Raw genomic sequence first — 1,085,991 nt, 5'->3', positions numbered from 1 at the left:
TAAACAATACGTTACTAAATAACCAAGAGATCACTGAAGAAATCAAAGAGGAAATAAAAAAATACCTAGAGACAAATGACAATGAAAACACGACGACCCAAAACCTATGGGATGCAGCAAAAGCGGTTCTAAGAGGGAAGTTTATATCAATACAAGCCTACCTAAAGAAACAAGAAAAATCTCAAGTAAACAATCTAACCTTACACCTAAAGAAACTAGAGAAAGAAGAACAAACAAAACCCAAAGTTAGCAGAAGGAAAGAAATCATAAAGACCAGAGCAGAAATAAATGAAATAGAAACAAAGAAAACAATAGCAAAGATCAATAAAACTAAAAGTTGGTTCTTTGAGAAGATAAACAAAATTGATAAGCCATTAGCCAGACTCATCAAGAAAAAGAGGGAGAGGACTCAAATCAATAAAATCAGAAATGAAAAAGGAGAAGTTACAACAGACACCGCAGAAATACAAAGCATCCTAAGAGACTACTACAAGCAACTTTATGCCAATAAAATGGACAACCTGGAAGAAATGGACAAATTCTTAGAAAGGTATAACCTTCCAAGACTGAATCAGGAAGAAACAGAAAATATGAACAGACCAATCACAAGTAATGAAATTGAAACTGTGATTAAAAATCTTCCAACAAACAAAAGTCCAGGACCAGATGGCTTCACAGGTGAATTCTATCAAACATTTAGAGAAGAGCTAACACCCATCCTTCTCAAACTCTTCCAAAAAATTGCAGAGGAAGGAACACTCCCAAACTCATTCTATGAGGCCACCATCACCCTGATACCAAAACCAGACAAAGACACTACAAAAAAAGAAAATTACAGACCAATATCACTGATGAATATAGATGCAAAAATCCTCAACAAAATACTAGCAAACAGAATCCAACAACACATTAAAAGGATCATACACCACAATCAAGTGGGATTTATCCCAGGGATGCAAGGATTCTTCAATATACGCAAATCAATCAATGTGATACACCATATTAACAAATTGAAGAATAAAAATCATATGATCATCTCAATAGATGCAGAAAAAGCTTTTGACAAAATTCAACACCCATTTCTGATAAAAACTCTCCAGAAAGTGGGCATAGAGGGAACCTACCTCAACATAATAAAGGCCATATATGACAAACCCACAGCAAACATCATTCTCAATGGTGAAAAACTGAAAGCATTTCCTCTAAGATCAGGAACGAGACAAGGATGTCCACTCTCACCACTATTATTCAACATAGTTCTGGAAGTCCTAGCCACGGCAATCAGAGAAGAAAAAGAAATAAAAGGAATACAAGTTGGAAAAGAGGAAGTAAAACTGTCACTGTTTGCGGATGACATGATACTATACATAGAGAATCCTAAAAACTGCCACCAGAAAACTGCTAGAGCTAATTAATGAATATGGTAAAGTTGCAGGATACAGAATTAATGCACAGAAATCTCTTGCATTCCTATACACTAATGATGAAAAATCTGAAAGAGAAATTATGGAAACACTCCCATTTACCATTGCAACAAAAAGAATAAAATACCTAGGAATAAACCTACCTAGGGAGACAAAAGACCTGTATGCAGAAAACTATAAGACACTGATGAAACAAATTAAAGATGATACCAACAGATGGAGAGATATACCATGTTCTTGGATTGGAAGAATCAATATTGTGAAAATGAGTATACTACCCAAAGCAATCTACAGATTCAATGCAATCCCTATCAAATTACCAATGGCATTTTTTACGGAGCTAGAACAAATCATCTTAAAATTTGTATGGAGACACAAAAGACCCCGAATAGCCAAAGCAGTCTTGAGGCAAAAAAATGGAGCTGGAGGAATCAGACTCCCTGACTTCAGACTATACTACAAAGCTACAGTAATCAAGACAATATGGTACTGGCACAAAAACAGAAACATAGATCAATGGAACAAGATAGAAAGCCCAGAGATTAACCCATGCACCTATGGTCAACTAATCTATGACAAAGGAGGCAAAGATATACAATGGAGAAAAGACAGTCTCTTCAATAAGTGGTGCTGGGAAAACTGGACAGCTACATGTAAAAGAATGAAATTAGAATACTCCCTAACACCATACACAAAAATAAACTCAAAATGGATTAGAGACCTAAATATAAGACTGGACACTATAAAACTCTTAGAGGAAAACATAGGAAGAACACTCTTTGACATAAATCACAGCAAGATCTTTTTTGATCCACCTCCTAGAGTAATGGAAATAAAAACAAAAATAAACAAGTGGGACCTAATGAAACTTCAAAGCTTTTGCATAGCAAAGGAAACCATAAACAAGATGAAAAGACAACCCTCAGAATGGGAGAAAATATTTGCAAATGAATCAACGGACAAAGGATTAATCTCCAAAATATATAAACAGCTCATTCAGCTCAATATCAAAGAAACAAACACCTCAATCCAAAAATGGGCAGAAGACCTAAATAGACATTTCTCCAAAGAAGACATACAGATGGCCACGAAGCACATGAAAAGATGCTCAACATCACTAATTATTAGAGAAATGCAAATCAAAACTACAATGAGGTATCACCTCACTCCTGTTAGAATGGGCATCATCAGAAAATCTACAAACAACAAATGCTGGAGAGGGTGTGGAGAAAAGGGAAACCTCTTGCACTGTTGGTGGGAATGTAAATTGATACAGCCACTATGGAGAACAATATGGAGGTTCCTTAAAAAACTAAAAATAGAATTACCATATGACCCAGCAATCCCACTACTGGGCATATACCCAGAGAAAACCGTAATTCAAAAAGACACATGCACCCGAATGTTCATTGCAGCACTATTTACAATAGCCAGGTCATGGAAGCAACCTAAATGCCCATCAACAGACGAATGGATAAAGAAGGTGTGGTACATATATACAATGGAATATTACTCAGCCATAAAAAGGAATGAAATTGAGTCATTTGTTGAGACGTGGATGGATCTAGAGACTGTCATACAGAGTGAAGTAAGTCAGAAAGAGAAAAACAAATATCGTATATTAATGCATGTATGCGGAACCTAGAAAAATGGTACAGATGAGCCAGTTTGCAGGGCAGAAGTTGAGACACAGATGTAGAGAATGGACATATGGACACCAAGGGGGGAAAAGTGCGGTGAGGTGGGGATGGTGGTGTGCTGAATTGGGCGATTGGGATTGACATGTATACACTGATGTGTATAAAACTGATGCCTAATAAGAACCTGCAGTATAAAAAAACAAACAAAACAACTAATACTAAACTTTCATTGGGTTATTTGTATGGAAATATGTTAATATAAATGTTTCAGACATTACATGAAATTTCTAAAAATCTTATATTTGTATTTGTATGGAAATATGTATGGAAATATGTTAATATAAATGTTTCAGAAAAAAAAAAAAAAAACCTACAATGAGATATCATCTCACACCAGTCAGAATGGCCATCATCAAAAAATCTACAAACAATAAATGCTGGAGAGGGTGTGGAGAAAAGGGAACCCTCTTGCACTGTTGGCGGGAATGTAAATTGATACAGCCACTATGGAGAACAGTATGGAGGTTCCTTAAAAAACTAAAAATAGAACTACCATATGACCCAGCAATCCCACTACTGGGCATATACCCTGAGAAAACCATAATTCAAAAAGAGTCATGTACCACAGTGTTCGTTGCAGCTCTATTTACAATAGCCAGACATGGAAGCAACCTAAATATCCACTGACAGATGAATGGATAAAGAAGATGTGGCACATATATACAATGGAATATTACTCAGCCATAAAAAGAAACAAAATTGAGTTATTTGTAGTGAGGTGGATGGACCTAGAGTCTGTCATACAGAGTGAAGTAAGTCAGAAAGAGAAAAACAAATACCATATGCTAACGCACATATATGGAATCTTTAAAAAAAAATGGAACTGATGAACCTAGTGGCAGGGCAGGAATAAAGACGCAGACATAGAGAATGGACTTGAGGACACGGTGGAGGGGGGAGGGGGAAGCTGTGGCGAAGTGAGAATAGCATCAACATATGTATACTACCGAATGTAAAATAGTTAGCTAGTGGGAAGCAGCAGCATAGCACAGGGAGATCACCTCGGTGCTTTGCAATGACCTAGAGAGGTGGGATAGGGAGGGTGGGAGGGAGGCTCAAGAGGAAGGGGATATGGAGATATATGTATGCATATGACTGGTTCACTTTGTTGTACAACAGAAACTAACGCAGTATTGTGAAGCAATTATACTCCAATAAAGATCTATTAAAAATAATAATAATAAAGTCCTTCTTATGATAACATAAAAGGCACATTATTGGTTTTTTATTTAATTAATAAATAAATACATTTACAAATCACAAAAACCAAAGCTCTTGGGGGTCTTCAAAATTTTAAGAATGTAAATGTATCCTGAAACCAAAAGTAGTTTGAGATATGTTCTCCTAAAATACAAATATACACGAAAATGATTCACATCAAATTCAGGAAAATGGTTCCTTTGAGAAAGGAATTGGAATGGTGCTTTAGTGGTATTTATAACATTTTAAATTTTTTTTGAGAGAGAAGTGACACAATAAGGTAACAAAATAATATAATTTAATTTTTGTAGAGAGTACATATGCATCTAAAATTATTCCCCATATTGTAGTGTATGTTTGAAATTATTCCTAATTAATTTTTAAAATTTTTAAATGATCTGAAAGTATGATTTACCATTGGGTTTGATCAAAATGTGGGAAACACATGTATTTTCTCTCTAAACACATAGAAGATCTGGATGATATATTTTTAATTTAAAAATAGTCTTTTGAAAGACTAGAAGGAAAAATGACCAGATACCAGAGGTGGAAAGCGAACCCTCAGCAGTAAGGAGTTGAACTGGTGGCCTCTGGGACTACTGAGAAGCCTAGGGGTTTGGGATTTTACCTCCCATCAAGCCAGGAGTTGAAGTCAGAGGACTCATCTCGTGGGATGTAGAACTGGACTTCCTGTGCATGAAAAATAAGAGCTGAATGGAACCTGGGAAGTTTCCACCCTCTGACCCAAAGTCATAGCTGGAAGTGAACCCCCTGCCCTCAAACCTTTCATATTTCACATCTCCTTATCCCTATGTGCCATGACTTAGGAAAAATCATCAGGCTGACCTTTTACCTCACTTCAGATGTTAGATCTGAACATTCTGCTACTTGGAACATTTATTCAATTTTTTTATTTTAACAATTACATTTTTCATTTGCAAGAACTCCAACTGGATCTTTTGCACAACTGTCCTTGTTTCATGGATTGCTACCCTGCGATATTTCTCTGAAGATACTCTTATAATTATCTGGAGGTCTTGTTCTTGCTCAGTTTGGTCTATTTCCTTGGGTATAAGTTCTTCCTTTTGTTTAGTTCTCTATTCATCATCACACTTTCATGATTTTATGTTTTTGAAATAGCTGGTGATTCCTGATGTATGCACTTCTGTTTGTAGCTGAGGTTCCCTATTTAACTATCTTTTGTCTCTGTGTATCACTGGCTTGGGTGAAGTTAAAATGGAGGCCTGCATTCTGCACTGTTTTTGGTAAGAGTTGGGTCTAAATAAGAATTTTTACCAGGATAAGGGACTGCAGCAGCTGGTTCCTCTGAGTATGAGTGTTCCTTGTTTTCCCCAGATTTCACTAGCAACTCAGGGCACGTCTCTGTCTCCAACCTGACCTTCCATACTTTGTCCCTCTCACCTGCAGGCAAATAACCCCCTCACTGCTACCTGACCCAAAGGAGTTACACTATTGCTGCTCCCACTGCAGAACCACAGTCACCCTGTCCGGCAGTCCTGGGTCCCTTCTTGCTCTAGAGTCCATCACTTCTGGGTGCAAGACACACCTCATATTGCACCCACCAGGTACAGTAGTATCCTGTAAACACAGGGAGGTGAGAAAGCATAGAGAGGCAAACCAAACCAAGGGACAGAAGCCAAGGAGGAGATATCCCCTGAGCTGGGTCTGGAAGGACAGGAAAAAGGAGTTATGTTGATAAAAAAAGAAAGTAAGAAGGAAAACTGAGGCAAAGAGAATGGTATGAATAAAAGCACAGGAACTTTAAACAGCACGGTATATGCAAAGAGTTTTAGGCAGTTTGAAATAATTAGAGTGGTGGGCGATGATGCCATCAAGGCAATGTCACAGGTTGCGTTCTCCAGAAGCAGCTGCTGAGATGGAGTTTGGAGTGTAAGGTGTTTATTAGGGATAGACACAAGTGAAGGAACACGCCTTCCCAGCTCTGGCAGGAAAGGGTAGGAGCTGCCCACAATGATCTCCTTCCCCATTCAGGACTCTACCCCATACTCCAGCTCTCTAGCCCATAGGAAAGACATCGCTCCCCCCGCTCCAGCCGTTTTCTACCGAGGGAGGCACTGATGAGCCCCCCAACTCCGCCCCAGTTCCAGCTGACTCCCGAAGCTCGTCCAGCCCTGTGTGCCGCGGGTCTAAGGCAAACAGCACCAAAGAGGGATAAAATCCATCCGAAGTGCATTGGCTCCGCCAAGGAAGCCCGGCTAAAGTGCTAAGGAGAACCTCGGCCACGCCAAAGCCAAAGCGACAGGCGCGGGGCAGCAGCCAATGGGAAGTCTTGGGTGGGGGGGGGCCTCCTGTTTGACCAACGGGAGGCCCTGGTTGATTGATCCCTGTAAATCCGGACCTCTCGGTCTGTCCTTCACCCCTTTCAAGACCCCACGAGGGGGCTCCGAGCTGACCCCGAGGAGGGCACTGTCGTCTCGGCAGCGCTGCAGAGACCTCCACCCAAGACGGCTCCCCCTCCCCGGGCCTTTCCCGTCTTGCCCGTGAGCCCTCTCACCTCGTAGGCCTCTCGGTTCTAATATCTTGGGGTGAGGTGAGAGCAGGCCCGGGGAGGGTGGTTACCGCTGAGGAGCTGCAGTCGCGATCAAGATGATAGAGGTACTGCCAACAACTGACTCTCAGAAACTGCTACACCAGCTGAATGCCCTGTTGGAACAGGAGTTGAGATGTCAGCCAAAGGTCTGCGGCTTGAGACTAACTGGATCTGCACAAGGTAATGGCCTTAGAATGACTGCAAGACTGAGGGACTTTGAAGTAAAAGATCTCCTTCGTCTAACTCAGTTCTTTGGCTTTGACACGGACACATTTTCTCTAGCTGTGAATTTACTGGACAGATTCCTGTCTAAAATGAAGGTACAGCCCAAGCACCTTGGGTGTGTTGGACTGAGCTGCTTCTATTTGGCTGTAAAATCAATAGAAGAGGAAAGGAATGTCCCATTGGCAACTGACTTGATCCGAATAAGCCAGTGTAGGTTCAAGGTTTCAGACTTGATGAGAATGGAAAAGATTGTGTTGGAGAAGGTGTGTTGGAAAGTCAAAGCTACTACTGCCTTTCAGTTTCTACAACTCTATTATTCACTCCTTCAAGAGAACTTGCCATATGAAAGGAGGAATAGCCTTAATTTTGAAAGACTAGAAGCTCAACTTAAGGCATGCTACTGCAGGATCATATTTTCTAAAGCAAAGCCATCTGTGTTGGCATTGTCTATCATTGCCTTGGAGATCCAGGCACAGAAGTGTGTAGAGTTAACAGAAGGAGTAGAATGTCTTCAGAAACATTCCAAGATCAATGGCAGAGATTTGACTTTCTGGCAAGAACTCGTATCCAAGTGTTTAACTGAATATTCATCAAACAAGTGTTCCAAACCAAATGTTCAGAAGTTGAAATGGATTGTTTCTGGGCGAACTGCATGGCAACTGAAGCATAGTTACTACAGAATAACCCACCTTCCAACAATTCCTGAAATGGTCCCTTAATTGGATTCTTACAGCAACAAAAAACTCTCCTGAAGCCTTTCTCCACAATCCTGAGCTGTGGATTCCATAATGTTATAACGGATTTAAGCTGTGAAGCCTCAAAACATCACAAGTAGATTAACATTGGTGTTCTCAGATTTGGGAACACTGCCTAATTAACATTACCCTATAGTGGAATTACTCACATTTGAATTCACCTGTGAAGCATACAAATCAAAGCTAACAGCATAAATGTAAAATGCTAATGTCAAGCCTGGGAAGGTAAACTGTGAATCTTCATTTCTAACATTGATCCAACTTTCTGTATTGGGTCAATATATTGTATTTAGGTGGTGTTAAAAATGGTAACCTACTTAATTTAAATTTAAACTTTAAATTTAAATATGAGGTTTACATCAAAACCACCACTTCACAAATGCACTTTTAAGGCATGATAGGGTCAGTATTCTAGGCAGTGAAAATGGTTTCTTGGCACCCATAATGCAAGTAATATATAATCCAGAGATGTGGACTTTATTGCTACATGGGAATCACATTTAAATTTGAGGGCATTTTATATAAAGCAAAACTACAGACCTATCAATTTCAGCATACTGAGTTATCTTTAATATTTTTCTAGAAAACAGGTGATGTTTATATCCATGATTTAAAAAGTTTTATACAAAATTTACTGCCTCAGTCTAGTCCCATCAAGAAAATTAGAAAATTAGTTTTTATTGTAGTAGTAACTCAAAACAAATTAACATCACTCTGAAAAATTTCTGATTTAACACTCCAGAAGTTTTTACTAAGCACTGTTTTTATGAAACTGTCATTGCTTCTAATTTAGAATTTTGCTTAAAAGGGAGAGAATATACTTTCATTAATTGCCCCTACTGTGCCAAAAGAAAGTATTAAGAAAGGTAAGTAGGCATCTTCATAATTATAAGGTTGCTGAGGTAGTGTTCAGGATTTCAGTGAACCTAAGGAGATCTGTGTTTAAGTGTTATAAACAGTTAGTGGAATGTGTAGCCTGAATCCATCCAGGATGGCTGTTCCCAAATTTGACATCATGTTATGGGGAGATACGCATTGGAAAATAAACCAAAGAACCACAGTGTATCTTATACTTTTGTAACATGTTTTATGGATAACTTTCCAGTTTTCCCAAAAGACTGATAAACTTCAATATTTTTAATACATCAGTGTTAATTTTGAGTTGGCAGAGGTAACCTACCCAACTACCATTATGTTTTGGTACTAAGGGATATCTTTCAATAAAGTTACTGAAATGCAAAAAAAAAAAAAAAGACCCCACGAAGGGCTGACCAAAGACGCACACCCCTCCTGGGCCGACAGCCAATGAGGAGACCGGAAAGGCGGGACTCCTGCAGAACTAGCTAATGAAAAGCTCGGAGGAGCGCTCTAATTATCCTTCCCCAAACGCCGCGGAGCGACGCCCGCTGGTTCCGCTGGTTCCGCTGGTTGCGCGCGCCATCCAGTGGCGGTCCGGCAGAGATCTCAGCGTCATTATTAGAAACTTAAAATCTGCTTCCAACCTTCGTAGTGTTCCCCAAGCTCAGAAGAAAGGATGTCCCTGCTGACCCTCCCGGTCCACTGGGGAGCAAATAGTCCCGGACCCTCTTATCCTTCCTTAAAACTAAGTAATTCTTTTCCACGAGCACCAGGCGCCCGCTCCCACTGCCCGGGCTCTCTCCTTTGTGAAGGCGTTTGATACAAAGTTTCTAAATAAAATACGAGCAGATTAAGTCCAGGATTACATTTTTTTAAACAATGCACAACGACAACAGTCAGATCGTTAAACGAACAAAGGCACTGATAAATTTAACATCGGTTACTGAGTTTAAAAACAAAAAAATTCTCAGTAAACTAGGGATTCAAAGAAACCTTAATTTAATAAAGACTCGGAAGACCACAATGAATCTCAAACTGTGTGATACACCAGAAGAATTCCTGTTAAAGTCGAGACGGATATTAATACCCCTACTCTCATCAATTTCATTTAAAGTTTTGGAGAGCCTGACCGAGCTATAAGACTTTAGAGGGGGCAGGGCAGTTAACTGGAAAGAAAAAAGTAAGAAAGAAACTATCAGTATGTCAGGTAAAATGATTTATACCTGAAAAATCCACTAAAAACTAAAGAATTCAGCAAGGTATTTGGAAGAAAGATATATTTGTGTGCAGAATGTGTTATGTATGGGTATACAGAAAGAAAGAGGGAAAGAAATAAAAGGAAAGAAGGCTATGGCTTTCCTATATTCTAGCGTCAAAGACTTAAAAGATGTTGTGGAGGAAAAGAAGATCCCATTCACCAGAAAAGGGAAGGCAAAATTTTTGTTATATGGAGATAAATGTATACTTGGAAACATAAAGAGAGTCAATTGAAACTATTAGTAACAATAAGAGGATAGTGAAGGGGACTTCCCTGCTGGCGCAGTGGCTAAGACTCTGTGATCCCAATGCAGGGGATACAGGTTCGATCCCTAGTCGGGGAAATAAGTTCCCACGTGCCACATGGTGCAGCCAAAAAAAAAAAAAAAGAAATTTCACATCAATTGTACATGAAGATCATAAACTCTTCAAGAAAAGAAATATAATCAACTGTATTGATTGATTCAAGAATCAGAATGGTTATTCTGATAGCTAAAAGACAGTGGAGTAATGCCTTCAAATTTCTGTGGAAATAAATATTTACAATCCAGAATTTCCAGCCAAAATGGTAATCTAGTGTACAGGCAGAATGGAGACATTTTCAGATATGAAAGGACTCAAAAAGGTTGTCTCCATTCTTTCTTAAGAAGCTCCTGGGGGTACCAGCCCCAGCAAAATCAAGGGTTAAATCAAGAACAAGGAGTTCATGGGATCCAGAAAAGCACAGGTTTAACCCAGGAGAGCAGCAAAACAGAAATCCCAGTATAATGGTTGTACAGGTAAACCTAGAAAGCAACCAGGACAAACTGGAGCAAAAAGACAAAGCTTTTTGCCAGGAAAAAAGTAAACTCAATAGGACTTCAAGAAAGAAATGAGACTGTATATGAGAAAGTAGATAAGTTACAACTGAGGTAACTGTTCTCTCTGGGGAAAAACATAAAGCTGTATAAGAAAGAAAACGAAATTATACTTTACAGTGAGCAAAATTTATATCATTATAATGACTAGTACACCTTGATTGCTCACATAACTGAAAATACTGCTGTATTTGGGGGAGATGAAAGAGGGAAGGAGGGTTAAGAGAACTAATTCCATCTGTCCTTAGAGAAAGACACTGAATATACTAAAATTGATCAATAAATATCAATATAAGCATATCATCAAACAATATGGCAGGAACAACCAGGGGGGTTAAATGCTTAAGGAGTTAAAAGTGGTTGCCGGGACTTCCCTGGTGGCACAGTGGTTAAGAATCCGCCTGCCGGGGCTTCCCTGGTGGCGCAGTGGTTGAGAATCTGCCTGCCAATGCAGGGGACACGGGTTCAAGCCCTGGTCTGGGAAGATCCCACATGCCGCGGAGCAACTGGGCCCGTGAGCCACAGCTACTGAGCCTGCGCGTCTGGAGCCTGTGCTCCGCAACAAGAGAGGCCGCGATAGTGAGAGGCCCACGCACCGCGATGAAGAGTGGCCCACGCTCGCCGCAACTAGAGAAAGCCCTCGCACGGAAACGAAGACCCAACACAGCCAAAAATAAACAAATAAATAAAACATGGGGGATGAAAATGCATTTGCAGTAGATTAATGCTGAACAAGTAACACTTTCAACCATATTTAAAAAAAAAAAAAAAAGAATCCGCCTGCCAATGCAGGGGACACGGGTTCGATCCCTGGTCGGGGAAGATACCACATGCCGCGGAGCAACTAAGCCTGTGCACCACAACTACTGGGCCTGCGAGCCACAACTATTGAAGCCCACGCGCCTAGAGCCCGTGCTCCACAAGAGAAGCCACCGCAATGAGAAGCTCACGCACCGCAACAAAGAGTAGCCCCTGCTCACTGCAACTAGAGAAAGCCTGCACGCAGCAACGAAGACCCAACGCAGCCAAAAATAAAATTAATTAATTTTTAAAAAAACGATAGTGAGGCAGAAAAAATGGCGAAACCCTGGTTCCCTGATGGCATCACTGAGCCCCTAAACTGCCTACCTTCAGACTTCATATTTGTTAAAAGATAATTTTCAAAGTAAGGTAAAATCATGGCTCTCATATATTATAAAAATGAACTTGTGTTAAAGATTTTAACACTGCCAAGGTGTTACAGTCCAAAGAACAGATACATATTTAGATGAGGAATATTGAAATGTACAAACAAACTGGTTTTTCCATTGAGGGGGACAGTAGAGGAGAGTTGTCCCTCTACTGGGCATAATTCATTTGTATGTCTATAGACTAGAATTATTTTGTTTTGCTATCAGTTATCTAAAACTTACAAAGTTGTAAAATAAATCCGATAGAATCAGAATCAGATAACCCATTGTGTTCTAGACAATGCAGTTTTCCACGGATGCCCTAATTTTTCCCTGCATGTCGCATGTAACAAATATTCTCCCATCTTTTCAAGCCATTGTTAGTTGGCTTTTTATTTCCTGTAGCTGAATATATTCCTAGCTGATAGAACTGATAAATTTGACTAAACTTAAAAAATTTTAACTTCGCACAGCATAAAAGGAGCCAAAAAGATGAGAACAAACTGAAGCAACACTGCCAACATTAGCCAAAGGACTAATTTCCTTAATATTAAAAAATCAAACCAGTATGAAAAAGACCAACAACCCAAGAGAAAATGACAAAGGGCATTAACAATTCACAGAAAAAGAAATGCAAATATCTTTTAAACATAGGGAAGATGCTCAATGACAGTCATGAGTTTTGAAAAATGTAAATTAAAACTATAATGTAATATTATAGTTCACGTATCAGAAAGGCAAAAGTATAAAAGTTTATTGATAGTGAGGGAAATAAGGTAGTTTCATACGTTCTTGTAGAGTGGTAAATTAATGTAGGCTGTGTGAAGGGCAGCTTGGCAGAACCGATCAAAATGCAAAATGCACATTCCCCTTGTCACAATAATACTTCAGGCATTTATTCTGTAGATATACTTGCCTGGAAACACAAAGACTTATGTAGAAGAATAGTCTTTGTAGCACTGCTTGCAGTTGCAAAAGACTGGTTAAATAATCACTCAAACATACATAAAATGGAATACTATGCAACCATTTAAATAATGGGGTAGAGTAGTATTATTAGAAGTCAGTGGGAGGGTTCCCCTTTCTCCACATTCCTGCCAACACTTGTAATCTTTTGCTTTATGGTAAGAGCCATCCTAACAGATATGAGGTGCTAGGTCACTGTGGTTTTGATTTGCATTTCCCTGATGATTAGTCATGTTGAGCACTTTTTCTTGTACCTATTGGCCATTTGTAACTATTCATCTGAGAAATGTTTATTCAGGTCCCTTTGCCCATTCTGTAATTGGGCTATTTGGTTTTTTGCTACTAAGTTGTATAAATTCCTTATACATTTTGGACATGACATCATATCAGGTATGTGGCTTACAAAATCCATTTGATAGCTTCCCTGTTTGCTGCGTTGATTGTTTCCTTTGCTGTGCAGCTTTTTAGTTTGATGTAATCCCACTTGTTTGCTTCTGTTGCCTATGCTTTTACTGTCATACCCAAAATAATTGTTGCCTTTTCCCTGTGTTTTCTTAGATTAGTTTTTAAGGTTTCAGGTGTTACATTTAAGTCTAATCAATTTTGAGTTGATTTTTTATGTGGTGTGAAATAAGGGTCCAATTTTATCCACAGTTGTTGGGAATATAAACTGATACAGCCATTATGGAAAACGGTATGAAGTTTCCTTAAAAATTAAAAATAGAACTGCTATATGATCCAGCAATCTCATTTCTGGGTATATCACCAGAGGAACTGAAATCGGAATATTGAAGAGATATCTGCGCTCCCATGTTTACTACAGCATTATTCACAATAACCAAGATATGGAAACAACTTAAATGTCCATCAACAGATGAATGGATAAAGAGAATGTGGTATATATATAATGCAATATTATTAAGGCTTTTGAAAAAAGAAGGAAATCCTGTCATTTGCAACAACATGGATGAACCTGGAAGACATTACACTAACGGAAATAAGCCAGACGCAGAAAAACAAATACTGCATGATCTCACTTGTACGTGGAGTCTAAAATAGTCAAATTCATGTGAAAGAATGAAATTAAAACATTTCCTCACAACTAATACAAAAATAAACTCAAAATGGATTAAAGACATAAATGTAAGACCGGAAACCATAAAACTCCTAGAAGAAAACATAGGCAGAACACTCTTTGACATAAATCATAGCAATATTTTTTTTTGGATCTGTCTCCTAAGGCAAAGGAAACAAAAGCAAAAATAAACAAATAGGACCTAATTAAACTTAAAAGCTTTTGCACAGCAAAGGAAACCAATGACAAAATGAAAAGACAACCTACTGAATGGGAGAAAATATTTGCAAATCATATGACTGATAAGAGGTTAATATCCAAAATATATACACAGTTCATACAACTCAATATAAAAAAAAAACCCATTTAAAAAATGGGCAGAAGACCTGAATAGACATTTTTCCAAAGAAGATGGCCAACAGGCACATGAAAAGATGCTCAACATCACTAATTATCAGAGAAATGCAAATAAAAACCACAATGAGATATCACCTCACACCTCTCAGAATGGCTATCATCAAAAAGATTACAAATAACAAATGCTGGTGAGGATGTAGAGAAAAGCAAACCCTAGTACACTGTTGGTCGGAATGTAAATTGGTGCAGCCATTATGGAAAAGACTATGGAGTTTCCCTGAAAAACTAAAAATAGAACTAACATATGATCCAACAATTCCATGCCTGGATGTATATCCAAGAAAACAAAAACACTAATTCAAAAAGATACATGTACCCCAATGTTCATAGCAGCATTATGTACAATAGCCAAGATATGGAAGCAACTTAAGTGTTTATCAACAGATCAATAGATAAAGAAGATGTGAGATATATATATATATATTCACATATATACAATGGAATATTACTCAGCCATAAAAAAGAATGAAATTTTGTCATTTGCAACAACATAGATAGACCTGCAAAGTATTACACTTAGTGGAATAAGTCAAAGAAAGACAAATACTGTATGTTTTCACTTATATGTAGAATCTAAAAAAAATAAAACAAGTGAATGAATGAAACAAAAAGAAGCAGACTCACAGATATAGAGAACAAACTAGTAGTTACCAGCGGGGAGAGGGAAGGGGTAGGGGATTAAATGGTGTAAACTACTATGTATAAAATAAATAAGCTACAAGGATATATTGCACAGCACAGGGAATATAGCCAATATTTTATAATAACTTTATATGGAGTATAATCTACAAAAATATCGAATCACTATGTTGTATACCTGAAAATAATAAAATATTGTAAATCAACTATACTTCAATAAAATAAAATATTCAAACTCACAGAAGCAGAGATATAATGGTGGTTGCCAGATGGTAGGGAGAGGGTTAGTGAATGAGGTGATAATTTGTCAAATGGTACGAAGCTTGAATAACTTCTGGAGATCTAAGGTACAGTATAGTAATATAGTTAACAGTGCTGTACTGTGTATTTGAAATTTGCTAAGAGTGGATCTTAAGTATTCTCACCAAGAAGAAGAAGGAGAGAAAGAAGAAGGAAGCGAAGGAGGAGGTGGTGGAAGAGCAGGAGGAGAAGGAGGAAGAGGAGGGAGCGGAGGAGGAAATGGTAACTACGTGGGGTCACAAAAATGTTAATTAGCTTGATTGTGGTGATCATTTCACAACATACAAATATATTAAAACATTGAGTTGTATACCTTAAATATATACTACAATTTTTATTTGTCAATTATACCTTAATAAAGCTGTTTTTTAAAGTCAGTAGGAAAAAGGTCAGTAAGAACATGTACAGTATCAATATTTCTCCAGCATCATTATTAATTTTTCCACATTCATTAAATGGCCAGGTATTTTTAGGTTATCAGCGTGTCCCAGGTTTCCATACACTCATTTATCTTTAATAAACAGGGTTCTGTAGTAGACACCTGCTGGGAACCTGCCCAGGTCCCAACGACCCTTTAACTGCTCTTTGTGGTGGCCACATGCCCCAATCCCCTGGCTTTAGTTGATTGGACTAGGAGGTTATCACCTGACTTTCTTGGGCCAATCAGATTCTCCCTCATGGGACTCTGAATAGAACTAAATATTGGCCCTGGACTGACTCTTAAATGAGAGTGATGTGGGCTTGTGTGCTATGGAAAAGTTTTTAGCAGAGAAAATAAGAAACCTGTTCTATCCGTCTGGGTCCAATCAGGAGAGAGAAACCACATAGTAGCCTGAATAAGGAAAGTTTAACAAAAAGAATTACTAACTATAACAGGGGGTTGGAGAAATGAGGGACTGACTGCTGGGAAGTGAAGAGAACGCTAAAGAATACAGGAATAGCAGAAATAAGGAGCAGCCACAACCCCTGGGGCTGAGATCTAGTGCCTGAGGAAGGGGCTCCCCCTAGGCCTGAGACCCAGAGCCTGCTGGCCGTGGGTCACTCGATGGAAAAAGAAAAGGAGTCACCATGGTCCCACACCAGCAGAACTTGCTGGAAACCCACCCTCTGTTCTCAGGGAAGTGTTTCACTGGAGGCACACGGCTATAAACCACCTGGCACTGGGGGAGGCAGGAAGGGGGGAGATGGAGGAGGCCACCGAGGGGACCTAACCACTGGCAGACCCAAGAGCTGGACCCAGGAAATCTGAGGCTCCTCACCCTCCGCTCCAGCTGCCTTCCCTGCTAGAAGCTGCCTCAGGTACACGGCCTTGAGATAGTAATGTGTAGCTGAGAGGTCTGGCTGTACATGACTGAACCGAGTTAAGACCTCTGTATACACTTTTAAGGTTCCGCCAGGCAGGTGCAGAGATCTACTTCTCTCGCGGCCACCCAAGATAAACCTCGGGAGTAAGTTCCCTTGCTTATTAAACCTGCACCTACCAATCTGGAGTGGTCTGCCTCTTTCTTCGGTCTCTCCTTGCCCTCCACGTAGAGGGTGCCAGTTTCAGACTTCACGGCAAACTCCGAAGGGGACGAACCAGCAGGTGCAAGAAGAGGTTGTCGCTGGGAGAAGCCACCGGCCACTGGGTGCTGCTGGCCGCTGCGCACCGCAGGCCCCGGGCACTGGAGAAGCTGTGCGCGCTGCAAGCGTCCAGTGCCGGGAAAACTACGACGTCGCCCAGGTTGGTGAGGCAGGCCAGGCAGGTCTCGGCGTAGTCGTCGCAGGCCACACTGGCAAACGTGGCCAGGGCCACCTTGCGCACGCGGCAGCCCTCGTGGGCCGTCAGCTTGAACTTGGTCTTGGCGCTCATCTTGGGCGGCGTGAACACCTTGAACTGCTCCTCGGACGCGACGAGCACAGCCGGACCGCCCTGCGTGTTGGGCGCCTGCGCCAGGTCCTGCGGGAGCCGACGCATGCGCCTACGCTCCAAGGGTCTGTCAAGTGAGGCTTGAGAGCTTGCGAAGCGCACGCAGAAGAACCAGAAAGGCAGCCCTCCAGGAAGAGAAATGCTCGATGGACAGCCCAGCACCTAGAAATAAACACAGCGCACTATGAGGAGAAATGCCAGGTGGCCGGCACTCCCCTTGAAAGAGAGAGAGGGAGAGAGCTTCCTGAGGAGATTATGCAGGACGCCCACGCCTTCTTGGCCTACACAGTGACAGAGCTCTATGAGGAGAAATGCCGAAGGGTTGACCCTCTTTTTTATTTTTATTTTTAATTTTTATTGGCGTATTGTTGCTTTACAGAGCACAATGAGGAGAAATGACAAACGCCAGCCTTCTATTTCAGAAAGAGAAACGGCGCTCTGCGAGGTGATATGCCTGAGTGTCGGCCCTCCTTTTAAGACAGAGGCAGCGCTCTATGAAGAGAAATGCTGGACGGCCGGCTCCCTCTTTCAGACAGAGAGAAAACCCCCTATGAGGAGAAATGCTGGGGGGCCAGCAGGCACTCTTTTCCAGAGAGACAGCTGGCTAGGAGGAGAAATGGCGAAGCGCTGGTCTCCTCCTCCAACACAGAGGCAGTGTCCTATGCAAAGAAATCGCGGGAAGTCGACCCTCCTCTTTTAACAGAGAGACAGAGCTCTGTGAGGAGATAGCCTGAGTGGTGACAACTCCGCCTCCGACAGAGAGACAGCACTGGAGGGAAAGCAATGCAAGCTATGTGGGCTCCACCTCAGACAAAAAAAAGAGCGCGCTGGAAAAAGAATGGCGCGGACTCTGACCTCATTTCAGTCAGACACAGCGCCCTGTGAGGAGAAATTCAGGGTGAGCAGTTCACCTTTCCTGACAGAGAAGGAGCTCTGAGATGAGAAGTGCCTGAGAGCGGGGTCGCCGACTCAGGCAGCAGCAACACACTCTGAGGAGAAATGCCCGAAGCCTGGCGCTCGGCTCATGCAGAGAAAGAGAGCTCTCTGAGGAGAAAAACAGGCAACTCTGACCTACCATTCAGTCCGAGACGGTCTCTAGGAGGTGAAGTGCTGGAGAGCCAGGCTGCTTCTTCACACAAACACAGCACACTGGGAGGCGAAATTCCTGACGGCCATCTGCCTTTTTCAGACAGAGAGACAGAGCTCTGTGACAAAAAGTACCCGATGGCCGGTTCTCCACCTCAGAAAGAGAGACCACACTCTGAGGAGAAATGCCAGATCGCCAACGCTCCGCCTCAGAAAGGAGCCACCTCTTTACGAGGAGAAATCCCAAATGGCCGGCCATCTTCTTCAGACAGAAGACAGAGCTGTGTGAAGAAAAGACACATGTCCAGCTCTCTTGTTCAGACGGGGAGACAGCTCTCTCTGAGGTGAAATGCCAGAGGCGGAGTCCTCCTCTTTCCACAGGTAGCGCTAACACGACGGAAGTGCTTCGTGCTCAGTGTGCTTTACAAACAGAAAGACGGCCCTCCGTGAGGACATGCCAGCACCCAGCCCTCCACCTCATACAGAGACACAGAGCTCTCTGAGGAGAAGGGCAGGTGGCTCGGAGCTGCCATCCTGTCAGAGACAGCTCTCCAGAAGGTGAACTGCTGGCAGATCCAGGCTTCTTCAGACAGACACAGGCCTCTGTGAGGTGAAATTCAGGATGACCAGCTCACTTTTTCCGAGAGAGAAGCAGAGCTCTGTGAGGAGAATGCCCGATAGGCAGTTCTTCTCCTCAGAGAGACCACACACTCTGAGTAGAATCTCCAGATTGCTCGCACTCTACCTCAGAAAGTGAGACAGCTCTTTATGAGGAGAAATCCTGAATGGCTGGCCTTCTTTAGACAGAAAGAAAATACTCTGAGGAGAAAAGAGATATCCAGTTCTCTTATTCAGACATGAAGACAGCTCTCTGTATGGTGAAGGGCCGAAGACTCAAAACTCTTCCTTGAAAAACAGACGCTGCTGACAGAGGAGAAATGCTAGATGGTTGGTTTGCTTTAGCAAACAAAAAGACAGCCCTTCATGAGAAGAAATGCTCAGTGGCCAGACTTCCAGCTCACCCAGAGACACAGAGCTCTCCGAGGAGAAAGGCCGGAGGTTCAGAACTACCATTCAGTCAGACACAGCTCTCTAGAAGGTGAAGTGCTAGAGAGACGACAGACTTCTTCAGACAGAAACAGCGTTCTCTGAGGCAAAATTCGGGATGACGGCCAGCTCAGTGTTTGTGACAGAGAGACAGAGCTCTGTGAGGAGAAGCGCCCGATGGCCGGTTCTCCACCTCAGACAGAGAGACCACACTCTGAGGAAAATCACCAGATTGCCAGCGCTCTACCTCAGACAGGGAGACAGCTCTTTATGAGGAGAAATCGCAAATGGCCTGGAGCCACCGCGTATGCCTGTGCTCCAAGGGTTTTCCACGCGAGGCTTAAGAGCTTGCCATGCCTGCACAGGAGTACCAGAAACACAGCTCCTTTCTTTTTGCAATGTCTCTCTTGCACCCTCCACTGACAAAGCTTAACATCGTGCCAGCTGGCAAAGGAAACATTTCAAGGACCCCAATCATTTTAAGGTCTAGGCAGTGAAGGGAAAATGGTGCTGAGACCAGCTTAGCTAGTCTTCAGAGAGAGAATAAAGCTAAACAAAAAGCCATCACATATTCATAAGGAAGAGACCGACAACCCAATAGAAAGAAAAATAACGGAGAAGCACAGAGAAATGCAGAAAGGAGAGGTGAGAGGCATAAGGTCTGATGGCCTTTGCTGTCCTTCTGGTGGCCCAGCTACATCCCTGTTTTTTGAATCTAGGAGACATCACATGTCTATTTTTTTCTCATTTTTTAAATGAAGTATAGTTGATTTACAATATTGTATTAGTTTCAGGCATACAGCAAATTGATGCAGTTTTTTTTTTCAGATTATTTTCTGTTATAGATTATTACAAGATATTGAATATAGTTCCCTGTGCTATACAGTAAATTCTGTTGCTTATCTATTTTTTGTATAGACCCCGTCTCTTTTTAATAAATGCCTCCTTTTTTGTCAGCTTAAACTAGTTTGAACTGGCTTCACGCTCCGCAAAGTCGTCCTAGTCAACATGGGCTAGCATTAATTAGTCACTGAATTAAAATCTTAGATAATAATTTTATCATTGCTGAATCCTTGTAATAGATTCCAGTTCTTAGTATCTGCTGGAAATTTATCCTTTCTAGTTTTTGGAAACTCTCTTCCTTAGTAGAAAATTCTAGTGAATTCCCTAGCCGTCCAGTGGTTATGACTTGGTGCTGTCATTGCCATGGGCCTGGATTAGATCCCTGGTCGGGGAACTAAGATCCCACAAGCCACACGGTGCAGCCAAAAAAAAGAAAATTCTATAATTAAACAAGTTAAAATCCTTTTCCGTTACATTCACTATTATACTAAGTGGCATAGCTGGATTTCATCTGGGCTTTGTTGTCTATTTTCCCTGGATTTTTCCTCAGATTCCTTATTAGTGATAAGTTCTTGTAAAACCTACCAACTGATATTTTAGAGCAAGGCTATGAAGACTTCGCTGTTACTCTTATATTTTTTAAAACTGTTAATATAATGTCTTATAGGTGATTCGTAAAATTCATCCGATCTAATAATTCAAGCACGTTTTCTAGTCTTTCTCATAAAGTGTCTGCATTTTTCTGTAACACAGTCTCACTTATGTCTGTCTAATCATTCATTCGTATGTCTTCGTGTGGAGCCATTTATGTGGCAACTTGTTTCTGCTCTTTCTTTTATACGGGCTGTTTCGTGTTATTATTCCCCTTGATGGAGTCCATTCATCAACCACATCCTTTTGTTTACCTACTGGAGTTACTAGATTACTTTGCCTCTAACATCCTTAGTGACCGGGAACATGTCACCCAGGGGTGCTGTCTTCAGCCCTTTCCAGCAGCTGTTTTTCTTCCTAGATTGCCAGTGGGTTTCTGAAGTCTCACATCACATCTCTCATCTGATAATGTGTTTCGGATTGGAGAAAGAGGCTCTAGCTGTATTTTAATTTTTAGTTCTTAGGATCTGATTTTTTTTTTTTTTTTCTTTTCACCAAATTCCTTCTCTCTGCTTCATGCGTGACCTCATCTTTTCTCCCAGTGTGTCTTATTACAAGATGCCCTGGTCATTCATGCAGCCATAATGCATTTTAATCTTAAGCTATTCCTTACAAGTTTCATGTTTTATTTATCTTTCTCTATTCTGTTCTCTCTAGTGATTCCCTTTCATTTTCCTGTAAGAGCTTGTGTCTTGCTGGGACAGACATTTCTCCCACATTTGTGATAATGATAATGACAGTCCCCTTAGGTGGGGGACTGGCATCTCTCAAACCCCTCACACCTTCACTGTTCCCTATCCCTTTCTCACTGGGCCTGAGACTATTGTAATAGGAGAGGGACATATATAGAGACTACAAACTGGATCAGTGGTTCCCAAAGTGAAAGACTGCATCAGAATTCTTCATGTGCTCATTAAAAATGCAGATTCCTGGGACCCACCCAGCCCAATCGAATTCTAACCTCTGGAATGGTGCCTGAAATGTGCATTTTAACAATCCCTCCAGATGATTTTTATGCACCCTAAAGCAAAAATGCTTAAGAAGCCATCCCCAGATGAGAGCAATTTTCTGTTCTGAGAGTAGAGGGAGCTGGTCTGAAGTGGGGATGACCTTCTACAAGGTTTCTCCACACCCTGATACTCCCAACAGGTATTATCTCTGCCTGAAGAAATGGAGACTGGGGGTACCCTGTGGAGGATCACTGCCCTTAGGTGTCATAACTACGTCTCAGAGTTTCTCTCTGGAACTTCACTCTGGTTCCCATAAACAGCGTCTGCCATGGCAGCACAGGGGTACCATTAAATGTTTGAGGGCAGATGTTGGAATCAGCCATAGCAGTGACCCACCAAGTCCGCACTGCAAATTCAGAGAATCATTGGGTCGCTGGAGCCAGCCATGGAGAGCCCCTCCAGGCTTGCAGAGAGGTACCATTTCATTAGAACCAGCAATAAAACTTACACCCTACTTCATTCCCCAGGCGATATAAGGGGTGGGGGGGGGGGACTTGCTCCATGAAAGAAGGAGAGCATTTGGCTTGTCCCTCTCTATTCCTACAAGACTGAGTGTCCTACAAACGTATCCTCCAATGAGGCAAAGTATGGTGATTGTCTTAACATTGCCAAGACCGCCTGTCACTGCTAGGGTCTGGAGAAAGGAGAAGGTAAATGCTAAATGAAGAGAAAGAGTGCTAGGTTATGGCACAGAGCAGCAGACATTGGTACCTGCGTGGGTGGTGAGGATAAGGGACCATCCTGAGAGATGAGTGAACACCAAGAAGGTAGCAGAGCTTGAAATTCTTACACCATTAAGCAAAGGCTGCAGGTAGATTTCTCTCATCATGGGGACTTTATGACAAAACAGCAGCATTTGAATGCCTGCCAAGCACAAGGAACCAACGGAGGATTTATATCAGACAGAGAGGCAGAGAGAACCAAGAGAAAGGAGCTATAACCACCCCCTGTGCTAAGGTGGCCCTATCCACAAATAAGGGGAAATTGTAACCAACCATAACTGGGGCGAGTTTATATGGCAACCACAAGAATGTGCCTCTCCAGTCTCCAGCTGCAGGGGGCATCACTGACCAACGGTCCCAGCTGCTGCATTCTGAGAGAGCCATCTCTGTATTCCATGGTTGGCACCAAAGCCAGACTTCCCACAGGCTTGCTCCCACCCAATGCCTGGGCGTGGCAGGGATAGTGATTTTAGACTCATTCTTGTGATACGCAGGACTCCTCTGGGGAGTGACTTTAGCTAGGGGACTCCGCAATCATCTTGCTTAGAATTTTCTTAGAAATGAACTGACATCAAAAGATGCCTCCACCCCACCTTGCTTCCTCCCATCTCTCCTTCACTCGGGGTCAGACCTGTATCGCAGTCTGACAGCTCTTCAGCTTTCTTCAGCTCCCTCCCCATTTTTTTCCACAGGCCTTTTGCCTAATAAATGTCTTATTCCTGTCTTCTGCCTCCCTCTTCCCCCATCCAACACTGGTGTGGACGTGTAGACGAGAAAGAGGGGCTGGGGAGCAGTTAGCTACCTGTCAAAGAAAAATTGCCCCAGAGTTCAAAAGGCAAGGAAGACTTTATTTGAGGTTACTGTGATAGAGGAGAGAGATTGAACTCAACTCCAAATACAACAGGGACAAATGGGGATTTCTAGCCCATGGCAGGGTGAGGAATTGGATGGAAAATTATTAACAGGAACTTGGTTAGCTAGCAAGGGTGAGGGAAGAGCAACTTGACTGGATATCGAGGATGAAGACTGAGGCGGGTGGGTGGTCAGAGTGGGGAGGATTCTTGATAAACACATCTACAGGCCAGATGCAGCCCGTGGGAATATGGATTCAACCTCTGGTGACCTGAAAGGCGATGCTCAGGACTGGGATCCCAAGCAAAGAAGTCTGAACTCTGATGGACACAAAATATCGTATTTATTGTCAATTTCTGCAAAGACACATTTAAGCAACAAAATATACATTTGTCAACCTTTTAGAATTTGTTTTATACATTAACAAATACAATGTGCTACCATAGCAATAAATTAAATGTACACTATTTACATTACATACGCAGTCGGGGGTCTATGAATCACCTCCTCTCGAAGAGGAAAGACAGAAAAGTCATCATCACACGGATCATCATTTCCAAGCTACGCTTTGCAGGTTCTAGCACACAGAGGAATCTCTTCACACTTAAACAGCAGCACTGCCCAGGCTGGAGTGTGGAAAGGCAATGCCCAGGACAGGGGAGAGCTGGCACACATGCTAAGGAGTGGGAAGGGGGGATTGACACTTCCAAGCAGAAATGTCACAAAATCAGAAACGACGGCATTTAAATTCCAGTCTTCCAGCCAAACACCCTCCCCCTGGGGCTGATAAGGCACAGGACAGTGCCCCTGCCCCCAGGAGTCTCTCACCAGGCAGGGCTCTTCTGTCCTTGGCCTTAGTGGGGGTTTTCTCCCAAAGCTGAAAGGAGGGAGCTGTGGGATGGCAGTGGGTAAGGAACTGGTGGTAAAACAGCCATCAGAGGCTAGCAAAATGTCCCAGCCGGGCCCCCAGGCTGCAGGGACAGCCCTGGCAAACTGCTGACTCACCCTGCCTCTGAGAGAGGGGTACCTGGTGTCTGGGGGAGGACCTGTGGGGTCCCTGCCGGCCACGGGTAGCCATAAGATCTACTTGAACCCTGATCATTCCCCCGCAACAGACCTGTCTCTGTTGACTCAGAATTGAATGAAGGTAGTGTATGAGTTGGCACCTTCAACAGTTAGGGTAGGAACATGAAACCGGCTCTCGTCCCTTGAGCCTAGGTTTTTATTGACCACCTTTGTTTAAGCATCAGGGAGAGTCAAAGAGTTTTCTTTTACCACTTTTCTCCTTAACTTAAAAAGGGGAAAGCGAGGTTTGGTTAACTGCATCTCTCCCCTGGTCTCCACCCCCATTACAGACAAGGGTTGAAGAACTGATGTCACCGAGGAACAGTCCCTGGGAATCTCTTTCCCTCTTTGTTTTCTTTGCCGAAGCCGCAGCCAAAACCTCACGGCTCTCACTAAAAAATCCCAGGGAACATCCCTCCTGATGAAAAGAACAGAGACTGAGGCCCACCAGCACCCTTGGCTGCTGACACCTCCCAGCCAGTGCCGAGGCACCCGCTCACCGGCTTCTCCAAATGCAGTAAATGCAGTCACTTGTTCCACCAACCCCATAGGTGGTGCCAAAGAAAGGGCCCTGGTTGTGGGTTCTCATCCCAGCTTTGTCACCAGCTGGCTATGTGACCTCAAGCAAGTTGTTTTCCCTTCACTGGAGCTGAAGTTTCTCATCTGGAAGGTGACACGGTCGGATTAGATGCTAAGAAGGGGCCCGGAAGGCTTGGACATGGAGATGAAGCTGACAAGGCTGAACCACAGAATATTTTTCCCAGAACACCATTTCCGTTCGTTAGCACAGACAGAAACTCTAGCTGAGACCTTCTCTCTCTAGCTCTTTCTGCATCTGTTTTTAAGCATCAACTCAGCAGAGGCATATGGATGCCCGACAGAGCCTGAGAAGTATAGTTTCTTCCGTGAGTCAGGCAGGTCCCAGAGCCGGAGATACGTCCAGGAAACACTTCTCCTATGGGACACCTCAAATACCAGCAAGAGCACCATCAGGATGAGTCTAGTCACAAGGTCTGATGAGGCCTGAGCAACCTTTGAGCCCCAAGACTGGATGGGGCAATAAAAGGAAAGACATTTTGGAGCAAAGCAGATGCAAGAGGGGGGTGGAAAAGCAGCCTCCAGGAACCCAAGCTGCCTGTCCCATGGTCCAGAGGGGCAAAGGGAGACTGTCCTGTCCTTGTTCTCCCCTTCCCCCTCAGCCCTGGGACTTCACGGGGGCTGGTCTGGAAGCCAGAATGACCAGAATGAACTTTCTAGATGTGGTGAGGCAGGACCCAGAGGGAGGGACATTTCAGATCCTGCCCAGAGCATCCCCATTAGCAAACAGAGGGTAGAGGCCACTTCTCAGGTCTGTTTCTTAGGGGGCCCACCTACGCCTCTCAGTTTCTCTGGACACACCCAGCCATCCTGGCCACCGGCTCAGAGGCAGGGGGCAAAGCCCTCCCAGGAGGTGGGGCCTGCAGGGAGAGCAGCCAGAGCAGTGGGGGAAGGTGGCTATAAGGTTCTCAAGTAGGACAGAATGGAGACAACCTAAAAACCCCAGAGGACCCCCAGACCACGACAAACACAGCACAGCTCAACCACCAGGCAGCTGTAAATACCAGCTACCCAGAGAAGCGAGCCAGAACCTGGAACAGTTTTTAAAGAAATACAGTTTGACCTTTCAAGTTCCTTCAGAAACCCAGCCAACAGAACGCTGCCAGAATCCGCAGGCCTAGCAGTGGGTGCCGCTACAGGGATTTTTAATAAAAGCTAAACAGACATTTGTTGACCTTCTAACTAGAATAAATCTTACCGGACTAGTACTTCAAGTAAACACATTTCTAGCATGAGGGAAGAGGTCCACCCAGCCTGTAAATAGGATCCCACAAAGTCCATGTGAGTTGGGGATGAAGGATCAAGGTTTTGCTCTAAAAGCAAAAGCAACAGGGAAATTGTCACATCAGTCAAAAACAAGTGTAACATTTATATGTCTTGCCTTGGGAATAGGCCCAGATCCCAATGCAAATAAAGCATTTGGTTGGAAATCCTTGTCCTCTGCTCAATAAAGCAGGTGCCCAGCCTGTGTCACCCTGGCAGCCCTGAGTCACTAAGGCCCCATGCACACTTGGAGCTGTAGCACCTCAAGGGTCTGCTCTTCAGACTCTGTTTAACTTGGAGGATACCTCGCCTTAAACCCCACCATAGCCAGTCAGCAGAAATGACCTGCCGCACTGCAGACTCAGATGGGTGAGAAGGGAGGAGGGGCCGCTTCTCAGAGAGCGAGCTGGCTCAGCCCAGCAAAGGTCTCTCTGGCTGAGGGTGCAGGTGACAGGCAGTGTCTGAACTGCACCCAGCTGGGACCCAGGTTGCAGGAATCCCACCGATGTGACAAATGCCTACAGGCTTCTTGTGGCTGCAGAGGGGAAGAGGAGGACTTAGGGGTAGTGTGGTGGAGGGATCAAGCCCTGCTAGGACCAAAGGGCTTGGTAGCCAGAAAGAGCCCCCCAGAGCCCTGGGCCCCCGCAGAGGCCAGGCACATAAACTGCAGAAGGACACCACCCCTTCCCACACCTAAGATCTACACCCACACATGGCCCAACCAACCTGACCAGTTGTCCCTCACATTTCAGATCCTGCCCAGAGCACCCCCATTAGCAAACAGAGGGTAGAGGCCACTTCTCAGGTCTGTTTCTTAGGGGGCCCACCTACCCCTCTCTCGGGCTCCCGCCTAAGTGGGTGGGCTGAAGTAACTCTCTACGCCTCCCACGAACCTCCACCACCAGCAGAGACCTGGATCCCGGCGTAGCCCTGGGCCCTGAGGTTTTCCTTGGCCAAGTGCCCGGGACTTGCTGCTGGTTCTCCCTGAATGCCTTCCCGCTCCCGTTGCCCACCCCTTCAAGGGAAAAGCGTCTGCTCAGAGGGGAGAGACTGATGGCTTCTCCCACTGCCACCACATCAGGAGCCTGTGGGAAATGAGGACGTCCAGGAAGAACCCGGCGCCCGCTCCCGCACACCCCCAGCTGGGTCTCAGCTTCAACCGGCCTCGTGGCTCAAGATACACAGGCAGCAGGGACAGAGGCAACCTGGGCCTGATGTCAGCAGATGGATAAGAAACTCCCAGCACAGAAGCAAATAGAAGTTTGGGATCTCCAGACATGTGGGAGCGGCAGAACCGACTTCTATCAGGACACCTTCGAGGATGGCTACAAATCTGGGTTCCTGGAAAAATGGTCCCTCCACCACCACTAAATGCATTTGCTGTGGCTACAGCCTCCTTCCTGCCGTGTCCAGGACACGGCGCTGCCCCTGCCTGGGTGCAGCATCCTGCTGTCAGTCTCTGCTGCCCACCTCACCACTCTCTCTACTTCTCTGGACTCTGACCGGTACCCAGATCCCCCCTTGCCCAACTCGCTCCCCTGCAGACAGAACAAGATGACAAAAGACCCAGACACACATCACATCAGGCGGTCAGGAGCAGGGGGAGCCTGGAGGAATGAGGCCTTGTCCAGAGAGGGGGAGGTGCTGGCAGGGATGGGCAAGGCTGTGGCCAGGTCAGGACACTGGGACAGACAGCTGGTCTGGTGGGCAGGTGACCAGTGGAGAAGCAGGCCTGTGACGGTCAGAGTAGTGGACGGCACCCCCAAACTGCTGGAATAGGAGCCTTCTCCAAGACAGAATCGGGCTTCCCTGGAAGAAACAAGGAGAAGGGAGATGATGACCAAATAGTAGGTAAAGGAAGAGAAGGAGACATATGTGCCCATGGCTACACATGCTTAGGACGAGAGGCTGCCAAATACAAGGGTGCAGACTTTCTACAGCCCGAGAAGTTGGGCATAAACATTACTTTGGTGAACCGGACATCTGAAGTACATGATGGGAGTTGGAGTGAGTGTCAACATTCCCATTTACATAGATCAGGGTTACATAACGTGGGCTCAGCTGTGCCCCTCCCCTTGGTTCCAAATGTGACTCACACCCCTGGGAGCCCCATGGCAGGGAGAGGGCTGGGAAGTCAGAAAGGTCTCTAGTAACTGCCCTAGCAGGAGGCCAGGCCTTGGTGGTGGAGTGCTGGACCCATGCCCTGCTCTGCTGTAAACCTCATGCACCCCTGGCTGGGGGCTGGGAGCAGGGTCCTCCCTGGGCTCATCTCGAACAATGTTTAGGGGACCAGAGCATCTCTGGACGCACAAGGAGGACACATCTCAGCCCAGAGCCCTGGCCAAAGACACAAGGAGGGAAAGGCTGCCGAAACAGGGAGGCAAGGGGGCCAAGTGAGGAAGGAGGGCTCTGGGCTACTGCCCTCTGCCTGCTGCAACAAGCTCCTGTGGGGAAGGGAGACCCACTCAGCGAGTCTGGCCCAATCCTATCAGGCAAACCTTCCCATCGGCACCCGAGACCATCTGCCCTCTTCCCCATCTAGAGCTGGGCCCCATCACAGAGGCTCCAGGGAAGAGGTGACTAGCCCACCCGCTGGTCAGGATCTCTCTGGCCATTCTCACGTTATCAGGCCACAAGTGCCCCAATCTTAGTAACACACCCTCCCTTGTGGCCACAGCAGGACTAACACCTGACCCACCTTTGACAAGCGAAGGACTCCTCTTTCACATTAGTGACCCTGTTTCAAGAAAAATCCATATGAGAGTTTTAAATAACTAGACAACATAATCCCCACCAACTACAGCTTCTGTATATTCAGTGCTCAGCTCTCTGGAGAGCCCGGGAAGGGACATGAGACCCCAGGAGCAACAGTTCCCAACTGGAACCTGCCCGTGTCCAAGGGTGTGGCTCTAACACAGGAAGCGTGGCCACGGTGGCTGGCGAGCCCCAGGCTGATGCCTGCACCGTGTGGGAAACCAACGGCACCCCCAGATCTGACCAGGGCTTCTCCCCCCCTCCCCCCATGTGAGGTGTGAGGCGCCCTCTTCCTCCACCCCCAGGAAGGATGGCCGAGGCTGGAGCGTGGGAGGTGGGAGGTTCCCCCAACTACCCTCACACCCCTAGATCCTCACCGCACTGGAGCTGGCATGGCTGAGCTTATCAAAGCGGAATTTCAGGTTTGACCTCGGGGAGTTTCTGCTTTTGACGTCTAGGAAAAAGAAGGAAGCCCTTGAGAGGAGGTGGGGCTGCAGAGGTCACTGGGGCTCCAGGGTGGGGGCTGGATACGGAGGCCAGGAGAAGGGGGGCCTCCTCTCCACTAGGCACTTTAGCTGACCTGCACCGATTCACGAGAGCCAACTCTCAAATTTTCAGAAATGTTGTGAGCTGGTTGTTACACATAGTTATTTTTTTTTAATTATATAAGCTTACAATTAAACAAATTATATACCCCAAAGGTAATAAATACTCAGAAGTTATCATTTCCTAGTTATTTCACTACATTTTACTATTATTTATTCTCCTAAGATTATTTATGTCTATTATGTCTGTCCGGTAGTTCTTCCCAACTCCATGTCACAATGGGCGCTTGAGGTCAGCCAGGAGTATTCACACCAGAGAAATCAGCAAACTATAAATCAGAGCTTGAATAATTGTTTTCTTGTCTAGACTTAAGAAACTCATGGAGAAAACGTTAATAATATAGATTAGACTTGAAAATGTGTTTGTCTATAGCCATTACATTGTGAATGGCACAAAAAACTGAGAAAATACTCTTCCAGTATTTGAAAACTATTATCTGATTCAGCAAAGAAGTTGCTCACATCACTGAAAAAATAATATCAATCATCATTCATGTCGGAACTATACTTGTCCGTCATTTGGAACCTTACGGTGTCTACGGATACAAAGGTTGGGCAAATATCAGTAAAGGTGCTTTGTGAGAATCAGTTGGCTCTGTCGATTTATAGTAAAGAATATTGTATATTTCGTCCCAGCTTACCCTTCCCCCTCCCTGTGTCCTCAAGTCCATTCTCTACGTCTGCGTCATTATTCCTGTCCTGCCCCTAGGTTCTTCATAACCATTTTTTTTTTTTTTAGATTCCATATATACATGTTAGCATACGGTATTTGTTTTTCTCTTTCTGACTTACTTCACTCTGTATGACGGACTCTAGGTCCATCCACCTCACTACAAATAACTCAATTTTGTTTCTTTTTATGGCTGAGTAATATTCCATTGTATATATGTGCCACATCTTCTTTATCCATTCACCTGTCAATGGACATTTGTTATAAAGCAGAAACTAACACACCATTGTAAAGCAATTATATTCCAATAAAGATGTTAAAAAAAAAGAATATTGTATATTTTATCATTATTTATAAATTGTGCTTCAGATCCTTTATATCAGTAAAATTTACAGTAAACACATCACATGTGTGCGTGCGTGCGTGTGTGTGTGTGTGTGTGTGTGTGTATGTGTATGGTGGGAGAGCCAGTTGTCAAACATTTTTACCAGCACACCACTGGCTGGGGGGGCCACTTGGCTTTCTGATTTTCCTCTGGCTGAGAGAATCTACAGCTCAGTACACTCTACCTGGAGGCTGCTGACTTAGTCTTGATGCTTCATATTCAAGGGTTCCACTCAGCACTATGATCACCTCTCGGTGTGACCCACCAGCCCCCCTCAGGGCCCCAGGGAGCCCAGGTGTGAAATGACCAACGACCAGGGCATCGGAGATTATGGAGGATCAGATGTCAGGTCCTCCCAGCCATCTCCCTCTGCTCGGCCCTGTCTCTCCCCCTAAAACAGGTTTCCAGATCTCCGCAAACCCACCGTGGTCCTGCGGGTACAAAGCATAACTCCTATGGGGCTGTGGGTAAGAGGCAGCTCCTCAGGGTTAAATACTCCATGGGCAGTGGGGTCGCAATAAGCACTGGACAGGTGTTACAGACCCGTTGTAGGTCCCCTTCTGCCCTGGGTGATCTTCAGCAAGTCATACTCTAAACCTCCTTTTACTTGAAACCTTATTTATTTTGATATTTATTTAATACCAAGTCAGATCCAGTCTTGATTATAGATTCATTCATTCCTTCAGTATTTAATTAAGCCTTGTTAAAAAAAAAACAACCAGGGAATTTGTATTACTACCCCACTTTACAGATGAGGAAACTGAGGTTCAGAGAGGTGGGGCTGCCAATGGTGCACCAGGATTAGAACCCAGCTTCACAGCTGCCCAGGCATGGCGGGGGGTGGGGGGTTGCCACACTACACAAGCGATTGTTTGCTTGTGAACCAGGCCTTCCCCTTATCCCCAACATCACATGTCGCCTTTTGCCAACATTCCTTCACCATGAGAACCCCAGAAGCACTGTGGCTTAAACCACCCTGTGGGCCCACTGGCCCTGTGTTTCTATCATTTCGATTAGAGCTCCTCAACCTCAGCCTGACATTTTGGGCCAGGTAATCCTTTGTCGTGGGGACTGCCCTGTACACTGTAGGATGCTTAGCAGTATCCCTGACCTCTGCCCACTAGATGCCAGCAGCACCCTCCCGTCCCACAGTCATGCAAATCAAAAATCCTCCAGACACTGCCAAACGTGCCCCAGTTGAGAACCACTGATTACACTACTGTTTTATTCTCCTTGTTTAACAAATACTTAGGTTAACAGTTCTAAGTCTCTTATAAGTCTCTCTTTTGCTCTTCACACAACCAACCATACGAGGTAGAAACTAGTCCCCTCTCTCCACTTTTCACTTGGGGAAACTGAGGCACAGAAAGACTCAGTAACCTGCCCATTGGCACATCACTAGTAAGTGGAAGATCCAGGATTTGGACCCAGGCTCCAGAGTCCTGCCCCACACTATGCTGCCCTCCTCGAGGGCAGGACCAAGGCTCTGATTTACAGGCACCCCCAACACCCAGTGGTGCCTACAGCACATGTCTGCTTGGACGCCCCTCGGGCTCCAACCCCTCGCCCTCTCCCCAGAGCTGGCTCCTCCTTCTCTGCCCGACTGCAGGGATCACAGAACCCTGAAAGGCCTGGACTCCTTGCCTTCCTTGAGCCCCCACTAGTGAGCCTGTACATCCCTTGAATCCGCATCCTTCTCCCACTGCCCCAGATAGCCCCCCAGATCCATGGCCCTGTCACCCCTCACCAGCCACTGTGACCCCTCACTGCTCTCCCTCCCTGTGCCCACTCCCCACCAATCCTTTCTGTTCAGCCAGCTGCAGCCGCCAAAACGGTCTCTCTCCTTTGGATGGCGCTTCTATACTTAAAGGACCTTCAAAGACTGAAGGCCCTCCAACAGCTTCCACTGCTGGCAGGATAATGCAAAATCCTCACCAGGGTCCCCGTGGCAGCCCCAACCTGTTGTCCTAACCACTGTCTCCTCTCTCACGTGTCCCCTTCGTGCACTCCAGCCGCACTGAACCACGTGCGGGTCCGGAACACAGTCTCTGGATTCCCCCCAGGCCTTTCTAGTGCTGTTCTGTCCACCTGCAACACTCCTCCCACCCCTTATCTCCATATTATCAGGATGGTCGCTGGGACAGAGGGGCCCTGGGTCGGTGGTGGGGTGAGGCGAGAGGTCAGGGAAAGAGCCTCAGCTTTCCAATCACACAAGCCCAGCTCCCCTGGCAAATCACTGAACTCTCTGAGCCTCAGTTTCCCCCCGAGTGAGGAGGGGATGAGAACACAGGCCTCTGAAGGGTGATGAACCGATGCGGTGAGCTGGCAGCGCCGGAGGCCCTAATACTTTGGGGCTGAAATAGAAACGGGCCAGTTCCGCGTGCCTGGGGCACGTGCCCCACCAACAACGGTCAGGCCACAGCCCCGCCTCCGCTGGCCACACGGTACACACCGCCCACGAGATGCCACTGACCTGTCGGACTCCGGCTCATGATGATGGGGGCGGCGGCTGCCGCCAGGCTGGGGCTCTCGCTGCTTGGGGACGGGCTGTAGACAAACACCTCCTGCTTGAAGGGAGAGGTTGTGGACGGCTGGCTGCTCTGGGGAGAGAGGCTGGGCGAGTGACGCAGCTCCACCCCCGCAGCCTGAGACAGGCAGCCGTCCGCTCCCCCCGGTCCCACCCCGGGCAGCCACTGCCTCTCACTCCCCACTTGGACCTGCTCTTTCCTTCTGCTGCCTTCACCCCTGATTCCAACCTCTCCCCCCACCCCCCAGGAGGTAGCCCTGACCCAGCCCCACAGAGAGGGCTGAGCCTTCCCCCCTCCAGCTGGAAACCCCACGGCAGGGGCACCGTTCGGTCTGGCCTCTGACCCCTGCTGCTGCTCGTCTGTCACTCTGAGGGAGGACCCTGCGCCCCTCCACTGAACCACTGCTCCCAGAGGGTGGCGATGGCCGACTGGGCCCTCTCCTGTTTCCACGCGTCTCCTTTTGCCTGCAGAGCCTGCACGGGGCTCTGCCCACAGTACCTATGTTGATGCACAGAGCGGTGTCTGGCTGGGCCCAGGGTGCCCCCCCTGCTCCCCAGGGTTGGACGGGGCCACACCTACCCCACTGTCACACTCCTCCATGACCTCGCCCTCCCCTGCCGTGCTGCTGAAGCTGCTTGTGCTGGAGGAGGAGCGGGAGATGTTGGCTCGGCCATTCTCCTTCAACTTTATGAAGGGCCTGCGGGGAACAGGAAGGCAGGCCCTGGTCACACACCGAGACCCCCGCCACGGCCCTCCCGGGACTGAGGACGAGGCAGGCCCAGCAGGCCTGAGCTCGCCCACCAGCAGCCCCCCGCGTGCACCTGCCGGTGGACTTTTGTGTTCTGGAGGGTTCCCAAGGCAAGAGACGCCGACTCTCAGCTTGCCTGGAGCAAAGCACATATTCCCGGGCCCCAGGTGGCTAAAGCCAGCCCCCCCAACGACCACCACTCTCTTACTTCTCCTTGCTGGGGCAGATTTCCGGAGAGCTGGGATTGGATGAGGTCTCGGACTTTATCTCCTGAGAAGAGTGTCCGCCCTCTGGGGTCTTCGGGTTGCTGGATGCACTGTCGCTGAAGAAGTGAGGATGAAGAGGAGTGAGGCCGTGGGCCCAGGTCCCAACCCACCACCAGCACTCAGCACCATGGGGACCTGTGGGGCATAGTGCCCCTGCCAGAGCACGGCCACCGGACCTCCATTCCCACCCGAGCCCCCCTCAGACACTGCAACAGACAACAGAATTCTCTGCTCCATCAGGGGCTACTCCAGGCTCCTGGGTGAGAGTCAAGACCTATCAAGCAAGAGTCCTGGCTTGATGTCCGTGAGCCCAAGTCCACCCCCCACCCAAGCTGGCCATCCCACCCAGCAGAGCTCCAGGTCAAGGGCAGGCCACAGAGGGAATGGAAGGGGTCTGGGACATCCACCCAACAGGGAAAAAACCCAGTACACATGGGTTCCTCAGGGTGCTGGCCGGGCCACCCGCTGCTTAACTCCAGGGGACACACTTCACACAGACTGTAAAATGAACGTTCTGGATCCGGGTGATGAGGTGGCCCTTGTGCTGGGACGTGGGCCACTCCCGGCCCGGGGCTCCAGGGCTTCCTCCTCCTCTAGTTTACCAAAGACCATGCACAGACACCCACTGTTTAGCCGGTGCCCGCTGCTGGGGACATGATGGGCCTGTCCTCAATGCACTTCTATTTTTATAACAGCTTTACTGAGATATAATCCACATACAATTTACCCATTTAAAGTGTGCAATTCAATGGTTTTTAGTATATCCACAGAGTCGTACAACCATCACCATGATCTAATTTTAGAACATTTTAGTCCCCCCTAAAAGAAACTCTGGACCCACTCACAATCACTGCCCATTCTCCCCTCCCCCTGGCCCCTGGCAACCACTTGTCTACTTTCTGTCTCGATGGATTTTCCTATTTGGGACATTCCATATAAACGGAATCATACAATATGGTGTGGTCTTTTTGTGACTGACTTCTTTCACTTAGCATAGTGTTTTCGAGGTTCATCTGTGTTGTAGCAGGTATCAGTACTTCACTCCTTTTTGTTGCAAAATAATATTCCGTTCTATGGATATACCACATTTTATTTACCCATTCAATGAGTGACGAACATTTGGACTGTTTCCACTTTCGGCTATTATGAATAATGCTGCTATGAACATCTGTGTGCTAGTTTTTATGTAGACACGTGTATTCTTTCTCTTGGGTACATACTTAGGAGTGGAATTGCTGGGACATTTTGTAACTCTCTGTTTAACCCTCTGGTGAACTGCCAGACTGTTTTCCCAAGCAGTTGCACCATTTTACATTCCCACCAGCTATGCACAAGGGTTCCTAATCCTCCACATCCTTCCCAGCATGTGTTATTATTTATCTTTTTGTTTTATAGACATCCCAGAGGCGAGAGGTGCCTCAATGCACTTTTAATGAGGTCGCTAATGACCTCCTAATTGTCAACCCGAGCAGGGGTTTGGGTCATTGAGCTGGACTTCTCTGCGTACCTGACACAGCTGCCCCTCCCTCCTGGAATGCCTCCTCTCCTGGCCTCTAAGATCCACTCCCTCACCCCTACACCTCCAGGCTCTCTCCTCTCTCATTTTCTTCCCAGTCTTCTTCACCAGCTCTTCTCTCTCCACTTGCCCTTAAACGCAGGTCTTCCCCAGGCATTCTACACACCCCCCTGTGTGGTCGTATTCCTTGGTCCCTCTTTAAACACCACCTCCACCCCCAGGGACTCCCATCGCTTCTTCTCCAGTCAAGGCCTCTCTCCTAAGCTCAAGACCTGCAGTTCTGACCACCCCCAATTCTGCCCTTCTCTCCTGGGGGGCCCACAAGGACTCACTCACATGTACAGGTTCCAAACAGAGCTTTTCATCCCCCTCCATAAACCTGGCCCTGGTCCTGCACACCCAAGCTCAGGGGATGGTGCCATCCAGGGCTGAAGACAGACAACTTGGAGGCCTGGACATCGGCCTAAAAGCCTCCCTTTCCCTCACAAGACTGTAAGCTTCTGGAAGGCAGGTTTGCATCTTCTGTAGCTCTGTCAGAGCACTGAGCCCAGCACACGGCAGGCACTCAGCGATGCTGCTTGCCGAATTAAATGACAAGAGGGCTCAGTGATTAAAGGATCAGAAAGACCATTAGCAGGAACTGGTTAAGTATGATGCAGTACGAGAGTTGCTTTAAAAAAGAGAGAGAGAGAGAACATTCTAGAAGCCCAGAGGAAAGTTTGATGAACTCCGCCTGGTAGAATCAGGGAAGGTTTCCATAAGAGCGGACATTTGAGTAAGCACTGAAAAAGGAGGCAAAGAAAAAAAAGAATCCAAGCAATGTTTCTAGTTTGGGTCAAAAGGCAACAAGGACAACTTTGGAAAGTCCTGTGCAGAGACCAGGCAAATCTGCCTCGGTGGATAAGGATCTGAGTGGGTGACGGGGGTGTGCAGGTCCCTGGAGGGACCAGGGTCAAAAGGAAGCCATCTCCTGAACCTATGCAAAGCCCTCCCCAAGGATGGGTTGCATCCATCTGACGGCTCTTGCATCCATCTGACGGCTGCAGCAGTGGTGAGAGCTGACAAACCCCACAAGGGACAGTTACCATCGTGTCCGGCTGTCCCCTTGGCCTTCAGAGCCCGTGTGCAGACGGGGGAAGAGCCCCGACCTCCGCTTGATGGGGCTCCGTGACTGGTTCTTCGCTGTTGCCACTGCCACCGGAGGCTGCCAATGAAACCGCCAGAATGAGTGCTGACCACACCCCCAAACCCAGCTCTCCTTCCTCTTAGCCCCCTTTCTGGCCTACAATAGGTCCTGCAATCCCCAGCTGGTCTGGAGGAGATCCCAGAAAACAGCAAGCCAGCCAGGAAGGTTGGGATCTAGTAATGGGATCTGGGACCCTAAGATTCAAGCCACCTGCAGCATGTTTTCCTGTGTTCTTAAGCCAAACCTCGTGGCCCCAGGTAACAATCTACCAAAGACCAGAATTCTTGGAGGAACACGGGGTCAGGGCCACCCTAAGGAGAGCCCTGCATATTTATAAGGACAGGATGACTCGGGGTCACAGACTGAGAACCACAAAGCTGAGAGCCTGGGGAGAGGCCTGGTCCAGCCTCACGCTTTACCAGTGAAAAAGCTGAGGAGCCGAGGGGTGAGGAGACTCGGCCAAGGTCGTAATAGCAAATCAGCAGCAGACGAGCACAAGAGCCCATGGCTCCTGACTCTCCATCAGCTGCTCACAAAGAAATGGGTCCAAGCTGGTGTCACAGTAATAAGACAGATTGGGAGCAGCAGATTCAGGTCCACACGCAGCCCCGGGCAAAGGGAGCCCCCCAAGAACATGGCCCTGCTTCGGCCACACACAGGGGGACCACGGAGAGGTGCGAGACTGAGGAGGGGGAGACAAGAGCCTACAGCCAATCTCTAGAGCCCACCAGGCTTCTAACCCAGGCCCCAACTTCTGCCATCCACATGCTGTGCAACCTTGGGTAAGTGACAAAACTCTCTGGGCCTCAGTCTCTTCATCCACAGAATGAAGATAACTGCTCTGCCCTTCTCACTTCACAGACGTTCTGGGAGGAACAAGGTAATAGCTATGAACATATTTGGTAAGTTAAATGAATTATGCAAGACCATTTAAAATACTAATCATTGGTATCATGGTGGATGTGTTCCACTATGAAAAGAAAAAAAAGAGGGGAGAGGAAAGGAAGAGAAGAGAAAAAAAAAAAAAAGAAGAAAGGGGAAGAAAAGACTAGTCTATACAAATCCAAAGTCCCTTTGCTTTTTCAAAGGACTGACTGGTTCCTTCCCTGGCCAGCCCCTGGTGTGAGCAGACCACACTCAAACCCACAGACCTGCCAGGCTTTCCTTGGGAACCGTCTACACAATGACTAAGAGCTTCGACTTTGGATCAGGGAGACCTGCATTCAAATCCCAGCTCTTCAGCTTACCTGGGTGGCCTGTAGCAAGTTACTTAAAACCTCTGGGCCTCCTTTTCCTCAAGGAGGAATGGAGAACCAACACATCAATACCTACCCCAGACAGCTGTCACAGGATCGGATGAGATAATGTCTGTGAACGACTTAACTCAGTGCCTGGTGCACAGCAAGTGGACGGCAGTTACTGTTACCATTAATAATAACAAAGCAAGGACACTCTTCTCACAGTCACGGGTTCCAAGCTCCCAAGCAAAGAAACTCGCTTCAGGCCCATTTTGCAGGGTCGGCCTTCAGGAGGAGGCCCAGTTGTCGAGGAAACTCAGAGAACAGGACAACGGGAGGGCCTCTAGGCCGGGCCAGCCCCAGGCGCTACCCGGGATGGAGGCTCCATTTCGGAGGGCAGGGCCTGGGCTCAGCCCCAGAACAGCCTCCGTTTCCCTCTGTCGTCACTGGTCTCATCACCTGGCCCAAGCCTCCCCCGCTGAGGCCTGGGGGACCCTCCCCAGGACCCACGTGCTGCCCCAGGGCCTGCGGCTCTCACCGAGAAGGTAGTCTTGGTGGCCTCCGTGCTGTTATGGGAGATGCCCCCGCTGAGGCTGCCGGAGATGCCCCCGCCGTGCTGCTTCTTCTGGCTGCTCACCATGGTCTCCATGGAGTGGCTGCGCACACGGATGGCCCTCTGTGGGGAGAGCAGGGGACGGGGGCCTAAGCGTTGGAGTCTGGTCCCTCTAGCTGACCCTGTCCCACCTGACAGGGTCTGCAGACACAGCCTTCAGCCTGTGCACACATATTCACACACACACACACTCTCTCTCTCTCTCTCTCTCTCTGTGGCCCACACTACAGTCACTACAGTTTGCAGAGAATTTTCACACATTCCATCCTATGCTCTGGGCACGGGTGGCTCTTTGCAGGCAGAGGCGAGGGGGGACACCGGCCAGGGGGAGTCTGAGGGGTCAGTGCCCCAGCTCCCAGAAAGGTGGACAAAGGCTGTTATCCTCATCTTACAGGTGAGGAAAGTGAGGTTTGGACAGCTCACTAAACCCAGGTGACCCTGGTCTAGTTACCACCTCTCCAAGCTACAGCTTCCTCATCTAAAACGGGAATGATGTGCTCCATGCAGGATCCCCCAATTTGACTCTTTTTTTGCAGCAAGCTAAGTGTGCTTCTGTGTTTAAACACTGGATATCCCTTCTGCCGTCATGCCGAAGTGCACTTTGTGCAATGTGGAATACGTTCGCCTTGCTGAACCACAAGGAGCTCTTACTATTCTGTGCATCAAGCCTTCCCTCACACTTGCAGAGGCTTAAGAGGTTGTGAAGACAAGCCTGCGACCTGGCACAGCTGCTAGTGGAGGAGATGCACACTCAGGCCGGGCAGAGGCGTGGGGTCTCTGGGAGCACAGAACTGCTCAGGCCCACTTAGGGCCACCGAAGAGCAAAGGGTACGTGGGCAAACAGTGAAGTGTCCAGGAGGGGACAACCAGGACGGTCAGGGGCTTGTCACAGAGCATGCAAGGATGAGAAGAGCTAAAATCAAGATTGCTGAGCCAGCAGCAGGGAGGGACCTGCAGGCCTACGTTGGTCTGGAACTGGACTCAAGGGCAGTGGCAGTTCTCAGATCGACCCAAGGGAGGATTTCCTGACAAGGGGAGTCCCACAGGATCCTACCTAGCATGTGGATGACGCTCCGTGGTTCTGGAGGCCTTCAAAGATGACCTGAGAGTCTAGGTAGGGAAGTTTCTCTCTAGTAACCCGCAAACCCTCCCACCACTTCCCTTTAATCACTCATTCAGTCACTCAATAATACGGCCAGGTGGCAATGCAGCTTAGCAGTCACAAGCATGGAGTGCCAGGGTCCAACTGCCAGAATTTATATCTGGGGTCTCTGTTCCATCACCCATTAGCTGGTGCCCCTGGTAGGTTCCTCATCTTTTCTGAGACATGCTTGTGAAATGGGATGGAGGAAATCTACACTGTGGGGCTGTGGTGAGCTTCCATATAGAGCTCTTAGCAGAGGGCCCGGCACATCGTAAGTACCCCATAAATGTGGCTATTCTTATTGTTAATCATAAGCATTTGTTGCGTGCCTCTCGTGTGCCCGGCACTGTGCCAGGAACTGGGAGAATAACGGGAAGGGAGTCAAAGAAGTGGAAGACACAGCCCCAACCTCCAAGGAACATACAAGTCATCTGGGGGAACAAGACACGTTCCTGCAAGTAGGGCAATGCTAAAGACCCAGGGCCCGCGGGTGCGCCCTCTGCATTCATTAGTCATCCAAGGCCCCAGGGCCTCAGGTCCATGTGCAAAGACACACGGATGAGGATATCGCTAGTTGCTCACATACAGCTGCCATCCCCCTCCCCCCACATCCCTTGCTGGCAGAGCCACTGTTGATCCAATGTCCCCCTCTTCCTCCATGAGACAAAGGAGTACATCATGATCCATCTAAGGTAGTCACATCACCCATGCCCTTGCCAGGGGAACATGAAGGGACATCTGCTGGGGGCTTTGTGGAAAGGTTTCCTCAATGTTCCCAAAAGAGATGTGACATGTCTGCTCCTGAAACCATAGCAGCCACCTTGGGGCTGTGAGGGGTCAAGCCTGAGAGGTAAAGCTGACGAGCAGGGGATGGCAGAGGGGAAAGGGGAAGGAGCCTGGGTGACCGTGAGCCACCTTGGGCCCTGCTTTAAGGGAACTAATGGATTTTCCTTATTGTGTGAGCCAGCAGAACCTCAGCTCCAGAAAACTGACGCAGAAGGACGCTGCTCTCATCCTCACTGGGTTCATTCCCGCACTCGCACACACGTGTCAGCTTACCCGCTCCACGTGCCAACCTCCAGATGGTCTTGTGTGGAAGAACTAACCTCCTTCCCTCCCTTGAAGTATCGAGAGAAGAGCTTGGTCTATGGCAAGGTGGCCCCAAGAAATTAGCACGAATGTTGTTCCCAAACCAAATAGCAGATACCCCTGGGGTCTCTCCCCAAGGTCAGGAATTCTCTAAGCTCTGACCCAGCCAAGGACCACAACCCGCCTGCCTTTCTGTCCTGACGAGGGAAGCTGATTCAGAAACGAGGACCGTTTGCAAATAAGCATGGAGCCTACCAGCCTTGTATTCCTGATGATGTCACCTAGGCTCTCCCGTCTGAGCCAAAGACACCCCTTAAGGGACCTCATCTCTCTCCCTCTCTCTCCCTTTCTAGACCACAGAACAGAGTCACCTAGCAACAGTTTCCTGCAACATGGTTAAAACAGCCAGCACATTCTATTCATTTCATCCCGCAAAGATCATTAAGTCACGAACCCTTTGGAGAACTGAGGGCAGGAGAGGTGGAGTACCACTCTGAGGGGTCCCTGGATAAACATCAAGTTTCCTTAAATGAGTCAAGTGCTCCATAAATCTCAGCATCATTTCATTCCATTGGTGCCCTCATGTGCCGCCACCACTACAGTCATCAACAATGACATGTCAATTAATCATTTACATTCTAATCTGTTCCTCGATGTCTCTTTCCAGAGAAGATTTGACATGGGTCATAAGCCCTGTGTGATGGTATCTGGTCTACTGAGCTCCACATACATGATCTTATTGAATCCTGCCACTCTGAGATGCAGAGAGGATGGCACTGATAGAAAAGGTCCCGGTACTTCCCTGGTGGCGCAGTGGTTAAGAATCCGCCTGCCAGTACCGGGGACATGGGTTCGAGCCCTGGTCTGGGAAGATCCCACATGCCACGGAGCAACTAAGCCCGTGTGCCACAACTACTGAGCCTGTGCTCTAGGGCCCACAAGGCACAACTACTGAGCCCACGTGCCTCAATTACTGAAGCCTATGTGCCTAGAACCCTGCTCCTCAACAAGAGAAGCCACTGCAATGAGAAGCCCGCACACCGCAACAAAGAGTAGCCCCCGCTCGCCGCAACTAGAGAAAGCCCGTGCACAGCAACGAAGACCCAATGCAGCCAAATATAAATAAATAAAATAAAAGGTCCCTAAAGGTGAAAGATTACCCAGGTCACACCTCAGGTAAGAGATGGAGCCAGGACCCAAATCAGAACCTGGGCCCCAGATAGAAGGGTCCCAGGATCCCCAAAAGTGGTTCATATTGAACATATGATTCAACTGGTTGACGGACTAAGGGTGATGAGAAACCAGGGAGCTTCAGCACCTCTCCCCCCAGACATCTCCAACAGTCTGGGAAGAATCTTCTTGAGTGCCCTTGGTGCTGCTGTCTGAGTCAACAAGGTAAGCTGGAGGAGGTGATGGGCTGATGTGGAATTCCAGGGAGGTGCAGGGCGGCCATCTGCTGCTCAAAGCAAACAGGAAGGGGTCTGAATGCTGGTTCTTCCCAGCACAGTATGCGAACCTCTTGGAGACAGTCCCCTTGTCTGTAAACACGAGGATGACATAAAACAGGGTGTGTCCACATGACCGGACACCTGGTGTGTTACCTGCTTGCTCGGGGTCAGCCCTCCTCCCCCACCCTTAGGGACCGAAGGAGAGAGAGACTATGGCTACCTCAAAACCCTAAAATAATGCTTGATTTGGACAAAATCACCCAGTGACAAGTATTCCACGTTTCAATGTGATATAGAGCGGGAAGTACTAGCCTTTTCAAGCTGGGCAGAAGATCAGGTAAAGGGTGAAGACAAGAATGGAGGGCAGGGAAGAGGGAGGCAGGAGGGAAAGGGCACGTGAAGCCTTTGCAGGGGCATCAGCTCTGCAGGGACCATCTGGACCCGCTCCCACTCAGCGCCTGTACATCCAGGCCATGGTGCACCACTCCTCTGCTTGCATCTTCCCAGGGGCAGGCTGCTCACTGCTTTCAAGGCTGCCTGTTCCAGCAGCGGACAGCCTGACCTCTGGAAAGGTCTTCCGTGCGCTGACCTGAAGTCTTACCATTTCTGGCCCCTGGAGTCTTAGACTTGTCTATTCCACATTTCACACAGCTGTCCCTACCTGTCCTCACAGTCTGCTCTCCTCCCAGCCAATCACCATCCCCAGTCACCAGGGTTTCCCTGCCCTCAGCTCACCTCCCGGCTTACCTTCGAAAGAGTTCTCCTTGGGGGGAGTCAAAAAAGAGAGAGGGAGTCACTTTCTCGGTACCTGCTATGTCACTTCATTTCAACCAGGGGGGATGAGCACCAGTTGGTATCATCGAGGGAGTACGTCTCCTCTGGGTCAACCACAAACCTCGCTTGCTTACATGGGTTTCGTGTGTGTTTCAATGTAACAAACTCAGTGCACAGGGATGAGCACGGAAGGGGACATGCCTATCGGTACCAGGCAAGCAACCGAGGCAGGGGCCCTTGGAGAGAAAGATGCTAATTGCTGTCTTGCTGAGATGGCTCCTAATCAGGAAGTCCTAGGTCCAGAACAGGGTCTTCTGTCCCTCTAGCAGCCCAACGGGAGAAGGAACTATCCCTCTGCATCTCCACCCCGAAAGACCAGAGCTCCAATCCATGAGCTACAGGGCTGCCCCGCCTGCAGGTACCTCTGCAGGGACTTCTGCAGCCTGGTGCTCCTTTCCTGCCACTAGGGGTCAGATCAGACCAGTGCATCAACTATCACAGTCCCTCGGACGCTGGGAGAAAGTCACCTGACAACTCCCTGTTTGCTGTGGTCCCAGTTCCAATGACACTGGGTGACCTTCCCCTCCCTGGTCCTCCATCCCCTTTCTGCATGATGAGGTCGGCAGAGGACAGGGCCAGCTCAGTGTTTCTTAAAACATGGCTCACATTTGTTTTAGGTACAAAGCATGTGGATACATCAAGTAGCATCACTCATTTCATTATGGACCAATAAAAACACCATGAACAGCTGGCAGTGCCTGAGAATGACATTTGAGAACAACTGTCTAGAGATCAGTATTTTTCAAAGGTGAGTAATGTACACTCCTTTATAAAGAAAACACTTCTTGCAAGACTCCAAAAATATGTCCACGGACCTCCAACAGCAGTGGTCCCATGGGCTGCATTTGCAATAAACCTACTTATTCCATAGAAATGTCTCTTAATTGTGAGTTTAATGGCAAATATATATTTAATCTAAATATATATTTAGATTATCATCTAAAGTAAAAATGCTAAATTTTAAAGTGTTCGTAGAACTAGCAGATTCCTGAGAATATCTCCAAGCACCTCAGTTTGAGAAGCAGGTGTAGATGTCCATAAACCAATGGTTCTGTTTCTCATGAGAGAAAAGCTTAAATTAGAGCCAGTGGGACTGAAGTAAGATGTGAAGAGCTAATCTAAGTAGTGTGAGGTGCCAGGCAGCACAGCCCAGGGCAGTGATGGGTCTGCTCCTTGGGACAGAGACAGAGGGTCACTGCCCTGGATAGTGGGGGAAGAACAGCCACAGAGGCAAGGGCAGAGATGGCTGAGATCACTTTTAGTCCTAGGAATTCTTGGTTATGTTTCCCTGAACCTGTGAGATGAAAATTTGACAGGAACGAGATGAAACGTGCAACTTTTCTTCCTGGAGTCATTTCATGCACCATTCCTACAAGAGGGATCCCATGGAGGTCTGGGTGAGGAACTCCAAGGGAATGCCAATGATTCTGACACACAGCACCATCCTAGGGGCCCATGAAGAAATACCAGAACTAGAGACAGTTTCCTGAGCTGGGTCAGACCACAGGCCTGGCCACAGGCAAGACCCAAACATCAGAATCCCTCAAGCCACTGGGCTCCATGCTGCTAAGCCTGGCCTGCCCCCAGCTTGGGAGACGTGAGGGCAATGACGGAAGCGACAGGGCAAAAGAGTAAACCCAGCAGGATTTGCAAAAAAGCTGATCATAACCGGCAGAGCTCTGAAGGCTTACTCTGTGTGACTGACCATGACCGTGACTGCGTGACTGTGACCATCCCCTCCCTCGCCCCGCAGTGCTACCTCGGAGATAAGCCGGGAAGCAGAATGCAGAAGCGGGTCTATCTTCAGCCTACAGATGGAAGGATTTAGGGCGGAAAAGATGAGTTCCCTGGATTATAGGATCAAAGACAAGCGATGATAAAGTCTTGAAGTATCTCTATTGGAAAGCCCTTTAAGTCAGACCCTGTGGAGTCAAGGACAGATCAACTGCTTCTCCTGCTGGAGGGAAGGGCCTGGACAAATGGCCCTTAGACTCACAACCTGTCTGTAGCTGCTGGGCCATTTTATCCACTGTCCACAGCCTATAAGCTTTTCCAGGTTATAAAAATATTTGAAATCTGAAAAAAATAATTATTAACTCCCAAATACAGAAAGAAACCTGCAAAACTGAAAGCAATTTGCTTCATTACATGTCTGCAAAATATAACATGAGGTCAGCTAGTCAACTGTAGCTCAAGTCTTACATCAATTACATTGACTGTGGGATGCGGGAACAGTTTGATACACTTGCTATGATGGGGGGCAGAGCCTACAAGGTTTTCCTAATGACCAGGTGTCACGTTCACCCCTCTCTCGGCTGGGCTAGCCAACCTGGCTCCCTCTCTCCTCCCCTTTCATCTCGTCTCTTATCCCTCATCCCCCTTTCTTCTTGATTTCCCAATTTCTATTTCATCCTGGCTGCCACTGTCCATCACAACGGAAACAGATGCCCCAGGAATCTCCCACCAGCCTAGGCGAGCAGCTCAGCCCCTACCCCCACCCCCATGAGGAATCTCAGCAGCTGGCCCCAACTAGGCCATCAGAGCCCTGCCCTGCTCTCTGTGGTCCAGCCTGGCAGCGAGGGACGGACCCCAGGCTTGCCCGGGCTGGGCTAGCATGGGTGGAATCTTAATGGAGTCGGGAACCAGGAGGCAGTGTCATGTAGCTGTTAAGAACACAGGCTTTGGAATCTGGCAAACCCAGATTCAACTCCCATGTCTGCTGGGTGACTTGGGACAAATTGCTTCGTCTCTTTGAGTCTTAGTTTCCTCACATGTAAAATCACACCCATCATTATTAAAATTGGGTACGAATTATCATACCAAAATTATTATGCCCATAATAATAGCCTTCCTCACAGGGCACAGAGGGCAGTCATGAGGCTTTCGATGGAATAATGTATGTTAAGCTTTCACTTTCCATGAAAACAGTAATAACAGCTAACACTTCTACTGAGCATTTCTTGTATTCCAGGCCACATGTACTTTTCCAGGCATTATTTCAAGGAGTCTTCCCACTGATTCCATGACAGAGGTCCTATTGATCACCCCTGTGCTGTTGATAAGAAATCTGTCGCTCAATTGACATATATACACTACCAAATGTAAAATGGATGGCTAGCGGGAAACTGCTGCATAGCACAGGGAGATCAGCTGGATGTTTTATGACAGCCTAGAGGGGTGGGATAGGGAAGGTGGGAGGGAGGCTCAAGAGGGAGGGAATATGGGGATATATGCATACATAGAGCTGATTCACTTTGTTGTACAGCAGAAACTAACACAAAATTGTAAAGCAATTATACTCCAATAAAGATGTAAAAGAAAAGAAAAGAAATCTGTCGCTCAGAGACTTTAAAGACCATGTCCAGGATCGCACAGAGCTGGGATTCTAATATAGGCAGGTCTAACCCTCACCCCACACATACCGCCACCAAAATGGTAGCTTTACAAATCATTCTGCAATGGGCAATCCAGCAGAACACTGACCTAAAAACCAGAAAATCTGGGTTTGAAACAAGGTTCTACCTCTCCTGTAGGTGTAATGTTTTGAGCAGCCCTTCAGCCTCTCTCAGCCTATCCCCTTGTGTGTGAGTGAAAAATAACAAGACCCAAGTTCTGCCAACTGCACAGGATTACAGCCAGCCTCAAATCGGATGCTGGATGTAAGTGCTGGGTGGACCAACATGCACTTGGCAAGCATGTGATGATGAACCTTTTTTACCCCATGCCAGCTAAGTGTCTGTCCAAGCTCTACTTGAATACTTCCAGGGACAGAAAGCTCACTACTTATTTTAGTAGCTCACTCTGGCTAGAAAGCTCTTCCCTTTGCAAAGTCCCCGAGGACTTGCCTGTAACTCCATCCCACCAGCCCTGGCCAGGTCCTCCATTGCCCTGGCAACTGGGAATGATCCTTGCAGTCTCCCACACTGGCTGCTGAAGATTCCTAAGGCTTGTTTCCTTGTTCCTGCCATCCTGCCCTGGGCTCCCCTACCACAGAAAGGGGCAGATGAAAGCAGGAATGTTCTTGGTTTGCACGGGCTCCTCTCCTGCTACTAACTCTTCCCCTGTTCCTTCTTACCAGACTCCAGGAGTCTGATGAGGAGATGATCCAGATCAAAGAAAGGATGTGGAAGATGCCAGAGACACTGTCATCTGCTCTGACCACTCACACTTCCTGAGACCCCTGCCCTCTGCAAACATCTGTGATGCCCCTGCTGGTCCTGCCACCTCTGGCTGGCACTTGGGCTCTGGTCTCAGGGTCACGTGGCCTTTGCCCTGCTGTCGTCCCTTGTTTGCCCAACCCCCCGCCTCCCTGCCCTAGCAATCCCCAGCCGCTCTTGTGCCCGTACCTTAAAAGACTCCAGGAATCCCCCATGGCCCCCATTCTCAAACTTGTCCTCTTCTGGGCCCAGTCCCAGCATGGCCTGAGTGTGGGCGTGGAGTTCATCATGAAGGTTGTCCAGGAGGGCGGCCCTCGTCCGGTCCTGGAAGGGAAGAGGGTGGGGGCTGTGAAGCTGGCACTGACGGCAGAGCTGTGCCCCCTCCCTGGGGGGGCTCCCGACACCTGGCCCAAGGGCTGCTCTTCTGGCCAACTGCATCCCAGCAATGGTATGGACCGATATCCAGGCTGAGATCCACACTCACAAATGCTGCAGCTAACACTACAGCTCCGGGCCAGGCCCTCTGCACTCTTCCCTCTGCTTCTTCTCCCTGGGCCATCCTGCCCTCCTATGGCTCTGCCTTGATGCCTCCTAGCCCAGATCTCTGCCCCAGGTGCCGCCTCCACGTACCCAACTGCCCGCAGCTCTTCTCCATCCAGATGTGCGTCCAGGGCCATGTATACAGCCTCCAGGGGGCGCCATTCACATAGACCAGGACCAGCCCTTTCCACAACCCAGCCTTTGCCAGCACCTCCAACCAGCAGGTCCAAACAGAACTCATCTCCAGTGGTCCCCATGTCAGCAAAGAGCCCAAGACAAAGGCCCAAGAGCCACCCCACCAATCCCACTTAACCCTACCCTTATATACTGGCGTCCATCAGGTCTTCCTGATTCTGACCATTTCCTGTGCCTGGTGTAAGCACACTGTCACTGTCTCTTTTGGACTCCCGTAATAGCTTCTAACTGGTCACGCTTCCTGCCCTCCTCGCCTTCAATCTATCCTCTCTCCCACCTCCTCCTGCACTTTATTAGGGACTCATCACCTCTAGTTCTAGTTGATCTGACCCAACTAGCATCCCTAGGTGGGCCTCCCACCATTCCAGGCCCCACATGAATCCTCCTTAGGCCACATCCAACCCTCTGCAGTGCCCTCACAAAGTCATGCTCTGAATCTGCCCGGCCTTTGCTCATGCTGTTTCTCATGCCTGGAATAACCCTCCCCACTCTTTCCTCCTGGCAAAAGGTTCATCAGATATCCAGACTCAGCAGCTCAAGAGCCACCTCTTCCAAGAAGCCTTCCCTGAACACACCCTCCATTCCCCATCAGCAGAAGCAGCCTCTGTGCTGGTCTCCATCACAGTCCAGCGCACTGCATCATACCTGTCTCCCATCAGCCTATGAGCTCTATAAGGGCAGAAACTGTGCCTCACGTATCCCAGTATCCCAGGGAACAGAACAGAGCCTAGCACACAGTAGATACTCAATAAATGATTGGTGAATGGTTGACTAGACCTAAAGTTTGGATGGAGTTCCCGCAAGAAGAAAGAGCTCCATATCAACACAAGGCTGAAGGCTTAGGGGGGCAAAGATGGTGCTTCCCCACCTTAAACAGCCCCCAAGAATAGACCCCCAGGAAAGGCTGTCCAGGAGGGCAGGAGGAAGATCAGAAACCGCGCTCTCACCTCCAGCTTTGCAAACTTGTCTGACTTGCAGCAAGCATTCTCTGCATTGGTGAGCTTGGTGAGGAGAAACTCCCTGAACTCCGGGCCCTGGAACAGACAAGACACCCCACCCTTAGCTGTTGCCCAAAGGGCTTGAGCCACAGGAAGAGGTAGGCAGAACAGGGGGTCTGGGGAGAGCCCCTGAAAGGTCCCTTGCCGACATTTCATCAGTTGTAGCCCAGCCTAAGCCCACCTGCTAAGACGCTAACATGGAAACCAGCTTCCCTGGTGCTGGGAAAACCAACCCTCCACACCCACAGTGGCATTTCCATGACTGGGAGCCATCTGTGCCCAAGGCTCCTGGGACTGAAGCATGGCATAAAAACCCTTCTTTTAGCAGAAAGACAACGCCAGTATCAAACACCCTGACAAAAGGCCCTGTGCTGGGCCAGGCTGGCAGCACAAGGAGAGGTGGGGAGAGACCCCAAGTGAGGAGATTCCCCAACCCTGCTGAAGGTTCTCCTAAGGCTCTAGCCCAATTCAGCCCCCCTGCAACCACTGGCACTCAGGCGTGGAAACCTGGAGTCTCGGACATGAGAGGAGCAGAAAGGAGAATTTCTTACCTTCTGGAAAACAGGGGGGCTGGGCAGAGGTGGGCCGAAGGCAGGCACGTCTTCCCGTGCGGTGACTGCGACCTGAAACACAGAGGCTCGGTGTGGGCCAGGAGGGAGGAGACCCAAGCTGAGGATGACGAGAGTTCCGAGCCCTGGTCCTAGGGGACTTACTCCCCTTCTCCTTCCTCCCCTTCCCAGAATACAAATAAAGAACCATCATTAGCACAGCCGAGTCACTGTTCCTAGAAGTGGGGCTGGACCGCGTGGAGCCATCCCCATACCCTCATCTGCATTCCTGGAGGCCGGAAGCAAGTTTGGCAAGACGACTGGACAGGGCTGAGGAGCAGCCTGGAACCCTAATTCTAATGTAGTACAAGAGCCCAGGAGATGCTATCTCATTACCTCATTCGACCGGATGCTAATCCTACAGAGAAGGCATCGGCAGAATTATTAGCCCTGGATTCCTGATGAGGAAACAGATGCCCAGAGCCGCGGAGCCTCAAAGGCACACAGGAGATCAGCCCCAGAGATGAACAGAGAATCCAGAGCGCCCCGACCCTGCTCTGGGGTTCTTTCCGACAACACTGACTCCCAAACCCGGACAGACGTCAGAATCACTTCAAGTGTTTAAAAATAAATACCGATTGCATGGGCTCCACCCCAAACCTACTGAATCAGCAGCTTTGGGGTGGAGCCAGGAATCTGCAACTATGAAACGCACCGGAGAGCTTCTGTGTGGTCAATGGACTGGTGTTTGGGAGCCCTGGTCTCAGACACAAAGGGTCGGTCAGGCCGGGCAAGGCTGGAACTAACAGAGCACCAGGGCCCAGCCTGGGAATTGGGGGTGGAAGGACACCAAGGCGCTCTGTGTGAGGGTCTCCCAGGCTCAGGACAGGCCCCACACCTCCCTCTTCCCTCTCTGCACGGAGGTGCCCTGGTTTCACCTGTTCTCAGCCCACGAGGCTGCAGGCCTCTCTGGAGACTCTGCCCTCTCCCTTCCCCGGCGGCTGCGGACGCGAGCCCAGCCCTGGCATGCCGCCAGCCTCCCCAGCCTGTGAAGTAGGGCAGATGCAGAGTCTGCCAGACCGGGTGAGCAGGCAGCTCGGAGCCAGGCCAAGGAAAGGCCCTGCCAGGGTCTGCAGGGGAAGGGAGCGGGAGAGGGCTGGTCAATATGACTCTCTCCCCAAGTGCAAGACTGTCCTCATGGCCCACACGGCAGTGCCCAGAGTCAGGAAATGGTATGTGCTTGGCTGACGTGATTTCTGGCTGGTTCCAGCTGCTAAACAGTTCCCCCTCCACCACCCACCGTGCACCCGTGGCACAAGTCAAGAATTCCACCCAAGGAGCCAAAACTGGGGGAGAGGGAGGGGGAAGGCCACTGACAGGCTGCTGGCGAGGATGAGGCCAGAGGCCAGGCCCAGCTCTCCCCTCTTCCCACCCCGATGCCCCCTCCTTCTCAGGCTTGCATTGGAGTAGTCTGTGCTGACTGGGTAAGTAGCTGCAGATAAGCTCTTAAATCCAACCGAGTCTCCCAACCAGACGCGCCCACGAGCCCACTGCAGCAGCCGGGCCAGACGGGCAGGAGACAGGATCCTTCCTCTGATGGCTATTCTCTATCCCCACGTGCTCCCTCTCCTGATCCCTTTCCAGCGAAACACCTGGGCCTTTGTTGTTCCCTCCTCTTGGGGACGGTTGGGTTGCCGAGCTGAAAGCAGAAGCTGCTTGAACACAACCTCACCTTCCTGTTTTCTAAATCCAGCCAAGGCCTCCCAGCAGGGGTGGGGGCAGGGCTTAGAAAGAGAGAGGCAGCAGGTGACTCTGGGGAAGAGACTCTTCAAGAACTGGAAAGCGGAAGGAGACAGGGGTGTGTAAGTAATAAGAATACACCAGGGAGGCGGGGAGCCTCTGAGGGCTCCAGACTTCATAAGATCCCCGCGTCTGTCCAAGCATGGCCTGGAAGCCTTAGAGAACCACAAGGTTGCTCAAGCAGCAGACCAGTAGTGAGGGAAAGAGGGCACACGGACAGGAAACCGCCTCCGGGGTCTGCTTCGCGTAACATTCCCGACACCTTTGCAGAACTTGAGGAGTCGGGGTAGGATGAGCTCAGACAGGGTGAGGAGAGAGTCCTAGCGATGGCTCAGCTGTAATTTCCTTCCAAGCTAGCAGGATGGGGATGAAATTCACATCTGAAACATAATTCGATGCGATGTTTCATGCACACCGCAGATCGTGGGGACAAGTTCCCACCTGCTCTGACAGCTCTGTGATGAAGACCACAGTCAGACCTGGACAGGACCCTGGCTCCACTGTTTCTGGGCTCTGTGGCCTCGGGCCTTAAGAAACTTAAGCTCTCAGCCTCAATTTGCTCCCCTGTAAACAGGGCCAATGGAGGCCTGCCTGGCCAGAGGCTTGGGAGAATTCAAGAAGACTGCTCTTAAGGGCCTAGCACAGTGTCCAACGCAGATCAAATAAGAGGTAACCACTGTCACTCAATGTTTTTTTTAATTTTCCCTGCTGACCTGCACCTAATAAAGTACACCTGAAATATTAGAGTTCTCCCAAACCACTTTCTAATCCACACACGCACACCCCTCTTTCTCAACTCCCCCTCCTTCCCCTCCTAAGCACGTCAGAACTGGAAAGAGCTCAGAGATTGCCTACTCCAACTTCCTCATTTCACACAGAAGGCAACAGAAGCCCAGAGAGGGAAGGAACTGGCCCAAGGTCACACAGCAGTCAGAGGCAGGGCCAGGACCAGAACCCCAGATTCCGGAGCCTCTCAGTCTGGGACACTTTCCTGCACATTCCCACCCCTGTCCTTCACCCCCTTCCTCTTCTTCCCTGTTGTTTGTCCTCCCCAGTGGGGGCCCCCTGGGGCACTGCCCAGGCCCCAAGGAAATCTCACCCTCCTTTGCCATAGCCCCTAAGCCCGCAGGGGTCAGCTAAGGTCCCGTGTCACCTGGACCCCCCTGAGGGATCTAACCATGTCCTCCTCAGCCTGCCCATCACCGGGGTGCTGCTGGGGCCGTGGATGGACAGAGCTTTGGGGAGCACCTTGAAGGGCTGATCTCCCTCCCTGCCCTCTGCCCCCCGACCCAGCCCCACTCACAGGTCTTGCCCTCCAGCTTCGATGTTTGCCTGGCAGGCAGAGCCCACATCACAGGGACAGCCCCGCTCTCCTGGGGAGAGCTGGGGAGACTTGGTAAAGACTTCTGGCATCAACGCTGGAGGTGGGGTGGTGCTTTCTTGGGTCTCTGATTTTTCTCTTTCGTATTTTCCTACTCTACAAAAGCTCTTGGAAAGTGGAGAGGCAGTTAGTTGAACTCCATTTCCTATCAGGAACTAAAAGCAAATACTAGACGTCCACGAGAGGCCTCATTCTGCCAGCAGAGGCCCAGCAGATGAGCCACACGGACATACATGACTGCGTGGCGGGCCTTGGGAGCCCTCCCATCACACAGCTTTACTCTGAGGATCCGTCTCTGCCACCACTGGCTGTTCAAAGAACCAGGTGGCTGTCTGAGTGACCCAGTGGCTGAACTGCACTCACAGCCCCTTCTGTCCCTTCCCTAAAGCTGGTTCTTTATGTCACTTCCAAGTGCCCACACAGTAGGCACTGAATGAGGACACTTGCTTCCACCAACAAATTAATCAACCAGTTGTTTGAAATGAATGTCCCCGTTGGTGAAAGCCTTGAAGGAAAACACCCAAACCATGGCTTCTCCAACTTTTCAGCTAAAACTGCTCAGTGACAGAGGAGGATGAACGTGGGCATATAAAGGAATCAGCTGTCCTCAACAAGAGAGAGTGGGGTTTTTTTTGTTTGTTTTGGAAGCCTCCTATTTGGCTTTAAAGCTGATGTGAATTTTGTACTTCATACACCTGGGTGTGTGCTGCTATAACAATTATACAACATCATTTTTCTTTCCCAAAATATTCAAGCAAAATTGATATTCTGTAAAGATGGCTATGAAGTGGTATGGCCTCATGAACCCCAGGGACCAGCACTGGCCTAAGTTATTATATAGGAAACATTTCAGGCCTATGGTTTCCTCTTCCAGGCTCCTTTTCCCTCTCCTTTACAAGAGTGGTTCCTAACACTGTGGGTAACAGGGAGTTCTCTGAGAATTTGAGCTATGGCTTCTCTCCCCAGAAAACACAAAGAAGCATGGGAACTCCACATTTTGCACTTATCTACAAGGAATACATAACAAAAACTATCTAACATCCACTTTAAAAACCCTGCCTCGGTCTATCTCCCTTGGGTCCCATGCCCCCCCAACACCACTGTGATACAGAGAAACTGTTACCCAAGAGGCTGGAATTGTTCCTCATGGGGAAGCAAAGGAGAGGGTTGGCGACACAGACATCAGGAGGGGACAGGATAAGGGCAGCTGAGGCTCATCTACATCCGTGAAGATTCTGAGCCAATGTGAAAGCCCACTAATGGGTCAGGAGGTTTAGACCCAGATGCTCACAACCCCACCTCCCTGGGAGTCTTCAAATTAAGATCATTTGCCCAGAATGGCTAAACCAGAGGGGCCCACCCAGTGGCCAGGGTCTACCCTGCTCTCCACCCTTCTCACCATGAACATCTCTCCCTTTCCTTTCTTCCCTTTGTTTGTTACCGCCTTCTTCCTCTCCCCTTTCCTGACAGTCCTCTCCACTTTCTCTTTTCTGCTCTCCTCTGGCTCTGCCTCGCTCTAGCAAATGGCATTACCAGATTCCACATAGGGACATGGGGTGCTTCTCAACCCTTGAGTTAGAGGCTGTGAACCTGAAGGCAGCAAGATGGATGAGGTGACCTCAGAAGGTGCTCTCCAAGAATCTGGCTCGCAAACCCCAGAAACCCGAGAACTCGTGGGACATCTATCACATTTTGGAGGATGGTCTGAGGAGCCACTGAGCCCTGGTGTTGCTCGATATCGCTGATTCCATGAAGTGTGGTGAGGTGCCTGGGCCCAGCACCTCCTCCGACGGGACTTTCTCCCTACCTTGTAGGATGGGGTCTCCGTGCCCGGGTTCTCAGCCTGCACGACAATGTAGGCATGTAAGAAGTTGGAGGCAATCATATCTGGGACAAACGGTGTGTTTTCTTCTTGGAAGATGATGGCCACAATGTCATTCCCAATGTGTCTCTTTCTCTGGAGCTAATCAAAAAGTGTTCCATTGTTATAAGCCAGTTAGGAACATCCTGAAAACAGAATAGGTCTATATAGGAAATTCCTCATTATTCTATCATTATACATAAACCCCGGAACGCTGAGACCTCTCTCTCCAAGGAGCTTTTTCTTTCAATCTCTAGAAGCCACTAAAAAGGAAAAAAATGAGGAAAATGCCTACGTTGTCAGGAAGAGGCTGGCAAGCTTCTTACTGAGCTCTACAGCACGTAGACGTAGCCCTGACTCAGGACTCGCGGAGACTAGTTAAAAAGTGAGGCCGGGTTTTGCCCTGGGAGAGCTTGTAATTGATCTGGGAGAGACACAAACACAGGTGGAGCCACCTGAGAACACTAACAAAGCCACCAGCCAGCAAATGCTAAATCAGCCGCTACCCACAAAGTGCCTGACACTATGGGGGCAGAGAAGAGGGCAAAATCAGAGGCCTGGTAGCAATCTGAGAGGGCTTCCTGGAAGAGGAGATTGGGAGAGAAGGGAGCACTTGATGGAAATGTGGATGAGCAGGAAGGAGGGGGCAGATCATCCTACACCAGAAGGGAGAAGAACCATGCTCAGAGAAATAGGGGCAACCTGGCTTGGTGGAGGTCATGGGAGAGAGAGAAATACAACCCTGATTCAGCATCCCAAGCTCTGCCAGGTGCTGTCACAGGTGATCTCAATCCCCAAGCACCTACTGTGTGCCAGGAACCATACTGGGCTGTTGCCACGCAAGATTTCAAATGTTAAGGCCCTCTTGTATACCAAATCCAGGCTAGGTGCTTACCTACACTTTGTTCCTTTATTAAACACCTACTGCACGCAAGCTCTGTTTCCCACTGAGTTTCTCACTTACTGAGCACCTGCTGTATACTAAGCCCTGTGCTGGGCACTTTTACAAATTGTCTCACTTAGGGCACACACATCATCCCATTTCTTAGGAAGAGAAATTAACATGTATTCAGTCCTTGCTGAGAGCCAAGCTCTGTGCACATCCCACTTAACAGGTGACACTGAGAACAAGCCAGGCAGAGAACAGCCCTCAGTCTTAGGCTGGGGCAGTGGGTGAGGGAGGCTGTGAGGGAACAGAGCTGAAGGTAAAACACTGAGAGAAAACCTACTTTGGGTACAAAAGGAATCCTACTCCTATTTGTTTCTGGAACATTCAGTAGTTATTTTAGAGCCAAACTGCAGTCTCCTTTGCCAATTTCCTTTTTTCCTAAGAAGCCAGGCACTATGTTTACAATATTACATCTGTGCTCCCTCCTGGGTTCCCTGCTCAGAAACAAATGGGTCCGAGTTTGGTGAAAAGCCTAGCTTCCTTCCTTATCTTCCTGGAGACTGAAATGGTACAAAGAGTGGGACGGGGCAAATGGGACCACAGCCAGGGACCAGCTGCTGGTTTCAGGGCTCAATGAGAAAAAAAAGCCAGGTCCTCCCCGGGGACATGCAGCTGTCAGGAGCAGCAAATGAGAGGGAAAGGAGGAATACACTGGAAGCAGAGGTCTCATCCAGGGTTCTCCAGTCAAGGAAAAGGCTGGATTCCTGCCCACAGCAGGTGTCCTAAGAGGTAAGGCTGTATGACTAGACAAGCTGGAGAGGGGTGCGGGGGTGTCACATGCAATAACCAGCTTGACGTCTCTGGGCCAGGAAGAGTGGCCTGGACAGAACAGTCATGAGGTAGGAAGCCTGTCACAAGCCAGGCATCGTACTGAGCCCCACAGTCAGAACCTTACGTGATCCCCACCACAGCCCTCTAATGTACGTGGTGTTATCCCCATTTTACAGATGAGGCAAATGAGGACACAAGATTACCAGCTTGCCCAGAGTCACATACCCCTCAGTGGCAGAGCTGGCTTCAAGCCGCCACCTGCAGACCCCATCATGTACTCTTTATCACCAGCCTACACGATCAGGGCACCTGGGCTTTGCTCACAGCTCTGCCCCTGATCACCTGGGAAACAGTCTTTTAACCACTGTTTCCCCATCAGTCACAGTGGGATAACCAGCAGCCCTGTCCCGCCTCCCCCACAGGCTGCTGACCTGCGGCCTTGGTGGAATAACACAGTAGTTCAGGTTTTGATAAGAGGAACAAAGTTGAACAGACGGGCTTCTTGATTATGAAAATGGGGAAGGCGGCCTCGGTTCTCCAGGGAGACCAGACCAGACGCAGGCTTTCACCTCACACGCCCCAGGCTCCCGAAGCCATCCTGAACCCGGTTACCTGCTGGGTGTCTCCCTCGGTAAACGGCAGCTTTGTGGAGACGTGAAACATGATCTCCCTGTCCCGGAATATCGTGTACACTGATTCCACCCCCGTCTGTCCATGGGTCACATCCAGGCCTCCTCGGAAACTGTCAGGGAAACGGGAAAGTGCCAGGGGAAGAGGGAGAAAGAGAGAGAAGGGAAGTGGGCAACTTGGTACAACCTTCCCTAAGGACATGGGGGCAGGAGAATGAGAGGATGTGGAAGAGTTGAGGGCAGAGAGACTGTGATGCTGGGAAAGCAGATAAGGCTCATCTTCTAAGCAGATGAGCCCTGGCTTCTAACCGTAAATTACTATTTAAAAGACAAAGGCAGAACCTCCATTCCAAGCCTTGGCTGTGTCCCCTCCACACCATGGGAAGAGAGGTCATCCGTCCATCCACAACCCCAGACAAATGCCGTCCCAGCTGCTAGTGCCCCCAAGGCTGGGCATAAGCCTTTGCTCTCTGCAAGGCTGTGTCCAGGTCCTCAGCCCAGAGCCAGGGCAGCCGTCCATCCTATTGGATGGTGCTGAGCCCCACAGGAGTATCCGGAGTCAGCGAGAAGAGGGGACAGATGCTTGACTTCTACCCAGCCAGCCCCAGATATGGAGACCCCACCACAGCAGCACCCAGCTGGGAGGTATCCAGGGAGGTCCCTTCTCTGGCTACCTCCTTGCAGGCAGGAAAAAAAAAATACTAAGGAACTGGGTGGGCTTCTCAGAGCTGCCCCTTCTTCCTTTATAGAAACATGGCTGCTAGCCGTGGCTCATCTTCTTCAGCAAGGAGAGTGGGATACATGTTCCTTTAAGAAAATGAAGTAAAACAGATCCTGAACATCAGGTCCCCCCAACCCCAAGCACTGTAATACAAGCCAGAAATGTGCTCAGCCCCACATGGCGGAAAACACATGTGGCCAGGAGTTAGGTGCATTCAGGTTCTAGACCAGCTTCTGCCACTAAGTCAGCACATGACCTTGGGCATATTACTTAATCTCTCCAGGCCTCAGTTTCCTTTCTCTTGAAAATAAAGGGATAGGATTACATGACCTCTGGGGTCCTTCCTGGTTTTAATATACTTCATTTCATCAGTTGCAAGATGGAACATTTTTTCCCATTTTAACCTCTCTGAAATCAGGATATATCTTATAAGGATGGCATCTCAGAGCCAATGGAAGGTGGTATAATAAGAACAATAACAATGACGACCAGTGCTTACTCTGTCTGCGTGGCACTGGCCTAAGTGCTCCACGTGCATTATCTATTTCAATTCTCCAGCAAGCTTCTGGGGTCAGTACTACCTTTATCTCCCTTTTTACAGACAAGGAAACTGAGGCTTGCAGAGGTTAAGTCACTTGTTCAAAGTCATAGAGCTAAGTAGTGGCAGAGATGGGATTTTGACCCATGTGTGACTGGCTCCAGACAGCAGTGATGACCTTGAAGGGGGAGGAAGAGGAGAAAAGAAAAAGGAGAAGGAAGAGGAGGAGAGAAGGGAGCAGAGGAAATAAGTGATAATCAAGCACCTACTCCATGCCAGACACAGAGCTAGTGCGTTCACACGTTAGGACATCCTGTTAATGCGGCTGCTGAGGTGGGAAATTCTGAGGGCTCAGCCGTGTGCCAGCCACAAAGCAGAGAACAGGCTGGCCAGGTCCGAAGGCCTTCCCCAAGTGTTGCCTTTGTCAAGGAACATCAAAGGCCAGAGCTTTCCAAGAAATAGCCCCAATATTCTTTCTGTCCGCTTAGAGAGCCATACACCATTGCATAGATTCCTGCCAGAGGGATTACGGTATTTGCACCAACTCTTAATTAACCATTCTTTTTGTGTCTTATCTAAAATGGGTCATTTCCCCCAAAACTACATAGGGTCCTCTTTCCGGAATGCCTAGCAGGTGAGTGACCTGCTCACCTGGAAGGGAAGGTGGATTCATTTTACTCTCAGTCTGAGCCAACTGTAATTAGGAAGGCAAATCTCAGGTGGAACGATTTCATCGTGCATCCTAAGGGCAAAAGTCAATGCCTTTCAGACCATCTGTCATTCAGGATTATCCCCTGTACCAGCGATTCCTTCGAGATGCAATCAATGAATGTTGATCATTTGCTGAAAAGTGATCCCATGTTCCTTGTGCGTGTTGTTAACTCTCACATGCCACCCCCTGAAACTCCGCAGTCAGCCCTCACCCTTCCTCTAGGGCCTCATCAATAGGGGCAGAGCCATCACTTGGCTAAAACCCACCCTTTGAAGTCCTGCAGCGTGATGGTGTCTCCCAGCAGATCTAAGAACTCCTTGAAAGCTGGGCTCTCCTCACTGTTCCCAAACAGCTCTTCCTCCAGGGTCTGAAAGAGAAACAGGATCAGGAACAGGAGTTCAGAAAAATAAGCCTTCTCGTTGCTGCCAAGAGAAGGAATGTGATTGTCCAGATACCTGGTCCCTTTCTTCCTTTCCCCATCCCCCTCATTTGCCATCCAGTGGCTCTGTCATCCACGGGAGGAAGGACTAATAGAGGCTCACTCAACAGAGCTGGATTTTGGGGGCTGGTTAAGGAGGACTTTCTATTTGAACAAGAGCTGCTGCTCAGTTTAAAAACAAAAACAAAAGGCAAAGCTGAAGCAAAGAATTCTTAGACTTGATACCGAAAACCAATCCAAAAATGAAAAATTAATAGTTGGACTTCTGACTTTAAAGGACTAGTATCTAAAATACATAAAGAACTCTGAAAACGCAACAGTAATCAAAACCACAATGAGGGACTTCCCTGGCAATCCAGTGGTTAGGACTCCACGCTTCCAATGCAGGGGACACGGGTTTGATCCCTGGTTGGGGAACTAAGATACCGTGTGCCACGAGGTGCAGCCAAAAACAAACAAACAGACAAAAAAAAACACACACAATGAGATACCACTCACACCATAATCAAAAAGAAAGACAATAAGACGTGTCAGTGAGGATGTGGAAAAATCAAAACCCACGTACGTTGCTGGTGGGAATGTAAAATGGTGCCATCTCTTTGGAAAATAACCTGGCAGTTCTTCAAAAAACTAAGCATAGAGTTACCATATGATCCAGCAATTCCACTCCTAAGAATATACTCAAGAGAAATGAAAACAAAAGTCCATACAAAAAAACTTGTACACGAATATTAGTAACAGCATTATTCATAAGAGCCCCAAAGTAGAAACAATCAAAATGTCTATTAACTAACAAATGGATAAACAAAATGTGATATATCCATACAATGGAATATAATTCATCCATAAAAAAGAATAAAGTTCTGATTCATTGCACAACATGAATGAACATTGAAAACATTATGCTAAGTAAAAGAACTAGACATTGAAGGCCACATAATATGATTCCATTTATATGAAATGTCCAGAACAGGCAAATCCATAGAGACAGAAATAGATTTGTGGCTGACAGGAGTTACAGAGTATGAGGATGATGGGAGTGACTGCTCATGGGAATGGAGTTTCTTTTAGGGGTGGTGAAAATTTTCTGAAGTTAGTGGTGATAGTTGCACAACTCTGTGAACATACTACAAACCACTAAATTGTACACTTTATTGAGATATAAATCACATGCAATTGTGAATTGTATGGTAGGTCAGTTATACCTCAATAAAGCTGTTATTTAAAAATTTTAAATTCAACAGTAAAAAAAAATCCAATTAGAAAATGGTCAAAAGACATGAACAGTCATTTCACTCAAGAGGATATACAAATGGCAAATAGGATGTTCAATTAGAAAAGATGTTCAATGTCATTAGCTGTTAGAGAAATGCAAATTAAAACCATGAGATCTCATTACACATCTATCAGAATAGCTAAAATGAAAAATAGTAACCACACCAAATGGTGGCAAGGATGTAGAGAAAATGGATCACTCACACATTGCTGGTAGGAATGTAAAATGGAACAACCACGCTAGAAAACAGCTTGGCAGTTTCTTACAAAACTAAACATATAATCACCATACAACCAGGCAATGGTACTCCTAAATATTTATCCCAGAGAAATGAAAACTTCTGCTCACATAAAAAACCTGTATATAAATGTTCACAGTGGCTTTATTCATAACAGCCCCAAACTGGAGACAATCCAGATGTCTATCCCTCAATAGGTGAATGGTTACACAGACTGTGGTACATCTAGATATACCATGGAACACTACTCAGCAATGAAAAGGAACGAACCATTGATACACTCAGAAACTTGGATGAATCTCACTGAGTGGAGAAAAGCCAATCCCCAAAGGTTATATATTGTATGATTCCTTTTATACAACATTTTTGAAATGACAAAGTTCTAGAAATTGGAGAACAGATCAGCGGTTGCCAGGGGTTAGGGACTGGAGCCGGGGAAGGGAGTGTGGAGGCAGGAGGGAGGTTAGCATGGTTATAAAAGCATGAGCCACACCAGGATCCTAGTGTTGGTGGAACTCTTCTGTATCTTGACTGTGGAACCTACATGTGTGATAAAATTATATACGATGACTAACAAATGGATAAACAAAATGTGATATATCCATACAATGGAATATAATTCACAGACACGCCACAAATGAGTATGTGTAAAATTGGGGAAATCTGAATAAGATCTGTGGATTTTATCACCATCAGTATCCCAACTGTGATACTGTGTTATCATTTTATAAGACATTACCTTTGGGGGAAACTGCATAAAGGGTACACAAGATCTCTCTGTATTATTTCTTATTAATACAACAGCATGTAAATTTACAAATATCAAAAAATTAAAAGTTTCACCATTTTTTTAAAAATAGAAAGCAAAGCTGAAAACAGTAGCAAGCTCTGCAATCGTGACAGGCTTAAAACACTGAGTGGCCCTGCCTGATCAAAAGGTTCTGCCCACAGTGGCAGGCTCTGCAAACAGCTGAAGGCTCTGCAAACACCCATAGATGGCAATGAACAGCTGAAGATGACACAAAGACACTCCAGTCTGTGCAATCCCTTTAAGGAGGAAGCCTCCAACAGGTGATTCTTTAACATCTCCTTAATGCCTGCTTTATAAGAAAAAAGAACCGACCTCAGGTTCTAAGCCTTCAATAAGAAACAGAATCTAGCTAGATTTCAATAACTTTATCTTGTTTTTTTACAGTATTTCTTTTTAGAATTACCTTCATTTCATGCAAGTGATACTAATTTCCCAGTAAGAGTAGTGATATAAAATATCCTTTAAAAATTGAATTTAAGGTGAAAGAAAACTTTAAAGAAAAGTAAGTAGTTAGTGGTATAGGTGCAATAAAAAAATGTAAGGGTAGAATGACACGATCTTGGATGTGGTTTGTGAACGTCTAAAATTTGGAAAACACTGCTTTCTAGCAGGGGTCAGCAAACTATGGCCTGGGGGCCAAGTTGGGCCCACTGCTTATTTTTATAAATAAAGTTTTATTGGAACGTGGCCAGGCCAATTCATTTAGTATTGTCTATGGCTGCTTTTGAACTTCAAAGGCAGGGTTGAATAGTTGCAACACAAACAGTATGGCCCGTGAAGTCTAAAATATTTACTATCTGGCCCTTTACAGAAAAGGTTTCCCGATGCCTGATCTGTCACATGCCACGAAGGCATCCCAACTCTAGTCCAGCATGCTGTATGCCCCAGGTCATGAAGCTAGGGTTTGGCAGAATAGTTGCTTCCAAGCAACACACATCTTCTCCTGAGAAAACAATCCAGCTTATGCTCTGGGGTGTGCACCTCTCTCTAGGATTTACACCCAGCCTGGTATTACTGTCTTTATTTTTATACTGGCCTTGAACTTGACCATGGACTCAGGAGAGATGTTCTTAGTCATTACTGTATCCTCCACAGGCTTAGCAAAGTGTCTGACAAACAGAGAGTTAGATGGGGCTTATTTATATCCTAAGACCAGCATAGGGCTTTCATGCAACAAATGTTCATATTAATCCCCCCAATGTAGGTTTGCAAAACAACAATCCAAATATTTTAAGAAAAGACTTTTATCTGCCTGGGCGACCCCACCTTGCCTCAGCGGTGTCAGGTACATAAACAACATACAGACTCCTTCAGCCTCCTTCTCAGAGGTGGATGGTTAATGTTCAGTAATTATAACTCTGCTGGAATATTGGACTGTAATCACCTTATGAGATCTGCTTTGGTAAATTTCACAAGCAAAGAGCTTTAATTAGTGGGACTGTATTATCAGAGCTGTACAAAATAAAAATGCAGTATGTGAAAATAATTATAGTGCCTACTTGAATAATTCCCTTAAATTATAAGATTTATCTGTGTTGGTCTTTCAGCTCCACAAGCCTTCATTAATTAGAGTGTTTTTAAGCCAACACATGCCTCTTGTGGTCTAATATCTTCAGACAAGGTAGTCAGCTATCATCCAGTTGAGAAAGACACTGTCACGCAAAAAAGATGACACAGATAATATTGAAAGATATTATCAACCTACCACTCACAGGGTCAAAACTTTTATTCATTCATTCATTCATTCACATAACAAAAAATTGAGTGTATTTATATAAACACCCCATGCTAGGCTCTTGGATGATACAAAGATGAAATAGGTGTGGAACCTTCTTCCATACAACCCAGATGAGGAAATACTGGTGTGTTCAGCAGACCACTTCTCAGGATGCTAATAAAAGTTCATGGTAGGAGGATAGGAAGTTTGTGGTCAAATACGTATGGGAAACACAGTTCAACAAAGTTATAAAGAGTTCTCTACTCTGGGGGTTCTTAGAACCTTTAAAGTTGTTCCCACACAACTGACCACACCCACCCCCCTGGAACTCATCTGTTCACAGAGTACCTCACTGGACTAGTGTCTCACGGAACGCACTTTGAGAAACACCATTCTGGTCAACTGACGCCAAAGCAGCACGTAAGCGCTACAAGAGATAGAGGAGGACAAGCGCTGTGTACCGGTAACATTTTTAACAACCTGCTCTCCAAAGACAAGAAACAGAAGCCCTGGTGTTTGCCCATTTCCATGGTGTGAATACTTCCATCGTGGCTGATTTCAAGCTACCAGCGTGACATCAGTGAACACAGAGCTGGGCAGAGAGCATACAGCTGATGCCAGGACACTACTCAAGTCTGGGGAGCAAAAGCTAATTCCCAGCCAGGAGAGTGGTGGGCAAGGAGAAAGCAGCCTGTGCTCATCCATTCCCTCCACCCCATCTGACTTTTCTTGTGACGAACAGCTCGTTGTTAAATATAAGCGGAGGGAGCCAGGAAGGATTAGAATTCACTGCGTGAAAAGCTACATTACCATTTAAGGGATCTGCAGGCCTTTTTGAGAGCAGCAGCCCACCTTGAAGATTCTACCACCTGCAGTCTAATTCATATATGAAATGTGGTCACTGTGTTCAGAGTATTTAAGAACCTAATGCAGGGCTCCTGTGCTTGGGGGATGGGAAAACAAAAGTCCCCAGGGAGAACCCACAGGATCTAGTGACCGGTATGGATTCGTGATGCTTACCTGCCTGGCTTTTTGATAAATGACCCCAAATTTGAATGTGTTGTTGACGTCATGCTCATCGTAGGACACGATCATTTGGGAGGCCTGGAAAATGTGGGAAGAAGAAATCAGATTATTAACTTGGACGCAAAATGAGGAGGCAAGCGGAAGGGGAAGCACCCATTTTGCTGGAGAACATGCCCCCCTGATATGAAACATCCACACATGGAGGAAGAGAAAGGGTGAAGTCCAAAGTACACGGTCAACATGCAACTCCAAAGGTCTCAGCTGTTCCCAGCCCCTGGACTTCCCCCAGTGGTGACCAAACCTCTGGATCACCCATTCCATTTCCCTCCAGATATGCCAGTCAAGGCCTGGACACACAGGCAGTCCAGCAGGACACGGGCAACAAGATCAGAGTTGGACCAGCTTGTTAGGAAAGACAAGACTTGGGGACTATTGGGATGGTCTCTGCAATAAAAAGGAGGGATTCGACCACACGTTTTGCTACAGGAAGAACAAACCAGGCATGACTTGTTGGCCAGAGTATGTGGCCCATGTCAGGTTGTCACCCCCAACATATCTCTGTGTGGCTCTCAGCTGCCTAAGGAAATGGACACTTCTCAACTCCCCCTGGAAGAACAGCGCTGCCCGACACCAAAGGGCGCCCCCCACTCCCGCCTGGGATGAGTCAAAGGCTTGGAGCAGTTGCCCTGCCCGGGAAGAGGCATCCGGTCATGGACACCTTCCAAGGAACATTCTAAACTCTGTGAATTGTAAAAACACACACACATCTCAGCCAGATTAACATCCCAGCCGGACGAAGCAGTCCTTCCAATCTAGAAAACATGAAAATACAGCTGCTCTCCCATTATTACCAGAGCCGGAGGCTTTCCAAGCTATAGAGAAAACTATGCAAAAATGAGAGTCATCGGGTTCTCTCAGTGGCTGTGATTTGACAACAAAAATTGCCAAACTTGTAGTTAAGTTAGGGCTTTATGATGGGGTTCTGATGTTGGGTTAAACCTCACTAATTCAGCTTTAATGATAAAGGGGAGGGCAGTCTGAATGATAGAAAATATTCCATGGAGCACAGCATCTTACTGGGAAGCGCCTACAGATGCTCGGGGGGTTAAAAGAGGTGTCTGAGAGGAGGGCTCTGGCACATCCTCTGTGCAGGAGAGGACCCTGCCATCAGCTCAGCCCCCGCACGGGGACGACTAGTGTGTCAAGCCCAATTGTGAAGATATGAGGCTTCATCCCAGGGGGTTCTGCGTATCCCAGCCGGGACAGGACCCCTCTTCCCTCATCAAACGTCTCACCTCCTGGCTCCTGGCTGTCAGAACTGGGACTCGGAATGGACCGAATCAGCGCCAGCCCGCCCCAGCGAGCCCCAGCCCGCCCCAGCGAGCCCCAGCCCGCCCCAGCGAGCCCCAGCCGGCCCACGGTGGATGTCCGGAAGCACTGCCCTGCTTCCACGGCCTCTCCCCAGGCCCTGCGGGCTCGCAAAGCAGCAGCCAGTGCCCTGGGTCTCTTCCTATGGCCTATTTAAAGCAATTCACTGTCCGTGGGTGATTAAGTCCTCTCACAGCATAATTGCTCTTGAGCGGGCTTGGGAGTTTGTTTCGTTATTATCGCTCCTCTCCCCACCCACACCCCGACATTAGAACTGGGGTCAAGATCAGGCCAAGCCTAAGGAAACTGTTAACAGAGAACCAGCCAAGTTTATTAACTAGGGGCCGGCCGAGGCTTGTAAGGCCTCAGACCTGTAGTAACGTTGGCAACAGGGAGCCGAGGTCTGGCCTTTTCTTTCTTAGTGGGGTTCTGCCTTCTGCCCCCCTCGCCCCCTTCCTGATGGCTGACCAGGTCTGCAGCAGCCCCCCCAGCTAGAGGTAGAATCCCCAGCTCAGCACTGGCCTCAGGCAGGTACGACCAGACTGAGAAGCTGCAACATTGCTACCTGTCTGCCACCTCCACACAGCTGGGGACCAACTCTAGCGGGCTGGGGACCCAGGCATGGCTGAGGACAGGTTTCCAGCAGATCAGTTTGGGAAGGGGTGGGCAGGGAGAGGGGGGGACATGGAGGTTTATCACGGAGACCCCGCGAAACCCCCCAAGATGCAGATAACTTCCCACAGAGCCACAGGCGTGCAAATCCGTGCCAAATGGCAGAGCCCTGAGCAAGGGGAGGGGGGGAGGGTCCTCACCTTGGGGTACAGGACAGGGTTGAATTTCAGCCCCACTGCGTCGTCACAGAAAGCCTAAGCAGGGAGAGAGAAACACACACCTCAGGGGCCACGTCCATGGAGGGCACCTGCGCTCCTCTGACCACAAAGAAAAAGAGCATGAGGCCAAGACCTGCGGGGGTCAGGGGGCCTGGGGTCAGATCAACAAGCCCGGTCATCCCTCAACCCAACTGTCCTCTGCTGTGAAGTCTCCCCAGCTGCCCCCTCCCCTCCCTCCTCCTCTATTCTCCAGCCCTGTCTCTCCATTTCTCTTGTCTCCTGAACTAGCTGTGAACTTGGGGGCAGAGACCACGGATTATCCTGTTCCCTGATCAGCCTCAGCAGCGAGGATGAGATGGGCAAGGTGTAGAGGAAAGGGGGGCAACCGCCAACCGCTCCCCCCAACTGCATCCATGCAGTCAAGGGCCCAAGAGGACAATGGCCTTCCCCTCCCCAAGGGCAGAGCCCACCCAGGAAGAGCCTCCGCCCCCACCCCAGAGGCCAGACCTGGCCTACAAGAGGAAGCCACCTCCTCTCAGTGTCAGCTTTTACCTTTGCAATCTGAGGGACGCTGGGCAACTTGCTCAGTCCGGCCAAGGGGATCCGCTCATGTACTGTCTTCACTTTGGACCTGCACACGTGAATGAGGATGAGAAAGGGGTGTCCACAGAAATGGAGTCAATGAGGAAGGTGGCTGAGGTCACGCCAGGCCACAAGGCAGGTACCTGCTTCATGTCACCCTGGGTCAGACCTGCCTCATTCCGCCCAACCCTGGCATTGGATACTGCACTCAAATTGGAAAATGGAATCCTACTTAGGGACCCCATGGGAAATGGATACTCAAAGAACCTGCCTGGTACAGCTGACTGCAACTGAAATACGGGAAATGTAAATAGCTACCTTCAAGTTCCACATTACTTTTTTGTTTCTTTGTGGGTTTTTTGTGTTCTCCAGAAGAACTGGGCAGAGCTTCTGGACATATTTGGGTCTGACATGCAATTAAACCTTTATGAAAAGGAAAACTAATATTTGAAAATCTGGATTTACGTAAAATATAAATGGGATGAAAGTTGCTTTATAAAGGGATTCACCATAAGGCTAAATTTAGCCTGTTCCCCTGATCCATTCAGCACATTTTGAAAGTGTTGAATTCTACCGAATGCTTTTCTGCATCTGCTGAGATAATCATATGGTTTTTAATCTGTTAACCTGGTGGATTACATTTCTGTTGAGCTATATTTTCAATCCACGGGTAAAACTCCTCTTGCTTATGATGTATTATTTTTTTCATATCCTGCTGAATTTATTGATATTTTATTTAGAGTTTCATATCTATGTTCAATAGCAACACTGGCCTATTTTATTTTCTTGTACTTCCCTTGTCAGGTTTTGATATCAAGGTGTTACTCCAGCCTCGTAAAATGGCTGGTGAGCATCTCATCCTTTGAAATAGTTTGTATACCATAGGAATTTTCTGTCCCTTAAAGGTTTGCTAAAATTTGTGTGAGATTTCACAGACAAATCTCTGGGCCTGCTGTTCTTCTTTGGGAGGATACCTGTGGCTATCAATTCAGTTCTTTTTGTTTTTTTTTGGCTGCTTTGGGTCTTCGTTGCTGCGCAGTCTTTCTCTAGCTGTGGCGAGCAGGGGGCGGGGGGGCACCCTTTGTTGCAGTGCACGGGCTTCTCATTGCGGTGGCTTCACTTGTTGCAGAGCACAGGCTCTAGGTGCGTGGGCTCAGTAGTTGTGGCGCACGGGCTTAGTTGCTCCGCGGCATGTGGGATCTTCCTGGACCAGGGCTCGAACCCGTGTGCCCTGCATTGGCAGGTGGATTCTTAACCATTGCACCACCAGGGAAGTGCCCCAATTCAGTTCTTTAATGGTGAATGTTTAGGTTTTCTACTCCTTATTGAGTCACTTCTGGTAATTTGTTTTTTTTCTATAAAATTATCCATCAAATGCATTGATATAAAATTGTTTTTGGTATTCTCTTAAGACTTCATTTCTATTTGTAGTCCTGTCCCTTCCTTCATTGTGGAAATAGTATCTGTTTGCATCTTTTCTCTGTTTTCCTTAGTCAGCCCCTGCTGGGGGTTTAGTTTATTAATCTTTTCAAAGAGATAGCTTTTGGTTTTGTCTATTATCTCTATTCTTTTTTTATTTTTGCTTTCTACTTCACTAGCTTATTCTTGCCTTTTTTATTTCTTTCCTTCTATTTTCTTTGGGTTTTGTTTTTCTACTATTCTTTTTCTAACATCCTGACCTGCATGCTTACACATTGAATCTTTCTTCTTTTTTACAAATGCATTTAAAACTATACATCTCTCCCTAAGTACCACTTTAACTGCATCCCACACATTGGTAGGTAGTATTTTCATTGTCACTTAGTTCTAAATATTTTGTCAGTTTTTTGCGATTTCCCCTTCAGCACCTGAGTTATTTTAAAGGGTTTTCTTTATTTTTTTAACTTTCCAAATATATGAGTTTTATCTTTCAGTATTTTCATTGTTGATTTCTAGTTTAATTTTTGCATATTCAGGAAACATACCCTACATGATATTAATTATTTGAAATTTGCTGACTTGATACATGGACTTTTTTTTCATGTTCCATCTGAGCTTGAAAAAGAATGTATTTTTTTCTCTTCTGTTGAGTTCAAGAATGTATGTTACAAGATCAAATTTGTTAACTGTGTTGTTCAAATCTTCTATAGCCTCACAATTTTTTGTCTACTTGGTCCATTGGCATCTGAGAGATGTTACTGAAATCTCCCACTATGAGGATTTGTCTGCTTCTTACATTCCTACCAGTTTTTGCCTTTTTAAATTCAAGACTATGTTACTAAATACAAGTTCATGACTGTTAGATCTTCCAGGTGGACTGTTCTTTTGATCATCATGTAGGCTGAGGCCTCTGAGGGGTCCAGTAAAGGGCATCCTTCTCTGCCCAAGTTATGAACAAATACAGAAAAAAAGAAATTAAAAGTAATTCGGGAATTAAAATAACTCCTTTGGCACTGATAAAGGTGAAGAGGAAGCACATGAGCTTACTGTGAAGGTGCAGTGGGTCTTCTGACCACACCCCAGAGTTACCCACACCCACAGGCAGTGCTGGGCAGGGGCAAGCCTCCTCCCGTGGGGTCTGCTCAGGTGGGACTTACAGTACAGAGAGCAGGGGGAATGCCCTGAGGGCAGCCAAGAGGGAAAGGGAAAAGAACACAGCTGTACACATCAAGTTCTTACTCCCAAATTTAGCCTTGTATCAAGAGGGTGAAGAGAGCCAGGGGTGCCACACAGAGCAAGAAAATCAGGAGTAGGGAAGGATTCCCAAGTTACAAAGGAGTGTTCCTTTTATCCCTACTAATACTTTTTCCCTAAAACTCTATTTTGTCTGATATTACTATTGCTCACCAGCCTTCTTGGTTAGTATTTCTCCAGCATATCTTTTTTTATTTCTTTATTTTAAATCTTTCCATGTCGTTTTTCTGTAGACATGTCTCTTATTAAGTAGAGTATAGCTGCATTTTTAGTCCAATCTGATAGCCTGATATTTTCATAGGCTAATTTATACTTGTGATTGCTAATGTATTTAGAATTATTTTTTATCATTTTGTGTTTTTAATAACCCTGTGTTTTCTTTCCTTTTTCTCCTTTCCTGACTTCAGTATGATAAAGATTTTTTAATTCTCTTTATATCCCTCTGCTAGTTTAGAGCTATATATTGTATTCCTGTAACTTCCAATACACATATTTATATTTTTCCAACAAACTCTAAACACTTGCTATCTCTCTCCTGAGGAAGGAGGGGACACAATAGCTACTGAACTCTTCCCTCCCACTGTCCTTCCTACATTTGTTTATAAATTTAGTTCAAGAATCCTTTTTTTAAAAAAAAAATACTTCCTTTTTCCAGTCAGTAATTAAACTTATAAACATAGTTTACCTATTTCCTCTCACTTTTTAGTTGCATCTTTCCTTTTGGTTTCTCTTTTCTTCTAGCTGAAGTACATCCTTTAGTAATTCTTTCAGGGAGAGTCTGTAAGTGATATATTCCCTTCATTTTTTTTAAATGTCTGAAACAGCTGTCTACCACCACTTTAAAGATATTGTCCCACTGTCCCATGGCTGATAAGAAGTCTGCTCTCAGCCTAGCTGTCATTCACAAATAATCTGTCTTTATCCTTAAGTATCTTTAATATTTCCTATTTATCTTTGAAATTCTAAGGAAATCTGTTCCTTACAAGTTTCAAATAACTACCTGCAAACCATCTAGATATAGAAACTTTTTTTTTTTTTTAGATCTAGAAACTTTTGGAGAGATCATTCTTTGAGAACTTTTTCAATTTATTCCATTATTATTACTGAGCCGGTCAGGTTTTTCACCTCATGTTAAATTTAGTAATGTATACTTTCCCAGAAAGGCATCTGCTTCAAATAAAATTTTCAATATAATAGCATTGGTTGAACATAATGTCTATTAACATCTATTGTTAAATTGTTTGATCTTCTTTACGTCTGTGGTTATATGCCTTCTTAATGCCTAATTTTGTGTATTTTTATTTTCTCTTTTTATCTGTATTTGACTAGCTGAATAGTTACCTATTTTGTTGTTATTTTGTTCCCTCAACAGAAGTTTATCTTTTTCTAGGCTATAAATAAATCTGTAGTTTAGATTTACTTATCAAATCTCATGAGGTTTTTTTATTTCTAATTTATTTGTTTCAGCTTTAATCTTTGTTAACTCCTTCCTCTTACTTTAAGTAATAATATTGATAATAATAGCAGCTACCATTCTTGAGTAGCTACAATGTATCAGGTTCTGACACATAATATGCATTCAGTAATTTTAAGGTGGATACTACCATCACCATTTCACAGGTAAACAAACTGAGGCACAGAGAGGTTACTAACAACAACTTACAAATATGATTCTTTCTTTTTGAATAAGGAACTTTTTAAGGCAATTAATTTTCTTCTAAGTATAGCTTTGGACACAACCCATAAGCTTTTAGATGTAATATTTTAAATGTCATTATTTTATAAATATTCTATAACTTCAGCTTTGATTTCCTCTTTGGCCCAACAGCTATTTAGGAAAGTGTTGAGATAGCCTACTTCTAAGTGGTTAAGTGAGTTTTTTAAACATTACTGTTATTAATTTGTAGTTTTACTGTCAAATTGTAAGCAAATATATCCAGCAAGGTGTCTGATTTTTTTTTTTTTAATTTTATTTATTTATTTATTTATGGCTGTGTTAGGTCTTCGTTTCTGTGCGAGGGCTTTCTCTAGTTGCGGCAAGTGGGGACCACTCTTCATCGCGGTGCGCGGGCCTCTCACTATCGCGGCCTCTCTGGTTGCGGAGCACAGGCTCCAGATGCGCAGGCTCAGTAATTGTGGCTCACGGGCCTAGTTGCTCCGCGGCATGTGGGATCTTCCCAGACCAGGGCTCGAACCCGTGTCCCCCGCATTGGCAGGCAGATTCTCAACCACTGCGGCACCAGGGAAGCCCAAAGTGTCTGATTTTTAAAATTTATTTAGATTTACTCTGTGGCTCAAAACTCTGGTTCCTAAATCTACTGCTATCAAGAATGATCTGTAAGATTTTTAAAAATAGAAATTTGGGCTAACAATTCTTTTTTTAAAAATAGGAGCAAAGCTTATGAACAGACAGTTCACAGAAAATAAATACATGTGATCCTTAAATACATGAAGACATGCCCAAGATAATTCAATAAAATTATTATGAATTTAAACTATACTAAAATACCATTTTCAACTATCAGATTGGCAAAAATCCAAGTTCAAATTTATACAGCTCCTACTGAAGGCAATTTGGCAAATCTATTAAAATACATGTGCATTTATGTTTTGATCCAGCTATTTTACTTCTGAGAAATTATTTTAGTCCATACAAATTAACATTTGTACAAGGTTATTCATTGCAGCATTATTTGTGATACTGAAAGACTGACAATGGCCATTAATAGGGGATCTATTAAATAAATTATTTCACATTCAGGTAATAGAATACTATGCAGCAGTGAAAGGAATTAAGAAACTCTTTATGTACTAATATGGAAAGAACTCTAGATATATTGTTAAGAGATGCAAGTTACAGAACACTAGGTTCTACAGAATGCTAGGGAAATGAGGAAATGGGAAGATATATAGTTATTCATGTCTTTATATATCTTACATATTTATATTCAAATATATATGTATGTATGTTATATATGTATATATATAACATATATATGTGTATATATGTTACACATATATGTTATATATAATTGTTATATATGTATAACAATTTGTTATTTTTTTAAATGGTTGGAGCCTAGAAGTCTAGGTTTTGTTTTAAAGCCCTATCTACCTTATGATCAATTTGTGTAAATATTCCATAGACACTTGAAAAGAAGCAGAAATCTCCATGAGAGGACCAAAGTTTGATAGCCAAGTATAGGTAAAGATACATATAAAGATACATATATACAATTGACATAAATAATATTAATGAGATTATCCATACCCTCTCATTCCCTACCCTAGTCGATGTCAAGTGGTAAGAAGTATGTTAAAATCTACCGCTACAATTGTATTCTGCCAATTTCTCCATATTTTAATCACTATATATATATGTGTATATATATATATATATATACACATATATTATGTTAAAATATATACTATTAACAACAAAAAGGTTCATAAGATATCTTCGCTGTGGATTTTATCTTTCACAAATAGACAACAGCCCTCTTTGTCACACTGATTGTTTTGCCTTTAATTCTGTTTTTCCATATTAATATTGCCCACTCTGCTTTCTTTTCAGATTTGATTGTTATAACTTTTTCTCAACACTTTTCTTTTTAAATATACAGTTACTTTCTTTAATAAAATTAATTTATTGATTTTTTTTGCCCTTTGGAGAGATGACCCAAACTGAGAATCTTTTCTGTGTAATAGTGGAATTTAACTAATTTATATTTATTATACATCATCTATGTACTCAGACTTATTTCCATTATCATATTTATTTATTTATGATTCCTCTATTTTCTCTCTTTTTCTATATGGGTATGTTTTCTTTGTCATCCTTTCTTATTTGAAATGTTTTCATTCTACCAGTGATTTTATATCCATGGAATATTAAATTTTCATCAGAATATGTCCAGCTATTAGTTTCCTTTCATTGATTTTGTCTGACATTTGGTGAGTCATTTTGATCTGCAGATTTAAATTTTCAATCAGCTTAAGAACATCCATTATCCACATGTTTAACTCCTATTCACTATCCTCCACATTCATTATAATTTTGCTTATCATTTTACAGTTGTTGTGTTTACCTTTGAATTATGTGAGAGCTTCTTAAGCTTATTCTCAATATTACTAACTGGGTTTTCCACAAAGTAGATTCTGCTCTCTACTGTTTGTAATATCATTTAGAATTCTACTTGGCCATTTTTAGTTTTTTTATATTATTTCCTTAATTTAACCAGCACCTTCTTCATATCATTCTATTGCCTTATTTAATCTTTTGTCTTTAAAACAGTTTATTTTTTTCTAGAAGTCTGCTGAAAACACAAAGTTAATAGATATCTAAATTTTACTTGGCTTTCTATGACAAATTCTTTTCAAAGCTTGGTTATTCCCCTACCTTCTAAATGCTAGGTTATACTTTTTTAGATGCAGAATCTTTTCTTTCACCAAACTATGAGGGGTTTTTTTTCCCCTCTCCTTCTTTTTATATCCAAACTTGAAAAAGGAGACATCTACTCAGTCTTGTTATTTATCTCCAAACTGTGAGTAGATTCTCCTTGGCAACTCTCATGGCACACACAGATGCTGTTAGAATACTCTCCTCAGATTTTAGGCTAGAGAGCTGGTTGTTATAAGACATCAATTAAATAATCCAGAAGCCTACAGGGAATGAGGAAGAAGCTGGGACAGGAGTCACTGCCAGCAGAGGAATTTCATCTCTGCATAATTTCTTCTTTGTGCCTGGTAAAGTTACTAGGCTGTGGGACCAATTTTTTTATGTCTGGTTTTCAATTTGGCCATTACTCTGGGTACACGATGTGATTATCCAACTTCCTAGCTGGTGAATGGCTTCTCTCTGCCACCCCACTCGCTGGATTTCTGTTTGGGAGAGCCACATTTGAGCTTGGGCTCCCCAGGGCACTGATTTCAAATGCTACTGACCCCAAACAACAAAAGTGGTTCCATGTAGAAAGACCCCTGACTGTTCCAGGGCTCACCCTTACTTCTAAACAGCACAGAATTGTCCCCAAATCTCCAATTTCATATATTCCCACACTACATTGCTTTCTAAGGAAGAAGCAATGGGGTTCAACTCTCAATATCACCTACATTACAGTCCTAACTACCCCACAGATTACAAACAAACAAAACAAAATCATCAAAGTATGCTGTGTGCTGGGCATCTTTCTCTCATTTTTAGTCCAGGTGCAGCATTTCAGATAGGCTATATACCAGAAAAAGAGGGTTAGATCTTTGTGTTCAATTATCTTCTTACTCAGAAATTCTACCCAACCTGGGTCTGATTTTTATTAAGAAAGGAAGTAATTTTCTTTACAGAGGTTCACCTAGCTCAAAATCCTATTAGGAGATGCGGATCCAGGTATTACTCCCTCAGAAAATTGGCTCTAGCGATTTAATGGACTCTTCTCTTCCTTGCCTTGCAAACATCATTTCTAGCCAGGTGAACCTCAGCAAAGAAAACTGCTTCCTTTCTTAATAAACACCTGGTCTCCCTGCCTGGCAACTCAGACATAGCCCCAAGATTCCAGCCAGGTCCGTTTCCCCAGCACACCCAGAGCAGACTGGTCAGACTGGTATTTCTGGGTCCTGGCCACTAGAGGCGTGGCCTCTAACAGTGCAGAAGCCCCACCTGAGAATGATCCGAAGGTACTCAATACCATCCGCCTCCTCACACTTGATGGACAGGAGCAAGTTCCCCAAACTGCTGCCGGTACAGTAGAAGTTTAAATGATCCTAGAGATGGAAATCAGGTGTTAGCGGGGAGGAGGGGACCCTCCAGACAGGTTCCCCCCCAAATCACCTCCTTCACCAGGAGTCAGAAGCCCCATAGCAATGCGGAAGAGAAGGGTGCTACTGCTGTGGCTGCTATTGGTGATGATGGGGGGAGGGTGGAGGAGGGGAAGAAGGAGAAGGGTCACAGTAAGAGGCCCAACTGAGTCCCAGGATGTGCCAGGCACTGGGCCGAGGGCCTAATCGCCCTCATCTCCTTTAATCCTGACTACAACTTTATGCAGGAGAAAACATCACCTCCATTTCACAGATGGGTAAACCAAGTTCAGAGTTGTTAACTGTCCAGGGTCGCACAACTAATAGTGAAAGATCCAGGGTTCAGACCCACACCTGTCTTGACCAAAGCCCAAGTTCTTCACCACAAGATATCGCGTCCACTTCCTTGCTTCCAGGGGCAACGCTTGCCAATTCAGAATATTTGTGGGAATAAAGCTAGGAGGACCACTGGCACCTCCACCCAAGGGGAGCCAGGAGGTCCTCTGGACAGTGGGTCTCTTCCTGGCCCAGGGAGCCCATACCAGACAGGCCATATCAGGATGCGACCCTCGAATCTGCACTTTAACACCTTCCCCAGGGGGTTCTGATGCAGCTCCTAAGACTGCAAAGCTGCCTTAGGCCAGAGATTTCCGGAATCTGCCTTCAGGACTTCCAGAACCTGGCAAGTCTAATGGGCAGAATATATTTAAAGAAATGTAACTTTGTCACTTTTAAGCCATCAGAGGCTCACAGCACATCATCCAGTACAAGTACTCAGGGGGACCCGCATGAATGAGGACACGAGAGACTTGTACCATTTTGACAGAAACAGACTTCCAAGGTGTGAGAATATATTTGTTCCTTCCACCCTCCTTCACCCCCAAACACTACCCATTCCATCACCTCCTAAAATATTTGTTGGGGGTGATCCCCACCCAGACTCATCACACCAAGAGCCTTCCTAACTTCTGCACACCCTCCGTCCGCCCTACCCCTGCCCAGGAGCAGAGTCGGTCAGACCTCTCCAACGAGGACACAGGCAGGCAGCAAGGACGGGGCGGGCGACTTCGAAGAGGAGAGACAGAGATAAAGGGGCAACTGGAGAGGAATGCTGGGTCCCTGGGGCCCTCCCCCTCCAGCAGCTATTTTTGCCCCCGGGCCCCCTGGGCCTCACCTTCCCCAGGAAGTGCCTGCGGTAGGCCCTGGCTTCACCCTTGCACTCGAGCTTGTAGCCAAACGTGCTGGGGCTGAGGTTGTCCTCTTCCTCCTCCTCACAGATGCTGCTGCCCAGGGAGGTCGGCGTGCTCACGTTCTCAGGGTCCTCGATCCAATAGCCCCCAAACTGGGGCAGGACGATCAGCGGGTACGGGCCTCCCTTCTCCACCACCTAGGGGCACAGGGAGGGTCTTCCACTGCAGCCTGCCCTGGGTCTGCAGGAGGTGGGGAGAGGTGCCAGTCGGGGTGCCCTCCAACCTCTGAACTGCTCCAAGGAGGGGATCCCGTCTTTGAGGCCAAAAGCAGCAACATGAACCCCTCCCCTAAGCCCTACAACATCTCCAGCTCCACCAACCCTGTAGTATCAGAGGTGCAAAGCTTGGATGGGTACCCCCAATTTAAACATGGAAAAGCTGAGGTCACAAAGGGAAAGATGGCAAGAGGCCTCAAGCCCTCAAGTCCCAGGGCCAGGGTTCTCTCCCACGTGGGGTGGGGCAGGGACCATCAACATCATCATCACCATCAGCTACCCCGGCCCCCCCACAAAGACAGGACCCAGAGCTGCAGTGCGGCCAGGGGGGCTCCTACCTCGTCGATGCTGGGGTACGGAATGTAGTCGTCCTGCAAGACAAACCAGACAATGTCACCATTAGTCCCGGCAATGCCCAGAAAGTCTGATCACTGTTTCCATTCCCCTCTCCACTCCTTACTCCAGATGGGGTAAGGAGTAGGCTAGGGGGCCTGGCAGGCTGCACCAGGGCTTTGGGAGCATCAGTGGGAAGAACACCGGACAGAACAGCCTAGAGGCAGCTCTGGGATCTGGCTTGAGTTCTTCCCCAAACTGACAGAACCTGAGTGCAAACCCTGCCAGCTGAAGATGCAGTACGCAGAGCGCTGAGTCCCACACTCCTGTGACCCAGCTTCTCACCCTAGGATGCTGTAACAGGAAGAGGACCTCTGGTCCCACCTAGCCCCCTCCAGGAAAGGGGGTTAACCTCTAAGTGATAAGCTGCATGCCTGGGCCTTGGCAATGGAAGCTGAAGCTGAGAGGTGATGCCTCTGGAGCCTGGAGCATAGAGCCTGACACCCCTACGTGCTGCATGCGGTCCGTTTGCAGGAGCAGGTGCAGAAAGGCCAAGCTGAGCCACAAGCCTTGTCTCACCAAGTCCTCCACCCCAGACCACCCTGAAGCTGCCCCAAAGGCATCAAGCCAGGGCCCCCCTTGCTGCCCACTGTGCACCGGTCAACACAGTGTGGCCACTTAAGTGGCTCTTGGTGAAAATAAGAGTTCGTGTAAGACAATTACTGAGCCTGCGCGTCTGGAGCCTGTGCTCCGCAACAAGAGAGGCCGCGATAGTGAGAGGCCCGCGCACCGCGATGAAGAGTGGCCCCCTCTTGCCACAACTAGAGAAAGCCCTCGCACAGAAACGAAGACCCAACACAGCCATTAATAAATAAATAAAGCACACCTAGTATAGTGTAATTAAAAAAAAAAATTGATAAAAAAAAAAAAAAAAAAAGAGTTAGTGTAAGATAGCAGACCCCAGCATGCCAGCTCTGTCCCCTGCCTGTCACCCGCCCAGCCCACCTTGTTCTTCTGGGGTCCCGGCTTCTGCTCTTCAAGCTTGATCCCCTGCAGAAACAAGGAAAAGAGGATCCATGGAAAAGCAAAGGTCACAGAAGACAGGCCAAACAGAGGAGTCTATCAGGAGCAGCTGCCTTAGCTGGGGGTTAGTAACAATAGCAGCAACAGCTGGAATGTGCTGGGCCCTTACACACTCAGGCCTCACAGCAGCCTCAGGCAAGGCAGCAGCATAGTGGGTTAAGAGCGTGGGCTCAAGCCAGATGACCAGGATTCAAATCCCAACACTGTCCCTTATGACCTGATGACCTTGGGCAAGTCACAAAACCTCTCTGTAGCTCGGTGTTCCCATCTGTAAAATGGGAACGAAAACATCACCTACTCTTGTGGTGAAGATTAAATGTTGAGAGTGTGTTAAGCCCTTGGAAGAGTGATCACTATATAGTAAAACTACGGGTAGGCAGCATTTTTGTCTTGGGGCTTAAATATCTCCACCAGGCTCTCTCAAAGCCAGTAGGTGAGGGGTGAGGATGGGAACCTGCATCTTCGGGTGTCATCGATGCCCACATGTTGGACCTCATGCCACACCAGCTCCACCCCTCCCTGGTGGGAAGGTCCACGGGTGACAGGAAGGCCACCCGGTCCTCACTCTGCCGCTGTCTTACTATCCATGACCCTTGACAAAGTTGAGCCTCTTGCAGCCTCCATGGCTTCATCTGCAAAATGAAGATTCTAACACCCACCCTCCCGCCTCATAGATGTATGTGTCACCGCAAGGGACAGGCACCATGACTGGGCCTGGATTAAAGGGGATCATCTGCAGGTATCTGGAAAGTGCTCTTCCGGGGAGCAGGGCTTGGTCCTACAGTCACATTCTGAATTAACTAGGTTTTGAGGGAGGGGGGCACATGGTGTTCCAAAGATTGTTTGAATAAATCCAACGATGGTGTGAGACGCTGGGACACACTGGGACACACTAGGAGAAACAGGTCCCCTCTAGAGAGAACAGTGTCCAGAAGCAGCCACTGCCTGATCATAATAATACACCTCAGGATCTTGGTCTTCCATGACGCTCCCTCTGTTGTCTCCTTTGAAGCCCTCAGCACCTACTTACCAACGAGGACACTGAGGCCCAGGGAGTAGGTTGCTGGCCTAACGTCACACAGCTTGTGAGTGACAGCACCTGGATTTGAAGCTGGGCTGTGTGTCTACAAGTGCACGGTCCTATCCCACAGCTCTCAGAGCACAAGACTCCTGCTCACTGGGTGGACTTAGACTTGGGCTTCTCCAGACTTGGCTGGGCTGAGTCACCTGCGGTGTTGTTTAAGAGGGCGTGGGAGGGCGTGGGAGGGCCCCCTCCCGCTGGACAGGTGCTCCTTCCCACACACAGGCATAAAAAACCACCTGAGCGGCCAGCAGACCCTGCCCAGGAAGGCAAACTGGGCGGATGGGGACGGGGGTGATGTCAGGAGTTTGTTTTGTTTGTCCTGCACTAGTCATCCCTGCCTGGGAACAGCCCCTGGGCAGGACAGCAAACCTCCTCCCGTGCCTTCCCCCACGACAGAGCCACCGCGCAGCACTGGGCCGTCTCTGTGTGTCATCCTTTGCAACAGGTATTATGATTATGCCCCCCTCCCCCAGCCCCAGCCGTGAAGACACTGAGGCTCAGAGAGGTAGAGTGACTTGACCAAGGATACTCAGCTAGAACTGGAACCTAGGACCAAAGGGATCCAAAGCTTGTGCACTCAGCCCCTGTTGCTTCACAGGGATTGTGCCCTTCTTCAAACGCCTAGACTCTCGGTCTGGGAGGTCAGGAGTCCTGGATCTTAGTTTCAGCTCTTCACAACTCTCAGAGTGCCCTGGATGCTCCACTGCTCTGAGGCTCAGACTTCACGCCCGCAGCACGAGAGAGGCCGCCCACACTCAAGCACAGACTCCAGCCACACTTCATAGAAGCCGCTCCCCATGTGAGTTTCATTCAGGCAGAGGAGTTGGAAACTGTGGGCTCTTGGAGGCTGGGACCCAGTGGGCACGTGGTAGAGGTCCAAGCACTGGGGAGTCCGGTTTCAGCCACCAGCAGTCTCAACTGAGATGAAACTGACCAACCGCCCAAGGGTGTCAGCCGCCTGCCGTGGAGACACACAGGAAGCAACCAGACCCCTGGGACTTCCCTGGTGGTCCAGTGGTTAAGACTCCACGTTTTCACTGCAGAGGGTGTGGGTTCAATCCCTGGTCGGGGAACTAAGATCCCACAAGCTGCATAGGGCGGCAAAAAAAAAAAAAAAGATCCCTGTCCTTGCCAGGCTCCCAATCTAGTTGAGAGGACAACCCAGCAGCCTCGAAACACAAGGACGATGAGGCCGGTTAAGTGGGGCTGGATTCTGTGATCAGAGAAGCCCTTTGTTGGGGAGGCCGGGGGCCCCGGCTAGCGGGGAGGGGTGAGTGGATCGTGGGAGCAAGCAGAGAGAAGGCAGGGTGAGCCGCAAACTCCCCGCCAGCTTGCCAGAGTGCGGGGATTCCATGGCTCGAGGTGAAGATCCCAGCTTTACTGAGCACCTATTACACACTGCCTCCCATCACTCACTGTCAAGGCCGGTGCCCTCCCTGTTTCCGCAACTTGACTGTACGTTCCCTAAACGCACATAAATCAGTTTGTAGTCCACACACTGCTGGGCACAGAGCAGGATTTTAATAACTTGCTCGTGATAATGACACAACCACTAAAAAATAGTTTTCCCTCAAACAGTCCCTCCCCCTCCTCCCTTAGGGAGACCTGGCTTTCCCATGAGGACCACGCTTGCTGGTAGCAGCTGCCTTCTCAGCATCTCCACCTGCATCTCAGGCCCGTTGTGGGCACGCTCTCTGCCTCTCCTCCTAGAGCTTCCATCACTACCGGATCCTCCTTCCTGGAGCCTGGAGCATCTACTTAGGGTAAAGAGCACCGTAATACAGTGGCTAAGCCTTGAAGCTACTTACTAGCCCTGAGCCCTTAAGTGTTTTATTTAATATCTCTGTGCCTCAGTTTTCTCACCTGTGAAATGGGGATAATAATAATATGCCTACTTCCTGTGGGCCTTGTCAGGAAGACATGAGATAATGCCTGTCAATCTCTGAACCCAGAGAAGTGCTTGAAATACGTGGGCTATTATCAGCATCTTCTTCCCACCTACACTTATTAAGCCTTCTGGACCTCCCCCCATATTCCCTAGGGCAGTGGTTCTCATCTGTGAGCCCTGACCCCTTGGTGAGGGGTGACTATAAAGGACCCCCAAATCCACACTGAACACTGATTTTTGTGCAGTGCCTACAAAGTATTTACATATTTCTCATTTCATCCCAACAACCATGTAAGTGGGTATTTTACATGTAAGCAGGCATTCTTATTTATAGAAGCTGTGATATTGTGATTTATAATAAGAAATATATATTTGGTCTTCATGCAATTTGAGGCACAGAGCTCCTAAAACCCTTGGAATTTCCCAGGTGATAAGAGCAATGGGAGCATCTTTTGTTATAGCATTTGGACTTTTGTCCTTGATTCCTGAAACAACTCCAGAGCCATAAAGGTGAAAGGAGTGTCTTGTTATAAGTTTATGTTAATGAGGTAACTTTTGGGAAGCCCCTAAGGATGGAGACTTGTTGCCAGGGGAACCAACCCCGATTAGAGGGTTGGAACTTTCAGCCCCACCCCCAACCTCCAGAGAGGGGAGACGGGCTGGAGATTCAATCAATCGCCAATAGCCAATGATTTAATCAATCATGCCCATGTAAAGAAGCCTCCACAAAAACCCAAAAGGACAGGGTTTTGGGAACCTCCTGGTTGGTGAACACATGCTATGCCCAAAGAAGGCATAGAAGCTTGCACCCCTTCCCACATACCTTGCCCTAGGCCATTCTTCCATCTGGCTGTTCCTGAGTTACAGCTTTATATAATAAACTGATCATCTAGTAGTAAACTGTTTTCCTGAGTTCTGTGAGCCACTCTAGCAAATTAATCGAACCCGAGGAGGCGGTCGTGGGAACCTCTGATTTATAGCCAGTGAGTCAGAAGCACAGGTGCCAACCTGGACCTGGGATTGGTGTCGAAGTCAGGGGAGGAGGGTGGTCCTGTGAGACTGAGCCCTTCACCTGTGGGATCTGACCCTATCTCCAGGTAGACAGTCTCAGAATTGAGTGAAACTGTAGGGCACCCAGCTGGTTTCGCAGAACTGTTTAGTGTGGGAAAACTGCCACACGTCTGGTGTCAGAGTGAGGTGAGAACGGTGCTGTGAGTAGACAGAAAACAGGAGCGAGAAGCTTAGAAAAGGGAAGGAACTAGTGCTAGCGAGTATTAGATGCAGGATTTGAACTCAGGTCTGTCTCCCACTCCGCTGCTCTGCCTCGCAGACGTGAGATGAGTCCCCTAAGAAGGGGCTTTCCTTCCAACCCATTCCACGAACAACCGACCCTCTCAAACCCTCCCCACATCCGTCTGCCCTGCTGGCAGGTTCTGTCTGTCTTCTCTCCATCCTTCAGGCGGGAGCCGTCCCAGAATCCTCTGTGCCGTTCGACATGGAAATGGCCTCAGGTGGTCCAGGCCATCAGGACTGTGAGTTCTCTCTTCTCCGCCCTCCCTCCAAGCACCCGAGTTTTGCCTGTGGGTTCTGCTGGTGTCGTGTCCGCTGAGGTCACTGCAGCATCCCCACCCGGTGCTTGGCTCCCCGACAACGAGGATGCTCACCTGCATTTTCTCCAGCATCTCAAAGAACTCCGCTGACTGAAAGAGACAAAGAGGGCGGGGAGAGAAAGACGGGGCGTCAGCCAGGAGGTCTGCTGAGACAGCCTCTCCGTTGACTGTCTGGAAGCTCGACCCAGGGCTTCCCCAGGGACAAAATTCATTTGGATCAAGAGAGAAGATAATCTGATCTTGCCTTTGCAGGGCTGGAGGGCCAGAATACCCCATACAACAAGAGAGGGAAAAAAGCATGCCCGGGCTGGCAAATGGCCCTGGGGAGAACAGTTACTCAGTCTCTGTCAAGAGGGAGGGGCCCCTGGGAAAAGCCAAGGTCTCCAAAACGCCTGTCGGCCCTGGGATTCAGCCTCCAGCAGGATTCGTGTTTGGGATGTTTTCAACCCAACAGTGAGGCCAAGATGTCCCACACAAGTAGTTTTCCAACTTTTGTGGCAACACACAGTTCTGCTGTCTTCTCACAGAAGTCTCACTTAGAACTCCAACATACAAAACCAGTAAAAGCACAGCTGCTCTGGCCAAGGCAGAGCCCCTGATGTGCCACCTCTGCCCGTCCCTGTCCCCTGTCCCCAAGGCACCTTTTGGGACCCAAGAACTGGTGAGCAAAACCTAAAAACCATTGAACTGCAGCCTCCAGTGGCCTGGATGGGTTATTTTTAAAATCATAAACTACATAAGTCCAAACTTTTAACCTACTTTGGTGCCACCCTTGTAAACTCCAGGTAAGACCAAAAGGAGAAAAAATGGAATGGAAGGGTGAGGGACTGAAAGCTCTACCCTAACAAACACATGCAGAGGTTGCCCCAGAAGTGTCCCCACTTCTCGTTCTGTGAAAACAGCTACACTTTTTTGTCATAAGATCACTGCCCACATCGGGGCACTGGCAAGCCAGGAGTTAATGAGCGCCCAGAAGAGACAGTCCCCAGATGAATAGGAAACAAAAGAAAGCAGTGAAAAGGAAGCATGTCCTTGTCACTTCTTCATGCAGAGGCAGGGCATCCACCCTGCTTTCCTCTGCAGGCACCAATGGGCCAAAACTGCCTGCAGCCCCGTCACCCTCAGCATTCCCAGAAGAGAATCACCATGGAAAGGACCCTTGTGGAGTCACCTGCAGAGACCTGGCCCTGCTGCAGACTCCAGGTGACCTCTCCCAGGCTAAAGGTGGCCCATCAGAGGCAAAGAGTCTCTGACCCCCCAGCAGTTCAGGTGCCAGGGTCTGGAAACCCCACTTGTGAATGTACAGGGTTGAGGACAAGCTTGGGTCACCCACATCAAGCACGCTTGACCAGAAGCAGCCATCAAACACCCAGCTCTCAAACCTATCCTTCCCACTTGTTCTGTGTATTCTTACCAACTCCAATCTCCAGGATACCAAGAATAATAGACATGAAGAACTTATTCAGATCAGTAAGGCTAGAAAGATGAGCAAAAAGAGGACAAGGAGGTAGAAACAATCAACATTTTAAATACACAGACCTCTGACCCAACAATTCCTCTTCGAAGAATGTGTACTATAAACACACTTACACATGAACACAAAGATAGATACAATATAATGGCCATTGCAGCATTTTTTGTAACAGCAAAAAATGGAAACAACTTAAATGTAGGAAATTGGTTAGAATAAGCTACATAGAATAAAATACAAATACTATGAAAAACTGTGTGCCAATAACTGAGATGAAATGGACAATTCCTAGCAATACACAAACTACCAAAACTGACTTGGGAAGAAACAGAAAATCTAAAAAGACCTATATTAAATAAAGAGATTGAATTAGTAATCAAAAAACCACCCACAAAGAGAAGCCCAGGTCCAGATGGCTTCAGTTGTGAATTCTACCCCTTAAAGAAGAAGTAATACTAATTCCTCACAAACTCTTCCAAAGATAGAAGAGGGAACGCTTCTCAACTTATCCCATAAGGCTAGTACTACACTGACACCAAAATTAACATCACAAGAAAACTACAGACCAATATAGCTTATGAAAATAGATGCAAAAATTCTCAACAAAATTCTAGCAAACTGAATCCAGCAACATAAAAAGAACTACCATTTGACCCAGCAATTCCACTCCTAGGTATATACCCCCAAGAGAAGTGAAAACATTTATTAAAAACATATGTCTCAAAAACTTGTATGCTCATGTTCACAACAGCAATATTCATAATACCCAAAAAGCGGAAACAACCCAAAAGTCCATCAACTTTTGAATGAACAAATTGTAGCATATCCATTCAATGGAATAGTATTCAGCCAGTAACAAAAAAAAAGAATGAAGTACTGGCTCATGCTACAACATGGATAAACGTTGAAAACATTATGCTAAGTAAAAGAAGCCAGACACAAAAAGCCACATGATTCCATTAATATAAAATATCCAGAATAGGCAAATCTATAGAGACAAAAAGTAGATTTGTGGTTGCTTAGGGCTGAGGGAAATGGGGGATTTGGAAGGTGATAACTAAGGGATATATGGTTTCTTTCTGAGCTGATGAAAATGTTCTAAAATTGACTGTGGGTAATGGTTACACAATTCTGTAAATATACTAAAAACCATTAAGCTGTATATTTTAAATGGGTGGCTTTATGGTACTGAATTATATCTCAATAAAGCTGTTCAAAAAAAAAAAAACTACTCAGTTATTCAAAAAGAAAGCAGTAGATCTATATTGCTTATATAAGATGCTCACCAAGATATATTAAGGGGGGGGTGCAAATCAGAACATCACATAGAATACGATCCCCTTTTAATAAAAACAAAACCTAAAATGACCTATATGTATGTATATAAATGCATAGAGAATAATACAGAAGAATATACCTCACACTATCAAAAAGTGATTCTATCAAGAAGGTGGAGAGTAGTGAAGGGGGTTTTGCTTTATACACAGCCTGCTTCACAAGCAGATAGACCTACATCACTGGCATAATTCAATTTCAAAGAAATAAGTTTTGGAAAGGAAAACAGAAAAATGTGCAAAGGACAGGAACAAACAATTTGCTAAAGGAGAAATATAAAATGACCAATAAACAAATGGAACATGCCCAACCTCCCAAGTTATGAAAGAAATTAATATAATAGTAAGATAACATCCTTCACCTATCAGATTGGCCAAAATTAAAAAGAAAATCCAGTGTTGGCAAGGACTGTAGTAAGTGTACGCCTGGTACTTTCTGAAGGGCAATTTGGTACTATGTGTCCAAACCCTGAAAAATGTTCATGTATTTTGGCCCATAAACCCACTTAAAGGAATTTACCCGAAAGCAATATTTGGGCAACTACACAAAGATATGTATACAAGGATATTTGTCGAAACACTGTTTATGGGTAAAAAAAGTGGAAAGAGCCGAAGTACCCATTAATGAGGGAAAGAATAAATCATACAAGGAAGTATGCCCGTACAATAAAATACTCTAAGAGGAGATTTGTATTGATTATGCTACTAGGAAGATTCACGTTGTACTGCTAAGTGAGAAAAGTAGGGTTTAGAACAATGTGACCCCTTTTTTTCTCAACATATATGTCTTCATGTTAAATACACACATCACCCCTCCAGAGAAAAATATCTTGAAGGATATATGCCAAAATGAGTTATAAGCTAAGGATATTTTTTTTCCTTTTTGCTTTTCAGTATTTTTTAAATTATCTATAACAATTATAAATTATTTTTGCAATTAATCAACTATAAAGACTTCAACACATAAGCAGAGGCTCTGGCATGCCTTTCTTTGCTTCTCCCAACTCCTGCTACATGCCCTTCCTGTACCCTCATAAGACGCTGTGCCCAAGGACACAAGTTATACAGCCTTTTGTGCCCACAGAAAGCCCCTGAATTCAGGCCAATTCATTTCCAGGTCTAACCATGGCCCTGTGTGTTATAGACTAAGAGTCACCCCTATATCCAGCTTACCCCCTGGGATCCATATAAACTGGCAACCAAAAATACCTTAGGTGTGTTCCTACACAATGCCCTTGTGTTGGTTAATCAATTAACCCCAAATGATTAAGCGCTGGCAAGGCATGGACTGGTCACTGGAAGTACTAGGCAAGGGCTCCATTTCTAGGGTACTTGACCTTAATTATGAGACAAAGTTACACAGGGTTATGTTACAGATGACCAGTGGTTCAGAGGAGGCATGAAGCACTTCTTGCTGGGAGGTAAGGATATTAGTTCTGTACTGCTGTAGAACAAATTACCCCAAAACTTGGTGACTCACAACAATGTCCATGGGTCAGGAATTCAAAAGTGGCTTCATTGGTCAGTTCTGGCTCAGGATTTCTCAGGCGGTTGCATTCACGATGTCAGCAGAGGCTGCATCACCTGAAGGCTTGATTGGGATTGGAGGATCTGCTTCCAAGATGGCGCACTCACAAAGCTGTCAGCAGGAGGGCCCAGTTGCCCATCCCACGGACCTCTCCATCGGTTGCTTGAGTATCCTCAAAAAGTGGCGGCTGACTCCCCCGGAGCAAGTGATCCAAGAGAGAAAGCATGAAGGAAGCTATACTACCTTTACACCATCCTTTCCCTTCTATCCTATTCTTTAGAAGCTAGTGTCCACGACCAGCCCTCACTCAAGGGGAGGGGAATTAGGTTCTGAAGGAGAAAAGTATCAAAGAACTTGTGGACATATTTTAAAACTACCACATCAAGGAAGTCTTCTTGTAAGAGGCTGGATTCCAACCAGACCTTAAAGGATAAACAGAAATCACTTGATAGAGAGGGTGGAGAGGGCATTACTGGCAGTGGTAACTGTGAGGGCAAAGGTGGAGAAGCATGGTGTGTACTCAGTGAATGGTGAGTGGATGAACCTGGCTGCCTGAGGCCTCTGGGTCAACATCCTGAAGTTCAGACTGGAAAGGAGGGCTGGGGTTTAGGCCTGAGCGATTCCGAACGCCAAGAATTCAGGCTTAATCTGGAAGGCGCTGGAGAGCTACTGAGGTTTGGGTACAGTAGAAAGATAAAGTCGTCCACAGTATCTGTGGGAGATTGGTTCCAGGACCCCTGTAAATACCAAAATCCGAGGATGCTCAAGTCCCTTATTTAAAATGGCATAGCACAGCTGCCCCCTTTATCCGCAGGTTCCACCAACTGGGGATCAAAATCGAAATCTTTAGTTGACTCTGTGGATGCAGAACCCGTGGATAAAGAAGGCCAACTCAACAGGAGGGAGTAGAATCCAGTAGTCAAAGCCAGGTATGGGAAGTGACCGACCTGCTACTGGCCGGCTGTGTGGCACAAGGCACGTGATTCAATCTCTCTTACTTCCCTCACCTGAAAGCAGGATCAGCCCCTGCCTTTCAGGGCTCATGGGAGGATGAAGTAAGAATGTAGACAAGAAGTGCCAGGGCCTGGTCCACGGCCAGCCCTCAGTAAACAGCAACTACTATAAGGAACTATTAGAAAGTTCGCTCTGGAAACAAGCTTGGTCCAGTTGGGAGATGGTCTAGTACCTTCAGGATAGTTAGCTTTTCCTGATTTAGCTTTTCTTGACTTCATTGGTCTTCCCAGAGGCAGCGTGTTTAGATTACTGTTAAAAATGGGTCTATTTCCCGAATGAAGATGCTCCATGGCCTCAGGGCTGGCACAGGTGGTGAGATGAAAGGGCTGTGATTCAGCCTCAGCCCTGAGTAACACATGGATGGACAATTGCTGCGTGGACAGCGTCCAGGAGCAGAAATCAGCCAGCGGCAACTTGGCCCCAGCTGGCCCAGCCCCACTTCAGGGTGACTTGTTGAACTTTCCAATGGGACAGTTCCAACTTTGGCAAAGAGCAAGTCTCCTTTTCCACCCAGAAGCAGGGTGACTCAGGCCAGCCTGGAACGGCAGCTCCGGCCACTCAGTCCCACCCTCGTCCACACCCCCTGAGGTTGCTTCACGCGGCCAAGGGCGCACAGCAGGCACTCAATAAACACTCACTGACTCACTGGCATCGTCCCACAGGCCCTTTAGGACAGAATGCCTAAAGCATTCTTCGGAAGGGGATCCCCCTCCATTGGGAAGTCAGGCGCTGGATTTTCACAGAGAAATGTAATTCGGCCTTCTCATCAATAGCAGCGGCCCAGCTGTCTAATTTATTATTAGCAACAGCCATCAACACCCAAATCAGAGCAGCGGCCAGCATTTCCCCTTGGGCTCTGCTTTAACAGCCAGTCAAGTAGGATGTGAAATAATCACCGAGAGCCAGCACCCAGCCAAGGAAACCACAGGCTGGGCCCCAAGGTTCGGTCCGGGTTCAAGCCGTGTCCTCCCACTTCTCAGTATAGAAACCGACCAGTCTTCCTTCAGAAGGACAAAATGAGTCCTTGCGGGGAGAAGGCCAGAGGGGGTCCGACGTAGCAGGAACAGAAGCGAACAGGAACTGCAAGGCCAGCCTTGAGGAATCTGCCCGATGCCCCTACTTGTTCACTCTGGTGCCAGCCCCCTGCCCAGGTGGTGAAGAAGTAGAAGCAATGGAAGGAATACAGCGTGTGTGAGTATAGGAGGGCCACCACCCCATCTCAGCACCCTGTGCCCTTCCCTCGGGCAGGAGCAGCCTGGCCTGCCTCTCTCTGGTCCACAGCAGCTCTACACGTGGACGTGACCTTTCCTGGCAGATGGGCGGCCACCTGTTCTCTCCTTCTTGCTGCATCGCAGCAAGGGCCCCCACCAGCACACTCCCCTCTCCCTCCTCCTCTTCGTCCTTTCTGACCCTAGTTGGAGAAGTAGCACCCACTGCCATCCATCTGCTGCCCACCAGATCCCTGCTGGGGGTCCTGCCCTAGCTCTGGGCTCCTCTGCTCCCCTCCTGCAGGCAGGCTGTATTTGTTGTGTGAGCAGTCTTCCTACACCCCTGCCCAGAAGGTACCACACGCCCACTGCTCACACAGAGGACGAGGCCGTCTGAGCGTCTGCACCTTGGAACAAGGCTCAAAATGGCACCGACTCACAGGGCTGTGGTGGGATAACGTGAGCCAGTCTGCAGAGCCGGACACAGCACCCAACGCAGAACTCGCTCCGTGCACAGCAGCAATTGTCTCCTTATCCCACCTCAAACCAGGACATGCACGAGGAGGCAAAGGCATGTCAACAGCAACCAGAAACGGTAAAACAAGACAAGGATGGAGGACAAGGTGTCTTCCACCCCACACAGTCCCAGGATAATGGGATGGAGATGTGGGCTGGGTGGTGCTGAGGAGAGGAAGAAAACGGGTCTGAGCAGGTTTTCTCATTACACAGAGAAGGAAGACACCACAAAAGAAAAGGATTTCTGGAGAGTTTTGTAGATATTTTTGGAAAGCTGGGGGAGTTGGGAACCCAGAGCACACACCCCATCAGGAGCCAGACCGGATGTGTCCCAAGGCCGCCCAAGCACAGCACATGCTGCGCTGCCCTGGCTCTGCTGCTGGCTCAGAGGCCCCCATCCAGAGGACATCAGGATGAGGGCCAGCTGGCCGCCACTCTGGTTGCTGGAACCTGCAGAAGAAGGCAAAGGGTGGTTCACTAGACTAGAAGGTCCTTGAGGGTAGGGCTCTGATTATTTTGTTCACTGCTATATCCCTGAACTTACAGCTGCCTGGCACAGAGTAGATGCTCCAGAAACATTTCCTGAATGAATGAGAATGAAGTGGGCAGGGGAGACTGACTCCTAGGCCTGTGGGTGGCCGGGGCTATCTCCTCAGGATGGCTACAGTCAGGGCAGGACAGGCCAATGCACGTGCTAGTAAGGGCTGTCTCTTCCCACAGACTGCACCCCTCACCCTGGACAGCCAACAGGTGTCCCCAGTAAGTTGCATCCAGGTCCTATTCCAACCAAGCCTCCTTCCCCCCTCTCCCGTGTGCAACCTTCATGCTTCTCTTTCCCTTCTTTGGTCTCCCTTCATACCAGCTCACACTGAACATAGCTCCTCAGCTGCTTGAGTCCTGCAGAGGCACAGCTTCAACTATGTCAACTTGGGCCAGGAGCCTACAAGGCTCTCTATTACCTATGGCAATGGTGATACAACGGAATCACCAGGAGAGCTTGTTAAAACACAGGTTTCTGGCCCCACCCCTAGGGAATCTGCATTTCTAACACATTCCCAGGTGATACTGATACTCCTGATCCAGGGACTACACTGTGAGAACCACTGACCTATGGAATTATAATGTTTAATGCAGGGGGTGTGTGAAAGGGACCAACCTGGCTAGAGCAGAGATTGGGCGGGGAGGAAGGGTGGGAGGAAGGCTGGTTTTTATAGGACATCTTAAAAATTAGGCAGATTTATATTTAAATCTGTAAGAGAGGATTTGAAAATGCAAATGACTACAAGTACCAGGCAAGTAACATAAAAGAATGAAGATATAATAAGAGATTGAATCGGTAATCCAAAACCTCCCAGCAAAGAAAAGTCCAGGATCAGATGGCTTCATGGTAAATTTCACCAAACATTTAAAGAAGAATTAGCACAAAGCCTACATAAACTCTTCCAAAAAACTGAAGAGGAAGGAACACTTCTTAATTCATTCTATGAGGCCAGCATTACCAAAACCATACTAAGAAACTACAAGGAAACAAAACTACAGACCAATATGCTTGATGGATACAGATGTAAAAATTCTCAACAAAATACTAGTAAACCAAATCCAACAGCACATTACACACTGTGACCAGGTGGGATTTATCCCAGGAATGCAAGCTTGATTCAACATAAGGACATCAATCAATGTAATATATCACATTCGTAGAATGAAGGGAAAAACCACATAATCATCTCAATTGATGCAGAAAGAGCACTTGACAAAATCTAATACCCTTTCTTGATAAAAACACCCGGAACACTAGGAATAGAAAGGAACTTCCTCAACATGATAAAGGGCTTTTTTTTTTTAATCCACAGCTAACATCATGCTCAGTGATACTGAAAGCTTTTGCCCTAAGACCAGGAACAAAACAAGGATGCCCGCTTTCACCACTACTATTCAGTGTACTAAAAGTTCTAGCCAGAGCAATTAGAGAAAGAAATGAAAGGCATCCATACTGAAAAGGAAAAATAAAACTATCTCTATTTGCAGATGACATAATCCAATATAGAAAACCCGAAGAATCCACAAAAACACTACTAGAGCTAATAAAGGAAGTCAGCAAAATTGCAGAGTACAAGATCAACACACAGAAGTCATTTGTATTTCTATACACCAGCAATGAACAATCTGAAAATAAAATTAAGAAAACAATTCCATTTGCAAGAGCATCAAAAAGAATAAAATACCTAGAACAATTTAAACAAGGAGGTAAAAGATTCATACGCTGAAAACTAAAAAACATTGATGAAAGAAATTAAAGAAGACTTAAATAAATGGTATGACATTCCTTGTTCATGGGTTGGAAGACTCAATACTGCTAAGATGGCAGTAATCACCCAAAGTGATCTACAGATTCAATCCAATCCCTATCAAAATCCCAGCTGGATTTCTTTGCAGAAATTGAAAAGCTGATCCTAAAATTGATGTGGGAACTCAAGGAACTCAGAAAGCCAAAACATTCTTGAAAAAGAACTCACAATTCCCAATTTTAAAACTTACTACAAAGCTACAGTGATCAAAACAGTGTGGTACTAGCATAAGGATAGACATATAGACCAATGGAATAGAATTTAGAGTCCGGAGATAAATCCATGCATTTATGGCCAACTGACTTTTGACAAGGGGGTCAAGACTAATCGATGGGGAAAGAACAGTCTTTTCAACAAATGGTGCTAGAAAACTGGATACCCACATGCAAAAGAAATGAAGTTGGACACCTATACCTCAAACCATATACAAAAATACAAAAAGCAACAACCTAAACCTAAGAGCTAAAACTGTAAAACTCTTAGAAGAAAACATAAGTTAAATCTTCATGATCTTAGATTTGGTAATGGATTCTTAAATATGACACCAATAAGAAAGGAAACATAAATAACTGAACTTCATCAACATTTAAAACTTTTGTGCTTTAATGGACACTATCAAGAAAGTAAAAAGACAACCAACATAATGGGAGAAAATATTTGTAAATCATATATCTGATAAGCACCTAGCATCCAGAACTCTTACAACTTAACAAAAAGACAAACAACCCAATTTAAAAATGGGCAAAGAACTTGAATAGACCTTTCTCCAAAGAGGATATACAAATTGACAATAGGCACATGAAAAAAATGCTCCACGTCATTAGTCATGGGGAAATGCAAATCAAAACCACAATGAGATACCACTTTCATACCCACTAGGATGGCTATAATCAAAAAATAGAAAATAACAGGTGTTAGCAAGCATGTGGAAAAATTGGAACCCTCATACATTGCTGGTGGGAATGTAAAATGGTTCAGCTGCTGTGGAAAACAATTTGGCGGTTCCTCAATAAGTTAAACATAGAGCTGCCATATGACCCAGCGATTCCATTCCTAGGTAGATACCCAAAGAACTGAAAACAGGTACCCAAACAAATACTTGCACAAGAATGTTCTTCACTTGTACACTAAAGAGCCGCACTATTCACACTTGCCAAAAGGTGGAAACAACCCAAATGTCCATCAATTGTTGGATGTATAAACAAACTGTGGTGTATCCATACAACGGAATATCATTCAGACATAAAAAGGAATGAAGTGCTAATAAATGTTTCAATGTGAATGAACCTCAAAAACATCCCATGTGAAAGATGCCAGAGACAAAAGGTCACATACTGTATGATTCCATTTCTGTAAAATATCTGGAATAGGTAAATCAATCCATAGAGACAGAAAGCAGATGAGTGGTTGCCAGGGGCTGGAGCTGGGGGAGAATGGAGAGCAACAGCTTAATGGGATTTTATTTGGAGGTGATGGAAATAGTTTAAAACTAGATAGAGGTGATGGTTGCAAAACATTGTGAATGTACTAAATGCCACTGAATTATTCACTTTATTTTATTTTATTTTTTTGATGTGGACCATTTTTAAAGTCTTTATTGAATTTGTTACACTATTGCTTCTGTTTTATGTTTTGGGTTTTTTGGCCCCGAAGCACGTGGGAACTTAGCTCCCCGACCAGGGATCGAACCTGAACCCCCTGCAGTGGAAGGCGAAGTCTCAACCACTGGACCGCCAGGGAAGTCCCGAATTATTCACTTTAAATGATTAATTTTACATTGTGAAAACTTCCCCTCAACAACAACAACAAGAGTTGGGGGACTGAAACAACGGTAAAATGAAGAGTACATGCTCCTTCCAAAAGAGGCAACTGCTGCTCATCTCTGCCAGGCTGCAAGAGGAAATGCAAGCTCAATGTTACCAGAGTTTTCAACTTTTCAGGATAAGCCAGAAATCCAAATTTGTATGTAAACTCTCCCAACTTTTATGCATTGGTAACCAATTAAAAGTTTTCAAAATCTCTATGTGGACCAAACAAAATTCATCTATGAGCCAAGTCAGTCCACAAGACACAACTTCCAAGCTCTGCTCTGTACAACAGGGAGCCATTGAATGTTCCTGAGCTGGAAAATGAGACGATGTAAGGAAAGTGTAGGGAGCTCCAAGGTATCCTCTTTTGGGCACACGTGACATGCCAGGCACCGGGGCACTGAATCAGTGCCACCCCATTAGTACAAATGCCACCCCATTAGTCCCAGGGAGGGAGGGTTAGAGGGGTGGAAGGGGTTGAGTGATTAAGCAACTTGCCCAAAGTGAACACACTTAGTAAAGGCAGAAGCCAGATTCAGGTCCAGATCTATCTGGGTTTGCCAACTCCACATCTCACATGCGTGTCTGACAGACATCTCAGACTTAACTAGGCCCAATAGAACACTCCTTAACTCTTTTTTTTTATCATTAATTCTTTCCCTCAAAAACTTTCCTCCACCTTAGCCAGTCTCCCCATCATCCACCCATCCTGACGCTCAGGAGAAAACCCCCAGGGTCATCACTGATTTCTTCCTCCTCATTCCCCACACCCAACAGACCTGCAAGTCCACTGTCAGAACATATCCCAAGTCTGAGCACGTCTCAGCAGCTCCCCCACCTCCATCACCTCTCACTGCCCCTCATCAGGACCATGTAGCAGCCTCCACACCGATGCCTCCCTAATCAGCCCCCCGGACAACAGCCACATGGTCTTTCTGAAAGATAAATCAGATGACATCTGTCTCCAGCTTAAAACCCTCCAATGCACCACTCCATATCCTGCCAAGGTCCAGGGGTGTCAGGCCATTTCCGTTTGTAACAGTGTCACCAGGCTCACAGCCTGCCCCCCATTCCGGAGCCAGTGGTGGCACAGCCTGAGATTGGGGGACTCCTTGGTCCAACCCCCTAACAGGTGTCCTATCACCCCCCACACTCATACCTGAACTGTCACAGCCCAGGAAGGGAAAGAAAGGAAAGAACACAGCCCACCCCCGCCTGCAGCAGGTAGGTCGTGAAGGAGAAGAGGCCAGCAGTTCTAACCTGGCCGAGTCAGCCTGGGCCCCCATGTGCACAGGGGCCTGGCACAGCTGAAACAGGGGGGCCCACAGAGCCTCCAGGGACAATCTGACTTAGCAGGAAAGGACCTTAACTCCCAGGCCAGCAGGAGCGTCACACACACCGCTCCCAAGGGTCACACTAACAGCACAGCTCGGAGGCTCTGTGACAGGACAGAGTCCCCTGCCGGGGCCATCCCAGGCACACAGCACCAAGGGGAGAGGGCTGGACCCACAGGGCTGGCCCGCCGGCTCCGAGTGCCTGGAGCCAGGCGGAAGCCCAGCGACAGAGTCCCTCCCTCTCCCACCCTGGCACCCCACCTGGCACAGCCTGCAGTTGGCTGAGGGTCCCCTCAGGCCCTCTCCCAGCATCAGGAAGCCTTGACAGAGGAGCACAGAGGTGAGCTCTGGCCGGTCTCATGCCAGGACCGCCACCTCAGATCTCCATGCCAGGGAGGAAAGGCTCTGGTCCCCGATTCTGTCCCACGCCCTCCCATGTCCCCTCCACACACACAATCCCCTCTGTCCCTAATCTCTGTTCCTCCTTCCCCTGAGTGACAGGTGGCTTCCATTCCCCACGACAGGCCAGCAGGCAGCAGGGGCCCCCTGCCAGGTGACAGCAGGAGGGCTTCTGGCTCCTCCCTGACCCAGCCACTCCGGGCAGCCGCTGTGGACAGGCACTGCCCCGTAGCCCGGGTGCACTCACCAAAAAGTTCTTTAAGAAATCCGTCATCTTCCACTAGTGGCTTCCCCGGCGAGTCAGGGGGCCCTGACCGTCCGTCTGAGCAGCACTGTAGCTGTGGCTGCCACCACCCCAGCTGCTGCTTCTGCTGCTGCTGACGTTGAACAACTTCCTTAAGATTAAACAAGGAACTGCAGGATTTGGGTGTCCGCCCGGAGCTATTATTCCACACTGACTAGACCTGACCTTTGACCCCTCCTTCGCCAGTGTTGTTTTTCTGGGGAACCCAGGGCTGGTGGAGCCACCACACATCATACGTAGTAAGGGCAAGGGGTCCATCCCAGGGGAGAGGCACCACGCCAGCAGGTTGTAAGGGGAGACCCATTTAGGGGTGTGGGAAGCATTCCTGTCCTTCCATCCTTACCTTTTTTTTTTTTTTTTTTTTGGTCCCACCATGCGCCATGTGGGATCTTACTTCCCTGACCAGGGATCGAACCCATGCCCCTTGCAGTGGAAGCACGGAGTCTTAACCACTGGACCACCAGGGAAGTCCCTCCATTCTTATCTCGAGTGAGTTCTCAATGCTGCTGGCCTGTGATGCGTGACGAGAGGAAAGACTGGGGCACAGGATGCTGTGGGACTCAAGGCAGGCCCCACTGTCTTGGGACCTCAATTTTCCATCTGCGAATTGAGAAGCTCTATGTGTAAGGAGAATAAAAACGAAGTAGAAAAAAGAAAGCAGGTGCCTGCACCTTTAAAGGCATTCACATGGCCCTCACAGAACCCAAAACTTCCTACTCAGAGGTTTGAAGAAACAGCTAAAAGAGTAAGACATGGTTCCTTTGCAGGTGGGGCTTGTAGGAGGGGGCAGAGGCAAGGTGAACTGCCTTTCTTTCACAAAACAGCTTGGGTTTTGTTTTTTAATCACTGCATGTATTACTTTGGTTTAAAAAAAATTTTAATGTGCCTTAAAAAAGAGAGCGATCCTCATGTCCTGTGGCTATCCCACAAGGAAAATTAAAAATAAATAAAGCAAATGGCTTGGGAAAACTCATACTGCATCTACGGCCCAGGGCCCAGAGCACCGAGTGATGTGCTATTAACAAGAGTGAGAAACCAGGCCCCAGGGCTCAGCCCAGGGCTCACCTGGGTCTTGGAGTCTCTTCCGACACTAATAAACACATCACATTTAATATCCATCCACAACCCTCGGTCCCTTTCCAGCTTTGGGAGAAAAGCAATGTCCCAGCTCAAAAGGAAAGGAATGAATTTTTAAATCCCTCAAAAAAAGGCAGCATGGTGTGGAAGAAATAGCTCTGGACTTAGTGTTCAGCAGACAAGGTTTTAACCCACAGCTCTGCACATTACAAGCTGTGCAAGGCTGGTTACTCAGCCTCTGAGCCTTAGTTTCCACGTCTGTAAAATGGAAAAATCTGACCCACTCTGCACAGTGGCTGTAGGATAAGGTATGGTGTATATAATATGTCCAGGGAGGGTGGGGCACAAATACCCTCAGTAAAGGGCAACTATGATGATCTTCACTCCTTCATCCCAGTGCAGGCTCCGTGCTCACTCTTCATGCCCCGGCCCCCAAGACAGTGTGAAAATTACCCCACCACCTGCTCAGCCAAACCCAGGAAGCCGATCTTGTCTCTGCTTTCCCTCCTCCAGCCCAGCCTGCTGCCAGACACACAGCCCACCCCCTCTGTCCAGCCCAGCCCCATCCTGAGCTTGTTTGAGCCCCAGAAACCACAATAGCATCCGTGGGAGATCAGAGAGGCCAGGAAATATCCCCAGGGACTGGGGGAGGGCACAGCTCAATCGAGGTCAAAGAAGGTCTTGGCATGAGTCCATCCCTGGGGGCATCAAGTGACAATGAAGGTCAGGGAAGGGGGGAAGGGGACAGGGTTCTAGGATGTGAACTGGGCCATCTCACACATTTGGAGGAGTCACGTGCTAGATAGAGGAAACCCTGGCTACAGAGAAGGCCGGCAATGTCCCTTCCAGCTCTTACAATTCTGATATAAAAGGTCATGTTAGGAGAAGGGATGTGATCAAGCTCACCAGCCTCCCTGCCCCAAAAGGGGTCCCACTGGGCTGTCCCTAACAAGCCCTTCTCTCCTTCCCCGGGAGAAAGGAACCCTGGATAAGGCTCCTGCAGCCTCAGCATCCTCCCTGCTCCCTCCCACACCTGCTTCTGGCTCATGTGCATTCCTGCTCTGGGCCAATGAGTCAATACCAGGGCCCCACCCCCACCCCCTGCAGCCAAGCTCTCCGGGACATGCCACATCCAGAACACTTCTGCAAGGCCCTTGGCCACAGCACACCAGGGCCCAGGAAGCCTTGTGGTCCAAGCCCCTGCCTCTGCAAGGAACACATCCAGAGGCGGCGAGGAAGAAGAGAGTTAGGCAACTAATATACTGATTCCCTCTGGGCCAGGCACTGGCTCGGGGCTGGGGACCCTGGGAAGATCAGCCTCAGTCTCTCTCCTCCTACCTACTCCCCTTTACTTGGTTGACTCCTACTTGTCCTTTAGGTCTTAGCTTGGAGGTCACCTCCTCCAGGAAGCCTTCCTGGTATCCACCCCTCCCCCAGGTAGTACTCCCATAGTATCCTGCATATACCCTATCGAGTCACTTATCTCTCTGCATTATAATTTCTCATTTAATTGTCTGTTTCCCCCACTTCATCTGTTAACCTCAGCACCTGGCACGTAGGTGTTCAATAAATACCTGCTGAATGAAGGACCGAATAAAGGAACTGACTTCCATCTAAAGACTAAGACAATCACAGAAGTAAATAATTAGAAACCAATAAAATAGGAACAGTAATGGGGATGAGCCAACGCCTGTATGGACTCAAACAGGAGTGGACAATGGTTGTGCTGCAAAGGAGGGACTTTCCAAAAGAGGCTACTCCCCCTATTTTGCAGATAAGGCCATGGAGGTACAAGAAAATCAAGTCCTGCATCTCAGGACACACAGTGGTAGAGCAGGAGTCAATATCCAGGCCCAGGATTCATTCCCACTACCTCCCACTTGACCCTTATGATAATCCAGGTGGGGAGGAGGTGAGAAATGAAGCTCAGAGATGGCAATTGACCTGCTTCGGGTCACACAGCCTGTTAGTAGCAGAGCCAAGTGTTCTAGGTGAAAGAGGGGATGCGGTGGAGAAAATGGCAAGGAAGAGGGGGGACAGGGAGGGAGAGAAGGTAAGTGTGTTTGTGCTAAACTCAGGGGGCAGGAAGGAGACTCCAGGCGAGGAGGCCCACAGCCCTTGGCAGGGTCATGAGCAGCGGTGGTAGCATGACCCCACACTGGTGGCCTCTCCAGGGTGGGCGAGCAGTAGGGGAGTGCACACGCCAGGAAAGTGAGCCTGAGGACAGGCAAACACAGAAGAAGGAACGAGCGCCAGAGAGACCAACAGCCGCTCTGGTGGGGCAAAAGTGCCCACTGACCAGTGGGAGACGGGAAGGAGAGATTAAGGTCTGAACACATTTCCCCTCTGTCACCAAATTAGCCTCCAAGCCTCTGAATGAGACCTCTCTTCCTTCAACACCAGAAAACCCACTGTTAAGAATGCCCAACAGTAATTTGATTATAAAATACCCTGCCTGCAGCAAGGCCACTGGGATCAGCAGGGTTTCCTTCCCTGCCTGTTAATTTTTCACCAGCAGCTGTGGTCCGGTAAAAAGAGCACCGGACTGGGAATCAGACAGACCAGCATCCAAATCCCAGCCCAGCCTCTGGCCAGCTGTGACCTCGGGCCCCATTCTCGTCATTTGTAAAGTTGGAATAATGACCCCCACTTTTCTGTTGACAATGAAGTGAGATGACAAATGTGAATGCACCTAACACAGGGACAACAATTGATCAACAAATGTCGGCTGGCTCTAAATCTGTTGGATTTATGGGATTAATTTTGTGACGGGAGCAGCTGACATTTACTGAACTCTCACTATGGGTGCCAGGCCCTTGACAAAGTACTTTACATGCATCCTCTTATGTAATCCCCATGAGCACCCACGAGGCAGTCACTATTACCATCCCCACTCTCAGGCGTGAAAACTGAGGCTGAGAGTTAAATAACTAGTCAATAGGTGGCATCAGCGACGCAAACACAGACAGCCTGCAGCATCCAAGCTTTGAACCACCACACTAACAGGGCTTGGATATGTTGTTCAGAGCAGCTGATTGGTCCACATGAAGCAGGATGCTCAAATCCCACCCATCCTCCCTCAAGTCTTTCTGAAACCCCTCAGTCAGAATTCCCAGAGCACTTGACTCGATTTGGGTATCATATTTTGATTGGGGTTTTTTGTTTGTTTGGTTTTTTCAGCCGTGCCACACGTTTTACAGGATCTTAGTTCCCCAACCAGGGATTGAACCCGGGCCCACAGCAATGGAAGCGCCAAGTCCTAACCACTGGACTGCCAGGGAATTCTCCTTATATTCTGTTTTATCTGAATGGCTACTAGGACTGTCTGATCTTTCCCCTTAACTGAAAACTCCTGGCAGGCAGAAGCCATGTCTGCACACCCCAGAGTTGTACACATGCCACATTTCATCAAATTTTGAATGACACCCATCATAAGATACATATTATTTTATGTACCACTAACAAAGCAAAAACACCACCAATTACAAACTATGGCACTATTGGTAGTGAAATGCAGCCTGATTTCAGAGATGTTAAATGAGACAGGGGGGAAAAGTATGTCTTCACAACGATGAAATACAGTAGTAGATACTCAGTAATTATTTGTACTCAGTAATTATTTCTCAGGGTAGGAGAAAGAATGCTAACTTGAAATCACGAGCCTCAAGTTTGTGTCTTACCAGCTGGTTAAGGGGAGAGGGCTGCATTTCTCTAAGACTCAATTTTCTCATCTCTACAGTGGGCAAAATAGTTCTTCTCTTCCACTGTGGCTGTGAGAACCAGGAGAGTTCAAGAAAGTGCTTTATAAGCTGCACCAACTACTGTACCAACCTACAGCGTAAACAGCATGAAGAGGAGACGATGGGCACCCTCAGCGGTTAGGAGCGACACCAGCAGACCCTGTGTGTGTTTGCAAGAGGCTCTGTGAGCGTGTGGCCGCCTTGGAGCAATCCAGCCCTGTCTTCTAGGAAATAACTGGCATTGCTGCTTCCAAGTTGTCCCTACCTTGGCACTACTAGGTCCCAGCCCAGCACTGGTTCGGGAATCACGGTGTGCACACCATGGAGGCTCTCCAAGCCAGGCTTGGGGGTGCCAGTTGGCAGAGCTTCTGCTTCTGATCTAGTCTGTGGCCTGAAACTTCCAGTCTTCCAACAAAGTCGGGCTCGGCTTCAGGTCTGAGCCTCACCGTGGGGGGACTGGAAAAATAGCCTATAAACCTCATCAGATGATTTGAAATAAACCTTGCTGGGTCTGCAACAGGGTGAACTGAAGGGTTAGGGACCCTGGGGGCGGCAACAGCCTCAACAAAGGCTTGGAGGCAGAAAAGTGAGGAGGGGGTGAGTCTGGCTTTGGTCTCACCAGTGGCCACACCCGTGGCCCAGGCAAGAGGCCCAGGTCCCCCCGCTTGCGTCTGTCCAGAGGCATAGGAAATAAAGCAACACTGAGGCTGAGAAGGTAGGACCAAAGGGCAGTGTTGGCCTCCCAGAAAAATCTCTGCTTCACTCCCTGCCCCCTTGTCCCTGAAATGCAATGGCTGGTGCTCCACAGCTGTGTCTCTCCTAACTGGCACGGGTGGGTGGGTGTCTGGCTGAGTGTCAGAGGCACGGCTCCCTCCCTCCATCACACCTTGGTGGTCCTTGTTCCCCAGGCAAGGTTCCTGCATAGCCAGCGTCCTTCCGACTTATCCTCGCACATTACTACACTTCCTTCCCCTCTCCCCCTGCCTTCCCCTCCCAATTCTGCCCACTTTCCTGCTGGCTCTTTGAGGGTAGAAACTGCAGTCATGCTACCAGCGCGCCCGGACTCTGGGTTTGCAGCAAGGGCAGCAGAAGCCCAGCCACCACCTCTCCACCTCTCCCTCCACAAAACAAGTTTTAAGAACCAAAGAATATGAATATGTGTGTATATGTGTGTGTGTGTGTGTGTATATCTGAATTACTTTGCTGTACACGTGAAACTAACACAATATTGTAAATCAACTATACTTCAATGAAAAAAATAAAATAACCAAGCACTAAGGACCCTGGGACCGATTAGCCTCCTCCCCTAATCCTGGCCCTGACGTGTGCCTGGGAGAGAAAAGAAGCTGCAGAAGCTCCTGGGTTTGCCATTCACAGAGAACCCATCACAGAATGAATGGGGAACCTGGGGCCCCCCAGCAGACCCTGCTCCTCTTCCTTGATCCCAGAAGCTGCCCAAGCGCTCCCCCTCCAGGTGCCCCCACCCATAGGAGTGTCCCTGCCCTCCTGGAAGAGTCTAGTGTCATCTCAGGGACCCGTGAACATACCCGGATACCGCTGGGGGTGTCCTCATGCTGCCAGTCACGTGGCTGTGATCGGGGCTCAGCTGACTCATCTCCAAAACAAACATGCATCCTATTCTCACTGCCCAGCTCACCCTTAGGGCAGTTTGGGCAAGACTGAGTGAGTGCAAGGACGCAACCTCACACATTTCTAAAGTAGAAGGTGCCACATACCAAGACATATACCATATACCAACATACCTTCTCCACAGGCCTCTACCATCTCTGTGCCTCAGTTTCCACACTCATTACGGAGTATGCAAGGTAGCCGCCCTCCCTTCCCCTACATCAGGGCTGAGCTGTCACCCCAGAGAGACCACTAGGTGCCCTATCACCAGCAGCAAGCTGTTTGCTGCTCCCAACACCCTCCTGCCTACGAAATGTCCCAAATGCACCACTTCTATTAAAAGATGAAGAAAAACAAAGCTCCCCGCCCCCCATGCTCGCATCAGCACTGTTAGTAAGTGGCAAAAACAAGGTTTAGAGATTATCTGAGTCAGAATTTCAATTATCTGTGCTCGTCTCCACCCAGGACAATAGGTTACTGGGATTTCGCTGGGGCCAGTCCCTTGCCTAGCACATAGCCGATTCTCATCAGATGTACCAGGCTGAGAAGTGAATAAATCAATACATGCTTTGTGCTCAGCTGAGCAAAGGGCAGTATCAGAAAAGAAGTCATGGGAAACTGGCAACTTTGGGGGCTCACGCTCCCGGATGTGCCTGGCAGATGCCATCCGAGGCATCCCACCTCAGCCCTGGGCAGCCCCTAAAGGACCCCAACGTGCCCCTCCCCAGATGGCAGGAGATGGCAGGAGGAAGGCTGCAGGGGGGTTCACTTCAGACTAACCTGCAGGAAGGGGATGTTTGCAAATTGCACGTTCTTTTCCTTCCCCATCTTCTAGTTAATGATCACCTAAATAAATGCTTCGGTCCCAAGTGATTCTTACAGTCGTCCCCGAGCTCCAACAGCCTAATTATACATACACAGCGCGGGGGACGCTGAACAGCTCTCTTCCCCATAAACCATATGTCAACTAACACGACTGCCCTGCCCTGCCCCCTTTCGCCAGCTGGGGCTAATGAACGGGGTGCTGGGGCAAACGCAGGCCCTCACAAGGTCTGGGGTAGGGCCGTTGGGCTGCCCGTCCCAGGCCGAGCTATCCTGGCTGGGGAAGCATTCGGGGGCGACCACACTCCCACCAACGTAGAGTCCCACAGCGCCCACCTCCGAACAGTCCCCCCAAGGGCACGATGGTACAACAAAGAGCTACCCAGACATTCACATTCACCCCACGTAAACACTCACGCAAACACACACACCTAGCCCTCGGGAGGCTTATGAGCCACCAAGGCAAGGACCGTTAACCAGCTGCACACGCCCTCCTGCTATAAACAGTTACCATCTCTTGCTGTTTGCAATCTGCCTGCCCAGTGGTCCCCTCCTCAAAAGCAGACAGACAACAAAGGAGGCATGCAGAGGGAAGGAGGCACGAAGTTAGAGACCTCAGCCTGCTTCTCACAATCCGTCCCTTTTCCACCAAAAGAGATCCGTGTGTCCAGTAGACTTTTTTTTTTAATTTATTTATTTTATTTATTTAGTTTTGGCTGCATTGGGTCGTCGTTGCTGCGCGCGGGCTTTCTCTAGTTGCGGCAGGCGTGGGCTACTCTTTGTTGCAATGCGCGGGCTTCTCATCGCGGTGGCTTCTCTTGTTGCGGAGCACGGGCTCTAGGCATGCGGGCTTCAGTAGTTGCGGCACGCGGGCTCAGTAGTTGTGGCTCATGGGCTTAGCTGCTCCGCGGCATGTGGGATCTTCCCGGAGCAGGGCTAGAACCCATGTTCCCTGCATTGGCAGGTGGATTATTAACCACTGCGCCACCAGGGAAGTCCCCAGTAGACGTTTTGGAAGTGGTGCTGGTGCCTGGCTCAGAGAGCTCGTGTCACCTTTCAGACCTTCCCTGAAGCTGTAGGCTGGGCAGGACTGAAACAGCAGAGGAGCCTGTGAGGCTGGGAACACGGGATACATTCTGACCCAGGCCTGGTCTCCCCTAAGGAGATCTCCAGGGACACCCAAGTGGGGAGGATGGAAGTGGGCACAGTGGTGGGGCCCCAGCTCCTGGCAGCCTGACCCCCTGGGTCTGCCCAGATGGCTTAGCAGGCAGCTGGTGGGCTTGTCACTGCTCCCCAGTTCCCCCCAGCCTACCGTCTGGTGTTGATGGTATAAGCCACAAGGGGGCCAGGTGAGCCATATGGAAGTTCCAGACCCACAGGTGGAGATCCAGGTAGCTCCCTGCTATGTGGATGGATGCGACCAAGACAGATGATTGCAAAGCAGATCTATCTCAAGAGACCTCTGGCCCCTTCCAGTCCCAGACACACTTCCAGGCTCCTTTCAGCTCCCCAAAAGGCAGGTGGCATGCTCTGGTCCCAAGACACAGCCCCGTTTACACTGAATTGGGAGTTCCTTTGGCCACATGGCTATGCAGAGGGAAGGGTGAGTTGGAGCCCAGGGAGTGACCAGTCTGAAAGGGCCACCAGGAGGTGAAATCATGACCCTGCTCTCCCAGGCCTAAAGGATAAGCCATGCAGAAGGAAGGTGCATTCGTGATTTTGGCTGAACCTACACGGCTCAGGCTGGGCACTCACCCTCATGACCATCCCCTCCTAGAACCACCAAGCAGTCTGGATCTGTTCTGCCCAAGGAAACTGTGTGCCGAGTCGTGAAGGAAGCCTGGTGCCTTCGAGGAGCAGGGTGGTCATGGGGTCCTAGCTACCAGGAGGGTAGCCTGACTGTACACATGGGAGACCCCACCTCCAGCTGGAGCAGACAGAGTCACGGTCATCCTACGCTTGGCCACTCTGGTCAGCTGTGGAATTCTGCACACCTTAAGCAACAGAGTCTTCCTGCCTCCATCAGTCGATAAATCTGGCCCCGCAGCTCCCCTGAAATTGGTCTTGTCAAGGTCACCAGTGACCTCCATGTTGCCAAATCCCAGAACTTCTCCCCTCATCCTCATCCCTCAGCACCACTTCCTCCTCCCTGCAGCGTTCTGGGGTTTCCTTCAGCTCTCCTCGCAGGCTCCTCCTCCTCTGTAGAGACCCTCAAGGCTCAACCTGGGACCTTCCCTCATCTCTGTCTCTGCTGCCTTCCCAGGGTACCCATCCATTCCCCTGAATTTAATTCCATCTCCATGCTGCTTCCCCTACATGAATATCTCCAACCTTGACCTCTCCTTGAACATTCAAATTAGCATCTCCAAATGCATACTTGATTTCTACACTTTGCTGTCTCATGGGGATCTCAAACTTGGCATGTCCAAAATAGAGTCCCTGATCTTCCATCCTGAACCTGTCTCTCCGCAGGCTCCTCCTCAGAAAAATGGGACCAAAACCCACCCATTGCTCAAGTCTCATCTAGGATGATGCGACATCTAGATTCCTCCCTTTCCCTCGCCTCCCAGGTCCAATCCACCACACCTCCTGTCGTCTCGACTTCCTCACCATAACCTTAATCCACCCATTTCTCTCCATCTCCACTGCCAACACCCTCCCGGGTTCAAGCCCCCTTCGCTTTTTGCCCGGACTAGAGCCATAGCCTCCCATCTGCTCTCCCTCCTTCCACTTCTGCTGATCTACAGCCCATTCTCCACGTGGCAGCCAGAGATGAATCACATCACTCTGCTGATCAGGACCCACAGGCCTGGATGCTTTGCCTCTCGGCAACCTCTCCCCTCGCTCACCCTACTCCAGCTGCACAGGCCTCCTTTCTGTTCTTCCAAAGCGCAGACACACAAATAGCAAGGACCTACTACTGTACAGCACGGGGAGCTATATTCAGTATCTTGTAATAACCTATAATGGAAAAGAATCTGAAAAAGAACATATCTAGGACTTCCCTGGTGGCGCAATGGTTAAGAATCCGCCTGCCAATGTAGGGGACACGGGTTCGAGCCCTGGTCCGGGAAGATCCTACGTGCCGCGGAGCAACTAAGCCCGTGTGCCACAACTACTGAGCCTGCACTCTAGAGCCCGCGAGCCACAATTACAGAGCCTGCGTGCCACAACCACTGAAGCCCGCGCGCCTAGAGCCCGTGCTCCACAACAAGAGAAGCCACCGCAATGAGAAGCCCAGGCGCCGCAAGGAAGAGCAGCCCCTGCTCGCCACAACTAGAGAAAGGCCGCGAGCAGCATCGAAGACCCAACGCAGCCAAAAATAAAATTAAAAAAATAAAAAGAATATATACATATATATATATATATATATATATATATATATATATATACACACACACATACATATATACATACAGGGTTGGCCAAAAAGCTCGTTCGGGTTTTTCTGTAACATCTTATGGAAAATCCCGAACGAACTTTTTGGCCAATCCCATATTTATGTATAACTGAATCACTGTGCTGTACACCTGAAACTAACACTGTAAATCAACTCTACTTCAATAAAAAGAAGAAAAGGAGAAAAAAAAGGAACAGACTCTTCCCTGCCTCGGTGCCTTTGCACTTGTTATATCTGGCACCCAGACACCCTCCCAGCTCTTCACACGGCCATTCCTTCTCATCTTTCAGGGCTCAGCTAAAATGTTACCTCAAGGCCTTCCTTGAGCCCCCAGGCAAAGCCATTTCTCCCTCCCACAGACACAATAGTCTCGAATAGCACCCTCGAAATGATGCCCCGCCCCAAACACCATGTTTGTGTCTCTCTTCGGGGCACTGATCAGAAGCTGCTGTTGTCTGATGACTTTCTTACCTACCGTCCGTCTCTCTCACTGGACAGTAAGCTCCGTGTCCACAGGAATCGTGTCTGCCGGCTTCCCTGCTGTGTCCCCAGGCCCTAAAGCAGTCCTTAATCCATGGCAGGTGACCAATAAATACTAGCCAAGTAAATGAAGGGATTTCACTGGCACTTCCACGTGTAAGGTGTTCTTGTGCAGGAGACCAACCAATACAAACTCCTGCTGGAGGAGCTCAGGGAAGGCTTCATGGGGGAGGTGGCATCCAAGCTGCACCTTTGAGTGAGGAGATTTAGAAAGAAGGAGGGAGGCTGCGGGGTGGGGGGTGAGGAAGAAGCCCAAGCAACGGAAGAGGAGCAAGCACGAAGCACATGCCAGGAAAATAATCAGCCTCACTGGCTGTAGACCACCCACTGCTGTCAAATGATCCCTGCCAGGAATGACCTTACTAGGACACCACCCCAGAGTCTCCGCAGTCAAGTGCCGGGAGATGCCCCAAGCAGCCATTTGTGCACCTCCAGCTAAGAGGATGCTGACCTACTTTCCCACCCCACACAGAGGGAGTGAGTCTGCCCACCTCCCCCATATCCCACAGCTGCTGGGACCCCTGCTCCTCCTCAGGAGAGAAGGGAGCCACCTGGGAACAAGCCATGTGATGCTTGGCACTCTGCAAGTTGTCTTTGGGCCTCAACCAGCATAATGACTTTCCTTTTAGCAGGACCAAGGCTTGCCTGCGAAGTGCCTTTGTGGGAATTAGAACAGGGCACCCCTCTGGGTGAACCGGTTGGAAAAAGGCATCCTTCCCTCTCGTCAGACAGCCCCTCACAAGATACCCAGTTGGCCAGCAGATTGCCGAATTCAGCCCCCACTCATCCCTGATGCTGGGTGCCCCGTGTGGTCCATGCCTTCCATGGGGGCCTGGCCCACCATAGCGATCTCTTTGCAGTCCAAGGCAGAATCTGGACCAGCCGCCCCCAGATCCCCGTGCCCTCAACGCTCCATCCCAGCGGAGGAGTCCAGGCTACGCCAGGGTCTCCCAGGAGTCTTGCCCAGGTGACCAGGGTGACAGTCGTCATGGGACTGAAGCTGTAACTCGCCCACCCCTGCCCGTCCCTCACAACAGCTGATGGCCGATTCCCAGAAGAGACCATCTGGGTCTTGGTGATGCCTCACCCCCAACACACACACACACTCATGCAGCAAGGAGAATTAGAGATTATCGGTGAGCTGTAAGGCCCTGCTCGGGTGTTTACCCTCCCAGGGATATTAAATTTTAAACGTGTGTGCCTGTTTACTCTCCCTGCCAGAGCCTGGCTGGCTACCCCGTAGCCAGGCAACACTATCTGACCTGGGGGACCAGGAGGGGGACTTTCCACGCCAGGCAGGTCACCTGGGGAGGGTTATCTAAGCACAGCTAGTCTCAGCACAATGAAGTGCCTCTCTCCCCTCCCACTCCTTCCCACCCTCAGCCCCCAGGTGACCTCACACCCACAACACACGGTCCACTCTAACAGCAAGAAGCAGAGGGTGGTCCTGCAACCGAAGTGGTGACACTTTAGAATGGGATCTGTTAGAAGCAGATCACTGGGATTTGGTGTCATTATCAACCTGGTGGCCAGCTTTGCTGTTTCCCTGCCGGCCAAACTGAGAGCCAGCAGGCTGAACTTGCAGGAAGAAAAATTCAGGTTAGATGGGAGGAAGATGAACACGTGTGATTGGAGACAGGCCATGGCACCTCCTTTCAAGGGAAGACTGGACAACGCCAAATCAGGGCTGGAAGCTCACGTGTGTCATTTTTTTCCTCCATGAGGGGTTATCTTTCCACCTGGATGGGAGATCGGCAAGTTGCTGACTGAAGGTAACAAAATCAAGGTCACATCTCAGCTCTAGATTGACGATGTGAGCACTGTGTGACCTTCTTTTCTCCATGGAAAAGCTTAGGGACATGTGACATGCCTACCCTTCAAACCCCATGGTCAGGGGAGGACATTTGAAATCATATAATCAGTCATGGGCTCACAAAGCAATGAAATCAGGCAAGCAAAGTATCAGTCATAGAATCATAGAATACCACAGATGGAAGACCTACTGTGTGCTGGGCCTCTAGGGTTTCCACTAGGGGTAAAAAAATCTCCCCCATTTTACAGATAAGGAACCCAGGTCTAAAAAGACCCAGCCTCTCCTACTGAACCATGAAGGTGGCCTGAGCTAGTCATAGCTGAATAACACCCAGCTACAAAAGATGCTCTTGTCCTTAATCCTCAGAACCTGTGAATATGTGAGGTTAATGGTGACAGAGGGAATTAAGGGTGCTGATCAGCTGGCCCTGAGGTGAGAGGAGGACCCTGGATTATCCAAGTAGGCCCAATATAAACAAGAGTCCTTATAATAGAAGGAGGCAGAAGAGAGAGAATGAGAGAGATGGCAGTGTGGGAAGGACCTGGCCCAATCAATGTTGCTGCCTTTGAAGATGGTGGAATGGGGCTGGGAGCCAAGGAATGCAGGTGGCCTTCTAGAAGCTGGAAAAGGCAATGAATAAATTCTCTCCTAGAGCCTCCAGAAGGAATGCGGTCCCATGGACACCTCGATTTTAGCCCAATGAGACCCATCTCAGACTTCTGACCTCCAGAACTCTAAGATGATAAATCTGTGTTGTCTTAAGCTACTACGTTTGTCATCATCTGTTTCAGCAGCCATAAGACACTAATACAGACCTCTCGACAGATATAAGTCCCATATAACCATGGGCAGGAAGGAACTCTGACACTCTAGCACCACGCCCCTGCTCTGCAAAACTGAAATGTTCTGTGACACATATTCACAGTCTGGGATGAACGTTATTTTGATATTTTGATAACTGCCTTGAAGCTCTTTGCTGATCTTCAGGAAACCAGGTGTGGACTCCTGACCTTCACTGGGCCTGGGACCCATAAGCAAGGAGAAAGGCTGCCCAAGAGATGGCAGAGGACCATGCCATGCCAGCAGGACTTGGGACCCTGCCTGTCCATGACAACTCAGGCTGGACCGATGACCTGGGAGGCCTGGGTTTCAAGGTTCCCACCTCCGCTGCCAGCACTAACCTCAGGCACCCCCAGGCTCTGGATCCGTGGCTCAGCTTTGCCCTCGGGGTGACAAGGCCCATCCCTGACACTTACTGAATCCTCCCAGGCTTTGAAGACCCACCTTCCTGCTCTTCAGATCTCACCATGGTTCCTGACCTGCTTTCTCCTTCACTATTCTAATGTCTGAGGGACCCACTCTCCCCCCACCCCAGACCCCAGGACACATCCCCTCATGGGGAAGTGACAGAGAGAGGATCGTCCAAAGATTTTCTGCTTTTCTGAGCATACCCAGGCCACCCTTGCTTCCACACCCAAGCAGGGACCACCAGACCACTCAGTGGAGGTCATGTCCCATCTTGGGTCAGTCTCGGAGATGGTTTCTGAGGCTTTGCCTCCTCCTAGCCATCATACCCTCAAAGGGTAGGCATCACATCTTCCCAGTTCAACAAAGGGCCATCAAGCATGAGGAGACGGAGCTACACAAGGCATAGCTCCTGTCTCCTACATCCCACAGCCTGGCTCTCCCGACCACGGAATAACCACCCCAAAGGGACCCTCAAATGCTGTCCTGAAACCCAACTGGACATCCACAAGGCAGTGATGCTGGGAGCCATCGGGGGTCCAGTGGATTTTCAGAATCATCATCTCTGGGGCGAGATGCAATGCTGGTCTCCTCTGAGCCCAGGCCACCCACCAGGGTGAGCCCCTGGGAAGGGAAAACTCTAGAAACAGTAGTAGAGCATCTGGAAAAGGTCCTAAACCTGGATACCTTTAGGCACAGGGAGGATATAAGGCAAAATAGTTGGAGAGAGCACATCCCTCCCAATAGTACGGAAATCAATTTTTTAATACCATGTTGGTCAAACAAAGCATATCTGAGGGCAAACTGGGCTCAGGCCTACCAGCTCGTGATCCTCAAAGAAGCAAACCCAGCCCATCCACCTCACCTCCTTCATCCCCTTCCTGCCTTTTCCCACATGCTTTCCCTCCTTCCCTCTCCTCTCCCCTCCCCTCCCCCCTCCTATTTCCCCTCTCCCCAGTCCCTCCTCTTTTCCCCTTCCACAGCAGATGATGCCACCGGGCCACCCACCCCTCACTCCTGGCTTCCCATTTAGAGCCAACCAGCCATCATATTAACATCTGACATTTCAGAAGCTTCTCGGTCCTGCTGCCAAATCAAATCAGCTCAGCCGTCTCATTTGCTAGCAAACCCAATTCACTCCCGCAACAGGTTCTGCTTCATTTCCACGTGGACCTGGGCTGGAGCTCTTGAAAGGCTTCCTCCACCTCTCCACATACCTGGAGATGCAGACCCTGGCAGCCCAGGCTGCTGGTAAGGGTATGGCAGTTCCCCTCAAAAGGAGTGAGCCACGCCGTGCACAGACTGCACTACCGCTCCTCCAAAATCACCTGGTCCTCATATCCCAAAGAAGGGAGCCAAACACTATGTATAAAGTGGAAATAATTTATTTAAAAAATATTAATGTCACCACCCTCAAAGATTTGTTTGGGGACTTCCCTGGTGGCACAGTGGTTGAGAATCTGCCTGCCAATGCCGGGGACACAGGTTCAAGCCCTGGTCCGGGAAGATCCCACATGGCCGTGGAGCAACTAAGCCCATGCACCACCACTACTGAGCCTGCACTCTAGAGCCTGCGAGCCACAACTACTGAGCCTGCATTCCACAACTACTGAGGCCCACGCACCTAGAGCCCGTGCTCCGCAACAAGAGAAGCCAGAACAATGAGAAGCCCGCACACCACAACGAAGAGTAGCCCCCGCTCAACGCAACTAGAGAAAGCCCGTACGCAGCAACGAAGACCCAACGCAGCCAAAAAAGAAAACCAAAAATTTGTCTGTATTTTTTTAATAAAATAATTTAATAGAACAATTTACCTCATCTTTAGAGGACTCTTACAGGGGTTACTATCTCTTCTGGAGCAGAAACATTTATCTAAACTTCAGTGACTCCTTCTGAGCCACCTGGTTTTCTCTTCACTGGTTAAATGCAAATAAAATCGAATTTAACTCTTTTTTATTACAAATGAGCACAAACGGTGCAATCCCATTTATTTATTTATTTGTTTGTTTATTTATTTATTTATTCATTTATGCAATTTCTTTTTTTTTTAACATCTTTATTGGAGTATAATTGCTTTACAATGGTGTGTTAGTTTCTGCTTTATAACAAAGTGAATCAGCTATATATATACATATATCACCATATCTCTTCCCTCTTGCATCTCTCTCCCTCCCACCCTCCCTATCCCACCCCTCTAGGTGGTCACAAAGCACCAAACTGATTTCCCTGTGCTATGCGGCTGCTTCCCACTAGCTATCGATTTTACATTTGGTAGTATATGTAAGTCCATGCCACTCTCTCACTTTGAGAGGGTGTGGAGAAATGGGAACCCTCTTGTACGGTTGGTGGGAATGTAAATTGATACAGACACTATGGAGAACAGTATGGAGGTTCCTTAAAAAACTAAAAATAGAACTACCATATGACCCAGCAATCCCACTACTGGGCATATACCCTGAGAAAACCATAATTCAAAAAGAGTCATGTACTACAATGTTCATTGCAGCTCTATTTACAACAGCCAGGACATGGAAGCAACCTAAGTGTCCATTGACAGATGAATGGATAAAGAAGATGTGGTACATATATACAATGGAATATTACTCAGCCATAAAAAGAAATGAAATTGAGTTATTTGTAGTGAGGTGGATGGACCTAGAGTCTGTCATACAGAGTGAAGTAAGTCAGATCCCATTTATTTATGCCTCTGTCTGTGTGCATGATGCCGAGATGTCTGGAGGTTTAGCAAATGGTAATGATGAATATGGCTGGATGGTGGGATTATTACTAGAGTTTTGTTTTGGATTTTTTTACTTTATACTTTAAAATTGCTTACATTTTTTTATAAGAAGCATGTATCACTTTATTTAAAAATAAATAGGGTGTAGGGTGAGGGATTGCTGTTCACTTGCAAAAAAAAATCTTATAAAAATTCTCCAAGATGGGACTTCCCTGGTGGCGCAGTGGTTAAGAATCCACCTGCCAATGCAGGGGACACGGGTTCGAGCCCTGGTCCGGGAAGATCCCACATGCCCCGGAGCAACTAAGGCCATGCGCCACAACTACTGAGCCTGTGCTCTAGAGCCCGCGAGCCACAACTACTGAGCCCGCGTGCCACAACTACTGAAGCCCGCATGCCTAGAGCCCGTGCTCCGCAACAAGAGAAGCCACCGCGATGAGAAGCCCGCGTACTGCAACGAAGAGTAGCCCCCGCTCGCCACAACTAGAGAAGGCCCGCGTGCAGCAATGAAGACCCAACACAGCCATAAATAAATAAATAAATAAATTTATTTTAAAAAAAAAATTCTCCAAGAAAATACTGGGCTTTTTTAGTTCAATGCCACATTCTCAAGGCTGGATCAATCGATGAGAATTCATAAATCACCTATTATGAGTATGTATTAAGCACCGACCACTAAGTGTTTATGAAGCACCTGCTCTGGGCCCTTTATGTACCAGGCCCTGTGACAACAAGGATAGGAGAACATGTCCTGCCCCCTTGGGCCATGGAGCTGGCGCTGCATTGGGCCAGTTCCTCCCAGTCCTGCTCCAGCAACGCCCTGCCCCATCACACACATACACACACCTGCAGTCACACCTGAATGACCTCCAACTACAAGAGTAAGCAGGTGCTGGTATAGCTTCTGGGCCTCACCAGGCTCCCATCGGGGGCTCCTGAAAGAGGGCCGCTCACACCCTATAGTGGGTTAAACGGTGCCCCCCAAAAAAGATATGTCCACCCAAGAATCTGTGAATGTGACCTGATTTGGAAAAACGGTCTTTGCAGGTATAATTAAGCATCTTGAGATGAGAGCCAGGTGGATCCAGGTGGGCCCTAAATCCTTATAAGAGACCCACAGACCCAGGGAGAAGAGAAGGCCATGTGAAGACGGAGGCAGAGAGTGGAATCATGCAGGCCCAAACCAAAGGAATGCCTATAGCCACCTACACACCTACAGGAAGAAGCAAGCAAGGATCTGCCTCCTCTAGTGCCTTTGGAGGGAGCTCAGCCCTGCCGACACCTTGATTTCAGACTTCTAGCCTCCAGAGCTGTGAGAGAATAAATTTCTGTTGTCTTAAGCCATGAAGTTTGTGGTAATTTGTTACAGTGGCCCCAGGAAATGAATACACACCCTAAGGCCTGAAACTCCATCTCCACACTCATCCAAGAACAGGGAATCTACTAGGGGTCCAGGGGAAAAAAGCCAACAGGAGGGGGACACACAGGAGGTACCTACGGGACTCATATTGCGGGGGTGACTCCCTCCAGGAACAAACACAAAACCCACTGTCCGCTGTCCCACAAAGCACCAGACACACTGGGCTTGAGTGTCAGGTCAATGACATGACCCCCAGGCACGCATGGGGTGGGGATGCGAGGCGGGGCATGGAATCTGGCAGGACCCCACTCCTGAGCCGGTCTCAGTGCAGAAGTGTCTATGGCAGCCAGAAGAGGAGTGGGATAATCAACGAAACCACCCCACAAGCATTTAGCTCACTGCCCACGATAAAAACCACGAGTATCCATCACATACCAATATAACACCTGTGTGGTGTTACATTGGTATGAAGCCCTTGCCCACCCGCTTCCTCCTGTAATCCTCACAGCAACCCTACGGGGTGGGCTTAGTCCCACAGATGAAGGAACTGAGGTTCCTAGGATATGACCGAACTGCACAATGTCACACAGTTGTTACTAAGGCCCAGGGCCAGGCCCGGGCTCTGTATGCCAGACCCAGGATGGTCCATCAAGGAAGGCAGGACCTAAAACAAGCAGGGATGTTGTAAACTAGAGGCTAAGTTATGGGGTAGGACAGCTGCCAGGCCTTCAAAGGCAGGTGGCATGACTAGGGCTACAGCAGCATTCGAAGCATCCCCAAGGAGACGCCCTGAATGCCAAGTGCTCTATCAGGGCACAAGGTTAGTATCTGTCTAGAAATATAGCCTCGTTTCAATACTAGCCGCAGGCAAAAGGAATTAGGAAGGAACCTTCTGATGGGGACAAACAGATTATAAAATGCATTCCAAGGCCAACCCCGGGACTCTCCATGGCCTTGAATTATCCAGATCTCCACTCAGTCCAATCCTAAAATCCTTCATGAGGACACTGGCCTTACAGGTTCTCCCTATCACCGTGGGGACCACCTGGTCTGTGAACACTGATTAGCTCAGGGCAGCCTGACTTCAAGTGATGGGAACATGATCCAGAGGGATGCTTCCTTCCTAAAGACCCCTCCCCTAGGTCCATCTGAGTTTGTTGGGCAGGATCTTTGGTTTTGGCCTTTTTCCAATACCCTTACTGTCATCCATACTTATCAGGCAGGGTTTTGGGTCTGATACATAGGGCTCAGGTGGGGCCAGTCACACAAAATGCAATTTCAATTTTTGTTCATTGGTTATGGAGAGGCACCTCAGTCCTGGGTACCAGGCAGGGCATCAGGGAGTCCTGAGGAGGAACTATACTAGCAATAGAAAAATCAGTGTACTTCCTTCCAGACTTCCCCTCCGAGCACTGCTGTTCTCTGGAGGAATAATAAGTACTAACATTTCTGCAGCACACACCACGTGCCTCTAAGTGATAAATGTACATCATCTCAATTAATCCCCATAACAACCACACGTGGCAGGTACTCTCATATCCCTACTCTACAGATGAGGACATTGAGGCCCAGAGACGGTACACAGCTAGGAAGTGGCAAAGCCTTACACCAGGCAAGCTGGCTCCAGAAACTGTGTTCTTAACTGCTACTCCATATGTGTCACCTTTTTGAGAAAGAGCCTCAAAGGGATCTGGGTCCAGGTCAAAGGAACTGGATTAACCTCCATGATGGAGGAGACCATGTGGCCTGTCAGAAGGAAAGGGAGATGGGCTGGAGAATCAAAGGAGAGAGGTAGGGTTCCCAGAGAGACCATTCTGGAAGCCCAGCTGGCCCGCTCGCCTGAAACAAAGGAGAGGAGGAATAAGGCCCTAGTGAACTGGATGCCTAAGCCAAAGCCTGAGGTTTGGGCTCCGTTCGCAATTTCTAGGAGGCAGGGCGCCCCCCGGGGCCTCCAGTTCAGAAGGCTCCACGGGAACAGGCAAAGGACTCTCATGTGCTGGTGGCTCCCAGTTCCCTAGAGAGAAGCCCTCTGTATGTTTCTCAAGGGCAAGAACTACATCATCATCATCGTCATCATCATCACCATCAACACCACCATCATCATCATCACCATCACCATCACCATCATCACCATCATTATTATCATCATTACTATCACAACCACTTACTGAGTCCCCACTATGTGTTAAGCACTCCACTAGCTGCGTCATGGTTTACCTCATTACTCCTCACACCCGCTCCTCCAGGTGGCCATTGTCCTCATTCTACAGGGGAAGAAACCGGAGGTCAGGGAGATTAAGTAACATGCTCCCATGACTCACGGAAAGCAGTCTGGAGTGTGGTTAAGACAGCACAGGCTTCCGAGCCACACAGACAGACCCGAGTCCAAATCCTGGCCCTGCCCTCACCAGCTGTGGGACATCGAGCAAACAACTTAACCTCTTCCGCCAAGTTCAATCAGAGATGCCAGAAGCAATTCATCTCAAGTGTCAGCTCCAAATGACTGGTGGTAGCTACCTGCAGGGCTTTGTTGGAGAGGATTCTGAATCCACATCTAAACTCATGGGCAAGGGTGCCATGATCATGACTAACATCTGCCATAGGGGCAGAAGCCTGGTGGGATGGCACAAGTGTCACACATTTGCCAGCCCTGATCTAGAGAAACATCACGGCTTACAGAGACAACCATACACATGCATGGGTGCGTGTATATAGCCAGCAGATTTTTGACTAAGGTACCAAAGCAACCCTAAGTCTTTTCAATGACTGGATATCCATATGGGAATAAATGGACCTAGACACCGGTACCATCAGGCCACTCAAGATGGCTATTCTCTTGCTCACTATACATCCCCCTGCTCAACCAGTCCCTGCCTCACCTACACCCTACTCACCTGACAGACTTTCCCTCTTAGTCATAGAGCCTAATCAGTACATGCCTACATACTTGCCCCCCCCCGACGCAGCTAGTTCTATTCTTTAGATCAGAACACCTCCACCATGATAGCGTATCAAAGGGGCGGTGAAGGACATGCTCCTCTGCTGGTTTCCCTGGTAACCAATGAGCCAACCTGATGTCAAGTCAATTCCCCCTACAACGGGTATCCTCCCACTCCCCTCCAGTAGTGAAGACTGCTGCCTTGTCCTGCCCTGGTCTGCCTCACACAGTGGGGTGTCATTCCAGGACCTTGCTTCAGACATGTAAGATCCCCTGTCCATTAAACCATCGATGGCTCTGTCACTGACTCTGGGCTCTTTCTTCTGTCTCGAGGCTGGGCGAGTATAAGGCTTGCTGCCCAACAATGCCTATATCATGCCATACAATTAAATTAAATTGAGATGGATCTTAGATCTATAGCTCAAACTAGACAACTTCTAGAAGAAAACATGGAAGAAAATCTTTGTGATATGGAATAAGCAAAGAAAGCTACAGACACAAAATGAAAAAAAATCCATAAATTGGACATCATCAAAATTAAAACTTCTGTTCATCAAAGACACTGTTAAGACAAGGAATGAGCTTGTATCTAGAATATGTAAAGAATGCCTACAGGAAGACAAACAACCCAATTTTAAAGGGGGAGGAGGGGCAAAGGAACTGTAAGAATGGTCCACAAGCATATGAGAAAGTGTTCAACGTCATTAGTCATCAGACAAATGCAAATTAAAGCCACAATGAAATATCCCTCCTTACACACCCACTCAAGCGGCTAAAATTAAATAGACTGACAATGGCAAATGTTGACAAGGATGTGAAGCAGTTAGAGCTCTCATAACACTGCTGGTAGAGACATAAAATGGTACAACCACCTGGCTAAAAGTTTGGCGGTTTCATATAAAGTTAAACATTCACCTCCCCTTTGACCCAGCCATTTCCCTCTAGGTATTTACCTAAGAGAAATGAAAACACATGTCCAAAACAAAACAAAACTTATACCAGAATATTCAGAGCATTTGGTTATTCATTATAGCTCAAAACTGGAAACAACCCAAATGTCGCTCAACAGGAAAATAAACAAACTGTGCTGTATTCATACAGTGGGGATAAAAAGGAACAAACTACCGATAACACTCTACATCATGGGTGAATCTCACAGATATTATGCTGAGCTGGACACAAACAAGTACAGACTATGTGATTCCTTTTATTTTTTTTTTTTAATCTAGTTCCCTGACCAGGGATCGAACTCGGGCCTCCCTCACTGGAAGCAGAGTCTTAACCACTGGACCACCAGGGAAGTCCTCAGGACTCCTTTTAAATTCAGTTCTAGAACAGGCAAAACTAATTTACAGTGGAAATAAAAAATCAGAATACTGGTTGCTTCCTGAGGGGCGGGGGTTGGGATTGACTAGGAAGGGACATAGTGGAACATTCTGGGGGAAGAGAAAGGTCTTCTATCTGAATCAGAGTATGGGTCCCATGGGTGTATCCACTAATAAAAGTACAAAGTTAAGATTTATGCATTTCAATGTATGTAAATTTTTAAAATTCCGGTTACACCTAAAGTAATTTGCAAGAAGTGTAGGCTCATTGGCCTTAAAACAATGAACAAAATCAGGTACAATATACACATGTGCACACATGAGGGGTGGGTTCATGCAGGTGGTGCACACACAGACATCTCCCGGCTCTCTAAGCCTCCAAGGTGCCCCCCAACAGATGCAGAACCAGGTTAAGCCCCCCTCGCATCTGCGCTGCCCTTGGGCTCCCCTGTCCACTGGCCTGTATGAAATCAGAGGCCTCCTGGGAAGTGGTTCCTGAGGAGACAGCATCTGGACCAGCGACATAAATAGGGTCTGTGTGGGGACCAGAGACAGCTCTCCTAGGAGGGCCAACAAGAAAGCCAGCTGAACCTCCTGCAGCGGTGGTCATGGGCCGCAACAAATGCTTGTCCCAACTGTCACGCCCCCCACTGCAGAGCTTTCTTGAAGAGGGGAAACCAAACCCCCTTGCTGGTGTCCTTGAGCCCTTCTTGCCTCCGCCCAAGAGGGGTCCCAACATCCTTCCCACAGACGCCTCCTCACCTCGTTCATACAAACTTGGTAGATGTGACAGGGGCTGACACCCCCTGACTCAACCCTGACAGAGGTGGGTGGGTGGTCTCTTCTCTCAGTAAGAACAGAAGACAGGGCAGGAACCAGAGGCAAAGTAAGAGATGGCATCGGGCCTGGGGCAGTGCTACAAGCTGGAAAGGAAACCCCAGCGCCTCCCCACCCAGGACAGAAAGTGGCTGGTGGGCAGTTAGGGAGCCTGGGAGGGCAGGAGGCAGAGACCCAGCACAGCTCTGCCCACAGGGAATGAAGGGAGTGCAGAGGAGGCACCTCTGACCTCCACTTTCTTCCCCAACATGTGGGGACTTTGCACCTGCCTGACCCATCACTGAGGGTTTCGAGGGCATCGGTGAGTGATGGAGAGCAAAGTACCAGGGGGGCAAAGCAGGCGTGAGACTTTCTGCTCCCCCCACAGCGGGCACCCCAGGCCTCCTTGTTCTCTTCGGGAAAGGAGAAGGTCTGGGGTGGAGGAGGCTGCCCTCAGACTGGCACAAAGAGGGATGGAGAAGGCTGAGAAAGGGTCACCTCCCAGCTGATCGGGCCAGCCCAGGCCTGCTGGGGCTCCAGAGACGAGTGTGACAATTCAGATCAAGGACACGCCAAGTCCCAGCATCACCACCTTCGACAGAACGCCCCGTGCACTTACTGTGAGCTGGAAAAGGATCAGGAGGGTCAATCCCAACCCCTTCAAGCCCAAAAGGCTGTTGTATGGTCGGTCCCAGGGGGTCACTCAACCCCCGTGCTTGCCATTAGGGTCCCTTCCAACTCCCCCACCCACCTCCCCATGAAGCCATCCTCACTCCCCTCCCCCCCACTGAGAAGCCACATGACACACTGCAACTTGTCACATGCTCAGCCATATGGTTTCTTCTGCTCGGTTAAGGCCCCCCGAAGACAGCCGGTTCTTTGAGGGACGAGGACGGCGGCCTTAGTTTGACCACACGGGGCCTAGTGCAATGCTGGGCACACACCCGCTCTCCTTGGTGCCTGGTGATCCATTTGGGCATGAAAACCAGATCATAAAAGATGTGGGCTTGGAAACAATCCACAGCATTCCCAGGGAGACAGCCCCAAGCCCCTCTCCCAGCCCACCCTGAGCCATCCACAGTTTGAATTCCGGCTGGGAACTGGGCTCTCGTTCTGCCCATCTGCTCAGCATCTCTTTGGTGGCTTTTTCTCAGTTTCATATTAGCGAGAAAAAAAAAAATTCCCTTGAAAACCACAAACACAACGAGGTGGAGAAGGGGGCGTAAAGGACCAGTTGCAGCAGGCAGGCCAGTGGGGGGCAGGGGCCTGGGGAGGGAGGGGCGCTTCTCGGGCTGGAGGCCAGCTTCTGCTCCAGCAGTCCCTTCCCAATGGGGGAAGCAACTAGAGGAGGTTGTCCCTGGTGTGTGGGGTGGGATGAGAGCATCTTATCAAAAATGGTTTGGGTCTTAGAACTGAACTTACTCTATGACTACAGGAGGAACACAGCTATCTTCAATGGGACCTTGGCCAAGTCATTCCCCACCTCCTGGCCTCCAGCTTCCCTAAAAAGGAAATGGATCACCCATCCCTGACATTTTGTGACTCCCAAGCTAACCAATACCAAAGGGGTTTCACTGCCACCCCTAACCCAAGCCTACACTGCCAAGGGAACCAAATGAGACCCTCCTCCACTGCCCAGATGCTGGGAGGGGTGGGGGGCTGATGGAACTCCAGGGCCAGTGACCCTGGAGAGATTCCAGCCTCCACCCTCAGTGTCTCAGACCTCGACGTGCAGTAATAACCTGGGGAAGTTGGGAGGTATCAGCAAAGCAGAGGCCTAATCCCACCCTGGAGAGGACATCGCAGGCGGGAGCCCAGACCTACACAGGTGACTCCACAGGTGAAACTGATAGGGAAGGAGGGGGCTTCAGTCCACATCTTGAAGAACACATGTATTCAGGCTTTTCTTTTTTTTTTTTTTTTGGCCGCACCGTGCAGCATGAGAACTTCCCCGACCAGGGATCGAACCCGTGGCCCCTGCAGTGGAAGCGCGGAGATTAACCACTGGACGACCAGGGAAGTCCCTGTATTCTGGCTTAATTTAGAAAAATATTACCTGGAGAAAGAGGGTCTGCTGGGATAGGAGATTCAGACAAAACCAGAGGAGTGGAAGGGAAGTGCCTGCTCCTCCAACCTGGATTCCAGAATACTTAACACACCATAAACATCTACCAGAACCAGGAACCCACAGAACAGGACGCAGTCGCTGCCCTGAACTCGATGCAGGGACGCGCTGGGCTAACAACATGACTTGGTAAATGCAGTCCCGACACGGCTGCTCCCGCCGTGCTGAGCAGGCTGGGGAGACATAAATGAGCGTCGTAGTTGTAAGTAGCCACCGGGACACTGACCCCAGAGGCCACCGTGAGCTCCACATGGTACCTGGCCTCGCCACCGTAGTTGACACACCTGCCCATCTCTCTCACCCTGTCCCCAGCCTCGTCCACACCAGCCTTTCCCTGGGGAGGCCACCCCAGGAATCTCCCATCTTCTCACTCCATCCTCTCCCTGGAGAGTTCACCAACCCACCCACCCCTCCACCCCCAGCTTCAATTCCCATCTCTGCAAAAATGGCTCCAGATTTTTATCTCCAGTCACACCCTTCTTCTGAGCCTGGCCCCCAATGACACCCCCATCGGTGTCTCAAGCATGTCCAAGTCAGCACTTAGAACTTAAATCCTCATCCTCCCTCCTGGGTCACCCCCTCTCAGAGAATGGCTGTATCGTTTATCCGGCTGATCCAAACCTGGGACCATTCTTGCTTCCTACCTCTCCCCAAATCCTCATATCTCACCAATCCACCTCCTGGGAGATCTCTGAGATCTGATCACTTCCAGGTGGTCACAGGCCCCTCAGAGTCAGTCCTCTCCCACTGGACTCCTGCAGTGGCCTCCCAACTCACCCCACTTCCACTCCGTTCCATCCCACACATCCTCCACACGAGCCGGGGTTACTTTGCAAAAGTCCTGTCACCTTACTCTTCTGACTAAAATCTTCAATGACTTCAATGCCCCTAGTTAGGATAAAGCCCAAAATCTTGAGCAAAACTTCCAAGGGTCTGCCCCTTTGTCCCTAACTGTGAGTGCTCTAGCCATTCTTGTTCCTTGAGAATAACCTTCTCTCCTGCCTCAGGGAGGACGGAGCCTACAGTAGTGCTTCTGGAGCTGTAATGTGCATGTGAATCACTAGGGAATGTTGGTAAAATGCAGGTCCTGATTCAGTGGTCTGCAGTGAGGCCTGAGAGACTGCATTTCTAAGGAGTTCCCAAATGAGGCAGGTGCAGCTGTTCTCTTGGCCTCACTCTGAGTGACAAGCATCTAGAACACTTTCCTCCACCTTGACTGCACTTCTGCTTCACTAAGTCCTACTCCACTCTCAGGGTTCACTTCCTCAAAGTCCTCCCTGACCCTCTCCAAGACTCGATTAGATCTCCCCTCCACAGACCTTATATTGTCCTAGCTATGCTGTGCTTCTCCTTTGGAACATTCATCACACGTAACTGTCCATCCCTCATTCCTGAAATTATTTTTTCAACTTTTGTCTCCGTAGCTGGATGACAAACTCCAAGAGAACAGGGATCATACTGCCTTGTTGCTACTAGGTCCCCAGTGCTCAGCACTAGACCTGGCACATGGTCAGCACGTGTAGTAGAAAGCTGTTGGTCTTGCCTGCCCTGCATCTGTTTCCTCTTCCTCTCATTGTAGCACCTTCCATTTTCCTTTAAACCGCCACCCCTCCCCCATTATCCGTTCTTACAGTTTAGACCAGGGATCCCCAACCCCCGGGCCGTGGACCGGTACCAGTCCGCGGCCTGTTCAGAATCGGGCCGCACAACAGGAGGTGAGTGGTGGGCAAAGCTTCATCTGTATTTACAGCTGCTTTCCATCGCTCGCATTACCACCTGAGCTCCACCTCCTGTCAGCATTATGGTGAGTTGTATAATTATTTCATTATATATTACAATGTAATAATAATAGAAATAAAGTGCACAATAAATGAAATGCGCTTGAATCATCCCGAAACCATTCCACCCCCCCACCCACTGCCGGTCTGTGGAAAAATGGGTCTTCTACAAAACCGGTCCCTGGTGCCAAAAAAGTTGGGGACAACTGGTTTAGACGGTGGGCAAGAGACCCAGGTCTGGCCAATCAGAGCCTTCCATCTCTGAGACAGACATGTGACCTAAGCCCAGCCAATGAGTTTCCTCCCTGGGACTTTTGTTAGAACTACTGGGGAAAAAATGATACTCTTCTTTCCACTGGAGTTACTTAGCAAGTAGGAGCTACTGTCACCATCTGCCACCACAGAGCCAGAGCTTGACAGAGGATGAAACACAGAAGAGAAATGGTAAGAGACGGATTTCGAGGATGCAGCCGTGCCTGGAATCTATACTTGCCATTATGAAGGCAATAAATTTTCTTTTATGCTTAAGCCAAAGCGAGTTATGTTTCTGTCACTTGCCACCAAGAGTCTTGACTAACACAACATTTAAATAAATATTGGGTGTTGGGTAAATTAAATGAGCACATAAGTAAAGCCTGCCAAGAGAACTCAGTGACTCCTCCTAGGAGACTTTCAGAATTCCTCCCTGCAAACTCCCGCCATCCATGAGCAAAGAGACAAACATCCCACACCCAACTCTGCAGACCAAGGGACTAAAACTCAGAATGGCGATATGTGTCAGTAATTCCCTGTGCAAACAAGCCACCCCAGCACCTGGCTCGGATGCCAGCACTGTGACTAGGCTGATGAAGGTGGTCTGGCGTTCAATGCCCCTGGGTACCCCACCAGGAGGAGAGCAGAGCTGTCTCCTAGGTCAGCCCTGCACCCTACCCACTCCTGCATTCCTAATTCAACCAGGACAGGCTCTGACTGCCATTCTGTGATATTCTCCCGCAGTTCTGTGTGTGATGGGCATTCAATGTGGGATGATAATGGGAAGATGGCTTTTATCTACCTCCTTTGAGGGTATCACTTTGCAACAGATTAGGTCAGGGAAGAGGGGGTACAACAGGGACTCCCAGGAAAGAGATACCTAATTATTTCCCTGTGAGTCACCTTGTAGCAGAACCCCAGGACAGAGATGGGGGCTGGCCTAGATGTCCCCTCAGATGACTCAGGTGACGTCTTCAGAGCTAGTCCTCACCTGGCAAAGTGAGGGAAGGAGGGAGGTGCATTGCTGCTTAGGCAGGAATACTGGCTGAACCAAAGTCCTCCCTGAGGGCCAGCTCAGGCCCATGTGGCCACCCTGCCAGGAAGACTGAACAGTAAAGGGGAAGAGCTCGGTGTAGAGAGGATGCAGCCCCCTCAGGGTCCTGGGATGTAGTCTCCCAGGAAAGAGATTTGTGAATGAAGTGCTAATAGGAAAAGAATTACTGGCTCCCAGAACCTCCAAGGCAACTCTCCCACAGAGATTAGGGTGACAGGGCCAGCCCAGGAGGCCAGTCAGAGGCAGGTAGAGCAGCACACAAGTGCCATTCAAGTCCCAGGAGGGTCCCAGCCCCAGGCAGTCCTTCTGGGCAGTAGCCCCGTAAGGCTCCCAGCTGCATTCTGAGTGTCTCCACTTACTCCCGCCTGGGCCCCTTGTGCCGGAACCTACAGCTCCACAAGGCCTCTCGCTAATCACCAAGCATCCCGCCCACCCCATTCAGCCCCAGTCTATTTCCTCACTGCCCCTTGACACCCCTGAATCTCACAATCACACTTTCCTCCTACATTGGTAATCTCAAGTGGACGCTGCCTTCAGAGGTGTGGAGACACTCCAAGGCCCCCATGGGGACAGAAGCAGCCGCGCCAGGGGCCAAAGCAACAGCACTTTCGTCGCCCACTTCCCCTCCCCACTTACCAGCCGGAAGCCTCTTACCTTCATGGTGGGAGGCGCAGTGAGAGGAGGGGACAGCGGCCGGTCTGGGAGGGTCACATCCGAGCTGTTGGCCAGCTCCTGCTTCCTGTTAGGCCACAGAACACAGAAGAGGTGAGTGGGGGCCTGTCTGCCCCTCCCCTCTCTCCTCTAACAGCAGCTGGGCTGAAGGACACAGTCTAACACATGCAGAAAATAGAGCCGGTGCATTTCTTTGCCAGGATGTGCTAAAATCTTAGGCAGGGCTTCTCCCAGTGCGGTTCCTGCACCACAGCACCAGCATCACCCAGAAACCTGTTAGAAATGCACATCCTCAGGTGCACACCAGACTCCCGGGTGATGGGGCCCAGGAATCTGTGTTTTCACAGTCTCTCCAGGTGATTGTAATGCTGAGGTCTGAGAACCACAGGTCTAAAGAGATCCAGGACTGGGAAGGAAAAGAAGGGGAGAGGGGTAAACGTTTTCAATTCATCCTCCCTGGGGGGGCCCCTTTGTCCCTAAACACACACACACACACACACACACACACACACACACACACACACACACACACACGTCCTGGTCAGACTTTGGGAAGACAGGGCTGCCTACTGTGTATACTGCAGGTAAAACTTATTTTAGTCCATGTGGGCTAGGACCGTGGAGAGGCAGCTAAACAGAGTTGTGTCACCATGACAACACAATTGCGACAAGTCCGCTGCTCTCACACACTCCCCACTTTCCATCTGGCCCTTGCTGGTGACCAGGGAGTGCTGGTTTACAGTCCAATCAGTAGGGAGAATGCGTGCCACGAAAAAGCCTTCAGAGCAATGGTTACGCACAGGGCCAGCTGGGCAGAACCTGGGGGAGTCTCCGGACGAGGGACTCTGGTGTCCAGGACATGCCCTGGCTATATCTTGGGACAGGAGGGAGAGGCAAGGATAACAGAATTAAGAGCCTAAGAAGACCAGGCTGAGCCACAAAGCCCCCAATTTTGCAACTGTTTGCTTCTCCAGAGCCCCACCCTGAAGCAGCCAAGAGTCAGACCCCAACCTGGTCCCACTTAAATGACCAAAGGACCCCCACTGCCACCTGGAGAGAATGCTTCTGTACTTTGTTCCAGCCCATGTCCTGCCAGTGAGGGTGACAGCTCCAACCCCAAGCCCCCTTCATGAGAGAAGCCATGTTCCCTACAGACCCCCGCCCTCCCTCTTTCCAGAGGAAACCCTGGCCCTGGGGCTCAGACACCACCCCAGCCTGGCTCCCGTCAGCCCAGGCAGGCCCAGCTACCCTGGCACAGCCCCTGCCTGTCCCTGTCACCTGTCCTCCAGGAAGCCAGGTAAGGAGGCTGTGTGAACATCTGGCTTGGTGGAGGACCCATGTGACCCCATTAACCTCAACCCTGCCAATCCCCCTTTCTGCACCTCCATCTGCCTTCCTCCTCCTTTATTCCTGGACCTTGGACTCACTCCGATGACTGGAGAGTGGGGTCCCCTCCCTCCTGATCCAGTCTGTAACTAACACAAGAACCAAAGAGCCAAGACTCAACACTCAAGACATGCGCGCACACACGGTCACACACAAAGGAACGGACGCAGCTCCTTCTACTTCTCAGTCAGGGCCACCAGCCTCCCCTTGCATTTATGGCCTTGGATGTTACCACTGTGGGTAATGTCTGGCTGCTCTGGCCCTCGCCTGCCTGTGGATCCCACAGAGCTGGGTGGGAAACGAGCTTGCTTCCGCTAGCCACTCCTCCCTTTCCAAGCAGGCACTGCTCCTCCTCAATGGGCCTGCAGCCCGAGACTCATGATGACAGAAAAGGAACGGAGGAAAGATGCTCAGGGAAGGGAAGCATTACCCTCAGGTCCCCTGAGGTGAGGACGGACAGGGCAGTTCCTCGGTGGGTCTGGGAGCCTGGAAGGGAAAACCATGCAGGGAAGGGAGGGGAGGCAAGCCCCCACCCAGCATCTACAGGACTGTGTGGGGTTAGCTGAGGACCTCTGGCTTACTCCCCTGGAGATGGCTTGTGAGCAAACTTGACCAGTAGCCACCCTGGCTCTCTGGGAACACAAACCCTAGAGGAGGGCAATGCCAGCAGGTTTTTCATATCAGTGGTCGGGGGACCCTCATATACATAGTCACACTGGCCGGTTCTCTCCATAAGGTGGAAGATGTCCACGCCCGCAGGACCAGAGCAGCTGAGATTATTATCAAGGTCCCCGAGTCCCAGGCAAAGGGCCCTCGTACCCAGCCCTTCGTGGACTAAGCCTCTCTCCCCTGAGCCAGTCTGTTCTCTCTGGACCAGTCTCCAGGAAGCGGTGAGGACTATCACGTGGGAGCACAGGGCATCTGCCAGAATGATTTCCCAAATGATGCTTGGAGCCTGGAAGGTGCTGGAGCAGGAAGGAGCACCAGTGGCTCTCGGCCTCCTGCTAGCTCCAGGGCCCTGTCCAAGACTCCAGAGGGGACACCAGGCTGGGCAGAAGGCATGACCACTGCCCTCAAAAAGATCGGAACCCAGAGCACACGCACACCGATGGCCGCAAATTAGAAACTACCCTGCCTTGGTACCTAGATGGCTTGGAATGGCTTTACGGGAGGGAATGGGCCACACGGCACTAAACCCTACTCTCGACTTCAGCCCTCCCTCCTAGGAGCCAAAGGTACTTATTTAAGAGCTGACTGCCTGTTATGGATTGAATCATGAACTGCCTTAAAGATATTTCGAAGTCTTTTTTTTTTTTTGGCCGCGCTGTGCGGCATTTGGAATCTTAGCTCCCTGACCGGGGATCGAACTCGCGCCCCCTGCGTTGGAAGCACAGTCTTAACAACTGGACCGCCAGGGAAGTCCCAAGATATTTTGAAGTCTTCACCTACCTGTGAATGTGACCTCGTTTGGAAATAGGGTCTTTGTAGATGTACTCAAGTTAAGATATGGTCATTAAGGTGACCCCTTAATTCAATATGACTAGTGTCCTTATAAGAGGAGAAGGTGGCCACCTGAAGACACAGACACACAGGGAGAATGCCATGTGACAACAGGGGCAGAGGTTGGAATGATGCACCTGGAGCACCAAGGAAGGCCAAGGATTGCAGGCCACCATCAGAAGCTACAAGAGGCAAGGAAGATTCTTCCCTGGAGCCTTAAAGAGGAGCATGGCCATATTGACACCTTGATTTTGGACTTCTCACCTCCAGAACTGAGACAATAAATGTCTGTTGTTTTAAGCTGCCTGGTGTGTAGTACTTGGTTAGAGCAGCCCTAGGAAACAAATACACTGCCCAAGTCCCATGTTCTAGCCTTGGCTTTGTAATTGGAAGACCAAAACCCAAAAGGATGAAATCCCTGCTTCAGCCTCACCACCCCTGCTATGGTCAGCTGGGCTCCACCTCGCCCTGCCCCAGACCTCACAACCAATGGCATTTGCGTGTGAGCCACCCTCCCAAGGACAGCCCGGCCGGGCCTAGCCACCAGCTGGTGCTAAGATAAGACAGAGTAAGAACATGGTACTCAATGCAGTTCCAGCCCTTTCTCAGCCAAACACATCACACATACTGAGTGGTGAAAGTGACATGATTATCTCAAGAGATAACCTTGAATCTGCTCTAATTTATTATAAGCAAAAGGTAAATTATTAGCAGAAATGGTATCCTCCCTCTTATTTGTAATGACTTTCCTGTAACCCACAGTGATCTTGACACGGGTCATGGCACTAAGGGTGAAAACTGCTTCTCGAGCCAAGCCAGCTCACAGGCAGCTCTAAGGCCTCAGGGTCCCAGGCCTACCCAGGAACCCACAAGAAGAAGGGCTGGTGATAGAGGCAGAGGAGGGAAGCAGGGAGATTACACACTCAGCTATAAGAGAAGGGTGGTAAGAGCAGGTGTGAATGAGCAGGTCAGAAGAGCCTCCCGCCGCTGGGGTCCTGGAGGCGCAGCCCACTCAGCACCCCTCTGCCCCAGAGCTGCCTGGCGCTGAGGTTCTCTACTCTGCGATTCTCTCCCCAGCTGGGAGAGCTCAGGGAGGCCGGGAGAGGTCGTATCTGGCTTTAGCCAAATGTAAATCTCAGGAGGAAATGATCAAAGAGGCGGGAGAGGAAGCTGAGAAAGCAGGCGGATGATTCACCCAGATGGGGCTGTTCACAGGGAACTGGGCAGACCTCCAGGCAAAGACCCCACTTACAGCACCCAGGCCTCCAGGGTCCTCGCCTCCAGCCTCCAGTGTCTCTGCCCCAGACCATGTGAAGTCATTGCAGCTATCATCTCTCCCACATTTCTATGAAAAGGACCTACATTAAGAATCAAGAGATTCCTGGGTTCATGTTTGTCTCTACTTGCTACCCCACTGTGTGACCTTGGTTAAGTTACCTCACCTCTCTGTGTCCCAGTTCCTTCCTCTGCAAAGATGGGGGTGATAATGTTCTGAGGAATTAAACATAATGGCTGTGAAATAATATATAAAGTCCTATACAAATGTAGACCATTATTATTATAACTCATAAAATGGTGATCAGGTTTCCAAGTGGAAAGAGAGAAGCAAGGGTCCAGGGCTGTTTATGTGTCTTTGAAAACATTTCTGGCATCTCAAATAAGCACCAGTTCTAGCCCCGGGGATCTACCGTCAGGATCGTAACTATCGGTTAATAATCAACAACAGGAAAAATCCCCTGTAACAGCAGATGGCTCTGGGGCCAGGTTTAAGCCCTCTCTCTGGTACAGAGTTTCTCCCAAACCTACACACTCCCCTTGTCTGCATCTCCCACTACACCAGCTCCCCAGCCACCCTATGTTCGGCCCTGCTTTCTCTTGCTTTCCAAGTAGCCAAGCTAGAGAAATGCAAACAGCTGGCTGCTATGAAGAGCTTCCCAGGAAAACCAAACCAAAAGGAACGAGACACATTATCACAATAGCCAATAGGTGTAAATAACCCAAGCATCCATCAACCGATGGATGGATAATCAAAACACGGTTCCTCCACACAATGGAATATTATTCAGCCATAAAAAGGAATGAAGTACTGATACATGCTACAACATGGATGAACCTCAAAAACATGCTAAATGACAAAAGCCAGAAACAAAAGGCCACCTATTACATGATTCCATTTATACGAAATGTCCAGAATAGGTAAATCCAGAGACAGAAAGCAGATGAGTGGTTGCCAGGGGGCAGGGGCAGAAGGAGAAGGGGTAGGGAGGGTCTGCTCATGGGTACGGGGTTTCTTTTGGAGGTGATAAAAATGTTCTGGAACTATGCAGTGGTGATGGCACAGCTCTGTGAACATACTAAGAACCACTGAATTGTACACTTTAAAAGGGTGAATTTCATGGTATGTAAATAATACCTCAATTTTTTAGAAAGAAATAAGGATGAAGGGGCTGAATGGGCTCCATTTCTGTCATTCCTGCTGCTTAATTTTCTTCTCTGGCTGCCTTTTGGTGGCCCCAGGGCCCCGGGCTGTGTGCAGGGTCTTGCATTCTGGAGATGCTGAAGATGCTGAGTACGGTTTCCTGACTAATCCCACCTGTTGAAAGCAGTGCCTTTCTTCCCCACCCCCAGCGTTCTTAAGTACTTGCAGCATAGTACTTAAGAACTTAGGAGAGGGTTTTGGGGTTCCAACTTTTCACATTTCCAAACCCTGCATAACCAACTAGACCATAAACGATAGGAAATAAAACAAAATGAAATTAAAAAGCTTCCAGAGAAATCATCATAAGAAGGAGATACAATGGGAAGAAAAGGGAATTAGAAGCCAGGACTGGTGCCCACCAGCTCTAGCCGTGACAAGCTGGACCCTCAGAGTCTTATTATCTCTGCTTTCCCCTCTGCAGAATGGGCAGGCTAACCCCCAACTCCTGCTCCCTGCACTGGACTCGGAAAATTGCGCTCAACTCCTCACTATGACTAGAGTCTTAGACAGTTTTCGTGGTGGCAGAGAATTGTGTGGTCATTGGGCAAGCCGGGCCAGGGGGAGGGACGGGGAGGGACGAGCAGGGACCGGGCTGGGTATGGGCTTGGGATCCCTGCCCAGAGGAATCCACCTTGCTGTCTACAGAGACCCAAGGCCAGGGGCACAATCACGTAGCCCTCATTCCAGCAGCCAGCAGTGCTGGGGCATCCCTGTGGTTGGAAACATGTCCGAGAAGTTCTGTCCATCATGGCAGGACAGCCTGGTAGATGCTGGAGTAGAGGGCCAGGCTCCAGCCTCGAGGGAGGCGGGCAGGCAGTGTGTACAGTGGATCAAAAGCCCTGGCGTTCTGGTCCAACACACCTGGATTTGAATTCCAGTGCCACCCCTGATTAGCTGTGTGACCGTGACCAAGTTATTTCACCTCTCCCCACCTCAGCTTCCTCATCTGTAAAATGGTATAATACTACTCACCTCCTTGGGTGGTCTAAATAAGGCCTATAAAGCACTTAGCACAGTGCCTGGTCCACAGCAAAAACATAATACCTGGCCACCATTGTCATTGCCAAGGCTGCCGTCAGATAAGCTGGAGGGAATGGGCATGGTGGCGGGGACACGAAGGCAGAAAGCCAATCAGAGAGCAGAGAGGAGGCAGGGACGGCTTCAAATCCGAGGGAACCTGGATGCCCACATACTTCAGACAGGAGAGTCCAGCCACTGTGGGTGGGCCGCCAGGCCCTGGCTTTGTGCACATGGCTTGATCCCAAGCCCCAAGGGCCCAGACATGGAGGTGAAGACATTACTGTCCACACTCTGCTGGGGCCAGTGTAGAAGGGGAGAAGGATGCCAGCCCAGCAGAACGGGCGGGGTAACGGAGGGAGGGAAGGGGACACGGGATTCAGGAATGAGAGGCTCCAACACGTGGAGGGATTGAGTCCCGATCCCCCCCTGGAGAGCCCCTTGGGAAGGAGCAGGTGTTGTTCACCTGTCCGCACCTGGCAGGGCTGGCTCTGGTGACACATCCCATTCCCATGCACACTCTAAGAGGATCCAGGAGACTCAGAGCACAACTCTGGACCCTCGAGGATGCAAAACTCCCCAGGGAATGCAACCCCAATCCCACCCCACCATGCCCACCCAATCCCAGGGTTCACAGACGCAGAGACCAGCAGAGCCGGGAGAAACCAACAGAAGCCACCCGCCAGCCTGATCATGGTGACGAGGGCACTGAGGCCCGAAGAGGCAGAGGGAGATGCCCAAACCCCGCAGCGAGCCTCTCTCTTCTTCTCCTGAGAAGAGCTGCGGCTCCCCCGTCACCTCAGCATGAACGTGGGAGGTGAGCAGGTCACGACATCTCAGGAAGAACCTGAGGAAGCACGGCTGGTTTACGGACAGACGTTTATAAAGCATGAGTGCCGGGGCCCTGTGTGAGGGGAGAGGTGGGGCAGGGGCCCCGGGGATCTACGGGTCTACGGCTGCGCAGGTGTGCCCGGTGTGACTCAGCCGCAGGCCAGCACGTGGGACCAAGGGGAGGCCGGGGCGATGCTCCGAGCCTGCAGCTGCAAAGAACATGCTGGCGTCTCTCTGGGTGTGTAGGGGGAGGAGGGCACTGCCCTTCCCTGGCGGACCCTGAATCCCTAAACTGGGCCAGGGGTAGGAGAAAGGGCAGGTTTCAGGAGGAGCAGCACACGACAGGGCAAACCAGCCATGAGAACCAGCTGTGGCCCCCGGCTGGGGGGGACACAGCCTCCCTCCCGGCATTCCAGCTCAGAGGTGATGGACCAACCCGTCCACAGGGCAAACCTCCACACTCCCGGGAAAATGCACCTTTACTGAACACATAAGCTTTAGAACTGACTCAGGCCGTAGGGTTCACACATGAGGAAGCGGAGACTCAGAGGGGTTCCATGTGGGCCTGAGGGTCACAGAGCCAGACAACTGGAGAGTCGGGCCTCAACCCCAAGATCTCCGACTCCAATTCCTTCCAGTCACAATGAGAAAGCCAGCTCTGCCGGGCCCAAGTGCCACGGCAGCATCTGAAAGGAGAACACTGGCCAGCAGCTTCCACGTCCTTTGGGCTTGAGCTCTTGGGGACCAAGGATGGGCTATGTGTTTTAGCGTGGGCGGTGACATCAGGATTATTTACACGCCTCTGAGAAGACAATCCAGGAGGGAGAAGTGAAAATGCAAAAGCCATCCTGGAGGCACAGCGCACCCACGTGAAAGACCCATCTGCCAAATGTGCACTGTGGGTTATAGGTTAAAACAGATACAGAATAAAGAGGGGGCCAGGTCTCCTTGGGAGATCAGCTAAGGTTACCGAGGAAGTGACAGCTGAGCCAGACCTGGAGGGAAAGGCCAGCATCTGTCTGGGAGAGAAAGAGGAAGGGGAAAGGCGCTCAACAGAGGCACAGAGGAGCGAAAGCAAGGAGCACTATGGGGCCGCAGAGGAACACATGCCCGGCACTTAACAGGCCCTCAAAAAGGAAAAGTGAAAACTAGCAAGCAGGCCTCCGGGCTTCTCATGTACTAGGTACTGTTGGAAGTGACCCACATATCCTATCTCGTCTCATACTCACAACAACCCTTTGCAGCAAATATCATTAACCCCACTTCACAGATGGGGAAACTGAGACTCAGAGAGGTTAAGTTATTCGCCCAAGTTCCCACAGCAGGAAAGTAGCAGAGCAAAGCTTGGACCCACGCAGTCTGGCTCCGCAGTCCACGATGTTAACCACGGCGCCACCCTGCCTGCCGGGAAGAGCGAGAGCCCGCTCAGGAAAAGCATCCACGTCGCACTTTCCCAGAGTGGGGGGCACGCTTCCCTGCGGGCCCCTGAGGTGATCTGGGGTGCTCTTTATTGCAGTAATCGCTTATTGATCTTCTACTTGTGGCAGGCCACCCTGATCTTGCCTTTATGCTAGTGACATAATGTCGCCTTCTAAAATGAGTTCATTCAAGTTTTTAAAACTGAGCCAGTTAAAGAAAACTATTAAGTAACAGATACAGGTGTCACACAGACATGACAGAAGCACGGAAGGTGGTTTGGGAAACAGGCACTGAGCAAGCTGAACTCTGTCTCATGGGCAAAGGGGAGCGTGGACGTGGAAGGCAGGTGGCTGACCTTCAGGGTTTTGCTGGAGGGCCCAGGCAGCAGAGCGGAGGACGCAGTGACTGGAAGGGGAGGGGTGGAGGGAGGAACAGCGTGGGAGGGGCTCCATTCTGCTTATGGTCACGAAAATGAAACGAAAGGGTCCAATCCATCAGGCATTTCATAGCCAAAATTAAGGGCACTTGGTGACTAAGAGAAAAGGAGGAAGAGACAGCCAAAAACGTGAAAGGACTTGGGTTTCAGAAAACTGAGTGATGCTTCAACCATGACACAGACAGAGGAGGAGAACTGGGCTTGCAGAGGCAGATGATAAAGCGTTCATTCTGGATGTGCTGCAGCTCAGGAACCCCTGGGATCCCCAGGTGGGATCAGAAAAGAACTGCGGCCTAAACAGAGACACAGGTGTAAGGAAAACAGAGACAGGAGCTGAGGCCATGAGAGGAAAGGAGGCCCCCAGGGAGAACAGGTAGGGCTGAAAAAGCAAAAAGGAACAGAAGCCTTCAGCAGGGCAGATAAGAAGAGGTGAGAGGGAGGACCATGCCCGGATGGAGTTTGGAAGCCAAGCGAAGAGCAAGTGCCAAGGAAGCGATGGTGGGCAAGTCACCCCATTGTCCAAGAGGCTCCATGTCCATAGCACTGAGGAAATGACCTCCCTGTCGGTCATCCAGCCCCTAACGTACTGCATCCCTTGAAAACTGCTGAGCGAGCAGCTTCCCTCACGTGGTCAGCGGTTCTGCTTAGCATCGCCTGGCCTCAGTTGAGGGAGCTACATCATGGTCAGAGCAAAGGCAGCCAGCTCACAAGGTCACAGCCCCAGACAGCTTCAGGATCAAAAGCACAAAGCCACGGAGTCACAAAGGCACAGAATATCAGCATTTTCCCAACCTGTGCGGATTTCCTGACCTGGATAGCAAGTATATGGGTGCTCATTTCGCGCATCAGTTTGGACATAGGACGTGTATCACAATAAAAAATAATTGTTAAGCAGTTCTCTCTCACTTCCTTTAGGAGAGATGACTATAAATATGGATATGGATATAGAGATAGAGATAGATGTACTCTTAAGCCTGCTGAGACTTTATGATGAACCTATCAGACTGATCCCATGCATTTATTTTGCTTCTTCTGAAGCCCCTTAAAAAGGTGTGAAACGACACAAGCAGATGCAATGGAAGAAGAAAATCCAGCCTAGAAGAGGTTACAAGTGCCTGGAAGAAGGATGGGGGATGGATGACCTGGGGGAGTGTTTGATACTTGAGACACTAAGTCTTTGGACCCCATCCCCCAACCTTTCACTTCCTCACCAACCACATGACCTCATCAACCGCCACCACCACGAGAAACTGAACCATTCCTAAGAAAAGACAACGTCTAGGTTCCTCCAATGAAAAGGGCAGCTTACTACCCAATCATCACCTTGCATGGAAACCGCCAGGTGCACGCCAGCCCAAGCACACAGGGCTCCCAACCCACTTCCAGTACCTCACTCTTAAGGACCGAGGGACAGCTAAGGGTGGCCAGACATTTGAGGAAAGCCTCCAACATAAGCAAGAGACATCAAAATAAACAAGAGGAACCTGAAAGAAACAGACACTGCAAGGAACCAATGGAAAATTCAAAATATACTATAAAGTAATACAGCCTCAGATATAAGACAAGATTTTACATGCACAACACAAGGAGAGAACACTGTAAAAATGGAATGATCAGGAATGAAAGAGATCTCAGAAAAGAGAAATATGATTGGAATGCTAAGTTGAGGAAGTCTCCCAAAAAGTAGGACAAAAAGATAAAAAGATGGAAAATGAAAGAGAAAAGGTAAAAACATCAGAGGATCCAATATCTGACCAATAGTTTCCAGAAAGAGGTAATAGAGAAGAGAGAGGGGAGTTGTGGTAGCTAGTCTCCAAAGGTGGCCTCCCAGTGAGTATATCTCTTGGTATTGATGCACTTGTACCGCCCCCGCTGCTGCCTTGAATCTGGGCTGGCCCTGTGACTCAGTTTTGACTGACAGAATGGGAAAGAAATAATAGTACTTAACTTCCAAGGCTGAGTCATAGGAACCCTTGAAGGTTCCACCTCGATCTCTAGGAACATTTACTCTAGGGAAAGCAAGCCAGCATGTAAGAAGTCTGACTATCCTGAGATTGCCGTGCTATGGCTAACACGTGGAGAGGTTGCATGGAGAGACACCCAGCCAGCTCTCAGATGTCCCAGACATCTCAGTCCACACAAGTGAAGAAACCATCTTGGACATTTCACCCCCAGCAGATGCGAAGAACCGAGGAACCAAGCCAGAACCAAGGCCCCAGACATATGGCCCCAGCTGAGCATCCCAACCATCTCCAGCCATCTGAGCCACCCAAGATGAGGTCTCAAACATAGTGGAGCAGAGATAAGCCATCCATCACCAATGTGCACTACCTAAAATCCTAACACACAGAGTTTGAGCATAATAAAATGGTTGTTGTTTCACCTTAACAGGAGAAATTTATCAGAGAATCAGTACAAGAACACTTCCCAGAACTGAAGGAAGGACCTGAGTCTCTGGGTCCACTGAGCACCCAGCACAGTAAATGACAAAGGATCCACCCCAAACATTGTCAGGGCATTTCAGAATGCCTAGGTAAATGAAAAATCATCAACAATTCCAGAAAGGAAATATAAAAACACACCATATACAAAGGAATGTAAATCAGCATATCATCAGACTTTTCAACAGCAATTATAGAATCTAGTATAAACAATGATATAATACCTTCAAAACTCTGAAGGAAAATTATTTTCAACCTAACATTTTATACCCAGGCAAACTATCAAGCAACTGTGAGAGTAGAACAAAGATATTCTGAAATATGCAAAAGCCCAAAAAATTTACCACCTTGCACCCTTTCTTGGAAGGCTACTGTTAAAAAGCAGCAATCAATCCAGCAGAAGATAGAAAGCTCTGGAAGTGAGGTCTCCTGTTAGAAAGAGAAGAACTGACAGGATATGCAGTGGGCATAAGCTTTGGGGTGGGGGAAGAAAAGTTATTAAAGGAATTATGGTAGAATAAATTAAAATAGTAAAAGAAAAATAAAGATAGGTATATAGAAAACTGCACTAATGGGGGAAACATGAGTTGCTCATTAACTCTCGGAAAAATAAAAGGTTATACAAGAAGGGAAACACAATTATAGCACCCTCTTTGGCTCAACAATAAATAATATTTACACACTTATAATAAGTAAACATGGACTACTGAATTGAACAAAACAAAACAAAAAAATGGTGCTAGTGGAAGGATACACTGCGCATTAAGTGGCACCAGGTCTTGGCTGAATTCCTGGTAAAACCTGGGAAGGAAGGAGCAACCCCCCGATCCCACCTCCAGAGTGCCCAACACAGGGGTGTTTTAAACCATCCATGCTAAGAAACCACCCAACAGTCTGTTGGCATTAGGAGTCACCCTATCACAGAGCAAACCAGCCTCCCAGCTAAGCGATCACTCCAAGACTCTGCCTCTTAATTCTTAACTCTTCCGAATAAGTTATTACTTGGTGATATACCAGATTAACGATTTTCATCATTGGTTCAAACTAAATGATAGTCTCAGTGGGGAGCGATCATAGCAGTTCAGGGTAAGTATGTCTGATCTTTTCAATTAATAATGTCATTCCCTATCTGAAAATATCACTCATTAGAAAGACAAATGCTTGGAGCTGTTTTCCAGGACCGAGACAGGGCACATGGCCCACCCTCATTCTTGCACCACTGGGAGATGAATGTCCAAGGCAAGGGGGATCCCCCTGGGGCCAAGAAATCAACCATAGCTGACTCAGCCCGCAGGAGCGAGGGCTACAATCTCATCTTACCAACAACATGCTCTGACCCAGCCTATGGAACCCAAGCAGATGAACCAAACCCAGCAATATCAAACCTCTTTTCTCCTCCCAGCACTGGCCTCTCTCTAGTGGACACTAGGAAAGGAAGGATAATTGTGAAAGCCTCCAGGAGCATCCTGGAATCTGGGTGTGATCCTTGCAGTATTCTATGACTGGAAGGTTCAGAAGAAGGGCTTGGCAGCCTGGAGCACCCCTGGATAACCAAGAGCCCCAAGTGATGAGCAGAAACCTACTTCCCAGGCCAGGCCCACCTCCTGAATCAGTGAGAACAGAAGCCACCTCTGTCTGGCCCCTTCACAGGTCTCTAACATGTACCCTGCCCACTGGCCCATTCCCAGCATAGCAGCTGGCACTGAATGAACTCAAGAGTTCAGAATAAGAAAATGAGAAACTCATAGACCTTCAGACCTAGAGGGCTAAGTTAGAGCAGCATGGGGCAGGAGGCTGCTATCTCCACTACAATCTGGTCTATTCACTGTTTGTGGCTTCAACTGACCTCAGTGCCCTGCTCAGGAGTCTGAGACACAGTTAACCCATTCCCCACCAGTTTGATCTGTTACTAAGCTCGTGTCATTCCCTGGTAACTGATTCTGCTTCCGAGCTTGGATTACTCCTCTGGACATGGATAGCGGACATACAAGAAGCATCCTTCATCATCATCGTCATCCTCATCATACCAGCTAAGATGTATTTAGTACTATGTGAAGCTCTTTCCATGCATTATTTCATTTCATCTTTTCAACAACCCTATGGGGTAGATACAGAATTATTCTGTCATTTTACAGATGAAGAAACTGAGACTCAGAGAGGTTAAGTGACTTGTGGAAGGTCCAACAGCAAGTAAGTAACAAAGCTGGGATTCTAAGGGGCCCTGGAGGGCAAGTTCTAGATGGCTCCCCTCTGTTACACTCCTGCTTCGGTGGCCTCAGCATCAATCCTGGTACTCAGCTCTGCAGCCCTGCAGCCCTGGCCTCTGAGAGCTGGCAGCTAGGGCACTGGGATCATTCATTAAACATTCTGCTGGGAAAAGAGTAGTTCAAGAGCCTTGAAGTTCCCTCCTACAACAACCTGGGGTCCAAAAGCAACGCTGCTGGGAAAGGGGCCTGGGATGAGTATTTTTTTAAGAGAAAGTTACTTTTCATTTGCTAAATGCCTAAAAAATATCCCTTTAAATACAAAGAATCTATTCTGGATTGTTTCAAAGGACACCACGAGTGAGAGACTACCATTCTAATTCTGATTTTCACATTTTATCCTAAATATTAATAGAAACTCATTGGGAACAAATTCAGAGGATCCAGAGGCATCTCATGAAGTGGACTGGGGGCAGGGAGGGGCCCTGCCACATCTGCTTTCTGCTCTTCTGATGCAACCCATCAAACCAGAGCAGGCGAAGCCCCAGGGAGCAGACCCAGCACCTGCCACAGGGAATCAGGGCTGAGAAAAGGCTGCTGTTTCAGCCTTCCTGCTGAATCATTTCCAGCTGCCCTGGTCACTTAAGTGACAAGATGATACATCAACATCAATAATGCTGGAAGGGTCTGCCCATGGACATGGCCTTATTCTCCCCAGGAGGCATGAAGTCAGCCTCGACAGGCAGCTGGGGCCACTGAGAAGTAAGGGTGCCTGCCCAGGACCTCTGCTGTCCTTTCCCAGATCTCCCTGTCCCAAGGAGTAGACCAAAGAGAGACAGGAAGAGGCCACTCCTAGGCCAGCCAGAAAATCATCTGATAAATAGGCACTGCTGGAACTTAGTGTGTGTGATGGGATGGGAGGAGCAAGTAAGGGGAGAGGACACAGCTCTTTCTGCTAGAGGAGCCGGGCACAGCTTCAAGACTCAGTGGGGCGGGACTTCCCTGGTGGTGCAGTGGTTAAGAATCTGCCTGCCAATGCAGGGGACATGGGTTCGAGCCCTGGTTCGGGAAGATCCCACCTGCTGAGGAGCAACTAAGCCCACGAGCCACAACTACTGAGCCCGCGCGCCTGAAGCCCATGCTCGGCAGCAGGAGAAGCCACCGCGGTGAGAAGCCCGCGCACCGCAATGAAGAGTAGCCTGCTTGCTGCAACTAGAGAAAGCCCGCGCACAGCAACGAGGACCCAACGCAGCCAAAAATAAATTAAAAAAAGAAAAGACTCAGTGGGGCACCAGGGCCCTTTGCTGGCCTCCAACCTGCCCCCCACGCATCACCCGACTCCTCTGGGCACTCGGTAACTATCTGTTGAATGAATTGAAGAGCTTGAGGGCTATGATGGGTCACCACCCCATGAGGAAGCATGATGAGAACTCGCCAGGCAGATCCTCTAAGAAATGAATCTACTCACAGACTAGGCCGTAAGTGATCTGAGGACGGGAACTGTCTTGGCCACCTACGTAGACAACACAGGGCCCAGGGCAGCACTGCAGACCCTCAAAACTGTCTGTTAACACTAAGACCTTACATTCATATAACAATTTGCACTGACGACGTTTATCATCACCTTCTCTGCCAAGCACGGTTTGGTGAAGATCATCAGGACAAGGCGTGATGTTTTCGTCTTATATATAGATGAGTCAGCTGAGGCCTGGAGAAGGCGGGATGATTTCCTAAAGAACTCACAGCGAGTTAGTGGAGAGACTAGAACTCAAACTCAAGAATGACTCAATGTCTGTGGGCTGAGCTCTCCTGTTTATGTGTGGAGTGAATGAGCGAAGGAAAGAATGAAGGAAAGGGAAGCTGCGTCCCCTCTGATCTCTCCCACCTCTGCCTTTCCTCAGCAAAGCACGGAAACCACTACACCTGGTTTTCCCTGCTCAGTCAGGGTCCCGCCAGGTAAGGATGGTCCTCATTCACAGTGCAAACTCCAGGCAGGCTTCTAAGAACCACACCCTGAGCTCCTTACAGCTACCACTCACCCTCCGCGCCTCCAACAGTGCTGAACGATGAATTCCTGTCTGGCCGAGCAAAGGGCTTGGCCGTGTCCTGGTTGAGGCAGCACGTGTGCTGTCCGCTTAGGTCAGGAACGCAAGCCATCAGGTGGAGGTGGCCCCCGGCAAATCATCCCTGTAGCCCCAGCTCTCCCTTGGGAGAGGACAGCAGGCAGAGGCCAAGTCTGACAAGGAGCCCAGGGTCCACACAGACCAGGGGTGACTGCGGTAGCCCGTCCTAGCTTTGCTATTGCTCAAAAGGCTGGCTGACGACTCCCAGTCCCCTGCCTGTCCTTTCTGGGTCCCTCTCCAGATCAGAAGGTGAGCACGGCGCAGAGTGAAAGGGCCATCCACCCGCCTATCTGGGTCAGAGCCTCTGAGGCCTGGCTGACGAGGCCCCAGGCCACATGGCAGGGCCCTGGGATTCTCCGCCAATCGCCCCAGGCACAGAGCTGACTAACGCCCAAAGCGCAAAAGCCAACTCCCAAGGGAGGCGGCAGCTTTATCCTGCTCTGAGCTGCAGATGGAATAGGTAAATGAGTTTGTTGTTTTTTTTAATGTGCTTGTTTTACAAATTTACAGAACAGGGATTGGGGGTGGGGGCAAGGGGACAGGGCAGAGAATGAAAAAAGAGGAAGAAAAGAAAGGGTGGAGAGAGGGGGAAGAAAGAAAATGGAAGCTTTTAGAAGCTTCTAGGTGGAAGACACTTCCCTCCCCGTAACGGCCAAAATCCATCAGTTAAAAGGCCACAGAGCTGAAGAAGCCCCAGCAGGCGGGGGAGGCACCCAGAGCTGAGGCTTGTGGCGGGAACATCAGTGGAACCACACAAAGGGCTGGGCCAGGTCTTTCTGGGAAGAAGTGGCAAGAATGGAGGAAACCTTGAGGAGCGGCAGCGGTTGCCCTAACATCCCAGTGACCTGCGGAAAGGAAGTGCTTTCCGCCCAAGCCGGGGGAGCTCAGAATAGGCTTCACTGCCCTCAGAGCTGCCAGTTCAGCCCTTGACAGCTCCCATCAGGTCAGACCCTCACCAAAAGGCCATTCTCCCCAGCTCCCCAGCTCCACCTGCCGGACTATGAACTCCGAAAGGGCAGTGATCAGGCCTGCCCCATCCCTGCTGGATCCTCAGCCCCTACCCAGGCTCAAGGACTGATATGTAATGGGGGACATGGATGGACAGACAGACACAATTATGCTGCCCCCAGGGAGCTTACAGTCAGCTCAGAAGGGAAAAGTGAATGGACAAGAGACCAGCTTGAATGCACGGGCGCCAACAGGGGTGGGATTCAAAGCAAGAGAGATCATGGGGACTGATTTGACTGGGGGTTCAAGCCGAGGGGAGGGACCAAGGAGGAAGCAGGGCCCCTTCGATGTGAGAAGTGCTTGGAGGTGGGGCTAAGCCAAGTGCATGCAGAGGGCAGGCAGGGAGGAAGTGGGCAAAGCCAGTGCCCATCCTGACTTCGCCACACCCTCTGGAGATAATTATAATTTTGCTGAGCACCGGCCAGCGCCAGCCTCTGGGTTCCACGTGCTAGACACACCATCTCGCTGACCCTCACAACCACCACTGTTACTACCCCAATCATACAGATGAGAAAACCAAAGTCCAAAGAGGTGGAGTGCCTTGCCCAAGGTTACCCAGCTACCAAAGGGTGAAGTGGGAGCTGCGCCCAGGTTTGCCTGAGTCCGCAATGGGGCTCCAGGCAGCAGGGACACCCAAATGCTCCAGGACAGGCCCCCTGGGACAGCAGCACCAAAACTGGAGAATGTCCCGCTTCCTCGAGAACCAGAGTTGTCTGGCTTCCCTCCTGTGCCCTCAGGCTGGCCGCCTCCTTCAAGGAAAAGGCTCCTGCCGTTTTCTTTGTGGGGCTGTTGAACCAGCGAGGTCAGGGTGGCACTGAATGAGCCCAGTGAAGAAAACACCTGTCCCACGCCCAGTGTCTGGTCAGGTGTCTTAACCAAGGCCCTTCCCTTGGCAATGGATCTCCCAGGGAGGGAGAGGTCTCCCCGTAGCCCTGCGCCCCCCCTCAGCGCACCCTCTCCCCACTCAGCCTCACCCACGCCGGGGCTGCCTTTGCCGTCCCTGTGATGACCCCCTTTTCTGCCTCCAGCTCGGGCCTCTCCTCTGAGAGTCAGATCCCACTGCCAGCTGGACATCTCCTCTGGGATCTCACAGCACCTCAAACTCAACGTGTCCAAAAGTGACCTCAACACTTCCCCTAACCTATTCCTCCTGCTGGGTTCTGTCTCCCAATCAAAGGCCCCGAGCACTCCTGACTCCTCCTCCTGCCTTATGCCTGACAGCCAACCCCAAGGTGAATCCATGGACCTGCAGCAGGGGCATCACCTGGAAACTCATTGAAAATGCAGGTTCTCGGGCCCACCCCAGACCCACCAATGGGAAGCTGCATTTCTTTTTTTTTTTTTTTTTTTATGGAAAGGCATTTAATTTTAAATATAGCAGTGTGTACATGTCAATCCCAAACTCCCAGTCTATCCCTTCTCCCCACCCTTCCCCCCATCCCCGGCAACCACAAGTTCATTCTCTAAGTCTGTGAGTCCGTTTCTGTTTTGTAAATAAGTTCATTTGTATCATTTTTTTTTTTAGATTCCACACACAAGCCACATCATAGGAGATTTGTCTTTCTCCGTCTGACTTACTACACTTAGTATGATAATCTCCAGGTCCATCCATGTTGCTGCAAATGGCATTATTTCATTCTTTTTAATGGCTGAGTAATATTCCATTGTGTATATGTATCACATCTTCTTTATCCAGTCATCTGTCGATGGACATTTAGGTTGCTTCCATGTCTTGGCTATTGTAAACAGTGCCGCAATGAACACTGGGGTGCCTGTATCCTTTCAAACCATGTTTTTCTCCTGATATATGCCCAGGAGTGGGATTGCTGGATCATATGGCAGAGGAAGCTGCATTTCAACAAGAGGCCCAGGTGACTTGTGTGCACATTAAAGTCTAGGAAGCGCAGCTCTAAGGATCAACAATCCTTTCATTCTGCCTCCTCCAATTCTCTCAAGTCCATCCACATCCTTCCATCCCCCTCCACCATCACCTTCAAGCCACTGACATCTTCCTAACCAATCTCCGTAGCCCCACTCTTGCCCCACTCTGATACCTTCTCCCCCAGGAGACAGAGTGACCCTTTGAAATGTAAATCTGATCAAAGGAGTCCCCTACATAAGGCCTTGAAATAGCATCCAGTTCCCCTCATTATGAAGACCGAAGGTCATGCATCCATTCACTGCATTTTTATTGAGTATCTTCTATGTGCCAGGCACTGTTCTAGGCATTGGAAAGAGAACAGTGAACAAAATAGATGAAAAACCCTGCCCTCGTGGAGCTTATATTCTAGTGGAGAAAAAGAGATAATAAAAACCGAATGATGTAAAAGCTTTAAATATGAGGTTTATCAAGTGGTGACAGATGCTACAAAGAAAAATAAAGCAGGAAAACGTTTGCAAATTTGAATAGGGTCATCAAGAGAAGACTTCAATGAGAAGCTGTCATTTGAGGGAAGACATGAAGGAAGTGAGGGAGCATTCCATGAGAATATCTGGGGGAAAAGCATTCCAGGCAGAAGGAACAGCAAGTGCATAGGCCCTGAGGTAGGAGCATAGCTTAGTGGGTCAAGGAATAGCAAGGAGGCTGGTGTGGCTGATGCAGAGTGAGCAATGAGAAAAGAATAGGAGCCGAGGGGAGAGAAACCACAGGGGGCAGATCATGTAAGGCCTGTGGCATGGTAAGAACTTTGGCTTTTACTGCAGAGAAATGGGAAGCCATGGGAGGGAGGGTTGTAAGCAGAACAGAGATGTGATCTGACTTACGGATTCAGGGGATCATTCTGGCTGCAGTGTTGAGCACAGACTGTAAGAGGGCAACGACTGAGAGCAGAGAGGCCAGTTAAAACGTTACCTCAATAACCCAGGTGAGAGCTGATGATGGATTGGACTAGATTGACTGTTATGGGGGTGGTGGGAAGTGGTCCAACTCTGGGTGGGGAATGAAGGCAGAGCCAACAGGATTTGCTGATGGATTGGATGGGGGCGGAGGGTGGGATAAGGACAATGTAGAGAAATGAAGGATGGGTCCAAGGAATTTGGCCTAAGTAACTGAGACAGGGAAGGCTACAGGAGGGGTGAGTTTGGGGGAGGGGGGAGAGACAGAGACCAGGGATTCCACTTTGGACGTGTTCAGTTTGGAATGTCTTTCAGACATCCAAGTGGAGATCACTGAGGGATCAGCCCAGGCACATGTCCACGTAGGAGAAGGAGGGTGAGACTGAGATAGACTGGCCAGGAGATGGAGGGAAAGCAGGAGGGTGTTTTCATGAGCAAAACGAAGAAAGCATTTTAAGAAGGAGGGAGTATTAAGCAGTGTCAAATGACTAAGGTGAGAGCCCAAAGGTAACCACTGGATTTGGCAACCAGAGCAGCCACAGTGGTGGGGAGCAGAGCCCGGGGCAGTAGCTGGAGGTGGACGTGCGATTGGGGTGGGGGGGGCGGGGCGGGGTTACACGATTTCTTGGTTGATTGACGGGCTGTCTCATTTTCTCCAGATTCAAACCTTAGGCTTGGTTCAAGCTCTGTCAGTCTTGGGTCTGATTCTCAGCTCTCCTCTCTCCTTTCTCCTAGCCCACCTCTGCTACCTTCAACTCATCCATCTGGGGCCACAGGTGAGGACAAGGTAAAAGTTTAACTCTGCCCAGGAAATGAAAAGACCTCATTTTCCCCAGTTGGGAACTATAAATTTTTCTGAAATTCCAACCATTCCTCCCTTTGAGTCTTGATTGTTTTTAGTCTTCAAGAGTCTCCATTAAAATGCAAATGTCCCAGCTAGCCAGAAGGAGGGAGCCAACTCAGGCAGCCCTTACAATCTTCATCTTTCTGGACAGCTAACCCACAGGGAGGCCTATGATTCCCCAGCTAAATCCTTCACCTCTCATCCAATTCTCAGGATACAGTCTTTTATTATCCACCCTTTATAAATGACTAAACTAATTCTCCAAAAAATTAAGTAATTTATCTATCCAATCATAAAACTAGGAAGTAGCAAAGTCAGGATTTGAACCCAGGCAATCTGACCCCAGGACCCTCATACCATGTTTTTTCGGTTTCTTCCACTTTTTTTTTTTTTTTGGTCTGTTGACTTTTTTTCACTTTTTTTAGTTGTGATAAAACATACAGGGCTTCCCTGGTGGCGCAGTGGTTGAGAATCTGCCTGCCAATGCAGGGGACACCGGTTCGAGACCTGGTCTGGGAAGATCCCACATGCCGCGGAGCAACTAGGCCCGTGAGCCACAACTACTGAGCCTGTGCGTCTGGAACCTGTGCTCCGCAACAAGAGAGGCCGCGACAGTGAGAGGCCCGCGCATCACGATGAAGAGTGGCCCCCACTTGCCGCAACTAGAGAAAGCCCTCGCACAGAAACGAAGACCCAACACAGCCAAAAATAAATAATAAATAAATAAATAAATTAAAAAAAACATACATAACATAAAATTTACCATACTGACCATTTTAAAGTATACAACTCAGTAGCTTTAGGTATATTCACAATGTTGTCCAACCATGACCACCAGGAAGGTTTTAGTTACAGAACTTTTTCATCACCCCCAAAGGAAACTGGCCTGTTGATTTTTGAATGAGTGATACATTCGTGTAGTCCAAAAGCCAACAATTATTAGAAGGTGTACAGTGAAAGGCCTCGTCTTATCCCTGTTCCAGTCTGTCCAGTTCCCACCTGGCCCATGAAATGGTTTTTACACATCCTTCTGCAGCATCTTTATGCAAATATAAACCAATACAAAGATGGAGTCCTATATTCCCCTTTTTTTTACACAAAAGTTAATATATTATACATTCCACTCTGCACCTTGCTTTCTTTACTCAAAATATCTTGGAAGAACTTTCTGTCGCTACATAGAAAGCTTCACCATTCTTTTTTAAGTAATATAGTAGCCCATGGCATGAATTTGAAATAATTTAGGTAACCAGTTCTCTACTGATAGGCATGTGGTTGTTTCCAACGTTTTGCTATTTCAAATAACATTGTGGTGAATTGACCTGGTACTACACCATTCCACAAGTATGGAAATATACATGCTGGATAAATCCCCAAAAGTGGTTCCCTGGGTCAAAGGGGATATGCATGCATAATGATGACAACTGTTGCCAAACTGTGCTGCTTATAGGATGGTACCCATTGATCTCCCATTAAACTGGTACAAGAAAGAGGGACGGGGACTTCCCTGGTAGCGCAGTAGTTAAGAATCTGCCTGCCAATGCAGGGGACACGGGTTGGATCCCTGGTCTGGGAAGATCCCACATGCCGCGGAGCAACTGAGCCTGTGCTCTAGAGCCCGCGCACCACAACTACTGAAGCCCGCGTGCCTAGAGCCCGTGCTCCGCAGCAAGAGAAGCCACCACAATGAGAAGCCCGCGCACTGCAATGAAGAGTAGCCCCCACTCGCTGCAACTAGAGAAAGCCCACGAGCAGCAACAAAGACCCAACGCAGCCAAAAAGAAAAAAAAAAAGAGGGCCAGGACTTCCCTGGCAGTCCAGTGGTTAAGACTCTGCCCTTCCACTGCAGGGAACGCAGGTTCGATCGCTGCTCGGGGAACTAAGATCTCACATGCCAGGCGGCATGGCCCCCAAAAAAAAGAAAGAAAAGAAAGAGGGCCCACACGCTCACCCCACACACTGTGCTAGCCCTTGTGTCTGGAACCAATGCCAAAGCAGCTTTTGTCTATCGTTTTACCTGCCCAACTCACTCTTACCCTTCCTCTAGTACTAAAACTCCCCACCCCTACTTCAGGGATCTGATCCTCTCCCAGCGAAAAGAATTCTTGTAGGCACAATATCCACAATGGCCACAGGAATGATCCCCGGACTCAGGGGGGGCCATAATCATTCCCCACCCTCACCCTCATACAGGGACTGATGCAGAGATGGGCACATAATCCAAGCCAATCAGAACTCCTCCTTGGGATCTGTCTAACTGGAATTGGTGGAAAGGAGCTATTTTTCCCTCTCTGGAGGAAAAGGGATTAAAATGTAAAGCCACAGTGGTCTGCAACTGTGGTTTCAATATCATGGGGAGAGATGGCCCAAGAGAATGAAGCCAACACAGAGACACAGACACAAGAGACAGAGAGGAAGAGAGATTGTTCATGGTCCTGGATCCAGCTGTTCCTGAGGCCGTTTCTGCAAATAGGTTATGCCGGCCAATTAAATCCTCTGATCTTGTTTGGCTATTCAACCTGGGCTTCTGTCACTTGCCCTCAAGAGTCCTGACTAATACACTGTGTATAAAGTATAATCCCAATTGTGTTAAAATAGAGAGAAACAGATGTAGATGCAGATGTAAATATACTGTGTGGGAGGGTATGTGTTTGGATAGGAAAAAAGACCAAAGAAAATATATTAAATGTTAATAGTGGTTATCTCTGCAATTCCCCCATCTGGGATTGCAGATGAGTTTTATTTTAGTCTTTGTACTTTTCTGTGTTTTCCAATTTTTCTGCAAGGAGCATGGATTTTAAAAATATAATAAACGTTTCTTTAAAAAATCAGATCAGCAAGAAGCAGCCCAGAGAGCACTCATAGAAGGTTCTGAGCACGTGCCATGGTCAGGAACAGCAGAGATGTCTGCTCTGCATGGCCCGCGCCCCCTGGGGTGGCTGCTGCCCATCTCAGGCCACTGTGTGTGCACAAACCCCAGCCCTCCATTGTGTGGCCGTGGGCTCTGGTCTGTGGCCCAAGGTCAGCACAGAGCCAAGGCTCCTTTCTTCATACTCAGCTCATGCTGAGCTCCACCCCCGCATAGTCCCCACCCACCCCTGGTCCCCTCAGCCTCCAAGGAGAGCCCCATAACGCACTGGCAAATGCCCATCCCTGAGCTGTTGACTTCAGGAAAAGAAAACACGGACTACAAGGAGAGCTCACATGAGGTGGCCCGGTCCCTCCGGCGTCTGGTCCCTGGGCTGACCTTCCCCAGCACCACAAGACAATCAGTGGGGAGTGAGGCTTGGGCAGGACAGTGGCCTTGTTCTGACCTCCAACTTTAGAACATGGACTGTTAGGGAAGGAAGGGCTGTCCCTTCCCTGGAGTCCCCCAGGCACTCTGGCTCCACACGCATCTCAGTTTTCACAGAAATGGGACTAGAGACACCTCCACCTGCCTACCCCATCTCCACCCAGGGAAACACTCTCTTTTATCTGCGTTACATTTTAGGGTCCTGAATAAGATTTTTTTTCTTTCACCACTGTAGCCATTTCTCAGTGTGTAATTCAGTACCGTGCAGCCATCACCACTATCCGTTTCCAGAACTTTTTCCAGAACCCTTAACAGAAGCTCTGTATCCATCAAGCAATAACTCTCCCCACCCCACTCCCCAACCCCTGGTAACCTCTATTCTACTTTCTGTCTCTATGAATTCACCTATTCCAAGTACCTCATGTAAGTGGAATCATACAATCTCTGTCCTTTTGTGTCTGGCTTAGTTAACTTAGCATAATGTGTTCAAGGTTCATCCATGTCGTATCAGAATTCCGTCCCATTTTATAGGTGAATAATATTCCATTGTATGGATATACCACATTTTGTTTATATATTCATCAGCAGAAGGACACTTAGGTTGCTTCCACTTTTGGCTACTGTGACTAACGCTGCTATAAACATGGGTGTGCCAATATCTGTTTGAGTCCCTGCTTTCAATTCTTTGGGGCATATACCTAGGAATGGAATTGCCGAATAAGATTTTTGTTTACACAAATAATTCCATTAAAGAACAAGTGACAATCATTCATTAGTTCTAGTCCCATTTCACAGATAGGGAAACTGAGGGTTACAGTTTGAACACCCTATGCATCAAGGATCACATATGGTGTTGCTTGCCTGGGTTTTTCCGTGAGGCTTCTGGCTGCCCCTCTGCCCTCCTGCAGTTACATCCTTGTTACCTAGGAGTCCCTACGTCTCATACACCTGAGACCTCTGCTGGGTCTGGGCCTCCAACAGGGGGATGGATCACTCTTAGCCGGGGCCTTGTGACCAAGAGCACCTATTGGCTACATGGCTGGAGGGAGTTGTAATCTGTATGCAAGGAATCCAGACTTTCTGGGTTGAGAAGCAACTGGGCTCCACTGAACATCAGCAAAAGAGGACTCAAAGCATGATCCAACCCCAGAGCTGAGGGCCAACCCTGAGGGAGGCCTGGCTGTCCTCTGGGACAAGGTCTAGCACAGTCACATGTCTGACTGCCTCAAAGTTCAGGATGGACTCAGGGAAAAGGTGGCCCAGGGAGCATGTTTACTAAGGCTGCATCCAATATGCTGTATCAGGGAAGAAGAGTGAACACCTCACCCGCAGAGGTGGAAGGAGGCATCAAGAGAGTACCAACAGCTGCAGCCTCCAGCGAAGACTGAACCAAGACCACCACCAGCTAAAACACCAGGGCCAGGAGAGTGGACAGCTGTTGGTTTTTTCCTGCCCTGCTTCCATCCCCTCATCTTCTGATAGCAACACACCAAATTTCCTTAGGTGACCCACCCCTCCTATTGTCTCAGTCCAAGCGATTCCATCTCTGGAACCAAGAGTGAGCACAAGACCCAGACCTGGCTAATCAGTGTATCCTATCCCTCTGGCCAAAGTCAGGGGTGGGCGCACTACCCACTGTATCCAGTAGGTCATCCTTGGGACTCCGGCTGAAATTATTGGGAAGTAGGTTCGCTCTTCCTACTGGTGTTGCTAAACTGGGAGAATGTAAGCTTGAAGCAGCCATCACCCAACTTTGTGGATAACCTGAGGATGAAGCCAACTCAAAGAAAAACATAGCCTAGAGACAGAGAAAGAAAACTGGTGCCCAAGGACACCACTGGAGCCATGGATCCAGCCATTCCTGAATCTGTGCTCCCTTGAACTTTCCAGTTGACCTAAACCAAAACATTTCTTTTTTTCCTTTAGGTTAACTGGAATGGGGGTCTGTCACTTGAAACCAAAAGATCCCTGACTCATTCAGCTCAATTGTCCAGCAAAAGAGTCATTTTGGAGGTAACACCCACCCCTCCTCCAACACAAAGACCCTCTAGCCCCAAACCCCTGACTCAATAGATTGCAATAAAACAAATATTACAGAACTCTATTTCAACCGTAACGCTGATTCTGCTTTTCTATGCTAACTGGGGTACCAAACTGCCACGTGGGTTTGGGGGAGGCCCAGAGCATAGAAGCCTCCCAATGCCTAACCTGCGCTTCTCTCCCCAACACTCAGCACCAACCACAAAAGGGACTCAGGTGACCCTGACAGCCTCATTTCCCACTATTCCCCAACATGAAATCCACGCCACAGTCCAACTGGGTTCTGAGCATGTCCCCTGCTCATCCCACCTCCATTCCTTTGCTTATATATCCTATTTAACTAGAATGTACTTCCCCACTTCACCACTCCCTTCAGAAATCTTGTCCAGGCTCCATGGCCCACCTCAAACACCACCAACTCCATGAAGCCTTCCTCGGGTGGCCTCCAGGGCACCAGGCACCTCTTCTCCAGCACCCACCATCTCCGGTCTTGGGTTCACACTACATGTCTGGTCTCTCCTTTGGGAACACAGACTGCTTGAGGCAGGAAATGTGTCTCATTCTCCTCCTGGACCCTGTCGTCCAGGGCCTGGTACATATCCGGTGCACCACGTATAGTGATGGACGTGAACTGAAACAGCACGAATGAATGTCTGGAACCCAACTCATTTAGAAGCAGGACTGCCACCTGCATTTGCATTTACGGAGAAGAAAGAGAAGGCAATGTTGCAGAGGGGGTGGCAGCACCTTCCAGAAGCGGGGAGAGGTCAGAGGACCTGAGACGCGGAAGCCAGGTGGCCTTGTTCCCATCATTTGCACTACAGCCTGTGTCCTGCTCCGTGCGGCTGTGCCCCTGGGGGACCTTCTTGGCTATCAGTAACCGGTCTTTGTTGAGGTCACACTCAAAAGCCCTTTCTGGCACATTTGCAGATAGAGTTTTCAGACAGCCTGTTTCAGTTACCTCTTGATTTACATACTGTTTCTGCCTTTGCATCTCAGATTAAATATCTTATTAAAATAAATGTTCTATTAAAATACAGATGGCACGGGTAACCCGGGCTCCAACCCAGACCTTCCTGTTCTCATAAAGGAGCAGGAATTTCTGTTCTAATTAGTGAGGAGAGCAGCCAAGAGACCTTTCAGCGTATCTGAAGCCTGACAGGACAGACCCCTCCCCCAACTAAGGCTCCACAGTCCCCCAAGCGCACCCCACCCCCCGGCTAAGGCCTGGTGTTCAAAAGAAGCCCAGCTGCCCGAGAGACCTATCCAGTCCCTTCCTTACAAAATAACAAGGTGCTAAAGTGTCATAGTTCAATATCACCTGAAGCCTTTTCATATACCTGGTGAGATGCATTACAGTCCACTTCATAGAAGGTGAAAGTCAAGGGCAAAGAGGTCAAGTAACTTGGCCAGGGTCACCATGTAATAGGGATAGGAGAAAAGCCTAGAATTTGGCAGTAAACAGACTTGGGTTTGAATCACATCTCTGCTATACAAGCTGAGTGACACTGAACATGCCACCCCTTTTGTTTTTTGGTTTTTATGGTTTTCATTTATTTATTTATTTATATTTGGTTGCACGAGGTCTTAGTTGCGGCAAGTGGGCTCCTCAGTTGCAGCTCACGGGCTCCTTGGTTGCAGCTCGAGGGCTCCTTAGTTGCAGCACTCAGGCTCCTTAGTTGTGGAATGAGAACTCTTAGTTGCAGCATGCATGTGGGATCTAGCTCCCTGACCAGGGATCGAACCCCAGCCCCCTGCATTGGGAGCACGGAGTCTTAACCACTGCGCCACCAGGGAAGTCCCCTGCCACCCCTTTTGAACATCAGTTTTCTCCTCCATGAGAAATGGAGATGACAATGATCAGTCGTGCAGAGAAAGAAATTAGTGAGGTTTAAGTGCCAGCCCAGTGCCATGCCCAGAGTGGAGCTGAATATTAGTTCCCTTCCCTGTCCCTTCTCTTGGGATTCCTGAGTTTTTGTTCTGTAAAGCCCAGCCTCGCATAATTTCTGTTATTTTATTTGTGGGTAATTAGGGAGGGCAAGGGAGGAGGAACATCTACAGGCAAATTAACAGTGGCTATTCTGCAGCCCAGCTCCTGCACGGCACCCAGCCAGGCTGCCAGGACCCCTCATTTCCAATCACAGTGGACCTGCCCCAAACCAAGGAGACCCAAAGGGCATGCAGGGCTGAGACCCAACCCCCAGCCTCCACGTTCAGTTAATTACACATAGAGCTCCCCAACTCTGAGCCTCTTGCTTCCCACACTGTACATCCAATCCCTCAGGGCTGGGGTAGGTGACACAGGTGCAGCCAGGTATGGGTGCTGGGGTGAGCAGGAGGGCACCAGCCCTGTATGGAGCCGGCAGCTGGCACTGTAGGTGCCATGAGGAAGGCGGGCCCAGCCAATGTTGCCATGGCTTCTGATTTCTCAAGAGAAGATGGAAATACACATTTGTAACATGGAACCTTCCAATTTAAAAATATCAGCTTAAAAAAAAAAAAAATCAGCTTAAAAGTAGAAAACATATGTGGGTCTAACAAGCCCCCCTGAGAACGGGCAGGGCTTTGTGCTGTTCCCTGCGGCCTCCCCAGCGCCTGCAACAGTGTCTGGTACACAGTGGAGGCTTCATGAGGATCTGAAGAGTGTGCAGGGGCCAGTTTCCCACCTCTGCCTCAGATTACAAACTCCCAGGTGCCAGCAGTTCTGCTGTCCCCACTCTCTGCAGACAGAACACTGTGGTATTGTAGCACATGACAGTGAAAAATGAGGGGGGCCCCGCCTCCACCCTTACAAGGGTCTGTCCTCTAAACCCGGTGAGAGCTGCGCCTTGCTCGGGGGCTGTTACGAGTTGTTCTAGCCCCGAGAGTAAGCACTTAATGACAACAGGTATCAGCACAGCGCCCTGATTCTACCACACACATTCAGTGTGGTTGGTAAAGATCTTAATAGTAAAGAAACAGAAGAGTGGGGAGGAGGAGAAGGACAGGGGAGGGGATGGCTCTAACCAACAGCCGGTTCCCTCCTGCCTTTGGAGAAGTGGCCCCGCAGGGTCAGCCCACCCCCGAAGGGCTCCGGGAAGGACTTGGCCAGAGCTCCAGCCTTCATGAAACAGTGTTCATAACTGATAAGCTTAAAAGCAAGTGACAATTTTTCAACCCAGCCTTGCTCCAAGGGCAGCAAATAAACATAGCATCGGCTCCAGGCCCCCACTGAGCACGTCTGGAAGGAGAAGGGAAGGTGAAACCAGGCTCCCTCACCCCTAGAAACCAGTGTGGAGTCTGACCCCATCCACCACGGTTGAACTGGGACTCCCCACTCAGAAATACCACCTCGTGACATGAGTTCCCTTTATCACAGGTGTCAAGGCTACCCCAGGTACCACCCAGATGCGAGGCACTGAGCCTGACTCCACAGTAATTATAACTGGACTGTGGAGAGGCCTGAGGGAGCCTGCTGGGGTTCTGGAAAGTGCTACATCTGATCCGGGTGGTGTCTACACAGGCGGATACATATGTGGCAATTCGTTGAGCTGTACCTTTAAGGCTTGTGCACTTACTATGTGGATGTTACCCTTCATGACATTCATAATAACAGCAACAGCATGGAGGAAGCACTTCTCAGAAGCCAGGCACTGCATAAGTGCTTATCCTGGGTTCCAGATAATGTAAGAGTTAAGAGCACAGTCTCTGGACCTCAATAGAACCGAGTTAAAATCCCTGCTCCTAACCGGGCCCGTGAGCCACAACTACTGAGCCTGCGCGTCTGGAGCCTGTGCTCCGCAACAAGAGAGGCCGCGATAGTGAGAGGCCCGCGGACCGCGGTGAAGAGTGGCCCCCGCTTGCCGCAACTAGAGAAAGCCCTCATACAGAAACAAAGACCCAACACAGCCAAAAATAAATAAATTAATTAAAAAAAAAAATCCCTGCTCCTCCACCTCTGATTCTGCCCCCAGCAGGCTTCTCGACCTCTGAGCCTCTGTCCCTCACCTGGAAAACAAAGATAACAACTGGTAGAATTAAGATAGATGTGCACGTGAGCCCTTAGCCCAGAGCCTCAAAAACAGTAAGCCTCAAAAGGTGTTGGCTAGGGCTTCTCTGGTGGCACAGTGGTTAAGAATCCGCCTGCCAATTCACGGGACACGGGTTCGAGCCCTGGTCCGGGAAGATCCCACATGCCACGGAGCAACTAAGCCCGTGCGCCACAACTACTGAGCCTGCGCTCTAGAGCCCATGAGCCACAACTACTGAGCCCACGTGCCACAACTACTGAAGCCCACACGCCTAGAGCCCGTGCTCCTCAACAAGAGAAGCCAGCCCAATGAGTACCCCACGCACCACAGCAAACAGTAGCCCCTGCTCACTGCAACTAGAGAAAGCCCGCGCACAGCAACGAAGACGCTATGCAATCAAAAATAAATAAATAAAATAGATACAACATTAAAGGAATAAAAAAAAAAAAGGTGTTGGCTAGGACTTCCCTGGTGGCGCAGTGGCTGGAACTCTGCACTCCCAACGCAGGGGGCCGTTGTTCAGATCCTTGGTCGGGGAACTAGATCCCACGTGTATGCTGCAACTAAGAGTTCGCATGCCACAGCTAAGGAGCCTGCAAGCCGCAACTAAGGAGCCCACCTGCCGCAACAAAGGAGCCCAAGTGCTGCAACTAAGGAGCCCGTCTGCTGCAACTAAGACCCGGTGCAACCTAATTAATTAATTAATTAATTAAAAAAAAAAAAAAAGGTGTTGACTTGTTACAATCATTCAGTCCTCAACAACCCGGGACTTTGGTGCTGTAGGGTCCATTGTAACATATGAGAAAAGTGTCCCCTTCCTGCCAACAGCGCTCCCTAAACCGCAGGCATTTCCTCACCATCTTCCCAATTTTCCCCAAATCCATGTACCACCTATTACTTTTCTTAACACTTTTCTTTAAATGACTCGCCATTTTTTACTTAAACAAATTTACTTTTAAAAACTGTTATGTAACTGTCATACATGGAAAAACAACGTCACTTGACAGAATTCATTTTTTTTAAATAGCTGTTAAAATAAAAAGCACTTGTCCACCTGAAATCATCTTGCCTACCTCCTTTACTTTTTGTGCATCTGGGAGGCAAATAAACTCCGTTTGTTGAGCAGATGGGGGGGTAGGGGCGGGAGGCGGGTCTCATCTGCTTAAAATGACTGAGAAACTTCCTGCGCCCTTCAGCAGCCCCCGTTTGCACAGAAGTGATTTTCGTTGGTTTAACCGAGCAGGCCTGGCAAGCCCTCTATTTGGCAACATCCTGGTAACCAGCCATCTGTGCACCACGCAGGCTCCCAAGAGATAAAGCTGCATTTAGAAAAAAAATGTATATTTGCTAATGGCGACTGTTCGCTAATTCAGACGCCCACTGGCCCCTCTTGGGCATAAATGAAGGGAGCCTGCCTCTACCTATCAGACAGCAGCCCCAGGACCCCAAATCTAGGAACCCAGAGTCAGGACAGTCCTGGCGCCCAGACCCAGCTTCAGGGTGGGCTGGACTCAGCCTGGACCCTCACATCTATGGGTCCCCAAACCACGCAGAGGCAGGAAGGAGTTAGAGGACTAACAATGGAAATACACATGTGCAAGCAATCAGGTTCATTTCTCTCCAAAATCTCTTCCGGAAGGGAAGGAAAGAGAGGAAAGGGGGAAAATTTCAGACAAGAAAAGGGGCATCTTGAAACCTGTGTCAGAGGGCACTGCAGTATTAAGAGGACCTCGAGGTAAGAAGCAGTGGGCACATTTCACCGGGAGAGTCAGTGAGTTCATTCATTCATTCATTCATTCATTCAGCAAATATTTACTGAGCGCTCCTAATGTAGGCAATGATGTGAAAAAGGCAAAGTCCCTGCTCTCAGACAGCTCACCTTCTAGGGGAGGGAATGGCCAATAAATTATTTATTACCTACGGTAGATGATATCAGTGAATGATAAGTGCCATGGAGGAAATAAGTCAGAGTAAAGTAAAAACGGCTGGAGTGAGTTGTTTAGGTTGGATGGTCAGAGAAGTCCTTTTGGAGGAGATGACATTTGAGTTGAGAGCCCGATGATGAGGAAGCACAGTCAATAAAGTCACTGTAAAGAGCATGTACAAAGGGCCTGGGGTAGAAGCAAGCTTGGCATGTTCTAGAAACAGAGAGAAGGCCTTTGCAGCAGAAGTACAGTGATCACAGTGAGTGAGGGGGGACGTGTTAAGAGACAGGTTCACAGAACCAGGCAGGGGAAGTAGACCCAGCTTCAGAGTTTAGATTTAACTTAAAGTGTCTTGGAGGGACTTCCCTGGTGGCCCAGTGGTTAAGACTCCATGCTTCCAACGCAGAGGGCGCGATTCAATCCCTGGTCAGGGAACAAAGATCCCACATGCCATGCGGCCAAAAAAAATAAAATAAAGCCATTAAAAAAAAAAAACTTTAAAAAAAATTTAAAGTAAAGGGTAATGGAGGGCTTCCCTGGTGGCGCAGTGGTTAAGAATCCACCTGCCAAGGCAGGGAACACGGGTTCGAGCCCTGGTCTGGGAAGATCCCACATGCTACGGAGCAACTAAGCCCGTGCGCCACAACTACTGAGCCTGCACTCTACAGCCCGCGAGCCACAACTACTGAGCCCATGTGCCACAACTACTGAAGCCCGCATGCCTAGAGCCCGTGCTCCTCAACAAGAGAAGCCACTTCAATGAGAAGCCCACGCACCGCAACAAAGAGTAGCTCCCGCTCACCGCAACTAGAGAAAGCCCGTGTGCAGCAACGAAGACCCAACACAGCCAAAAATAAATAAATTTAATAAATTTTAAAAAAATAATCAGGGTCTTTTCTAAAAAAAAAAAAACAAAAAAAAAGTGTAATGGAAAGCCTACGGAGTAGACAGACTTAATTTTATTTGAACTTTTAAAACTCCGCTGTGGCCGCCATCAGGAGAATGGGTAAGGGGGACGAGAAGCGAGGAGACCAAATAGGAGATTAAAATAATGGCTCAAAAGGAATCTAATAAACTCATTTATGCCTCAAATTCTGTTCCTTAACTCCTCAGACTCGCAGTGAAGTTAGAAATGGGAAGCTGGTTAAAGGGAGACGTTTGTTCTTTAAAGCAACGACAGCCAACCGGGTCAAACATGAGACAAGAGAGGGCGAGGACCAGGCCCTTCCACAGAGGGCAGGACCCAGCCACCTCCTAAGAAGAGAACAAGCAGCCATCTGTTCTGGGGCCTGGGAGCAGACTAGCTCCTGCCTTGTGCCCCTTCCAGCCCTGGGACTCTGGGACTCCAAGGCCAGGACTCCTGGACACTCCTGAGGCTCGGACACCCTCATCCAGGCAGCTTGCAGGGCTGTCACCGGCTCTCCCATGTGAGAACCCAAGTATCATTCATGACACCAGCCTTCAAACCCTAAGGACAAAGCAATCGATGGCTGCTAACATCACAAAAGCAGACAACTGGACAACCTCCACTGGCATGGTCTTCCCAAAAAAAAAAAAAAAATCAAACCCAAATCTGATGGAGCTTCTAGAACTAAATACCAACTTACAGTTACATAGGGGACAGCAGAACATGTTAAATGACACTCAGAGACTCCATCCACAAAATCCTGACTCTGGGGAACTCCCCAAGACAACACGGTTTCTTCAATAAAGAAATCGTAAGGGGGAAAAAAGAGTTGGAGGAGAAAACTTATAATGAGACATATCACCAATCACACTGGATTTTGTGAATCCTAACCCAAAAAAACTTTTGAAAAACTTTTAGGAGGCAATTAGGGAAATCTGAACACCAACTGAATGTGATATTAAGAAATTATTGTTAACTAAGGGGGTCTGATAATTGCTAGTTTCTTAGAAGAATTCTTATCTTTAAGATACATGAAATATTTAAGAATGAAACGATATAATATCTGGGATTTCTTCAAAATAATCTTGTGGGGGAGTGGATTGGTAAATAAATGAAACAAGATTGGCCATGAGTTGATAAGGGTTGAAACTGGGTATTATATTACACTATTCTCTCCACTTTGCAGCACACTTGAGAATTTCCACAATAAAGGTTTTTTTTTAAGCTAGGGATAAACTTTTTCTAATACCGTACACAGGAATAACCCACTAGACATCCTACCGACAATGGAGAGACCAGGTTCATTAGATTCACTGTTCCGCCTCCCCACAGCCTGCCATTCGTGATTTGCTGAATGATGAGTGAATTTATATTTTCCTCCTCATAAATCCCATGGTGAGAGTTGTCCCAAAATAACTACCCCCTGTAAAATGTGGATTTCTCTTTCATTTATGCTAATTGACCTCTCTCCAGTTCAGAATGTCATACCCGCAGCCACACGGACTTTACCCACACATTTCAGAAGGTACAAAATTTGACTGTGTTCCTCTACCTCAGTCCTTCCAGCTAAAGATCCCCGTTTCCCCCTCAGAGGGCACCACTCCCCTCACCATCTACTTCTATTATTATTGAAGGGGTGCTCTGGATTTACCCTGCTCTGCCACATCTATATGCTCTGAAAATCAGAGCGATTTTCTTTTAAACATTTATTTATTTATTTATTTTTGGCTGCGTTGGGTCTTCGTTGCGGTGCGCGGGCGTCTCATTGCTGTGGCTTCTCTTGTTGCGGAGCACGGGCTCTAGGCACACAGGCTTCAGGAGTTGTGGCACACGGGCTCAGTAGTTGTGGCTTGTGGGCTCTAGAGCGCAGGCTCAGCAGTTGTGGCACACGGGCTTAGTTGCTCTGTGGCATGTGGGTTCTTCCCAGACCAGGGCTCAAACCGTGTCCCCTGCATTGGCAGGAGGATTCTTAACCACTGCACCACCAGGGAAGCCCCCAGAGTGCTTTAAAGGAGCTCTCCATTACAGGGCTTTCCAAACTTCCATCTCCAAGCAAGTCTTCATTCAGGTGCCTCCTTGGAACCATGCTCAAATTCAGTCCCCTCTCAAACACAACATTGTTTCTGTAGGATCGCTGGTGATGGAATCCCTGGAAGATGGTGGGAAAGAAGCAGAACCTCCAGGTTGTCCCACAACTCCCAGAGAGCCGTCAGGTCAAGGCTGATGAGCCCTACCCACATTTCTCCAGCTCCAACTGAGGCTGGAGCTTTGGGTACAGTTCTCAGGACCTACCAAGAGTGCCTGGGAGTCTCTTGCTTCTGAGCCCCTACGGGTTACTTGTGTCGTTACCATTCTCCCTGGCACACCTACCTGCCCCCCATATACACTATCTCCAAGTGGCCTGCGGAGGACAGGAAGGTGACAAGGACCACTGGGCCATTACTGCAAGACACACAGTACTTAACATCCCTTATGGCCAACAGCCACAAGCGTTATCTGCACAAGCCTGTCAGTAGAGGTACTGGGAAGATCGATGGGTGAATCAAGCCTTCTGGGAAGGATAAGGAGGGGACCTGAATCTGACCTGACCCTGTGATGAGAGGGGGAAGGAAGGAGGAACTCGGCAAATTTAACACTCATCATGGAGTTTAGGAAGTGCTTAAGAGAGGTTGGCAGCTGCAGCCTGCTCCAGGCCCCCCCATGGCCGGTGCCTGCAGAGCAAGGGTCAATCATGTACACGGCACTGATTTCAGACGCTTAAAGACAAAGGAACTCCAGAAAACAAACAGCAAGGGAAGCAAAGGTCATTTAGCACAAACATGAAAGCAAGCCCTCTCTCTCCTTGGTAGGTTAAATCCATGGCCAAAGCCATCAGGATGGCAGGAGCAACAGAAGACTAGGACAAAGGCAGAGGTTAGGAGGGTCACCACTGTATGCCTGCATTGCAGGGAAGAGCACAGTGCATCCAGGAGGAAAGACAAGTACCCTGAGCCTGGGACATCCTCACCCCGGCCAATCCCTTCCTGTCCCCTGTCCACGTCCTTCCCTGTCGCCTCACTGCAGCCCCCCACCCCAAGACCATCTCTGCCCAGGTCCACACCTGCCTGGCTGCCTCCTCGGCCCATGCCTGGGACATGGGCCCAGAGAGAGGAGAATGGGAGCAGTTCCAATCAAACCTCTCCATCCCCATGCAGCACTTCCTACCTTTCAGATGCACGTTTACCCACGTTATCGCCCTTGAGCCTTGCACGCCCTTTGTGTGGATGCAGGAACTGAGGCTCAAAGAGATGAAATCTATCACATCACAGTCAACGGAGGAGCCAGGACTAGAGCTTCTAGCCCTCTGTGCAGGGCTTTTGCCGTGCTCCCACATTCTACACTCAGAGACAGATGTGTTCCGATGCATCTGCCTTTCTATGGAGCACGTCTCCCTTCTCATCCCTCAAAACAGGTCCAGGTTGTCTCAGCACAGCCATCCCATATCCTTCTGACTTCAGAGGGTTGGATTGTTTACCCCCACTGTACAGATAAAATGCCAAAGGGCACGGAATAGATGAGAATCAAAGTCTACGGGAGAATGGGGCCCAGACATGGAGCCCTGAGCTCCGGAGTCCTGCTGGCAGCTTCTTCTGCTAGACAAGTGTTCCCTGGGCATCAGTCATTCCTAGATCACCTGCAGAATTTCTGCCATATTCTATACCATTTGTACTATTACTACTGTTTCTACTAAATAGGCTCATTCTTGTGACTTGATACATCTAATTTAAAGGGATGCTTTATATCACCACTGCAAGAGGGAAAATTAGTATCACTGGCCAAAACCAGGAGAGAATCCTAAAAATAAATAGTACAAAAACAACCTAAGTTATAGGCAGGCACTGTTCCCCAATTTAAAGGCCCTGAGCCAGAGGTCTGCTCTCTTTGTTATGAAAGGGAGATTAGCAAGTGTTAAAAAGGTGTTAAAGCCAGACTAGCACCGATCTAAAACTTTCCCCTTGAAGAAATTACAGGGATTAGCAGAGAACTGAAAAGGGAAGAACTTTCTCACTAGGTGACTCAATGTTATTTCATGCTTAACCACCTTCAGTTACTTCACTGAAGACTCATCCTGCGCTGTGGGAAACATCAAATTAGACTACGTTATAGGAAGGGGAACAGGAGGGATGAGAGACAACCACACCATAAGCGGCAACCCATGCCAGCTTCTCCAAGTGCCCCAGTTAGTTCATTGCCCGTCACCTCCCACAGGCACACACAGCTTCTGGGCAAGCCCAGGGGCCACCAGTCACCACCCAGGCATCTATGGCTCCACTGCCCTTGTCTTAGCCCTTGTCCAATGCAGAACGCAGCACTAACTCCGAACTCCTCTGGAAATTAGGATGCCGCAGGGCCACCAGCAGTTACCCCAAATCCCCACAGCATCTCTGTGGACAGTCAACTCTAATGACCCCCGGTTGCTGGGAAGCTTGGGGCTCATATACCCTAGCAGAGGAGGGAGGCTATGCCAGCCTGTGCGGGCAGCTCCCTGGGGTCTCGTGGACATCACGTCTGCAGCTGGGGGCTGCAGCCCCGGAAACAACCCCAAAAACTCCTTTGTCCATCCCAAACCCCACATCTCTCACCCCATAGGTCCTCCAGCCTATCTCTGAAACCGCCTGAGAGAACGATTTTCAACACCCAGGATTAAACAATTAAGAGAGTAAACCCAAGAAAGGTGAAGAGTCAAAGACAGAAAAACCCAAAGACAGAGGGACACGGAGGCAGGGGTGGATGTGGCAAGCAACCTCCAAACTTGCTCCTCGCCTGCCGGCACCTTGCGCAAAGCTAGCAGATCCCGACCTGGCCGGCACCTCGCGGGCTCAGCCAAGTTGCAGAGAAGCAAATGGCATCCCCAGCGTACTGGGCCATTCGGGCCTGAGCCAGGGACGGTCGCCCGGGTCGGATCAATGCTACTCGCGCTGCAGGCTTTGGGAAGGGCGCCGCGATAGGCAAATTCGGGGAGTGGAAGTGAAGGACTTGGTGACCCTCTGTTGGGGATGAAGTCCGAAGGGTTCTCCCAGCCGCCCTCCGACCCAGCCAGTGCCCTGCCCGGGCTTTCCCATAACAGCCAGTGTCGGGGGCTAAGCTTCGAACTCGCTCCCCAGACAGCGCCCGGAGTAGAGGCTTTTCCCCATCCAGCTCGGAGCCAAACGCCCTCTTGGAAAAGTCCACCCCAAAGAAAACGGGAATTTAGCCCGAAAGCAGCGGGAAGGGGGAGGTGGCGCTGCCAGGCTTTACCTTTTCTCTTTACTCTGTTTTCGGGATTTGTGCAGGAGTCCGATGAGCACCACGGCGGCGCGGATCCCCGCCTTTCGGCAATGCATCCTCCCCGCCGGCTGGGACATGGCGAGGCCGCCGGCGGTGCCCGGCCGCGCCCTCGCCCGCCCGCCGCGCGCCCCCGCAAGCCCCGCTCCGCGCGCTCCGCGCCGCCCGCTCCCGGCCCCTGCGCCCGCGCCCGGGTCCCCGGCTGCTCGCCTCGCATGGGCCCCGCCCCGCCTAGGTGCGCCCTGGGGGTCAGGTGACTGGGTGCTCACTTCCCGGCGACCTTCAGTGTCTCCTCGGGGCCCGCCAGGCGGCCGGTGCCCGCTCCCCCAGCGCGGGCATTTCCAAGGTTCGCTAGGGGCGCGGCCCGGACGGGCGGCTCCGGGGCTCTGGCTTCGACGCGCCGCCCGCGCCCCGGACCCCGCCCCGGACCCGCCTCTCGGGCCCCGGCCCGGGGCGCCCCGGCTGCGGGCGGTTCAAGCGGCCCGGCCGCCCCCGGAGGAAGGCGGCCGGCTCGCGCTCAGCGCTCCCGGGGCTCGGCGCCCGCGTTCGCCCTCCGCCCCGCGCCCCGGCTCCTTCCCGTCCCGCCGGGCGGCCAGGCCCCAGGGCTCCCTCGCCTCTCCTCGGCCCCCTCCTCAGCGCTCCGTGTCCCCCGCCCCTGCTGGCCGGGCCCCGGGCTCCCTCCCCAGGCAAAGGCGGCTGACGCGCTTTCCCAGCCCGGCCCGCCGAGATACTTCTCCGATGCTGTCACTGTCTTTAAAACAGAGGGAGAAAAAACATGCACCGAGAGGAAACGCGCGTCCTCAGTCCAAGCGAAACTGCCTTCGCGCGCGGGCACCGCCGCGGGCCTCCTCCGCCCGCGGCCAGGCTGCCGGGCGGTTAGAAGGGCATCCCGTGCCCAGCGCGCGGCGCCCGCCCTCCCGGGCCAGGGATCCCTGGCGTTTTGACTCGGCCATATGCTACCTCTCACCTTTCCCCAAATCCGGGAAAGGACTGTCATGCGGGGGTAGAGGGATCTACTACAGAGTCCGCATCGATGTGGGCTGGGGTCAGTGCCCCCGGTTAACATTTGTTTTCCCGGCCCTGGGAGTTTGACAAAACATAGGGTCAATGATAGATTTCCTGGCTGCTACACCTGCACCTCGCGTCCCAGGTTGCCAGGGAGACGCAGGTGGAGGGAGGGGGACCCTACTCCACGGCAGCCGGGGCCCCAGCGCGGGCCGCCTCACACACCCAAACGTGCATTCTTCCCCTCCTCCTGCACACCGCGTGCACGCTTCTTCTTCACTTCAGAAGCCAGGCGGTGGGGAAAGGGCCCTGGCCCGGTCTCTACTACGGGCGTGGGGCGCTCCTAAGCCCCACTCAGTCACTTCCATTTGCTGCCAGGAAGCCTAGCACCCTCTCACCACCCTCACCTCCCCCCACCCCCTGCTTAACTACTGGCTTTGCTTCTCCTTCCATCCCCCTAGGGAAGGGAATGGGCAGAGGACTGGAGGGAATTAAAACAAGCCAATTAGTCCATCTTTGGAAACAGCCCTGTTGGGGCCAAAGAGGTCCCTGAGGCAATTTGCCTTGTTTTTTATACAGTCTGCAGTTCAAGCAAGCAGAGAAAATCCAGACAGGGAAGGGGACCTTGCTAGAGAGGGGACGGGGGCTGCGAATGAATTCAAGGGCCTGAGGCCTCAACCCCACCTCTCCAGTGGGCACAGCTTCTTGCTGGCATTGGAACTGGGGGGAGGGTAGGGAGCGCCGGAGTGGTGCCAAAATGTGCCTGGTTTATTTATGAAGTATCCATTAGCAATGGCCTCAGCCCCCCCTGAGCCTGCCTGGGTGGTGGGAGATCACAGATATAGCCATGGACATCTATCTATAGCCAGAGAGGAGTGTCCCAGGCCCCACCCCTGGGATTGCAGCTACCCTGGCTTCAAGGACTACACCAGTAAGTGACCTGAGAATCAGTCTGGAAGAAGAATGGGGAAATGAGTATGTCCTCAGTGGGTAAGAGGGCAGCGTTGCAGCACATACAGCCCAGGGCTCCTCCAGCCTTTGCCATACACAGAACCTCTCCATGGCCAGGAGTGTGCTGGAGGCACTGGCTGTAGGTCTAGGCCAGCATGGGGTGTTTATCCACACACAGGTAGAGTACACCTCGGTGCAAGACCTGACTCCCTTCCAGGTGGGTGAATGTGGATGGCTCCCACCTATGCCCCACTTCCAGGTAGGTATTTTAGGTCAAGTGTATCAGTGAGAAACAGGGCATTGGGATGAAAGTGAAAAATCTTTCCACCAAGCAGGTGACTTTATTCATTGTGGTTCTGGGCTTCCAGGCCCTCTCAACTCATCTACAACCACAATGTTTCCAGCCCCAATGTGGCTGAAAATATAAGGTTGTCCCCCGAAGACCGTAACCTGATCTGATTCCTAGCGCCCTAAGAGGCAGAAGTTTCCTGGGGGTGGGAGAGCCATTCCTTCTGCCCACAACCCACACAGGAAACACCAAAGCATAAGGAAACCCATCAATGGCAGAGAATGTAATGGCCATCTGCTAGATTTGGCCATTCCACCAACATTTATGAAACAATTAGGATGCATCCAGCTTTGTGCAAGAAACTAGGGTAAGAGAAATGTAAGACCATCCTTGCTCAAAATAAGCAGGGCTAACACACATGAAACCACAAAACCATCCCATTCGTGGCTTATCCAGTTTATCCAATGTGACCCAGCCACTGTTCCCCCAAGTTAGGCCATTCACATACCACCTTCACAACGTCTTAATACCATACTACTCAGTTATTTACTTATTAACTTTGCTTTAATTAAATCCACTCACTTAACTAATTTTAAAAGAAAACATTATTACCACCCTAAAATCTATTATTGCTTGTCATTCATCCCATGAAAACATACACAAACTTAGTAAATTCTAGCTCAATTCTGTTGCCTGGTGAAGGCTCGGCACCTGAAGCACCTTCGTTAAAAGAGAAAAATAGACAAGCATTAGTTTTTAGCTACACACTTGCACCAAATGAAGACAATGTCCTTGAAAAAATCACAAAATTTGAAAGAGAACCAAAAGGGAACGATTTTTCAGATAAGTGACCCAAAGGTCTTCTAGGGCCACATCCATGGGGCACTTTGGGGTGGACGGAGAAGACTGGACACTTCCAGACCACAGGGAGTGAGGTCAGTGAGGACCACAGTGGTCAGAGAAGGGGTCTTCTCCCGGATCCCAGGCCACTGAGCAGCAGTTTATCCTCAGCGGTGTCCCAGCTCACAGGACCTCTGTTCCAGCCCTCCCCCCTTCCCAGCCCACAGTCCCTGAGAACAAAGTGCCAGGCAGCTGCCAGCCTGGGTCTCTGTCCCAATCCGGGGAAACCCAAAGGCTGAGGGGGCCTGGGTGGGAGCTGGGTGGGGAAGGGGACAGGGCAGTTAATCATGAACAGAGGGCAGACAGCTGCACAGCCCATTCCTAAGGGGCCAGTGGGGTGAAGCAGACAGACACGCATGCTTGGTCCTGAAGAAAAGGGCTTTCTGTGCCTGGGAAGCCGCTCCAGGAGACACATCCGCGTGAAAGCAGGAATCAGTCCCGCTGCCAGCGCCCAGGTCTGAGAGAGAGGCCAAAGCAAGCGCTCCTTCCCACCCCCCCACCCCACCTCCACTACCGGTGCCTCCACTGCTCCCCAAAAGGATTTCAACCCTCCTTGGCTAGGATCACGGGGAGATGTGAGGCAACAGGGACTGTGGAGCTACGGGGTAGGGCCTTTTACGAAAACCAGCTATTTTCAGATATCTTGCTTCTCCCCTTCTACAGGGGACAGTGTGCCCAGCCATCCCGTGGATCACACAACCTTTGGAGAAATTCAAGAGTTATACAACTTTAGACCTGCTCAGGACAGGCCAGCATCCCCACTCTCTTATGCCTTTGGGGGTACACACCAGCTCCAGCTCCGAGAGAAATCACTCAGAAGCCCCCTCATGTCTCTCTGCAGAGCACTCACACCTGTGCTTGCAAGGAGCCAGACTGACATTCATTCTTGGCAGGTACGTCAGCACCCCCTGCTGGACCATGTTACAGTTGCGTCTCTGGGATACCACCATATGAGGAAAAGGAGAAAGAGGAAGGGGGAGAGGGAAAGGGGAGGGAAGGGAAAGATTGGGAAGGTCATTTGAAGTGGGGAAGCAGTTTCTATTTTGAAAAGAGAGAGAGAGACGCAGGAGGGATCTTTGCCACACGTTGACTCTCCTCCCAGCTCCTAACCTCCCCTCTCAGAGCCCATGACCAGCCCCCAAAGGGGTCCCTCCCACCACAACAGGCTCCTTTGGGGATAGCAACAGGCCATGCCCAGGCTGGGCATGGAAGCCAAGCTTGGGAACCACAGCTCAGCCTACTTCCCCGGAGCCACACATGTCACACTGAACAGAGGATCTGCCGAGAAACTGGCTCAGATTTTGGAAAGGGATCTCGGTGACTTGTGTGGCATTTCCGAGCTCCAGGGAGAGGAAACCATGCCTGAGGAAACCCACAGATCCCACTCAGTGGCAGGCATCCAGCCTTTGGGCTGCACATCATTTAGTACCCAGAGCCTGCAATGCATGATGATAATCAGAACTTCGCTGATTTCCTGTTCAGGAATTACAAAAAAGGGGGTAGGAGGAAGAAGAAAGGAGTTCTTCACCTATTTCTTGAGTTACTGAAGGTATTTAAAATATTTCTTTTTGGTTTATTTATGGAATTTTGAATCCATGAATCTAAACGGCATGGCTATAATTTTTCCCACAGTAGAAACATTCAAAAGGATTCTTCCATGTGTGAAATTTCTGATGAGCAGGAAGCAGATTTTGCATGGAGGCTGCCAGGGGTCACTCCAGAGAATCAGGAGCAGATGGGGCCAAGGGTGGGTGGCCTGCAGCACAGTCATCTCATGCTCAGGGTCCCCAGTCGTTCCCCACCTCACTGATTAGCTGCTGCTACCAGTGGAGCCACTTCCAACTCTAGGCTTTCTGGGGCTGAGTGGAAAAGTGGGGAGGAAAGCTGTCTTTCCATAATATTAGCAACATTGCTTAGCAACATCTTTCAAAGCAAGAACCAGCAGACTCTCCAAAAATCTATTCTGTTTGGCTCTACAAAGAACAGAGTGGTTTCTTATATGTGCATTATTTATATACTAGTCTATATACCCAGTAACACCTTCTGTGCTGGCTTCCTCAGGAGAGGACGTATTACAGCTAAGTGAGATTTCCAGACAACAGAGTTCTGAGTAGCAAAACTTTTCTTTGTTTGCTTGCTTGCTTTTATTGTTATGACCCTGGCTAGAAATTTCTCTAAAATGGCTTACAGATTTTTTGTCCACTTCAAATATAGGTTTAATGGAAACTTTTCTTGGTGACTCAGAGCCATTATTATCAATACCACCTACTGTACTTAAGCTAAAACTCAGTTATGAACAACAGGTCACTGAGGTGAGGACCCATGTGTCTCTATACTTAATGACCTCGATCAGCTGTGATGCGAAGACACTACAGCGAGGGAACAAAAACTTAAAGACCCCGCAGTCAGACGAACTTGGGCTAGAATCCTATCCTCAGCTTTTACTATCTGTGTGGCCGTGGGCTAGAAATTTCATCTCCCTGAGCCCTGGTTTGGTCATCTGTAAAATGGGCATAACAACAGTGCCATCCTCCTAGGGTTCTTGCAAGGCTTCAATGAGCATGCATGGTCCACACAAAGACTTGATGAAAATGGTCGTAGTAGCTTTATTCAAAATAGACGGTCCATCAGCAAACCGTGGTCTATCCACACCATGGAAGACCACTCAGCAATAAAAAGGAACAAAACACTGACACATGCAACAACATGGCTGAATTTCAAAAGCATTATGGAGTGAAAAAAAGCCAGATACAAAAATTACTTACTGTATGATTCCATTTATACAACATTCTAAAACAGACAATCTAAGGTACAAAAAATTAGAACGGTGGTTGCCTCTGGGGGTGGGGGATTTTCTGGAGAGATGGAAATGTTCTCTATTAGGACAGGATGGTGGGATCCACTTGTCCAAACTGTATAATTAAGATTTGTGCATTTCAACATATGTAAATTTCCCCTCAAAAAACTAAAATTAATAATAATAGAAGGAGGATGTGGAGTGGGTAGAGGTATAGATGAAATAAGAATGGCAGAATGTTGATAATTAGTGGGGGGTGTTCATTATACTATTCCATTTACTTTGTATATGCTTGATATTTTCCACAATATAAAATAAAAAGGAAATTTCCTGGTGGTCCAGTGGTTAGGACTTGGCGCTTTCACTGCCATGGGCCACGGGTTTGATCCCTGGTTGGGGAACTAAGATCCCACAAGCTGCACAGAGTGACCAAAAAAAGTAAAAAGAAAATGTTCATAGTGGGGGGAAGAAAGGTTAATAGTGTTTATCTATGGAATTATGATGATTTTTATTGTTGTCTTTGTGCTTTTCTTCTATCTGTAAATTTATAAGGACTACATGTTAGTTTTGTAAATAAGTAAAAAGATGGATGTTATCATTCATTAAAGGAGAATGCATGCAAAAACACCTCGCAGGTACTCTTTAAGTGGCCTTTCTCACTGCGCTGTTTTAAGTCCTTGCTCACAGTGACTGCTCCCTGGGAAACCAAATACAGGTGTACCTGGGAGATATCGCAGGTTCGGTTCCAGACCACCGCAATAAACCAAATATCACAAGAAAGCGATTCACATGAATTTTTTGGTTTTCCAGTGCATATATAAGTTATGTTTACACTATACTGTAGTCTCCTAAGTGTGCAATAGCATAATGTCTAAAAAAACAATGCACATACTTTAATTTAAAAACATTTTATTGCTAAAAAATGCTAGCCATCGTCCGATAACACACGGTTGCCACAAACTTTCAATTTGTAAAAAAAAAAAAAACCAACACGCAATATCTGAGAAACGCAAGAAAGCAAAGTGCAGTAAAATGAGGTATGCCTGTAACTGAGCTTGACAACAATTAGGCCAAGCATCCTGGGTACCAGCAAGCAGGCGAGTGTTTACTTGCACAGACACACAGACCTTACACGTCCTGAAGAGAGTATGATCAGGCCGCCCAAGATGGCTGTTCTCTTGCTCTCTGTACATCCCCTGCTCGACCAGCCCCTGCTTCTTCTACTCCCTACTCATATGACTGACCTTCCTAATCAGTAAATGCCTACAGACTTCCCCTTGGCCCCAGCTACTGATTGTACAATAACTTATCAAAGGGGGTGATGGGCATGCTTCTCTGCTCGTTTCCTTGGTAACTGATGAGCCAACCTGACATCAATTCCCCCTATAACTGGTAACCTCCCTCTCCCCTCCAGTAGTGAAGACTGCTGCCTTGTCCTGCCCTCGTCTGCCTCACACAGTGGGGTGTCACTCCAGGACCTTGCTTCAGACATGTAAGATCCCCTGTCCATTAAACCATCGATGTCTCTCTCGCTGACTCCAGGCTCTTTCTTCCGTCTCAAGGCTGGGCAAGTACACGGCTTGCAGGCCTGCGGCGTGCAGCCCAACTGTGTGTGTGTGTGTGTGTGTGTGTGTGTGTGTGTGTGTGTGTGTGTGTGTGTGTGTGTACCAAGCAGAACATGAAGATCACATTGTGTGGATTGTGTACACTGCAGATCACTCACAAGTCTAGGCAACCAGAAAATTCATAGGTTGTGGCCCTGTTGACCTGATTCCTAATAAACCCTAATTTTTTTTCCTGTTGTCTGAACTAATCTCCTGCTTCTATGGGTCCCGGAAGAACTCTGGGTCGGATACTCCTTTCTAGAGGGAAATTGTCCCTATAGGCGGCCATAATCAAACGCTTTCTTACCTAACCCAAACTAGAGTTTGCTTCACAACGGACTCTGGAATCTAACTCATTGATGTGTTCATTGCTCTTTCCCATGATGACTTTAAGTCCTATTAGCCTTAAAGACAAACACAAAGTTTATCTTCCTTGTAGACACAGATTCCCTGAGCTTCGCCCAGCCAGGAGCCAAGCTTTGAGCCTCCCAGTGAGCAGCTATGAGTCTGCAATTTGCAAGCTTTTCGCCAGGACTGCTTTCTGGGGCCTTTCTGCCCTTTCCACCAGGAAAAGTTCTTCCAGCTGTCTAGCCTGCATCACTCTTGTTGTAATCTAAGTTCTTCTGGTGAATAATTCCCTCCATCGTTGGGAAAACCCCATTTAGTTCCCACTATCTTACCCCTCCTCCAAGTCCCAAAGCAGCTTCAGAAACTCCACCAGCTGTTTCCCTTTCTCCCCAAGGCTCCAAACTCTTTGCTTCCATCCATTTTCTCCCCTGCCCAGCCCCCCTCACTCATAGTCATGAGGCTGCATGTGTCACAGCTAATAACTAAAGGACCAAAGTTTCCCAATTACTTCCTTCTTCTTAATGCATTAGAGCAGTTTCAAGGTTACGGGGAGCTGGGCTCAGCAGCCAGCTGTGTGTGAACACCATCCATCAAACCTGTCATGCAGAGGACACGTAAGAAGATGCTGTCAGACCGTCTCCAGGCAAGGCCAGCAGTGACCTTTGTGAGGGTCCCTTCTTGGAGAACCTGGAGCAGAAACAGTCTCAACCCATCCAGCCCTCGAGGCCGTGGGATGTGTGGGAATTAGTGTAGGAGGGGCAACTGGCAGTGTAATCCCCGACAATCCAATGGGGAAATTAATCTTGCCAGTTGCTGACCTGTCCAAATGTACCCTCCCCAGAGAGGCCTTCCTTGACTACTCACCTAGAGTACATCCCTTAGTTATTCTGCATCTAGCCCCTGGTTTGTTTCCTTTGTGGCAATTATTCTAGCTTAGGGAGGGGATGGGGGGGGCGGGGCGGGCGGTACTGATTTGTCTGTTTGCTGGTTTTTTGGGTCTGTTTGCCCCAGCGGACTGTAAACCCCATGAGCGCAGACACAGTACATATCGTAGAGGTCACCGTCACCTCCTCCCTCTTCACCCCGTGCCCAGAATGGCACCTGATGCACTCTAACCCTCAATAAATATTGTTGGAAGTGAGGAAGGAGAGGAGGAGGAGGAGAGAAACGAAGTGAGGGAGGGAATTCCCACTAGGAGGACCATGTGTCCTGGAATTGAACTGGATTGCCTGGACGGGAGGGCAGAACATCGCTGTTCCAGGGATGGAGACCCACCCTCCACCCTCTCACCGGTGCAAAAACTCAGATAGGGTGGCTAAAAGGATGCCTGCATTGAAAGCCCCACTCCAGGCTGGCACAGCCTCGAGAGTCTGGCAAGGAGAAACCTCAGATCAGTGGGTCCAACTCCAAGGTCTGTTTCAGGACACCCGAAAGTCCCCCTGACTGTCAGACAACCCTACGGAGGAGGGTACTAGTCTCCTTCTCATGTTTATAGATGAGGGGAGGGACCTCTCTAGGGCCAACCCTGGACAAGCTTGGTCTAACTCTGGGGCCCACACTTGGGTGACAGGTAGGGGTTTGGCCACTCACCCTTGGGTATGAAACAAATTACATTCCTTTATTTTTCTAAAAATACCTTTTAAAAAGTCTTCTGGACTTCCCTGGTGGCACAGTGGTTAAGAATCCACCTACCAATGCAGGGGGCACGGGTTCGAGCCCTGGTCCGGGAAGATCCCACATGCCGCGGAACAACTAAGCCCGTGCACCATAACTACTGAGCCTGCACTCTAGGGCCCACGAGCCACAATTACTGAGCCCACGAGCCATAACTACTGAAGCCCATGTGCCACAACTACTGAGCCTGCGCTTTAGAGCCTGCGAGCCACTACTACTGAGCCCACACGCCGCAACTACTGAAGCCCCCGCGCCTAGAGCTGGTGCTCTGCAACAAGAGAAGCCACCACAATGAGAAGCCCACGCACCGCAACGAAGAGTAGCCCCCGCTCACCGCAACTAGAGAAAGCCCGCAAGCAGCAACGAAGACGCAACACAGCCATAAATAAATAAATAAATAAATAAATAAATAAGTCTTCTAGGGTTGGCAGGAAATGCAGTATTTTTGGAGCCCTCTCCTCTGGCCCATTTACTTCCACCATCTTCCCTTCCTCATCAAAGAATGACCAAAGGGCTCAGATGGTCCCCTGGGGGGACAGTGCTGTGCCCCATTCTATGGTCACCTATGGAGGAATCACCCCACCCATCCCGAGGGTCCATGGCCCTGTGTAGGTCACCATCCCAAGTATCCAAGGAGCAGCTCCGAGGGCAGGCCCTGCTCACCCTGAAGCAGGAGAATCACCTCGGAGGGGAATAAACACCACCCCCCTGATGCAGCATTTCACAGCTACAGCACATTCACATCTTTTATTCCATTGGATACTCACAACTCTGTAAAGAAGGAATATTAATATCATCCCCATTTGCTAGATGAGTAAACTGAGACCCAGAGAGGTTAACTCTTCTGTCCAGGATCACACAGCTCCTAAGAAGCAGAGCTGGGACCCAGACACAGGTCTCCATAGTTCCTGACTCCCACAGAATTCATAATGAAGAGGATAGAGATCCCAAGGGATTAGGAGACGACACAACCAATCAGAGGCTCACCATGCCTGTCACCAGACAAACTGGAGTTGGCTTTTCCACCTGCCTAGCACTCAGGCCCCTTCTTCTGGTCGACAGGCCTTGATTTTCCCTTGGGGAATACCCTGACACCACTGTTGGTTTTTGTGGTTCAGATGGGACTGTCCCTTTCTCAACCTATCCACCCTGAGCTGTAGGGTGGGTACATGGTCCAGGCCTGGCCAATCCATGTATTCTATTCATCAGGCCACAATGACTGCTTCAGGGATGGGCATATAAACCTAGTAGGTCCAAACAAGTGAAGACCTGAATTTTTGCTGGCACCACAAATGTCTTATGTTTAAACTGTCTTATGAGAGGAGAATTGCCTGTGAGTGAAGTGAATGTAGAGCAAAGCAGAGCCAAGAGATAGGGACAAACAGACTGATGATATATTTTGACCCACCTGGATCCAGCCATTCCTGAAGTCAGTTCTCAGATCTGTTTTTCCTTTTGGTGTCTTTTTTTTTTCCCCTTGAACTAGTTTGAGTTAGATTTCTGTCACTAGTAAATTAGTTAAAATGGGCATGTAAAATAATAGCTTTAGACAAGTAAGAAAAGCACATCACTCCTTTACCCGAGGGGAGCATCCCTCAAAATGGTCCATAGGAAAGTCTTTCCAGGAGGAGCCCCTAGGAACACCAAACAGACCTGGAGGCACCAACCCGGCCCATGAGTGACAGGCTTAGGGACAATCCTCTTGACCCTACTCACGGGGAAGGCAGAACGGCCTAAATCCAACCCTGAAGATAAAACAGGAATTTCTCCCTTCCTCCTCACTGTCAGCATGTGGGTCACTCATTTTATCTTTCTTCAGTAAAATCAAGGCCTATTCAAGGAAAACACTGAAAAAAAGGAACATTTGGACAATTCTAAAAATGTGGGACATTCTACAAAAACAACTTTGCCAGGTCTGCTGTTCCACATTTAAAGAAACTAAAGAGATGTGATAACCAAGTACAAAGAGTGACCATTAATAATAAGCCAATAACATAATCTAATATACAATCCACATTTAAATTTGGGAAATACTATATTTGGAAATGGACTGTATATTAAATTACATGGTTAAATTAATATTCACTTTCTTACATGTGATCATAGTATTGTGGTTATATCAGAAAATGATACTGTTTGGGGGAGACACCTGCTGAAATATTTGCGTATGAAGTATCTTGATGTCTGCCACTTATTTTCTCTACTTTACTCTCATTATACAGAGAAAATGAGAACAACTGTGCAAATGTTAATAAGTGGTGAATCTGGGTGAATACAGCTGCTCATTGCATTATCCTTCTCATTTTTGCATAGGTTGATAATTTTCAAAACAAAAAGTTGAAAAGAAACTACATCACCCTTGCCGACACGTGCCCTCAAATCTGCACACATATGTGCACGCCTGCAGGGAGCATGCATGTACACACGTACATGCATTCTGTGACCCAACAGATGGGTGTGCAAAGAGCACTGGGCCTGAGTCAGCAGAACCAGCCTCTGGAGCAGATCTGTCCTCTCGGTATCCATACATCCTTTTATCCTAGTCTATTTTCTCAGCTGTAAAATGAGGGCTGAAAATGCTATATACACCCATGAGACGCAGTATGAGCATTTAGGTGGATGGAGTAGTACTTCAATGGGTTAAGAATTGAAGCCAGAGGCCTAGATGAGATGGTCTTTTCTATCTAAAGGTTCCTTTCTAAGGAAGTGGGTGTAGGTGACAGAAACTGTCTCCAAGGTCACCCCCTTCCCACCCAATTGCCCAGTTCTAGGCCTCTCAAGGAACCTTAGAATTTGAACTTGGGTTTGAGATCAACAGGCAATATCCAGGACCAGCCTAATGAGAACTGGCCTCTCGGTTCAATCAGTAAAGGAAATGCATTTGGGCTCCAAGCTGTGCCCAAGGGACCCTCAGGGCAGAAGTGCCTTAACAAGTGTGAACCAATGAAAAGCCAAGGCCAACCCCTCTGAACTTGGCTGGGGAAGTCAGTGCATTCAGTCTCACAGACAAATCGATGGCCACCCCTCCGGTTAATAAAGCTCTCTGGGTTCCTGGGCTTCTGAAAAAGGAGAGGTTGAGGATACTCAGCAAAAAACCATCCTGCAAAGATCCCAGGCAGGTGCAGGAACTTCAGAGGGCAACAATCCACTGACTTAGGGAGGACGGTGTCGGAAGGAGCAGAGGGTGTGGCAGGCAACACACAGCTGAAGAAACTCAGGGGTGAGCAACCGGAAAAATGCAGCCACAACAAAGAGCGCGCTTCACCCAACAGGCTGGCAAAATGCACACGCCTGCTAGCGGTGGGCGTAGAAACCAGAGGGCAATTTTGCAGTATTACTAAGATAAAAAGTCACCCACCCTATCACCCAGCAATGCCACCTCTAAGATTTACTCAGATCTAGAGGAACACTCGCATGTGTGTAGAGAGATGAGTCTGAGGCTGTTCACTGCGGCACTTTGGGAGAACAGTCAAAAATACCAGAAGCAACCATTTAGAGTGAAGACTGCTAAGCAGATGTGATATATTCATAAGCTAGATACTGTACATTGTTTAGAAGGAATGAACTAAACCTATATGTACGGACATTGACAGTTACTTAAGATACACGTAAAAATATTTTTTAATGTTTAGAAAAATATGTACCAAACTCTGAACAGTGGCTACTCTGGGGAGAAGAAGCGACTGGCATTGTGGCCACAGGAGACCGTTTCATTTTTTTTGTAACATATGTATTTTTTTATTGAAGTATAGTTAATTTACAATGCTGTGTTCGTTTCAAGTGTACAGCAAGGTGATTCAGTTATACATATATATATATTCTTTTTCAGATTCTTTTCCATTATAGGTTATTATAAGATAGTGGACTTCCCTGGTGGCACAGTGGTTAAGAATCTGCCTGCCAATGCAGGGGACACAGGTTCAATCCCTGGTCTGGGAAGATCCCACATGCCGCGGAGCAACTAAGCCCGTGCGCCACAACTACTGAGCCTGTGCTCTAGAGCCCGAGAGCCACAACTACTGAAGCCGCGCGCCTATAGCCCGTGCTCCACAACGAGAAGCCACCGCAAGGAGAAGCCCGCGCACCGCAACAAAGAGTAGCCCCCACTTGCCACAACTAGAGAAAGCCCACGCGCAGCAACGAAGACCCAATGAAGCCAAAAATAAATAAATAAAACAAATCTATTTTTAAAAAAAAGATAGTGAGTATAGTTCCCTGTGCTATACAGTAGGACCTTCTTATCTACCTATTTTATATATAGCAGTGTGTATATGTTAATCCCAAACTCCTAGTTTATCTCTCCCCCCCACCTGGAGACTGTATTTTTAATGTTCTGATTTTTTTTAAAAGAAAATGTATTCTTATATTACTTGTGTCATGTAGAATTAAATTTCTTAAAAGAATCATCAATTTTTAAAAGTAAATCCACACAGTGAAATGATACACAGTTATAAGAAAAAGGGGGAGGAGGAAGAGGCTTTCAATGGACGGCTATAGAAAGATTTGCAAGATATATTCTCCAGTGAGAAAAAAGTAAGATGTAACACCATGCTGCGTAGGATATTACTTCTTATGTAAGAAATGGAAATAAGAAGAATAAATGTTCGTATTATATAGGAATACAGAAGCACTGGAAATACCTGATAAGAGGATTTAAGAAGGAGGTGACCAGGTGGATTGCAGTAAGAGCAAGTCTTCTCACCATATATATTTTTTAATCGCTTTGGTTTCTGAACCAAATATGTATTTGGGTGTAAATACATCTACTATTCAAAATAAATTACAGGGCTTCCCTGGTGGCGCAGTGGCTGAGAATCTGCCTGCCAATGCAGGGGACACGGGTTCGAGCCCTGGTCTGGGAGATCCCACATGCCGCGGAGCAACTGGGCCCGTGAGCCACAACTACTGAGCCTGCGCGTCTGGAGCCTGTGCTCCGCAACAAGAGAAGCAGCGATGGTGAGAGGCCTGCGCACCGCGATGAAGAGTGGCCCCCGCTCGCCGCAACTAGAGAAAGCCCTCGCACAGAAACAAGGACCCAACACAGCCAAAAATAAATAAATAAATAATTTTTTTAAAAAAAATAAATAAATTATAAATAAATAGACCAGTCAGGATAACCACAATACATTAGATCGCATCATGGAGACAATCAGCAATAGTCATAAAAACAGAAGTCCAGACCCCTGGGGTCGGTTATTCCATTCTCGGGAATATATCCTAAGGAAATAAATCCTGCACATGCAGAAACTACATGCACCAAGATGGTTGTTCCAGCGGTGTTTCTGATAGCGGAGAATTGGAAGAGACCTAAATGCCCACTAGTGGGGGATCAGCTTATTATTCATGCTCTGGCGACAAGGCCACTGGACAGTCCAGGGCTCGCTCCCTAGGGATGCTCCTCCACACCAGCCTCCACACACACACGGGCCAAACATGGGTGTCAGCACAACGACAATTTAGTGCAGGTGAATGGAATAACTGTCAGCACAGGTGAAACCCGCCAGCACTCAGGGTTTCCAGCCTGAGCCTCACACTCCGTGTGCCTCAGCAGAACCACTGGTCATCATGACAGCTGAAGATTCCTTGGCTCCACCCTCTGAATTCCAGTTCAGTGGGTCTGGGGTAAAGCCCAAAATCTGAATTTTATCAAGTACCCCAGGTGGTTCACTTTGAAAACTACTGTCCTCTGTGTCAGTGCAAACTTGTAAATACTTTCTGTGTTAGAGAGGGAAGATTAATCACAGGAGCTTTCTGGCTCACTTGTCTCATGTTTTCTTTAACAGTGGGTTATGTTATCCTCCCAGTAAAGACACTGACATGCATGGATATCCACAGGCACGGACAATGATTTTTATATGTAAGTACAAGCATGGGAGAGTGAGTTCTGCTGGAAGCAAATGTCTCAGTCTTAACTGGGGGGTAGACCAGGAAGCTCTTTATATTATACTAATAATATGTTACCATTCCATTGCTGGTATTATATTAGCATCAATTAATTAATAATATATTGTAAGTAAAAATGCAGTCTTAATTATTAATAAAAAAGATGTAGGGACTTCCCTGGTGGCACAGTGGTTAAGAATCCGCCTGCCAATGCAGGGGACACGGGTTCAAGCCCTGGTCCGGGAAGATCCCACATGCCGTGGAGCAACTAAGCCCATGCGCCACAACTACTGAGCCTACACTCTGGAGCCCGCGAGCCACAACTACTGAGCCCGCGTGCCACAACTACTGAAGCCCGCACGCCTAGAGCCCACGCTCCGCAACAAGAGAAGCCACTGCGATGAGAAGCCCACACACTGCAACGAAGAGTAGCTCCCGCTCCCCACAACTAGAGAAGCCTGCGCGCAGCAACGAAGACCCAACGCAGCCAAAAATAAATAAATTTATTTTTTGAAAAAAAGATGAAGTTATGAGAGCAAGCAATTTCATTGCATTTACCATGTCTGCAGTGGGAAGCACTTTACACATGCTGACTCAATCCTCACGACAATCTACATGGGTGTTACTATTGCTCCCATTTTACAGATGAAGCGGACAAGGGACAGAAAGGTTAGGCATTTGGCTGGGGGTCCCATGGTAAGGGGCAGAGCTGGACTTTCCACCCAGCAGGAAGCTTTAGAACACTAAGCTCTTAACCACTGTGCTCACCCAACAGCCTTAACCCTGATAATGACAGCCAGGAGGTCAACTCCAGGCTGCGGCCAGTTCAGTCTCCACTGAGAAATAATTCAGAAAGCACGTCCTAACGCGGGTAAGGGAGACGCTTTATCTTTGCCAACTAAAATGACCCATTATAACAGTCCCTGAAGGTGACGGCTCTTCTGCTGTCTGATGCCATCTGCTTTGCTATCCAGATCTCTGGTCTCAGCTCAAGCCCTGGTTCCCACTGTCAGGGATGATATGAGGCCCGGGCTGCTTGCTGGAGGTGCCAGAGGTAAGACAGGCCTGGCACTGGAAGGCAGGCCCGAGGGGTCCTGGAGTGAGGAGTCCTAGAAACATTCTCTTCTGATGAAGGTCACTGCCTGAGCCCTGGCCTTCCCTGGAGAACTGAAGCCTCAGGAAGGAGAGGCAGGCACAGAGATTAGGAACAGTCTATTCCCAACTCTAACTCACAAGCCCTCCATCAGAGCTACCATCAGGAAAGTAATTAATCTTTGAGATAGGAACCAGCTGCACCAGGGAGCAATGGGAGAGGGAAAGAGCAGAGACTGGGAGAGCAAGACAGAGAAGCAGAGAGGGAAATGAGGCAGATACCCAGAAGCCAGAGGAGAGATGAGCAAAGGAACACTGAAAACGATACAGCTGAGGGAGCAGAACAGTCAGGAAATTATCACCTGGTCTGCTGGCCCTGGCCAGGGCATCCACATGTGCCCACCTCAATCTCCCCAGAGGGCAGGGGTACACATTCCAAGTTACAAACCTCAAGTCAAAGCACCTGCTCGCAAAAAAAAAAAAAAAAAAAAAAAAGCACCTGCTCGCCCACCTGCCCGACTGGCCACACCCAAGAGCTGGCAGTCCTGGGCTGACAGCGCCACCTGCTGGTGCTGGGGAGAACTGTCTATGTTCCCATCTTTCCCACCCCCTGGGGATGCAAACTTCCCATCCCCTCTCCTGCCCCTCTTGCTTCCTCATTTCACACCTCCCAAGCCTGGTCCCGCCTCAAGGCCTCTTTATGTGCTCTTCCCACCACTTGGAATGCTCTTCCCCCAAATATCTTCATGACTGGCTCTTTCTCTTTCTTCAGGTCTCCGCTCAAACGTCACTTCTATGGAGAGGCTGCTCCTGACCACCCACCTCAAGGAGCCCCTGTGCCCCTCCCCCATCACCTCACTATTTTGTTTCCTTCACAAGCGTGTCTGGGCATTATCTGAGACCACCTGAATTCTTTATTCTGTTCCTGTCTGCCTCCCCCATTAGAAAGTACCATGAGGCCCCACCAGGTCTGAATGGTCCACTTTTGTATGACTTGCACTCAGAACTGGCCCTGGCAATGAGCATTGTTGTTTGAACCACTCCATAGTCATTCAGCTGAGCTCTCCTGAGCACAAAGACCCAACTTCAAACTCCACAGGGATGACCCTCAAGCTCCTCAAACTCACCCTGTTCAAGGCCAAAGTCATTATCTTCCCCTGCAAACGGGGCTTCTCTCCTGCGCTCCCAGCTCCGTGCCCGCAAGTAACAACTTTGCAAATCCTCTGGGCGTGAAACCCCGGTTTCTAGGGGGCTCCTCCTCTCACTCTCCTCACGTGGATCAGACACCTCATCTGGAGATTCCACCTTCACTCGGCCCTGGCCGGGCCGCCCCCCGCTGTGGAGGGACCCCCCCCCCGCTCCACCCCACCCTCCCTCCCCAGCCCAGTCCCCACCTCCCAGTTCCTCAAGAGTGACAGTTTCCTCACCTCCTTAATCCATCCCCAGGACTCCCAAAGATGCCTTCCCCAACCACCAAGGAGATAGACGGCTCCCCACCCCAGTCTTCAGGGCACCTGCCACCTCCTCAGTACCACACTTGAGACCCTCCCTGAGCACACCCTCCACTTGCCTCAGTACCTGACTCACTGTTACACAAACAGCTTCATACACTCCCCCACCCAATGCCTTTGCTCTCACCATTTTCTCAGTCTGGAATGCCCCCTGCAACCCTCCCCTCCTAGAAGGTTCCTGTTCAAACTTCAAATGCCACCTCCTTCAAGAAGCCTTCCCTGTTTCCACCAGGAAATATTCACTGTTCCTCCCATGTCTCTACCGGCAATGCCTTGCACTTTGTGGTTGGCTCTTAAATGTCTGTCTCCTCCATAGATTGTGAGCTCTTGGGGTGCAGGGGCCAGGCCCTGAATCACCTAACCACTCTCAGTGTCTTCAGTACTGGCAGTAATCGTGAGCACTAAGGACTATCCTAAGTGCCTTTCATGTGTTGGCTTATTTAATCCTCAAGCATCCCTCTGAGGAAGGAACTCTCATCATCCACTTTCCAGATGGGGACATGGAAGCTCAGAGAGGTTCGAGGTTTGTCCAATGTAACCCCGTTACTGGGTGGCAGAGCCAGGATCCCCAGCACCTAAAACAGCACCTGACACAAGGTAGGTGCCCAGTGAATATTCATTAGAGAAACGAATGCGGGCTTCCCTGGTGGCGCAGTGGTTAAGAATCCTCCTGCCAATGCAGGTGACACGGGTTCGAGCCCTGGTCCGGGAAGATCCCACATGCCGCAGAGCAGCTAAGCCCGTGCGCCACAACTACTGAGCCTGCGCTCTAGAGCCCGTGAGCCACAACTACTGAAGCCCGCGTGCCTAGAGCCCGTGCTCCGCAACAAGAGACGCCACCACAATGAGAAGCCTGTGCACCGCAATGACGAGTAGCCCCCGCTCACCGCAACTAGAGAAAGCCCGCATGCAGCAACGAAGACCCAATGCAGCCAAAAATGAATAATAAAAACAAAATAAATAAATTTATAAAAAATAGAAAACGAATGCCTTCATTTCTCCTGCAGTGGACCTCAGCGTTGTTCACAGCTCAAAGGCATGAACGTCCTGTGTTCTTGCTTTCTCTGTTCCAAGTCTGACCGAGTTATACTAGCAAAGTTTCTCCTCCTCTTTTCCTCTCTCTCCTCCCATCCACACTGTGAGCCAAAAATGACCCAGCCGTGACAGGTAGAGAAACACAAGTGATAAGCCTATATTTAAAAACAGGAGGAGAAGGGGAGCATGATAAGTTTTTAGCTAAAACTGGATACTGTTTATCCTGTAAAAATTCCAGATGTTCCTTTCAGAATAGCCACAGGCATCTCGACCTACCGCCCCTTCCTCTTCTCTAACCACGCCTCCTAACTTCTGCTCAGGCAACAGAATTTTCGGCCAATACACCATTTCCTATTCAATTTCGTTGTTTCCCCACACTGTTTAATTAGTAAATGCTCTATGTTGTTTTGCACTCTTTCCAGCTGCCTTATTTAGTACACAGCCATTCAGGGAAATGGCTGCCTCCTCTGGCCTTGGCTCAGTCGGCGTGTGGGCCAAGAGCTCCTGGAGGCGAGCAGGAAGCGTGCAGCTCGTTAGAAAGCTGAAGTTGCCCACATCATTCTGGATGCTCAGGGCCCCTCCACGGCAGACACAATCGTACCTGCTCCACACTTGCCGTTGACTAAGAGTGGACTGTGAGATAAGACAAGATACAGGCTCTGTGCTCCCAATGCAGGGGGCCCGGGTTCCATCCCTGGTCAGGGAGCTAGATCCCGCATGCATGCCACAAGTAAGAAGTCCACCTGCTGCAACTGAAAAATCCTGTGCACTGCAACGAAGACCTGGTGCAGCCAAAATAAATTTTTTTCAAAAAATGGATAACCGGGCTTCCCTGGTGGTGCAGTGGTTAAGAATCCGCCTGCCAAGGCAGGGGACATGGGTTCGAGCCCTGGTCCAGGCAAATCCCACATGCTGCAGAGCACCTAAGCCCGTGCGCCATAACTACTGAGCCTGCGCTCTAGAGCCCCCGAGCCACAACCACCGCGCCCTCGTGCCACAACTACTAGAGCCCGCGAGCCACAACTACTGAAGCCTGCGTGCCACAACTACTAGAGCCTGCGAGCCACAACTACTGAAGCCCGTGCGCCTAGAACCCGTGCTCTGCAACAAGAGAAGCCACCGCAATGAGAAGCCCACGCACCGCAACAAAGAGTAGCCCCCGGGGCTTCCCTGGTGGCGCAGTGGTTGAGAATCTGCCTGCCAATGCAGGGGACACGGGTTCGAGCCCTGGTCTGGGAAGATCCCACATGCTGCCGAGCAACTAGGCCCGTGAGCCACAACTACTGAGCCTGCGCGTCTGGAGCCTGTGCTCCGCAACGAGAGAGGCCACGATAGTGAGAGGCCCGCGCACCGCGATGAAGAGTGGCCCCCGCTTGCCGCAACTAGAGAAAGCCCGTGCACAGAAACGAAGACCCAACATAGCAATCAATCAATCAATCAATCAATCAATTAAAAAAAAAAAAAAGAGTAGCCCCCGCTTGCCGCAACTACAGAAAGCCTGAACGCAGCAACGGAGACCCAACGCAGCCAAAAATAAAAATTAAATAAAATAAATTTATTTTTTAAAAAATGGATAACCAACAAAGACCTACTGTATAGCACAGGAAACTCTGCTCAATATTCTGTAACAACTGAATTGGGAAAAGAATTTGAAAAAGAATAGACACATGTATATGTATAACTGAATCACTTTGTTGTACCCTGAAACTAACACAACATTGTTAATCAACTATACTCCAATATAAAATAAAAAGTTAAAAAAAAAAAAAAGATAGAGGCAGAAATGGTTTTTTAACGGACTTAGAATCCTAACAGTCTTCCTGTCTCAGACACTTACAAGGTCCTGAACCCACGCCATTTGGGCGACAGGCGTGCCGACGCTGCTGGGGCTCCCCTGATACAGCCTGGGTCCCATTCACCGCGAGGACCTTAGGCCCCCGCGTGGGACACCACACCACGTAAAACATAGCTGTCTTGAGTGTCTTCTGTAACACAGCCCTCCCAGACCCACACGACCAAAAACTAACATGGTCCCAAGGGAAAGAGGGAGTGGCTCCAGCTTCCTGGCTGATAGGGATTCCACAGCTGCACCTGGAGGTCCTGGATTCAAGCGTAAACAGAGAAAGTGTCAGAGGTCATCCCCATCCTCCATCCCCATAAGACCAGAATACTTCGGACCCAGGCACAATCACCCCTGTTCACAGCATTTGACACTTCACCAGGAGACCTTCCACACACCATGCCTCGCACCCCTGGGAAGCAGCAGCCGTCACTCCCGTTCTACCCCCTCCATTACTCCATGTGCCCCTCGAGTCTCGGTGGGACCAACGGCGTCGATGTGTGTCTGTGCGAGTGTAGAGCACAGTTCTACCCTTCCACGCCTGAATGTGTCTCGAGCGTGATCACTGGGTCTGCCTTTGGGCCTGTGCTCAGAATTAAGTACGATCAAGAGAAGAGAATGACAGAGCCTTCTGAGTCAGATAACCCTGGCTGGAACCCGCTGCGTCTCGTACCAGCTATGTGACCCAGCAGGTCACTTAACCATCCTGAGCGGCTTGTGAGATCTTAGTTCCCCGACCAGGGAGTGAACCCAGGCCACGGCAGTGAAAGCGCTGAGTCCTAACCACTGGACCGCCAGGGAGTTCCTGGTTTCTTCCATTTTAAAATGGGAAGAACAGCAAGAGCCACTTCACAGGACAGTGGTGAGGGTGGAATGAGGTAACAAAGCTGGTGCTGGTTTTGTTGCTGTTATAACATAAGGTGGCATCGACCAAGCTCGTGCCTTTTAGGGGTTGTGTTTCTCAGAGTGTAGCCCTGAACGACGTGTGTGTGTGTGTGTGTGTGTGTGTGTGTGTGTGTGTGTGTGTGTGTGTATGTGTGTGTGTGTGGCTGGCGGGGGGGGGCTGGAGTGTCTGAATGAGAATGCAGAAGCCAGGACCCACGACTTAATACACTTGAACTGGGTATGGACCAGTTCTGTTCTCAGGCCCAGGGAGGCAAGAGCTGGGTGTGAGCTCCCAGCTTCCAAAGATCAAATTTGTGGCTGCCTCCTTGGCGCCACCTAGTGGCTCCGGATTTATGCAGCGCAGATATCTTCTGGCCTGGAGATCTGGGAATTTCTCTCAACATCAGCATTTGACCTGTCACAGACTGGGTAGAATCTCTGGGCTTGTCTGGAGATCTCCAGGGGAGTCTGTCCAGCGCTGTCCGACAGAACTTTCTGTAATTATGGAGATGTTCTGTATCTGTGCTGTCCAATACAGGAGGCACCAGTCACAGGTGACTATTGAGCACTGGAAATGTGGCTAGTGTGACTGGGGAACTGAATTTTTAATTGTACTTCATTTTAAGTAATTTAAATTTAAATTGCCACACGTGACCGTATTGGACAGCACTGGTCTGGAGCACTGTTTGAGACCTGGAATCTAGCTATGCCTCGGGGCAGATAGACTGACTCCCTGGTTCTTCCAGTTACAAAAAACAAGACACCCCTTTTTCAGGTAGGCTGGTGAGACCTGGGTTCTGGCCAATTCCACCGAGAGTCCTGACCAATCAGATGATGAACAACTGACCCAAATGGGTCCTCTTCTAGGGCCTATGAATACAAAACACGTTCAGGGAAGGCAGGAGGAAGGCATGGACGCCTATTACTGAAAGACAAGAGGGCCCACGCCCCTGGAGCTGCTAGTGGGTACAAGGCAGGGCTCCACGCTTCCAGAATGCTGCACACCCCAATCCTGGAAAAGCTGGGACCCCACATGACTGGAGAGCTACCCAGGGCCTTTCTGTGTCTTTATACTGCAGACACAAGCATGGGTTTGGAGACAGATAAATCTGGTTCAGTTCCCAGATTGCCAGTTGTGTGACCTGAAGCAAGTGACAACCTCTTTGAGGCTAATTTTCCTAATCTGTGCAATAGGAATCAGGGCACATATCTTACAGGGATTGGGTGAGGGTTAAGATAATGCATATAAGAGTATTTCACACAGTACAGATGCACAGAACAAGCACTCAGTGTTTGCTAAAATAATTATTAGTCCTACACAGCTTTACATCCAACCATCATTACCTAAGTTTTTGCAGCCGGAAAAAAAAAACCCAAACTGATTAATAGAACAATTATCTGGATTGCCACACCAGGGCATAGTCCTTGGCTCCCGCATTTCTCCCCAACCCAAGTCCGGCCAGTCTCCACATTTTGCAGATTCTACCGTGGAGCATCTTGTTTTCACATCACACCTGAAGCCACCTTCATCCCTCTCTTGAGCGGTTACTGGTCCACGTCCATCTGCTTCCAGTGGGGTCCCATTGGCTCTACCTTAGCAGCCACAGTGACCCTCCAGACCTCTACTCAGAACCTCCAACTATCTATCTCCCCATAAACTGAACACACACTCTGAAGTCTGACCTTCAGGGCCCAGCAGCACAACCAGGCCCTCACCTCTTGGACCTGAATCCTCATTATTCTGAGACCCCAGCCACACCGACTCCCTGAGCAAACTTGCTCTTTTTCACCTCTGGGCCGTACAAGATTCAAGAGACAGGTCAATGGAATAAAACAGAAGCCCAAAAAGGTATCTTTGGATATGCAAGAATTTAGTGGTGCAAGTGGAAAACTAAAGTCTAGTGCTGGAACAACTGACTGATTATTTGGAAAAAATGAAAGTGTAAGTTTATCTCTCATCTTACCCCAAACTAAATTTCAAATGGATTAAAAAGTTAAATGTAAAAAGGAAATAAAACTATTGTTTTAAAAAAAAGAACATACAGGCAACCACAAACTTTCTGAATGGAGAATGACTTTTCTAAGCATAAAAGTAAAAAAGGAAGTCACAAATAAAAAGACTGACAGATTTTGCTATCTTAAAATTGAAAACTTTTGCACCAAAAAACAACAGAGTCAAATTTATGGGCAAAGGGTAAACTGAGAAAAATTATTTGTAAATAAAAATATGAATGACAACGAGTTAACAGCTTTAATTAAAAGAGAGAAATCAACAAGAAGAATATGAATATACCAATAGAAAAATAGGCAAGAGTCATTAAGAAATATTTTCTTAAATAAATTAAAAAATAAATGTGTGAAAACATTTAACCTTTATTGGTAGCCAAAGGAAATCATCAAAGATACACACAAAGATTTATATTCAAGGACGTTTTTGCAGCATTAAAAACTAATAGTTAAAAATTAATAACAGGGGGAAGGGTAAGCTGGGACAAAGTGAGAGAGTGGCATGGACATATATACACTACCAAATGTAAAATAGATAGCTAGTGGGAAGAAGCCGCATAGCACAGGGAGATCAGCTCGGTGCTTTGTGACCACCTAGAGGGGCGGGATAGGGAGGGTGGGAGGGAGACGCAAGAGGGAAGAGATATGGGGATATATGTATATGTATAGCTGATTCACTTTGTTATAAAGCAGAAACTAACACACCATTGTAAAGCAATTACACTCCAATGAAGATGTTAAAAAAATAATAATAATAACAGGGACTTCCCTGGCGGTCCAGTGGTTAAGACTCGGCGTCACTGCCGTGGGCCTGGGTTCAATCTCTGGTTGGGGAACTAAGATCGCAAGCCACACGGTGCGGCCAAAAAAAAATTTCTTTTTAGTGTTTTTTTTGAAAAATTAAAAACAACATTAACATCTAAAAATAAGGGACTTCCCTGGTGGTGCAGTGGTTAAGAATCCGCCTGCCAATGCAGGGGACACAGGTTCAGTCCCTGGTCTGGGAAGATCCCACATGCCACAGAGCAACTAAGCCCATGTGCCACAACTACTGAGCCTGCGCTCTAGAGCCCGAGAGCCACAACTACTGAGCCCGGGTGCCACAACTACTGAAGCCTGCGTGCCTAGAGCCCGTGCTTCTCAACAAGAGAAGCCACTGCAATGAGAAGCCCGTGCATCACAACAAAGAGTAGCCCCGGCTAACTGCAGCTAGAGAGAGCCCGCGTGCAGCAATGAAGACCCAAAGCAGCCAAAAATAAATAAATAAATTTAAAAATAAAAATAAAAGTGATTAAATTAACTATGGAAAATCATAATGATAGCATGGTATGCAATATTTTTAATTATGTTTTTAAAGACTATTTAATGGTGTTGAAAATGTCATTATATAGTAAGTTTTAAAAGGAAGCTAAAAGCACAAAAAGACTAAAGAAACACATCAAAGTGAAAACATTTTAGGTGGTGGGTAATGGCTTTTTATTTTTTCATCTCAATATTTGTATGTATTTTCTAAATCTACAGTGAGCCCTTACTTATTTTTATCATCAGGAAAAATGCTAGTTTTAAAAGGGAAAAAAAAAAAAGACTGTACCGATATGGGAAAATGTTTGTGCTACAACAAAGAAAAAAAGGACAGAAGCATATCCATACAGGTCTGTGGAGAGAGACTCAAAGAGGTCATGAAAGTTTTCATTCACTTATTCAGAGTTAATTAATTAATGTTTGTATAATAAATAATAAAATAAAATGTGCTGTGGTCCATCACATCAATGTAAAAATTAAATATCAGTGAGGACGTGGGGAAGAGGACTCTAGGAGAACTCTCACACATCCCTAGTAGGAGTGTCAATGGTAAAACCTCTCTTGAGGACAATCTGGCTGCATCCGGTAGAGCTGCAACCCCCCAGCCCCACCCCGCCACGTCCCTCTGCAGGTGACCTCTCACACAAATGCAGAGAGGGCCAGGTGAGGGGACAGGGCTGCAGCATTGTGTGCAACATCAGAAAATGGAAACAACGTTAAGTTTCCATCAGTAGGAGATACCACGGGGGAAACAAAAAATGTGATATGTTTGTGCGAAAAGAAAAACAAAAAATACTACGTGGCAATTAAAAAGGAGGAGCTACACCTATCTCTGATACCATGGATGGATTCCAAAATCCATGTGGAGTGGCACAAATGCAGAACTATAATGGTAACAACTAACACATCTAGTGTACTCTACGTGCCCACCCTGTTCTAAGCACTTGACATATGTAAATTTGCACAATCCCCAAAATAACCCTACAAGAAGGTTTTAGGTTCTACCCTTATTCCCATTTACAGATGAACAAACTGAGGCACAGAGAAGTTAAGTAACCTGCTTGAGGTCTCACAGCTCTTAAGTGGCAGAGCCAAGACCTGAACCCCGGCAGGCTGATGGCAGAACACCACCATGACGTATAAATTCAAAAGGACATCATGCAGGTGAATTTTTAATACACACAAAAAAACTATATTGTGTTTCTAGATACCTATCTTATGAATGTGCAAGTATTAAAAATGTGGACTGAGAAAAGCACAGCAAATTGCTGACAGATCTCACCTCTACTGATGGAAGAGGCAATGTAACAGGGCCAAGAAGGAGTGATTCCAGGAACTTAACTTTATGATGTTTTACTTCTTTTCTTAAAAAAACAAAGCTCGGGCTTCCCTGGTGGCGCAGTGGTTGAGAGCCTGCCTGCTAATGCAGGGGACACGGGTTCGAGCCCTGGTCTGGGAAGATCCCACATGCCGCGGAGTGGCTGGGTCCGTGAGCCACAATTACTGAGCCTGCGCGTCTGGAGCCTGTGCTCCGCAACGAGAGGCCGCGATAGTGAGAGGCCCGCGCACCGCGATGAAGAGTGGCCCCCGCTTGTCACAACTAGAGAAAGCCCTCGCACAGAAACGAAGACCCAACACAGCCATAAATAAATAAATAAATTTAAAAAAAAAAAAAAAAAAAAAAGCTCAAAAAGTTAAATATAGAATTACCACATGATCCAGCAATTCAGCTTCTGGGTATAACCCAAAAGAACTGAAGGCAGGGACTGAGATATTTGTACACCCACGTTCATAGCTGCATTATTCACAACAGCCAAAAGGTGGAAGCAACCCAAGCGTCTATTGATTGACGAGCAGATGAACAAAATGCAGCATTTACATACAATAAAATAATACACAACCTTAAAAAGGAAGGAAATTCTGACACATGCTACACCATGAATAAGCCTTGAGTACATTATGCTAAGAAAAATAAGTCAGTCACAAAAGGGCAAATACTGCATGATTTCACTTATATAAGGTCCCTGGGGTAGTCAAATTCATAGACAGAAAGCAGAATGGTGGGTGCCAGGGGCTGGCGGGAGGCAGGGAATGGAGAGTTAGTGTTTAATGGGTACAGAGTTTCAATTTGAGATCATGAAGAAGTTCTAGAAATGGATAGTGGTGATAGTTGGGCAACATTACAAATGTACTTACTGCCACTGTATATATTTCACCACAATTTTTTTTTTAAAAGATTTGATGAAAATGCAACAAAATGTTAACAACTGTCAATTCTGGGTCATGAGTCCTCAGCGGTTTGCCATGTCGTTGTTCTAAAAAACTAACAAAACAGGAGGCTCGGTGTGGTCGAGGACGTGGAGACCAGGCCCACAGCCTCGCAGCTGGCTCAGGCCTCTTCCATCTCTTCCCTGGTCCTCCTATTTTTACTGCATTGTGGTTGCTATGGAAACAAGGGGCACCTTGAGCTCCCAGAGCTCAGCCCAGGTGCTGCTAACTCCAGGAATAATGTCAGAGTGCGAATGAAATAAAAAGCCCGATCATCTGGGCCTCGTGTACACATACCTCTGCCCGCCTGATATATTTATCAAGGGACCATGTGTTCACGCGTGAGCCTGCAGTGACTGCCACCTGCATGCGTCTGTCCTCAGCAGCAGGCTTGGGTCTGGGTGCACATCGCTCCGGTTTACCCATGGGGGTGTGCTTGCATGCATGTGGGCATGTCACATGGTTACGTGTATCTACCCAGCCCAGGACTATTACTACCAATACCAGAAATATTACAGCAGGGGACTATTATTACCAGGCACTAACAATGTAGCAGGCACTGTGCTCCATGCTTCACCTGGATTATCTCCTTTAAACCTCACAACAACAGTACCTACATATAGGTACTATTATTATCCCCAGATCAAGAAATCAAGGCACAGAGAGGTTATGTAACTTGCCCAAGATCTCCCAGAGCACATGAACCTAACCACTGAATCTGTACTGTGGGGAAAAGAGATCTTTAAATGTCATTAGTTCCCAAACAGCTGCAAACCCTGCTGCAGCAGAAGCACCACCTCTGGCCCTGATAACACACAGGTTTCCTGGGCCCCACCCAGGCCTCAGGAAGCAGAGTCCCCAGGGTGGGTCTGCACCCCAGCCAGGGTGGATAACTAGTGGTCCCCTGGGTTCAGCTGACTGATAGGGTTGTTTAAGGCATGGCAGGGTGGGGTCAGGGGCTGTTCCTCGGCCCAGAAATGGTCCTGGGAAAGTCTGTGATTCAATGCTCCTCAATTCCAGATGGCATCAGCTGGTGGCAAGGCAACCAAGAAAGAGGTAATAGCTGCTGTCACACACACACACACACCCACCCCAGGGCAGGGCTCCAAAATTCAGTTATGTGGCTTTGTGGCCTGCCGGGCACGGATTTCCGCTCACTCCACCCTCTCAGAATGAGCTGGGCCGTGGGTGGAGAATGACAATGCGGTAACCTGCCCGTTCACAGCTCAGCCCGAGGCAGGGAGGGGTCAGCCGCCTCACCTGGACAGCCAACAGTGACGGAGCCCAGGCTGGGCACCCCAGAGGCTCCCACAGCCTCAGCCCTCAAGGCGAGAGGGACACAGACAGAAACCACTGGACCAGCACAGGGCAGGAGGAGCTAAATGTGGAACCCCTGAGGTTCCAGCTGCTCCAGGAGCACAAGGAACAGAGTGCTTTGTCCTCAAAGGGAAGGAGGTGTTCACGGAGGAAGCAGCATCTAAGCTGGTCCTGGAAGGACAGGTGGGATGAAGCTGACGGGAGAGGAGGAAGTAAAGGCATTTCATGCCGGGCATTTCTGCATAAGCAGACGTCCAGGCCGAAAAGTGCCAGGAAACAGCAAATCACATCACCCGGCTGGAGCTAAAGGTCAAGAGCAGACACAGTTGTAAGGGGGTCGGGGGGAACAACTAGATATGTACTGGGGCACAGAGAGGTTAAATAACTTGCCCAAGGTCACCCAGCTGGTAGAATCAGGATTTAAACATAAGCTGCCTGACTCCAAAGCCCATGAATTAACCACTAAGATGGGGCTCACCAGCTGGTAGCCTTTTCTTCTGCACATGCTTTAGAATGCTGTAGAGGTGGACCTGTTTGGACTGGGAGCAATGTTTCTCAGTGGGTTGGGGGAGCTCTTACACCCCTGCCCTGGAGACTCAGCAATGCCTGGAGACGTTTTTGATTGTCACTACTAGGGGGTAGGTTGCTGGCACCTCATGAGCAGAGGTTAGAGATGCTGCTGAACACCCTACAGTGTACAGGAGAGTCCCCACAACAAAGAATTCTCCAGCCCCAACTGTCAACAGAAACCCTGGGCTAGAGAGACTCACCCACCTACAGCCCATTTTAACATCCAGCCCCACCTGAGCCATTGACATTCATCACACTCGTTTATCCCTTGGGACAGGGGTTCCCAAATTTTGCTGCACGTTGGAATCACCCGGGAATCTTTTTAAAGTGCTGATGCTGGGTCCCACCCTAGATACTCTGATTTCCAAGCCTGGAATTGGGTGCGACCTGGGCATGAGAACTTTTTTAAGCCTCCCAGGTGATACCAAAGTGCAGAAAAGCTTGAGAACCAGTGCTTTGGTTGAGGGCACAGAGGATCCAACTATCTTCTGTGGACCATGGACAGTTAGTTTTTCTAATGCCAGAAAGAGAAGTCATTGGGGAGTAAACACAAATAAAGACTGCCCAGGGGGACTTCCCTGGTGGTCCAATGGTTAAGACTCCGTGCTCCCAATGCAAGGGGCCTGGGTTCGATCCCTGGTCAGGGAACTATGATCCCATATACCACGCCCCGCAACTACTGAGCCCACGCGTTCTAGAGCCCACGCGCTGCAACTAGAGAAAGCCACGCGACACAACTAGAGAAGCCCGCGTGCCACAACAAAGACCCAGCTCAACCAAAATAAAATTAATTAGTTAATTCAAAAAAAAAAAAAAAAAAGAAGACTGCCCAGTCCCCACCCAGGGTCCCGGGGACAAGCCCATGCAGAATCAGGACTAACAAGGTCTACCATGGGTGCCGTGGATACGGGCCTCCTTGGAGCAGTTAGAGACGGCTGTGGGGATGATGAATTAGAGTTGGCGGAGGCCCGAGGAGGAGGTTGATTAGAGAGCCTTTGTCACCATCTGGGCAGGAGATAATGGGCCTGAACTGGGAGGAGGGCAGGAGAGGACCAATCCCCGTGACTCAGAGGCCTCACAACCCAGTGACAGAGAAAGAACTGGATTAGGAAGAAAGAAAAGATTAATTGAGAGTGAGTCCAGTCTCGAGCCAGAGCAGGAAATGACCAGTCAGTGGCTGAAGGCAGTGGTGAGAGCACCAGGGAAGGGGTGACTTGGGGAGAAGGGACCAGGGAGTAGGCCACAGGGAGATAGGAACTAAGACCTGCAGGGCTGACACACCTGGAGCAGAAGTGGCGCACAGGTGGGGTGAATCTGGCCTGCAGGATGGGTGACATACGGCTTTGTTGTTTTTTTTTTAATTCTTGAGCTAGTTGTCAAGATGTTGCCCAAAACTCCAGATTTCCAGCTTCTCCTGTAACGTGGAAGATCTGGGGAGACAGGTGGCATTCCTGCAGAGCACAGATGTGTGCTTGCCGGTGCCCCCAGGCCCCCCCTGGCAGTTGTACTAGGCCCTGCCAGATCCCTGCAGGCATCAGGTCTGTCTTCAGAAAGAAGAGACCAGGTCCTAAATCAGAAAGTGGTGAAGACGGAGGAGCTGACAGGAAAGCAGGAAAGGGGCCAGGCACCACGCAGAGGCCGACAGCCGACCTCCGGTGTCCTGGTCCTGCACCCACTGCCTTCGAGCTGGGCCGTCTTAAGTTAGGAACATCCCCACTTGGGGTCTCAGTGTACTGATCTGTAAACAAGGAGGCTGAAGCCCTTGATCTCTCGTCGTCCATCCTCATGTCCATCAGGCTCCTGCAGGCTGCCCAGGGCCAATCCCCTTGGCCAGGTTTTGAAATGAAGCCTAGAAAACCTGAACACTTCCAACAAAGATTAGGCCAGGCAGTGAGAAATCCCAAACAGAGCCAAGGAGGCCAGGGATGACCCGCCAGGGGCACAGAAGACTCAAGGAACAGGAGCCATCTTCCAAATTCTGAGGGGCTCTCAGGAGAAAGCAGGATTATTAGCCTTGTTTAGGGGTGGGAGATGAGCGACCAAGTGGTAGCAGTTACAGAAATTCCAGACGAAAATAATGGTCAGCTTTGAACAATCAGAGCTGTATTGCAATATAATAGGCATCCTTACACGATAATGAGCTCCTCGTCACTGGAGGTAACCAAGCTCAGGCTGGGTGACTAGTTTTAGGGGCACAAGGGATTCACATAGTGGCTAATTTGACCTTTTTATTTCAAGCCCTAAGATTCAAGGATTCCAGAGATCTGGGGATCTCTCCTGAAGGCTCCCCTCTCCCTTTTCCAGCACTCCCAAGGAAAGGTGCTGGGGATTAGGCTCTAGACTCTTCCAGAGAGGGAAGGCCGAGATGGTCTGGAAAAAGCATAGAACGTCTACTTCCTTGCTCCCCTTGCCCTTCACCAGGACCACAGCCCCCAGCAACCCCTGCCACACAGCCCCCATCCCAGCACAGCCTCACCCAGCACCCCCTCAGAGGCAGGGGGAGCAGCTAGCTCCTGAGCGGGGCTCCCAGCACAAGCCAGAGGGGCCATCTACATCCCCTCCTGACACCCCCATCCCCACTCCCTGCTCCCAGCCCCAGAGGAACCAGCAGGAGGACGGCGATAGAAGCAAGCACTCCCCCAACTCCAGACACGTCGGAGTGTTTCCTGGGCACCTGTCCATCAGGAGCCTCTCCAAGAGGATGCAGGGGTCCGGACACACCCAAAGGGCCCACAGTGTGTGGACAGAAAGCACAAGGGATGCACAGCGTGGGGAGTCAAAGCCTCTCGCCAAAGCCCAGTGGGAGCAATTCTCCCCTAGCCCTGGCGAAATCCAGCTCCCGGTGAGCCAGGCAGAGCCCTCTGGCCTCCTCCCCACGGGACCCTGAGCCTTCCCATCCAGGACAGGCCAGCAGGCCTCTGAAGAAGCTCAAGGGCATGGCCAGAGCCCTGAGCGTCCACAAGGACTTTCAGGGAGCTGGAGTGAGGGGGCCCCCCAGGGTAGTTGGACCTGGGCTGGCAGGCCACAGGCTGCCCCATATGCATTCTGATCCCCCGCATCCCTGCCCTTGTCCCCATTAGCCCTGTCCCACGGGATCAACAAGCACCATTCAGCTCACCAGCCACAAGGAAAAACCCCCACGGGGCCCCAGGAATAAGCAGAGCCCCTCCTGCCCACCATCCCGCACCCATCTCAGAAGAGCCCCAGTGCCCAGTACCTACTGGCCAGAGCTGCCAGCCGGCTCCCTGCTGCCCATCATCAGATACCCACCAGACCTGGTCAAGACCCAGGGAGCGGCTTGTCCATCAAGAAATCAGAACAGGGACTCACCAGGGCTTCCTGGGCATGGTGGGGACCAGCCAGGATGAGGGCCAGGAGCACACAAATCCCTGGGGTTTGCAGACCTTGCTGCCTGGCAAATGGCACCTTTAGGTGCTTCCCCCAGTGCCTGGCAATGAAATCAGGCCACAGCCCAAACGCCGGCTAAGCACCCGCCTGCCTTGCTTCTCCCCGTAGCCACTCACGCCCCACGACTCCAGATCCCAAAACAGGCATGTTCGTGGTTACCATAGGAACTCGCTAAAGCCAAAAAAGGCACCACACAGTCACCCACATGGGCCCTCAAAGCTCATGTCCACCTGCACGGGCAAGCTTGCACACACGCCGACACACACCTACACGCGCCAGCACTGTTCTCAGGCTCAGGGATCATCCTAAAGAATCAACGAACCAGGGTTGATACTTTAGACGGAAACAGGGAGGTTCCCCTCGGCCCCACCTGGAACGTGTCTGGAAGTGGGTTCCCTGCACGTCCCGTGTGGCCAGCTGTCGGTTACAAGAGCAGTGGCACCAGCTAGGGCTCACCTGGTGCTCACCTGCCAAGGCACACCTGGAGCTGGGGAGGAGGGGGGTTGCAGAGCCCGGGACCACCACCAGCTCTGCCTGCAAGGCCAGGGAGAGGGCACTGCCCAGCCTGCTTCCCCGGCGGCCAACCACCTCCTTCACCCCTCAGGATGCTGCTTCTCTCCTCTGTACCCTTCTATGGGAGGGTGGGGGTTAGGTATAAAGGTCAGGACCTAAGCCAGCCACTTGGGAGGGGAGAGGGGAAAGGAGGAGCAGAGACTGTATATTCAGAGCCTTACTCTCTCCCTTTACCCCAAGCTGCCCAAACTCCCCGTCTCCGTACACGGGACCAACATCCGCTCAAAGGCTCACCCAGAACCTTGAGTCTTCACCCGGACCCTTCCCCTTGCTCCCACCTCCTACATCCAAACCAGCTCCAGGCTGGGGAGTCCACCTCCTCAAGAGCTCTCCAGTCTGTCCACTCTCCCCAACCCCACTGGCCCTGCTCTGGCCTCCAGCCTCTCCAGTGAGTCAGCAGATGGCAGCCAGCGGGGCGTTCAGACTCAAATCTGGCCACGTTACTCCCCTGCTTTAAAGCCTTTCCATGGCTCCCGGCCACACAGAGGGGCAAGCCCAGCCCTCCACACAGCCCTCCCACACTCCTGGACGTGGCCCAGCCTGACCCGGCAGTCGCACCCAGTGATCTGTCTGGTGTCATAACCACACCCAGGTCCCTCCCAGCCCACGCCATTCACACCCCACTGCCTACGTGCTGTTGCTGCTGCCCTGGGTGCCTCTCTCCTCTCCGGGCTGGCCTCACTCACCTTTGGAGATGGCTGAGGCATCACCAAGTCTCCAGGAAGCCCGCCTCCATCCTCTCTGAGGACATCTCTGCTAGCACTTGTCACATTCCATTGCAACTGTCTGTCTGTCTGTCTCCCTATGGGACTATAAGCTTTCATGAGCAGAGACTGTGTCTTTTTTTTTTTTTTCTTTGTTGCCACGCACGGGCTCTCTAGTTGCAGTGAGCGGGGGCTACTCTTCATTGCGGTGCGCGGGCTTCTCGTTGCGGTGGCTTCTCTTGCTGCGGAGCACAGGCTCTAGGCACGTGGGCTTCAGTAGTTGTGGCACGTGGGCTTTAGAGCACAGGCTTCAGTAGTTGTGGCGCACGGGCTTAGTTGCTCCGCAGCATGTTGGATCTTCCCAGACCAGGGATTGAACCCGTGTCCCCTGCCTTGGCAGGCGGATTCTTAACCACTGCACCACCAGGGAAGTCCCGAGACTGTGTCTTTTTCATCTTTGCTTCCCCACCAGCCCCAGCGCCTAGCACTGGGCTTCGAATGCAGGTGCCCAATAAATGTGAGCTTAACTGATTCAGCCTTCTAACCCCACAAAACATCAAGTTCCCCCTGCCTTTGGCAACCCCAGCAAACTCAGCAGACACCCTAGATATGTAGGAGATGAGATGACTCAGATGGGGCAGGCTCAGAAGGTTCTAAAGCATCTTTGTGCCTCAAGGAGTCTCGTAATCCACAGTAAACAAAGACCTAGTGGTCAAAGATGGGAGAAGTGAATTGGTGATCGTGACCCTCAACCGATGCATGAAAAAAAGCCATTATAGGGACTTCCCTGGTGGTCCAGTGGTTAAGACTCTGTGCTTCCAATGCCGGGGTTGTGGGTTCGATCCCTGGTCTAAGATCCGACGTGCTGCAATGCAGCCAAAAAAAAAGGCCATTACATCGGAATCAAGGGGTGGACTGTGGAGGGATGGGCTTTCTGGTAGGGCTGGAAAGCTGAGGCAGAGACTTGATGCACAGCTGCCTGGGCCCTGACTCTGCTCTCCCCGCACCCCCGAGAATGTAGCCTTGTTAACAACACCAAGAGAACCTGGAGAGGCAGATGTCCGTACAGGGAATCGCCCAGATTTTGTACGTAATCCTCATAGGATGGGGACTGAAGCCCTGAGTTTAAAAGGTCTGTGACATAGCAAGAAATTGAGCTTTCTAGATGTGGCAAGCCCCCAGCCTGCATGGACAACGGCTCCAGCAGCTGCCATCAGGGACCCCAGGGCCCAAGGGAAGTTACGCTGAGACACAGCGTCTGCTGCTGCTCTACGTGCTCACCTCCCTTCTAAGATTTTAAATCTTAGCTGGTGAAATCTGAAACCTAGAGTACAGATGGCTGCGTGGTGTCTTCTGACCAAACCACAGGACAGCTGAAATGCTGCCCCAGCCAGGCTGCTGGGAAGACAGCTCCTCCAGGCCCTCTCCCTCCTTCTCCTGAGGAAGAAATAAGACGGCACAGTGACCTCTGGGCCCTCTTACGCGCTTTCTCTCTATTTAGAGATGCCCACTTCTAGTGACCAAGAGCAAGGACCATCAATTAAAAAGTTGGATTCTTTCCCCTGCGCGGCAGTGGGTTCTAACTTCCCGGTCATCAAGAATGTGCATGATGCCCTCCCCCAGCAGGAGAGACAGGCTGCACTGAATCATCTCCACGCTCACGCGGTCCCACGATGGCCACTGCCTGTGTAACACAGTCATCTCAGACGGCTGGAGCACGGCTTACCAGCCCATGCAGCAGACACACACACACACACACACACACACACACACACACACACACACACACACACATCTTTTTCTTTAGCAAAGAAGCAGGAGTCTCTGAGAGGGAGGGCAAGGGGCAGCAAAAAAAAAGAGTGGAGAAAAGTATCAGAGGCTCCCAGTTCAGGTCATCCCCTCTGGATGCTGCTTCAAGGACCTCCACGAGCAAACACATGGCCCTGCCAACCTAGGCTCCCCCTGTGGGAATCCAGTCAGACTATGGTTCAACCACTGCAACACAGACCGTATCCCAAGCTGGCCTGGGAGCAGGCTGGCGAAGGGGCGTTTCCCCACCTGCTGTCCCTGCCTCTTTCTCTCCAGCGCCCCATCTCATGTGATGGGCTAACCAAGATGACCCATAATTAATTCATCCAGCAAATGTAGACTGAGAACCTGCTATATGCCAAGCATGGTGTAAGGCTCTGGGGAGCCAGAGATGAAGTATGCAGAACCTCTGCTCTCAAAGACACTCATTCATTCGTGCATGCATTTGCTTAGTCAACAGCGAGCACCTACCATCATCAAGGTCCTGAGAGAAATGCAAAAGGACAAAAGGCAGGAAAGTGAACTCCCAGAAAGCCAAAGCTAGAAGAGAGCAGACTGGGCACCAGTCCAACCCTCCCACTTTACAGATGGGAAAACTGAGGCTTGGAGAGGTTAACAATTTGTTAGTCTTCGCCTCCCAATTTTTTCTCCTGTATGTGCTGCCACCACCCCCCTATCCAGTGTTGTTGTGTGGCTCCAGGCCCCCAGCACCCCTTGCCTCTGAGGGTCTTCATCATTCAGGTACCCCAGACCACTCTCAACCTGGGCCTCCAGCAGGGGGCTGGGCCCTCCCATCCACAGTGTTGTGGAGGCAGGGGTGCATTCTGCGGCCAAAGCACCAGACTATCTAAATCGGGAAAAGAGTGGAAAAGTAGGGCGGAGAGAGGTGCTGAGAACTATTTAGCTCCAGCCTGGACTGAACCAGCCATGAAGTACAGACCTGGATTCAAATCCCAGCTACATGACCTACTCCCTGATGACCTTGACCAAGTTTCCTAACCTCCCAAGCCTCCCTTTCTCTTCTGTAAAATGCAGACAGTAGTGGTAGCTGCTTCCCGAGATGGTTGTGAAACCTCAGGGAAACTGTGTGATGAAAAGTGAGCACATAGTAAGTGCTCAATAATGGTGGTGCCAGAACCCCCATCTTCGGAGCTGCATAGCTCAGGGACACTTCCAGGAGTTGTATGGCTGACTCTCTTCGTGTCAAGGACACCAGGTCCCTGGGAAAGGAGCTGAGGCAATCGGGAGCATGGGCTGCAGTCCAGGGGTATCTGGTGCTCAGTGGAGAAGCCAATGGGCTGCATTAGTACAGAAAGATGTCTCACCCAGCAGAGGCCGAAGGAAGGCAGCATCTGGGTACCTGGAAGAGCCCTAGCACATGCAGTTGGCTGCCTAAGGACCTGTCAGTAAGCAGAGCCATATCCTGGGCACCCAGGCAGAATTTCTTCTTAGGTATTAGTGGGGAGGAGAATGAGGGAGCAGCTACTGATCTTCCTTTTAGTCCTAAGAGTCATGGGGGTGACGGGATAAAACCTCCTATGGTATCTGCCCAGCCCACAACTCATCCTTCTTCTCTGAGAACTAACCCCTCCCACAGAGAGAGGTGGCTGCAGCAGACATATTTTATCCATAAACCCCATCTCTCCAGCTAAACTGATTGGACCATGCTGGGCCAATCAGATTCCCTCTTTTATTTTTTTACAGTTTTATTGAGATGTAGTTTATTTACTATAGAATTCACAAGTTCTAGGTCTATAATTCAATGGTTTTCAGTATATTCACAAGGTTGTACAACCATTACTATGAACTAGTCCCAGAACATTTTCATCACCCCAAAAAGAAGACTGTATCTTTGCATTTGGATTATTTCCATTTGGGGCTATTATTAATAATGTTGCTCTGAACATTCACGTACAAGTTTCTCTATGGACATATGTTTTCATTGTTCTTGGATGTATACTTAAGAATGGAATTGCTGGGGCTTCCCTGGTGGTGCAGTGGTTGAGAATCTGCCTGCCAATGCAGGGGACACAGGTTCGAGCCCTGGTCTGGGAAGATCCCACATGCCACAGAGCAACTAGGCCCGTGAGCCACAACTACTGAGCCTGCGCGTCTGGAGCCTGTGCTCCGCAATAAGGCCGCGATAGTGAGAGGCCCGCGCACCGTGATGAAGAGTGGCCCCCGCTTGCCGCAACTAGAAAAAGCCCTCGCACAGAAACGAAGACCCAACACAGCCATAAATAAATAAATAATAAAATTTTTTAAAAAAAAGAATGGAATTGCTGGTCATACGGTAACTCTATGTTTAATCTTTTGAGAAACTGCCAAATTGTTTTCCAAAGCAGCTGCACCCTTTTACATTCCCACCAGCAGCGTGTAAGGCTTCCAATTTCTCTACATCCTCACCTACACTTGTTATTATCTGTCTTTTTGATTATAGTCATTCTAGTGGGTGTGAAGTAGTATCTCACTGTGGCTTTGATGTGCATTTCCCTGATGACTAATGACGTTGAACATCTTTTCATGTGCTCATTGGCCATTTATATAACTTCTTCGGAAAAATGGTTATTCAGAGTCTTTGCCCATTTTTAAATTCTTTTTGTCTTTGTATTATTGAGTTGTTAGAGTTCTTTATATATTTTAGATATGAGTTCCTTATCAGATATGTGATTTGAAAATATTTTCTCCCATTCTGTGCATTGTCTTTTTACTTTCCTAATGGTGTCCTTTGTAACACAAAAGTTTTTAATTTTGAAGGAGTTCAATTAATCAATTTGTTGTTCTTGTTGTTTGTGCTTTTGGTGTCATACCTAAGAAACCACTGCCTTATCCAAGGCCACAAAGATTTTCATCTATGTTTTCTTCTAAGAGTTTGATAGTTTGGGCTCTTACATTTAGGTCTTTGATCCATTTTGAGTTAATTTTTGTATACGGTGTGAGGCAGGGATTCAATTTCATCCTTTGCATGTGGATATCAGTTGTCCCAGAAGCATTTGTTGAAAGACTATTTTTCTCCATTGAATTGTCATGACATATTGTACTTGCTGAAAATCAATTGACCACAAATGTGAGGGTTTACTTCTGGACTCTGAATTCTATTCCATTGATCTGTATGTCTATCTCTATGCCATTACCAAACTCTCTTGATTACTGTCACTTGGTAGTAAATTTGAACTCACGAAGTACAGTCCTCCAACTTTGTTCTTCTTTTTCAAGATTATCCTTGAATTTCCATATGAATTTTAGGATCAGTTTATCAATTTTCGCAAGGAAGGCAGCTGGGATTTTGATGGGGATGCATTTCCAGTTCCTGTTTAACGCTCCCTGAGCTCTAGCTCCACCTCCTCCCCTTGGGTTCCCTGAGGCACCTGGGATTTTTTTCCATAAACTCCATCTTCTGCTTAACCAGATTACACTGGGTTTTTGTTTCTTGAAATCAAAAGAATCTTAACCAAGTACAAGTAGGAACACAGTCCTACACACTGTCCCAAACAACCCTCTCAACACCACCTCCCCAAGGCCTAAGACCTCAGACTGTCCCCCACGTACCCAGAGAGGCCACTGGGGTCCCAGTCTCAACACTGGCCCATGCCCCCAGCCCTTCACTCCACCTTGTAACTAGTTCCTTTGCAGGTTACATGTATCATCTTTACTAGTTAAAACAAACAGGCCCTCAATAAATGCTTGTGAAATTGAACTAGATGTCCCAAGATGTTACCAAAAAAACCCACTCCGGCCACTCTACACCCCTTAGTAACTCAGCTTCCTACCTAGCATCTCATGCAATACGCAGATAGGAAGCTCTAGGAAGGCCAGACATCGCTGTGCCCACTGGACAAAGGATACGGAAACTGAAGTCCAGAGAAGTTAACTGTCTTGCCCAAGAGTGACTTGCCCTAAATGCTGGACTGCCCTGATGCACACCCCACGCCAATCAGCAGAGGCACAGACAGGCCCATTGTCCTGCCCCATCTTGAAGAGCTACTTTAGAAGCTACCTCCTCCTGGCAGTCTTCCAAGATTGCTCCCACTACATCCCTGGCAACAACTCTACAGAGAGACTGAAAACTCTCAGAGGGCAGGGACAGTTTTCCATCCATCCCTGCCCTGCTAACTGCCCACCCTCACCCTTCTGAGCAAAACAAACCTGAGTGGGAAGCTTCCTTGTTTTGACCCCCCTTAGATGCCAACTCACAAGATTGGCTGTGCTCTGCCCAGGGAAGTGTACCCAGGGGATGCACAGTCAGTGCTGGCAACTAAATGGCATGGCATGGCATGGCATGGGGGAGTTACAAGCAGGAGGGGCTGCCTGAAAAGGAGGACACTTAGTAGAGGAATTTTTCATGCTTGAGCCAATTCACATGTGGCAGGATAATATTTTGAGCTAGTGACCAATGCTGTTTTTCCCTCCTAAAATTTCCCTCCTTTTTAAGTCACTTAATTGGAGAAGGTGGTTGGTCAGTACTCATTGCCCAAGGGAGGGATGCAGTTGGGAACCGACTTTTGTTAAGTCTCAAGGGAGAAAGAGGATCCAGATGCAGACAAAATGGTTTGGCCAGAAACACAGAGGGAAAAGAACGAAGGTGATGAGACAGGGGCAGTCAGAGGTTCTAGGACAAAGGGGTGTCTGCTCAGGGCTCCCCAGACAGACCAGCAGACACGTGGTAAACCGAGGCAGACAATCAATCCCCAGACCCTGAATCTGGTGCTGGAATTCTCAGAGAGCCTCAGGGCCAGGCTGATCAGGATGACAGACGTCTGGTAATAGATGACTCGATGACCAACCGACCACCCACAAACACACACACACTGGGGTGTTTTGCCAGGTCCTAGAACTGTGTGGCACAATTTTCCAGGTAGGTGGGAATGTCAGAAAGACAGCCTGGGACTTCCCTGGCGGTCCAGTGCTTAAGACTCCACACTTCCATTGCAGGGGGGCACGGGTTCGATCCCTGGTCAGGGAAGTCTGTATGCTGTGCAGTGCGGCAAAAAAAAAAAAAATAGCCTCTTGGGACTGGGGCTATAAAAATTATATATAAAAATAAAATGATTATAAGTGATGGAAAATTAAAATATAAAAATTAAAGTGATGGAAAATACAATTATCTTTCTTACACCCTTGAGTTGTGGCCTGAAAGTTTCACTGCCGTACACACTTCCACCACACTGGTCCCCCTGCTTGCTTTCCAGCATCTGCCTTTTCCCGGATACTTCAGGAATCAAGAGCTCAGTCCAGCCTCCTCCAAGTCCACAAGCCCCTGGACTGAGACGGAGAATCTGACAAATGCAACAGTCCCGCTCACGTTTTCCACAACCAGGAGGGAAATGAGGGCCCCAGAAGAGCTCTATCTGCCGTTACCTCTGACCTTTACGTAACAGGAAGTGGCTACTTACTTGACCTTCAGGCTCGCCAGCATGGTCTTGTCGATCCTGCCGAGAGAAAAGCAAGGGCTTCCGTCAGTGCCAGGGCTGAAGGCTCCCACCTAGCACCTGCAGGGGACAGGTCCCGGGGCCAGCCCAGACCACCAGCCCTGCAGGGTCCTGGACAATGTTGCTTCAGGAGGAAGGAAGTCCTCCTCCAGCCCAGAAAGGGAGGACTTGGGAGCTCTGGGAGGGCTGGAGCCACTCATAACCCAGTGAGATGGGTCCTGTTATTCTCCTTATTTTAGAGATGAGGAAACAGGCTCGGGAGGATACAATCACTGGCCCAGTCTGGATCCCAGTATCTGACTCCAGACCCAGGGATCTAAAGCACTTTGTATGCCATCTCTCCTTTCATTACCCAAGCTCCACAAGAGGACTCTGCAACCCAGCCTCATGGGTCACAGCGGCTGGACAATCAATGCATGGGTATTGCCTGGGATTCTGCTTTAGAAAGACGCCACAACCTCCAGCACCAGGGACCCTCCTGCTCTGGGAGCTGCCAGTTCCTCTAAGAAGGCATAAGCCACTCCTGAGACAGAACCTGACAGCAGGTGCCAGGGTGCACAGGAGGTGGGATCTGTCGGGCACAGGAGCTCAGAGCCCGGAAGATCACGTTTGCGGCAGACTGTCCTGGCAGCCAGCAACTCTACCCCAGCCTGCGCCCACCCTTGCTGGAAGACAAGGCAGGGCTGCTAGGCTTCTATTTTTACCCTCTGCATATGTCAGCCCTTATGGCTGGTAAAAGAGGCCCCTTCCTCTCTCCAGAGACAGAAAGGTAGGCGAGATTCCCACTCTCTGTCTCCTCTTGCTTAGGGGGTCACAAATACCAGGGTCACATCACCATCAGTGTCACCACTGCGCCATGTCATCATTGCCATTAATGCCACCAAAATCACCACCACCTCCAGGAGGCTTGAAACCCTGGAAAGTTCTTATAGCCACCTCTGTCCAGCGGCTCAGCTCTGCCACAAGCTCCCCATACACGCGACTACTGGGGCCCCAGGGAGGAGGGGAGCCGTGTCAGGGGCCACACGGTGAGGACGCAGAGCTGCCTCAGCAATCACGAGACAGCACCAAGCCCCTGAGCTGGGGGGTGGGATCCTTCCACCCTGAGTAAACTCCCAGCACCTTCTGATCCCAACAGCAAAATAAGCCACACCCGAGGCTCCTGGCCCAGGTCCCTCCTCCCAGCTTCTTCCCCACGGGCCCCCTGGGCCCCTTCCTTGGTGCTTCCACGAGGCCCCCAGGGGTCTCATTGGGTTCCTAACCCCCTCTGGTATGGAGACCCTCCTCCTCTCCCATTCAACTCACTGAAAGGGAGTAAGGTGGACCCAGGAGCAGATCCCTGCACTCTGCTCTAACATCCGTCACCCAGAGCAACCCAACTGGAAGCCCTATCCATAAGCCCTTACATTTTATATTTTCCCTAGGAATCTTTTTAAATTCTTACAACATCCCTTCGTTGTGGGTAAGGCAGAAATTCCCCATTTACACATGGAGAAACTGAGACCTGGAGAGAGGAAGTGTCCCATCTGGGTTCCTCAAAGAGCAGAAGAGTAGCAGCACCTTCCTTAACCCAGGGTTCCCAGCATGCCCTCTCACCCCACCACCCGCCACCAGCCACCCACCAACTCTCTGGGTCACACTCTGGGCCACAGCAGCCCCGGTCCCGGGACCCACATCCACACCTACTCAGTCAACCGGGCTCCCACGGGGGTGTGGCCTCGGAGGGCAGGGTCTATGGCTTGGCAGGGCTGAGATGGGGAGATAGGGCAGCGCTGTGACACTGAGCTTTTCCCTTTCAGGAAACCAAGGTCCCCAGGTTCTTCCAGGTGCCATCTCTCTCCTCTCTCCCCTGCCCCATCCCATTCACTCTCATCACCTTGTCCACCAATGCTAGTGGACAACCACCCTGGCATCCAACGGAGCTCCGAAAATACCACCCCCAAGATTCTTTTCACTGTCTGGAGTGGACCAGGGCTCCAGGAATCTGTAATTTAGCCCTCAAACAACTGCAATATCCCTTCCCTGCTGAAAGCCATCCCCGTATGATAGCCACCCTAACCCTCCAGCCCCACCAGGAAGCTCTGCCATCCCATGTCTTGCAGCCCCTGTGCTCCCTCCCACTCTCCTTCACCTCTTATGCCCCCCACTACTGGCCACCCAGCTTCCACACCAGGACAGCCCTGGCCACCCTCCCCACCTCAGCAGTGGGAACCTCTTCTTTGACAATGCTCCAAGCCTAGAAGCTGAAAGGAAACTGATAATGAAAACCACTAGACCCCGTTCCCCAGCTGAGGAGAAGCTGCCGGCAGCTGGTAACCAGAGACAAGTCTTTGACCTCAGTTTCCCCACTTTATGGCCCCATAGGGAGGAAAGAGCCTCTCCTTTGTCCCAGACAGAAACTTAGCAGCAAAAGGTGGCCCAGAGGGTCAGGCAAGACGCTGGGGCACAGCCCCAGCTGCCCAGACTGGCTGTAGGGGGAGGGCAGGGAGGGGCCCCTGGCGACAGGCCTGCCCCCTCCTCTCACTGCTCACCCCTGCAGAGAGGAGACAGCCCAAAGGCCGAGCAGGCCACACACTCTCCCGGCCACGAAGTCACAGAGATGACCCAGACAGGAGCATAACACACATGCACAGACAAGAGCACACACAGGTCCATAAGCTCCGAGGCGCAGACCGGCATCCGCTCAGAAGCACAGAGTGCACACGTGGTCACGCGCCAGCACACCCACCCAGCCAGGCACACACCTCACACCCGGCCGCACAGACGTGCACACCTAAACACACAGTCCCAGATACACACGTGTTCACAGTCATCACAGATGCACATACACATATATGGAAACACATGACACAGAGGCCCACGTTCACCCGTCAGAGTCACACTCACACTGGCTCCAGCTCCGACCTCTGAATTCCCTAGAAGATTGTACCCAAGGGACAGTGAGGAAAAGCCTGGTGCTCCCCCCACAGGATCGTCCATCTCCATCCCGCCAAGCATCTGAAAGTACCCCCCCACTGCCCCCTACAGACCAGGTCTCAGCCACAGGCTCAACCGGGCTTCACGGCCAGATTCGCTCCCACCCCTTCACCCGCCCTCCCATCTGTTACCCACCATCCGAAGCCCCCAAAGGAGACGCTGCGCTTCCTGCCAAACATGGTCGTGACGGAGGGGCCCCTGGTCCAGCGATGCCCCCGGGGCTGTTGGCAAGACTGCTGCGGCCTTGGAGCAGCGGGGTCGACAGCCACCGGCAAAGGGCGGGGCGCCCGGCGTGGCACCTCCCCCAACGCCTGCCCCCCAGCCCGGCTTCCTGTGGGTGAGGCCGCGGGGTGGGAGGGGTGTCCTGCCCCCCAGGATGCACCAAGACAGGCAGGGGAGGTCGCAGAGGGCAGCTTCCCCACGCCCGGAGGAACCCGCAGCTCCGGAAGGGGCTCGGCCGGCAGATTGCACCACAGCCCGGGTTGGCAGCTCTGCCGCACACAGCCCAGGCTGCCCGGAACCCAAGGAGGCCCGAGGATTCCCATGATTGTGCCTGGGAGGGGGAGAGAGACCTGGCTGGAAGGCGTAGGGAGCCGGGCCGACGCGGGCCCACACCGACTCCCTGGGGCTGCCAGAGGCGGGACCTTGGCCTTTCTGCCTCCACCGTACCAGATAAACCTGCCCCACACGTGCACGCATGTGGACACAAGTATACGTGCACCCACGTGGGCCCAGGGGCACACACACGTGCACACATATACGCACAGGACCCACGGGTACACCTAGGCGCACGCGTGCTCACATACATCAGCAGACGCCGGCACACACGTGCACGCAGGTACTGCATGCTCACATGCAGGTGCGTGCATGTGACGTTTACAAAGACACCCACACATCCACTCATACACATACAACTCCCCATACAAACACACGCTCACACATACATCATACACGTGCACACACCTAGGCGCACGCTCAGATCGCACACACGCCTACAAGGCGCCCTCACGTACACAGGCACAGGCACAGGCACAGATCTGTACTGCTCAGATGCCCTTGAGCGTCTAGACAGAGGTCAGCAGTGCCGAGCTCCTGCCGGCAGTGGCAGAGGTGGCAGGTGGCACCGATGTGCACGTCTTTGCCTTTCTCACTGGAACCACAAGTCCTAATCTCTGTCTGCACCAGTGCTGACCGTGCCTGGTACACGGTAGGTGCTCACTAATGAGAGCCCCGTAGAAGAGTGCAGCACATACATACAGCAGCCTAGGGTAGAGGGTCACAGGCGGGGTGCCAGGTCCCCGCCCCTACCAAGCAGTGGAGAAGCTTCCACCATTGGCCTTTCCCACTGGCCCACCTTCCCCGGAGCTGGGAGTCAGGTCCGCACTGTGGTGCCAGAGGGCCACCCCCAGGTTGTGGACAAAGGGCACAGGCATTTTTATTTTCTTGACTCCTCCGCTGCAGGGGACACAAGGGGCCTCAGGCCCTATGGGGGCAGCACAGGGTCCTGACCGAGTTCAGGGCTACGGGTGGCAAGTGTGGGGTCCTGTGCTCCAGGGCAGTTGGCTGCTCAGCAGGGGCCTGGTGGTCCTTGGTTCAGGTTGCACCCTCCACCCTCACCTTCATCAGAAAAGGAAGGATCAAGTGGTTCACTCCCTAGGGTTGCATAGACCACCGGCTTCCCACTGGACGTCCACTCCACCCAGATCTGTCACCCCTACTGCACCCACCCCACACTCAGGAGATGCTCAGCAGGTACCATGGACACCCTGGGTCCTGCCTGTCCTGCATCCTTTTGGCCTCCCTCTGAGCAAGACAGCTCTGTGCTCCATATCTGCCCCCAGGCGGGACACCTGGCCAGGCCTGGCCAACCAGGGCTTCACCCTCCTGGCTGCAGTGACTGGTTTGGGAGTGGGCAGGAGACCTAATCGGACCCAACAGGACTCACTCCCTCAATGCTTCCCCCCTCTCCTCCCCAGGGTTGCTGAACCACAGGATGGAGCACCAGGGTAAGCCAGAAACGGCTCACAGCCTCAGCCCAGGCGTCATATGGGTTACTAATAACTAATAACCCACATTCCTTTTGCAAAGTACTTACTTTTTTTATCAATTAGAGGGAGTTCCTAGTGAGCCCATCATTGGAGCACATCATCTGACACGCTTCCATGTGGGAGAGAGAGGAGGGGCTGCAGTCACAGCAAGCTTGGGCACTTCCGGCCTTCCGTCTTATCTATTCTTATCTGTACACACATGTGATCATGTGTGCTTGCTGTCCACCAACATATTCTAGGGGAAGACACAGCTGAGAGATGCTCTGATTCTGGCCCTCCTAGTCTGCCAAGACACCCAGATAAAACCCAGGTAGGAGGCCACCTGGGCCAAATGTTCGCAGACCCAGAGGGGACACAGGCCCAAGCCCAAGCATCTGAAGGTCAGAAGGGCAGCCCAAGGACCAGGTAGGGAGGAGCATTTCAAGACCAGGCTGGATTCTCCCACCTTGCACGGCAGCCACAAAAGACACGGGGTCATGGGATTCAGACACCTGACCAAGGAGCGGCAATGGCCTGGCTGCATCAGCAGGAAGGGCACAGGACTCACAGCCTGGACTTGAAGTTGAGAGTCCAGAAGGGCCGGTGCCCTCTTCGCCCCCCAGAGTAAGGGCCCAGAGAAAGAGAAGGGAAGTTCCCAGATAGCTTTCAATTTTACCGCATAAGCTCGGGAGGGAGGTGAGAGCCATTCTAGAGCCTCATCCACTCTCCTCTCCTCAGTGCTCAGGCTTCCGAGCTTTGGAGCTGTGTGACCTCCAGCAACTTACCTAACCTCTCTAGGCCTCAGTTTCCTCCTCCATAATAGGGGGTGGCTGCCACCAACCTCACAAGACTATAAATGAACGTAAACACAGCACAGGGCTCCCATACCATTACCGGAGCTGTTATATGTACTATCTATTATGATTCCACCCCTTCCCTCGGTCCTACGCAGCTTCCAGCTGCCCCTGCTCTGACCCCTCTGTTCTTCTTCTGGGTGGAGGTGGGCAGCGAGGAGTCCATGGCTCTCTGGGAAGGACTGCAAGTCAAGAGAAAAGAGAAGCACGCTGTGTGCCAGGCCCAGCCCTCCTGCCCCACCAAGCACAGCCCAGCTTCCTCCCAAACCTCAGCTGACTCAGCATGTGGGCAGTCAGGGTGGAGATAAGGACAAGCTATGGGGACAGGGGGGCCAGGGGCAGCGCTGTGACTGTGAGTTGACCATGGGTCAGCACTGACCTTTCAATCTCACAACCACCTCTGAGATAGCACCACTTTATCCCCATTTTACAGACGGTGACACTGAGGCACAGAGAGGTTAAGGAACCTGTGTGATGGTGGCAGAGCCAGGTCTGATTCCAGAGCCCAAGTTCTCAGCCACTGTTCTGCACAATGATCTGCATCATCAGATCAAACCTGCCCCACTGACTCTGGAACCTACAGCAATGCCCAGTTCACGCAACGCCCATTTTACAGATGGGGAAACGAAGGCCCTGAAAGCAAAGCTCAGCTCAACAGCCAGGAAAGAACAACAATGAAGCAGGAAAGAGCACATGCCTGAGTCCTTCTCACCTGAGGTTGCTCCTTGCCCTTCCACAGAGGAAGGGCCCACTTTGGGTCATCAAGTCACAAGGCCCTGGCTTCCCCGGTGGAGGCCTGTGGGTATTTCTGGTCCAGCTGAGGGAGCAAGTACCAACCAGAGCCCCAACCCCAGGACAGAGCTCCAGGGAACCCACCCAGTTCTCTGGATTTTAGAGAAACGTGGGGCGGAGAAAGCTGGCTGGGATCAGAGGAGGAGAGGCAGCCCAGGCCCCTGCCAGGAGCCCCTCCATCATATCTGCAGTCCCTTGAGGGCAGGAGGGAAGGGAGAGACAGTGTGGTTTCCTCCACTTCAGCAGCTCTGTCCTCGCAGCCACCAGCAGGAGGTAAAAGATGAAACAAGCTCCTTTCCCAGGCGTGGGGATGAGGCAGTTACAGGAAGCTGAGGAAACAGATGTCCCGAGAGAAGCAGGCACTAGATCATTCAGCCTGGATCCTCCCCCACTCCAGACAACATAAGCTGGCATCAGTACCGACCCCGTAAGGCTCAGCTCTCCTCCTATCTCGACCACTGAATCACCTTGAGCAGGTCACGTGCTCTTTGGAGGCTTCAGTTGACCTTGCCTCAAAGGGGAGGCTAGATTAGCCTCTGCTTCCTTGATAAACCAGGTGAGGACAAAGCACAGTGGCAGAGAAGGACACTCTGATCTCCAGGAAGACAGGGTGCCATGGTATTCAGAGCCAGCAGACCCACACTGGTTGGGAATCTACACCTTGGGATGGAGATAAAATGACATCTCACATCTGCATTGTGATTTACAGTGCCCTGATCACTTCCCCCCTCACGCTGTCTCAAGGGCTAGACTGAATTTCCCATTGCACAAGTTCTGAAAAGCAAGATGATGACCAAAAAAATTACAAGAGAAGCGCTTGTGAAAACTCGGTTCCAAGAGCAGGACCCCAACATATGACAGTTGTGTGATTTATTCTGATTTGTTCGGTAACGCTGTCTACCAAGAGAACTCCCAGCAACACGTGGTTGTGAACTAAAGAAGCTGCAACATGTACCATTATTTTAAATTATTTTTAAATAATAATAAAGTATTTTTACCCATCAGATAAGTTAAAAAAAAAAACCTTGATAATGGTGTGAGGATGTAAGGAAACAGGCACCCCACCATTAGTGTGTAGATATTTGGCAAGATCTATTAAAATATTAAGTGCACATACTGTTTGTGCCAACACTTCTGTTTTTAGAGATTTATCCGGGGAATTCCCTGGCGGTCCAGTGGTTAGGACTCTGCACTTTCACTACCAAGGGCCCGGGTTCAATCCCTGTTTGGGGAACTAAGGTCCCACAATTTTCGTGGCACGGCCAAAAAAAAAAAGAAGAAGAAAAAGAGATTTATCCTACTGGTAAACTCATACAAGCTGACAAGATCTATGCACACAGATGTTAACTATATCATTGTTTATAATAGCAAATACAATTAGTAACATAAATAACCATCATTTCACGATATTGTGGAACAAGCATACAATGGAATACTGTGCAGCCATTGAAAAGAAGGAGGTAGGATTTATATGTGTTACTACATAAAGATACCCTAAAAACTAAAAAAACAACAAACAGGGGTTTCCCTGGTGGCGCAGTGGTTGAGAATCCGCCTGCCAATGCAGGGGACACGGGTTCAATCCCTGGTCCAGGAAGATCCCACATGCCGCGGAGCAACTAAGCCCATGCGCCACAACTACTGAGCCTGTGCTCTAGAGCCCGTCAGCCACAATTACTGAGCCCGCGTGCCACAACTACTGAAGCCCACGCACCTAGAGCCCGTGCTCGGCAACAAAAGAAGCCACCGCAATGGGAAGCCCACGCACTGCAACGAAGAGTAGCGCCCGCTCGCTGCAACTAGAGAAAGCCCGCGTGCAGCAACGAAGACCCAACACAGCCAAAAAAAAAGAAATAAAATAAATTTATTTTAAAAATTAAAAATTAAAAAATTAAAAAACAAAAAGACACAGAACAGGGACTTCCCTGGTGGTCCAGTGGTTAAGAATCCACCTTCCAATGCAGGGGACTTGGGTTCGATCCCACATGCCACGGGGCAACTAAGCCCGCACGCTGCAACTACTGAGCCCGAGCACCTCACCTAGAGAGCCCACATGCTGCAACTCAGACCCGACGCATCCAAAAATAAATAAATAAATAAAATTAAAAAAAAAAAAAAAGACAGAACAGCTCATATAATAGGATCCCATTAGTTTAAATAAATACATAAATTCTTAGATATGCCTAGACAATTTCTGGAAGGAAACATAAGCAATGGTCCAAGACTGGTTACCTCTGAAGAATGGGACTGGAACTGGAAAAGTGGGGGGAAGAACCTTTTCACTTTATGTCCTCCTGTGCTGCTTGATTTTTTTTTTTTTTACCAAGAACATGTTATAATTTAAAGAAAAAGTGTTAAACAGATGGTTTGCTAAGAAGAAGAAAGAAGATGAAGACGAAGAGGAGGAGGGGTGGGGTGGAAGCTACAGAAGCTCATTTCTTTAAAACCTTCTTAAACTATTTAGAGCTCAGACTGACTGTTGACCCCGGTCCTGAGGTCACCTCTTCTACCCTGAAGGCAAGTCTGTCTTGCCCCAGAGAGGTAGAACCCAGGTCTCTCTCTCTCTCAGTATCTGACTCCAGATGGTTCTTCCATCCACTCTGGTTGTTTTGTTTGTTTGTTTTGTTTTGTTTTTTGGCTGCGCCACTCGTCTTGTGGGATCTTAGTTCCCTGACTAGGGATTGAACCCGGGCCCTCGGCATTGAGAGCACAGAGTCCTAACTGCTGGACCACCAGAGAATTCCCCATCCACTCTGCTTTTAAGCATAGTTTGTCTTTCAACCTTAAGTAAGAAAACCCCAAGGAGACCAATATACCACTTTGCTGGGGGAAATTTGACAGTTCACGTCGGAATCCTTACCTTCATGCCAAGAAGCTTCTAGAGTGCAGATCATGGCCAGTTTGGGGACCTGGGTGTTGGTTTTACATGGGTATGTCAAGCCTGTGGAAATCCATCAACCTACACACTTACAACCTGTGCACTTCTCTGTATGTATATTATGCTTCAATAGGAAGTTTTTTATAAATATGCATACATTTTGACCTAGAAATCCCAAGGGGAAAAAATCAGAGCTGTGTGCCAGGTTGTACTTTTGAGGGTCTCCAGCTCATTGTTGTCATAACTATGAAATGCTGGGAACAATCTAAATTTCCAACAGTAGGAGTAGGTTAGAGAAAGACAACATCTCTCAACAATACAGTTCATCTCAGCCAACCAACCACAGATAGAAAATATTCGGGAAAAAAATTTCCATAAAATTCCAAAAGCAAAACTGGAATTTGCCATGCTGGCAACTATTTACATAGCATTTACATTGTATTAGGTATTATAAGTAATCTATACATGATTTAAAGTATATGGGAGACCTAACTGACCATCAACATATGAATGGATAAAGATGATGTGGTATATGTATACAATCGAATACCACTCAGCCATAAAAAACAATGAAATTTTGCCATTTGCAACAACTTGGTGGACCTGGAAGGTATTACACTTAGTGAAACAAGTCAGACAGAGAAAGACTGTTATCATTTATATTTCAAATCTAAAAATAAAACAAAAGAATGAACATAACAAAACAGAAACAGACTCACAGATATAGAGAAGAAACCAGTGGATACCAGTGGGGAGAGGGAAGGTGGTGGGGGACAAGATAGGGGTAGGGAATTAAGAGGTACAAACTATATTTTCTAATAAATTTAAATGGAGTATAATCTTAAATTATTTTTAAATTTAAAAAATAAAGTATAAGGGAGAATGGCATAGGTTATATGCAAATTCTCCACACCATTTTATATAAGGGACTTGAGCATCACAGGATTTTGGTATACTGGGGGGGAGCGGGGTGGGGGGGCAGTCCCAGAAGCAATCTCCCAAGGATACTGAGGGACGACTGCATATGTGATGCCAGGGCAAACCAGGTACAGTAAGTCTCTGAATAGAATGCAACAGGCTAACTAATATGCTCAGGACTATATTGTTCAGGAGGTGAGATTAAAGATCATGACTTGTTCTTCTTTGTGCTTTCCTGAACTTTCTAAGTTTTCTGAAATAAGCAGGTTTTGCTTTTATAATTAGAAAAACACAATAAATGCTATTTAAAATAACAACAAATAAAAGGAAGTAAAAGGAGGCAAGAAAGGGGACGGGCCCAGTGTTATAAAATAGTGGTTCTCACATGCTCCAGGTGTGAGAACCACCTGGGGCTTGAATAGCATGGGTTCAAACCCCAGCCCTGCTGCTTGCAAGCAGTGTGAACTTGGGCAAGTTCCTCAACCTCTCTGTGCCTCAGACCAGACTCCTCATCTATTAAATGAGGATACTAATGGTACCTACCTCATAGGGCTGTTGGGAGGGGTATATGAGTTAATACGTGTTAAGCCTTCAGAGCGGTGTCTGGCACGGATCTGTAGACCTGTTAGCCAGTGCAATGGCTAAAATTCGGATACCATCGTTCTAGGGTAGGGTCATGGAATCTGCATCTTTAACAAACTCCCCAGATGATTCTAATCCAGTGAGAAACACTGGAATGAAATCCACTAGGATACTCCCATTATCTTTGGGGGCCCTGGAGTTATCTGTAGGAAAGCTTCGGAACTAGGAGTTGTCTAAAGGAGATCACAAAGCCAGCTCTTCGCTCTCCCCCATTCAGCTGTGTCACTCCCCACCCTCCCCTACTACTGCAGAGCCTCACCTGGATACTTCCCTCTCCAGATGGGAGAGAAGGTAGGTGTCGGCGCCCTCTACAGGCAAGTCTGGGTAGTGCAAGGAGGAAAAGAGGGCATCTTCTTGCTTATATTTCTAGGATGGCAGCCATACTGCCCCCTGGCAAAAGCGATTGAGGGATGGAGGAATTCTCTGTATGGCAAGAGATAAGCAACAACCACCTGGTGTCAGAGCACATGGGTTCCAGCCCTGATTCTGACGTTAAATGTGGCTGTGGGGAAATCGCTTAAACTCCCTCCGCCTCACTTTGTTCATCTATAAAGAATAACTGGGCTTCCCTGGTGGCGCAGTGGTTGAGAATCTGCCTGCTAATGGAGGGGACGCGGATTCGAGCCCTGGTCTGGGAAGATCCCACACGCCGCAGAGCAGCTGGGCCCGTGAGCCACAATTACTGAGCCTGTGCGTCTGGAGCCTGTGCTCCGCAACAAGAGAGGCCGCGATAGTGAGAGGCCCGCGCACCGCGATGAATGAGTGGCCCCCGCTTGCCACAACTAGAGAAAGCCCTCGCACAGAAACGAAGACCCAACTCAGCCATAAATAAATAAAATAAATAAATAAATAAAAATTTTTAAAAAAAAGAATAACTGCCAACATTTCTTGAGTATTTCCCATGAACCAGTTACGCCATGATTTTATTTCATTTAATCCTTACCATAACCATGTCCTCCATCCTGGTGAGGAAATGGAGCCTCAGAAAGGTTAAGAGATGTGCCCAAGGTCACAGGGCTGGCAGGTGGCAGCAGCAGAATTCAAACCCAGAGCCTCTGCTTTTAACAATTCTGCCATTTCTATAGAGAATGAGGGCAGTGCTAGATGTGAGATACAGCCAGGCTGGGCTCCAGCAAACCCCTAGATTTTCCCTGGCTCCCTGCCAATGCCCAGCTGAGGAGTACCCCAACCTGGGCCCGGACAAGGAAACCCTGAGATTCCTCCCCGGGCCTGGCAAGCCAGGCTGGGGAGTCATTCTTCTGGCAGATGAACAGTGACTCAGATGGAGGCAGGCAGGGGGAACAGAGAAAAGGAGGGAGCTACACACAAAAAAAGGCCTGCACCTCAAACACAGCATGTTCATTTACCCTGACTTCCCTGGATAAAGATGGAGGTCCTCGTGGGATCTGTGCCTCCAGACCCAGAGGAATCCTGCTGGAGCCCCAGCTTTGTGGCATCTCCACCAACCCTGTCCCTTGCCCCTTTGAAGGGAGCAGGGCTGACTTAGAATCACATAATAAAAGGAGACAGAAAAGGCCTTTTCCACTCAGGGTCCCCTCTTCTTTCCCCATCACCGGCCCCACCCTCAGAAGGACTCTGCACAGGTAGGTGCCTCCTGTATTACATGAGAGTTGGGGGTGGAACTGGGGCTGGAACCTGCAGCTCGGTGAAAACCTGGACCAATGCCTTACCTGAGGCCAAGGGGATCTGTGGGTAGAAGTGTAGTCACCGCTAAATAACCCAGTGAGTACGAAATAACCCAATACATGCTGATGGTGTTCCCACTTTACAGATGGAGAAATTGGGGCACAGAGAGACTAAGTAATTTGCTCAAGGTCACACTCCGAACAAGTGGCTGTGGCAGACTGTATTTTCCAAAGATGGCCCCACCATCCCATAATATATCCCCATTCCACATGCTCTTCTTACCCTGTGACATTAACACCCTTCCATTAAGCAGTGGGGTATACGTTCCCCTCTCTTGGATCCTGGTGGATCTGTGACTCTGGCAGAAGTGAAGCTGCATCATTTGCAAGGCCAGGTAAGAAAAGGTGAAATAGCTTCTGTCTGGCTCTTTCTTGCCCCTAATCCAGCCAGCACACTGTGAGGAAGCCCAAACTAGCACACAGAGGGGGCACACAGAGAGGCCTGTGTGGCGAGGAACTAAGACCTCATGCCAACAGCCAGCACCAAATGCCAGACATGTGAGCAGCTGAGCCTTCAGACAATCCCAGTCCCTGGACTTTGAGCCACCCCAGAAGACAATGGCAGAGCAGATACAAGTATCCCCACAAGCCCTGCCCAAATGGCAGATTCCTGAGCAAAATAAACATCACTGTTGTTTCAGGCCATAAGCTTCTGGACGGTTTATTATGCAGCATCAGATAAGCAGAACAGTGAACCAAGCGAGCTGGCTCCAGAGCTGTGTTCCTGGCCACCCTGCAGTGGTCCCTGCTGTGAGAGACAATGTAGAGAAGGGCTACAGAGCTTAGGTCTGGAGTCAGACATACCTTCATGTATTCAATCATTCATCCACTCATCAAATGTTTATCACATCCCTACTTTGTTCCAGGCTCTCTGCTAGTGCTGAGGGTATTTCAGTGAACAAGACAGACAAATCCCTGGGGGGGGACTAAGGGTGGGGAGGTGGAGGACAAGAGAGGGATAACTTTACAACAGGTATTTACAATAGGGTGATGTGATCCAAAGAGGAGTTGGGGGGTGGGTGGGGAGCTCTGTTTAGAGGGGATGATCTGAGTCGGCCTCTCTGAAGGAGAGACTGTAAGGATGAGATGGATGCAGCTTTGTGAAGAGTGGAGGGCACAGCAACAAGTGTCAAGAATAGACCCAGCTTCAGGTCCTGGCTCCACTACTTACTAGCTGTGTGACCTTGTGGAAGTGACCCAGCCTCTCTGAGCCTCCACTTCCTCATAAGATGGGGATGCTTTCAGAAGCCACCTCATTGGATTGTTCTGAGGAGCCAATGAGCTAATACATGTATCTTGTGAGTTCAGGGCCTGGCACAGGAAGAGATCCGTAAATTTAAATGATTATGCTGAGGCCAAGGCTGCCAGTGGGATGCCTGGAGCCTCAGAGACCATTCTGCTCCCCATCAGAAACTGCCAGGCATGGCTACGAGGGAAGAGAATATGGACAGTGGAGGTGGGGGAGCCTTCCCACTGCTGCACTGGTGCCCAAGCCCCTGAGGATGGGTGAAGTGGAGGGGGGCGCACACACCTCCCTGAAGATGCTGACACATAGCCTGCCACCCGCTGCAGCCGTCCTGACTCATCTCCTCCACCCAGGGCTCACCCACCCATCACCCTCAGCTCAGAGCTTGAAGGATGGGGCTGGAGATGGGACTGGTTGTCTCTCCCCAGGCCCCACCTGAACAGCAGTGGGCACCCACACAGCCAGTGGGGGAGAAGCAATTTCCTCAAGGCAGAGGGAGGGACAGGGACAGGAATCCCGGAAAGAGGGCAGAGCTGGGCAGGGCAGAAGACTCAGGGGCCTCAGGGGGCCAGGAAATCCTTCTGGGTAAAGTATCACCAGCCATCAGACCTGCACACCCTCAAGGACCCTGGAGAGCGCCGGGTCGTGGCCAACTCACATACCCAGAGAAAAGAAAACAAATAAGCCGGGGCACAGCACAATGCACACAGAGACATGCTCAGAGGCCCACAGGTAACCACACAGAGATGTGCAGACACAGTGATCCAGCAACACGCCCTCCAGGGACCCGCGTGTACAGATGCGCACGCACGCACAGGTGTACCTCACTGTGCCTGACTGCCTGTCTCTCCCCTCCAGCTCTTGCTCACTACCAGTCATCTCATTGGCAGGGTCCCCCAGGTGCCCATACCTGATGCCATCTGCTGACCCAGACTTGGTAGGGCCCAGCTAGCGCACCCAGCATGACCCGGGAAGGAGGCTGACAGCCCTGGATCTGGACTAGGGGAGGGGGTGGAACACCAGCCAGCCCGGAGAGCAGGAGCAAGTTCAGAACCCAAACCAGGTCTCAGGCCAGCCTCCCCAGAGCACTGTCCTTGCCTTGGTGTCCCACCTGCCTTGGGAGCCCCAGTGGCCACTTTGCATCTTGAGAAGATAGACTGGAATCTCTTTCTAACTTATCTATAAGGCCTAAAGCGTGGTGGCAAACAGAGTAAAAAAAACAAACAATAACAACAACAAAAAGAAAGTGTAGCATGGCAGACTGAGATCAGACATGATCCAGAACTTCTCACTAGAAAAGCACCAAGGCATTGAAAAAGGTGTGGGCAAGAAGAGAGTGTCATCTGGCTCTTTAAAAGGGGAGGAGGGACTTCCCTCGTGGTCCAGTGGTTAGGGCTCTGCGCTTCCACTGCAGGGGGCACGGGTTCAATCCCTGGTCAGGGAACTAAGATCCTGCATGTCGCAGCGCGGCCAAATAAAATAAAATAAAATAAAAAAATAAAAAGGGAGGAGACGGATAAGCTGGCATTACTGATTCTTTTTTTTACTAAACTTATTAAAAACAAAAGGAGTCCCAAATTACAGAGGTCAGAGGAGTCTTTAAATGACTGTAAATGAAGACAGTAGCTGTTGCAACCGCCCAGCCTAGGCTAGGTGTGACCTTGCCTGAAGGCAGAAGGATGGACACCATGACCTTTGTATTGCCAGCCTGAGCTGCTCCTGCATAAGCAAGAGGAAGCTGGACACCTTCCCCACTGTACGACCTCCCCCTGGGGAGGGCCACGTTGCCCAGAGATGGGAGAGGATAGGAAGACAAGGGTCACCGTGGTACCATGGCAACGGGTCTTGGCAGAGGTACATCCTCGCCTTCTCCAATCACCGCTCACAACGGGACCCAAGTGTTTGCTGACAGCACCTCACCTGCCAACGTGGGTGGTGGCCCAGGAGGAGCAGGTAGATGCACTGGAAAAAGGAAAAGGAGGGAGCTTATAGGTGCTGTACCCTGAAATAGGATACCTGCCCCGGCTTATGCCCTAGGGCCTCCCCAACTAATCCTCAACCAGTGCCGTCCCTTCCCTCACACCACCTCATCGCTCTCCCACCGGCCCAGCCTGTCCCTGCCACTCCAGACACCCCCCCAATCCTCAGCCACCCCACAGCTCACCACTCCAGACACCCCCCAATCCTCGACTCACCCCACAACCCTGGTTCTGCCACCAGTCTGGGCCACTCTCTGCCAACCCGCTCTCCCCTCCCTTCCTGTTCACTTTCTCTCACCCTCCCCCACCCCGTGCCCTGTCCTCCCCACTGACTGTGGCCCAGACCAGTGCCCACGACCATCTGCCAGCTCCAAACGCCAGCATCTGCCCTCTCGCCACCCGTCCTTCAAACACCTGCTTCTGAGCTGCCTGTTCCCCTCGCCCCTCTGCCCACCCTCCAGGCTCCTGTGTCCTCCAGGGGACAGAGCCCAGGGAAAGGCACATATGAGCAGCTGGCATTGTTGTCTCCAATCCACAGAATGCAAAGCAGAGCCATTCAGGGGTTCTGGGAGACTGGGCCACAGCTCCAGGAGGAAATGACCAGGTCAGGTGTCTGGCCCCTGAGCCCAAGAGTCTCTGACTAGGAGGGGGGTCTTTAGAGGTCACCTAATCCAGCCCCCTCCTCCACTTAAGTGAATGAATATCTGGGCCACCCAGAAGGTGCTGTCTTCCCAAATATACAGAAATATTCCATTCACAGAGCTCTCGCTATGGACCCATCACCATGTTCCAAAACTTAGTAGTATTTTATTGAATACCCGTAACCCCCAGATAAGGAAACTGAGGCTCAGAGAAGATAGGAAATTTGCCCAAGGTCATGCAGTGTCGGACACCTCAGGGTGGACTTCAGACCCTCTCGATCCCACTTCTTACTCCAGCGACTTCTGCAACGACCGGTTCCCTGCAGGCTTTGAGAGCACACATGGCAATGCTTCTTCGAGGACCCAGCAGGACCATCTTTGAAGCCGCAGTGCGGGATGCCCACACGAACCCACTGGGGCCTCACACGTGCAGCCTGGAAGCACGTGGGAGTTAATGTCCACGGACGGAACAGAGCTGATGGATGCACACGTCCCTGTTTCTCTCCCCAGCAGGGCAGTTCTGAAACGCATCCCGTAAGGCTTCTCAGGAGACCTCCCAGGACAGAGCGGTAGTAAGATAAAAAGAATGCATCCTCGGGTTCTGCTTTGGGGGAACACAGGTGGAAACACAGAGAGTGGTGGAGCTGGGATGCAACCCAGGTCTGCTCTGCTGCTGCCACCACCATCCATGCTGGGGTCCCCTTCCCTCGAGGTTCAAGTCATTCTGAACCACAGTGGCTCAGCCACACTTGATCCAGACAGGATCATGGTCGGCGTGGGGACGGGATGGCTGCAGCAGCAGGGTCATCTTCTCTGGAACTGAGGCCACCTCCCGACAAATCGCCTAACAGCCTGGGCTGAGCGGGATTCCCAGCTAGCCGTGCCCTGGCCCTACTCAACTTTAGCATCTGCCTCTGCCCAGAAATTTGGTGACTCTTAAGTCCCCCATCCCATCCAATCCTTCCCACACCCTGTCCCCTCCCCAGTCCTCAACATCTTAGATAGGAGGGGGAACCTGAGGTAGTTTCTGGAAGCCTGAGCAGCCAGATCTAGCAGATACCCACCCTGCCCCACACTCAGAAAATCCAACACACTCGCTTGGAGGTGAGGGCAGAGCTTCCCCCAACTCCTGCCCAGGTCTCAAAGATGTGCTGGGACTTTCCAGGGGGAAAACACTGCTGGGGACCTCACATGCCCTGAGTCACTCCCAGCCTCCCAGCCCCAGGCAGCTGTGATCTCTCTGTTTACTCCTCACTCTGCAGCGGGAAGAACGGGGCGGGGCGGTGCCTTCTCCCCTCTCCATGGGAAACTGAGGCGCCTGGGGCTTAAGGGACAGCCCCAGGGTCACAAAGCATGAAAAGAACCAGAGGGACCTGGCGCCCAGCCCAGGACAACCCTATTATTCCCTATGGAGGCTGCTCTGATGGGGGGCCACTCAGCAGAGGCAGATCCCCGCATTCAGAGCCCAAACCCCACTTGCATATAAATGCCCTTTGGTTTGTTAAGAAAGGTGTAGAGGAGCTATAGAAAACAGATGAGGAGAAAGAAGGATGTCCTCCTCAACCAGCTCCCAGGTCAGGACACCCAGCGTGCCCTGGACCCCCACCCAAGGCAGGCACCCCAAGCTCATCCACCCAGGGCCTCCAGAAATGAGCATCCGGCTGATGATCCTGGCCCGGCCCCAAAGGTCCACAAAGACCTCTCAGACAGCACTCCACCATCCTAGCTCCCCTCCCTGCAACAGGCACAGGTTGGAGCGGGCATGGGGTGGGGTATATGTCCTTTCGGAAAAAAACAAACCAACCCAGCCTAGTTACAGGGTCCTCCTGTGGGTCCTGGTTTTTTCCTTTCACCACCACCTGTAAACACCCCACCTCTGAGCTCCACCTCGGTCAGCTTCTCCACCTCGGTCAGCTACACACTCCATACAGGATGTGTGTGCGCCATGACCCACCCGTAGGGATGTCTGAGGACAGTCACCCCGCCTCCCAAACAACCCACTACGCTGAACTGCTCCGTGGAATCGCAGCGCAGGGCTCACACGCGTCCACACGAGCTGATTTCTCTTTGCAAACACCTGCATTTGCACTCACAACATACACCCCAATTCCACCCTGGGTTCAGACCCACCCAGGACTCGCGTCCTGATCCCTGCTGACTACGGGATTACCACCCAGCCCCGAATCCGCTGACCTTCTGTGAAGCCGGCGCCCGGGGCTCACTTCTCGACGTGGACGGAATGGCAACAGTCTGTCGCGGCGGCTCTCTCGGCCCGTGTGCCCGCGGCGGCGGCGTCCCCCTTCTCCATCCGGCGGCGAGCCCCCTCCTCCTCGGCGACGGGCTGCCCTGGCCGCCCGCCCCGCCGCGCGCACCGTCACCGCGGCGCGCACGCGCGCACCCCGGCCGCGGCTCGCCGGGCACAAAGCGGCTTCCCCTGCCCGCCGCCGTCGCCGCCACGCGCACACCTGGCAGTCGCGCCCCAGCCGCCGGAGCCGCGCTCGCCGCGGGAAAGCCCGCGCCTGGCCGAGGCGGGGCCCTCCTGCCGCCCTCCGCGACGCCGCCGCCTGGGTCCGCGCCCCGGTTCCGGCAGTGCCCACCCGACTCACCCCGCGCCGCAGCCGCGTAGCTGCCGGAAAGTGGGGGGGAGACAGAGGGGCGGGCACGAGCGGCAGGAGAGGGCGCGGGGGCGGAGGCGGGGCCGGTACGGCGAGTGCGGGGTGCGGCGCCCGCGGGATGCTCCCGTCGCCGCCGCCAGGGGACTGCCCGAGGCGGCTCCTCGGGAACAAAGGAGCGGGGAGGGGCAGGCGTGCCCAAGGGACCCAGGGGAGCGGAGGAGGGGACAGCCCACCGGCCCACAGAAGTTCCTGGACGATGGGGCCCGGGCCGGTGGGGAACGGAGGTGAGGAAAGATCTGCGGGTTCCTGGTGGATTGAGGAAGACACCGCGGTTCTCGCCAGCTCTGCGTGCGGTGGGGCTGGAGAGGGGGTTCAGTGCTATCTGGACTTGGAAGTGGGAGGTTTCAGGGACTGCCAGAGTCCTTGAAACTCCCCCCCCACCCCCGCAACGCCTTCGACCTGGCAGCCGGGAGCTTTCATTCATTCGCTGCACAGCCATCCTCCCAGCTTTGGCCAAACCAAGGGTGCTCCTGAACTTGAAGGGGTTGAAGGCAGGAAGGGTGCCCTAGGGAGCCTTTGAGACGCTTGAGTCTTCCTCCCTAACCTCCACGGAGGGCGGCCTCTGAATATGGCTTGCACATCTCAGTGATGGGAAGCCCACTCCCTCAGGGGGCAGCCCACGCTGTACTCGGGCAGTTCTACATGTTAAAAAGCCCTTCATTTAACTGCACGGAAATCTGCATCCTTTCCATCTGCTGGCCATGGCCTCACTCTGCTCTGGCCACAACAGCTTCCTGCTTCTGGAACATAGGTAGGGCCTTGTAACTGCTGTTTCACTTCCCATCTCCTGTGCCCCTCCCCAGCCTTTATTCAACACCCCTCACCAGCAGCTTCTCCATATGTCTGCCCCCTGAGTCCTTCAGGACTCAGCTCAAACGTCACCTTCTCAGAGAGGCCATCCACCTCTTCCAAACTCCCCACACACCCACTGGTCACTCTTTATCTGATGCTCTGTTTCAGTTTGTTCGGCACTCTGATCATCTCAAGATATTCTCTTGTCTATGCGTCTATAGTCTGTCTCTCCCACTAGAATGTGCGTCCCATGGAGGCAGGACCCTTGTCTTCCTTAAGACAAGGCATCATAACCCCAGGGCCTGACCTGGAGCAGAGTGGAAAGCAAAAAGGAAGGTGGGTGGCCAACCCACCCTCTGAGTCCCTTCAGCAGCCTAGCCCATCACCCCAAAATGTAACCTGCTCAGCCATTCAAGGGTAACATCGGCATGGTATTAGCAGAAGAATGTGCTCAATCTCCGTCCACAAGATAAATGAGGAAATGATAGAGCATTCCTCTTAGTCTGAGACAAAATAGCAGGACTTTCCTCCTCAGCTCTGGACTCTGCCCTGAGCTCTTGCAGCCCCAAGACACGAGCATTTTCTTAAAACATGGGGCCATACCCAAGCTTCCAGTCAACTGGAACCTCTCAGACAGCTGATCCCCTCAGCCTGCTGCCCAGGTGCAGACAAGATTGGAGGCCAAAATAGACTTCTCCTTTATTTCTGTTAAACTGTACCTTCTAGACTTGGACCTGGACTCCAAGCCTCCAGGGCACTTCGGGTCCAACTGTGCCATCTTGTCCGTTGGGATGGTGCCCAGGCTCCTGCCATCGGCAATGTCACCGGCATGCTGTCCACATCCTCCCTCACCAAGTCCCTCATGAACACACTGAGCAGACTCAGCAAGGGCAGCCCACTCATCAGCCTCCCTAGCTGTGCCCTCCCCCAGCCCACATTCCTCTGTGTCACCTGCAGGCTTTGATGGGAAGAAAAGAACAATTTCTTGCTGAAACTCAGAACCACTGTCTCCTGCTTTACCACCCCCAACCTACCTTCTAGTCTAGAAAACTAATCAGAAAAGCAAATAAGCTTCCCCCAGCAGGATGGGTTCCCAGGGAATTCACTCACTGCTGCTGGTCCTCCATCTCTTTCTTTTCTAAGTGCCCCGAAACCATCTCTTTAATAACAGACTCTGAAACCTGACCAGGAATGATGCTAAGCTCACTAATTTATGGTTCGTGGACTTATTTCCTCTCTGCAATGATAAAAATTACCTTCACCATCTCCCACTTTGGGGCACATGCCTCATTCTCTGAGAGGCAGTGCGCATAGTGGTTGCAAGCACTGCCACTTACCCTGCGCCTCAGCTTTGTCATCTGATAAATGGGGAGTACAGTACCTAGACCATAGCATTGTTATGAAGATTAAATCAATTTATGCCTGCAAAGCACTTACAACATGACGCATAATAAACACACAGAAGTTAGTACAACTTTTGTGATATAAGAATAATAGTTAATTTTTTGAGTGCTGAGTCACGGAGCTATGGCAGCTTCCTCTTCAAGTCTCCTGGGCGGTAGCCTTCCCAGGTATGAAAGCTGAAGTTATTTTGAATGACTGCATCCTTCCTATCTTATAATTGCTTCCCTCTGTCATGGACTCAACTGGGCTCCTGTGACTCTGAAGAGCATTCTTGTTTTTTGGCTCAAAAAAGGTTAGCCTCAAGCCACCTGCGTGGGCAGGAGGTCCACCCTCCTCTTCTTCCCTGGCTGTTATCTTGGGCGGGTATAGCTAGCTGGCCCACATCAGTCTTGGAGCTAGCTTCCCTTCCAGCCTTCCTACCGGTGAGCCTGCATTATGTTCATTTGTCCTTCACCTGGTGCCTGATTAATGAGCTCCTTCTCTGGGCTAGGACCTCGGGATACAGAAGAGGGCAAGAGGGAAAAGGCCCTGCCCTCATGGACCTCACATTCCAGGGGAGCCACAGGCAATGAACAAATAGGCAAATAAGATAATGTCAGGTAGTGGAGAGCTTTGACGAAAGGAAAGGAGGTGAGGAAGAAGCTGCTTTACGTCCGATGGTGCTTGGCTCACAATAGGGCTTTGCACGTTGCCTGAAACCAATTCCGACCATGTGCCCTTCATGTCTGTGCTTCACCAGCATGTTCCCAGGACAGCCTCCTTCTCTGTCCCTGCAAGCATTCACAACTGTACATTCAGGATCACATTGCCACACCCTTCCTGATACTCTTGCCTCAAGCTCTAGCGCCTTTTCGGTCTTTTCTCTGCATGATTTGAAATCTGCCCCCTAGAGTTTAGGGCATTTGTCTGACCTCCCATCTCCTGAATATCAAGAGTTCCCAGGTGGCCTGAGTCACCTTTCCCAGGGTTCCTGTCACATCACATCATCATCCAATTAATTCTTCCTCTTTGGGGAGAACTGGATCCAGAATACCTATCCCCCTCACTGCTTCCTGTACCTTCTGAAATCGTCACTGAGACAAGAGAGAGCACATGCACTGCTCTTAGCTAAACACGACTCCTGGCAGATGTCTGGGTAGGTGAAGTCTCTCATCATCTCTGAACCTTATTCCTGGGGCCGGTTTGGGGAGATGCGGTAAGAGCATTGTCCCTGTTCTCTTGCTGGCCAGCACATGGTGTACCCCCAAATGACATCACTTCCATTCTTCTTTTCCACCCCGGGGAGGAAAGACCTGTTCTTTCTTGGCTTCAAGGGGCCTGCTAATTTAGAAGCTGGTGCAAAGAAGTTTTGATGGGGAAAGTGGGAAGAAAGGTCCTGGGTCAGGTCTAGCAGAAGCCTTGGGAAGGGGTGTGGCAGCAGCAGGGCTCCCAGGGACATCTCCATCGAGATTGCCAACACGGCTCATGTCTGTCCACAGTGTGGAGGAAGAGTGGGCGGGAAGGAGCCTGGGAGCAGGAAGCTGGGTGCCCCTCACCTGGACTCAGGATCCCAGCTGGGTTCTCTGGCATGGCGGAGGAGAGCGACAAGAAAGGAAGGGCTGGCTCTACCCAGGTCAAAGCAGGGACCGCCCAGCAAATATGCCAGCCGCTGTCCCTCTTAAAGAGGAACCAGCGGGACTTCCCTAGCAGTCCAGTGGTTAAGACTCTGCGCTTCCACTGCAGGGGGCACAGGTCCTATCCCTGGTCCAGCAACTAAGATTCCCACATGCCGTGCGGTGCGGCCAAAAATATAAAATAAGAGGAACCAGCTGATGATCTCCAGGCATCATTTCACTTGAGATTCATGATCTTCCTGATAGAAGGCAGGGAAAATATGATCATACCCACTTTACGGAGGAGAAAGCAAAGGCAATGACTTGCCTCAAATCACTCAGCGCATTCTAGGCTGGACAAGCACCCCGGCTGACAGACTCTTTCAAGCACCCCGACTGACAGACTCTTTCAAAGACCCTGAAGGCCTCTCTGCCACTGAGGTCCGTGGTTCCCCACTGGGAGTTTATGGACCAGTGTGGGGCTGGCCGCATAATAAGTACCAACTGGAGGGGCCTGGAGGAAGGATGAGAGTAAGGGCAGTGGGTCCCCTTACCTGGAGGGAGACTCAAGGTCAGCACGGCTGAGGATGCGATGCTGCTGGGGGCTGTAGAGCCATTGGAAGGCTGTCAGTGTCCTCTCCTCAATTCGGAACCGCCCTTCCTGCACATACCTGCAGGCAAGACAGGAGAGAGTGAGGAGGTGGGCAGGCAGGGCTCTGCAGGGATCCTTTGGGAGTTGGCCCTACTTGCTAGAAAATGATAGATGAGAGGTACCTGTCCCCAAATATACCCCCTGCTCGTCTGCCAGAAAGCCCTGTTTCCAAAGAGCCGCAGTTAAAATTCCCTGAAGAAGAGGCAGCTACAGGGAGCAGGTTTCAACTCAATAGATGGAAAAACTTTTTACAAGTTAGTTGTCTGGGACTTCCCTGGTGGCACAGTGGTTAAGAATCTGCCTGCCAAGCCAGGAGACACAGGTTCGATCCCTGATCCAGGAAGATCCCACATGCCAGGGAGCAACTAAGCCCGTGCGCCACAACTACTGAAGCCCATGCGCCTAGAGTCCGTGCTCCGCAACAAGAGAAGCCACCGCGATTAGAAGCCCGCACACCGCAACAAAGAGTAGCCCCCGCTCGCCGCAACTAGAGAAAGCCCACGCACAGCAATGAAGACCCAATGCAGCCAAAAATAAATAAACAAAATAAATAAATTTATTTTTAAAAAGTTAGTTGTCTCAAGTTGAAAGGAGTCACTTGGAAGGAGTGAGATCCCTGTCACCAGAGGTATGTAAGCAGATGCTGGGCAGGGGATTCAAGCATCAGACAAGGGTCCATTCTCCAAGCCCTTTATAAGACTGAGACATTGGATTTCTTGAGTTCACAGCAGGAGAAAGTCTGCTCTGGAGTGGGGGTCATGAGTCAGATGTCAGGATTAGATCTTCCAGAACCTCAAGGGTCACTCACAGGGTCCCAGCCACCCTCTGGATCGACAATCAGCCCAGAGCAAGGATCGGGGAAGCTGGACTGGGCAAGGTGAACACGAAAGGATCTCACCCACCCTGGCCACCCATTCCTGGTAGAATCATAAATCTGTCCATTAATTCAGTATTTATTGAGTGCCCATGACAATGAGCAAAAGATACATAATCCCTGCCATCCTGGAGTTTACAGTTTTGTGGGGAGAGAAGCCATCAAATAATCATGTGAACAATATATCATTTTAAACAGGCCCTCTCATACATTGCCAGTGGGATTGTCAATTGGTATAAGCCCTATGATGGATAGCCTGACAACATCTGTCTAAATTATACATGTAATTCCTCTGTGATCCAGCGATCCCCCTTCAGAGAATTTACCTACAGATTCTAGCATGTTGGACAAGGTAATCCGTGGCACTGTTTATAATGACAAAAGACAGGGAATGGCCCAAGCACCCATCAGCAGGGGGTTGGTTAAATAAATTACGGTGCATCCATACAGTAAAACAGTGTGCAGACATAAAAAGTGTTTTAGGGACTTCCCTGGTGGCGCAGTGGTTAAGAATCCGCCTGCCAATGCAGGGGACAAGGGTTCGAGCCCTGGTCTGGGAAGATCCCACATGCCGGGGAGCAACTAAGCCCGTGCGCCACAACTACTGAGCCTGTGTGCCACTACTACTGAAGCCTGGACACCTAGAGCCCATGCTCCGCAACAAGAGAAGCCACCGCAATGAGAAGCCCGCGCACTGCAATGAAGAGTAGCCCCCGCTTGCTCCAACTGGAGAAAACCCGCGCGCAGCAACGAAGACCCAACGCAACCAAAAATAAATAAATTAAATAAAATAAATTTATGTAAAAAAACAAAAAAACAATGTATCCTGGAGATCTTTGCATGATAGCACACAGAGAATGCCTTCAATTAAAACACTTTTTAAAAAAAAATTTATTTAGTTATTTTTATTTTTGGCTGCATTGGGTCTTCGTTGCTGCGCACGGGCTTTCTCCTGTTGCAGCAAGCGGGGGCTACTCTTCATTGCGGTGCGCGGGCTTCTCATTGCGGTGGCTTCTCTTGTTGCAGAGCATGGGCTCTAGGCACGCGGGCTTCAGTAGTTGTGGCACGCGAGCTCAGTAGTTGTGGCTCACGGCTCTAGAGCGCAGGCTCAGTAGTTGTGGCGCACGGGCTTAGTTGCTCCCCGGCATGTGGGATCTTCCCAGACCAGGGCTCGAACCCATGTCCCCTGCATTGGCAGGCGGATTCTTAACCACTGTGCTACCAGGGAAGCCCCAGGATATGTTGTTAAGAGAATAAAAATCAAGTGCAGAAAGGGCAGTATGTGTACTTTATGTTTAAAAAGGGGGAAAGAATAAAGTAGGAATTCCTATTTGCTTATCTTCATATGTAGAAATTCTGGAGACACAGAAGCTAATAAAAGTAGCTACCTGGGTGGGAGTAAGGGAGAGCTGGGGGAATGGCGGGGATAGGGGAGTGACTTTAACAGTGTGTCTTTTTATACAGGAGAGGTATTACCTATTATTCCAAATGTTTAATTGTGTGTGTGTGTGTCCCTGTGTATGAAATTACAAACTGCATAAAGTGCTATGAAAAGAAAAAATTGTTCAGGTGCTCTGATATTGCCCGATGGGGCACAGGCTATTTGCTGGGGGAGGAGATTTCCCAGAATGCACGTTGCTGGAGGGCAGAGGGCTTTCATTGCTCCTGTGGTCTCCCAAACCAAAGCATCTGGTCCCCGCCTGTCTCCCTTCACTCTCTTCGATATGATCTGATGGGCATTTCAGTAAGATCATCCTGGTGGAAAAGAGCAAGGTAGCCAGGTTAGATGTTCTTGCAGGGGTCCAAGTGGGACAGTGCTGGTTTGTACAGGGGATAGTGCTGGAGATGGAGAGAAATGGGAGGACTCAAGTGAGCAAAGGAGGTAATGTCCACTGGTCCGGGGGATGGGTTGGACATGGGTGAAGGGGAGACAGGCAACAAAGTTGTTCCTGAGTTCCTGGTTTGTGCGGGCATCTGGCTGCAGTGCCATTCAAGCTGGACAAGGACAAGTTTGGGAGGGAAGATCATGACTTTATGACTTCAGTTTGGGACATGACCTTCCTCCATGACCTGCTTCCTGCCCCAAGATGACTCCTGTCCTATAAAACCTCGCTCAAAACTTGTCTCCTCCAGGAAGCCTGCCCTGATTAATCCCATCCTATTCTGATGATGAGTTTCTGTGCCTTTCCCCATCCTTGGGCTCCTCAATATACGCTCCCCCTCCTTGCCATAGCCACCCCTCCTATCCCCGACTCCCATCTCCCCAAGGCAGGTGGAGGGGACTGTCCTCCACTCTTTGCAGGCACCCTGACCTGGATTCTACTTCCCAGCTTCAGGTGAGTGATTTTTCCACTGTGAGTCCCTGAATCCTCATCTGTAAAATGGGAGTACTAATAACACCCACTCTGAAGGGTTGTTAAGATGATTAAATGAGATAATGCCAGGGAAGCTTCTGTCACGTGGTCATCATTATCTCCTTTCCTCCCCACCATCCTCATCAGTCCTCACCAGTCACTGGCTTTACCTGCTTCACCAACGACAGACAAACCCACTCCCTGCACTCTCTCCTCCAAGCTTCATATCAAACCCCTCAGAACCGGTGGAACCCATTTTAGAGATGAGGAAGAAGAGGTTCAGGGGACGGAAGTGAACTTGTCCAAGGTCACACACGCAGGAAGCAACAGAGGCAGGCCTTCTTTGCACCCTCAGCCCCTGGCATCCAGTCCCCTCCGTGCACACACACATCCTTTCCTCCTCCATACCAGCCCTCACTTCCCAACACAGATCTTGTCAGCTCCTCCCCGGCCCAAAAAGGTTCGTGGTTTCCCACCACGTATCAACCGTCCTCCAAACGGCTCACCTGAGAGGTCTAATTCTTCCCCACTTTGCTCCCCGCCAGCCTTTCCCACCGTTACATGCCTCCCCCCACCCCCACCCACATTCACGCATACAGACCCCTGCATTCCCCATCTGTTTGTCCTTCTCCAAAGATGCCCTGCCTTTTCTTACCTCGGAGGCTTTGTTCAGGCTGTGCTCAGATCTCAGCCGCCCTCCCTCCATCTGCATCTTGCCCTACCCCACCCCAACTGCTCAAACCACACTGCCTCTAAAAATCTGTCCCCACGCCCCCGGCCAGCATCCAAAGTTGCTCCAAGGTTCCAGGGATGCTTTGCTTATCCTTGATCACAACGTCGCTCTCTGCCCGCGTGAGTTATTTATGTGCCTGTCTGTCTCCCTGCTAGAGTGCTAAGACTGTGTCTGATCATCTCTGAAATCCCTGCCCACCCTCACCCAGCACCCTGTTCGACTGAGCCAGTTTCCATAAAAATCACAACAGCCACAGTGATCAACTCACTACGTTCTTGGGCAGTTTCTTCCACAGAATGCTCTGACACAGATGATCTCCATTAATGAATCCAATTTGTTAACTTAGTGAGTGTATTTGCTGCACTGCACTTCATTAAATATAGGAAAAACAGAACACCATCCATCCCCAAATATCTTCCCTATTAATCTGTTTTGTACCTGAAATTCTATTGAACAGTACACAGAAGGAGATTAAATACTGCAAAGGGCCAACCTTGTAAAGCACGAGCAGCCATTAAAACTTTAGCAAGGGGCTTCCCTGGTGGCACAGTGGTTAAGAATCCTCCTGGCAATGCAGGGGACACGGGCTCGATCCCTGGTCCGGGAAGATCCCACATGCCGCGGAGCAACTAAGCCCGTGCACCACAACTGCTGAGCCTGTGCTCTAGAGCCCGTGAGCCACAACTACTGAAGCCCTTGTGACTAGAGCCCGTGCTCTGCAACAGGAGAAGCCACCGCAATGAGAAGTCCACGCACCACAACGAAGAGTAGCCCCCACTCGCCGCAACTAGAGAAAGCCCGCACACAGCAACGAAGACCCAATGCAGCCAAAATTTTTAAAAATTAAAAAAAAAACTTTAGCAAGAACCAGCTTCTCAGATTATCCCTGGAAAAGTAGGCATCAAGACCTGGGCATAGTCCAGGACATTTTGAAAGGAATGAGAAGGGGTGGTGGGGTAGAAGCTGCTCATAGTAAGAGTCCCCCAGTTATGGAGGTGGGCGACACCTCCAGAAGGATGCAACCCATCACCAAAAGAGAGAAGGGTCAGGCACTTTACAGGTTACACTTATTTTGGGGGAAGGTCAGGCAGGCATTGAAACCTGAACCTTGAAAACATTCTGCTAAGTGAAAGAAGCCAGTCACAAAGGACCACATACTGTAGGATTCCATTTATATGAAATGATGTCCAGAATAGACAAAACCATAGAGAGAGAAAGGAGACTAGCGGTTGCTTAAGGCTGGGGGAGCGTGGGGTGGGAGGAAATGGAGGAGAGGGACTGCTGAAGGTTATGGGATTTCTTTGGGGGATGATGAAAATGTTCTAAAATTGATTATGGTGATAGTTGCACAACCCTGTGAATATATTCTCACTGAATTTTACACTTTGGGTAAGTTGTGTGGCACATGATTTCCAATAAAGCTGTTGTTAAAATAAACAAATATCTAATAGTGCATACTGATATAAATACATGATTGAATAAATAAATGGGGAGGAAAGAGACAAATCTCGGGTGCAGAAGAATTCCAAACAATATATATAAACACTCTGCCCTCAAAGAGGTGAACCATAACTCCACTCTACTTAGACATGGGCTTCACAGAGTAACTTCCTTCCAAAGAGTATACACTATAGAAAGGGGAAGGGGAGCAACTTTACAGTGGAGAAGACTGACAAATACTACCTCAGCCAGGTGATCAAAGTCAACATCAACATTGATAAGCTATGTTGATAGTATGTATCCTTGATATGATGCATGAAAATGGCACTCTATCCTCGTGGTCTTTTTCCCCCAAAACTCATAACCCCAATCTAATAATGAGAAAAACATCAGACAAATCCCCATTGAGGCACATTCTACAAAATATGACCAGTACTCCTTAAAACTTTCAAAGTCATCAAAAACAAGGAAAGTCCAGGAAACTGTCACAGCCAAGAAGAGGAATTACGTTAATTACTAAATGCAATGTGGTATCTGGATGGGACCCTATAACAGAAAAAGGACATAAGAAATCTAAATAACTTATGGAACTTGGTCAAAATAATATATCAACATTGGTTCATTATTGTAACAAATGTACCATACTAATGTAAGAAGCTAATAATATGGGAAACTGGGTGTCAGGTATACGGGAACTCTTTGTACTATCTTCTCAATTTTTCTGTAAATCTAAAACTGTTCTAGGGACTTCCCTGGCAGTCCAGTGGTTAAGACTTCGCCTTCCAATGCAGGGGGTGCGGGTTCGATCCCTGGTCAGGGAGCTAAGGTCCCATATGCCTCATGGCCAAAAACCAAAACATAAAAAAAAAAAAAAAAAACCAGAAGCAACACTGTAACAAATTCAATAAAGACTTTTAAAATGGTCCACATAAAAAAAAATCTTAAAAAAAATAAAACGGTTCTAAAATATAAAATTTACTAAGAAATAAAAGACATCTCCATGATAAAGAGTTTTTGCAGATTAATATGAAAAAATATATATATATAATGAGCAAATCAACAGGGAAAACAGGACAAAGGAAGCAAATCAGGAGTTTACAAAAAGAGAAACACAAATGACCAATAAACATAAAAAAATCAACTTATATAAGAAATAAAAATTAAAACAACAATGAGAGACCATTTTTCACCAGTGACATGGGCCAAGATTTAAAAGTTTGTTAATTGTCAGTGTGAGCAAAATTGTGGCAACTTACACATCACTGGAGATAATATAAAATAGTACAATTTCTTTGGTGATCAAGTTGGCAGTATCTTTCACAATGTGCATGTGCTTTCACTCTGCAATTTCACTTTGGGGAATATATCCAACCATTATCTTTGCACATGTTTGCATGGGTATAAGTTCACTGCAGTGATGTTTATAATATAAAAATATTCCCTGAAAGGTCATCAGTAGAGGCTAGACAAAGAAATTATGGTTCAACTTAGAATGGAATACTTTACAGTCAGTAAAAAGAATGTTGCCAGAGCACTTTGCAATGTTTTTCAAGTACTCACACAGCCTTAGCCTCTAGCCTCTGTCAGTTCCTTCTCCCAGATCTGAAGCCCCACCATCAGAAACTGGGCAACAGGCCCTCAGAAATAATCAGAAGCTAAAAAGTCATACATGTCTAATAACTTGAGCTAAAGAACCCAACCAAATTCTAATTTAGTTTTTGGTACTTTATGGAGAGTTTGGAGGAGAAGCCTCCAAAGCAAGAGCTGCTCTAAAAGAGTAAGTAGACATCAGACATATTTGTTGCCCAATGAGTATTCACCACCCTCTCTCCCACTCAAAATTTGGTTGTTTGGGTGGAGCTAACCCCAGCCCCCAGTTCCCAGGATGAGCGCATGACCCAGCCTGGCCAATATGAGCAGTCCATCTCCCTTGCCATGGTGATTGGCTGAAGGATGGCCATGTGACCCAAAACAGGCCAATGGGATGACATTCTGAAACTTCTACTAGAACCGCTGAGAAAGGGAAGCTGTCTTTCCAGGAGGGTTAGTCATCTGGAGGGTTGCCCGCAGCTCCTGAGAGCCACCGCACTTCCAAAGGGAATAAAAAGGGAACAGAGGAAAGAGAAAGGACAGAGAGAGTAGGGCATTATTTGGTGACATTATTTGAGCACTTGAATCCAGTTTTACCTGAAACATGGAGAGTTCTTGGTGTTTTCAGTTACATAAACCAGTAAATTCCCTTTTTCTCTTAAGCCAATTTGAATTGAGAAAACTGACTCAATCTGAAATCCTGGAAGCAGGGGCCAAGGCTGATCATGTTGGGAGTGTGCCATGGAGTTCAGAAGGTGTCTTGCCTTCAAGAGTGCTCCCTGCCAGGGCTTCCTTGGCGGCGCAGTGGTTAAGAATCTGCCTGCCAATGCAGGGGACACGGGTTTGAACCCTGGTCTGGGAAGATCCCACATGCCACAGAGCAACTAAGCCTGTGCGCCACAACTACTGAGCCTGCGTGCCACGACTACTGAAGCCCGCTCGCCTAGAACCCGTGCTCCAGAACAAGAGAAGCCACTGCAATGAGAAGCCTGCGCACCACAAGGAAAAGTAGCCCCTGCCCACCGCAATTAAAGAAGGCCTACACGCAGCAACGGAGGACCCAATGCAGCCAAAAATAAATAAATAAATAAATTTATTTTAAAAAAATAAAAGAGTGCTCCCTGCCAGGCTGTCTGATCACTCAAGTCACATCTTCAGGACCTTCTCAGAGCAATGGGCTTTTTTACCCAGGAGTGAAAGGTGACCTAAAACCTATATTAGGGTTCTAGCGACTTCCCTGGTGGTCTAATGGGTAAGACTCCGCACTCCCAATGCAGGGGGGCCAGGTTCGATCCCTGGTCAGGAAACTAGATCCTGCATGCATGCCACAGCTAAGAAGTCCACCTGCCATGACTAAAAAAAAAAAGATCCCACATGCCATGAAGATCCCGCGTGCCGCAACTAAGACCCGGTGCAGCCAAAGTAAATAAATAAAATAAATAATAAAAAACAAATAAAATTTTTTTTAAAAACCTAATTAGGGTACTAATAATGATTTATGCTTCATCAGGTTCAGCCCAAGATCCAACCCAGATAGGCATCAGGGCAGAGAGAGTCAGAGCAGGAATCCAAGCTCTGCCCCTTTAAAACTCTTCCTGTTTCCTCCTCCATGAAATGAGGGAAGGAATCAAACTGCACAAAGTGATCTGGGAAGTTCCGGGGTCCTAGGGTGGTGCCTCCTTTCCAGGGAGAGGGCACTAAGTAACTGCCCACTCCCCACCAGATCTTCAAACAGATTAACTCTACTTTTATCTGATTTATGTACTGAGGTTTCATCTGAAGAGTAGCTCCACTGCTAAATAATAATTTTGATTATTTGGACTTTGATTCCTGGAACCCTTGAAAGGTGGGATGGGCTAAGCAGGCTGACCCATTGACCCCTCTCCTGCTCTGACATGTTGAGATTTTTTTGACAATGTGAACTTGAATGGGCAGCCAGGCCCTGTGTTCAGGAAATACGAAGCAAAACAGAGGAGGAGTTAAGCCCCTGGGGAAGCCCTGAGCTCAAACCCTGACTCTGTCACTTGCTTGCTGGGTGACATTGATTAACCACTTTCCTTCTTGAGCCTCAGTTTCCTCATCTGAAAGAGGGGGGTGCTAATGCCTTCCCCTGAGTATCACTGTGAAGAGTAACTGAATCAATGCCTGATTATGGTAGAGCCAGTAGGAAGTGCTTCTGGAAGCCAGGTTGCTATTATTAAAGATATTATTGTTGTTCTTTGTATTCAGGCTACAGAACGTACCTGGTGAGAAGTGTTCCGGAATGCTACTTCAAAGATGCTCCTGGCCCTGGTTTGGGTGGGATGATTTGCGATGGGGAGGGGTCCCAGCCAGACATTCTTGGAGTCCTTCCAGGGCAGGAGTGGGCTGCGCAGGCTGTCCTGCATTCTAAGTTCCGCCAAGCAGAGGTCAGGCCCCTGGTTGAAACGGCCCTGAACATTTGGACAACGGGGACATGGGCCCAACCCAGCCCTGAACATTCGGACAACGGGGACATGCGTCCAACCCCTTTGCGATGCGTCTGAAACCCTCTTGGCCTGCAGTCTCGAGACCTGACACCAGCAGGCTCTGATTTCCCAGCCTGGGCAGGACTCGGTGAGGGTAGAGGCAACCACCCACCTACACGGGGACCTCTTCCCTCCCTTCCTAGGCCCCCCTTCTCAAACACCCTATCCCCCAAGTGCCCACAACCACCGGTCCGCGTGTAGGTGAACTGAAGCACCTCCTTGAACAGGAGAGATGAGAATTGTAGGTCGTGCCCTCTCGGGCGGGGCCCAGTCCGTGGCCCGACCCCGAGCAGCAGAAGGAATGAGGGTAGGAGGGGGAGCCCCACTGCACAAAGAGAGCTAAGGCGCGGGGAGGAAAGTGAGGAAACCCCGCAACGCGTCTGTAAGGAGGACCGGGGTCCCTCCAAAGCCTGACGTCAGGAACACGGTCCAGGGTCCCGGCGACGCTCGCTCTGGAGAACCGCAAAGACCGAGCTCGGAGACGCCGGATGGGGATGACCAGGTAGCGCAGTGCCTCTCGTTAAACCCGGCCCCGCTGCCTCCGCTCGAGAAGAAACTTCGGGCCAGCGCCCCCGCTTCTTCCCGCGCCCGGCCCAGCCTCAGCACGCGGGGCGCGCGGGTTCGCGCCCGCACCAGGCCCCGCGCCCCCCGGTGCTCACTCACCAGCGCACCAGCTGCCAGCGCTTCTCCCCCGGCGCCCGGCGACCCGCCATGCCTCCCGGCCGGCGCCAACTCCCTCTCCGTCGCGGGCCGCACGGTGGAGGCGGCTCCGGCTGCCGCAGGCCAGTGCCGAGGGCGCGCTCCGCGGCGCGGGTCCGGCGGGCGGGGCGGACGCGAGGCGACTCGGCCGGAGCCCAGGCGGTGCGGCCGGCAGCGCGCATCCCCCACCCCCAGGGCGGCCGCCGGCCCCGCCCCTGGAGCCGGCCGGGGCTGGGTCACCGCGCTCCTTGCCGCGGCGGCGAGACCGCAGGCTGTCCGCGTCGCTGCCTTCACCCACGCCCCGCCTGCCCAGCGGCGCAGCAGAGCGGGCTTTCTGTGGAGCACGGGGCGAGGAGTCAGGTTCTCCAAATCCGACTGTGACGGAAACCTGACTTGCTGAGTGACTCGAGAGGATTCACTTAATTCCGCTGTGCCTTACTTCCTTATGACACCTGTTCCATCTACCCAGACAGTTATGCATAAAAATAATTAAACTACTATAAATGCTTTACAGATGTGTCTTACAGATTATTGATCTATTTTCAGGTAACAGTAATTAAAACAGTATGGCTTTGGTCCAGCACGCTGCCTGACCCCAGGATCAGCTCCACTCAGGCCTTCAAACTACTTTCACCCCAGAACGTTAGTGTGAGTTGAGCAGAGACCAACATGGCCCACAGCGTCCTGGGAGCCTGGTTTGAAGGAGCTGAGTTTTAGAAATGTTTATAAACACAGAGATTGTCTGTACATTGAACAGTGCAATTCACCTGCCTCTCATATCAGGACAATACACATGCTTTGCAGGAGGGAAACTTCTGCAGAGAGGAGAAAATCTGGCTCCCGGTGTAGAGCCCCTGGGAGCTTATCTTCCCCTTAGGGATGGTGGACCCATGCTCAGGAGCACTGGAAACGTTTCCAGCGGAGTCCAAATGCTACTGACATGTGTCGCTATATCCACAGGCACCTTCCCCAGGGTGCAACAAAAATCAAGATTACATAAATCCTGAGAATCCTCATCTGAGCTTTCCACTAGGTCTCAGCTAAAGAACTGACAGGAAGCAACAGGGAATGAAGAACTTAACCAGTACAGAGGCATCATGTAAAAGAAAACAGAGAAAGAGATACAGACAAGATAGGTTGGCAGCTCGCCTTTGACCTTTAAATATAGTGTCTAGCATGAGGCTAGCAATTGCCTCTGAGTATCCTTTCTTTAAGCTTCCCCAACATAATTAACAAGGAAACCAAGGAAACAGAAGGTCTGAAAACATCCCCACATGTGTGTATGTGTAATATATGTATTTCAAATTAGTGATGGATATGGTGATGCGACAATTAGCCACTTACAGGGGGGAAAAAAAAAGCAAGGCCTCTATTTCACATCACAAGATATATTTCAGATGAACTATAAATGTAAGTGTATAAATATATGTATAAAGGAGTAAAAAAAATACATAGGTAAGTATTGTGATTATTAAAATGGGGATGGATTGTTTTAAGCTTGGCATCAATGGCAGAAGCCATACAGGGAGAGATTAATGGATTTGACTAAAATAGAAATATTTAAACTTAGCACATCACAAAAGCACAATAAGCAAAATTAAAAGGCAAATGTCAAACTGGTTTAAAAAACATATGCCTGTATTTGAACATCCATATCCATAGCAGTGGTATTCACAATAGCAAAGGAGTAGAAGCAACCCAAGTATCCATGGAGGGATTAATGGATAAGCAAAAGGTGGTCTACACGTTGATGGAATATCATTCAGCCTTAAAAAGGAAGGAAATTCTGACACGTGCTACAGCATGGATGAACCTTGAAGATATTATGCTACGTGAAATAAGCAAGTCACAAAAGAACAATACTGTATGATTTCACTTATATGAGGTTCCTAGAGTAGTTCTATTTATAGAGACAGAAAGTAGAATCATGGTTGCCAAGGTTCTGCGGGTGGGGAGGGAAGAGTAGGCAGTTACTGTTTAATGGACACAGCATTTCAGCTTTGCAAGATGAAAAGAATTCTAGAAATGGATAGTGGTGATGGCTGCACAACAATGTGAATGTATTTAATGCCATTAACTTGTACACTTAAAAATAGTTACAATAGCAAATTCTATGTTATGCACATTTTACTACAATAAAAAATTTAAATGTTGAAAGTTTTTAGTATAAAGAAATAAGAAATGATAAGTGCTCCAATAGAGAAATGGGCAAAGAACGTGAACAAACAATTCACAGAAGAAATGTAAATAGATAATAGAACACTTTTTAAAAATATATTTGTTTTGGGCTGTGTTGGGTCTTTGTTGCTGCACGCGGGCTTTCTCTACTTGCGGTGAGCGGGGGCTACTCTTCATTGCGGTGCGTGGGCTTCTCATGCCGTGGCTTCTCTTGTTGCCAAGAGATATTTGTAGAAAAATCTGGAAGAACTATAGGAACATATGTAAAAAGTGATTTATCTCTGGGTAGGTGAAGTTATAGTGATTTTTATTTTATAGTTTCTCTTATCCATATATTCTAATTTTTCTAAATAAACATTATGTGCAATAAGAAAAAAGACAATAAAAGTCACTTTTCAAATGATTAAGCTACCAAGATATTCACCACATGGCTGTTTTTAACATTAAAAAATAGAAACAGTCTAATTATCAAACTATGAAAATGGATAGAGTACATTGTAGTTTATCAATACAGTGCAACAACACTCTGCAGCAGGAGAAAAATGTTCATGCTATATTGCTAAGCCAAAAAGCAGACTACAAAATAAGATGTTTAAATTATACATAATTAAGATTTTATATAATAAAATTTTTTAATGCCGAATGTTAGGATTTGTTATGACCGGAAGGTATAAGTGGGCAATTTTGTTTTTATATCTTTACTTATCAAAAATTCCTAAGCTTTCTACAATGAATAATGTGGGAAAAAAAATTTAATTTTGATACATAGGCATCGATTAGTGAATGAAAACATTTAATGATTTTTACGAGATTTCCAACATACAAGTGGAAAAAAAAAAACACAAAACAGAACAGGGTGTGGTGCTATATGATGTCAGTACCTTAAAAATGAAAAAAAAAAGTGTGTGTGTGTACGTATACACAGAATTTGTTAATGGTGGAAAAATTGGGGCAGAGAAGTTGAAGTCGGAGGATGAGGAAGTTTTTACTTTTACAAGTATAAGCATGTCTTTGTTTTTTTAGGTATTTTTAAGAATTGTCTGCGTAGTCTGTATATAATTCTGTACTATCTCGGTGGTGAGATTACAAGCTCTTTATCTTCTTTAAAAATGTTTTAAATTATTCAAAAATGATAATGTATTTCAAACAAATAAAAGACAACAGCCAGCCACAAATAGCCAATTATCTTCAAGAGGCTGCAAGCACTGTGAAGACTCCACAGAAACATGGGGGAAAAAAGTTGTGATATAATATGGGTAAAAAAATCAGATATGCCAGGGAGTTCCCTGGTAGCCCAGTGGTTAGGACTCTGGGCTTTCACTGCTGTGGCCTGGGTTCAATCCCTGGTCAGAGAACTGAGATCCCACAAATTGCACGGCATGGCCAAAAAAAAAAAAAAGCAGATAGGCCATGAAGATGACTATGTAAATCATCATTCATACGAACAAACTAGAAGATAATACACAAAAATAATACTAGTTGCACTAGGGCAGTAGGATTACAGGTGGATTTTTGTTACTGCGTTTCCCAACCTTTCTGAAGTATAATTCTAATGCTTCTGTAATAAAACACAACATTTAAAAGAATTGGCTAAAGGAGGTGGTACGTTTAAGGCAAAATTACGTGTGGCAAAGCTAATACAAAGTTAGGGAAAAATTAAGGGAAAAAATGGCCACAGTTACACCAGATCATGAAAGAATTGGGGAGCTAGCTGCCCAAGATCATGGAAAGTGGTCTGAAATGGAAGAACTTCAGGCACAGGCAGTGGAACCCCGCAGGATCCCTTCAATGAAGTCTGTCGGGTGAGCATCTGAGCTCTCTGCCCTAGAAGAAGGAGGATGTGGGCAGGGCTGAGGCAGAGGGAATGTGTCTGAGGCTGAATTGTGGCCTAGTACACACACACACACACACACACACACACACACACACACACAGCTCATTCCTGTTGCCATGCTAGTGGTTGAGGAATGATCTCAAACTCCAAAAGTCAGAGCTGAGATTTTAGGGACCGTTTTATCCAAATCAGCCATTTCACCCCTGAGCAGAGTGCAGCCTTGTCCTAGTTTGATCTTTCATTCTTAAGGTAAGCTGACTAAAAGGCTTATCCACAGTAACTTCTGGTTGGGTCTCCAGTCCCAGAGCTCCCAATCCCTCTAGCCACAGCATCCCAAGGGACCCAGATTGGGTGGTCTTTTGGGGTCAGGATAGATGGCCAGAGTCTTTGAAGAAAAGAGGGTATCCCTGTAACACTGTCACCTGCCCCCCTGTTTAGAGCATCTTGGCGTCCACCATTGCTGGAGCACTCAGTGGGCAGCAGCCTGGCAGAGAACAGCAAATGGGGCCCAAGTTGAGGAAGGTTGTGCCAGATATCTCCTTCCTCCAGAACCTTTCCACACCTTTCTCTACTCTGCTTGTGTCCCAGGAAGTCAACCTATGCAAGCAGTGTCAATGGACTCCCTTAACTTCTGGCTTCTGATTGGGACTGGCTGGAGGAGGCGCCAGCAGGAGATGGGGAGGCAAAAGGAGAGTGAGGTTGGGATATTTATTCCTCAGTTCCCTCCCAGGTCCCTGTGGGTCAGATGCTTCATTTTAAGGAAAGCCACAGCTCCTGCCAAGTAGCCCTCTCCCCATACCCATCCTCTCTGAACTCTCATAACTGCCTTCTCTTGTCCCTCCAGGCCTAGGGATGGTAACATCTCTGCCTATCCTTTGTTCTTAAACTCTGCCCCACAACCTTGTAGACAGTCCCTTAACTCTCTTCAAATGATTCATTTTAAATGTTCCCTGCCAGGACACCGACCAATGCAGAGCTGTTATCACTGTGGGTACCTTCTGCCACCACCAGAGTCACCTCCTCTCTGAGGGGCCTGATGAAGCCCACCTCTGGCTTTTTTTTTTTTTAAGCCCACTAATTTTATTTAATTAATTAATTTATTTATTTGGTTGCGCCGGTCTTAGTTGCAGCACGCGGGCTCCTTAGTTGTGGCATGCAAACTCTTAGTTGCGGCATGCATGTGGGATCTAGTTCCCTGACCAGGGATCGAACCCCGGCCCGCTGCATTGGGAGCAGAGAGTCTTTACCACTGCGCCACTAGGGAAGTCCCCCACCCCTGGCCTTGATTGGGCTGGAGTTTGAATCCTGGCTCTGCTGCTTACAAGCTGGGTGGTATCAAACTTAACCTCTCTTGAGCCTCATTTTCTCCACCTACAAATGGGAATAAACCTTTCCAGTAGGATTTCTCTGAAGTTTCAATGAGATTATGTGGGTAAAGTGCTCAGCTCAAAATAATGTTACTTTTGAGGCCTGATGTACACTTTTTATACAATTTAGTTTTCTTTGACTTGGTTACAAGTTTAATTTTGAAAATAGAAATATGATTTTTTTTAAGTATTTAGTAGATGGCTTGGCATATAGAACATGCTTAATAAGTGTTATTATCAACATCATCATCCACAATATCATAATCTCCATGTCATAATATGTCTCTGGGTCTCCCCATAATGTCAGGTATAGGACCATGCAGTCAGCTTTGCTCAATATTACTGTACTCTGTGTGTTGACTGATTGTTAACCTCCTCCAAGGAAGCACCTCAAAGTCTCCTTGCCCAAAAGCTTAAGCCCTAGCTCTGCTGGTTCATCATTTTCAGTTATTCCTTGGATGCTTTTGTGCACATCTTTTGTTGTCTCACATGTGGATTTTTTCCTGCAGGTGTCCCACGGACAGCCCTAGAGGCCCAGCTGGGAGCTTGGCCCAGTGCAGGACTCTGTCAGAAGCACTTCTTGTGGCAAGGCTGGAGCCCCCCATGACCAGGCAGGGCCACCGATCAGACAGGCATCTGGAGCTGTTTGCTTCAGCTGGTGAAAAGCCAGAGTCCCAGGATCCATCTTTTTTTTTTTTTTTTTGGCTGTGTTGGGTCTTAGTTGCGGCATACGGGATTTTTCATTGTGGTGCGTGGGCTCAGTAGTTGTGGTGCGCAGGCTTAGTTGCCCCACGACATGTGGGGTCTTAGGTCCCCGAACAGGGATCGAACCCGCATCCCCTGCACTGGAAGGCGGATTCTTTTTTTTTTTTTTTTTTTTTGGCTGTATTGGGTCTTCGTTGTTGCTGTGCGCGGGCTTTCTCTAGTTGTGGCGACCGGGGGCTACTCTTCGTTGTGGTGTGCGGGCTTCTCATTGTGGTGGCTTCTCTTGTTGTGGAGCACGGGCTCTAGGCATGCGGGCTTCGGTAGTTGTGGCACACAGGCTTAGTAGCTGTGGCTTGCGGGCTCTAGAGCGCAGGCTCAGTAGTTGTGGCGCACAGGCTTAGTTGCTCCGCAGCATGTGGGATCTTCCCGGACCGGGGCTTGAACCCGTGTTCCCTGCATTGGCAGGCGGATTCTTAACCACTGTGCCACCAGGGAAGTCCCTCCAGGATCCATCTTGATACTGATCAAGGAGAAAAACACTTGGGTCCTGGTTATAACAATTCCATCTGCATGCACTTTACAAAACCCTTTCACTCTCACCTCATGACAACCCCACAATGATCCTGTTGGCAGAGTAGATGTTGCTTTCCCTTTTTTACTATTTTAAGGAGGAACTGGAGCTCAGAGAGGTTAAGGCTTCCCCAGAATTACCTAACTAGTAAGTAATAGAGCTCAGACCAGAGACCAGGTTTTCAGGTCCTTCATACCACATGTCTTCTGGGGATACAAAACATACCTTTCATCCTTCTTACCAATATCTCATGAAATTGAGGGGTTGGTTCACCAGAACTGGTAAATCAATGGTTTATCAGACCCATAGCCCTGCTGGAGACACACACACAATACATGGCCCAGGAATGCTGCCCAGGAGGGACGGCAAGGGACGAAGCAGCAGCACTGGGCTGGCCTTTCTGCTCCTCTCCCAGGGGTTTCCTCAGGGGAGATGGAGTGAAGAGGAGCTACCTTCAGCACAGCTAGAAGCTAGAGTTACCACAGGGCGGGATTTGAGATGCCTTTAAACCCCACTGCCTGTCAAGCCAACTAAGAGAGTAATTTCAATTTTTTGAGAATCTGCCAAGAGCAGCTAAAGCTTTTATCCATTGACGCTCAAGTCCAGTTAAGGTTTGAAAGTTGACTAGGAAGGACAAGGGAGCAAAGGGATCCATAGAGAAAAGGCAGGATGACCTTTGATGAGTCGTTGGAACCTTCCCCAAGGCCCTCATGCAAAGGTCTCCCAGTTCTGGAGACAAAGGTAGAAGATTTCTCTGGATATTTGGCCTAGGAGGGTAGGGAAGGAAGTATTCGGCTGGCAACAGAGTGGGAAAAGCCAGACCAGCTCTTTAGTCTGAAGTCCCTCAGCCCCTTCCTCCAGTCCCTGAAGGCAGGGATGGAAATGACTCACCCAGAGGGAACTCTGAACCAGCTGCCACTCACTCAGTGCCACCTGGTCCCTTGCCATCATCAGCAAGAATGCCTACTGAGCACTCAGCACTGTTGTATGTACTTTACATGTATTATTTCACTTAAACCTCACAACAACCCAAAGACCTTATGAGCCGTGTAGACCATCATTACCCCATTTTACAGATGAGGAGACTGGGGTCCGAGAAGGAGGAAGGTATTGGTAGACCCAGAATTAGAAGCCAAGCAGTCCGGTCCAGAAGCCTCCCCTGTACAGTGAAAACGGATCAACCCCAATGTTCTGGACTTTAGTTAGGGTTTTAAAAGGATCTTCTCTTGGCTTTTGGGCCCCTCAAATAGAGGGAAAGGGGATGTCTTATTAACTGCCGCCCAGAGAGGTGATGTGACTCACCCAAGGTCACACAGCTAGTGACAGATCTGAGGCACAGGGTAGATTTTCTGACCCCTGGGCAGCTCACCCCCCCCAACCCCAACCCTTCCCTGGGCCAGTGGGGGGCACTGTCTCTGGTTTCTACGCCAGGGGGTGGGCAGAGGGGAGGAGCGGATCGCGGCCTGCGGGCCTGGGCGCTGTCCGCGGTGCTGATACGCCCGCCGCGCCCTTGCTCTGCAAGTGGCCGGCGGCTTCCCCGGGTTTCCCTTCCAGTTTCCAGGCAAAGCCGGCTCCGCGAGTTCGGCAGCCCGCCGGGGTCCTTAGGCCTGGCTCCCGGGGCTCCCGGGACTCCCGGGATTCCCCCTCCCCCGACCGCGCTCAGCCAGCCTCCCCTCCCCCCGCCCCGCCCACGGCCCCTCCTCGCCAGTCCCAGGTCCCTCCCCTCCCCCCTTATCTCTCCCGCCCCCCCCTTCCCCCCTACTGCTCGTTCGCCAGTTCCGGTCACGTTGCTGGGTGTTTACGCCTGGAGCCCGCCCCGGACCCCCCTCGGCGCCCGGGAGCTCCCCGGAGCCCCGGCCCGACCGCCCCGCAGCCTCGCAGTAGCTGATGGCGCCACAGCCCGGGCGGGCGCTGCGGAACCCCGGGCGCAGCTAGCACGGGGAAGAACAGCGCCTCCCCCCCACGCAGCCCGGCCCGGACTCAGGGCTCCGCTGGCCCGTCGCTCCCTCAGGTCCCGAAGGTGAGGAGGCCGGTGGGCGTGGGGGTGGGCGCCCGGGTGGCCCCGAGTGGGGAACCGCACGACCCGGGCTCCAGCTCCCCCGGGAGGGCTGGCGCGGGGCTGCGCACCGCAGCGCGGGAGACGGACAGGACCCGCGGGCTGCTGGCAGAAGTTGTCCTCCGCCGCCCAGACTCGGGCCCTTCCTGGCCCTGGCGAAGAGTCCAGAGCGGCCCGAGGTCGAGCCACCGCCACCTCCTGCCATCTCCCACCACGCGTATCTTTCCTTCTGCCTGCCTTCCCCTGTCCTCCCTAGGTACCTCTCTTCGCCGTCCTCCTTCGTCTCCACATCCCCCCCTGCCTTCTCTGGGAGTCATATTCGAGGCATAATCAGGGCAGAACATTAAGACTGAAGGGGGCGGGGGCTCCAGTTTCCCCATACATCCCACTCCCCGTGTCCCTGGATCTTCAGCTCCACTGAGGTCGGGGGTCCTGGGGTCTTCAGTAGAGAGGGGAGCCATAGCCTAGAGGTATTGGGGGATGAGGGGCCCCAGAGTGGAGAAGACCACAAGACCACCAGAGAACTGTGGCTCCACAACTGGCCAAGTGACCCCACCTGGCAGAAAGTCCCAGACATTTGTCAAGGACTGACTTTTTGTTCCCAACGCAAGTCCCCAGGAGAGCCAAGGACTTGGGGAGGTTGGAGGGGGGGAGTAATTATTTTTTAATACGTGCACTGACTTGGCCTGGTGAGGCCCTGCCCTCAGGAAGCTTATGGTTTAGAGCCAGGTTTGCACACGCACACACGGGGGGCGTGCACACACACACAGCATAATATGATACAAGGCAGAATGCCTGGGGAACACAAAGGCAGGAGAGAGTCTTCCCAGCATGGTGGGCCAGGGAAGGCTTCATGGGAAAGGTAGCATCTGAGCAGGGCCTTGAAGGATGGGTCAGGTTTCAGGAGGCAGAGATAGGGTGGGGGATAGTGAGGGGATGTCCACGGCTAGCAGCAAGTGGTAGAATCTGAAAGAGGAGTTCAGACTGCAAATGTGCACTGTGTTTAGATTGTGAAGGGCCTTGAATGCCACGGTGAGCACCCAGTGGAGAGATCCTAGTTGCCAGGCACTGTAGTTGTATATGTTGGGCAAACTACTTAACCTCTCTGAGCCTCTGCTTCTTCATCTATGGAGTGGATATACTAATCGGACCTTCAATGCAGGGTTGTTGTAAAGATAAATGAGTTAGGAAGTTCCCTGGTGGTTCAGTGGTTAGGACTGGGTGCCGTCACTGCAGAGGGCCCGGATTCAATCCCTGGTCAGGGAATTAAGATCCCGCAAACCGCGCAGCCAAAAAAAATAATAATAAGTAAATAAATAAATGAGTTAATATACATAAAATGCTAAGAGCAGTGCCAGCCATTTATTGTTATTTTATAGGTATTATTACCTGTGCACTGATGTTTTTCTTTCTTTGTTTTTTTTTAACTTGGCTGCACAGCTTTCAGGATCTCAGTTCCCCGACCAGGGATCGAACCTGGGCCCCCTGCAGTGCAAGTGCAGAGTGCTAACCACTGGACTGCCAGGGAATTCCGCTGATGATTATTATAAATATTATTACCTGTGCATCCATGTCTGAGAAAGACTTCTTGAGTTCCTGCTCTCCCTCCTACCCCAGGCCTCAGAGTCAGGTAGTGAAGAGGAATAATGACTAAAAAAAGTAAAGAATATATTAATTCATTTATTTATCCATTTATTTCCAAGTCTGTCTTATCTAATATACCTGCCCTGGCTATAAGAATGATAAACATAAGTTTAACTTTCTCCTTGAAACAAGAATTCATACTTAAAGAATTTTAACAAAATGTGGGTATTTGAGTGTTCAGAACAGCGCAAGGATATTTGTTGACTCAATAAATATTTTCAATCCCAAAGAGAAAAGAAACACCAAGAATGAAATTGAAACTGGGACAAGAGAAGCAGTCAGGGGCTGCGGGGTGGCAGACAGTGCAAACTCCATGTAAGCAGACAGCAAGAGGCTTCAGTGGTGCTTCATCTCCCAGCCACGGTGTCTGCCTGAGGGAGAGATGGGGGCAGCGGAGACCAAGAGACATTGAGCAGACTAAGGAAGGGAGGATGGTTAGCCACTCAAGGAAAATTTGGACGACATAAGTGGTTTTCAAACTTTTGGTTAGTCGAAGCCCTTTCTCCAATGAATTTGTATGCACAAGCCCACCATATAAAAGAGGAATAAACACAGCAAAGCTTTCAGTCCTGTCTTTTGCCCTCAAACCTTTTGGCCACATCTGAGACCCCTTTGCAGAACTCTGGAACTCTATGGAGCAAAGTTTGAAAAACACTGATTGCGATGATTCTGAGGGCCCCTCTGAGCCCTGAGTACTATGATTCTGTACTTTCTGTGGTTCTTTCAACCCAAGGAGCTCTAAGAACTGGAGAGGAGAGAGAACTACAGTTTCCTCCTTGCCCGGTCTGTGGTAGATAGATAGCTGGGGAAGGAAGTGGGTACCCATAAGCTCCAGAGACAAGCAGGAGGTGAGGTCATTTTCAGAGATCAGGAGCCCAGGCCTTAGAAAGTCAGAATTGTACCAGGGTCACAGAGTTCCTGGGCCTGACACTTTGTCAGTGGTTGGGGACCTGAGCACAGAAGGTTTCTCCCACCAGCTTCCCCAACAGGGGAAAATATTTATAACTTTCAAACAGATGAGAGGCATATCAGAAGTACTTGGAATTAACTCTATAAATTGTGAAGCCTGTGTTACAGGTCCTTTTTTATTCTTAATGACACTTTTTTTAAATGAACTTTTTTTTATCAAACTAGAAAATTCAAAGAGAGAACTAGGAGCACAGGAGAAGGTGGGCAGCATAAACAATGCAGGCCCTGAAGTTGTCGGGACAGTGGACAGAGGTGAGGGACCCTTCTCACCAAGCACTGTAATCTGTGAGTTTGGGCATCTCGGGCTGGGTGTGGGCAGAAGATGGCACTGATAGCTCTAACCCTTCATCTGCTGCCACTGGCCTGGACCAAGTCCTCAGGCAGGAGCATTTTCTGAAGTCTGGAGCTTCCAGCACTGCATTTCTATGCAAAAACCTGACATTTTCCTGGCTCAGGCCTTCTGAAGTGCCTATGATTCCCCAGCTACACAGAGAGATCTGTGTTGTCCCTGGTTCCCCCTTCCCCACTCCATTCCCCGCCCTCCCCCAAACAAACTAAACAATACCGTCTAAGAAAGAATATTTGCCAAGATCGTTTGTGACCCAAATTTCTGCCCTGAGAAGAACAGCCTGCCTAGTTGGGAGCAAATACTCAAGTCCTTCTGGGAAGGCACAGAAACAGCTGGTTGGTTCAGCCTCTAACTGTGGCCAGGGTCCAGTCTCCAGGGCTGTGTGGAAAGGGCTTTTACTCTTCAGAAACATTTGCTTTTCAGCAGCTAGGAACAGACATTTTCTCTCTTCATCCTAAGCATAGGCCCACACGCCTTCATCCCTCAGGTGCACGCACAGCAGACACATAGACACAAGAGAAGCAAGAACCCTCCCGCAAAACACATACACACATGCACATATACATGCACTCCTTGAGGCATGCACACAGGCTCAAGTATATGCACAGGTGCAGAGGCACGCACATCCCAACATAGATATACAAGAGCACAGACATAGCTCACCTGTTTCTCCCGAGTTATGCACCAGTATACTGACTGCCTGCTTGAAATCTATTTCTCCTTGTTTGAGGTCTCCTGAGCATGTCAAATCTAACATGTCTCGGGCTGGGACTTAACTTCTCTGTAAGTCTGCTTCTCCATCAGTCTGCCCCAGCTTGACAGATTCACTCACTCAGGCATTCTACACATATTTACTGAGTAGCTCCTATTTGCCAGATTCTATGCTAGGTACTAGGGAACAGGAGGAAACACAAGAGTCCTTCACCTTGAGTTGCCAACAATCTGGCAGGGGAAACAGATAAGCAAAAATGTAATATATTCTTGTGGTGATAAGTTCATGGGGAAAAAAACAATGTAGATTAAGAGAATGGAGAGTGACAGAGTGTTCCATTTTTTGGTATCTTGTTTGTTTGTTTGTTTTGGCCGTGCCATGCGGCTTGAGGGATCGTAGTTCCCCCATCAGGGAACAAACCTGGGCCCCTAGCAGTAGAAGCACAATGTCCTAACCACTGGACTGCCAAGGAATTCCCAAGAGTTCTATTTTAAATCAGGCAATCAGAGAAGGGCCCTGGGTCAGAGTCCTGAATGCAGGGAGGGAATGGACCCTGAGGGTATCCTGAAGAAGGACATTCCTGGCAGAGGGAAAGTCCCTGAGGCTACAGTATGCTTGGCAAGTTGAATAAAAAGCAATGAGGGGGCTTCCCTGGTGGCGCACTGGTTAAGAATCTGCCTGCCAATGCAGGGGACATGGGTTTGATCCCTGGTCCGGGAAGATCCCACATGCCGCGGAGCAACTAAGCCCGTGTGCCACAACTACTGCTTGCCGCAACTAGAGAAAGCCCACAAGCAGCAACAAAGACCCAACACAGCCAAACATAAATTTAAGAAAAAAGAAAGGAATCAAAGATGACTTCTAAGTTTTTGGCCTGAGCAACCAAGTGCCCTGTATCAAGATACCGAACACTGGGCCAGAGCAGGCTTGTAGGAGGGATCATAAGAGTTCAGTATTGAACCTTGTAAGTTTGAGGGACCTATTAGACATCCAAGTGGAGGTATTAGGAGACTTAGTTTAGGAGTCAGCATATAAATAGCATTTACAGCCATTGGATTGGATGAGATCATGGAAGGAGTGATTATAGAAGAGATTCAATGTGAAAGAAGTCCAGCATGAAAGATGAAGAAACGGGGAAAGATCCAGCAAAAGTGCCTTCATACTTGAGTTTCCCAAACAGGAAAACTGGGAGATATCCTGGACATCCCCTTCCCCATCATCATGATCTAATCCAACCCATCCCCTCATCCTGCCAATTCTACCCCCAAAATACACCTGGAACTTGTCTCCAACTCCGCCTCCATCATCCGGTCCAGGCCTTTGTCATCTCTCACCTTGATAACTGCTACATTTTCCCAGCTGACCTCCCCACATCCACTCTGCCCCCTCTAATCTGCCCTCCCCACAACAGCCAGTGATCTTTTAAAAATGCAAATCCTATCACATCCATCTCCTGCTTAAAATCCTTTAATAACTTCCCAATTCATTTAGCTTTAGTCCAAAATTCTTAACACAGCTTTAAGTCCCTGTGTGATCTTTCACTTGCTAACCTCACTTCCTGCAACTCTCCGCTAATATCTTATACTTCAACTTCACCAGCAGTGGCAATGTCTCCGTTCCTCAAAAAGACCACATAAAGCACTTAGCACAAAGCCTGGCACATAGTAGGCACTCAGTAAATGTAAGCTATCATTATTCTACCTCTGGGCCTTCACAGATGCTGTTCCCTGTGTGGAATACTCTTCCCTTTAGTCTTCTGACTAACTCCTATCCCTCCTTCAAGTCTGTATTAATTTTCTATTGCTGCATAAATTTATTATCTCACAGTTTCCAAGGATCAGAAGTCTGGCACCTTTTACTTGGGTCCTCCACTCAGGGTCTCCTAAGGCTGAAATCAAGGTAGGGCTGCATCCTCCTCTGAAGGCTCAACTAGGGAAAGATCCGTTTCCAAGACACCTTAGGTTGTTGGCAGTATATACTTCCTTGCAGCTGTAGGACTGGAGTCCCCATTTTCTGGCTAGCTGTCAATCAGGGACCATTCTCAGCTACTAGAGGCCTCGCTCAGGTTCTTGCCTATGGCTTCCTGCACAGGCTGTCTCACAGCATGGCAGTTTACCCCTTCCAGGCCAGAAGCCAAATTTCTCTCAGGCTTCAGATCTCTTCCTATAGCAAGGGCCCTTTGAACCTGGCCCACCCAGAATAATCTCCCTTTTTTTTTAACTCAAAGTCAACTGATTGGAGACCTTAATTACATCTATAAAATCCTTCACCTTTGTCATATAACCTAATCAGGAGTGAAATCTATCATATTGTGCATATATCAGGGGCTGGGAATCTTGGGGACCACCTTGGAATTCTGCCTGCCACAAGGTCTCAGCCTAAAATCATTTCTTTTTTTTTTTTTTTTTTTAATATTTATTTGGTTGCACCAGGTCTTCATTGCAGCACGTGGGCTCCTTAGTTGCGGCTCATGGGCTCCTTATTTGCGGCACACGGGCTCCTTAGCTGTGGCATGTGAACTCTTAGTTGTGGCATGAATGTGGGATCTAGTTCCCTAACCAGGGATCGAACCCAGGCCCCCTGCATTGGGAGCGCGGATTCTTATCCACTGCACCACCAGGGAAGTCCCTCAGCCTAAAATCATTTCCACAAAGATACCTTCCCTGACCCCAAATCTAAATTAGGTCCCACTTTATATTCTTTCAACGTTACCCTGTAGGTTTCTTTCACAGCACTTATAGATTGTAACTGTAAACTTATTTGTATTATTTGTTTGTTTGATGTACCTGTTTATTTGTTTGATTCTCTTCTCTTGGCCCTGTGAGCTCCATGAGAGCAGAAAGCAGGAATACTGTTTTGTTCATCGCTATGTCCCTGTACCCAGCACAGTGGTTGGTAATAGTAGATCATTAAATGAATGAATGATGAACAAATGAGCAAATCAGGGCAGGGATTAACCTAGTCACACATTAAACAGGGAGGAGAAGGGATGCGGCGTTGATCGAGCCAGGTTCTGTGCTAAATGCTCTACAATTTCTAATTTCATTTAACCCTCACAACTATCCTAGGACTGTTACTATTAGTAGCCTCATTTTACAGAGAGGGGAAGCAAGGTTCAGAGAGGTTAACTTTCTTGCCCAAAGTCACACGGCAGGGAACCGAAAAACCTAGGATTCAAACCCAGGACTGTTTTCAGTGTAAATACTGGGAAACTTCTTTGGATTCAAAAGACTTGGTTGGAGAATTGGATCTGCTGCCACTTACTGACCATGTGAACTGGCACGAGTCACTTCAGCTCTGAGTCTGTTTCTTTGTTTGTGAAATGGAGGTGGTGATACCTACTGAAGAGTGGTTGGCAGAAGTAAGATAATGTGCATGAAGTTCCCTAAACATAGCAGATGGTCAGTAAATGTAACCAGTGATTCCCACAGGCCAAAGGGCCACCCCCTGCTGAAGTGAAAGCCCATTTGGTTGGATTAGGGAGGCCATGCAGGTACAAGGGAAGGGGGGCCCCAAGAGAGGAACCTATGAATGTGAGGTTCTCAGGTGCACCTGCTGGATGTGACCCTACAAATGAAAATCTTGCTTTGCAGAGGCTTACCAGAAAGCCTGTTTCAAGGGGACCATTGCTGAACAGAACAATCCATCAACTGGTTTTCCTCTCCTCTGGCCAGGGAATTCCTAGGGCAGGTGGAGGAAGGGCCGTCACAAGCTTTGGGAGTCCCTGGCAGAGAGGGCATGAGCTCTGAGTCCTAGACTCCAGAGGTCTCGGCTTCCGCTGCCCTCTGCCACCTGTTTTTGCCCCCTGCCTATGCTTTTCCAAGATGCTGATCATCACAGAAGAGACTCACTGGGAAAGGGGCAGTGTCAGAAGAGAGAGCGCTGAAAAGCCAGGCCATCATTAGGATTCAGGGATGCAAGACTCCCTCTCCCATCACAGTGTCATAAGCTTCTACCGTGGATCTACTGCTTAGGTCTCCATATGACCCTCCCCTATTCCTCTTGGAAAAAGGGACTCCACCACCTGCCTTCAGCCCACAGGATCAGTATTAATAAAACATTCATCAGATCTTCCTCTTCTGTGACATGGAAGAGCCCAGAGCCCTGGGCTGAGGTTAAGTCAGAGAAATGGAATTGAATTGGCGGAGGGTTGTGATCTAACCATCACACTGCCCTGCCAATTGATGGTCACCCTTGAGCTGGGATGCTTGAGGGATGGCAGAGCTGGAGAGGCTTCAGCATTCATCCTCTCCACAATTCCCTAATTTTACCCAGGAGAAAACCGAGAGCCTAGAGAGGGAGAGGGCTTGCCCAAAGTCACACAGCTTGTGAAGAAGCAGACTAGAACCCAAATGTCTGTCTCTCTTTACTGACTTTGCTGCCCCATTTGTTTTCCTCTCTGAGATATAGAAGAGGCTAAAGTTACATGGGGGCAAGGGAGTAAAGCCATTTCCCTCTGAGCCTCTGGTTCTTCATCTGTTAAATGGGAATAATTATACTTCCTGCCAAACACTGCTTGTTTATGAAGCTTCAGTGAGTAAATACAGGGGAAATGACTTCAGTGGCAGAATCACCTCCCTGGTACAACAGGACCCCAGACTGAAGGAGACCATTGAAAGGACCTGAAGGTTGGCAGGGTGGATGGGCCCAGAAGATGTGGGTTCACCTTGTCATCCTCCCCAGGTGGGGCCCAGGCCTGGGTTGCCATGGATACCGTGTCCCTGGAGCATCAGATCCAGAGCGTGCAACGCCACATCAGCTTCCTGAAAAAAGAACAGATGGCCCTGCTGCGAGACCTGCACCTGGAAATCCTGAGGCTGCAGAAACGCTGCTCAGGTGAGGCCTGGAGGGATGGCGGGGGGCGACTGTCATCATCATAAGCACTGTCCCTGATGGAGTGTCCACCAAGAGCCTCTCTTAACAATCCTGCCAGGCAGGTGTTCGATCACCCCTTTTTCTTGGTGAGGAAACTGAGTCTTAGGGAAGTGAGATACAAAATGTTCATCAAGCACCTCCCAGCCCTAAGAAGCCCTCAGTCTAGTTGGTGAGACACACACACACCAACAGGTAATCTAAAGATACACAAAAAATGAAGAGGGCTGACAAGAGCTCATGGGCAGGATCATGTCCAGCTTGAGGCGTGGGTGATGGAGGAGGAGACCAGGCATCCCACGCTCCCCAGAGGAGGGAGCACTTCCTCTCCCTGAGAGCTGAGTTAGATTTAGACATGCTGAGATATTACGGGGCAACGAGGGTGGAGAAAGCTTTCCAAATGAAAGGAACAGCATGGCAACATGCAGAAGGTAGGAAACCAGAAGCTCATGAAAAGCTCTATTTGACTGGATAATGCTGTGCTTAAAGCTGCTGGGAAATACGGTTGCAGCCAGATCATGGAAGACTTTGACCAATATCAGGACAGCTAAGAAGTCCTTCTGGGTAGTAGGGAGCCACTGCAGATTTTTGAGCAGCATCATGCTACATTAAGAAACTCAGGGCTTCCCTGGTGGCGCCGTGGTTGAGAATCTGCCTGCCAATGCAGGGGACACGGGTTCGAGCCCTGGTCTGGGAAGACCCCACATGCCGCGGAGCAACTAGGCCCGTGAGCCACAATTACTGAGCCTGCGCGTCTGGAGCCTGTGCTCCGCAACAAGAGAGGCGGCGATAGTGAAAGGCCCGTGCACCGCGATGAGGAGTGGTCCCCGCTCGCCGCAGCTGGAGAAAGCCCTCGCACAGAAACGAAGACCCAACACAGCCATAAAAATAAATAAATTAATTAATTAATTAATTAAAAAAAAAAAAAAAAAAGAAACTCAATCTGGGGGACTTCCCTGGTGGCACAGTGGTTAAAAATCCACCTGCCAATGCAGGGGACACGGATTCGAGCCCTGGTCCGGGAAGACCCCACATGTCGCGGAGCAACTAAGCCCATGCGCCACAACTACTGAGCCTGTGTTCTAGGGCCCGCGAGCCACAACTACTGAAGCCCGCGCACCTAGAGCCCGTGCTCTGCAACAAGAGAAGCCACCGCCATGAGAAGCCCGTGCACCGCAACTAGAGAAAGCCTGCACACAGCAATGAGGACCCAGTGCAGCCATAAATAAGTACATACATTTTTTTAAAAAAAGAGATTAGGGGCTTCCCTGGTGGCGCAGTGGTTAAGAATCTGCCTGCCAATGCAGGGGACACGGGTTCGAGCCCTGGTCTGGGAAGATCCCACATGCCATGGAGCAACTAGGCCCGTGAGCCACAATTTACTGAGCCTGCACGTCTGGAGCCTGTGCTCCGCAACGGGAGAGGCCACGACAGTGAGAGGCCCGCGCACCGCAATGAAGAGTGGCCCCCGCTCGCCGCAACTGGAGAAAGCCCTCGCACAGAAACGAAGACCCAACACAGCCAAAAAATAAAATAATTAATTAATTAAAAAAAAAAAAGAGATTAAAGAGGGACCCAGAGGGTGGGAAAAGGATAAGAGTTGGGAGGGGCTGGTGTAGGAACCAGGAGGGCAGGGCTTTGGGAAGAACCTGCCGTGACAACTCAAAATGAAGGGGCTTGAGAGGTGGGTAAATGTGCTGTGGTTGCGGAGGTAGCTTGGATTATAACAAGAGCCGACTCGGCCCGAGATTGAGCCCTTTATTTCTTTTGTCATTTAATCTTATCAACAGCCCCTTGTGAGGTGGGTGCAACTTCGTTCCCATTTCATAGATGGGGAGACTGAGGCTCAGAGAGGTGCTGTCACTGGCCTGAGGTCACACAGTGTGTCTGACCTCACAGCGCACTCATCTAAACCATGGGGACCCTGGCTGGAAGATGGGCAGGGAGAATTGATGGATGGGGGAGTGGAGCCCATCTGGGGTTCTGTCCCCCCACCCCCTACTCTAGTGGTTAAGGGCTAAGGAGAAACAAGCCCACAGGCAGTTAGTGACAGAGCCAGAGTCCCTTGGGCTACATCCCCAAACCTAGTCCTGGGCCCCTTTGGTTACATCACAGGGCCTTGGAGGAGGGGCCAAGTTGGCCCCAGGAAGCCCTGGCGGGGTGGAGGCATCAGAGTTCTCCCAGGGACCCCAGGGAGGAGGTTCAGCCTCCGGTCACAGCAAAAGGCCCAGGCACTCCAGGCTGTCTGTCTCCTGGCAACTGTTGGCCTCCCCAGAGAAGGCACCTCCAGAAAAGCCTCTAGTCCCTAGAAGAGCCTGGTGAGGGCAGCAAGGAGGGGCAGACAGAGGGCCCACCGGGTGAGTCTCTCTCTGTTGGTGCGGCTGGGCAGTGGACCCAGAGATCTGCTACCTTCCCCCACCCCCACGTTCACACCGTCTCCCTTTGGGCACCAGGCTGCATCCCTGCAGGTACACCCAGGTGCTCCTGAGGAGGTGCCCTCCATCATAGGCAGCTGCGCCTCCTGGGCTCCCTCCTGCCCCCTTCCCAGCCCTTAAGCCCTGATGGAGTCGGTGGGGAGTGGGGAGTGGGCTGGAAAAATGATCAAACCCAGCTGGCTGAGGGATGGGGCATTCTGGGATCTAAGGGTTGGGGACTGGGAAGACAGGCAGGCAGGCAGAGGAGGAAACTGCTCCTGCACCAGTGCCCTTGGTGGGCCCCTTGGTTGCCCCGCCCCACCCGCTCAGCGCCAAGCCGAGCGCCGTGCAGGCTTTGCTCCACCAGGTGGCGCTGTCCTCCTTGAAGCTCTCCCCGCCCTGCGGAAAGTGGCGGAACCAGAGCTGAGAACCGGCAGGGCTGATGTTCAGAAAAGAGCACAGGCACAGCAGTACTGGCTGTGACAACAGTGAAACGCACGTGTCCTATTGGTAAATAGCCACCGCCCTGAATCCCCCTTTAGTGTCCCCAAGCAGCCCAGGACACTCCAGCTTTCCCAGACCCACCAACTAAACAGTAAAGAGAATGTGCCCTGGGCAGCAGGGGTCCTCCAGGCTGGCTCTGATTGGTTGGCATGTTAAATATTTGTACATCACCTCTGGGAAGGGGCAAATACTCCCCCCCACAGCCCCAAAAGCAAGTCTCATTCCCACGATGGTTGAACTAACCGCCAAATCCAGGCCACAAAGCTTACACTGGAAAGATCTCTGGGCCTAGAATCAGCTAGATCGGGCTCAGGCTATGCCTCTGACACCTCTCTTTCATCTCTTTCCCTCTCTGGGCTGCAGTAAAATAAGTATGGAGGGGGGGTAGTTTAGATGGTTTCTGAGAATATTTATTGACACTTTTACTGGGCTGTGATTCCTGATCTCACACACATACTCTTTCTCTCTATCTCTAACATACACACGACTGCCTTTTCTTATCTCTGCCCCCAGAACTGACCCATGACCTGGAAATGAAAGAGGCCCAATCTCACCAGCAAGGTAAGAGGACAAGTGGTCACCTTTCCCCCACCACTTAGGACCCAAGCCTTCTCTGCCCCTGATCCAGACTTGGGGACAGCCACTCCTCAGCTTATTGAGTGAGTGCAGGACGTCAGCCTCATTTGCCCACTCAGCTTGGTGACCTTGTGCAATGAACAACCTGCACCACCATACATAGTGCCCTGTATCCCTGTCTCTGTCCAAAGTGGGAAAATGAAAGCAGGAAGGAGATGGTGTCCAGGAAGTCCACATGGCTGATTTCATTCCTTTGTGACCCACCTCCCTAATCCTTCTCATCCTTGTACAAGTGATTCTCACAGTCCGTGTCCACACCCTCCAAGATGCTGAGTGTCAAGATTCAACACGATGGCAATATGGGGTCTTTGACTTCAAGGAACATAGTCTAGAGGAGGAGAAAAGAGACACATGCACGTTAGCAAATTCTTCATTTTACAAAAGTATGACTTCTTGCCGTTGTAGAAATTCCACTAAAGTATTTATAGATTATTACTTCACCCATAAAATGGGGAGTGGTGTGGGGAGATGGTGTTCAATGAGTATAGAGTTTCAGTTTTGCAAGATGAAAAAATTCTAGAGATCTGTTGCACAACGATGGGGGTATATTAACACTACTGTACACTTAAAAAATGGTTAAGATGGCAAAATTCGTTCCTTGTTTTTTTGCCACAATTAATTTTTTTAAATGGGAGGGGTTGCATTGTTGAGATCTTAATCTCCAGATTATATGATCTCTGAGAACTAGGACTGGGTGTTACCCATTGTCTCTCAGTGCAAGCACATTACCTGACATGGAGAGGGACTCGGTAAATGCTTGATTTAAAATGAATCACAAAAGTAGTATTTCTTGGCCAGGAGGGTTTTAAGAATGGGCTCCCTGCCATGTTGATGTGCTGCTTATAGATCAACAGCTACAGGACCAAGAGTTAGGCACGGGGAAGGCTGGAAGTTTAAGGTTAAGGTAAAATGCTAGGAGCCCTACAAACTGCTTTGCATATCATGCATAAACATCTGAACACTTATGGCCCTGAACTAATTCTGCCAACTGCTTTAAGTGGCAGTCATGGGTGGCCTCTTTGTGCCTACATGCTTGGAGGAAGGGGGCACGTATCCCAGACACCAGGCAAGAACAGTTCTGTGACAATAGTAGCTTTTACTCCACCTACTGTCCTTCCTCTGAAAGGGCTTTTGGGGTCATCTGGACTCAAGGCACTGCCCCAGTGTCCTGGTTTTTATTTTCTCTCTCAGTGGGCTTGAGAGCTCTCTTTCCTTGTCCTCCTTTTATATGAAAATCACTTGGTGGTTTTCATATCCCCTCCAGAGTCACCTTTTACCTACCCTTTGTCACCATTCTCACTCACATGTGCCAGTCCTGGGATACAGACCCTGCTGAAATGGAGTTTATGATCCAGGAGGTAGGGGTCCTCAACCCTGGGGGTACATCAGAATCACCAGGGAAGATTCAAGAAGTACCCTTTCCCAGTACTTGATACTTTGATAGGGCCCAGGAAACTATTTTTTAAAGCTCTCTGGATGGGTCCAGTGTACATCCAGGTTTGAAACCCAATGCAGTGGGCAAAGGCAAACAATAAACAAGTTAAAAAAAAAAACCCACAAAATGTAATAAATGCTCTTTATGAAGGAAACAAGCTTCGCGGCACACTGACTCCCCTTTTCTGCTCACACTCCCAGTTCTTTCAGTCCCTTGTTCTTGTATGTCTCTCCTGCTACGGGGCTTTTGCACAAGTCCTACCCTCTGTCCGAAGCACCCTTCTCTCCCCTGTTCACTACTTAATTCCTATTCACCTGTCAGATCCTAGCCCAAGTTGCTCTTCGGCTGAGAAGCCTTCCCTGATTAGGTCACAGTCTCCTGTTACAGTCGTGGTATTGGCACGTGTCACAGATGCAACCTCACATTCTTTTGTGGTTATGTACCATACCTCTCCCACTATGCTTGCTGTGAGCTTCGTGAGGAATGTTTTACTATCCACCATACCCACAATGCCACAATACAAGGCACAGAGTCAGGGCTCAACAAACAGTCATGGAGTGAATAAATGGTCAGGGAAGGGTATGCACTTAAACTTAAGGGTCGCACTGAAGAATCAGAGTGGCCAAGCAGAAGGCAAGATAGGTGCAAGGGCCCCGAGGAGGAAAAAGGCAGGCCAGCGTCGCAGGCGCGTGGGCAGTGAGGGCGAGCGCCGCAGGACGTGCAGTCGTGGGGGGGGCGGCGGTGCCGGGCTTCGCTCCGAGGATCGGTGAGCTGTGCAGGTCCAGCCAGGCGGGGACCCTCACTCTCCCCTCCCTCTCCCCTGCCCAGAGTTGGCGTCCCGGGAGCTGGAGAGCAAGTGCCGCGAGCTGGAGTCACAGCTGGCGGCGCGGGCGGCGGCCAACGCGGAGCTGCGGCGGGAGGTGGCGCAGCGCGAGGCGCTGGTGTCGGCGCTGCGCTGCAGCCTGCGCGCCGAGGAGCGCCGCTTCCTGGAGGAGCTGCGTCGCCGCAGCCACCGAGCCACCGTGCTGGGCACTGAGCTGCAGAAGCACACCGAGGCGGCCGCCTACCTCTCCTGCCAGCTGCACGCGGCGCGCCAGAAACTGCAGACTCCGCGCCCGGGCCCCGGCGCCGCCGCTGCCGCCGCCGAGCCCCGGATCCGCCGGCGCGCACAGCGGGCCCGCCGCCCGCCCGCAGCCGAGGCCGCCGCCAAGGGCCCCGGCCGGGACTGGGCCGCCTGGGAGCGCTCGGCAGGCGCCCCGGACGACGCCGATGCCATGCCAGACCCCGCGCTCTTCCTCTACGCCCGGAGGCCCCTGCGGCCCTGTGGCCGCAGCCCGCGCCAGCCGCCTCCCCAGGAGCCCCCTGACCAAGCCGCCCCGCCGGCCGCGCACAGCCCGCCCAGTGCGCCGGCGGACCCGGAGTAAGCGCGGGGCCGGCTGGGCGGGGCGGGGCGGGGCGGGGAGCGGGGGAAGGCGGGCCCGGGGCCCGACTAGGGACGCTGCTCGGGCCGCGCGGGCGGGTCCCAGGGGCTATGGCAGCCGGTCCCTCGCCCAGGGAGCGGGCGGAGGCGGCCCCTGCTCCCCTGCCCCTCCCTGCCGCCCCCGCCTTTTGTATTGCCCTACAACGCCGAAGCTTTGAGCTCTCCCCTCCCGCCGGGGACCTCCTCCGCGGCGCCCAGCGAATGCATCCTTTTTCTAGAAGACTCACAGTACCGATCTTTATCTGGTCCCCACCCTGCCACTGGGAGGGGAAGGGGCGGGTGCCACGCCCTGCCCCGGGAAAGCTGACAATCATTTGGCGGGAGGGGGAAGCCTGGGCGGCCTACGGAAAGGAACCAGAGTGGCCCTTAGCATCCTTAGGCCTTCCAGCTCCCCGCTGCGGCCTCCTCCAGCCCCCCACGGCTGCCCTTCCCGCCGAGCCTTCCTCCAAGGGGAGGTTCGGGCAGGGGTCTGGAGGCTGGACCTTTACCTTGGAAGCCGCTTCTCCTACCCCCTACCCTGCTGATAGGTCCTTACAGGTGAGCACGGAACACTTTAGAAGTCGCCTCCTCCAGAGCCTCTGGTGGGGAAAGTGTGGACTTATTGAAGTTTGAACTTCTGGAAATTAGTACCCATAGACCCTTAGAGAAGATTACAGAATGGGTTTGGTGGCAGATCCTGGTCTAGAGCTGTCTCCAGCTCAGTTCTTCCCCAGGATGCCGACCTAGGTATTTAGACTCTGGGGACACGCCAGAGTCGGGCTGCCCCATCAGGCTTATGGAAGGGTTAGAAAGTGCTTTCAGGAGGTAGCTGGGAACCTGAAGGCTGCCCTGGGAGTTTTCCTAGTCCTGTTTATTGGTGCTAATTTTGCCCAGCTTCCTAATTAGCTGGCTGCACCCAGAGGCAGGAAGAAGGGCCCGGCTTCTTGGAAGTGGCAGTTGTTGATGGAGGTTTGGGTTTGCTGGGGGTAGGGGTGGGAGGGAATGGACAGGTTAGGCCCCAGCCTGGCCCTCTCCAGGAATGCCCCCAATCCTATCAGACCTGACAGTGGTGGGGTGCTCAGTGCTCTCTCTCTAGGTTGGGGAGTGGCAAAAGGAAAGAATACTGCCCACCTCCTAACGCATTTCTCCCCATCTCCCCGTCGCGACCAAAGGCAGGAAGTGAAGCTCCAGTCCAGTTCATTGCCCCCACGCAGTCCGGCCTAGAAAGAAAGACAAATCCCTAGAACCCTGTCCTCTCATGCCATCCCTCCTCTGTTGGTCCCGCATCAAGTCCTAAGTGCCTGTGAGGTCTTCCAGGGGCTGCCAAGGGAGGACATGGGGCAGGGAGAGTCCTTTATCTCACTCACAAGCACCCCATCCTGGCATGTCCTGACCCTGGCTGGGGCTGAGCCTTCTGTTTGTCACCCAGGGGTCTGGGGGGTCTCTAGGGTGATGAACCCTTTTTCTGTCATGGCCCCATGAAGAAGAGGGGGAAAAGACCCCATTTATACCCTCTTTTACTGTATATGTTAGAGGGAGCAGGACACCAGTGAGCTCACAAACATGCAGCCCCCTCCCAGCTCAGGACTGCTGAGACCACTGAGCAATAACCAGGCCTGGTCTAGGTGTCCGCCACTGGGACACCCTTGGAACGGACAGTGCTGTCCAGTCTAATGGGCCACAGTAGTGGCCTAGGGTCCTTGCTCTGCCTGCTCCCACCTCTCCCCTCCCCAGTCTCTGTGGTTGTGCCTCTACCCTCTGTCTCCCCTCAAGTGTGGGTGACTCACCGTACCCCTCGACCCGTTGCCTTCCCTTTCAGAACAGCTCTGAGTGAGGAGGCCTCTCTCTGCTCTTGGCTGCTCTCATGTGACGGGGCCCAGAGGATCCTGGGCAGCAGGGAAAGGGGGTCTTTCTGGAGGCACCCTCATCTTCCACAATCAAACTTTTGGGGTGAACTGGGTGACTTTGTTACATCAATTCTTCTACAGAGATGGTGAAGTACTTTATCCACCCACCCACCCACTAAAAGCCATAGCTACGCCCACCTGGCCTCCCCCAGCTCTATAGCAATAGCCCTCTTCCTCCTTCCCTCCTGTGTACCCAAGCTGTCTGGCTGGGGGCCCCAAAACACCCCTACCCCACGGATCCTCCCGTGGCCTGCCTGCCTCTCCCCAAGTGACCCCATCAGCACCTCCCACCTCCTGTCGCTCTTCCAGCAATCAGAGGTAATGACACTTAATTGTGAGGTACTTGGAGATACCCCAGATGAAGGTCCAGCGTGCTGGGGCGGCTGACTCGCTGACTCCCAGCTGAGGTGTCGGGGTGCCTGGGAAAGGAAATAAGGCAAGCACCCCTCCCACCTCCACTCAGCAAGCTGGGGCAGGGGCCAAGGCAAATACAGGGTTCCAATTTTAACAGAAATTACCCTTCCCTCTCCCTCTCCTGGAAATAATGGACAGAGGCTTCCTTCCTCTCTCCTGCACCTGGGTTTGGAACAGAACCCTCAGGGCAGCAGAATAAGACTGGGAGTCAGTGGCCTGCCCTTGGCCTCAGTGGTCAGAAACTCCTCAGCCTTGCCCTCAGCTTCTGGCCCTCCCCTTCTCCTAGCCTGGGGGACCCGCCCTGCCAAAGGAAAGACCCCCTCCCTCGAGCCCCGAAAAAATTTGGGTGGCTAGAAGGGAAGGGATTGTTTCCTTCCCTCCCCTGCCCTCACCTCTCCCTTCTTCTCTGCCGCATGAGTCCCCACTGCAGGAGGAAGGTGTTGACATGGACACTCAGGGGCCCTAGCTGGAGCCAGGAGCTGCAGGGGGGGACCCCTCCCCAGGGGGGGACCCCTCCCCGTTCCGGAAGCCAGTCAGGGACCCGTGGGCAATACAGCATGAGGCTGTGTACCCCTGCCCCCCAATATCCCACCCACAGTAGGCTGCAGTTTGGGGGACCAGGCGAGGGCTGAAATGGCGTAGCCCTTCCCCAAACAAGCAGCAGAATAGAGGTCTCCCTGATGGAGAGGAAGGAGGCCGAGAGGGTGTAGAGCAGCATCTCCTCACCACGGAGAGCCAGGGATCTCTCAGCACCCTCTCGCTGAGGTGCCAGCCTTGAGTGGGGGACGTGCGAGGCTGCAGAACCACCTGGCAGGAGCCCCATGGGCACGGCAGGGGGATCCTGCTCCAAGTTCTCTGTTGGCTGCGCTTTTTAATCCAATGCTTTTCAGAGTGTATTCACTCACCCACAGAAATAGAACCCTGTGCTTTAGGGGTGACTGTCATATGCCTTATTCTTAATAAAATATCTGAAAAACACACAAGTCAGACTTTTTTCCTGTGGGCACTCTGCGCCCCCATCCCCTCAGCCCACCACGGGTCTGTGGAAAGGACGTGGAGGAGATAGAGAATGGTTTGGGACTTAGCCAGTGGGTTGGGTGAGACTGGGAGCTGAGACTCTGAAGTCCCCTCAGTAGATATTCCTCACATAAAGCATAAGGCGTTCATCTGAGACGTCTGTCCTGCTGCTCAGGTGAGCCCTGTCCCTCTCTCCATGCCACCCCAACCCAAATGAACAAACAAAACCTTAGATTAGAGGCTCCTGGCTAGGGTTGGCAGGGATAGATTGGAAGGGTTCCGTGCCTGGAATTGCCCATTGTTCTGGCCTAGAAGGAATCCTGGGGTTCTGGACGTCTTTGGCTATGCCAGTTCTTCTTCCCTGACAACCATCTCCATCCGATCCAGCTGCAAGAAGCCCAGCATCCCAGAGAGGAGCCCTAATCTTATCCTCCACTAACGAGGGCTGTCCAAGGACTGCGGTTTGGGAGCTCAGCACACTCAGCACCTTCAGGCCTGTACGTTTTCACTGTAGGTCTGTGTTGTGGGTGACTCTAGGAGAAAAAGCAGCAGCTCTGCATTCTAAGGATGCAGCGGACATATTGGTTTTGCCTGCAACCTTTCTTCTGATAACAGTACCTATTACTTCCTTTCAGGCAACAGCCTTCCCCCAGCTTAGTCAATGTGTTGCAGGGGTCTGACCCCACCGATGTGATCCAGGTAAGGTAGGTCACACTGATTGGGCTGGAGATGGGCATGCAACTCTAAGCCAATAAGAGTCCATCTCAGAACTTTTACTGTAACCATTCATTTAACACACCAAGTTAGGTGCTAGGGATACAGCAGGGAACCAAACAGGACTACTGAAGGACAAATTCTTGGGTGGCTAAAATGGCAGAATATCAGCCTGGAAATCTGGTAGGCCATTTGCCATCACCAGGGATGGGGCTACCTGATTAGGAAGCTCCACAAAAGAAGTAAAACCAAGAGAGATGGAGGCAATTCCTTTTTTTTTTTTTTTCCTGTCATGAGTGTTTCTTTCTTTTTTTTAATTTTTGTGAAATATAGTTGATTTGCAATGTTGTGTTAATTTCTGCTGTACAGCAAAGTGATTGAGTTATACATATATATTCTCTTTCATATTCTTTTCCATTATGGTTTATCATAGGATATTGAATATAGTTCCCTGTGCTGTAGGACATTGTTGTTTGATAATTCCTGATCATTAAGCTGCCTGGATCCTGCTATGCCTGCAGCCCATATACCCGTGCCTTTTTCAGTTATATAGACCAGTAAGCAGACCCCCCGCCACTTTTGTATTTAAATGATCAGCATTAATTTGTGGGGGTTTTCTGCTTTTTATTTTAACCTAAATTTAGACTTAGAGAAAAGTTGCAATAATGATACAGAGTTCCTGTATGTCTCTCACCCAGCTTCTCCTATTGTTAACATCTTATTTTATCATAGTACAATTATCCAAACCAAGAAATTAACATTGGTACATGGCTATTAACTAAACCACAGACTTTATTTGAATTTCACCAGGTTTTCCCCTAGGGTCCTTTTTCTGTTCCAGGAACCTATTGCATTTAGTTATTTTTTCCTTAGTCTCCTCCAATCTGTGACACACTTTTAAAAGCCATTTTGAGTTGGGTTTTAGTGCCTTGCTAACCCCATGAGGCCTGATGATGTCAAAGAGCAAATAATCAATGGGGGAGAAACAAGTGGACCCCAACTAATAAAGTACATTGAATAAAATATTTGCTGAACTCTAAGGAGGGAGTGACTGCTTCCAGCTGCCAGGACTCAGAAACAGTTTAACAGACACAATGGTATCTGAGCTTGATTTCATAGACCTTGATTTCATGCCTCTTTTCCCATGATGCTTCTCCCACAGAAGTTGGCATTGAGAAAAGGGAAACGACTTGCTCAAGGTCACATGGTGAAGGAGTCAGGGATGGAGATAGATGATGTCACATACAGTCATGCACAGGGGACTGGTTCCAGGACACTCCCCCCAAACTCCCTCCCCCTCCCCCCTCCTCCACAGAAACCAAATCTGAGGCTGCTCAAGACCCTGATACAAAATGGGAATTCCCTGGCCGTCCAGTGGTTAGGACACTGCGCTTCCACTGCCAGGGGCCCAGACTTGATCCCTGGTTGGGAAACTAATCCCTCAAGCCATGTGGTGAGGCCTTAAAAAAAAAAAAAAAAAGGCATAGTATTTGCATACATCCTCCCTTATTCTGTATTTATTTATTTATTTTTTGACCATGCTGCTCTGCTTGTGGGATCTTAGTTCCCTGACCAGGGATCCAACCCAGGCCCCTGGCAGTGAGAGCGTAGAGTCCTAACCGTTGGACTGCCAGGAATACCCAATTCTCCCTTATACTTAATTTTTTTTTTTTTGACATTTTGGTATATATATATTTTTTTCTTTCTTTCTTTTTTATTATTTATTTATTTGGCTGCACCGGGTCTTAGTTGCGGCATGCATGTGGTATCTAGTTCCCTGACCAGGGATGGAACCCAGGCCCCCTGCATTGGGAGCGTGGAGTCTTAACCACTGTGCCACCAGGGAAGTCCCCTCCCTTATACTTTAAATCATCTCTAGATTACTAATAATTCCTAGTACAATGTGAATGCTATGTAAATAGTCGTAAATACTGTGTGAATTGTAAATACAATGTAAATGCTATGTAAGTAGTTGCCGGTGCAGCAAATTCAAGTTTTGCTTTCTGGAGCTTTCTGGAATTTTTTTTTTTAACATTCTTGGGAGTTCCCTGGGTCTAGTGGTTAGTGTTCAGCGCTTTCACAGCTGTGGCCCAAGTTCAATCCCTGGTCGGGGAATTCCCACAAGCCCCATGGTGCCGCCAAAAAAAATTTTTTTTTTAATTTATTTTTTTTGATCCGCGGTTGGTTGAACCATTCATGCGGATGCAGAACCCACAGATATGGAGGGCCAACATGCATATTGATTCCTATCCAGTGTGCCCAGGTGGAGGACACAGGGCAGCCCTGGCTGCCCCATCTTAGTTCCTCGCTCCAGCCTCCGGGGATCAGGTTTGAGCCCAGGGTGAACTAAGACCAGACCTCCCAGGAAGTACGGCCCAGGCCTCCCTCTGCTTGTCCCCGGCCTTTTATCTCCCCAGGTAGCTGAGGAAGGGAAGGCCCAGCCCTGAATAAACATCTACCCAGGACTCTGGGGTTCCATTTCAAGTAGAGAAAAAGGAGAGAAGAAGAGGAAGGGGGAGAGGGATTGGCCTTAGGGTCCTCCCAGAGACCCCTGGGGGTTCTAGGCTGAGCCCAGCCCAGAGTCACAGTACAGAGCAGAGGTGTGCAATGTCACCGCCAGCTAACTGAGAGATCATTTTTTTCAATCCTTTCATTTTATAGATCAGGAGACTGAGGCCCAGGGAGTCTTGCTAACTGTCGCCCCTCCTGGCAGTTCTGCCCACACAGGTTTGGGTTGAGGGAGGTGGAGCACTTCCTCTCTCATGGGTTCCTAGCGTCAGGCCATCAGGGTAGGGGACGCCTTCCTGCAATTCGGGGGGGTTTGGGTTCCAGCTCACCTCTCCAACCCCTTGGGAGCTCTGAAAATGAGGGGGGGAAATAGGAATGCCCAGCTGAATGGGTGCATCCATCATAACAATAATTAGGGAGATGGGAGGCTTTAAGCAGACTAATTATGTAGGTTAGGTCTCAGCCTCGGTAAACCTGCCTTTGTATTTACTTAGCATCTTTACCCAGAGGCCATAAAGATGGGGAGTACCACCCAGGCAGGCAGCCCTGAGGATGGGGACTGTGTAACAGGAGCCTGCTGAGGAAATGGGAAGAGGATCCACAGAAGCCATGTTGCAGGTTCGAAGGCTGCTGGGACTGCTTAGTCACTAGGCCCCTGGACAGACTGGTCATTAGCGCCCTTACTTATCAGTAGACACTCACAGACCTTGATCATAACCTCTCCAGGGCTCAGCCTGGTGGGTCTCAGCCAGGCATCATGGAAATACACTACATAAAAGGAATATTTGCAGAGAAAGCCCAGATATTATAAATATCTGGTGAAACCCTGTGGAGGCCTCTAAAGGACTGCTTGGCTCTGCCTATACGCGGGACCTCCATTCAACCAACCACTGTGCATTAAGCACCTACTATGCATCAGGCTCTGGGGAGATGCTGGGGATACCCAGATAAATAAGGTATGGTCATTGCGTTCAAGAAGTCCCCTGGTCTAGCAGCTGGACTCCTCACCTGAGAACCAGACATCCTAGTTTGGCCACGACAGTGTTGGTTTATGCCTGTTGTCCCAATGTCATTATTAATAGTGTCCACTTTCACTCCCAAAGTGTCCTGGTTTGCATGATAACATCACATGGTCACCTTAACCATAGCACAATGTATAGGCAATGGTGGAAATAGTTGGGGAAAGTGATGGGAGTAGTTGTTGTTAAGACTATGGTGAAAAGACATTGGTGGAAGCAGCTTGAAAGTAAGAAATAGTCTGCTTAATATATGATTGGACCACCAGACGATAGAGAAAGTGGTCAGAGGATGATGCTTTTTGTGTGTATCTGTTTCCCTATCCCCAAGCTTGCTGCTCACAGTGTTAAAACAGAGCTATGCTTTTGGTTATGAGCAGTGTTACCAACATGGAGGGGGCTTCCAACTTCAGCTACACTGGACTAGGTACAATTCTCCAAATTCCTTGAGTTTCATTTGGGAGATTGATTAAAAGAATTATGGTACATCTACACACTGGGATATTATACAGCCATAAAATGGAATGAGAAAGCTCTTTGTGTACTGATATCTCCAGAATATAGTAAGTAAAAAAATCAGGGTAAAGAATAGCAGGTACAGTATGTTACCATTTGTGTAACTAAAGGGAAATATACACACACACACACACATACACACTCTTATATGCAAAGAGTATCTCTAGAAGAATATTAAAGAACTGGTAATCCTGGTGGTCTGGGAAGGAAAACCAGATGGCTGGGGGCAGGTGAGAGATTTCACTATATACCCTTTTATGCTTTTTGAAATTTGAACCATGTGAATGTATTCAAAGTTCTAAATAAAATTAAAAGGTCTTAAAAAAAATAAATGAGTGAATAAATTCCCAGGGTCCCTCTTTCTGTCTTCCCATATGATTCCTTTGTCTTGCTCATTAAAATCCTTCTTATCCTTCAAAGCTTCAAAGCAGTGTCTTCCCAGAAGCCCTTCCTGACTGCCTCCCCTGCACACTCAGAACAGCCTTCTTTAAAGGCTTTTATTCTGCAGCCTTAGACATGAGATTGCTGTGTGCATCTCTCTTCACCCACCAGATTGAAACTTCTCCTGGCAGGGACTGGGTCTGGTTCATCTCTGATCTTCCTGCAGTACTGAGCTCCTGCAAGCTTTGCTTGAAAGACAGAGTGAAGTATTTTACACTATCTAAAGTGCTTTGATGACCACTATCTCCTCCCAACAGTTAGGTAAGAGGCCAGACAGATGGATGTTTTTATTTGACAGAGGAAGCTCCTGAGATTCAGAGGCGTGATAGTCAAGTGACTTGCTCAAGGTTACGAGAAGAGACAAGGTAGAGGTTGCAGGATGCAGATTTCCAATCCAACTCCGTGTTAGGTTCATGTACCACCTGACTGCCCACCTTCCATGTGGTGGGCTGTAGTCAGGTCTTGTTTTTATTTCCAGCCTTCTTGTGCAATAGTCCAAACTCATCTCCCCCTGGTCTAGCTCAGTCCCCTTATCCTCCACACAGCAACCAAAGCATTTCTCACCTCCCTTCCTCCTGCTTAAATGCTTAAAGCCTTTCACTGGCTCCCCTTCCCATCACCGGTATTCCAGGACAAAGTCCATTTTCCTCTGCAATTTTTATGAGGCACTAGGCCCACCCCAGCCAACCTCTGCAGCTTCAGCTTCCCAATTTCTATTAGTTCCTGGAATATGCCTTAAGTGCTTCCCAATGGCTTCCTGGGCCTGTGCAAGGAAGACTGTCTCACCCTCTCGGCTTGGAGAACTTCAGCTCACTGGCAAGACCTGGTAAAATGTCAGCTGGGCAGCATTCTCTGACTTCACTTCTCAGTCCCCACCAGGCCCCAAACATCTGAAAACATGAACTACTGTAAAGTGTCCAGGCTGTGGATTTAGCCTGGTCTAGCTAAAGTCTTGCTCTCTGTGTGACCTTGATCTTAGCTTCCTCCACTCAAAAATGGGGATAATGTGCCAGCGCGGATGTGAGGACTCATCTGGTGGCGGGTGTCGAGGCCGCTGGCAGAGGGGAGCCCGTTGTGGCTCAGGACAAAGTTTGGTGGGCCCATCTCTGGCACTTCATCCCTATTAGCCACCCGCCACCCCTGCCTCTTATGACCATGCCCTAGGCTACCCTCCACCCCCTCCTCAAGAAGCCAGACGCACCCCCGCTCCACCATTTCGGGGACGGCAAACTCGGTGAGCAGGGCGCTGAGGGTCATATTAACACCGCAGATTAGACACCGTGTGGTCGTTTGGCAGGTCTGCAATAGGAAGCCATTGGGGGAGGGGACTGTAAGCAACAGTACTCCAGACGAGTCTCCACCCAAGGTCAAGGTGCCCGCCCGACGGGCAGCGAACCGCAAGGACTTCTCTCCGTAGCCCCGCCCCTCGAGGGGGCCCGAAGCCTTTCTCTCGCCAGAGCCAGGGTACGTTCCCTTTAAGGCGTTCGAGAAAGTCACCGCGTTGGTACACAGCGAACGAGGCGTGGCGTATTTTGTCCCTCGCGGGCCTTCGTGGGCCGGGCCGGGCGCGAGGGCGGGGCAAGGGAGCGGCGGTGGGGTCAAAGGCCATAGCGCGCACCACGTGGGCCGGTGACTCCGTCCTTCTCGCAGCTGCAGAGGCGCGCAGGGCACTTGGGTTAGTGGCGCGGCGGGCGGCGCGGACAGCCAAGGCGGACGCCCGCTCCCGCCGCCATGGTCATCAAAACGGACGAGTTGCCGGCGGCCGCCCCGGCGGACAGCGCCCGGGAGCCCAGCTCGCAGGCCGGTGGCAAGGGGCGGCCGGGCGCGGCGGGTGAGCGGGGCCGGGGTCAGGGGGCAGCAGGGCGGGAGGCTGAATCGGGCCGAGTGGGCGCGGGGGTTCGGGGTTGCGCGGGGACCGCCGCCTTCCCTCCGCGCCTAGCTGGGTTGCATCTCGCCGAGCCCTCCACCGGGTGCCCCCGCCCTGAAGGTCACCTTCACTGTCGCCCCCGCCTGCGGCCCGGGCTTCACACGTGGGGTCCCGGGGCGGGCAGCGGTGGCTAACACACGCGTGCCAGATCGCGGGGAGACGTGCACGCGCATGCAGTTTCGGGGTGTGCCGGCTCAGCAGACGGACGGACGCGGCGGCCCCACCCCCTACGCCCCCGGGCATGGGGAACTCTCCGGACTGGGGTCACTTGACACTTGTTCCGTCAAGCACCCCCTTCGCGTCAGAATCCCAAGCATTCCCTGTGCATAGGGCTGCAGCCTTGCGAGTTAGACTCAGCTTGGGACTTCTCAGGCTTGGTCTGTGGGAAGAGCGCAAGTTGGGGTATGTGTTTCGTGAGGGGGTTTCTGTGGTTCGTTCCCAGAGGCAAGACTTTAACCCCAGGTCTGCAGGGTCTGATCTCCGTCCTGTTAGATGTCGGCCTGGCTGGCAGACCTGGGGGTCTGCCTGTGTATGGGGGCAAAGCCAAACTCCTTGGCAGGAGGTGGTGTTTGTGCCAGAACTTGATCATTAACCCGCCTTATTGCGAAAAGTGGGTCAGCCCAGAGTTGCTGTTTTTAAGGCAAAGGTCATCAGCATGGAGTCAAGCTCCCAGCTCTCCCCCGTGGGGCTGTGTGGCATTGGCTTTGGGAGTGGCTGCAGTTTTTCTCAGGTGGGGCCTACCTCTCCCCTGGGCCTCCTCTGTTTGCTCCGTTCCTTCCATCGCATCTTTGACTACAGCCTTGAGGTTGGAAGCCCCTTCCCAGCCCTTGGGTTGTCATCTCCAAATCTTTCTCAGAGCCCCAGGGCTGGGCTGTGTCCCTCTCTGCCCTGGGTGACAGTGGGAGTGCAGAACTACCCATGCCTCCCACTCCCCGTAACTCTCCTCAAAAGGGACTTGTCATCTTCATCTCCCTTCCCAGCTTGGGTGAGTCAGGACGGGAACAGGGTTAGGTGGGCTCTCTGACCCTGTAACTGATCACAGCCAGGTTAGCTGATGGTGGGGGATAGGTACTGTGGCAGCTTTGCTGATTGCCTAGAGAAGGCCAAGGTTTGGGCAGAATGACAAATGCTGATGACTCCAACCTGCCAGGCTTCACCCTGATGAGGCTCTGAATCAGTGGAGCAGGCTAGATAAGAGGAGGCTGATTTCCCCTTCAGCAAAGAGACCTGAAGAGATGAAGCGACTTGCCCAAGGTCACACAGCAATTCAGCATTTGGATTTCCAGCTCACAGCCAGATTGCCAAGGCTGCCCTGGCCTGTCCCGCAGGAAGCTGGGAGAGGCGTGTTGGCTGGGATCATATGCTGAGAACGTAGGGACTGAGGAGAGGGGAGAGTGTTGGAGAATTTCTCTGAGAGGGTCTCTGGGGCAACCTGGGTCAGGGGAGGGTACAGCTGTTCATTTGGGGGAACCTGGAAGCATACTAGCAGGTGGAACGTTGGCTCCCTAAGCCTCTGGGAAGCTTGTATAGAGCTAGGACTTGAATTATAGCCAGTCTGAATCTATTCAAAGGAGGAGGCCTTAATGGAGACCCCCAACAGGCCCTCACCCAGGCTTCTGACCTCAGAACCCAGCTCTGGAAGAGTCTCTAGTCCCCTTGAGGAGGTGATCAAGGCCTTTTGTGGGGGGACCAAGGGTCAGTTGCCTTGTAGGGAATAAAGCTACTTTTAGCGGTTAAGAGAACAGCAGGTTTTTCAAGTTCACGGTGGTGTGTCGAGTTCTTTCTGCCTAGGGGAGGGCTCCTTGGAGTTGAGGCCCAGAGCGGAGGGGAAGGGGGCTGGCAGACAGGAGAGGAGCTTGGGGGCTTAGGGGAGCTCCTGGACAGGACCCTAGAGCTCTTCTTTTGGGTAGGTCTGAGCAGAGCAGCTCCGGGAACACTGGACTCTACCCAGACCCTGCAGACCTGCTTCTGGCCTGGGTGGAGATGGGAAGGAGGCCGACAGATGCCTACCTCCTTGGGATCTTCCTTAGGCTGCCTGTCCCCACCCCTTTCCCTTGAAGCCCCAGATTCCTGGGATAGGGTGATATGCCTTCTGAGGCCTAACTTGCTGCAGGAGACTCACCCTGCCGAGGTTTTGGCTAGGGCGGGGCCTGGCCCTGGCACAGTCTACTGAGTGAGGCCATGCCAGGCTGGGAAACGCACACAGGGGCCACCTGGGATGGCTTACGTTTCTTTTCTAACTCCTTTCAGCTGCCCATTGGGTCCGCGTTCTCCCAGGCCAGGCCAGGGCTGTGCTTTATCTCTTCATTCTGGTCTGGCCAGTGAAGACTTGGGGGCGGGAGGTGTATGCCTGCTGTTTGGGCAACCCCTTCCCATTCTGCAGAGGATCACCTTTCTCCTTCCCTAAAGCCCAGATCCTCAGGGGTGCCCCCTGGGGTAAGGAAGCGGGGGTGTAGAGGAAGGGGGTACTGTTTACCTGGTGGGCGCTGCAGCCTGGGGGCTGGCGCTCAGGCCTGGGCTTGGGTGTCTGACAAACCTGGTTTTTTTCTTGACCTGGCTTGGCTGCCTGTTGCCTCTGCGAGCTTGGGCAGCTTGGTTACTAAGCTTCTGGAGCCTCAGTTTCCTCAAGTGAGATGGGCCGGTCGAGCTGATGGAGGGACCTGCTACGGGCTGGGCCTAAAGTGAACTTGGGCTCTGTGGTGACCAGGGTGGAGGTGGTTGTAGCAGCTACGCAGGGGTCACTGCCAGGCTGCTCTGCCCCCACCCCCACCCCCACCGCTTCTCCACAGGGCTGGGGTGTGTCTGGGGAGGGCGGCGGAAGAAGAGGGGCTCTGCCGGGGCCTGGCCCTTTGTGCCATCCGCTGAGTGTGCGCAAGCCAGAACCCTTGGTGGAGGGTGCGGGGAGCCGAGGGCCTGCTGGGTGCCAGCCCTTCAGGGCTGCCCGGAAGGGACTAGATGGGCGGGGAGGGGGCCTGAAGGGAGCCTGGCTACCCGCCCCCACCCTGGTTAGTATGGATGCCGGAGCAGTCCCGCCTGGGCCCTGGCAACAAGTCAGAGGCCCCGGGAAGGCGCCTTGGCAAGGCTGGGCATGTTCCTTGTCCACAGCCGCTCGGCCTTTGGTCTCTTGCTGCCAGCTCTGTTTTCCCCAGGGGAGAGACTTGGTTTTCTCCTGGCAGCGCAGGGGCTGCTAGGGAGGGAAGTCGGAGCCTGCCAGCTTCTTGGTGGAGCTGGAGGCCTGGGGCACGGGTGCAGTTGTCCTCTGGGCGTCTGGGGTTAGGGTTCCCACCAGAGCTAGTGACTCTCAGGAAGGGGAGAACTGCCAGGTCACCTGCAGGGGGCAGCACGAGCCAGAGGCCCCAGCCAGCCACTTGCCGCAGGAGGTGGGCAGGGTGCCCAGTGCAACCGGTGGACAGGGGGGCGGCCACCTCATGGCCTGGGCCCGAGTCTGTGCCAACTGTTGCCGGCAGCCGGCTGAAGCGGTCCTGCCCACCCCCACTGGGGTTGAGGCCAAGGAGAGGACCCCCTTGCTGGGCTCTACCCCTGCCAGCCAGTCCCCAGGACCCTCGATCCTGAGGGGCCCAGGTACCCCAGACGCTGGGTTCTCCTGCCCCGCTGACTGCTTCACCAGCAGTGACCCCCTTTTGGGGGGATACAGGGGGGTGGGCCTGAGCACTGATGGCAGCTCCACCTGGGGTCCTGGAGCCACCAGGGCCTCCTGGCCCACGGCCGTCCTTCTGGCCGACCTTGAGCAGGATGCGAGGCAGGGGGAGTGTGCCCTTCCCAGGGCCGCCCCAGCAGGCCTGGCCCCACTGAAACCCGAAGCCAGCCGCATCTCCAGCCCTGGGCCGGCCAGCTGCATGGCGGCAAGGGTCGAGGCAGAGGCCGGAAGGAGGCACACAGGCAGTGCCGGGCCTGAGCTGGAGAGCTGGCTGCCTCGCTGCCATGGAGGTCCTGTGACTCCAGGACGCGGGAGAGGGCAGCCGCCGAGCACACCAGGTGGGCTGTGGGGACAGGGAGCCAAGTGGCTGGCCTCTGGCGGGGAGGTCACTGGGCCTTGATCCCGCTGTAGGGAGACCTTCAGGGTGCTTGGCAGGAAAGAGGAGGGGCAGGGCGGGCTGTCCTCAGGAGAGTGGAGGCCCCTGGGAACCAGCCACATTCCTTTGAAATCTGATAGGAGATTGGGTGCCCCCTGGGGCGGGAACCTGGAGCAGAGGTGCCTTCTGGGCAGGCTCCCTGAGCCAGGGACGGGGAGTGGGAGCTGTGGCCACCCTTGCCCTCCTCTCTGTCCTCCTGGCCCAGACTCAGGGAGCACAGGCCACCTGTCTGGGTCCAGGTCTCTGGTTTCCCACTTTTGGGGTCTCAGAGACCTCAAAGCTGCTGTTCTGTATTGGGCAGGGGCCCCCTCATCCTGAGGGCTGGTCAGCCCGCAGAGCCTTTCTCAAGGCCTCGGCTGGGGGAGGGCCGCCTCATAGCTGTCATCCCTCTTGCTGCATTTTGAAAACTGACCAACCACCACCCTTCTCCCGCCCTGCTGTCCCTCCTGTCCCTGCTGTCCCTCCTGTCCCTGTCTGCTGTGTTGCAGAGTCAGCCAGCTTCTCGCTTTGGGGCCGGCTGCTCAGTTTCCAGGGGCTTGGGGTCGCCCCGCCTAGGGCTGTGGGCTCACTTGAAGGAGAGGTCCTCGTGCGTCCTTGCGGTTGTTGGGAGTTTACCTTCAGGTTTGGAGCAGTGTGCTGGGGACGGGGGTGGTGACAGTTACTGAAGGCCCGCCGTGGGCCAGGACTGAGGGCAGCGCAGCCATATGGTAGGGGGGCGCTCCAGGGTGGAATCCAGGGTCAGCTCTTGACTCTTGACCTTGGGCAAGGCACTGAACTTCTGGGCCTCAGACGTCCTTATTTGGGGGAAGGAGGTGGGGACTGTATCTGAGCTCCTGGCGGTTCTGTTTATCACTAAGTTGAGGGGACGCGGGAAGAGGGAGTGGCTTCTCTCCACGTCCCGTTCCCGGTCCCCCCCGTGTGCCCTTACGTGTCAGGCTTATCTGGACTTCTATACATTTCCCGAGGCCCCTGCTCCATGTTTCTAGTAGGTCTGGGTAGAGCCCACACGGCTCTGGGGAGGTGCACCCCATCCCCACTCCTCAAGCTGGGTAGGGAAGAGGAGGTGGAGTCTAGAGGGGTTGGGGTCCAGAGCAGAGCTGGGTGAGCTGACCTGTCTGGAGCTCCCAGATAAGCAAGGAGCCATTCTGGCTGCCAGGCAGACCCTGGGCCGGAGGGCCCCGTGGGCCAGCTGGGCTCCAGGCGGGCCTGTGTTGTGCTGGAGGGTTTCTGCGAGGACACCCTCTTCTCCCCCACCGGGGGCAGGGCGGGAAGGGCTCTCCTCTGTTTCCCTTAGTGCCTGGGGAGAAATGGAAGGTTTTGTCACCTGCTCCTTCTCCCCACAACATGTGAGTCGGTTGCTGGTCACAAGTGCGGGGCTTTTACAGTAATTAATTCAGTGCCTTTCTGTTGAGTGCGGGCAAGACAGGAGGAGGAAGATAGAGCTACTGGTGTGAACAGCCCCCTGAGTGCAGCACGACACTGCTGCCAGGGGTCATTGGTCAGGCTTCAGAGAAGACAGTTTATTTCACCTAGGCCTTGACGGATGAGTAGGAGTCTGCCCGATGGAATGGTATATGGGGGGCAGCATAAACAAAAGCACAGGTAGGAGGGAAAGTGTGTGGCTTGTTCTCAGGCTTCTGAGTAGTTTGGTGTAGCTGCGCCTCGATGGGGAGAACTGGCAGGAGCTGAGATGGACTTTCGGCCTAAGATGTTCGGTTCCTGTGAGCAGTAGAACAGTGGAGAGTACTAGAAGGTTCTAAGGGGTACCTTTTTGGTTTTTTTTTTTTTTGGAAGAGGAAAAAGGGCTATATTTATTTGATTCTATGGATTTTCACTTATTCCTATTAACCATTAATTATGCAGATTTACCATTAATTGAAACATTTTATCTTTTTTACTATGGTCACCTTTAATAACAACTTAAAAAGCACTTTATTTAAAAAAGGAGTTATCTATATTTACCAGAATTTCATTTGTAGAAGCATAAGTGTTGTCTTTGGATCACATTTAGCTACTCAGCTAAGGATATGGTCACACCATGAAAATGAAAATTACTTGTAGACTTTGGATATAAAACGTGAACAGTTCACAAAAGTTGATAAAAGAATTTGCTCCCTACAGCTTCAATGCCCTAGTTTTCTCAAAAAGCTCCTGATACATTTTTTTCTAAATCATACCCTAAAATAAACACTAGTTTAACAATTGTGTCATACAATAATACAAGCTTATTGTAAACACCTGGAAAGTACAGACTTTATAAGGAAAGGATTATATCACTCTTAATCCTGTTATTTAAGGAAAGCCACTGAATTCTGAGTCTTTTAGTCTTTCTACTGGAATAGATATAAATGTACATATACACACATAATTAGGACTGTAGTGCATGTTCTAATTTTTTTTTAATTGAAGTACAGTTGATTTACAGTGTTATGTTAATTTCAGGTGTACAGCAAGTGGTATTCTTGAAATAGGGGAAATGGCCTGCAGCAGTCCTGTGACCAGTTTGGAGATTAGGTTGGGTGACTAGATAGGGACGGGGGGGGGGGGGGGGGGGGGCGGGCATTCGAAGAGCAGGGGCTGGTTTGTGAAGGAAGATAAATTCCATGCTGACAAGATGAGTCTGGTGAGGCCTAAGGGATGGCCACATGTTGAAAAACTGGAGCGAGGCCTGGATTGGTCACGTGAGCTGGGAGACGGGAGGGCATTTGCAGTCACGGGCAAGGGTGAGATGGGAATGAGGAGAGGCTGGGGCCCAGGACACCCACAGCTGGACTGCCAGGAGAAGGTCAAGCTGGAGAGGGAAGAATAAGAGCATTAGTGTCCATCAGGGAAGAGGAGGAAGTGAGCGGTGGCGGGAAGGGGAGCCAAGCAGCTAGTTGCGTAAGGCCAGAGCAGACCCTCAGGTTTGGCCCTTAGGGTGGCATTGGTGACTCTGGGGAGAGTGGTCTGGGCGGCCTATTCACACGGCTGCCAAACTGGGGGCCTGAGGAGCAGATAGGAAGCGAGGGCCCGGGGTGTGGAGGCGAGCGAGCAGGCAGTAGCCTGCAGGTGTGCCCTGGGGTGCGGTGGGACTGGAGTCTGGTGCAGGGCCGAGTCTTGGGAGGACAGGCAGATGCCATTCTGTAGGGCTGTGTCCACCCTGGTGGGTGAGGCAGACCTCACCAGCGAGGCCCATCTGACTCAGCTCCTTTCTTGTCCCCCGCAGAGCTGCCATCAGTCATGCTGTTGAATGGGGACTGCCCGGAGAGCCTGAAAAAGGAAGAGGGGGCTGCCGAACCGCCCCGAGAAAATGGGCTGGATGAGGCTGAGCCGGGGGAGGAGACCACTGGACAGGAAGTCATTGTCATTCAGGACACGGGCTTTTCTGTGAAGATCCTGGCTCCTGGGATCGAGCCCTTCTCCCTCCAGGTGAGACGATAGAGGGGTACTGGGGGCCAGGGCCTGAGCCTGTTGGGGAGGATGAGGATGCAAAGCCAAGCTTTGCCTTTGCCCGGTCTGGCCCCATGTTGAGGCAGGAAACCGAGGGTCCTGTGCCTTCCAAGGTCACTCAGCTAACGTGGTGGACATGGGAGTCCAGGTTCAGGCCGTTGCCTCATTGCAAGGGGACAGATCCCAGCTGGGACTGCCAGCCCTGTTTGGGGATCGGTATGGTAGTGGCTGGGTAGTGTTGGGTTCCCAGGGCTCCCCACCCTTAGGTAGGTCAATTCTCTGGCTGGAGTTTTACCATCTGTCTGAGAGGAGAGTGGTAGTGGGTGGTCTTCAAGAGCAGAGCCAACCCAGAGGTCTTGTAAAGTGTTACTCACTGGGGAACCAGGTGAGGCCTTCTTGTGTCTTCTGGAGCCGCAGGCTTCAGCCCCAGAGCACACCTTCCTGAAGGGGGAAGCCATTTGCCCTGGGGACCTTGGCACTGGGCAAGGGAGGAGGCAAGATTGCTATTTTCTTTTCCTTGTTTTTACACCTCCTGCTGCTCTACTCAGGGCCTGCTCTTGGTCTGCAGGAATAGTTTAAGCCTGCGTGTAACAGGGCAAGGCTCTGTCCTGCACATGTGCATATACCCTGCACACACACACACACACACACACACACACACACGTGCAAGTGGGCATGGTATGTATGGGCAGGGCCTGGAATTTAAAATAAAAGCCAAAAAGGGGGAAACAGTATTTGGAGCATTGACTTTAGGGACCCAGGTACTTTGGGCTGGGGAAGCTGTATGTTTTCACCAGGTTGGTCGGGGCCTTCTCCCTGGCAGGTGTCCCCCCAGGAGATGGTACAGGAGATCCACCAGGTGCTCATGGACCGTGAAGACACATGTCACCGCACCTGCTTCTCACTGCACCTGGACGGCAACATGCTGGACCACTTCTCAGAGCTGCGCAGTGTGGAGGGGCTGCAGGAGGGCTCGGTGCTACGCGTGGTGGAAGGTTTGTCCGGAAGTTGTGCGGCTCGCCAAGGGGGGGCATGAGGAGGCGGGGCCAGGCGGCACTCACCCCCACCCCTCCCCTCCCTCTGGTATCTGGGTATCACTGTGTCACAGATGAGTGTGGGGAGGCTCAGGGCGGTATTGAACTTGTGGAGGCAGGAGAAGACAGGACAGGAGCACAGGTCTGCTTCTCAGGCCATCACAAGCACACCCTCCAACTTCATGGGTTGAATATCAGAGTCGTGATTTTAAAAAAAAACAAACAGTACCAGGCAGGTGCTTGAAATCAGCCCGTTCAAATTTTATAGAGATAAAAGTTCAGTCTCTTAAGGAAACTAAGGTTTCACGGCTCTTGAGCAGGGAAGTCAGGCCCAGTGTGGAGCAGTCAGCTGGTATGGTGAGTCTGGTTTGTTTGCAAAAAAAAAAAAAAAATAAAACATCCCGTGAACTTAGGTTACCTGGGGAAAGGTGGCACCGCGGTTCTAGGTATGTCAGCCAAGGAGCAAATGTGGGAAAAATGTAACCCAGCTGTGCCCAGACTTACCTAATGACGAAACCTCTGTCCTTCCCCAGAAGAGCCCTCATTGAAATTTCATGAAACATGAGTTGGGGAGCAGTGTTGCAGTTTGAGGTCCTGTAAGTCCTCAGGCCACCGCCGGCCAGGGCTGCCCTGGGAGAACTGGACTGAGCCCATGGGGACCTAGCAGCTGTGCCGGGCTGCCCACCCGAGACACTCGTGGGCAGAGAGCAGGGGGCTTCTGTGTGCACTTCCAGAGGCATTTCTTGTGCCCTTTCGCATAAGGTTCGTTGCAAACAAGGATCCCTGCCCACCAGCAGGCAGGTGTATGTGTTGAAAGCAGAATTCCAGCTTATGTGTTCATAAGGGAATTTGTAAGTGAAAGCCTAAAATTGAAAATCAAGACCACCCCTGGTAGTGCCATGGCCAACTTTTCTCTGCTGGGTGGGTTGTTGCCCTGGTAACGCCCTGCCCATCCCCCTCCCGACAGAGCCATACACGGTGCGAGAGGCCCGCATCCACGTGCGCCACGTTCGAGACCTGCTCAAGAGCCTGGACCCATCCGATGCCTTCAACGGGGTTGACTGCAACTCCTTGTCCTTCCTGAGTGTCTTTACTGATGGCGACCTGGGAGGTGCGGGAGGCATTGGGGCTGACGGTTGGGCAGAGGGGCCGGGAGCAAGTTGGCCAGGGGCTGGTGAAGGGGCCAAGGGCCCGGCCTTCCACCTGGAGGGAAGCGGGGCTGGAGGCACCCAGACCAGGGCCACTTGAGCTGGGGAGGGAGTTGGCCCCTGGGTGGTCCTGGGCTGACCACCAGCCTCGGGTCCCTCAGACAGCGGGAAGCGGAAGAAGGGCTTGGAGATGGACCCCATCGACTGTACACCGCCTGAGTACATCCTTCCAGGGAGCCGGGAGCGGCCATTGTGTCCTCTGCAGCCCCAGAACCGTGATTGGAAGGTGGGAGCAGGTCTCTTTTGGGGCAGGGGATCGCCACACCAGGAAGCCTGGCCCACTCAAGCTTGGCCATTCCTGCAGCCCCTGCAGTGCCTGAAAGTGCTCACCATGAGTGGCTGGAACCCCCCCCCTGGGAATCGCAAGATGCACGGGGACCTCATGTACCTGTTTGTGATCACAGCCGAGGACCGACAAGTCAGCATCACGGCATCCACTCGGGGATTTTACCTGAACCAGTAAGTCCCTGTGCGAGCCCGTTCGGAGTCCATGGGCAGCCGCTTGGGTCGCCCTGCACAGTGACCACCCTCTCCCTGCAGGTCCACAGCGTACCACTTCAACCCCAAGCCTGCCAGCCCCCGCTTCCTCAGCCATTCCCTGGTGGAGCTGCTCAACCAGATCAGCCCAACCTTCAAAAAAAACTTTGCCGCCCTGCAGAAGAAAAGGTAGCACCTGGGCCCATCTGTCCCTCATCTCACGTCCCACGGGGTGGGTGAACCATACAGCCTGAACTCTAGCACTTCTGCCCTAAGCTGTGCCCCCAGCACCCCAGAGTTTCCTTCTAGGCAGCAGTCAGCCTAGCAGCTCTAGGACAGGCGGCCGTTTGCTTCCGTCGGACTCTCCAGGGACAGAGCCTTGGTGGGGAGATGGCAGAGCCAGTGGGACCTTGGAGAAGGGGCCCAGGGCAGGGCTCTGGGCTCAGCGGGCTGCCCCATCTCCCCTCTGCCCGCCACAGGGTCCAGCGCCACCCGTTCGAGAGGATCGCCACCCCATTCCAGGTGTACAGCTGGACAGCGCCCCAGGCGGAGCACGCCATGGACTGCGTGCGCGCGGAGGACGCCTACACCTCCCGGCTGGGCTACGAGGAGCATATTCCAGGACAGGTGCCTGCAGCCTGGCAGCCCACCCTGGGCTCTCCCCTCCCTTCCCCTGGTGGGCGCCAGGCCGGGTTCTGGGTGCTTGGGGGGCTGTCTGCGGGGAGGCAGGGGACGGGACTGCCCCGAGCAGGTGCTGGGGGCTCAGGTTGAGCTGGTGTCTCCCTCCCTGTCCTGCTGTAGACCCGGGACTGGAATGAGGAGCTGCAGACAACGCGGGAGCTGCCTCGGAAGAACCTGCCTGAGCGGCTGCTGCGAGAAAGAGCCATATTCAAGGTGCCCGTAGCCCCGCAGGCCTGACCAGTGGCCGCAGGCCCGCCTGCCACCTACCTGCTCGTTTTCTGTGAACAAGAGGGAAGCCGGGGTGGGCCTTCAGGGACCTTCCAGGGTGTCCTGCCAGCCTTCCGCCTCCTGGTAGACGACCCCAACTCCTTCTTCCGGCCTCTCTGAGATTTAGCGTCTGTGGGCCGGAACCGGTGGGGACACGCCTCCAGAACGGGCTGAGTGGCAAGGTCCATGACAGCTTCCCTCCCAGCACACCCACGTGGAGCCCTCAGCTGGACACACGTGCCCTACTGTGATATCCTTAGTGTTTTTCCTGAGACAGATGAGGAAAAAGCAGTGCTTTTTTTTTTTTTTAATACTATACTGCCCTCTAATTTTTTTTTTTTAATAGCTACTTTATTTATTTATTTATTTATTTAGCTGTGTTGGGTCTTCGTTTCGTGCGAGGGCTTTCTCTAGTTGCGGCAAGCGGGGGCCACTCTTCATCGCGGTGCGCGGGCCTCTCACTATCGCGGCCCCTCCCGTTGCGGGACACAGGCTTCAGACGCGCAGGCTCAGCAGTTGTGGCTCACGGGCCCAGTTGCTCCGCGGCATGTGGGATCTTCCCAGACCAGGGCTCGAACCCGTGTCCCCTGCATTAGCAGGCAGATTCTCAACCGCTACGCCACCAGGGAAGCCCAAAAGCAGTGCTTTTGAAAGAAGTTTATTTGAAATCTCCCATAATCTTACTAGAGATGATAATGGTAAAAATAAGATTTAAAGTCCAGGGTGCTCACTTTGCCAGGGGCTGTGCCAGGTGCTGTGTAGGCATTACCTCCTGTAATCTTCCAGACACCTTGTAAAGGCCGATACTTTTATGTCACAGTTTTATAGATGAGAAAACAGGTCTGAGAGGTGATCCAGCCAAAATCACCTGGCACGTATTTGGTGATTCCCAGACCCACCCCAATCCTCACTCTCCCTTTTAATCACTAAGCTCTGCTCTCTCTCGCAGTATAAGTGTTACATTTTTTCAAAACTGGGGTTTCTTTTTTTTTAAAATAAATTTATTAATTTTATTTTATTTATTTTATTTGTGGCTGCGTTGGGTCTTCGTTGCTGTGCACGGGCTTTTCTCTGGTTGTGGTGAGCGGGGGCTACTCTTCGTTGCGGTGCACAGGCTTCTCATTGCGGTGGCTTCTCTTGTTGCAGAGCATGGGCTCTAGACACGTGGGCTTCAGTAGTTGTGGCGCACGGGCTCAGTAGTTGTGGCTCGCAGGCTCTAGAGTGCAGGCTCAGTAGTTGTGGCTCGCAGGCTTAGTTGCTCCGCAGCATGTGGGATCTTCCCAGACCAGGGCTCGAACCCGTGTCCCCTGCATTGGCAGACAAATTCTTAACCACTGCGCCACCAGGGAAGCCCAAAACTGGGGTTTCTTGCCCTTTTCCAAATGTGAGGAAACTTTGTCCTGCTTACCTCCACCAGCCCTGGGCGAGCTTGGCCAGGCGGGATGAACCCCGCGGCTCTCTCACCCTCCAACCTCGGGCCCCCAGGTACACAGCGACTTCACGGCGGCAGCCACGCGGGGCGCCATGGCAGTCATCGATGGCAACGTGATGGCCATCAACCCCAGCGAGGATACCAAGATGCAGATGTTCATCTGGAACAACATCTTCTTCAGCTTGGGCTTTGATGTCCGCGACCACTACAAGGACTTCGGTGGGGACGTGGCAGCCTACGTGGCGCCCACCAACGACCTGAACGGCGTGCGCACATACAATGCTGTGGATGTGGAGGGGCTGTACACGCTGGGCACGGTGGTGGTGGATTACCGCGGCTACCGTGTCACGGCCCAGTCCATCATCCCCGGCATCCTGGAGCGGGACCAGGAGCAGAGTGTCGTCTACGGCTCCATTGACTTTGGCAAGACGGTGGTGTCGCACCCACGTTACCTGGAGCTGCTGGAACGCACGAGCCGGCCCCTCAAGATCCTGAGGCACCGGGTGCTCAACGACCGGGATGAAGAGGTGGAGCTCTGCTCCTCCGTGGAGTGCAAGGGCATCATCGGCAACGACGGTCGCCACTACATCCTTGACCTGCTGCGCACCTTCCCCCCCGACCTCAACTTCCTGCCTGTGCCTGGCGAGGTGCTGCCCGAGGAGTGCACCCGCGCCGGTTTCCCCCGCGCCCACCGCCACAAGCTCTGCTGCCTGCGCCAGGAGCTGGTGGACGCCTTCGTGGAGCACAGGTGGGGAGCCAGGGCAAGCGCCTGCATCCTCCGGTGGGTGGTCCTGGGGCCTGATCCTTGATGGGGGAGGCTTTGGAAAGTGAAGAGGAGCTAGCTCTGGCCCTGGTCATCCCAGCCCCATCCCCAGCGCCACCCACTGTGGCGTCATGCTCCCCAACACGGACATCCAAGAGCTTTATGTGGATCAGAAACTAGCAAGTGGCTAGACCAGTGGCTTTCAACTGACTGAAGCGGGGCTGTTCCCTCAAGGAGCACATGGAAATCTGCTTGGGTGTTTTTTTTGTTTGTTTGTTTTTAAATTTTATTTATTTATTTATTTTTGACCGTGTTGGGTCTTCGTTTCTGTGCGAGGGCTTTCTCTAGTTGCGGCAAGCGTGGGCCACTCTTCATCGCGGTGCGCGGGCCTCTCACTGTCGTGGGCTCTCTTGTTGCGGAGCACAGGCTCCAGACGTGCAGGCTCAGTACTTGTGGCTCACGGGCCTAGTTGCTCCGCGGCATGTGGGATCTTCCCAGACCGGGGCTCGAACCCGTGTCCCCTGCATTAGCAGGCAGATTCTCAACCACTGCACGTGAAGCCCTGCTTGGGTGTTTTTGAACCTCCCAGTGCCAGGGCCCTGGAGGAGGGGCGGGGTTGGGGTCCCTGCTGCTGGCGTTTTGTGCTTAGGGGTCAGCCTGTCAAATGCCCCAGAATAATCTCCCTGTCAGAATGCCAGGGGTATTCCTGGCGCTCTCGAGAGCCCTGGCCTGCGTGTGAGCCCCCCCACACCAGCTGTCCTCTTCCTGTCTGGGAAGATCCCCATTTTTGCTGTGACCTGCTGCCGCCACCTGGTAGTATTGCTGGGCTGGCACACGCACACGTGTGTGGACGCTTGCACACTGGATGGGATGTGTCCCCAGGCCGGCAGGGTGGCCAGCCCCAACATCCATCAACCCCAGCAGGGCAGGAGCTGGGGCCTGGCTCAGGTCCCCCGAAGCCAGCAGGAAGCTACCAGAGCAGTCACGCTTCTACATACCCCTCCTCCATTCCCTGCTCTGCCCCATCCTCTGTGCTCTAGGTACCTCCTCTTCATGAAGTTGGCAGCCCTACAGCTGATGCAGCAGAAGGCCAGCAAGATGGAGATCCCCCCGTCACTGGAAAACGGCGACCCCCCATCCTCGGAGTCCAAGCCTAAAGACCCTCCAGCACCCGAGGTGGGAAGCGAGGAGGAGGGCAGCAGTGCTAGTGGCCTGGCCAAGGTGAAGGAGCTGGCAGAGACCATCGCCTCGGACGACGGGACAGGTGGGGCTGCCGTGGCTGCCAGGGGAGCCCAGGCCAGGGGAGGCTCGGCTGCTGCCCCACCGGAGCGGGAGTGGGGCTACCTCCTGATGGGCCGTGTCTCCACAGCAGACCCTCGCAGCCGGGAGGTGATCCGCAACGCATGCAAGGCTGTGGGCTCCATCAGCAGCACGGCCTTCGACGTCCGCTTCAACCCCGACATCTTCTCGCCAGGTGAATGGTCCTCTAGGGCCCCAGTGCTGGTGGGCCTGCTCGCCCACCGGAGGGCTGCCGTCTGTCTGGCCACCCGCCTCTCTTCTGCCTGGCTCACGCCTCTGCCCTCCCTCCCCCAGGGGTTCGCTTCCCGGAGTCTTGCCAGGAGGAAGTTCGGAACCAGAAGCAGCTGCTAAAAGATGCCGCTGCCTTCCTGCTCTCCTGCCAGATCCCCGGCTTGGTGAGGGCAGGGGTGGGACGAGGGGCTGCCCAGAGGGTGCTGTTACAGGCCCTGGGGCCTCATCCATCTCCGACTCTGGAAGCTTGTGGAACCTTTGCGGGAGTGACTTAGGCCTGCTGACCTGCAAGGCAGGCAGGGTGGAGTTCTCCTCCCCAGAATGGGGCCGCTGACACACAGGGGCCAAGGGAGGCATCAGGTTCTGCTCTGCGTGCCCTCCCTTGTAGGCTGGCAGCTGGGGTCTGGTCCTCTGAGCCCCCGTGTGATGGGATGGCTGATAGAGGGGCTGGGGGCATCTTCACCCCCACAAGCTTTGTACATAGGCCCTGTGTATGTACATGGTGCTTGCTTCCCACTAAGGGAACCCTGAGCTTAGGTGCCGTGCTGTCCCCCGATCTTTTTTTTTATTTTTTTTAACATCTTTATTGGCGTATAATTGCTTTACAATGGTGTGTTAGTTTTTGCTTTATAACAAAGTGAGTCAGCTATATGTATACATATATCCCCATATCTCCTCCCTCCCACCCTCCCTATCCCACCCCTCTAGGTGGTCACAAAGCCCTGAGCTGATCTCCCTGTGCTATGTGGCTGCTTCCCACTAGCTATGTATTTTATATTTGGTAGTGTATATATGTCCACGCCACTCTCTCACTTCGTCCCAGCTTACCCTTCCCCCTCCCCGTGTCCTCAAGGCCATTCTCTACATCTGCGTCTTTATTCCTGTCCTGCCCCTAGGTTCTTCAGAACCTTTTTTTTTTTTTTTAAGATTCCATATATATGTGTTAGCATACGGTATTTGTTTTTCTCTTTCTGACTTACTTCACTCTGTGTGACAGACTCTAGGTCCATTCACCTCACTACAAATAACTCAATTTTGTTTCTTTTTATGGCTGAGTAATATTCCATTGTATATATGTGCCACATCTTCTTTATCCATTCATCGGTCGATGGACACTTAGGTTGCTTCCATGTCCTGGCAATTGTAAATAGAGCTGCAGTGAACATTGTGGTACATGACTTTTTTTGAATTATGCTTTTCTCAGGGTATATGCCCAGTGGTGGGATTGCTGTGTCCCCCGATCTTTGAGCTGAGCCTGCCGTGCTGGCTGCCCCAGGCCCCTGCGAGGTGCAGCACAGCTGCAGGGTGAAGCTGTGGCCCTGCTTCTTCCTCTGCAGTCACAGGAGAGCCTGTGCGGCTCCCATATCCCTGCTTCCCTGCCGTGTGGGCCCAGCAGTCACAGGGGTGATGGTGGCCTGTGCAGAAGGCTGGGGACAAGATCTCACATCCTTGCTGCTGCTTTGTCTCCTTCCCTCTTCCCGATTGGGAGCTGGGGTCTCAGTCCCCTCCTTCCCTCAGGGCCTCAGGATAGCGTGAGCTCCCTTAGGAAGACCCAGGGCGGGAGGAGGCAGAGGCCCTGGGCTTCGGGGGCCTGACCTGCTGCAGCCCACAGGTGAAGGACTTCGCAGACCATGCGGTGCTGCCCATGGACGGGGCCACGCTGGCCGAGGTGATGCGTCAGCGCGGCATCAACATGCGCTACCTGGGCAAGGTGCTGGACCTGGTACTCCGGAGCCCGGCCCGGGACCAGCTGGACCACATCTACGTGAGTGGTGCCCAGGGTGGCTGTGAGATGGCGGGGCTGGGATGGAGGCCTGGGGCCTGACCGAGACTCCCCTCTCTGCACCCTTGCAGAAGATCGGCATCGGAGAGCTCATCACCCGCTCTGCCAAGCACATCTTCAAGACGTACTTACAGGTACTGCACTCCCTCCCCGGCCCGGGTCATGGGCATGTCGGGGGAGCCCGGGTGGTGACACTGGTCCAACCTCCCTTGCAGGGGGTCGAGCTCTCGGGGCTCTCGGCTGCCATCAGCCACTTCCTGAACTGCTTCCTGAGCTCCTACCCCAACCCCGTGGCCCACCTGCCCGCCGACGAGCTCGTCTCCAAGAAGAGGAACAGGAGGAGGAGAAACCGGCCGCCAGGGGCAGCGGATAACACAGCCTGGGCTGTCATGACCCCCCAGGAGCTTTGGAAGAACATCTGCCAGGAGGCCAAGAACTACTTTGACTTCAGCCTCGAGTGGTACGTGAGCAGGTGCAGGGGCGCTGGGCTCCCGGGCAGTGTCCAGGTCCTCCGTGGTCGCTGGCAGTGGAACGGGGAGGGGAAAGCAGGGAGCTGTGGAGGACCGCTTGCTTGGGGAAGTGGGGAGGGGAGCTGGGAGGGGGCTCGGGTGGAGAGGCAGCTGTGGAGAAGGGGGCAGAGGGGTGCTGGGCTGCCTGGGCCCACCCGCCGCTCCTCCCCAGTGAGACCGTGGACCAGGCCGTGGAGACCTACGGGCTGCAGAAGATCACGCTGCTGCGGGAGATCTCCCTGAAAACCGGAATTCAGGTGGGCCGGCTCAGAGCGTCCTGCAGGGCTCCCGGGGCCACGGGGGGAACTGGGTGGGGCGGTGCCGGCCGTTTGAGCCTGGGCTGAGGCCGCCTGTGGGTGTTGGGCTGGGTCCCCAGATCCTGCTGAAGGAGTACAGCTTCGACAGCCGCCACAAGCCCGCGTTCACGGAGGAGGACGTGCTCAACATCTTCCCCGTGGTCAAACACGTCAACCCGAAGGCTTCAGACGCCTTTCACTTCTTCCAGAGCGGGCAGGCCAAAGTACAGCAGGGTGCGTGCCAGATGCAGCCGTGGGGGGTGGGGCCCCCACTTCCCCCCGGCCGGCTCTGACCTTCCGCCCTCGGGGTGCCCTGCAGGCTTCCTGAAGGAGGGCTGCGAGCTCATCAACGAGGCCCTGAACCTGTTTAACAACGTGTACGGAGCCATGCACGTGGAGATCTGCGCCTGCCTGCGCCTCCTCGCCCGCCTCCACTACATCATGGGCGACTACGCCGAGGTAGGCCACACGCACCCTCTGGGCCTTCAGCAGGGGCCCGGGGCCTCGTCTGGCACCATGGGGGCGGAGGGGGGAATGGGGGAACTGGGGCTGCGTTCTCACCACTGCGGCAGTAGGAAGCAGGAGTCCAGGCAGGTGGGACTGGAGCCCCTGTCGCCCCAGGGGCCCGGGATGCTGCTTACCTCCGGGCCCCCCCAGGAGGAGCAGGTGGAGACCCAGGGAGGTGCTTGTTCTGCCTGTACGGCTGCCCGCCTCCCCTGCCCCCCCAGCTCCCCCACTTAAGAGCTGTATCCTGGGGAGAGCTGCCGTGCCCGTGGACAAAGTGAGAGTGATGGCAGGGCCTCCCTTCACAGGGATGAGGGAAGGGTTAATTCTGACTCAGTACCTAGAGCCCTGTAAGCACCAGGGAAGCTGCTTGGGGTCTGTGCCGTTGCCTGTACCATCCTGGGGCCTCGTGGCATTCACCTGCCTTGTTGGCCCCGGGGCTTGAGAGGCTGTTTCCTAGGGCAGGTGCACTGTAGGTGCCCCACTCCCCACTCCAGCCATAGGACTTTTGTTTTCTTTCGCCTGTGTCTGCCTTTTCTTATTACGAATACTTTATTTTTAGCACAATTTTAGATTTGTATGCATGTGTTGGCATAGATTAAGACAAGTGTTTTAAAATGTGAAGCAGCCTCAGAGCGGGGTGTCGACTTCCATGGTCACAGCAGCTGGATTTTGACCACTCTTCCGCTGCCTTTGTGCAAAGTAAAAATAGAAATTGCAGCCAGAGGTGAAGAGGCCGAGCTGCTGTGGAGGCTTGAGGGCCAGGCAGACTGGGTGTGGGGTGGTACCACCTGGGGGTGACAGCCCCCCACCTCCCTAGGCCCTCAGCAACCAACAGAAGGCTGTGCTGATGAGCGAGCGCGTGATGGGCATCGAGCACCCCAACACCATCCAGGAATATGTGAGTAGCCACCGGGGGCACGGCCTGCAAGGTGGGTGGGACCCCTGGCCGCCCCGGCCTGACGCCGCTGCCCCCGCAGATGCACCTGGCCCTGTACTGCTTCGCCAGCAGCCAGCTGTCCACGGCCCTGAGCCTGCTGTACCGCGCCCGCTACCTCACACTGCTCGTGTTCGGGGAGGACCACCCTGAGATGGCCCTGCTGGACGTGAGTACTGGGGAGGGGCAGCGGGACTAGCCTCGAGCCCAGGGGAGCGGGAGCTGACCGGGGCCCTCCCGACTGCCCCCAGAACAACATCGGGCTGGTGCTGCACGGAGTGATGGAGTGTGACCTATCGCTGCGCTTCCTGGAGAATGCGCTGGCCGTCAGCACCAAGTACCACGGGCCCAAGTCCCTCAAGGTGGCCCTCAGGTGAGGCTGTGCTGGGTTAGGGGACAGGGAGGCCCCGGGCCACAGGGTCCCGGGAAGTGCTTGCATTGAGGGCGGGCACGGGATCCAGCACTCTGTCCTCCATCTGACTCCTGAGGAAATGTCTCTCAACTTGCATCTCTTCTCTGAGTTCTGGACTTGCCTTCCCCCTTGGAAAGTTCCCAGAGTGGGTTCTGGGATAGCCTGCACACCGCCCTTCCGTCCCCACCGGCCCATTCACGTCCCTCCCTCGCCTCCCCCTGCGCCGTGCCTCCCTGCAGCCACCACCTGGTCGCCCGGGTCTATGAGAGCAAAGCCGAGTTCAGGTCAGCCCTGCAGCACGAGAAAGAAGGCTACACCATCTACAAGACGCAGGTGGGCCACAGCGGGGCGGGGAGGGGCGAGGAGGGGCGGAAGGGGCGGGGCTGCGGGCAGCCCTGGTATTTTCCCGCCCCCTGCGGCGGGGCGGGGAGGGGCGGAAGGGGCGGGGCTGTGGGCAGCCCTGATATTTTCCCGCCCCCTGCGGCGGGGCGGGGAGGGGCGGAAGGGGCGGGGCTGTGGGCAGCCCTGATATTTTCCCGCCCCCTGCGGCTGGGCGGGGAGGGGCGGAAGGGGCGGGGCTGTGGGCAGCCCTGATATTTTCCCGCCCCCTGCGGCTGGGCGGGGAGGGGCGGGGAGGGGCGGAAGGGGCGGGGCTGCGGGCAGCCCTGATATTTTCCCGCCCCCTGCAGCTGGGCGAGGACCACGAGAAGACCAAGGAGAGCTCCGAGTACCTCAAGTGCCTGACCCAGCAGGCCGTGGCCCTGCAGCGCACTATGAACGAGATCTACCGCAACGGCTCCAGCGCCAACATCCCGCCCCTCAAGGTGGGTCCCCGAGCGGGGCTGGGTGGGCCGCTCCCCGGCCTCCCGGCGCCCAGTCAGTGGCTCAGCCTCCCTGCCCCTCAGTTCACAGCCCCCAGCATGGCCAGCGTCTTGGAACAGCTGAACGTCATCAACGGCATCCTCTTCATTCCTCTCAGGTGAGGCGCCCCACCCCCGCTTGGAAGTGGGCCTTTATTTTTCTTTTTGGTTTTTTAAATATATGATACATTGACATGGCTCAAAATTGAAAAGTATAGTCAGTGGCAAGGAGTTCCTTGTGAATCCTTCCAGAAATACTCTGCATAATTGGGCAAACACAGATTTGTAACCTTTTGTCCCTTTTTTCCCCAAGGCGCAAAATTGTAGCGAGCCATGCACATAGGTATTTTTTTCCTGCACTTAATCTGTCTTGGCGATCGTTTTGTGTCAGTATGTAAAGAGCAGCGTTGTTCTTTCTCTGGACTCCTGTCAGTGTAGGGATGTGCCTTAGAGCCGGGCCCTGAGGGTCCCTGTGCGGCTCTTACAAACAGTGCTGTCTTCGAAAGCCCCTCGCGCCGTCTCCCTCCCACCTGTGTGGGGCATGGGTTTGGTCAGCACAGTGTTACGACATTTACAGCGTATCTGCTCTGTGTTGCACCTACACCTATTTTTTTGGGTGTAATCAGCTATAGGAGCGGCCGGGGTGCAGTGGGTTTGAACTGGGCGTGAAGACTGCTGGGAGCCAGGCCTTAACTGGAGGCTGTCAAGTGTGTGCAGTTCTTACTTTTTCAGCGCTCGGGGGCCTTTCTGTTTGCGGGAGGGAAGCACTTGTTCCACACGTGTGTCTCACTGCAGAGAGCACAGAGCCTGATCTTGCTCTAAGTTTAAGCAGAGCCAGTGAGGTGACGGAGGGCCCAGGCCCACTCTGATACCCGCCCTTCGCCCCGTCCTTCTACTCAGCCAAAAAGACTTGGAGAATCTGAAAGCCGAGGTGGCGCGGCGGCACCAGCTCCAGGAGGCCAGCGGGAACAGGGATAAGGCAGAGGAGCCCATGGCTACTGAGCCAGAACCAGCAGGGGCCTCAGAGGATGCGGCCTCCCAGCCCGCAGCTGCCAAGGACCCTCCCTCCCTGAGCTTGCAGGGGTAGGAAGGGAGACACAGACGGACAGTCAGCCAGCTGCCCCGTTACCCAGCGATCCAGACTCCAGGAGAAGGGGGCGTGCCCTGCACATCAGGAGAGGCAGCAAGTCCCTCTTCCTCCACGCTTCCAACCCCACCCCGCCCCCAGCATCCTCCTGGGACCGTGGCCTGCCCTGCCTGACCCTCTGAAAGATGTTCTTGCACTGGTTCAAAGAGTATACGACTCAGAGGCCTAATCGAAGACACGTGAATGGAGCGCGTGGGCATCAGTTCCCAGCTGGCGGACAGGTGCCCCCTCAGGCCCCCCATCCTCAAGCAGGTGTGCGCGAGTGTGTCTGTGCCTGCGAGTGTCCTGATCCGCCCTTCCTGACTTGTACATAGCCCCGAGCCGGTTCTGGGTGGGTGGGTGACGTGCAGGTGAGATTTCTCAGGTCATTTGTATGTTTGACATTATGGCTGCTGCTTTTGCTGCCACTACCCCCGGGCCCGACCTGGCTGAAAGTCCAGGTTTGAAGCCGAAAAGGGGAGCTTTCCTGTGTCCTGGGATGGGGAGCCAGAGCCCTGTGGCAGGGCTGGACGGTTGGGGAGCACTTTATGGCGGGATGAGGGCCGCAGCAGCTTTACTAACCACGGGTGGGCCGGGCCTGGCCCGGCTGTGCTCGGGGTGGGGAAAGGGTTGGGCAGCGGTGGCTCCCCAGACACCCCTGTGCCCAGCCCCGGCTTGTCGGCCCTTGGGCCCCAGCAGGAGGTGCTGCCTTCCCACTCCCTGCACCCCAGCTGGGGTTAACCTTGGGGTATAGTCTGAATGTATCCTTCTCCCCGTTGAACAACCTCAGCTGCCTAACGCACAGTGGGGTGGGGGGGGCTGGGGGACCTGGACTGAATCATGGATCCCGGGGGAGACGTCACAGATACAGGAGTGACTGTCCCTTGTTTGTGGAGCTTAGCTCCCTACCTGGTCCTAGGACACACAGGCACCTACAGAGAGGAGCTCTGGGAGTGGAAGGGAGGGGGCTGCAGAAGGTGGTGGGCCCACAGGCCCGGCTGCCCAGGCCGCTTCTCTGGGCCTGCTGTCAGAGCCCTGGCAGGTGGGCAGAGACGGCCACCCTTGCGAGCTGGCGGGAGTGGTCCTGCTGCTGGGGCCTCCGCCTGCTGGCTCTGCGGGGCGCCGCTGCCGGGTATGGTCTGTCCCAACACCTGGTTTCAAAGGGAGTGGGTGTGAGCTAGCAAGCGAGGCATCCCCACAGCTGATCAAGAACTTTTTCTTGTTTTTAAACCATCAGTCTTCATTTCACATTGGAATAAAGTGAGTTTTTGAAACCTGCTGTCCCAGCCTCTCCTGTGTGTTCTGTACCAGTCTTGTTTGGTTGTGAGAGCTGTTGCCAGAAGTGGTACTACTAAAAGAGTTTAAAGCACATGGATGTGTAAAATTAGGTCACACTCAAAGTTATCCTTATAATGTCATTTAAGTGGGAGGAAAGGGGGTAGAGCCGCAGGCACCCACCTAGGGTTTACCAGTCTGCCCGTCAGTAGACCCATGGAAGTGGCATATAGATGAACGTCACCTGTTGTTGGCCACAGAGGAAAAGGCTGAGAATTGCTCCTATACAGGGCCCTGTGGTTCCGGCTGGGGTGAGGGGTGCTGCAAGGTGAGGGCCCAGGCCTGGGCGTGCTGGCCCTGGTAGGCTGTTGAAGACCTAACTGGGCATCCGCCCTTGTCCCTTTGCTTGTCAGGAGGACTGGGCGGTGCCCCCCAGAAAACTAGGAGTGCTAGAGTGGAGGGTGTCTAAAGTTTGCCATCCTAGGTGGGCCCTCATGGAGATCTAACCAACGGGGGGAAGTGGAGCCCACCTAGGTGGGCTTGAGGGGCCAGGCCTGTGAGATGGGAGGGTTGTGGGCAGGAGGCCTGTCTCAAGAAAAGTGTCTACAGCAGGCGGGCCCTCAGCCTCATTCGTACTTAAATGCCTCTTTGAATACTTGGAGAGTCCTTTGTGTCTGACATTGTGGAAAAAAAAAAAATTCCAACCTTGATGTCTGTTAGTTTTCTTGAGCCAACTGAAAAAAAGATGTCCCTGACATCATCGAGGTTTTCTTCTAAGTGATGCCCAAGGATGCTCCCTCCCACCCCGCTTTACAGTCTCCTGGTTGTGTTCTGAACGTGCATGCCTTCCTAGAGCATTTATCCTGTGAACGCCAGTCACGTGTTTCTCAGCACTTCTAGAATTGTGGGCATGATCTTGTAAAGCTGAGAAGGAATCAAGTGTAATTACCATTGTACCTACTAGTCACCTGAGAGGCCCAGTTTTCATGGTTGATCCCTTAAGCGTATTGGCGCTGTCAGGTGCCTTTTGACAACCGAAATGACGAGGGACTGTTGTTTTATAAAGGACACAGAGGTGTGAAATCCACCGTTTCTCCTCTTCTCTTAGTTGACAGATTGCAAATTTTTGAAAAGGGTGAACAGTGGTATCCAGGAAGGGTTAGTGTGAGAACTGGCATGCAGGTCATGGGGCAGCTGCGTGAGATGGAATTCAGGTCTAACTTGTGTGAGCCTCTTTGTGTCCCCCACTCTGGTCTTTCACTTTCTGCTCTACTTTTCTTTCCTGTTTGCATTTCTCTTAACATGCATATTACTTTTACAACTTAAAAAATATTTTAAAAAACTGTTACTACTTTTAAGTTGTATCATCTGTCTCCACTCGCTCCTGCCCTCCAAACTGTCATTGTTTTTTTGTTTTTTATTTTAATTGAAGTATAGTTGATTTACAATGTTGTGTTTCTGGTGTACAGCAAAGTGATTCAGTTGTACCTTATCTATACCTATGTATGTGTATGTATGTATTCTTTTCCATTATGGTTCAGTACAGGATATTGAATATAGTTCCCTGTGCTACACAGTAGGACCTTGTTGTTTATCTATTTTATATATAGTAGTTTGTATCTGCTAATCCCGAACTCCTAATTTATCCCTGCCCCACCCCCTTCCCCTTTGGTAACCATAAGTTTGTTTTCTATGTCTGTGAGTCTGTTTCTGTTTGGTAAATAAATTCATTTCTGTCATATTTTACATTCCACATATAAGCAGTATCATATGGTATTTGTCTTTGACTTCACTTAGCATGGTAATCTCTAGGTCCATCTGTGTTACTGCAAATGGCATTATTTCATTGTTTTTATGGCTGAGTAGTATTCCATTTTATATATGTACCACATCTTTATCCATTCATCTCTTGATGGACATTTAGATTGCTTCCATGTCTTGGCTACTGTATTGTGCTGCTGTGAACAGTGGGCTGTGCATGTGCCTTTCTGGATTAGAGTTTTCTCCGGATATATGCCCGGGAGTGGGATTGCTGGATCACTATTTTTAGTTTTTTAAGGAACCTCCATACTGTTTTCCATAGTGGCTGTATCAATTTACATTCCCACCAACAGTGTAGGAGGGTTCTCTTTTCTCCACACCCTCTCCAGCATTTATTATTTGTAGTCTTTTTAATGATGGCCATTCTGACCGGTGTGAGGTGATACTGCATTGTAGTTTTGATTCGCATTTCTCTAATAATTAGCAATGTTGAGCATCTTTTCATGTGCCTATTGGCCATCTGCATGTGAAGAAATGTCTATTTAGGTCTTCTGCCCATTCTTTGATTGGGTTGTTTTTTTTTTGTAATTGAGTTGAATGAGCTGTTTGTATATTTTGGAAATTAAGCCCTTGTCGGTGGCATCATTTGCATTGTTAAATATGAATATTGAGAGAACTGTTAGACTTAGTTGAGGAATTCCTACATATCCTAAAGGTGAGAATAAGGTATCCTGATGTGGCCCGAGTATTTCCTCCCCCTGACTCCCAGTATCTACATTAGCAATCAAACAAGGCATGCATGATCAGGACACCTTACAGAGGACAGGAGGGCCTCCTCAAATGGAAAGAAATAGCCCCATTAAACAGGGAAATCCACTGATTAAAAAAAAGAACTCAGACACTGAGATGCAAGCCATTCAGGACACAGTTGCCCTGAGGATAGTCATTTCATATAGAATGAGTGAGGAGCCTTCCTATGTTGCAAGTGCGGGCAACGTTAATTCTTATCCATTCCCAGCCTCTACCCCATTTCTCATGGTCACCCCACAGTGGAGTTGGCAGTGTGGTGACAGAGAGGGGCTTGGGGATGGGATGAGGGTGTTTCCTGTATGACCAAAAGTAGGTTAAAAGATTGTTTCAGAGATGTCAGAAGGCCCTCATTATACTTAAATAGCTAATTAGAGGCTTAATACAGGCAGAACCAGATAAGGGAAAGAGCTAGTGCATTTGGGTTCAAGTCCCAGCTCACTCTTTAATTAGCTTAATTAATACCCTTGGCTATGACCTCACCTTAAGTGAACCTGTTTTCTTGTCTGTAAAAATGTGCTAATATCCGTCAGCAGGGGATGTATGTGAGGAAGACGGTATGTTGAGAATAAGGGTGTTGGCCTGACAGGCATTCAAATGTTGGGTATTTTCCTTCCTTTAGTCCCTGCACCAGCCACTTTTATTTAAGAGGGCTGGTGACCAAGTGGGAACGATGATAAAATGGTGTTTCGTGAAAGTGATGGTTGTTATTTATTATTTATTCTTGTTCAGAAGCAAACAGTGATCTCAAAACACTCCTAGGAGAGTGTTTGCATGATGTGTCTAAACAATTGCAGGAAAATGAAATCTTTTTTTAAATGCAGGTATGGCAAAGTGCTGAATTTATTCACTTATAACATTCACTTTTAGTTGTTTGTGTTTCTGATATGGGGGAAAAAAATGCATTGTTTCGGTTCAGCCTTTTCATTTACTGGATTTATGTATAAAAGATCTTGGAAAGGCAGTTACTTTGGTGTAAGAGAAAGATCCTTGCCCTTCTTCCCTGGATGTAACTATCCTGTATGTTTACATAAGAAATAATAAACTAGAGATGTGAGTGGAAGAAAAATATTCACAAAGGAACAAACTCCATGTATCAAACTGTCGGCGAAAGAGAGAGGTTTGAGTTCAAACCCCAGCTGGAGGGCCCAGGGACCAGTGACTTGTCTACATTTTTTTCTTCAATGAAGTTAGTTCATTTAGATCAGTGGTTCTCAAACTTGAGCCTGAATCAGAATCATCTGGTTTGTTAAAATGGATTTGCTGGGTCCCACCCTGTGACAGATACAGTAGGTCTGAGCTAGAGCCCAAGGACTTGCATTTCTAGTGAGCTCCCAGGTGATGCCGATGCTGGCACGGGGAGCACACCGAGAATCACTTTCCTAGAGGGTTCTGGTACGTCAGCAGTGGAGAATCGTCAGTCTACAGGCAAGACAAGTTCCACCAAAGACTAACAGGGACAGAGCTGCCTCACCCTGGATGCGGCGCCATTTCTCCAAGTCTTCCATGTCCCAGTCCTTGTCCTACACCAGGGACAGATGCAACCATGAGTCTTAGAAGGAAGCTTGATGTGTGCGACAAACCAACAGGTTTTGAACAGCTAAGTGCACTTCCGGATAGTGATACTAAAGCTGGAACTCCACCCTTAGGGAAAGTGGTCAGGCTCATCATCTGGATCTCAGCCTAGGAGAAAAGAGGAGCCCTGCAAAGAAATGGAAAAGCTGCAAAACGCAGGAAACTGTAACTTCAAGCAAATTACTTTGGTGCTCTTGGCCCAGCTTCCCATTTGGAGAGGGGGGTGGGTAGAGGAGCTACCTTCTGCATGGCAGGATGACAGTTGGGCTGTTAAGAAAAGAGCCACCACATCATGCAACTTGTCCTTTGCGGGAGACCTCACGGGTGCCCTAAAAACACTTAACGCATGCTAGCTGGGCAGTAGTCCAGGGATGAAAGGCAGGACGTGGCCGACATATGTAAAGCACATAGAAAGCCGTGGGGCTTCTGGGAAAAGGGTGAAGATTCTTGGTACATTTCAGCCAAAATTTAAAACAGTATTAATAATCTCCAAGAATCCAAGACCACTGGGCAGAATTAAAAGGCTCATTCATTAACAGAACAAAGGCAGTAGGGTCACTTCTCCCCGGGGCCCTGAGGCTGTACCAGGTCCTTCCTGGCCTCAGCTCTAGTCACTGTCAGAAAGGGCTGCTGGAGGGCAGGGTGGAGCCTTGGAAAACAGTCCGGAGCTGCCTGACCCAGTGGGCTGTGCAAGCCCCTCAGGCAAGAACCCCTGCAGCTGTGCTCCTAGTTCCCTCCTGCAAACTGGGTGAAGGAAGCAAGACAGCAAAGGCAGTGCTGGCACTGCCCTGAAGGCAGGCCTTCCATCCAGGCCCTGCTAGCAACTTGCATCTTATTCTCCATATGTCTGGTGCTGAACACAACCTTGTGTCCTATTAGGCCTCGATTTAAAAGGTTTTAAATCTGTGCACAAAAAGACTAAAAAAAAAAAAAAAAACACATCTAGTTTTATAGGCATTTAATAGTTTACCAATTGGTACAATAAGATTTTTTTAATATGCAGAAAACATGAATAAATCTTGTTTTACACAGTCTGAGAGCAACAAATCTTACTGTAAAACACAAGAGCAATATTATATACATTCCTTTACTGATTTTTTAAAATTGTGTCAATATCTTCAGTTAACTCTTACAATCTGGGGAACTGTTTTCTCCAATCACCACCTCTGTAACTGTTCGTTCGTATGAAATCAACGTTCGCCTTCATGTCAGTGTCAGGATCAACTTCTAACTCGAAGATTGTTTTGTTTCTACCATCTTCAGAGTGAGCTTTAGGGATGCTTGAAGGATAGGCAGGACAAGGAAGCAGCCACTTACATGATATAGTGGAAAGATAAAAAGGCCAGTTCGGTCCAGTCGTGACTTGTAAATCCAGCTTGCCCTCCCCCTACCCCACTGAAAAAAAACAAAACCTCTTTCACCGATTTCGTACATGTTGCTTCTCTACCAGGAGATTCTTCTTTGCATCATCTAGATTAGTTAACACATTGGACTTATATACAGCTGGACAGAGAGGAACCATTTTAAGTGCCTTTTCCTTCAACAATTTTATCTTCAGTTGCTTAAGGATTATCAAGCCACCACTGTCAACAAAACAAAATATCCTTTACTTCTAAATAGTTTTTCTTTAAATAAATTAAAAAAAAAACTATTTAATGAGTGATATTATCTGGAAGTTCACATAGAAACAGAAAGAGGCAAACAGGAGAGCAGGGCACTGACAGTAAGGAGACTGGGCTTGGTGATCTAGAGCCAAAGCTTCCGAAGGCTACAGCGAGCGCCCACAGCCCTGACGACGTGCTACCACTAGTGAGTTTTAGAGCAGTGCTCTGGGCACACCATTGGTCACACCACAATGGACAAAACAGGACAGTCTCAGTCTCCTAAAGTGCAAGAGGCCATGTCAAAAAGCAACTATTCTCCAAGCCATGTCTAAACCAGTTTCCGTGGCTTGCACTTTCAAGAGTGCAGCTAGGACTTCTTGGGCACGTTATATTAGGGTGGCACTGGAATGTCTGTTTTCACACACACAAAAGGTCAATCATCATCTGAGGATGCAATTCTACCAGCTTTTTATTTCTTAAATAAGTGGCCAATTTGATTGAGACAGTGACAAAGCAGCAGTGAACCTCTAAACCAATCAATAAATTCCTCTACTTACAATCCAAACCAGTAACCTCATCATTGTACTTATCCCAGGCAAGGCACAGGGTTAGACAGCAGACAGAGAAAACGCAGGAAACAGGAAGAAAGGGCATCAACAGGGCAGTGTCAAACAACAGTGCAGGAAACCTCTGCAAATCTGCTTCCGGATTGTGGATGGATCACTCTCCCCACCCCCTTCATTATTCAAACAGGGCTCGTTACACTTGGATCCAGTTGAGGACCATCCCTGAGATTCAACGTTCGCTGCTTCATAAATGGAGGATGTCTGGTAACTCAGCTAAGCAGCAGGCTGTGGCAATCTCCCAATAAGGATGACTTTGTTTACAGAGTGATAGTTTCTCCTTGTTTGTCAGTGGAAGTCACTGCAGGCTGCAGGGAAAACCCAGCGACAGCGGCTTTGTTTCCTCCTAAATCGGTACCATTTTTTTTTCCTTTATTGTTCGTATCTAGGAGTGATTTCTAGATGTTGTGGCTTACCCTTAAACAATTCGTGTTGCTACATGCTAAAAATGAATTAAAATACAAGACATTTATACATGTACAAACAAATGTTAAAGATGCACCATTTCTATGTATTTATATTTCTTAAAATAGGACAGGAAATAGCAGCAAACAAGAACAAAGATATCTTCCATAGCTTCTGTAGAAAAATCCAGTCCGAACAGCTAAGGGGAAACAAAAAAAGACTTCTCCATGTGAGCAGGGTTGTGAGGCAATATTGTCCTGAAAGTTATTCTACTGTATTTAAGAAATTAGCTTAAGTTGTAATTTTTGTCCTCAAAAATAGCCATTAGTTTTCAAAACACTTTTCCTTCCAGAGACATCTCTCAGGAATTATTAAAAACAAACAAGCAAACAAACAAAAAGACAAAAGCTAGACATAAAGCTGCTTCTAGGAAATATACGGCCTATTCTCTGTGTGTGTATCTACAGGACATTAACTCTAACCCTTTGTCTTTTTCAGGAACCAAATTTCCACTTAATACTAAAAGGGATATATTTTTTTTAAAATCACATATTACACAAATGAATAGATGCAATCCAGGATAAATTCGTTAAATTATCTTTGTTATTTCATTGTTCTGTTAACTTTTCAAATGACCTTCTTTAAAAAAATGTTGGTTAGCTAAGCAATGGGATTATTTATTAATAATCTGCAATGGAATATTGTTTCCAAAGTCATAGATAAAAATTTTCTTAAACCTACTTGTGGTAACTTTGGATCACAATATACAATGTATCAGGGATGTGTAAAATGCTCAACAGCCAAACTGGGGGTGGAGGTGGCAGATAACGGAAGTGATTTTCCTTTAGCTGGGAAAAATTCCCACAGAGTCAGACCTGGTTTTCAGAAGCGTTAGGATCAAAAAGGATTTGTTCTAAAGCATGGTATTCCACAGCAAGATTTATTCTATTTATATGTTTTAGCACTTCTTCAAAAACCCAGGACCCAAGGACATGGAGGTTGTATGTGTGTGATATACATACATATATAGACTTATCCACTTACAGATAGGCCCATATACTCATAAACATTTATACATAAACAAAAGGTGAAAACACAGTACATTTTTATGCACGCTCCATTAAACCCTGTCTTTTTATAAACTTGTAAGTTAAACACAGTTCAAATCGATATCAGATTCATGTTGAAAAACAAACTGCTGTTATTTCTCCCACTCCCTTAAAATGGGCAAACATAACCTCTTCAATATTTCTTTGTCATTATGTTATGCACATTGCACATCCCTAAAAAACATCAAAAACAAATAAGTGATTTGTACCATGACACACTCAATGGGAAGATTAAACTCTACTTGGAAGTCACATCACTATACAGTCTAACAGTATGGAGAATACAACTAGAAGTGTGTCTAGTGTGGAAAATAGAAGCTTAGAGTATTACAGTGTTTTTTAAACCTGTTTACAAAGCATTAAGACCCAAATGAAATAAATGATTTGTTATTAGCTGCTGAGATTTTTCTTATTTCAGATTTACAGTCATTTTCTTACATAAATATACCACTAGCCTTTGCTTGATAGGCTGCCAAAACAAATGTATCCTACTGATTTGGCAAATGTGTCATGACAAAAATTCCAATGTGTAATCCCCATTAATTACATAGATGGTTCAGAAGATTCTGAATTGTAGCCTTATTATCTAACATCCTTAAAGAAGATTTATTAAGCACACTTAAGTGATGTTACATAGATACACATTTCAGAAAAAGCCCTAATAACCACCACTTTCCCCCAAATGAGGCCATCAAGTCAGGCACCAACAGACAGCAGAAAGAAAAACAGGAATTAATAATCCAACATAAAATGACACTGTCAACTATTCAGTTTAGTGCCCTAGTTCAATTTATTCAACTTCTGCCTTCTTAGGCCTGGTGTGACCAATGCCAGCCCAGGTTTTTAAACCCTATGGTACTTCTAGACAACGTATGTAAATTTACAGTATACAATTTGGATTCACCATGCATGAATACTTTGTGTGTAACATTTAATAAGCTCAATCTACATCCAGAATAATTTACATGAAAGGACAATATTTATTTAAACAGAGCTCAATGGGGTAACCATGGTATCATCAGAGTGCATCCAGAGGAAACAAGGGAGGAGGGGCCAAATGAAACTCAATCAACGGCACTCCCACACCTTTACTGTTTGATCTACACTGCCAGTAACCACATATGGTGCCGTCTTATGGAAATCTGAAAGAAAAAGAGAAGGCTTATTTTAAAATCAGACTGAGCCAGATACAATTTTTAATAAGCCATAAAATAAGCACATCTAAGTGCCAGGAATACCCATTCTTTTTCTCTATACAGCCACACATCTACCCCTAGCAGGTATATCAAACTTATCAACTAGGTAAGGGAAGCTGAGACTTAATGATTAAATCCTATACTACTAACAAACACCCTAAAAAAAATACTTCCCCCACTATCCTCATCCCAACTGAGGCTGAATAAACACTGAATTCTAACAACAAGGACAGCCTCAATGTATCCATTTATTGAACACTTACTATGTTCTAGGCTTAGTACTAATGCTTTATATTCACATTTGATCCTCGTAATGACCCTGTAAGGTTAAGCATTAGCCCTATTCTACTGAGGCTTTACCTTCATTATTAGATCCATCATACCCTAGTGTATTATATTTTACTTTATTCACTATCTTAAATTCTAGATTCAGGTCCAGATGATACTGAGGATGTTTATTAAGTGTAAATACAGTTCCCTGAGTTTACAATAGTATATATCTGCCAGAGTAAAAAGGTTGAGTAAGATTTCCTTTGAGAAACTTACAAACTAGCAGGGAAGAAAAATTACCCATCATAGTGCTCAGTAAGCATCCTCTTCATAATTCTAGTTTCCAAACCAATGCTGTGCAATGGAGAAAATAATTTTTTTTTTATTATAAGGCTGATGATGGAAAGAGAGAGTTAAGGAAAGGAGAATTTAAAACAAATGGCAGGAATCCATAAAGTTTTTAACCTGTCTTCTCTATTCTGCCCTGAAAGCACATGTTCATTTCTTACCTGGAAACATCCACATGGTTTCATAAAACTGTTAGGTCTGGCACCCCAAAACCTAACTGCTCAGAAACCTCGTAACTTGTACATACCCAAGGAGGTAACAAAGTGTTCATGCGCATTGAGGGTCTTCATGCATCGCTTGTTCTTGTAATCCCACACACGCAGGGTCTTGTCATCAGCGCAACTCAAGATAAACTTCCCCCCAGAATGGAACAGAACTCCACGTACCCAGTTATCATGACCCACCTTAAAAACAAAAAGGTATTTGACTTATTTAAATACGTAGTGTATTAATGTTAAATTTCTTCAGTGTGATAATTTTATTATGGTTATACAGAATACCCCTTGTTTTTAGGAGATACATGTTAAAATATTTGGGGTCAAGTGTCATGATGTCTACAAGTAACTTTCAAACTGTTCAGCAAAATCTACATATACACACATAGAGAATAGAAAATGTTGACAACTGGCGACTCTAGGTGAAGGATATATAGGTATTTACTGCATATCTTTATTCATCCATTCATCTATCTATATCCCCTGTCCAGCAGTTTCATTTCTTGCAATCTATCCTAAGAAATAATTAAGAATGTGTCTAGATGACTTGGTTAACAAGACGTTCAGCAAAGCACTGTATGTAATAAGTGTATCTAATGACATGAGCAAGTGCCACATACCTTCTAAACTAAAAGTCTGCTGCAAAGCAGTACGTACGGTATACCATTTTTACATAGAAAACCCCCCACCATGTTCCTCTACATAGAAATTGAAGAAAAAGGTTTAGAACTGCACAGTCCAACAGGATAGCCATTAGTCATGTGTGGCTATTTAAATATAAACTAAAATTAAATACAATCAACAATTCAGTTCTTCAGTCTCACTAGCCACACTTCAAGAGCTCAACAGCTGCCCGTGGCTAGTCGCTACCATGCTGGATAGTACAGACACAGAATATCATCACAGAAAGCTCTACTGGAGAGCTCTAGTCTACAAAAATACACTTGGTAGGTATTATTAGGTATGGTAAAGTGATCTGAGGGTGATTTTTATTTTCTTCTTTTAACTTTTCTGTTTATTTCTCAAATTTTCTAAAATGTAAATAGCTATATTGCTTTTGTAAAAGAACCTCCCTCCCAAAGAGCTAAAAAAGAAAAAGAAAAGAGACAACCAAGGTGACATATCTTTTGCCTTGGTTTACTTTTTTGCCTTTGCCCTTACTTAAAAAAAAAATACTTTGTTATCTGTAAAAGCCACCAATCACTAGAGTTGTAGAAGCTTCAACAAAAATCAAATCACATTTCTTGTGGCCACACCAAAACAAAGCAGAAAAAAGAATCCTCCTTCAGTTGAAAAACAGGAGCCAGAAACCTCCAGGGAAATTAATGGTGACCTGTGTTGTTACAGAAGAGAGCACGTGCTTTCTGATTTTTAAATGTAGATCATGTTTTCTAACAGCAACATAGTATACCTGAACTCAGCTCAGAATACTAAGAGGAGAGTTTAATTTTCTAATCAATTCTTGATGATACTTCCATATGTGTCTATCATATGCTACAGAGAGACAATCACTTCAAGGTATGATTAGCACTTAAAGAATCTCTAAACCAACATGGATACCAAATTAGAAAAACTGCTACTGGATTAATGTCCACAGATCCCCTACTATCATTTATATATCCTCATATAAAATCTAGATGAAATAGGCTCCTAAATGAAATAAGCATTTCCAAGTCATAAAGATAACACCATTAATTTCAGAATGATAAAATAAACCAAATGAACTCCAACATGCAAATATATAGGTAATAATTAAAAGGATTCATATTAAAATTAAATATAATGAAATCGAAAAGCAAACAGCTTCAAAAAAATGAATGAGTCTGTAATATTACTGTTTCCCCTCCGCAGGAGATGTCATATAATTTTTAGAGGTACAGTGGCTAGACTCTCCCTCCTAGCACTGACTGGCTTTGCAGACCCTTTGTATAACATAATATTCTACAGGAATGACCTCCATATCACTGCAACCATGGACTTAACAACAACAAAAAGTCTATTTATAAAGAAGTTATTTTAAAACCTCAAATAATTCAGATTATTTAATAAGATATCACAAGGCATCTGACCCAAAAAGATATGCACACGGTAAAAATGCGAAAGCAGCAGTAAGATTATGCAAACTTACAAGGGTCATAAGGCACATGCCAGTACTGACGTCCCACATCTTGATAGTCTTGTCTCTGGATCCAGACAGTAAGAATGGTCCAGGCTTGCCACTTTTTTTAGTCTATAGAAAACATATAAAAATTAAGTTTCCCAGGCAAGAAGTTAGGTAAGGACTTTAAATGAAAACTACCTAGCAATGATCTATATTTCTAATTTTGTAAAAACGCACTTTCTGACAAATAAAAATTGTATCTATTCAAGGTATACAACTTCATGTTCTGAGACGTGTATACACTGAAGAATGGTTACTACAATCAAGCTAATTAACGTAACCATCACCTCACATAACTACGTTTTTGTGTGTGTGATGAGAACACTGAAGGTCTACCCTCTTAGCAAATTCCAAGTATACAATACGGTACTGTTAACTATAGTCACCATGCTGTACATCAGATATCCAGGACTTATTCATCTTGTTTTTCTCTACTGAAATACAGAAGTCTTTTGACATACCTAGGTTACACAGGAAGGACCTAGATAATATAAAAATAGAAAATTTCCACTTAGATTAAGATTCAGTTTCTACAACACCAATGGATGGTAAATTTACTGCTCAAGACTTCTGTAATCACGAAAAATTTAAAAACTATTTAATTTATCCTTTATATAAAGTCCAGCCACAATGAATTTGACATATGGTAGATAACCACCACCAGGTGGCAGTAAAAAAAAAAAAATCTGAAAATGCCATCAACCAGCCAACTAGAAAGAGATTACAGTAGAAGCTTCATTTTGAAAAATAACTGGGGGCTGAGGGGATGGGGAATCCTTCATTTATTAAAATGTAATTTTAAAAAACCCACGATAGGAATGTCTCTATAAAAAAGAAATGTGGTCAATTTTGGCTCATACAACTTATTCACAGAATTAATTATTCTGTAATTTTAAGGTATTACAAAGAATGAAATCATGAAGAGCACAAATTAAGAATCATAAAAAAATAATAAAACTCCAGATTCAGCTAGTGTTTCTAATGATCAAGAGTATCAGAGGCCTCCATATGAAATATTCTTCATTTAAAACAAATATTTAAATGCTGAACTGCATTTCACCATAAATTTATACATAAAATAATTATGTTCATTAAGGAACACTATTCTTCTAAAAGATAACTTTAACCTCTCCCATAAGTTTTATTTTTTGCACTGGTATACTCTTATAACAATGACATTTCTGACTAATTTAAATGACCACTTTTACTCTTCAGGAGAACCCCTATCCCAGCACACATCAAGGGTCAGCTGACAGCAACAGTAACCACTGGTTAAAAAATATAAACACATCTATCTGCAAGTTGGAAGAGTAAAGAGTTTCAAGATTCAGAATTCTGGGATGTAGATTTTTAAATGCATTAATGGCATGAAATAGAGAATCAGGAAGGTTATTTAAAGTTCTGAGATAATAGCAACAAAATCATGAAATAACATATAAATCATATAGTACCTCAGATCCTGTTGCTTCAGAGATGCAAGAATAGGAGCTTTCTGGAGCCCAGGAAATGCATTCTACCACATGCTCATGTTCTCGAAGCTCAGCCTTGCATTCCTTTGTTGCTACGACCCACACGCGCACAGTCTGGTCGTTGGAACAGCTGGCTATCAGAGTGCCATCTTGATTTGGCCGCACCATACGTACCCATTCTCTGTGTCCTGTGAATGTCTTCACACAGTAGCTATCAAAATAAGTAATAGTTTGCATCATGAATGGCAATCATTGGGACCCTTCCCAGAAGCAATACAAAACTAGCTATGCACTGGAATGAAGAGAATGACATCATATGCAAGTCAACAGAATACACGTACATTCCTGGTTAATAAAAGATGGGGACAGGCTGGAAAGTCAAACATCAGTTAAAATAAGCTGATGGAAGTATCATATCATTAAGGAGCTAACCAAATCAAAATCCACAAGGTAAAAAATAGAGAGAAATAAAATCTTTTAACTAAGCACACACAGTAAACCTAACAAAAATATTTCTAGCCATGTTGGGGAAAAGGCATGCTCTTACTAATCTGGACAAAACCAGTAGGTTAAGGTTTTATTATAACAATCATGTAATTCTAAGCACAACCAAATTAAGCCTAATAGGGGCATACCTGCACAAATGTTATTTACATTTTAATTCAACCCACAGTGAGATAACCTAAAAGAAGACCACAGAGAAAATAAGCCATTACACAGAAAATGGCTCTCAAGGATATAGTTTCTTTCATAATTTCTGTTCCTTTGGGTAGACATTTAGAGATTGAAACTTAAGTTTTAAAATATAACTGTCATGGTGATCATTCTGGGTTACAGCCAAATTTACTGGAACAATCAGAACATAATTTTGGGTTTTTTGTTGAATATTAGCTCTTTAAGCTGACGCCTTTTCAACTAAATCTACTTACCCAGTTTGCACTTCCCACATTTTTATAGTTTTATCCCTTGAGGCGGATACTATATGATCTCCATTGGGCATGATGGCTACTGAAGAAACATTGTGGTCATGGCCTAAAACACAAAACACAGTAACATATTAAGTGATATATCATCAAGAGCAATTAAACCTCAGTTCACCATGAGATTTCATCATGGGATTTCAAATATCACAGCAACTTTAAATACAATGGAGTTTTATATAAATTTGATAAGAAACCTGGATTTACACAAAAAAGTTAAGGGATTAATAATAAAATAATCCACAATGAAACAAGCAGCCAGCTCAATTTATAATTACATTTCAATATGTACAACTGTTTTAAAATCACAGGGAATCAGTACCATCAGCATTTGAATATATTAATACACTGAATGTTTATGAACACTAAAAAAACACAAAATTTTCCATGGTTGTTATTCTAAGATATAAGATAGAAATAAGATTTACAGAGATGAACAGAATGGATAAGAAAAATGGGGATTTGGTTCCATATTTAAAATAGTTGTTAAAAATGATCTTTTTGTTGTTGATATTCGTAGGGGTAAAAAAAATAAAATGCATTATTCACAATGCTAGTTAGCTATCCTTTGCAAAAAAAGCCTCAGAGAATCCTCGTAAGTATCACATTATTTTAAGGAACATATAATGGTTGGAAAGAACTCTTTAAGTTAGAGCAATAAGATACAGGCTACTTAAAGAAACAAATACAGATTTTACAAAAGGATTCAATAGAACTCCCTTAATCGGTAAGCTTCCCTAATGCACTTAATTTTGGGGAGTGGGGCGGGGGAGCATACCATTCAAATTACACCATCTGTGTAGTCACACAGCTTACTCAAGTGCTAACATCACTGGATAATCATTTAAAAAATTTTTTTATTAACATAGTATGTGCTCCTTATATAAAACCCAAACATTCATATTTCATCATGTTTAAAAAAACAACAAAAATCCTTATTTAGTGAGCACCTCCTATGTACCAGGTACTAAACCAGATGATTTGAGTATACAATCTCATTTTATCCTCACAACAACCCTATGACTTCAATTCTTAATTCAATACTTAAGTATTATTCATCTTATAGATTAGAGCTTAAAATTTCCTAATGCCGTTAAGTAAACAAGTAGGAATCGGAACCCAGATATCTGATTCCAAAGCCCATGCTCTTTGCATAAAGCCAGACTGCTTCAGAAAACAGTCTCCATGACAAGGCCTGGGAAAACAACTTAACAATGAGACTATAGGATATGTGGAATATTAAAAAGTAAGCAAAGGAATATGGGTTCCAGCTTTTACTACATCTACTCTCTCTGACTTCAGTTTCCCAACTGCAAAAAATGAGAAACAACAAGAAAACAACCCCAATAAATTCATTTTCTCTTCTTCTCAAGAACAGATAGATGCCCTAGCAGTTTTTCTCATTCAAAAATATTTGTGAAAACAAATATTTTATAACCACTAAGAGATACTTAAAACCTCATAACAGAAAACAACTCTCAATTACCATGATTATCCATGGACTATCTACATCATATGCTCCTCCACTATAGACAATAAGAATTGAATGTAGGGACCCAGTTGATTGCATGACTGATTTGACCAATAACAGAGTGATGTGAGTAACAACAACAACAAAAAAGAACACAGTCTGTTCCAGAACCATTAAGATTTCTGTGTTTGACTACTGTTAAACTGTAAAATTAAAACCTAGTAAACAGGGCTTCTCAGGTGGCGCAGTGGTTGAGAGTCTGCCTGCCAATGCAGGGGGCATGGGTTCGAGCCCTGGTCTGGGAGGATCCCACATGCCACGGAGCAACTAGGCCCGTGAGCCACAATTACTGAGCCTGTGCGTCTGGAGCCTGCACTCTGCAACAAGAGAGGCCGCGATAGTGAGAGGCCCACGCATCGCGATGAAGAGCGGCCCCCACTTGCCGCAACTAGAGAAAGCCCTGGCACAGAAACGAAGACCCAACACAGCCATAAATAAATAAATAAATTAAAAAAAAAAAAAAAGCTACACAGATACTTGTGTGTCTGTGATGTTGCTTTAAAAAAAAAAAACAAAAAAAAAAACCTAGTAAAGAGTAAAAAAAAAAAAAAGAATTGAATGTAGGAAACTTGCACACTGTTAGAAAACATTATCCTTCTCTCTGGAATACCATGTTAGAAACCAATATCAAAATGCTATCCTCTACCCCTTACCATGCATGGTTCTGATGCATTCGAAGCCCTGAAAATCCCATAGTTTAATGGTCATATCCGCAGAACATGAAGCCAGAAGCTTGCCACTATGGTCGAATGAAATATCCTGTACAGAGTCTGTATGCCCCTTAAGAGTTCGTTCAAAATCTCCAGTCTCATAATCCCACACCTGTCAAGTGAACAGAAAATTGGTTAGCATCACACCACTCCTTTCTCAGTTCACATCTGCACTCGGCAGGCCAGTCTGGCACTATATTGACTAACTGAACAAGTAACAAAGGGTAACTCTCTTAGAAACAGCACACCTTCAAGTATAAATTGGACTTTTCTCTATAGAGAAAATCGATTATTAAATAGACCTCTAAAACCACATTTACTAAGCATCTTACCATATATCTAACCATGCTAGTGATTAGGTATATAATGCTACAGGACAGAGTCCCATCCCAGTCTGACAGCAGGCAACAGACATGTTAAAAAGTAAATATAAGTACCGAAAAAAAAACAAAAAAGGGTTTCAGAGGCCTATGACATGAATTTATATGTAGACTATTAGGGGAATGATAAAGGAGTATTCAATTCTACTAGACAAGCAAAGCTCAGACATCTAAGAGGCCAAGGAAAGACTACACAAGATGTAACTATCCTTAAATAGCAGATTTACAGAAGCATATGTCATTATGATATAAAAACACTGAGCCACAGTCACATTCTTAAAGATAATTTTTCTAAAAAAATAAAATAATAAGCTATCAAGAATAATTACTATTAGAAACAGATCTCAAGAACATACTAAACTTCTATCCTGGTGGCCAAATACTAGTCTGAAGTTAAGTCTTTAACCAACACTAATTACATGCTCTAAAATCAAGTGACTGATTTCATTCTTTCCATAGTAAGTTCAAATGTATCTGTGGTAGGGTGTATTTCAACCAATTTAGAGAAACTTAGAACATGTATTTTGAAAATATGGAAACAATCTAAACATCCAATATTAGGGAAATGGCTACACAGATATAAAATTTGCTACTGTAAGGAATTTATGGCATGTATACAATACGTTATATAAAAAAAAAAATTACACACGATTACAACTACGTTAAAAAATGCACATAAGAAAAATAAACTATCCTCTAAAAACATTTCTTTTACAGTAAACTTACGTAGCAGCTTCCCAAAATAAACATATTAAAATGTTACCATCTAAATGTTCAAGTATTTCTACATGGAAGTGATTACTGTATGTTTAGTTTTGTTCATATTTTGTTAGATGTATCTTAAAGTATTCTGGAGTTTTTTGATGCTACTGTGGCATTTTTAAATTTTGATTTTCAATTATTCTAGTTTATAGAAATACAATTACTTTTTATATATTGACCTTGTATCCTGTCATTCTGTTACACTGTCATAATTCCAGCAGGTTTTTGTAGATTCTTTGGGATTTTCTATATAGAAGATCATGTTGTCTGCAAATAAAGGCAAGTTCCATTCTTTCCTTTCCAATCTATATGCCTTTTTTTTTTTAATTTATTTTATTTATTTATTTATTTATTGGCTGTGCTGGGTCTTCGTTTCTGTGCGAGGGCTTTCTCTAGTTGCGGCGAGCGGGGGCCACTCTTCATCGCGGTGCACGGGCCTCTCACTGTCGCGGCATCTCTTGTTGCGGAGCACAGGCTCCAGATGCGCAGGCTCAGTAGTTGTGGCTCACGGGCCTAGTAGCTCCGCGGCATGTGGGATCCTCCCAGACCAGGGCTCGAACCCGTGTCCCCTGCATTGGCAGGCACACTCCCAACCACTGCGCCACCAGGGAAGCCCTATATGCCTTTTATTTCTTCTTCTTTACTGCACTGGCTAGGCACTCTAATACAAAGGTGAATTTAAGTGGTTGAGACTGGTCATCCTGGCCCTGATTCCTGAACTCAGGGGGGAAGCACTGCTTTCCACCATTAAGTATTATGTCCACTCTAGGTTTTCCAGATACCTTTACCTTTTATCAGGCTGAGGAAGCTCCCTTCCCAGCTTGTTGAGAGTTTTTATCATGAATGGATGTTGGAATTTTGTCAAATGCTTTTCCTGAACCTATTATGTTTTTTTTGTTGATATGGTATATCACACTGATTGATTTTCAAATGTGGAACCAATCTTGCATTCTGGAATAAACCCTATTTGCTTATGACATATTAACTGTCCTTTCATGAACTGCTGGATTCAATTTGCTTATAATTTGTTAAGGATTTTGCATTTATGTTCATAAATGGTATTATATCGGTCTATAGTTTTCTTTTTTTTGTAGTATCTTTACTCATTTTGATATCTAGTTGTTTCATTTCAACACCAAGAGTTCAGATGAATACTTTACATACTGAAAATAAATAAGGTGTGACCTTGAAGTTCACTTCCATTTAAGTTAATTTTCTTTCCATGCATTCATTAAAGAACACTGAAGCATTTTCCTCTAAAATAAATATACCCAGAATGTGAACTGTGTCTCTTCATAAATGGTAAGCAAACAGAGCATTTTAGTGTTTATAAATGTCAGGAATTAATGAGAATTTTTTCTTTACTTGATATTTACCTTTTGTATGATTATAAAATAAATGCTCATGATAAAAAATATAATGTACTGATATAAAGGCAATAAAAAATATCCATTATCCTAGCAATGGCATGGTTTTTCCATTTTTTCTATGCTCCTTTTAAAAAAGTATGGTGACCGTGTATACTTCATTATCCTGTTTTCCCTTTGCATCTTATCATAAGGATTTCTCCATGCCATTAAAAACTTATTAGCAAACATTCTTTTAAAAGTAATTCCTAATATTTTCTAAACAAAAGGAAAAACTTTTTCATTATTATAGAAAACATTATAGTGAAAACCTTTGAATAGTGAAAAATATCTGTCCTCATTCTGCAACAGTTAGGTCAGACAGTGATGGTGAAAAAGAATTTTGAGTCAGAAAGTGTAAGCTTTTTAGCCCTTCATATATTCTGCTAAATTGTTCTCCGATAAGACTGTATCAAATGTAATGAGAATGCTTGCTTCATCAAATTCTTATCACCTCTGGGAATTCTCATTTAAAAAGGAAAATATCTTGGCAGATTTGATATATATTTTAACCTGCATTTCTTCTTCTATTAGTAGTGAGGCCAAAGCTCTACTGTCGTTGGTTAGCCACTTTTTCTTCCTCTGAATTGTCTGTTCTCGTCCTGTAGTCCATTCTTCTGTTGAGATGTTACTGTTTTCCACATTTGTTTGAACTCTATATATTAAAGTTGGCAATCCTTAATCTGCTTTATTAGTTGAATGTATTTTTCAGTTTTGTTTGCTGTTCATTTTTCTTAACATTTAAGAACTAATTCTAAATGACAACCAGAAATAATGTTTCAAAAATTTCAATGACGCAATTAAAAAGTCATGAGCTATTCCAAATATCCATCCTCTATCATTTTTCTTAAATTACTGTAGTTCAAATGTTAATAATGTAAATGAATGACTCTAAAAGGAAGGTGTTATATTTACTAGATGCACAAGAGAAATTATATAATAAAATTTTAATTTTGTTATAACATTATCTACAGTTTATTGGGGACTTACCATCTATCCACCAAACACTGTACTGTTATATACATTATGTATACATTACTTCATTTTAAGCAAAAGAATCTTATAGATATTTTTAATCCCCCTTCCAACAAATGAGAAATTTGAGCCTTAAACATATCAAGCACTTTGCCCAAGATAGTCACAGAATTACAGAAGATTCTGTCTCTGTGTGCTCCTTTGAGTTTTTTGGAAGGTAGTTCTGTCACAATCATCATTTAGGAATCCCCTAGCTTTACCATAATTGAAGAATGAAAACCACTGGTAGAAACAGGTTTCTTTTCATTCCACAAAATACCCAACGAAATGAGAAAGACTTATGTATAAAAATGAATAGAACAGTATTACTCAAGATAGTAGATGACTGGAAATAAAAATCCAATGGAAGATTTGTTAATGGTGTTGAGACACTGCTGACAGTGAGTACTCCTTCAGTATTTTAAGCAGTTTCCATGTATTATTTAATCCTCCCCAAAGTCCTGTGACACAGGTACTAATTATCTTCATTTTACAGATGAGAAAAGAGAAGCACAAAAAGTTAATTTGCTCATATCACATAAATCATTAAGTGGGGGGGTCAGGACTTGAACCCAGAGCTTGTGCTCTTGACCATTAACTACTCTATAAAGTCTCCACATATAAGTAAAAAGATCAGTTTAAAATCATTAAAAACGATGATTCATTAGAAACAAAGAAAAGTATTTCTAAAATAAGTTTAATCAAAGAAGGAAGCAAAACTAAATACAAATGCTTTTCGTATGTGTGCACATTAAAGACTAAACAGAAGGGAGAACTTTTACTAGTTGTTGACACATGTGGTATGGTTATAGATAAAACTTTTAAAACTTCCATTTGTAATATTTTAAAGTTGAACCAATAGCTAATTTTAAGATGGCATATTAGCAGTTTTATTTACGCTTTTAGACCACTGCTGCAAAATCAATAGTTAAGACTGAGTTTTCCATCTATTTGATAAGTCTATCTTTACCCCCATGCTTCATGACAGCAGTGCAGTTTTCAGTAGACAAGACCATCATGAAATTAATAAACTAAATACATGTCTACATAATTTGAAAGACAGTAATATATTAGTGGCAATTAGTGGCAATTAGATTAGGCAATCATCTCAGCCTACAGAAATATGTAATGCAAATAGAATTTAAGACTCTCTTCCAATTACTTTGCAGCCCGACCCATGGATCACCAGCCCACAGGATGAAAGTAAGCCACTGATTTAGAAATTAAAGAAACCACAGAAGGAAAACATACAATCATGTTTAAAGAACAGGTTAAGTATATACATTTAAGTCATGCCTGCGTTTTATGCTGACTGCTGCTATGTGATAAATACAATCTTAGCAATCTACTCACATTTTCTTATTTATACCTCTACAAATGAAACTTAAAATCTAGAACTTAATCTGAAATAAGCTTTAGATAGAGAAACCTACTTAAATTTTTAAAACTACATTTTACTTATCTTTCTGTACGTGGTTTATACAACTATCACTGTATTGTGTCTGAATCAAAGGAAATTATAAAAACAACTTCTTTCCTGATTAAAAAATATTAAAATGTATATGCTTATCATGAAAATTTTTAAAAATGAGAGAAATACATAACTTCTAAAATGGAAAGCTGCTACATTTCCACACCCCTAGAGAGAATTACTGTTTAGTTTGGAATCAAAACCATCAAGGAGAGTGCAATTTAAATAAATCCTCTATTGAATTTTTTTGTGGAATATATTCACCCCCAGAATTACTAGTTTTGTAATCCTGTATTTTCATCTATCACCTCTGCTAATAAGTAAGGCACATACTTATACTTTAATTCTTCAAGAACAAAAGTTATTCGAGCACTGGGTGACCTATATTTGTCCAATGTTACATTAGTGACACCCAATTTTCTCAAATTCATCAGTGAACTTACTTGGCAGCTTGTCTCTCAGGAGCTACAGTGAAATTTTATTCGGTCTTTTAAGGTTTAGAATCAATCACACAGTTTCAAAGAGGCCCTCCTGTTACTCTGCGTAGTTCCTCATTTCAAGATCTTTTCATTTCTTTCACTCAATTAACATTAAAGTTGCTTCTAACAAGTACCCTATTGTATGTCTTTCAATTTTGAAAACACTACCTTAATTGTAGCATCCTCTGAAGCAGAGACCATAACACTGAACACAGGATGGAAAATGACTCGAGTGACTGGACTCCTATGACCACTCAATGCATATTTTTCTGGTGGACGGGGAATCCATTCTTTTGGGTCTCTTTTTTGACCAAGAGGTCCACCCGACGTAAACTCTTCTTTTGCTTCATTTAGCTTTGATTCTAATTCCATAACCTTAAGAAGGAACACATAGTTATGTACACATAGATTCTGATAAAAATTGTATATTTTTAAAAACCTGCCTTTATTTTGCATCCATATATGCAGAATAAAATTTCAGTAATTTACAAAGCATTTGTCAGATTTAATTGAAAATGATCTACATTAAATATATCACTAAAATCTTAGTGTGACAAAACTAAAAACTGAGAAAAATTCAATACAATTGTGTCTTAACTCCTTAACTCAAAGAAAAATTTGGAAGGTGCCAGGATACAAATGAGAGGAAGAGTAGGGAACCTATCTTGATCCTTTCTAATTCTGCCACTCTTAGTAAATTCTTTCCAAACCATAGTTTACATTGTACATGCTAATCAGAATATTCATATTAAAAGCTAACATTACTGAGCATCTATGTGCTAGGCACTTTTCTAAGGGCTTTTTATGGATTAACTCATGTTATAACAATATTATTTATTCTAATTTTGCCTACTAAAAGTATAAATTTTAGGACCAGAATATTACCTATTGCCTTCACTTTACAGATAAAAATAAAAGGTCAGAGATGAAAATGACTTGTCTAAGAGCACACTTTAGTGCTCTTTCCCCAGCATCATATTGGCTCCATGTGTTCTTCCCATCTAAGTGCATAAATGGGTTCTTCAGTACCAATTCCTTGAAGTCAGGGTTGTGTTAGATTCAACTCAGCCAGTAGCCCTGGTTGCATAAATTACCATTTACCAGCAATGATCTGTATAGGTCATAATGCATAGAAATAATAATGCATAGAAATGTATTTTTATTTGCCTTTTCAAGGTTAAATATAATTATTAATTAATGTAAAAGAATAATTTATGTTATGTTGATATTTTCAGTTTATATAATACTTTGAATACAACTTAAAAGAAAAAAAGACTTAGTTACCTTTTTTTGTAATCTAATAACAGATGTCCATTTTTTTTCCAAAAGACCAGCATATTTCTTATCTAATTCTTCATTCTAGAGAAAAAAAAAATGAGAACATTAAAAAAAAAAAAAAAAGGCAAAAATACAATAGTTCAAGCCATACAAACCATTCAATCTCTAGGCCCAAATGTTACGAAAAATATCCTGATTATATAAATAAATAAATAAAAACATCTGATTATACCAAAAAGGGGGGGGGAGGGGGAATACTAGGTTTAGTGCCAAGTAAACCACAATAACAAATGATAAGATTTGTGAATAACTGAGGTGACTGTTAACTACTGATACCTAAGTAAAATCCACTCATATATACTATGAATAACTGTAAAAAGTCAAACATACCATATCTAATTCAGCTTCCTTTTTAAAAACTGAATATGCTTCTTCATAGCCATTTGAACGAAGATAATCTGCTATAGCTCGATTTCTGAAAAAAAAAAAACAAATTCAAATGACTCCTAATAAACTCTCATTTCTATTTTGAAGAAAGAATATTTTATTTAAAATCTCATAAATCTTAAGACACTCTTTTAAAAGTATTACCTTCCAAATCATACAAGTATTTCACAAGAAAAGGAACCCCTCCCCAAAAGCCTCTAAAACAGTTAACCCTGTCATAGTACATCCTTAAGATTATAACACTGTTCTTGAGCTTTTAGTTATGTTTCTAACGTGTTGCTTGCCTCACAAGCTGTAAGATCAAGATGTGGCTTATATAATTAGTTATCACTTTGTGACAGTAATGAAATTTAGTTTTGTAGGGAGAATTGTTCTGATAAAATTACAATTAGTAAGTATTTTAGTATTAGAGACAACTTTATAAATTTATTTATTTTTGGCTGCATTGGGTCTTCGTTGTTGCGCACGGGCTTTTCTCTAGTTGCGGCGAGTGGGAGCCACTCTTGGCTGTGGTGCACAGGCTTCTCATTGCAGTGGCTTCTCGTTGCAGAGCACGGGCTCTAGGCGCACAGGCTTCCGTAGCTGTGGCACATGGGCTCAGTAGTTGTGGCTCGTGGGCTCTAGAGCACAGGCTCAGTAGCTGTGGCACATGGGCTCAGTTGCTCCACGGCATGTGGGATCTTCCCGGACCAGGGCCCGAACCCATGTCTCCTGCACTGGCAGGCGGATTCCCAATCACTGTGCCACCAGGGAAGTCCCTAGAGACAACTTTAAACCATGAGAGTGGGTGAAAAAAAGGCATAAGCTACAAGCTTAGTATATTATCATAGAATGAGAAATTAATTTAGAATTAGAAAGAACTCAAAGGTTAGAGAAGCTGAATTAGCAAATGAATTTCATGCTCTCCTTATATTCTTTGAAGGCAAAAATCAGCTACCTGTCTCCTAAGGCAACCTATTCCAATGTCTCTCAATTTTTTTGAGCCTAAGTCCCACTGTGATAGAAATAGTTGTTTCCTTGGTATTGCCTTTAAAACATTTCAAATTAATTTAAATAATTTAAAAGTTTATACATACACAAGGCTAAACAAACTTTAAATATATAAGTACACAATAAAGTGTGGTTTCCACCACTGACCCGCAATATTCCATCCCAGAGGCAACCACTTTACCAGTGTTTTGTGTATTCTTTCAGTGATAATCTACCTATAACTAAATATCCTTGCATGGTCTTCTAGAGATAATTAATACGTGTTTTTAAAACAAACTGCAGTACACTACAGATAATGTCTTACACACAATGTCACATAAACTCATTTAATTTCAGCAATCATTCTTTATCAGATGTAAATCTGCCTCTTTAAAAAAAAAATTGTATTCCATTACAGAGATACATATGCTTTTACTACTACAAACAATGCTGCTAGGACTATCCTTGTATAAATGTCAATGCTACTGCCCACCTAATGCTTTAGGAAATAAAACACTCTAAGCAGTACTGTAGAATTGGTGGGACTAAGTTTTAATTCAATGGCATGTTAAAAACAAAAAATGGAGAAAGATAATATGGAATTCGAGCAAACACTTCATGTTCCAGGTAATTATTAGCTTACCAAAGATTAAAGTACAATAACTAGGGACTTCCCTAGTGGCGCAGTGGTTAACAATCCGCCTGCCAATGCAGGGGAGACGGGTTCAAGCACTGGTCCAGGAAGATCCCACATGCCGCGGAGCAACTAAGCCTGTGTGCCACAACTACTGAGCCTGCGCTCTAGAGCCCGCGTGCTACTACAGAGGCCGCGTGCCACAACTACTGAAGCCCGTGTGCCTAGAGCCCATGCTCCGCAACAAGAGAAGCCACTGCAATGAGAAGCCGGCGCACTGCAACAAAGAGTAGTCCCCGCTCACCGCAACTAGAGAAAGCCCGCGCACAGCAACAAAGACCCAATGGAGCCAAAACCAAATAAATAAATAGATAAATAAATTTATTTTTTAAAAAAAGTACAATAACTAGTGGAGGGGCCTAATCCCCCAAGTGATGGTATTTGGAAGTGGGGCCTATGTGAGGAGGTCACAAATGGGGTTAATGTCCTTATGGAGAGAATAGGAACCAGGAAGTGAGCCCTCACCAGACACCGAATCTGCCAGTTCCTTGGTCTTGGACTTCCTAGCCTCTAAACTGTGAGAAATAAATCTTTGTTGTTTATAAGCCACCCAGTTTATGATATTTTGTTAGAGCAGTCTAAGAAGAGACTAAGACAAAAAAAAAAAAATACATTTTTTAGGACATTTTGATAGCTGTTGTCAAACTGCTCCCCAGAGTTGTAACCAGTTTATACTCCTACCAGCAGTTGCGAATGTCATCCCTTTACCACCTTTACTTTTCAGACATTTGGGTTAGCATTTACTGACTTAAAACAAACAGTTGATGCCCTTTGATTCTGCTTATATAGCTTTTATGAAAGTGTAGATGTTAAATTTTTAAGATTCTGCAAGATTTCCAAATTCTATGTAGCCTAACCCAACATCTATATTTTTAAAAAGATGCTGTGTGGTAAAAGCAATTAGAAAGATATAGGTAATTCCAAATGTGCATAAAACAGGACCTCAAAAGAGTTGTATGTTACATTTATACTTTTTATAAAATGTTAAATCTAATTTAAAAAACAATATTCACTGGCTCTTTTGATCCTAAAACCATCCTGTAGAAAAGTTTATTACCCCTATACTATAAAACTGACAGACTGATTTATCCAAGGTCACAAAACTAAGATGAAATGAAATAATTTAGGATAATAATTCCAATCAACATTCATTAGGTAGGTGGGGAAGAAACTGGCTAAGTAGGTGGAATGCAAAACCTTCTTCCTTTAACTAGAGTTGTTCCATTTTCATATACTTCCATATATTGTATTTCTTCATAAGTGTTTTAAAAGTGGATCTATACTGCAATTAAAAAAGCCTGACACTCAAAATTTTTTTATTGAAGTAGAGCTGGTTTACAATGCTGTGCCAATCTCTGCCGTACAGCAAAGTGACTCAGTTATACACATATACACATATATATATACATTCTTTTCTTAAATATTCTTTTCCATTATAGTTTATCCCAGGAGATTGGATATAGTTCCCTGTGCTATATAGTAGAACCTTGTTGTTTATCCTTTCTATTTTTAAAAAATTTCTTTCTTTCTTTATTTTCTGGCTGTGTTGGGTTTTCGTTGCTGCAGTGAGTGGGGGCTACTCTTCGTTGTGGTGCAAGGGCTTCTCACTGCGGTGGCTTCTCTTGTTGCGGAGCATGGGCTCTAGGCATGCGGGCTTCAGTAGTTGTGGCACACAGGCTCAGTAGTTGTGGCTCACAGGCTCTAGAGCGCAGGCTTAGTAGCTGTGGCGCACGGGCTTAGTTGCTCCGCAGCATGTGGGATCTTCCCAGACCAGGGCTCGAACCCATGTCCCCTGCACTGGCAGACAGATTCTTAACCACTGAGCCACCAGGGAAGTCCTGTTTATCCGTTCTAAACATAATAGTTTGCATCTACCAACCCCAGACTCCCAATCCATCCCTCTCCCTCCCCACCGTGGCAACTACAAGCTTCATCTCTATGTCTGTGAGTCTGTTTCTGTTTTGTAGATAGGTTCATTTGTGCCATATTTTAGATTCCACATGTAAGTGATATCATATGGTATTTGTATTTCTCTTTCTGACTTATTTCACTTAGTTTGATAATCTCTAGTTGCATCCATGTTGCTGCAAATGGCATTATTTCGTTCTTTTTTACTGATGAGTAGTATTCCACTGTATATATGTACATCTTCTTTATCCATTCATCTGTTGATGGATATTTAGGTTGTTTCCATGTTTTGGCTTTTGTGAATAGTGCTGCTATGAACATAGGGGTGCATGTATCTTTTTGAATTATAGTTTTGTCCAGGTATATGCCCAAGAGTAGGATTGCTGGATCATATGGTAATTCTATTTTTAGTTTTTTAAGGAACCTCCCTACTGTTTTCCATAGTGGCTGCACCATCTTACATTCCCACCAACAGTGTAGGAAGGTCCCCTTTTCGCCACACCCTCTCCAGCATTTGTTATTTGCAGAGCTTTTTTTTTTTAGAAATTCACGTTCTTTTATTTATTTATTTATAGCTGTGTTGAGTCTTCGTTTCTGTGCGAGGGCTTTCTCTAGTTGCGGCAAGTGGGGACCACTCTTCATCGCGGTGCGCGGGCCTCTCACCATCGCGGCCTCTCTTGTTGCGGAGCACAGGCTCCAGACGCGCAGGCTCAGTAATTGTGGCTCACGGGCCCAGTTGCTCCGTGGCATGTGGGATCTTCCTAGACCAGGGCTGGAACCCGTGTCCCCTGCATTGGCAGGCAGATTCTCAACCGCTGCGCCACCAGGGAAGCCCTGCAGAGCTTTTAATGATGGGCATTCTGACCAGCCTACACACAAATTCTTGAAACCAAGAATGACTCATACTTTTAACCACTGAGCTTTTGTTTTGGTAACTGACTAGATCTGGGAGATGGGAGAAAATAGTTGATTTACAAGTTTCTGGTAGATGGTAATAACATGTACTTGGACAGGAAACAGGAGAAGAGGAGGAAGGAAAAAAGGGGGGGGGCAAGAATATAATCAGTTCAGTTTTAAACCTTTTGACTTGAAGTAGCTATAAAATATTTAAGTAAAGATATATGATATAGGAGGTAACTGAATATACAGGTCAGAAGCTTTAAAGATCGATCTGACGTAAGGAAAGGATTTAGGAAAATTAGTAAACAGGAAGTAGTGATTCAAACCATGTAAGTGGTGAAAGACACTTTGGATGAAGGTATATAATGGGAAGAAAAAAGGAGACTAGAAAGTAAATGATGGAACCTTGACAGATACCAATAATTAAGAAGCCATTAGGGAGTGAAGAAGCCTAGTATGAGAATTAAGAGATGCCAGCAAGCCAATGGAGAAGGGAGTTTCAAAGAAATGGAAATGGCTAACAATGACAAAGATCTGAGAGAGGTCAAGTAAAGTCTAAAAAGTGTCCAAACAATCTGGCTACCAAGAGGTCCCTGCTGACTTTAGCAAGTGCAGTTCCAGAACTTAAAAGTAGCCTCAGTATTCCACTCCACAGTAAGGCTTCAAACAAGCACTGTAAAATACTGGAGTTGGGGAGGAGCAGTGAGATTCGAGAGTATCAGGGATACATTCTCTTTCTATCTAATGAAGGTTAAATGTTAACAGTATTACTTGTTAAGAGTTTAGAAAAAGAGCTATTACATAGCATTAAAATATCATAATACTGACCTACCAAAGAGCAAGGGATATATACAAAAATATGGCAAATAAATTAAAACTGAAGTTTAAGCGAGTATGATACCATTAGGGGTAGTACAACATACTGATGATGTACAAAGTCTACAACCCAGTCCCAGAATAGTCTAGTCAATTTTATTTCCGCATCAAATACAATTTAGTCAGACCTCTTAGTCACACTTCTAACCACAATGTCAGGTGAGTGGTGTTCACAGAGTCAGAAAACTTAAGTCAGGTTCCCACGGCCAGATAACTTTGGCACTACTGCCCCTGTTACCTCATCACTCAATATCTAAGCTAACTATCTGATCCAGAGAATGTGGAACCTCTAACTCAGGCAAGGTGTACCACCATCACTTAAAGTAAGAATAAATAAGACTGAAGAATCTCTTGGTTCTAACAGCCTAAAAGGTGCTTCTAGAGTTTGCTACTAATTTCAATTGTTGACCTAGAGTTGATTTTCATCAGTTTTATTAGGATGGAAGATTTATCCCCCTGGAAACAAGTGGACATCAAAGCACAAGTTTATAATAATCTCTCAAAGAAACTTCATACACATGAGTTAAATAAATCTACTAAGCCTTAGGAGATGAAGAAAAACAACTATCACTAGAATCAAAGAAAAATTCATGCAGAAGTGCAACAGGTCATTCTGAGTAGAACCAAAACCAGTAACCCCATGCAGAATCAGAGAAAATGGTTAAAATCAAAAGAACGAACTGAGATGAAGGACTTTTATGTATGAACAAACAGAATTGGTTAGACAGAGTTTAGGCTTACATATGGATTAGTACCACATTGGACATATTCTACTGCTGTCCTCTGAAACGATTACAATAACAAATGAGATTTTGTTTTTCTAAACTATTTCAAGTTTATTAAAATGCAAGGATTATATTCTAAGCATTTTAGCTGACTTCTTACACTCTCTTCATTGTTCTTATATCCCTAGGATAATTTTTGTAGCTGTGGTATCAGTCATAACATAATATGACTACTACCATAGTAGTACATACAACATAACACTACCAATCCATACACACCCTCACACTCTTATAAAGGGAGATAAGAGTTTCAAAAGTTTTTCTAAATGCTATGAACTGCTAGTTAAACAAAAACAACTCTAAAAAGATTGGATAGCACCAACAATAAAAGCAGAATACTTCAGGGTCCCCTGCATCTCTTACGAATATAAATTGAAGCAGAGGGAATTACAGAGCATGCGTTACAGGAGACTGAGATGGAAGCTGTTTTTCACAGGTAAAGAAACTGAGGCTCACACAGCTTAACTGATTTTTTTGGCTAATAAATGGTGAAGCTGAGAATCAAAAATTCAGCCTTTTGAAACCAAAATGACAATAACAGTATTTCTTCAAATTGTGTACTCTAGCATTCTAAGGTTGAATAAAAATGTTCTAGGAATTCTATAAATAGTTAAATTTTATTGTTTATATGAGGAGAAACAAGGTTAAGTCAGTAGCTGACAAACAGATGTTTTCTTACCAGGCCCATCAGAAAAGATACACTGATCTCACATATTCAAGAATGAGGAAAGCAATGGAGTTAATGTGCACTGTTCTGAAAGTCTACAGTGGCCCAATGACTGTGGGATGTCTGCAGGGTTAGGAGGGCACACCACTAAGATAATGAGAAGACCCAGCAGGATCAAGCATACAAGTTCACACCCCCAGAGGTACATCATCATCATCAGCCCTGTTCCAGAAGACAACCGTCACAACACCCCAGGCTATGCCATTTTAGACAAACACCAAGATGAACTACATAGTCCTGGGGAAGATGTGAATAAAGTTCATTTCAAGTGCAGAGACACTACTGCAGGTCATTCCATAAGCTGCTGCCATAGGACATTAACCAAGTCTTAGACAGGTAGGTAACATGACTTCTTAAATATGCTACAGCCACCCACTGAATCTCTGGGGAAAGGGGAGCACTGATATGATGAGTTCCTGGCCATAGGTCTTACACCTCTCCAACCTTATGGGCCCTGACAAAGGGTTACAATGATCATCCTTCATCATCACACTTGATACTTACTCCAAAAGGGTAGTCCAGGATTCAACTACTACCAGTCTTGGGACAAGTATAAGCACAGCAAGAGGTTAAAATGAGACCTTATTCTGGCAGTGATGAAGTAAAGGAAAATAAAATTTGGGTGAGCCAGGGTGAGTGGACCTTTATCTTCATCATTAAGCAAAAGAATATGCGCCTGGTATACTAGCCTGTCAGTTACCATTTCTCTTCAGCAGGGATCTGGGTCTGAGGTAACAGCCACCCCTCACTCTCCATACCACAGCAGCAATAAAATGGTATATAAGTATACCATGTTGAATTTCTTTTAAAAAGGCAAAACCAAAAACATGAACACACAAAAAAGCATTATTACTTTTCATTCTCATATTTAGACGAAATTTTTTGAGTAATGGAACGACAAAGCAGAAGGCACCACTGAACAGTTCAGTTTTGATCCTCCCCCTTGTTTATGCCTTCTTCTTTACTCTTTTAATCTGTTAAGAAAAGTAACCTTACAATAACGTAAATGAAGGTGTGATTATGACATCACTTCACACTAACTGGGCCAGCCTCCCAATTATGTTGTTTCAAATTAGTGATACACATGTGTATTACTGACTGACATTAAAAAGAAGTTGCGGGCTTCCCTGGTGGCGCAGTGGTTGAGAATCCGCCTACCCATGCAGGGGACACAGGTTCGATCCCTGGTCCAGGAAGATCCCACATGCCGCGAAGCAACTAAGCCCGTGCGCCACAACTACTGAGCCTGTGCTCTAGAGCCCGTGAGCCACAACTACTGAGCCCACGTGCTGCAACTACTGAAGCCTGCGTGCCTAGAGCCCACGCTCCGCAACAAGAGAAGCCACCGCAATGAGAAGCCCCCGCTCGCCGCAACTAGAGAAAGCCCACGCGCAGCAACGAACACCCAACACAGCCAAAAATAAATAAAATAAATAAATTTATTTAAAAAAAAAAAAAAAGAAGAAGTTGCATGGCCTAGTATAAGAGGTCAGCAACGTCTCCACGGGGGGGATATTTTGCCTCAGTTCGATATAACTCGCAACTTTAAAAACATTTTCTGCCTTTTCCTCTAACTTTAAAGTCTATAGTAATTGTAGATATTTATTTTATTTAACTGTGAGATCCATTTAGATCCATTCCTGTAAAAAATTATTTTGCATACTTAAGAAACCCGTATGGAAAAGTCGGGCTGTATGATAAGAATAGCCAATATAACTGTCATGTGTTGAAAAGTTTGAAACGTTTACATTTTTAAATGTAAAGCAAAATTTCACTATAAAACAAGGGAGGAAAGAAAAAAAGGGAATGCGGGAAGAGATAAGTGTCTGTTATATTCCCAGCTTCATACTAGGCAATATAAAAGAGGATTAGGTTGTGGTTCCTTGCCTTCCAGGGACTTATAAATCTATTGGAGGAGCAAAACCAAAGTTACCAAAGGGTGTGAAAACTAATTCAAAAAAGAGACAAATGAGACTGAATAGAAGAATCTTTTTGTAAAGGCAAGATATGAGTTGGGCCTTAAAGGAAAAAGAAACAGTAAGCATTATAGGCAGGGGACTGAGGAGGAGAAAGGGAATGAGAATGGTACATGATGAAGATCTCAATGTATATCTGACCAAATTCTTCAACATTCTTTTTTTTTTTTTTTTAATTTTTATTTATTTTTTTATATTTCTGGCTGTGTTGAGTCTTCGTTTCTGTGCGAGGGCTTTCTCTAGTTGGGGCGAGTGGGGGCCACTCTTCATCGCGGTGCGCGGGCCTCTCACTATTGTGGCCTCTCTTGTTCCGGAGCACAGGCTCCAGATGCGCAGGCTCAGTAATTGTGGCTCACGGGCCTAGTTGCTCCGCGGCATGTGGGATCTTCCCAGACCAGGGCTTGAACCCGTGTCTCCTGCACTGGCAGGCAGATTCTCAACCACTGTGCCACCAGGGAAGCCCCTTCAACATTCTTGATTTTAAAACAGTCCTTAAAAATGGAAAGGTCTTCATTAACATTAAAAAAGATCTCTTATTCTTTCGACAAAATTCAACACCCATTTATGTTAAAAACCCTCCAGAAAGTAGGCATAGAGAGAACTTACCTCAACATAATAAAGGCCATATATGACAAACCCACAGCCAACATCGTTCTCAATGGTGAAAAACTGAAACCATTTCCACTAAGATCAGGAACAAGACAAGGTTGCCCACTCTTACCACTATTACTCAACATAGTTTTGCAAGTTTTAGCCACAGCAATTAGAGAAGAAAAAGGAATAAAAGGAATCCAAATCAGAAAAGAAGAAGTAAAGCTGTCACTGTTTACAGATGACTTGATACTATACACAGAGAATCCTAAAGATGCTACCAGAAAACTAGTAGAGCTAATCAATGAATTTGGTAAAGTAGCAGGATACAAAATTAATGCACTGAAATCTCTTGCATTCCTATACACTAAAGATGAAAAATCTGAAAGAGAAATTAAGGAAACGCTCCCATTTACCACTGCAACAAAAAGAATAAAATACCTAGGAATAAACCTACCTAAGGAGACAAAAGACCTGTATGCAGAAAACTGTAAGACACTGATGAAACAAATTAAAGATGATACAAACAGATGGAGAGATATACCATGTTCTTAGATTGGAAGAATCAACATTGTAAAAGTGACTATACTACCCAAAGCAATCTACAGATTCAATGCAATCCCTATCAAACTACCAATGGCATTTTTCACAGAACTAGAACAAAAAATTTCACAATTTGTATGAAAACACAAAAGACCCCGAATAGCCAAAGCAATCTTGAGAAAGAAAAACGGAGCTGGAGGAATCAGGCTCCCGGACTTCAGACACTACTACAAAGCTACAGTAATCAAAACAGTATGGTACTGGCACAAAAACGGAAATATAGATCAATGGAACAGGATAGAAAGCCCAGAGATAAACCCATGCACATATGGTCACCTTTTCTTTGATAAAGGAAGCAAGAATATATAATGGAGAAAATACAGCCTCTTCTACAAATGGTGCTGGGAAAACTGGACAGCTACATGTGAAAAAATGAAATTAGAACACTGCCTAACACCATACACAAAAATAAACTCAAAATGGATTAAATCACAGCAAGATTCTTTTTGACCCAGCTCCTAGAGAAACAGAAATAAGAACACAAATAAACAAATGGGACCTAATGAAACTTAAAAGCTTTTGCACAGCAAAGGAAACCATAAACAAGACCAAAAGACAACCATCAGAATGGGAGAAAATATTTGCAAGTGAAGCAACTGACAAAGGATTAATCTCCAAGATTTACAAGCAGCTCATGCAGCTCAATAACAAAAAAACGAACAACCCAATCCAAAAATGGGCAGAAGACCTAAACAGACATTTCTCCAAAGAAGATATACAGATTGCCAACAGACACATGAAAGAATGCTCAACATCATTAATCATTAGAGAAATGCAAATCAAAACTACAATGAGATATCATCTCACACCGGTCAGAATGGCCATCATCAAAAAATCTAGAAACAGTAAATGCTGGAGAGGGTGTGGAGGAAAGGGAACCCTCTTGCACTGTTGGTGGGAATGTAAATTGATACAGCCACTATGGAGAACAGTATGGAGGTTCCTTAAAAAACTACAAATAGAACTACCATACAACCCAGCAATCCCACTACTGGGCATATACCCTGAGAAAACCATAGTTCAAAAAGAGTCATGTACCAAAATGTTCATTGCAGCTCTATTTACAATAGCCAGGACATGGAAGCAACCTAAGTGTCCATCATCAGATGAATGGATAAAGAAGATGTGGCACATATATACAATGGAATATTACTCAGCCATAAAAAGAAATGAAATGGAGGTATTTGTAATGAGGTGGATGGAGTTCGAGTCTGTCATACAGAGTGAAGTAAGTCAGAAAGAGAAAAACAAATACAGTATGCTAACACATATATATGGAATCTAAGGAAAAATAAAAAAAGGCCATGAAGAACCTAGTGGCAAGACAGGAATAAAGACACAGACCTACTAGAGAATGGACTTCAGGATATGGGGAGGGGGAGGGGTGAGATATGACAGGGTGAGAGAGTGTCATGGACATATATACACTACCAAATGTAAAATAGATAGCTGGTGGGAAGCAGCCGCATAGCACAGGGAGATCAGCTCGGTGCTTTGTGACCACCTAGAGGGGTGAGATGGGGAGGGTGAGAGGGAGGGAGACGCAAGAGGGAAGAGATATGGGAACATATGTATATGTATAACTGATTCACTTTGTTATAAAGCAGAAACTAACACACCATTGTAAAGCAATTATACTTCAATAAAGATGTTTAAAAAAAAAATGGATTAAAGACCTCAACGTAAGGCCAGACACTATAAAACTCTTAGAGGAAAACATAGGCAGAACACTCTACGACGTAAATCACAGCAAGATCCTTTTTGACCCACCTCTTAGAGAAATGGAAATAAAAATAAAAATAAACAAATGGGACCTAATGAAACTTAAAAGCTTTTGCACAGCAAAGGAAACCATAAACAAGATGAAAAGACAACGCTCAGAATGGGAGAAAATATTTGCAAATGAAGCAACTGACAAAGGATTAATTTATCTCCAAAATTTACAAGCAGCTCATGCAGCTCCATATCAAAAAAAACAAACAACCCAATCCAAAAATGGGCAGAAGACCTAAACAGACATTTCTCCAAAGAAGATATACAGACTGCCAACAAACACATGAAAGAATGCTCAACATCACTAATCGTTAGAGAAATGCAAATCAAAACTACAAAAACCTCACACCAGTCAGAATGGCCATCATGAAAAAATCTACAAACAATAAATGCTGGAGAGGGTGTGGAGAAAAGGGAACCCTCTTGCACTGTTGGTGGGAATGTAAATTGATACAGCCACTATGGAGAACAGTATGGAGGTTCCTTAAAAAACTAAAAATAGAAGTACCATATGACCCAGCAGTCCCACTACTGGGCATATACCCTGAGAAAACCATAATTCAAAAAGAGTCATGTACCACAATGTTCATTGCAGCTCTATTTACAATAGCCAGGACATGGAAGCAACCTAAGCAACCATCGACAGATGAATGGATAAAGAAGATGTGGCACATATATACAATGGAATATTACTCAGCCATAAAAAGAAACAAAATTGAGTTATTTGTAGTGAGGTGGATGGACCTAGAGTTTGTCATACAGAGTGAAGTAAGTCAGAAAGAGAAAAACAAGTACCGTATGCTAACACATATATATGGAATCTAAAAAAAAAAAAAGGTTATGAAGAACCTAGGGGCAGGACAGGAATAAAGACGCAGATGTAGAGAATGGACTTGAGGACATAGGGAGGGGGAAGGGTAAGCTGGGATGAAGTGAGAGAGTGGCATGGACTTGTATATACTACCAAATGTAAAATAGCTAGCTACTGGGAAGTAGCTGCATAGCACAGGGAGATCAGCTCGGTGCTTTGTGACCACCTAGAGGGGTGGGATAGGGAGGGTGGGAGGGAGGGAGACGCAAGAGGGAGGAGTTATGGGGATATATGTATATGCATAGCTGATTCACTTTGTTATAAAGCAGAAACTAACACACCATTGTAAAGCAACTATACTCCAATAAAGATGTTAAAAAAAAAAAAAAAAGCTCAAACTCAAAAAAAAAAAAAAAAGACATCTCTTATTAATATTTTAGGGATTTCCCTGGTGGTCAAGCAGTTAAGACTCTACGCTCCCAATGCAGGGGGCCCGGGTTTGATCCCTGGTCAGGGAACTAGATCCCGCTCGCCTGCCGCAACTAAGAGTCCACATGCCTCAACTAAAGACCTGGCCCAGCCAAATAAATAAATATTTTAAAAAATATATTTTAAAAAGAAACCCCTCAAACCTTCAACCAACAAATGTTATAGTTAATGATAAAGCACTAGAAATATTTGCATTAAAGTTGAGAAGAAAAGAATGCCTATAATCACTTTTACTTAAAATTGCTCAAAAGTGGTCTATCTAAATAATAGATATAAATATTGGAAATGAGATTAAGATATGAGAGAAATGGCTGAAAGACAGGACAGAAACAGATTATGAAGGACATGCAAGGCAAGAAAAGGCAGTTTAACTTAAGTGATATTTTTAAGACTTACTTATCAGAAGCATATAGGAAGATTAGATGGGATACCAACTAAATAAAGGAAGAGCATCATAAGTAAGCCAAGCCCTAAAGCATAAAAGTAAAAAGTAAAGATCCCTTAAAATCAAGTCATAGTCACAAACAAGCATCCTCAGAATTACCTGGCTAAATACAAGTTCCATTTGCTGACGGAGCATAATTTTAATTCTGCACTGAAGAGCAAGATAGTCAATGATCTACAATACAGCTAATAATGGATTTATATTTTTAGAACTGGTATGGGTCAAGTGGTTGTCATTCCAGTGCTGCCTGATGAATCATTCACTTGTCCCTGGTCTCCTTTTCGCACGCTCAAATACCTAATTGCATCCCACCTTTCAGTTGACTTTCAACCTCACATAGACAATAGGAGCCACTCAGCATATAACTTTCTCAACTTCCTTAATAGTATTTGTGGCACTGCCTTCCTCTCTTTTACGGTATGACTTCTCTTCTAATACGATCCTCTAGAATACAATAAAAAATTTCAGAGAAATGAAATGTCTTATGACACAATAAAAGCTTTGTATGAGTTCTACAGAAAAATCAACAGTTTTGACATTGATGACCACATCTTTATTATCTTTAGAGATGCCTACATTTCACTCTTCTCTACAAATGTCTAAATACAGTTTTTGAAACATTCAGCAATTTTATAATTTTGGTTTAATTTCACAAATGAAGTATGTGTTTTTGTTTACTAGGTTATTATTTTGACAAGTCTAACATTAACAACAGGAGAAAATACCAGTACTCCATTATAGTAAGTCATTACTTGTTATCTGGAATGATCAGAATATGATGCATTCTACTGAATGAAATATTTCAATTAAAAACTTTCAAAGAATAAAAAGATTAAATATAACACAAACTGAGGATACTTTAATCTTCCTTTGAAGACTCAGAAGGCCTCATACTCTTTCACCCCAAGGAAATATGGTTACAGGTTTCATTATTATCAACCTTTTAAAGTTTAAAAAGCAGCAAAATCTCAAAACATAAGCCAGATGAGAGCAATATATTAAGAAGCTTATGTTTAAATATATACTTATTTTTATAGTCAAAGAAAATACATAGCTTTTTAAAATAAAAATTTGAACCTGAGAGGATATGAATTAGTTACAGTCTCATTTCAGTCCCAGCACCCAATTCATGTATTTTACTTTTGTTGCCCAGTATTAAGAAGATTCTCATTCACAGGGGTAGTAGTGTACTCCCATGTACAATTTTAAGTGTATAGGGAAGTACAGATCTTTACTTTTTTTTAAAGGCCAGGACAGAACCACTCTTTAATAGATACTAAATATATACAATGTTCAAATGTATGCAGAAGAGAAACTTGAACACCTCAACTAATTGAAGAGGTTAGTTTTTTAAAGCAAAACACAGCTTAAAAATATATTATAGTAACAAAAAGACATGAAGGAACCTTAAATGCACATTGCTAAGTGAAAGAAGTCATTCTGAAAAGCCTCATACCACATGATTTCAACTTTTGGAAATAGCAAAACTACAGAGAGAGTAAAAAGATCAGTGGTTGCCAGGGGTTTTGGAGAGAGGAAGGAGGGATGATGGACAAATAGGCAAGCACAGGGGATTTTTAGGGCAGTGAAGCTGTCTACAGGTAACGCAGGATTTAAGAGAAGGGTAAAGAGAATTAGCTTTACGTGAGCCAGCCAGAATTAGCTAACAGAGACAAACAATAAATTATCCAAAAAAGCCTTGAGATCACTTGAGGAAGATTAGCTCACCTGGGAAGGACGTGGAAAGCTGAGGTAAAATGCCCCAAGGGCAAAGGACTGTACTAATATGGTAGAAAGGTGTACTAAAACAGCACACTCAATTTCAAGCTATGCCAGCTTTGTCTCACTTTTTCCCATGAACAGAACTGCCCTCAAAAATGCCACAAAGGACCCGTGCAAACTTTTTTAAGAGGAGAAGAGGAAAAGTAGCAAAGCAAGTAAAAGAGAGAGAAAAGCATGCTTTAGAGGAAGAATAACCCCTGGAAGCAGGAGAAAATTATAGATGAACACTCTATACCTTCAAAAAAAATCTAAGGTAACATAAAACTAAAAATAAATCAAAACAAAAGGAATCCAAAAAGACATAATACGATATAACCAAATACTGATATAATAAGAGCAAATGTTCTTAAAGAATATCCAAAACCTACCTTGGGTGAACATGAAGATAAGTAAACAAATACTACGGATCCCTAGGCAGAAAAGCAAGGAGAAACAGGCTGACCTAAAGCTTCTCCATTGCAACCTATAATGCCAGAGAATATTAATTATCTATAGTTTCTTTGTTTAAAAGAAAATCCATTAAATTTTTATTTTATTTACACAAAAAATAAATATTTGCCTTCTAAAATACTGAAACAATACTATCAGAAATCTTCGTTCTACCTTTATCCAATTTCATTCGTCTCTTCAGAGGTAACCACTGTTAACAATTTAGTGTATATCCTTTCAGGCCTTTATCTGTGCATCTACACAGATATAGGCACAAAAGAAATGCATAATTGTGTGTGTGGGTGTTTAACAGAAACGTATCATACCATCTTATTTGACAACCAGATTATTTGACTGAACAATAGATTTTACACCTCTTTACGTGTAGATACACATAAATATACCACATTTTTAAGCTGATATACAGTATCCCATAGAATGGATGTACCATATTTAACATACCCCTAATGATAGACCGTTCTGGGTTGTTACCAGTTTCTTACCAATGAAAACAATGCAATAAACATACATAGTTTTACATAGCTATCCATACAGAAATATTTGCATATGTGCTAAAAAGAGCTCTTTATAAAGAAAACTGTTAGATCAAAGAACATATTTTAAAAGATACTGTCAAACTGACCTTTAAAGAAATTATAACAATGTATACATCCATCCGGTACCTGAGAGAACCCATTTCCCTACACCCTTGCTAGCCAAGGTTATCATCATTTTCATTTTGGACAATTGTTTAAAGAACAAACTGTATCTTGTTTTGTTTACGGATGTTAAATACTATGTCACGTGTTTACTGGCCAATTTTAAAATTTGTTTTGTTTGTGAATGGCCTTAGTAATATTTTTTCTTTTTTCTACTGGTTGTTTGTGATAATTTTTTATCAATTTTTAGGACTTCTTTATATACTCTAGATGCCATTCCGTTGTTATATGTGTTGCAAATATTTTCCACAGCAGGTCGCTTGTGTTTTAATTTTGTTTTAGGTCTTTCTTCTTACAAAAATTTTATAATTCGATATAGTCAGATTTACCACTTCTTTTGTTTTCCACATTTGGTATCTTTAGGAAGTCTTTTCCTACCAAAAGGCTGTATTTTCTTCTACCATTTCTATACCATAATTATTTATTTATTTATTTATGGCTGCGTTGGGTCTTCATTGCTGCGCGCAGACTTTCTCTAGTTGGGGCAAGCTGGGACTACTCTTTGTTGCAGTGCACGCACTTCTCATTGCGGTGGCTTCTCTTGTTGTGGAGCACGGGCTCTAGGAGCGCGGGCTTCAGTTGTTGTGGCACGCAGGCTCAGTAGTTGTGGCTCGCAGGCTCTAGAGTGCAGGCTTAGTAGTTGTGGCACATGGCCTTAGTTGCTCCGTGGCACGTGGGATCTTCCCAGACCAGGGTTTGAACCCGTGTCCCCTGTATTGGCAGGCGGATTCTCAACCACTGTGCCACCAGGCAAGTCCTCTACACTGTAATTTTTATGTGTTTAACAAATTTGGGCTTTTACTTCATCTGAACTCAAGTTTATCTTAACAATGTGCTGTACTAATACTATTTGCTGAACAGTACATCTTTTCTCTATTGATGTGAAAAGCCAGTTTTACCATACGCTGAATTTCTATGGATAAATGGGCCTGTCTCTGAACTTCATCTGTACCCTTAACCTATTTGCCTAGTCCACAAATATTTTACTTACTACCTTTGTAGTAATGTTTGGATATCTGGTACAATTAGTTCTTTCTCATTAATCCTTCATAGTTTTTTCATAACCATTTTTCTCTTCCAGATGACTTTTCAAATCAAGCTGGTCAAATTCATGAAAACTTCTGTTTGGATTTTGATTGGGATTCTATTTAATTTTATTAATAATATGAAAGTTCTGACACCTTCCCATTATTCACATTTTTCACTAGAAACAAGGCAAAGTAATCTTTTCTACTATATTACCTGATAACAAAAACAATTTATTTTTGAATGCCATCTTGTTTATGGCCACCATACTAAACCCAATCACTCTATAGTTGATTCTGTTGGATTTCCTACGTAGACGCTATCACCTACAAATATATTTGGTCTCTTCCTTTCCTACAGTTTTATCTAATTCTTTTTGTTGTCTCACTGCATTGGCTAGAATCTCAAATATGTTTAAATGGTAGCAGGAACATAGGAATTCTGAACTTCTTCTAGACTTTAATGGAAATGCACTTGATATTTCTAATGTTTGCTGTAAATTTCTGGCAATGAGCCTTAATCAAGTTAAGAAAATATCCTATTCCTTATTTTCTCAGAACTTCTAACAATCAGGATTGAGTATTAAAAACACTATTTCTGGGGCTTCCCTGGTGGCGCAGTGGTTGAGAATCTGCCTGCCAATGCAGGGCACACGGGTTCGAGCCCTGGTCTGGGAAGATCCCACATGCCGCGGAGCAACTAGGCCTGTGAGCCACAATTACTGAGCCTGCGCGTCTGGAGCCTGTGCTCCGCAACAAGAGAGGCCGCAATAAAGAAAGGCCCGCGCACCGCGATGAAGAGTGGCCCCCACTTGCCGCAACTGGGGAAAGCCCTCGCACAGAAACGAAGACCCAACACAGCCATAAATAAATAAATAAATAAATAAAAATTGTATAACTTTAAAAAAAAAAAAAAAACACTATTTCTGTATTTCCTGGATTGATCACGTTTTTCTCTCCTATTTATTAATATAGTAATTACACTAACAGGTTTCTAAATATTGAAAAACCTTTGCATTCCTGGGATAAATCATACTTGGCCATGACTAACTTTTCTCATATGCTACTGGATTCAGTTGTTATATTATTTAATATCTTTATATCTGAGTTCACGTAAAAAATTAGTGTATAATATTTGTTGTTATTTTCCTTTTGCCTAGTGTCACTATCAGGGTTATTCTACCCTTGTAAAATGAGCTCCTAAGTTTTCCACCTTTTTCTATGTTCTGGAAGAGACAACATAATCTGGGAAGTTACTGGTCCTTAAAGACTTGACAGAAAGTCTAGGCTTGAAAATCGTCCGGACTTGAAATCTGTAACTATTTTTACCATTTCCTCTACAGTCAATTATCTATTCAAGTTTTCTACCTCTTCCTGAACAGATTTTATCATATATATTTTCCTAGAAAATCACTTGGGTCATTTAGATTTTCAAATCTAATAGGATAGAACATTCTCATAATTTTGAAAATCACCTGAGTTCATTTTATGCTGCCTTTTTCATTACTATATTGTTCATCTGTGTCTTTTTTCTTTCAGTTTTGTCTATTTTAAAAAAAATCTTTTCATATTTACATACTCTGTAACATCCTTTTTTTAGACTTTATTTTTTAGAACAGTTTTAGATTTACAGAAACAAATTGAGTAGGTAGTGCAGCATTCCCATATTCTCCCAGCCCCACTGCAATTTCCCCTACTATCTATTTTTTTATTAATTAATTTAATTAATTTTTGGCTGTGTTGGGTCTTTGTTGCTGCGCACAGGCATTCTTTAGTTGTGGTGAGTGGGGGCTACTCTTCGTTGCGGCGCGCGGGCTTCTCATTGCAGTGGCTTCTCTTGTTGCGGAGCACGGGCTCTAGGCATGTGGGCTTCAGTAGTTGTGGCTCCCAGGCTCTAGAGTGCAGGCTCAGTAGTTGTGGCACACGGGCTTAGTTGCTCTGCGGCATGTGGGATCTTCCCAGACCACGGCTCGAACCCGTGTCCCCTGCACTGGCAGGTGGATTCTTAACCACTGTGCCACCAGGGAAGCCCCAGTTTTGTCTATTTTTAAAGCTAGTTTTTAATTTTACCAATCAAGTTACCAAGTTATATTTTCTATTTCATTAATATCTGGTTTTATTATTCCTTCCCTCTGCTTCCTTTAAGCTTATTTTCCTTTTTTCTTGAATTGAATGTTCATTCCTCATCTTTGTTTTTTTTTCTTAAAAGAGTAAAGACCATCTAATTTTCTGTATGCTATGTGGGCTATATCCCAGAGGTGAGTACCCTCACTATTACTGATTTCTTCACTTCCTAAGTTTTATTTTGCTCTCTTTATTCCACAGTTATTTAGAAGTATATTTTTAAATGTTCACATGAATAGATTTCTCTTTTCTCTCCTTTTGCTATTAATTTGTATTTTTATTGCATTATGGTCAGCAAATGAGGCCTACGTGATTTCTGCTTTTTTGGAATTTGAGATTTTCTTTGCAGTCTAATGCATGGCCATTTTTTCCCTTAATATTTATAACTCTGATTGGGAAAAATAAGAATACAAGAATGGTCCAAACTCATCAAATTGTACACATTAAATATGTACAGTTATTTGTATATCAACTATACTTCATTACAGCTGTTAAAAAATACAAGAATGGGAAAGTTGTGGCACAAAGGAACTAGGGGTGAACATCAAATCAAACAGTACAAATATTATCAACCAGGACAACATAAAAGTAACAGACTTCCTTCATCTTTCATGGGGGGAAATCAATGTGTAAAATTTGATTAAAAAAAAATAGAGATATGAGTTTATTTTGCTATAAGTAGCTATTAGATGAACTAACAACAGATAGTACCATTTCCAAACTCAAAGGGTGACAAAAAATATTAAAAACAGGTTGTAAAGTATAATTCTATCTTATAAATCTTAAGGAAAAAAAGATGTTCATGTAATTTTTGTAAAAACATGAAAATATGTGAAAAAATTATAATATACAGAGGTGACGGTGGTCACTTCTGGAAAGTGGGACTGAGAAACTAGGGGGCTATGTTTACTTTTGACATATATTAATTTTGGTAATGGAATTTTGTTTAATGAATAGTGAACTTAAAGTCAGAAAACTGCCTCTATTAGTGTCATAAAATTGGATAATTTTAATTTCTCCCATCCTCGATTTATCTATAAAATAAAGATGTTTGTCATATCCAGAAAAATGTTTTCATGTTATTATTCATGTTTATATGCCCTAGAGTAGTAAGAACCCAGAAGGCAGGCAATACACATTTGCTGAGCTGAATCACAAATTACCTGTTTCAAGTTTGTTAAAATTAATTTCATTTCTTTTCCAAAAATACCTCAAAGAATTTTATAGCCTAACTGCTATCCAACCTTCAGAAATGCTAAAATGTTACAAAGGCTAACAGAGGTGCCAAAAAATATCTTACTTGTAAGAGGTACATAAACATTTGTTTCTTGCTATCATAGTAAATATATGTTCACATCATTTTCAAAAACAGGAGAAAAAGCAAATCCCTTCATTTTATCTCCTTACTAAAAATTGGAGGACACTAAATCTACTTCCCAAATTTACATTTAGATCTGTAAGACAATTTTTTTTTGCTTGATGAGCACATTTAAGTCAATTCTTATCTCAAATTCTATAAAAACTTGGCCACCTGAAATTAGGTTCTCCCCTTCTCAACTGAGTTTTAGCCATATTAAAAGCTCTATTCTTGGGCCTTCCCTGGTGGCTCAGTGGTTAAGAATTCACCTGCCAATGCAGGGGACATGGGTTCGAGCCCTGGTCCGGGAAGATCCCACATGCCGCGGAGCAACTAAGCCCGTGCGCCACAACTACTGAGCCTGCGCTCTAGAGCCCACGAGCCACAACTACGGAAGCCCGTGTGCCTACCACGACAAGAGAAGCCACCACAATGAGAAGCCCGCACACTGCAACAAAGAGTAGCCCCCGCTCACGGCAACTAGAGAAAGCCCGCATACAGAAACGAAGACCCAACACAGCCAAAAATAAACAAATTTATACACACACACACACACACACACACACACACACACACACACACATACATATATATAAAAGCTCTATTCTTGGCCATAATGTTTAAATATTCATCCTGATTATGAGGGTAATAAGCATGACTTGCAGTCAGCTCACACAAGGTATCTAGAAGAAAAGGATCTGAAGTGACTTAGAAACAAGAATGATTTAAAAACCAGACATGCCTTCAATAATATAAAAGTACATTTGCAGGCTTATAAAAGTACATTTGCAGGCTTCCCTGGTGGCGCAGTGGTTAAGAATCCGCCTGCCAACGCAGGGGACACGGGTCCAAGCCCTGGTCTAGGAAGATCTCACATGCTGCGGAGCAACTAAGCCCGTGCGCCACAACTACTGAGCCTGTGCTCTAGAGCCCGCGAGCCACAACTACTAAAGCCCGCATGCCACAACTACTAAGCCTGCGCACCTAGAGCCCGTGCTCTACAACAAGAGAGGCCATCGCAATAAGTCCGTGTACCGCAACGAAGAGTAGCCCCGGCTCGCCGCAACTAGAGAAGATGGGAAGGGGATGTGATGCAAAACACAGAAACTGAAACACTAGAACACATGAACCCATCTGTATTTCAAATGAATGATATAAGTACATGAAGAGTGAGAGAAAAAACAGAACAAAACAAATCCACATAACTTACACAGTATTTGATTATATACTCTCAGTCTTGGGCAGGATGGATGGGGGGAGAACTGCATACAAACTCTGGACCCTTTCCAGGAGATTTGTTTTTTGTAGTGGTATGAGCGTAATAATTCTAAAACTATTTTGGAAGTATGAAAGCCCTCCTAGAGGACAGTGGCAACATCTGGAGATATTTTTGGTTGTGGCACCTAGTGGGTAGAAGCTAGGGATGTTGCTAAACAACCAAGAGTGTACAGGATAGCCCCCACAGCAAAGAATTATTCGGCGCAAAACGTCAACTGTGCAAAGACTGAGAAACCTTAGTACACATGTGAGCTAGGGGGTCTGTATATGTGTTAATACATACATGTATATCCTAGTTCTGTCTACTTAAAGGGCCCAGAAGCAAAGACATCCCAGTAGTAATGAGTACACTTAGTGCCCATATCTTGGTCTCAAATACCATTCCCCACTAAGAGGAACCAGGGCTTTCTAGAGCAACGGCTGACTCTAAGGTTAAGGCAAGATAGGTAAACAATAAGCTTGGAATATCCTGTTATCGTAGAAAGTAAGGAGGTGCTCACAAAAAATGACAGGGGCATAGATAAGAGTCAACTGAAGAGGCTCCTATGGGACAATCTGGGACAATTCAAGCACCAAAACAGTACAATAGTAATGAATGATAACCGAAAATATAAGAACCCATGAGTTAATACCAATAATGAAAAGACAAGTATATAAAAAGGAGAAGGAGGCCCACTGATTACAGTAAAAAGCTGAGTGCTAATAAATACAAAATGAGTAGTGGGGTTAGAAAATCATCACTTTTCCACCACTGTAGTATAGAATCATTCAAGCAAAAATCATCAATGGATGTTAAATCTAGGGGAGAAATTATTGACAGGAAAAAAAAAGCTTGCATGATCTTAAAGTATCTCCCCACCTATCTGCTGAAAAGGAAATAACAGAAACTATATAGTGGAGACATCAGACATTTAGACTGAGCAATCAAAATTAACATCATCATTGAGGGACAAATGGACATTGTGTCCCTAGATATGATATCCTGAAAAGAATACAAAATTATTTATGTAGTATTCTGTCCAAGAATGCATAAACTGGATCTAGTCATGTGGAAACAGACAAACATAAAATGAGAAACACTCTATTAAAAAAAAAAAAAAAAGACTCACAAATAACAAACACTGGCAAGAAAAGGGAACCCTCATACACTGTTGGCGGGAATGTAAATTGGTGCAGCCACTGTGGAAAAAGGTATGGAGGTTTCTCAAAAAACTAAAAATAGAGCTACCTTATGACCCAGCAATTCTACTCCTGTGTACATATCGAAAGAAACAAAAACACTAATTTGAAAAGATACATGCACCCCAATGTTCATAGCAGCGTTACTTACAATTGCCAAAGTATGGAAGCAACCTAAGTGTCCGCCAACAGATGAATGGGTAAACAAGATGTGACATACATACAATGGAATACTACTCAGCCAATAAAAAGAAAGAAAATCTTGCCATTTGCAGCAACATGGATGGACTTGGAGGACATTATGCTAAGTGACCTAAGTCAGATAGAGAAAGACAAATACTGTATGATATCACTGATACGTGGAATCTAAAAAAAATACAACAAACTAGTGGATAAAACAAAAAAGAAGCAGACTCACAGATATAGAGAACAAGCCAGTGGTTAGTTGCCAGTGGTTAGTTACCAGTGGGGTGACGGAAGTGGGGAAGGGGCAACATAGGGGTAGGGAGGAAAAAAGGGTTACTATGGGATTATATGAAATCATGTGTGAAGCTTCTGAAAATTGTAAAGCACTACAGAATTTAAAGAATCTTTCATTCAATAAAAAAAATTTTTTTAAAGATGATTCAAAAATATTAATGTCGGGCTTCCCTGGTGGCACAGTGGTTGAGAATCTGCCTGCTAATGCAGGGGACACGGGTTCGAGCCCTGGTCTGGGAAGATCCCACATGCCGCAGAGCAACTGGGCCCGTGAGCCACAACTACTGAGCCTGCGCATCTGGAGCCTGTGCTCCGCAACAAGAGAGGCCACGATAGTGAGAGGCCCGCGCACTGTGATGAAGAGTGGCCCCCGCTTGCCGCAACTAGAGAAAGCCCTCACACAGAAACGAAGACCCAACACAGCCAAAAATAAATAAATTAATTAATTAGTTAAAATCCAAGAGCGGCATTGGCTTAGTGGAGAAAGCCAGGATTTGAACAGTCACGAAATAGAGATCGTTAGTTGGGACGTTAGTGACCCCTGTGATGCTGTAGCAAAATATTAAAAAAAAAAAAAAAAAAAAAAATTAATGTCATAAAAGACAAAGAAATGTTGAGGAAATGTTCCAGGTTAAATGAGACTAAAGTGACATGACAACTAAATATACCTAAACCTAGACTGGATGGTGTACCAGAGAGGGGAAAAAAATGCTATAAAGGACATTATTGGCCCAATTAACAAAACTGATGTAGATTAAATAAAAAGTATTGTGACAATGTAAAATTTTACTGAAATTGCTAACTGTACTGTGGTTTTATAAAAGAATATAGTTATTCTTAGGAACCGCACAATGAAGTACCTGGGGGAAAGGTCGTTCATGCATGCAACTTACTCTCAAATGGTTTTAAAAAAATACTATGAAGTAAGTCAGAAAGAGAAAAACAAATATCGTATATTAACTCATATATGTGGAAGCTAGAAAAATGGTACAGATGAACTTATATCCAGGGAAGGAATAGAGACGCAGACGCAGAGAACGGACATGTGGACACGGGTGAGGGGAAGGGGAGGGTGGGACGAACTGGGAGATTAGGATTGACATATATACACTACCATGTATAAAATAGATAGCTAGCAGGAACCTGCTGTATATAGCACAGGGAGCTCAGCTCGGTGCTCTGTGATGACCTAGATGGGTGGAATGGGCAGGGGGTGGGAGGGAGGTCCAAGAGGGAGGGGATATAGGTATACATATAGCTTATTCACGTCATTGTACAGCAGAAACTAACACAACATTTTAAAGCAATTATACTCCAATTAAAAAAAAAATACTGTACACACACAGCTAGACTGCAAATGATAGAGCAAATGGTAAAAAACAATAGGTGAATTTGGATAAAATGTATGAGTATTCTTTGTACTAATCTTACAACTTCTCTATAAATTTGAAATTATTTCCAAATGAAGTTTTTTAAGACCCACAGAAAAATCTTTTAAATACCTAGAACATGAAGTTAAATGTTCCCCCTATATTCCTCACCTACAAAAACAGAATGCTATAAAATATGGGATCCTATAAGATACTGTAAAATAGCAGTAGTCAAATCATTTCATGCTTCTTTCATTAATGCACTTGCATTAACTATACTAGCCACCTCATAAAGTTCAAATACAATAGCCATTGGATGATAAAAGATAAAAAACACAGTAAGACAGGGCTTCCCTGGTGGCGCAATGTTTGAGAATTTGCCTGCCAATGCAGGGGACGTGGGTTCGAGCCCTGGTCTGGGAAGATCCCACATGCCGCGGAGCAACTGGGCCCGTGAGCCACAACTACTGAGCCTGCGCATCTGGAGCCTGTGGTCCGCAACAAGAGAGGCCACGACAGTGAGAGGCCCGCGCACCACAATGAAGAGTGGCCCCTGCTCACCGCAACTAGAGAAAGCCCTCGCACAGAAACGAAGACCCAACACAGCTAAAAATAAATAAATAAATTTATATTAAAAAAAAACCACACAGTAAGACAAAAAGGAAAGGCATTAGCAGTAAAAACAACAAAAAAGCTTTCACTTTTCTAATACATGGATTCCAGACAAAAAAATTTTGAAGAGCTTTGAAGCACCTACCTTCCTATTGAACATGAGTTAAGACAAGCTTAGGATAGAACTTATCCCAACTAACTTACTTGTTTGCTCTGCTTTAAACATACACACGTTTATGTCAAACGGGTAAATAATACTATGTCAAAATAAGATCCAGTTTTAAAATCAGACCCAAGAGCCCAAACCAATATTTGAACTCTCATAACAATCGTTTTAATTTAGCATATGTCTCCCAAAGCTGTATTTTAATTTACTACTTTGTGCTTTATGAGAGGATTTTTTAAAAATCACAAAACAGAGAAACTTACAGTTCATCTCGTTGTCTCTGGGACAGCACCATTTTGGCTGTAATGTCAAGCTTATTTGATATAGTGGTATGTCCCTCCTTTGGGAAATCAAAAAACTTTGCAATCCCTGGATTTATAATTAAATATGCCACTAAGTGGCTTCCACGCAGGGGAAAATGATTCTTCCACAAGTGAATCCAACGAGTAACCAGGAGATAGTCAACAAGTAAGGTTCATTCCACCTAAGAAGAAAAAGAGAAAGATTATTTCTTTCACTTAGAATTTAAATTATTTCTAAATTATTATTTGCAGTATACACTTTCAAAGGTGAGGTTTACTATGATAGTAATATGAATATCAGATGATGTTTTGTAACCTACTGTGAAAATCAATGCTAAAATAGTCATTTTACATATTTTAAATTATCTTTAATAGATTACTGAGCCAAAAGAACACTATTTTAAAATTTACCCAATCACAACCATGTCACCTGCTAGATATATTGATATCAATTTTATTAAATTTTGAATATTAACATACAACTTCTAGAGAAGACAATAATTTTCCCTTAATGATAAGAAAACAAATTTTCTAATTTACAAAAAGAAGCATTACCTGAAAAAAGTAACAAAGATAAGTACTTCAGAAACTGTCCACAAGCCAAAGGTTCCAACCATAACTGAAGTAACCTTCAAGATTGAATATTAGTTACTAGTGATCTTAGAATAGCTGATATTACTTATAATGTAAACAAGCCGTTTAGCAATCTCATGCCCTCTTAACCAATGCATTTAATCAAGAAATAATTTAGGGACTTCCCTAGCGGCACAGTGGTTAAGAATCCGCCTGCCGATGCAGGGGACATGGGTTCGAGACCTGGTCTGGAAAGATCCCACATGCCGCAGAGCAACTAAGCCCGTGTGCCACAACTACTGAGCCTGCGCTCTAGAGCCTGGGAGCCACAACTACTGAGCCCGCGTGCCCAGAGCCCATGCTCCACAACGAGAAGCCACTGCAATGAGAAGCGTGCGCACCGCAACAAAGAGTAGCCCCCGCTCGCTGCAATTAGAGAAAGCCCGCGTGCAGCAACGAAGACCCGACGCAGCCAAAAATAAATTTTTTTTAAAAAAGAGGTAATTTAGCATTGTTTCAATTTATTTTGTGTGCTTAAGAAGTATGTGTTTTAAAAAAAATTAAAAACTGAATGAAGTACATACGTCTTTGTGCTCACACAGTAATCCAATTCTGTAACCCCATTACCTAATATTTCAGAGCCCTTTCTTTATACTTGCAACACTATAAAGCCAATTTCTATACAGTATCTAAAAAGTACTGTGATCAGCTCAATGCGAGTAAATGTAGGTAAAAGAAAAATCAAGAATTGTTTCTTAAAGAATTATTCTTCAGGGACTTCCCTGGTGGTCCAGTGGTTAAGACTCTGAGCTCCCAATGCAGGGGGCCCGGGTTCGATCCCTTGTTGGGGAACTAGATCCCACATGCCGCAGCGAAGATCCCACGTGCTGCAACTAAGACCGAGCACAGCCAAATAAATATTTTTTTAAAAAAATTATTCTTCAAATCTCCTGTATAAACTTACAAAAGTTTAATATTAGTATGTCTTATCACACTGTATAAAAATAGCTAGATAGAACGTCCACTGTAATTAGGAAATACAGTTGACCCTTGAACAACACGGGTTTGAACTGCATGAGTCCACTTATAAGTGGATTTTTTTCAATAAATATGTACTATGGGACTACACAATCCGAAACTGTGGATATGAAGAGTCATCCAACTGTAAAATTATACGCAGATTTTTGACTGTGTGGAGGAGGTTTGACGCTCCTAGCCCCACACTGTTCAAGGGTAAACTATATATCTGAGTAAGTCTTACTTAAAATGCAGACTACTGGTACCTACAAAATTCAATTGGAAGGGACATTTCAAAGAAATAGGAAATCATCTTCCAAATGAAATTAACGTCTAATGAAGGGCATGTAAAACCACCTACTAAGAGACACATCACGGACAGAGGAAACAAAGACTATTTCTTTCTGTTTTAAATACATCACATCTTGGACTTCCCTGGCAGCCCATGGTTAAGACTTTGCCTTCCAATGCAGGGGGTGCGGGTTCGATCCCTGGTCAGGGAGCTAAGATTCCACCTGCCTCGCAGCCAAAAAACCAAAATTTAAAAAACAGAAGCCATCAAAACAAATTCAATAAAGACTTAAAAAAAAAACCTTTAAAAAAAATAAATATATGATATCTTTTTAAAAATTGAAATACATTTGACATATAACATTGTGTAAATTTAAGGTATATGTTAATTTGATACATTTATATATTACAATATTATCATTGCCTTTGTAGTGTTAATTAGTACCTCTATCATATTACATAATTTTTTAAAAAGTGGCTGGAATAATTAAGTTCTAGTCTTTTGTTGAGCAAGTTTGATGATTATAATACATTACTGTTGTCTACACTCACTATAATGTGCCTTAGATTTCTAGGACTTCTTTACTACTCATTGCAAGTTTGTACCTTTTTTTCAATTTTAATTTTTTATTGCGGTAACACTGGTTTATAACATTATTTTAGTTTCATGTATACAGCATTGTATTTCTACTTCTATGTACCCCACAGCGTGCTTACCACCAAAAGTTTAGGTTCCATCTGTCACCATACAGTTGATTCCCTTTACCCACCCCTTCCCCTCTGGTAACCACTACGCTGTCAAAGACCATTACCATTTCTTGAGTACCCTTTTCATGCCATGCCAGGCACTATTCCAGGCACTGGGGATAGAGAGTGGTGAATAAGCCAGTCAAGGAGGAAAAATGAGAGAGCAGACCCTGCTTTTAAATAGGAGCCCTGAGTCAAAAAGTGAGTACTCATATGTTCCCAATGGCAGCTGCTGATTTCAATGGAGATCCTTCTCCACTGAGCAATACTAGTAAATATAATCAGGGATTTATTTTATAATCTTGAATGATTCTTCTGACCTGTAGCCCAGTTACCTCAAAATAATAGCTGAAAGCCACCACTACCACTATGTCTAAATCCAGAGAAATATGACTAATGTCAGTAATAAATAGTGGATTGAGAACCAAGCACAATGGACAACTCAGAAAACCAACCATCTTTGGTATTTAACCTCTCTTAATTATTTAAGCCTCACTTTTCTAAATCTCACTAGTCATGCCAAGCCAAACTATCTTGGAACTCATACACTCTAACGAAGGTTACAGTAGGGTAAGGATTATCTGATGTTGGTAACTATGTGAACTGTCTACAGATTTCCATTATCTGGGACAATGGTAATCCACTGACAGAGAATTAATCATATAAATCAGAGTAAAAAAGAAACATAGCAAAAATTCCTGTTTTAATCAGGAAAAAACTCTACTGTATTAGGTACATTACAGGGTCCAATTTAATTATGGAGAGACTGCCTCTAGACAAAAAAGCAAATTAATGTACAAGAATTACAATAGTACTGGAATACTAGCATGATCTAATAACGATAAAACCAAGGCATGCATAAATCACTGAATGTATAATAGTGTACTGCACAAATTTATTCATTCAACAAACATACACAAAACAGTTACTATGAGCCAGGCATCAGGTTTAATGAGGGAAAAGAAAAGAATTGGTCTTTACACTGAAGAAGTTATAGTCTACTGGAAGAGTCAGCCAAGAAACAGGCAATTAAAACTGCGCAAAAAGTGTGACAAGTACTTCCACATAGCGGGTGATGATTCAAGATAAAGGTGAAGGGGACCTCCCTGGTGGCACAGTGGTTGAGGGTCCGCCTGCCAATGCAGGGGACACAGGTTCGAGCCCTGGCCCGGGAAGATCCCACATGCCGCAGAGCAACTAAGCCCGTGCGCTACAACTACTGAGCCTGCGCTCTAGAGCCCGTGAGCCACAGCTACTGAGCCCGCGAGCCACAGCTACTGAGCCCGCGTGCTACAACTATTGAAGCCCGCACGCCTAGAGCCTGCGCTCCTCAACAAGAGAAGCTACCGCAACGAGAAGCCCATGCACCACAATGAAAAGTAGCCCCCGCTCGCAGCAGCTACAGAAAGCCTGCGCACAGCAACGAAGACCCAACACAGACTAAATAAATGAATGAATGAATGAATGAATAAATAAATTTTTAAAAAGATAAAGCTGAACAGGTAAGCACAGGCTAGGTCACAAAACAAGCTCTGGTCTTTACAATTTATCCTAGGGACAATGGTAAACCATTAGATAAGTTTTTTAGAAAAATCACTCTCATTTTTATACTGAAGAATGGACCATAAGGACGGGAAAGGAAGAAACCAGATAGAAGGTTTGCAGTAATGAAGGTGATAGATGATGGAGATCTACACTAGAATAGCAGCAGTAAATAAAGAGAACTAGACAGGTGAGAGTAAAAGGTCAGTCAAGGAGTCAACTCAAAAAACTTCTAGATTAGAAATAAGTTGAACTAAGTAGAACTATGTGTGAGGGGATGAAGAAGTAAGTGTGACTCATTCCATCTTTAGATACACTGAATCCAAGGTGCCTGTGAGATTTCTAGTCAGAAGCTGTACAACCAAGTCAGTTCTGAAAAGAAACAACCTATGGGGGGAAAAAAAAAGGTCTGGTACTTACCAGCTAAGAGATGGTATAACTGAAGCCATGACAAAGGATGAGATGACCTATGGAGAATGTGTAGAGTACGATGAGCAGAAGCCCTAGGCTAGAGCCAGGCAGAGCAACACCAACACTTAAGAGTCTACAACAGAGGCTGAGAGGAAGCAATTAAAGAGGTAACAGTAAAAAGAAGAGAGAATAAGTCACAAGTCAAGGAAGTATTTCAAGGAGAGGCAACCAACAATATCCAAAGTTACCCAACTGTCAAGTAAGATAAGGTCTGAAATGGGTCTGTTCCATTCAGTATAGAGCTCCCACTGATAACCTTGATGAGAATGGTTTCAATAAAATGGTAAGGGCATGGTTCAACACCGCAAACCCCACATCCAAATGGGCTGATGAGTGCAAGAAGATGGTACCATGAATAAAAAATCTTAGAAACAGATGGAAATGTTAAAAAGCAGTTTTTCTGGGTTGTTGTTTTTCTCAACCAAGCGAGATGCTTAAATGCTAATGGTGGAGGAAAAAAAGACTCAAGAGAAATAAAGGAATGAATAATTTTAATATGACCATTTTCACCCCCTAATTAACCAAAGGCAAACAATGAAACAACCAGACATGATGTATCCCCTGACAGAATAACAACACGCCACCTATAAAGTATTCTTGCCACAAAATCAAATCTGAATCTGTTCAAGTCTCTGGCTCCAACTATCAATTTGCAAGAAGTACAGAGGGCAGAAGAATATGTTAAAGACACCATGGGGATATAACCAGCAAGATCCAGATTGTGAAAAGCCCTATAAAATAAATGACCCAGTTTCTTCAAATAAATTCCAAGGAAATTAAAAAAAGAGTTGGAAAGGGAAACCTATAGATTAAAAGAGATAAGTGATATAACCATTGGACTTCACTGACCTTACTTAGATCTGAATTTTTAGAAAGTGTAAAATAAATAATTTTTGTAAAACAAACCAATTAACAAACATTTGGGGAAATGTGAACATTGACTGGATGTCTGATGATATTAAAGAATAACTGAGTTTTTCAAGGGATAATGGTATTGTGATTATTTTTTAAAGTCGTTTAGAAATATACAATGAAAATTTTATCAGTGGAATAACATGTCTGGGATTTGCTTCAAAAAAATTTGGAAGTGTGGATGGAGGGACATATTTGAAACAATATTAGCTTTGAGTTGATAACTGTTGAAGATGGATAATGGGTACATGAATGGTTATTATTCTCCACTTTTGTTTATGAGTCTGATGTTTTCCATAATAAAAAGTCTTTTTTAAAAATCAGAATAGGGAAATACTCAATGGAAGGAGGAGGAAGAAAAAGGAATGAGAGATCCAGATATAAAGATGGCTTACCTCTTCTACTGTATTAGAAAGGAGAAAAAGATGCAAAAATTTTTATATTCCGGGAAAACAGGAAGTAAGGTCATTTGCTGGCTGGGGGAGAAAGGAAGAAGGCAATAAGAGGCTTGAAATAGCTGCTATGAAGAATGAGGGCAAAGAAACACAACAGGAAGTACAGGAAGGACATTTTTAAGATCGGAGACCATGAATTTTTGCTGGTGCCAATCTACAAAGATGTGATTTTTCTGTAGCAAGTATGTACAGTCGTCTGGCTACAGAAACAGAAAAGTCATACATTTAGAGATCTAGGATTGGGTTGAGGGTTTACAGGATATGTGAGATGAATGCATAATGAAGGGAGTTGAAACAATGGATCAAAGAGCCTAAACTATGTTGTGCAGAAAGTGATAACAGGAAAGGCAAATAAAGAGTAGAGGGATTAAGAAAGCAGAGGTCTCTATCTCCTGGGAGAAGAACACTTGAAAGGTTGTAGTAAGAGAGTGGGATGATTAAAACGTCTCAATTTGCTAATTATAATTAATATGTTATTATTTACTACTATAGGTTAATAATGTTTTTATTACAACTAGCTAAGTATTGATGACAAATGGTAGAGAGAGACAATAGGTATGAAGAGCCCTAAATGCAGATTAAGAAAGAAGACGTGGGTTCCAGCCAGTCATCAACTCTATAAATCTGAGTAATTCATCTAACTTTTCTGGAAAGAAGATAATATCTAAGGTTCCTTTTAACTCAGATTATTTTATCCTCTATTAATTTCCCAGCTTTAAACTTTCTTGCCTTTATTTAACATACACATTGGTTACCAGAAAGCCCAAGTATCATACTTAAGAATTTAATATAGACAATGTACAGTATTTCTCAGATTTACCTTTCCAGTTACCTTTTAGCTTAATATTTTAACATATAATTGCAAAATATCCCATAACAACAAAAATAAATGGTTCTCCAATGGAGCAAAAGACAGAGTTTAGAGTACTTTGCAATGAACAATCTATATTTATAACCAACAGCACAAATAAACCAGGCAGTATTTTCATACCACCTAGTGGAGGAGTTCTAAATCTTTTTGGGGGTCACTGGACTCCTTTGAGAATGTGATGAAAGCCAAGACCTCTTCCCTCAAAAAAGGACATATGAAGATAAACAAAATGTTACATACATGCATTTTAAGGGGGTTCACAAATCCTTCCAAAGTCAACATAATGAATGAAAAGACTTATCATTTTTGAAATGTATTTTGGCAGTACTTCAATAATCCCCTCTAAGCTACTTGTATATATCACAAACATATTTCAAAGAAGAGTTTGGTTTGTTCATTCGCATGTCAATATCCAGACGTTCTTAAGAGATCAGATCTGTGTTGCCTGAGCACTAGAAACAGAGGCTTCTTCAGTATGCTTTCTGGAATGCAGAATTCTTAAGTATTCTGTATTCTAATACTATATCCACTTTTCTGCTACACCAATGCAGCTCTCCTAGACAACAATGTTTATGACTTGGATAAGTACCTCACCACAGAAAGAGAAAGGAGAAAAGTAAAAAAGAAAAGAGAAGTAAGAGAATATTAAAAAATAATCTTACAAATCAGGATGGTGAGTGAATTATTAAAGTTCCTCTCATTTTGTTTCAATATGTTAAAAACACTGGCTAAGGTTTCACACTTAGCCAAGTTTGCAAGTTCTTTTATCTACCATGGACTTCCCAAGGACACCAAGGCTCACTGCTAACGGATTCACACTTGAGACAGACATTTCAACAACAATAATACCATCCTATAATCTCTGAGCAAACGATTTGAAATTTTTCTCCTGCCAACTTCTTTTGTATTAGGCTGTGTATCAATAGTTAGTTACATTAAAAATTACCTGGAAAACTACAATAGAAAGTGGTAACACACTGAAAGAGACTACATGGACAGGACAGAGCTACAAGATCTGCAGAAGTCTAGTTTTACCAAGGTGGGAAATAAAGTCCACCACACAGCTCTCAATTTCACCCCATTGCAATGAGAGCTTTTAGTCCGAAAGTTGGGACTTAAAGCTTCAAGGCTAATGGGAATTTTCTGCTCAAACAACATTGTTTTAAATGCTAAAGCCTTCAATATTAAAATATTGATTGGTAAGGTCTTACCCAGGGATTTTCCAGTTGAATATTAAAAAAAAAGAAAATCACAATACTTAGACCATTCTTAAAATGGGACAATCAGCCTCATGTAAAATTGATGTAAATCAAAAGAATACCCTAGAATTTGAGGCATTGTGATGTAAGGCTTCAAATTTTGAGATCAGTTTCCAGCTTCAAGGAAACTAAAGCAGAAGGTTGTTACATTTTTTTATGAAAGGCTTTTAGTAGAGTTTTTTACAGTTTTATTTTAGCAGACTTTTATTTCTATGCAATGCAGAATTCTTCTCCAGAATTCTTCTGTATTCTTTTCTCTCTTCCTGGTACACAGTATTACATACAGTTTTGAAGTAATGATGCTTACACAGCAGCATTTTGGGGGAATGTTACATTGATCTCAAATTATAAACACTACAAAATGTCAAAATTATGAGGACTGACACAACTTTGCCTTAAAGAGTACTAGACTGGAACTTGTCATATTATGTTTAAGGAAGACTTAGGGTATTTACTGATGTTTATGATTTTAATATTTCTGAAGGCCATTACAGTGACTTGGATATGTGCTGAAAGCCAAACTTTTAAATTTTTTGGCTTTTTAAACAAAGAACTTTTTTTTTTTTTTTTTGGCTTTGTTGGGTCTTCGTTGCTGCGTGAGGGCTTTCTTTACTTGCGGCGAGCGGGGGTTACTCTTCGTTGTGGTGTGCGGGCTTCTCATTGCAGTGGCTTCTCTTGTTGTGGAGCATAGGCTCTAGGCGCACAGGCTTCAGCAGTTGTGGCATATGGGCTCAGCAGTTGTGGCTTGCGGGGTTAGTTGCTCCGCGGCATGTGGGATCTTCCCGGACCAGGGGTCAAACCTGTGTCCCCTACATTGGCAGGCGGATTCTTAACCATTGCACCACCAGGGAAGTCCAAACGAAGAACTATTTTAAATAAATCCTATTTCAACACACACACACACAGACACACAACACTGTAAAATATTATTTCACTAATAATCTACACTGTTCTTTGCTAACCAGGAGTTTATGAAATAGGGGAAAACAATACAGAAAATAAAGGATGTGTCTGAGGGAAAACATAAACAGCCAATTATATGGTAACGGTAGAGGTGTACTGACATAAAAAATGGAAACTGTCAGATTTACTTATTATTAGATGTACATTAAGTGATTACCAATGGTTCCTGCTCTCATGAAACTGTCACTCAACAATGCCTTATTTAAAGAGGATCAGCATGGCTTCCCTTGTGGTGCAGTGGTTAAGAATCTGCCTGCCAATGCAGGGGACACAGGTTCGAACCCTGGTCCAGAAAGATCTCACATGCAGTGGAGCAGCTAAGCCCATGTGCCACTAATGAAGCCCGCACATCTAGAGCCCATGCTCTGCAACAAGAAAAGCCACCGCAATGAGAAGCCCGCGCACCGCAACCAAGAGCAGCCCCCGCTCGCTGCAACTAGAGAAAGCCCTTGCGCAGCAACGAAGATTCAACGCAGCCGTAAATAAATAAATGAATGAATGAATGAATGAATGATGACAGCTAAGAGAGAAAGAGGTATATTTTTTAAAAAATAAAATAAAGAGGGTCAGCAAATTATCTACCTTCCTTGAATAGCACATATTATATTATAGCTCATAACCCTAATCCAAATAATATATTCCAGATACAGCAATGAGGCAAGGCAGGAGAATTATTGAGTACCTTTTCATACTAGTTTTCTAGAGTTAAATAGAATCTCCTGTTTCTTCATAAACTGTGCACTTCATGAGAAATGAAAACTGAAGCAGTCATCTCCCCAAACACGGTCCTGGCCCCTGGATGAGAAATGTTTTTTCACTTGTGCTGTCTTCTCTTCCTCTCACCATCCCCAAATTGTCTGCACCATCCAAATCATTCTGATTTCCGTACAACTAACCCAACAGAACATACACATACATGTTTTGATTTGCACAGTCCTCACTGTACGGACTCATCCATGTAAATAGTGGTGGGTATTTTGGCTGTGCCAGCAAATTCTTCATCACTTCATCAGATGATGCTCCTTATCATGGCATCAGACATGAGGTTACAGGTTTCTCTAAGTTCTCAATATTTGACTTTGACTATTACTCTAGGTAAAAACAATGTTTAAAAGTACATCATTAGTGCCACACTGCAATGCATTCAAATAATGAAAAAAAAAAAAAGGTACACTTACCTATGACATCAATGCATTGCATATTCTGAAAAATACCCCAAATTTAAATTTTTAAAGTTACAGTTTAATTCTGTAAGATTACATCAGACAACAAAGTATCCCCGAGAGTAACTTCATTTCCTTAAATCAATTTTTGTCATTTCCTCACTCTCGCACCTATAGAGATAAGCTTCTAGAGTTCTCAAATTGTTTTCTAATAAAAAATAAGATGGCAAAAGTAACTAAAACATTAATTGTCCTTGCAGTATCTTGTGGTCTGTGTGAACAATTAATATGAAGAAGTTAGATTTCCCCCATCCTCACAATTTGAAAATGTTAGATCACTGAAAGTTTTTAATCAAATACCTAGGGGTTTTTTTTGTTTGTTTTTTATTTATTTATTTGGCCACACTGGGTCTTAGTTGCAGCATGCGGGATCTAGTTTGCTGACCAGGGATCGAACCCAGGCCACCTGCACTGGGAGCACGGAGTCTTAACCATTGGACCACCAGGGAAGTCCCTCAAATACCTAGGCTTTAATGTCTACTTGTTCTTATTCTCCTTCAGCTTGGAGGTCCATGATTCACTAGGACCTGCTATTGGCAGGCAGTAACAAAAACTAAAGCAAAAAAACACCAGGTTGGTTCATAATTGAGGGACAGACTAAGCTCAGGCATAGTTCACTTTTTGAAAAAGTAAAATTCTTCCAACAGCTGCACCATTTCCTTACCTTCCTATTAGTTACAACTGACTACCATATCTCATTTTCCAAGATTTAAGTCACTCATCCAAAATACTTTGCATTTTTCAATTAGCCTTGGACCAATGATTAAGATATCACCTTTTCTACTGAGAATTACTCCTACCAATCTCAAGTCTAGTAACTCTCTTTTTTTTTTTAATTAATTAATTTATTTATTTATTTTTGGCTGTGCTGGGTCTTCGTTTCTGTGCGAGGGCTTTCTCCAGTTGCGGCGAGCGGGGGCCACTCTTCATCGCGGTGCGCGGGCCTCTCACTATCGCGGCCTCTCCCGTTGCGGAGCACAGGCTCCAGACGCGCAGGCTCAGTAGTTGTGGCTCACGGGCCTAGTTGCTCTGCGGCATGTGGGATCTTCCCAGACCAGGGCTCGAACCCGTGTCCCCTGCATTGGCAGGCAGATTCTCAACCACTGCGCCACCAGGGAAGCCCCCAAGTCTAGTAACTCTTAATATTAAAGGCAAGTGTTGCAAATAGATGCTCTACAGCTTTAGATTATAAATCTGAAGAAAGGAGATAAAGTATTTTTAAGATGAGATTAACATTTCCATCAGCAGACTCTGAGTAAAGCAGATGACCCTCCATAATGTGGGTGGGCCTCATCCAATCTGTTGAAGGCCTTAAGAGAAAGACTTACACATCCCCCGAGATGCCTTTGGACGTGGAGCTGCAACATCAACTCTTCCCTGGCTCACCAGCCAGCCGGCCTACCCTGCAAATTTTGGACTTACCAACCTTCACAACCACATGAGCCAATTTCTTAAAATCTCTCCCTCCCCTTTCTCTCCCTCTCCCTGCGATTGACTGTGGTCACTTTTTCCTTTTAAATTTATACACAAATCCTACTGGTTCTGTTTTGCTGGAGAACCCTAATAATACGCCTCCAAACCCTCAGTTCTGTTATAATAATATAGCAGCCTTTATTATAGCCTTAGCCTATCACTAAACTCTATTGGAATGAATACTCTTCACCCCTCATACTGCTTAAATCCTACTCCCTGGATACTCTCCAGGTAAATCAATGCCTTCAAGGGTTATCAAATGTAAAATACTGAGTCCCACTTAAAACTGACAAGAGAGATGTCCCGAACAAAGGGCTACTACTGAGGTACAAAACAGATAACTGAGAACTCTCCCATCCTCTGTTTCTTCATCACTCTCTCCACTAAGTTTTTTTTTTTTTTTTTTTTAATTTTATTTATTTATTTTTATTTATGGCTGTGTTGGGTCTTCGTTTCTGTGCCAGGGCTTTCTCCAGCTGTGGCAAGCAGGGGCCACTCTTCATCGCGATGCGCGGGCCTCTCACTATCGCGGCCTCTCTCGTTGCGGAGCACAGGCTCCAGACGCGCAGGCTCAGTAATTGTGGCTCACGGGCCCAGTTGCTCCGCGGCATGTGGGATCTTCCCAGACCAGGGCTCGAACCCGTGTCCCCCGCATTGGCAGGCAGATTCTCAACCACTGCGCCACCAGGGAAGCCCTCCACTAAGTTTTTGATATTCACTGCCATTGCAACTTACAAGCACCATCTCATTACTGTTGACCTTTCAGCTCTTCTCTTTCCTCTCCTTGTTTCTTTTTTCTTGGCTGGTCTACCTCATCATTCTTGGCTTTCCCTTTATGGACATTAATCAGGATGCCTCCTCATTCTCACAGCACACCCGTCAAACTCATGCTAGATATAATCTTCACTCCAGCAGTGTTCACCTGTTGATGGGTGCTCAAAGATCGCTTTTTTTTTTCTTATTTATTTTTTGGCTGCATTGGGTCTTCGTTGCTGCATGTGGGCTTTCTCTAGTTGCGGCAAGCGGGGGCTACTCTTCATTGTGGTGCGTGGGCTTCTCATTGAGGTGGCTTCTCCTGTTGCGGAGCACGGGCTCCAGGCACACAGGCTTCAGTAGTTGTGGCTCGCGGGCTCTAGAGCACAGGCTCAGTAGCTGTGGCGCACAGACTCAGCTGCTCCATGGCATGTGGGATCCACCTGGACCAGGGATCGAACCCGTGTCCCTCTGCACTGGCAAGTGGACTCTCAACCACTGCACCACCAGGGAAGTCCCAAAGATCGTTTCTCTGTTGATTAAAATCCCTCTCTTCTTTGACTTAAGGCATGAAGCCATTTGGAACACCTGATGGTTCCTAAGAAATGGAATTCTGACTGACCTGCTTAGATTTTATTGTATATCGCTTTCTAGTGCTTTTTATCTCAAATCAGTTTTCTGTGTGATGCAACTGTGTATGCCTATAAACAGTGAAACAGAATGTGAAAAAAGACAAACATTTGTTGTTTTAGTATGCTTTTAGAGGTTGCAGGTCACTTTTTTCTTTTAAATTCACTCTGGTGTCAAAATACACTTAAATGAAAACAAGAGGAAAAGATCTACTATTTAAACAGTTGTTTTACAGACATATAACCTGATAGAACCACTGACAAAACAAAATGATTCTGGAATGTAAACTATTCCTCCTCAAAATATTGAGTCTCATATAAATTGTGTTCTACCTCATTAAATCCATTATTTCCAGATTCACTGGGATTCTATGATGCCAAATAAATATCTCATAAAAATAAAGAATACTAAATTATACTACTTGCTCTCTAATGTGAATTCCAACTTGTATTCTACTATTCTACTGAGTGACATCAAAAGAGAAAATGAATTTACCAACCTGATGCTGATGACCTCTGTGAGTATACATAAATTTAAGCAATGATTCTTTAGGTTGAAAAACACCTCTGGGATACAAAACAATAAATGCCACATATGTATTTTTTTCAAATAGGATTTACTAAAATAGTTGAAGGAAATAACTATGGATTTTAACCAGGAGTGTATGTTAGAACCCCCTGAGAAACATCCTGAAAATAATCATGGCTAGACCTTATCCTCAGAGATTCTGAGAAGCCATCTAAATTTTAAAATCTTCTCCAGATGATTTTGATGCACACCCTCAGCAGAGAACCATATACTCAACATTACAGACTACAGCCAGTCCTAAAGGGCCAAAAGCAAAATTATAAAGAAGGGGAAATCAAGAAATCAGTGTCAGAACTCATCTGTGTTCCAAGGGCAAAAATCAAATCAGGAGGCCAAGGTACTCAGATTTCAATGGTAACTGCAACAACTGTCACCCAAATTCAAAGAAATATTTACAAAGCCCTTCAGATATATCTGGAGGAGAAATTTTATATTAACAGGAAAAAGAGGTCAATACAACACTTTGAAATAACTAAGCATTTTTCATTTTAGTTAAGCTGTTATTAAAGATTTTTTAAAAATTCTTCAAGAAAATACTGCTGGCTTGTTCATTATACAACTCTGTGTAGTCCTCATATTCCTGGTATGTTCTAATAAAGACACATTCTTTTGTAACTATATTATTTTGTCATATTTTGTCTGGATTCTATCTCCTTTCCTTTGTATCTAGACCAGGGGTCAGCAAACTTTCTATAAAGGGCCAGATAGTAAATATTTTAAGTTTTGCAGACCTTATGGTTTCTGTAGCAAGAAATTAACAACAATAAATAATGTATGTGGAATATGTGGGTCTCTGTTTCAATAAAACTTCATGGACAATGAAATTTCAATTTCATGTAACTTTTAAATAAATTATTATCGATTTATAAAATTAAAATTTGAAATTATTTTAGAAATTGTATAAAAATTTTTACAGAATATTATTTTGCTTCTTTCCAACCACTAAAAACTGTAAAAATCATTCTTAGCACAAAGGCGCAGTGGTTAAGAATCCACTTGCCAATGCAGGGGACGCGGGTTCAAGCCCTGCCTGGTCCGGGAAGATCCCACATACCGCAGAGCAACTAAGCCCGTGTGCCACAACTACTGAGCCTGTGCTCTAGAGCCCACATGCTACTACTGAGGCCGCATGCCACAACTACTGAAGCCCGTGTGCCTAGAGCCCATGCTCCGCAACAAGAGAAGCCACTGCAATGAGAAGCCCGCGCACCGCAACAAAGAGTAGCTCCCGCTTGCCACAACTAGAGAAAGCCCACGCGCAGAAACGAAGACCCAATGCAGCCAAAAATAAATAAATAAATAGATGTAATCTCTCATCATTAAAAAAAAAAAGTAGGAGGCAGGATTTGGCTTGCCAGCCATAGTACAGCAAGCCCCCTTATCTAGACAAATGAAGTTATCTGATACAGGCTTTTTTTAATAACAGTAATATCTCTTTCATAGGGTTGTCAGGCAGATTAAATGAGTTGATACATTTAGAACAGTGCCTGGTACACAGTAAGTGCTGTATGATTTTACACACACACACACACACACACACACCCCCACACACACACAAAGGAGATACAGAAAGACACTAAGATAAATATTTCCATATCTTCTCTATTTTGTTTAATATACCTCCATTTGTTAGCCTATCACACTGAAATGTTTTGCCTAAAATCTGATTGTTATAAAAAAGAAAAATCAGGGGACTTCCCTGGTGGTCCAGTGGTTAAGAATCCACCTTCCAATGAAGGGGACCAATCCCTGGTCAGGAAACTAAGATCCCATGTGCCACGGGGCAACTAAGCCCGTGCGCCGCAACTACTGAGCCCGTGTGCCTCAACTAGAGAGCCTGCGCACCACAACTAGACAGAAGCCTGCGTGCCACAACGAAGATCCTGTGTGCCACAACTAAGACCAAAAAATATGCAGCCAAAAAATAAAGAAATAAAATAAACATTTTTTAAAATAATAAAATTTTAAAATTAAAAAAGAAAAATCATCGTTGAGGTAGAAAACGCATCCAATGATGTTTCATCAGCTTTTTCTAGAAACTAATTTGCTAGTTCTCTTTCTCAAAAATCCAAAGTAAATACATCCACCTGCAATTTATCCAGAGCAGTAGTCTCCTATATCTGAATCTCAGGCAAAAAAAAAACCCTTACCTACCTACTGAAGTAAACATTTACAAAGATCTATACTAAGACCTCAAAGGAGGACACAGGGATCCTAATTTTCAGTACACTAACGCAACTGCAGTTAGGAAGGACTTTGTCTATAAATGCATCATTACATTATAACCAAGACACGGCTTACAAATTCAGGTTTAGAGTACTTTTTCCTTTAGTTAAGTAGTCAACTTAATTAACCAAGGAAAGTCAGCGACTCTCACCCTGGCTTAACCCAGCCTAATACTAAAGTGTGAGTCAAAGAATGTAAGGAAAAGCTATGTGCTATGTAGAACTCAGGTGAGGCCATTTATCTCCAGAAAGGGATAATGAGGCAGCATTCCACATACCCAAGTCTTCATTATGGAAATATTTTATTTTGGGTGCATGCCTCTCACCCATATGTTTTGCAATTTTCCATTTCCCTTCAAGATTCAGCCTGGAGGGGACTTCCCTGGTGGTCCAGTGCATGAGACTCCACGCTCCCAATGCAGGGGGCCCGGGTTCAATCGCTGGTAGGGGAACTAGATCCCACATACCGCAACTAAGAAATCCACATGCCTCAACTAAGGCCCGGTGCAGCCAAAATAAATAAATAAATACTTTAAAAAAGATTCAGCCTGAAGGCAGCGCATCACCACCTCTGTGAAGCCCTCCTTGGCTAGCCTACTCCCTACTCTTCTTTAATCTCACTGTGTCATGTACATATAATCCTAATAGCTACCATTTACTGAATGACTTTATATGCTAGGCTCTTTTCCTGCAATGTTTAATTCTTACAACACCCAGCAAAAAAACTAATATACTTACTTAACAGTTGAGGAAACAAGTTCACTAAGGTTAGAGCATGTATTCAAGGTCAAACAGCTAAACAAGTGGCAGGGTCAGGATGCAAACCCGATTTGTCTCTGACTTCCACACCAATGGTTTCAAACAGTAGGAATGAGGACAGAGAGGAGGCCAAATAGGCAGGATTCTGTTTTTTATCTGTTTATATATTGGGTTTCTGCATAAAAGCTCTTTGGAAAAGTTTCCACTGTTAAAATAAATTTGAAAAATCACTGATTCTACCCTGTGCTGCCTCCCACAATCTTTGTAACTATATACATGCTGTCTCTAGTACCAGACTGATCTCCTTGGGGCAAACACTGAACTGAATTTCTTTGCCTCTCTAGTGTCGGGTACAGTATCTAGCACCCAACAGATGTTTGTATGGAGTCAAGCTATGAAAGCAAAACTTTCCAAATCAAGTAACTATATCTCCATGGTTACAAGCAATTATAAAATAACTACACAGCAATTTATAGTTACTAAAATTCTTTCATATATTATCTTTTAAAAAAGAGAAACCAAATGAGCTTTAAAAAATGTTTTCCAAAAATGGCACATTTATTCAATATTCAAAGCTTTATTTTAATAAAATATCAATTATCTAACAACTGTCAAACAGTATTGGCAAAAGACATTAAGCATGTTTCATTTTCTTGTTTTAACTGCCATACTGAAATACTATTAGGGTTAAACCATATAAAATTGCCAATAATGGCAATTACACAGGTTCAACCTAATGCTTATCAATGGTGTTTAAACACCATTAGCAAGCTCTCAGCAGCTAGCAAAAATAGAACTTGAGGGATTTATTTACATAGTTTTTTTTTTATTAGCACCTTTAATTATTATTTATTTATTTATTTGGCTGTGCTGGGTCTTCGTTTCTGTGCGAGGGCTTCCTCTAGCTGCGGCGAGTGGGGGCCACTCTTCATCGTGGTGTGCGGGCCTCTCACTGTCACGGCCTCTCTTGTTGCGGAGCACAGGCTCTAGACGCGCAGGCTTAGTAGTTGTGGCTCACGGGCCTAGTTGCTCCGCGGCATGTGGGATCTTCCCAGACCAGGGCTCGAACCCGTGTCCCCTGCATTAGCAGGCAGATTCTCAACCACTGCGCCACCAGGGAAGCCCTATTTACATAGTTTTGACAAAAAAATTAAGCAGAGTAACTCGCTCCTCTGTGATTTTATAGTTCTTTGTACATACATATATTTAACACTTCTCAGGGCACACAGTAATTATCTTCCTTGATGTCTCCTCAACAATACTCCTCCAAAGCTGCAACCTTGACATATTCCTCATTATATCTCTACCAAATACCATGGTAATTAACACACAGTAGGTAAGTAGTGTTTCTAAATGTCTGCTACAGGAATCACAGTAAAACTGAGATAAAGATTTACTATGTTCTCAGAACTAAAGATGCACGATATTCTCAGCTTTCTTTTTTAAAATTCCCAAAAATCAAATTCTGAAATATGGGCAATAAAATACATTCAAAGTCCAGCTGCTTGGAGCTGGTTTCGATGTAATTTTTTTCTTTTAAAAGATTTAACACTAATTAATGTATGTCGGAGAAAGTATACCAATTTAAAAATCCTGTAGAAAACTCAACTGACTGTCTCAAACTTAATACTAAAACTTTAAAACTTAAAGACCTTTTAACCTTCTACCATGCATATTACTCTTTTGGTTTTTGCTTACAAAGGCTACATTTTCAAGTGACAATTAGACAAACATAGCTACAACCTGTATATCTTTTTTTTTAAATCAAAACTAAGTCACACACACACAAATCCACTGCCTTAAAAATCAGAGGAAAAAAGCTTACTAATACTCCTAAGCATACAAACAATAACAGAAAAATACTGTTCTGTGTACCTTTTTTTTTTTTAAGTACAAGTTATGGTGAATATTAATGCAGATAGTCCAAAGGAATTATGACAATGCAGAAATCACTGCAATTCTTAAGCAAGGGAGCAATGTTCTAAAATTGATGTTTCGTGGTGATTTTTTTGGAGATGTATAGGCGATATTAGAGCAAGGGAAGGCTACAATTAGAAGATAAAAGAGGCCTGGACTAGGATGGAAGCAGTGAGAATGATTTGGGAAAAAAAGAGCTTTAGAGTCAAACGGCAATTATGCAAGAGTGCAATTTTTTTTTGACCTGGTCTACTACTTGCTCTTGGTCTTAAAGATGGCGTTCTCAAGGATATGACCTTGGTCCTAATGGTGGATCCCCTGTTTACAACCAAAGACACTGCCCAGGTGTTGTGACAATCCAACTGGAAAACTTCCACTGTCTCTCAAATGAACTGATTCCTAGTTTACTACTATCCACACCAATGCTTGCCTCCACTGAAACAAATAATGAGAAATAACTACATTCTCAGTGTCAGTTATTCAATTTATTTACTGAGGATCTACCAAGTGCCAAGTATTCAAATCAAACAACACATATCTGTGTCCCATGTAACTTAAGTGTCTCATCTATGGATGACTACACGTGACTTAAAAGCACTGTTGAGAGACAGTCCCTGTCCATAAGAAACTTACAATATAGTTGAAGATGTTGAGCTATATATACATACCCTTTAATTCATTCATTGACTATTCTGCTAGGCTCTGTGATATGAGGTTTTACTATAAATAAAGGTGAATAAAATGCAATCCACCCCCCTAAGAGAATGTACAATCTAGTTAGAGTAAAATGGGAGAGTGGAGAAAGGAAAGGAGGTGATAAAGTATATAACATGAGCCCAGGACTGACTGAGTCAGCTTTATAAACTGAAAGGCTAAAGATGGAAATGACTGGCAGTTTTTTGAGGCAGGTTTTAGAGAAAGGGAAAATAATATGTTGACTATAACATGAATACAAAATAGCCAAATGCAAAATTATTTTAAGCAGCTGAAAAATACAGTATTGCTAAAAAGTTGAGGCTACATATGGCAAACTGAGAAATACAAAGGGCAGTCATCAGTAAGAAAACAGAGTGGTTTAAACACTGAATTCAAGAGATTCAGTAGTGAAGGTAACAACATAAAAAACTGAGTTCCAGTAGGGTTGAACAAAAAAATCTTACTTGGGGAATCGAGCACATGTAAAGAGAGAAGGGGCCGAGCCACATATTAATATGTTTCTTGAGGGAAGAGACCATATCTGTTATAAACATAAATAAAAACAATACCTCCTTACATTTAATCTATGCTGAAAACCACCAGGAGTCCATTTTCACAGGAATGGTCTGCTGAAGCAATTAATTTCCAGCAGCATAAAACAGAGTTGTGTACTGACCCCCTTTTTCTTTAAATCTATTTCTTAATGACTTTACCAGTTTTGTATACTCTGGAAGAATACTACTTTGTCCACCTTCAAACAAGACAGGAATGTAGCAGATTCTAAGAAGAATCTTAACCTACAAGCACTCCCACAAGTTTTATTTGGGTAAAACTAAGTTTTCACAAAAATATTTAAATCCTACGTATGAATGGTCTGTGTTTGATATATGGAACACCTGCACTTTAGGTACTTGTCAAGGAGCTTATTCTTAATAAATATCAACAACTGGATTGAGGGAAACTATATCCACTGGTCAGACACCAAAGGACAATCTACCCACTCATTCAGACTGACTCTCATGTGATGTGGTTGGTCTTCCCATATTGAGTGCTGTTAAGTACTAGACATCCATCTACCTTAGAGATGTTGATGAGGGAAATGATAATTACATAATCCTCTTTATGAGGACCCCTATGAGAAATTATAGTCTGATAGTATCAAGTTAGTTACCTTTCTGAACTGTTTATTTTTATCTTAAGGACTTTATGAAAAATGCCACCTCATAGAAAAGCTCAGAGTCAAATTTGTGCTCTCTGCCTGCAACAAGACCATTGTGATAGACCTTTTTGGCCTAGATTCTCATTCCTTTTTATCCTTACCCTTTGTTTTCATTTCTTCTTTCTTTTTGTTTTTAATTTGTGGTATTTTCTAGTTCATACATCTTTATAAATTGCCTTAAATAGGTTACAAATCAAATACTTAGAGAGACTAGGCAGGTTAAAGTGTGAATCAGCTAGAAATAAGGCAACAGTGGTAGAACTGGGTTTTTAAAGTAAGTCGAATTAAAAACAAAAACACTGAGCAGACAAAACACATTTTTGATCCAAATCTTCGACCGTCCATTTGTAGCCTCTGAATAAGGTACTTAATAAATACAGTGCTGAAAGGTAGGATGGTTGAGAAGATTAAACCAGTTTCAACCCCTCTGCTTAAAATCTTTCTGGAACAAGGGTGTATATAACAGCTAAAAGAACAGGTAAATATCTTGCATTCACACAAAACTTCACGATTTACAAACCATCTTCATATCCTTTTGATTTTCAACTTCACTATGTGGCAGCCCTCACAGCTATGTGCACAAAATGCAGAGATCACAAACTCAAAACAATGCAGGTAATATAAACCAGTGAAGCAGGCAAGGCTGTGATCTTTCCATACAAGACTCATTTTGTTTGCATATTAATCATATTACAATATTCTTCACTTCCAGAGAAATATGCTGTTCTACTTTTCTTGAATATTGCAGTTGTCTAGCTACACTTTCCCATTTTTTATAAAAACATCAATAGAAAAGTATTTCTTCACTATAAACAACAGTGCAAGGGCAATAATAAACAGTAACAGGAAGTGGTAGGAACTTGTTTTCCTGGAGAGCTTATGCCCATCTAAAGGAGGGCAGCTGTGGGACTTCCCTGGTGGAGCCGTAGTTAAGACTCCACACTCCCAATGCAGGTGTGGCCCAGGTTCGATCCCTGGTCAGGGAACTAGATGCCACATGCATGCCGCAACTGAGTGTTCACATGCCACAACTAAGGAGCCCTCCTGCTGCAACTAAGACCCAGCACAACCAAATAAATAAATAAATAATTTTTTTTAAATAAATTAAAAAAATCAAGGAGGGCAGCTGTGACTCAGCTTAGGCCAACTGTTGCCATGGGAAAATGTGGGCCCCACTGTTGCCAAAGCTTCTAATTTTTCAGGATAATCCAAAAATAGAGACTTTACACAAAATACCTAACTCTAAAATATTGACTCAAAAAAATTTTAACGATACAAGGCCAAGCATTTACACTTAGTTTGTCCTACAGGCCGCCAGTGTGCAACTCCTGGCTCAATACTGAATTGAACACAGGTTTTTGAACAGTTGAACAGACTGAGGAAAGTGGAAGAAAATTTAGGAATTTATGGTCTAAAATCAATGTCAACAATATTATTCATTCTATTTATTCAATTCAAAGCATAAAAATTACTAAAGAACAAATATTTAATTAATCTTAAGATAAACTCTGCAATGAAAAAACAAATTTTATCATCTTATCTGCAGATACCTTTCCCATGTTCACTGCAGCACTGTCTGTAATAGTGAAAATTTGAAAACAATCTAAAGGCCTATTTCTGTACTGTAGGTATAAAGAAACTATAGTATGATCATATATAAGAAATTCTTTAACATAATAAACTAGATCTACATATACCAATACATCTAGAAAACATTTTTTAGGTGAAAAAAACAAGTTGTAGAATAGTATACAGTATAACATTCATGTAAACTCTAAGCATTATTGTACATTGTTTATGGATACATATATGTATAGTAAAAGTATAAAAACAGAACAAAAGAATATATACAAACTTTATGAGAACTTTACCACTGGGAACAGGGAGGGAGGGGAGTAGGATTAGAAAGAGGATATCAACTCTAACTGTAATGCCATATTTCTTTAAAAAACAAACAAACAAAAACCCCACAAAAACTCTAAAGCAAATATGATAAAATGTTAACATCTGTTAATTCAGGTAGTAGTTATGTGGATATTTTGTTATATTACTGCAGGTACTTCTCCTGCATGGTTGACATGTTCCATAACAAAAATAAACAAACTATAAATATGTAAAATAAAATTTAGAAGAAAAAACAAAAAGTACTTTCCTATGTATAGGTCCCATGATAGGCCCTCTTAAAACAAGCTGAATATGTAAATGATATGAAAGCAATGAAGTAATAAATCCTACACTTTTGAGGTCCTACTGTGTAGAATTTTGGAGTCAAATAGTGGAAGTTCAAATATCAACTTGGCCACCTACAAACTGACCTTGGGCAAATCTTCAAATTTCCTAAGCCTGTTTGCCCACATATAACTGGAGCTAACATCACCACCTACTCAAACAACTGTGGTGAAGCTTAGATAATCAGTGTTAAGGGCTTGTCTACCATTTTACTTCCCTCAATAGAGTTCTAGAATAGTGAAGATGTACAAAGAGAATAACTTCACTTTGAAGATGATACGGCACAGTACCTTTCGCACTTCTACATACATTATCAATGTAAAAGAGACACTGCTGGGGGCTTCCCTGGTGGCGCAGTGGTTGCAAATCTGCCTGCCAATGCAGGGGTAAACGGGTTCGAGCCCTGGTCTGGGAAGATCCCACATGCCACGGAGCAACTGGGCCCGTGAGCCACAACTACTGAGCCTGCGCGTCTGGAGCCTGTGCTCCGCAACGGGAGAGGCCGCGATAGTGAGAGGCCCGCGCACCGCGATGAAGAGTGGCCCCCGCTTGCCGCAACTAGAGAAAGCCCTCGCACAGAAACGAAGACCCAACACAGCCAAAAATAAATAAATAAATTAATTAATTAAAAAAAGAGACACTGCTTTCCTAGTGTCCAAGGACAGAGAACAAATCAGTTTTGCCATCACAAGAAGGCAGAAGGTAAAGGCAGACTGCCCTATTACTATTACATCAATTTGTTTTAATCATCTTAACATCACCATAATAACCACCACCATTTACTGAGTACTATGTGCAAGGTACTGTTCTAGGCTCTTTAAATACATTAACTCACTTGACATATCAGATAAAGTTTTATATAAGCTATAACAAGAGACAAAAATAGTAGATACCTTAAGATTATGAATTCAAAGAAAATTTCTTTCAGTTAGAAAAAAAAAATTAGGGAAGGCTGCCTGGAAAAGGAGAACCTGGTATGCAGATGTGAAGGATATATAGGTCAGAAGATACACAGAGAAAAAGAGATGGGAGGGAGTGGTAAAGAGTGAAAATGCCACAAGGAACAGAAAGTATCTTCATAAGGTTGAATCACCGGATACATGGCAGGCAAGAAGATAAAGAATAAGCAAGTGAGCTAGGACACCAAAGAAAAGACCTTGAGTGTCCATTTAGGATTAAACAAACATCTATTAAATACCATGTTTCTAGTAAGGTACCCTTTGCATTTATTCATATACAAAGCTGACTAAATATAGTAAAAACCTGGCAATGGGTTTTTGGCAAGAAAGTGACTTGAGAACCGTTGTTCAGGAAAATTAATCTGGCACTTTACATAATATCCCACATAATTCCTCCTCTTATTCTCTACTATGGATGGCTAATGACACCCAGTTTCTCAATTCCACCCAGACACCCAAGCCACAAATCTGAGATGTCTTCTAATACTTCCCTCTCCTCATCACACACTACTCATTCACAATTCTACCTCCTAAACCTTTCTCCAATCAACAACCTTCATTGTCACTGTCTTATTTCAAGCACTTATCATTCTTTCCTGAAAAAGCCTCCTAAGTGACCTTCAAACTCCAATCTGTATTCCTCACTGCCACCTACATAAACTACCTAAATACACATCTGATCATAATGCTCACCTTTGCTTAAAATTGTGTCTTCCAAATTGCCTATAAACCACACAGAATTTGTAAATTCTATCAATCTGGCTCATGTGTACCTTTCCAGCCTCATATTCACATGTACCCTACAATGCCCTCTGCAAACTACTGTCCAGCATACACATAATAGTTTTTCATGCTTTTGTATCTGTATATGTTGCTCTTCCCTCTACCTCAAACGACCTTCTCCCATGTCCACTCCAATTATTCATTCAAGATTCAGTTTAAATATCATCCCGCTCAACTGTCTTCAGTGGGGAGATTTGATGAGCCCTGCAATAGCGTAATTGACAGATATCATACACTATGTACACCACTACAACCCAGGACTCAGATTTAAAATACTATATAAGGACACTGAATTTCCTATCCATTTAATTATTTCATTAAGAATCTAGAGAAAACTCAAATTCAAGAAAGTTCTAATTTCAACCAAGTTTTCCCCTTTTTATAAAACTGAATGGCAAGAAAAAATATTCTTAAAATTTGACAAATCTAGATTTGGGGAGTTAAGATTTATCAAAGGAATGAACAGGTGATGAATATTCTGCCTATCAAAGTTATTTATCATCTATGAATAAACAATGAAAAAATTAGATATAAGAGAATTAACAAATTTTAACCTCTTTAATGATTCAGCAGTCACTTCAAATTTTTACAGCATTACTATGGTGCTATACTTTTATAATCACAAATCTTAATATAAAGTTATAATATAAAAACAACATAAAAAATCAATATTTAAGCTTTCTAGCTCTTTGGACGTGGGCTAAATGAGAGTTTTCCACGTTAACAGTGGATCTTTAAAGAGAAATTTCTCTCCACCTACTGAGAAAAACAGCAAAGGCCTATACATTTAGAGAAATTAAAAACTATCTCAGGCCATTAGTTCTCATTTTTATGGAAGCAACATAATATACACCAAAGCCTCACATATAACTAGCATAGAGGACATCTAAGATCCAAAGTACTTTAAATGAATACTGCTTTAAAAATTTTAGAAATAATATCTTATGTTGGAATCAACCTTGACTCTTTTCTTTCTTCTTCTATATTCAATCAATTACCTGGATCTGCCAAGTTTACTGCCTCAATATTTGTTGAATTATTCTCTGTATACCCTTAACAGTACTACCACAGTTCACACCATCGTCTGTCACCTGGACTGGACCAATTTCAACAGGTCTTCTTAAACCTAGTCTTGGCCTATTAACATCTATCTTCTACTCAGCCCCAGAATTATCTATTTAAAATACAATCCGACCATATCTCTTCCTTATTTAAAAACAACCCTTCATTGGCTCCCTATTTTTTATTTAACAAATATTTAAATAGCACTTACTATATGCTAGTCACTGCTTTAAATGTTTTAGAAGTGTTCATTTACTCCTCACAACTACCTATGAGAATTTAAATAACGAGCTTTTATATTGTGTGTGTGTGTGCGTGTAATGTAACACAGCTATGTAAGCAACAGAGTTGAACACAGGCATCTGGGCTCCACAATTGGGGCCCTTATTCACTGCACTATGCTGCCTCCCTATTTCCTGAAGTCCACATGCTTTAACACAGTTTATAAGGTCTTTGATTAGGATCTGGTCCCTTGCCACATTTCAAATCTTATTTCTAACCAAGCCCCACTTTGCTCAAACTCCAGTTAACACTGAGCACCTTGTAATGCATGCCTTCCCTCTCCTCATTTTGTGATCTTTATGATTTTACTACTGCTGTCCCCTGTCTGGAGTACTTTCTAGCACCTCAGCACAGTTCTTATAACAGAATGCACTGAACACACTCTGATGAAAGAATGAATTTTTAATGTGTCATAAGAAATAATAAACAAAAATGTTCTACTATTAATTATACTGGTAGACATATAAAACATGAAAACACCAAATATCTTAGAACTCAAGTCTCCAATACACCTAACGGTTATCCTGTTAAAACACACACAAACAACAACCAAAAAAACTTCCCCCAACCTTGGTTCTCCTCAACTCTTTCTTGCTCCTTCCGAACACCCATATCTGCTCAACAGCCCAAAACAAAAAACACCTCAATTCTTCACCTTCCTCATTCCTTGTTTCTCTTACTTCCCATATCAAACTGGTTATTAATTTATACATACTCAATCCCTTTCGAATCCATTCAACCTGCACTGCCTCTTAAATAGTCTCCACAGGTCTATCTACCTCCATCCACTCCACAGCTGCATCTTCCACAATGCTGACAGTTGCCTTTTTAAAAAGGAAATCTAATGATGTTACTTATCATAACTTAAAATCATCCTCTGGCACCTCAAGGGTAAAAACTGGTTTCAGTAAGCTTCTCAACTAGGAAGCTTACTGACAATACAGATATCCCTGGTGCCCCCCACCATGGAATTTTTATTGCTTTTTATTGCATGAGTCTAAGATGGAGTCTGCAAACGAAGATGGTCCATGTGCCAACCCACTTTACAGGCCAGATCAGGGTAATGTTCTCACTCCTCTGTACTCACCAATCACTCCAGCCATACTGAACTACAGCTACATGTAACTTCCCTCACTAACCAAGGTGTACTTATGAGACTAGGTACAAATTACTCCCCAAACAACATGACGAGATTTCTTCAAAAATGTTTAACCAACATCTTTGTGAAGACCTCCTTGAAAACTTTGGGCCCTCAGGACTTCCCTGGTGGTCCAATGGGTAAGACTCCTCACTCCCAATGCAGAGGGCCGGGGCTCGATCCCTGGTTGGGGAACTAGATCTCGCACGCATGCCGCAACTAAGAAGTCCGCACAACGCAATTAAAGATCCTGCGTGCTGCAACTAAGACCTGGTGCAACCAAAATAAGTAAATAAATATTTTAAAAAAAGAGAAAACTTTGGGCCCTCATCTCACCAAGTACATATTTTGATTATAGCACTATTATGCTACCTTTGCATGTTCATAAATTTTAAGATCTTTGAGGTCAAGGGCTGACAATCACGTTTGTATCCCCAGTGCTTAGAATATAATATATCTAAATAAATGTTTGCTGGACAGAAAAATTGATGAAAATTTAAAAGAGAAACAAAAATATGTAATGGTACTGAATAAGTTTTTTTAAAAGTAGAAGCCCAATGATATTTTCTGTACAAGTGATACAATGTAAGGGCAAGATATAAAAACAACTGAAAGAACTGTAATAACTGCAATTCTCAAGAATAACCTTGCACTCAAGTTATAAATTCTCCTTAGTGTAAAATAAATATCTTTCAGGACACAGATCTACCAGTTCTGTTTTTAAAATAAGAGTCCAATCGGTCAAAAATACTTTCTTTTCTGCTGCAGTATTTACAAGCTTTTTGAGGGAAAGGGAAGAACAAGGAGGATTCAAATACTAGCACAGCACCAATGAATAAGATACCCTATTTGCTTTGCTTCTCAGATTACAGCAGTCTCCCTCCAAACAAGCCCCCAAATGTGGAGCTCTTCTCTAAAATCCCAACACTGAACTTTACTCTCAGAGTAATTTCTAGACGGATATATAATTCACTTAAACATAGCTCCTTCAAAGGCTTTCTCGGATCTTTATTCTCCAAACCACTGTTAAAATATTTTATTTTTTTAAAAAGCTAGAAAAAATTGGGGGTTATTTAAATTAATAATATTTAAAATTCTAAACAAAATTTTCCTGATAGTTAAAATAAAGATGTAAATTGTTTTAATAAATAGGGAAGAAGAGGTGAATCCACCTTACAGAAGAATTCCAAATAACATATGTAAACAGACACTCCCCCACACACACCCCCACCGCCGACATGGAACTGGAGTCACTTCCAAAGGATAAAGTAAGAGAATGGAAAAATAATAACTTTATGAGAAAACTGGCAAACACTACGTTAACCAAGTGATGAAATATCATGTAGCCTCTGACATGATGTGATGAGAAGTGCACTTCACCTCTGTGGTATTTTTTCCAAAAACCCATAACCCATCTAATCATGAAAAAACACCAGACAAACCCAGTGTGGAGGACATTTTACAGAATACCTGACCAGGACTCCTCAAGACTGTAAAAGTCATGAAAAACAAGGAAAGACTGAGAAACTATCACAGACCAGAGGAGAGTGAGGTAAAAGACAACCAAATGTTACGTGGTACCCTGGATTAAATCTGAACAGAAAGAGGCCATTAATGGAAAAACAGTGAAATCCAAATAAAGTCTGGAGTTTAGCTAATAGTAAATACCAAGATTCACAAACGTAGCACAGAAACGTAAGATGTTAACAATGGAGGAAATTGGGTGCAGGGTATACACAAGAACTCTCTGCACTATCTTTACAACTTGACTACAAATCTAAAATTTTTCCAAAATAAAAAGGTTTTTTTAGAAAGAAAAACAGGAAAAACGTGGGATTATTTAAATTAATATTTAAAAGTACAAAGTTTTGTTAAAATAAAGATATAAATGTACTTTGCAGTTTAAATAACATGCTTATGAGCAATATAATTTTATATTAAAAAAAAGGAATTAGTCCATTTGGCATTGATTTACATAGCACTTCTTGCCTACTAAGAAACTCTGAAGCCATCTCTGGTTTCAGATACACATAATGGATAAAGGGGAAAGAATCCCTAATACTAATTCTTAAGAAATACATTTAAAACTATAAGAGCTATATTAATGTATTAATAACTGCTTATTTATGATTAAATTGTATGTTCTCTTCCTTAAAAAAAGTCTCTAACAATAAAAAAATATCTACTGAAGGGTTTACAGGCCTTTTATCCAATAATAGCAACCGCCCTATGAGTTACATACTGTCAACGTTATCCATATATAGATTAGGAAACTGAGGCTTATTGCTCAAGGCTCATAGTTGATAAATTGTGGAGTTAGGATTAGAATCTAAAATATTCATTTTTGGTTTTAGTCAACAGCTTTATTTAATTTTCTCTGATAATGCTAAATGTATAGCTTTTTCCCACCCTTAAAAAATAAGTTAACCAAAAAAAAAAAATTATAATAATAATCAATACAATTGACTCTTTTTTTTTTTTTTTTAGGCCACATCACGTGGCTTGTTGGATCTTAGTTCCACGACCAGGGATCGAACCCAGGTCCTCGGTAGTGAAAGCACAGAGTCCTAACCACTGGACCGCCAAGGAATTCCCAATACAATTGACTCTTTTATCTTCACTTTCCCTTCTTCTGCAGTCAGCATATTTTTGATAAAATAAAAACAACTATGGAAGGGAAGATGAAAATATAAAATATATGCCTTATGCATACAAAATACTAAAATCATAACACATATCCTTTTATCTTGCCGCAGATTAAAAGTGAATTAATCCACAACATGCAAATCCTTAATAACATAAGCTTTCAATTAAATTCCTTAAAAATTTCCCAGATTCTTAATTTCACTGTTATCAAAAGACAGTCTCTCAGAAAATTTCTTAACAGCCTCAGTTAACTGTCAGTAATTCTTGTCAGCACATAAGCGCTCAAGGACCAGCTAATCAAAATGCAAAGAATAGAAACGCAAATGAAATTTATCCAGTTGGGTTAATTCATTTCTTATAGGTGAGAGTTTTGTGGCCCTGAAACAACTATGTCGTAAGTATGACCCTGTTCCTGGGACAACATAAAATCTCTGTAAAGGAAGTATGAACACTTTTCCCTCCTTCACCTTAATTCCAGAGAGATCACTGGAAGTTAGCCACTATAAAGAACTATAGGATATCTCATTTCCTTTCACATAACCCCATATTCAATCAAATGCAAAAAGTATTTATTTACTTATTAATACCACTTGTATGTATTTAAAAGATTTAATATTGATTTACTGATATTATTACTACTACTTGTATGTATGCAGCAAGTATTTATTTACTTATTAATATTACTATAAAGCAGTATTAGGCATTTTCTGGGAGTCCCTATTCAAATGCCTTATGCAAGCAAAATAGTTACAATACAAGACCATGTTAATAAATACCAATTTAAATGATGCAGGCAATAAATGCCACCAGTTTTCACCATTTTAGAAAAGAAATTAACATAAAAATAGTTATGAAAAGAGTCCATTTTGTCAAAAGAAAAAGGAATGTTTGTTTGATCATGCAAGGCAATACCCAAGTGATTCACTGACTACAATATTTACCTCATTCTAGCTACTAACCCAACATGTGACCTTGGGAAAAGAAATTCTCTGAATTTTAGTTCTCTCATCCATAAAAAATACTATTCTATCTCAAAAAGTAGCTGACAGAACAAATGAAATGCCATGTTCAATATATTTACAAAGTTCTAGGAAAATGTTTACAACAATGTTAGATGACAACTTTAGAGGATACTTTTCCAGAAGTATCCTTGACAAATCCACAAATCAATCCTAACTAGGTAAGTTTCAACTAAAAGCCACCAACTTTTAAAGAGAAAACAATAAATCAAAATAATAAGCCCTTATGATACCTGCATCCAATGACTATAAAGCATTTCACCAATATCAATTAAAATTCGTAACTGCCGTGGCAAGGTTAAAAATTATACACACAGCAGAAGTTAAACTAAGGTTCCACTTAAATGACCAGCCAACATGCCATATCAACCAGCAACAAAGCTAAAACAAGTCAAAAAGCCTTCACTGCAGTTACCTGTTAGGCTTATGTAATATGGCATCTTCATGAAATACAGATTTCTCAAAACATGTGGCCTTCAGCAACTAAGATTCACTCTACAGCTAAGCATCTTCAGGAGAATAGGTTTGCTTTTTCTTTTCAGAAGTCCCTATATCAGCAGTTTTTTTGTTTGTTTTTGTTCAGTTTTATTTTAAATAGAGCAACTTTTAAAGTAAAAAAAAGTTGTATAGTAAAAGTGGCAAAGAATTCCCACTTTAACTATTTCTCTCTCTCTAAAGTGCATAAAAACAGATTACCCATCATAATGAAATATTTTCACAACAGAAACTTACAACCAAGTAAAAAAATCTCTTTTAGGACCACAGCGGACATGACAGGCGTGGTTTAAAACCAACTGAGCCTCAAGTCCCTTTGGCAAAAGAGTGCATGACTCACTGCTTTAGAACTCAATGGGAAGAATTGGAAAATTCACTCTGAATGCCGGAAGATTTTGCTTTGGATTTGTTTTTTAAGGTATCTCCATCCTAATGCTGACAACTGCCACAGTTTCTATGGCTTACCTATTGAGATTAAGATGACAAATTCTGAATAATATGAACCACAGGTAAACAAAAAGTAAGGTACTATTTTTTCTTGGACACTGAAAATATGAGGCATAAGGTAAAGTCATATATACAGTATTATTTATTGCATAAGAGGGAGCAACATTTACACTGAAAAAATATAGACAATGAAACACGGATATTCTAGCTGGAAAACCAAAAATTATCAGATACTGATTTTTCCCTTCCAGAAACATCTCTAAATCTTTTATATACCAGAGTAATTGTATCTGGAAAAAAAGATACCAAGTAAGTCTACTAAAAAATTAATCCATCCCAATCTCATTAGAAGTTTTATAGGTATAGAATTATGAAGAATTTTAAAAACTGCTCTCCAAATTAAGCAAAAGATTCTGCCACATGTACCAGAAACACACATAGATACACATTTAGAAGTAAAAGCTCTCTTACTTAAGTCAAATTATTTTAAACTCCTAATCAACTAATAATCTACTGAAAAATCTCAGCTCTTAGTATGCTTTTATAGCTACAAATACTAGGGGTGGGGATATGTTAGACACATAACACAGTGAATTATCATAATAACCTCATTCCTCACCACATGAACCCTTCTACTTTCTAATCACATTAAAAATAACAAAAATGTAAAAATATATCATACACTGACAAAGTCATAAGGCCCATCAAAATCACATTTACAACATGAATTTGACATTCTTCTGAGAACATCTATTCACATGAATGCTTGATACAAGACATTAAAATGACTTACCCTCTCTTACAGTAGTACCTTACTGAAAGGTCTCTTCCAAAGGACAACACAAGAGAAAGGGTCATATAAAGAGCATTTAACACAAATTATCTTATCCTTTCTTACTCACTTTGATGTTCATTATTTAAAAATCACAGATTTATTGTTTTAATGCAAACTAAAGTTAAAGAAAACATCTGCAATGTTCTCATTAGATTTTTGCAATATTCCTACTACTATTTTTTGCCAAATATTTCTGGCATTCGTTAATCTACACTTACTTAACTAAAACAATAAAAAACATTAAGAAGTGTGTATATATATGTGTGTGTGTATGTATATGTACAGATACATAGAGACAATAAGTATTCGCTTTCGAGCAGGGACATTGCTTTTTACCCCAATCATTCAATACCCACCTTGCAAAAAAGGTGGAAACTAAAAACACGAGATTTTAAGATTTACTACAGAGAAACGCCTTTGTTGTAGTACCAATTAGCATCAAATAACCTTACAAAACATAAGCAAGAGAAAAATGCTATGAAAGGGCAATCTAGCATTTCACAGCTTCTGCTCTCTTACTCCACCCAGTCTCCTCGGCTCAATGGCTGTTCACAGCAACCACAAATATTAGCCCATTTTTAAAAAAGGTGTGGGAGAGGCACCGAAATTGGGCTAACTCCATCAAAATCAAGATATACAGAAATATTTTGTGAAAAATTAAGTTCCATTCTGGTTTATAAAAATAACAGCTTTGTTTCATTTAGGAGACCCTCCCCTTGTGAACAATCCAAACAATGATCATTTATAATAGAACATGAAAGAATAAATCACCCTAAACACAGATTACTCTTCTGTTTTAATAAAAACTGCAATTTGCAACTGCCAATTATTTTGCAAAACTGTGTCCTGAAAGATACCCATGAGAGATTAAAAGCTAGCTAATGCCTTAGACCCAAATCATAATTTTTTAAGTAACAGCTTTTAATATATTCAACACTATATCACTACCGACATACCCAACCGGGAAATCTTCCCTATTAAAAGACTGGACCCTGCAGCAATCAAGCTCTGCTGCAGCAAAAACGAAAAAAAAATTTTTTTCAAGCAAATACTACTGTAGCAAAAGGGCAGGGATGACATTACTGGTATGAAAGGCCCAAGCACTGTCTCCTCCACCCTAGCCTCAAAATGAAATTCACACAAAACGATCCCACCTCGCAACAAAAACAGAATTACCAAAAATGGCACACATTTTTTGTTTAGCCTTTAAAACGTTATCAATCTCAAGGATTGTGTGTTAAAGTAAAGGTCGGAATATCAGTAATATCTTTATTCTCTCCCGACTGCCTCTTAAGTAAAGGGGGGGGGGGGGACCTTGGCATGACATCGCCCATTGAGAACGAAACCACAAATCTGGTTCTTCGCTTCCAAAGCACAATTTCTTAACCAAAGGATTGATATAAATTGGACCCAAACCCCAGCCCCAAAAGAAAATCTCCTGCCCTGCTCCCAAGGAGTTTCTTGCTAAGTCACCGAAGAAAAGCAGAATCACAAATAAAGCCAAGGCACCTTTCTGTCTTATCTCAGATATTGAAAACCTCCTCCTCCTCTCCACTCTTCTGTCTAGAGAGGTAGAGTTAAATTTGCCCACCACCTCAAAGGCATTTTCTCACCTGGGAGGCTACGGAAGGCACTGCGTTTCCTAAATGAGTGGGGAGATTAGATTAGAAGGAGAATGGCTGAGGGCCTCGAAGCTCAGTGCTGTAACGTCAAAAGGCAACTCCCGTTGAAGGAGCCGGTGGCAGAAAAGAAAATCCTGCCTGATTTGGTGGGTGGGTGCTGCGGATGGTTCGGTGGGTCGGGCCGCTCCTCCTCAGTGGGTGCAGAGGCTGGACCACTGCACAGGGGGACCAGGGAAGGGCTGGACCATCGTTCTCAGGTCAACCCCATCCTAAGGACAGGTGGGGGACGGAACGCCTGAAGGCCTGTGGGTGCCGAGGCGGCTTGGGGCTGAGCCCGGTCCCTGAGCGCCAGCCGCGGGTGGGGTGGGGACTGCGGAGCTCGCCTTCCGCGGCGGGGGAGAGGAGGGCCGAACCCTTTCCCCAAGATCAGAGAGAGACCTGCTCTCCACGCCCTTCCTACCCAAGAATACTTTTCTTGCTAAGTCACCAAGGGAGGAGGGCGATCCCTTCCCGGGGAGGGCCGCGGGTGGAGCCGCGGCGGCCCTGGCACCCCCCGAACCCGAGCCAGGGAGGAGGGTAGCGAGGGCAGCGCCCTCCCCGGCCTGTCCCCCCTCCTCCCGTGTCTCTCACTCAACGGCCGTCGCGGCCGCCATTTTGAGAGCGAGAAGAGAAGAAGAAGGAGGAGGCGGCGGCAGGGGGAGGGGAGTATGGGAGGGAGGGGACCGGCGCAGCCACATCGTCAGGCCGCCGGGCCCGGCCCGCAGCCGCCGGAGCGCGGTGGAGAAGACAGAGGGGAGGGCGCAGACCCTTGCCGCCTTACCGGAGCGCTGCACCGCCGCCTCCGCAGGGCCTCTTCCGTCCTTCACTCCCATCCACCGGCGGGGGAGGGGGAGAGGGAGAGGGAAGGGAGGAAGGAGGGAGGGAGGGAAGGAGGGAGGGGGAGGATGGCGCGCTGGGCCCTGTCCCGGGGAGGGGGAGGGGAGGGGAGCGGGCGGGCTCCTCAGCCGTTCCGGGGCTCGAGCCCAAGCCTGGCGCTCGCGGTTTCTCTCGCTCGCGCCCGAGCGTTCCCCTCTTTCTCCTTCTCGCTCCCTGGACCCCGGAGTCGCTGCTTGTTCGCTCGCTCACTCGCTATCTCGGCCGCCGGACTCCGCCGCCGCCCCGCCGCTCCAGCTCCGTCTGTCACAGGAGCTGCCCCAACGCCCTGACGTCACCGCGCCGCCGCCGCCGCCGCCGCCCCACACCCGCGGGGAAGAGGGAGGGGAGGGGAGGGGAGGGGAGGGGAGGGGAGGGGGCCCGGAGCGGAGGAGGGGCTGCGGCGCATGCGCCGGCCTGGGCCGGGCCCTGAGCCGCGCTGCCTTCCGCTTAGGCGGCGGGTTGCTGGTGCGGCTGGGCGGTACCGAGGGATAGGCGGACGAGTTTGCGCGCGAGGCGCTTCTTCTCGCCCTCCGCACGCCTCTGTAACCTGGAAAAAGGCTCTCGGCTCCCTTTTCCTAGACCCTCGTCTGACTGCTGCGGCCCCTCACGAACTCCGGCTCTCTTCACGTCCCCGCCCTGCTCTTGGCCACGAACGGCGCTCTCCCCTCTTCCCCCGGCCAACAGAAGAGACCAGCTGGCCCCGGTGGATTCCGTGCCCCGATAGGCTTCAGAAAGCGGAGCCCGGGCCAGGATGTCGCCCCTTCTACCTCCGGCCTTTGGGTTTATTTCCCAGGGGCCGGGGGCGGGGGGGAGGAGAGGGGAGTAGGTTGGGTTGGCTTGGGGAGAAGAGCTGTTGAGGTTGAAAGGCTGATGGAATGCCTAATTATCTTCATTTTTATTATAGATTTCTAATTGGGAGGATTCGCTTTTAGATGTGATTCAGCTATTCTTTTCCTTAGTCACACACACACACGCACGCACACACACATCTGCGACTATGGAAGTCTCGAAACTGATGCCCAAAGAAAGACCTGGAACTTTATCCGTACAAGGCTTGAGCGCGCGCGCGCGCGTGTGTGTGTTTGCTAATTTATGGGTTGAAATACTGAGGACAGGTCTTGGGGATTTGTAGTCAATGTTTTGCACACAGACATTTGATTTAAAAGCGGCCAGATTTGAGGTTCTGAATTATCCAATGTGGAATATCCTTTTAGTAAGAGTTGTTTAGTATGATTATCTCATCACTAATTTGTATTGTCCAAGGAAACTCTTTTCCTAAAACATAGGTTTAGGCTTGTGTTTATTGATTTTATTGCTTTCCTTTATGTAGGCAAATACACTGCCTTTGAGAAGCAGCTGTGTTAATGAGAGAACTTGGGTATGTATAAGTGTGACCTTGAGTAAATTACTCTCTCTGGCCCCGGTTTCTCTATAAAATAGCCCTAATTAGTAACTAACTTGTAAGGCTTTTGTGAGAATTAGGAGATGCTGCATGTGTACAGTATATGGTAATTCATGGTTACCATATACTGGTAACTCATGTAGCAATTACTGTTACTTGATACAAAAACAAGTTTCCTTTTATCAAGAAAGATTGTAAGTCTCTAACCCTGCAGGTGTTCAAGAAGAATATGAGTGAATTGTCTGGAGGGTTTGGGTTCTCTCCTTTATGAAGGCAGGGAAGGAAATCAGAAGGTCTCTGGAATGTTTTTTCCAGGTTTACAGTTCTGGGATTCTCTAGCTGGGTAAGGACAGCAAGAGAGGCACAGAAGTTTGGTCTGTGCCACGTCCATAACAGTCAATAAACATGAAATAAATTAACATCCCCTGTTCTAAGAGTTGGTTCCTTTTTACCTTTTAAAATATTTATTATTGCCTGACATCACACTATTAAGATTTAATCAGCTGAGTATATCAGTTCTTATTTCTTAAATCAATGTTCTAAAAGCCAACAAAATTGCCCAGAAATCAGAATCACATTGATAAACACTGATTTAATACAAACAGCACTAACCCCCCTAAACCTTGAGCTCATAGACTCAGGTATTCAGAATACTTTAAAATATGTATTAGGTAATTATGAATTAAACTGAGATCAGGTTTTATTTCTATAGCAATCCTTCAAAAAACAACAGACTCCCTTGGGAGGAATGCATAAAAGCTTTCTCCCTGGATTATAATTTTTCTGAAAAGAAATAAAACTGTGTTGTGTGCTTAACTTGATATGGCGCGATGTGTTCTGGTTCTGTGCACTTTCTTTTCAATTGCTAAAATGATAGATCCATCTTAATAAACACTTTTTAGTCTATTGAGAATGAAGAATTAGGACATCTATGCTATTAATCATAATTCATAAGGACTTATACAGAACCTACTATATCCATCCAGGAAACATTTAATAATGAATATTTTGGGTGATGTTTCTTGAAAAAAAGTAAGTATAAACATCGATTTTACTTAACACAATCTAACAATCTCCCCATTCAATTGACTTGCAAATCTTTATTTTTCCAGCAGACATTTTCAAAATGGAAACATTTGTTTCAGTTGCTGCAGTAAAATTAGTGTTAGTTTAAACAATTCTGCAAATCAGCTGACTGGAAGAAACACTCTAAAAATATTGCTACTGGGGAGAGGACAAAATATCTTCTAAAAGTAGCTCCAGAGCAAAAATCTGTTAACAATGAGCAAAAATGTTAACACATTATTTTGAGAATGAAACTGTCCTCTGTTTATAGGTAAACATACATCTTTGTATGTGTGTACCTGATAGAAAGCAATTAGCAAATGGTGAGAAGGTAGCTTTCAGGCATACAAGTTATGTGTATCGATGTCCCATTTGAAAGAAAACCATGAACCGACTGGCAAGACTCACTCTAGGAGATTTTGGCTAAATAATTTGTGTACCTGCATTTCCCCAAAGCATGGACATGTCAGTGAGGGCAAGTCCAACTAAACCAGTCATTCTTCATCTCAGCATCATGACACCCTCATGTGTCATGAACATTGTGAGGCCATAGAAACAAATTACAGACTATTAAAGGAGGTGAAACTCACAGCCTGGACATAGAAGAAATATTTAGAAGCAGCACCTTGTAATCTGAAACCTTTAAAAAAAATACATATATACATACATATATATATATTATATACACACACACACATAGAAAATAATTTTTAAAGTGCTAACATAAAGAAACAATACAAAAGGATGTATCAGATTCATTCTAGATGTCACCACAGTAGACCAGGCAAAGGGTAAAACAAGCTTTCTTCCCCTTTATGCCTGTTTGTACGCCCAGTAAAGTAAAAGATTAATTCTCACCTAGAGGACTCAAAGCTTTATGAAGGAGGTGATTTAAAGCAGACTTTTAAAAATGGCTAGTTTTCATTCATTCAACAAATATTTTAATTGAGTATCTTCTATGTACCAGACCCTGTGCTGATTGCTCAGTATACACAATGAATAAAACAAACAGAATCCCTGAGCTCATAGAGTTTATATTCTGGTGAAAGACAGAAAAAAGGTGACAAAGCTATGAAGGCAATAAACGGTTTTGAGATGGAGAAAAATAGGAAGGACCACATGAGTGAGTGCGGTAAGAGAAGACATTTCTGAGGAATGAGTGACATTTAAGCTGAGACTTGAGTAGCCAAGAGATTCTAGATTAAGGAACAAGTGCAAAGACCCTGAGGCAGGAAAATGATTGCTGTGTCCCAGGAAATTAAAGAAAGTCCAGGCAGGTGTAATGAAATGATGGTGAGGAAGGAGGCCTCTTGACTGCACTGGTCCAGGGGACGCCCTTCACATTTTATTCCCTGAATAGCCCAGAGAAGAAAGCAGGCGAGAAGATCAGAGAGACAGGTAGGAATCAGATAGTACAGGACCTTGAGACCATAGTAGGGAGTTTGGATTTCATTTTAGTAGCTGTGGATAAAGGTAAGGACCAAAAAAAGAGCACATTTTGACTATGTCTTTTGATCTTAAGGACTTTAAACAGATAATTATGCTATTATCTTACCTTTTTAATGTGTAAAATTTCAAATATGTAAAAGACAGAGTGATATAATGAACGCTTATATGCCCATCACCAGGTTTGACAATTATAAACTTATGGCTAATCTTGTTTCGTTTATATTCTCACTCATTTCCCCCTTCGTATTTTGAAGCACGTTCTAAATATCACACTATTTCATTCATTTACAGTTTAGTATGTATCTCTAAAAGAAAAAAAAGCCTTTTCTAAAAAACATAATCACAATACCATTACTACACCTAAAAGAATAACAATAATTCCTTAGGATATTTTGACCCTGCCCTTTGATTTTTGCCTCACCAAAGACATGGAGTGATCAGAAGTTCTGGAGAAATTGGATAAGCAATGCAGTTAAGCAATCTTGGACAATAGAACTATCCTGGGTTATTTGAGATCTCCCCACCATTTTCTCATGAATAAGTTTAAAAATTAATATAAACAATTGGTTTTTTATCCAATTAAAATGAACACTACTGGTAGAAATGATTTGCATAGCATATAAGCAACAATGGCTAAAACTGCACACAGTGAAATTTGACAGAGGAAAATTGCATGTGGTGAAAATCATGGCCATGAAAGGGTTCTCACAGCAATAGAAAAAATAAAAGAGAGACTGAAAGAAAAACTCTGATAAGTAAATCAAACTTCCTTTGTAAAATTATTAGAGGAAAGAACGTTTCCCCAGTGAAAATGATTTCATTAAAATACAAATGAAAATAGAAAAATTGGAAGTGGTTTTACTCTGCAAAATAGAGAATTGATCAAATAATTTGACTAGAGTCTGTTCTAATAAACACATTTGCTCTAAAAATTCACTGAAGTTGGTATAATTATGATTAAAACACTAGGATTCACAAATGCTGAGGTAACATCCTTATACATATATCAATATATATATATTTTTAAATTTTGTGGTGGCCAAATTTTAAAAAGTTAAAAAAGATGAAATTAATTTCTATCTTTTCTTTGTACTCTTTGAAATCCAGTGTGTATTTTACACTTACAGCGTATCTCAATCCACACTAACCTTATTTCTAGTAGCCCATGTGGCTAGTGGCTATCCAACTGATCAGTACAGGTCTGGAAGAAAGGTGATCCAAGTGGAAAGAGTGGTTTAAGCAAAGGCATAACATTGTAAGTGTGGAAGGCAAGTTCTGGAAACAAGAAGTGATTCCAGGGTAGATGAAAAGGAGTGTATATGTATGTGAGAGAGGGATGTGGGGAGAGTGAAGGGTTGGAGAGGGAAGAAGGGAGAAATGTATGGGGTCTAAGACTGGAAAGATAATCTGGACTGGAAGGTTTTGAGTATCTTGATCACTAGTCAGTCCTGTTTGCTAAAGGGTTGCTTATACTTGTCTTTGTGCAAGACCATACACCAGTAACCTTCATCTTCAAAGAGAACTTTTCTGACTCTCTTCAATAGTGTCCTCTTTCCCCCTCCCAGTTGCTGTTTCTACTGTCCCTTCTTCCCCTATTGACTGTTCAGAGAAAGGAAGGACTGAATTCCAGGTCCCCAAATGATGGTCCAGAAAAAACCACTAATGCTAGGTTACATCAAGACATAACCTAAATCATGGCTTTTGTACTTTCTTTTTTTCCAAAGCCTTTTTTTTTTAGACAATATACTGTACAGAATGCCCATATGCATATAAACAAACAAACACAGAACTTCCCAGTTTGAAATAGGAGTTTTGGGGCACAAACTGACACCCCCTCTGCCATACTATACCAGCATCTCACTGTGCATCTTTGACAGCATTCAGAACTCACAACAGATTCATTTCTTCATTTTAAAAAAATTTAGTACACTAACTCTTTTCTTCCTTAAAGGTGAATAGATTATGGCTGCATATCTAAAATTTTCTATTTCTTCCTGGACTACAGTGCACAGTACTTAGATAAACAAAATTATATTCTTTTCCCTACAATCACTTTTGATACATGTATATATAAAAGTATGTAAAATTTTGTTCCAAACTTCTTCCTTATAAAATTGGGGTTCGTTTTAAACACTTATGCATCTTCTAGGACTGCAAACAGTTTAGTGGGAGCACTCTGACAGGTGAGATAGGAAATTAATATAGGACAGAAGGCCCGTTTGGCCCACAAACTACCACCTGCTTATTTTAGAGAATGCCTTTTCCGTCTCACTAGATATATGTTTATTTCCTTATTTCATTTATTTATGACTCATGCCATAGCAAAAATTTTGGAAAATTCAGAAACCATGAAAAGAAAATGAAAAGTCTCAAGTAATCCCATAATTCAGATATAACCACAGTGAAAAAAATCACATGTACCTTTCATTTTTTTTGCAGATATTAAGTCAATATTTTTCACAAAATCAGGATCTTAGCTTAAGTGAAGTTTTGAATCTTAATAGTTTTTAGTTGAAGGTTAAAAATCAACAATTTCCCATGTCATTAAGTAGTCTTCAGAAACACAATTTTTAATGGTTGCTAAATAGCCTATTGTTTTAGTGTTTCTCCCAAGGCCACACTCGGCATTTTGGATGGAACAATCCTTTTTTTTTAAATTTTTATTAAACTTTTTATCTTGAGATAACTGTTGATTGACATATAGTTGTAAGAAATAATAGAGAGATCCATTACACCATTACCCCCTACCCCAGTGGTAACATCTTGCAAAACTATAGTACAATATCACAGCTAGGATATTGACATTGATACATTTCCATCAATGGGAGGATCCTCCACGTTGCTCTTTTTTAGCCACAGCTACTTCCCTTAACTGTCAATTTAAGAGTGTTATATAAATGGAATCAAGTAGTATATAATCCAATCCTTTAGCGATTGGGGTTTTTTCTCACTTAGAATAATTCTCTGGAGATTGATCTAAATTGTTGTATGTATTCAATAATTCATTCCTTTTTATTTCTGAGTACTACTCCATGGTATGGAGGTAACATAGTTGAACTATTCACCTGTTAAAGGGCATCTGGTTGTTTCCAGTTTGGTGTGATTACTAATTAAGCTGCTATGAACATTTGTGTCGATGTATTCCTGTGAACATGTTTTCATTTCTCTTAATTTTCATTGTTTTCATTTTGCTGGGATAACTGCCCAGGAGTGCAATTGCTGTATCACATGGTAGTTGCATGCTTAGTTTCATAAAAAAATGCCAGACTGTTTTCCAGAGTGGCTCTACTATTTTATATTCCTACTAGCAATGTATGAGCAATCCATTTTTCCAAATCCTTGCCAGCATTTGGTGTTGTCACTAGTTTTTATTTTAGCCATTTTTATAAGTTTTTGTGATATCTCATTGTGGTTATAATTTGCAATTACCTAATGGGTAATGATGTTGAACATCTTTTCATGTGCTTATTTGCCATCTGTATATCCTTTTTAGTAAAATTGTTCTTTGTGTCTTTTGCCTACTTTCTAATTGGTTTGTTTGTTTTTTATTGTTGAGTGTTAAGATTTCTTCCTATATTCTAGATACTAGTCCTTTGTTGGACATGTGGTTTGCAAATATTTTCTCACAGTCCATAGCTTATATTTTCATGCTCTTAACAGGATCTTTCACAGAAAAAAAAGTTTTTAATTCTGATGAAGTTCAATTTATCAATGTTCCCTTTTATAAACTGAGCATTTGGTGTCAAATCCAAGACCTCTGCTTACCCCTAGATCTCAAAGATTTTCCCATGGTTTTTTCTTTTCTGAAATTACTAGTTTTACATTTAAATCTGCGATCCATTTCAAGTTAATTTTTGTGTGAGACTTAGGTTGAGAATCTTTTTTTTTTTTTTTTTGACTATGGATGTCCAATTTCTCCAGTACCATTTATTGAAAAGGCTATCTTTCCTCCACTGAATTGTTTTTCACACCTTTCTCAGTAACCAGTTGGGCATATTTGTGTGAGTCTCTTTCTGGGTTCTTTATTCTATCCCACTGACCTATGTGTCTATCTCTTCACCAATCCACCAACAGTATACAGTCTTGATTACTGCAGTTATATGATAAAACATAGCATTGAGAAGAGTTATTCCTCCTACTTGATTCTACTTTTTCAAGATTGTTTTAGCTCTTCTAGTTCCTCTGCCTTTCCATATAACTTGTGGAAAAATCTTGTGTATACCTACACAAAAACTTGATGGAATTTAATAGTATCAATAGTTGCATCAAGCCTGTATATCAGTTGAAGAGAACAGACATCTTTACTACATTGAATCTTCCAAATAATGAATACCATATGTCTCTCCTCTTTAGGTCTTTCTTCCATCAACAGTTTGTAGTTTTCAGTACATAAGTTCTGTACACATTTTGTTAGATTTACATCTAAGTATTTCATGTTTTTTGAGTGATTATACATGCACTGTACTTTTTATTTTGGTTACCACATGTTCATTGTTAGTATATGGAAATAGAATTGATTTTTGTATGTCTATCATTTATCCTGAAATTTTGCTAAAGTCACTGATCAGTTCCAGGAGGTTTTCTTTAGAGAATCCTTGGTATTTTCTGTGCAATCATGTCATCTGAAATCAGGACATTTTTATTTCTTCATTTACAATCTATGTGCCTTTTATTTCTTTTTCTTGCCTGTTGCCCTTCCAACCCTATGTTGAATAAGAGTGATAAGAGCAGACATTCTTAATTTGTTCCCAGTATTTGGAGGAAAGCATTCAGACTTGCTTGCTTGCTTGCTTGCTTGCTTTCTGTCTGTCTTGGCTGCACCATGTGGCTTGCAGGATCTTAGTTCCCTGACCAGAGATTGAACCTGGGACCTGGCAGTGAAAGCACTGTATCCTAACCATGGACCGCCAGGCAATTCCCCATTTAGACTTTCAATGTTAGCTGTAGAGTTTTCACAGATACTTTTTCAGGTTGAAGAAGTTCTCCTCTATTTCTATTTTTGTGAGTTTTTATCATGACAGAGTATAGTATTTCTTCATTGATTTTCTGTAGCAATTGTTATGATCATGTGATTTTTCTTCTTTAACCTGTTAATATGGTAAATTACATTGATTGATTTTCACATATTGAATCAGCCTTGCATGCCTGGAATAAATTCCACTGGGTCATGATGTATAATTATTTTTATATATTGCTGAATTCTATTTGCTAATATTTTGTTAAGGACTTTTGTGTATGTATTCATGAGGGATATTGGTCTACAGTTTTCTTTTTTATACTGTCTTTTCTGGTTTTGGTATCAGGATAATACTAGCTTCATAAAATTAATTGGGAAGTGTTTTCTCCTCTTGTATTTGCTGGAAGAGATTATCTAGAATTGGTGTTAATTTTTCTTTAAATGTTTGATTTCCATCTGGGCCTGGAAATATTTTTTTGGAAGTTTTTAAATTATAAAAAAGAGAGAAGACACAGTTTACCAATATTAGGAATGAAAAGGGGGATATAACTACAGACAATGCAGACATTAAAAAGATAATAAAGGAGCATTATGAAATATACTATGCACATAAATTCGACAGCTTATAGATGAAATGAACCCGTTCCTCAAAAACCACAAACTACTCCAGTTCACCCAATATGAAATAATTCTAATAGCCCTATAACTATTAAGGATATTGAGTTCAAATTTTAAAACACCCAATCCAAAACAGTCTTTGATCTATTTTGAGTTGATTTTTGTATATGGTGTAAAGTAAGGGTCCAACTTAATTCTTTTGCAGGTGGATATCCGTTTTTCCCAGCACCATTTGTTGAAGACTGTCCTTTCCCCATTGAATGATCTTGGCACCCACAAAGAAAATCAGTTAACCATGTATGCAAGGGTTTATTTCTGGACTCTTTCTTCTATTCCACTGGTCTATATGTCTGTCCTTATACTAGTGCCACAGAGTTTTGATTACAGTGGCTTTGTACTAAGTGATGAAATTAGGAAGAGCAAGTCCTCCAACTTTGTTCTTTTTTGGCTACTTGGGTTTCTTTAAGATTCCACATGAATTTTACGGTAGGTTTTTCTATATCTGCAGAAAATGCCATTGAAATTTTGATAAGGATTGTATTGAATCTATAGATTACTTTGGGTAATATTGTCATCTTAACAATGTTAAATCTTCCAATCCATGAATATGGGATGTCTCTCCATTTACTTAGGTCTTGTTTAATTTCTTTCAGCAATGTTTTGTAATTTTCCTTATAATCTTTCATCACCTTGGTTAAATTTATTCCTAAGTAGTTTATTCTTTTTGATGCTATTGTAAATGGAATTGTTTTCTTAATTTCCTTTTCTGATTATTAACTTTTAGTGTATAGAATGCAACTGATTTTAATGCACTGATTTTTTCTTCTGCCACTTTGCTGAGCTTATTAGCTCTAACAGGTTTGCATGTGTGTGTGTGTGTGTGTGTGTGTGTGCGTGCACGTGCGTGCGTGTATAATCTTTAGAGTTTTCTACATTTAAGACCATATCATCTGCAAATAGAGATATTTTTACTTCTTCCTGTCCAATTTCAATGCTTTCTATATCTTTTTCTTATCTAATTGTTCTGGCTAAGACTTCGGGTCCTAAGTTGAAATAGAAGTAGTGAAAGCAGGAATCCTTGTCATTTTCCTTATCTTAAGGGAAAAGCTTTTAGTCTTTCACCACTATGAGTATGAGTATGATGTCAGTATGAGTATGATGTCAGCTGTGGGTTTTGCATTTATGGTCATTACCATGTTGAGGAAGTTTCTTTTCATTCATAATTTGTTGAGTGTTTTCTCATGAAAGGATATTGAATTTTGTCAAGTGCTTTTTTCTGCAACAATTGAGGTGATCAGGTAGTTTTTTTTTTCCCTTCATTTAAAAAAATTGGTGTATTACATTAACTGATTTTTATATGTTGAACCATCCTTGCCTTCCAGGAATAAATCTCAGCTGGTTATGGTGTATAATCTTTTAAATATGCTGCTGAATTTTATTTGCTAGTATCTTATCAAGGATTTTTACATCAATATTCGTAAGAGATATTAGTAGTTTTATATCTATTGTAATGTCTTTGGCTTTGTTATCAGAGTAATGCTGACTACATACAATGAGTTTGGAAGTGTTTCTTATGTTTGTTCACAATGTTCAGGCTTTCCAGTTGTACTTAGAAAGAACAACAGGGAAAAGTACACCTACTCCATTTTTCCAGAAATGAAAGTTAGGACAATCCTTTTTTATGAAGGATGTGTCATGTCCCTGGTCCCTGGGCACTAATGCCCAGTACTCCTCAGTCATTGTAGCCCAAGATGCTCTGATTGGAATTACAATTATTCTTTTATTGTGCATTAAGGTTATTTCTAATATTTCATTAAAATATAGAATATGATGAAAATTCTTGAACATAAATCTTTGCTGCATTGAACTAGTTATTTCCTTAAGACAGGAAATATCTTATTCTAATCCAAAGATTAGGATTACTAGGCCAAAAAGTGCATACTTTTTTTAAGACTCTTAACGCACATGTAAAGTTACTTTTTAGAAAGGCAGTGCCAGTGGCTTCACTCCCCCTTAAAACACTGAGCATTATCAATTTTTTCAAAAAAAAGATTCTCTTTCATTCATTACAGAATAATCAGGAAACAAACATGTAAACAAATAAACAAAAAGACAAGGAACATGAAAATAAATCCTCTCACACAGGGACAACCTCTTTTTCTGTCTTGGTATCTATCTTTCCATAAACATTTTTGTTTGCTTGTTTTTATTTTTATTTTTGGCTGCGTTGGGTCTTTGTTGCTGCGCCCGGGGCTTTCTCTAGTTGCGGCGAGCGGGGGCTACTCTTCGTTGCGGTGCATGGGCTTCTCATTGCGGTGGCTTCTCTTGTTGCAGAGCACAGGCTCTAGGTGCGCGGGCTTCAGTAGCTGCAACACGTGGGCTCAGGAGTTGTGGCGCACGGGCTTAGTTGCTCTGTGGCATGTGGGATCTTCCTGGACCAGGGATCGTACCCGTGACCCCTGCATTGGCAGGCATATTCTTAACCACTGCGCCGCCCATGAGCTTTTCATTGTAGTTATATAGTTACATTTGCATATGTATTTTATTTTTAAAAAATTTAATCATACCACATATGCTGTTTTGTAGCCTGCTTTTTCAGTTCAGCAATATATCATAACTATCTTTCTATGTCAATAGACAAATTTCTACAACATATATATATATTTTTTGGCTGTGCCGCATAGCTTGTGGGATCTCAATTCCAGGACCAGGGATTGAACCTGGGCCACGGCAGTAAAAGCCCAGAATCCTAACCACTAGGCTACCAGGAAACTCCCAACATTATCTTTTTAAAACAAACATTACTATCTTATAGTCCCTGTGAATCAGGAGTTTGAAAGCAGGTTGACGGGGCAGTTCTGGCTTGGGGTCTCTCAAAAGGCTGCAATCAAAATGTCAGCTGGGGCCATACAACACCATTTCAAATAACTGTTGTACTAGTACTCTTCTGGTTGCAAGGGACAAATACAAATTGAAATAACTAAGGCAAAAAGAGGAGTGTATTGGCTCACATAACCAACTATAGAAAAGGTAGGAATGAAGGACTAGAACAATAGATGTGAGTTTTTCCAGAATTCACTCTTCAGCCTCTTGTCAGTGCGTCCTTCTGTGTGTCCAATCCATTCTCTCAGATTGGCTTCTTCAAAACATTTGGAGAAATGGCAACCCATAGTGCCTATGCTCACACCCATTGCAAACGTTCCGCTACATGACTGTACTTTTTTTTTTAATTTATTTATTTTATTTTTGGCTGCGTAGGGTCTTTGTTACTACACGCAGGCTTTCTCTAGTCGCAGCGAGCTGGGGCTACTCTTCGTTGTGGTGCGTGGGCTTCTCATTGCAGTGGCTTCTCTTGTTGCGGAGCATGGACTCTAGGCGCGCAGGCTTCAGTAGTTGTGGCTCGCGGGCTCTTGAGTGCAGGCTCAGTAGTGGCACACGGGCTTAGTTGCTCCGCGGCATGTGGGATCTTCCCGGACCAGGGCTCGAACCTGTGTCCCCTGAATTGGCAGGCAGATTCTTAACCACTGCGCCACCAGGGAAGCCCATGATTGTACTTTAATACATGGATATCCAGTAATATATTAAGAACTTCTACAAACCAACAATAAAGAGACAACCCAACTCATACATTTTTATACTTGAAAAAATTTAAACATAGCACAGGAATGATTGATTCCTTGAAAGTTAGAAAGAATTTTTTCATGAAACTATCTGTGCATAGCACTTTTTTGAGTAGTTCTTTGACAAGGACCTCAATTTCTCCTGTGATCATTGGTGTTTTAGGTTTTTTTGATTTTGTTTTGTTTTTTGGCTGTGCTGCACGGCTTGTGGGATCTTAGTTCCCTGACCAGGGATTGAACCTGTGCCCTTGGCAATGAAAGCATGGAGTCCTAACCACTGGACCATCAGGGAACTCCCACTATTTTAGGTTTTCATCTTTTCCTAGAGTCTTTTTTTCTTTTGGTAAATAATACTTTTCTCTCTTCATCAGATTTTCAAAATTTTGACATAGAATTATATAGAGTAGACTCATATTTAAAATAAATCTTAGGGGCTTCCCTGGTGGCACAGTGGTTGGGAATCTGCCTGCCAATGCGGGGGACACGGGTTCGAGCCCTGGTCCAGAAGGATGCCACATGCCGCGGAACAACTGGGCCCGTGTGCCACAGCTGCTGAGCCTGCGCTCTAGAGCCTGTGAGCCACAGCTACCAAGCCCGTGTGCTGCAGCTACTGAAGCCCGTGCGCCTAGAGTCCATGCTCCGCAGCAAGAGAAGCCACCGCAATGAGAAGCTGGTGCACCGCAACTAAGGGTGGCCCCCGCTCGCCGCAACTAGAGAAAGCCCACGCACAGCAACAAAAACCCAACACAGCCAAAAATAAAATAAATAAATTTGAAAATAATAAAATAAATCTTAGCTGGGATTTTGATTGGGATTTCATCAAATGTATACCTAAAATTTGGAAGAATTGATATCTTAATTTTAGCCTTCCAATCTATTAAAAATGGTACATATCTCTATACATATTTGTATCTTCTTTAACTTCTCTCAGTAGTTTTCAGTTAGAAGAAATTACATATCTTTCATTAGATTTCGTCCTCCATATGGTGTTTTTGATGCTGTTATAAAGGCTGTTTTTGTTTTGCAATTGCTTAATGTGAGTATACAGAAATAGAATTGATTTGTGTATATTGACCTTGTATTTTATGATCTGCATTTATTAGTTCATTCATTTAGCTAATTCATTTATTAGCTCTAATAGGGCTTTTTTGGGTAGATTCCATAGTGTTTTCTACATGCACAATCATGTCATCTGCAAATAATAACAGTTTTACTTTTTCTGTCTAATCATTATGCCTTGTTTCCACTATTAGGAGAAAATAGTTCACCATTAAGTACAATGTCAGCTGAAGTTTGTTTTAGATTTATTTATTTATTTATTTATTTATTTTTGGATGCGTTGGGTCTTCATTGCTGCACGCGGGCTTTCTCTAGTTGCGGCGAGCGGGGGCTACTCTTCATTGTGGTGCGTGGGCTTCTCATTGAGGTGGCATCTCTGTTGCAGAGCACAGGCTTCTAGGTGCACAGGCTTCAGTCGTTGTGGCTCGCGGGCTCTAGAGCACAGGCTCAGTAGTTGTGGCGCACGGGCTTAGTTGCTTCGCGGCATGTGAGATCTTCACGGACCAGGGCTCGAACCCGTGTCCCCTGCATTGGCAGGCGGATTCTTAACCACTGTGCCACCAGGGAAGTCCCGGCAGGCGGATTCTTAACCACTGTGGCACCAGGGAAGTCCCAACTGAGGATTGTTTTAGATGCTCTGTAGCAGATTGAAAAAGTTCCCTTCCATTTCTGATTTGCTGAGGTTTTTCAAAATTATAAATATATAGTTTCAAATTTTGTCAATGTTTTTTTTTTTATCTATTGAGATGATCATATTTTCTCCTTTATTTTGCTAATGAGGTGAATTACATTGATTACTTTTTTAAATGTTAAACCAGTGTTGCATTCCTAGTATGAACTCCACTTGGTACTCTAAATATTTCGTTTTGTTTGAACTTTTTACCATGTGCATATATATTTATTAAAAATTAATCACTTAAAAAATTTTAATGTATACAACTGTAAATGAGCAGGGCTAGCTCTGGGCATATACCCTAAGGAAAAACAGGACAAATGCACAAGTATGTGTCTAGTCAAGGATGTTCATTGTTGCTTTTTTTTTTAATACTATCAAAAAAAATTATAAACAACCCAAATAGCCACCATTAAGGAAGTGGTAAATAGATTAATTTATACTCAGGCAATGGTGTAGTAGTCGGCCATTAAAACTCATAACTTATGTCCATATATGAGCATAGAAATATGATTAAGATAGCTTACCAATTTAAAAAGAAGGTAACAAACCATATGTGTAGAGTGACCCCAGTGTTTAAACACATACACACACACACCAAGAAAGAGATCTAGAAGACCGAGGTAGATAAATAGAAATATTGACATGGAGAAATCTACAAGGCATATAATTAAGTGAAAAAAAAAGTCAAAAAAAAAAAAATCAAGTTGCAGGACAGTACATATAGTATAATCCCATTTATGGCAAAACAAAAACAAAAAAATATATTGTATATAAATATACAGTTTTGTGTGTCAAGGTTCTTTGCTGGCAAGCAACACAAACTGATTGGCTAATTTAAGAAAACAACAGGAAGAGTTTATTGAATAATTAGGGATCCCCCAGAGATTTAAGGAAAATGTGAAGAATCAGGTCTCAGGAAAAACAGAAACAGCCCTAGAGAGCCGGCAAGAAGCAAACCTGTGGTAGGCCCCTCATGTTACCACTCTTAGAATGAACACACTCATATAATGTTTTCGTTTTCCAAACCAATATTCAAATTACAGGGAAAGAGAGTTTTTTTGTTTTGTTTTGTTTTGTTTTAACTTTTTTTGGGGGGGGGTTTATTTTTATTTATGGCTGTGTTGGGTCTTCGTTTCTGTGCGAGGGCTTTCTCTAGTTGCGGCAAGTGGGGGCCACTCTTCATCGCGGTGCGCGGGCCTCTCACTGTCGCGGCCTCTCTTGCTGGGGAGCACAGGCTCCAGACGCGCAGGCTCAGTAATTGTGGCTCACGGGCCTAGTTGCTCCGCGGCATGTGGGATCTTCCCAGACCAGGGCTCGAACCCGTGTCCCCTGCATTGGCAGGCAGATTCTCAACCACTGCGCCACCAGGAAAGCCCCAGGAAAGAGAGTTTTGATCGGCCTAGCTTGGGGTCATGCACATGCCCACCCTTTGGCTGACAAGCCAAGAGACTATATCTAATATGGATGGTAAAATTCGAGCGCTATTTGTACAGGCAAAAATGAGATGATCTCTTTGGTATACAAATACACACTTTTCTCTGGGGAGTGCATAGTCTTTCACATAAAATATGATGAAATGGCACCCCCTGGATTTGTGCGATTCAGCTGCTGTGGAAAGCAGATTTACAATACTTACTTTTGAGTTTCTATGTTATCTGAATTTTGTTACAAGGAGAATGTATTCTTGTGCTCTCTGTGCTGACTGGGGCCAGAGCTGCCTGTGGCTCCAGTCCATGACAAATGCCAACATTAGATAATGAGCCTCACACAGGAAAAATGGCAGAGCCAAGAAATAAAGAGAAGAAAGAACCTGATGGACTCTACACCCTGGGTCCAGTCATGCTTGAGGGCACTTCCATCCCTTCCCTTTTTAAGATTTAGAAGTGTGAGCCACTAAATCCTCCCCACCCCATTTTTTCTTAAATTAGTTTGAATTTGACTTGCAATTGAAAGAATTCCAAGTGGGAGTAAGGAAAGATATCAATGATATTTGTATAACCACAGTAGCAAATAAGCTTGTCAAAAATAACATTAAAAAAAAAAACAGGCCAATACCATATAGTTAAAAATTGTAAATATACAGTGAAAAGTTACCCTATGAAATGGGAGAAAATATCTACAAATCATATATTTGATAAGGGGTTGACATCCAAAATATGTAAAGAACTCCTACAACTCAGCAATACAAAATCAGATAACTTGATTTAAAAATGGACAAAGGACTTGCATAGACATTCTCCAAAGATGATATACAAATGGCCAAGAAGCATAAGAAAAAATGGGCAACATCACTAATCATCAGAGAAATGCAAAGCAAAACCACAATGAGATACCATCTCACACCTATTAGAATGGCTGCTATCAAAAACAAAAAAATAGGAAATAATAAGTGTTGTCAAGGCTGTGGAAAATTGGAACCTGGAAATTGTGCACTGTTGCTGGGATTGTATGATGCTATGGTACTATATATTGTATGGTACAATATATTGTATGGTACTATAGAAAACAGTATAGTGGTTCCTCAAAAAATTAAAAATAGAAGTTCCATATGATCCAGAAATCCCACTTCTGGGTATCCGAAAAAATTGAAAACAGGGTCTCGAAGAGATATTTGCACACCCATGTTCACAGCAGCACTATTCACAATAGCCAAGAGGTGGAAGCAACCAAGATGTCCATGGCAGGATGAATGAATAAAGAATATGTGATATATACATACAATGATGTATTATTCAGGCTTAATAAAGGAAGGAAATACTGTCACATGCTACAATATGGATGAAGCATGAGGACATTGCGCTAAGTGAAATAAGCCAATCACAAGAACACAAATACCATCAAACATCCTAAAACAGTGAAATTCATAAAAACAAAGTAGAATGGTGGTTACCAGGGTCTAGGGGGAAGGAGAAAAGGAGAATAGTACCTTAATGGGTATATAGAGTTTAAGTTTTGCAAAATAAAAAAGTTTTGAAGGTCTGTTTCACAACAATGTGAATATACTTAACACTTTTGAACTATGTACTTAAAAATGGTTAACATGGAAATTTTGTTATTTGTTTTTTACCACAATAAAAACATTAGCATATCAAATCTAGAAAGCTCATTAAGATAATAACACTGTAACCAAGAATGACTTGTTATAGGGATGTTAGACTTGACATTTGAAAATGTATTAATATAATTCATCACACTAATTGAACTAAAACGAAAAACTATATGATCAACCCAATGGGTGCTTTTAATAAAATTCAACAAACACAATAAATATATCCAATTGAATAAGTGTCAGAAAACAACAGCCAATATTAATTGAAAAATATTAAAGAAATTACTATTAAAGTAAGGAACAAGACAAGGATGTCATTTGTTACTACTTTAGTTACAATTGTTCTTAAAATTCTAAGCTAATGCAGGGACTTCCCTGGCGGCCCAGTGGTTAAGACTCTGTATTTCCACTGCAGGGGGCATGGGTTCGATCCCTGGTCGGGGAACTAAGATGCCATATGCCACGGAGCGCAGCCAAAAAATAAATAAATAAAAATTAAAGTTCCAAAATAAATAAATAAATAAAAATATAAAAAATAAGCTAATTTGATAAGATGAGAAAAGACGTACACAAACAGAGAAAGAGGAGACAAATTAATTTCCCCCTTCTTTAGAAGAACAAATGTTCATTAAAATATTTAAACAACATGTAAGGTAAAAAAGTAAACATTACTCATTATTCTGTCAATTCTGTTATTTAGAGGTAATCACCTTCAATATACCCTTTTCTATGTATATTTCTGAGGTATATACTTGGATTTTGAAAAATAAAATAGGGATCATGATCTATTAATACCTTAGGACTTCCCTGGTGGCGCAGTGGTTAAGAATCCGCCTGCCAATGCAGGGAACACGGGTTCGAGCCCTGGTCTGGGAAGATCCCACATGCCACGGAGCAACTAAGCCCGTGCACCACAACTACTGAGCCTGTGCTCCAGAGCCCGCGAGCCACAACTACCGAGCCCGTGTGCCACAGCTACTGAAGCCCGCGCGCCTAGAGTCTGTGCTCTGCAACAAGAGTAGCCACCGCAGTGAGGAGCCGGTGCACCGCAACGAAGAGTAGCCCCCCCCACCCCCCTCCCACCCCCGCTCATGGCAACTAGAGAAAGCCCGCGTGCAGCAACAAAGACCCAACGCAGCCAAAAAATAAATAAATAAATTTATTTTTAAAATAATAATAATAATATATTAATACCTTGCTAAATATTTTTTAAACATAACAAAATAGCATGGACTGATTTCCAGGTTGGTACTAGAGATTTACCTTATTCTCTTTAATGGCTTCACAGTATTCCATAGCATAAATGTACTATAATTTATTTAACCATACCCTACTGATGAACTGTAAGTTGTTTGAAAATTTTTTGCGATTAAAAAAATGCTTTGATGAATAGCTGTATGCATATATCTTTGTTCACTTGTGCAGGATAGTCTTTTAGAATTGAAATTGCTAGGTCAAAGGATACACAATTTAAAAATTTTCACAGAAACTCTCAAATTATCCTTCAAAAATACTAAACAAGTTACGGGCAGAGCGTTTGAGAACATCCACTTATCCATATTTCCACCAACAATGAAATATTATAATTCTTGCCACTTTGCCCATCTGGTAAATGAAATCCCCCCTAAAGTCATTATTTGTAGATTATATGGTCATTTTCCTGGAAAAACCAAGAAAATAAACTAAATAAAGTTTAGACTAGAGAGCCGGGTATGTGTGAAGGAAAGCACTTCATACCTAGAGGAAGTATGAATTGTACTCTGGATGGCAATTTCTCAGCATGAGTAAAAAATATTAAAAATATGCATCTCTTCTGATCCAGTAATCAAAATCCAGTATTTTTTTCCCTAGGGAAATAAGGAAATGTGCAAAGACTTAGCTACAATAATTTTTATTGACGCATGGTTTATAGCTATGAAAAACTGAAAACAACCTAAATGTCCAACAAAGAGACAAGTTAAATAAATGATGATTTGTTCATACAGTCACACATGACACACCCATTAGAAGTGATATTGTAGATTAAAATATGTTGACAAATTAATATTTTCATGTTATAGTGCTCAATGAAAAACATCACAAAACAACACGTACAATACGATGCCAATAAACATGTATATATATAGTACTGTATTATCTATCAAATTAATTTTGGTCAAATGTAATCTGCTCTAAAGGTAAATTCGTTTTGAAGCCCAGGCCAAAACACCAGTCCAAATGTAAGCTGAGCTTCCTGACATCCCAGTTAAGGTACCAGGAGTGGATGTAAATATAAAACTCAGAGATAATCCTGACATAAAAAGAAATGTCTGTTCTGGGACCTGAAAATGAGGCCTCTTAATGAAATTAACAGCTGTTTGAATGACCTCTCTCTGTCTGTTTACAAAGAACACAACGTCTGCCAGCGTATAGGATTGTTCTAAGTACCCCTGGGGACCCCACATTGCGCCTGTCATTTAGAAGCTTACCCAGTGGTTGGAAGAATCCAAACAAGATGCTTTCAGCTCAACATTGCAATGGCCCCAGCAAAAAGGAAGGCCACTGTTTGCTCTGTGACAATTCCCTGTTTTCCCAAACCATGAATCAGCCCCATTGTCCCACCCGCCTCTGTGCATCATTCATTCTGTTCATCACAGCTAATGGCAAAAGCAGGAACACGGCAAAGAAACCCAGACTCTGGGCAAAGAGGAGAACACGAGACCCCAGTATTTAATTCTCTTTGTAAAGAGAGAGTCAGGATTTCACCCTGCTTCAGAGAAATAGCTGGAAATGTGTCAAAAGTCTAATTTCACGGAGAGTATCTAATTTACAAAATAATACTTGGCAGTTGACCAGCATTTTTCATTCAAAGGTGGAGGTGTTTCCAAATGTGAATGTATAAAGGTGTTCTGGGCATCACACCACATCAGACATTTCCTTTCTTCCTCCACTGGCTTCCCTTCTACCCCAGTTTCTCTCCTCACCCCTCCTCCCTGTTCTGTCCCAGTTGGAAACAAATGATAGTTTAAGCTGGGTAATACTCTCTCTTGTTCTCATTGTACAAGCTGATGTTCACTCAGCTGGCCTAACCCTTTCATGCAATTTATTTTATAAAGAATAAAAGGGGAGAAACTTTTGTCTCCCGGTTATAGCACCCATTGCCCAAAAAGTCAGCTCTCTTTTTAAATTACCATAAGCCAGTTCAAGACCATGTCTTTCTACTCCATGATAACTCAATTTACCTCCATTGTATTAGTTAGGACTCTTTGGTTGTAAGTAACAGAAACCCTTTTGAGCTAGCTTAAGGAAAAAAAAAAAGGGGAGGGGACAATTTTTAAAGGATAGAGAGGTGCTTTCATAGCACCAAAGGACAGGTAGGCAGAGAGGCCACTGAAAGGGTCTGGAACCAGGAACAGTTAAACAATCTTGAGCCCCTACCTTTCCCTCCCTGATTTATTCATTTTCTCTCTGCATATCTGCTTTTCTTTCTCCTCTGATCCATTTGACATGCAGAATGTAGCTGCTGTATAACCCCCAGTTCACATGTTAAAATTCCAGCCAACTGCAGAATGATTGTCTGTTTCAGTCCAATCCTGAATTCCCCAAAGAAAAAATCTAATCATCAACAAGGGTGGCTTGTCCCCCTCTGGCACAAACAGCCAGGGCCAAGGAGGCAGAGTTAAGTGGTAGCAAAACGGTTCCTAAGGGCCCACTCCAATGATGTGATATGTGGGTGTGCTTCCCAGGGAAAAGGGGGTGGCTAGTGGGCTGAAGAAATGACTGAAAACCTATGCCAAATCAGTTTATTGCTTTGATACTGAATTATTTATTAACAGATTTTTTTTTTCTTGTTGAAGCTCAGGAATATCCTTCTAAAAATATTTCTAATTACATTTTTTTAAAATAAATTTATTTATTTATTCATTTATTTAATTTTTGGCTGCATTGGGTCTTCGCTGCTGCACGCGGGCTTTCTCTAGTTGCAGTGAGCGGGGGCTACTCTTTGTTGCGGGGCGCAGGCTTCTCATTGCAGTGGCTTCTCCTGTTGCAGAGCACAGACTCTAGGCGCGCGGGCTTCAGTAGCTGTGGCACACGGGCTTCAGTAGTTGTGGCTCGCGGGCTCTAGAGTGCAGGCTCAGTAGTTGTGGCGCACGGGCTTAGTTGCTCCGCGGCACGTGGGATCTTCCCGAACCAGGGCTCGAACCCATGTCCCCTGCATTGGCAGGCGGATTCTTAACCACTGCGCCACCAGGGAAGCCCATCTAATTACATTTTTATACAATGAAGTTTTCATGACCATGGCCAGTTCACATAGCAGGGTTGAGACACATGACAACTTCTCATGGGTAGTGCAAATGGCAGTCCTCCTGGATCCCAGTTGCACCAAATCTCTTAGCTTTTCCAGTTTTCAAAGACCAGTAAGCTCCAAATTAAGTAGTGAGTACTGACTTTTGCTTCCAGTGCTCCTGAGGACTGGGCAGATTTATGGGAATAACTTGGATCTTGGAAAAGGCAGCTCAGTGTTTACTGATGAAGGTCGATAATGTATTGAAAATACCACCGAAAGCTTTGTCATCTTGGCCGAATGCTTAGCTTCTCTGGGTCTCTTCTTCTGTAAAATAGGAGTAATAATATTTTTATTCCTACCTCTCAGGGTCGATTGTGGGTCAGAGAGAGTATATAATCAAAAGTACTTTGTGGGGACTTCCCTGGTGGTGCAGTGGTTAAGACCCAATGCAGCCATAAATAAACAATAAATTAATTAAAAAAAGAAAAAAACACTATAATGAGATACCACACCACATACCTACCAGAATAGCTAAAATAAAAATACATTGACAGGATGGGACAGGGAGGGTGGGAGGGAGATGCAAGAGGGAGGGGATATGGGGATACATGTATACATATAGCTGATTCAATTTGTTATACAGCAGAAATTAACACAACATTGTAAAGCAATTATACTCCAATAAAGATGTTAAAAAAAATAAAAATAAAAATACATTGACAATACCAAATGTTATAGAGTACACAGAACAACTTGAACTCTCATGCATGCTGGTGGAAATGCAAAAATGGTATAGCTTCTTTGAAAAACAGATAAACAATTTAAAGTAGTTAAACATACATTTACCGTTTAACCCAGAAACTGCACTCCTAGGTATTTACCCAGAGAAATAAAAACACAGGTCTGGGGCTTCCCTGGTGGCGCAGTGGTTGAGAATCTGCCTGCTAATGCAAGGTACACGGGTTCGAGCCCTGGTCTGGGAAGATCCCACGTGCCGCGGAGCAACTAGGCCCGTGAGCCACAACTACTGAGCCTGCGCGTCTGGAGCCTGTGCTCCGCAACAAGAGAGGCCGCGATAGTGAGAGGCCCGCGCACCACGATGAAGAGTGGCCCCCGCTTGCCGCAACCAGAGAAAGCCCTCGTACAGAAACGAAGACCCAACACAGCCAAAAATAAATATTAAAAAAAAAATACAGGGCTTCCCTGGTGGCGCAGTGGTTGAGAATCTGCCTGCCAATGCAGGGGACACGGGTTCGAGCCCTGGTCTGGGAAGATACCACATGCCGCGGAGCAACTAGGCCCGTGAGCCACAACTACTGAGCCTGCGCGTCTGGAGCCTGTGCTCCGCCACAAGAGAGGCCGCGATAGTGAGAGGCCCGCACACCACGATGAAGAGTGGCCCCCACTTGCCGCAACCAGAGAAAGCCCTCGTACAGAAACGAAGACTCAACACAGCCATAAATAAATAAATAAATAAATAAACCCAAAGTTTCAACAACAACAAAAAAAAGGTGATACTTGTCCTGGGGTCAGAAACTAAAGAAGAAAAAAAAACAAAAAAACAAAAAAAAACCCACCACAGCTCTGCACAAAGACGTGTATGCAAATGCCTACAGCAGCATTATTCATAAATGCCAAAAACTGAAAACAAACCAAGTGGTCATCAACTGTGAATGGATACAAATACATGTGGTATAGCCAATCAATGGAATACTATTCAGCAACAAAAAGGAGCAAATTCTTGATACACTGTCATGGATGTATGAATTTTGAATAAATTGTGCTGACTGAAAGAAACCAGGCTCCAATGATTCCATTTGTATGACATTATGGAAAAGACAAAACTATAAGGACAGAAATTGGATCATCAGTTGCCATGGGCTAGGGGTAAGGGTTTGGGATAGACTGCAAAGGAGCACAAGGGGACTTTTGGGGTCATGGTACTGCTCTATCTTGATTGTGGTGATAGTTATATGACTACATGTGTTGGAGAAAGCTCATAGAACTGTACACCTAAAAAGGGAAGTTTACTGTATGTAAATTATTCCTTAATAAACCTGACTTTAAAAAAAAGAACAGTTTGTCAGTTCCTCAAAATGTAGAATTAGCATATGATCCAGCAATTTCACCCCTAAGTATATACCGAAAAGAAATGAAAGTAGGGACTAAAACAAACATAGCAGCATGATTCACAGTAGCTAAAAAGTGGAAACAGCCCAAATGTCCATCAAGAGATGAACAGATAAACAAAATGTGGTATATACAAACAATGGAAATTGTTTGTATTATAAGGGAAAAACCATTCAAAAAGAATGACATTCTTATCCATGCTACAACATGGATGAACCTTGAAAACATTATGCTAAGTGAAAAAAGCCACATACCAAAGGACAAATATTGTATGATTCCACTTATATGAGGTACCTAGAATAGGCAAATCCATAGAGACAGAAAGTAGAATAATGGTCACCAGGGGCCAACGGAGAAAGGAATGGGGAATTACTATTTACTGGGTACAGAGTTTCTCTTTGGAATGATAAAAATGTTCTGGAAATGGAAAGTGGTTGATGATTGCACAATATTGTACTTAATGCCATTTAAAATTATACACCTAAAAATGCTTTAAATGGTAAATTTTATGTTATGTATATTTTACCACAATTTTTTAAAAAGAACACAGGCGGACATGGGTTTGAATCCTGACTCTGCTGTGTACTAGCTGTGTCCCGTTGGGTAAGTTACCCAGACCCTCCTGGATATGATACAGTGGCCAGGTTGTGTTGCAGTTAAAACCAAACCAAACCCTGAAATCTTGGTACCACAACAAACAAGATTTATTTCTCATTTATAGGGTATACCTGACATGCAATGTGGGTCAGTGGGGGAAGTGGGGAACTCTGCTCCAAAAGACAATCAAAGTACCCGGTTGATGCTGGCTCCACCACCCCATCTGGACACTGTCCTTCTGGGCATCATGCAGGGGGAGAGTAGAGCTGGAGAGTCATGCACAGGCTTTATTCTGCCTGCATATCCGGCCCCACCCAACTGAAAGGGGCTGGGAAATGTGGGGAGCAGGTGGAATGTTGGGGGAGGAACACTGTCTCTGCCATACTTCTCCATGATTCAATTTCTTCATCTATAAAACAAGCATAGGAATTTTTTAGTATCAGGTTGTTGTGTGGATAAAATGGTATGATGTAAGTAAAGCACTTAGTACACATAGTGAATGCTCAATAAAGTGTTATGTTTCCAAAAATTAAAAATAGAACTACCATATGATCCAGCAATCCCATTTCTGGGTATACATCCAAAGGAAATGAAAACAAGTTATTGAAGAGACATCTGCACTCCCATGTTTTTTGCTGCATTATTCACAGTAACCAAGATAAGGAAATGACCTAAGTTTCCATCAAGAGATGGATGGATAAAGAAGATGTGATACATATATGTGTGTATATATATATATATATGTTGTGTGTGTGCATATATATATATATATAGATATATATATATAAAACAGAATAATATGCAGTCATGAGAAGAAAGGAATTCCTGCTATTTGTGAACAAGGATGGACCTTGAGAACATTATGCTAAGTGAGATAAGTCAGACAGTGAAAGGCAAATACTGTGTAATATCCCTTATATGTGGAATCTTAAAAAAACAAAAACAAACTTGAAAAAACAGAGACTGGAATGATAGTTACCAAAGGCTGGGAGGTGGCGGAATGGGAGAGATGTTGTTTAAAGGTACATAACTGTAATTAGTACATAAATAAGTCCTGGAGAACTAATACACAGTATAGGGACTATAGACAACAAAACTGTACTGTAAACTTAAACTTGCTGAGAGACTAGATCTTAATTGTTCCCGTCACTAGAAGAAATGATAATTATGTGATGCAATAGAGTTGTTAGCTAACAATGGCAATTGTATTGCAATACAAATGTGTGAAATCAATATGTTGTACACCTTAAACTTACACAATATTATATGTTGATTATATCTTCACTTCTTAAAGAAACTGTTACAGTCCATCCATGATTTTATCCTGAGAATCAAAGCAAGATGTGGAATTACTGGATCTGTTTTTTAAGGTGTCTGATATTGGACTCCACATCTATGAAAGCAACCATTTTGTCTCTGTCTCAGCGGTGTTGTGTTCTAGTCAGAGGTCCTCTGGTTGTAAGAAAAAGAAACAGCTCAGGGTTGTGAGTTCCCTGGCAGTCCAGTGGTTAGGATTCCATGCTCTCACTGCCAAGGGCCTGGGTTCGATCCCTGGTCAGGGAACTAGGATCCCACAAGCCACGCAGAGCAGCCAAAAAACAAACAAACAAACAAAACCTCACACTGAAATAGCTCAAGGTAAATGAAAGTTTAGTGTAAAGATAGCTTGGAGAAAAGCAAAAATGAGCCAGCAGTCTCAAAGAAGGGCAGGAGCCAGTCATTTTGGGACCAGTGATCCTCTCAATCCCTCCGTGATGGTTTATCTGCTGCTATAGGGACATCTGCTCAGCCTTCTTCTAGCTCCCTCAGAACTGTCTTCCCCTGATCTTATTTCTTCCCAACTCTGGCTCACACGTGCCTGCAAACATGCTGCACCATCCTTGATTACACATGGTGCTTCCATCTCATTGGCTACCTTTGATGAACAACTTCCCTCTGTGTTATTTCCCAAGAGAGAACTATGTTAGGTCAAGCTCATCTTTTCTAATTTGGCCACATAAACCACAAATAGCTCACCTGTTGGTGGATTGGCTCCCTTCAGATAAGGTGTTTGTTCCTTGACCAATCAGCTTCAGTCCTTCACATTTCTTGATTAGTAGAAGTGAATAGTATCATAGAAATCTATCACACTAATTTGATATATGAAAAAATGATTCCACTTTAATTTGCATTTTTTATTAGAAAGATTGAACATTTCCCCCTCTATTTAGGTATTTGTAATCTCTTTTTGCTTGTTTAATTTTAATGTTCTTAGTGTATTTTTCTATTGCTGTTCCCATCTTTCCCTTGTTGATTAGTAAGACAATTAACCATTTGTCTACTGTACATATTGCAAATATTTCCCCCAGTTTGCCATTTGTGTTCTAACTCTGTGGTGGGATTTGGCATAAAGAAGTTTTTGTTGTTTTTTTGGTAGTCAGAATTGTTATCTTTCCCTTCATGTTTTCCACCCTTAGGGTAATATTTAGAAAGCCCTTCTGCTCCCCAAATTTATAATAATTCTCATTTATTTTCTTCCTGGAATGTTTATGGTCTCATTTTGTACATTACTTTGCATGTGGTATAGGGTAGAAATAATAATAGCTAACATTTACAAAGCACGTTTTGTGTGATAGGCACCACGTTTTTATTTTTCAACACCCATTATCTCTTTTAATCCTCATCATCACATGAGGTTGTCACTTTTATTACCCCATTTTTAAATATGGGAGAAATGAGGCTTAAGGAGGTTAAGCATCTTGCCTGCAATTACACAGCTAATCAGTGGCAAAACTGGCATTCAAACCCTGTATATCTACTTAATTATTGCTGTGCATATTTTCTCATTTCCTCCAAAAATCATTAGTCATTTGTTGTAAAATCCAGCATTTCCCTCACTGATTGAAATGCCACTCTAAGCATCTAGTAGGTTTTGCTAAGTTCTTCGGTCTATTTCTGCCCTTTCTTTTCTGTTCTATTGATTCTTCTGTCTATTCCTGTGCCAGTAACATACTGTTCTAGTGACTGCTGCATTATTTATACATTCTATTATCTGGTAGGCCAAGTCATCCCTAGATGTTCTTCTTTTTCAGAGTTTTCTTAACTTTTCTTCATTATTTCTCCTTCCAGAAAAACTTGAGAATTATGTTGCAAAATCCTCAAGACTTTCCACTGAGACTTTGGCTGAAAATGTTGGGGGCTGGGGATGCCTTGCAGCTGAGTTGAGGTCATCAGCTTCCTCAGTTCAGAGAGAACATGGTTCTGTAAGCACGGCCCTTCGCTTATGTTAACCCCTCCCTTATCCTTGGTACACAGTCTCCATCCCCTTCCACAGAAACACCCACCTTTACGTGTTTGAAATGTGCCCTTGGATATGTACGTATTCTTATAAAGCACATACCGCTGCTCTGTGCATGTGTCTTAAATTTACATAATTGTATTGGTCTAAGGATCTTTTTTGGTTTCCTTTGTTTCTGTACTCAACACATGCTGCTGCATGTACATCTAGCTCATAGATCCTCCTACTGAAGAACCTTACACGGGATGCACCCAAATATTCCACGAGTGATGGCACCACGGATGTTCCCAACTCATTTTCACAACAGAGGTGCAGTGAACATCCTTGTACATGTTTCTTTATGGACCTGAAAACTCTCTGGAGTACGTACCCCAGGTTGGGATTGCTGGCTGTTGAGTCTTTGCATCCTTGATGTCCCCAATTCTGTCAGATTTCTTTCCAGAACATCTGTACCAGTTTGCACTCCCAGAATGACAAAAGGATTTTCATTTCTCTGATTCTCCTAATCACCTGAGATTTTCTAACTCTCATTTTGTCCCTCTGTAGATACCAAATGATATCTCCTTGTTTTAATTTGCATTTCATTGATACCAGTGAGTTTGAACATCTCTTCTTACGCTTGTGAGTCATCTGCATTTCCACTTCTGTGAATTACCTATTGACAGCATTTGCCCATTTTTCTAGTTCACTTCCTTCTTTTTTTTTTCCCTGTGGTTTTTCATCTTTCACGTATAGGTATTTAATTCCCCTGGAGTGCAGATTAGTGTAGGTGATAGGAATCATACTTTATTTTTCTCCAAATAGTGAGACAGTTTCCCTGACATCATCTATGGAATAATTCGTCCTTTCCATATTGACTTGTGGTGTCATTTTCACCTTATATCAAATTCCCATAGGTGTGTGGGTCTGTTTCTGAGCTCTATTCTGTTCCTCTGGTTCATGTACCTATTCCCACAGCATCACCATTCTGGTTTTATGCCTATGGCTTTATATTATAGCGTAAAATCTGATTGAGCTAGTCCCCTCTGTTGCTCTGTTTCCAAAATAAATTTAGTTATTCTAAAAAGAGTAAGTTTGTGCAGTTTCTCAAAAAATCCTGATGGCATTTTGGCTGGAATTGCATTTAATTTATGGATAGATTTTAGGGAGAATTGACTTTTTAAAGTAATATAAGTGCATAAATTTTAAAATAAAATAAAACTATAAGGTTTATAATAAGGTTCAACAATCCCTTGCTCTATCCTTCTCTGACCTCAAGCCCCACTCCCCACAAGCCACCACTTGCACCCTCTTAGCTCTTTCTTCTGGATATTGAGATATTTACTCTGTCATTTTAAAATGTTCCTATTTTATATATTATCTACTGACTTTTTACCATAGAAATAGGATTTTGCTCTATTTTACACCAGATGTAGACACATAAACACATCCTTCCTCATCCTCCCAATATAGTTTTACAATTTAAAAAAATTGATACTCAAGTCCTTAACTTGTTATAACCGTGTAACATCGTTTACAGCTGAGTCATATAGTAATATGCTATGTTTAAATATCTTTTCTTTAACAACAACTTTCTGTTTTCCCTGACATTAAAATGACCTTGCTTTGTTCTGCTGGTTGGTTTTCTACGTACCTATCACATGCTCAAAGTCTGCAGCAGCTCTAAAACTGCTCTGAGAGCAGTTTAGAGAGAGTCTAAAACTGCTCTCAGCACAGTCAAACACAGCTGTCTTGGTGATATTGCCTCTGAAGCTTTCCATCCTCCTGCTCCAAAATATATTAGTGACTCCTAGCATCCACTGAAAAACTGGACTTCCTTACATGTACATCCTTGGTCTCTACTTTATGTTGGAGCCCCTGTTACATGGACCCATGGTATCCTCATTGTGGTGGAGATCATCCTCCTGGAGCTTCCTGAGAAATTTACTTGCATGGGAGATACATTTTTGGAGACCACGCATGTTCAAATATGTATTTATTAACCTTCACATTTGAATTATGGTTTGACTAGACTTTTAGGTTAGAAATCAACTTTTCCTCAGAATTTTGAAGACATTTCTCCATTGTCTTCTAGCTGCCAATATTTATTATGATATATTCAGTATCATTCTGATTCCTGACACTTTGTGTGAGACCTGTTTTATTTCTCTTAACAGTTCCATTGTCTCCAGTGCTCTGAAATTTCATGAAGATTGGCTTGGGTGTGGGTCTTTCCTCAATAATCATGCTGGGTAATTGGTCAGTCCTTTCCATTTGAAAACTCATCCTTTAATTCTGGGAAATTAGCTTGAGCTTTAATATTTCCTCCCAATTAGTTTTCTCTGTTCTCTTACTTCCTGAAACTCCTATTATTTAGTTGTTGGACTCTCTAAACAAGTAATCTTGTCTCTCTCCTCTCCACTCTCCCCACCCTCTCTCTCCATTTTAGATTTCTTTAGCCTTACCTTCCAATGTATTTTGTTTACATATTTTTGCTTTAAAGAAAAACTTTTAAAGAAAAACTTCTTATTTGCTGAAGCCCATGCACCTAGAGCCCGTGCTCCACAACCAGAGAAGCCACCGCAATGAGAAGCCTGCGCACCGCAACGAAGAGTAGCCCCCGCTCACGGCAACCAGAGAAAAGCCCGCGTGCAGCAACGAAGACCCAACACAGCCAAAAAATAATAAATAAGTAAATAAAAAAATAAAATAAATTAAAAAAAAATCATCCTGTTCTTATTTCATAAATGTGATGTCTCTCCAAGCACTCTGGGAATATTAATCATAGTTGGGCTTTTTGTAAAGTATCTTCTCTGCATTGTCTCTGTTTCACCTGAGCTCCATCAAATGTCTGATCCTTATCTATCCATTTATTTCTAAGAGTGAGGCTGACAAAAGGTCATTAGAAACTCTGTAAGGAAACAGACTCACAGACATAGAGAACAAACTTGTGGTTGCCAAGGGGGTGGGTGGGGAGGGATGGATTGGGAGTTTGGGATTAGCAGATACCAAGTATTACATATAGAATGGATAAACAACAAGGTCCTCCTGTATAGCACAGGGAACTATATTCAATATCCTGTGATAAACCATAATGGAAAAGAATATGAAAAAGAATATATGTATGTATAACTGAGTCACTTTGCTGTACAGCAGAGATTAACACAACATTGTAAATCAACTATACTTCAACAACAACAACAAAAAAAGAATTTCACTCCTCTTAAGGGCTAATTAATATTCCATTGGATGTAAGCACCACATTTTGTTTATCCAGTCATCTGTTTATTATTATTGAGTCTTTTAAAAAAATATATTTATTTATTGGCTGCACCATGAGGCATGTGGGATCTTAGTTCCCCAACCAGGGATCAAATCTGTGCCCCTGCATTGGGAGCGCAGAGTCTTAACCACTGGACCACCAGAGAAGTCCTTATTATTGAGTTTCGTATGTTGATCTTCTATCTGGCCTTATTGCTAAATTCTGTTTATCTCTAAGAACTTGATTCTGTTGGGTTTATATATAGATGATTATACCATCTATAAATAATAATAATTTTGTCTCTTCCGTTGTGTATTAGTTTCCTATTGCTGCTATACAAATTACTACAAATTTCGTGGCTTGAAGCAACCAAATTTATTGTCTTATTACAAAGCTACACATTTTCCTCTAATTATTCATTTAACTCTGTTCTCTATATATGGATATATAAATTCTCTATTGTTGATTTAAAAGATACATCTATTTTTATTCTCCTTTGGGTTATCCCTAAATAGCTCAGTGCTAATAAATGTTTAACAACTGGTTCTCTGAGGAGAAAAAAAGGCCCTTATTTGTAGTTTTTTACAATTTCCATGGTGTAAATACTTCCATCACGGCCAATTCGAAGCTTTCAACATGACATCACTGGACATGGAGTAGGGAAGAGAGGGGCAACAGCACACCATTATATAATATTTTTACCATGCATATAAAATAGATGTAGGGACTTCCCTGGTGGCGCAGTGGTTAAGAATCCGCCTGCCAGTGCAGGGGACACGGGTTCAAGCCCTGGGCCAGGAAGATCCCACATGCCGCGGAGCAGCTAAGCCCTTGCACCACAACTGCTGAGCCTGCGCTCTAGAGCCCGCGAGCCACAACTACTGAGCCCACATGCCACAACTACTGAAGCCCGCGTGCCTAGAGCCCGTGCTCCGCAACAAGAGAAGCCACCGCAATGAGAAGACCATGCACCGCAACAAAGAGTAGCCCGTGCTCTCCGCAACTAGAGAAAGCCCTCACGTGGCAACGAAGACCCAACACAGCCCCAAAAATAAATAAATAAATAAATTTTAAAAAATAGATAAATAAAATAAAATAAAATAGATGTAAATAACCTCACAAACATAGATAATAGTAAAATGAGTTTTAGTAGTTTTTACTTTTTTTAAAATATAATAAGTATATATAAATTAATTGTTAATGATGTCATAATTTAACAACTGGCTCACTGAAAATATAACCATCAGCTCTCACAAGCTGCGTGAGCCAGTTCCAGCACACCACTGTCCCTAAATTAGTAAAATCCAAGCTTATATTTACTTTCTCTAACAAATTTTTGACAGTTTTATTGAGGTATAATTGACATATGATAAGATGCACATATTTAAAGTATAAAAATTTATAAGCTTTGACATATGTATATATCTGTGAAAACATTACTATCATCAAACCTAAGTTTTAAGTCACCTTACTTCCCATGTATCTCAAAGCTGCTAGAGGTATTTTGCTGTTGTTGCTGGAATGCTTCATCCAGGGATGTTTTCACGGGGACTCTATGTGATGAACATTCTGATGCTTGGTCCTTCTGCTGACCTTGCTTGGAGTCATTCATCTATTTGTAGTCATCTGGGGTCTTAACTGGGACTGAATGGTCTAAGATGGCCTCACTCACATGTCTAGCAGTTGGCCAGTGGGACATAGGCAGGCTGCTGGCTGGGCATCTTCAGTTCTCCTACATATGGCCTCTCCATTGAGACAGCTCAGGCTTGTTCACATCTTGGCCTCAGGGTTACAGCCACAGCCAAAAGGGGGTAAGCCCTTTTGCACAAGCACTTTGCAGGTTTCTGCTTACATCGTATTTTCTAATGTCTCATTGACCAAGCCCAGATTCAAGGAGTGAAGGAATACTTCCCATTCCTTGATGGGAGGTACAAAGTCACTTTGCAAAGGGACTTGCATATAAGGATGGGAAAAATTATTGCAGCCATCTTTGTAAACAAATGACCACTCCTACCATCTATTCAATATATTTTCATTTAGTAAATATTATGCGCCATATGCTAGGACCTATGTATAAAAAGAAAACAGGAATATTTTCTGTCCTCAAGAAGATGTGATTTAGTGAAGAACACAGACAAACCAGCATCATAATCCAGTGTAACTGGATTCACAACAAAGTTTAGAGGATACCATGCAAGTAGGTGGGAGGCCACATGATTCACCCTGGGTGGAAGGCATAGGAAGGCTGCCTGGAGAAAGTGACTGTTGAGGAGAGTCTGGAGACCCTGTCTACTTTGCCTTCTCAGTGAGTAGAGAGGGAGGGGATGGAACAGGGGAAATGAAGTTAAAGAACTAGCAGCTTTACGCTATAGCACAAGGAACTATATTCAATATCCTGGGATAAACCATAATGGAAAAGAATATAAAAAAGAATGTATGTATGTGTATAACTGAGTCACTTTGCTGTACAGCAGAAATTAAGACAACATTGTAAATCAACTATACTTCAATAAAAAATAAATTAAAAACAGAACTAGCAGCTTCAGTCAGCCTTCAACCTTCAATCATCCTACTTTTGCACATAAGTATGAAATCATGAGATGAAGACGTAAGCCTGAAGTCAAGCAGAACCAAACAAGTACACCGAGACCATTTTTTCCTGGAGCACCCCAGTCTCTCAAAGTTTCATCAGATTACATTCTCCATAAAAGATCCTTTGTCAAGGTGACTTTCCTAGACCGCATTGTAGGCAGAGTGGCCGCTGCTTATAGCTTTGGGTCTGGCGACAGTCTTTGCCACTCATTCTCAGCGATGCCACCTGTCACAAGTTTCTGGAAGAAGGCACCATCAGGGACTTCCCTGGTGGTCTAGTGGTAAAGAATCTGCCTTCCAATGCAGGGGACTTGGGTTTGATCCCTGGTTGGGGAACTAAGATCCCACATGCCTCGGAGCAACTAAGCCTGCATGCCACAACTAGAGAGAAGCCCCTGAGCTGCAACAAAGTCCCGACGCAGCCAAAAAGAAACAAATAATAATAAAGAAAATAAATAAATTTTTTTAAAAAAGGCACCATCAGCAACACAGCCAAGATGCCCTAAAGCACAACAGAAGAATGAGACTGAAAATGTAACAGTGGTACAAAGTACACGGCTGGTGCTCAATAAATGATTGTACAATTTAAAAAAAATGTTCAGAGGAGGAATATATACCTAATAGTTATCTGTGTTTACCTCTGGTCTAGTCACTGGAATTTAGGCGGAACAGGAAATTTCATGATTTCCTATATTTGCTTCTATATTTGAATATTTTACAATCAGCAGAGAGTACTGCTAGTACTCTAAGTTTAAAAAAAAATTTTTTTTTGGGCCGCACCTCGCAGCTTGAGGGGTCTTAGTTCCCCAGCCAGGGATCAAACCTGGGCCCCTGGCAGTGGAAGCGCAGAGTCCTAACCACTGGATCGCCAGGGAATTCCCATCTAATTTTAAAAACTTTGAAAAAAGCCAAAGGTCTGAAACATTTCCAACTGATACTACTATTAATACCAATAGTAATGCTTTAAATGAATCATTGGTATGTGCTAATCATTTTACAAGTATTAAACATATAAATAACTCTGTGAATTAGGTACAATCATTCTTCTTGTTTTATGGATTAGGAAACAGAGACTCATAATTTCCCCAAGATGACATACCTAAGAAGTATCAGAGAAGAGTCTGACTCTGGGCCATTTGGCTTGAGAGTCTATTCATAAGTACTGTGCTATACCAAAATACCAGTATCAGCAGGGAAAGGGACAAACATTCCTGGAAATTGGAGAGTAAGGCCCAAAGCAGCAAGTATGATTTCTTCAAAGCTTCCCATTTTACCCTTAAACTTCATCATAAGTTACTTTCTGTCTCATAATACATGAAATTTATTTAAAAATAAAAGCATACAGGGACTTCCCTGGTGGTCCAGTGGGTGAGACTCCACGCTCCCAATGCAGGGGGCCAGGGTTCGATCCCTGGTTGGGGAACTAGATCTCGCATGCATGCTGCAACTATGAGCCCGCATGCCACAACTAAAGATCCCCGTGTGCTGCAACGAAATCCCATGTGCCGCAACTAAGACCCGGCGGAGCCAAAATAAATAAATAAATAATAAAAGCATACAAATTATTTCCCATCAAGTCAAGTAGATGCTCCAAGCAGATGCCCCTTGTCTGTCTTGGGGCCTCATGTGTCCTGGACACTCTACTGTGTACATTGAGAGAACTGTTTGCCCCAGGTTGATAAACATAGACAAAATCGGTTCTCTGCATCTCTGGCACTCTCTGGTAGATCAATGAGAGCAGAATGTTTTCCTAAAATCCTGGAAGTGATCAAATATCAGTTAACTCTGGACTCTACCCAGTTCAGGGCATAAACTCTTCCTCGTAAGTAAAGACACACCAGATGACCTGTCTGGTGACAGCTGACAGATTGGCAAACCTGCTGGCCTAGGTGTGAGATTCCTCAGGTTGGCCCCAGCTGTCTCAGACTTGGTCAACCCCTCCTTACAGACCACAGCCCACTTTCTAGGAATTCACCCGCAATGACTGCTGCAATGATGCAGTGCAATCCAACACTCGGTTGTTAAATGATTAATAAACGCAAAAGTTCATCCTCAAAAAAAAAGGAATTATATAGTGGTAATGGTTGCACAACTTTGTGAATATAATTAAAGCTACTGAATTGCATACCTAAAAATAGTTAAAATGGCAAATTTTATGCTATATATTTTCCCACAACAATAAAATAGTAAAACAAAACAAAATAAAACAAAAAACCCTAAACTTATCCACAAGTAAACAATATTCGGTTCCGGCCTCAAGGATATTCTGGGTTTGAGGGGATGGTAACTATGTTCCAAGTGGATGGAACTACCAGCCATGGGGAGAGCAAATCTAATCCGATAACCTCTCACTGAAACCCCTTCAATGGCTCCTTATTACTCTTGGGATAAAGATCAAAAGCCTTAACAGGCTTATGGGGCACTATGGTGGTCATCTGTCTGACCTCATTTTGTGCCACTTCCCTCCTTGCTTTTTCTGTCCCAGCCACCCTGACCTTCCTTCTCTTCTTTTCAACATACCAAGTTCCTTTCCACTTTAGGGCCTTTGCATGGGATTTTCCCTTTGCTTGAAAATCTTTTCCATCCCACTCTATTCTTGGCTAACTCAATCCAAGCACCTCATCCTCAAGGAAGCCCCCCAGTATGGGTCAGATTCCATGTTATATATGTTTACAGAAATACATATCTTCCTGTTATAGCTGCAGATCACAGGAAAGCTCCAAATAACAGTGACTTAAACAAAATCAAAGCTCATTTCTCTCTTGTGTTCTTAAGTCCTGGGTCCATGGTGCCAGGGACACAGGTTTATCTTATTGTTCCACTTTCATTCTCAAAGTTACCTCATGGTCCAAAAGAGCAGCTGGAGCTCCAGCCATCTTGTCCACATTCCCTCAAGAGGAAAGAAGAAAGAGGGGGAACAGGCAATTCTCCTCCCTTTAAAGACATTTCCTGGAAGTTGTGCATACCACTTCTGCTTACATCCCATTGGGCAGAATTTAGCCACATGACCACTTCTAGTAGCAAGAATGGTAAATATAATGTTTATTCTAGGTAAGCATATATTCACTTGGAAGTGGAGGATTCTGTTACTCATAAAGGAGGAGAGAATGGGCATTGAGGGACCACTAGACTCTGCCACAACAGCACTTATCTTATTTTGTAACCATACATTCACTTATTTACTTATAATAAATTTATTTATAAATAAGGTGATTATTTAACTGAAGTCTTTCTCCTTCACTAGATTATAAACTCCATGACAGCTGGGCCTTGTCTGCTCTTGTTTATCATTGTATTCTCTGTGCCTAGCATGGTGCTTGGTGCACAGCAGGCATTCCATAAATATTTGTAAACCAAATGTGGAAAAGAGGCTGTCTTAGCTTGGGCTGCTATAACAAAATACCATAGACTGGGTGGCTTATAAACAACAGAAATTTATTTCTCACAGTTCTGGAGGCTGAGAAATCCAAGATCAAGTCACCAGCAATCCAGTGTCTGGTGAGAATATGCTTCCTGGTTCAGAGATAGCCATCTTCTCACTTTAACCACATGGTGAGGTATCTCTCTGGAGTCTATTCTTATCAGGGCACTAGTTTCATTCATGAGGGCTCCACCCTCATGACCCAGTCACCTCCCAAAGGCCCAAAGATCCCACCTCCTAATACCATCACATTGGGGGTTAGGATTCAACATATGAATTTGGGGTGGGGGGATACCATCCTTAAGTCCATAGCAGAGGCCCTGGTGCCATTTGGGTGGGCCTAAAAGCTATAAAATTTCCTGGCAAGAGTAAATAAAAATAGATAACATTTATTGAGTACCTACTATATTCTGGACATTGTCACCTAATCCTCAGAACTGCCCTAGAAGGGAGGTTTCAGTGTTATTCCATTGGTTTGGAGGAAGAAGCTGTGATTTAGAAAGGCTGATGTTTTGCTCAAGGTCACATGGCTGGGAAGAATCAGGGTGAGGACTTGAACCAGGCTCTGGCTCTGATGTCAGTGCCATTAACCATCCCTCAAGTCTGTTTCAGGACGAGGCTGCAAGGTGGTAAACCCCGTCTCCCTTAGTCCTGCCTACCAGTCACAGGCTAGCTCAGTATCTCCCAGTGCAGCCTTGGCATCTCCGGCCAGCTCAGCCTAATTCAACACATAGTCGTCATTATAACTAAACCACTGCCATATGGAGAAAGACTAGGAGACAAGAGGGGAAAAAGTCAGTGCTCACACCCATTAGAATGGCTATTAGTTAAAAAAAAAAAAAAAAAAAAGAGAAAAATAAGAAATAACATGCATTGGATGGGTGTGGAGAAATTGGGACTCTTTTGTTATTGCTGGTAGGAATGGAAAATGATGTACCTGCTATGGAAAATGGTGTGGCAATTCCTCAAAAAATTAAACATAGAATTACCACATCATCTAGCAATTCCATTTCTGGTGTATACTCAAAAAAAGTGAAAGTGGAACTGGAACAGATATTTGCACGTCAATGTTCATAGCAGCACTATTCACAGTAGCTAAAAGGTGGAAGCAACCCAAGGGTCTGTTGACAGATGAATGGATAAACTGAACGTGGTATACATGTACAATGGAATATCATTCAGTATTAAAAAGGAAGGAAATTCTGCAATATGCTACAACATGGATGAACATTGAGGACATTATGCTAAATGAAAGAAGCCAGTCACAAAAAGACAAATATTATATGAGTCCACTTATATGAGGTTCCTAGAATAGTCAAATTCATAGAGACAGAAAGTAGAATGATGGTTACCAGAGAATGGGAGTTAGTGTTTAATGGACACAGAACTTCAGTTGGGGAAGATGAAGAAGTTCTGGATATAGATGGTGTGATAGTTGCACAACACTATCAATGTACTTAATGTCATTGAACTGCACACTTAAAATGGTTAAAATGGTAAACTTTATGTTATGTATATTTTAACACACACACACAAAATCAGTGTTTCCCAGTAGAACTCCTGGGCTGGGCTTCTAGAGGGAAGAAAGTGGAGAAGCAGAAGGGGAGCTTTGCCCAAGCACCTGGTCCTGTCTTCCTTAGGTGGTCTGCTTCCAGTGGGGGTGGGGCAGGGGGCGGGGGAGAAGGGCTGGATGGATGTTGTTAATTTGTCCTGGTCCCTGGGTTCTTTAGCAGAAAGCCCAGCGAACACTAAGTCCTATCTGTCTACCTGAAGCTCTCCCACCTCCAGCTGCAGCTCGCTCACCACTGGGCCCCAGTGGGACGTGCAGGGTCAAAGTAATTAATTGACAGAACCACACCCTGGGCTCTTTCCCTCCTCTACTCTCCTGGCACTGTCCTCTGGCCTTAGGGTTCCTCCCGAGAGTGACTGTCTTGCTGCTGTGTCAGCCTCAGCCATTTGATTTTTTTGTGGAAAAGGCCTTTGCCATGTGGCTGTCAGAGCCACAGGGATGTGCGGGGGAGTCCTTTCCCACCCTCTTAGTCATTCAGCCTGCGTGGGTGAGATGTCCCATCTTGGTCACTGTGCCCAACAAAAATGTGACCCAACCAGGATGAGAGGAGGAAGCAGGGATCCGCTTGACATCACTGGGAGGAGAGAGAGCCAAGGCAGTGCCACACCTGTTTTCCGATCATTGAAGGGAATTTTTTTTTAATTCCATTACAATTTTTATCTTTGAGGGACTTCCCTGGTAGTCCAGTGGTTAAGACTCCATGCTTCCACTGCAGAGGGTGCAGGTTTGATCCCTGGTTGGGGAAACTAAGATCCCATATGCCGCAGGGCGTGGCCAAAAAATAATTTAAAAAAGAATTTTAAAAATAAAATAAAATAACATTTTTATCTTTGATAAAATAAATACAGAGCTAAAAAGCTAAAAAGTCAAATAAAAGAAAAAGGCCTAAAGGTAAAACAGCAGCCCTCTGCTCCTACACTCCCACCCCAAGTCTAGCTCCTCAGATTCAACCACTTTTAACTCATTTTTAGCTGTTTCTTCTAGTATTTACCCCCATATATCTAATAACAAGCCTATACTGGTGTTTCTTGAAATTTCATTTGCAGGTATGACCCACGGGCTTCCTGTTATGGACTTGGAGGATTTAACTTTTACTTCTTCTCTTCCTCTCCCTTCTCAACGTCTTTTTAACCCAATTTTGGTTAAAGCCATACCTCATGTCTTGATTATTAAATTCCACTCCCCTCTCCCCACCCCTCCCCCACATCTTGCAGCCTCTCCCCCACCAGGACTGGTGGCTCTCTGGGCCTCTGTGAGGCTCCCTTCCTGAGGCTTTCCTTTGCTGACCACCTGGGAATTCCAAAGAGAACTGTTTTATAACTATTTTTAAATTATTTCAAAAGGCCTACTTGTTTGTTGTAGAAACTTTCTACAGGCACAAGAAAGAAAATATAGATAATATATTCTTCTACCTAAACATAACCATTAACATTTTGGTGTATGTCTTTATAATCTTTTTTATATTTATCAGTATACATCAAAGAGGGGAAAATGCTGTCTAGAAAATAAAACCCACGGCTGTTGCATTTCTACCCCTGGGAGAGTAGCATGATTCCTATCTGAGCAGTAATTCTTCCACGGAGGAAAATAGCTCGTTGGACCCCATGAATCTACGAATATAAAAAATGCCACCTTGGGACTTCCCTGGTGGTCCAGTGGCTAAGGGTCTGTGCTCCCAGTGCAGGGGGCCCGGGTTTGACCCCTGGTCAGGGAACTAGATCCCACATGCCGCAACTAAGATCCCACACACTGCAACTAAGACCCGGCGCAGCCAAATAGATAAATATTTTTTTTAAAGTGCCACCTCCCCCAGCCTCACCAGAGCATGGTTAAAAAAAGGAAGGGGACAAAATCTTTTTAAAAAAACAAAGAGGCCACTCTCCCCTTCTGAGATGGCCCACACTCTGTCTGTGGGGTGTGTTCCTCTCTAAATAAATCCACTTCTTACCTATCACTTTGTCTCTCACTGAATTCTTTCTGTGATGAGACATCACGAACTTGAGCTTCATTAAGTCCTGAAACCACATACTGAAACCCCCACCAGGTGGGAGAAGTTAACTGTGTGCTGCCGCAAGCACGTCGTAGACCACGGACTGGTTGGAACCAGAAGGTTGATGATGCTGATTCCTACTTACCTCACCACCAACCAATCAGAAGAAGGTCCATGAGCTGATCACGCCCTCCTCTTTGAACCATTACTATAAAACTCCTCACTATCCCCTCCAGGTCGGAACACTCAGCTTTGAGAGCATTAGCCCTCTGTGGCCCCCTTTGCTTGGCAAAGCAATAAAACTATTTTTTTCAACTTCACCCAAAAAAAAAAAAGAAAAAAAAAAACAAAGAGAATGAATTGGGAGATTGGGATTGACATATATACACTACTATGTATAAAATAGATAACTAATGAGAACCTACTGTATAGCCCAGGGAACCCTATTCAACGATTTGTGATGATCTAAATGGGAAGGAAATCTAAAAGAGTGTATATATGTATATGTATAACTGATGCACTTTGCTGTACAACAGAAACTAACACAACGTTGTAAATCAACTATACTCCAATAAAAGTTAATTGAGGGCTTCCCTGGTGGCACAGTGGTTGAGAATCTGCCTGCCAATGCAGGGGACACGGGTTTGAGTCCTGGTCTGGGAAGATCCCACATGCCGCGGAGCAACTAGGCCCGTGAGCCACAACTACTGAGTCTGTTTGTCTGGAGCTTGTGCTCCGCAACAAGAGAGGCCGCGACAGCGAGAGGCCTGCGCACTGCGATGAAGAGTGGCCCCCGCTCGCTGCAACTAGAGAAAGCCCACGCACAGAAACGAAGACCCAACACAGCCAAAAATAAATAAATAAATAAAAATTTTTTTAAAAAAGTATTATTTAAAAAAAAAAAAAGTTAATTGAAAAAAAAGCGAGAGCAATAAAATGCTCTGCCAGGAGGAAATGGTAGGAATTAAGACACTGAAAAATTAAATTGAAAAAATTAAGGTACTGAAAAAACTGACAGCTTGAGAGAGGAAAAGAGTTTAGAGTCACATTGTCCAATACAGTAGGCACCAGTCACACAAGGTTATTTAAATTTAATAAAATTAAAAATTCAGTTCCTCAGTTGCACCGGCCGCATTTCAGGTATTCAACAGACACGTGGCTAGTGGCTACCACATTGGACAGCACAGAGTAGAACATTTCCATCATTGCAGAAAACTATTGGGGGGACTTCCCTGGTGGCACAGTAGTTAAGAATCTGCCTGCCAATGCAGGGGACACAGGTTAAGTCCCTGGTCTGGGAAGATCCCACATGTCACAGAGCAACTAGGCCCATGTGCCACAACTACTGAGCCTGCGCTCTAGAGCCCCCGAGCCGCAACTACTGAGTCTGCGTGCTACAACTACTAGAGCCCCTGCTCCTCAACAAGAGAAGCCACTGCAATGAGAAGCCCGTGCACCACAACGAAGAGTAGCCCCCGCTTACTGCAACTAGAGAAAGCCCGCACGCAGCAACGAAGACCCAGCGCAGCTATAAATAAATAAATAAATAAATAAATAAATAAATAAATAAATAAATTCATTAAAAAAAAAAAAAAGAGCCCTCATCCTTCCCTCCATCTCTTAAAAAAAAAAAAAAAAAAAAAGAAGAAAGAAAACTCTGTTGGATTGCCCTGGTCTCTAACAAAGGTCAAAAACTTGCAATGCATGGGCCAAATTTAGTTCATAGCAGTAAAGCATGATAGTTAAGAAGGCAGTCTCTAGAGTCAGATGCCTGAGTTCAAATCCTGCTCTGCAATTTATTATCCATATGACTTCGGACTACTTAATCTCTGTGCCTCAGTTTACTCATCTGTAAAGTGGAGATAATAGTAACTACCTAATAGGTTGTTATAAAGACCAAATACTTAATATCTATAATGTGCTTAGGAAAGTACCTGACATATAGTACGTACTTAATAAATACTTTGATTTGCCTGTTAGTTACTAACAAATGAAGTTGAGGATTTCTAAGTAAAAATCTAGGTTTCTGGGATTTTTTTTTTTTTCTTTTCTTTTGTAATGCCTAGTAACCCTGGCTGGAATTCTTGCAATGCTGCAATTGGCTGGAATGGAGTAGCAGTTGCCCAGTTAAGGTGGAGCACAAATCTCCAGGTGCCCACGTGTTCTTTTGGGGCATATTTTACATCAGCTGCACTCAGAGCAGGCATTTTCCTCTCAATTTGCACAAAGAGACGGGGTAGGCTAGTGGGCCGCCCTGGGGGAGGTAGCAAACACATGGGCATCAAGAAATGTCTTTAGGAGGGAGAATGCAAGTGGTTATCTGGGACACTGATATGTCATGTTCAATTTGGAGCTATAGCCCAGACTGTAGAGTGTGGTGATTCTGAGCCTCACATCTTTAGTAAAATCTGCTGCACACAGAGTTTGAGGTTAACGGTGCAGTATTTTTTGAGAAATGAAGGAATAAGGTGGTCCAGCAAGGAACAAAAATAGTGGTGAAAACAGAGTGAAGACAGAAATTTTTTTACGTGTCCAGAGGACTGATGAGTCCCTTGAAAAATCTTAGGAGCTTTTTTTGAGGGTGGTCACCAGAGAATGTGGAATAGAGGCTAGAGTCATTCTATTTGAATAATCAGGAAAGCATGACTCTCTAAGGCTGGAAATAGTGGCAATCTCTTGAGGCAGACTTTTGGGTTATAGACTCATGCACATTAAGGAAGGAGAGCAGAAAATGAGACTACAGTATTGGCAACTTTGTAATTTCCTTTTATCTCAGTGTATCCTGAACCATGTCATTATTCTTTTACCTCAGCAATTCTCAAGGAGGGGAGAGGTCATATCAGAATCAAACCATACAAAAAAAAAAAAGAATCAAACCATACAGGTGCTTCTTCAAGCCACACAGGTGTATCAGTCAGGGATTGGGTGAGGAAACACAACCACTTCCAGTGTTTAGATCAGAATGGATTCAGTACAAATATTAGTGAGTGATAACCAAATCCCTGGGTGGGTGGGAGGAGCAGGCTCAAGGGGGGCCATTCCCTCTGTCACCCTTAAGAAGGTTGAGTTCTAGGACATACTTGTCTTGCTACAATCCAGGTAGCAAGGGACCAGAAAGCTGGGACCACAGGGCTGCTGCCACCACACTAACCTGGACACCGGAATGTGGAATTCTGCCATTGTTGCCTCTACAATTTCCTCTCAACATCCTTGAGCCTGGGGACTGGATGTTGGCATCTCATGGCTTTGTTTGCCAGAAGCAAACAGCCCAAAGCAACAAGAATATGGCATGATCTCCACCTCACTTCCACTTTTCAAATCTCGTAGAAATGCCTCTAAGTGGCAGGACCTAATTTGTACCCAGAATCCTAGCTGCGTGCAATCTGGGAAGTAAGTGTAGCTCTATTTTCTCAGTGTCTGTAGCAGAGGAAGGACCACTGGTGTAAATGCTGCAGGCCCATCAACCACATCCAGCATAGAGATTCCAGTATGTCACCTCAAGAAATCATCGTCTCTGTTATGGGCAGAGTTATTTTTGCCCTCCCTGGGGTCCACGTCCCATTCTAATAATAGTCCTTCAGATTTCCTTGGGAGAATCACCTCTCCCACTTGCAACCCCTGTGGTTGGGTGAGGCTGATCCCAGACCCCAATCCCAGGAGAGGTACATGTACTAGCCCTGGGCAACTAGTGTACTCCATTTCCTGCTCTTGTTCAGCGTGTAATCCCTCAGAGAATATTTGAAGGGATGTGATATCATATCCCTGGAGACATCAGAAAGAGAAAGGACAGTCATTTATGTTGGACTGTTGAGACATTTACCAGCCTAGAAGCTGGGAGCAGAGTACTGACTCATTGTCTCTTTCTGCTGTACGATTTGGCAATTGTCTGGCCTGGGTGATACAGATGAGCAAATCCTTCACAGACATCTTTCAGTTTCAAACTATCTACAAAGAAAACAATCCTGATTTCAAATATTCTGCCCTTTAATTAAATGAAGCATTAGATTACAACCTCAATAATATTTGAAAAATGTTGCCCCCGTAACACCTTCAGACTCAGCCTAATTTTCCCCCCAACACACACACACACACACACACACACACACACACACACACACACACACACACACACTTATTCTAGCTCTACCTCTCACTTTCTCTTACTTCATTCTTCCTAGGTTGGGATCTGCATTCCTCAGCACCAACATCCACACAAGCTGGGTCACTTATCTTTCCAGGAATTAAACACAAGGACACAAAACTAAAAGGAGGAAGGAGAGGCAGAGAAGAGTGATCTGTTTAAGAAGTTCCTGGTCACTATATGTACCTGGAGACACAAACCTGCTTTCCATGGGGTCCAGTCCTGTTTGGCTGAGGGCCTGGGCAGTCTGTAGTGGAAACAGCTGTGAATGACACCAGAGGTCTGGCTCCAAACCTGCACAGACAAGGGACCCTGGGTAATCTCTGTGGGTCTCTGTTTCTCACTTATAAAATGAATAGGTTGGACTCATTTATTTTCTCGTTTTGATGGTTTACAGTCACATATTGAGTCAGCGTTTGATTTGAGGGTAAGATCACACAAGGCATGACAGTCTGCTTTAGAAATACCCCATTTGTAAAGAAGACAAACAGTATTATAGAAAAGCAAGAGCTCTGAGTTAGGAGTCAGGAAACCTGGGCTGCATCATAAACTGAGTATCACTGGGCAAGTCGCCGGGCTCCTCTGTGCTATAAAGGGAGAGGCTTGGAGCAGGTGGTATCTAATGGCCTTTATAGCTCTGAGGTTCTATATGAGCCCACGATTGAAAAGTCATCAAGAAGGTATCAGCTTTAATGTTTCACTGAGAAGTAAATCAGAAGGGAAAGTGAATGCCCTCAGCTGGGGTAAGAGGTTTGATGGCCTCCTGCGTACATGGGAGGCTTCCCTGCTGTTTGTCCCTGCCTCACTCCCAATGTCCAGATTTAAGGGCGGATCTGGCACATCTGAGTCGCGAAGCCAGCTAAATGAGCAGGACCTTGAGTTCTGCTGAGTCCTCCCATGGCTAGAGTCCAAGGGTTGAAGACCAGACTTTCTCAACCACTTATCAGGGCCCATTAGTGGCCCAGCCCAAGTGGCTACTTGGCAGTGAACTTTGGTTGATCTATTAAGTGCCCCAGAAGTGCCACTTTGGCTGGCACCTGCCAGGCCCCACACCACAGGGGACTTGTGACCTCCAAGTCTGGCTGCAGTGAAGGTCAGTAAAGGGCAACCATCCTTGGAGATTTTCCAGGCTGAGCCACTTCAGGGAGGTATCACAGGGGCAAGGACCACTTCTGAAAAGAACATGGAGTAAGGAAGCCTGGTGGGAACAGAACAGGGGCCTGGGGGAGGAAGCAGAGGCTACAAGGGATGGGGAACAAGGGTGGGGAATTCTGGATTTAACGCCAGAGGAAGAGCAGGGCTTGGGCTAAGTGAAATGAAAAGACATATGAAGTCCCAGAAATCGATTCCAGTGCAGGTAGATCTTTATGTGAATAACAGATTAAAATGTGTAAAATAGCATTCCAAGTAGCCTAATTACATACGCTACCTTTCACTGTTTGTTTCCCCTGATTTTAAAAGTAATGTAATTTAAGGTAAAAAATACAGAAAAGAGTAACCAAGAAAAGAAAATAATCTCACCACCTAGTGATAACCACTATTAATATGTTGGTGTGTTTCCTTCTGGTCTTTTATGTGTATGTACACAATATAAATTTTAAAGGGATGATACTATATAAGATTTTTTCTAATCTGCTTTTTTCACCGGGTACCATATCATGAATATTTTTTTCTTCTCAGTCAATACTGATTCTTGCCATCATTTTTAATGACTGCATGACGTTTGATCATACAGATGTACTATTTTTTATTTAACAATCCTTTATCATTAGATATTTAAATCATGTCTATTTTTAACTATTATACACATACTTCTTTGAATCTCCTGGCACATACATCCTTGCATATCTGTCCAATTATTTCCTTAAGGTAAATTCCCAAAAGTGGAGGTGCTAGGTCAAAGTGTGATATACATATTGACATGTTGACATATTTCTTTACCACCAGTGTCCGATGCTTGACCAACTTTTTTTGGGAGGGCCAGGATTTATTTATTTATTTGGCTGCACGAGCCGCTGTGGCACTCGGAATCTTTGTTGCCTTGTGCGGGATCTTTAATTGCGGCACGCAGGCTCTTTTAGTTGTGGCATGTGGGCTCTTTTAGTTGCGGCATGTGGGATCTAGTTCCCTGACCAGGGATCGAACCTGGGCCCCCTGCTTTGGGAGCACGGAGTCTTAACCACTGGACCACCAGGGAAGTCCCCATGCTTGATCACCTTTGAGTTAACAGCTTTGCACTTTTTGTATTAAGACCATGAATTCTTTAACATCAGAATTACACAAGTTTTATCCTTTGACCCCGTAATTTCACTTCTGAGAAAATGCTTAAAGAAAATATCTAAATCACATACACATAAACTACTTATGTAGATAGATTGATTCATAGGTGAATGACAGATTGTGGGAAGCAGGGGCTGTCTGAATAAAGTAGTTGTTTTGGGCAATCATTATTGTCCCTGTGGACTGGAAAGGGCAACCTTAAGTGTGTCAAAGCCTTCTCCCCACCTTTGCTCACTGAGGGAGGAGGGGCAGGCAATTACTCCTAGTTCCTTGGATGGTGCCACCATTGTGCCAAGGGTGGACCACCTGCTTATACCGCTCTCTCTACCCTCAGCCTCCAGAACCTCCCCTCACCTTCCTTAATGACATCAGGCCTTGGTTCATACACACCTGCTCCACCCTGTCTGTCAAAGGTCACCAGTGATATGTACCCAAGTATTTTTGCAGCATTATCATGAGGCAGGATGATAATTTAAGATGATAACTGATATGTTCTTTCCCTTCCTCAAAATCCCGTTTAGTCTAAGACCACCATCCCTCCTTTGGGGTTGTGAGACTTGAGGGCACCTAGAGAAAAAGAGTCAACAAAATGTCAGCTTTGGGGAATTCCCTGGTGGTCCAGTGGTTAGGACTCAGCACTTTCACTGCCGTGGGCCCAGGTTTAATCCCTGGTCTGGGAACTAAGATCCTTCATGCCCTGTGGTGCAGCAAAAAAAAAAAAAAAAATTAGGCTTTTAAGGACTTCTCTGGTGGCACAGTGATTAAGAATCCGCCTGCCCATGCAGGGGACACAGGTTCGAGCCCTGGTCCCACATGCCGCAGAGCAACTAAGCCTGTGCGCCACAACTACAGAGCCCATGTGTCACAACTACTGAAGCCTGCATGCCTAGAGCCCGTGCTCCACAACAAGAGAAGCCACCGCAATGAGAAGCCCGCACACCACAAGGAAGAGTAGCCCCCGCTGGCCACAACTAGAGAAAGCCCGCACGCAGCAATGAAGACCCAACGCAGCCAAAAATAAATAGATAAATAAATAAATTTATTATTTAAAAAAAAAGACCTTATTAGAGAGGGAAGACAGGTGGAGAGTTTGAAGAGGAAACAAAACAGCAGGAACTGTGTATCTGACCCCATCTGAAGTTCAGTAAACCCCCTCTATTGATTCCTAGGCAAGGCTTAGGCAGGCAACAAATAAGCTTTACAGGCAAATCTCCCACCATTATGTGCAGACACTATGGAGTAGAAATGACAGCTATGCACGTCTAGGCTTGGGACCAGAAACAGTTTCTCCCAGCTTCTACACCCTACTCTTGGTAGGGGTAGGGGGTGGGGACTCCTGTCTGGGTTCGGAGAGGCCGCATGGAAAGATAGGATGTGGTTACACATCAGCAGGTTGTCAGGATAGAGGGGGAACCCTTCCCAGCTCCCACTGACACACCGCCACCCCTGCCCCCTTTCTATGAGCCAGACAGGGATGGCTCACCTGTTACACTGGAATAGGAGGCCACCATGGGACAAAGCAGACGAAGGTCAAGGAGAGGTTATCCCTTCCCCATTTACTCCTTGGTGACATTTGTATAACTCCCTCAGAAACAGAGAGGTGAAGAGCTAGAAAGAGCAGAAAGATTCTGATTATGACTGAGTTTACCTAGAAGTGATTATTGATTATGTTCTTTGTTCTAGAGACCTGGGGCTTAAGAAAGAAATTTAGTTCAATTATAGGAAAATAAAAAGTTATAATTTTCTGCACTTGAGGTCATGCAACTGTGAAATTTGAACCTCCTTTTTTTACAATAGTGAAAAATTGCAAAACCTGGAGTATCCAATAAAAGGGGAACAATTGCAGTGTTATGCAATCATTTAATGTTGACAAATACTGTACAATAATATAAAGATGTTTATGAAAAAAAAGATGTTTATGATATGATGTTAAGTGAAAAAGTAGGATATAAAAATGTACGTCCTGGGACTTCCCTGGTGGCGCAGTGGTTAAGAATCCGCCTGCCAATGCAGGGGACATGGGTTCGAGCCCTGGTCCAGGAAGATCCCACATGTCGTGGAGCAACTAAGCCCGTGCGCCACAACTACTGAGTCTGTGCTCTAGAGCCCTCAAGCCACAACTACTGAAGCCCACACGCCTAGAACCTGTGCTCTGAAACAAGAGAAGCCACTGCAGTGAGAAGCCCGCACACTGCAAGGAAGAGTAGCCCCCGCTCGCCGCAGCTAGAGAAAGCCCACGCAACAACAAAGACCCAACGCAGCCAAAAATAAATTTAAAAAATTAAAAATTAAAAAAATACTGTGCAAGCTGAAACTCATGCATAGCAATCTTAATAATCAATGAGAAAAAAAATCAATGAGAAAAAGTATGATTGTTCTGTGACTTAAATAGTTTGGTCAAAACATTAAAAGCTCTACTGTCAGTTATAAGTGTTTAGGAAAATGAAAAAAAGAAAAGAAAGTTAACATTTACTTAGTACACTGTTATTTAAAACACTAGAAACATTGAAAATTAAAATGTTTTATTTCTTTGTAAAAGTTATCAGTGCTTACCTTCTCATATAATTTATGATACAGAGCAAGCAACTTTTCTATGACTTGGCCAATTGTTATACCCCTTTCTAAGTTCGGATCAGCTTCCCACATTTTATCCTTTGAACTTTCAATGTCATGAAATATCCCTGAGACTTCCTTTAATGGGGCCACCCAGCTAAGCTCCTCCCAAATTCCTAACCTACAGAAGCTGTGTGAGACAATAAATGTTTGTTGTCGTTTAAGTTGTTAAGTTTTGGGGTAATTTGTTGTGCAGCAACAGGTAACAATCAGTAGTTACAATAAGACTAAATACTTCAATTAAAAGAGAGATTCTCAAACTGGATTAAAAAGGAAGCATATGCTTCCTATAATAGGCACATCTTAATATAAGGATGCAGAAAGGATGGTTGTAAAATAATCCAAAAAGGTACACCATGCACTCAAAAACAAAAAAAACCCCAAACAACCCAATTAAAAATGGGCAAATGACTTGAATAGACATTTTTCCAAATAAAATATACAAATGACCAACAAGCTCATTGAAAATATGCTCAACATCATAATCACTAGTGAAATGCAAATCACAACCACAGGGAGATACAATCTCATTCTCATTAGGATGGTTACTACTTAAAAAAAAAACAAACAAGCAACGACAACAAACAGAAAATAATTATTGGTGTATTGTGAGAGTTGACTGATTTTCCAATAAAAAGAAGGAGGGCTTCACCATGCATATGCTAACAATAACAACAAAAAACCTGGCGTAGCTATCTTAATATCATACAAGGTAGACTTTAAAGCAAAAAGCATCATTAGTAATAAATAAGGACATTTCATAATAATAAAATATTCAACAATCTGGACAATGTAAAAATTCTAAATCTCTATACTCTTAATAACACAGTTTCAAAATTGAGCAAGCAAAAATTAATGCAACTGAAAGTGAAAATAGCCAAATCTACACTCACAATGGGAGGTCTTAATACCCTCCCGTTGTGGTAAAGATATAAAAGATTTCAACAAAAAATGAAAAAATTATTAAAGCAAACAAAAAAATTAGTAAAGATATAAAAGATTTTTAACAAAAAAATCAGTAATGATACAAAAGATTTCAACAACCAACTAAGAAACCTGATTTATTTAACATGTATAGAACACTCAACAATTGCAGAATACAAACTAGCATTTATTAGGCAGATGAAACATTTACCAAAATTGAGTATAGTGACAATATTTGTGAGTCTTCATGAATCTTAGAGTATTTAAATCATAGAGTATTTTCGCTGACCACGATGGAATTAAACTCAAAATGAACAACAGAAAGGTTAGCTAGAAAAATCTCTATATGCTTGCAACATTTTTGATATACTTCTGTATGATCTACAGGTCAAAGAAGAACTCCCAATGGACATGAGAAAGTATTTGGAATTAAATGATAATACAAATATGACATATCAAAGCTTATGGAATGTACCTGGGCTAAAGGAAAGTTTACAGCCTTAAATGCATATATTAGAAAGGAAGAAAGACTGAGAGTTAATGTTCAAAGGAGCCATGTCAAGAAATATTTTTAAATGACAGATTAAACCCAAAGATAATGAAAGAAGAAATAATTAAGATAAGAACATACTTCAATGAAGTAGAATGCAAACATAAAGTGGAGACTATTAATAAAGACAAATGTTGATATTTTGAAAAGACTAATTGTTAAACCCTTGGCAAAACTGATAAAAAAAAGAGAAAAGGTTTAAATAACTATTATCAGGAATGAAAAAAATATATCACTAGAGAGTCTACCAATATTTTAAAAATGATATCACAAACAGTTTTATTCCAATAATTTCTACACTTTGGTGAAATGGGCAAATTAAGAGAAAAATTAAACAACAACAAGAACACAAGAAGAAACGGAAAAATCTTAATAGTTCTATACTTATGAATAAAATTAAATCAATACTTAAAAACATTCCACAAAATCATTCCAGGCCTAGGTGGCTTTGTCATTGAATCCTGCCAAAATATTAAAGGACGAAATCATGATAATTTTACATTAACTTCATTTCTGAGCCTCAGTTTCCTCACCAGTAAAAAGCAGGTTGGACTAGCCAAGCTCAGAAGTGTCTTCCAGTGTCTGCCCTTGATATCTCTCTTGGTGCCCCTTCTGGGAGACCCCCATCCAAAGGTGAAGTTGAGGACATTTGTCTTTGATGGGAAAAGATTTCAGAATTCTGCTGTATAGTATGCGCTGACCAGCATTGGGTGAATGGAAGTCACCTGGGCCCTCTTCTCCATGCTCTATAATGTGCTATGAATGTTGCCATCTGAACTGAGATAGGTTCTCCTCCAGTGGTCCCATAATCCCCACCACTGTCCTTTACTCCCAGGGAAGCATAGGAAGCTGAATAGTGTCCTGTAAGAAGAACCACAGGATGAAGGGGGCAGAGGGTCGTGGGTGTAATATTAATTTCAAAACCTCAGTTAGGGGCTTCCCTGGTGGCGCAGTGGTTGAGAATCTGCCTGCCAATGCAGGGGACACGGGTTCGAGCCCTGGTCTGGGAAGATCCCACATGCCGCGGAGCGACTAGGCCCGTGAGCCACAATTGCTGAGCCTGCGCGTCTGGAGCCTGTGCTCCGCAACAGGAAGGGCCGCGATAGTGAGAGGCCCGCGCACCGCAATGAAGAGTGGCCCCCACTTGCCGCAAATAGAAAGCCTTCGCACAGAAACGAAGACCCAACACAGCCATAAATAAATAAATAAATAAATAAATAAAATTAAAAAAACAAAAAACAAAAAAACCTCAGTTAGCCAGAATCTTCATATATACCCTTTAAGCATTAAAACTCTATTTTAACCATCTTGATTGGACATTATGCTAAATATATTTTATCCATCCTTTCTTTCCTAAGTATAGATGAACAAGTATACATTCTTTAGCTTTTTCTTCAGAATATAGGGTCATAGTGATGAATATTAGATATTGTAATCTCAGAGAAGCAATCAGGGAAATTAAAATACATATAGTTATTTGATTCTACACCAACTAAATCTTTCCAGTCTTCTGTGATTTTTGAATTCTTGTCGTCCTTAAAAAAAAATCTTCTTCCTACATTTCAGGCTGTTTGCTGTCACCTTGTGTATTATAAATGTGTTTTCTTAGCAGGAACATTTCCCTTTTTCAAATGTGCTCCTATTTTTCTGTGAGTTAAGAGAAGAGACTATCAGGTATGTTAGCATTGTGTGTAAACTAGGAGTAAATAAACCCCGATGAAACTAAGATGGAAAAGTTTTATTGACATATTAACCTATGCACATACTTTCTCCCCCTTCATTCAAGTAGATAATAGATCTTGTGCTACTAGTCTCAGGGAGAATTTGTGGTTCCTACTGATGAAATAGGGATTGATAAGAGATGAATTTCTTCTGATCAGGGTTTCTTATGACCTGGGGCCCTTGAACTTAGACGGGAAAAAATTACATTTTTTTTTTCTCTAACCTGTATCTGAAAAATAGCATTTCCTTCAATTTTGAGTGTAGGCAACAAATTGCTGCTGTATGAACAGTATCTGTGCCTTTGCCATCAGCAGAAATTAGCTATTTTCATATCCTTTTATGGTTGTTGCAATATGTTGAAATATTGTTTACATATATCACTACCTCAAAAGTACGAAGTTATTAGACCATCACTAGATCTCGGTATTTAATGTGCTTTTTTTAGAAAACCCATGCGTTACTCTATCATAAGTCTGTTTTTTAAAATATTTTAATAATCGTGCATCAGTATTTCCCCTCAGGCTGGTGGAAGGAAAGAAGAGCAGAGAGGGCTGTGATACTGAGAGCAGGAAGGCTGGGTCCTTGGGGAGGGTACGGTCGCTCACTGCACCTAGGGACAGAGTCCCAGGTCGCCAGATTGGAGTGCAAACAGTTGACAGAGCCACTGCAACCTGTGGGGACCAATGCCTGAGGACCTGATGGACCCCCCCCAAAAAACCCTCCCCAAACTGTACATAACCTGTGGGAATGGGGGACCCCCAAAAAACCAAACTCTTGTTCTTATAAAACTGAGTTTGGGAGCTGAAGTATGTGGCAGCTACAAAGGCTTCTCTAGTGACTGAAAGGCATGGCTTCAATTACAAGACTTCTATGCACTGTAAACACAAACAGCCCGGAAAAGGTTAAATACCTGCGTTCAGATTGTAAGATCTAGCCCAGGTTTGCTGTGTATATTGTAATGTTAAATGAAAAAAGAACTCCCTTTTGCGTTATAGTCATTTGGGCTCATATATGACAGTTGAATAATTAAAAAAAAAAAGAAAGAAAGAAAGAAAGAAAAAACAACCTCTAATTGGATTGCTGAGGGCCTTTGACGGAATTCCTGAATAGGGGCTCTGTTTCAGATAGGGGCTGAAGTATGGCAGCCTGCACGAGTCCAGAGCTGGGAGAGGCCGTGTATAGTCCTGGCCTCTGTGTTTGCTGCCTCACGGTCAGCGGATCAAACTGGGACCCCGGACATCTTTGCACTGAGCCCAGTCTCCACTGCCTCCATCAGAGTCTACACTGGCAGCCTCACGGACCAACTCAGCTCTCTCACCTCTTCCCATTTCTCCATTTCAAAAATAAATTATCAACTCATGGACTGAAAGCAGGACCAGGCCAAAAGTTTCTTCCTCTTTCTTTCTACCTTGTCCACAAATTCACTCCCCCAAAGAGAAGACTCCTTTGGGGGTGAGGAGGACCAGCCCTGCCCCTTCAGCTCATGCAGAAAGCTTGCTTTCCCACCCCCGTTTCCTCTCCTCAGGCCTCTCTTACCCTCAATGCACCCCAACCCCTGCAGGGAGGGGGAGTAGGGTCTGAGGGAAAGGTAGAGCTAGTGTCCAACTTTTTTGTTATTCCCTACACCCTGACCTTTCCCTTCTACAGCCGAGCCTGGTATGGGAAGAAGAGTCTCAGGCCTCAGCTTGCCAGATTGTGCAATGGACCAGCTGAAAGGTGAGGCAGGCTCTTCCTGCCCCCAGGTAATGTCAGCAGTTTGAAAAACAACATCCTTTAAGGTTGAATGCCTTGGCCTTGGATGGAGCTGGGCAGGGCTGAGTGGCTGCAGGTTCCTCCTCCCACACCTCTATGCCTCAGCAAGCATCAGGGAAGCAAGATGGTGGAGAAACAGGAGACCTGAGTTCTAGCCCAATATCTGCTAATAAAGCATCCCTGGTCCATCCAAGTCTCCACCTCATCCTCGTCTTAGGTTTTCCATCTTTAAGACAAGTGGGTGAAACTAGATGATCTTTAACATCCTTTCCATCTTTTAATGTCCTTACACATTATTAACACCCCAAAGACAATACTCTCTATCTTACAGGCAAGCCAATAGGGTCCGTGAAGATAAGGGGCCTACCCCAAGCCACACAGTCAGGTAGGAGAAAGGGAGGGCATTGAAACCCACCTAACCCATTCAACTGCATTGGTCAAGGCAAAACCTCACCTCAGGAGCTCTGCCCTCTTCCAAAGGTTGGGTGGTCTTTGAATTAGGAAATATGGCAGAGAGAGAACATTCAAGGCCCAGGAGAACTCCAGTCCTGCTGAGCTCACGGGCAGTGAGGAAGGGAACAGAAAAAGTTCATCATCAGGGATTCGAAAGGAAGCCTGGAGACCCAGCCAGATGTGAGACCAGCAGACAGAATGGAGTGGGTGCTAGGGATGCTATCGAATAAGAAAAAGTAGGTGGTAGGATGGCTTGCTTGTTCAGAAAACAATGTCCCAAGTATAGTCTTGCTGTCAGCAGAGAAAAATGCCATATTAGCTAAACATGCAATCAGCTTGGCTGGGTCTAAAAGAGGCCATTACTTAGTGACAGATACAGTCTATGAGAAACAGATTGGGAAGAACCCAGTTTCTGAATGGTGAGATGGAGGTGGATTTTAACAAGCTTCCATTGGTCTCTTTAGGCCTGATGTCTTGCTTCCTGGTCCATAGTACCTGTTGGAGGAGAGATGGGGTACCCAAGGACTAAATAACCTTGAGAGAACACAGTAGTGGCTAGAGGATTTCATCTTTCTCTATTATTTTTTAAATTTTGAGATGTTTGATATAGCCAAAATAATATATGTTATGTATATATGGTCATATGCATAATAATAAAACAAACACCTATGAACTCATGGCCCAACTTAAGAACTAGAAAACACTACCATTGCTCAAAGCTCTCATCCCCTGCCTTACCCAGAGGGGACCACTATTCTGAATTTGCCCCACAATCTTTTGCTTTTCTTTATATTTTCCTACATATAAACGTGCAAACAATAAGTTGTTTAGTTTTGCTTACTTTTTAATTTAACAAGAATGTATTTTTTCTAGGATTACTTTTTTCACTCATTATGTTTCTAAGATTCATCCATGCTGATGAGTGTATAGTTCACTCATTAGTAATATGCATAGTGTTCCATTGTGTGAATATACCACATTTAACTTATCCATTCTTTTGTCCAAGGGCATTTGGATTCTTTCTATTTTTTGCTGTTTTGAAAATGCTGCTAAGAACATCCTGGATGTTTATGTTTCCTGGAGCCTAAGTATACAACTTTCTCTGGAGTATACACCTTGGAGTGGAATTATTGGGTCAAATTTTTTTTCTGAGTGGTTAGAACAATTTACATTTCAGTCACTAGAGCTCCTGTTGCACTACATCTTCACCAAGACTTGGTGTTGTTCTCCCACATTCCAGCACAATCCCTAACCTCAGTTATCTCTGCTGGTAACCCTGGGGCGGCTCCCATCTTTCCCAGCCCAAGCCCATGGTCTTTTAATGCCTTAGTGAATGTGGTGAGATGTTTCTATGTATCCCTATATTCCTAACTGAGTAACATTGAGTACAAGAGAGGAAATAACAGTTTAGGGATAGACTAGGGGCCTTAGGGGGGTCTGTGTGAACATCAGAATCACTGGATCCTTTTGGAGAATGAAGGTCAGCAGGTACATTTGTTAGTTCTATCCAAACCCAAAGCACACTGGAGCCTGGTCCCCTGGGGTGACAAAAGATGCCTAATTAATTTCCTTCCCTATCTGCCCCTCACAGCCTCTCCTGTTTCTCAAGTGAACACTATTTACCTCCCTCCACTTTCTCCTCCACTCTCTAAGTCAGTATTTCTTCAAGTCAGTATTTCTCCTAGTGGTCCACCAGCCACCTACATCAGAATCAGCTGGGGTGCTTGTTAAAAATGCAGATTCTCAGAATCTAAAAAAGAGTGGATATATGTATATGTATAACTGATTCACATTGTTGTACACCTGAAACTAACACAACATTGTAAATCAACTATGATTTATAACCTTGGGGTATTTTATACCCCAATAAAAATTAAAAAATTAAAATAAAATTTAAAAACAATGAAAAAAAGCACAGATCCTCAGACCCTCCCTCACACTGAAGCAGACTCTCTGGGGTTCAGCTCAGGAACCTACTGTTTAACAAGTTCACCTGGTGCTCCATGTGCACATTGAGGTTTGAGAGCTGTTGCTCTAAGCACCACCATCAGGGAGGTTAAGCCAAGGTCATCTCCAGGCAAGTACAGATGCTCTTCCAACAGCTCCGCCATAAAGAATGAGTTGAATTCCATCTTCTCATGACCCTTCCCCTACTTCCACTGTACCCCCGGGCAGCAGGGATAAGACCACTTAAACTGTAGCATCTGTGTGTACCAGATGTGCATCCTACCACTGTTTACAGTAAGGAGAAACTGAAAATGGCTGCCTGATGGTAGAGACCTGGTCAAATTCATTATGGTACATCTTTCCAATGGAATGCTATACAACTATTAAAAATGACTTTATGTCTTTATTATTGCATCTCCACTTTCATGGAATCTTTAAAGAGCATGTTAAATTTTACAGTTTCCAGTTTTGTTTGAGTTTTCTACATAAGTGAGCATTATCTTTATGATCAGGAAAACACAATAAAAGACAGAAACATCCAGAAGTGTTTGCTGACTAATTATAAAGGAGCTGGTTTAGATTATTCTACCAGCCCTGAAAACAAAAATCTCTTTAAATGATCAAAGGAAATACTACAGGAAAATTTCCCAGATCTGAAGAGCCTGAGTGTTCCAGATTGAAAGAGATCACCAAAGGCTAGCACACCAAACAAACAAACTAACAAAAAATGCAGATATTTGTCATCACATTTCAGAACTCCAAGAATAAAGAGAAGATCCTAAAGAGTTTCCAAAGAGAAAAAAGGAAAAACAGGTCACAGACAAAGCCTTAAGAATCAGAGTGACATTTGGGCTCCTACCAGAGTCATTGGATATTAGAAGACCATGAAGCTTTGCTTTCAAAATAATGAGGAAAAATGATTTGTATATCTAAAATGATTTTATGTGTGATGGTAGAATGGAAACGGACTGAGACATACAAATGCTCCAAATATTTAATTTCCCAAGCACTCAATCTTAGAATACTCCTGAAGGATGTATTTTAGCAAGTTGAAGATGTGCAACATTAATGAGGAACTCATAGATACTGGAAACAGGAGATCAATCCAGGGCACTTGTGAGGGCAGGCCCAGCAGGACCCATGTGTGCACAGGCCCCAGGTGGGTGCAGCTAGTTCAAACTGGGGCAGGAGGAGGCGTATGCCTCCAGATTCAAAAATGCAAGTGGAACCAACAAAGGGTTCAAACTGTGTTTGAGTGTATGGAAAAACTATTGAAAGTCATGTGACAGATCTTTTGGAGCATATGGGAAAAGGTAGTGAAATAGAGACAGGCCATGGAATACTAAGTCAATGAAAATATGACAACTGATAATTTCAGGAAAATGAAAGATTTGTACAAGAAAGAAAACATAATTAGAGTACTGGAAGTCAGAAGAATGCCTAAAATTGATCAACTATGAAATTGTAGCAAATGCATATTATTTAGAAGTATGGAGAAAAGCAAGTGAAAAAACAGTTAAAAGAGTTGAAAGTAGTTGCCTCTTGGGAATGGGACAGAGGTATGGGTAAAGGACTGTTTTATTTTGCCATAAGCCTTGTAGCGCTATTTTTTTTAAACTATGTACATTATTTTGATTGGAACACTCATACACTGCTGACTGAACATAAAATGATGAGCCATTAACTTTAAAAAGTTAAACAGAGAGTTACCATATGACCCAGCAATTCCACTCCAATTCCAGGGAATTGAAAAGAGGTGTTCAAACAAAAACTTGTACAGGAATAGTTCAGTACTACTCACAATAGCCAAAACATGGAAACAACCCAAATGTCCATCAGCTGATTAATGGATAAGTAAAATGTGGTATATCCATATAGTGGAATATTATTCAGCCATAAAAAGGAAAGAAGTATTGATACCTGCTACAACATGGATAAACCTTGCAAACATTACCCAAAGTGAAAGGTGTCCGACACAAAAGGTCACATATTGTATGATTCCATTTATATGAAATGTCCAGAATAGGCAAATCCATAGAGACAGAAAGTAGATTAGTGGTTGCCTGGGGGAAGGGGGAGAGGGAGATGAGGAGTGTCTGCTTAAGGGGTATGGGATTTCTTTTGGGGGTGATGAAAATGTTCTGGTAATGGCTGCACAACATTGTGAATATACTAAAAACTGAATTGCATTCTTTAAAAAGGTCAAATAGTTTTTGTTATGTAAATTCTATTTCAATAAGGATACATTGTTATAACAGAACACACAATTCGAACTGCCTTAAACAATTAAAAGAGATGTGTTTTGAGTTGAATGTATTTAAAAACAAATACAACCCAATGTGCATGTTTTCCTTCCACTCTTCTGGGACCTAAAATCCACTTTGCTCCAACACCCGTGCTCACAAGCCCTGCAGAGGTGCTGGGGAGGACAGCACATGGTAGAGGTAAATAGGTGCCTGAGAGCCAGACAGTTGGGGTTCGAGCTCTGGTTCCACCACTAACTTACTGCAGGACCTTCTGAAGAATTCTTAATCGAAGTCTTAGTTTCTTCATCACTACAATGGGGCAATAACAGTCCCCATCTTATCCTGTGGTTGTGAAGATTAGAGGAGAGAACGTCTTTGAGCCCCAGGCACAGTGCCTGGCCCATAATAAACACTTAGATCAGCCGTTTACTATTAGCATTGGACAACCCCCTGAACACGGATGTTTGGGAACGCCCCTCCAGCTCCCAGAGTGAGCGATATTGTTAAGCCTAATGAAGCAGAGCGGGTAGGAGAGGATTTCAGGGGAAAGCATTATTAGCGCATCTTTTTTGAGCGCTCACTCGGTTGCAGCTTCTAAGGCCCTTCCGCGCGTGAGCTCGGCTCCCTACCCACCTCGCCTGTGCCCCCGGCCCCGTCCCAGGAAGAGATGAGCCGGGGACCAGGGATGCGGGTGGCCGCGGCCCCGTCCCAGCTGCAGGGAGGAGGCTGGCGCGGGGCTGAGAGTTGGGGCAGTGGTCTGCGGCTTCAGCCGGATCCCGGCCCGGGGAGAAGCAGCAGCCCGCGCCCGGAGCAGCGCGGAGCTGCCGGCGAGTAAGGCCGCGCTGAAGGGCCCGAGGGAGGCGGGGACCGAAAGGACCAGGGGCTGAGGGGGCGGGAATCAGGGGATGGGAGGGCGCGGGGGCGAAGGGTGCAGGGACCCGGAGGCGCGGGGCCTGAGGAACCTGGGACCTGAAGGAAGGCGGGGGTGGGCTAGGGGGTCGCGGGAACCAAAGGGGCGTCGGAATCCGCCCGGCGCCGCCCCCACGAAACGCCCTTGACCGTGCTCTGCGCCCTTCTCCTTACAGCCCACATTCTGGGCTCCGCGCTAACCCTCCCTGTTCACAGGGCTCTGGTTACTCACTTTGTATCCTCCACTACTCTGAGCTTGTTTTCGAAGTTGCTTTTATTTCGTTTTAAACAGTGGACAAAGGATCCAAACTGTGTCCCTCTCCTGGGCTCCAGCAGAGACCTCTGGGCTCGTTGAGAGCAGGGCTGGTTTTTTATCTCTACATCCCCAGTGCCTGACACATGGTAGCCTCTCGGTAGATGGTGGGTGAATACATAATGAATGGTTGTGTGATTGAACTGCCTTTCTTGGGACCCAGATCACAGCCCTGGGATTCTAGAAGCAGAAGTGGAGGGATGGGGCGGGGGCTGGGGTGGAGGCTGGCTCAGGAATACTAATATTTACTACAATCCCTTATGTGAATGTATTGGTGGACAATGTCAGAACACGCTCATTGCTCTTCCCTCTTCTGAGCCTCACACTATCCTTGGAAGTAGATGTGGCTAATGCTGTTCTCATTTTACAGGTGAGAAAACAGGTTCAGAGCTAGATGTTATGTAGAACCCAGCCTTGCCTGCTTTCTGAGGCCAGCCTTCCTGGAACTCCTGCACCAGGCTTGTAGCTACTGATGCCAGGAGGGCTGGCATTTCTCCTGCTTTTCCTTTTGCCCGCTGCAGTATTCAGGGCTACAGGGTGCAAAGGGAGCGCCCTGGACTGGTGATTATAGTCAATAGTAGGTGAACTGTTGGTAAAGGTATTGAAATAGAGAGAGCAATGTTGTCGTCTAATACCAGTCCAAGTTTGATTCAATGCCAACCCTTTACGGGGCTATGTACTTGGGGAGGAGTGCAGGCCGATGAATGAGACACAGGACTTGCACTCGGGGAGCCAAAACTTGGTAGGACATTAGCTTTATATATATAGGATATTCAGGAGTTCATGAGGTTTATCTAAAAACAGTGATTCTCAACCAGATGTACACAGTATACCTGTGGAGATTTTTAAGAATACCTATGCAAAATACTGATATCAGAACCCCACCTCAGACCTACTGGGTTAGAATTTCCTGGAGTGGGATCAAAGCATGTGGATTTTTAAAAAAGCTTTCCCTGGAGGGCTTTCCTGGTGGCGCAGTGGTTGAGAATCTGCCTGCTAATGCAGGGGACACGGGTTTGAGCCCTGGTCTGGGAAAATCCCACATGCCACGGAGCAACTGGGCCCGTGAGCCACAACTACTGAGCCTGTGCGTCTGGAGCCTGTGCTCCGCAACAAGAGAGGCTGCGACAGTGAGAGGCCCGCGCACCGCGATGAAGAGTGGCCCCTGCTTGCCGCAACTAGAGAAAGCCCTAGCACAGAAACGAAGACCCAACATAGCAATCAATCAATCAATTAATCAATCAATCTTTTAAAAAAAAAAAAAAGCTTTCCCTGGATTCTGATGTGCACTCCTCGTTTAGACCTGTTGCTCTAATTCAAAATTGTTGTTAAAAAAAAAGATACAGGGAATTCCCTGGCGGTCCAGTGGTTAGGACTCTGTATTTCCACTGCGGGGGGCCTGGGTTCGAGCCCTAGTGGGGGAACCAAAATCCTGCAAGTCTTGCATTGCGGCCAAAAATAATAATAATAATAAAAGATACAAATGAACTTATATACAAAATAAATAGACCCACAGACATAGAAAACAAACTTACGGTTACCAAGGGGGAAAGAAGAGGGAGGGATATATTAGGAGTTTGGGATTAACATATACACACTACTATATGTAAAATTTATAATCCACAAGGACCTACTGTATAGCACAGAGAACTGTACTTGATGTTTTGTAATAACCTGTAAGGAAGAAGAATATGAAAAAGAATACATACATAGATGTATGTATAACTGAATCACTTTGCTGTACATTTGAAACTAGCACAACATTGTAAATCAACTGTACTTCAATAAAAAATAAAAATAAAAAAGAGAGAAAAATCTCTCTCAACCAGAAAAAAACATAAACAAACAAAATTGTTGTTAAGTGTGGACCAGTAAGAGAAGCACACAAATAGCTATAACAGGGAAAATAGAGGTAAGCACTTCATAAAGTGACAAACCAAGTACTATGGAGTTTAAAAGGAGGGAGAAGTCACATGTGCATGGAGGAATCAGGGTAAAGGGGCAATGTGTGATGCGATATAAAGTATGTGCAGGATATGGACCAGCAGAAATTGTGGGAAGGAGAAGAGGAGGACATTTCAGGAAGAGGGAGGACATTTCAGCTTGAGCAAAAGAAAGGAAGAAAAGAACATGAAGTGTGTTCAGGGACCAGGTCATAGTGAATTCAGCTGGAGGGTGGGTAAACATGGGAGGAAAAGGAAGAGTGGGAATCTGTTGTGAATTTCTTGTATGCTGAGGTGAAGTCTTATTAAATATAAATGGAAGAGTCAATATTGTAGAGATGCCAATCCTCTCAAAATTGATCTATTTAATGTAATACCAATAAAAAAATCCCAAAAGGATTTTTGTAGAAAACTTAATAAAATGGTTCTGGAGTTTAGTTGGAAGCATAAACATGTGAGAAGAGTCAGGCAACAGAAAGCTACAATAATTAAAACAAATGCGTACATGTGTAGAAATAGGCAGACAGATCAATGTGACAAGTCTAGAAGTAAGCCCAAGCATATGTGGGAACTACATAATTGTCCAAGAGGACAATTCAAATCAGTGAGTTAAAAATTGTATTCAGATGAAATATTGTGAATGAATTTAAGTCACAAAAAGATATACTGTATGATTCCACTTATATAAGCTATCTGAAATACTCAAATTCATAGAAACAGAAAGTAGAATGGTGGTTACCAGGGCCTGGGGGAGGGGAAAAGGAGATGCTGTTTAATGGATATAGGGTTTTCATTTTTTAAGTTGAAAAAGTTCCAAAGATCTGTTTCACAACAATGCTCAATGTTAACACTACTGAACTGTACACTTAAAATAGTTAAGATGGTAAATTTTATGTTATGTGTATTTAACCACACACACAAAAATTTTTATGTGTGTGGTTAGATACATAACATCCAGCTAGCCATTTGGAAAAGATCCATACCACACTAGATTCTAGATAGATTAATGACAGCAATTGTGTGGACTTCCCCAGTGGCCCAGTGGTGAAGACTCCGCGCTTCCACTGCAGTGGGCACGGGTCTGATACCTGATTGGGGAACTAAGATCCCACATGCTGCACAGCATGGCCAAAAGAAAAAAGCAACTGTGAATATTTAAAGAAAAATTAACACCAATCCTCTTACAACTCTTCCAAAAAATTGAAGGGGAGGGAATACTTCCAAACTCATTCTATGAGGCCAGCATTACCCTAATACCACAACAAGACAAAGATACCGTAATAAAAGAAAAGTACAGATCCCTTATGAACACTGATGTAAAAATCTTCAACAAAATACTAGCAAACTGAATTCAATAGTATATTAAAAAGATTATACACCATGACCAAGTGGGTCTATTCTTGGAATGCAAGGATGGTTTAACATACAAAAGTCAATCAAATAATACTCCACATTAACAGAATGAAGGGAAAAAAATGCATGATCTTCTCAATTGATGAGGAAAAAACATTTGACAAGGTTTAGCATAATTTCTTGATAAAAACATTCAACATACTAGGAATAGAAGCAAATTACCTCAACATAATAAGGGCTATATATGAAAAACCCACAGCTAATGTCATTTTCAGTGGTGAAAGACCAAAAGCTTTTTCTTTAAGATTAGCAGCAAGACAAGGATGCTTGCTTTTGCAACTTCTATTCAACATCATATTGGAAGTTCTAACTAGAACCATTAGGCAAGAAAAATAAATAAAAAGCATCCACATTGGAAAGAAAATGTAAAATGATCTCTGTTCACAGATGACATGATCTTATACATATAAAACCCTAAAGAATCCACAAAACACACATACACACACACAAACCCACAAAAAGACCTGTTAAAAACTAAAAAATTCAGCAGTTACAGGATGCAAAATCAACCCACAAAAATCAGTTGCATTTCTAGAGACTAACAATGAAGAATCCAAAAAGGAAATTTAGAAAAAAACTCCAGGGACTTCCCTGGTGGTCCAGTGGTTAAGAATCTGTCTTCCAATGCAGGGGACTTGGATTCGATCCCTGGTCGGGGAACTAAGATTCCACATGCCACGGGGCAACTAAGCCCACGTGCTGCAACTTCTGAGCCCGCGCACCCTGGAGCCCGCCCGCCACAACTAGAGAGAAGCCCACTCAGGGCAATGAAGAGCTCGCTCGCCGCAACGAAAGATCCCGCGTGCCGCAACTAAGACCTAAGGCAGCCAAATAAATAAATTAATAAAAAAAAATTTTTTTTAAACCCTCCATTTACAATAGTATCAAAGAGAATAAAATACTTATGAATAAACATAATGAAGGAGGCTCTATTTGTTTGCTAAGGCTGCCATAAAAAAATACCATTGACTGGGTGGCTTAAACAACAGAGATTTATTTTTTCACACTTCTGGAGGCTAGAAGCCCAGGATCAAGCTGTCAGCAGTTTTGGTTTCTTCTGAGGCCTCTTTCTTTTGCTCACAGATGGCGTTCTTGCTGTGTCCTTTCATGGTCCCTCTGTCTGTATTATCTGTGCCCTAATCTCCTCTCCTTATAAGGACACCAGTCACATTGGATTAGGGTCTACCCTAACAATTTGACTTGGTGTGGCCTTTTATTTTTATTTTTTTTTAATTTTTATTTTGTCTGCACCGCGTGACTTGCGTGATCTTAGTTCCCCGACCAGGGATTGAACCCAGGGTCACGGCAGTGAAAGCACCGAGTCCTAACCACTGGACTGCCAGGGAATTCCCTGGCGTGGCCTTTTAAAATTCATTCAGTTTGGTACACAGTAAACTCTTTCAATATGAAGGCTTGTATCTTTCTCAGATTTAGGACATTTTCTTCCATTATTCTTTTATTCTCTCTGTTATCACCTTCTGGAACTCCTACTAAACAGAGTTGGAGCTTCCGGATATAGCTTCTAAATCTCTTTTATCTCATATTATCCAACTTTGCTTCCCCTCCAAACTGTCTTTTCCTGCATGAGCTTTCAGGATGTGGTTTTTTTGACAAGCCTGATTTTGTCTTCTTTTCAGGTTATTTTTATTATTTAGAATCTATTTTTAAATTATACAAATGTATATCGATTCATTATCATTGTAAAACACTTAATGCAGAAAAAAATTTAAACTCTCACACCCCACCTCTATCATTCCAACTCAGTTTCCCCAAAGTAACCACTGTTATCAGTTTAGGGTTTTTCCCTTCAGATCTTGTCCTATGGCTACATTTACATGTTTACATTTTCATATTGAAATATGTTTTGTTTTTGCTTTATATAAACGGTTTCAAACTGAAACTACTGTCTCACAATTTCCTTTTACCTTATTCTGTATCTTGGAGATTTTCCATGTCAGTAGATATTTATTTATTTTTAACACCTACATAGCATTTCATAATACAGATGTACCATAACTTATTTGCTCATTCCTGTACTGAGGAGTATTTACACTGTTCCTCTTTTTTTCTATTTTATAAATAATGTAACAATGAACATCTTTTTTTTTTCTTAACAATGAACATCTTTATACTTACCTCAACCTCACTGTAAATATGTATTTCTCTGGGACATAACTTAAAAATGGAATTGCTGGTTTGAAGAATATGTACACATTTATTTATTTTTCAGTATACCCTTAATACAAGATTCAAAAGGTACAAAGTCAATCATATTGAAAAGTAAGTCGGGCTTCCCTGGTGGCACAGTGGTTGAGAATCTGCCTGCCAATGCAGGGGACACAGGTTCGAGCCCTGGTCTGGGAGGATCCCACATGCCGCGGAGCAACTAGGCCCGTGAGCCACAACTACTGAGCCTGCGCATCTGGAGCCTGTGCTCCGCAACAAGAGAGGCCGCGACAGTGAGGCCCGCGCACCGCGATGAAGAGTGGCCCCCAATCGCCGCAACTAGAGAAAGCCCTCGCACAGAAAACGAAGACCCAACACAGCCAAAAATTAATTTTTTTTAAAAAAAAAAAGAAAAGTAAGTCTCCTTCCAGCTCCTGTCTCCCAATCATCAGTTCTTCACTCCAGAAGCAATCACTGTTATCAGTTTCTTCCTTTCACGGATAGTCTAAAATTGTTCATTTTAGATTTTAATATATATTGCCACATGATCCTTCAAAAAAGGCAATTTATTTTTTCTGTTCCCCTCATCCAAGGGTGAAGTCTATTTCCCCACTCCTTGCATTGGGTTGCCCTAGGCCTTAAGAGCTATTATATCAATAGCTTACTTTCTCACTCTCTTGGAATGTTGCTGCCAAGTGAATAAACCCAGTCTATTCTACTGGAGGGTGAGAAACAATGTGAAGTAGAGATAAATACTCCAGATTAGGTTCCCTAGACCAGGGTTGGCAAACACTTTCTGTAAAGGACCATATAGTATGTATTTTTAGATTTGCATGCTATACGGTTTCTGTGGCAACTATTCAACTCTGCTGTTGTATTGTGAAAGCAGCCATAAAACAATATATGAATAATAAGGTGGGAACAGACTTGGCCCACCTGCAGTTCTTTGCTGACCCTTACCCTAAACCAACCAGCCTGCCAACTGCCAGGCATGTGAGTAAGGTCATCCTAGACCATCCAAACCCCAGCACAACCCCCAGCAAATTGCAGACATCAGCTGAACCAGCCCAGACCAGAATAACTGTCCAGCACAGAACTGTAATAATGTCTGATGTTTAAAACCATTAAGTAGCGCCCAGCTAGCTCAGTCGGTAGAGCATGAGACTCTTAAAACCATTAAGTTTTAGGGTGGTTTGTTACACAGCAAAAGCTAACCAACACACTAACCCATACACTTTGCCATTATTGGATACTATTAATATTTTTATTTTTATTAATCTGATATATTAAAAATGATATATTATAGTTATTTTACTATGCCTTTCTATGGTTATGAATGCATTTGAAAATTTTTTCATATATGTTCATTGATCAACTATATATGCTCTTTTATGAATTTCCTTCATATCCAGTGCTCATTTTAACACTGAATTATTTTCTTGTTGATTTGTCATTTTCCAAGAATATATCTTGGATTTTAACACTTTGCTATATTTATTGCAAATATTTTCTCCCTGTTTGTTGTCTATTATTGTAGCATTTTTTATTATATTGAAGTTTTAAATTTTTATATAATCAAATTTAGCAAATATTTCCTTTATGGTTTTTGAGTTTTGTGTCTTCAGAAGGCCCTCCCTATTCTAAGCTTATAAAAGCATTCTCCTATATTCTTCTAACACTTCTATAGTTGATTTCATTGGTTTTTAATAAGTGTTCTGTTTATTATCCATATAAGATTTATTTTATATGTGATGTCATCTTAATTTTTTTCCAAGGGGGAAACATAATTACTAGCTATCCTTGCACACTTTGTTTTCCAGATAAATTTTAAAATCATCTGCATTTCTATATAAAAATCTCTTGGCATTTTAGTTGTTATTTCTATTTGTTTCCATTTTTTCAGAATGTCTTCCAATTTTCTGGTCTGTCAATGGCACTATTTCTGGGTTTTCAGTCCTATTTGGAATTTATATTTTTATTTTTTAAATTAATGTCTTCTGTTTTGTGGGACCTGGAACAGGAGGGAATGTAGTCAGATGTACATTCAGATCCAGCTCTTCCACCAGCTATTAAATTTTGAAATTTACTTTTCAGATTCTTGAAAGAATTCAGCATTATTTATAATAATGAAAAATATGGTGTCCTAAGTGTAAACATCACTTGAGTAGCTCTCAGTTATATAAATGTAGGCTGAGAAATAGTCATTTTTCTGAGATTAAGGCGTAGCTTTTGTGACTTAATTAAGGGAGCCATTAGAACTCTGATATATTAACTTGGTCCTTAAGCAGGAGCTGGATGAATTTACATAAGGAGGCCAGCATCTTCTGGGCTAGAAGGAACTGATATTTGATCATTGCTCCCTGAGACATGAAGCCAGAGAGACCTGTGGATGTTGACTGCCTGGCCCTGGCCAGAACAGTAGCAGGGAAGAGCAACATGGTCTTTGAAATAATTAACTTCAGTAAAGTGGGAATCCAGGCCCTCAAGAGTTGAGTTCAGCACAATAGGTGGCTGATGCTAAAAGCAGCTCTGGTAGGAGCTATGCAACATATTAGAATTAGCAGCATTACTTGCTGAATGTGCAGTATCAATTTCCTACTACAAAGAGGCAGCAAGAAGCAAAGTTTGTAACTGACTAATTGGACACCTATACTGTCCTTGCTGAGTGTGGAAACTGGACAGACTTCTACCAGATTAAATCCTTGGGTATTTGACAGTACGTCAGAGATATAAGCCCTAAGAGGCAGATGTTGAATATCTTATTAATCTATTTTGTGGAGTCTCTAGACAATTTCATTTTATGTAAAAAAAAATTTTTTTTAAGGAGATGTATTTATCATTATACCACAGTTTTGGGAGCAGGCCAACCTATGTCCACCCAGAGGGAAATGAGTTTAAAAAATCTGTGGCACATCCATGCAATGGAATACTATGCACTTATTACAAAGAATGCTATAGAACTATATTAACTGAAGTAGGAGAACCCCCAAGACTTGCATTTTCTGTGTGTGTGTATATATATATATATATATATATATAATGCTATTACTACAAAAATTATTTAGTTATATATCCTTATGAATATATACAGGTCTAGAAGTAAGGTTATCAAACGTTGATGGTGATTGACTCTAGGGGGTGAGAGTTTAGATAATTTTTGCTTTCTTTTTCATATTTTCCATATTTAAATTTCTTACAAATTTTCTATAATGAACATGTTTTATCTTTATGAAATAATTTTCTAAAAATGGAAACTGACCACAGAAGTCATCAAGAATAATAATAATAATAGCTTACTATGAGCCAGAAACTACACTAAGTGTTTTACATGCATTATCTGATTTACTTCTCACAGCAACCCTACGAGAGAGATTTGCATACTGAACAAAGCAAGGCTTGAATAGTTTAAGTAAATTGCCCATAATCAAAGGGTTAGAAAGTGGTGGGAGCAGGATTAAAGCCCAAATTCCCTGGCTGCTATGGTCTCTCTGGTTTGACCCACAGAGGAAATGGAGCTGTTTGGAGCTAACAGAGAAATTCACCAGCATTTTACATACAATCCACTTTCAACTTTACCAGCCTTAACTTCAAGGCCATTTTCTCTTTTTACCTTTCCAGAAGTAAGCACTAAATACTGTAAAAATAAAAAGACACTACCAATTAAAGACATAAAACTTTCTGTAGTATTCTGTTGCATTGGGGGACCCAGTGAACCATGCCTTCCAGTACTGGAAGGTACCCTGGCATAGGCCTCTACTCTTGAATTTGGGCTGGCCCTTTGACTTGCTTTAACCAACAGAACATGGTGAAAGCACCAGTCTTGAGGCTAAGCCTTAAGAAGGCCTACCAACTTCCACTTTTGTCTTTTTGGGAGTCCTAATCCAACATGTAAGAAATATGGCTTCTCTGCTGAAGAATTATGTAGAAAGGTCACATGGAGAGGGAGAGAATTTGAGACAACACGAAGCGAGAGGCCCAGTCATTCCCGCGGAACCAGCCCCCAGCTGATGCTACGACCTACAGCAAGGCTAGCAGAATGGCCGGGCTAATCCCAGCCGGGATTTCACAGTGAGCAAATAATATGGTTGTTGTTTTAAGCTATACATTTGGGGTGGTGGTTAAACAACAGATAATTAAAACACTTCCTCACCTCTTCTGGAGTGACAACTGGTACACTCAGTTCTGCATAAAGCTGAAGTCTCTACCCCTATCTCTCAACTGTATTACAACAGTTTGCCAGAAGCTTTCACATTAATTGCTAGGACATAGGGAAGCTTTTTTTTAAAGGAAAGAGGTACTAGGTAGGGGTCCAGAGGTTCAGCCTTTAGCCCTAGTTTTGTTACTAATTGTATGCCTTTTGAAAGTCATTTACCTTTTGGTCTCAATTGTACAACGGGGAGACTAATGCTCACACTACTTACCAGAGGAGGGTAAAAATTAGTATAACCGAGTTGAGAAGAAAAATGGAAAGCATTTAACACTGCTTCCAGCTCAAGAGGCAGGTGAGGAAACACGTGGATTTGATGTCATCTGGATGTAAGATCTTGAACAAACGACTTCATATTTCTGATCCCCAGTTCTTTCTTTGTAAATAAGACTACCCTGCCTCACCTCACAGGTTCATCTGTGATGATCAAGTGAGACATCGCACGAGGAGAGACCTGTTGCAGAATAAACGGTAATTGCCGCCGTGTAATCCAAAAATACCCCTCCCCCCCTTCCCCGCGCAGCCATCCTTATATTCTTCGCCCAACCCCAGAGAATGTGATTTAGTAAATCTGGAGTGGGGCACAGAAGGCTACATATTTTTTTTAATCTACATTTTAAAAAAACAATATCCCTAGCAGATTTAAAACCAGGCGTCCTACCCTAAAGGACTCTGCTTGCTACCACGCCCCCTCCCTCTGACAGAAGGAGCCGCCAAGTCCAGGTCTCGCGACAGTTTCTTCTTTCTTCAGAATCTGCCGCAGGTCGCGCGAGAATGGCTCGTCCAATCACGAGGCTGAATGGAGGCCCAAGATGGCGGCGCACTGGGAGCGTAACATTTGCGTTTCTAGGATCTTCAAGCTGCTGGCGGCTTAAGACTCTGGGGTTGTAGAGGCCCACACTAGACTAGTCGTCTGGAAGGAACTTAAACCTCAGAGGTGAGTCACTTAATATCTTTCACGCGGGTTGCGAGTTCACTTAACCTGTGTATCACCTAGGTTCCACATTCTCCTGTTCTGGGCCTGTGAGGTGCTGGCTTCGGGGTCTAGGGAGAGAGACCAGATGGTGTGTGTGTACATGTGCGTGCGCGTGCGGGGGTATATGTGTGTTGGGGTGGGTAGGAGGAATTGGCAAATAGAGTGGCGACTAGTACTGAAGTAGGAAAGACCGGCGGGGCGGAGGAGGTTTAGAGAGATCCAAAACTGAGGCGGGAAGATAGTCTGAGTGGGTAATATGAGGACGTGGAAGGAGTGGAAGAGATGGAGAACTAGCAGTGGTCGAACTAGTGGAAAAAGCCGGATTTATGAGGGAAGGAGACGAGAGAAAACGGAGATTAGGATTGAAGTGGTAGGGATCTGTGCAGAAGGAATTCAAAGTTCTGAAAGCGGAATTTAGATTATTTTACAGACTTACGTATTAAGACACATGGTAGTTGAAGAGGATTATTAAGGGTCAGGAGAAACCAAGGAAACAGAAGCGTGGAGATGGGAAAGATCAAAGAAAGTCGAAGCGGAAGCTTAAGTGAAGATCTACTACTTTGGCTCTCTGCACTGACTCGGGTAACCGGAAGAAATAATTAGGAGTCAAGAAATAATTAGGAGATGGAGAATAATCAGGACATGGTGTGTTTGGAATGAGGGAGGCAGGGTGGAGAACGTGCTAAAGATTTCTCGCTTTTGTGCCACAAGGAAGATAGTGGTATCATTCAGCAAAATAGGGAAGATTAGAAGAGGACCAGTTTGGGGTGGGTAGAAATGATTTAATTTTGGACATGTTGTGCATGAAGTACTTCGGAGCCTTTCAAGTGAGTAGTCTCGTGGGCAGTTAGATGCATGATTTGGAACATCTCGACAATTCTTTTCTGAACATGGTTATTAAACTTCCAGTGTGGAAAGCTGTCAAAAACCTTCTGAGTATTAACAGATTTATTACCATGTAAAGTTACATCTCTAACAAAGCCTGCAAAGGAACGGTACTTACTGCTAAGAGACTTTACAATAGCAGATATGACTGAACTGGGGAGATTAGGGAAGGAAAGACCTTCCTGAGGAAGAAATGCTTGAACTGTGGTAGTAAGGATGAGTAGGAATTCATCAGGTGAAGAGGGGGAGGAAAGAACATTATAGACAAAAGGAGTAACCTGGGTAAAGACCCTATTGCCAGAGTGGAGGGAAAGAAAGAAGAGCAATGGGTGAGACTTAAGCTGATGGTGAAAAAATAGGTAAGGCCACACCATGCTGGGTCTTATATGTATGCTGAAGTAATGAAGTGTGGGCTCATGGAGGCCAAATAAGAGGCTGTATGGGCTTCCCTGGTGGCGCAGTGGTTAAGAATCCACCTGCCAATGCAGGACCACTGTAAAAACTAACCTCTGACTATAATATTCTTGACTGTAGATTATGTTGCCTTCTGCCACTTTGATGCATCTAAAGGAGTAGTTTCCAATTTTCTTCCCTTGGTTTAAAAGAAAAAGATTCATCATATGTTGCATACATTTTAAAAAATTGTGGTAAAATACACATAACATAAAATTTACAGTTTTAACCATTTTTAAGTATACCATTCAGTGGCTTTAGGTATATTCACAGTGTTGTGCAACCATCACTACTGTCCATTTCTAGAAGTTTTTCATCATCCTAAACAGAAGCCATGTACCATTAAACAGTAATTCACCATTCCACCCTCCTCCCAACCCCTAACTTCTAGTTTACTCTCTGTCTGTATGAATTTGCCTATTGTTGGCACTTCATATAAGTGGAATAATATAGTATTTGTGCTTTAGTGTGTGGCTTATTTCCCTTAGCATAATGTTTTTAAGGTTCATACATGTTGTAGCATGTGTCAGAATTTCATCCCTTTTTAGGGCTGAATAATATTCCATTGTATGTATATCCCACATTTTGTTTATTTATCTGCTTGTGGACACTTGGGGTTGCTTCCACCTTTTGACTATTGTGAATAATGCTGCTGTGAACATTGTAAGTATCTGTTCGAATCTCTGCTTTCAGTTCTTTTGGATCTATACCTAGGAGTGGAATTGCTGGGTCATATGGTAATGTTTAACTTTTTAAAGAACCACCAAACTTTTCCACAGCAGTCATACCATCTTTGTTCCCACCTGCAATGCCTGAGGGCTCCAGTTTCTTTACATACTCGCCAATACTTGTTATTTTCTTTCTTTCTTTTTTTTTTTTTTTTAAATAATTGCCATCCTAATGGGTATGAAGTGATATCTTATTGTGGTTTTGACTTGCATTTCCGTAATGACTAATGATGTTGAGCATCTTTTCATGTGCTTATTTGTTGTTGCACATTTTCAAAATATAACTTCTTTTTTCTCACTTGGTTGGCAAAGATGTATTGGCTGTAACTGTTGACTTGGCAACCACAGCTTTTCCTGTTGACTTTTTTTAACTAAATGTGCGATTCCCCTCCCCCCCCACCCTTTTTTTCTTTTTAAAGATGGCTCTGAGTAAATCAATGCATGCAAGAAATAGATACAAGGACAAACCTCCTGACTTTGCATATCTGGCTTCCAAATATCCAGATTTTCAGCAGCATGTTCAGATAAATCTGAATGGAAGAGTGAGGTAGGTAACAGATGAAGAATTCTTGATACAGTATTATTCTAGTGTCATTTGAATGGACACAGCATAGTGGAAAGCGTACTGGACTGATAGTAGACCTGAATACTAATTCTAGACATTTCCTTAAACTTCTCCTCTGACCTTGGACAAATCACTTAACTTCTCTTGGTTTTAGCGTTTTAACCTATAAAATCAGAAGATTGGACCAAATGCTTTTAAGTTTCCTTCTGGCTAAAAAAAACAAAAAACAAAAAAAAATTTCTTGATGTCCAAATTATTGCTTACCTAACAGAGATCCCAGAGTGCCTGCAGAAACCTTAGGATTGTACTCTAAAACTTGGTGACTGGTGAGGGTCTAAAGTCCTTATTTTAAGTGTGTGTTTATTTTGATGTGAGGTAGGAAAATAATAACCAGGATATAAAAACTGATTTCACTTCATTATTACTTAGAATGTCACTAAATTTGAGTTTAAAAGTTAATTATTAAAAATTAAGAAAATAATAGTATGACACTTCAGGAAATGGCAAGGATTATGATAGTGGTATGGTAATAACGGATGTTTGTGTTATACCCTTGAGAAGGGGATCTTTGACTGCCATCCTAAACTCTATGTGAGTTACAGAGGGGATGGGAAATTTCAAGCCTGCCTGGGGAAAATGTGGGTGATTCACCTGTGGGGAGGAGGAAGAGCAGGATTTGTGGAGCAGTGGGAAGGTCGGGAATAATAGGGTCAGAGGGCTTGAGGCATTTTGTTGACCTCATCCTTCCTCCTGGCAGACTTCTTGTAGAACTGGAGGCCCTAGGCCAGGACTTAACCTGGGGGCCAAGGTACCCTAGAAATCCTAAAACTTAAAAAATATATATATAATGCATATTTATTTACATTCATTTTTCTGGGAGATAATCCTTGGTTTTCACCAGATTCTCAGAGAGATTTGTGACCCCCACCAATACACAAAGGTTAAGTCAAATGCCCTAGAACTGTGATTTCCAAGCTTTATTGTCTATTCCACTCAGTAAAAAGTTGAGCACAGCTCCATGTATGAATGCTTGTATTACTTACCATGTTACTATATTAAACACATTAGAAAACATACTTCAAACTGGAAATTAAAAATATATTTAAATAAGAGTTCTAATATTTTCTTTGCATACTCTAAAGATTCATCTTTGGCACCTTACTTTGGAGATCACCCCAGAGATACTGAATTGGTGTTTCACTTTGTTTAGATCATCTCTACCATTTTTCTTAAACCTTTGTTTCATAGTTATGTATGTGGATGTTATTTATCCTGATAGCTTTAGAGCAGATACAGTTTTGTTATTCTTTGTTTCCTCTCTACACTTATTTTTGTACTTAATTATTTAACAAATATCTGTTGATTAACCATTTTGCTCTAAGTTCCGGGAGAGCCATAATAAACAAGAAAGACTTAGTCACTGCCATATTTGGAGTAAACACACTAGTGGAGGAAGTGGACAAATAAACAAGCAGTTAGCCTTTCAGTGTGGCAGAACCTGTGGAGTATACAGTGGAATCGCACAGAAGGAAGACCTGACCCCAGCTTTGGGATTTAGAGAATGATTTGAAACAGATACGGTGTCTTAGCTGTGTTCTGAAGAATGAGTCTGAGTTAGCCAGGTAGAAAGAAGAATGTTACAGGCAGAGGGAGTAGCGTGTGCAAAGAGCACGGAGTAGTGGGGGACTGGAAAAGTTGAGCGTGCCTCTGGTGTGGTGGACAAATGACAGAAGGTGAGGCTGGGAGGATGATGCTTGCAGTACTTGATAAGGGCCAGTGAGGAGTTTGGAATTTATCTTAGGGACATGTGCAGAGAGTTCTTGTGTCTTCAGAATTACTCATCCCCAGCCTTATGCACTAAAGTTTTAAAGCAGGGAAATAACATTCAGAATTGTGTTTAGACAGGTGACAGGTGTATTCTAGGAGCATGGTAGAAGATGGATTGCAGGGAGAATTAAGACTGAAAGTATAGGCAAGTAAGTAGGAAATGGTTTTAGTAATCTACATTAGACATATTGGTGGCCTAACTAGGTAGAGGGAGGAGGGATAGAGATCACTGGATGAATTTGAGAGAAATTCATGAATATAATTAGCAGGACACAGTAGAAATTAAGTATGAACCAAGTATGGTGCTTGGTATTCCAACTTAGCAAGAGATTAGGTGGTAGTGCCATTTACTGCAGCAAGGAACAAGGGGGAATGAGCTGGTTGGGGGGGAGATGATATATTTTCAGTTTGGGGCATACTGAATCTGAGAAGTCTATGTGCAATTGAAAATGGAAGTCAGAAGAGAAGGACACAGCGGTGGTGTGGGAGTGGTATTAGTGAAGGCCTTGAGTCTTTGAACTGAATACTGAAGGATGAATAGAAGGGGGAAGAGAGTTCCAAGTATAGAGAACAGAATTTTTTGAAAGGCCTTGTAAGTTTGCAGAACTGCATGTAGATGGGGATGAAGTGGATATAGAATAACAGCTTAGGGAATAGTAGGAGATGAGACTGAAAGGAAAACAAAGAACAGGTCACAAAGAGCCTTTCATAGCTCTTAGCTCATGCAAAGTAGAATGGACTTGATTGCTCAGACTTTGAGGAACCAGAGGAAGATTTTTAGGATGGTTAGGATTTTTAAGATGGCTTAAGATTTATATTTTTTAAGAAAAATCACTCAGAGCAGACCAAACAGATCTGTTATCACAACATATCTGAATGGCTTAAGGGTGTCTGACAAGTAATAGACATTCAATAAATATTTGTCGAATGCATGAGAATAATTCTTGTATAAAATCTAACTGTATGCCATTTACAGATGGCATACCTAAAACAAAATTGCAGATAAATAAAAAATAAAGGGATGGGCAAAAATATACTAAACAAATGAGAGTTCCCTCCAAATTAAAAAAAAGTAAGATAGAAGGCAAAAAAGCCTCAAATTAGAAAAAGAAGACTAGTTTGTATTGACAAAAGAAATAACGTTAAATGAAGACTTAAAAAAAGACTTTTAGCATGTTGAAAAATGTAACATAAGAAATATCTTTTAAAAAGTGATATAATTCAGAGACATTTTTTCTTTGTCCTTCCAACCAAGTAGAGAAAAATAAACAGAACAATGGCCTTAGGGACTTTCAGAGGATCAGTGAATGCTTCAAAGACAATTAGGTAAATATACTCTTTGTGTATGTTCTTTTTCTTGGGGAGATAGGGTTTAAAGCTTTAACCTATAATTTGAACTTCAGTTTTAAAAGAGTAGTTGACCCAAAAAAGGTTAAGTACTGCTGATAAAGAGCCTAAATAATATAATCAGTGAGTTTGATTTAGTGATATATTTTGAACTTTTAATCTATAAATATGAATGCACATTCTTTTTTTTTAAATTGATACTGCATTCCTTTATTTTATTATTTTCTTTATTTTTTGGCTGCTACGCAGCATGCGGGATCTTAGTTTCGCAACCAGGGATCAAATCTGAGCCCCCTGCATTTGAAGCGCAGAGTCTTAACCACTGGACCTCCAGGGAAGTCCCACACATTCTTTTTAAATAGCTTGCACAGGCTTATAACACTAAGAAGTGACAGAGTTGGAACTCTCTCTGGCTCAGTCTATTGCTTCCCTTATTTATTTAGAGTTAATAAGATTAGAAGGAAAAAGAATTACAGTTTTACAGATAGCTTGATTATTGTCTACCTGAAAAAACATTTGAGAATCACCTAAAAATATTCAAATGATTGCTGAATAAAACATACATATAAATATTTTTAAATGTATATAAATAAATAGAAAATTGATAGGTTTCCAGATACTAGTTGGAAAATATAGTTGCAATAAAAGATCCCATCCACAATAACAAAGAGGAATAGGCAGAAACTTGGCAAAGAAATATGTTAAGATCTATGTGGATAAAGCAACAGAATTACCCTCAGGGGTCTAGGGGAGACAGTGAATCTAGGGACACCGTGTGTTTCTGGATGGGGAGGCTCAGTATAGTTAATATGTCGATTCTTCCCCAAATCAAAATCCTTCTAAGGTTTTTGGGAGAGAAAGCGACATAATGTTTCTTCTGTTCAAAGAAAAGATACTCAAAACAAATGTTATAAGTGGGTGATGGCAAGGTGAAGGGGTGTAAACTTTCCCAGATGAGTATTTAAATATATTGTGAAGTTTGAGTAATTAAAACATTAGCCCAGTAGTGCCACAAGAATGGGCCATCAGTTGTCTGGCACAAAGTGGCATTCAAGTCTCAACAGCATGTGCACATTAAATAGGGTGATTCCAGCCTGCATTCTACTCAGTAGTATACCTCCCAGAGGGAGTGTAGAGTGGACAGGGTGAATCTTCCTTTCTTGATCAGTCTTGACTCCTGTGTGTTTCTCATAATGTGAATATCTTACAGTGCTATGAATGATTAAAGAGCTTTTGCAATGTTCTCTTGGATTTTCACTTTATATGCTTACTTTGGAAGCTGACTCCTAAGTAAGATACCACCCCACCGTGTAGAGACTGTAACATAGAATAAGGACATTTCAGGTTGTTAAGGGTGGAGGCAGACAGCAATGGATTTTTAATAGATGCGTTGGAACAGCTGTGGGGAAAGTGCATTAGATTCCCTTTCCTATATATTATGCAAAATAAATTCCTGATGGTTTGATGATTTCAGTATATTTATTCTATTGAAGTACTAGAAAAAAATATATAGGTGGACTGTTTAACTTTCGGTGTAGGGATGGTCTTTCTGAGTAAACTCCAAGGGTAGAATTCATAAAGGAAATTTTATGGATTCAACTACATAAGAAGTAAAAACTTTTACATATCAGGAAATAGTAAAAGGTGACAACACAGTATAAATATTTAGCTCCCTTAATATAAAGAACTCTTAGAAGACAAGAAAAAGGAAGAAAACCTTAATATATAGGTTAAAGATAAAAACAGGCAATTTACAAAAGAAGAAAGACAAATGGACCAAATTAGCAAAGAAAAAATATACAGTATCCATCAATGGCAAAAATGTAGTCAAATAGGCATAGTGATAAAATGCTGGTAGAGTTGCAGCTTTGAAAGTTCTAAAAGCATACTTAAATGAAATAATGTATGTTTGAGGATGTTTATCCCAAGGCTGTTTATAACAAGGAAAATTGGAAATAATTTAAATTTCCAAAATTGTGGGTTCTTACAGTGCAGTTCCATACGGTGGAATACCACGTAGCCTATGGAATGGGTGTTGCAGATTATAAAACATCATCGTTTTGTTTCATACTGAAGCCAAAGTATCTGTGCTGATATGCTGTGCATAGAAAAGGACTAAAAGTTATGAACTTGATGTTCAAAGTGGTGGTTTTGTGATAGGCAAAAGTAATTTTAAAGTTTCTTGCAAGGAAAAGCAAATTTGTCTGTGAAGGGATGGCAAGAGGATGAGGCAAGCTTGAGGAGAGCGCCTCTTCTTTAATAATGGAGCAGTATGCGCTTACCTATGGTTGGTAGTACAGCATATTTAGAAGGGATCTATGATAGAGGAAGAAGAGAAGATATGTACTTTTTTTTAAATGTAAACAGCCTACCTGCTCCTGGACATCATCCTCCTTGCTGCTTACTTAAGTCAGAGTTGTTGATGATTATATGCATCAGTAGAATGTTCTTTATTTTTATAGTGGCTTTTTATTTAACTCAAGAAGATATATGAAAAAGAATGGCCAAAATGTAAACCCAGGTAATGATGGAAAAGGAACACCAGGAAGAACATTAGACCTGAGATGGATTGAAGTGTCATTTATTTGCTCAGCCCTTAAGTGCTCTCTTAGGGGACGCAGGGTGTGATATGGAAAGAGGGGCACTTCTGAGTGAGTCATCCAAAGGACCAGTCTTGAGAGTGCCACTTACCAGCTGTGAGGTTTTAGATAATTTTCTTAGCTTTACTGAGACTGAATTTCCTCATCTAAAAAGGAGGGATAAAAGGACATACTTTGGATGGTTGTCATAAAGGTTAGCAATGATGTGTGCAAAGTGACTGACACATTGTAGACACTTAGTAAAGGATAGATATTGTTGTTAAGCCTGGTACACTTGATAAGGTACTGAGGATTGCTGGTGTCATCTCTCTCTCTCCCTCTCTCTTTTCTCTCTCTTCCCTGCGTCTGTCACTGCTTTGTTGTAATCATATCTGACCGTTTCAATTAAATTTTAGTTTGTGCTTTTTCACAGAAACCAGGAACCTATGTTCCCCATAGGAACATGCTGCAATTTACTTGAGCCCTGTCAGTTGAGTTTGAATAGGGTATGACACTTAACTGATTTGTTTTTAAATCAAAGACCTGGCATTGAAGGGCTGTGTCATAGTTTGTGACTGTACCATTTTTAGCACCTCAGTGAAGATCTAATGAATAGAAACCAATGTTGGAGTAAGGTGGGGAGGCTTCAACCTTTATTGTTACATAAGGTTCAGCCTCTACAGTGTTAGAATGATTGTTTCTTTAACCATGGTTACAGAATGTATCTTTCCAAACCCCATCTAAGAATGGTAATACTGTATTCATCAGTAGCAGAGCAAGAGTCATCATGGGGAAATCAGACCTGAGCCTGTTGACAATAGTCTGTTTTGTTTTACGAAGCTGGATGTGTTAAACAAACAACAAAGACTGATGGTATAAATTGCTAATTTCCACGTGAGAGCTAATTTTAGTCCCTGTGCCTCTCTGTGCTCTCAGAAATGAAAATGATAAAAGATCTTGCCTGTGTTCAGGAATTTTGAATGTCCCAGGGTGCTAAAGTGACCTAGATATTTAACTAGTGAAGTCAGATGACTTCACTTTTGTCCTACAAAAAGATTTCCAACCCTCAGATTAGTGTCTGTATTTTCTTAGAAGTAAGAAAACAAACACTCATTTTGCTAATAACAAAGTCTAAGAATCAGCTCTTCATTGATTTTTGTGTATTTTCTTCAATTAGACTAGCTTCTGCTTGATGTCTTATACTTTTTGGTGATTAGGATGTAGTTCCTTATTAATAAGTTGTATGCCCTATTCCATCAAAGTAAGCACATTTTTTAAAACAGTGAGAATTGTTTATATAAACAACTCTGTTTGAAGGCACTAAGAAAATATATTAATTATATTGCTGTTTCTCTGCTCCAGATGTTTTGTGAAGCCATGTAATCAGTGCTCAAGCTGCACGACTATCTTTTGGGGATTGCTGTCATTGTGGGAAATATGCTGGTTTGGTCTCCAACAGAATTGGCCCCCTTTCATGGAAAACAAGTACTCTGGAACCAAGGATCTGTTTTCCTTTTTTGAAAAAGGAGGGTTTTTTTTTTTTATTATTATACAAACATTTATAGAGCCCTTAATGGGAAAATTATAGAAATATATCCTTCCTACCTACATTTATAATGGGAATGTTGCATACGTAAAAGAAAAAAGGTCACAGTTCTTCCACTCCAGAGATCAAATTACTTGTGTTCCTTTCTAAGCCCTGTCCTTATGCATATATAGTAATTTTTGTGGTTGTAATTTTGCTATAGGTACAATCAAAGGACTTTTTTACCCACACTTGACATAAGCATTTTCCATATAGTTATAAAACACTTATTGTTGTTATGAAGGTGATATTATATAACATGTGTTCAGATAATACAAAAATATGAGAATTTCCACATCCAGAGGTGGTTCTGACCCTTCCAGATTGTTTTCTATGCATGTTCACATATAGGGTCTTTTTGTCTTGTTTTTATTTTTACAAGAATGTGATCATAATGCATGTATATGCTTTTACCCAAACTTGTGGGAGTTTTTTGTTGTTGTTGCTGTTAATTTATCAAGGAACCCTCTTCATACAAGACTGTCTGAATCAGCCCAGTCTTACTCCTTTTCATGACTGCAGAATATTCTCTTGTATGGATGTGGTATAGCTTATTCAGTGAACTCCCTAATGACTACCTTTAGATTGTTCCTAAATTTTCTGTAATACAAAACTTAAATATATTTAACTGTTTCCCATACTCTTGGACTTCTTTTTTTTTTTTTTTTAAGTTTCACTGAATTTAGGGTAAGTCACTGGGCTTAGCTAGAAAAACTGGAGTACTCTTTTTTTTTTTTTTTTTAATGTGTATTTTATAATTCTTTATTTTATTTATTTATTTTTGGCTGTGTTGGGTCTTCGTTTCTGTGCAAGGGCTTTCTCCAGTTGCGGCAAGCGGGGGCCACTCTTCATTGTGGTGTGCGGGCCTCTCACTATCGCGGCCTGTCTTGTTGCGGAGCACAGGCTCCAGACGTGCAAGCTCAGTAGTTGTGGCTCACGGGCTTAGTTGCTCCGCGGCATGTGGGATCTTCCCAGACCAGGGCTCGAACCCGTGTCCCCTGCATTGGCAGGCAGACTCTCAACCACTGCGCCACCAGGGAAGCCCTGGAGTACTCTTAACTGTAATTGGAAAGAGCAAAGAAGTATTTGGATGACTAAGTTTTTCTTCCCTGTCATTTGCTCTTTAGCTAGCATAGCAATCCACATTTAAGAGACCAACTTGATTGATCAAGGTAGTTTCTTACTATTTTGCATGTAGGATTTTGGGTTCTTTGGCTAATATAGGGCTAACAGTAATGGTCATTTACAACTGTTCCAGGATCTTTGTTTTTATATGATACTGCTATCTCATTGCTTATTTGACCATAGGTGTGATAAAGTTAAAAAAAAAAAAAATTCTTAAACTCAGTTGTGGGTAGGTATGAGTTGGTGGAAAACACAAAAGACCATAGGTTTGGCTTTTGGTTCTGTTTGACAACCTATTATTATTATTATTACAGTTATTATGATACTCGAATTCAATTAAATTCTCCATCTGTACTTTGGATCCCATACCCTTCCCCATCTCAACAACCTTACATCATCCAGTATTCCTTTATTTAAATATTTAATGTCTGTCAACTAGTTTCTTCTTTTTGACTTATTAAAAAATTGAGATATAACTCATATATCATAAAATCACCATTTTAAAGTGTACAATTCAGTTGTTCTTAGTATGTTCACAAGGTTGTGCAAGTATCACCACTATCTAATTCCAGAACATTTTCATCACCCCAAAAGAAACCCTATACCCATTAAGCAGTCACTCCCCACTACTGTGTCTCATCAACCCCTGGAAACCACTGATCTGCTTTCTGTCTCTACAGCTTTGCATGTTTTGGATATTTCATGTAAATTGAATTATAATATGTGGCCTTTGTGACTTTCCATTGACTTTTTAAAAAAAATTTATTTATTATTTATTTATTATTAATTTTTTTTTTTGGCTGTGTTGGGTCTTCGTTTCTGTGCGAAGGCTTTCTCTAGTTGCGGCAAGCAGGGGCCACTCTTCATCGCAATGCGTGGGCCTCTCACCATCGCGGCCCCTCTTGTTGCGGAGCAGAGGCTCCAGACGTGCAGGCTCAGTAATTGTGGCTCACGGGCCCAGCTGCTCCGTGGCATGTGGGACCTTCCCAGACCAGGGCTCGAACCCGCGTCCCCCGCATTGGCAGGCGGATTCTTAACCACTGCGCCACCAGGGAAGCCCTCCATTGACTTTTAAACGTGTTTAAATCTTCCATTAAAAAATTAGTAAAGAAACCTCTCCGTCAACCCTACCACTTCTGCCCCATCTCTCCCTTGCATAACTCAGCTTCTTGAAGAATTATCTGTTTTTACTGTCTCCATTTTTTCATACCATACTTAATCTTTAGCACATTCCAGGGTGGATTCTGAATTTTACCACTATGAAAGCAGCTCCTGAAAAGGTCTCCATGGTCTCACATCACTAAATCCAGTTTCAGTTTCCAGTTGACTCCTGAGAAGCACTGGGGTAACTGACACTCTTACCCTTCATGGACACCCTCTTCCCTTGGCCTCCTTGGCACCACATCACACTCTCCTGGTTTTCCTTCTTCCACCCTTGTCTCCTGGTGTAGCTTCCTCTGTAACGATTGTATGTACAACCATTAAAGGATTCTTTGAGGCTTAGTGTTAAGTTGTCTTTTCTTCTCACTTTGTGTTTTCTCCTTAGGCACTCTCATCTGTGCCAGGCCCTCATTTGTTTGTTTGCAAATCACTTATACATTTTTTCCAGATTTCCAAATCTGTTTTTCCAGATTTTCTGGGCTCTATACCTAGAGATCATACTTACTCAATATCTCTACTTGGATGTCTCAAATACAGCTCAAATTTATGATATTTCTCCTCAAAAATGGTTCTCTGCCTGAGTTCCCAGTTTCAGTGAATGGCACTGTCTATCCTGTTGAACAAGCCAGAACCCTAGGAGATGTCTGTAAACATATCCTTCCTCACCTCACATATCAGTCCATCAACAGATCTTGTCAATTTTCCTTCCTAAATGTCTCTAAATTCCTTTCACTTTTCCCTGTCTTTGCCACTGCCACCTTTGTCCAGCCTCTTAACTCAGATGACAGCAGTAGCTTTCTCACTGGTGTCTCTGCTTCCACTTGGTCCATCCTTATTCCATACCAAACATAAATCCTTAACATAGATTATAATTATCCTGGTGTGATACTTTCACTTTCAGAAGTGTCCCGAATTAATTGATAAAATTGTATGGTTACCCTAATTATAAGGTCCTATATAATCTGGCCTCTATCTTCCTCTCCAGCCTCATTTTAAACCATGCATGCTTACTTTGCTGTCTGCATTTTAGACACAGTGGCTGTGTCTCAGTATGCCCCATGAAGTCTCCTGCCTCAGGGTCTTTGTACTTGCTCTTCTCTTTACCTAGGACCCTAGAATACCGTGTTCCCTTCCCCCTGTTCTTTGTTAATTTTTATTTTACTTTCAGTCCTCAGGGAAGCCTTCTCTGACCTTCCTAAGGCAGTTCCACTTATTATGTAGGTTTCCTAGCACCTCGTATCTTTTATAGCATTCATCACAGTGACAATTTTACATATATTCGAATGATTCTTAAATTAATACCTATCTTCTACCAGACTGTCAGCTTCATGAAGGGAGAGATTATGTCTGTATTTGCTTTTACTACAGTATCTCCAGCATTTTGCACAATGCCTGGCATGGAGCTAACATGTAATACCTGTTGAATGAGTAAAGGAATGAACGCCAGCAATCACAACCTGTTAAAAATTCTAGTCCATCTAACTCAGTTTTAAAGAAGTATAAAAGTGTTTCACTCTCTTTGAGCAAAGTAGTGCTCAAAGAGAGTGAAACACTTTTATACTTCTTTAAAAGTGTGGAGTAGCCAAGTACCCCAACTTTCTTTATAATTCTGTTTACAATAGAGGTTGCCACCTGTCGGCCTGTGAATTGTATAAGGCTTGCAGTTATTTATTGTCCACATATACTTTAAGAATCATAGAAATTTCATATAAAAATATGGGTTGCTGGTTTCATTTGAAAATTTTAGAGATCTAGCAGAACTGGGCCAGCAAACCCACTTGACATTAATTACCTAGAACTGAGTAGTGACCATCCCCTTTGAAATGGTCATTTGTGTCATCTGGCATAGTGCTACCAGAAGTGTGGCCATTGGTCTGCCCGCTCGGCCACAAACCGTTTGTTACTGTCCACAGAGGCGAGGACCTTGTGCTGCACGTTAGTTCAGCAGACACGTCTTTGGTTATGACTCTCAGTGTGTTGATTTACGTTCTGGCACAAGTTCTGTATCTTGTCAGGGACTGGCATTTTGAGTAGTACGTTGTAAATATTTGAGTTTGCAATTCCTGAATTTCACAATTTTATTCAAAATATCAGTGCAAAATAGCATTCAGAAATTTTAGGTTAACAATTCTGTAAATAGGTACTGCTCTTAGATGATACTGCTCATCGTTTATTTTAGAAGGTTTCTAGGTTATTAAGTTTCTTTGATAGAAAAATTCTGAAATCTCACATTTCAGGTTTTAAGGCTTTGAACATAGACATCAGAATTGATTATATTCCTTTTGTGTGTCTAGCAATGAAGCTTAGTAATAGATTGGACTACCACTATAGAATAAAGAATGTGAACTTGTTTGAATGCTTTAGCGTGGTACTCAGATGTGAACTTCTTTCCATGTGTAAAAATTGACTGTCATTGCTCTGTCATTGAAGGAAGTGGAGTTGGCCCATCTTTTCTGAACACTTGACTGATTTCAAAGGAGTAAAATACAATATTCTTGTTAGAATTAAAAATAAAGTTTTTATAGATTTAATATCTTTTTATTGCTACATAATTTATCTTGTTGAACCTGAATTTGTACTGCTTTTTATTAAGGAATACAAAGGCAGTGCTAGCCTTTTTTTTTCTTTTAATGTGAAAATTGATTGAGGCAATTGCTGTGCTATTGAGTGAAGCAGAACTGTGTTCATTGTTGCTTGCCTATGGATTAACTCTCTTTTATCAGCCCCCACAAATGACAAAATTAATATATATCTACCTCTGATGACTAGGAATAGACTTAATATCCCTTTAAACAGGCTTAATGTATTTTAATGAGACTTTTTATTGCTAGCATGTATTTATGCAATAAACTTCCATTTCCACTGTTTCATAGAAACTTGTCTTTAAAGATCACAAATCCCCACCTAAATGTAACGTCAGTCACTTTTGAAGTTATTATCCTCCTGACTTTGTTCCAGCATTTTGTATTTTTGACAGTTGCTGCGCAGTTGCTTCTTCATCTCATTTAATGCTTTTCCTGCCTCTCAAAATAGTTATATTGACACGAGGTTCTTAAAAAGTTAAACGTAAGTATATCATATGATATATTCGTACATATCTACTCAAGAGAAATGATAACACATCCTCATGAAGACTTATATGTGAATATTTACAGCAGCATTGTTCATGATAGCCAAAAAGTAGAAACAATCCAAATAGCCATCAAGTGGTGAATGGATAAACAAACCACAAATGTGATTATTAATCCAGTGCATAAACCACGATGTGGTTATCCATACAATGGAGTATAATTTTTTGGCTGTAAAAAGAAATGAAGTACTGACATATGCTACACCATGGATGAACCTCACAAATATTATGCTAAGTGAAAGAATCCAGATGCAGAGATCACATACTATATGATTCATTTGTATGAAATGTTCACAAAAGGCAAATCTGTGGAGACAGAAAGTACATTAGTGGTTGCCTAGAGCTGAGGGTGGAAATGAGGAATGACTTGCAGATGGGCACGAGTTTTCTTTTTGGGGGTGATGGAAGTGTTCTAAAATTGGATTGTGGTGATGGTTGCACAACTCTGGGAATATACGAAAAACTGTTGTGTACTTACAGGTGAATTTATAGTATGTAAATTATTCCTCAGGAAACCTGCTAAATATAGTCACATTTAAAAATTTGGTGCTTGTAGTATTTGTTATATTTAAGTATGTTAACCTGTTTTCATTATTAAACATTTTATACTGCTTCCTTTCCACTTTTAAGTATGATTTTCAAAGAATGCTACCATCAAATCATGTTATTTGATAATAGTAAAAATAGCCAGCATTTGTAAAACGGTTACTGTGTCGTAGGCATTATGCTAGTACTTTTCACAGATTATCTCACAGCAACTCTACATATGGGTATTATTATCCCCATTTTACAGCTGAGGAAACGGTCTCATAGAGGCTAAATAACTTGTCCAAAGTCACGTAACTAAGTAAGGAGACAATTAGGCAGGAATTGGAACAGAGGTACTCTTGTCCTCTGTGCTTCATGTATGAAGATGCAGTATTTTTGGTGGAAATTTATGCTGTCTTTCACATACTGTGACTGTTAAACACCCATATGTGTATGCCACTGCACTGAATGTGCTACGTAACTATTTATATGTGTGATCTCCTAGGAAACAGGTGGGTGTTCGGTCCTGCCTGGTTGCATTAAAGCTTGTAGGACACAGCGAGTCTTACTAATCAGTTTTACTTCTTTTTCTCCACCCCTCAGTCTTAATTTTAAAGACCCTGAAGCAGTCAGAGCTCTGACTTGTACTCTCCTAAGGGAGGATTTTGGACTTTCTATTGATATTCCACTGGAGAGACTAATTCCCACAGTTCCCTTGAGACTCAACTATATTCATTGGGTAGAAGATCTGATTGGTCATCAGGACTCTGACAAAAGTACTCTCCGAAGAGGAATTGACATAGGTACATGGTTTTCAATTATTTTTTGGCTAAATATAAGTTTTATAAATTTTGCGAGGTCTTTGCAAATTCTTTGAAAACTTCTGGGTATTTGTTGTGTGAAAGAAGCTGGCTACAGATATCACTGTTCTTATTTGGGATACCTAGGCTTTTCTGCTGTCACTTTCTCTTGAGAAGGGATTGTCAGCACCAAACAGGGAGCAAGGGAGTAAGAGAAGTGCAGAATGAAAGTGAGGCCCTTTTTTTCTTAGCTTTTCAGATTACCACGTTGATGTCTCTGTCTGTTGGGCATTATTTTTACTCTGAATTATTTGGTGTTAGTACAGTAGTCCCTATATTGGGATTTTGTGGTGATGGTCACTTAATAAAAGATCATGTGGGACTGAATACTTTTAGGAATCTCTTAGGTGATTATTTGTAGAGAGTATTTAATCCAAAATTAAAGGGAAGGAAAAAGACATCGAGTTAAAGGAAGATGTTCTCTTAATTGTAATCTTCTGAAATGGAGAGGACTGTTCTGTGTGATTCATTTGGGACTGTAAGTAGAGAAACAGAAGGAAATGAAGCCATGGTATGTTTTGCGATTATAAATGTATTATATGTTTTGTCATAGCCAATATTTTCATTTGATAGGGTTTGAAATTTGTTAATCTTTTGGCCTTTACTAATCCTTTATAGAAAGAGTGAAGAATTGAGTTAAAAACTGTGGACCCTATTTCTAAACATAGTTAATAGGAAACACAGTTTCTAGATAGTAGTAAATGTTCAGCATTTGTGTGTGTTTTCAGTGCTCATTGTACATGAGCTTTTCAGCAGCATTTATTGACCCCCTCCTTTCTCCTTTATGCACTCTCCTCCATTTTCTTCCACGACACCAGACTCCTCTGGTTTTCCTTTTTCGTTTCTAGTCACTCTTCTCCCCTTTTCAGGCTTACTTTCTTGTATTAAATGTTGAGAATCCCTAAAGCTCAGTCTTTAACCCTTTTCTTATTCAGCACTCTACCTCTAGGCAATTTCATCCATATCTATGACTTTATTTTCTGCTTCCATGCAGATAACCTACAAATTGTTTATTCCTCCAACTCAGATTACTTTTCTTGAACTCTAGTCCCAAATATATAAGAAACTTGGATATCTCAAAAACACCTCAGACTTTGTGATGTCCAAGACCAAACTCATATTCTTTCTTCCTAATCTTGTCATCCTTGATATTTACTTCTCTCCATTCTCACTGACAATGTCTATCACCATTTCCTGTTTTTCTCTCTTAAATATTTCTTAAATCATTTATTTTTCTCCTTCTCAGCTGCCACCATCCCAGTCCAAGTCACCATCATTTCTCCCTGTCTACAGAATAGCTTCTCAACTATTCTGTTCTTGTCCACTCTGTTGCCCCTCCATTCCATTCTCCAGAAAGTATGTATAAACCCATATCTGAGCACATCTTTACCACTTTAATAGCTTCCTATTGCTTCTGTGATAAACACCCAAAACCTTTATTAGGCCTATTAGAATTTTCATTGTCTGATTCCTGCCCTCTAGGTCTCTTTCTAGGTCTCTCTAAGCCTCATCTTTTTTTTTTTTAATAAATTTATTTATTTTAATTATTTATTTTTGGCTGCATTGGGTCTTCATTGCTGCGCGTGGGCTTTCTCTAGTTGCGGCGAGCAGGGGCTACTCTTTGTTGCGGTGCGCGGGCTTCTCATTGTGGTGGCTTCTCTTGTTGCAGAACATGGGCTCTAGGTGCGTGGGCTTCAGTAGTTGTGGCACGCAGGCTCAGTAGTTGTAGCGCACGGGCTCTAGAGCTCAGGCTCAGTAGTTGTGGCGCACGGGCTTAGTTGCTCCGCGGCATGTGGATCTTCCTGGACCAGGGCTCGAACCCATGTCCCCTGCATTGGCAGGCGGATTCTTAACCACTGCGCCACCAGGGAAGTCCCTCTAAGCCTCATCTTATATTCTTCTCTTTTTTGTTTTTGGCACTTGTTCTAATAAGATGTCATGATTCCAGGCCTTTGTACATGTTGTTCCTTCTGCCTGGAACTTCCCACCTTCACCTCATTAATTCTTATTTGTACTGTAGTTGTCAACTCAAGCCTTATTTTCTCAAGAAAACCTTCTCTGACCTTCCAGCATAAGATAGGTTCCTTGAATATGAGCTTTAGAAAACCATGTTTTTTCCTTCATGGCATTTTTTTTAGTTTTAAACTACACATTCACTTGTCTGATTGATTAATGTCTTTCTCTGCCACTAGATTACAAAGTACAGAGCCTATTACTTTTTTGCTTACTATAATATCCAAAAGCCTAGCAAAGTTTCTGGCACACAGTAGGTGTTCAGTAAATGATTTGTTGAATGTCGATGGATAAATACATCATTCTTTCAACATTCAAAATTCTGAACATCCAATATGAACTAAGCACTATGTAAAAATAATGGGGTTTAACAAAAGTTTTTTTTCTTTTATGTTCATGGCAGAAGATTGGCTGATGGGTTATAAAAAGCTTAAAAAGCTTGAGAGCCTATTTAGTACTAATTTATTTTAATTATGCCCCAAACCCTCTAAAATAACACTTGGGGATATAGGAGGTTAATGGATTTTAGCTCTTCACAAGGGGCACTCTTGCTGAAATCACATTCATTCTAATTAGGGTTTTATATAAATTCTTCCCCCAGACTCCATTAGTTTGCTCTAATTCTATGGGTATACACTTTCCATTTTTATTTATCATTACAAGGATTATTACCCATATAAAAATGTCATTCACGGGCTTCCCTGGTGGCGCAGTGGTTAAGAATCCGCCCGCCAATGCAGGGGACATGGGTTCGAGCCCTGGTCCGGGAAGATCCCACATGCCGTGGAGCAACTAAGCCTGTGCGCCACAACTGCTGAGCCTGTGCTCTAGAGCCCGCGAGCCACAACTACTGAGCCCACGTGCTTCAACTCCTGAAGCCCACGTGCCTAGAGCCCGTGCTCCGCAACAAGAGAAGCCACCACAATGAGAAGCCTGCGCACCGCAATGAAGAGTAGCCCCTGCTCGCTGCAACTAGAGATAGCCCGCATGCAGCAACGAAGACCCAACACAGCCAAAAATAAATAAATAAAAATTAAAAAAAAATGTCATTCACCTTTCAGAGGGGATTAGGATGTTAGAATGCAAGTCTTCTGGTCTTAAGAACTGAGAAACTTGATTTTTTTTGGCGAAGGACAGGTCCTTTACCTGCGTTTATTACCCTCTTGCCACCTGATATTAGGGCAGCTGAGGGAAGGTGTCCTTTTTTCTTTTTCCTTTTAAATGAAATTGAAGTACGAAGAGAGAGGTAGTTGTATGAGAATCAAGGGCCTGGGATCTGGTCTGGATTTTTTTTTCTACAGAGCTGGAAGTGCTACTTAAATTTCCTTAATTTCCTTATTCTGAGTGGCTAGCAGGGGCTAAATAATTGTGAACTCTGAGAGGAGCTTGAGTACCCTTTACCACTCCTTCCTGCACCACCTCCCACATCCCCAAGGAGATGTTTGCCCAGTAGCATCAGGGCCAGGATGCTGTTAGGTAAACATGATAGAAAGTGTAGCAATCACTGTGACTGTCAGAGCTTAAATGTTCTGGCTATCAGTTGTTGTCATGTCTTTTACTGGCCTGTTCTGAGTACTTAATGAGGAAGCAGTAAGATGAGACTGGCTTTCCTCTGGGTTAGGAGTATCTCTGGCCTCCAGCTCTTCCTGCCAAATCCTTAGAAGGCTAGACTGGCACCATGATGTGGTCAGTGGAAAGTGGGAGTGGAATGGCTGGTATGGGCTGACTACTGTGGGCCTCCAAGAAGAACACCAGCTTTCTTCTCTTGAGTATGCTCTTTAGGATCTTATTGGCCAAGATCAGTTAAAGGTTGTAAAAGCAATTATTTGTGGTTAGTATATACTCAAACATATACTCGTCCAGTCTATGGTTAGAGGTTCTACATGCAAGTTTAGGACCAAACCCTAGTTGTCAGAGAGATTTTTGCCTGGACCATTTGCCTTTGAACGTCTCCCTTGAAACTGTGGTGGGGCAAGCCAATGACTGATGTTTTGGATCTGGATCAAGTGTTTTTCCATGTCTCCACATCTAAGAAATGAATCCTCTCTAGTTTTTAGGGTTTTTTTTGTTTTGTTTTGTTTAACTTCTGGTTTCCTTCAAGTAACAACTTGCAGATAGATATGTGGGGAATTGAGTGGTTTAATATTATAAAAATTTTATACCCTATGTATTTTTTTCTGCTTTTGTAGAATGGGATGTATACATTGATCTATTTTAAGATATTACTGTGGTGTTTTAACAAATAACACTGATTTCTTTCAAGAAAATCAAGTTTGTGAGAGATTTAAAATGAAGACTTTTTATAAAGTAAATTAAATTGCTTTGACAATTTTCAGTTAGTCAGTCATGTATTTCTTGATCACCAGCCAATTATGCATACTTCATTTTACATACAGCATACAAAGAAGACAGCAAGGTTTCTACCCTCTAGGAAATTTGAATCTAATTATGAGGTAAGACTAACATACATGAAGCCAGTAGCCACAGTATGTGTGTAATCAGTACCAGCTTGTGGTTTAAGCTGTTAAGGCTATAAGAAATTCTAAGAAGTGAAGAATGGTGTTTTTGCTTGTTGGTCTTACCTTCCTCTCAGGTGTGTGCAATGTGCTTTGAATTCTTATTGTACTAGGTACTGGGGCATCCTGCATCTATCCTTTACTTGGAACAACCTTAAATGGCTGGTATTTCCTTGCAACAGAAGTAGATGACATGTGCTTCAACTATGCAAAGAAGAATGTGGAACAGAATAACTTATCTGATCTTATAAAAGGTTAGCTCTGTAGAATAAATACTCCTTTCAAGCTTTGTTTATTAACCTGTCTTTCTAATTTAACACATCTCATTGTCTTCTGCTTTAATATACAAACTTTGGTAATTTAAAACAGTCTGGTACATTGTAATTTGGTTTGCTGCTTTGTTACCAGAATTAACTCAGAAAGAAACAGTAAACATAGTCGATCCTCATAATTTGTGAATTCTGTGTTTGTGAATTTGCCTACTTGCTAAAGTTTGCCTACTAGGGGCTATTTTTAGCCTCCAGATCAATACTCATGGTACTTTTGTGGTCATTCACAGACACGTGCAAAGTGGCAAAAAAATTGAGTCACCCAGCGTGCATGTTCCCAGCTGAAGTTGGACAAGGCAATGTCCTGCTGTCTTGTTTCAGCTCTCATACTGTAAACAAGTGTCCTTTTCATGGTCTGTTTAGTACCACTTTTTTTTTTTTTTTGCAGTTTTGTGCTTTTATTGGTGATGTTGCTGTTTATAATGGCCCCTAAACACAGTGCTTAAGTACTGCCTAGCGTTCCTAATTACAAGAAGGCCGTGATGTGCCTTACAGAGAAAATACATGTGCCAGATAAGTTTCGTTCAGACATGTTATAGTACTGTTGGCCATGAGTTCAATGTTGATGAATCAGTAAGGATATGTATTGATTGGTTGATGAAAATGTTGGGACCAGAGGCTCAAACTTAGCTAATCATGTATTTCTCTTAGGAGCCAGTGGTTCAGTATTCACTAATTCAGGGTTCGTGGTGACTTTATAGAACACAACTACCACTAAAGATGAGAATCAACTGTGTATAAAGTAACCTAGTCACCAAGATTTTTAAGAGGAAGAAAATCCTGCTATTGATTAAACTCTATCGTCTTTTTTATTTCAGTACATGGAACTGTGCTACAAATAGTCAAATCCCCTTAATGCTTAGTTACTTTTTACGTCTGTGCTTATTGTATATATATAAAGGGCTGGGGGTTTTTTTTGTTTTTTGTTTTGTCATTAAAGAGACTTTATGTCTCTCTTTGGAAGAAATAGGCTTTTCTTACTAGTGTTAAACATATCGTAAGGGGAGATATTAATATATTATTAATGAGTTTTTTAGTTATCCATTCCTGTGTTACAAATTACTCCAAAATCTGGCGGCATTAAACAATAAACATTTATTAATAATCTCGTGGTTCCTGTGGGTCAGGAGTTTGGGTGTGGCCTAGCTGGTTGGTTCTGGTTCAGAGTCTTTCATGAGGTTGTCATCTGAAAGACTGGGAGTAGAGATGTGCTTTCAGGATGGCTCATTTACATTGCTTTTGGCAGGAAGTTTTAGTTCATTGCCATGTGGATCTCTCGTCAGGGCTACTTGAGCATCATTACAGCATGTCAGCTGACCTCTCCTAGAGCAAGTAGTTCAAGAGACAGGGCAAGGAGGAAGCCATATTGCTTTTTATGACCTAGCGTCAGAAGTGATACCTATCACGCTCATCACATTCTCTTCAGTAAAAGCGAGTCACTGAGTGAAGCTACACTCAAGGAGGGGGAAATCAAACTCTGCCTCTTGAAGGGACTAGTATCAAAGAATTTGTGGACATATTTGAAAACTACCACAGTATTAATAGTAGTTAACAGTCTCTGTTTTTTCTCCTAGTGGTAAAAGTACCACAGAAGACCCTCCTGATGGATGCTCTTAAAGAAGAATCTGAGATAATCTATGACTTTTGCATGTGCAACCCTCCCTTTTTTGCCAATCAGTTGGAAGCCAAGGTAAGATATCTTCTGCTTTAAAGTAGTTGAATATTTAGTTAAGTTTTCCTTGTTTGCAAGATAAGAGCAACTTTTATTTTGGAAGCTGTATCAGTTAGGATGCTTCTGGTATCAAGCACCTGAAAACCCAATTCATATTGACTTAACAAGAAAGTTTATTGGTTTACGTATCTGAGAAATCCAGCAATAGTCTGGACTTCAGGAACAGTTTGATCGAGGAGTTCATGATAGTATCAAGGCTGAGACTCTTGTTTTTTCAGGTTCCCCTTGGCTCTTATTGGGCCCTTGGTTGTTTTTGTTCTCAGACTGGTTTACTTGTGGCAGAGTAATATTTGGGGAGTGGGAGAGGGTGGGAAGAGAGCTCTTTTCTTCCCCAAACCATTTAACATTTGGCTTTCTTCTGATTGGACCAACTTAGGTTACAGTCTACTCTGCTGCATTGGGCTTATTGGCTTAAGGAGAGGGTCACTGTTCTTACTGCCACCTATCATTTGATAGCAAACAAATGTCTTATTTAGTCTTTCCAACTTGAAATGAATATATTCATTTCATGAAATAAAATATATTTGCTTATGAATATGGAAAGAGATGCATTGGCTTAAAAAACTAACCTATTAAAAATCAATAAAATATTATTGATTTAACCTAAGTTTTCCTTCATCTAGAGAAGAATTAATAGACAGTGAATAATATTAATCAGAAGGAAACGAGGGGGTGTGTATGCTTAAAACTTTGGGAGAATAAATTGTTTTTAGAATCACTCAGATACTCTAAAGTACCATTTACATACCTCATAACAAAATAAATTCCAGATGGATTAAATTTGGTTGCGGCGGGGGGAAGTGGACAGAAATTTATTAGCAATACCAACATTCTAGATTGGAACATGAAGTGAAGCAGGATTTAAGAAATCTAAATTTTAGCCTTCAGTGCAGATAAATTTGAGAACTATAGATAAAATAGCCACATCCTGGAGTACATTTCTTTTAAAAAATGTTGAGATACAGCATATATACATAAAAATACACATGCCATGCGTGTAAACTGGATTTTCCAAAGTGAATATTCTTATAGAACCAGCATCCAGATGAAGAAATAGACTATAACTAGCACCAGAACTAAATACCTTTTTATAGCAACTTTACTGAAGTACAATTTACGTGCCATCAATTCACCCACTTAAAGGGTAGAATTTAATTATTTTTAGTATATTCACAGAGTTGTGTAGCCATCACCACAATCAATTTTAGAGCATTTTCATCACCCCACACCCCCCCCATGAAAAAAGAAAAAAACAACCCACACCCATTAGCAATTACTCTTGGTTTCCTTGCAGCCCCCTTAGTCCTAGGCAACCATCAGTCTACTTTCTGTTTCTGTGGAGTTGCCTGTTGCGGTCATTTCATAAAAATGGAATCATATAATGTGTGGTCTTTTGTGACTGACTTCTCTCACTAAGCATAATATGTTTTCAAGGTTCATCCATATTGTAGCATGTATCAGTACTTCATTTCTTTTTATTGCCGAATAATATTCCATTGTATGGAAATATCACATTTTACTGATCCATTCATCTGTTGATGGACATTTGGGTTTTATTCACTTTTTGGCTATTATGAACAATGCTGCTGTGAGCATTCATGTACAAGTGTTGCGTGAACATGTTTTCATTTCTCTTAGGTGTATACCTAGGAGTGGAATCACTGGGTCATATGGTAACTCTATGTTTAATTGTTTGAGGAACTGCCAGGATGTTATCCAAAATGGCTGCACCATTTTTTATTCCCCTATGAGTAGTGTATGAGAGTTCCAATTTCTCCACATCTTTGTCAACACTTGTTTTTATCTGTCTTCTTGATTATAGCCATCCTAGAGAGTATGAAGTAGCATCTCATCATGGTTTTAATGTGCGTGTCTCTGATGGCTAATGATGTGGAACATCTTTTTGTGTGCTTATTGGCCATTTGTGTATCTTCTTTGGAGAAATGCCTATTCAGATCCTTTGCCCATTTAAATTGGGTTATTTTTCTTTTTACTATTGTTGTAAGAATTCTTTATGTATTCTATATGCAAGTCCCTTATTAGATATATTATTTGCGAACATTTTCTCCCATTCTGTGGGTTGTCTTTTCATTTTCTTGATGGTGTCCCTTGCAGCCTGGAAGCTTTTACTTTTGAGGAAGTCCACTTTATCTATTTTCTCTTCTGTTGCTTATGCTTTTGGTGTCATATCTAAGAAACCATTGCCTAATGCAAGGTCATGAAGATTTACTCCTATGTTTTCTTCTAAGAGTTTTATTGTTTTAGCTTTTTACATTTAAATCTTTGATCTATTTGGGTTATTTTTTTATATGGTGTGAGGTAGGAGTGGATTAAATATTTAAATTTTAAAAGTGACACCATAAAATACTAGAAGAAAACAAAAAAATATTTATATAATCTTTGGGTGGAATATTTTCAGTGTATGATACCAAGAGAGAAAAAAGTGACAGAATTGGCTAGATAAAAAGGTAAAATGTTAATATGTTTAATCACAAAGATGGAAGGTAAAGACCCTGGGAGGGAGTATTTGCATGAATGCCATTGTTTCAAATGCCAAGATTATACGATTTTTAAACCCCAAATCTAGCCTGATACCTGGAAACGGAAATTATGTCTAAGCATTCTTGTGTAAAACTAGGTTACAGTCAAAGAGCTGGCCTTAAGGTGTAAAGGTTTTTCACCAGGGTTTGTTGTTGTTGTTATGTTGTTCAGGGAGTAAACTCTCGAAACCCTCGAAGACCCCCACCTAGCTCAGTAAATACAGGAGGAATCACAGAGATCATGGCAGAAGGGGGCGAATTAGAGTTTGTTAAAAGGATCATCCATGACAGTTTACAGCTTCAGAAAAGATTAAGGTAAGTTGGTAATAAGAATATTATCCACTATGTAATTCAGAAAGAAACCGTGTCACTGAGAGGAAACAAAATCACTGTGGTCTGAAGAATAAACAGATAAAACCCGAAAAGGTAGAAGGTCCTACAGTCTGCAAAGACCCTCTTTCTGAGGATGCTCTCATGCCTTTAATTGATTTGTGTTTCCTGTAGTCATCTACAGTGCATGGATAGAAAGAAGGAAAATACCATATGACTGTATTGCTCCCATTAGTATGGTCCTGTGATGGAACAAAACTGATTCAAATATGGCTTTTGATTAGAAAACAGATGGGTTCAGATCTGCCCCATGAACCAGAATAAATTTGTTGCCTAGTCCTTGAAGCAATTTATGTTCTTGGAATCAGTCTCCCAAACGATGACAGATGTGAGCACATTGAGCTGTCAAGAACTTAATGAAGGGAAACTGAGATCACTAACCAGCTCCAGAGGAGAATTAAGTCTATTCATTTTTAAAAGCTAATTATTTCGGACAACACACCTGTCATTAAGCAGCATAAGGTACTCAGAAAGAGCTATTTGTCTCGCTTGACTTCTCACCCTGCCAAGTGTTGGTGAAATGATGGATAATGTGGTAGTTCAGACTAAAAGGGCTTTCAACCCTAGGATTTAGCTTTGTGACATAGAGAAGAATTTTTAAAAATTGTGGTAAAATATGCATAACATAAAATTTACCATCTTAACCATTTTTAAAGTGTACAGTTCAGTAGCATTAAGTACATTCATATTGTTGTGCAGCTAACCTCCAGAACTCTTTCTTCTTGTAAAAGTAAAACTCTGTACCCATTAAACAACTAGTCCCCATTCCCTCTCTTCCCATAACCCCTGGCAACCACCATTCTTCTTTCCATCTCTATGAATTTGACTATTTGAGGTACCTTATGTAAGTGGAATCATATTTGTCCCTTTATGACTGGCTTCTTTCCCTTAGCGTCAAGTCCTCAGTGTTCATCCACGTTATAGCATGTTTCAGAATTTCCTTCCTTTCTAGGGCTGAATAATATTAATATTCCATTGTATGTATATAGCTACATTTTGTTTATCCGTTTATCTGTTGATGGACACTTGGGTTACTTCCACGTTTTGGCTATCGTGGATAGTGTGGCTAGGAACATGGATGTGCAAATATTTCTTAAGACCCTGCTTCGAATTCTTTTGGGTGAATACCCAGAACTGGAATTGCTAAGTAGGGAAGCCTTTTTTTTTTTTTTCCCCCTTTTGGATTTATAGGTGTTTAAAGCTGCTTATTTTAGTAGGCCAGTTCCAGAATCAACAAATATCCTGATTTGTTAAATGTGAGTTTATTTAAATATGGAAAGCAACTGGATTCTTGGATGATCTGCCTCAGAAAATTTACACAATATTAAAGCCAAAGGTTAATAAATTTTTGCCTTAAATTGATTTCTTCAAAGAAAAATGGTACAGATGAACCTGTTTGCAAGGCAGAAATAGAGACACAGACATAGAGAACAAATGTATGGACACCAAGGGGGGAAGAGAGGGGTGGGGTGAATTGGGAGATTAGGATCGACACATATACACTAATATGTATAAAATAGATAACTAATGAGAACCTGCTGTATAGCACAGGGCACTTTACTTAATGCTCTGAGGTGACCTAAATGGGAAGGAAATCCAGAAAAGAGGGGACATATGTATACATATAGCTGATTCACTTCACTGTACAGCAGAAACTAACACAACATTGTAAAGCAACTATACCCCAATTAAAAAAAAAAAACAAAACATTAGGATGTGAGGAAGAAAGAGCCTTAAGTTATACTGAGCATTGAGAAGAGTCTGAGTAAGTAAAGTAAACTGAAAGCAACAGAGCACTGAGACTCATGACAGTAGGTAACTGGGACCATGTGGCCATTTCAGTATCTGTCAGCTTTTGAGGGAACTGGAGTCATTCAACAAAATGGGGAAGGTTGTTTTCAGGAGCCTATTAATCAGTAAGTTTCTATTATTTCCAAAGTTCCATTTGAACTACAAAAAATATGTTTTAAATGAACACCATTCTAAGAGAGGAAATTGGTCAGTACGTTCCAAGTCCGCCTGTACCTGGCTCTGTGGCAGCCCACAAATTGAATGAAAGGTGAACGTTTGCTGGGAAGGGTAAATTGCTAGAGCCCATCATGTCTCTGAAGAGTCAACCATTTCAAGGTTGGTGTCACGTATAGGAAAAGTTACCCAGTTACGATTCATATAAAGAAAGGGTTCAGCAGTCTTGTCTGCTCTGTTAGGACTCAGGCAGGTTGAGAGGGAAGATAAAAGGAGGAAAGGAAGAATGAAGTGATTTTCATTGAAGAGAAAATAGAGCAGTGTTTTTTGAAAGAGTTTTGCTCACAAATATTGTTTACAATTTCATGTCATACTTTGGTGACTTTCATTTGTATATGTTACCAGTTCATGTCCTGCATATTTTTGTAGTTGACATAATGTTTATACCACTATGCAACTCTCAAATTTTAAAATGCTGTGGAAACTGCATATTTTGAAGCTATGAAAAATAAGGGATTGAAAACAAGTATTTAAACCCCACCATCTGCTTCTTATGCCCCTCTTGTTCCTGAAGAAATGCAGAAATTAAGCCAAATTTGTAACATTATGGAGTGAAATAAGTTATATTTGTTGGACTGATCTCAGTGATGGCACTCCAGATGCCTCACCTCCCCGTTATGATTCATGCCTTGCCTAAGTCACGCTCAGCAGCAAGTGCAGTTTTGTATCTTAAGGAATTTTGCAGCTGGGAGGCCCTTGAGAGAGAAAGTTATCCAACCTCTTAGTTGTACAGATTAGAAATTTGGGACCCAGATCTCCTAATTCTGGTCCAGTGCTCTTTCCACCACTCTGTGTAGCCTCTGTAGCCCAGACTGCAGTTAGACTTCTAAGTACACAGCCTTTTCTTTTCTACTCCTTTTCTTTTCTTTTTTCTTTTCTTTATTGTTGAGGTATAATTGACATATGACATTATTAGATGACCTTTCTACTGTTGATGAAGATTTTCAAGTGCTTGTCTTAATAGCATTTTCTTTTTTTAGAGACTCACTCACCTAACCTTCTAAATACATTAGCAGACTTTATCAAACCCCTTATGGCCTGGATTTTACTCTTGTCATTGGTTATTAGGTCTATAGCTGATGCCCTTTATGGCAGTGATTCTGTGATTTTTCCAGGAACCAGATTTACCAAGTTCCAACTTAATACTGGTTTTACTCCCTGTTCTTGCTTTTTCCTTTCCATTCCTTACCCCCTGCCAGATGGTGGAGACTTCTTGGGTCTGGGTAAAATCCACATATCTGGTGATGGATAATAAATTAAACAATCTAGGCCTTTTGAAATGTGATTCTTTGACTTTTTTTTTTTTTTTTTTTTTTTGATGTGGACCATTTTTAAAGTCTTTATTGAATTTGTTACAATATTGCTTCTGTTTTATGTTTTGGTTTTCTGGCCAGGAGGCATGTGGGATCTTAGCTCCCTGACCAGGGGATCGAACCCACACCTGCTGCATTGGAAGGTGAAGTCTTAACCAATGGACTGCCAGGGAAGTCCCTCTTTGACTTATCTTTTAAATTTTTTCTCATTGGTAAAGTGAGATAATAATAGCTACCTCATACCTCATAGGGTAGTCATAGAATTGAATGATTATGTATTTGATGTAATTAAAAATAATAATGAATAGCAAATAGGATCTTTTAAACTCTTGACCATTTTAGGAATCCAGTAGATTTAAATGCTATGGTCTACTGTGTTGAAAGGAAATGTTAAGAGTACTCTGCTATTTTACTTTAATGCAAAGTCCCCCTCCTTTTCTGTTTTTTTCTTAAAACTAGGTGCTAGCATAGTTTTGGGGTGCTGTAAGTGATGGTTGCAAGGAACAATTGTAGGGCTTCCTTGGTGGCACAGTGGTTAAGAATCTGCCTGCCAGTGCAGGGGACACTGGTTCGAGCCCTGGTCCAGGAAGATCCCACATGCCGCAGAGCAACTAAGCCAGTGCACCACAACTACTGAGCCTGTGCTCTAGAGCCTGCGAGCCACAACTACTGAAGCCTGCATGCCTAGAGCCTGTGCTCTGCAACAAGAGAAGCCACCACAATGAGAAGCCTGTGCACAGCAGTGAAGAGTAGCCCCCGCTCACTGCAACTAGAGAAAGCCTGCGCGCAGCAACGAAGACCCAACACAGCCAAAAATAAAATTAAAAAAAAAAAAGAACAATTGTAAATTTTATAACTGAGCTTTTAGTTAATTTTCCAGCTGAAAGACTGTCCAGTTCTACAACAAACTTTGACTTACCTTTATAAAAGGGTAAGCCACTTCATTTTCCTTGTCTGTAAGGTTGGGATAATACCTTTTATGGTATTAAATGTTAAAAGAACATAGGAGCCAGCTCCCACATTGTTAAAAGAACAATATGGGACAATATAAGCTGAGAATGAATAATGACAATAATGGATTATAACCCACTGAATAAAGTAAGCAAATAAAATACATAGGGGGATAGAGGAAAAGCTCCTTGTTTACTCTAGAATGCCAACTAATAAATGTAGAAGGAATAATAAAATTAGAAAAATCACTGTTTTGCAGTCATTATAGTAATAATTGATTTCATGGAGGAATCAACAATGGAAAGTTTGAAGAGGAACAGGATATTTTCATAGTTTCAAAGTATTTCCCCAGTTACAAAGTATTTCAGTTACAGAGGGATATATGGTAACTTTATAGTGGAGAGACTGGGGGATACCACCTTGACCAGGTGATCACCTCCTGATGGGGGTCACCTAGAAGGACACGTAGCACCTCTGTGCTCTTCATGCCCAAAATGTTTTACCTGAATCTATGAGGAAATTTCAGAGAAACCAACTTGAGGGATTTTGTAAGACAATTTTTCAAAAATATTAAGGTCCTGAAAGTAAAAAAAGACCACAGAACTGTTCCAGATTGAAAGAGACTAAAGAGACTTGACACGTAAATGAAATGCGTAATCCTAGATTGGATCTTGCATCAGGGGAGAAAATTGACATGAAGGACGTTATCGGGATAATTGGTGAAATTTGAGTATGGACTGTATTCCAGATAATAGTATCGTATGAGTGTTAAATTTTCTCAATTTGATCATTGTTCTGTGGTTATAAAAGAGAATGTCCTTGTTTTGAAAATGTACATGCCAAAATATTTAACATTAGGGGCATGATGATGTCTGTAGCTAACTCTCAAATGGTTTAGAAAAAAACACACACAGAGCAAGCAAATGGGGCAAAGTACAGTGAATCTGGGTGAAGAGTGTACTGGAATCATTTGTACTAACCTTGCAATTTCTATACGTTTGAAATAATTTCAAAATAATTTTTCTTGAAACCTGCTGTCTCTAAGGAATTACTAAATGCTGTAATGAGTGGAGTGCTACTTTCATCATTAAAATAGTATAATGGGTTCAAAATCTCTTGGGTAACTGATCTTCCTTTTCATTTTTTTTTCCTACATGCGTTTTGATTAGTTGTCACAAGATGCCTGTTGAGAGTAGCTAGGATCTAATGGGTAGGCTTTTTTTTTTTCTGGTTGCGTCAGGTCTTAGTTGCCTGCGGCACACAGGATCTTCGTTGAGGCCTGCGGTATCTTTCGTTGCGGTGCGTGGGCTTTTCTCTAGTGGCGCGTGGGCTCCAGGGCAAGTGGGCTCTGTAGTTTGTGGCATGTGGGCTCTAGTTGAGGCGCGCGAGTTCAGTAGTTGTGGCGCACGGGCTTAGTTGCCCCATGGCATGTGGGATCTTAGTTCCCTAACCAGGGATTGAACCTGTGTCCCCTGCATTGGAAGGCGGATTCTTTACCACTGGACCACGAGGGAAGTCCCTCAGTAGGCATTTTTTTAAAAAGTGAAGCTAAAACAATTTTTAATACACCCAATTACTTCTGCTTGTTCTATAAGAAATATAACTTGCAGAAAACAGTTGATATATTGATGAGATTCAATCTTAAGATAGGGAATTCCCTGGTGGTCCAGTGGTTAGGACTCTGCGCTTTCACTGTCAAGGGCGTGGGTTCAATCCCTGGTCAGGGAACTACGATCCTGCAAGCCGTGTGGCCAAAAAAAAAAAAGAAAGAAAAAAGAAAAGATTCACAATATACTACTTAGCTTACAGTAAGGGTTAAAAGAAATGAACTCTGCCAAGCCCATGTTAAGTACCAACGACATATTACAAGCCTGAGTTATTTAAATATTTGCTTCCCTTCATTTCCTGAGGAAATTTGTAGCATCTTTCTTTTGTCTCTGTTCTGGGCCTTTTCTTGGCTTCTGGTGACTCTGATCTAATCTGTTCAGGACATGGATGCAACTACAGATGATCATACTAAGTGAAGAAGTCAGAAAGAGAGAGACAAATACCATATTATATCACTTATATGTGGAATCTAAAATATGGCACAAATGAACCTATCTATGAAACAGAAACAGACTCACTGACATAGAGAACAGACTTGTGGTTGCCAAGGGGGAGAGGAGATGGTGGAGGGATGAAGTGGGAGTTTGAAGTTAGTAGGTGCAAACTATTACCTACAGAATGGATGAACAACAAGGTCCTACTGTATAGCACAGGGAACTATATTCAGTATCCTGGGATAAACCATAATGGAAAAGAGTATAAAAAAGAATGTCTGTATGTGTATAACTGAGTCACTTTGCTGTACAGCAGAAATTAACACATTGTAAATCAACTATACTTCAATGAAAAAAAATTTTTTTAAAAATCTATTCCGGAATGCTAATTTTAAAAGAAAGGTGTTAATTAACCTATTTTATACTGTTACTTTGTGAGTACTAATTGCTCTTAATTTCTTTTCCTTCATCTTGTTCCTAACTTACCAAAGGCTTTTAATTCCTGGTTAATGATTTCTCCACTGCCTTCTTAAAGGGAGCATATTCTTTTTCTTCCAAACCTTGTAAAGCCGCCAAATGCAATAGATTGTGCTCTGAGTAAATTTACCCAGGTTTGTTTAAAGTAATTTAGGTAGGACAATTATTTATTTGTGTTTTCAAATCAGAAAAAGGATTGTTTAAACAAAAATAAGGATTGTCATCCGTTGTTGAACCCACAAACAATAAAAACAAATAAAATATTGGTTAATGCACACTACTTCTAAAGCAGTATAATAGTTTTTGTCATACTTTTATAATTAATTAGATTTTCATCTGTATTATTTAATGTGTTAGGTTGAACCGTATAAAATTGCCAGTCTTCAACAGTTTCCAACTCATAAAAATGGAAATTTTTTGTAGTTTTAACTTGGCATGTGATTTTAGAGGCTCTTAAATTCACTTAGAGTTTTTGTTACTTTAAAATTCACCTTCATAGTAGCTATTTTGCATACAGACAGATACATATTGAATGTATATCCCCTTAATCTGAAATTTCTCTTTAAAACTAATGTGCAATTAGATGAATTTCAAATGACAGGAGTAATTATGATGCTTGGTGAAAAAAGCAGGATACAGATTATGTATTGCTAGTATAACTAAGCTATGTTATAAAGCAAGAAATATGCAAAACATTACTGTATTGTTAACTATTCTTTATATTTGAAGATATAAGGTACATTATTATTTAGAAATTTATATACTTAAATCAGTTCTATTGAGGTATAACTTACTTACAGTTACATTCTCCAATTTAAGTGTATGATTTGATGCATTTTGACAAATGTGTACATTACCACCACCACAATCAAGATAATAGAACATTTCCATCACTGTAAAAAAGTTCCCTAGTGGCCCTTTGCAGTCTCTTCCCACCCTACCCAGCCTCTAGTGATCACTGATTTTTCTGTCACAGTAGTTGTTTGTTTGTTTGTTTTTTGTTTTGTTTTATTTATTTTTTGGCTGTGTTGCGTCTTTGTTGCTGCGTACGGGCTTTTCTCTAGTTGTGGCGAGCAGGGGCTACTCTTCGTTGCGGAGCACGGGCTCTAGGCACGCGGGCTTTAGTTGTTGTGTCACAGTAGTTTTGCCTGTTTAGACTTTTAAATAAATGGAATCATACAGAATGTAGTTTTTTGTGTCTGGCTTTGTATTGTAAATATTTTAACTTTTCTGTGTATTATGATGTTTTGACCTCTCTGGCTGGGGGAGACTGCCCCTCCCTGGGCTCTTCGCTTCTTAGATATGGCAAAGGACCAGCCTGAGCAGGCCTTGGATCTGCAAGACCAGAGCCCTCCCTCCTCTCTCTGCCCTTTCAGCCCAGGAGGCCATCTTCCTCTGCCTGAGTCATCCCAGGGCTGGGTGCCAGGCAACTGGGGACCACTCCATAGCCCAGAGCCCACGGAGGTTATTCACACTAGCTGATCCTAAAGTGCTGCCCTTGCCCTGCCTGGCCCGTCCTGAGGAGACGCCAATAAAGGCCGTGGCCTAAGCACTCCCCTCACTCCTGTCATCTGCCTCCTGACCACCCTAGTGTCTTCCCCATGTGACCCTGCATGGTGAGTCCTGCCTGTCTCTAGGAGTTGTAAGTATAATAAACTTTGTTTTTTCCTGAGCCTGTCCTCTGTCTCCTCGTGGCTGCGCCTGACTTGCCATCTCATGAAAGAACACAAAACAGGCTTTGGCGTAGCATGTCCATGCATTGTATGAATAGTCTCCCTTTTTATTGCTAAGTAGTATGCTGTTATGTGCATATACCCAATTTGTTAATCCACTCACCAGTTGATGGACATTTGGGTCATTTCCAGGTTTTGGCTAGTATGGATAACACCGCTGTGAACATTTGCATACAAGTCTTCGTGTGGACTTAAGTTTTCCTCTGTCTTGAGTAAATACCTAGGAGTAGGATTCCTGAGTCAAGTTGCCAGGCTGTTTTCAAGTGGCTGTATGTACTATTTTACATTCTCACCAGCAATGTTTGAGAGTTCCAGCTGACACCATTTGATATTGTCATTCTTTTAAAGTTTATCCATTCTAATGGTTATATAGTGATATCTCATTCTGGTTTTAAGTTGCATTTCACCGATGACCAGTGATGGGGGCATCTTTACATGTGCTTGTTGGTCATTCCCGTATCTCTCTTTCTTTTGTAATAGACTTTTTTTTTTTTAATTTTATTGGATTCTAGTTGATTTACAATGTTGTGTTAGTTTCAAGTGTACATAGACTTTAATTCTTAGACTAGTTTAAGGTACAGCAAAATTGAGGGGAAATTACAGAGATTTCCCATATACTCCTGCCCTACACATGCATAACCTCCCGCATTCTCAGTATTCCTCACCAGAGTGGGATGTTTGTTAAAATTGATGAGCCTACATGGACACTTCATTATCACCCAGAGTCCATCATTTACATTAGGGTTCATCCTTGCTGTTGTATGTTCTGTGAGTTTGGACACATATGTATTTACAAGTATCCACCATTATAATATCATACATAATATTTCCACTGCCTTAAAAATCCTCTATGCTCTATGTATTCACCCCCTTCCCCCCCACCCACTGATCTTTTTATCATCTCTATAATTTTGCCTTTTCCAGAGTGCCGTATAGTTAGAATCATACACTATGTAGCCTTTTCAGATTGGCTTCTTTCACTTAGTCATATGTATTTAAGTTTCCTCCATGTCTTTTCATGGCTTAATAGCTCATTTCTTTTTTTTTTTTTTTTAAATTGTCACTTTTTTTTTTTTTTTAATTTTGTAGCTACTTTATTTATTTATTTATTATTTATTTTTGGCTGTGTTGGGTCTTCGGTTCGTGCGAGGGCTTTCTCTAGTTGCGGCAAGCGGGGGCCACTCTTCATCGCGGTGCGGGGACCGCTCTTCATCGCGGTGCGCAGGCCTTTCACTATCGCGGCCCCTCCCGTTGCGGGGCACAGGCTCCAGACGCGCAGGCTCAGTAGTTGTGGCTCATGGGCCCAGCTGCTCCGTGGCATGTGGGATCTTCCCAGACCAGGGCTCGAACCCGTGTCCCCTGCATTGGCAGGCAGATTCTCAACCACTGCGCCACCAGGGAAGCCCGCTCATTTCTTTTTAACGCTGAATAATATTACATTGTCCAAATGTACCACAGTTTATTTATCCATTCACCTACTGAAGGGCATCTTGGTTGTTTCCAAGTTTTGACAGTTATGAATAAAGCTGCTATAGACATCTGTGTGCGTATTTTTGTGTGGGCATAAGTTTTCAGCTCCTTTGGGTAAATACCAATGAGCACGATTGCTGGATCACATGGTAAGAGTATGTTTGGAAGACTGCCAAACTGTCTTCCAAAGCAGCTAGACCTTTTTTGCCTTTCCACTAACAGTGAATGAGAGCTTCTGTTGCTCAATATCTTTACCAGCATTTGGTATTGTTAGTGTTCTGGATTTTGGCCATAGGTGTGTAGTGGTATCTCATTTTAATTTCCATTTCCTTGATGACATGTGATTTGGAGCATCTTTTTATATGCCTGTTTACCATCTGTATATCTTCCTTGATGGGTATCTTATTAGATACCCATTTTAAAACCAGGTTTGTTTTCATATTGTTGAGTTATAAGAGTTCTTTGTATATTTCAGATAACAGTCCTTTGTCAGATATGTGTTCTGTAAGTATTTTCTCCCTATCAGTGACTTGTCTTTTCATTCTCTTGACAGTATCTTTCACAGAGCTTAATGAAGTCCAGATTATCAATTCTTTCTTTCATGGATCCTGCCTTTGGTGTTGGCATCTACAAGGTCATTACCAAATCCAAGGTCATCTAGATCTTCTCCTATATTATCTTCTAGGAGTTTTATAGTTTTGTTTTGTTTTTTTTTATAATGTGGATGTCTAGGCCAGCACCATTTGTTGAAAAGACTGTCTTTGCTCCATTTCATTTTGGTTATTAGGAATCTGTGTCCTTTCTTTTTTTTTCTTAGCCTGGCTAGAGGCTTATTGAATTTATTGATCTTTTTAAAGAACCAACTTTTGACTTCATTGATTTTTCTCTGTTGATTTCCTGATTTCAATTTTTATTATTTCTTTTCTTCTGTTTGTTTTGTATTTAATTTGCTCTTTTAGCTTCCTGAGGTGGAAGCTTAGATGATAGATCTTAGATCTTTCTTTTCTTTTTTTTTTTTTTTAAATGTTGTGGAGTGCCACGTACAGGGAAGTGTAGATTGTAGGAAAGCTCAGTGTTGTGTTTTTTTTGTTTGTTTATTTATTTATTTATTTATGGCTGTGTTGGGTCTTCGTTTATGTGCGAGGGCTTTCTCTAATTGTGGCAAGTGGGGGCCACTCTTCATCGCGGTGCGTGGGCCTCTCACTATCGCGGCCTCTCTTGTTGCGGAGCACAGGCTCCAGACGCGCAGGCTCAGTAATTGTGGCTCACGGGCCCAGTTGCTCTGCGGCATGTGGGATCTTCCCACACCAGGGCTCGAACCCATGTCCCCTGCATTGGCAGGCGGATTCTCAACCACTGTGCCACCAGGGAAGCCCTAGATCTTTCTTTTCTAATGTATTTATTCAATGCTATAAATTTCCCTCAAGCACTGCTTTCACTACTCACATTTTAACAAGTTGTATTTTCATTTTCATTTAGTTAAAAATATTGCTTAGGACTTCCCTGGTGGCACAGTGGTTAAGAATCCGCCTGCCAATGCAGGGGACACGGGTTCGAGCCCTGGCCTGGGAAGATCCCACATGCCATGGAGCAAGTAAACCCATGCGCCACAACTACTGAGCTTGTGCTCTAGAGCCCACGAGCCACAACTACTAAGCTCGTGTGCCACAGCTACTGAAGCCCGCGCGCCTACAGCCCATGCTCCGCAACAAGAGAAGCCACCGCAATGAGAAGCCCGTGCACCGCAACAAAGAGTAGCCCCCACTCGCCGCAACTAGCGAAAAGCCCACACGCAGCAACGAAGACCCAGTGCAGCCAAAAATAAATAAATAAATTTATTTTTTAAAAAAATATTGCTTACTTTCTCTTGAGATTTCTTCTTTGACCCATGTGTTATTTAGAAATGTATTGTTTAATCTCCAAGTATTTGGGGATTTTCCAGTTCTCTTTCTGTTACTGATTTCAAGTTTAATTCCCTGTGGTGTAAGAGCAGGTGTTGTATGATTTTTATTCTTTAAAATTTGTTAACATGTATTTTACGGCCCAGAACACGGTCTGTCTTGGTGAATATTCCATGTGAGCTTGAGAGGAATGTGTATTCTGCTGTTGTTGGATGAATAGTTTATAGATGTCATTAGAGCCAGTTGATTGATGGTATTGTGAGTTCAACTATGTCTTTACTGATTTTCTGCCAGCTGGATCTGTCCATTCTGATAGAGGGTTGTTGAAGTTTCCATCTCTAGTAGAGGATTCATCCATTTCTCCTTGCAGCTCTATCAGTTTTTGCCTCATGTAGTTTGATGCTCTGTTGTTAGGTACAAACATTAAGGATTGTTAAGTCTTCTTGGAAGATTGTCATCTTTAGCATTGTGTAATTATTCCCGATAACTTGCCTTGGTTTGAAGTCAGCTGTGTCTGAAATAAGTATTTCACTCCACTCTCTTCTTGCTTGCTTGATTTCTTAAGACAAGTTGGATGTAATTCTTTTTTTTTTTTTTTTTTTTTAATAAATTTATTTATTTATTTTGGCTGTGTTGGGTCTTCGCTTCCGTGCGAGGGCTTTCTCCAGTTGCGGCAAGTGGGGGCCACTCTTCATCGCGGTGCGCGGGCCTCTCACTGTCGTGGCCTCTCTTGTTGTGGAGCACAGGCTCCAGACGCGCAGGCTCAGTAATTGTGGCTCACGGGCCTAGTCGCTCCGCGGCATGTGGGATCCTCCCAGACCAGGGCTCGAACCCGTGTCCCCTGCATTGGCAGGCAGACTCTCAACCACTGCACCACCAGGGAAGCCCAAGTTGGATGTAATTCTTATCAATAGGTAAGGTGTATCTTTTTCTAGCTTCTTTGAGGATTTTTTCTTTATCTTTTTGATTTTCTGTGTTTTAAAAATCACACGCCTAGGTGTAGTTTTCTGGGCGTTTTTTCTGCTCAGTGTTCTCTTAGCTTCCTGGATCTGTGGTTTGTGTCTGACATTAATTTGGGGGAATTCTCAGTCATTGTTTCAGATTCTTCTGTTCTTTTCTCTTTCTTTTCCTTCTAGATTTCCATTACACATATTTTATACCTTTTGTAGTTGTCCCACAGTTCCTGGATATTGTATTCTGGTTGTTTTCCTTTTTTTTTTGAATCAACATTTTAAAAATATATATATATATTTATTTATTTATTTGGTTGAGCTGGGTCTTAGTTGAGGCAGGCGGGCTCCTTAGTTGCGGCTCACCAGCTCCTTAGTTGCGGCACTTGGGCTCCTTAGTTGCAGCATGCATATGGGATCTAGTTCCCTGAACAGGGATTGAATCCGGGCCCCCTGCATTGGCAGGTGGACTCTTAACCACTGTGCCACCAGAGAAGCCCTGGCTTGCATTATTTCTGATGAGAAGTCTGATATTAAATATTTATCTTTATTCTTTTGAACAAAAAGTGACTCTACCCTCTCCCTGCTTTTAAGATTTTTCTTTTTATCTCTAATTTTCCGTAATTTGATTATAAGGTGCCTTAGTATGTTTTTTGTTTTAATTTTTATTTTATATTGGAGTAGAGTTGATTAACAATGTTGTGTTAGTTTAAGGTGTACAGCAACGTGATTCAGTTATACATATAGATATATCTATTCTTTTTCAAATTCTTTTCCCATTTAGGTTATTGCAGAGTATTGAGCAGAGTTCCCTTGTGCTATACAGTAGGTCCTTGTTGGCTGTTTTAAATATATAGTATGGTTTTCTTTATGTTTCTTCTGTGTGGAGTTCATTGAACTTCTTGTATATGTGTTTATAGTTTTTATCAGTTTTGGAAAAATTTTGACCTTTTTTTCAAATATTTTTGTCCCCCTTTTGCCCCTTTTCTGAACCCCCAGTTATGTGTACTGCTTGATATTGTCCCATTGGTCACTGGTGCTGCATTTTATTTTTTTGGTCTTTTTCTTTTTTTTTTTCCCCCCCTGTGTGCTTTATTTCAGGTAGTTGTTTTGCTGTGTCTTCAAGTTCACACATCTTTTCTTTTGCAGAGTCTAATATGCTGTTAATCCCATCTGTGAATTTTTTATTTTAGAGATTATAATTTTCATGTCTAGAAGTTCCATTTGGTTAGTTTTTATATCTTCCCTCTTGCTCTTCATCATGTCCATGTTTGTTATGGAGCATATTTCTAATAGCTGTTTTGATGTCCTCATCTCCTAATTCCATCATCTCTCTTATGTCTTGGTCTGTTTCTAGTGATTGATTTTTAAATCCTGGTTGTGAGTCATTTTCCTGCTTTTTTTATTTTTATTTATTTTATTTATTATTTTTGGCTGCATTGGGTCATTGTTGCTATGTGTGGGCTTTCTCTAGTTGCGGCGAGCAGGAGCTTCTCTTCATTGCGGTGTGTGGGCTTCTCATCATGGTGACTTCTCTTGTTGCGGAGCATGGGCTCTAGGCGCACGGGCTTCAGTAGTTGTGGCACACGGGCTTAGTTGCTCTGCGGCACGTGGGATCTTCCCAGACCAGGGCTCGAATCCGTGTCCCCTGCATTGGCAGGCGGATTCTTAACCACTGTGCCACCAGGGAAGCCCTCCTGCTTCTTTCAATGTCTGGTAGTTTTTGACTGGATGCTGCACATTGCATATCTTATGTTTGGGGGTGCTGCATTTCATTGTATTCCTTTAAAGGGTGTTGAACTTTGTTTTGATGGTTACTTGAGTTACTTGTGATGAGTTGGATCCTTTCAAATCTTGCTTTTAAGCTTTATTAGGGTAGATATAGAACAGGCTGTAGCCCATTACAAAGCAGTATCCTTTCCAGGACTCCACTAGATGCCCCTTTTATTAACAGGGTCTTTCTGCTCTGACTAGTAGATCCACAAACTAGTCCCAGCTGTCTGGAATCCAGGAATTGTTCAGCTTACTGCTTTCTGAGAGTTCTTTCCCTAGCCTCCACCCCACACATGTAGATCATTCTGCAGAATATTCCAGCGACCTCCTCTGCAGGTGCCCAGAATTCTCTCCGTATGCAGCTCCTTCCTCTTATATTTTGCTCTTCACATTCTTACTGCCTCAGCCTCTCTGAACTCCAGTCTCTGTCTCATCAATTCAGCAAGATTATTGGGTTCTGTTTTAGTTTCCTTTCCCTGCTTTGCAGCTTGGGAATTTCCTTCAGGCAGTAAGCTCTGGCAGTTAGTTACAGGGCTCACCTTGTTTGTCTCTCTGAGATCATAGGTCTTCACTGCAGTTGTCCAGTGTCTGAAAAATTGTTTCATATATTTTGTCCAGTTTCCTAGTTTATGGTGGAAGGGCAATTTCCTTACTAGTTAATCCTTCATATGCTGAAGCAGAAGTCCTGTATAAATTTTATACTTTGCAAACTTTTTAGAATAATCAGAAGAAATAAGGTCTGTCCTTTTACCTTTTAACCAGTTCACTCCATCTTCCTACTCCCTCTTCTGGATTTGTATTTGCTATAGAAGAAATTGATTTCATGTTCTGTTGAAACTTTAATGCAATATATATTCTTAAGTTATTTGCAAGTGAGTGCATCTCAAAATACAGGTTCATGCTAGATTTTAGAATTTCTTTTAATATGGTGTGTGGCGGGGTGTATATGCATGTTTTTACTGTTGTTTATTAACTAATTTCTGTCCCAAAGCTAAATGACCTTCATTCTGAGCACACTGCAGGTGAGACCTCTCTCTCTTACTCTCTTTCCACATACATACAGCACTAAAATCATTGGAGAGGCTAAGTGGCTTTTTGTTTAAGTTGCTTTGGGCTATTGATACAATTCTTGTTATTGTCACTTGTAACTTAACTCAATATTTGTTTGCTACTCTTATCTTTTTCACTTGAGTAATGCTTAACTGTAAAAACGTATAACCACATAAACAGTGTTTGACTTGCCTGATTCCCCCCTCCAGGTGGTATAGCTGTATGCTGGGAAAGAAATGCAGCCTGGCTCCTCTGAAGGAAGAACTTCGAATACAAGGGGTAAGGCTTTGTCATTACTATTCTGGTGTATCCACTTTTGATGGTACTTGGAGTATAGATAGAACTGTCCTTTATACCTAAAAGCTCTAAATGTGTTTTTTGTTTGTTTATTTTTTAATGTTGTAATTTTGGGGCTAAAGGGAACTTTTTATAAATTATTAAAATAAGGCCTTCTTTGACCAATAAGAAAAGATGGGGAAAACAGGATGAGTAGAATGTCAGAGAGAAACCAGACATCAAAAAACCTGGTGTCTGCCTACCACTGACCCCACATCTGACTCCATTATAACTGCAGAAACTGAAGCTAAGGGGCTTGTTCCAGGTCACACGTCTAGTTATCACCGAACAGCTGAAACCAGAATGATCTTCAGTCCGGTGTGTGATCTTCACCCCACTATGGTGTGACCAACACAAGTTCAGCCCCTTGCTTTTGTTTTGAAAAGCAGGTGACAAATACATACTTCCCCAACTCCCCTCCCAGTTTATGGTGTTTGGGCATGAATAGGCAGGAGCAGGGTGACTTTTACAGAGAAGGGGGTCAGATGTGGGTTCAGCGGTAGAACCAAGTTTCTGATTTCAGTTTTCTCTCTGACATTCTACTCATCCTATTTTCCCCACAACACCTTTTCTTTGTTAAAATTGTAACAGCTAGAAAGTAGTTCTGTTTTCTTTCCTAAAATCTGGTAGACAAAAGGGAGACTAGATAGCTGTGTCTAGCTAGGCCTTAGAGGCTCTCTTTCCTAAACAAAAGAACATTTGAATCATTTTACCAGTGGTTCTCTGAAGGGCTGTGTTTTGAGTGTTTCATATATTGGACCTTCAGGCCAGAACTATAAATTCTCTCTTGTGTTTTATGGCAGGAAGAAAGCCCACAACTTTATTGAGAGGTAATTTATTCATTGATTATTAGGCAGCTGTGCGTAACTGTTTTTGGACGGTAGTGTTTGTTAACTGATAAAAAGAACGACCAACATATAATTTAACATGAGGCAGGAGCCAGAAACATAGTAGAATTACTAGAATGATGAGATGCTGTGTTTGCTGGTTTCAGGTTCCTAAAGTCACCTACACTGAATTCTGCCAAGGTCGGACAATGAGGTGGGCTTTGGCTTGGAGTTTTTATGATGATGTAACAGTACCAGTAAGTAGAGACCTTCCTGTAGCTTCTCTGAATTCCAGCACATGGTGGGTTTTAGTAGGTCATAAATGAACTAAATCTGTACTGTCCTGTTTTCCTGAAGTTTGCCCCAAATGCTTATGTCAGAATGGAAAGGGGAGGGGTTGCAATGGGGAAATGAGGAGATGTTGGTCAAAGGTTATACTTCCAGTTGTAAGATGAATAAGTTCTTGGGATCTAATGTACGGCGTGGTGACTATAGTTAACAATACTGTATTATATACCTTAAAGTTGCTAACAGAATAGATCTTGTGTTCTCACCACAAAAAAAAAAGTAATTATGTGAGGTGATTGAGGTGTTAACTAACCTTATTTGGTAGTCATTTCACGATATTTGTGCAACAAATCATCACAATTGTACACCTTAAACTTACACAATGATATATGCCATTTGTACCTCAATGAAGCTGGAGAAAAAAAAAAAAAAAAAGAATGGAAAGTGGTTGTAAACCAGACATGGTCCTGGAAGGCTGACCGTGGTGACTGTGGAACCTTTCTCTGTGAGTTTGTGCAACTCATTGATTGTTACTCAGCAGACATAAATGAATTGGAAATGCATCTTTTAGGAATTAAAAAATTCAGGTACAAAAACTTTGTGGGTATGATTATTCTGTTAGATATTCCTCAAGCACTGAAATTGAAGTCTGTTTATTTTCTCTTAACACTGCTGTTTTCCTAGAGTAGCTATCTCCTGGGGTTCCTGGTGGATGTAGAAATTACCATTTGGGGTTGCAGGCTTTTGATGTGTAAAACTTAGAGATCATTCCAGTGAAGGGTTCTGTCTCGGCTTTAAGATTAGCACTGGAATACTGATCAGTTTTGAAGCTGGGTGATAGTTCATTACCCTATTTTGTCTACTTTGCATGTGCTTGAGCTTGAACATTCTTCCGTAATAGAACGTTTTAAAACATGATTTGTTCCACAAAATTCTCTTTGTCCTCTGTGCTGCTATATGCAAAAGAAAAATGTTTCTGAACTGCTTAGACCGAATAATTTTTCTGGGCCGTGCTAAGAGGTGGTAATAGAATAGCATCTGTTTGTTCTCACATTTCCCTTGGAAGAATGATTGACTTACTGTTGCCTGGAGCTGTCCGCCTTAACGTTCAGGCACACGTTGCTCAGCGTGGGCTGCTTCTTCCCACAGTATTTACGGAGGCCTAAATACCTGGTATTTAGGTATTTAGGTACCTGGTACCTTGCCGTCTCTAATCCTCTGTCCACACCACAGGCTTGTTCTGGGTGCTCCTCTCCCAAGGTCTTGGCCACGCTTGGTCTCCAGAGCCTCTCTTAAATGTTGCTGTGTCTATGAGGCTCTTTCCTTCTCCCATAGGGCAGAGGAGTAGAGACATGTGCAGAAGTACAAGGGGATGATTTGCAGATGTTTCTGAATACATGAGCTCAGATTTGAAACTGAGCCTTTCCTTCCTGTGCTCTGCAGCTAGGTGTGCTGCTGTACTGAAATAAGTTTCCCAGTCAAGTGTGATTGGCCTGCCGATGGAAGCCTAGACTTGCCTCTGTGCCATGCAGTAGGGTATCTAGAGGTTTGTGTTTGAAATTCTCACTGGTTAAAAAAGATGGTTCTGCTTTTTTGACCTCCCTGAGGGATTATCCTTTCTGTTGTCTTCTAGAACAACACTAGGGCTTTCCCACCAAATGGTTAAAATCATTAGTAATGTCCTAGCTTATCCCTGTGCAGACAATAACAGCTGCAGAAAAATGGAACTGCACCTGTTTTCAAATGCTTTCTGTTTAACCTGCTTTCTGCACTTGTTGGTACCACAGGCAGAAGAGCTGGTAATGAGCTCTGGCACTCTTCAGGCCATCTCAGGGACCAGCGTCACCCTTGCCCTCTTGGATTAATAGCTATTTCAAATCAGAGTATCAAAGAGCACTATGTTTCTGGGTAGCAAAATCAGCTTACTTTCCTTGCTCCCTCCCTCCCTGTCTTTTAGGCTGTCCTTGAGCCCTGTTCATAGTTTCAGCCATCAAAGAATGCCTCTTGCTAAGGGCCTCAGGTTTCTCCCATGCCAGAGTACTCATCCCTCCCCACCACTACCCCCAACCCAAAGTTGTTAATAATGCCTTCCCAAGTGTTCCATTAGGTACACTTAAACTGCTACAGGGAAATTGGCAATTTCTGATTTGTGGTAACCCAGCAACAGTTTCTTAGCACTGGTGCCCTTGATCAGCATCTGCTTTCCCAGGGGTAGTCCCAAGGCACTCGGGACGTTTTTAGTGAACTGTCCTCTTGGTTCTCCTTCCCTCTACCTGGACCTCTCCCACTCCTTGCTTTTTGAAATGGTCACCTCATTTCCTCCTCTTGCTCCTGTCAGTGGCGGGGAGGGAGGAGGATATGCTGCTTTAGGTGAGGAGAGGAAGCCAAGGACTAGAGCTAGTTAAGCAGAAATATTGACCTACTTCCCCATCCCACCCCAACTCCCGCCTTTTTAGGGTAAATGTGCAAGTTACTATGGCAACTAATGTTTTCACTTCTCTCAGGCCTACTGATTCGTTTCTGTTGGTGCTGAATGCTGAAAAATTCTAATTCACTTCTGATTCAGGTGCCCACACTAAGCCCATTGCTCTTGTCTGGATTTATTTTAACAGCAAAAAGATGAGTCCTAGTGTTGATAGAATTTTGTACATTCATTTCTGACTGATGACAAATATAAGGAAGCATATTGTAAGGACGGTTCTTTACAGAATTTTAACAAGCCACTTATAATGCCTCTTTGTCCGAGCTTCTCCTCTAGTTGCTCAAGGCATTATTTTAGGTTTGCTTTGCTTTGCTTTCAGAAGTTTGACACTTGTTAAAAGAAAAAGGGAAAATAATGTAGCCGTAGTAAATTGTGCACTCTTGGTCTGAGCATTGCCCAGCATTTTTTTTTAAAAAATTATTTATTTATTATTTTTATTTTTGGCTGTGTTGGGTCTTCGTTTCTGTGCTAGGGCTTTCTCCAGTTGCGGCAAGCGGGGGCCACTCTTCATCGCGGTGCGCGGGCCTCTCACTATCGCGGCCTCTCTTGTTGCGGAGCACAGGCTCCAGATGCTCAGGCTCAGTAGTTGTGGCTCACGGGCCCAGTTGCTCCGCGGCATGTGGGATCTTCCCAGACCAGGGCTCGAACCCGTGTCCCCTGCACTGGCAGGCAGACTCTCAACCACTGCGCCACCAGGGAAGCCCCACCCAGCATTTTTTAAAACCAGGAACTCTGGTTTTAAAAAATGACCTCCCTGGGTTCAAGACATTTCCTTTGAGCCTGGGTCTTTCCTGTCTAGGGAGTGATAACTAGAGGGCTTTTTGGAGAACAAGTGGAGGGAACAGGTCAGATTAATTACATAACCTTGTTAGTGTCCGAGTGGGGCTCTTCTGATAGTGCTCCACATACTATTCCACAGCTTCTCAAACTAATTCTAGACAGAGGAGGAATTCCGTGTTGGTGCCCAGGGGATGACAGTTGGGGGCAGATGTAAGGCTGGTACTTCAGGGTTCTCTCTCATTTTAAACAGAGCTGATCTGCTTTTGTCAGTATTATGTATTAATTTTATTTATTGAAAGGATTCTGCTGTTAAGACACGGTTAGAAAACCAGTACTATACCAGACTGTATATTGTGCTATAAAACAGATGTGATGGTTAGGGAGCTGAGCTCTTGACCAAAACCAAAGCTAAGGCTCCTCCTCTTAATTACTTTTCTTATTAAGTGTGATGTTCATTGTGATAATACTGAAGGAATAAGATACCATTTTCTGTACCTTATGGTGATTAGTTTTATGGGGGAGAAAAACATGTGAAGTATTGATGGAAAATTTTATATATGAGTAAGTAATGAAATGAATGGCAGGGACCAGAATGGTGTGGACTTCGGGAGTTCAGAAAAGGAAATGGTTCAGGCTGGGCTAGTGTGAGAGGACTTCACGGAGGAGGAATTGTCAGTGTCTGACTCATAGTTGGTGCTTGATAAGTATTTGTTGAATGTTAAAAGGAATGATGTAGGACTTCTACTAAGGAGCAGCATTGCAAGCAGGACGTTAGTAGGTATAGTAGATTTAAAGCAGTGGATATAGTGCTTTAAATTGTGATGTGAATGCTTCACACACATTATGTCATTTTAGTTAAACCTGACAACAGTCGAGTACGTGGTATTATCCCCACTTCCTAGATGAGGAAATTGGAGGCTCTAAAAAGTCAGGTTGGAGCCCAGATTAGTCTGATTTCACAGCCTAAGCTCCTACTCACTGTACTGCCAAAGGACTGCCTTTTATTCCAGCCTAGCCATATATTAACCTACTCAGGCAACCCTTCATCACCTTGCTTATAGGCCATCCCAACAGCCTTCCATGTAACAGTCACTTGGATTCATCCTAAACTCACCATTCAAAGAATGTATAGCTCCTCAGTGGCTCCTTGGGCCTCCCAAATCTGTCTTTGACTTTCCCTTCCGTCCTAATTGCTCCCTGTTTTCCTGACTGTACTGTCTTCTACGATATTAGAAGTCCACGGTCTTCTCATGATGCCAGAGTCATAACTGACTTTGTACAGCCTTTGCTTACAGCCCTTTCTCTGATCCTTCCCGTGAACTTCCCTCCACTGCAGCCCAGCTCAATTCCAGCTTCTGCATAAAGCCTTCTTAACCATGCAGCCCATAGACATCTCTCTGGACTTACCTCTTTCAGTCATTTGTATTCTGCATGAACTTCTTTGTGACCTAGTAGTTTGTATTGGTATTCTGTTTAACTGTGGCATGGTGGATAACACCAAAACTATTGCATAGTGTATAGAAAAAGCCTTTTGTGTGCTGGCCCCTGTCTAGCTTTATGTTGAGCAGGTTACTTTTCTAAGTTTCAGTTTCCTCATCTATAAGATGGGGGTAATAATAGTACCTACCACATAGGGTTTTGAGGATTAAATATAATTAACACAGTGCCTGGCATACAGTAAATGCTCAGTAAAATATATTGTATTGTCATTCCCTACCATTCCTTCTCACCCACCTCCATATTTGATGCCCCAATAATGTTGAGCTTCTGCTCTCTGATCCCTCTCCAAGAGATTCCTCTCTGACCATCAGACTCTCATCTATCAAGTTAGTTCAGATACTGCCACCTGTGAAGTTTGCCCTCACTCTTCCTAAATTGATATTGGGATCCTGCTCCTGTGTTCACTATTCTTTGTCCATATTGTGTCTTCTATGTGGTATCAACCTAGTATAGTGTCTGGTCCTCAAATAATAATTATTAAATGAATGAAAATGAAGGAATAAATGATGTGGTACAGTGATTCTCAGACTTTTCGACTGAAGTATCAGCTATAGGAGGAAATGTTTTCTGACAAATCCCTGGGCATCAAGGTGACAATAAAGAATTTCCCAGGAAGCACTCTGTACTCGTGAAGTCTCTTCTTTTCTCTTTAATATGCATTTGAATTTTGTATTCTATTCCATAATATATATCTTTGTTTTTAGTTTTTGAAGTTAAATAATTTTAATATTGAGTCGATTGACTGTCTAGGAAGACACCTAGTATTTACCTATCAATCACCCACTTTAACTGTTGACAGCTCATGGCTATTCTTGTTTCATTTGTATTCCATATACTCCTTCCCACTGCCCTGATGATTTTGAAGCAAATCTCAGACAGTATATTATCCATAACCGTTTTCATATTTATCTGTAAAAGGTGAAGATTCTTTTAAAAAAAACATAACCACAATAATTCATAATTCTTTCATGTTGGCTGTACAGTTGATCAAATTTTTCTTACTGTCTCAAATGTTTTAAAGTTTGTCAAACTAGAGTCTTACTAAGTTTTACGTGTTGCAGTTGATTGATATATCCTTTGACTTGCTTTTAGTCTGGTTGCCCACCCCCTCTTTCCCCCTTCTCTCACCCACTCCCTTGTAATTTATTTGTTAAAGAAACTGGGATATTTGTCCTATAGAGTTTTTTTACATCTGGATTTTTCTGAGTGCATCTCCGTGGTGTTAGCATGTTCCTCAGACCCTGTCTTTCCTGTAAATTGGCAGTTAGAGCCAGAGACGTGATCAGATATTGTACAGTCTTGATCGGAGGGGGGGAGACTGCTTTCTAGGTGGTGTGTGGTATGCTTCAGAACTTCCATCAGGAGGCACATAATGTTTGCTTTTGTCTTCTTGCAATGTGAGCAGTCATTGATGATCATTGCCTGGATCCATTAATTCATTTAGAGTTGCAGAATGTTGATATTCCGATTCTATTATTCCTTCTTTATTTATTGCTGAAGTACTTACAAAGAGAAACTTCCCCTTATCAATTATTTGGTTACGTTGAGGTACAGTTCATCTGGTAAAGGCAGGATAAATGCTTGATTATTTTGCTTTACTTTTCAGTTTCAAGAATAATGAGTTAGTGGTTCCCTAGCATCTCCCAGAAGTGACCAAAGAGGGTGGTTTAGGTTTTGTTTTTAGACTATTATGAACTCATGGATTTACACTTCAGTATTTTTCAGTCTGTTACACTTATTATCTTTATTGGTGCACAGATTATGTCCCATCTTTGGCCATGGAGTGTTTATTCAAGTTGGATGCTGAGTCGTCTTATCATACTAGGGTCTAGGGTAGCTCCCTTGCTGTCTAGTATGACAGGTTGCTCCCAGTTCATATTTTTTTTTCTTCCCCAGAGCTGGCAGCAACTATTTTTCGATTTTCTTTTTAAAGATAAAATACATCCTAGTTCAGACTTTCTATTTAGTTTCTACTTAACTTCACCAATTGTCTGTCTATGTCTCCTGTTGAAAAATTCCATGCCAGAAATCTCAGTCCTTGACCGTAATTAATTACTCATTTGTTTTGGCCCATGATACACCACGGCAGTCTCAAAGTTATCGTCACCAAATGATTTGTGAAAATAGCTTTTTCTTTTTTTTTTTTTTCATTCTTTTGTCCTTGGGGACTGTCTCATGATGGATTTTAAAGTCATTTGGAATGTTTCCTTTTTGTGGGTTTATGCCACCAAGTCTGTACACAGTTACGTTCATTTGTTTCATTCTACTTCATACTTTTAGGGATTGCCTCTTTTTGTGCTATTTAATTTTGTTTTGTAATTGTAAAAGATATTTACCCATGGTTTCAAAATCAAATATTGAAAAGGATATAGTTAGAAGTCTAGCTTCTTTCTCTTGTCTCTTTCACCCCAATCAATCCCTCTTCTCCTCGGGTTACTGTTTAAACAATTTTATAATTTATCCTTCCATTGTTTTTTGTTTGTTTGGTTGTTTTACTACAAAGAAATACACATGTAGTTATAGCCGCCCCTTCTTAGATAGGTACCATTCTACATAAACTTTTCTTCCCCTTGATTTTTTACTTTTTATTGTTTTTGCATATATCTAGGAATGATTACGCGGACATTTTAAAAACAGTAACCTGTCAGATTAGGTAACAACAGAAATGCCACTGGGCTGTTAATAAGGAAGCCACACTCTTAGACAACAAAATATTTTGTCCACTTCATGGCAGCAGAGCTGATACACATTTGAATAAGGCAAGATGGTCTGACTGTCCTTCCCAGCGCACCTTCTGTGTGTATTCCAGCCAGGTGTCAGTGTTGGCTGCTTGGCTTTGTTTCTCCATAAATGACAGCCTGTGCTGAATAACAGCTTACAGACATTCTGCTTGTTCCTGGAGGACCTGGGGCAGTAGCCATTCAGAGTATGGGAGAGCAGGGAAGACCCCAGTGCAGTAGCCAAGAGCACTCCTTTCCCCTCCAGACCATTCTAGAAGCTGCTTTGTCTAAACGAGGAGGCTGTGGCTTCATGCTCAGCAGATCTTAGTGATTGACTCCCTTCTTTTCCTGCAGATACGAGGGAGCTCTTAAAGCTTTCACGCAGCCTGTGGCTTCATTGGGAGTTTCTGCGTTAGCTGTAGTTAACAGCAGAGCTTCAGCAGCATAACACATGCTACACGGAATTGTGTCAGGTTACACCTAATTTGAAAGTCTCCTGACTAATTGTACCACTGAGATCTAGAAATTAATGTAAGAGTGAGGATTTAAGAAATTTAAAGACAGCTCTGCTAGGTAAAGCATATTTTAAAAATTGAAGAACTGTTTTTGTCCAATTTATGGTTTCAGTCTAGTAACACTTGACGCTCCTCCCCCTGTTGATTTTTATTCATTGAATCCTTGCAGTTCAAGCAATACAAATTTACAACTCCCCACCAAACTTCTTTCACATTGTAATTTCAGGTGGGTAATACAGTAGTTCATCTTCTAATCCAAAACCAGTTGTAAATTCACCTTCTGATTCTTTCAATTAAACTGAATTAACCATTGTAAATTATTGATTTTTAAATTTATGCTTTAAAATGTTGAATTATTTATGTTACTTTGTCTTCTAAACTATATTATGAGTTTGAGTGTAGAACTCTTCATTGAAAATATTTGTGATTTGAGATTTAAAAGCATATTAGCAAATTAAGATCATCTCAATTGGGGAAAAACAGACAGCCTCTATTTACTGGTGTTGTAACAGGGTATATATACAGTTACCTACTGTTGAACCTGTGGGGTTGAATTTAACTATTAATTTCTTTAAGACCTGCTCCTGTATTTTACTCTGGCCCTGCCTACTAAGAATTTACAGTACGAACGAGAAAGGGAGAGGAATGATTGCTATAAAACTTTGATAATTTCTAAAGTATAAATTATCTGTCTCTTTGAGTGCCTACCTAGTTTCTATAATAGAGTAAAACTAAAACAATCCTGAGAATATGTGTGTGTATTAAAACAATTCACTAAAAATCTTCAGAAATACCAGGTTTCTTGATTGACCACTGTATATGGAACACTGGAGCCAGGATGCAAGGTAAAGGATCCATATATGAGATAGAGAAGGTTTCATTTTGGTACTGGTGTAACAAGGCAGTAAACTGTTTCGTTGTTTCTGACTCCCTTAGCACTTGTAAAGTGGATCCTTGATAGAGCTCTTGTTAAGTTTGGTGAGGATGCATTTTTCTCCTTTAGTTCTAGAAATGATGATGAGTCCATTCTTACTGTTGGAGAAGAATAGTGCAGGAAATGAGAAACACAGCAATATCTTCACTTTGCTGATTGGAATTTGTGAGCACAGATGATTACCACCTCTGTCAGAAGAGAGATGGGGCGTTATCCTTTTAGCAATATTTGTAGATGACCTTTGGTGTGCTGTCAGGGATGGCCCTGTGACGGTGACCTTTCCATGTTAACAGCCTTGGATGTCAGGAAGTGGAAGGGGAATCTGATTCTTCTCCCCCATCCTCCTCCTACAACACCACCATCTTTTTTCACCCCCAGCTTAATAATCATATCTTAAGCTCCTTAGTGCAAAATGTTAGGCTTTCTGTAATTGTAGAAATTATGTTTCTTATGCTGGGTGATTGAGTAATAACAATACTACTATCTTCATGTCAACATGAATTTGTCTCATCTTGTCTGCAACATTAACTGAGCAAGTTCAGACTCAGGGCTTAGAGTCCACCATTCATTTCTCAAGAGCAGGCTTCTGGCTCATACACACACCCTTTGTTTTTGGTCCTTTTCTTCTAAGCTTGTTTTCTATTGTTCTTTAATTTCCATTTTTTATTAGTTCATATCTGGTATAAAGAGAAAATGTAGATTGTTTCTAAGAAATACCATCTAAAAGTTTTCTAGCATAGAATAAACTGGATATTTTGTTGTGTATGTGTGGGGTAGGGAGTTGCTGGTTAGCTCCTATAAGGCCTCACCCAGTAACTGGACCTGACTGTGTGTGTATATGGACGTGCTCTGTCACTGTTTCCAGGCAGAACTGGAGTTAGCAGCACAATTATCACAGGCTTTTTTTTAGGAAAAGATCTTCAAAGCTGACTAGGTGTTTCCTTTTTTTGAGCCTTTCTTCTTATAATCCTGCTCATTTTGACCCATTAACCTTAGAATTAGCTTAATTTTTTATAAGTTTTGATAAAAGTTGTCTACAAGTCTGTCTCTTAAAGTATCCATAATATATCTGGTCTTAACTGAGTCATTTAAAAAAATTTAGCAAGTTTTTACTTTAAAGAAATAAACTTTAAATACAGCAGTGTCACTTGGTTTTTAAAATGGAACTTGAGTCCCTCTAGTGGGTAGAGTGTAAATCACTTTCCAAGCTTGAAATTTAAAGAAAGACGACAACGTTGAGTTATGTGGAACCAGCTTTCAAATCCACTGTTCTCTTCGGTACTGGTGTCCCCTCACCCCAGCTGAGAGGCAGTGCTTAGCTAGCCAATGGCTTGGCCCTAATGTTAACCAAGATTCAGCGTCCTTTTCCGCCCATGCAATTCTGGTGGCCCTGGTCATTCCTGGCATGTGATCTCACAAGCTGCGGCTCACCAGCTGCTTTCTTTCAAGCCTTGGCAAGTATAAACTCAGGCTACAAGGTGGTGATTTTAAGCCATGCATTTCTTTATAGAAAAGAACACAATGCCCTCGGGGTCCTTGAGGTGCCATGAAAGAAATACTTGCACAGGCCTGTTTTGGGCACAACAGGTAGATTAAGGACATTTAATAAGTGGGGGAGTTACATCCTGATAGCCAGAACACAGGCAACATGGTATGGCAGAAAAGAACCTGGCTTTGGGGTTCAAATCCTAACTCGACAAATACTAACTGTGTGACCTGGAGCTGATTACATAGGCTCTCTGTATCTTAGTTTTTCCCTTCTGTAAAATGGGGAGATGATAAACCCATTTTGCAGGGTTGTTTTGAGTATTAAAAATAAATATGCAAAGGCCTTTGTGTTTTTAGTGCTCTGTGATTGGTAGCAGAGGTCATGGAAATTTCCCAAGCTGAATTCATTATAAGGCATGAGATTTAATTATTTGGATAACCTTTCTTCTTCTCCCATGCCTTCTTTTTCTTTCAGTCACCACCAAGTAAGCGAAGAAAATTAGAGAAGCCAAGGAAACCCATTACATTTGTAGTATTGGAATCTGTGATGAAAGAATTATCCCTCAAAGCATCGTCTTTGGGCTCTGAGACAGTGGAAGGCATAGTAGTTGTGACAACATGGATTGAAAAAATTCTCACCGATCTGAAGGTACCTGGTTAATAAGCACATTGAAGAAGTACTTATAATAATCTCTTTTTTCTTTTATTTTTTTCTTCTATTTTTGAATTTTTAAAAAAGTTTATCTTTGGCTGCGTTGGGTCTTCATTGCTGTGCGCGGGGCTCTCTCTAGTTGCGGGAAGCAGGGGCTACTCTTCGCTGCAGTGCGCGGACTTCTCATTGCAGTGGCTTCCCTTGTTGTGGAGCACAGGCTCTAGGTGCGCGGGCTTCAGTAGTTGTGGCACGCGGGCTTCAGTAGTTGTGGCACGCAGGCTCAGTAGTTGTGGCTCATTGGGCTCTAGAGCACAGGCTCAGCAGTTGTGGCGCACGGGCTTAGTTGCTCCGCGGCATGTGGGACCTTCCTGGACCAGGGCTCAAACCCGTGTCCCCTGCATTGGCAGGCAAATTCTTAACCACTGTGCCACCAGGGAAGCCCTCTTTTCTTTTTTTTTTTTTTTTAATTTTTTAAATTTATTATTTATTTATAAATTTATTTATTTTATTTTTGGCTGCATTGGGTCTTCGTTGCTGTGCACGGGCTTTCTCTAGTTGTGGCGAGCAGGGGCTACTCTTTGTTGCGGTGCGCGGGCTTCTCATTGCGGTGGCTTCTCTTGTTGCGGAGCACGGGCTCTAGGCACGTGGGCTTCAGTAGTTGTGGCACATGGGCTCAGTAGTTGTAGCTCGCGGGCTCTAGAGCGCAGGCTCAGTAGTTGTGGCGCACGGGCTTAGTTGCTCCGCGGCATGTGGGATCTTCCCGGCCCAGGGCTCGAACCCATGTCCCCTGCATTGGCAGGCAGATTCTTAACCACTGTGCCACCAGGGAAGCCCCCTCTTTTCTTTTTTAAAAAAGAAAGTTCTAAGGAGTTTTCAGAGGAGAAAAGTGATTTCCTATAAAATTCTGTTTTTCCTCCAAACAGGTCCAGCATAAACGAGTTCCCTGTGGAAAGGAGGAAATTAGCCTTTTCCTAACAGCCATAGAAAACTCCTGGATTCACTTAAGGAGGAAGAAAAGGGACCGAGTGAGACAACTGAGAGAAGTTCCCCGAGCTCCCAAGAACGTCATCCAAGCCTTGGAAGAGAAAAGGTCCCCCACTAAGGAGTCTGGCAGCAGCCAAGACTTGGCTCATGGTCCCCAGGAGAGTGCTCTGTGCGGGCCTGCTCTACAGGAAGACGAGTCTGCCACTGTGGAGGGCCATGGCCCAAACCAGGACTCGCTTTCCCAGGAGGAAAACCCAGAACCCATGGAGGATGAAAGGAGTGAGGAAAAGGGAGAGATGGAGGTTTGGGAAAGTTGTAAAGGCTCTAGTAATGGAGCCCAGGACCAAGAGGCTTCTGAGCAGTTCAGCAACCCAGTGTCTGAAAAAGGGAACCATCTCCAAAGAGCGGCTGGATGTTACCTATTCAAGTGTTTGATAAACGTTAAGAAGGAGGTAGATGATGCCTTAGTTGAAATGCATTGGGTTGAGGGCCAGAACAGGGATTTGATGAACCAACTTTGTACTTACATACGTAACCAAATTTTCAGGCTTGTTGCTAGTTAACTCCAAACTTCTTGCACAGTAAAGCAGCTTGCTTTGGAGTGTAGCCTGTGGGGTGGCAAGCTGAATCCCACCATTGGCCCACTGGTAGCATTATATGGAATTATCTGAAACAAATTAATCCCTTTTAAACACCCCCCTCCCTTTTTTTTTAAGTTAACAGGGCACTGTAGTATGGTAGTTCAGAGGAAGAATTGTGGTTATTTGCATCAACAAAAAGCCATCAATAAACTCATAAGGGATTCAAACCTGACTTAAGCTGATCACCTTAGCTTTAGACTGGTTTTCTGAGGCCGAAAGGATTATTTTTGCAGTCTGATCCTGGTCAGAACTTACAGAGCATCACGCTCTCTCTGTCACCTCTGGTTGCTTCCTGAGAAGGGGTGACTTTCTTAACCCCCTGGTGGAGGTGGTATACCAGGTAGCCCTGTACCTTCTTCTAAAGTCACCTTTAAGACTGAAGACTTTGGGTACATATAATTGATGACCCCTGTGTCAGTCCTGAGAAGGGAACTGGCCTAATGGTAGGTGGCGGGAGAGTGAGGGAGAGAAAGCTCAGTAATGCCAGGAAGAAGGGCCAATCAGGAAGCGCCTGGAAACGTCGGAAACATCGGCATATTCCTGACTCTTGTCTGTTTTGATGTTCGTTATTTCAGAAACAGAATTAGGGAAGCAAAACTGCCAGATGTGACTGAGATACAGCAGAATGAAGCCATACCCCTACCTCCAACCTGTTTAAAGTACTATTTTGTAGCAGTTTTACTGGTGTGTGATTTTTTTTTATTTGTTTCGACATTTGAAGTGGAGCTAATATAAGAGTATTCAGAATTGAAAACTGTCAATCCTGTTTGAATCCTGGGGTTGGGGAAAATATTTTCTTGGCTTTGAATGGGTAAGTGGTTGATGATTGAAATAAAAATGGAGCAAGATAGTTATGTGTAGTAAGTTGCTTAAGAAAGTCTCATCTATTGGCAGATAAGTTGTCGCTGATCAAAGACGGTTTTTTTGGGTTCCCTTGTAATCCCTTCTGTGTTTACCTGTTACCATTGGAGAATTCTAAGGTTGAGGTAACCATGGTCTTAAAACATGTTTCTAATTGTAGTGTCAGGGCTCGGCAGGAATGTCTCCGGAAAAGGAGTCTCTCTTTTATTCTCTTGGTGTCTCAGTTATCCTCTGCTGTGCTTGACTTCCATGGCTTGATTTTACACCAGCAGCCTAGGGTTCTGTTTAGCCTGAAATTTCTGAGTATGGTGCCAGAGCTCCTTGCTATCTGCAAAGAAGACTGTGTAGTTAAGCCACAGTTTTAAAAGGTGGCATTGGTTGGGGCAGAAAACTGATGACCTTGGCATACTTTGGCAGCACCTAGACCAGCCCCTCAGCAAAGATACAGGAAGTGGAAATAGGACCACATTATACCTCCTTGTGGCCGTGGAGACAGAGCTGCAGAAGAGAACATATTAACCAACCAGTGTTCTTAACCTGGTCGTGGGCCTCTGGAGAACCCATAGCCTCCTGGATTATTTCCAAAAGCTCTGGACATGTTTGGTTTTTCTTTCTGGAGAGAAGGGTCCCTGACTTAGAGAGAGCGGTTAGTAACTCACTGAGGATTAGGAACCACTATGCTAGTCCAGCCTCTTCTTTGACAGGATAAGGAAACCAACACCCAGGGTCCCACAGAGCCAAGATTCATTGCAGGGCCCTAGATTCCTGTGCTCATCTCCTGTACCCACCCACACCATCCTGCTCTGCTTACCTCTTAGGACACATTGGAATCATATGCTGGACCCAAACCTAGTTTATATCTTCAGAAAATTTTAGGATAAGTGAGTTAGGTGACAACCATTCACTTGATAAGTGGTCACTAAGTATTTGCTTGTTTGTTTCACTATAAAAGAGTAGTGTATGCTCATTATTAAAGATTTGGAAAGATGAAAGGAGAAAACAGCTTCAAAATCACCCCTAGTCTCAACCTTCTGAAGCACAGCCACTATTGGTATTTCAGTGTTTCCTTCTAGTCTCTAATCTCTTTCTGTAGATGGGGTGTGTGAGTGTGTGGGTTCAACTTTGGTTGTGTTGATGCTGTATATTCAGTTTTATATTATGCTCTTTTCTCATCTGATGTCTTGTAAGTATTTTTCCATGTTGTCACAGGAGTGCATTATTTATGCTCCTCGCCTGTTCAAGATGTGCTTCAGGCGCAGTATTAGCCTTTGTTTAAGTCTGATACTTAGAGGTCTCCAAAGAATCCTCTGTGGACCTGGAGGCACAGGAGACGTGTCTTGTGTCTATATGTGTTTGGTGCCCCAGGTTTAAGGCCTGGTGTCATGGAGGACGTTTTATAGGTGTTAAGCTAATGCTCTTAGAATTTAAAAAGTATGTGACAACAGAAGCTTCCAGTGCCAGAGCTGTGAGTGCCATTTTTGCATTTGTGTGTCTTCATTTCCTTCTCTGAGTAGTTATTTCTATCTAATGAGAGAACATTGAAACATTTTGAAAAGACATCTAAAAATTCTTTCACTTATGCATATACTTAACAATGTGTGTGATATGTGGTAGCCTACACCTCTGATATGGGGAAAAGGAATTTTTTTAGAAGAAATAGGTTATTGACCCAGGTATCATAATGTTGAGTGATACTTGCCGAAGTGTCTAGAGGTCAAGTTCATGTTGATGGATTGGTATGGAATTCAATCTTTGTGGTATTATCTTAAATTCTATTCTGGTCCCTTGCATTGGCTTCTGATCTCTTGATAACCAAAGTGGGAACAGAAGCTGAACTTGTTTTCCAAGGAGGGGAATAAGCTGCTTTTGTTCTTTGGAATCTGCTTTGCTTCCAGCAGTTTGGTCCCTTCACCCCACATCGTTGCCCAGGTATTCACACGCCAGAGCATCGCTGCTTGTCCTAGTAGGGTTAGTGTCTCTGTGTTGGAGTTTCAACTGATCTTAAGGGTGCGTGTGGATTACTTAAAACTTTAGTATATATTTTTAAAAACATGAAACCTCTCTTCTCTTGATAGAAATCAAAGCTTACCATGTGAGCACACCAACTTCTAAGCTCTGACAAGTAATAAAACTGCAGGGTGTGAAAAAGATGCAAAGGCCTGTAGAAAATTCGAGGCCTCCTGTAAGCCCCTCCTTCTTACTTAAACCGAGGCATTTTCCTCTGTAGCCACATGGGGGCGTATTTGGCCCTTTTATCAACTTCACTGTGGCGTGGATAAAATTGTGTCCTTGGTATTGTCTTGAAATACCCAGTTGCTACTCAGATAAATATTTTTATGGAAGCAAGTACATTTTAACATTAAAAAAAAAATCAGAGAGATAAAAGTAGAAAGAAAGAAAACCCCACCACCCTGCAGTCTGGGCATAAGCTTTCAACCTTTTTATGTTTCTTTATGGTACCAGTTGACTTGTGCTGCTACTCTAAAATATATCCAGGTTGGGTCAGTCCCTTGGATCAACTTTTTATTGGTCTCTAGTTAATGGGGGTACCAGAGGGGGATGTTTAGTGATTTTAAATAGTAACTTTTCAAAAGCTTTTTGTTGCAGGAAGAGTAGTCTAGAGAGCCTTAAGAAAGAAGCTGCTTTCAATCTTCTTTTGTCTTTTAGTTCTTGTTTTGGTTTATCTGGCTGGCTGAAGAGCATGCATGTGCTGTGTTATTTACATAAAACATTGTCACAGTTGGTTCTGTGTTGGGTATATTATGCAGGTTAGCTGGGCCTTCTTTCCTACGAGAGGTGTTTCTGTGTGGAACATGTCTGTCACTAACCCTGGGTCTGTGTGGGCTCAAGGGGAAGCTCTAGCTGCCCTTATTTTTATGGCCCAGGATCAGATGTCCTAGGTGGCCATGCAACAGACCTGTATATTAGGAGGAAGAAGGTCCAGTTTGGAAAACTAAGGAACCCTCTGAGAGAAGGAAGGTCTCAAAGGTACAGCAGTTTTACAGCCAGCCAGGAGGTGCCCCTAGGAAAGGGATGTGACCACAACTTTTTTGGAGAAGTTAATGCTCAGGAGAATCAGTTTGCTGAATGGGCACTAACCCCAGGAAAACCCAGAAGAGGCTTACTAGTGAGAATGGATTGGCCTCTGCCTCTTGGAGCAGGGCATTGATGGTCTTGAACTTTCTAATGCTCCCAAGTACAAACCTCTTGGTGCCTGTGCCAGTACAGTATTAGAAAGCCCTGCATGGGGCTCACCCACGAGCAGCAGGGCCTCACACACATACCAGAGAGTTCCTGCTCTGCTCTGTAAAGACATTCAGATCCTCTGCTGTGACTCACCCAAATGACTAAAACAGCGGTTTATTTTTTTCAATTGCTGGTTGGAACAGCTAATGCTGCCTTTCGGAGGCTTTGCTTTTACCCCAGGGGACTGTGTTGTGACTGAAGGCCTTGCAGCTCTGCATGCCCTTTGAGGTGCAGCCTCTCCGCCTCTCTCAGCCCCAGCAGAGACGTCGTCGGGGACTCCGGCTCTCTGCAGGGAAGTGAGGGACCACAGGTGCTTATTAGGAGCCAGGGAACGGAGATAAGACGGAGTGGACCAGAAAGTGCAGGGGAGTGGAAAACAGAGAAGAGCACAGCCTTCACAGTTCATCAGACCTGGGTCTGCGTTCCAGTTCTACTTACAGGGTCAGTCATTCTCACTAAAGCTTGGATTCCTCATACAAAAGATGAAGAATTCTTGCTTCCCAGAGTTGTAGCAGTAGTTAAGTGAGAGAAATACTAAAGCACCTGGGAGAATCCATGAACAAAGAGTAGGCTTCTCAACTTGCTCACCTCTTCTTAGTCTCCTTTGAGTTTTCAATTTCTGGTCAGAAAATCTTCTACCAAGAGACTCAGGTGGAAAGGCTGAGACCTCAAGTGTATAACTGCGGGTGTAGACTGCCACTCTCTGACTGAGAGCAAAATCCAAGCTTCTGTGTACTGGGAGGATGAACAGGGAACCAGTACTTATTGTCCGTCCTTTACGTAAATTGTCTGACTTAGTAACCCTTCAAAGAGGGATGGAGTCCCTGTGTGATCAGTTAAAGAAGTGGCAGCTCAGAGGGCTTAAGTGACTTGCCCTAAGGTTGTTCACAGAGCTAAGTCACAGAGGTGGGACTTGAGCTCAGGTCCAGAGATAAGAGACTGAGATTTCGTACCAAATCTCAAGATTCGTAACAAGTGCTACACTGAGGGTGGAAATGGACTTCTGGGCTTATTTGACCCATCTCTAGGGAAGGAGACTTCAATTATATGACACAGGGAATAGAAAAGCATCTCTTACCCACCTTCACAATGTAGCATTTGAAGGTAGTATTATTTTCCAGCCTATGATCAGTGAACAAAATGTAATAAGCGAAATTGCTTATAATTAGTTCTTAACTTATGCTACCAAATCTTTATAGAATTTTGTATTTGGCAGTAGTACAGATAATTAAGTAGATAGCAAAACCACAAAATAAAATGTCCAGTGTAAGCACATGTTGCATCAGAATCAACGTAAAATAACTGATAATTAGGTAACGACTCTTGACAATACGTAATTGTATAATAACAGAAGAAAGATTTTTTTTTTTTTTAGGCAGCATCAAATATTTCACTTAGAGAATGCAAAACTGACGTACTTTCTGATCTTGCTGGAGAAGGTAACAATTGTTATAAAAATAGCAAGTCATCTTCCCCAGGTAGAGGAATGGACTGTGTAAATCTGGAGAGAAGGAAAGGCTGCCTGCCATCGGGTGGGCCCATTCAGGGAGTGTGGCTGAGCGTCTGGGAGCAGAGCCGGGACGTCCCCAGCTGGGGGCGGGCCCTGGCAGCCACGCAGGGAAGCCTGTGCTGCTTCTGCCCAAAAGAAGGCTGCCCAGGGAGCACCGCTGAGCCTGGGGCAGTGGGTGAGGGCGGACTTGCTCCCGTACGTTTGTAATTCCAGGCGCTCTTGGGTTTTGTTCTCTTTTGCTTTTTTGTTTTTTTAATAAATTTATTATTTTATTTATTTATTTTTGGCTGTGTTGGGTCTTCGTTGCTGTGCGCGGGCTTTCTCTAGTTGTGGCGAGCAGGGGCTACTCTTTGTTGAGGTGCGCAGGCTTCTCCTTGTGGTGGCTTCTCTTGTTGCAGGGCATGGGCTCTAGGCACGCGGGCTTCAGTAGTTGTGGTGTGCAGGCTCAGTAGTTGTGGCTCGGAGGCTCTAGAGCACAGGCTCAGTAGTTGTGGCGCACGGGCTTAGTTGCTCCGCAGCATGTGGGATCTTCCTGGACCAGGGCTCGAACCCGTGTCCCCTGCATTGGCAGGTGGATTCTTAACCACTGTGCCACCAGGGAAGCCCTCCAGAGGCTTTTGATGTGATGTCTCTTGCTGGGAAATGGGCATTCGCAGTCTGGTCAGGATCCCTAGTTCAGGTATGTTTGTCCCAGGATTTGCCTTGGGGGGCCAAACGTGGGGCTTATGGATCACACGCTGGCCTCTATTTCAGTGAAGTCTAGATGCGCACTAATGAGGACTTTAATTCACAAAGGGAAGTATTTCCTCATCTTCTGCACCAGGGGCCAGGCAAGAAGGGCTGGAGCTCCCACTGATGGAGTACTCCTGCTATGAAGCAGCTTTTATTCAATTCCTGTTGGTTATTGCCATGCAGAAATAGCTGCCCAGTGTTGTTGGATCTTCCTCTTCTTTCTTGAGGAAATCCAGAAATCCAGATTTAGGAGAAAAATGTAAACCCTAACAGCGAATTCAGTATTTTATAGAGATCTGGTAGACCATCAGTTTGTGGCCTCTTCTACCACCAAGTGGTAGGACTGTCTACATGTTTGCTGCCTCCACTTTCCTCACTCTATTTCAGCTACTAAAGTCTGGTTGCTGCCTACCCTCCCATTTTAAGAGTTCTCCTCACCTCTTAAAGGGAGAATCCCAAAGATTCTATCCATGGGCCTCGCTTTTTTCTCTCACTTGTGGCTGACCGTGTCCACTCCGTGACTTCAGTACTGCCCACTCCTACGTTCATCACGCCCAAGTCTAGGCCTTTCCTCAACTTCCAACACCCGCATAGCTAGCCACCCAGTGGACACCTTCCCCGGGTCTGTGGCTGTGCAAACTCAGCTTGTCTGCACCTGCTTCTCTCCTGTATTCTCGGCCACCATCCACCCAGCCATCCACATTAGAAATCTCTGCTCCTCCCTCTCCTTCACCACTAGGGTCCAAAATCGTCCACCTTCAAAAGAGCCCCCAAATCCAGCCCAGCCTCTCCACCCCTGGTGGCAGTGCCTTAGTGCTGTTCCACACCTCTCACCTGGACTGTTTCTGGGGGATATCAGAGCTAAGCAGCAGAAAGAGCAGATTTAGATGGGGGAGGGGTAGGGGTGAAGAAGCAGAAAGAAAAACTAGGATGGGAAGTAGAACCACAGCAGCAGGTCAAGTTAGTTGAGATTAAGAGGTATAGGGCTTCCCTGGTGGCACAGTGGTTAAGAATCCGCCTGCCAATGCAGGGGACATGGGTTCGAGCCCTGGTCCGGGAAGATCCCATATGCCACGGAGCAACTAAGCCCATGAGCCACAACTACTGAGCCTGCGCTCTAGAGCCCGTGTGCCACAACTACTGAAGCCCGTGCACCTAGAGCCTGTGCTCCATAACAAGAGAAGCCACCGCAATGAGAGGCCCACACACCACAACAAAGAGTAGCCCCCGCTCGCTGCAACTGGAGAAAGCCTGCGCACAGCAACGAAGACCCAACGCAGCCAAAAATAAATAAATAAATAAATAAAATAAATTATAAAAACAAAAAAACATTGTTTAAAAAAAAAAAAGAGGTATGAGGCCCTTCCTGATGAAGCAGGGAGAACTTTTCCCCTTTAGTATAATCTCATTTTACGAAAGAAATGTTTTCATTATAAGAACTTTAGAAAATAATGAATAAAAGTTTATAATTCCACTACTCAAATGGAGTTATTTTACATTTTGTTATCTTAGTATTTTTATATGCATATATATTTTTGAACAGCAAATGTGGAATCACATTCTGTGTTACTATTTTATAAACGTTTTCATTAGCAATATATTGTGATAACCTTTTTCTGATTTTAAAATTAATCTATGTGTCAGAAAACTTGTGAAAATAAAAATTGCCAGTAATTGCACTGCCCAAAGACAACCACTGTTAACATTTTCATTTATTAACAACCCGGTTTTCTTCACATGCCATATTGTGAGCGTCACTTCACGAAACCAGTTGTTCCTTGTTGGAAATTCGGGTTTCCTGGTTTTCACTTCTGTAAATAATACTTAGTGAATATGTTTGTACAGAAGTGTTTATGTGTTTTCTTATTGCTTTAGGATAAATTTATGTAAGGATTACTGAAGCAGAAGAGATAATGCTCTTTTAAAGGCTTTCCATATATATTGCCAATTTGTTCACTGAAAAAGTTGTGCTACTTTACATTTCCACAGGTGTCTGTTTTTACCACACATTTGATAGCACTAGAAGGCCAGTTTTAAAAAGTCCTTTATCAACTGATAAAGAATATTTTCACTGTTTTAATTTTATTACGGTATTGCAAGGCCAAACATTTTCATAATATATTTATGTTACTTCATTTATTTATTGTTTTATGAATTTTAAATTATGTTCTGTGTTCACTTTTCTATCCAAGTGTTCTGTTATTGAAATTGCAAGGGCACATCTTGCCAGTATTTCCCTCCATTTTGTCATTTACATTTTCTTCTTGTTTATGGTGGGTGATAATTATTTTGTTTTTACAGTCAAGGAGCTTTTAGAGGGCTTATATAATCACATCTGTCAAACTGTTCCTTTATATTTTCTTTGTTTGCCTTTATGGGTAAAAACCTCTTTTCACCACGCTTGGAGCAGAAAAATGTTTGCCTGTATTTTATTATGGCTCTTTTTGACATTATTTTTTACATTTAACACTTGCATTTATGTTGGTGTATGGTGTAAGTTATAAGGACTTAACTATGTTTAGTGAATGGTTCAGACTTATCACAGTAAACTCTTCAGAGAGATGACTGGTGAACTCTAGCACTGCTGTGTGAGGTGTCTGTGATGGGAACAGGGACTCAAGTGGGCTGGGGGCTGGGGAACAGGGGTATGTACTATCCCAGCCCCCAGCCTGGAAGTGGGAGGAGAGGCACTGGCTGGAATGTGGCTCCTCGAGAGTTCTAAAGTGTCCCCAGCACTGCCCAGTATAGACTCTCCCAATGGGCCCCGGTCCCTTGGTTAGAAATCTGGTTGTGGGCATGGAGCTGAGCCCTGGATGGAGGCAGTCCAGCCAGTAAGAGGCCACTGGTCCAGGCCTTACATATTCTTCTGAGAGAGCATCAGTCACTAGCGCAGGTCGCTGATATCTTGAGTTTTAAAGACTTGATCTGCAGGCTTGCTTTTACGTGTGAGCTTGGATTGGCTGGGACCGAGGACCAGAGTCCTTTGTGTGTGGCACTGATTGCATTCCAGCCCCTCTGCCCTGGGAGGGGCCTTCCCTGTCTTCGACATCCACCACCCCCACTGATCCAGCTGGCTCTTGACTCACATTGCAAGACTCCGCCTCCCTCTACTAATAACTTTGCCCAGTCTCACTCCCATGACCTGAATTAACTTACTCTCATAAAGCCACCTCTTGTTTGTCTTCAAAGGAGTGACTGAAGTCCTCATCCTTCCCCCTGTGCCTTTGCCCTTTGATCGGCTTCCTCCTTCCCAAGTCATCCTTGGACCCCATCTCTCTAGCGGCACTGCTTGCTTGCTAGCCGCTTCGGTTTCTCAGAAAAGTTCAGAGTGTGTGGCTCCTCCCTTTTTGCTTCTGAACTGCATTTCTTTCCTTATTACTCAGTATCCACACCCAGGGCGGTTGCCTGGATAAAAATCTGCCCCTTTCCCCCAGTCACCTTTTCAGGCCAGACATAAGCGCCAGTGAAGAATGGCTGTCTACCCGGGCCTGCTCTTCATTCCTCAGAGTGGCCTGAGGCAGTACAGTGTCCTCTGAGGTCATCTGAGTCCCTGGATCCTAAGTTTGATTCTCTTTCCTTGCCTTCTCACTCACCTGCTAAGCTTGTTTATTGGGCACCACTAAGCAAAGTCAATGATTATTTGTCTTCAGCCAGCTCCCCATCATCAGCCATTTCTGTGAGGTTTTCAAGGACCCTGGACCCTCCTCCCCAGGCTGAGCTGCCCCACACATTCCAGGGAGAACCAGGCCACTTCTCATCCCAGCTAACGCTCAGCAGCTTTGTGACCTTGGATAAAACACCTCTTGGGAGATGGGTCTAGGTGATTGAAACTCTTCCAGTTCTGACATCGTGTGAGCCAATGAAGAGGAAGTAGGTGAATGGGAAGGCTGAACTTGACTGTATCTGTTTCATAGGTTCAGGAGAGGTCCTTTGACAACTCACCAGGAGTAGAGGAAGGTGGATGAAGACTTCAGTGAAAAGAGTATATCAGTACCCTTACAGATCTTTATATAGTCCTCTGATCTCTTGTGCTACATCCAGCATGGTGGGAGAGAGCAAAGCTTTACCTTTTCCAGGTATCGCTGTGGAATTGAGTTCAGCTCTGTGATCTTTTACCCCACTCTGGCTTACCAAAGTTCCCCTGGCCTTGGCTATGAAGATAGCCCAGTGTCTGGCACATGTTAGGCACACAGTAAATATTTGTGAAATGAACGTCGTGTACTGTTGTACTGTGTCCCTAGGTGTACTAGTCTTCTGTCTTTCCCTCTTCATCTCTCAGCTTTCTCCCTTTGGTCTTGTTTTAACTATAATAGGTGAAAAGCTCTCCAAGATAACTTGCATAATTTGAGAAGTCAGGCCTACAGGGTTAGGACATTTGGGATCTGGTATACTTGTACTATGGCTTCACACCCTTTCCTCCTTCATCTTATTATTTTTATGTTTTGGAGGGTCAGGGAATTGATCTTCATAGCTCTTAGGGTTGTGTATACATGTAGAGTTTTGTTGGGGTGAATGGTGGGGGGGTGGGAGACAGCCTCATTAGGGAATGTCACTAGCTCAGCATATTAAAAAATTGAGGGGGTTGGGAATTCCCTGGTGGTCCAGTGGTTAGGACTCAGCACTTTCACTGCTGTGGGCCCAGGTTTGATCCCTGGTCGGGGAACTAAGATCCCACAAACCGCGCTGCCAAAAAAAAACAAAAACAAAACATTCAGGGGGTTGAACTGGGCCTTGGGGTGCAAAAGACTTGAGGAGGAAGAGTGGAAATAGAAAATCCTCCCATGAGAATTACACAAGGATGGATGGGCCCGGTTTCCTCCTGCCCCAAAGGTACTAAGCACTAGAAGCCATAAAGAAACTTCAGGAACAACTTTTTGGAAATGGCTGGGCTTTGGATTATTCCCCAAACATGCTAACCTTTCTGCTGAAACATCAAAAAGACTCCCTTGAATGAATAAATTGCCAGCTTCTACCTGAGTTCCACCCCCTTGCAACAGGAAGCTGGCTAAAATGTAACAGCCCTCCTATTCATTCCTCTCCTTTTATCCAACCCCTTGCCACCTAATAGGTATCTATCTCCCATCCCCACTGTCCATTCCCCAACAAGAATAACCTTGGTTGATGAGAAACTCTGGCCATTTTCAGGCTCCTGTTGGCAGCAACAGGCCCAGGAAAAGCCTCCTTTCTAAACCCTTGCTTTTTGCCTAACATCCCCTGGCTGCTGTCCCCACATGACCCAAATAAACAGATGATCATGTGAAGCCAGGAAGGCTGTTCGTTTTAAATAACGAGCATCTCCACTAAGCTCTGGAGCAGATGGGTTATTGGGGACAAGGGAGAGGTTGGCATTTGAATTCTGTGTTCACCCCACTTTTATCTCCTGCTTCCCCACCCCTGAAGGAAAAGCTGTCTTCAGAACACTACTTTTCAGAGGGGTGCCTTTGTGATGTGACAGAGCTGGTCCATGACGAGTCAGAAAAATTGGACTTCAGCCTCTAGAAGAGACTTCAGGGCTGTACGAGTGCCATGACCACTTGAGGAAGGCAGAAGGGTACAGCTGGAGGTCGCTCTCTGAGCATCCTGGGCCACTGGGCAGAATGGTACAGTGCTGACCCCTAACAAAATGAGAACTTGGTCAGCAACATTATCTCAAGTCACTGTTACATATATATTAGACTGTTTAGTGTGTGTGTATATACACACACACACACACACACACACACACACACACATACACACACACATACACACACACAGCAGGTGGCAGACACCTTAAAGGAAGCAATGTTGGGACCAGCACAGATCTAGCCTTCCAAGGAGAAAAAGCATTCATCCTGCAAAGAAGAACTTGGCTGTTAGTTACTGCTCTGATCCCCTGTTGCTTTCCAGCTTCATCATAAAGCCAGTGTCACCCGGTCATTTGTGTGTAATGGCCTCTCTCTGCTCAGCTACAGATGCTGGGGCATTAAGTGTGCAAAGATCAGAGGCCCCTGTAGACTGCTTCTGGCAAACAACCCCCTTCCTCCTGTTCACTAGGTTCTCGATTTCCAGAATCTGTGCAGATTTTCTTTCCCTGGCATGCATTATGACCTCAAAGGAAAGGCACAAAGCCAGCAAGCATCATTTGTACCCCCTTTATATGTGTCTAGCTCTCCTCTAGCTAGTTCCCCAAATAGGATTGTACCCCTCTAAGGGTGAAGTGGGGATGGAATGGGATGGAATGGGATGGATTGATCTGCCACTCAGCCAACCTCATAAAGGTTTGCTTTCTGGCTTTGTATGATGGTGAAGCCCAGGCCACAAGATCCTGAACCCAACTGGCACTGTCCCACTCTAATTAGAACTGATTAGCAAAGAAAGGAATCTGGGGCCAAGATCCAGGGGCCTTAGGCTTGCAGGCATTGGGACAGCAGAGCTGGACATGCTCCAGGGAGCCCCAAATATGCCTTCAGCTTGCCTATGCCTGTCACTACCAACTGTACAGGTGGGGTTTGTGTGGCCTCCTGTGCAGTACAGCAGGGTTTCAGGTGAAGATTTTTAGCGTCCCCCTCCCCCATCACAATATGTTAAGTGGTCAGACCCCCCCCTTACCGTGCGAGCAGTTTGATAGTCCTCCATGACTTTTTTCTGTTTGAGGGCCCTGACCCAGAACTGCCTTCAGAACAGTCATCCGTGGGGTAAGGAATAAATGCTTCTCCTGCGGGGCAAGGAGGAACTGGAATACTGAGTGACCTTAGACAAGTCCCTTCTCGTCTCTGGGCCTCAGTTTCCTTATCTGCAAAATGAGAGAATTTGGGCAAGCTGACCTCAAAAAGGACTAACTTTCTAATTGTACCCCCAGGCGCCCCCAAACTCTAGCACAAGGAGAGGCCGTAAGGAGCGCCAGCCGAGGTCCCGACCCCCGCAGCGAGTATGGTTGTGGCTGGGCGGAGTGGCCCCGCCCCCGCTCCCCGCCCGCCGTCTCAGTCGCCCAGCCACTGGGAGGGCCGGGTTTCCGCCTTCCACGTTGTTGTTCCCGATTTGCGCCACGCCCCCTTGGTCTGGGCTGTGGACGCTTCGCCGTAACCGCCCGCAGCCCGGCCCCCGAGCAAAGGGCGGCCTCTTGGATGGCACAGTTGGAGTCTCCACCCGCATCAGACGCGCGTGGACAAAGACGAGAGTTTAGAGGAAGGCGAGAGAGAGAGGCTTGGTTTTAAAGGGAGGGTGGTGAAAAGGAAAGGGTAGGTCAGGGCACAACTGCAGAATTTCCCTCTCAGCGTCCCACCCTCCACACAGTGGCCCCATCCGCATCGGCGAATGTGACCCTTTAGACACTGGCCCTTTAAACAGAGGGCTGGCGGCGCGGGGTGTCCATGTGGAGCTGCTCCATGCCGTGTTGTCCTGCCCGCCCATTGGCCCGCGGCCCGGTGACATCGCCTAATAGGATGCGAACGCACTGCGGGGGGAGGAACGGAGACAAAACGCGGAACCGGATCTCCACTCCGCTCCCTCCGCCGGTTCTCTGGCAGCCTCCTGCCGTCAGCTCCGCCCAGGGGCGGATCCCGGGGGAATTGCGACAGCCTGATGGTTGCAGGAATTAGGTCACGTGTGGGTAGGGAGCGGAGACCCAAGGGTCAGGCCAGTCTCTACCATCCTAAGGTTTCCCTGACCTGGAATATCCTTATTTGAGCTAACTTAAGTCCTGAATTTTCCACCCCTCTTTCCCTCCAGCAGTACAAATTTCGTTGTGAATGACCCAAACACGCCGCCGTTGCTCAACTTGTGGCTTGCAATCGGGGCGGGGCGAGGCAGGAAAGCGGAAATGCAGGGCGCGAACCCGGCTGGAACTTCTCCCACCCCCACCCAGGCCACGTGTGCGCGCGCCGTCTCGAGTGGGCGGGGCCAGCCCGCCCTGGACCCCGCCCCTCCCTTCAGGAGACGCCGCGGCCCTGCGGGCGGGGGCTCCGGTCCGGGCTTTGGCTGCGGCCCCGGTGTAGTAGCGGGGGCGGCGGCCGGGGGCAGCGCGGCTCCTTCCCTTGTTGTGTGTGTCGGTGCCTCCTCGCCATCTTGTTGCAAAGCCTTTTCTTGTCGGCGGGACTCCTGGGGGCAGCGGGGCGGGAGGCATCAGAAGGGAGGAAGAGAGGGAGGGGAAGGAGGGAGGCAGTGCCGCCTTTTTTTTTTTTTTTCTTGCATCAATTTTTTTAAATTTGCAAATTACATTTTGCAAACATTTGGGGAGACCTTGATTTTTCTCCCCGCGCTCCCCTGTTCTTCCCTGTGGAGTGCGCTGCGCCGCCCAGTCCTGTCGCCCCCCGGAGGTGATCCCTCCCTCCTGCCTGCCCGCCAGCCTGACCTGTGCCCGGTTCGCGGGCCGCAGTCTCGGCCCCGGCGCGCCCCCGGCAGCTTTCGGCGCGATGAGCATAGAGACGTTACTGGAGGCTGCCCGCTTCCTGGAATGGCAAGCGCAGCAACAACAGAGAGCACGTGGTGAGCGGCCGGGTTGGGCCCCTGGGGCACCAGGGAAGGGGAGGCGAGCGACCCCGGTCCCCGAGCCCACGCGAAACTGCGAGCGGTACCCCCCTCCCGGGCGGCCCGCGAAGCCGGGCAGTGCAAGGATCCACGCAAGAGCCGCCGCCCGGGGAGGAGTGTTGTGGGCAGTGAAATTAATGAATTCATTAACATGCAGGGAGGACCCGGCTCCTGTGGACGCCACCCCAGCTGCCTACCACCCCTTGTGCACCTTTCGTGGGGGGCTTCTTTCCCGTGGGCCAGCGGCGCCCTCGGTAGGGCTGAGGATGTGCGAGCCGGGGGGTGGGGTGAGGAATGGTGTTGCGTGGGGGTGGCAGACCCGCGCGTGTGTGCGTGTATGCACGGGGGATGTGTGATGCGAGCCTCGATGAGAGCGGATGGATGGACGTGTACACGGGCGAGTGTCTAGTGCACACGAGTGGGCGTGTGTGTAATGGAGTGGGGGGTGGAATTACTCTACGCGGAGCAGCTCCCCGGCTTCCCTGGCCCTGTGCGGGGGGCGCTCCCGGCATATCTACGCGCCGCTTGGGGCGGAGGCGGCCTTTGCAGAATGAAATGACATCGCGTGTCTTATGATCCTGGCCAGCCCCGCCTGACCCCGCCTCTCAGAGCTGGGCTGGGTCGCGCGTCAAGGGTTTGGGTGAGAGCCGGATGATTGGACATCTGCGAAACGGCCCGCAGGTCTCCGGGGGCAGCCCCCGGGCCCCCCTTGCTGCCCCCCACTTTAGCCGGTGTGGAATGTGGCGTGTCTGCGCGTTCCAAACCCGCTTTCGGCTGGAATGTTGCGTGTGCCTGCGTTCCAAGCCCGTTGGTTACACCGGGTGGTGACGTGGACCGGCCCCGCCCCCGACCACGTGCACGGGGGACACTCCCGCTGGGGACGGCGCGGCCCAGCCCCTCCCAGCCGCCTCGCGCTCGGCCGGGGGCGGGGCCTGGGCGGGGCTGGCGAGGGGCCTGGCGCTGGGTTGGGCCCTGGCTCTGGCCGCTGGGCATCTCCTTGGGGAGAGCCTTTGCCCTACGAGGGAGGAGCCGAGCTCACCTGTCGGTTCTCTCCCCAACGTCCTGTTTTTGATCCCGGGGCTAGGGAAACCCTCAGAATCACCGAGCGACTGGACATATAGAGCTCACATACTCCCACTGACCCCCCAGACGTTCTCACCAGGGCTCCCTGACAGCACCCCTGGCCGCGGTGTGGAATGAACTAGGCGAGAAGGGGCAAACTTTGGTGCTCTCTCGACAGCGGGGAGACGGAGATTTGCGATGCCCCCTATTCCCACGCTTCCTTGTTGGTAGACCCCAGCTTCAGGGTACTGCAGAAATAGGGACTGGGGGAAGACCTCCGTTTTCCGGACTGCTGCGAGGGCCGCAGCCCTGGATCGGCGTGTGTGCAATATCCGGGGACTGCTGTCCCCTCCAACCCTCCCCCAAGCCCTTCAGCCGGATCGGTTGTGGTGGAGAGAGTGCTTCGCCCTCCTTTCCTTTCTCTCTGCCTATTGTTGCTTCAATGATGAGTCATGCAGGAGGTAGTAGTGTGTGTTGTGTGCGCGCGCGCGCGCCTGCAGCGTGTACCGCCGCCGCCGCCGCTCCGGCGGGCGGGGGAAGCAGCAGTGGACCAGGGGCGGGGGAGCGGCGGGTCAACCGGCCTCTCAAGGTCAAGAGTCACTCGAGATATGTGAGACCGACAGTGCTTGGGTTTTCGGAACTGATGGGCCAGGACGTCAGCTCACGCGCCCCTCCCCCTTGTCTTCGAGGTCCAGAGCAGGGTCAGGTGGTGGACAGTGCAGGTGGTGACCGAGAATGTCCTGCGTGCCGGACCAGCGGCACGGGGAGGAGCGTGCACAAGATTTGGAGAGACTGAGTCACCTGCTGCCACCATCAACACAATGCAATTCAGGAGTTCCTATTGTGTCCCCACTGTGTACTGCCCACTGTGCTAGGAGGCAACAGGATTGACCCTGCTGTTGCTCCAAGGGAACACTCACTTCAGCTTTACTTTACCCGCAGGCTGGTTGGCCATATGGGGGAGGGGAGAAGACCCTCACTGTCATGTCTACCATGCTTTCCAAAATAAGTCAGTCCAGAGCTGACAGTAAGAACCACAGTGATGACTTGAGCAACACTTGGAAGGAACCTGGGAATGGCTCTCCTCTAAGAAGTTGCAGAGCCCTGCCCCTCCTCCAGGTGGTGAGAACTGGGGGCAGGGAGCTGAGGTGAGGCTTCTTGTTGGTGGGGCAGGGGGTCTTAGGGGATGGATGGATGGATGCTGGAAAGCCAGATTTACTCCAAAAACTCATGTGTAGATAGCCAGACCTGGCTGCAGCAGCTTAATCTCGGCAATTCATTTTTTTCTCTTACTAGAGGTTCTGTCCTCTAACTTGGGGTGGGAAAAAATGGGAGAGAAGCGGGTGCTGGTGAGCCTGCTGACCAGAACTGCTTTCTGGGGGTGTGTACCTCATGGGCAGCCCTGAACAGGGATCCTGTCCTCTGGGCCCCCGTTCAACCTCAAGCCTCAAGTGACAGTTTATTGACCTAGGCCAGCCAGTTTGCTCAAACGATGAACCGAGGATGTGTGTGCACGTGCATGTTTGTGCACGAGGGGAGAGAGGAAAGGGCAAGGCCATCCTGGTGGCCAGCAGGAAGGCCTGGTCATTTCCAGCAGTCATGGAAGTGACTCAAATGGGACCCTCTTCTACCTGAGCTAGTCGCACCCTGTGCCTGCCTCATGCACCAAGCTCCCTGTTACATGTAGAAGGGGAAAACTCCCCTGAACATTGGGGGCCACCACCTGGTGTGGACTCCTCTGGCCCCAGGTCTGTGCCTGCTGAGCCCCTAGGCCACAGTGGCTTGGGGGAAGCTCAGAGCCCATACTCTGCATTGTCAGCCTGGACCCTTGGCCCCTGCATCACCCAGAAGGGTCATGCAAAATTCTCTGGGGGCAGCTTCTGGGCAGAGCCGAGGGAAGGTGCCAGAGTATGTGTGTGAGAAGAGGGGTGCACCCAAGGGTGCAGCAGAGCATTATTTTGAAGAGCCTAAACCCATATTACTAAAACCCAGTTTGCTCTCCCCACTTTGTTTCCCCCTGCCCAGTGCACAGGAAGGGGGTCAGTGCTGGTTGGGGAGTGAAGGCAGGAGGCTGTAGTGGGCTGGATCTGGCCTGGGGCGCCCCCTCTTCTTCACCATCAGTTAAGCTTTTTCATGCTAATCCAGGTGTGGTAGAGCTTGGCCATTCACCTGGGTCCTTCCTGGCATCTGTGAGGCGTGCCTGCCTGGCTCTGGAAGGGAGAGGGTAGGTGAGAAGGAGGTTGCCATCTCCTGGGTGCGCTTTGGAGTTGACTTAAAATATGGGGAATACAAGGTCTGCCTTCATTCTGGGTTCCCAGAGCACCTGGTCTTGGGGCTCGGGGCCCTGTCTGTCCCCCTGCTTGTGGGAGAGTGGAACACTTGCTCCAAGGCCAACGAAAGTTCAGGTCCTGGCTCAAAGGAATGGTGATGGGGCTGTTTTGGGCCCTGAGCTCCAGGACCTTGTCTTGGGGGTGGGGTGGGGGGAGGTGGGGAGCGGACTGGGGATGTCCCAGGCTGGGCCTGAGAAGGGCTCCTTTCCCAGTGTGGTCTGTGGGAAACAGGAGCGCAGAGAGCTGGTTTTCTCTGGGCCTGTAACAGAAGCCAGGGCTGCTGGCTTTTAGCAGCAGGCTGGTGCAGGCCTGTTAGCTTCCCTTCCTGAGGGGCAGGGGAGACACGGAAGAGGCCGTGCCTGCTGACTCCAGCCCTTGAATGCTGGCTGCTGGGAAACCACTGAGTGTTTGCCCTCTCAGAACACTTCCCCCCTACTTCCTCCTTCGCCTCTTCTTCTCTGTGGGAGGGAGGGGCTCTGAGCAGGCCTGGCTCACACTCAAGTCGTTGATTGGCCAAAGGGCCCTGAGGCCTCACGTTTTCGGGTGCCCCTGAGCCCAAAGACCTGTGTGGTGTGGTGCTCTTCTGCCCAGGGGGCACTTAGCTAACCTTGCCCCCTAGCCCCACCCCTTGGGGGGTGGTGTGTTTGGGGGTGGTGTGTTTGGGGCGTGTCGGCCCTGTGCTGTCAGCTCTGTTAGTCAGCAGCGTGGTGAATCGGGCAGGAGGGAGGGCTGGTTGACCAGCCTGCTCCCTGGCCTGGGGGCTTCAGCCGCTCCCCTGGGCCCTGGCCCAAACCTGTAGCCTGGGAACTAGAATGGTGGGGGGCAGGGTGGGGATGGAGAGGGGCCTCTGGATCTGGAGGGGCCTCTCCCTTTGCCCTGTTCTCAGCCCGCTGCTGAGCAGGCCTCTCCTGGCGGGGCTTTCAGCAGAGATGCTGAACTGAGGCGTGCAAGGTTGTCAGAGCTCACTGCCCTGTTCAACCCCTGTTAAAAAGCCCTGCTTTCCTTTCTGCCTGCCTCTTTTGTAGTGTTTGCTGCTGGTGGTGGTGGGGAATAAGTTCCAGCACAACAAAGGGCAGAGAAGGACCAGATGCATTTTGGGTATAGACCCTGAGGAAACAGGCTTTGGGACCTAGCCTGGGAGTCCTGAGTCCTGGGCCTGGTTTCCTCACGTGTGAGCTGAAGGTGATGTCCCTGCCCTGCTTGCACTGTGGGGCTCTTGTGAGATACAGGGTGTGTGTGTGTGTGTGTGTGTGTGTGTGTGTGTGTGTGTGTACACGCATATAGACACCTAGTGAGCATATGTTGGCACAGCAAGTACCAGGCATTCACCAGGTGTCAGGAGACCTGGCTGGGTTTAGCCCCCGTTTTACCTTTGACTCACAATATGACCCTCAACAAATCATTTTGCCTCTTTGAGCTAATTTATCTCATCTATGAAATGAAGGTACCGCCTGCCCTCTAGAAGGTACCTCCCCAGAATCTGGGATTTGACCACTTCCTCTATTGTCCTGTGGGCTGGCCTCTACCCACCTCATCTATCACTCCCTCCCCTTAGCCTTGCAGCCCCTGCTCATCACCTGCTTAATCCTTCAACATTCAGGGTGCCAGGCCTCCAGCACCCTCACTGACAGCTCCTGCTGCGCCTTTCCACAGCCTCTCTCATCCCCCAGCCTGGATTGTTATCCCTGTTATTTGTCGTATCCCCTCACCCCACCCCCGTCTGTGAGCTCCCCAACAGCAAGGACCAGGAGTCTGTTTTATTTGATCACTGCTGCGTCCCCGGCGCTTAGCCCAGTGCCGAACTGTCAAGTGTGGATGAGTATTTGTGGTGTCACTGGGTGCTGCCTGGGATGGGGTCAGAGAATGGGTTACAGCTGGAGGATGGGTGAAGCTGGGGCCCAGGACCGCCGGCCCTGCTGAGACATCCCTCGCGTTCTCTCTGCGCAGAGGAACAGGAGCGGCTTCGCTTGGAGCGGGAGCGGGAGCAGGAGCAGCAGAAGGCCAGCAGCCTGGCCAGGCTGGCCCACGCCCTGCCGGTGGAGGAGCCCCGCACCGAGGCGCCGCCCCTGCCTCTGTCGCCGCCCGCACCCCCGCCGGCACCCCCGCCCCCGCTGGCCACCCCCACCCCACTGACTGTCATCCCTATTCCTGTAGTGACCAGCTCCCCTCAGCCTCTGCCCCCGCCCCCGCCTCTGCCCCTGGCACCTCGCCAGCCGGCTCTGGTTAGCGCCCCTGGACTCAGCATCAAGGAGTCAGCCCCCCTTCCCACCAGGCCGCAGGGGCCCACTCCTGCTCCTCTACTGCCGGACTCCAAGGCCACCGTTCCGCCCACTGGCAGCCCCAAGCCTTTGCAGCCCCTCCCCACACCCATCCTGACCATCGCCCCACACCCTGGAGTCCAGCCCCAGCTGGCCCCCCAGCAGCCACCCCCATCCACTCTTGGGACCCTGAAGCTGGCACCCGCTGAAGAAGTCAAATCCTGCGAACAGAAGAAGAGACCTGGGGGGTGAGTGAGGTGCGGCACAGGGGCTGGTGGGATGGAGAGGAGAACCAACGGCCCACAGCCTGAGCGGTGTGCACGAGAGAAAGTACCCTCCCAAGCTAGCCTGTCAGAGCTGCGGCCCTGCCTCCCCAGCCCAGAAGCGCCTTCTTATATTTGGATATGTCCTCACCGAGCTGTGACCATCCCCACCCTGGGGAGTGGGGAATGGTCATTGCCCTCTGTTGTTCTCAGGCTTCTGTGTTCTCTGACGCCCTCCAAGGTTGAGGCTAATGGCATTTCGAGGCCTTTGGACAGGGTATTGGATTATGGGGCTCTTGGGTAAGGGACGGGGTCCACTGGCTATCCCAGGAGCCCTTCACAGGTGCATGGATGTGATGGAAGGTAAAGGGGTTGTGAATTACGAGCCTACATGTGCCCTCCAGGGGGTGTATGCCCCACGACACAGGGCGAACAACTGAACAGCTCTCATCGCTGCTCCTCTAGAGAGACAATGTCAGGGACAAAAAGCCTGTGGCATTTGGGGAGGGGGGGCAGGGGGTGGGAAGGCCGCCTAATTGGGCCCTCCTCCCTGAGCCCCCTGTCTGTCTGGATTTCAGAATCGGAACCAGAGAAGTCCACAACAAGCTGGAGAAGAACAGGTGTGTGTGTGTGAGCTTGTGACTCTGGGCCCGCCCCGCGAGCTACCGGGACGGTCCCGTCCGTGGTCCCCAAGCTCTCCTTAGGCCTTCCCTCCTGCCCCTGGCCCCCTGGCGTCTGGCTGACCGGCGCTGCTTCCTCTCCCCAGGAGGGCCCATCTGAAGGAGTGCTTTGAGACCCTGAAGCGCAACATCCCCAACGTGGATGACAAGAAGACATCGAATCTGAGCGTGTTGCGCACGGCGCTGCGGTACATTCAGGTATGGGGGAGGGAAGCAAGGCCCAGAGGAGGGCGGGCGACGGACACTGCGCCGGCTTCCTGCGCGCCCCGCCTCCCCTCCGCGGCCCCGCCCTCGCTCCCTCACCGGCTCCCCCGCCCGCCTCCACGCGGGCGCCGAGCACATGGCCCGGCTGACGTCAACGGGGCTCCCCGCCCGGGAGGGGGCGGGGGACCGGCGCGCGTGCGCGGGGGAGCGCGGTGGTGGCGCTCGGCTCCCCTCCCCCGCCAGGCTGCCCCGCGGAGCCCCGCGATCGGCACGGTCCCTGCGGCTCAGTGTCAGCTCGGTCCGCGGCCCTGCCTTACCGCCTGCCGCGCGTTAGTGCCCCGGCGGGTGGGAAGGGCGTGGGGTGGCCGGCGCCTCCACCGCGCCCGCCCGCAGTGCCTGGGCGGGAACCGGTTTCAGCCTGAGACTATCACGGGGGCGGGGGGGGCGAGGCGGGGGGCTGGGCGTGGCTCGTTCCGCAGGGTGGCGCCCTTGAAACACCTCCCCCCCCCGCCCCCCCGCCCCGGCCCGCGAGTTGTAACCCAGACGGACCAAGATCCTTGCAGTAAGCGCACGGAGGTGCCGCCACCTGACTTTGGGGGGTAAACCTAGGGGAGTGGGCAATGCGGCAGTCTGGACGACGAGAAGCCCCGGGGTCACCGAACCTAAAGACTTAACGTTCTCCTTCCCTCAGGGTTTAAAAGAAGCTCTTTTTTTAAGGGACCCTCCTGGCCGTGTGTCCCTTCCCTTTGGGCATTGGCTCCTCTTTGCAGTACGGGGCGGGGGGAGGCCACCGCCAGATAAGACCGTTGCCATGACGGCCCGAGTTTCGGTTTCCCTGGAAACCGGCCGAGGGTTCCGCGTGCCGGGAAGGAGGCTGTGGGGGTGGGGCGAACGGCCATGCTCGGCTGCCCTGGAGACAGAGCCGGAGGTAGCCGTTGGGGAGTGGGAGGGACTTAGGGCTCCCGGGCTGCGGGGGCGGGGCAGCCTCAGGGTCTCCCAGTCGACGCTCTTGGGAAGCTTGGGGGTTGGGCGGCATCACGGCCCGGGTGGGCCACCCTTCCCCCGGCCTCAACTACCTCAGGGGTCACAGCCCTGAGGTAACCGGAGCCAGACTTGTTGAAGGAGGGGGGCGGAGGCGCTGCTTCGGGCCTGCTTCCAGCCGGCAGTTCCCTCCCCGCCTTCCGCCAACGCGCGCCCTTCCGCCCGCCCTCCGGACGAGGTGGAGGGACTGGCGCGCTTCCAGGCCGCTTCCCGGCACGGGAGGGGCGGGGCCGGGCCCGCCGATTGGCAGAGCTGGGCGGGGGGCGGAACTCCGCGCGCGGACGGAGGGTGCGGCCTGTGGGGAGTGACGCAGCAAAGCCGGGTCCGCGTGGGTGCGCGCGTGCTCTGGGAGGGGCGGGGCCACGGCAGCCGAGAGGGAATGGGACAGAGACAGGTTTGGGGGGAGGGGACCCAGCCTCGGGTTTCAGAGGCGAGGATCCCCGGGAGGCTTATTTTCTGGGATGTTTCTGCAGAACTTGGGCTTGAGTCTAAATTGCTAGTTTTTCAGCCGTAGGAAGTCATGTAGCCCGGGAGCAAACCCCTGTCTAAATTATTTGACATTTTCTGTGAATATCGGTTTCCTCTTCTGCACTGCGATGATGCTAAGTGGGAAGAAGCAGTAGTATTTTCGTCATAAGGATGTGAGGAGGATGGGCCGTCTATAAATATTAACTTGATAGCAATTAATGAGACGTAGGAAGGATGGAATGGTGCGTTCCTCCCTGTAGGCACGTACTTAGGTCCGGAAGCCTTGATTGCGAGACGGTGGATTTGAAAAGTAAGTCAGAAATAAGAGACTCAGTAGAGCCAGCAGACTTGGGATTTGGGGCTGGGCTGAGTGGGAAGCAAGGTGGACCCAAGCTGTCCAAAAGAGATACTTGTCCTGGGGCTAGCAGTGGAAGCAGAAATGCTGGAAAACTTAACAAGGCTCTCTATAAATCCTCAACTTCATTTACTCATTCAGGTACTTTTGGACAGCCCTGTGTCTGATTGGGAGGCTAGAAAGTGGGGAGCAAAGGAATAAACGTGGATCTCTGTCCTTAGATTGGTCTTGCAGCGGAGTATCACATAACCAAACAGAACTGTGTTACGAGGGCATAGTAGGGATAGGGGTCATAGGATCTGTTCTGGGGAGTTAGGGAAGTGGCTGCTGAGGAAGGGGCATTTGAGCTGGGACCTGGAGGCCAGGGTGAACGAGACAAGTGGAGGGCAGAAAGCCCAGTGCAGACCAAAATTTCTTCAGTAGGAGGAAGCAGGATGCATTTTTGGAAGTTAAAGGTGGTCAGGAGGGTTGCTGTGCAGAGATGGAGGCAGCAGGGCACCAGATGGGAGTTGGAAGGGAGTACTGGAGAGACCACGTAGGGTGTGGAGACTGAGGGCTTTGGTTGTGTGCTGAGGTGGGAAGCTATGGGAAGGCTGTAGCCCCCAGCCAGACCCACAGTACCTTGGAGGTAGTAAAGGATTTGAAGACAGTATCAGTGAAGTGGACAGAAACAGGAAGAGAAGTAGACAGGTACCAAACCATGCATCCAGGTAGTCTTAGAAAGGAAATGGGTTTAGAATGAAGCAATGGGGACAAAAGTTAGACCCTGGGAAAGCTTTCCAGGGATCTCTAGGCCTGTGGAGAGCTGGACTAGGCGAGAAGTGGAGGTTTTGGCCTCTGACATCCTCTCTTCCTGAGCCGGCAGTCTACACTCCCCGCTAGCTAGCAGGTAGCATTCAGGACAGGCACTTCCAGCCCCCTGTATCCAGGTTGGAGTGAGGGCTGACTCACCCCAGGCCTCATCATCAATGTGGCTCCATCCAATTGGCATGTCTAGCACTGGCCTCTCAGGGTAGAGCCAGATGTGTCTGTGTGTGCGTGCGCGCGTGTGTCAGTAAATCGGGGCGGCGGGGAATCTTTCTGGCAGAAATATGGGGAGAGACAGGTTAATCTCAAAGCCAGGATGATAGAGCTGTGTGTGGCTTGGGACTGGCAACGAGTATAAAAGGTGTAAAGCTTCCAGGTCTCAGGTCAGTACAGAGCATCGCTGTGTCTGGGTTGCGTGTCACAGGCATTAATGTTGGAGGCATCTCTGACTGGTGAGGCCAGGAATGTAAGCAGTTTGGGGCTGCAGGAGGGAGCATGGGGAAGTGGGCCTAGCTGGTGTGTGGAGGTGAAGACGTTGCTGTGCCTGGGAGGTCAGGTGAACAGTCAGGAAAGGCTGTTGAAAAATTGCCCAAAGGAACTGGAATCAGGGGAAACTCAAGTCTAAGGAGAGACTGTGATTCTCCTGTAATGAGGCGGAGAGACAGGGTAGAGGTGGGTACCAACGCCCTCGGGTTGTCACAGATCCTTCCCCCGAGGCTAAGACATCACTCATGGCTCTGTCCTGGCCACTGGTACCCTTAGGGGATGTAAGGTAACCAACCGCAGAACAGTCGTTGCCCCGCTCCCAGGGTTGGACAGGGACAGCGTGTATTGAGATGGAAAAACAAAACGTGGAATATTTAGGGGCTCGTGTGAGCCAGTGTCAGTCTCAACACTGACAGTCTCATGAAACGCTCAGAGGTGTGGTGCCAGTGCCAAGAAGGGCTTGAGAGCAGGAGGATGTACCAGGAGGACGTGGGATGGGGAGGGACAGTGAGGAGGCGGGGGCCCAGTGGTGGTCCTGGAGCACAAGCAGATAAGACCTGGAGGGGTGAGAAGGGAGGATGTGTGTGTGAGCCAGTGGGCTCTACACTTGGCTGTGAATGGCAAGCCTTGGAAGCTAGAAGCTCAGGAGTAGGTCAGGTAAGAGACTCGGGGGGCAGCAAGCAAGATTGTCCTTGCTGTCTGGTGGACGCAGCAGTCATGATGTGCCTGGGCTGAGGAAAAGCTGGCAACAGGGAGGCCTACAAGATTTAAGATGAGATGGTTTAATAAAGTGTCAGTCGGGAGGTCGCAGAGGACAAGGAGAGAGTTTCGGTGTGGAAGGGAGTTGAGAAACAGGACAGGAGCTTGCAATTCAGAGCTGCTAATAAGCATCGTTCGAAGGGAAACTGGAGACCCTTCTGACGGGAGCATTGCCACAGTCTGGGTAGCGGGGCATCCAGCACCTGTGGGAGGGTCGACCTGAGAGCTTGCCTGTGGCCCTGGGGGAGTTGAAGGGGAGATGGTGCTGTGGACAAGGGAGCTCTCTCCGGTGTTCTTAGTGAAGTGGGTAGCCTCAGTGTCACGGGGGAGGAGCCACTTGCGACCTGTGGTAAAGGACGGAGCCTCTCCGTGGGTGCTCAGGCTGTCCTCCCAAGAGCTGTTTCTCATCGGCCGGGGCAGCTCAGGGGCAGATGTGGAAGGAGGGGCACATTGCAGGGCCTGGGGTAGCTCAGCAGCCTGGGGCGTCTGGAGGGCTGTGGGCAGCGTGGACGTAGAGCGGTGTGGAGAGGCGGCACAGGTGGGCACCGTGGGGAGGAGCCCAGGAGGTCGGAGAGGAGGTGCACAGCCAGCAGCTGTTAGGGACGAGATAGAGAAGGTCAGGGAGATGAGATGGGGGTCTCCAAATCTGGTGGCTCATCCTCCAAGGGTATTGAAGTTAAGGAGACTAGTGAATGATGAAGGGGAGAGAAGGGCAGGATCGTCTGGGGGTCTTTGAGGCATGGGTTCCATGGAGCGTAGCTTGTGGCATCCGTGAGTGACAGGATGGTGTGAATGACAGCGGGGGCCTTGGGCACCACTGAGAAGTCTGTTACCCTTTCTGCTCTGCTCTGCAGAATGGAGGGAGGTGCCGCCAGGACGGTGGATGGGGCAAGAGGCAGCGAAGCCCCTCAGGACGGAGTTGTTGTGGGGGTAGGGGAGGGACTGACCTGGATCCGCACCTGCCTGAGAGCCCGCGGTTGCCAGATGCTGGGCCTCCCTAGGCAGAGCCGTGGACCAGGAGGCAGGTGTGGTCTCCAACAGCCCCCGTCCGCCTGGGCCCCTGGTCACTGCACAGCTGCCCCTGGGGGCCAGGTGATCTGGAGGTGAGGGCGGCGGCGGGAGCTGTTTGTGGTACCGTGGGCCCCGTGGCTGCCGCTCAGGATACCTTGCTGTTACTGGCCCTGTTCTCCAGTCCCTGAAGAGGAAGGAGAAAGAATATGAACATGAGATGGAGCGTCTGGCGCGGGAAAAGATTGCCACGCAGCAGCGGCTGGCGGAGCTCAAGCACGAGCTGAGCCAGTGGATGGACGTGCTGGAGATCGACCGCGTGCTCCGGCAGACGGGCCAGCCTGACGACGACCAGGCCTCCACCTCCACTGCTTCCGGTGAGCTCCACCCACCACCCGCACCGTGTCGGCCCCGCCCCAGCCCCGTAGCATTCCGGGGCCCCCAGGGTCACCTGCTCCTCCGGGCTCTCCCTGCCAAGCCCTTCTGACCTGCCTATCCGCGTGACCCCCCACAGAGGGCGAGGACAACATAGACGAGGATATGGAGGAGGACCAGGCCGGCCTGGGCCCACCTAAGCTGAGCCATCGCCCCCGCCCGGAGCTGCCGAAGCCACCGCCCAGCACCGCGCCCGCGCCTCTGCCTCCTCACCCCCAGCCTGTGGCCCTGTCTCCTGCCCACCTCCCCGGGCAGCAGCCGCCGCCGCCACAGCAGAAGACACCTCTGCCAGCCCCTCCTCCCCCCCCAGCTGCCCCGGCCCAAACGCTGGTGCCCGCTCCAGCCCATCTGGTGGCTGCGGCTGGGGGAGGCTCCACGGTCATTGCCCACACCGCCACCACCCACGCCTCAGTCATCCAGACTGTGAACCATGTTCTGCAGGGGCCGGGTGGCAAGCACATCGCCCACATCGCCCCCTCGGCCCCCAGCCCTGCTGTGCAGCTGGCACCCGCCACACCCCCCATTGGCCACATCACGGTGCACCCTGCCGCCCTCAACCACGTGGCCCACCTTGGCTCCCAGCTGCCCCTGTACCCGCAGCCCGTGGCGGTGAGCCAGCCCGTGGCGGTGAGCCACATCGCCCACACCCTCTCACACCAGCAAGTGAATGGCACGGCCGGGCTGGGGCCCCCGGCCACAGTCATGGCGAAGCCAGCTGTAGGGGCTCAGGTGGTGCACCACCCCCAGCTGGTAGGCCAGACAGTGCTCAACCCTGTGACCATGGTCACCATGCCCTCCTTCCCGGTCAGCACGCTCAAGCTGGCTTGAGGATGAGGCCACTCAGAGGCCCCCTGTGGGGGCAGGGAGGGAGACCTGTCCCCCACTCTCCCACCCACCAGCTCCACACATTCCAGCCAGGCCCAGGCCCGCCCCACCCATACCCACCCCCAGGCCTCCTAGGGGAAGGGGGTGCAGAGACTCTGAGCCAGGGGAGGGAGGGGCCTCCCCAGGGAGCTGGGCACAGGGCAGGGGGTCACCCCACTGCACTAGGACTTGACAAAGTGATGAGAGACGCTCTGGCGAACGTGCCGCCTGTCCGGCCTGGTGCCAGCTCCAGTGCCGTCCCGCCCCCGCCCCCCATCCCCGGAAACCAGTGCGATGTGGACATCGTGTTCTCCGGCTTTCCCCTGCCCTGCCCACCTTCCTGTGCTGCTGCTGCTGCTATTGCTGTGTCTGGTGAGATGGCTGAGCGCCCGGGCCCTCCCCTCCCAAGCCTCAGCTTTCTCTTCCCTGGGTTCTGGAGGGGAAAGGGGGGAAGCAGAACTGAAGCAACTTGGCCCGGAAAGCTGGGGACTGAGGGGGGCCCTGCTCTGAGTACAGGTGACAGATCCTAGGATGTGGCTTGTGTGGAGTCCCATAGACTCCAGACAGGTGGGCGCGCCAGCCTGGATCTCCCCAACCTGGTTGCAGTCATTGTGACTCATCACAGCAAACTAGTAAAGACAATTCTCTACTAATAGTAAACCAAACCCAAGCCCTTGCCAAGCTTCCCAAGCCCTTCAACCCTTGCCACTGGGCTCCTGTCTTCAGGAAGGCAGGCTGAGGGTGGGGGCGGGGAAGGAGGAGCTTGGCTGTCTCCTCCTGCCCCCCCCTTGACTTCCAGCCAGGTTGGGACTGAGAGGGGGGTGCTCTGGACCCTGTCCCCATCCCTGGATTTGACTCTTGGCTTCCAGAAAGTAGAGAGGAGGTCTGGCCTCTGTTCGGTACTGTGCACTCCCTGGAGGGATGAGTACACCTGGATGCCTCCTTGCTGCCTGGGAGACGGACCAGCGTCTGGCCTGGGTTCCAGGAGCCTGAAGCCACGCTGTTGAGGTAATCAGGAAGTTAAAATCCAGGGGCTTGGCCCTGGCGACCTGTGGGGAGGGAGCATGGCCAGACCCGGGAGGACTGTTGCTTCTGACCCAGCTTCTCCGTCTCTGGCACCGTCTTTCTTTCCTCTGAACGTCCCCCTTTCTCCAGCGGGCTGTTCTGAGCCTGCCTTCCCCAGTGGGGGCTGCTGTGTGCCACCACCTTCCTGTGAGGAAAGGTCCTCAGCTGGGCCAAGGGCAGGGCTGAGCTTGGGGTGGGGAGGAGCAAGGGGGCCTGTGTGTAGGGGACAGTTTTCCCTGCCTTCGCCTCAGCAGACTGCTTTGGCTTCTCTTTTTATGTGCATATTTATTACAAGTGGCCTTGTGTCAGACACACTCAGTTACACATGTGCACACTTGGCTCCCCACCTGGACACACTCACCAATGGCCTTTCAGAGTGTCTGTGGAGGGGGAAGCCAGTGCTCCTGGGTGTGAAGTTTGAAATGACAGCCCGGGGAGGGGGACACTGAGGAGGCCAGCAGAAGTCTTGAGTAGATTGAGCCACCTAAGAACTCCCTTTCAGTTCCTTTTGGTCCTGGAGACCTCTCTGGGGACTGTTTCCTTTTCTCCCAGGGTGGGGAAAGGGAAGGCCTTCTGGACACCTCAGAGGTTTCTACGAAGGCACCCTGTACTCCCCCCCAGTTGCGGCTCCCACCTCACACTTGCCGCCTTTCTGCACCTGCAGCCACTGCCACTACCACCCTGTTTTGGGCGGAGCTGGTTTCACTCTTCCTGGTGTGATTATGTTGGAAAGAGCAGAGGGAGAAGGGTAGGCCTGGCCCCCAGGAACAGTCAGAGAAGTACTGGCGAGCCGTCCTCCTCTCAGCTCTGCTCACCTTGAAACTGTCCTGTTAGCCAGTTGCCCCTCGGGCCTGCACAGATACCTCATCCGCCCGCGCCCCTGCCCCTCCCCGCCCCCACTGCAGCAGTGCGGGCCTCGGAATCTAGTGCCGAATGACTATGTCCAGATTGGTGACGATGGGTGTTGTTGCTGTTGTTTTTGTTGTTTTCGTGAACGCTGTGACGCTGTGTGCCCAAGAGGGCAGCCTCCACCCAGCCCTTCCTTGGACATCTCCCCTGAGAGCTGTCAGGACCACATCTGTCCTCGCCCCGTGGGACCGCCTGCCCCTCCCCTCCCTAGCCCTTCCAGCCTGGGGGATGCGTGCGCACGCACGCACGCAAACACACACACATCTTACCTCTCATGCGTGTTTTACTTTTTGATGTTCAGAGTGGCTCACTGGCTGGGAGTCTTTACCTCGGGGAGATGGGGAGGTTGGTTCCTTGGGGGGCCAAAGAAGGGCAGGGAATTCCTGGAAGGGAATTAGGGGTCACCATAACCCCTGCCCTTTCCAGGAACAGCTTCTTCTTCCCCCATCCCAGAGTCCCACCCCCATCCCCCAAAGAGGTGGCCCTTGTTTACAGTGAGGACTTGGTCACTGTGTCTCTGTTTCCTAAAATATAAATCGTAGCGACCCCAGACTGTAGAGATTTTTATGTGTTTGGATACATCTGCTGTGTGGGAAAAAACAAACAAAAAAACTACAAAAACCCTAATTTTGTACATATTGTATTTTTACTATTGAACTGTATTCTAGTGGCTGTTCATGCTCCAAGACATTAGGTATTGAGACATGAATACTATCCATGTAATAAGCACTTGCCTGGAATAAAATATAAAATTGAAATAAACCTGCACTGAAACCCGAGGCGGAGCTGCCACCTGCAGCATCTGGGTCATTTTGTTGCAAAAGGAGACAGAGACGTTCAGGGAAGGACCTCCAGCAAGAAGCAGTAGCATCCTTTCCCTGTTGATGGGTTGGGGGCAGAGTCTTCAAGCAGATTCCAGGCTGATGGAGTTTAGAGAAAAGATGAGGGACCTTACTGTTCTGATCCCAAGGCTCAATCCTCAAGCCCTGAGAACTGCAGTTCTGGTCTTCCTCATGCTTTTGCAATACTTTACACTTCCTCAAACCATTTTTACAAACACTATCTTGTTTCATCTCCTAACAGCTCGGTGAAGTAAATAGGTCAAGAAATAGCAGATGAGGAAACAGGTTCGGGGTGGCTGAGTGACTTGCTAAGGTCACATGACCAGCCGGGGACCGTGTGGAGCTGCAGGCCCATCTCAGCTGGTGCAGAGCTGTCCCCAGGCACATGCCACCCTGCCCTGGGTCTGTCATGGAGTCGGGGATCCTGAACTCCAGAAAGTTCCAATGGGAAAGCTGGAGGATCCGTTCACAGGAGGGCTTCCTGAGACAGGGTGTACTTCTGGGATTGTAGTTAGGACAGGTCATCTGGGGAGTCTATAAGGCTGTCCCTTTCAGGGAAAGGAACAAGAAGATGAAGTTGGAGGTCAGGGGTCAAAAGAGCCATGTCCTAGGCTGAGCCTTGGAGACCTTGGTCCTTGTAATGACATCTTTTCTCCCCAGTTTAGGAGAAGCCACCCATTTGGCAGGCTGGTAGGTGGGGAGGTAAGGGAGAGTGAGATCAGGGAGCAGTTAGCTGGGCCAAGCTGTAGACCAGCCAGGCCACCGCTCTAACTCCCTGACACTTGCCCCACTCCCAGCCGCAGCCCGGAGAACTGACTCAACTTCTCTTCCTGGGGTGGGTCTGAGGCATGTGGGGATGTCATCGTGGGGAAGGGACTGGTGGCCACCAATGCCGCAGGGTCCTGTTCTCTGAAGACCCGACCTCAAAAAAGGCCGGGCTCGGTGCTCCTCCCCACTACCCTACAACCCGCCAGCTCCTTTCATTTGTGAGATGCTTGCTCCCTCTGCTGGTAGCTCCAGGAAGTGGTCGGTCCCTTCCACTTGAGGGAAGGCCTGGGGTAAGGGTTAACAGTACCTGAGTGTCAGATGCTGTGCCCAGCACTGGGGACAAAGATGAAGACTCTACCCCTGGCCGTGATGACCCAGTTTCATCTGAGGGCTATAGTACCTTACTCATGCTTCCTGCTACTTCTTTCCACACACAGCCCTCAGCAGACCCATCGTTTTGGCTGTGGGATTCGCTCTGGCCCTAGAAGCTCAGTCTGGGGTCTGGGAGTGCCAGCACTTCTGGGTGGAGCAGAGAAGAGGTGGGAGTGTGTGAAGGAACCAGCCACTTCCAGGCAAGTTATCAGGGGCCTTTGGTGAACTTTCAGGTGGTGTCACAGCAGAGGGAATTTTTTTTTCTTTTTTTTAAGTATACTTGATTTACATACAATGTCATGGTAGTTTCTGGTGTACAGCAACACACACATACACATACACACACATACACGTAGATATTCTTTCACATTCTTTTTCATATCCTTTACCATTATGGTTTATTGTAGGGTATTGAATATAGTTCCCTGTGCTATACGGTAGGACCTTGCTGTTTATTTATTTATTTTATTTATTTTATTTTTTATTTTTTGGCTGCGTTGGGTCTTCGTTGCTGTGTGCAGGCTTTCTCTAGTTGTGGCGAGCGGGGGCTACTCTTTGTTGTGGTGCGCAGGCTTCTCATTGCGTTGGCTTCTCTTGTTGCAGAGCAGGGGCTCTAGAACGCAGTCTCAGTAGTTGCAGCTCACGGGCATAGTTGCTCCGCAGCACTTGGGATCTTCCCGGCCAGGGATTGAACCCATGTCCCCTGCATTGGCAGGCGGATTCTTAACCACTGCGCCACCAGGGAAGTCCCCTGCTGTTTATTTTTGTATGTAGTAGTTTGTATCTGCTAATCCCAAACTCCTAATTTATCCCTCCCCCACCCCCCTTTCCCCTTTGGTAACCATGAGTTTGTTGTCTACGTGAGTCTGTTTTGGTATCAAATTTTAGATTCCATGTATAAGTGATATCACATGGTATTTGTCTGTGTCTGACTTCACTTAGTATGATAATCTCTAGGTCCATCCATGTTGCTGCAAATAGCATTATTTTTTTAAATGGCTGAGTAGTATTCCATTGTATATATGTACCACCTTTTATTTATCCATTCATCTGTTGGTGGACATTTAGGTTGCTTCCATGTCTTGGCTATTGTGAATAGTGCTGCTATGAACATTGGAGTGCATGTATCTTTTCAAATTAGAGTTTTCTTTGGATATATGCCCAGGAGTGGGATTGCTGGATCATATGGCAACTCTATTTTTAGTTTTTTGAGGAACCTCCATACTGTTTTCCATAGTGGCGGCACCAGTTACATTCCCACCAACAGCATAGGAGGGTTCCCTTTTCTCCACACCCTGTCCAGCATTGGACCGTAGACTTTTTAACGAGGGCCATTCTGACCTGTGTGAGGTGATACCTCATTGTGGTTTTGATTTGCGTTTGCCTTATAATTAGCGATGTTAAGCATCTTTTCATGTGCCGATTGGCCATCTGTATATCTTCTTTGGAGAAATGCCTATTTAGGTCTTCTGCCCATTTTTCGATTGGGTTGTTTTTTTTGTTGTTGAGTTGTATGAGCTGTTTGTATATTTTGAAGATTAAGTCTGTGTTGGTCACATCATTTGCAAATACTTTCTCCCAGTCCGTAGGTTATCTTCTTGTTTTGTTTGTGGTTTCCTTTTCTGTATAAAAGTTTATAAGTTTGATTAAGTCCCATTTGTTTATTTTGCTTTTATTTCTATTGCCTTGGGAGACTGACCTAAGAAAACATTGGTATGATTTATGTCAGAGAATGTTTTGCCTGTGTTCTCTTTTAGGAGTTTTATGGTGTCATGTCTTATATTTAAGTCTTGAAGCCATTTGGAGTTTATTTTTGTGTGTGGTGTGAAGGAGTGTTCTAACTTCATTGATTTTCATGCAGCTGTCCTGCTTTCCCAACACCACTTGCTGAAGAGACTGTCTTTTCTCCATTCTCTTGCCTCCTTTATTGAAGACTAATTGGCCGTAGGTGTGTGGGTTTATTTCAGGCTTTCTGTTCATCAGTTCTAGTAGTTTTTGTGTGGAGTCTTTAAGGTTTTCTCTATATAGTTATCATGTTATCTGCATATACTGACAATTTTACCTCTTCCTTTCCAATTTGGATACTTTTTTATTTCTTTTTCTTGTCTGATTGCTGTGGCTAGGACTTCCAATACTGTGTTGAATAGAATAGGTGAGAGTGGGCATCCTTTTTTCCAGATTTTAGCAGGAAGGCTTTCAGCTTTTCACCGTTGAGTATTATGTTGGCTATGGGTTTGTCATAAATAGCTTTTACTATGTTGAGATATGTTCCCTCTATACCCACTTCGGTAAGAGTTTTCATCATGAATAGATGTTACAGCGGAGGGAATTCTGATTGATTACTCCAGGCTACAGGGTCAGCTAGAGGGTGGAGAGGAGTTCCCTTGAGGGGCTTATAAGGTCCTGGCCACAGGATTCCTGGTGTCAACTGGTTTCCTTGCCTGGGCAGCTCTGAGTGAGTTGACAGCAGGCCCTAATGCCCAGAAAGCTAGTGTCCTCTACACCAAACAACATGCTGGTGACTGCAGCCCTCTATCTGGAACTATGGGTGATGGGGCAGTGGCCCTCTGAGGTGGGAGAAGGCAGATGGGAACCTGCTATTTGAGTCCAGCACTCTCCATGCCTCAGTGAGTTTGACCTCTCCTGCCACTACACCCTCCACACTCCTGCCTGAAGCAGGCATCTCAAAGACAGTGCTCAATGGGCAGGAGCCAAGGCCAGAGAGGCCGGGAGGTCTTGTAGGTTCCCAATCAAGCTCCAGCTCGGAGGGCAGAAAGTCTGGAAAGGGGCGGGGCAGGGACCTACATGCCATCCAGAGGCTGGAGAGGCCATTGGTCAGTCTGAGATAGGACTACTGGCTCTGGGGCAAGGTCCCCCGCAAGGGCTCTCTCTAGGTACTTAGAGTCTGGCTATCACCCTGGACCATTCCACAGCCAAGGCCCCTCTCTTCTGGAAACTTTGGTTCTCTCTTTTCACCATCCTTGCCTTGTGGGGCTGGCCCTCTTTACCGCTCAATCCGGAGCTTACAGAATTCCCCAACATAAACAGTCACTGACGGTCCAGTGCCAGCCCACAAGTAGCCACCAGAGCTTCAAGCATTGCCAAATGCTGTGTTTATTGGTCTGTTACATTGAAGAGTATAGTTTCTGAGCCAAAAAACATACACACTCTGCTCCTCAAAAAACCACTGAGTCACTAAGGCAGGCACACAACGGCCACTGTGCTTGGTGGAGGCCAAGGACTCACCTGGTGGGTGGGCAATGGGGCAGGCTGGCCTCCAAACAGGTGGTGCAGTGCCCGGGGCAGGGCTGGGCTGGGGAGACTGTGCTGGATGCAGAGGGGTGGCTGGGCCCTTTCTCATGTTTCTCAAATGCAGGAAGTCTCCAGACCTTAGTGATAGCTGGACAGGCCCAACCCCTGTGGCAGAGTGGCCTCCTGGCCCAAGAACAAGGCCTGTCCTGCATGTATTGATGGGATGGGAAGTGGGGATGACAGAGCAAGCAGTGTGACTAGGCCTGGGGTCAGGAGCTGGGCCCTTCCTAGCACCTCCATGAGCGAGGCTCCTCTAAGGGGGTTTGTGGGTCCCTAGCGTCCTCGGCATCCTGAGAAGCACGTGGAAGGAAGAGCTAGCCTTGCTTCTCACCAAGGACAAGCTGGGGAGATCCAAGCACCCTCCCCTCCACCTCAGGGACTCAGCAGATGCCTGGGATAGGCAATGGGCTGCCCCAAGCTCTGGAGCCCGTCCCTGAGAGGAGACCATGACAGGATTGCCTCCCTAAAGAATCAGCCTGGAGAGCAAGTGCTTCTGCCACATTCCAGGTCATTCTGCTGGCAAAAGCATCACTGATACACAGTTTTGGGGGATGCATCTAATGCATAAAGCAAGAGCAGGGTGGTAAGAGTGAGACTGTACAGATACACATGGGTGCACTGTATAGGCTGAGGGGGGGGTGCATGGGGTCACCTCGGGTGGCCAAAGGCAGTGGCAGTGCTGCTGAGGTGGGTTGCTCCCACCCAGGGCCCATGTTGTTGGGCTGTCCCGCAGTCTCAGGGGAGGGCCTGGAATGCAGCCCAGGTCTCCTGCACCCAGGGCACACACCCAAACTGGCAGCCGTTCTGGCTGCTCTAACTGGGGCTGGTGCGTGCACATGCACTGGGCCTGCAGGGGGACGCTCAGAAGAGATACAGCACAGAGTCCCCTTGACCCACCCAGGTAGGGTCCAGGCAACTACAGCCCTCCTAACTCCACAGGGCCCCAGGAGAGGCCACGGGGAGCTGTCCAGGCTGGGGCTGCCAGTGGCAGTGGGACTATCCCCAGGTGTTTGAGAGGGGAGCAGGGTAAGTGTCCCCCAAGGCAGCCATTCCCTGAGGCTGACCCCTCCCTTCCCGGTCCTGACCTGAGGGCATCCTGGCCCCTGACTCGCCCTGAAGGGCCAGCACTGCCCAGAGTCCGATCCCAGGCTCACAAGCGCTTTGTTAGGAATACAGTTGGGCAGGTGGGTCGGCTGGGGGCTGGGGCAGTCTTGGCTGTGCCGCCCCTGCACCTCCCTCTGTGGGACCAAAGGGGCCCGGAGCCCAGGCTCTGGCGGGCTGCTGCCCCCTGGCCACAGCCCTCACTTGTTCTCTATGAGCATCTGCACCTTGTGGACGAGGTCCCGGGCGATCCGCAGGATCTCCTGGGCGTCGTGATGCTCAGCCCGCTCTGGGGGAAACATGGATAACTGAGCGGGGGCAGCAGTCTGGGAGGAGCCCTGGGACTGCCCACCCTGCTCCGTTTCCACCTGGACTCCCGACATTTGCTTACGGGGCAGGGGCCAGTATTCCCGAGGGCCCCCCAAACCCTGTGCAGGCCAGGAGTGGAGGCCCCCACGCCCCTGCTGAGGCAGCTGGCATGGCCAAGTGGCTCCTACCGTTGAAGAACTTGATGATGTCAGTGAAGTCCATGTTGTTGTCACGGATGATCTCTCGGTAGGCCTCCACCAGGGCCAGGGCGATGAACAGGACAAAGTGCTCCGAGGAGATGTGCCGGGCTGCCCAGATCACCTCCCACACGGCAAACACATCCTCATACGGCAGCTCTGGGGACAGCGAGGAGCTGAGGCTGGGCCTGGCTGTCCACAGGCCTCTGGACAGAGCCTCGTGCCGAGACAGCGCTCCAGGGGCCGGAGTCCTGGGACTCTCTCCACCACAGGAGCCGCTCCAGGAGAGCAGTTCCGTGCCCCAGGCCAAGGCCCCAACCTTCTCCCTTGTAGTTCCTGTACACTGGCCTCCTGCAGAGGCCACTTCGCACTAGAGCAGCCTTTTATAGGCCTTGGTGCTCGGGAAGATTTGGTTCGAAAACAGTTCTGAAAACCATTGCCTTTGGGTGATTTTCAACCCTAGCTGCACTGTGGACTCACCTAATGGCTTTTAAAATCACCACACTTAGGAAGTCTGGGGCTGGGTGGGGCCCAGGGCTCCTCAGGGGGCTCTAAAATACAGTGTGGGTTGAGAACCACTGACTTCGGGGAAGAGGGATCTCCCACCGCCCCTGACCCCAGGCCCACTCTCCAGCCCGCCTCTTACCTCTCTTAAAATCCAGCAGGAACCAGCGGTAACAGAAGTAGAAGTGGGTGTAGTCTCCATTCTGATGCATCAGTTCAAACAGCTCTGAGTCCAGGATCTGGTTTGAGTGGAGAACGGGAGCCAGACTGAACCGGAGCTGCCTCTCCCCAGCGCCCTGCCCCCCAGGCCCCTCCGCGGTGCCTCCCTGGCCGCCTGGCAGCTGCCCCCGCCCCTCCCGTCCAGGCTGCACTCTGCAGCCCCACCTGTCTCTCTGGGATGTACTCTTTGGAATGATGCCATATTCTGGGTGATTTCATCATCAACCGCTCTACGCGCCAGAACTTTCATGAGCATAAGCGTTTGCACGCTGACACTCCTCCTCAATTTGTAAGGTTGAAAATGGTGGGTTTTTTTTTTAATGAAAGAAACTAAGCTTATACGTAAAAAACATTTTGGGAGCGTTCCCCGGCCTCCCCGTGGATGATGAACAAGCCCAGCGCTGCCCGGTCACTTGCCCCGGGGCTGCTGCCGGCCTCACCTGGATGAGAGAGCGCATGTTGGCAAAGTGGGCGTCCATGGCACCCCCGTTGGGGAAGTTCTGGCTCATCCTCTTCATGAGGTGGCTGAAACAGCTGTAGGCCAGCTGGTCTGCGGGGAGGTGGGCGTGAGGCCGGCAAGGCAGGAGACCCCAAAGCCTCACTCCGCAGGGGGGACAGGGCTGGCTCACATGCCCACCCATGAAGACATGCCGTCGCCTTTTCCTTTCTCCAGCTCGGGTCAGCCCAGGCCCAATCCCAACACCCCCTCCTCACCATTGTCGAGGACAACCAGGAGAGGCGCCAGCAGGTCACACATGCCCTGCACGTAGCCCACGTCCAAGTGCTCCCACACGTAGCTGAAACGCCAGGGAGAGTCACTGTGGGTGTGCGCCATCCTCCCCTCCCCTCAGGAACTCCTGGGGAGACGGCCCCTAGAGCAGCCTGCTCCCCAGAGGTCAGACTTCCTGCGACCCTAAAGCACTGGAGCACAACGGCGAACAACCCATAGCCACTGTCCTCGAGGCCCTCAGGGGCTCAGGGAGAGAGACTGGACAGGCCATCACCACCTGACATGCTGGGTGGGGGTCCTCTAAGGCTTCCTGGAGAAGCATGGCCAGAGCTGAGATCTGAAAGACCTCGAGAATGACGAGGGAGTGGGGTGGGGGGCACAGCAGACAGAGGGAGCCGAGCGTGAGTCGGGGACAGGGCAGGGCAGCAGGGCGCTGCCGGGCCTAACCTTTCACGGAGCAGGGTCCCTGCCTCCCCCCGAGCCCAGCCCCACAGTGGCACCTGCACATGATGTCTCTGAGCCGCTCGAGGTTGGGGGGTGTGAAGTACCAGTAGTTGCGGTCACATCGCTGCACATCCTTGTCTATGCGGTGCAAATTTAAGGCCACGGTGTCCAGTAATTCCATCTGGAGGAGTGGAGGGCCCTCAGGGGTGAGTTGGGGGCTGGAGGTGATGCCCGAACAAAGGAAGGCAGCAAAGGCAGGGAACCAAGGGACTCAGAGAACAGAGTCCTCTGGGGTTGCTGAGAGATGGGCGCAGTGCCTCCCTCCAGGACAGTCAAGGCCACCCCACCCTCCAGCCCACCAGCCCCTATCCGCAGCCTCTGGGGCCGCTGAGAGCAGTGCCTGGGGAACGACCACATACAGCGTAGGCAGCAGCACACACGGCGGCGAGCTCCTCCCCGGCCTCCAGCTCGCCGGCCCGCGAGGCCTTCTCCTGGCTGGGGGCCTGAGGCTTGGAGACCTGGGCTGCAGGGACCAGCCCGTCAGAGCCTTCCTCCCCACCGCCGTCCTCCTCCTCAAAGCCCATGCTCTGGCCCTCATCTGTGCTCGACTGGATGCCCGAGGCCACAGAGTAATTGCGGGAGGAAGGCAGTCCTGAGTCTGGAGAGTCGAACTCCACCGACTGTTGCTCCACCATGGTGGTGCCAGTGGGCCCGGCCCCCGCCCCCTGCTCAGGCTCTGGTCTGGGATCTTCGGGGCCCAGGGGCCTTGGAGGCTCCAGGTCATCCACAGAGACAAACACCTGGTGGGGGCGAAGATGGCGGGGCTCACACCTGCACTCCAGCACCGTCCCTCAGCTTAGCATCTCCTTCCTGGGTCAGAACTGAGAGGGATGGAGAAGTCTCCTCACACCCCCACTCCCACCCCATGGCCTCTAGCACTGCCTCCCCCGGGTGCCAAGTGCCCTCTTTGACCCAGCTGACCAGGCTCCAGGAAAACATGAAAACACCGTCTCCAGCCCCATCTGGTCTCACACTGGTGAGAAAAAGTGTGAAGCGCTTCCTGCGGCTGCTGCAGGGAAGAAGGGGAACCGGAGGCCTGGACACTCGATGGCCAGCGTTAAGTGTCACTCTACAAACACAGAAGTCATGAGGCTGCCTCGGGTCAGGACAGCTTCCATAGTGTCTTTGGTGTGGCCTCTGGGGCAGCCTATGGATGCAGCAGACTGGAGGTGTTAGGAAAAATAAGTTCTTCCTTATTTTCAGTACTGAATGTTCTGTACCAGGCAGGAAACCTCTCTAGCAAGTACCTAATCGGTTATATTAGCTGCAGACAAACTGAGGAGAGGTAAGAAGTGAAAAGAAACATATTCTACTGATTGAAACAGTCCACACTCCCACAGATAAGTCACAGGGAAAAGAAGAGACATATACATACAGTTTTGTTTCATTTTGTTTTTCTGTTTGGACTATGTAGGGAAGGGAGTGCTTAAAAAGACTTTTCACTTTGGGCAAGAAGCATGAAGCACTGTTGGGTTAGTGTCAGGTACGGCCATGATTCTGAGGCAATTCAGAGCCTCAGAATAGTGCCAGTGAGAAAGGCTACTTGAGTCCATAAGCTAAGCAGCTGGGTACAGACTCAGGATTTTGCAAAACCCAAAGCAGAAAGAGTGTATGTTCACAAATAGGGGATTAAGAACAAAGCCCATGGAAAGGAGAGTGTGCCTTGGTAGTTATATTTCTTTAAGTCTTGCTCCAACTTGAGTTCTGTTAGTATTAGTAAGGAGTTAAGTAACAAGAATATACACTATCTAAAGAGGCAATTTTAAAGAAAAAACGTTAAGTTAATGAAACAATGTCCTGAAAACTGAAACTTATCAGTTCTGGTTGGGCCCAGCAGCCATAGTTTGGGACTTGATGTTCACCTAAAAGTCAGGGGTGAGGCCAGAAGAACCACACAGGCTGTGAACTGGCTTTGCATAGTCAACTCTATAAGGTGGGACTGCTGTTAAGTGCTCCCCTGGTCTCTGGCCAACAGGTCTTGCGGAAGCTTCTGCAATCAGAGGACAGTAGAGCTGAGAGGGGCCACTGAGGCCCAGAGATGGGAAGAGAAGTCACTCATCTTGTCACTAGTGGACCTAGGACTAGAACCTAGGGAGGCCCAGTCCTAGCCTTCAGGTCTCTCTACAAAGAGGGAGAGCTTCCCTAATTCCCCATGAATTTATCCTCCTCTGCTAGTGCGCTAGAACAGAACACAGCACGCCGTGTCATTTTATTCCTGCAACACCCAGAGGAGTGGGGCAGCAGGGGACTGTCATCCCATTTCTCAGTGGAAGAAAATGAGACACAGACACACTAAGCCGTTCTCCAGGGCTCCACTGCCAGCGAACACTAGAGGTCAGGCCTAGAGCGCTGGTGGCCCCGCCCCCGGCCCCCAGGTCCCGTCGGGCTCACGTCATTGCTGATGGTGGAGTCTCGGTGGATGAGGCGCTGCACGTGGCTGTCGATGCTGCTGCCTGAGGAGAACTTGGTGAGCGTAGCTGGGTGAGCCTCCCGCTCCCGCTGCCTCACCACCACCTCGCAGGCCTTCCACTCCGCCAACACCCGCTGGTACCTCGCTGCCACCACTGTGTCCACCTGTACTCAGACCACAGCGTGACCATGGCGGGAGGGGTGCACCACGCCCTCCTCTGCAGCTGTCCTCCTGGGACAGCTGGAGACTAGGGTCGGGCCTCGGGGTGAAGACAGTGGGGCCACCCTGCTAACATCTTCCTCTGCCCTGTTTCTGGCTGGGAAGAGGCTGAGGTTTCTGAGGCCCCCCCTCCCTGGTTCCCATGGCCTGGGTCCCCATCTCCCTATCCCCATGGGGAACAGGCTCCCCTCACCTGCTCCATCTCCTTCCTGTTCATGCCGAACTTGTAGTGGCCAAGCAGGAATGGCCAGACGTCCTTGCGGAGCTCATGCTCCACGCCGCCATAGTAAACTTGCCGCAGCAGCTCCAGCTCCTTGTAGTTCTGCGGGACCCAGGGAGGAAAGACTATGCAGCTCGGCAGTCTCTGCAGCCCAGCTCGGCGACCCCATGCCCTGAGAGCTGGGGCTGGGGACAGTGATTCATTTGGTCACTCTGCTGAAACCCAGGCACACCCGGCTTTGGGACCGTCACATCCTCCCTGCCCCCAGACTAGAGCTGGATGCAGATCTGTTTCAACCCTGCTTCCTTCCAGGGCAGAAAAGGAGCCCAGAGAGATGAGGAGATTTCCTCAAGGTTGTGGAGTAATGCAGGAGCAGAACGGACTTCCTGTCCAGTCCCCTTCCTGTGGAAACCCACAGGCCTAGTTGTGAGACTCTACCTTGACCCAGGCACTCCAAGGCCATCAGTCCTGGCCTCTCACCTCTGACCCTGGACCACCTTTTACCTGAACGCCCATGTGGTCTGTGAAGGCCACTCACAGAGCAGGCTGGTCTGCTCTCCCTGCTGGCCCCCAGCCCCTCGAGCCAGCCTCGGTCCCTGGCACCCCAGAGTGTGCACCTTTTCGTCCTTTTGATACTTGCTCCACACATCCTTGGTGAGGCCCCCCGAGGCCCCCGGTGGCCGGGCGGGTGGGATGATGTTGTGATGCACCAGCGCTGACAGGTGGGTCCGCACCGTGGACAGGTGGCGGCAGTATGCCAGCCCTGTGGGGGGGGAGGGGGGAGGGGGGGAGCCGGGAGGCCGTGACCCTCTGTCCCGGTGCCTCCCCCTGCCCCTGCTCCCACCCCCTGCGGCCCCACCTCACCCCACACTCACAGCCATAGAAGGCCCGGGACACGATCTGCCTCTTCATGCTCTCACACAGCAGCCTGAGGGGCAACCTGTGGAATCAACCTGACTCAGGGCTGTTCCTCTGGAGGGAAGAGTGAGAAGGAAGGACCTTCTGGCTCAGAGGGCAGGTGGTGCAGGGAGCAGGATCTACAACCCAGAAGCATGTCAAGGGCTCCCTCGCCCTGCCAGCTACCTTGGGTAGAGCTGCTGGGGGCCCAGCCTGGCCCCCAACCACCCAGGGGATCTTGGGCAACTAACTTCATGTTAGTGGATCTTGGTTTCCTCATGTGAAAATGGAGAGGGCCATCTGAGGGTCAACAGGTGCAACAGGTAGAAAAATGAAGTTACTGGTGAAAAAGCCATCAGCAAGCATCAAGTGTGGGCACATGACCCTCACACAAGTGCCATTCACACACTGTTCCTGGCACGTGGCAGATGCCCAGATACCTGCTGAGTGTCCTCAGACGGCAGCCTGACGGCAGGATCCAGGTCCACCTTGGAAAGGGGAGCTCCAGGTACTGAGCACTTGCTCTGTGCCAGGCACAGCTCTGGGCACTCACGTGGGTATATACCTCATTCAGTCCTCACAAGTACCTTAGGGAGAAGGGGTTATTATCCCCATCTTACAGATGAGGAAACTGAGGCTCAGAAATGGAGAAGCTCAGAGAGACTCAGCAACTTGACAAAGTCACATGGGGAGCAGAAATGAAATTCGAACCCAGGTGTGTCCAACTAGAGATCACCCTTCAGGCAAGTGACACAGCCCCAAAGGACAGACTGACACATACACACGGATGGACACACCCACTCACCGGTCGGGGACACAGCTGCAGTGGCTGGGGGGTACGTATGGGGAGCTGCTGGTGGAGTAGGAGAGGCAGGAGGAGCCCTGGCTGCACAGGGGCTCCAGGTGCCAGGCTGGCAGGCTGGGTCCAAAGCCCTGCATCTCGATCATGTCGCCAGCATCTGAGGGCAGGAAGGGGGCCATGGTCAGGGCCCGGCAGGTCTCCTCCCCCAAGTACCCTGCAGCATGCCCACCTCTGTGCCCAGAGCTGCAGCATGAAGTCACCCTTTGGTGGAAAACCACAGGGGTGGTGCCTGCCTGGCCCAGGGTCCAGAGCCCAGAGTTGGAAGTGGAGGAGAGAGAGGGCGCCTGATACTTCCCAGCCTCCACCTAGTCTTTCTGAATGCGGTAAGATACTTTCACTGAGTCATGGATGATTGTGTCTATTCTCTCCATCTTGCTATAAGCAATGGAACAGACACTTGTTTTTCTAGAGGGAGGAGAAAAAAAGAAGGAACAAGAAAAGCCTGAGCTCTCTGAAATGCTGCCAGCTGGCTTGGCCTTCCAGGATTCAGCCTGGTCCTCTTGGGCAAACTCTGGGATGTGCAGAAAGGTGCCTGGAACATTGCAAACTTTGAACCTTCCCATGCCAGGAGCGTCCACTGATCAAAGCCCCTGAAGGACCCCTGAGCCACCAGTCCTGGTCCACAGACCTCATCCCCCTGAGGGTTCTAGACCTGGCAGCCAGTGGCTAAGGAGGAGCAGTGCTCCCTGCCCAGGCCAGGTGCCCCCAAGTTCGCAGCAGCGGGTGAGTTCTCCATCCTTGCCTAGCCTGACTGCACTGCATGGTGGCCTCCTGCAAACACACAGGTGAACTGGCAGGAAGGGCAAAGTTTCCAGGGCTGCCAGGCCACTGTGGGGATGAGGGTGGCAGCTGGGCACGCAGTTCCACCATCCAGAAGAATGTGCCCGGTGCAGCCTCAGAAGACAGCTCCTTGGACAATTTTACACCACAGCAGACCAAGCCTCCTCAGCCGGCCCAGCTAGTCTGAATCAGAACTCAAGACCCTTGAGAGCTTCGAAGGCCCACGTGGGGCAGGCACTGCTCGTGGGGGACTCTGGCAGATCCAGTGAGCCACAAAGATGAAGCAAAGTGAGGGCAGAAAGTGAAAGGGCCAGGAGATGACGCCAGGAAGGAGGGAGAGAAAGAGAAGAATGAAGAAGACAAGAAAAGAGAGAGAGAGAGCTGTGTGTGTGATAGACTTCTTTCAAGCAGTAGTTCTTTTCTGCGAATTATGGCCTGGGCCCTGGCCTGCTATGAGTCTGGAGCAGACCTAGGCCTGGGTTTTGTGGGAGCCAGACTCCAGCTCTGGGTGTGCCTTGGTGGGGAGGGCTGAGCTGACCCCCTCCAGTCCCCTCAGGGGCTGCCCTGTCTTGGCCCCAGGGCTCTCTTCCCAGACCCACGGCTGGGATTTTTATAAATATCTGGCCCTTCAGCTCCACCAGGAGGCAAATTAAGGAACGCATTTGGTGTGGAGGGGCTGCGGCTCTGGGAGTGAGGGGTTGCAAGCCATGCCTGATACTCTGGGAAGAAGAAGGAGGGGGCAAATGCAGGTGGGATGGGGCAGGAGCCCAGCTCAGGCCCCTGCAGCAGGCAGGAGAGAGGCCAGTGGTGGGAGGAGCCGGGGGCGGGGGGCGGGCGGTGTGTGTGGCAGGAGCAGGCCCAGCCAGGTAGGCAGCAGGCAGCAGGCGGGCAGGCAGGGGGTTGCCAGGTGCAGAGGGTGGGCACACAGGGAAACGAGTTCATGCCCAGAAAGCAGGGCCCAACCAAGGCAAGTCTCCTGGGTCAATGCTCTTCACCTTAATTCTCCAGGAAGGAGCTGAACCAGCCAGCATTGAACACTGCATCTCTGAATTAACCCAGTGCAGACAGCTGGAGCTCTGGCGTGACTGGGCGAGGGGCAGCAGGCTGGACGGGGGTCTGCTGGGCCAGCTTTGACTCTGACTCTCTCCTCTGAGCGTGAGGAAAGTTTGAAGCAAAACAATTAGGGTGATTGAACCCCACAGCCCCTAAGACTCCGAGTGAAAGGTGCCTGGCCTGGAGCAGAATTAGAGTGAACAGCATCTCTGCTCTGTGGGGAGGCAGCGGGAAAAGGAGGGGAGGGGGGAAGGAGAGTCTGGACACCCGCCACTTGATTCACATGCACAAGTCAAGCATGTTGCAGGCCTGGAAAGCAACGGCTAGCAGGACGGACTCAACAGTGTTGTCATTATGGACTGGAGTGGAGATGGGGGCTCCCATACCATCTCCCCAGCCACCTGCTGATTCTGCTTCCACACCTCCTCCCCTTTCTCAAGTGTTGGGGTCCCAGGGCCTACACACTGGGACCGTCTGACCCCTGAGTTCCCCAAGAGGATGCCCAAGCAAGCCCCGAGGCCTCTGGACCCTGTAAGATTCTCTGACCCTGGAGGCCTCAGCTGTAAGAGCAGCCAGGGATGGCTTCCTGTCTCCAGGTCCACTAATTAGGGGCTCTACTGGGACTCCTGCCCCCTACAGCCTCCAGCCTGACTATAATTTGTGGGGTGAGAAGGGGCTCCCTGGCTCTCCTGACTTAGCTTCCCCACATGGCTCCAAGTCAGCTAACCTGGAAATAAGCATCAGCCTCAAGCCCAGGTTTGCAAGGAACCAGGTGGCAGGCAAAAAACATGACAAGTGAGGAGGCTCCCCCGAGTTCCCACCAGCTGGCCTGCAGGTCCCACTGGAAGGGCTGGGAGGGAGGGCAGGCAGGACAGGAATGTGATGGGTAAGGGGGCGCTGGCAGTTGTGTTGAGGGTGTGCTAGGTGTGTTCTAGGCTGTGGACTTGGTTGCCCATTACAGGCTTGGTGGCTGAGCTAAGGAACTGGGTTCTTTGGTAGAATTTTGTGGAAGCATAAGGAGAGTGTCACATATTCCTAGACGCCCCCTGTAGGGGCAGGGAAAGGGGAGAAGGAATTAATCTGTGGCCAGGGCGGAGGGGAGAGATAAGTTAGGAGTTTGGGATTAACATATATATATTACTATATATAAAATAAACAACAAGGACCTACTGTATAGCACAGGGGACTATATGCAGTATCTTGTAATAACCTATAATGGAAAAGAATCTGAAAAAGAATATATATATATTTTTATATCTATATCTATATAAATATATATATATAAAACTGAGTCACTTTGCTGTGTACCTGAAACTAACACAACATCGTAAATTAGGGAACTCCCTGGTGGTGCAGTGGTTGGGATCCTCCCTCTCACTGCCAAGGGCCTGGGTTCAATCCCTGGTTGGGGAACTAAAATCCCACAAGCCAAGTGGCCTCAAAAAAAAAAAATTGTAAATTAACTATACTTCAATTTTAAAAATGGTTTAAAAAATTAAAAATAAAAATTAATTAGTTAGAAGAATGGTAGGGAATTATTCAAATGGATTCAGGGAGGCATAAACAAATTGGAAGATATTACTGTAATAATCTGCCTCACAAATTCAATGTTCCAATATTTAAAAGAAGCTGAAATTAGGGGTGTTGTGTGTGTGTGTGTGTGTGTGTGTGTGTGTGTGTGTGTGTGTATTTAATAGAAATCTATTGACGTCCGAGCGTTGGCTATAATGTCTGCAGTTGGATGTGGCTATGGATAGCAGTCATGCCCCCTGCACCAAGGTGCTTTGGTAGGGCAATTGGATCAAAGGGTTCCATGTTTGCATTAAGGTCTGATGAAATAGAGATGGGCTGACACTTCATTCTGGACAATGGTGTCTTAACTTTCTTCTCCTACTTGTTGTATAAACGCTACCCTCATCTCCTAAAAGGTTGGGGATTATATATTTAATTGGTCATTCTTGGAGTATAGAAAAGAGAGATGAAGCTTTTCCCACTAGCTCCTATATGGACAATAAATATTTTTAATGAAAAAAAAGAAATTAACCTGTGGCACGGGAATGGTGGGGATGGGGAGCTTCCCCTAAACTCCAAGACAGGTGGCCTCAGCCCTTCAGAAGCAATCTTCCCTGAGCACCTGGGCCTGGCCCTCACTGGTCCCCTGACCAGTCCCTCTCTACAAGTCTAGCTCTGCGCTAAGATGAGTGGTGGACAGAGGAGCTGTGGGCACTTTCCTGTCATTTCCAGCGAGGGGGCCTTGGTAATCCTGGAGTCAGGTCCATGAGGGCAGGAACACACCTGTCTTATACCCTTGGCACAGATATTTCTAGATTTCATGCTAAAGTGTCAGCTGGGTAAACTGAGCCCTGGGTCTCTTTCCATGGTGACCCTGACCCCTCACCTGACCACAGGTGACTCCTGTCCCCATGAGCTGTCCAGCCCCTACCCCTGCTGAAGAGGGGCCTGGTACTTCTGTCCTGTTTCCGTTAAGTCAGGAGTCAGAGGCACAGGGCCCGTCTTCCCAGCCAGCAGGAGAGAAAGAAAGAGACATTGTCCTGGGTTTGCCAGCGTGACCCCTCCAGAGTGGGAACAGGGCTCTCAGAGAGCCATTCATTTCCAACAGGGAACCAGATAATCAGACCTTCCCACCAGTCAGTCTCTTCCCTCTCGGGTGCAAAGCCCTCTCCTCACGTTCAATGGGGAGCCCAGAGTCAACTGCATTTTGTACTGTCCCCTCCTGCCAGCACCTCCTTCCACCCTCCCTCATCTGCATCCTGGGTGCAAGTCCCATAATGCCAACACTGCCATTTGAGCCCCTGCGGTGGGTGGCAGGTGGGCCCAGGGGGGTGGGGCGGGAGGATGGGGTGGCTCAGGGAGAGGGGGAGGGATAAAAACCTTTCATCGGGTTGGGAGCTGTGAGGTTCCGCGAGCAGATCATTGAGAGCATCGCGTGTAGTTTATCCTCCTCTTCCTCATCATCGTCCACCGAGGCCGCGCGGCTGGCCGCTAGGTGGTGGTAGTTAATAGTGACTGCTCAAAAAGAATAGCAGAGATGCAGAGGCATGAGGACCCTAGTCCCGGGGCAGGAGGGTCCGCACTCCCTCCTTAGGGAGAGCAGAATGGAGTCTGGGTCACCTTGAGCCTGCAGGGCATGGAAGAGGGGAAGGGGGGACCTGAGAGTCTTTTGATGAGTTACTGGGGAAAGTATGGAAGAAGGTGAGGACACGGCGGCAGCTACAGAGCTCCACTCTTGGAGGATGCCCTCTCTAGGAAGAACAGAAGAGAGAGAACTGATGGGGGCGCCAGGGTAGTGAAAGACAGGGACTCCCCAGCCCTGGCTGAGGCTGGGCATGACTGTTGGCAGATGGATCCCAATCATTCTTCGGCTCGTGTCATGGTCAAGCTGAACCACATCTGAGGGTTACCCCAAATCCCCCGCTTCAGACTATAAACCCAACCTTCTAAGGGCTTCCCAGAGCTGCTCTCCAGGAGCCTGAGTCACCCTGCTGGGCTTCAGCTCCTTGAAGTGACCGGAACTGGGAAGTACCAAGGCTTGAAGAGGGCAAGTGAAAGCTGCAAAATCTGAGCCAAGCAAGAGCCTGAGATTAAATGCCAGGTCTGCAAACACGTTTTGGCCAAAGCTGAGTCTCCTTCTCTTCATCAGGCACACCTGGGAGGGAAGGGGGCCCTAGGTCTCCTGCCCTCCAAGCCTGTTAACAGAGAACTCGCGCTGTGGCTGTGTGTTTGCAGTCTGGGCAATCTGTCCACTAATACGGAGACAACTTGTCGACAACTTATTGGCACGAGTTAGTACATTTTGGGAGAAGGTGGTCTGGCTGGCAACAAATGCTCTGGGCTGGCATATTCCCTGACCTTATCCCCGAGATCAGCCATTCTGGCCTGGAGAAACCTATGGGCAGCAGCCATGCTCTGACCAGAAAGGGAGCTCGTGTGTTGGTAGATGCTTATGGACAAGCCCCCTGGGGCCCAGAGGGGTTATGTCCAGGTGGGGCAGGACCCACGAGGGCCAAGCCACCTTTCAACTCCTGGCGCCACAGATTCCCCCTGCAGCTCCAAATCTCACCCCAGACGCCCCCCTACTCCTGCTAATGCTCCCCTCATCAGTAGCTGGTTGGGGGAGGGTTCTGGCTCTAGCAGAGTCAGTGAACAATTTACACCATCTATAAAGACGCGTTGACCCTGCACCCTGGCTGCCTTGTTGGGGGGTCAGGTGGCAGGCTGAAAAGAAACCAAGAGTTCTCCACCTTCTATGTGTAGTCTCACCACACTTTTTCCCTGGGGCAGGGCATGAAAGGATGACCAAGAGAATATTGTACAGCGACACCTGGATCGGCTGAGCCAAGAGCCTGGGGTCACGAGCTGGGGAGAAGACAGCTAGGTAGACAAGAGGCCACTTCTCCGAGGGATGATTTGCCGGGGGGGAAGGTCCGGTGAGAAGCTGAGTAAAGACCTGCCTGGGTTAACCAGGCCTGGGCAGTGGACCCTGCCTGCGGCCCCCTGGGTGACACTACTCCCCCACCTCTCTCTTCCTCCACGAATGACGTTTGGGACACTTACTGTGCTCGTGCCTGTGGCCAGGGTAAATGATCCGGAACACGTAGTCGGTGGCCCGCCCCGAGCCCACGTCCTCCACGTCCACGGACCGCATGCTGCTGCGCTTCCGTAGCCTGGGGAACACCTTCCCCTGCGGGGAGAGGGGCGGGTGGTCAGCCTGCCCAGGGCGGGGTCCAATCCACGGCCCCCCCGCCCCCCACCCAGCTAGGCTGCTCCTAAGAGCTCTGTGTGGGGAAAGGACGGGAGGCCAGCAGGTGGGCGGAGAACCCACCCCACACATCTAGGCTCACCTAGAGCCTCCCAAGCCCCGAGGTACCTTCCCCTGCTGGGTCCAGAGTGGGGGCTCCAGCTGTCCTCGAGGCAGAAGCCCGTTCTCCAGGCAGGACAGGAAGGACAGCAGGTGGCCCCCCTGCGGGAAGTGCAGTGGTGGCCTCTGGATGCCATCCTGGCTCACCAGTACGAGCGTGCCGCCGTTCTCTGGGGGGTGAATGTGGGCCAGTGAGGCTGGGTAGGAGGACAGTGGGGTGGGAGCGTGGGGACGGAAGGAGGGGGACAGGAGGTCCGTGCACGGCGCAGGCTCTCTCCCCTCACCCCTGTGCCCAGGACAGGGGAGGCTCACTTTGCTGGTGGCAGTGGATGCAGACAATCTGACTGAAGGGCACAACAAGGGCGTAGTCCCAGTAAACGCTGGAAAGGAACCAGTTTGGTGTCGCTGTGTCCCAAGACCTGCCATCCCGCCTTCTTCATCTCCCGGCCCCGACACCCGTGAGACTACCCTGAATAGTAGTATTCAGGGTACTACTATTAGTACCCTGACCGTAGCCGAGAATGTGACCTCGGCCAGCCACCTTGTCCCTCTGGGCCCCACGCTGTCCTCATGGCACAGAGCCTGGCAGTCTCAGCTGCCTAGAGCTTGGCTCAGGCAAACCTCTCCGTGCCCAGGCCCGGCTCAGTCCTAGAGAGCTCGGGAATCTGTCCAGGCAGCCTCTCCCTGCAATTCTTGGCATCGGATAAGGAGTGAGGCCTGCCCCCTGGAGCAGGCTGGGTCTCTCCATCCCCCGCCCGGGAGCAAGCCCCGACTCCCTTTCCTGGCTCCTTGGAGGAAGTCCCAAAGCCCCCACCTCTTTTCCAGCTCGGAATCCCCCAGAGTCCCATTCATGAGCTGGTTGGGGGTCCACTTCAGAGTGAGACTCTCTGCAGACTGGTGCAGGGAGAGGTAGCCAGGGACAGCCTCCATGTCCTCCTTCTACAGGGAGCAGACACACCAGAAGACAGAGAAGATGAGGGCCCAAGAGGCTCCCGGGGATGGCCTACGGAAAAGGAGCTCCAGGTGCGTGCAGGGAGGCCAGGCCAGGCCAATCACAGGATCCTGGACTGGGGGCCGGGAGGAAGTAGGGGGCATCACGTGCCACACGCAGATGCGGGTGCCTCCTTTCCCTGGCTGGCCTGGGGCCGCTGGCTCTGTCCTGTCAGCCTCCTGGATGCCAGGCGTGTCCGGGCCAGCCATACCCAAGCTGGGCGTTCACCCTGCCTGCTGGCTGACATTCCTACTCCCGGACGGCCTGGTTCTCAGCTGGCCAGAGCAGATGCCATTCCTGGCTCCTGCCAGCTCAAGGCTGGGCATGAGGCTACGAAACAGTGAAGTAGGGGGTGGGGCCCTTCTCCCCCTTCTCTCTAGTCAAGCCCCTGGGAAAAGGGATGAATGTGGCTGGAGGTCTTGGTGCCTTTGGAAGAGGGAGAGGAGGGCCGGGCGTTAGGCTCTCCTACCGGCTGTACCAGCACGTTGTTTTTGCCGTAGAGCAGCCGTGTCCTCGAGTTCTGGTGCAGGGACTCCACATACTCACGGGCGCAGGCGGCTAGCCTGTCCTCCGACGCGCTGCCACTTGAGTGCCGCTTCCGGATCTGCGCACAAAGTCACGGCTCAGCCCCCAGCCCCAGGAAGTCAGCCGTGGGGGTCAGCCCTAGGCCTCCATGCGGACCCTCTCTAGCTGACCCCAAGGGTCCTTCCTGTCCCCAGTTTGCTCTCAGCCACGGACCAGCTCTGTGCTCCTAGCATTTATGTGAGCGCCAGTGTGGGGAAAAGGTTCTCCTGGGGTGGCCACTACCCTGGGCATCTCCAAGGCCCAGCCTACATCTGCCAGGAGCACACAGCCCAGCTGCTCCTCCCCAAAGGCCCAGGGGCGTATCCTGGGTGAGCACAGGGCGGAAGAGTGACACCTACTCCTAGGGCTGGGCGCTTCGCAGGGGAGTCCTGGCGATTTGGGGGACCCCGGATACGGTGCCTCTGGACCAGCTCATCAGCCGAGGGGTCGGTCCAGTAGTGATCAGCTGTCTTGAGCTTGGTGTACTCCAAGGCACAGGGTCCCACTGTGGAGACAGGGACAGCCAGCTCGGGGGTGCCCCCTCAGCACTTGCCCTGGAGCCCCCACTGGCCCAGCGCAGGCCTGTCTGCTACTAGGCTTACCTAGAAGAGAGGCCAAGATGGGGCCAAACACAGGGTCTGCCAGTAACGCCTCCTTCTCGTAATACTTGCTGCCAGGGGAGAGACAGACGGGGTGACCACTGGGGCTCCAGGACTCATTCCAGGGCCGTCAAGCTCACCAAGGAGATACATCCCCACAAGGATCAAATTCATGTCAGTTACCGAGAAGAAATGAGTCCACCAGGACTGAGCTTTGTGGGGTGCCTGGTGTGGTCTCTGCTTTCGGGATGCTACGGGGGGATGGCACATGCCTATAGACCGTGGTGGGCAGTCAAGCACAGGGAGGGGTGGGCTCAGGGAGGGGCAGTCACCTGCAGTTCTCCACCAGGTACTGCACGACCCTGTCCAGCACTTTCTCGATGAGCGCCGTGCGTACCCATATGTGTTTCAAGGCCTGCAGGCTGAGGGCTGGGGCCTTCCCGCTGGCAGAGCCCTGTCTCTGCAGGGTCTCCTGGTTGCCCGCCAAGGGTTTCCTGCAAAGAGGGGGTGGGCTTCAGGAGTGTGAGGGCTTGGGGGTGAGCCTCATCTGACTGGTGGCACTGGGAGCGGAGTTTGGAGCCGCAAGACAAGCACCCAGAGGACTGACTGGGACGGGGGGTTGGAGGTGGTGGGCAGGACCTTGTGCCTGAAAGGGCCACCCCCCCACCCTTAGGCTGGCCCGTCATCCAAGAGGTGAGGCCCTGCAAGAAAGAGCAAATGGAAAGAGCAGAAGGGAGGCATGGGAGGGGCTGGTTCAGGGCTTACCTGCCCTCTACTTGCTGCTGCAGCTCCTGCACCTTGTGGCAAACCTCCCCAGCCACCGGGCACGTCTTCCCCACCTTGGTGAACAGGGCTGCCATCTTGTCACTGCGCAGGAAGCCGGCGGCACGGCGCCTCAGCTGATGCAGGAGGCAAGCCTCCACCGCACCTGGGCCACAAAGGGAAGCAGCAGCTGAGCCTGGGCAAGAGCGGGAGAGGGAGAAGCACTCCCCTCCCCCATACCTATGGAGAGCAGAGAGGCGAGGGCAGGCCCTGGCTCTGCTAAGACTAGGGGGTGAGGTTCGGGCTTAAGACAGGCCACGGAGACACACCCTGACCTCTCTCCAAAATGCTCCTGCGGGCCCCTCCCTGCTCCTGCCCAGGGTGGACCTGCGGGGGCTTTGCTGTGCCACACCGTCCCTGTCCCTCCCTCTCATCTGGTATGTACGTGCCTCCTGTATGCAGCATCGCCCTGAGGCTCTGAGGACAAAGCTGCCAGTGCCACTTGGCATGGGTGACTCCACCCCCTGCCCACGAGGGCAAGCACGGACAGCACCTACAGGACAGGGGATGTAGGGAGCACACAGCCTGGCAGCCCTCCTGTAGAGCAGAGATGATGTGGTTGCTAAGTAACGAGGCTCTGGAGAAGGAGCTGAAATATTGATGAAGCCACTGCAGAGATCGGACCTGACAGCAGCCCTGAATTATTGATGAGCCCTGCAGCCGACAGTGAGGGATTTCTACTTCCCGTGCAGGGAGGGCTTCCCTTCATTCATTCATGTTTTTAGGGGCTAGGCCTACTCTCTCCGTCTGGATTCTGCTCTCAGCAGACAGGCCCCATAGGAAGGAAAGAAGGGCTTGGTGGGGGGGGTGGGGTGGGGAGCTGCCCTGGGCACATACAGATTCTAAAAAAATTAGTGTGTAGGTGTGGGGGAAGGAGGGGCTTGGTCATTACTGAGGACAAGCTGATTGTTTTACAGCCGAGGAAGGAAAGGCCCAGAAAGGGGAAGAGAGCTGATTTGAAGTCACATAGTGGCAGAGCTGGGAGTAGACACAGGGCCCCAAACACTGGCCCAGCCCCTTTCACCTCCTCCAGGTGTGTTGGGGGGGTGGGGGCCCACAGGTGGGAGGAGGTCTCCCCTCACTTCACAGGTACTCTTTTTACAGGGATTGTGCTGGAGGTGGGGAGTCAGAACAGGGTCTGAAGCATGGTGCCACTCGCTACTTCTGGAAAACATGGGTAAGTGACTTAACGCTCTGAGCCTCAGTTTTATCATCTGTGAAATGGGGGAGACTTCTTAGAACTGGTGTGAAATGTTACACGAGATGAAGTACGCAAACCCCTCATGCCGGAGGCCCTTGATGCAAGTCGGTTCCTGACTCCTAACCTCTTTTTGTCGAGATCCTGTTCTATGGCTAACCTGTAAGGGCTGGGTTTTTGCAAGTCCTCTCACTGGCAGAGAGAGGCGAGGACACACTAGAGAGAGGATCACAGGCTGCCCCAGAGGTGGGTGGAGGTGTCATTCTCTTAGGAACAGGGGAACTGAGGCCCCATCAAGCTTACTGTGACTAGTGTTGTTAGAATATGAAACCTGGGGACTTCCCTGGTGGTCCAGTGGTTAAGATTCTGTGCTTCCACTACAGGGGGTATGGGTTCGATCGTTGGTCGGGGAACTAAGATCCCACATGCCACACAGTGCAGCCAAAAAAAAAAAAAAAAGAATGTGAAACCTGGACTTAGGAAATAATCCCTGAAAACAGAGGCTCTCGCCTGTTTTCTGCCTTCATTGTTACTGACAGACAGTCACTGATGTCCTATCAAAGAGTTTTGTTTGGCTCTCTCTTGTACTGAGGTCAAGAAGTTAGAGAGAGTCCCTGGGGCCAATGTGGAAGCTGGCCAGTTCATTGAGAGCATCCCAGGGAAGGGGAGACAAGACAGGACCCCCTCCCTCTCCTGGGAGCTCAGGCCTCGGAGGACTTTATTTCACAAGTTGCAGCCTTTCCTTCATGGCATGTTCATATATCGATGAGCACATGCGTACGCAGACAGATGTATCCACAGGTATCATGTGTGTATGGGACATGTGGGGGAATCTTTGCTTAAGTGTCCACATATTCCCCTCCATGGCTGTCCCCTTGGTCCCTGGAGGTCCTGCGTGGCCCTGGGGTACATAGGTGAGTGACCTTTTTGTCCTAGTCTCTTGGTCCTGGGGCTGCTGCAGCTACAAGTCCACAGCTGGAAGAAGGTGGTGACGATTTCCTGGGGTGGCACTCCCCGATCAGAGTGGGAGAAAAGCAGCACTGAACAAGGCCAGAGCAGCAGCAGGTGGCACCAGTCCTGCAGAGAATCATGTGCCTTGGTGACGTGACTAATTGCCGGGATAATGAGTCATTAGCTTTCCCACCTTCCCCAGGCGACTGCCCGTGTAGCCAGGCTGGGGAGCCTGGGGATGCAGGCAGCAGCTTGGCCTCACCCAGCCTGCCAGGCAGGTGTGAGCACAGGCCTCGGGGTTCTCTGGGGCGGGCGGAGGCATTCCTCAGCAATTACTGCAAGTAGGGAATATTGAGAGAAGCCCAAACAACACACCCAGTGCCCCCACTCACCCCATGGCCCCTAAGTTCCTTCTGTGAAACCCGGGCAAGGTGCCAGGCAATGTCCGCAGAGGGAAAAATCTCTCTCAACTCTCTATGTTCCAAGCAAAGTAAACGACCCTCTGTGCCAGGTATTCCTCAGCTGGTTCCATGGGCTCCTCGGCCAGTAGTTGTTCAAATTATACTAGTCCTTCCCCACTCCCACAGGGCTGTCCTCCACAGGGAAGGAGCACGTTACTGTGTGCAGTGTGTAGGCAAAATAATAATAACACTGATAATATATAATTGAGAATTACTCTCCTAAGAGGGTTTGTTGATAGGCTTCTGGACCTTCAAGACCCCCTAAAACTGCACACAGAATCACTGGTCTGCTTCTGCATGCTTAGGTGAGTGTTTTTATTCTGGATAAAGGATCCTTGGCTTTTAGTTTCTAAAAGGGGTATCTGACCCCAGAAAGTTTTAAAACCCTGCTCTAAGACTTTTGGGTTGAGCGGAACCACAGACACTTCCACTGATCGGCACTTACAGACATGCAAGTACAAAGATCCCCCTGGCCTCTCCCCACATACAGAGAACACCACACTCAGAACTGCAGTTGTAGAGCTATCAGCAATAATGCCCAACTCTCCAGCTGTCTGTGCTCCCCAGGAGGCCCTCTCACAGACCATCAAGCACTCTTCTCCAAGGAGAAGGTCACACAGAGGCCCCTGGAGGAAACGCCCATCACAGCCAAAGCACCAAGTCAGCCGAAATCTTCCCCCTTCTAACTGAGCTGTCTGGGCCCTGGTCCCCCAGCCATGACGTGAAGGTTTCAGGAGCCCCTGTCTCAGGGTTCCCAGCACCACCCGCAGCCACTCTGGTTGCCCCAGAAGAGGGGAGAGACAGCCCTGACGTCATTTGGGTCACTTCACATAAGAAAAACACGTACTAATTGATAAAAATCCACACTCTTTTTGGTCATTGGTTGGGATGGGAAGGTTTGGGTGAATGAATTGAAACAGAGAAACAGCCATGACTCAACAAGCATGATCCTCTCCCTCCCCACCTTGGTCTTCCAGTGGCCTTTGGAGCTATGGTACCGGATGAGCCCAGGGTACCCTTTCTACTGTGTCATCCTATCCAAGTGACAGCAAGGCTCAGGGAACTGCAACTTGGAGTGGGCAGGAATGGAAATAATTTTAACTTTAGCACCTTGCTGTGGACATCCCACCCTGACAAGGTCTGGCACCATCTTCCCAAGGAAAAGCAGTGAACTACAGCCCAGACAAGCCCTGGGACACTCCCTCACCAGTCTCTGACATGCCCCTAAAGTCTATTAAGATACGGGGCTCAACAAATGCTGCATGGATTGGAGACCACAAGTGCTAATGGAATCCTATAGGGCCCCTCCCACAAACTCCTTACCTACTGATTTAACCATTCCAAGGAGTCCAATTTAGAACAGAGGAGACATCGGTAGATAGAGAGGGAAGGGACTTGGGAAGTTACTGAATGTTCTCAGACCTTGCTGGAGGGTGGGCTGATTGGTAAGACCCCCTATGGTGGCAATGTGGCACTATCTATTAACATTGCAAATAACCTCTTACCTAGTAACCCCTCTTGTGAGAATCTAGCTTACAGATAGAATCAAGCTTACTTAGTTATAACAGCAGAAGACTGGAAACTATCCCCTTGTCCATCAATAGAGGACAGATTAAGTAAATACGGCACATTCATACAGCATAATATTATGCCCCTCTGAAAAAGAATGAGAATGATCTCCAGGAACTAATAATGGAAAGGTCTCCAAAAGCAAGATGCAGAGCAGTTTGACTGCATGATACCTTTTGATTACAAAAAGGGTGGGGTAAACAAAGAATAGAATTAAAAAAAAAAAATCAGGACAAAAAACTCTGGAAGGATGCATAAGAAGGAAGAGTGGTAGTATTACTGGTGTGGAAACTGGTAGGTGGAGGGGAAGTGGGTGAATGGGGGCAGGGAAAGGAGTGAGACTTTTCGCTGTGTACCTTTTGTAAAGTTTTGGTATTTGAGCCAGGTTACCGATTCAAAATAATAACAATAATTCCATCATGAAAGGATGCTAGAGATTCTCTCCAACCTGGAGGTGAATTGAAAGTCATGAAACTCAGAAAGGCTGGGTCTGTCCATGGGCACCCACCCCATCACCAGCTCCCTCAGCAAACAGGGTCTGCAGATTAGCTTGGTTCCCCCTCCCGCAGGAGGATCTGGGCTCTGCTTAGGGTAGCCACTGGTGATCTGAGCTGCGTAGGGACTTGAGAAACAATTCAGTGGGCTGGGACAAGCTTAGGTGTCTCAGGAGCCCACGAGAATGGACTAAAGCCATGGCTGCCAGGAAACGCAGCAGTGGTTGAGAAGGGTCCTCAGTCAGCCCAGGGGTCCTCAGAAACAACCCCCGGCTCTCACACGCATATCCACATTTAAACTGTGTTCAGCAGCCAAGGGACCTGGACAAGCCCAGCCTGGTAAGAGGGGGACCCACTGAATGGCTTTCAGAGAACTAGGTCAGTTGGCTGAGGTAGAGGGACACAGCATCCAGAGTTAGCACAGCCTGACATGAAGGCTGGGCCCAAGGCTCTGAGCCAGAAGGGGTTGATAATGGGAGGAACACGTATGTCCAGTGTCCCCTGCTCCCCACCTCTGCCAGCTGCCATCTGTGCAACAGGCGAGTTCAGTTTCCAGGTGAGGAAAGCGCTGGGTGGAGCAGCTAGCCACAAGTGGCTTGCTTTGGTCCTGGAGTTTTGGGGGACATTACTCAGAGCAGAATTTTTAAAAGCCTTGGATGGTGAAACCAAGATTTCCAGGAGAGGAGCAGCCTCCCTGGAGATAAAGGAATGGGTAGGATGGGCGGCCTTTTTTTAAGTAGGAACTTCCTCAACTGCCCATGGAGGGAGTCAACGTTTCACTTGTAGCGGATGAAGTGAGGGGAGCAAAGAGGCGAGACCAGGCATCCTACGTCTCTCCCCCCACCACTTCCCCGGCCAGCTATTTCCACCAGGGATTTATGACGGCTGCCTCCACGCGGAACAAGCATTTCTATGGTAACAAGGGTACATTTTTCCTTCCGCCTGCACTGGTGATGCTGGCGGTTTGCTTCGGCTTTGAGGGGGGTGGCACTCAGCCTTGTTCAAAGCCCTAAAACAAGAAAGCAACTCTCCCACCCAGACTTTCACCGGGAGGAGGAAGCTCAGCCCCGATGTTCTGGAACCAAGCAAGTGAGAGAAATGGAGTTCACACCACACACACCCGTCTTCCTTGCCCTGCTGGGGGTGGAGGGCAGAGTCTGCACGTGCCGTGCGCACACTGGCTTGCCAGGGGACCAGGCCAGCGCCAGCCTCGCCCAGCTCGACAAGGGACCCGCTGTCTCCAAGGGTATCTCTGGACATCATGAGTCCACTGTTTGGTGACCCAAGCTACGCCTCCAACTTCTCCTCAATGCCCCACACCTCCAGACTCCACTCCTGGGTAGGCCTCACAGGGGGACCCATCCCTGGGCAACACAGGCTTTAGAGTCAGACAGATGTGGGTTCAAACCCTGGTTCCTTTCCTTACTAGCTTTTTGACTTTGCGCAGACCACTAAGTCTCTCTGAGCTTCAACTGCAGGGAGGGAAAGGAACAGGTCCCACCTCGATGGGTGCTCAGTGACTGAAGGCAACAGCATGTGCAGAGGTGCACAAGGCTCTTTGTAGCACCCAGAACATGGAAGGCGATGGGTGAGCATTACTGCCTTTCCTTCCTGCGCTGTGCCCGTCCCCTGCCCTCCCTCTGGTAGCTACAGATGCTCTGGCTGTGCTCCCCTCTAAGGCCACCCCTCCCACCTGTGCACTGGATTTCAGCCCCTTTCACCTCTCAAGGACATCACTCCAGCATACGTCCTTTCTCTTTCCTGTATCTTTAATTTTTCCCTATTACTTTCCATTTGTACATAACTATTCTGTAATTTCTCCAATTAAAAAAAAACACACCACCACCTCCCTTGGCCCTACATCCCCATTTAGGTGTTAAACCATTTAGCTGCTTCCCTGCACATAAAATTTCTCAAGAAAGTTGTGTATGTGCCACGCAGCTAGATGTTGTGATAACTGTTGTGACAGGTCATCTGGAGCTGCCTCCCTGAAGAAGGGCTAGGTCTTAATCTCAAGGGAAAGACTCTTGGTGCCCTTCCTCGGGCCTGTCTCCATAGAGGGCCCCCTTGGCAGCCCGAGAAGGCAGGACAGGGAGGGGAGGGAGGACATGTGCTGTGGTCACCAGAGCTCTCCCCACCCCCCTCTAGACAGGCATGGCTGTGGCTCCATCAAGGTCAAGGATTTCCCATGGGCAGTGACTTATGGGGAGAGGGATCACATAGAGCTTTTCTGTTGGGACAGGAGAGCTGCAAACGCTCGTTTTTCTTACAAAACCAGCCTTCATAGCTCGCCTCAGCGGTTATGGTCAGCACTGAGGACTCAGGACTTTGGCCTTCCCTGTAGAAGCTCCCTCCTGGTGGGAGCCCAGTGTCCTGGGTTTCTACTCTTCCTCCTCTTTTTGGATTTCACCATGACTGGCCACCGCATGACTGACCATCCTACTGTCTGGCAGCCAGGTGATGACTCGTCTGGTGTGGGCCAGTGAAGGGCTGGGTTTGCGTCCGTCTCTTTGGTGTTCGCTCTCTAGAACTACACAGGTCCCCCACCCGGGCCCTGTCGTTGGTTTAAAAGACCAAGGATGGGAAGGGAAGGCAGCAGCCTCAGCAACAGCAGGTCCTTCCTGACTCCAACTGGGGGTCCAGGATCAGGGAGGACCCTTCAGCAACATCTGCTCCCCTTCCCTGTTCTCCCCACTGCCCCTGGGCACAGCTTCTAGGCTGTGAAGCCTCCACCACTAACAGATGTCTGTACATGGACTTGGGGACAGAGGCTGGGCCAGCTCGGGGGTGGGACTATCTCTATGTGTTGGATTAAACACAACAGTCTACAAGACAAATTAAATTATGAAAATTCAGTGACTAGCATTTAATGCTGATCTACTCCTATAAAGTATTCTAGGACTTCCCTGGCGGTCCAGTGGTTAAGACTCCACGCTTCCACTGCAGGGGGCATGGGTTCGACCCCTAGTGGGGCAATAAGATCCCGCATGCCACGTGGCACGGCCTTAAAAAAAAAAAAAAAGAATTCTATATTTACGTGACTTCAGACCCCACCCTCCAGTATCCAACATCCAGTTCCAACACCCAGAAGGTGGGGCAGATTTCCATACTTATTTGTCTGTTCTGCAGGCTTACGTGTCCAGAATCCTGTTTAAGGTTTAAGGATGCATTCAATACATAGTTTTTGAAATAAAAATACATCCTATAAAAAAAAGCTGCATATACTTGCTATCTCTATCTCTTCCACCACCCATCCTCTCCTCCTCCTCTTCCTCCTTTTTAAAAAAACCATTTCATTATGGAAAATTCCAATCATCTACAAAAGTAAAGAGGATGATATAATGAACCCCCGAGTACCCATCACACAACATAAGCAATGATCAAGGAAGGACCAATCTTGCTTTAGTTATACCACCTCCAACCACTTTCCCCCTTATCCCTAGATTATTTTGAAGCAAATTTTACATATCATATATTTTTGTCCATAAATATTTTAGTGTGTATCTCTAAAAGATGACTCTTTTAAAAACGTGTACCTAATACCTGTACTGCACCTACAAAATCAATAATAATTTCTTAATATTTTCAAATTCCTTGATTGGGTTCCCAGAGTTCACATTTTTCTGATTGTCCAGATGCTCGAAACTCCCAGAAACATGGATGCCTAAATGGAATCCTGGAGAAGGTTCTAGGAGGCTTTATGGGGAAGGTTAAAAGATCACTTTCAAGAACAAAGTAGAACGTCACTGGTGGTGGTGATGACAACAACATTTATGAGCACCTACTGCATACCTGGCTCCATGCTGTGTGCTTTACCCGCATCACTCTTTTAATCCTCACATCAACCTTATTCCATAGGTTCAGAGTTGCTGAATAAGTGGCCATGGTCACACACTTGGTGACATGGTCAGTCTGTGAACCCAGGTCAGGTTTGCCGGACTCCAGCGTCTCAGCTACAGACCATCACCATGTGCCCTCAGCCATGCCCCAAGACAGGGCGAGGGGAGCCAGTCTCCCAGAGGGCCTTTCTTCCTACTGGATCATTACCACATGGAAAGTGGAAGCCAGATATGCTGAGAATGAGCTGTTCGTTCAGTGTGGGCGGGGAGAAGAGAGAAGGAATCCCTTTCACTGAAGAGAGACAGAGTAAAAACTGCCTGGTGCCTGAATCTCAGGACGTGCTGAAATACCTCCGGCTCCAGTATCCCAGTTGGGATGCACCCTCCTGTCACACCTGCTTCTCTCCCAGCTCATTAGCATCTCCTTGCCATTCCCCGGAGGAGCTTGCTGCGGCTGAACTTCCCGGCTCATGAAAGCTGCTTAGCAACAGGGAGCGGGTTAATAAAGCCCTGGTGGTGTTCCCAGCTCCACAGACTCCACCCCCGTCTCCCATTACAGCTCATCCTCAGCCTGAAGCAACCCTCAGGTGGACCGATCAGCGCGGGGAGGGCAGGGAACCTAAGGACTGAGGGCCAGGGCTGGTCTGGGTCCCGCCCCCGGTGCCTGTGGCCGGAAAAAGGAGATGTTTACAAGTCTAAGAACCTGCTCTGCCAGGCCGGGAACCTCTCTGTGGGCCTCCTAAAGCCCTTCTACCCACCAGTGGTTAAAATCCAACCTCAGCGCCCAACTGGAATGGAGCAAACAGAGACACTGTGGAGGCAGATGCTGCCCTCTGAGCCAGAGGGGCGGGGAGGCACAGTGCTCCGCGGTTAAGGCCTAAACTACCCCAGACCCCTCGATGGGAAGAGTAACTGGGCACTCTATGAGCAGTCATATTGCTATTACAAATGCAGAGTTCAAAGGTGAAACTCAGGACAATCTGCTGTTTAACCCTGACCTTGAGTTGCCCACAAGCAAAAGTTAAGAGCACCTTGCCCTCTGGGGGTTGGGGTGGCAGGAGATATCAGCCTACGCCCGGGGAGCGGGGGGTTCAGGAAGCCACAGAAAAACAGGAAGCATTAATTTCATTCAGCAGCACAAAGTTTCAGAGGCCATATTATGGAGCAAAACGCAAACGTGACATGACTTTTTAAGATGAAGACGAGATATCCAAGAAGCTTCTCCCAACAGTGGGGTTTGGGCCTATTCTCCAGTGCGCGGGTACAGTCACACAGCTCCTGGGGGCTGGCAGGGGGTGCCTCAGAGCAGCAATGCAGCCTTGCTCTGTGGTAGGAGAACAGCACACATAGAACCCCTCCCTGCCAGCTGGGTTTGCCAGCAAGGCCTCCTCACAAGGTTCCTACCTGCTGGGGCCTGTCTGGCTTCTAGACAGACAGGTTTAGGAACAAGCACAGCAAACACAACAAACGCATGTTTCTCGTCAATCCTGGGAGTCTCACTCCTCCCCTTGAGGAACAGCAACTTTCCTGGGTTTGCCCAGGGCCAGGTCTTGACCGAGAGATTCTTCAGTTCCATTTCTAAGGCTCTCCAGGAAGGTTCTGTTTCCGGTTCAAAAATGTCTGTATTCTAAGGAAGCTCAGGGAAGCTCATCTTGCTCAGGCCCTGACCTCTTCAGTCACCCCCTAGCCATCCTCTGCGATGAACAGAGGGGCCAAGGCAGGGCAGAGGGGCCCAGGACCCCAGCCCTCCACAAAGCTCTAGTGAAAGGGGTCACTCACTGCACAGTTAATCCAGTCTCCACGGCCTTCACTCTGCTCCCTTTCTCTCAGCACTTTCTCTGCACTCCCACTTCCCCAAGAACGAAGCTGAATTCTGGATGTGGCTGGGACAACTGCAAGACCCAGGGTAAGACTGGACCCACTTCAGACTAAAAATGCACTTCTGAACATTTTTCCAGGGGGTGAAGGAGCCTGGCATTTCAGAATCTCCAAAAAGCCAGAAGAGTGGAGTTTTCCATCAGTACATGTCTATTCTCTCTGCCTCCCCCTAGGAATCCCTGATCATGAGTCCACTCTGTGATGCAGGCAGGAAAAAAGGTTGATAATCACTGCTTTTTTTTTTTTTTTTTTGGCCACACTGGGTGGCATGCGGGATCGTACCAGATATCAAACCTGTGCCCCGTGCAGTGGAAGTGCAGAGCCCTAACCACTGGACTGCCAGGGAAGCCTCGATAATCACTGCTTTAAACCAACCTTATTTGGAGCCCAAACTGAGATCCCCCTCACCACTGAACACCATTTTCAACAAAGTATAAAGATTCCTTTTCCCGTGGGTCTCAGATGCCCCGGCTTGACTTAGCTTTACACTATTGGGAGCCCCTCCTGCTAGCATTCCCTTCCGTGACTGTGCACTAAGCCCAAGGCAGAGGCAGCAAACTGGCAGAGGCTTGCAGATGCCTTTTGTTTAGCCCACACAATTTTTTTTTTTTTAATGGGAATTAGTTATCAGCATTTAAAACTTGGGACATTTCATGTAAAAACCCAGACTTCTGGCTTCTCTTAAAATAAAACAAAGGCCATAGCAAGCCAGGGCCAGCATTCCTTCAGAAGCTGAGTGGCGGCTGCCCCCTTCAAACATGGCAAGTGCTACCCAGTTTACCCTAGTCCCCACCACTGCCTGCTGTCCCACACCCGGACTTCTCTCATTCGACCCTGTGGGCATTTAAGTTTGCACTTTGACCTAAGGCACCTCCTGAAATCCAGCAGAACAGGGCTCCTCTTGCTTTGGGGCTGATCTTAGAACCCTGGAGACCTGGGTCTATTTCATAGTCCCTTGTTCTAGTCCGTGACTGAAATTGGCTGAAAGTAGAAGAATCTTTCCTTTTGAAGGTGATATCCCTGCCTGCTGGAAAGAGCCATGCGCTTCAAGGCAAGAGGCAAAAATGAAAGCCCTGCTGCTTCCTGGGGGCCCCTGGACTCATCAGAGGAGAGCTGACGGTTTCTTCTCACCCTAATGGACCTGATGGTGGGACGCCAACAGCTTTTTCCCCTGCCTCTCTTCCCCCATTTACCTACGGCCGCCCACATGTGGCACCCGTGCACAAGCTGTTTGTGCTATTTTATTCTGTTTTCTGTGTTTGCTGTGTGTGCTCTGGACAAAGCCTAGCACCATGCCACGACTAATTGGGCCACCAGTAGAGCCCTTCTGGTGACAATGACAGACAGTGGCTGACGTCAGGGGAACATAGCACAGGTGGAAGGGATTAGGGTTCTAATACTTGTCAAAGTCACCTATTGCAAGACTAGCATGCTTTTTCCCCAGCAGGGCTTCTGCGAGAAAAGGTAGGATCAGATTGCTCCTGCAAACCTGAGAACCGTTATATCATCTCAAAGAACCAGGGAAACTTACCCGAAAGGGAGATAGTAGGACCTCAAATCCTGCAAACCTAGTTTCAGGCTTAACATCCAAAAGAGGAGGAAACACAGACATTCTTCTCATCTCTTACAATGCTAGGAACCTTCACATGTATCATCTCAATACCCACAGAAACTCCTTGAGTTGGGAATCACCACCCTGTTTTTAGAGGAGCAAACTGTGGGTGACAGAAGTTAAGAAACTTGTCCAAAACAACTTGAGAAGTAAGCAGAGCACCAGGATTTGTCTGAACCCTCAGTCTGTCACTCGGGCTCTGTTCACAGGCTACCTCTCCCCACTCGCCCTCCCACATTTCTCTGCTTTATTTGTTTTTTCGTAGCTGTTGCCACACCTGTTATTGCAGGATATATTCATGTGTACATTTGTTTTCTGTCTCTCTGCCCACAGAATATAATCCTCCGGGGCAGAGACGCTGTCCATCTTGCCACTGCTGTTTCCCTACCTGGAGAACAGTATCTGGAATCTGGGGGACCTTCAGTGTTTGCTGCTGGACTGATGGGAGGGGCAGCTCTATCGGCCTCACCATGCTACTGTCAAAAGTGTCCCTTCCCGTATCTCCTCCTTTCATTCCTTCACCTCAGAAATGCACAACCTCCCTTCAATGAACACCAATCTCAGAGGCCAAGGAAAACAACATAAAGGTGGCAAATGGGGGACTTCTCTGGTGGTCCAGAGGTAAAGAATCCGCCTTCCAAAGCCGGGGACGTGGGTTCGATCCCTGGTCAGGGAACTAAGATCCCGAATGCCGCGGAGCAACTAAGCCCGCGCGCCACAACTACTGAGCTCACGCGCCTCAACTAGAGCCTGAGTGCCACCAACTACAGAGCCCACGCGCCCTGGAGCCTGCGCACCACACCTAGAGAAGAGAAAACCCGCACGCCACAACTAGAGAGAAGCCCGCGCGCTGCAACGAAAGATCCTGCATGCCGCAACTAAGACCTGGCACAGCCAAAAATAAATTAAAAAAAAAAAAGATGGCAAACGGAAGGTCAAATTCCTGGAAATCCAAGAAGTTTCAGTTGTGTGTAGGGACAGGCTTGCTCCTACAAAAGCAAAAGTGTTCACGCTGAGGCAGAAGCGTTGGTTTATTACAGACTTTCTCCTTTCTAAGGTGGGAAGGCTTGGCTATCCCTCCTTTACACTCATGTTGTTCTGCATGCAGTCGAGTGCTTGGATAGTTGGGATGTTGGAGCAACGCAGGTGCGATTAATTAGAAAATAGATGTGGCACAGAAAGCATCCAAAAGCACAGACCCTTCCCCAAAGTTAATGTAAAGATAAACCAGAGCAGTGGTTCCCAAACCCAACTACCTAGGACAATGGCCCTTAAAGTGTGGTCTCTGGACCAGCAGTATCAGCGTCATCTGTGAACTTGTTAGAAATGCAAATTCGTGGGACCGCCCCAGGCAGACTAGAATCAGAAACTCCAGGGTTGGGACCCAGGAATCTGGGTTTTAACAAGTCCTACAGGTGACTCTGATGCATGCTAAAATTTGAGCGCTACTGTCCTTGGGAACTAGACATATATAGTCAATTCTTGGGCCCTGGAGATCCTGATTCAGTAGGTCTGGGATGGGACCCAAGGAGATTCCATAAGCTTCTGAGTTGATTCTGACTTGCAGCCAGATTTGAGAACTACTAAACCTGAGGACTCATCTTTCCCTGGCCCCAAGATAGTGTCCTCAGTTTTTAAACCCTCTCCCAGTAGCCCCCAGTCACTCACTCACCACATAGAGTAAGGATGTGGCTGCTGTCTTCATGCACAAACTTCCTGGTGACAGCCTCCTCCATGATTTGCTTCACCTGTGAATAAATGGGCAGCATCGTTATTGACTGATTGATTAATCGATTGACCAAACGCCTGTGAGCAAGTAAATGGCTTGGCTCTGCCCCCCTGGTCTGGGTTCAGACACCTGCAGAGTAGATGATAGGAAAGGGAGGGGTGGGGAAGCAAAGTTTCTTCAGTACAGATAGCACCAACATCTTGGAAAGGCAACCAGGAAAAAAGATGCTATAAACCCACCAATCAATCAGTGCAGATATTCCAACCCAGGAGGAAGTGCCCTGCTATAGAGAACAGGGGTGGGATGCTATTTGCTCACCTGTACTTAGCTGCAGAAGGGCCTGTGGGCACGCACTGTCCTTTAGGGACAAACTGTTTCAGTACAGGCTCCAGATAAACAACCTGACCCTCCTTTTCTCCCTTCTCTGAGGGTAGGGGTAGGTCCATCTAGGCCTCAGGGACACTCCCCACATGCTCACAAGCCCAGTCTTCTTTCTGTCTAGGTAAAACCCTATGTTTGGGTTCCTACCTGGATGTAAAAGCTTCTGAATGCCTTGTAAGGTAAGCGGTCACAGCCTTCTTTAGAAAGCACTTAAAAAAAAAAAAAACTTCAAAATTGATGTACAAACAGAAAAGGGTATATATCATAATTACACAGCTTGAAGAATTTTCACAAATTGAACGCATCTATGAAACCAGCATCAGACCAAGAAACAAAACGTGACCAGCACCCTAAAGTACCCCCAGACTCTGCCATGTTTCCTTCTAGTCACTACTTCCCTCAAAGGTACCCACTATCCTGACTTCTAACATCATAGAGCACTTTTGTGGGGTTTTGTACTTTCCATGGATGGAATGGCTCACTGTGTAGTTTTTGTGACTGGGTTTCTTTTGCTCCTTGGTGTGACTGTGAGATTTGTTCATGTTGTATATGGATGTGCGTTGTTCATTCTCCATTGTGTGAACAACTCACAGTTGACTGGCATTCGGGTAGCTTCCAATTTGGGGCTATTATGGGTAGTGCTGCTGCGAACATTCTAGACATGTCTTTGTGTGAACACGGGTGCTCATTTCTTTGGATTTATATTTTTAGGCAAGGAATTTCTGATGAGTATATTCTATATTATTAGATTTTGCCAAGTTGCTCTCCAAAGTGGTTGTACCAATTTACACTCCCAGCAGGAGTATATGAGGTTCTAGTTGCTCCCAACACTTAAACCAAGCACTTTTGATGCCTTGGGGGAACCTGCCAGGAGACAAATACTAATACTGAAGATTAGAGGGATGGATTACCTCAATCCCAACATTAAATCTTACAGATATAGTAAGCTCTGGGAGAGCTAGTCTTCGCCATTCTTTGGACAGTGTCCTGTGTCCAGTGTCCTGATGCTGCTCTAGCTCCCCAGGCCCTCACTTTCGTTTGGAGGGTGGTAGAGCTTCTAAAGTCTGGGGAGGAGGGAGGAAGGACCCGGAGTCTCCTCCCTGCTGCAAAGTGCTCATGGTTAGCGGTTAGGTAAAGGGGGATCAGATCGATCCTGCACTCTATTTTTTTTTTAACATCTTTATTGGAGTATAATTGCTTTACAGTGGTGTTAGTTTCTGCTTTATACCAAAGTGAATCAGCTATACATATACATATATCCCCACATGTCCTCCCTCTTGCGTCTCCCTCCCACCCCTCTAGGTGGTCATAAAGCACCGAGCTGATCTCCCTATGCTATGCAGCTGCTTCCCACTAGCTATCTATTTTACATTTGGTAGTGTATATATGTCCATGCCACTCTCTCACTTCGTCCCAGCTTGCCCTTCCCCCTCCCCGTGTCCTCAAGTCCATTCTCTACGTGTGCATCTTTATTCCTGTCCTGCCCCTAGGTTCTTCAGAACTATTTTTTTTTTTTTTTTTAGATTCCATATATATGTGTTAGCATACGGTATTTGTTTTTCTCTTTCTGACTTACTTCACTCTGTATGACAGACTCTAGGTCCATCCTCCTCACTACAAATAACTCAATTTCGTTTCTTTTTATGGCTGAGTAATATTCCATTGTATATATGTGCCACATCTTCTTTATCCATTCATCTGTCAATGGACACTTAGGATGCTTCCATGTCCTGGCTATTGTAAATAGAGCCTGCACTCTAAACTATTAAAACCTTCCTAGATTACTTCCCAAGGGGTTTTGCATTAAACAGAGCATAATGTCACAGCTCAAAGACCTGCAGGCATCTGAAGCAGGCTGTTGGGGCAGACTTTTGGATTAGGAGGACCTATAGATACCCTGGGAATTCCCTGGCGGTCCAGTGGTTAGGACTCGGTGCTTTCACTGCTGGGGCCCAGGTTCAATCCCTGACCGGGGAACTAAGATCCCACAAGCTGTGCAGCACAGCCAAAAAAAAAAAAAAATTATACTACAAGTCCTTTGTGAAAGGCCAGACTTGCCTACAATTACCCCCACTGTCCCTACTTGCAGGACAAGAAAGGATTATACTTCTTTTGAAATCAAGCGCTGAAGGGGAAAGGGAACTAAGAGTTCAGAGCGGGTCAACCTCTGTCAGGTAATACACATAGCTGTGGCATATTCTGGACATTTCTTACACTTGTTTAAGAATCATTCTGGGAGTAGTACAGACAGCCTTCTAAATACTGCCTTCCCCCAAATCTTTCCCATCATCCCTGACCAACCCCAAATTTGGAACACACCAACAATCCTAGCACATCTGCCCATAGTTTGGGTATGGCTACATTTTTGTTCTTGTTTATACTGTTCATATAAGTCTCTGTCACTAGACTATTTGTTTCCTGAGGATAATTACTGAGATTTGAGATTTCTTTTTTCCTTGGGGAGACCAGAGTTGGGGCTTAAATGCTAATCTGATGTACTCCTGGCCTAAAAAACCTCTCACTTGGCCACTTCACAGCAAAGGCACAATGGAGCTTCTCACACACAGTTGGAAAGGTGATGGCTTCAACTACTTCTTTGCCAACAGAAGGGAAGGAAACAAAAGTTAGGGCACAATAGCCAGGCCATAATTAATGTGGAAGAACGATCTAGAGCCTTCCAGGATTTTATAAGAACCCAGAGTCTTCTCCAGTCCTGAAATTCTAGGAAAGGGTAAAGGAACCAACATGGTAAACTTTTTATATATGAGGTGAATATCACTATCCTTATTTTAGAGATGAAGAAATTGAGACTCAGAGAGGTTAAGTAACTTATTCAAGGTCACAAAGAGCTGGTCCAGACTATCCCAAAGTTTATGCATTCCCATCAGACTTTGCAGTCTCCAAGATCAGCAGATTTATTTACCAAATAGTCATCGAGTGCCTACGCGGATACAGAGCTCTGGACCGGATGGGTGTCCTGCCCTCATTGAGTTTACACATCTGGCAGACACAGAGGTAGGTGGGAGGAGTTCGTGGCTCCATCCAGAGGCCTAATCCATTCTAATCCACTCTGTGGGTTTGAACTCTCCAGCTCTCGTTTGCGGGTGAGTCATATGGACAACCCCCCCATCACCATGAAATTGAAATGGCTTTTAGGGCAGGGTCAAAGTAAAGGACATTAGTACAGAGAAGGACTTTTTCTCTTTCTGACGTGGGCGGGGGGACTCCTCAAAAGAGGAAAATAATCTTGAGTCTTAAAAACCATTCTCAAAACACCCCCTGGCCTCTGGGTAGGGAGGTGGGCGTGGAGTGAGAAGCAGTGAGGTGTGCGGCGAACCCTCCTGCAGCCGAGACTCGGTTCCCAGAAAGATAACTGAATGCGGTGTAGGGCAAACCGGAGCCAAGCCCCCAAGTCACCCATTTAGCGCTCTAGGAGGCCCGCGAGGGGCCCCGCCCCCTCCTCAGGCGGCGCGGGCAATGAATGGGCAGCTCGGGTTCTCTAGAAATCGCTGCCACCCCTCCCCCGACCTCGGTCTCCCAGAGCTGCTGCCTTCACAGGGCGGGGAGCTGCGGGATCGCGGAGCAAACAAACCCTGAAGCGCCGGCCTAGCCCCTTGGGCCGAGGAGAGCTGCCCCCTGATCCGGGAGTGGGGCGGGAACCGCAAACCAGTCCAGGACCCCGCCCCCGCCCAAGGCCCGCGAGCGCCCGCGCCCCGGAATGGGCGCAGATCTTTCTGTCCCTTGGGCCTTGCGGACAGGGACGCGAGCCCCCGGGGGTCCGTACCCCGACTTTACCTCCTTTTTCACGTTCCACAGCAGTTTCTCTTTGACTGCGTCCTCCGCGCTGCCCATCGTGCGGCGGCTGACGGGGAGGTGGTGCCCAGCGGCCGCCTAAGCCCCCACGCGCCCTAGCTGCCTCCGCGCCTCTCGACTCAGCGCCCCAAGCGCCAGGAGGAGCCCCCGCCCGCCGCGCTCCCCGCCCGCCGCCGCCGCCGCAGCCACTGCCCGGTGCTGGGCTCTGCAGCCATCTTCCGAGCCCCGCACCGACGTCAGGAGGCTGGCCCGGCCCCTTCCCACAGCCGGGGGCGGGGGGGGTTGCGCTCAGCCACTGGGGGGGATCGGGAGGGGGGAAGGCTGCGCGCACCTGGGGGTACCGTGCCCGGGCGCGCGCCACGGCGGCCGTTGTCATGGCAACGCGCCCTCTCCAGCCCCGAGGGCGCGAACCTGCATTGTGAGAGCTAGCAGCCCGCCGCGCCCAGTGCCGGGCGGGGAGGCGAGGCGCGCCCGGCACCCCGTGACTGAGGGGAGAGTCGCTCGGGCCGAAGCTGGCCGCCATCCAGCTAGACGTCCCTTGATTCCTACCCGCTCGTTTTCCCGACGGGAAGGGCCGGGGCCCCCGCGCCTCTAGTCTGGCCACGGGGAAGCCAGTGTTAGTCCCCTGGCTGGGAGAAAGGCCGCGGAGCGCCATCGTTTCTCCAAACACCCCTGCCATGCGGGCGCCCTCAGTTGCAAAGCTTTTGGGAAGAGGAGTGGGAGCGCAGCAGCCCCCGTCTGCAGAGGCTCAGCTATCCCTAAGGGCGCGAGAGTTACGGTCAGCCGTCCCTCCCCCGAGGGGTCGCCACGTCCCGTCTGGCCCTTCACGCACCCACGTGGGAGGTGGGGGCGCAGCTTGAAGTGACTGGGACCAGCAGGAGCTTGTACGGAACCTGTGGAGATGAGATAAGCGCCTTCTGCACGATTTGCCTTGTAGACTCAAGCAGCCCCACCTGGGCACTGAGGGCGAGAAAAGGTTGCTCAAAGTGACAACACCTGCTGCTGCAAACTGAGAAGCGGTGTGCACAAAGCTAGGTGAGAGGAGGGGCTTAGCCCTCTATCGCACAAATGGAGACTCTTCCTAAGTCATGCAACTTGATAGCGCAAAAAATAAAAATACAAGGGAGCAAAACAGCTCTCCGAGACTGAAAGCCCAAACCTCGAGTCTACATCCGGCGTTTTAAAGCCCGCAACAGCGGACCACCGCCTGGGAAAAGTTTACGAGCAGGGTTTGTGGAGACACGGGCGCCGTGCTCTCTGAAGCGGGTGGAAACGACCCTCGCGGGAGGACGCGAGGAGCCTCGCCCCGCCGGGCGAGGACACGCCCCCAAGGCGGGGACCGGAAGCGCTCGGTTCGGCCCGGAAGTAGTGCCGAATTGGTACACGTGAGCGGCAGCATGGCGGCTCATCGCTCTGGCCCGCTTAAGCAGCAGAATAAAGCTCATAAAGGCGGGCGGCATCGGGGTCGGGGATCCGCGCAGCGGGACGGCAAGGGTAAGAAGGTAGGGTTGGAGGAAGAAGGGATGTTTAGTCGATATTAACTGCTTTTCTTCGTGCCCAGAATGAGCTCCTACCTACTCCGGCCTGGACCCCGCGCAAAGGCTCTGAGGAGAGCAGAGAGGGATCTCCTTTCTTGACCTACTAGTGCCCTGCGCAAGAGCCCTTTCTGGTCTCCCTCCAGGCCGTCTAGCACTGAAAACCCTAAGCAAGAAGGTGAGAAAAGATCTCAGCAAAGTGGACCAGAGGCATCGCGCCAGTCAGCTCCGAAAGCAGAAGAAGGAGGCGGTGAGAGGACCGGGGATTGGGGAATGGTGTGGCTTCACAACCGTTCTAGGCGGGTAATGCCTCGAACTAGAAAATGTGACCCTGGGAAGGGGCCAGGGATGGAGAGTAACCCTAGAGCACGTGTCAGGCGTGCTGGCCCAGACTCATGCTAGAGCGTTCTTTGCTTTGTTCCTAGCTCCTGCCTGCCTCCTTGGCATACATGACACCTTTTACAAGAGAGATGCTGGTTGGAGGGTGGGGGTGGGCATCTGTACTGGTGGAAATGCAGTACCGAAACAAAGTACTGAAACATTGAGATGTTCTCTGATCCTTTCTTTCCTCAGGTTTTGGCAGAAAAGAGACAGCTCGGCAGCAAGGATGGCCCTCCTCATCAGATACTGGTGGTTCCCCTGCACAACAGGATTTCCCTGCCAGAGGTCTTTCGACTGCTTCAGGATAGGGACACTGGAACAGTACACTTGAATGAATGGGGAAGCACCCATAGCTTTATGCTGTTATGCCCCCGCTTGAAACATCGGTGGTTTTTTACATCTGCAAGGCCAGGTTAGAGCATACAACAATATTTTCTATCACTATGTTTTGCGTATTAGTGGTAATTTTTTTTAGTATAATGTGCTGATGTCAACCACCTCTTCCTACTGACTGTCTTCTATTTCCAGGGGATCTGCACACTGTATTAGACATGGCTAAAGTGGCTGATACCATCCTGTTCCTCCTTGATCCACTAGAAGGCTGGGATAGCACTGGGGATTACTGCCTTTCCTGCCTCTTTGCTCAGGGCCTTCCCACTTATAGTAAGTGAGTTGGGAGTATTGGAGGCCAAGGAAGGAAGTGAATTAGCATGTATATTGCACTTACAATTTGCCAGACACTATGTCTGATGCTTGATACTATTGGAGGGTTGTACATGTATGGCCTTAACTTGGTCCATTGTTTACAAGTTCCCTATCAAGATGTCTTTTTATTTCTGGACTGCCCATTGCCCAGAGAAAGAAGAAGAATATGAATTTTGGTTTTATTGTGAAATTTCTTTAGGGTAGCTGAGTGTTGGGTTTCCCAGTGATCTCTGGGCTCACAACTGAACTGTTAGCTTGTTTGTGAGCCACAGGGGGGATTTTCATATAGTGAAGCAACAAGTCATGATACCCTTTCTCTTTTGTTCACAGCATTAGCTGTCCAGGGGGTTTCGGGCTTCCCACTGAAGAAACAAACAGATGTCAGGAAGAAGCTAAGTAAAGCAGTGGAGAAGCGCTTTCCTGATGACAAACTCCTCCTGTTAGACACTCAACAGGAGGCAGGGATGCTGCTCAGGCAGTTGGCTAACCAAAAGCAACGGCATCTTGCCTTTCGAGATCGGCACGCCTACCTATTTGCTCATGCTGCTGACTTTGTGCCTAGTGAAGAGAATAACTTGGTGGGCACCTTGAAGATCTCAGGCTATGTTCGTGGGCAGGCTCTGAATGTAAATAGCTTGCTGCATATCATTGGACATGGTGATTTCCAGATGAAACAGATAGATGCCCCTATGGACCCTTTCCCTTTAAATCCTAGAGTGATCAAGTCCCCAAAGGACCCAGGCATGGCAATGGAGGTAAGATTGGTCTTCTTAAAAACTATGTATTGTAGATTCATGTGTAAGCTGGCAGAGGATGGGAACTACAGAGAGGGTAGTCTGTCTGCACACTTGGACAACTATCCTAGTCCCTGGAGGTAACGGCTAGTTCGAAATAAGGCAGTAGTCAACTACAAATAAGTTGCTATATCATATACTTATCCAGTACTTTGTAGATGCCTTGCATAGCAATTGACTCTGAATTTATAGAAGGCACACAGGTTGTAGTCTCTTTCCTTAGACAACTTAATTAGGTAAGAAAAAAATGGCAAAGACCTGTGAAATAAAGATTAAGAAAGCGTGGTTGAGGGCACACCTGCAGTGGAAGTTGAGAAAGAAGACTGGCAAGCTTCACAGAAGAGATGAGACTTGAGCTAGGTGTTGAGAAGGATGAACGTGATTTATGAGTTGAAAACAGATGGAAGAATATCCTAGCAAATAGACAACATGAACCTAGGCAAAGTGATGGAGCAGAGGATTTCTTTGAACTCTGAAGATAACAGCTTGATGGGAGTAAGGTATGTAATAAAAAGGTAGGCATGAGACCAGATTATGAAAGGTCTCAAGAGCCAAGCAGAGGTATAGACCTAGAATGGTAGGAAATAGAACCATTTGAAAAATTCTGACAAGTTTTCACTTTCTATTCTTCTATTTGAGGACTATGTTATTTCTAGATCTTTCTGGTTATTATGTTAGATTTAGTAGATTTTTGGCTAATATTTAATTGACCATCAACTGTTTGGGTTTTCAGATTTGTGCTACAGATGCTGTAGCTGATATGGAGGAAGACCTGAAGGTCCTAATGAAGGCAGACCCTGACAGACAAGAATCTTTGCAAACAGAGGTTATCCCAGATCCAATGGAGGGGGAACAGACCTGGCCCACTGAGGAGGAGCTGAGTGAAGCAAATGGTTGGTGTTGGCAAACTTGAAATTCTGGCCTAGAATTGTGGGTTTTGTCTAGCTGCTCACAGTGAGGACCTTACAAGGTAGAGTAGGATGAGGAAGTATTTGGAAGTCTTCTCTTACCTCCAAAGGCTATATGTTTTCACTAAGCAAACATTGGACACAGCTTTATTTCGTTTCTCAAAATTACTTACGTTATTGTTTCCTAATGAACAGATAAACAACTTCTGATTTATTATAGGACTTATTTAGCTGTGTAAGTATTGCTAGTTCTGAGGCAGCTGAATTAAATTGGGAAGTCTGTTCTATTTATAGTTCCTGCCAGAGTTCCTGGTATTGGTAGCAATATGTAATATCTTGCCTATGTGAGAATGCCCAAAGTAATAGGGGAGGGAAGGAGGTATATAATTTACTTAACTCATTTGGGCTTTTACAGACTTATTGAAGGAAAGTTCCAAGGTAGTAAAGAAGGTTCCCAAAGGAACATCCAGTTATCAAGCTGAATGGATTTTGGATGAGGATGGCGAAAGTGGTGGGGAAGGAGATGAGTATGATGATATAGAACATGAGGATTTTATGGAAGAGGAATCTCAGGTAAGGAAATGGGCCCTTGGGCAACTTCTATGTACAGCCCCAAATGCAAGGCAAGGTGCATTCCTGACCTTAAGGGGTATGTGTGGTCAGTTTCTTAGGAACGACTTTGTTGCCGGGAATGAGACTGTGTTTTATAACTTAGTCTCTATTAGAATTGATACTGGTTTGGACTAGGTATCTAGTAGAATTATTTTAGCTCGATGGCCTTTAGGGTAGAGATGTGGGTTTCCTCTGAAATTGTAATCCTTCGTTCTATAGGATGAGGGTAGTGAAAAGGAAGAAGAGGAGGAATGTGAAACTGTGACTATAGGAGAGTCCGTGCGTGATGATCTGTATGATGAGAAAGTGGATGAAGAGGCTGAGGGAAAAATGCTGGAGAAATATAAACAAGAAAGACTGGAAGAGATGTTTCCAGATGAAGTAGATACGCCCCGTGACGTGGCTGCTAGAATTCGGTTAGTCAACAAGTCTAAGATCAATCAGTATGTTTTTATTTAAAACTTACGTGGCTCAGAACTATGTCAGTGTGATGTAAAAGAAGAAAAATACATTGTTCTTGCTCCTGAAGGGCTAATACTATATGGGAAGGTAAGACAGACATATGGGAAACAATGTTCATGTTCTAGACTGTGTAGTACAGACTAATAATGTTATAGTACATTACTGAAGGAAATGCTGTGATTAATTAGCAAATGCTTCCTTTGGAGCTAAGACTCAAAGTATATAACATTTGGAGATTTGGGGAAGTTTGGGTAGAACAGTGAGAATAAAAGAATGAAGATGTAGATGATCCTGTTTGCTCTAAAGGTGAGTCCAGAGAGTTTATGCTGGATATTAGAGAGATAAGCCTTTTATCAGGACGTTGCTAGTCAGGTTAAAGAGCCGCTCCCTGATATGCACCAGGGAGCCACTAAATACTTTTAAGAAGCTGGGGTTTGGTACTGAAATACTTGTTTCAGGCTGTTTTGGAGTGTGGTTCTGATTTAAGCTGTTAGGTTATTTTGAGAGAGAGTTCTTTTAAGGTAAAGCCTTAGGCATTTTATTTATTTACTTATTTATTTTTCAAAAACTAAAAAAAAAATTTTGTGTTTTTTTCTTTTTTTTTCTTCTTTTTAAGCCTTAGCCATTTTAGAAGTGAGTTGAGTGAAACGGTTAAGTAGCACCATATAAATTTCACTATTAATTTCTTTAAAATGTCCTCTGTATTCTAGATTTCAGAAATACAGAGGCCTCAAGAGCTTCCGGACATCTCCATGGGATCCTAAGGAAAACCTCCCTCAAGATTATGCTCGGATCTTTCAGTTTCAGAACTTTATTAATACTAGGAGACGCATCTTTAAAGAGATTGAAGAAAAAGAGGTTGAAGGAGCTGAGGTATCTGCCTTCCTTTGTGCATCCCTATAATTTGTTTTTGTTTGCCAAGGTGCCCCCTCTACTCCTTCTGTTGGCATGACTACCTTAGTTTTGTGCTGCCTACAGCTGAATTAGAGGAGCTACTGAGTCACCGATAAGAGTGATATTGGGAACAAAGAGGTATCAGAGATGTTAACTGAAAAAGCTTAATCTAGGTAGTTGAGGCATCTGTGAAAGGCAGTCTTGAAGGGTGAGGATTGGCTTTATGGTAGTCTGAGAGACTTTTTAACATATTTGGAGAAATGCTTCATCATTATTGAGACCTTAAGGGTAATTGCATGATTGTTTTCTGCTTTCTTCTGGCAGGTTGGCTGGTATGTCACACTTCATGTCTCTGAAGTCCCTGTCTCAGTGGTTGAACACTTCAAGCGAGGTGCACCCTTGATTGCATTTTCTTTACTGCCTCATGAACAGAAGGTGAGTTAGCGTCTTGTGGGAAATGGGAGTTATGACACTTTCCAACCAGTTTTGTCTGGCAGTCTAAAGTTTTATGTGACACATTTTGCTCATTGGGATGCAAAAGTCTGCCTTTATGATTAGAAGTCAGAGAGGATGACAGAGAAGTCGATGATGGTTTTACCCAACATGTCTGAACCTGTCTGATACACCTCAGTGACGTGATCTCTGTGTGGTTCTGAGACTTCTCTGAGATACGTACGTTTGTCAGGTCACACTTTAACAAAGGGTTGGCATCCATAAAAATAAACAGGGTTAGTGCCAAGGTATAAATCTTTTTTCTCTTGGTGGCCAGCAGTCATGTAGGTTGGGGTGTATGTGAGAGCTCTGGCCTTTTGGTCACTGTGAGTAAGGGTTGAGGCAAGAAGGGTCTTGAATGAGTGTGGTTTAGAGGTGTGTGATGAGTGAGTGACTTGTAGGCACTGATTTTGTGGCAGATGTTGAGCTCTTGCATGTTAGACATGGGAAGGTCACCTAGTGTAGCAGGGACATGAAAGCTCTGAAAACCAGCATATTTTCTATTTGAATGCCAGTTGTTGGTGAAGGTAAAAGGTGAATTTGTGTCTCTTCATCTACACTCCACCATAAATTAGTATTGTCAGTTCTTAGAGTGAATCTAATCTGCTGGTTTGGTTTGCCTTCTTGCAGGTTAGGCTATTCTATTCCTGATGTGAAGTTCTGTTTTTCTATTTGGTCCCCAGATGTCAGTACTTAATATGGTGGTGAGCCGGCACCCTGGCAACACTGAACCTGTGAAAGCTAAAGAGCAGCTGATCTTCCACTGTGGATTCAGGCGCTTCCGAGCCTCACCTTTATTCTCTCAGCACACTGCAGGTAAGCAGTAGGGAAGCTTCTGGGTTCTTGTCCATCTTACTGTCTTTTAGGGGACTGAGATTTGGGGAGAGGTGCAGAATACACCATTTCAAACTCTCAGTCTCTGGGTTAGAGGTATTTTCAGTACTCTGGTTTAGGAGCCAATGATGTTTCCATTCAAAGTGTCTGAACCTGTCTGAAGCATCCCAGTGATGCAACCTCTGTGTGGTGCTGAGGCTTCTTTGCCATGAGTATTTGCTGCAGAGGAGGTTTTGGATAGGAGTTGGCTGCTTTCTAGAGATGATGTGTCATGGAACCCTTGGCATCTGTTGTGCCAGTGGCCGTGTGGGTGAAGGCTAGGGGTGGCCCTCAGTTGGATAAAGCAGAGTGCGTGGCTTCTGAGATGTTGAGACTGCATGAGAATTTAGAGAGTGGTGACCAGGAATACTTTTATGACAAAAAACGATTGTGCTCTTAGGTATTAGGAGTGAGAAGATGTTTGCATTAACTTGGGGGCTTCTGAACATTACCTACACTCTCAACTCTCAGCAATGGCTGGAGGAAGGTGATAAAGGCAGCATTAATGGATGCTCTGGATAATTTCTTTTCTCACCAGCCATGCTGTCTAAATGAAGGATTAATTTCTCGTTCCCTTAAAATATTGTGTTTCCCTATAACATTCAGTATTAAAAAGGAGGGAGGGTTTCGTTGAAGGTAAAGACAAGATCTAGATAGTCCTCAAGAAGAGATTAGTAAAGTTTGGCCCTTGGGCCAAATCTGTCCCACTGCTTGTTTTGTTAAGTAAAGTTTTGTTGGAACACAGTTGTGCTTTTTTGTTTAATTTTTTAAAAATGTCTGTGGCTGTTTTTGTGCTACAGTGAGAGTTGAGTAGTTGGAACAGAGTCTATATGGCCACAAAGCCTAAAATATTTACTATCTGACCATTTACAGAAAATGTTTGCCAATCCTTGCTCAAGACTAAGAGCTGTTGAATTAGTGGAGTGTTTTTTTGTAAAGCACTAATTCTCAAATGAGGTAGGGGGTGATGTGTATCAGAATCACCTGGAGAACTTTTTCCAACCCCAAAATATAGTTTAAGCTCCAAGATTCTACCTCCAGTTGAAAAATCACTGATAGGATTGGGTTGTATCTTTCAGTTGTATTGAGGCCAGAAAATGTTTGGAGGACTAGTGGGATAAAGAAACACTAGTTGCCTTAGGTTTAAGAGTTGCAGTGATACCGCTTTTCACAGACCTCTGGATTACCTATTGTTTCTCAAAATATTTTTTGGTTTTTATTTTTTTAACCTTTATGGCAGCGGATAAACATAAATTTCAGAGATTCCTGACTGCTGACTTGGCCCTGGTGGTGACAGTATATGCCCCTATCACTTTTCCTCCTGCATCTGTGATGCTTTTCAAACAGAACAGCAATGGTAAGTTGAGTTCACAGAGGTGAATAGGCCAATAGGCCTGTGGGTCCTTAATAAGATTAACTGCTTTCTGTATTTAAATTTGGGGGCCAAATGGCACAAAAAAGGTAATGATGGTTTTCAAAATATCCCAATCTCAGCCTCATATTGGGTCTGAGGCAAGGATGACAAATGGGGTTTTATCTTGCTTGCAAACCGTAGCTAATTGGTAGAGGCTGCTCAGAGTGCTATATTTAGGGTAGGTTCTGAGGATAGGCTCAGCAGGAATATCACTTAGTGATCTTTGCCATGAACCCAGGAGGGGCAGCATAGTACATCCCTATTTTGTTTCCCTAAGATCTCGCGTAGGTCTTTAAATGGACTGGACAATAAATGAAGGCTTTGACCTATGGACTCCTGCTGCTCTGCTTTTGCCCCTTAGGAATGCACAGCCTCATTGCCACAGGCCATCTGTTGTCAGTGGATCCAGACAGAATGGTCATCAAGAGAGTTGTTCTGAGTGGTCATCCTTTCAAAATTTTTACTAAGATGGCAGTGGTGCGTTACATGTTCTTCAACAGAGGTAGGTGTGACGGATGGGATCCAATTGCCTTTGTGGGATGAAGGTTGGATTTATATATTATGGATAAATGTTTCATCTTGGTCTTCTGTGTGTCTGATTCTAAGAGGATGTGCTGTGGTTTAAACCAGTGGAACTGAGAACAAAGTGGGGCCGTAGGGGACACATCAAGGAGCCTTTAGGTAAGAGAATGTGGGATTTGGGATCTTGTCTAGATTTCCCCAGGGCTACTAAATGACTATTGGGTTAGACCACTGCTTTAAAATTTCCTATTAAATTTGACCAACTCGTGCTGTTTTCTTTGTAGGTACTCATGGCCACATGAAGTGCAGTTTTGATGGGAAGCTAAAATCTCAGGACACAGTACTGATGAACCTCTATAAAAGAGTTTTCCCCAAATGGACTTATGATCCATATGTACCAGAACCAGTACCTTGGGTGAAAAGTGAGATTTCTTCAACAGTGCCTGAAATGGACATGGAATAATGGATTCAGTGGGATTCTGTCTCATTGCTACTAGTTAGCACTCTAGGGTTGGGAGCCTGTAGGTTGTGATTGGGCAGTTTATGTTTTCTACTTAAGCCTAATTAAGGTCTCCTGCTCCTTTTAGCAGAAGACTTTTCTTGGCCTTGACAAGGTATCTCAGTTAAGTATGGATGTTTTTCTATTGCAACTTAGTCCAAAAAACTATTAAAACTTACTGAAATATACATTCTCTATTAGGATTTTGAAAGCTCTTTAAGAGGGGAAGATAGGAAGTTGACAATGACCAGGAGACAAAATTTCCAAGTGTCTAGACACTGAATCCCTTTTCTTCCTTTTGCACATATTAAACAGAAACAGATTGCTAAAGAGCTGGCTTTTCAGCCTGCTTCACCCAAGTTAGGGAAGTTAAGTCTACATTTCCACCACTGAGCACAATACAAATGTTCTTTACTTCTGCGGAAACTGTTTGAAAATGCTGAGACAGCACAGCGGCCACTCCAACACCAGCTGTAGGTTCAATAAGCAATTTCATCCTCTCCCACACCAGCTGGGTTGCATACTGTTGGTATAGAAGGGAGTAAGAATTAGTGAAATGGGAAAAGGGGAAAGAGCCTAGTTGGTTGGCCTTTATAATTAAAGGCCAGATGGGGATATAATAAGCCCCGTCTGAATTTTCCTATTGCTATATGTTTGTGCTTGCCAATGAAGGGCAGGGCTTTTTTCATTCTGACTCTGCTTCTACGGTCTTAATACATCTAGGGCACCCTCCTACATGTCATGAAATCACCTAGTTGAGTCCCTAGTGTGTGAGTTGCTACTTACAACAGGAGGGTGTTTTGCCTAAGAAGTTGCTCCATTCTTTTGTTATTTCCTTTCCTCTTGGGGCCTCACCTTAATTTCATCCTCTGTGACAGTGAAGACGTCATCCACGAGGTCCCTTATAATAGGCCAGGTGTTTAAGCCAATGCTGGATCTGACACCATCTGCTATGGTTTCTGGAGGATAGGGATTGGGGGTCAGTTCCCCTTTCAGTTTGGACTGGTAGCAGTCATTTGCATTCAAGGGTTCAGCAGCATATACCTTGACACTAGGTCTCAGAGCCTAGGAAGAGGAATATTAGATAGCTTACAACTAGCCACAGCATTTTGCCTGCATGCTTGCAGTAAAATGATTAGTACAGTTAACATATTTCTGCCCAAGAGGCTTTCTTTTAATCGATGTAATGGAAATAAGGCCTTTAAGCACTTGAAATCATTTTCCACTCTGGCCTCGGTTGCCTAGATCACAGCTGGTTCTGCTGGTAACTTGGGAAAAGAGTAGCCACTGACTTGGATAGTAGGTTGGTGAGATGGAATTCAGAGGACTGTGAGGGTGCCACTCATTGTAATGGCTTTTGTGCTGAAAGTTTTCATTAAGAAAAGGGTAGTGAGGGACTTCCCTGGCAGTCCAGTGGTTAAGACTCCACGTTTCCACGGCAGGGGGCACAGGTTCAGTAACTGGGAACTAGGATTCCACGTGCCGCGCGGCCAAAAAAAAAGAAAAAAGGGTAGTGATGAAGAGAAGGGCCTTCTATGTCAAGTGCCAAGGGATGATTAGAAGGAATGGCAATTTGGGGGAATGTTGAGCAAGTATTCACAATGTACTATGATGTAAAATAAACTCTTCTATGCCTGAAGTGGGGAGTCCTCCAGAAGCTGTTTTCTTACCTTAACTGTAATTGCTATTCCAGCAACCATTCCTCCTCCTCCTACAGGTACCACCAGTGCATCTACCAAGGGAACCTGTAGTGAAAAGAATATAAAGTATAAATAGGTCTATTAATAATCAGTTTTATATGTACATATAAAATAATTGGTTCTACGGCCAAACAGCATTACCAGTAAGTAGCTAAATAAGAACTAACTAAGCTTTTACCTGGTTTAGGACTTCCATGGCAATTGTCCCTTGCCCAGCTATCACTGCAGGCTCCTGGTTGGGATGTACCATGATGCCTTTTGTTTCTTCCACAATTCTTTTTGTAACATTTTCTCTGGACTGAAAGAGTACATTAATTTAGCTTACTTTATTTGTATTTGATAGAGTTCCCAACAAGTTAGATTCAGTCATTTAACACTTTATTTGCCATCTACTTTTTTCAGAATTTGTTTTGGCACTGGGGATATAACTGAACAAAACAGTCCCTGCACTCAGTGGAGTTATGTTCTAATGTGAGGAGGGGTGGGATATAAGTAAATATATGGTATGTCTAAATGCTTTGGAGAAAAATGAATTTATTTTATATAGGGTGCTCAGGAAGGGCCACTGGTAAAGTGACATTTTAATAGATTTGATCAAGTCCTGTGTATCTCCAGAATATTCCAGGGAAAGAGTAACAGCAAGTACAAAGACTACAGAGAGGAGTGCTTGGCTTTCTGAGAAACTAAGTGTGGTTGGTGTGGAGTGTTTGGAGGAGAGTAATAGTGGGAGATGAAGTCAGAAAAATAGTAATGGGCCAGTTCATCTGGGCCATAGATGATTGCAAGAACTTTGGTTTCCACTGTGTATGAGATGGGAAACCACTGGAGGATTTTGGGCTGACAGACAAATTCTGACTTACTAAATGGATAGCTCTCGTTGCTCTTTTGGAAACAAGACTCGTGGGGCAAGGGTGGAAGCAGAGACCAATTAGGAGGCTACTGAATCTAGGTGAGGACTAACTGGTTTGAATCAGGGTGGTGATGGTAGAGGCTGTTAGACGTAGTTGGATTGGGCTTCTCTGGTGGCGCAGTGGTTAAGAATCCGCCTGCCAATGCAGGGGACACGGGTTCGAGCCCTGGTCTGGGAAGATCCCACATGCCACAGAGCAACTAAGCCAGTGCACCACAACTACTAAGACTGCTCTCTGAAAAAAAAAAAAAAAAAAGACTGCTCTCTGGAGCCTGCGAGCCACAACTACTGAAGCCCGCGCGCCTAGAGCCCGTGCTCCGCAACAAGAGAAGCCACCACAATGAGAAGCCTGCGCACCGCAACGAAGAGTAGCCCCCGCTCGCCGCAACTAGAGAAAGCCCGCGCGCAGCCACAAAGACCCAACGCAGCCAAAAATTAATTAATTAAAAAAAAAAGAAGTAGTTGGATTACGGAAATGTTTTGAAAGTAGGACTAAGATTTGGATGTGGGGTATCAGAGTTATCAAAGATGACTCCACGTTTTGAGGATAATGAAGGATAAAAATTGCCATTTACTGAGATGGGGAAGACTGGAGGTGGAACAGTATTAAGATGAGGAGTTTGGTTTTAGACAGTAAGGTTGAGATGCCTATTAAGGCACCCAAGTGGGAATGTACAAGTCCTGGTTAAGAGCAAAGTTCAGGGCTGCAGTTAGAGTGTAGGTGATATTTTAAACTATGAGACTAATGAGATCATCTGAGTGAGTGTAGGTAGAGAAAAGGTCGTGCGTGCCAACACTTAGAGAAACAACAAAGGAGACAGAAGCTGCAGCCAGTAAGGTAGGAAGAGAAGTTTCATTTTACTATGAAAGCTGTTAAGGTGGTACTGAACATTGCTCTCTTCCTTACCTCGTCGCTCTGTTCACTGTATACTATAGAGGCTCCATAGCCTTGTATCGCCAATTTTTTACAGTTGGGAGCTGTTTCGGGCACTACAATATAAGCAGGAATCCCTGGGAGGGAGAAGCATGTTTAGTTAGTACAAATCAGAATTTAGGATAGAAATTTATGTTCAGTTTGCTTGTAATCAGGGACTTGGAAATTTATTCCCACAGCTATCACCAACCTCACTGAAAGTTAAGGCTACTTTTCCAGTCCTCTGTGATGAGCCTACCCAGTACCCTGCGAAATTAATCAAGTACCTTGCAATTTGGCAGCATAGGAGAGAGCCTGGCCATGGTTTCCACTGCTGTGAGTAACAACAGCTTTGGGCTTCTCTTCTGAAGTGGCAGAAATCAAGCCTCTGATTGCATTAAGGGCACCACGAATCTGGAAAAGAGGGATGGTGAATTAATATATTTGATTAAAAATTCTTTTCAAAAAACCAAGGAGCTTTTTTACATTTTTCTTTTCTAATACTGCACATCCACTCCATGACTAAATCTTACTGAGTCTATCTCCTAAATATCTCATGTTCATCTTGGCCACTACCTTGGTGAGGCCTCATTTCTCAATTTGGTATCACCAAATCTCAGCTGATCCTGCCTCAAGGATTATTCTCACCTAATAGTTCCACTAGATTAGGAAAGTGAGCTTTTAAAAAACAAACGTTACCTTTTTCATTGATTGCCTATTTTTGTAAGAAAAGTACAAATCCCTTACAAGCTGCAGCCTTTCTAAACATATCTACCTCTACCATTGTAGCCATCCTAAATTGCCTCTAGTTTCCATCCTACCAGGTTAGCTCACAACTCTGTACCTCTTGGCATGCTGATGCCTCTACCTGTAGTTCTTTTCCCCCACTCCCTGGTCTGGCTAAAAGTACTCATCCTATAAAACTTGGATCAAACAACACCTGGTTCAACCTCCTTGTTCTCCCAGGCAAAATTAGGTACTTCATTCGTTTCCATGGCCCTTGTTTGTATCTCTTTTAAGACACTTGTCATCAACCTATTTTGTCTTCCCCTGCAAGTATGGATACGGGGCAAGGCCTAGTGTACATACACCTAGTATAGTTAGTGAAAATAAGTGCTTGATGTGTGATGAATGAAAAATAAACCATGGCAGAAGCAAAGGGCAAAAGAGAATGGAGAAGTTTTTGTTTGTTTAAAATAAAAGTTCTCAGTTAATGGGTATGGAAAAAGGTAAATTCCTGAAATCCTAAAGCTACCACTTAATGGGTACTAACAATACCTGTTAGGCACAGTGCAAAATGCAGCTTTTCAGATTTTTACCTGAATGGATCTTAAAGTTCAACTAACGGTCAGAAAATTCTGGTAACAAATCAGCATAGAAATCTATCTGTATGCATAGGAGAGGCACTGATGTATTTTGTAGAAAAATGTCCTGTTATATGAGGGTTGAGCTAGGGTTAGATCATTTATATTCATAATAAGGTATAAACAAATAGTAAGTTGACAAAGTGAATGCTTAAACTTGGCTATATACAGGGTGATCACACGTGTCCAGGTTGATGACTGTGGTCTCGGTTTAATCGTTACAAGTTCCCCCTTTTCATTCTCAAACATGTCCTAGTTTGGATAGTAAATTATATGTGATCACCTTAATTATACGGAATTTTGAGATTGTGTAAAAGTGGCTCTTGTCAATGCCATGCTGCTAAGTAACCAGGACTTGAGCAAAGGAAAATTTCTACAACCCTTTCTTTAGCTGTAAAAAGATATTAATTGTACCTACCTCACTGGGTGGTCAAGAGAATCAAAGTGGCTTGAAAAAAAACATGATACACTATCAAAAGGGATTGTTACCTTAAAAGATCCAGTTTTCTGGAAGAGTTCACATTTGAAGAAAAGATTACGCCCTGTTACTTGATTCAAAATGGAGCTTGTTAGCACTGGTGTGAGGTGGATAAAATTTCGAATGTTGATATGTGCTTTTTCAACATCAGCAAAGGAGATGCAGTACTGATCACACATGGTTCTGAAACCCAGGAATAAGAGAGGGGTTAAAGCAAGCCTAGACAACGTGTTTAATGAAGATTTTGAAAATGCATAACACAGACCCATGGAATGTACACCACCAAGAGTGAACCATAATGTAAACTATGGACTTTGGTGCTAATGGCATGTCAATGTAGGTTCAGCTGTAACAAATATACCACTCTGGTGGGGGATGCTGATAATGGGGGAGGCTATACACGTGTGGGGGCCGGGAGTATATGGCAAATTTCAGTTCCCATCAATTTTGCTGTGAACCTTAAACTAAAACAAAAAACCCAAAAAACAACCAAACAAAAATCTTAAGAAAAAAAAAAAGAAAATGCATAACATAGGAAAATAGACTCAGGGCCTGTGGTGTTAATGTGGGGACTGTCTCCATTACTGGGGTCCAGAATCTCTGCATAAGGGAACTTCTCTTGAAGCTGAGTTTCTTGGTGTATAAGTTTGCTCTGTTGAAACCTCATAGGAGATAACTGGTGATGATTATGGAAGGCTTAAAGCTCAGCCCTCGCCCCTACCATCCATCTCTTGGCACTGCCGCTGGTCTCTACATTTTCATGATTGTGAAGCTTGAGTAAACTGGGTTCAAAATCTGCTACAAATTTTTATTTAAAAAAAATATTTCACAATTTACCAAGGAGAAAAATTGCCTACAATCCTACCATCTTAATAAATTATGTTCACTATGTTTCCTTCTGTTTTTTCAATATACATATATGACAGTTAAAATCAAACCATAAATAACATTTTTACTCCTTTTCCATTTGGTTCATTCTTCAAAGTTTTCATAATTATAATTTTCAGTAACTGTATTATGCTTCCACTTTTTACTATATTTACTGTAGTGTTTAAACATGAAGTTTCTCTTTATTTTTCCTTATTAACAAAGGTAATGTATGTTCAATAGCAAAACAATTTAATCTGCTTTCCTCTCCAAAGACAATTGCTATCGAAGCTCTGTTGTCTCTCTTTCCAGGCCCACATACATATGCAGACAAAACTTTTTTGACAGGTTTGTTAACTTGCTTTTTTCAGACAATATATCTATGAATCTTTGCTTATCAATAGATATATTTATGTGACTTTTTATTTTTATTTTATTTGATGTGGAACATTTTTTAAAGTCTTTATTGAATTCGTTATAATATTGCTTCTGTTTTTTATGTTTTGTTTTTTTTGGCCGCGAGGCACGTGGTATCTTAGCTCCCTGACCAGGGATTGAACCTGCATCCCCCGCATTGGAAGGCGAAGTCTTAACCATTGGACTGCCAGGGAAATCACTATGTGATTTCTAGTGAAATGACTTACTAGTACTTCTTTTTACAAAAATACCATAGTTTTAGATAACTCTGTTGTTGAACATTTAGATTTCCTTTTTTTTTTTGGCTATGATAAATAATGATGTAATGAACAGCCTTGTTGCAAGATCTCTGTTTATCTCTATACATGCTTTGAGTAGATTCCACCAGTGGTATTTTACATTAAAAGGCATACACACTTCTAAGGCTTTTGATACCACTGCCAAACGGGTCTCCAGAAGAGTTATAGATTATATCAATTTATACTCCAACAGCACTTTCTAAGGAATGACTATTTTCCTTCACCCTTACTGTATCATTTTTATCTTTCAATTTAATGAAGTATGTCTAGTAGTTTACATTTCTTTAATAGTGACTGAACTTTTTTTTATTTTATTGAAGTTAGGTTGATTTACAATGTTGTGTTAATTTCTGCTGTACAGCAAAGCGATTCAGTTACATATATGCATACCTTCTTTTTCATATTCTTTTCCACTATGGTTTATCACAGGATATTTAGCATAGTTCTCTGTGCTGTAGGACCTTGTTGTCTATCCATTCTTTTTTTTTTTATATATAAATTTATTTATTTATGGCTGCGTTGGATCTTCATTGCTGCACTCGGGCTTTCTCTAGTTGGTGGCGAGCAGGGGCTACCCTTCGTTGCGGTGCCCGAGCTTCTCATTGCAGTGGCTTCTCTTGTTGTGGAGCACGGGCTCTATGCATGTGGGCTTCAGTAGTTGTGGCTCACGGGCTTTAGAGCACAGTCTCAGTAGTTGCAACACACGGGCTTAGTTGCTCTGCGGCATGTGGGATCTTCCCGGACCAGGGATCAAACCTGTGTCCCCTGCATTGGCAGGCGGATTCTTAACCACTGCGCCACCAGGGAAGTCCCTGAACATTTTTTCTGTATACTTACTGGCCACTAATTCTTTTGTGAATCTTTAACATACCATTTACTGACTGAATCATCCTTTCCTTTGAAATACATTTATAAAAAATTAAATATCTATTAAGGCTTGGGGCTTTTCTGGATTTAGTATTTTGTTCCATTGATCAGGCTGCCAATTCCTTTCCCAGTTGTTCATTGTATTAATACGTTCTTCCCTGATTTCTCTTTCTAAAATTTATTGGCTTTTCTCACACACCAATTCTTCCAAATGAATTTCAGAAATCCTTTACCAAGGTTGCCAGAAATTCCACTGTACAATCTACAAATGAATTGGGGGCATGATTGACATTTAAAAATACTGAGTCTCCCCATCCATTAACATGAGTGTCTTTTAATTTAGTAAAGTCTTTTTGTTTTAGGTTTCTTAGTAAAGTTATCATAATTTATTTATGCCCTGTATAGATCTGATTAAATTTATGCCTAAGTATATTTTTGTTGCTTTTGAGATAAGGCATTTTTAAAATTAGATTTTTAAACTGCTTACTGATGATGTATATGAAAGCTAATAATTTTTGTATATTTATCATGTAATAGGATACTTTACCAGATTATCCTGTTAGATCTAATAGTTTTACAGTTTATTCTCTAAACAATCATGCTATCTGCAAATAAAGCTAATTTGTCTTTACCTTAAAAATGTACCTCTTGTAACTTATTCAATGACTTCATAGTTACCGGTTTATATGGATTTGCCATCTCCTCCTGAATTAAAGTAATTTTTTTTTGTAAAATCACTTAATTTAAAATTTATTAGTATAAAGCTGTACATATTAATATTTCTAAGTATTTTTCATATCTGTGGTATTCATTCATTCAACAAATTTGAGCACCTTCTGTGTCAGATACTGTTTGATCTGGGGATATAGTATTAGAAAAGTAGACTTGTTCCTCCTCTCATAAAGATTACAATGTATTGGAGAGGTGTCTAACAAACAATCCAATTAAATATGTATTTATAAACATTGATGTGTTAACTTAGGGAAGTGTATTATGATAGGATACTATAGTGGGAGGCCTTATTTAGATCAGTGAAGGAGGTCAATGAAGACTCTCTATGTAGAAGTGAATTTTTATTATTTTGTGAATAATTAGTTTTTTTTTTCTTGAGAAGTAAAATTAAATTATGACATAAAAGATGAATGGGCAGAGTAGTGGGGAAAGTGTTTCAGATAGAGGGAATAATAATATTATGTGAAGGCTTTAAGGAGGGAAAGAGATTGGCATTTTCCAGGAATTAAAAGGTCAATGTATCTGAAAATGTGATCAATGGGAAATGTGATAAGAGATAAGGAGAGTGAAGTTGGCAGAGTCTAGATCATAAGGGACCATGACTCATGGAAGTTTTTTTTGGCCGCACCTCACGGCATGCAGAACTTCCCAGACCAGGGATTGAACCCACGCCCCCGGTAGTGGAAGCGTGGAATCTTAACCAATGGACCACCAGGGAAGTCCATGGATTTTTTTTTAAGAGCAATAAAATGCCATTGGACTTGTGGTTACCAGGGGAGGGGGCGGGGAGGGATAAATTGGGAGATCAGGACTGACATATACACACCACTATATATAAGATAGATAACTAATAAGGACCTACTGTATAGCAGAGAATGCTACTCAATACTCTGTAATGACCTATATGGGAAAGAATCTAAAAAAGAGTTCACTTTGCTGTACAGTGGAAACTGACACAACATTGTAAATCAACTATACTCCAATAAAAATTTTTTAAAAAATGCCATTGGAGAATTCTGAGCAGGTAAGTGACATGTTAGAATCCGTATTTACAGAAAATCACTTGCTACATTGCAATGAATGAAAAGGAAAGAGATAAGAGTGGAATCAAGGTATCCAGTTATGAAGTATTAGAGTTGTAATACACACGAAAAACAACAGGGGGGCTTGGATGGTGAAAGTGGAGGTAGAAAAAAATAATCATTCAAGATACATTTTGGAAAAACAAACCCATGGAAAAATGGGCCAAGGACTTGAATAGACATTTCTCCAAAAAAGATATACAAAGGGCCAACAAACACATGAAAAGATGCTCAACATCACTAATCATTAGAGAAATGCAAATCAAAACCACAATGAGATACCACCTTATGCCTATTAGGATGGCTACTATTTAAAAAACCCCCAAACTGGGAAAATAACAGGTGTTGGCAGGATGTAGAAAAACCGGAGTCCTTGTGCACTGTTGGTAGAAATGTAAAATGGTGCAGTTGCTGTGGAAAACAGTATGGTAGTTCCTCAAAAAATTAAACAGTATTACCATATGGTCCAGCAATTCCACTTCTGGTTATATACCCAAAAGAATTCAATGAGGGTCTCAAAGACATATTTGTACAACTATGTTCATAGCAGCATTATTCTTAATAGCCAAAAGGTGGAAGCAACCCATGTATCCAGCGACAGACAAATGGATAAACAAAATGTGATATATACATACAACAAAATATTATTTAGCCTTAAAAAAGGAAATTCTGACATGTGCTATAACATGGATGAATCCTGGGAATATTATGCCAGTTGAAATAAGCCAGTCACAAAAAGACGAATACCATATGGTTACACTTATGTGAGGTACCTAGAGTAGTCAAATCCATAGAAAGTAGAATGGTGATTGTAAGAGGCTGTGGGGAGGACGGGGCAATGGGAAGTTGTTGTTCAATGGGTATAGTTTCAGTTTTGCAAGATGAAAAGAGTTCTGGAGATTGGTTGTACAACAATGTGAATGTACTTAACACTACTGAACTGTACACTTAAAAATGGTCATGATGGTATATTTCATGTTACGTGTATTTTACCACAGTTAAAAAACACACACGCACATACATTTTGGAGATTATAATTAGTTAGACCTCTTGGTTACGAGTGATAGAACCCCAATTTGAACTGGCTTAGGCACAAGAGGGAGGTGATGAGAATTTACTGGCTCATGGAATCCACGGAAGAGTTGAACCATGGGAAAGGCAGGAACATGGCACATCAGGAACAACTGGAACTAGGGACTTTGAGATTTTCCAGGACTTTCTCATTGTTTCTCACCTCTGCTGCTTTCTGCATGTCGGCTTCATTCTTTTCACTGCAGACCAGCTGGTTCGGTATGGCAGGACACATGGCTGCTGACAGCTCCTGTGTTTTACATTTTACGGCTTCCAAACTGGAGAGGGATTTTCTTTTTTTTCTTAGTTTCAGTTAAAAAAATTCTGGGTAGGGACGCTGATTGGCCCATCTAGGCCCAGGACCAGTGGCCAAGGGTGTGAGGTCATTTAAGACAATACTATGCAATACAAGTATTTACAGAAACATGAAATAGAAACAATGATTTCTATAACATAATATCAAATATGTACATTTAAAACACATACATATACAAAACAATACTCTATATTATTCAAAGATACATGTCTATCCAAGGACATGTATCAAACACATTAGAGTGGCTACTGAAGGAAGAGGGAAGGAACATGACTGGGAATTGGAATGAAGGAAAAAAAGATAAAATGAGAAAGTCCTTGTTGATGATAATGTGAACTGAACAGCAGGACTGCCTCAAATCTCTGCACCTGAGGGAAAAATAGAAGCAAATGAAGGGAGTAAAAGAGGAAAGAAAGGAAAATAGGAAATAGAAAAAGGAAAAGAGAAAGTACTTCTGAGTGAGAGTAAGGGACAGTTTTCAAGAGAAAAGGAAGGGGAAAATGTTGAGGTGATGAACTCCATACGTCACCACTACAGATATAGAAGAGACATATCCTGATATTGGATTGAATGTGGGGACTGAGGGAGAGGGAGGTGTCAAGGATAACTCTTGGGTTTTGACTTAGATGGTGGTATAATTTACTGAGATATAAGGCTGGCAAAGAAACAAATATTTTAGGGGAAAATCAGAGATTTGATGAGCTAAGTTTGCATTACCTATGAAGCATTTGGTAGGATGTCTTTTGAATTTTCAAAACTTTTTGCCAGAAATGTGTCTATTTTAATGTCTATTTCTGAAGAATGAGTGCTTCAATTTATCAAGTGCTGTTCTTTTTCCTTTATTATTTCTGATTTTATCTTTATTTCTTCCTCTATTTTTATTTTCTTTTTCTATCCTTGTTGAATACGTAGCTTATTAATTTTCATTCTTTTTACTTATTTATTTATTTATTTGGGCGTGCTGTGCAGCTTGTGGGATCTTAGTTCCCCAACCAGGGATCGAACCCGGGCCCTCGGCAGTGAGAGCTTGGAGTCCTAACCACTGGACTGTCAGGGAATTCCCAAGATAACCTAAATTTAAAAAAGTTTGGTATGTAATCGTCCACATCTTTTTTGATGTATTTATATAGAAATTTACATATGCAACAAATGGTTTTGCTGCACTCAGACAGAACCATACTCTATATCTTGTTCTGCAATTGGCTTAAAAAATTAACAATGTATCTTGAATATATCAGCATGTATTTTTATTCTTTAAACTCAGCTTTCATTGTGATACAGGTCTAAATATGGTTGTCTTTTCACTTATTTCTACCTGGTATTTCATGAACCCTTTAAATCTGAGGGTTGAATTTAAGTCTTAAATCCAAATTTTCCATCAACTTAGTAAATTTTCTTGTATTATATATTTGATTATTGCTCCTCCTCAGTCAGTTCTGTTATCACCTTCTGGACTCATATTTGATTATTAGTTTTCTGGATCCATTCTCCATATCTCATACCTTTACCTCTCAATAGTTTCTATCTATTATATTTTCCCTCTGAGTTCTCATAAAATTTTTTGAGCTGGTTTAACTTTTGGCATATCTCATCTGCAGCTCACTTATACTGCTGTATTAATTTGTCAATGGTGTTTTTCCTAAGAAAGTTTTCTTCAGATTATTTTTCCATTAAAGAAAAAACTGTTGCAATGTCCTCGTCAATTTCACTATGAAAACAAATTAGTTTTAAACATTTTTTTCCTATTTCTTTCATATCTGTTTTAAAGATTGCCATTTGCTCTGACCACTCCAATCACTCCTCTTCTTTTGTTATCTATTGACTTTCTCCATCTGTTGAGAACTTCGTGGAGGCGAAGCGTCTGCCACCTAATAGGAATTGAATGAGTTGTCAGAGACTGTTTAAATCTTTTAGGCCCAGTCTAAGGAATAATCGGTAACTATTCTTTGATGGTGCAGAGGTCCAATAGGTTGTGCGGGACTGGGAAGGAGCAAGAGGTGGAGGGAAGCGGCCTTGCAAGAGGAGGGAGTTCCACCACAGTTCTGAACACGGGGCTCATGAACAAACAGGTAAAGTACCAGTATTCAGATCCAGTTACATTTTAAAGATGAAAAAAAAAAAAAAAATCAACCTGAGATCCAGGAAAGTCAAGTAATTTTTCCCAGAATCCACAGTGATACAGAAATTCCCAAATCGACTCATAACACCTCCTGACTTATTTCCACACAACCCCTTCCCTCAGCAAGAGCCATCTATACTGTATTTAAAAAAAAAAAAAAGTCACAAAGTTTGGGACGTAGATTGCCATAAAGGAAAAGACTTTTGAGTCTCTGGTAATTATCGATTGTGTCACCCTGGGCAATTTGCTACGGTTCTCTGGGATTCAGTTTCCTCATCTTAAAAAAAGGAAAAAAAAAAGAAAAAAAGGGGGCATAATACTAACTACCCTACAAGATCTTGAAGGTCGCAGAGTAAAAGCCTGGGGCACTAGTCCGGGCCTGTGGCGAGAGACCCTGGCCTAAGATGACTGGAAAGGGCCGGACGGTGAAGGCCCCCGTCAACCCGAGCCCCAGGCTGGTACCGGTGTCCTCGAAGGCCACCACGGCAGCAAGAGCAGCCACCGCAGCGAACGCCCGCCTTGCCTGGCCTGGCTCGGCCGGGTCAGACCTCACCTCACCTCCCAGGCGCCGCGCCTCCAACTCCCGCCTCAGCGCACCTTCCCGGCCACACCTCTGCGCACGCGCGGCGCCCGGCTGCCCCCGCCCAGGCTCGCGGCCCGCCTCTTCCCGACCGAACGTGCTTTCGGCGCTTTTCCTCCCAGTGCGGCCACCGTCGTTTGGGGAGGGGAGCGGGAGGGGGCGGGGAAAAGGGTGGGAGGTGGGTGAGCGCGCGCGCTGCCCGTCCGTCGTGGTTTCCTGGCTGCGCGCGGCGCTGGCGGAGTAGCTGCAGCTGTAGCAGCAGCCGCGAAGATGGCGGAGGGGTTGGAGCGTGTCCGGATCTCCGCGTCGGAGCTGCGAGGGATCCTGGCCACTTTGGCTCCGCAGGCCGGGAGCAGAGGTGAGTCGCGCCGCCCAGCTCCTGGGCCGGGCCTGCCCGCCCCGCCTCCCTCTCCTCCTCTGCCTCCTCCCCGCTCAGTTCGCGGCGCTCCGGAGCCCCCGCCCCTTCCCCCAACACTGGGGGCGGGGGCCGAGGGCGGTCCCTCCCCGTTCTACCAGCCAGAGAGCCGGTGTGGGGTCGGGCTCTGCCAGCTCCGGCCCCTTTGGGCGAGTCCAGCCCAAGTTCCTGCCTCCGCCCCCTTTCTCACGGCGAAGGTGACTGTTCCCCATTGCCCTAGCCCTCTCACAGGATTCCCAGCCGTCAGGGGACGCGGAAAGGAGTGGGCTCCGGGGTCTGGTGGAGGCCCCCGGGGTGTATGGTTCCCCGAGGAGTCATCCGCAGGCCTGCCCCGTCGTTTCTTTAGCGTTGGAAGGAGCTGGGAACATCGAGGAGAAAGGTTCAACAGCTTGGGACTTCCTTGCTGAACTTTTCCCCCCCAAGGCAGGCTTCTGAAGGCTGCGCCACCGGAGGGATCCAGGACCTCAGAGAGCTTACTCTACTCTGGTTTGGCTTTGGCATGTGTGGGAGCAGTTTTTATCAGGGAGAGTGTTCAACTTGCAAGTTAAAGTCTCCAGCCACACCAGGAAAGCACCAAGGAAGATTCTAGTGTCTCATCTTTCTTTGGTTAGGCAGTGGAGTCGTGTAGAATGGTAGTTATACTCCTGCAGGCTTGTGGCCGAAGTCTGTGAAATTGGTTTTCATGGGTCATGTGCATTGGATTATTCAGGTTGTTTTCTCCCTCCTCTCTGGAAAGTGGTAGTGGCTCTTCCCACCCCACCCCCCAACTTACACAGGCTGCTGAGGATGAGCTCTTCTGGAGTTAACTGCTTTACCTTTGTTCGTAGGGGATGAAGCAGTCTTTTAGACTTCAGAAAATACTGAAGCAGTGTCTTAAACTTCAGGGTTTTGTGCTTTTGTTTTTTTTCCAATTTCGTTACACCCATGGGTGTAAATGCTGGAGCATGTGATCCCTGTTATGAGCTTGTTTGCATTTGTGTTTATAGAACAGTAGTAGGATTTTCTATAACATTCCATTTTGAGTATACTCTGTAATGTCACTAATTCCTGTTTCTTCCCCACTGAACAGTTTAGTGGCTATTTACAGTAGACTCTCCCCTTAACAGATAAATGTAACAGATAAAAAAATTGATGCTTGCTTATCTGTCATTCTGTAAGTTCCTGGTGCCTGGAGAGTGGTTTCTAAAGCCCTGTTCTCTTATTCTTGAGTGCCCCAGTCGTTGGTATTTTGAGAGCATGTCGCAATACTTCCATCATCCTCCAGGGAAAGCTCCTTTATGGAACTTTTTCCTTATATAACGTCATCATAGTAGCAGTTAGTCTCAGTATTCTAATGATGACTGTCTGAGCAGTATTTCCTTGGAAGGACCCTGCTGGCTGCTGTTAGAGAGTTGGTGAGCATGAGTGGAGTTGAAGAATGTGAAAGGAACTGCTTCCTGTTTGCTTCAACAGGAGGTATGTGATTGGGTAGTTGAAATCCTAAAGAAGAGGATTGTCCTGGCCAAGTTCAGTGACTGGAGTTGCAAATTTTTTCTCCAGAGATTTCCAGAACTGTGGATTGTTATGCATACCCCTCTTTTTCTCTGCCCTCCCCCCCACCCCCGACCCATTAGTATGTTAAAAGGACTCAGCCACACTGGAAAAATGTTAGAGGCAGAAGAGGAGACCAAGATAGAGCTGAGGGCTCTATAGCAGAGAACAGTCCAATGCAGAACTGGTTAAAGATCTTTTATTCTATCAATGATTAGGTAGTTTGGGGTCTTGTGGATCCGAATATGGTTTGGGTAACAAGAGAATGTAGGTTTTATTCCTTGTTTCCCCAACTCAGGTGTAGGTAGCTCCAACACAGTTAAGTTCTTAGTTTTGCCAGTTGCTGAACAAATATTGTAAACCTAGTAGAATTTCTGTTTCTGCAGAAATTTCCTTCCTTGTCTACCAGTATTAACATTTCAATGTGTAATTCTTGCTTGACTTTTTTTTTTTTTAATGTTTATTTTTTGGCTGCGTCGGGTCTTAGTTGTGGCATGTGGGGTCTTTTGTTGCGGCGTGTGGGCTCTTCGTTGCAGTGTGCGTGGGCTTCTCTCTAGTTGTGGCACGCAGGGTCATTAGTTGTGGCGTGCGGGCCTAGTTGCCCCACAGCACGTGGAATCTTAGTTCCCTGACCAGGGATCGAACCCGTGTCCCCTGCACTGGCAGGTGGATACCTAACCACAGGACCACCAGGGAAGTCCCTCTTGCTTGACTTTTTTTTTTTTTTAAAGTTTTATTGGGATACAGTTGTGTGTATCTTTTTTAAAAAAATTATTTATTTATTTATTTATTTATGGCTGTGTTGGGTCTTTGTTTCTGTGTGAGGGCTTTCTCTAGTTGTGGCAAGCGGGGGCCACTCTTCATTGCCGATGCGCGGGCCTCTCACTATCGCGGCCTCTCTTGTTGCGGAGCACAGGCTCCAGACGTGCAGGCTCAGTAATTGTAGCTCATGGGCCCAGCTGCTCTGCGGCATGTGGGTTCTTCCCAGACCAGGGCTCGAACCCGTGTCCCCTGCATTGGCAGGCAGATTCTCAACCACTGCGCCACCAGGGAAGCCCCCTTTTGCTTGACTTTTAATGACATTCCTTTTCCTTTCCTTCCCCTTTATTCTTCTACCTCTTCCTCCCCAACACTCTCTCCAACATCACAGAAAACATGAAGGAGCCCAGGCAGCGCAAAGATAACAGGCGCCCAGATCTGGAAATCTATAAGCCTGGTCTTTCCCGACTAAGGAACAGACCTAAAATCAAGGAACCCTCTGGGAGTCACGAATTTAAGGATGAAATTGTTAATGACAGAGATTCTTCTGCTGTTGGAAGTGGTACACAGCTCATTAAAGATGTCTGCAAAGACAGCCCACAGCAAAATGGTCCTGTAGACCCAGAAAATACTCGGGCACAGGAGTCTTTTCCTAGGACTGTTGGGCAAGAGGATCGAAGTTTAAGAATTATCAAGAGAACAAAGAAACCTGACATGCAGATCTATCAGCCTGGAAGGCGTTTGCAGACTGTTACCAAAGAATCAACCAGCAGGGTGGATGAGGAAGAAATCCTCAACCAGGTAGAACAACTGAGAGTAGAGGAAGATGCGTGTAGGGGAAATGTGAAAGAGGAGGTTGTGAACAAGCCAGACAAAGAGGAGGCAGAAAAGAGCCTAAGTGGTGACAGAATAAGGGCTGCAAAGGGGGAAAAAGGAAAGAGGGTTGAAAAAGGGGAGGGCGTGAAGAAGGTGAGTGATGACCCAGCTCAGGGGAAGCCAGGTTCTGCGAAGCGCTACTCCCGCTCAGACAAACGAAGGAACCGCTACCGCACTTGCAGTACCAGCTCAGCGGGTAGCAACAACAGTGCCGAGGGGACTGGCCTCACTGATAATGGAAGTCGCCGCCGCCGCCAGGATCGGACCAAGGAGAGGCCACGACTGAAGAAACAAGTATCTATGTCCTCAACTGACTCCTTGGATGAGGACAGAATTGATGAGTCTGATGGGCCACGGAGGAGCTCAGAAAGGAAGAAACATTTAGAAAGAAGCTGGTCTGGCTGTGGGGAGGGAGAGCAGAAAAGCAATGGTAAAGAAAATCGAGGCACTCTTCGCGTTACTTTCGATGCAGAAACCATGAACAAAGATTCCCCCATGGTGAGGTCAGCCAGGGAGGATTCTGATAGGTTAAAGTCAGACAAAGGCTCGAGCAGTGGGGGCAAAGGCTCTGAGAAGCAGGAGTCCAAAAACCTGAGACAAGAACTTCGGGGTCGTGGCCGTGGCATTCTGATTCTGCCTGCCCATACCACCCTGTCTGTCAATTCAGCCGGTTCTCCAGAGTCTACGCCTTTGGGACCTCGGCTTTTATTTGGATCTGGTAGTAAGGGATCTCGGAGTTGGGGCCGAGGAGGCACCACTCGACGATTGTGGGACCCAAACAATCCTGATCAGAAACCTGCTCTAAAGAGCCAGACACCGCAGCTACATTTCTTGGACACTGATGATGAAGTCAGCCCTACCTCTTGGGGTGACTCACGCCAGGCCCAAGCATCTTACTATAAGTTTCAAAACTCAGACAACCCTTATTATTACCCCCGGACACCAGGCCCCGCCTCCCAGTATCCTTACACAGGCTATAGCCCTCTGCAGTACCCGGTGGGCCCTACAAATGGTGTGTACCCAGCGCCTTACTACCCAGGCTACCCAACTCCATCAGGACAGTATGTCTGTAGCCCCCTCCCTGCCAGCACCATGAGTCCTGAGGAGATGGAGCAACACATGAGGAGCATGCAGCAACAGGAACTTCATCGGCTTCTCCGGGTGGCTGACAACCAAGAACTGCAGCTCAGCAACCTGCTCTCCAGGGACCGCATCAGTCCTGAGGGCCTGGAGAAGATGGCTCAGCTCAGGTATGGTGGGTTCCATCCTGGCTAGAGGGGAATGGGGATAAGCTGGAGGTGTGCAGGCCCCCATGGCTGAGGAAGATAGAAACGTTTTAGGTAAGCTGCTGGGTGTTATCTCCCTTTCACATTGAGTTTTGTAAGGGAAGGGGAGTTGGAAAAAGAACGGAACAGAAAATTTTGTTTCTAGTCCTAGAAATGATTAATGTTTCCCACTTTTTCTTTAAGAAGATAAAAATCTTTAAGAGAACATGGAATCTGGATATGGAAAAGGAAAGACTTTCTAAAGTGCCAAGAAATGAACAACATGTAACTTGTGGTGAAGATTTTACTTTGGCTGTTAAATTTAGGTGGAGGCATATGGGGAAGAACTACTTTCCTAGACATAACTGTCTTTAGAATGACATTCTGCTGTGCAGAATGGAAACTAGAGTGAGTACTATACCTGGTGGCATTTTGGATTTCCTGCCAAGGAAGGTGTTTGATTTGTAGGAACCTCAGATCTTGGGTCTAGCCTTTCCTGTGGTGTATTTGGAGCTAGAAGTTGCATGTATTTTATTCCAGAGCTGAACTGCTGCAGCTATATGAGCGCTGTATTCTGTTAGATATTGAGTTCTCTGATAATCAGAATGTGGATCAGATCCTGTGGAAGAATGCTTTCTATCAGGTGATTGAGAAGTTCAGGCAGCTTCTCAAGGATCCGAATGTTGAGAACCCAGAACAGATTCGGAACAGACTTTTGGAGCTCTTGGATGAGGTAAACCATCATCTTTATGTTCTCAGGATAAAGACTTCAACATCCTTTAGTCGTGATGGGTTTTTTACCACCCAAAATACTATGTTTTATAACAGAACATTGACAACAAACTGTATGCTCTTTTCTTGGGTTTAGGCCTACCCTGTGTCTGTTACTTCCTTGACACCATAACTTACAATTGGAGTTAGTTTTGAGTTTGGAAGCTTTCTGAATGTCTTAGCTGGAGTGTGTGTGTGTGTGTGTGTGTGTGTGTGTGTGTGTGTTTTCATATCTTTAAAACCACGGAAAGGCTTATGCTATCAGTTTGTCTTGTGCTTAGTTGGTGGCCACTAAATACTGTATATGCCTCCTTTTACATCAGATGGCTGAGCATTAGCAAAACTGTGAAAGGGTCACTTGCCCCAGTTTCTGGGTAGATTAGATCAGAACAGGCTGATTCGGCTGATCCTTATTTTTTCTCTTTATAGGGTAGTGACTTCTTTGATAGTTTGCTTCAGAAGCTGCAGGTTACTTACAAGTTCAAACTGGAGGACTACATGGACGGTCTTGCCATTCGCAGCAAGCCATTACGAAAGACAGTAAGCCAGCTTCTTTATCTTAAATTTATTCACTCACTTAGTAAGCATTTATCTGGTGTTAGTTATGTGCTAGGCACTGTGCTAGGTGTTGAGTATACAAGAATGAAAGATACAGCCCTGTGGGGGAACAGACCAATTAAACAACTGCAACGTAATGTCATGAGTACTACGGCAGTGGCATATATAGAGTGTTGAAGGGGCATGGAAGGAATTGAATCTGCTTTAGACTGGTGGGGGTCAAGGAAGGTTTCTTAGAGACTGTCAAGTTGAGTTTGAAACATGACTAGGAGTGGAAGGGGCAGTTTCGATACAGGGCACAGTGAGAGACTCATACCTTGTTGGGAAGGCGTAAGAAGTCAGCATGCTGTTGTCTGTAATGTGGATTGGGCTGTTGGAGGAGGTAAAGCTGATGAAGTAGGAAGGGATGGATCATAATCTCTTACATGCCATGCTGAAGAGTTTGGATTTTTTCCTGAAAGCAGTGAGGAGCTATTGATCGATTTTCAACAAATGGATAGCATAGATTTGTTCTTGGAACCAGTCACTCTGGCAAATGGATGAGTTTGGGCAAGAGTGGAAGTAGGAGGGTCAGGTGTGGGCCTGAACTGAGGTAGAGGTAGTGGAGGTGGAGAAGAGGAGACAGATTGGAAAGATATAAGGGAGTAGAATTGAATTGCTGGCTGGTTAGGTGTGAATGATGAGATTGGAGGCATGAGGAGACCAGATCATCTCCCATTTTGTGCCCTAGGAGAGAGGCTGAGAAGGAAGAGATTAGTTTAGTTTTGGATCAGCTTAGGTGGAGGAGCTTGAAAATGAACAAGTGAATGTTATGGTCTGTCTGGAGCTCAGGAGAAAGAGCTGGGCTGGTGATAGAGATTCAGAAGTCCTCAATGTGTAGGTGATAGTTGAAGCAGAAGTTGGGAAGCTAGGAAAGCTAGCCAGAGAGCAGGGGGTCAGATTTTTAAGGTGGTGGTGGGTAAAATTGTCAAGTGCTGTAAAATCCTCAAATGTTAAGATTACTAAAAACTGTCCATTGGATTGGATGATCTTATCACGAGTTATGTTAGTTGAAGAGGATGGAAACCAGATTGTAGTGAGTGAGAAGTGGGGCAGCAGATATAATGAGAGGGTAACTTAGACTGTTCTTTTAAGAAGGCTGTGAAGGCAAGAAGGGAAGATAGTAGTCAAAAGACATAGTGTCAAGAGAAGTTTGTTTCTAAGCTTGGAGAGACTTTAGCGTAATTATATGTTGAGAGGAAAGGGCCAGGGGAGAGGAAGAGGTTGATCCATTAGAGAAAGGAGTGTGATTTATGGAGCAGAGGCTTCCTCTTGCCTTTCTGCTCCTTCTGATGAATTGCCATACACAGGTTCTATTACTAGTCAGCAAGTATCTGTTGAGTCCCTCCTCCACGCCAGGTGCCATTCTAGGCACACCTAATTCAGTGTGGAACGAGAAAGCCATGTTCCCAGCTCTCAGAGTTTAGAGTTTGATTAGGGATGAGTACAGGTGTTGCATTGGTAATTGCAGATGCATTGTCTTCCGCAGAGGATGTTGGGGGGTATGGTGTGAAGGGGCTTGGAGGATCATAGAGGCCTGAGGATGTCACAGTTAAGCTGAGGCTGAAGACCGGAGACCTTGGCCAGGTGAAAGGTGTATTCTCGGCAATAGGAACGGTACATGTGAAGGTCCTGCAGTGGGAGAAGCACCATGTGATAGGGGAACTGAGAAAAGCCTAGTCTGAGGCACAGAGAGTGAGAGGGGAAGTTGTGCTGGAGACGTGAGCAGAGGCTGGACCATCTAGTAGTTTATTCTGAGGATAGTGGAGAGCCTTTGGCCGAATTTGTTTTTTTTTCTTCCCCCCCATTGAGGTAGCAAAGTGGCTGTAGAGTGGAAACATAGCGGTTTCCTTGGTGCTTTACCGGTTAAATACCAAGGATTCTTGGTGTTCATTCATAGAGAGAATGTGTGGAGTAGTCAGAACTCTGAAGGTGTATGACATGTAGTGATGTATAACTTTGCTGAGGCATACTTTTGAGTTATGTGTTAGGAGGCTGATGTGCAGTAGCTACTCACTTAGCTAGTAAATGAGCCTTCCTGTGGGGTCAGTATCTATTCAGTGACATGGTAATTTCTTGTCTGTGGGTGGAGTGGTATTATATCTTATGAAGTGATGTCCCTTAGGAAGGTTTTTTTGGTTGGGTACGTGTCTTGGGATTGTTAAGGGTTTACTCTTTTGTTTTCTCATTGAGTGACAGATGCCAAGCGCATCAGTGAGGAAACATATGTAGTATTACTCAGTCCTGGCATATTGTAGGTGTTTGCTAAAGGGTAACATTGTTTTAGGGAATTATTATTGTCTTGCAAAGGGGATGCAATGCAGTAACACAATACAGTGGTATTAACAGTTTGAGGAGCGAAAGATGATGGCAGGAAAAGAACAGAGTAAACAATTATTTTAATATTTGTGTATCACTTTTTTCTTTTTGGCCGCACTGCGTGGCTTGTGGGATCTTAGTTCCCCAACCAGGGATCAAACCCAGGCCCACAGCAGTGAAAGCATCAAGTTCTAACCACTGGACCTCCAGGGAATTCCCTGTATGTCACTTTATAATTTGTATTTTTACACTTATTCCCTACAGTTTCCCTGTGAAATAGGTATTTTTATATTCCGTTGAAGAAACTGAGTCCCAAAGACTTAGTTGAGATCACACAGCTACTACAAAGAGAGTCAGAATGTTTTCTTCCACTTGACTGGGACTCGAAATAAGAATGACCTCCTCTCCCTTTTGCACATTCTCAGTAAATTTTGCATCACATTGTTGGCTTTTTTTTCTAGTCAAGGTTAGACTGAAAACTTTTTGCTTTGTTGAGGACTACTGGTGCCTTATTATTAAGGCTGCTCTGTTATTTTGACCCCATCCCTGTCCTTTGGGGTTGAAGTTAGAGTTTCTTGGGTATATGCTACTAACTGATCGTTTTTCCTGAAGGTAAAATATGCCTTGATCAGTGCCCAGCGATGTATGATTTGCCAAGGAGATATTGCCAGATATCGGGAGCAAGCCAATGACACGGCAAACTACGGGAAAGCACGCAGGTACTGTTGCCTCTTGTTCGTTATTCCTCTTCCCTGTGTGGCTTTAATCCAAGCCCTATTAAGAGCAGTGGGCCACCTGAGCTGCCTCCTATATATATGTCCTACAGGTGACCCTGTTGGCCTCGTGCTTTACCACTCCAAGGTTACAGCTTAAGTAGTAAGGGCTATCAGGTGATGAATTGGGAAAGTATTGATAGAGAACTTTTTTTTTTTTTTTTTTTTTTTTTTTTTACTGTTTCTCTATTACAGCTGGTACCTGAAAGCCCAGCACATTGCTCCCAAGAATGGGCGCCCCTATAACCAGTTGGCTCTGCTGGCAGTGTATACGGTAAGAAATCTTGGATGGGGAAGTATTTTGCAGGCAGTATGTTAGAAATACGGATTTTGATAGCATCAGCTCCTGGAGCTAGATTTCATCTGAACACTATGACCCAAAGCATATCCCCTTCTGCCTCCCATCCTCAAACTCCTTTTGTTACTGTTACTTTCAGAGGTAAGTTGTCAGGGATCCCTCACTTCAGTTGAATCCACTTTTATTGCACTTAAGTTCCTAGGGGAATGCTTATTCTCCAGCCAAACATTGCTTTGTTTTTGACCAAGGTTTCTGCTCTGAATCTTGTATTGTTTCCCTTCCCTAGGTTGAACTAGGTTACTCATTTCTAGAAGGAAAATAAGGCTCCCTTTATCTCTCCCCTTTAAAGTCCTCAACTAGCCCGAAGTACATCCTTCCTTCCTTTCCTCAGATCATCCCCTTATTCGTCTTAGCTTTTCACCTAAGGAGTCTCCTTAGCAGAAGCACAGTAAGTGCCAAATTGTACCTCCTTAGATCTTACCAAACTCCTCTGAATGTGCCTCTAAAGGTGAGCCTTGGGAGCTGACAGAGCCCCTAGTGAGGAAGCTGACTTCAAGGGGGAGGGGGAGGGGCCACTGGTAAGTACCAAAGGTTTAAGAAGCAGCTATCGTGCTCATTAGCAGGGAGAGTTTTCTTAATGCTGTAAAATTCATTGCCCAAATAAACAGTGTTTGAATTGATATTTTTATTCTACAAAGATTCAAAAATATTCCTAATACTTAATTATGGATTGAAATTGTTGATTAAGTAATGTGGTTTACAGATACACTTCCTGCAGAATCTATTGAATCTCTCTGTCTCTGCTTTTTACCTCTGTCCTATTCTCTTTGTGATATGCATTGAGATTTTTTTTTCACCCCTCTTTGTGGCTTTGTTTTTCTCTCCCCTTTATTCTTATCCACCTTCTGTTTTCCCTTCTCTCTCATTTCTTGTCTCCTTTCCCAGTTTTTCTTCTTTGTAATCATCTAATGAATTGCTTTTTTTCTTGTTAACTAGAAAATATAATTAAAAAAAATTTTCCCCTCAATGGCTTTTAATAAAAATTGTTGTAAAATTCATGTAACAAAATTAACCACTAATTATGGTCTGTACCTAGGAATGGAATTGCTGGGTCATATGGTAATTCTATGTTTAACTTTCTGAGAAGCTGCCAAACTTTTCAATAGTGGCTGCACCATTTTACATTTCCACCAGCAGTGTAGGAGAGTTCTAGTTTCTCCATGTTCATGCTAACATTTGTGACTTTTCATTTTTTTGATTATGACCAACCTAGTGGGTATGAAGTGATACCTCATTGTGGGTTCCCTCCTCCCCACTTGAGGACTTTTTTTTTCTTCTTTAATATTTTTTTTCTTTTTTTGGTCAGTTTTAGGTTTACAGAAAATTGAGCAGAAAGTGCAGAGAGTTCCCATATACTTCCTCAGCTCTCAGTTTTCCCTATTATGAACATCTTGCATTAGTGTAGTACATTTGTTACAGTTGATGAGCCAGTATAGATATGTTATTATATTACTAAAGTCCATAGCTTACACTAAGGTTCACTTTTACTGTTGCACACTCTGAGTTTGAACAAATGTATAACAACATGTATCCACCATTATATTATCATGCAGAATATTTTCACTGCTCTAAAAATATCCTGTGCTCCACCCTCCACCTCTTTATCCTTCTTCCCTCCCCCAAACCTTTGGCAATCACTGATGTTTCTACTGTCTCTACAGTGTTGTCTTTTCCAGAATGTCATATAGTTGGAACCATACAGTATGTAAGCTTTTCATATTGGCTTCTTTCACTTAGCATTTAGGGTTATTTTTGTGGCTTGATAGCTCTTTTCTTTTTATTGTTGAGTAATATTCCATTGTATGGATGTACCACAGTTTATCTCTTCCCCTATTGAAGGACATCTTGGTTGTTTCCAAGTTTTGACTGTTATTAATAAAAGTGCTATAAACGTTCGTGTGCGTGTTTTTGTGTGGACATAAGCTTTCATCTCATTTGGGTAGATACTTAGGAGTGTGATTGCTGGGTTGTGTGGTTAGAGTATAGATAGTTTTGGAAGAAACTGTCGAACTGCCGTCCGTAGTGGCTGCACCGTTTTGCATCCCTGCCAGCAGTGGATGAGCGTTCCTGTTGCTGTGCCTCCTTGTCAGCATTTGATATTGTCAGTGTTCTGGATTTTCCTCATTCTAATAGGTGTGCAAAATCCTATTTGTGTTAAACTTCGTTTTAACTTGCAATTCCCTAATGACATACAATGCAGAACATCTTTTCATATGCTGATTTCCCATCTGTGTATTTTTGGTGATGTGTCTGTTTAGATCTTTTGCCCATTTTTAAATTGGGTTGTTTGTTTTCTTATTGTTGAGTTTTAAGAGTCATTTTATGTTTTGGATACCAGTCCTTTATCAGACATGTGTTTTACAAATATTTTCTCTCAGTCTGTGGCTTTCTTTTCATTTTCTTAGTGTTTTTCACAGAGCAGAAGTTTTTAAGGTTAATGAAATCTAACTTTACCAACTTTTTCTTTCATGGATTGTGCTTTTGGTGTTGTATCTAAGAAGGCATGACTAAACCCAGGTTACCTAGATTTTCTCCTATGTTATCTTCTAGGAGTTGTAGAGTTTTGCATTTTACATTTAAGTCTACGGTACATTTTGAGTTAATTTTTGTGACAGGTGTAAGGTCTGTGTATAGATTCATTGTTTTGCATGTGGATGTCCAGTTGTTTTCAACACCATTTGTTGAAAAGACTATCCTTTCTCCATTGAATTGTCTTTGCTCCTTTGTCAAAGCTCGACTGACTATATTTGTGAAGGTCTATTTCTGGGCTCTCTGTTCTGTTCCATTGATCTATTTGTCTGTTCTTTGGCCAGTACCACACTGTCTTGATTACGGTAGCCTTATAGCAAGTCTTGAAGTCGGGTAGTGTCAGTCTTCCAACTTTTTTCTTTTCCTTCAGTATTGTGTAGGCTATCCTGGATGTTTTGCCTTTCCATATAAACTTTAGAATCAGTTTGTTGACATCTACAGATCTAGTGAGTGTGAAGTGATATGTCATTGTGGTTTTGATTTGCATTTCCCTAATGACTAATGATATTGAACATCTTTTCATATGCTTATTTGGATGTTTGGAAAAATGTCTATTCAAGTCCTTTACCCATTTTTTTAAAAAGTAAGAAAATTTAAAAAAATTTTCTCAATTGTAAAATACACATAAAACCAAATTTGCCATCTTACCCATTTTTTAAAAATTAAATTAATTAATTAATTAATTTATTTATTTTTGGCTGCGTTGTATCTTCGTTGCTGCATGCGGGCTTTCTCTAGTTGTGGAGAGCAGGGCTACTCTTCGTTGCGGTGCGCGGGCTTCTCATTGCAGTGGCTTCTCTTGTTGCAGAGCATGGGCTCTAGGCACGCGGGCTTCAGTAGTTGTAGCACTCGGGCTCAGTAGTTGTGGCTTGCGGGCTCTAGAGCGCAGGCCCAGTAGTTGTGGCGCACGGGCTTAGTTGCTCCACAGCATGTGGGATCTTCCCGGACCAGGGCTCGAACCCCTGTCCCCTGCATTGGCAGGCGGATTCTTAACCACTGCACCACCAGGGAATTCCCATCTTACCCATTTTTAAGTGTACTGTTCAGTAGTGTTGAGTACATTCACATTGTTGTGCAATCACTCTCCAGAACTCTATTCATCTTGCAAAACTGAAACTCTCTACCCATTAAAACAACAACTCCCTATTTTTCCCTCCCTCTGGCCGTTGGCAGCCACCCTTCTTCACCTTTCCATCTCTGTGAATTTGTCTACTCTAGTTACCTAATATAAATGGAATCTGAAAGTATTTGTCTTTTTGTGACTGGCTTATTTCACTTAGCATTATATCCTTAAGGTTCATCCATGTTACAGCTCATGTCAATTTCCTCCTTAAGGCCGAATAATATTCAATTGTATGTATATACCACATTTTGTTTATCTGTTCATCTCTCGATGGACACTTCCACCTTTTGGCCATTGTGAATACTACTACTATGAATATGAGTGTGCAAATACCTCTTCATGACTCTGCTTTCAATTCTTCTGAATATATACTCAGAAGTGGAATTGCTGGGTCATGTGGTAATTGTATTTTCAATTTTTGGAAGAACCACCATATTGGCAGCTGCACCATTTTACATTCCCACCAGTAGTGCACAAGGGTTCCAGTTTCTCCACATCCTTGCTAACACACACTATTTTCTGTTGTGTGTGTGTGTGTGTTTAAATAGTAGCCAGCCTAACTGCTTCAAAGTTGTATGGCATTGTGGTTTTGACTTGCATTTCTCTAATGAGTACTGATTTTTTTATGTTCTTGTTGGCCATCTGCATATTTTCTTTGGAGAAATGTCTATTCAGATCCTTTGCATATTTTTAAATTGGGTTGTCTTTTATGTTGTTGAGATGTAGGAGTTCTTTATATATTCTGACGTTTATCAGATATGTGATTTACAAATATTTTCTCTCATTTTATGGGTTGTCTTTTCACCCTCTTGATAGTGCCCTTTGATGCACAAAAGTTTTTTTTTTTTAAGATTTATTTATTTGGTTGTGCTGGGTCTTAGTTGCGGCAGGTGGGCTCCTTAGTTGTGGCAGGCGGGCTCCTTAGTTGTGGCATGTGAACTCTTAGTTGCGACATGTGGCATCTAGTTCTCTGACCAGGGATCAAACTCGGGTCCCCTGCATTAGGAGCTTGGAGTCTTAACCACCGCGCCACCAGGGAAGTCCCCACAAAAGTTTTTAATTTTGATGAAGTCCAATTCATCTATTTTTTCTTTTGTTGCTTGTGCTTTGATGTCATAGCTAAGAAACTCTTAACCAAATTAAAAGTTAAGATTTATTATTTATTTATTTAGAAGAAAATACAGGGATACATTTTTTATAGTTTTAGTTCTTATATTTAAGTCTTTGATCCATCTTTGGTTAATTTTTGTATATGGTGTGAAGTAAGGGTCCAGTTCATTCTTTTGCATGTGGACATCCAATTCTCCTAGCACCATTTGTTGAAGAGACTGTTCTTTCCCCATTAAATAGTCTTGGCACCCTTGTCGAAAGTCAGTTGATGTATGATAGGTTTACTTCTGGACTCTCTATTCTCTCCCATTGATCCATATGTCCACCTTTGTGCCAGTACTACGTTGTTTTAATTACTGTAGCTTTGTGGTAAGTTTTGAGATTGGGTATGTGAGTCTTCCAAGTTTGTTTTTCTTTTTCAAGATTGTTTTGGCTATCTGGGGTTCCTTGGAATTCCATATGGATTTTAGGATCGGCTTTTTCATTTCTGCCAAAACAGTCATTGTGATTTTGATAAGGATTGCGTTGAATCTGTGGATTGCTTTTGGGAGTATTTACATCTTTACAGTATTGTCTTCTGCACAAACACAGGATGTTTTCCATTTATTTAGGTCTTCTCTAATTTCTTTCAGAAATGTGTGGTCATTTTCAGTGTGTAAGTTTTGCATTTCCTAGGTTAAATTTATTCCTAAGATATAAATATTCCTAACATATAAAGGTATGTTATTATTTTTGATGCTATTATGAATGGAATTATTTTCCTCATTTTTCAGATTGTTCATTACTAATATATAGAAATACAACTGATTTTTGAGTGTTAATCTTTTTTTTTTTTTTTTAATATGTATTTATTTGGCTGTGCTGGGTCTTAGCTGCGGTATGTGGGATCTTAGTTGTGGCATGTGGGATCTAGTTCCCTGACCAGGCATCGAACACAGGCCCCCTGCATTGGGAGTGCGAGTCTTAACTGCTGGACCACCAGGGAAGTCCCTTGAGTGTTAATCTTGTGTCTTCCCTCAGTGGTCTGTTGCTACACTAATTAAATTGGTATGTGTTTCTTTCATGGACCTCTTACCTAAGTTAGTACTCTTTTCAAGTTCTTTTCCTCTGTCCCTCTTTTTCTGTCTCTGTGTTAACCCAGTTGTCTGATTTTTTGGCCACGTCAAGCGGCATGTGGGATCTTAGTTCCCTGACCAGGGATTGAACCTGTGCCCCTTGCAGGGGAAACGCAGAGTCTTAGCCACTGGACCACCAGAAAAGTCCCCCCAGTTGTCTTTTAAGATCACTTTCTCAGCTTTTCTGTAACCTTTCATTCAGTGGACCTCAAGTATTTACTGAGAACATGCTGTGCACAGTGCTTTGCTAGGTGCTGTGAGTGGTAAATATTTGATATGGTTTCTGTCCTGAAAGAAAACATTGTTGAGAAGACAAGTGAGGTGTATAGACAGACAATGATACAAATTAAGACTTGATGCAATTTGATGCAATTGATTGTTAGATACATCATTTCCTATACCACTAAGAAAGAAGAATGTGAATTAAAATAAGACATGATGGTAGATAGTGATTGAGTTGTATCTTGATTTCAGAGATGTTAAAATATGAAAAAAATCATTGTAGAACTGGTAAAATACTGTAAAATCAAATGAGTGGCGTAATTGGAATAACATTAAAGATAGCGCCCACTTAACTGACTGAAACTGGGTACCAGATGTTCTGTTAAACTGTATATATTATATGAATTTTAATCTTTTCAGGAGCCATATATGTTGGTGAATATCTTCATTTTACAAATAAGGAAACCTTTCTAGGTTGACTTTCTTAGGGTTATACCTAATAAATGGCAGGACCAAATTCAGACTCAGGCAGTTAAGCTTAGAATGTACACCTTTAACCATGCTAGATGAATGCAAGATGGGACTTTTAAAGAGTGAGTAGGTGCTGGGCAGAGAAGGGAAGTAGTAGTCTAGGTGCATTTTGAGACAGAAAAGGTAACGATGTATATGATAGAAAGATAGAAAGGCTTTTTGATATTCTTTCCCCCTTTATTTCAGTGTATTCCCTTCTTTCTGACCCTCTCCCTTTCTTTTACTTATTAATTGGTTTTAAAATGGACTTGAAGTATTTATTTGCTGCATGCATTGGATAATAGCTTGTTTCCTTTTCTTCGTGGAGTCAGTATGTTGTAGTGAAAACATAAACTTAGGAGCCAGGCAGACCTAGGTTCAAATACTAGCTTATCTGGGATTTGGCTTTGAGACCTTGTTGGGCAAGTTATGTAATAATCTTCCTGAGCCCCTATCTCTTCATCATTAAAACGGGAATAGTAATCCCTGTGGGGCAGTTTCCTTAGGTTTGGAAATAATATCATAATATCTATGGAGTGCTGATCATTTACCTCACACTTAGCTATGCTTAATCAGTGATATTGCCATTGTTATTTATAATGTTTTAAAAACAATAATTAGTACATGCTGAACATTTTCTTTCTCTAAAAAGAAAACATAATTGGTTTCATATTTTCTGAGGCTCTTTATTCGTTTCTCCTGCTTCTGAGCATGTGGCTTTAAGAGAACCTCTACATGTAAGACATAGTACTGGGCAAGAAGAGAGCTCTGATGTATTCGCCATGGCTTCTCCCATGGATAGTTGTCTCATTTTCATGTTGGAACTCCTCACAGCTTGGAGCACAGGTTGGGAGGGATGGTAGGGTTTCCTGGGTCTGCTGACTCAGGCTGGAGTCCAGAAGAGAACTGGTTGACTCAGTGTCTCTGACCTTTTTCTGCAGAGGAGGAAGCTTGATGCCGTCTATTACTATATGCGCAGTCTAGCTGCCAGCAACCCTATCCTGACCGCCAAGGAGAGTCTCATGAGCTTGTTTGAAGAGACCAAAAGGAAGGTGAGTGGGGATGCAGGCAGAATCATTCCTTCCTAGAAGAATGTGTTTCTCTTAGTGTCTCTGTGTCCTTAAGGAAACGACTGATAATGTCCTGAAGGGGTCCCCTCGGGCTGTGCTGATGGGAGTCAGTCAGTCTCTATGCAGAACCAAACTTATCTTTAGGAGAGCTCTCCAGGGCCCACAGCATCTGGTTAAACCAGAATTAATAACTTTTATGAGACAAAACAGATGATACTCTGCTACTGTGGCAAAGTCTTTACTTTTTACAGTTCTTGGGCAACAAACTCAGGTGAGATGAGCACTTCTCTTGATTGGCTGAATCCCAGGACAGTCTGAGCTTATATGTTTGTATGTCGTACAGGCAGAACAGATGGAAAAGAAGCAACACGAGGAATTGGAACTGAGCCCTGGCCAATGGCGGAAAGGAAAGAAATCCACTTTCCGGCATGTTGGAGATGACACCACTCGCCTGGAGATCTGGATTCATCCATCCCATCCCCGGTCCTCCCAGGGCACTGAGTCTGGGAAGGATTCTGAGCAGGAGAATGGGCTGGGCAGCCTGAGCCCCAGTGATGTAAGTTCCTGAGGGTGATGTTATGAGCAAGACTAGCTGAGTAAGCGTGAGTGCTCTGGTACATGCAGCCATGGAGTACTGCACAGACATTCCCCATTCATCTCAGGGAAGGCACATCACTTCAGGCTCCCTGATGTTCTCATCTGTGTCCTCCACCTACACTTCCTTTACCTTTGCTATTTGCTTCCCTCTCTCACCACTATGTGGCACTGTAGAATTTAGTAAAAGTAATTTTTCTAAGTGAAGATTAATTTAGGATTTGTATAGGATGACAGTTTTTTGCTGCTTTGGGTTTATAGTCATCAATATGATGCTTTAGGATTCTGTGTGGGATTTTTGAAGCTAAGGAGAGGACACAGTAGTTGGAAAACTGCAAATGGCGGGTTCATTGTGCCTTGAGAGTAAAATTTATAGAGGAGTGGGTGGTGGGGTAATCTGGGACCAGGCCTTGAAGGGTCATGTAATAAGTAATTTGACCTTTATCCTGAAGGTATTAGGGAGCTACTGAGTGCTTTAAATAGGGAAATGTCAGATGTGCACTTTAGAAATATGACTCTGGCTGCTTTGTGGAAAATTTGGAGAAGGGTAAGACAGAAATAAGAAGAGTAGGAGCGTGCTACAGTAATCCAAGTGAGATGTGAGAAGGACCTGGACCAGGAAATGGCTTCGCAGATGGGGAGAAGTAAACAGAAGTATATTAATGAGGTAAAATCCAAAGGACTTGATTGGACATGGGGAGCTGAGGGAGAAGAGGGAATCAAAAGTAACACTTAGGTTTCTCACTTGGAAACTGGGTGAATGATGGTCTTGCTTGTAGGAGAAAGATGGTGAGTTTAGTTTTGGACATGTTGGAATTTCTATAGGACATTGACGTGGAGATATTTAGAGGCTAGCAGATATCTGAAGCTGAGGAGAGAGATCTAGGCCAGAGATGAAGATACTTGAAGGCATCCTGTTATAGATGGTACTGAAGTCATAGAGAGTTGCTTCAGCTACTCAAGGAAGGAACATAATGATAAATAGGTCCGAGGTCTAAGAAAGAAAGGAGATAGATGGCAGGGAGAAGTCCTTGCAGTTGATGAGAAAGAAGTAGGATCCAGCGCACAAATGAGGGGATTAGCCTGAAAGAAGGTAAGAGAACCCCTCTTTCTTGTGCTTGAGGGCAGGGAGGAACAGATAATTGGGAATGCAGGTAAGTTTGTATTATAGGAGGAAGATGAGGGAGGGCCTTTTGATGATTTCTATTTCCTCTTTGAAGTTGGAGGCATGGTTGTCTAAGAATGAGTCAAAGGTGGTGGGATAGGAGGACTTGTCCTTTGGGGTTTAATTTAAAATTTCCATTTATCTTCCTATATCTTTAGTCTTTAGCTGTTTTCTGGATGACTTGGAAAGCAGTCATTGCTTATAAATGAAACTCCCAACTTCCTATATGTCATGTTGTGCATGGGGCCCCAGTACATCAAGGTGCTTCAGAGGGGTTGCTGCTATGGTAGAATCCCTCACTACTGCCTCTTCTAGTTTGAATATTACCACCGCAAACTGGAAGCCTATTTGAATAAGAGATAAATTTTTCTATTGATTAGCTCCACTGTGTGTCTTTAAAATGAAAGCAACAATGACAATTTGAGAAAGCATTTTATGGCTTTCTTTGGCCTTGGCCTCAAGCTTAGGAAGTATCTCTCATAAAAGTTATAATTAATCTTTTATAGCTTTCTCTCTTCCATTAGGTGTTTTATTTATTTTTTAAGCAATGTGTTTGTAAGTTTGTGTTTTTATTCTTCTTCATTTTTAAAATTTATTTTATTGAAGTATAGTTGATATACAATGTTGTGTTAGTTTCTGGTATACAGCAGAGTGATTCATTTATACATATATATACATATTCTTTTTCATATTATTTTCCATTATGGTTTCTTACAGGATATTGAATATAGTTCCCTCTGCTATACAGTAGGACCTTGTTGTTTATCCATTCTATATCCATTTGCATCTTCTAATCCCAAACTCCCAATCCATCCCTCCCTCACCCCTCCTTCTCCCTTGGCAACTGCAAGTCTGTTCTCTACGTCTGTGAGTCTGTTTCTGTTTCGTAGATAAGTTCATTTGTGTCATATTTTAGATTCCACATATGAGTGATATCATATGGTATTTGTCTTTCTCTTTTTGACTTGCTTCACTTAGTATGATAATCTCTAGGTTCATCCATGTTGCTGCAAATGGCATTATTTTGTTGTTTTCTATGGCTGAGTACTATTCCATTTTCTGTATATATATATATGTATCACATCTTTTTTTTTTTGGAAAAGGAAAGTGATTTTTTTTTAATAGATCTTTATTGGAGTATAATTGCTTCACAATAATGTGTTAGTTTCTGTTGTACACCAAAGTGAATCAGCCATATGCATACATATGTCCCCATATCCCCTCCCTCCCACCCTCCCTATCCCACCCCTCTAGGTCATCGCAAAGCACCGAGCCGATCTCCCTGTACTATGCTGCTGCTTCCCACTCGCTAACTGTTTTACATTCGATAGTGTATGTATGTTGATGCTACTCTCACCTCGCCCCAGCTTCCCCCTCCCACCCTGTGTCCTCAAGTCCATTCTCTGTGTCTACATCTTTATTCCTGCCCTGCAACTAGGTTCATCAGTACAATTTTTTTTTTTTTAGATTCCATATGTATGCCTTAGAATATGGTATTTGTTTTTCTCTTTCTGACTTACTTCACTCTGTATGGCAGACTCTAAGTCCATCCATTTCACTACAAATAACTCAATTTTGTTTCTTTTTATGGCAGAGTAATATTCCATTGTATATATGTGCCACATCTTCTTTATCCGTTCATCTGTCGATGGACATTTAAGTTGGTTCCATGTCCTGGCTATTGTAAATAGTGCTGCAGTGAACATTGTGGTACATGTCTCTTTTTGAATTATGGTTTTCTCAGGGTATATGCCCAGTAGTGGGATTGCTGGGTCATATGGTAGTTCTATTTTTAGTTTTTTAAGGAACCTCCATACTGTTTTCCATAGTGGTTGTGTCAATTTACATTCCCACCAACAGTGCAGGAGGGTTCCCTTTTCACCACACCCTTTCCACATCTTCTTTATGCATTCATCTGTCCATGGACTTTTAGGTTGCTACAATGTCTTGGCTATTGTAAATAGTGCTGCTGTGAACATTGGGGTGCGTGTATCTTTTCAAATTAGAGTTTTGTCTGGATATATGCCCAGGAGTGGGATTGCTGGATCATATGGCATGTGTTTTTATTCAGTGTGTAGCTTCTCTGAGCTGCACATTGGATCCATTACACTTTATTATTTTATTTTTAATTATACAAATAACATACGAATATATTTTTAGTAAAAATTTCAGATGATCACAGATGTGTGCAGAGTAAAATGTGGTAATTTGTTTTCTAAACTATTGTTGAAGCTGTTTATATATTTTCAGCCTATACATCATCCGTGGGTACATACACCATCCTTAATTTCTTTTAAATTTACATCTCTGGGTTTGGGCTTTTAGTTCTATACTACCAGCACTTGAGGAGGAAGCCTGCAGTTTCATAGCTCTCTGTTTATCCAGTTAGGAAACCACACTGCCTTTTTTACCTGCTTTCTCAGGCTCAAGCCATCTTCCCATATCCTTTTCTTTCATACAGCAGGCCCCAGGAACTCAGCTTGCTTTCTCTGTTCCCTGCAACAGGAACATACAGCTGATGGGAAGTGGGAATCTATTCACAGAGGTTTGAGTAATTAGGCTTTGGGGATACAGAGATTAAAACAACCAAAAATGATTTTTAACCTTAGGGAGCACTCAGTCATGTGGGGAAGACAGAAACATATGATTATATTATATATTATAATGCAGTGTGCCAAGTGCTGTGATAAAGGCAAGGCTGAGAGGCTATGGAGCATAAACTAAAGCACCTGATGGGCATGGTTAGGTAAGGCTAGAATGAGGAGGCACTTTGTAGCTGAAGGATGATGTAAGGGGATTTCCACTCTTGGGCTGAAGGCTTAGGGAGCTGCAAGTCATTCAGTATGGCTGGAGGCTAGGATGTGAGTGGTGCTCTTGCTAGAGACTAGAGTCATCCTTTACCCCTTCCTTTCCTGTACCCCACATCCAGTCAATATCAAGAGCTGTTTGGTCTACTCCTAAACATAATTTGAATCTATCTACTTTTTTCTATTTCTACTACCACTATCGTAGTACAAGCTATCATTCATTATTTCAGTAATCCATACACTATTAAGAAGTTCTTAATGACCTTTCCACATTTATTCCTGGTCCTCCTTAGGCCTTTCTTTTTGGACAGTAACCCAAATGAGCTTTCACATACACATTTCTGGTCACGTCACTTCCCTATTTGAAAGTCTTCAGTTGTTTTTCTTTGCTTTTAGAATCAGGTCCAAAATCCTTAAAGTAGTTTACTGGGCCCTGCAAGATTTGGTCTCTGCTGCTTCTGACCTTATCCTGTACCCCTCTTCCCCCCTTTGTTCTTGTTCTGTGGCTATACTGGCTTCTTCCTTGAAGGGCCCAAGTTCTTTTCTGGCCCTTGGCTATGGCACATTCTCTTTGCATGCAGTGCTCTTCTCTCTTTATCAGCTCCATTTTTGCTTCTCCTTAAACTCTCAGCGTAAATACCACTTCCCTTTTCCAGGGAAGCTTTTCCTGATCCCTGAGCCTGGTGGTTTCCCCTTTGTAATGCCGTATTTCTGATTAAGTAATTTTATAGTTACTTAAAAACTAGGTGCAGTTTTGTTCTTGTTGGTTAAAGCCTCTCCCTTGCTAGATTCAAGCCTCTGTGAGGGTGGGGTCTGTACCTGGTTGCTCATTGCCTTATCCCCATTGCCTGCATATAGAAGATTCTAAATAAATCTTAGTTGAGCATATAAAGGAGGGGAGGAAAAGTGAGGGATGAAGCTGGAGAAGATAGGAGGGGCCAGATTCTTCATAAATATTGAGGAGTTTGGATATCTAATATTAAGGATTTTAAACAAGGGATCGCATAACCAGATTGTGTAATGATCACTCTTTTCAACACTTCTACTATTAGAACAGATTTATTTGTTTGTTTGTTTTAAAAATTTTTTTCTTATTATTTTTTGATTTATTTGTTTTTTAAAGGGAAATTTTTAATTGCAGAAGTAACACCAATTCACGGTATCTAAATCAAACAAAAATGTACATAAAGTTTAAAATGAGAGTCACTTGTGTTCTTTCCTTCAGAGACACCACTATTAACTATTTGATATAGGTTCTTCCAGACCTTTTTCTAAACATTTATAGTTGTGTATGTATACACACATACCTGCAGACACATGAAATATATATATTTTTTTTTTTTTTTAAATATTTATTTATTTATTTATTTATTTATGGCTGTGTTGGGTCTTCGTTTCTGTGCGCAGGCTTTCTCCAGTTGCGGCAAGTGGGGGCCACTCTTCATCGCGGTGCGCGGGCCTCTCGCTATCGTGGCCTCTCTTGTTGGGGAGCACAGGCTCCAGATGCGCAGGCTCAGTAATTGTGGCTCACGGGCCTAGTTGCTCCGCGGCATGTGGGATCTTCCCAGACCAGGGCTCGAACCCGTGTCCCCTGCATTGGCAGGCAGATTCTCAACCACTGCGCCACCAGGGAAGCCCTGAAATATATTTTTTTAACAAAAATGAGATTATACTATATATACTGATATACAGTTTGCTTTTTTAAAAAAAAATTATTTATTTCTTTATTTAGTTGCACTGGGTCTTAGTTGCGGCGGGCGGGCTCCTTTAGTTGCGGCTTGCGGACTCCTTAGTTGCAGAACTCGGGCTCCTTAGTTGTGGCATGTGAACTCTTAGTTGCGGCATGCATGTGGGATCTAGTTCCCTGACCACGGATCGAACCTGGGTGCCCTGCATTGGGAGTGTGGAGTCTTAACTGCTGTGCCACCAGGGAAGTCCCACAGTTTGCTTTTTTGAATTATCCACTGGACATGCAGTCAGTTCTCCTATAAGGTAACACATGCATTCCTAAAAATCACTGTGCTATGCACAATTGCACAATAAAAACTACGGAGCTTACGGGGAAAATGGGGTTAAGAGCACAACACTCAAAAACTCCCTCAGTGACATATTTAAAAAAAAAAAAAGATATAAACCTAATAAAGCAGTTGTACAGTTTTATACATGTTCATTGGTTAAGAAGTATGTAGATACTATCTTGAAAAAGACATGAGGTTTGCTCGTAGAAGTGGGCTTTGGAAGGATTGCTACTTGTGAGTTATTGTGAAGTGATGGAAGGAGGGTTATTTGAAATTGGCCTGGCAGGTATAACACCAGATGGGGACAGGCATGGCTCAGAATGTAAGTTCACATGGTGAACTGCAGTAGCTGGTGGATGTTTGGCGGGGGGGGGTGTGTATGTGTGTGTTTTGTGTGTTCCTGTGTAGCTTGGTTCAGCTGGGTGGAGTTTTCTGTTTACCTGTTGTTTTTCCTGAACAAAAGAAAAATTGGTGTTAGGTTCAAATTGTTCCCTAATATGTTGATCATGATGGAACAGATACACATTTTCAAAATAAGCTTGTAGCAGAACTGACTGTGTTTCCACTTGTCTAAGAGTGTCTCTTCTTAGTATGTTCTTAGTGTGGCTGCATGATGTTTCATTATAGAGGTGTGTGCCATTTATTTATCTGTGTAATTTGTGTGTTGTGCTTTACTTGCGTGTTCATTTCATTTGTCCTTTTTGAGTGATTAGCCTTGATAGGAGTTGCTCCTTTGACAACTCCTGGAGAGTTTCTAGCACAAACTGCTAAAATTCAGATCCATGAATAAGAAACAGAAAATTTGGCTTCAGGTGGTTGTTAGTAATGATAGTAATCTCCAAACTGGTTTGTCCTATCTCTGCCAAGCGTGAGTTTTTGCTCTCTCTCTGAGTGGCTGCAGGAGGTTAGCTTGTGGGTTGCTGGTTTTCAGCCTTGAGATGTGGTTTGGGTTGAACATGCAACCTGGGGAGGGACTGCCAGCCTCAGCTGTAAGTGGCATCCTCTGAAACTATTGAGCCTCGCATTTAAACTCTCTCTCTGTCAGCTAAGCCACTCAAATTCAGTGTCGCCAGGGTTCCAAGCATTCTTTATTTAGTGGATGTGCCTTCCACTATGTCTCAGCTCCCTTTGGAAATCAGAAAAGGGTACTGCTTAGCAAATGAGTTGTGGCTGAGAGTGAGTTAATCTAAGGATATTAAATTAATGGCTTCAGAAATAATGTTCATACTGAAAGGTGAGAGTCTCTGATGGAACTGCTGAGGATTTTCTCAGACCTGATTGCTCTGTTATCAACATCTTGAATGCAGTGTAACATGTGTCTATCTGCTGGGGAAGAATGAGCTGTTGATAGATGTTTGTCTTTCAGACTTCAGTGAGTTCTCCTATTGTGGCATGATTTGGTTTACTATTCCTGGCATTTTCCTCAACCCATTGTGATTGTTATATGTACAACATGCGTGGTGCTATGTGTAGAAAATATGTCTTTAGACAAATGAAATGTCATTGTATATTTGGCCAAGCTCTTGCGAAACCTTCCTTCTCTTTGACTCTTCTGAATATGTTTTGGGGTTCAGACTAGACTGGACCTCAGTAGCTACTAATACCTGTTATTGGGTCTTTCCTTATTTGAATCTCTCATATTATTTCACCCGCCAAATGATATTGTTTGCCTTGGTCTTTTTCCTTTTGCTCCTCATCCTTCTGTCACATTTCATTATTTATTTCTTTGCATTGTATCTTTTTTTCCAAGACTTAATCAGATCTGGGATTTAATGCAGTTACCCCGGACTTCTTAGAGCAGAAGGCTGTATTCTGGGTCCAGTGCTTCATCAGACTGAAGTTTGGTTTACCTGTCCTATTGTGCCAGCTTTGTGCTAAGATTGTAAAGACGAGTACAACATTGTTGTTTCCTCGAAGAGCTTAGAGTCGGGACTTCCCTGGTGGCGCAGTGGTTAAGAATCCGCCTGCCAATGCAGGGGACACGGGTTCGAGCCCTGGTCCGGAAAGATCCCACATGCCACGGAGCAACTAAGCCTGTGTGCCACAACTACTGAGTCTGCGCTCTAGAGCCCGCGAGCCACAACTACTGAGCCTGCGTGCCTAGAGCCCGTGCTCCGCAACGAGAGAAGCCACCACAATGAGAAGCCCGCACACCACAACGAAGAGTAGCCCCCGCTCACCACAACTAGAGAAAAGCCTGCGCGCAGCAACGAAGACCCAATGCAGCCAAGAATAAATAAATAAATACATTTAAAAAAAGAAAAAAAAAGAGCTTAGAGTCTAGTGCATGGGTCAGCAGCCTTTTTTTGTGAAAGACCAAATAGTAAGTATTTTAGACTTTGCAAGCCATATGGTCTTTGTTATTACTCACCTTTGCTGTTGTGGTGCTGAAGTAGCCATAGACAAAATGTAAATGAGTGAGCATGGCCGTGTTCCAGTTAAACTTTGTTTACAAAGACCGGTGGCAGGCTCGCTTTGGCCTGTGGGCCTACTTTACCAACCTCCGGGTGAATGGAAGGAATGGCTACATAAAGAGAATGTTTCAGTATACAGTTTATTGTTGTTTGCAGTAGTTATGTTCTGTAAAGTCACCATAGACACTGAATTAGTAGGTTCTGAACCATTGCTCCCAAGGGAAATACAGGGTTAGATTCCTATGAGCCCCTGGTTACAAGATTTTCATCAGCTGATCAGTACATAACCTTATTTTATGTATGCTTCTATTTAAACACACCTTATTTAATGTATTGTTGATTCATTAACATTGAACTCGTGGCCAGCAGCACTATAACTCATGCCCAAGCAACTTATCTAGCACACATATTTTCTCCTTAAGACACATCACAGCCTTCTCATGTTTAGGAACACTAGATAGCATTTTAGCACTGCACTTGGGGACCATTTTAATCAGTGCACAAAAATGTGGAAAATGTGGCACTAAGTAGGCCACAGAAAGGACACTAGTTTAAAGTATGAGAGAAATCACCTTGTTTGATCTCAGCTGGGAATGTGGTTATGCGGAGACTCAGATTTTTTGCTGCTCTGTACATGTTCACAAATGACTGTGAAAGCACCGTGAGTATTGGTTTTGGGGTTGCTAATAAGTTTTAATGAGTAGGTGAATTCATAAATGAGAAATCCAAAGATAATGAAGACCAACTGTATCATGTAAGTGTCGTGAGGGAGGTATGTTTTGGGTGCCTTGGAAACACAGAGAAGGGCACTTGGTCCAATCCTGGTGGAGGCGTGGGTTGTGGTGGCCAAAGGGAGGGTGAATTCAGAAGGCTTCCTGGAAACATTAACTAGGGAGAGTGAGAAGAGAGTGTTCCAAGTAGGAGGAACAGCCCGAGCAAAGACAGAGGTGGTGTGACACAGCAGAGGCTTTGCAGAGTATCTAAATCTGTGATAAGTTTGGAGGATAATGTGAGAAAGTTGGAGTGGTGGAAAGACTAAACCTTCTGCAGGAACCACTTTCTTGTTTGGTGCTGTGGACGCGTGGGTGTGTGGTGGTCCGTAGGCTGGTCCTGTATAATATCCTTCTGGATTCTGGAAATAACATTTTATTTTCTGGAATTTCTCATTGTTTACTTGTCACATCTGCATTGTTAATTCAACAAAAGCAATACTCTTCCATTCATTAAATTTGGTAGGGTGAGAGTGGACTGAATTTTTTGCCCCACAGTTTGCTGATTAAACTTTGAGGACTGCTCTCTTAGATGGTGCTTTAGGCATTCTGAGCTCGAACCTGGAGAAGGTACTAGTGTCTTTTTGTGTCTTGGTGGTTGGAGGAAATTGCTAATGGCTTCAATCAAGAAGGGCAAAGCTCTTTTTCATTTTCATATTTTTATCGCTTTTAAAAATGCACAAAGTCAACACATGCTTATTGTAAAAAGCTTGAAAATGCAGATAAATATGTTTTATCACCTAGAGATAGCCACTTTTAACATTTTAGGGGACTTCCCTGGTGGTGCAGTGGTGAAGGCTCCACGCTCTCAATGCAGGGGGCCTGGGTTCGATCCCTGGTCGGGAAACTAAGATCCCAGTGAGATGCCACAACTAAGTCCGTCCACCACAGCCACTGAGCCCACGTGCTCTAGATCCCGTGCGCTGCAACTAAAGAGCCCGCACGCTGCAATGAAGACCCAGTGCAGCCAAAATAAATAAATAAAACATTTTAGGGTATGCTCTTCCTGCATATTTTTATAGGGCACAGCATTTAGATTGGAAATGTCGAATGCCCATTATCCTGGGATATCAGAAGAGAAAAATCCATGCCTAATTTTTAACCTAGAATCTGGTTGGGAAAGTGGTATTCTAATATCTACAGTCAACACAGTTATCTGTATCTTGGTCTTTATCAAAGCACAGTTAGAGTGACACCATAATGTCCTGTCTCTTGTGCATAAAGAGAAACTTTTCAAGCCACAACAATAAGGAAGAGTGAGTTCAAGAAAGGTTAGACATCTAATAGGACTGATTATTGTTGTTTTCTTTTTTATAAATTTATTTTATTTATTTTATTTTTGGCTGCGTTGGGTCTTCGTTGCTGCGTGCGGGCTTTCCCTAGTTGCGGCGAGCAGGGGCTACTCTTCGTGGCAGTGTGCAGGCTTCTCAGTGCGGTGGCTTCTCTTGTTCCGGAGCATGGGCTCTAGGCCCGCGAGCTTCAGTAGTTGTGGCTCACGGGCTCCAGAGCGCAGGCTCAGTAGTTGTGGCTCATGAGCTTAGTTGCCCCGTGGCATGTGAGATCTTCCTGGACCAGGGCTTGAACCTGTGTCCCGTGCATTGGCAGGCAGATTCTTAACCACTGCGCCACCAGGGAAGCCCCCTGATTATTGTTTTTGAAAGATTGAGTCTGAAAGGATCCATTTCATGAGGCAGCATCTTGAGCTAGTAATAAATTGGGGGCATGAGGGATTAATGTGAGGTCCCCTGGGCATAGGAAGTTTGTGACCTTGTTTGGAAAGCTGGATTCTTGTTGGAGAAATTTCTAGGCAGTTATGTTAGGGTTGGTTTCTAGGAGGGTGGGAATAGAGATTGACAGATCTAGTAGAGGAGTGATTGCCTTTTAAAATATTTTAATTAAAGAAATGTATTTTTTTAATGTTTTATTTATTTTATTTTATTTATTTATTTTTGGCTGCGTTGGGTCTCCGTTGCCGCACGCGGGTCTGCTCTAGTTGCCACAAGCGGGGGCTACTCCTCGTTGCGGTGCACGGGCTTCTCACCACGGTGGCTTCTTTGCTGCAGAGTACAGGCTCTAGGTGCATGGGCTTCAGTAGTTATGGCACACAGACTCAGTAGTTGTGGATCACGGGCTTCAGAGCACAGGCTCAGCAGTTGTGGTATGTGGGCTTAGTTACTCCGTGGCATGCAGGATCCTCCTGGACCAGGGCTTGAACCCGTGTCCCCTTCATTGGCAGGCAGACTCCCAACCACTGAGCCACCAGGGAAGCCCAAGAAATATTTTTGAATGGGGTAATATAGTATGTGTGTGTTTGTATGTAATATAAATTGTATATATAAGATAGATATATGATTGTCTATTAGTGGCATATCATACACACTGTTATTCACCTTTGCTTGGGAGTTGGGAGATCCTTCCATGAGTGATTGCCTGCAAGTCCATTATATCTCTTTAGGGTTTGGAAGCTTGTTAGCTTTCATTAATTTTGTCCAGCATTCTGTATGTCAGAGGCAGGATAGTGCAGGAGTTAACAGCTTGAGTTTTGGGAAGTCCTAAGTTCAAGTCCTGGTTTTATCAGTTATTAGCTGTGAGACTTTGGGCATGTTCCTTAATCTGCCTGCGCTTTGGTTTCCTCATTTGTAAGGTGGTGATAACAATAGACTAAATGAGATAATGCATGTAAAGAGCAATGAGTGGCATATCGTAACTTCTCATACAGTGGTGGTAGTTGTTACTGACATACTTACATTTTTGTTACGGTGTTCTTTTAAGCTATTAGGTTTAATTTTGCATTTTTCGCTTTCTAACCGAAGTGAACAATGAGGCTTGATGATTCACAAACTGACAGCCCACTGTTTAAATGCAAACTGTTCATTTGATTTGAAGAGTTTTATTTAATTATGAAAAATTTCAAACACACACAAGAAAATAGCGTAATGAACCCCCATACCTGTCACCCACATTTTCCACATTTGTTTCAGCTTCTCCCCCTCACCCCCTGCTGAAGTATTTTAAAGCAAACCCTAGATCACTGCATCCCTACATATTCCACTTCTCTACATGCCTTTTATTTTCTAATTAAAAAAAAAATATATATATATATATTATTTGGCTGCACTGGGTCTTAGTTGCAGTATGCAGGATCTTTGTTGCTGCGTGTGGGATCTTTTAGTTGCTGCATGCGGGATCCTTAGTTGCGGCACACGAGCTCTTAGTTGCGGCATACAAGATCTAGTTCCCTGACCAGGGATCGAACCTGGGCCCCCTGCTTTGGGAGCATGGAGTCTTAACCACTGGACCACCAGGGAAGTGCCCCCTACATGCCTTTAAAAAAGTAATGAACGTTTTCTTACGTACCACAGGGCCATTGCCCTGCCTTTCCTTGGCGTCATTCAATATCTGATCTATAACTTCATTTCCCAGATTATCTAACAAATGTCTTCTTAGAGTTGGTTTGTTCAAATCAAGATCTATATATTATTGTTTGATTGTTTTTTTTTTTTTTTTTTTTTTAAAGGGAATGCTATTTATTTATTTATTTATTTTATTATTATTTATGGCTGTGTTGGGTCTTCGTTTCTGTGCGAGAGCTTTCTCTAGTTGCGGCGAGCGGGGGCCACTCCTCATCGCGGTGCGCGGGCCTCTCACTATCGTGGCCTCTCTTGTTGCGGAGCACAGGCTCCAGACGCGCAGGCTCAGCAATTGTGGCTCACGGGCCCAGTTGCTCCGCGGCATGTGGGATCTTCCCAGACCAGGGCTCGAACCCGTGTCCCCTGCATTGGCAGGCAGATTCTCAACCACTGCGCCACCAGGGAAGCCCTGTTTGATTGTTTTTTTCCTAAGTCTCTCTTTTTTTTTTTTTTTAAATTAATTATTTATTTATTTATTTTTGGCTGCATTGGGTCTTCGTTTCTGTACGTGGGCTTTCTCTAGTTGTGGCAAGTGGGGGCCACTCTTCATCGCGGTGCGCGGGCCTCTCACTATCGCAGCCTCTCTTGTTGTGGAGCACAAGCTCCAGACGCGCAGGCTCAGTAGTTGTGGCTCACGGGCCCAGTTGCTCCGTGGCATGTGGGATCTTCCCAGACCAGGGCTCGAACCCGTGTCCCCTGCATTGGCAGGCAGATTCTCAACCACTGCGCCACCAGGGAAGCCCCTAAGTCTCTTTTAATCAAGACCGGTTCTGCCTTCCCTTTTAAAAATTTTCTTCATGTCACTAGCTTGTTAAAGAAGCAGGTCAAAAAAAAAAAAAAAAAAAAAAGAAGAAGCAGGTCAATTGTCCTATGGAATTTCCGCATTCTGGATTTGCCTCTCTTTCCTTGTGGTATCATTTAACCTGTTCCTCTCTCCCCATATAACTGTAAATGAGAGTTAAACACATGGTTAGATACTTTCAGCATTTTTGGTAAGAGTACTTCATTGGTGGGGCCGTGTGCCTCATTTTTTATTGCGTTAGGAGGTGTCAGATTAGCTCACTAACCAGAGTTCAAGTGGTACAAATAGTGGATTTTTGTTTGTTTTATTTTAAAATTACAGTCAGTTGCCAGCTAATTCTCAAAAGAAATCAAGATCTGGCAACAATTTGCCAGAGCTGAGTAGCACCTACCCCCTTTTAGTTTGCCACTAGCCCCTTTTCCTCTCCTGTGCTTGCTTGTATGTTGCTTACTTATATCACGCACCTTGCCTCTGTAGGCATTTGATTCTGTGATCCATGCTTTAAAAGTGTCACCAAAGTAAGTTATTACAATCCAGGTTTTTAAGAGACATCTAAGTTGTTTCTCAGAGATTCAGTTTAAGATTGACAAGAGCACCCAAACGGGCCTGACTTTGGGCACAGGGAAACGTCTTAATCATTGGGCCATAGGTGTTTTGCTGGGATTCACGTGACGTTGTCATTGTTGTTGACCCAGAAATCAGTTAGCAGTATGTCCTGCTACCTGGCTGGGTTACTCTGTCTGCTGTCCAGTAGTGAGCCTAAGGAATCTGAAGGTATCACTTCTGTTTCGTAATGAAATTTGTACCTGTGGGAATTGAGGCCTACCTACAGAGCTCTGGGACAGAGCTCTTTCCTCAGCATCCTGTTGCAGCCAAGCTTGGTGAAAAGTGAGAAGTTATACTGCCTAAGCGTGTGAACTGAAAAGCTTCAGGCTGTGTTTTAGTAAAGTCTGAATGCCACCCACCAAACCAGTTGGTTAGAATAAGCTTTTCTGGTCTCATGTAGTTTTCCTTGTCCCCAGGCTTCTTGATAGTTATGTGGAATCTCTGGCAGAGTGAGAACCTTATTTGCCAAGGTTTGGGAATCATCTGCCTGGATTTTGTGTGCTGTCCCTGCCTGAATCTCTTGTGTCCATGTTTCCATGGTGGTTTTTCCTTCGAGGATGATGATTTTCTTTCCGACTCTGATACATGGCTCTACAAGGCTGGATAGTATATGAGTACATTTTTTTCTTGCCTTTAATCAAGAGTCCAGCAAAGTAAACATGGGCCAAAAAAGGAGCACAGCTTCACTGTGGGAAATCCAGGTCAGGTGGCCGTAGCACAGAGCTTTCACATGCTCAACTTATTATATTTGCTTGAAGGCTTTTTTTAAAAGTGTGGTATGCAGGTGGCATTTTCTTCAGACCCATCCTTGGTCTTGCTTTTCAGTGCCCCTTGCATAATTTGTGCACTCCAGCTGCTGCTGCTGCTACCACTGCTGCCACCACCGTGCAGAAGAAAGCTGTGATGTGTGGGTGATACACATCTAATGCCTCCACCTTCCCCTCACCCCCCTGCCCCCACCCATGAACATAACTATAGATGAGAGCATGGTTTTAGAAGGCCTGCTTCCTTAGGCAGGATGTCTTGCCTTGTATTAGAGTGAGTTCCAATTCCTAGAGTTGTATCATGATCCTTCAGGTTGGCACTTCCAGAGCTAGTGCCACTATGAAGCTCAAAATAGCTTTTGACCTGATTTCCTCTGGGTAGCCTAAGCATTGACTTAATTTACAATGATAGAGAAGAATTGAGTCTCTCTGCTAATAGGTAAATGTTTTGTCCATGATAACTCAGTTATTGCATTGCCCCATAATTATATCGTCAAAGCAGAGAAAGTTAGCTTAATTTTTTGGCCTCATGAATACAGAGATTTTATATCTGTGAGGTGGGTACCATGTATTTTTTCGGGGTTGCTGTGGGCATTTTATTAACTTCATGTCGCTGATGTGGCCCTTTACTTTTGTAAAGTAGCTTACAATATGTACCACGTGTCATTCTCCTCCACCCTGGCAACTCTTTGAAAGTATTCTTCTGTCAACTGAGATTTGGCAGCATGTGATGACAGGAGTTCATAAGAGCCTCTTTCTACAGGAAGAGGCTACAGATTGGCTCTCTTTTTCTCAGGCCATAAGAAACAGCTTGGTGAGATTACTTTCAAAGAAAGTCAGAACTGGGACTGGGTTTTTTCGGATATTGATCCTATGAGTTTGCTGTGAGGAACAGCCTCTAACAGACAAGGTCTGGGGCCACCTGCCTGGATCACTGTTGGACTCTCGGGCTGATGTCTGTCTTTGTCTCTTTGTGGTTAGCAGTGAGTGGAAGTTTCTCAAAGTACATTGGCCCTAACTACAAACCCTTAACGCCCCATATGACCTCGGTCACCAAACCACTTCAGGGCTTTATTTTTATCCTAGCAGTTTTGTTTCAAGATGTGAGGTTGGTTTCTTTCCTCTAGCAGAGCAGAGTTCTCTAGGGGGAAGAAACAGAGTGCCAGGGTGCAGTTGAGGCTGGTTAGACACCAAAACCACACTCTTCGTCTTTCTGGGCTTGAGACGTGATATAAGCCATGCTGCAAACACCAGCTTCCACACGGTGAAGAAACCTCGTCAGATACTCGCTTCATTTATTTTTTGTGTTTGTTTTATTTATGTTTTTAGACAACTAAAATGTGGAGGAAGAGGAGGTGTACCTTCCCATTCTGCTTCAACCAGAAATCTAATTCTAAGAATGAATACTTTCTTAAAATCCAGTTATTTCCCAGCTTAAGGTTTTTCATCTTCCCCAAGAGTGTTGATGAGAACTCTCACAACTCACCAGGTCTCAGGAAACCGGATTACCAACATATCCTGTTCGCGTGCATGTGTGTATTCTGTGTTACCCACAGGCCACTTTCCACCCCACGTGACCTTTAGTTACCATCCGGAAAGTCAGGACCCAGATACCAGTCAGATTTTCCAGGCTTTGGTTTGGTTTAGACATTTTAGAAAATGTTAAGAGTAGTAATTCTAAAGAGACTTTCTGAGTGGCACGCATAGTGAATAGGAAGTTACATACCCTCAAGGGAGAGGGAAAGGCTGGCCCTATGCTCTTTTCAGTAACATGTTTGAAAACGAACATTCACAAGAAAACTTGCTACTGAAATGCACAGGGGAGGGGAGGAGAGAACTGTTTAATTGATTAGAAGTCAAATACATGCCTCAGTTCTTAGGTTTTAAGACTAAATTCTGAAGCTCTTGTTGCATTCTTTAAAATTGTAATGTTCATTATTGGAGTTGTTTATAACACACGGCATCGAATTTTATTTTAGTCAGCATCTCTCAATATAAGTGGACTGTAATGAGTCAGGTAGTGCTCTGAACAGGGGGAGATACAAGACTGCCAGTGGCCTGCAAGCTAAGAAGCGTTTATTACCTTTTTATGTAACGAGTTGTTTAAAAAGAAGAACGTGTGACAGAGAGACGTATGTGGCCTGTAAGGCCTAAACTATTTACTGCCGGACCCTTTACAGAAAAAGTTGGCCCACCACTGCCCCAGAAGCTGGGCGGGTAAAGGCAGTTAACCCAGAGGTCCTTTAGGACATTGATTGTTAATGAGGGTGTTATTGCCTTTTGGGGGCACAGTTCATTTTTCTGGCCTGTCACCATAGGATGTTTAGCATTCCTGGCCCCGTCCACTAGATGCCAGTAGTTGGCCCCCACGATTTTCCAAGGACTCCCTGGGAGGGGTGGAACTGTTTTGGTTGAGAACCAGTGATTTAGAGCCTACTGAGATTAAAAAAACACCTTGTTAAGGTTTCTTCCTTCATTTCCTCTCGGTCAGAGAAACAGACCTAGAATTTGGCCCTTCATGGCATAGGGATCAACCACAGTGAGAGAGAATTCCAGTCACTGGGGGAATAGGGAGAATTTTCAGTGTAGAATAAAAAGGTTGTAAGGAGGCCATTTAATGAGTGTGTCTGTTGCTTGTTCACCCTTCAAGACTTGTTCAGGTTGATGTATGATTTATGAAAGGTTTGTTTTGATGTTGGCCATGCTTTGGAAAGCATGTTCCTCTCTATGTGAGAGGAAGAGTGGCCATCTTTGGCCTTAATGTCCAGATGATTTTGAGATCTGTGGGAATCCGTATGGTGTACTTGAGAGACTTGTTCAAAGCCAATGTAAAGACGTAGTTTTGGCATCTCCTGAATAACCTGATATCCAGACTTAAGCCAGAACTCTGGGGTTAGAGAATTTTCCAGCCTGGGAGAGTCGACTGAGAAAAGTCCTCCTTTGGCTCCTTACCAAGTTAGACAAGGGAGCAATCAGCTGCTGAGTTCCAGCCAACTGGAATGTATGTGCGGGTGTACTATAAATCGTCCCTTAGGATCCAGCTCCTAGTCTGTGAAGAGCCTTCCAAATAAGAATGAGACCCTTACACAGGATCCATGTTCAATCTGCAGCTGCTATAGGAAGGGACAGAGTAGTGAGGCGACGTTACTAGTAGTGAGTGGGAGCAGCTCACTTTGTATATAACATATTGTCTGTTGTGTGGGGTAAGAGACTGCACTGACCTTTTTGTTTTCCCCATGTTACCTTTCTCACCAATTTCCTATGTTTTTTTAAGTTTCTGACCATACTCGTGGGGAGACGTATCTGTAGTTCTGTTATTTGCAATCCCTATCTACTCTTTAAGGTCCCGGGATTTCATCTGTCTACTCTGTTTTCACTGTCTTGGGTGTGATGTTTGGGCTAAGGTAGAGAATATGAAATAGTTGTCTTCTTGGCTTGTGATCTTACCCCAGTCGGTAGACCCTTTGTTTGGCTCCAGGGGGAAACTCAGGTTATTCCCCTCCTGGAAGCCTTTCACTTTACTCATAAATATTTAATATTGAAGTTACTGCTCAGTTTTATTTTCCCAAGTATTAGTATATAGACTCCCTAGACCAGAAGGAACTTAAAATACTATCGAGATGCTTTCTGATGCTCAAGTCCCTGTAAAATGTATTTATCACACATTTTTATTATTAAGAGCTTCAGTGATTTTTCCAGTTGTCTATCTTCTGTCTACCGATTCAAAATTTATTGAGTGTCTGCTCTGGGAATCACTAGGCATCTCTCCTCCTTTTGCTCTTTCCATGTCATTCATTCCTAGAACATGTACCTAGGTGACATGTTGGTCCGTGGTAGTATTGCTTTGACTGAATTGTACTTTGGTGTAAGGTCATCAGCCTATATTAAGACAAATAATAAAAGAGGCCTAGGGAATCATTGCTGTTTGCATTACTTGGTATCTTCTTTGTGGAAACCCACGGGAGAAATTTTTGCTTTTAGTATCAGAGATAGTTGTACTGTGTGAGGGTTTTTTGTGTGTTTTTTTAAACCTCATGCACATTTACGAATTTGTTATTCAGAATAATTCTCTATTTTAATTGTTCCAGAGGTTAGAGCTGAACTTGTAACTGGCTTTAGTAAGTGTCAGGTATTTCTGGCATGCATTTTGTGTCGTGTCCTTACTGCTCCTGACCTCTAATCTTTTTCTTGATGGCTCCTCTTTCTTTTTTGTATTCTGTCTTGCAGTACAGTATATACCTTTATATGTGGACTTAAATAATTGGCTTCACAGTTTTATATGGACATTTTTCTCTTTTCTCTTACTTATCCAGTTGTGAAACCCCTTTCTCAGGTCAGCTAGTCATCTCTGAGGGGATCAGGCTTTTTCCTGTCCCCATTCAGGTCATTTCCATAAATATTTAGTGAATAGCTTTGTATGCTGGTCATTATTCTAGGCACTGCACCTAGAAAGGTAAATGATATTGGTCCTTCCTTCAAAGATACAGTGTAGTAAGAAAAATGGATACGTAAGTAAATACTTGTAATGAAATGTTACATGTTATAATAGAAATATGTATACTGTATAGGGGTAATACAGAGGAGAAAGAAATTAACTCATGATGAACAGGGAAAGCTACCTAGAAAGGTGATCTGTCCTTAATTTTGAAGGATGAAAGAAGTTCTTTAGGGAGATGTGGGTAGCAGACTTTTCTGGCAGAAGGAACAGCATGGATTAAAACACGGTGTGGTTAGAAACTGAGTGGTTGCTTCTGAGATTCCTAGCCAGGAGTCTGTCATTAGAACATCTTAGGCCACAGTACAGATGTCCACACCAATGCTGTCTAATCAGTCAGCTGGAACTGAAGATTCATCACAAAGTGGATACTTCTGGGCTTTTGATTTGGCCCAAGCTTAGAAGTGAATCCTTCAAATAGTTCTTCTTTGCTTTATTTTATGCATTAGCAAAGGTTGAGTCATCCTACAGTCATGCCTTCCATCATTCTGGGAAGCTTTCTGAGCCAAGCCTAGCTTGGCTTGGGAATAAGTTATGCACTGTGTTGTAACTGTTGGCAATAAGTCCTGTTCTTGCTCTTCACACGCACAGTAGGACTGCAACTACTGAAGCATATGGAAAAGAGGAGTTGGAATAATACCTTTGTGGATTTGCATTTTTCTGGGGTGTTTCTTGGTAAAGATACGGAAGTCTTATTTTGTCTAATGAGATTTTGAGCTGACTTGTGCCACAAATCTCTGAGATGCTAGGCCCTAATTTGTAAAGCAAAGGAATTTCTTTGGCATATTTTCTTTTAGACTTCCGGACAGATCTGTAAAGCAGTATGGCTTTTAAAATACTTTGAAGTGATACATATCAAAAGGTTGGATAAGACACTAGTAGATGCCCTTGGTGCCCCCTGAGAAGCTGTCCCTTGTGGCTGATGCAGACTTGGAGTCAGATCTTCTGGGTCATATTCCTAAATTTCTTTTTATTTCTGCCAACACATTTCTTAGTCTCTTTCCTTGTTTCTACATCTGTAAAATAGGATCTAAATTACACCATCAGGAGATCTGGTATTTAACACCAGCATAGCTTTCTGCACCTAGATGGAGCCACAGCCTTTTAGCACAGTCACCTTCATTTTTTACCACCTCAGAGTTAGAATCTTGACGGGGGTTAGGACATACAGGACAAAGGATACTGGCATGAAATAAAGGCTTTTTGTGGACCAGCAGCAGAGGTTGTGGTAATTTGAAGAAAACTTTATTACAGTATAATATACATACAGGAAAGTGCATGTATCAAAGCCATACAGGTTGATCAATTGTCACAAACTAAGCAAACTGTGTAACCCAGTGTAATTAGTTTTTATTTGTTTGTTTGTTTTTGGCTGTGTTGGGTCTTCATTGCCACACGCGGGCTTTCTCTAGTTGTGGCGAGAGGGGGCTACTCTTTGTTGCAGTGCGCGGACTTCTCATCGCAGTGGCTTCTCTGGCTGCGGAGCACGGGCTCAAGGTGCGCGGACTTCAGTAGTTGCGGCACGTGGGCTCAGTAGGTGTGGCTCGGGGGCTCTAGAGCACAGGCTCAGTAGTTGTGGCGCACAGGCTTAGTTGCTCCATGGCATATGGGATCTTCCCGGACCAGGGATCAAACCCGTGTCCCCTGCATTGGCAGGTGGATTCTTAACCACTGCGCCACCAGGGAAGTCCCGGCGTAATTGGTGTTTGACTCGTCATTTTCGTGCTTCTCTTTCAACTCTAAACTCACATTTTCCCTATACATTTCATAGTAACAGTGAGAGGGATAAAGCACTGTAAATAAGTTAGGAAGAAGTTAATGTTCATGATTTACCTGCTTTCTGGTGTGCCTAAGATTGATTTTCATTGTTGAGAGAGGATAAGGAAAATGAAGAGGAGAATTGGATCAAAGACAAGGAATTTGAAGGTGTTTGCCATGCCTTTTGAACTAGATATTTTGAGTCTGGGAACCAGCACAAAAAGGATATGACTGACAGAAAACTAGATGGAAGCAGGCCTTCCTCCAGTCACAGTGAAACTGAGTCTCTCACCAAAAGTGCTGTGGTTTTTGGCCTTAATGTTGAACTCTGGCTGTTGGGGGAAAAGTGACATCATGGCCAGCCTGCTCCTTGGCGATGCTTGGGTCCAGCTGGGATGTGGGATCCTACAAGTTCTGCGTTGCATGTTTATAGCCTTGTCTGTGGTGTCCAGGTAAACGCCAGGCTGCGTCAGCTCATGTTGTCGTCTATGTGTAATCCATTTTTATTCCAACCATTTTCTTCCCTTTCTACTGCTAGCTGCCAGTGAGGTAGAGGTGCCTCTGTTGATAAAGAACAGATACAGAAGTTCACATCCAAACCTGAATAACCATTTTTAACTTGAAACACTTTTCCTAGGAGTTGATGCTCCAGAATCCTTCCCTTATTTGGTGCCTTGCTTAAATCTGAAGCTCACATGAGGTTGTCAGAGCGCCCTGTAATGCTGGTTATTTGCTTTTTGGTGCCCACAGCAGAGTGGTTTGTGAAACCTTCTTTGTGACCACATCTTTCTTAAACTGAAGCTTCGTTCTTCTCTGGGTTCTTAGATTAGTTCTTACTCCTCCCTTTCCTGAGATATTCAGGGGTTTTCCTGTGTTGTGGTAGGTGGGTAGGCAGGAGGGTATGTTTTCTCATATTTTTTCTGGACCATGCACAGTCCCTTGATGATAGTGTGTAAATGCACATATATTCTTTGATTCTTGAAGAACTACTTCCTTATTAAACAGGCAGATTGTGGATTTATCTAGAAAAATATTAGGGTTTTTATTTTACTAGTTTTATTACTGCTATTTTACTGATATGGAGAACAAGCTTTTATTCACTTTTCCCACTTTTCTTTCTTCTCTCTTCTGGCTGGCATTATCCTAGGGTACAGTTGTTAAGTGCTTCCACCAGCTTTCATGGTATGATCTGGACTGGAAGTATCTACTTCCCTTAATCTGCAAGAGTTCTCGGTTGGTTTGGCCCAGTGGTCTTTCAGTGAATGATAGCTGGAGCCATTGGTGGGTTTTTGCTTGGGGTTGCTTTAGCTTTTGGCCTTTATAAACATTCTCAGTGTGATTCTTGGTTCTGCCAAAAAAGTTGCCCCTTTTAAAGGTGGAAGATTAAGAGCTCAGACTCTGGAACCAGACTTGGGCTGGTCACTTAACCTCTCTGTGCTCAGTTTTCTCATCTGTAACATAGAAATAATAGTAGTACTTACCTCACAGGATTGTTGTGAGGTTAAATGGGCTAATAGTCATAAAGTGCTTAGAAATGTGCCTTACACAGAGAAGGTGCTGGAGAAGTTTTGACTGTTACTAAGGTGGTTGAGTATGACACACTTGTTTTGCTCAGCTGGGAAACCTTGAGCTCTCGGTTTCTGAGTTGTGTCTTAGTAGGTTGGGGTACTTTCAACTCCTAAAGCACAGAGCCAGCTCTGTAAATTCAACCTGTCCTTAGTTGGGAGCTGCCCCCAAGTTTCTGAAAGGTGCAGTCCAATAGTTAAAATCAGGTGTGAGGCCACACTTCCACACTATGTGGATTATATATCTGGGCAGAAGAGTAGAATAGGTTCTTCCAATCCTTTGCTCCCATTGGCTGAGCCTTATTTGTGCTTCAGGATGTGTCTTTTGCTCCGATCATATGACAAAGCCAGAAATTGTAAAAGTATGGGTATTATAATCTTTGGAGCAAACTCATATCCATCCATCTCTTAAGTCAGCTGTCCCTCACTATTGATAATTCCTGTGTCCTGGTATATAGAAATGAATCATTCACTAAAGGACATCAGCCTAGAGCTGTGCTGACCGGTGTGGTAGCCACTAGCTATATGGGGCTATTTAATTAAAATGAAATAAAATTAAAAGTTCAGTTCCTCAGTCACCATAGCCACCTTTCAAACACTCATTACTCACCTGTGGCTGATGGCTACTCTATTGGTCAGTGAAGATAAGGAACATTTCCATCATCATGGAAAAATTTTATGGACAGAGCTCATATAAAGACAGATGTGTGTATATAATAAAGATGTACCATGATACCCGGTATCACAGAGGCATGTGAAATAGTCTCTGAGTCTGGAGGATAAGGTGTCAAGCTCAGCCTGGAGGTAGAGGGTTGGGAAGAGGGTCTTAAGCAAGGAAAAGAAGGGCTTTATTCGATATAAAAAGGAGTGCATGAGAAGGCATTAGACGGAGATTGGCCATAGTAGCAGGAAGAACATGGTGAATTTAGGGCATCACAAATAATTGTTTGTTGCTGAAGGGTAGGCTGTATCAGCAAGAGTGGAGGCAGGAGGAGCAGCCAAAGACCAGACTAGAAAGGCTATTTGTTCATCAAGTATTTATAGGTTACCCTCTATGAGTCTGCTGGCTGTGGTGAATGAAATCCACAAAGTCCTTCCTGTCATGGTGTGTGTGTAAAAATTGGTGATAAGTGCTATAAAAACAGTGTAAATTAGAGCAGTCGTTCTCAAACTTTGGTACAGTACTATCATCTGGGAAGCTTTTAAAAATCATGATGCCCAGGTTTCACCTCCACGCCAATTAAATCAATATCTGGAGATAGAAGTCAGGCATCCGTATTTTTAAAAGATTCATAGGCAATTCCTACGAATCGTAAATGTTGGGAACCACTGGGCTAGAGAGAAAATATCGCCCCCCCCACGCCCCCTGAGTGGGAATGTGCTTAGCATATTCAAGTATCAGGAAGCCGCAGGAGTGGAGAATGATTATTACGCAGGACTCTTGTCGGCCATTGTAAGGACTTCGGCTTGTATTCTGATGTTAGCTGTGGTCTCTTCTTGTCCAGTCTCTTGAGCTGGAATGTAGCAGATGGAGCTGCTATTACTCAGGATCAAAATCCTTAAATCCCGATAGTACTCTGTTTTCTCTTCTTTTCCTTTTAAATTTTTATTTATTTATTTATTTATTTAAAATAAATTTATTTATTTATTTATGGCTGCATTGGGTCTTCGTTGCTGCTCACAGGCTTTCTCTAGTTGAGGCGAGTGGGGGCTACTCTTCATTGTGGTGCACGGGCTTCTCATTGTGGTGGCTTCTCTTGTTGCGGAGCACGGGCTCTAGGTGCACAGGCTTCAGTAGTTGTGGCTCGTGGGCTCTAGAGCGCAGGCTCAGTAGTTATGGCGCATGGGCTTAGTTGCTCCGCGGCATGTGGGATCTTCCCGGACCAGGGATCGAACCTGTGTCCCCTGCATTGGCAGGTGGATTCTTGACCACTGTGCCATCAGGGAAGTCCTCGGCATTGACTTTTAAAGGGAGAGCTGATGAGATCTGCTGGAGGGCTGCAGTCATGGGGTGGGAGAGAAAGAGGACTTGAGGATGACTCCATAGTCTGAGAAACTGAATAAGCTGAACTGCTGTTACCTCGATGGGATAGTCTGTGGAAGGGGCAGGTGGAGGGTGGCAGTCATATCAGGAGCTTAGTTCTGGGCATGCGGAGACACTTATGGGACATCAAATAGATGTCAAGCAGGCAGTCTGATATATATGAATGTAGATTTCAGGGGAGGAGTCCAAGCTTGGGAGGATGACATAGACGGCTTGACAAAGGTCTGGGTCCCCTCATGCTCCTCTGTAGGCAAAGGTTTTCTGCAGTAGGGGCAGAATTTGAAAGTTGCTTCAACACCTTTGCCACAGTCTGGACAGGAGATCATGCTTTATGGGGTCACGGTCTGGTCCTCAGACCCACTGGGCTGGAAACTCCATCTTAACTGTGTCCTTCTCACTTGCCCTGCGAAAACTTCCGCTTGGGCGGAAGGCGCTGCGCGCGCATCCTCTCCCTCGCGGGAGGACTCTCTTTTCTTTTTTTAAAATGTTATTTATTTATTTTTGTCTGCATCGGGTCTTCATTGCTGCGCGCGGGCTTTCTCTAGTTGCGGCGAGCGGGGGCTACTCTTCGTTGCGGTGCGCAGGCCTCTCATTGCAGTGGCTTCTCTTGTTGCAGAGCACAGGCTGTAGGCACATGGGCTTCAGTAGTTGCAGCATGTGGGCTCAGTAGTTGTGGCTCGTGGGCCCTAGAGCACAGACTCAGTAGTTGCGGTGCACGAGCATGTGGGATCTTCCTGGACCAGGGCTTGAACCTGTGTCGCCTGCATTGGCAGGCGGATTCTTAACCACTGCGCCACCAGGGAAGCGCAGTACTCTCTTTTTGTTTGAATACTTTTGGGTTTTGCCAAATTATCCTCCAGAAAGAGAAATATTTAAATTCTCATAAATAGTGGTGAGTGTGCTATTTCCCTTCAGCATTAGTATTAGTACTGTACTGTTTTTCTTGTGAGTTTTTTCTGTGTATTACCTGGATAATCTATCTTACTACTATCAAATCTATATATTTTATTTATTTTTTAAAATGTATTTTTGGCTGCATTGGGTCTTTGTTGCTGCACGCGGGCTTTCTCTAGTTGTAGCGAGCGGGGGCTACTCTTCATTGCAGTGCATGGGCTTCTCATTGTAGTGGCTTCTCTTGTTACAGAGCACAGGCTCTAGGCGTGCGGGCTTCAGTAGTTGTGGCTTGTGGGCTCTAGAGTGCAGGCCCAGTAGTTGTGGCGCATGGGCTTAGTTGCTCCGCGGCATGTGGGATCTTCCCGGACCAGGGCTCGAACCTGTGTCCCCTGCATTGGCAGGCGGATTCTTAACCACTGTGCCTCCAGGGAAGCCCCTCAAATCTATATATTTTAATAGATTCTTCAACAGTGTCTTACTGAATATGTATTAATTACCAGACACTATGCTAGGCTGTTTAAAAATATTATTGAAAGAAAATAAGATAAGAATATCCAAATTATCTCTAAAAATGAAATCAGTGTTTCACTTAGTTTGAGTAAGACTTCTGTGTGATTTTAAAGACTTCTGCTTGGTTCTGGGCCACTGCTGGTCTCTGTAAATTGAGTTACTTAGAACTAGAACCATTGGGAGTTAGGGACAAGGGATCATGATTGATTGAGTGTGGAATGATGGTTTTCTTTGTCTTCCCTCTTTTCTCTGTCTCTATTGCCAATGGATGATTGCAGCAGCTTCTTAACTGGTTTCCTGGCCTGTAAACGTTTTACTCCGCACTCCCCCCTGCCAACCAAAAAAAAAAAAAACAACTAAAATTTCTAGACAGTTGTCAGAATGCCCTTTTAAAAATGGAGGTTTGCTCATGTCACTTCCCTGCTCAAAACCCTTCAGTGGCTTTGATTAGGATCAAACTCTTTAACAAGGACGTCTACAACTTGGCCCAGCCTATTTCTTTAGCCTCCCTCTTGCAGAATCACTCACCTGGCCATGCCAGTCTACAACGTGCTACTCTTGGGACCATCACACATGCTGTGTCCCCTATGCTTATGACACATAGGCATGACATGACTCTTTACCTCTTTTCCTCTGAGATCTCTGATGCTCCTGCTGTGGAAATACACAGCATCCCATCCTTCGCCAATCATGGTACTTTATAATTGTGTCAACCACAGAGGAGGCATTATCTCTGCCTTGTTCATAGTTCATGCACAGTGTCATGTCCCTAGAAGATGGCAAGTAAGTTTTTGTTGAATGAATACATGAATGGGTGGACACAGTGTGAAAAGGACCTCACCATCATCAGCGCTCTGTTGATCCATTCATTTAAAAGATGGTTTGAGCTTGTGTATGTGCCTTTGGAAAACTATTTTCTGGTGCCCAACTCTTCACCAAGTGGGAGCTTCAGCCCTGTCCTCTTCTCTCCCACTTTGTGCAGTTGCAAAGGTGTCCCAGCGCCCCCATTTTTTTGGGTTGATGGGCATGAGAGTTCCCAGGCTCTGAGAGAGATGAGTCAGAAAGAAGAGTCATTCAGAAAGTAACTCAGTCAGAGCAACAGTGTCGCCCTTTGGCTGAACTTTCTCTCTTTCCCTGTATACCTTGAGATGCTAAGCTGGTGGCACTTCTGAGCTGTAGATTGTCAGACCACACAGCACAGGGATTCATAAGCCTTAGTCTGACACTTTCCCTTGATTAGGGATGTTTTGGGAAAAGTTCTGGGGCCCTCTGGCCTAAGTGAAATATTGATTCGGCTTGGGTGTGTTGTGTTTCCACCCCATAGTGGCTTCCAAGGTGGAAACCTTGAGAGCCCCATTTATATTTCTCTGTAGCCTTTGGGGCATTTGAGGTCAAAAGCTTTGAGAGCAGCAGTCTTTTGGCATTTGGTGTATTTTGTGCTAACGTAGAATAGGATGGTGTTTGCCCAGAAGCTGGTAAGAAAGATTAGATTTAGTTAGAACTGTTCATTTGTGGGCTTTTAGAATTGGAAGGAACACTGTGGATTGGTGATTCCCCTGAGGTGATAGGTGGGAGGGTAGGTGTCAGAACATCCAGAGAGGTGGGGCTTGCTATTAAACAGCCTATGAGAATCATTGCTGTTTCCAGTATGTGTGTGGTAGCCCTGAAGTGTTATGCAGGTACAAACATTTTTTTGAGACCCCAGTGTTATAGATGAGATTAGGGATCAGCAAACTTTTTCTGTAAAGGGCCAGATAGTATTTTAGGCTTTTGGGCGTACTCTCAGCTACAGCTGCTCAGCTCTGCCTTTGTAGGGGGAAAGCAGCCACAGACAATATGAAACAAACAAGTGTGGCTGTGTTTCAATAGAACTCTATTTGTGGACCCTGACATTTAAATTTCATATAGTTTTCATGCGTCATGAAAAATTCCTTCAATTTTTTTCAACTGTTAAAAAATGTGAGAGCCATTCTTAGCTCATGGGCCATACTAAAAAACACTTCGGCCATAATTTGCTGACGCGTGATCTAGCCCAGGGATTCCCAAATCTAGCTGTCTTTCAGAATTACCTGGAGACCTTTTAAAGATGCTGATTCGCAGTCCCCTTCTCCCCTCCCTGAGGATTCTGATTCTGAAGGACTGGGGAATCTATATTTTTTGCAGACGCTCTTCTTGTGATGCGTACACACTCAGGGTTATAGAATCACTGATATTGATCTCACCCTGCCTTCTTGTTTTATAGTTGAAGAAACAGCCTTAGAAAGTTGACATGATTTGTCGATAGTTATATAGCAAATAAATGGCATAACCAAAATTTGAACCCAGGTCTTGAACCCAGATCAGTGGTCTTTGTTCATACTATTCTGTACTACTCCCTCCCCCACAGTAAACAAATGAGCGATAAATACAGAGTAGTCACAAATTCGTGGTTCTTTCTTTTCTTTAGACCTAGTGCCAGTTTTCCTCCTGAGAGCCAGCCCGGTACTCTAAGCTCAGCTGTCCCTCTGCTTGCTGGCTGGGTTTTCCGGAGCTGACTGCTGATTTGACATTTAGCCCAATTTCCCTCCAGTTTGCTGGCTTTAAGTAGGAGAGATAATGAAGTAATAGCAAGTAAATTGCTTTAATGTAAGACTTTGTTGAGGCAGCACTAAGCTGCAGTGTGAGAGTGAGAGCTGTTGTTTCAAGGGGTGCATTGGTTTTAAGAGGCACGTTTTACACTTGAATTCACATGGCTCAGATCCAGCCACCTAAGTAGGACAGCTCTACATGGGACTTGGGCTTAATTAGAGCTAATTGAGCTGTCATCCTGCCCAGAACAGTTCAGGGGTGAAGAAACTGAAGGTGAAGAGTAATCACCATACCTGCTCTACCTCAGCCTCAGTGTGGCTCTTTGGGATTCGAAGATGGATTTTTGTGATTTGCTGTCTCCCTACAAGGCATTTGAGTCTTACTACTTGACTTGCCTATACATTTTTATTTATCTATATCCTGGAAAGAGGAATACTGAAAGTTCTAATGAGCAGTTTTTATTCCTGCTATATGATTATTTTACTGCTGACTTACCGGTAGGCTTCCACGTTTTGTGTGCCGTGCCCTCCTTCCTCACTTTCTCTATCATCTCCTTAGATCTCCCTGCCACAGACATTTCCTGGCTGAGGGATAGTGGCAGTAAGGGAAGCACAGTGCCTCCTGGCACCTTCATAGTCAGAAGGCCTTGTCTTAGGTTTTGGAACGTAAATGGGGAGTTGGCAAGTTGGTATGTTATTTATCTTTTATTCTTGGGCTACAAGTTCTTTGGCTTTGGGGACCCTGTCTTATTGGTCTGCTCTTGATTGTGCCTGTCAGGGGAGCACAGGGATGAACGTGGGCAGCTTCACCTCTGTGCTCACATTCTTTTCCACCTGTGATCTCAGTGCTTTAGGGAGATGATAACTGGGCTTTGATGGCAGGCTCTGCAAGTCCTGGACGTTTTCTAACAGGTACCATTGAAATTTGGTCTTCACCTATGTTGTCTCATATCTAAGGGGATAGAGCCCCCCCCTTTTAAAACACAACAAGGTTTTTTTTTTTGAGTACTTGGTATATAAAAGTAGAGACATCCCAGATGAATAAATTAGAGAATGATAGTTTATGTTCCCCAAAACACTTTAAAGACGCATGCTGGAATTCCTCTTAATACTGAGGAATTCCTCTTAATTCCTCCTACTGTCCTTAAAGTGATTCACTTTTCAGAAATTCAGTTTTCCACACAACTTTCTAGAAGCAGGAACAACTATTAAGAATTAAAATTGGGCATATTTCAGAATCCTCTCCTCTGGTGATGTCTTGCTGCCTCTGAGGAGCTTCTTTCTCCTTCCTTGCTACACAGTTCATAAAGCACTTAGGCAGTTCTGAGTGGTAATAACCGGGGCTTGCATAAGACATTTATTCCTCAAAATGCTTTAATTTGTATTACTTCGTTTTATCCTTTCAGCTCTGAGTTAGGTACCGTCAGTGGTAGAAATTCCATTTTACAGTTGAGGAACAACCCAAACCACTTTACTCATAACCCCATAGTTAATGGAAGGACAGACTTTGTTGTGAGTGTCCAGAGACCTACCCATCCAACTATTGCCATTAGTGTCACTTTGGGTCCTTGCTTTTAGATGGTACAAAAGGCTCAAGAGTCCATTGTGAGTTGGTTATGGACTTAAACCAGAGAGCCAGGAGCCCTTTAATAATTCTAACACTGTCTCTTAGGGCTGCACCCAAGAAGCATTTTTCGTTTCTGGTGAACAGTATGTAATTGCACGAGGAAGATCTGGAGACAGATAGTCTCACCATACGCGGAAAAACAGCTCTTTCTCTACCTGAGTGAGACCATCTGAGTGTATTGTTAAGAATCAAAAAGCTCCAAACAGGGACTTCCCTGGTGGCGCAGTGGTTGAGAATCTGCCTGCCAATGCAGGGGACACGGGTTCGAGCCTTGGTCTGGGAAGATCCCATGTGCCGCGGAGCAACTGGGCCCGTGAGCCACAATTACTGAGCCTGCGCGTCTGGAGCCTGTGCTCCGCAACAAGAGAGTCTGCGATGGTGAGAGGCCCGCGCACTGCGATGAAGAGTGGCCCCCGCTTGCCACAACTAGAGAAAGCCCTCGCACAGAAACGAAGACGCAACACAGCCATAAAAAAAATAAATAAATAAAATTTAAAAAAAAAAAGAGAAAAGAAAATGCTCCCTATTTCACTTACAAAATTAATTAAAAAAAAAAAAAGCTCCAAACATGAAGCCAATCCATGGTGATGTGTTGGAGAGGGAGGAAGCTCAGACTAAGACCTTCCTTTTGTGGACTTGGTATCAGTTAAGTTTTCCAAAAGCTCTGCCTCAGCACTTGCTGACTTCATGTTATTAATTTACGATGGTGCTTAGTCCCATTTTGACCAACGTGTAACAAATCTACCTCCTCAGTATAACATGCTTTACCACTCTCTAGAATGTATCTACATTTTAGCTCCTTTCCTACTCAAAATGTTGGTGACAGATAAAGAGAAACTATATTTAGGGTAACAGGTACTTTCAGACTAAAAATAAAGCAGTGGTTCTCATTAACCAAGGTCAGAGAGAATGTGTGTATAGTTTGACAAAGTGTGCTAAGATTCCCTTCACTAAAACTCATTGAAAAACAATGCATTGAAATCCACTTTCTACTAGATATAGTTAAAATATGATAATGGCAGGTATGAAGTCAGGTAATTAAGTAGGCTTCATCTACTACCCTAAGAGAAGGATCTTTGGGAAGTATAGCTAGAACTCCAGCATTAAAAAACCTCACGGTGGGGCTTCCCTGGTGGCGCAGTGGTTGAGAATCTGCCTGCCAATGCAGGGGACACGCGTTCGAGCCCTGGTCTGGGAAGATCCCACATGCCGCGGAGCAACTAGGCCCGTGAGCCACAACTACTGAGCCTGCGCGTCTGGAGCCTGTGCTCCGCAACAAGAGAGGCCGCGATAGTGAGAGGCCCACGCACCGCGATGAAGAGTGGCCCCCGCTTGCTGCAACTGGAGAAAGCCCTCGCACAGAGACGAAGACCCAACACAGCCAAAAATAAATAGATAAAGAATTATTAAAAAAAAAAAAAAAGTAAAGAAAAACCTCATGGTGCACTCATTTTGTTCCAGGAGGTATTGTGGGTTACACACTATGTTTCCTACCTAATGGGTAAGGAAAACTTAAAGGTAAAACTGAACTGCTCTTTTTAGTTGCTCTTATTCCCTCACTGGCCCTTCATGAATAAGCTCACCTGTTCTCTTCCTGAGATAGATGGCAGTTTAAGGGGAGGAGAACTGTTTTGGAATCGGAAGACCTGGGTTCAGGTTCTGTCATTCACTGGTTTAAGTTGCTTGAATTTCTGAGCTATCTTGCGGCTTGGGGGATAGTAATTGGCTTGAACGAGATGGGTTATTAATATCGTTCTGTTTCTACCAAAGTATCCTGTATGTATAAATATAACTAGTTATGAATGAGTTAACCAGTGTATGATTGGCAGCTGGAAAAAGGGACAGTTGAGTTAAAACAAGAATAGAGAGAGAATATATATTTTTACTTTTTTATTTTTTATTTTTTATTTTTTAAATTTTATTATTATTTTTTTAAATAAATTAGTGGTGCTTGATTTTTTAAAATAAATTTAATTAATTAATTTTATTTTTGGCTGCATTGGGTCTTCATTGCTGCGTGTGGGCTTTCTCTAGTTGTGGCGAGTGGGGGCTACTCCTCCCTGCAGTGTGTGGGCTTCCCATTGTGACGGCCTCTCCCGTTGTGGAGCACAGGCTCCAGGCACGCAGGCCTCAGTAGTTGTGGCTCGCAGGCTTAGTTGCGCCATGGCATGTGGGATCTTCCCAGACCAGGGCTCAAACCCGTGTCTCCTGCATTGGCAGGTGGACTCTCAACCACTGTGCCACCAGAGAAGCCCTACCTTTTTATTTTGAAATAATTTTATACCCATAGAAAAGTTGCAAGAATAATACAGAGAACTCCTGTAGATCCTTCACCCGGATTCTCCAGTTGTTAACATTTTACCACTCACTCAACCATTCGTTGGGAGAGAATGTTCAGCTGACACTTGAGTGTTTACAAATGCCCAGCATGTGCTTTTAGTTGCCTTATCTCATGCACCAGTCCCTTAATGTATAGGTACTGTTATCTCCACTGCGTAGAAAGAAAAACTTTGGGAGGTTAGATCAGTTGCCTGAGACCCCACAGCAGGTAAGTGGCAGAGGTTTGAGGGGTAAGTTTTTCACCACCTTCCTTTGCATTCTAGCCCAGGCCTTGCCACTAACAGTGGCAGCGCCCTCGGCCATTTATTTTGTGGCAGGTCCTCATCTTTCCCTTCTGTTCATGGAACCCAGTGTCCCCTGCCCTGACTCACCTCACGGTAGAGACAGGTTACGTTCCATGAAGTATCCTTTTTAACTACAGAAATCAGAGTTTGGTCTAGTATTGCTGATTAAATGTAATTTGTTTAAGCAAATATAAAGACTGAAGATTTTTGCAGTTTGTGGTTGAAGTCATTGGGGAGGGGAGAATGCCCTCCTTTCCTCACACCCAGCTTCCTTGTGAAATTGGTGGAACTGCCACAGTTTGATTGTTTTTCTGTTTTGCAAGGGTATAAACCAGAAGAGTATTTTCCTCTTGGGCAGAGCATCCAGGGTGCTGGACTGTTCCTTGCCCTAACCATCACCTTGAGATCAAAATTCTTGATCCCTCTTCCCTGTCTGGCTACAGGGAAGCCTGAGCATGTTGCTTCCAGGAGACCAGGGAAGATGACAGGGTTTGGGCTTTAGATTGTTTCCACTTTCTTTGGAGTTGAATTTTTTTCCCTGCCTTGTTTTGCTTAGAGGAATATCTCCCCTAAATTTTGATAGAAGTAGATTTTCTAGAACCTTGAACTGAATTTGAAAATTTGGTAGCTTATGGCTGTGAGCCAGATGTGGCTGGCAAACGTGTGCTTTTGGCTTGCCTAATGTTTAAATTTTTTTTCTTTAGTAGCCAACACTTAAAAGCCAGAGGATTTCACATAACCCCAGCTTTCAGTTTTTCTTTCAAAGAAAAGAAAAAAAAAAAGGAAAGGTTTGAACTTTTTTTTTTTTTAAAATTATTTATTTATTTATTTATGGCTGTGTTGGGTCTTCGTTTCTTTTCTTTTTTTTTTTTTTAGAAATTCAGGTTCTTTTTATTTATTTATTTATTTATTTATTTATTTATGACTGTGTTGAGTCTTCGTTTCTGTGCAAGGGCTTTCTCTAGTTGCGGCAAGTGGGGACCACTCTTCATCGCGGTGCGCGGGCCTCTCACCATCGCGGCCTCTCTTGTTGCAGAGCACAGGCTCCAGAAGCGCAGGCTCAGTAATTGTGGCTCACGGGCCCAGTTGCTCCGTGGCACGTGGGATCTTCCCAGACCAGGGCTCGAACCCGCGTCCCCTGCATCAGCAGGCAGATTCTCAACCACTGCGCCACCAGGGAAGCCCCTGCACTTTTATTTTAAAAGCTGGAGGAGTACAATTTGATAAGCTAGTTAGTGGTGGATTACCTTACCCTTGGTTACCAAAGAAGAGTTCTGTTTTTTGGGTAGGTAGAAAAACAGCTCGTAAGAAAGAGAAGGGACTTATCCAAGATCATCGTCATCCCTGTCCTGTACTTGTCAGTGTTTCATTTCCGTCATTATGGGGACAGAGTGACTTCTAGATGGCAGAGGGTGACAGCCATCTACCCAGCTTACTTGGGATTCAGTGCTTCGCTCCCTGCACTCAGACACTACTGCCAGCAGGGGGTGCTGTCCGTTCACCGAGCCTGCTGTCATCTTGGCTCAGCTGAGCAGCAGCTGTTGGGCATGGGCCCTGGGTCTGTGTGAGAGCTTGGGCATGTTCATTTGGTTCCCATCCCTAGTGCCCACCCCTTAGACCCTGGCCAGGTTATTGTGTCACTAGGGACTCTGTTCAGTAACAGGAAACTGGGGAAAGTTTAATTGTTTTCTCCTCTCTTTTTTTCCCATGCAGCTGAACAAAAGGTTCATCCTCAGTTTTCTCCATGCCCATGGGAAGCTGTTTACCCGGATTGGGTAAGTGTGCAGGATGTTTATTTTATTTTCCTACATTACAAGTCATTTTGGAATTTAATATTGTTAGCAACTAGACTGTGTTTGTAACTGAGGGCACAGGGTGTGAATTCTTAGGGGCCTCCACCTTCTCTCCTCTTCCCTTCACTCACTCTCCTACTGTGCTCATGAAGTTTGGGAAATATTACTCTCCATCCCTCTGGCTCCCCTTTCCCTACCTTTACTAAAGCCCCCTTTTAACCACAATCTTTTCCCAGCCCCCACCCCTAATCGCTCTGGGTTTCTCTTTCCTCTGCCTTCCGGCTTAGCCCCTAGTGAGCTCCACAAGGAAGTCATGCTTAGTCCCTGGGTGCAGCTGCCAGGGGTCCTCCTTGGGGGAAGATACTATCCTCTAATTTTCCCTTAAAGAGAAGGGAAAATTAGTGGACAGTAATTTCTTTCCTCCAACATTTTCTCTTCCTTCGAACCATACCCCTTCCTCCTGTGCTCAGTTTCCTGCACCATATTGCTGACCTCAGTAAATGCTAAGACTTCTCTATGGTTTCACCATTCACCACGGATTTCCATATAAATCTCAGGGAAGGTGGTGTGGGTGAGACCCTGTTACTTAATCCATTAAGTCTCTGGGAAGAGATCAGGTTTTGAGTATCCCTTTGGTGGATCCGAGTTTCTCCTCACTGTGTAAAGCTGGTGCCCCTGTGCTGAGTGCCTCGTTATTCCAGGAGAGGAACGGGTGGCAGTGCCCTCAGGTCGTCTCTGCATTTTGATATTTTCTGAGTTGGAGGTTTTATTGTGAACTACCCTTTGGGGTGATTTGCTTTGGATTATAGTTCCCCCAGTTGTTGTCAGTGTTTGCCTTTCACTTTCTTTTTTTTTTTTAAGATTTTAATTAATTTATTTTTTTGGCTGTGTTGGGTCTTTGTTGCTGCGTGCGGGCTTTCTCTAGCTGTGGTCAGCGGGAGCTACTCTTTGTTGCAGTGCGCGGGCTTCTCATTGCAGTGGCTTCTCTTGTTGCAAAGCACGGGCTCTAAGCATGCGGGTTTCAGTAGTTGTGGCGCGTGGGCTCAGTAATCGTGGCTCGTAGGCTCTAGAGTGCAGGCTCAATAGTTGTGGCGCATAGGCTTAGTTGCTCCGCGGCACGTGGGATCTTCCCGGACCAGGGCTCGAACCCATGTACCCTGTATTGGCAGGCAGATTCTTAACCACTGCGCCACCAGGGAAGCCCCTCCCTTTCACTTTCTGTCATAACCTTGTAAGTGTATCTGTAATGCTCTAGAAGGTTTCCTTAGTGGGAGAAGCTGAAAAGCTTTGTCCTGCTTGAAGAAACACTGTTTGTGGATGGTGAACTAGAAACTGTGCCTTTTACATATTCATTTGTCATCAGCCTGGGCAAGAGTGACAGGGATGGCTATAGTCTTGATTTTGAAATGACTTGGGAAACTTGGAGTAGTGCCAATAGATGCATCTCTACTAGCAGAAATAAGTGTGAAGTGATTTACTCAGCAAGGTAAACTAGGTGCATCAGTAGCAACCCCTCACCCCACCCCCATGTCAGCTCTACTCTGGCAGGAGTTTTTGCTTAAGACTGTTGTATCCCTAGTGCCTGGCATGTAGTAGGTGCTCAGTAAATATTTGTTGTAGGAATAAGTGAATTATTACAAGAAATGGGTAGATTGTGAAAGACTGGAGAGAAGGATCTAGTATTCTATGGGTCATAGTAGGCCAGTCAGTAGTGAGTAATGTAAAGTTGCAGTTTCAGGGTGGGTGCAGTTTCAGGATTATTATCTTATAATAATAAGATATTATTTCATAAAATAGCACATCATATCAGAAATACCACTGTACTGCACTTAAAGTAGGTGCTATGGTTCCTTATCTCTTTATTTCTTTTAAAATTCTCATTTAAAAAATCTTTTTTTCCCTTACTACCTTTCTAGTCAGTATTTTCTCCTTTTTTCCTTTTCCTGTGTTTGTTCTTTAACTTTTTATGTACCCCATGTTTGCTCTAAGTCAGGATTTCTCAACCTCTGTACTGTTAATATTTTGAACCTTATAGTTCTTTGTCGTAGGGGCTGTCCTGTGTAGGATGTTTAACAGCATCCCAGGCTTCTACCCACTATATGCCAGTAGCATTCCTTCTCCTCACCCCCAGTTATGACAATTAAAAATGTCTCTAGACATTGCCAAATGTTCCCCGCAGTGCAAAATTGCTCCTCGTTGAGAACCACTGCCCTAGGTATTTCTTAGCTCTGTTAGAGACTCTTGGGACTAAAAAAGTTACAGATCTTGGTCCAAAGTATACGAATGTTTAGGAGATACATATATACACACATACATATATATATATACATATATATATATATATATACACACACACACACACATATATATATATATATTTTTTTTAAATCAGGTTAAGCATTAGAACCTTATTTTTTCCCCTTTTTAAAACTCTCATATTTAGATATTTTGAAGGACGTTTGAGAAAGGATCACAATAATGATTAAAAAGCTGGAAATTGATTTCTGAGAGGACAAATTAATCTTTAAAAAATTAAGGTAAAAAAAGTTTTATTTAGAGACAGCTGTTGGGGGTACCCTAACTGTGTTTAAATATTAGGGTCATAACCAAATAGTTTTGATTTCTGTTGGATGACAGCAAGAGAAAAATAGGCTTATGTTGCAGCTGGAGAGGTTTGGGTTAGGTGTAAGAAGATTTCACCGAGGGAAGATGTTCAGGAGTTTTCTTCTTTGGAAGCCTTTGCAAGCGAATAGATTATCTCATTTGTCAGAAGTGGTTTGCTGTGGTCCAGATTATTTTTCAAGATCTCTTCCATTCCTGCATATAACATATTCTGTTGGCAAAAAGATAAGGCCAGTCTAGTTGCACCTTCATGAACAGTGAGTCGTAGTAGTGTTCACATGAGGAAAATGTATGTAAATTCTAGGCACCCCAGCCCCTCGGTGAGTATTCCTCTTGTGCTCTCCTAGAGGTAAAAAGAGAACTGAGCCCCATATTTATTCTGGAAGGCAGAAACAGCAATAATTTTTCTATTGGAAAAAAAAAAAGTATAGAAGTCTGTAAGACTAGAAAAGCAATGAGCCTGAGCCACACACAACAACATGGACTGCTGCCTAATTACCAAGAAGATGTGAAATGTGGGAGGCGTTGAAAACGAATTAAGAGTGAGGAGATTGTAATGGGGAGCAGCTGAAGACACATCCACTGTCCCGCCTGCCTGCTGAGAAAAGCCCCCCGTGGCTCTCCCAGTCTTCGTCTTGTCCGTGCCCCGCGTTCTCCGTTGCATCCGTGTACGCTTGAGGGCCTAATGTGTGCAACGCTAGTCTCCTTCCTCTCAGCAACCAGCGAAAAAGAGGTGCGGAGTGTTAGATGGAATCAAGTGCCAAAAAGAGTTTGTTTTTCTCCGCTGACTAGTTCTAAGACCTCGAGAGGGAACAAGTCAGAGCCTCTGTGGGCTCTGGTTTCCTTATCAGTAGTTTAAATAGATGATCTCCAAGGTCTGTTCCAGTCCTTATGTTCTGTAGCACTATGATTTTTTTCCCCTTCATTGTTACTCTGTCATACGGCTCAGTTGTTTTGTTTTGTTTTGTTTTTTGCTACTGGTTCGCTCCTATCTTGTTCAATTTTTAAAAATTAAGACATTAAGAAAAGTTAGGGAGCCTGATTCTTTTCTGCAGAGAATGTTGTCTGGCCCAGCTGTGTTCCCCAGCATCTGAGAGGTTGGGTCCTGCCCCGTTAGTCACTGTCTGAGTCACTCCCGGGTCTAGGTCCCAGTATTGTCTGAAAGACTGGTTTCTTGAAACTGCCATTCAAATGAGACAAGGTATCTCTAGAGATCACTTCAGAAAGCAGTCACTTTAGCCAGTGAAACTCGTATCCTGAAAGTGATCGTACCTTCTGCAGCTTTAAAGGATAGGGCCGGAATCCTCTCAGGCTCAGGAAGGGGAATAGGTCAGGGGTGCCGTGTGGCTCCTGACAGACACTGGCTTTCCCCGGGAGAGGCAGATCAGACCTGTGCTCAGACTCCTCTGAGAGAGGTCGGGAAGCCGGCAGCCTGCAGACTTTTGATTTGTGACAAACAGAATAATTTTGCTTCCCATTATAGCCTAGGTTGAAGTTACCACTTTAGTTTTTACTTGCTTGCCGAGTCATGCTATTTGCACAGCTTCAAGATCTCTTGGAATTCAAAGGCTCATGTTTATTTTGGACTCTGAATTGTTAAAAATATAATGTTTGTGTCTTGATTTTTTTAAAATTATAAATGTATTATATACAAAAGCCAGAAGTATTCATTGTAGGGGAAATCTTTTTACTATATACAATGCTTATTGTAAAATATTTAGAAAACCCAGCAAAAAGAAGAAATAAAAAATTATCCTTATTCTCACTATCCAGAGATAACTATCTACCACTAACACTTGGTGTATATTTTATCTTCTTTTCTATACATCACACACACACATTTTCTTATTTATTTTTTACAAATATGTATAAAAAGGGATCGCGTTAAACTACTCTAAAACTGTCCTCATTTAATATATGTTGAACTTTCTCCCACGTGATTAAAAAATCTAATACAGCTTTTAAAAAATAGAATTCAGTTGTATGTATGTGCCATTTTAATCATCGGCTGTTGTTGGGCGTTTTAGGATGCTTCCAATTTTTGGCTGTTATAAATTGCCATTTTTTTATGCTTTCTCTCTTCCTCTGCTGCTACTACTGCTGCTGCTTCTTGCCTAAAACTTTTACAATTATTACATAAGTAATATATAAAATCTCCTTATAAAAGTATAACATTCTTTTCTAAAATTTCTTTCAACTCTCCCCCAACCCCTGTGCCTTCCAAAGAGATAATGCCGGACAGCAGGTTATGTATTCTTCCAGGCCTTTTTACTGTATTTACGTACTACATATGTAGCCATAAAAACCATAATTTTATTTTGTGGGTTTTTTTCTAAACAAATTGTATACTGTCATTATCTCAGTTTTAGTATAATTTTCATTCTGCAGTATGGGGTGGAGCGAAGAGAAAGAAATAAAACTACTTACAGGTAACTCGAGGCCAAAAACAGACATCATTTTGGTTACGAAATTGGGCACCAGAAATGCTGTTATTGAGTTCTGAGGAAGAATCTTTTATCTGTGTGTCCTTCAGTTGTTGCCTAACAAAACTGATTTTGTCTGAGAATGCCATCTTTCCTCATATCTCAGAATTGAAGTTACTCTAACTTATGCATTTGATTTTTTTTTTTCTTTTGTTTTAATCATGTTGAACTAGTTGAAAGGTGACCGGGGAATTTTTTTTTTTTAACTTTCAAAAAAAAGAAGATGTGGACATTTGGCCTGGTGCTCGTTTGAGACTTCATTCTGACCTAGGGAGTGTTAATGGATCTGTTTCAATTCCCATCCAGGGAAGAGGCTTCCTCAGACACAGCCTCGAAGCAGGACTGTCCCACGTGACACTTCTGTCATGTCGTTCTGTGCTGGCTCTCTACCGCCTTTCAACACGGAGACACATGGCTCTGAAACTTGCCCAGTGTGGCTGCTTTTCAAGCAGAGTGAACTCTGCTATTCTCGTAACGAGAAGTGCTAGTCCCCCTCCCCACCTCCACCAGAAAGAGTGCTGCACAGTGTCAAGATTTAAAATGAAACCTTTGTTATAGCCCACGGGGAAAAATGGATCCAATCCAGCCTCAAACATATCGCTCTCTGCCATTCCAAACTGACCAAGAGTTTTAATGGTTCTGAAATTTTTAGAGGGGGGAAAAAAAAGAGTGTGTTTCGGTTGTTTTGTTGTTGTTGTTGGGTGGTGGCAGTGGCACTTGAAATGGCATGTGGGGGGGAAGAAAGCAAATGCCTGGCATGTTTTGTGCCAATGAAAATGAGGACAGCTCAGCAGAGAAGAGCACTGGAGTATAAACTGTAACTGACCCATAACTGTGGCATGACTTCTGGGTACTAGGAGGTCAGTCATAGGAGTTGCCTCCAAGAGCAAGGAATGAAGATTGCCAGGCGGCCAGAAAGCTCTGGAGTTTTCTGACCTGAGGAAGGTACTACTCAGCGGGGAAAGAGCCAAGGTTCAGGTGAAAGTAGAAGCACCTTTCCCTAGGACTTGAAACTGTTTTGTATCTTTTGAGGAGGATTCCCTTCCCTGTGGCTTTCCAGAAGCTATTTATTAATCCAGGCTGGAGCTCTCCCTCACCCCACCCCACAGTGTATCACAAGCAGTTTGTTTGTTTTTGGGGGTGGGGGTGGGTTGAGGATGGATAAAAGATACTCTGCTGACCACGAATTGTTCGGCATGGCCCTAAGGCCCGTGTGCCTGGTTTCTCTCTCTAGCACCAAGTTCAAATTTGCTTTTTATTTCTGAGGACTTCAGCTGTGGTTTGTTCCTGTTGCCAGAGGAGCTCCAGGCATGCACCACTGTTTGTGGCCACTTTTGGCAGGCAGTGGTTTGAATGACCTCTCTTTAGGAGCCCTGGGTCACTGGCTAGATTTCTACCTCCCTACATTACAGGCTCTTCCTGTATTGGGAGTGGCAGTTGGCCAGGGCATTATATTTCCACTGGCCTGAAAACATACAGACCCTGATGAGCAGAGGCTTGTGAGAGGGAGGAGGACAGCAACACAGGAAAGACCGAAACAGATCATCAGGGCCCTAGGTCGAGGGATTCTTCCAGGGGAGATTTGGGATCCTTAGGTGGAGTGATTAGTGTGAGAGTCCCTAAGTAGACGGCAGCAGAACTGCGTCTGGTTTTCTGAAGTAAAGCTTTGAGTGAAGAATCTTTAGATTCACGTACCTCTTCATAGAATAAGGTTTTCATACCAGAGTTTGGGGAATATGCCGGTCTTAGAGCTTAAAGGAAATTTGTTCACTATTTAGAAAAACTGATTGTTTCAGAGAGAAACTTTGATTTCAACTTGAATCCAGTTATTGCCAGAGGTTAGGAAATAGCATACCAAAGCATGAAAACTCATGGCGATTTATCCAAAAATTGAGTTATTTCCATCTCTAAACTCTGAACTTCTTTCTCTTAAATTTGTTCACAACCTTAGGGTACTAGGAAGGTTTGTGAAAGTAGCAAAGAAATGTCCTAGGCGTTAGCCGTCTGCTTTTCCCAGTTGGGGGGGTGGGGAGGGGGAGAGAGAGAGAGAGAGAGTGAATGTGTGTGTGTGTGTGTGTGTGTGTTTGTACACCAAGCGCTCTTGGGGATGTGCCTCACTGATGGGCTGGCTGTATTTGTAGGATGGAGACATTCCCTGCAGTGGCTGAGAAGGTCCTCAAGGAGTTCCAGGTGTTGCTGCAGCATAGTCCCTCTCCTATTGGAAGTACCCGCATGCTGCAGCTTATGACCATCAACATGTTTGCTGTACACAACTCCCAATTGAAAGGTAAGGAATGTCCAGTTTCTTTATCTAGACAGATGAAGATTAATCTAGCTTCTTTCCTATGCTACCATACCACTACACAGTCCCCCCAAAACACACACACACACACACACACACACACACACACACACACACACACACACCCTTTTCCTCCTTTGCCTTTCAGATCTTTAATTTACTCTCTGAAATCTGTATGACTCTGTAGTGCTTGGGTGGGATGGTTGGAGGGAATCATGGGTATAGAGCTTAATTTGCAAACCCAGAGATGCTGTTGCACATCTGGCCATGCTAAAGGCAGCAGCAAGCAAGGCCTCTTGGAGGCTGCAGACCCAGAGCCTCTCCCAGGGGGGGGAGGCATTGCTGAAATGTTTCATTGCAGAGACCATACGCTTGGCAGGGGTTGGGAATAGCTGTTTCTGGACTCATGTACCCTGTTTGTTCAATATGGAAAAGTCTAGTTCCCTATGGGATATCCCTTGTGGGAGTCTGCCAGGGAGTAAGAACAGAGAATCGATGAGCTTTGGTGACTCAAATCTGGAAGCACAAAAATCACCAGGCCCAGAATTTGGCAAATGTACTAGTGTGCATTCCGAAATGCTTTTCTGAACACTGGGGGTTTTTTAACATGAGGTGGGGGCTGGGGTAGGAGAAATGGGGGGTGGTGCTGATTGGCAGGATTTTTAAATGTTCTGACGACCAGGTCACAGTTGAAGGATGTTACCGGCTCCCTCCCCTCCCCTTCCCTTTCCTCCACCCCACTGAGGTACGGATGATGGGGTTTGACTTGATGGAAATCTGTAGCATGGAGGTGACATTATTTTGTGTGTTTGTTTGCAAAGGAGATTTGGTCCATGCTGCCAAAGAATCGTTTCAGAGCACTGGCAGAGAGTGTCTGGTCTCGGGGCTGGAAGCTTATCATCTGAAATGCCAAGAAGCGGGAATTGCCCTATGGAGAGTCCATTGTAAAACAGACCTGGTGTTTCTGGACAGGGGATCACTAGTTCTTTCATCGCACCTTTTCTTAGTGATTTCTCTCACTCCGAAGTTGATTTATTTCCCTTCCCATTTGTATTTAGGTTATGCTTCAGCCTGCTGCAGGGGGGTGTTCTCCCCTGATGAGTGGGTATGCTGTACTTTCCCTTGAAACTTGGCTCCTCCTGGGGCTCTGCAAGGTCCTTTGCTAGTTTGCCTGGGTTTTCAATCACATCTGACTCCCTAAAGGGTTTTCTGCTTTCACGCTGCCTGCTGCAGCATTTAGAATTCCCGGCAGAAGGTGAGATGCAAAGGCTTAGGTGCCATTTTGAACTTGGCTAAATATTCCCAAGAACAGTTCTGAGGAAGCATGCAGTCCTGAGGGGCAGTGGAGGTTTCCAGGAAGAAGGAAATAAAGTTTGTAAAGTGTGGTGAGGCCATCAGTCCAGAGGGGAGGGAGGTTGATCCCTTCATCATTACTCCACTGGTTGGGCTACCAAGTGGGAAGCTCACCGGACTCAGGGAATGGGGCCTCCCAAGGTGCCTTCCTCTTCACTTTCCTGCCTCCCTCTAACAACAGCAAGCTGCCTGTCACAGGGCTGCAGCCTCCGCCAAGGCACTGTTCCTGCATCGAGTGAGCTGGAGGTGGGGATGTAAAGACCCCGCAGCTCTTGCCTGTGGAGCATCTGTTGTCAGCAACTTCTGCTCCGTGGAAAGGAATACGTTGGCCCTTTCATAGGCCACCAGTGAGTCCTTTTCTTGGAGCTGTTGTACAGTAAAAGTTAAGAAAATATGGGTGAAAGGAAGGTGAGATGGTGAGAACAGAGAAAGAAGGAAGTAAGTGGTTCCCCTTTTGAGGCCAGGGTACTTTTTCTAGGACTCTTTTCCATGGTCGGTCATAATGAGGACCTGATAGCCAGGAAGGACATGTCGCAGCCTGTGCGTGAGACCCTACCACTGGTTCTGGCTTTGTCCTGACGCTCACCTCCCTGGGGCAGCTGGGGCCAAGAGGAGTATGAGCTGAGGTGGTCAGAAGCTCCCAGGGTGTTTCAGGGAAAACAGCCTGGGCCACAGGATATAACACTCAGCCAGGACAGAGCGCTCTGTGGACGTGCTGCCAAGTCCCCGGTGTGCAGCTGAGGCGGCCGTCCAGACCCCACTGTGTGGGCTGCCATTGGGAGAGGGGTGAGCAGAGCGCTCAGCAGAGCTGGCTGGTGGGAAGATGCGCTTTTCCATTTCCCAGCACATGAGTCATCTTCTCTGGGCCCCTGTGCTGTGCTTGCACGGACAGTGGCAAGAAGGGGGTGTTGTGGCTGAGCAGCAGCATCTGTGCCGGGGGTGGAGAGGGAAGGGGGTTGGGGAGAGGGTAAAGATTTAAATCCTTCACTAATCAGCAGCAGTTTGAATCACATTTTTATGAGTAAGGAAGTGATAAATCAGCCCTGAGTGTTCAGCCCCCAAGTCCCGTCAGCCGGTGCCCTTCTGAAGGCTTCTCTCCAGGCCAGTCTGCTTGCTGTCAGAGTCGCCACCCAGCCGCGGGACCCTGGCTGTCTGAAACCAGGAAGCAAGGGCCTGCTGCTGCCTGGCCCTCCCAGGTGCTTGGGGTCTGTGGTGATTTGGCAGTCACTGCAAGTTACAGAACATCTGGGCCATCATTTTTCTTTCCGTTCCTTCTTGGACGTGTCCTTCTGGGTGGGTGTTTGCATATGTCAGTTCCTGGACTCTGTGGAGAAGGAACGTTCCAGCCTGAAACAGCGGTGATCTGTGGCCCCCCAAGGCAGTCAGAATCCTCTCAATCTGTGCCTGACTCTTCCCCGTAGATGTGGTACTTAAGGAGGGCAACAGGGACGTCCTTACTAACAAGTACGTCCTTTGCTGATGCCTCTAATTCTTTTTTGTGTGTGTTTGATGCTACCCTTGTATAAGCCCTCTTTTCAAAATACCAATAGTCCAGGGTGGAAATGATACCGTTACTAACACTTTAGTGTGATTACTTTTCAAATGTGCTTTCCTTGGGGTCGAGAGACATAGAACTGTTTTAAAGCTTTGGACACCTCACAAGCCAAACGGAGGGGAAAAACTTAGATGGTGGTGAATGACAGGCATCTTTCCCCTTTCCTAGGTTATAGTTTTTTCTGGAGCTCAGGAAGGCAGAGGTTGTGAGATTTGTCCCCCTTCCGATAAGGGAAAACGAGTTTTGCCACATCATTTAACCAACTAAACTTTCAGGTCTCAGCAGTGATCTTAAAACTCACAAGTTCAGGGCTATTGGTGGGGATACCTTTGTCTCCTCCCCTCATATGGGCCCTATGCAAAAAGCCTACTTCAGTGGGACTACAGAGAGTCTAGAATCCTAATACCTCCACTGAAGTGGTTGGGGACAGATAAATTTGAGGGGTGTTTGGGGCCCTTAGCATGGTGCCTGGTATTTCTTAGGCACTCAGTAAGTATTCATTGAATGCATGGATGAGGAAGGCCAGGTTCTGGGCAGGCCAGCCCTCATTGAACAGTGTGTTTCCTTCCTGGCCTTTGTCCAAAATTACCCTTTGGCGAGTGATGGGTGGTGGTGAGATAGGTGGTTCCCAGAGTGATGTCACAGTTGGTAATCTCTCTGAAGCATTCCTGAAGGGAGAAACGGGGCCTTCTCCACGTGCCTCAGCATTTAACACTTCAGTAGCCATCTGATTGGCTGATGTGGTGCTGGAGGGGGAATGGTTGATCTAAACCACAAGCACTCTAAGAATTTTAATTTTTTTAAAAATTCTGTAATTTAAGGAAATAAAACTCTAGTTTCTTGAAGAGGAATAATTGAAGCAACATTTGTGGTAGGGCATCACTGAAACCCCATTGCATCCCCCATCTGTGCCCAATTTGCTCCAATCTGGCCCCCCTTTTTTTCCCCCTCTTTTTCTCTCCCCCTCTTGCACTCTCTCTCTCTCTCTCTCTCTCTCTGTCTTTTTAAAAAATATGTTTTATAATTCCTGGAATCAAAACCATCTCAGGCACACACTGTTTTATTTTACTGTATTATTGGATTATACTTCCTATAAATCACTGGATGTTATTCATTGGCCACCACTGGAATAACTTCCCTTTTCTGTGCCCTGGCCCCCTCTTTTTCCCCCTCTTTTTCCCTCTCTTTTTCCTCCTCTTTTTCCTCCCCTACCGGTTCCTAGAGTAGGCCTCCACTGCAGCCTTGCAGAAAAGCCCTGGTGGCAGCAAGAGGGCACCCAAGAGACACTGCTTGTGTGCGCCGTTGGTGCTCCCTGTTCTTAGGGAACATTTAGGGCCTGGGATCGCGGCAGGGCTAGGCTGACATTCCTTTCTTTATCATTTATGCTTGCTTTTATGATTTGTTAGTAATCCTGAATTGCAGGAGGTGGTAAGAGGGAGTGCCACATGCATGCCTCCAGAGGGATAGAGAATCGCAGCTGTTGATATGGACCCGATAGAGCTTAACCCCAATGTGTGGGATGCTTGAGATGGGAACCACACACCTTCACGCTGTGGTTGTGTATGCAGGTTGACTCCAGTTGAGAAGTTCAATTCACAACCAAAATGTCTTTGTCTGTGGCATACAACCACCTTAGAGACCTTTAGTAAAGCAATTTGCTCCTCTGTGGCAATTCACTTCTGTCTGAGTCTCTTACCCAAGCAGAATATATGAAGTGCCTAATCCTCTGCTTGTCAGAACAGTTGTACAGGAAATCCACCTTTCATAAAGGGTTAGGCTTGAGTTTAGCTGTGTAAACCGCCCCTCTCCTTCCTCCTTGTCTATCTCTGGTGGTAGAAGCCCTTGGGCTCTTTCTCCTCAAGGATCTGTGTGGGTAGATTTCTACAGGTAATCAGCACTGCCTGACCTTCGTTTTCAGGACTGCTCAGTTTAGAGCAAATAAACGAAGAAACAGCCAGCTTGGCCAACAAATTATGTGAGAAATAGATTCAGAGGTCAGAAGAGGCTAGGCTTTAGGAGGCAGGCCAGGGGAGGATGCATCCCTCAGCCATGCCCTCTATCCCTTTGGGGGAGATAGAACTATCAACAGACTGCTTAGCACGGACTTCTTCCCTCCGCATTCCCTGGAAAAGAAGAAAAAATTAAGGAAGTGAGTTTGTCAAGGGATCTTCCTATCTTCCCTATTCTGAATTCCAGGGTCCTTGTTGTTTTCTGAATGAATCCATTACTTTAGGCTGAGGGAGGAGAAGCGGTTGTGAAAAGCTAAAGAAATGAGAAAATTCACTCATATCAATGAAATTAAGCCTCTTACCATGTCGGCTGACGCAATGATTTCTGGTTTTGCCCCGAGGTGACTGTGTGGTTTGGTGTCCGTGGCTGCTTTGCCTTGCAGTGCAGCAGTGCAGTATCCAATCGTGGCCTGGTCAGCAACGTGGGCTAGAAACCTCGTCTCTGTTGCCATTTTATAGCTTCTCAATTTGATTTTTTCTTCCCTCCTGGATGGACTTATTCTGAAAGGGAGACATATTAGGGGTTAGGGTTGATGCTGGCAGCAGGACTTCCAGCTCCCTTTTCTGAACTCTCTTTCAGCTTTTCCTGAGGAGTAAAATTCTAAATTTTACGGAGGGCGTGGGCCAGATGTGTGCTATTTGTTGAATACACAGGGGAAATGAGTGTGTTCTGGGGATGGGGGTTAGGGGGAGTAAGTTGTACTTTGGACCCTAACCAACTAAATGTTGATCTGGGGAAGAATTGTAGCTTTCAGAGGTAGTGGCCAGTAATGACAACAACAGAACAATGCTGTGATAATACCTGATGACATTTTATAGTTGCTACATATGTATTCTCATTTGATTTCTCCCATCAGCCCTCTGAGACAGGTGGGACAGATATTTTGTGTCCTATTTCATAGGTGGTGAGAAATATATCAGAAAAGTTGAGTAACTTAAGCAAGGTTGCACAGCTAGTAATACACCTAGGTCTCAAGGGTCAAGCCTTCTGTATGAGAAGGCACACGAAAATTTCTTTGGACCTAACTGAGACAGCTAAACAAAGCAAGGAATCCCACCCTGCCTGCCCTTTCCTCCTGCAATCTGAGCAGCTGCTGTTCTTTGATGGAGAAAGTGATCCTTGAGTCTGATCTGAGAAGAGGAACAGAAGTAGAAGTGAGGGAGTTGAGGGAGTCAGAATTCTCCCAAGTTGCTTGAGGCTCAAGTGGAGCCACAGGTAATAAGCTGGCAGAAGGACATGGTTTGAGCAAATCAGGGTTGTCTGGGGTCCACGTTTACCACTGTCATAGGTGAGGGCACTCTCCCCTCACAATGGAAAGCATTTTTCATGACCAGTTGGTAAAAGAAGTGTTGGGTCTTTCTCTTGCTTGGGATATGTAGTGTCTCTTTAAAATAAAAAAGTACTTTTTAGGAACATTGTTTCTTATTTTCACCATCTTTTCTAGTATCCGCCTTGCTTTTTAAAAAGAGGTTTTTCACATGCCATGCTAAAATGAGACTGTGATTCTTTTTTTGGCCTGAAGGGAGGGTGGGTATGTCATTCATACTGAAAAGGGTATGAAAGTATAAAATATTTGAAAGAACAATAAAGTGAATGCACATACAGCCAGCACCCAGGTTAAGAAATAAAATATTGTCAGTACCTCAGAGCTGTTCCCTGTGTGTTTCATCCTCATGGTAGTTCCCTCTCGCCCTTGCAGGAGCCATCATCCTGACTTGTGGAATGAATTCCTTAGCTTTTCTTTATAGTGTTATCATCTAAGTATTGTATATACCTCTAAACAGAACATAGTTTGCTTTTGCTTGCATGTAAATGAAATCATGCTAATAATATTATTTATATTCTTTTCTCTCTGGCTTATTTTGTTCCAGGTAATGTTTGTGAATCTGTCCATGTCGATATGTGTAGTGTGTAGTTCATTCATTTTGCATTGCTACAGTATTACATTTTATTCATTTTTTGCAGTTTATCCATTCTTCTGTTTGTGGACATTAGAGTTGTTTTCTCTTTGAGGCTATTATGAGCATTGAGTCCATTGACAGTTACGTGATACCATCCTATTTTTTAAAAATCAATCCTATTGAGGTCAAGTTTACATACACTAAAATGTACCCATTTTGAGTGTGCGTTTCAATGAGTTTGGCCAATTTATATACCCAGGTGACTATATACTAGTCACCATCACAGTCAAGATACAGAACGTTTCTATCATCCCAAGAAGTTCTCTTTGTGCCCATCCCAGTTGATCTCCATCCCTACCCCTGGCCCCAGGAAACCACTGATCACTTTCTGTCACCATACATTGGATGTGTCTTTTCTAGAGTGTCATATAAATAGAATCATACATTGTGTACTCTTCTGTGTCTGGCTCCTTTTGCTCAGTGTAATGTTTCTGAGATTTATTCATGTTGTTATATGTATCAGTATTTCATTACTTTGTATTACTGAATAGTATTCTGTCTTACGGCTATTCTACAGTTTTGTTTATCTAGTTACCTGTTGATGAACATTTGGGTTGTTTCTAGTTTTGGGCTACTATGAATAAAACTGCCATGAACATTTGTATGAATGTCTTTTTTGTGAACATAGATTTTCATCCCTCTTGGGTAAATACCTAGGGGTGGATTTCCTGGGTCATAAACTTGTGTTTAACTTTATAAGAAACTGCTAAACTGTTTTCCAAAGTGGTTGAACCATTTTACGTTCCCTCCAGCAGTGTGTGAGAGAGTCCCAGTTTCTTTGCATCCTTGCCAACATTAGGTATTGTCTGTCTTTCTTACTTTAGCTATGTTAGTGGATGTGCAGAGCTATTTCGTTTTGGTTTTAATTTGTGTTTCCCTAATGACCAAGGATGATGACTTTTCATGTGCTTACTTATTACCATTTGTATATCTTCTTTGTGTCTATTTAAATATTTTTGCCCTTTTTTAAAAAAATTTTTTTCTAGTTTTATTTTATTTTATTTCAGACCATGCCATGCAGCTTGTGGGATCTTAGTTCCCTGAGCCGGGATCAAACCCCGGCCCCCTGCAGTGAAAGCGCGGAGTCTTAACCACTGGACCGCCAGGGAAGTCCCTTGCCCATTTTTAAAACCAAGTTGTTTTTATTACTGAAAAAGTTTTAAGAGTTCTTTATATAATCTGAATATAAGCCCCTTATCAGATATATATTTTGCAAATATTTTCTCCCAGTGCTTTTCCATTCTCCTACCTATTCTGTTTCTATTTTTCTCCTTTCTTACTTTTTTCTGGATTTTCCCCCCATTCTTTCTCCTCGTCCCCCCACTTGTTTCCTTTTTTTTTTAGTGGTTACTCTTGGAATTAAAGCGTGCATATTTACCTTGCCAAAAGTCAAAAAAGTTTTTCAGCATTTTCACTCTCCTTCTAAATAATACAGATACCCTGGAACACTTAAATTCTGTCTGTTCTCTTCCAACTTTATCTTCCCAGGTTATATTCTGCTGTTGTCAGCTGTTTTAATTATTTTTTTCCTTTTAAACCCTACAAGACAAGTATTACTGTTTTCATTTCTGTTTTGTTTTCATTATTATTATTGTTGCTGTTGTTTTTATGGTAAATATTTGTTTAGACTCACCTATATATTTACTACTTTCTTTTCATTCCTTTTTGCATTTCAGACCCTCCACCAGGGATCATTTTCTTTTTTCTTTTTTTTTTTCTTTTTTGGCCACACCACGTGGCTTGTGGGATCTTAGTTCCCCGACCAGGGATGGAACCCAGGCTCTTGGCAGTGAGAGCATAGTGTCCTAACCACTGGACCACCAGGGAATTCCCTGGGATCATTTTCTTTCTGCCTGAAGTATATTCTTTAGAATTTATTGTGACATTCTTTTGATGACACACTTTTTCAATTTTTGTCTGAAAAGCCTTTATTTTCCCTATTCCTAAAAGATCTATATTCACCGGTAATAGAACTCTAGGTTAACAGTTCCTTTTCTTCAGCACATTGAAGATATTTTACTGTCTCTGGGCTGTTACTGTTGCTGATTAAAAGTCAGCCATCAGTCTAATTGTCCTTTTAAAAGTCATCTTTTCTGTCTGGGTGCTTTTTTTTTTTTTTTTTTTTTTTTAACTCTTTGATGTTCTACAGTTTTAATGATTTGTCTAGGTTTGTACTTATTTTAAAATTTTTCCTGCTAAGGATTTGTTGGGCTTCATGTATCTGTGAGTTGATTGCAGCAGTTTTAGAGAATTCTTAGCATTCTTTTTTTAAATACTGCATCTGCCAGTGCTTTCTCTTCTCCTTCTGTCTTTCATGTCTCTTAAACCTCTCTTTCATTTTTCTGACTCTTTTTTGTGTGTGTGCTACATTCCTCATAATTTCCTTAACTCTGTCACTGAATCTTTTCTTAGCTGTATCTAATCTGCTAAACATGCCTTGCTGAGATTTTATTTCAATTATATATTTTTATTTCCATTTTTGTTTTTTCCCCCCTAAATCTGCTCTTTTTCTATAGTTTCTTGTTTCCTGAACATATTTGTGAGCTTGTCTTTTATTTATTTTTTAATGTATTAACCCTGGTTATTTTATGGACTCTGATCAAGGGGTCCTTTTAGGTGAGTTTCTGCTCATCTTTTGTTTCTGCTGGTTGTTGCATATGTGCCTTGTTTCCTCTGTAATTTAATTTTTTTTCTGTAATCTGCTTATTTTCTGTGGGATTTCATTAGTGGGAATTCTTGGAGACCTGGGATGAAAATGGGGAAAAGATTTGAGTTTGCTTTTGTCTACAGCCTGGTGGGGGGAGTCTAGAATGATCATTCTAATTAAAATATCTGCTTGAGGGTTTTTGGACCACTCAGATAATGTGAATTCAGGCTGCACACCCCTGTGAGGGCTAGTGTATAGTCTGTACTTTCAGTATAATATATTTTTTTCTTCTAGTCAGCCCCAGGGTTTGATATAGTCAATTTTCTAGCTGTCTTATCAAGGGCCTGAGGGTTACTTCTTCCTTTTTTTAAAAAAAAAAATTAATTTATTAATTTATTTGTCTGCATTGGGTCTTCGTTGCTGTGCGCAGGCTTTCTCTAGTTGCGGCCAGCGGGGGCTACCCTTCGTTGCGGTGCGCGGGCTTCTCATTGTGGTGGCTTCTCTTGTTGCAGAGCATGGGCTCTAGGTGTGCGGGCTTTAGTAGTTGTGGCACGCAGGCTCAGTAGTTGTGGCTCACGGGCTCTAGAGCGCAGGCTCAGTAGTTGTGGCGCACGGGCTTAGTTGCTCCGCGGCATGTGGGATCTTCCCCACCAGGGATCGAACCCGTGTCCCCTGCATCGGCAGGTGGATTCTTAACCACTGTGCCACCAGGGAAGTCCCAAGGGGCTGAGGGTTGCTTCTGACTCACCCTTATACTTGGGTGTAGCTCTGTGGGATCTCAGTTTTATGTCAGGGATCTTGGGCATCCTCTTATGTTGGCTGTACCCATGAAGCCTTGGAACCAAAGCTCAAGTTCATCAGGTAGCAAATGTCCTTAGGGTGAAGTCTGGCCATATTTCACACTTACAGCTCTAGTTTCCTGTCTTTACTCAATTCCTGACCAGAGTATTCCTTTTTAATTTACTAACTCATCACTGCTTTCTAAAAAGATTTTAAAAATACTTTTCCAGGATAATTAGTTGTTTCCTTGGGAGAGTAGACCTAGGTTCCTAGTCTGCCTGCTGTGTTACTAGAGGAAATGCTGTTATTCCTTTTTTCTTTGAAGCATCAGACTTGAGCATTTTTTTACCTCTGCCTGTGAGCAGTGTGAATGGGGCACCTGTATCTAGGGTGGCAAGGGCCTGGTGGGCTGCTTTTTCAAAGAGCAGCTCCTTTTCAGCTCCTACAGCCTAGTTTTATGGCAGATAGTGTTATTGGGCTCAAATTTTTCAATTTTTCCAAGGGGTGTTCAAGGTATAGACTACTTAGAGGACTAATTGGGTGGGGAAGAAAGGTAAAGGGAGGGGGAGGGAGGCCTGCAGCTGAAATGATAGAAGCCATTTATTGCCAAAAGGGTGTGAGCTAGAGATCTGGGAGAGAGTGCTCTCTAGTTTCAGCCACATTACACTACAGAGCTGGTAAACTCTGTTGGCCCATAAAATCCTTTCCATTAGTCAAGGTGCTCTGTGCTTTTGTTCTTGACTACTGCTGTTCTTAGAGCTGTTTGGTTGGCTTGTATGTCTCAGTTTCCTTTTTAGAAGGCAGATTGTCATATATTTAGGAATTTATTTACTGTAATTGGAGTTTTCTGGCTTCTCTAGTCCCCTCTTCAGATATAAGACTCCCATCTTGAAGCTTATTTCAGAAAATGCCCATGTGATCCCTTGCCCCAAGTGCCAAGAGCAGATGCAGCAATTGACACGCTGCAGGGAATTTCCAACTGCTGGGCAGGTTTCTGAAATCCAGACACGTGCTGTTCACACGTTGGCTACTGAAGCAAGGATCAGCAGTTGAAAGAGGGGAGGGGCTGGCAGGAGACTGGAGGGAGAAAGATCTTACAGTGCCTGCCCAGGGCTTAAGGCTGTGTCAGCTTTCTTCATCCCTCCTCCAGCTGGCGTTGGCAGGGTAGAGTAAATCACTGTGGAGTGGTTATGAGCCGAACTCACTGGGGGCTTCTCTGAGGCACACCTGTGACGTCATCCTGTTATCACTGCTTGTTCTGCATAACCTCTTTTCACCTCTCCCCTGAGAGAGGGTGATGCCCAGAACTCATGTCAGGGCAATGAGCAGAAATAAATGTTTGGTAATCGTTATTTTGAGATGCCTGCTGAGGACACAATTGCAGACCATTGACACATTCTTCAAGATTCCACACTGGAAGCAAAAACCCTCTTTGCAAACATGGCCTGGATACCCCTTGTGAATAAAACTTCTTTTTAAACACGAAGAGAAAGAGAATCCAGAAGATTTGAAACTCCTAAGTGTGGTCTCTCTTGTTCCCGTCTCCCTCTACTCCAAACACACGCACGCACACACACACACATACACACACACACACACACACTCTCTCTCTCTCTCTCTCTCTCTCACTCTCTCTCACTCTCTCTCTCTCTCTCTCTGCTCTCTGTACAGCAGTGATTCTTTTAAAAACATCATGTCCCTCTGTTCAAAATCCCCTGCTAGCTTCCCATTTCTCTCAGAGCAAAAGCCATGGTCTTTACACGGCCTTCCTATGTGGAACTCCCCCTCCTCCCCACTCCTCCTTGCTGTCTCTGGTCTCATTCAGACCAGACCCTGGCTTACTTACTTTGCTTTAGTTACTCTGGTCTTCCTGCAAGTCCTCTGATCAGCCAGGGCTTCTCCCACCTTTGGGCCTTTGCGTTAGCAGTTTTCTCTACTTGGAAATGCTCTTCCTCCAGCTGTCTGCATGACGTATGTCTCATCTCCTGTAAGTCTTTGCCTAAGTGTTGCCTCCGTGTGGCATACTCTGACCATCCTGTTAACACCGCTGCACTCCCATCCCACCCTGTTCTCTCATGTCCCCTATCCTGTTTGACGTTCCTTTTTTATAACACATATTTTCTAAATACTAGGTAACTTATTTTTTGTATCTTTGTTTTCCCTTACTACTCCTCTGCAAGATTGTAAGCTCCCTGCAGATAGGGATCCTTGACCTGTTTTATTCACTAATGTATTGCGAGCATCTAGAACACTGCCTAGTGTGCTGTAAGTTCTCAATAAGTAGGTTTTGAATTGAGTTCAAATCAAGAATAAAGTTTGTCAATAAGTCAGTCTAGACACTGAAAGCTGAGTGGCAAGGCCAGGAGGCATCTGCTTTTTGGGCCATTGCTTATAATCATGTTTTTTCATTAAGGTGGCACTTCTGAATATGTAATTTCCAAGTGCGTGTTTTATATTCTGACATTAAATTAAAATGCATTAAATGTGCCTTGGTATTTACTGTTAATACTGGAGTCAGTGTCTTCAGGTCTCTGGAAAGCAAAATTCCTTTGAATACAGCATGAGTTCTGTCCTTTTTCGTCTCCTGAATCTTTCATCATTAATTGTCTATCCTTCCTGCCCATAAATATTCTTTTATTTCTCATTCTCTACTCATTTACCATATTTTTACTCTTACCTTACTGGAGCAACTCTGTCCTGTTTTATGTAAGCTAAATAATAATTAGCTTACATAAAATCTTTTAAAAGATTTAACCTTTTAGGTTTTGTTGAGTACTAGAAAAAATAATATTAAGAAAAAAGGTGGAAACCACCTGTAAACCAGCTTCCCAGCAATGACATTCCTTCCTATGTGTATGTGTGAATATTCAAGTTTTTTTTTACACAGTTGAAAGTATACTGAATATAAAATGTTTGATTCTACTGTTTTCACTTATTATAAGTATTCAGTTATAAAATTCTTTGTAAACATGTTTACTGGCTGAATAGTATTCTCATGTAAATATGTTAACGTTAATGTAATCACTACCGTTTTCACACATTTTTTCCACTTTTCTAGGATTATAAATAATGCTTTATTAACATCTTTGTAACATTAAACCATTTTCTGCTTTTCATATTGTTTTATTGGAATATATATTTATGTTTTTAAATTAATTTATTTTTGGCTGCGTTGGGTCTTTGTTGCTGCTCACAGGCTTTCTCTAGTTGTGGTGAGCGGGGGCTACTCTTCGTTGCGGTGCACGGGCTTCTCATTGCAGTGGCTTCTCTTGCTGCGGAGCACAGGCTCTAGGCGTGCGGGCTCAGTAGTTGTGGCACACAGGCTTAGTTGCTCCGCAGCATGTGGGATCTTCCTGGACCAGGGCTCAAACCCGTGTCCCCTGCATTGGCAGGTGGATTCTTAACCACTGTGCCACCAGGGAAGCCCCCAGAATATATTTTTAGAAGCTAACTTTTGGGTTTAAAAGGTTTGAAGTCTTTTAGCGCTGTTGATAGCTGGATTACTTAAGAAACTGTGCCAGCTTACAGTCTTAGCAGCAGTGTTTGAGAATGCCCAGTGACCACCTCTTGCTAGCATTGAGTATTGTTAATGTTTAATAGTCCTTAGCACAGTGTAGGCGTTCATATATTTGTAGAATAAATGATAGAATAAAACCTGTCTTTATTTTTTTTAAATAGACTTTATTTTTTCGAGAAGTTTTATATTCATAGCAAAATTGAGTGGAAACTACAGAGTTCCCATATTATCTCCTGCCCCCACACAGGCACAACCACCCTTACTATCAACATCCAGAACCAGAGTGGTTCATTTGTTACAATTGATGAACCTAATCATCATTATCACATAGTGTCCATAGTTCACTTTAGAGTTCACTCTTGGTGGTGTTCTGTGGGTTTAGACAAATGTATAATTACATGTATCCACCATTATGGTATCATACAGTATAGTTTTATTGCCCTAAACCTTTGTGCTCTGCCTATTCCTCCCTCCTTCCCTCCCTCCTCTTAACCCCTGGCAACCTCTGATATTTTTACTGTCTCCATAGTTTTTGCCTTTTCCAGAATGTCATAGTTAGAATCATACAGTAGGTAGCCCTTTCAGATTGGCTTCTTTCACTTGGTCATATGCATTTCAGGTTCCTCTATGTCTTTTCATGGCTTGATAGGTCATTTTTTTTTAAGCACTGAGTAGTATTCCATTGTCTGAATGTACCACAGTTGACTTATCCATTAACCTACTGAAGGATATCTTGGTTGCTTTTAAATTTTGGCAATTATGAATAAAACTGCTATAAACATTTGTGTGTAGATTTTTGTGTGGACTTAAGTTTTCAACTCATTTGAGTAAATACCAAGGGGCGTGATTGCTGGATCATATGGTAAGACTGTGTTTAGTTTTGTAGGAAACTGCCGAACTGTCTTCCAACCTCTCCTGTTTGCAATTGCATTTCTTTGATTATTGGTGAGAGTGGACATTTTTTCCTATGTTTTGTTACCCATGTATAGTTCTGTGTGGTCTTGTTCTCTGCTCATTTTTCTATTCCAGCCTAATATTTTTCATACCAATTTATTTGAGCTTTACAGATAGTAAATATAGCAAGTCCTTTTTATATTCATTGGAGATTTTCTTATTTGTATTTGATTTTTAATTATATTTATTTTTTTAATGTATAAAAGTTGTAAAATTTTATAGAGTTAAAAATGCCATTCTTTATGATTTATTTCATTGCTCTTAAGCTTAAAAAGGTCTTTCCATTGGAGAAGTTTTTAGCCATCCCTGCAACCGTATTTTCATTTCCATCAGCTGGAGAGAATTCTAGCATCGTTTGTAATTACATTCAGTTGGAAAGAGATGTGAGGAACCCTATGTGCTTAATTAAATAATGTGACATGTGAGAGTAGATCTTTTGCACCCGAAATAAGAGTTCCTAACCAGCATATCAGCCCACTTTTATCCATTGGACTGAGGTAAGGTTGGAGTCATCAGGGGTTGCATTGTCAGAGTTAGACCTTTCCCCTCACCTCACCTCAGGTGACTACTTTCCAGCTGGGAATAGCTCAGGCGTGGAAAATTAGCATAGGTATGTAGGTGAGTAGTTGTGTGGTCTTGCCATTTCAGGGAGGAAAGAATACTGTTGCCTTTTGTGGCTGTCCTGCTTTTCACTGATGAGTGAATCCTAGGTGTGTAACAGAATGTTACTAAGGAAGTACCATCTTTATTTTGGAGTAAAAGCTCTTGGAGTAAACTGTCTGTTGAGCTGAAAGCAAGGAGGTAAGGCTATGCCAGTGGGGGCCCACAAGCCACCAGCACATGGGATTAGACTCAGCCAGAGACATTTGGATACAGATGTTTCCCATAATCTCCGATGGCCCTTTTCATTGGTTAGTCTTGGTTTTGGAAGCACTGTGGAAGGTGCACTGAGGGCAGCATTTCTGCTGAGTGAGTCAGTGCACCTGATTATTTTGGGCTCAGGGATGTGCAGAAGGAGGGTAGAGGAGAATGAAATATCTTTGAAATTTCCTTGCTTTAAGGAGCTCGGAGACTTATAGGGATGGAATAGATGTATGCTGCCAGGTATAGGGAGTCAGATCATCACATTTCTGTTTTCTGGGTGACTGACTCTTGGGGTGGGGTCAGCTGCCAAAAATGTGATCTCTCCTTTCTCTGAATCATGTGGTCTCATGATTATGAACTTTGCAACTGATCACATTTTCGTAAAATAATACATGTTATATACACATTCAGGGAAGAAGAATGAGGGATATACATCAAAACTTAATCATGATTCTCTAGGATGGTAGAATTAAAGGTGTTTTTAATTTTCTTCTTTTGTTCTCTGCATTTTTGTAGTTTTCTGTAGTGATCACAATATTTTTGTAATAAGAAACGTATTTTTAGAAATTGTAATGACAAAAAAGTTGAAGTTAGATAAAACTAGGTTCTAGTTCTGATTGTGTTATTTGCTGTATCATGCAAATTAGTTAACAGTTTCTAAATCTGTTTCTATATCTAGTACCTTGTGCATAGAAGACATTTATTAAATATTTGTTGAATTAAACCTTCTAACCATAATATGGTTTGCCACTGATTGCCAGTTTTTCTCTCCTTCCCTTAAGGGAAGATTCTGTTTCCTCTCTTGAACTTGAGGTTCAAACAAAGCAACTTTGGTTTTGAGGGTTGTTTTGTTTTCTTTTGACATTGCTGATTCTTCTCTCTTCTTTCATTCCAGAAGAACTAGTAGCCTAATAGACCAACTAGAGAATATTCAGCTATTCTAAAAAATGAAATTATTTTAGCTTCATGAAATACATAGATCCCTCAACTAGAGTATGTACTCCATGAGGACAAGAGAAGACTGTATATTTTGTGAAATCCCTAACAGTGGTTCAAGGCTGACTTCAAAATTAGGGACTTAATCAACAATGACTGATCGATTGAGTAACTTATCAGGGTCTGGGGTTGTATAAAATGAGTTTAGGCATGTAAGAAATTAGCAAACTGTTAATTTTTTTAAAAAATTAATGTCTTTTTTGCAGCCAAGTAACATGCCTGGTAAAATACTAATTTTTTTTTTTTTTTTCCTGGCCGCCCCACGCAGCTTGTGGGATCTTAGTTCCCAGACAGGGATCAAACCTGGGCTCCCTGCAGTGGAAGTGTGGAGTCCTAACCACTGGACTGCCAGGGAATTCCCCAAAATGTTAATATGTTATTTTTAATTTTAATTTTAATTTCTTGTTTTTATTTTTTTAAAAGGAAAACTTTATTGAGATATCATTTACATGTGACAAAGTCACTCATTTTAAGTGGCTTAATTATAATTCAGTGATTTTTAGTAAATTTACAGCATTGTACAGTCATCACCACAGTCAAATTTGAGAACATTTCTGTTGCCTTGAGAAGAGCCCTGTGCCCATTTGCAGTCACTCACCTTTTGAGAACAGATTCAGTGAATGATTTTCAGTCCACAACTTACCTAACTGCTCTGAATACATTTGGCCCTACTGACCATACCTTTCCTTTTGAAACTTTCTCTTCCCTCCTTTCTGGCCCAAAATGTTAATATGGTTTTAGAACATTCTTTTAAGGTGGCCTTATTGCAAGCTCCATGGTGATAAAGCTATCAGAACCCTCAGTTTGAGATGGTAATGCTACAGTGGACTGCTTTGAGAAGGCAGGAGTAAGATCTTTGACATAGTTCTCTCCCTTTTTTCTTAGCCCCAAACTCTGGGGGCCTCTCCCACTGAAGACAGTAGAAGCCAAATTTATAAAGACAGTCCTGTTAATTAAGTAATGCTCTTTAGCCCGTGGATGATGCTCCTTTCCAAGGGAGGCGGAGCAGCTCGTTCAGCCGTCGTGGTACCTGCTGTCAGTTTCGCCCTTGCTCTGAAGCCCTTAAAAGCGAGGAGAGTCCTGTTGGGAAGTGGAGGAAATGCCTCCACATATGTGTGCTATTTCTTTAAAAGAAAGTCGAGCGGAAGTGATGCTGTAGGGAACATCTGCACTTGGGGCTGAGTGGAGAGCGAGATGCGCTGCAGCTGGTGTAAGGCCCTGGCAGGCTGAGGCGCTGCTGTCTGTTGGGGTTTACTTCTGTCTACATTGAAACATGGCTTTGGGAGGGGGTTGGTGGCCTGCTGCCAGCCTCAGTTAGCCTGCCCTTCTCTTTCCTCTTTCCTCCTCACCGCCCTCCTCCCCCCCAACTCCCCTCCCTCATGCTTTAAAGTCACATTTCCAGGCCAGACGTAGAATTAATCTCTGGGCACTTCACATTGCTGGCAGCTGAAAGCAGGATGTGGGATCTTTTTTTTCTCTCTTTCTCTCTCTCTGCGTCTTGGCTGACTTTTTTACCTCTCGAAGAATTTGGAAGGCCGTGAGATCCCCCCCCCCCCCCAAGTACTGTGGAGTTTTTCAGCACGCTGATCACCCTGCTGTGGCTTCACCCTAATAGACTTCATATGTTGATGCAGTTGACATCAGTATCAAACTATTTTACATGTGATCTGGTGTATTTCCTGAGGAAATCTGCAAGATATTTATTAAGAACTAATAAAATAAACCTCGCCATGAGTTTTTAGGTAGTTTTCAATTTTTCATGTCTCTCTCGTTTCCTCTTATCAATGAGTTGCTATTTTCTCTCTCTACTCTGACCATTGCAAAAAGGAAACAAAAATAAATGTTTTAAACTGTTCCTGAAGGGACAGAGAGAGAATAGTTCTGCCATGATGTATCAGCCGGGGCTGTATTTTTAGTGCAGCATTGTAGAAACTAAAAATATCCTGTTATAGTGGATCCTTTTTATAGGTCTGTGTGTGTGTGTGCGCGCGCGTGTATGTGTGTGTTTATAATGTTGTACGCACAAGTGCCTTTGTGCATCGGCAGCCGCTCTTCCCATTACAGCTGGACTCCATTAGTCCTTGAAAATTAATGTAATCCCAGTTAAGAAAAAAATTAATTACTCTACCAGAACTGCATTTTATCCAAAGCTAGTGTTAGCTCCCTAACTGGCAGCTTAGTTTGAGAGGCTCCAGGGGCCCATGGAGCTGTGGCTTTGGTATCACAGCACTTGCTGCTGGGTTTTTCCCATTGAGATCATTCCATCCCTTCAGGGTCAGGCATGTGATGTGCAGAGAGTCAGTGCAGATCCTCCGCCTCAGTGAAATGCCAGGTTTCAGTCTGGTCATCCCCAAAAGGCGTGTCTGCCACAGGCTTAACTCATCTGCCACGGCAGGTTTTCTTATCAGGATTCTTTAAAAACGAGGTTCTTCGGCAATGGTTGATTTTCAGTTTTCTCTGGAGGAGAAATACTGTTTATCAAAGTCCCAGAGATGCATAGGATTTGCCTGGGAGGGCTCTTCTTGGACAATGAAGAATGCCAGTCACGTTTTGTTCTTACTTTTTGTCTAAGGTTGGACTAGTTTGTTTAATACACACCTTCTGTTGCAAATGAGTGTGTCAGAGTTGACTGCTAATTTCTAGTCAGACTTCTCAGCATCAGCCCTGGATGAGGGGGGGCTGACTGGCTCAGTGTGTAAGGAACGTTTCCAGCTCTGTAATCATGTTCTGGGATGAGGTGCGGGGCACAGCCCAGAAGTGGTTGCAGTCGGCCTCGCCTTCACAGTACAGCTCTTGTGCAACTGCCTGAATTTGTTGTTGTTTTGTGTATTTTTCTTCTTTGGGGGCCTAGATTGGGGTAGAAGGATAGAGAGGGATAGGTGGGAAGGATGGTTGTTTGTTTCCTTACTGGTCAGACTCTCCAGGCTCTCTGCTGAGAGTCCGGCCAGGATCCATCTGTCTTGGACTGCAGTTCTCTTTTTCTGCTGAGCTGGGGCGTGGGCAGCACAGGCCTGTGTAACCCGTGACAGGCCTCCCCAAGTGCCATGATGGCATGGGTCCTCACGGTGCTGTTCAGAACAAAAGCAGGGTTTAGTGCCCTTTTGTTTCTTTTTGGGCATGGGCTCTGAGGCTCGTTTGTGGATGTCATATTCTCTCCCTCTGGTGACTCTATCTAGGTCCTCCCCCGCCCCCCGCACCCCCATCATCCCCTAGCTGACAACTGGTTGAGCCCTTGGCTTCCTGTACTTGATCCCCAGGCAGTGTACTTCAGTAAAAGTAGTAATTAGGCCTTTTACAAATTTATTTTATTAGTGAAGAGAGTTAGTAGGTAATGGGCTGTAATTCTAACACAGCCAGTTTAGAGATTAATAAAAAATTTAAAAAGAGCTGTTTTTACCAGAGGCAGTGGGCCTGTTATTTTGAGTTCTCAGCTGAGCCGAAATCAGAGCAGCGTGGGACCCATGGCGGACTGTGCTGCTGGGAGGATGGAGAGCCACGTTCCTTGTTGTTACAGTCTGTGCAGTGCCCGTCCTTGAGGGTGTTTTACACTGGCATTGGAAAAAAGGAAACCTTGTTTTCCAAGAACTCTGCTCTCTCTCAGCTTGATAAGCATTTAAAAATAAAAGCTGCACAATTGAAATTGGCAGTGCATCCTCATTCTTTTGTCTCTCTGTTTATTTTTTTCCCTCATCCCTCAACATGTGTGCTACAGCCCATGGTTATTACACCCTCAAGAATGATGGCCTGGAACTCAGCAAACTTGCACCAAGGTCTGCCCGCCCTCCACTCGCTGTTTGAAGCTGGCTGAGGCATCAGGGCCTAGCACTGAGAGGCCTGGTGGATCAGCCTCAACAGCTCCATCTGTGGCACATTTCCCTTTTCCCCTGAAGCTGCTGCCTGGAATTTTTAGCTTCTCCAGAATCCTGATTGTCAGCCCAATCTTTCTTGTTAGTTTTTGCAGTTAACTTAATTGATTTGTTTACCTCTCCATTGGAGGAGCTCAAAAAGAAAGTGCTTTGGCACTAATCAGGAGCAGTCCTGGCTTTTTAAAAAGATTCTTCTGAGCTAAAATTGTATAATACTCACCCAGGGAGAAAAAAAACTACTATGGCTTAGTCTAGGGTGACGGTAAGTCCTGGTTTGCCTAAGGATAGTCCCTGTTTATGCATTATTAATAGCATACCCTTTCGCTCTCACAAATATCCCAGTTTAGGAGATAGATTTTAGAATCACCCTACCTTAGATGAATTTAGAAAAAGATTTAAAAAAAAAACAAACCCAAAATTGAAAAAACAACTCACTCACTACAAACTGTTAATTCTTTGTCTAGAAGTGTAATGGATTGTAAGCGCCAAACCCTGCCCTAAGCATTGCAAGCAGATTCCACTGGAGTCATGCACATGTGACCTCAGAAAGAATTGCCATATCTCTGGCTCTGTGAGCGAGGACTGGCCTTCCTGCTTGAGTAGGTCCTGGTAAAGCCAACTTTGAAACACCATGTCACTTGTTTTAGCATTTCTGGTTATCATTGCCTAGTTGGTTGAGTCAGAACCTGGAGTTAGTTTTTGGTGGGGTGTGGTTTCAGGTTTGCAGACTTCCCAGTTGATGCCTGAGAAGGGTTGGTGCCTGATGTAACTGAATAGGGTGTTACTTCAGGTTAGTAGTCCTTGTTTTTGCTTGGCTGGTTGGGCTGAACCTGGTATTACCGTTTCCCAAAGAATATTTTTGGTTTGAAAACTGAAGGTCAGCAGTTCGCAAGTGCCGAACTTGAAGCCAACTCTGTGGTTTGTCTTGTGCCACTGGGCCAGCAGCACTGCAGCCCGGATCGATTGATCTGCAGCAGTATGATACCACGAACAGCAACTGCCAGACAAAACTCCATCTCACCCCGCTTCACCGTCCAACCTGTCTCTCTGCCCAGATCCCCTTTCTTTTTCCTTGTATGTCTGTCTCACTCTTGGTTATGTATTTCGCTTTTTTGGGTCTATCTTTTTCCATCTCCCTGTCTCTTTCCATAACAGTTTTTAATAATGTTTTAGTTAGTTCCAGCCTTTTCCCTGAATGGATCCCATTGGAAAATGCATTTGAAAGGAAACAGTTATACACTTCCCTTCCTTTGAAACTCTGTTGGCACCTTTTCCAGTGCAGTAAACCATACAACATGTATTTTCAAAGTTTCCAAACACAGACACGCTGGCGTTAAATTTATGAAAAAATATTTTATTCAGCTGTATGGTAACTGTGACTTTCAGAGATCCTGATCAGATTTGAAATTGGTGCTGACTTTTGGAACTCCAACAGGTTTTCAGATCTCTGCAGGAAATACAGCCACATCGGCTCTTGGGCATCTGTGATGCCTTGTGCCTTGGCCTTTGATTGCAGGTTGGGCAGGAGGAGTTGGGGCAAGAGACATAGATGTGGGGATCCTCCAGCCATACCCAGAGGAAAACAGGGAAAGTCAATGAGTCATTGAAGAATGTTGCATAGCTGTGTTGGGCACAGGAGCAGAAGGTAAATTCTGTTTACTCCGGTCTAGGACTGGAGGTCAGATAACACCTGTTTGTGTGGTATGTCATTTACTTTAGGGTGCCATGGCTAAGAAGAATTGGTTTATTTGTATTCAAAGCAATGATAATGTCACTAATGTCTATAAGTGATTGCCTCACTCCTCCCTCCATATACCTGTGGTCTTATGCCCCCCCACCCCTCAAAAAAGTATGCTAGAATCAGTCTATTTAAATGTCTGTGGGTTTGCATTTGGTCAGTAGGGACAGTGATCCTCCTCAAGGATCTCAGCTGTTCAGAAGATCCCTGGGAATGCTATTTATGTATGTATGTGTGTGTGTATGTATGTATGTATGGCTGCATTGGGTCTTTGCTGCTGCACGCGGGCTTTCTCTAGTTGCGGTGAGCAGGGGCTACTCTTCATTGCAGTGTGCGGGCTTCTCAGTGCGGTGGCTTCTCTTGTTGTGGAGCACAGGCTCTAGGCACGCGGGCTTCAGTAGTTGCAGCATGCGGGCTCTCTAGAGCGCAGGCTCAGTAGTTGTGGCGCACGTGCTTACTTGCTTTGCAGCATGTGGGATCTTCCTGGACCAGGGCTTGAACCTGTGTCCCCTGCACTGGCAGGCAGATTCTTAACCACTGCACCACCAGGGAAGTCCGTGGGAACGCTCTTGAAAGAAGCCTTTCAGAAGGTTTCTTCCAAATTGCTTAAGCAGCTGAACTCTGTCTTGGCTCACTTACATTCATGTACTAGGCCATTTCAGCTTTTCTTTGCTTGCCAGTCTAACTGTGGATCTGCTTCAGGGCACGCAGGTAGATTCTGTGCCTACGGCCACAGGACGGAAGCTGCTGAAGAAAACCCAACAAAAGCTGATCATTCTGCAGGCCACTTGTCCCACTCAGCTCAGTTAACAAGGGTTTGTTAAGCATTTGTTGTGTCTCGTCCTTCTTAGCTTTTCTGGTAACATTTGCCTTTGTTGACAGGAGACTTTCCAGAAATGCTTTCAGTGATAGTAGCTCTGTATTCTCTCTGTCCTTCCCTTCCTCTTCCCCTATTTCTTGGGTCTTCCCTTTCTGATCCACACCCTAAATATCAGCACTTACTAAAGATATTACCTTGGCCTTCCTCTCTTCAGCCTTTCCTCATTGATGTATCATAAAATCCCATGGTTTTAACTGTCACCTCTCTGTGGATTGCTTCCAAATCTCTTTCCTGCTCAAATCTTTTTCCTAAGCTCTAGCCCGCCTTTCTAACTTCTTGTTGAACGTTTTTACCTGGAATCTCAAGCTTATTAAAAATTGATTCATCCTATTTCTCAAGTGTTGTAAGTCAGGTTCCCCAGGAAGCAGACTCTTAAGATGGAGGTTTGCATCCCCAGGAAGTTGGTTGGAGAATGCTCTCAGGATCAGTACCCAAGGGGGCATGATGGGTATGCAGGATGGGGCACAGGGAGAAGTTGAACTGCACTGCAGATGTAACAAAGGCCTTAGCCAGTCTTGTAAGGAGCTCTGGAGCTGCTTAAAGGGGCTAACCCTTCAGAGTAGTCCCAGATTGGGCCAAAGGGGCTGAATCTTTACACCCCCTCCTGCCCTCCAACCACCAGTCAATGAACGTGAGTTACTCCTGGGAAGGGGCAGTGACGTTGGGAAAACGCCTTTCTTCAGCTGAGAGCAAGTCTGGGAGAGGGATCAGCTGAGATCTACTGCTGCCAACACTCTCAGCAGCTGGGAGAATGAGTGCGTTAGTCCCGGGGGGGATCTGGGCAGTGCACCAGATCACCCCCTGCCCTGCTGGAACTCTTCCTCCTGTGTACAGTTTTTCTGTTATTGGTACCAGTGTCCTCCATATATTCAGGCTGTCTTGGCCTCACTGTTTCTGTTTTTAAATTGAGGTATAATTTACATAAAACAGTAATGCACAGATTTTAAGTGTTCAGTTTGATGAGTTTTAACAAATGCCAACCCCACTTCTTATTCTTTTTTACCGTGTATGTTAGGAGTGTTTGAAAATGACAAGAACCATCTTGAAATAGCTTACACAAGAAGGGAAATGTATTGCAAGGAACTTGAGGACAAGGATATTATCCTACGGAAGGGATTGGAACCAGGAAAGCCTTTTTCTGCACTTCTGCTTCCTTCTGCATATTGCTTGCCCCTCTGCCTCGCCCCCGCCTTCCTGGCAAATAGTAAAGGTTCAGTAAATAGTAGCTTTAATTATTATATCATTTTTGTATACTTGTATTTTTTACAAACAGTTATCTCACCCTTTTAAATGGCTATTTTATTATATGTGTGTCCCATAATTTAATAAGCAGGCCTCTATTCATGGACACTTAGGTTGTTTGCAGGCTTTTCCTGTCCAAACTATGTAATAGTGAATTTCCTCATTCATGTCATTTCACACATTATCTTTATCTCGTAAGATGATTTTCACTTTCTTCTTTGATTTATAGTTAACTACATGCTGGAATCCTATTAGATTTCAACTCCTTGAGGGTCCAGTTCATGTCTGATTCATCTTTGAAAGCTAAATGCCTAGCATAGGGCCTTGCATGTAGTAGCTGCTTAGTAAATGCTGACTGTGTGAATAAGGAAAGGAATTGATCCAGCACTTAGTGAGTTAATGACTCAGAACAGATAGTCTCCGATGACCAGGCACCGTGGTAAGTGCCTGGGATTTACTGGAGTCTGCACTACAGACCCTGCCCTCATGGGATTTCCAGCCTAGTGGGGAAGCTTGATAAATTGTAAATCCTGTGCTAGAGTGGCTTTGAGCCACCTGCCTGGTGCATGTTATGGGTGGAACCACTTTGAGTCCAGAGAAAGGAGGCTTATCGGGCAGCACAGTACAGGTTTAGTATATGTTGGGTCTTGAAGGAAGGACTTAGATAATGGAGAGGAGAGAGGTGGGCTTTGGAGAGCGAGGGCGGGAGAATGACCATTCAGTGCTATGGAGGTGGCAGGTTTGCTATTTTATTTCTTCTTGGCTGTTGTCATTCACTATCCTTTGGTGTGGGCCCTCTCTAAGGGGCAAGGCAGTGCTCTAAAAATAAATCTGTTAGGTCTTTTGAACCAGGCAGAAGCAGGTCAATTCTGTCCTCCAAATGGAGGAAATCTCACCAAGAAGATGAAATTGAGCTGGTGCTTGAAGACTGCCTGTTTGGCAGGGGTGCTAATCCCAGAATTATGGAGCTTTGTTCTCTGTACCAACGTTCAAATATAAATTTAGCTTGTAAATCTCTTTGCTTTATAGCATGCTATTGTACTTTTTGTTTTGTAAAGATCCCAAAAATTTACATAAATCGAATTTTACAGTTTTGACCATTTTCCTTTCATATCCATACATCTGTGTTTATATATGTATATATTTGATAGCATATATATTTTAATATATCATTTGGTCTTCTTAAAGTAAGACTTTTATAGCATATTGTCACATTCTCATTTATCTAAAATTCTTTAAGATTTTAGGATACTTCAGCCTTTCGTTATCAATTGCAAGTAGCTCTTGCACTTGGGTTTCTCTGGCCCTTGGTCTCTGTCACAGACTGAATGTTGGGCAAATATGTTAGACATCAAAGATTTCTCTGCTTAAAGAAACCCTTCATGGATCCTTTTTGAAATAAGAATTACAATCTCCTAATTTAGCATTTTTTTTAACTTAGCATTATCTATCTATCTATATATAAAATATTCCTATATCTGTGTTTTTGGAAAAACATTCTTAGATTGTGATACACAATGTATTTTGTCTCACAATACAGATAACTTTAGGGTAATATTTCTTGGATATCTTTTAATAGTATGTGGTAATAATGCCATACATTGTAAAGGCCTTTTCAAGGTTATTGTTCATTTTTTCATACAGTATCCCTTGCATAGAGTCCGCGTTAAAAAAATTATTTTAGAACTCAGTGCTGAGAAAAGATTTGTTTTTCCTGAGGAACTGATATACTTATTCCTTTCCAATAATGACAGCTATACAGTTGTTGGTGTTTCCTTTTCTGCTTTGACTGCCAGGAAAATCAGAGGCAAATTTTAAGTTCATTCATCGAAGACTGTTAACCCACATGATTGACATATTTGTATTTTCCTTCTTCTGGGTCCTGATTTTCTACATTTACTTTAATGTTATCTCATGGTAGGTGATTTTGCCCTAAATTGTCACAAATCTTTCATGGAATTGAGGTATAAAAGAATAAATATAGACAAAAAAATTTTAATCTAGTTTAAAACAATGTATATAGGTTTCAGTTAGTATTGTTGACAAACTATCAAGTCTGCCAACTGAATACAAATTCTAAAGGGGACCCTCCTTTCCAGAGCTTGTAAGTCAGGGACTAGCTGGTGTCTCTTGGGTTTCTAGGCACCTTCACTGAGTGCAAACTTTCTCACTTTCTTCCTTGGCATAATTGCTTTATTTACCTATTATTCTATTGATCTCTTTTCTACTTTAAAAATACATGTTTCACAATGGATGGGGTTGGATAAAGTCATTACTTACTTGATCTAGTTTGGGCATTGATCTTGGATTGTAAAGCTTTGAGGAACTTTCTAGGGTGAGTTGCTAGAGCAGAGCAGGATGAATGTGCAGATCTGGATGTTCAAGAGAAATCCACCCAGGAATTATGTTTTATCATTGGCCTCATTTTTCAGTACTGACTCCTTAAGATTTGTTTGATGGCTGTAATCTTTGCATTCTGGAAGCTTCTGAAAAGGACTCTAAGAGAGCCTTCCTATCCTGGGTACCTCTCTGCCCTACTTGTCTCAGAATTGTTTTATTTTTGGCCTTGTTTGTAAACTGTCAGACTCTTAAAAATCCTTCAGGAAGCCATAAAATGAAAAGAAATTGAGTTAATCTGTTAAAATGAAAGCTGAGCACTTCTCTGCCCCTCTGCCTGCCATATCAAAGGAGCTTCCTCTGAATGAGGATGTCTGCAGGCATTATCTCTCACTAACTTTTACTTTGAGCCCAAATTGCTCCTGAAGCATCATACCAGCAAAGGCAGGTTTCAGACTGTTTGAATCAGATGCCACATCTCTGCCCACTCTCTCAGAAGAGATGTAGCTGTATTAATTCCTTCTCACTGTTACAGCGAAAGCTTCCTTCTAGGTTAGCCAACGGGCATGCCTCTTAGGAAGCCTCCTTCACTTCTCTTCTCCACAGCCTTAAGTAACTTCTGACACAAGACACTCCAGATCTCCTGATGGAATTCCATAGGGATTTACCTGCCTGATATAAGTAAAAGCTGCCACTCTTTTCTACTCCTCCTTTGCTTTCCTCAAATGTTGGGAGAGAAGCAAGCTTCCTAAAACCTCTGGCAAGAAATGTAGAAGCAGAAACTCTGTCCTCCAAGATCTACTTGTAACTCCTCCAAATGCGATGCTGGAATGGCAGGCGCTCTTCCGCTGGGCCCCATTCCTGAGAGGCTTGGCTGGTGCCAGCATGCCATCCTACTGGCAGCAGCTCTGCTTGCCCAAGAGGGGACATGTATTTGAATAACCCTGGAATCAGGCAGGAGATTCTGAGTGACAAAAGTATCAATCCAGAGATACAACTAAGGTGGAAATGGCCAGAGTATGTTTTGATTAGTGATTGATTGATTTAATTTTTCCAGGAAATCTATAGGAATACCATTTCTAAAATTGCATGGATATTCCCTGGAAAAAGCTAAGCACTCATTGAGAAGTGTTTTCATTTTTCCTTGTAGAGAGTAGCAATGGTTTGCCGTCTGTCTTGCCAAGATGTATCGATAGAGTTCCCAGGACATTTCTTTGCTCTAGAGCTCCATGTCGAGGAGGAGGGAAAGCCAGGCTGCCCTCTGGAGAGGACCTAGCACCTCTGGAGGTCATTTTCATACCTTCAGAAGGTAGCAGTTGTGTTATAGTGCCATAAGGAGCTTTGCAATCAACCAGACCAAAGGTTTGAATTCTCCACTCAGCCATTTATCAGCTGTGTGACCTTGATGAACAAAGTTAACTTATCTTCTCTGAGGCTTAGTTTTCTTGTCTATGAAGTAGGGAGTATCAATGCCAGTTTGTAGTGTTTTTCTGAGTATCAAATTAGATAGTGTATGCAAAACACCTTGCTCAGGGCCTTTGTATGTATTAGGCACTCAGTAGATGTCCAGATTTCTTGATTAAATCCATCTCTAATTATAAACTCTTAAAATCTGAAGAGTTGAGGCACTCATTCCCCTATTTAAAAAATCTTTTTAACAGTTTTATTGAGATGTAATTGATGTATTTTATATTTTTATTATTTATTTATTTATTTATTTGGTCACGTCGGGTCTCAGTTGCGGCACGTGGGCTCTTTGTTGTGGTGCGCGGACTTCTCTCTCCCTAGTTGTGGTGCGCGGGCTCCAGAGTGCCTGGGCTCTGTCGTTGCAGCACACGGGCTCTCTGGTTGTGGTACGTGAGCTTAGTTCCCCGACCAGGGATCAAACCAGTGTCCCCTGCATTGCAAGACAGATTCTTAACCACTGGACCATAAGGAAAGTCCCTGTGATTGATGTATTTTAGACTACACATATTTAAAGTGTACAGATTGGATGAATTTAGACATATGTATACATTTGTGAAACCATCACCACAATCAAGATAGTGAACATATCCTCCACCCCTTAAAGTGAAAGTTCCTTGTGCTCCCTTGTAATCTATTCTTCCCTAACCTTCCCCTCCCAACCCCAGGCAACCACTGATCTGCTTTCTGTCACTGTAGATTAGTTTGCATTTTCTAGAATTTGACAGTAAGTTCTCTGCCTCCCTCCCTCCCCACCCTCCCTTTGGCCTGCCTTCTTTACTCCACATTGATTTTGACATTCATCTGTGTTGTTGAGTGATACAGTAGTTTGTTCCTTTTGGTTGCTGACTGTTCTTCCATTGTGTGGATATACCACAATTTGTTTATCTGTCCCCCTTGTTGATGGACATCTGGTTTTGTTTTCCAGTTTTTGGCTGTTACGCATAAAACTGCTATAAACATTCAAGTGTAAGTCTTTGTGTGAACATATGCTTTCATTTCTCTTAGGTAAATACCTAGGAATGGTCTACCCAGGTCATTTGGTAAATGTGTATTTTAACTTTTTAAGAAACTTCCCAACTATTTTCCAAAGTGGTTGTGCCATTTTTTATTCCCAGAGCAGTGTGTGAGAGCTGCAGTTACTCTGCATCCTCACCAACACTTTGTTATTCTCTCTCTTTTTGATTACAGACATCCTAGCGGGTGTGGAGTTTTTTGAGGTTTAGATTTCCCTACTGATTAATAATGTTGAGCATCTTATCAGAAGTACATGTTCATTTGTTTTGTTGGTTGTTGTTGTTGTTTTTTTTTTTTGGCCTCACCGCAGGGCATGTGGGATCTTAGTTCCCCGACCAGGGATTGAACCCGTGCCCCCTGCAGTGGAAGCTCAGGGTCTTAACCACTGGACCGCCAGGGAAGTCCCCAGCATGTACTTATTTGCCATCTACATAGCTTCTTTGCTCATTTTTTGGTTTATCTTCTTAATTTGAAAGAGTTCTTCATATGTTCTAGATATGAGTCCTTTGTCAGATATATATTTTACAAATATTTTCTCCCAGTGAGACAGTTTTCTTTGTGGCTTCTCTTTTCATTTTTGTCTTTTAAAGAACAAGCATTTTTTTTTTTTTAATGAAGTCTTTTTAAGTTTGATCTTTACAGATTTGTTGGCAGAGGAGCAGTTTAAAATAGTATTGTAGCTGATGCTGCTAATTAAAAAAAAATCTTCTTAATATCCGTCTGATTAACAGTCTGAAGCAGTGCAGCACTGAAAATGCATAAGCAGCTTCATTTATGAAGAAAACAGTGCTAGGGCTCATGTGTTAAACAACTTTTTTCCCCTGACTACCCTTGTTTGAAGAATGTACATACCATTGGTTTGAGATTTATACCTTTACTTATTTTTTGAGCAGCAAGAACATGTTTAAACAGCTCACTTAGCTTCTGCAGTTCGTTCTTCTTGTCATCTTTCGTCACTTTCTCATCACCTTCACTTTGTGCTGCTTGACGTGGATTTTACTGATCCGATGAGTCATAGCCTTGATGATGAAGTTCTCTTGCTTTACTCCTTATTCTTTAGACAGAAGTTCTGTCTTCAGTGAACTTTCCCTTCTTTTTTCTTATTTTCCCTTTGGTTGCCCCTGGCAGTTTCTTGCTCAGTCCAGATAAGGAGCCACACAGCTGGGCATCTCCAGCAGCTCAGGCCAGTCAGCACACGATGAGAACAAGGGGCTGCAGCATCTGCACAGAGTATTCTCAACTAATTGAGAAACCATCCTCAAAATGCCTTAAGAGCCCTTTTCTATGTAAAAGAAAAACGTTTCTGGAATCCTGTGTCAGATCTTTCTGGGTTTTGTTTGTCGGCTTACTTTTATTTGTTTACTTGTTTTAAAATTTTCATTTTGAAATAATTATAGATTCACAGGAAATTGTAAAAAAGAAAAAAATGTACAGAAGGTCCTGTTCACCCTTCATCCCTCCTTCCCTAATGTTAGCATCTTGCATAACTTTAGTGCAGTATCAACACCATGAAATTGACATTGGTACAATCCACAGACCTTATTCAGATTTCACCAGTTATACATGCACCTGTTTTTGTGTTTGTGTGCGTATGTATAGTTGTATGCAGTTTTATCACACAGGTAGTTTCATGTAACTACTTCACAATCAAGATGCAGAACTGGGGCTTCCCTGGTGGCGCAGTGATTAAAAATCCGTCTGCCAGTGCAGGGGACACGGGTTCGAGCCCTGGTCCAGGAAGATCCCACGTGCCGCGGAGCAACTAAGCCCGTGCGCCACAACTACTGAGCCTGTGCTCTAGAGCCCGCACGCCTAGAGCCCGTGCTCTGCAACAAGAGAAGCGAGTGCAACGAGAAGCCCGCGCACCGCAACGAAGAGTAGCCCCTGCTCACCACAACTAGAGAAAGCCGGCGCACAGCAACGAAGACCCAGTGTAGCCAAAAATAAATAAATAAAATAAATAAATTTATATAAAAAAAAAAAGATGCAGAACTGTTCCATCACTACAAAGCTCCTTCATGCTACCTTGTAAGAACCATCCCTGCCCCCTTCCATCCCCAAACCCTAAGCCCTGTTTTCCATCTCTATAATTACATTATTTCAAGAATATTATATAAATGAGATCATATAGCATGTAGCCTTTTGAAATCAGCTGTTTTCACTCAGCATAATTCCCTGACGGTCTGTCCAAGTTATTGCGTGTACCAGTTGTTCTTTTCTTTTTACGGCTGAGTAATATTCCATAGTATGGATGTTCCACAGTTTGTTTAACCATTCATCCAGTGAAGAACATCTGGGTTGTTTCCAGTTTTAAGCTATTATCAATAAAACTGCTATAAACATTAGCGTACAGGTTTTTGTGCAAACATAAGTTTTTATTTCTCTGGGATAAATGCCCAAGAGTATAATTGCTGAGTCATATCATAAGTGCATTATTAGTTTTAGAAGGAACTGCCAAACTGTTTTTCAGAGTGGCTGTACCATTTTATATTCCAATCAGCTAGGTATGTGTGATCCAATTTCTCTGCATCCTCATCAGCTTTTTGGTGTTGTTACTATTTTTTGTTTTAGCCATTCTGATAAGTAGTTTTTTGTGTTTTTTTTTAATAAATTTATTTTATTTATTTATTTTTGGCTGCATTGGGTCTTCATTGCTGCACGCGGGCTTTCTCTAGTTGCGGCAAGCGGGGGCTACTCTTCGTTGTGGTGCGTGGGCTTCTCGTTGCACTGGCTTCTCTTGTTGCAGAGCACAGGCTCTAGGCATGCAGGCTTCAGTAGTTGTGGCACACAGGCTCAGTACTTGTGGCTCGCGGGCTCTAGAGCACAGGCTCAGTAGTTGTGGCACACAGGCTTAGTTGCTCCGCGGCACGTGGGATCTTCCTGGACCAGGGCTCGAACCCGTGTCCCCTGCATTGGCAGGCGGATTCTTAACCACTGCGCCACCAGCGAAGCCCCTGATAAGTAATTTTAACACTGTAGTTTTAACTTTGATTTCCCTAATGGCTAATGATATTGAACATCTTTTCATGTGCTTATATTTCGCCTGTATATCCTTTTTGGTAAAATGTCTGTTCATGTCTTTTGCCCATTTTCTAATTGGACTGTTTGTTTTCTTTACTGGTGAGTTTTGAGAGTTCTTAGTATAGTCTAGATACTAGTCCTGTGTAAGATATGTAGTTTGCAAATACATTTTCCTAGTCTATAATTTGCTTTTTCATCCTCTTACAGAGTGAAAGATTTTAATTTTTATGAGGTCTAGCATACCAATTTTCCTTTTATAGATTGTGCTTTTTGCATCAAGTCCAAGAATTCTTCACTTAGTCCTCGATCCTGATGATTTTTTTCTATTTTTTGTCTAAAAGTTTTATAGTCTTATGTTTTACATGTAAGTCTTTGATCCATTTTCAGTTAATTTTTGTATAACGTGTGAGATTTAGGTCAAGGTTCTTTGTTTGTTTGTGGATATCTAATTGCTCGAGCAAATATTTGTTGAAAAGGCTATCCTTCTTTGTTTGACTTAACATTGGGAGCGATAATTCCTCCCACTTTGTTCTTTTGCACAATTGTTTTAGTTATTCTAGGTCCTTTGCCTTTCCACATAAACTTTAGAATAAGCTTGTTTTCGTCTACAAAAAAACTTTGCTGAGATTCTGATAGTAATTGTGCTAAACCTTTAAATCTTTGTGGGAAGAATTGACATCTCTATGATATTGATTCTTCCAATCCATGAACATGGTAAGTCTCTCCAATTATTTTGGGTCATCTTTTATTTCTTTCATCAACACTTGTAATTTTCAGCATAGCATCCCGTTCGTATTTTGTTAGATTTACACCTAAGTATTTCATTTTCTTTGGCAATACTGTGTTTTTAATTTCAGTCACCACATAGTTATCTCAGAGCTTTTTGTGCAGAACTGTGGAGTGGTGTGAGGTTTTCATGTTCATGGCAAAGGAGAGAAGAGGAGTTGGAGTTTGAAACTTGAATCACAGGCATTTGAAAACCAGGTATGGAGAATTCCCTGGTGGTCCAGTGCCTAGGGCCCAGGTTCACTCCCTGGTCGGGGAACCAAGATCCTGGAAGCCGCGCAGCACGGCCAAAAACAAAAAACAAAAACACCAGGTATGGAAACAGTGTAGGTGTAAGAGCAGACAGACTTGGATTCAAATCCCATCTCTGACACTTAACTGACTTTGTGACCTAGGGCAAGTCATTTAACTTCTCTGAGCCTATTTTCTCAACTATCAGAAAGGGAGAATAACACCTTCTGTGCAAATCTTTTGTAAAGCTCTGAGATAAAATATATATATGAACGCTCTGTGTCTAACACAGCTCTCCCTATATCTTAGTTATTATTTCTGGCCACAGTGGAATCATCATTTATGATCCACAAATGGAGAGGCAAGTGTACCTGCTGTTAAGAGCAGCAAATGTTTCTTGAACCCCTTCATGGTGCTAATTTTCAAGGATGTGAAGTCTTGACATAGCTCTTGTCCTCAAGGGGCTTATAATTTTGTTGAGGAAACATGCTATATGTATAAAAATTCCAGGACTAGGCATCACTTGTTAAGTTCCAAATGTGTGGTGCGGACAGTGGGTGCATCAAAGAACTTTTTTTTCCTGGGTTTTGTTTGCCCTTTTGTACCCTGTTCATCAAGGTGGCTTCTGGGTGTTGATGATGAGAGAATGTGTGGGGGTGGGAGGGGGTATGTACAGATTTAGGGGAAGGGAGTCATGTGGGAATATGTAATTTTTATACTTTCCCCAGTAAACCATCGACCCTTTTTATGATGTCATGAGGGATTCCTTAATTTTGCAGCTGCTTCCTGATTACGTCAGAGAGGAGCCTCTCACCCCACAGCCTGGAGCTGCACTCATACAAGAATTGGAAACAAATGAAGTGCTGAATATCTAATGGCTTCCACAGGGAGAACCAGTTCAGACTTCCCAGGCCTCCTTCTGCAAGGTCTTCCTCAAGTATTTCTGACCCCCTGAAGTGTCTTTGTTCTGGAAAGACAGGACTGGCCCAGAGCCAAGTGGGCGGGAGCCTGGGGACTCCTCCCCCTCTCCAGGTGTTCTGCGTTCCCACATTTCTACCCCTTTCCTGGATCTCGTTTGGTGGGTGTTACCCTTTTTGAGGTCTCAGGATCCTCTGGAACTTGCTGAGATTATCAGCGAGAGTCCTTCCCTCCCCCACATCATCTCTACCTTCTCTTCTCTTGATTTTCCTTCTGCAGCATTTCTCACATCTGTGCACTCCTTTCCATTCCCTCTCCCACCTCTCTTATAAGAAAGATGTTACATTTATTTGGCATTATAAAGTTTATGAAGTGTTCTACATGTAATTCCTCTTAATTCAAACAAGTTCATGTCCTCTTAAGCTTCCCAACCAGTTTGCCTCCCTGTTACTTTTTTCCAGCTATGCTAATCTGTCCTGAATGCTTTAACTAGATTAATCTTCATAAAATACTCACCTCTGCCTTCACTCAGGAACCTTGAGCGAGTGCCCTCCTCACTGCCTGTTGGGTCACGCCTGTGTTCCTTGCTGTGGCATCGCAGGCCCTATGCTTTGTGGTCCCTGTTTTACCACGTGCCGAGTACAGTGCTTGCCGTCTGGGTACATGCCTGGTGTGTCCCTACCTGCGTGCCTCTTTAGCACGCTCAATCCCTCCTTCATCCTGCCCAGTTCATCTTTTGCAGCCCTGCTCAGAAGTGCTCTCTTCTATGAAATCTTACCTGATATACACTAGCTGGAAATGATTTTCTTTCCTTCTGGTGAGAGAAAGCATCTTATTTCCACCTTCCTATGGCATGTAATAATACATTGTCTTGAATTATAGCTATTTGGGTGTTTGTGTATTCTTCCTGTTTTCCTCATTAGAATATCATCTTCTCATGGACAGTATCCTGTTTTCCTTTATATCCTCCACAATTGGGCTAAATAAACAACTTTGGAGTTAGTCGGAGAGGTCACTTTGTTAGGAGGTTGGGATTTCCTTTGCCCCGACATCTACCCGCTAAAAGAAGTCAGAGTTTTACAATCCTAGAAAATCCAAAAGGAGTTGGGGCTCTTAGGGAAGAAACATTACCTTCCATGTTGCTTTGTCTTGTCTCAGACATACCTTGTTCAGGGATATGTCATGGATTGCCTTCCACCCAGTCAGCCTGTGTTCTGCTGTTGTGCATGAATAATTTGCTTGGGTGTATTGGTGCCTGATTTTTCTGACTCATTCATTCTCCTCCTTGGGGAATAAAATGATGTCCTGATGGCCTGGACATCTCTGCTTTTGCTGTGAGATTTTTGTATGGTTCCTATGAAACGACTGCTTCTTCCACCTCCCTTTCAGCCAGCAGCTGCCACAGGGAACTCTGTGGCTCAAACAGCAGCAGTCGAAAGATGCTCTCACTGCCCACTTCCTGTAGACAAGGAGGTTTTGGTGGGCTGCTCAGGAACTGTGCCAGCTCTGTGTCTGACTGGTGACTGACTCATGAGAAAAGCAGCCTCATGTCTGAAAGATAAGAGCCAACAAATCGCCTCCAGGTGGTGTTAGTTTGGAGGTGACTGACCATTCATTTCCTCTCTCTGGGAGGAGCCGGTGGGGACGGAATCAGTGAATAAGTGGTCTTGCCTGCATTTTTCTCCGGCTGTTAGTGAAGCAGCTGAGCAAATGGTTGGTTCTCTCTGCTGGAGTGGCGAGTGGACCCCAGTGCCCTCTGAATGCCTTCTGCCGCTGTCAGGGTAGCAGACTTATGTGTCATCCATCCTGTGTCTTCCCTTCATTACTCTTCTCATTCTCTTGCTAGGAAGTTGGCTGTGTGCACCAGGCGAACTCTGCTTGTTCCATTGCTGCCAGGTTTTTCTGTGCCCCGGCAAACCTCATCCCTACTGATTTGGTTTCCTCCAGATCTCTCCGTGACCCGGGAATTGATCAGAAGCAATGGTTCTGAACCACTGTCCCTTGGCTGGGCTCAGTGGGTCCGGGCAGGTGGGCCTGCCTCTCCTGCCCTCCTCTTCCCTCTCCCCCCTCCTGCCTCGCTCCCATTTCCTGCAGGAGGACACTCTGCCATCCTGGAGCCGTCAAGCACAGCTTTGCTTTGGCAGCACCGTCGCACACACACTGGTGGGAGAGGGGACGTGTTTATCACTTTTCCTGGAGATTATCTGTTTAAGCACTTCTCTGACAGTTACAATAACAAGGGCAGTGTGTTGTGTTTCCCAGCAGAAGGACACTTGCTGTTGAAAGATGTATAGCACTAATTAGAAATACATAACATCCGGCCACATGGCAGCCTTCTCCCGGCCGCTCCATTTCCTGATTTCATACAACTTTGACGACAGTTGGTTTATGTTTTCCATGAATATGTTCTCAGAAAAATGAGAAGGTCTCCCTGTTACATAGGAGCGGGAAGAGTGTTTCTGCTTGAGCAGGTATTTGGCCAGAGGAATAGTGGGAGATGTGGTCACCTGCCCATCTGAGAGCATGTGGGAAGGGGCAGAACCAAGTTCAGACTTCAGGTGACTTTCTTGGTAAGAAATATTTCTGTCTGACTTCCTTAGCCAGCACCATCCCCCTACACCCTTGAGCAAGCCTGCTTTTGGAAAGAAGGGAAAAGGCTGTTTCACAATGTTAATGAGTTCCTCAGTTCATGTCAGGCTCCAGCTACCTGACACAAAGCCAGAGGAACCCAGGCAAATACCAAGGCGAACAATGCTTTTTCCTTCCCCACCCCACATCACGTGTTGGCCTGGCCCAGCCCGCTCTAGGGATATATATGGGCATCTGTAAGACCGGGACCAGTTTCCTAGGCCTAATCCTAGAGTGGGCAGACCTGGGAATCTGGATGCTGTTTTCCTACCCACTTGCATAAGCGTGGGTACGTCTCAAGGACTGGCATCTTACAGCTTCTAGTCCGCAGAAGCCTAAGTGAAGCACAGAGCATCTCCTGAAGATACCACAGCACTTAATACATTTCTCCCTGGAGGCACCGGGTCTGAGTTGCCATGGTTACTGGGGGTAAATAAACCGTTTGAAAGGTCCTAAGATTGCAGGGATCCTGTTTTATTTGTAGCTTTGTTCTTCAGCACAGGGTCAAGGACACTGTAGATGCTCAGTGCCTGTGGTACCACTGAGCCTTGGAGGAGGGCAGGCCTTCCAGAAAGTGCTCTGTATGAAGAGCTGACGGAGATCCAGGCATTCTGACCCCCAGATAGCTGTGATATCACCACCTGCTTGATCAGAGCAGAACAGCTTACTGATTTGTACCTCCCCATCAGTCAAACCAGAATACAGCAGGGAGTGCTGTCAGGCCCTTCCTGGGGAGATGGAGGGGTTCGGGGGGTGGGTGAAGGGTTGAGGTGACATAACCATGGCCAAGAGCAGAGCAGTCATGAAGCTACCTTTTAGCTGCTGCCCTGAGAGGTAGTTGAGCCCTTCCAGACACAGCAGAGAGGCTCCAGTTGTCGCTTCCCCACCTGGTCCCCAGACCTTATTGCAAGAAGCTTTCAAAAGGAGCCAGCCTGGACTCCCCAGAGGCCTCAGTGTCATTGTTCTTAAGCAGTTAGCTCTCCCCCTTGAGCCCTAGCCCTGTGCACTCTGAGAAGGAGTCTAACCTGAGGTTGCTGTTCATCATAAAGATAGAAACGGTCTTGGTGAAAGTGATCTCCCTTTGCCCCATCTTATCCTTATCGAGGCTGATGAGAGTATCTTCTTATAGTCTTGGGCTTCTGCCAGTCCTTGGAGGTAAGATACCCGCCTCCATCCCTTCTGAGGGCCTTCCCTGTGCAGGTAACTTCTGCCTAAGATGCCCAATTGATGAGGGGGCACTAATGTGTACTCAGTGTGTCAGCTACCAGGATGTGGCCTCTACTCCTCCTCTCCTAGTTCCCTCTGTTATGGACTTACTCTCCCATTCTGGGATTTGTTGCTACTTAGAAGCAGGCTGCTGGCAGTGCTTGGCAGGGGCCTGGGCTGAGCTGGGGTGGTACAGACAGTCCTGTTGCCTATAGTAAGGGTGGAGGAGAGAAGTTGGCAACTTTTCCTTGGGATGGCTTACACATCTTCTCCTTCCCTATTTTCCATCCTCCCTCCGCTTTGTTCTTAGATGCTTGTTTCTTGTCTCTCTAGCACAGGTTTAGGGCCTTACCGGAAGAAGAATGAGACTGGTGATCTATTCTAATCACATGGATTGTTACCACTTCCTTACTGCCTGCCACAGTTGAACTGGAAAGTTAGAGGGTGACATTTGGGACCATTGGGCATCTGGAAGGATGGCGGGAAAGCCACTATAGAAGAATTGCTACACTGATGCTATTCATATGTTGGGACCTTCTGAGCAGCAGCCCGTTCCTTCTCACCCCCAGGGCTTTCTAAAGTGGTTTGGGCTGGCTTTGCATACTCCAGTCATGTTTGCTCCTGTGGCCAAGACGGTTAGGAATAACTGTGGTTGTGTAGCATCTCCTGGAGTAAAGACTTCAATTAGGCCCCACTGGAAAGATGAGTATCAATGAGGGGGGAGGCAAGAGGGCTCCCCCTTGGCTACTGAGGTTAAAATGCAAGCAGGGACAGAGATCAGACATGTGGCTAATTATCCTTTTAACACCTGGAGATTCTGGAAGTTCTCCTGTATTCAGACAGAAGGAATTAACAGATCAGCTGCTGCCAGAGCAAGCGAGCCCGGCCCCTGATTCCGTCTCCTGTGCGTATAGGGTGTCTCCTGCTCTGAGGCTGCAGGCTGGACTGCTGCCTTCTGTTTGTTACCTGTTTCTCTCAAGTCTGGATGACGTGCCTATCAGGGAGGGCCACTGACAGGGGGCAGGTACAGGCAGTGGTTTGAAGGTGTGTATGTAGCTCCCGCTGAAGAATAGCCCTGGCCACCACCAAGGTGGCTCCTTTCCCTGACCTGCAGCCAGAGGGAGGTTGGGCAGGCTGAGAAAGTGAGGGGGATAGGGTGCTAGTATTGGAAACCAGATTTATTTCTTAGCCCTAGGGGAAAGAACTTGTGAAAATTAAAGCTAACACTGATTAAGTGCTTATGTGCCATGCACTGTCCTATATAAAGTTAACTCATGCGGTGAAAATAGGTTATTTGTTTCATGTGTGTTCTCTGAGGAGGAGGAACAGAGAGAAGGTAAGGATGGAAACAAAGGTTGGTGATTCAAGAAGATAACTTTTAAATTTGTATTTTTCTGATCTTAATTGGTGATTGTATTCCCGCTATCTCTACATTAGAGAGACTGAGTTAATTAGATATGACTTCTTGTTGCTATTGCTTCACATCATCAGCAGGCAACTAAAGGCAGAGAGCATGCAGCTGTGGCTCAGACTGCTCGCCTTGGGGTAACTGATCCTGGGGAAGTGATGTGATACAGAATTTACACAAGTGAGCCTTATAATAACCTTATTGAGTGCTTACCCATAGGCCGGTCATCGTGGTAAGTGCTTCACGTGCTTTACTTTATTTAGCCTTTCGACTACCCTTTGAGAGAGGGAATATTACAACACCAGTCTTAGATGAAGGGAAAGGAGCTCGGTGATACAAGCAAGGACTTGCACCTAGTAAGGTAGGGAAGAGGAGCCCTTGGCCCCCAGGATACTGATGGACTTTCCTTTGCTCCTGCTCAGACTGCTTCTCGGAGGAGTGTCGCTCTGTGATCCAGGAGCAAGCCGCAGCCCTGGGCCTGGCCATGTTTTCTCTCCTGGTGCAGCGCTGCACTTACTTACTGAAGGAATCAGCCAAAGGTAAGCAGATGAGGGGCCCTGACTGGTGGACTTTCCAGCTCCTGGGTCCTGCCCAGACAAGCTCAGAATGCCACGCTGCTTTCTCTGCGTCTTCTGCCTCTACTCCAGGCTTCCTTTTGCCCACCTAACTAGTCCCATTTCCTCTATGGCCCTCTTTCCTCCTTGTAGAAAGGAGAGGAGGCCTCTTTCCTCCTCTCTCTCTTTTCACCTTTAATAGTTAGGATTTTCAATGTACCTCTAAACTACTGCATGTTCCTGCGACTTAAAAAAAAAAAAAAAGAAAGAAAAATGAGTTTCCCTTGGTGTTCATAATCCATGTTTTGGTTTCCCCCTCTATCTGTATGTCCCTGTTTGTCGGGTACCTGGTGGGGGTTATAACCACTGTGGACCAGCCATCTCGGGAGACTCACTGGACCAGAGCAGGGGTTCTTTTTAGCCCTTGGTTTGAGCAGTGTCCCCTTATCCTTTAAGGCTGCCCTTAGAATTCCAAGCCTGATTGCTGAGCCGTGTAAGGTAGGGCTGAAGGGTGTATCTTTCTTTCAGCTTCTGGATTAGTTTTGATGAGTGGTGAGGCCCCTCTTTTGTTACCCTGCCACATCAGCTTTTTTTTTTTTTTTTAATTTTTTAATTTAATTTTATTTTTTTATACAGCAGGTTCTTATTAGTCATCCATTTTATACACATCAGTGTATACATGTCAATCCCAATCTCCCAATTCATCCCACCACCACCCCCACCCCCACTTCCCCCCTTGGTGTCCATGCGTTTGTTCTCTACATCTGTGTCTCTATTTCTGCCCTGCAAACCAGTTCATCTGTACCATTTTTCCAGGTTCCACATATATGCGTTAATACACGATATTTGTTTTTCTCTTTCTGACTTACTTCACTCTGTATGACAGCCTCTACATCCATCCACGTCTCTACAAATGACCCAATTTCGTTCCCTTTTGATGGCTCAGTAATATTCCATTGTATATATGTACCACATCTTCTTTATCCATTCGTCTGTCGATGGGCATTTAGGTTGCTTCCATGACCTGGCTATTGTAAATAGTGCTGCAGTGAACATTGGGGTGCATGTGTCTTTTTTTTTTTAATATGTATAAATTTAAATTTATTTATTTATTTATTTTTGGCTGCGTTGGGTCTTCGTTGCTGCACGCGGGCTTTCTCTAGTTGCGGTGAGCGGGGACTACTCTTCGTTGCCGTGCGCGGGCTCCTCACTACCGTGGCTTCTCTTGTTGCAGAGCACGGGCTCTAGGCGCGCAGGCATCAGTAGTTGTGGCACGTGGGCTCAGTAGTTGTGGCTTGCGGGCTGTAGAGCTCAGGCTCGGTAGTTATGGCGCACAGGCTTAGTTGCTCCGCAGCATGTGGGATCTTCCCGGGCTAGGGCTCGAACCCGTGTCCCTTGCATTGATAGGCAGATTCTTAACCACTGTGCCACCAGGGAAGCCCACATGTGTCTTTTTGAATTATGGTTTTCTCTGGGTATATGCCCAGTAGTGGGATTGCTGGGTCATATGGTAATTCTATTTTTAGTTTTTTAAGGAACCGCCATACTGTTCTTCATAGTGGCTGTATCAATTTACATTCCCACCAGCAGTGCAAGAGGGTTCCCTTTTCTCCACACCCTCTCCAGCATTTGTTGTTTGTAGATTTTCTGATGATGCCCATTCTAACTGGTGTGAGGTGATACCTCATTGTACTTTTCATTTGCATTTCTCTAATAATTAGTGATGCTGAGCAGCTTTTCATGTGCTTCTTGGCCATCTGTATATCTTCTTTGGAGAAATGTCTATTTAGGTCTTCTGCCCATTTTTGGATTGGGTTGTTTGTTTTTTTAATATTGAGCTGCATGAGCTGTTTATATATTTTGGAGATTAATCCTTTGTCCGTTGATTCGTTGGCAAGTATTTTCTCCCATTCTGAGGGTTGTCTTTTCGTCTTGTTTGTAGTTTCCTTTGCTTTGCAAAAGCTTTTAAGTTTCATTAGGTCCCATTTGTTTATTTTTGTTTTTATTTCCATTACTCTAGGAGGTGGATCAAAAAAGATCTTGCTGTGATTTATGTCAAAGAGTGTTCTTCCTGTGTTTTCCTCTAAGAGTTTTATAGTGTCCGGTCTTAACATTTAGGTCTCGAATCCATTTTGAGTTTATTTTTGTGTATGGTGTTAGGGAGTGTTCTAATTTCATTCTTTTACATGTAGCTGTACAGTTTTCCCAGCACCACTTGTTGAAGAGACTGTCTTTTTTCCATTGTATATCCTTGTCTCCTTTGTCATAGATTAGTTGACCATAGGTGCATGGGTTTATCTCTGGGCTTTCTATACTGTTCCGTTGATCTATATTTCTGTTTTTGTGCCAGTACCATATTGTCTTGATGACTGTAGCTTTGTAGTATAGTCTGGAGCCAGGGAGTCTGATTCCTCCAGCTCCATTTTTTTCCCTCAAGACTGCTTTGACTATTTGGGGTCTTTTGTGTCTCCATACAGATTTTAAGATTTCTTGTTCTAGTTCCGTAAAAAATGCCACTGGTAGTTTGATAGGAATTGCATTCAATCTGTAGATTGCTTTGGGTAGTATAGTCATTTTCACAATATTGATTCTTCCAATCCAAGAACATGGTATATCTCTCCATCTGTTTGTGTCATCTTTGATTTCTTTCATCAGTGTCTTATAGTTTTCTGAGTACAGGTCTTTTACCTCCTCAGGTAGGTTTATTCCTAGGTATTTTATTCTTTTTGTTGCAATGGTGAATGGGATTGTTTCCTTAATTTCTCTTTCTGATCTTTCATTGTTGGTGTATAGGAATGCCAGAGGTTTCTGTGCGTTAATTTTGTACCCTGCAACTTTACCAAATTCATTGATTAGCTCTAGTAGTTTTCTGGTGGCCTCTTTAGGATTCTCTATGTATAGTATCATGTCATCTGCAAACAGTGACAGTTTTACTACTTCTTTTCCAATTTGTATTCCTTTTATTTCTTTTTCCTCTCTGATTGCCATGGCTAGGACTTCCAAAACTATGTTGAATAAGAGTGGCAAGAGTGGACATCCTTGTCTTGTTCCTGATCTTAGAGGAAATGCTTTCAGTTTTTCACCATTGAGGATGATGTTTGCTGTGGGTTTGTCATATATGGCCTTTATTATGTTGAGGTAGGTTCCCTCTGTGCCCACTTTCTGGAGAGTTTTTATCATAATTGGGTATTGAATTTTGTCAAAAGCTTTTTCTGCATCTATTGAGATGATCATATGGTTTTTATTCTTCAATTTGTTAATATGGTGTATCACGTTGATTGATTTGCATATATTGAAGAATCCTTGCATCCCTGGGATAAATCCCACTTGATCATGGTGTATGATCCTTTTAATGTGTTGCTGGATTCTGTTTGCTAGTATTTTGTCGAGGATTTTTGCATCTATATTCATCAGTGATATTGGTCTGTAATTTTCTTTTTTTGTAGTATCTTTGTCTGGTTTTGGTATCAGGGTGATGGTGGCCTCGTAGAATGAGTTTGGGAGTGTTCCTTGCTCTGCAATTTTTTGGAAGAGTTTGAGAAGGATGGCTGTTAGCTCTTCTCTAAATGTTTGATGGAATTCACCTGTGAAGCCATCTGGTCTTGGACTTTTGTTTGTTGGAAGATTTTTAATCACAGTTTCAATTTCATTACTTGTGATTGGTCTGTTCATATATTCTGTTTCTTCCTGGTTCAGTCTTGGAAGTTTATACCTTTCTAAGAATTTGTCCATTTCTTCCAGGTTGTCCATTTCACTGGCATAGCATTGCTTGTAGTAGTCTCTTATGATGCTTTGTATTTCTGTGGTGTCCGTTGTAACTTCTCCTTTTTCATTTCTAATTTTATTGATTTGAGTCCTCTCCCTCTTTTTCTTGATGAGTCTGGCTGAAGGTTTATCAATTTTGTTTATCTTCTCAAAGAACCAGCTTTTAGTTTTATTGATCTTTGCTATTGTTTTCTTTGTTTCTATTTCATTTATTTCTGCTCTGATCTTTATGATTTCTTTCCTTCTACTAACTTTGGGTTTTGTTTGTTCTTCTTTCTCTAGTTCCTTTAGGTGTAAGGTTAGATGGTTTATTTGAGATTTTTCTTGTTTCTTGAGGTAGGCTTGTATTGATATAAACTTCCCTCTTAGAACTGCTTTGGCTACATCCCATAGGTTTTGGATTGTCGTGTTTTTGTTGTAATTTGTCTCTAGGTATTTTTTGATTTCCTCTTTGATTTCTTCAGTGATCTCTTGGTTATTTAGTAACGTATTGTTTAGCCTCAATGTATTTGTGTTTTTTATGTTTTTTTCCCTGTAATTGATTTGTAACCTGATAGCATTGTGGTCAGAAAAGATGCTTGATATGATTTCAGTTTTCTTAAATTTACCGAGGCTTGATTTGTGACCCAGGATGTGATCTATCCTGGAGAATGTTCTGTGTGCACTTGAGAAGAAAGTGTAATCTGCTGTTTTTGGATGCAATGTCCTATAAATATCGATTAAATCTATCTAGTGTGTTGTGTCATTTAAAGCTTGTGTTTCCTTATTAATTTTCTGTCTGGATGATCTGTCCATTGGTGTAAGTGAGGTGTTAAAGTCCCCCACTATTATCATGTTACTGTCGATTTCCTCTTTTATAGCTGTTAGCAGCTGCCTTATGTATTGAGGTGCTCCTATGTTGGGTGCATATATTTTTATAATTGTTATATCTTCTTCTTGGATTGATCCCTTGATCATTATGTAGTGTCCTTCTTGTCTCTTGTAACATTCTTTATTTTAAAGTCTATTTTATCTGATACGAGTCTTGCTACTTCAGCTTTCTTTTGATTTCCATTTGCATGGAATATCTTTTTCCATATCCTCACTTTCAGTCTGTATGTGTCCCTAGGTCTGAAGTGGGTCTCTTGTAGACAACGTATATATGGGTCTTGTTTTTGTATCCATTCAGCGAGCCTGTGTCTTTTGGTTGGAGCAATTTAATCCATTCACGTTTAAGGTAATTATTGATACGTATGTTCCTATTACCATTTTCTTAATTGTGATGCGTTTGTTTTTGTAGGTCCTTTCCTTCTCTTGTGTTTCCTGCTTAGAGAAGTTCCTTTAGCATTTGTTGTAGAGCTGGTTTGGTGGTGCTGAATTCTCTTAGCTTTTGCTTGTCTGTAAAGCTTTTGATTTCTCCGTCAAATCTGAATGAGATCCTTGCCAGGTAGAGTAATCTTGGTTGTAGGTTCTTCCCTTTCATCACTTTAAATATATCATGCCACTCCATTCTGGCTTGTAGAGTTTCTGCTGAGAAATCAGCTGTTAACCTTATGGGAATTTCTGCTATTGATTCTTTCTGGTGTATCTTTCATTTCAGTTATTGTATTGTTCCTCTCTGCTTGTTTGTTCTTTAATTCTTCTAGGTGTTTGTTCTTTAATTCTTCTAGCTCTTCATTTCTTGTATCTTCTTGATCTTTGCCTCCATTCTTTTTCTGAAGTCCTGGATCATCTTCACTATCATTATTCTGAATTCTTTTTCTGGAAGGTTGCCTATCTCCACTTCATTTAGCTGTTTTTCTGGGGTTTTATCTTGTTCCTTCATCTGGTACATAGTCCTCTGCCTTTCCATTTTGTCTGTCTTTCTGTGAACGTGGTTTTCCTTCCACAGGCTGCAGAATTGTAGTTCTTCTTGCTTCTGCTCTCTGCCCTCTGGTGGATGAGGCTATCTAAGAGGCTTGTGCAGGCTTCCTGATGGGAGGGACTGGTGGTGGGTAGAGCTGGGTCTCAGCTCTGGTGGGCAGAGCTCAGTAAAACTTTAATCTGCTTGTCTGCTGATGGGTGGGGCCGGGTTCCCTCCCTGTTGGTCGTTTTGCCTGAGGCTACCCAGCACTGGAGCCTACCTGCTCTTTGGTGGGGCTAATGGCGGACTCTGGGAGGGCTCAGCCAAGGAGTACTTCCCAGAAGAACTTCTGCTGCCAGTGTCCTTGTCCCCACGGTGAGCCACCCCCCACCTCTGCAGGAGATCCTCCAACACAGGCAGGTTGGTCTGGTTCAGTCTCCTGTGGGGTCACTGCTCCTTCCCCTGGGTCCTGATGCACACACTACTTTGTGTGTGCCCTCCAAGAGTGGAGTCTCTGTTTCCCCCAGTCCTGTAGAAGTCCCGCAGTCAAATACCACTAGCCTTCAAAGTCTCATTCTCTAGGAATTCCTCCTCCCGTTGCCGGACCCCCAGGTTGGGAAGCCTGACGTGGGACTCAGAACCTTCACTCCAGTGGGTGGACTTCTGTGGTATAAGTGTTCTCCAGTTTGTGAGTCACCCACCCAGCAGTTATGGGATTTGATTTTATTGTGATTGCGCCCCTCCTACCATCTCACTGCGGCTTCTCCTTTGTCTTTGGATGTAGGGTATGTTTTTTGGTGAGTTCCAGTGTCTTCCTGTTGATGATTGTTCAGCAGTTGGTTGTGATTCCAGTGCTCTCGCAAGAGGGAGTGAGCGCACATCCTTCTACTCCGCCGTCTTGAACCCCGCATCAGCTTTTGTGAATGCCTCTAGCCTCTGGGACTGCCTGTTTTTTGGAGGGACGGTAGGGGTAACTATTTGGAAACAATTTCAAATTTACAGAAAAGTTGCAAGAATAATACTAACAGCTCTCTTACGTACCCTTCACCCAGATTCCCTAATTGATAACATTTTACCATATTTGTTTTAAGTTCTCTCTCTTTCCACACACACACCTATACCTAATGCTTATTGTTATTTATTTTAAAATTTTATTTATTTAATTTTATTTTTGGCTGTGTTGGATCTTTGTTGCTGTGCGTGGGCTTTCTCTAGTTGCGGCGAGCAGGGGCTACTCTTTGTTGTGGTGCGCAGGCTTCTTGTTGCGGAGCACGGGCTCTAGGCGTGTGGGCTTTAGTAATTGCAGCACACAGGCTCAGTAGTTGTGGTTCACGGGCTCTGGAGGGCCAGCTCAGTATTTGTGGCACACGGGCTAAGTTGCTCCGTGGCATGTGGGATCTTCCCAGACGAGGGCTTGAACCCGTGTCCCCTGCGTTGGCAGACGGCATCTTAACCACTACGCCGCCAGGGAAGTCCCTGTTATTTTTTTTTTTATGAACCATTTGATTGTAAGTTGTGGACATGGTAGCTTTTTCCCCCCAAATACTTGACTGTGTATTTCCTAGTCATGAGGACATTCTCTTATATGACAGTACTCTTATCACAATCAGGAAGCCAGCATTGATACAGTACTATTATTGAATCTACAGGCCTTATTGAGTTTGTACCAGTTGTCCCAAAAAGAATTTTAAGAAAAAAGTTTCTTTCTGGTCTAGGATCCATTCCAAGATCACACTTTGCATTTAGGTGTCATGTCTCTTTAGTCTCCTGCAATCTGGAATGGTTTTTCAGTCTTCCTTTGTCCTTCATGGTCTTAACGTTTTTGAAGTGTACAGGAGATTTACTTTGTAGAACGCCCTAAAATTTGGGTTTCTCTGATACGTCCTCACTATCAAATTCAGGTTGTACAGTTTGGGCATGAACCCTGGTGCCATCTCAGCACTGTGCTGGAGGAAGGCTAAAAGTGGGTGGGGGCAGGGGCCGGAGGCCAGGGTAGCAGCTACAGCCAGGCCACAGGTGGAACAGAGACAGCTGTCTGCAGGGCGGACCCAGTGCCCTGGTTCTCTCTTTGTCCTGCTTTTCAGAATCCTCTCAGGTGCTGGCACTTGTCCTTCACTTCTGGGCCCAGCTGTCCTGTGGACTTGGTCTCCCTTCCCTAAGAGCTTGCTGCCGTCCCAGTGCCCCAGGCCTCACTCGGGGGCCACAGCAGACCTAGGCCCAGTTCTCACCCTTTGCCTCTGCAGCTCAGCTGTCCTCTCCTGAGGAGGAGGAGGATCAAGATGACATCAAGGTGTCTTCCTTCGTCCCGGACCTGAAGGAACTGCTCCCCAGTGTGAAAGTCTGGTCAGACTGGATGCTCGGCTACCCAGACACCTGGAATCCTCCACCCACATCCCTGGATCTGCCCTCACAGTGAGTCAGCCTTGCCCACCGGTGTTCCCACAGCCCCCGTCCTGCAGCCTGCTTGTTTCTGTCTTCCCTCTTCATTTGAACTTGGGTTTTCCCCTTCCCTGAACACCTTCCTCATCCTCTGACGTATTAGGTTGTTTTGGCCTGTTCTCCACCTGTTCCTCCTCCTCTCAGTCTCTCTTTCTCTCACACCATAGCTTGCTCTGTTTTGTTCCTTCCCCTTGATCTTGCTAATTTTTACTGCGTACTGTTCATACTCACCGTCTCCGCAGCTACCTGCTGAGTCTGGGTGGGTGTCAGTCAGTGTGTGTGAGAGACTTTGTTTCTTTCTCTCCCTTTTAGTTTATCTCTGTGCATCTCTCAGGCTCTTGCTGCTTCTCGTGCTGTCCTGCGCACTCTGTCTCCTTGCCTTCCTCTCACGACGTTGTAGTATGTGGGGAATGGTGAGAGCATGCACCCCTCTCTCCCACTCACTTCTTCCCTGTCCCCGCAGCACATCCCACCCCCTCTCCCTGTCTCTGTGTGTTGATGTGGGGTGTGTTGGTCTGGGGAGTATGTGTGTCTGCTGGGTGTTTCTATGTAGATCTCTTTGTGTGTCCATATGACGTGTGGTAAAATACATATGTGGCAAAGTTTGCCATCTTAACCATTTTTAAGCATACAGTCAGTGGAATGGTACGTTCACGTTGCTGTGCAACCAGGTAGGGCTATTTCTTGTGTTTGTAGCGATGTGTGAGCTGTAGATCTGGGTATGTCTGTTTGGGTCTGGTTGTCTGTGTGTGTCTGGTTGTGTGTGTCTGAGTGTGTGTGTGTGTGTGTGTGTGTGTGTGTGTGTGTGTGTGTGTGTGTGTCCGTCCCCGGGGATTTGTCTATCGAAGGCTCTTTTGGTGTGCCTTTCCATGTCTGTCTATGTATGTGTGTCCATGTGCTGTGTCCATATCTGTGTCTGCGTCTCTGTCTGTCCTTGTGTGTGGATCTCTTTACAGGATCCCTGTGTCCCCGTGAGGAATCTGTTTCACTGTGTGTCTGTCTCCGTGTCTGTGTGTTCATATATATGTCTGTGTCTGATTCTTGGTCCGTGTCAGTCCATGTTTGCTTTGGTCCTGTCCATGTCTCTCTGTGTGTGGCTGTGTCCTGTGGGAGTGTTTGTATATGTTCCTGAGTGTCTGTGCCCAGGACTGCCCGTGTCCATGTCCATATTTGTCTGTGAGTATGTCTCTGTGTGTCAGTCTATGTCTCTCTGTTGGGGGGCAAGGGATTTCTGTATATGTGGATACAGGGTCTGCCTGTATCCACCTGCCTTGCCTGTGTCTCCCTGCCTGTCTCAGCTTGTCTTGGCTTGTGCCTGCCTGCCTCTTTGCCTGACTCTGTTTGTCTCTCTCTGCTGTTTGTGTATCTGTTTCAGGGGTCAGCAAGCTATGGCCCATGAGCTCAGAATGGTTTACATTTTTAAATGGTTGAAAAAATAATATAAAAAGAGTAAGACTTCATGACTTGTGAAAAGTATACGAAAGTCCCATTTCAGTGTCCATAAAGTTGTATTGGAACACAGCCATGCTTGTTTGTTTACACTTTGTCTATGGCTGCTTTCACACTGCAGCAGTGGAGTTGAGTAGTTGTGACAGAGACCGTATGGTCTGCAGAGCCAGAACTATTTACTCTCTATCCCATTACAGAAAAAGTTTGCCAGCTCCTCATCTATATCCATGTTCCTATGTGTCTTGTTCTTCTCTATGTTAGGGTCACTGTGTGTGTGTGTTTGTGTCTGCGTAAGAGTGTCCTAATGTGTGTGCACGTAGGTGCCTATTTCTGGTCAACTCTGTTGACTGTCCATCTCTCTCCCTCCCTCTCCCTTACTCTTTCTCTCTTCCTATCTGTCTCTCCCTTGGTGTTTCTGTCTCTCTTTCTCTCTGTTTAACTTTTCCTTCTCCCTTTCTCCCCTCCCTCCCTTCCTCCCTCCCCCATTCGCTGTACTGTGGTCTCTGGCAGGTGTAGTGCGCTCAGAGTTCCTTCAGGCTCTGTGTTGGGTGTGTGTATGTGTGTTTGGGAACAAGCATCCATACCCAGCATCTCGTCGTTCTTCTCCAGTGCTCTTCCCTGGGAGGGGGAAAGTCCTGGAGGATGGAGGATGGATACCTAGGATGGTGCCAGTGGCATTTCTAGGGAGTGGGGAGGGGTGCTTCTCTGGGCTGGGGACCAGCCATGTGAGTCTCCCAGACTCATGGGTGACCCACAGAGGGAAGACTGCAGCAGAGATTTCTGGCCAGCAGTTAGACCTTTCTGTGTGGACTATATAGTCTGACTCTTTCCTACATTTCCTTCATCCCATTTCTTCCTTGCTCCTCACCCCAGGAAACACCCCTGGACCATTAAGCCTGCCCTCCCCAGGCCCCCCCCAGCTCTAGCTCTGTAACCATGTGAGTGATGCTCACAGCATCAAACAAATCTTTGCATCTTTCCTGTGAACCCTTCTAGGTTTCAAAATGCACTCCAGGCTGAGGCCTTGTGAGCCAGGGTTGAGCCTGAGCTGGGGAGCTGTGGACACACAAAGGAACAGACCGATCTGCTGGCTAGGGGGCAGCTGTTTCCCAGCAGTGTTCACTGAAGAGTTAACATGTACAGCCTCAAAGTTTTCAGGCCGTTAATCTAAGATGCCGACTAGGCAATTTGCAGTTTTGGAAAGAAACTGACAAGGAAGGGCTCTGCTCTCCAAGTATCTGAAGCCACTACTTCTGAGCATGTGCAGGGGTCACGGAGTGTTCCTCCCTTCCTCTCGGGGGGTGGGGAGGCAGACCATCTGTCCCTGGAGCTTGGGCCTTCCCTGGGTCACCCCACCTCACAACCTTAGATATGGTCCACCCAGCCCCTGTTTACCCATATCCTGGCCATCAGGCCTGCTAACTCTCTTCTGCGACCTGTCTCCCTTTATCCCTCCTCCCTCATCTGCTCCCTTTGGCTTTTGTTTGGCTGAGGAAATGGAAACCTCACACAGGAAGTGCTGGGCTTCATTTGCTTAAGGTGCTGAATCTGTTTTCTCTGTGGATGCTGGAGCAAATGGCCCGTTGCCGGCTCATGCGAGCTGCTGCCCATCTTTGGGCAAGGGCTCAATCTGCAGCTGGGCACGTGGTCCAAGTTACATCCATCCCCAGCTGGGCTTCACCTCCAAGACTACAGAAAGGCAGAGGGGGTTGGGACACTCGAATCAAATTTGCTTAGTCTTTTCAGACTTTTCTGCACAAGGATAGCAAATCTGACCAAATAATATGTTGAATCTGATTGCTTACTAAACAAGTTCCTGTAGCTGTAACTTACTTTTTGATGAGTCCAGTTTAGGCTAGCAAAGTCAGTGTGGTAGAGAATAGAGTCCCCTTCTGCACTGCCTCCCTTTGCAATCAGGATCAGCGGCTGGTTGTCTCTGGAATGCAAATTTAAGCATAAAGGAGGGGCTCTGCCATCCTGGGGCCTGACCACAAGGCATGGTGGTTTGAGGGCTGGTGCCACTGTTGGACAGAGCAAACCTGGTCTGACCACCACTGAGGGTCATCCCACCTCATAGCCTTCAGATCCAAGCAGTGGAAAGTGGAATAAGAATTTACCTCCCTTCTTTCTAGTTTCTCATGTAACTGCCTAACGTTCACCGAGTGAATACTATGGTTGAGAGATTGGCAAGGTATGGTGGTTCTTCTGTAGGTTTCAAAGTGACATCTTATACCCACTGATCTTCCATACTGTGGAGACTGTTCTTTTAAGGCTGTAGGGAATAACTTACTCCAGAGAGTTCTGTAGATGTCAGAACAGTAATCCCTCTGACACTCGTAAGATCCTTGTGCTGCTCTTCATTTTGGAGGGTTTAGGAACGCTCTCAAGAGAGTAGGAAGGAAATGGCTTCCACTTAACGCCTCTCCTTTGCATGTTTTCATTGGTCTTCGCCTGCATTTGTTCTCTGCAAGACAGATTCCTCACTGATCCTATGAAAAGGTGACCAGATAGCCTACATTGTAGTTTGCTTCTCCTCCAGAAATTCCCTACTCCCAAATTGTCTCCTTGACACATTTGGACCCTTGTTTAATCTTGCTCCCTTCATTCCCTTTCTGTCTTTCATTGTGTTACCATCTTTCCTTGCACAGTTAGTCATTTCGAAGCACCTCCACTTTTTCAGGGGAATTCTGAAGCGCATCAGTAGTCTCCTTGGTTCTCTCCCCTTTGCCCATATTCCTCTTCTTTCTGGTCAAGTTTACTTTTCCTAAGCAGTAGCCACTTAGGCACATATGGAGCACTTAGAATGATGATGACAGAACTTCACTGACACTGCAGAGTGACAAGGGCAGGATTTCAGGTCTGTTTGTGCCTTCCCACAACAGTGGCACTTAGTAGGTGTGTGTGCTGGAGTCAGCACGTAAGTATGTTGACTTCCCATTTGTATCTGTTAGGAGTCGTAATAGGATGGCTTTATATCCCAGGAGATTTTGGTACAGAGGATTGTAGCAGGGTGTGGAAAGTTGCCTTGAGCCACTGTAAAAGGCAGTGTAGAGTGCTTTGGTCTGGTTAGAACAGACCACAGTGTTTGGAGGGGCCGTCTACTTGTGGGGGTGGGGGTGGAGTGGGGAGCACAGTTTCTGTGCCAGGCCTCTTGTTAGAGGGGAGGGGCAGCTACTCCCCACTTTACCAAGTGAGCATGAGGCAAGTTGTGAATGTCAGGTGGTGGAGAGGAGCAGAGCAACAGGCTTCCATGAGCCTAAGCGTAGCCCCCTTGCACCCCAGGACCTTTGGCAAGGCTGGGGCAGTGGGACAACCTACCTCATTTCATAGTCTCTGCTGAAGCCAAATCTTCCCTCATCTTGATCTCTAGTTCTCAGTAAGTGAAAGAGTCAGGGGACTTTGAGAACATCCAAACCTAGCCCAGCTGTGGCAGTTGGTTTATTGCTTTCAGCTGGTACTTGAACCCAGGTCCTGGTCTTGGAGGCTTTCCCAGGTTTAATCCCCAGAGCTTTCTCTGCAGCTGTATGACACTGCGCTGACCCCGAATGAGGATAGGAAAATAGAACCAGTGCCAAGCCAGAGTCTCTTTTTCATTTGGAGTCTGGCTGTCTGCCCATGACCAGGGTTACATAATGGGAAACATAGCTGGGGCTCTGGAGAGCCCGCGTTTCACCAGGCTGCCCAGACCTTCGCATTCTGATGCTATATATCTTCCTAATTGTAGCTCGGATGCATTTATCACACTGTTGGATTGGAGCACTGTTAAAAAAAAAAAAAAAAAAAAAAAACTCCAGAAATTCCTGGACTTGCTGCTTTTCCATGGCTTGTCTTGTATAGTCTACAGAGCATGCTGGAAGGGGCTTGTAGGGAGCCCTCTGAGGTGCCGTCACACAGGGAGACATGGGGATATGGAGGGAGTATGCAGTAAGCTCATTTCCGCAGGGAGCCTACATGTGTTGACCCTGTAGACGAGATAGAAATTCTTGAGTTAAAAAGCAGCTCATTCACTCACCCTCATAGGGCAGTTCTGAAATAAGAACTAATCCCAAGTCTAATCGGCACCCCTTCAAGGACGCTTAATACGTCTTCCCAGAAGGGCATTTTGGGAGGTCACTAAGTAATAGTCCATCAGCACTTCCCTGAAGGAAGTGGTGGTGACTGTGGGAAGCCCCTTTGCTACCCTGGCTCCCCACCCAGTCTCCCTGGCTCCGGGTTGGGGCGTCAGCACTATAGCCTGGCACCAGGGGGTTCCTCTTCCTCCAAGTGCTGAGTGTGGGGCACACGTGATCTCTCCCACGGCAGGAGCCGCTGTCCCCTCCCCACTCCTCCCACAGGACTTCTTGTGAGAGGAAGGGGTGTTGGCCCAAGGCTCCAGTCTGACCCCAGCAGGGTACAGCCGCTGACCCCAGGGAGAGTACTTTCCAGCTCTGGGCTGAGGTTATTTGGGTCCAGTGTGTGCTAAACTAAGAAGACGTGTTGGAGTGGTTACAGCTAAAAATTTAGAGAGGCAGGAACCGTGAGAATCCGCACCAGGGAGGCCGCCGAGGGCTCCACTCATGCCGTGGCGATGTCAAGGTCCCCTGGGGGCTGCTCTTTCCCAAACACACAGTGCTGATGGGTTTAACACACCACAGTGATGCGACAGAGGCTATACATCTGAGTGTAGCTTGGGAGAACTGAAGTCAAATAGGCACTGACCTAGAGAGAGGTTGAGGGAGGCACAGTTAGAGGTACTTGAGAAATCCTGGAATGAGGTTACCGTGACCTGTTGTTGGCCATAGGGCTCCAGCTGCACTGCTTAGAACATGAAGTTTGTGTTCTTTGAGTAGTGCAGGGTGACTGAGCTGCAGATTGATTTTGCCCTATTGGGCAGAATTAATTTAAGTTGGGCACTCTTCCAAGGGCCCAAGTTGACTTGTTTGTATAAATTAGGAAGGCAGAAAGGATCTTCTTTAACTGAGTCTTGTATTTTTTAGTGGTCACCTAATAAACAGCTATTATTCTTGGAGGATGGTATCTTGCTGCCCATGTCTTAACTCCTAGAATAGTGATCCCTGATAACTTTGTCTCCGGTTTATATCATGGTGGCATCTGGAAAATACACTGTAGTTCCTAAATCTCAGAGGGAGCTGCATAGTTCTCCTCCTACCTTCCCCCAGTCTCTACCCCATTCTGTTGAGCTGCCTAGCCCTGATACCAGAACCAGATCCTCAGCCTACTGAGAACAGAGTTGGCATGACATCCTGGCTTTCCAAGGAGCTTACTAAGCTATTTCAAACCCAGGTACTATTCTTTTGACTCTACCAGACTTGTTGGATTCAGGTCCATTTCTGTTATTATCTGCTCACTTCCTGCAGTTTTGTCCAGTTGGGTGGGAAGTCCTCCAGGGCTACAGTGGTCTTAACGTTGGCCATTGAACCCCGTGTGAAGAGTTGTGGGCTATAATATGATGGTCCATAGGCAAACAGGTTTTAAAAAGAAGATATTACATATCTTAAGAGCATTTCTCTTGCTGTGGCCTTTTGCCTTTCCCCTTTTGTGTTTATAGTCCATGGACTTTCTCTTTTTCAGTTTCTTTGTGCCTAGTTTCTATGCCATCTTAGCTGTATTTCCAGAGCATCTCACCCCAGGAACCAAAAGACCCAACTCGTTTCCCATCTGTAGGACTTCTCTGATCTTCCGTAGCTCCAAAACACAATGCAGGGCTTCTTCTCACTCAACTCTTTCCGGGTTTGTTCTGCAGCTGTGGAGTTTGAATGTTAGTGTTTAAACAAGCTGGTATTACACAGGAAATGGCCACCTCCACAGGCCCCTGCAGGCTTGTAACATGGGGTCATTGTACTTGATATTAATCACCAGTCAGCCTGTTCCCCCAGTAAAAATATGAAGGGGTGTGTGAGGGCTCAGTCCTCCTTAGACTTGCCAGAAGGATGGCCTGAGCCCTGGTCGGTCCTTAGTACTCCATTCTCCAAACTGTCTTCCTCCTTCAGTCCCGTCCTCGGATGGAGTTTGCAGAAAAGTTCATTCTTGACCTCTTCCCTATAAAGCTGGCAGATCTGCCTTTCTTTCTGAGTTCTAGGAAAGAGATAGGTTGTTGTGGTATAACTTGCCTCGCATATCTCACACCTTAATCTTTCCGAGCATGACGTAGTTGAGTAACAGATCGTATGAGAAAACTCCAAAATGGTAGAAACACAGAAACCCACTGGTCCACCTGAGATCAGGGCTTCTCAGTTCCTTGGACTGAAGCTGCTTTTCTAATGCTGTTTGCAGAGCTAACCCCAGCCTGAAGGTTTAATCTGATTCCCCAAGTCAATATCCCCTCAAACAGCCAGCCAACAGTGTGTGTATTGGTTCATTTCTGTGAAATGTGTTTCCCTAGTCACCTGGGCTGGCCTGGGCTGCATTGTATCGGCCAGCAGCTGCACTGCACTCAAACTGACAGCTACATTAAACCTTGGAATTCTGAGGCAATAAAAAGTAAATTAACTCTTATTTTTTTCCTTTCCTGGTGGAGTAAGTGAGTGCATGTCTGTGGGGAAGTGGGTGAGCCTTGGTCCTGAGTGCATACCTATAACTAGCCACTGCTGGTCTGTCCCAAACTAGGATCTGGTGTTCAGACTCCAGCCAGAGGGCTGCTTTCCTGGTGTGTGGTGTGTTCTGTGGGGTTGGGCCACCGGGTCACCCTACCACTGCTGATCCCTGCTCACTAGTCACATCACAGCTGCTTGAGAGGCTCCCTTGCCACCATTCTGAGAGCCATGAACAGACTCATTGGATGCAGTTTCATGTTCTCTGGCTGCCTTGTGTCTGTTTGGTGGGATTTTTTTGGACTCTGGGAGCTTTCCCAAAGTATGAGTTGGGACCACAGCAAGCCAGAGGGACTTGCCCAAGCCTATAGCACTCTAGAGGGTCCATTTAGAACCAAAGGTGGCTTGAGAATGTCTGAAAACTCTTTTGGGGAGTCATTTCCCAGGCATTTCTAGGAGATTGGGAGCTGTTTAAAGTTCCTCTCGACCACCAGAATTTGACTTTGGGCTCCTTGGCCCAGGCCAACCTTGAATCCTTAGAATCCAAGGACTGGATTGGGGTGAAGGTTGGAAGGCACTCCCAGCTGGGATAAGGACTAGAGCAGGAAAAGGCTAACTTTTCCCCTTCTGCTCAGACAGGAAACCCTGTGTTCACCCGTGGAACTGACCTCTCGGCCCAGAGGCCTGATCGGGGTAAGCTGAGGTAATGTTGCCCAGGTTCCAGGAATCACCTCATACTTCTGCAAATATCTTAACTTCTGAGTTCAGACATCTCACCTAGTTTTTCAGAGTACCTCTTCCTTTTAGTATTAGTTTCCTGACACTCCCCTCTGCCCCACCCTCTGTGGGGGTCACCGTATGGTCCATGGGCGCCCAGTCAGTTGTGTTCATGGTCGTGGTGCTCAGTGAGAGAGGAGAGAACTGATGATATGTGAAGTGATCGGGGGCCGTCCCACTGCAATACCAGAAGAAAGTGGCCACTCAGAATCACACACCAGACTGACGGGATCAGGGCAGAAATGACCCTTCATCGGAGCATTTTGTGTATTCCCTTGGCTCTGCTCAGTCTAGCTTGGCCCTTGGGCCACTTTACATTTCTGAGTTGGGAACTCAGGATACTTCCTATGTCTTTTGGCATCAGCTGCTATCTTACAAATCAATACTAGGGTAGGAACACTCATCCACTTCATTTTTGCAGTGAGTCTTAAGGTTTTGGCACAAGGTGGGTGGTAATGGGCAAAAGGCAGATGTGGGCAGGGGTCCCTAGTAGTGGCCAGCAGCCGCTGGGAGGAGTCAGTTTTGGTTTATCTGAGCCTTAGGGGACAGGGAGCATGGTAATGAGAACCACATGGTACCACATATTCCTTCGTCTTGGATCCAAGATGGTAGGGGTGGGAGGATGAGAGAGGGATGTGGGGCCTCGCATTGTGGCAGCCGTGGGTAATTTTCTGCTGCCTCTCCCTGGCTGGAGATGCTGCTGCCCTCACCCCCCACCCCCATCTACGTCCTGAAGCAGCCTTGACCTGCACAGCACCAACCAAGGCCCTCAAGCCAAGAATTCAGCTGGGATACTTTTCACCTTCTTCCTTCTCACTGTCGTCTTTCCTGTTTATTTTCCAAATTGCTGCTCTGCAGCCGAGCAGGGCCTGTCGGCCAGAGCTCACCAGCGCTGTGGGATCAGACTCAGGCAGTGGGCTCAAGTGGCCAGCAGGGCACTGGGGGAGGAAGCGGGGAGCTGGAAGAGCCTCCCTGTGCGTCTCCCATGGGCAGCGCTAACCTCGGAGGCGGCCCTGAGCAGCCCTATCACATCCGGTGCTTGTCTCTGCAGCCGGGACCGGAGGATAAACTATCAGAGCTGTGGGGCAGTGCATCATTCCTCTTATTATTTTCTTCTCTGCAGATGGGGTCGTGGAAAGTTCAGTTCCTTTTAACCCTCGAAGTTCTGTTTATTCTACAGCTGGTAGCCTGAATGCTGCGTTTCCCATTACATCACAAAGGGGCTCAGGCAGATCTCTGCACTAAAACGTGTTGCAACTGTTTATTTTTTTCCATATTTAAACATTTCTGACAGCCAAACTCAGCCGAGCCAAAAGATGGAGCTTTGTGAATGAGCCTGGTTGTCGGTGTCTGTGCAGAGAGAGGCTTTAGAAAACTCTCGTCCCTCCGGTGATTCTTCCCAAACATGTTCTTTTTCCTGGGCAAAGCCTGTGAGGCGAGTTACTTGTGCAGTACATGTGTGTTGATTATGTGCCGTTGTATGATTAATGGAGCTGTGTTCCGCCTGGTTCCCAGGACACTCTTGAAAACAAGATGTTTCATTTCATTGCCTTTTCCTAGTGCAGTGATTACAGTAAATAAACCAGTGCAGCCTCCTTCCACCTGGAGCCAGTCAAGGAGTCCCCACACCTCTATTCCACTTTCTCCCCCAGCATCACCTTCAGTGCCGTGTCCCTTGAATGCCCTCTTCTCTGCCATCTCCCAAAGGCTCCCAGTCTCCAGGAGAAACACATTGCTTAGGTCTGAGGCCCCTCCCTAGCAGATTTGGCTCATGCGCAGTAACTCCTCTGGGAAGATTCCAGGATGTAGCTCGCTCTTATAGCTCTCTTTGCTTCTTGCCGCTCCACCTCTTGAGCCTAATTGTAAAGCTTTTCTTTGTTCTTCTGTGCAGCTCACTCCTTTTAGAGTACAACTTAGCATCCATAGGGCACTGCCTGTTCCAGAGTCCCTGGTTAAGGTAGTCTTCTGGAAAAGAAAGCCAAGTCTTGTACAGCCCAGGGCCTATGGATTTGGCAAGCCCTGGATCTGACTACAGTTTGGCTATTTGAGCTGCGTCCTGTGCAGACAAAAAAAAAAGCTCTTAAGGATCGTTAGCACCCATCAAAGCAGGGATATGAACCACAGTAGATTTTTGACAAATGATGGTGACAGAGAAATGAACCTTCTTTTTCTAATTCTGCCCTGGAGTTTGAAATGGGGAGAGCTAGACTTTGCATTTTCAAGATTTCTTAGGTTCAACTAGGACTTGGTGATGTGCAATTAGGAATGAGCAGTCATCCCAGTTTGCCCAGGACTGAGGGGTTTCTGGTGACATGGGACTTTGGGTGCTAAAACTGGGACAAATCCCAGGCAAACCAGAACAGTTGGTCACCCTATATCTAACCTTCCACAGGTGAGGGAGAGGAGAGGGAGAGGGATGGCCAAGACAGCACTGATACTGGTTTGTCGGCTGAAATGCATGGGAAGGTTTACCCTCCTGGGAAGATCGTGGCAGGCCAGGAATGTGGTTTTTGGTGGGTGTGCTTGATTGTTTTCCTACTTATATGTAGGAAGAGATTTCTAAAGCATTGTAGGGGACTGGGGTGGGAGGTAATAACCACATGACTCTTTGCCTGGTGTGACTGGCCCCTGTGGCTGCGTGGGAGGAGGGGAGATTGGCACTGTGTTGCTGTCTGTGTGGCATATACTTGGCTGGACAGGAGAAGGGGAATTCTGGGAGCTGCCTCAGGCACTGGTTGTCTTGAGTGTTTGAATAAGTGTCTCAGGCACACTGTCTGGAAAGGTGACAGGACCTGCATTAGGCAACTGATGCTCTTAAGTTCTTTTTCCTTTCTGGTTAGGATTAAAAACTCCCTCTAATCAATTTCAACTTTGCATAGATGGACACACACCCACCAGATTACTGCCACGGGCGCAATTTAGTATCCTAGCTTTTTGGGTTAGATTTCCTGGCAGATGCCAGCCGTAGACAGCAAGTGCCACGAGTACCTCCCTGCCCACAAGTGCTTAGAATACTTTAACTGGTTCCTCTTTAGAGCTGCTCTTCTTTTCTTACCTTCTTTCTCACAGGGTTGCTGTGGATGTATGGTCGATGCTGGCTGATTTCTGTAACATACTGACTGCAGTGAATCAGTCTGAGGTGCCACTGTACAAGGACCCGGACGATGACCTCACCCTCCTTATCCTGGAAGAGGATCGGCTTCTCTCGGGCTTTGTACCCTTGCTGGCTGCCCCTCAGGACCCCTGCTACGTGGAGAAAACCTCGGATAAGGTCAGCCCCAGGCCAAACATCCCTCCCCATTCACCCCTCCTCTTAATTCTCCAGACCTTTTTATTCTTGGGAAGTTTTCTGTGCAAACGGAACATGATTAAGTCATTGAGAAGGGTGTTAAGGGAAAATATCGACCTTTTAGCCGCTGACATCCAGCTCTGCGTCCTGAAAAAAAAAGCCCTCTCGACTTCCTTTGGTGTGTGTGTGCGCTCACTGGCATGTTGTATATACGATCATTTCCTCACTTGTTTAAATAGTGCAGCTTGTGTTGGCAGTGCTCTCACTCAGCTCCAAATGGTTTGCATCATGCTTAAAGCACCCTCCTTCCTCCCCCCTTTCATCCTTCCCCCCAGCCACAAAACTCTGCACTAGGAAAACAGCCAGGGCTTTTTCCCTTCTCTAAGGAGGAGAGTGATAAATAGGTGACTAGAGAGAAGCAGACACCATGTGTTAACTTACAAAAAAAGCTTTTAGGAGTATGAAGCATTCCCCGCTGCCTGGTTTCTATTTTTCTTCCTCCGAGGACTGTGTTTTAACCTGAACTTTTTCCTTGTCTGTCTGTTTATAGAAAACAAAGCCCATTGCCTGTTGCCCTGGTGGGGACTGTGGAACTCGTAGTCTCTGCTTAACAGTTGTGTCTGTGGCCAGGTGTGGAGAGTAGAGCAGTCCATTCTGCTTCACATTCCTGTGTAGCGGTTGCATGGCTGGGGAAGTCGTGCCCACAGACCCTGGGAGCAGGGTCTCCTGCGCTGAGCGGGGGAACTCAGTGACTGACTCCTCTGTGGAGTCGTTAGTATCACATCCCCGAGGGGAGAGCCTTTCGGGGAGAGTCCACAAGTGGCTTCTCAGAAGGAAGTCTTTTGACTTAGATGAAGTATGTATAGAGGTGTAGGTAGTTGTTTTTGGTTTTTTGGGTTTTTTTAATGTCAGATAGTAAAAACTAAATTCCAAGCATAAGCTACAAATATGAGAGATTTTATGTTGAATATAAAAATTTTTTCACTCATTCTTAGTGAAAAAAGAATATATGTTCCTTGTAGACAAGTAAAAAGAAGAAAAACGTATCCACAATCCCTCTACCAACTGGTAACATAACTGTTATTTTTGCTAATTACATACAATCATATTTAACTTATGGTATAAACACACACTTTTTTTTTAACAAAAAAACTGGGGGTCATATTATACATGTTATTTATAATTTGCTTTTTTCATGTAGTATCTTTTAATGTATTCTTATTCGGAATCATTTTTGATGATCATTTAGTATTCTTTTCTATGCCAAGATTTCTTTAACCAGTCTTTGCCTTATTGAACCAAGGGACTGTCCTGAATTTTTGAACTATTATAAACAGGTGATTCCTTATAGTAGAATTTTTTTCATATATTCCCTATGGTTACATTTCTATACATAGATAAAGGTTCTAGACATTGACATATCAAAAACTCATTCTCTTTGGGTACATTTAATGGTTAATACTGGGAATGTGAGAACCTTTGTCTCTCAAGAGGAGTACTCATTTTATGCTTTTCCAATGAGAAGTTGGAATAAAATCCTGCTCTTCTAGTCTCAGAAGGGAATAATAATGGGGAGTTGTAGTGTGTGAGGCAGAGGACAGCTAACAAAGTTCAGACTTTGTGGAAGATGTTCAGTTAGAAGAGTTGGAAGAGAAACTGGGTAGTCATGGCTTGGGCCAGGGGAATCCTAGTACGTACTGTTTTTCTGTGATCACAGGGTGGTCTTGACTCTGGAGGGTGCTTTTGAGAGTTGGCGATTGGGTCAGCTGTCTTTCAGTGCAGAACAAGGAAGGAGTCCTGTCCAGCTTTAGACTGGCTAAGCCCTGTTTTCTCATGAGCTCTCCCAGCTTTAGTGTTAGCATATGATACATGTGTATGATACAGTATATGGTAAATACAATATATGACCTGGCAAGAAGAACACAGAGCCAGTGGTCCATGCCCTCAGCCTGTGGTCGTGAATCACAGGCTGCCCGGGGCAGTCACAGCTCATTGAGACTAAGGTGGGTCTCCTCTTCAAGGACTGTGAAATAGGTGTGCCCAACACAACATCTCCAGATCCAAACTCCTGAATTTCTCTCCCCCAAACCTGGTCTTTCTTCAGTCTTCCCATCTCGGTAAATGGCAGCTTTGACTTTGGGGGTGCTCATGTCAAAATTCTTGGGGTTATTCTTGGCTCCTCTCTTCTTCTCACACCTCCATAACTAATCCGTCAGCAATCCACGTCTTCCTTACCCTCAAAATAAACACAAATGCAACTCTTTCTTACCACTACACCCTAGTTCGATTCAACAAAATGCCTTCTGACTGGTTTCTCTTATTCCTCCCTCCTCCTACTCTCCAGTCTGTTTTCAACACAGCCACTGGAATGATCTTTTTAAAACATCAATAAGATCATGTCACTTCTTTGTTCATGCTCTGATCCAGCTCCTGCTGCTTTCCTTGTGCCCAGTATGCCCTAGTCACATAGTCGTCCTTGCTGTTCCTCAGACAAGCCACACACTTGTGCCTCAGGGTCTTTGTACTTGCTTTCCTCTTAACCTGGAACACCCCGTCCCCAGATAGCTGTGTGGCACTCTCACTGCCTTCTCAATGCCACCCTGTTGGAGAGGTCTTCCCTGGCTACCCTATATAAGATGTTACATGCCTTCCTTTTCCTTTTTCTCTGCTTTATTCTCCATGGCAGAGAAAAATAACATCTCTTGAATATCTAGCATGTATCAGTCCCAGGATGAGGTAATTCTGTCTATTATTTCATTAAGTCCTCACAATATGCCTGCCAAGTAGGTATTTGTACCTTCATTTTATAAAAGAGACAACTGAGGCTCAAGAGAGGAGTGAAGAATGATGGAAACATAGGAAACATCTCCATGGTTGACCTGGAAGATTAGTATGGATGTGTCCAGAGGGACTTTTTAGGAGCTCTTGACCTCTTAGATATCCGAAGAAGATAGACATCTTCTCCAGCTTCTAGTGTTCACTACTAAGAAATGTAAAGTATCTCAAGGACTTTGTAGCAGCAACATGAGCAGTTTCACTGCTGGTGGAGATTAGTCACATGTTTTGTCCAGCCTGGGTGCACACTCAACAGGCATTCACTGAGCGACCTATATTACACACCTGCACACACAAGAGAAATCCAGACATACAAGGCAAACACCCTCCTAGTTTGGGAGACAACTTACGGCATATACAAAGATGTGAGAAGCAACCTAAGTTAATTTGAACCTATAGGAGGAACTCTTGAAATTTTGTAGAGTTGGTAGTTTCCCAATGAAGGCATTGCTCAAGGAGCACTGATTTGGCATTAACCTATCACTGTATTTCCCAAGCATGTTCCACGAAACTCTAGTTTTATAGGTTCTTAATAGGTGAAAAAAAAGAGTTTCACAATCATGTAAGTTAGGGTAACACAATATTAGACAGAATCCATTACTGAAAGACTTCTTGGAGTTTTAATGTGGTGTTCATTGTGAGGGGGATACCCTTTGCTATCTTTCCCAAATTTGCTTCACCCTTGATCTTTCTGATTTACTGAACATTTTACAGCATTAATATTCTGCCTGAAAGAAACAAACCATAGTAGAAAACCCAGGTATGGGATGAGTAAGAGGTGAGAAAACAGGTTGCTGTTGGGATTATCCAAAAGTAAGATAAAGAGTACAGATTAGGGTAAAAGCAATAGAGTGGAGCTGGTTACATTTAGAGAGAAACATCACAGATGTTGAAAATTAGAGCCAACTAGGAGAGATTGATCTTAGGTTCGTTGAGTGGCTGCTCGGCACCTAAATTCCAGAGGTTAAGTAGCTTATCCAAGGTTATGTAGCTAAGTGATGAGGTACAGGATTAGAATCCTTGTCTGTATGACTTCAGAACATCATGTTCTTATGAATGGTTTGACATCTAGGCTTTGCTTCAAAATAATGTGGGGAGGAAGGTGGACAGGAGTGTAGATGGGGAAAAAAAGGCCAAATATTGATCATTATTAAATCTGAATAATGGGTACATGGAGTTTATTATAGTATTCTACTTTTGTATATATATGAAATTATTCATAAGAACAAGTTTTAAAGGAATAAATAAATAAAACTCCATGTCCTTTCTGCCGCATTATACTGAGTAAGCATAAGTGATTGAAAAAGTAATCAAACCGGGCTTCCCTGGTGGCGCAGTGGTTGGGAGTCTGCCTGCCAATGCAGGGGACACGGGTTCGAGCCCTGGTCTGAGAAGATCCCACATGCCGTGGAGCAACTGGGCCCGTGAGCCACAATTACTGAGCCTGCGCGTCTGGAGCCTGTTCTCCGCAACAAGAGAGGCCGCGATAGTGTAGGGCCCGCGCACCGCGATGAAGAGTGGCCCCTGCTTGCCGCAACTAGAGAAAGCCCTCGCACAGAAACGAAGACCCAACACAGCCATAAATAAATAAATAAATAAATAACTGATTGAAGGACTTTATTAAAAAAAAAAAAAGTAATCAAACTATAATAATAATAAATTTAAGATTTTGTAGTCAATAATCATGTTCCAGGCACTGTGCTAAGCTCTTTACATGTATTTCCTCATTGAAACCCCAGTAGCCCTATAGGCAGATAGGAGAAGTGATAAAAAGAAAACTGTTTTAGGAGAAAGATGTTAAGTTCATTTTATATGTTAGTCAATATCAAAAAAGCTTAATTGTCATCTTCAAAATAAATGCATGTGATTGTATAGCTATAGGTGGTACCGAACAAGGATTTATTTAGTGACAGGCTGTGTCTTTCCTTAGGCTCTAATGGTCTAGCCATTTAATGAGAAGCAAAACATTGATGTCATAAATAGATGTAAGCAATCCTCATTCTAGCATCCCCAGGAAGATTAATCTGTGTGATCTTCTTTGTTTTCCTTCCCATATTATCTGATCAAGAACTAAGTGAAGGGCTTCCCTGGTGGCGCAGTGGTTGAGAATCTGCCTGCCAATGCAGAGAATACGGGTTCGAGCCCTGGTCTGGGAAGATCCCACGTGCCGCGGAGCAACTAGGCCCATGAGCCACAATTACTGAGCCTGCGCGTCTGGAGCCTGTGCTCCGCAACAAGAGAGGCCGCGATAGTGAGAGGCCCGCGCACCGCGATGAAGAATGGCCCCCACTTGCCGCAACTAGAGAAAGCCCTCACACAGAAACAAAGACCCAACACAGCCATAAAAATAAATAAATAAGTAAACCCAAAGTTAAAAAAAAAAAAAAATTAAAAAAGAACTAAGTGAAGAACTTTCCAACAAGCTAATGCTGGGGCCACCCTTTGGCTTGTTTAGGGAATAAATTATAGGTCATATTATATGGTGATGTTATAAGTCTCACGATCACATCCCATTCATTCTTACAGTAATCTTTGCTTTCTGTCTGGATGTAGGATCCCAGGAAGCTTTGTCATTAATAAAATATGTAATTGAGGTTAAAGATGAGGTTTAAATTGTCCAACTTTTTTTTTTTTAATTTTATTTTTGGCTGCGTTAGGTCTTCGTTGCTGCGTGCGGGCTTTCTCTAGTTGCAGCTAGCGGGGGCTACTCTTCGTTGAGGTGTGTGGGCTACTCATTGCGGTGGCTTCTCTTGTTGTGGAGCATGGGCTCTAGGCGCGCGGGCTTCAGTAGTTGTGGCTCATGGGCTCTAGAGCGCAGGCTCAGTAGTTGTGGCGCGTGGGCTTAGTTGCTCCGCGGCATGTGGGATCTTCCCACACCAGGGCTCGAACCCATATCCCCTGCATTGGCAGGAGGATTCTTAACCACTGGACCTAAATTGTCCAACTTTTGAAACTAGTGGCTTGTCTGTTTGTTAAATGATATTTTGGGCATGTTTGTTGTGCACATAATTACCCCCAAATATTTTAAATAGAAAATATAGAAAAGCACAAGAAAATAAAAATCACGTACAAACTACCACCTAAAATTAACTGGTGTTAAGGTTTCATATATGTCCTTTCAGTCTTTCCCCCGCCCCCATGCTTATATGTGTGTACTTATTCTTTCCCTTTCATAAAATTGGGACCATACAGTATATGCTTTGTTCTTGTTTTATGTTTTTTAAACACCCTTGTTTTTATACACACACACACATACATATATACATACATACATATATAGTTTGGGGGGAAATGTGGCCTTTGTTTTTTGGTGGTCTGGAAAATATTAAGTTTAAGTGCTACCAGTGACTAATTTTTTGAAAAACATACATAATCTTCTATTCTCAAAGTATCAACATCAAGAGTGAAAGGGGAAAAAAAAAACAATTGACTATCCCATATTTAAGATGTGAAAATTAGGACTGTTTACAATATGTATTTTCTTTTTCACACAGTTGCATTTTGTTTCTAAATTTACAATAGTTATTTAGAATTAATTTTATAGTAAGTGTTTTCAGTGTTCAGTTTTCACCGTTTTTGTCTTTTTATTCTATGGCTTTCCCATTCTTATGTTCTTTACTTTGATTCATCTGTTATTCAGATACAACACTGTAGAATTTTTTTCAGCAAAGATAACATGGAGGCTTTTTAAAAATGAAGGTGATTTTTGTGAAATACAGTAGTAATATACATACTCAAGCAAAAGGGTCAAACAATTCAAAAAAATATATAGTCAAAGTCACCCTCTAGGGATAACCACTGTTAACAATTTGATATTTATCTTTTTAGACCACTTCTATGCCCACTGAAACATATTTATAAACATATATACATATATGATCAAAATGATAGCGCGATATACGTTCTCTTCCTTACTTTGTTCTTTTCGTTAAACAGTACATCGAGGACATTCTTCATGACTACTTTTTGAACACTTGTGTTTTGAAAATGTTCTTATTTTGCCCTTGCACATGAATGGCAACTTAGCTTAGGTCAACTTCTTTCCCCTTTAAAACAATAGCTATTATTCCATTGCATTAATGGTTAGGAAAAATTGGAGAAAAGTCTGGTTTTTCTTCCTTTGTAGGTAAACTTTTTTTTTTTTTCATACAGCACGGGTAACTTACAACTCTTTAAATCTTGAATTTCAAATTGTATGAGGATTTGTTTAGATGTTGAGCTCTGTACTTTAATTTTTCATGGCACATAATGAGCTCTTTAAATAAGCAGATGCAGTTCTATCTTTAGATCAGGAAAGTTTTCATCTCCCATGTCTTTGATTACTAATGTTGTGTTTGTTCTTTTCTTCAGTAATTTCTTTTCTCCTAACATGTATATTAGATCTCTGTTCTTTGTCCTGTACATATTTTTCTGTCATCGTTTTAATCCCTTTTTGCTCTGCCTCTGCAATGTCGGAAGGTTTCTCAAGTTTTTCCTGTCTTTAATTGATTCAGATTTTTATAGTGCTGATTCTACTCTTTACTGCTTCTAATTCAGTTCTTAAGTCTGCTGTTGGATTATTCGTTGCCTTACGTTATTTCCCTATCTTATCCTGTAATGTTTATATTTTTGCCTGCCTTTTACCAAGGTCTCCTTTATCTGTTTTGTTTCATCATTTATATTTTAGCATACTTCACAGAATCTATGATTTTAAAAATCCAATTGTAAGAGTAAAGCAGATACTGTCTCCTTCAGCTAACATTTTTCCCCCAAGTATTCTCTATTTCTCTGTCTCTTTGCATGCTCTGTTCCCTTTTTTATCTTGCAGACTCTTTTCATAGGCCCCCACTTGTATTTCTACAGTCTGATTCTGGCCTTTTGTATTTCTTTGAACAAAGAAAGGTTTACTCAGTTCTGATATTTTCTCCACAACAGGTTAGGTAGATTCTCACTGGATGCCTTCTTTACCTACAAATATCATTTAGAATCCCCTTCTCAAGTCTAAAACTGTTTGGTATATAAGTTTGTATTACCAAGTCACCACCCTGAAGCGGCTGGGGAGAAGGCCAGGTGGTGTGCATTCTCAACTCAACATATGAATTTATTTTCTACATTTTCTTTCCTGTATATAATGGAGCTCCTGTACCAGAACGAGTATCCCATGTCCAGTTTCTGTTTCACATAAATGATATAGCAATTTCTGACCTCCTTCCTGGAGCTGTGGCCTACCATGTCAAGAAGAACTTCCACCCTCTGGCCACTTCCCACTTACATTTACCTGGGCCTCTCTGAACTGCTGATTGTGATTGGTACTGATTTGTAGCAGTGAAGTCTTCCAAGCGGTGTTCTGCATCTGCCCCCATACCCTCACATTTTGTGGTAGGCAGAATAATGCCCTCCCCTAAAGATGGTCCATATCTTATTCCCCAAAATCTGTTAAATAAGTTACGTTACAAGGCAAAAGGGCCTTTGCAGATGCGTTTAAGTTAAGGATATTGAGATGGGAAGATGACCCCAGATTATCCAGGTGGTTTAACGTAATCACGAAGGTCCTTGCAAGGAGGCAGGAGTGTCAGGGTCAGAAGAGGGAAATGTGGTGATGGAACCAGAAGTCACAGAGAGAGAGAGAGAGAGATTTGGAAATAGTATGCTGCTGGCCTTGAAGATGGAGGAAGGGACCATGAGCCAAGGAATGCCAGGTGGCCTCTAGACACTAGAAAAGGCAAGGAAACAGATTTTCCCATGGAGCCTCCAGAAAGAACACAGCCCTGCCAACATCTTGAGTTTAGGACTTCTGATCTCTCAGACTGTAGAATAATAAATTGTTTTGTTTTAAGTCATTAAATTTGTGGTATTTTGTTACAGTAGCAATAGGAAACTAATTGACCCTTCCAAACTGGAGAATTTTGCCAGGCTCTTCATGGTTTCTTCTCTTGCTGCTTTCTTTTTCTTTTTTAACCTTTTTAATTATGAAATATATGTATGGAAATATGTAGACTCATAAGAATAAGAGTAAGAATAAGACTCATAAAAATAAGAAGACTCATCACAAAGTGAGCAACTGTATTACCACCAAGCATGTCAAGAAATAGAAATAAGGGTGATTAATTACCAGTTTCATTCAGCTTATGTTGAAGGTTCTAACCAGTACAGTAAGATAAGATAAAGTACTAAAAAGACAATTGGAAAGGGAAAAAAATAAAGCTATCTTTAATTGCAAATAATGTGATTCATACGTAGAAAATAAGGATAAATTATTCAGATTAATAAGTGAGTTTAGCAAAGTTGCTGGATATAAAGTCAGTATACAAAAATCAATTCCACATCTACATACTAACATCAAGCAAAATGAAAATTTTTTTCTTCTAAGTTGCTTTCTTAGGAAGGGAAGCTGTGAATTGGCTCTTAATGACCTGTTTCCAGCTATCCTCTATCCATCTGGCAGTAATTCTTTATGGTTTACGGCAGATGGATGGCATTTTCCCATTTAATAGCTATTGACTGCTATGCGTCAGGAGCTATTCTAGATTCCACGGCCCTTGCTGTGAACACAGTAGACAAAGGAGGCATCATGGGGAGTGGGGGATATACTCTGTGTATTCAGTTTGGTCACTTCAGTTGGGATTTTGGAAGTAGAGTTATTTAACTCAGAAATGTATGCTTTTTAAGGTTTTTTTAGTATAAAAGTCTTTCTTTGTATTACAAAATAGATGTTCATTTAAAGAAATATTAGAAAAATCAATATTAGCAATAAGGAAAATGAAAGATTCCTTGATCTTTCTATCTTCTATCCTGGCTGGATAGAAGGATGGACAGACAGATATATGTGAAGTTTTTTGCTTTTTAACAGAAATAGAATAAAACTGTATATACTGTTTTGTAATCTACCTTGTTCACTTAGCAATAAATATATCCTGAATATATTTCCATGTTCACTCACAGTGTGAATTTTAATGGCTGCATTATATTAACATGTATGAGCATATCATAATATTTTTATTCCTTAATCATTAGGCATTTTAGAAAGTTACTGATTTTTCACTTTTATAAATGATGCCATCTCAGGCAATCTTTACATATCTATTTTATCAGTTCGTAAGGCAGATTTTTGGGTGGAATTACTAGGTCAAAGAGGGTGTGCAGATTTTTAAGCCTTTTGATAGATAATGCCAAATTGCCCTCCCAAAAAAGTTATAGCTGTTTAAACTGCAGAATATCATATCTGTTATCTAGCATCCTCACTAATCATGAATAGTTTGACTTTTTTGTAACTTTGCCAAAGATGGGCAAAAAATGGCATCTCATTGTTTTGATTTTCATACTTTGATTACTAATAAGGTTGTTTTTTTTTAAGTATTATGCTTACAAATTATATGTATTGGTGTCACATTTTATAAATTACCTTATGTTCTTTGCCTATTTTACCATTAGAAGGCTTATCCATTTTTTTTCTTAATGATTTGTAAAAGCTTTTTATGAATAACTTGAACTTTCTTTGGTTACCCTTGTACAAGAGGTGTTTTATTTTTATACTGAATGAGATAAGAACTTTTGGAAACTTGGAAGGGAGAGCACTCTATTTTTTAGGCAATAAGACATGTATGGTTCCTTTGTCACACCATGCTCGGTAAGATCTTTTGTTTTCAACCTCTGAATTAGTTTCTCCTTCTTGCACTTCCCTCTCTATCAGTCTGTAGATATCTAAGGAAATATTGTTTCCAGCCAGATATTTAGAAATGAACTATAAGCTGTATTTATTTCCTTCTCTATTTTGCCTGTTTAATCAAAGGAGCCTTTGATATTGGTATAAACTTAGTAAAAGTTATACATTGTTTTGAAAAGTCCTCTGATTTTATATCTCAAAAAATAGACTCTTTTTTTCTTTTCTTTTCTTTTTGCCTCTTCTCACTTTAGGTGCAAAAATACTTTGATGGGCCACTTTGTTTGTTTGATGGGCCACTTTGTTTGTTTGATGACTCATTTCACCAGTGGCCCTTTGGCACTGATCATTTGTATTGTATATTTCTGTCTACTCATTGTTGCCCTCCCTCACCTTTTTTGTGTGCTGTCTCTCACCTCTTTACTAATTGTATATAAATTTATAGAATTGCTAATTACCACTTCCATTTACTTCAGTCCCTTCAGATTATATCAGTTACTGCCTAATTTATAACTCTAATTCCCCAAATGGGCACTGTTGACTCAGTTATCTTTAGGCCCATGCTATGGATAGTTGAACGACTAGGTGTTCTTTTTATTCTAGGATATTGATTCTCACATTTAGCATTCATCAAAACCACCTGGAGGGCTTGTTAAACTTGCTCGGCCCCATCCCCAAGAGTTTCTGATTAGTCAGGAGAAGGAGAGACTGAAAAATTGGATTTCTAATAGGTTCCCAGGTGATGCCAATGGTCTGGGTTTCACACTCCAAGAACTACTGTGTTTTAGGAATTTGTCTGCATTTGTCTGTATTACTGTGTTTTAGGAATTTGCGGCCATTAGGCAAAGATTTTGGTCGAGGTAAAAATAATATCTCTGGTATAAGTAGGCTTCCTAATTCTATCTTTAACTCTGGAATGTATAGCATATTACCTGACAGTTCATATGCTTTGCCTCCATGTTGCCATATAGTTTTCTGAGGTCTTCAGAAGTTATATTCAGAACGCTAGAAATACATTTATCCTGAATATGTATGAAAAGTCACATGTCTGGCTCTCCTTTCCCAAGAGGACCCAGAGCAAAACAGCTGACTTTTAGTGAGTGCTTATCACGTGCTAGGCACTGGATTATTTTGGTTTGTCTTGTTTGTTTGTTAATTGAAGTATAGTTGATTTACAATGTAGTGTTAGATTCTGGTGGCTAGGCACTGTTTTAATGCTTTATATTATTTCATTTAAATTTCACAAAAGCCCTATGGGACTTTGACTATTAGGAAGAACTTGCCCAGGCTGACACAGCTAAGAATGAAGGAATCAAATCCAAGTCTAGGGCACACACTCTTAATTGAATATAAGTACAGTAGAGTGGTTGAACACACTGCCCAGTACATACTTCCCGTTCTCTTCTCCACTTTGACAGTCCTTTTATTTTCACTGGGAGCTTGATTTCTCACCAGGAGCTTGGGAACTATTGATCTGGTTTAGGGAGATCATCTGATCTCCCATAATAGTTCCTGAGGATGAACAAAGAAGTAAAAGTTCATATGAGGGGAAGGGGTGCTCAGATTGAATTTTCCTGCTGCTTTCTCTCTGGGTTGGATGGTCTTCAAATCTTTGAATGCCTTGGGTCCAAAGATACTGGAGTGTCTAGAATATGAGTCTTTGAAAAGAAAACTTGATTTATTTTTTGGCAAACCCTTGAGACTGCTCTAAGAGGCACTGAATATATGCACTGGATGGGCTACCTTGTTTTGGAAGTGTATTCAAGGGCAAAAAAAATCTAAGAGTAGGGGCTTCCCTGGTGGTGCAGTGCTTGAGAATCCGCCTGCCAATGCAGGGGACACGGGTTCGAGCCCTGGTCCGGGAAGATCCCACATGCCGTGGAGCAACTAAGCCCGTGTGCCACAGCTACTGAGCCCACATGCTGCAACTACTGAAGCCCATGCGCCTAGAGCCCCTGCTCTGCAACAAGAGAAGCCACCGCAATGAGAAGCCCATGCACCACAACGAAGAGTAGCCCCCTTTCACCGCAACTAGAGAAAGCCCGCGCACAACAACGAAGACCCAACACAGCCAAAAAAAAAAAAAAAAAAAAAAATCTAAGAGTAGTGGTAGTGCAGCCTCTAAGGACCAGAAGATCAAGACAATGCCCTGGATTCCAAGCTTTGCAGGCAGGATTGCTTACAGATGAACAGTGGCTCTTAGAGTTGGCTGATGGGGATAACTCATGCATAAAAACCTGAAAGTCAGCGATGTAAGTATGCCTACCTATCTACATACATCCATAGAAGTAATCTTTGGCTCAAGACTTAATGAATGTGGGCCATAATGAAAAGTTAAAATTGAAATTGATAAAGGGAAGATGTATGATACTTGGAGAAAATCCTTGATATTGACATAAACTTCTGCCTCAGAACTTCCTGTCCCACCCTTTTTAATTTTCTTTACTAATGTAGTCCCTCTTATCTGTAAAATAATATGTATTTTTACTTCATAATTTTAGATATGTGAAAAAAATAATTTTATTTAAAGTTCATACCTTCACTTTTATTAATCAATTTATTGATATATAACCTACATACAATGAAATCATACATTTGAATGCACTGATGTATGTATGCACCTGTGTAAGGACCACCCCAATCAAGATACAAAATATTTCCATCTCCCCAGAATATTCCCAAATGCCTCTTTGCAGTTAATCTCCCTCATCCACTCCCCACCCCAGGCAACCAGGCATCTGTTTATTCTCATTATAGATTAGTTTTATATGTTCTAGAATTTCATATAAGTGGAATCATACATTTATGTTTTGTTCTTCCACTCAGCATAATTTCTATGAGATTGATCCATGTTGTTATGTTTTTCCAGCAGTTCATTACCTTTTATTAATTAACAGTATTCCATTGTATGGATATATCTCAGTCTGTTTATGCGTCCACTTGATCATGGCCATTTGGGTTGTTTTTATCTTTTAGGTGTTATGAATAAAGATGCTGTGAACATTAATGTACAGTCTTTTGTGGACAAATTTTTTCATTTCTTTGGGGTAAATTGCTAGAAATAGAATTGTTCAGTCATATGATAATTATATGTCTGACTTTAAGGAAACTACCAAACTATTTTCCAAAGTGATTGCACCGTTATACTCCCACTAGCAATGTATGAGAGTTCCGGTTGCTTCACATCTTTGCCAGTATTTGGTATTTCTAGTTTTTATGATTTTAGCCATTCTAGTGTATCTCATTTTAATTTTAATTGGCATTTTCCTAACTAATGATGAGCATCTTTTCATGTGTTTATCAGCAATTCATAGATCCTCATTTGGGAAGTGTCCAAATCTGTTGCCCATTTTTAATTAATTAATTTATTTTTATTTAAAAATTTTTTACTTTATTTTAATTTAATTAATTAATTTATTTATTTTGGTTGCACCAGGCCTTAGTTGCAGCCAGCGGGATCCTTAGTTGCAGCTCACTGTCTCCTCTAGTTGTGGCACGTGTGCTCCTTAGTTGCAGCTCACAGGCTCCTTAGTTGTGGCATGCGAACTCTTAGTTGCGGCATGCATGTGGGATCTAGTTCCCTGACCAGGGATCGAACTCGCATCTCCTGCACTGGAAGGCGGATTCTTAACCACTGTGCCACCAGGGAAGTCCCGCCCATTTTTAAAAATTGTTTTCTAATAGAGTTGTAAAACTTCTTTATATATTCTGGACAAAAATCCTTGTGCGATTTTGTCCTGTGAATATTTTCTCTCAGTGTGGCTGGCTTTCTTTTTTTTTTTTTAACAGAATCTGGAAGAGCAAAAGTATTTAATTTTGATGAAGTTCAGTTTTTCAGAATTTCTCTTTATGGTTAGTGCCTTTTCTGTTTTAAGAAGTCTTTGCTTTTGTCATCTTAGTTATACCCCTTTTAATTTTTTTCCCCCCAGTGGTTGTTCTAGGGCTAACAATTTGCATCTTTAGCTTTTCAGAAGATATTTAAGGTCAGTATTGTACTTTTTTACACTTCACACCTTATGCTTCCTGTTTCCTGCTTCACACTTCACAAATGTAATAACCTTAAAACAGCATAATTCCATTTACCGTTCCCTCTTGTTTTGCACAGTTGTCTTCTCTTTTACTTATCATGTTATAAATCCTATCATATCATGTTATTATTTCTACTTGAACAGTTAGCTGCCTTGAAGTAAATTACAAACAAAAAGAAAACATAGACTTTTATATTAATCTACTTATTTAATGGTGCTCTTCATTCTTTTTAGTAGATCCAAGTTTCCATCTGGTATCATTTCTCTTGAGCCTACAGGACATAAGCAGGTTGGCTGGTAACAAATTCCCATAGCCTTTGTTTATCTTAAAATGTCTCTATTTCTTTTTTCTTTTTTTTTAATCTTTGTTTTTAAAGGTTTTTTTTTTTTTTTTTTACTTTTTTAAAACTGAATAGAGTTCTAGATTGAAGCTTTTTCTTTTGGCATCTTCAAGATGTACTTCTTCTATTACCTGATACCCATTGTTTTCTCATGAGAAATCAACATTCTTTTGCTTCCCTATGTAATGCATCTTTTTGGGGAGCTGCTTTGAATATTTCCTTTTTATCTTTTGTGTTCAGAAGTTTAATTGGGATGTGCATAGGTGTAGTTCTTTTTACATTTATCCTACTTGATGTTCACTGATCCTCTCAGAGCTATAAGTTGCTATTTTTTAATCAAACTTGGAGTGTCTTTCAGACATTTTTTTCTTACCCCAAATACCCTCTCTTCTCTTCCCAGAATTCGAATTATGTGTATGTTAAACATTTTTATATAATCTCACACATGTGTGAAGCTCCATTTATCCTCAGTGATTTTTCTCTCTAGTCTTCAGATTACTTACTTTCTATGGTCTGTCTTCAAGTTTACTGATTCTTTCTTCTGCCATGTTCAATACACTATTAAATTTATCCAATGAACCTTTACATTTAATTATTTCTTTTCAGTTAGAGAATTTCTACTTAGTTCATTTCCCTAATTTCCTTTTCTCTACTGACATTTCCTATTTGTTTACTCATTAAGACCATATTTTCCTTTAATTCTTTGAACATCTATCCCATTAATATTTTAGACATATTTATTAAAATAGCTGTTTTAAAGTGTTTGCCTGCCAAATCCAACATCTGGGCCATCTCACATTTGATTTCTATTGAATATGGATTGCATTTTACTGTTTCTTTGTGTCTAGTGATTTTCATTTAAAATCACTGGACCTTGTGGATAATTTGTTAAAGAGATTCTGGGGGCTTCCCTGGTGGCGCAGTGGTTGAGAATCTGCCTGCTAATGCAGGGGACACGGGTTCGAGCCCTGGTCTGGGAAGATCCCACATGCCACGGAGCAACTAGGCCCGTGAGCCACAACTACTGAGCCTGCGCGTCTGGAACTTGTGCTCCACAACAAGAGAGGCCGCGACAGTGAGAGGCCCGCGCACCGCAATGAAGAGTGGCCCCCGCTCGCCACAACAAGAGAAAGCCCTCTCACAGAAACGAAGACCCAACACAGCCAAAAATAAATAAATAAATAAATAAATAAATAAATAAATAAATTTATAAAAAAAAAAAAAAAAGAGAGATTCTGGACCTTGTTACCTTCCTCTTTTTTTTTTTTTTTTTTTTTTTAAATTTTAACAGGCAGTTACATTAGTGCTTGATCATCTGGGATTTGCATAGGCTTGGCTTTTACACATTATTAGTGCAGCTATGTAGAAACCTAGGATGTTTCCCAAGCCCCAATAACTTGGTGATAGTCAATTTCCAAGCCCCGTCTCCCCTGCAGATTTGTTTTAGGCTGGGTTTTAGGAACAATTAATGCAGATTCAGATTAGGTCTAACTCTAGGGTGTGGCCTCTCTGGAGTCTCAGATGGTTGTCAAAGGATGTTAACAAGGTATTAAAATCTCTTCACTCTGGCAGTGTTGGAACTTCAACTCCCTCATCCCTAGGCAGTGTTCTTCCCCTAGCATTGCTGGACCTCTGATATCTCTCTTTTCCACTCTTAACTCTGTAGCAGCTGCCATCTGGTAAGTTCTGGTCATCTTGGCTTGCATATGTACAGTCTAGCCTTCACCTACTTGTGCACTGAGGATTCTCACATGTACTTCATGTCCTTTCTTTGCACAGCTTCTTTCTGTTCATTTCCTTACTCACAGATTCAGCCCCTTCAGCTGCCTCATATTCTGTTCTCTGTCTCCTCAGCTCAACAGGACCACCATAATATCCTTGGGATTCAGTTTTCTGTGTCAAAGTTGCAAAATTATCCCTAAGCAGAGGATGGAGTGATTACAGGCTCATTTCATGAGTTTCTTTTCTCTCAGGGATCACTGTCCTGCACTGCCTGTTGGGCACTGCCTAAAAACAGTTGCCTTATATATTTTATAGCTGTTTATGGGGTGAGGACTAGTCCATTACCATTGTAGTCAGAAAAAGAAGGTGGACTGTCTTTACTTTTTAATTACAAAAGTAATTCATGCTCTCTGCAATAATATTAAAATAATATAGAACTATAGAAAATAAGAATACAAGTCCCTCCCTTCCAAAGATGATTGCTGTTAACAGTTTGGTAACCAAGTATTAACTTTTCTAATAAATTTCAAATACATGCCATGTATACATTGCCTTTTCTTTCTTTCTTTCTTTCTTTCTTTCTTTCTTTCTTTCTTTCTTTCTTTCTTTTTTTGCCTAATATACCTTGGAACTGTTTCTAAATCATAACATATAAATCTACACCATTCTTCTTCAAGTTGCATCATGTTTCATTGTATAGGTATAATTTATCCATCTGTCTTTCAGATGATACTTACGTCCAATTTTTGTTATTACAAACAGTGCTGAAATGAACTTCCTTGTGCTTAAATCTCTGTATACTTACAGGACTGTTTCTGTGGAATAGATTCCTACAAGTGGAATTGCTTTGTCAAAAATATACATGTTTACTGCTTTGACAAATACTGCCAAATTGTCCTTCAAAATGATCATACCAGTTTACACTCCCATTCACAGTATACAAGTTGTTTCTTCATATTCTCAGCAGTACTATTTATTATTATATTTTAAATTTCTGCTAATCTTCTAGATTTAAAAAAGTATCTCACTTTAACTTGTATTTGTTTGCTAGTGGAATAAAGAATCTTTCTGTATATGTATTGCATGTTTATATTTCTTCCTCTCTGACTTACACATATATATATTTATGGCCTTGTCCATTTTTGTGTTTTTTTATCATACTTTTTGATATATAAGAGTTCTTAATATACTATAGATAGTTTTATATGTTGCAATATTTTCTCCTGGTTTGTAGCTTCTTTTATAATCTTGTTTGTATTTTTTACAATGTATGACTTAAATTTTTTATAGAGTCAGATCTGTCTGTCTTTTCCTATGTGACCTCTGGGTTTTCTTGTTATGCTTTCTTCATCTTGGTACACACCTATTATTGTTCTTGTTAACTGTGTAACATGACCTAAAAAGAAAGGTTTGTGATTAGCAAGATGCACTGTGATCTACCCAGGCCTCTATTGGAATTTTGGCTGTATAATAGGAACCGCCACTTTTAACTGCTCCAAATATTCCAGAATTGCAGTCATTTAGAACAAAGGCTTTTGAAGTTTCGATGTTTGTGTGGACAGTTTTTTTGTGATATCATTATTGTCAGTGACAGGAAAAATGAATCTTTAGCTGCCTAAGAAGAAAATCCAAATGTTTCTTAACTACCAGTAAACTCAGAAATAACCAGATGAAATAATGTAAAACCTCATTTGTAGTGAATGCTTATCTAGCAATAGTTGGGTTTTTTTATTTGGGCGGGTTTTTTTTTTTTTTTTGCTCAGGGACACAGCCCCCTCTAAAGTGAAGAAGAGAAAAATGAGAAACTGTTCTTAATTCTAGAGTGCAGTGGAAAACGTGGTTTTCATATGTGCAGCAAAAAGCTTTGGAAGGTTGGAATTGCACAATGAGTGTAGGTTGAGCAATTGCTTAACAAGGCATCCACATTGGGGGGGGTTGTCCTTTGCTCTTGTGCAATTAGGGAACTCCAGAGCTGCCTGAATAGGGGATTTCCTTTTCTTTCTTACATGCCATTTAAAAATTTTACTTTTTCCCTCCTTTTCAGTGTTCTTTTTATTTTATTCTCTCAAATTCTTATTTGTGGGGTTTTTTTCCCTGTTTTTTTTGATGTTGTTGTTGCTGTTGTTTTTAGTTTTTTTGTTTGTTTGTTTGTTTTGTTTTTTAGGGAAGAGATTAATTAGCCAGACATTCACATGTCCCTCCTTCTGTGACTATGACTAGAAGTAAGCCTGGGCCTGATTCTGCAGATGCTGGGAGGATGGTTACTGATGGGTTAATGATTTTTAGTTCAGCTTCTTCTCACAGTTGCCATACTCAGCTGGTTCTGAGTGTTTGAAATATGGATTACTGATCAGCCAGCATTCCTTGATTTCTTAGTACTAGAATTTTGCAGACTTTGTAATGAGTTTTCAGAGGTTTTTGCCTGCTTGGCTTTTAATGGTGACTGACACCTCCTGATGATGATCAGCTGCAGGCTTTACTAGAAAGTAAAGCCAAACTTTAAGCTTGAAAGCATAGGAGCCAACCAATAAGAGCCAGAGCTATATAAGACTTGTTTCTCTCTTGGCAAAAGTAAAGCCCTTGTTTTCTCCCTTCTTCCCTTTAGCCTACTCAGTCACACTCACGTTAGATGGTACTTAGTGAGCATGCTCCTTATTCTGATTTCCCCCCCTTACCTTTGCGCTGGGGGTATTGGAATCTCTTCACTCTCAACTTTGCTGTGTTCCAGAGGACCAGGAGAGGTAGTTGGGTCAGAGTGCCAGAAAAGCAGAAGTTAAGTATGTGGATTTCATAGCCGCATGTATGAGTGTTTGTGGGGCAGGGAACTTCTAATGGAAAACATTTGTGTTGCATCGAAAACAGAGCGAGGCCTGGTTAGAGTCTGTCTGCTCTGTCAGTCTGTTCCCTACCAGCACTAGTCATTGTTCTCCTGGGAGTCTCAGGCGTATTGTGGTTTCTTCTGCTCTTGCTAGTCCCTAATCTTGCCAGAGTTTTTGTGTCACGGGTGGCCCCATTCGCAGTTTGGAGCGAGACTGCAAGGGTGGTGACTAATGGCTTTGAAGGTACTCAAGCCCACATATTGGCTTGGAGACCCTTTTCAGGGTGACCCTGAGGAGAGGGAAGCGTCTTCAGCACAGACAGTGGGAGAAGCATGCTTAGACTCATACAGACACCTTTTTAGTCCCTGCTCTTACTGCTAGCAAAGCACAAACCAGAAGAATGGAGACCGGAGGCGAAGGCTTGCTGTTTGGGCTTGCCATTTCATTTGTAAATACTCGTAAGGGATGCACCTGGGAGCCTCTGACAGGCTGATGTCAATCAGGTTGTGTGGCTGGATCCCCTTTGGGAAATACAGAAGAGAAAGTGCTAATTTCCCTGAGGATAGTGTCACTCCAAGATCAGGAGGGACCTGTAACTTGAGCTGTTTCTTTTTTTCCCTTCCAGACCCTCTGAAATTCACATTTGTTCATCATTTTTTTAAAAAGAAAGAAAACAATAAAAAAGCAGCAGCTCAGAGTTTTCTGGGTCCCCAGGAAGGCACTTCACCAATGTGGTTTTCACATTTTCAGGTTTTTGGCTGGTGAATAAGATTGAGCAGAAACGCTCCTTCCCCTGATAACAATACATTCAGATGCAGGATCAGGAGCGTGTGGATTAAAACCAGACGGTGGATGATTAATATTTTTGCTTATGGAGGCAGACATGGCAGCTTCCTCCATTTAAATGAAAAAGCCCTTTCTCTGCATTTGTATGTGTGCATATGCTTACATGCCTGTGCTCTTCGAAGGTGGGAGCTAAGAGAGTCTAGTTTAGTCATTGTTTCCAAGTACCATTTCCTTCCTCTTGCCTGAAGCACCCAAGAAGTACTAAGGATTAAACTGTGAAGCAGAGGTGTGAAGGTAAGCCACTAAAATGAAAGTGGGAATATGTTCTCTTCTTCAAGCTAACTGCTTTCACAGCTCTCCAGGTACTGCTGTAACACACAGCTTTATCCACTCGACCTTCTCACTCCCTGTGGTCCTATGACCACATTATAATAAGAGGTATATAATCTTTTTTTTTTTAACATCTTTATTGGAGTATAATTGCTTTACAATGGTGTGTTAGTTTCTGCTGTATAACAAAGTGAATCAGCTATACATATACATATATCCCCATATCTCCTCCCTCTTGCGTCTCCCTCCCACCCTTCCTATCCCACCCCTCTAGGTGGTCACAAAGCACCGAGCTGATCTCCCTGTGCTATGCAGCTGCTTCCCACTAGCTATCTATTTTACATTTGGTAGTATATATAAGTCCATGCCACTCTCTCACTTCATCCCAGCTTACCCTTAAGAGGTATAATCTTTCTTGCAAAATATTGCATCTTTGAAGATGCCCATAATTTCATTATTAGATCATAATGATATAAAAAGAAACTTTATTATTACAGGTATACTTTAAGTTTTTTAACTTCACTCACTGACAACAAGACAAAGATTTCTTGAGAATACTTGTAATTAGACCTTGGCAGGTGTTTGTTTACTATTTTAGAAAATATGGGGATTTATTTTTATGAGGTTCTGTGCTCGTTAACCCATTTAGGCCAAGAGACCTCCAGTTAATTTAAACCTCTGATTGCCCCCATGATTTTTAAACTTGTATACACTTTGCCCTTTGTAGAAACAGAGACGTCTGCCCAAATGAAACAGGAAATGAAAGGGGAGGAGGAAAACCAAGCTGGGATTTGGTATCTTTTTATCTGCATATGGAAGATTGCATTATCTCTGTAACAGTGAAAAGTTTTGGGGACAAAGGGTATAAAGTTCTTTTTATTCCAACAGAAATACAGGTCTATTTTAATGTTGCCTCCAACTTAGGGTGAAAATGGGCTCTGTGTCAGCCCTGTCACACTCTAGTTATATTGCATCCCCCAGGTAACCCCACTCACAGAATGGAGTGGTATTCCTGAAGTTCATCCCCTTCCCCAGAGACCAAGATTTGTTCGTTTACATACATTAAAATCCACTCTTTGTTATACAGTTTTGACAAACATACAGTCATGTAACCACCACTACAATTAAGATGTAGAGCGTTTTTATCACCCCCAAAATACTCCCTCATGCAACCAACTTCTCCCTGACTCCCAGTGCCTGGCAGCCTCTGATCTGTTTTACTCTCCCTAAGACTGCCTTTTCCAGAATGTCATATTTATTTATTTATTTTTAAAAATCTGTTTATTTATTTTTTTAATTAATTTATTTATTTTAATTTATTTATTTTTGGCTGCACTGGGTCTTCGTTGCTGTGCGCAGGCTTTCTCTAGTTGCGGCGAGCAGGGGCTACTCTTTGTTGTGGTGCGCGGGCTTCTCATTGTGATGTCTCCTCTCGTTATGGAGCACAGGCTCTAGGCACGCGGGCTTCAGTAGTTGCAGCACGCAGGCTCAGTAGTTGTGGCTCACGGGTTCTAGAGTGCAGGCTCAGTAGTTGTGGCGCACGGGCGTAGTTGCTCCGCGGCATGTGGGGTCTTCCCGGACCAGGGCTCAAACCCGTGTCCCCTGCATTGGCAGGCGGATTCTTAACCACTGCGCCACCAGGGAAGCCCCAGAATGTCATATTTAAAAACCATATAGTAATTAGCTTTTTAAGTTTGGCTTCAGTCACGTAGCGTCACGCATTTGAGATTCATCCATATTATTGCCTGTATCAGTAATTCATTTTTGTTGTTGCAGAGTAGGATTCCATTGTATGGATATACCACAATTTGTTTATCCGTTTACCAGCTGATGAACATTTGGATTGTTTGCAGCTTTTGGTAATTATGGATAGAACTACTACAAACATTCCTGTATAGATTTTTATGTGAACTTGAGTTTTCATTTTTCTTGGGTAAATACTTAGGAATGAATGGATGGGCCATTTCGTAAGCATAGGTTTAACTTTGTTAGAAATTGCCAAACTGTTTGCCAGAGTGGCTGTACCATTTTGTATTCCCACCAGCAACATATGAGAATTCCAGTTCCTCCACATCCTTGCCAGCAGCTGGTACTGCAGTTTTGTTTTGTTTTTTTTAAGTCATTCCAACAGGTATCCCATTGCAGTTTTAATTTGCATTTCTCTAATGGCTAATGATATTGAGCATCTTTTCATGTGCTTGGTAAAGTGTCTTCAAATCCTTTGTCTATGTTTAAATTGGAATGTTTGTTTTCTTACCGAGTTGTTTTTTATTTTTTTATTTTTTAAAATTTATTTTTGACTGCTTTGAGTTTTCTTTGCTGCGCGCAGGCTTTCTCTAGTTGTGGCGAGCGGGGGCTACTCTTCATTGCGGTGCGTGGGCTTCTCACTGCAGTGGCTTCTCTTGTTGCGGAACATGGGCTCTAGGTGCATGGGCTTCAGTAGTTGCGGCACGTGGGCTCAGTAGTCGTGGCTTGCGGGCTCTAGAGTGCAGGCTCAGTAGTTGTGGCGCACGGACTTAGTTGCTCCGCAGCATGTGGGGTCTTCCGGGACCAGGGCTCGTACCCACGTCCCCTGCATTGGCGGGCGGATTCTTAACCACTGCACCACCAGGGAAGTCCCTTCTTACTGAGTTTTGAGAGGTCTTTATGTATTCTCATTGCAAGTCCTTTGTCAGATATATATGTGTTGCACATATTTTCTCTCAGCCTGTGGCTTGTCTTTTCACTTCAGAGACTAAGGTTTGACTGATTAAATGCTGAGCGCTAGAGGTTTCAGGCTCTCTTGGTAGAAGAAAGTAAGGAAATTGAGACCTTAGTCAGCAGAACGATGTGAGGACCACCCCTTTTGAAGCTGTTTATTTAAAATACCAGAGTGGGGAAAGGGGTGCACCAAGACTGAGTTGTGTAGACAGATGTCTGAAACTTTCTTTGATTCCTTCTCTCTCTCCTGTCCCCACCTATGATGTGGATTCTGGGCTCTTACCTTTAGCGGGGTTCTTCAGTTCCTGCTATCACTCCAAACCCATTGAGGCCTCTCCAGCTCCACAAACACCAACGGAATACCCGAGAGGGCAGGCCAGCTTCTTGCCAGAGTATATTCCAGACTGAAATAGTTTTTGATAAGTAATCATTCCCAAGCCCTAAAGTGATAGCCTCCAAGGAGTCACCCACTTTGAAGAGCTTCTTTCATCTCCAGCTGGCCTCTTTTCCAAACAAGCATCGGCAGCGCCTAAGCAGGGCTCTGCCACTCAGGGCTCTGCCATGAGAAGCAAATTGGCAGCAACAGACAGCCCCCTGAGGCACTGGAATTCAGTTCTCGGAACATACATTAAATGTGGATGAGATATTTATTTATCATGGGACTCTTTCATGTTGCATGGAATTCCTTCCACAGGGCAGCCCACTTAGGTACAGGGGAGGAAATATGTTCTGCCCCTTTGGACAAAAGTCAAGAAAAGGTACTATGTGGAATCTTGTCACTTTTTAATTGCTGACATTCTTAAGGTGTTTTTCTGGGAATTCCCTGGCGATCCAGTGATTAGGACTCCGTGTTTCCACGGGGGTTCGATCCCTGGTCGGGGAACTAAGATCCTGCATGCCACGTGGCACAGCCAAAAAGAAAAAAAAAAAAAGGTTTTTTTCTTAAACAGCATTGCCACCGGCTAGACACTAGCAGAGTTCCTTTTCTCTCTGCGCATGACATGGATCACTAACACTGCATGTGATGGGAGGAGGAGGAGGAGGCCTGCTTTAGTCTTAGAGGTCTGCCCATTTCTCCAGGATAATGCAGTCTGGTCAAGGCTCTCTGCCTTCTGACCCCAGTAGGAGTGATGTGTACAGAGAAGAATTTCTGACCCTTTACTAATCTCAGTTATTTGAATGCCTTTTTGTAAATAAAGCATCTTTTAGGCAAACTTAAAACTTTTCCTGCTCATGTAGGTACAAATTTCCCACTTTCCTAAGAACAAATAAATTCAATTAAAGATAAAACTGTAATGTGGAATAATAGTTCAGGCTTTAAAAACAAAGGGAGGGGTTAAAAACAAGTTCTGCAATAAATCTGCAAGTATGGAATCTAAGGGAAATGATCCCATCTGGAAAACTCTACCAGTGGTGCCGTGGCTGGTTTGTGGAGCAGTGTGCGGATCGTGGAGTGAAAAAAGACCCCGCAGTCTTGAAAGATGACAGCCTTCTTAATTGATGTCCATTTCAGCTGGTGCTGTGCCAGCTTATGTTGGCCCCAGTCCAGCGTGCCTGTAATTTGGGAGCCAGGTGTGAAGCATTTTTGTTCCATCTTGTTCCCCAGCATCTACAGAAGCCTCACGCATCTCACTTGAGGCAGCAGCACTCTGTAGGAAACAGATGTACAGGTAGAGGTGGAAGGAAGTGTCACAGCTGGGTTATGGATATTTAAAAAAAACCCAAAAAACAAAAACAAAACCCACCTCCTCCACACTCAAGTGAGATCTGGGCTTGAGAGTTGGGGGAAAGTATTTCACAGCCTCAGTATAAGGTGTGACTACCAAGTACCCTATTGCTCTGATACTCATTTGTGACTTTTAAAAACACATCTTATTACTTTAGAGTTACATACACTTCATATGGACAGAGATCTGTAGTGATTTGCCTTCTGTCTAACTCTGGGAACAGCAAGTGCAATATAAAACAACATCTCAAGATGGCCATCAGAGTTGAGTCTGATTACTCCCATAGCATCTGAGAATCAAGGAAACATAACCCTCTGAGAGGTTAGCTACCCCTGACTAGGTGGGGACACAGCTGTGTTCTTTGGGGGATCTTGATGAACTCGGTGGAAGACATCTGTCCAATGCATTGATATTGGGACCTTGATGCTCAAGGGCATGGATGCATTTGGCCCCAGAAGACATTCTTCCCAGAATCCAACCTGTATTCTTTCTAGCCCTCAGGCTAAACTGAACATTAAAGAACAGGCAGTTCTGCCTTTCAGGATTACAAAACTTAAGCAGGATCCTCCCTGTGGGAACATTAAAGTCCTGTGGCCGTAGAATTTAAATGTTGGAATTGGTGCTCTGCCCCTGGCTTACATTTTGGTATAAGGCAAGTTTTAGCCTTCTAGAACTAAGAGTCAGCTGTTTCCTGGGGGCCCAACCCATAAACAGACAACTGAAGGAACTGAAGGAATACTTTGTTGTTCCTTCTTTTAACTCAGAATCCCACACAGACAGAGCTGAGGATAGTTTTTGGCCTTGAGAATCAGACCATGCAGTCAAGGAGTAACTACAAGCCTGCCTAGGTTGCTTTTTGCTCTGAAGGTGCCAGGGTCACAGGGCAGCCTTTGGTTCACTGATAGCTTTAATTTGTTCTTCCTTACGTTGTCAATACCAGCAGCTGGAAAATCCCTATACCAGACCTTTCAAGAGGGTGAGGAGCTAGGAAGGGTGGTTTTCTTCTAATTAGGGCCTTACTCTTTAAAACAGGCTCCTTCCATTTTTTAAAAAAAAGTAATTGTTTGGGACTTCCCTGGCGGTCCAGTGGTTAAGACTCCACGCTTCCAATGCAGGGGGCGCGGGTTCGATCCCTGGTCGGGGAACTAAGATCCTGCATGCCGTGCGGCGCAGCCAAGAAAAAAATAAATTAAAAAAAAACTGACACAACTGATAAAATAGGAAAATCAGTTTACATTGCCTCAGACTTGGAGGTCAGAACGCATTATGTGTGACACGGCTACATTTAAAGGTAAAGTTGAAGACATTAATTCACCAGCTCCGATAGACGTGGTTTAAAACTATTTTATTTTAAAGTAATTGTTAGGACTTCCCTGGTGGCGCAGTGGTTAAGAATCCGCCTGCCAATGCAGGGAACACAGGTTCGAGCCCTGGTCCGGGAAGATCCCACATGCCACGGAGCAACTAAGCCCATGTTGCTGAGCCTGCATTCTAGAGCCCACGAGCCACAACTACTGAGCCCACGTGCCGCAACTACTGAAGCTCGCGCGCCTAGAAGCCGAGCTCTGAAACGAGAAGCTACCGCGATGAGAAGCCCGTGCACTGCAACTAGAGAAAGCCCGCACGCAGCAACAAAAACCCCAACAACGAAGACCCAACGCAGCCAAAAAAAAAAAAAAAAAAGTAATTGTTAAAATATACATAATATAAAATTTACTGTTTCTGTTTTTAAAGTTTACAGTTCTGTGGCATTAAATACATTCACGGTTGTTTTTGCAACCATCACCATCCTCCATCTCCAGGACTTTTTCATCTTCCCCAACTGAAACTCTGTATATTAAACACTAACTCCCCATGTCCTCCCTCCCTCCAGCCTCTGGCAACCACCATTTTACTTTCTGTCTCTGAATTTGACTATTCTTCGAACCTCCCATAAGTGGAATCATACAATATTTGTCTTTTTGTGACTGGTTTATTTTACTTAACATCTTCAAGGTTCATCTCGTTGTAGTACATGTCAAAATTTCCTTCTTTTGTAAGGCTGAATAATATTCCATTGTATATATACACTACATGTTGTTTATCCATTCATCCTTGGATGGACGCTTGAGTCACTTCCACCTTTTGGCTGTTGTGAGTAAGTGCTGGGAAATCCAAATATCTATTCAAGTCTGTGCTTTCAGTTCTTTTGGGTATATACCCAGAAGTGGAATCACTGGATCATATGGTAATTCTGTTTAATTTTTTGAGGAATTGCCATACCACTTTCCACAATGACTATACCATTTTACATTCCCACCAGCTATGCACAAGGGTTCTAATTTTTCCACATCTTCGACACTTGTTATTTTCTATGTATTTGAAATTAGCCATCCTAATGGGTGTGAAGTGATATCTCATTGTGGTTTTGACTTGCTTTTCCCTAATGACTAATGATGTTGAGCATCTTTTCACGTGCTTATTTATTGTGTGCATTTAAAAAAATATAATTTCTACTTTCTCATTTGATTGGCCTTGGGATGCCTGAGCATAAACTTTTTCCCTTTGAGGCAAAAGAAGGCAGGATGGAGTAAAAGAAAGTGTCAGGGGAGTTCCCTGGTGGTCCAGTGGTTAGGACTCAGCACTTTCACTGCCGTGGCCTGGGTTCAATCCCTGGTTGGGGAACTAAGATCCCACAAGCCATGCAGCAAAAAAAAAAAAAGAAAAGAAAAGAAAGAAAGCATGTGGGCTCTGATCCTAACTCTGCCATAGGTTGGTTGTATTGCCTTGGACAATTTATATAGCCTCTCTGGGTGTCTGTCTCTTTTTCACTAAGACTAGGAAACCTACAACTGCCCTATCCAACTCAAAGAGGAATTGTGAGGATAAAAGATCAGGTCTGTGAAAGTACTTTGTAAAGATTTTGTAAAAGTGGAGAAATGTGTATCCAAATAGTTTGCCTATTTTAAAAATTGGATTATTTGTCTTTTATTGAGTTGTAGGAGTTCTTTATATATTCTGGATAAAAGTCCATTATCAGATACATGATTTGCAAATATTTTCTCCCATTCTGTGAGTTGATTGTCTTTTCGCTTTCTTGAAATTTTTAATTTTGATGAAATTCAGTTTATTTTTTCTTTTGTTATTTGTACTTTGGTGTTGTAAAACCTTTTTTTTTTTTTTTTTCTTTTCTTTTGGCCACGCCGTGTGGCATGCAGGATCTTAGTTCCCCGACTAGGGATCAAACCCATGCCCCGTGCATTGGAAGCGTGGAGTCCTAACCACTGGACTGCCAGGGAATTCCCATAAAAACATTTTTAAACAATACAAACTGGGAAATTTTATCACCAAAATATCCTAATAAAGGAACTTCCTTCTACCTGACTTACATGCTTTAGAAAACTATCCCAGATGCAAGAAGGGATGGTTTGCCATAATAATTATAAAATTACATCAGGTTACAAAAGAACCATGGAATTGGGAGGCCCTTTAGAATAGACATCACAGTCAGTCTTCTACCTAATTAAGAAATAGTGTCCCAGTGTCCTCAAAGCTTCTGCTTCAGATACTTCCCAGAGCTTACTGTGCCATGGAAAAGCTGCTTCTCAAACTGAACACAATCTGCCTTTCTGTAATTCCCACTTACTTGTTTTAGAGAGACTCTCTGAGAGTCACAAAGCCTTTTTTTCTATATTTGACACATCTTAATATACTTGAAATTCTCCTTAAATTTTCTTTTCTCTAGGGTAAACATTTCACCAGTGCCATCAAATAGATTCTTGACCAGCGCTATCAAATAGAACTTCTTTTGATGATGGTGCAGAAAAATCTATTTCTTTACCATCCTGTATGGTAGCCACTAGCCACATGTGACTATTGAGTACTTGAAATGTGGGTGAGAAACAGAAATTTTAATTTAATTTTAATTAAACTGAACTATCCACATGTGGCCAGTGGCTACTGTATTAGACACTCCAAGTCCAAGTCATCCTCCTGACCAGATTCCTCTATACCACTGGTTCTCAAATTGTGGTACTGGACCAGTAGCATGAGATTCACCTGGGAACCTGTTAGGTATATAATGTTTTAGGCCTTACTCCAGACCTATGAATCAGAAACTTTGAGGGTGGAGCCCAGCAATCCATTTTAACAAGCTCTTCTGGTGATTCCAGTGCACTAACAAGTTCTAGTTCTTCAAGGTTCCTGTTAAAAGCAGTGCTTGGACATGGTCTGACCTGCAGTGATTCTACCTGAAGAAAGTTTCAATGGCTTAAAAATAAAGTTTGAATACTATTACCTAGATAGCACATTGACTGTATATTATAAAATAAATAATACGTGGTTATGAAGAATTTTTTTAAAATAAAGTGCCAGCTGCAGTTCAGAAGAAAAAGAGTTGATGAGAACTTTCCCCTTAATCTCACATGTGGTCTTGTAGTGCTGGAATTAGAACCCTGGGCCGAATTTGATTCTCGGCCTGGTATGCTTTCCATCTATCAGGCTGTTTCATGAAACAGGACCCACTACTTGTTTGGTTTGGTGTCTCCCAGCAGAGAAAAATCTGATTCCTTGGCATGTATTTCACTCTGCCCCCTTTGGGGGGCGTTCCTGCCTGCTCTTAAACCACTTCCCCACTGTTAGGGTGCTTCTGTAGTCACACCCGATGCCCTGGGAAGATCTCCCCTTTTTAGGGTTTAACAGACTTCACCTATAAAGTTATCTTGCTTTAATATTATTTTTGTCCTGTTAAGCTTTCAGTCTAGAAGAGGAGCTGGCTTGTTCTGTTGCTGGCCTTGAGCCAGATGTCATAACTTCAGGCAGTGCCACGCTACATATCTCCAGCAGTTTGAAATGGAGAATGGAGTTAGAGATAAGATCAGCAGCTTTAGGTGATGGCATTGTTTCAAATAAACCATGCATGACCCAAAGCTTCCACTTCAAATGGGGAATGAAATTGCTTCATCCTTTGACAGCTTGCTCCATGAAAGAAATTTATCTTCACTTAATTGCTTTAGATCCCAAGAGGCTACATACAGTAATTTCTAGGAGATAATTATATCAAAATTTTAAAATATGTGACTGTGAACGTGAATATGCAACTGCAGTGGACAGGGAGGGACCAAAGGTCCTGCTGAACTTGCTGCTAGGTTTCTGTTCTCATTCCTGGAGTCCGCTTGGGTCCTAGACCACTTACTGTCTGAATCTACTGATTGAGATGCCAGGTCCTCAGTGTAGCCCTGTGCTGCTAGGGTTAAACCTTCTTGTCTGCTACTCATGTAGCTGGGTAGCATTTTGCTCAAACTCCTCCCAAAGCTGGGAGGTGTCAGGCTGGCTGGCTGACTTCCGGCTGCATGTCTTCATCTAGTCCGGCTGGGCACAGTCTGTCTACACTGTGGGCCAGAGCCACTGGGGGTTCCAGTCAGTGGCAGCTGAAAACCAGAAAACTTGTTGATTTTAAAACATGACTATTTAGATGTTAGAGATAAACTTCCTGTAGATGGGGACAGGCTCCTTAATCTAGGCATGTTTGAATTTCCAGGCCTCCTTTTCCTGGCCTTTCTATTGGAGTCTAAAGCTTCCACTCTGTCATTTTCACTAATCCCAACTACTACCTGCCTTTACCCCACATTTTTTCTCTCATTTCTGAAATTCCAGGGTTTTTTCCCCCCACCTCCTGTGAAATAATTATGTTTCCATGTTGTGGTATAACAGTCCCTAGAAAGACCGGAGGCATTTTCTGAGTACGGACATAGTTCTCCTGGGTCATCTCTCACCCCTTTCTGCCTGCATTTGCCTTTAAGATTACACGCTGAACATTGAGATTGTGAGCTCCTTGAAACTACTCTCTCCTAGACATCCTCAGGTGTCTAGTGTGTTGCTGCGGATCTCACAAGGGCTTGATAAATACTTCCTTAGTGAGTAAGAGCCAGGGGGGGCATAGCTGGGTGACAAGGTTTACGGGCACGCCTGCCATAAAGACGAGGGAGAACTGACTTGGAGGTCTAGGGGACTTTCGGATTCTCTACTAAGATCAGTGAATACCTGAGTCAATGTAGGAGGAAGGGGCTGTGAAAATTAAGGTGGTTCAACTCAAGCAAGAATCTGCAGAGCCAGAGAGTTCCACTTCCCATCGAGTTCTGCCCAGGCCAGTCCTGTGGAACCTTCTGCTCACTGGGGTCATTCTCCAGGTGTCCTTTGTCCCTCTTTCTCACTTACTCAGGGTCAGCCATACTCCTCAGGCCAGTCAGAGGGGAGTGTTGCCTTTTCTTTTAAACTCCGCCCCAAGAAACCTGACAGCTGTAAAGAGTAAGCCAATTTGCATTTGAAAAAGGTCATACTGGTTTGCCTCTAAGGGAAATCTACAGCAAGTACTGTCACATCATTTCTTGGATTCACATCAAGGAGTTTTTTAAGAAATTACACTGTTGCTCACATCTCAAACACGAGCACCTGAGTAGCAGCCTGGAGGGGTCATCAGGGTCAGGGTGTTTGTTCTAACGTGTGTCTTTCGAGCTAGAAAAACATTTGTCTGATACCCTCTTCTTCTAGAGCTTTTTCTCTGTCCTGCCTGTCAGCCTGATAGTAGAAACCTAAGTTGCCCAGTGCTCAGCTGAAATACACAGATCATAGTTAGAAATGTCCAGGGCTGTCCACACAGGTGGAGCAGGCCAGTAAATTGTTGATCACTTGTCCTTTGTGGGGTTGGGTTAGCATTGTTGAAAAGCATCAGCCCTTCACTAAGAGTTAAATCACCTGTGGTATTATTTTAACCAACCTCCCATCCCCATCATGAAGATACTAATTCTTCAAGTTGACAGACTGCTTATTTTGACAGTTTTATTTGCTTTACCAAGCCTTCCATGGTCAGTAACCTTGCTTCAGGCCATTTCTTTTAGTTTGATCTTCTCCTAGGAGCAGAATTTGCCTGTTTCTCCTCCTGTTTTATTTAATTAAAAGAACATACTAGACTCATATTGAATACATGAGGACTTATCAAGAAGGATAATTGAACTTCAGATATCTTTGGGCCAAAAAGCCAAAATAGGGTCTGGCCTTTTTGGGGAGTTAATCATCTTTGGAGCTTTTTTTTTGGTGGATTCTATGAATCTAGTTATTCTGGTGTGTTCAGTAAAGCTTTGCCCTAAGGATGTCTGTCTCACTCAGGAGTGTGTGTGTGTGTGTGTGTGTGTGTGTGTGTTGAACAAATCTGTCTATTCTTCTGGAAAGAAAGTAATTGACCCAAATCGCAAATAGGGAAATGGGTACACCCCCAAGGATTTAGAGGCTATATCAGGAGTAGGCTAAGAGAAAACATTTTAGCATAGGTATTGAGAAGGAATGGGATATATCAAATAGAAATGAGGAAATGATGTATAATTCTCTTCTCTTTCCTAGAGCTCACTCCATAGGCTGCACTGTCCAATAACAGTAGCCACTTGCCATGTGTGTCTATTTTAATTAAAATTAAAATTAAATAAAGTTTAAAATTCAGTTCTTCAGTCATACTAGCCATATTTCAAGTGGTTAATACCCACATGTGACTAATGGCTACCATATTGTCAAGAGTAGGTATAGAAAATTTCCATCATTGCTGGAAGTTCTGTTGGACAGCTCTGCTTTGCGGTAAAGTCAAGAAGTATGACTTGATGATTAAGGTTGGGGTAATGACAGGAAGGATGTAGAGAGGGAGACATGGCAGAAGACCTAAATAGACATTTCTCCAAAGAAGACATACAGATGGCCAAGAGGCACATGAAAAGATGCTCAAGATCACTAATTTTTAGAGAAATGCAAATCAGAACTACAATGAGGTATCACCACACAGGGGTCAGAATGGCCATCATCAAAAAATCTACAAACAATAAATGCTGGAGAGGGTGTGGAGAAAAGGGAACCCTCCTGCACTGTTGGTGGGATTGTAAATTGATACAGCCACTGTGGAGAACAGTATGGAGGTTCCTTAAAAAACTAAAAATAGAACTACCATATGACCCAGCAGTCCCTCTACTGGGCATATACCCTGAGAAAACCATAATTCAAAAGGTCACATGTACCCCAGTGTTCATTGCACCACTATTTACAATAGCCAGGACATGGAAACAACCAAAATGCCCATCGACAGGTGAATGGATAAAGAAGATATGGTACATATATACAATGGAATATTACTCAGCCATAAAAAGGAACGAAATTGGGTCATTTGTAGAGATATGGATTGACCTAGAGTCTGTCATACAGAGTGAAGTAAGTCAGAAAGAGAAAAATAAATATGCATATATTAATGCATATATGTGGAATATAGAAAAAAGGTACAGATGAACCTACTTGCAGGGCAGGAATAGAGATGCAGATGTAGAGAACGGACGTTTGGACATGGTGGGGAAGGGGAGGGTGGGGTGAATTGGGAGATTAGGTTGACATAAATACACTACCATGTGTAAAATAGATAGTGGGAACCTGCTGTGTATAGCATAGGGAGGTCAGCTCGGAGCTATGTGATGACCTAGATGGGTGGGATGGGGGTGGGGAGGGAGGTCCCAGAGGGAGGGGATATAAGTATACATACAGCTGATTCACTTCATTGTACAGCAGAAACTAATACAACATTGTAAAACAATTATGCTCCAATTAAAAAAAAAGTCATCTTATTAGGAATGAATCAGGATCAGAGATAGTGGACTCCAAAGAGTGGAAAATTACTAGATTCCTATCAAGATAATTTAGTAATGTGTTTAGCAGGATTCAAAATACGAGGTATGGGAATTCCCTGGCGGTCCAATGGTTAGGACTCCACTCTTCCACTGCAGGGGGCACAGGTTCGACCCCTAGTCGGGGAACTACGATCCCGCATGCAGCACTGCACAGCCAAAAAAAAAGAGCAGGAGGAGACTGGGTATTGGGAGGTAACTGGCAATCTCTGCTCCAACAGCAGTTTGATTTTTTGGTCTAGTGCTTTCCCACTGTTTCATGTTGTCTCTGTTTCATCAGCTAATGATTTGGTCATCCAGGCCTCCAGGGCTAGCAGTTTTTCCAAAGAATTAAACAAAAGCGCTCTCTCTCTCTCTCTCTCTCTCTCTCTCCCAGTTGAATAATTACAATAAAACCTACCGTTAATTGAGGACTTGCTATGTCTTAGTTATTATTCTAAGAGCTTTACATGTATTAAAACATTTAATCCTCAAAACACCCCTTCGTGGTAGGTACCATTATTAGCTTCCATTTTATATTTAGGGAGACTGAGGTACAGAACCATTAAGTTGCCCAAGGTTACACAGGTAGTAAATAGCAGAGTCAGAATTCAAACCCAAGAAAATTCAAGCTCCAGAGCCCATCCTCCGAACCACTGCTACTCTACACGGCCTCTTGGGGAAGTGCTATAATTGCCTAAAAGTGGATGGTGGCTTTCATCACACTACAGACATGCCATTCTCCTCCTCAGGATTATTCATAAACTGTGTTAAAAGCAGCGTGTCTGTTGTGTTGTCTTACTTTTGCATTCCCTATCTTCTTCTGTTCTTCTCCCAAACCTGAGGCTGAGAAAAGAGATTGTGACATGCTTTAGGTTTTTAGAAAGTTCACATCCCTGAACTCCTGTTGGAACTTGCAGGAGAAGATTTGCTAGGTAATTAATTAGGTGTCTGTAGAGAATCCAGAGGTTCAAAGTTTCTTTATCTTGTTAATAGAAATATTGTTTCCAAATATATTTTAAAATTTTCTTTTCACTCCCACTCCCCCAGCTTCAGTGTTCTAGTTCTAGTTGTGGCTAGTAAGGGTACCACCATTTATCACTCCATGTCTCTTGCCATGGATACCCCACAGAGATTGGTGCTTGAACATACAGTCAGTATATAGCCTGGGCTTCTCTGCAGGGTCAGACATCTCCCCTAACTTCCTCTGGTAGGCTTGACTTGTGGCATTCACTTAATATTAGGTATTTATTGAGCACTATTTGCCAGGTAGTACTTGCAGTTCTAGGATTTCTGTGGTGAGTGAGGCAGACACAGTCTCTTACTTCATGGACCTAATGTTCTAGTTGAAGGGAGAAGGGCAGTTAAAAAATAAGTAAATAAATAAGTGAAATAAATTGAGCTTGTGTTAAATACCATGAAGGAAATAAAGCAGGGCAATCTGATAAGAGACCAATTGTGGGAGTTGATTTAGTCAGTCACATAACCACTTTGAGCTACAATTTTACCTCCCTAAAGGAGAAAGACCTAGGGCCACTGATGGCCATAGACGGAGGTTGAACTCTACCCTTGTGCAAATTAGAACTGTCTTGATAATTGATCCTAATCTCTACCCAGTTGTTTGTTTTTTGGTTTGGGTTTTTTTTTTTAATCTTTATTGGAGTATAATTGCTTCACAATACTGCGTTAGTTTCTGTTGTACAACAAAGTGAATCGGCCATATGCATACATATATCCCCATATCCCCTCCCTCTTGAGCCTCCCTCCCACCCTCCCTATCCCACCCCTGTAGGTCATCACAGAGCACCAAGCTGATCTCCCTGTGCTATGCAGCTGCTTCCCACTAGCTAACTCTTTTACATTTGGTAGTGTATATATGTCGATGTTACTCTCACTTCGCCCCAGCTTCCCCCTCCCCATCCATGTCCTCAGGTCCATTCTCTATGTCTACCTCTTTATTTCTGCCCTGCCACTAGATTCATCAGTACCATTTTTTTTTTTTAGATTCCATATATATGCATTAGCATACGGTATTTGTTTTTCTGTCTCTGACTTACTTCACTCTGTATGACAGACTCTGGGTCCATCCACCTCACTACAAATAACTCAATTTCGTTTCTTTTTATGGCTGAGTAATATTCCATTGTATATATGTGCCACATCTTCTTTATCCATTCATCTGTTGATGGACACTTAGGTTGCTTCCATGTCCTGGTTATTGTAAATAGTGCTGCAGTGAACATTGTGGTACATGTCTGTTCTTGAATTATGGTTTTCTCAGGGTATAAGCCCAGTAGTTGGATTGCTGGATTATATGGTAGTTCTGTTTTTAGTTTTTTAAGGAACCTCCATACTGTTCTCCATAGTGGTTGTATCAATTTACATTCCCACCAACAGTGCAAGAGGGTTCCCTTTTCTCCACACCCTTTCCAGCATTTATTGTTTCTAAACTTTTTGACAATGGCCATTCTGACTGGTGTGAGGTGATACCTCATTGTAGTTCTGATTTGCATTTCTCTAAAAATTAGTGATCTTGAGCATCTTTTCATTTGCCTCTTGGCCATCTTTATGTCTTCTTTGGTGAAATGTCTGTTTAGGTCTTCTGCCCATTTTTTAATTGGACTGTTTGTTTTTTTGATATTGAGCTCCATGAGCTGTTTGTGTATTTTGGAGATTAATCCTTTGTCCATTGTTTCAGTTGCAAATATTTTCTCCCATTCTGAGGGTTGTCTTTTTGTCTTGTTTATGGTTTCTTTTGCTGTGCAAAAGCTTTTAAGTTTAATTAGGTGCCATTTGTTTATTTTTGTTTTTATTTTCATTACTCTAGGAGGTGGGTCAAAAAAGATCTTGCTGTGGTTTATGTTGAAGAGTGTTCTTCCTATGTTTTCCTCTAAGAGTTTTATAGTGTCTGGCCTTATATTTTGGTCTTTAATCCATTTGGAGTTTATTTTTGTGTATGGTGTTAGGTAGTTTTCTAATTTCATTCTTTTACATGTAGCTGTCCAGTTTTCCCAGCACCACTTATTGAAGAGGCTGTCTTTTCACCATTGTATGTTCTTGCCTCTTCTGTTGTAAATTAGGTGACCATATGTGCGTGGGTTTATCTCTGGGCTTTCTATCCTGTACCATTGATCTATATTTCTGTTTCTGTGCCAGTACCATACTGTCTTGATTACTGTAGCTTTGTAGTATAGTTTGAAGATGGGGAGTCTGATTCTTCCAGCCCCATTTTCCTTTCTCAAGATTGCTTTGGCTGTTCGGGGTCTTTGTGTTTCCATACGAATTGTAAAATTTTTTGTTCTAATTCTGTGAAGAATGCCATTAGTAGCTTGTTAGAGATTGCATTGAATCTGTAGATTGCTTTGGGTAGTATAGTCATTTTCACAATATTGATTCTTCTGATCCAAGAACATGGTATATTTCTCCATCTGTTTATGTCATCTTTGATTTCTTTCATCAGTGTTTTATAGTTTTCTGAGTACAAGTCTTTCACCTCCTTAGGTAGGTTTATTCCTAGGTATTTTATTCTTTTGTTTCCTTAATTTCTCTTTCTGATTTTTCGTTGTTAGTATATAGGAATGCCAGAGATTTCTGTGCATTAATTTAGTATCCTGCAACCTTACCAAATTCATTGATTAGTTCTAGTAGTTTTGTGGTGGCATCTTTAGGATTTTCTAAGTATAGTATCATGTCATCTGCCAACAGGGACAGTTTTACTTCTTCTTTTCCAATTTGTATTCCTTTTATTTCTTTTTCTTCCCTGATTGCCATGGCTAGGACTTCCAAAACTATGTTGAATAAGAGTGGACATCCTTGTCTTGTTCCTGATCTTGGTGGAAATGCTTTCAGTTTTTCACCATTGAGTATGATGCTTGCTATGGGTTTGTCATATATGGCCTTTATTATGTTGAGGTAGGTTCCCTCTATGCCCATTTTCTGGAGAGTTTTTATCATAAATGGGTGTTGAATTTTGTCAAAAGCTTTTTCTGCATCTTTTAAGATGATCATATGATTTTTATTCATTAATTTGTTAATGTGGTGTATCACATTGATTGATTTGCATATACTAAAGAATCCTTGCATCCCTGCGATAAATCCCACTTGATCATGATGTATGATCCTTTTGATATGTTGTTGGATTCTGTTTGCTAGTATTTTGTTCAGTATTTTTGCATCTATGTTCATCAGTGATATTGGTCTATAATTTTCTTTTTTTGTGATGTCTTTTTCTGGTTTTGGTATCAGGGTGATGGTGGCTTCATAGAATGAATTTGGAAGTGGTTCTCCCTCTGCAATTTTTGGGAAGAGTTTGAGAAGGATGGGCCTTAGCTCTTCTCTAAATGTTTGATAGAATCTGCCTGTGAAGCCATCTGGTCCTGGACTTTTGTTTGTTGGAAGATTTTAATTACAGTTTCAATTTCGTTATTTGTGATAGGTCTGTTTATATTTTCTAATTCTTCCTGGTTCAGTCTTGGAAAATTGTACCTTTCCAAGAATTTGTCCGTTTCTTCACGGTTGTCCATTTTATTGGCATGTAGTTGTTTGTAGTAGTCTCCTATAATCCTCTGTAGTTCTGCAGTGTCAGTTGTGATTTCTCCTTTTTCATTTCTAATTTTATTGATTTGCGTCCTCTCCCTTTTTTTCTTGATGAGTCTGGCTAAGGGTTTATCAATTTTGTTTATCTTCTCAAAGAACCAGCTTTTAGTTTTATTGATCTTTGCTATTGTTTTCTTCGTTTCTATTTCATTTATTTCTGCTCTGATCTTTATGATTTCTTTCCTTCTACTGACTTTGGGTTTTCCTTGTTCTTCTTTCTCTAGTTGCTTTAGGTGTAGGGTTAGATTGTTTATTTGAGATTTTTCTTGTTTCTTGAGGTGAGATTGAATTGCTATAAACTTCCCTCTTAGAACTGCTTTTGCTGCATCCCATAGGTTTTGGATCGTCGTGTTTTCGTTGTCATTTGTTTCTGTGTATTTTTTAATTTCTTCTTGTATTTCTTCAGTGATCTCTTGGTTATTTAGTAGCGCACTGTTTAGCCTCCATGTATTTGTGTTTTTTTGCAGGTTTTTTTTTTTTTTTTTTTTTTTTACTGTAATTGATTTCCAATCTCATAGCATCGTGGTCAGAAAAGATGCTTGATACGATTTCAGTTTTCTTAAATTTTCCAAGGCTTGATTTGTGACCCAAGATGTGATCTATCCTGGAGAATGTTTGATGTGTACTTGAGAAGAAAGTGTATTCTGTCACTTTCGGGTGGAATGTTCTATAAATATCAATTAAATCTATCTGGTCTACTGTGTCATTTAAAGCTTGTGTTTCCTTATTTATTTTCTGTTTGGATGATCTGTCCATTCATGTAAGCGGGGTGTTAAAGTCCCCTACTATTATTGTGTTACTGTTGATTTCCCCTTTCATGGTTGTTAGCATTTGCCTTATGTATTGAGGTGCTCCTGTGTTGGGTGCATAAACATTTATAATTGTTATATCTTCTTCTTGGATTGATCCCTTGATCTTTTTTTTTTTTAATTAATTTATTTATTTATGGCTGTGTTGGGTCTTCGTTTCTGTGCGAGGGCTTTCTGTAGTTGTGGCAAGTGGGGGCCACTCTTCACCGCAGTGCGCGGGCCTCTCACTATCGCGGCCTCTCTTGTTGCGGAGCACAGGCTCCAGACGCGCAGGCTCAGTAATTGTGGCTCACGGGCCCAGTTGCTCTGTGGCATGTGGGATCCTCCCAGACCAGGGCTCGAACCCGTGTCCCCTGCATTGGCAGGCAGATTCTCAACCACTGCGCCACCAGGGAAGCCCCCTGATCCCTTGATCTTTATGTAGTGTCCTTCCTTGTCTCTTATAACAGTCTTTATTTTAAAGTCTATTTTATCTGATAGGAGTATTGCTACTCCAGCTTTCTTTTGATTTCCATTTGCATGGAATATCTTTTTCCATCCCTTCACTTTCAGTCTGTATGTGTCCCTAGGTCTGAAGTGGGTCTCTTGTAGACAGCATATATATGTGTCTTGTTTTTGTATCCATTCAGCCAGTCTGTGTCTTTTGGTTGGAGCATTTAATCCATTTACATTCAAGGTTATTATCAATATGTATGTTCCTATTACCATTTTCTTAACTGTTTTAGGTTTGTTTTTGTGGGTCTTTTTCTTCTCTTGTGTTTCCCATCTAGAGAAGTTTCTTTAGCATTTGTTGTAAAGCTGGTTTGGTGGTGCTGAATTCTCTTAGCTTTTGCCTGTCTGAAAAGCTTTTGATTTCTCTGTCGAATCTGAATGAGATCCTTGCTGGGTAGAGTAATCTTGGTTGTAGGTTTTTCTCTTGCATCACTTTAAGTATATCCTGCCACTCCCTTCTGGCCTGCAGAGTTTCTGCTGAAAAATAAGCTGGTAACCTTATGGGGATTCCTTTGTATGTTATTTTTTGTTTTTCCCTTGCTGCTTTTAATATTTTTCTTTGAATTTAATTTTTGTTAGTTTGATTAATATGTGTCTTGGTGTGTTTCTCCTAGGGTTTATACTGTATGGGACTCTCTGTGCTTCCTGGACTTGGGTGACTATTTCCTTTCCCATGTTAGGGAAGTTTTCCACTATAATCTCTTCAAATATTTTCTCAGACCTTTCTTTTTCTCTTCGTCTTTTGGGACCCCTATAATTTGAATGTTAGTGCATTTAGTGTTGTCCCAGAGGTCTCTGAGATTGTCTTCAGTTCTTTTCATCCTTTTTCTTTATTCTGCCCTTGGCAGTTATTTCCACCATTTTGTCTTCTAGCTCACTTATTCGTTCTTCTGCTTCAGTTATTTTGTTATTGATTCCTTCTAGTGTACTTTTCATTTCAGTTATTGTGTTGTTCATCTCTGTTTGTTTGTTCTTTAGTTCTTCTAGATCTTTGTTAAACATTTCTTGTATTTTCTCAATCCGTGCCTCCATTTTATTTCCAAGATTCTGGATCATCTTTACTATCATTACTCTGAATTCCTTTTCAGGGAGATTATCTATTTCCCCTTCATTTATTTGGTCTTGTAGTTTTTTACCTTGCTCCTTCATCTGTGACATATTTTTTTGCCATCTCTTTTTTTTTTTTAATGAGTGGGATTGTGTTCCTGTCTTACTGGTTTTTTGGCCTGAGGCTTCCAACACTGGAGTTTGTAGGCTGTTGCATAGAGCTGGGCCTTGGTGCTGAGATGAGGACCTCCGGGAGACCTCACTCCAATGAATATTCCCTGGGGTCTGAGGTTCTCTGTTAGTCCAGTGGTTCGGACTCAGAGCTCCCACTGCAGGAGCTTTGGCCTGACCCCCAGCTTGTGAACCAAGATCCCACAAGCCGTGTGGGGTGGCAAAAAACGGAGAGAACAATAACAAAGTAAAAAATAGAATTAGATTAGGAAACTAACAAATATGTTAGAAAGAATATAAAAATAAAAATATAGGTGAAACAAAAACCAGAAGGTAAAACAGAACCACAGTAGTAAAAAAGAGGAGAAAAAGGCCTTGGCTGTGGAGGGTGGGGCCTAAGCAGGGGTGGGGTTTGGGTGGTGGGCAGGGCCTATGCTTAGGACCCACAGGGCTGGAAAAGGTCCTGGTAGGTGTGGGGGGTGGGGCTTAGGCTGAACAGAAGGGGCCAGGAGCAGAAGGGTCCCAGGCATGCCTCCCTCCTCTGGTCTCAGAGGGCAGGGGACCCCACCTGGGAGCCCAGCAGGCTTCCCAGACTCGAGTGGGTGCGGCACACCCCCTCTCCTGCTCCTCCTCCTGTCCTGGAGGGACCCTCCCGCCTGCCTCTCCTGATCTCCCGGCCTCCCTCCTATGCCCCCAGGACCCACACGGCCTGGAGAAGGCTTTGGAGTGCTGTTTGTTTTTTTTTTTTAAAGAAATGATTCTTACATAAAAATAGAATAGTTAACAAACACCTGGGTATGTTCCACCCAGCTTTAAAAGAAATAATACATCATAGATACAGTGGGAACTCCTTCTGTATTCCTGTTGGATCCCATTTCTCTCTTTCCTTCCCTAAAGGTAATCACTATCCTGAATTCATTATATCTGTGTATCTTTTTTTTTTTTTTTGGAAGATTTTTTTTTTAATTTATTTTTTATTTATTTATTTTTGGCTGTGTTGGGTCTTCGTTGCTGTGCGCAGGCTCTCTCTAGTTGCGGCGAGCGGGGGCTACTCTTCGTTGCGGTGTGTGGGCTTCTCATTGCGGTGGCTTCTCTTGTTGCGGAGCACGGGCTCTAGGCGCGTGGGCTTCAGTAGTTGTGGCACGTGGGCTCAGTAGTTATGGCTTGCCGGCTATAGAGCGCAGGCTCAGTAGTTGTGGCATGTGGGCTTAGTTGCTCCGCGGCACGTGGGATCTTCCAAGACCAGGGATCGAACCCATGTCCCCTGCATTGGCAGGCGGATTCTTAACCACTGCACCACCAGGGAAGTCCTGTGTATCTTTTTAATATGTATATATCCATTAACAACATAGTATTATTTTGTGCATTTAGACTTGTACACATGGCACACTGTGACCATCATCTGCTTTGCTTTCTTACTCAACATTACAGTTTTTAGATTTATTCATTTATTCATGATGCATGTTTCTTTCACTTTAATTTGTATTCCATTATGAATATACCACAATTCATTGATCTCTTTTCTTGTAGATGCCCATTTTTTTTACCACTGCCAACAGTACTGCAGTCTCTTTGTACTAATGTGTGAATTTCTCTAGGAAATATATCAGAAACAGAATTGCTATGTTGTAAGGTATGCTCACCTTCAGCGTTGCTAGCTGTTGCCAAATTGCTTTCTAAGGTGATCATACCAGTTTACACTACCTATGAAGGTAAATGAATTCAAACATTTCCACATTTGGCATTTCCAAAATAGAACTACCATATGACCCAGCAATCCCACTGCTGGGCATATACCTAGAGAAAACCATAATTCAAAAAGACACATGCACCCCAGTGTTCACAGGAGCACTATTTACAATAGCCAGGACATGGAAGCAACCTAAATGTCCATCAACAGAGGAATGGATAAAGAAGATATGGTACATATATACAATGGAATATTACTCAGCCATAAAAGGTAACGAAATTGGGTCATTTGCAGAGACGTGGATGGACTTAGAAAGTGTCATACAGGGTGAAGTAAGTCAGAAAGAGAAAAACAAATATCGCATATTGACGCATATATGTGGAGTCTAGAAAAATGGTAGAGATGACCTTAATTGCCAAGCAGAAATAGAGACCCAGACGTAGATGACAAATGTATGGATACCAAAGGGGAAAGGGGTGCAGTGGGAAGAATTGGGATTGACACGTATATACAGTATTGATAATGTATAAAATAGACAACTGATGGGAACATACTGTATAGCACAGAGAACTCTACTTAATGCACTGTAGTGTCTAAATGGAGGGGATATATGTATATATATGCCTGATTCATTTTGTTGTGCAGTAGAAGCTAACAACATTGTAAAGCAACTATACTCCAATAAAAATTAATTTTAAAAAACACTAGGCATGGGCTTCCCTGGTGGCGCAGTGGTTGAGAATCTGCCTGCTAATGCAGGGGACACGTGTTCAAGCCCTGGTCTGGGAAGATCCCACATGCCACGGAGCAGCTAGGCCCGTGAGCCACAACTACTGAGCCTGCGCGTCTGGAGCCTGTGCTCCACAACAAGAGAGGCCGCGATGGTGAGAGGCCCGCGCATCGCGATGAAGAGTGGCCCCCGCTTGCCACAACTAGAGAAAGCCCTCGCACAGAAACGAAGACCCAACATAGCAATCAATCAATCAATCAATCAATAAATCTTTAAAAAAAAAAAACAAACACTAGGCATTTCCAAACTTTTAATTTTTGCCAGTTATATGGGTTTTAAATATCTTGTTTTATTTTTCATTTTCTTTGTTACTAGAGGGTTTAAACATTTCTTCATATGTTTATTAGCCATTTGTGTTTCCTCCTCTTTGAATCCCATGTTCATATCTCTGCCCATTTTCTCTCCTTATTTCTTCTGATTGGTTTATATAGATTTGTAGGTCTGGCTATGAATCCTTTGTTGACTTATGTGTATTGGAAATCTCCATAAAACCCTTGCACAGCTTTTTTTTTTTAAATTTTTAAAAAATTGGGACTTCCCTGGTGGCACAGTGGTTCAGAATCCTCCTGCCAATGCAGGGGACGTGGGTTCAAGCCCTGGTCCCAGAAGATCCCACATGCCGTGGAGCAACTAAGCCCGTGCGCCACAACTACTGAGCCTGTGCTCTAGAGCCCACGAGCCACAACTACTGAGCCTGAGTGCCACGACCACTGAAGCCCACACACCTAGAGCCCGTGCTCCGCAACAAGAAAAGCCACTGCAATGAGAAGCCCACGCACTGCAATGAAGAGTAGCCCCTGTTCACTGCAACTAGAGAAAGCCCGCACGCAGCAACGAAGACCCAATGCAGCCAAAAATAATAAATAAATAAATTTAAATAAATAAATTTTAAAAATGTATTCATTTTATTTATTTATTTTTGGCTGCATTGGGTCTTTTTTTCCTATTTATTTATTTATTTCTGTCTGCATTGGGTCTTCGTTGCTGCGCGCGGGCTTTCTCTAGTTGCAGCGAGTGGGGGCTACTCTTCGTTGAGGTGCGTGGGCTGCTCATTGCAGTGGCTTTTCTTGGTGCAGAGCACGGGCTCTAGGCACGCGGGCTTCAGTAGTTGTGGCACATGGGCTCAGTAGTAGTGGCTCGTGGGCTCTAGAGCGCAGGGACAGTAGTTGTGGCGCACGGGCTTAGTTGCTCCGCGGCATGTGGGATCTTCCTGGACCAGGGCTTGAACCCGTGTCCCCTGCATTGGCAGGCAGATTCTTAACCACTGCACCACCAGGGAAGCCCCTTAGCACAGCTTTTTTTTTTTTTTTTTTTTTTTTAAGAAATAATTGACTACTGGAGACAAATGCTCCCTGCTTTTTAATTTTATTTATTTATTTATGGCTTTGTCAGATCTTCGTTTCTGTGCGAGGGCTTTCTCTAGCTGTGGCAAGTGGGGGCCACTCTTCATCGTGGTGCGTGGGCCTCTCACTATCACGGCCTCTCTTGTTGCGGAGCACAGGCTCCAGGCGCGCAGGCTCAGTAATTGTGGCTCATGGGCCCATTTGCTCCGCGGCATGTGGGATCTTCCCGGATCAGGGCTCGAACCCGTGTCCCCTGCATTAGCAGGCAGATTCTCAACCACTACACCACCAGGGAAGCCCCTTAGCACAGCTTTAATTGCTATTTTGAATATTGTATTTTCTAGTTGGCTATTAATGGTATAAACGTAAGTGCTATTTTTTCTATTGCTAAATCTACCAACCCTAGTAGCACTAGTTCTAATGATAGATGACAGAATAACAGAAATCCTTACTTTTTTCTGACTTAAATAGCAGTGCTTCTAAACTTGTGTCATTAAATCTGCTATTTGCCATAGATTTCTGATAAATATCTTTCATCAGGTTAAGGATGTTCCCTTCTATTCCTGGTTTGCTGAGGTTATTTTTCATCATAAATAAATGAGTTAAATTGTAGTAAATATTTTTCCTTCATCTGTTGATGATCATGTGGTATGTCTTTTTTGACCTGTTAGTATGGGAATATACATTAATACATTTCTGATGTTGAACTAAGATTTCCTTCCAAAAATAGCTCAATGTGTTCTTATTCTTACTCTTTCACCCCCCCCCAAAATGAACATATTCTGGACTATACTTGTTTCATGGGAGACACATCTTAGTTTTCATTTATTTTCTTAAATGTCTTTACCCTGCTGCCTACGTTCCATTTATTCTCCCCTATATTTAAAAAAAAAATCTTATGTAAAAAATATAATGTTAGGGAATAACATAACAGAATTGGAGATACAGAGGACTAATCTGGTGGCAGGGTTTAGGAGGGGAGAAACAGTAAAAGCAAGAGGCCGGTTGGCAGTATATTATCTAAGATTGTGGTGATGAGAATCTAGCTCAGACCAGCAGCAGCATTACAATATGACTTGGTTTTCCTAAAGTACAAGTAGGGTAAAGGAGGGAAGAATTGAACATCTTTATAAAATTTTGAGGCTAAATAACTGAAGTATTTGAGCTACTGTTGATTAAAATGAGCAGGTTGGAAAAGGAAGTCTTCGGGGATGTAACATGCTTGAGGTTGGAAACTTCTAAGGAGAGGATGACCACTGTTGTACAGCCTCCTGGACATCAGCATGTGCAGCTCAGTGAATGCTTTTTGGTGATGTCAGTGCTGGTGAAAATGACAAAACCCTCTGAGAGGCAGTGTGGTGTATAGGTGGAAAGAACACAAAATTCAAAATCAAGCGTTTGCATCCCAGCTCCACTTATAAAACTGTGGGCCTTAGTTTTTAAGCCTAAGAAAAAGGAATAACACCACCATCCCCATCAGTTCTGAACATTAAATGAAATAGCACTTGTGAAATAATACTGTAAACTTTCAAATTTACACTGCTAAGGGGGTTTACAGTGGTTAGAGAGGAAGTAGGCAGGCTAGTGGTACACTGGAATAAGGGATAAGGCAGCTAGAGGCAGCTTTTAGGATGGTTCGGCTGAAAACAGGATCAGGTGATCTTAATATAGCTCTAGAGCAGTGCTGTCCAATAGGACTTTCTGCAGTGATAAAAATGTACTACTCTGCACTGTCTAGTATGGTAGCCAACTAGCCACATATAGCTATTGACACTTGTAATGTGGCTGGTGCCCCTGAGGAAATGATTTTTTTAAATTTTTTAAAATTGTGGTAAAATATACATAACACAAAACTTACTGTTTTAACCATTTTTTAATTGTACAATTCAGTAACATTTAAGTACATTCACAGTGTTCTACAGTCATCACTCATCCATTTCTAGAACTTTTTCATCATTGCAAACAGAAACTCTGTATCCATTAAATAAGAATTTCTCAGACACCCCCCCGCAGCCCCTTGTGACCTCTAGTCTACCTTCTGTCTCAATGAATTTGCATATTCGAGGTACCTCATATAGGTTGAATCATACAATATTTGTCCTTTTGTGTCTGGCTTATTTCACTTAGCATAGTGTTTTCAAGGCTCATCCATGTTGTTGTCTGTGTCAGAATTTAGTTCCTTTCTATGGCTGAATAATTCTAATGTATATATATATATACCACACTTTTTTCGTCATTCATCTTTTGGTGGACACTTGGGTTGCTCCACCTTTTGGCTAGTGTGAGTAGTGCTACTATGAACCTTGTGGTGTACTAGTGGTGTACAAGTATCTGTTTGAGTCCTTGCTTTCAATTCCTTGAGTATATACCTAAGAGTGTAATTGCTGAATTATATGGTAATTCTGTGTTTAACCTTTTGAGGAACCGCCAAACTGTTTTTCACAGCAGCTACACTATTTTATAGGCCCACCAGCAGTGCACAGTGGTTCTAGTTTCTCTACATCCTCACCAAAGTTCTCTTTTTTTTCTTTTTTCTGGTTTTCTTGATAATAGCCATCCTAGTGGGTGTGAAGGGGTATATCACTGTGGTTTGGGTTTGCATTTTCCTAGGGACTAATGATGTTGAGCATCTTTTTATGTGCTTATGCCATTTGACAGTTTTCTTTGGAGAAATGTCTTTTCCAGTCATTTGCCCGTTTTTGAATCAGCTTGTTTTGTTGTTGTTGAGTTGTAGGGGGTTCTTTATATATTCTGGATATCAATTCCTTAGCAGATAAATGATTTACAAGTATTTTTTCCCATTCAGTAGGTTGTCTTTTCACTCTCTTGATAATGTCATTCAGTATATGAATGTTTTCAATTTTGATAAGTCCATTTTATATTTAAAAAATTTTTTTGCCTATGCATTTGCTGTCAGATCCAAGAAATCATTGCCAAATCCAGTGTCATGAAGATTTCCCCCTGTGTTTTCCTGTAAGAGTTTTCTAGTTTTAGCTCGTACATTTAGGTCTTTGATCGATTTTGAGTTAATTTTTTAATATGGTGTAAGATAAGACTCCATCTTCATTCTCTTTCATGGGAATATCCAACCTTACCAACACCATTTGTTGAAGACTCTCCCCACTGAGTGGTCTTCGCATCCTTGTCAAAAATTGATTGACAGTATATATGAAGGTTTATTTCTGGGCTCTGTGTTCTTTTCTACTAGTCTCTATGGCCTTAAGCCAGTACCACACTGTTTTGATTACTGTAGCTTTGTAGTAAGTTTTGAAATTGGGAAATGTGAGTCTTCCAATTTTTGTTCTTTTTCAAAATTGTTTTGGCTATTTGGTGTCTTGAGAGTCCATACGAATTTTAGGATCTGTTTTTCTGTTCCTGCAAAAAATGCCATTGGGATTTTGATGGGGATTGCATTGAATCTGAAGATCACTTTGGGTAGTACTGTCATCTTAACAATATTAAGTTTTCCAACCCATGAACCTGGGATGTCTTTCTATTTATTGGAACTAAATTTTTAATTATATTTAGTTTTAGGTAATTTAAATTTAAGTTTAAATAGCCACATGTGGTTAATGGCTGTTGTATTAGACAGCACAGCCCTAGAGAATCATCCTCAGATTTTCTTCTTTTTTTTTTAATTAACTTTTATTGGAGCATAGTTGATTTACAATGTTGTGTTAGCTTCTGCTGTACAGCAAAGTGAATCAGTTACACATATACATATATCCACTATTTTTTAGATTCTTTTCCCAGATTTTCTTTCCTTTCTAAAACATTGGGCAATGGTGACACCTGCAGAGGCCTTGTAGTACCTGAATCATCTTTGGGCTCAGGATGACTGCACATATGGAAAGCATGCCTAGAGAGGCCTGCCTCCAGGAGGGGGTAGGTCCCTCCAGGCACATGCACTCTCTCTCTCTCTCTCTCTGGGATATGAGACAGCCAGAAGTCATGCAGCATCAGATCCTATCTCCTTCTCTGTTTTCCTTTTAGAAATGTCTAGTTTGCTCCAGAACTTAAAAAGAACCTATTGCTGGACTTCCCTGCTGGTGCAGTGGTTAAGAATCCACCTGCCAATGCAGGGTGGATTTGAGCCCTGGTCCGGGAAGATCCCATATGCCACAGAGCAACTAAGCCCATGCACCACAGCTACTGAGCCTGCACTCTAGAGCCCGCACACCACAACTACTGAAGCCCACGTGCCCTAAGGGTCACGCACCACAACTACTGAGCCTGCGTGCCACAACTACTGAAGCCCACGCGCCTAGAGCCCGTGCTCCACAACAAGAGAAGCCACTGCAATGAGAAGCCCGCACACCGCAAGGAAGAGTAGCCCCCGCTTGCTGCAACTAGAGAAAGCCCACGCAACAACGAAGACCCAAGGCAGCCATAAATACATACATACATACATACATACATACATAGAGAGAGAGAGAGAGAACCTATTGCCTTCAAAAAATTAGCAAAAGACAGACTGTCTCTGGCAGAAATGGAACTCCTTCTGCCTCTTCTTATTTTCATATAAACAGAGACTATGGTACCCAAAATGGGTCAACTGTTTTCAAAGAAATTTCCTTTCTAAATGAAAATATTGATTATTTTAAAGCATTTATACCTTGTTCATCACTTTGATGCTATTCTCATGGGAAAAACAACAAACAACAGAAAGTGCCTTCAGATGCCAATAATTGTCATACTTCCAATTCCATTCTCCATGAGGGTCAAGAGTCCAAGAGACTCCTGCACATCAGAAACAAAAAATAAAGGATGAATACTAGAATCAGCTAATTAAATAGTTAATTAATTAAACAAACTAGGGAACTCCCTTTCCATGTCCATTCTCTCTTTCCTGCCAGGTAAGCAGTAATGTTAGGGTGTAAAAGAGCTATGTCCTTAGTACTGTTCACAGCAGTCTCCCTGCTCCCCTCCTTAGCAGCTCTCTAAAGACTCCCTAGGGAGATCTGCAGATCTTCTCGGAGTAAACAGGAAAACTCAGTAAATAAAACTGGGTGTCTTAGAGCTTAGAGGCTATCACACAGCTCTTCTGGAAGAAGATGCCTTTGACCTTGGATAGCCAGGAGCAGTAGGTTTGTGGTGTCTGTGTATCAACATTTTATTACGACTGTCTTGCAGAGGAGCCCTCCAGTCAGCTTCTAGACCAGAAATGGAACCTGTTTGTCCTGGCCTGCGCATAACCACTCTCCATCAGCCTCTCCTGAAAAGAGGCTGGAACATCTCCTGTGTATTCAGAATTGGACTAGCTCAGCAGCTACCCAGTTCTCTAAATATGCTTTCTCCACCTTACTACCCTCTAGCCTACACCCCACCCTCATTCTCATCTCTCTCCTTGTATACAGATAACTTTTTTTATTATAGCATTTGGGCTTTCTCACACTAGAATTGATCTATCACCACTCTACCAAAATTCCTATGCTAACCACTTGGGTGTTCTGGTGTCAGAACTTAGAAGTGTCCCAACTGTCCCACCCAGCTTCCTCAGCTCTCCTCTTTCTCTCCTGGGTTGTTGTGCTGGAAATGATAGTCCTCTTGGATTTCAGTGTGTGCAGTCTTCTTTGGGTGGAGCCTCGAGCTGTTCACAGGAGTGCTGGTAATGTCTGGCCTTCAGTGCTGCCAAAGGCAAAAAACTGGCGTCTTCTCAGTTTAAAGCACATAGTTGGATTGCTGGGGCAGTGTTAGATGGAGGGTGGGGTGAGCAAATACCACTCTCTTCCTACTGTGTTTTCAGGAAATGATTATAAAGCAGCTATAAGTGCGAATGAAGTCTAAAGAATGGATTGGCATCCTCCCGCAACCCCTGAAAAAAAAAAAAAAAAAACAGATTATCACACACACACACACTCCTACACTTCTCCATTAGGCTCCATCCCAGATCCACACCCTTATTGTTCTTCTGGGCTTAACGTGGTACTCTTTCAGAGCACAGAACCTTTGTTAAACTATCTCCGTTCTCTTCCCTGGAAGAGAACTCAACCATAGTCTGCTGAACAAGAGCTGAACTTTCCCTTTAGGAAAACTGTGAGTTCCACTTCCCTGTCCTCTGCCGTCCCAAGAGCAGTGTGGGCAGAGGCATATAAATGGGAGGAATAACCAGTGCCAAGATTTAATCCCTCAGTTAGGGCGTGGGGTTTTCAGAACTGGTAGTAAAATTGTTTGCAGAGACAGTTGTCAGTGACGGGCCTCTCTGTGCCATCAGCATACCTCCATTCCTTTCTTCCAGCTGCCTCTTTCCCTGTACAACCCTTTCTTCTGGTACCTCTGTGAGGTCTAAGCCATATGGTTCTTACGAGTCTTGTCTGGAGTCTCCTAAAGTGGCAGATGTTGCTGTGCAGAGCACAGCACCCCTGGGTCTGCCCCTCCTCTCTCAGCAGCTGTTTGCCACTGACCGAGGTGGCGACTGAGCCTGTGTGTGGCCGGAGTCAGTGATGAGCCTCCCACCCAGGCCTGGGGAAGCCCTCAGCCAGTGTGGTTCCTGTGGCCGCAGCCAACACGCCAGAGCCCCTCATACCTTCAGGGCTGTGGTGTAACAGCCAGCTTCGTGCGGTGGCACTGTTTAGTGTTGGCTCACTTGACTTCTCTGTCCCCACCCTCTGTGTTTAAGGGAATCTGGCCATCGCCCAGGAGAGAAGCTGGCACTTGCAGAGTGGCTTCCTGCTGCCTCTCTTGTAGTAGGAGCCAGGTCCACCTTCCATCTCTGCCTTCCTATCCGTGTGGCAAAGGCAAAGGGCCCCTCTGTGCTCAGCCTCCCGTTGTGGGGTTTCAAGTTGCCTAAGATCAGGACGCGGCTATCTGCCAGGTTATCTGCCCAGATAAACATTTATTGTTTACAGGGACGTGTTTCAGCTGCTCTGGCTGATCCCACTGGTGAGATCTTCTAGTTTCTTGAGGTTTTAAGCCAGTATGTGGGGCCGACGTCCAGACAGAGAACTGCTGGAGCTGGCAAGGGTCTCTGTGACTGGCCACTTCTGACCTAGCTCAGTCATTGCCCCCTCCCCACCCGGTGCCAGAGCCAAATTTATATGTCTCAGTTCCCAGCGCTGCCTTCTGGGTATTGAAACTGCCTCTACATTTTCAACATTTCTAGTCTTTCAAATTTGAGGAATTATATCAGAGCCAATGTTATGACACAAGCAGCTGAAGACTTCTTTTAGGTGGCAAAACCAGCATTCTGACACCCTGTTTTCCTTAATAGCTACGGAGACAGCCATTTAGTGAAGGCAACAAGGATAAAGATAGATTCTCTTTTTTTAATCCAAACAGCCACGTCTACTGCATCCAAATATACATTGTCTTTTTATTTTCTAGTGATATAATTGATTTCCAACATTTTATTATACTGCAAAGTTGAAAGAATTTTACAATGAGCTCACTTATCCTCAGCATCTGGATTCTGTCATTCTCATCTTAAGATACTTGCTTTGTCATGTATCTGTCTATCCATCCATCTCTCCATCCATCATGTTTCTTTTTGATCTATGTCGTCAATACATTTTCTCTAAATCCTTCAGCATGAATATATATCATTAACTAGAGTTCAATATTCGTTTATGGCTTTTTTCTTTTGAGGTAAAATTTACATACAGTGATATGGACAAACATTAAGTATACCTTTGCTAGGTTCTGGCAAATGCATATACCTCTGTAACCCAAAACCTATCAAAATTTAGAGTCTTATTATTATGCTCCCTTATCTCTACCTTTACCCCCAGAGGCAGTCTGTGTCTTGATTTTTTTTTTTTCCACTGTAGATGAGATTTGCCTTTTTCAGAACTTCATAAAAATGGAATCATACAGCGTATACTCTTTTGAGTAAGGCCTCTTTCATTCAGTATAAAGTTTTTGACATTCCTCCATGTTGTTACATTTATCAGCAGTTTATTCCTTTTTGTTGCTGAGTAGTTTTCCATTTTATGAATGTATCACAGTTACCCATTCTCTGATTGATGAATTGATGACTATTTCCAGTTTGGTGCTATTACGAATATAAAGTTGCTATGAATAGTTGTACACAAACCTTTTTGTGGACGTGTGTTTTCTCTTGAGTGAATGCCTAGGATTGGAATTGCTGAGTCATAGGATATATGGATGCTTTTTTATTGGAGGTTGCTAGACCTTTTTCCAAAGGTGATTGCACCATATTACACTCCAACAATGTATAAGAGTTCCAGTTGCTCCACGTCCTCATTTGGGGGAGGGGGGCAGTATATCATTTTGGTTTTTAATTTGCATTTCCCTGATGACTAATATAGAATTTACATAGTTTTTCATGTCCTTACTGGCCATCTGTATATCTTCTTTGTGAAGGGTCTGTTTTAGATCTGTTGCCCATTTTCTTTAATTGAGTTGTTTGTTTTCTTGTTATTGAGTTATAAGATTTCTTTATGTATTCTGGATACAAGTACTTTGTCAAATATATATGTTTTGTGAATGTTTTCACTCAGTACATGGCTTGCCTGTTTGTTTTCTTAACAGTGTCTTGCTGAACAGAAGTTTTTAATTTTGATGCAATCTAATTTATCATGTTTTTGTTTTATGGCTATTACTTTATGAGAGCTTGAAAACCCAAGCTCTCCCCGCCACCCCTCCCCACAGCAGTTTCTCCTATTATTAACATTTTGTATTAGTGTAGCCCATTTGTTACAACTGATGAGCAAATATTGATACATTATTATTAACTAAAGTCCATTAGGGTTTACATTATTTACATTACTTACATCAGGGTTTACTCTCTGTGTTGTACATTCTATGGGTTTTGACAAATATATAATGACACGTATCTACCATTATAGTATCAGACAGAAGATACCCTGTCTGATACTAAAGATACTCTGTGCTCCACCTGTTCTTCCCTCCCTCCATCTTCTCTAGCCCCTGGCAACCACTGGTCTTATTTCTGTCTCTATAGTTTTGCCTTTTCTAAAGTATCATATAGTTAGAATCATACAAGCTTTGGAATCACATGTAGCCTTTTCAGATTGTCTTCTTTCACTTAACTATACATTTAAGGTTGTTTTTATGGCTTGATAACTCATTTCTTTTTATTCCTGAATAATATTCCATGGTATGAAATAATGATATTTATTTTTATTCCTGAATAATATTCATGGTATGGATGTACCACAGTTTGTTTATCCATTCACCTACTGAACATCTCGGTTGCTCACAAGTTTTGGCAATTATGAATAAAGCCACTATAAACATTTTTATATGGAGGTAAGCTTTCACCTCATTTAGGTAGATACGAAGAACTACAATTGCTAGATCATGTGGTAAGACTATGTGTAGCTTTGTAAGAAACTGCCCAGCTGCCTTCAATATAGCTGTACCATTTTGCATCCTGCCAGCAATGAATGAAAGTTCCTGTTGCTTCACAGCCTCACCAGCATTCGGTGTTGTCTGTATTTTGGATTTTAGCCATTCTAATAGGTGTGTACTGGTAGCTCATTATTGTTTTAATTTGCAATTTTTTAATGATTTATGATGTTGAGCATCTTTTCATATGTTTGCCATCTGTATATTTAGTTCATTGAGCTGTCCAGATTTTTTGCCCATTTTTTAATTTGGTTGTTTGTTTTCTTATTGTTAAGTTTTATGAGTCACTGATTGATTTTTAAATGTTTAAACAACATTGCATTACTTGAATAAACCCTATTTGCTGTATTGGATTTGCCAATATTTTGGTAAGGATGTTTGTGTCTGTGTTCATGAGGAATATTTATGTTGTTATATCTTGTCAGGTTTTAGAATTAGAGTTATGCTGACCTCATTAAATGGCTTGGGAAGTTTAATCTCCTCATTCTCCTCCATTTTCCGAAAGAGTTTGTGTAATATTGGTGTTTGTTTTTAATAAATTTATTTATTTATTTATTTATGGCTGTGTTGGGTCTTTGTTGCTGCGCGCGGGCTTTCTCTAGCTGCAGCAAGCAGGCTACTCTTCGTTGTGGTACACGGGCTTCTCATTGCGGTGGCTTCTCTTGTTGCAGAGCACGGGCTCTAGGCACGCAGGCTTCAGTAGTTGTGGTGCACAGGCTCAGTAGTTGCAGCACACAGGCTTAGTTGCTCCGCGGCATGTGGGATCTTCCTGGACCAGGGCTTGAACCCTTGTCCCCTGCATTGGCGGACGGATTCTTAACCACTGTGCCACCAATATTGGTGTTAAATCTAAGTTGGCAAACTTGTTGGCATAAAATGGTTCATAATAATGTCTTGCTATTATTTTGATGTCTGTAGGATCTGTATGTAGTGACATATGGATTATTTAGACGTGTGTGGTTTAATTTCCAAATATTTGGGTTTTCCTGGATATCTTATTGTTACTGATTCCTAATTTAATTCCATTGTGATCAGAGAGCATACTTGGCATTACTTCAGTCCTTTTAAATTTATTGAGACTTGTTTTATGGCTTAGCATGTATCTATGTTGAAGACCATAACTACGTACAATGGAAAGAATGTATTCTGTATGTTGGGCATAGTGTTTTATAAATATCAATTAGGTTGAAGTGGTTGATAGTGTTGAGATCCTCTATGTCTTTACTAATATTTTGTCTAGGCGCTCTATTAATTTTTGAGAAGGGGTACTTCCCTGGTGGCACAGTGGTTAAGAATCTGCCTGCCAATGCGGGGGACGTGGGTTTGATCCCTGGTCCGGGAAGATCCCACATGCCGTGGAGCAACTAAGCCCGTGTGCCACAACTACTGAACCTGTGCTCTAGAGCCCGTGAGCCACAACTACTGAGCCCACCCGCCTCAACTGCTGACCCCAGACACCACAACTACTGAAGCCCACGCCCTCTAGGGCCTGCGTGCTGCGACTACTGAGGCCCACGCACCTAGAGCCCCTGCCCCACAACAGGAAAAGCCACTGCAATGAGACGCCCGCGCACCGCAATGAAGAGTAGCCTCTGCTCGCCACAATGAAGACCCAATGCAGCCATAAATAAATAAATACATTATTTAATTAATTTTAAAAAAATTCTGAGAGGGGAATGTTAAAATCTCCAAATATGATTGTGGATTTTCTGTTCGTCCCTTTAACTCTGTCAGTTTTTGTTTCCTGTATTTTGCAGGTCTCTTACTAGGCACATACACCGTTATGACTGTTATATCTTCCTGATGAATTGACCATCTTATCATTGTGAAATGCCCCTCTTTCATCTCTGATAATACTTTGCCTTGAAATTAATTTTTTTTCTGATATTAATATAGCCACTCCAGTCTTCTTTTAATCATTTTTTTTAAAAGTATTTGTTTATTTGGTTGCACCAGGTGTTAGTTGCAGAAAGCAGGCTCCTTAGTTCAGGCTCGTAGGCTCCTTAGTTGTGGCTTGCCGACTCCTTAGTTGCAGCACGTGGGCTCCTTAGTTGCGGCAGGAGGGCTCCTTAGTTGTGGCATGGGAACTCTTAGTTGCAGCATGCATGTGAGATCTAGTTCCCTGACCAGGGATCAGAGCCAGGCCCCCTGCATTGGGAGTGCGGAGTCTTATCTACTGCGCCACCAGGAAAGTCCCTCCAGTCTTCTTTTGTTTATTATTTGCATGGTGTATCTTTTCCCATCCATTTGCTTTTAACCAGTCTGTATCTTTATATATAAAATGTATCTCTTATTGACAGCATGTAGCTGGGTCTTACTTTTCAATCCATACTGAAAATCTCCTTTCAAGTGAAGTATTTAGTTTATTAACAGTTAATGTGATTATCCCTGTGGTTGGATTTAGGTTTACAGTTTTGTTAGTTGTTTTCTGTTTTGTCCCCTCTGATTTTTTGTTCCTTCTTTTTTTCTTTTCCTCTGTTTTGTATCTTCCTTTTGCACCTACTTTCCTGACTTCTTTTAGATTATATGATTTTTCTTTTAGAATTCCATTTTAAATTATTTATTGGCATTTTAGCTGTTTGTTTGCAGCTTTTTAGTGGTGGCTCTGTAGATGATAGTATATTTAATACATCCTTAACTTTTCAGACTACTTAGAGTTGCTATTGTACCACTTCACATAAAATGTAGAAATCTTGCAACCATACAGTTCCAGTTACCCATTGCTCTTTTATTATTATAGTTGTTATATGGTATATACCATATACTATAACATACATATGTATATAATATACTGTATACATTATAAACTCCACATGACAGTGTTATGGGGATGTGTTTGGTCTTTGGATTTTTACTTCAAAGACATGCAAATTTTATTTCTACTAACTTAATATTAGCAAACATTTGAAATAATGCTAAATCCTTGTGTTGATAAGGTGTTGTTTGTGTATCTGTGGTAAAATATATGTAACATTGGGAATTCGCTGGCGGTCCAGTGGTTGGGACTCCATGCTTTCACTGCTAGGGGCCCAGGTTCAATCCCTGGTTGGGGAACTAAGATCCTGCAAGCTGCTGGATATATACATTAGATAGATAGATAGATAGATAGATAGATAGATAGATAGATAGATAGATAATAAAATTTACCATTTAATCTATTTTTTCTTTTGTTGAATGTGCTTTTGGTGTCACATGCAGGAAATCATTACGAAATCCAATGTCATGAAGATGTTCTCCTATGTTTTATTCTAAGAGTTTTATAGTTTTAGCTCATAAGTTTAGATCTTTGACCCATTTTGAGTTAATTTTTATGTATGGTGTTAGGTAAGGAACCAGCCTCATTCATTGGAATGGGGATATCCAGTTTGTAAAATGTTATAATTTTGCATTAAACAAATCTATATATCTTTTTTAATTTAAAAGGGTAGAAAAATTGTTGTTTGTATTTACCCAGGTATTTACCATTTCTTTGTGAAGAGCCAAGTATACAAGTGGTATTGTTTTCCTCTGGCTTGAAGAGCTTTTGGCTTTTCTTGTAAGGCATATCTGCTAAAATTCCCTTAGTATTCTTTCACCAGAAAATGTCTTTATTTCACTTCCTTCTTTAAAGATCTCTTCACTGGATGTAGAAAATTTTCAGTACTTTAAATATGTTCATCCATTGTCTTATGGCCTGTATAGTTTCTGATAAGACATCAATCAGCCCTTGTTCAAACTGTTGTTCTGTATATGTGATGGGTCATTTTTCTCTGGCTGCTTTCTATATTTTCTCTATATCTGGTATTCAGTAGTTTGACTGTGATATTCTAGGCATGATTTTCTTTGTATTTAGCCTGCTTGGGGTTTGCTGTGCTCTTGAATCTACAGATTGTCTTTCACCAAATTTGGGAGACTTTCAGACATTATTACTGAAGTTAATTTTTTCTGCTCCAGTCTCTTCTCCTTCTGGGATTCAATTACATGTATGTTAGGCCTTTTGCTATTGTCTCCCAAATCAGGGGCTTTATTAATTTTTCTTTTTTTCCTCTTCTTTAGATTGGATGATTTCTATTCTGACTTCAGATTTACTCACTTCTTTCTCATCTCCATTTCCTTTTTGAAACCTTTTTTTGGCTGCATTGGGTCTTGATTGCTGCGCACAGGCTTTCTCTAGTTGTGGCAAGCGGGGGCTACTCTTTGTTGCGGTGCACGGGCTTCTTATTGTGGGGGCTTCTCTTGTTGTGGAGCACGGGCTCTAGGTGCGTGGGCTTCAGTAGTTGTGGCACACGGGCTCAGTAGTTGTGGCTTCCAGGCTCTAGAGCACAGGCTCAGTAGCTGTGACGCATGGGCTTAGTTGCTCTGCGGCATGTGGGATCTTCCCAGACCAGGGCTCGAACCCGTGTCCCCTGCATTGGCAGGAGAATTCTTAACCACTGCGCCACCAGGGAAGTCCCTCCATTTCCTTTTAAGCACATCCGGTGACTTTCTTACTTCAGATATTAGATTATTGGGTTTGTTTTGTTTTGCTTTTGGTTTTGTTTTGTTTTTGTTTTTTCAGTTCTACACTTTCCATTTGGTTCTTTTGCATAGTTTCTGTTTCTCTGCTGAGATTTCCTATCTTTTCATTTATTTCAGTCATTTTCCTTTATCTCACTGAACGTCATTATAGTAACTTTTTCCATAACCTCGCTGTTAATTCTAACATTTGTGTCATTTCAGAGGTGGTCTCCATTTACTGTCTTTTCTCTTAAGAATAGGTCACATTAAATACTGTATGACATCACTTATATGTGGAAGCTAAAAAAAAAACAGGATTTCCCTGGCAGTCCAATGGTTAAGACTCTGCGCTTCCACTGCAGGGGGCACAGGTTTGATCCCAGGTTGGGGAACTAAGATCCCGCATGCCGTGTGGCATGGCCAAAAACAAAAACAAACAAACAAAACTAGTGAATATAACAAAAAAGCAGCAGATTCACAGATACAGAGAACAAACAAATTGTTACCAGTGGGGAGAGGGAAGGGGGGCGATATAGGGGTAGGAGATTAGGAGGTACAAACTATTAGGTATAAAGTAAGCTACAAGGATATATTGTACAACTAGGGGAATATAGCCAGTATTTTATAATAATTATAAAATGGAGTATAACCATTAAAAATTGTGAATCACTATATTGTATACCTGTAAGTTATACATCAACTATACTTCAATAAAAAAATTTTTAAAAAAAGAGTAGGTCACATTTTCCTGGTTCTTTGTATATTGAGTAATTTGGGGTTTTATCCTGGAATTGTAAATGTCATGTGGATTTTGTTTTATTCCTGCAGAGAAGGTTGATGCTTTAGTGTATCAGGCTTTTCAGTTGGTTGGACTCAAACTGCAGTAGGTCAAACATCCTTTCCGTTTGTCTGGGTTTTGTTTGTTTGTTTGTTTTTTACATTTAATCTACAGATGCATGATTCAGAAGTCAGCCATGAATTTGAGTATTGTGTATACACAGAATATGGGGCTTCCTCTCTCTGGCTACCCCCTTTATGGGATTTCCTCCCTTGCTTTTTAGCAGCTGTGATTGTCTTGAACTTTGTCCTTTGTTTCTTCAGGCTATTAAAGACTGGATTTTTCAGCAGAGTTTTAGCTGTGCTGTATGGTACCACCAACTGTCCCAGCTCCTTCTTCTGAGTGTCAGTATCCCTCACAGATCTGCCTAGTTTGGTTCATTCTCTAGTGCCTTCGGGTATTTGTTTTTATAATTTTACTCTGAGTTTATCATTGTTATTCACAGGAAATTTAATCCAGTAGGAACTTACTTAGTCATATTGGAAGCAGAACTCCTGCACCAGCTAATTTAGAAATTTGTACATGTGTATATTAGTGCTATTTCTACAACCAGAGTTTTGGACCTCTGCTTTCTGGAATCCATGAATCAATCTTTTGAATATCCTTAAAGGTGTCAAATCTTCAGACTTTAAGTCTCACTTTGATTTTTTTCAGTTAATTTTTATTGGCATATCATTGATTTACAGTGTTGTGTTCGTTTTTTTGTTTTTTTGTTTTTTAATTTAAATAGCCAGAATAATACTTGGAGTCAAGAATAGTAAATATTTTTTCCAGTGAACAATAAATACAGTGAGCAAGTTGAGTTATTCCTTTTTAAGGTCAAAAATAACATGGGTCTTTGAAATAAGGAGAATTACCACTAAAATTAATAAACTGATTTTGAAAATGTTTAAAAGAGGAATTCTCAGGTACAGTTGAGCATTGACATTTTTATGTCTTCTTAAGGATTTACCTTCTCACATCCTTTGCCTGTTTTTTATTGGAATATTTTTCACTTACTATTTTTTTTTGAAAAGGCCTTCCTAACAAGGGTTGGAATCCTTTTCAATCATTTATATTCAAAGTATTTTATACAATTTCTCACTTACCTTCCATTATTTATGGGATCTTTTTCAAATGTAAATGATTTAAAATTTTGTGTAGCCAAATCTTCCATTTTCCCTTTATGAAACTTGTTTTTATGTTTTAAAAAGTCTTCCTAACCTCAAACCAAATGAATAATCATATTTTCTTCACATTATTTTACTTTTTGAAAAATTATTATTAAAACTTTTATCTGAATTTATTTTGCTGAATGATGTGAGATAGAGATCTAACATAATTTTTTCAGAATAGTTTATAAAGTAGCATCATTTATTGAATAATTTATTCTGTTTCTACTTAACTAAAAGTTAAGCTTCATCATACACTAGATATATATATACACTATACTAGAATCTATATGTATCAATAGATATAGATGCATCCTAGCATGTGTTTCTAGGATTTTTTTTTGTTTTATGTTTGTCTATTCTTGAAACATAACTTTGTCGTTTTAGTTACTCTAGCTTTGTAATGTGTTTTAATACTAGTGATGTGAGTTTACACATGTTCCTTTATATGTTTTATTGCAGTATACCTTTGGCTTTTTCTACCTAGTTATGCTTTATGCAAACTTCAGAATAATTTTAAATCCCACTCCACCCCCCCAAAAAAAATCCTCATGGTATTTTTTTTATTGAGATATAATTAACATACAACATATTAGTTTTAGGTATACAATATAATGATTAGATATATGTATATATTGTGAAATGATCACAACAATAAGTCTGGATAACATCCATTACCACACATAGTTACAAATTTCTTTTTCTTGTGATGAGAACTTCTGAGATTTACTCTCTTAGCAACTTTCAAATATACAATAAAAATATGGAACATATCACAAATTTGCACATCATCCTTGAGCAGGGGTCATGCTAATCTTCTCTCCATTGTTCCAGTTTTCACTATATGTGCTGCCAAAAACGAGCACTCCTCATGGTATTTTGATTGGAATTGCATTCACTTTAAAAATACCTTTGGGGGCTTCGCTGGTGGTCCAGTGGGTAAGACTCTGGGCTCCCAGTGCAGGGGGCCTGGGTTCAATCCCTGGTCAGGGAACTAGATCCTGCGTGCATGCCGCAACTAAGAGTTCACATGCCTCAATTAGTCCGCATACCGCAACTAAAGAAGTCCTCATGCCACAACTAAGAGGCCACGTGTCGCAACTAAAAAAAGATCCCACGTGCTGCAACGAAGATCCCGCATGTTGCAACTAAAAACCAGTGCAGGGACTTCCCTGGTGGTGCAGTGGTTAAGAATCCGCCTGCCAATGCAATGGACATGGGTTTGAGCCCTGATCCGGGAAGATCTCACATACCATGGAGCAACTACACCCGTGCACCACGACTACTGAGTCTGCACTCTAGAGCCTGCAAGCCACAATTACTGAGCCCACGTGCCACAACTACTGAAGCCCATGTGCCTAGAGGCCATGCTGTGCAACAAGAGAAGCCACTGCAATGAGAAGCCCATGCACTGCAACAAAGAGTAGCCCCTGCTCACTGCAACTAGAGAAAGCCTGCGTGCAGCAAGAAAGACCCAACGCAGCCAAAAATAAAATAAATTAATTAAAAAAAAAAAAAAAACAGTGCAGCCAAAATAAATAAATAATAAATACATAAATACATAAATAAATATTTTAAAAATAAAAATATCTTTGAAGAAAATTTGACATTGTTATAAGTTTTCTTATTAGGTCATAGTATTCTCTGGATATCAATTCTTTTATGTCTCCACGTTTTTTCATTGATTTTCTTGCTATAATGAATGGAATTTTTTCCATTCCACCGTCTACGTAGTACTTGGGAAAAGCTAACATTTATACTCAGCTATCACATCAAATTCTCTTATTGATTCTGTTTTTAGCCGATCACTTATTTCTTTCATTAATTTATGTGATGTGTTTTTTTCTTTCTTTGTATTTTTTATTGAAGTATAGTATAGTTGAATTACAGTGTTGTGTTAATTACTGCTATACAGCACAGTGACTCAGTTATACATATATATATACATTCTTCTTCATATTCTTTTCCATTATGGTTTATATATAGTTCCATGTGCTATACAGTAGGACCTTTTGGTTTATCCATTCTATATACACCAGTTTGCATTTGCTAATCCCAGACTACCACTCGTACCCTCTCCCACCTCCTTCCCCCTTGGCAACCACCATCTATTCTCTATGTCCCTGATTCTGTTTCTATTTTATAGATAGGTTCATTTGTGTCATATTTGAGATTCCACATATAAGTGATATCAAATGGTACTTGTCTTTCTCTTTCTGACTGACTTAATTTAGTATGATAATCTCTAGTTGCATCCATGTTGCTGCAAATGGCATTATTTCATCCTTTTTATGGCTGAGTAGTATTCCATTATATATATGTACCCATTTTCTTTATTTATTTACTTATTTTTAATAGATCTTTTTTGGAGTACAGTTACTTCACAATACTGTGTTAGTTTCTGTTGCACAACAAAGCGAATCAGCCATATGCATGCACATGTCCCCACATCCCCTCCCTCTTGAGCCTCCTTCCCATCCTCCCTATCCCACCCCTCTATGTCATCGCAAAGCACTGAGCCAATCCCCCTGTGCTATGCTGCTGCTTCCCACCAGCCAACTATTTTACATTCACTTGTGTATGTATGTTGATGCTACTCTCACTTTGCCCCAGCTTTGCCCTCCCACCCCATGTCCTCAAGTCCATTCTCTATGTCTGTCTCTTTATTCCTGCCCTGCAACTAGGTTCATCAGTACCATTTCTTTTTTTTTGTTGTTAGATTCCATATATATGTGTTAGCATACAGTATTTGTTTTTCTCATTCTGACTTACTTCACTCTGTATGACAGACTCTGAGTCCATCCACCTCACTACAAATAACTCAGTTTTGTTTCCTTTTATGGCTGAGTAATATTCCACTGTATGTATGTGCCACATCTTCTTTATCCATTCATCTGTTGATGGACATTTAGGTGGGTTCCATGTCCTGGCTATTGTAAATAGTGCTGCAATGAACATTGTGGTAAAAGAGGGAAATTAGAACACTACCTAACACCATACACAAAAATAAACTCCAAATGGATTAAAGACTTAAATGTAAGACCAGACACTATAAAACATTTAGAGGAAAACATAGGAAAAACACTCTTTGACATAAAGCACAGCAAAATCTTTTTTGACCCACCTCCTAGAGTAATAGAAATAAAAACAAAAATAAACAAGTGGGAATTAAACTTAAAAGCTTTTGCACAGCAAAGGAAACCATAAACAAGACGAAAAGACAACCCTCCAAATGGGAGAAAATATTTGCAAATGAAACAACAAAGGGTTAATCTCCAAAATATACAAACAGCTCATGGAGCTCAATATCAAAAAAACAGTCCAGTTAAAAAATGGGCGGGAGACCTAAATAGACCTAAATAGACATTTTTTCTATGATGAAATAGACATTTCATCATACACACGGCCAAGAGGCACGTGAAAAGATGCTCAACATCACTAATTATTAGAGAAATGGAAATCAAAACTACAATGGAGTGTCACCTCACGCCGGTCAGAATGGTCATTATCAAAAAAGCTAGAAACAATAAATGCTAGAAAGGGTGTGGTGAAAAGGGAACCGTCCTACACTGTTGGTGGGAATGTAAATTGATACAACCACTATGGAAAACAGTATGGAGGTTCCTTAAAAAACTAAAAGTAGAGCTACCATATGACCCAGCAATCCCACTACTGGGCATATACCCTGAAAAACCATAATTCAGAAAGAGACATGCACCACAATATTCACTGCAGCACTATTTACAGTAGCCAGGACATGGAACCAACCTAATTTCATTCTTTTACATGTAGCTGTCCAGTTTTCCCAGCACCACTTATTGAAGAGACTGTCTTTTCTCCATTGTATGTTCTTGCCTCCTTTGTTGTAAATTAGGTGACCATATGTGCGTGGGTTTATCTCTGGTCTTTCTGTCCTGTTCCATTGATCTATATTTCTGTTTTTGTGCCAGTACCATACTGTCTTGATTACAGTAGCTTTGTGGTATAGTTTGAAGTCAGGGAACCTGATTCCTCCAACTCCGTTTTTCTTTCTCAAGATTGCTTTGGCTATTTGGGGTCTTTTGTGTTCCCATACGAATTGTAAGATTTTTTTGTTCTAATTCTGTGAAGAATGCCATTGGTAGTTTGATAGGGATTGCATTGAATCTGTAGATTGCTTCAGGTAGTATAGTCATTTTCACAATGTTGATTCTTCCAATCCAAGAACATGGTATGTTTCTCCATCTGTTTATATTGGCTTTGATTACTTTCATCAGTGTTTTATAGTTTTCTGAGTACAAGTCTTTCACCTCCTTAGGCAGGTTTATCCCTAGGTATTTTATTCTTTTTGTTGCAGTGGTAAATGGGATTGTTTCCTTAATTTCTCTTTCTGATTTTTCATTGTTGATGTATACAAATGCCAGAGATTTCTGTGCATTAATTTTATATCCTGCAACCTTACCAAATTCATTGATTAGTTCTTGTAGTTTTCTGGTGGCATCTTTAGGATTTTCTATGTATAGTATCATGTCATCGGCAAATAGTGACAGTTTTACTTCTTCTTTTCCAATATATATTCCTTTTATTACTTTTTCTTCTCTGATTGCTGTGGCTAGGACTTCCAAAACTATGTTGAATAAGAGTGGCAAGAGTAGACATCCTTGTCTTTTTCCTGATCTTGGTGGAAATGTTTTCAGTTTTTCACCATTGAGTGTGATGCTTGCTATGGGTTTGTCATATATGGCCTTTATTATGTTGAGGTAGGTTCCCTCTATGCCCATTTTCTGGAGAGCTTTTATCATAAATGGGTGTTGAATTTTGTCAGAAGCTTTTTCTGCATCTATTGAGATGATCATATGGTTTTTATTCATTAATTTGTTAATGTGTATCACATTGATTGATTTGCATATATTGAAGAATCCTTGAATCCCTGGGATAAATCAAACTTGATAATGGTGTATGATCCTTTTTTTTAAAATAAATTTATTTATTTTTGGCTGCATTGGGTCTTTGTTGCTATGCGCAGGTCTTCTCTAGTTGTGGCGAGCAGGGGCTACTCTTTGTTGTGGTGTGCGGGCTTCTCATTGCGGTCATTTCTCTTTGTTGCAGAGCACGGGCTCTGGGTGTGCGGGCTTCATAGTAGTGGCATGTGGGCTCAGTAGTTGTGGCTTGCGGGCTCCAGACGCGCAGGCTCAGTAGCTGTGGCTCACAGGCTTACTTGCTCCGCGGCATGTGGGATCTTCCCAGACCAGGGCTCAAACCTGTGTCCCCTGCACTGGCAGGCGGATTCTAAACCACTGTGTCACCAGGGAAGTCCCTGTGTATGATCCTTTTAATGTGCTGTTGGATTCTGTTTGCTAGTATTTTGTTCATTATTTTTGCATCTATGTTCATCAGTGATATTGGTCTATAATTTTCTTTTTTTGTGATATCTTTTTCTGGTTTTGGTATCAGGGTGATGGTGGCTTCACAGAATGAATTTGGGAGTGTTCCTCCCTCTGCAATTTTTTGGAATAGTTTGAGAAGGATCGGTGTTAGCTGTTCTCTAAATATTTGACAGAATTCGCCTGTGAAGCCACCTGGTCCTCGACTTCTGTTTGTGGAAGATTTTTAATTACGGTTTCAATTTCATTACTTGTGATAGGTCTGTTTATATTTTCTAATTCTTCCTGGTTCAGTCTTGGAAAATTGTACCTTTCCAAGAATTTGTCCATTTCTTCGTGGTTGTCCATTTTATTGGCATATAGTTGTTTGTAGTAGTCTCTTATAATCCTTTATATTTCTGCAGTGTCAGTTGTGATTTCTCCTTTTTCACTTTTAATTTTATTTATGTGCATCCTCTCCCTTTTGTTCTTGATGAGTCCAGCTAAGGGTTTATCAATTTTGTTTATCTTCTCAAAGAGCCAGCTTTTAGTTTTATTGATCTTTGCTATTGTTTTTTTCATTTCTATTTCATTTATTTCTGCTCTGATCTTTATGATTTCTTTCCTTCTACTGACTTTGGGTTTTCCTTGTTCTTCTCTCTCTAGTTGTTTTAAGTGTAGGGTTTGATTGTTTATTTGCGATTTTTCTTGTTTCTTGAGGTGAGATTGAATTGCTATAAACTTCCCTCTTAGAACTGCTTTTGCTACGTCCCGTAGGTTTTGGGTCGTTGTGTTTTTGTTGTCATTTGTTTCTGTGTATTTTTTTATTTCTTCTTTGATTTCTTCAGTGATCTGTTGGTTACTTAGTAATGCACTGTTTAGCCTCCATGTATTTGTGTTTCTTATAGTTTTTTTCACGTCTTCTTTATATGTGATGTGTTAAATTAATGTTTTCTAAACTAGACTTGTCATTTTCTTACCGGGATGAACACTATTTGGGTTATATTTTAACGGTCTGCTACATTTGATTTGCTATGATTTTACCTAGGATATTTACATCCATTTCCATAGTGGGCCTGGCCTCTCTTTTCTGTCTTTGCTGTTTTTTCTTTGGGTGTTGGAGTATTTGGGTGTACTGACTTCGTACAAAGAAATGGGAAGCAGCTTTTCTTTTTCTGTGACCTGGCAAGTGTATAGTGTGTATTACTTAAAGAGTCGTTCTTGACTCTTTCTCTCATACTCTACCTTCATCCTCTCAGCAGTCATCCTTTCACTCTACCTTTGTAATATGTACAGAATCCAGCCATTTAACCATTTCTAGTAGTACCACCCTTGTCCAAATGTTACTTTCTCTTGCTTAAACTATTACTGTAGGCATGTTGTGATCTTTGCCCCCCTTCAGTGTAGTCTCAACACAGCAGCCAGTGTGATCTTTTAAGAGGTAAGTTGGATTAGTTAACACCCCTTCCAAGCCCCTCCAGAGGATTCCTATCTCACTCATAAAAAATATCAAGCCCTTACCAAGGCTTACATCCTTTCTGACCTCATCTCCTACCACTCTCCTATTCACTTATTCTTCACTGGTCAAACTGGCCTGCTCATTCTTTAATCATGCCAAATAACTCATGCCTCTGGGCCTTTGCACTTCTGTTCTGCTGTTACCCCCCTGCATAGTTTACTTCCTAATGTCCTTCAGATTCCTGTTCATGAGCCAGCCTTATCAGAAAGTTCTTTACCAGTAATCTATAGAAATGAACAGTCTACCCCAGGCACTCTCTGTCCCCTCACTGGACTTTATTTTTCTTAACACTTACCATCACCTACCTGACAATTGGTTTTTGTTTTGTTTTTGCTTTGCCTATTTATTGTCCCCCACTAGAATGTAAAAACTGTGGTTTTATTTACTGTATTACTCCCCAGTGTTTAGAACAGTGCCTGGAGAATGGATCCCTCCCCATACCATTAATAAATATTATTGGCTGAATAGGTAAATGAACTGAAGGAACTTACCTATAAAGGCATCTCAGCCTCTAGTAGTTTTGGAAAGAAAACCTTGGACACCTCCTGTTTCTGTTTCTTCCCTTGTTATGTGTTTTTTAAGATTTCTTAGTTCTTGCGTCAAATTTTTATGCAGGATTATTGAGATATAACATAAATACATATACTAAATAGTTCAACAATATTAAGTGTTCAATTGGATGAGTTTTGACAAAAGTATACAGTAGTGTAAATATCACCACAATGAGGATATGGAACATTTTTATCACTTCTTGTGTCAATTTTGTTGACTGACATTATCCAGAAAATCATCCATTTCTCTAAAATCTTCACATTTTTAAAAAATATTTTATTTATTTATTTATTTATTTTGGGGGCTGCGTTGGCTCTTAGTTGCAGCACGCAGGATCTTTCATTGCAGCGTGTGGGCTTAGTTGCCCCGCAGCATGTGGGATCTTAGTTCCCTGACCAGGGATCGAACCCATGTTCCCTGCATTGGAAGGCAGATTCTTAACCACTGGACGACCAGGGAAGTCCCTTCACATTTTTTTTTTTTAATTTTTATTTATTTTATTTATATATTTTTGGCTGTGTTGGGTCTTCGTTTCTGTGCGTGGGCTTCCTCTAGTTGCGGCAAGTGGGAGCCACTCTTCATCGTGGTACGCGGGCCTCTCACTGTCGCGGCCTCTCTTGTTGCGGAGCACAAGCTCCAGATGTGCAGGCTCAGTAGTTATGGCTCATGGGCTTAGTTGCTCCACGGCATGTGGGATCCTCCCAGACCAGGGCTCGAACCCGTGTCCCCTGCATTGGCAGGCAGATTCTCAACCACTGCGCCACCAGGGAAGCCCCCCTTCACATTTTTGGTATCTCTTCACTAATTAAAAATTAAGGATTTGTTATAAATCCGCTTTCCATTTCTAATTTAATTTCTGTGTTCTTTGATTTTTTTCTTAAATTTGTTAGCAGTATGTGTTTCTTAGTTTTCAAAAACTAGCTCTTATATTTATTTTCTTCTAATTCATTAATTTTTATTTGTATCTTTATTTTCTTCCTCTTATTTTTCTTAGACTTGTTTTGTTCTCCTACTTGTGTTGGATCTTCTGTGTTCATTTGTTTCTTATTAGTTTACTTAAAAGCTTTATGGCTTTGAATATGTGATTACTAATACTTTGGCCACATTCTAATTCATTGAGATGTGTACCGTTCTAATGACCATTTTCTAAGTAGCCTTTAATTGTCATTTTGACTTTTTCTCTTTGATTCTAAAGTTATTTGGGAGTTTTGTTTTGTTTTTATAGTTGAATTTCTTAAACTTTTGTTACTTATTTTTACTTTGGGGTATTTTTAAAAATTTAATTTATTGAGGTGAAATTATATGAATTTATATAACATAAAAATTAACCATTTAAAGTGAAGAATTCAGTGGCATTTAGAACATTCACAGTGTTGTGCAACCAACACCTCTATGCTCATGGCATTTTAATTCCACTTGTTTATCTCTGATTTTTAAAATAAAATATTTTAAGTTCTTTTTCTCTACTTATCAAGTAGAACAATTAAATAGGATAGAACTGTCTCTCATTTTAGTTAGGATTATGTTCAGCTGTAAGATGCAGAAAATCCCAAAATAACAGTAACTTAAATAAGATAGAAATAGATTTCCCTCTCAAGTGGAGGAAACCCAGAGGTTTTCTGGTTTGGCACTGCATGGTGTCATGGACCAAGTTTCTTTCTATTTTGCTGCTCTGCTATACATGGTTTTCATTTCCAAGGACCCCTCAAAGTCTAAGATGGCTATTGGAATGCCAGCCACCTCATCTGTATGCAAGCCTGTGTGAAGTAGAAACAGTTAAAGAAGGAATGCAGTTAAAAAAAAAAAAATTAATAGATGTCTTTTTCTTTAAGGGCCTTTCCTGGGAGTTCATGCACATTACTGCCTACATTCTATTGGCCAGAACTGAGTCACGTGGCCAAACCTAGCTGCAGTGTAGACTGGGAAATATTTTTATTCTAGGTAGACCATATGCACAGCTAAAAATCAAGAGTTTTATTACAGAGGAAGAGAAGGAGAGCAGATAATGGGAAACAAGTAGCAGTTTCTGCCACGCACCCCCATGTGTAAATGTAGGACTTCCTGCTTCCTCCTTTTCGTACCACTTCTCCATTTCCTAGTTAGTATAGGTATCAGTGAGATTTTAGATAATAGTAGCTATTTATTGAAGGTTTACCATGTGCCAGGATTTAATCTTCCCAACAACTCTACCTGTGTAAGTACTGTCGTTATCCCCATTTTATAGATGAAGAAAAATGAGATGCAAAAAGGTTAAGGTTTTTAACTAAGGTCATACATCCAGTAATTCAAACACATGCTCTAGGTCCAGATTAACCACTATATACTCTCAACCCTATTATCATTAAATGTTTTTACAGTGTGTGTACATTGTGTGTACATTGTGTATCTTTTCTCTGAAGAGTACTTTCTGACATTTGCACTATTTCAGAATCCTATTAACATCACTTTTATAGAATTAAGTATCTTTTACTCTTTTTGCTTTATGCCATTTGTTTTTTAATACAATTTATCTACTATGTTCCTGAGTTTTGTTTGGTTAGTTTTTCTTGTTTTTGGTTTTTTTGGTTTTACCTTTTACTGTTGAAATTTTCAGACTACAAGAAAAGTAAAGAGAATACTTTAATGAATCACCATGTAGATTAAGCAGTTGTCAACATTTTGCCAATATTTTTTCAATCATTCTCTTTGTCCCCCTGCCAGATTTTTGTTCTTGGAGGTTTTAAATCAAATTCCATTCATTATAACTGAAAATACTCAGTAGATATGTCTAACTTGTAAGGCTTTCTTTCTAGCATAACATAACATTATTATACATAACAAAATTAATAATTTGTTAATATCATATAGTCTGTTTTCAAATTCTTCATATTATCTCCAAATGTCATTTCACAATGGGTTTGTCAGAATTAAAATCTAAGCAAGCTTCATACTTTGTGTTTGGTTGATATGTCTCTTAAGGGTCTTTTAATGTATAACAGTTTTCCCACCTCCCTTTTATAATTTTTATTTTTTTTTAACATCTTTATTGAGGTATAATTGCTTTACATTGTTGTGTTAGTTGCTGCTGTATAACAAAATGAATCAGCTATATGTATACATATATCCCCATATCCCCTCCCTCTTGCATCTCCCTCTCCCCCTCCCTATCCCACCCCTCTAGGTGGTCACAAAGCACCAAGCTGATCTTCCTGTGCTATGTGGCTGCTTCCCACTAGCTATCTATTTTATATTTGGTAGTGTATATATGTCCATGCCACTCTCTCACTTCATCTCAGCTTACCCTTCCCCGCCGCCCACTGTGTCCTCAAATCCATTCTCTACGTCTGCGTCTTTATTCCTGTCCTGCCCCTAGGTTCTTCAGAACCTTTTTTTTTTTTTTTAGATTCCATATATATGTGTTAGCATACGGTATTTGTTTTTCTCTTTGACTTACTTCACTCTGTATGACAGACTCTAAGTCCATCCACCTCACTACAAATAACTCAATTTCGTTTCTTTTTATGGCTAATATTCCATTGTATATATGTGCCACATCTTCTTTATCCATTCATCTGTCGATGGACACTTAGGTTGCTTCCATGTCCTGGCTATTGTAAATAGAGCTGCAATGAACATTGGGGTACATGACTCTTTTTGAATTATGGTTTTCTCAGGGTATAAGCCCAGTAGTGGGATTGCTGGGTGGTATGGTAGTTCTATTTTTAGTTTTTTAAGGAACCTCCATACTGTGCTCCATAGTGGCTGTATCAATTTACATTCCCACCAACAGCGCAAGAGGGTTCCCTTTTCTCCACACCCTCTCCAGCGTTTATTATTTGTAGATTTTTTGATGATGGCCATTCTGACCGGTGTGCACCTCCCTTTTTTTTTAAATGCCTTTTATTTGTTGAAGATGTTCTTGATTTTTTTTTAAACAGTGGTCTCAATTTTTTTTCTAATATCTTGTTATACTGGGATACATATTTAAGTAGTATTTTTTCTGAAAGAAAAATGTTTATTATGTTTCGAAGTCTTAGTTTATCTGAGAATGTCTGTCTTTTGCCCTTCTACACAAATGGGGCAGTTTGGGGGCACAAAAGTCTGAGGCCAATCAGATTTGTGTGGGGTTTTTGTTGTTTGTTTGTTTTTTGTTTGTTTTAATGCTTACAGGATTATTTTTTCTCATTGTCCTTGGAAATTAAAGACTGAACCAGGGTATGTCTGGGTCAAGGATGGCAAATGTCTGATAAATGTGCTTTCATTTCTGTGCCAAAGACAGGCATTACTAATTGATCACAGCACTCTTTCCCATTGAATACAAATGAAGTTTCAGATTCATTTAAAAAAAAAATAAAACAAAGCCCCCAAAACCCACTTTTTTTGCAAACTCTAATGAAGGTGTTGGTCTCCTGTTATTAAGTTTATTAGCATGTCCTTTGAATATTCAGGCTTTAAATCGCTCTTTCACTCAGGAAAGTTTACTTTTCCTTTTTTCACCCCCCCACCTTTCCTTTCTCATTTTTTAAAATAATTGCTCTTCTCCTATCAGTCTTGATCTTTCTGGAATAGCTTTTAAAGATTAGGGTTCTATCTTCATGTCTTTACTCCCCCCACCATTATTTTCATCTCTATGTTTTCTTTTGTATTGTAGAAGAGGCTCAACGAAGTCATTCGTTTCACTAATTTGGTTTTCTATTACTATATTTAACTGCTGCTTATAACCTTACCTGTATTTTTTCCTGAACATTTTCTAATATGACTGCCAAAATCTAGATTGAAATGCAATTTACTCTATGTTTTTTTGTGTGTGTTTTTGTTTTTTACTTTTTTATTGAGGTTTAGTCTTCATTAAGTAATATGCACTACTTTTAAGTTTGAGCTCAGTATATTTTTACATATGGTTATATGTATATGTATAGCTGATTCACTTTGTTATACAGCAGAAACTAACACAACATTGTAAAGCAATTAAAGTCCAATAAAGATGTTTAAAAAAATGTCATCTGTATTATTAATAAAAGATATTGTTGAATATGACTTATACCTATTTCCAAAATTGCATGATCTGAATTAAAGAAATATCCTGCAAAGAAAAAAAAAAAAATTGCTAACTGTCACCCAGATCAAGATACAGAATATTTCTCAAATCCCAGCAGGCTCCTTTCTGCCCCCTCTCATTAATACTCTCCGTTACACAGGTAACAGTTATTCTGATCTCGTTCACTATCCATTAGTTTTGCCTGTTTTTGAACTGTACATAAATGGAATCATATAGTACATACCCTTTGTTTCTTTTGTTTGTCTGTTTGTTTGTTTTTTAAATATTTATTTTTTTGGGTGCACCAGGTCTTAGTTGTGGCATGCGGGACCCTTAGTTGCAGCATGCAGAATCTTTAGTTGTGGCATGCGGGATCTAGTTCCCTGACAGGGATCAAACCTGGGCCCCCTGCATTGGGAGCTTGGAGTCCTAGCCAGTGGACCACCAGGGAGGTCCCCCCCTGCTTTGCTTCTTTTGTTCAACACAATCTACGTGAGATTTATTCATGTTATTACATGTAAGAGTAGTTCATTCTTCATTATTGCTGTGTAGTATTTTGTTGTATAAGTACACCACAGTTTACTACTTCTACTATTGATGAAAGTGTGTTTCTTTTACCAGTCTTGGCTACTATGAATAAAGCAGCCATGTTCATTTTTATGTATGTCTTTTGGTGGACATATGCTCTTTTTCTCTTTGATATATACCTAGGAATGGGATTGTTAGGTCATAAGGTAGATGTATGTTTAACTTCAGTAGACAGTGCCAAGCAGATTTCCAAGGTGGTTGTACCAATCAATATACATGACCATCTGCAGTATATGAGAACTTCAGTTGTTCCACATCTTTCCTTTGCCAACTCTTGGTTTTAATTTTGGTTTTGGTTTTCATTTTAGCCATTCTGGTGGGTGTGCAGAAGGATCTCATTGTGATTTTGATTTTCATTTCCCTGGAGAATAATGATCTTGGGTACCTTTTCTTCTGCTTTTGGTCACTTGGATATCCTCTTCTATGGAGTGCCTGTTCCTGGCTCGTGCCCATTTTCCTTTCGATGGCTTGTCTTTTTCTTATTAATTTATAGAATAATTTAAAAAATATTCTTTATATATAAGTCCTGTGTTGGATATACATTTATGTATTAAAAATACCATCTCTGCCTTGGCTCATGTTTTCACTTTTAATGGTGTCTTTTGATAAACACAAGTTCTTAATTTTAATGAAGTCAAATTTGTCAGTTTTTTTCTTTAATGATTAGTGCTTTTTGTGTCCTATTTAAGAACTATTTGCCTACAAGATCATGAAGATATTCTTCTATTTTTTTCTTCTAGAAGTTGTATTATTTTACCTTTCACATTTAGGTGTGTAGTTCATCTCGAATTAATTTTTGTTTTTGGCATGAGGTAGAGACAAGGTTAATTTTTTTCCATACAGATATCCCATAGATTGAGCACCATTTATTGAAAGGTCAATTTTCCCCACTGATCTGCAGTGGTGGCTTGTCATAAGTCAAGCGATTATATATGTTTGGGTGTATTTGTAGACTTTCTGTTCTGTTCCAGTGGTCTTATTTATCTGTCCTTGTGCCATTACTGTTGAGTGTGAAATTGAAAGTTTCCAAAGTTTTCGCAATGACTGTTCTAGAGGGATACTTATTCCTTAGATTGGTATCCTTCTGTTCAATTTAATACCTTTTCGCATGTTAGATGATTTTTTTTTTTCCATCCTTTTTTAGGCAGTCTGTACTTGTTCATATTGAGATCTCAGATGGATGTCTGTTAAGATTTTCAGGTACAGATAAAAGGAAAAGAGGAACATTTAATTTACACTGCAGGCGTTAAACACTCCTAGAGGAGTGTAGAAAGGAAACTAGAGCTAGAGGTAGTCATGGCAAGGAGCTAAACCCTCTGTTTGCTGTAATAGACCAACTTAGTGTTCTCATTCGGGGGTTCTTGCCTCTTTAAGAAGCCAGACTCAGCTTTGTCTTCCTCCTGCCTCATGCGGCCACCCACACCAGTGGTAAGCCAGCAGCTGCTAAGTTTCTTGCGATACCCTGGTGGGATCCAGTTGTGCCCTTCTAAGTGTGTCAGAACCCACCTTGGCTCTTGGCCTAGTTGTTCCAAGGAAAGGGCATCAGTGGGGTATGGCAGCTGAAGTCTCATCTATGAACCTATCAAGCAGGCAAAGGGTTGAACATCAGTTGTTCTTTTCCTCATTCCAGTCCCATCTGCAGTTTGTCTTGTAGAAAATTCCTCATAGTTTCTGGTATGTGGTTGCCTAGTACTGATATATACTTTCTTTCTTTCTTTTTTTTTTTTTTTTCTTCAGTCATTTCAGTGGAAAACTGGAAGGGTAGACAAAATAACTAGACGCATGTACTTAAAGCCATTCTAATTACAAGTCAGTGCTAGTATGGAGGTTCCTTAAACTAAAAACAGAGCTACTATATGACCCAGCATTCCCACTACTGGGCATATACCCTGAGAAAACCATAATTCAAAAAGAGACATGTACCCCAATGTTCATTGTAGCACTATTTACAATAGCCAGGACATGGAAGCAGCCTAAATGTCCATTGACAGATGAATGGATAAAGAAGATGTGGTACATATATATAATGGAATATTACTCAGCCATAAAAAGAAATGAAATTTGGTCATTTATAGAGATGTGGATGGATCTAGAGTCTGTCATAGAGTGAAGTAAGTCAGAAAGAGAAAAACAGATATCATATATTAACGCATATATGTGGAAATCTAGAAGAATGGTACAGGTGAACCTATTTGCAGGGCAGGAATAGAGAGGCAGACCTAGAGAACAGACGTGTGGACACAGGGCGGGAAGGGGAGGGTGGGATGAATTAGGAGATTAGGTTTGACATAAATACACTACCACGTGTAAAATAGATAGCTGTTGGGAACCTGCTGTATAGCACAGGGAGCTCAGCTCGGTGCTCTGTGATGGCCTGGTTGGGTAGGATGGAGAGTGGGAGGAGGTATAAGAGGGAGGGGATGTGTCTATGCATATGGCTGATTCACTTCACTGTGTGGTAGAAACTAACACAACATTGTAAAGCAATTACACTCCAATAAAAAAAAATAGTTTTTTTTAAATGAGTTTCTTTTCCTTTTTTTTTTTTTTTTTGCCGTACCGCGTGGCATGCGGGATCTTAGTTCCCTGACCAGGGATCAAACCCATACCCGCCGCTGTGGAAGCACGGAGTCCAAACCACTGGACCGCCAGGGAATTCCCCCTTTAAATGAGTTTCTAGGCTTCCACGTTGAACACTTTGAAAGTCTATTCATTTTATGAAGGTGAGCGTTGGTCTTTCTGTGTTGGATCTCAGCTCTGCAGCTTGGTATCTCCCCACCCCCTGAAGCCTGAATATGAGTAGAACCATAGCCCAAAGTCCCAGTAAGCTGCACTGCAGAAGATGAAGACAATGACAGAATGAGGTAGGAGAGATTGTTTTGAAACTTATGAGTTTCGGACGATCTGCTTGTATGCCTTTATTTAATAAAAATGCCTCATGGCTTTTCTTGCCAGTTGGACAAGAGAAACTGACCCTGGGATTCGGAATGACCCAGAATTTTGTGCTCTTGTGGAGCCAGAGCCCTTTCCCAAGCCAGCTTGTTGCAGACCCAGCTGGGGAGCAGGGACTGTTTCCTATATTCTTTGTAACTGTAGCGCTGCTTATAATTCTCAGGAATTGGTAAGTAAATAAGAGTACACATTTAGAAGTTTGGGGCTCTTTATGCATAGCTTTTTTTGTTTGTTTTTCCTTTTAATGTAGCTAAAGTATGTAGATTTCCTAAGTTTTATTTTTTATTCTCTTGTGGAAAAAACAGTAATTTAAAATTTTTTACATTGTAATTCAAATACAAGAACCTGGAATAGACCCCCCCAGTAATATTTTTTGAAGAAAGCAGTAATAGGAAATTTAACTAGGAAGACCCTAAGCTTCAATTGTAAAGATATCTCCTTTCTCCAAGAATTAGGCCTGATCAGGGTTCAGACCCACTTATATGGAATGGGAGGGGATAAATCACAACTAAAGACCTTGGCACTTCTATAAGAAATTTAAATAACAGACAGACATATAGAGATTCGTAAATATGTACTTGGTGCCAGCTAAACCACAGAGAAGATACTGCATTTGTGGTCCAGGGAAGTTAAATATTTGTGGTCAACTTAAAATTCAACATAAAACTCTCATCTGTGATGGAAACTATCCAGAAACTGCATGGAAGGCGTGCGAGCTGCATGCGCTCTCAAAGGCCTCTCCTCTCACTCGGCTGAGCTAGAAGAGCCTATGCCCCTTCCTTCACACTGCATAGCTGGGAACCCTTGTTAGGAGAGAAGGGGCTCCCTGGCGCTCTGGTTACCTGCCCAAGAAGGTACCCAGAAGGTAAGGCCCTCTCTGCTTTGTGGCTCACTCCTTCACGTCTGATCAAATGGCACTTTATCCAGGTGACTTTCTCTGTCCGTGTTAGATTAAATAGAAATACTGTCCCCTACCCTGTTACTCTCTGTCCCTCTTACCCTACTTTATTTTTTTCCTAGTACTTCCCACTACTTGTCCTGTATTTGTTCGCTTGTTTCTCAGTTTCACAAGAATGTTAAGCTGCATGACAACAGGAACATCATTTTATTGACTGCTGTATCCCTCGTGTCTTAAATAAGCCCTACTATGCATAGCAGATGCTTAATAAATATTTATTGAATGAATTCAGTAGAATACTTGAAAATGTTTTAGGAAGTACAGTTTAAGGAGCAAAGAGTTATTGTACTCTGACCCCTGGAATAGGGTACTGTCACACGGCAGAACCTCAGACTGTGAGATCAGCCTGAAACACCTCAAATATCCTGCCGTTCTGTGGTATCTGCATGTAACCCCTGATAGGGAGACTGGCACTGGCAGACAGTGCAAAGCCTTCAGATGTACCAGGCGCCTCTTGCCATAACACCTGGGTTATGTGTAGAGATGTAATTAACACAATTTAATTTTCACATTAAAAAGTGTTACAGTGTTTGTTTCTGGCCTTCAGATTTGTTGAAGACCCTCCTGTTGTTGATTGCTCTGGTGTGGGAGCCCTTTCCGGGCAGCATGCAGACTGGAGCGCATAATGTACTTTTCCACATTCTTTTTGGATATGTAAAGGCAGTCCCCGTTGCCCAGCCTATTGTCATTTGAGACCCTGCCTGCTTGAGGGGTCTGTTGTTGCTGACCACTCCCAGGCCTGTTGGACCTGATGGTGACTGACGGACTTTACTGATGAACGGTTTTTCTTCTGTCTGCTTTTCTTTGCTGCCTTTGCTGGGTCTTTCAGTCATCCCAACACAGAGAAATTCTGTTGCAATAAACATGGTTGGTTTTCTGGATCTGTTCCAGAACCTTGCTGTTGATGATCTTTAGCATTTGGTATGAAATGTGCTTCCCAAATGATGTTGATAATCTCTAAGATATGCTGTTAAGTGGCAACGTGTATCACCATTTATATAAATGTATATAAAAGGTATAGGTCCGGGACTTCCCTGGTGGCGGAGTGGATAAGACTCTGCACTCCCAACGCAGGGGGCCCAGGTTCGATCCCTGGTCAGGGAACTAGATCACACATGCATGCCGCAACTAAGAGTTAGCATGCCACAAGTAAGGAGCCGGCGAGCCGCAACTAAGGAGCCCACCTGCTGCAACTAAGACCTGGCGCAACCAAATAAATAAATAAACAAATAAGTATTAAAAGGTATAGGTCCATAGTTAATCATATATGGCAGTATATGTATAACTATCTCTGCAGGCCACACCAGAAACTGGCAACCAGGCTGGGAAACAGAGGCTTTAGAAACCAGAGGTGGGAAGATTGTTTTTAAAATTCAGCCATATGTACTCTGGTTGGTTGGTTGGTTGGTTTTTACCATGTGCCTCGTGTTTAAACTACGTGTTACTGAACAGCTTCAGTTTGTCCTGGTACTTGAAGCCCAGGTGCCACCGTATCTTCAGTGCCTCCTAGAAGAGATGCTGTCATTGAACTTCTTTTCTGCTTTGTCAGCAGCAAGAATGACTTTAGGCTAAGTAACAGAATTCAGTGACAGGATTCAGTTTTAGCTCTGTGTTGTCAATTTAAAAAAAGTTTAAGCTGTGTGTAGGCTTCCCTAGTACAGGCTGGTACAGAAATTTTGTCTCTCTCTTATCAGTACGAAGCACTGAAACTATACTAAGTAGTTTATAATTGTTTGTATGTCTTTCTGTGTGTGTGCTTCAGAAGTTAAGTAAACAGCATTCAGAGTTGCTGGCTTACTGTCTCTAAGCCTGTTCTTAGACTAATGACTTGGAAAGATTTAGTGAAGAATCAGAAATAGACTGTAGCAGCAGCTTTCTGATCTCTTTTTCAAATCCTGTGAGGATATGCTACATAGGCTTGGCGATCAGGAGTGGATCAGATGAGATACCGTCAATGTTAATGCCATTTTGCCAGAATGACCTGCAGAAAAATCTGGTTAAAAATCTAGTTGCGAATCATAGTCTTCATTCTGCTCCATTCTGATCATAAGAAAACTCCATATAAGTTATTTATTCCGTCTGGGCTTGAATTTACTCTCTGTGAAATTGGGATGAGAATAGTCCCTTCCTAAGATTTCGGTAAGGTTTAAATGAGATAACATAAGTGAAAATATCTATATTTTAAAAATAAAAGTCTCTCTCAATATATATATGTTCTTTATAGTGATTGGAGGGGGCGGTTAAGAAGACTCCAAAGAAACGACCAGGTTCAGTCCAGTTCTGCACCAGATTCCTATATATCTTCCCAGATCACCCTGCAGTTTCTGTTGCTGTTTTCTGTAATTCATAAGGATTCCCTCAGATCCTCCACCATCTCCCTTTTCCACCCTTTCAGCTCTTGCCATTATCTTGTGGCTTTGGATGTCAAAAAACTGTTAGATTTGCCTTTTAGGCTAGGATACAGGCCCAGCAAGAAATTAGGCAGAATTCAGGTAGTTTTTCAGATGGCAAATCAGGTGTGCTTACAGTTATACTATCCCAGGATTCTCTTGTAATGGACACCCACAAGTGAGGGTTTGTGCCCTTGAAGGAGAACAGCAGAACACCACTTTGGAAATAAAATCACACTGTCCTGGGTGTTCCAGCACTTCCCATGCTGGCCTCCTTTCGGCACCATTCCTTTCTGCAGTCCCACCCTCCTCTTCGCCCTGGCACATAGTCCCATGAACATGCCACCTGCCTTCTCTGTCTCTCTGGCCCCATCCTTTGGCTGCTCAGTTTATTTTTTCCACATCCTAACCCTCTTCCAGTTCCAAACTAAATAACTCCCACAGATGGCTTGTTCCATCAAAGCTGTTTAAGAACACAGGACAGTGAACTGGGGTCCAGAGGAGCTGCCAAAGTCCAAGGCTGCCCTTCCTACGGAGGCCCGAGACGACTTTGTCATTAGCTCCCTAGCAGTCCACGGACATGAGCAGAAAGGCTGGCAGGTGGGGTGGTGGGCCGTCGCTCTAACACTAGACTCCTCTAGCAGCTAGCAACCAGTTCTCACTTAGATTCACAAGTCAGAACTGGAGCCCGATCCATTGCACTCCGTTTTCCACAGGAGGCAGAGCACTTTGTAGTTGGCATTTCTCCCCCACTTTTTTACAGCATGGAAACCCAACAGGAAATGGCAGTCCCATTTGTGTTTTGGATCGTGGTTTGAATCCTTGCTGAACCTTTTTGTGAACTCTTGGAGAGGTCTAGATCCCTGCTCTGCCTGACCTGAAGGGCAGTATTCCCAGCTGTCAGCACATCCTTGGGAAGAGGGTGAACTTCAGACGCCTATTAGAAATCCTGCAGATGAGAGAAGACCCAGAATTTCACTCTTTCTTTCCTGTCAGCAAGGACATGTAAGTTTCCTGTCTGCCTTGTCATCAGCTTTGGAACACTTTTCTCCTGCATTTCCCCGTGTACACAGTGGTCTGTGAGCTTCTTCCCCCAGTCATTATCCCAGCACTTGCCTTCCCTCTGTCATAATCAGATGGGTCTGGTTAATTTTGTCCTCGTGACAAGACGGCCTTTTCCTTGTCCTCGCCGTTATTCCTGTGGGACTTACGACCTCTCTGGTCATGGTCTCCCTCTCTTTCCCTTCCTTCTGCCTCTTCCCTCTCTAACTGCAGCCTTTGTAAGTAGATTCCTCCGAGGTCACTGAGGAAGGGCAGTGTGTGCCGTTTGCTGCTGTGCAAGTCTCTTTTCCCTCAGTAAGCCGAGTTCCCTTGAGAGAGCCCCTCCCTTCCTCCATTAGAAGCCATGTTGGCGGCTTATCTGCTTGAACTTGGGCATAACAGGGCAAGGAATGATGGCATTTGTGGAGTGGTCTGGCCAGGCAAAGGGAAGTTAACTCTCAGCTGGAGAGAGCAGACAGTTGAAGAAGCTTCCCCCGGAAAGAGCAGAAGAGAAGGAAAGAGAAAATTCTGTGGCAGGGAAGTACTCCCTGAGAACTCAGTCAGAAATCAGCATCGCCTCCCTCATCCTGGTCTTTCTACTGAGAAGGAAACTATTGTTCTTTCTCTTCCCTGCCTTCATATATTACTCCAGGATCAAGGATTGCCAGATGAGCAACGCACCCTGTCGCTCTCACAGTAAAAGTTTCTCAGATTGATGGATTTGTGGAGCCTTTGGGTGCCAGGTGGAAGGAGGGAGCTTTGACTTCCTTTGTCTGGTCCCCATGCTCTCTGATGGACTTTCCTCTTTACAGTCCATCCAGAGTCCAAGACTGTGTAGTGCAGAGAACTTTCTGGGGACACTCCTGTGTAGGTTTTAGCTTGGCATCCAATAGTGACGAGTTTCCCATATTCGTTCAGCTCATCAGCTGACCAGGTGAGGTCTTATCCATGCTGTGTCCAGGGAAATGAAATGAACTGGATGATAGAACTCCTTTTAGGCCAGGTACCCTGAGAAGTTTTTGATTTCAGTATCTCTGTTCTTGCCTGTAGCTTAGCCAAGCTCCCATTTGGTTCGTGTTCATCTAAATGTGAATTCATCAGAGCTGTTTCTTTTGTCCTGGGGGCTGGCCTTTGGGCTAGTGCTGAGCTGGTGGGGAGTGGGGGAGTGGGGGGGTGGGGGGGTGGGGGGGTGGATATACCCTTTAGTAAAAAGGACTTGAAGTAGGTCCCTTTCTCCAAAAGTACCATTACTTCCAGACAGGCTACAAAGTATAATGGACTGAGCACAGACTTTGGAGTAAGACACATATGGGTTCAAATCCCCGTTTTACCACTGACTGGATGTTTGTTTCTTCCAAGCTCCAGTTTCTTCTTCCTCTTTCTGTCTCCCAGGATTACTGTGATAATCAGATGAAATAGCATAATGCCTAGCGACCATCAGCCACCACTTCATCTCCACTACAGCTTTCCCAGAAAAATGGGATATTTCAGCCACCGAGAAGTTGTGACCCATGAAAACTGCAGAAGAAGTAAAATGCTGACTTGTTCTGCATGCCACTACCCTGAACCTCCTTAATGGGTTTCTTGCATGCTCATGAGTTTTTGTTTCTAGAACGTGCCCTGCCCTGAGTTTGTTCAGTTTTCTTTTTCACTTGTGAGAACTTCTTTCATGATCAGTACCCAAGGGCTTTAGAATGTCTGGACGGTAGTTCTCCTAGAAGGCAAGCCTGTTTCCTTTGTGCCACCCCAGAGGCCTTGCTGGCCGACTGATCTCCAGAGACCACTCCTTACCTCTTTGCACCTTGGCTTTTCTTAAGGGGCCCTTCCTGGCTTCGAATCTGGTGAGAAGTGATCCAGAAACCTTGTCCTCAGCCTCTTACAGGGCACACTGGTTTGGCTTGTACCCTCCGAGTGGCCCGGAGGGAGCTGCAGGGTGTCAGAGATGGCCATGGGAAAGAAACGGCTCACAGAAAGAGCACAGCGCGTGAGCCAGCGGCTCCCACTGCCTGCTGGAGCAGGCTCAGTGAGGCTGCTGACAAGAGTCTTCAGAACACTAAACAGGTGATTAAAACATCAGTATAAGTCTTTCCAAATCTCACAGAAAGCCAAAAACTTAGTTTGGACACCAACAGAAATTTTCCGCTCTGGAGCTTTATAAACTGGTCTGCTGTTTCTTCCTCTGCTCTGTGGCCAGAGGGGAGCTCTGTGCTAATGATTCCATAAAACCCTCCAAGTCTTCCTGAGTGGCTTATCGTATGAGAAGAACCTATACCACCTTTTTCCATCATGAATTATCTTCAGGCTCTCACTGTTAGTTCAGATTCTGAATCTTCAGCCCTTCCTTCCAAAAAGGCCAAGCCCAGCTCTTGGCACTGTCCCCTGTGACAGAGCTGAGCTCCAGCATCAAGGTCAGAGGCAGAACCGTCTTTCCTCTCCTTTCCAAGATGACTGCCCAGAGTCATAGAAACCTTTAAAAATGGAAAGAGATCTCGAGAATCACCTGCATTTTGCAAACAGGGTTCGGTAACTTGCCGAAGATCACACAGGAGAGCATGAAGTGAACGTTCCTCTAGACCCTGCTTTCCCTAGACCTATGGCAGGTCAGCTGCCCAAGAGAAGTGCAGCAAGCCCAGAAGGAGTTCCGTCTTCGCAAGATCGGCAGCAAGAGGCTGCCCCCTTTGAATTTATGATCAGCTCTTTCCCCTTGTGGAGACTGTGAGAGTCTCTGCCCGAAGCACAGGCAGATGCTCGGGACCCATCGAGAGCTGCGGGCAGCTGGAGCGCTGGGTAGGAGCAGAGGCACCTTCCAGCCCCTCCACTTACCGACTGCCTAAAGTTGAGCGAGTTACTTAACTTCTCTGTGCCTTGATTTCCTCATCTGTAAAATCGAGGTATTTGACAGCACCTACCTCATGGGGCTGTTGTGTGGATTAGATGAGGTGGTGCATGTCAGCTTTTGGCACAGTGCCTGGCACTGGCAGCCGTTCACTTAGTGTTAGCCACTAAGAAGGGTGGCTGAGAAGGGTAGAGGAGCACGCGGCGGGTTTTGTTGTTGTGCCTTAGAAGCCCCAGTGGTGCTCTCGCAGGAAGTGGCTCTGGTGAGGTGGCAAGAACACAGGCCTACGAAGTCATTGCATCTGGCTTCAAATCTCATTTAACTTATTTTTTCATCTCTCTTATCATTATCTGAATGTAATAGTAACTGCTTTGTAAGGTGCTGAGGATTCCTAGATTCCAAAATTGCCATGAAAAATGTAGCGTGTTCTTTTGTACCTTAGCTAGAGTTGCACTTGAAGAGTGGACTAAACTTGTGACCACCTTCACTTAGTCTTCTAGCCTTTAAAGCAGTGATTCTACAACTTCAGTGTTCATAAGTACCTGGAACACTTATTGAAAGTACACATTCTGGGGCCCTGTCCCCAGAAAAACTGATTTATTTAGTCCAAAGTGGTGTCCAGGAATCTGCATGTTTAACAAGCTCGCTGTGTGATTCAGATGCAGGTGGTTTTTTAAATGCTTTTTAGTGCTCATTGGTAGAGAAAGGGGAACTAATATTTATTGAAGTTCTTCTATATGCCAGACATTTGGCTTACTTATACCTTATCAAACTATAAATAGACTTTAGCTAGCTTTGGTTAGCAAAGCTTGTCTTGTCTCCAGCCATGAGGCGTGGGCCACTTGAGACTCAGGACTCTAGATGTAGGACCTGAAAGTACAACTTAAAGTGGCCTCACACCTCAGCCCTAATCTCAGAATTTCTCTTCACCATATTTTTAATATGCTGTGGGGATTCTCGAGATACAGGTGTAATTTTTTTCTCAGAACGTGACATCAGTGCTTTGAAGAAGAAAAGTCTCACCTCTTGCTGAGGTGTGTTGTACCTTGCCCTGGGGCAGCAGCCTGCAGTTAAGACAAGGCAGAACATGCCCAGAGCTTGGCTTCTTGTGGTATCTTATTTCAAACTAGAAACTGTAGGCAGCCTGTCAAAAGAGAGCACCATTCCTTATGGAGCCTAAATCTCCGTGGGGAGCATCACTTGAAGCAGAAAAAAGCATCTCTGAGTAGCCAGTCCAGGGTGTTCGCATTGCACAACACAAGGAGCGTGATTCATGGTATACAGTGTGGCTGGCACCCCCTCCACGATCATGATGTCCTCTGGAATTGTCCTAAGGTCCCAAAGCTGCCGTCAGCCTCCCATGATCAGTCATCCACGTTGTCCGACTACCCATAGTGTATAGTAGATGCTGCAGATAGATTTTTCTTTAAATACACACACACACACACATACAAATTACAGTGCCTGTCCTCAAGAGTCTTACTCAGGAGAGAAAACAGGACAGCTTAATAGGAGAAAGATATTGCGAAGCATAAACAGATCAAATTTGTGGATGTCATGAACTTCAGAAGGAATACATTATCAATGACAAATTGAGGATCCAAAGAGAACTTGATAGGCTACAATGAAAGAAGTAAATAATTACATGAACTCAAATATGAATAAATGTAAAATCCTACTTTATCCAGAAAGTCAGCTGCACACAGCAAGTAGCGTGCGGCACAATACTAAATAATAGGGTTTTTTTTTATAGCATAGGGAGACCTGAGTGAAGGAATGTTATAAAAGGAAATAGTTACTGGAGGGCTTGCATGCGGTTGGCGAAGATAGTATTTAGCCACATATGTGAAAACACTTTGGGGATTTGTTGATTAAAAGCTCACAATGTGTCATTAGGGCAAAGTGGTGAACAACAAAATGTATGCTTTTGGACCTATTCATGGAGGTGTCCAGAACAGAACGAGGAGGGGCTGCTAAATCACACGTGGGCACTCCCTCCAGGAGACATTCGTCTCAGTGAAAGTCTTAGCGAAAGAGTAAGCAGGATGTTAAGGAGACACTTGAAGTGAGGAACAGTGGAAGGAAGTGGGACTGTTTAGCCTAGAGAAGGTATAACATAGCAGACGTCAAAAAATAGGAGGCCAGTCAGGTAGAAGCAGAGTTAGAGTTGTTTGTGGCCCAGAGAACAGGATTAGAAGCACTGGAGGCAGATTTGGGCTTAAAAGGGATAGACATTTCCACCGACGAGAAAAGTCCAAAAGTGGAATGGGTTCCCGCTTAGGCAATGAACCCCTTGGAGACTCAAGACAGTAACAGACCTCTCATACAGCATGGTCAGGACTGGAACTTAATAGGGAAAAAAATCTGCTAAGTATGTAATAATAAAAATTACTTATATGTGTCTTAAACACGAAGGGGTGATGGTTTTAAAAGCTTCCCCAGGGTCTTGAATCCTTTCCACCTGACATACTCAAGAAAGGGTTGGATCACTGGGAGATGTTGTAGCAGAGGTTCTAGGGTGGCTCTGAGTGACTGGTAACTCGCTTCCTGGCATCCAAGTGATACAGGTGTTGAGGGCTGCTAATGAGGTCGGAGAAGAGGAGGACGTGTAGGCCTAGCCTGTAGGCGCTGGAGGGGCAACTGGGGATTTGGAAGAGGTTAGTACCAGGTTACTGTGGAATCCCTCCATGGCCTGAAAGTTCTGTGAAGTGTCAAGGACTGCATCTGCCTTATTCTCTCTTGTGTGCCCGAAATGTCTAGCATGTCACATAGCAGGGCCTTAGGAAAAATTGGTGGACAGTGGGCTGGTGGGCTGGACGGTGACTTCTTGAAAAGAAAGACTTTTTTGGGCTTTCCTGGTGGCGCAGTGGTTAAGAATCCGCCTGCCAATGCAGGGGACACGGGTTCGAGCCCTGGTCCAGGAAGATCCCACGTGCCGCGGAGCAACTAAGCCTGTGTGCTACAACTACTTAGCCTGCGCTCTAGAGCCCGCGAGCCACAACTACTGAAGCCCGCGCGCCTAGAGCCCGTGCTCCACAACAAGAGAAGCCACCGCAGTGAGAAGCCTGCGCACCGCAACGAAGAGTAGCTCCCGCTTGCCGCAACTAGAGAAAGCCTGCACGCAGCAAGGAAGACCCAACACAGCCAACAAATTAATTAATTAAAAAAAAAGAAAAGGAAAGAAAGACTTTTTATCAAACATAAAAGAAGGTGAGGGAATGAATTGATTGCATAAAGGTAAAGGCCTTGTAGGTTGGGTAGGTTCGGGGAATAATCTGTAAAGTCTCAGAGGTGCCGGGGTGGGGCAAATGGCCCACAGGGGAATGTTGAGCAGGGTTGCCTGGGCCTGGAGTTGGGGATTAGGGAGTAACAGCAAGAAGGCCTGTGGTGATGTACAGTGGGGAGGGCTTGCACAGATCATGGAGAGCATTGAGAGACATTGGGATTTCATCTGGTACTAAGGCTGAGCCCAAGGGACTTCTCCATCCCGACTTCCTCAGGACCTATCTGCCTGAAAGGGATAAAGGAGCAGTGTGCCCAGTCTCTACAAAGAGCTTTTCTTCTCCCCGGGCTGCCTCTTCCTCCTCTCTTGAAGGAGAAGAGGAATGAGAACTCTGCCCTTTTGAGTGCTGTAGGTAATGGGGGCGGGGGAGAGGGCGTATTTCTCTCTTGGGAGTCTTTGATGCACCTGCTCTGAATGTGCCCCACCCCCCTCCTGCTGAATCCTCAGGGTCTAGAACGGGCCCTAGTGCACACAGTAAACACCTAGTAAATATTTGTTGAATTGAATGTTGACTGGATGTGTTGAATGCTGCAGGTCTCAGCATTCTTCCACACACATAAGATAAATAAAACTAGGAACAGATCGGGTGAAGGAGTCTGCACACGAACCTAAGGGGCGGCTCCTGATCCTGGCTGTCTGGAAGGCAAATAAGAAAGTGGCTCAGAGCGACCAGAGCACAAGAAACAGTGCTCCTGGCCCAGAACTAACCGGCAGTGTAGAAACAGACTGCATGTGGATATTTGCAGACTGAGACAGACTCAGGCCTTTCCTCCCCAGGGGCTGAGCTTGTAGCCTCCCCTGCTGGTTAGTGAGTGAGGGCCCCAGTGCCTGTGCTCCAGGTTTCAGAGCAGCTGAAGCCAGCCAGACCTGAAAGGCTTGTGTTGGCAGTGCCAGTATCCGCCCAGCCCCTGCCAGTGCGGGTGGCTGCTCTCAGAGCCTCTGCAGGGGAAGCAGATTGGACCGCAGCCCGAGCTACTGCTGCCTATAGCTTGCTCTCGACGACGCCCTCACTGTTGAGAATGCACCTTGCTCGTGCAGCCGGAGCTTAGAGCTCCAGAAAAAAACAGTTTTCTTTCCATGAGGGAACAGTTCAAGAAGAGCCCGCTGTCCTCTGCCCAGGAGAGCCAAGACTCCTCTCTGCCTTTGCTTAGAATGTCCAAGCTCAGGAAATTCAGGTGGGTAGAAAATACCACCTGAGAGCATGAAGAGGATTTTCTCATCATTTCTCTTGTATTGAAAGACCTGGAGCAAGGATCCAGCTGGTCTCATTTAAGGAGGATGCCATTAACAGAGGCAGAGTCGCCGCCCACGCCCCAGTGTGAAGGGGCCAGATGGGCAAGGTGGTTGTGATGTCCACTGCAGGACCTTATTTCTGATGTGTGCCTTAGTGCCGGGCTTGTCCTACAGCCCATGCTCTGGAGTCCTGCAGAATGCACGCATGCCCATGGTTAGGTCCAGGAATCTTTGTAGAGAATAGGAAGGGGGCAGCTGCAGAGAGGCCAGGGCTTCCCTCCACCAACTGGCTTGTCCAGCAACCTGGATCCAACACCTTAGCTCAAAATAAACTATTTCAGCAGCTTCAACAGCCAGGTGAGCATTCCAGGGCCTTTCCCCTCAGCCCTAGGCTGTGTGTCTGCCCCATGCTTCCTTCCTTACCTCTGAGCCTGGCTTCCACACATCTCAGTGGTGTCAGGCAGAGTACCCCTCCTGTCTCTGAGCAGAGTGAGGCAGCAAAGAAGAAAAAACATAATAGCCACTCATTTACTTAGCACTTTCTGAGCCCTGACACCTTGCTAAATATTTGATATACATTATCTCTTTTAAACAACTTGAGCCGAGGCTCAGAGACATTAAGTAACTTGCCTAAGGACACACAGCTAGGAAGTGGCAGTTAACACTTGAACTCTTGATCTCTGACTAGGAAGCCCAGGCTCTTGACCGACCCCCTGTATTGCCTAAGCTTGCCTCTTCCCAGAATGGACCTGTTTTTCCTTCTGTACTTACCTTCTCACCACCAGTGTATGCTCCACATCTCCTCTGTTTTCCCAACTCTCCTTCCAGTGTGAACATAATCTCCCTCTCAGTACCCCTACCCTTTGGAATCTTCAATAAAAATAATGGAGTAGCCTCTCCCCCACCCCCACCAAATCTTCCCACCTAACCATTTGCCAGTTCCCACCCACCCCCCCTCTAGGACACTTAAGACCAGTGCGTGTGCGCGCACACACACGGTGGGGGGAGGTATGGGTGGGGCTAGCAGGCTGCCATCCACTCTGAACAAGCATCTGTGCATTGCCAGCTGATTGGTAACAGCCCACGTTGCCTCCGCTAAGAAGAAAACACAGCTGTTGGGACCGGACACGTGGAGTGGTATAGCTACTGCGGGGTGGGTTGGCCGACGATGTTAGCATTTCATCTTGTGACCCACTGACCCCTCAACTGGCACTAGGACTAGGGACGGCTGAGTCTGGACATTGGGGTCAAAAGTGACTGAGGGCAAGCCTGTGCTTAGCTGCCTTGCAAAGAAATGCAGTCCTGCTGCTGCAGGGACGGGGAACAAGTGACCCGCTGAGTGGATGCCCTTGGACAGGGTACCCGGGGCTTGTCAGGATGTGTCTGGCACAAGGATCCATGCCTTTTCTCCTTGTCCACTTTGTCATTCAGTGCCTGCCAGGTTCTTTCTTTCTCTCCCCTCTGACCTGTGACCCTCTCAACAAATCAGTACCAGTCGTCCTGATTCATCTAGGCTGGGAGTGTCTGTCTCCCCATCATAAGCTGCTGCCTCTGTCTTCAGAGTGAATGTGCATCCTCGTGGCCAGCTTCCCCGCTGCCTGGAAGCCCCTCCTCCAGGAATGTGAATAAACTGTTTCCTCTGTCCTCCAGCTCCAGAGGATTCCCTGTGTCTGAACTTTCATTGGCAGACCTCTTCTCAGGCTGACCCACCCTTGGCCACTACAGAATTGTCCTACCCACCCTTCAGTCTCCTGTGAAGGCGAGTCGTGTATAACTAGAGGTTCTCAGTTTGTGAAAACACTTTAGTCTGAGTTCAGTTTCTTGTAGCCAATCCTGTAGGCTGGGCTCATTGGAGATGATTATTAACCCATTGCTAATTGACCTCAGAAGCCAGCCAAGCAGCCTGTATTTTACCAGGCTTGATAATGGATTTGTAGGCTATTTTAAGATTTCTTAATAATTTCAGCAAGACTTCACTTTTCTGTCTGCATCTTATTTGCTGTAAGGACATTCTGTAAAATTAACAAGCTATAAAGTTTGATTGAAGGTTTCAACAAATGTGAGAATAATTGGCACCATTTAGAGAAACAAGAAAAACAACCTGTAAACTGGAGTTTGTAGGGGAAAAACCCGTGTGATTTTTCTCTGTAACCAGAGGAGCGGTAGCAAGCAGGACTTTTTAAACCAGAAAATAATCGAACTGGCTGATAGTGCAAATTTAAATTCTGACTCCCCCAAACCAAAAGTTCAGAAAAAGAAATTTTGCAAAATCTAACCAGTCACTGTAGTGTTTGTGCCTTCCAGGAGGCCTGTTTGAATAGGGACCCAGTAAAGATGGAGTGAGTCCATCGTTCCCTGGAGCTTGCATCCAGAGGCCTGCTTCATCTCTCTGGCCCCTCCCTCCTGTTCCCTGGCTGGATCAGGGCTCTTCTCCCTTCCTCATGGCTGGTGTTAAGTCTTGCCACTTAACATCCGTCTGTGATACCTGGTGCTCAGTTCCTTTTCTCTCTCTCTCCCTCCGCCACCTTCCATAAGACTGCTTGGACCTCTTTTTCTGTTCCTTCCTAGGCATTTCTGCCCAGGCTGGGCTGGTCCTCTGCCGAGTGCCTGTAGAAAGTCACCAGTTTTCAGAGAACAACATTCTTTTCTCATCCACTGGCCCACTGCTAAGATACCCCAGACTGCCTTCCCTCTTCTCTCCTGCCCTAGAGGTTTCTTCCTGCTTTCCTCAGGACCTAACCTTCCTCTAAATGCCAGCCTCTGCTTACCATGTGCATGCTCACTTTCTCTCTGTCTAAGGAACTGAGCCTGTGACAGGCCAGGCTCCCACATCGCCTTGCCACATCTCACTTTCAGTTTTCCTTTCTGCTTGGTTCTTTGCGTGTGGACCTGATCCGGGTGGTAGCTGGAGCCCTGAAGCTAGAGGTTTCAGTTCCCGCCGATGGGGCACACTGCCTCAGATCGTCTTCAGGGGGAGGGAGAGGGGCTTTCTCTGGGCGCCTTTCTTTCAGCCCTTCCCTGACCCACAGCCCCAGTCTTCTTTCAGAGCTGACTGGACCATCAACTTTGCAGCTCCCAATGGTCTCCTACACAGTGAGTCTCTCCAGAAGGACCGTGACTGCCCCTGAGAAGGTGCCGGGTCTCAGGTTACCCGGGTGTTCCCTGGCCAGCAGCCCTTTTACTCAGCTCTAGCCCCTGGCCAGCCCCACCTGTTAACAGCCCAGGAAGGAGGCCTCTGCAGCCCAGATCCTTCTCCTCTAGAGAATCTAGAATTTGCCCAGAGCTACAATGTACATACCACTTACATTCTCTGTTTTTCATTGATATAGAATGGAAAAATGTACTCATGAACAGAGCTATTGTGGGGATTATGTCATAGACTTCATCTGGACTCCTTCCTCTCCGAGCCGGGAGCCTAGCTTTAACCCCTCTCCTACCAGGAAGTCCTCCTTGGCCAGACAGAGATCATCTTGGAGTTGGCTCTGTGTGAATGGTTTAAAGGGCGCCTTCCTTCGTGATACCCCTTATTAACCATATTCAAACTGGGTTTTTTTTCCCCCAACTCAAGTGCTGGAGGCTTTGTCTAGGAGGAATCCACCCCGCTGGGCTGATTCCTCCCACCTGAGAGCACAATGCTTGAGCAGACAGGCCGGCAGGCTGGAGACCGAGGGTTTCTCTGTGCCCCGGACAAGCCCTAGACTTTCTGCCCCTCAGTCCCCGCATCTCCTCAGTAGCTCAAACCCCATTCCTCACTCCATCGTGCACTTTGAAACCTAAGGAGACCATACAACGTCAGCTGTCCTCCCTGCTAGTTGGATTGCAAAGGCGAGGACACTCTTCCAAAAGGCTGGGTGACTTTTCTCTCCAAACATGTAGAATTCTTTTCTACACCCCACTCAGAGACCCCGCTGGATCAAAGCCCTTTTGAGAATCATCCAGGAGTTCCTTTGCCCTCAGGGAGGAACTGATGGCCATAGCAGACAAAATCCCCCGGAAATCAGGTTCCTTCCAAACAGAGTGAAAACTAAAATAGGGAGCAGGGGCCCGGGGAGGGAGGTGGCACTCCTTTTTGTTTTGGTGTCCACGTGAATAACAGCTCCCCCTGATCCTCTAAGGATGTGCCGCAGGCAGGCTCAGGATGTCTGCATCCCTGGGTCCTGCTGTGCCCTGGAAATCCCCGTCTCCAGGAGACCCACGTCCACACATGTGGCCTTTCTCCCCCTTGGCCAGGAATCACCCTTTCTTCCTGAGCCACTCAGCATGCCATCCAGCCCATGCCCTAACAGCAGGAATTCTGCCCGCCTGTCAGCACACACACCCATGGGCACACTCTCCTCTCCTGGGCAGATTTCTGCAGCACACACAGCAGGAGTGCCAGCATACCTCTCACCATCCAGGTGATGCCAAGGACCACTGTAAGGTTTTCCTCTGTCCTCCTCTCACCCCTTAACCCCCACCTCCTCTCCATTCAGTGATAGCAGCCTCACACCGAAAAGGAAAGTCCTGGACCCATTACATAATTCTCCATAGTGCAAGCAGTAACTGGGGCATAAGGTCAGAGGTCATAGTGGGGTCAGGTGGCTGACACACACTGTAACGACAAGGTGGTTAAAATTAGACCACTGAGAGGAAACTGGCAGTCTTGTGGAAATGCAGAAGTTTCCTCTGCAAGTGAGAGGCTGGGGATGCAGGGAGGCCACTGTGCGTGCTGCCTGCCAGGCTATTACTCATTTCAGCTCTGTTCTTTAATGCCTTTTAGCCCCTGCTTCTGTATTTCTAGCCTTCCTCATCACATGTTTGAATACACGCGATGGAACCCATGGTTACCTGCCCTGGCCCAGCAAGCGCTTCTTTCCTCCTTTTAAGCACAGGACTGGGCACCCCAAGCTCAAGACAGCTGTCCTTTCCTAAGCCTTTTCTGGGTAGCTGAGCACCTTTTGGTTTAGCCTCTCAGGTGGTCGAGGTACTTAGCCTGCGATTCAGGCCTCAGTTGTTATCAAGGCCATTGGTGGGGCAAGGGGGGGGTCCACTCCGAGGTTGGGAGAGGTGGCAGAGGACGGAGTCATGGAGCGCAGGCTTGACAGTTGTGTGCTGCACATTCCCTGGCCAGCCAGCTGCCAGAGGGGAGCTCATTTCCACGTCTCCTGGAGGACTTGGATCACACCTGCCTCATCTGCTCCCTCTGGTACCCAGCCAAGCTCCCCTGTGCCTGTCAACCCTTACTGTAAACCTCCTGAGTGCCCTGCTTGTCCTTAGCACCCCTTGCCAGGGAAGTATGAGATGTAGTCTCTGCCACCAGTGGAGTTATTATCCAGGCGCGGGCGATAACAAATGCACCTGTGAAACAAAGAGCAAGCAATCAAAGACAGTCTCCAAGTTAGTAACTTTACTGTGTGATACAGCCAGGGAAGTCCCTGTCATGTGACAGGATGGGAAGCATGGGGTTTGGGGGTCGAGGGGCAGGGGCTAGAGTCGGTGATGATGGAGGGGCTGCCACCCTGTGACATATCTGGCCACTGAAGTGTTTCCCTGTGGGAACGGCCTTCACCACTTGTGAGCTCCAGATCAAATGGGCCCCTCTTCTCCCTTGGTGAGCGCCCTCCCAGAAGGGAGGAGAGGACCCCAGAGGCCAGGGATGAAGAGTAGGGCACGAGAAGGTGCAAAGCAGGTGGGTTTGCAGGTCTCGCAGGAGAAGGACCCCAGACAGGGTGACTATGGAAACTTTCTCTGAGCCACTTACAAATTTGATGATTGCTCAAGATACTGAATTTCATTTTAGCTAAATCAGCCCCAGCTTCTCTGACAGCACTGGCTTATGTGCTGACGTGGCCACATGGGAGCAGGATGGCCTAAACCCCCGGAGGAACAGAGCTTGGTGAAACACTCCCCACACACACGCCCACCTGCTTTGCCTGTCTCCCTTCTCCTGACAACAATTTCCTGCCGGACCCCAGTCTCTTCAGCGTAAGAAGCTCTTAGGTGGGGCAGGAACCTGTCAGGGGAAACCCAAAATGACCTGAGTGAAATGAAGCAGCCAAGAAAGCCCTCATCATTCATTTCACACTCAGGCTGAAAGTTCTCCTCTTGGGAGTCTGGCGAGAGGGGAGCTGGGAGAAGAATGGAGAGCGGCAGTGAGGGTACCAGCGAGCTATGTTCTGTGACAGCCAATATTTTACATGCCACCCTTCCTTCTATCAGCTAGATACCAAACTTGGAAGACTTTTAATTTATTCTTTTTTCATATCAGGACTTGAGCAAAAGAAAGGCGAAACCCCAGAGGACACCTGTCATTGGTCCGGGGGTTGTCTGCTCCCCGAGAGGTGACCTAAGGGGAGATGGTGCTGTCTTCCTTCAGAGGGTCTCGGCCCTCCTCCTCACCTCACACGCACGCACTCCCGCTCACTCTCTCCGCCTTCCCTGCCCAGTGGACACATTTCTCGTGTGCCCCTCAGCCAACAAACAAAGTCTCTCATCTTCCCTTTCAGAAAATGCTGTTTTTCTTCTCCCTCTCGCCCTGTAGGTTATTGCAGCCGACTGCAAAAGGGTCACAGTGCTGAAGTATTTTCTGGAAGCCCTTTGTGGACAAGAAGAGCCTCTGCTGGCATTCAAGGGTGGAAAATATGTGTCAGTGGCACCCGTCCCAGACACCATGGGAAAGGAAATGGGAAGCCAAGAGGGAAAACAACTGGAAGATGAGGTACAATGCGGGAAGAGCCCGCTGTGGCCGAAGGAAGGCTCCCCCATCCCCCCAGCGCTGCTCTGCCCGGGCTTCAGCCTCTACCCCTGGTTATTTATAACCACTCAGAGCGGTGGCGATGTTGACGTGACCAGCCAGCTTCTCAAGAGTGCACTCTGCTGGTGCCCCTTCCTGCCAGTCCCACCCCGGTGCCCCCATCTCGCTCTGCTACGAGCTCCAGATGCTTCTTTTTAATGTTGCAGTGGAGGAGAAGGGAGGGAAAGAAAGAGTTTAATAATGTGCAGCTCTGGAGGCTTAGGAAAGGGAGTTGGGGGGGGTGGGATGTTAGGGTTCAGGCCGAGGATCAAGTTTATGGATGTGTGGAGCTCAGTGCAGCACAGGCCTGAACTGCAGCCTCCAGCACACGTACAGGAAGAGCTGACATTGCTGGCCCCGTGTGGAAAATCACCCCCTCCCTGGCCTACCCTCCCTCCGTTGCTCCCTCCCACCCTCCCTCCTGCACATCCTGATGTGATTAAGGAATTCTCCTCTTGTTTGTTTGCCCTTGGTTGTTCCTGTAGCCCTTGCTTCACTCCAGACTGTGTGTGTGTGTGTGTGTGTGCGCGCGCGCGCGCGCGCGTGCACTCGTGCCAGCCTGAGTGCCCACCCCTGCCAAACCCCGCTGACATTTGCCTTGCCGTACATGTATGTATCTTTCTGGGGGTGATTGTTACCGTGGTTCTGTGCACAGTGGGTTTGTGTGTCCGTGTAAGTTGAACACTGCTGCCAGCTTCCCTGCTGTCTGTGGGTTCTGAGTAAATGTGAGTGTGGACGGTGTCGGTGCCTGCGTGCGTTTACTGTGCTTACTGTTGCTGCCAGCTGCCCTGCTCTGTGTCTGGGTGTGGGTGTCTGGGTGTGTATGCACACATAGCTCACTTTGCCTGATGGTTGACTCTTTCCTTCTTTTTGCCCCATTATAGACAGAGGGGACTTAGGTGGGAAAGAACATGGGACTCAAGGAAGGGACGCAAGCGACTGTAGCCAGAGGCCAGGTCACCCGTAGGCCAACACAGTCATTTGGCCTGCAGCAGTCTCAAGCGCCTGGTGGAGCAGGGTGGGGTGTGGGGATGAAATCAGCAGCAGGCCAGGGAAGCCAGATGTCAGCTGGAAGCTGTCGTTGGTGATCTGAAGCAGTGATAGAGTGGCCACCTTTGGTTCAGAGTCTTCAGAGCAGCAAAATCTTGGATGGGCTTCATTAGAATAGCTGGAGAACCCCACCCCACCCCTGATGACACAGGATAGAGGTGGTTCCAGGGATAAAGCTGAGCCCATGATTCCAGACTCTCCAGATGAAACCTGGGCAGGGAGTAACGGAAAAGAATGAGCTGTCAGTATGGGAGGAGACAGTGAGGTTGCTAAAGCCATCGAGGTGTCCAGGCTTCAGGCAGGACAGCGCAGTGCCACCCAAGCCCTGGGCACCGTATAGGGAAGCATGGGTGGGGTAGCGCCCTGGTCAGCTCTCTCACTCGCGCTTTAAGGCTGGGGCGGGCGGTAGAAGGTGAGCAAGGTGGCTCTCCAGGGTTGCTGCAAGAGATGTCCCCTGGCCCGAGGAGCCTGCAGGACCAAATCCAGGGAAGCAGGCGATGCCCAGAGGGAGGGGCTCCTCCACTCTCACAAGGAACAGACCAGCTCTCGGTCCCAGATCTTGGCTGCGCCACACTCTTTCTCCCTCCTTCTTAGGCTTATTGACCAGACAAAGGTTGTGACCCATGCCATGCTGCCCACTTCTTCCTTTTCCCACGAGCCTCCTGGGTTCCGTTATGTTAGTGGCCCCTGGGAAACCCTACTTACCCTGGTCTGTGTAATTTCACAACCCTGCACTTCCTCGTTTGCTATGAGAGCTGAGCCAACCTCAGACAAGCCTCGCTGACCCTCTTTTGACCTCAGTCAGGCTCAGTCCAAGCCCCATGATAACCCTGTGTATCCCTGGTCAGAGCAGGCAGGGGCAGTGTCCCCCACAGACCAGCCAGGGACCCTACTCCACTTACTCTGGTCCAGGTTAACCCCACGAACAGGAAGTAAATGTGCAGAGAGAGTCTTCCTCCTTCCCACGGCCTGGGCCTCTCTGGAAGTGGGCCCTGTGACACTAGAGCCCGCGCGTTGTCAGATGAGTGGTGACTGCGGACAGCATCCCAGACCCCTGAGACCTCTTAGGATAGTGGCAGTTCTGGCGCCATCCCGAGATCTCATCTCTCCTAACTGCAAGACTGAGTCCCTTAAGCTGATTGGGAGAGGAAAGGGGAGCTGTTTCTTCAGACATCATTCTTCATGAGCAGAACAGAATCCATTTCCTTAAGGATGCTGCCAGAACACCTGTCTTCCCACCCCTAGATTCTACTCCTAAAACAAAGCATCACCTACCCAGTCACGCACTCTTGCTAACCACCTTCCGCAAAGAGAGTCCTTCAGAATATCATTGAGATGGACGGTTAGAGGAGAGAGAGTCTGTATGGAACAGGATCCCTTTGAGTCTGTGGGAGACCTGGCGAAGGGCTGGGTCTGAGCTTACCATCTAGATCCAGGACCGCACCTGTGCTGCTTGGTATTATTGGTAGGAGCACAGACTTTGGAATCAGACTCACTAAGGTTTGAATCCCTGCTCTGCCACTTACTAGCCTCGTGACCTTGAGCAAGTTGTTTAACTCTCTAGACCTCAGTTTGTTCATTTATAAAATAGGGATGATGATAGCATCTATGTACAGACTATTGTATTAAATGAGTTAATGCATGAAAAATGCTTGGCCTGGTACCTGGCCTCATAATAAGCACTCAGTGAATGGTAGCCGTTATTGTCATAATCATTGTCATTATTATCATCCAGTTAACATTCAGACCCAGGAATCTTCTCCTACTAAGTCACCCCCTATTACCCGTGCTAACCCTGTCCCTCAAAGGAAACTCTCTTGGGCAGCTGCATGTTCTCTACTGACCAAGGCCAAAAGTGAGAGAGTGCGAGATGGAGCCTGGGACCACCCGGGGAGTAGTGGCTTCTAAGAGCTGAGGCTGCAAGCAGGGAGGTGCCATCCCTGGGGAAGGCTCCACCAGCCTGGCAGGAGACTCCTTAAGCTAGCCAACTATCTCCCAGTCTGTGCAGGCCCCCAGAGGGCAGCTGAGCAAGGTCATGGCATGTGAATTCCTATCATGGGGCCCCCAGCCCCCACACCGCCAGGCTGTGGTCTTAAAAAGAAACCAGGGCAAGGTCTGCTGAGCTACAGCATCTGCTCCCTGACGCCGTCTGGGGCAGAGGAGCTTCCATGCCTAGCTCCCAGCTGTTGGCCAGAATGATTCCTATCCGATCGTTAGCATGAATTAGACTTAAATTGGGTGGTTTAACTTTCTCTGTTGTTTTCCCCTTTGGTGAATTTCAAAATGAAAATGGGCCCAAAGTTTGACATTTTGAGTGTGTGCAAAGAAGGAAGGGCTATGAGTATAGGCATGGAAGTAGATAGGGTGTGGATCTGTGAGTCTGTAAGAGGAGGGCCCTGGAGCGCAAAGGGGAGCAGTTACCGGGGGAGAAGCATGACAATTTCCCTCGACCTGCCTCTGCCTGAGCTGGGGGAAGCACACACCTTGGGGCCCTGTGCATGAAATGGTCCAGATAGGCCTGGATTGGGATGCAGGAGGGACGGAAGGGTGGGTCCGGTCTGTGCTGTGGGCTCACAGTCTCCTCTCTCCCTTGGCCTGCACCACCGCCAAAGGAAGAGGACGTGGTGATTGAAGACTTTGAGGAAGATTCGGAGGCTGAAGGCAGCGGGGGCGAGGATGACATCAGGGAGCTTCGGGCCAAGAAGCTGGCTCTGGCCAGGAAGATAGCGGAGCAGCAACGTCGCCAAGAGAAGATCCAGGTAGGGCCTGCCTGGGGAGGGTGGTTCCCGTGTGGCTGGTGGTCTGTACAGGGCATGAAGGAGATGGGAGTAGGGATGAGCAGGACCCTCTCACTCAGGAAGTCTTGCAGTGTCCAGACTGGTTCCACCACCTGTTTTCCTCCTCTGCCACTAAATTCTGGTTTGGTGCCTGGAGTCTCCCTCCTCCTGGGCTGCAAGCAGGGCCAGGTTCTTCTCAGAATCTGCTGAAAACTTCTCCCCCATTGATGATCTATGAACACACACCACACATACCCAACCTTTCACACAATTTCAGGGGTTTCAGAGTTCCCCTGAACGTTGTCCAGACACTCTCGGAAAAGCTGTGGATTCTCTGTTGAGAACACCTGTTCTCAGGGAGAGACGGTGTCATGGCCACAGTCTGCTTGTCTGGATTCCCACCGTAATGGCCGAGCCCCTCTGGACAGGGCACTCTAAACCCTAGGGAGAAACTACTCGATCGCCACGTAAGGATTCCTGCACCATCAGCCCTCTCGTGGACCCATACCTTCACTTCCAACAAGCTTTTCTTTATGGCTCTCCCAGGTCTGACTCCTGCGCTGTAGGCTCACTTCTTCTCATCTAGGCCGCGGGGCAGACGAGGAATAGCCAGCCATGCTCCCTGCTTTAAGACTAACTGCATACGTGGGGAAGCGTCAGTTGTCTTTAGGAATGTCTGTTTTCAGCGCTCTCTTCAGCCACCTCTGGCCTTTGGCATGGAGCGTAGTGCATGTGGTCAGGCCGACCTGATCAGGCTGGGCTCCGCCACTTACTAGCCTTGTGACTTTGGGCACATTGTTTAACTTCTCCCAACCTGTTTCCTCATCTGCAGAGTGAAACTGGTGACAGCACCTACCACCTGGAATAGCTGTGAGGCCCACAGGAGCCAGTGCACGTAAAGCACCCAGCACAGTGCATGGCACACCGTGATCTGGTAGCAGCCTGACCGCGCATCAGACAGCGCCCTGCCCTGGGAAGGGGAGTGGATACCGGTTGGGACCCATGGTCCTTTAGACGTATTCACATGAGTCTACCAGTTGGAATTAAGCCTCTGCCAGCACCACTGCCGTTGTGGTGTGGCTGCCTTCTCCACCCTTGCGCAGTCTGTGTGAACCTCTGTCGTGGCCCTCGAAGCTTCGTCTGCAAGCTGTCTTTCTTCCTGTCCGGTAGCTCTTTTCTTCCTCACCATCGGTCTTCCCAAAAGTTCTGTCCATACTACCACCTCCATTTCTTGACTCTCAGCCCAGCAGTTTTAGAGGCGGTTGCATCAGAGGTCACCAAGTACCTTTGTCGGGTCTTCATCACACTTGACTTCCCTGTAGCTTTGGACCCCAAAGCCGCCTCCCTCCAGCCTCACTTCAGCACACGAGGACCTTCGTCTCCTCTCTGTCTGGTGACCACACCACCCTCCTGGGCTTCCTCACCACCATTCGTTACTTGGTCTCCTCCTCCCTTTCTCTTACTTCTTAGTCTCAGCGCATGGAGTTGGCCCTCAGCAAGTATTCTCATTCGGTGAGTTCATAGATGGTAGCAACGAGAGCATCATCTTAAGTTCCTCACTGGCTTTTAACCCCTCGTGCCTGATTTCTTATCAGATCCTACCTGTTCACTCGTTTATCCGCCCCCTTCTCCATCCCCATTGCCACTACAGCCGTTCTAGTCCAGGTACTGACTGGATCGTAGCCAGCAAGCCTGCACTGCACAAGTCCGGGGGGTCCTCTTTCCCTTGTAGTCTGTGAATGCAGCTCCTGGAGTTGTGTGGTACACGGTCCGCATGCCAGGCTCCCTGCCTGCAACGCACCTTATGTGGTTTCATCGTTCTCTTGCCAAAAGAGCCACTCCCCTGCTCAGGAATCATCAGTGCCTTTGCTTGGCTAATAAAGTCGAATTCCTTACTACGGCATCTAGGGCTTTCTCGTCTGTTCCCAGTCTATTTTCCCAATCTCTCCTCCCGTCCCCCATGAGCCCTCACCAGCTATATGACATTGGGCAAATCATTTAACTTCCCCGAGCCTGTTTCCTCATCTGTCAGATGAAAGTGGTAACAGCAACTCCCTCAGAAAGACAGTGCACGCAAAGTGCCTGTCCAGACACTCCAGCCCTCCTGCCTGCACAACACTAACCCTCCTTTCTACCCACTGTCCCCAGACAGCTCTGCCCTTTCCCACTCTCACGTCTTTGTTCCTGCTCTTCACTCAAGCCCGAGTACCCTTTTTCTGCTCCACATTTCCTGTTACCTGTTGAAATTCTATTCTTCCTTCAATCCCCAGATGAAACCCCATCTCCCCAGTGAAGCCTTCCCGGATCCCCCCCAGGAGGAATTCATCTCTCTGCTCAGTGTTCCTGTGGCACTGATTTATACCTCATTTGTGAAACGTATATCACGTCTCAAATTACACTTATTTCTGGACTTGTTCCCCCCGCTGTACTGTGAACTCCTTGGAATCAGGGACGTGTCTTCCGCTCAGTGTAGGAAATGGTGGTGAGCACCTACCAGGCCGGTGGTGAGGGGACACAGGAGCGAAGCAAGGAAGTCCTGTCCCAGAGTGTCCACTGGCGTGGAGAAGTCAGGGATTCGAAGTGTGAGCGAGCCTTGTGACCAAAGGGAAATGCAAGATGCTGTGGGAGCATGCACCAAGGGGACATGGCCCTGTCTCAGGCAGCGTGTTCAGCCCAGCCTCTCCAGTGACAAGCGGTACCTGACGGAGGCCTTGTATGAGACTTGGCTTCCGGTGCCCGCAGCTGCTCCTGCCCCGGAAGCCGGTTCTCCCTGTCAGCTCCCTTGGAGCAGGCTGCTCAGGCCAGGCATCGATGGCCTGCTGCGGGCCGTCCAGGCTGGGGTTGCTGTGGCCCCTTTAAGAACAGGCCCCACGTGCACCGCTGCTGGCGGCCCTGCCTCCTGTCAGCCTTCTTCCTCCAGCCTCACAGCCACAGGAGGATTTCTCAGCAGAGGAGAAATTCCCCCCTTCCCTTCTCCCCACCCCCTGTTTAATGCCCGGGGCCCTTCACTTCCATAATTCTTCATTTTCCAGCCTTGAACGTAAGCCAGACACATCTGTCTGGCCATATGCGTGAACCCTGGAGTCTGTGCCGAGGTGGCTGTAAAACAGGGCCGGTGAAGGCCCTTCTGGGAGAGCACACACATGTGTGTGCCCTCGGGCCATTGGCTCCCTGCCCAGAACCACGGGGCTGCAGTGCTCCAAACCCATGTTAACCTCTTCTTCTTTTTCCTCTTTTTGTTTAATTTAAGGGGGGAAAATCCCAAGGAAAAGGTATAAATTGTCCTGGGAGTGGGGGAGAGGCTCCTAGCTGGAGAGGCCATTATTGTTGGCAGGTACCTGGGTCACACTAATACAATAAGGAAGAGAGGAGCATCGGGTGAATTAAGATTGGAGAGATGGGCTGTAAATTACTCTGCTCCGAACTCCATCAGTCTCCAGGGGTGTTAACCGAGAGGTGTAAGGCAAGTCCCCAGCTCCCAGCGCCTTTTACAGATGCAGCAAAACAGGAACCACACATGTTTGGGGAAGGGGATGTGAAGGTGGGGTTGAAAAAAATCCTCCTGGCCCCCATGCTGGCTGTAAAGTCCAAATGAGATCTGGGGCCGTAGCCACACCCCCACTTCCCCGCTCCCACCGAGACCCCCGGGCCTAAGCTCATCTGTGGGATGGGGGAGGTGAGGCCTGGCCTCCCTCCGCAGCCTGTCCCTCCCTGCTTCCGGCGTTGCACAGAGGCTGGTGAGGGGGGCCGACTGGAGGTCAGAAAAGGGGTGTGGGCAGCTCTCAGGACCTGTGCAGCTGGAGCCTCGGCGCCCGGCAGGCCTCGGACACTGGGGGCCAAGTCCGCCCACCCAGGGCTTCGAGGCCGCACTCTCCGGCTCAGCCCAGGCTTTGCCTGTCGCCCAAGACAGCTCTTCATCTTGTGCTGGTTGAGCCCACCTTGCTGCTTTCCTCCCGAGTTCTTTCCGTTCCCGTTGCCATTCTTGAGAGGCGTCCAGAGACCAGAGCAGGGTACAGGGTTTGCCTGGGACACTGGTCAGGAGTGTTTCTTTCCTAACCAGGCCCTCAGGGCAAAGCAGTCACTGACTGTCCTCCTCCGGGCTTGAGGCGTGGCCTCTTGGCACCTCACCCTGGCCCTGGCCCTGTGAGTCCCCACCTCCTCTCTGCCTCCACGAGGCTTTGCTGTGATTTGTGCTGCTGTCGGGCGGGGTCAGGTTTCCTGAGCAGTTGCAAACATCCCACCTGAAACATAACAGGCTCTTCCTCTGGCCACAGCTATTGTTTCCCTCGGCATTATGGCCACAGTCTTGCTCTGTAGCCAGCAATGACATGTGTTCTGAAAATAGCTTCACTCCCCTATCCCCTTCCCGCCCACCCACCCTCCTGAAGATGCAGTCACTCCTTTGTGGTAGCCCCAGGAGTTTCACGCTAAATATAGCTGCAGCCCATTCACATTGCCACCCAGCTGGGGGGGGGGCCGCTGTGGAACAATGGGGCATGCACAGAGCCCCCCACACCTGTATGGAATCTAGCGGAAGGCAGACACTCAGCCCTGGCTCCTAGCTGTCGGAGACAGGGCGGGAGCCAGCGCACTACCAGGCCAGGGGCACGTTCACGCCAGGGCAGGAAAGCACATCAGCCTGTGGGGCCAGGCGGCCGCCCTCCCCACTCCAGCGCATTCCAGAGCTTGCTCCAGCCATTCTCACCTCCCTGGTTCCAGCAGCATCCACAGGGTCCTGTCCTCCTGCAGAAATGGTCAGGCTTTTGGCTGGAATACCCTTAGGCTGCTGCTTGTAGCAAGCTCAGGGGTGTTATGCTTAGCCCTGCCATTCCCTGTCTATCTAGAAAGGGCAGTAAGAAGTAGCAAGCAAATCATCATAATTATAACCTTGAAAAAGATAGCAAGTATGTGTTAAGCTTTGTGGTATTGACTTTGGATATCCAGAGAAGGGATCCTAAGCAGAAACTTTCCCATGAGCAACCCACCCCAAATGAAGATGCTTACAGAAACCAGTGACTCTGCCTGCTTTCTATAGCAAATGCAGAATCTGCGCCCTTTGGTTTTTGCAGCTCAAGAAGGAATGCCTGGGACTTCCCCGGTGGTCCAGTGGTCCGCGCTTCCACTGCAGGGGGCACGGGTTTGATCCCTGCTCAGGGAACTAGGATCCCGCATGCCGCGCAGTGCGGCCAAAAAAAAAAAAAAAAGCAATGCCTGTCTGCACTGCTGGTGGTTATCTCACCAGCTATTCCTATTAATATTTCATTTCCATTTTTCCATTTTTTGTTTTTTAAAAATACCTCTACATAGTTAAAGAAAAAAGGAAAAAAAAAACCAAAACACCAAGAGTACCACGAGTTTCATAATAGAAATCAGCAGTGCACTGCCTCACCCGTCCCCAGCTCCAGCTCTGCTCCCTAGTGGTTTCCCCAGATATTTACCCCCCACGGATATATAAAAGATGAAAAATGGAGTTGGGCAGAAAGAAAGGAAACTGAAATTTGTTAAGTTACTAATACGTGTATCAGGCATTTAGCTAGATACTTTCACATACAAGATGAGGGTGGAAATTCACTATGTTACCAGACTTCTCATTTCTGCTGAAGACATTGCTCTGGCCAGAGAGGCCCAGGGATAAATGATTCCATCACCCTGTAGAGGGAGGAAAGCAGCTACACTTCCTTTGTAGCCCTACGCAGAAGGAAGACCTAAGAAGGCCTTCTCTTGAACTGGCTCTGCTTTGTGATCTGAGTTCTTCAAGTTCCACAACTCCCGTGTGAGCTAACTGCATTACCTTTATTTGTAATTCTCAGTGTCTCAATTTCCAAAAGGGTCAGGCATCCCCAAATCATTCCCACCATCTAGAAGAAGGAACTTAACCTGTGAAAGAGCCCTTCCTGGGGACCCAAGCCTGTTAGCTTCCTCGTCAGATGTTACTGTGGACTCTTTCCCAGTTCCCCACCACCTTGCTCAAGGATGTCTCCGTCCTTCAGAGAAAGTTGGTTACTTAGCACCTTCCAGAAGCAGAATTAAGTTCTGTTCTTCTTCACACTTTGTGACTTTATGGTCCTTATTGCCACTGGTCTGATTCAACATGTCCTTGCTTTCCTAGGATTCCCAGCTCTCTGTCCAAGGACCACTGTGGCCCAGCCTTAGCTGCAGTGAGAAGGGTTCCTATGGAACTCTCCTTCCGGGTCAGCACACTTGACTCCAGGCCAGGGCCAGTCCGTCTGAATCACAGCATTCCAGTTGCACCCCCCTCACCCCCACCAGAGGCTTCTGCAGCTTTTTGCTCATACAAACAAAAATAAATCTCACTACCGGCCTCTGAACTCCACAGCAGCATGCTTCCCCCTTCTCCCCAAGCATCCCATGGCTGTGAGTGGGGACTTGGCGCTCTCCCCACCGACATCACTTTTTCACTCCCTGCGCATCCTGTGTCCTTCTCTCACCGTGCGACCCAGAGATCAGAATGGGACGTGACGGCCGGCACAGGCGCCGTGCACAGCTGCCAGGAATCTGACGGGTAAAATCTGGAAAAGTTGGGAGGGCAAATGCTAAACACACACAAACACACACACACACACACACACACACACACACACACACACACACACAGCGCCACTCAGAGAGGGCCGGAAACACCGACACCCACAGACGAGGGGCTGCGGATTCCCAATCCTTCCTTGTCTGCCATTCTTTTAAGGGGACTGGGCCAGTCTCCTGACCCAGGTATGACCCCCCCCAGAGTCCCACTGGTACCCCAAGAGAAGGGGGAGCAGCTTCAGTGAATCTCCCGAGACTCCAGGAGGGCATGTGGGGAACAGGAAGCAGTTGTGCAGTGACTCACTGGGCAGAGCCAGGTTAAGGGAAGTTGTCTGCGGGTGTCCCTGGGACCGGATGGTGGCAGCACAGCTCTGACCACCCTCATCAGCTTGATCCCGCCCACCCCTGGGGAACCAACAAGGCTGCCACCTCCCAAAGAGGCTGTGGCCTCCGTTCACCTTTCTGGCCCTGAGCCAGAGCTCAGAGAACTCAGACGGCTAGCGCTTCCCTGGACCTTGCACCTAGATCTTTCTTCCATCCTGTCATCAAAACACCCAGGCGGGCTCAGCCCCCCGCCTCCCTCGGCCATCTGGCCTAAAGGCCCTCCTGCCCATGGCCAGCATTTCAGGAAGGGTGGTCTGAGGTCTTAGGAGCTCATTGTTCCCACAGGGTAAAAGGGGCAGCCAGTGCCGCTTCCTTAGAGTCAGCCTTAGGGCCAGAGGATCATTTATGGAGGCAGGAAAACTAAGATGTGAAAGGGGTCTGAGCGGAACGGTGGCAGAGGTGCTGTGCTCAGGCCCAGCCGGCGTCAGGGTTCGTCCTGCCCCTTCTCACTGAGAAAGACAGAGGTTTAGGGGCCTGTAATGCCAAGAGAAGTGTTCCAGGCGGTGGAAAGGCTGGATAGAGAACGCCGAGCCCTGGGAAAATAAGCAGCAGGAGGGCTGATGCGCCCTCTGTGCGGAGAGAGACGGGAGAGCTCACTAAGCCTGAGTGGGGACCGTGTCCTGTTCTCACAAAATGCCCGCGCCGTCACACGTGTTATATGTCGATTATATCTCAATAAAAAATAGGGGTTTTTTTAATGCCCAAGCTGAGTTCGGTAGAATGTGTGTCACCCTCTAGTTGGCAGCCCCATGGGGAAGGCCAGTGACCCACATCCCCTGGGAAGGTGGCCTGCAGCGGAGGTGCTTTCCCTTCATGAGGTGAGAGCAGTACGAAGACTTCAGCGGGCGAGCCCTTCAGCTGTGTTTCTCATGCCTGCCAGCGTCCTGTGCCTTCCACTAGCTGTGGTGGCAGTGGCAGCAGTGACTTACTCATAGGGAGAGGTCCCCAGCAGGTCACAGAGGAGCCACCCCCAGCATTCAGAGGCATGCCCTTTCAGTTTTACTGTCATTGCCAGTGAAACCTGATCACCTTTCTCACTGACTGTTAGTGGCCAGGGCCCAGCCTGTGGGCCCCACCTCAGTTGGCACGCACATCTCCTCCCCTGCTCTGTGCTTGTGTCTCTGTCCCTGCAAGTTGATGTGTGGCAGGAGGCCATGGGAGGGCAGGACAGGGCTGGGACCTGCTCGCCAGGCCCCTCCCGGGTTTGTTTCAGTGCCCTCTGGCTCTGCACACAGGGAGCACACTGTCTGGGCAGATGCCCGCAAATCAGTTTGCTTCTTGGCCATGGTCCCCAGAAGAGGAAGCAGCACAATAGTGACCATGTTCTATAGTGACAGGTGTACCCAGAGCCAGTCTCAAAGGGCTGCTGCCACACAAGGCCCTGGAAGACTTGAGAAGATTGGGCTTTTACCGATGAGCATGGAACTTCCCTGAAAGATGTGAACATCTGTAAGACTAACAGGCGCTAGGCAGTGTGCCTTCCGAGGTGTGGTGCCCAGACCACTGGTGCTACATGAGGTGTTTTTTCAATGATGCATAGCAGACATTCTGACTCTTTATTGCAGAAATGCAGCTTGCGCTGGTAAACATATTCCTAGGCTCTCAGACTCCTGATACCACAGATATTATTTGCTGAGCCACAAAAACGAGTTGACGTAAAGTCAATTTAAAGAAAAACATCAAGTAAACAAGAGTATAGGTTGTACAGAATCGTGGCAGAGGAGTGCAGGTAGAACACAGAAGACTACTGTTTAGGGATCACCGTGCTGGTGGGGGAAGATGGTGACGATTCTCATCAGTCTGGATGGTGCTCTTTGCACATCTGTGAGTTGGGTCCTAAACCATCCCACCGTGTGGGCTCCTGCCGACGTGGGAGACTTCGGCGTTAATTATTAGTTGTCAGCATCACTCTTTTTGTATAGACTTTGAGTTTATTCTTTTTCTTTCCTTTTTTTAAGTACACAGTGAAGTAAATTGAAATAAATTCTGTTTGGGATATACATATACGTAAAAGTGTCTGGGTTGAGAAGTACCCTCTGTATATGCTGCCTAGATAACGAATGTGAAACCACTTTCATATCCAAGGAACCTAACTCTCTCTTGCTGATGATTTTTAGCCCAAGGTCTTACTTTCAGAGACCCGTTATTTTTAATAACCATCAAGGTCCCTTCTCAGTCCTATGCGGGGGTTTTAGTCACGCCTGTTTCCCCAAGCCATTTGGTCTACACTGATTTTTGTTGCAGTGCTTTGCCCAGCCCTCGGGCCTGTCCCGACAGGGACTGGCTATTTCTCTGGAGGGGGAAGGGGCAGGATGCTGACACACCGTGGAGTCAGGGCCCTGACTCGCCCACCCCTTGCCTACTCACTCACTGGCTCACTCACCGTTCTGTGTCCCTGTAGGCTGTCCTGGAGGACCAGAGTCATATGAGGCAGATGGAGCTCGAGATCAGACCCTTGTTCCTCGTACCAGACACCAACGGCTTCATTGACCACCTGGCCAGTCTGGCACAGCTGCTGGAGAGCAGGAAGTACATCCTGGTGGTGCCCCTCATCGGTGAGTCAGGCCAGAGCAGCCCTGCATGTGCGCAGTAACCCCCTCTACACACATGCCCCACAGCCTGGGGGCCAGGCAGGCAGAACCCTGCTGTGTGTGTAAGACAGGATTTGCAGGGAAGTAGGGAATGTGTGGGGCAAGGAAAATTGTTTAATAATCAAAGCAGTTCAAATTATTATGGCTGATCCATGGCTTAAACTGCTTGAGCAAATGGACTCCTGTGTCCCAGCAACCAGAGGCTGCATGAGCCCAGCCCTTGTTTTTATCCTTATAAAGCTTGCAGTAAAACAGCAAAGCTGGTTCCCGTTATTGGTAAACACTCAGCCCTGGCAGATAGCGGCAGTGCTGCTGGGTGGTCTGGCAGGGAGGCTGGGAGGGTTTTGAAGTGCTTAGATGCCTTTGGTCTGATTGTCTTGTAGCTTTTCATGATCGTTCTGTTGGTTCGAGGTAACATTCTTCTGGCCAATGTCACCCTAAGGCCAGGCTGATGGAAACCCTCCAGAGCAAGCCCTTGGCTCTCGCGTGTGGATTCCTGCCACTTGGGCTCTTACCACCGTCTGGTCATTGGTGCTGGTACAGGGTCAGCATCTCAGGACCCAGCTAGCTTGCTTCCACCCTCAGGCCAAAGGAGCCCAGCTGGGCTATCTCCAGAGGGCTGTCTGAGGCACCTCTGGTTCTGGGAGCCCTGTGGTAGGTCAGCTTCAGGATGGGCTTTGTGCTCTGGGCTCCGGGCTGCTGTCTGATATAACTGATACAGCTAATATCACTGATAGCTATCCTGTGGAGGGAAAGGGTCTGGGAGATGGTTGGCAAGCCCAGGCTTTTTAATGTCCCCTTCTCACCAGCCACTTGGAGCAAGTTTAGGAGCCCTGTCCTCTGGAAAATCTGCCAGACTGGCAGTCTGCCTGCCAAGCCACCTCTGACATTCATGCCAAGATGTTCCGCTGGGCCTTCCCTCCCAGTCCTTAGTGCCAGATGAGAGTGGAAACAAAGGGCAGGAAACATCCGCCCCTGCAGAGGCTATAGAACCCTGGGGGGTTGTGGGAAACACGTTAGCACCACCTGAGAATGTTGGCACTGAAGCAGCCCTCGTCCCGCCTCCACCCTCCCTGTCTTCCTTCCCCCTCCCCATGTGGCCTGGCCAGAGCCTCTTCAGCCCAGGCCCTTAGACCCAAGGGAAGGTTTTCTGTTCTTCAAAAGTAGAGCAGCTTGTCTGCCCAAGGTAGAGCCAGACTATCGAGTTGTTGCAGCTTCCCCTCTACCCTCACCAGGTCCCGGGGTGGGGCAACTTTCAGGATAGCACGTCCCTGTGCTCTCCTACCCAGGAGATTTTCAGGGATAAGAAAGTGAATTGGTCACTTTTTGCTAGACGGTCAGGAAATGGTGTAACTGAGAGGTTGCTGACGTCTCAGGAGCCCCCTGAGTCTTGGTAGGAGCCTCAGACACCATCCCAGGCTGGCAGAGCCGTCGGTCACCAGCACCGATTGTGCCCCTACTGTGTGCTCAGTCTTCTTGTTCCCGAGGGAGCCAGTGAAAGGCAGAGCTGCAGCCCTTGGCCTTGAAGAGCTTATGGTCCAGTGGGGGAAGCCAGATTCAGTGGGGAGGGAGCAAATATATGAGAAAACTCAGAGGAGAAGGTAGATAGAGAATAAATAAACGGTCAACCCCCAGGGGCCCTGGGAAGTGCCAACTCTGTCACGGCATCCAGGCCAGCCTTTCTGAAGCGTCCTCAGCTGGGCAGGGCTTTGGCTCTGGGGGGCTGTAGAGGGGGCTCCTGTTCAACGAGGCGCCGCACGGGTGTCCTGCCCTGTGCGCCCTGTGCGCCCTGTGCGCAGAGCACGAAGGGTTAAGCCGGCGGCCTTCTCTGCTTGTTTCTTGTGCTCTTTAACCTGCTCCGTGCTCCTTAGGTCTGACCCCAGCTTCGAGAAGCCCCGCCTGGTGCAGAAGCACAAACAAGCTTCCCCTTTGAAGCCTGTTTAGTTTGGAAGCAGGAAAGCAGATTTTGGGATAGAATACCAGTTTTTCATGTTTGATGTTCTGTTTGCTGTACCATACACCCATCCACCACTACTCCGCAACCTCAGCCATACATTGTGTGGACACTGCAGCCTTAGGTTGCTGAAGGCATGGCATGTGTGTGTGTGTGTGTGTGTGTGTGTGTGTGTGTGTGTGTGACACTGCAGCCTCAGGTTGCTGAAGGCATGGTGTGTGTGTGTGTGTGTGTGTCTGTGTGTGTGTATTCCCACATGGGCCCTTTCCAGAAAGTGTCTCTGAATACCCAGACGGTGAGTGCCAGGCTCACCGTGGAACAGCATGCTCACGCCGACTCCCCGAGCCATGAATCACTGCACTGAGGAGAGGCCTCAGACCCCAAACTCTCCCGGAGCCCCCAAGGAGTGCATATTTCCCACTTGACCTCAGGCTTTTGGCTGGAATTTTGGAAAGAATCTTCACCAGAAAATGAAGCTGTGTCCCAGACACATAGGCAGACAGACACACACACACACACACGTGCACTATCAGAGGAGGTAGATGTGCCAGGGGTTTAGGGGAATAGCAGGGTCCTTGCGAGTGAGGCTGTGATCCCCACTTGCCACCTCGTGACCTCCCTGCGCTCTGGCAGGGGTGGGCATGGAACTGGGCCCCTCTTGGACTGCCGTGGTGGGGGCCCAGGCGGATGAGGGAGAGTGCCTCTTTCCTCTAGCCGCTACATACCCTCGCCTCTCCTGAGGGACCCTCTCGATTTGATTCTATAACTGAGGAATGCGATAGAGGGGCCAGGTTTCTTCCCCTGAATACAGCAGCTCCAGAAACTCCCTGTAAGTTCCTCCCAGGAGGAGGGTGGGGCCCAGGGGAAGAGGCAGAAAGAAGATAGAACACTGTGGAAAGTCTGGGGCATTTCTTGCCCCCCAGGATCCCCTAGTTTCACTGGAAGACTCCTGTGGGGCAGGATGGCTTCTGTGGTCTGGGGAGGGGCTGGCTGGGAAAGCGAGGCCTCGGGCGAAGACAGACGTGATTGCTGATTGCTGAGGCTGATTCCTTGCGGGACTGTGTCTCATCAGTGATCAATGAGCTGGACGGCCTGGCCAAGGGGCAGGAGACAGACCACCGGGCTGGGGGCTATGCCCGTGTGGTGCAGGAAAAGGCCCGGAAGTCCATTGAGTTCCTCGAGCAGCGATTCGAGAGTCGGGACTCTTGCCTACGGGCCCTGACCAGCCGTGGCAATGAACTCGAATCCATCGCCTTCCGCAGTGAGGACATCACTGGCCAGCTGGTGAGACCCAGGGCAGAAAGGGAGCACCTATAGCCAGCCTTCAGAACAGGGTCTCCGGGAGGGAGGGGCTAGAGGAAGGCCAATTGGCCGGAGCAGCCGAGGGGACGGCCACCATCGAGGCCCAGGAGGGGGAGTTCCTTGTCCCCTAGATCACTCTTGGCACAGTTGGACCTGGCCAAGCAGGGCCAGGGCATGTCTGGGAGGGACACTGGGAAGTGACCTTCCCCAGGACCCCAGAGGCAGAGCATACCTGTGCCTCCTCTGCATGGCGCCCCCTCCTGCCCGCTGGCACTTATCCTGTCTTTCTCCAGGGCAACAATGATGACCTGATCCTCTCCTGCTGCCTCCACTACTGCCAAGACAAAGCTAAGGACTTCATGCCCACCAGCAAAGGTACAGCTTTGCCTCTGCCTCGGGACCATCCCTTCCCCTCCCTACCTTGTCCTACCCTCCTCAGCCCTAGGGAAGGGTCCCTCCACTGACTCTGGCCTGGGAAGTTTAAGGAATCAGGGTTCAGGCCTGATACAAGCCTGAGGCCAGCCCAGTTTCCTCCCCTCCTGGAAGTCAGACCTCCCTGTCACAACTCCCCCACCCTCAGGTGGACCCTCGGCCAACTAGGGATGGGCCTAGCCCAGGAAGCTGGGCTCTAGACTGTGAACTTTCCCACTGTGCATGCGTCCATTTCTTTTCTTGGGTCCTCGGTGAGTTCTCTGACAGCAAGAATGTCTTTATGATTCAGTGTAGCTTATTCTGGCCATGGTCTCCTGAGCCCAGCCCTCTGCCGCTCTGAGGACAGTCCCTGGTGGTCCCTGGGGCCCACCTCCCTGTTCTTGGCCATGCTCATCCTCTCAATTCATCCGTGAATGTTTACCCTGTAGGGGGGGCGGGGGTGGTGGTGGAAGTGCTTCCCCACCTAGTAGCGGGCCTTTCCTTCCTGTCTCTCTGGTTGTGTGACATAGCCCTTTGGAGGCAGGTGAGAGCTTGTGGACTGAGCCCTCAGCCCAGTTTTCAAAACCCTTTTGGTGAGCAGAATCCCATCTGGGAACCAGAGGTTCTCTTCCAGATGCTTGAGCACCTCACCCTCAACCCAGAGCCATCTCGCCTCTGAGACAGCCCCTCAGCCCCTCAGAGTCAGCGAGGCTCAGGTGTTTTCTGCTCCCGGCTCCCAGGACTCCGACATTTCTTTTTTTGGAAGGAATTCCTAGGATTTCCTATCCCGGTGTCATCAGCAGAGCTGATAATTCTCACCATTTAGTCTGTGTCTGCGTGTATGTAGCCTCTTGTCATTTTCTCTTAGTTGTCACCCATCTCTTGTCTCTGCTTGCTTTCCTAGCCTTGGCTTCTAGGCTGGCCTGGGGATTGTCTTCTCTCCAGCCCTCCTCCCACCCACTTCAGTGCAGCCCCTCACTGCTGCCCAAGTCTCTGTACCTGAGGCTGGTAATGAGCCCACAGCTGCTGTTCTTCAGAGGGGTCCTGCCACGTGGCTTGCATGTACCGTCCCTTAGGGCCAGATTCGGAGCATTCAAGTGGTAAAAAGGAGCCCTGGCTGAGCCCAAGAGAGGAGGTTGGGCTCTGCTCCCAGGCAGCTTCCTAGAGGGGCACCTTCTGAGGGAGAGGTAGGCAGGAGTGCAGAAGGCCTTGTTGGGAAGTACGGTTCAGATACTGCTGTGGCCCCACCCAGCCTCAGAGCTGTTTCTTTCTTAGCAGAGACACATTTTGGCTTTGGCCCTAGTCTCTCCCCCCCCCGCCCCCCCCGCCCCGCTTCACCCCAAACAGCCTACAGGAACCCATTGCCATCCTGGGGACCGCCCCTATCAGAATTACATCAGCAACGGCTGGTGTAATCAAACCCCATTTGTCAGTGTGAATTCTTAGCAGATTAACTTGTCAGATTCACAGAGAAACCATCACCAAATGTTTATGTGTAAACGATGTTGAATTTTAAAATCATGTGGATTATGGCGGATGGGGCCTGACAAGATGACAGTCTCTGGTTTCTAACAAAGTGAAGTTACCAGTGTCAAAACAGAGGATGTTTATTGTTAAAAATGTCTCAAAGTATCCACAGAAACCCCTGCAGACCCCTGCCAGCAATGCCGGGCCTTGGTTGGCTGACCTAAGGCCTGGGACTCGCCTGGTCTGAGTCCCAGGGCAGGACCAGTGGGGCTGTGGACAGACTTGGGCAGCCCGCTGGGAGCCCCACATGGCACTGCACGTCACCCCGCCCCACCCCACCGCACACACCCCGAGGGGCCAGGCCCAAGCAGCCGAGCGGTCTCAGAGCATCTCCTCTCCCCATGGCTGCCTTCCTCTCCCTCTCTGTCCGCCACAGCTGCTCACCTCCCACCACACCCTCCTTCCGCCTCTCCCCTTCTCTCACCGCCATCAACCCCACGAGCCTCTCCCTCCCTCTTCCCCCCAGACTCCTCCCAAGGCTGACAGCCAGTTCTCAGCCTCCCTGCCTGGAGCTGGCAAGCCTGAAACTGCTCAGGTCCGGCATGGATGTTTGCAGTCCCCCAGCCCCGCCAGCCCTCGCAGTCAGCAAGCCCCGCAGGACATTTCCTGTGCCTCACTGTCTGCCGGACCTCCGTCAGCAAACACCCAGCCTGGGCCTGAGGAGTGGACCTGCCACCCAAGGGGCCTTAGCAGGGGTGGGGATGTCACTTGTGTGAGTGCTTGGCCCCAGTTTAAATTCTCCCCGATACATTATTAAAGGGTTAGGGAATTAGGGGGAAAGAAGTGGGGGAAGATATCCTGCTTAAAAAGTCATCTAAAAAGAACGAAGGTTATCCGTTTGTGCTGATATAGAAAGATCTTTAAAATCTTTTAAAATTTGAATGAAGTAGGTACGGTGAGTATGATTGTAATGTTATAGAAAAAAAGCTTATATAACAAGTATATATACTTGTAAATGTGCATAAAGAAATCTGGAAACATACACAGCTCTACCCTGGGAAACAAGACAGAGAGACATGAGGGAGAGAACAGGGAGAATGATGCGACTTTACCTTTCCTTTTTCTGTACCTAGAGGTTTTTACCGTACACACGGATCACGTTTATTTAATAGAGGGAATCTTTTGGCTCTAACCTCAGGGCCACCTTGGCTGGGCTCTGCCGGGACCCTCGCCCTCCTCTCCTCAGAGCTCCCTGAGCTAACCCCTCTCCTCACTTCCCAGGAGCCCTGGATACGTTTTGTATTCCATCTTGAGTTTTCTACCTCTGAATACCTAAAGCGTGGATCTGCCGGCCTTGGGGGGGATGGGGGGGTGGGTGGAGAAGATGTGCAGAGGAGAGGAATATTTTGAGTCCAGGACTAGTCGTGCCATCAGAAGGAATAGGAGGGCCGATTCTGCTCCCTCAGCTCAGGGTCCTGAGGAGAGGGGTTTGCGGAGGTCGGGCAGCTCTCAGGGCACGAGGCAACACAGCCCTACGCTGGAGGCGGGGGTCCAGAGCAGAAGGCCAGCCCTGGCCCATCGTGGCCCTCCCTAAGCCAGTAGGGGAGGGGCGCCCTCGGCTGATAGTCCGCACGAGGGAAAGGACCTGTGGAAGGGCCAAGATATGGCTGGCCTTGAGCCCCCAGGACTGCTTTCCCTCCGGAAGAGGAGAGGCAGCCAGTGCCTCTGCCTCCTGCCCTCAGTGAAGTCCCTCCGCTCTCTCGTGCCAACAGAGGAGCCGATCCGGCTACTGCGGGAGGTGGTGCTGTTGACGGATGACCGGAACCTGCGTGTGAAGGCGCTGACCAGGAATGTGCCTGTGCGGGACATCCCGGCCTTCCTCACGTGGGCCCAGGTGGGCTGAGGGGGCCAGAGCGGGGCCCACCCCCACGGAACCATTCCCGAGAGGCCACCAGGCGCCCAGAGTAGCACAGGAGATGCCCGCGTGCCTGAGCCACCAGTCCACCCAGACAGTAACCCACCCTCCTCCCCCCACGCCGTGGCCGCGCTGTGGGGGCAGCTGCTCCGCACAGAGCCCCTCCCAAGGGCCGGGCGGAAGCCGCTGGGACCCTCCTGGGCTGCCGGGATTTAGCAGGGAGGTGGCCGGCTGCAGTGACAGCAGGTGGGCGAGCCAGACTGACCGCCCGTGCTCAGCCTTTCTCCCTCCCCGTGGCCGGTTCAAGGGCTGGGGAAAGGCCTCTTAGCCCAGGGACTCAGCCACCTTCTCAGCTGGAGATGGGGCAGGGGGTTAGAGTTTCCATCAGATGCAGGTGAGATCACGGGTCCCTTTCATCTTCAGAGCCCCTGTCCTGAAAGCGTCCAGGAGGCTTTGGTCACGCCATGAAGAGAGCGCTCAGGGCGTCTCTCTCCCCCTGAGGCCTGGATTCCCCCATGGACCCCACCTGGGTTCTGAACAGCAGCCCTAGGCTCCCCCCCCCCCGCCCCGCCACACACACACACCCCCATCCCGCTGCTCTTCCCGCCCTTACCAATCTGGGTCCACTGTACTTGGCCACTTGTTTTCCCCTCTGTTGGTCATGGGCCTGTAGGGAAGGGACATCTGCTCTCAGGCCCATGCTTCCTGGGTGGCCTTTGCCTGCTCCGTCTCCCTCCATTGGCCTTCCTTTTGCTCTAGTTCCCACTTCACAAAATTTCCTCAGACTCTTCTCAGCTCCCCCTCCCTCTCCCCCTCCTGAATCATCCCCCTCACCCTCCTTCTCTTTCTAGTTGATCCCTCTCACCTTCCTGGTCCCTCAGTTCCTTGCCATGGAGGCTCTCACTCTGAATCCTTCTCCTGCGGTACCTGTGGCAGGAACCTAAGAAAGCGTTCCTGCCGCTGACCACCTTTCCCAGGCCCCCGTGCTCTGGGATACTTCCAGGCTTCTCCAGCCCAGCCTGAGGGAGGGTAGGGTGGGCCAGTGCCTGGGAGCAGCATTGCCTAGCCTGGAGTTTGCACCCTGTTTCTAGCTTTGCCCTAGAAGAACTTGACCCAGGGGCCCTTTGGCCTTGGAGTTTTTTGTTGCCTCTTTAGCTGACACCTGTGTTCAAAGCTTCACTCAGGAGGCTTCCTACTGGGAAAGCGTTCTCCCAACCCAGGGACAGGGATGGAGGGGGACTTAGGGAAAGACAGGGTTTGGAGGCGGAGCCAGGAGTAAGTTTTGATGGGACCAGTAGGGGAATCCCCCAGAGCACCCCCATCTGACTATACAGCCTGCCCAGAGGATGGGAGCAAGGCAGTGCCCTCCCGGAGGCCCGAGATTATGCCAGAAGGAGGGGGAACTGTACAGGAGAGCCACGGCCGACGATTTGGGGCTGTGAGTCCCCCAGGGCCTCAGAAGACTGGGCTTTTTGGGGTCTAGGGTCCCTGGCCTCTCCTTTGAGATCCTTTCCCCTGGATGAAGGCTGGCGACTGGGTGGGTGGGAGACACCATCTCTCCTTTCTGTCCCCTTTGCAGCACTGGATTTGTTTCCTTAATAAATTTTTAGTTATGAAACATACCTGAGCTCTTGCTGATCTGTCTCTGGGACCGGGGAGGGAAGGTCCAAGCCACCGCACCTATACGAGGGTGCTGCTTCTGGCCCCTGCACCCACCCCGGTGCAGCCCACCCAGCTCCTTGTGCAGGGCGAAGAGATCCGCTGGGTCCAGGGTCCTTGGTTACTGCTTTATTGCTGTTTGGTTCGAGTATAGAAAATGGAAGCGGCTCTGGAAGAGCCTGTGTACAAGGTAGGAAATATACAAACGAGGAGGAGGGAGCTAAAGAGACCACGTTCCAGCCCAGCCTAGCCTGGGCTCGGGGTTGGGGGGGCCGCCCAGGGCGCATGCAATAAATATGGTCCGGGGCCCCAGGGAAGGGAGGGGGGGACCACCGCGGGAGTGGGAGACCGGGTAGGCCAGGGCTGTCTCAGCCCTCTGACTCCAGAGGGAGGGAAAGGTTAGCCCTGGGGCTAGTGCCACTTGTGCAAAATGAGGAACTTCACATTATCAGTCCCGGGGCGGGCGGGGGAGGGGGAGGGGGGCCCTCCGGCCGGCTCAGTCCCCTCCCCGCTCCCCAACTCTGCCCGACGCTCCGACCCCAGCGGGGAGATTCACAGTGAGAATGGGTGTGGTCGCAAGGGCCGGAGGTAGGGCTGGGAGCGCCCCAACAGTGACACCCCTTCCCCCAAGAGCAGCACGGAGCCGGGGGAGGGGGCCAACGAACCACAGGAAGAGGCGGAGAAGGGCCGGGGGTCTCCTTTGGTCAAAGCTGATATCAAAAATATAAATCTCCCTTCCCCCATCCCACCCCCGTCCCGGGGTTTTCTCCCCACCCCCACCCCCGGGGCTAAGGCACAAAGCAGTGAGGCCAGGTGGGGCCGCCGCCCCTGCGGCGACGCTGCCGCAGCTACTACAGTCGTCGGGCGCGGTGTGCCTGCCTGCTGGTGGTCACCGCCGCCGCTGCCTAGGGGCGCGGGCCGGGGCCACGCGGCGGCAAGACCGCTCTAGGTGGGGGAGAAACGGTCGATGGTCCGGCCGTCGGGGCCGGCGGCCAGGTGCGCTCCCTGGCTCAGCACCTCGGCCGCCTTGTCGGGGCTGAGGCCCAGCTCCGCAGTGAACTTGGCCAACGGGTAGAGGCTCTCGAGCGCCACCTTGGGGTCGTGCAGGAAGTGCGTGGTCTGGGCCAGCAGCTCGGCCGCAGCCGCCTTGTCCTGCTGCTTCAGGCTCAGCTGTTCAGCCGTGAGGCGCGCCACAGCAAAGACGCCCTCGGGGAAGTCGAGCTTGCCCTTGCCATCGGGGCCGGGGACGCCGGGGAGCCCCCCCAGCCCCGCCAGCGCCCCGGCCGCGCCGGCCGCGCCACCCACGGCGTGCATCTTCATGTGGCTGATGAGGTTGCGTTGCTGGGCGAACTTGCCGCCGCACACCTGGCACTCGTAGGGCTTCTCGCCCGAGTGGATGCGCATGTGCTCGGTGAGGCGGTACTGGCGCGTGAAGCGCATGCCGCACGCGTCGCACGCGAAGGGCTTGAGGCCCAGGTGGCTGCGCATGTGGCGCGTCATGGTCCCGCGCTGCGTGAACTTCTTCCCGCAGATGGTGCACGGATAGGGCCGGGTCAGCCAGTGCGTCTTCTCGTGCTGCCGCAGCGTGGCCGGGTCCTTGTAGCTCTTGTCGCACGACGCGCAGCGGTACGGCCGCAGCAGCTCGCCCAGGCCCCCCGGAGCCCCAGCGACCTTGTCCCCACCGCCTCCAAAAGGGGGCCCGAGGCCGGCGGCCCCTGCAGCCACCTCAGCCGCCTCGGCCCTGCCGTACAGCGCCTCCTCCTCCTCCACGTGCGCCTCCACGTGCGCGTTCAGCTGCTCCGAGCTGGGGAAGCCCTTTCCGCACGGGATGCACACGTACAGGTTGTCACCGAAGCTCTCGGGCTCGCCATAGGCCAGGTGCGGGCACGGGTAGCCCTCGAGGTGGCCGCCGGGTGGGCTGGGGTCCTCGCTGCTGCCCGTCTCCTCGCTGCTGCTCTTGTAGTCGTCGCCGTCGCCGCCCGCCCCAGGCCCGTCCAAGCTGCCCGGGTAGCGCGGCGGCGGCGCCAGGCCGAGCGGAGGACCCCCGGGCGAGGCGGCCGGGTCCCCGCCTCGCTCCTCGCATCGTTCGCTGGGGGAGCCGCGCTCGCGGCCCAGCTCGTCGCCGTAGCTGCCCAGGCCTGGCTCGTGCTTCATCCAGCGGTAGAGGAGGCTGGGCCCGTCGGGGCGGCCGGGGGGCTCGGGTCCCGGGCTGCCGCCGCCGCCGCCGCGGAACGGGTCCGGAGGCGGTCCGGCCTCCTCCAGCTTCTGGAAGGGCAGCGGAGGCAGGGGCGGCAGGGCGAGCGGTGGCTCCTTGTAGGCTGCGGGGCCGGCGCTGGGAGGGCTGTCTGGGCGCGGGGGCAGCTCGCGCTCGCCCGGCGGCCGCTCGGGAGGCGCGGAGCCCGGCGGGCTTTTCTTGGACAGGTCCAGGCCGCAGAGCGGGGAGCAGCGGCGCTCCGGGGCGCAGAGCGCGGCGGCCGGGCCGGGGCCCGAGGCGTACAGCTCGGCGCAGTGCGTGTTCACCGCGGCCTCGGGGCCCGACGGCGCCTCGGCGGTGGGCGGCGGCGGAGGCCCGGCCGGGGACGAGTAGCAGGCCTGGATGACGGGCGTGGCAGCCCGCAGGCCCCGGCCCGGCCTTCCGTAGGGTGCGTAGCCGCCGCCGCCACCGCCGCCGCCCCGCAGGTGGCAGTACTTGCCGTGGCGTTTGAGGCGCTTCTTGCACAGCGCCACGAGGTCGGGGATCTGCAGGTAGCTGGCGGCGGCCAGCACGGCGCCCAGGCTCGGCTCGGCTCCCGGGGCCACGGCGGCCGCCGCCGCCGCCTCCGCGCCATCGGCCAGGCGGCCGGTGTAGATGAAGTCCAGCACCAGGCGGAACACGGCCGGGCTCACCATGTCATGGTCCAGGTTGAGCAGGTTGTCATGCACCACCAGGGACTTGAGGTAGGCGCTGCTGGCCGCCAGCACGTTCTTGTGTGCGCGGAAGAGGGCGTTCTGCACCACGATGATCACGTCGCACAAGAAGCCCTTGGTGCGCTGGTTGTTGAGCTGCAGCAGCAGCTGCCTCGAGTGGCCGGGCGCCTCCATCGTGTCCAGCATCGTCTGCCCAGCACAATCTCCTGCGGGGACACACACCAGCCGGGTCAGAGCCGCACCGAGCCCTCGCTGCCTGCACCCAGTCCGGCGCTTCTCCCCTCCACTTCCCCTTCCCCTCAGCTGGGCAGGGGCATTGAGCACCGCGGCCTGGGCACTGGCGGAGGATCCGCGGCCTCCAAGAGTGGGAGCCTGGGCCGGCCGGCCTGGACCAAAAGAAGGAGCCGAGACTGGCTGGCGGAGAGGAGGCCAGGCTGGCCTGCACCCCCAGGCCCGATACCGCCGGGCTCACCGCCTGGGTTCTGGGGGCTTCCGAGGAGAAAACTGTTCGGGCGAAGCGACCCTTTCGGAAACAGTTACCCGATTTGAGGAAAATGTCCGCTGCAGGAAAAGTCATTCAGGGCTGAGAAGTTTGCCCAAGTGGGATACAAGGGAGCCGAGGAAAAAAGCGCCTCCCGCCTCGAGAGAAGTTGCCCCAGTTGGGGGAAGAGGTCCGGAGGAGGGGAGCGCGGTGCCCGCCGTGGCGCCGCCCTGGCCGGGGTCTGTCAGGCCCTCAGTTGAGGCCCGGGCGGCGGCCCGTGGCGCGGGAAGCGGAGGCAGCGGCTGCCGTGGCGGGCAGAGCACGAAGGCCGGCCCGGCGCGGGGAGGGCGTTATATCGGGGCAGGAGGCTGAGGCAGGAAGCAGGTGGGGGGGAGGGGGGAGCCACGCAGCTCCCAAGGGAGGGAGGGGGCAGCGCCCCGGGCGGGCACCGCGCACAGCCGGCTTCGGCCCTGACCCCGGCCTGCGCCCCACCCGCCTCCCGGCCCCGGCCTCGGCCTCCGCTCTGCATTCGCGGGCCCGGCGCCTCCCTCCCCAGCTCCCCTCGGCCCCTTCTCCACGGGACCTCTGCCGCCCCAAACTTGGGGAAAAGTTTCCCAACTTCAGACAGGCCGGGAGGAGCGCACCAGCCGCAGTCCCTCGGCTCCCAGCTTTTCCTCTCGGCCCCCAATTTCGGCAGCCAGGCGGCCGCCGGGCCTGAACCGAGCCCTGAGCTCCCCGGCCGGCCGCTCGCCCGCCCGACCCTATTCCCCGCCTGGCCCCCAGGGCCTCGCGGCCCGTTACCTGCGGCCGCCGCCCGGCCGGGCTTCCCTCCCCGTGGCGGTGGCAGCTCCTAGTCGGCGCCCCACCCGCCCCGCTGCCAGGCGCCGCGCTGTGCCAGGGAGGGCAGCGCCCCTGCCAGCCCCGCCCGCCAGCTCCCCTTCCCTTCCCCTCGCTTCTCTAGCCCATGTGCGGGCAGAGCCGGCCCCGGGCCGCTGACCCTGCCGTGAACCCGGCGCAGAGCAGCGGCCCGGCAGTCCTGAGTCCTCTAGGGGCGACACCCGGAGCCCTGAACGCCAGCCGCGTTGGGGCGCCCGCGCCAGAGGATGCGCCCGAGGCGGCCAGCGCGCGAGGACCGGGCTGTTTGGGTCCCCTGTCCCTCCCGGTCCCCACCCCTAGAACCTACCTGGGGGGCATGTCGGAAGCCCCGGGCCCGGCTGCCGGCGGATCCAGGGGGGACGTGGCTGCGCTGCCCTCCGCCCGCCGGGCCCCCGGTCGGTCTGTCCTGCTGGTCCGTCCTCCCCGCGTCCTGGTCGCGTCTCAGCCCCGCCGCGCTTTCCGCACACTCTTATCTGGAGCGGCCCGGGCCGGCGGGTGCTGCTGCAGCTATGGCGCCACCTCGCGGCCGTGAGGGACTTTGCGCGACACAGCCACAGCCTCCTTCCTGCGCACCTGGGCCGGAGGCGCCCAGATGCGGAGCTGGACTCAGAGGAGGGGGGCCTATTGGCAGATTCAGCCTCCCAGATGTGCCCACCTGGAGGCCCCAGCCTCGGACTTGCGAGCCCCGCAAACCCCGGAGTTTTGAGCTGAATGCTCCCCTGTACCTATTTCTAAATTCTCACATTGCCCCAATTCAGTTAAGTCCTGCCCGCAAGGAGGGGACAGTAGATGGTGGGAGAGAGGTTTTGGAAATCCTAAGGAAGAAGAAGACAGACACGATCTTAGGGGACCCTCCTTAGATATTCCTGGTTGGGACTGTCCATTTGTAACCCCCCAACACACCCACCCTCACTTAGCCACATGGGATAGGTAGGCACAGAATAAACCCGTTTGCACCCAGACCCTCTCCAGGCATTGACACCCGCGGGCGCTCATGTTTGCACAGACACACACCTGCCCCCTTCCGGAGTCCGAGATCTGGCTTTCTGGCATACTCAGGGGACTGTCATGTAGCGCCCTCCATGACCTGGGCAGAGGTGGTACCCAGACAGCCCACCCTGAACTTGCAGGCCTCTGGAGGGACCCCAGGATATGCGACTGGGAATGGCTGGACAGTGCCTCTTGGGGGTCCCACAGAAGCGACCCAAGCCCCCAGATTCCCCGTGTGAGCCGTTTTGAGGGACGACCCGCTTGAACGACCTCGTCTCCAAACCCACGGACCCGAGAGAAAAGTCACAGGACGGCCTGCAGCCCGGGATCCCCCACAAGGTCCTGCACCCCACGTGAAGGCTGGGTTCTTGCAGGTGACGCCCCTTCTGGGAGGGAGGGCACCCCGCACTAGAGAGCGGGCGTTCGCACAGCTAACTCCGGAAGTGTCCTCGAGCCGCCCCGGCACATCAGGCCTGCAGCCAGCGCCTGTGTGGCTGAGTGGGCCTCCGCAGCCCACGCTCCGCCTCTTCCCCGCACCTTCTGACCCCCGCCCACATGGGGGGGGGTGGGAGTGGGTCCCCAAGAACGCCTGCAGTTTCTGATTGGCTGCGCCTCCCTCAGCCGCCGAGCGCGAGAGGCTGGGGCGCAGAGTTACCATAGTAACCGATGAGGTTCGCCCATATCGCGTCTCTCCGAGGCCTTGGAGAGCTTAGCAACCGCGCAGGGCCGCTGGGCGGTGGGGGCCGCGCTCGCCGCCCACCCACCCCTCCACCCCTCCGCCCGCCCCGCGCTCCATCCTTCGCCCCCACGCCCGCGCCAGAAGTAGTGGCTGAGTCACTCATTGAGGGGCCGCCGGCGCGGCCACTCGCGGTCCCTGACAGACACCAAGGTCTCGGGCGCCCCCCAGAGGCTCCCTTTCCTCAGCAGGGGACTTCATGGCCTCGGGGCCAGGAGGCGGCTCATGGTCCCCAGAGGTTCTTCTGACTCCCACTGCTTCCCGAGTCCGCCCTTACCCTGTTTCCACTCCGTGTTCTGGGTCCATCTTATCCCAGTCCTCTTCTCCATCTCCCCCACCCCTGCCCCAGAGTCCTCGCTAAGGAAGTAGTGAGGTTCCAAGAATGAAAATGAGCTGACAGCCTCCCGGGAAGGTGGACCTCAACATCTTGGCGGAGAGATGTGCTGTGTGCTGAGGTGGAAAAGTGTATGGAGTGCTGGGGGGAGGCGGGAAGACTCCTGAGCAGTGCTCTTAAATCTGGGCTTTGATGGATGAACAGGAGTTCTCCCCCCAGGCAGGAAGGCATTCCTGGAGAAGAGAACCAGTGGGACAAATGCTGGGGGCAAAACAAAAAAAAAAAAAAAAAAAAAAAGGCGGTGGGGTGGGGGAACTCTAGGAGGCCAGATCCCAAAGGGTATGCAGGACCTCTTTGACCCCATTTCTGCTGTAATCTTTTATCCCCTTGATGGGGCCAGATCCTAGCCCCACAAGGATCCACTCAGCCCTGTCTCTGGGCAGTGGAGTCTGTCTACTGTGGACCCACCCTAGGGTCCCCTGTGCCCACTATTTTTGTTTTTCTTCAACAGTCTCCCCAGATTCCCACTTCCCGACCCCTATTCTCACACTGTCCTTACATCTGTATGGGAGGGTCTGCCCCCAGCATAGCTGCCCTCCTGTGGACTTCACTCTTCCTCAATCTTTGACCTTTCCCTCCCTCCCTAGTTCCACCTGCTTTGGCCTGGCATTGTCCCCTCCCCACCCTAATCCAGCTCCTCTCTCTGGACACACTCCCCTCCCCCACTGATGGAGCTAGGTTGGGCCAGGATCATTCATTTCCCTGATCCTGTCCAGGAGAACTTTGCCTCACATTGCATGGACTCTTCCTGCCAATTCTGACCTCCAGGAACTCTAACTCCTCCAGGAAGTGGTCTCTTCCCTCCTACCCCCAGAGACTCTTCTCTGCTAAGCTGCCAGTGTCCCTCATTCCACAAATGGGTCCTAAACGCGGTTTGCTGAGTGTCAGGCTCTGAAACTGGCATTGTGGACCAGTCCTCCTCCCCTCCAGTTGCTGAGGCTTCCTCTTCCTCTCTCTCCCTTCTCCTGCCACCTTTCCCCCACCTCCCCCATAGAGGACCCTCTTGCTCATTCCTGGGGAGTCCAAGCCACCCTCCTCAACTTTTCTGCCTTCCCTCGCGTCTCCAGCTCCCGGCTGGTACCTGGACTCCCACTGAGCCTTTCCTTCCAGGCCCAGCCTCCTCCTACAAAGCCTTCCAGACCCCTGGGCTCCCCCACTCCTCTTTCCTCATGTCCCTGACACCACAGCTCTAGATGCTGCCAGAGGCCCCTCTGAGGGTCCAGCTTCCTCTCCTGCCCCCTACCCCCCAAGGGTGACGACACCGCAGTGGCCTTGTGGGGTATAACGCCGCCGCGGGGCACCCTGTGACGTCACAGAGCCGTCGGGTCTAGGAACTGAGGAGTGGGAGTGGGGCTACTGGGTGAGGGCCTCGGAAGGCCGGGCGAGGGTGGGGTTGCGCCCCCAGGTGTCCCAGAGTGAATAAATCTGTAATGGACCCGTCCCCCCTCCCCGCACTGTCCTCTCGCGGGCCCCCAGCCCGCAGTTCCGGAAAGTTAACCCCTTGTAGACCGGTACAGGGGGCTCGGGCTCCCCCTCCCCGTTCCTGCTTCCGTGCGCCCTCCTCCCCCTCCCAGCTCCCCGTCGCCTCGGTCCCCACCACCCCACCCCACCCCCACCCCGCCTCGCCACTATAAATAGCCCCTCTTCCCGTTTCCTAAATTCCCTGCTGACGTCGGCAGCGCGTCAGTGTGTAGGAGCCGCGGCCGCATGAATGAGCCGCCGCACGAGTACTACGCGCGCCTATAAAAGCCGCCGCGCCAGCCCGGCTGCGGGAGGCGAGCGGGCGCGGACGCAATACAGCCGACAGGTAAGCGGGACTGACCGACCAACGGGCGACAGATGGACCGATGCACGGGCACGGACACGGACTGGAGGGCAAGGAGGAGACCGACAGGCTGCAGGTTAGAGGGGCCCCTAAGGGGTGGGGTTGGGGACAGGGTGGAGGGGACGAGGGTCCACTCGCAACTGCTGGAGCCGGAGCCGGAGGCGTACGCAGAACCCTGTGCAGCACCTGCCTGCGCCCGGATGGAGACGCAGCCACTTCGGAGGAGCGTCGGTCAGAGGACGGACCTCAGAGTCCCTGCGGCTCTTCCTGGAGCTCCTGCGCCATCCTCCCAAGAAAGTGGGACGAAGGTGCTGGCGCCCCAGGAGATGCGCCCCCTCCTCTCCTCCCCGCAGAGCGGTGACTCAGCCTCGCTGCCCCCGGTCGCCTGAGCTGGGGCGCCGGCGAGAGACAGACGCCCACCTACCCGCCGCCCTGGCCGCAGCTTTCTCGGGGCCCCTCCCCTCATTCAGCCGGGGGCGCCCCCTCCCCGTCCCGTCGAGCTGGTCCCTCAGCGCCCCCAACTTCCCGCCTCTGCAGGAGGAGCTGTCCTCTCAGGACCAGGCGGGGGCGGGGCCTCGGCCGGACTGCCCCGCCCCCCATCGCCCGCCCCCTCCCCGCAGCCGGAAGTGCCTCTCTGCAGGGACATCTTTGACGTCACAGGGTTTTGACGTCAAGGGCCACGTGCCTGTCCGCAAGCGCTGGGTCAGAGAAGGGCTGGAGACGCGGGGGAGGAAGAGCAGCAGCGCCCCCAGCTGCGGGCGACGGAGCCACCCTGCCCGGGCAGCGCGCCGGCACCTTGGCTCTAGACTGCTTACTGCCCGGGCCGCCCTCAGTAACAGTCTCCAGTCACGGCCACCGACGCCTGGCCCCGCCCCAGGACCGCGGACCGGGCCACCTGCCGCGCCCCCGGCCCCTCTGTCCCCGAGGGTCCCTCAGCCCCGCCCTCGCTGCCCGCGCCGCCGCTGTCCGCGGTGCTGATCCGGCGCGGGCACCGCCATCGAGCCGTCCCGTCCCCGGTCCCCAAGGGCTACTGAGGGGCTGCCGGCCTACACGCACATCTCATAGCCCCAGGAGTCCAGCGCCCGGCCCCTGCCGAGAGCGCCGTCTCCCGCCCGCGCCCGCGCCGCCGCCGTCCCCCTACTCCGCGGTCCTGACGTCAGCCTAACTGGAGCTGCCGTAGTGCCGTCAGCAGCGCGCGCCCCGCCCCCGCGTCTCCAGGGCAACCGTGGCTTTCGATTGTTACTGTGGGAACCGGAGGTAACAGTCTACAGCCATGGTCGCCCCGCAGCACGCCCACGCGCCGCGCCGCGCAGCGCACCGCCGGGGCCGGGATGGGGGAGACTCGGAGCAGGAGGAAGCGGAGGCGGCGAATCGAGAGCCCATGTGTCTGCGGGGGTGGCGGGAGGTGAGGCGCAGGGAGGCGGGCTACTCCGGAGCCGGGCATCCACCGAGGCAGAGAAAGAAGCGCGGTCTGCGGAGTATGCCTGACCGTCCCCCTCAGTGACCGTCCTGTCCTCCTAGCCGAGGTACTGCACCCAGGGGATTGTGAGAGAAGGGGTAGTTCTGGGATTTGGGTTCTTTTTATCTCCTTGGTGGGAGGGAGGCTGCTGGGACCTGGAAAAATGTTTGCATCCTGGGGACCGAAGTGGGTAGGCGGAGGAAAGTTTTCCTGAATGCGCCACGACCTCATTCTTCCAGGAACCCCTAGCTGAGTAGGCAAAGGGCAAAGGGTAAACCTTGAACCCATGTCCTGATGGAGTCACAGCCTTCCCTCACTCCTCTTCCCTCTCTTTTTCCCTCTGGGTCTTGAAGGATAAGAAGGGTTCCCCAACCCTCAGGAAGCCATAAAACTTGTAAAGTTAACCAGTCCTTAAACCGTTGTCTGAACATACCAGCCTCCTCACCTCAGTCTATCTTTAGATGCTGTATTCCAGTTTTAGACAATGTCTCAAATTAACCCAAAAGAGGGGCAGTAAATATCAGAGGAGCTGAAGTCCTCTTGGGCCAGTGAAGTGTAAGCAATGACCTCTTCAAAAACATTCTGCATGTCACCTGCCACCACCATCATCACCCACGGGCTGACTGTTGTTTATTGGGTTCAGGACCTCCCAAGGGACGGTGTTGGGAATGGTTAATGCAACCCAGCCCTGCCACCCATTAATCTAATTTTTCTCTACCTCTCCATACCCCCTCCTTTTCTAAACTACTTCTAAGGCAGCTGGTGCTGGTTTCACAGCTAATCAACACCCACACATTTTCTTCCCACCCAAGGACACTGAGGTCTTGGATTAAAATGCACCTGATTCTGGAATCCGGTGGACATCTGTAGTGTGTGCACATGGGCGTAGTGCACTGGGAAGCAGGCGGTCCAACCTGGCATCACCATCAACTGGTTGTTAAGGGGCCGTGTTGTTTCTGAGCCTTCCATAAAATGAGATAATAATCCCTCCTTTCTGGCAGGCCTGTTGTGAGGACCAAATAAGATCATATAAGTAAAAATCTTTGCAATTGGCAGAAAGCTATTTCGATCTTAAGTATTCTCTTAGGCTACTATGTCCTTGTAAGGGGGTGGGGGTGGTGGGAGACCCCAGCTCTGGGCACTTAGAATGAACAGGGGAGGGGGACACATTTCTCTGAGCAGAAGCTCTAGGACTGGGACTGTTGAGGGTTCTTTGCTTAGGGACTCTCTCTCCCAAGAGCTTTAGGAACTCTAGAGGTGGAGTGAGAGGTAGAAAAGAGAAATGGTAGGGATGTTTTGAAGAGACAAAGTCTTTTGCAGTCTGAACCCATCTGAAGGTGGTCAGAGAGGGGAAAAAACCAAAGGACTGACTGTACAATGTTAGAGTTTTTTAGTATCTTGAAAATCACTTAGGGCACCGCACTGCCAACCTATTTTATGGATTAGGAAGGTGAGGCCCACGCAGGACATACTGTCCAACAGTAGCGAGTGGTGGCCTCTCTGCTCATCTTCTGTGAAGCTGCAGAGAAAACAATGACTAGTAAAGGTCAAGAATGGGAGTTCTTGGATCTGAATCCAACTTTGGGTAAGTTAGTTAGCCTCTCTGTGCCTCTTTCCTCAGTTGTAAAATTAGGTTAATAACAGTATCTACCTTATGAAGTTGTGAGATGATTAAACTAGCTAACTAAAACTTCTGCTTAGCACAATGTCTGGCATAGTTAGCACTCAGTAAATTATATTCCTCTTCCTATCCTCCAGACCTCATTTTCCTTAGTTGAAAATGTTAGATCAATGATTCTTAACAGGAGAGCTTCTTCCCTTTCCCTAGTGGACTGCATGAGAATCACATGGGGGGCTTTTTAAAATTACACATATTTACCAGAGACTTACACTCTACTCTCTAAGGCGGTGGCTTTCAAGTATTTCATTGCATGAGAATGACCAGGATGGTTTGTCAAAATGCAGATTCCTGGGTCCCAGTAGCTCTGGAGTTGGCCCCAGGAATCCAAGGTTTAACATGATCCTGATGCAAATGGCCCATGGAATCCATGTGGAGGGTGGGAGGAATAACCCCTTAAGATTCCCCATTGTTCCTGGAGGGCATGATGGGAGAGGACATATCTCACTTGTTGGGAACCAGTGGACCACATGATCTGTTTCCTTCTAGGTCAGACATTTTGATTCTCAGGGGAATTTTTACCTCCTCACTTCTGCTCCACCGGACACTGCTCTGGTCTTCAACTTCACCCTTCCAACTTTAAACCCTGCCTTAAAATTCATTCCCCAAATGTCTTTCCCTCTCTCCTTTACTCCTTCCAATGATCCCAAGTTGGCATCATTTTCAACGCTTGGGGCCTTGCTGTGATTGCCATGAGGGCATGTGAGCCCTTAGCTGCATATCTACTCACTGCTATCCATCCTGAACTGCTTATTTCCGGAGAAGCGAGGAATCTGTATTTGTGTGAAATTCCAAAATTTTTAAGTATCATAATCCCAACTTTTTCTAAAATTCTATGGGCCAAAGCCAACAGGTCTATAGGAGTAATTCAGTCCATTTCAGTCTCTTCCTTTTGCCAAGGAAGGGATCCCTTTAAAACAACCAAAAACAAAACAAAAAAACCCACCAAGAACAAGGCAGTAGCAGACTGTAGCAAGGGAGAACTTTCTCCCCAACCCCACTTTCTGCTGTAAAGGTTCCAGACTCAGTAAACTGGGTCTGTCTGGGCAGGTAACTCCTGCTTTTTTTTTTTTTTTTTTCTTTTTCTTTTTCAAAAATCTTGGACAGCTGCTGTCCATTGTGAAGAACTCAGAATTACAGGTGATTTCAGACCATTTGTCTTGTTGTCTCAGGATGGGCTAGAGTATTTGTGCTACAGTCTCCTAGTCTCAATTCCTGCTCAATTACTAAACTACTTGGGGCAGCCATGCTTGAGGGCCAGATAGGGCCTGTTGCGATCTTCCAGAAAAGGAACAAGCTGGTGAGTCTGCAGAGGCAGGGCAGGCTGGGGATGAAGGCCCTGGAAGTGGGGGAAATGGCTGAAGTAAGCAGTCTTTAGAGTGTCTAGGAATAACAGCACTTTCAAACCAGATGGGCTGCTTAGGCCTTGGCTGCAATCTCTACAGAGTAGCATCAATCTCAAACGCTGCAAATAGGGTCAAGTTTAGAAGAAGGTTACTTCTGCGCTGTCTTTGGCTTCCATCAAGGTCTAGCACCATCCCACCCTTCAAGCTCATAGTTCGGAGGGGTAAGACTGTTATAGTGGAGAAAGCAGAGAACATATGAAGCCAGGTTTTGACAGGCCAACACAAAACTCTTAGGGATCAGGATGGAGGAAGCCAAAACTCAGTATGGCCCAGGCGGAGCCCTGCCAATTGATCTCTTCCCCCAGCTTCTCAGATGTAAATTCTTCCCTGTTTCAGGGAGGCCTCCTTTCTTTCAGGTTGGGACTTAAGACTTCCACCAGTAATGTGTAAGTGTCTACGTGCACACATGCATGAGCTTGTCCTGGGGGTTCATAACTGGAAACACCTCCCTGCTTGGTGCTGCCCTGGAGGCTGTGTGGATGGCGAGGAATCCACTTTTTTTTTTTTTTTTTTAATAAAGAGTTTTCCTGTGTATACCAGGGAAAAGATGCTCAAAATCCAAATCACCACTTTATTGTGTGGCAGTCACAGTGCTGCCAGTCTCCGCTTTTCGTGTTACCCTCCACTCATCCAGGGCTCCACTGACCTTTTTCATATTTGAATATCAGATGCCATGGTCAAAGTCCATTAGGCCTCCTAATCCTCTTTTTCTTGAGTGCAGAGCTGGGCTTATAAAATTTGAGTCTTAAGTATTGATATTTGTCTCTTGAGATCACAGTAGGGGAAAGAAGGGGAGGACAGGGATTATAGAGGCTGCATCAAGGTCATATGTCCCCATTAGGGGGTGGGGGGTGGAGAGGGAATGCAGAGGCAAAGGCATTTGTTGATCTTTCACTCTGCAAACTGGTCCAAGAACTGGAGGTAGGCCTGGCGCTGGGGCGCGGCTGCCGGAATGAAGTGGCCACCAGAGTGGGTGAGGGCGATGGCTCCAGCGAATCGGCTACACAGTTGCATACTCTCCTGAGAGGGGATGACACGGTCGGTGTCCCCAAAAACATGGAGGGAAGGCAGTAACAAGGGGCCCTGCAGGACGGCTTCCTTGAGGCCAAGGCCCCGGGGACAGAAACCAGACACCAGGATGATAAACCGGGGCAAAGGGAAGCGGGGATCGCCGGCTTGGCCAAGGGCACACACAAGGGCTGCTAGCGCGGCCCCCTGGCTGAAACCAAGGATCCCATCGAAAGGCCCCAGCTTGCTCAGTGCCTGTGCCACCGTTCCCAGGGCTTCCTCCAGACCTCTGCACACCGTGGGCTCTTCCAGTGCCGAGAAAACGTCTGCCTCCTGTTTGGAAAACCACCAGCCTCGAGGTTGCTCCTCCGGAGGGCAGGGCCCTACAGCGATGAGGGGGAAGAGTTCAGAGTTAGGGAAAGGGTAAATCCAGGGGGAGAGAAATGAGAAAGGGAGTGAGGGAAAGAGAGGAGGCTGAAGGAAAGAATAAAGTCTGGGGAAAAAGAGGGGGGAACAGACTGACCTGGAGAGGAGACAAGGTGGAAGTCTGGGAGGGCCAGGCTGGAATTTGAGCGAGGGGCTGGGGTGGGAAGGATGGAGGGCATAGGCAGAATGAGGTGGGAGGGTGGCAGGAATGAGGGGAGGGCAAGGGTGGCTGTGTGCAGGCAGGCGTTACGGGGACGAGGCAAGACAGAGAAGACTGAGCGCATTTCCGGGCAGGGCTCATCTCACCGGGGTCTGGCCCGGCGCCCTCAGGGCCCGCTGCGTCCGCGACCGGGTGCGGGCCGCTGAGGCACACGAGCTCTGCGCGGCCCCGCAGCGCCTTCCGCAGCGCTCCAGTCTTCTCGCGGAAGCCCCGCTCGCTCTGCCGAAAACCGGCCAGACACAAGACCCGCAGAGGCTGAGACGTAGCCATAATTCTGGGCAAGCGCCAGAGGGGCCGGAAGCGGTCTTTCCCCGGGCGGAAGTTGAACATAAGGGGACGGAACCCAATGCCGGCACCACCCTGGAGGCGGGCCTCAGAGAGAGTGGGCGTTGCCATGACAACGGAGAGAGGGTGCGGCCCGGCCAGAGCTGGAGCTGATACCTGGGACCAAGGAGCGTTTCAGGGAGCGGGCGGCGCGACCTCCTCGTTTGTGCAGCTGCAAGCCTCGCAAGCCACGGCTGGAAAGGGGCGCGCGGGCCTCTCCTGAACCTGAGGTGGCCGACTTTGGTCACGGTCCCGCTTCCCCGACGTTCCCCACCCCGCTGACACGCATTTCCCGTAGCGGCCGCAAGGCGGCGGGCTCGGCTCGCGTCCCCAAGGAGGCGGCCAATGTCTGGCCGCGCCCAAGCCTCTCCGCCCTCCTTGAGGTTCCTTCCTACCTTCCCCAGCGCCGGCCGGCCCGGGTGCTGGAGCAGCCGATCCCGCCCGTGGTTCACCGTCCACGGCCCCAAGGAGCTGCCGGCGTAGAAGTCCATAGGGTAGGGCTGCTGCCAGGAAATGTCCCTCAGGGCCACTGCCGCCTAGAGGAGAAACACCGGACAGTAACATCTGCCAACATTTTTCTACGCAGGATTATTTAATTCTGCCCTCACGACGGCCTACGAAGGTCCTACTATATCCCTATAGCACAGAAAGGAAATGTGAGGTTCAGAGAGGTGAAGGGACTTCCAAGGCCACACAGCTAGGAACTGGCTCAGCTGTAACTAAGTGCTGGCCACCCACCCCACTTCGGATCCCTTCCTATACAGAACTAGGAGCAAAGACCATTCTCTCCCAGGGATTTTCAAAACGTGGTGTTACCTCATAGGGTGTGAGCAGCGGCTTGGGGAAGGCTGTGCCCCAGTCAATGGAGAGGCGTGGACATGCCACCTGCACCCACCTGGGAGGGGAAGTCACGTCAGATCCAAGGGGGGGCCCCCCTGTTCCCGGGCAGCATGCTGAAGAACATGGCTGTGTCCCCAACACAGCCAATGCGTGCTTACTATTCTAGACTGTCACCTACTGCTGTTTAGAATAACACTATGGGGACTTCCCTGGTGGCACAGTGGTTAAGAATCCGCCTGCCAATGCAGGGGACACGGGTTCGAGCCCTGGTCCAGGAAGATCCCACGTGCTGCGGAGCAGCTAAGCCTGTGCGCCACAGTTACTAAGCCTGCACTCTAGAGCCCGCGAGCCACAACTACTGAAGCCCGCATGCCTAGAGCCCATGCTCCGCAACAAGAGAAGCCACCGCACCGCAACGAAGAGTAGCCCCCGCTCACTGCGACTAGAGAAAGCCCACGCCCAGCAACGAAGACCCAACACAGCCAAAAATAAATAAATATGTTAAAAAAAAAAAAAAAAAAGAATAACACTATGGTGTTGCTTGTTTTCTCCTGTTTCCTCCACTGACTATGAGCTTTCTGAAGGGAGGGCCTGGGCAGCTCATTTGCAATAATATCCCCAGAATCAAATTTAGTGCCTGGTACAGTGCAGGTGCCAACCACCCCTCCAACTCGTCTCATGCAGAATGGACTATGATGCTGCCGTTGCCTGTGAGCCCCCAAGCCAGACAAAGTAGGGAAGACCCACAGCCAAAGGTAGTCCCTGCTGGACAAGTGCTCTGTAAACACTAAAATTTCATGATCATGGAAGCACCGACTCCAGCCTTCAATAGGTGCTGGGCAGGACCCAGATTCTAAGCTTTTTTAGCCAGAGTCATAGCTAGACAGGTAAGGTGGGGAAACGTACACATCCACCTCAGGAAGAAGGCTAAGCTTGCTGGGGAAGATCTCAGAGAGCAGCAGCCTCACGAAGGGAAGTCCCAAGGCCCGGAGCCGAGATTCCAGGTGCTGTTGGGAGAGGGAGGCAGAGCTGGGGTCCCCATGATCAAGCAGCCAAAGCTAAATCCCTTAGGCTACTGATTTTCCCAGCTCGGTTCCCAGTTAGTCCTCTTTTCCAGAGGCCATCCCGAGCCCTCTGACCTCCAGAATCTTGGGACTGCCCTGGCGGCCCAAAGTGCCCAGGATGAGACCCCAGGATTTAGCTGAGCGGGCAGTGGCTATGGCTTCTTGGCGGTTGGCCTGCATGCGCTGGTAGTCATAGTGCTCTCTGGACAGGACTTTGCTGTACGGGTCGTATCTGGAAAAGAAGCTGTCATGGTCACAGTGACAGCCACTTACAGGATTTGTGCTATATACACAGCTCCCCGACTCGGCCCCTTGGTCTCCTGAACCCTCAGGCTGCATGCAGGCAATTAAGAACAGAGGCAAGGGCTTCCCTGGTGGCGCAGTGGTTAAGAATCCGTCTGCCAATGCAGGGGACACGGGTTCGAGCCCTGGTCTGGGAAGATCCCACATGCCGCGGAGCAGCTGGGCCCGTGAGCCACAATTACTGAGCCTGCGCGTCTGGAGCCTGTGCTCCGCAACAAGAGAGGCCGCGATAGTGAGAGGCCCGCGCATCGGCGATGAAGAGTGGCCCCCACTTGCCACAACTAGAGAAAGCCCTCGCACAGAAACGAAGACCCAACACAGCCATAAATAAATAAATAAATAAATAATTTAAAAAATTAAAAAAAAAAAAGAACAGAGGCAAGAGCAGAGATTGTCTTTGGGAAGATCAGTTCCACAACTCGAGCAGGCAAGAGTGGGAGAGGGGTCTAGGATCCAGGTGTGATTCCAGGGGATGGGTAGGTGCTGTGCAGCAGCAACCCTTCTCCTGATACCCAGATTCAGAACCCAAGTGCCTCAGATCCTTAGGGCCGGGGGCTGTTAAGTGGACAAGGGATGAGGAAGTTTGGGCTGATTGAGGGTTTCAGTGGCAGGGAACCCCACCCCCTTCCCAGCTGGTCAGCCCAGCTCAGTCCATACCGATAAGCGGGGACATTGGGGTTGGCAATCATGACAGACTCCAGATGGAAGCGGCCATCTCCAAGATATCTGCAGGGGGGAGAAAGGGAACAGTAAGTGTGGGGTGGGGCACCAGAAGAAGCAGGCACTGGCTCGGAGGTCCAGAGGACTGAGTTCTTGGCTATGCTGCTGACTGTGTATGTGAACTGGGACAAAGCATCATTTCACACACACTGCCCCCCTCACCCCACCCCACCCACCCTGTTTTGTTTTTGGGTGTTTTTGGCTGCGTTGGGTCTTCGTTGCTGTGCGCCGGCTTTCTCTAGTTGCAGCGAGTGGGGTCTACTCTTCGTTGTGGTGCACGGGCTTCTCACTGAGATGGCTTCTCTTGTGGAGCATGGGCTCTAGGCACGCGGGCTTCAGTAGTTGTGGCGCATGGGCTTAGTTGCTCCGCCCCATGTGGGATCTTCCTGGACCAGGGATGGAACCCGTGTCCCCTGCGTTGGCAGGTGGATTCTTAACCACTGCACCACCAGGGAAGACCCCCATCCTGGTTTTTTCACATGTAAAATAAGTTTGAATTGGATGACCATTAAGGCCCCTCTAGCTATGTAATGCAGAATCTAAGAACTGCACCTCTCCCCACCCCGACCTTCTGGGGGAAGTGTAAAGGGACAGCCAAGGCCATGGTAAGGCTCTAGATCTAGATCCTAACTTGGAGGTGGAGTGACAGATTCTCCCTCACCTAGCTCAATATAGATGTGGGAAGTAGTGTTCAGGGTGTCATCTATGCCATAAATGAGCTTTCAGGGTATATACTGGCTACTCTCTGCCCAAACTAGCTCTTGGGTCCAGTTATTGAGTTGTAATAACAGCCACTGTTTACTGGGCTTGTGCCTTCCATGTACCAGGCCTGGGCTAAACACCTGACATGTATGACTTCACTCAGTCCTATCAGGTAATCCTCCAAGCTGCTACCTATAGTATCCCCATTTCACAAAAGATACAAGTGAGGTTCAGGGATGTTAAGAAACTTGCCCAAAGTCACACAGCTATTAAGCAGTATATCTGGGACTTGATTCTAGGCTTACCCATCAGGCTGTACCAAGCATGCCTAGGAGATGCTGTCCCTAACAGTACCTTCCCAGACCATGGAGAGGCCAGAGCATGGAAGACAATCTGCATGGCAGCTCCTTCTGTCTTGGAGATCACACCAAAATTTTGATGAATGGCCAACACTCAGGGTGTCCCTCCTTCCAACACACACCGTGATGCCCCCAGGGGTAGGCATCTATGAGCTCAGAGTTATGTAGGCACAGGCACAGGGGGAATGCCCCTCAGGGAGCAGGGCTCCCAGGTCTGGGCTGGGGAAGGCCCTGAGGTGGGCCTGCTAGGGGCAGGGATGTCCTGTGTGGGTGCAGCAAGGCTTGTGGGAGCAGCAGCAGCCCCAGAGGTGGGGCTGAGTCCGGGGAGTGCCCCTCCCTCCTTCCCTGCCATTAGCTGGGAATGGGGCTCCCCTCCCCAGTCTTAGCCGGGGGAGCTGTCGGCTCCGGGGCTGGCTGCGTTCACACCACATTAAGCATTTCCATTACCTAAAATAATTAGGCAGCAGGAGACATGCTGCTCCTGCTTGTTAGCTGTCCGGATGCTAAATTAATGGGGCTGCAGCCTGGGCGTGCCCATCCATCTTCTCCAATTATATTCCCACCATTTCTAGCCCACCCTCATCCCCCCCGATCAGGCCCTGATTCCTGCTCCACCCTGGGCATAGCCTTCTGGATGTTGGACAGAGCACTGGAGAGGGAGACAGGAAACCTGAAACCCTATTTGGTCCCCATCTTGCAAGGTGACCTTGAGCGAATGGCTAAGGAGCTTTAGACTCAGTTTCCTTCCCTGGATGATGAACCTCAGCTCCCTCCTAGGGTACATTTCTTACGTCTCTATGACCGGCACCCCATTTTTCACTTACACAATAGCCTCCACCTCCTTGGGTAGACGGGGGGACGTGCAGCCCAGGATCTCCCCAGGGGACAGGGGCTTGCACTGTGGGACACTCACACGATACTCAGCTTTCAGCTCTTGGGCAGCTGCCTGTAGGGATAATGAGGGAAGGGAAGCAAGTGGATGGGGAAGGAGAGGCAGGGCCATAGGACCAGCCTGGAGCACCTGCCATGGGGATCCAGGAAGAGCCTGGAGACTGGCCACTGTCTGCCCACTTACCTGCAAAGTTGACACAAACTGAATGGTGCTGACCAGCGCAAGGGCACTGGCTGGGGGAAAGGTGAGGCGGATAGAGTCCAGTAGGTGGGCAGTGTCTATCCGGATGTCCACAAAGACATACAGCACCCGGAAGTCTTGGGCCGAGGTGTCCATGGGAACTGGGAGGAGGGAAGAGTTCAGGAGACTGTTTTGGAAGGCAGGAGGGGCAGAGGGCCTGGCCCGGGCCAAGGTTTCTGAGTAGCCAGGACCAGTGGCTTTAGCCTGAGGGTTAGAGGGAGGGGTTGGGGGAGGTGGGGAGGGTGTTGTCACAGGTCTTTTAGAAGCTCCATCTCTGTCACTCGGCTGGGGGCCCAGCCTGCTCTACCACCAACAGCCTTTCAAACACCCGCATCTGGGACAGCAGCATGGTTTCCAAGGCAACCAAATCCAAAGGAAAGATCCACCTGCAGTGCAGGAAGGCCAAGGCCATCCCAGAAACCGGAAGGCACCTTGTGCATACAAGCAGGACAAGGCACTGTGATGGAGATGAGCGTGCAGTCCCACCTCCCTGCCAGGGTCTGGGTGTCCTGGTCTGCCGTACCCAGGCAGCTGTGGCCATAGTGCACCAGGAAGTCAGCTCCCAGGGCCCTTGCGGTAAAGTCATCCACACAGCAAGCCCCGTAGGTCACATCACCCATCACCATCACTTCGGCCTCCGTGAACCTGTCGGGGTGGGGAACAATGGGACAGTGACACAAGGAGGTAGCAGAGAACCTAACTGTGGAGGTATCTCAGGGCCCAGCTCCACTCTCCCTACCTCTCCCAATCCCTTGGGTTGGAAGCTGCCACTTCTGCCAACAGAGTAGGAGGGGCCCAGCTGCTACCTCCCCCAGGACTGGCAGCAGCTCCTGGAACCGTAGCTGTATGAGGACGGACTCTGCAGCATCCTTATTCCTCTGCCCAGGCTCAGACTGCAAGAGGGACCCCCAACCCTCAGCCTGGTATACAGGGGGTCTAACACAGACCTCCGCCGCCCCAACTCCTCCCACCCAGAGCAATGAGCATGCACACAGGGGCAAAGACACCCACTCCCACACCCTGGCACCATGACGTGTGTGGGCACGCGTGTGTGGATACACATAGCCTGCCCGTCGCCCAGACCCCCTGCTACCTCCCCACCCTTAGTCAGGGCCCTCTGTGCCCGGGATGGGGGGACCCATGGACAGCTCCTCCGCAGCACATGGCGCCACCCACACACCTCATGCGTCAGGAAGAGTGGGCTCTGGCCAGCACATTGCCACGGGATCTGCTGCCAGGCCTGAATCACTGGGGGATGGGGTGGCTGGGGAAGACCCCACTCTCCCTGAACTCACCACAGGAATGGGGCCAGAGGACTAGCTCTTCCCTGAGACCCACCCCTGGGGCGTGGAGTCTGGCTCAGTGTCATGGGGTCTCCCCATTCCTCTCCTGGGGGTGTGGTGCGGGAAGCTGAGCTGCTGCCAGGCAGCTCCCCCCTCTCCCCAAATCAGGCTGTGCACAGAAGCAGATAATTCAGCTCCTTAGAATGCAGCCCAGGCGTCTGAGTCAGCCAGAGCACTTAATTTTTTATAGATTAAAATGTATGCAAATTGGCCCGAGCCCCAGAGAGCATCCCCAAGGGGCAAGAGGGTGGGAGCAGGGAAGTGAGTCTGTGGCGGCGGGGATGAGGAGCAGGGTGGGGGTAGGGCAGCAGCAGGGAAGTGGGAGGTTCCCATCACGAGGTGACCTCCCCTTTCTTCTTTCGCCCTCCCCGTTCCTGTGCTGGTTCCAGATGGCTGAGCACTCACCCCCCTCCCAAGGATGGCTCATTGTATTGAAGAAACTTAGATGAGGGAGGTAGAGGAACTGAATACCATCTCCTATGCGCTTCTCCCTCTGCCAAGCCCCTCTTGCCTCACTCCTCCAAATGTGCCAGAGAAAAAGTTTCCCCCAAGCCAGACCCCACGCTGACCACCCAGCCCACTGCAGGGTCAACTCTGAGGACTCTTAGCTTCTTCCTCAGGCTCCACCACCTGCTGTGGGCCCACCTTTGAAGATACTGGAATTGACTCATTTCTCCCTCCCAATTTCTTTTAGAGGAGGGGAGATTTATAGAGACAAGCAGGGATTGCAGCAGGCTAGGAGTTTAGTTTGGGGTTTTTCCCTTGGTGTGTGTATGGCTGTGGGAAGGAACACGGTAAGGCAGAGGTCCAGAAGGAAAAAATGATGCCAACAGGCAGAGCTGTAATGGACATGGGGAAGGTCTTGGTTCAGCTTCGTCAGTGGCCCAAGGCTCACCTTTCCAAGATATCCACGATGGTACAGGCGAAGAGGAGGAGGCCTTCAGGCATTTGTAAGGCCACTGCAAGACAGAGCAGAGACATGAGCAGAGGGCTGGGAAGAGCCTGGGATGGGACACTGCCCCTGGCTCGGCCAGGCAACCTCTCCTCCCCCACCCACTCAAAGCTTATGGGCTCACCCTTCTTGGCCTGGGCCTGTTGGATCCTCCAGATGGTCTTGGGAATCTCAAAGTTATAGTTGGAAGGCAGGACTTGAATGGCTGCCTGCAGCTGGGGATTGTTCAGGATCTCAGGGGGTATCTGATTGGCCAAGCGGCCCCGAGGGGCTCGACCTAGGATGAGTGCAAGGCCTGAGTTGGTTGGTGCCTGGCCTAAACCACAGCCAGACCTGAGTGAGCTGTTACCACCACCCAAGTTTAAGGCCCAGATCCTAGATGCCAAGGGGATTGGCCCAGCCTTCTTCCCCACTGAGTTCATCCTGAAGCTGGAAAGACAACCCATTAAGCTAAGAGGAAATCTGTATAATTAATTTCCATGTTATGAGATTATTGGGAATCAAGGACTTGAGCATGTGGCTCAGCTCTTACCTCAGGAGAGTAAGTTGACACCAGGGGACTCAACTGAGAGGCAAATGAAAAAAAAGTCCACACAACTGCTCCTTGATAGAGAACAATCCTGAGGAAACCCCAAGAGCCCAGCCAGCCCAACCAGTCTGGGAAAATGTCCCTCTCCTCCCAGCCCCTGAGAACACCTTGAAGTTCTGAGATCCTAGATATGAGATCTATAAGCAAACTGTTGTAAGTACTAATTTAAAAGACTGCCTTCTTTACTTGAGTCCCACTGACTATGTCTACACTGGTTAATTCCTGCACTCTTCCCTCTCCTCATTCAAAAGGGAAATAAACACCATACATTTAACTGACTTAACAAGTTCCCCAGTTCCATCATTCTACCCCATTTCCCACCCCAGGAAGGATGGAAAGAATACACTCTAGTCAGGACTGTGGGCAAACAGGTAAGGACAGAAAAGTGACCTTGCCCTTTAGGGCCTAGTAGTCTAGTGGCGGCAAATGCAGGTACACAAATAATTACAAACCCCTGATTAAAGGAGAAGAAACATTGTAGCCCTTTAGGAAGGCTGCAGCCCTTCATCTGCATCCTACTCCCCATAATTCAGTTTAGCCCAACCCTGGTATCCCTTTAGGCACCAGACAGTTTGGGAATGTGACAAGGAGAGAAATGAATTTATTCAGCGAATACTTATTGAGCCTGTACTATTTGCCAGAACTTCTGCCAGGGATCCTGCCAGACCTGACACTTCAGCCTCTGTGTGTGTGTTGGCGGGAGAGGAGGGGGGCGGAGGGCTGATGCATGGGTGGTGGTGGTGGTGGTGATGGTGCAGTGGAGAACTAGAATGGCAGGCTTGGGACCCTAAGTCCAGATTTGAATGTTACCACTGCTATGGTACTTGTTCAGATGTTTCAAAGGCCATGAAACACAAGCCTGCGTCTCTGGGACCGCCCCTCTCAGAAGCTCCTGTGGCAGAGGCCCAAGTCCCTTGTGGTTGTTGGGGTGTGGGAGCTGCTAGTCGTAGCAGCTCGATTTGTCCCAAGGGCCAGTAGGCGCTTCCTTCTTTATCATTTGGCTGTAACCTTCTGTTTATGTCAGCATTCCTCGGTAGACTGTGAGATCCCTGAGGGCAGGGCTGCAGTCTAGTCCCTGCACCTAGCACAGGCCTGGCATTCAGCGGGCGCTCAATAAGTGCCAGGTGAATGAAACCTTGTGCATCTTTCCTGAAGCATTCCCCGAAGGCACACTTGTGGAATGCCCAGGGCAACGCGCCTGGCTCCTTCCCTCCCCGTCGGGTACGTCTTATCCGTGAGTCTTCAGGCGTCTGTCTGCCCGCCAAGGCAGGGCGGGTAGCGTTTCCGGCTTGAGGACTACAAGCTCCTAGGAGGGGCTGCTCCCGATCGTGCCCTAAGGCTGCAAAAGAAAGACCTGTCGTCCTGGGCTCCAGCGACAGCCGCCCAGAGCGAGCGACGGCAAGGCCTTCTGGGTCTGGAGGAGAAACGCGCCGCCGCCATTAAAGGGTCCTGTCCCTGACTTGGGGGCCCTACCCCGAGATGCGAGGTCCGGAGGCCGCAGCGTTTTAGCACCCACCTCTGCCCGGGCCGTTTCGGCTGCCGGACTCTGTGGCCTCGGCCGCAACCAGCGCCGCCATCACCAGCTGGCCCACGTTGGGACCAAAAAGACAGCGCTAGAAGAACGAGGAGAGCGCAGACAGTGCGATCGATCGCCGATCGGCCAGCGAGGGGCGGGGATTTGCGGGGCGGGGACCGTGAAGGAGAAAGATAGGGGTGGGGCTAGAGTGGAACCCCCGTTCAGCCAGGAAGGTCGAGACTCTCGGGAGCCCCTAGTGGTCTCCGGCCACAGCAGTTGCGTTCTCCCGGCGACCCTGTCCCCTCCTCCCCTTCCGGGCAGCTTGAACCTGGTTCTCCCGGACAAGTGCCCTCCTATTTGCCGACTCCCTACCCCAGTTCTGCGGGCGGAGTCTTGTAAATGGGGACACCACAGGGTCCTCCTTCAGCTCCCCTCAATCTCTCCCCCCTCCTGATAAGCCCTGGATGCCTATGGGTGGGGCCGCATTCCCTGCCTCAGAGGACCCCATTGCTCGGACAGGACAGAACTCAGCACCCACCGAGCCAGTTCCAAGTTAAGTCTTGGTGCCGGTTTCCGGAGCGCTGGGTTGCCCTTACACCTTTAGAACCGACAGTGTGGAAGGTTCACCTGTGATAAACTGCTACCAGGGGAAGGCCCCCAGCCTGAAGGTGCTTTCCTGGGAGAGTGGGGAAGTCTAAGGACTCGACTGCCTAAACCTTCGGGATTCTGGCCAACGTTTGCCCTGCCTAGGCTGCCCCTCAGGCCTAGGAAGCCTCTCTCCTGATCAGTGGCATAAGCTCCTGGAAGCCCAAAGAGAAGGCAGGGTAGCCAGTGAGACAGTCTTGACATTTGGAAGAGCAGAGTACCTGCAGGACTGGCTTTCAGCAAGGTCTGCCCCATAGAGCAATCGTCCCCCAGGGCCGTTTGCCCATGCAGCCCTCTGGCACCATCTTCCTCTCTGCTCTCTATGTGAGCACAGCTGGCCCTTTAAGGCGCTCTGTGGCCTCGGGCTCCCCTGGAGGCCCTCCCTGCTTGGAAACTCCTAATTAAGGTGCATGGAGAAGTGAAAAACAAGCAGCCAGGGACGGGCCCTGCCTGGGAGACTGCCCAGAGAGGAGAGCTGGCTGGGCAGGCTGGGAATGAGCAGCCAAGGGGAGGACCAGAAGGGGTCAGTGCTCTGCCCCTCAGACCACCAACTGATGCTCTTAGGACAATCACAGCTTTGGACAGGAATGTGGCCAACATGGGTCCAAGGAACACCCCGTCAGCTTGATAAGACTCCAGCCTGCACTTTCCCATTCCCTCAGGTTCTCTGGACCCCCAGGGTGTAGGATCTCAATTCCAGGGACCCCCGTGAGTCCAGCCCCTCCCCATTCAGGACACTAAGGCCCAGCCTGTGGGCAGCTTTAGCTCTGGCTGCAGCTGTGAGTTCCAAGGGGGAAAAACTGGCTCCAGCAGAGTAATGGCTTCTCCCTAGCAGGCCCCGTATCCCTTAGGGCCTTTCCCTAGGCAGAGGTGGGCCCACTGGTGATAGAAGTCCCCCATCCTTTTATAACATTGCCCCACAGCCCCTGTCCTAAATGAGTTGCCCTGGCACCCATTAGGAAATGAGCATGTGCCCCAAGACCCTGCAGTGCAGGACATTGGGGGCTGCCATTCAACTTAGGCGGAGAACACCTCCATCTGTCCATGGGGGTCTCCCTGCCAGAGTTACTCAGCAGTCTGAGTAATTACTGCCTGACAAGAAGGCGGGCACAGTGCTACCCCCACATTAAACTAAAACACCCACCCACGGTCGCCCCCACTCCCTGGCTGGACTCCAAAACAGCACCCAGCCAGAGGACTGAAATAACTCTGCTTCTCACACTCACGCCCAGCCCCAGCCAACTTTGCCTAAGATACTGGAGATTGTGGGGCAGGGGGTCATGGGGAGGCGGCTTGAGGAGGTGGAAGGAGGATCAGCACACCCTGATTCAGGCCCATACTTTGGCACTGATCTGCTGTGAGATGCTGGTCAAGTTGTTCAACCTCGCTGACATTGGTTTACTGGTGGAGGGCCTCTGCAGCTCTCAGCGTCATCGAGTTCAGCGAGTGTCTGCCTGGCAGGGCTCAGACGGGTGGCTCAGTCCAGCTCTGCAGCTGGTGGAGGCTAAGAGAATACCTCACCTTCTTTTCCCACAACAAGATGGACCAATTTTTTTTTTAAGATTTTTTTTTGATGTGGACCATTTTTTTATATAGATTTTATTTATTTATTTATTTATGGCTGCATTGGGTCTTCGTTGCTGCACTCGTGGTGCACGGGCTTCTTATCGCGGTGGCTTCTCTTGTTGCAGAGCATGGGCTCTAGGCGCGCGGGCTTCAGTAGTTGTGGCTCAGGGGCTCTAGAGTGCAGGCTTAGTAACTGTGGCATACAGGCTTAGTTGCTCCGCGGCATGTGGGATCTTCCTGGACCAGGGCTCAAACCCATGTCCCCTGCATTGGCAGGAGGATTCTTAACCACTGCGCCACCAGGGAAGCCCTGATGCGGACCATTTTTAAAGTCTTTATTGAATTTGTTACAATATTGCCTCTGTTCCACATTTTGGCTTCCTGGCCAAGAGGCATGTGGGATCCCAGCTCCCCGACCAGGGATCGAGCCCGCACCCCCTGCATTGGAAGGCGAGCTCTTTCTTAACCACTGGACTGCCATGGTAGTTCCCGACCAATCTTCTTAATCTTCAGAACAAGGTTACTCCCTCACCTCCAAGCATTTGCACATTCTTTCCTGCCTGGAATGGCCTTTCCCCTTCTCAGCCTGATGAATTCAGCCCTCAAGACCAATGGTATCTCTTCTGTGAAGTCTTTCTGGATGGTCTTCCCCCCCACCCCCCGACAGAGCTAGCAGAGCCCCCTCCCACACTCTGTATCTCTTCATGTCACATTCTAAGATAGCTTGTGGGTCTTCCCCAACTGTGCCATAAACTTCTGGAAGTCCAAGCCTAGGTAGTTAGCACAGACCCAGAGCCTCAGTGTGGTTGAATGCATGTATGGGTGAATGAATGATAATGGCCTTCTTTTTGACCTTCTGATCATGACAACTTTTTCTCCAAGGAATCACACTACTCACCCTCTCACTTCAGTTAGATCTCTGCTTAGATGTCACCTGCTCGGAACGGCTTTCCCTGATCTGCCCGTATCAGCTCCAGAACAACACCTGGCTTTTTCTTCTTCCAAGCGCCATCTCATCTGGACTTTCCTCAATTGGTCCCTATTAACTGTAAACTCCACAAGGGCAGGGACCTTGCCTTTTTCATTGGCTGAATCCCCGGGGAATAGTAGTACTCTACAATGATAGACCCTCAATAAATGTACCTTTAAAGGGTGACTTAGCCCACTCCTTTCCCCCTGCAGGACCCCTCTTATCCCAGGCCAGTAGGGGGTGCCGGCCTCCACCCAGGACTCATCTGGCCTGAACCTTCTCTAAGCTCAGCCCAACTGGTCCCCTGTGGGACCTGCTTTTTAGGCAGTGCCTCCTCCATTTTCCACGAAGCCCCGGGCAGGATCTGTGTAGACTGAGGGAGAACAGAGCCCCCCACCCTCCCAGGCGGAGATAGCTTGCCTGAGCCCCACATCAGTCTTTCCCTCTCTAGAATATGCAACTTGGGCCTCCCCAATTCTTGCTGAGATGTGTAGACCAGCCAGGGGGCACACCACACCACCCCTCAAAAAGGATAGTGTCCTGGGTCTCGGGATGCGATGCGGCTGGGTCTGCCGGAGCTATCCTGGGCAAGGAGGAGCCGACGAGCCTCCCGAGGAGGAAGAGGAGCCGGCCAGGGAGTAGATGGGCAGGGGTGCGGACTTGTAATCGGGGACTCTGGGCGGCGGTCCTCGCATCCCAGCCGGCGGGCAGAGCGCACGCTTCCAGCTGCCTGTCTCGGTGACCTCCATCCGCGAAGGGCGAGCGGGGGGTGGGGCGGCGGGTGCGAGCCCCGGGAAGCCCACGGGGCCCGGGAGGGGCTCTCGAGTGGCCCGACGACTGGCCCGGGGACTGGGGCAGGTACTTGGACGGCCGCAGGCCGAGGATCGTCCCCGGGGTCGGGCGCAGCGAAAACACCTTGAGAGGCGGCGCCGCACGGCTGAGCGCCGCTGCTCTGGGAATAGGACGGCGCTCAGCACCGCGAGCTGAGAGCACTTTCATAAATTTTGTATGGGAGGCGCTCCGTGAGCGGGGGCGGGGAGCGGAGAGAGAGAGGGAGGGAGCTAGCGAGCGGGGGAGGGAAGAAGGGAGGAGAGGTGGGGGAAGCCGGGGGGAGGAAGGGAGGCGCCCCGCTCCGCCGATCGCACGGTCCTGCAAACGCGCGTCGGGCGCTTTCTCCGGAGCTTGGCGGTGCGTGCGAGCGCCCTTTTGCAGCAACCGCGGCGGCGGCTGCGGCCCGAGGGGGCGGAAAAGAGGGGGCCGCGGCCGGGCGGCCGGGGGGCGGCGTCCCCCCTCAAAACCGCCTGCAAAGTGCTCGGGGCTGCAGAAGCAGGCCGCCAGCTCCGCGGAGCAAGCAGCTCGCCCCGGGGTTGCCGGGCAGCGCCGCGGTTGCTGGTGGGCGCCGGTGCCCTCGGCGCGGGGCTCGGGCTCACCATGCCCCTGCGGGGCCGGGCCGCCGGGCACAAGCGGATTCCCGGCTTGCCCCCGCCTCGACGCGCTCGGATTAGCTGCAGCCAGCGCCCAAGGATTTGAATCCGGACCCTGGGAGGGAGCGCGCCTAGGCCGACCTCCGAGTGGCGGCCCCGCGGCCAACATGCTTCGCAAAGGTGAGTTGGAGCCGCAGGGGCAAGTTGGAGTTGGATACGCACGGGGCAGAGCCGCGAGCCTGGGAGCCGCCCGAGAGCTGCCAGGCGCCGGGGCTCCGGGCCCGGGAAGCAGCTCTGGGCAGTCTGGCGGGCTTTGCGGGGACGCACCCGCCGAGGAAGTGCTGCTGGAGGAGCTCAGCCCCCGACTGGGGCCAGTAGCGAGACACGGGATTTGCTCCCTGGATCAAGCGGCCAGGCCTAGGGATCTGGCTCGGCGAGGTCATTTCGAGACCACAGTGAGCTGCCCCTGATGGAAGGGGAGCCGGCCTCCTGGGACCTTAGCTTTGCCAGTATAAAGTTTTGACTTGCAGGCTCCATCCCCTGCGCGGGCACACGCCGCCAGCTTCTGCCGCTTTGGCGGGGCCGGGTCCAAGCTGCGCTCCGGTGCAGCTGGCGGTCAGTCACCGCGCGGCCCGGGCGCTCACTCACTGCGCGTCCTGGTTCCCAGGTGGGGCCCGGACCCGGGCACCTTCGCTGCAGCCCCGTTTTGGTGGTCCTCAGCGGCGGGCTCTGGACACCCAGCGGCCGAGGGTTGGTGGCTAGCCCCTGCTGATCGGTTCCTCAAACTTTCCTTCTGCCTGGAGCGGAGGGATGCGAAGGCGGAGGCCGTGCCGGGAGCGTGCGCGGCCGGAGCCAGGCTCAACTTAAGAGCTGGCCCCACGACCACCTCACGACGACCTTCGGGCTGTCGGGCTCATAGCTGAGCGCTGCAAAGTTGGCGCGGGCGCTGGGGAAGTCCCACCGCGCCCCCACGTGGCTGCCGCGCCGGGAGCTGTCCCCAGGGCCCAGGGAGGGCAGGTGACCACGCCGTGAGCCCACGGGCTCCGCCAACCGCTGCCCGGGCCTCTGCGTCTACCTCTCTCCCTTCCCAGGTCCGGGTGGGCTGCGGCACCCCGTCGGGACCCCCTCGTCCCTGGCCCGGGTCGAGTGGCTGACGAGACGCGGGTGCCTGCGGCTGGCTGCCCGGGCCCTGCGGAGCCTGCTGAGGCGGGAGCTCAGGTAGCGGAGGGCCTGATCCCTGCGCTCCGCGCTCCAGCCTTAATCCGCCCCTGTTTCCATGGCAACAGACCGAGGTGTCGTAAGCACAGGATTCTGACCTCACAGTAGGATCGGGAAAGAGAAAATGGGCAGGGGGAGGTAGCGGAGGAGGGGGAAGCAAAGCCCGGAGATGGGCGGGGAGGAGCAGATGTGGGGGTGATGGAAGAGACCCCATAAGCAGGTCGGACAGGTAGGTGAAGAAACCACGCCTGCGCTGGAAGCAGTAAAGCCGGTGTCTCGGCTGTCTCAGGCCGACCCAGGAGCCTCGGTTGCCCCACCGTGTCAATATCCACAAACTTGTGTGTGACTTGTGCCCTCCACGTGGGTCGGTGCAGTGCAGGGGGGAAACGCTGACTGCCTTTCACTGTGGGTGGGAAAAGTCTCTGCGGCTGGTTGGAGAAACCACTTCACGGATACACCCCAGTTCCTTTTCCCAGCAGAAAGGGACTAAAAGCCTTTTCAGCAACCGCCAGTGCTGGCCAGAGTGTGTCTGCACAGAGAGGATGCTTTTTTACACAGCTGAGCGCAGGCCCAGGTCTGGTCAGCCTGGGCCAGGCGCCTGCAAACTTGCCCCAGTGGGGAAGGCTTCCCAGGCAGTTTTAAAGGCCGCCATGTCTGGGCTGCAGGTCTGTGATGGAGATAATAGAGAGGAACTGACATCTCATCTCCCTTTTGGTCTTTTGTCTTTTGGCAGTTTACAGTTAAAAACGAGCCATGAAGCAGCCCACGCACTTTATTTATATGGTTTAAGTGCCCAGGGAGGCTTGAGCAGCCTCCAGGAGCCTTTTTCTCCCATCCTTGCTAGCCAGAGGCCCAGCTTGGGATGAGTGCAGTGCATGCTGGCGGCCGCTCCCCAGGGGGAGGCTCTTTACCTTGCCCAAGAGGTGGCCACTGGAGGCTTGGCAGTCACGTGTGTTTGCCACTTGGGCTATTTTTCCCTTCCTGCACAGCTTCATTGGCAGGAGAGGTTCTACCAACCAAAGAGGCTTCCACCTGGATTGGCCTGAGGGAAGCAGAGCAGAGAAGTCCTTTGCTGGGCTGGGCTGGGCTGGGCTCCAGTGGCCTGGAGCCTGCTGGTGGGACATAGTGTGGGCAAAGGACTTTTATCTGGGTCCTTTCCTGGGCAATTTTCTCCCTTGGCCCCTGACCCTGGTCCCCAGGACTGGTCTCTTTTGCGCGTACAGGCACACACACACACACGCACACAGGCCACTCAGAGTCTCTGTGTGGATTCTAGGTGTGTGCCCAGAGACAAAGATATGACTGGGGCTAGTGCCAAGAGAGGTGGCCCTTGAAGTTTCTGCTTCTCAAATTGTTCCCAAAGGCTCCCGGCAAAAATGTCATAGCATGGATTCAGATGGTTGTTGCAGTTTCCCTGCCTATCAGATGCAGAACCCTGCGTGGGGTCCTGGCTCTGAGGGAGTTTCATAGTTTAATTATGATTTGGAAAAGGGTTTGAAAGATGAAGAAAGAGTAGCCCTCCCTAGATCCTGGGAGAAGAGGGGACCATGAGCCCTACCCATCCTGCAAAGAAACCCCAGAGGAGGAAGAAGGTGAGAGTAGGGATTGGACCACAAGTGTCGTCCTTCTGATTGCTGGTTGTCCTATTGCAGTTAACGTGGTGCTGTCCCCAGGGAGGACATTTTAGGAACTGGGGGTGCTGCCTTGAATCTCTTAATGAACAGACTCTACTGGCTACAGCCCTACCTCTGTGAACCAGAATAGCCCTGCGTCCTCAGTGGATCTTGCTGCTGACAGCTCTGGTAGCTTTAGGCTTCAGCAGCTGCCCTCCTGGCTTTTCCATCTCCTGGCCTATCCCAGAAGAACCAGGGATATAAAAAGCAAATCTCTGGTCAGAGATGAGAGGCGGTCAGGGCAAGTGAGGCCCCGAGCCACCCAGCACCATCTAGGAAGGAAGGGCAGCTTGCTGGGGGTTTTGCTTTGCAAGAAGCGGCCTGCTTAAGGTCAGGATCTATGGTTTTCATTTTTAGAGCTATAAAAACAGAATGCAAATCAACAGCCTCTGGGCACATACAGAACCTTAAAGTTTTTGTCTTGTTAAGCAAGGAAATAGAGTGCCAAATAGGCTTTGTTAAGTGGCAGTCTAATTAATAATTTAAAATCTTGTAGCTGTCTTTCATTAGAATTTATCTGTATATCAACCACAAAAATCAGTCAAACACACTCATTTATAAGTTAATGCCATCCCTGAATAATTCAGCAAGAGCTAGATTAAGGCCTGCAACCCAGTAAGATGCATTTTGTTCTTTTGGTTTCCATAGCCTGATGGGCTGGCCTACTGGCTAGATTGGGTCTCCTTTGTGGGAAGAAGGGAAGGTAGAGGGACCATGAGGTTGTCAGATGCTTGGTTGATTTGAATCCAGAGGTTCCCTAGGGAATCAGAGAGTCTCCACGTGGCCAGGTGTAAGGAGGCTCCTCTTGGAGCTATTAGTGACATGGCCTCCTTAGCCCCAATGGAGAAGGGAAGTGGGGAGTGTTCCATGGACAGCCAAGACACTCTGCTTTCTGCTAGAGAAAGTGTAGAGGGGAAATACAAGAGCCCTGGCTAGAGGGTTGAGATATGAGGCTTTTTAGCCCAAATCCAGGTACAGAAGTGGGATTTCAGTCTTCCCAGCCCAATTCTGTCCCGTTCAAGTAATGCAGCCTAGTGAAACCAATGACACCAAGGCAGTTTCCTTAATTAGGAGCTTCCGGACTTCTTTCCTCAAAGCTCCTGGTCCTTATGCCAGCAAAGAGAAGCCAAGAGGAAGAATTTTAGGGGAGCACCAGGTCACCTCAATAGAGAGGAGAGGCAGAGTGAGTTGCTAAATAAAGTCCATGCATGCATTTTCTCACCAGGATCCAGAATAAAAGCAAGGAAAGCAGTGCAATGCTCCCCTTTTGTGAGCTCACACAATGTGGAAAATGTGTTTTGGTTCGGTCTCTGTCATGCCAACACAGAGCCAAGTCCTCACTGCAATTTCCAGGTCCATTTTCTACAGAGGAACAGTTCAGGACCCAAAGTCCCAGCGTGGGCATACTGGCTCCTTTACTGCAGGAGTGAACCTGAGTTTCTGGTCTCAGATTCAGGCTACCAACCCCGACCCCCCTGGAGGGTTAAACAGCTCTGTTTTAGGAGACCAGGTGGATAACCGGAGCAAACAGTGGACTTGACGCCAGGAGAGGTTCTCGGCCAAGTTTGAAAAGAGGAAGTCTCATTAGGAAAAGGAAAAGACAGTGGAAAAGGGCAGGTGTTTGCCCCCTGACCTGTGACAGAGTTGACAGAAGATGGAACCGAGGAGGGTGAATGGGACCTTGTGGGGGGTGAATCCAACTCCAAGCTTTGGAGTCAGGGCCTGAGAAAGGACAGAGCAGAAGTTCACTCTCTGGAGATGAGAAGGAGGGGGCAGGCATCATGAAGGATGTCAAGAACGGATCTGTTTGGTACCATCTGCAGTGAAGTGGTGGTTAAGGTTAAAGCAGAGAGGAGATGACAGGGAGGGAACAGATGGCCGAGGAAGCAAAATAACTGGCAAAACGGGAACAGAGCCTCCAGGGACAGCAGAAGGCAGGACCTCCGTGCAGAGTGCTGGAAGCAGCCCTTTCCTCAGGGTGCGCTGACCAGGCCACCCTGGGTAGAAGTGAGTCCGAGAGACGAGTGAGGCAGGCACCCCAGGGCGAGGGCTTCCTCAAGGCTTGGGAGAAGACCTAGGGAGACATCAACTCCAAGGCAAGGGGGCCCAGGAGCAGGGACCTTTGGATGTCATTGAACTGGGGAGAAGAGGCACGGCTGACTTGGTGTCCATCACTAGAGCAAGGGGAGGCCATGCGGGTCTCAGAGCGTACTTGGCCAAGCCTGCTGGGAGGAGGGATGGATGCGAGCTGGAAGTGGGCATCAGGGAATGTGTCCCTGTCCACATGCCGACAGTAGCTGCTTATAACTAGTGATGGGCCAAGCTGAGTGGACTCCATGCCTTACCTCATGCGATCTCCACAACCACCCATCAAGATCAGTCTGTGCTTGTCCCTGCTATCGAGATAAGGAAACCGAGGCACAGACAAATGAACTCCCTTGCCCTGGGTCACCCAGCTGGCACACTGAGTCAGGATGCAATCCCAGGTTTGTCTGCCACCACGCTCTTTTCCTTGCTCTCTTAACCTTTAAGCTCCACTGCCTCACATGCCCATCTGCCTTGATTTATATGACATTTGTTTTGCGAGGTGCCGGGCGCTGCTGAATCACTTGTGCCTCGTTACAGAGTTCCCTGGTAGTTCCCATACACTCCCCTTCTGGTGTTCCTCCAGGAACATCTCTGGCTGGGACTTGGGGCTCCTGATACCCTGAACCCCTCTCTCATGTGTCCTCTTCTACCCTGTCCACCTCCACACACACACTTTCTGTCTGGGGAGACACACCCCTCCCCTACTGTCTCCTGCTCTGGATTCTTCATTGCAGACAGGGATGAGACAGTGGGCCAGCACCAACCTGCCTGCTTTCATGCCCGTAAGAAAGGTGGAGCCATGGTTTATTTGGGGGCTGGGATCTCTCCACAGGTTGCTCTCCGTGGCTCCCCTTCCAGACTATCCTGGTGGACTGGCTAACAGAGAGCCACACCCCAAACTGGTCGGTGACTAGGGAGCAACAGCCCCTGGTGGTGGCAGTTAGCAGGCTGGATGAGGGAGGTCCCTCCACCTGCACCTGCCCCTCCTCCTCTGGAATGTTCCTTCACTCCTGGGGGCGCTCCCATGGCCCAGCCCTAGCTGGTCAGCTGGGTGGTAATTGCAGAACTCAGAGCTGTCCTCCACAAGGGATTTCTCCTGCCCCCTTCCGGCCGCGGTTGCATACCTGAGAGGCCCATTCTTCCTGCAGTTTGGAAAAGAAAAAAAAAGGCAGAGTGCAGCCGATCTCGCGGTGTAGAAGAGCAGATCCCCCCCTCGGAGCGAGGAGCGCCTCTCCTCCTCGGTGTGGGTGGCGCGGGGTGTCAGATCTAACGGATTCAGCGGGGTGCTTCCGAACCTGTGATTACTGTCTAATCAGTCAGTGAACTTGGGACCCGAAACTGCAAACAGCCCCTGCTATGTGATTCACAAGAGGTGCTGTGGAGGCCTCCGTGCCAGCATAGCAAGAGGGTTGGCACAATACTCTATGCGTGTGTGCAGAAACACACCTGGTGAGCGTGCAGCAGGCTCCGGGAGTGCACGCCAGAGGTCCACTGTGGCAAAGCTGAGCATCCCGGATGCTCAGCTGTGGGCTCTGGCGCTTAGGTCGGCACTCCCACCCTGGGGCCACTAGCGTGACGTTGGCACCACGGGTGGCCGGTGAGCCACTCAGTGGGGGCCCCGGGAGTGGGCAGGCCAGCACTCTGCATGCCACGTGTCGGGAACAAAGCTCGAGCGGGTCTATGGCTCACCCGCCCACGCAGGGGTGGGTGCGCACGACTCATCACATGTCTGCCAGGGGACAAACCACCGCAGCCCTCGGAGCCGAGGCCTCTTGGTAGCGTCCTGGGCTGATTCCAGAGGACAGTGGCACTGTGGTCGGGGTGGATCTGCAGGAAATGGAGCAAAAAATTCTTCCCCAAGTCAGGAGAAGAGCTAGGTTACCAGCTCTCAGCCCACAGAGGTGGCGTGAGAGTTGCTTCTGCCTCTAAAATTGTCCTAGCAGAGTTCGCCATGTCCCTCTCTGGGCACCTGAGCCAACACGTCGTGAAGGGGGCTTTTATAGAGAGATTCATGAGGCCCTAGGGGGAGAATTGGCATTCTTCTTACAATGATTTATTTATAGGGCGATTGGATGATGGGGAATGGAGGCTAAGGTGCCTCCATTAGTGAGAAGCACACAAGGCAGGAAGCCTTGCTCTGCATTTGACATTTCATGGGGCGACTCCTACCAGGGAGCTGCTTTTTCTTTTAGAAGGTTTTACCTTTAATGTTCTATTCATGGGCTTGTCTGAGCAGGCTGGGAGGAGGAAGGAGCAGGCAGTTCAGTGGGCTTCGGGGGAGGCGGGCCCGGGTAGGTCACTCAGTGGCCAGCGTGGGGCAGCCTGGGCAGGCTGGGCGTGGGGCGAGGACTGTGCCGGCGGCCTGCCAGCCAGCACGCCGGCCACCTCCTCAGCCTGTGCTGCAGGCAGCACGCCTCACGGTGTTTACCCTCCTGTCTGTCTCTGTCTTCACCGGCCGCCCGGCTCTGCCTGTAGCGGCAGCTCTGCGCGACCCTGGCTTTGGCCTGGCTAAGGCCCTTTTCTTCCTAGGGACCCTGGGGCTCTGGAAAGGACCCCAGAATTGGAGTCCCAGGGCTGGGTTTGGTTCCGTCTCTGTGGCTGACTCACTAGGACCCTGGACACTGGGCCTCAGTTTCCCCATCTGTAATATGACTGGATTGACGGTTTGACAAAGGTTTTTCGGCAGTAGAAGAGTTTCTTCAAATCATGTCCAGTGTTAGAGCCCAGAATACAGAGCAGATAGCGGCAGGTGGCCCTGGTCAGAGCTGGCTCGAGGGACCTCCTCCTCTGGCCTGACTGCTACCCTAGCAGCTCCTCTAGTTTGGGGGCTGGGAGTCCCCTGTGGTCCGCCGCCAGCAAGCAGTGCCGGCAGGAAGGCCACTGGCTGTGTCGCGTGCTGACGAAGAGGACACGGCACTGCCCACAGGCCTGGGTTTGAGCTCTCTCTCGTGCAGCGGGGCTTGGACCCCTGGTGACCACTTAGCTGGGAGAAGCTGTCCACACTTGGAGTCTGCTTGCCCTCACCTCCCTCTCACCCCTCAAGGAGGACACATCAGCCGTCACTCCACTGTCACCTCTCTGGCTTGACGCTGACACTACCAGACATTTTCCTTGTCTCACCTGACCTGGTGGCCTTTGACTCCATCGGCCATAGTTTCCCTTGGCTTCCCCGATGGCAGCTCCCCTGGTCTTTCTCCTACTTCTGTGGCTCCTCCTTCTCAGCCTTCACTGCCAGCTTCACTGCCTCCTGCCATCCTTCAGTGTGGCGCCTCCCAGGCATTGCCCTGGGCCTGCTCTTGCTCTGGGGGTGTCAGCTCAGCTCTGGGGCTGTCAGCTCGTCCACGGCTGTAGCGCCCACTTACTGACCTCCCTCAACATCCCATCTCCAGATGAGATGTTGCTTCTGACGTCCAGAGCCATCCAGCCAGCTGACCCCTCCCCCAGATGTCTCCACTGGCAGCCACACAGGCCCCTCAAACCCAGTGTGTGTGAAACCGTGCTCTTCCTTCTACTCTGAGCTCTGAGCAAACTCGCTCCTTCCCCATTTCTCCCATTTCAGCATTTGGCACTACGATCCCTGCAGGTACCGTCAGCCTGAGAATTGGACCCATGAATGTCCCCCCTCACCCCACCCCTCCCCATTAGTCTGAGAAATGCTGCCTGTTCTCCCTCAGCATCCTTTGCGCACCTCTTCTCCCTACCTCCACCCTAGGCTCGGCCACCATCCTCTCCCCAATCACACCAGCAGCCTCCCTGCCTCTACTCTTGCCTTCACCCAATCCAGCCTTTACATGGTGGCCAGATTCTACAATGCCATGGGCTCTTGTCCCTCCTTGTTTAAAAGACTTCAGTGATTCCTTTTCCTTCTGGGGATAGTCCAGACTTCCCAGCCTGGCTGTCAGGTCGTCCTCGCTTGCCCCACCTGCAGCCCCACCCTCCCCTCTCCCTACTCCCCACTTTGAACTCTGAGGTCCAGGTCTAATGAGCTTCTTTCAATCCCTCGACTGAATTGTGTTCTCTCTCTGTCTCTAAGGATTTGCAACCAGCAGCTCCTGCTGTTTGAACACTCTTCACTGCCCTCTTCCCCTTCACGCTCATCTTTCAGGACTCAGCTTACGCATCACTTCTCTGGGAAACCTTCCTGCACCCCCTGGATTGGGGAGCAGTCCTCGATGTCCCACCATATCCTGTACTTCCGGTCACAGTACTCTATTTTTTTTTTTTTAATTTATTTTTGGCTGCACTGGGTCTTCATTGCTGCACGTGGGCTTTCTCTAGTTGCAGCGAGCGGGGGCTACTCTTCATTGCGGTGCAGGGGCTTCTCATTGCGGTGGCTTCTCGTTGCGGAGCACGGGCTCTAGGGTGTGCGGGCTTCATTAGTTGTGGTACGCAGGCTCAGTAGTTGTGGCTCGTGGGCTCTAGAGTGCAGGCTCAGTAGTTGTGGCACACGGGCTTAGTTGCTCTGCGGCATGTGGGATCTTCCCGGACCAGGGCTCAAACCCGTGTCCCCTGCACTGGCAGGCAGATTCTTAACCACTGTGCCACCAGGGAGGTCCCACTCAGTCTATTTTATTGCAAGTACCTTTATGTTATCTGCCTTCCCCACTGGATGGCAAGTTCCTTGAGGAGACAGCTTACTCTTTACCCCGCTGCCCCTTCAGATCTGCTCTCCACCCTTCTCCAACCTGCTCTCTGTCCTGGGAGCTTGGTCTGTTGAACTTCAGCAACGAGCTCCCATGCCCTCTTGCTTCCAGCTGGGTTCAACCAATGGTCGGTCGCCATGGGCTCTCTGTGTCCCTCCACCATAGGTCACCCAAAGGTTCTCCCAGAAGCATAGCCTGAGACAAGGATTCAAATGCAAGTCTTTATTTGGGAGGGATCCTAGGAAACACTAGGAGACGAGTGGGGAAGTGAGACAGAGAAGGGAAGAAGCCAATAACAGGTGTGTTGTCATGGGCAACCAGAACTTAATCCCACTGGGGAACTTCAGATACAGTCTAGAACATGCACCTCAAAGTTCTCTCACTCCAAGGGGAGGGAGCTGGGGTATTTATACACAACCCTCATCCCTCACTGGTTAAGTGCTGTTCCCCTGGAGAAAGCAAAGACAGCTTCCCTGCTAGAGGAGGCCCTCAGGCAAAGGAATGCGGGTTCTGACAGTTGGAAGTCAGTCTGGTATATGCTGAAAGTGTCAAAGCCCTCACAGCAGCTCTTTCTCCAGGCTCAGTAAGAGCTCCCTCTCCTCACTCAGCTCTAGGGGGAGGGGGCCGTAAAAGGCATTATCTCTTAGGGTTTCCTTACCCACTCTTCTCATCTTTATTATGTACTCATCAAATTACTCAATCTGACAGTACTCTGTTTTTCTTACCAGGACCCGACTAATACAGCATCCTGCACAAAATAAAATGTAGCACAAGTGTGACGTTGGGTAAAGAGTACTGAATCAATAACTAATGTCATGTCTTTATGAGCTGACTGGCAATGTTGATTGAATGTTGATTACATGTTAGTTGGAACCCAAGGAACCTGGTACCAAAACCTAACTTTTAAATTGCTCTGCAACTGTAAGAAAAATTAAATCACGATAACCTAGGGCTTTAAAAAAAAAAGAAATTTCGTATCAGGAACCAGGAGGAAACAGATTTTTTTTTTTTAAGTGAGGAGTATGGAGAAAGGTGTCTCATGGTTTTCCCTGTACAATGCCTCATTAAGAGCAGAAAAGGCAGGTTCTATTAGCCCCAAGTTACAGATGAGAACACTAAGGCGCAGAGGGGCTACAGAGCTCATCTAGGGCCCAGGGCTGTTGCTGCCTCACCCCAGCCCTGTTCCATTCCTCTGTAGGCAGAGAAAGCTTACAGGCATAGAAAGACTGGGCAACTGGGCCACAGAGGACGTCCAGCAGGGCAGGAGCTATGTTGGGGAAAGAAACAGCACTCTCACTCAGAAAAGTTTAGGGCTGTACTTGGCAGATTTTTATGGAACAAAATTTGCACTATTGATTCCGTGGCAAATGAAAACCTCTCGTGGACATTCTGGGCTTCAGAGATCTGAAATGTTTAAATGAGGCTGGACGGAACATGAGGAGATAAAATTGCCAGGCAAAGCTGAGCTCAGGTGGTGCCTGGGGTGAGAAAACTCTGCCTCTTTTGCCTTCTCTCCCATCTGTGGAAATGACTTTTACTTTGAACTACTTCCTCTCCTTGCAAGGAGGATGTTGCCCAAGCCTGCGGTTGATACAGCATCTCTGAGCAGGGGAGAGAGGCCGGGACAGTTCACAGGGCCACGCTCAGGAGAACGCACCAACCAAAGGGGGAAATTTACCATCAAATCATGGGGCGGCAATTGGCCCTGAGGCTGCCTCAAGGCAGCAGTGCTTATCACCTTCCTGTGATTGGCCCACTGCCCCTGGTGGGCTGGTATTTCTGCCTTCAGTGAACAAATGTGATGGCAGGGATTCAAGGTAGCTCATTGGAAATGGGGGATTATTGCAAAGAGATGCATGACCTGGACTCCAGAAGCCTCCAGGAAAGGGGCTAGCTCTAGAAAGTAGCAACCTCTCTGTGGTCTCTCTCATGGCCTCTCCTTCCACCTAAGACAGCTACTCCTGCCCCTGCCCCACTGTCTGCACCCATGACTTTTCACCTCACACAAGGGCCAATGTGGCCACCCAGGGCTGCTTACTCTTCAAGACGGCCTTTCACCCCATCCTCACACCACTTAATTGCCCCACATTCTTGGTATTCTCGGCTTTATTTATTTAGGCAGGGGCTTTCCGGGATCTTAGTTCCCCAAACAGGGATCGAACCTGCACCCCCTGCAGTGGAAGCACAGAGTCCTAACCACTGGACCACCAGGGAAGTCCCATTGGTGTTCTCAGCTTTATTTCCCAGAAGGAAGACCCCAACTGAGCCAGCCATGTTTTTCCATGCCAGACCATATTATAGATCATGGTCACCTATGGATTATCTATCCATGGATGCGATGGCCGCCTTTTATCCTCTCAGCTAAGAGAGGTATGGGAGGGCTCTCTCCATCTGACAAACATTGAACAACCATTGAGTGCCTGCCTTCTGCTGGCTTGGCACTGAGGATGAAGCAATGAACAAAATCCAAGTCCTCTGTTCTCATAGAGCTTACATTCTAAGTGGGGAGAATAGACAATAAACGACCAACTATGGATGTATTCTGTCAAGTGGGGGTAGGTGCTTAGAAGAAAATTAACAGAGTGTTCATTAAGGAACAGGGAGCTGTTATTTTAGAGAGAGTGGCTGGGAAGTCTTTCTGATAAGGTGACACTTGAACAGAGGCCTAAGGGAAGTGAGGGAGGGCTCTCTGCAGCTACCAAAGCTGCTTCTGCTTAAGAAGAGTTGTCCAGATGGGGGAAACAGCAAATGCAAAGGCCCTGAGGCAGGAGTGTGCTTGATACAATACCTGGCTGCCTTGGGGGCTGGAGCTGTGGGCAGGGCACACATTCTGAGGTAGAGCCCATGGAATAGTTTCAAGTTCCTTTGGAGAGGACCAGAGCTTGAGGGTCAGCCCCAAGTCCATCAGCCACTTGGCCAAGGGGGAGGGGCCAAAACACAGACCAAAGAAACAGCTATGGTGGTTGGGGAAGAGGAGTGGTGGGTCTTGGGATCGCCCTTCCCACTGAGGTCAGACACCTCTCCTCCTTGGCTCTTAATGTGGTCCAGGCTGCAGCCCTAGTACAAGAGATCAGTACCATAAGCACTTGCCTTTTACTCCTAAGCACAAAACATAGAACTTAGTTTTGTGTAAGGTCTTGCTTTTTTTCACCTGCTGCCTCATTTATACAGCAGCCTTCTCTCCCTAGAGTAACATTTTTGAACTTCGCAAATAATGCATACACATGGCAGAAAACATTGGAAAACCACAGGTTGGCAAAAAGAAGAAAATCACTATAATCCCACAACTCAAAGAGTGGGAACCCTCATCCCTCCCAGGGCATATGGTACATCCTTCCAACCTTCTTTCCTACATTCATGCAAATGTGTCCTTGTTGAATTAACAGTAGATCTCAAATGCCTTTCTAGGGTGGTCATTCGAAACCTGTTTTAATGACCGCAGAATGTCCCTCGTCTGACTGCCCATCCTCTGGGTTGTGCGTGGAGACTGTTTCCCTCTTTTTTATGCCACAGCCCACACCTGTGCACGTGCCTCGGCCCATGTGCTGTGTGGGCTTCTGGGCAGGGGAAGGAGAGAAGGGTGAAAGGTCAAGGCCTTCATAAGGAAGCCAGTGTGGGAGGTCAGTGATGCCCCTTAGGTAGGTGGGCTTGACACTACCCCAAGCAGCAGACAGCCAGATGCAAAGCCTTCTGGTTATTTGAGAAGGAAGAGGGTGTGTGTGTGGGGGGGTGGGCAGAGACATGGTCTAGGTCTCCAGTGAAGGGGCCTGTGAGCACACCAGAGGGGGAAGATGTACAGAGGCATTAGCTTTCCTTGGAATCGGAGTGGCTTGTGGCACCAAAAACTCCTGAGGATGGAGCATGAGGAAGACCATGTCCCTGGCTTCTGATCTGGACCAGGGGATTTGTGTGAATTTGACAGATTTGCAGGCTCTTTGGTGCTAGAAGAGACCTTATAACTCAGCTGAGAAAACCAATGCCCAGAGAGCCGTGGTAGGTTGCCCAACAACACACAGCATCGGGTTGGTGTGTTCCATACAATGTCCAAAGCATACTGGCTGATAAGATTGGTAACATGCCCCTTATCTGTCCAGGACCCCCATCGCCAGCCTTTCCCTGTACCTCTACTCCGGTGGAGCCCTCATTGGTGGCCTCTGCGGCTGTGCTAGTGGCTGTGCTTGCTCAGTGGAGGCTTTCTCCCACAAGAGGAGAGGGTCTGGTGGGCAGAGCTCATTCCAGGGGTCAGTGGCCGAGCCCTTCACCTCCAAGTGGGGATCTGGCCAGACCCAGATTCAAGTCCTGGGAATGACCTTATTTCTCTGAACTTGACTTACTCCATCTGTAAAATGGGGCTACTAAGAGCACCTGTCTTGTAGGGTTGTGAAGCTTAAGTGAGATGATGCCGATGAAGTTCTTGGCACTGTACTGTGACCCAGAATAGGAGTTCAACCAATGCGGCCTCAGTATTAGTAGCATGAGTGGTCACTTCCTGTGCTGTCCTTCCTGTGGGCCAGACCTGACTGCCCTTTGAAGATTTGCCTCTCTGTGTCCAGGGCTGAGTCTGTGTGAGTGGACAAAATGACATAGGCCAGCCCTGGCCAGGGGAAGGAGTCTCGGGACCAACAGGGATGGGTCATCTTTTTTGGGGAGGACTGGCTCTGTCCTGAACTCCCTGCCCCCTCTGCCTACAGTCAAGGAGAAGTTCCGTAAGGCAGTGCGGGGCTGGGGGGCGGGGGAGTTGGAAAGCATTCCCAAATGATTTTCACTGGTTCAGGAAAGTAAGAAGAGGTTGAAAGCCTCCCCAGAAAACTGGGACATCATCCACCCACCACCGGCCCACAGCCCTGTCTTCTCCTCAGCTGCCTCTTCCTTCCCTCCAAAACAGGGTCTCCCTGATCAGAAAGGAAAACCTGGCCCCAGACCAGTAACTCTGTCTCTTGGGCTGTGAAACGGACACTGCTTCTTGCCTGGTTCTCCTCAAATGTATTCCTGGTCTGCTCGGGTTTGCCTGCTGCCTCTGTATATAGAGATGGGTAGCTGAGAGCAAAGGCTGTGGAGCCAGATGGGCGGGAATCAGGGCCCTGCTCTGCCACTTACCAGCTGCCTGATCTTGGGCAGATGCTTTTAATTCTTTGGGCCTCAGCTTCTTCATCTGAAAAGTGGGGCTAATGCCATCTGCCTCTTGGGGTTCTGAGAATTCATGACAAGGTGGGTGTAAAGCACCTTCCTGGCAGGTAGCAAGGCCTCAGTGAAATGCTGCTGCTATTCTGTCTTCATCATCCTGATCTGTTATCCAACAGCCCTGTACCGAGGCCTACTGTGTGCCAGGCTCTGTGAGGTCTTCAAGTACCAAAATGAGTGCCATAGTCTGCTTCTCAGTGGCTTTGCCTCTTGGTCTTTTTCCTCATTGGAGATCCCTCTCTTTGTTTTTGTTTAGGGCCCCACCTTGCCCTGTTGTAGGATCCACAAGAAAAGAGGCTGGGGGTGTATACCTGCCTGCTGGGGAATCAGGCCTCAATGGGCCTTGGGACCCTGCAGGATGCCTTGGCATCTTTGCACCAAGCTGGTGATCTGCCCACTTTTCAACAGGCTGATACAGTCCTGGGGAGAGAAGGGTGTGTCTGGGGAGCTGGCAGTGCCCCTGGGCAAAGCCCTCAGAAGCCTGGGGCAAGAGCTGTCACCTCCCTCACAGAAGAAGCTGGAATCGATTTCTCTCTCTCTCCACTCCCTTGAAAAGAGCAGCAACATGGGAAGGGGCGGAGGGCGGGTACATTATTGGTTATTGGTGGGTTTGCCCTGCGAGAGCAGGGAGCAGGGGAGAAACAGCTGGGGCTACATGACTGCCAGGGCCCAGCCCGAGCAGCCCCATGTGGGGACACAGATCCTTCCTTCCCACACCCTCTCCTCCACTGAGAAGGGGTCCGGCTCCTCCCTGTACCTGGGGTACAGAGGCTCCCTGGTGGCAGGCTCTGTTCGCCTCTCGGCTGTCCAGCCTGCTGGGAACTGGCCAGGGCATTTTTTACTAACAAGCTAGCCACACTACAAACATCACAATCTCAACAGAATTAACAAAAAGAAAAAAAGGGAGACAGAGAGAGAACAGGGAAAGAAAATAGTCCTTGCACAAATGCCGCTGCAGTGTCTGCCAGGACCTAAGATCTGGTACTATCTATTTTTTAATAATTGAGGGTAATAAATATGTATTTCTTTCTCCTCACCACCCCCCATCCTCTGCGGCTTGTCAGCTCCCTGCGTCTCTCCTCTGATCAGACCAAGTCTTCCCCAGGCAAAAAAAAAAAAAAAAAAAATCCTTTAAGCGAAAAGGATTAAAGCCTTGAAAGTAGGTCTGCCTGAGCTCTCCCCTATCCCCTCCCTCCCCCTCTCCCAGGGTTGGTAGAGAAAGGCCCCTCAAGGGAGCTAGGGACAGGAGGGGTGGGTGGGAGGTGGGCTGATCCCACAAGTCCCTGGTGGGGGCCTCAGGAGCAGAGGGCCATGCCGGCTCACTCCCTGCAGCACATTGAATTCCAGGCCCAGCCAGCCCAGCCAGCCCAGCCCTGCCCTCCACTGGTCCCTGAGGAGGGGCTAACCTGAGAACCAGGGTGCCCCAGTCCCCCACAGTATAAGACGTAAGAAAGAGGGCTTCGGTTTCAGTTCCAGCTTGGCTTTGCAAGCTGGCTTTGTGCTTTAGGGACCTGTGTGAACTTAGAGCGAGCCCCTGAACCTCAGTTTCTCCATCTGTAAAATGGGAATATAAATAGTACCTACCTCACAGAGGATGAAATAAACTGAAGATAGCCCAGTGCCTAGCACATGGTAAATACAAAATGAAGGTATTATTTTAATCCAATTCTTCTCAGACACAGAGAGCAGTCTGTAATCTCCCCCATCCCATGGCCTTCCACAGTTCTCAAGGGCCTGCCAGGCACGCTGGTTTTTCATGCATCATTCCCAACACCCCATGAAGAGGGGGTTGAAACCGAGGCTGGGTGGTGTGGTCAGGAGCCTGTCCTAAGGCTGGTGGATCAGTAGGTGATAGAACTGGAACTCAAAGTAGGACTTGCATCCTCTCCCCCACTTCTGATCTTGCCACCCTTTCCTCCACCCCATGAGGCTTCCTGACAGGGCATCCAATATCCCCAACTCTGGGCGCAGGAACCAAACCAGGAATCAACACAGGGAAGGTCTAACCCGGCCGGGAAGGGAGGGCCCAGGCAGGGCCAGCTGTGGCCGCTGCTTAGCAAACCCGCCTTCCTCCCCCTGCAGCTGCCAGCCTTTGCAGTTCTGCTGAGGCAGCAACCATGCCTGGCCCAAGTGGGCCTCCCTCCCTCCAAGCTGGGCACATGCACACAGGGCTGGCTGCAGGTGGCAGGCTGTGGGCCCTTGCACCTACCCAGGCCCAGAGCCCCTGGCCGGCCCCAGTGCTCAGTGCTTGGCCACAGGGCCTCTAGGGTCCCCCTGCCCATCCCTGGGGACACCCCTGCCCTGGCTGCTGTGGGCCCGAGGCAGCAGAGGAGACGCAAGGCCTTGAGGCCGGAGGGCAGGAAAAGCAGGGAGGGAGGTGGCTATTTATAGCCAGCTTTGCTTTTGTTCCTTTTCCAGCAATGCTCCTCTTGAAATAGGAGCAGGGCTGGAGGCTGCAGCTCATCCCCAGCCGCCTGTAGTCAGTGCGCATGCGTGTGTGCCTGTGTGCCTCTGTGTGTGTGTGTGTGTGTGTGTAGGGGGGACACACATGTATAGGGATGGGGTGGCGGTGGACACTTCAGTACAAGTGTGTGCAGGGATGGGATGAGGGGATGGTCAGCTCTGTGGGCATGTACACCAACATGTATGGAGGTGGAGATGGGTGTTCTTTGTGAGTGACTATGTGTGTACTCGCATATACACATGCATGTGTAGGGATGGGGCAGCTCTTTGTGTGTGTGTGTGTTTATATTAGTGGGCACACACATGACCCACTAATATAAGGGGTGGGGCAGCCACTCCTTAGTTGCTGTGTGCATGTATGTGGGCATGTGTACACATATATATGTAAAGGTGGGGTTGGAGTGGGTTGGGCACGTGTGTGTGTACCTGCCCGTGTAGAATGTGATGTGAGCAGCCTTTTAGGGTGGGTCTATGTCCATGAAGCAGGCTTGTTGGAGAGTAGTCACCCTGTGTGTGTGTTGTGTGTGTGTGTGTGTCATAGTGCACATTCGAGTAGAGGGGTGGAAAGGGATGGCAGCTCTTACTGTGTGCACAGCCGACTATGCACTCCATGAGGGCAGGGACCCTGTCTACCCAGCACTCTGTGTCCCCAGCACGCCTCTTCCGAGCAGGGAACAGTAAATGGAGGACTAGGAGTTGTGTGTGTGCCCGTGTAAAGGGACTCCAGGGTCCTAGCTGGCTGCAGAGAAGCGTGGCAAACCCGCCCATCCGGCAGGCATTTGAGAGCACTCCCGGAGTCCCCCTCAGTGCCCAGACTACTCGCGGTTCTCTCCCCTTCTCCGAAGCCCCTCAGGCCGGTGGGCAGAGCGCGCCAGGGCGTTGGCGGGGCACCGCCTTAGGAAGAAAAGTAGAAACGTGCGACCAGATGCCGGGCGAGCCTGGTGAGGAAACGCCCGGGCTCTGGGGGCGCTCCTGGGTGTCCAGTCTGGCCCCCGCGTCTCCTTCTCTGCCTCCGATTTCACATCTGTGCAATGGGAGAGTGGAGCCGGCTGAGGGCCGCTGCTGGGATCAGAGGCGGGAGGCCTAGAGGAGATGCGGTGTAGCACAGCCCAGGCGCTCCGGCAGCGGCCGATCGGGCTCGGGCTCGGGGGTCTGCTGGCAGGACGCATGCGGGCGAGGGAGCGGGTTTCCGAGCGCGGGGCCCCTCCCGGCCCTCTGGCCTAGGCGCCCGCGGGGTGGGAAGCGTTTCCCGGGCGGCCCACAACTCCCGCGCCGCAGCAGCGCGGTAACCCAGATCTGGCAGCGCGGCCCAGCGGCTCCGTAGCAGAATCCCCGCCCCGGGAGGGGTCGGGCCGGGGGTACTCGGGTCCCGGCCAGCCCGGGAGGCTCGGTGGGGGCCGCGGGGCCCGAACCCAGCCCCAACCTCTGGGCCCCTCCTCGCCGGCAGCTCCGGACGGATGCGACAGCCCTCCTGCCCCTCCCCCAAAGGCCAAACAAAACATAGTAAATATTTAATCCGGGCCAGGGAGCCGAGAGGCCTCCCCGCCCCCTCCGCAGCCGTCTGGCTCCTCTTCCAGCCCCGGCCGTTCTCCTCGGTAATGAGGCAGGAGCAGCAGGGATCGATCGCGGCCCGGGCGGGGTGTGGCTGGGGGCCTGAGCGCTCGGGTGGCATCGCTGTTCGCCCCCCAATCCCCTCCGCGGTCCCAGACCCGGGAGGCCCGAGCCGACCGGGCGCCTGAGCTTGTCCAAGAAGGCCAGCGAGGAGGGTGCCGTCGCGCCCTTGCCCAGCCCCCGTCTCAAGCCTGTGTGAGCTTGGGTCCCGGGGGAGGAGGCGGGGAGGACGGGGTTCGGAGAGGAAGGAAACAGCCCGGGGGAAGGGGGCGGGGAGAGCGGGGAGACAGTCCAATCCCTGCGGGTACCTGAGCTCCTGCCCACAGGCTCCACGGAGGCCCCGTGGCCCGAAGCCTGCAGGGACCTTGGGTGAGGCCTGGGTGGGGCAGGGACAGCCAGGGTGGCCAGTTAGGAGAGGCTGGTGAGATATTTCTATGGTGCTGTACTCCTGGGCATTGCCTGGGAGGATACCTAGAGGAGTGATGACATCCTTGCTGCTCCTTCATTCATGCAGCAGTTCATTACTGAGCACCTACTATATGCCAGTCATAGGCTGCCAGTAAGGGGACACCCAGGTTGGGAGTCTGCAGAGAAATTATGTTCCAAAGGAGGAAACAGTTAATGAGTAAATGCATAAGGTGACTTCAGATAGCGGTTGAGTTTAGTGTAGAGAATAAACTGTAATGTGATACTGTGCTTGGCTGGGAGAGGACCAACTTTAGCTGGGGTGGAGAGGGAGCTAATGACCAAGGGTTGGGGCAAAAGCATCTCAGGCAGTTTGCAGCAAGCGCAAAGGCCCAGAGGCAGAGATTGGTGTTCTAGGACTGGAAAGAAGGCCGGGGAGGCTGGACTGTAGTGAGTGGGGGAGAAGCAGGCAGTGGCAGATCCCGTAGGAGTTTTTGTAGGCCATAGGAGGAGTTTGGATTTTATTCTAAGTGCAGCGCGAAGGCATTAGAGGTATTAAGCAAAGGAACGGCATGATCTGATTTACATTTTTAAAAGCTTCCTCAGGCTGCAGTATGGAGAATAGAAGGTAGGGAGTTAAGGGTGGAGGCTGAGAGGCCAGACTGGGGTGGGGGTGGGGGGTGTGCAGGGGCGTACAGGAGGGAGGCTGGTGTTCTGCCCGGTTTAGACGATGACTGTGAGGTGGCCATTAAGGCTGGTACAGCTGGCAGGGCCCCCCAGCAGCTGGAACGGCCTGTTCCTGGGCTCTTGGCTGGCCGAGTCCCCGGGTTGTCCCCACCCTGTCTCTTCGACCCAGACTCCACAGAGGGCTGCCCAGGAAGTTTTTTTAAGGAGCATTAGAAAATGTTGACATGTTTTTTGAAACAATTTCAGATCTGATATCTCTGCCAGATTGAGTTTGTAACCAGCTTTATTGTTTAAGCCTGCTGGGATTTCATCAAAGGTGTCTGCTGTTTACCCAGAACCATTGCATTGGAGAAAACAGCAAACAGACCTGCATTTCTATCTGATTTCACTTTTTCCCTTTTCTCATGAATTTAAGTGCTTGTGAAAAGCAAGGTTGATAAGGCAAAGCAGCAAGGCTCAAACCCTGAGGAGGGGGCTCAGAAGGAGCAGAGCAGAGGTTTATAAATAGAGCTGAGGAAAGTTAGGGGTGGCTGGCCTCCACTCTGGCAGGCTGAGAGACACTCCCAGCCAGCAGCTAGCTCTCCGCAGGGGGGCACAGAGAGGGTAGGGGGAGGTGGGGAGAACTGCTGTCCACCCTCAGCCTGGCCAAGATTTCTAGGCCATCTCCTGGTGTCTGGTGTCTTTACCGGTTTCCAGATCATTTCAGACTCTGGCAACAATAAAAGACTTAAACATCGGCTCCCACTTGGAAAGCAGCGGTGACCTAACCTCGGAGATGGGTTCAGTGAGACAGACCCAAGCTTTCCTGGGAAAAGCCCGAGCGAGGAAACAGATCAAAAGGCAAACGGGAGCCAGCTCACGAAAGTGCCAGGAAAATCACCTTCCTCCCCCTCCTCTGCCAGTACACTTGGGACGCAGCCCCTTCTCCTGCCAGGAGGTCTGAGCCAGGACGGGGCAGAGCCCAGGGACTCTCATCACAGGCTCAGTGCTCCCTCTGCCTCCCCAAGGATTCTACGTTAGTGTTATCACCACCTGCCTAATAGGGTCCGCCTGTTGACCCAGCAGATGTTTCAGCCCGATGGGGAAATGCTGGCCCTGCAGCCTAGGAGGAGAAGGTGTTCTGACAAATTTGGGTTAATGTGCCTTGTTCAGTTGCTTGAGCAACAGCTAGTTAAGTGTATGGGTTGCTTGGCCATACAGGCCATCTCTTACCAGTTGTACATGAGACCCACTTGAAGGTCAATCGATTTGAACCAATTAGCAAGAGGATAAGGACTTGTGTATCTTGAACTGACTGTAGATCTTGCAGCGAGCCATCTAAGAGGGCTGCTACAGATACAGAGTGCCAGGCAGAACCAATGTGCTCTCCTGCCTTCTGGCACATGGTGCTTCCATCGATGGCAAGAGTCAGCACCCTTGTCTCTGGAGTGAGCCTGCAAGGAGGAGAGCGAGGGAAGGCCAAGGTCTTGTCCTCCCAGAGCCAATTCTAGGCCCTCCTGCTTGTGGAGGCTCCCCTCCCCCACCGTCCTTTCACAGACACACAGTGAAAGCTCAGTGGGCTGAGTTCCATCCCTGTGGGATCAGGGCATCCTCACAGGCTTCCTGTGAGCAGGGAACCCACACACTCCAGAACTCCACACACCCACAGGACCTGCACCCAGGGCCTTAGGAATATTAGCTGCCATCTTCGGAGGGGCTACATCATCTCATCTTTATAAGCCCCCTCTCCCTAACCCAAATAGGTATTATCCCCTTTCCTAGACAAGGATACTGAGGCTTGGAGGTGGGAAGCAGCTGTTCTGCTTGTGCTGCCCAAGTGATTTGAACCCAGGCCTGGCTGCCTCTGGAAGCTAGGGCCTTTCCACTTGACTGCACTGCCTGCAGCCTTCTCATAGGTTAGGTAGGGGCAGGGGTTTCTTCGGAATTGTGGGTATAGGAGGAACAAGCTCACCAGCTGGCAGGAGAGGATGGAGTGGGCCCTTTGGCATTTTCTGGCCTGAGAACATCTGGGGAAATTCAGACTGTGGGAAGTGTTTGCCCTGCTTTTGTCCTAGGAGGGGTCAAGTGGGTCTCCCGTTGGGAGAGTTGGTGGGTCCATTGTAACAAAGTAGGCATGGGCACGGGGGGACCCTGCTCTCTGCCTCCTGAGTCATCCCATCTCCAACCCAGAATCCCTGGGCTCCTTTCTAAGTATCCTCATAAAAGGTGGAAGGAAGGCCACTCCATCCTCTCAAACTCTCACCCACCACTTTCCCCTCAATACCTTATCCTAGCACTCAGTGTCCGTGAATTCCATCCAAGCATGCACTTCTCAGAGGCAGTACAATCTGCTTTTACCCCAAAGATTGGGAAATGTGATCCACGAGTGGGATGAGGGAGAAGTAAGGTAGACTTTTCTGCAAAGAGTTTTTGATTCTGTGTCCCCAAGAATGGGCCGAGTCAAAGGAGTCATGGGGGTTGGGGGTGGGAGCTGGGCAGCCTTTGCCATTATTCCAGTTCTGCTAGCTCACAACAGTTCATGGGAAATTGCCTCACCTCACAGCGTTTTCCTCTTGATAGCTTCGGTGATGGTGAATCCTTGGCCATTGAGGGTGAGAGTGACTTTTTTCAAAAAGGCCAAGAGTAATTTGAAGTTGTGTATTATGAATAAATGAATGAGAAATTTGCAGAATGTGATTTGTTTCGTTGTTGGAATTTTTTTTTTTTTTCTAGGTTGAAAACAAGCTGGGACTCAAGAATTGAGCCACTTTTCATACAAGAAAGTTCCAGAAGTGCTTTGAGTGATGGCAGTACCTTGAAACGGGGGTGTTGGGGGCGGGGGCTGGGGTCCAAAGCTGACTACTTTGGCAGAAGGGCAGAGGAAGGGAATTGATGCTTTGCGAAGCCACTACATGTGCAGACACTTTATATACATTATCTCAACTGCCTGAAATCATTTTTGGAATAAGCCCAGTCTATAAAAAAAATTCATCAATAATCCATTATCTTGCTTACTCCTCACAGTAATCCTATTAGAGCAAGTTCTTAGCCCATTTCACAGGTGAGGAAACTAAGGCTCAAGGAAGTTAAATGACTTCCCAAGGCCACAGAGCTTGTAAGTGTCAGGGTCAGGATTCAAACCCGGGTCTGACTGACCCCTAATTCTCTTCTGGATGTGTAAGTTCTGGTGTACCCACCGCACTCCTCCTCCCCACAATAACACACAGATTTAGTTTCATTATGTCAAGGTGACGTCATTTGGGCTACATTCACCACTTAAAAAAGAAAGCAGGTCATAAAGGAGTCATGTGCTAGGCCGAAATGCTGACTGTGTGCGGTGGCAGACGTCATCAGCAGGCATCAGGGGACGCGTGGGTGACAATGGCAAGGCATGAAGTATGGTGTTTATTAGGTACTGGCAAAGGCTTGGGAGTTCCAGATGCCAAGCGCTGATAAGTGGAGACTGCCTGTCTCAGCTCCAAACGCTGAGCAGGCTCCCAGGTCGGTGCCTTTGTGTCAACTGGACCCTTGAACAGACTGACCCTGGGAGCTTTCCTGACCACTGGCAAGACAGGCTCCCTCTGTCTTGCCTTCTTCCTCCCCTTCTTCTTCCTCTTCTTCTTATCGCTATGCCAGCGATAGCTCATGCTGATGGAGCACCCCCTGTGTGCCAGCCATTGTGCTAAGCCTTACCATTAAACTTTGATCTTTCTGCATATTCCTTTTTTTTTTGGCCACGCCATGCGGCTTGTGGGATCTTAGTTCCCCCACCAGGGATCCAACCCATGCCCACAGCGGTGAAAGCGCACAGTCCTAACTACTGGACCACCTGGGAATTCCCTCTCTGCACATTCTTAACCTCCAACTGGAGGGGGTCTACATACTCTTAGCTCCGAATTGGGTCCTCAGCCACGAAAGCTGGCTCCTCTGAATCCAGAGAAGAACTCTTTCCCTACACGCAGTCCAAACCTTTCCTCTGACATGGCCACATGTCAGTCAGGGAACTGGGAGCTTGTGTGTGCAAGGAAGGAGGGCAGGTTGAGGCCTGGGACACGCCATCTCCTCTCCTGGGACACGCCATCTCCTCTCCTGGGACACAGCTCCAACTGGACTTCTCAGATACAGTCAGTCACATCTATCTAAATATAGCAATTCCATTTCCAGGAATTTATTACGCATCCCCTTGAACCTGTGGGCAGAAATGCACATATAGGAGTGTGCATGTTATCACTGCTTGTAATAGCAGAAACGGGAAACAACCTAAATGTCCATCAGTAGGGGATAGACTAGGTAGATTACAACAGCCTCATACAGTGGGATTCTGTGCTGCAAGGAATGGGTGACTCTGTAGCACTGATATGGGCTAGATGCCAAGATGCATTGCTAAGTGAAAAAGCTGTGGGAATATACTGCACTACCATTTGGATTTTAAAAAGAAAGATATGCTTGTATGTGATAGAAATTTTCTGGAAAGACACAAAAGGAACTGTTAACAGTGGGATGCCTCTGAAGAAAGATACTAGGGACTGGAGGTCTGGAAGAGGAAAGGAGATTTATTTTTCATTGTATTCCCTTTTGTGTTTTTTGAAAAAAAATTTTTTTTTTTACTATGTGCATGCATTATCTTTTTCGATTAAAAAGAAAGTGGGGGGGGGGTTTAAAAACAAACAAATCCCCAGGCTTTATCTGGTTTCTCAGGCTACTTTTTCCTCCCTGCCTGCAGCCAGGTCCTGCCGGCCTGACTCACAGGCCGTTTCTCAGCTCCATGCCCACCCCTCCCCGAGACATCCATTACCACCTCTCACAGGTGCTTAAAACCTATCCTTTTGCCTTGAAATACAAATACCTCTAATCTAGAGAGAAGGTTGAGCTTCATTGCAATTAGAGAACAGACAATTCAGCTGGCTCTGAGTTGCTCGATAAATGTTTGTTGAATTGAATCTGTGACTCGGTTGGTTACACCCAGCAAGGTACTAATTGCCTAAGGTCAGACCTCTAAATCCCACACAGGTCAGCTCTCTGAATCCAGAGAGGGACTCTTTCCCTGCATTCATTCCAAACCCTTGCTCCGATGTGACCCAGTGAGGGCTTTACGTGTACACCATCTCTTCTGGAGACACAACTCAGAGTGACTTGAGGAAACAGGACAGAACAATGGTGTGATCCATGGGAAGGTCCAGCTCTAGAAAGATTCTGGGTCAGAAGAGCATCTGTAGTGGGCCCCCAAATCTCCATGGTGACTTTTTTTTTTTTTAAGTATTAGCCATTTGATTTTATTCCAAGAACTGTTTGTTTGTTTATTTTGGCTGTGCTGGGTCTTAGTTGCGGCACGCGGGATCTTCGCTGGGGCATGCAGACTCCTTAGTTGTGGCATGCATGCAGGATCTAGTTTCCTGACCAGGAATCAAACCTGGGCCCCCTGCATGGGGAGTGTGGAGTCTTACCCACTGGACCACCAGGGAAGTGGCCCGAGAAGTTTTTAACAGAGACAGAAAAAATGGAGTCCTCTGCGACCATGGCAGTAACTCACCTGTTGTTGTATATGTTCAACCTGAGGCTGGAAGACAACCATGTAGCAGGCGTTTGTAGGAGAAATTAAAGCTTCAGTAGTTGGTTGTTTCAGTGGACTACAAGGTTTCTTTTTATTGTTTATGTTATACATAACATAAAATGTATCATTTTAAGCATTTTAGCATTTTTCAAGGGTGCCGTTTTGTAACATTAAGTACTTTCACATTGGTTTGCAACCCATAATGACCATTTTTAATGGGGCACGGTTGTTAAAAAGTAGAGAAAGCCCGAGAAACACTTCTTCATGGCCACTTGCTTTCTGCTTAAGGAGTGCATCCTTGCTCAGACTTGGTCTGTGTTCTGCAGAAGTCTTCCAGATACCAGCTTCTGGAAGCGCCGTCAAGGTGGATTCCTTCTCTGGTCTCTGAAATCATCCACAGGCATTGGCAGTCCAGTAGAACACGGGGTGGGGGTGGGGGGTTGTCGTGGAAGTCTCTAGAAACAGAGATATAAGTACTATAGCTTGGTGACATTTCTCCTACTATGTCTTTTTTTTCCTGTCTCAAAAATTCACTAGCCTAGAGGAAGGAGAGAGTATATATCCCTTGCCCATGACCACTGTCTCATTCTTGAAATGAAATCCGCCCCCAGTGGTTCTCTGGACTTGGCCAGTGTGTGATGCCCTGGCACCTCTCTCAAGGCTGTGATCCAGCAGCTTGCCGCGAGCTCCACCTCCTTCACAGTAGAGATTTTTTGTCCCCATAAGGGTTATTCTGATGAGGAAGTGTTTGCCTGTAGCACAGTGAGTCAGAAAGTTTGATGTGCCTTCCAAAAAAAAACAAGCATCTATAATCTTTGGCCACATTAATAGAAGTGTCCAAATCTAGGACGCTGAGGGACCTGCTTTGCTGTCTGTTGAACACCACCTGAGTCACCCGCTCCCTCGTCATCTTCTACCAATCCAGCCCATCCCCTGCACATTGCTTAAACGTATCCCCTTCTCTCCATTTCCCCTACTTCTACCATTTTAAATCAGGGTCCTGAATCTCTTGCTTGGACCATTGCAGTAGTCCCTTGATTGGTGTTCTAGCTTATTCTCTTGTCTCCAGCTCCACACTGCAGACAGGTGATGTTGGGGAAAATGATCTGATCATATCACTTTGATTGTTTACAATCCTTCAGTGGCTTCCCACAGCTCTGGAAATAGAGGCCTCAGGTTTTCTTTGTTTTTGTTTTTTTGTTTTGTTTTGTTTTTCAGCTGCGCTGCGTGGCACGCAGGATCTTAGTTCCTTGATCAGGAATCCAACCCGCACCCCCTGCAGTGGAAGCGCAGAGTCTTAACCATTGGACCGCCAGGGAGGCCTCAGTTTTTAACGGGGCTCTCGGGGCCTGGTGTAAGCTGGCCCCCCCGCCTATGCCTCCGACCTCACCTCACACTACTTGCCTCTCTTACTGACTGATTTTCTGTTCCTCACATGTGCCAGTCTCCCTCCTGGTCAGGGTCCTCCCACAAGCAGATTATGCTGCCTGTGATGTGGCCTCCACCCCACACCCCTCACCTGGATAATTCCTTCTCTTCCTTTAGAGCTCAGCTCAGATGACACTCCCTCAAGAAGTGGTCCTGAGCCCCCCAGACTACAGCAGGTCCCCCAGTTATCGGCGCCTACAGCATCCAGCACTCATTCGTTCATTCACTGAACAAACGTAATGACATCAGCCAGGTGCCAGGCACCTTGGTGCTGAGGACACAGTGGTGAGCGAGACAGGCACAGCCCTGCTGTCATGGAGCTCACACCCTGGGTGGGTGGGGGGATGGTGGTGTCAGGGATGAGAAAACAATGCCAGGGCTGATGAGGACTGTGGAGGTGAAGGCACAGAAAGTGGGGGGTGGCAGTTTGGGATAAGGCACTCAGGGAAGCCTCGGGAGGAAGTGACATTGATCAGACCCCGGTGGATGACGGAGGGAGTACGTGGATACTGGGGCAAGAGAGGGGCTGGGCTGAGGGAAAAACCAACACAAAGTCCATGAGAAGGAGTGTGCCTGGGATACTCCAGGAACAGTAAGGCGGCCCCAGTGGACTGGGGCACAGGGACTGGGGGAAAGGAGGGGGCAGTGTGATCAGATCACGCAGGGCCTTGTGGGCCACAGGGAGATCACTGAATTTTATCCTCAGTGTGATGAAGAGCCATAGAGGGGACTGGTTTACATTTAAGAGGATTCATATTTTGGGGAGATCACCCTGACTGCCATGTGGGGAAGAGACTTGGGGGAGAAGAGTGGAAGAGGACAGAAAGGTTAGGAGACATTGCGGGGCCCCAGAGAAGAGTGGCCACTTGGACTAGGGTGGTGTCTAGAAGTTGAATAACTGTGTTAATTAGTTAACAGGGAGGATGTCTGCTTATTGATTTTGTATCTCCAGCTCTCATCTGCACCTGGCACATATTATGTGCTCAGCAAATACCTGCTGAACGGTTGTGGACTATGAAGTAGTGAAGATGCTGAAAAACTGGGTCATATTAGGAATTCCTTAAGGAACCATGAAGAGGAGATTAGGGGGAACTGTCTTCTGATGCATCAAGGAGTTAGACTCAGAGGCTTCCAGGAAGAATCCAGGTGGAGTTTGGTGAGGCTTGGCCTGGACCAGTGGACCAGCGGCCTCCTGAGGAAGGCGTCAAGCAGTGGAGGCATAATGGTCTCCTGTCAGAGATGCTAGGGCCATCCTGCGTGGAAAGTACACATGTGCAGGCATGTCTGTGAACAAGAATGTGCACACACACACACACGCACTGCAGGCAAATGCACACACTGTGGATTTTCTGGCCCTGGAATTACACTGCTTCAGAGCTAGAAAGACCCATAGTAATGGTAGTGCCTGGTGAATTGAAGGTTGGGACACTCTGGTTAGAAATGCCAGAGACGCAAACTGTTGGAACAAAAAAGGAATCTCACAGGCTCATAAAACTGAAAGATCCATCTTCAGGTGTGTCTTGATCACACAGTGTCACTAGGACTTGGTTTCTTCTTCTCAGCTTCTTGGCATGGCTTCTCTTGCATCGGCATCATGCTCGAAAGGCCCAGCAGCTCCAAGTTCATGCCCCCTCCCCCCAGAAACAGAAAGTTTATCTTTCTGGGCCTGATGTCATCAACCTCGGTTTGGTCCTGAACCAGTCACTGAGGCCTGGGAATGTGTGCTGACTGGGTACTGTGTCCAGAAGGAGGGGAGCATGTCGTGGGTGGCCGAAAACCCACACAAGTTGCAGTCTACAGGTGGTTTGCTAAGGCTTTTTTCTTTTTCTACACCTGACTGTGTACTCAGAACCCCATTTGTCCTTCTTGTCTCCATGACAGCCCCTGAGGCACCCTAGTTGCCTTGTTCAGCCTCCTCATTTTGCAGATGAGTAGGCTGAGGCTTAGCGGCTTTCTCAAGGTCACACAGCTCAATTGCAATGGAGGCAGGATTGGCATCCGGGGATCACCTGCTGGGCAGACCCTGAGTCTGGGGTCAGCCTGCAAGATTTGAATCCTGGTTCTGCCATTTGTTAGCTGTGGCCCTGTATTGTTTTCCAAGGGCTGTCGTAACAAATTGCTACAAATTGAGTGGCTGGGGAATTCCCAGGTGGTCCAGTGGTTAGGACTTGGCGCTTTCACTACCGGGGCCCTGGGTTCAATCCCTGGTCAGGGAACTAAGATCCCGAAAGCTGTGTGGTACGGCCAAAAAAAAACCAAATTGAGTGGCCTAAAATAGCAGAAATTTATTCTCATGGTTCTGGAGGTCAGAAATCTGAAATTAAGGTGTTGGCAGGACCGTGCTCCCTCCAAAGGCTCTGGGGGACAATCTGTTCCTTGCCAGCTTCCAGTGGTGGTTGGTATGCCTCGGGGCTACTCCAATCTCTGCCTCTGTCTTCTCGAGGCTTCTCTCTTCTCTGTCTTCTCTTCTGTCTCTTATAACATTCGTCGTTAAATTTAGGCCCCATCTGGGTAATCCAGCATGATCTCATCTCAGGATCCTTAATTACATCTGCAAAGACTCTTTTTCCAAGTAAAGTCACATTTACAAGTTCCAGGGATTTGGATGTAGACATATATTTTGGGGGCCATTCATTTAATCCATGCCAGGGACCTTGGGCATGTCACTTAATCTCTTTGAACCTCAATTTGTCATCTGTAAAGTGGGGATAATAGTATCACTTCATAGGGTTGTCTTGAGGATTAATATGAGATAATCCTTGTTGGGTCCTTCACAGAGGACCGAGCATGTAGTGCTCAGTAAATGTTAGTTATTATTATTCTGACCCCAGGTCCAGCCCGTTCTTCTTGTGGCCTTCTCTGAAGTGGCTTTCTTCACAAGTAGGCTTGGCTCCCCTCCGCTAGCAGCAGTAGAGACAAGTCAAGTAGTTGGTGTCTTGGTGGAGACACTGTGGCCAAGTTTAAGCCAAGTGTCCCCCTGCTGGCCCCTCAGCTGGGGACTGTTCTATTGTCCAGGTGTCCCCTTCCTGAGGCCTGCAGCTGAGAGGTGGGGTGGACCGAGGAGGTCTCCTGTCAAACTCTCACCCTGGCTCCAAGAGGCTGACACGGAACCCTATGATTTAGAGTGATGGAATGTAAACTGCAGAGATTCCATGCTTCCCATTTGGCTGAGATCCCATCAGCATCTCACCCCCCTTCCCTGGGGCTCCTCCAGGTCTCATTTGGTGGATTCTGTCGGCAGAGCACCTCCACGGCGACCACGACGATGGCTTGCTTCCTACATCTATCACACCTGCACTGTGACAATGTAATTTTTATCTCTGGTTGTTTATTTCTCAAATGAAATGACTTGTAAATTCCAAGAGGAAAATATATCCCTGTGTGTGACAGAACCAGCCCGGGGCAATTAATCTGGGCTTTTAAGCTGGAAAGGCAAACCTGCATGATGCTGTTCTGTGCATAAGTGTCCAGTAATCAACCATGACCATTAATTGCCCACCCCCACCCTGTCCCAGGAGGAATCAGGCTCAATAGGATTTGATCTAGCCAGATGAGAATGGGGTCCTCGTTCTCTAACTGCTGGATGGCAAGCAGACCCCAGGGACAGAGAGTGGGAAGCAGGTTGCTTGAGGCCAAGAGGGGCAAGAGATGGAGGGAAAGACCCGTGTTTCAAGGCCGAGTTGACAGTGGGTGTGAGAAGAAGGAGGGGACTAAGGGCATCATTGTGGCCATGGCAAAGACACAGGCTTATGTGGACCAACAGAGCCAGGTTCAAATCTGAGCCTCAACACTTACCATCACCTTTGGGTAGTTCTTTTACCCCTCATCCCGACAGAGGGGTTTCTTAATCTGTAAAGTGGAGTAAAGAATATTTGCTCCAGGGCTTCCCTGGTGGCACAGTGGTTAAGAATCCGCCTGCCAGTGCAGGGGACACAGGCTCGAGCCCTGGTCCGGGAAGATCCCACAGGCCGCGGAGCAACTAAGCCCATGCGCCACAACTACTGAGCCTGCGCTCTAGAGCCCGTGTGCCACAACTACTGAAGCCCGTGCGCCGAGAGCCCGTGCTCTGTAACAAGAGAAGCCACCGCAATGAGAAGCCCACGCACCGCAATGAAGAGTAACCCCTGCTCGCCACAACTAGAGAAAGCCCATGCACAACAACGAAGACCTAACACAGCCAAAAATAAATAAATAAATACATAAAATAAAAAAAAAGAATATTTGCCTCATAGGGTAACTGAGAAAATTAAACAAGCATCGTATGAAAAACGCTTGTTTCATGGAACGGGTGTGTTGTTGTTTTTTTCCCCCGAAGGCCTTGGGGCAGTGCTCAGGCCTGCAGAAGATGAAAGTTACAGAAATAATCAGAATTCTGGAAGGAGTTGGAAGGAATTTAGAGAACACCTAATTCAAAGTTCAGTAGAAGTTTGGGGAAGTGAAGAGACTTAGAAGCTGGGATAGAACACAGTTTCCCGACGGTCACAATTGTACATCGTTACATCATGCTGCCTCCATTGCAGGGGCCTCAACCTGGTCCTCCCCGACTCCTACAGGGCCAACCAATGGGTCTTAGGGGCCATAACCCCCTACAAGGATATGCACTATTCTGTGTGGGGGGCATTTTAGTTCCTCGGGAGCTTCCATCAGATTCTCAAAAGGTTCCCGCATTCGGGCTTCCCTGGTGGCGCAGTGGTTGAGAATCTGCCTGCCAATGCAGGGGACACGGGTTCGAGCCCTGGTCTGGGAAGATCCACATGCCACGGAGCAACTGGGCCCGTGAGCCACAATTACTGAGCCTGCGCGTCTGGAGCCTGTGCGCCGCAACAAGAGAGGCCGCGATGGTGAGAGGCCCGCGCACCGCGATGAAGAGTGGTCCCCACTTGCCGCAACTAGAGAAAGCCCTCACACAGAAACGAAGACTCAACACAGTCATAAATAAATAAATAAATAAAAAGAACGTGTATTTCTTTAAAAAAAAAAAAAAAAAAAAAAAAAGGTTCCCGCATTCAAAAAGATTGAGGACTTTGTTGGACTCTGTGATATTGTGACTATTTGGGGGTGAAGGAGGGGTATTCCCCACCCCTCCCACTTGCACTTGATGTATACACAGCCTCGATCGTGATCAAAATCTGACTGTGATCTGGGGGTTTCCTTGGCTTCAGAGCCCTGCCTGCCCTTCTCATTCTACCCTGGTTCTTGCTGTTCTTTCCCCAGAAAGCCAGCTTACATGTGCCAGCCGGGAGCAGGGTGTGGGTGGAGGGAGTTTGCAGGTTTTGACATTCTGGGCTTGTTCCAGATTTTGCGGAGCTTACACAATTTGGGGTGCCCCTTTTTTGAAAAAGTATAACAAGTCATGAATACAGAATGAGGTGCAGAACCTTGGGACTGCTGTGGATGCTTTGTTAGTATCGCTGTAAATTGGCCTCTGCTGGTGTTGTTACCGGACAAGGGTCCTCAGGAGAATGTGGGGTCTCAGTATAGCTCAACCATCGAAAAGCCTCCCAGGGCCATTGCATCCCAGGGGCACTTGCCCAGTTTTCTGGATGCTGCTCCACTGGGTGCTTGATATGGATCTGTGAAAAGACCAGCCTGCCCTCAAGGAGCTCCCAGAAAAAGGAGACCCAGTTTACTGGTAAATAATGACCCATCTGCCATGGCTGCTCCCCTGCTTTCACTTTGCTGCCTACTGAGCAACCACCTTCCTCACTGCCCCAGCCCAGCAAGTTGTGGGGCCTCCCTCACTCCACTTTCGGGGTTACCCAGCAGGCTGGAGATATAAGGGGTCCTGGCCATCTACTTCTGTGCAGGAAGAGGAGAGGACTGCCGGTAGGGAATCCATGGAGGGGTCCCGGTGTTTGTCGCACTGCTTCTTCCCATAGTTTCTGTCGAGACAAGCAGGGTATGATGCTTTGTCCAGGCCCAGCTTTGGGGCAGGTCCATCGGAAGATGGAGGGTTGCGGGCACAGAAGCTACCTCCATCCTTGCCTTATTCATTCTCCTAGTATTTGCACTGCACTGAGAATGTCATGGTGAGAAAGATGCCGTCAGGAGCAAGAGGCTGACCACAGAGGAACTGGATTTGGCTCTTGCTTTGCCACTTTGTACTTGTGGGTGGGTGTGGTGGAAGTCTCTGAACCTCTTTGAGCTTCCAGTTTGTCATCTAGAAGATGGATAATAACACCTGCCTTGCTGGAGTGTTGAGAAGGTTAGGGATATCATACGTGTAGGGCCAAGCACGGTGCTGACCCTGAGGTCAGTGGTTCTAAATTCTCACTTACTCTTATTATTTTGGGAGAGCCATCCCTGCCCCTTGGAGTTTACACCCTTTTCTTTCTAGCATCCTGGCAAGTCTCCTTTTCTGCTGGGTCCTAGAACTTCCTGGAAGAAGACTGGTCAAGGCCGAGGCATGGACGGATCTCCCAGGGCAGTGCCTTGGGCAGCGTTGGTTGCATCAAACTGGAGCAGGCCAAGCTGGAAGGGGGCAGTGATTCATGTGGGGCTAGGTCAGGATGGGCAGAAGAGGCAGCTGCAGGGATGAGGGAGGAACAACCCTTCTCCCTACCCTACCCCGCCAGCCCATTTTCCTAATGTCTCTGGAAAGGCAGAGCTGAGCAAAGGGGAAACCAGGATTTTCATTTGTAGGTCTCCTAAGAGGGCAGTTTCTGGCTGGTACCTTGGGCAGGTGACTCCCAGGAAGCTGCTGGCCACTTGCTGCCCGCTATGACCACAGCCATTCCCTAGAGGGGTCACAAGAGGATCATTTGGAGCACTTTGTCCCACCAGTGCCTCCCTGCCCTTCCTGCCCAATGTGGCTCCAGGAAGCAGCATAGATCAGGGACACGGGCCGGTGCTGGCCCTCTGGGGCACTCTGCTACCCTTCCGATAAGGATTTAAACAGGTTGCTGAGCAGGCCCACTAATTAATCTTTTGTTTTTGTTTATTTTTATTGTTTTGCTATGAAAGTAATACATGCCATCTGTGGAAATTTTGAAAAGTACAGAAAACTCTAAAGAAGCAGGAGAAAAAGCCCAGACACCAAAGCAGAGTCAAGCACAACTGTTAACATGTTAATATGTTGGCTGAAAAGCAGAAGCTTTTAAAAACCCCATGTAAACATCAGTGTCAAAGTCTGCCTGGGATTGCATGGAATTAATCTTTTTAAGAAAACACATCTGAGCCAAGTGCATTTGGACTGCAGGGATTTGGAGGCACCCTCCACGCTGGGGAGTGTGGACAAAGTCTGGGTCTTCAGCCCCTGGGGTTCAGCAAGGCTTCCCGGGAGCCTCCCAGAAGGCTGGTTGGGGTTTGCCTCAGTCACAGAGATTTCCTTCTTCATATTCTTCCCTGGCAGGAGCACTTTCACGCTCAGCCTGCCCACCTGCCGCCTGCGGTGTGTGGAAGGCAGTAGAGGGTAGAGGATGGAAGAAAGGGGCCCGGGGGAAGGGGGAGGGAAGGCGCTCTCCAAAGAGAAGGGCTACCCACCCCGCAAAAGGCTGGGGTCTGGCTGGCCTGCTTCCTCCTTTTCTTTCCTGGTGGGGGTGGGGAGTGCCCAGCCCTGCTGAATCGCAAGTGAGCAACACCTGCCTTGGGAAGGTGAGTCCTTAGTGCAGGCTGCGGAGGACCCCATGGAGAATGCTACCTTAGAGGGAGGGTGAAAAGGCAGAGCCAGGATGCGGTGGAGTGCGGCAGGCAGAAGTCCTGATTGCTCCCACCACCTGCCTCCTGACTCAGCATTCCTTTCTTTCTTTTTTTTAAATTATTTTTTTTAAAGTGAATGATGTTATTTATTTATTTATTTGCTGCGTTGGGTCTTTGTTGCTGTGCGCAGGCTTTCTCTGGCTGTGGCGAGCGGGGGCTACTCTTCGTTGCGGTGCGTGGGCTTCTCATTGTAGTGGCTTCTCTTGCTGCAGAGCATGGGCCCTAGAGCATGCGGGCTTCAGCAGTTGTGGCTCGCGGGCTCTAGAGCGCAGGCTCAGTAGTTGTGGCGCACGGGCTTAGTTGCTCCGCGGCCTGTGGGATCTTCCCGGGCCGGGGCTCGAACCCGTGTCCCCTGCATTGGCAGGCGGATTCTTAACCACTGCGCCACCGGGGAAGCTTTGAGCATCCCATGACTCAGCACTTCTTTAGGGCAGTTGTAAATGGTGCCAGGAGGCAGCAAGTGCAGGGGCGCTGGCTGGGAGAGGCCACCACATGGGGAGCAAGGTAGCCCACCGGCCGTCATGGGGACCCACCTCTTAGAGGCCACCTGCACCGGTTACTGAAGGGGGGGGCGGATTGGAATGCCATGTGCTCTGAGTGGGAGGCTCCCCAGCAACTGTGACCTATGCCTGGTGGCAACAGCTTCCAGGCCCTAATGGAACTATTTATTTTTCTGAGATTGAGGGAAGAATTTGTCAAGCACCATGCTAAATGTTCTATGTGTACTACTTAATCTTCACAGCAGCCCTATAAAGTGGGTCCTGTTTTTCCCCATTTTACAGATCAGCAAATTGAGAGGTTACATGACTTGCTCAGGCCTGCACAGCCAGTCAGTCACTGGCTGGAGTTCAAATGCAGGCCTGCTTTCAGCCAGCCCTGTTGCCACTATTCCTGCTGGCCGTTGGTGTTGGGAGGTCGGCTGCAGAACCCACCTAGATAGCTGTTGCAGGAGTCCACAAAATCCCTCCCTCCTCTGAAGGATTCTGCGCCCTTAGCTCCTTCTCTGGGCACAGAAGAAAGTGTATTTATGTGCCAAAGGAGAGCCTAGATCCCAGAGAGGGAGGACCCACCCATTCTCATTCTCAGGTTTCTCTGAAATGCCGGGTGTGGGCAGGAGTGGGGTGCGAGGCCGGCTTGCAGGGGGTCAGGGCCCTTGGCTACTGATTCCGAAGCCAGTGACCCAACCTGGGCTAGAGACAGCAGTGGAGGCCGGAGCACGGGTGCCAGGATCTGGCAGCCGCCCAAACCGCGACCCCTAGAGGCCAGAGCGATTCTTCTCTCTCGGAGGGGGCAGGAGTGGGGCGGCAGGCGCGAGCGGATGCGGGATGCGGGATGCGGGATGCGGGATGCGGGATGCGGGATGCGGGATGCGGACGCGGCTGCTGGCCCTCTCCGCCACCGGCTCCCACCTGGGCCGGCCCGGCGGGCGCTGGTTGGCTCCCTGGGAGCGCCACTCGCCCAATCACACACCTGCACGGTTGCCAGGCAACTGGGACAGAGTTGTAACACCTCGGCGGCGAGAGCCAGGAGGGTGTTTTTATTTTCCTGGCTGCTCCAAGTCTCTCCTTAGAAGTTGTAGAAAGATGGCATTCGGTTCACCTTCTCAAAGGGACCACACCCACCACCCTCCCAGCTCCCAGCCCTCAGCTCCCAGCCCGGCGGTCTTCCGCCAGAGTGGCGCCAAGATTCCGGCGCCGTGTTTGACTCCTGGGGCCCAGGCCCTGCAGGGAGGCAGGCAGGCAAGGGGCCTCGGGAGCTCTTCACAGCGCCCTCATTTTGGGAAAGTCGTCCTCAGGGCAGCTGGGGACTTTCGCCTGAGACAAGATGGCGGATCCAGGGAGGACCCCGAAGGTGGGGAAGAGCAGGCTCCAAGGTCGCTGGCTTCTGAACAACCTTGGGATGGCCTTGGGATGGGTGTGGGGCACGGCTTGGGTCTGCTTCTGGCTTTACACGCAGGTTATTATCTGGGTATTTCCCAAACTTCAGTTTCTGCCTGACGCCTTCCCAGCGTCTCACCCATCTGTGAGGCACCTGCACTTTTTCATTTCCTTTTTCTTCTGTATGTTGACCCACTTTAGCTTAAATAAATGTATTTAAAAAGGAAACTTGATAACACCTCTGTAAATGGAGACAGTATCACTTGCCATAAATAGAAAGTAACTGCAGAAATAAACACAAAGAAACAAACTGTTATTAAATTTTAGCACATAGAGTCTGATCTGGGAAAGCCATAATGATAACAAAACAACTGCTTATTAAGTACTTACTCTGTGCCAGGCAGTAGCTAAGAACTTTACATGGATTAGCTCTTTTGATCAGGTATTATTAATGTCCCCATTTCACAGATGGGGAAACTGAGGTTCAGAGAAGCTAAGGGCTTTGGCCATGGGACACATAGACACTAAATTATGAACTAAGATCCAAAGCTGAGACCCATCCAAAAGCTGGGCTTTCAACCATAGCCTGTGCTGTCTCTGCATGGTGACATCTCTGGTTCCCTGCCCTGGTAACTGGGTGGTGACCCTTTCCAGGACTGAGGCAATGCTTTGAGCCCCAGCTGCAGTATGTTTTTGCCTGGCCCCAGGAAATATAACCTGCTAGGTGCTCTTATGGTTAAACCACACATTCACCCAACAGCCCTATGAAGTATCTCATTTGATAGCTCAGGGAACTAAAGCTTGGGAGGGCAGGCCACCTGCCCAGAGTCACACTGTTGCTGAGTGGCAGGGCCGGGATGTGGGTCCTGTCTCCCTGTGCAGCACTGATTCTATTTTGCACCTATTTGCAGCTCACTCAACTTCATGTAGAAAAAGGAATCTAATTCTTAGCAAACCCTACAGCAGAACTGAGGCTTCTCCCTCTCACGGGGAATCAGATCCCCACCTGGGGAAAGTTGGCATTTGTTGAGCCCAGCCTAGGCTGTGAATAGACACCTCCTCTGAGCTGAGTCTGATCTCTGGAACCGTGGCCTTCTATTGATGGGTGACGACCCCCCAGGGCCAGCCCCTAGGCTTTGGGCCACCCCACACCTCAGCAAGACTCCTGCTCCATGGGCAGGGATGCTTGTTTGGCTTTCTTATCTGCGTCCCTTGAAACATAGTACATCATCCTCTATCGAAATGAGTGACTGCTTTTCTCACTTCAGAGCTGGCTCATTCTTACCTGGAAGAGAAAGAACAAGGGAGCCTTTGGAGAGAGAAGAAAATCATATGTTATTTTTAAAAAGTATTCTGAGTGAGTGCTGAATAGAGTTCAAGAAAATTGCCTTAAAGACCTGCTCTCCATGGGGATGGTGTTTCTCATGGCTCCCAAGTATTTGGAAACGTAATTGCACATTTGTATGGGCTACTGTTTTTTATTTCTTTCTGGTCTCAGAGGTGGGCTTTGAAGATTGCGCTCTCTCTGTAATGGTTTTCTTTATCTCAAATAAATTTTGCACACCTGCAAGGTAGAACGGCTTGAAAGAAACTGTCAGAATTGGCTCTCGATTTAATAAATCTGCAAATGAAGCAGGGTTCGGTGAGGTGATGTGGTGTTAGCTCGCCCTGAGCCTCCTGTCACAGGGGTGCAGTCTAGTCCCACCCCCAAAAAGGGGCTGCGCTGTCTGCTGACGCTCTAGACTGCAGAGCTGCAGCCCACATCTTTGCTGAAACCCTTTCTCTACCCCAGGCTGAAAGGTGATGTGGGGGAAGACCCGTTTCTGTGTGGGTGTTTGGGGACTTTTAGGCCAGGATGCTAATAAGAGGCTTTTAGGTTAATTGTAGAACCACAGCTCGCCTCTGCTGGGGACTCCTCAAACCTCCCGTACCATATTTTCTCGAGGAACTAGAAGGTTCATTTTGGGCTCAGAACCATGTGGGGAGCAAATTAAGGGTTAGACCACAATGTTTGGAGCTGACAGGAGTGCCAACACCCAGGGCAGTGGGGGACCCCAGACTTGTGCACAAACCCCACCAAGCCTCTTTGGCCTACATCCCATGGAAATGTGGTAGGTGAAGGGCTAAATGCTTGGCCTCTGGAGGCAGGCGAGCCTGGGTTTGAGTGAGGGCTCTGCCGCTTTCCAGCCAGTGAGGCTGTTAGCCCTCCCCCACCCCACCCCCATGCCTGGAGCCCGACTATTTGTCGACAACTGTGGCCTCCTGCCCAGCTGACAGGAGGCACTGGCGGGCGATCAGAGGCAGGGAGGAGAGTGCTTGCTGGGGATTTACCCCCCCTCCCTACAAGCGGGCTCCATCCCTGACCGAATGTCTCAGCTCTTGTCAAGGGGCCCTCTTCGTACAGCTTCTCTGTTCTAGGTTCTGATTTCCAGTCCCCTCCCTCCCCTCTTCAGGCCGAAGGGTGGTGACACTGGTGGCTCGTTGCCTGTTATTTGCCATCCCTGAGGATTCCCTAGGCCCTGTCCACACCTTTGTCAATTGTCCCTTTATTAACTGTCCTCAAAATAACCTAATGACACCTGATGGACACAGTGGTCCTGGACAAGTCATTTACCTCTTAGAGCTTTGGTTCCCTCACCTGTAAAATGAATTTTATTATTCAACAGTTTGCTTGTGTGGTTGTAGTGAGCGCAAAGTGCTTGACCCAGGGCCTGGAAGACAGTAACCTTAGCCCTCAGGGACAGAAATGGTGTTGGGGGGGACTGGTCAGTCATCTCTGTCCTTGGGCCTATGGCAGTCTAACACCCTGCTCTCAGCTTTCCATCCATAAGCCGGGGCCTGCTGACCTGTGGCCTGGTTTGCGTGGAGGGCACTAGAAGAGCAGAATCTCATGGAACTCAAGAAACTGATATTTCTTTTGTCCTGTTTGCTCCCGTAGAAGCTCTCCATCCGACCAATACATGCACATTCTTTGTAGTCTTTATTTATTGTTATCGGGAAACAAAGCAGCCACAGATTTCATGCAACATGGTGTCCCCTGAGAATGCAAAAGAAAGAAACAGATGATACCAGATATTCCTGCTGGAGATGCCAGGTGGGGGTGGGACCCTGGACTGGGTTCTAAAACTGTATTTCAGCAGCTGCTTCTCTGCGTAAAGGAAGCACGTCAGGTCTAGGCAGCCCCTCTCTGGCCTGGGCCACTCTGGAGTCTGGTTCAGTCTTTGGGTTTGAGGATCCAGGACCCAAAAGCATAGCAGAAGAAATGGGCCTGGGAAGGAATCTGTGAACTGTTAGTGTTTATTCAAGTGTCTGTCTAGGAAGGTGAGAAAGACACAGAGGATGGGTCTCTGCTCTCAAGGGGATCACAGCTAAGTTGGGAAACTAGCACTTACTCAGGAAGTGATGAGAGCCCCAAGTGGGAGAGGGATAAGCAGGCACTAGTCCAAGGCAGACTGTCAGGGAAAGCTCTGGGGAGAAGGAGCCTTGACCTTTGGGTGAGAACAGAGCACGGAGAGGGCCTTTCAGGGAGGCCAGGTCAGAGTCAGGTTAGCCAGGCTGAGGCAGCTGGCCTGGGATTAGCCAGAAATCCAGGAGTGGAGGGGGGTAGGGCAGGGAGCATAGGGTGGGTCTGGCTTATTCAGAGTCTTCAAAGCCAGGTAGGGTACTGAGATCAGGAAGTAGGACTTCGGGAGCCCTTAGAGAAGGAATTCTTAACCCGGGATTCACAGAAAGACTTCAGGGCACCCCAGAACCTCCTGAAACCGTATGGTGCAGGGGTTGGGAGGGTCTGGGCTTTGTCTTCAGATCTTCCTGCACTGAGTCCCAGTGCCACTTTCTAGTTCCTCCTTAACCTTTTTGAGCCTTGGCTTTCTCATCTATAAAATGGAGTTAAATGGTAGTATTTAGCTTGCAGTATGTTTGGGGTAATAAATCCAGATAACGGACACATTGCACTGCTCACAGTCACCGGCACTCGGTAAAGATCTCAGTAAAGGGCAGCTGTCATTACTATGCTGCAGAATTGTGAGTGATTTTACAGAGGCGCACTTCTCTAGGGAGAGGGTCTCCTACAGCTTTCATGAGATTCCCTAAGGGGACCCTGATTCAAAAAATGTTAAGCACCACTCACTGCTTGAGAGGTTTAAAAATAGCAGCATGTCAAGCAGCAGAGAGCAGTGTTTATGTGAACGACACATGGCAGTGTGGGCCTGGGTGCAGGGCTGCCGGTGTGGAGGCTTTCTGTTCATCTGTTGGGCACACCATCCCTCCATCCGTTCATACCTGATCATCAAGACTTGCTGAGCCCTGACTCAGTCAAGCTCCTGCTAGATGCCAAGGCCCAGAGACCAAGAACAATGTGAGAAGGAGGATGTGTGGAAGCCAGTCTCCTAAGATGGCACCCGTGCCTGTTGCTCTCATGGTCTGGAGTGTCCCTTCCCACATGGAATCAGGCTGGTGGGCAGCTTGATTTAACCAGTCAGATGCAGTGGAAGTGTGCCAGTTCCTGTCCCAAGCTCTTGAAGAAGGCCGTCAGCCTCACTTTCCCAAGCCTGAGGAAGGTTTTGGGAGATCTGAGCCACAGTGTAAGATGTCTGGATCCCCTGCTAGAGACATCACAGGCAGTGACCACATTGAGAGGAGAAGCCCCAAGACCATATGGAGAGGAAGAGAGGGGCTCAGGTGTCCCAGAATCTCAGTTCTGGGCCCAGATGACCCAGTGCTCCTCTACCATCTGTCTGCAAGCACATGAGAAACCCTGAGTGAGAACAACAGAAGAACCGTCCCACGGAGCCCATTCAGCCCACAGAGCCACGAGGTCATGAAAGAGATCGTTTTGTTTTCAGTGCTCACATCTGGAATAGTTTATTACACACGTGGAAATAAATGGACCAACTGAATGAGGACATGTAAAGGCGGCTTATTCGGAGGTTGCTCCTCCATCACTTACATTTTGGCAGAGAGTCAAAGGCAGGCCGAGGAGTGGGAAAGTTTTAGAGTGGAAACAGGGAAGGCTTCAGCTGTGCCCTAATTGGCATGGGGAAGCTGGGGGCGGGCTAATTACAAGTAGGGCATCCTCTGTGATTGGTTAGGGAGCATATTTGGTTTTCTCTGCTTGGCCCTAAGTTGTAAGTGGGGACAAGAACTGGGGAAGCTAATCAAGTTCTGGCCATTTGTGACTGATTGTCACAGGGGTTACTGTTTGGCTTCCTGGACCATTCGCTAGAGATGCGGTCTGATTTCCTACAAGTCTGACTTGTCGCTAGCAGGCTGGCTTCTTGGGCTGGTTACTGTAGGTAATGGGATGGTTTCCTGGGGTGGTTACGGCAGATTGAGGGTCAGAGTTCTGTTTTTCTCTGTGGTTTGGCACTGCCTATCTGTATCTTCAGTCTCTCATATGACAACAGATTCCTACATGCACACTGACAGTGGTGAAGCCGTGCGGAATGAACAGAGCATTCTAGGTGAGCCCAAAGTGGGGAGAATCCCACTTAGCTTGTGCCGAGTCTGAAGGACAGGTAAGAATTGGCAGGCAGACGAGGGAAGGAGGGGCATTCCAGGTGGAGGGGACAGCGTGACCCAAGGCCTGGAAATGGGAGAGACTGCGGCAGACACACAAGGTTGGGCTGGTGACAGGAAGTGAATGTCGGCTTAGGACCCAGGGCACTGGACAGAGAAGGGCCACAGCCATTTGGAGTGATAGAGTCAGATGGAGAAGCTAGAGGAGAGAAAGGATGAAGGCAGGAGATTAGCGACGGGCAGCTGCACCCTCGGGAGGGAGTTTCGAAGGTGGAAGCTGAGGGACTTGGTGAACGGGACTCAGGGGAAGAGGAAAAGGCAGAGTGTGGGTTTTTTGCAGACGGAGGAGTCGGGGGTCACTGAGAAGGTGCCCCAGGGAGAGGGGAGGAGGTTTGGAGGGGGCGATGTTTGTTCGGGGAATGCTGACGATTTGGAAGAGTCTGGGCGACCCCAGGGCACATGCATGGAGCTCTTGGTGATTCGGTTTTGGAGCTAGGAGCGAGCTAAGAGGGGGATGAATTTGCATGGGTCATGGTGGCCCCCCAAGGACTGCGGGTAGTATGGGAAGAGGAAGAGGTGCCCGTGACAGGGGCTGAGAAGGAATGTCCAGAGTAGACCTGAGTTGCAGTAGACCCCGGAGAGAGCTGTGTCAAGGAAATTGCGGGGCGGTAGGGAGGAGATTTCAAGGGGAGCTTTGCCCCCAGGGGCAACTGAGTGAAGAAAGAGACTGGAAATGGTTGGGTTTGGGCCAAAGCAGGGAGTTTGTGCATGAGAAGCGGGTGGAATCCCAGGTGCAGGGGCCGGAAGGGAGAGGAAGTGGGCCGACTGCTCGGAGAGAGAGTTTTCAAGCGGTTCACCTCTGACTTGCCTCTGATGGGAGAAGAGGCGGTCGCTGCAGGGCGATTTGGGTTTAGCAGGTTTTGTTGTTCAATGGGAGAGACTTGAGCGAGTCTCTAGGCGGAGAGGGAGCAGTCGATAGTGGGGGCGTGGGGGTGGGGAAGTGGAGATGCGGGCGAGGGGGCACCCCAGGCAGGGAGGCAGCTGTCAGAAACCACGGCCTCGGGCAGAATCAGGCTGCATGTGGGGTTGCACCGGCCCACACGGTGTTTTATTTTTGGTTGAATTTGCTGCCAAACAATCGCATGTGAAAATCCTGATTCCCAGTCTCTGGGAAAATTGAATGACCTGATAACCCAAAGGCCCCCCCCCTTCCCGCAGGGCACCCGTGGCTGGAGCCTGGGCCTCTCCAGATGGGCCTGGCTTCCAAGGTGGCCACCTGTACATCCTACCTGTTCATCTCACCCTCCTGTGTTTCCTGTTTGGCCGCCCGTGTAGGCATTTGAATTGAAACCTTGGGGTGAGGAGAGGCGAGAAGGCAGGAGGCCTGATGTGGGAGGGTGCTGAGAAGGTGAGGGGTCAGGCCCAGAGGCCAAGGGTAGCGATCTGGGGAGACAGCGGATGGTTTGGAATGGCCACTGAGGAGAATGAGAGAGGAAGCTGTGAAGGCCGCATGGGATGATGCTGGCGCAGCTGCAGTTCTGGGATCAGCTAAGATTGTGAGCCAGGGACCTGCGGGTCCAGCGTGCATCCCTGGGTGATGGAATAGGTGCTGGAGGGAGGGGAGGGCACGAAGGAGGCTTCTCTGTCCTCCAGGAGCCTCCACACCCATCTCAGTGTCCTTTGGATCTGTTAATGTGTCTGGGTCATCCCCAAGACTCGGGGCCACACAGACAGGGCCCCAGAAGACAGCCTGCCCTCCCCTGTCCCAGGGATTCTCGCAGGCTGGGAGCACGCTGGGAAGCCCCACGTGGCACAGGAGGGACACAAGTCCAGGAGAGCCCTGCGTTGAGAAGTTGGAATGTTCCCGAGACTCCGGGTCATAGCCATCTCCCATCCTCTGCAGCAAGCCTTCAGGAAGCACATTTCCCCTCCCCACAGCTGTCTTCCCTTTGAAGTCTCTTCTGTCCGCACCTCTGTGGCTGGTTCTCTCAGTCACCCAGGGTGGGGCTTGCTCTCGACAGGAGAGGGGTGTCTCATCCCGGAGCCTCCCCAGGTAACGGCTCTCAGCGCGCACCTCAAGATTAAAACATCCCGTCCGCGCCCTCTGCAGGAATGCTCTCATCTGCGTCTTATTGGGAATGGTGTGCGTTTGCACACGTGTCACTGTATCACATAGAGCCGGAATGTAATTAGGCGATGTTGGGGAAAATTCCGTCTCTCTCCTGGGAATACTGGAATAATGAGCCATCACAGAGGACCAAGGAGGCTGGCGGGGGCCCGCTGACCTGAGCCAAAGGCTCGGATCATTCATTAGCTCTGGAGGTGCTCCTGATTTGTTCCTCATCCCGGCTGCATAAACGAGCCGGCCCGATCCTGAGCAGGAAGCCGGAGCTTTCGTGGAGAGCCTGAAAGGGCGCTCTGAGCTTTGAAGCAGGAAAGCGAGCAAGTCTTCCCTCTCTGGGGTTGGGGGAAGACTGAAGCCACAGCCCTCCACGGTGGCATGTGGCCATTTGATAAACCAAGTCCAGGTGAGGGCGGAAAATCCTGGGGCGAAGGAGCCAGACTTTCTGGAGAGTGGGCTGCGTGAGTGGCTGGCGGAGCTGAGGGCAGGAAGGCCCACCGGGGCCCGGGGTTGGGCGGAGAGGGGCCCTGGGTCTTCACCAGGAGAGCCAACTGAGAGAGGCGCAGGCCAACCCTGCCCTGAGCTAACTCCTCTGCACCGTTGAGGGGCAGGCAGACCCACTCCGGGTGCTCCCAGCCCACCCTCCTGCTCCACGTAAACGCGCTGGGTATCCCTGCTGAGGGCTCCTGAGGGGCATTGGCAAAGAGACAACAGTGAGACTGTGGTGGCCCCAGCCCCTCCTGCCCAGCAGTCCCACTAAGGCGCCCCCTTCTCCATCAGGCTCCAGCTTGTCCCCACGTGGCGCCACCCATGGCTCCGCATTACCTTACCCTCGGCCTCCTCCTACCACCCCATCCCCTCCCCATTCCCAGGTGGGAACCTCCAATGGGCTTCTTCGGCCCCACTCCAGGCCTTCTTTCACCCACTGCCCAGACGCTTCTTCTGGTGGAACCTCATCGGTTTTTGGCACCAGAGCCCATGCCCTCCATAGGCACCTTGCTTTCTTTGCTCTCTCTCCTTACTCCTTTCTTCCATCTTTATTTCTCCTTCTTCTCTCTCTTTCCCCATCTCCTCTTCACCTTCTCAGGTCCACAGTATTGCAGGTTGGGATCTGCTACGCCATCTTTCCAGGGAGTTCTCTTTGCTCAGCTGTCTCCTGGGGCTCTCAGATTCCTGGGCACACCCTTGCCATGCCCCTACCCCACCCCGGGACTATGGTGAGCCCGCTGCCCCATGAGAGCGTGGGTTACCCTAACGCAGCCACTGGGTCTGTCCTGCCTGCAGCTGCGTCCACGTGGTACTGGACAGATGCCCAGCCTGTGCTGGAAAAAGGAGTGGATGACAGCAGACCCTTCCCCTGCTTTCTGCTCTAGGCCACGGCCCTTCCCGGGGAGCCGTCTCCAGGGCGCATCCTTCTGTGGGGGAGTCACTGGGCTTCCAGCTGCTAATTTAGGGGAGCCCTTTGAGTGGGTGTCGGGACTAGTTTCCTTCAAGAAGCAGCACCTTCTGGAGGGCCCTGCTCTGGCCCCCTTCCTGTAGCCCCCCTCCCCAAAAGGCAAGAGTCCATGGGATCCAGGAGATGTGCCCACACGGAGCCCGTGCCCATCACTCAAGACTGGTTCTGTCCAGGAGAAACGTGGGCCACGTGTAATTTAAATTTTCTTGCAGCCACATTAAAAAAGTAAAAAGCAAAAGGCGAAATTCATTTTTAAATGTTTTTATTAAACGCAATATATTAAAAATATTACCATTTCAACATGTAATCAGTTTAGCAAGCATTCTTTTTCATACTAAGTCTTTGAAATAGGCACTTTTCAAGGGTTCGGTGGCCACACGTGGGTAGTGGCTACTGTACCGAACAACACAGCTCTAGACCACAGTCTAGGTATTTGAGATCTCAGAATCCTCTGCCCAAATGGCCCCAGCCTGCTTCCAGGGCCTCTTCCCCATTAAGACTTCTAAGAGCAGATTCCACCTAGAAGCTTGCAGAGCAGGAAGGGCCAGGATATAGGCTTGCCTCCGAGGAGGGGGTGAGTTCCACATGGACTGGTTTTTCTTCTTAGCTCAAAACCTGATCCTAGAGGCAGGGGTAATGGGAGCTATGGGGCACCAAGGGACAGAAAAGGTTGGGCACAGCCCAGGGGCAGCAGGGGGGCCTTCGGGGTGGTGGGAGGTTGGGATCCGGCAGAGGCAGCCTGGACAGGCCCATCTGGCAGAGGGGAGAGAGGGTGGGAGCACCGCAGTCCACAGACAGGTTAATGGCTCCCGCCTTGCAAACAATTGAATTTGCCCTCCTGAGCCTCCTGGCTTTGGGGAAGGGCCTCTTCTCCTGGGAGATCAGCTGGACTGCCAGAGCCACAGGGCCCGGGTCAGCTGGGCCTGATTCGATCAGGAGAAATGAAGGACATGGGGCCCACAGACAGCCCAGTGCCCAGAGCGGCCACTGGCTCAGCCCAGAAAGATAGGGCCGGGGAGGGCCCGTGTGGGGGGCCCAGGTCCATCCTAGCTCTGCCTCCATCCTGGGAGCCCCCCATCCTTGAAACACAGTTGACAAGTGTCTGTAATATACATCACCATCTCCTCCCACCTTCCCATGTCTCTGAAAGGTGGCTGAGGATGACTCACAATCAGAAAACTTGGAACCAGTCTGTTTTCCTCTGCATCTGCGTGGGTGTCCAGCACATGCTAGGTGGGGGTAGAAGAAACAAATGAAAAAGACTCCATTCTTTCTTTACTCTCAGTACTTTGCATCTTGTATCAAACCCAACTCCCAGACATATATTGTGTCTCCTCTCTGTGGGAGGCTAGTGAAACAGTTAGGGGACAGGGACTTCCCTGGTGGTGCAATGGTTAAGACTCTGTGCTCCCAATGCAGGGGGCCCGGGTTCGATCCCTGGTCAGGGAACTAGATCCCACATGCATGCTGCAACTAAGAGTCCGCATGCCACAACTAAGGAGCCCACGTGCCGCAACTAAGACCCAGTGCAACCAACCAACCAACCAACCAAACAAAAAAAACAGGGGGCAAATTGCAAACCAGAGGAGACATCATAGGACTCCAAATGGGACATGCTGTCTCATGGCTCCAGGCCTTTGACCATGCCGTTCCTTCCACCTGGATGCCGTCCCTCTTCCCCCTTAAAGGCCAGGGAAGATTCTACTCCCCCTTGGAGGCCACCTTCCCACTGTGACCCCTCCACTACCTGGCAGCACTGCTGGTTCCCACCCTCGTCCATGTCTCTATAAGCATCTTCGAGGCACCATCACGGTGCTGATGGTGCACTTGTTAACTCAATATGCAAGTAATCGTTGACCGCCTCCCAGGTGCCTGGCACTGTCCTGGGGGTTGGGACACCACAGGGAACAAGCAAACAAGGGGAAAGACAATGAACATGTAAACAAAAAATAAACAAGAGTGTTGAGTGCTAAGAGGGAAATAGAGTAGCGCACTTCTGCAATCAGGAGTGATTGGGGTGGGCAGCGGCATCTGCTTTAGACAAGGAGGTGATGCTGGAGCTGAGGCCTGAATGCTAAGAGGGAGGTGGTCCTGCAAGGGCCTGGGGCAGAGCGGTTCATGCAGGAAGAGTCAGTGCTAAAACTCCAAGGCAAACATATTGTATCATTACATTTGTATGAAACATCCAGGATAGGTGACTCCGCAGAGATGGAAAGCAGATTACTGATTGCCAGGGGCTGGATCGGGGGGAGGCAGATGGGTGTGACTGCTAATGGGTGCGGGGTTTCCCTTTGAGATGATGAAAATGTTCTAGAACTAGATAGTAGTGATGGTTGCACAACATTGTGAAGGTACTAAATGCCACTGAATTGTACACGTTAAAATGGCTCAAATTGGAAATTCCCTGGTGGTCCTGGTGGTTAGGACTCCATGCTTCCACTGTAGGGGGCATGGGTTTGATCCCTGGAACTAAGATCCCACATGCCACGCGGTGCGGCCCAAAAAAAACAAAAAACAAAACACCACCACCAACAACAAAAATAAAATGGCTCAAATGGTACATTTTATGTTCTGTATATTTTCCCATAAAACCAAACAAAACAGCCAAGGCAAGAAGGAGCTTGCTGTGGTCTAGGAACAGAAAGGCCAGTGTGGGGAAAATGGTAGAGGATGGGGGAGGTGATGGGGGCCGGTCACGAGGATGTTACGGGTTGGTAAGAAGTTTGCATTTTATTCTAGTGCAATGGGGGAGCCACTGGAAGTTTTCAAGCAGGAAAGGAACAAGACAGCACTTACCATTTTTAAAGATCCTGTGGCTGTGTGGGCCGTGGGTGGTGATGGGACCGAAATAAAAGCAGGGAGATCAGATGGGGAAGCCACTGCTGTGGTCCAGAGGAGAGATGATGGTGGCCTGGGACACGGTGCGGGCCATGGGGATGGAGTGATGAGAACAGATTTAGGATTTATTTTGAAGGTAGAACCAACGGGACTTGACGGATTAAAGGGAAAGAGAATGAGGGAAAGGGAAGAATGGAGAATGCCATTTACATTTTCAACTTGAGCAACTAAAAGGATGGAGTTGGCGTTTTACTGAGATGAGGAAGCCTGTGTGGGGAACCCCTTTAGGGTACACAGAGTTTGAGCAGCTTATTAGATACTCACGAGGCAATGTCAGGTGGGCCGTTGGGTGGGCTGATCTGGAGTTCAGGACTGAGACAACTGTCTGATCTTCACCCCCGTGGAGACGGTATTTAAAACCTGGCCCTGGGTGACCCCGCCCCGGGGATTGGTATGGGCATGGAAGAGAGACGATCCCAGGGCTGTGCCTGGGGAATCAGGCTATGTAGAGATCAAGCCGAGGAAGAGCCCCCAGCACAGCAGACCAAGAAAAGCAGCCAGTAAGGCAGGAGAAAAAAACAGCTGGTCCCTATCTCTGAAGTGAAGGAAGTGCTTCCAGGAGGGAGGGCCAACACTGTCCAGTGCTGCTAAGAGGATGAATAGATGAGGACAAAGGAGTTATCTTAGGATTTAGCGGTGTGATTAGAGGTCGGCCTCCCTGTGAGTCTGAGCGCCCAGCACATATTAGGTGCTTATTTAAAGGTTGGAGGACTTGAAATGAGCATGTTCTGCACTATGAGGCATAGATTGCCCAGAGCATAGGGGATCGAGCTAGAAACCAGGTATTTATCAAGGGGAAGTGGCTGAGGGGCCTGGGCCACCAGGGAGCCATTGTCGCAGGGAGGCTGGGGGAGGCCGGAGAGCCCAAGGAGCACAGGATTCCGGTTCGCCCACTGAAGAAGGCCTTCCTTCCACTTCTTCTCCCCTTTTCCTCTCAGGAGGTGATTCATATTTCAATATATTCCAGCTGAAAAAGGATCAGATTTTGAGCAGGTGGTAAGTCAGTACACGGAAATTTGATATATTTTGACTAATGCAGTTTGAAATTTGAAAACTGCAGACAATTTTATTCAGGATCCATTTTTATACCAACTCATTATTGGGGGAAAAGGCAAGATTTCAGGTTTCCGGGGGAGGATGTGTGAACCCAGGCCTGTCACCACTAAGCCCCACTATGTAGGTTTGACCTGGCCGGCCGGCCAGCATGCTGCCTACTGCCTGCCTCAGCCCCCTGGCGTTCTGGAAATGCTTTCTTTAGCTTCCCCTTTCAAGCATCCCCCTGGGGTTACTAGTCCAATTTAATCTGACCTTCAGCCCCACCTCTGTTGCACCAGCTCCAGCAAATCCCCGGGGCTGGCACTTAAGACTAGTTTTGTGATACAGACGATGGTATTACACAGGATTTCCCCTTCCTTCCCCATCTGCCTTGCCCATTTCCCCAGCCTCATGAGTCTGAAGCTCAAGGAGCGGAAATAAATAGTGAAGACAGGGGCAGGGGCTTCCCTGGTGGCGCAGTGGTTGAGAGTCTGCCTGCCAATGCAGGGGACACGGGTTCGAGCCCTGGTCTGGGAAGATCCCACATGCCGCGGAGCAACTAGGCCCGTGAGCCACAATTACTGAGCCTGCGTGTCTGGAGCCTGTGCTCCGCAACAAGAGAGGCCGCGATAGTGAGAGGCCCGCGCACCGTGATGAAGAGTGGCCCCCACTTGCCACAACTAGAGAAAGCCCTCGCACAGAAACGAAGACCCAACACAGCCATAAATAAATAAATAAATAAAAATTAAAAAAAATAATAATAATGAAGACGGGGCAGGGATGAAGTTATTGTTCAGGGAGCAAGGACACAGTTTGTGGGAGGTGGGGTATCTGCCTTTTGCGGTGGGGGAGGGTTCCTGAGGGGGCAGTGGCCTCAAAGGAGAGAGAGCTCTGCCCCCCATCACTGGATGCCAGATCCATCTTAGTCTGGATCCTGGCTCCACCATCTTGGGTGAATCACTACACTTTGTTGAGCCTTATTTTTCTCAACTGTAAAATTGGGATATGAATACCTTCATAATAATTTGGGGAGAACATCCGATGAGTGTATGTGGATGCCCCCAGGATGGTACGTCTGGCACACAGGAGGGATTCAACACACGTTAATCTCCTTTGCTTCCCCTCCCCAGAGGTCTCCTCTTCGTATGAGACACACAGCTTTTGTCTCTTGAGTAGCTCACAGCCTAGTTGGGAAGACAAACAAAGGAAAGTGTCAAGTCTCTGAAAGCCCCCAGGGGTGGTGACTTTCTGGGTGCAGAACTTAAGGCTCTATGGGTTAACCTTTCTGGAAGGTGACTTATCGTCATGTGTCAAGAGGACTTGGACAATGAATCTCTGATTAAGGGAAAGAGTGAAAAATTTGGATAAAGCTTTATGCATAAAGATGTTCATTCCAACATTATTCAGTTTTAATTTAACTGCTTCTTAAAAGAATCTATAGGTACATTCACATGGTAATAAATCGAAAGTTCCTGACAGGTATACAGGTGAAGTTCCCCTCACCCTAGTCCCTAAGCTTCCAGGAGAACCTCCCAGGAGGCAACTGATATTATCCGTTTTGCCATGATAATTTATAACAGTGAAAAATGAAAGACAATCTAAATGTTTCACAGATAAATAAATTATCTTCTCTCCATACACTAGGATACTCTGCAGTCTCCAAAAACCATACCTGTTACCACACCATTCTTTTGTCACTTAACTGTGTGTTGCCTCTGGCCCCAGGCCCTCAGCACATGCTGTTCCCTCTGTCTGGAATCCCCAGCCATCCCACTGGAGTCCTTCTCAATCTTCAAACTCCCAGCCCTCTCACCCCCACCAACTAGGGGAGCCTCCACAGTTCTCCCGGCTACCTGGATCTCTCTCCCTGTACTCCTCCTTACAGGCTGTGCTTATATACGGATGTGGCCGTCTGATGAGTGTCTTGTTTCCCCATCAGACCGTATTCTCCTGGAGGATGGGGTCAGTCTGTCTGCTGGGCTCCCTGTGGCTGCCTTAGAGCAGAGCCTCACAGATGGAGGCACCTGGAGATCTGCTGAATGAATGAATAAGTTAAGTGGAAAAGGCAGGATACAGAGCTGCTTATATAGCATGATCCCAATTTTCTTGCTTTAAATAAAATTTTTATTTAAATTTTATATATCCCTACGTAAATGAAGGAAGTCTCATAAGAAGGTACAGCAAGGCACTGTGGATGGTTGTCAAGGGTAATGGGATTGTGGTGATTTTTCCTTTTTAGTTCTATGCTTTTCACATTTTCCACAATTAGCAAGTATTACTTTAAAATTAAAACAAATGATCAAGAGTGACTTTAAAGAAAAACCTTGCGGTGGAAAATAGGGTTTGGGGACACCGGGAAGCCCGTGCTACCTGGGCTAAAGCTCTCTGGATAAGGGTCAGAGGCTGGCATGTGCTGGTGGCTGGCCAGACTAGGGCCCCTGAAGAAAGTACGGGGCCCTACCAACAGAGAGGAGGAAGCAGTTCAAGGCCTGGGACCTGAGATTCTCAGCTAAACTTGGCAGGGTATTTTTTTTGTTTGCTTGATTGATTTTTTTTATTAAATAGTAAATGCAAGCATATATAAGGTACAGCGAATATGCAAGTTAACATCTCTGAGCCTGGTGCTCAGTTTAACACACAGAACACCACAGACCCATCTGAAGCATTCCTGCCGAGCGTCTTAAGTAGCCAGTCAAGACAGATTCTGCAAAAGGGTCAAGAGAGCAAGGTTTGTGAGGTGAGACCTGAAATGCCTGGTAAACTCAGTTATCCTCTTCAGCATGAGGTCCCTACCCTGGGGTCCTCCAGCTGCTAAAATTTACTGTATATTATATATTGTATATGTTTACCCACTATAAGCCATCTCAGCTAACTAAAGCACCTGGTTTCCTTGCTTTTGGCTAGAATTACATCAGCTAACTCATTCATTCATTCATTTACTCACCAGTTATGCACAGATAAGCTCCATGTACCAGGCACCAATTGGACACCCCAGTAGTTCCACACCTCTGGTGGTGAAGGCAGGTGACTTTGAGTGGGGAGTGCAGTGAGAGGGAAGGCACTGAGGAGAGTGGACGGTCTAACCCAGAAGGTAGGGTCTGGCCAATGTATTTCTACTCCCTGGGGGTGGGAAAAATAGAAGTTGGTCTGAAAGTACAAACTTTCAGCTATAAGATGAATAAAGTCTGAGGATCTAAAATGTAACTTGACTAATAGAGTTGACATGCTATGTTGTGTAATTAAAATTTGTAAGAGAGTAAACTTAAATGTTCTCATGAAATTATATACATGTTTTATATATAATTTATGTTTATATATAATACATATATAAACACACACATAATTATCATGATGTATGCTTCAAATATATTACAATTTTATTGGCCAGTTATGTCTCAATAAAGTTGAAAAAAACCCACAAAAACACAGAAGGTAGGGTCTGCGGAGGCTTCCTGGAGCAGGTCCTGTGTGAGCCACCGAGTCATGCGGTTACCAGGTACATAATGTACACTTGTTTGGTTGCAAGCTGGAGAAATCTAGTCTGGCTGACTAAAGCAGAAGAGGAACTCATTGGAAGGTATGTTAGTTAGGACACTTTGGCTGTAAGTAATTGAAAGCCCAACAAGAAGAGGATTTGTTATGTCATACACCAAGAAGTTTGCAGATCCCAGGATTGGTGGACTCATTGGTTCCACAAGGTCAGGATGGATCCAGGTTCTCTCCATCTTGGTGCTCCGTAGTCTTTGCCGAGCTGGCTTTGATCTTTAGGCTGGTCCCCTTAAGGTTGCATGCATTTCATCCTCACCCAACCACACTCAGAGGCAGGAAAAGAGAACACCCCTTCCTTGTGTTTCTTTTGAAGAGGAGGACAAATTTTCCCAGAAGTCTCTCAGCAGATTCTCTTTGTGTCTTATTGGTCAGAATGGAGTCACATGCTCCTGTTTAAACCAATCACTGACAGTGGAGTAGAGGAATAAAGTCCCACTTCCTGGGCTGGGGAGGAGCCTGGCTCCTCTAGAGCATGTGGCTGCCTGAGAGCTGAAGAAAATTTGGATCCTGATAGCCAAGAAGAAGGGTGTTGGATGGACCTCTGCAGAAAGAAAATGGGACCCAAAGGAGAAGCTGAACAGCCCAGCTCTGGGGAGGGCAGGGACCAAGGTGGCCCTGGGGGTCTTAATGGAAAGAACTCCTGGGGCGGTGTCCTCAGGACAGCCCCACCAGGGTGAAACAGCCGAATCACTCTGCTTCACGTTCAGGTTCAATTTCCTGAGGGAGAGTCTAATTGGCTGAGCCAGGGTTGATTGCCCTGCCTCCTAAATCACCTGCAATGAGGGAGGGGTGGTCCCCCCACCCCACCCCCAGGGAACTTAGGGTGCTGCTGCCACAAGAAGGCAGGGAGAGGGGAGTGAGTCAGGGAGAGTGGGAATCAGGGGAGCAGGGCCAGACCATGGGTGGGCTTGGGAGCCATGCTCAGCTGGAGGGACCTCACATGTGTGAGGATTCTTATTTGCAAGCAACAGACACCTGCCTTGACTAATTTAAATAAAAGGCAAATTTATTTAAAAGATACTGGGTCATTCACAGAATCTCCCAGAGGGTTGGGGACTCCACAGGCAGGAACAACGCCCCAAATGAAGCAAAGACACCTCCAGCGGGCACCTCCAATGTTCCCGCCACAGTCCCTGCCCCCGTTGGCTCTGCCACTGCTGCCATCCTGGCAAGCATGGATCCTGCTCGGGCCCCTGCTTATCTGCCTCACTAACTCCTAGCTCAGAAGTCTAGGGTAGCTGTGTCGAGGGGCAGAGCCCAGGCCCTGGGCCCTGCTGGAGCTGCAAGGGAGGCTGGGAAAGTGAGGGACGGACCTTTTCAGCTTCCACAAGGAGGGAAGGGCTTATTTATCTAAACTGGGAGATCTCCCAAGTACAGGAAGGGGGTTTAGCGGCTGGGTGACCGGAAGGAGTGACAGATGTCCACAACATACTATCCTGAAGGCATCTGGGGAGACTGTCAGCTCATGGAGGCCAGGAACTGGGTCTTTTGTCCCCAGAGCCCTCCTGACATGGTGCCTGGCCAGAGGAAAAGGGGTGGAGTAAATATTTACTGAGCTAACGTACTGTCAGCAGGGCAGTGACGTGAGCAGGCTTCATTGGAGGGGCCAGACAGCCCCAACTGTCCAGCTAGAGGCAAGGAGAACTTGGGCAGGGGCTGGGGCAGTGGGTGTGCAAACACTTTCTGTTTCATTGTCTCCACAGACCTCTCCTGTGACCAGGGTGGCTTGATTTCCTACCACACAGAGAGCCTGTTTCATTCTGTCTTCTTCCTCCTCAAACTCCCACCCTCTTCCCTACCTTCGCCCTCAGCTGATGACCCCCACTTACCTCCTGGAGAAAATAGAAGCCCTCGGAGGCTAACTCATTGTCTCCTCTGCATATATCGTATTCCCTCCTGTTACAGCGCGGGAGGTGTTCCCTTGGAGCTCTGGATCTTTGTCTCTTTGGCCCTCTCACTCCTAATGCATCAGTTTTTCTCTCTCTTTCCTCCTGGATCATCCCCAGGAACATGCAAACAGATTCCAGTTTCTTCCATCTTAAAAAACAAACAACCTCCCTGGACCCCACGCCCCTCCAGGTCCTGTCCAGTCTCTCTGCTCCCTTCACAGCCAAACTTCCCCCAATGAGGGGCCTCTGGGTGCTCACAGATGTTGTTCCCTGAGTCCCCTGGGAGTATTGTTTCCTATCCCACTGATGACAGGCTGGGCCCTGTGAGTGACTTTGACCAGTGAAGCATGAGCCGAAGTGAGGTGCATCACTGGAAGCGAAAGCCTCGAGAGCCAGTCACTGGGCACGACCTCTGTCCCCTCTGCCACGAGACCGGCAGTGTTCTGGGCGGAGAATGAGCTCTCCGCCTGGTCCCTGAGCGGAGCCTCAGCTGCCCTGCCTTAGCGAGAACCCAGTTTTCGTTGTTGTGAGCTGTGGAGACTCTGGGTCCCTTGTCCCATCAGCGTGCCCTAGCCTGTGCTGACTGATACAATGCTATCTCCCCTCCTCACCTCCCATCGACTCTTCATTCCACTCCAGCAAGCCTTCTGCCCCCACCTTTCTACCAGAAATGAACTTTCCAGCATCACCGATTACCTGCATGTTACCAAATCAACTGGACACTCCTCAATCCTCGCGTAAACTCTCAGCCACTCTCGTCACAGCTGATTCCTCCTTCCTTCTGGAAACGCTCTTGGCTTTGGTCAAGCCACGCTTCTCGACTTTCCTCTGACCTCGTCTCCCGTTCCTTCTCCTTTATGTGCCTTCAGAATCACTGTGTTGCCAGAGGCCTCAATCCTCTATCTTCTCTCTTTCTCTCTCTTTTTTTGGCCATGCCGTGTGTCACACAGAACTTCCTCTACCAGCGGTTGAACCTGGGCCCCCTGCATCGGAAACGTGGAGTCTTAACCACTGGACCCCCAGGGAAGTCCCGCCTCTATCTTCTTTCTTGACTCTCAGAGGTGACCTCATCCATTCCCACAGATTTAAATACCATCCCTATGCCAATGCCTCCCAAGTGTTCTTCTCACCTCGGGGCTCCAGTTTTGTACATCCAGCTTCCAACTAGTCATCTCTATAAGGCTTAGGACTTTGTACATCCTAAGTGGAGCTCTTGTTGGCCCCTATACCTGTTTCCCTAGGCTCCTCCCATCTTACTGTACCCTTATCCTCTGTACCCACCCCGTCTCCCTCACGCTGGTCCATCTGTATGTCCTGTCAATTCTACATCCCAGATGTTTCTCAATCTGTCCACTGCTCTCTGTCTCCATGGCCCCTACCCCTTCTGGACCACCCACATCTCTTATGGATGACAGCCATAGGCCTCCCTGCCTCCCTTCTTGCTCCCACAAATCCATGCTCCAAAAGCAGTGCCCCCAAATTCAATCAAGTTTCTCCTACTTCAGGCTCTTCATTGGCTTCCTGCCAGACACAGCATCAGATCCAAACTCTTTTTTTTTTGTTTGGCCGTGCCACATGGCATGCGGGATCTTAGTTCCCCAACCAGGGATCGAACCCGCGCCTGCAGTGGAAGTGCAGAGCCCTAACCACTGGACCGCCAGGGAATTCCCAGATCCAGCCTCTTGACTGAGGCTTTTTTTTTTTTTTTTTTTTTTTTTAAATTTATGGCTGTGTTGGGTCTTCGTTTCTGTGCGAGGGCTTTCTCTAATTGCGGCAAGTGGGGGCCACTCTTCACCGCAGTGCGCGGGCCTCTCACTATCGCGGCCTCTCTTGTTGCAGAGCACAGGCTCCAGATGCGCAGGCTCAGTAATTGTGGCTCACGGGCCTAGTTGCTCCGCGGCATGTGGGATCTTCCCAGACCAGGGCTCGAACCTGTGTCCCCTGCATTGGCAGGCAGTTTCTCAACCACTGCGCCACCAGGGAAGCCCTTGACTGAGGCTTTTAAAGCCCTGCAAGGCCTGCCTCCTGCCTTTCTGACCACATCTCATGCCCCTCTCCCTCATCCGCACCCAGTCAGTCCTGCCCCAGGGCCTTTGCACCTTCTGTTCCCACTGCCTGGAAAGCTGTTCCTCAGCTCCTTCTTAATCTTCAGGTTTCAACTCAAGTGTCACTGCTCAGAGAGGCCCTCCATTCATCTCACTCTTAACCCCCTCCTGTGTCCCCAGTGCCCACCACCCTGTGTCAGTTTGGGCTTGTGTGGTTGTTAAAATCGTCTCCCCCTAGAATGTAGGCTCCATGAGGGAAGGAGCCATGTCCCTTACTGTTGTAGCACCAAGCACAGAGCTGTTTCTCACGTGAATGAAAGAACTGGGGGACAGATTCAGAACGGGGATGATCGATACCCCGGATGTGAGCTCTGAAGGCATTTCACGGACAGCATGGAAGGGGCAGCTGTTCCGGGGACTCGGAACAAGGGCTCCTGGTGGAGAGTGCCTCACCTGCTTCTCAAGGCTGGGTCCCGTCTTCTGTTTTGTGTCACCCGATGCCAGGGCCTTCAGGGATTGGTAGAGCACTGCCCACCACTCCCTCTCCCTCACACCCCCCTCAGGGACTCCCTAAGCAGGCATCTCAATAGACACTTGCCCCTGAGGACTGCCCCACCCCCACAGAGGTTCCCAGCCCCACTGATTACACCGTAGATACCACTTGGGTGTCAGTGGGCCTGTCTGGTTGCAGGTGGGCCCACAGGTTTCTGGGGTTTGAGGGGAGGGACAGTTGGTTCCCCAGGGAGGAGGCAGAGCCCAGAACCTTCTCAAAAGCTCCGGGAAGGGCTTCCCTGGTGGCGCAGTGGTTGAGAATCTGCCTGCTAATGCAGGGGACACGGGTTCGAGCCCTGGTCTGGGAAAATCCCACATGCCACGGAGCGGCTGGGCCCGTGAGCCACAACTACTGAGCCTGCGCGTCTGGAGCCTGTGCCCCGCAACGGGAGGGGCCGCGATAGTGAAAGGCCCGCGCACCGTGATGAAGAGCGGTCCCCGCACCGCGATGAAGAGTGGTCCCCACTTGCCGCAACTAGAGAAAGCCCTCGCACGAACCGAAGACCCAGCACAGCCAAAAATAAATAAATAAATAAAAATAAAAGTAGCTATAAAAAAAAAAAAGACTCAATGCAGCCAAAAATAAAAATAAAAAAAAAATAATAATAAATCTTTAAAAAAAAAAAAAAAAAAAAAAAAGCTCCGGGAAGGTCTGGCTCTCAGAGGCCCTCGCCCTCAGCCTTGGAGTCTGGGCTGCCACAGTCCAGGTTTTGGGGCCCCCAAACTGAGAAGCAAATTTGAGTAACAGTGGACACATATTATGAGCCCCAGGGGAGCTTCACGAGCTGAAGGTAGAGCTCACATGCCCTGGGCTTTGTGCAGAGAGATGGCAGCTCCAGGTGTGGGAGGATGGACTGGGAGAGAGGGCCAAGCACAGGGGTCAAGACCCCGTTCCCACGTGCTAAGCCCTGGGGCAGCCAAGGCCCGGCAGGGAACATGAACTTGAGCTTGAGCTCTGACTCGGTATCTGATCTATCAGGTCCCTCTGCCAAGCCTCTTGGGTCTGGGCGCACCAGGGTGGGTGGGGCGAAAGCCAGGGTCCACGGGGGCGGGAGTGCAGCGGCTCCCTTTGATGCAGTAGCTGTAAAGCAATCATCAGCCTTGGAAGCACCTCCCCTGCAGCTGAACCTGGTACCGGTTCAAGGCACAGCCTCACTGAGTGCTGCCGACACCCAAGAAGGCAGATGTTCTGACTCCTAGTTCCCGGACTAAGAAACTGAGGCTGTGGAGCTTTAGTGACCTGCCTGAGCTTGTCCAGCTGATACGTGCTCCCACTGAGGCTGGTCCCAGGCCCAGGCTGTTCATGGATACAGAGCTGCCTGTGCCGGCCTCTGGTGTCCCCCCCACCTCCCCTGCCCATGCAGGGACCCCCGAAGCGAGGAGTGGTAGACACGGGTAGGCAAAAGATAGGGGAGCCCAAGTTTGCTCCAACAAGGCCCCCTGAGAGCTCAGCAGCCCAATTAGCACGGCGTTCCCGGCCAGGCCTGCTCGGGGGACTAGCTGCAGCAGGTGAAAGCTGAAAGGTTATTCCAACAAGGGGCCGCCCACTTCCCAGCTGAGACTGATCCTGGTGTGCTGGAGGGGCTTGGAGTGGGTACATAATTCAGCGTGTCAGGAGGAGAGCGGGAGCTATAGGCAAAGCCAGAGTGGGCGCTGAGATAAGACGGGGATGTCAAGGACGGGTGTGCCTCTCCTCGGAAGAGGGCCCTGACCCCTCTCCAGGGTGGAGTTCGGGATGCTCAAGATGAAAGCATTGGGTGGCCAGCCCCCTTGATGGTCTCCAGACACAAGTGTGTGCTGACATATGCACATGCATGTATTCAGATACGTGCACATGGCCATGTACACACACATAGATAAACACACACGTAGATGTGCACAGATCCACATACACATACACAGGCTCTGTCTAGGGCCCCGGCTGCAGGCACAGGGCCTGAGCTGTGGGTGTCTGGAGAACACTCACGCTTCATGCCTGCCTGTTTATTCCCTCCCCATCCTGTGGCCAGAGGTTTTTGGGGGGCTAGGGCACAGTCCTGGTCCCCAGGTAGGATGACAAACATTTGTTTGGGACTTTCAGATATTAGCACTGAAAATCCTGTGTCCTGGGAACCCCACGAGTCTCAGGCAAACTTGCTCTGGTCACCTGCCCCGGGCCTCAGGCAGGCCTGGTGTGTATCTTCCCTCCCAGAGCCCTCACCACCTGTCACCTCTCTGCTGGCCAAGGGCCCCTTGGGAGAGAGCCAAGGCTGAGTCTCTACTGTCACGCTGGAGGCCTCTGTACTAATAAGAACCATTATGTTTATTGAGCAACTACTATGAGCCAGGCTCTGGGCCTAGGGTTTTCTTCTTGAGCACCTACTGTATGCCAGGCACTGTTCTAGGCCCTGGGGGGTACAGCAGGGTACACACCAGACAAAATCATTGTCCTCATGGAGCTGCCCACTCAGTGAGGGGAGACAGAAAATGAACAAGATAAATAAATAAATGAGGTGAATTTATTAGGAGAGAATGAATGTTATGGGGAAAAGTAAAACAAGAAAGAAGCCATTTAAAATAGGCTGCTGGGGAGAATTCCCTAGCGGTCCAGTGGTTAGGACTCCGCGCTTCCACTGCTGAGGACTCGGGTTCAATCCCTGATCAGGGAACTAAGATCCCACAATCCGAGCGGCATGGCCAAAATAATAATAAAAATAAAATAAAATAGGCTGCTGGGGAAGGCCTCACTGAGAAGGTGACATGAGGAGGGACCTGAATGGTGAGGTGCCCTGCAGGTATCCTGAGAAGTGCTCCGGGCAAGAGGGGACAGCACACACATACGCTGGAGCAGGACACGCCCAGCACTGAGAGGACCAGAGGAGGAGGAAAGCCCAGCTCTGCCCTGGCTGGCGTCCTTGTCTCCGGGAAGTGGCCTGTGCTTGGGTGTGGCACGAAGGGACCGTGCTGAGTGGCCTGAGGCGCCAGTCGCTCTGTGAGCACAGCTGGCCTGGCCTGAGGCTGTCATCCAGCCAGCAGTCATCCCGTTAGCTTAGAGAGGAGCATCTGGCAAGGCTGGCGCAGCAGGTGGGCCGGGAGCCGAGCCCAGGGCAGGGGGAGGGCAGGCTGCAGAGGCAGAAGGATTGACCACATGGCTGACCAGTCTCGAAGCCTCAGAGAGCCCCACGGAGCTGCCCGGGGGCTCCTGGGGATGCCAACCCATCGGGCTGTCCCTGCACAGGCGTAGGGAGGGGCAGGCACCAGACTCAGGTCAGGGTGAGGCCCAAGACCTTGGGTCCAGGGCGGACAGACCAGCCCTCAGATGAGGCTGCCCCACCTGCCCTGCTCACCAGCTGTGTGGCCTTGGTCGGCCACGCCCCTCTGTGACTCATTTCCTCCTCTGTGAAATGGTGCGGCACCCGTGGGGTGTCATGAGGATCCCATGTAAAGAACCTGGTACTCAGGGCTGGGTCCTGTTTGGTTAGCTCCCTTCCTGCTTCCGGGGGCGGGGAAGCTACAGGACCCCTGCCACGCTGGCCATCTGGCCTGGGACAGGAGCAGGGGCTCTGTCAGGGCTGGTCCCAGTAGGGAGCTGTCTGGCCTCCCCAGCCCTGGGTGCCCCTCACCCAGCCGAGCTGTAGTTACAGCATCTTAGGGAGCTCTGATTACTTAGAGGCTGAGAGAGGGCCTGCCACCTGCTTCCCCACCTCAGTACCTTTGCACGTGCTGTGCCCTCTGCCTGGAATGCCCTTTCCACCCATCCCACCAGGTCCAGCCCCTATCTTATGAATGGGCTGCGGAGTGGACTGGGTGAGGGGCCCGCCCATGCACCCGCTACTCACCCCGGCCCCCACAGGTCCCTGCTCAGCAGATGAGGGGTTTGGGGGTTTGTAGGAAGGAGGACATGAAAACAGTACCGGCTCTCTTTTCCTGCACATCCTTTGTGCTGGCAGGGGAGCAAGAGGACTTTGCGGAGGAGGTGGCACAAGGCAGCAGGTGCCTCCCCCATGCACACGCCTAGATGCCTGCTCTGGGCCTGGCACCTGCTGGACTGCCTGGTATTGAGACCCCCCATCTGTTAGTCCACGAGGACCTGCCAAGTTCATCCCAGGCCCCTCCCCACCCCGGCACTCAGGATACTCCAGGACTCTGGCAGCAAGTGTTGAATGGAGGAGGGAATGAATGAGGCTGCGGAGATGTGTGTGAGCTCATGTGTGGGAGGCCAGGAGGTCTGGGAGCAGCTGAGCAGTCAGGTGGATGCCCCTGGAGGAGTGGGGGGAGCAGGGGGAGGAGGGGGCGGCGGAGGAGAACCTGAGGAAGTCCAGAGTTTGAGTCCCCGCCTTGCTTTCTTCAGCCCTGTCAGGCAGAGCGACCCCCTTGGCCCCCCCCCCCAGGAGGGGGCAAGGAGGCTGATGAGAGGAAGTGCAAGGCTCCTCCGTGGAGACTTTGATTCCTGCTAACTTGCGATCTTAAAATGCACAGCAAAGGCACCGATGTCATTGTTAGTACATTAATCAGCAATCAGCGGGTCGGGGCTCCCATGGGCAACACAGAGGGGGCACGGGGGCAGAGGAGGAGCCGTGGTGATGCAGTGCGGAGCCTGCCTGGGAAGAAGCGGGCAGGGTGGTGATCCATGGCCAGGGCAGCCGCTGGCTCAGGCAGGGGTGCCAGAGGCAGGTGGGATTGGCTGGGAGAGCTGGTCCAGGGCCGGCCTTGAAGATGGGACCGGCTTCCAGGGTGGAGAAGCAGACTCAGGTGAGACCCACCCCAGTGCCCAGTGGGAGGGGGCAGGGGTACCTGCAAGGGCGGTTTCCCTGGCCCAGGTCCCCTGGCATCTGGACGGTACCGGAGGATGGAGAGCAGCTCTAAGCATCGGCTGGGGTCCCTGCCTTCTCCTGGGCCCCTCTCAGAGGAACAACAGCACAGTGGCTCCTGCCCTGGGTGCCGCCTTTACACCACCCGCCCCCCACCCCGATATCTGACCCCTCCCACCTGCCAAAGTGTGTTCACACGCCAGCTGCTAAGCCCACGCCTAGATTTTTGTACAGTTGGCTCTTTTACCCAAACCATGGTCTTCGCCTGTTTTCCCCCGTGCCCCAGCACCCCTGGGGGCACCTGCCTGAGGGAGGGGTGTGGCTCTTCGTGGAGCACCCCCCTGCCCCGCCTCTCTGGGGACCACTTCAGAGAATCCCCTCCCGGGGCCTTGCAGAGACGAGCCACAGCAGCAGGCAGAGGGGCTGTCTGCCCCACCCCAGGTCAGGCGGCAGGAAAACTCCCCCAGCCCCCACCAGGCAGGGTAGTTCTGAGGGTCACAGGAGTCTGCGCAGAAGCACTCTGTAAACTACAAGCCGCACAGGTGTGGGCGGTATTAGCGCTGAGCCTGCCAGGCTCGAGCTGCTCCCACCGTGAGCGGCTCTCCCTGCCTGACTTAAGGGAAGGAAATGCCTTGTCTTTGCAGGACCCCAGGGGGTGGGGTCTGCTGTGGCCCTGTGGTTCCCACGAATGGCCCCAGCCCTGTCCCCGTCAGCACAGTGAGCCCCCTGAACACCCTTGAGCTAGGAGGGGCACCCTGGGCTCCCTCAGAGTGGCAGGGTGGGGGCACCTCCCTGGGGGCAGCCTGGGCAGGGCTGGGTGAGCAGAGAGGGAGGGGCAGGCTCTGAACGGGCAGGCGCTGTGGGCTGGGCCCTCCTCCCAGCCTGGGTGCTGGAGGCTCAAGGCAGTGGGCAGGCTCCCCCAGAGTCAGCTGGGGTTTGGGGCCCAGGCTCCTAGAGGCTGCTCACCGTCCTGTCTCCTCCTGCGGGGCCGGGGCCGCCTGGCCAGACCTAGGAGAGCAGTGGCGCGGACTGGAGGTCAGACTCCATGCGGGGAGCGCTGGCATAGCGATCTTCTCCTACTCCTGTTACACAGGGGGAAACTGAGGCTGAGGAGGCCCCCCGCCCGGGGCCTGGCCTGCAGACTGTCTGATGGTTTCAGTGACTGAAGCAGGGCAGGGGCCACACAGAGCGTGGCCCAGCCCAGAAAGGGACCTCACAGCTGCTCTCTCACCGCCACCACCGCCCAGGTCATAACTGCTCTGAAATTGCAACCAAACACAGTTATACAAAAACCGAATCATGTGCGATGATTTTTATGTGTTGGAAAGGTTCTGTCAAAGCCAGGTGATTACAGGGGGACAGGAAGCAGCTGCTACTCTCTCGGAGCCCATAACTCCCAACAGCTGGGAGCTGTCACTTTTTTTTTTTTTTTAAAGCACTTTTCTTTTTTTTTATAGCTACTTTATTTATTTATTTTATTTTATTTTTGGCTGTGTTGGGTCTTCGGTTCATGCGAGGGCTTTCTCTAGTTGAGGCAAGTGGGGGCCACTCTTCATCGCGGTGCGGGGACCGCTCTTCATCGCGGTGCGCGGGCCTTTCACTATCGCGGCCCCTCCCATCGCGGGGCACAGGCTCCAGACGCGCAGGCTCAGTAGTTGTGGCTCACGGGCCCAGCTGCTCCGTGGCATGTGGGATCTTCCCAGACCAGGGCTCGAACCCGTGTCCCCTGCATTAGCAGGCGGATTCTCAACCACTGCGCCACCAGGGAAGCCCGCTGTCACTTTTTTATGACGGCGTTTCTGTGAGGAAAGAGGGAGTGGCAGTCGTGGTGAGGTCCACCTGAGCCCAGGCAGACGGCTGGGGTGGCGGCCGGCCTGAGGCTGGGAGCGGGGCTGGCCCGAGAGTGGCCGGGAGGGCTGGTTCTCTCGTTCAACATGCTCTGGGCACAGCTGGCAGCAGGAAGAATCAGCCGAACTGCCTCAGGCCCTCGGCTCTCCCCAGAGGCCTGGCTGGCCAAGCTAGAAGGGAAGGATCGGGAGGCCAACCGGGCAGAGACGAGATGGCTGCCCGGCCCTGCAGGGTGGGGGTCTACAGGCCTGGAGCCCGTCCCCCCAACACTGGCATACCTGCCAGGCTGCCTGGGGCAGCTGCGACCCTGGAAAAAGGCAGGTAATGATGATCGTCCGTAATGAGGCTGCTCTGATAATGAGCACGGGGCTATTATCCGACCACAGGCTGGACACATCGAAAATAAATTATTTTAAGGATCCATTAACAAATGCCTAATTAATGCCCAATTAGAGGGAAGCTACAGAGGAAATGCTCGGGACAATAGCTAGGCAGGGGCTGATTTGCAGCCACAGCCTGGAATCTCCAGCGAGGCAGGGAGAGGGGAGGGGCCAGAAGGCAGACCCCAGTGGGGGGCAGCCTCATTCTGGCTGCTCCTTGGACCGCAGAACCATCAGCCCTGGTGCCTCCCCCAGTCCATCACACACACACACACACACACACACACACACACACACACGTCCTTTGTGAGGGACAACTATTACTATTTAGAAATGAAGAAACTGAGGCACAGGGGGTGGTGCATACATGAGGACATGGAAGGCACTGTAAATGAGAAATCCTTCAAGATAACCTTTGGTGTCATGCGTGCATGCTTTGTTATTGGGAATAATTTAAATAAAAAGACTCTTCAGGAGTCCATATGAATATTTACTTTGTTAGAACAGGACTTTGCACCACTATCTGTTCAGGCAGATCAAAGCAAGTAAGTGGCAGAGCTGGGACAGGAACCCGAAGCTAGCTGCTGTGTCCATGGGTTGTGACCCCAATCCTACCAGGGCTGACAGAGCCTAAGGGGGCGGGGCTCAGAAGCTATGGGCGGGGCTAGGGGGTTGCTGGGTGGGGCTAAGGAAGTATGCCGGGTGCCGGGGGATCAGAGCCTCTACCCCAACCCATCTCATAGCCCAAGCTGGGATAGAACCCCCAGTAGAGGTGGGGCACCAGGGCATGGGGAGCCATCAAGAGCCAGGACCTCGGGGGGCTATGACCCCAGACCGCTGAGTGCAGCAAAGACGAGGACAGAGCCCCAGCGGCCAAGGAGGGTCACGTGCCCATCGAGCCCGGCACCCAGAGTGTCTCCCGCCTCCCAGGCAGCCCCTGACCTGGCTGTGCTCTCTCTCCCCGCCAGGGTGCTGTGTGGAACTGCTGCTGCTGCTGCTGGCCGGGGAGCTGCCCCTGGGCGGCGGCTGCCCGGGGGACTGCGTGTGCTACCCCGCACCCATGACGGTCAGCTGCCAGGCGCACAACTTCGCCGCCATCCCCGAGGGCATCCCGGAGGACAGCGAGCGCATCTTCCTGCAGAACAACCGCATCACCCTCCTCCAGCAGGGCCACTTCAGCCCCTCCATGGTCACCCTGTGGATCTACTCCAACAACATCACCTTCATCGACCCCAACACCTTCCAGGGCTTCGTGCACCTGGAGGAGCTGGACCTTGGCGACAACCGGCAGCTGCGGACGCTGGCGCCCGAGACCTTCCAGGGCCTGGTGAAGCTCCATGCCCTCTACCTCTATAAGTGTGGGCTCAGTGCCCTGCCGGCCGGCATCTTTGGCGGCCTGCACAGCCTGCAGTACCTCTACCTGCAGGACAACCACATCGAGTACCTCCAGGACGACATCTTTGTGGACCTGGTCAACCTCAGCCACCTGTTTCTCCACGGCAACAAGCTGTGGAGCCTAGGCCAGGACACCTTCCGGGGCCTGGTGAACCTGGACCGGCTGCTGCTGCACGAGAACCAGCTGCAGTGGGTCCACCACAAGGCTTTCCACGACCTCCGCAGGCTGACCACCCTCTTCCTCTTCAACAACAGTCTCTCTGAGTTGCCGGGCGACTGCCTGGCACCCCTGGGGGCCCTGGAGTTCCTCCGCCTCAACGGCAACGCCTGGGACTGCGGCTGCCGGGCGCGCTCCCTGTGGGAATGGCTGCAGAGGTTCCGTGGCTCCAGCTCCGCTGTCCCTTGCGTGTCCCCCGAGCCTCTGCATGGCCAGGACCTGAAGCTGCTGAGGGCCGAGGACTTCCGGAACTGCACGGGGCCGGCGTCCCCGCACCAGATCAAGTCGCACACGCTCACCACCACCGACAGGGCCGCCCGCAAGGAACACCACCCACCCCGTGGCCCCGCCAGGGACAAGGGCCACCCGCACGGCCATCTGCCCGGCTCTCGGTCGGGCTCCAAGAAGCCGGGCAAGAACTGCACCAGCCGCAGGAATCGCAACCAGGTCTCGAAGGCGGGCGCCGGGAAGCAGGCCCACGAGCTGCAGGACTATGCCCCTGACTACCAGCACAAGTTCAGCTTTGACATGCCCACGGCACGGCCCAAGAGGAAGGGCAAGTGTGCCCGCAGGACCCCCATCCGTGCCCCCAGCGGGGTGCAGCAGGCCTCCTCGGGCAGTTCCCTGAGGGCCTCGCTCCTGGCCTGGATACTGGGGCTGGTGGTCACTCTTCGCTGAGGACGCAGGGCACCAGCACCCAGCACTGCCACGTGTCCACCAAGGAACGGGATTTCTTTTCTTTTTTTTACAAGTGGAGGATCTGCTGGGTTTCAGGCAAAGGTTGGGAGAGGCTTCAGCTGCTGTCTGGGCCCTGCCCGGTGGATGATAAACCCGAAGTGTACAGCCCCAAGCGGGAGGGGATTAGTTCATCCCACGCAGCTGTGCCAGCCAGCCCCCGGCCCAGCACCTATGGACAGCAGCCACCCAGCACGGCAGTTACAGCCGCAGAGCGAATCCTTCATTAGCAACGATGGGACAGTGCCCCACGGGAGCTGGGCTCTGTGGAATCCTGGTCATTTGGAGAGGTCTGAAGGGCCCCCGCCTCTTCCGGAGGAAGCAGGACTCAGAGAACAGACAAGGGTCACCAAAGAAGCTGGGTCCACCAGCTATCTGGGAGCACATGAGCAGGTGGCATTTTGGCTCTTGCCTGAGGCCACTTAGTCACCCTGCCTTGAATCCAACCATGTGCCACCTTCAGTCCCTCCCTCGGGGGTAACGCCTCTCATTCCTGATGTCTCAGGCAACCCTGGCAGACCCAGGCCCAACTGCTGGCTCCAAGAACCAATTACCAAAGGAAAGATCATCAGAGGCTGAAATTTAGAACTTCATCATGTGCAATGAGGTTCTCACAGGAGGTGCAGTTTTCTAACTATGTCCACTTTATATATATATATATATATATATATATATATATATATACACACACACACACACACACACACCCTCTACGTATATATATATACACACAAATGCACAGGTCCTCGCCCTACTCCCTTACCAAACTGTACGTCTTATCATGTTTATAAACTATACGGAAAACTATATCTGCTGAACTAAGGATTGTATTGGTGACTTCTAGCAAGAAAGGAGTTCTAGGATTTTTGTCTAGAATCCCAACCTGGCAACAGTAGTCCCCATGTAACCTGGGCTTGCCAGGGCCTGGGGCAAAGGGGCAGTGGGTGGGTGGGGGGGTTGGTCAGGGAGAAGGGGAGGCAGCAAGAATCACTTCAGGGGACCAATATTCTTAGATACTTGGAGCATCACCCTGTTTTTATATGCAGCACAAGCCTGTCTGCCACCCCGGAGCACCCAATCACTCCCAACATAGCAGCTGTTGGCATCAGGGTGAGAAGCCAGAAGCAGCTTGTTGGACATCAGGGGGCTAGGCCCTGGGGACGGGCTGGAAGGAGAATGGGAAGGAAGGGGTTTTGGGTTTCTTAGGCCGGCGGGTGAGGCAGTATCTACAGTGTTAGTCCAACAGGCTGGGCAGTGTTGTCAGCCTAGTGTTCTGCCAGCGACAGTCTGGACAGGTCAGGGATGCTCTGGGCATGAGCCCAGGCCTCCAGCGCGGCTCAGCTGCTGAATTTTTCCTTGAGGCTCTTTGACGGGCATCCCAGCAAGGGTCCTGGGTAGGGTGGCAGGAGGGAAAGCATCAGGTGGCCTTAGCAGAAGGGGAACAAAGAGGGCATTTCAAGAACCATCTCAGGCACTTCTGCATTACGGAGGCCCCGTCCCTCCTGGGCCCTCTGAAGTTGCCCCGGGGACGGGCAGAGGTCAGGGGGTGGCCAGACTCAGGGGCCAGGAGTGGGGACGTGCAGGGAATGGAGCACGCAAGCTCAGACAGGGGAGAGGAGCTCAAGTCAAGGTCAGCCATGCTGCTGGCTGGTGTCCGAGCGGGCACAATCTTTTTTGGCTTTGCACAAACCCAAATTCCCCACCAGAGAGGATGTGTGTCGGGAGCAAGAAACATTGAATCCAATTAAGAGAGAAAAATAATAATAAAAAAAAATTCTCTTGGACAAGAACCCTGTTTCTCATTTCCCAACCCCGAATTCCTGAAGGCGTGGCAGATCCTGGGCTTTTATGGGGTGGGCGAGCCTGGCTGGGTGCAGCTCTGAGGACGCAAGCGCGTTTGTTGGTGGGAGGAGCTGTTTGGAGCAGGGGCACACTGACTCACTGGGACCCGTGTGTGCGCGTGAACACACACACACACATTCTCGGTCCCATGGTCCTTCCCTCACCGGCACAGGACGTGACTCATCCCACGCTCTGGCTGCGCTGGGTCGGCACCATCTCTGTGGCCGTCTCCGGAGCAGTCTGGCCCTGGATCATTCCCGGCCTGTTCCCAAGAGCTTCACAGCAGCAGCTGAGCTATTGATTCTTAAGGGGGCTCGGGGGCGGCCGGAAGGGACCTGCCAGTTCCTAGGGCCCAGAGGGGATTCCAGGAAGCTGGGGCCCGACCCATGTAGCAGTGGACGTGGATGGGGTCTGGAGGCTGCACCCGCCTCGCTGGCTTTGGAGACAGGAGAGAGTTCCCCAGGTAGAGGAAAGAGGCTGTGTTTCCAGGCCTGGACAAAGCCTCCTCAGTACAAGGCTGGAAATGTACACTAAAGGGAGTCCCGTGACGGCGGAACAAATTGTCTTTGGCCTGCGTTTGCTCCCAGTGGTCTGCCTGTTCTTACCCAGGCCGGTGCCAGGGCCTAGCTGTCCCTTTAGAGCCCGAGGATGTTGTTATGTTGTTGATTTCATTTCCAACTTTAGACAGCACAGCCCTCAGCAGGAAAATCAAGAGTCCAAGCACTTTATTAAATTTAAAAAAAAAGACTTAGAAAGTCCTGTAATATGGAAGTGAAATGTCAGTACGAGAAACACTAATGTTTGATAAATGATCCTCTTCTGTCAAGCGCAGCACAGTCTCTGGTTGCCGACTGTTATTAGAGGCAAGGCAGAAGGGCCCAGACGCCAGGTGTATTTTAGCAGCTTGCTCCTCTAAGAGGTAGAGGGAATAAAAGCAGCTCTATTGTGGATGACATCACTTGTCACTCAGCAGCTCATATGCTACACAGGCACAATGACAGCATTGTCTGAAACATCAGAGCAAGTTCACAGGTTGGGAGTTAAGCTAAGGCCTTTCAACTCACCAGACCCGGCATCCCTCCTAGGTGGTTCGGGGCAGGGAGGTGTGGGTTCCTGCCTCGGGAGCCCTATCCTCCTCCCCGAGGCTGAGGCCATCCCCCACCCCTTTGTTTGTGGTGGGGCCGACCCCTTTGCCATCTTTGCTCAACACTTTCCCTAGGCCCCGAGAGGAAGCCATCTCCTCATCTTCCTCTCTCACCTCCAGCCACACAGCCCCCCTCTCTGGGGGTGTGGCCTTCAGGAGGGGCTGGGTGACCACCAGTGGTCTCAGCGTTTCTCTCCACAAGTTCCTCCCCAGGCCCCAGAGCTTGGCTGGCTCCCTACCCTTCATTCAACAAGCGTTGAACAAGGGTCTACATGTGCCAGCCATTGGCCCAGGCTCTGGGGACCTAAAAATGAGAAGACGTGGCTCTCCTGAAAGGAGCTCAGAGCCTAGATGTGGAAGCAAGTATGGGATTGGTGAAACCAGGGTGGGATTGGTGTCTCTGTTAGCGGACCCCCCACTACCATGAGAAATTTGGCCAGGGTGGTGGCAGTCAGGGAGGGCTTCCAGGAGGAGGTGACACGCTGAAGGGTCTCAGAGGATGAGGAGGCAGCCAGAGAAGAGTGTGGGGAGTATTACAGTCAGAGGGCTGGAGGCCTGCAATGGCACCACGTTTGGGGTATCTGCAAACAACGGTGAGCTGAGGACTGGGAATGCTGATTGGGGATGTGTGGGAGGTGAGCCTGGCAAGTGGAAGGCCCAGGAATCCTGCTTGGGGACTTGAATCCTACTCCGAACGTGGAGGTGTGAGCCCCCCACCTTGGGGTCCTCTTCCCTACCCCGAACCCCCAGTCCCTCTCCAAGCACGTGGCCCCCACCCGTGGCATGCTTGCCAATGTCCCCCAACAGTGGATTTCATCATCGAAACTTGCCTCTTCTGATCAGCCAGATCCTTCCCTCGTGCCAGCAAGCTGGAGCGCTCCCTGGAAATCTGCCTGGGCCAGAGTTCCATTCCGAGACACCTGCTGCTTCCAAGCACGGACAGTATCCCACAGCCGTTTTGTCTCCTACACTCCCTCCTTTCCCATCCACGGAGGGCTCAACCCGCAGCCCTTCTCCTTGCTTCCAAGGGGCTGCCCAGACACCCCCTTGGGCATCTCCACATGTGCCCGCCCTGGTAGACCATCAGAACTCCCCCAGACTGCATCTCCCTTTTTTCTCTCCTGCTGGGGCTGTTCATTACCAGGGAACCAAGAATCCCATTTAGCAAATGTTTACTTGTCACCTAACTAATCACTCAGCGCTCTGCCACCATGGCAAATGGGGGCTCCAGAAGGCCTGTTGGCAAGTTTGTGGGGGCTGGGGGAGCCAGGAAGTCCTCCTGGAGGACAAGCTGCAGGGCAGGGGGTCAGAGAGAACAGATTTGCTGGGAGGGCTCCCTGGAGCCAGGTGGGAGCCTCAGGGTCTCGGCAGCTCCCAGCAAATCCTCCCTTGTATTTTCACCACCCAGACTGTCCCCACCAGCCCCTGGCTGGACCCCACCTCTGGGACCCAGCTCCTCAGGGCCCTACTCAACACTGACCTGGAGGATGCCAGCCTTTCTTTGTGTACCTTCTTATATGGATCAGGGGTGAGTGTACCTTTTGATGGGGTCCTGGCCAGCATCTACCGTTCAGCCTCTTGACCCAACTGTGGTTGCATTCTGGCTCACCTCCTCCCAGCCTGGCTCTCTGGCCTAAGTAAGAGTTTAGCCCATCAGCTATTATTCCATCCCATGTCACCGATTCCCCACTATCAGCTTGCAATGGGCCAATTTTCTTTTACCTTCTGTCTACCTGGAAAATTTCTCAAGAACCTTTGCGTGTTAAAATACCCTTTACAGCTCTCCACTTGATATCTCTTTCTGCTCCTCTAATTGTCCCTTTTAACTCACTGTGCTTTCAGTGTAAATCTCCCACTCTCCCCCTTTGCAGGCTGTTAATAAATACAAGCTCTAAAAAAAATATACGTAAACATCTATTGTTGGCTAAATAACTCACAGCACAGCCAAAAAGCCAGGAAGAAAGGGAGGCTCAGAGTGAGAAAAGCCCACCTGTGCTCGCGCTCAGGCTGTCCTTGCCAATCTCTTTTAAGAGGACTGCTGGAATCAGGGTGGATTATGGTCCTAAAAAGTCCACTGGGTGAAGGAACTGAGGATGACCCGAGGGAGAAAGAGAAGCAGAGAGTAGCCGTGAGGCTGTGTTGACAGGCCGTGCTGCTCCAAGAGCAGTGCGGGAGGGGTGAGGACAAAGGGGACACGCGCGGGCAGCAGTGGCTAATTTCAGTGGTATTTCAGTGAGCTGGCCCACAAGGCCCCTTCCCTCCAAAAGAAGTGGGTCAGCCTCCTCCAAGGTATGCCACCAGCCTGCACGGATGTGGCCTGCCCTCCATCTCTCTGCTTTCATCTTATTGCTCATTAGAGTTCTTCGTTTCTAAGCACCAGGAGGGCAGGGAAGGCTGTGCCTTTTGTGTCACCGATTCCTATGTGGCAGCGTGCACACTAATGGCATGTCTGAATGGCAGAATTTGACACTGCTGCGGCAGAACGGGCTTGGGTCACAGTGCTTTCCAAACTGGCTGAGGCTCCACGCCACCTCCACCTCCTTCACCCAGGCATCTCTGGGAGCCCCTGCCAACCCCAGCTTCTGCTGCTTCCTCTCAGAAAAGAGAGGAAGCGAGAGGTGTATTAAAGTCTTCAATCTCTGTAAGTACCGTTTCCCAGGAGACAGACTCTAAGGAAGAAGGAAACGCAAGTGCTCAGGACCTAAACAGGTGGGAGGCTTCCGAGGCAACCGGCTCCCTATCACCCGACCCCCCAGCTTCAGGGACGGTCACGGACAAGATAATGATGCCCTCCGAGTGGCAGCTGCTGACCGGAGATTGAGATGTGGCAGCAGCCAGGTGGCCACGCACTGCTCCAGCCAGAGAGAGATGCAAGGGACGACCACCACATAAGACATTTTCAGGGACGACGGCCAGCAGGACAAACCCACAGAGGGAACCACGGTGGGGGACGGGGTCAGGCGTGGGCTGGTGGAGTCTGAGCAAGACCCCAAAGGGCGCACACAGGCAGTGTCACTTGCAGAGAGAAAGCACAGCCCTACGGGGCAGTCACGTAGCCAAAGAGTCAAGAGACAGGGAAAGATTCAGACAGACAGACAGACGGGAGGGTGCGATAAGGAAAAAGCCATTTTGCACTCACACATCACTCAGGCACCATGTCCTGTCACTGCCCCTCATGCAACCGAGCGTGGGACATTCACGCTGTCCCCAGATTTGACACCCACCACGTGCATGGCCCTGGACAGGTGACAGCCCATCGACGAGGAACTTACCTTCCGGCCAAGAGCAGCCCCCTTTATTTCATTACAAGGGGGGGTGGTCAAGAGCTGGGTAGAGGGGTCTGTCACGCAAACGCCCCCCCACCCCGCCAGGGAGAATAGAGGGTGGGGTGAGTCCCCCGCTCCCCGCACGCTGGCGACCACCCTTCAGGGACCGGCAGGCCTGTGATGAGGGGCAGAATCTGGTCTGAGCCCTGGGCAGCGGTGTTTCCCACTGAGCCTTGACCCTGAAGGAGTTTGTCTGCCTACCAGCGCTGTGGAGGCTCCAGGGGCCCCGAGCCCTTAAACCCCTGGACCCTGTGCCCTTGGGCATGTGGCAGGTTCCTCTCCGCATTGGCATTCTCCCCACACGCTCGGGGTCACAGAGGTCTCCAAGGTGTTTTTATTCTTTATCCCGGCATCTAAGCCTCAGAGGCCCCGAGGTCCCTGACCCCTCGTCTCACCTGCCGCCCGGAAAGTCTCTCACTGTTTTATCTGTGGCATTTAAAGTGCCACTGAGTGTCTGGCACTTTGCAAGTCTAAGGTACAGGCTCTTCTGAATTTCCACGCCAGCCTCCTTTCCAGACGCTACCCCAGGCTCACCTCCTCGCCTGTGTCTCTGCCGGCTGTGACACGTGGTCATCAGGAAGGAGGCTCACACCACCCTGGGGGGCCCCACTTTGCTCTCAGCTCTGTGCCCACAGAGGCAGGCAAGGCGGAGACTGGGTATTCTGGGTAGAAGTTGCTGTAGGAGCAGCTGCGGTGAACTCCACACCTCCAAGCTGTCCCCTAAGCAGCTGGACCTGTCCTGCAGCGGCTCTTCCCCACCCCCCCTCCACCGTTCCGCAGACCAGACGAACGTCCCTCCTGGCCTCGCAGGTGATGCATGCCGGGGAAGTTCTCCCTGCGATCACTCGTGCTGCCTTACTAGCTCCTCTCTCCTCCCCCCCGTGACCGCACACTGGGCCCAGAGCTGGCCTCAGCCTCCCCAGCGGCCCCTGGCCACCGTCAGCAGTGGCCTCCTCTGGCCCACGCCCCCTCGGCCTTCTCGCTAAGGGACAGCTTCATCTCTCAGAGCCGCTGACCCACTGCAGCCCCTGAGACCGGCTCCAGCAAGGCCGTGGCCCTGTCTTCTTGGGAATGTTTCCTCCTCATCCATTTTCTCTCCTAAGACCAGGGATGAATGAAAATGAAAAAGCAACTTAAGAACTTCCCTGGTGGTCCAGTTAAGACTCTGCATTTCCAATACAGGGGGCATGGGTTCCATCCCTGGTTGGAGAACTAAGATCCCACATGCCATGTGGCCAAAAATTTTTTTAAATAAATTAAAAAAAAAAAAAGCAACTTAGAACGGGGTGGCATGAGGTTTTTTAAGCCCCCCCATGGACACGACCTCATAGTTAACTGGGAAGTGTTCCCTCCAAGATTTGATCACAATCCCCATTTTACAGATGAAAAAAAATGGGCCTCCTGGTAATTCAAACCCATGCTTTTGAGCCCAAGACTGGGGCTCTTCCCCAACACAGCCCTGACCCCCATCCCACATGACCCAAGGCTAAGAGTTGAACCACCCTTGGGGACTCAGCTCTTCCCTCCCACCCCCCAGGAATTTCATGCTCAGAAGAATTGATTTGCAGAATCAATCAAAAGGCAGAAACTTTTCCTAGAGGTTCTCTCTGCATTCCTGACCCCTTGAACTTTCCCAAACTGGGTCACTGGGATGGCCAGTGACTGAAGGAACCGGCAGATCCCTCCCAAGTACAGGGGTGCAGTAACAGAGAACGCCCATGCTGGCAGGGGAGTTTCTCCAGTTTCTTGACAGCTGTAGCTGGGTCCCCATTTCTAGAAGGATCCCACATAGTGCAGTAGACTCCAGTAGTAAGGGCAGAGAAAGAAGACCCAGCCCCATGGTCCTTTCCCCTGCAGGGCACCTCTCACCTTGTGACAGGAAGACCGTGGGTAAGGGCCACTCAAAGTTGACAATCAGACCTGCAAGAACCACGTGGAGGTCCCTATGTACAAACATAAAACAGGTACCTTCCTAGCTGCCCCCCTTAAGTGGCTGCATTTTTTATAACGTTTTGAGCTTTCAGCATTTAAAAAAAATATTTATTTATTTATCTTGGCTGCGCCAGGTCTTAGTTGGGGTACGCAAGATCTTCGTTTCGGCATGAGGGATCTTTTAGTTGCAGCAGGTAGACTCTTAGTTGCGGCATGCAGGATCTAGTTCCCCAACCAGGGATCGAACCTGGGCCCCCTGCTTTTGGGAGCTCGGATTCTTACCCACTGGACCACCAGGGAAGTCCCTCAACATTTTTGATAATTGATTTTTGGTCTCACCTCAGAGCTTTTTGTGGACTTTGGGACTGTTCTGGAAATTTGTATTTTCTTTTCATTGTTTTTGTTCATTTGGGAAATTAACTTAAAATCATCATCATAATTTTCAATCAAATATGCCTGCTTTGCTTGTTTGGAATATTTTCATGAATTTTTAAATTTTGGTTCCAATTTTAAATGGCCTAATAGCAAATTGGCTAAAAAGTGAACAGGCAATCACTAGCTCATGTAATAATTTATCCTAGGTGATATTATAACTTTTTATCTTAGTGAAAAATTTTTCCATTTTTAGAAAACTTTTTATTTGGAAATAATATAGATTCACAGGAAGTTTCCCACTCCCCACCCCTCCAAAAAAGGGTACAGGGAGGTCCCGTATGGACTTCATTCAGTCTTCCCCAGCGGTAACATCTTGCATAACTTCAGGTTATTTTGCCTTTTCAATTCTAAATTTATTTTCAGTTCATGCTACTTACTTTACCTACTTAGGTAGAGTTTTCTTATATTTAAACAACTTTGATAAGGAAAATATAAAGTTTCCAACAGGGACAATGATATAAATGGTCACGCTTTTGCTTGGATGTTTCTGAATGAAACATTAGGATTTTAAGTATAAATTTATCATTGAACTGAGAAAGATGAGAAACGTTTGTCAAGATTCAGGGTTCTGAAGCAGGGTTGGGGGATGAGGGAGTGTGTCCATAAACTGTGAAGAATTCGATGCAAGGCCTTCTGGGAATGTGCAGGTTTCCACAGAGAGGTTTTCATTAGATCCTCAAAAATGTTCAGAACTGCGGGTCTAGACTCTGGCTAATTAAACTTCAGGTGATCCTTGCTGCACTCCCCACCCTGGCCCACAGGTGGCGCTCTGCCTTCGAGATGACCATCCTGGCTGTCAAGGGCAGCAGGGGCAGGAGATGCGGCCAACGCGGTGGTGGAAATAGTCATTTTGACCAAATTGGCTTTAACTAAATCGTCTACTTCACACAAGGGAAATGGGGTGGGGTGGGGGAGGATTGAGAGACTACCGGAAGACGGCAACAGCCTTTCAAACCCAGGTTCTCTGCTTCTTCTTCGTTCCAAAAGCTGCGGCAACTGCTCCCCGGAAAGAGCCGGCTGAAGACAAAGGAAGCCTGTGATTGTGATTTTACTGATTTGCAATGAAACATTAATGTAGCGAGCTTTTCATTAAGCCAAATTTATTCAGTCTAAAGATAATCCTTTCTTCTGAAATCGAGTCCCTGGTTTTGGTTGAGAGATGGCAAGGGGTGTCCTAAGAAGACCCTCCTTTTATGAACTGATGGTATTAGTGCATGGTAGCTATTGTTTCTCAGTGTCTCTAGTTGGCTACCCCAGGGAGGCCCTCCAAATTCCTTCTGGAATTTTCCTGCTCTGGGGAATGGCAAGACTCTGGGAATGGCGGTTGTGAAGGGGTCAGACAGTGAAGTCCTGGCCTTCCACTCTCCTGGCCTCAACCCCATCCCATTCACGCCAAGAGGTCTGCTTACCTGCTAACCTGCACCAGTCCCTCCATGCAGACTTCTTCCTCTTTACTACCTGCCTCTCTGTTATTTGCAGACAATTACCTGCAATAATTAGTCAATTAGCCTTAAAGACAATTATATTCTTCCATCGGCAAATATTGATGTTCTTTTCTTGGGTCTTTTAATGAAGCTGATATTAAGGAGACACTTTATTTACATAGAGTCAAATGGTTCCCTTTGAGGAGGGTTTGGGTTCAACATTAAAATTTAAAAATTGTAACTGGGGGCTGGGGACTTGGGGCTGACGGTGGGGTAGAAAGGAGTGGGAAGGACTTTTTCTCTTGAAACTAGAAGAGCTGCTTGAAAAGGTAAGGAGCCCAGGGGACCCGGTACAGCGTGCTGCTGCTCTCCCCAAGCTAATGAGATCTAAAAGTATCAGTGTGATGAGCTCAGCCCTGCAAGTAAAATCATTCAGGAGCACTGCCCTCATTGCTGTGCCTGCCGGTGACTGACCGCAGCTTAAATCTCCCCCCGGCCACCCCTGGGGACCTCCAGAGCTAATCGCTTCAGGGAGCTTGATTGAAATGTGCTCCTCACCCTCGGCTGCTCATAAAAGCTTTATCCTGGGCAAAGGCTGACCCAGAATGGATGCGGGCATCTCCCAAGTCAGGACGCCCGAGGTGCTGGCGGAGGAAGGATCTGGGCTCACAGAGAGAACTCCATTACGGCTATTGTATTAAAAGGGGGACTGGGTTGGGGGGAAGCTGCAACTTTATCTCCTTGTAAGTGACCCTCTCTTTATGATTTGAGCCCTACCGGGTGGCTTTTTGCACTTGACTCATCATGCAAGATGCAATTGTTCTCAAAGTTAGAAGAAAAAAAAAAAACCTCTAAAGTCGGCTCCAGCTGCATTTATAAAGAGCTGTTTTCTTCCCGAGCTCTATGGCATGGTGGCTCTAATCTGAAATTTCTTTTTAATCATAGCAGGAGTCCCAATTAGCGTGTTGGGTAACCTTTCAAGTAGAACTGGGAGTCCCATGACCACAGAGAGCAGAGGAAATATTACGTGTGAAGGCCCTGAGGAACAGGGCAGAGGAGGTAGGCCTGTGTACACATGTGTGTGAATAAACATGTGTATTCGCAGGCTGCCTTCCCACTCACAGGACCGGGAGTGTGCACCCCGGGCCCCTGAACCCCAGCACTGTAACAGGACCAGAGCGAGTGTATGGAACGTTGCTCTCGGTGCAGGAACCCCACCTTTGCCTTGTCCAAAGCCAGCGTGCAAACACACGGTGTACGTGCCTGTACCTACTCTTCCCCCTAAGAATATGGGGCGGGGGTGGGAACCAAGCTCCACTTACAAGGCAGTGGGCACAGAGTTTGGGGCGTCCCTCTGCTCTCCGTGAGAGGGGCCGCACCCCCTGACTCAGCGGGCACCAGGGCCCAGCTCCGACCTGGAACTGCCAGTGACCTACTTTCCTTTGTTGTTGTTTTTGGAAGTGCTGATGTCAATGCAGAATTCAGCAGAGGCTGAGTGAGAAAAAAAGAGCCAGAGAAGGGGGGTGGGGAGGAGAAGAAGGGAGAGAATGAAGGGGAGGGATGGAAGAGAAGGGGGAGCGAGACTGCGTCAGACGGCTATAATGGTGGCAGGTCCCTGCAACAGTGCTAAACACATATTATTACGTCCCCGCAGGGCCTGCCCAATATAGCTGGGATCAGTCTGAGCCCTGCAGTTTCAGGATAAGTGAACAGGGCCTAGGATTCCTACTGCTTCCTTTCCCCATTGTGGACACGCAAGGGGCGGCGGAGATGCCTGGGCAGGCATGCCCAGATGTGCCTTCCCTCGGAGGAGGAGCCACGTGCTCTCCCCAGGTGCCTGGGTTTGCATCCATCTGCTGAGCCACCGGTGAGACGCCCACCCTGACGTGTGGGACTCGGTGGAGGCTCTGCACACTGGCCTTTGGGGACCTGCTCCTTGGTAACACACACGGCAGAGCTCCACCGGCAGCTCGCCTCCTCTCCCTCCCATTCTCAGGAAGCCCAGGAGAGCTGCAGGGTTTGGGGTGAGGAGAGCTCCGGACGGTCCAGTGTGTGGCGGCAGAACTGCGGGAGAATTATTCCAACGAACTCCCCCCTCCGACATCTGAATCTCACCCCTTCCTCGCTGCCTGGCTTTGCCGTCCTACAGCCAGGGTTGAACTCCAGGCCGGGATGACAAAGGCTTGTGCACTATCCACCCACCTGCAAACCCCAGCTGCTGCCCCACGGCCTCAGCACCACTGCTGAGCATCTGACTACCTGTCCCAGGCGGAGCCCTCCCTCACGGCACTTGGTCAACAGATGCTTAATGAGAAAGCCATCTCAGATCCATATTTTCAGGAAACCCAAGGCCACAAGCCTCGTGATTCCACCTATATACGCATTTTCCCTTCCACGTTTCATCTGTGTGCTAAAGGGACTCCACGCAGGTGGGACCGGGGGCTGGGGCGAGGGTCCCCCGTCCTCTGCTCTCTCTTGCTTGGACCTTTGGCCCCCAGATGAGCTTGGGCACATGATTAAAATCCTTCTTTCCTGCTCCATAAGCTCATACGTTTTTCAGGTAAAGAAATATACAGAGGAGACAAAGCCCTCATATGCTGAAATTAGCCCCCGAAAAATAGGTTACCTGACAATTACTTGCTTCTAAGTGGGGCATGATCTAGTGGAGGAAGCGCTGGATGGGCTGCTGGGACGGCCGCCTTTGACTCCCAACTTACTGCCTCTTAACCTCTCTCAGTCTCTTGGTTTAGTGGAGGGATAATAATTCTCTCCACCTCCCGCCCTTGGTGGGCTGGTGGAGGCGTAATGAATCAACATCAGGATGACTCTGAAGAGGCCAGGTTTGGGACGCTGTGTAAGTACACAGCATCACCAGCTACCTCTCGAATCTACACCAAGCTGATTTATTTACTTCCCGCGAAAGAGACAACAATCATCATATTTACACTTCGCGCTGCAGCTTCCTGCATCTCCCTCCAGCGCCCCTCCCTCTGCTCCCGCTAAGGACTCCATTAAAGACAAGCTGCCTTTCTGCCGAAGACACCTCCTCTCTCCCAGCCTCTCTCTCTGGCCTCACGGATCACAACCTTCTCCCCTAAATCGCAATCCGTGGCCACAAAACATATCACCCCGCCGTACACGTGAGGCCACCACGTGTCCGCACGAGGATGAGGAAATGGATTCCATGGGCACAAGAGGATTCCTCGGAAGTCAGGTGCTGCCGATAATTAAGAAGCCAAGCAGAGGTGCGTGGACAGTAGACGGGCGTGGTTTAAACGTTCCGTCATTTCAAGCGTACCCTGGTGCTTGAGTTCCTCGTTACCACCCAGGGCTGCAGACGGGTGGCAATCTGGCTGTCATGGGCCCGCCGTGGGAGACAGTCATCATGCACCTTCAGCTGTGGCTGTTGCTGATAGCTGCCAGCAATCCTTTCCTCTTTCACTTTTGACAACTCCTGTCATTCTCAGCAGCACTCAGCACTTGCTGCTTTCACATAGACAGAAAAGAATACTAAACGGGAAAAAAAAAGGAAGAAGAAAGAAAGAGAAAAAAACAGTTTGAAAGGTTCTTATTAATCCCAGGAATGAAAAAGTCCACTTGCTCCCAAGACATCCAAGCCAGGCCAGGAGAATTCAAGACGGCAGGATGTTTGACATTCTGTGGCCACAGGGTCCAAGGCAAGGGCTTCTTGGGAACCACCTGCTGGGAGACAGGATAAATGTATCCTCTCTGCTCAGAGCACAGCCCAGGGACTGATTCCCCAGCTCTGATGTCTGAGGAAGATGTCAACAGAGGTCCCCTCAAGAATGATGTCTCTATTTCCATGCTAATGCTGGGCTGCACTGGGAAGAAACGCATCTTTCTGAAAAGCAGGACGGGCCACCATAGCTCAAGGAAGTGTACCCGGGGGCTCTGGTGTTCTCCCAGGAGAAAGCAGGGGGCTCGGGTGGGCGTGCCGGTGAGCGGGATGAAATAACCCAGTATCCCCAACCCTCCTGTGTGGTCCACCTCCAGACCCCTTACAGGCTGATCTGCAGCTCCTGGAAAAGAGCGCTGGCTCATGCCTGTCTCCAAAGGAATGTCACTGCCAGGCCTCCTAGCTTATCTCCCTAGTGCTTTCGAGATCAAAACCCCAAACTCGTTAACCACAAACTTTGCTGAGGGGACAATACCCACCGAGGTGCAGAATGTGGTGCAACTCTCTCATTAAAGTGTCTTTCAACATGAAAACTCACTGCCAGTGACAATGGGCACTTGGCCACTGCCAGTTCAGCATAAGATGCTGAAGAAATGAGAGGAAAACAGCTGTGGCCAGGTCAAAACAGATTAAATTTATGGCTGGCAGACTGTTGTTGAACGCTGTTTATTGCATGCTTGGTGCTATCTTTTTTTTTTTTTTAAGATGATTTTCAAAAATGTTATTCCTGTTGATGATGTGCCTTTTTTTTTCGCACGGGGCATGGGCCTTGTGCTGATGGCCCCGTGTTCCTTCATGCTGTGGCTCAGACATCATTAAGCAATAAAACCCCAGCCACTAAGACTACAACACCATTGTACCTGGTGCAGAAGGAAGCAGATACCAGGGAGCATTTGGGGATAGAGAAGGGAGAGTCCTGAGCTGAGGAGCCTAACAGAACAGCCCCAGCATCAAGGGAGCCAGTTGTTCATGGAATATGATGGCCACTTGAGTTAGCCCATGGCTTCCCTCACTGCCCCAGCGTGAAGAGCATGAGAAAATTCAAGACAGCAGAACAACGGCTATATAGTTTCCTAGGGCTGCCAAAACAAAGGACCACAAGTTGGATGGCTCAAAACCACAGACCTTTCTTCTCTCCAGTTCTGGAGGCCAGATGTCTGAAATCAAGGGGTCGATAGGGTTGTTTCCTCCTGATGGCTCTGAGGGACAAGCTGCTCCACGTCTCTCTCTTAGTTTCTGGTAGCTGCCAGCATTCCTTGATGTCCTTGGCTTGAAGAAGCATTACTCCAATCTCTGCTTCTGTCCTCACATCACCTCCTCTGTGTGTCCTCAATCCTTTTCTTCTAAGGACATTCGTCATTGGATTTAGGGTCCGCCCTAATTTAGGATGATCTCATCTCGAGATCCTTAACATAATTACATCTCCAAAGACCTTCTTTCCAAATAAGGTCACACTCACGGGTTCCCTTTGACATATCTTTTGCGGAAACACCATTCAACCCACAGTGACAGCCAAAGCCATCTGGGGAACTGCTCCCAGGCAAAGCCTTCATTCTAGTCCACCACCCAATGGACCCTCTGCCTGCCCTTGAGGCACCTGTCTGTAACTTTGGCTCTGTAACAAAGCCGCAGGGACACCGAGCCTTTCCTCAAAGCCAGGCAACACTTTTCAAAGCCATGTTCCCGTCTCAGAGTGTCACTCAGCCCTGAGAACCTTAGAAACCTTGGAGGCGGTTTCTAAGATGGCAGGCCACGACAGAGCATCTCCCCACAGGAACCCCCGGGGAGGAAGGGAATCAGAGGGAGGTGTTAAGCCAAGCCCTGCAGCCAGGATGTTCCTCCTCACAGTCTGTCCTCTGAGCTTCAAGGACCAAGCACAGGGCTCTTCTCCTACAGGGGCTTTGCAAATGTTTATCAGCCTTTTCTTTCTTTCTTTATTACTAAATTTTATTGGAGTATGATTGCTTTACAATGTTGTGTTATACCAGCCTTTTCTTTTTTTAAAAATTTATTTATTTATTTTTGGCTGCTTTGGGTCTTCGTTGCTGCGCATGGGCTTTCTCTAGTTGCGGTGAGCGGGGGCTACTCTTCGTTGCGGTGCACGGGCTTCTCATTGCGATGGCTTCTCTTGTTGCAGAGCACGGGCTCTAGACGCATGGGCTTCAGTAGTTGTGGCGCGTGGGCGTCAGTAGTTGTGGCACACAAGCTCAGTAGTGGTGGCGCACGGGCTTAGTTTCTCCGCGGCATGGGGGATCTTCCCGGACCAGGGCTCGAACCTGTGTCCCCTGCACTGGCAGGCGGATTCTTAACCACTGCACCACCAGGGAAGTCCCACCAGCCTTTTCTTAATGGAAAACGTATGGAAGCTCATTATATTCTAAAGTGACCTCATGTCATTGGTCAGTTCTGATCATTATAAAACACTTTCTTCAGTTGAGTCAAAACCGCTTACCTGGAATGTTGTCCACACACTGTCCCAGATTTGCCTTCAGGAACTCTGGAAATAAAGGTCACCCCCGGGCTCAGAAGCTGTCTCATTCTAATCAGTTGAGGGAATGAAAATATCGCCCCTCCCCGAGGTCACAGGGCACTGGCAGTGGGGCCAGACTGACCAAAGGAATTTCAGCCCTTCCATGAGCACGGACAGCAATCATCACTGCAGTTTTTGAATTTAGCCCATTATATGCTAGATGCTTTACAAGTATTATTTCTAATCTTCACAACAGCCTGAAAGGCATGGGCTGTTATCATCCGTGCTTTTTACATGAGGGAATGAATTCTGAGGTCAGATAAGTGGAGGATATGGGATTTGAACCCAGATCGGTCTGACTGCAGAGCCCTCATATTGTGCCCCCATCCCCACCCCATGCTGCCTCCCTCCTGTGTGAAGGAACAGTCTGCTTCCAATGCCGGGGGCCCAGAATGTGGCGAAAGGATGAAAGTCCTCAAAGGAGGATGAGGATGAAGCAGAAACTCCAGCTTCATATCGAAACCAAGCAATCATGTTTTATTTCCATTTCCCTGAACATATAGTTCAGTTACATTCGGTGTGCGGAAAACAAAAAAAGCACAACCGGTGGTTGAGAAATGTCAAGTATTACATTTCAGCGGACGTGTACGGAACAATCAAAAGGTTGAGCATTCCCAAACAGACACAAACCTTCACCAAAGTCTCCTTCAGAGACACACTGCTGAGCTCTGGAAAGAGCAGCTCCTGTATCCAGCCCAGCTGATTTTTCTAGAGTATAAGCTCCATACTTCCAAAGCCTGCTTCACCCAGAGGAGAAAATATAACACTTATTATCCCTGGCACATTTATAGAGGGGTTTATGCTTTCTCTTTGTCACAAATCATTGCAGTTGATCCTCACTTCCGCCCTCTGAAGCAGGGGTGGAGGAAAGCGCTACCCTCACTGCACAGGTAAGGACATCAGGAGGCGAAGTGGGCTGCCCACTACAGAGACCCCCGGGGGAAGGAAGGAGAGACATCAGGTCCCCTCTTTTCTTTACTATCCTCCTTTGCAAGCCTCAGAGTCCCAGGAAAGATGTGACAATTCGAGATCCCACCAAAGAGCTGGGGTGGGAGGAGGAAAGATGGGTGAGGGGGAGGAAGGACCATGGAAAGACCCAGAAAGAGGAGCTATGGTCACTAAAGCCACAGTGGGGTCAATTCAGAGACTTGATTGCAGCTTCCGCCCGGGAAGGGACACAGGAAGTGAGCAGGAACAGCGGAGTTCCTTCAAGGAGATGGGACCATAAATCTTTTGAAATTCCATATTCTTCCCACTTGCAAAACCTTTTCCTTGGGACCCCGAGCTTGCCCTTAGCAATGACAGTGTCAGCCCCAGAGAGAGCTGGAAGGCTGTCAGCAACTAGTCCCCTCTGGTGTACCTGTGGCCGGAAGATCTTGGATGCAAGTGCTTCTCTGAGGTCATATCGTCTAATGAATGAAGGTTAACAGCTAAACAATGCAAGAAAGGGCACTGAACTTTACTCTGCTACGACTCTGCTTCTAAGTAAATACTTTGGGAATTGCCTCACTTGGTAATCAAATGCCAGTAGGTCCTCTTAACGACAAGTTGACGGCAGCCGATAGTCCTCCAGAATACAGACCGGCCTTTGCCTTATGCAAAACCCCCAGGAAACAGAAAAGCTGAACAGTCACACTTCAGAAAATTCTGTTGGCTTAATGATTCCCACCCACAAGGACACTGGCTCCTGCAGCAATGGACCCCTAGAACGTGGCCCTCTTCCCCCGTGGTCTGGGAGAACCCTCCCTGCAGAAGAATTCCCTGTAGCCCACACTTCCATTCTGGGGGGCTACTCTGCTTCTGTGGAAGAAGGAAGAGTTGAGCTATTTACACGGTCATTTTTGTTACAGTATTGAAAGCCTTGAAATGATCACAAAAGGAAAATAGGAAAATATGCCTCCTAAAAAGAGCTGAGGCATATTATTATAGCAACCGAATCCTAAAAGGAATTTTCAAGTAAAAATATGGCTCATGTGAAGTTGTTATGGCAACTGACTTTAAAAGTAGCCGGATTTGGGCAAGTTGCTTCCTCCACCCTCTCTGCAAAGTCTTGCAGGAACTTCATGCTAAAATTATGCTTTAATTTTAATTAGCCAAATAGGTCATAAATATAGCTTATTCCCAAATCCTTACAATGCATACCCTGCAAGCCACTGATCTACTAATGAGAAAATATTTCAACAAAACCCACTTACCATTAAAAAAATCCGATCCAATATTTTTCTAATATAATTTATCAATTTAAACACATTGCATAATGTGATATTCTGTAGCATTCCATTAAGATGATAAATAGCGGGGGGGCGGGCGGTGGGAACCAAAAGATTAAACATATTGCAAGCAGTGTACGTGTATTTAAATAACCCAGGCCATTGCCAAGGAAAGCACACTGTTCCCATCCTCAGATACAGCCTAAACTCTGCTGCATATATCCCTGACTGTAAGGGTATTAATAGGACAGAAGAAGGGGGGCAATAAGAAATGACAGGCAACTTCAGAAGAAATAAAATTTCTATTAGGATTTGTTCTAAGATTACATCAAAGCAATTCATATGTTTTAATCTGCAGAGAGAAAAAGCAACTACTTGGGGTTTGTGCCTGGGGGCTGCCTCTGTGTATCGAACCACACAGTTTGCATAATGAACAATTTTCATTCAATCAGGATCTCAGCATAGATAGCTCCCACTCAAAAGGTCCTAGACAAGGGCTCATAGTTTTTATTCTCCCAGCTCCCCCTGCTGGAGGAACATCATTTAACAGGAGAAAAGGATACCGGGCGGCTCTCTAAGCCTCTGCTCTAAATTCAGGTCCTTTATTAAGTTAGAGACCTGACTTTATAAACAGCCCCCCTCCCCAAACAGGAAGGACCTAGAAAGGTCCTCTGTAAGATACCAGCGTGCACCTCCTTTAGTAATTCCTGTAAGAGGAGAGAGGCCGCAGGGTTGTGGCATGAAAGCCCTTGCCCTTTCTGCTGTTTACTGAGTTAGGGATTTTAGAAACGTCTATTTGCATTCTGGCCTAAACATGGAGGGACTGAAGTTGCTGGAACTTGACTGGTGGACATGGTCGCCGGTGTAAAACCCCACATGTCATTCCTACCTGGCTAATCATCTTTCAAGTTTCCCAGCTGTCCAAGGTCTTCATAAAATAAAATGGAAAAAAAAAAAAAAAGCTACCCAAAGAGAATTGCATTTTCATGCACAATGTAAAACGTAAAAGCTGAACAAATCGTTTTGAAAAACTGGCATAGACGACACTGGATTGGAGGAAGGAAAGTCCTGGGTGAGCAGGCTGCGCCAGGACCGGGGCTGCGGCCTAATCCCGCTTGATCCGAGGGCTTAGCGTGGCTCCAGCTCTCCTCTCTCGCCGCGGAAGCCGCAGAACCGCTCCGCTCCATCCACCTGGCTCCATCCCGAGCCCAGCGCCGGCTGCTTTCCCGCGGGGAGGCTGCGCCGGGAGGGTGAGCGACACGAAGCCGTGTGAACTGTTTTCGAAAACCTGGGATGATCATTTAAATGTTTAAAATATGCACATGGTAATTCAAAACTAATTACCCTGAGCACATTTGAAACGTTTACGCCATCATCTCTGGATCCTGCCTTACTGATTGTGGGCCACAGCTCACTCTGGTGTTTCTGTAAACTGCTCCAGCGATTTTAACTTCCAGGCTAAATCAGGCAGCGAAGGCCCTGCCTCAGCCCTGGTTGGTGGAGGGACCCCTTCCCCCCACGTCCAGGAGAGGAGGCTGCGCGCCGTTCCCCAGGAGAGCCATTTGTCATGGTCAGGGAGCTCTGGCTGCCTTGCTCTCAGTGCTGTTCATAATTGTCATTTCCATTATTTAATTTAGGTTAAAATGACCTCTGTCCTCACCTATACCTTTTCTCCTGCTCCCTCGCCATCCCCCTCCTCTGCCCCGGGGGGGGGGGGCGGGGGAGGGGCGTATATCCTAGTTCACTCAAGCGCATCTGAAAGTTGCCTTGACCGTTCATATCCACTTGGCTACTTTTCCATTTGGGGGTGAATATGGGAAATTCTGGAAGGCCAAGGGGTTGTAAGGTGGCCTCATGCACCAGAGCTGTCTTGAGAACAGGACTGAGGTGGGCCCACCTGAGGGAGGAGCAGCCGTTGCTGAGCACGGGTTACTGTAGCCGAGGGCACGCGCGTGCACATGCCACATGCGTGCACACGCACCTCACACGCGGGGCAAACCCTGCTTACAGACTGGACTAATTAGACCTAGGCAGGTCCTGAAGCAAATTCAGTTCCCCATTTTCCGGAATAAGATGAGTTCTCTTCCTTTGGGGGCACTAAACCAGCAGGCCAGTAGCTAAGAGACTGAGAAGCGTGATGCTGTGGCCGAAATAACTTGGACTTCCCCAGTTTTTTCAAGGAGACTGACCTCGGCCGAGGAGCTGGAGTGGGAGGAGGCACAGCCCTAGAGTCAAGGAATGAGCGCCGGTTTGTAAATATGCTCCAGGAAACGGGGGAGTGATGGCCAGTGCTGTCTTAGCGCTTTGAAGATGCCAGTGGTGGGTATTAGACGTTGAGGAATACAAAACTGGGTTAGAATCCCACAGCCGGCTGAAGGTTGATCGAGTGATATTATTGGGTTTAACTAGAGCCATTAAGAGACTCTTCGTTATCCCCACAGCACTGCCTCCAAAGCTATCACATGAGCCATAATGCGAGGGAGAATTTTCATTCCATCAACAAGAGAGGGAGCCAGTCTATCTTTGTCCAAAGAAAATGAGCTGCCCAGCATGAAGCTTGTGCGGAATGGAGTGTACAACACTCCAGTAACATCCCCTGCAGGATTTCCTCGGCTGTTTAGTTGGCTGAGCAGAGAGGCCGCACTGGAGCAATCCTCCCGGGTACCTGGCTGGCCAGAACACCAGCTCTAGGAGCGGCCGACAATTGGTCAATTAAAGACAAAGGACGCTCGCTGGGACCCGCATTCCAAAGGGCTTAAGTATTAAGCTCCGAGAAAATCAAGGTCTAGGCCGCTCTCCTGATGTTCAGCAATCTGGCTTACTATTTCTCTACAAAGATCCATCACTTGAAGCACGCTGGTTTACTTGCTATCACCCACACCCGCTTCTCTTTGTCCTGCTCCCGAGCCTACGCGTGTGCCGTTCCTTCAGCTGGAAATGGACCTCTCTTTTCTCCCTGCCAATCCATTTTCTCGCCCTTACGAGGACAACTCACACGTGTTGGGACTGCCTCCACCAGTCTTTTCTCTCCTCTCCACCCGCTCCTTTCCCACACCACACACTCAATCTGCTATTTCTTTGCTTGTTTATAAGAAGTGTTCTTCCATGTTGTGGGTCTTCCCCCAGAGGGATTAAATTTGGAGACAAGGGACCGAGTCATATTTATTTCCTTTGCATTTCTTGTGGCATCTCAAATGGGGTTTTCACATCAGGAAACAGCCTCGCTAGATATACCGACTGACCCAGCAGTTTTATAGCTGGAGTTAGAAGTCGGAAAAAATGATCCAGCTTACGCCCCCCCCCACGCCGAGCAAAAACTGTATCCCTCATTCAGATGTTCCTGGCATCCTATAACTTGCCCAAAGCTGGATTTATTGCTCCCGCTGTAAAGTGTATCTTCTCTAAGCCTCACTTGAAAGCTACCACTTGGCAGAAGATCAAGTTAGAAGTGCAGGATAGCAGGTGATGGCAAGGGTAGGGGCGGGTGGGGAGGGCGGAGTGGAGCAAATAATTGAAGCTCCGAGAACTACCCCAGCTCAATATTTAACCTAACTGGTAATTTGCTGTGACAATTATGTCACGAACGGAACACCACTACGATGCAGGAATGTCGCTAATTAAGAGGGCTCTGCTTTTCTAGCCTCCCGCACTTGAGTAACACACGAAATGGGACTCGGCTCCAGGAGCTAAAGGTTCTATTAGGAGTCACGTGCAGCTTGGCTGGGGTGTGCACATCCACCCGGGCGGGAGTGATGGTGCCCGGGGAAGCCTGCTAACACCTCCAATTCTCCCTCGGAGGGAGAAGGCCAGAGAGCCGAGTGGGCCTCTCACAACACGAGAGCCCTTTGACTGACAGGCACCTTCCCCGAAAGCCCTGTGCGTGCCTCCACCGCAAATGGAAACGCTTTCCCACAGCCCCGCTCTCCAACCACGAAGGCTCGGCGTGGGTTTGATCCTTCAAGAGTAACTTTAATAAGGATATTCATAAAAAGTCCATGGCAACGAATCTTCCTCTTCAAGATGGAGAGGAAGACAGAAACAGGACACACGCGCGCGCGTGTGTGTGTGTGTGCGCGTGCGTGCGCACACACACACACACACACACACACACACACACACACCCCAACCGCTGGCAGGAAGACAAAAGAATATTATTAGGGGCTTCCCTGGTGGCGCAGTGGTTAAGAATCCGCCTGCCAATGCAGGGGACACGGGTTCAAGCCCTGGTCTGGGAGGATCCCACATGCCGCGGAGCAACTAAGCCCGTGCGCCACAACTACTGAGCCTGCGCACCTAGAGCTCATGCTCCACAACAAGAGAAGCCATTGCAACGGGAGAAGCCTGCGCAACACAGCAAAGAGAAGCCCCTGCCCACCACAACTAGAGAAAGCCAGCGCACAGCAACTTAGACCCAACATAGCCAAAAATAAATAGATAGATAAATAAAATCTATAAAAAAGGAATATTATTAAAATCATAGCCATAAAGAAGGATGTCCCCATCTTCTAAATTGACTGCTAGATTCATGGAACATGGCTAAGCAAGACAAACCATTTTCTGTTTAATTAGTGGCTCCTTCATGGAAGGTTTGCTGCCTGGAGAGAGCCCATTAGAGGAGGAGCGCTCATCTACAGGGATGCACCTTCGAAAGCTGTTCAAATTTTAAATAAATGGTGGAGAAAGAAATTGGTGGTGGTGGTAGTGGTAGGGGGTGGTTTGCTGTGGAGGCAGAAGAGCTTCTACAAAGACCAGCTTTGCATTCCAAGCCTACGTGCTGGGGAGATCAGCTTTCCGAAGCAAACATAAGCCTCTAAAATTTTAGGCCAATAGAAATGACCTCTGTACCATGGCTGACTGAAGATATAAATAAACTTCAACATGAACAGCAGTGTCCACCGTGAGAGGAGAGATGAGAGTCCAATCGGAGCTTATTTTTAAAAGGTCCTGGTTGTTCTGACTCCGTTTCGGGGTAGGGCATTCATGGGCACCAAGCTGCCGTTCCCTGCAGCGAGCTCCCTGCTTTCCCGGGCACCAGTGCCTGGTTACCTAACCATGGAAAGGAAGCTGCACCACACAAGTTAAATATAGGCTGAGTTATCTGCATTTTACAAGCACCAAGAATGTTAACTGAGGAAGCTGTCATTTTTAATGACAGCACAAACTTCCAATTACCAAGTGGGTAATACCCCAGGGAGCACGTATGATTTTGTAAGATTGGCTCACAATTATCAAAAGTTTACACGATTACTTTTGAATTGGATATAAATATTTCTCACGAGGCAGGTGGGATTGTTTTTCACGTGGTCTATATTCAAGGCCAAAAAAGAAACTGCTTTCTTGAAAAGTATACATCGGAGATTTATCAACAGCTAAGGAGTAAGGGGGTCCAAGGTGACAGCCATGAAGAACCTGACAAAGCTAGAAGGCTGTAAAAAAATGGCCAGGTGGTAGGTTCGGTCTCAAGAACAGCCACAAGTTCACTGGCGAGTCACAAACTCTTATGACAAGCCCAGTGCAAGAATTGGGGTCTGGCAATAGGTAATACATGTTAAGTCCTCCTACCTCAAACATGGTCAAACATTACTCATACAGGGGCCCAGTTTCCTTTGGTGCCATCTACCTAACTCTCATGGCATCTACATAGCTTCATCTGCCAGCGGTGAATATGGAATGAATGGCTGTTAGCCGGTGTTGCATGTGTTTTCCATATAGATCAGATGGCCCCTGACCTAAATGGAGGATACAATTTGTGAGTCTCAAATCAACCAATTCTTTGTGAAATCTTTTCTGATGACTCCAGTCTCCAGTGATCTCTCCATTTACTGAATTTTAATTTGAGTTGTGATATTACTACTTAGCCCCAAGCCTTACTCCAAATAGACTGCAGTTCTTGTGGACAAGGTTATCTTGATTTTTTTTTTTTTGGCTGCACTGGGTCTTCGTTGCTACACGCGGGCTTTCTCTAGTTGCAGGGAGTGGGGCCTACTCTTCATTGCGGTGCGTGAGCCTCTCATCGCGGTGGCCTCTCTTGTTGCGGAGCACAGGTTGTCGGCACACGGGCTCAGTAGTCGTGGCTTGCGAGCTCTACAGTGCAGGCTCAGTAATTGTGGCTCACGGGCTTAGCAGCTCTGCAGCATGTGGGATCTTCCCGGACCAGGGATTGAACCCGTGTCCCCTGCATTGGCAGGAGGATTCTTAACCACTGCGCCCCCAGGGAAGTCCTGGTTATCTTGATTTAAAGTCATCTAGGGGAATTCCCTGGCGGTCCAGTGGCTAGGACTCCATACTTTCACTGCTGAGGGCATGAGTTCAATACCTGGTTGTGGAACTAGGATCCCGCAAGCTGTGCAGTGTGGCCAAAAAACAAACCAACCAACAAAATTAGTCACCTAGAAGGAGAGGGTGGCACAGGTGGTCAATGAAGACAGGTGTTACATACTTTTATCAATGACTTGAAACCTCCATCGCAAATGTAATGAAAAGATTTTTAATAATCATTCATTAATAGCTTTAGATAAAGAATCAGGTTGATTTATAACGCAAGTCAGATGTGTTCAAGAGGCCATTTCTAGCAGAAAACAAGAGGATCCAAGCCTCCTCTCACAGCCACAACCCCATCCATGTGGTAGGTAGGATGAAGCCACCGGTGGCTGTGGGCCTCTCTTGCGCCTCTCCTTCTTGGTCTTCTACCTGCTGTTGCTCCAGAGGATTCTAGTGCCTGCTCAAATCACCTGCCAGCCCTTGAGGGTCAGAGGAGCTCTCACTGGACTGAGGCAAAGAAAGCACAGAGAAACATACAGAGCAAGAAGAGAAGGCACACATTTTCACAGTGCAACAAAGGATAATGCTTCTGCCTATCAAAATCTGAGTTTATGGTAACAATTAGAAAGTATGTGTACGTCTAAACTAATACAATGTTATATGCCAATTATATCTCAATAAAAATAAAATTTAAAAAGCTAGAAAATATACGTATCCAGTAGGTGAATTGGCTCAATAAATTTACACGTTCATATAGGCAAATACTAATTAAAATTATGCAGACCTAAAAAAATAATGCAGATCTATTTTTATTGAAGTAGGAAAGAGGTCCATCCTTTAGTGCTAGGAGCAAAGTGTTACAAAATAATATGCATAATATCATCCCATTTTTAAGTTAAAACTATATACACATACAAGCACAGAGAAAAGTAGTCAGCTATACAAGCAGTTATTGCTGATTGGTGGGACAATTTTGTTTTTTGTTTTTTCTTGTCTGCAGGTTACTTTTCTACGATGAACATGGATTACTTGTGTTAAGAAATAATCAATGGTCCTAACAGTACCCGGGTATTCTTTTCCTTTTTTTCCTTGACATTAACAATACTTATCAGCTTAATAATAAAACATGATCAGTTGAGTTTTTTTTCCAAAACAATGAAAATTAAACATCTAAAGTCTCTCTTTTTTGAGGAAAAAAATGATTGTTCCCAAAAGTGTTTCTGAAAGCCAGAACTCTACCAGCAGAGTGGATTATAAAACTAAGAGCTAACAAACCGCATAAAAAGGGGAGGGGGAGTACGAGGGGGGAAATCCTCTCTTTGAGATAAGGAAACAATCAGTTTACTGGGGGGAGAAGTGGCTTTCTAACAAGTGACAAGGAAAGGAGATGGAACAGTTTCATTTTCTATAAATAAAACCTCAGAAGGCATATTGCCAAAGAAACACGTCAATATATAAACCTTTATATACTGGGCCACCAAACTTCACTTTTAGACAGTATATTAATTATATAGTCAATAACCGTGGGTTTCATTAGTGTATTAAACACCACGGTCGATGTTATTTATACTTTTCGAAGACAGGCCACTCAGGAAAAAAATGTCGGGGAGGGGAAGTTTTCGACCCTGCAGTTCAAAAAGTCAGAACAAGCACACTGGAGATAAGCAAGGCTTTAATGGAAAGCATAAAACACTGAAAATATGGACAGAAATCAGATTATTACCCTTTTTTTTTCCCCCCTGCCTCCTTCACAATGAGACTGGAGGGAATCCAAGAGCCATTTAAAATAAAGGTGAAATGATTAGATTTTTTCCTAATTGCCTAACGCTGATGTCATGGTGTATGCAAAATAAACATTGATCTCTAAGTGAAAGATGAGAAATAGAACACGAACAGCCTTTCGAGGTAAACTATCTCCAAGAGAATTCTAAGAACTGTGGGCCAGAATCTATTTAGGCAACCCTTAGGGACCTGAAGCTCTTAAAAGCATAACAGTGGAGACGATTTCTGATGCTCCGCTACTGGTGATTTGATTTTTAGTAGGGAATCTGCTAAACATCCTCCCTTGAGGGAGCCGCCCTATCTCAGAACATCCCCTGTGGACTTCTAATCGCATCTGCGTAGACGTACTCGTGTCACCACGTGGGCATCGAGAACGCGTGGCGGCTGGTACAATGTTCCAGAGACGCGTCAGGGTCGCACTGTTGGTCAGTGCTCTCACGGGGTGGAAGCCGTGATGGGGAAAGAAGGCAATGCTGGGAGCAGCGGATATAAAAGACTCATTACCAGACTGAAAGCTAGATTGCCACTTCTAACCCACAATTTGTCAATCCACCAGAGTGCTGAAGAGTATAATTTTCTAGTCAGCGCTTTACACGCAAGGTCAGACAGAAAGGAGCTTCCATAAAAATCGTTGACGCCTTGGCCAAAGAATCAAGTGCAGCCCAGTGGCCATCTTCTGAGACTAGAATGTGCTCAATTAGTGGGCCTGAGAAAGGGCCGCTCTATGTTCTGGGAAATGGGAGTCACCCTGCCTAGCGCCGGCTGGTTCCTCCCGAAAGAGGACAGCTAAGGGTGACACAGACAGGACGTGATCACTGCCCGCCTCCACCAAGGGCCTCCACGTGCCCCACTTGCCCAGATTAAAAACCAGGGCCTGGTGCTGCACGAAGACTGCGACGCTGCCTAGGTGCTTGGAGAGAGGTGCGCAGCAAATGCCAAGTGGTGGGCTGCAGCAAGCAGATAGGTAATTAATATGATTAGGAACACAGAGAGGAGGCATGCTCTTGCCGACTGAAAAGCCCAGTAGCATAATTACTGTTTTCTTACCAGCTCACTGTCTGTTCACATTTCAAAGCCTGGCTGGTGTTAAGACTGCTGTGTAAACATCAATAAAATCCCAAAGTGCCAGATCATCAGCATTCCACGGCACAAAGGCTCTTTGTTTTTGGTATTTTCATTCTTTTAAAGATGCATTTCGGGGTTGCAAACATTAAGAAGAATCATCTCCATGCTTTGGACTAATCTTCGAGTTTGTAATGAGTTAACATCTCCCCCCAGTGAACATTTATTATGAAGGCTAATTAATTGCTTTCCAGTTACAAGAGCCCTTTGCATTCAAAGAAAGTAGGATTCACAAGCAGAGAATATACTGTTTATTAAACAAAGCAATGGAAACAAAGGGCTTCTCCTTTCAAAATCCCTTCTATTTAACATAGCTTTAATCAAGAAAAGAAACATACAAGTGCAAGAAATATGTACAGGTGGAAAAGGCATACCAACCGAAATGCAACATTAAGGGAAGGGAAAACTAAAGCAGTGCTCTGTAGTTGCCTGGACGTCCCTAGGGGACAGCAAGTCAATGCTTATCAGCCTTCCTCAGAAGAGACAATTTTGATTAATATCACACCCATCTGACTCAGTCCATTAGACCCTGAAGGAAGGATATTTTCAGATAGAAAAGATATGACTTTGATTAATAATTCTACCCTATTGCCATTCCAAGCATTAACAACTACGTGGCACCTCTGGAAAGAGAGCCTCTGAATTCCAGGAAGACACGCCTACTGAAACACCCAGGTTCCGCTGCACAATCACTCCTCGGCTCTCCCTCCTGAGAAGGGACACGAGTCCTGGGGGTGTCACCACTGGAGAAGTGGAAACCCTACTTACATAATTTATTTCACTGTCTGCAGATTTACGGTCAGTTACTCGTGACATAATTCCTGGTTGAAGATAATGAAATCTTAATAAAACTGACAAAAGCCTAAAGACAGAGGGAGTGACTGGTACTACACTCCCCGCCAGCTGACCCCCAGGTCTGACACGGTTTACACCACAGCCCTCCGAGCGTATTTCCCTTTGCTGCCAGTGGGTTCCCAGATGCGCACAAGAGGCAATGGCTTAGTCCCCCACAGAGAGGCACTCTGCACCGTGCAGCTAATGGAGTCGTCAGGCGGGGGGGCGGGGGGGGAGGTCGGGGGTCGGGGGTCAGTTCGCTTTAGCCCTCTGTCTACCAACTCCTGCCCCGTCAGCAGGCTCGGCTCACATCGCCGCGGCGTTTCTCCTGATGCTCGTGATCAACCTCCTGCCATACTCTCTGTAGTCCACGGGCTTCACGTCCATCACAGTGGCCTTAATTCGAGACTCATCCTTTGAAAAGAGAAAAGCGATTTGTGAACGGAGGAAAGCCTGTGGCCATGGGGCCATGGTTTCAATGATCCCAGCAGGAGAAATCACAAAGACACGCTGGGTTCAGAGTTCTGTCATTCCAATAAAGAAACAATGATGGCGAGAGCCCAGGGCAGAGTTTCTGGGGCCGGGAGAGTGGACAAAGGCCTCCCTTCGCTACAGACCCCTTCGTGCTCCCACTCAGGAACCTAGACTCCAAGTGTGATGGACCTTAGAGGGCTCATGAAGTTCAATTTATTCTCTTTACAGAGGGGGAAACAGGAGCCCAGAGAAGACAGTGACTTCCTAAAGCCACACAGCTGGCTCTGAAAGCAGGGACTGTGGGGAGAGAAGCACCCGCGGCAGAGGAGGGAGGCCTGCCGTGGGTCCCCCTCAGCCCTGAGAGAGGCGACCTCGCTGCCCTTCACCTCCCCTGTCCACACCACTCAGGGACCGAGCAACCCTTCCATCCCTCCCTCCCGACACCACCCTGACATCGTATCACTGACATCTGGAGTCCCTGTCTCATTTAACGCTCACAAAACCAAGCACAGCTATCAGCAGTTATTAGGGTTAAGGTCTGACAATAAAACAGAACGAGTAAACCCTGAGGCAAGCAGAGGAGTTTTCTGAATTCTCTCCCGTCGCCGGTTCACTAGGTTGGACGTTGCCTGCAGAGGCAGAACAGGGTGAGGCCAGCTCAGGGGCTCACACACTACAGTGTGCTCTGTACTGACTAAACCCAGTCGTATTTCTAAGCATGGCTGAGAGCAAAGCTCTGAGGTTGGACTGCCTGTGTGCCATTATTAGCTCTGCCACTTGCTAGCATATGAATTTAGGCAAGTTACTCATTCTCCGTATGCCTACATTTTTTTGCTGGTGAAAACGGGGCTAACAATAGTTTCTACACATAGGGTTACTGCCAGGATGAAGCGAGACAATGTATGTAAAGAGTGTAGAACGGTATCTGGCAGATAGTAAGTACTCAATAAAGGCTGTTTCATCATGACTTTACAACCGTATGATGTTATGAGCAATTTAAGGAATTTTCAAGGTAATTTTAACTACATATGGTCTTTGTTTCACATACTGACTTTAGAACCCAAACCATGTGGAAGATGTGAGTCCATTTTGTTGGGACACAAACCAAAAAACCCCAGGTTTTAACTGAAAAGGCCACACAGGGGGACTTCCCTGGAGGTCCAGTGGTTAGACTCTGCACTCCCAATGCAGGGGGCACAGGTTTGATCCCTGGGGAAACTAAGATCTGGCTTGCCACACGGCACAGCCAAAAAAAAGGCCACATAGCATTTTTTCTCTGGATGTTGACACTGGACGAGACCCTTAACCTCTCTTTAAGTCTGTTTCCTCATCTGAAAACAGGATGATGCTTGATACCCCAGTGCTGGGAAGATTCAATGCGTAATAAATGCAGGGTGCTTAGTGTTGTGTCTGGAACACAGTAAGCAAGGAACTGACAGTTAACACTATAATGTTGCTGGGGGTGACAAACAGCAGTTCCCCACTGCTAACCCTCCTGCACCCTGGGTGATGTTACTTACATTGTAAGTCTCCAATTTGACCCTGATCCTGAATGTAAAAGATCTAAAGTTGGCATTCTGGAAAACTTCCTCAAATGCTTGCTCGTTCTGCAAAAACAAACGTAAAACTGTAGGCATGGAAACTACCAGACCATCTGAAAATGTCCGTAAGATTTCTGAAAAGACTTTGAGGAAAATCCTTGAGAAAATGATCACCCCCAGTGGTTTAAAATTTCTTAGGAATGACTAAGATGACATTTCATCACATAAAACTGTTTAGGTAGAATTTTATTAAAAATTAAAATACTCTACCTGGAGTACTCAAATTCATAGGGACGGAAAGTGGAATGATGGCTGCCAGGGGCAGTGGAGAGTTAGTGTTTAATGGGTCCAGAGTTTCGGCTTAGGAGGATGAAAAAGTTCTCGAGCTTGATGACGGTGATGGTTGCGCAACAATGTGAACGTATTTAATGCCACTGAACTTACACTTAAAAATGGTTAAAATGGTAAATTTTATGTATATTTTACCACAATAAAAAAAAACTGAAACACTCTTAGGAAACACATTTCTAAACTTTAAAAGTCTGTGATGGAATAGATCTGAGGCTCCTATCTTCATCACAAATTAAGAATGGGAGGATACACTCAGAAAAAAGTTCAAGTTTTCATATGCATTATTTCAGCCTCTGGATTTACAGCTATGGATTTGGTGAGGAAGTGAGGAAGACAGGAAAAGTAGGCAAAGGTTAGGGAAAAAGTTTAAAAACGATACTCCTCTCTCCCTCTTTCTCTGGTCCCTCAAATACTATTTGATTAACCTTCTGAATTAAAAAAAAAAAAGTCTGGTAAACAGAGAGGGATCAGAGAAAGCATTTTATATAAATATGCATAAAATAAATGTACAGGAACTTTTTAAAAAATAGTTCTTTGCAAGCCACTTGAAACATGAAAATAGCTTTATTATATATAGAACTGTTTTGTGTAAAGGTTACTACACACACACACACACAGTCCTCAGGCTTTCGGGTATGTAAATAAAACAATGTGTTAAACCTTCAGAAAATCATACCAGCTGCCATCATTCTTTCAAGATCAGTGAAAGCATGGAGCGCATACTCCAAGAATATCATGGTTCCTGAGGAAAGAATTTCTATATGTCCTCATTCACTGGCAGTGAAACCAGCCAAATGTAATAAGCTCATAAAAAATCCTGAAAGGCTGCCTCAAGCCTTAAAATCTGGTATGAAAATAGAGGACCAGGCAAAACAGATAAAAGATACCATCATACTTTAAAGTCAATTCCAGTTATTTCTGTAAAAGGGTTTGTTGGGATTATTTTTAGAGAGCTCATGGACAATTTCAAAGAGACACAGGGGCAGAGCCAAACGGACAGAAGAGAAGACAGAAAAGAAAAACACACACACACCAAAACAAATGACAAATCCTTTTTTTGTTAGTGGCTTTTATAAGTATCCTAACCGATTTGGAGGAAAACAGGGGAAAAAAATCTACAGATAGATGCTAATTTGTGTGGCCCAGAATATATAGCTTTTATTGGTCTTTACATGTTTTATCTGAGCAAGTACCTTTCTTAAGTTTAGGATAATTAGTAATCTATTCCCTGAATTAAATAAAACTAATATGTGAAAATACTAATTTACAAAAATGAAATAGAGAAAGTTATCTTATGAAAGAAAGCTACTTCGTAAGAATTCCATCTGACAACATGAAATAAGCAAGTACCTTATACGTGAATTTAAACGAGGATTTGACTCAACTTTTCAGAAAACTGTTTATTACATTAAAAAGGCACATCTGGAATGGATAAAGATGTGGTACATATACACAATGGAATACTACTCAGCCATAAAAAAGAACGAAATAATGCCATTTGCAGCAACATGGATGCAACTAGAGATTTTTTAAGTCAGAAAAAGAAAGACAAATACCATACATGTGGAATCTAAAATATCACACAAATGAACCTATCTACAAAGCAGAAACAGATTCACAGACACAGAGAACAGACTTGTGGTTACCAAGGTGGGGAGAGGTGGGGGGAGAGGGATGGACTGGGAGTTTGGGGTTAGTAGATGTAAACTATTACATTCAGAATGGATAACAAGGTCTTACTGTAGCACAGGGAACTATTCAATGTCCCGGGATAAACCATAATGGATAAACCATAATGGACTTAAAGTCCAACACAGACTCAAAAAAAAAAAAAAAAAAAAAAAAAGGCACATCTGTACTTCAGCTTATTTCAGAAGACACCTTCCAGATCTCAAGTGATTGCAGGCACACCAATTCTTGGTGTGCTAACAGTAACAGGAGAAAAAAATGCTGGAAAGTGCTGTTTTTAAAGCATTTTATAGACACTACTTCATGCCTCATTGTTAGCACATCCAAGGTGGACACAATTAGACAGAATCGGATGAGCTCTCAAATAATCATCAGTGAGAAACTATACAACACCCAAAAGCAACAAACCAAAAAATATTAAAGAGCAAAAAATGGGTAAGTGTTACAGCATGGGAACTATTACAATAATGATACAAGACGCGGCTGACCTTCTCTTTTAACTCCCCAAGATAAGCAGTACTTTGTCCAAGGATGGCCTCTGCAGACTCCTGGAAACATGTGACCCACTGATTCTCTTGAAAATCAGCAATATTTACCTAAAAAACACAACTCTATGTTATTTCAGCAAAGAAATAATAAAAGGAAGACACACTAAGGAGACTGGGAGATTAACTTTTTCTACTCATTAAAATAATTTCTAGGGAAAAAACCCATTTCCACTATATATGCCATATTCTTTCCAAAGAATGTAAAAAGCATCCACGAAAGAAGTTCAAAATGTAGGTCTGGATCACAACAGGAACACGATGTGGTGTGGATGTGTGATTTCAGATCTCAGTGGAGATACAGCCCAGCTAAACTCTCCTTCAGACACAGAATCTGGGCACAATGGACTCAGTGGCCCTCCAGCCACAATGGCCTTTGGACTAAAGGTTTTAAACAAGCCACCAAAGTCCTCTGCATTTTAAATTGTACATCCTTCAGTCACCAGGAGGCACTCCATAAGACAGCTCTCAGTCACTGCTGGCATCCCAGACAATTTGAAAGCCTGAACTAAGAGACAGTGCCAGGCATGTGGTACGGACTCAAGAAACACCACAGTGGTCCTCATCCACCCATTCTACTTACTGACAGGATCATGCGGTACTTGAAATTGGGAAATTCACTGTCACACTTTTCGCAGCGGTACAATCCATTCTGTTGATCAATCACTTTCTTATTGCAGTCCTGAGTTGGGCAGGCCTGGTACATACAGTTCTCTTTGCGAAGATACACCACTGTCGCCACAGAGCTAAAATAGTCGGGCTTCAGGAGAAAAGAGTGACATGAGACACAGAGCACAGGCTTATGTTCAGGACTGGACTTGCCCTTACACATGAGGAGTAAGTGTTTACATATTCTAATTCTCATGATCACAATGTGATTACTCGGAATAATTCATTCTACATTTTTAGAAGTCACTTGTGCTGATTATAAAACCCATGAAGGTAATAAACCAAGTTATAAAGCATATTATTCCTTAACAATAAAAGAATTAATTCTAAATTAGACTAAATTGATTAAAACTGAAACATTATATGACAGACAAAGACTTCAAGAGACAAAGACTTGTTCCTCCTGTTCCTCTGACTCTCCAAAGGTAACAGAACCAGGAAATACAGAGGAATGCAGTAAAATCTAGCACAGTTATGTTCAACCATTCCGCCCACATTAAAAACAACAGCAATGGGGCTTCCCTGGTGGCGCAGTGGTTGAGAATCTGCCTGCCAATGCAGGGGACACGGGTTCGAGCCCTGGTCTGGGAAGATCCCACGTGCCACGGAGCAACGAGGCCCGTGAGCCACGACTACTGAGCCTGCGCGTCTGGAGCCTGTGCTCCGCAACAAGAGAGGCCGCGATGGTGAGAGGCCCGCGCACCGCGATGAAGAGTGGTCCCCACTTGCCGCAACTAGAGACAGCCCTCGCACAGAAACGAAGACTCAACACAGCCACAAATAAATAAATAAATAAATAAAAGAACGTGAATTTCTTAAAAAAGACAAAAACAAAAACAAAAAAACAACAGCAATGATTTCTAGCGTCTATATTCAACTTTATTTGGCCAGGTGTCAGCAAGCTTTTTCTGTAAAAAGCTAGACAGTAACTAATTCAGGCTTTACAAGCCATTGGGTCACAGTCTTTGTTGCAGCCACTCACCCTGCTGCTGTGGTGCAAGATCGTCCACAGACAGTACGGAGATGAGAGCGGGTGGCTGGTTTCAGTGCACTTGTATTTACAACAGGCAGCAGGCTGGATATGGCCCGTGGGCCTGTTTGTGAACCCCTGGTCTAAGTCATCAAATTTAGAATGCAAAAAGACTGAACAAGTGTCTTCAAAGTGGAGTCGTTCCTGATAAGTGTAGCAAGGGCCAAGTCATGTGCATGGCCTTTATGTTGCTATTTGCTTCGCCTTTTAACTCTCATGGAAAGGATACGGGATGAATAATTTTGGGGGGCAAGCAGTTCCCTCTGGGTGTACTCAATTCAGGGCCAGGTCAGCAGCCTCTGGGGCTTCCTGATGTTTCAGAACAGAAGAGGCAAAACAATATGGTGGATGTTTAAAGAGCTCGGGCAAATCCTCACTCTAAAAGGCCCTAGAGAAGGAGAGTCTCTGAGGAGAATGCCTGAAGGGTGTTTCTGTATTTCCAGGTAAGGTCCAGATTCAAAGTGTGACTTGAAAGTTTGGGTGCGAACAGGTATTCTCTAGGCCTGATTTCTTGTTACATACTGTCTACCCCTAGATCTAAGAAAGAAACTGGTTGACAAGAGACACAGATCTGTCCAATGTTTCATTCTCAGGATGCTGTATAACAGCATTATGAATTGCAGTCATTGACAATGATGAATAAGAGAGTATAGCGAAATGAGACAGTAAGGAATAAAAACTATATTGTATAATATGAAAATAATAAAGCAGGAATTATTGGTTTGGGGAGCATAAAGGAGAAATAAATGATTTAAATATTGAACTGCTTGACAGAATACAGGTTTAGATTAAGATGGGAGGAGGGTCATTAAATACAAACATTGAAAGGGAAGTTGCAACTAAAGTCAAATACCAGAGCCATTCTTGTCAGAGAATACCAGCAGTGCTCAGCCCACGAGACGTTAATATTCTACAGCCAGTGAGGGCACATGTGAACCGCCCGATGTCTGATGCTGGGACTGACTAATGCTCGGTGTGAGCTATAATCTCAAAAGCCACCTTCTTCATATACGGGCATTTCAGTTTGCAGGAACAATCAGAGAAAAGAAATATGGACCCGAAGGCAGTTCATAAAATACACAACCTGATTACTACCACTTCGCTAAGATCCCTCTGAGAACTACACAACTCTCTAAGTCAAAGCTTGAACATCTTTCTGCCTCAACCTACCTGAGGGATGTAACATACTCCTATTAGAAAGCACAGCTCCTTCATTCTGGCTGGGATCCTCAACCATCACGCCATGCTCTGGGCAGAGCCCCAGGTAAGACTCATAGCTCTGAATTAAGGTCTAACAGCTGGTACCAGAACTGGGATCTGAAAACTATTGTCTCGCACATTTTACATGCTTTTGTGAAGAAAGTTAGGAATGCAGATACCTTGTCACCTTGGCCCAAGTTCTCTGATTTAACCTCATATAAAGTTTTCCAGTTGGTGTTGCTCCCTCCTATTCCTCCACTCTTTAGATCAGAGATGGAAACGCCAGCTAAGGCTTGTCCTTCCGAGTCAAACCTGAAAAACAAAGAATAACAGGCACTATATATGCTTACTGAATATGATACTTGCTCCTACATGTTATATACGGGCTATCCACTCCCCATCCAACTTCTTTTTTTTCTTTCTTTCTTTCTTTTTTTTTTTTTGGCTGCGCTGGGTCTTCGTTGCGCGGGCTTTCTCTAGTTGCGGCGAGCGCGGGCTACTCTTCGTTGCAGTATGTGGGCTTCTTACCGTGGTGGCTTCTCTTGTTACGGAGCACGGGTTCTAGGTGTGCGGGCTTCAGTAGTTGTGGCACGCGGGCTCAGCAGTTGTGACACGCAGGCTCAGCAGTTGTGGCTCACGGTCTCTAGAGCAGCCTCAGTAGTTGTGGCACATGGGCTTAGTTGCTCCACGGCATGTGGGATCTTCCCGGACCAGGGCTCGAACCCGCGTCCTCTGCATTGGCAGGCGGATTCTTAACCACTGCGCCACCAGGGAAGCCCCCCCACCCAACTTTCACAGGTCATGGCCAAGTGAGCTGATGGTACTATCTTCCTCATTGTATCTTAAGTCTACTGAAGAAATGGAATGACCTCTTTTTTATCTCAATTGCTCTGATGCCCCCCAGTGGTCAAGAAAGACAGTGCCCAACTACCACAGAAACTTTTCTTAAATGAGCCTTGCATATCAACGCTGGCCAGAGGGCCCAAGGCCTAAAAACAGTAACCCAGAAAGTCAACAACAAAAAAGGCAACAATGGAGAGCTGTGGTATAGTTCTTTGGGCTACTGATGCTCATTCTTGCTCAGCAGCTGCATTTTTATCATCACTGAAATGCATCAGGATAGAAGGGGACAGTTGACATATTTTAACAGGGTAGCAAAAAGTGTTCCCATGGTGAAAGATCTTTTAAGCCTGGTATAATTTCAAAAGATTATATGATTCAAAGTAATTTATTAGAAGGTATTTATCTGTTTCCTTGTAGATTTACCTTCCTAGCGAGATTTTACTCATGCCTCTCTCTCTCTCTCTCTCTCTCTCTCTCTCTCTCTCTCTCTCTATATATATATATATACACACACACATATATATATATATTTTTTAAGTTATTTTCTATTTTTAATTTTATTTTTGGCTGTGTTGGGTCTTTGTTGCTGCACGGGGGCTTTCTCTAGTTGCAGCGAGCGGGGGCTACTCTTTGTTGTGGTGCGCGGGCTTCTCATTGCTGTGGCTTCTCCTTTTGCAGAGCACAGGCTCTAGGCGCACGGGCTTCAGTAGTTGTGGCACGCGGGCTCAGTAGTTGTGGCTCACGGGCTCTAGAGTGCAGGCTCAGTAGTTGTGGCGCACGGGCTTAGTTGCTCCGCGGCATGTGGGATCTTCCTGGACCAGAGATCGAACCCACGTCCCCTGCATTGGAAGGCAGATTCTTAACCACTGGGCGCGCCGCCAGGGAAGTCCCATTTATGCCGTTATTAAAGTTGAAATTAATTTATGTTAAATTATTATAAAATTGATTACATTTCTTGATCAAATATCAGCTAATATGAAGGAAAGGGGGCCCGAGAGGAAGTGTCTCAGAAACATACTTGTGGCAGGGAAGAGTCAGTCTGAGATTAAAAACATGCCAATGTCACCCAAAAGGAGGGTAACTAGAAGTAACCACATACAGAACAGGCTCCTTAAAAAGAGAGCGTGGAACAGAATGGATGCTGCCCTAAGCTGCAGACAATTGCCTTTTTGTTCTGTCAGATCAGCGCCTAAATCTGTCACAGAGGCACAGCAAGGTCCATAAATCTGTTTCACCACAACTAGCTACATGAGTTTACGGTTTCAAAAACTCCAAGGAGACATTTGCCACCGAAGACAGCTATCCGGAGTCAACAGAGCAAGGAGAGAGGCAGCCCTTCTTACAGTAAAAACTCCACATCGTTGCAACCAAGATCTAAACATCTCCAGTCCTTGCCTAGGTGGGACGTGTACACTGAGCTTCTCTTTGATCAATGCCAAGTTCTTTTATTCTAGAGGCAGCCATGTCTTTTTATGTTGACTGGGATCACAGTTATCGACAAGAAAAATATGAAGACCTTAATGTGGGCACGCAATTAAACTGAGGTCGAGCTCCAGAGCCTGAAAGGAAATCAAGCAATAAGAACAAACCAAAGCTGTGATTACGTCTGGTCAGGTTATTAACGAATGGGCCTTCCCTTATAATGCAATGCCAGCTACCAGAAGAGTTAAATACAGATCCACAGGGACCACATGCACAAGGCTGGCTTAAGTGACATGGTCATGCCAGTAGATATTTCATGAAACTATTCAAATACTAGTGCAACTGGTTCACATGAGGCTCAAACGAAAGTGGGGAGTATGTAATATGAGCTAATTCCTTAGTCACTCAAACCCTAAGACTCCCTCGTGTGACCGCAGCTACACAAAGTATTTAAGCTCAAGCTAGTTCCAGGGCTTTCCCTGACCACATCAATGCTTGCACACCACGCTTCAGTTTGAAGTGCTCTTTTAAGGCAGAGTTTTAACACCCTAAACAGCTAGACATAGCGAGGAGATCTTAGTAGGCTCTCCTCATCCCCCGAGTGCTCCATGAATAACAACGCGATGCCCACAAAGGCCCATTGTGCCCACCGCACTTGATCAGAGTCCAGTGAATACATACTAGAAGATGCAATCGGCACCAGAGACTGGACGGAGCAAGAAGCACTCTCTCCCCCGACGCCGCAGAAGCCCACAGCTTTGAGTCATGAAAAGAAAGACGCCGCCGCTCACAGAGCTTCACCATACAGCTGCTACCGCCGGCCTCACCTGCTTCACAGGATCAAGGTCGGCAGGCAGCATTCCCGTCCTAATTGCTCCCTGCGACTCTCCAGGTTTGTCATGGGATTACAGGTCTGTCAGTTGAAGGGCTTTAGAGCCATCCTCTCAGAAGGCACATTGTCTCCAAGAAATAGAGGCACTGCTCCACTCAGAAACGAAGCTCTCTGCTTGGCAGACAGCTCATATACCGATCGTGGGAACCAAAAGAACCAGCTCTTCTCCAAACTAAGGCTCAACTAACCCTTGTGTTTAGCCCCATAAAACCTACCATCCACGAAGCTTGTAGGCCTCTGGGATGTCAGGGTTCACAATGACGGTACTTGAAGACAGTACAGAGAGGCTCCGTCCACCAAAATCAGAAACTCTCGCTCCTCTGATAGCCATCACGGGTTGTCTAGAACCATCAAATCTATCAGCCTGCATAACAACAAAGACAACAAACAAATACAAACAATTGTCACTAGCAGGAAGAATGCACAGAACATTTTTACAGAAAACAAAGGAAACAGCCAACAGTAGAGTGAATGCAATAAATGGCACATGGAATCTATACAAGAGGACCTCACACACAAGAATCTGCTCAGAGATACATCAAAACTAATCGAGAATTAGAGGAAAGAGCGTTTCACTATGTAAAATCTAAATCATAGCAAATCTCACAGAAGTAAACCAAATAAATGTTTTCAAATACTCCCCAGATAGTCCAACCCTTCATTAGGAAGGGTCTACACAGCCGACACAGCCAAAGCCCCACAGCTTCCGGGGCAAGACCACCACCCTGGAAGCTCTTTACGTCTTCGCCTCTCTGCACATGCTCTGACCACTCAACGCGGGTACTCACATCTTCTCCCCACAGAGTAGCATTCACCACTTTCCCTGACATGTCCATCAAATAGATATTCCTCTTAGAGACTTCTCTGTTGTTAGACTTCACTGTGATTTTAGTGACATCTTCATAGCTCTTGCAGATCCCGATTACGTCTAAAACACAGGCACAACGTTTTAGCAAGAGATGGTCAAGGCTCCCACTACAGCATGACCAGAGGTTGGACAGCAAGCACTGAGGTCTCAAGCCTCCCCTGTATGTTGCAAACACAACTAATAATCACCACTCTCTTCATTCTCACACACATACTTACCTACAAGTGAGTCTTTAGACTTGCTCTCTAGGTCACCAATCCCTGTGAAATCAAACTGAACTGTGGGTAAATGATGACCATCTTCACAGGGCATGACAGAAGTCTCATTATTGAAGGTCATCTCATAGTCGTTTTTGACGGCTGTGAATTGTTTGTTGGCGATCTTCAGGGTGCCTTTAGAGAAGTAATAGACCTGTAAAAGAGGCCAAGCTATGGAACGTGGGATAGGCCATCAAATCGGATATAAAAACCCTTTACAGATCACATAGCTCTCCAACAGACAGCACCCCCTCACCCCGCCGCTTGGCTGTTCCCGATCTAGACTCCATGCTACTGTACCTTGTTCACATCAATAAGAGGAAAGAACTTGTCCGCTTGCTCATTGAAAGCAGTCGCTCTGATTTCGCCCTGCAGGAGCGTGCGAGAACAGGTTAGAATTGGGGAGTTCAAGTTTTACCAGTGAAAAACAGGACATCTTAGTGTCAAAACGACATCTTTAAAGCAGTAGCACAGTCACCTCAGAAACACACAGCTCATGGTCACATATTCAAGTTAGTAACCCTAATGAAACAACCCAAGTTTAACTGGTTGATCCCGTTATTGTGCTTCATTCACCTCAAGTTAGAAACCTAAATAAATAAATAAATAAATAAAAATTTTCGAACACTGAGTGACACGACTGAAGCCCCCAGGGAAGTGTGCTGAGCCACTGTGATTCACCAGTTTCCCTCACGTTTGCACCCAGCGAGGAATTACTTCATACTCAGGAGTCACTGCCAAAAATGTTAAAAACAAGGCATACTTTCAAGTTGCTTGTGATTGGATTTTCACTTTTACTTTTCCATCAGTCAAAATGCTACAGATGGAGAAGAAACTTAAATTAACAGCTGAATTTTTAGCCAAATGACAGATGAGACCAATAATTTGGTAAAAAAAAATTAGGTTCTGACACCGATTCTGCCCTCACAGTCAATACATTTTAGGGTATTATCCCATCTTCGAAAAACAAACAAAAAAATTAAAACAAACCAACTGTTTTTTTCGGCCCTGTTAGAGGTTTGAACAAATAGGAAATATGCAGCAGTTTGAAAAGAATGCTTGAAGTATACATTAGGAGTTATAAACAAAACTAATGGACAGAGAAATAGCATGACAAGACTTTGTGGAGACTCCACAACGTGGATTTTTCGTCTCTTCATCATGGTTTGGTCTTGTTTAAGAAAAGCATATAGAGGGACTTCCCTGGTGGCACAGTGGTTGAGAATCCGCCTGCCAGTGCAGGGGACAAGGGTTCGATCCCTGGTCTGGGAAGATCCCACATACTGCGGAGCAACTAATCCCATGCGCCACGACTACTGAGCCTGCGCTCTAGAGCCCGTGCGCCACAACTACTGAGCCTGCGCGCCTAGAGCCCGTGCTCCGCAACAAGAGAAGCCACGGCAATGAGAAGCCTGTGCACCGCAACGAAGAGTAGCCCCCGCTCGCCGCAATTAGAGAAAGCCCGTGTGCAGCAGTGAAGACTCAACGCAGCCAAAAATAAATAAATAAATTTATTTAAAAAAAAAAAAAAAAAAAAGAAAGAAAAGCATATAGTGTCTGCACAGCCAGAATCCATCTCCCACAAAACTGATCACTTATCACATATCAAGGCTGCTGCATGCCTTCTGCTGTGGCCCAAAGCTCCACTTGGCTCCTAAGCAGATATAACCCCCTGGGGCTTCAACTAAGCCTGCCAGCAAGTCAGACAGTGTCTCTGGTTTCTCCTGCCCGTGAGGCTACTTACCTTTAGAAAACTAATTTCTACTGCAACAAATGCTTTCGTTTGAGATCAAGGATTTTATTTATGACTTTAACCCTTTGCCCCCAGACAGCATCAGAAGACTACAATAGAAGAAAAACAAGAAGAATCGTGTTTCTTCTTGGTTTACTATTGTTTTTCACCTCACAGGCCTGCACAGAGATGGGCCCTCTGTTTCTCAGAGTCGAAGACTCCTCTTTCCCCACTTGACAGATACTCACACTCTCATCAACTAGTTCTATAGAGAAAAGCTTCCCTTCCCCTCGGGAATTGCTCCAGGTACGGATCTGACTTTTGTTGGTAACACGAGCACAAATAGTCCACCTAAAAACCAAATAGATTATATTAGTGTTTGGAGTCTTACTTGGGAAAGATCTGAAAGGTTCCCTATCATCTTCTTATAGTCTTTCTTATCTTATGCATATTCCATTTTTCAGTGTAAGCTGTATTTTAATCCAGCTAATTAAAACCCCACGATGACATCCAGGTTTGACAGTTTGTAGAATAAGCAAATAGTAAAACACACAAGGTGATTTAACACTGACTCATTCTCCTGTCAAATAAGTAAATTTATGAACGCTCTCCCTTCTCCAAAAAGCATCACCAAGGCAACACTATCCCCTTAATGAAAGGTTCTAAGCTAGAAAATGCAGTAATACCAGCAATTATATTTTGCCACTATTTTCAATCATGGGAGCTGATATAACTGAAGTCAAACTTCTGTCTCGTTTCCAAGACACACTGAATATAAATACAGGGGTATGGAACGCGGTGTTGGTTCAGGCACCAAAAGAAAACACCCTCAAGCACTATGACCTCAGACAGAGGCCACTAAAAAAGGAGGCACAAGGTCTGACATCCAGTCCTAGTGCCCATCCTGAATATAGGTGCTGGGCACATTAGCTACCTTACTCATAATTTCACAGGGGAACAGATCTTCCCTATATTGCAAAGAATTGAAGAACAAACAAAAACATATCTGAAAGAATTCTGAAATGAGTACTCACTAATTTTCCGCAGCTAAAATTAATTTTGAATGGAAAGAAGTCATATAAAAGAAATATCTGTTCAGGTTATATTACTATGGTTAATACAAACAGCACAGATTCTTTTAGCCAACTAAATCAGAGTAATAATTTTTAGACTAAAAGTCACCTATTTATATGATAAGATGAAATACCTTCTGAATTAGAAAATTTATTCTTACTCATAGGACTACCAACTGATTCTTGAAACATTAAATCTTTTAAATTTCAAATTCTTTTAAAACGAATGAAATTCCATAGGCTATGGATGATTGCTCTTTTTGCCATTCTTTTATTGAGAGTTAAAGGTTGCCACAATTTGTTATCTCCTCCCCCTCTAGAGAAAAAAAAAAGGAGGAAACCTATTTTATGTGTGGTAATCCTGAAGTTCACATACAAGTAACTCAAGAGCCCATAACCTCTTATATTCTTTTCTAAGTCCCTTCTGAACTTATTCCATGAAATAACTCACTTGGACTGGTAAGGGGTGAGGCTGGCAATGGGTACCACTTTGGCCTGTGTTCCCCCGGAGGTGTTCCCTAGGCTGGTACCTCCAGGTTTTCCAAATGTCTTTGAGGCACCAAAAATCTTAGATACAGTGGTACCTTTAAAAACAAACACAAAGAAGGACAATCATTATTTTATTTAAATTTTATAGTAAGCTTTGCAAGAACTCTCAATTACTAGTGACATCATACAAGATGAGAGACAAAGTTTTTCCTTTTAAATAATCAAGAGATCTGGACATCAAACAGAGACTGAAATAGGAGGCTAGAGGCAGATCTAGGATGAAGGCTGGGCACACAGATGTTCACGACTGTATCTGCTGACTTACGCCCTGAGGTCAAGATAATAATGGTAATGAATCCAGACACTGCTATTTCGGAGGTCAACCCTCTTAAACTTCTCCCGTGTATCAACAGGCAGGATAATGGGTCAGAGAAAGAAAATCAACCTTCTTGACTGGTAAAACTGATGACAAGTCACTAGTTGCATAAGAGAAAAAGCAAAAGGAAATGCTAGGAATTAAGGGACACAGTGGGTGAACCATCTGAGGTGAAGGATACCTATCACAAATATATCGCCTCAAAACATCCCCAGAAAACTCCCAGTTCTCAACTGGTCTTACAGGCACGGAAAGTCTAGAATGAAGTGTACGGGATTGGGGTTAGTTGGGAGCAAAGGGCAAGAATCAGTTTTCGGTTCAAGACAAGTAGGTGGCTGGCTTTCGGGACCCCTTCTTGACTCCTTTATCCAAGCCTAAGAAGCTGTCTTGCACTTGGGAAGGATACGTAATTACGTAAAGCCTGTAAGCAGATGAAATCTTTTACATGCATGCTGTTTCTATAAAGCTTCAACCTCCAAATTCAGAAAAGATAATTTCGTCCAATGATTTCATATATTCTATATCAAAACATTTCTTCAGAATGGCATCTGGCTAGAAATGTAAATCTTCCATTACTTGGCATTTATTTATTGAGTTTCCACAGCCCGTATTGCACTATTCTAGGCATTTGTAGCACTTAGTAAAAAATATACATACATGGTCCCAGATCTTCAAATTTTCTCTTCTAACTGGGGAGTCAAGAAACGACTACACACACAACAGTAACAATTACCTCAAGGTGACACAAGGAAGTACACATACTCTGCAGAATATCTATGTGTGTCTATACATACCTAGTATACAATACACAATTACACAAAACACACACACATCCAGTTCTCACGCTGGCAGGCAGCCTCCCCTCATACACTTCCAGTCCGTTTTCTTTCAGCACCCAGTTATGTGTTATGGGAATGTTAACTGATTTTTTAAAATCAATCTCAATATAAGCCAAAGATAGACAACTGGAAAGATAAATCTGTAGGGGTGGGGGGTGGGAAGAAGAATAACATACTATTTGTATTTTAGCCTAATAAGGAAGTGACTATTAGGGTATTTACCATTTTAGATTATCTATTCTACCACCCCCCTTCAACAGTACATAATTTGAGAGTTCTGTATAAATAGATCCACTTAGAAAGGGAGATGGATAGAAGATAGCTAGCTCTTGCAAGGTAGATAAAAACATCAAAGACTAATGGGGAAAAAGACTTATGTCCTGCAAGTTTCACAGAAACATCAGTGACGTCTTAACCCTGCTTTTCTTAGAATCTTAGCACTGAGAAACAGAAACTAATAGTTGAGGGGAGGGGAATAGGTGGTGTATGTGAAGCTGGGACAGAAAAAAGAAACTCTAAAAATAAATTCCAACCAAACTCTACAAATCATAATTTTCAATGGTGACATCCCACATGAGGCGGTTCCTAAAGCAAAGGCCAGAAAGTAAACAAGATGAGTCCATTACAGCCTCTCAGGACCTGCTCCAGAGAAAGTTAAAAAGAAGAAACTATTTCTCATCCGTGAGACAGAGAAGCAGGACCTATGACCAACATAAATGATACTGTCTTCAAGCTAAGATAAATACCCACAAGAGCCCCAGATGGGAAACCTGGAGACAGACAAGCCAAATTTAATAAGCGGATCCTAAAGAGTTAAAAGGCGAGAATTTAAAAGGTATGTAATTCACAAAGTCAAGACGGTGTAAGTGAGAAACTACCAGATAAACTGTTAACAAAGAACAGTGTATCATTCTGATTTTTTTTAAAAAAAGCATATTATGTATCTTTAAAAGACAGTCTTTAATCATTTTTTCAATCACACACTTTACAATAATTCCAAGAAGAACTGGAATTATTCTTTGCAAGAAGCAACTGTCAGGAATAGCATTTTGAAAACTCCCTTTAGTCTCAGATTAAATTTCAAACCATCATTCGAAAGCCTGCCACACACAATCAGCACGCATCCTCACGTGGCAGCCTCACCCACTCCCGAGCTCCCATTCTGTTGCTGGGGCCTGCTGGCTGGCGGACTTGCTGCTGAGACTGGAGGAGGAACTACTGGCTGTTGTCCGTGCCCTAGTGATCAAAAGAGAAAGACCATTTTAGTGCAAGTAATTTGGGTTAAGAGACTTAAACTTAAGTAGAAGAAATACTCTGAGGAAGTGTAAATTTGTGATTTTGTCAAAGACTCTTGTGGGTTGGAATTCACGCTGGGGCACTCAACTGCATGCAGCGAATGTGCTAGGGGTTCACACTTATGTTTTCATTACCTAAAAGGCTGGCTCCATTTACCTTTCACCTGCTTATAATTGATAGCTTTTAGTTTTAATGAGGTTCTCCCCTAAAGCCTTGCCCATTTCTCCCGCGTGAACCTGAAGTAAAGTCACTGAGCTGAATCTGTGACATTACCACTATTTCCATAGCAACAAATCGATGTTATCAACAGAACTGTGTTCACGGCAGGATCTATCAGAAGAAAAAGCTGGGTGGTAACAAAAACCTAAAAGCAGTTCAATTGTCTCTGAAGTGCTCCTGCTTCAAAGGGAAAGAAGACATTCAGAAAGGATTCTACCCTTTCCCTCCCAAACAAAGCAACCTTATTTTGCAACTGACAGTTGGTGGAAAATAAGAGTTGAAAGCGCCTTCGGTACTGTGAAGGCTAGTGAACTGTCACAGCAGGAGAGATGAGGATGGAGTTCAGAAGCAGCTGTGGCGGGGAGACAGTAAGATTAAAAGGAAAAGGAGGGGAAACGAACATGTCTCTCAAGCAGAAAATAAGAAATGCCACACCATCAGAGTATTTATTTGCCCCTCACCCCTTCTGCAAATGTTTATGAAACTGAAGAATGTTAAAATTGCAAAAATACACTTACTTTAAAAAAATAATAGATTTATGGAATTTGATGTTGCCTTTGTGATTGGCACTAAAAGTAGAAGTCAACCCAATCTGGGCTGCTCACTAAGAGTGCTTGCAGCACACAAGTGCAGCTCAAAACATATCCTAGAGAGCCCTAAGAACAGACATGGTGAGCACCCCTGGAAAAGCTCCCTGCCTGCCGCCTTGCCTCTGCTTCTTCCACCACTGAGTTTATTCCTGCTGGGTTTTCCAAGGCCCTAACTCACATGGGCACACTGCACACTGATTTCCTTTCCTCCTGCCAAAGGTACTCTTAACTGGTACAACTAAATGAGAGTTAACAGTGCCATTAGAGTAAAATTAATTTAGCATCAAATTAAAAGGGTTAAACAGAACTGTTTATTTAGTTCTTCCTATAGAGAGAAAAATTGAGAGGCCTCATTTACAGGGAAAAAAGAGCCAAGATTATTGACAATGAATTTTTGTGTTTACGTTTTAGCTTTTCCATTACCTCTGAATTTATAGAGTGTCATATGAGATTGCTTGGGAGGACTGTTCTCCTTTGACAATGTGTCTTATGAAGGAACATTCTGAAATTCTACAGTGAACCTTTTTTTAAATCAGTAGGGAAAAGATGAATTGCTCAGTAAACAGTATTGGGGCCAAGTGGTTGGAAAAAAATTAATCTGTAATTTTTTTTTTTTTTTTTGGTTGCATTGGGTCTTCATTGCTGCACGCAGGCTTTCTCTAGTTGCGGCGAGCGGGGGCTACTCTTTGTTGCAGTGCGCGGGCTTCTCATTGCGGTGGCTTCTCTTGTTGTGGAGCACGGGCTCTCTAGGCGCATGGGCTTCAGTAGCTGCAGCACAGGGGCTCAGCAGTTGAGGCACGCAGGCCCTAGAGGGCATGGGCTTCAGTAGTTGCGGTACGTGGGCCCAGTAGTTGTGGCTCGCAGGCTCAGCAGTTGTGGCGCACGGGCTTAGCTGCTCCACGGCATGTGGGATCTTCCCCAACCAGGGGTCGAACCCGTGTCCCCTGCATTGGCAGGCGGATTCTTAACCACTGTGCCACCAGGAAACTCCCTTAATCTGTATTTTTACCTGCTTCATGAAATTTTATTCAAATGAACCAAAAGATTTAAACATTCAGAGATGGAACCATGAAGATACACAAATCCCTGCCATACTCCACCCTAGTTCCTCCCCCTCCCACTGTCTCAAACACATCTACACTCTCAAGTCCCTTCCTCCTCACCACGCCTGCTTCTCCAAGTATCTTGCTGAACAGGACATGGTCACAGGATCTTGCTGATCTCTTACATTCATTTCCATCAAAATGTAACTAACCTTTATGAGGTATCTATAGTAGAACGGTGGTTACCAGGGACGGGTGGGAGTGGGGAGTGACTGTTTAATGGGTGCAGAGTTTCAGTTTGGGGTGATGAAAGAGCTCTGGAGGTGGATGGTGGTGGCGGTTGCATGACAATGACTGTACTGAACGTCACTGAACGATACAACACAAAAAATGACTAAGATGTAAATTTTATGTTATGTGTATTTTACCACAATTTTTTAAAATGTAACTTATCTATTTACCTATTGCAAGATCAAGATTTTTAAACATTTTAATATATGGATTAAAATTAATGCTATAATTTCTTTTTAGTAGTACATAATATAGTGGTATAGTTTTATAATCATTGGATTCTTAGAGTCAATGAAAATAGTATATTTAACAAGACTCCAATTAGGCCCTGTAATAGACATGTTCATAATAGCTACAATTTTTTTTTTTTTTTTTTTTTTTTTTTTTTTTTTTTTTTTTAATTTTACTTATTTATTTATGGCTGTGTTGGGTCTTCGTCTCTGTGCGAGGGCTTTCCCCAGTTGCGGCAAGCGGGGACCACCCTTCATCGCGGTGCGCGGGCCTCTCATTATCGCGGCCCCTCCTGCTGCGGGGCACAGGCTCCAGACGCGCAGGCTCAGCAATTGTGGCTCACGGGCCCAGTCGCTCCGCGGCACGCGGGATCCTCCCAGACCAGGGCTCGAACCCGTGTCCCCTGCATTGGCAGGCGGACTCCCAACCACTGCGCCACCAGGGAAGCCCTACAATTTTTTGAATGCTTACTATGTACCAGGTACAAGGTTAAGTGCATTATTCCGTTTACTCTTTAGCTGTCTCTATAAAATATATATAGATAGTATTATTGTACTCATTTAACAGATGAGAAAAGTGGGTTTAAGAGGTCAAGGAACTTGCCCAGAGTCACACAGGAAGAGACAGAACCTAGTCTTGAACCCAGGTTTGTCTGACTAGATCTATTCAACTTCACCACCATCTAGTTAATTTTTAATCCTAAGCAACCAATTCTGGAAGCCAGAACTCTAATTATATAAAACATAACTAATAACCACAATATCTGGTAGTTAGGAAAAGCTACTAATCCATTTATTAGAGCAATCCTTAATTCCTGCTTTGGACCACATTTGTAAATCTGGCACAAGACACAAGAGACATTCCCAAGCCAAATGGATGGCAAGAATGTTAGTGCATTCTAAATAGCAACAACTGCCCTTCAATTTAATGCACTACAATACAACCAATGACCATAAGATGTAAAAGAAATCAGTACACAACTAAATAATAATCTCCCTAAAAATTAAAATTATACCCCAAAGCAGTAATACAGATATTCAACTTCTGATAATCTTCAGTTTTATGTCACCTGCAAACCAAATCATTCCAATAAGGTGGATCAAGGTCATAATTCTTAGACCTTTTTGCTGTATGCTAGCTTCCTATCACCGGCTCTGACCCAGGAGGGATATAGGATATTTAAAAGCAGACTCTAGCTCCTCAAGTTACTTGCACTCACACCTATCATTTTTATTATCATTATAATAGTAAATGAGCCACCAGCTGAGAAAAATCAGCCAACAGACAACAGAGTATACAGAGTAACAAAAAACTCAATTTCTACCAACAATTACTTTCTTAACAACCACCACAAAGAATTTAAGGAAGAGTCAATAATCCATTTCCAAGGCATTTATCCATTGATCCAATAATTACAATTTCTTATTGGCAGAAAATGGACAGAGTCAGGCTGAAAAAAATTCCAGCTAGTATCCTTCAATAATGAGTGATACTAATAACTAAGCAACAAGCTAAGAAATTTAAGTCTAAGTATAATACTGTGGTTAGAAATAGTGTAGGTTCATAGAACTAATATACACACTGATTAAAAACTATATAATGGTAAATATGGGAGATTTAAAGCCATCCAACCCAATATTGTATGAAAAATGAACTATGTTTGAAATTTTACTTCTCACATTTTGAAAATTCTCTAAGTATCTTTACTTAATGTGGTACTAGTACCATGAGACAATTTCAATGCACATTTTGCAATTCCTCTGCCTATTTCTGGGCTGGGTCTAGTGAGTTAGGTCATCTGATACGTCACAGGTCTGGGTTAGGTGCTAGGAGGATACAAATCTAACTTTAGTTCTCTATCTACTAATAACAGTCTCCTTGCTTCCCAATAGACAATTAGAAACCACTTCTGTCAAATACACCCATAAGGTAGTAGTCACTATAACAAAACTATTTTCATGATGGCCCAAGTAACAATGTGTTACTGATCCAGTTACAATGAAATTCAATAGCAAATACTCTTTAACAGCAAAATTTCATCTCATCCCTCTGCACTTTAACAGACCCTGAAGAAAGGGAAGAGCCAGAGGAACTGGGTATTGAGACAAAGGAGTGTTTTCCACAGTTGTATAGTTCAGACCTCAAGTGGTAATCATCTTTTAACCCTTTCATCTCCATCTTTACCTCAAATACTTTTGCCCCTGAAAGGCAAAATGTCCAAAGCAACCATTCAATTAAATACAACATAAAAAATGTAAGAAATCTGGCGAAAGGTGATAAGTTGGGCATAATCATCTCTCCCTCACCCCTAAGGCATCCAAAGATTTCATAGAGATTCTAAGTATCACTTTGTCTTGACTCTCCTTCCTAAAAGCTGAGAATAAGATAACCAATGTGCTCATTTTAACAAAATTTTACTACTGCAAAACAATTGTGATGTTCCAATTTAATATTTTAGAATTTTACCTGAATAGGCTCCAGCTTTCCCTTTCCAATTTAAAGCACCAAATTATTATGTTTGGTGTAGGTAAAAATTAAATCTAGAACATTCCATTTCTGGAAGAAGCATGGTGATGACCTAGTCCAAAACCTTCCTACTTCTTCTAAAAATCATAGAGAGCAACAAGAAGAATGAATACCCGTCCCATAAACAAACATCCCACATACAGACTGCATCTTTAGTGAAACTAGGGGAAAAAGACAAATTGCAAATTATGTGAAAGTGAAGCCCAAAACACCACAAATCAAGACATCACAACTGTAAGAGAGAAGCAGCATGGATGATTTAAATACAAACAATGAAACCGCACAAGTACTAGAATAAAACATGGGTGAATACCTTTATAACTCAGTGAGGAAGACCTTTCTAACTATGGCTCAAAACCCCAAAGTCATTAAAAAAAAAAAAAAGAACTGGAAAATTCAACTTCATAAAAACAAAAGTAAACTGCTGCATAGCAAAAAAAAAACACCATAAGCAAAGTCAGAAAGACGTTGTAATTCATATCAGAGACAAAGGACTAATTCCTCTATTTTTTTTAAAAGAACTCTCTTAAAAATTGAGAAGAAAAAGATACACAACCCAAAAGAAAAATGGACAACACAACAGTTCACAGAGAATAAAAAGCCCTTAAACATTTAAAAGGATACTAACCTTGCTCAGAATACAAATTAAACACTACATTGAGATGTGAGTTTTCATCTATCAGATTGGTAAAAAAAATCAAAAGATTAACAACATATTCTGTTGGCATAGCCGTGAAGAAACCAGTATTTTCACATACTGCTGGAATGCAAAATGATACTATCCTATGGAGGGAACCCAAGCATATCTACCCACCACAAAGGCATTTATCCATTGATCCAACAATCTCACCTCTGGCAATCAAACCCCCTCTGACCATGTACCTGCATATGTATAAAGTTATCTGCTGCAGCACTGTTTTAATAGCCAGAGTATGGAAACACCCAAGTGCCCATCAATAAAGGGCTGCTTAAACTATGGAATAGTCACACAACAGAATACTCTATACTGTTAAAAATAAATAAATAAAAATAAGGAAGATCTCTAAGTATATGTATGAAAATATCTCTAGGCCGAAATTTTAAAAAAACACAACAGGATAAAAAAAAGAGACAAGATAGTGTACATAGTATCCTGCCTTTGGTGTAAGCAAAGTGGATTATGAATGAAAATATATAATTTATGTATTTGGTTATATTTTCATTAAGAAACACCTGAAGGGGGAATTCCCTGGTGGTCCAGTGGTTAGGACTCCAGGCTTCCACTGTAGGGGGCCTGGGTTCAATCCCTGGCCGGGGAACTAAGATCCTGCAGCTGCATGGCATGGCCACAAAACAAACAAACAAACAAAACAAAAAACCACCTGAAGGGACTTCCCTGGTGGCACAGTGGTTAAGAATCCACCTGCCAATTCAGGGGACATGGGTTCGAGCCCTGGTCTGGGAAGATCCCATATGCCATGGAGCAACTAAGTCCATGCGCCACAACTACTGAGCCTGCGCTCTAGAGCCCACAAGCCACAACTACTGAGCCCGTGTGTCACAACTACTGAAGCCTGCGTGCCTAGAGCTTGTGCTCCACAACAAGAGAAGCCACTGCAATGAGAAGCCCACGCACCGCAACAAAGAGTAGCCCCTGCTCGCCGCAACTAGAGAAAGCCCGCGCGCAGCAACGAAGACCCAACACAGACAAAAATAAATAAATTTTTTAAAAAAACGATAAAAGATGTGGTCTATATATACAATGGAAAGCAAAAGCTTCATTCTTTGAAAAGGTCCATAAAATTGATAAACCCCTAGTCAGACTTATCAGGAAAAAAAAGAGACACAAATCATCAATATCAGGTCTAAAAGAGGTGACATCACCACAGTTTCTACAGACACTGAAAGGATAATAAGGGACTATATTTATTTTATCCAATCTGATAGTTTCTGCCTTTTAATTGGAACATTTATTCTATTTACTTTGATATAGGCCAATAAATTCAACAACTTAAATAACATGGTCAAATTTCTTGCAACACACAATCAATGTGAATGACTATGTATCTGTTACAGAAACTGCATTTGTAGTTTAAAGCCGTTCCATAAAAAAATATATATGTATCAGGGCCAGATGCTTTCACTGGTAAACTCTACGAAATATTTAAGAAAGAATTAATACCAATTCCACATAAACTTTTGCATAAAATTTAAGAGGGGACACTTTCTAACTCATTCTCTGAGGCCAGGATTACTATGATACCAAAATTAGACAAGGTATGACAAAATTACAGACCAATACCCCTCATAATATAGATGTAAAAATTCTAAACAAAATCACATCACATCAAGTGGATTTGCTTGATTTAGCAAATCAAATCCAACAATACATAAAAAGTAGAAAGAGATCATGACATAAGACGTACCCCAGAAATCATAGATTGGTTTAGCATTCAAAAATTAATTAATATAATTAACCAATGAAAAAAGAAAAGCGATATGATCATCAACAGACACAGAAAAAAAATTGGCAAAATTCACCTTTTATTCCTGATAAAAACCCTCAGCAACCGAGGAATAGAAGTAAACTTCCTCATAGTGATAAAAAGAATCTATGAAAAACCTACAGCTAACATAATACTTAAAGGTGATAATACTTAAAGGAACAAGATGTAATAGTTAAAGGAACAATACAAAAATGACCAGTAAGGGTTAATATTTTTTCTTATGTATTGGCCATTTGTTTTCCTTCTACTGTGAAGTGTTTCTTCTCATCCAATGCCTGCTTTCCTACTGGAGAATTTTTCCTTGAAAAAAATAATATCAATAATAATAATAATAAATACAAAAAAATTTTCCCTTGTAAAAAATTTAGTAAATATTAAAGATTAACACTTTGTCAGACTTATCTTTTGTAACTATTTTATCCTAGTTTGTTTGCACACCTTTCTAACATGCAAAATTTAAAATTTTAATGTAATCAAATATTCACTGTGAATTATTCCAATCCATTTATAGAGCCCCATTCTATTTCTTTAAAATATTTATTTTATTTTTATTTATTTATTTTGGCTGTGCCAGGTTTTAGTTGCGGCATGCAGGATCTTCACTGTGGCATGTGGACTCCTTAGTTGCGGCATGCATGTGAGATCTAGTTCCCTGACCAGGGATCAAACCTGGGCCCCCTGCATTGGGAGTGCAGAGTCTTACCGGCTGGACCACCAGTGAAGCCCCCCATTCTCCTTATTTATTTATTTTTTTAAATTTATTTTTGGCTGCGTGGGTCTTCATTGTTGCGTGCAGGCTTCTCATTGCAGGGGCTTCTCTTGTTGCGGAGCACGGGCTCTAGGCGCGTGGGCTTCAGTAGTTGTGGCTCATGGGCTCTAGAGTGCAGGCTCAGTAGTTGTGGAGCACGGGCTTAGTTGCTCCACGGCATGTGGGATGTTGCCAGACCAGGGATCGAACCTGTGTCCCCTGCATTGGCAGGTGGATTCTTAACCACTGCACCACCAGGGAGGTCCCTATTTTTTTTTTTTTTTAATTTTTATTTATTATTTATCTATTCATGGCTGTGTTGGGTCTTCGTTACTGTGCAAGGGCTTTCTCTAGTTGCGGCAAGCGGGGGCCACTCTTCATCGCGGTGCGCGGGCCTCTCACTATCGCGGTCTCTCTTGTTGCGGAGCACAGGCTCCAGACGCGCAGGCTCAGCAATTGTGGCTCACGGGCCCAGCCGCTCCGCGGCATGTGGGATCTTCCCAGACCAGGGCTCGAACCCGCGTCCCCTGCATTGGCAGGCAGATTCTCAATCACTGCGCCACCAGGGAAGCCCCTTTATTATTTTTAATGGTTTCATTTTTTAACTTTTTAAACAAATCTGGAATTTATCTTGGTGAACAATGAGGCTCTACTTTTTTTTTTTGGCCATGCCGCACGGTTTGTGGGATCCTAGTTCCCAGACCAGAGATTGAACCCGGGCCCTCAGCAGTGAGCACACGGAGTCCTAACCACTGGACCACCAGGGAATTCCCTCTCATTTCATGTTTATTTGACTTGATGGAGGGGCAGACAAGCCTTCTCGAGTCAGTGATTCGATGATTCTTTTGACTTTTTTTCTAAACTATTATTGTCTCTCTTGTTTAAAGTAATTAACTTTTTCTGATTTCATTGGGCTTTCCTATATATTTTCACAAGAAAATAAAAGTTATTATCAAGAGATAATCACTGTTGAAAGGATTCTGGAAAGACAGCAGAGTAGGAAGCACCAGGAATCTCTCTCTCAACCTAGACTACAACTGCACTGGCAGAATTCGTCTGTTATAACTACTTTGAATTCAGAAGTCTATAGAAGGCTTGCAACTTCAGGGGAAGGCTTGGTTGGTGAATTTCCACCAATACCAGCCCTTAGCACAGTAACAGCTACCCATTCCCCACCCCTCAGCCATGTGGCACACAGCAGTGGGCCTGTCCCTGTAGCAGCCTGCACACAGTTTCTGGAACTGAGGTGGGCAGAAAGGACCCTGTCCTCCATATATTGGCGATCTGTGCTGTGAATGCTGCTTCTGATCACAGAGGTGCAAAGAGACAGTGACCATTGCTGTTGCTTCCTCCAGTGTTGCAAGCCCTGAGCCCTCTGCTGAAGTGCTTTCCAGGGATTTAAGGGGCTGGCACCCTTTCTTCCCACTTCATTTTTCTCTTCTTCCCCTTTTGGGAGACCAACATTACAGACTAAGATACTCAAAATAACTGCTAGAGGGGCTGGAGCAGCCCCTCGAACTAATCACCAATGATTCAATCAATCATGCCCAAGTAAGGAAGCCTCCATAAAAACCCCAAAGGGCAGGATTTGGGGAGCCTCTGTTGGTGAACACATGAAGGTCCGAGGTAGATGGCACACCGAGGGCATGGAAGCTCTGCACCCCTTTCCCCATACCTCGCCTTATGCCTGCCCTTCTACCTCACTGTTCCTGAGTTATAGCCTTTGTAATAAACCGGTAATCTCGTAAGTAAATTGTTTCTCTGAGTTCTGTGAGCCACTCTAGCAAATCACTCTAATTGAACCTGAGGAGGGAGTTGTAGGAAGCTACAATTTATAGCCAGTTGGTCAGAAGCATAGATAACAACCTGGACTTACTTTTTTTTTAATATTTTTAGTTTTATTTATTTATTTTTAGCTGCGTTGGGTCTTCGTTGCTGCACACGGGCTTTCTCTAGCCACGGCGCGCAGGGGCTACTCTTCGTTGCGGTGCGCGGGCTTCTCATTGCGGTGTCTTCTCTTGTTGTGGAGCACGGGCTCTAGAGACACAGGCTTCAGTAGTTGCGGAGCGTGGGCTCAGTAGTTGTGGCTTGCAGGCTCTAGAGCACAGGCTCAGCAGTTGTGGCGCACAGGCTTAGTTGCGCCGCGGCATGTGGGATCTTCCCGGACCAGGGCTCGAACCCGTGTCCCCTGCAATGGCAGGCGGATTCTTAACTACTGCGCCACCAGGGAAGTCCCAGCCTGGACTCTGGACTGAAGGGGAGAGGGGGTGAGGGGTGGAGGCAGTCCAGTGGAACTGAGCCCTTGCCCTGTGAAATCTGAGGCTAACTCCAGGTAGCTAGTGTCAGAACTAAATTGAATTGTAGGAGACCCAGCTGGTGTCCACAGAGAACTGGAGAATTGCTTATCAGGGGGAAGAAAAAAACCCCATACATCTGGTCACAGAAGAGCCAGAAGTATGTATGACTGTTGTGTGTAGAGAAAAACAGAGAGGTTTTCCTTTACAGAGTCCTACCATCATTTCTTCAGTACTGAAAAAAAAAAAAATGAAAGAATAACCTGGGTTGCTAGACTCCCAAATCACTAGTTTTAGTAAGAGTAACAAATCAAACTATATCAAAAGGAAGAATTCCAAATCTATGAAGAGGTATTCAATTGAGTGCTACAACCTATAAAAAACATTTTACCTTCATTATAGGGCACTGGATTGCCAATCTTTAATCCAACTTCTTCAGCTGATTTCAAAACTTCTAACTCCATCAAAATAATCACTCTCCTACAAAGGCAAAGAAATAGAAACATGTTAGAAAAAATAAATTCAGAAGCCTTTCAAACGACAAGCTACTTAAAAAGCTTCCCCCAATAATCACTGTGATAAAACTATTTCCCTTTGTCAATTGTTTTTCATTACTGAATAACTTGAGAAACATATGATATCAATTCCTACATAAATATTTCCCTAATCTTTCATTGTATCATTATCAAGGGCTTTTATGATTGCAGGGTTTTCATTTCCCAGCTAGTTCCTTAATTAAAATGCAGTGTCCTTACTACATACTGTATCTTCAAGGAGCAAATGACATGATAAGAATTTAGATTACTAAACCCAAGAATATGTGGCACAAGAGATGATCTGTTTTCAGAAACATATACTTAGCTGAACAATTACCTTTTCCCAGTGAAAACCGTGACTATAGATATTTTTTAATTGTGATTACTATTAACTAAGAACTTCCAATTCTTTGTCCATCTTTAATTCTGATTAAAACCTTTCAATAACTTCTCAAGGACCTTCGGCCAAAAGTTAAAAACCTTTTCACACAGCCTACGAGGCTCTGTAAGGTCTGGCCTCGCACTAACCTCTCCAGCTCACCTCGCGCCGTTTCCCCGTGGTGCTCTGCTCTCCACCATCTGTTTCCTTCCAGCTCTTGGTGTACATTCCGCTCTCTCCTGCCACAAGGCCTCTGTACACGCCGCTTTCTGATTGTGATGGTCTCTCATTCTGCCTCATCTAATATTCAGACGCTTCCTTAATCTTTGGTTTAGATCAGTTTTCTGTTATAATCCTTTCTACAGCCATCATTTCTTTCCTTCAGGTCACTTCTCTCAGGTTTAATTAATATATATTGACATATAATTATTAATATTTGGGTTAATTATGTTCATTATTTGATTATTTACTCACATATGATATATTTTAGTTGTGTATTCATTATTTATTATCTATTTCTCTTACTAAACTGCACTTTCAGTAATGGCAGGTATCCTTCAGTGTTTACTGTAGCAACTGGTCCACAGTAGTTGCTCAATACGTGCTTGAACAAGAATGTCACAATCACGTTCATATTTTAAAGAGGACTGCAATATGAAGGAGTCTGAGGGGAACACAACTGGAGGCAGAGGGAACAACAGAAGGAAGAACTGACGAGGCCTGAATTAGCATAGTTGAGATGGACATTAAATATAGTAGATGGGAAACTCAATTCCCTGGTAGTCCAGCGGTTAGGACTCCGTGCTCCCACTGGAGGGAGGACAGGTTTGATTCCTGGTCGGGGAACTAAGATCCTGCATGCCACACAGCGCAGCCAAAAGGAAAAAAAAAAAAGAGTAGATGGTCTGGAGCAATTATTTAAGCAATAATAAGCCCAACCTCATTGTGATGGATTCTTTAAATGGTCTGACTGCTGTATTTTGGATTTTCACATGCAATTGATCAGTTTGTGCTACCTTTATCAAGTTTTCATATCAAGGTTATATTACTTCAATAAAATAAGCTTGAAACTATCTGTTTCTGAATATTACATACAGATTCACTATAAAAACTCTCTGATAGATATTTAGTGGTATTTTAACTACCTTCCAAAAGTATCCAAATTTTGGATAACATAGAAAAATGGAAGACTTATTATCATTTAGCATTACCCTAATACCAAAACCTAAGAAAAAACACACGAAAAAAACCCACTAATTTTATTTTGTAATATACATACATCCTAACTAAAATATCAGCAAGATGAATCCAGCAACACATCAAAAGAATACACCAATATCAACTCACAGAAAACACAGATGACAAGGACACATTACAACTTTATAAAGATATAATCAGCAAAATCCAGACTGTGGGAAACGGTGCATGAGGATAAAGTACAAATGACCTGGTTTCTTCAACAAATAAACACTAAGGGAGGAAAAAAGATATGGAGGAGGAACTAGATTCATAGAGACTTAAAAGAACTATCAACCTACTGCAGTGTGAACTTCACTTTGGATCCTGATACAGACAAATTAATTACACACACACATGAATAGTTGGAAACTGAACAGTGACAGAGTATTTGATATTTTAGGTGTAAAAATGGAATTTTTAAAAAAGAATTACTACCTTTTAAAGATATATACTAAAATATTTGTGGAGGAAAAAATATGCCCGAGATTTGCTTCAAAATTATAGAGGAGGGTAGATGTGGAAGGTATTTAGATAAAACAAGATTGGATATCAAGTGATAATCTGAAGACAGATAACAGGATATATAGGGATTCACATACCATATTCTTGAATGGACTTAGTATCAAATACTATGTAAATTTACTGCAGTTCTTTGTATTCCGACAGGACTTTTGTTTTTTTTTTTTGATACTTGAAAGAATAAACATGGAAGAAGAATAATAAATATGGAAGAATAAATATAGAAAAACTACCAGGTGGGCTTCCCTGGTGGTGCAGTGGTTAAGAATCTGCCTGCCAATGCAGGGGACACACGTTCGAGCCCTGGTGTGGGAAGATCCCACATGCCGCGGAGCAACTAAGCCCGTACACCACAACTACTGAGCCTGCGTTCTGGAACCCACGAGCCACTACTGAGCCCGCATGCTGCAACTACCGTGCGCCTAGAGCCCGTGCTCCACAACAAGAGAAACCACCGCAATGAGAAACCTGAGCACCACAACTAAGAGTAGTCTCCACTCGCCACAACTAGAGAAAGCCTGCGCACAGCAACAAAGACCCAACACAGCCAAAAATAAATAAACTAAAAAAAGAAAAAAAAAAAAGAAAGAAAAACTACGAAGAAAATTTGGGGGGAGAAAAAGTAAAGGAAGACATCATCTGTAAGTTACTAAAATATTCTACAGATGATACTTTACCTGGAAACACTATGGCAGATGTAATTATCTGTGTTGATGAAGATGTGGAGAAACTGGAACCCTCATACATTGCTAGAGGGAACGTAAATTACTGTAGCCACTCTGGAAAATAATCTGGCAGTTCCTCAAAAATTTAATCATAAAGTTACCATTTGACACACAATTCTACTCCTAGATATATATAAAATAAATGGAAACATGTCCACACAAAAACTTGTACGCAAACGTCTACAGCATTATTCACAATAGCGAAAAGGTGGAAACAACCCTAACGTCCAAACGACTAGATAAACAAAATGTGACATATCTATACAATGGAATACTATTTGGCCATAAAAAGGAATGACGTACTGACATGTGGTACAACATGGATGAACCTTGAAAATATCATGCTTAGTAAAAGAGGTCAGCCACAAGGGACCACATATTATATGACTTCATTTATAAGAAACGTCCAGAATAAGCAAATCCTATAGAGACAGAAAGTAGATTAGTGGTTGTCTAGGGCTGGGAGGATAGGGAGTTTGGGGGTGATATCTAAAGGGTGCAGGGTTTATTTGGAGGGCAATAAAATATTCTAAAATTAATTGTGGTAATGGCTGCACCACTCTGAATATAGTAAAAACTATTTTACACTTTAAATAGATGAACTGTACGGTATATGAATTATATCTCAAGAAGATGTCACCAAAAAAAAAAAAAAAGAAAGAAAAAACAAACTCTGGCACTGACAACGGGACTAGACAAACAGATCAAAGGAAAAGATGGCAAACAGAACAGAGTCAGATAAATGGAATACTAGTCTCTCTTTATCTGTTTTTGTCACCAACCATCAACTCTCCACACAGCTATGAAAATAATCTCTTGGAAACTAAAAAACTTAAATCAGACTGTACCAATACTCCCCTGCTCGAAAGCCTACAGCTTCCCATCACACTTAGAATAAAATAAACTCCTTACCTTAAGTCTTCCATGATATGGACTATCCATTTGGGAAAAATTAAGCTAAATTCCTCCTTCATACCCTATATAAAAGGGTATATAAGGTATCAACTATACTTCAATAAAAAACAAAAATCAAAACCTTAAATAACTTAAAATAATCCCACTGCTTTTAAAACTAAAAAACAAAACAAAACCTCAGATGAACCAAAATCTACTTTAAAAAATCCACAGAATGTCTGAAGAACTAAGAAGTATTTTTAAATAACCCAGTCAGGAAGCTTCCTAAGCAAAATACAAAATTCAGAAGCCATAAAGAAAAAAATGGACAAAACTGACTAAATTTTTTAAAAATTCTTTAATTCCACAACACAAGACACCATAAACAGTCTATAAAGGTAGACTACAAGGTCTAATAAAGAATTAGCTAACAAAGAATTAATTGATATCCCTGATTTACAAAGCACATCCTCCACATCTCCCTGAACACACACACGCAAAAGACAAAGTATATCATCAAAAGCTATTCAGAGAAAAAGTACAAAGCGTAAGTATATGAAAAGACACTTGACCTCACTAACGGGAATTTATTATTTTATATATCTATTGTTTTCCTTTTATAATACAGAAATTTAAGTTAAAATAATGATGACTGGCAATTATTTTTTAAAAATCAGTAATATCTGCTATGTTGACAAGGTTAAGGGGAAACAAGTATTTTTTCCCCCTAAAAACAGGTTTATTGAACACATACCATAAAATTTATCCTTTAAAAGTATAATTCAGTGGTTTTTAGTATATTTACAGAGTTGTGCAAGCATCACCACTACCTAACTTCAGAACATTTCTACCACCCCGAAAAAGAAACCCTGTGCTCCATGGCAGTCACTCTCCATTCCCCCACCACTGGAAACCACGAATCTAATTTCTGTCTGTGTATTTGCCTATTCAGAAACAGGTACTCTTACACAAGGCTCCTGAGTATGTTAATTGGTATACTTTCTACAACAGACGTCCTTTGATCCCCACAACTCCTAAGAAATAACAGCATGAGCATGTAAAGATAAATGTACAAGGATGACTGCTAAAGCACTGTTGGGAATAAACCTAAGTGACCATCAAACCTAACTGACCGTCAAGGTAAGGAATAAACCTGGTCGTACACACACAGGTTCTCAGCAGAGGCAGGTAGGAACACACGGCATGCAGCCATGCTGAGGCGGTGAAATAAGGCAAAGCCCACGGGAGTGGAACTCCACCCCAGACTGGAGTGAATGGAGCTCGAGGTTTAGTACTCAACCACAGCAAAGCTCTCCACCCTCCCCTATACCATGCCCTAGAGGAGAGAAAAGTGGCTAGAAAGCACCACTCAAGCACTCCAAGGTAGCCTGGAGTGGAAGATAACAGGTCCCAAGTGGGAAGGTTGGCAAGGGGATGTACCTAGCCTAGACTATGTCAGAGCAAATGAAGTCTGGACAGAACTGTCCACATGAAGCATGAACAAGATAAAAAGAAATGACATAGCAACAATGTAACACACAACAGTGTATAAAAATAAAAGGAACAGAAGAGGCAGAGACAATTAACAATCCCATCTAGAGGAAAGCATAAGCCAAGAAAGGGAATACTTCCCAAGTGTGGTGTGCAAAATAAGACTAAGAGTTCAATAAAAGTCAAAAGATGAGATGAAACAAGAGACTGAGAAGAAAAGGGAGCTTGAAAAGGAAAAAACAGAACAAAAGCAGTATCATTATACTTCTCATACTTAAACTATAAACATCAAGGAACAGAACAGAGAAAGCTAAAAACTGAACTATAATATATAATATGTTGGAAAATCTTAAATGAATCCAATGCATGCATTAGAAAAAAGACTAGAGCAAACTGAAGACATACATGGAGAACAAAGTTATCCTGGAACTCAAATGAAACAGAAACATAAGTAAAAACTGGAACTCAAATGAAACGAAAAGATCATTAAGGAATAACTGAACAATCTCAACAAAAAGACAGATCTAACTCCTAACTGCAGACTGAAAGGGCACCATGCACCAGGGGGGAAAAAAAAAAAAAAAAGGAACCACTGACATTTGAGACATAGCCTGGTTAAGTTACTGAACTTGAAACATAAAGAATTCTTCCATCTAATCCACAGAATCCATTCAAGTTTCATAAATTGTCTTAATGATATGCTTAATAGCAATAGGATCCAGTTCAGGATCACTTGTTATATTTAATTATATCTCTTTAGACTCCCTGAATCTGGAAGGATTCTTTTACTTTCATGCTTGAAATTTGAAAATCAGTTATTTTATAGAATGCCCCTCAATTTACCTGAGGCTTCCTCATGATTAGATACAGATTATGCACCTTTGGCAAGAATATAATAGTACTGATGCTATGTTCTTCTCACTGCATCCTACCAGGTAATACATGACTTCTGTTTGTCCCATTACTGGTAATGTTAACGCCAATCATTGGAATAAGGTGCTGTCTGCCAGCTTTCTCCACTATAAGTTGCTTCTTTTCCTTTTACAATTAATAATTATGCTCTGGAGAGGTACTTTTACCCTATAAATAACTTGTTCCTCCATCAAATTTTTACCACTTGTTTCAGCATTTGTGGTAGGCTAAATGACCACCCCCAACCAAAAGATATTCAAGTCCTAATCCCTGGAACCTATGAATGTTACCTTATATGGCAAAAAGGGACTTTGCAGATGTGATTAAACTAAGGATTGAAGTGGCAATTTTATCCCAGATTATCCGATGGGCCTTAAAAGCAACCACATATCCTTCTAAGAAGGAGGCAGAGGCAGACCTGGCATAGACAGAAGAAGAGATAATGTGACCATAGAGGGAGAGATTGGAGTGATGCAGCCGTAAGCCAAGGAATGCTAGCAACCACCAGAAACTGGAAAAGGCAAGGAATGGATTCTCCCAGAGCTCCCAGAAGGAGCCGGGCCCTGCCGACACCATGATCTCAGTCCGGTGAAACTGACTTCAACTTCTAACTTCCAGGGAAAATAATTTCTGTTGTTCTAAACCACCAAATTTGCAGTAATTTGTTACGGCAGCCACAGGAAGCTTACATAGCACCTATTAATGTTTCCTGCCTGAATTAATACTACGACGGTTGCCAAATGGTGATTTTCTAATTCCATCAATCCATTTACATTTTTACATGGCATTCTATTGTAAGAAAAAGCTTTCTGTTCCCTACCCCCCGTATTCATTTATTCAGTATGGACTTACGAATTCTTATTTTATTCAGTAGGTTGCAGTCTGTTACTATTTATTTATTTACTTACTTACTTACTTTCAATTAATTAATCATTTATTTATTTATTTGGCTGCACCGGGTCTTAGTTGTGGCAGGCGGGATCTTCGTTGCCGCGTGCCTGATCTTCGTTCCGGCATGAGGATCTTTTAGTTGCAGCATGCGGCATCTAGTTCCCTGACCAGGGATCGAACCCAGGCCCCCTGCACTGGGAGTGCAAAGTCTTAACCAGTGGACCACTGGGGAGTCCCTATTTTTATTTCGACTTTTAAATTGCCCTAGATTTGGCAAATATGACTCTGCTAGCCAACAAAAAACGTCATATTCCAGCAGTGGTTAATCAGGTGTGAATAACAGTTCTGTTCACCACTGTATCTCTAGCATGTAGCATCTTGTAGGTATTTAGCATACTCTGTTGGCTGAAGAAAGCGTTTACTATGAAAGATTCAAGACTGCAAAAAGGGCAGTGTTACATAATTAATTATATCTTCTTTTGCCCTAATAAGTGATCCCATTTCATTAAAAGATACTTAAAAAGAGAATCCTAAAATCAGTGCTGCTGAAGAGATTAGAAATAAGAGTTCTGCATTCGGCTTTAATTTCCTGCTGTGAAACTTCCAGTTCGGTTCCATATTTTTCTCCTTTTGGTGCCACATTTTAGTTGCCTGAGTTCAGAACTCAATAGTTGTAAGTTCTTAGCTGAAAGCTTTTCGACTTCTAATTGAATTTTGGCATCCAATCAACTTCTCTGTTCAAAAATTAGTCCCATTATACAACACAATAGAACAGAAGAAAAGATACCACATACCTTCCATCTCTCAGAGTGTTCACAATAAATCGGTTAATCTGGCAAATACAGTTGCTAGACAATCGTTCTTCCTCAACAAGAGGGTTCAACTGTGTTGCCAACATGAAAGCTGAAAAGCACAGAGATTACTTCAGTCTCTAAAACATTTCAGTCATGACAATCTAAAAGCCGATCATACCTGTACCAGCAAAGAAAAACAATGCCTTAAATATTAAAACTACTCAGACTCTGCATAGTGAAAAACAGTATTAATTTGATGTGCATTAAACAGCTGCTGCTACTCTGAAATTAAGTATTTCTTAAAGTGCCCCAAATCATCTTTTCCATCATTCAGGTTTCATGACAAAGACTAAAAAATCTTTTCTAGGTCCTTCACCTTGTGACTAGAGATAATAAGTATATACTCTGCAAATTCTCTTTCTCCCTGTAAAGCTTCCAACACAGAAATAAAACCCCAAAAAGACAAGTATAGGACAGCTAACCAATCATATTCACTAAATGTCAATATCATCCTAAGGGAAATTAATCAAAGAAAGCACAGAGCACCAGTTAGACAAAATTAATTAAGCCAAGTGGCAGCTTTCCACTCGACCCAGTCTATTGTTAGAATGCTCTCTGCCAGCTGCAATTCTGTCTTTACGAAGGCAGAGCCAAGCCAATGTAGACTTCTGGAATGCTCCAATTACTGCAATCAAAGTGTTGGGTGCACTTTTATTACTTAAATACAAATTCCTAGATTTATACATCATACGTACAAGACAGAGTATTCAACCCATCACTCATAAGCAGTCGATAACGGGGTGGACTATTCCCTGTAGCAATGGGACGGATGTTCTAGGAGAGAAAACATGATTCATTAGCCAGGTTGTCTGCTCAGTCCCCAGGGATCAGTAAACTTAAGTGGCAGGAGAGTGCGTTCGCCATAGTTCAACACAATTGAACTGCTTGCCCATTCTCTTGACACCTAAATCCAAGTAAAAGAAAACTGGATTTGATGATTCTCCCACCAACCTCTCTCTACTAACATTAAACACAACATAAACGAGAATAAAATAGGTTGCCAATACTCTTCTGTTCTCTCTCCCTTAACTCAAATTTGATTGAAAATTAATTAAAAAAAACATACAATAAGGCACCTAATACATGTATGGTACTATGCAGGAAACATGATAAAGATACAAAATGGAAGAAAAAATCCTTGCCCTGAAGAGGCTTACAACTGGGGTGGAGACGGAGGCAGAGAGACATAGCAGAGGTGTGCACATAATGACAAGACATTTATTCCAGCTTGAAGGAAATCAGAGGCAGCTTTCTGAAGAAAATGAAATACGAAAACAGCCTTAAGACGACTGGCAGGGAGGGACTTCCCTGGTGGCACAGTGGTTAAGAATCCTCCTGCCAATGCAGCAGACACGGGTTCAAGCGCTGGTCCGGGAGGATCCCACATGCTGGGAAGCAACTAAGCCCGTGCACCACAACTACTGAGCCTGCGCTCTAGAGCCCACGAGCCACAACTATTGAGCCTGTGTGCCACAACTACTGAAGCCCGCATGCCTAGAGCCCATGCTCCGCAACAAGAGAAGCCACCGCAATGAGACGCCCATGCACCGCAACTAGAGAAAGCAAGCACGCAGCAACGAAGACCCCAACAACAAAGACCCATCACAGCCAAAAGTAAATAAAATTTTAAAAAATAAAATAAAATAATAAAACTGGGATATTTGCCTTTAAAAAAAAAAAAAGATGACTGGCAGGGAGTTTGGGAGTAACAGAGAGACAGATCATCGGGCTTACTGACTCACAATCTGCAAGTATGATCCAGGATTCTGCTCCTATTGATTTTTAAAATTCTCACTAAAATTTGAGACCTCCTTAAATGAATGATAGGGTTAATGAAGAATTTTAAGCAGACAAGTTCCTTTCAGGTAGATCTCTCCAGAGGCCATATGTAAGGCAGATTTGAGCAAGACAAACCCCAGGGCAGAAAGACAACCAGGGAGGCAGAAGTAATGATGCGTAGCACTACAGTATCCACCAACTGTGGAAAGAACAGAAAGGCAAAGCCTCAAATGTGAACCTCCAAAGGTCAAACTCTGGCTAACACAACATTAAAATAAAGCCTGGTTCCTCTCTCAGAGTTACAACATGGACTGGACTATTTTTGTGATGATGAAGAGAATTTTGTAAAGTGGACACGTTTCCTAAAGTGGACTGTATGTCCTCTATCAAATGTAATTTATAATTATATGTAAGTTTAAAAAACGTTTGACATAAAAATATGTAGGTACTCACAATGACTTGGAGAATGGGTTTTATGGCTGTATCTCCCTGTTGCATTATGGCCTGAAAAAGTAAAAACAGATGCTTATGAGATAGGCACTCAAATCATGATTAAAACTTGACATATTTTTAATTTGGTGTCTGGAATAAACCACAGATGACATTATTAAAAGATCCTTTTCAGAGCTTATCATTTGAAAATCTACTTCAAGTTTTATCACTCTGGACAAATCATAAAATCATAAAAGTGGGATTCATACTTACGACAAGGATACTACATCTAAAAAGCTGGCATCGCATATGTACTCATTAGTCATAATAGCACATTTATTTTCCTACACTGCCCATTAATACGGAATCAAACAAGTAAGTACAGCAAATCCTTAAAACAGAATATTATGCAGCCTTAAGAAGATGTTTCTAGGGACTTCCCTGGTGGCGCAGTGGTTAAGAATCCACCTGCAATGCAGGGGACACGTGTTCGAGCCCTGGTCCAGGAAGATCCCACATGCCGCGGAGCAACTAAGGCTGCAAGCCACAACTACTGAGCCTGCACGCCACAACAAGTGAAGCCCGCGTGCTACAACTACTGAAGCCCACGCGCCTAGAGCCCGTGCTCCGCAACACGAGAAGAAGAGAAGCCACTGCAATGAGAAGCCCGTGCACCACAATGAAGAGTAGCCCCCGCTCGCCCCAACTAGAGAAAGCCTGCGCGCAGCAACAAAGACCCAACGCAGCCCAAAAAAAGAAAAAAAAGATGTTTCTGTACCACTGGTTGCCTCTTGTGAGAGGAATCGGGTGATGAGGGACATGTGTGGGAGGCAGACCTTGCACTGCATGCTCTTTTATACTTTTTGAATGTTAAATCTCATGACTCTATTAGCAATTATAAAAATAATTTCTAACAAAAGCAAAATAACTATTAATCAGGCTTTTAGTTCGTTTTTAAAAAGGCATCATTTAAAGGTAACCATCAGAAAAACTAGCTAGCTAAAACTCATTGTCTGACGTCTGCTTTTGCCAATGCTGAAATAAGTGGTACCAGACTAGCTCTTCCAACCATAAACTAAAAACTGGACAAAAATATATAAACTGTTTTCAAATACCAGGCAACAGGTAGAACAAGACTGTGATCCCTGAAAGGAAAACAAATGAGTTTCTGCACAGAGGCACTTTTGGACCATAGCATAGCGAAGGGAACCCAAGAAGAATATGGCAGTCCTGCTGAGCACAGATCAGTTTGGGGAGGTGAGTTATCTGGACTTCCTGGAGGCAGAGTACCCAACAGGAGGGAGCTACATAGAGAAAGAGCTTCAATAACCTATGCAGGGGTTCCCTTGAGTTTTTGGCTGAATTCTAAGTTGTGCATACACAGAATGAGGTGCCACAGGCCAGGTAAAGATTAGAGAACTACAAGCTGAAAAATTACTGGCGCTCACCCAGGCTAGAATACATTTGAGTTCCAATTAGCCATTTGAGTGGAGAGAACTCAATAAACACCTGGTGCATTCAGTAGAAACCCCAGAAAGGCCATGCTTTAGAAACAGACTAAACTATCCACAAAGTAAAAGCTACTCTAGACCCACTACAGTCTCAAAGGGCTCAGTTGATCTGCAAGTAAGTTAACAGTCTGCCAGAACAACTCAATATTCTCTATACACATAATCTAGACACTGAACAACGTATTGTTCATAATGTCCATTGCCATCTGGGGTCCCAAGACCTTTTCAGAGGGTACATAAATTGAAAACTATTTTCATCATAATAAACAAGCTTTTGTCCTTCTCACTCTCGTTCATTCAATACAACGAAAAACTGGCTGAAGGACTAATAAAACTTTATACTATTACCACTTATGAATGTCTACTGGATGAAAAATCAGTAATAGAAATCACAGCAGTTCCACTTTCTAATAATAAAGCAACTTGTTGAATTAAAGAACAAGATACATCATGAAGACTGAGTTAATATCTCTTCCGCAGAATTCTACTTTTGCCTTACGAATGGATGAATAGATAGATGTGGCTGGACTGGCTGCTTTGCTTGTGTTCATCTCGTATCAGCACCAACTAATCATCTAGTAAGATCTTCTTTCGTGTGAATGCTTGACAACAAACACAGACTATGCTGAAATACTCAAAGTGTTGAATCACTTTCAAAACTCATGGTTTATCCTGAAACAGCTGTGTTGACATTTGCACTGATGGTGCAAAGCAGTGGTAGGTAAACTACGGGTGCCTTAGCCGAGTTACTACAGCAGTCGTCACTGTATGCTTCACTGCCCTGAACACACTGGGGAGGGGAGTTTCACTAAAAAAAAAAAAAAAGAAAGAAACTTGAAGAAATAAAATTATTTATTACATTAAATCTTAACCTTGAGGACAAAAAAATTTTAATATTCTATGCAACCATACAGAAAGTATGCCAAAGTACTTCTGCTGAAGTACGGCTGAGGCCTTGAGGAAAAGCACTGCTACAACTGTTCGAGCTGCAAGTTGAACCGGCCATTTTTTTCTCATGGAACGTCATTTTAACTTGAAAGGGCAAACGACAAACTGTGGTTATTCAGACTTGGGAATTTAGTGGATATCTTCTCAAAAATAAAGTGAGACAATTAACTGTATTTGTTGCCAATGATAAAAGAGTTTTCTAATGAAAGTCAGGACTTCTGAAAACCTGTATTCACCAGCTTCCTAATACTTACTGACTTTTCTTAATTAAATCAGTAATGATGTTAATAAGCATAAATTTTTGTGATATAACAAAATATACCAACATTTGGAAGATCTGTAAAATGCAATGAACCAATATTTTCCAAATGACTGAAACATGGCGTTACAAATAATGCATAGGTAAAAGATCTATTCAAAATGGAAGACAGGCCAAATCTACATTCCAACTAACCTTTAAGAAACTACCATTTGTTGAGTTTTGATACAGTACTAAAGGAAACCTGATTTTCTATTCAAAACACTTCTGACACCAAATGTGTGGGTTTTCCACATGAAGCAATTCTCTGCAGACACCAACTGGGCGTCCCACAAGTCAACTTAATTTTGACACTAACTACCCAGAATTAGTGTAGACCCCACAGGTTAAGGGCTCAGTCCCACAAGACTGTCCAAGTGCCCACTTCATACACTAATCTCAAGTAGTGGGTCCCCAGGTGACCCAGTTTACACTTCTATTTGACTTGGCTACAAATTGTGTGGCTACAAATTCCTTGGAGTCCCTCACAGAACTCAGGGAAACACTTTACTTAGTATTACTGGTATATTATTAGAGAGAGTCAAAAGGATACAAACAAAAATCAGATGGAGAGGCACATAAGACAAGGTCTGGATGGGTCCCAAGCACAGGAGATTCTGTTCCTGTGGAGTCTGGGGGTGTGCCCCCTCCCAGCATGTAGATGTGTTCACCAAACTAGAAGCCCTCTGAATTTTGTTGTTTAGGGATTTTTCTGAAGGCCCCATTACATAGGCATGATTGATTAAATCGTTGGGTATTGGTGATTAGCTCAATCTCCAGCCTTTATCCTGTGGGGTGAGGTGTAGAGCAGAAAGTTCCAACCCTTTAATCACATGATTGGTTCCTGGCAATCAACCCCTGTCCTGAAGCTACCCTGGGGCCCACCAAGAGTTAGCTCATTAAACTTCAGGTATGGTTGAAAGGGGCTTATCATAAGTAACGAAAAAAGCTCCTCCCACCCTATCACTCAGGAAATTCCAAGGGTTTTAGGAGTTCTGTGTACCAAAAACTGGACAAAGCCCAAACATATATTTCTTATTATATTACAAGATCACAAGGATCAGAAAAGAAGCCTGAAAAGGGTATTAAAATACTCCTCCTTTTTCCAACTACATATTTGAAGCCAGATTTCCTCCATATAGTTTGACCAAAAAAACCATATATCCATATACTGAACGCAGAAGCTGGTATGAAAATCTAGCTGTCACATCTTCTAGTAAGCCAGATATTAAAGCAATGTGCAAAAATGTAAAACAATGTCACTTTTCTATTTGTTTTGAACTATATAACTGTTTTTCCTAAAACATGTTATTTATGTTAACAGATGAGTTTATTACTATTTTAAATGAATAAATATTTTTAAAATATCTGTTATAATTTCAAATATGGTAAGGGAGATATAACCCACAAAAACAAAAGCTTTTGGCAGGGGGGGCGGCGCTCAATGATTTTTTACAAATGAAAGGTATTCTAAAATCAAAACATTTGAGAACCACTGTGTTTTGGACCGAACATTTGTGTCCTGACCCCACCTCCCAATTCATATGTTGACGCTCTAACCCTCAGTGTGAGAGTATAGAGAGATGGGGTCTTTGGAGGCAACTACTTTCAGATGAGGTCACGAGGGTGGAGCCCCCATAATGAGATTACTGTCCTTATAAAAAGAGGAGGAGGGCTTCCCTGGTGGCGCAGTGGTTGAGAGTCTGCCTGCCAATGCAGGGGACACGGGTTCGAGCCCTGGTCTGGGAAGATCCCACATGCCGCGGAGCAACTGGGCCCGTGAGCCACAATTACTGAGCCTGCGCGTCTGGAGCCTGTGCTCCGCCAACAAGAGAGGCCGCGATAGTGAGAGGCCCGCGCACCGCGATGAAGAGTGGCCCCCGCTCGCCGCAACTAGAGAGCGCCCTCGCACAGAAACGAAGACCCAACACAGCTATAAATAAATAAATAAATAAATATTAAAAACTCCTCACCGCATCTCAGTGTTCACAGGATAAAATCCAAACACTTAGAATAACATTCAGAACAATTTACAGACTCACAGGCTCCCAACTTGCTTTAAAAAAAAAAAAAAAAAAAAAAAAAAAAAAGAGGAGGAGAGGGACTTCCCTGGCAGTCCAGTGGTTGAGACTCTGCGCTTCCACTTCAGGGGGCACGGCTCGATCCCTGGTCATGCAACTAAGATCCTGAATGCCACAAGGTGCAGCCAGAAAAAAAAAAAAGAGGAAGAGACACCAAAACTCACTCTCTCCCCACACAAAGAAGAGGTCATGTGAGCACAGTGAGATAGTAGCTGCAAGCCAGGAAGACAGCCCTCACCCAGAACTAAATCTGCTGGTGCCTTGATGGATTTCTCAGCCTCTAGAATTGTGAGAAATAAATCTGCTGTTTACATCACCTAGTCTACGGTATTTTGTTATAGTAGTCCAAGCTAGGATGCGTTGCCCTAAAACAGTCATTAAAAACGTAAAGCATCGCTAATAAGCCAATAGTGGAAATAAATTTTAATCATAAAAAATACTCAATCCAAAAGTCGGGAAAAGTTAAAAAATAGAAAAACAACAGCAAAGAAAAGATGGAACAAATAAAAAAACAAGCAGCAAAATGAAAAACTTAAACCCAAACTTGTAATTATATTAAGTGTAAATGGTTCAAGTACTCCAAATAAATGGAAGAAATTATTGTAATGAATAAGACAGACCCAACTATTTGCTCTGTACAAGAAACACACTTCAAATATAAAAAGACAAATTAAAAATAAAATACTGGAGAAAGATGTATCATTAAAAGCAGGCAAAGTAGACTTCAGGACAAGGAATATTACCTGGGATAAAAAAGGACATTTCATAATAATAATAGGGTTGATTCCTAAAGGAGACACAATGGGGACTTCCCTGGCGGTCCAGTGGTTAAGACTCCATGCTTCCACTGCAGGGGGCACGGGTTCAATCCCTAGTCGGGGAACTAGGATCTAAGATCCACATGCTGCACAGCATGGCCAAAAAAAAAAAAAAAGACAATGATAAATGTGTTCACCTAACAACAGGGGTTCAAGATACATGAAGGAAAAACTGACAGAATGAAAAGGAGACATAGACAAATCCACTATTATAATTGGTGGTTTCAACATTCTTCTCTCAGTAATTGACAGGGTAAATAGACCAAAAATATAGAAATAAGAATATAGAAAACTTAAACTATCAACAAACTTGACCTAATTAGATCATCTAACAACTGCAAAATACACATTCTTTTAAGTGTACCTGGAACATTTTCATCAAGATAGTCCATATACTGGGCAGTAAAACTCTCAATAAATGTTGAAAAGTTCAATTCATACAGAGTACGTTATTTGACCACACTAGAATTAAACTAGAAATCAATAACAATATGATATCTAGAAAATCTCCAGATACTTAGATGTTAAACAACAACCTTCTAAATAACCCATCTGTTGAAGAAGAAATCACAAGAGAAATTAGAAAGTTATTAACAATGAAAATTAAAATACAATCTATCTAAATTTGTGGGATGTACCTAGAGCAATGCTTAGAGGGGAAAATACAGCTTTAAATGCTCTCATTAGAGAAGAAAAAAGCTCCAAAGTCAATTATCTAAGATTCCACCATAAGGAGCCAGAAAAAGAATAAATTAAACCCAAGTACACAGAAGGAAAGAAATAAGAAAAGAGCAAAAATCAATGAAATAGAAAATTGATAAATAATAGGAAAAACACAATTGAACCAAAAGCTGGTTCTTTGAAAAGATCAATAAAATTGATAAACTTCTAGCTAGTCTGGTAAAGAAAAAGAAAACACACATTCTCAATACCAGGAATGAAAAAGGCATCACTATAAATCATACATATATAAAATTTTATATATATTTATATATATATAATAAGGGAATATTAGGAACTTTATGAAACAACTTAAATGGATAAGTCCCTTAAAAAAACACAAATTATCAAAACTACATAAAAATACAGAAAATCTAGATAATTCTACATCTATTAAAGAAATTAAATTTATAATTTAAAATATTCCAAAAGAGTAAACTCTAGGTCCAGATGGCTTTACTGGTAAATTCTATCTAACACTGAATGACAAAAAAAACCAATCCTGCATAAATTATTTCAGGAGATAGAAGAGAACACTTTACAACTCATTGTATGATGTTAGCTTTACTCTGATAGAAAAAACAAAGTCATTGTAAGAAAGAAAAATTACAGATCTATATATCACTCATCAATAAAGATGTAAAAATCCTCAACAAAATATCAGTAAATCAAATATAGCACTATATAAAATGTATATAATATGTCAAGACCATGCGAGGTTTATTCCAAGAAGGCAAGGTTTACTCAACATTCAAAAATCCATTATTGTAGTCTGTCACATTAACAGAATAAAGAAGAAAAACCACAACCATCTCAATAGATGCAGAAAAAGCATTTGACAAAATTCAACACTTATTCATTATAAAAAGTCTCAGCAAATTAGGGATAGAAGATAGGGTTAAAATGATAGCAGGCATCTACCAAAAAATCTAATTACCAATCACACTTAATGGCAAAACACTGAATGACCTCCCCTAAGATCAGGAACAAGGCAAGGATATAACTCTCATCACTTTTATTAAATATGGCAGTAGAGCTCCTAACTAATGCAACAAGACGAGAAAAAGAAATAAGGGCATAGGGACTTCCCTGGTGGTCCAGTGGGTAAGATTCTGAGCTCTCAATGAAGGGGGCCTGGGTTTGATCCCTGGTCGGGGAACTAGATCCTGCCTGCATGCCACAACTAAGAGTCCGCATACCACAATGAAGATCCCATGTGCCACAACTAAGACCTGGTGCAGCCTAAATAAATAAGTAGATAAATAAATAAATATTTTTTAAAAATATATTTTAAAAAAAGAAATAAAGGCATAAAGATTGAAAAGGAAATAATAAAACTGTCTTTATGTGCAGATAAAGTCATGTATGTAGAAAATCCTAAGGCATCTACAAAAAACTACTAAGTCAATTTACCGAGTGTTCAGGATACAAGGTTAATATGCAAAAATCAACTGTATTTTTATATACTGCCAATTAACAACTGGAAAATGAAATTTTAAAAAATACCATTTTAATACTGTTAAAAAAACCTAAGTCTAACAATACATATGCAAGACTTGCATACTGAAAACTACAAAACACTGAGAGAAATTAAAGAAAACCTAAGTAAATGAGAGATATAGCATGTCCATGGTTTGAAAGATTCAATGTCTGTAAGAAGTCAAGTGATCCCAAATTGATCTATAAATGTAATGTACTATCAATCAAAATCCCATCAGGCTTTCTTTATTAGAAATTGACAAGCTGATTCTAAAATATATATGAAAACATAGAGAACCTAGATTCAGTAAAACAATTTTGAAAAAGAATGAAGCTGGAGAATTTATACTACCCAATTTCAAGACTTACTATATAACTACAGTTATGAAGACAATGTGTAAGTACTGACATACAGAGCAATGGCAGAATAGGCATTCCAGATATAGACCCACATATATAAATTTTATCAAAGGTGACAACACAATTCAATGGAACATTATAGTCTTTATAACAAATGGGACTGAAAAAACTGAATATCTGCAATGGAAAGAATGATCTATACACCATACATAAAAAGGTAAACTTGAAATGGATTACAGGCCTGAATATAAACTAAAACTATAAAACTTCTAGAAGAAAACACAGGACAAAAGATTTGTAACCTTGGGGGAAACAAAGATTTTTGGGGACAGAAAAATACAATTCAGAAAAGGAAAAACAAAACAAAAAAAACCAACTGAACATCAAAATTTAAAACTGCTCTTTTAAAAAAACACCATTGAGTTTCCCTGGCGGCCTGGTAGTTAAGAATCTGCCTGCCAATGCAGGGGACATGGGTTAGAGCCCTGGTCCAGGAAGATCCCACATGCCGTGGAGCAACTAAGCCCGTGCGCCACAATTACTGAGCCTGTGCTCTAGAGCCCGCGAGCCACAACTACTGAGCCCACGTGCCACAACTATTGAAGCCTGAGCACCTAGAGCCCGTGCTCTGCAACAGAGAAGCCACTGTGATGAGAAGCTCGCGCACCGCAACGAAGAGTAGCCCCTGCTCGCTGCAGCTAGAGAAAGCCCGTGTGCAGCAACGAAGACCCAACGCAGCTGAAAATAAATAAATAAAATAAATTTATTTAAAAAAAAACAGCATTAAAAGAATGAAAAGCCTCAGATTGGGAGAAAATATATGTAATGCTTTTATGTAACAAAAGACATGTCCAGATTAAATAAAGAATTCTTACAACTAATAAGAACACATCCCAATTTTTTAAACAGGCAAAAGATACGAACAATACACTTCACAAAAGAAGGAATACAAACAGCCAACAAGCACATGAAAAGATGCTCAAGATCATTAGTCATCAGCAAAACACAAATTAAAATCACAGTGAGATACCACTACACATTCACTAGAATAGGTAAACCTAAAAAGACTGACAAAACTAAGTGTTCGTGAGGAAATGGAGCAAACAGAATTCTCATAAACACTTTGGAAATAGTTTAGCAATTTCTTATAAAGTTAAATGTTCAGTTATCACATGACCCAGCAATTGCACTCCCCAATATTTATCTCAGAGGAATTAAAATATATTTCCATAAGAAGACTTGTACATAAAAGTTCATAACACCTTCATTCATAATAGCCAAAAAGGAAAATAACCCAAATGTTCAACAGGTAAATAAACAAGTTGTGTTTATTCATACCATGGAATACTATTGGGCAATAAAAAGGTGCAAACTACTGAAACAACATGGATAAATCTCAAAAATCATTTTGCTGAAAGAAAGAAGCCAGACACAAAGGGTACATATTATTTGATTCCATTTATATGACGTTTTAGAACAGTCAAAACTGACCTATAGTGGTAGAAACCAGAACCCAGAACAGTGGTTGCCTAGGGTAAGGGCAGGGGATGGGAAAGGAGCAGATTGGGGTGGTGCATACATTTGTCAAAACTCATCAAACTGCATATAGTTTGATGTATTACAGACTGATATAGTTTGTAAACAATATGTACTATAGCTTTTGTTACATGTAAATCAAATTGAACTTCAGTAAAGGTGGTTTTTTTTTTTTTTTTAAAGGAACAGAACTGGGGGAAGGGACAGGTCAGTAATTTCATCAAGCACCTTTCTGTTTTATTTGATTCTAAAACCAAATACATGTAGTACTTTATCATTCTTTTAAATTTATTTGTGTCATCATAAATAGTGAATATAAGACTTGCTCTTCTGGGACATATAGCATGATATATACACTTAAGACAGAACTGACTTAAATTTTCCAAATTAACATTGCTAATAAAAATACAAAGCAACAGTGGTGATCATTTTGTAATGTACAGAAATATCAAATTACTATGTTGTGCACCAAGAAATAACACAGTACTGTAAGCCAATTATACTTCAAAAACAAACAAACAAATGAACAAACTTATAGAAAAAAAGAGATCAGATTTTGCGGTTACCAGAGGCAGGAAGTAGAAGGAGGAGGAACCGGACAAACGTGGTCAAAAGGTACAAATTTCCAGTTATAAGATAAATAAGTACCAGGGATGTAACATACAACATGATTAATATAATTAACAGTGCTATATATGAAATATAATTAACAATGTTATATATGAAAGTTATTAAGAGAGTAAATCCTAAGAGTTCTCATCACAAGAAAAAAAATACTTTTTTCTTTTTATTTTGTATCTATATGAGGTGATGGACATTCACTAAACTTACTGTGCTAATTGTTTCATGATGTATATAAGTCAAATCATTATGCTGGACACCTTAAACTTATACAGTGCTGTATGTCAATTATATCTCAATAAAACTGGAAGGAAAAAAATACAAAACAACAGAATGGAATGGTTCAGAGCACATGTTCAAACCTCACCTCATGCACAAATTACTTAACTTCTCTGGACTTCAGTTACTTTATCTGTAAGACGGGGTTAATGATAAAAATCTACTTTACAGGGTTACTGTAACTACTGACTATAATAAAGTATCTAGCACATTGGAAATGATCAAAAGTATTCGTTCCCTTCCCCTTTCTTTGTATTACCTAATTACTCAAGATACAAATGCTATTAGTTCTATTTACTACAATAGTTCCACGCATAATCTCTTATGTTAGCTCTTGCCGAAAATGCACTATTTGTGTGTTAGTGCTTACCCTTTGGGGTCTATGTCTTTTGAACTAAAATGATATTACCTGCTTTAGCTGATAAACAAACTTGACAAAGGTACTCTACACTCCTTCACCACAAACACACACACACACAAATTTTCCTCATCATTTACGAACAAAACCTAAGTGATACTTCACCTAACACTGGAAATATGTTTCCTAAATTTTGAATATGGCAAAAACTAACTCATCAAATTATTTGAAAAATACCAGTCACTTTCCTTGAAAGTGAAGAACAATTCCTAATTTGTCTTAAAGATACAAGGTAGCAGCTATAAAGTAAACAAGGACTACAATTTGCAATCACTTCTCGGGGTTATTTCTAACTTATTAAAATATTCACTCAACTCTGCCAACTGTTCTTCCCCATCCATCTCTGTCCCTTTCTTTTCCCTGCCTCGTGCAATTAGCAAACATTTATTGGGCACCTAAAACTTGCCAGCAGTCCTTCCGGTATTGGGGAGACTATGTTGAGCAAAAAAAGACATAATTTCAGGCCTCAAAGAATTTACAATCCAGTGGAGGGAGACAGAAAGTAACTGATATGAATCAAATAAACAACATATAAATGTAAGATCACATCTGTGATTATTAATAATAGGTAACATATAATGAGCATTTATTATGTATCAGGCATGGACTAAGCACTTTAAATTAACAGCTCATTTAATCGTCCCACTAACCTTAGGCAATAGGTACTAGGTATGATTAACCTCATTTGACAGAAGAGGAAAGGCAGAGTTTAATATCGTGAACAAACAGGAATTAGGGGTTGAAAATAAAGGGATTTAGCCTAGCAAGGGGAGTCAAGGAAGGCTTCTCTGAGGAAGTAACTGAGCAGAGACTTGAAGGTTACGTTAGTCAGCAAGGGGAGAATGAACAACCACCCAGGCAGTAGGCACAGGTTAAAGAATGTCCAAAGCCCCTGTGGAAGGCAGGAGTATGAAATATACCCGGATTTAAATTAAAAAAAAAAAAAAAGGAAAGGCTGGAAAGGAGGAAAGAACTGGTGGGAATATGCTATGATGGGAATGGCAGGAGGAGGGTTATGCTGGGTAGAAGTGAGAAGGCCAGGCAGAAACAATGGTGCCAGTGTGGATAGAGAAGTAGATGCATTTAAGAGATATATGTGGAGGTAAAACACACCAGACTTGGGGAGGGACTGGACATCCAGGGTGACTGAATGTGTAGCAAGAATGATTCCACAATTTCTGGCTGGTATAACTTAATGAATAATGGTGCCATTCATCCAGACAGGGAACGGTAGAGGCCCAAATTTAGAAAGATAATGGATTTGCTTTGGGACATGTTGAATTTAAAATGTTTTTGAGATATCAAGTACGCAGCTGAGTACTCTTCGGAGTAAAGGTGGCTCCGGACACAGAAATTTGTGAGCAATTGACATATAGATGGTAATTTGATTGTCTCGGGAGAAGAGTCAACAAAAATTTACAGAGATCTCCAAATAAGACGGGGAAAGACAAGCCAAACTGAGCCACAGAAACCGAAAGAAGAGGGTGTTACCAAAAGAAAGCGATGCTCAATAGTCAAACGCTGCTGAGAACTCGAGTAAATTTAACTCTCAAAAGTGTCTGTTGGATTTAACGACCTGGAGGCACTGCTGACTTCAGCCATGGTTACTTCTATAGTGATCAGGGGAGTGACTGATTGGAGTCTGTTGAAGGGTTAATGGGAGGCGAGAAAAAGAAAGAACTGAAAACTGACAACTCTAGGAAAGTTAGGCTGCGGATGGGGGAAGGGGAGGAGAAAGAGAGTGGCTGCGGGAGAGAGATGGGCGAAAATCAACAGTTTATTTTGTTTCATTTCCTTAAGCAGGAAAAACATGAGCGTGTTTAAAAGACGATGGGAAAAATGCTTTGAGGAGTGATGATTCTAGGGAGTCACCCGGCGGTTCCTCCCCGGCCCCCTATGTCTCCTCCTCCCGTGTTCTCTCCCCCTTCTCCACCCCGCACAGCCCCAGGGCCCACAGCCACCCCGGCCCGCGCCCGGCTCGCAGGCGTCTCCTCACCGCAATGGCCCCCTCGCTCAGGTGGCCCACCATGGTTCCGCCGCCACAACTCCAGCTCTCCGACTCCCCTGCAGCCCTGGCTTTACTCCAGGGAACCCGCGCGCTCCAAAGCGATTGGCCCCAGGACCTGCGTGCACCGGGACGGCCTCCCGACGTGCGCACGGCACGGGGGCGGGATTAGGAGCCGAGCAGCCACTTCATTGGCCGAGGCGCGGCGGGTGGCCCACGTGACTCACCGGAGCCCAGGTCCAGGGCCTAGTCGCTGGATTGCGGGGACAGGGGGCGGGGCGCGGAACCGCGGAGCGCGCGAAGCGTGATGCGCGAAGCGTGACGCGGACGCAGCGAAGGGCGCGGAGAGGACGAGTTCCGGCAGCTTTCCGAGCTGACTCTCGGAAACGTACCCCACTCGGCCTTTGGTGGGCAGACACTGACTGGTAGCCCAGAGGAGTGGTAGAGTTGTTGCCATAGTAACTCTGCTACTAGATGTAGTCAAAGCATTGACTTGCTTCCTTCAGCAACCCAGAGTTGAACTCCCGCAGGTTCCAGACCCTGAGCTTGGCACAGTGGGGATCTCTCAAGGTAAATAAGACCTGGTCCCTACCCTCAGAGGAGAGCACAGTCTGTCGAGGGAGTTTCTGCTGTGAGGAGCACTAACTCAAGGTAGACGTGGTTTGGGCCCCAGGAGAGACACAAAGTGTGCTGCTATCACAGGTGGAAAAATCAGGGAAGGCTTCCCGGAGGAGATACCATTTGAACTGGGTCTTGAAGAATGTTTGGAAATTTGCCAGGTGGACTCCAAGTGAGGGTAGGGCCAATGAATAGTCTTTGTAAAACCTAGGGAGATGAATAGCCTGGCAAGCTGGGGATAGCTTTGAGTAGCTAGGATAGTAGGGTACAGAGGAGGAAGTGAGACTTGAGCATTAGAAAGTAAGCCAAGAGTTAAATAATGAAGGGTTTGTACTGGGCTTCTCTAAATGCTAGGAGGAGCATTGATGAATTTAAGGCAGAGTACTGACATCTGTCTCAATGTGGAGGATGGACTGAATTTGGAATGGGGAAGTGGGGGGTCTGAGGGCGTGTAGACTAGTTATGACGCTCCAGAAAGAATGCCGGACAGGAAATGGTGCGGGCTTGAACTAAAGGAGTGACCTGGGGATTGAAAAGAAAAAACTGAACTGGGTAAGAGTTCTGATTCATCATTGTATAACCAGTACCTAGTATGATGCCTGGAACAAAGTAAGCTTTCAATAAATATTTCTGAATGAAGGGATGTTGAGTGAATTGGGGTGAGAAACAATACATGCTTCCTCAGCATGTAAACAACTATAGGAAGAGACCACAAGAATTGATTTTGTTGCTTCATGCATGCTTGAATGAAATCTGGACTTTGTAGAATTGTGCATTTGTAGAAATCCGAATTCCTTATTTTCTTATTCATTTTTTAGATTTAAAGTAGCATGGATCTGCCCGTGGATGAGTGGAAATCATACATACTTCAGAAGTGGTCTTTGCTCCCCAAGTCCATTCAGGTTACAATTTCTACAGCAGAGACTCTAAGCGATCTCTTTCTTCACTCATCTTCGCTTCTTCAGTAAGTGAATGGAAGCTTTAACCAGGGAAATTTTGATGCGGAAAACGTTGTCTTTTGTGATTTGCTCTCAAATTATATCTTTTTTTTTTTATAAATTTATGTATTTATTTATTTTTGGGTCTTCGTTGCTGCGCCTGGGCTTTCTTTAGTTGCGTTGAGTGGAGGTTACTCTTCCTTGCAGTGCGCGGGCTTCTCATTGCAGTGGCTCCTCCTGTTGTGGAGCACAGGCTCTAGGCGCGCAGGCTTCAGTAGTTGCAGCACACAGGCTCAGTAGTTGTGGCACGCGGGCTCTAGAGTGCAGACTCAGTAGTTGTGGTGCACAGGCTTAGCTGCTCTGTGGCATGTGGGATCTTCCCAGACCAGGGCTCAAACCCGTGTCCCCCGTGTTGGCAGACGGATTCTTAACTACTGTGCCACCAGAGAAGCCCATCAAATTACATCTCTTTTTGATGGAAGAGTTACGTTTAGATTTTTATATTTTGGGGCATTCAACAGTTCTTGCTGTTTACACAGTTCTTTCTAACCTACTATTATACAACAGGTAGGGATGCTATTTAGCTTTCTCGGTGTCAATATTATGTTTCAGTAATCAGTGCCTTGCTGTCGTCACTAGGCTCTGCACCTTGCTGTATCCCAAAGGATATAGTGGAGATTTACTAGCTGCACATAGAAATTCATGAATGCTCATATTTGGAAGGAACGATAGAGGTCATACAGTCTAACCCCAGTAGTTTTCAAACACTCTTGACTACACTCTTCAATAAGAAATATATTTTACATCACAACCTAGTACACACATACGTATATAAAAAACTGAAACAGGGGACTTCCCTGGTGGTCCGGTGGTTAAGACTCTGTGCTTCCACTACGGGGGGCACGGCATCCATCCCTGGTCGGGGAACCAAGATCCTGCATGCCGCGGCGTGGCCAAAAAAATAAAAAATAAGTAAATAAAAAACTGAAGCAGGAGTTTCCCAAACTTCATTCAGTGAATTTTTATTGAACATCTGTTTTGTGCCAGCCACTGTGCTCAGTGCTTAGTAAACAAAAAATACATCATTTAAAAAAAATAGACAAAGATCCTTACCTTTGAGGAGCTTAATTCTAGCAAGGAGGCACAGCCAATAAACATCATAAATAAATAAAATATATAGTATGTTAAAGGTGATAAATACAGTAGAGTAGACAAAAAGGAAAAATTGAACAGGGTAGGGGAAATAGGCAGTGCCGGGAGCGAGAGTACAGATTGTAGTATTAAGTAGTATAGTCAGATATGCCTCATTGAAAGAGTGAAAGTGGAGCAAAGTCTTGGAGATACAGGAGTTAACTGAGTAGATATCTGAGAGAAGAGCATTCCAGGCAGAGATCCTAAGGTGGGAGTGTGTCTGGCATGTTTAAGCAACAGCAAGCTGGATGAACAGCTAGTGGTGGATGAACAGAGTAAGCCAGAGGGAGAGTGGTAGGAAATACCATCAGAGAGGTAATGGGACATGCATGGGAGTTGGGGAAGAGCAGGTGGCACAAATCGAGTTGACCCTTTCTTAGTGCCTTATCTTTTTACCCTGAGTAGCAAGTTATTGCAGGGTATAGTAGGCAGAATTCTAGAGATGCCCCCCGCCGCCACCACGCCAGCATTCTGGTCCCCTGGTTACTCAATCCTGGTCCCCTGGTTACTCAATCTAACATTAACCTAAGCACTGCTGGGAAGGGATTGGGCTGATGTAATGAAAGCCCCAAGCCCCCTGACTTTGAGAGATAATTACTGGGTGGGTGTAACCCAATCAGACCAGACCTTTAAAAGCAGAGAGTGCTTCCTGGCTAACAGCCAGCAAGGAAATGGGGACCTCAGACCTACAATTGCAAGGAACTGGCTTCTGTCAGTTCTAAACTCAACATCCTGAATGAGTTTAGATATAGATTCTTTCCCAGATCCTCTCTATAAGAGGTCACCTTGATTTCAGCCTTGTGAGACCCTAAGCAGAGAGACCAGGCAAGCCCACCTGGACTTCTGATCTACAGAACTGAGGATAATAAATGGGTATTGTTTTAACCTGCTGAATATGTGGTAGTTGTTACACAACAATAGAAAACTAATTCACAGGGTTTTGAGATAAGAGTGATACGATCTGATTATATTTTAAACAGATGTCAGCAAACAACAACCCACAGGGTAAATCCATCCCACTGCCTGTTTTTGTGTGGCCATCAGCTAAGAATGGTTTTTACAGATAAATATTTGTAGTCGATTTGATGATCGGGAACGTTGGCTTTGAATCACAGTTTAGCAAAATGGTATCCATTTTTATTTTTTTTAAAATTTTATTTATTTATTTATTTATTTATGGCTGTGTTAGGTCTTCGTTTCTGTACGAGGGCTTTCTCTAGTTGCGGCAAGTGGGGGCCACTCTTCATCACGGTGCGCGGGCCTCTCACTATCGCGTCCTCTCTTGTTGCGGAGCACAGGCTCCAGATGCGCAGGCTCAGTAATTGTGGCTCACGGGCCTAGTTGCTCCGCGGCATGTGGGATCTTCCCAGACCAGGGCTCGAACCCGTGTCCCCTGCATTGGCAGGCAGATTCTCAACCACTGCGCCACCAGGGAAGCTCTACTTTTTAATTATAGCATTAGTTAGACCTCTGATGCAATGTTGAATAGTAACAGGCATTTAGGACATTGCTATAGGTTTATAGTATATACCCTTTATCAGTTTAAGGAAGTTGCGCTATGTTGTATCATAAATAAGTGTTGAATTTTATCAGTCCTTTTTTTGGATATATTTTGGGAGGAATGATCCTTTTCTTATTCCACTTTAATCTGTGAAGGCAGAATTGACATCAGTAGATTTACTGAAGTTGAACTGTTTTGGAGAATAACTCTGGTTATCATATAATATTTTTTTTAACACAGGGCTAGATTCAATTTGCTGAGGTTATTTTTAGGATTTTTATATCTATGTTCTTAAACGGTATTAGACTATATATTTTTTTGTGTGTGCTCTATTCATCACCTCTTGGTATCAGGGTTATGATAGCCTCATAGCATGAATTGGAGAGCTTCCCATATTTCTCTATGCTCTGAAATAATTTATATAATGTAGGGATTATTTGATTCTTTAAAGCTGGTAGAAAAATCCTGTAAAACTATGTAGACCTGGTACCTTATTTTTTTTTAAGATTTATTTATATATTATTTATTTATTTATTTTGGCTGCACTGGGTCTTAGTTGTAGCATGCGAACTCTTAGTTCCGTCATGCATGTGGGATCTAGTTCCCTGACCAGGGATCGAACCCGGGCCCCCCTGTATTGGGAACACAGAGTCTTACCCACTGGACCACCAGGGAAGTCCCTAGACCTGGTACCTTATTACATGGAAATAGTTTCCTTTTTTAGTTTATTTTTTATCAGAATAATATGCATATAGTGTAAGAAGTCAAATAGTACTTCAAAACATATAAAGAAAAACAGCAACTCTCACTACTCTTCCCCATTTCTATTCTGCAAAGGCTGATACTTAAAATCATTCTGTTTCTTCCAGCATTTAATTTCATGTTACTAAACAGTATGCTAATATTGCTATTTTTGAATTTTTAGTTTTAGTTGCCAAATGTAGCTCTCTTACCCCCAACTCACATGTATATACTTTGTTTTTCCCTCATTCTATCATCATAACTATATTATAATTTATAATATATAACCAGTAGAATATGATACTGGTTAAACCAGTTTTCAACATGTATATCATTATGTCTATGTAAATATCATATGAACCACAAAGTATACTTTGAATTACATTTCCTTTCTTGTACAACTCTTGTTTTCCCTGAAGTTAATAATTGCCTCTATTTTTATTTGTTCTGTATATCTCTCACTACTTCATCCCCAAACTTCTCTACTTAACAAGTTAGTTCCAAAGAGCTGTTTGTAAAACTATTCAATCTAAAATGACCAAAAAAGATTTAAATTTCTAATCTCCATATGTTTGCCCAGTAAATGAAAGTATGAATTGGGCCTTTAAAGCTTAAAGCCAGGCATACACTCTTCTTTCTTGCCACTTACAGTCTTTGAGGAATGTTTTCCCAGATTAGATGCGTTTTGTCCATATCAAAGACCTTTTGAGACAAGTGGACCTCTCGCATTGATAATCTACAGTGTCCTAGGGAATCCGTAACAGACTCAGTATCCGCACTCACTGCCTTCCTATTTGTTTTGATTTTACACTGATTCAAATGGAATACTTTGTTTTGCCAGAAATCAAGGAAATGCTCAAAGACTAACGGATTTAAGTAAAAAAAGAACATAGGAGCCAGTCTGAAGAGGTTTCCATCGGCCAAATTTAGGACAATATGAGCATCAAAAAGTATAATGATGGTAATGGTTTATAAGAATGAATTTTTTTAAGTCCATGGTGATACTCAAAAAAATACATAAATAAGTAAAAGGAGAAAAGGGGGAAACATTTGTCTTTACAGAAAAATGCTAATTAATAAGTTTAGAAATAATGATAGAATTAGAAAATCACCATTTTGTAACTCCCAGTGTAATAAGTGATTCTGGCAATAATCGTCAATGGATGCTCAAAACATTAGAAGAAAGATCACTGGGAAACAGGTTATTCACATGGTCTCAAAGTATGGCCCCATAGATTACTTATTAATGTTACTTATTACAAGGGGAAAGTTATCTTTATATTAGAGAAATCCAACAGTCACCACTTTAACCAAGTGACCAAACAACATCACCAGTAGTGATGGGACTGCCTGACATGTGTCTCCTGGTTTGAAACAACAAGAAGTATACAAGATTTAGCGATGGACTAATATTCTTGACAAAAATTGTTCGATCTGAATCTAATCATGAGGAAACAATGAGACAATACCAGAATGTGTAACGTTTTCCTGGCCTTGAGTCTTCAAAAAAACTTAATCATGAAAAACAAAAAAATTATGGGACTGTCTCAAAAGAAACTAATGAGAAATAACTAAATGCAGTACGTTAGAACCTTGATCCGGCATCAGGTTGGGGTAAGAAAAAGAAAGAAAAGACATTTTAGGAATAATGGAGAAATTTTAAATGATATTTGAATTAGTGGGGTTTTTTAGAATTTAATTTAATTTATTTATTTGGTTGCATCGGGTCTTTGTTGCTGCATGTGGGCTTTCTCTAGTTGCATCGAGCGGGGGCTACTCTTTGTTGCGGTGCTCGGGCTTCTCACTGCAGTGGTTTCTCTTGTTACGGAGCTCGGGCTTTAGGCGCGCGGGCTCCAGTAGTTTTGGCACGTGGGCTCAGTAGTTGTGGCTCGCGGGCTCTAGAGCTCAGGCTCAGTAGTTGTGGCGCACAGGCTTAGTTGCTTCGCTGCATGTGGGATCTTCCTGGACCAGGGATCGAACCCGTGTCCCCTGCATTGGCAGGCGGATTCTTAACCACTGTGCCACCAGGGAAGTCCCTAGTGTTAATTTTTTAGGCATGATAATGATATTGTGATATCAAGATATAGGAGAATGTCCTTTTTCTTAGCAGAGGCATGCTGAAATATTTAGAGGTGAACTTCCATGATGAGTGCACTTACTTTCAGGAAAAAAAATGTGTATGTGTGAATGTGTGCAAGTTATTAAGCTACAGTTTCTCAGCTGTGATCTTCTGTATTCTCGGCTGGGGCTGGGACTTTCTGCTTTCCCAATTGACCTTATAAGAGGCTTTACCTCTCTAGGGCTCTAGAAAGAGAAGGCACGGCTAGAAGAAGGAATTTGGTTCTTTCTATCTGCTTCCTAGTTAGACTCTACATGCCAAAGAATGAAGTTGGACCTTTACCTTACACCATATGCAAAAGCTAACTCAAAATAACTCAAAGACCTAAACTTAAGAGCTAAAACCATAAAACTCTTAGAAGAAAACATAAGCCAAAAGCTTATGACATTGGATTTGGCATCTTTTTCTTGGCTATGACACCAAAGGCACAGGCAACAAAAGAAAAAAATAGGCAAATCAGACTTCATGAAAAGTAAAATATTTAGTGCATCAAGTGACTATCAACAGAGTTAAATGGGCAACCCACAGAATGGGAGAAAATATTGCAAATCATACATCTGCTAAAGGATTAATATCCAGACCATATAAAGAACTCCTAAGACTCAACGACAACAACAAAAAACCCAGTTTAAAAATAGGCAAAGAGCCCCGCTCACCGCAACTAGAGAAAGCCCATGGGCAGCAACAAAGACCCAACACAGCCCAAAATAAATAAGTAAATTTTTTTTTAAAATGGGCAAAGGACTTGCATAGATATTTCTTCCAAGAAGATAAGCACATGAAATAAGCATATGAAAAGATGCTCTTAACATCACTAATCATTAGGGAGATGCAAATCAGACTACAACAAGATACCTTATTATCCTCATACTCATTAGATGGCTACTATCCAAAAAAATAAAACAGAAAATAACAAGTGTTGGTGAGGATGTGGAGAAATTGGAGCCCTTGTGCACTGTTGGTGGGAATGTAAAATGGTATAGCCACTATGAAAAACAGTATGGCAATTCTTCAAATAATTAGAAATAGAATTACTGGGGCTTCCCTGGTGGCGCAGTGGTTGAGAAGCCATCTGCCAAGGCAGGGGACACAGGTTCGAGCTCTGGTCCAGGAAGATCCCACGTGCTGCGGAGCAACTAAGCCTGTGTGCCACAACTACTGAGCCTGAGCTCTAGAGCCCGTGAGCCACAACTACTGAGCCTGCGTGCTGCAACTACTGAAGCCTGCGAGCCTAAAGCCTGTGCTCCGCAACAAGAGAAGCCACCGCAATGAGAAGCCCGCACACCGGAACGAAGAGTAGCCCCTGCTCGCTACAACCAGAGAAAGCCCGCACGCAGCAACGAAGACCCAGTGCTGCCAAAGATTTAATTAATTAATTAATTAATTATTTAAAAAGACAAGTAAGGCACCAATTTAAAAAAAAAAAATAGAATTACTATATAATCCAGCAATCTTACTTCTGGGTTTATACCCAAAAGAATTGAAAACGGGACTTGAACAGATTTATTTGCACACCAGTGTTCAGAGCAGTATTCATAATAGCCAAGAGTGAAAATAGCCCAAATGTCCATTAACAGATGAATGGATAAACTGTGATATATACATATAATGGAATATTACTCAGCTATAAAAAGGAATGAACCTAGGAAACATTATGTTAACTGAAACAAGCCAGACATAAAAGGATGAATACTTTACCATTCCACTTACATGAAGTACCTAGAGTAGACAAATTCATAGAAACAGAAAGTGAAATAGAGGTTATCAGGGGCTGGGGAGAGGGAGGAATGAAGAGTTATCATTTAATGAGTGCAGAGTTCTAGTTTGGGCTGGTGAAAAATTTCTGGAAATGGATAGCGGTGACAATCGCACAATATTGTGAATGTACTTAATGCCACTGAACTATATACTTTAGTTAAAATGACAAGTTTTTAAATATTTTAGCACAATAAAAAAATTAATTAGAAAATTATTCCATCTCACTTCCACAAATTTTTTATCATAACATTCCAGAAGAAAATTTGAAATATTAAAAAAAGAAAGCTTTTCAAAACTTTCAATTAATTACTGAGTTAAACCTGGTGCAAGAAGAATGAATTATTGCAGCTTAGTTCTTAATTACACTGAAGAACAATTACAAAAACATTGACTTAGGGGCTTCCCCGGTGGCGCAGTGGTTGAGAATCCACCTGCCAATGCAGGGGACACGGGTTCGTGCCCTGGTCCGGGAAGATCCCACATGCCGCGGAGCGGCTAGGCCCGTGAGCCACACCTACTGAGCCTGCGCGTCTGGAGCCTGTGCTCCGCAACGGGAGAGGCCGCGACGGTGAGAGGCCCGCGCACCGCGATGAAGAGTGGCCCCCGCTCGCCGCAACTAGAGAAAGCCCTCGCACAGAAACGAAGACCCAACACAACCAAAAATAAATAAATAAATAACATTCAAAAAAAAAAAAAAACTGAGTTTGTCATCATTTTGGATTAAGATTAAAGAATATACATTGTTAGGCAAGAAGAATTTTGCTATTATTACTGTTCATCACAACTTCTTTGTTTGAATAGGGTTTTCAGGTTTAACCTAATTTAAAACAACATAAAGACAAACAGAACAAAGAATAGGATCTATGGTGTACCAGATATTCATGGGGTATTGTCCTCATATTTTCTGGACTGGAATAAATTTTGAACAGGCAAGCACACCTTCTGAATTAAATAAAATCTTTACTTGTTTTTCTTTTTGTGTTATTTATTTTGAGATTTTTTTCTGTATTGTGTTTAAATATTAATAAAATCATATTTGATATTAAAGATCAATAGTGTTTTGTGAAATTTCCATATATACATACACAGATGCAGCTTACTGAATCACAATGTGAAAGGTATTGCTTTTTTGTTGTTGTTGTTCCATTACTGCCTTTTTGGGTTTTTTGTTTTTAATCTTTTATTTTTGGCTGCACTGGATCTTTGTTGCTGCACTCGGGCTTTCTCTATTTGCTGCGAGCCGGGGCTACTCTTCATTGTGGCGTGCCGGTTTCTCATCGCCGTGGCTTCTCTTGTTGCCGAGCAGAGGCTCTAGGTGCGCGGGCTTCAGTAGTTGTGGCTCACGGGCTTAGTTGCTCCGCGGCATGTGGGATCTTCCATGTGGGATCTTCCCGGGCCAGAGCTCGAACCCATGTCCCCTGCATTGGCAGGCGGATTCTTAACCACTGCGCCACCAGGGAAGCCCGTGAAAGGTATTTCTTATTGTGGGTCTTTGTAAACAAACATTTGATAAACACTTTTCTAAACATTCTGCAGTTTTGTCTTCGATTTCCCCTTTGACCTAGGAGTTGCTTAAGAGAATTTTTAGTTCCCATATTATTCATATTTTGCTTCATTGCATTGTATAGTCAAAGAGTGTAGTCTAGGTTATTCTATACTATTTCTTTTTATTGGAAAAAAGGTGTATGTTTGTGTATTTATACATTAGAGAATTCATATACTTGTTTTTAAAAACTTTGCAGGTTGCAATAATTTCAGATTTACTTGCAAAAATAGGATAAAGAATTGTTGTGCAATGCCCTTCTTTCAGATTCCCTGAATGTTAACATTTCGCTACATTTACTTTATGATTCATCCCATCTCTTCCTCTTCTTCCTTCTCCTCCTCCTCTTCCTCCTCCTCCTTCCCTCCCCCTCCTCCTTCCCTCTGCCTTGCCTCCCCCCACTTCTTGTCTCTCCCTCCCCCTTCTCTCCCTCCCTCCCCTCTGTCAGCCATTCACTCAGGTATTTTCAACAAAGTTTAGGTGGCGAGTATACCTTGGTGCAAAGACTTGTGTATTGTCGTTCTCCACACCCAAGCTCCTATGTAATGCATTATCCAAGGAATGGTTTATTGGCCAGTAACTGAATAAAAAACTTATATTCTGTCCTAATAGAAATTCCAGTCCCTATGTCTCTGAGACCAAAGATTTTTCCCCCCAGTCACATTACATAACACACCCAACCTCTTTTGTCCCAGTATTTTGTAGGCAGTCACTCCTGTTTCAGGTGCAATGGTTAGGAGTTTTCCTAGAAATAACAAATTTGTGCTTTTTTGTTGTTGTGGTTGTTCTTTCTTCATGAAGACCGGAGGATGAGATGTTTTTAAAAAGGCTTTCTAGAGGTTACCTTGTTGGAAAGGACCCCAACGCTCCCCTTTTCTACAGAGAAGAAGGAAACAAAAAATTTCAGAAGAAGGATTATATGGGAGCCACAGTGCTGTACTCTAAGGTAAGACGACCGCGCCACCCCCCCACCCCCCCACCCCCGGCCCGGCTCAGCAGGAGGGGCTGTCTCAACAATTTAACAATGCATATTTCTTCAAAAGATAGAACCGTTACTGCTGAATTGTGAATTGTGTAGCCACTAGTAGCTTTGCCTATGAATTTTGGATTGGATTTGAAAAAGAAAACTGACACAACTCAGCTTTTGGTCCTATTCTGAAACAAAGGATAGTTTGTATTATACATCCTGAATTCCATCAAGAAACTTCCATTCTCATATTCCTTCAGACACAGTGTAGCAAGTCTTGTTGGATGCCTTGGCCTCCCTCCTCCATGTCTGTCAGCTCTTACTGAATTGTGTGCCTTTTTTGTCTGAACAACTGGTGAGGCTGCTGGTGTGATAGTCCCAGTTTAGAGAACAGCTGGATTTTGGTTGGCCACCATGTTAGCTTATAGCCAGTATGACTTAGGTAAAGTTAGGAAGGAAAATAAGCTCAATCGCCACAGACCAGTTGAACTGCATTTTGAAGGTTGTCAACAAATATTTAAAATTATTACACTAACCATCAATGAACTAGGTTTCAAGGAGGAATAGTGGCTTTTAACAATCTGTTGCTCTTGTCCTGCTTCCAGAGTAGAAACTGGAACAAGGTCCCTGAGAGATTTCCTTCCATAATTGTTTAGAGATAAATACGGGTTTAAAGCAAGAATATATCAACCTCTTAAACCAGGTCTGTGGACCCTGTATATTGAAAGAATGAATGTGAATTTGAAGAGTGTACCCCCTACTTTGCATCTTTAACAGGCCTATGCTTAAAGTTTGGAATTAGTTTTCGAAAAACTATCAGACCTACAACAGCATCTTTTAAAATTGATAAAAGCCCTGCTTTGTAATGCTGAATAATGTAAGCATTAGTGATTGCTGAAGAACTAAAATCCATTACATGTAATGATCACTGATAAATGGCTTAATAGTAGTTCTTTTTCAGAGCTAATCTTTCTTCAACTGTATGCATGTGTGTCATAAACGTGATCACAGGGGAAGCTGTTCAAGGAAAATAAGTAAACTAAAAAGTGAAATCAGACAAAAAAATTGAGCCTTCCTGTTTCATGAAACTAGTATTTTGTTGATTGTGGTACTTTGCAGTTTTCCATAGAGCTGCTATTTTCTTTCTTTTTTAAAATAATATTTGTTGTTTTTGTCTGATTGTAAATGTAATATATGTTTACTTGGAAAATATAGAGAGCATAAAAAGTAAGAAAAAAATCCCATAACCAGTGATAAGCACTGTTAACATTTTTGCTTATATCCAGCCAGCCACTTTTTCCTCTGAAAATATGTTTTTCTTGTACAAAATGGCGATAATACTGTACTTACTGTTTTGTAACCTGCTTTTTTTCCCCTCAGCAATTTATTGTGACCGTTTTCTCATGTTGTTAAATTTTCCACTAAAACATGATTTTTTATAGCTGGCTTAGTGTTCCATTACAGGGAACTATACTTGATTTAACACCTAGTGTTGGCAGAGTGTTTGGTATCATAAAGCTGCAAGGAGCATCTTTCTATGTAAATATTTGTACACACCTGACTATTTCCTAAGGATAAATTCCTAGAAGGGCAATTGCTGGGTCAACTGAATGTATTTTTTTTTAAGGCCTTTGACACTTGTTGCTGAATCATTCTCCAGGAAAAAACTAGTTATATCCCTTCTAGCAGAGTATGGGAATGTTCATTTCTCTATATCCTAAGCAATATTGGTTATTTGGTATTATTAACATTACTTTATCTTTTTATTTTGGAATAGGAAATGTGTTTACATAGTTAGAATTTTTAAGATGCAAGAGTATAGAGTGCAGTCTACTTCCTCTGTCCCCCAGCCACTCGTTTCCCATCCCCAGAAGCTAGCACTGTTAAAGCTATCTTTCCAGAGGTACTCCAGCGTATATAAATAAATACAAATAATCTCCCACTCCTGCACACACATACTCTTTTTATATAAATAACATTCTATACACACAGTTCAGCACTCTGCTTTTTCCACTTATATTCTGTTATATGGATATAATAGTAATTTATTTAATTAGAGTCCTTTAGATCACTATTTACCTTTTTTCCTATCTTTTGTTACTTCAGACAATTCTGTGATGAGAAACTTTGCATGTATTTTATTTCGCACATATCTATAGGATAAAGGGTTATATCTGTAGGATAAATCCCTAGAAGAGGAATTGCTGGGTCAATGGAGATATAGATATATGTATTAAAAGATATATATTGCTAAATTGCCTCCGTAATTGTGAGACCAATTTACACTCCCACTAGCAATGTATGAGAATGACCATTATCCCACTCCTATGCCAACTCAGTATGCTATCAGTTTTACTTCTTTGCGAATCTGATAAGTAAAAAATGGCATCTCAGTAGAGTTTTAATTTGCATTTTGCTGATTATGAATGAGGTTGAGCATCTTTTCGTTTGTTTAAGAGCCATTTATATTTCCCATTAGAATTGTTCATATCATTTGCTTATTTTCCTACTGAATTATTGGTTGCCATCTTATTGATCTGTAGGAACTGTTCATAAAGTAAAGAAATGAGCCCTTTGCCTGTAATAGGAGTTGCAAATATTTTTTCCGGTTCAACGTTTGTCTTTTGATACTGCTTTTATTGGTTTTTTGCTACAAAGAAATTTTTTATTTTTATGTGGTCAAATTCATTAACCTTTTATGACTTCTGGGTTTTGTGTCATAATTAGAAAGGTATTTCTGACTCCAACATCACTTTAGATTATTTATATAGTTTCTTCTGGTGCTCTCTTAGTTTCAATTTTTATATTAAGATTTTGATCCATTTGTTATTTATCCTAATGAAAGTTATATTATCATATATCGAGAACCAACTTTATTTTTCCTCAGTGGCTACTTGTCCCAATACTTTTATTGAATAATCCCTATCTTTTCTCCAGTGATTGGAGATACCACCTTTATTTTTATTTTAAAAAGTTTTTTTTTGGCTGTGTTTGGGTCTTCGTTGCTGCGCGCGGGCTTTCTCTAGCTGCAGCGAGTGGGGGCTACTGTTCATTGCGGTGCCCAGGCTTCTCACTGCGGTGGCTTCTCTTGTTGCGGAGCATGGGCTCTAGGCGCGCGGGCTTCAGTAGTTGTGGCGCGTGGGCTCTAGAGCGCAGGCTCAGTAGTTGTGGCGCACGGGCTTAGTTGCTCCGCGGCATGTGGGATCTTCCCGGACCAGGGCTTGAACCCTTGTCCCCTGCATTGGCAGGCGGATTCTTAACCACTGGGCCACCAGGGAAGTCCCACCTTTATGATTATTATTAATCCTTGCCAATTTGGTGGTAGAAAAAAGTAGCCCTTTTCTGCTTTCATTTTCATGTATTTGACTATCTGTATATGAATTGTTTCCCACGTATCATTTGTGTTTCTTCATTTGTGAATTTCTATTTGTTCCACTCACACTTCGTTATGTGCCGGATTATGCTCCTCAGTTTTCATTTACCTTTAGTACTGTTTGTGGCTGAAGCTGAGTCTGAAGCTGCTGTCTTCAAAGTGCTTTACCTATTTATTTCCTCACTTGATCTTCACACCTCTGCTCTAAGGTAGTTAAAAATGAAGCAGATGAAGCACAAAGAGATCCAGTAACTTACCCAATTTCATACAGTCTTTAGTAGCAGAGCCCCTATTATCGGGAAAAAAAAAACAAAACTCTAAAGACGCTAGTTTCCATGTATACTTTTAACCGGTGCATTGTTCTGCAGGGAGTATCGCATTCAAGGCCCAACTCTGAGGACATTTCACTGTGTTACGCCAATCGCTCTGCAGCCCTCTTCCACCTGGGTCAGTATGAAGTGAGTATCAGGATGCCTGGTGTGATTGGAGAGGATCTGCAGGGGGGTTCCCTGGAGGACTAGACCTTCATGCCTGCTTCTACATTAGAAAGCTAAAATTGGAACTGGTTGAATTGGAAGCAAATTGATACCCTCCCGAACTTGTTCTTTCTCCTGATTCACTTCACCTGTCTCAGGTGATTACATGGGGTAGTGTGGGTTGGCAGGAAAGAGACATGCACATTCCCCAGGGCCATGGACTCTATCCAGTGGGTCAGCAGTGCTCAGTGTCAAGATCAGCTATGAGATACGTTGCTAATAATACTTCAGGTTCCAAGTGTTTGCACACTATTTACTTGTTCAGGGTGGTATTTTTAATAAGTAGATGAGCATGTTCAAGAATATCCCTGCAATAATAAGTCTCACCCTCAATATAGATTTTGAGCGGGAAAGTAAAAGTTGCACTGAAATGCCTATTGGGTGGGGGGACTTCAGATGAGTGGCTTCCTCCTCATCCCCAAATTGAGGTCTAAGGACAAACTCTAAAATGCCACTTGGGCACATCCATTTTGGAATTCTACAAAAATTTAAAGTATACCCTAGAGTTAAGAACTATTTGAGTCACCGCAAGTTCACACTTAAGCCCTTTGGACTAAGAGAGAAGAGCAAGAATCTAAGTCCAGGCCCTAAGCAAGAAAGGCCTGGGCTACTATAGACAGCAGTGGGAAGACCTTGTGAAACGTTTAGCCCTTTATAACTTCCCTATATTGTTACTTCTTATAATAATGATTCCCATGTATTGAGCACATACTATGTTCCAGGCATCTTTTTAACACTTTAGATATATTACCTTATTTTCATTTTTATTTCTATCCTGTGAGGTATTATTATCCCTGTTTTTCAGATGAGAAAACTAAGACACTGAGAAATTAATTCATTTGCACAAGGTCATACAGCTAGCAAGAGGCAGAGTCCGTACTGGGATGCCCTCTTAATCATCATACTATGCTTCTTCTATCTGTAAGACTTTTTTCCTTAGAATCAGAAATATTTAATGACAGTTAAACATAATATCTTCTTCTGTTTCTAATCATTCAATTAAAAGATCACAGTAGAATATGATTTAGAGAAATAAGCACATGATCGTAGTTGCTCCATTTTTAATAATCCTTAACTTGTAGATTTTTGTTAAGACTTTCAAGTGGACATTTAAGAGTAGGGACCAAGGGTCATTTTGGGATTTTCTTTCTGTTTGCAGACATGCCTTAAAGACATCGTCAGAGCACAGACGCATGGATATCCAGAGGGATTGCAACCCAAGTTGCTGTTGCGTAAGGCGGAGTGTCTGGTGACCCTGGAGAGACCACACGAGGCAAGCCAGACCATCAGTGATCTTGAAAGTAACTTTGCTGCCAAACCAACCCTAGCAGCTTCCCAATTTCAGATTCTGCAGAGAACCCTCTGTCGTCTGAAAGTAAAGGTACAAGAAAAGGGGAATCTCACAGAAACCTCCCCAGCAGCTCTAACCAAAGCCTTTGAGGATATGGACCTAAGGGAAGAGAATGAACAAATTTCCAACACATCATCATCTGTCAGCTTATGTACGGACCCTTTAAAAGGCCGCTATCTGGTTGCCACAAAAGATATTCTCCCAGGAGAGCTTCTGGTGAAAGAGGATGCTTTTGTGAGTGTCCTTAACCCAGGAGAAATGCCACCATGGCATCATGGCCTCGAGAGCAAGTGGGATACCAGAGCTACCAATGCGGACCTCTACTGTCACCGATGTTTGAAGCACACTTTGGCCCCAGTTCCCTGTGATGGATGCAGTTATGCCAAGTATTGCAGCCAAGAGTGTTTGCAGCAGGCCTGGGATCTCTACCATAGTATAGAGTGTTCTCTAGGGGGGCTGCTTCTCACACTGGGTGTTTTTTGCCACATTGCCCTGAGGTCGACTCTTTTAGCTAGATTTGAGGAGGCTGGCAAAGTCATAAATAAGCTTTGTGGTGAGATTACTAACAGGGATATCTGTTTACCTGAAAGCAAGAATCTGGCGCAAATACTCAGTTATGACCTGGGAGGGGAGAGTAAAAAAAAGGGCAAAACAGTTGAGACCCCAATTCCTGGGTGTGATATTAACGGGAAGTATGAAAATAATTATAATGCTGTCTTCAGCCTTTTACCCCATACCCGAAACCATAGCCCTGTGCACAAATTCCTCTGTGCTCTGAGTGTTTCTGCACTGTGCAGGCAGCTCGAAGCAGTCAGTTTACAGGCCTTCACAACAGGTCTGAAATCATCTAAGCTGAAAGCAGCAGCGGCTCCTATGTTGTATCCAGAGTGGAATATTTGGGGAGTGGCCATGCTGAGACACATGTTACAGCTACAGTGTAATGCTCAGGCGGTAACAACCATACAGCAAACAGGTAAGAGGGAAACTCTTTTTTTCTGCCTTACAGTATTCTTCTTGATGTAGCTAATGTTTGCGGAGAAAGGACTGTAAAGGAGAACAGTAGCATTCAAACAAATCAGTGGCCTAAGGGAAAACACAGCTGTCTTATGATTATGCCATTGAGAAGCTATGTGACCTCAAATTATTTTGATCCTACTCTGCCTCAGCTTTCTCATTTGTAAAATGGATAGTTTAATCGCATCTAACTTTACAGAGTTGTGAAGCTGATGTGTTTGTTTGTAAAAATACTTTAAAACCCTATTACCAAAAAAAAAAAAGGGGGACTTCCCTGGCAGTCCAGCGGTTGAGATTTTGCCTTCCAATGCTAGGGGTGCAAGTTCAATCCCTGGTCGGGGAGCTAAGACCCCACGGGCCTCATGGCCAAGGAACCAAAACATAAAACAGAAGCAATATTGTAACAAATTCAATAAAGACTTAAAAAAAAAAAAAATGGTCCACATCAAAAAAAAAAATCTTAAAAAAAAAAACTACACTGTTTAAGAAAAAAACCTATTACACTATTAATTTCTGATTGTGGAGGAAACCTGAAACAATGGATAAACAAGACTGCAGAAGGAGCAGGGTCTGTAGTTAAGGTATCAGAATCCTAACTCACTCCTTTGACTCAGCTACTCTCTTCTGTTTTCAAGTGCCAGGTTTTCTCCCATTCTTCTGTTTTAAATTTCCGAGAAAGGAATCTGGCCCATCACAGCTTTTCACACAAAAGCAGCAGCTTACAGCTGCTGTAAGCTATTGGCCAGCCTGTGTTTGGGCTGGCTTCTGGTCAGGGGGCCAACTATCTGGGGGCCACCTCTAGGCACAGACCAGCCTAGCCCTGCTTTCCTGAACCAGACCCTATAGAAGAGGCTGTTAAGGTAGATGGGGAGGTTGCACGTGCCCAGCATCATGAGTGCCATCTCTAATACGACTGTACTGACAATGGGTACTATTATTAGAAAAGAAATGGCGTTTCCAGTATTTCTATTGTGTGATCTCCATTTTAGCAGATAATGTGTTTCAATTCAATCAGCTCATTATACTTTTCTCAATTTCCTAATTAACCCTGTGGAGGGGAGGAATTAGGTCATATCTACACCTAGGATTTATAGGCAGATTAATATTAAATGTGGCTTCACTAAACTATATACATGCTTAAGTCTTCTGATCGTGTCATATTAGGTAATCTAGAATTCTGTCAACCTTTTGTTTATATATTTTTACCTTTAATTTTTTTTTTTAAAGGAATTCCTTTGTTTTTATTATTTATTTATTTATTCATTTTTTGGCTGTGTTGGGTGTCTTCGTTTCTGTGCGAGGGCCCTCTCCAGTTGCAGCAAGCGGGGGCCACTCCTCATCGCGGTGCGCGGGCCTCCCACCATCGCGGCCTCTCTTGTTGCGGAGCACAGGCTCCAGACGCGCAGGCTCAGCAGTCGTGGCCCACGGGCCCAGTTGCCCCGCGGCACGCGGGATCCTCCCAGACCAGGGCTCGAACCCGTGTCCCCTGCATCGGCAGGCAGACTCTCAACCACTGCGCCACCAGGGAAGCCCTTTTACCTTTAATTTTAATTCAGCTGCCAAGTTGTATAGTGTATAGTATTTCACTAGAGGTATTTTGGGGCAGGACTCAATTCCGCATCCTGAAGTGCATGGAACATCCAAAAATAGCACTGGCCTCATCCCATGATACAACAAAATCACACTGCAAGCTAGTCTCCGTTTTCTTCTCTGCTTTTGCTGCTTTGAGCCATTGCTACCTTCTAAAATATGTATCTGTTGAGTGTTTTTCCAGAATTATATTTCCCCTAGGGTACATTCACTGCCATTTTAAAAACTACTGTTTTCATTTTGTTTTGTTTTTCTGAATATAAAAAATAGTATATGGAGCTTCCAGATTATACGGCAGAAAGCTGCCAACTCTTGATTCTGTTGTGTCTTGCCTCTAAAATACTTAGTAGAACATACAAAAAAGATGTAAATGTCAGTAGCTCTAAAAACTATGGAAACTATTTTCTGGGTAAACAATAGCAGTGACCACTAACTCAGGCTGAATCCCTGAGGCAGGATGGCAGAGCGATAGAGACAAACGAAAGTGTTTTCCGTCCACCTTCCTTCATTGGCCTCCCTCTTACAGTCAGAGAATCTTAGCCTAAAATTTGTTGCTCCTTGTGCCTGAGATTTCATTACAGTCAATTTTTTACTTGCATAGCAAGTTTTGAGTAAAATTTTTCACAAGTTGTTAAGAGTGAATTTTGGTAGGAAGACTGTGTATAGCCAGAAATACCTGTATTTTCTGTGGCTAAAAAGGACTAGAAAAATAGATACGTAGCATAATACTGGAGACCTGGAGTGACGGAAAGAGGATTGGAGACTCTGTCTTCATCTATGAGGTTCTAATATTTTATGCATGATTTATTCTTACTTATATGATGTTTTAAATATATCTATACATAGAAAAAAATAACACTAGAAGTAAAAATACCAAAATCTTAATTAACAGTGATGAATTCTGAAAGTGGAAATATGGGTGATTGCTACTTTTTTCTTTGAACTGTTCTATATTTTTAAAATTAAAAACACTTATTCACATGGTGGTAACTTCAGTAAATTTAAAATTGGTTGTAAACCTTTCCCTTCATTCTAGGGAAAAAACAAAAAACATTAAAAAAAATAGTTCACAGAGCAAAAGATAGGAAGATGATAAAAATGAGTCTATAGTAGTAAATAAAAATGGGCTAAACTCTTAAATTAATCTTTCAGAATGGGTCAAAAAGATTAAAATCCAAGTATATTCTGTTTACAAAAGTGACACTTAACACAAAGTGGGCAAGACATGTCAGGAATCACAAGTAAATCAGGGTGTTAATATTAATATGAAACAGTAGGGCTCAAGGTACGATATATAGTAAAACAAAGAAGGCATTTTATTTTTGTAAAGGAGACTCTTCTGCAATATATCATCAACCTTAGCTCTCAGGAACATAGAGATTGGTGTCTATAAAACAAAAGTGACTGAGTATACAAGGAGAAACTGGCAAAAACTCCATAGTTGTAGGAAACTTTAATATACCACTCTGACTTCGATCAAATATATTAATAAGGATCTGGAAACCAAGATAACATAATAAAATAGGGGATTCAGAGATATATCCACCAAAGCTTGTGTCCTATAGACCAGGGTTTGGCCAACTTTTTCTGTAAAGCGCCACATAGTAAATATTTGGGGCTTTGCAGGACGTATGGTCTCTTTTGCAACTACTCAACTGCCCTTGTAGCATGAAAGCAACCATAGAAAGTATACATATGAATGAGCCTGGCTGGACTCCAATAAAAGTTTATTATTGACACTGAAAGTTGAATTTCCTAAAATTTTTCATGTCATGAGAATTATTCTTTTCACCTTTTTTCAACCACTCAAACATGTAAAAAACAGGAATTCCCTGGTGGTCCAGTGGTTAGGACTCCATGCTCTCACTGCTGAGGGCCCAGGTTCAATCCCTGATTGGGGAACTAAGATTCCACAAGCCTCATGGCATGGCCAAAAAAAAAAAGTAAAAACCATTCTTAGACCACATATGTACAGAAAGAGGCACCAGGCAGGATTTGGCACACAGGCTACAGTTTACAGACTCCTGATAGAGACAAAGATTTGGCAAATCTAATTAAGAAATCTAGGGGAAAACGCCACAAAGTTAGAAACGATGAAGGGGATACAGCCAATGATATAAATTCATTCTAAGATTTATAGCAAATATTTAATACAATTTTAGATTATTGAATTTGAAAATAGTAAATAGACAACTTTGTGGAAAAATATAAATTGCCTAAATTTTTCCAGAGGGAGGAAAATACTTTAAAAATCTAGTAATTGTGGAAGAAATTGAAAAAGTTATCAAAATAGTTCCATAAAAACAAGCCATACCCACTCTTTTTCATGTGAGTTCTTTAAAACTTTTAAGGAACATATTTAGCCACATTTTTTAAAGATAAAAGGAAAAATATCTTTCAAGGAACAGATCGTTTTTATACAGTATAAACTGTTCCAGGGCATGGAGGAACCGAGAACCCTCTCCCACTCATTTTACAAAGCCCGGAGTAAAAACTATAGACCAGTCTCACATGTGAATATGGATGTAGAAACTCTGAAAAAAAATCACTGCTATGTCACATCCAGCAGTTTATTAAAGGAACAATCATATATGACCAAGTAGGATTTCTTCCAGAAATGTTGAAGGATATTTTAATTTGGAGGGATATAAAACAAGGCTTGGATAAATGCAGAGACATGCCAGATCCTTAGAAGGAAACACGGAACACTGTAAAAATGGCAGTTTCCCCACATTAACCTAATCAGTCTAATGCAGTTTCCAACAAAATCACAGTTGGATTTTTCTTAAAATTTGACAATGATTCTAAAGTTCATCTTGAATAAATGGGTAAGAATAGCCTTTTTGTGGGACTTCCCTGGTGGTCCAGTGGGCAAGACTCTGCACTCCCAGTGCAGGGGCCCCAGGTTCGATCCCTGGTCGGGGAACTAGATCCCACATGCATGCCACAGCTAAGAGTTTGCATGCCGCAACTAAGAAGCCCGCCTGCCACAGCTAAGAGCCTACATGCCACAACTAAAGATCCCACATGCCGCAACTAAGACCTGGTACAGGCAAAATCAGTAAGTAAGTAAATAAATAAATATTAAAAAAAGAAGAAAAGGGTAGCCTTTCTGTTTTAAAGAGTACTGAAAGGGCTTGGTACTATCAGATTTCATATCAGCATTGAGCTACAGTAATTAAAAACAGTATGGCACTAATGTGATAGCCCCCCAAAAGTATTAGATTCTTTCTTCAAGCCATTAAAAAGTTAAATATTTAAAAATTCAGGAAATTCCCTGGCAGTCCAGTGGTGGTTCTCCAAGCTTTCACTGCCAAGGGCCCAGGTTCAATCTCTGGTTGGGGAACTAAGATCCCACAAGCCACGCAGCTCAGCCAAATAATAATAATAATAATTAATAAATTAAAATTAAACCAGAAAATATCTAGAAAAAGATAAGTGAACTTTTACATAGTTTTAAGGTGGTAAGAGAAGCTTTCTAAAGTATATAATACCAAATTTAGGTAATTAGAATATAGCTAGATTTAACTTAAATACCAAATTTCAAAAACACTATAATCAGAAAAGAAGACAGAGAATGTGGGTGAAAGAGGTCCTTGAAGGAATGAAAACATTGGACTAGGAGGCAGCAGACCTGAGTTCCTGTTCCGCTCAGTCTAACCACTTACTCTCAGCTCAGGGACTGAACCTTTGTATGGGTCAGTATTCTCATATGGATAATAAGAGGACTAGATGAACCTCCAGGCCTCTAGGGAAGACTCTGCAAAAATGACCAAAACAGTTCCTCCCATCCCTGTATGTTTGCCCCTTTGCAACTTGACACTGATTTTTCTCCCATCAAGGGGGAGAGTCTATTTCCCCTGCCGAATCTTGCTTTGACCAATGGAATGCAGTACAAGTGATGTTATGTGACTTAATGAGTCTAAGCCTTAAAAGAGACCTTGCAGGGGCTTCCCTGATGGCGCAGTGGTTAAGAATCCGCCTGGCAATGCAAGGGACACAGGTTCGAGCCCTGGTCCAGGAAGATCCCACATGCCGTGGAGCACCTAAGCCCATGCACCACAAATACTGAGCCTGCGCGCTAGAGCCCGTGAGCCACAGCTACTGAGCCCACATGCCGCAACTACTGAAGCCCACGCGCCTAGAGCCTGTGCTCCACAACAAGAGAAGCCACCGCAATGAGAAGCCTGCGCACGGCAACGAAGAGTAGCCCCCGCTCGCCGCAACTAGAGAAAGCCCACGCACAGCAACAAAGACCCAACACAGCCAAAAATAAATAAATAAATGTATTTTAAAAATAAAATAAAAAATAATAATTTTAAAAAAGAAATAACTTACAAATCACCATGTGCACCATGTTGCCAATTATGTTAAAAATCCATATATAAGGCTAGAAAGAAGACTAAGAAAATGCACCAAAATCCTATAGCTGACGGAGAGGATTATAAATGACTGTTATTTTCTCTATAATTTTCAGTTTTTTAATTTTTTTCTCATTGCCATGTATTTTTTAATTTAATTAGTTTCTTTAAACAATAAAATAGTTCAAATGATAAGAGCATTTTTTTGCATGAACTTTTTTTTTTTTTAATGAATTAACATGTTTTTATTTATTTATTTATTTTTGGCTGTGTTGGGTCTTCGTTTCTGTACGAGGGCTTTCTCTAGTTGCGGCGAGCGGGGGCCACTCTTCATCGCGGTGCGCGGGCCTCTCACTATCGCGGCCTCTCTTGTTGCGGAGCACAGGCTCCAGACGCGCAGGCTCAGTAGCTGTGGCTCACGGGCCTAGTTGCTCCGCGGCATGTGGGATCTTCCCAGACCAGGGCTCGAACCCGTGTCCCCTGCTTTAGCAGGCAGATTCTCAACCACTGCGCCACCAGGGAAGCCCCTACATGAACATTTTTAAGGCACTTGATACATATTGCAAAATTGCCCTCCAGGAAAGTTGTACCAGTTACACGCCCACCAGCAATGTTCACTTTCATTTGTTAATTCAGTCTAATTTTATCTCAGTCTGCTAATATTTCTAATCTTGTTTCATCCCTTTTTATTATTTCTTTGGGGTTCCAACACCTCCCAGTTTAGTGTTCTCATTGAATTTCATTAGCAGCTGTTTCATTAGTAGCACAGAAGAAGGATTAAAGTGTTAACTTGGATAGACTTTGACAAAACCTATAAAAATGTATGTTATTATCTTTGTATAAATCCTATTTAATCAAAGTTCCTCAGAAATCTCTCTTTGGTACTTATTTTAAGGGATAGAACTGGCCACTGATGGTATTCCAGACCGTGGTGTATGTGGATCTCTCTCGGTGGGAATGGCGTATTCGTGATGTATCTAGATTCACATCATAACGAGGCTTAATGAGGTTCTGTGGAGGTTCAGATCAGTTCACTGCCGTTTGCTTTCACTCTTCAGCAACCGGGGAATCTACCTTCACTGTGGGTCCTTGATGACTTGTTTTACACAAAAAGTTCTTGTTTTGTAAAATATCTACCAGAATAGGTATATTCTGAAAGTATTGTGAATGAATCTTTTTTTCTTTACTAAATGTACTAAGGATATTAGCGAGGTACACTTTTCGTAAAATATTCAGGCCCTCTTTTTTTGTTTTTTGTTTGTTTTGTGCACAAAATGTCACATTAAATTTGGTAGTTAAGGTACATACACATTCTCACTTCCTATGATCTCTGCTAATAGATGACTAATGCAAAATATTGAATAATTTTTAAAATCAATACTTAATTTTGTAGAGATAATTAGAGAGATATTCAACTCTGACATAAATACTCACCCCACTGTGTTCCTGGGCCTACTTCTGTTAGAGGATAATCCATAAATAATTCACGAAGCTGACATTACTCATGTGTATTGTGATAATTTTCTCTGGGAACATTTTAGCAGCTGTTCTAATATAGATTGCCAGTTATCAGTAGTTGGGAATGCAAGTCAACTTTTAATTATGCAGAGGCTGATTATTCAGACGACAAACTGCCCTGTGCTGCTCCTTCCTGCTGCCTCCTTACCTTTTAGCATTTCTACTGCTCATTAGTACATGTACCAGAAGGTAGGCATTGGACAAGGGTTGGGGGGAGGGGACACTAAAATCAGTTAAGCTCTTAGTAGAAGCTCTAATGAAAGATTTCAATACAATCTGTAGAATTGTTGACTAAAATTGAGTCATTTGGATTCCCTGCAAATTTTATTTACTTGTTCTAATTCTTGTCTTCCACAGCAGCAGGTAATAGAATTGTCTGCAGAGAGACAGTATTATTCCTTATAGTTAATGTTTTCCTTTCTAGAACATTTTCACATGATGGTTTGTATTTTCTTTATTCATTTCATATGTATCTAGACCGCATTATTTGGTGATTGGTGCATTGAGATTCCTGGCATATATGGTGATACCACAATTATCTGATGGCTTATCAGTTTTCCAGAAAACTGAAAGTTCCCCTCTAAGTACCAATATCTTTCATATTTCATCCAGCTTTGTCAGAAACACTATCTCCTCATGCTTACACCACGGCTGCTGAACACAGTTTAAGCCTTTCTGTATGCCCAAGGTTATCTGTACATGCATCCTCCTGAGACATAGATAGCTATGACAAAAACCCGTGCAAGTATGGTGTCAGTCTGAGAACCTCTGGTTAAGCTCGGAGTGGTGCTAGTGTTTTTGTTTGCCTGAGGCTGTTATTCTTGTATAAGTTTTCTGCCTCCTCCTCCAGTCTGTCCCCGTCTCCCTTGCCATTGTCAGAAAACCTGCCTCTTATTAGTTCTCTGTTTCTGGACTGTGGTGGGCTGAGAAACTGAATAACCACGCCAGTTCGAACTGTGACTAAAATAAGAGGAAGTGGGCCTGCAGCAGAATACAGAGAATTCACATATGAATGTAAGTGCATGAGCCTTGGTGCAGAAATAGCCTCACTGCTTAGAGGCTTTTTTCTTCCTTCCTTCCTAATTTTCAATCACGTGGTTAAATTGCTGGTTTAATTGTGCTTCAAAGAAGAGACGGTTAAGGACATGAGACTGTCTGGAATAGAAGTGGTCCAAAGAGTTTTTTCAGTGAGAACTACTGCTTGACTGATTTCCCATCAAGTTGGGACAAAGGGCAGAATGTAGAGATGAGCATAAGAAATATTGATTTTTAAAAATATATGACAGGCCTATTTAGTTTAGGATAGTAATTAGGTTACTTGTTCTATTAACCAACCAAAGACCAGTTAAACAAAAACACTTGGACTCTAAAAGTCTTTAGGAAATAACCTCATCTGGTACTCTGGTTTCCATGTTGTCATGAACATTATGAAACTGTCTTATCTGGAAGGCTCCCTACTGATAATTCTTTTTTTATTGCTCCCTATAAATTCTAATCTTTGGATTTTTTGTGGTATTGAGACACAGTGGTTAGGTTCCAAGATGCTGGTGGACTTTTCATGTGCTCATTCGCTTTGCTTTCCGGGAACCAGAGTTGGCTCTGAGTCATGCTGCCTCTGATTTATCTCGGATCCAGCTTGTGGAGCTCTGACTCAGCCGCGCTTCAGGCCCGACTGCCCAGCTCGTCTTCTGAGGAATGGAGGGCGAGGCCAGGACGAGTGTCCTGACACATTTTTCCCTTTTTCCCCTTGCACCCTCAGGATCTGAAGAGAACCTCATTACCGACAGCAGGCAGGTGCGCCTTGCCACGGGGCTGTTCCCCGTCGTCAGCCTCCTGAACCATTCCTGCAGCCCCAATACCAGTGTGTCCTTCATTAGCACCGTCGCCACCGTTCGGGCATCTCAGCAGATTAGAAAAGGGCAGGAGATTCTCCACTGCTATGGTGAGCCCTCCATCCTCTCTCCTGTCCATCTTTCTCCAGCAGAAAAGGACGGGGTGCATTTGCCTGAGCAAGTCACAGGGCAGATGCCTCACCTTTGCAGAGTCTGCATCCTGGCAGAGGCAGTGCATACTTACGGGGAAGAAAAGCCTCCTCACTAGGCCCTGTTGTGTCTGCACTATCGTGTAGACACTCCCTGCTCGATCCCTGTAAATGTCCTATTCTGAAAATAGGCCAGGAACAACTTCTTGGTTTCTTTTTCTTCCTGTCCCCGCAACTTAGAAGCCTGTTTCTCTATCTAGTTCCACAAATGTTTGAGTGAAAGGTACCTGTCGCATGATGAGTGATTGACCAGACCCTCCGCTAAGCTGAAGTTTTTTAAGTAGTGCTTGATGCTCTTTTGCTTTAAATATTGGCCAAGCGTGGTGTCTCTGCAGGGCCCCACGAGAGCAGGATGGGTGTTGCCGAGAGGCGCCAGAAGCTGAGGTCTCAGTATTTCTTTGACTGCAACTGTCCCCCTTGTGAACGTGAGAAGCAGAGACCCTCGCAGGGGCCCAGGTGGGAAGCCTTCTGTTGTCACCGTTGCGGAGCACTCCTGCAGGTGAATCTCTTTCTCCCTTCCCTTCTCTTTGCTTTTCCTGGCGGTCAGTTATCCAGCCTTAAGGCCTTAAATCTTTAGGAGGAAGCCGTTGGGACTTAGAGGTGCTGATAGCAGTACTCCCTCTTCCCTTTTGCCCATCTTCCCCGCACATTGATTACCCCCCTGCAGGAACCACAGGGAAAGGTTGGATTTAGTGATCTCTTTCTTGCAAAGAACAGAAAATCCCGCCTAAACTGATTTGGGGTTCAGGGAGACCGGGAATTTATTTGCTCAAGTAAATCACTAAGAATTCCCAGGGTAGGGGTACTTCAAATACAACATGATCCAGGGGCTCAGATAATGTCACCAAGACCTAATTTTTCTTTCTACCTCCCTCAGCTCCATTTTCTGTATCATGTAGCCCAACCTCAGACAGACTTCCCTCTTGTGGTGACCAGATGGCTGCTAGCAGCTCCAGCATCAGATCCCCCCGGTCCAGAAGGATAAAAACATATGTACTCTAACAGAGATCTGGGCAAAAATCTTATTGTGTTTTATCAACCTGATACCTGCGTCTGGAGGAAAATCAGACTCACAGTTTCCCCCCAGCCATTTGGGCCAGATCGGAGCCACATGCTCCCCACTCAGCCCCCAGGCCCTGACTTCAGGAGGGTGGGAAAGGATCCTCCGGAGAAGTCAGGTTGCTCTTGCCAAATGGGGCCACAGATTCTGGCATCTGAAAAACAGCAAATGTCTTAGAACCGTAAGTAGAACATGGAGCTGGTTGTGTTGGAAAGCTGAAGTCACAAGCCCGAGGACAAATGTGGGGAGGCCTCACCCAGCACCTTTTTTCTATTTGCTTCCTTATGGCTTTTTCATAACCACTAGAAATGTGTCTGTCATCCAGAGTCCCAGCCCCAGAGAGAAATAAGAGAGGGGCTATCAAGATGGAAAGAAATTGTGGTCTGTACCAGTTTAATTTGGTTGCAAAAAGTAAATCTCAAGCAGGGATCGGCTCCTGCTTTCATTGCAATTGCCGCCATCAAACCAAATTCAGTCTGCCCTTGGTCATGGTGTGTTACTGCAGGAGTCTTTCCCCCAGTAGGGTCGGAAGCTCTGGAACAGTCCTGTAATGTAAGCACATGCAGTGTCGCTAGCAGACTCTGGTACAGGAATAAAGACAAAACTGACTTCCACAGGGAGGTGACGTTCTGAGCTGTGGCAGCACATCTTGTACGGAATCAGTCAGCAGAGATCACCTAGTCTCTCAGCTACAGGACCTTCAGCAGCAGGTGGGGATGGCCCGGAAGCTTCTCAGAAATGGCGAACTAGGTGAGACTGGCTCCCTGCTTTGGTCCTCCAGCCCCTTCCCTTTTATTCATTTTGAGATCACCTTGAATTCAGGGATACTCAGTGAAGACTGAAGAATTGAATTTAATTATCCCCATGCCAGCCACAAGATGGCTATGTAGACCAATGAGACCAAACCCTTACCAGCTCAGTTTGCATGGTGTCCTTGAAAAAGGGCCAGCTGATTTAAGCTGTTGTTCTCTTAGGCATCAGAGAGTTAGTTAAAGACTAACGGGTTATCTCTGACATCCGTGATCTTTGTGCATATCCAGAAGTTCAGTGGCATTTAGTTTAATTCGAGGGCCTCGTGACCTAATTTCCTAGAGAAATTGTTCTGCCCTCATCAGAGCATCATCTCTCTTCTAAAGAGCAGTGGGGGGAGTTCCCTGGTGGTCCAGTGGTTAAGAATCCGCCTTCCAATGCAGGGGAGGCAAGTTTGATCCCTGGTCAGGGAACTAAGATCCCACATGCCGCGGGGCAACTAAGCCTGTGCACCACAACTACTGAGCCCACGCACCACAACTAGAGAGCCCACGTGCCGCAGCTACAGAACCCAAGCACTCTGGAGCCCGTGCGCCACAACTAGAGAGCCCGAGCGCCACAACTACTGAGCCCATGCTCTGGAGCCCGCACACCACAACAAAAGATCCCACGTGTGGCAACTAAGACCTGAGGCAGCCAAAAATAAATAAATAAATAAATATTTTAAAAAATAAAGATAAAGGGCAGTGGGGCATGTGCCCAATGGGTGTAAGTATCCTACTTTTTCCAGAAAGGGAGTGATGGAACCCCTCATTGCCTTCGAAAACTCTGCCTTAGAGCTTGACATCGTGGGAATTTATTTACCCTATTTTTATGAAAGTTGACCTTTAGCTTAGATTTCTGAGTCGAGAGAAATAATGACCATAAATGGAATGTAGTCATTCCACTTCAAACTGAAGTTGGAAACCCACAGTAAATGAGGGGAGGCCTCACCCAGCACCTTTTGCTATTGAAAGAGAAAACATAAGAGAACAGCTTTATTGGAACAAAAACTGTGGGTTGATCACAAGCCAAGGAGACAAAGTGGGGTTTCCACATTCAGCCCAGCCCATAGAGAATTTAAGGGCTGGGTTCTCATTTCTAAGACGGGGTTTGTGTCTGTAACGAGGCCACTTTCCTTTGAATTGATAGAGCGAGCCATTCAGCTGTTGTTGGGATGCCAGCATGATGCTGAGAGCTTCCTGTTGGCGGAACACAGCGTGGTGGGAGAAATCGAGGATGACCTGGCCCAGGCCTATGCTGCCTTAGGTAAGGTGTGTGTCTTCACCTTCCGCTCCAAGGAGTGAGCCTGCCTTGTGTGTTTGGTCATGATCTTAGCCTCTTCTGGTTGGTTCTCTCTTAGTCTTTTGGCTGAGGCTGCTCTCACTTCCATTTAGCTTTCCTTACCCTGAAAATGTTCATCCACAGTTGACTGTGGTTCTTTTCTGGAACCAGATTTTCCTTTCTTTGCAGGGGACTGGGAGAAGTCAGCCACCCATCTACAGAAGAGTCTCCGAGTGGTGGAGGTTCGCCACGGGCCATCCAGTGTTGAGATGGGCCATGAACTCTTCAAACTGGCCCAAATCTTCTTCAATGGGTAAGTCTTTCTCTTGCTTCCTAGCACTTCACCGGGCCACATACTGTTCTTTTATTAGGCTCTTCTGTGTATTCCTTTTTTTTCTACAGTGCTTTTAAGCATGTTGACACGTCTTTATTTTCCCTTTAGGAGAGATTCTTCCTTCTGTTCTGCTGACAGACTTGAAACTTTAGAATTTCCTCCTGAGAGATATGGGGAAGCTCTTAGCTCTGAAGGGAGTTTCCCAGGGAGAACTTGCCCAGGCCCCCGCCCCCCAACCCGCCACCGCCAAGTCATAGCGGTTCTTCTCAGTCCCCTCCCCCGCCCCGCCCCCCCCGCCAGGCAGTTATTCACACCTCCCCCCCTCAGCACTCATTCTCAGCACCCTCAGCTCCAGGGCCTCTTCCTTCCCCCTGGTCCTATTCCTTTTAAAGCAGCTGTAATCAACCACGAGTCATCAGGCTCCCCAGGGGACATCTGGCAACGTCTGGAGACATTTTTGATTGTCATGACTCAGGGTGGAGGACAGTGCACGGGACAGCCCCGCACACACACAGCTAAGAAGCATCTGGCCCCAGATGTCAATAGTGTCAAGGTTGAGAAACCCAGCTTTAAAGGTTCAAAGGAAAGAACAGTAGGGTTGATGAGTTGATGCCTCACCCGCTTTTGTAACTGAGATCACTAGGAGGCCCTAATGTCAGTATTTCTAGATGGAATATGTCCAACCTTGGTAAAGCTGCTGTGTGGTAAAGTGTTTGAAGCTCGGTCCTAGGATTATGAGGTGGGTGGACCTGATACCCAAGACATAGAAGCAGTCCACCCCGTCAGAGAGAGGGAAAGGGCTGCAGAGTCAGGCCATAGGCGGACTCCGTGACTCTAAGGCAGAGACTCCTGAGTAAACCTTGGGGTAAATATCAGATTAGTGCTTTGAGATCTGCCTGTTTCTCAGAATCCTGGAATCTTTATACCTTTTTTTCATAACTTTCATCTCAAACTCTGCCTTTCAGTGTGTTTCTGAGAGTCTTATCTGCCCTTGTAGATTGTAAGATCCTTGAAGACAAAAAAGATCTACTTTACATTCTCCACAGGGTACGAGTAGGCCCTCAGTTAATGTTTGCCTGATTGAATGGGTGGATTCACTCCTATTACCTCCTTCGGTTCAGGTTTGCAATACCCGAAGCTCTGAACACAATACAACAGGCAGAAAAGGTTCTGCTGGTGCACTATGGCCCTTGGAATGATGAGATCCAGGAGCTACAAAAGATGAAATCCTGTTTGTTGGACTTGCCGCCCATCCCTGTGGGACCCAACGAATAGGGTCCCAAGGAGGCCTTGACCAACAGGAAAGGAGCCCGTGTGGGAGGAGTTAAAGAGGGTCTGTTGCTGCTGAGCTGTCGCCAAACAATACAGGACTTGCCCGACAATCACAAGCCTAGTGTATGAGGGGAGGGGAGGGCTTAGAAAGCTTTGCAGTTGGAGACGTGCTCACCTGTTTTGATGCATGTTTCTTGAAGTAGTTAACTGCTCTGCAACAAAAACTCCCGGTTCCCAGAAAAAACTTAAAACTGGTATCTGGAGAGCCTAAGCCCTTTAAAAGGATTTTAGCTGATCTGCAGGCATCTGGATGTTAGCCTGGGGTTTTGGCTAGACGCCACCTCACTAAATGATGATAGTCTGTTTCCCTGGAACATTCCTATGGTTTCTAGTAGTAATGAAATGTTGTGTACCACTCCATTGGGAACTTAAACTCTTAATAGTTGTATTGTAATTGAAAAATAATTATAAGCAAGAAATTAGTGAGGCTTCTTACCTCTGGAGATATAGTTTCATTTATGGTACCTAGCTTCCTTGAATCCTTTGTTAAAACCGGTGGAGTATAAATTGTGAATAGAGAAATAAATATGGGGCCATTTTATTGTTGGGCAATTTCTTCCTAGGATGGCAACTCTAAATTTGTTTTCTACCAGTTTTCGAGTCCTTATTCTCTGGTTTTCATTCTATACTCTGGGCAGACTCACTGACCAAACACTAATAAAATCAAGCTTGTAGCAATGACTTTATAACACATTGTTTCTGAGTTCTGTTTATTAGCAAGCCTGAAAAGAGACCGCTTTTTTCTACCTCCCCAAGCAGGCAAATGAAATACAGACTGCATAATTACTGAGAAGGAAAAAAAAAAAACAACTTCAGAAGATGTTGAGGGTGCGGGCATTGCTCACACTTAAGAGACAAAAAGTAGGAATGATAGCCGTTGTCTACCTGGATGTATAGCAATAGTCTAAACCCCATCCCGGTCAGAAGGCCGGGAGACTCTGGGTCTGAACCCTGGGTGCTCTATCACCACTGGGGACCAAGTGGTTCAGATGAGTTGGTGGAAAAGAATACACGCTGCTTTGAGAGCTTGCCCACCCCAGCCATGCCCAAGAAGTGCCCAGTGGTTGCCCCGGCATTATAATCAGGAACTGAATAGCCCTGAAGCTGCCTGGCAGTAGCTTTTCAGGAAGCTGAGTGTTCAGAACATGGTTCACACTCAAATATTTGAATGAAGGGCAGGCAGAATCGCATTTATCTTCCTTTCTACTAACTCACTTCGGCAAGGGCTGTGGCCAATGAGATGTTTTGGTAGAGCTAACTCTTTCAAGAAGAAAAATTTAGTCTTGTGACCAATTCTGTAGTTCTTTTCCAGACACTTGGCATGTTTCATGTTCCTGAAAAAGGAGGATCTGTTGTACTTTGTAAAATAGGCCCCCTTCATTAAAAAGAATATGTGTAGAATTTTCCATAGCAGACCTCATTTTATGTGAGCTTGAGAGCTTTCTTTAAATGCTCTATAAAATAAAGAATTATTTCCTGAAGTTACAAACTTCCTCCCTTATCTGTCTGCATGTTATCCTGTGTTGTCAGGTGACATTAGCTTGACTGGGGGATATCCGTGCTTGCATTAAAACCTAAAGTCTGGTGTATTTAAGAGCATGGTCCACTGATTGTGGAGACAGGAAATCCCTTCCCAGGGGGATTAATGTCCTAGTCTGTAAACCCCACAGAGCAGAGAATCAATCCCGACATCATACAATGCAAACAACTACAGTTCTTATCTCACCTGGTGACTTTCTGCAGAGTTTAGTTAGACCCAGGCTATAAATACGGGACCAGCAAATTCCTAAAGGGTTATTTATCTTCATATTAAATTTAACATAGCTCAAAATAGGAGGAACAGGATAACAAAAGTTAAGGATAAAGCACTTTTATTGCAAAGTATACATTGAAACATAGGGGCAGCCTTTGTGTAATATATAATCTGCCATCCCTCTAGCGTTGTCTTCTTCTGGGGTATTTGAACATTAAATTGGAGTATTAAGTGCCCCTGGGGTCCAGAATTTTGCCTATGAAGAGAAGGGCCCCTGTGTCTGTGTCCCTCAGTACAAAGATGAAAGGTTGGTTAAGGTGATAATCCAGGGAGAAGGTGAGGTGGGCAGGCTGGAGCCCTGGGCTGGGGGTGGTACCCGCCCCATCTTCATTCCACTCAAAGCCAGTGCGATGTTCCACTTGAGTAAGTTTGATGGGTTTTCCCGTGATCTTGCTAAAGTCTGGTGAATCAAACAAGGACTGCAACTCTGCAGAGATTGAGAGAGATTTCCGTTAAAACCTTTGCCTCATCAACACCCTGAGGAAGAGGACAGTCCTGATTCTTAAATTCTGATTCTCAAGAAGGCAAGCAAGCCGGGAGTGGAACACCACTTTTGACCTTCTGTGAGGTATGTAGAGCTCTGGGCTGGTTAAGGGTTAAGTGACTTGCCCAGGAGCACACAGCAAGTGAGGTTAAGATTAGAAACCAGGTCAACAGACCTATCTTGAGAGGCAGTGTTCTGAGTTGCTGTTATAGGACGTATGCTCTTGGGGCTGAGGAATGAGTCTGATAAGGAAGGCAGTTCAGTCTTCCCCTCCAGCACTATTAGAATTAAGGAATCATCCCTGGCCTCGGTACAATGCCATGGAGCCTTTGCGTACTGCTTAGCAAGGGGGAAGGCTCAGAGACTCGACCCCACCCACCCCAGGGGCAAAGAGGTCTTGAAGAAACATACTCAACTCCTGCACGGACTTTGTGAGTTCGCCTTCGTAACTCAGCTTCAGCTTGGGGATGGTCAGGACCGCTTGAACAGTCTTCAGTTCTCGGTCTATGTCATGAATGAACTCAGAGGTGAGGCTCTCTTCTATAATGGTCAAGTTCTGGGTCACTTTCAGAGGCAGGAAGAAAATGATACTCATGCTCCCGGTCAAGGGCAGCTGGGCAATCTGAAACAACAGGGAGGAAGCACATGCGTTAGTCCTTTGGAGCCCAGGAGCCTAGAGATAGACACACACCCCCAAGCCGCCTTCTCCTCTCCTGTAACCAGGCCCGGCCACGCTCTCCCAGCCCCTCATCTATGTAACAGTTGTCCCTCTAAGCTATTGCTTTCCGGCAGCAAGATGTCTACTGATGTTTCTTCAAAGAGTAGGCCGTTGTCTTTTCTTACCTGGGCCTAATACCAACTGAAGTTATCTGCTGAAAGAATTTTCTCCTGTGGTTCTAAAGAGCTAGAATTGAATTCCAGGTCTGTGTTTTCTCCCAAGGTTTGTCTGCCAACAGTTACTGATCATCTGTTATGTACAGAGCCCTGGACCGGAAATGGGGACGCCGGGCAGAGCACACAGAAGCAGCAATACAATGGGCCTTTGAGCAGAGGTCCTTAACCTCAGGTCCCCAGGACAGATGGCATCAGAGGTCCCAAGAGCCCTTAAAATCATCTACAGAAATGCATACGTGGCATTTCTCTCCAGTGCTTCAGGTGTTTTGTCCGATTTCCAAAGAAAAAAGTTAAGAACTACTGACTTCGAATTTTCAAAAGTCAGGTATGAAAGACTTAGAATGCCAGCAGTTTGGAGTTTGTGACAGTTTTTGAAAGTTTAACTTTGACTTCTAGAAATATAAGTTCTCCCAAAAAAAAAAAGAGAAAAAGAAGGAAAGAAAAGACAAGAATTAACACCAGCATTTGAGTGCCCAATCTTTTTTTAAAATTTTTTAATTTCATGCTTATTATTAGTTCCCCAAACCCACATCCCCTGCATTGGAAGCGCAGAGTCTTAACCGCTGGACCACCAGGGAAGTCCCTTGAGTGTCCAGTCTTGAGGGCCCATTTCACATTACCTTATCAACCCTTACAGGAAACCCTGAGTGAGAGGATAAGTTTAGATAACTATGCCCCTTTATTTTGAGGAAAAAAGGCTCAGAGAAACTATTAACTTACTGAAAGTCACACAGCAGGTAAAATTTAGACAGCTGTCAGATCTCAAAAGTCATTCTATTCCCACTACACCATCCAGCCTGTCCCCGCACCCACTACTCGCCCTTCCCCTACAGACCTTGCAGTTGAGATCAGAATCCAAGCCGTAGCGTAAAATGGCCTTAGGGTCTGACATCATGGGGACTTTCACGGTCCTCTCCTCATCCAAGTGGAAATCATCTAGGGAAGTCTTTCTGGAGTCAAACTTTGTTACCCACTGCCCTGGAATGAAACAAATGGAGTGCCCTGAGCCCCAGGAGACCAGAAAGGCATTGGGACCGTGCTGGGGCCAAAGCATATTGCTGAAAATTGCCTGGTTACAGGAATCTCAGTCGTCAGAGGCCCTGACACATCAGGGAATAGCTCTGTCTCAGAATGTGCAGTCTGGACCACAAAATTTCTAGGGTCCTGAATACCTTCCATACGTAAACTCAGGAGGAAATAGGTAGATTGTCGGGTTTATTCAAGTTCTGTGATAGCCTAGGAGAAAGGTAAACTGGTGTACACTTCTACAGCGTTGTGTCCGGAAGACAATACAGGGAGGCCAGAGCTGGAAGGGACCTCGACATCATGTCATCAACCCTCTCATAGCTGAAAAAGCCCGGAACCCCAGAGAGGTGAAGTGATTGCCAGCGCTCACACAGCAAGCCGACAGTTTAATGTGGCCTTTAACATGCTGGTCTGTAACGGCTTCTTTCATGTCCTGGAGCTCAGTGCTTCAGGAAGGACTTTACTCTAGGAGTTTAGGGGTCCACTCTCAACACTGCCCGATAGACATTTTAAGGGGAGGCTGCCCAAAATCCCACCCAAGGCTCATATGAATAGGGCTGGCCTCACACTGGGCCCGTGGAATAGACTTGGGCACATCAACACAGCCTAGAAGAATGTTGTTAGAAAACTAACAACGGTTTATCAACTACCTGCTGTGTGCCCCGGCTAGGGTCCATGTGAAGATGGGAGATGGGGGAGGGGGAAGGGGAAGCTGGGATGAAGTGAGAGAGTGGCATGGACATATATACACTACCAAATGTAAAATAGCTAGTGGGAAGCAGCTGCATAGCACAGGGAGATCAGCTCGGTGCTTTGTGACCACCTAGAGGGGTGGGATAGGGAGGGTGGGAGGGAGGGAGACGCAAGAGGGAGGAGATATTGGGGATATATATATATGTATGGCTGATTCACTTTGTTGTAAGGCAGAGACTAGCACACCATTGTGAAGCAATTATACTCCAATAAAGATGTTAAAAAATTTTAAAAAAGATGGGAGACGACACAGACAGAGTGTCCCTGAAGTCAGTGTATCATCCCCAAGTGAGAGACGAGAAAACAGGCCCAAAAAGGCTATGAAGCTTGTGCAGGGCTCTCCAGCCAGTACAGGCAGAGCTGGGCCTGGACCCTCACCTGGCTCCAGCCAGAAATCTACCAGTGCCTGCCCCAAACAGGTGCAAGAGTGGGAGTGCCCCCTTATCTCTGCTAGTCTTTCTCCACGGCCCCTTACACTTTGTAGGCACTTATCCAATGTTTGCCTTGGGTTTGATGACAAGCAAGCAGTCCTCAGGCAGGTGCCTCTCCTGGGTCCTCCTCTGCCGCCTTTGACTTCCCCTCTTTCCTGGCCCCACCTGACACTCATTGTCTACCCTTGGCCAAAAGCCAAGTGGAGAAGCCCTCACCCTTGAAGTAAGCCACACCAAGAAGGAGAATGCTGATTCCGCTGGGCATTTCCCTCGTGGACCTAGCGATTTTCCCTTTCATCCGGGCCTGCACCCAGTTGTTAATCTCCTGAAGGTCCAAGTGATTGTTGCCGGTCAAGATTCTGGGCCTGGTCCCATACGACTTTTCCAGGGGTGCGACAAAGCTGGCTTTTATCCGCAGCTCTGCGAAGAGACGGGGCAGAGGTTAGTGTGCTCTGAGAGCTAACCCAGCATCCTCTCTGAGAGGTTCTGGTTGACCCTCAGCAGGCCCTGACTTCCTGCCTGGCATCCTCCCGGGACGCGCCAGGACTCTGTGCCAGCTTCCCCAGGCACTGGACGGGGAACAACAGATCTCACTCATTACTGTTTCTCTTCACACTACTGCCCTCGCCCGACCCTCCCACTGCCTCCCTCAGCTCATTTCCTCTTTCCGATCCTCTCTGGGCTCACAGGGCCCCTTCCTGCCCACCAGGGCCAGGCCTGGCCGGGGCAGACGTGCTCTGGTGTTTAGAAGGAAACCCCCATGTGCAGCACAGAGCCCCACGCGCCTCAGGCAGCCCGGGCAACTCACTCCTCTCAAAGACGATCCGGGAAGCGCTCTTGAGGTTCTTCTCCGGGGCGGTGACAGAGGCAAGGAGTCCCTTATAGGTACTGTGAATGTCTGGCTTGCTGATCAGGTCATAGTAGAGAGCCCGGTGAATGCTGGCTTCTGTCCGCTGCTCCGCTCCTGCCAGAGGGATGGGCGTGTGAACCTCTGTAACTGCCCACTGGGGCCCAAGTCAGGCCAGCTCCTGGGACGGGGAAGGGACACCGCACCCTAAGTCTTCTTGTCTGCTGGTACTGGAGACATTCTAGGTGGAAAGGAATTTGAAGGCAATGGAGGAAAAATAGATTTTCCTGAAGGTAGGCTAAAGGCATCAGGCCTAGAGAGATATAAGGGTGGGAGTGAGGATTCAAGTCCCCGTGCCTCTCCCATCACAACACTTACCAGACTGTTCTGCAGTTTCCTGTTTATTCGTTTCCCCCGTGAGCTCAGCTGTGTGACCCGAGCGAGGGCACAGACCGTGCCTGTTTGAGTGCAGTTATGTCCCCAGAACCTAGCCACACTGGCGAGGCTGGCACATAGGAGAAGCTCGCTTAAGGAATGTCAGTAAGTGGTCCCGAGGCCACACACCCGTGTCAGCAGTGCTCTGCTCCCCTGAGCTCCCACTCCGCACACGCCGGGACCCCCAGGCCCAGCCTCTCGGCCCTCTTCACCCTCCCCGAGTGAAGTGTCTCCAGGGCTTAGAGTCAGATATGTGCAGAGGCCGGGGGGCAGCTCTAGGATCCAGGGCTTTCTGCATCCAGGAACTCACCCAGCGAAAGGGCAGAGAGCGCCGTGGCCACGCTGAGTGGAGACAGGAGCACGTTAGCAGCGGGGCTCTCCCTGGATCTCACGCGGTACAAGTCGTAGCCAAAGTTGGAGACGACGGCCGCCAGCTTGTTCACAGGGACCTTGAAGAAGGGATCCTCCTCCTCCACTGGCACCCCCGTGGTCTCGGGGGCCAGGGAGCCCTGCATTTGAGCACAAGGACCATTGCAGATGAGCACGGGATGACTGGTCTCATCGCTTTGTGTGGGACTGTCCTTCTGGTCCCTGAGGGCTGTCCTGCCTGAGGATGGTACGCTTAGCCTAACGGAATGAGTCTGTGCCCCCTGCTCCTGTAGGGGCGCTCTGCTGGGGAGAGGTTAGCTGGCCAGCTTTAAGCACCAGTGACCTGTGAGCCTCAGGCCTGTAACACATTAAAAATAAATAAATAAAAGGAGAGGAGTCCCCCTTCCCAAGAAATTCTGCTCGCAGGCCAGACAGGCTCCCTGTCTGCTTACCCTTGCTCACGGCTCCTGGGTCTCCACCTGGACCCTCCTATCAAACCCTTCCTGTCTTTCATGGCCCTGATTAGATATCACCCCCTCCACCACAGACCTTCCCTGATGGCCCCAATCTGAAGGCACCTTTTGGTTCTCTGACCATTTTTTCAGAGTCAACTACCACCTCTGTATTAACCACCTACCATGTGCCAGCCTCTGTGCTAGTTCTTTTTATTTGACTTAACTTCATTTCATTCTAGTCAATGTAGATGATACCACCAAAGACTACTATCTCAAAACACTGAGTTCCTTGAAAGCCAGAACTGAGTCTTTCATATTTCCACTCATCCCCAGCACCTACAGAGTAGGTGTTCAGTAGATAAAAAATAAGTGACTGTCTGTGATGGCCCTGTAAGGATATTTTTAATCCCATTTTATAGATAAGAAAACAGACTCAAGTAACAGTGACTTGTCTAAGATGATAAAGCTAGTGAGAGGTTGAACCAGAATTCAAACTCGGAACTCAAGACAAAGTCTAGGGGCTTCCCTGGTGGCGCAGTGGTTGAGAATCCGCCTGCCAACGCAGGGGACACAGGTTCGAGCCCTGGTCCGGGAAGACCCCACATGCCGCAGAGCAACTAAGCCCATGCGCCACAACTACTGAGCCTGCTCTGTAGAGCCCATGAGCCACAACTACTGAAGCCTGCGTGCCACAACTACTGAAGCCCCCGCGCCTAGAGCCCGTGCTCCACAACAAGAGAAGCCACCAAATGAGAAGACCGCACACTGCAACGAAGAGTAGCCCCCGCTCACCCCAACTAGAGAAATCCTGCACACATCAATGAAAACCCAACACGACCAAAAATTAATTAATTAATTAATTTTAATTTTTTTTAAAAAGACAAGGGACTGGTCCAGAAGTGCCCTGGTCCCTTGTGTGACAGTCACTCCCCACGCCCACTGTCACATAGCATAGGCTTCTCAGCATCTGCCTTTGCAACCCGACTGTGCTCTCTCTGGACAGGAAAGAGGCCTTTCCACACTCTTACACCTCTGCTGCACCCTGGTCAGGACTGGAACAAATATCCAAGGCCACCACCCACTCAGTGAGACCCACAAGTAATGGAAGGTAAGGAGAAAAGGTCTTCACTGAAGGGACAGCCCTGGACTTGTTAGAGCGCTTTTGCCTTTCACCTTGTTGGATCTTACGTTTGTCCCCACTCTGTTCTGTGAAAGGCAGGGTGAGACACTATGTTTTGCTGATGGAAAAACCAAGGCCCTGTCTGGACAGAAAGGCCAGAGCCTGGCCTGCAACCTGGGTGTTGTCCTGTCTCCCATGCTGCCTACTGAGGGGGGGCTGGAATTGCTGATGCCCCCCCAGGCCCCCACCACACACACCCCGCCTCTGACCTCCTCCAGGCTGGTGTTCTGGCAGCTGCCGTACCCGAGGAGGGCTCCAGTCCAGAGGAGTAGCACAAACGCCTGCATCCTGGGGCCTGCAAGAAAGCAAAAGAGGTGGCAGGCTGCTTCCCTCACCCACCACCCTGCAACACCCGGCCACCCTGGGCAGGTAGCAGGGCCTTGGCAGGGCTAGGCACCTTCCCTCCAGCCTCCCCAGGCTGGAAGTGGACCCTCAGCTTGCTGATCCCTCCCTCTCAGCACCACAGGTCCCCAGACCTCCCCCTGCCTCACAGCCCACAGTCCTATGGCGAGCTTGTGCTTTCATCCATTGTCTGTGCCAGGAGACCCACCTTTGAGCATATACCTCCAGGGTAGTGAAGACCCAGCAGTGGGCTCCTCTGTGTGGCCATGGGCTTTTCCCTGCGGGCACACTGAACAGCTCTTGATATAGGATTTGGGTCAATGTCTAGTAAAAGCATGGGGGCAGAACCTAGGTCTCAGATGTAGAATCACAGAATATAGAGAATGGGGGCATCCGGTCCCGCCCCTGCTACCCCCAAGTTCTCAAACTCTCTCCTTGAATTCCTCTGCCCTGGAACCTGTGGCCTCATAAGCAACTCGTTCCCTTCTTGGACAGTTCTGTGTCAAAAGCTCTTACTCTCATGGTTAGGAGTGCTGGGTCTAGTGTCAGAAAGCCTGGGTTCAAATCTCAATTCTGTGTCTTCTTTGTGCGGCTTGCGGGATCTTAGTTCCCCGACAAGGGATCAAACCCCGGGCCCCAGCAGTGAAAGTGCTGAGTCCTAACCACTGGACCGCCAGGGAATTCCCCTCAATTCTGTGTCTTAATACCTCTCTAAATCCCAGTGTCTTCTCTTGTAAAATGGAAATCAAATAGTACTTACCTATTGTGATAAGAATTAAATTAGATGATGCCTTCATAGCACTTAGAAAGCGACACCAGAGACAGGTGAGTTCTCCAATGATCCCTGAGCCAAAATGTGTCTCCCTACTCCTGGAACCCCAGGGCCCCCCTTCTCTCTGGGGGAAGCCAGGTCCTCTTCCCCCTGCTAGCTCGGATCTAGCTCTGAAACCTCCAAGAATTCTTTCCTTCAGGTTAAGTAACCCCACTTCTTAGTAAGACCACCCAAGTCCCTTTACCTCCTGAGCAGTAGCCTCTTTGGACAGGACTCTGGTCTGACCCCTGGACCACAAGGGAAAAGGGAACTCTGGGTCTAGGGCTCCCCCATCCCTTGCCCTCCTACATTCATTGCCTCTATGAGCTCACCCCTGGAATCAGGATGTGGAGGTGGGAGGGGATGCAGGCAGCTGGGGGTGTTCATAAATAAGATCTTCTGAGAGGCCTTCTGGTTAGAAAGTGGGACAAGGTCTCAGCAACCAGGACCTCTGCTCTCCCTCCATCCATACTGCCATGTCAAGAACTTATCATCTGGGCTTCCCTGGTGGCGCAGTGGTTGAGAATCTGTCTGCCAAGGCAGGGGACACAGGTTTGAGCCCTGGTCCGGGAAGATCCCACATGCTGCAGAGCAACTAAGCGCGTGCACCACAACTACTGAGCCTGCCCTCTAGAGCCCGCGAGCTACAACTACTGAAGCCCGCGTGCCTAGAGCCCGTGCTCCGCAACAAGAGAAGCCACCGCAATGAGAAGCCTGCGCACCGCAATGAAGAGTAGCCCCCACTCGCCGCAACTAGAGAAAGCCCGCGTGCAGCAAGGAAGACCCAACGCAGCAGCCAAAAATAAATAAATAAATAAACAAATTTATAAAAAAAAAAAGAACTTATCATCTGTCTTCCCTGCCCCTCCCCTCCCCTGCAACACAAATACACCAGTGTGTGCACAAACACACACAGGCCAAGGGTCTCAAGCTCCTTCTTCCTTTCATATGCCCATACACACACACACACACACACACACACACACACACACACACACACATGCTTTCCTGACTTCTCAGAACAAATAGGAAAATTAAGAGTGCAGTGTGTGATTTTTGGTCAGAGTCCTTAAAATTAAGTCTAATAAGCCACTGGACAACATTGTAGAGCATGAAAGGCTGCAAAAGAAAAGATGGCCTCTGAGTTTGCTCGGCTTACGGCTGGACGGCCAGTGGGCCCCAGCCCAGCTTTTTCTCTAAACCCTGATCTTGAGCATGTCTCACAGTAAGTTCCACAGACCCTTGTGTTCCCAGCCAGCTGCTCTTCCCCACGGCTGCCCCTGCCACTCAGGGAGAAATCTTCCATTGAGACAACGGGAAAAGCTTTCTGCAGTGCAAGATAGAGCCCTTAAGGCCATCCAGGCTCACAGCTGCTTTCTCCACCCGGCCAGCCCCACCCAGAGCTGGCAGGGGCCTTCCCTGCCTGAGCCTCAGCAGACTGGTTTAGCGGAGACTGGAAATTCAGTGCGGTGCAGGGCTAGAGCGAAAGCTGTTAGCTCTAGTTCCTGGGCCAGGGTAGGGAACTGAGATAGGAGGGAGGAGGTGGGAGATGTCATCCTGGCATGGTGTTTAAGGAAACCAAGTTCAAGTGCACTTGAAGATGGATCTTCTCTGTAGGAGTCCCTACAGAGTCTGAGCCCAAACCTCGGGTCATGTGATCACTGTCACCACGTGAGTGGACTGAGGACTAAAGATGAGGTGAGCCACCCTGGCTGGGAAAGGCACCTGGGTCCACAGCTGGCCCAGAGCCAGTCTCCAAGACGCATAGTATTAATGGCCCCTCCTTGAATCCTCCACCTCAAGCCCTGGGGATGAGGGAAGTGGAGAGATGATTGAAAACCCCCTGCAAGGGCAATGAGAGGGTAGAGAGTAAGGGTCTGCACGGGGGCCCCCTCTGAGCACACTCGGTGTCCTATCCAAGATGACTGTTACGTGGGCTTGTCCAGGCCTCCATCGCCTGGCCAGGGGCACAGGGACAATGGTGCCATCCTGTCCAAAGGGCAGTGTCCAAGCCAGATTCCTGTCCTACCAGGCGGGGGAGGGCAGGGGGAGGAGGTAGATATCCTCCCAGTTGGGCCAAACTCAGGCCTGCCTTCCTGCCACATTGCCCAAATCAAGAAACACAAGGAACTGATTTTGTGATCTTGCCTTCAAGCTGGGAGGATAAATTTGAGCCAGTACATGTGTTTCAGATTAAACCCAGCTGGGAGACGAACACCATCCCTCCTCCTCCTCCCAGGACCGCACAGCCTCCAAGCCACATGGCAGTGGACCTCATGGGCAGTGCAGGGAAGGGCACCACCCTCTGCCCTGGCTCTGGGAGGGAGATTCCGAGGGGTCCCTCCAGGCCCACCCCACCGTGGTGACCCCGTCAGTGCGCAGGCAACTTTTTTTCTGAAGTTTTGGAACCTGAATGAGCGGGGCCAGGGCACCCATGAGTTTCACCTGCCCACACCTCAGAAGGACCAGCCTTAGGGACAGAAGTGCCTGGCCCGCTTCCCCTCCCTCCCCTCAGCCTGAGGGCTGAACTCTTGGTGGACCCGCCTGGGCCAGACAATGATGGGGTTTCTGGGAAGCCTGAAGTTTTTCTTTGGCCCAGACCCGCTCCTTGCTGTGGCTTGTCCCAGGGAGCACCAAGGGTGCGGGCAGCCCTTCTCTCCAGCTCCGGCAGCTGAGCCCCCAAATCCCATACACCGGCTGGGCTAAATAGCGGTCATTGTTGGTGAGAGGCCAAAACCCCACTGGTCGCCCAGCTTTTACTGGCAGCTGATTTGGCCAAAGAAAAAGGTTGGGCACTGTATAGAAGGACCCAGCTGTCCTCCATCCCAGCCCTGCCCGGAAGCCTCCCCGCAGGCCAGCTGCTTGGCAGTGTCGGGAAGTTACCTTTGAAATCAACAGCAGTTGATTTTGAAAAGGCAGCGGGGAGCTGAGCCCAAGCCATGGCCCGGCTGCAGGATGGGCTGCTTCCCTGGCTGCCCCAGTGGAGGTACAGCTCCCCCCCAGCCTCCTTCCCCCAAGGCTGCAGAGCCCCCTGAAGTGATGCTCAGACCTGACCCAGCAGCCAAGCTCTCTGCTTCTTCCCCGCCACCCACCCCCTCCATTGTTTCCCACCCATTTCATTCAGGAGTCTTTCCAGCCTCTTCTCCTAGTGGTTCAGTAGGGTTGGGGGATAAGTGGGTTCTGACCCCCAACTCCCTCTGCCCTCTCTAACCGACTCACCCTGGTGCCCAAGCTGCAGGAACTACTGTCTCCCCACCTCCTCTCCCTGACACCCCTCTTTTCTGCTCCCTGAAGTACCGCTGCTTCACCCCCGTCCGCCCAGCCCAGAGGAGCCTCCCGTCTTCCCCAGACACACATGCAGACCAGACAGGGGGCTCTTTACCTGTGAGTGCGCTGCAGCTCCGCGCCTAGCCTAGGTCTGCACACTGAGGGGGCTTCTGTAAGCACCAGAGCTTTTTCTGCTGCCTCCTAATCCAGCGTCCAGCAGGCTTCAGATTACAGCTACTCCTTTCTTAAAGCGACCTGCACTCAATTTGGAGTCTGTGATTGCATCATTGTCCGGTGTTAACTTTAACCCACTGCTGCCCTTCCACCACACACCCCCAGACAGACACATTCACACACCCTACTGCTCCAGCAGACCTCCTTCGGGGTCCTGGCCTTCCCACCCAACAGGACAGCCTGGCCAGCCTGGGTGGGAGCCAGGACTGAGGAAGAGTCTGGCAGGAGGAGGCCCAGGAGGAGGCCGGAATAGAGGAAACAGTGGCCCAGAGCTGGGACTCTGGGTTTTTCCTGGTCCTTGGTTCTGGTACTCGGATTTGGGGCAAGACATCACTCATGGCTCCTACCTTTCCTCAGCTGGAAAATGAGGGGTTGGTACTGGGATGTCTGTGTGCTTTTTCAGCCCTGAAATGCTCTGATTTCTGTAGATCAGAAAAGGCAGTGGGAAAATATCTGACCAGAGGAAGAATGAGATAAACTGTAAACATTAGTCCTGAGAGGAGGCTGAGCGTGTGTGCCTGCCGCCCACCTGGACACCGCAGAGATCACCTGGGAGGAGACCACCGAGGCCTTGCTCACCTTGGGGCGTTTAGGAACTTGCAATGCAGTTGTGAAACTAAAATACTGACACAGGAAATAATTAGAGAACGTACCACAACGTTTTCTAGGCATGTGTGGATCCTGGTCAGAAACCCAGTGGTCATTCAGAGAAGGAGGGATCAGAAAAGGAAGGGAGAGCCTCTGGGATATTTAGAGGAAGAGAAAATTTAGGGGAACTTCACCTCCTGTGAGGCTCCAGGGAGCAGAGCTAGGGCCCCTGGAAATTTCCAGTGAACCAGATTCAACTTTATATAAGGAAGAGTGTATCAACAGTCAAGAGTTCATCCCTGGCGGTCCAGTGGTTAGAACTCTACTCTTCCACTGCACGGGGTCCGGGTTCAATCCCTGGTCAGGGAACTAAGATCTCATAGGCTGCGTGGCGCAGCCAAAAAAAAAAATGAGTTCAATCATTTCTTTTTTTTAATTTAATTAATTAATTAATTGGCTGCACCAGGTCTTAGTTGTGACATGAGGGATCTTAGTTGCTGCCTGCGGGATCTTTAGTTACAGCATGCAGGCTCTTAGTTGCGGTATGTGGGATCTAGTTCCCTGACCAAGGATCGAACCCAGGCCCCCTACATTGGGAGCTCGGAGTCTTAGCCACTGGACCACCAGGGAAGTCCCCAGAGTTCAATCCATTCAACCAAAAATTGAGGACCTCTACTCAAAGCACTCACTAGGTACACAGAGAAGGAGTACATAGATGACTAAGACTCAGTGCCCGCCCTTCAGAAGCTCACTGGCTAATAACAGAGGATGATGTGAGGACAGATCCTTCCAGTATAATTCGGCACATTCTGTGATAGCGGTCTCTACAGCCATGCCGTCCAATATGATAGCCACTAACCACATGTGGCCATAGAGCAATTGAAATGTGGCCAGTCTGAGTTGTGATCTGCTATAAGTATAAAGTACACACTAGATTTTGAATATTTAGTATGAAAAAGAATGTGAACTATCTCAATAATTTTGACCCTGATTACATATATTAGGTTAAATAAGTATATTGTTAAAATTAATTTCACCTATTTCTTTTTTAACGTGGCTGCTAGGAAATCTTAAATTACATATGCGGTTTGCATTGTAATTCTACTGGACAGCACTGCTCTATAGGGTATCATGGCAGCACAGCTGGAATATATGAATCTAAGCTGAGTCTTGAATAAGAATGAGCTAAGCATAGAAAGGTGGGAAGGCGTGACTATCCTGTGGACAATTTAAAACTGGATCCCTGTCTCACACCATGCACAAAGATTAACTGTAGGTGCATTAGAGGTTTAAATGCTTCTGAAAAACAATTTCTGTTTTTGCAGAACCTTTTTTTTAACATTTTTAAATTTTTTTTATTGGAGTATAGTTGATTTACAATGTTGTGTTAGTTTCTGCTGTACAGCAAAGTAAATCAGTTATACATATACATACATCCACTCTTTTTTAGATTCTTTTCCCATATAGGTCATTACAGAGTACCGAATAGAGTTCCCTGTGCTATACAGTAGGTCCTTATTTGTTATCTATTTTATATATGGTAGTGTGTATATGTCAATCCCAATCTCCCAATTTATCCCTCGCCCCCTTTCCCCCCTGGTAACCATAAGATTGTTTTCTACATCTGTGACTCTATTTCTGTTTTGTAAATAAGTTCATTTATACCTCTTTTTATAGATTCCACATATAAGCGATATCATATGATATTTGTCTTTGTCTGACTTACTTCACTCAGTATGACAATCGCTAGGTCCATCCAGGTTGCTGCAAATGACATTATTTCATTCTTTTTTATGTCTGAGTAATATTCCATTGCATATATGTACCACATCTTCTTTATCCATTCCTCTGTCAATAGACATTTAGGTTGCTTCCATGTCCTGGCTATTGTAAATAGTGCTGCAATGAATATTGGGGTGTATGTATCTGTTCGAATTATGGTTTTCTCTGGATATATGCCCAGGAGTGAGGTTGTTGGATCATACAGTAGCTCTATTTTTCGTTTTTTAAGGAACCTCCATACTGTTCTCCATAGTAGCTGTACCAGTTTACATTACCACCAACAGTGTAGGAGGGTTCCCTGCAGAACCTTTTAATGACTTTTTATTTAAATTATTCACTTATTTTTTTGAATAGGTATTTTTTTAATATGGTTCAAAACTCAAAAGCAACTAAAGATATACAATGAATGACTCCTTTTCACTCTGATCTCCAGTCACCTGATTCCACTCCCTGGAGACAGCTGATGTTAATCTCTTTCATATGTATCCTTTCAGAGATAATTTTAATGGCTTAAAAAACAAATGCAAACACAGATACACAACAGGAAAAAATGTAAATATTTTAGAAAAATGTATAGATGGATTTCTCTGTGATCTCTCAGTCGGAAAGTTTTTTTAGAAAGACACCAAAAAAAGCACAAATTATAAAAGATTGATAAATTTGGCACTAAAATCAAAAACTTGTTTTCATGAACAGATACCATAAAACAAAATGAAAAGACAAGGCTCACACTAAGAGAAAATATTTGTAACACAGATAACTGACAAAGATTACTAACTGTAATATAGAAAGAACTACAAATCAACTTTTTTTAAAAAAAGAAAGAAAAAAACAATGCAACAGAAAAATAGGCCCAGGTAATTCACAGATGAAGACTCCTGAGTGGCCAATAAATTTATGAAAAGATGTTTTTCACCCGTAATCAGGGGAATGCAGATTAAATACTTTGATAAGTGTATTTCACACTCATCAGATGGGCAAAATTGAAACATCTGACAATACCAAGTATTGGTGAGCATGTGGACGGACGGCCAGGATCTCTTAGGCCCTCCTTATAAGAACATAAATTGATACAAATTGATACAACCCCTTTGAAGAACAATCTGGCAACAAATGGCAAGGTTGTGCATAACCTTATGTGGCAGCCCTGGCAGTGAAAGATGGAAAACCCAAACCCACAACTCAGCAATTCCACTCCTAAACATGTGAGCCGAAAAGACTCTGCACACGTGCACAAGGATGTAGCAAGAATGTTACAGCAGCACTGTGTAGTGGCCAAAAAAAAAAAAAAAAAGGAAGCTCCCTCAATGTCCAGCAACGGGATATTAGATAAAGGGTGAAAAAAAAAAAAAAAGCCTACAGCTTTGAGAAATACTAAAGGGAAGCCACTTACATCAACACAGATTCATCTCACAATATGGAGGGATGCCAAGTTGCAGGTTGATACATTTGTGGAAGGTTTAAACACACACAGAATGATACTATTAATACATACCACTCAGGGATTAAAACTCATGTGGTGAAAGTAAAAGAAATGCATGAAAATAATAAAAAACAAATGATGGTTTTGGGGGCAGGGGAAGGATTGAGGAAGGGAATGTAGGACTATCATTATCCTGAGAATATTTTTTAAGCTGGACAGTGGCCTTATACGATTGATTATACCCTTTTGTATATCCTAATTATTCATAATAACTTATAAAGAAAGAAGATTTCTCTTTCTTCCAAGTAGCGTGAAAGCAGTGTGTCCCACGCCTGCCAAAGGACAGGGCCTGCACTGGTGCTCTTCAAGGACTAGGCCCCTGCAGGTACCCCCTCTCCTGCCTAATCAATGTAATCCTTCTCTGAAGGACCATTCCACAGCCTTTAAGCAGCATCTGCTACTCCCTTCTTTAAAGACTCTTTCTGTATTGCCGCATCCCCTAAAGCTACCGTCCATTTCTCCATCCTCCCTCCCAGACATGCGGGAAAGAGCTATTTACTCTTAGCGCCTTTCCTTCCTCACTCTCCAACTTGCTTCTGTGCCCAGTTCTCCTTTGAAATTGCTGTCGCCAAGTTCACGGGTGACGTCTGCGTTGACCACCAAATGGACATCTCTGCCCTCGCCAGCAGACAGCAAACTGTCCCTCCTTGAAACCCTGACTCTCCATACCCTCTCATTTTTCTCACACCTCAAAAGCCCCATCTTTTCCATCTTCCTTGCTGGCTTGATTCTGGCAGCCCTTTTCTTCTCTCTCCATCTGCATCTCCTCTTAGGTGATTTCTGCCAGTTCTATAACTTTCAATGCATCTGTGAGCTCCCAAATATACGCTTCCAGCCCAATTTGACATAGCCACATGGATACCCAGAATGTAAGAGGAACATACAATTCATCATCCAAACACTTCTGAGCACGAAAGCGGGTGCTGTGAATTAAGCTGGAACCACAGACATAACTCGAACCATCCCAGGGAAGACTGGGACATATGGCCACCCTATATTAGTGTGGCATTTCAGTCATGTTCAAAATGGAAATCTCCAATCAATCCTAAAATCTGTCCCTCACTCTGATTCCCATCTCAGTAAAACCCATTTTTCTCAACACAAAAATCCGGGGATTTGAATGATGAGCCCCACCATCCTTGACTCTTTCCTCTCCCTCATCTGCCATACACTCTATGCACAAATTCTATAACATCTACCTGCAAAATATACCTGAAGTCTGACCACTTTCCTGCATTTCCAGAGCCAGCAGCCTGGGCCAAGCCACCCACGTCTCTTGCCTGCTAACCAGCCTCCCTCCTCCTGCATTTGTGCCTCTAAGTCTGTTCTCCTCACAGAAGCCAAATGAGCCTTCCAGAGCTTACCTCAGACCATGGTGCCCCTCAATTAAAGCCTTCCACAGGGACTTCCCTGGTGGCACAGTGGTTAAGACTTCATGCTCCCAATGCAGGGGGCCAGGGTTCGATCCCTGGTCAAGGAACTAGATCCCACATGCATGCCGCAACCAAGAGTTCACCTGCCACAACTAAGGAGCCTGCCTGCCGCAACTAAGACCCCGCGCAACCAAATAAATAAATTTTTAAAAAACCTTCCACAGTGAATGAATAATTGCCATCCCCAACAACACAGATGAATCTCACAAACAGGAGGTTGAATGAAAGAAGCCAGGCACGAGGGAGAACAGACTGCACGACTCCTTTACATAAAGTTCAAAACCAGAAAAAACTAGTCTGTTATCAGAAGCCAGGAGAGTGAGTACTGTTTGTTGATCTGAGTACTGGTTTCACAGGGGTACTTGGTTCGTGAAACAAATTCATTATGCTTAGGTACAGTTATGACTTGTGTACTTGGCATACTATACTTCAACCCAAAATTTTAACTTGTTTATTGTCTAGACCACTCTACCACCAGATTTAGGCTCTGGGGGGCAGAGGTCTTGTTGGCTTTTTCATTGCTGCAGCCCCAGAGACTGGGGAGCTGCTGGGCACACAGAAAGCACCTGACTAGTATTTACAGGGCAGAGAATGCAGTTAAGGCAGCCAGACCGGCAGCAGGGAGAACCCGGGAGGCAACAGCAGTGACCCTCGGGAGTGATGACTAGATCCAAACCGTGGCTAGAGCCCAAATGGAGAGGAAGAGAGAGCTGAGAAAAACTCAGGAGGTAAAATTAAGCTGGTGGGCTTGCTGGTTTAACTTTCCAGTTATCTCTCACCTCTCCTAAGATAACAACAACAGTCTTTACAGTGGCCCTAAATCCCTCAGTGGTCTGTCCTCAGTTCCTCTCTGATTCCTTCCTACATCTCCCCCGTCACCCGCTCCACTCCAGCCCCACAGATCTCCTGCTCATCCTGAACCTTTTGAGCAGCTCCCACTCCTCTGCCCAGGACACTCTTCCCCGGGATGTCCCCGTAGTACCCACCCTTGCCTCCTTCTAGTCTCTGCTCCAAAAGTCACCTCCTCAGGGAGGCCTTCCTTGCTTTATTTCTCACCAGAGCTCTCACCACCCTCTGACATACCATGTATTTCACTGTTGATTTATTTCCCATCTCCACACACTGCTGGTTTGTAAGAAGCGAGATCCCATCCTAGGGACTTGCTCTTAACCACCGCGCTACAGGGCCGCAGGTGGCTGCTGCCACATGGACGCCCTGCGCTCACAGACAAGGGCCCACCCACGTGGACACCCATGCTGCCCCCAGCCCTGTGCCAGGGTGCCCCCAATTGCTTCCCCCATATCCTCAGGCGCTGACAGCCTCCAGCTGGAGCCGGTGCTCCCGGCAGCCTGCCCGCCCCCGTCTGGCGGGCGCCAGCTCCAGGCAGAAGGGCTGGCATGTAATTAGAAACTCCTCAAGCTCCCTAATTGCCAGTTCTTCTCCCAAACCGGGAGGCTGGTGCTATTCTGAGTCGCCTTTGTTGCCGGCTGCCTGAGGTCCGTAGAGAGGAACAAGCTGAGAGCAGATCCAGGCTGGCAAGGGGGTGGCCCTGGACAGGGCTGGTGAAGTCAGAGGGACGGCACGGTTCAGAAGGGCTGGCGAGTGGCCAGAGGCCAAACGTGGCACAGAGAGGGCTGCTGCTCCTCGGGGCCCAGCCTGTGGCCTCCTCCCGCCTTCCTCCAGCGCCCCTGCTCCCACCCACGCCCCAAACAGTGACATCAAAGCAGACAGGCCCATTCATTCTTTATTCAGGTGGCATAAAAATCACTACAAAAACTTTACAAAAGAGCCTTCGGGAGCTAATGCCCCCCGTCCCCTCAGCCACTGAGACACCAGGCAGAGGGGACAGAGGGGAGAGGAAAGAAGGGGAGTCCTGGCAGTGTTGGCACCTCCGAGGACCAGCGGGGAGACTGAGGCGACAGGGGGGGCTGGAGGCTGGTGGGCAGCTCAGGGCAGAGGCAGTCGCACAGGGTGCTCGACCTCCACCCACGTGTTTAACCCCACGACAGTGCTCGGCACCCCCGGGCCACCCCGTCTCCCCAGCCAGGGTGTCCACTTCTCCCTGTCCCTCCCTCTCTGGTAAACAGGCGTGGAGGCGACCCAGCCAACTTCGGGAATAACCTACCTACCTTCCTGACAAAAATGAACCCACAGCTGCCCTTCCGCCCAAGCCCCAGACAAGGACACCCTCTGAGCCCCTTTGGAAGAAATGATGCGGGATCAAGGCCCATGGTTCCCTGATGCCTGCCCTCCTCCCAGCGCCACCCCACCCCAAACTCCCCAGGAGGAGAGGAGAGAATGGCTCCCCTCCTCCCCTCTCCCAGACTGCCCCCCAGGCCCCCGCCCGCAATCCCGCAAAGCTGTTTGGAAAGAGTCACATGAGTTGAGAGGCTGGTCCAAGCAGGGACTCGGGATGCTGGCGGCCACAGCCCCTCACTTGGGGCTGCTAGGCTGGGGGTAATCCTCCTCCGAGGGGGGCACAAGTTTTAAGTCAGGGCCGAAGGGCTTGTCTCCGCGGGGGAAGACCTTCTGGTGCTGCAAAAAGTCCCTGTTGTCAGGGGAATCCTGCTGCTCCTTGGGCTCCGGCTGCGCGCCGGGATTGGGGTTCCTCACGCTGCCCACAAAGAGGGGCAGGCTCGTGCTGTCCTCGAGGATGAAGAAGAGGAAGGGGCGGTTCACGCTGAAGGAGGAGAGGGACATGCGGGACATGGCCGTGCTGGTTGTCGCGGCCGCCTCCACGCCGGCCTCTCTGAGCTCCAGTGTGGACTGGTGCTGCACGCTGGACACCACCAGGCTCTGGTCTGAGATCCCACGCAGGTCCGGGGCCTGGAACAGTTCCTGCAGGCCTGCCCAGGCCAGGAGATGGCTGGTCAGAGCTGCCTTCTGCCCCATACGCTGCATGGACCTGCCTGGGAGGGTGTCTGGCATCCCGGCCAGGGAACACCTTGAACCCACAGACTGCCGGTTAACTCCTATTTAACCTTCATGTATCAGCTTAAAGGTTCCTTCCTCCGGGAAGCCTTCCCTGAGCCCCTGCCCCGAAGTCCAGACAGATGCCTTTTCGATATTTCCCTGGGTGGACTAGAGAGAAGCCCTCTGTCTTATCACTTACGCTGAATTGTAAGTACCTGATTCCTCCTCTGCCGACCCCGTGAGACTGAGCTCTTTGTACCTGGTGGGCTCCTCGTGCCTCTTGCAGGAGAGCCAGCGAGGCTCACCTGCCACCCCTGGCTCTCCACCCAGGATTCTTTGCGATGCTCAGTCTTGGGCAGAGCAGGTCCTCATTCCGTTGCCCCACCCCCTGCCCAGGACAGAGAGTCCGAGGGTGCATATCAAACCCTCTCACCTCCCTAAGCCCCAGAAAAGGCCAGGACACAAGTCTAGCTCTGCCTCAGACCTGCCGGCTGGGGGCTTCCTCCTTACCCACCCCCTCAAGCCTGAGCCGGGAGCTGTCGCATGCCCAGCCTCCTTACCCAGCTGGCTGAGGATGGCCACCAGGTCCATTTGGTGTTTCAGATGCAGCTTAGGCAGCTGGACCTTGGTGGGCCTCTCCCGCAGCAAGGGCTGGTGCAGGATGCCCCAGCTCAGGTTAGCCAGCACCTGGGACACGTTCCACTCAAAATGGGTGGGCATGATGACCACAAAGCTCATGTTGTTCTTAAAGGGGAAACGAGCCACCTGCAGGCAAGGCAAGGAGACAGCATGAGGACCAGGAAGCACCCAGGCCGAGGGGGGGACCGGGCCAGCATCGCTCATGAGACAGTCCACCCTTCACAGGTGTATGTGGGGTCTCCCTGTGCCTCCACTTCCTCACCTGTGGAGTAACCTACCTGCACACACTGCAGGCTGACATGTGACGGAAAGAGATGAGCTTTTAAAGCTTCTGGCCGAGTGTCTGCACATAGGTGGCACTCACTCAGTAACTGGTAGTTTTCTCTCTCCTCCTCTGCTACCAGCTAGCCCGTGACTCAGGGTGAGGAACCCCCTGTGTCCGCCTCTCACTTCCATGCGTACAATGGACCAGGTTGTCCTAGCGGAGGAGCCGCTGCCAAGGGCGGTACCCTATCCACTCCTCTCTCCTCCAACAGTGACTGTGCCGGGCTGTGTATTTATACTGTGATTTGGGGTAAGATCTCATGTGAACAGAGTTTCCGCAGCTAAAGAAGTGTGAAAATCACTGGGCTCCATGGGCCCTGGTGGATGTGACTCCTCGGGCTCCAGGCAGAGCACCCAGGGGGCAGGACCCCTGCGGCGGGAGGGGAGTGCCAGTGTCTGGCTACCCGGGCCAGCCCTCAGAGGGCGGGCGAGACAAGAGGAAGACCAAGGAGGGCCAAGGATGGAGACGGAAGGGTGAAGGAGGTGTGGGCAGGACACAGCCTGGCGGGAAGGAGAAGCAGGATAGAACTGGTGGGGAGGTGAACGAGATGGACCACGTGTCAGGGGGAACCGGAGAGAAGCTGGGACACTGCTCCAAGGGCCTGCCTCACCCACAGCCCCTCTCAGAAGCGGCCTTGTGAAACTAACCAACACTGCAGTCTCAGCCACAGCCGACTGGCCCAGGGATCAGCTGCTTAGGCCGAGGGGACCATGTTTAGGCTGGAAGCAAGGGAGGCTGCACCTGAGATAGCTTGACATAGCACTCTCTCTAATCAGAATGTTCCATCAGGATGCTGACAAATCCATCCCAATCAGATCCTCCCTTCCAAGGAGCACCGTGTGAGAGCTCAGGTCGCATCTCCCAGGCTTCAGGGTGCTGAGGCCCTGTGCTGCCCCACGACCCATGGGTCCTTGTAATAAACTCCCATAACCAAAGATCACCTGGGACTCAACTCAGTATCCCTTCCTCAAAGAAGGCTCCCTGACCACTCTAGCTAAAATACCTTTCCCCCCACTATCTGAAATTATCCTGTTGATTTATGTTTGTTCGTGCACTGTGTGTCTTCCCTCCCCAGAACAGGGATCTGGTTTCCTTGTGCTCCACTAAACCCGCAGTGCCTGGAGCCTCAGTTTCCCCGGATGGGGGCACAGCGAGACCTTTCAGAGCCACCTGCCCCAGCGACGTGACTGCAAGGAAGGTGGGGCACACCCCTGACCCCTGTGCCTGTTCCACAGGTGCCCACTCCCTTCTCCACCTCCCAGCACCCAAGCCCAGGCTGGGGAGTCAAGGGTGACCTGGATCTCAGGCTGCTCCAGCAGAAACCAGCGCAGCGGGTACGTGTGGGCTTGCATCATGTCCACCGGCACCGTGAACTGCTCGTCCAGGTGGAAAGTGTCTCTCTGCGTGAGATCCGGATCGAACTTCCTCCTCCAGAAGCCTGAATCCAGCAGAGGGCAAGGGCCATATAGACTGGGACCAAGGTAGATTCTACCCCACCAGTCTCTTCCCCATCCCACCCAGAACCCATTTAAGGGATGAAAGGTGGAGGCTGAGGTGCCAGGGGGTGCTGTGCCAGGTGATACCCAGGTAATCTGAGGTCTGTTCCCTGGAGCGATTGCAGAACCTGGGCTTGCGTTCTCCCCTGCCCTGCCATGTTCCCAGGAACCTCCCCTAGGTCTTTTAAGACTCGGTTTCCTCCTAGGGAACTCTCTCCACAACAGCCCCATCCAGTTCCTGGGCCTCCGCCCTGCCACACCATTACCTGTCTCCTACCCTCCCGGCCCAGGCCTGGGGAGGAAGAGGGACCCTCAGAAAAAAGCGTGCCTACGGGGCAGGGGTAGGGTCTGCGGGCAGGGACCCGAGAAGGGGAGGAGCGCACCCTGGAAGTGGATGGCATTGAGGAGAAGCAACACTGTGTCATCTGGCAGATCTGAGAGGAAATCCTCAATCTTCCCCTCTGTGGCCTCCTTCACCCATTGGTTGATGTTTGCCAGGTCATCCCTCTTCCTTCCCGTCAGGCTCACGGGCTTTGCACCAAAGAGCTGTTCTGATTGTTCCACGAAGTCCTCTTTGATGGGAAATCCTACACAGAAGGGCCCACAGGCTGTTGCCCGGACTTGGGCCCCACAACCACCTGTGCTCCAACTGGCTGCCTGAGCCCACACCCATCTCCCTCACCCCTGTCCACTCCAGGGCACAGCCTAGGGAGTGTCTGCCACCAGCACCTACCTTTCTGCAGGTACATTCTGGCAGCCAATCGGAAAGCCCCAGGGCCCAAGTCCTGGCAGAGGCGGCTGAGCAGGTGGGGGAGGCAGGGCCCTGAGTCCACATGCAGCACCTGCTGCAGCCTCTGCAGCGTTTGGTTCTGAGCACCTGGAGGGGACACAGCAGCTGTGGTCCTTCCCGCCCCCACTGCCCTCTCCCAACCCTCTTGAATACCTACAGTGAACGTGCCCACGAGACCGCACTTTCTCCTCCCATATCCTGAACTGGTCTGAGGGACAGGACTCCCAAGTTTACTTTCATCTCTGCTGCTGCCAATCTGGGCAACCTCATCCTATTGCCTTCCCTCTCTGGGGAAGGTCCCACAGTGAGACCCTCCAGTCCAACGGAGACATTGTACCTATCATATTCTTGCACAAAAATCACCAGAAGCACATCCTGGGCCCAATCCCTGGGATTCTCATTCACAGAGACTGGAGTCTGCATTTTTACCAAACATCCAAGTGACCCTGATGGAGGAAGCACCTGCTCGTAAACTCTGGGGTAGGTAGAGTTCCTACTGGCCTCCCAGCTCTGCTGGTCTGGACAGGTGCTCCCACAGTACCTAGTGCCAGGTGAGACAGTGCCAGGGCCACACTCAGAGGCGACAGGATCAGGTTGGGCCTGGTGGAGCTTTGGGCCACCAGGGAGAAGAGGTCTGTGGTGAAGGCCATCATGGCCTGGGCCAGCCTGCGGGTCTGCTCCGGGTTTGGGAACCCCTTGCAGTCTCCTGGGGCCTTCTTTGGGGCAGTCTGGCCACTAGGCTCCTGCAGGGACAGATTAGGGGTCAGTGGGGTCAAGGGGTCAGCTCCAGGTTCTGTGTTGAAGATCTCCTTCAAAGCCCCTGTGCTGGGGACAGCAGGGCCTTGTCCCAGTCCAGACATGCGCAATGGCATTCAGGGGACTAGGTCCCTTCCTCTGGTCCCTCCCACCCTCTCCCGTCAGGCCTCAGCCTCACTGCCACCCTCCCCCCATTTCCTTGCCCCTGCTGATGGCCCTCCTCCCTCAGGCCCCGCCCACTCTTCCCCAGCCCCACCTGGTTGTACCTGGTTGCCCAACTTGAGGAGGGAAAGTAGGGGTAGCTTCTGCTGGGTCTGCCCGCTCATCAGCTGAAGAAAGGAGGAAGCAGATGGAGAGCAACCCTTCCCACAGGTCTCCCCACCCTGCACCAGCCACAGGCGAGGCCCCCTGGGGCCTTCCTCCCTGCCGTGCCTCTCTCTCCCCAGTACCTGCAGGTCCAAGGGCTCCATGGTGCTCACAGGAGAGAACTGTTGAGAAAGGGACGAGGAGAGGCGAGGGAACCCCTAAAGCCAAGACCTCCCTCGACCCTGCCCCCCTCCTCTTTCCCCGAGACCCCTGGCCTCTCCCGCAGCCGCCTCCCCGCCCCACCCAGACCGCGGCCCAGGCTCACCGCTGAGCAGGGGCTTCGCAGGCAGGACAAGCTGAGCACCAGGAGCCCCCAGAGCAGCGCCATGTTCCTGTGCGGGATGGGAAGCCTCCGTTCCTTCCTGGCGCCCACACCCGCCCCGCCATGGAATCCCACCCTCACGCTCACGGGCAGCCAAAGTCCTGAGCCATCACCAAGAAGGGGACAGCAACAGCGGCAGCACACACGCCCAAAGCACAGCACTCTGAGCGGTGAATTGCTTGAACTCCTCCCTGAATTGCTTTTTCCCCTTTGTGTTTTCTGGTTGTTCACTTTTCATGCACTGAAAATGTTCTTGTTCATAGGGGGAAAATATTACCCAAACAAAAAAAAAGTCCCCATTCTTCAAGACCTGGTGTTGTGAGTCAGACCTGGGTTTGAATCCAGGCTGTGCCTCTTGGCAGAGGACGTAGGACATCTCCCTTAACCCCTCTGGGCTTTGCCTCATCTCGTAAAATGGTGGCGAAAGTCCCTACCTGTACCCGTGTGTATTGCAGGGACCAACCTAAGTCAGTCTTCGTGAGCCCTGACAACACGGCCTGGCACTCAGCAATGGCTGTTGTCAGTCTAGCCCAAGGGCCCTCTTCTGGGAGGCCTGCCCTGAAGCCTCCTCCGTACTGGGGCTCCCACCCCGGAGCTCCTATCCAACCGGCTGTCCATCGGCCCACCTTTTCTGGCTGGTCTGCTCTCGCCCACAAGGGTGGACAGGACTGTGGTCTCAACAGGGGTGGTGGGCTGGGCCAGAGACTGGCCTTGTTGACCCAACAGCAGAGCCCAATGAATGACTCTGGCCAGAGCCACCTTTGGACTTACGGAAAACACAGGACCTGGCCCCCTCTCTGCCCCAGGCTGGCTCCGGGAAGCCAGGCTGGCGGGTGGGGATGGGCAGGTCTTGGTCCGGCCTCGGAGCAGGTCTCACACACACCCACCCTGCCCCCATCTCAAGCATCCTTCTATCACCCCTGGCCCCATCCCCATCCCACACGAGGACCCTTGGCCAGGGCCCTGATCTCCAACCTGGGCTTTTGAATCTTCCTGCCAAGAAAACGCTTCCAGTCTTTCACTTCCCAGAGGGACTCCCCCCAGAACCTTCACCGTGGCTCCTCATCACCCCAGGAGGCGGGGAAGGGACAGGCCTCCTGCATAAACTCAGCCCAGACCCCCTCGGCAAGGTGGGCAGCTCCAGGCCAAGCCACCCATCTTACCTCGGCAGGCTCCTCGCTGCTGCACACGATGTCCCTCTGGCCCCACTTGGGTGCTCCCCACGCTCTGCCCGGGTTCCAGCCAGCCCAGCTGAGCCCTCCCCTCCCACCAGGACCTTTGCTCTCAGCCAACCCCTGTTCCAATTGCTTTCTCTTCTGGTAAATATTGACCTGCACATCCGGTTAAACATTGATATTGGGACCAAAAACCCCTTTCCCACCAAGGCATCTAATACTGGGACAGCTACCTGGAACCCCCGTAGATGTGGGTCCCACTTGAGCCTAGAGAAAGGAGGTTCAGGAGACGGTCGATGAGGCTGTCCTCAGCCGGAGGGCAGATCCAGGAAGGACAGGGGCCTTCCAGTGACCCCGTGAAGTGAGAGGTTATCCCTGTTTTAGTCAGGCTCAGAGAAGCTGTGTGACCTGCCCAAGGACACAGAGCTGGGCTCAGAGTTACATCCAGGTTCCTACTTCCAATGTCCTTTCCTCACCCCCATAACTGCCTCCCCCTCCCAAGAGGAGGGAAGTGGAAGCTGCAAGAGACGACGCAGGGAACCCAGGATAGGATGCCCATCCTCAACCCTCACGTGCCCAGGCTCCTGGCTGGATGCCTCCAGCCTGGATCCAGAAGGAGGGGTGGGGAGAGAAAAGATGCGGAGGGACACAGCCTCTCCCAGCACCCTACTTCATCGGGACAATACCTCCTTACACTCCTCAAGGGTGAGCGTTCTGGAAACTGGCCTGGGGCTGCACGAACCAGAAGCCCTGTACCCTGTACCGCCGGAAGAACAGAGATCAGGCTGCCTCCCCACCTCCTCACCCTCTCCTCACTGTCCCGGAAGCTGCAGGGTTTCAACTTTTCCCCACCCTAGCACCGTCGTCAAGAAAAGCCTCACTCAGGCACCTCCCTGGTGGTCCAGGGGTTGGGGCTCCGTGCTTCCACTGCACGGCCGAAAAAAAAGAGAAGCCTCACTCGGTTCCATGGCTCTTCCAAAGAATTTATTGATCATATTTACAACTATTGCAAATAGTGAGAAGGCAGCAGAGGCCCAGCCTCAGACCTCATCTCTGCTCCAGAATGTGAGGACCCGGGGATGCCTAGGTCTCCCTGTCCCCTGGAGGAGGGAGACCTGAGATGCAGAGATGATCCTTCTTGCCCCTTCTTTCAGGGTCTTGGACCCACTCCCCCAGGGGCTCTGGACCCAGGGGCTGTCTCATCAGCTCAAGGCACAAACACTGTGGTGACGGGTGGGCAGGCAAGGCATGGGGTCGCTCCTGGCAGGCACCACCGGGCCCAGTCCATCTTCTCTCCTTCAGTCCTGCCCTCTTTCTTCCCCTACTGGTCCCACACTGGGTGGGGCCTGGCTGGGAGGACACTTCAACCCCCACCCAAGGCCCCTAACTCCTGGACCATGGCCAGCCCTTCGAGGCTGAAGTCCAAGCACCATCAGTGTCCTGGACTGGGGCGGCGGCCCGGTCCTTGCAGGACAGGGGCAGAGAGAGCCCAGCAAGGGGTGCTGTGGCTGGAGGCTGGCTAGGCAGGGAGAGTCTCCCTTCCCCTTCCCAGAGCCTCCTGTCCCCATGTGGATGCAGAGGGTGGAGCTGGGGAGAAGAGAGGGCAGCGATGCTTTCCCCAGGCTCTCCCTCTTGCTTCCTGCTGGCTTGGTGGGGCAGCATCGCCCCGAGCCATGAACGAGATCCCTTCTGGCAGCCTCAGTGGCTCTGGGGGTTCAAGAGCCCAGACCTCCACGCCACCTCAGCTGGCAGGCCATGTGGGAACCCAGGGCGTGGGGCCTGAGGCTTGCCAGGAGGGATGTTGCTGGGGAAACAAAGGTGAGGGATGGACTCCCAGAGGACGTGTGCCCACCTCCGCCTGGCCAGCTCTTGCCTCGGACTATGCCAGGAGGCGGATGACCCCGTTGTCTGAGCCCAGCAGGAGGTGGCGTTTGGTGGGCAGCAAGGCCAGGCTGGTGAGCGTGCCACGGAAGTTCTCGGAGCTGAGCTTGGTGGTGGCCTGGGAAGGCGGCTCAAGCAGGGAGCAGACGCCGATCTTGTTGGCCACGGTGCCGGTTACGACCTCGCTGCCGTACAAGTCGAAGGTGTGGATAGGGTCGGATGTTGACTTGTAGTGATGTGTGGGCTTCTGCTCCAGCTCCTTCCAGACAGTCAAGGAGTGGTCAGAGGAAGAGCTGACCAGGACACTGCCCTCCACCGCCTGCCCGGGGAGAGCAGAGCCTCAGCAGGGACCAGGGTCTTCCTGTTTCCTCCCACAGTATCTCCCAGGAAGACAGGGCATCCTGAGCCGGGGACAGGCTGCCACCCTCCCACGTTATATTAACGTTAGTTAAAAGGAATATTAAGTGTCATCAACCTAGTCATCATTATAATTTGGGCACTTACTACGTCAAGCATTGTATTAGGTATATTAAACGTCTTACCATGGTTAATCTTCGTAACAACTCTATGAGGAAGCTGTTGTCATTGTTCCCATTTTACAGAGGAAAACACTAAGGCTCAGGAAAGTTAAGTAATCATACAAGGTCACAGAACCAATAAGTGGCAGAGCCAGGATTAACACCCAGGCTGACCCCAGAGACCTCCTGATGCTTTCTTGGAAAGTCAGAATTTAGAGGCATCCAGAACCCAGGATCCCCTGGGGGGCCCTGGAGGGAACCAGGGGCTGCCTGCCCCCAGCAGTGGCAGTGCATGTCCCCTGGCTGCCACTTAGGATGGGGAGGGAGTCCCAGTTGCCTGGAAAAACCCTCCCACAAAGAGCCCTGTTCCTCCCCTCCTGCACCTCCCTGAGCAGTTCCCTGAGGTCTGTGATTGAAAATGGGCTGGGGGTGGAGGTGGGGGCAGGATTCCCATGCCCGATCCGCCCCTGCCCGCACCGGGACAGCCCAGCTAGGGGCATGGACTCTGCTCAGTGGTCTGGGGGCAGTAAACAGCCTCCCAGCTGAGCTTTATTTAACCTGACTGGGTCACGGACAGGGCCCGACCCCTGATCCTCCAAGCAAGACAAATATGGACAAGGGTTACTCATTAGAACATCACCAGGAAGCAGCAGGGTCAGCTCGGCCCCCCGTTCCACCCAGAGGCCAGCCTCCTGCCGAGGCCCCCGTGGTGCAGCTGGCTCCTGACCCTCCCTGCCCATCAGTCCTCGGGCAGGTATAAGGGGGGTCAGCTGGAGCCTGTCCTGGGTGGGCTCTAAGCAGAGGTGAGGGCTGGAGCAGTCAGCCAGGAGGGGAGGGGGACCAGGTCTGTCACCTTGATCTGCAGGATGTCCCCTTCATGGGCAGGCCAGCCACGCAGAACCAGGCCCGTACGGGTGTCCAGGAGCACCATGAAGCCCGAGGAGAAGCCGGCCACCACACTCCGGCCGCTGGGGCTGACAGCCAGGGAGCGGACGAGTCCAGGGTTCAGCCCGCTGCTCAGGCGGAACTCATGCTGCGGGCAGAGGAAGACAAGCTGAGGCGCCACCGCCTGCTCCCACCCGCATCTCCCCGAGGTCCAGCTCATCCCCCAACCCACACAGCTGGAAGGCCTGAGCCTCGTCCCCCATCCAGGGGGGGCTCCCCAAATCCCGGGCCAGAGTCCCCCCCCACCCCAGGGTTTGCTGCTGCGTGTGATCCGTCACCAAAGAGAAACTCTGCCCTGGCCTCCTCTCTTCAGGGGTCTCTCCTCCCTGCCAGGCACCCAGGCCAGGGCTCAGGGAACAGGCTGCCCCTGACCTGCAGGCCAGGCTTCCGGCAGTCTACAAAGCGCAGGGTCGAGTCAGAGCTGGCCATGGTGATGCTGGTGTGGGGGGCGGGCATGACAGCCACAGCGGTCAGGGGCACCCGGCTGTCCGACGGCTCCACCATGCGAAGGGTCTTCCCTGGGCAGGAAAGGCACGGTGGATCTGGGTCCCAGCCACTGATGGAAGAGCCCCGACTCCTCGTATCCCCCCAACCCACCCCGTACCTGCCTCCCACATCCCAGGAAACCTCAGTAAATGCTGCTAAAGATGTTTCTTGACCCTCCCACCTTCCTACTTCCATGGCCAAGCCAGGCCGCTCTCTTCACACAGCACCCCCGCCGAAAGCTACCTCCCCACCACCTACCTCAATGCTACTCTACCTCCTCATCCCCTGCTTTTTAACCTTATTTCTGCCTACGACGACAAAAAATAAGTGAGCAACTGTTTACCAACCAGGTACTACGTGCTCCACGTTAAGCCAAACCCCTATGCGTTATCTTCTAAAGCAGCTGTTCTGATTCCCATTTTGCAGATAGGAAAACTGATACTTCCAGCAGCAGAGTGACTTGCTCAAGGTCACTCGGCAAGTAAGTTGGCAGAGCCGATTCAAACTTGGGTATGACGGATTCCGAGTCTTAGACGCCCCTCTCTGTGGCCTCACTGGGTCACCCTCAACCACGTACCATTACACCCCAACCCACCATCCTTGGTGGAGTACCAGACAGCAGCAACAGAACAGGCCTCACCTGGGCCCGCTCACCTGTGAAGGGGTCCCAGACGTGCACAGCCCCGTCACAGCTCACCACACACTGCGGGGCCTCAAGCTGGCCCACAAAGAAGACACTCTTGCGGTGCTGGGCATAGACAAGGCGTGAGGCTGTCTCACTGGTGCCGTCCCCAGAGTTGTAGAGGGGCCAGAGGCGCACGGTGCGGTCCTTGCTGCCACTCAGGAAGAAGTCCTCGCTGCTCAGGGGCACCACACACTTGACAGCCCCTGAGTGGCCGGGGAAGCTCTGCAGGCGGATCTGGTGGAAGTGAAAGTGGGCGTCCTGCTGGTTCACGCCGATCTCGTACTGCCAGTACGCCAGCCAGTTCCCACTCAGCCCGTGCGCGCTCCGCGGCAGCTCCCGCTTCAGCGCGTTGTCCTCGCTCTGCCTGCCGAGGTCCCCGCCACCCACCCCGGAGATGGGGCCCAGCGGGCCAGGGCTCTCAGGCTGGGAGTCATCAGGGATCTGGATGCGGTTGCCGACCAGGACGCTCCCAAAGGTCCCCGAGTGGCCGTCATCCTGGGGGCAGCCCCCACCCTGGGGGTCCCACTCAGGGCCGGTGCTGGGTGCGGTGGGCTCCACGCTGGCAGGGCTGCGATTGCTTGGGCTGATGCTCTCCAGATACAGTCCCGCCAGCTCCCCCACCAGCTCGTGGTTGGGGATGATTTTCCGGATGATGTCACCTGGATGGGAGTGGGAGAGGTCCTGAGATTAGGGGAGATGGCAAGCGACTGCCACCAACCACCCACCCAAGGGCTTGGGAACCACAGAAGGCAGGGTAGGTACTGTCTGTGCAACTCTAAGCAAGTAACTCTTCATCTCTGAGCCTGTTTCCTCCCCAGGAAAACGTGGATTCACTCCTTCAGTATGGACACGTGAGCATCTTACACATGTGCTGCGTGCCATGCTGGACATCAGAAACAGAACGGTGAACAAGACAGGTCATGCTCTCCCTCCCACAGCCTAGATTTCAGTGGTGGGATGACAACATATCTGACCAGGGCTGTTCGTCCTATTCAGGGCAATGGCACACGTAGACGCTTGGCACAGGGCCCAGCCTATACGGGAAGCTACGTGAACAGTGGGCTGCTCATTCCTCTCAGACAGCTGCTAAGACGTCAGCCCGGCAGCCTGACTCCCCTGCCCGCCCCAGGGACAGGCCAGGCTGCTCCCGTGCCTCCTTGCCGGCCAAAGCTCAACCCCTGTTTAGACGTCACTGGGACTCAGGGGCCTAAGGCCAAATCCCTTTGCTCTGACCCAGAGAACTGTGCTGAACACCCACTCCTGACTCTAGGGGCTGGGGGAGCATGGGGCCCTCCCAGGGGAAGAGCTGTAGCCACAGAGGCTGGGAGGGGACGTGATGGGCCAGTACCCAACAGGCAGGAGAAGGGCACGTAGATTGTATACGCCATCTCCAAGGTGAACACTTTCTGCAGCTCATCCAGCAGGGTGGGGTCCACAGGCCGCAGCTGCCCATCGGAGAAGGCCACCTTTGGCAGCTGGCCCTCACTGCGGCCCACGGACTCCAGCTTCAGATCCTGTGGGCAGGAAGCCCGGGGAGTCAGCGGAGGCCACGGCCCCTGGCCAGCCCACCCCAGCCAGGTAGGTCTGCCCACCTGGTGCTGAAGCTCATGCAGCTGAGAGAAGATTTGAAAGAAGGTGGCCACGGGCTCGCTCAGGTGCTGCTGGACCATCTCCTGTCCGATGCGCAGGCAGATGAGGGCGATGAGGCTAATGGTTTTCATACACAGGACAGTCCGGGCCTGGGCTCCACTTGGGAACCTGGAAATAGAGCTTATAAGCTCCAGCCCCCACTGACTCTGCAGGGCTTCCCCAGATCTATCCAAAGCTGTAAACGAAAGAAGCTATAAGACCAACTGGTCCAGACCAGATGAGGAAACGAAGGCACAGGACAGGTGTGGCTTGCTCAGGGTCACCCAGCTGGGATGAGAACCAGGACTCCTGACGCCCCGCACCCCAGGTCACCCCCTCAGCTGGGCTGCTCCCCTGTGGGGTGGTGCAGGGCCCTACCCCGTGACGAGGGAAGTGAGGAAGCTGAGCACGGGCAGCAAGACCTCGTGGCTGATACGGGGCAGGATGTCCATGAGGGTGGTGTCTGAGAGGTACACGATGATCTTCTGGGTCAGAGTCACCGCTGCCAGCAGCCCCGCCTCCTTGCGGCTGTTCAGTCGACTGGGGCCTGAGGTACTACCCGGGGCCACCTAGGGCCACAGAGCAGATGAGGGCCAGGTTGCCTCACAGACCGCCGGGAACCCAAAGAGGTCCTGGGTCGGCCCTCAGGCTCCTCGGCCGCCCAGACCCCGGCTACCAAACGGTGACTGACCAGGTAGCTGATGTAGGGCAGGTACTGGTAGGTGAGGACAGGCTCCCCGTACAGGTGGGCGACGTGGAGGAGGCAGCTGAGCACGGGTCCCGATACTATATCGCCCAATATTGGTCTCTTCTGGTAGATGTTGCCCACACTCAGCGGAGGGCTCTCGCCACTGCTCACGGTGAACTGCTGCCGGGTGGGCCCTGCCAAGGAAGGGTCAGCAGCCTTGAGCAGCTAGTGGAAGGCAGGAGGGAGTGGGCCTTCAGGGACTGCGGTGGCCACTCCTGCTCACTCTAGCTTGGGGTCTCCCCGTGCCTCACCCAAGGAAGGAAGGAGCTTACAGACTGGGACCCAGGACCGGGCCAGGAGGTGGTCCGACGTGAAAGTGGGAAGGATCCGCTACAGGGGGCCGAAGATGGGCAAAGGGCTGGAGGAAGCCCCATCCCCGGCCTTACCAACATAACACGACGTCAGCAGGCGGAGCAGGTTCCGGGCCACGTGGCGAGAGGCCACGGTGGGGCCGAGCTTGGCGGACAGCCAGCGGACCATCTTGCAGGCCGTATCTGCAGGGCGGGAGCAGGCCCTGAGCTCATCAGATAACGGCGGCTCACTACTCCCCCACCCCACCCCACGGACCCCGCCTAGCCGACGCGGAGGCCAACTCTGCCCAGGAGCCCAGCCAGCGCCTGGCCACCCCACGCCACCACCCTCCCTTTAGCAGCGGCAGAGCTGGCCTGTGGGAGTCTGGCTTTGGGGCTGCTCCAGGCACCTCTACTCAGGCATACCCTGCAGGAAGGTGACCCTTTCAGTGAATCTCCTCCAGCTCCGAAATCAGGCCCTGGCTACCACCCTCTCTGGCCTCTTCCCCTTCCGCTTCTCTTCACTCTCTCAGTCTAACCACACTGGCCTTTCACAGATTCTTTAATGGAACCGTGACGGCCTCAGAGCCTCGCACATGCTGTTCCCTCTGCCTGGAATGCTCTTCCCACCGCAAAGCCTGCCATTTTCGCCCAGCCACCTCCTCCTCATTGAACCTCAGCAGGCCCTACTTTCAAGGAAGCCTTCTCTGACCCCTGAAAATGAGATCTAAGCCCATGTTATATTCTCTCGTGGTAGCCAGCCACGTTGTTTGTAGCACTAACAGAACTCGTGCTTACGGAAGACTGCCTACAGCACGGACGTGAGCTCCAGGAGGGCAGGCCCATGGCTCTGCTGCGTGTGGATCTGCTCGACCCACTGCTTGGCACAGGGCAGGGGCTCCGCACACGGTGACTCTCAGACCGACATCTCCAGGCCTGAGCACTCACCGAGAAGGATCTCCTGCTCCTTGCCCTCCGACCGCTCGGTCAGCGGCTCCTCTTCTTCCTCCCCGTCGGCCCCGCCGTCACCGGCCACAACCGTGTCCATGGACAGCACCGTGTTGGACAGCGTGAGCTCAGACGCCTCGGGGACCTCATCTTGCTCCCCCTCCCCCTCCTCCAACACCACACAGCCTTCCTCCTCCTCCTCTTCCTCCTCGGAGCCCTCGCTTTGCTTCAAGTCCTGGCTGCTGTCACCTGACCTGAGGCTGCTCTTGTCCGCCGGGGCGCCCCCCTCGTCTGCCACGCGCTCCTCGCCCAGGGAGGCCTCGCTGGGGCTGCTCTTGTCACTCAGCCGGCCCAGGCTCACAGCCTCAGCCTCCTGGGGCTGAGGGGACTCGGCCACGTAGAGCCTGGCCTGGAAGTCCTCCGTCTCAGGGAGGTCGGCCTGGTCGTGGAAGCTGACGCCAGACGTGTAGTCCAGGAGGCCCAGGCCCGAGGAGGCAGCAGGCTGCCCATCCATCTGGATCTCCTCCCCAAAGGCACAGGAGCTAGGCCTGGCCCCCGGGAGCCCACTTTCCTCATCCTCTGCAGCCCCCGCCAGGCCCTTGCTTTCCTCCTGGGAGGCCTCCACACCCGCCAGCACCTGCAGGACGTGGGGCAGCAGGTGGACGAGAAAGGCCTGCAGGCCCAGCCGCACCATTAGCTGGGCCACAAAGCAGTCGGTGTACAGGTAGAAGCGCCCATGGAGCCGGCAGGGGCTCTCGTAGGCACCAATGAGAGGCTTCAGTAGGTACTTGTTAGCATTTTTGGGGCCCAGTGCCTTGGCGACAGGTTCAAATAGGTACCAGGCCGTATACACGGCTGTGTGCTCCTCAGACATGAGTGACAGCACAAAAGGCAGCAAGATCTCCAGGCCCTCGGGGGTGATGTCACCCAAAACTGCACCCAGTTGCTGCCACAGAGCAAAGACCAGCTCCCGCCCCTGGGCCTCGTCCTCCACGCGCCTTGCCTGGTACAAGAGGATGAACTTGTGCAGCGCGGGGAAGTACGGAGGGAAGGGAACCACGGAGCTGAAGGGGCTGAGGAGCTGGGCCGGGCCGGGCGGGGGCAATCCCTGGGAGACGGGCCTGTACTCAAACAGCGGGTCCAGCTTGCCCCTCCCTACAACCACGGGGCCTTGACGGCCACTGAGCTGCAGGAGCGTGTCCAGCACGGGCTGCAGAGACACAGGGACCTCCTTGGGATGGCGTGTGCAGAGCCCCCGAACAGCCTCGAAGCGTACCCACAAAGGCGCATCAGGCTGCAGTGTCCGGACCCTGGTGGCAAACACCATCTCAGCCAACAGGACACCCAGCGCCTGCATGTCCCGATGGAAGAGGTCCCGCAGCTGCACGGCTCGCTGGACCTGGGGCTGCTGAGGCACCTCCAAGCGGCCCCCCAGGCCTTTGGTCAAGAAGTTGCCCAGTTTCTCCAACTCTTCCAGAGCCTGCAGAGGACTGAAGCCCTCCGGAAGAAGAATCTTGCCCTCCTCACCTTCCCCGGGGTCTACCCCAGCAGCTTTGTTCCGGCGGCCTGGTCGAGAGGCTGAGGCCCCTGAGAAAGGCAGGAGGCCTGGAGGGGCTTGACTAGAAGAGGAGGAGGAGGAGGAGGAGGAGGAGGAAGAGGGGCCCAGCTGGTCACCTGCCTTCCCAGTGAGGGAGATGGAATCCAGAGCTTCTGTGGCCTGCTCCAAGTCATCTTCCCCCACCACGGGCCTGTCCCTGGTCC

At 46.4% G+C, this 1,085,991-nt stretch overlaps 18 protein-coding genes, 4 long non-coding RNA genes and 1 pseudogene across 101 annotated transcripts in view; 10 read left to right on the top strand and 13 right to left on the bottom strand.

The window, feature by feature from the left end:
- The first annotated feature begins 6,774 nt into the window (after positions 1–6,774).
- On the top strand, positions 6,775–9,085 carry LOC309617871 (cyclin-G1 pseudogene; annotated as a pseudogene). The gene has a single exon. The product of its transcript is annotated as a cyclin-G1 pseudogene (transcript).
- Positions 9,086–23,858: 14,773 nt separating this feature from the next.
- Positions 23,859–239,339, bottom strand: RAP1GAP2 (RAP1 GTPase activating protein 2). Of its 13 annotated transcripts, none has more exons than XM_082370628.1 (26): positions 239,227–239,339; positions 228,968–229,084; positions 205,256–205,291; positions 126,051–126,153; positions 83,551–83,586; positions 78,837–78,881; positions 77,837–77,869; positions 77,208–77,420; positions 75,897–76,000; positions 67,541–67,619; positions 66,971–67,024; positions 64,785–64,868; positions 59,550–59,650; positions 57,296–57,425; positions 54,910–55,065; positions 49,925–49,996; positions 49,323–49,409; positions 47,830–47,964; positions 38,894–39,031; positions 37,017–37,135; positions 34,358–34,471; positions 33,981–34,098; positions 33,347–33,473; positions 29,591–29,667; positions 29,158–29,196; positions 23,859–28,268 (listed from the first exon to the last, which is right to left on the bottom strand). In XM_082370628.1, the coding sequence occupies exons 1-25, from the start codon at positions 239,274–239,276 to the stop codon at positions 29,188–29,190; spliced, it is 2,337 nt and encodes a 778-aa protein (XP_082226754.1). In that variant the 5' UTR covers positions 239,277–239,339; the 3' UTR covers positions 23,859–28,268; positions 29,158–29,187. The 13 variants fall into 13 exon arrangements, with proteins under 13 accessions (XP_082226754.1, XP_082226759.1, XP_082226760.1 ...); XM_082370633.1 differs by having other exon boundaries at positions 126,069–126,153; positions 239,227–239,338; XM_082370634.1 differs by lacking the exon at positions 78,837–78,881.
- An 8,830-nt stretch (positions 239,340–248,169) lies between these two features.
- On the top strand, positions 248,170–272,937 carry CCDC92B (coiled-coil domain containing 92B). 2 transcript variants are annotated; one of them, XM_082370761.1, is made up of 3 exons: positions 248,170–256,483; positions 259,951–259,998; positions 262,337–272,937. In XM_082370761.1, the coding sequence occupies exons 1-3, from the start codon at positions 256,354–256,356 to the stop codon at positions 262,930–262,932; spliced, it is 774 nt and encodes a 257-aa protein (XP_082226887.1). In that variant the 5' UTR covers positions 248,170–256,353; the 3' UTR covers positions 262,933–272,937. The 2 variants fall into 2 exon arrangements, with proteins under 2 accessions (XP_082226887.1, XP_082226886.1); XM_082370760.1 differs by lacking the exons at positions 248,170–256,483; positions 259,951–259,998 and adding an exon at positions 260,408–262,087.
- A 178-nt stretch (positions 272,938–273,115) lies between these two features.
- CLUH (clustered mitochondria homolog) lies at positions 273,116–296,048 on the top strand. Of its 3 annotated transcripts, none has more exons than XM_082370529.1 (26): positions 273,116–273,331; positions 280,727–280,929; positions 281,774–281,945; positions 282,952–283,095; positions 283,294–283,418; positions 283,497–283,651; positions 283,733–283,858; positions 284,149–284,296; positions 284,471–284,563; positions 286,103–286,797; positions 287,853–288,076; positions 288,185–288,286; positions 288,406–288,506; positions 289,955–290,107; positions 290,197–290,259; positions 290,341–290,585; positions 290,807–290,891; positions 291,011–291,164; positions 291,250–291,389; positions 292,255–292,335; positions 292,415–292,540; positions 292,623–292,744; positions 293,023–293,116; positions 293,473–293,607; positions 293,689–293,762; positions 294,544–296,048. In XM_082370529.1, exons 1-26 carry the CDS (start codon positions 273,232–273,234, stop codon positions 294,728–294,730), a joined length of 4,047 nt encoding a protein of 1,348 aa, XP_082226655.1. In that variant the 5' UTR covers positions 273,116–273,231; the 3' UTR covers positions 294,731–296,048. The 3 variants fall into 3 exon arrangements, with proteins under 3 accessions (XP_082226655.1, XP_082226654.1, XP_082226656.1); XM_082370528.1 differs by having other exon boundaries at positions 288,182–288,286; XM_082370530.1 differs by having other exon boundaries at positions 273,172–273,300; positions 288,182–288,286.
- A 5,082-nt stretch (positions 296,049–301,130) lies between these two features.
- Positions 301,131–381,731, bottom strand: PAFAH1B1 (platelet activating factor acetylhydrolase 1b regulatory subunit 1). Of its 4 annotated transcripts, XM_082370748.1 has the most exons (12): positions 381,337–381,462; positions 356,433–356,607; positions 346,377–346,597; positions 319,989–320,073; positions 319,605–319,679; positions 318,489–318,695; positions 312,752–312,920; positions 310,517–310,619; positions 309,570–309,798; positions 308,086–308,187; positions 305,990–306,146; positions 301,131–305,070 (listed from the first exon to the last, which is right to left on the bottom strand). In XM_082370748.1, exons 3-12 carry the CDS (start codon positions 346,406–346,408, stop codon positions 304,997–304,999), a joined length of 1,233 nt encoding a protein of 410 aa, XP_082226874.1. In that variant the 5' UTR covers positions 346,409–346,597; positions 356,433–356,607; positions 381,337–381,462; the 3' UTR covers positions 301,131–304,996. The 4 variants fall into 4 exon arrangements, with proteins under 4 accessions (XP_082226874.1, XP_082226872.1, XP_082226873.1 ...); XM_082370746.1 differs by lacking the exon at positions 356,433–356,607 and having other exon boundaries at positions 381,337–381,731; XM_082370747.1 differs by lacking the exons at positions 356,433–356,607; positions 381,337–381,462 and adding an exon at positions 380,508–381,153.
- An 8,283-nt stretch (positions 381,732–390,014) lies between these two features.
- Positions 390,015–452,703, bottom strand: LOC309617905. 3 transcript variants are annotated; one of them, XR_014238180.1, is made up of 4 exons: positions 452,205–452,703; positions 430,316–430,440; positions 426,753–426,846; positions 390,015–403,917 (listed from the first exon to the last, which is right to left on the bottom strand). It is a non-coding gene; the product is annotated as an uncharacterized lncRNA (long non-coding RNA). The 3 variants fall into 3 exon arrangements; XR_014238181.1 differs by having other exon boundaries at positions 426,753–430,440; positions 452,205–452,444; positions 452,652–452,702; XR_014238179.1 differs by having other exon boundaries at positions 426,753–430,440.
- A 77-nt stretch (positions 452,704–452,780) lies between these two features.
- METTL16 (methyltransferase 16, RNA N6-adenosine) lies at positions 452,781–509,772 on the top strand. 4 transcript variants are annotated; one of them, XM_082370691.1, is made up of 10 exons: positions 452,781–452,927; positions 455,452–455,579; positions 469,483–469,682; positions 474,382–474,522; positions 476,172–476,287; positions 479,042–479,184; positions 495,154–495,223; positions 496,275–496,364; positions 507,290–507,463; positions 508,390–509,772. In XM_082370691.1, exons 2-10 carry the CDS (start codon positions 455,452–455,454, stop codon positions 509,011–509,013), a joined length of 1,686 nt encoding a protein of 561 aa, XP_082226817.1. In that variant the 5' UTR covers positions 452,781–452,927; the 3' UTR covers positions 509,014–509,772. The 4 variants fall into 4 exon arrangements, with proteins under 4 accessions (XP_082226817.1, XP_082226820.1, XP_082226818.1 ...); XM_082370692.1 differs by lacking the exon at positions 452,781–452,927 and adding an exon at positions 458,680–458,750 and having other exon boundaries at positions 455,467–455,579; XM_082370693.1 differs by lacking the exon at positions 452,781–452,927 and adding an exon at positions 458,683–458,750 and having other exon boundaries at positions 455,474–455,579.
- A 10,962-nt stretch (positions 509,773–520,734) lies between these two features.
- Positions 520,735–522,134, bottom strand: LOC309617915. Its single transcript, XR_014238191.1, has 2 exons — positions 522,032–522,134; positions 520,735–521,055 (listed from the first exon to the last, which is right to left on the bottom strand). It is a non-coding gene; the product is annotated as an uncharacterized lncRNA (long non-coding RNA).
- A 1,343-nt stretch (positions 522,135–523,477) lies between these two features.
- Positions 523,478–539,721, top strand: MNT (MAX network transcriptional repressor). Its single transcript, XM_082370682.1, has 6 exons — positions 523,478–523,906; positions 529,288–529,846; positions 530,440–530,481; positions 530,628–530,739; positions 535,854–536,046; positions 536,184–539,721. Exons 1-6 carry the CDS (start codon positions 523,834–523,836, stop codon positions 536,930–536,932), a joined length of 1,728 nt encoding a protein of 575 aa, XP_082226808.1. The 5' UTR covers positions 523,478–523,833; the 3' UTR covers positions 536,933–539,721.
- SGSM2 (small G protein signaling modulator 2) lies at positions 534,669–581,286 on the bottom strand. Of its 11 annotated transcripts, none has more exons than XR_014238152.1 (25): positions 580,004–581,055; positions 575,771–575,846; positions 562,040–562,202; positions 561,607–561,768; positions 561,278–561,345; positions 561,035–561,180; positions 560,581–560,715; positions 559,935–560,059; positions 559,433–559,500; positions 559,130–559,290; positions 558,817–558,943; positions 557,134–557,268; positions 552,352–552,505; positions 551,525–551,589; positions 551,267–551,412; positions 550,623–550,751; positions 550,192–550,374; positions 548,160–548,540; positions 547,797–547,921; positions 547,281–547,363; positions 547,007–547,116; positions 546,490–546,586; positions 545,835–546,002; positions 535,609–535,856; positions 534,669–535,254 (listed from the first exon to the last, which is right to left on the bottom strand). XR_014238152.1 is itself a non-coding variant. In XM_082370548.1 (25 exons), the coding sequence occupies exons 2-25, from the start codon at positions 580,058–580,060 to the stop codon at positions 545,538–545,540; spliced, it is 3,153 nt and encodes a 1,050-aa protein (XP_082226674.1). In that variant the 5' UTR covers positions 580,061–580,914; positions 581,181–581,286; the 3' UTR covers positions 544,015–545,537. The 11 variants fall into 11 exon arrangements, 6 of the variants coding, with proteins under 6 accessions (XP_082226676.1, XP_082226674.1, XP_082226677.1 ...); XR_014238153.1 differs by having other exon boundaries at positions 535,621–535,856; XM_082370548.1 differs by lacking the exons at positions 534,669–535,254; positions 535,609–535,856 and adding exons at positions 544,015–545,626; positions 581,181–581,286 and having other exon boundaries at positions 580,004–580,914.
- On the top strand, positions 562,216–574,546 carry LOC309617910. The gene is made up of 4 exons (XR_014238186.1): positions 562,216–562,762; positions 563,201–563,273; positions 572,439–572,514; positions 574,432–574,546. It is a non-coding gene; the product is annotated as an uncharacterized lncRNA (long non-coding RNA).
- On the top strand, positions 581,281–591,751 carry TSR1 (TSR1 ribosome maturation factor). Of its 3 annotated transcripts, XM_082370622.1 has the most exons (15): positions 581,281–581,515; positions 581,703–581,806; positions 582,130–582,349; positions 582,466–582,600; positions 582,973–583,397; positions 584,170–584,329; positions 584,760–584,917; positions 585,176–585,372; positions 586,129–586,291; positions 586,637–586,747; positions 587,488–587,620; positions 588,918–589,034; positions 589,453–589,593; positions 589,698–589,772; positions 589,898–591,751. In XM_082370622.1, the coding sequence occupies exons 1-15, from the start codon at positions 581,419–581,421 to the stop codon at positions 590,074–590,076; spliced, it is 2,415 nt and encodes an 804-aa protein (XP_082226748.1). In that variant the 5' UTR covers positions 581,281–581,418; the 3' UTR covers positions 590,077–591,751. The 3 variants fall into 3 exon arrangements, with proteins under 3 accessions (XP_082226748.1, XP_082226750.1, XP_082226749.1); XM_082370624.1 differs by lacking the exon at positions 582,466–582,600; XM_082370623.1 differs by lacking the exon at positions 588,918–589,034 and having other exon boundaries at positions 589,898–590,147.
- Positions 590,288–603,930, bottom strand: SRR (serine racemase). 11 transcript variants are annotated; one of them, XM_082370774.1, is made up of 9 exons: positions 603,806–603,928; positions 600,976–601,062; positions 595,489–595,660; positions 593,923–594,049; positions 593,630–593,733; positions 591,991–592,110; positions 591,783–591,857; positions 590,968–591,177; positions 590,288–590,635 (listed from the first exon to the last, which is right to left on the bottom strand). In XM_082370774.1, the coding sequence occupies exons 2-9, from the start codon at positions 601,002–601,004 to the stop codon at positions 590,438–590,440; spliced, it is 1,035 nt and encodes a 344-aa protein (XP_082226900.1). In that variant the 5' UTR covers positions 601,005–601,062; positions 603,806–603,928; the 3' UTR covers positions 590,288–590,437. The 11 variants fall into 11 exon arrangements, with proteins under 11 accessions (XP_082226900.1, XP_082226890.1, XP_082226897.1 ...); XM_082370764.1 differs by having other exon boundaries at positions 600,976–602,996; positions 603,801–603,925; XM_082370771.1 differs by having other exon boundaries at positions 600,976–601,090; positions 603,806–603,925.
- A 48-nt stretch (positions 603,931–603,978) lies between these two features.
- On the top strand, positions 603,979–840,632 carry SMG6 (SMG6 nonsense mediated mRNA decay factor). 3 transcript variants are annotated; one of them, XM_082370523.1, is made up of 19 exons: positions 603,979–604,185; positions 606,923–608,657; positions 609,213–609,405; positions 609,873–609,983; positions 612,972–613,078; positions 613,328–613,406; positions 621,041–621,151; positions 621,513–621,725; positions 656,317–656,378; positions 663,643–663,788; positions 703,605–703,721; positions 711,567–711,735; positions 723,588–723,789; positions 818,365–818,541; positions 822,279–822,425; positions 831,772–831,925; positions 834,988–835,199; positions 835,511–835,592; positions 838,868–840,632. In XM_082370523.1, exons 1-19 carry the CDS (start codon positions 604,098–604,100, stop codon positions 838,996–838,998), a joined length of 4,236 nt encoding a protein of 1,411 aa, XP_082226649.1. In that variant the 5' UTR covers positions 603,979–604,097; the 3' UTR covers positions 838,999–840,632. The 3 variants fall into 3 exon arrangements, with proteins under 3 accessions (XP_082226649.1, XP_082226650.1, XP_082226651.1); XM_082370524.1 differs by lacking the exon at positions 603,979–604,185 and adding an exon at positions 604,192–604,439; XM_082370525.1 differs by lacking the exons at positions 603,979–604,185; positions 606,923–608,657; positions 609,213–609,405; ... (5 more) ...; positions 656,317–656,378; positions 663,643–663,788 and adding an exon at positions 685,050–685,096.
- Positions 624,054–634,428, bottom strand: LOC309617913. The gene is made up of 2 exons (XR_014238189.1): positions 627,363–634,428; positions 624,054–627,042 (listed from the first exon to the last, which is right to left on the bottom strand). It is a non-coding gene; the product is annotated as an uncharacterized lncRNA (long non-coding RNA).
- Positions 840,633–840,783: 151 nt separating the features above from the next.
- Positions 840,784–845,397, bottom strand: HIC1 (HIC ZBTB transcriptional repressor 1). Its single transcript, XM_082370607.1, has 2 exons — positions 845,241–845,397; positions 840,784–843,782 (listed from the first exon to the last, which is right to left on the bottom strand). Exon 2 carries the CDS (start codon positions 843,760–843,762, stop codon positions 841,615–841,617), a length of 2,148 nt encoding a protein of 715 aa, XP_082226733.1. The 5' UTR covers positions 843,763–843,782; positions 845,241–845,397; the 3' UTR covers positions 840,784–841,614.
- Positions 845,398–845,440: 43 nt separating this feature from the next.
- LOC309617833 (2-(3-amino-3-carboxypropyl)histidine synthase subunit 1) lies at positions 845,441–865,072 on the bottom strand (the record flags this gene model as incomplete). Of its 16 annotated transcripts, none has more annotated exons than XM_082370657.1 (15): positions 864,920–865,072; positions 862,939–863,091; positions 862,758–862,821; positions 861,043–861,164; positions 860,463–860,620; positions 860,212–860,333; positions 858,264–858,332; positions 857,379–857,547; positions 857,146–857,246; positions 856,216–856,294; positions 855,795–855,935; positions 855,517–855,593; positions 854,717–854,812; positions 851,178–851,340; positions 845,441–845,533 (listed from the first exon to the last, which is right to left on the bottom strand). In XM_082370657.1, the coding sequence occupies exons 1-15, from the start codon at positions 864,978–864,980 to the stop codon at positions 845,441–845,443; spliced, it is 1,668 nt and encodes a 555-aa protein (XP_082226783.1). In that variant the 5' UTR covers positions 864,981–865,072. The 16 variants fall into 16 exon arrangements, with proteins under 16 accessions (XP_082226783.1, XP_082226784.1, XP_082226785.1 ...); XM_082370658.1 differs by lacking the exon at positions 845,441–845,533 and adding an exon at positions 845,551–845,748; XM_082370659.1 differs by lacking the exons at positions 845,441–845,533; positions 851,178–851,340 and adding an exon at positions 853,979–854,441.
- A 127-nt stretch (positions 865,073–865,199) lies between these two features.
- RTN4RL1 (reticulon 4 receptor like 1) lies at positions 865,200–938,244 on the top strand. 2 transcript variants are annotated; one of them, XR_014238160.1, is made up of 2 exons: positions 865,200–869,704; positions 913,313–914,513. XR_014238160.1 is itself a non-coding variant. In XM_082370723.1 (2 exons), the coding sequence occupies exons 1-2, from the start codon at positions 869,692–869,694 to the stop codon at positions 936,395–936,397; spliced, it is 1,335 nt and encodes a 444-aa protein (XP_082226849.1). In that variant the 5' UTR covers positions 865,200–869,691; the 3' UTR covers positions 936,398–938,244. The 2 variants fall into 2 exon arrangements, 1 of the variants encoding a protein (XP_082226849.1); XM_082370723.1 differs by lacking the exon at positions 913,313–914,513 and adding an exon at positions 935,076–938,244.
- A 26,151-nt stretch (positions 938,245–964,395) lies between these two features.
- Positions 964,396–1,016,880, bottom strand: RPA1 (replication protein A1). 2 transcript variants are annotated; one of them, XM_082370674.1, is made up of 17 exons: positions 1,016,724–1,016,880; positions 1,003,680–1,003,730; positions 1,002,143–1,002,221; positions 1,001,388–1,001,496; positions 993,399–993,487; positions 982,427–982,519; positions 980,031–980,163; positions 978,755–978,857; positions 977,075–977,143; positions 976,736–976,928; positions 976,438–976,577; positions 975,865–976,013; positions 972,672–972,804; positions 970,177–970,353; positions 969,537–969,644; positions 966,988–967,074; positions 964,396–965,407 (listed from the first exon to the last, which is right to left on the bottom strand). In XM_082370674.1, the coding sequence occupies exons 1-17, from the start codon at positions 1,016,754–1,016,756 to the stop codon at positions 965,300–965,302; spliced, it is 1,854 nt and encodes a 617-aa protein (XP_082226800.1). In that variant the 5' UTR covers positions 1,016,757–1,016,880; the 3' UTR covers positions 964,396–965,299. The 2 variants fall into 2 exon arrangements, with proteins under 2 accessions (XP_082226800.1, XP_082226801.1); XM_082370675.1 differs by lacking the exons at positions 1,001,388–1,001,496; positions 1,002,143–1,002,221; positions 1,003,680–1,003,730; positions 1,016,724–1,016,880 and adding an exon at positions 994,085–994,217.
- Positions 1,016,881–1,017,026: 146 nt separating this feature from the next.
- Positions 1,017,027–1,052,708, top strand: SMYD4 (SET and MYND domain containing 4). 9 transcript variants are annotated; one of them, XM_082370579.1, is made up of 11 exons: positions 1,017,027–1,017,302; positions 1,018,169–1,018,314; positions 1,027,943–1,028,087; positions 1,031,850–1,031,939; positions 1,033,177–1,034,341; positions 1,043,611–1,043,793; positions 1,044,228–1,044,391; positions 1,045,570–1,045,702; positions 1,046,894–1,047,010; positions 1,047,215–1,047,338; positions 1,047,468–1,048,472. In XM_082370579.1, exons 2-11 carry the CDS (start codon positions 1,018,181–1,018,183, stop codon positions 1,047,967–1,047,969), a joined length of 2,757 nt encoding a protein of 918 aa, XP_082226705.1. In that variant the 5' UTR covers positions 1,017,027–1,017,302; positions 1,018,169–1,018,180; the 3' UTR covers positions 1,047,970–1,048,472. The 9 variants fall into 9 exon arrangements, with proteins under 9 accessions (XP_082226705.1, XP_082226713.1, XP_082226711.1 ...); XM_082370585.1 differs by lacking the exon at positions 1,047,468–1,048,472 and adding an exon at positions 1,051,929–1,052,708 and having other exon boundaries at positions 1,017,029–1,017,302; positions 1,046,894–1,047,015; positions 1,047,197–1,047,338; XM_082370583.1 differs by having other exon boundaries at positions 1,017,029–1,017,302; positions 1,046,894–1,047,015; positions 1,047,468–1,047,601.
- On the bottom strand, positions 1,050,546–1,062,126 carry SERPINF1 (serpin family F member 1). Its single transcript, XM_082370737.1, has 8 exons — positions 1,061,914–1,062,126; positions 1,057,588–1,057,673; positions 1,055,685–1,055,883; positions 1,054,901–1,055,056; positions 1,054,309–1,054,512; positions 1,052,718–1,052,860; positions 1,051,400–1,051,610; positions 1,050,546–1,050,931 (listed from the first exon to the last, which is right to left on the bottom strand). Exons 2-8 carry the CDS (start codon positions 1,057,663–1,057,665, stop codon positions 1,050,672–1,050,674), a joined length of 1,251 nt encoding a protein of 416 aa, XP_082226863.1. The 5' UTR covers positions 1,057,666–1,057,673; positions 1,061,914–1,062,126; the 3' UTR covers positions 1,050,546–1,050,671.
- Positions 1,062,127–1,069,044: 6,918 nt separating this feature from the next.
- Positions 1,069,045–1,076,197, bottom strand: SERPINF2 (serpin family F member 2). Of its 4 annotated transcripts, none has more exons than XM_082370700.1 (10): positions 1,076,089–1,076,197; positions 1,074,869–1,074,935; positions 1,074,687–1,074,725; positions 1,074,504–1,074,566; positions 1,074,023–1,074,224; positions 1,073,425–1,073,568; positions 1,073,075–1,073,278; positions 1,072,491–1,072,633; positions 1,070,792–1,070,996; positions 1,069,045–1,070,164 (listed from the first exon to the last, which is right to left on the bottom strand). In XM_082370700.1, the coding sequence occupies exons 2-10, from the start codon at positions 1,074,929–1,074,931 to the stop codon at positions 1,069,752–1,069,754; spliced, it is 1,476 nt and encodes a 491-aa protein (XP_082226826.1). In that variant the 5' UTR covers positions 1,074,932–1,074,935; positions 1,076,089–1,076,197; the 3' UTR covers positions 1,069,045–1,069,751. The 4 variants fall into 4 exon arrangements, with proteins under 4 accessions (XP_082226826.1, XP_082226827.1, XP_082226829.1 ...); XM_082370701.1 differs by lacking the exon at positions 1,076,089–1,076,197 and adding an exon at positions 1,075,552–1,076,075; XM_082370703.1 differs by lacking the exon at positions 1,076,089–1,076,197 and adding an exon at positions 1,075,389–1,075,540.
- Positions 1,076,198–1,077,062: 865 nt separating this feature from the next.
- The window catches only part of WDR81 (WD repeat domain 81), an 11,162-nt gene continuing 2,233 nt past the window's right edge, over positions 1,077,063–1,085,991 (bottom strand). The window contains exons 1-10 of one of the 4 annotated variants that reach the window (XM_082370515.1): positions 1,084,231–1,085,991; positions 1,083,379–1,083,486; positions 1,082,936–1,083,126; positions 1,082,623–1,082,813; positions 1,082,208–1,082,373; positions 1,081,964–1,082,129; positions 1,080,585–1,081,274; positions 1,079,817–1,079,962; positions 1,079,353–1,079,532; positions 1,077,063–1,078,300 (exon numbers count right to left, since the gene is read on the bottom strand). The exon at positions 1,084,231–1,085,991 is cut by the window's right edge and continues 2,224 nt beyond it. In XM_082370515.1, the coding sequence (XP_082226641.1) occupies positions 1,077,980–1,078,300; positions 1,079,353–1,079,532; positions 1,079,817–1,079,962; positions 1,080,585–1,081,274; positions 1,081,964–1,082,129; positions 1,082,208–1,082,373; positions 1,082,623–1,082,813; positions 1,082,936–1,083,126; positions 1,083,379–1,083,486; positions 1,084,231–1,085,991 (3,920 nt within the window). In that variant the 3' untranslated portion in view covers positions 1,077,063–1,077,979. The other 3 variants (XM_082370516.1, XM_082370514.1, XR_014238148.1) reach the window with 3 other exon arrangements.

The sequence above is a fragment of the Balaenoptera borealis genome (assembly GCF_965194805.1).
Source record: "Balaenoptera borealis genome assembly, chromosome: 20".
Lineage (NCBI taxonomy): Eukaryota > Metazoa > Chordata > Mammalia > Artiodactyla > Balaenopteridae > Balaenoptera > Balaenoptera borealis.
This window is presented reverse-complemented; position numbering and strand designations above follow the sequence as displayed.

Excerpts from the sequence above, each read along its gene's own strand:
- METTL16 (XM_082370691.1), top strand. The coding sequence starts at position 455,452 with ATGGCTCTGAGTAAATCAATGCATGCAAGAAATAGATACAAGGACAAA. Across the intron at positions 479,185-495,153 it reads CAGCTTCAGAAAAGATTAAG|GTGGTATAGCTGTATGCTGG; the intron begins GTAAGTTGGTAA and ends TCCCCCCTCCAG. Across the intron at positions 495,224-496,274 it reads AAGAACTTCGAATACAAGGG|GTTCCTAAAGTCACCTACAC; the intron begins GTAAGGCTTTGT and ends TGCTGGTTTCAG.
- SRR (XM_082370774.1), bottom strand. The coding sequence starts at position 601,004 with ATGAAGCCGACATGCAGAAAGCAGCAGAG. Across the intron at positions 592,111-593,629 it reads ACAGTGAACAGAGCGACGAG|TCCAGAGAAAATGTTACAAA; the intron begins GTAAGGAAGAGA and ends GTACTCTTTCAG. Across the intron at positions 590,636-590,967 it reads TCACAGAGGATGAAATTAAG|TATGCAACCCAGCTGGTGTG; the intron begins GTGAGGCCCCAA and ends CTATACCAACAG.
- TSR1 (XM_082370622.1), top strand. The coding sequence starts at position 581,419 with ATGGCGGCTCATCGCTCTGGCCCGCTTAAGCAGCAGAATAAAGCTCAT. Across the intron at positions 584,918-585,175 it reads TTATGGAAGAGGAATCTCAG|GATGAGGGTAGTGAAAAGGA; the intron begins GTAAGGAAATGG and ends TTCGTTCTATAG. Across the intron at positions 587,621-588,917 it reads ATTCTCTCAGCACACTGCAG|CGGATAAACATAAATTTCAG; the intron begins GTAAGCAGTAGG and ends CCTTTATGGCAG.
- CLUH (XM_082370528.1), top strand. The coding sequence starts at position 273,232 with ATGGTCATCAAAACGGACGAGTTGCCGGCGGCCGCCCCGGCGGACAGC. Across the intron at positions 281,946-282,951 it reads GGTGCTACGCGTGGTGGAAG|AGCCATACACGGTGCGAGAG; the intron begins GTTTGTCCGGAA and ends CCCTCCCGACAG. Across the intron at positions 291,165-291,249 it reads GCAGGCCAAAGTACAGCAGG|GCTTCCTGAAGGAGGGCTGC; the intron begins GTGCGTGCCAGA and ends GGTGCCCTGCAG.
- PAFAH1B1 (XM_082370746.1), bottom strand. The coding sequence starts at position 346,408 with ATGGTGCTGTCCCAGAGACAACGAGATGAACT. Across the intron at positions 319,680-319,988 it reads AGGAAGCTGAATTAGATATG|AATGAAGAATTAGATAAGAA; the intron begins GTATGTTTGACT and ends TTTTTTCTCTAG. Across the intron at positions 312,921-318,488 it reads CAGAGGATGCTACAATTAAG|GTGTGGGATTATGAGACTGG; the intron begins GTAGTGTTTTCA and ends TTCACTTGACAG.
- CCDC92B (XM_082370760.1), top strand. The coding sequence starts at position 261,583 with ATGCAGTGGGCAAAGGCAAACAATAAACAAGTTAAAAAAAAAAACCCA. Across the intron at positions 262,088-262,336 it reads GAATAAATGGTCAGGGAAGG|AGTTGGCGTCCCGGGAGCTG; the intron begins GTATGCACTTAA and ends TCCCCTGCCCAG.
- SGSM2 (XM_082370548.1), bottom strand. The coding sequence starts at position 580,060 with ATGGGCAGCGCGGAGGACGCAGTCAAAGAGAAACTGCTGTGGAACGTG. Across the intron at positions 561,181-561,277 it reads CATCTTGGCCTCTCTTCTAG|TGGGACCCTGTGCCTTGGAG; the intron begins GTAAGCCTAGTA and ends CTGTCTCCACAG. Across the intron at positions 545,627-545,834 it reads CATCATCAAGTTCTTCAACG|AGCGGGCTGAGCATCACGAC; the intron begins GTAGGAGCCACT and ends TGTTTCCCCCAG.
- SERPINF2 (XM_082370700.1), bottom strand. The coding sequence starts at position 1,074,931 with ATGGCGCTGCTCTGGGGGCTCCTGGTGCTCAGCTTGTCCTGCCTGCGA. Across the intron at positions 1,073,569-1,074,022 it reads ACTGTCTCACCTGGCACTAG|GTGCTCAGAACCAAACGCTG; the intron begins GTACTGTGGGAG and ends TGTCCCCTCCAG. Across the intron at positions 1,072,634-1,073,074 it reads CAATGCCATCCACTTCCAGG|GCTTCTGGAGGAGGAAGTTC; the intron begins GTGCGCTCCTCC and ends TGCTGGATTCAG.
- RAP1GAP2 (XM_082370628.1), bottom strand. The coding sequence starts at position 239,276 with ATGGCGGGTCGCCGGGCGCCGGGGGAGAAGCGCTGGCAGCTGGTGCGC. Across the intron at positions 49,997-54,909 it reads CGGAGACCCCATCCTACAAG|GTCGCAGTCACCGCACGGGA; the intron begins GTAGGGAGAAAG and ends TCTGTGTTTCAG. Across the intron at positions 37,136-38,893 it reads CCACCAAGACTACCTTCTCG|CCTCCGGTGGCAGTGGCAAC; the intron begins GTGAGAGCCGCA and ends TTTCATTGGCAG.
- SERPINF1 (XM_082370737.1), bottom strand. The coding sequence starts at position 1,057,665 with ATGCAGGCGTTTGTGCTACTCCTCTGGACTGGAGCCCTCCTCGGGTAC. Across the intron at positions 1,055,884-1,057,587 it reads AGAACACCAGCCTGGAGGAG|GGCTCCCTGGCCCCCGAGAC; the intron begins GTCAGAGGCGGG and ends GCTCAAATGCAG. Across the intron at positions 1,052,861-1,054,308 it reads TGGTGTGGCTTACTTCAAGG|GGCAGTGGGTAACAAAGTTT; the intron begins GTGAGGGCTTCT and ends GTTTCATTCCAG.
- RPA1 (XM_082370674.1), bottom strand. The coding sequence starts at position 1,016,756 with ATGGTGGGCCACCTGAGCGAGGGGGCCATTGCG. Across the intron at positions 976,014-976,437 it reads CTACTCTGTGGGGAGAAGAT|GCTGATAGATTTGATGGTTC; the intron begins GTGAGTACCCGC and ends GTTGTTATGCAG. Across the intron at positions 969,645-970,176 it reads AGTACCGCATGATCCTGTCA|GTAAATATTGCTGATTTTCA; the intron begins GTAAGTAGAATG and ends TGTGTTTTTTAG.
- HIC1 (XM_082370607.1), bottom strand. The coding sequence starts at position 843,762 with ATGCTGGACACGATGGAGGCGCCCGGCCACTCGAGGCAGCTGCTGCTG.
- SMYD4 (XM_082370579.1), top strand. The coding sequence starts at position 1,018,181 with ATGGATCTGCCCGTGGATGAGTGGAAATCATACATACTTCAGAAGTGG. Across the intron at positions 1,047,011-1,047,214 it reads CCAGGCCTATGCTGCCTTAG|GGGACTGGGAGAAGTCAGCC; the intron begins GTAAGGTGTGTG and ends CTTTCTTTGCAG. Across the intron at positions 1,047,339-1,047,467 it reads GCCCAAATCTTCTTCAATGG|GAGAGATTCTTCCTTCTGTT; the intron begins GTAAGTCTTTCT and ends TTTTCCCTTTAG.
- MNT (XM_082370682.1), top strand. The coding sequence starts at position 523,834 with ATGAGCATAGAGACGTTACTGGAGGCTGCCCGCTTCCTGGAATGGCAA. Across the intron at positions 529,847-530,439 it reads CAGAAGAAGAGACCTGGGGG|AATCGGAACCAGAGAAGTCC; the intron begins GTGAGTGAGGTG and ends TCTGGATTTCAG. Across the intron at positions 530,482-530,627 it reads AACAAGCTGGAGAAGAACAG|GAGGGCCCATCTGAAGGAGT; the intron begins GTGTGTGTGTGT and ends TCCTCTCCCCAG.
- SMG6 (XM_082370523.1), top strand. The coding sequence starts at position 604,098 with ATGGCGGAGGGGTTGGAGCGTGTCCGGATCTCCGCGTCGGAGCTGCGA. Across the intron at positions 604,186-606,922 it reads TCCGCAGGCCGGGAGCAGAG|AAAACATGAAGGAGCCCAGG; the intron begins GTGAGTCGCGCC and ends CCAACATCACAG. Across the intron at positions 613,079-613,327 it reads AACTACGGGAAAGCACGCAG|CTGGTACCTGAAAGCCCAGC; the intron begins GTACTGTTGCCT and ends TCTCTATTACAG.